This window comes from Macaca thibetana, chromosome 19 (genome assembly GCF_024542745.1).
Source record: "Macaca thibetana thibetana isolate TM-01 chromosome 19, ASM2454274v1, whole genome shotgun sequence".
Taxonomy (NCBI): domain Eukaryota; kingdom Metazoa; phylum Chordata; class Mammalia; order Primates; family Cercopithecidae; genus Macaca; species Macaca thibetana.
In genome coordinates this window covers 5,509,571-6,547,297 of record NC_065596.1, presented here as the reverse complement: position 1 = coordinate 6,547,297, position 1,037,727 = coordinate 5,509,571, and the positions used below count along the sequence as shown (strand labels likewise).

The window sequence follows — 1,037,727 nt, the reverse complement described above, 5'->3', positions numbered from 1 at the left end:
GAGGGCAGGTGCCTGAAAGTTGAGGCCACACAGTGAGGTCCGGTGGGTGAAAGGACCCAGGAACGAGGCGTTCAGGAAAGCAGGTTGTCGGAGCTATGTGGGGTCTGTGGGTGGCAGGGGCAGCCGCTCCAGCCTTTGAAGACTTTGAAAGCCAGAGATTCCTGGCGCAGGCTTGGACTTCCTGGGAGCTCCTCCAGGTACCCAGGAGCATCGGAGCTGCCTGGGTGTTCCATGGCCCAGGGAACCCAGGTTCAGGGTAGGACAGGCAAGACCAGATACCTAACGTGCAAAGTGAAAACACTGGGGTCCCCGTTAAATGATGAAGAATTCAAGACAGTGACAACATTACGTCATACCTGGGGACAGAGGTCAGCCTAAAGTGACAGCCGGGGACTACTGTGCTTCCCGGAGGCTCCTTGTGTCCTGGAGGAGAAGAGCACTCGAGGGGGCCACTGGACAAGCTCCCAACTGCAGGGTGCCAGCGCTGGCTGGGGCAGGGCCCCGGGCTGGAACTCAGCATTTCTGATATGCCTTAAGAAATCATTGTTTTGTACAATTATTTTTTAAAAGTAAATGTGTGGAGAAAGAAACCGGGCTTCTTGGTTTATTTTCCGCCCCCGTCTGGCTGCTGAGGGAACTGGGACTGCCATTCCTGGTCACTATCTTGGAGACTAAATTCCTGGCCAAGGAAAGCGGAGGGGCCCATGATTCAGAAGGGGAGACTGAGGCCCAGGACTGGGAGGGGGTTGGCCCAAGGACACATGAGGAGGCTGAGCTGGGGTGGGAGCTGAGCCCTGGGCCCCTTACTTGCACTCCCTGTGGGAGTCTCAGAGGCGAGTGGAGGCTAAACAGTGGAAGCCAAGCACAGAACTCCTCTATCCTCAGAGAGTGGCGGGCTGGGGCTGGGAGGAGCCGCTTGAGTACGGGAACATCCTGTTACCTGAGTCTAGGTTTGGTTTTTGTAGGTTTTTTTTTTTTTTTTTTTTTGGTGGTGGTTTTTTGTTTTTAGAGGCAGTCTTGCTGTGTCGCCCAGGCTGGAGTGCAGTGGTGTGATCTCAGCTCACTGCAACTCCTGCCTCCTGGGTTCAAGCGATTCTCCTGCCTCAGCCTCCCAAGTAGCTGGGATTACGGGTGCCTGCCACAATACTTGACTAATTTTTGAATTTTTAGTAGAGACGGGGTTTCTTTTTTTCTTTTCTTTTTTTTTTAAGACAGAGTTTCATTCTGTCACCAAGCTGGAGTGCAACGGCTTGGTCTCAGCTGACTGCAACCTCCGCCTCCCAGGTTCAAACTATTCTCCTGTTTCAGCCTCGAAAGTAGCTGGAATTACAGGCATGCGCCACCACACCCGGCTAATTTTTCTTTTTCTTTTTCTTTTTTTTTTTGAGATGGAGTCTCGCTCTGTCGCCCAGGCTGGAGTGCAGTGGCACAATCTCGGCTCACTGCAAGCTCCGCTCCGCCTCCCGGGTTCACGCCATTCTCCTGCCTCAGCTTCCCAAGTAGCTGGGACTACAGGCGCCCGCCACCACGCCCGGCTAATTTTTTGTAATTTTAGTAGAGACGGGGTTTCACCATGTTAGCCAGGATGGTCTCGAACTCCTGACCTCGTGATCCACCCGCCTCGGCCTCCCAAAGTGCTGGGATTACAGACGTGAGCCACCGCGCCCGGCCATTTTTCTATTTTTTTAATAAAAAATAGAAACCTGTTGGCCAGGCTGGTTTCAAACTCCTGACCTCAGGTGATCTGCCTGCCTCAGCCTCCCAAAGTGCTGGGATTACAGGCGTAAACCACCATGCCTAACCCTGGATTTGTTTTTATGGAGGTGAAATTAACATATTATAAAATTCACCATTTGAAAGTGTTCAATTTAGTATACTTTACAATGTAGCATTTAGTATATTCATAATGTTTCTTTTGTTTTGTTTTGAGATGGTCTCACTCTGTTGCCCAGGTTGGACTGCAATGGCCCCATCACCGCAGCCTCAAACTCCTGGGCTCAAGAGATCAACTTGCCTCAGCCCCCCCAAGTAGTTGGGACCACAAGTGTGTACCACCACACCCAGCTGATTATTTTTTTGTAAAGACATGATCTCCCTTTGTTTCCCAGGTGGGTCTCGAACTCCTGGGCTCAAGCAGTCCTCCTGCCTCAGCCTCCCAAAGTGCTGGGATTACAGGTATGAGCCACCACAACCGACCTGGCTATTTACAATGCTATGCAACCATCACCACCATCTATTTCCAGAACATTTCTATCCCTGCCAAAGGAAACCCCGTCCCCACTAGTGATTAATCCCCATTCCCCCTCCCCCACCTCTGGCAACCACTAATCCACTTTCTGTCTCTATGGATTTGCCTGTTTTGAACATTTCACATCGATGGAATCATGTAGCCTTTTGTGTCTGGCTTTTATCACTCAGCATGTTTTTGGGGTTCATCCACATTGTACCATGTATCATTCCTTTTTCTGGTTGAATAATATTCCATTGTCTGCACAGACCACATTGTGTTTAGCCATTCATCCGCGGATGGACACCCGGGTTGTTTCCATGGCTTCGCTATAGTGAATCTTGCTGCTAAGAACACGCGTGTTCAAGGATTTCTTTGAAAACCCACGGAGCTGTTAGGTGGCCCTAGTGGCATGGGGCTGTCATTCTTCTGGAGTTACTGGTGGGGATAGTGAGCTCAAGAGAGAGACTAGCCTGGCCGACATGGTGAAATCCTGTCTCTTCTAAAAAGAATACAAAAATTAGCCAGCTGTGGTGGCAGGCACTTGTAATCTCAGCTACTCAGGAGGCTGAGGCAGAAGAATCACTTGGACCTGGGAGGTAGAGGCTGCAGTGAGCCGAGATCGTGCCACTGCACTCCAGCCTGGGTGACAGAGTGAGACCCTTTCTCAAAAAAAAAAAAAAAGGAAAGGAAGGAAAGAAGAAGGAAAGGAAAGGGAAAGGAAGGGAAAAGAAAAGAAAGTGGGGGAGGGAGGCAGAGAGAAAGAGGGAGGAAAGAGGGAGGGAGGAAGGAAGGAAGGAAGGAGGGAGGGAAGGAAGGAAGGAGGGAGGGAGGGAGGGAGGGAAGGAAGGAAGGAAGGAAGGAAGGAAGGAAGGAAGGAAGGAAGGAAGGAAGGAAGGAAGGAAGGAAGGAAGGAAGGAAGGAAGGAAGGAAGGAAGGAAGGAAGAGAGATGCCCCACCCAGGGTCCCACAGTCAGGACTGAGACAGCCAGCAGTCAAAACTGCCCCTTGGGCCAGGCACAGTGGCTCACACATGTAAATCCCAGCACTTTGGGAGGCCAAAGCAGGAGGATCGCTTGAGCCCACGAGTTTGAGACCAGCCTGGGCAACATAGCAAGATCCTGACTCTACAAAAAATATAAAAAATTAACCAAGTGTGGCAGTGTGGACCTGTAATTCTAGCTACTTAGGAGGATGAGGTTGGGAGTATCACTCGAGCCTGGGAAGTCAAGGCTGCAGTGAGCTATGATCGCACCACTGCACTCTAGCCTGGGCGACAGAGCAAGATCCTGTCTCAAAAAATATATATAAACGCCGGGCGCGGTGGCTCAAGCCTGTAATCCCAGCACTTTGGGAGGCCGAGACGGGTGGATCACGAGGTCAGGAGATCGAGACCATCCTGGATAACACGGTGAAACCCCGTCTCTACTAAGAAATACAAAAAACTAGCCGGGCGAGGTGGCGGGCGCCTGTAGTCCCAGCTACTCGGGAGGCTGAGGCCGGAGAATGGCGTGAACCCGGGAGGCGGAGCTTGCAGTGAGCTGAGATCCGGCCACTGCACTCCAGCCTGGGCTACAGAGCGAGACTCCGTCTCAAAAAAAAAAAAAAAAAAAAAATATATATATATATATATATATATATAAACACTGCCCCTCAGACTCCAGTGTCCATGCCCCCCTCAGGCCACATGATACTGTGCCCCTCAAGCTCCCGCTGAAGCTCCACCTGTCCCACCTAAGCCCTCATGCCCCTCCAAGTTTGGGCAAGGCCCTATTGAAACCCTCATCTGGGCCAGGCATGGTGGCTCATGCCTGTAATCCCAGCACTTTGGGAGGCCGAGACGGGCGGATCACGAGGTCAGGAGATCGAGACATCCTGGCTAACACGATGAAACCCGTTTCTACTAAAAATACAAAAACTTAGCCGGGCATGGTGGTGGGCACCTGTAGCCCCAGCTACTCAGGAGGCTGAGGCAGGAGAATGGCGTGAACCCGGGAGGCAGAGCTTGCAGTGAGCTGAGATCGTGCCACTGCACTCCAGCCTGGGCAACAGAGCAAGACTCCGTCTCAAAAAAAAAAACCCTAGTCTGATACCCCAGGATGTCCCAGTCAGCCTGCCCAAGGCAGCAGAAATTAACTGGCAGGCTGGAGTGGCCATTGTCAGGGCCAGGAGCCAGGGATGAGGACTGGGGGGACCCAGGGACTGGACACGAGGAGATCTGCATTAGGACTTGGCTCTCTGTGTGATTCCAGGCAGGTCACCTTGTGTCTGAGCCTGTTTTGTCATCTGAGACTCTGGGAGACACCCACCCCTCACACCCTGCCACAGTCCTCAATCACTTCCTTCCTCTGGCCTGAGGGTGAGCCCTCCTTTCCTGCTACCCCTGGTCCTAAGGTCCACCGAGACCTCCTTTGACCTGGCATCGAGCTTGGAGCATGCCATATGTGGGAGGTCCCAGAGTCCAGGCGGAGGGGAAGCGTTCCTACAACATAGTCACTAGAAGCCAAACTGACAGTCTCAGTAGGAAACGAGTTCTTTGTCACGCGGGGTGTGCAAGACATAAGATATCAGTTTCCAGATCCATGTTCCCAAACAGAGGAGAGTCTACGGTATTTATTCCAGCAAGGGATGTGGGTACAGTGCGACCAAAAGATTCCGCCCAGCGGGGGTGGGAGGACAAGACGCCCGGTGTCCTCAGGACTCCTGAGTCTGCAGCTATGGGGAACTTGATCCCGACAGAAGGAGAACTTTCCGGTTCAGATGATCGACAACCAGGATAAAGCTGGCCCAGGTAGTCCCAATTCAGGAAACTTCCTGAACTTCCCGGGGAGGGGCCCAGGGAGCCCAAAGGCAGGTGGTCAATTTCTATCAAACATGAAATAAGGCCGGGCGCAGTGGCTCATGCCTGTAATCCCAGCACTTTGAAAGGCTGAGGTGGGAGGATCACGTGAGGCCAGGAGTTTGAGACCAACCTGGTCAACAGAGTGAGACCTCATCTCTCCAAAAAAAAAAAAAAAAAAAAGTAAACATCAGCCGGGCCTGATGGCATGTGGTCCCAGTTACTCAGGAGACTGAGGCAGGAAGATCACTTGGCCCAGGAGGTCTAGCCTGCAGTGAGCTGTGATCAAACCACTGTACTCCAGCCTGGGTGACGCAGCAAGAATTTTTCTTAAATAATAATAATAACAACAAACCTCGCACCTCTATAGGCCCGTAAGACCCCCTGCCCTCCTTTCCCTCCAGCTCCCCATCCCTCCCTGTCTGCTACTCAAACACTCCAAGCTGATTTTTATTTTTATTTTTATTTTTTAGACAGAGCCTCTCTCTGTTGCCCAGACTGGAGTGCAGTGGCTCAATCTCGGCTCACTGCAACCTCCACTTCCCAGGTTCAAGTGATTCTGCTGCCTCAGCCTCCCAAGTAGCTGCGACTACAGGTGCGCGCCACCATGCTCAGCTAATTTTTGTATTTTTAGTAGAGACTGGGTTTCACCTTACTGGCCAAGCTGGTCTTGAACACCTAACCTCAAATGATCCACCTGCCTCGGCCTCCCAAAGTGCTGGGATTACAGGTGTGAGCCACCACGCCTGGCCCTCCAAGATGATTTTTACCTTGGGGACTTCTCATGTACTATTTCCCCTGTGAAAAGGCTCTTCCCCCATTGGTGGTTTCTCTTTACCCTCTGGCCTCACGTTTTCAGAGCCACTCCAACCTCCTGGCCAAAGTTGCCACCCACTCCATCACTCCCTCTCCTGTCTCTCTGTTCTGTAGTCTTCCTAGCCCTCATCACGCTCTGAAATTACTACCTAGATGTTCCTTTATTTGTCTGACGCTTTGTGGGCAGGGCCAGGTCCAGGCTCTGACCCCAGCCCCAGCATCATATAGCAGGCATGAGGGTGGTTGACTAAGTGACTGGGGGACTGCTGCTCTGCCTACTCTGATGTGGATGAAGACGCCTCCTTTTTATTTATTTATTTATTTATTTATTTATTTATTTATTTATTTTTGTTTTGTTTTGTTTGAGATGGAGTCTCACTCCCTTGCCCAAGCTGGAGTGGAGAGCCTCAATCTTGGCTCACTGCAAACTCTGCCACCCGAGTTCAAGCAATTCTCATGCCTCGGCCTCCTGAGTAGCTGGGATTACAGGTATGCACCACCGCACCCAGCTAATTTTTGTATTTTTAGTAGAGTCAGGGTTTCACCATATTGCCCAGGCTGGTCTTGAACTCCCGACCTCGGGTGATCTGCCCACCTTGGCCTCCCAAAGTGCTGGGATTACAGGCGTGAGCCACCGTGCCCAGCTCGGGTGAAGATTCTGATGGGGGTGGAGGTGTCACCCCTTGCACTTGCTCCCAAGACCCCCTAGAGTCAGACGTGTCCCCCATGCAGAGAGTCGAATGCCAGGTCTCTATCTCTCAAGGTCTCTGTCTGTCTCATTCTGACTCTGACCATCTTTTCTTTCCCATCTCTGTCTCTCTCTCAATGTCTCTCTTGCTTACTATCTCTGTCTCTCAGTCTTGTTGCCTCTGTACTTCTGTCTCTGTCTCCCTCTGTCTCTGACTCACCATCTCTCTTGGCCACCATCTCTCTATCTCTCTGGGTCCCTGACTCTCTCACCATCTCTGCCGCCTGCCCTGGCCCGGCCAGTTGGGGGACAAGGGGTGACAAGCAGTCAGGGCGCCTGCCGCTTGTTTTCCCGCCCATGCTGGCAGGGAGCCCAGCCCTGCCGGGCCACTGTTCAGGAATCCTCCAGCCTCCCCGCTCCAGCCACCAGGCGCGGCCACCGCCAGCCTCTCCACCCAGCACATTCTGTCCCAAGCAAAGAGCGCCAGGGGTGGGGTGGGGGTAGGGGTGGGAGGGGGACGCATTCCTGCTGAGCTCTAGTTACAGGACAGCTTGTCCTGGTGGCCCCACCAGCACAGCCTCCTGATGGCTCCCCGTCCTGCTCTGGGGTTAGACCTTCCTGAATGAGGCCAAACCCCCTCTGCCAGTTCGTGCCCACCTCAGGGCCTTTGCACCAGCCGTGCCTTCCACCTGGCACTCCGTCTCCCTAGATCTCCCCAACACCTCCTCCGCCTGCACATCTGAGACCTCACATCACCTTCTCAGTAAGTCCCCTCTGTCCCTAGGCCAGGGCACCCCGAATTCCCCTCCTGCTGCCCCAGTGCATTTAACTTCCTGGTCCTCCCCACCTCCCCGGGGTTACATATTCACTCGTTTGTTGATGTGGTGTCTATTACACCAGGGCCCCACTGTGTCCCAGCATCCCGAACACACAGTAGGCGGCTCAGTGAAGCTTTTTACAATTGACATCTTTTCCTCCCAAAGCTCAGCCCACCCAGGTTCACCCATGTGGCTCCCCAGTTCCTGACCTACCCCACCCCTGCCTCGCCCTGCCTCCACCACCCCTGCACCCCAATGCACCAGGATTCTCCAAGCCCCCCTGCCTTGGCCCAGGGAGTTCTCTCCACCAGATGTACCTTTCTGAGAGAGGGGCTGGGTGCATTGAGGGGCAGGGGCGGCTGGAGTTCAGACGCACCTTTTGAGCGAGGGGCTGGGCCTCTCTGTCACTGGGCTCCAGGCACAGGGCAGTCATGATGTACACACACACGTGCAAACACACACGCACACTAAGCCTCTCTGCAACACAGAAAAACCAGCCAGTGAACTCGGGCACAAGCAGCCGGGCATGTGGTGTTCATGGGGTGCTCACATGTGAGGTCCCCCAACTCCTAGGGCGATGCGGTTATGTCCCGGATCCTACAGGTGGGGCCCAGATGTGGGCTTTGAACCCACGCCAGATATGCACAAACCTATCCAAACACACACGTCTCTGCCCTCGCTTCCCCCACCCGGGAGTCACCCCCCACACCTTGTTTTTGATGTTCAGGAAAGTCCCCAGAAAGCATCGGGCCCGGGCAAGGGGCCAGGAGGAAATGGTGACTCAGCCGGTGGCCATCAGTGCCTGCCACGCTGGGCTGGGTGGCCTGATCTGGACTGGGCGGCCCTATCTGGGAGGATCCACAGAAGACAACAATAAGAGATGAGGGCGTGGGTGCGGGGTAAAAAGGACTTGGCCCAAGAAGGATCAGAGAGGGGATGGACCACTCTGTGCTCCAACACTTCAACCCTGCTGGGCCTGATTGACAAGTGGGGAAACTGAGACACAGGGAACAAGTGACTTGGCCAAGGCCCCCCAGCCAAGATGGTACAGGCAAGGGGATCCCCTAAGTCCTTAGCACAGGGGTCTGGGGGAATGTCTATCTGCCCTACATTTTTTTTTTTTTTTTTTTTTTTTGAGACAGGGTCTCACTCTGTCCGTCAGGCTGGAATGCAGTGGCACGATCTCAGCTCACTGCAATCTCCGCCTCCTGGGTTCAAGTGATTCTCCTGCCTCAGCCTCCAAGTAGCTGTGATTACAGGCACCTGCCCCCACGCCCAGCTAATTTTTGTATTTTTAGTAGAGACGGGGTTTCACCATGTTGGCCAGGCTGGTCTCAAACTCCTGACCTCAGGTGATCTGCCCACCTCGGCCTGCCAAAGTGCTCGGATTACAGGCATGAGCCATGATGCCCGGCTCCCTGCCCTACTTTCTGAGGCTCAGAAAGACCCAGATCTACTTCCTGGTTTCCTGTGTGGTCATGTGACCAGGCCTGGCCAATTAGAGCCTTTTGTTATCACAGACACAGGGATTGGGTCAGGGGTAGGCACGTGATCCTGGCTGGGCCAATCATGTTACGAGTTTGGAGACTCCCTGGAAGAAGGCCCAGAAGTAAGGAAAATCATCTTGGACGCATAATGAGGACAGTGGATCAGAGAGTCCTAAGGACACTGGCGAAGAGCAGAGCAGGACTCACATAACCCCAGATCCCCGTGGAATCAGGGTGGAGCCAGAGGGAAGGCTGAAGGCTGGAGGGTCCTGAGAGGCCTTGCAGAAAGAGAGGGCATTGGAGTTGGGGCTTTGATGGATGAAGAGGAACTAGGGAAAGGCATTCCAGGCAGAAGGAACCGCCTGTACAACCACAGCAGGCAGGTGGGAGCTAGGCGTGTCCTCAGCCACCCCAGTGGCCCCATGGGGCTGGAGCATAGAGAAGCATCTGCAAATGTGTTTATTTATTTAATATTTGAGATGGAGTTTTGCTCTGTTACCCAGGCTGGAGTGCAGTGGCACGATCTTGGCCTACTGCAACCTCTGCCTCCTAGGTTCAAGCGATTCTCCTGTCTCAGCCTCCTGAGTAGCTGGGATTACAGGCGCACGCCACCATGCACAGCTAATTTTTTTGTATTTTTAGTAGAGACGGGGTTTCACCATGTTGGCCAAGCTGGTCTTGAACTCCTGACCTCAGGTGATCCACCCGCCTGGGCCTCCCAAAGTGCTGGGATTATAGGCGTGAGCCACTGCGCCCGGCTATTTATTTATTTTTTGAGATGGAGTCTTGCTCTATTGCCCAGGCTAGAGTGCAGTGGTACGATCTTGGCTCACTGCAAGCTCCGCCTCCCAGGTTCAAGCAATTTTCCTGCTTCAGCCTCCTGAGTAGCTGGGATTACAGGCGCCCGCCATCACGCCAAGCTAATTTTTGTATTTTAAAAGAGACGGGGTTTCACCATGTTGACCAGGCTGGTCTTGAACTTCTGACCTCAAGTGAGCTGCCCGCCTCAGCCTCCCAAAGTGATGGGATTACAGGCGTGAGCCACTTGCCCGGCTTAGATGTGTTTATTTGTCTTTGTGCTCAATTCTCCCACCTACAAGCCACCTAAGGGCAGGACCGGGTCTGCTTTGTTGGTGGCCAGCAGTTGTCCGTTAATATTTGTGATACAGGTGAACCAGGCCACGTGAATCCTTGAACCGGGGCTGAGAGCCAGCGCTTTCTTTTAGGGACACAAACAGGCAGGATGGGCAGGGGGTGGTGAATAGGGAGGATTGGGTACATGAGGCAGAAGAGCCTGGGGCTTTATGACCCCTGAAGCCTGTGACCCAGAAGGGACCAGGCCCAGGCCACAGTCCAGGCAGGAGAGGGCGTGTCCCCATCGGTGAACCACCGCACCACCCCCCACCCCACCCCTGGCCCCTGGCCATGGTGCTTAGGAGGGATGCAGGGTGGAGCTCCCGGTCTGGGCTCTGGGACCACCTCTTCCTCCTTGTGTGACCGTGACCGTGGGCAAAGGACCGCGCCCCTCTGAGCCTCAGTTTCGTCATCTGGAGCTTGACTTTGCTGTATGTCAGGGTAAGGACTGCACACAGAGTGGGTGCAGCGTCTGTGGGGTAGCATAGGGGTGCTGAGGCAGCGGGTGAGGGGTAGGCTTGTCTGGAACATGCCGTTAGCAGTTCCCAGCCTCTTTGAAAACAGGAAACTGGCTCTCGTGGGAGCCCCCTGCTGCGCTTCCTGAGTCTCTGCGCGTGCTGCGGCGGTGTGGGCAGGCACGTGTGTGTTTGCGTGTTTGCAGGCGGCCTGGAATACAGCTGGACCCGCCTGCGTGTGCCTGTGTGTGTGTGTGTTGGGCCACCTGTGGCGTTGCCCAGAGGCATGTGCGCAGACACCCGTTGCCTGTGCTAGAACATGGATCCGTGGATCTCAGCCAATGTGGGAAGCAGACAGTGGCTTGATTGGGGCACTTTTGAGTCTGAGTCTAAGTGTTAAGCCTGTGTGACGGTCAGCAGCGGCGGCTGGTGTGTGCTGGGACTGATTTGGGCCGGCAGAACCTGTATGGTGGCCCCAAGGCCTCTGAAACCCCGGATCAGCCCTGATTCAGCTGCTGATGTTGGCTTTATTTATTTATTTATTTATTTTGAGACAGGGTCTTGCTCTGTTGTCCAGGCTGGAGTGCAGTGGTGCCCTGATAGCTCACTGTGGTCTCAACCTCCTAGGCTCAAGCTATCCTTCCATCTCATCCTCCTGAGTAGCTGGGTCGACCACCACACACCCAGCTAATTTTTGTATTTTTTTAGACACGGAATCTTACTATGTTGCCCAGGCTGGTCTCAAACCCCTGAACTCAAGCAATCCTCCTGTCTCAGCTCCAAAAGCACTGAGATCACAGACATGAGCAGCGGCCCCGCCTTTTTTTTTTTTTTTTTTTTTTGAGACAGTCTCACTCTGTTGCCCAGACTGGAGTGCAGTGGTGCAATCATATCTCACTGCAGCCTCGACCTCCCGGGCTCAAGTGGTCCTCCTGCTTCAGCCTCCCAGCCATCGGGGACCACAGACACAAGCTACCATGCCCGGCTAACTATTTTTTTTTTTTTTTTAGATGGAGTCTCATTCTGTCACCCAGGCTGGAGTGCAGTGGCAAGATCTTGGCTCCCTGCAACCTCTGCCTCCCAGGTTCAAGTGATTCTCCTGCCTCAGCCTCCAGAGTAGCTGGGATTACAGGCATGCACCACCACATCTGGCCAATTTTTTATATTTTTGGTAGAGACAGGGTTTCACCATGTTGGCCAGGCTGGTCTCAAACTCTGGAACTCAAGTGATCATCCTGCCTCAGTTTCCCAAAGTGCTGGGATTACAGGCATAAGCCACCATGTCTGTAATTTTATTTTGTTATTATTTTTATTTTTGTAGAAACATAGGTTTCCCTGTGTTTCCAGGCTGATCTCAAAATGCGATCCTCCTGCCTCAGCTTCCCAAAGTGCTGGGATTACAGGAGTGAGCCACCACGACTGGTCTACAACAGGTTCATTGTCACCTCAGGGCCCTTTTTTTTTTTTTTTTGAGACAGAGTTTTGCTCTTGTTGCCCAGGCTGGAGTGCAATGGCGTGATCTCGGCTCACTGCAACCTCTGCCTCCAGGGTTCAAGCGATTCTCCTGCCTCAGCCTCCCAAGTAGTTGGGATTACAGGCATGTGCCACCACGTGCAGCTAATTTTGTGTTTTTAGTAGAGATGGTTGTTCTCCATGTTGGACAGGCTGGTCTCGAACTCCCGACCTCAGGTGATCTGCCCGCCTTGGCCTCCCAAAGCGCTGGGATTACAGGCGTGAGCCATCGCACCCAGCACCTCAGGGCCTTTCTACGTGTTGTTCTTTCTGCCCAGATAGCTCTTCCCCTCGCTCATTACAAAGCTTGCACTTTCTCTTCCTGAAGATGTCAGTTTAATAATTCCCTCCTTTGAGACCTTTCCACTTCTTCTTCTTTTTTTTTTTTTTTTTTAAATTTTTGTGGAGCGCAGTGGCATGATCTTGGCTCACTGCAGCGTCTGCCTCCCAGGTTCAAGCAATTCTTCTGCCTCAGTCCCCCAAGTAGCTGGGACTACAGGCATGTGCCACCACACCCAGCTAATTTTTGTGTTTTTAGTACAGACGGGGTTTCAACGGGTTGGCCAGGCTAGTCTCGAACTCCTGACCTCCAGTGATCCACCCACCCTGGCCTCCCAAAGTACTGGGATGACAGGTGTGAACCACCGTGCTCAGCCCCTTTCACCTCTTTCACAAAAGCAGCCCTATTCTGTCTCTCAGTTCCTTTTAATTCCTTGCCTTGCCCTTCTCACGGTTTGTAATTACAATGTATTGACAGGATCACAGCCTGTCTTCCACCTCCCCTCTGTACTGGGAGCTCCAAGTAGGCGGGTCATAGCATGCAGTAGGTGCTCAATAAATTTCCTGGCTGGGTGTGGTGGCTGACACCTGTATAAAGCGCTTTGGGAGGCTGAGATGGGAGGATCGCTTGAGGCCAGGATTTTGAGACCAGCCTGAGCAACGTGGTGAAGCCCCATCTCTACTAAAAAAAAAAAAAAAATTAGCCAGGCATGGTGGCACATACCTGTATCCTAGCTACTGGGGAGACTGAGGTGGAAGGAATGCTTGAGCCCAGAAAGTTGAGGCTGCAGTGAGCCGTGATTGCACCGCTGCACCCCAGCAGGATGGGACCCTATCTCTAAAATAAAGAAATAATATAAAAATAAATGCACTGTGATAAATGAGAGTGTGGAGCCTGCACAAGATGCAGAGAGCCGGGAATGGGGAGGTGGAAGACAAGGGCCCTCCCTCAGTAACTGCTCAGTTAGTATATGATGGATTAATGAAGCTCGAAGTGAGACCCTGAGCCACTGGTCCTGGGCTCCTAAAGAGGAGTCTTCTGGCCTCATCCGTAGCCTCCTGGCCCCAGGTCACACTGTGTGAGCAGCCCCTGGAGCCTGCTTGGCAGGGGAGGAACAGAAGTCCCTGCTCAGTTATTTGCACACTGGCTTCTCCCACGAAGTCCTAACATCACAACTCCAAGTGCCCTTTCCTTCCAGACCCCAGGCCTGGAAAGGTCTTTATTTTGGCCACCTCAGCCCATTGCAGAGAAGGGATGTCCAAGGCCAGAAGCAATCTCGTCCCTCTGTCTAGGTTAAGCATGTCCCTCCTCTGCTCACACACCCTCCATGGCTCCCTATTACCCTCAGGGGAAAGTCCGGCTCCTCAACTCAGCAGTCACAGTCCAGCCTGAGTGTGGCAAGATCTTTTTTCCTTTGTCTAATTCTCAGTCACTCTTTGGGTCTCATCTTGGTTATGTTTCCCAGTGTTGACCATTGACACAGTCCCAGGACACACTAACTGCTGTCAGAAACCAAATGTTTGTTGCATTAATTATGTGAGAACATCAGGTGGAATATGTCTTTTGTTGTTGTTGTTAAGAGACAGTGTCTGGCTTTTTCACCCAGGCCGGAGTACAGTGGTGCAATCATGGTTCACTGCAGCCTCAACCTCCGGGCTCAAGCGATCCTCCCACCTCAGCCCCCCGAGTAGCTGGGACTACGCACACTACCACACTCAGCTAATTTATTTATTTTTTGTAGAGATGGGGTCTCACTCTGTCGCCCAAGTTGGAGTGCAGTGGTACAATCATGGCTCACTGCAGCCTTGACCTCTGGGCTCATGCGATCCTCCCACCTCAGCCTCCCAAGTGGCTGAGACTACAGGCACACAGCACCACGCCTGGCTAAGTTTTTTTTTTTTTTAATTTTTTGTAGCGACAAGGCTCATCATGTTGACCAACCTGGTCTCGAACTCCTGGACTCAAACAATTCCTCCCACTCTGCCTCCCACTGTGCTGGATTATAGGCATGAGCCGCCACACCCATTAGGATATGACTTTGTTTGTTTGTTTGTTTTGTTTTTTGAGACAGAGTTTCACTCTTGTTGCCCAGGCTGGCGTGCAATGGCGCAATCTCAGCTCGCTGCAACCTCCACCTCCCGGGTTCAAGCGATTCTCCTGCTTCAGCCTCCCGAGTAGCTGGGATTACAGGCATGTGCCACCACGCCCGTCTAATTTTGTATTTTTAGTAGAGACAGGGTTTCTCCATGTTAGTCAGGCTGGTCTCGAGCTCCTGACCTCAGGTGATCCACCCACCTTGGCCTCCCAAAGGGCTGGGATTACAGGAGTGAGCCACCATGCCTGGCCTAGGATGTGACTTTTACAAAGTAAAAAGACTCACAGTTTGCATTGCATGTGAACACTGTGGACCATTGACTATTAACAGGGTATTAAATTCAATATAAAGAACAGTGACTGCCCAAGAGCTTAGATCAGGAATTGGCAAACATTTTCTATAAAGGGCCAGATAGGAAATATTTGAAGCTTTGCCAGCTACACAGTCTCTTTTGCAATTACTCTACTCTGCTGCTCTTTGAAAGCATTCATACACAGTACACAAATAAGTGAGCATGGCCGTATCCCAGGAAAACTTTGTTCATGGACACTGAAGTGTGAATTTCATGTAATTTTCACCTGTCATGAAATAGTCTTCCTCCAGTAGTTTTTCAGTCATTTTAAAACATAGGCCAGGCACGGTGGTTCTCGCATGTAATCCCAGTGCTTGGAGAAGCTGAAGTGAGAGGACCATTTGAGGTCAGGAGTTCAAGACCAGCCTGGGCAACAAAGGGAGACCCCCCCAATCCTTACAAAAAGTTTTAAAAATTAGCTGGGATGCCTGTAGTCTCAGCTATTCAGTAGACCGAGGTGGGAGGATCACTTAAGCCTGGGAGTTCGAAGCTGCAGTGAGCTATGATCCCACTACTGCACTCTAGCTTGGGTGACTGAGAGAGATCTTGTCTCTAAAAAAAGGAGGGAGCCAGGGCCAGCCATGGAGACCAGCCTGGCCAACATGGTGAAACCCTGTCTCCACTAAAAATACAAAAACAAAAACAAAAACAAATTAGCCAGGCGTGGTGGCAGGCACCTGTAATCCCAGCTCCTCCAGAAGCTGAGGCGGGAAAATGGCTTGAACCCAGGAAGTGGAGGTTGCAATGAGCTGAGATCGAGACACTGCACTCCAGTCTAGGAGACAAGAGTGAAACCCATCTCAAAAAAAAAAAAAAAAAAAAAAAGGAACTGGGAATGGTAGCTCACACCTGTAATCCCAGCAGCACTTTGGGAGGCTGGGGCAGGCAGATCACTTGAGGTCAGGAGTTCTAGACCAGCCTGGCCAACATGGTGAAACCCCGTCTCTACTGAAAATACAATAATTATCTGGGTGTGGTCCCAGCTACTCGGGAGGCTGAGGTGGGAGATTCGCTTGAACCTGGGAGGCAGAGGTTGCAGTGAGCCGAGATTACGCTGTTGCACTCCAGTCTGGGTGACAGAGTGAGACTCTGTCTTAAAAAAAAAAAAAAAGGAAAAAAAGTGAATACTGTTTTGGGTTCATGGTTAAAGCTGAAGTTTGCCAACCCCGATGGATCATAAGTGTCATGATTTGTGTTTACAGAGTCTCAGAACTTTGTTTAAAGTTACCAGCTGATAAAATATGAGGACAGGTTTATGGCTAATAGCATTTGATCATTGACAGGTAGCAAGTATCAGGATTAATCTTTTTTTACAAAGTATCAGAACACAGCAAGCGCTGATGGCTAATCAGGTGTCAGGACCTGGGTTTAAGTCCAACCCTGCCTGGGGGCCTCGGGACCGCACCGCTAACCACCAACTACTGTCCGCTCTCAGGACACTGTTTACTAAGTATCGAGTGACAGGCTGATGGCAAAGTATCGGGTCATGGAGAAGTCACACTGCGAGTTGGGCACTGTGACAGTGTCTCCAGATGCCAGCTGTTTACAGTGACAGAAGACTGGCTGTTTACAGGGGATGAGTCAGTCCCACTTCCAGATACCCAAATCCAGATGGCAGATGGGACTGGAACCTCTCCAGGTGTTTACAGGGTACTGAGGTCCTGGCAAACTGGACTTCTCTCCTGCAGCCACCTCTAGCCAGGGTGGGGAATGAGGCAACCCTGAAGGCTCTGGGACCCATCTCCTGCTCATCCCTGGCTGTGCTGCCTCAGGCACGTTACTTAACCTCTCTGGGCCTCTGCCACCTCATCTATAAAATGTGCATGATGAGGAAGCTAGGTTGCCAGATAAAATATAGGCTACTTGGCTAAATGTGATGTTCAGATCAATATTGAATTTGGTTTTAGTATAAGTATATCCCATGTAACATTCGGGATATACTTACACTAAAAAAAAAATATTATGGGTTGTTGCTGTGGTTTGTATGGTCCCCCAAAGTTCGTATGTTTGAAACTTAATCCTCAAAGCAATAGCGTTGAGAGGTGGGGCCTTTAAGAGGTGATTCGATCTCTGGAGTGGGTTCGTCATTGTGGGAATGGATTTGTTATAAAAGTGAGATTGGAGGCCGGGCGCAGTGGCTCACACCTATGATCGTAGCACTTTGAGAGGCTGAGGCAGGCGGATCACTTGAGGTCAGGAGTTTGAGACCAGCTTGGCCAACATGGTGAAACCCCGACTCTACTAAAAATACAAAAATTAGCTGGGTGCAGTGGCAGATTCCTGTAATCCCAGCTACTTGGGAAGCTGAGGCAGGAGAATTGCTTGAACCTAGGAGGCAGAGGTTGCAGTGAGCCAAGATCGCGCCATTACACTCCAGCCTGGGGGATAGAGTGAGACTCTGTCTCAAAAAAAAAGAAAGAAAAGAAAAAGTGAGATAGGAGGCGGGGCACGGTGGCTTATGCCTGTAATCCCAGCACTTTGGGAGGCCAAGGCAAGCAGATCACCTGAGGTCAGGAGTTCAAGACCAGCTTGGCCAACATGGTGAAACCCCACCTCTACTAAAAAACCAAAAATTGGCCAGGCGCGCTGGCTCACACCTGTAATCCCAGCACTTTGGGAGGGCGAGGCGGGCAGATCACAAGGTCAGGAGATTGAGACCATCCTGGCTAACACGGTAAAACCCCGTCTCTACTAAAAATGCAAAAACTTAGCCGGGCGTGGCGATGGGCGCCTGTAGTCCCAGCTATTTGGGAGGCTGAGGCAGGAGAATGGCGTGAACCCGGGAGGTGGAGCTTGCAGTGAGCTGAGATCGCGCCACTGCATTCCAGCCTGGGCGACTGAGCGAGACTCCGTCTCTAAAAAAAAAAAAAAAAAAAAAATTACCGTGGTATGGTGGCACATGCCTTTAATCTTAGTTACTCAGGAAACTGAGACAGGAAAATTGTCTGAGCCAGGGCGGCAGAGGTTGCAGTGAGCCGAGATCGTGCTACTGCACTCCAGCCTGGGTGACAGGACGAGACTCCGTTTCAAAAAAAAAAAAAAAGTGAGATTGAGATGAACACAGTGGCTCACACCAGTAACCTCAGTGCAAGGCAGGAGGCTCACTTGAGCCCAGGGGTTTGAGAATAGCCTGGGCAACATAGTGAGAGTCCGTCTCTACAAAAAATTTAAAAATTAGCTCAGTGTGGTGGTATGCACCTGTAGTCCCAGCTACTCAGGAGGCTGAGGCAGGAGGATCACTTGAGCCCAGGAGTTCAAGTCTGCAGTGAGCTATGATTGCACCACTGCACCTCAGCCTGAGAGACAGAGCAAGACCCTGGCTCTGTTTTAGAGACAAATACATGTCTCTAAAATATATGTATAATATATGAAAATATATATCATACATATAGATACATGTATATGTATTATATATATTATATATATATGTATAGTGAGACCCCATCTCTACAAAAAAGAACAAAATTAGCTGGGTGTGGTGGTATGGGCCTATGGTCCCAGCTACTCAAGAGGCTGAGGCAGGAGGATTGCTTGAGCCCGGGAGGAAATCAAAGCTGCAGTGAGCTGAGATTGCACCACTGCACTCCAGCCTGGGCAAGAGGGTAATAACTTGTCTTTAAAATATTTTAATGTAAAAATAAATAAAAATGTAAAAGAAAAGGCTGGCCAAGTGCTGTGGCTCATGCCTGTAATCCCAGCACTTTGGGAGACTGAGGCAGGCAGATCACAAGGTCAGGAAATCGAGACCATCCTGGTTAACACGGTGAAACCCTGTCTCTACTAAAAATACAAAAAATTAGCCAGGCATGGTGGCACACACCTGTAATCCCAGCTACTCAGGGGGCTGAGGCAGGAGACTAGCTTGAACCCAGGAGGCAGAGGTTGCAGTGAGCCAAGATCATACCACCGCACTCCAGCCTGGGCAACAGAGCAAGACTCCGTCTGACAAAAAAGAAAAGAAAAGAAAAGGCTGTTTGGGGCTTCCCTTGCTCTCTAACGTGTTTCTCTTACCACGTGATGCCTGTAACACGTCATAACACAGCAAGGAGGCCCTCGCCGGATATGGCCCAATCTTGGACTTCCCAGCCTCCAGAACCACAAGCCAAATAAACTTCAGTTGTTTATAGATTACCCAGCCTGTGGTATTCTGTTATTGCAAAGCAGAAAGCTGACTAAGACAGTTGTTTCTCTGAAATTCAAAGTTAACGGGGTGCCTGGATGTGTATTTGCTAAGCCTGGTCCCCCTGTGATGAAGCCTCCCTCATCACAAAAAAAAAAACTTAGAAATTTAAAATTTAGCCAGGCATGGTGGTGCATGCCTATAGCCCCAAACTCTGGAGGCTGAGGCAGGAGAATCCCTTGAGCACAGGAGGTCAAGGCTGCAGTGAGCCATGATCGCACCACTGCATTCCAGCCTGGATGACAGAACAAGACTTTGTCTCTGTCATTTTTTTTTTTTTTTTTTTTTTTTTTTTTTTTTTAGACAGAGTCTTGTTCTGTCGCCCAGGCTGGAGTGCAGTGGCGCCATCTTGGCTTATTGCCACCTCTGCTTCCTAGGTTCAAATGATTCTCCTGCCTCAGCCTCCCGAGTGGCTGAGATTATAGGCATGTGCCACCATACCTGGCTGATTTTTGTATTTTTAGTACAGATGGGGTTTCACCATATTGGGCAGGCTGGTCTTGAACTTCTGACCTCAAGTGATCCACCTGCCTCAGCCTCCCAAAGTGCTGGAATTGCAGTTTTTTGTAATTTTTAGTAGAGATGGGGTTTCACCGTGTTAGCAAGGATGGTCTCGATCTCCTGACCTCGTGATCTGCCCGTCTCGGCCTCCCCTCCTGCCCTAGCCTCTCAAGTAGCTGTGAGCCACCACAACCGGCCAAGACATTTTCTCTAAATATATATATAACCTAGACAAGACCTACCAAAGGGAGATGCTCATTACCAGGACCCTGTCCCCATTTATTCAAATGAATGAATTGTGGGGTCAATCCAAGAGGGCTTCCTGGTGGAGGTGATTCCTTATTGAGTCCTGAAGGCAGAGGTTTCGTAGCTACAAGCAGGAGACAGAGCATCCCAGGTAGAGGGCACAGCATGTGCTAAGGCCCTGGGTGGGAGGCATTGTGATGATTTCAGGGGCTGTCTTCATGCCACCTCCACTTGTCTTCACAATTTGCCAGCTCACAGTTGATGAGGCTGAAGGTAAGTTTGGGATGGCCTGGATCACCTGGCAAGTCAGGCGGATGTGGCATCGTCACTGCCCACTCTGGGGGAAAGGACGCAAGGTCCCACTGCATTCTCGGCCTAGGCAGAGGCAGGATGATCAGTGAGGCTGCAGAACCAGACACCACCTCTGCCCTGGAATTTCCTGAGCTGCTGGCCGGGTATATCCTCCTCTTCCACATTGCAGAGCAAGAGGAACGAGACTTGGTCTCGGGCTGCTGGGCGGGGCGGGGAAGCAGAAAACAGAGCTTCGGGTCACCTGGCTGAGCCCACTCAGGACCAAGAACCAGGACTGGGATGACAGTCATAGCAACAAAAGCCCCACCAGGCTGATTCTGTAAACATCCCCATTTTACAGACAGGAAAACAAAGGTCCAGAGGGACAAAACTGCTTGCTGAGGACTCCTGGTGACCCATGAACACCACCTTTTCCCTTTTATCCTTACTTATTATTATTATTATTGTTATTATTATTATTTGAGACAGAGTCTCTCTCTGTCGCCCAGGCTGGAGTGCAGTGGCGTGATCTTCGCTTGCTGCAACCTTCACCTCCTGGATTCAAATGATTCTCCTGCCTCAGCCTCCTAAGTAGCTTGGATTACAGGCACACACCACCATGCCTGGCTAATTTTTGTGTTTTTAGTAGAGACAGGGTTTCACCATGTTGGCCAGGCTGGTATTGAACTCCTGGCCTCAAGTGATCAGCCCGCCTCAGCCTCCCAAAATGCTGGGGTTACAGGCATGAGCCACTGCGTCTGGCCTTCACCTTTCTCTTTTACTCTTACTTTTTTTTTTTTTTTTTAAAGACCAGATCTTGTTCTGTCTCCCAGGCTGGAGTGCAGTGGTACGATCGTGGCTCACTGCAACCTGGACTTCCCAGGTGCAAGTGATCCTCCTGCCCTAGCCTCTCAAGTAGCTGGGACAAGGCTAAAACCTTTTTTTTTTTTTTTTTTTTTTGTTGTTGTTGTTGTTGTTGTTGTTGTTGAGACGGAGTCTCGCTCTGTCTCCCAGGCTGGAGTGCAGTAGCCGGATCTCAGCTCACTGCAAGCTCTGCCTCCCGGGTTTACGGCATTCTCCTGCCTCAGCCTCCCAAGTAGCTGGGACTACAGGCGCTCACCACCTCGCCCGGCTAGTTTTTTGTATTTTTTAGTAGAGATGGGGTTTCACCGTGTTAGCCAGGATGGTCTCGATCTCTTGACCTTGTGATCCGCCCGTCTCGGCCTCCCAAAGTGCTGGGATTACAGGCTTGAGCCACCGCGCCTGGCCGTTTTTTGTAATTTTTAGTAGAGATGGGGTTTCACCGTGTTAGCAAGGATGGTCTCGATCTCCTGACCTCGTGATCTGCCCGTCTCGGCCTCCCAAAGTGCTGGGATTATAGGCTTGAGCCACCGCGCCCAGCCACTTTTTTTTTTTTTTTTTTTTTTTTTACAGATGGGATCTTGCCATGTTGCCCAGGCTGGTCTTAAATTCCTGGGCTCAAGTGATCCTCCTGCCTCGCCTTCTCAAAGTGTTGAGATTATAAGCGTGAGCCACTGTGCCTGGCCTTATCCTTGCTTTTGAGGTGAGAAGATGGAGGTCTAGCATCCATGGCCAGATTTGAGCCCACCGGGTCATTTGTCTCTAGCCTCAGTAGCACTGGCCATGAAATGGGACTTTAGCCAACCTTGCATCTCAGGCTGCTGGGGCCCCTCTGAGCTCAGCCCTGGGGGCTTGTTGCAGGAAGGTCCCTCACTTTTATTTATTCCCACACCCCCATTGTGTATGTAACTGTCTGAAACTCACTGTTATCCCCATAAGGAAAAATGCGCTTGGCTGGGCACCATGGTTCATGCCTGTAATCACAGCACTTTGAGAGGCCGAGGTGGGAGGATCACTTGAGGTCAGGAGTTCGAGACCAGCCTGGGCAACATGGTGAAATCCCATCTCTACTGAAAATACCCAAATCAGCTGTACATGGTGGCATGTGCCTGTAATCCCAGCGTCTTGGGAGGCTGAGGCAGGAGAATTGCTTGAACCTGGGAGGCAGGGGTTGCAGTGAGCCGAGATCACATGACTGCACTCCAGCCTGGGTGACAGAGTGAGACTGTGTCTCAAAAAAACAAAACAAAACTCATTCACCTGTACTTTATTGGATATAAGTTATACCTTAATACACTTGACTCAAGATTTATGTATTTAATATTTTATTTTGAGAATGTGAGAAAAAAAAGTAACATAAGAATAAAATCCAGGCTGGGAGTAGTGGTTCACGCCTGTAAACCCAGCACTTTGGGAGGCCGAGGCAGGTGGATCACCTATGGTCAGGAGTTTGAGACCAGCCTGGGCAACATAGGGAGACCCCTCGTCTCTACAAAAAAAATTTTTTTAAATTAACCAGTCGTGGTGGTGGACACTGAAATGTTACAGAATGGTTCTTGTGACTAGGCCTTTAGTCACAGCTACTTGGGAGGCTGAGGTGGAAGCATCACTTGAGCCCGGAAAGCTGAGCCTGCAGTGAGCCGTGATGGTGCCACTGCACTCCAGCCTGGGCAACGGACTGAAACTGTCTCAAGAGAAAAAAAGAAGGCCGGGCGCAGTGGCTCACGCCTGTAATCCCAGCACTTTGGGAGGCCGAGGCACCTAAAGTCAGGAGTTTGAGACCAGCCTGGCCGTCATGGTGAAACTCCGTCTCTACTAAAAATACAAAAATTAGCCGGGCATGGTGGTGGGCACCTGTCCTACCAGCTACCTGGGAGGCTGAGGCAGGAGGATCGCTTGAACCCAGGAGGTGGAGGTTGCAGCGAGCCGAGATCGCTCTATTGCACTCCAGCCTGGGTGACAGAGCGAAACTCTGTCTAAAAAAAAAAAAAAAAAAAATTCAAATGGTTTATACAAAGTCTTCTGTTTTGGAAAACTCGTGTTATTAGTTCCAGCTCTGGAAGGATGAATAGTGGTCTCTTGCTACATACCCTAGCTATCCAGATGTGTCTGTTCATGTTCTTTTTCTTGCTTCAAAACAAAACACATCTGTGTTTTAAGTTATAAGTGTTAACTTGCTAGATTCAAAGCATTCATGAAACATATGTGACCACACCATTAAAGAAACACAGAAAAAAAAGGAGAAAACAGTCCATTTATTTATTTATTATCGAGACAGGGTCTCAGTCTGTCACCCAGACTGGAGGGCAGTGGCGCAATCATGGCTCACTGCAGCCTCCCAATTGTACAGATGAGGAAACTGAGGCACGCATCTGTATGTCTCAGACTGATGGGCAGCATGGCTCACACCTGTAATCCCAGCACTTTGGGAGGCTGAGGCAGGAGGATCGCTTGAGGATCCAGCCATAAAGCAGTCAGTTTAGAAGCGGAGATAGTATGGCGGTTACAGCCATACTGAATCAGGCACCATGGCTCCGGTTCCATGCGTAACAGCCCTAGAACTATCAATCTGGATAAAATGATTCTTTTCATTTATTTATTTTTTGGTAGAGATGGGATCTTGCTATGTTGCCCAGGCTGGTCTTGAACTCGTGGGCTCATGCAGTCCTCCTGCCTCAGCCTCCCAAAGTGCTGGGATTACAGGTGTGAGCCATGCCGCCCATCAGTCTGAAACACACACATGTGTGCCTCAGTTTCCTCATCTGTACAATTTTGTAGCGACGAGGTTTTGCCATGTTGCCCAGGCTGGTCTCGAACTCCTGGGCCCAAGTGATCCTCCCACTCGAATGCAAGGTTCATCACCCCCTTGCGCATGGGGTCATTGTGAGGACAGGGTGGGTTGGGCCTGGTGCAGTGGGCATTGTCAGAGCAGGAGAAATAAGTCTCAGGTTGGATTTAGTGTCTTCTGTCTTCTCAGCTGCCTTCACTTGTTTACGCTGGTGTGAGCCAACCTAAAGTCTCACTCTGACACATTGTCATCATCCAAATGGCCAACTGCTAATCATCAAGCACTTCCCGGCCACCGCAGCGAGGCAGTAGCAGCAATGTCCCAGGATCTGCCAGTTCCTGGTCACATCCCATTGCACGTCTGCCCCTAAGCAGTCCTGGGGCTGCTTAGATTCTAGAAAAATCTTGGGAGCGAGAAGCCCAGGGTGGCATCTTGTGGTCTTGATCCCAATACCATGCTCTCCCAGGGTCACTTGGAAGCTGGACTCAGGGTCCCAGTTGGGGAGCTGGTGGCTCAGGCAAAGAGACGCAGAGGAACCCCCCTGGGGACTCAGCAATGTGGCCCTAAGGGAGCTGGGTGCAGCGCAGTGGCCCACACCTATAATCTCAGCACTTTGGGAGGCCGAGTGGGAGGATCACTTGAGCCTAGGAGTTCGAGACCAGCCTGGGCAACATGGCAAAACCTCGTCGCTACAAAACTACAAAATAGAGCCGGGCGCCGTGGCTCACCCCTGTAATCCCAGCACTTTGGGAGGCTGAGGCGGGTGGATCGCCTGAGGTCAGGAGTTCGAGACCAGCCTGGCCAACATAGTGAAACCCTGTCTCTACTAAAAATACAAAAATTAGCTGGGCATGGTGGTGGGTGCCTGTACTTTCAGCTACTCCAGAGGCTGAGGCAGGAGAATCACTTGAACCTAGGAGGCAGAGATTGCAGTGAGCTGAGATAGCACCACTGCATTCCAGTCTGGGTGACAAAGCGAGACTCCGTCTCAAAAAAAAAAAATTAGCCAGGCGTGGTGGCATGCACTTGTAATCCCAACTACTCAGGAGGCTGAGGCAGGAGAATAGCCTGAACCTAGGGAGGTGGAGGCTGCAGTGAGCCATGATTGCGCCACTGCACTCCAGCCTGGGAGACAGAGTGAAAAAAAAAAGGAAGAAATACCAGGTGTGAGAAAATCGAGAAAATCTAGTAGAATCAGGAACATAGTGGAGAAGAAATCATCTGGTGCTGTGGAAGCTCAGGACAGAGCCCTGCATTAAGAAAGAAGAGATTGTGCCGCTGCACTCCAGGCTGGGTGACAGAGTGAGACTCCATCTAAGAAAAAATAAATAAATAAATAAAGGCCAGGCGCGGTGGCTCACGCCTGTAATCCCAGCACTCTGGGAGGCTGAGGCGGACGGATCACAAGGTCAGGAGATGAAGCCCAGCCTGGTTAACACGGTGAAACCCATCTCTACCAAAAATATAAAAAATTAGCTGGGCGTGATGGCGGGCGCCTATAGTCCCAGCTACTCAGGAGGCTGAGGCAGGAGAATGGCGTAAACCCGGGAGGCAGAGCTTGCAGTGAGCCGAGATCGTGCCACTGCACTCCAGCCTGGGCAACAGAGCGAGACTCCGTCTCAAAAGAAAAAAAAAAAGGAAAGAAAGAGGAATAAAGGAATCAAAAAGTGTTTTCAACCCTGTAGGGAAACAGACACAAACTGTATTAAGAGAGATTAATGATGCAAGATGGATGTCCAGGACCCACCTGCTGGGGGCCACAGTGGCTTAACTCCACTGGCTCTAGGAACTCGGAGGTCATGGCAAGCAGAGCAGTGAAATTCCTGCACCAGGAGGGGGCCCAGGCCATGCATGAGGAGTTGCTTCATGAGTACCAGCATGGCCCAACTTACAGAACTGGCTGGGCTCAGCTGTTCAACGTCATTGCCAAGGCATATCCTCCCATATCCATGTCCAGGGCCCCTGCTGCTGTCCCAATCATCCGTGGCCCAGGGAATAATGGAGAAGGGAGCCTGCTCTGTGCTTGACATCCCAAACATTTTGGTCACCAGCCAATCATCTTTGACCCCAAAAGACCCAACAAGCCACTCTACACTATACTGGTGACCCACCATCAGGAAAGGGTCATTCTTTTTCCTGGTGAAGTGCCCCCAGAGCCCACACTGATCAATGAGCTGTATGGGCTGGGGGTGGATGCCATCTTTGGCTTCAGCTTCAAGGGCAATGTTTGAAAGCCATTCTGTAACATTCTGAGTGTCCTGAATGGACTCACTGTGCCACTGCCAACGCTGACATTCCCTTGGGATGGGACATAGAGAAGGAAAACTCCGGAGGGGGACATGGAGAAGGAGAACTCCGGAGGGATCCAGCCAGATCTGCTTCTCTCCCTGATAGCACCCAAAAAATCTGAAACCTAGTTTACAGATTGCTACCACTACTTGAGGGGTTGTTGACTGCCACTTGCTTTGGAGAAGAAGTACCAGCTAAAACCTGCCATTGTACCCTAACACTGAGTATGTCTCATCATCTGCAGTGAGGGAAGGTGGATGGACATTCTTCCCAATAAAGACTTAGTGTCTCCTTCTCCCAGAAAACACACACACACAAAACGCAGAGAGAGACTACTAAGGCTAAAGAGACGGTGGGCATACCATGTTCATGGACAGGAAGGCTGAGGCTCATACAGATGCAGATTAACTCATTTAATAGTCCCAACCCACCAGAAGGAACTAATCTTGCAGATACCTTGATTTCAGACTTCTAGCTTCCAAAGCTGTGAGAGAATAAACACATTAAATTAATTTCCCCCTCTGTCGTTTCAACACAATCCCAATTAAAGTCATGTCACAGCTTTCCCTGGAACTCAATATGATAATCGAAACATTTAACTGGAGCAGCAGAGGGTTGCAAATACTTGGGGCATTACTGCAGAAGAACAGGGCGGTCCTACCTGACATACCAGATATTGGAACCCATGGCAAAGCCTGTAATTAAGTCAGCAAAATACTGGCACAGAAAGAAACACATTGACCAATGGATTAGAATTAAATGCCCACAGACAGCCCTATGCAGGTCAGGAATTTTGCTTCAAGAAGGAGAGAGTCTGTCCCAGCAGTGGGGAGGGGAGGCTATCCCATAAAAGGATCTGGGAAATGGGAGACCATGTTGAAAACAATATTGGTTCTCTACTTCACACCATATGCAAAACAAAAATCCACATGGGTTAAGGAGTTACACACAAAAATATAACAAAATTAACCTTTTTATTTTATTTTTTTAGACAGGGTCTTGCTTTGTCACCCAGATTGGAGTACAGTGGCATGATCATAGCTCACTGCAGCCTCAGACTTACAGGTGCACATTACCACGCCTGACTATTCTTTTTAAATTTTTTTGTAGAGACAGGATCTTGCTGTCTCTAGATCAAGATCTTGCTGTCTTGCTATGTTGCACAGGCTAGTCTTGAACTCCTGGTCTCAAGTGATTCTCCTGCCTCAGCCTCCCAAAGTGCTGAGATTACAGGCATGAGCCACTGTGCCTGGCCCAAAAGAAAGCTTTAATGTCTTGGTAGAAAATAGAGGTGAAGCCGGGCGCAGTGGCTCAAGCCTGTAATCCCAGCACTTTGGGAGGCCGAGACGGGCAGATCACGAGGTCAGGAGATCGAGACCATCCTGGCTAATACAGTGAAACCCCGTCTCTACTTAAAATACAAAAAAAAAACTAGCCGGGCGAGGTGGCGGGCGCCTGTGGTCCCAGCTACTCGGGAGGCTGAGGCAGGAGAATGGCGCAAACCCGGGAGGCGGAGCTTGCAGTGAGCTGAGGTCCGGCCACTGCACTCCAGCACGGGCGACAGAGCGAGACTCTGTCTCAAAAAAAAAAAAAAAAAAAAGAAAAAAAAAAGAAAATAGAGGTGAACTCGAGGGCAAGCCTTGGTGCCTCATGCCTGTAATCCCAACATTTTGAGAGGCCAAGAGGAGAGGATCATTTGAGCCTAGGAGTTTGAGACCAGACTGGGCAACATAGGGAGACCCCATCTCTACAAATTAAAAAATTAGCTAGGCATGGTAGTGTGTGCCTGTAATCTCAACTACTCAGGAGGCTGAGGCAGGAGAATTGCTTGAGCACAGGAGTTTGAGGCCACAGTGAGCTGTGATCATGCCACTGCACTCCAGCTTGGGCCATAGAGTGAGACCCTGTCTCAAAAAAGAAAAAGAAAAAGAAAAAAAAGGCCAGGTGCCAGGGGCAGTGGCTTATGCCTGTAATCCCAGCACTTTGGCTGAGGCAGGCAGATCTCTTGAGGTCAGCAGTTTGAGACCAGCATGGCCAACATGGTGAAACCCCATCTCTACTAAAAATACAAACATTAGCTGGGCGTGGTGGTGGACACCTGTAATCCCAGCTACTTGGGAGGCTGAAGCAGGAGAATCTCTTGAATCTGGGAGGTGGAGGTTGCAGTGAGCCGAGATCACACCACTGCACTCCAGCTGGGCCACAGAGGGAGTTTTCACCTCAAAACAAAACAAAAAGACTAGTTACAAATTAGGGGAAGATATTTGCAATATACTCAACAGATGGAGGAATACTATCAAACCTACATAAAGAATTCCTATAATGACAGCCAGGCACAGTGGCTCACGCCTGTAATCCCAGCACTTTGGGAGGCTAAGGTGGGTGAATCACCTGAGGTCAGCAGTTCAGGATCAGCCTGGCCAACATGGTGAAACCCCATCTCTACCAAAAATACAAAAATTAGCCAGGCAAGATGGCAGGCACCTGTAATCCCAGCTACTCAGGTGGCTGAGGCAGGAGAATCGCTTGAACCTGGGAGGCGGAGAGTGCAGTGAACTGAAATTATGCCACTGCACTCCAGCCTGGATGACAGAGCAAGATGCGGTCTCAAAACAAAACAAAAAGATAAGTGACAAATTAGGGGAAGATATTTGCAATATACTCAACAGATGGAGGAATACTATCAAACATATATAAAGAATTCCTGGCCGGGCGCGGTGGCTGAAGCCTGTAATCCCAGCACTTTGGGAGGCCAAGACGGGCGGATCACGAGGTCAGGAGATTGAGACCATCCTGGCTAACACGGTGAAACCCCGTCTCTACTAAAAAATACAAAAAACTAGCCGGGTGAGGTGGTGGGCGCCTGTAGTCCCAGCTACTCGGGAGGCTGAGGCAGGAGAATGGCGCAAACCCGGGAGGCGGAGCTTGCAGTGAGCTGAGATCGGGCCACTGCACTCCAGCCTGGGCGACAGAGCAAGACTCCGTCTCAAAAAAAAAAAAAAAAAAAAAAAAAAAAAAAAAGAATTCCTATAATGAACACCACAAAGAACACAGAGTAAGATTTCACGAAGGAGGAAATCTTCATGTGGCAAGTGGCACATGAGATGGCAAGGAGATGATCATCTATTGGGGATCAGGAAGATACAAATTAAAACACCAGGTAGACGCCATTTGATTGTCAAAAGCTACAAAATCCACCAATACCAAGTGTTTCCCAAGATACATTCATGAGAAACTCACAAATGGCTGGGGGAGGGTGAATAGTGCTGACACTTGGGAAAAACCTCTGGAGTTTCCAAGTGTCTCTGAGTCTACAACCCACATGCTCCAGAAATCCCCAAAGAGAAACACACACCTTCCTGCTCCTGGCCAGAGTGCAGGAGGTAGGCACTACCCTCTCAGACCTGGAGGACCTGCAGGAGGACAGGGGAGTTAATACTTGGGGTTGGAGAGGGGACTGTCTAAGTTTCCTGGGGCTAATGTAACAAATTTGCACAACCTGGGCGGCTCCAGACAACAGAAATTTATTCTCTCCCAATTTTGGAGAGAAGTCTGAAATCAAGATAATTGCCAAGGTTGATGCTTTCCAGTGGTTTGAGATGTTTAAATGAGCTAATATCTGGTACACACTAAACACTTAGTATATGCTTGCTGGGAGAATAATAAAATGCAGGAATACAGCAAAGCATAAAATACGCATCAGTTGTTGATTGGATGGGTGATTAAGACTAAGTGAAGGGCGGGGCACTGTGGCTGATGCCTATAATCCCAGCACTTTGGGAGGCCGAGGAGGGTGGTTTGGCTGAGGTCAGGGGTTCGAGACCAGCCTGGCCAACGTGGCAAAATCCTGTCACTACCAAAAATACAAAAATTAGCTGAGCATAGTGGTACATGCCTGTAATCCCAGCTACTCAGGAGGCTGAGGCAGGAGAGTCACTTGAACCTGGGAGGCGGAGGTTGCAGTGAGTCGAGATTGTGCCACTGCACTCCAGCCTGGGCGATGGAGTGAGACTCTGTCTCAAAAAAAAAAAAAAAGTGGTGGCCGGGCGCGGTGGCTGATGCCTGTAATCCTGGCACTTTGGGAGGCTGAGGCAGGCGGATCACTTGAGGCCAGGAGTTTGATACCAGCCTGGGCAACATGGTGAAACCCTGTCTCTGCTAAAAATGCAAAAAATAGCCAAGCATGGTGGTGTGTGCCTATAGTCCTAGCTACTTTGGAGGCTGAGGCTGCAGTGAGCTTGAACCTGGGAGGCAGAGGTTGCAGTGAGCTGAGATCATGCCACTGTTCTCCAGCCTGGGCGACAGAGTGAGATTCTCTCTCAAAAAAAAAAAAAAAAAAAAGACAAGACTAAGTGGAGATGAGGGTTCAGTGCACCCCCATCCCCTGGCCCTGCTGCCCACGAGCCAGACCCTGAGCTGACAGATTGATTGCCCATTTCCTCTTATGGATTGATACGGGTCTCTTACCTCTGGGTTTGCTCAGCCCAGCAGCAGGCAGTCAGAGCCAGAAGCTGTTTGCAAACCGAAACCGGTCTGTGGCTTGGGCCACCTACTTGTGAAACCAGCTGTCGCTGTTTCCTCCCTGTGAGAAAGTCCCCCAGTAAAGCTGCGCGGGGGAGGAGAGGGAGGGTGGAGGAGGGCAGAGTAGCTTCCCGGGAGACCTTGGGGCGTGGCGGCGCTGCTCTGGACTTTGGTTTGCTCATCAGCAACCGCGCACCATGCGGAAAGGGGATTGCAGGCTCCTGGCTGGGGAGTTTGGATTTGGGGATGCTGGACAAGTGACTTCACCTCTCTGAGCCTCAGTTTCCTTATCTGTGAACCAGTGAGAAACACATGGCCATCGGAGCTGCTGCAAAGGGGCATGTCCCTCTCTTCATTCAGGCCTGGGCCCCAAATGTCGTCTATTCCAGGACTGCCTGATCAGGCAACGCGCTCCCCCTGCTGCATCTGGTCACGTATTCTACTTTATTCATCGTACTTTTCAACACCTGATTCCACATTACAGATGCATCGCTTCAGGTGCATAATGTCCTCTGGGTCCCACCTTTGTCCCCAGACCATGAGTCCTACAAGGACGAGATTGCTCTCAATTTTCCCCAGCTGTGTCCCCAGACCACAGCCCAGGGCCTACAGCACAGCAGGCATCTGGTATTATCAGCGTATAATTATCTGTGAGCACACTCATTAAGCCCCAGCTGTGTAGAGGAGCCGGAGACACCACCATGAATGAGATACAAATTATTATTATTATTTTTTTAGATGGAATCTCATTCTGTTGCCCAGGTTGGAGTGCAGTGGCACAGTCTCGGCTCACTGCAACCTCCACCTCCCAGGCTGAAGTGATTCTCCTGCCTCAGCCTCCCAAGTAGCTGGGATTGGTAGCTGGGACTACAGGCTCCCACCACCACGCAGTTAACTTTTGTACTTTCAGTAGAGATGAGGTTTCACCATGTTGGCCAGGCTGGTCTTGAACTCCTGACCTCAAGTGATTCGCCCACCTCAGCCTCCCAAAGTGCTGGGATTACAGGCATAGCCACCACACCTGGCCAAGATACAAATTCTTTAAATTTTTTAATTTTTTTGAGATGGAGTCTGGCTCTGTCGCCCAGGCTGGAGTGCGGTGGCCGGATCTCAGCTCACTGCAAGCTCCGCCTCCCGGGTTTACGCCATTCTCCTGCCTCAGCCTCCCGAGTAGCTGGGACTACAGGCGCCGCCACCTCGCCCGGCTAGTTTTTTGTATTTTTTAGTAGAGACGGGGTTTCACCGTGTTAGCCAGGATGGCCTCGATCTCCTGACCTCGTGATCCGCCCGCCTCGGCCTCCCAAAGTGCTGGGATTACAGGCTTGAGCCACCGCGCCCGGCCAAGATACAAATTCTTGATGGCAGAGGAGGGAGAGAGAGTGTGATTGACGATGATATTTGAACCGAGACCCAAAGGAGGTGGGGGAGACATATGGGCGTCTATGGGAAGATGGTCCCCGGGAAAGCACAGCCTTTGGACAGGCCCCGAGGCAGGAGCCTGTCTGACTCACTGGAGGATCTTGGAGGAGGCTGAGGTGGCCTAAGTCGATTAAGCAGGGTTGTAGGGAAGAGGCAATGGTGCAGTGAGACCAAGCAGGGCTTTGAGGTCTGGGGGAGAGCTCTGGCTTTTGCTCTGAGGAAGGTAGGAGCCATGGAGGTTTCTAGACAGAAGAAGGACTAGTTGGACTCAGGATACCAGGGTGGGGTATCTCTGGGGGATAAAGGGAGAAGCGAGGAGACCACAGAGGGGTGCCTGTGCTGGTCCTAAGATGCAAGGATAGTCTGGACCAGGGAGAAGGACCTTCATTAGAAGGAATCGGATGTGGGAGCAATTTTGATGGTGGATGAGTGGAAGAAGAAGATTTAGGGGCGCCAGCGTGAGCCCATCTCTGAAGGGAGGAGACTGAGACTCTGGGGGCAGAGGGATCTCAGTAAAGGGAAAACTGGAAGAAACCGGTGGGATGCTCAGAGGTGGCCAGGGACCAGGAGGGAGCCCCCGCACCTCCCTGAGTCACAGGGGTTGCCAGCTTCTGCCTGATGCAACCTGACCTTCCATCTCTCTGTTTTTCCTTTTTTTTTTTGAGACAGAGTCTCACTCTGTCACCCAGGCTGAGGCGCAGTGGCACGATCCCGGCTCACTGCAACCTCCACCTCCCATGTTCAAGTAATTCTACTGCCTCAGCCTCCAGAGTAGCTGGAATTACAGATGCACACCAGCATGCCCAGTTAATTTTTGTATTTTTAGTAGAGACGGGGTTTCGCCATGTTGGCCAGGCTGATCTTGAACCCCTGACCTCAAGTGATCTGCCTGTCTTGGCCTCCCAAAGTGCTGGGATTACAGGTGTGAGCCACCGCCCCCGGCCTGTCTTTGATTTTATCTCTATAATTCCCCTCCCTGTCAGAGGGAAGAGGCTCTTCCACCTACGGACGCCGATAGGCCTGACTCAGCTTCCCACAGATTCATTTACTAACCCCCAAACCCCAAGACATGGATACCAACCCTGTTTTACAGATGGGGAAACTGAGGCTCATATAGGCGAAGTGGTTTTCCAGGTTGACTAGCAGCAGAGGCAGGATTAGAACCCCGAGCCTTGACACTAGACCCCTGCTCTTGAGATGGCACGCTGCTGGGGGTCATCAAACATTCCACCCCGAGATGCATTATTCAGTTCCCAGCTTCTGAGAACTTCAACTTGGGTGGGAGCCCCCTGCAACATGCTAAAAATCCAGGTTTAGGCATTTTTTTAATTAAAAAAAAATACTTATTTATCGTCCAGGCGCGGTGGCTCATGCCTGTAATCCTAGCACTTTGGGAGGCCGAGGTGGGCAGATCATTTGAGGTCAGGAGTTCAAGACCAGTCTAGACAACATGGCGAAACCTCGTCTCTACTAAAAATGCAAAAATTAGCCAGGTGTGTTGGCGCATGCCTGTGATCTCAGCTACTATAGAGGCTGAGGCAGGAGAAATCGGTTGAACCCAGGAGGTAGAAGTTACAGTGAGCTGAGATCTTGCCACTGCACTCCAGCCTGGACAACAGAGCAAGACTTCATCACAAACAAATGAACAAACAAAACTTATTTATTTATTTTCTAGAAACAGGGTCTCACTATATCACCCAGACTGGAGTGCATTGGCATGATCATAGCTCATGGCAGTCTCAAGCTCCTGGACTCAAGCGATCCTCCTACCTCAGCCTCCCTGAGTAGCTGGGACTACAGGCACCTGCCACCATGCCCAGCCACATTTTTTTCAATTTTTTGTAGAGAAAGGATCTCACTATGTTGCGCAGGCTAGTCTTGAACTCCTGGGCTCAAGCAATCCTACAGCCTCCGCCTCCGAAAGTTCTGGGATTACAGCCTTGAGCCACCAACCTTGGCCAGATTTCTATTTGTATGGCCTTACGTTTCTGAGTTTGTAAGATTATATATGATTCATTTGCTCATTCATGTTCATTCATTCCTGGCCACCTCCAGGTGCCTGCCTTATTTGGGGCGATGCTCGAGGCAACAGCTTGGGAAGGTCCAGGCTGGATAGAGATATTCTGGTTCCCACAGGGTCAAGGCTAGGCTGGAGGGAGGTACCCAGGGCTGGGGGTCCCCAGCGATCCAGGAGGTGGGGGGCTTCCTGAAGAAGGGAACCTCATGCCAAGGGCCTGGGTCCCTTCCTCTTCACACCCCCCCACCCCCATGACGAAAGCCAGAGAGGATGAGGGCAATGTGGGGCTTCCAGACCCCAAATCTGAGCCTGGTGCCTGGCATGGAGCCCCAGAGCGTGCCACCGTGTCTCTAGTGATTCCTGAAAAGTTCCAGCATATTTTGCAAGTACTCAACACCAACATCAATGGATGGCAGAAAATAGCCTTTGCTATCACTGCCATTAAGGGTGTGGATGGAAGATATGCTCATGTGGTGTTGACCAAAGCAGACATTGACCTCACCAAGAGGGCGGGAGACTCACGGAGGATGACGTGGAATGGGTGATCACCACTATGCAGAATCCACAGCAGTACAAGATCCCAGACTGGCTCTTGAACAGACAGAAGGATGTAAAGGATGGAAAACATAGCCAGGTCCTAGCCAATGGTCTGGACAACAAGCTCCGTGAAGATCTGGAGCGACTGAAGAAAATTCGGGCCCACAGAGGGCTGCACCACTTTTGGGGCCTTCGTGTCTGAAGCCAGCACGCCAAGACCACTGGCTGCCGTGGCCGTACCCGTACCGTGGGTGTGTCTAAGAAGAAATAAGTCTGTAGGCCTTGTCAGTTAGTAGTTTATGGCCGGGCGCGGTGGCTCACGCCTGTAATCCCAGCACTTTGGGAGGCCGAGGTGGGCGGATCATGAGGTCAGGAGATCGAGACCATCCTGCTAACACGGTGAAACCCTGTCTCTACTAAAAATACAAATAATTAGCCAGGTGTGGTGGCACACGCCTGTAGACCCAGCTACTCTGGAGGCTGAGGCAGGAGAATCTCTTGAACTCGGAAGGCAGACGTTGCTGAGATCTGGCCACTGCACTCCAGCCTGGGCGACAGAGCAAGACTCCGTCTCAAAAAAACGAGAAGTTTATATACCGAAAAAAGAAAAGAAAAAAAACCTGAGCCCAAAGCCTCGCCCTAAACGTCACCTCCGGTCCCCATTCCTGGCTTGCACCAGGCAGCAGCCAACACCACGGGGACGTGGCCTGGGCTTCGCGTCAGACTGCCTGCTGCAAAACCAGCTCTGGGAGGTGGGGTGTCACCGTCCAGTATGTCGGGGTGGAACTTTCTGGGCTGACCATTTATGGGACAGGCTCCTAGAACGGGAGGCCCAGGATAGCTGGAGAGCCACAGAGCCCAGCAGCTGGACCAGGGTGACCATGAAGCCACTGGGGCTGGGACACCTGCACGAGACTGTTCGGGAACAAGGCCCTATTTCCCCACCTAAAAATGGAAGTGGGGCCGGGCACAATGGCTCACGCCTGTAATCCCAGCACTTTGGGAGGCCGAGGCAGGTGGATCACTTGAGGTCAGGAGTTCGAGACCAGCCTGACCAACATGGTGAAACCCCGTGTCTACAAAAATACAAAAATTAGCCAGGCATGATGGTGGGGGGACCTGTAATCCCAGCTACTCGGGAAGCTGAGGGAGGAGAATCATTTGAACTGGGAAACAGAGGTCGCAGTGAGCAGAGATTGCACCACTGCCCTCCAGCCTGGACCACAGAGTGAGACTCTGTCTCCAAAAATAAAAAGAGACAAAGAAACAGAGAAACAAAGAGAGACGGAGGCAGTGAGAGAGAGAGACACAGAAAGATAGACAGGGAGAGACAGAGACAGGTGAAACAGAGACAGAGAGAGATGAGACAGAGACACAGAGACACAGAGAAACAGGGAAAGAGAGACAGGGAGACAGATGAGAAATGAGATAGACAAAGATAGAAAGATGACACAAATATTTTGGGAAGCTGAGGGGGAAGGATTGCTGGAGGCCAGGAATTAGAGATCAGCCTGGGCAACATAATGAGACCCTTATCTCTACAAAAAGAAAAAGAAAAAAGAAAAGATGGCATAGAAAGAGACAAGGAGAGAGACAGAGAGACAAGAGACAAAGAGAGAGAGAGAGAGAGGCACAGGGAGAGAGACAAAAAGAGGCAAAACAAGCCAGGCATGGTAGCTCATTCCTATAATCCCAGCACTTTGGGAGGCCGAGGAGGTTGGATCACCTGAGGCCAGGGGTTCAAGATTAGCCTGACCAACGTGGTAAAACACCATCTCTACTAAAAATACAAAAATTAGCATAGTGCAGTGGTGCACGCCTGTAATCTCGGCTACTTGGGAGGCTGATGCAGGAGAATCACTTTTTTTTTTATTTTTTTATTTTTTTTTTTGTTTTATTTTTTTGAGACGGAGTCTTGCTCTGTCGCCCAGGCTGGAGTGCAGTGGCGCGATCTCAGCTCACTGCAAGCTCCGCCTCCTGGGTTCACGCCATTCTCCTGCCTCAGCCTCCCGAGTAGCTAGGACTACAGGCGCCCGCCACCTCGCCCGGCTAGTTTTTTTTTTGTATTTTTTAGTAGAGACGGGGTTTCACCGTGTTAGCCAGGATGGTCTTGATCTCCTGACCTCGTGATCCGCCCGTCTCGGCCTCCCAAAGTGCTGGGATTACAGGCTTGAGCCACCGCGCCCCCGGCCGAGAATCACTTTAACCTGGGAGGCGGAGGTTGCAGTGAGCCGAGATCGCGCATGGCACTCCAGCCTGGGCAATAGAGACTCTGTCAAAAAAAAAAAAAAAGGCAAGACAGAGAAATAGAGACAGACAGAGAAAGACAGGAAGATGAGACATGAGAGATAAGGAGAGACAGGGAGGGAGGAAGGAAATAGGAAGCTGCGGGTGGGGCCGGGGCACAGTGTCTCATGTTTGTAATCCCAGCACTTTGGGAGGCAGAGATGGGAGGACTGCTTGAGGCCAGGAATTTGAGACCAGCCTGAGCAGCAGAGTGAGTGCTCTTTCTACAAAACATTCAAAAATTCGCTGGGCTTGGTGGCACACACCTGCAGTCTCAGCTACTTGGGAGGCTGAGGTGGGGGGATTGCTTGAGCCCAGGAGGCTGCAGTGAACTATGATCACACCGCTGCACTCCAGCCTGCGTGACAGACAGATACAGAATCTCAAAATAAAACAAAATGAAAATTAGCCAGGAATGGTGGTGGGCACCTGTAATCACAGCAACTTGGGAGGCTGAGGCAGGAGAATCGCTTGAACCCGGGAGGTAGAGGTTGCAGTGAGCCGAGATTGCACCATTGCACTTCAGCCCGGGAAAGGAGAGCAAAACTCCGTCTCAAAATAATAATAAAATAAAATAAAGATCACTGCTGTTCAGTTGGTTAAGGAAAAAAAAAAAAAAAAAAGAGGTTAGGGGTACAGGACCAGCCACTGGGAGAAGAGGGCCCTCCTCCCCAGCCAGAGGAGCCCCTGGCTGGAGCTCCTGATCCCAGCACATAAGGTTTAATATTATTAAAGGTGATGATATCTTGGAGGGTTGGGCACCTCCTTCACCTAGCTCCCTCTCACCTCTCATAGGCCCCCCGGGGGGTTAACTACCCCATTGCACCGATGGGGAAACTGAGGCTCAGAGAAGCCCTGGCTGCACAACTAGTTGGAGGCAGAGCCAGGACTCGGCTGGACCCTTGAGACGTTTGTCGACTGTGTGATCCCTGGCCCCTTCAGTCTCCAACCCGGAGGAGAAACCCGCCCCTCTCTCCCTCCCCCACCCCCGGCCCGCCTGGCGGGTGTTTTTTTCCCCCTCCTCCTGGGTATTTTGGTTTCGGCAGGAACCGCACGGGGGAGCAGACCGTTCCTGCTGGCAGGGTCAGGCCAGGGCGGGGACCAGAGCCAGGAGCAGCTCCAGGCCAGGAAAGGTGGGGAGGACTCGGGGAGGGAGCCCGGCCGTGGCCCCGACCACTGGGACCAGGCACGTCGCGTCCCCATCTCAATCTTCCGGTGCCTCAGTTTCCCCACCTGGAAAGCGGGGCCCTGCGTGATCGCGGCACGGCCCGTGGGGACGCGTAGCGCATGGTGCCGGGCGGGGTGTCTCCGTCTCCGCCAAGGTTCCGTCCGCTCAGTTATTAAACATTGATGGAGGCCTCCGATTCGGGGACGGAGCCACAGGCCACTGCCCCAAACTGGGGCGGGAGGTGGGGAGAGGAGGAGGGGAGGAGGGGGGAGGGACAGGCCAGAGGTGGGGGCTGGGGGCGGGGAGGATGGGAGAGGTGCCCGCAAGAGGGGTTTATCAAGATCAGGAGGATACTTAAGTAGCGCACCCAAAGCACAAGCCAGCAAAGGAAAATAGATCAACCCGACTCCATGCAATGTAAGACTTTTCTTCTGCGAAGGCCATTATTAAGAGAGGCCGGACACAGTGGCTCACACCTGTAATCCCAGCACTTTGGAAGGCTGAAGCAGGCAGATCACTCAAGGTCAGGAGTTCAAGACCAGCCTGGCCAACATGGTGAAACCTCGTTTCTACTAAAAATACAAAAATTCGCCAGGCATGGTGGCTAACACCTGTAATCCCAGCTACCCGGAGGCTGAGGCAGGAGAATCTCTTGAATCTGGGAGGCGGAGATTGTGGTGAGCCAAGATAGCGCCACTGCACTCCAGCCTTGGCAACAGAGCAAGACATCATCAAAAAAGAAGGAGGAGGAGGAGGAAAAGGAGAAGGAGGAGAAGGAGAACGATAAGAAAAAGGTGGCCAGGCTCAGTGGCTCACACCTGTAATCCCAACACTTTGGGAGGCTGAGGTGGGCGGGTTACTTGAGCTCAGGAGTTCCAGAACAGCCTGGCCAACATAGTGAAACTCCGTCTCTACTAAACATACAAAAATTAGCCAGGCTTGGTGGCAAGAGTTTGTAATCCCAGCTACTTGGGAAGCTGAGGCACGAGGATGATCACTTGAACCCGGGAGGCAGAGGTTGCAGTGATCCGAGATCACGCCACTGCACTGCAGCCTGAGTGACAGAGCGAGATACTGTCTCAAAAAGAAAAAATAAAAAGGAAAATAGCAAGTGTTGATGAGGATGTGGAGAAATTTGAACCCTCATGCCTTGCTGGAGGGAATGTGAAATGGTACAGCTGACGTGTGGAAAAGGTTGGCAGATCCTCCAGAAGTTAAACACAGAGTTACCATGTGACCCTGTGATTCTACTCCTAGATATATACGGAGAAAACTGAAAACAGGTGTTTATGCCAATTTGTACACAAAACGCTCAGAGCTCCACTATCCACAATAGCCAGAAAATGGAAACCACCCAAATGTCCATCGATGGCAGAGTGGATAAATGAATAGTGACACATCCACACAATGGAATGCTATTCAGCCAACAAAAAGAATGAAACCCTGACACACACTATAACGAGGATGGGTTTCAAAAACATCTGAGTTTCTTTCACAAAAGAACAGACAAAAAGGCCACATATTGTATGATTTCATTGATATGAAATGCCCAGAACAGGCAATCCATAGAGACAGGAAGCAGATTAGTGGCTGCCAGGGGCTAGGGGAGGGGAATGGGGAGTGGCTACTATGGAACCAGGTTTTCTTTTTGGGGAGATGAAAATGTTCTAGAACCTGTGATTGTACAAAAACCACTGAATTGTACTTTTTTTTTTTGAGACAGGGTCTCACTCTGTCACCCAGGCTGGAGTGCAGTGGTACAATTATGGTTCACCGCAGCCTCAACCTCTTGGGCTCAAGTGATCCTCCCGCCTTGGCTTCTCAAAATGCTGGGATTGCAAGCGTGTCAACTGTACACTTTAAGTTGGTGAATTGTATGGTGTGTGAATGTATCTTTAAAAAGGAGGAATGGCTGGGCGCGGTGACTCACGACTGCAATCCCAGCACTTTGGGAGGCCGAGGTGGGCAGATTGCCTGAGGTCAGGAGTTTGAGACCAGCCTGGCCAACATGGTGAAACTCTGTCCCTAGCAAAAATACAAAAATTAGCCATACATGCATGGTGGTGGGTGCCTGTAGTCCCAGCTACTCAGGAGGCTGAGGCAGAAGAATTGCTTGAACCCAGGAGGCGGGGTTGCAGTGAGCCGAGATGGCGCCACTGCACTCCAGCCTCCTGGGCGACAGCGTGAGATTCCATCTAAAAAAAAAAAAAAAAAGGGAGTAAGTCTGGGCTCAGTGGCTCGTGCCTGTAATCTCAGCACTTTGGGAGGCTGAGACAGGAGGATCGCTTGAGCCCAGGAGTTCAAGACCAGTCTGGACAACATAGCAAGACTGTCTCTACTTTAAATTTTTTTTTTTTAAAGAAAGAAATGAGTTAAAAAGAGAGAGAAATGGGCAGAGGGCAGATTTGGAAGAAGGGGCTTCTTGGCCGGGCGCGGTGGCTCAAGCCTGTAATCCCAGCACTTTGGGAGGCCGAGACGGGCGGATCACAAGGTCAGGAAATCGAGACTATCCTGGCTAACACGGTGAAACCCCGTCTCTACTAAAAACACACACACACACACAAAAAAAAAATTAGCCGGGCGCGGTGGCGGGCGCCTGTAGTCCCAGCTACTCGGGAGGCTGAGGCAGGAGAATGGCGTGAACCGGGGAGGCGGAGCTTGCAGTGAGCCGAGATCGCGCCACTGCACTCCAGCCCGGGCGACAGAGCGGGACTCCGTCTCAAAAAAAAAAAAAAAAAAAAAAAAAAAAAAAAAGAAGGGGCTTCCTGGGCAGAAGGCTTGGCATCTGGGCACAGATAATAAAGTATCAGGGGCCAGGCCAGGAGCTACCCTGAGTCCAGGGGTCATCTCCTGCAGCCCATGGTCCCCAGAAACCTCTTGACACCTCAGTCCCATCCTGGCTCAAGGGCAGAGGCAGAGACAACATCTGTTTCTGGCCACACCCAGAGGCTACTGGAGAGATGGAGAAGGAAGGCACCTGGGGAGGTAAACTGAGGCAGCCTAGCTCCCTGATGGAGACAGGCTTCCCACCTATAGGTGGGAGCCGTGGAGAAGGGAAAAGATGGATCAGGAAAGACAGACAGAGGAAGGGAGGTGGGAAGAGGGGCAGAGGCTCTGGAGAGGCTGCCTGACCACATCCATTTTATGGACCGGAAAACTGAGGCTCACAAGATGAATCACTTACTTCCAGCTGAACCGCAGCCAGAATAAACTCTGAACATCTCACCAGTCAGGCCCTGACTCTCCAGCTCCAGGACCCCACAACCCAAGAAGAAAACCCTAGCCCACGGGTGCAGTGGCTCATGCCTGTAATCCCAGCACGTTGAGAGGCCAAGACAGGAGGATCACTTGAGCCTAGGAGTAAGAGACCAGCCTGGGAAATATGGTGAAACTCTCTCTCTACAAATAATCAAATAAACTAAGCTGAGTGTGGTGGCACATGCCTGTGGTTCTAGCTACACAGGAGGCTAAGGAAGGAGAAACAGTTGATCCCGAGAGGTCGAGGCAGCAGTGCGCTGTGGTCACGCCACTGCACTCCAGCCTGGGTGAGAGAACGAGACCCCATCTCAAAAGAAAAAAAACAACTCTGGCCCATACGCTCCCAGCCTCACGTGGGCAACAACCTCTTCCCCCATCCCCCATCCATTCCCCACTAGCCACCTCAGGGCCTTTGCATTCCCTCTTCTGGCCCCTCTTTACCACCTTAGTCCAGCATTGCCTCCTCCAGGAAGCCTTCCCTCACTCCCTACTCCTCACATCCCCACTCGTCACTCTTACGGTTTCTCATAACTCTCTGTGTGATCATTAGATTAGTGTCCGCCTTCCCACCCAGGTAAGAGTCCCTCATGATCAAGAAGATCCTGACTTGTGCAAGATGGGGCCTGTTATACAGTAGGCACTCGATGCTGACTTTTTTTTTTTTTGAGACAGGGTCTCACTTTGTCACCCAGGCTGGAGTCCAGTGGCATCATCTCAGCTCACTGCAACCTTGACCTCCCCAGGCTCAGGTGATTCTCCCACCTCAGCCCTCAGCCTCCCAAGTAGCTGAGACTACAGGCGTGTGCCACCAAACCTGGCTAATTTTTGTATTTTCAGTAGAGACGGGGTTTCACCAGGTTGGCCAGGCTGGCCTCGAACTCCTGAGCTTAAGCGATCAGCCCGCCTTGGCCTCCCAAAGTGCTGGGATTACAGGGGTGAGCCACCGCGCCCGACCCTGATTTCTTAAATGAATGAATGAAACTGAGCTGTGAAATGGGGGCTAACATCGTCCTGACCCCCGGAACTGCTGGGAGAAGCTGAGGCATGGCTGCTCTGAGGAGCCCTGGAGTAATAGTTGTATAGCAGCCCTTGCTCAATATTTACCAGGCCAGGGCCCTGCTAAGCAAACTTGCTGAACCCATTGAGAAAAGGACTCCAAACCCCTTCGTATTTTTTTTTTTTTTTTTGTATTTTTTAGTAGAGACGGGGTTTCACCGTGTTAGTCAGGATGGTCTCGATCTCCTGACCTCGTGATCCGCCCGTCTCGGCCTCCCAAAGTGCTGGGATTACAGGCTTGAGCCACCGCGCCCGGCCACCCCTTCGTATTTTATAGATGGGCAAGCAGAGGCCCAGAAAGAACCTCCAGTTGGTCATTTTCTAGGGGCAGAAGAAGGACTCAAAGTGGCTTCATCAAAACAGGGAACTGAGGCCGGGTGCAGTGGCTCATGCCTGTAATCCCAGCACTTTGGGAGGCCAAGGCAGGTGGATCATTTGAGCTCAGCAGTTTGAGACCAGCCTGGGCAACATGGCAAAACCCCGTCTCCACAAAAAATACAAAAAAATTAGCTGGGCGGGGTGGCTCGAGCCTGAGGTTGAGGCTGGAGGATCACTCGATCCCAGGAGGTGGAGGTTGCAGTGAGCCAAGATGGCGCTACTGCATTCCAGCCTGGGCAACAGAGTGAGACCCTGTCTCAAAAAATAAATAATAAATAAAAAATAAAAATAAAATATCTATTTATTTATTTATTTATTTTTGAGACCGAGTCTCACTCTGTTGCCCAGGCTGGAGTGCTGTGGCACAATCTCGGCTCACTGCAACCACCACCTTCCAGATTCAAGCGATTCTCCTGCTTCAGCCTCCCAAGTAGCTGGGATTATAGGCGCTTGCCACCATACCCGGCTAATTTTTGTATTTTTAGTAGAGACAGGGTTTCGCCATGTTGGCCAGGCTGGTCTCAAACTCCTGACCTCAGGTGATCCACCTGCCTCGGCCTCCCAAAGTGCTGGGATTACAGGCATGAGCCGCTGCGCCCAGTCTAAAATATTTATTTATTTATTTATTTATTTATATTTATATATTTTTTTGATACAGAGTCTCGCTCTGTCACCTACGCTGGAGTGCAGTGGCACCATCTCGGCTCACTGCAAGCTCTGCCTCCCGGGTTCACACCATTCTCCTGCCTCAGCCTCCCGAGTAGCTGGTACTACAGGTGCCCACCACCACGCCTGGCTAATATTTGCATTTTTAGTAGAGACGGGGTTTCACCATGTTAGCCAGGATGGTCTCAATCTGCTGACCTCGTGATCTGCCTGCCTCGGCCTCCCAAAGTGCTGGGATTACAGGCATGAGCCACTGTGCCCGGTAAATATTTTTTAAAAAAGAGGAACCAGATGGAAAATACTGGGTTTCAGGTAAGGCTGGATCCAGGAACCAATGCTTCATCTCAATGCTGCTGTCTTCCCTGCAGACTCCTCTCTCAGGCAGGCGTCCCCACGGTGGGAAGGAAAGAGGCTCCAAGCTCCAGGCTTCCCTCTGTCCAGCTCAGCCTCCCACTAGCGGAAGCAGGGTGAGCATTTTCCCCATGCACTCTGGCAAAAGTCCCAGCTGCTACACAATAAACATTGCCTGTCTCCTACTTCTCGCATCCAAGAGACTGTGCATAGGGGTGGGTTTGCGGCCAACTCCAGGGGCCTCCAGGGCTCACACCTGCAATCCCAGAACTTTGGGAGGCCAAGGCGGGTGGATCTTGAGGTCTGCAGTTCGAGATGAGCCTGGCCAACATGGTGAAACTCCATTTCTACTAAAAACACAAAAAATTTTTAGCTGGTCATGGTGGCGGGCACCTGTAATCCCAGCTACTTGGGAGGCTGAGGCAGGAGAATCACTTGAACCCGGGAGGCGGAGGTTGCAGTGAACCAAGATTGTGCCATTGCACTCCAGCTTGGGCAACAAGAGCGAAACTCCGTCTCAAAAAGAAAAAAAAAGGAAGATAAACGCTCAAGGGAGAGCAAGCCTGGTGGAGGGAACGGCTTGAGCAGAAGCTGGGATGTGGCAGATCCGGAGCGGGGCGGGGGGCATCTGCAAAGCTCTGAGCAACCACTTTGTGGCTAGGGCACGGGAGCCCAGGCCTCTGTTTCCCCATCTGGATGCATCCATGGGGAAACGGAAGTCCCCCCACCAAAGGGTCGGGGCCTGGGACTCTTGCCTCCTGGCCCTACTGGCTGCAAGAGGTCTCTCCCCGAGAGGTCTCATCCTTTTTTTGCCACAAAATTCAGTAGTTCTGGGCTTTAATCCCCCTCCTCTGAAACCGGAAAAGTCTGTTTAACAAACACCGTAGGAGGAGGCAGGGCGGGTCCGGCCGGGGAAACGCGCGCCGCTGTTGCCACCTGGTGGCCATGGGGGGAATCTGAGACTACTTGCTAATCGCCGGGACTGGGGTGGGATTTCAGGAGCCCCCCAACACCTCGGCTCAGACCGCAGTGGAGATCAGGGGGAGGCGGCTGCAGAGCGTGGGCAGAAAGAGGGAGGATTCAGGGTGTGTAAGGGGGGCAAGGGTCCTGCTGTGAGTTGCTGGGCGTGAAGAGGAAGGAGCGTAGGGGCAAACCACGGTTCCTGTTACGGGAGCACCCGGCTGCTCCACTCCCCCTAGGCCGTCCCTTCAAGCCCTGCTCAGTCCCAGCTTAGCAGGGTTCCCAGCTCTCATCCGGCTCTGTCTCCCCCAGATTAGGTGCTCCTGGAGGAGACCCAGAGGAAGAGATTAATAAATATATGTGGAATGAATGAATGAATGAATGAATGAACTCAAAGGCTCGTGTTTTGAGATTCTGAGGACATTCAAGCTTCAAACGGGAAAAAATACCCAATAGGAGGCTCATTTACGATGATTTTGAACAGCTGTGTAAGGTCATTGTCATCACCCCCATTTTATAGGGGGGTGGGGATGGGATGGGAGGACCATCATTTTTTCCACAATGTTTACAGTCCCCTTCCCCCATATGCCTGGATCCTCCGAGCTACAAGACCCCACAATGCTGCAGGGAGCCCTTGAGTCCAGACTCCCCATCCAGTGCTCCTGGGGGTGGATGCCCAGCCCAGGGTCCGGGGATCCATCTGAGTCCCCTTTGCCCCCATTCCCAGTCTATTCTACTCCAGAACAGGTCAATGGCAGGGTCTGCTCCTGCTCCACGGATGCCAGGCCCAGCAGGGTGCAGCAGCTTCTATTTCATGGCAGCATCTAGGGTTCCCCCACAGGATTCGTGGCAACAGGTGCCGGGCAGACAGGAGGCAGGTGCACTAGAGCCTGGAGGAGCTCTGGGTTATCTGGGTCCAAATTTGACTCCTGTGTGTGCTGCGTAGCCTCAGGCGAGTCACTCACCCTCTCTGAGCCTCAGTGATCACATCTGTAAAATACAACAGTTATGGTTCCTTTCAGGGGGTGGTTGTGGGAATTTGGTAGGGAATCATGTGAGTGGATGGAATGGGCTGGGTATGCCATAAGTGCTTAATAACCAGCCGTTGTGATTGAGATAGTCGCTCTTCCTGTCTGTAAGACAAAGTGGATGTTCCCGTTTCTCCTTCAAGCCTCCAGGCCCTGATCTTCCAGGAGGGATGGACATCTAGCCCCTCACCCCCGGGCAGGGTTGCACCCCTGACCGTCTGGCCCACTGGGCCTCAGGACCTTGGCCTTGCACCTGTCTCCATCCTCCAAGGACAGCTGTGTATCCAGGGCCAGCTCAGGGGCACCCTCAGGTAGCTCTGCCTTCTCAAGAAGTTCAGTCCTCTCGCCTTTGTCCCAGGACATCTCCACCACCAGGGCCTCCTGCAGGGATGCCTCTTCCTGGAAGTCCACTGGGTTGATCCACTGCCAAGTCTGCAGAGGGAGGGTAGGGCAGAGTTCTACTTCCTATCCACAGCAGGATGGAACGGACCGGGTCTCTGCTGGCTAAATTCTCTAAAATCCTGAGACCTGGATGGGCGCACTGGCTCACACCTGTCATCCTCGCACTTTGGGAGGTTGAGGCAGGTGGATCACTTGAGGTCAGCAGTTTGAGACCAGCCTGGCAAACATGGCCAAACCCTATCGCTACTAAAAATACCAAAATTAGCTGAGCTTGGTTGTGCACGCCTGTAATTCCAGCTACTTGGGAGGCTGAGGCAGGAGAATCATTTGAACCCAGGAGGCAGAGGTTGCAGTGAGCCGAGATGGTGCCACTGCACTCCAGGCTGGGTGACATTGCAAGACTCCATAAAAAAAGAAATATATATATATATATATATATATATATCCTGAGACCAATTTGAGGATGAACTCTGCCTCACTGACCCCCATTCAGCCCCTCCTAGGAAGAGCACTTCCTTCTCTCTTTGGGAAATTTCCCTCCCCTCTTTTCACAGATGGTGTGGCTGACAGTGCAGTGGCCCCACCTCAGCTCTAGCACTGGTCATGTGACCCTGGCCAGCCCACCCATCAGACCCTTCCCTAACCCTCTGGTTCCAGCCATAGGCTCAGGGAAGAGCCTGTGAACCAAGCTGGACCAATCAGTGATGGCCCTGAGACTGTTGCCCTAGGTAATGGGGAGAATGGACACTCTGCTTCCAATCAGAGAAGGCTCAGCATGCCTGGGGGAGAACTCTGAATGGGCAGCTCTGAGATAGACCCCAGTCGCTGGATTCAGCCATATCTAGAAGCCCACTCCCTTAGGATTTTTCCATCAGGTGCCCTTTATAATAAAGCCACTTTGAGTTCTGTTTCTAGTGCCAGGAAATGTACCTCTGCTTGCCTGTCTTTAAAATGGGAAGGGGTTTGGAGCACTGGTTTTGGAGTCCTTACCTTGATGGATTGGGGGAGAATAAAATGAGCTAATGGGTGACCCTTGTCCAGCGTGTGCACCCAATAAAAAGACTTAGGATTAGAAAAGGAGTCCTTACCTCCTTCCCTGCAGGGAACTGAATGGCGGAGCTGGCACAGGGTGTGGGCAGCGGCGGGCACAGGTGCCGTGTGGCCCTGAAGAGGAAAGGGGGACGGTGAGAGGAGCTGAGCATTTTTTTTTTTTTTTTTTTTTTTTGGAGATGGAGTCTCACTCTGTTGCCCAGGCTGGAGTGCAGTGGCGCGATCTCGGCTCACTGCAACCTCTGCCTCCTGGGTTCAACTGATTCTCCTGCCTCAGCCTCCCGAGTAGCTGAGATTACAAATACGTGCCACCACACCCGGCTAATTTTTGTATCTTTAGTAAAGACAGGTTTCGCCATGTTGGCCAGACTGGTGTCCAATTTGTGGCCTAAATCGATCTGCCTGCCTCAGCCCCCCAAAGTGCTGGGATTACAGGCATGAGCCGCTGCGCCCGGCTTGAAAGCAGCTTTCAATCAGACATGCCCACCAGTGTCACCGCCCCTTTCCATGGGAATGACCCAAGGACCCAAAACTTACTACCCTTCCCTAGAAATTTCTGCATAGGATCACTTGAGGTCAGGAGTTCAAGACCAGCCTGGCCAACATGGTGAAACCCTGTATCTACTAAAAATACAAAAGAAATAGCTGGGTGTGACAGCATGCACCTGTAGTCCCAGCTACTTGGAAGGCTGAGGCATGAGAATGGCTTGAACCTGGGAAGAGGAGGTTGCAGTGAGCCAAGATCATGCCACTGCACTCTAGCCTGGGTGACAGAGTAAGACTCCACCTCAAAACAACAACAACAACAAAAGAAAATAAAAGAAAAAAGAAAAAGAAATTTTGCATAAACTGCGCTCTTAATCTGTATGCAATTAAAAGTAAGTATAAATCTGACTGCAAAACCTCTCTCAGTGGCTACTCTCCGCCTACAGGGAAGCCGTGCTCTGCAGAGGCAGTCACGGAGCTATAACTGCTTCTTCAGTAAAGCTGTTTTCTTCTACCTCTGGCTTGCCCTTGAATTCTTTCCTAGGCGGAGCCAAGAACCCAATCAGTGGGCTAAGCTCCACTTTGGGGCTCCCCTGCCTGGCATCATTACCATTGCTATGGTAACAGTAAGAGGTGTCAATTACCTGTTCAGGCCAAGGTAGCCAAGGACGCCCACGAGAAGGATGCTCAGGAAGCTCCCCAGGGAGGCGAAGAAGATGAACCAATCAGAAACCTGCACTTCTGGGGTGGGAGAGCGTGGGTTGGCAGAAGGCTACCTCCTGCCTCTTCCTCAGGGAAAGAGCTGGGAGGGCCCGGTTTCTCCATGAACTTGCTGCTGACCCTGGTGCACATGCCACAGGCTTCTCACTGGGAGACCACAGAACCCACCTGCCCAGTAGCTGTCAAGGAATAAAGGCCTGGAATGCAGGAAGTGTTCAAGACTCTGTAATTCCAGGCCGGGCACAGTGACTCATGCCTATTACCCCAGCACTTTGGGAGGCCAAGGCGGGCAGATCACCTGAGGTCAGGAGTTTGAGACCAGCCTGACCAATATGGTGAAACCCATCTCTACTAAAAATACAAAAATTAGCCGGGTGTGGTGGTGGGTGCCTGTAATCCCAGCTACTCGGGAGGCTGAGACAGAAGAATCTCTTGAACCCAGGAGGCAGAGGTTTCAGTGAGCCGAGATCGCATCATTGCACTCCAGCCTGGGCAACAAGAGTGAAAATCTGTCTCAAAACAAAAAAAAGACTCCGTAATTCCAAGAGCCTACACATAGGGCACATGTGGCTGCCCCTGGACCCAGGCCTGCCTGCCCCACACCAACCCTGACTCTTTTGTTCTCTGGGTTCCAGTTGGTTCTCTTGGAACTGAAAGGACACCGTGGCATGTACAGTGATCATTTGATCTCTGAATCTCTTATAACCATGCACCCCAGACAACAGAGCCTGTGTTGTTCTCTTCCTTCTCTTCCTTCTCTTCCTTCTCCTCCTCCCTCTTCTTCTCTTCCTCTTCCTCTTCTTCTTTCTCCTTCTTCTTCTTCTTTTTTTTTTTTTTTTTTTTTTGAGACAGGGTCTTGCTCCGTTGCCCAGGCCAGAGTGCAGTGGTGCGGTCACGGCTCACTGCAACCTTGAACTCCTGGGCTCAAGCCATCCTCCCACCTCAGCCTCCTGAGTAGCTGAGACTACAGGTGTGTACCACCACACCCCACTATTTTTAAAATATTTTTTTGTAGAGATGAGGTCTCACCATGTTGCCCAGGCTGGTCTTGAACTCCTGGGCTCAAGCAATCCTCCAGCCTCAGCCTCCCAAAGTGCTGGGATTACAGGCGTGAGCCACCGCACCAGGCTTCGCCTGCATCCTCCTTATTTTTGCATTGATTTATTTCTCGCTCAATGAACAGATTCCTGCACCTCCCTCCTCCCCAAGAGCCCCCAGATACTTTGACACATCTACCCCCAACCCACGGTGTCAGACCAGGGAGGAGGGACAGTTGTAGACAAGGGCATGGCCAGAAGGAGGCAGAGAAGGCTTGCTGGAGGAGGGAACTTTTGAGCTGAGTTTTGAAGGATGAATAGGAGTTGGACCGTGGGGAAAACAAACATTCCAGGCAGGAGGGAGGGAAGGGCCTGCATGGGCAAGGCTCCTGGAGTGTGAGAGGAAGCTGCAAGAGAAGGCAATGGGGGCAGGTTGAGCTGCTGCTTTCTCCTGAGGGCAGTAGGGAGCCATGGAGGGAATGAGGGTGAGGGCAGGGCTGCTAAGATCATTATGGGAAGCGCAGTGCAAATAACTGGGTCCCACCCCCTCCACTCACTGATGCTGAAGCGCTGGGGCTGGCTCCAGGCACCCCTCAGCCACGCCGTGTCTGCTCGCACCTGCACTGTGTAGGCTACACCAGCCCGCAGGTCACTGAGGGTTACTTGGGTCTCTGTGGGCTGCACAGGATGCTCTGCAGTGGGAGAGGCAACCCTGAGTCCTGGGACCCCTGGAGGCAGGGCTTGGACACAGGACCAAATTGGGGACTAGCTAAAACAGGTCCTGGGCTTTCCATAAGACACGCCCACAAGTGTGCCATGTCAGTTTACCATTACCATGGCAACACCCAGAAATTACCACCCCTGTCCATGGCAATGATCCCACAACGCGGAAGTTACCACCCTCATCCTAGATATTTCTGCATAAACTGACCTTTCATTTGCATATAATTAAAAGCGGGTATAAATATGAGAGGTAACTACCCTGCCTGTGGGGTGTTCCCGCTCTGCAAGGAGCGGGACTTCTGCTGCGGCCGTACATGGCCACTTCAGTAAAAGTTTCTAACACCACCGACGTGCGCTTGAACTCTTTCCTGGGGAAAGTCAAGAACCCTCCCAGCTAGACCCCATTTTGTGGGCTTTCCTGTCCCTCATCAGATCCCCCCTCCAGGCCTCGGTTTCCTCATCTGTGGCATGGAGACAGTCATCCCTGCCTGATGAGAGTCCAGCTGCTGCTACATGTGAGGGGCAGCCTCCCATGGATGAACCCAACACACCGTAAGCTCTTGGCTGGTGCCCACCCAGCCTTCTCCAGGGTCTGCAAGGGGTGATCAAGACCCTCAAGTTCAGCTGGGTGCAGTGGCTCATGACTAATCCCAGCACTTTGGGAGGCCAAGGTGGGAGGATAGTTTGAGGTCAGAAGTTTGCAACCAGCCTGGGCGAGGCCGGACATGGTGGCTCACACCTGTAATCCCAGCACTTTGGGAGGCCAAGGCGGGTGGTTCACCTGAGGTCAAGAGCTCAAGATCAGCCTGGTCAACACGGTGAAACCCCGTCTCTGCTAAAAATACAAAAATTAGCCAGGCATGGTGGCAGGTGCCTGTAATCCCAGCTACTTGGGAAGCTGAGGCGGGAGAATTGCCTGAACCCGGGAGGCGGAGGTTGTAGTGAGCTGAGATTGTGCCACTGCACTCCAGCCTGGGTGACAGAGCCAGACTCCCTCTCGAAAAGAAAAAAAAAGAAAAAAACCCCAGCCTGGGCAATATAGCAAGACCTTGTTTCTACAAAAAATAAAATATTAACTGTGCATGGTGGTGTGTACCTCTGTTTCCAGCTACTAGGGAGGCTGAGGTGGGAGGATCGCTTGAGCCCAGGAGGTTGAGGCTGCAGTGAGCTATGATGGCACCACTGCACTCCAGCCTGGGCACAGAGTGAGTCCCTGGCTATAAAATTTAAAAAAAAAAAAGGCCAGGCATGGTGGCTCACATCTGTAATCCTGGCACTTTGGGAGGCCAAGACGGGTGGATATAAAACAAAATTAAATTAAATTAAAAAAAAAAAAAAACCTGAAGTATAATTCTCTTGTTTTTGTTTTTTGTTTGTTTTTGTTTTTTTTTTTTGAGACAGAGTTCTCACTCTGTCGCCCAGGCCGGAGTGCAGCGGTGCAATCTCGGCTCACTGCAATCTCTGCCTCCCGGGTTCAAGTGATTCTCCTGCCTCAGCCTCCCAAGTAGCTGGGATTACAGGCATGAACCACCATACCCGGCTAATTTTATATGTGTGTATATATATATATATATACATATTTTTTTTTTTTTTTGAGGCGGAGTCTCGCTCTGTCGCCCAGACCGGAGTGCAGTGGCCGGATCTCAGCTCACTGCAAGCTCCGTCTCCCAGGTTTACGCCATTCTCCTGCCTCAGCCTCCTGAGTAGCTGGGACTACAGGCGCCCACCACCTCGCCCGGCTAGTTTTTTGTATTTTTTATTAGAGACGGGGTTTCACCGTGTTAGCCAGGATGGTCTCGATCTCCTGACCTCGTGATCCGCCCGTCTCGGCCTCCCAAAGTGCTGGGATTACAGGCTTGAGCCACCGCGCCTGGCCTAATTTTATATTTTTAGGAGAGACGGGGTTTCTCCAAGTTGGTCAGGCTGGTCTCCAACTCCTGACCTCAGCTGATTGACCCCCCTTGGCCTCTCAAAGTGCTGGGATTACAAGCACGAGCTACCGCGCCCGGCCAATTCTCTTGTTTTAAGGGTCTGATAACCAAGGCTCAGAGAGGGACAGCAAGGTGCCCAGGGTCACACAGCAAAGGAGATCTCAGGCTAGGATACTCCCTTCTTACCCGAGCCACATCTGCACTGCCTCACGTACCTGACACCTGGTTGCTGTCTTCATCTCGGCAGCGGACAACATACTCCTTTAGGACGCCGGGACAGGTGCTCAGCAGGGATGGTGCCCAGTCCACGGACACTGAGTCCAAGCTATGATTCTTCACCGAGACGTGGTGCGGTGTCCCAGCTGCTGAGGCTGCAACCAGTACCATTGTCATAGTAAACGCCAAGAGTGCTGGTCGAGGCCTGGCACAATGACTCGCGCCTGTAATCCCGGTACTTTGGGAGGCCGAGGTGGGTGAGTCATTTGAGGCCAGGAGTTCGAGACCAGCCTGGCCAATATGGCAAACCCCTTCTCTACTAAAAATACTAAAATTAGCCAGGCATGGTGGCGGGCACCTGTAATCCCAGCTACTCAGGAGACTGAGTCAGGAGAATCACTTGAGCCCAGGAGGCAGAGGTTGCAGTGAGCCTAGATGTCGCCCACTGCATTCCAGCCTGGGTGACAGAGCAAGACCCTGTCTTAAAAAACAAAACAAAACAAAACAAAAAAAAAGCCCGCCATGGCGACTTATGCCTGTAATCCCAGGACTTTGGGAGGCCAAGGAGGGCAGCTCACTTAAGGTTAGGAGTTTGAGACCAGCCTGAGCAACATGGTGAAACCCTGTTTCTACTAAAACTACAAAAATTAGCCGGGCATGGTGGTGGGCGCCTGTAATCCCAGCTACTTGGGAGGCTGATTCAGGAGAATCGCTTGAACCCAGGAGGCAGAGGTTTCAGTGAGCCAAGATTGTGCCACTGCACTCCAGCCTGGGTCAGAGAGTGAGACTCTGTCTCAAAAAAAAAAAAAAAAAAAAAAAAGGAGTGCTGGTTGAGCACTTCCTGAATGCCCAGCCTCCCACTGTCCAGAGACGGGGGTAGCATTGGCCACAGAGTCAGGTGGGCTGGGTTTTAATTCTGGTTCTGCCACTCAGTCACTGTCATTTTCCTTCCCTGGGCCTCAGTTTTCCTATCTATAAAATGGACAATGCTGGCCGGGTGCAGTGGCTCACACCTGTAATCCCAGCACTTTGGGAGGCCAAGGCAGGTGGATCACGAGATTAGGAGTTTGAGACCAGCCTGGCCAACAGGCTGAAACCCCGTCTCTACTAAAGATACAAAAAATTAGCCAGGCATGGTAGCGCACATCTATAATCCCAACTACTCGGGAGGCTGAGGCAGGAGAATCGCTTGAACCCGGGAGGCGGAGGTTGTAGTGAGCCAAGATTGTGCCACCATTGCACTCCAGCCTGGGCAACATGGCAAGACTCTGTCTCAAAAAAAAAAAAAAAAAAAAAGGACAATGCTGTTAAGCCAGACAGAATGGCTCACACCTGTGATCTCAGCACTTTGGGAGGCTGAGGTTGGTGGATCTCTTGAACCCAGGAGTTCAAGACCAGAAGACCAGCCTGGGCAACATAGTGAGAGCCTGTCTCTAGAGAAAGAAAAAAATTTGCCATCCATGGTGGCATATGCCTGTAGTCCCAGCTACTCAGGAGGCCGAGGTGGGAAGATCACTTGATCCCAGGAGTTCGAGGCTGCAGTGAGCTATGATTGTGCCACTGCATTCCAGCCTAGGAAATAGAGCAAGACTCTGTCTCCAAAAAAAGAAAAATATGAACAATGCCACTCAGAATGTCTTTGCTGTCCACTGAGCTGACCTCCATATGGCTGGCCTGATGTGCTGCAGGTGCCTCTAAATGTTCATTCTCTTCTCCTGACACTGAAAGTTCCTGCTGAATCCTCCATAGAGATAAACCTGCAGGTGGCTGAGTGCAGTGGCTCACACCTGTAATCCCAGCACTTCAGGAGACCAAGGTGGGAGGATCACTTTAGTCCAGGAGTTTGAGACCAACTTGGGCAACACAGCGAGACCCTGTCTCTATTTTACTTTATTTATTTATTTTGAGACAGATTCTTGCTCTGTCGCCCAGGCTGGAGTACAGTGGCACGATTTTGGCTCACTGCAACCTCTGCCTCATGGGTTCAAGCAATTCTCCTGCCTCAGCCTCCCGAGAAGCTGGGATTACAGGCACCCACCACCACACCTGGCTAATTTTTGTATTTTTATTTATTTATTTATTATTTATTTATTTTATTTTATTTTTATTTATTTATTTTTTTGAGACGGAGTCTCGCTCTGTCGCCCAGGCTGGAGTGCAGTGGCCGGATCTCAGCTCACTGCAAGCTCCGCCCCCCGACTTACACCATTCTCCTGCCTCAGCCTCCCGAGTAGCTGGGACTACAGGCGCCCGCCACCTCGCCCGGCTAGTTTTTTGCATTTTTTAGTAGAGACGGGGTTTCACCGTATTAGCCAGGATGGTCTCGATCTTCTGACCTCGTGATCCGCCCGTCTCGGCCTCCCAAAGTGCTGGGATTACAGGCTTGAGCCACCGCGCCCGGCCTAATTTTTGTATTTTTAGTAGAGACAGTGTTTCACCATGTTGGCCAGGCTGGTTTCAAACTCCTGACCTCAGGTGATCCACCCACCTTGGCCTCCCAAAGTGCTGGGATTACATGTGTGAGTCACCACGCCCAGCCTCTATTCTTTTTCTTAATTATTTAAAAAGAAAAAATAATGTAAACCTGCAGGTTTGGGTCACTTACCATTGCCCCCAAAGTGGTAGGTGGACAGGACCGTAGACCACAAGGTGAGCTTCTTTGGGTGCGCAGAGGCAAAGATAGTAATGTGGTAACACTTTTCCTGCCCCATTGCCCCAGACTCTCGACTCCAGCTGTAGGTTGCTGGAAGGATAAGCAAAGACCAGGCCATTCAGTAGATTGTGTTCCCACCTCTGCACCTTTGCATTGGCTGTGCCAGCTGCCAGGAACCCCCAGAAAACTCCTACTCATGCTTCAAAGCCCTTGCACCAATATCCCCTCCTCCAGGATCTCCTCTCTGTGCAATGCCCCCAACCCCATCCCCATCCTCCTCTAACCCAGCCCTTACTCCATGGAACCAGGGCTTCTTTTTTTTTTTTTTTTTTTTTTTGAGGCGGAGTTTTGCTCTGTTAACCAGGCTTGAGTGCAATAGCGCGATCTTGACTCACTGCAATCTCCACCTCCCGGGTTCAAGGTATTCTCCTGCCTCAGCCTCCTGAGCAGCTGGGATTACAGATGTGTACCACCATGCCTGCCTAATTTTTATATTTTTTGTAGAGACAGGGTTTCTCCATGTTGGCCAGGCTGGTCTCGAACTCCTGACCTCAGGTGATCCACCTGTCTCAGCCTCCCAAAGTGCTGGGATTACAGGCGTTAGCCACCTTGCCAGGCCAGTGGGGTCAGGGGTTCCGTGTCCAGTTCTGTCTCCTCAGGCTGTGAATTCCTCAAGGAATAGGCTGAGGTTGAGGCTTTCTGGGGCTCTGGCAAGGCCCAGAGCAGGAAGCAGGAGAGTGAGAGGCTACCTGAGCCTCACAGTCCCCTCTTTCCCTAAAGACTCATTAATTTGCCACCAGCATCTCACGAACTGCCACCTTCCCTGGCGCAGTTGAATATTTAACAAACACCTTAGGATGTGAGATTCATTACCTGCAGGTGTGCAATCTGCCTGGAACTGAGCTCAGGATGCCAGCAGGAGGTTCCAGACCCATATGGGTGAGAGGCTCCGAACCTCACCCTGTCCCTACCTCTGTGTGATCTTGAGTAAGCAGCAACACCTCTCTGGGCCTTAGACACCCGCTATGTGCCTTCCCTGCAGGTTTGAACCCACCAGGAGCTAAAAGGGAGGGCACAGAGGAGGAGCAGAGGCAGGCCATTCCAGGCCATTACCCATTCCAGCCGGATCCGGGTCTTGCGGCGCAGTCAGGTTGCAGGTGGCAAGGCTTCCTTCCTGGCCCACGGGCTGCCATTCAATGCAGTACGTCGTGCTCTGAGCCCGGGCTGGCCAATACATAGTGGTTCCGTTGGTTCCGACGCTGATATTCAGAGCCACTGGTTCTGGAAGGAGAAGGGAGAGACCCATCAGACAGTTGCCGTCCCTCTCCCCAGCCCCCTTCTCTGGCTCCTGCAGCCTCTCTCCCACCCTTTCGTCTATACCTCTGACCCTACAGGCCAGGGTGTCTGTGTTTGGCTGTTTCCCTGCACTGGAGGCTGCCTGGGGAGTCACGCACAAAGAGGGTAGCAGATGGCGTTTGTTTTTTTTTGTTTTTTTTCTTTGGAGACAGAGTCTTGCTCTGTCGCCCAGGCTGGAGTGCAGTGGCATGATCTCAGCTCCCTGCAACCTCCTCCTCCCGGGTTCAAACGACTCTCCTGCCTCAGCCTCGCGAGTAGCTGGGACTACAGGCACGTGCCACCATGCCCGGCTAATTTTTTTTTTTTTTTTTTTTTTTTGGTGGAGGCGGGGTTTCACCGTGTTGCCCAGGCTGGTCTCAAACTCCTGACCTCCAGTGATCCACCTGCCTTGGCCTCCCAAAGTGCTGGGATACAGGCGTGATCCGCCGCATCCAGTCAGCAGATGGTGTTTGAATGAGCTGAGTCCTCCTCCAGCCTAACTGCTGTCTCCTTGCCAGGATATTCACCATGAGGGCTTCCTGTACTGCCATTACACCCACCTCCAGCCTTGTAGGCGTCTCCGGCTGCGGCAGATACCTGGCCGCCTACCGCTTGCCTCGCCTGGGCGGAGAGTGAGATGCAAGACCAGGCTCCCCGGCCTGACTGGCCCCACTGGTGGTCTCATGCCAAACTCAGAAGCACGAGCACACACCCACTCAGTCCCTGGGCAAATCTCTCCCACTCCCTCCCGCCAGGGTGTCTGCACGAATGTCAGAGACGGATACTGCTTGCAATTCTGGGGATAGCAACAGCCGTTTATTGAGTACCGACTGCATGTGCCAAGCCAATGCTGAGAATTTTACAGGCACCATTTCACTATGATATGGGACCAGGCTGGGTGTGGCAGCTCACACCTGTAATCCTAGCACTTTGGGAGGTGGAGATGGGTGGATCGCTTGAGCCCAGGAGTTCGAGACCAGCCTGGGCAACATAGGGAGACCTGTCTCTACAAAAAATAAAAATTAAAAATTAACCAGGTGTGGTGGTGCACGGCTGTAGTCCCAGCTACTCTGGAGGCTGAGGCGGAAGGATCACTTGAGTCTGGGAGTTCATGGCTGCAGTGAGCCATGCATGATTGCACTCTAGTCTGCCAACAGACTGAGAACCTAGCTCAAAAATAATAATAATAGTAGGTCGGTCACGGTGGCTCACATCTGTAATCCCAGCACTTTGAGAGGCTGAGGCAGGTGGATCACTAGCCTGGGCAACATGGTGAAACTCCATCTCTACTTTTTAATACAAAAATTAGGCTGGCATGGTGGCTCACGCTAGTAGTCCCAGTGCTTTGGGAGGCCAAGGCAGGCAGATCACCTGAGGTCAGGAGTTCAAGACCAGCCTGGCCAACGTGGTGAAACCCCATCTCTACTAAAAATGATCCGCCTGCCTTGGCCTCCGAAAGCATGGGGATTACAGGCATGAGCCACTGCACTCGGCTGATTACTGAATTTTTGATATACCCCTAAATTAGGCACTGCTTTAAAATTTTCTGCTTCACTCCTCTCACCCTGGTCTAGCTGAGGCTCAGAGTAGGTGCTCAGCTCTGAGGGGCCCTCATACTGCCCTCCCCACCCAGAGGAGGCACCTGTGTGGGTGTCAGCAGGAATGTGCCATGTCTGGTTTGGGCCAGGACCAAATCGGTTCGAGGAGATGACAGCCACATTGTAGGCAGCACCCGAGAGATAGGGCATTTTCTCCAGGGGCAGGGTCCTGGTGGCCTTGGCCTTACACGGGCAGGACAGCATGTGGAGCTGCAGTTGGTAGGTGACCTCCACTCCAGGCGCTGGTCCTTGACAGCCTTCTGGAAGCTCCAGCTGGGTTGGCTGTCAGGAGTATGAAAGACAGCTCGTGGGGACCTGATCACATTCATCATCCCATAGGGAGACAGCAGGACACAGCCTATGAGGACAGACTTGGCCAAAGGCCACAGTCGATAACACACATCAAAAATTAAGAAAATAATAAACCTCAATGCTGGCAAAGCTGCTGTGAGACAGCCATTCACCGCCCGCACACATCTAGCTTGGGGGAAGTGAGAAATTGACAAAACCCACTGACATTCAGGAAAAAAAAATGTTTCCATCTTTTAACCCAGTTACCTCAAGCAGAACATTTTTCCTTAGGAAAGGAATTTGAGTTAGAGGAACATAGGAAGTAAAGGATTTTTGCTACAGCCTTATAGTAACAGCCCATTAGGGACCTGGCTAAGACGACTATGGTAAAGTCAATGAGTGGAATATTTGCCAGTTTTGTCTCAACAGAAATAGTCCCTCTGTGCCTCAGTTTCCCTCTCTGTAAAATGGGGCTAATCAGACTGCATTTAATGGGTTGTTTTGGGACTTTTTTTTTTTTTTTTTGAGACAGAGTCTCACTCTGTCGCCCAGGTTGGAGTGCAGTGGCGCAATCTCAGCTCACTGCAAGCTCTGCCGCCTCCGGGGTTCACGCCATTCTCATGCCTCAGCCTCCCGAGAAGCTGGGACTACAGGCGCCCCCCACCATGCTCGGCTAATTTTTTTTTTTTTTTTGTATTTTTAGTAGAGACGGGGTTTCACCGTGTTTGCCAGGATGGTCTCGATCTCCTGACCTCATGATCCGCCCGCCTCGGCCTCCCAAAGTGCTGGGATTACAGGCGTGAGCCACCGCCCCCAGCCTGTTTTGGGACTTAAAGCAATAACCTGCTACCCAGGCAAATGCAGTCATCATTGTCTCCTTCCTGGCCTTCTGGCTTCTGTGCAATTCCCACACACTCTGTTTCTCACACGGGAGCCAGGGAAAGCCTGTGAACATCTGAATCCAGTCATGTCCCTCCCCTGCTCACACACACTCCATGGCTCCCTATCACCTTCGGAGTTAAACCCACAATCTGCCCACTCACTGCCACCTCTACTTCTCTTCCCCCTCCATCTCCCACTTGCTCATCAGCCTCCAGCCTTTTGCCTCCTGCTCCCCATCCCAGGCCACCCCACAGCCCTGTGATAGCCCCGTTACCTGCTCTTTCAGGGTCAGCCGCCTCCTCCCATCCCGGCCCAGCTGCTCCACTGAGAATCTCACCTGAGGCTGTGGGGGATTTTCTGCAATCAGAACCAAACCAACCAGACGAATTGGAAGGAGAGAAAGACTGATGGATGTTTTCTTTGTAAATGATGGATTCTCCACATTCACAAAGTGAGAATCCCTTGCTGCCCCAAATTGCAGGAAAGAGAAAAAACTGGAGGAAGAAAAATTAACACCGTTCGCATCCCCAGGGATAACTGCCACCTGTAATTTCATGTTGTCTAAGGTTTTTTGTTTGTTTGTTTGTTTGTTCGTTTGTTTTCTACCACCCAGGCTGGAGTGCAGTGGTGCGATCTTGGCTCACTGCAACCTCTGCCTCCCGGTTTCAAGCGATTCTCCTGCCTCAGCATTCGGAGTAACTGGGACTACAGGTGTGCACCACCACGCCTGGCTAATTTTTTATTTTTAGTAGAGACGGGGTTTCACCATGTTGGTCAGGCTGTTCTCGAACTCCTGACCTTGTGATCTGCTTGCCTCGGCCTCCCAAGCTGCTGGAATTATAGGCATGAGCCACCTCGCCTGGCCTCTAAGTTTCCCTTTGAATGCAAATATATTTCTCCGCATGGTTTTGTTGTTGCTGTTATTTTATAGACTAGAGACAGGGTCTCGTTTTGATTCCCAGGCTTGTCTCAAACTCCTGGCCTCAAACAATCCTCAGGCCTCGACCTCCCACAGTGCTAGGATTACAGGCATAAACCACAGCACCAGGCCTTTCTGCATGATTTGAAACCCTCTCACTCATTTCCCTGTTGCCCAGGGTCAGGGCAGCAGCCATTTAGTACACCCTGCCACCTGCAGGTGACATTGTCCTTGAGACACTGTGAGGTTCAGCCCGATGATTCTCACTTGATAAAGCTCTGTAGTGGGTGGAGTGCAGTGGCTCATGCCTGGAATTCCAGCACTTTGTGAGACCAAGGCGGGACGATCACTTGAGGCCAGGAGTTCGAGACCAGCCGGGCCAGCATGGTTAAACCCCATCTCTACTAAAAATAAAAAAAATCAACTGGGTGAGGGTGCGGTCACCTGTAGTCCTACCTGGGAGGCTAAGGCAGGAGAATAACTTGAACTCGGGAGGCGGAGGTTGCAGTGAACCAAGATCGCACCACTGCACTCCAGCCTGGGTGACAGAGCAAGACACTGTCTTAAAACAAAACAGGCCGGGCGCGGTGGCTCAAGCCTGTAATCCCAGCACTTTGGGAGGCCGAGACGAGCGGATCACGAGGTCAGGAGATCGAGACCATCCTGGCTAACACGGTGAAACCCTGTCTCTACTAAAAAATACAAAAAAACTAGCCGGGCGAGGTGGCGGGCGCCTGTAGTCCCAGCTACTCGGGAGGCTGAGGCAGGAGAATGGTGTAAACCCGGGAGGCGGAGCTTGCAGTGAGCTGAGATCCGGCCACTGCACCCCAGCCTGGGCGACAGAGCAAGACTCTGTCTCAAAAAAAAAAAAAAAAAAAATACCAAAACAAAACAAAAAACCCTAAAGTGAGTGCAGCAAGACCAGATGCCACATTGTCAGGGTTTGAACACCCCTTTCTCCCTCTGCCTTATTTCTAACACTTACCACCTCGTTTCCAATACCTGCTGCCTTATTTCTTTTTCCATCTTATTTTATTATTATTATTATTATTATTATTTTACTTTTTGAGACAGAGTCTGGCCCTGTTGCCCAGGCTGGAGTGCAGTGGCGCGATCTCCGATCAATGCAACCTCCACCTCCCGGGTTCAAGCGATTCTCCTGCCTCAGCCTCCCAAGTAGCTGGGATTACAGGCATCAGCCACCACGCGCGGCCCCATTTTATTTTATTTTTTAGAGATGGGGTCTCACTGTGTTGCCCAGGCTGGTCTCAGATCACTGGCCTCAAGTGATCCTCCCGCCTCAGACTTCTGAGTAGCTCGAACTACAGGGTGCACCACCACCTCCAGCTGCTGCCTTATTTCTAACGCTTGCCCCTGTTCCTGTGCCCAGAGTGATCTTACCAGGGGGAACACACACAGGGCTGCTCCACTTGCTCCAGGAACTCCCCTGGCTCCCCAGCCGCCGTCGTCGGAGCTGGAATTCCTGGGCCACATTCATCTCCAGGGGACAGAGGCAGGACTCTGGGGAGAAGCAGGTCAAACATCAGGCTGTAAGAATTGTCCAGGACTTGGCACCAGTCACTTAGCCATCATGCACTTATCGAGCTCCAACTGTGTACAGAGCCATGTGCTGGGTCCTGGGGGCTCAGCAGAAGCAGGCCAGGCCCTGTCCTCTTAGGGCCTCCAGGATCACCCACATCCATCCCTGCCCTCAGTTCAAGTCCTGGCCATGGCCATCTCTTGGGTCATGACCTTGGCCAAAGGCTTCTCACCCCCTGCAAGTCTTGATTTGTTTCCCCACTTGGAATATGGAAATAATCCAATACTGAACTATGAGGCAGGGTAAGAGGCATACAAAAAATTCAGCATTGGACCTGGCATACAGTAGGCGCTCAATTAATGCCAACTTGTTGCAGCTGTTGTTGTCATTACTATTATTATTCTCACCAGTATCATCATCCTGAGGTCCGCAGTCGCCCTAGAATAAGAATGTATTCATATATTGTTTTGCATTTTAATGCTGAAAAATATTTGCTGTTTTACAATTATTTATTTATTTACTTATTTATCTGAGACAGGGTCTCACTCTGTCATCTAGACTGGAGTGCAGTGGTGTAATTATGGCTCACTGAAGCCTCAACCTCCCAGGGTTCCGTGATCCTCCTGCCTCAGCCTCCTGAGTAGTTGGGACTACAGGCACGCACCATCACACCTGGCTAATTTTTGCATTTTTGGTAGAGACAGGGTTTCGCCATGTTGCCCAGGCTGGTCTCAAACTCCTGGCCTCAAGCAATCCCACCCCAACTCGGCCTCCCAAAGTGCTGGGATTACAGGTGTGAGCCACCACACCTGGCTAAATTTTTTTAAATTAAAGACTATACCTTCAGGGATTATTTCTATAGTTAATTACTAGAGAACTTTCTCTAGGTTCAAACCTTCTTTAGAAACATATAAAGCAGTAAAAAATTATTATAACTAAATTTTAAAAATTAATAATTATTTTTACTAAACACAATGTGGGATCCTGGATTGAATCTGGGAACAGAAAAAAGACATTCCTGGAAAAATTGGTGACATTCAAATAATGCCTGGAGTTTATATAAGATATTAACATTTAGAGGAGTTTGGGTAAGGGGTATACGGGCGTTCTCTGCACTAGTTTATAAAGTAACATTTCTGAAAATTGAAGATTATTCCAAAAGAAAAAAATTATTTTAAAACATTTTAGTGGGAGCCAGGCGCAGTGGCTCTTGCCTGTAATCCCAGCACTTTGGAAGGCCAAGGTGGGCAGATGACCTGAGGTCAGGAGTTTGAAACCAGCCTGGCCCACATGGCGAAATCTCGTCTCTACTAAAAATACAAAAATTAGCTGCGCGTGGTGGCAGGTGCATGCCTGTAATCCCAGCTACTCGGGAGGCTGACGCAGGACAATTGCTTGAATCTGGGAGGTGGAGGTTGCAGTGAGCTGAGTGCCACTGCACTCCAGCCTTAGCGACAGAGCAAGGCTCCGTCTCAAAAAAAAAGAAAAAAGAAAAAGAAGAAACCACCTGAGGGGCTAGAGTGGGGGTTGGTTGGGAGCGGAGACAGACGCAGTGATGGTGAGACTGATTTGAGGGTGAAGGTGCCCTGGAGAGGCCCGTGTCCACCCTGGACTTGGGAAATAAACTCACCAACTTCCATGAGCTGCTGGGCGTCCGGTGCCGGAACTGCACCTCAGCACCAACCTGGTTATCCGGGGTCTCCCACTCCATACGCAGCTGCCCAGCCAACTTGGACACCTTGATGTCTCCCAGAGGAGGCTTATATTTAACTGGAAGCAGAGGCAAGGATTGGTGAGGGGCAGCCCACACGTATGTCAGTTAATGGGCCCTGAAAATCTACCCGGTCCAGGGTAAGCAACTGAATCCCTAAATATGAATTAGCGAACACCTTGCAGGTCCCAGCTAAGCCTGGTATACTATGATTCAAAGAGTCAAGATTTATACACAAGCCACATATGGTGGCTCACCCTGTAATTCCAGCATTTTGGGAGGCCAAGGCAGGAAGATCACTTGAGTCCAGGAGTTCGAGACCAACCTGGGCAACATAGGGAGACCCCCATCTCTACATAAAAATTAGCCGGGCATGGTAGTTCATGACTGTGGTTCCAGCTACTTAGGAGAGTGAGATGGGAGGATCACTCGAGCCTAGGAGGTTGAGACTGAAGTGAGCCCTGATCGCACCACTGCACTCCAGTCTAGGAGACAGAGGGAGACCTTGTCTCTAAAAAATCAACAAATAGGGCCGGGCGCGGTGGCTCAAGCCTGTAATCCCAGCACTTTGGGAGGCCGAGACGGGCGGATCACGAGGTCAGGAGATCAAGACCATCCTGGCGAACACGGTGAAACCCCGTCTCTACTAAAAAAAATACAAAAAACTAGCCGGGCGAGGTGGTGGGCGCCTGTAGTCCCAGCTACTCGGGAGGCTGAGGCAGGAGAGTCGCTTGAACCCGGGAGGCGGAGGTTGTAGTTAGACGAGATCGCACCACTGCCCTCCAGCCTGGGTGACAGAGCAAGACTCTGTCTCAAAAAAATAAATAAATAAAATTAAATTAAATTAAAATTTAAAAATAAATAAATAATTTTTCATAAAGATTGATACACAGGATCCTGCTAGTGAATATATCTTTAAAATATTAACACCCATTGCTGGCAAGGCTGTGAAGAGACAGGTACTTTTGTGAATTGCTTGGCAGAGGATAATTGATTCTGACAAGCAATTCACAAAAGTGCCTGCTTTTGAGGGTGATCTGCCCGCCTCGGCCTCCCAAAGTGCTGGGATTACAGGCATGAGCCACTGTGCCCAGCCAATTCTTTTTTTTTTTTTTTTTTTTTTTTTAAGAACTCTCAGGAAAATTGTACTTAGTTTTTAGATCCGTTTCAAGGAACCTGACCTAAGGAGAGACATAAATTAGCATAAATTAGTCTTGCTGCACTGTGGCCATACCCTGCCTGATTCTTTATTATATCATTGTATAAATTTAAGAGGTATGATGGTTTGATGTACCTATCCATAGTGAAATGATTACTACAGTAAGCAATGTAACATATCCATGGCCAGGCACAGGGGCCCACGCCTATACTCCAAACACTTCGGGAGGCCAAGGCAGGAGGATCATTTGAGCCCAGGAGTTTAAGACCACCCTGGCCAGCATAGCAAGACCCCATCTCTTAAATATATATATATACATATCCATCACCTTCCATAATTACTTTTTTGGTGTGTGATGAGAGCACCTAATTTTTTTTTTTTTTTTTTTTTTTTTTTTTGAGACAGAGTCTCACTCTGTCACCCAGGCTGGAGTACAGTGGCGTGATCTTGGTTCACTGTAACCTTCATCCCCCAGGTTCAAGCGATTCTCCTGCCTTAGCCTCCCAAGTAGCTGGAATTACAGGTGCCCACCACCACACCCGGCCAATTTTTGTATTTTTAGTAGAGACGGAGTTTCACCATGTTGGTCAGGCTGGTCTCGAACTCCTGACTTCAGGTGATCCTCCCACCTTGGCCTCCCGAAGTGCTAGGATTACAGGCGTGAACCACTGCACCTAGCCCTAAAATCTGTTATTGTAGCAAATTTTCAATATACAATATGCTATTTTTAATTATAGTTCTCTACTGTACATTGGAACTCTAGACTTATTTATGCTGCGTAACAGCCAATTTTATTCCTTTGACCTACATCTCCCCCATTTCCTCCTTCTCCCCATCCCCGGTAACCACGGTTCTACTTTTGGTGTCTAGATATTCGACCTTTTTTTTTTTAAAGATTATACATGTAAGTGAGATCATGCAATATTTTTGTTTCTGTGCCTGGCTAACTTCACGCAGCATAATGTCCTCCAGCTTTGTCCATGTTGTGGCAAATGACATGATTTCCTTCATTCTTTTCTTTTTTTTTTTTTTTTTTTTTTTTTTTTTTTTTTTTTAGACAGCGTCTTGCTCTGTCACCCAGGCTAGAGTACAGTGGTGTGATCTCGGCTCACTGCAACCTCTGCCTCCCAGATTCAAGCCGTTCTCCTGCCTCAGCCTCCTGGGTAGCTGGGATTGCAGGCACGTGCCACCACACCAGGCAAATGTTTTGCCTTTTTTGTGTGTGTTGCTATTGTTTTTTAGATGGAGTCCCGCTTTGTCGCCAGGCTGGCGTCCAGTGGCTCAATATCAGCTCACTGCAACCTCTGCCTCCTGGGTTCAAATGATTCTCCTGCCTCAGCCTCCCCAGTAGCTGGGACTACAGGCGTGCGTGGCCTGCACCTGGCTAATTTTTGTATTGTTAGTAGAGATGGAGTTTAACCATGTTGGCCAGGATGGTGTCTATCTCTCTACCTCGTGATCCGCCCACCTCAGCCTCCCAAAGTGCTGGGATTACAGGCGAGAGCCACCGCGCCCGGACAAATACATGGTGTTGAGTCATGAGAACAGATATTCAGAACCCAAGCAGCTCCTGGTAGCATTATGGACAGCAGAGAGAAACCAGAAGCAGCCTTAGTGCCCAGGAATAGGGGATTGGTAAGAGGACCATGAAAGACTGCTTTGTCACAATAGTGTTTGTGTGACACTACATGAAGTGACAATGGCTAGTAGTATCAAGTCCCTTGCCAGGGGCCAGGAATTCCCCTCCAGCTCCAGCCTTGCAGCCTGATGGCCTCTGGGTATAAAAGGGACAGCGGGGAGAACAAGGTGCTAACCTGACTTGTAGAGCTGCAGGGTCACCTCAGGAGATTTCTCTGTCCGGTTCCTGGCCCAGGATTCCACCCAGAGCGTGACGGTGTGCAGCACAGACACCCCGGCCTGGTCGGAGAACTGCAGCCTGGTGGCTGAGCCTGTGGCGAAGTAGCAACAGCGCCCAGAGCTGAGGCTGCAGCAGGAAGGAGCGTGTCAGTGCCGAGTCTGGGGTCCTGGTGGACCCCACAGCCGACTTTGTGCATCAAATCCCGGCATCATTTTATGGGTGTTTGTTTGTTTGTTTGTTTGGAGATGGAGTCTCGTTCTGTCGCCCAGGCTGGAGTGCAGGAGTTCAAGACCAGCCTGGCCAACATGGTGAGACCCTGTCTCTACTAAAAAATACAAAAATATAAAAATTAGCAGGCACGGTGGCGTGTGCCTACAGTCCCAGCTACTCAGGAGGCTGAGGCAGGAGAATCACTGTAACTCGGGAGGCAGAGGTTGCCATGAGCTGAGATCATGCCACTGCACTCCAGCCTGGGCAACAGAGCAAGACTCCGTCTCAAAAAAAGAAAAAAGAAACAAGTAAGTAGATGGATGGATGGATGGAAGGAGGGAGGGAGGGAGGGATGGATGGATGGATGGATGGATGGATGGATGGATGGATGGATGGATGGATGGATGGATGGAAGGATGGATGGATGGATGGAAGGATGGATGGATGGATGGATGGATGGATGGATGGATGGAAGGATGGATGGATGGATGGATGGATGGATGGATGGATAGATGGATAGATGGATGGATGGATAAGTGAAAGGGTGAAGAAAAAAGGACTAAAGAGACCCTCATGGCCACCCACCCTGGGATGCCTACCCTCACTGACCACCCCCCACCACAATCCTCCAACCCTCTCTTCTTAGATGAGAAACAGAAGCCCAGGAAGGAGTGTTGACCCAGCCAAGATCACGCATCCGAGAGTAGGGGCACCAGAGGGGGTTGGAGCAAGAGTGGGATGGTGGGTGAGGGTTTAGGAATGGTAGAGGGGTCCTCACCAGCACCGCAGGAAGTGGCTGACCCCAGCTGTGGGACCCTCATACTGCCAGGAGCACTCGTAACCAGCGCTGGATATCCGATAGCAGCTCAGGTCCCTAGGGCCCGAGGCTGAACCTGGAAGAGATCCTGTAGGCTTGGGAACAGACCAGAGTCTGGAGGGGTCTTTGTGCCCAGGACAAATCTTTGTGATGCTTACATCTTTCAGTGTCACCTCAGCCTAAACCCTCCCTGCGTCCTTCCTACCTCATCTCCCGCCATCTCTCGCCTCAACCTATTCGGAATCCTCAGCCTTCGAACTCGTCCTCAAAGAGGCCTCAAAGAGGTCCTGCCACCTCCCTCTCTATTCCTCACCCTCCTTCTGGTGTTGTTTTTTTTTTGGGGGGGTGCCCTGGGCCCCAGCTTCCCTCCTCTGGTTCTTCAAAACACATCATCACATGCAGTATAGACATGTGTTTGCCTGTTGTCTATCTCTTCCACTAGGCTGTGGTCTTGGGAAGTCAATTGAGCTCACAGCCCCCTATGTCTAGATCCATGTGCGCACATAGAAGGTGCTCAGTAAACCGTTATCAAACAAGAGAATGGACGGTGTGTCTGCTCAGTGTCAGACCCTTTGCAGGGTGCATTATGAGCATAAATGTTCCAACAGTATGTCTGGGCGTGATGGCTCATGTCTGGAATCCCAGCACTTTAGGAGACTGGGGCGGGTGGATCACCTGAGGTCAGGAGTTCGAGACCAGCCTGGGCAACATGGTGAAACCTCGTCTCTACTAAAAATACAAAAATTAGCTGGGTGTGGTGGCAGGCACCTGTATTCCCAGCTACTTGGGAGGCTGAGGCCGGAGAATGGCTTGAACCTGGGAGGTGGAGGTTGCAGTGAGCTGAAATCAGGCCACTGCACTCCAACCTGGGCAGCAAAACAAGACTCTGTCTCAAAAATAAATAAATAGGCCAGGCGAGGTGGCTCATGCCTGTGAGCACCCAGCACTTTGGGAGGCCGAGGCGGGTGGATCATGAGGTCAGGAGATCGAGACCATCCTGGCTAACATGGTGAAACCCCGTCTCTACTAAAAACAATACAAAAAAATTAGCCGGGTGTGGTGGTGGGCGTCTGTAGTCCCAGCTACTCAGGAGGCTGAGGCAGGAGAATGGCGTGAACCCCGGAGGCAGAGCTTGCAGTGGATCCAGATCATGCCATTGCACTCCAGCCTGGGCGACAGAGCGAGACTCCGTCTCAAAAAGAAAAAACAAACAAATAAAAAAATAAAATAATAAAATAAAATAAATGTTCCAATAATTTATTGGGGGGGGGCTTCAAAATGCTTAAAAGGTACTTTCTCCCATGTACCGACCAATCTGAACGGACATAGACACCAGCCCTGAGACCGTGCTAGGGAAGTGATGAGGTTCAGAGAGGCAGCTGGCTGCTCCAGGGCACCTTGAACCTGTTGAGAATGGGCCAGCAGGTAGTGGGGTGGGGGCTCCCAAGACCACAGGCGGGGCTGGGTCTTCGGCCGGGAGGCAGAGGCCATGGGAAGGGCTGCTGTGGATGGGGTCAGGTAGAGCCCTACATAATCCTCAGCCAACAATGAGGAACTGCTCCGAACCTGAGTCTGCATCCGAATATGGTGGGTCCTGAAAACAGCACTCACTGGTTCTGCAGGCAGCTGCAAAGGCAATGAAGACATAATGACATCCCTGGCCTTGCACTGTGTGGGGAGAAGGGCTCGGCCTTGGGGTCTACACCCAAGTGATCATCAGCTCTCCCTCCCACCCACCTTCCCATCTATGCACCCACCTACCACCACTCATCCATCCATCTGCCCATGTATTCATCCACCCATCTACCCATCCATCCATGTATTTATTCGTCTATCCACCATCTACCCATCCATCCACCCATGAATTCATGCATCCATCCATCCATCCATCCATCCATCCATCCACCCACCCACCCACCCACCTACCCATCCATACATCCATGTACTCATCCATCCATTCACCCATCTACCCATCCATCTATCCAATCATCCATGTATTCATTAATCCATCCACCCATCTACCCATCCATCCATCCACCCCACCATCCACCCATCCACCCATCTACCCATGTATTCATCCCTCCATGTATTCATCCATCCATCCACCCATCTACCCATCCATCTATCGGTCAATCCATGTATTCATTCATCCATCTACCTATCTACCCATTCATCTATCCATCCACCCCACCATCCATCCATCCATCCACGTATTAATCCATTCATTCATCCACCCCACCATCCATCCACCCATCCATCCATCCATCCATCCATCCATCCATCCATCCATCCATGTATTAATCCATCCATCCACCCCACCATCCACCCATTTATCCATCCATTCATCCATCCATCCATGTATTCATCCATCCATTCATCCATCCACCCCACCATCCATCCACCCCACCATCCACCCATTCACCCATCCATCCGTGTATTCACCCATGCATCCATGCATTCATTCGTCCAGTATCCATTCACCCAACCGTCCATCTATCCATCTACTCACCAATCTATCCATCCATACATCCATGTATTCATTCATCCATACACCCACCCATCCATCCATTTATCTACCTACTGATATATCCATCCAGCCACACATCCATCCATCCATCCATCCATCCATCCGTCCATCCATCCATTCATCCAACCATCCATGTATTTATTAATTCATCCATCCATCATTTACCCACCCATCCACCTGTCTATCCATTCATCCACCGTCCTTTAGTCCTCAGAGGTTGAGATGCATATTTGGGAGATACTCTCAGGAGGTCCCCCCAGCAGGAAAGAACAGTAAGACCAACAGTCTGGAGGGCAGAGAGAAGTGGGGGTGTGCCTGGGGTGGCACCAGCGTCTGAAGCCAGCATGGGGAGAGACAGTAGAGGGTGCATGGCAAGGAGAGGCCTGCCAGGGCTGGCCCAGGCAAGCACACTTGGCCCACTAGCAGTTGGGGCAATAATTTATAACATTTCTCCAGGAGGCAGCGACCTCCTTCGGCCACTGGGACCCTGTCTCTGTAAAAAGTACGCGCCAAAAAAATTAACCTGGCACGGTAGTGTGCGCCTGCAGTTCCAGCTGCTCAAGGAGCTAAGGCAGGAGGATCACTTGAGCCCAGGTGGTCAAGGATGCAGTGAGCTATGATCAGGTCACTGCACTCCAGCCTGGGCAACAGAGTGAGACCCTATCTCAATAAATAAATAAAAAGGGTATATGGAAGGATGTGCATAGGTTATATGCAAATACTTCACCATTTTATATCAGGAACTTAAGCATCCTTGGATTTTGGTATCTGCAGAGGGTCCTGGAACCATTGCCCCATAAATACGGAGACAACTGTATACATTATATTATGTATGTCTATCTATTGTAAACTACATACATAAGATACTATACCATGTATACCTATTAGATACATACTTGCTTTTCATTCATTCCTTCCTTAGTTTTTTTTCTCACTGAACTCAGGGAGGTGGTGGAAAAGATTTAGTGCATTTCACAGAAGAGAAAAATCAAGATCGGAGGAAAGATGTCTAAGTTCGATCCCAGAAGCCATGACTGCCCATCTCCCATTTGACAGCAGGAAAGACTGAGGCACAGAGAGATGAAACCAACCCACACAGCAGGCCCACAGCTCTCCACACATACACGTGTCTCCCCCCGGCAAGACGAGCTGCCATGCCAGGGTCGGGGGACTCACCACCCTGCCTGGATCGCAGGAAGAGGAGGAGGAGGGGGACCACCCAGGTCACCAGCGGCCCCATTGGATCCACGCAGAGCCCCACAGCCCCAGGGGAGCCTCTCTGCCACCTGCGAGGTTCAGCCACCCCGTCCCCACTCCGGAACACATTGAAGCTGAACAAGGGAAAAAGACCAAAAAAAAAAAAAAAAAAGTGAGTGTCACAGCCCATCCCTAGTGCAAGTCAAAGCGAAAGAGAAACCCAGGAAGTCAGCTCCGTGGTGGTGGTGATGGTGGTGGCCACAGACTCACCTTTGGAGCAAGTCAGGGTTCTAGGGGTTCTGCCCTGCTGGCCCCAGACCTGAACTGAACACCCAGATGCCAGCCCCATGGGCCACCTGTAGTTCCATGCACTTGACCAGGTCCCTGGCCCTCTCTAGCCGATTTTTTTTTTTTTTTTTGAGACTGAGTCTCGCTCTGTCACCCAGGCTGGAGTGCAGTGGCCGGATCTCAGCTCACTGCAAGCTCCGCCTCCCGGGTTTACGCCATTGTCCGGCCTCAGCCTCCCGAGTAGCTGGGACTACAGGCGCCCGCCACCTCGCCCGGCTAGTTTTTTGTATTTCTTAATAGAGACAGGGTTTCACCATGTTAGCCAGGATGGTCTCGATCTCCTGACCTTGTGATCCGCCCATCTCGGCCTCCCAAAGTGCTGGGATTACAGGCTTGAGCCACCGCGCCCGGCCTTTTTTTTTTTTTTTTTTTTTTTTTGAGATGCAGCCCTGCTCTGTCACCCAGGCTGGAGTGTGGTGGCATGATCTCCACTCACTGCAACTTCCACTTCCCGGGTTCAAGCGATTCTCCTGCCTCAGCCTCCCTAGTAGCTGGAATTACAGGCAACTGGCACAACACCCGGTTAATTTTTGTATTTTTGGTAGAGATGGGGTTTCACCATGCTGGCCAGGCTGGTCTCTAACTCCTGACCCCAAGTGATCCTCCTGCCTCAGCCTCCCAAAGTGCTGGGATGACAGGCGTGAGCTACCGTGCCCGGCTGCCAAATTCTTTTTTTCCTTCTTTTGAGATAGAGTCTTGATCTGTGACCCAGGCTGGAATGCAGTGGCCCAATCACGGCTCACTGCAACATCAACCTCCCCAGGCTCAGGCCATCCTCCTACCTCAGCCTCCCCAGGAACTGGGACTACAGGCATGCACCACCATGCCCAGCTAATTTTTGCTTTTTTTTTTTTTTTTTTTTTTTAAGAGAGGGGGTTTTGCCATGTTGCCCAGGCTGGTCTCAAACTCCTGGGTTCAAATGATCCATCCGTCTTGGCCTCCCAAAGCGCTGGGATCACAGGCGTGAGCCACTGCACCGAGTGGCTCGCCAACTTCTGAGTCTGAGACTCAAGAGCTGAAGGAGGGCAGTGTTCTTGGATGGCCTGAGTTCATCCTTCCAACAAATTGTTACAAAGAGCTTGCAGTGGCCGGGCACAGTGGCTCAAGCCTGTAATCCCAGCACTTTGGGAGGCCGAGGCGGGTGGATCACGAGGTCAGGAGATCGAGACTATCCTGGCTAACATGGTGAAACCCCGTCTCTACTAAAAATACAAAAAACTAGCCGGGCGTGGTGGCGGGCGCCTGTAGTCTCAGCTACTTGGGAGGCTGAGGCGGGAGAATGGTGTGAACCCGGGAGGCGGAGCTTGCAGTGAGCCGAGATCACGCCACTGCACTCCAGCCTGGGAGACACAGCGAGACTCCGTCTCAAAAAAAACAAAACAAAACAAAACAAAACAAACAAACAAACAAACAAAACAAAGAGCTTGCAGCATGCTGGCTACTGGCCCCCCAAAATGCCCACCTCCCCATATGCCAAGCTCCAGTTTTGTGCACCTGGACTCACCCCTCTAATCCCAGCACTTCAAGAGGCTGAGGTGGGAGTATCACTTGAACCCAGGAGTTTGGGACTAGCCAGAACAACATGGCAAGACCCCACCTCTATAAAAAATAAAAAGGCCAGACGCAGTGGCTCACGCCTGTAATTCCAGAAGGCAGAGGAGGCCGAGGTGGGTGGATCACGAGGTCAGGGGATCTAGAGCATCCTGACCAACATGGTGAAACCCTGTCTCTACTAAAAATACAATAATTAGCCAGGTGTGGTGGCGGGCACCTGTAATCCCAGCTACTCAGGAGGCTGAGGCAGGAGAATCGCTTGAACATAGGAGGTGGAGGTTGCAGTGAGCTGAGATCGCACCACTGCACTCCAGCCTGGGCAACGGAGTAAGACTATGTCTCAAAAAAAAAAAAAAAAAAAAAAGAAAAGAAAAAAAAATCTATATATGTATATAGATATAATAAAAACTTAGCCAGGCGTGGTGGCATGCATCTGTATTCTCAGCTGCTTGGGAGGCTGAGGTGGGAGAATGGCTTGAACCCAGGAGGTTGAGGCTTCAGTGAATCATGATCATGCCATTGCACTACAGCCTGGGTAACAGAGAAAGATCCTGCCTCTAAAAAAAAAAAGAAAAAGAAAAAAAAAAATTTAAGACATGCAACTTAGTTTTTCCCCCATGTTCCATTTCTTTTTTTGTTTTTTCTTTGAGACGGAGTCTGGCTCTGTCGCCCAGGCTGGAGTGCAGTGGCGTGATCTCGGCTCACTGCAAGCTGTGCCTCCGGGTTCATTCCATTCTCCTGCCTCAGCCTCCCAAGTAGCTGGGACTACAGGCGCCCGCCACCTCGCCCAGCTAGTTTTTTGTATTTTTTAGTAGAGACGGGGTTTCACCGTGTTAGCCAGGATAGTCTCGATCTTCTGACCTCGTGATCCGTCCACCTCGGCCTCCCAAAGTGCTGGGATTACAGGCATGAGCCACCGCCCATGTTCCATTTCTTAGCCTCTGAGTATTTCATTTCCTGCCCCTCCCTCCCCACTGTCAGCAAAGCCTCTAAATGTCAGTGGAGAAGCTCTGATCCAAGCTACCGCGTGGATGAACCCTCAAAAACATTATGCTGGGCTGGGCGAGGTGGTTCGCGTCTGTAATCCCAACACTTTGAGAGGCCGGGGTGGGCGGATCACCTGAGGTCAGGAGTTCGGGACCAGCCTGGCCAACAAGGTGAAATCCTGTCTCTACTAAAAATACAAAAATTAGCCGGGTGTGGTGGCATGTGCCTGTAATCCCAACTACTTGGGAGGTTGAGGCAGAGAGAAAAACTTGAACCTGGGAGGCAGAGGTTGCAGTGAGCCAAGATCACACCACTGCACTCCAGCCTGGGTGACAGAGTGAGACTCCGTATCAAAAAAAAAAAAAAAAAAAAAAAAAAAAAAGCCACACACAAAAAAACCCGATCATGCTGGGTGGATGAAGATGGACAGGAAAGGCACACATTGTATGATTCCACTTATATAAAACATCCAAAATAGGCAAATGTACAGAGGCAGACAGTAGCTGAGCGGTTGTCAGGGGCTGGGGGGAGGCGGGAGTGAGAAGTGACTGGTGATGTATGCGGGGTTTCCTTTTGGGGTGATGCAAATGTTCTGGAACCAGATAGAGGTGGTGGTTGCACAACACTGTGAATGTGCTAAATGTCACTGAATCGTTTGCTTTAAAGTGATGAATTTCCGGCCTGGGCACGGTGGCTCACTCCTGCAATCCCAGCACTTTGGGAGGCCAAGCCAGGTGGATCATTTGAGGTCAGGAGTTCGAGACCAGCCTGGACAACATAGTGAAACTCAGTCTCTACTAAAAACACAAAAATTAGCCGGGCGTGATGGCAGGCGCCTGTAATCCTAGCTACTCGGGAGGCTGAGGCAGGAGAATCGCTTGAACCCGGGGGACAGAGGTTGCAGTGAGCCAAGATCACGCCACTGCACTCCAGCCTGGGTGAGAGAGTGACACTCTTTCTCAAAAACAAATAAAAGATCAATTTTAGGTTATGCGAGACGCATCTGCAGAAAAAAGAAATATTATTAGAGTCCAGGGGCACTGAGGAGGGAGAGGGGGAGGGTCTCTTCTAGGGGGTGAGCATCTGTGGAAACTGAGGCCCAAGCGGCCAGGGTCGCACCACACAATTCAGCCTCCTGGGAGGAGGTCCCTCCTTCAAGAAGCCTGGCCCCTAGGGGCAGCTGAGCTGGCCAGGGTCAGGCGCCCAGCGGGCTATGAGGTCAGCGAGTTGGGGACAAAGACTCAGTGTCCTGGGCCTGGCACACTGGGGACGGGGACCCTGTGACCCCATACAGAACAGCCTTCTCTGGCCCCAGGGCCCAGGCCAGGGTCTGCTGGGGGATGGATATGTGAGGCCTGGGGGAGGGGCAGAGACAGAGAAAGGACAGAGATAGAGAGATACATAAAGATGGAGGAGCCCAGGCAGGGTGGATTATGCCTGTAATCCAGCACTTTGGGAGGCCAAGGCAGGAGGATCGCTGTAGGCTAGAAGTTCAAGAGCAGCCTGGGCAACATAGTGAGACCTTATCTCTACAAAAAATAATTTGCTGGGCCTGGTGGCAGGCACCTGGAGCCCCAGCTACTTGGAAGACTGAAGCTTAAGCCAGGGAGGTCGAGAGTACAGTGAGCTCTAATTGCGCCACTGCACTCCAGCCTGGGCCACAGAGCCCAGGCTGGGCTCAAAAAATAAAAATAATTTTTGTTATTTTTTGCGTCAAAAAATAACAAGAAAGGTGGAGGAAACAGGTAGAGATCAGAGGAAAGTCACGGCCCCCTCCTGACCATCCTGAGACCCTCCCGACTCCACCAATTCCCGAAGAGTCCCTCACTTGCCCCATTTCACAGATTGGGAAACTGAGTCCAGGGGCACTCAGACCACCTGAGGCCCCAGCTGGAGATGAAGAGATGGATTCAAACCACCCCTTGTGGAGTACACTTTTGCCCCTTCCACAGTGGAGACCGTGCCTCAGGGCTTCCCCAACCCCCACAGAGCTTGGCCCTCCCAGGCCTCATCTTTCCCACCTGCAAAATGGGCTGTTGTGAGTATGCAGGAGGGCTTGGCTCGCAGTGAGCGCTGTCCACCCGCTGGCCAGTGTGATTAGTCATTGTTGTTCCCCAGTGGCCTCTGCCTGGCAGCTGCTGGAAAAACATCGAGGGAGGGAGATACAGGGCTGGGGAGGTGAAAAGCTGGACACAGATGCCCCAGCCCCTTGGGATCAGGGACAGATGAAGGCCGGGTGCCCTAAAGTAGAGCAGGGAGGGCTGCCTGGAGGAAGGACACTTGAGCTAGTATTTATAGAATTACAGGGCATCTCTAGCAGGGGCCACAGCAGAGCCAAAAGTCCAGAGGAGGTGCTTTGGGGACCACCAAGATGGACACAGTAGATCTGGGGTTCTGTAGGGTGACAGGCTGGGGCCTCGAGTGCCAGGCTAAAGGGCCTGGCTTTCTCCGAGGGCAGTAGGGAGCCATGGCAGATGTGTGAGCTGGTGGGGTACCCCACACAAAGGTGAAGTGGTATTTCTCCCCTTATTGAAGTCACAACCTGACACTCCCTCTGAAGTTCGCCACATCCCACCTTCCCCTTGCCACATCTTGGCATGCCCACCTCCTTCCCTTCCTCTCTAGGCTTGCCAGGAGGCCCTGTGGGCCCCTTATGGCCCCACCCAGCTGCCCCAGAAGTTCATCTGAGATAAGCTCCCAGGGCTGCCCCACTTTCAGATGCCCCACAGACTCGGGGGAGGGTGAAACAGGAAAGATCGAGTCACGGGGGCCCCGGAAAACATGATGGGAGGAACCACAGCACTTCCCCACCTCCTCAGCTTCCGCCTTCTTCTCAGGGAGAGAGACCTTCAGCCGGAGGAGGAGGGCCAAGCGTCCCTCCATGTGGCCAAGATACCCTAATGCTGCTGAGGATCATCTAAAGAGGGTGTTGAAGGATACATAGGAGTTAGCCAGCAGAAAATACATTTGTTCATTTAACAAACTCGTAGGCATCACTCATCAACAAGAACAATTTTCATCATTCAATCAAACTTTCTAATGCCTCTGGGGGATCATTTGAGGATGTTTAATTATTATTTTTCTTTGAGACAGGGTCTCACTCTCTTACCCAGACTGGAGAGCAGTGACACAATCATAGCTCACTGCAGCCTCAACCTCCCAGGTTCAAGCTATCCTCCCACCTCAGCCTCCGATATAGTGGAGACACAGGCCTATGCCACCATGCCCTGCTTTTATATCTTTTTCTTTTTCTTTTTACTTTTGAGACAGAGTCTTGCTCTGTCACCCAGGCTGGAGTGCAGTGGTGCGATTTCAGCTCACTGTAACCTCTGCCTCCTGGGTTTAAGCAATTCTTTTGTCTCAGCCTCCTAGTAGCTGGGATTATAGACGTGTACCACCATGCCCAGCTAATTTTTGTATTTGTAGTAGAGACGGGGTTTCACCGTGTTGGCCAGGCTGGTCTCAAATTCCTGACCTTAAGTGATCTGCCAGCTTCAGCCTCCCAAAGGGCTGGGATTACGGGTATAAGCCACCACCCCCAACCATCCAGTTATTATTTTCAATTTTTTTTTTTTTTTTGAGACAGTCTCGCTCTGTTGCCCAGGCTGGAGTGCAGTGGCCGGATCTCGGCTCACTGCAAGCTCTGCCTCCCGGGTTTACGCCATTCTCCTGCCTCAACCTCCCGAGTAGCTGGGACTACAGGTGCCTGCCACCTTGCCCGGCTAGTTTTTTGTATTTTTTAATAGAGATGGGGTTTCACCGTGTTAGCCAGGATGGTCTCTATCTCCTGACCTGGTGATCCGCCCTTCTCGGCCTCCCAAAGTGCTGGGATTACAGACTTGAGCCACCGCGCCCAGCCAAATTTTTTTTATTATTATTTTTTAAGTTTTTGGTAGAAATGTGGTCTCACGGCCGGGAGCAGTGGCTCACGCCTGTAATCCCAGCACTTTGGGGACCGAGGTAGGCAGATCACCTGAGGTCAGGAGATCGAGACCATCCTGGCTAACACGGTGAAACCCCGTCTCTACTGAAAAATACAAAAAACTAGCCGGGCGAGGTGGCGGGCGCCTGTAGTCCCAGCTACTCGGGAGGCTGAGGCAGGAGAATGCCTTCAACCCGGGAGGCGGAGTTTGCAGTTAGCTGAGATCCGGCCACTGCACTCCAGCCTGGGTGACACAGCGAGACTCTGTCTCAAAAAAAGTACAAATAGGCCGGGCGCGGTGGCTCAAGCCTGTAATCCCAGCACTTTGGGAGGCCGAGACGGGCAGATCACGAGGTCAGGAGATTGAGACCATCCTGGCGAACACGGTGAAACCCCGTCTCTACTAAAAAATACAAAAAAACTAGCCCGGCGAGGTGGCGGGCGCCTGTAGTCCCAGCTACTCCGGAGGCTGAGGCAGGAGAATGGTGTAAACCCGGGAGGCGGAGCTTGCAGTGAGCTGAGATCCGGCCACTGCACTCCAGCCTGGGCGACAGAGCCAGACTCCATCTCAAAAAAAAAAAAAAAAAAAAAAAAAAGTACAAATTAAAATAATAATAATAATAAAATAAAAATACAAAATTAGCCAGGCATGGTGGCACGCACCTGTAATCTTAGCTACTCAGGAGGTGGAGGCAGGAGAATCGCTTGAACCCGGTAGGCAGAGGTTGCAGTGAGCTGAGATTGTGCCACTGAACTCCAGCCTGGGAGACAAGAGCAAAACTCCGTCTAAAAAAAAAAAAGAAAGAAAGAAAAAAGAAAAAAGGAAATGTGATCTCACTATGTCGCCTAGGCTGGTCTCAAACTCCTCGTCTCAAGTGATCCACCCACCTCAGCCTCCCAAAGTGCTGGGATTACAGGCATGAGCCACGGCTCCTGAACAGATAAGAGGATGTTTTAAGGAAGACACAGGAGGTTACCAAGAAAAAAATTCATTCAACCACCACACCTCCCGATATCCCTTACAGAGACATGTGAGGAGAGTTTTGATGGGTGCATAGAAACTCACAAGAATAAAATGTATTTGCTCATTCAATACAAGGTCTTCTGATGCTTCTCAAAGAGAATTTGAAGTGGGTTTTGAAGAATATATAGATGTTAGGCTGGGTGCGGTGACTCACGCCTGTAATCCCAGCATTTTGAGAGGCCGAGGCGGACGGATCGCCTGAGGTCAGGAGTTTGAGACCAGCCTGGCAAACATGGTGAAACTCTGTCTCTACTGAAAATACGAAAATTAGCCGGGTGTGGTGGTGGGTGCCTGTAATCCCAGCTACTTCGGAGGCTGAGGCAGGAGAATTGCTTGAATCCTGGAGGCGGAGGTTGCAGTGAGCCGAGATCGCGCCACTGCACCCCAGCCTGGGAAACGGAGCGAGACTCTGTCTCAAAATATGTGTGTGTGTGTGTGTATGTGTCTGTGTGTGTGTGTGTGTGTGTGTTGACCATAGAAAAACTGCATTCATTCATTCAGTCAGTCCAGTCAGTCAGTCACTAAGTAAGCAGTCCTTCTTGCCTATTAAGGGGTTGTTCGGGAGGCAGTTCTGTGTAGGAGTTCTCCAGAAGGAGCAGCGGATTTGAGACCTCTCTGGTGGCTCTCTCCAGCAGGTTCCCACATGCCCAGCCCAACCCAACCCTGGTTCAGGGAACCTCTCTTTCCCCAGGATTCCGTTCAAAGCCCCAGGGAGGGCTCTGATAGGCTGAGCTTGGGTCACATGTCCACCTTGAACCTATCACAGTGGCTGAGGTGGATAAACGACTCTGGGTTACGTGTCCACCCCAGGCTGGACTAAGGGAGAACTTTGAGGCAGAGCTGACCAGAGTCAGAACAATTGGCCATTGTAGGACATGAGCTTCCCATCACTTGGGGTGTGCAAGCTACAGCCTGAAGTTCACTTAGTGTAGGATTGTCAGATAAAACACAGGACTTCCCCACGCCCATTGGTTTCTGCCTTCTCAGGGACCTTCAGCCTGAGGAGTGGGGAGCTTCCCTCTATGTGGCCAAGAGACCCTGATGCCCCTGAGGGGTCATCTAAAGAGGGTGTTGAAGGATGTATAGGAGTTTTCCAGGAGAAAATCTATTCATTCATTTAACAAACTCGCTTATAGTCATTATTCATTAAATAACATTTAAGTTAAATTCCCAGTTAAATTGGAATTTCAGACAACCAACATATTGGTTTGTGTGTTGTTTTGTTTTGTTTGAGGCAGAGTCTCGCTCTGTCACCCAGGCTGGAGTACAGTGGCACTATCTCAGCTCACTGCAACCTCTGCCTCCTGGATTCAAGTGATTCTCCTGCCTCAGGCTCCCGAGTAGCTGGGATTACAGGTGTGCCCCATTACTCCCAGTTAATTTTTGTAGTTTTAGTAGAGACCTCTCTGGTGGCTCTCTCCAGCAGGTTCCCACACGGTTTCACCATGTTGCCCAGGCTGGTCTCAAACTCCTGACCTCAGATGATCCACCCACCTCAGCCTCCCAAAGTGCTGGGATTACAGACATGAGCCACCAAACCCGGCCAACACATTGTTTTTTAATATAACTATGTCCCAAGTACTGAAGGGGGCATACTTATACTGAAAAACATTCATTGTTTATGGAAATTTAAATTTAACTGGGTGTTTGCTTTGGAAAACAGCCTGGTTGTCTTTTACAAATTTAAAACATAGAGTTGCTGGGAGTGGTGGCTCATGCCTGTAATCCCAGCACTTCGGGAAGCCAAGGCAGGAGGATCGCTTGAGCCCAGGAGTTTGAGACATGGCGAAACCCTGTCTCTACAAAAATTTAGCTGGGCATGGTGGCGTGTGCCTGTAGTCTCAGCTACTCCACGCTCCAGCCTAGGCGAAAGAGCAAGACCCTGTAATCCTAGCACTTTGGGAGGCCAAGGTGGGTGGATCACTTGAAGGTCAGGAGTTCGAGACCAGCCTGACCAACATGGTGAAACCCCGTCTCTACTAAAAATGCAAAAATTAGCTGTGAGTGGTGGCGGGTGTCTGTAATCCCAGTTACTCAGGAGGCTGAGGCAGGAGAATCAATTGAACCTGGGAGGCAGAGGTTGCAGTGAGCCAAGATCGCGCCACTGCACTCCAGCCTGGGCATCAGAGCAACACTTCATATCAAAAAAAAAAAAATCTATGCAAAACATTGTATGCCAAAGTTCATAGCAGCTCTATTCAGAATAACTACCAAAAAGTGAAAAAATCCAAGTGACCACCAACAAATGAGTGGATCAGCAAAATGTACGTGTACATATACGCAATGGAATATTATTTGGCCATGAAACTGAATGAAGTACTGATATTTGCCACAACGTGGGCACATCTTGAAAGCATGATGCTGAGAGAAGCCAGACACATAAGGCCACATGTTATATGTTTTCTTTTTTTTTTTTTTTTTTTTTTGAGACGGAGTCTCGCGCTGTGTCACCCAGGCTGGAGTGCAGTGGCGCGATCTCGGCTCACTGCAAGCTCCGCCTCCCAGGTTCACGCCATTCTCCTGCCTCAAACTCCGAGTAGCTGGGACTACAGGCGCCCGCCACCACGCCCGGCTAGTTTTTTGTATTTTTAGTAGAGACGGGGTTTCACCATGTTAGCCAGGATGGTCTTGATCTCCTGACCTCGTGATCCACCCGCCTCGGCCTCCCAAAGTGCTGGGATTACAGGCTTGAGCCACCGCGCCCGGCCATATGTTTTCATTTTTATGAACTATCCAGAACAGGAAAATTCATAGAACGGGAAGCAGATTGGTGGTTGCCAGGGACTGAGGGAGGGGGAATGAGGACTGGCTGCTAATAGGTACAGGGTTTCTTTCGGGGATGATACAAATGTCCTGGAATTAGATCGTGGAGATGGTGAGTATGCTTAAAACACTGAATTGCACACTTTAAAAGCGTGGATTTTATGGTATGTGAATTTTATGTCAATTTTTAAAATTATATGAGAAAAACAAGTTTTCCCTGGGATCCTGTATTTTTATTTGCTCAATCTGGCCATCATAACTTGATGCAACTCTACAGTACCTCATGGACAATCGGGCCCAGTGATCCTTCCTAGGGTCTCTTCGAGCCTGAAAACATACTCCAGTGTCCAAACTGAACAGTGGGGCAGCTGAAGACAACTGCGGCTGCAGAGAAAGTGCGAGTCGCAGGGAAATAAAAAATGCAGGTGCTAAGCCAGGCACGGTGGCTGATGCCTGTAGTCCCAGCACTTTGGGAGGCTGACGCAGGAGCATCACTTGAGGCCAGGAGTTCGAGACCAGCATGGGAAATATGGCAGTACTCCGTCTCTACAAAAAAAAATGCAAAAATTAGCCGGGCATGGTGGCATGCGCCTGTGGTCCCACCTACTCTGGGAGCTGGGATATGGGGGCTGAGGCGGGAAGATCGCTTGAACCCGGGAGGTTGAGGCTGCAGTGAGACAAGATTGCACCACAGCACTCCAGCCTGGGGGACAGAGCAAGACCCTGTCTCAAAAAAAAAAATTTTTTTTTTTTTTTTTAATGTGGGCGCTATTTTGGGACTTTGGGCTTTTCTCAGCCTCAGTTTCCCCTTCTGTAAAATGGAGTAGAACAATTATCTTCAAATATCTGCGAGAGGTGGTGCTTATGAGACATTTAGGGCAGAAAGGCAATCATCCTCAAAAAAGAAACTGACAACTGCAGCAGCTACCTGTTTTTGTAAGTAAAGTTTTATTGGCACCAGGGCCAGGATTAAAGGGAGGCAAATGAGGCTGAGTGGTGCAAGAACAAGGGTCTGATCATGTCTTAAGAGTTTTAGTGTTTTGGCCAGGCAAAACACTAAAACTCTTTGGCCTGTAATCCCAGCACTTTGGGAGGCTAAGGTGGGTGGATCACCTGAAGTCAGGAGTTCGAGACCAGCTTGGCCAACATGGTGAGACCCCATCTCTACTAAAAATCCAAAAAAAAAAAAAAGCCAGTCTGGTGTGGTGGTGGGCACCTGTAGTCCCAGCTACTAGGGAGGCTGAGGCATGAGAATAGCTCAAACCAAGGAGGCAGGGGTTGCCGAGATCATGTCACTGCACTCTAGTCTGGGTGTCACGGCGAGACTCGTCTCATAAATTTAAAAAAAAAAGTTTTGGTGTTTTGGCCATACACCTATAATCTCACACCTATAATCTCAACACTTTGGGAGGCCTAGGCAGAAGGATCATTTGAGGCCAGGAGTTCAAGACTAGCCTGGGCAACATAGTGAGATCCCCGTCTCTAAAAATAAGATAAAAAATAAAAGTTTTGATGTTTTGTTCATCATAAATGTTTTCATTAATTTTATGTTTTTAAAATATTATTTCTCTTGATGGCTGAGTTTTTTGGGGCCCCCTTAAATTTTGCACAGGGGTGAGATCCTCACTTGCCTCACCCTAGAACCCGTTCTGTTGTGTGTACTGGGCACTTTTTTTGTTGTTGTCTTGTTTTTGTTTTTGAGATAGAGTCTCGCTCTGTCACCCAGGCTGGAGTGCAGCGGCGCTATCCCGGCTCACTGTAACCTCTGCCTCCTGGATTCAAAAGATTCTCCTGCCTCAGTCTTCTGAGTAGCTGGGACTACAGGCGCGCGCCACCACGCCCAAGCAATTTTTTTTTTTTTTTTTTTTTTTAAGTAGAGACAGGGTTTCACCATGTTGGCCAGATCACTCCTGACCTCAAGTGATCTGCCCACCTCGGCCTCTCAAAGTGCTGGAATACAGGCGTGAGCCACTGCGCCCGGCCAATGCGCTGGGCACGTTGATTAACCTCTCTTAGCCTCAGTTTCTTCATCTGCAAAATGGGGCTGAATGATGCTCCCTTACTTCTGAGAGGATTCATTGTAAAATATTTACTTCTGCGCTCTGCTGAAGGGGCGGGGCCAACTCGCCCAGTGGGGGCGGGGCCCTGTGGTCGGGCGCCCGGGAGGGGCGGGGCCAGGCCTCGTCAGCTGACCGGCCTGGCCAATGGCACCCGGCGGCGGGGCCTGGCAGGCCGAGGCGGGGCCGGGGGCGGGCCTGGCGGCGCGGACTCCCGGGCCATGGACGAGTCGAGCCTCCTGCGGCGCCGCGGGCTCCAGGTGAGGGCCCTGCGCGGGCGGGCGGGAGGCGGAGGGCGCGGCCAAGTGGACGCGGCCTGAAAGGTGCGGGAGGGGGGCGGGGGGCGGGGCCTTCGCGGGCTGTAGGGAAACTGAGGCAGAAGGCGGGGAACGCTCAGATCGCTTCTTTTTGACCACCCGCTTCTCAAAGTGCTTTTTCTCCTGGTGGGTAGGGGGAAGGTGTCCCCCTTGGACATCTAGGGAAACTGAGGCTCCAAGCGATGGCGTGGGAGGAAGAGGCTGAGGGCTCTGCCCCTCCCCACCAGCTGTTCTAATAATAATGCTAGCAACAGCAGCCAGAGAACTCACCATATGTTCATGGTTGTTTTAGTCCTATTACTAGCGATGTATTAATATTAGTTCATATGTATTAATACCTCCTTGGGTCGTCTCTGCACCGCAGTACCCCCCTCAGTTCAGCCCTACGACGACCTGGGCTGTCAGGCGCCCATTTGTCAGAATAAGGAAACTGAGGTTCTAGTCCCAAAAAGCCACTCTCCAGAGGTCGCCTAGCTGGGATTCGATCCTGCGCCCTCAACCAGCTGTCTTAGGGCACAAGGCGCTGCCAACCAGCAGTGTGACCTGGGGGGAGGGCACCCTTGCTTCTCCGGGCCTCAGTGTTCCAACGGGCCACAGGGTCCTCCTTTTACCGAGTTCATGTTTGGGAGGCTGTGTCATCAGGACGGCGTCGGGGACAGCAGAAGCCTAAGTTTGAAGCCACACACGGGCTACATGACCCCGGACAGCCACCCCTTGACTTCTCTGGGCCTCAGTTTCCCCGTCATAAGAAATGAAAAACGAGAATTAAGATTTGGCCATTTTCCTCTGGGACTTAGACCACACCCTTAAGAAGCCACCAAGTTTTCAGGTAGGGAACCTGGGATTCAGCACTTACCCAACGAACATTTATGGGGCGCCTGCTGTATGCCTGGCTCTGGACAGGCAGTAGAGTGTTCTGCAACTCTGGAGCTGCCCTCCTAGAAACCCCAACCTGTTCCGGAAAGTAGACGCCAGAGCAGCGGTGACCCCACGGAGTGGTCAGTTGTGATAAGGGACTCACCGCAAGTGAAGGAGGCGCCTGATCCAGACATTGCTGGGAGCCCTGGGTTAGAGGAGGCAGTCAAGGGTGGCGGGGCATTGCAGCGGGGGGGCGGTATTTAGGGAAATGAAAGAGGTTGACAGAAGCTGGTACCCAGGGAGGACTGAGCAGGTGTGGTGGGCGTCGTGGACTGAGGTTAGCTCCGGGCGGGTTGAGGGGGTGAGAGGAATGGGGCCGGCGGGTCTCCAACCTGGAGCCGCACCGGTAGCTGCGGGACTGCGAACTCTGCAGGTGATGGGAAGCCAGGTCGGGAGTGGTCAGGGAAGGCACGGGCTGAACTGCACATCAGAGACACCCGGTCTCTGGCCGCGCGGGGGTGGGGCAGAACTGGAAGCACTGAGGCCAGAGGCAAGAGTGGGGGACTTGGGCGGAAAGGAGGGGGCGGGGCGGGATTGGCGAGCAGCGTGGTGTTGGGGGGGGGCAGCCCCGCCTCCAGCCCCAGTTAGATGCCAACCCGCCCGCAGCCTCTTAAAATAGAGAAACCGCCTCCGGGTAGGCGAATGGGGGTGCTGCTGACGTCAGGAAGTGGGGCCTGTTCCATGGGGGGGTCAAACATTTCCTGATGATAAGTTCTATGTTACAAAAGGGGAAACTGATGTTCAGAGAAGCATAGACACTGTCCGGGTTTCACAAAGTGTAGGTGACAGAGTCAGACAGGATTTGAACCCAAGCAGTTCCGGCTTCCTCTCCAGACCAACCCAGCACAGGCATCCATCCGCGAAGGTGGAGGGATGAGCACGGATTCCGACGAAATGAGGGCATTTGGGCAGAGGCCACAGTACATGCAAAGGCCCAGAGTCATGTAGCCTTTCTTACCTGTTTATATGGGGAAACAAGAACTTGAACCTATATCTTAGCACTAGAGGCTGATGGCCAGGACTTAACGCTTCCAGGGCCTTCAGTGCTGATTTTGCAGCGGTTAGACTTTCCCCCTAGGGTGATGGGGAGCTATGTATGGAAGGTGCTGGAGCAGGAGAGGGCATACCCATATTGAGGGGCTGGAAACACTCCTCTGGAGGGCTAGGAACAGGAGCCGGGGAATCAAAAAGGTCAGGAAGCCAGGAAGGAGCATGGAATGAAACTCTAAGTGTACCAGGTGTGGTGGCTCATGACTGTAGTCCCAGCTGCTCAGGAGGCTGAGGCAGAAGGATCCAAGGATCTCTCTCTTTTTTTCTTTTTTCTTTTTCTTTTTCTTTTTTTTTGAAGGAATCTTGCTCTGTTACCCAGGCTGGAGTCCAGTGGAGCAATCTCAGCTCACTGCAACCTCAACCTCCTGGGTTCAAGTAATTCTCCCTTCCTCAGCCTCCCGAGTAGCTGGGATTACAGGCACATGTCACCACGCCCTGCTAATTTTTGTATTTTTAGTAGAGACAGGGTTTCAACATGTTGGCCAGGCTCGTCTCAAACTCCTGACCTCAGGTGATCCGCCCACCTTGGCCTCCCAAAGTGCTGGAATTACAGGCGTGAGCCACCGTGCCCAGCCAAGAAGGATCTCTTGAGCCCAGGAGTTTGAGGCTGTAGTGAGCCATGACCACGAGATCCTATCTCAAAAATAAAAATAAAGGTCCAAGTGGGAGAAGATTAAAATAATAATAAAATAATAGTAAAGTGATAATAACTGTTCATATTAACATGCTAAGTCCTCTCATGCATTCAATTCTCCTAACAGCCCGAGTGGTCAGTGCTTTTATTAGTTCCATTTTTCAGAGGAGGAAACTGAGGCCCAAAGAGGGAAGTACCCACCAGGAAGCCAGAGAAATTCTAAACAATCTGGCATCTGAAAAGTGCTGCAGTTTGGGGTCTTTTTTGACTGGAAACCTTGTTAATGGTCCAGGAGCATCCCAGCCAATCAGGGGGCAGATCGCTGATGAGAGCCAATCAGATTTCCTGGAGGCCAAAGGCCAAAGAGTCCATTCACAGAAGGGTGCTGACTGGCCAGTCCAGACGGATAGCCCAGGGCATCCTCTCCGGTGGTGACAATGTGGGGCGTGCTGTTGGCTGCGTGCGGGAGAGGTCTGAAAAAGGATCTGACCTGGCCCGCGGGCGGCCAGTTTGCGACAGCCCTGCGTCCAGGGAGGAGGTGGAGACCTTCCCAGTTTGGGTTAAACTCAGCCTCACGCATAACGTGTGCAGGCACCGGGTAACGTGAGCTGATATTACTACTACTACTATTAGCTTATTACATTTATCATCTCCCACTTGGACTTTTGCCTTACACATGACCGAATTTCAAAACACCAGGTCCCACAAACAGAGCATCCCCTGGCAGAGAAGGTGGTTAGAGCCTGTACCTGGACTTTGTCTCTGCCCCTACTGGGGTGGCTCCCTTAGGTTCAGCCCTCAAAGGTGATCCTGCTTTCTCATGGCCCGCTTCCATTTATTTTCCTCCTCCTCCTCCTCCTCCTCCTCCTCCTTCTCCTCCTCCTCCTCCTCCTCCTCCTCCAGGAAGCCCTGGGGCTTGTGCCATGTGGTCCATGCTGACTTCTCTCCCATTTCACTTCAGGGGCATTGAACTTTCAACGGGGCTTGGTACCCAGCAGGCCGAGTGCTCCGTTTGCACGTACTGTTTGCTGGGCATGGACTGGTGTTTTCCATGTGCCTACTGGCTTTGTCCAACGCCTTCTACTCCAGGAAGCCCCTTAGCTCTCCTCTCTGCGTGCCTCCAACCCCTCTTCTCCCTTCGAGTCTCTTTTTTTTCAGATAGTATCTTGCCCTGTCGCCCGGGCTGGAGTGCAGTGGCGCGATCTCGGCTCACTGCAGCCTCTGTCGCCTGGTACAAGTGATTCTCCCTGCCTCAGCCTCCTGAGTAGCTGGATTAGAGGCGAATGCCACCACACCTGACTAATTTAATTTTTGTATTTTTTAGTAGAGATGGTATTTCACCATGTTGGCCAGGATAGCCTCAAACTTTTTTCTTTTTTTTTTTTTTTTTTGAGACGGCGTCTCACTCTGTCACCCAGGTTGGAATGCAATGGTATGGTCTCGGCTTACTGCAACCTCCGCCTCCCGGGTTCAAGCAATTCTCCTGCCTCAGCCTCCCGAGTAGCTGGGACTACAGGTGCATGCCACCACGCCCAGCTAATTTTTGTATTTTTAGTAGAGACGGGGTTTCACTATGTTGGCTAGGCTGATCTTGAACTCCTGACCTTGTGATCCACCCACCTCGGCCTCCCAAAGTGCTAGGATTACAGGCGTGAGCCACTGCACCCGTCTCAAACTCTTGATCTTAAGTGATCCTCCTGCCTCAGCCTCTGGGATTACAGGCGTGAGCCACAGCACCCAGCCACTTTGGGTCTCTCTCTTAATCCCTCCAGTATGGAGGTGCTCCTGCTCTGCTATGTCTTCTCCAAACTGGAATTTCCTCAGGTGGGGCTAAAGCTTGTGGGGGAGGCAGCATCCCCCAGCCTGGGCAAGCACAGACGGGGATACCATAAATATTACCTTTAATGGGCAGTTTCAGGGGGTCGGGGCCTCCCCAACCTCCACTCCTCTGGGTAGGAGCCACTCCCAGGGGAACAGCAGGCACAGAGGGGGCTGTGGGCGGAAGCAGATGGTGTGGGGACTGAAGGGTCCGGGAATGGTGCCAGGAGAGTTCCGTGTAGTCCAGCTTCCCCGGGAGCCTTTGCAGGGAGCTGCCGATTTTGCCTCACCTCTCTCTGCCACTTTCAAAAAAACATCTTCAAGCCGGGCACAGTGGCTCATGCCTGTAATGCAGCATTTTGGGAGGCCAAGGTGGGAGGACCACGTGAGGTCAGGAGGTCAAGACCAGCCTGGCCAACATGGTGAAATCTCATCTCTACTAAAAATGTGAAATTCGCCAGGTGTAGTGGTGGGCACCTGTAATCCCAGCTACTTGGGAGGCTGAGGCAGGAGAATCGCTTGAACCCCTTGAGGCAGAGGTTGCAGTGAGCCAAGATCGTGCCATTGCACTCTACGCTGGACGACAGGGCAAGACTTCATCTCAAAAACAAAAACAAACAAACAAAAAAACAACCACAAGAAAAATCTTCACATCTTTTTGTCTTTTGGAAACAACTCTCAACGGGTGGTTATTATTCACCTCTTGATCACTGTCTTGACTCCCATCCATCAAAGTCTCCCCCAGCACCAGGCCCTGAGCTTGCTACTCATTGATTCCTCCAGGGACCCTATGTCACTGGGCCATTTTCCAAATGAGGAAACTGAGGCACAGAGGGGTTAAGTCACTCATCGGGTCACACAGTGCAGGAGTGGGGGAGGCAAACTGGGAATCTAGGACTGTGTGCTGGATGGGGTGCAAGTGGGACCCCCCACCAGGGTTCAAATCCCTCCCTGTTTCACGTGGGGTAGTGGAGGAAGTGGTATAAGATCCCACAACTGGCGGGTGCAGTGGCTCATGCCTATAATCCCAGCACTTTGGGAGGCCAAGGCAGGTGGATCACTTGAGACCAGGAGTTCAAGACCAGCCTGGGCAACATGGTGAAACCTCATCTCTACAAAAAATACAAAAATTAGCTGGGTGTGGTGGCACATGCCCATAATCCCAGCTACTTGGGAGGCGGAGGTTACAGTGAGCCAAGATTGCACCACTGCATTCCAGTCTGGGCGACACAGCGAGATACTGTCTCAAAAACAAACAAACAAACAAAAAGTCTCACAGCTATTAGAAGGGCCAGAACGAGACCCTAATGGCCACGATGATGGTGGTGATGGTTCCATCACTGTGACTGCTTGAACTCAACATAGTGAGTTATCCTCAGACGTATTCAAGCAGTCAGGGAGACCTCCGAGTGGTAGATTATTCTCCTCCCATCGTGACAGCTTGGTTTTCTGAGCGCAGAGCAGCTGAAGTCAGGCCTGGGGTGACACCACACCCCTGCAACCCTTCCCCACTTCTCCCGGGAGACCTTGCCCTCCCAGCTGGGTCATCCAGCAGCCCAGCAGCTTCCGGCCCCCTCCAATTGGCTGTGGGGGCCGATGGCGTCACTGGTTGCCATGGCGAACACCCAGATCAGGACGTGGGCAGCCTGGAGCCCACCAAAGTAAAAATAGTCGTGTGTCCCCAGCGTGGCCGCCCTGATGTGTGTGGAGGGAGGGTGTCCTGAGACCCAGTTTCCTGCCTCTCACTCCACTAAGAGATGTGGGCAGCCGGCTTTCCTCTGCACCTAAGTTTCTCTGCCAGTAAAACAGCCCCTGCCCGTGGTTCACAGTAGGTGGCTCAGTAAATGCAAGGACATTCATCAGGTATTATGATAGCTTCCATAGTCCCTTGCTGAACTCAGCGATAGTACAACAGCTCACAACAGCAGCAATAGTAATGGCTGATCGTGATTAACCCAGAACCCTCCTGATGTCATCTCCAGATTACAGATGGGGAAACCGAGGCACGGGGGCATACAAATAACTTGCATGGCCAGGAAGAAGCAGAGAATTGAACTGAACCCAGGTCTGGGTGTCCCCAGATTCTAAACTTGTGCCACATGGCATTTTGAGAATTTAAAAATCCTCTTGATTGGCCAGGTGCAATGACTCACGCTGTAATCCTAGCCCTTTGGGAGGCTAAGGCCGGTGGATCACTTGAGGTCAGGAGTTCGAGGCCAGCCTGGGCAAAATAGTGAAACCTCGTCTCTGCTAAATATACAAAAATTATCCGGGCATGCTGGCGCACACCTGTAACCCCAGCTACTCGGGAGGCTGAGTCAGGGGAATCACTTGAACCCAAGAGGCAGAGGTTTCAGTGAGCCAAGATTGTACCACTGCAGTCCAGCCTGGGTGACAGAGTGAGACACCATCTAAAAAAACAACCACAGAAAAAACTTTTTTTGGCTGGGCATGGTGGCTTATGCCTGTAATCCCAGCATTTTGTAATCCCAGCATTTTGGGAGGCCAAAGTGGGTGGATCACCTGAGGTCAGGAGTTCGAGACCAGCCTGAACAATGTGGTGAAACATTGTGTCTATTAAAAAAAAGGAAAAAAAAAAAAAAAAAAAGGCCTAGCTACTCGGGAGGCTGAGGCAGGAGAATCGCTTGAACCTGGGAGACAGAGGTTGTATCGAGCCGAGATTGCGTCATTGCACTCCAGCCTGAGCAACAAGAGAAAAACTCTGTCTCAAAAAACAAAACAAAACAAAACAAAACCCTCTTGGGCAGACCATGTCTGAGGATGGACTGTGAGGTCACAGTGGAACACAAGCTCAAGGCTTTCTATCCTGCATGTGGTGAGGGCACCGAGAGTGCAGATCGGCTTGCTGAGCTCTAAAACGGTCTTCAAAAGGGAGTCACCCGTCAGCCGTACTCTCCACGCCCCCACTGGTACCCAGGGCTCAAACCTGCATAGACTTTGCAGCAAGTGAGAAGAGAATGGTGTTCAGACCTAGACCCAGGAGGAGAGGGACATCTGAGATAGGACAGGGATAGGACAACTCAGGAATCTCTATTTTCTCAACAGATTATTAGTTTTTAGCCACTACTGACATACTTCTTCATAAATAAAACTAATTTGTAATTTTTAATAAAATTATTATTGTTATTTTTAGACATAGGGTCTTGCTCTGTCACCCAGACTAGAGTGCAATGGTGTTATTATAGTTCACTGCAACCTCCAACTCCTGGGGTCAAGCAATCCTCCCACCTCAGTCTCCTGAGCAGCTGGGATTACAGGCGTGGGACACCATACCTGGCTAATTTTTTTTTTCTTTTTTGAGATGGAATCTCGCATTGTTGCCAGGCTGGAGTGCAATGGCACAATCTCAGCTCACTGCAACCTCTGCCTCCCAGGTTCAGATCCTCCCGAGTAGCTGGGACTACAGGTGTGTGACACCACGCCCAGCTAATTTTTGTATTTTTAGTAGAGACAGGGTTTCACCATGTTGGCCAGGATGGTCTCGATCTCTTGACTTCGTGATCTGCCTGCCTTGGCCTCCGAAAGTACTGGGATTACAGGCGTGAGCCACCGCACTCAGCCCTTCGTATTTATTTATTTATTTATTTATTTATTTATTTATTTATTTTTGAGACAGAGTTTCGCTCTTATTGCCCAGGCTGGAGTGCAATGGTGCAATCTTGGCTCACTGCAACCTCCACCTCCCAGGTTCAAGTGATTCTCCTGCCTCAGCCTCCCAAGTAGCTGGGATTACAGGCGCCCACCACCATGCCTGGCTAATTTTGTATTTTTAGTAGAGATGGGGTTTCACCATGTTGGCCAGGCTGGTCTTGAACTCCCCACCTCAGGTGATCCACCCACCTCGGCCTCCCAAAGCTCTGGGATTACAGGTGTGAGCCGCTGCGCCTGGCCAGCCAGGCCTTTTTTTTTTTTTTTTGAGACAGGGCTCAAGCAATCCTCCCACCTCAGCCACCCAAGTAGCTGGGAGTACAAGCTCGAGCCACCATGACTAGCCAAATTTTCACTTTTTATTTTTTTATTTTTTTTTATTTTTTTTTATTTTATTTTTATTTTTCATTTATTTATTTATTTATTTTTTTGAGACGGAGTCTCGCTCTGTCGCCCAGGCTGGAGTGCAGTGGCCGGATCTCAGCTCACTGCAAGCTCCGCCTCCCGGGTTCCCGCCATTCTCCTGCCTCAGCCTCCCGAGTAGCTGGGACTACAGGCGCCCGCCATCGCGCCCGGCTAGTTTTTTGTGTTTTTAGTAGAGACAGGGTTTCGCCGTGTTAGCCAGGATGGTCTTGATCTCCTGACCTTGTGATCCGCCCGTCTCGGCCTCCCAAAGTGCTGGGATTACAGGCTTGAGCCACCGCGCCCGGCCTATTTTTTTATTTTTTGTAGAGACAGGGTTTCACTATGTTGCCCAGGCTAGTTTCAAACTCCTGAACTCAAGTGATCCATCTGCCTTGGCCTCCCAAAATACCAGAATTACAGGCACGAGCCACCACACCCAGCCCAGTCTGGCTAATTTTTAAAAAAATTTTTGTAGAGATGGAGTCTCGCTATGTTGCCCAGTCTAGCTTAAACTTCTGGGCTCAAACAACCCTCCTGCTTTCGCCTCCCAAAGTACTGAAATCACAGGTGTGAGCCACCGTACCCAGCCTAAAATAATTTTTAATGCAGGTATGGTAGGAGCCGGGTGGGGAATTAAATTGTGAATCTGGGGGGCCTCCAGGAAAAAGGGATGTTGAGTTCAGACCTGGAGTATGAGCTGTAGTTAATTAGGGCCGGAAGGGAGGGAAGGCCATTCTGAGAGAGCATACAGCTAGTGCAAAGGCCCTGAGGCAGGGCTGAGCCCAGTGTGTAGACACATTGGTTGGGGCAGGGGATTGGGGATTGTGGGGGTGCATCAAAGGCCAGCTGTTCTGAGGGCTAGTCTCTCTGAGAATGTTCTCCATTTCTGTCTCATTGCAGAAGGAGCTGAGCCTGCCACGCCGGGGACGTGGGTGAGTTCACCTGGGGCTGGTGGGCTGGGTGGGCCCTGATGGTCCTGGAAGTGGATATTTCAGCAACAGCCACTGAATTGTGAATGTATTTAATAATTACAGTAACACGTCTCATGTTCATTCTTGCCCTCGTGTTTGCAAAGTGCTTCACAAGCACCTGGCCTCTCGCCACACACATGGGAGGCCATGCCAGTTTGCAAATGAGGAAGCTGAGGTGCAAAGGGGTTTCATCACCAGCTTAAGGGCACTCAGCTGGGAACGGGAGAAACTTGTCTGGAATCCAGAGTCTGCATGTTGAATTTCAACTGAAGTGTATTAGAACTGGCTTGAATGCCTCCCATGATGGGGAACTCACTTCCTTTTGGGGAACACTAGCACAAAATCATCTCTCAGCTGGACATGGTGGCTCACGCCTGTAATCCCAGCACTTTGGAAGGCTGAGGCAGGCGGATCACTTGAAGCCAGAAGTTCGAGACCGGCCTGGCCAACATGGTGAAACCCCGTCTCTACTAAAAATACAAAAAAATGAGCCAGGCATGGTAGTGCACGCTTGTAATCCCAGCTACTTAGGAGGCTGAGGCGGGAGATTCGCTTGAACTCAGGAGGTGGAGGTTGCAGTGAAACGAGCAACCGCCGCTGCACTTCAACCTGGGTGACAGAGTGAGACTCCGTCTAAAAAAAAGAAAAGAAAAAAATCATCTCTCTTGGGGTCACATCAGTGTTCCTGTAGGCTTTTTTGTTTTGTTTTGTTTTTGAGATGGGGTCTCGCTCTGTCACCCAGGCTGGAGTACAGTAGTGTGATCTTGGCTCACTGCAACGACTGCCTCCTGGGTTTAAGAGAGTCTCCTGGCCGGGCGCGGTGGCTCAAGCCTGTAATCCCAGCACTTTGGGAGGCCGAGACGGGCGGATCACCTGAGGTCAGGAGATCGAGACCATCCTGGCTAACACGGTGAAACCCCGTCTCTACTAAAAAATACAAAAAATTAGCCGGGCGTGGTGGCGGGCACCTGTAGTTCCAGCTACTCGGGAGGCGGAGGCAGGAGAATGGCGTGAACCCGGGAGGCGGAGCTTGCAGTGAGCTGAGATCTGGCCACTGCACTCCAGCCTGGGTGACAGAGCGAGACTCCGTCTCAAAAAAAAAAAAAAAAAGAGAGTCTCCTGCCTCAGCCTTAAGAGTAGCTGGGACTACAGACGCAAGCCTCCACACCCGATCTGTATGTTTAGTAGAGACAGGGTCTCACTCTGTTGCCCAGGCTGGTCTCAAACTCCTGGGCTCAAGCGATCTGCCTACCTCAACCTTCCAAAGTGCTGGGATTATAGGCATGAGCCACCATGCCCAGTCTAGGTTACTGTTTTTTATCCCCAAAGCTTAGAGAACATTTTTGTTCAATGCCTTCATTCATTTACAGATGAAAGAAACCAAAGCCCGGGGGTGGGGAGGGGTTTACCTTAAGCTAGTGGTCTGGAAGTGTGTGATTGTGGACACCCTATCTTTGGGGGCTGCTTTTGCCTGAGTTGGGGGTGGGAATCACTCAACGAACATTTTTTTGAGCACCTACTGTACATTGGGCCCTACTGAAGGCAGAGGGTATACAGACAATTCAATCTCAGAGTAAGGGTTGAAGTTTTGTATGCAGGAGAGAGATTAATCAGAGAAAGAGACAGAGATGCTGGGGGTGGTTTTATCCTGAAGATCTGTGGCCTCTTGGAGAAAGTGACCCTTGAGCTTAGATCTGGAAGAAGAGGAGGAGCTGGCAGGGGGAAGTCTGGGGAGAATGGCATTCCAGGCAGCAGGAACAGCGTGGGCAAAGTTTCTGGGGTGCCAGCACACTTGGCATTAGAAGAACAGCATGAAGACAAGGGTAGCTGAGTGGGGTGAGTGGAGGTGAGGTGGAAGGACAGGAGAAGGAGGAGGTCCTGGGAATGGGGTCAGAGTGGCCCCCAAGCCCAGGCCATCTGCTCCTGTTCCAGTGGGGATGATGCAGTTGGTGGGGAGGTGCTTGAAGGCCCCAGTGGTTGGGGGTTGCCGGGGGACTCGGACATTGCCCTGAGAGCGGGCACTGTTTCCAACCTTGGCCCAAGCTGTGGGCAGTGTTGGCCCAAGCTGTGGACCGTCAATCAATGAGGACTGCAGAGGGTAAAGTCCTGGACTTTGGGGCAGGACAGAGCCAAAGACTCCACAAGGGATGTCCACTCCCTGCCACCTTCCCTGTGCCCCACTGGGTCCACTGGGGCCTCTAGAGGGCCAGAGTGAGACACAGACACCCCCAGACCGTGGGGTTTCCGCTGAGAGAGAGGGAGGACAGGGCTGCCGGCGCCTGGTGCTGGTGGCGGTGCAGGGACAGCTTGGCGGAGAAGGGGCTGGTGGGTCTGGACTCATATATGGGTGAGGGGGACGACCTTCCTGGCAGAGGGAACAGCTGGAAGCCAGGGACTGGAGGTGTGGTCAGAGCCTCTAGTGTGCGCGGGGATGCGGAGACCCGAGCAGGTTAGGACCTCAGTGCCGAGCGGCTGGCCGGGATGCGGGGTTGGGGAGCTGGAACGGACTGCGCTCAGATCCTGGCTCCCAGAGAGCCCCAGGGCTGGGGCAAGGGCTGAGGCCCGGCCAGGGCGGGGAGAGGCGGGGTCAGGCCATGGAGCAATCGCGCCGACCGCGGAGCCAGTGACCGCCCTTCCCTTCCGGGACGCAGCTCGGGGGCTCCCGACCCGGCGGCCTCGGCGTCCCTGCAGCAGACGGGGCGGCACCCGCGGCTCCGCCATCCGGCTGCGCGACCCTCGCTGCTGGGCCCGGCCTGCGCGCAGGTGCGGAGCTCCGAGCCCCGCCCCGAGGCGGAGCCAGCCCGGCCCCCAGCGGCCCAGCCCCCGCGTCTAGTCCGCCGCACCCGCCAGGCGTCTGTCCCTGCGTCCGTGTGTCCGTCCGTCGGTCCGATCGCGCCACGATTAGGGCTTCCGGGGGCCACCAAGGGGGCGTCGATACCCGGCCGCACAGACGCGGCTTCGGCCTCGGCATGAAGTCCCGTAGGGACAAGCTGCACATCCCGGCGCTGACCCTCGAGTGAGTGTAGGGCAGGGCGGGGGTGTGGGGTGGTGCAGGGAGGACAGGATGACAACCACCCTCCCCCCACGTATCTGTTCGTGTCGCCCAGAAACGCACCGCCGCCTCCGGGGAGTCCTCCCGGGCCATCGGTCTGGCCCCGCCCTCACGGCCTGAGCTGAACCCAGAATCCCCGGTCTTGGGCCCCTACTCCCTGAGGGAACCACAGCCGCCATCCGGAGATCCGGATTCGGCCACGCGAAGGGGCGGCCACCAGGTTCACCGTCCCCGGCCTCTTTCTTTGCAGTCTGTCTCCGAGCAGCCAGAGCCCGTCCCTGCTGGGTCCCAGCAGCCCCTGCAGCCCCTGTAGCCCCTCCTTGGGCCTGCACCCCTGGAGGTAAGTGACAGCGCCTGTGGGCGGGTCGCAGACATCGCCCTGGCACCCCAGAGCCTTGGAAACCCGCCAGAATCATCACTCTCCCTAAGGTACTGTAGGTTGGTGACCACCTCTCTGGACCTCAGTTTACCCCTCCGCATAATGGCACTGCGATCTGTTCTAGGGGGTTAATGGGAAAATTCCATTTTCAGCCAGGCCAGCATCTGACAGGTGGCCAAGCGAAGGGAAGAACTTAAGCTGTTGCCCAAGGACTTTCCCAAGACAGGTGCCGGATTCCCAAGCTGCTCAGGGCACTCCCTGCTGAATCGGCCTGGACTCCTGGGTGGTGACCTCAGGGAGAAAGCTCCTCCCTCTAAACACACACGCACACCCAAGGCTGAGAGGCCACCAACGAGAGTGCTGTGAATTGAGCTTAACCTAAGTGGCGCTGGGAGAAAAGAACCAGCATGACTGAGGGCTCCATAAGCCCTTCCTGATCCCCACTTCCCAATTAAGAAAACTGAGACTTAGAGAGGAGATGCCGGTTTTTCTGATTCAGTCCGTCCTCTGGGGGCCAAGCGTCAGGGACAGTTTTGCCACCAGGTCTGTTGAGGGTTTGACTGGCCAGTTGGTTGACTCTGTGACTGGCCAGGTTTCAGGACAGGAGGGAGTTTTGTGAGCTCCTCTGATGGTTTGGAGTGGGGACATTTAGGGAGGGACAGATGTGAGGTCAATGGTGTCTATTAGAATTATGTGGTCCATCAACCATTTACACTTCAGTATGAATGAGCTGCTTAAATCTTTTCACAGCCTTTTTTTTTTTTTTGAGGTAGAGTCTTGTTCTGTCCCCTAGGCTGGAGTGCAGTGGCGCAATCTCAGCTTACTGCAACCTCCACCTCCCGGGTTCAAGCAATTTTCCTGCTGTAGCCTCCCAAGTAACTGGGACTACAAGCACCTACCACCACATCCAGCTAACTTTTGTATTTTAGTAGAGATGGGGTTTCACCATGCTGGCCAGGCTGGTTACAAACCCCTGATCTCAAGTGATCCACCTGCCTCAGCCTCCCAAAGTGCTGGGATTACAGGTATAAGCCACACGGCAGGCCATCCACAGACCTTTAATGGGGAGAAGAGAGAACAATATGGAGCCCACATTTGCGTGCTGGGCAACAGGGAGGTAGCTTCATTCGGGCACCAAGCACTATGAGATACCTACTGAGATCCAGGCGCTAAAGGCATTGCTATAAAGAAAACATAGTCCCTCCATCAATGGCTTCTCAGTCCGCTTGGGGAATTCAGTGATAAAACGAATGGATAAACAAGATACATTCAGACAGGGACCTCTTGGGGAGGTGATGTTTGAGCCAAGGCCTGGGCACAGCTAAAGGAAGATTGGCACCAGGCAGTGGGTACTGCATATGCAAATGTCCTGTGGCAGGACTGAAGTGGTGGGGTTTTTGTTTTTTGAGACAGAGTCTCACTTTGTCGCCCAGGTTGGACTGCAGTGGCACGATCTCGGCTCACTGCAACCTCAGCCTCTTGGGTTCAAGTGATTCTCCTGCTTCAGCCTCCGAGTAGCTGAGACTACCGGTGTGCCTCTATGCCCAGCTAATTTTTTGTTTGTTTATTTATTTTTTTGAGAAGGGGTCTTGCTCTGTTGTCCAGGCTGGAGTCGAGTGGTGCCATCTCGGCTCACTGCAACCTCCGCCTCCTGGGTTCAAGTGATTCTCCTGCCTCAGCCTACCTAGTAGCTGGGGTTACAGGCACATGCCAACACTCCCAGCTGATTTTTGTATTTTCAGTAGAGATGGGGTTTCACCATGTTGGCTAGGCTGGTCTCAAACTCCTGACCGCAAGTGATTCTCCCGCCTTGGCCTCTCAAAGTGCTAGGATTATAAGCCTGAACCACCATGCCCGGCCTAATGTTTGTATTTTTAGTAGAGGTGGGGTTTCACTATATTGGCCAGGCTGGTCTTGAACTCTTGACCTCAGGTGATCCACCTGCCTTGGCTTCCAAAAGTGCTAGGATTACAGGCATAAGCCACTCTGCACCCCCCCGAAATATTTTTTAAGCCTCTGTGGCTGCCTTGAGGGGAGAAAGGTCTGCTGGGGCCAGGAATGGAGTGGCCAGAGAGAAGGAGGTGGCTAGGACAACATCCAGGACCAAGCTGAGGCATCCAATGGGAAGCAGAGACTGCCATCACCCCCATTTATGAAGAAAACGGGGGCACAGGACCTCAGAATGTGTTATTGGGAGCATCCTAGGAAGGTTTCAGGCCAGATCTGACTCTGTCTAAATCCTTGGCTTCCATCCCACGTGAGGATGTGATGAAGGGAGGGACCCTTGGATTGGAGGCCACTGAGCAGATTTGACCAGTTTTAACTGGGAGGGAAAGGAGGAAGTGTCTGGGGCTGAGAAAGCCCACCAGGCTACCTGACTCACCACCAGGGGGCAGCAGAGCCACATTGCCTTGGGCCTGCCAGGGGGAATGGGTCCCTGGCAGGGAAATGGGTCCCTGCCTGCCATGTGTTCCAAGCATCCTAGGAATAAGCTCATAATTGTCCCAACAGGATCCAGCCTCTGCAACTCCTCTGCCTCTTTTGTGTGTGTGTGTGTGTGTGTGTGTGTGTGTGTGTGTGTGTGTGTGTGTGTGTGAGACAGTCTCGCTTTGTTGCCCAGGCTGGGATGCAGTGGTGTGATCTCTGCTCACTGCAACCTCCGCCTCCTGGGTTCAAGCGAGTCTCCTGCCTCACCCTCTTGAGTAGCTGGGATTACAGGCATGCACCACCACACCCAGCTAACATTTGGATGTTTTATTGGTTTGTTTGAGACAGAGTTTTCTTCTTGTTGCAAAGGCTGCAGTGAAGTGGCACGATCTTGGCTCACTGCAACCTCCGCCTCCCAGATTCAAGTGATTCTCCTGCCTCAGGCTCGTGAGTAGCTGGGATTACAGACGTCTGCCACCACTCCCGGCTAATTTTTTGTATTTTTAGTAGAGATGGGGTTTCACCATGTTGGCCAGGCTGGTCTCGAACTCCTGACTTCAGGTGATCCACCCGCCTTGGCTTCTCGCAGTGCTGGGATTACAGGCGTGAGCCATCGTGCTTGGCCTTGCAACTTCCCTGCCTCCACTCTATCCATCTCCCCACTGCTCACTTGGCTCCAGCCACATGGCTTCCTGGGCTGATCCTCCAGAATGCAGGCTGGTCCAGCCTCAGGGCCTTTGCACCTGCTGTCCCCACTGCCCAGAACTCCATTCCCTCCTTTTTTATTCCGTCACATCCTCATCAAGGCCTCAGCCTCAGATGGGAAGCCTTCCCCAACCACCCCCTCCTTCCAGGCCCCACAAACATGGAGTATAACATGCATTATACCTGTCCATTTCCCTATCCAGACCTCAGGGATTTTCTTTGTTTCTTTGTTTCTTTTTTTTTTTTTTTTTTTTTTTTTTTTAAGACAGTCTTGCTCTGCCACCCAGGCTGGAGTGCAGTAGTGCGATATCTCAGCTCACTGCAACCTCCACCTCCTGGGTTCAAGCAGTTCTCCTGCCTCAGCCTCCCAAGTAGCTGGGATTATAGGCATGTGCCACCACACCTGGCTAATTTTGTGTTTTTTTTTTTTTTTGAGACAGAGTCTCGCTTAGTTGCCCAGGCTGGAGTGCAATGGCGCGATCTCGGCTCACTGCAAGCTCCGCCTCCCGGGTTCACGCCATTCTCCTGCCTCAGCCTCCCGAGTAGCTGGGACTACAGGCGCCCGCCGCCTCGCCCGGCTAATTTTTTGCATTTGTAGTAGAAGTGGGGTTTCACCGTGTTAGCCAGGATGGTCTCGATCTCCTGACCTCGTGATCCGCCCGCCTCGGCCTCCCAAAGTGCTGGGATTACAGGCGTGAGCCACCGCGCCCGGCCAATTTTGTATTTTTAGTAGAGACGGGGTTTCACCATGTTGGCCAGACTGGTCTCAAACTCCTGAGTTCGAGCGATCTGCCCATCTCAGCCTCCTAAAGTGTTGGAATTACAGGCATGGGCCACGGCACATAGCCAACCCCAGAGATTCAATTTCCATATTGTCTTGTGTGATTATCCAGTTATTTTTCTCGCCCAGAGGTTTGACAGCCTCTCTGGGACCATACCTTATCTGTCCTGGTCATGTTGTAGCCTCAGGGCAGGCCCAGGGTGTATACAGCAGGTGCTCAGTTAATGCATGTGGCTTAGATGAATGGGCAGTATCTGGGAGGGCTGTCCTTGTGGTGGTGATGGCATTGGGGGTTGGGGGTGGTGTTGAAGAAGGCGATGAGTTGGGCGCTCATAGACAAAGTGGCTGTTCCAGGCAGGAACAGCATCGTTAGAGACACATTCCTTCTGGAGCCTCAAATGCCAAGGGCAGGAAGAATGTGGATTTTCTACCTAGGGCACTAGGAGCCATAGAGTGTGGTGCTGGGAGGGGCACAGATGTATGGGCAGGTGGGAAGCGCTGGGGTAGTCCCATTAAAAAGGGGCCGGTGAAGAGGGGTGTCTGTATATCTACCTGAGACTTTGGCATTTACAGTCAGAGCACAGGCAGGGAGAGTCAAATGTCACTGTCACAGAGTTTGTCAGGGACAGGGCTAGGATATGACCCCTGGGAGAGGGATTCACCCGGGAATGCGGTTTTGCTGTAAGAGCAATAGGGAGCCATGGAGGGTTTGTGAGCAGGGCAAGGGCATGATCTGAGGAGCAGTGGACTGACACCAGAGATCAGTGGCTCAGCCAGCCTTTCATAGAAGGCCTTCACCGTGGCAGCAGGCTCTCTGGATTGTCAGCTGCAGCCCTGTTTTGCAGAGGGGGAAACTGAGGCCAAGTGAGCATGAGAGAAGGTTCTCTGCCTGCTACAGATGTCAGGGCAGTGGGTGTATGTAATAGGGGGTGTGTAAGTGTTACTGGGTGTAGCTGTGGCTGGGGACGAGGGGGCAGCGCCGTGTGTGTGTATGCAAAGGTGTGTCCCCGTGCATATGGGGTGGCTCAGCACGTAGTGACAGCAAGTGGAGACTGTGGTCCCATCCCCACTTGGGTCCCCAGCCAGACTCAGGAGAATCTGTAGCCCACAGGAGGCTTAGGCTGCATACCTGGGGGTCATAGGTGACCACTCCCATCCTCATTACCATCTCTGGTGGTCTCAAAACCACCATCTCCCCTGGTCTCAACACTCCCAAACCCACCCATTTTTCCCCATAGCTTCAATATTCCCCTCCCAGACATTGTCCCAGCCCCTTACTGGCCTCCTGCTACCTTCATTCCTGTCCCCCAACAGTCTGCTCCCCATAGCAGACACAAGGGGGTTTACAAACATAGTCCAGATCACACCCCTTCTCTGCTCAAGCACCCTCCATGGCTCCCCATTGCTCCTACAATAAAATTGCACTCTTCCCTGCAGCCCACAACGCTCATGTGGTCAGCCCCTCTGGCATTTTGCCCTCAGTGCTGCCTCAGAGAGCTGTGCCCTTTGCCTGGGATGCGCTTTCTGCATAGCCAGCTCCTTCCTCCTCCATTTCTGGCTGGCTGCAGTGTTACCACCTCTGAGAGGCCTTATGGCTAAAGTCGCCCCTTGCAGTGTTCTGTCCTTTCTTTTCCCTTCTCAGCCTTGGTGTTTGAAATTATCTTTTTCTTTTTTTTTTTTTTTTCTTTTTTTTGAGACGGAGTCTCGCTCTGTCACCCAGGCTGGAGTGCACTGGTGAGATCTCAGTCCACTGCAACCACCACCTCCTGGGTACAAGTGATTCTCCTGCCTCAGCCTCCTGAGCACCTGGGAATACAGGCACGTGCCACCATGCCCAGCTATTTCTTTCATATTTTTATTTATTTATTTTTTTGAGATAGAGTTTTGCTCGTGTTGCCCAGGCTGGAGTGCAATAGCGCTACCTCAGCTCACTGCAACCTTCACCTCCTGGGTTCAAGCAATTCTCCTGCTTCAGCCTCCCAAGTAGTTGGGATTATAGGCACGTGCCACCACACCCGGCTAATTTTGTATCTTTAGTAAGACTGGATTTCACCATGTTGGCCAGGCTGATCTCAAACTCCTGACCTCAGGTGATCCACCCGCTTTGGCCTCCCAAAGTGCTGGGATTACAGGCATGAGCCACCAGGCCCAGCCGAAATTATCTTGCTCATTGAATTGTTTCCTGTTGGCTGGGCACGGGGGCTCACACCTGTAATGCTGGCACTTTGGGAGGCCAAGGCGGGCAGATCACCTGAGGTCAGGAGTTTGAGTTGCCTGGCCAACATGGTGAAACTCCGTTTCTACTAAAAATACAAAAAATTAGCTGGGCGTGGTGGTGCACACCTGTAATGCCAGCTACTCGGAAGGCTGAGACAGGAGAATCGCTTGAACCCAGGAAGGCGGGGGTTGCAGTGAGCTGACATGGCGCCACTGCACTCCACCACACTTGGCCTCACCCAGGCTGGTTTTAAACCAAGGCTGGGAAAAGCAGGATGGAGGCTGGGTATGGTGGCTCACGCCTGTGATCCCAGCTAATTGGGAGGCTGATGCAGGAGAATCGCTTGAACCCGGGAGGCAGAGGCTGCAGTGAGCTAAGATTGCGCCATTGCATTCCAGCCTGGGCAAGTAGAGCGAAACTCTGTCTCAAAAGAAAGAAAAAAAATCATCTCTTTAGATATGAAGCCCGGGCTCCAGCATCGGGCCTGGACTGGGTCCCAAAGTGTCCTGGGGCCCAGGAAGGGGCACCCCTCATGATGACACTGCCCCTGACTTGCCTGGGCTGTCATGACAGGAGGAAGCATTAATTCAGTCCCTACAGTGGGAGACACTTCTGCTTCCATAGTGGCTTCCATAGTGAACACATACTGTACCCTCAGCCCTGTACCAGGCTCTGTGTCTCAGATTTTCAATACGGGGGATGTTATGCATGGGGAAACAGAGGCCTGGAAGTTAGCCTGATGCTATCGTTTATAAATTATATATAGATATGGAACATATACCAGGTGCCCTTGGAAGCGCCCCCTTACATCTGATTTGTGTAATCCTCACTGTCAGTCCAGTTTTCCTCCAATTTCACAGTTGAGGAGACTGAGGCTGGAGTTTAATCAGGTGGCTTATTCCTAATTGAGGCAGGGCTGATGGCCCTTCCCGCCACACAGAGGCAGAGCATGTCAGACGCCCCGACTCAATTTGCCAAACACACCCTCTGTGCCATTCCGGTGCTGGGAGCTGCTGGGACCCCAAGGAGTCCCCAACCTGGGGAAAACAGAGCCAGACAGACACGAAAGCGGGTTTTTCAGAGGAGAGGACGCTGTCTTGCCAAGCTAGATTCCAAGCAGTGGGGCCAGGGTGGGCGTGGTAGCATGAGCCAGGCCAGGACGCTGGGTGGGTCTTGGGTGCCGCACTGAGAAGGGGTCAGTGCCCCGGGAGAGAGGAAAAGGAGGGAGTAATTAGATTTACAGTTTAGCAGAAAGGAGCCAAAATGCCTATCCCTGGCTCGAGGTTAAGGTGCTGCCAACTCCCCGCCCCCGCCGCCCGCGGTCGTAGCAACGCCCGGCCTCAGCCGCCCGCGGCCCTAGCAACGCTCCGCCTCTCCGCCCGCGGCCATGGCAGCGCCCCGCCCACTCGCCCGCACGCGGGTCCCAGGGCCTCGCTTCCGCGTCGCTCGCTCCGCCTTCCGGCAGGCCCCGCCCCCAACGGCCCCGCCCCCGCACTCGCCTGGGCGGAGTTCCAGGCCGCGCTCGGGGGCGCGCGCTTCCTTCTCGCCGCCCCCCCAACCCCGCAGCCCTGTGCGCCCCCCTCCTTGTCCGGCTCCGCGGGGCTCCCGGGGCCGATCCCACCGCCGAGGTTCGCGCCCCGCCGCCGCCGGCTGCGCCCCCGCGCCTTCCCGGCCTCGGGCGGCGGCGGCGGCACAAAGGGAAGCAGCATGTCCGACCCCAGCTACTGGACGGCGGTGGCGGCTCCCGGCCATCGCAGCCGCCTGGCCAAAGGCGCGCTGCTGCAGCGCTCCAAGAGGTAGGGGGCACGGCGCCGGCGAAGGCTCGGCGGCCGGCCGAGCAAACAGGAGTTGCCAGAAGTGTGTCCTGGCCGCGTGGCGGGGACCACGGCGAGTGGCTGTCTGTGGCAGCAGTGGGAAGGGGGGAGGACGCCTGTGGATCGAGGTGTCCCCTGGGGTCCCTGGCACCCTCCTTTCGCCCCTCGTTCCCTGTACTGGGGTGTCTGTCCGCCAGCGTCGCAGCTGGGGTGGTGACAGACAGGAGTGAGTTGAGACTGAGCTAGGATTTGAACCCAGGTGTCCAGGGCTGTGCAGAACCAGGGAGAAACTTCTTGGAAAAACTGAGGCTGATCTGTCCCTGGGGGCCCATTCAGCAGAAATGTTGGCTCAGAAGCAAATATTTACTGCACGAGGCTGGCATTTGGGTGGGGTGTCAGGAGTCCAGATAATTGAGTTTAACCCCCTCCAAAGCCTTATCTCTCTTGGAGTCTCAGTTTCCTCTTTTGAAAAGCAGAGAGGATAAATGAGGGCTGTGGATTCTACCGGACCTGGGTTCAAATTTCGACTCAGCCACTACCAGGCTGTGTGACCTCAAGTAGCTCCTTAACCTCTCTGTGCTTGGGTTTTTCATTGGTGCTGGACTGGGGCAAAGTCTGGGTGGTGGGACTAGCTACCAAAAGACCTTGAATGCTGAGTCCAGGGCTTAAACTTCCCTCCAAGATCATGGGGAGCACTGGAGGGGGGATATGGGTACCAGAGGGATGAAGTGCAGGAGGCTGGCTTCAGGCCCCTGCTTTCTGCCACATTCTCTCTGTTGTGTCCTGGGTACCAAGAGGATCGTTCTCAAATGGCAACTTCTCGAGGTCCTGGATCTCCTCCAGGAAGAGTTGAACAAAGAGTCAGCCCTGCATAGATGCTTGGGAAGTGAACAGATGATGCTTGGTTGTCCTTTGAGGCCTCACCCTTGGCCGTGTTTTCAAGAAGACCTCGCCCAAGAACAGGAGGGAGGGCAACTCAGTGTTTTTCCCAAATGCTTTTGGAAGCAGCAAGTGATACAGCAGGATCGGGGAGGGAGGGTGCTGGCGGTGCAGTGTGGGGGCGAGGAACCAGGTGAGGGGCTGGGAGAGGATGCGGAGACAGCCAGGTGAGCATGCATTGAGGGGTTGGCAGGAAGTTTTGCAGAAACCTGCAGGTTTCACTTTTGCTTCTGCAGCTCAGGCTGGGAGACAATCGCTGTGACTCTTGACATCTGTGGCTTCAGTTTCCCAGTCTGGGAAATGGGCTCAGCTGGTCGCTCCCAACTCTGGGGCTTGTTGGGCTTGGCACATGTTGGGGATGTAATTCACTCAGGAAGCATTGCCTGCCCTCCCAGCGTGAGCCAGGCCCTGTGAGCCTTGTGTAGGCAAAGACAACAGCGTATGTACCCGAGTCTGGCCCAGAGCTGAGCACTGGATGTAGTAGGTTTCATCCTTCAAGGTAGAGATGGGGAAACTGAGGCTCAAGGGGCAGCCATATGTGGAGACGTAGACAGGCTGGGCCTCTTCTCCCTGTCCACCTTGTCACCTGTGTCCTTTGATGATCGTATGCTTGTTCTCCCATGCATTGACCTGCTCTGAGCATTCTGCCTGGGACCCCATTTCTGCACCTCAGAGGCCCCGAGACTTCATCTCTCCCTCCCCGCGAGGTTCTCCCACCGCTGAGCTGTGTTGGCGGCTTGGGGTGTGTGGGCTGATGCTCTGGTGGAGCAGAGCTGTTGCCGGGCGACTGCTCTGGTGGGGCGGGAGATGGTGTCACTCCCAACTTCCTTCTGTCAAGGTGTGGGCTGAGGCCAGGGCTCAGGTGGGAGAAGAGGCCAGGCAGGGTGTCAGAGACCTGGGCCAGGTATCTGGTGGCCAGAAGGGAACTGGGATGGAAAGAGGACAACATGTGGGCAAAAGTTCAGCAGAACAGGCAGGACTGTGAAAGAGACTGCATTTAGGGTTTCTAGTTGAGTCCCATTGGCATTTTAGGGGCATCTTGGGAAGAAGGAGGGTTGTCAAGAGATGGGAGCAGGGGCTTCAGGAGGGGTGTATAGAATGGGGTGTCTCAGCCCATATCTGGGCTCCGGGGTGTGGTTGGTCCACGTGATTTGCTGGTGCTGCTGGCAGTAGCCATGGTACAGGGAAAGGTGTGGGGGTGGGACTGTAACACAGAACCGTGAAAAGCTGGGCCGGGGGCTCCTGGCCATATGTAGTGTCCACCATCAGGCTAGAAGCACTTCATGCCATTGCTGTTAATAACAACACTGCCAATAGTTTGTGTTTGTTTTTGTTACTGTTTTTGAGACGAAGTTTCACTCATGTCACCCAGGCTGGAGTGCAATGGCACTATCTCAACTCACCGCAACCTCCACCTCCTGGGTTCAAGCGATTCTCTGCCCCAACCTCCTCAGTAGCTGGGATTACAAGTGTGCACTACCACGCCTGTCTAATTTTTGGGTGTTTTGTTTTGTTTTGTTTCGTTTTTTTGAGACGAAGTTTCACTCTTGTTGCCCAGGCTAGAGTGCGATGGTGCGATCTGGGCTCACCACAACCTCCACCTCTCGGGTTCAAGCGATTCTCCTGCCTCAGCCTCCCAAGTAGCTGGGATTACAGGCATGCATCACCATGCCCAGCTAATTTTGTATTTTTAGTAGAGACAGGGTTCCTCTGTGTTGGTCAGGCTGGTCTCAAACTCCTGATCTCAGGTGATCCACCCACCTTGGCCTCCCAAAGTACTGGGATTACAGGGATGAGCCACTGTGCCCAGCCTTGTTTTTGTTTTTTTAAGAGAGAGGGCCTTGTTCTGTCACCTAGGCTGGAGTGCCGTGGCACGATCATGGCTTACTGCAGCCTTGACCTCCTGAGGCTCAAGCAATCCTCTTGCCTCAGCCTCCTGAGTAGCTGGGACTACAGGCGTGCATCACCACAGCCAGCTAATTTTTAAATTTTGTATAGAGACGAGGTCTCGCTATATTGCCCAGGCTGGTCTTGAACTCCTAGCTTCAGAGGATCCTCCCACCTTGGCCTCCTGAAGCACTGGGGTTATAGGCATGAGCCACCATGCCTGGCCAGCAGTAGTTTCAATAATAAGGAATGTTAGTCAAGGGGTGACTCCCTCCTGGGCCTTAAAGACCTGGCTAAGGGCCATGGGGAACCCACCTGGGGGCAGAGTGGGAGTGGCCATGTCCAACATCCCATCCTTCTCCAGAACGGGCTGCCTGTGTGATTTAGGCTGGGCAGGTGGCTTAGTGCAGGGCCCTGGGCAGCCACCTACCCTGTCCCCTTTTCCCCCCACAGCTGCCGCAGCGGGAACCGCAAGAGCTTGGTGGTAGGAACGCCCTCCCCGACCCTCTCCCGCCCCCTGTCGCCACTGTCAGTCCCAACGGGTGAGTGTGGGAGCAGCCAGCGGGTGCTGTGTCCTGCCTCTGCCCCGCTGACTCAGTTTTCCCACCTCCTCCTCAGCAGGCAGCAGCCCCTTGGATAGTCCTCGGAATTTCTCGGCTGTCTCTGCCCTCAATTTCCCCTTTGCCCGGAGGTGAGTGATTGCCAGCTTTGGGAGACAGTGCGGGCACCACGGGCAGGGGTTGGGCAGGGGCACGTGCTCGGGGGCTAGACCTGGCCCCTCATTCATTTCATTTCACCTTTTCCCCTCCCCTGGCCCATCTGGTGGTGGTCTCCCCCTCTGGCTCCCATCCCTGACAAATGCATGCCATCTTGCAGCCACATCCCACGCACAGACAGGTAATTTCAACCAGCCCAGGGGGTGGGTGGTCATGGGGGGATATAGCCCTAAGAATCATTAACTCACTAAAGAAATCATTCATTCATTCACTTAACAAGAGCTGATTGAGTGCCTGTCATGTGCCAGACGCTTGCATTTCATTTATTTATTCATACAACAACGTTCATTAAGCACCTGCTGTGTGTATGCTCTGCGCTGCAGGCTGAGGGCATGGTTGCAAATGGGCGACTGGCCCTGAGCCCCTGGGGAGTCCTCCGTTTGGTAGGGGGTGGCCAATGTGTGCCCCAGAAGCTACAGCTCAGAGGTTGAAGCTTTGACAGGGGACACAGTGGCAGCTGGAGTCACGGGGGGCTTTCTGGAAGAGGTAGGTACCTGAAGAGAGAGAGAGCGTGCAGTGGATTTGGCCAGCCTGTGTCTCGGTTCTTGGTTATTTTCAGGAGATCCTTCCTACAACAGGGCCAGAATATGCTGGCCACTGGCCACAGTGTCTGCTCTTAGTCCCCACAAACCACAGGGGCCAGGCTTTCCTTCCATCTGTTCTTGTTCCCCTCTCCAGGGCAGACGGCAGAAGATGGTCCCTCGCGTCTCTCCCATCTTCCGGCTATGGAACCAACACACCCAGCTCCACCCTCTCGGTACCCATAGCCCCACCTTGGCAGACGGACAGGCAGATGCCGGGTTGTGGGGGGACACATCTTTGTGTGTTTTCTTCAAGGTGTTGGGTAGTTGTGCGGTCAGCAACCATACTAGCTACTTCCTCCATGCATGCCCCATTCTGGAAAATGCAGGGTCCCCTGAGAAGACCCTTGGCCCCAGCCTTGGCCCCAAAATAGACCCCAGTCGGGGAGATACAGATATCCCCAGCCTATGGGATCAGGGCCTGGCCAGAGGGGGACTTGGGGCTGCCCAGGGGTACAGACAGGGAGGACTTCCTGGAGGAGGGGGCATCAGAGCTAGGGTTTTGAGGGATGCATAGGAACTAGACAGGAGAAAGAATGTTACCATCTGATGGCCATCTGATGACCAGCAGACAGCCTGGCCCTTGAGGGGTGGTGCTGGGGTCCTGGCCACACCACTGACAGTGAACTCATGACTCTAATCCCCACCACTCTCTACCAGTCAAGCTCATCCTCCCGGGAACGTCTCCACCAGCTTCCCTTCCAGCCGACGCCAGACGAGCTGCACTTCCTGTCCAAGCACTTCCGCAGCTCAGAGAACGTGCTTGATGAGGAAGGCGGCCGGTCACCCCGCCTCCGCCCCCGCTCTCGCAGCCTCAGGTGGGCCTCGACCTCTGGCCCTAGCCCCGGCCCCTCCCTGGGCTGGTGTGGAGGCCCAAGTTGTGGCTCCTCCTCCACCCTAGCCTCTGATTCTTGTCCCTCAACCCTGGCTCAGAGCCCCGACATCCTCCCCTGGGGTTGGTCTGAGGTCCCATATCACAAGCCAGCTGTCTTCCTTTCAGCCCGGGCCGCGCAACGGGGACCTTCGACAATGAGATTGTCATGATGAACCATGTGTACCGGGAGAGGTTCCCCAAGGTGGGCAGCGCCTGGCGGCTGGACCAGCCCCTGCGCTTCTCTCCACATTGCTGTCCCTCCATGGAACTCTGTCTTCCTGGCTGTGTCCCCCTTGCCAGTCTGTTCATTTCTGTCTTTCCCTCCCCTTCCACTGAAACATGTTGTTCCTCCTGCCCCAGCCCTCCCACCCCATCGCCCCCATCGCCCCCATCGCTCCCATCGCCCCATCTCCTCTCTCCCCAACCATGCCTCTCCTGCCCCGTTCTGTGCGTGTCACTCCAGCCCCACCCTTGACCAGGTCGCCCCGTCTCACCCCACCCAGGCCACAGCACAGATGGAGGGCCGTCTGCAGGAGTTCCTGACGGCCTACGCGCCTGGCGCCCGGCTGGCGCTGGCTGATGGCGTCTTGGGCTTCATCCACCACCAGATCGTCGAGCTGGCCCGAGACTGCCTGGCCAAGTCTGGCGAGAACCTCGTCACCTCCCGCTACTTCCTAGAGATGCAGGAGAAGCTGGAGCGGCTTCTGCAGGATGTGCGTGGTTTCTCGCATGTTGAGGTTTTGCATGCAGTGGGACGTGGAGCGAAGGGGGTCCCCGGGCCAGATGGTGCTGAGGACCTCTGGGTGATGCCACGACCCACCTCCCCCAGGCCCATGAGCGCTCGGACAGTGAGGAGGTTAGCTTCATTGTCCAGCTTGTCCGGAAACTGCTAATCATCATCTCGCGGCCAGCTCGGCTGCTGGAGTGTCTGGTAAGTTTATTCTTGTACAGCCAACTTGGGATCCGGGCAGAACTGAGATTGGGACCACGACAGTCCTGCTGAGATACAAGTGACAGTTGCCATCGTGTAGGGCTTTGAGAGGAACGCAGGGTGCTGTCGGGCTAGCATGGGCTTCCCTGAGGAGGGATCGGGAGCGGAGACCCAGGGGGTGAGCTGGGAAGGGTGCTCTAGGCAGAGGGAACAGCATGTGCAGAGGCCTGCAGGTGGAACCAAGCCCCGGGTGACCAGCCCTCCTGTGCCCCTAGGAGTTTGACCCTGAGGAGTTTTACCACCTGCTGGAGGCGGCTGAGGGCCATGCGCGGGAGGGCCAAGGCATTAAGACTGACCTTCCACAGTACATCATTGGGCAGCTGGGCCTGGCCAAGGACCCCCTGGAGGGTAAGCTGGGATGGGAAGAGGAAACCAAGGCTGGGAAAGGCCGGATGGAGGCCAGGCACGGTGGCTCACACCTTTAATACCAGCACTTTGGGAGGCTGAGGCGGGCAGATCACTTGAGGCCAGGAGTTCGAGACCAGCCTGGTCAACATGGTGAAACCCCCTCTCTACTAAAAATACAAAAATTAGCTAAGTGTGGTGGCGCATGCCTGTAATCCCAGCTACTCGGGAGGCTGAGGCACAAGAATTGCTTGAACTTAGGAGATGGAGGTTGCAGTGAGCTGAGATCGCACCACTGCACTCCAACCTGGGCGACAGAGCGAGACCTGTCTCAAAAAAAAGAAAAGAGCAGATGAAGCCAGGATTCAAACCCAGGCCCATCCGACTCCAGAACCACCACACTGTTCTTTGTCTCTCTGTGACCTTGCTCTTTGGTCGCCTGTGGGAATTGCTGAGACCCACTGATCTTTTGGGGCCCAGGGGCCTCAGTGTCCTCAAATGCCACATTAAGATGGCCGGGAAGCCTGGGGACCAGTGTTAGTAGTGGCCTTCCCTTTGTCCTGCAAATTCACAAAAGGCTTTATTAATTTCTGTGGCCTTTACTATGGCCCAGAAAGTGGACTTGGAGTCAAACAGGACAACCCGTAGGTAAGAAGAAGACAGTTGGGGCCGGGCGCGGTGGCTCACGCCTGTAATCCCAGCACTTTGGGAGGCCGAGGCGGGTGGATCACCTGAGGTCAGGAGATCGAGACCATCCTGGCTAACACGGTGAAACCCCGTCTCTACTAAAAAAATACAAAAAAATTAGCCGGGCACGGTGGTGGGCACCTGTAGTCCCAGCTACTCGGGAGGCTGAGGCAGGAGAATGGCATGAACCCGGGAGGCAGAGCTTGCAGTGAGCCGAGATCGTGCTACTGCACTCCAGCCTGGGTGACAGAGCGAGACTCCGTCTCAAAAAAAAAAAAAAAAAAAAAATAGAAGAAGACGGTCAAAAACTCTCACAGCTGGCCGGGCGCGGTGGCTCATGCCTGTAATCCTAGCACTTTTGGGAGGCCAAGGTAGGTGGATCACAAGGTCAGGAGTTCAAGACCAGCCTGGACAACATGGTGAAACCCTGTCTCTACTAAAGATACAAAAATTAGCCAGGTGTGGTGGTGTGTGCCTGTAATCCCAGCTACTGGGGAGGCTGAGGCAGGAGAAACATTTGAACCCTGGAGGTGGAGGTTGCAGTGAGCCGAGATCACACCACTGCATTCCAGCCTAGGCGACAGGCGGGACTCTGTCTCAAAATAAAACAAAACAAAAAAAAACTCCCACAGCCAGCCAGGTGCAGTGGCTCACGCCTGTAATCCCATAATCGCAGCACTTCATGAGACTGAAGTGGGCGGATTACTTGAGCTCAGGAGTTCAAGACTAGCCTGGCCAACATGGGGAAACTCCATCTCTACTAAAAACAAGTATTAGCCGGGTGTGGTGGCAGGTGCCTGTAAATCCCAGCTACTTGGGAGGCTGAGGCAAGAGAATCGCTTGAATTCAGGAGACAGAGGTTGCAGTGAGCCAACATCGCACCACTACACTCCAGCCTGGGCGACAGAGTGAGCCTACATTTCCAAAAAAAAAAAAAAAAAAAAGATGTAGCTGGGTGTAGTAGTGCGTGCCTGTAGTCCCAGCTACTCAGGAGGCTAAGGTGGGACGATCGCTTGAGCTTGGCAGGTTGTGACTGCAGTGAGCTATGATCACAGCACTGTCCTCCAGCCTGGGTGACAAAGCCAGATCCTGTCTCAAAAAGGGAAACAAAACAAAACAACATTTCCACAAATAGCCAGGATAAGAGGAAGCAAAAGCTGTAGCATTAAACTTGGACCTAGCCCGGTCCAGCAGTAGCCAGGGGAGGCTCTGGGAGGAGGTAGTGTTCAAACTGAGGCCTGGAGGGCAGGACGTGATCAGGTTGCAGATCCAAGGGAAAGAGTGAAACAGGCAAGGGTAACAGCATAGGCAGAGACCCTGAGATTGGACCATACCTGGAGTGGGACTGAGCTGCCACTGTCCCCATTTAAAGCTGGGGAAGCCAGGCATGGTAGCTCACACTTGTAATCCCAGCACTTTGGGAGGCCAAGGCAGGAGGATCACTTGAAGCCAGGAGTTTGAGACCAGCTTGGGCAACATAGTGAGACTCTGTCTCTATTAAAAAAAACAAAACAATTAGCCAGGTGTGATGGCACATGCCTGTAGTCCTAGCTACTTGCGGGACTAAAGTGGGAAGATTGCTTTAGTCCAGGGATTTGAGGCTGCAGTGAGCTATGATTGCACCACTGCACTCCAGCCTGGGCAACATAGCAAGACCCCAACTCTACAAAAAGTATTTTTAAAAATTAGCCAGGTTTGGTGGTGAATGCCTGTAGTCCCACCTACTTGAGAGGCTGAGGTGGGAGGATCGCTTGAGTTTAGGAGGCTGAGGCTGCAGTAAGCCGTGATGGCACCACTGCATTCCAGCCTGGGTGACAGAGCAAAGCCTGTCTCTGAAATAATCATACTTGGCCTGGTGCGGTAGCTCACGCCTGTAATCCCAGCACTTTGGGAGGCCAAGGTGGGTGGATCACCTGAGGTCAGGAGTTTGAGACGAACCTGGCCAACGTGGTAAAACCCTGTCTGTACTAAAAATACAAAAATTAGGCCGGGCACAGTGGCTCATACCTGTAATCCCAGCATTTTGGGAGGCCGAGGCGGGCGGATCACCTGAGGTTGCGAGTTCGAGACCAGTCTGACCAACATGGAGAAACCCCGTCTCTACTAAAGATACAAAAATTAGCCAAGTGTGGTGGCGTGCGCCTGTAATTTCAGCTACTGGGGAGGCTGAGGCAGGAGAATCATTTGAACCCTGGAGGCAGAGGTTGCAGTGAGCCGAGATCGTGACATTGCATTCCAGCCAGGGCGACAGGGCGAGACTTTGTCTCAAAAAAATAAAAATATAAATATAAAAGTAGCTGGGCGTGGTGGCACACACCTGTAATCCCAGCAACTTGGGAGGCTGAGACAGGAGAATCATTTGAACCCAAGAGGCGGAGGTTGCAGTGAGCCGAGATCACACTACTGCACTCCAGCCTGGGTGACAGAGCGAGACTCCATCTCTAATAAATAAATAAATTAAATTAAATAATCATACTAATAAAAAATAAAACTGGGGAAACTGAAGCTCCAGGCAGATAAGGCTGAGCAGGGAATCAAACCCAGGTGTACCTAAGGCCAGATCACATGTGGTCTGTGACTGGACCATGTTTGCCAGGCATTCGCTAGGGGCTGCCCCTCTGCCAAGGCCTGGGGCAAGAACATACTGGACCCTCCACCTGGGCTGCATCCTGAGCTGAGGAAGATGTTACGAGCTGACACCCAGGGGGCCTGCGTCACATTCCGTGTTCACAGGCTCAAGGCTCAGAGCCTGAGTTTGATCATAACTGAGCACTTCAGAGCCAGGGCAGCCCACTGGCCCTTCTAGAAGGTTCCTCAGTCATTGCTTCATCCAGCCTCCCCGGTGTGGCTTCATGACAGTGTCATGGGAGCTGGAAAGAGGAGGCACCGCATCCCCAGCCGGGGGTGAGAAATCTAGAGGCCTCAGGAAATTGCTGGGTGATGCAGGGTGAGGCGGGGAGGCCCCAGCTGAGGCTCCTCCCTCATCTTGCAGAGATGGTGCCACTGAGTCACCTTGAAGAAGAACAGCCCCCAGCACCTGAGTCCCCGGAGGTGAGTAGCAGAGGCTGGGGGGCCCCCGCCCATCTTGTTCTTTCCAGAGTGGACCAGGCACCCGCAGAAAGGGCTGGGTTTGCCGAGGTCTTGCATGTAGCTTAATTAGCATCGGTGACTTTGGAGGCAAGGTGACAGCAGGTGGGACTGTCACGCCTTGGAAGTTGGGTGGGGGCAGTGCTGGAGGGGCACCGGAAAGGTGAGTTTTGCAGGATGTATAAGAGTTTTCCAGGAGGAGGGCACAGCTGTGAGCAAAAAAGGACAGAAAGTCAGAAGCTGAGTTGGAGAAGTTTGGACAGGGGAGGAGGTAGCATCAGGCACCAGGACCAGTGGTTTGGGATTGGGGGCGGGAGAAGCCTGGCCAGCTCTGCAGTGGGACGGGACCCTGAGCCCTTCCCGTCCCCCAGAGCCGCGCCCTGGTCGGCCAGTCACGGAGGAAGCCATGCGAAAGCGACTTTGAGACCATCAAACTCATTAGCAACGGAGCCTATGGGTGAGTCCCTGAGTCCTGCATAGACCCATTTCACAGATGCCTGAGGGGATGGTTGAGGCCCAGGCAGCTCCTGCGTCCCCCTCCCACCCTAGCAGGGCTCACACATTCACCCCTGAATTGGCAGAGAGGGCACCTGAGGCCTGGAGGGGGAAGTGGAGGCACGCCATAGTGAGGTTACGGCCTCACGTGTGCTCTGTCCACGAGCCAGGCCTTTACCTGCCCCAGGTGTAGGGCGTTCTAGGAGCTTGGGGGCTGATCAAGGAAATAGATGCCCACCCAGTGGGAGTAGCACGCAGTGGGTTTTATTTAGGTGCTACTTTGAATGGCAGGCTTGCATACAAGGGAAGTCCCGCACAGCATAAGCCCTTTGGAGGCTGAGGTTCCAGGAGTCACCATCGAGAGGGAGAGGCCGGCAAGGGAACTCCCCGGGGAGACGGGAATCAGAGAGAGGGCTTACGTGTCTAAGTGATGTTGTTCAACAGCACAGGCACGGAGTCTCTGGGTCAGAGTCCTGCGGGGCGGTAGCAGCTTAGGGTCTTGAAATCCACAAAGTTCATCTTATCCATGACTCAGAGATAGTGGGTGCAGTTTCATGAGTCTGCAAAGCAAACAGGCTCTCAGTGGCTAAAATTTTGCTTATTTGGGCTGTGTGTAAAACAAATGGATGGTTAAAAATTTGAGCTTGGTGCCAGCAGGCTTTTAAAAGAGCTGGACTGGGTGCGGAGGCACTTTGGGAGGCCGAGGTAGGAGGATCGCTTGAGGCTAGGAGTTCGAGACCAGCCTAGGCAACATGGCAAAACCCCATCTCTACTAAAAATAGAATAATTAGCTGGGCATAATGGCACATGCCTGTAATTCCAGCTACTTGGGAGGCTGAAGTTGGAGGATCACCTGAACCCAGGAGGCAGAGGTTGCAGTGAGCCGAGATCGCCCCACTGCACTCCAGCCTGGGTGACAGAGTGAGACCGTCTAAAAAGAAAGAGAGAGAGAGAGAGAGAGAGAGAGAAAGAAAGAAAGACACAAGCAGCCAGGTGCAGTGGCTCTCACCTATAATCCCAGCACTTTGGAAGGCCAAGGTGGGAAGGTCACTTGAGACCAGGAGTTTGAGACTAGCCTCTGCAACATAGCGAGACGCCATCTTTACAAAACATGTAAACATTAGCCAGGCTTCTGATGTGGGAGGATCATTTGAGCCTGCGCGGGGCGGGTGGTCAAGACTATGGTGAGCCATGATCTCATGACTGCGCTCCAGCCTGGGCAACAGAGTGAGGCGCTATCTCTAAAAACGTAAAATAAGATAAAATAAAAATAAAAGAAACATACAGCCTAGAGGCCAATATACAAGGGCCATGTGCAGCCCATTTATATGACCCCCAGCAATGGCAGCTTAAACCCAAGGGTGGCTGCTCTGGGAGGGAGACCAGGTAAGAAGAAAGGGTGGCCCAGGCAGAGGGCACAGCACAGGCAAAGGCCAGGCAGGTTGGGATCTGGGCTCAAGCTGAACTGCAGTGCCTGCTGGGGCCTCGATCTCTGGTCCCAGCAAGCCTGGCCCCCTGTCCCCAGGGCTGTCTACCTGGTGCGGCACCGTGACACGCGGCAGCGCTTTGCCATCAAGAAGATCAACAAACAGAACTTGATCCTGCGTAACCAGATCCAGCAGGTCTTTGTGGAACGTGACATTCTCACCTTTGCCGAGAACCCCTTTGTGGTCAGCATGTTCTGCTCCTTTGAGACCCGGCGCCACCTGTGTATGGTCATGGAATATGTGGAAGGTACGGTCACTGGGGCTTGCATGCCTCCAGCGATGGGGAGCTCACCCCTCCATGCCTGGGAGAAAATTTTTAGACCAAGTTGAGGTCTGTTCTGTTCTCTATATGAGATCTCACCCTGCTTTGGGGAACCCTCAGGAACCCCAGTCTGGGGTAGGGACCCCAGCGATGGGGGTTCACGGCTGGGGGAGCCCAGACAGGAGTGTGTGAGGATGGGACCCTGGAGGCAAGAGGAGGGTGGCCATCCTAGGTTGGGGGAACTGATGGGCAGAGGCCTGGAGGCCAGAAGTGAAGACAGGGAGATGTATGGTTCAGGCAGGTAAAGCACTATTACCAGAGTACTCCCAGGTTAGAGAGCAAACCTGCACTTAGGAAACACCAGCTGTGTACAGGGAAAGAGACCATGCAGTAGTTGTTGCCCTGCTGGGGAGAATCAGAAGGCAGGGTCTCAGCTTGGCACGCTGGCTCACGCCTGTAGTCCCAGCACTTTGGGAGGCCGAAGTGGGCTGATCCCTTGGGTCAGGACTTCGAGACCAGCCTGAGCAACATGGCGAAACCCCTCTTCACGCCTATAGTCCCAGCTACTCGGGAGGCTGAAGCAGGAGATTCGCTTGAACTCTGGAGGCGGAGGTTGCAGTGAGCCGACACTGTGCCACTGCACTCTAGCCTGGGCGACAGAGTGAGGCTCTGTCTCAATAAAATAAATAAAAACTTAAAAAATAGGCTGGGCGCGGTGGCTCACGCTTGTAATCTCAGCACTTTGGGAGGCCAAGGCAGGGCGCGGTGGCTCACGCTTGTAATCTCAGCACTTTGGGAGGCCAAAGCAGGTGGATCACGAGGTCAAGAGATCAAGACCATCCTGGCCAACATAGTGAAACCCCTTCTCTACTAAGAATACAAAAATTAGCTGGGTGTGGTGGTGTGCGCCTGTAATCCCAGCTACTCTGGAGGCTGAGGCAGGAGACTCGCTTGAACCCGGGAGGTGGAGGTTGCGGTGAGCCGAGATCGCGCCACTGCACTCCAGCCTGGGCAACAGAGCGAGACTCCGTCTCAAAAAAAATAAATGAATAAATAAATAAATAAATAATAAAAAATAAATGAAGGTAGGGTCCGCCCCTTTCCTCTGCCCTGACCCTCTCCGCTGAGACAGAACAAACTGGGGACGCTTTGCAGGCGGTAAAGTGAGGAAGATGCGTAGCCATTGGGCATAATCTGGGGGCGGGGGCGAGGCGCTGGCCTGGGCCTCATGACTACATCCGCCCCTCTCCCAGGCGGCGACTGCGCCACGCTCTTGAAGAACATGGGCCCGCTGCCCGTGGACATGGCCCGCCTGTACTTCGCCGAGACGGTGTTGGCGCTCGAGTACCTGCACAACTACGGCATCGTGCACCGTGACCTCAAACCAGACAAGTGAGCTGAGCTAGCATGTGCGGGGCCTGGGGGAGGGCGGGGCCAGAGAGGATCTGGGCGGGGCCAGAGCAGATCACGGCGGGGCCTGAGAGGATCAGGGGCGGAGCCTCTGAGGTGGATCCCAGGACCCTTTGGAAGCCTGAGCTCTGTTGGCACCTCCTGACAAGAAGGCAGGGAATGAGCGCATGATGAACATCTTGTGTGTACAGAGGAGAGGAGAGGAGACACTTAATAGGCGTCTGCTGTATGCAGGGGAAGGCCGGTGCACTTATGGAGGTGCTGCCAATCAAGGGGAGAGGATGTGCACTTAGGATGCACACACTGTATATAGGAGAAGGGGCTGCGCACCCAGAGCTGCTGCAGCACAAGGGGAGAGAACATGCACTTATAAGACACCAGCTACATACACAGAACAGGATTATGCAATTTGCAAGACCTTAGATGTAAACACAGTGACCATGCATGTCTTGAGCACCTGCTGTAAATTAGTGCAGGAAAGCAAGGAAGAGAACGTGTTTACTGAGAGCCTTAGGATGTTTATGTTATTCTAGTATGTAGTAAGCACCTACTGCATGGCAGACCCTCTATGGGCAAGTGGGAGACACAGGGCCACCTGCTTTGAAACCCCTGTATGATTTTCTCCTCTGCATTTATTGAGTGCCTCCTGTGTACAGGGAAAAGGAATACCCGTTTATCAAGTGTCCTCGAGATATGAGGCAAGAACTGACGTTTCTCACATACATGCGTGGCATGTAGCCCAGGCTTAGCGGCTCATACCTGTAATCCCAGCACTTTGGGAGGCCGAGGCGGGACGATCACCTGAGGTCAGAAGTTCAAGACCAGCCTGGCCAACATAGTTAAACTTTGTCTCTACTAAAAATATGAAAATTAGCTGGGAGTGGTAGTGCGCACCTGTAGTCCCAGCTACTCGGGAGGCTGAGACAGGAGAATTGCTTGAACCCAGGAGGCGGAGGTTGCGGTGAGCCAAGATTGTGCCACTGCACCCCAGCTTGGGCGACAGAGCGAGACTCCATCTAAAAAAAACAGCGCCTTGCATGTTTTCAGGGCATTTTGCAGTTGGCAAGTGGCTTAGAAAACAGACATGTATTTGGCACCTGCTGTGTACCTGAGCCTGTGCTCGATGCTCTAAGGAACTCAAGTATGAATAACTCCTTAGACACTAATGTTGGGTTTCTATATCACAATTTCTTGGTTGGCATGTACTTGTTAGGCACCAGGTGTGTACAAAATAGGCAGAAGAACAGTTATTAGGCAATGACTGTGTACCTGGCCCAGAACACTTTATTTTATTTATTTTTTTATTTATTTTTTTGAGACAGGGTCAGTCTCTGTCGCCCAGGCTGGAGTACAGTGGCACAATCTTGGCTCACCGCAACCTCTACCTTCTGGGTTCAAGCAGTATTCCTGCCTCAGCCTCCCGAGTAGCTGGGATTATAGGCATGTGCCACCATACCCCACTAATTTTTTTTTTTTTTTTTTTTTTTGACGGAGTCTTGCTCTGTCACTAGGTTGGAGTGCCGTGGTGCGATCTTGGCTCACTGCAACCTCAGACTCCCTAGTTCGAGCGATTCTCTTGCCTCAGCCTTCTAAGTAGCTGGGATTACAGGCATGCGCCACCAGGCCCAGCTAATTTTTGCATTTTTAGTAGCGACGGGGTTTCGCCATGTTGGCCAGGATGGTCTGGATCTCCTGACCTTGTGATCCGCCAGCCTTGGCTTCCCAAAGTGCTGGGATTACAGTCGTGAGCCACCGTGCCTGGCCTAATTTTGTATTTTTAGTAGAGACGGGGTTTTGCCATGTTGGTCAGACTGGTCTCGAACTCCTGATCTTAGCTAATTCACCTGCCTTGGCCTCCCAAAGTGCTGGGATTACAGGCATGAGCCAGCACCCCTGGCCCAGAATTGTTTCTTTACAGAGCTGGCGCAAACAGGAGGTACTGACTACATAGTTCATTAAATGATGGTTATACACAGTGAATTCTCTGGAATGTATTTTTTGTTTTGTTTTGTTTTTTTGTTTTTTGAGACGGAGTCTCGCTCTGTCGCCCAGGCTGGAGTGCAGTGGCGCGATCTCGGCTCACTGCAAGCTCCGCCTCCCGGGTTCCCGCCATTCTCCTGCCTCAGCCTCCCGAGTAGCTGGGACTACAGGCGCCCGCCACCACGCCCGGCTAGTTTTTTTTGTAGTTTTAGTAGAGACGGGGTTTCACTGTGTTCACCAGGATGGTCTCGATCTCCTGACCTCGTGATCCACCCGTCTCGGCCTCCCAAAGTGCTGGGATTACAGGCTTGAGCCACCGCGCCCGGCCTGGAATGTATTTTTAAGTGGCAGATGCACCCAGAAGGTGCACGGAAACGCGACTTCATACAGCTGGTGCGTAAGACTCTGTGATGTAGTGAAACATTTATATATTTAAGTCCACAGGAAAACCTAACTAGCAGTGTATACTGTACATGCGCGAGAGTTTTAAAAATGAGTTCCCGCCGGGCGCGGTGGCTCAAGCCTGTAATCCCAGCACTTTAGGAGGCCGAGACGGGTGGATCACGAGGTCAGGAGATCGAGACCATCCTGGTGAACACAGTGAAACCCCGTCTCTACTAAAACTACAAAAAAAACTAGCCGGGCGAGGTGGCGGGCGCCTGTAGTCCCAGCTACTCGGGAGGCTGAGGCAGGAGAATGGCGTGAACCCGGGAGGCGGAGCTTGCAGTGAGCCGAGATCAGGCCACTGCACTCCAGCCTGGGCGACAGAGCGAGACTCCGTCTCAAAAAAAAAAAAAAAAAATGAGTTCCCTCGCCAGGCACGGTGGCTCACGCCTGTAATCCCAGCACTTTGAGAGGCCGAGGCAGGCGGATCACCTGAGGTCAGGAGTTCAAAATCAGCCTGACCACCATGGAGAAACCCTGCCTCGACTAAAAATACAAAATTAGCCAGGCATGGTGGTGCATGGCTGTAATCCCAGCTACTCAGGAGGCTGAGGCAGGAGAATCGCTTGAACCCGGGAGGCAGAGGTTGCGGTGAACTGAGATTGCGCTATTGCGCTCCAGCCTGGGCAAAAAGAGCGAAACTCTGTCTCAAAAAAAAAAAGTTCATCCAGGCTGAGTGCTGTGTCTCATGCCTGTAATCCCAACCCTTTGGGAGGCTGAGGCAGCAGCACTGCTTGAGCCCAGGATTTTATTTATTTGTTATTTTTTTGAGATGGAGTCTCGCTGTGTCACCCAGGCTGGAATGCAGTGGAGCAATCTCGGCTCACTGCAAGCTCCACCTCCCGGGTTCACGCCATTCTCCCGCCTCAGCCTCCCAAGTAGCTGGGACTACAGGCGCCCACCACCACGCCCGGCTAATTTTTTGTATTTTTAGTAGAGATGGGATTTCACCGTGTTGGCCAGGATGGTCTCAATCTCATGACCTTGTGATCCACCCGCCTCGGCCTCCCAAAGTGCTGGGATTACAGGCATGAGCCACTGTGCCCGGCCAAGCCCAGGATTTTGAGACAAGTCTGGGCAACATAGTGAGACCCCATCTGTACAAGAAAATTGTAAAAACTAACCCGGCAGCCGGGCCCGGTGGCTCATGCCTGTAACATCAACACTTCAAGAGTCTGAGGCGGGCGCATCACCTGAGGTGAGGAGTTCAAGACCAACCTGGCCAATATGGTGAAACCCTGTCTCTACAAAAATACAAAAATTAGCCGGGCATGATGGTGGGTGCCTGTAATCCCAGCTACTCGGGAGGCTGAGACAGGAGAATCACTTGAACTTGGGAGGTGGAGGTTGCAGTGAGCTGAGGTCACGCCATTGCACTCCCATCTGTGTGACCAAGCAAGACTTGGAACAACTAGCCAGGCATGGTGGCATGTGCCTGTTGTCTCAGCTACTCAGGAGGCTGAGGCAGGAGAATTGATTGAGCTGGGAGGCTGAGGCTGCAGTGAGCTGCAATTGTGCCACTGCACTTCCAGCCTAGATGACAGACCCTGTATCCAAAAAAGAAAATGCATTCATTCACAAAGTGCATGGAAATGCTTTTGTATACATCAGGAGCTCGAGATATGTTCATTTTTCAATAGGGGATGTAAACAGTGGTTGCTTACAGAGTGTTTAGTTTGTTAAGATAATGGATGCATGAACAAAAATATGTAGTAGCTAGCCGGGTGTGGTGGCGTGTGTCTGTAACCTTAGCTACTCGAGAGGCTGAGGCAGAAGAATCACTTGTACCTGGGAGATGGAGGGTGCAGTGAGCCGAGATCGTGCCACTGCACTCCAGCCTGGGCGACAGAGCAAAGCTATGTCCAAAAATATATATATATACACATATATACACACATACACACACACACACACATATATACACATACACATATACACACACACAGTAGAGACCAGGCATGCTGGCTCACACCTGTCATGCCAGCACTTTCAAAGGTGAGAGGATTGCTTGGGGCCAGCAATTCAAGACCAGCCTGGGCAACATAGCAAGACCTCAGATCTACAAAAAAAAAAAACAAAAAAACACAGCTGGGTGTGGTGGTGTGCACCTGTAGTTCCAGCTACTTGGGAGGCTGAGCAGGAGGATCAGGAGGATGAGCAGGAGGATCAGGAGGATCCCTAGGGCCCAGGAATTGGAGGCAGAGCTCCGCCCATCTCAGGTGGAGCCAAGGTCTAGGGCAGAAGGAGTGGCCAGGCACCCCGGCTCCCCAGCCCTGAGCAGACTCCTTGCCTGCCCACAGCCTGCTCATCACCTCGCTTGGCCACATCAAGCTCACGGACTTTGGCCTGTCCAAGATCGGCCTCATGAGCATGGCCACCAACCTCTACGAGGGCCACATCGAGAAGGACGCCCGAGAGTTCATAGACAAGCAGGTGGGTGGGCAGGTGGGTGGGAAGCCCTGGGACGCTGCCTCCTCTCTCCTGGGGCCTCTCTCGGGCTGGGGGCTGGTCTCAGTTTCCCCATTCTGCCTGGCCTAGGTGTGTGGAACACCGGAGTACATAGCCCCCGAGGTGATCTTCCGCCAGGGCTATGGGAAGCCAGTGGACTGGTGGGCCATGGGCGTCGTCCTCTATGAGTTTCTGGTGGGCTGCGTGCCTTTCTTTGGAGACACCCCCGAGGAACTCTTCGGTCAGGTGGTCAGCGGTGCGTTTCCTCCACGGGCCCGGGTTTGAGCTGCAGCCCCACCAGAGCTCTGGGCAGCGGTCCTCCACCCGCATGTCAGGGAGAGAAGCAGGAAGATGGGAGGGAGTTGGATGCCAGGTGGGGAGGCGGCGGGGTGCTGAGTGAGACGGATGGCTGGATTAATTATGGGGTCATGGAGTCTTCACTGAAATGACATGTGAGGCTGGGCATGGTGGCTCACACCTGTAATTCCAGCACTTTGGGAGGCTGAGGCGGGAGGATCATATAAGGCCAGGAGTTCAAGACCTGGACAACATGAAACCCCATCTCTACTAAAAATACAAAAATTAGCCGAGCGTGGTGGCGGGCACCTGTAATCCCAGCTACTTGGGAGGCTGAGGCAAGAGAATCACGTGAACCCAGGAGGCGGAGGTTGCAGTGAGCTGAGATTGTGCCACTGCACTCCAGCCTGGGCGACAGAGCGAGACTCCATCTCAAAAAATAAAAAAAAAGAAGTGACATGTGAGCAGAGACCTGCAAGAACCTGAGAATGAGAGGAAGCCATAGAGACAGAAAAGGGAAAGTAGCTCTGAGCACAGGGCACAGCCATGGCAAAGGCTGTCAGTGGGTACTGAGCCTGGCACGTTGAAGGGGCAGAGGAGGCCAGTGGCTTGGAGTACAGTGAAGTGAGGGGAAATGGTGGATGGTACTAGAAAGTGGTACCCCTGCCTTCTCCCTCCCTCCCTCATTTTAGATGAGATCATGTGGCCAGAGGGAGACGAGGCCCTTCCAGCAGACGCCCAGGACCTCATCACCAGGTTGCTCCGGCAGAGCCCACTGGACCGTCTGGGCACTGGTATGTAGTGTGGGGGAGAACCCAGGTGGGTGGCTCCTTCAGGCCCTGGGACCCAGGAAACAGGGGGAGGGATAGTGCCTGGGGTAGACAAGAGTTCTACTTGGGAAGCTGCATGGAGGAGGGGGTTTGCAGCTGGGGTTTTGAAGGGTACATAGGAGGTCTCCAGGAACTATCAGAAGACCTTGGAAAGAATAGGAAGTAGCTGGGTCTGGTGCCCACAAGGAGCACTGAGCCTGAATAAGTATGTGAGGCTGTGAAGTCACCAGGACCTGTGTCAAAGGCCCAACCCGAAAGATCCCACTGTCATAGTTTTCCCAGCCACCTGGTTAATCATTAAGGGACCTTTTGAGACTCATGCAGCCACCCGTCACGTGGCCACTGTGGCTCCTGTTCATGAGTGAAGCTTCGCTATGGGAGATGGTTGAGTCCAAGGTTGGGGATCATCACCTGCTCCGTGGATCAGAAACAAGTGGGAGAAGCCCAGGAAGGAGGCCCTCGTAAGGCCCTGGGCTTTCTCTAGGTGGTGTGGTCCCAGATGGGAGCAGAGAGAAGTACAGAATCTTTGGAACCTGGGCAGCCTGGGTGCTTTTTTATTTTTTTATTTTTCTGAGATTAGATCTCACTCTGTCACCCAGGCTGGAGTGGAGTTGCACAATCTTGGCTCACTGCAACCTCCACCTCCCAGGCTCAAGTGATCCTCCTACCTCAGCCTCTGGAGTAGCTGGAACCATAGGCATGTGCCATCGTGCCCGGCTAATTTTTGTACTTTTCGTAGAGACGAGATTTCACCGTGTTGCCCGGGCTGGTCTCAAACTCCTGACCTCAAGTGATCTGCCCGCCTCAGCCTCCCAAAGTACTGGCATCACAGGCATGAGCCACCATGCTTGGCTGCTGGCCTGAGTCTGAATCCCGACTTGGTCCCTCTCCAGTCTCCTAAATGACAGCGGATTTTTGTTCCCATTTTTCTGATTCTTTTTTTTCTTTTCTTTTTTTTTTTTCTGTTGTTGTTGTTATTTTTTGAGATGGAGTCTCGCTTTGTTGCCCAGGTCGGAGTGCAGTGGTGCTATCTTGGCTCATTGCTGCAATCTCCACCTCCCAGGTTGAAGCGATTCTCTTGCCTCAGCCTCCCGAGTAGCTGGGAATACAGGCACCTGCCACCACACCCAGCTAATTTTTGTATTTTTAGTAGAGACGGGGTTTTGCCATGTTGGCCAGGCTGGTCTTGAACTCCTGACCTCAGGTGATCCTCCCTTCTTGGCCTCCCAAAGTGCTGGGATTATAGGCGTGAGCCACTGTGCCCAGCCCATTTTTCTGGTTCTGTGTTGTCCCCACCCTGTGTCCAGCATCGGCAGTGGGGGGTGGTGGGCATCCTGTGGCAGGTGAGGCGAGGACCCGCAGGGCTCAGCTGGGCATATCTGCAGGTGGCACCCATGAAGTGAAGCAGCACCCCTTTTTCCTGGCCCTGGACTGGGCAGGGCTTCTCCGACACAAAGCCGAGTTCGTGCCCCAGCTCGAAGCCGAGGATGATACCAGCTACTTTGACAGTAAGGAGGGGTCTCCCCGGCGGGGGTGGGGGGCTCTGCCATCCCTCAATCCCTGGGTGCAGAGGGCTGTGTGCCAGGCGTTCCACCCGAGCTTGGCACCTCACCCTAGGCCTGGAGCTTCCGACTTTCTGAGCCTTCCAAGAATCTAGGGCATGTGTCGGCTGCCCCCTGGCTGGATTTCTTGTGCGTCTGGGCTCAGGAGGCCACAGCATCCCTCAGGCTTCAGAAGAAACCAAGGCACCAAGTGTGGCAGACCCTTGTCTGAGGTTCCCCAGCAAATTGGGCCTCCTGGGTGTCCGTCCCTGACCAGGCATGGGGCCCCATCTGTCACCCAGGAGGGTAGGGCGCCTCGTGCAGCTTTAGTGGAGGCGTCCCTGCAGGGGCACTGTAGGTGAGCTCTGAGGAATGACTGTCTCTCCCCACTTGGTGGTCCTGCCCTTCAGTGTCCAGCCCCTCCTTCAGAACTTGCTTCGTGTCAGAGGTCTTCTCTGAGCTTCTGTTTCCTCTTCTGTAAAATGAGGAACATCCTTTATGTTTGAGATGCACAATTTTGGCCAGGTGCGGTGGCCCAAGCCTTTAATCCCAGCACTTTGGGAGGTCAAGGTGGGCAGATCACCTGAGGTCAGGAGTTCAAGACCAGCCTGACCAACATGGAGAAACTCCATCTCTACTAAAAATACAAAAAATTAGGCAGGCATGGTGGCGGGCGCCTGTAATCCCAGCTATTTGGGAGGCTAAGGCACGAGAATTGCTTGAACCTGGGCGGTGGAGGTTGCGGTGAGCTGAGATGGTGCTATTGTACTCCAGCCTGGGCAACAAGAGCAAAACTCTGCCTCAAAAAAGAAAAAAAAAAAAAAGAGATGCACAATTTTACTTAATTCTGTGTGACCCATCTCAAGGAATCACTGAAGCTCAGAAATAGGAATTCCCACCCCTGGTCCCACAGCTTTTTTTTTTTTGAGACAGAGTCTGGCTCTGTCGCCCAGGCTGGAGTGCAGTGGTGCGATCTCGGCTCACTGAAACCTCTGCCTCCTGGGTTCAAGCAATCTGCCTCAGCCTCCCGAGTAGCTGGGATTACAGGTGCCCGCCACCATGCTTGGCTAATTGGTCCCACAACTTTTTAATTATTTATTTTTTGAGACGGAGTCTCACTCTGTCACCCAGGCTGGAGTGCAGTGGTGCGATTTTGACTCACCACAACCTCCGCCTCCCAGGCTCAAGCGATTCTCCTGCCTCAGCCTCCCAAGTAGCTGGGATTACAGGCGCGTACCACTACTGCCCAGCTAATATTTGTATTTTTAGTAGAGATGGGGTTTCACCATGTTGGCCAGGCTGGTCTCGAACTCCTGACCTCAAGTGATCCACCTGCCCTGGCCTCCCAAAGTGCTGGGATTACAGGCGTGAGCCACTGCGCCCGGCCCCACAACTTTTTAGGGACACAGCTGGTGTTAATCCCCAGATATCTGCTCTGCCCCCCAAGCCTCCTGTGGTCCTTAAACACACCAGACACTGTCCTACCTCAGAGCCTTTGCCCTGGCAGTGACCCTATCCTGAGATGCCCTCCCTACATCGCCACACTGCCCTCGAGATCATCTCTGGGCATCAGGCGTGCTGCACGTGCCTCTTCCTCCCACAGCACGTTCGGAACGTTACCGCCACCTGGGCTCCGAGGACGACGAAACCAATGATGAAGAATCATCCACAGAGATCCCCCAGTTCTCCTCCTGCTCCCACCGGTTCAGCAAGGTGGGCCTGGGCCCCGGAGGGAGCCACTGCTCGGGAAACATTGCATGATGTCTATTTGCTTTCATATCTGTTTTTTTGGTTTTGTTTTGTTTTGTTCTGTAGAGATGGGGTCTCGCTATGCTGCCCAGGCTGGTCTCAAACTCCTGGGCTTAAGTGTTCCTCCCACCTCGGCCTCCCAAAGTGCTAGGAATTGTATTGCTTTTTTGTTTTGTTTTGTTTTGTTTGAGATTGAGTCTCGCTGTGTCGCCCAGGCTGGAGTGCAACGGCGCGGTCTCGGCTCACTGCAACCTCTGCCTCCTGGGTTCAAGCGATTCTCCTGCCTCAGCCTCCTGAGTAGCTGGGATTACAGGCACCTGCCACCACGCCCGGCTAATTTTTCGTATTTTTAGTACAGACAGGGTTTCACCATGTTGGCCAGGCTGGTCTCAAACTCTTAACCTCATGATCTGCCCACCTCGGCCTCCTAAAGCGCTGGGATTACAGGCATGAGCCATCACGCCCGACCTTGTTTTTTTTATTTTTTTTTAGTGTGGTAAAATACACATAACAAAATATACCATTTTAGCCATTTTGTTTCATTTTTTTCTTTCCTTTTTTTTTTTTTTTTTTTTTTTTTTTTCCTGAGACGGAGTCTCGCTCTGTCACCCAGGCTGGAGTACAGTGGCGCGATCTCGGCTCACTGCAAGCTCCGCCTCCCGGGTTCACCCCATTCTCCTGCCTCAGCCTCCTGAGTAGCTGGGACTACAGGCGCCTGCCACCAGGCCTGGCTAATTTATTTGTATTTTTAGTAGAGACAGGGTTTCACTGTGTTAGTCAGGATGGTCTCGATCTCCTGACCTTATGATCTGCCCACCTCAGCCTCCCAAAGTGCTGAGATTACAGGCGTGAGCCACCATGCCCTGCTTTTTTTTTTTTTTTTTTTTCTTTTTCTTTTTTATGCTTTTGTTTTAGCCATTTTAAAGCGTACAATTTCAGAGGTGGGTGGATCACTTGAGGTCAGGAGTTCGAGAGCAGCCTGACTAACATGGTGAAGCCCTGTCTCGGCTAAAAACACAAAAAGTAGCTGGGCGTGGTGGTGGGTGCCTATAACCCCAGCTACTCGGGAGGCTGAGGCAAGAGAATTGCCTGAACCCTGGAGGTGGAGGCTGCAGTAAGCTAAGATCACACTCCTGCACTCCAGCCTGGGCGACAGAGCGAGACTATGTCTCAAAAAAGAATAATAATAAAGTAAAATAAAGTGTACAATTTCGTGGCATTCAGCACGTTCACAATGTTGTGCAACCATCACCTCTATCTAGCTTTCAAACATTTGATTCCCCCCAAAAAATAATTTGTAGCCATTAGCAACCACTCCCCATTCATCCTCCTTCAGCTTCCATCTTTATGGATTTGCCTGTTCCAGGCATTTCATATCAATGGGATCTCATACTATGTGGCCTTTTGTGTCTGGCTTCTCTTACTCAGCATCGTGTACTCAAGGCTCATCCCTGCTGCCGTGTGGACCAGTGTTTGCCTCCTTTTTATGGCTGCGTAATATTCCATCGTATGGATGGAACACATTGTTTATCCACCCATCCTTTGATGCAAGTTTGGTTCTATTCCACTTTTTGAATACAGGTGCCATGCTGGGTTATTTTATTTTATTTACTTATTTATCTATTTATTGAGATGGAGTCTTTCTCTCTTGCCCAGGCTGGAGTGCAAGGGTGCAATCTCAGCTCACTGCAACCTCCACCTTCTGGGTTCAAGCCATTCTCCTGCCTCAGCCTCCCAAGTAGCTGGGATTACAGGTGCACGCCACCACACCCGGCTAATTTTTGTATTTTTAGTAGCAACAGGGTTTCACCATGTTGGCCAGGCTGGTCTCAAACTCCTGTCCTCAAGCAATCCGCCCACCTCAGCCTCCCGAAGCCCTGGGATTAAAGGCATGAACCACCGAGCCTGGCCCTGGGTGTTATTTTATAACCTCATGAGCTTAACTCACATTCCCTACTTTGTTTATGATTTGATCAAAAAACGCTCCACTCTGCTTTAGGCCTGGGCCCCAGGCAGGACTTTCTAGTCAGCAGCAAAAACCCAGCCTGGTAGCCTGGCCCCTGAGCCTCAGTTTTTCCATCTGTACAATGGGCTAAAGTCTATGCTCTTTTAGGGATGTGGGGAGTGAGGATTTAGGGAAGTGACTCATACTGAAGCACCTGGCACGTAGGAATCACTCAAGTAAGCCAGCTTTTTTTTTTTTTGAAACAGAGTCTCGTTCTGTCTCCCAAGCTAGAGTGCCGTGGCACGATCTCGGCTCACTGCAACCTCTGCCTTTCAGGTTCAAGCCATTCTCCTGCCTCACCCTCCCAAGAGGCTGGGACTACAGGCATGCGCCACCACACCCAGCTAATTTTTGTATTTTTAGAACAGACGGGTTTCACCATGTTGGCCAGGCTGGTCTTGAACGCCTGACCTCAAGTGATCCACCCACCTCAGCCTCCCAAAGTGCTAGGATTACAGGCATGAGCCACCACACCCAGTCTAAGCCAGCTTTCTTGCCACCTTTGTTTTTACTGGTTTTTTTGTTTGGGTTTCTTTCTTTTTTTCTTTTTTCTTTTTTTGGGACAGGGTTTTGCTATGTTGCCCAGGCTGGTCTCAAACTCCTGGGCTCAAGTGATCCTCCCGGCTGGGCCTCTGAAAGTGCTGGGATTATAGGCATGAGCCACCGCACCTGGCTTAACATTCTTTTGTCTTGCCTCCCAGGTCTACAGCAGCTCTGAGTTCCTGGCCGTCCAGCCCACTCCTACCTTCGCTGAAAGGAGCTTCAGTGAAGACCGGGAGGAGGGATGGGAGCGCAGCGAGGTGGACTATGGCCGCCGGCTGAGTGCTGACATCCGGTAGGTGGCCTGGGGAAGTGTAGGCAGATCCAGCTTCCAAGCCTGCTGGGAGTTAAAGACACAAAATCTGATGCAAAGGGAGCTTCCTAGTGGCCAAGTAGAAAAGGGTCAAACATCTTGACCAACCTATCAGGTCCCTGACAACCTTGCTCCCTTTGACTCTGTGTTCCTCACCATGCAAACATAAAACAGCTGTGCACCATCATGCTGATAGGCACACTTTTCCTTCTGTCCAGAATGCCCTTTGCTTAGTAACTCCTGTTCATCCTTCAAAGCTCAGACCCAACAGAAATAGTCAATGTCTGCCAGAGGATGGGTGTTGGAAGCTGGACTTGTTTTTTTTCTTTTTTTAAGAGACTGGTTCTCACTCTGTCTCCCACACTGGAGTGCAGTGCCATGATCATAGCTCACTGCAGCCTCAAACTCCTGGGCTCAAGAGATCCTCTCAAGTAACTGGGACTACAGGCGTGCACCACGGCACCCGGCTAATTTTTTAAACAATTTTTTGTAGGCCGGGTGCAGTGGCTCATGCCTGTAATCCCAACACTTTGGGAGGCCGAGGTGGGTGGATCACGAGGTCAGGAGTTCAAGACCAACCTGGTCAACATGGTGAAACCCCGTCTCTACTAAAAATACAAAGAAATTAGCTGGGCTTAGTGGTGCACGCCTGTAATCCCAGCTACTTGGGAGGCTGAGGCACGAGAATTGCTTGAACCTGGGAGACGGAGGTTACAGTGAGCCAAGATCATGCCAATGGACTCCAGCCTGGGCGACAGAGTGAGACTCTGTCTCAAAAAAAAAAAATTATAGAGATAAAATCTCCTTATGTTGCCCGGCCTGTCTGAAACTCCTGGCCTCAAACAATCCTCCTGTCTCAGCCTCCCAAAGTGCTGGAATTATAGGTGTCAGCCACTGCAGCCAGCCTGGAAGCTGGGTTTTAAAAGTTGAATACGAGGCCAGGTACAGTGGCTCATACCTGTAATCCCAGCACTTTTGGGAGCCCGAGGCAGGCGGGTCACTTGAGCTCAGGAATTCAAGACCAGTCTGGCCAATATGGTGTAACCCCATCTCTACTAAAAATACAAAAATTAGCCCAGTGTGGTGGCAGGCACCTGTAATCCCAGCTACTTGGGAGGCTGAGGCAGGAGAATCTCTTGAGCCCTGGAGGCAGTGGTTGTAGTGAGCTGACATTGCACCACTGCACTTCAGCCTGGGTGACAGAGCAAGACCCTGTCTTTAAAAAAAAAAAAGGAGGCCGGGCGCGGTGGCTCACGCCTGTAATCCCAGCACTTTGGGAGGCCGAGGCGGGCGGATCACAAGGTCAGGAGATCGAGACCACGGTGAAACCCCGTCTCTACTAAAAATACAAAAAATTAGCCGGGCGCGGTTGTGGGCGCCTGTAGTCCCAGCTACTCGGGAGGCTGAGGCAGGAGAATGGCGTGAACCCGGGAGGCGGAGCTTGCAGTGAGCCGAGATCGCGCCACTGCACTCCAGCCTGGGCGACAGAGCGAGACTCCGTCTCAAAAAAAAAAAAAAAAAAAAAAAAAAAAAAAGGTGACTGAGAAGTCTCCAGGTGGACAGAGAGGACAATGCAGACAGAGGGAACTTGTCTATGCAAACTGCCCCTGACTGCAGACTGAGAATTAAGATGTGGCCATGAAAGGTGGCTGAGTATACTGGGTGCAGGTGCCTGGCAGGGGTGACCCAGGCTCTTCCTCCCTGCAGGCTGAGGTCCTGGACATCCTCTGGATCCTCCTGTCAGTCATCTTCGTCCCAGCCCGAGCGAGGTCCCAGCCCATCTCTCCTGAATACCATCAGCCTGGACACAATGCCCAAGTTTGCCTTCTCATCAGAGGATGAGGCGGCAGGCCCGGCCCCTGCAGGCCCCAAGAGGCCTGTCTTCATTCTAGGGGAGCCTGACCCACCCCCAGCAGCCACCCCAGTGATGCCCAAGCCCTCGAGCCTTTCCGGTAAGTGGGACCCTGAGTAAGAGGGATGATGTCATGGAAGTTTCCCAGAGGAGGGGCTATTTGAGATGGGTTTTCAAGGATGAGTAGGAGTTCTCCAGAGCCAACAAAGGCTTTAAGAGAGGAGAAGCCAGGGTCCCAGAGAGACCTCCAGCCTCCAAGGAACCCCAGTCTAGGGTAATGCCCCCAGCTTCATAGAGTCGGGATGGGACCCCTAGCTCCCAAGATGGGGGAACTAAGGGTCTAAATGGGTGTGGAGGAAGGCTTCCTGGAAGAGGGGGCTTGAAGACTTTTGCATAGAGAATAATTTGGGAATGGTGTGCGGGACGAGGGAACTGCACGAGCAAAGGCCAGGAGTCTGGCCTGTGTAAATAGCAACCAGGGAGGAAGGGCCTTAAAGTCTCTTTAGGACCACGTGGTGAGTTTGAGGGGCTCCCGGCTGACCCTGCTGACCCTCTAGCCGACACAGCTGCCCTCAGCCACGCCCGCCTACGGAGCAACAGCATCGGCGCCCGACACTCCACACCGAGGCCTCTGGATGCCGGCCGGGGCCGCCGCCTTGGGGGCCCAAGAGACCCAGCCCCTGAGAAGTCCAGAGCCTCCTCCAGCGGTGGCAGTGGTGGCGGCGGTGGGGGCCGTGTGCCCAAGTCGGCCTCTGTCTCTGCCCTGTCCCTCATCATCACGGCAGGTAATGCCCAAGGCCCGCTCTCACCTTTGTCTGTCCGCACCCATTTTAACCTACAGAGTGGGAGCCTATCCTGAGTAGGGGAGGCTGGGGATGAGCCCCAGGAGAGGGGAGGAGGAACAGGACACAGGGAGAGCTGGGGGGACGGTGTTCCCAGTAGAGAGCACTGCACGTGCAAAGGCCTGCTGGGGCGACCATGCTTGGGACATTGAAGCAATAGCAAAGCGGCCAGGGTGGGAAAGAGGGGGCCCCAGGGGAGACCTGCGAGGGAATGGGTGACCCCCTCCCTAACCCCCTGCAGATGATGGCAGCGGCGGCCCCCTCATGAGCCCCCTGTCCCCGCGCTCTCTGTCCTCGAACCCGTCGTCCCGTGACTCCTCGCCGAGCCGAGACCCATCCCCTGTGTGTGGCAACCTGCGGCCCCCGATCGTCATTCACAGCTCCGGCAAGAAGTACGGCTTCAGCCTGCGGGCAATCCGCGTCTACATGGGTGATAGCGACGTCTACGCTGTGCACCACGTCGTCTGGGTGAGTGCCGAGTGGGAATGGCAGGGACCCGGGTTCTAGTCTGACTCTGCCCGGTCGCGCCCCTTCTCAGAGCTGCATTTTGGAGCCTGGCAGGATTAGGGAGACAGAGCTGGTGCCACCAAGTTCATCTTGGTCCCTGTCAGTTGGTAGGGAGGAGGTTGGATGAGAGAGACAGGGATGGATGGATGGAGGCTCACAGATCCCAAGTGACATTAACCTCCCAGCTCCATATGGGGACGCACTGGGCGTGTTATCCTCCCTCCCCCAGCCCAGGGGCGTCGGGGCATGCCCTCCTTATTGGTTGCTCCCTGAACAAACAGAGAGGGCTTTCTGGAGGAGGGGGCATAGGAGCTGGGGCTTTGATGGGTGAGTAGGAATTCCCCAGGATCAGGGAAACGGAGGCAACACAAGAGGCAGCAGCTTGCTGGGGTCTCACAGCAGACCCAGCCTGGGCTGGGGTCTCCAGATGTGGGGCCCAGGCCATTAACCCCACTGTTCCCCTGTCTGCCCCCAGAGTGTGGAGGATGGAAGCCCCGCCCAGGAGGCTGGCCTGCGGGCCGGGGACCTCATCACCCACATCAACGGGGAGTCGGTGCTGGGGCTGGTGCACATGGACGTCGTGGAGCTGCTGCTGAAGGTGCGGCGCCCCCACTGCCCACCCTCAGGGCTCCCCGGCACCCCTTGGCCACAGCTGCTGGTTCCCTGTGGTTCTCCCCACCCAGACACACAACCCTACATTCAATGTCAACTCCAGGCCTGGCACACCCACTTCCTTCTCCCCAGAACACGTGTCCTTCTTCAGCCCCCAACATCACCCCTCAGAACTCCTCCTCCAAGAAGCCCTCCTTTCTCCCTGGGTACCCTTACATCTGTTCCTCCCTCTGGCCTGAAGCCTGGAGGTAGGAGATGGGCTCAAGACAGGAGGAAGGGCCGGGCGTGGTGGCTCACGCCTGTAATCCCAGCACTTTGGGAGGCCAAGGTGGGAGGATCGCTTGAGCTCAGGACTTTGAGACCAGCCTGGGCAACAGAGCGAGACCCCATCTCTGCAAAATATTAAAAAATAAAATGAGCTGGGCATGGTGGCACACGCCTATAGTCCCAGGCACTTGGGAGCCTGAGGTGGGAGCATCGCTTGGGCCCAGGAAGTCGAGGCCATAGTGAGCCGTGATCGTGCCACACTGCACTCCAGTCTGGGAGACAGTGAGACCCTGGTTCTGAAAAAAAACGAGGGCTCTCATGTGGGCAGCTGCATGGGTGGTTCATTGGATAGACGGACAGTGGGCAGGTGTCTTTGGCCTAATAACTCATGGGCCCTTAGGTGAGTGATTGGGGGATGGAGAGATGTTGGGGTGGTTAATGGGTGGATACCAGCGAGGTGGGTGACAGACCCTGGGAGGGTGGAGAGTGAAGAGGGCAGGCTTTGATGGGCGTTGACTACAGAGGGAAGGATCTTGGCAGGGGGGGTGGTGCTCCCTGGGCCATTGTTTGACCAGATATAATGGGTAGGTCACTGGCTGGCTAGATGAATGGATGTTAGGGTGGTGGGTCCTAGCTGGTGCCCAGAGTGAAGGGGACATAGCAGCTGCCTGGCAAGTGCTGGGCCCTGGGAGAGGCACCGAGGTAACCCCTCACCATCCCTCCCACAGAGCGGCAACAAGATATCCCTGCGGACCACGGCCCTGGAGAACACCTCCATCAAGGTGGGCCCCGCACGGAAGAATGTGGCCAAGGGCCGCATGGCGCGCAGGAGCAAGCGGAGCCGTCGGCGGGAGACCCAGGACCGGTGCGCGGCAGTGGCCACCAGGGAGCGGTACACGGGGCACGCCCTGGGGACAGGGGTTCTTTTTTTCTTTTCTTTTTTTTTTTTTTTTTGAGATGGAGTCTTGCTCTGTCGCCCAGGCTGGAATACAGTGGTATGATCTTGGCTCACTGCAACCTCCACCTCTTGGGTTCAAGCGACTCTCCTGCCTCAGTCCCCTAAGTAGCTTACAGGTGTGAGCCACCGTGCCTGGTCAGGAGCAGGGGTTCTGAAGCCTCCAATTTTCTTACCCCAGGCGGAAGTCGCTCTTCAAGAAGATCTCCAAGCAGACCTCCGTGCTTCACACCAGCCGCAGCTTCTCCTCCGGACTCCACCACTCACTGTCATCCAGCGAGAGCCTCCCTGGCTCGCCCACCCACAGCCTCTCCCCCAGCCCCACCACTCCCTGCCGAAGCCCAGCCCCTGATGTCCCAGCAGGTGGGTACACCCCCCCACCCGCCCCCTGCCGCCCCGGCTACCCTGGGGGCAAGGGCTGGTGGGCCCCAGGAGGGAGGAAGGGGTTTGGAGGATGGAATGGGGGATGGAATGACGCGATGTAGGGAAAGATATGACCAGAAGGAACATCTTCCAGAATCCTGGTGTCTAGCAGGGAACCTGGAAGTACTCAGAGATGAGTGCAGGTGCCAGGGAAGGATGTGCCCAGCAGAGGAAACGTCATGGACAAATGGGACTAGACAGGAGGGCGGGAAAACTGAGAAGAGGCTGGGCACGGAGGCTTACGCCTGTAATCCCAACACTTTGGGAGCCCGAGGCAGGAGGATCACTGAGCTCAGGAGTTTGAGACCAGCCTGGGCAACACAGGGAGACCCCATCTGTACAAAACATTAACAAATTAGGTGGGTGTGAGGCCGGGCGCGGTAGCTCACACCTGTAATCCCAGCACTTTGGGAGGCTGAGGCAGGTGGATCACCTGAGGTCGGGAGTTCGAGACCAGCCTGGCCAACATGGAGAAACCCCTGTCTCTACTAAAAATACAAAATTAGCTGGGTGTGGTGGCACATGCCTGTAATCCCAGCAACTAGGGAGGCTGAGGCAGGAGAATCACTTAAACCCGGGAGGCAGAGGTTGCAGCAAGCTGAGATCGCGCCATTACACTCCAGCCTGGGCAACAAGAGTGAAACTCCATCTCAAAAAAAAAAAGGCCAGGCGCGGTGGCTCAAGCCTATAATCCCAGCACTTTGGGAGGCCGAGACAGGCAGATCACGAGGTCAGGAGATCGAGACCATCCTGGCTAACATGGTGAAACCCTGTCTCTACCAAAAAAATACAAAAAACTAGCCGGGCGAGGTGGCGGGCGCCTGTAGTCCCAGCTACTCAGGAGGCTGAGGCAGGAGAATGGCATAAACCCAGGAGGCGGAGCTTGCAGTGAGCTGAGATCCGGCCACTGCACTCCAGCCTGGGCGACAGAGCGAGACTCTGTCTCAAAAAAAAAAAAAATAGGTGGGTGTGGTGGTGCACACCTGTGGTCCCAGCTACTGTGGAGGCTGAGATGGGAGGATCACTTGAGCCCAGGAGGTCAAGGCTGCAGTGAGCCATGATTGCACCAGCCTGGGCAACAGACTGAGACCCCGTCTCAAACAAAAGGGAAAAAAAACCAGAAGGGATACAGAGAAGGCTTTCTGGAGGAGGGGGAGTAGGAGCTGGGGCTTTGATGGGTAAGTAGTTCACCAGGGCTAGGCCAAGGAAACAACCCTGAGCAGGAGGCAGAAAAGTCTCGTATGAACCAGCCATGATGGCTCACGCCTGTAATCCTAGCACTTTGGGAAGCCAAAGCAGGCGGATCACTTGAGGTCGGGAGTTCGAGACCAGCCTGGCCAACATGGAGAAACCCCAACTCTGCTAAAAATACAAAAATTAGCCAGGCATGGTGGCACATGCCTGTAGTCCCAGTTACTCAGGGGGCAGAGGTATGAGAATCACTTGAACCTGGGAGGTGAAGGTTGCAGTGAGCCAAGATCACGCCACTGCACGCTAGCCTGGGTGACAGAGCGAGACTCTATTAAAAAAAAAAAAAAATTAGCCAGCCATGGTGGTGTACACCTGTTGTCCCAGCTACTCAGGAGGCTGAGTTGTGAGGATCGCTTCAGCCCAGGAGGCTGAGGCTATGATTGAGCCAGTGCACTACAGCTGGGGCAACAGAGCAAGACCCTGTCTCAAAAACAAAAACAACCAGGCGTGATGGGTGGCCACATGGAAGGATGTGGGCTTTAGCAGTTTTCATCAGTCCCACAGCTCCACTTCCGGACTGGGGACATTGAGGCCAGCAGCCCTGACCTATACTTATCACCCACAGATACCACTGCATCCCCACCCAGCGCATCCCCGAGCTCCAGCAGCCCCGCCTCCCCAGCTGCTGCCGGCCACACCCGCCCCAGCTCCCTGCATGGCCTGGCTGCCAAGCTTGGGCCACCCCGCCCCAAGACGGGCCGTCGCAAGTCCACCAGCAGCATCCCACCCTCCCCGCTGGCCTGCCCGCCCATCTCTGCACCCCCACCCCGCTCGCCCTCACCCCTGCCCGGGCACCCACCCGCACCTGCCCGATCCCCGCGGCTGCGCCGAGGCCAGTCAGCTGACAAGCTGGGCACAGGGGAGCGGCTGGATGGGGAGGCAGGGCGGCGCAGTCGTGGGCCAGAAGCCGAGCTCGTGGTCATGCGACGGCTGCACCTGTCCGAGCGCCGAGACTCCTTCAAGAAGCAGGAGGCCGTGCAGGAGGTTAGCTTCGATGAGCCGCAGGAGGAGGCCACTGGGCTGCCCGCCTCAGTGCCACAGATTGCCGTGGAGGGCGAGGAAGCCGTGCCAGTAGCTCTCGGGCCCACCGGGAGAGACTGATCCCCCTGCCAGGTCTCTCCCTGGCCTCAAAGTCACACGTTTCCTTGTGCAATGTTTTTTCTGTAAAGTCACGCCTGGATGGGGACCGAGCCACCAGCCTGACACCCAGAAAGCAAGAAGCCATCTTGGTCCTTGCTGGGAGGTGGAGATATCACTTCCCTTGTGTTCTGGTGTCAATCAGGGGGCTGGATGGGGCAGGAATGGGGGATAAGGGTAGCTTTGTAAATAGCAGCAAATCCCTGCAACTAATTTATTACTTTTTTTTTCGTTTTTTTTTTTTTTTTTTTTTTTTTTTTTTGAGATGGAGTCTCACTCTGTTGCCTGGGCTGGAGTGCAGTGGCGTGATCTCGGCGCACTGCAACCTCCGCCTCCCAGGTTCAAGCGATTCTCCTGCCTCAGCCTCCCAAATAGCTGGGATTACAGGCGCCCGCCACTATGCCCAGCTAATTTTTTGTATTTGTAGTACAGACGGGGGTTTCACCATGTTGGTCAGGCTGGTCTTGAACTCCTGACCTCATGATTTGCCCACCTCGGCCTCCCAAAGTGCTGGGATTACAGGCGTGAACCACTGGGCCCAGCCTAATTTATTACTTTTTATAAGCGATAGCCAGACTGAGCCGCCCCCTGCAGGCGGCCGCCAGGTCTTGCCCCAGGCACCTGGGACCCTGTTTGCAGGCCCTGCCCTCTGGGCTGAGAAGGAAGCACTTTGGACAAGTCATCTGTGTGTGTGTTTTCTAGTTTTTCTGTACTTTTTAAGTGTTTTATGTTACCTGGTCTCATTCCCTTCCCCACACCCACCCATTTGAGGGGATTGAGTTGAAGTCACCTGTACTAGCCCAGTTTGGATACAACCTGGAGTGTCTGTAAACGATTCCCCTCACCCACAAAACAATGTAATCCCAACGATGGACTGGATTCTGAAGGCCACTTCCCACCGTCATAGCTGCCATCCCCAGGCAGTGCCTACTCTATATATATAGAGTCTGCCTCCAATCCCCCTGGCTTCAGCCTGGAGAAGGGATGTGGGAGCTGGGGCTTTGATGGATGAATAGGTGTTCACCGGATCTGGGCAGAGGGGTCATCTGCTCCAAAGGTGGGCACTGATAAAGGAAGGCATAGGCCTCACCTGGCACTGCCAAGGCAGCCTCCGGAAATGCTCAGCTGTCTCGGGGCACACTCCAGTATGCCAGTCCTGCGGGATTATGTTCAGCTACTTCCGGAAACAGTCGGTGTCCCCTCCCCTCAGGCTCTGCCTCGGCCTCACTTTGTCTAGTCTACCCTGGACAAGATGCCGTGTGTTTGAGGCCCAGCAGAGTGAGCCCTTGGCCGTGATGTATCTGAAACACCTGTTAGGGGTTCCCTCCATATGTCAGAGCCTCTCTGGGATGAAGTTCAAGCAAGAAAACCCAGTTGAGGCTCGAGTTTGAATTTCAGCTTCACTGTGTGGCTCTGGGAAAATGGCTTTCCCACTCTGTGCCTCAGTTTCCTTGTGTTTACAAGACTAATCCCATTGACTGTTTATTAAGCACCTACTGTGTGCCAAGCGCTTTTACGTGGCTTCTCCCTCAGCCAGCCTTGAGAAGGCTGGAGGTGGCATCATCACCTCCGTTTTACAGACAAAGCAGCTGAGACCCCAGCGAGGGGCGGAAACCTGTCCAATGATCACCCAGCAGGAGTCGTGGCAGAATGGAGCATCAGCCAGACCCTGTTGTGGGCGTTGTCATCAAGGGAGCTTGAATGGAGGGTCTGGTGTCAGATACAGCCGACTCCAGCCCCAGCTCATCCCCCATGATGCTGTGTGACCCACTGGGCACTCTGGTGAGGGAGCTTTCCAGACATCAACAGCCCACTCTGCGTCCCTTTCTGAGTCCCCTGCCCAGCACTGCCTAGTGTTGGAGGGTAGACCAAGGCTGTGCATGACTCACCCCCTCCTTCCATCCTGGAGCTGGCAGTGAATAAAAGCCCGTATTTACAAAGATGAGCTCCAACGTCTGGATTTGTGAGGCTGAGAAAGGAGGAAGGGAAGAGTGGGGAGGGGAGGGGAGTGAAATAGACCCATGGCTTAAAGTCATTGCAAGTGGGTTTTGAGGGCTGCCTGGGCGTTTGCTGTTGAGATTCTTCCTGATGCCATCGCTGGTAGTGGCCTCCTGCTACCTATGAGTACTCCATCATAGCTCTGCCCTTAAAAGCTTCCTCCAGACATCTGGGCCCTGAGCTATGTTTTTTTTGTTTTGTTTTGTTTTTTGAGACATAGTCTCGCTCTGCCGCCCAGGCTGGAGTGCAGTGGCACGATCTCTGCTCACTGCAAGCTCCGCCTCCCGGGTTCACGCCATTCTCCTGCCTCAGCCTCCCGAGTAGCTGGGACTACAGGCGCCCGCCACCACGCCCGACTAATTTTTTATATTTTCGGTAGAGACGGGGTTTCACCGTGTTAGCCAGGATGGTCTCGATCTCCTGACCTCGTGATCCGCCCGCCTCGGCCTCTCAAAGTGGTGGGATTACAGGCGTGAGCCACCACTCCCGGCCTATGTTTTTTATTTTTATGTTTTTGAGACAAGGTCTCGCTCTGTAACCCAGGTTGGAGTACAGTGGCGCCATCACGGCACACTGCAGCCTCGACCTCCTGGACGCCCTGAGCTATGTTAATAAAATAAATAAGCGGCGGTGCGCAGTGGCTCACGCCTGTAATCCCAGCACTTTGGAAGGCCGAGGCGGGCCGATCACCTGACGTCAGGAGTTCCAAACCAGCCTGACCAACATGGAGAAACCCCGTCTCTACTAAAAATACAAAATTAGCCGGGCGTGGTGGCGCATGCCTGTAATCCCAGCTACTCGGGAGGCTGAGGCAGGAGAATCGTTAGAACTGTGGAGGTGGAGGTTGCGGCGAGCCGAGAAAGCGCCACTACACTCCAGCCTGTGCAACGAGAGCGAAACTCCGTCTCAAAAAATAATAATAATAAAATAAGCAATCGTCGCGTCCTTTCTATCCTGGTCTTAGCTTGCGCTCTGCCATAAAACTTCCTGTAGCCGAACGCAGCCCAGCCCTAGAGCAATCCGTTACTTCCGGGGCGCTCAGCCGGTTTGCAAATCTTCTTGGCTACACCCCCATCTCCGAGAGCGTTCGGCTATTTCCGGAAACAGCTGGCATCTGGGCTCAAGTCCGCTAAGTTCTAGTGCCCGTAGGGGTCGAGATCGTTGGCTGTTTCCGGACGCTCTGGGTTGCCATGGAAACTCCTTCAACCCTGGCTGTCTCGGACCTCTGCTTTTTGCCGCAGGCCCTTTCCCCAGTCCAGTGCCCCCTGTTTGCTGAGCTTGAGAACGCCTCATTTGCCCTCGGAACCATCTATGCTTCAGCAATTTCCATAAGCTGGCGGTCCCTCTGAGTCTAAACTCCCAAGGCCTCCACTGGGCATTGAGCGCATTCGGTTATTTCCAGAAACGCTCGGCGGTCTCGGGGATCGGCCTCCGCTGTGCCAGTCCAGCGGGAGAGAATGTTCGGCCATTTCCGGAAGTGCTCGGGCGTCTCTAAGCCCTGCCGAGCTCAGCCGAGCCTAGCCTCGGAGCCTTCGCCGACCCGATTGCACTCGGCTACCTCCGGAAATGCTCGGCTGTCTCGGGGCTCCCTCTAGTCCACCAGTCCCGCGGGATTACGTTCGGTTACTTCCGGAAACACTCGGGTGCCCCCTCCCCTCAGACTCCGCCTCGGCCTCCGTTCACCAGCCCGGCCCGAATACGCTCGGGCATTTCCGCCGGGGGCGGGCCAGGCCGCTCGGAACCGTGGCGGCGGCAGAGGCGGGGATCCCGCGGCTGCGGCGACGGTGGCCGCGGTGGAGCCACGGGGCGGGCTCGGTTTGGTGTGACGGCGACTGCGGCGGCGGTGGCGGCCGCGACCAGGTGAGTCCTGACTGGCCCTCGTGGCGGGGGCGGCTGGGAGTGTGCTTAAACGCCGGGCGCCTGGGGACAGTGCGGGGCCCCGGTGGAAGCCAGAACGCAAGCGCCAGGCTGCGTCGGGCCCCGCGGGAACTGGGGGGGCCGCAGGCAAGGGGGGGGCCTCGGGCTCGGTTCCGCAGCGGTGCAGCCTCCCTGGGACGGTCGGGGCAGAATAGGGGTATTCCCCGCGTCCAAGATACCGGACTGGAGCTGCGGCCCCAAATGAAGGGAGGCCCTGCCTGGAATGGGGCTTCGAATAGTACCGAGGGGCGCCCAGGCATTGTGCGGGGCAGGATAGGGTGCAGGAGGGCCGGGGGTAAGGTCGATCCCACTTCCGGTCCCTAGCCGGGTAGTCGGGTCCATGCAGACCCAAGTGCGCGTCTGTGTGAGCGCGCAGGCCCTGCCTTCACCCGCGGAGCCCCCAGCCCTGCCTGCCCCGCCCCTCCCGCCTCCCGGATTCGGGGAGCGCTGCTCCCGGGGCGCGCACACCGGGGCGTGGGGGCGGGCTGGCAGGCAGATCCAGGCGGTTCCCTGGGCATCCCCTCTCGGGGCCTCAGTTTCCCCACCTGTAGAACGAGGGTAACAGAGACCTGGGAGTGGGTAAGTTGGGCACCCGAGAATGTGGCGCCCCTCCGCCCTGCGCGGACACCTCTTGGGGCTCCCCATGACTGAAGGATGCTCAGAGCTTTCACCTGACACTCGGGCCCCTTAGTGGATAGCACCTATCCTTATAGCCACCTTGAATCCTTGACAAGCAGCTTACCCGCTGCCAAGCCTTTGCATGTGCCGTTCCCTATGCCTAGCGCACCTTCCTATCCACTGTGATGATCCATTCTCCAGAACAGCACATCCATCCATCACCCTAGCCCTGTCCATCACAGGAGGTCTGAACCTGCAGGGCTAGGCTGGGAATTTGTGCCCATCTCTGCTTCCCCAGACTGGGACTCCTGGGGAAATGATCAATGCCCTGCGGCCGGCAGCCTCCCCTCCTCCTCAGCTGCAGTACCCCCACCTTCTCCTGGCTCCCTGTCCCTCCCTGGGGCTAAGGTTCCCTCTAAGCACCTCCCCATCTGCATTTTGCGCCTCCTCTGGGCCCCAGGCTGGAGCTACCTGCCAGCCCACTCACTCCTCCTCTGCAGAGACTGGAGGTCCAGCCCACTCACTCCTCCTCTGCAGAGACTGGAGGTCCATTTGCTTGGACTCACCTGTAGGCCTTTGCTTGTGCAGGGGCCTCTTCCTGGACTTCCTTCCCTACCTCTTAGTTCAGCTGGCCTGACCCCTCCATGGAGCTCCCAAAGCAACCGGAGTGGGCCCCATTGTGTCCTCCCTACCCTGGGTATCTGGCCACCTGGGTATCTGGCCACCTGGGTATCTGGCCACCTGGCTGCTGCCCCCTCATGTCCAACTGGGCCTTGAAGTCGGCAGATCTAGGTGTAAGTCCTGGCTTCCTCCTGTCCTACCGCACGGCCCTAGACACCTCCCTGCTCTGAGCCTCAGTTTCCCCTTCTGTAACAGGGGCGATGAAAAGCTTGTTTACTGGCCGGGTGCAGTGGCTCACGCCTGCAATCCCAACACTTTGGAAGGCAAAGGCGGGAGGACTACTTCAGCCCAGGAGTTTGGGACCAACCTGGGCAACATAGCAAGACCCCACCTCTGTTGAAAAAAAACAGGCTGGGCAAGGTGGCTCATGCCTGTAATCCCAGCACTTTGGGAGGCCAAGGCGAGCGGATCACTTGAGGTCAGGAGTTCAAGACCAGCCTGGCCAACATGGTGAAACCTCATCTCTACTAAAAATACAAAAATTAGCTGGGCGTGGTGGCATGCTACTTGGGAGGCTGAGGCAAGAGAATCACTTGAACCTGGGAGACACGTTGCAGTGAGCTGAGATCACGCCACTGCACTCCAGCCTGGGCGACAGGGCAAGACTTTGTCTCAAAAAAGAAAAAAAAGAAAAACTGATTTACTGAGCATGTAGTATACCTGGGGCAGTTTCTTGGGAGTTCTACTCCCAGCAGCTCCAAGGGAAGGCTGTCAGTAGACCCATTTTACACATGGAGAAGCTGAGGCCCTGAGAGGGACTGACCTCAGGGTCACTCAGTGATTCAGGGAATTCCAAATCAGGATTTGGGCCCGTTTCCGTGTTGGGGGTGAGAGGAGTTGGACTGGCTAACGCTGCCCTATCCCTGTCTCCCTAGGTCGGCGTCCTCGGCGGGCCGAGCATGGTGGCAGCCTGCACCCTTGGCTCCCTCGTCTGGTGCAGCCAGCAGAGCCGCCACCCTTGGGCGCCCATGGCCCTCCATGTGAGGGCGTGAGCGGCCTGCCCCAGCCTCACCTGCTGATGGAGGACTCAGTGGCCCAGTGACCTGACACCACGCCACCGACCCCCTCCCACCAGTTGACGAATGGTGGACCCAGCGACGAGTGGCCCTTGTAAGGGTCATGGAATAATTTGAAGCGAGGGATGAGCGGCCCCCGTGGTCGCCTGTGACTGCTGGAGATAGAGGTCCCAGTACCCCAAGCCAACCCAGCGGACCCTCCCAACCCTGCTCCAGCCAATGGGGCCAGTGGGACTCCAAGCAGCCACCTAACCATCCAGACCCCACCCCACCCACGCGGCCATGGCGGGCCCTGAGGGTTTCCAGTACCGCGCTCTGTACCCGTTCCGCCGGGAGCGGCCAGAGGACCTGGAGCTGCTGCCTGGCGATGTGCTGGTAGTGAGCCGGGCGGCCTTGCAGGCACTGGGTGTGGCCGAGGGTGGTGAGCGCTGCCCACAGAACGTGGGCTGGATGCCCGGCCTCAACGAGCGCACACGGCAGCGAGGTGACTTCCCTGGCACCTACGTCGAGTTCCTGGGGCCCGTGGCCCTGGCCCGGCCTGGCCCTCGCCCACGGGGCCCCCGCCCACTGCCCGCCAGGCCCCGTGATGGGGCCCCTGAGCCAGGTGAGCAGCAATCAGGGGCACTGGAGAAGGGGGGTGGTCCCCTTGGACCCTCGGTCTCCTCTTCTGTCCAGTGAGGCAATGGGATCTCCAAGGAAGGAGGAAAAGGGACATTTGGTCATTTGACAGATGTCTTCGCTACTGTCAAGTGCTAGGCTCAGCAGTGGACACAAGGCCTGGTCCTGCCCTCATGAGCTTCTGGTTCCAGAAGGGATGAGAGTGTGTTAGGAGGTGACACATACCATGAGGAAGGGGGCTTGCATGGAAAGATGCGAGAGTGGAGACTCCAGGCAGTGAGGGCAGCGAGGGCAGAGCCTGTAGAGTAGAACTCTAATGGCCGGAATGGCCAGCAGAAGGACCGAAGGGAGGAAGGGGAGGGCAATGTGCACCGGCCTCAAGGAGTTGGTGGGATTGATTTTGAGGACAATGGAGAGTGTTCAGTAGGATTCAGAGGCTCAGCCTAGCTTCATCCTGCATTTTGCAGACAGGGTCCCTTGAAGAACCCCTTTGGAGACCCTGATTTCCAAAATGAAGCCACAAGGAGAGTGGGATGTGGGCTGTTCAGCTGAGGCCACATAACACAGTGGAGTATGAGGACCCCACATCCCTCCCCAAAGACCCTTGGCCATTGCCACTTGCCAGGGATGTGCCAGATGTGGAGAATCGAGGGCACCAAGCCCACTCAGTGATTGCTGTTTGATGGGCAGGGAGTGTGGGCTCTGGCCGGGGAAACTGAGGCTCGGTTGCAAGAAGGAGGCGGAGGGGTACTGCATGCCCAGCAGGGTCTGCTCTGACCCTCCCAGCAGCCCAGCAAAAGGCCCTATGTGCAGACCGGGAGGCCTGAGCGCAAGGCTGGCCATCAAATGCTGCACTTGGAACCAGTTGGTCACCCAGGGAGGCCAAAGCCCCGGGAGGTGCCAGGCCTGCTTTGTCCCAGGGTGACATTGCCCAAAGACAAATCAGAGTCCCTCAGCGCAGGGCGGAATAGGGGGTGCCGAGGTGGTGTGACACTGGCCCCGGCCTCCGGCATCTGGTATCTCTAGGGTCCAGATCTGCGTCCTGCCTCGGCCTGAAGGAGCAGGAGGTGGCCCCGTCCGGGCTCCCAGCCAGAATCTGCCTCTCCCCCTGGTAACAGCCACCTCCCTCCTCTGCCTGGCCTCTGTCCAGCCACCATACACGGCCCCACGTGGGGCGGCTGCCCAGCCCCACCCTCTGAATCTTCCAGGGTTATGTGACCTCGGCCAGAACCCGCCCCCTCGAGGCCTCAGTTTCCTCAGCTGGAAACAGGAGGGCTGGTCCCTGGGGATGCTGGGACCCAACCCCTCGGAAATGTGAAGTCACCTGAGCCCCACCTGGCTGTGCACCCACGGGGGAGGTTGCAGCCCCTCTGAGCCACAATTCCTCACCTATGAAGTCGGGCTGATGCAGTTCTGATGGGAACCCCCTCCCCATTCTGCAAACTGATCCCAGGCCACTCTCAGGGTTGAGTTTCCCAACCCACCGGCCAGAATGTCACCCACCTCCTCTCCCCTTGTCCCTTTTCTTTTTTTTTTTTTTTGGCGTTTTCACTGCAGCTGGGCCTTTCTCCAGCTTGAGGCGCCACCTGGCCCATCACTCAGGGAGGCCTCACAGGCCCCAGCTTGCCCCTGCTGTGTGCCAGGGCGTCCCCGCCGAGGGCCAGAGCAGCGTCCAATGGTGGCAGACAGCGTGCTGCTGAGGCGGGGATGCTGCACACAAAAGGCCCTGTAGAGCTGGGAAGCCAGGGCTGGGAGGGGGCTGGGCCCAGGATGCCGCCGGCACCCGCTGGGAGGGGTTTCGGTTTTCCAAAAGGGGAGCAGTAATTTTCTTTCTTTTCTAAATTTTAACTTCTGGAGAAAATAATTTTTTAGAAGCAAAATGATTAAGAAAACGGGTCATGGTCCTTGGAAGGAAGCTGTTCTGACCCAGGCTGGTATATTTTCCTTTTCTTTCCTTTCATCCACTTTTTTGTTTGCATCAAGAAGGGAGAAGCAGGCTGGGCACAGTGGCTCACGCCCATAATCCCAACACTTTGGGAGGCCAAGGCGAGAGGATCACTTGAGGTCAGGAGTTCCAGACCAGCCTGGTCATGGTGAAACCCCGTCTCTACTAAAATAACACGAAAATTAGCCAGGCATGGTGGCACCCACCTATAATTCCAGCTACTTGGGAGGGTAAGGCACAAGAATCGCTTGAACCCGGGAGATGGAGCTTGCAGTGATCCAAGATCATGCCACTGCACACCAGCCTGGGCGACAGAGCAAGACTCCATCTCAAAACAAAACAAAACAAAATTAATTAATAAATACATTTCCCTTGTTTGAAGCCACCTACTTGGTAATTTTTTTGCGGCAGCCACTGAAAGTCATATAGCAGGTTTGGGCTCTGCCACAACCTGCTGTGCAATCTTGGCCACAGGACCTGCCCTCTCTGGGCCTCAGTTCCTTCAAATGAAACGTGGGGCCGGGCACGGTGGCTCAAGCCTGTAATCCCAGCACTTTGGGAGGCCGAGACGGGCGGATCACGAGGTCAGGAGATCGAGACCATCCTGGCTAACACAGTGAAACCCCGTCTCTACTAAAAAACACAAAAAACTAGCCGGGCGAGGTGGCGGGCGCCTGTAGTCCCAGCTACTCAGGAGGCTGAGGCAGGAGAATGGCGTAAACCCGGGAGGCGGAGCTTGCAGAGAGCTGAGATCCGGCCACTGCACTCCAGCCTGGGTGACAGAGCGAGACTCCATCTCAAAAAAAAAAAAAAGAAAAGTGGGCCAATGACATTGCCTCTCATTTTTTTTGAGACTGGTTCTTGCTCTGCCACCCAGGTTGGAGTGCAGTGGCGCAATCCTAGCTCACTGCAGCCTTGAACTCCTGGCCCCAAGCTATCCTCTTGCCTCAACCTCCTCGTTTTTTTGGTTGTTGTTGTTGTTTTTAAGATGGAGTTTCGCTCGTCGCCCAGGCTGGAGTGCAATGGCACAATCTCCGCTCACTGCAACCTCCGCCTCCCGGATGCTGATTATCCTGCCTCAATCTCCCAAGTAGCTGGGATTACAGGCACGCGCCACCACGCCTGGCTAATTTTTGTATTTCTAGTAGAGACAGGGTTTCACCATGTTGGTCAGACTGGTCTCAAACTCCTGACCACAAGTGATATGCTCACCTCGGCCTCCCAGAGTGCTGGGATTACAGGAGTGAGCCACCGCTCCTGGCCTCTTTTTTTTTATTTAAGAGATAGGGTCTCACTCTGTTGCCCAGGCTGCTCTTGAACTCCTGGACTCAAACGATCCTCCCACCTTGGCCTCCCAAAGTGTTGAGATTACAGACATGAGCCACTGCACCCCGCCACAACAGAAACTTATTCTGTCAGGTTTCTGGAGGCTGGAAGTCCAAAATCAGGGTCGTGCCCCCTCTGAAGTTTCCTTCCTTCCAGCTACTGGTGCCTCCAGGCATTCATTCGTCTCATGCATGGGTTGATTATTCCAATCTCTGCCTTGGCTTTCTCTTTTTCTTTTTCTTTTTTTTTTTTTTTTTTGAGACAGAATCTCACTCTGTCACCCAGACTGGAGTGCTGTGATGTGATCTTGGCTCACTGCAACCTCCGCCTCCTGGGTTCAAGCAATTCACCTGCTTCAGCCTCCTGAGTGGCTGGGATTACAGGCGTGCACCACCACACCTGGCTCTTTTTTTTTTTTTTTTTTGTATTTTTAGTAGAGATGGGGTTTCACCATGTTGGCCAGACTGGTCTTGAACTCTTAACCTCAAGCGAGTGACCTGCTGGTCTCAGCCTCCCAAAGTACCAGGATTACAGGCGTGAGCCACCGCGCCCAGCCTATTGATTGATTGATTGATTGATTTTTGAGACGGAGTCTCGCTCTGTAGCCCAGGCTGGAGTGCAGTGGCCGGATCTCAGCTCACTGCAAGCTCCGCCTGCCGGGTTCACACCATTCTCCTGCCTCAGCCTCCCGAGTAGCTGGGACTACAGGCGCCCGCCACCACGCCCGGCTAGTTTTTTGTATTTTTTTTAGTAGAGACGGGGTTTCACCATGTTAACCAGGCTGGTCTCAATCCACCCATCTCGGCCTCCCAAAGTGCTGGGATTACAGGCTTGAGCCACCACGCCCGGCCTTGATTTATTTTTGAAACAGAGTTTTGCTCTGTCGCCCAGGCTGGAGTGCAGTGGTGCAGTCTTGGCTCACTGTAACCTCCACCTCCCGGGTTCAAGCGATTCTCCTGCCTCAACCTCCTGAGTAGCTGGGATTACAGGCACCCACCACCACGCCCAGCTAATTTTTCTGATTTTAGTAGAGACAGGGGTTCGCCATGTTGGTCAGGCTGGTTCGAACTCCTGGCCTCAGGTGATCCACCCACCTCGGCCTCCCAAAGTGCTGGGATTGCAGGCATGAGCCCCATCCTGGCCGGCTTTCTGTTATTACAAGGACATCAGCCAGTGGGTTTAGTGCCCACCCTAATGCCAGGCTGGTCTCATGTACAGATCCTTGCTTTCCTTACACCTGCAAAGACCTATTTCCAAATAAGGTCACAGGTACCAGGGATGAGGACTTGGACATACCTTTTTGGGGACATTATTTAGCGCAGTCCACCTGTTCTGTGAAGTTGTGTGAACTCCTGGTATTTTAACCCAGAAAATTGTGTCCCATCAACTCTGCCCTCTCCTAGCCCCTCTACCCAAGGTCTTACAGCCTCCTGCAGATGGCAGTCAAGGTGCCAGGCACTTGCCTGAGCTGGGCCCTGCCTCAAACTGCCCTAGCTGAGGTCCAGCCGGCCAAGAGAGGGACAGGGCTCCTTCCAGGAACCCCACCAACAGGCCACCCTCCCTTCTTCCCCCACCAGGCCTCACACTCCCCGACTTGCCTGAGCAGTTCTCCCCACCCGATGTGGCACCCCCTCTTCTGGTGAAGCTTGTGGAGGCCATTGAAAGGACAGGTGAGTTCCAGTCTGGCTGCAGCCCCTGGATTCTGCTTGCTTACCTCTAGTGACAGGCGACTCATGCCCTCACAGGGCTTCCAAGCTCATGCTGCATGGAAACAGGCTGAGCATGGATGCCCTGGGCCTCTGTGTTGACTAGGGCACAGAGTGACTCCTAAGGGAAGATGGGAAGGTGAACACGACCAGGCCACTGCATGTGCTGTGCCCTCTCACAGCTCTCCCTCCCCACCCCTCCCATGCCCTTATCTCTGGGCGGCAAAGCGAGACTGCAGGGGATTTGAGCGGCCAGCCCAGGCTTCAAGGGGGTTGGGGCAGCATTTGAGAGCTGACTCGCCTGTTCCCCTCACCCCCAGGGCTGGACAGCGAATCTCACTACCGGCCGGAGCTGCCCACACCGCGTACAGGTGAAGGGGAGCCTCAATGGGGTGGGGGGGGAGCCTGGGGGCCGCAGTATACGTGAGTTGGACATGTCCCCCCCCCCCACTGCACCCGCAGACTGGACCCTGAGCGACGTGGACCAGTGGGACGTGACCGCCTTGGCTGACGGCATTAAGAGCTTCCTTCTGGCACTGCCCGCACCGCTCGTGACCCCCGAGGCCTCGGCTGAGGCGCGCAGGGCCCTGCGGGGTGAGCCTGGCGATGAGCCCAGGGGAAGGAGGGACCTGTAGCGGGCGGGAGGGCCCAGGCCCGGCTCACCCTGCCCTGGCCATCTGTCCGCAGAGGCCGCGGGGCCTGTGGGGCCGGCGCTGGAGCCACCGACGCTGCCGCTGCACCGCGCGCTCACGCTGCGCTTCCTGCTCCAGCACCTGGGCCGCGTGGCCCGCCGCGCCCCGGCCCTGGGTCCCGCGGTCCGGGCCCTGGGCGCCACCTTTGGGCCGCTGCTGCTGCGCGCGCCGCCGCCGTCCTCGCCGCCGCCAGGGGGCGCTCCCGACGGGTGAGGGGCGGGGCGCAGCCGGAGCGAGCAGGGGTGGAGTTTGGGATGGGGTGGGCGGGGCATGGCCAGAGTGAGCAGCGTCTGGACCCTAAGAAGGGAGGGGAGGGGGTCCAGAGTGAGTGAGAAGCTGCGTTCTTGTGATGACGGAGAGGGCACCTGGGCTCCTGAGTCATGAGACAGAAGGTGAAGGGGCCTAGTCCCGAAGCATGTGGGTGGAGCCTGCACCTTCCCTTCTGCTCATTGTAGCTCCAGTACTACTCTCTTGCTCGCCTTTGTGTGAGGATTTATGGAGCACTTACTGCATACAGCTATGAGGGAGCTGGCCTCGCACTTGTGCCTGTATCATCTCCTCCTCCCCCCTGCACATACCGTCTCGTATATATCCCCAGGCGTGCAAACGCCTGTGCACATGTGTGGGCAGACAGGCCCCACCCAGCCCTCACCGCACTCCCCTTCCCCCTAAGGAGTGAGCCCAGTCCTGACTTCCCGGCACTGCTGGTGGAGAAGCTGCTTCAGGAACACTTGGAAGAGCAGGAGGTTGCGCCCCCAGGTGAGTCCCCTATATTGCTGTCATTTCTTCCCGTTGAGGGCCGTGACTGCTGATTCCTGGATGCCGCCGGTGTCAGCAGGCCGGTCGCAGTGGGAGGCAGCCACAGTATCCAGTCAGTGCTCAGGATGCATTTGTTTTCCTGTCCCTCAGCGCTGCCGCCTAAACCCCCCAAGGCAAAGCTGGCCCCTGCAGGCCTGGCGAATGGAGGGAGTCCACCCTCCCTGCAGGATGCCGAGTGGTACTGGGGGGACATTTCAAGGTAGGTTGCTGGCAGGGGGTCAGGGACCAAGGAAGTGTCACAGGTCAATCAGGGTCTCCAGGTAGCTCAGCAATCCCAATGTTGGATGTCCCCACAGGGAGGAGGTGAACGAGAAACTCCGGGACACTCCCGATGGCACCTTCCTAGTCCGAGATGCTTCCAGCAAGATCCAGGGCGAGTACACGCTGACCCTCAGGTGGGGGCCTGTCCCTGCAAGGATAGCCGGGGGTCACAGGTCATGGAGACTGGGAGTTCAGAGGGATGATGGGACATGTGCGGTTTCAAGGATGGGGAGCTGGATGCGGTGGCTCACACCTGTAATCCCAGCACTTTGGGAGGCTGAGGCTGGCAGATCACCTGAGGTCAGGAGTTTAAGACCAGCCTGGCCAACATGGTGAAACCCTGTCTCTACTAAAAAATAAAAAAATTAGCCGGGCATGGTGGTGGACGCTTGTAATCCCAGCTACTTGGGAGGCTGAGGCAGGAGAATCGCTTGAACCCGGGAGGCGGAGGTTGCAGTGAGCCGAGATTGCACCACTGCACTGTGGCTTGGACAACAGAGCAAGACTCTGTCTCAAAAAAAAAAAAGGGGGGATGGGGATTGAGGGTCAGGTGCTGGGTCCCACTGGGTGCCAACACCCCCTCTCCTACACCAGGAAAGGCGGGAACAATAAACTGATCAAGGTCTTCCACCGAGATGGGCACTACGGCTTCTCAGAGCCACTCACCTTCTGCTCCGTCGTGGACCTCATCAATCACTACCGCCACGAGTCGCTGGCCCAGTACAATGCCAAGCTGGACACACGGCTCCTCTACCCTGTGTCCAAATACCAGCAGGTCCGTGCTGACCTGGGAGCCAGGGAGGGTAGCACTTGGCCGGCCCCTCAGTTTCCTAGAAAGACCCAACCAGGCCATGCATCTCCCCTGATTCCCCCATGTATCTCCAGGACCAGATCGTCAAGGAGGACAGCGTGGAGGCGGTGGGCGCCCAGCTCAAGGTCTATCACCAGCAGTACCAGGACAAGAGCCGCGAGTATGACCAGCTCTATGAAGAGTACACACGGACCTCCCAGGTACTCCAGGCCCCGCACATGAGGGAAACCAAGGCATAGAGGGGCAGTGGCAAGGCCGAGAGCAGGATGACCAACCCCAGAGGCCTTGAGGATGAACATCCGGTTGCAGGTCACAGAGCAGGCACTTAGCACCAAGGGCTGTTCTAAAAACATAGAAATAAGGCCAGGCACAGTGGCTCACATCTGTGCACTTGGGAGGCTGAGACAGGAGGATCACTTGAGCCCAGGAGTTCAAGATCATTCTAGGCAACATAGGGAGACCCCTCTACAAAAAAATTTAAAAATTAACTGGGTGTGGTGATGCACGCTTCTACTCCCAGCTACTCAGGAGGCTGAGGTGGTAGGATCCCTTGAGCCTGGGAGTTTGAGGCTGCAGTGAGCTGTGATCACACAACTGCAGTCCACCCTGGGTGACAGGGGAAGACCTTGTCTCTAAAAACAAATAAAAACAGAATTAAGTGTACAAGGCTGGGCAGGGTGGCTCACACCTGTAATCCCAGCACTCTGGGAGGCCAAGATGGATACCTGAGGTCAGGAGTTCAAGACCAACTTGGCCAACATGTTGAAACTCTGTTTCTACTAAAAATACAAAAATTAGCTGGGCGTAGTGGCGAACACCTGTAATCCCAGCTACTCAGGAGGCTGAGGCAGGAAAAATTGCTTGAGCCTGGGAGGCAGAGATTGCAGTGAGCCAAGATCATGCCACTATACTCCAGCCTGGGTGGCGAGCAAAACTCCGTCTAAAAAAAAATAATAGGCCGGGCGCGGTGGCTCACGCCTGTAATCCCAGCACTTTGGGAGGCTGAGGCGGGCGGATCACGAGGTCAGGAGATCGAGACCATCCTGGCTAACACGGTGAAACCCCGTCTCTACTAAAAATGCAAAAAATTAGCCGGGCGAGGCGGCGGGCGCCTGTAGTCCCAGCTACTCGGGAGGCTGAGGCAGGAGAATGGCGTGAACCCGGGAGGCGGAGCTTGCAGTGAGCCGAGATCGCGCCATTGCACTCCAGCCTGGGCGACTAAGTGAGACTCTGTCTCAAAAAAAATAAATAAATAAAAATAAAATAATAGACCGGGCGCGGTGGCTTACGCCTGTAATCCCAGCACTTTGGGAGGCCGAGACAGGCGGATCACAAGGTCAGGAGATCAAGACCATCCTGGCTAACACGGTGAAACCCCGTCTCTACTAAAAAATACAAAAAATTAGCCGGGTGCGGTGGCGGGCGCCTGTAGTCCCGGCTACTCAGGAGGCTAAGGCAGGAGAAGGCCGTGAACCCAGGAGGTGGAGTTTGCAGTGAGCCGAGATCGTGCCACTGCACTCCAGCCTGGGCCACAGAGCCGAACTCCATCTCAAAAAAAAAAAAAATAATAATAATAATAATAATTAAAATAAAAAATAAATAAGTGTACGAGCTTTTACAAAACCAAAAAAGGACAGATGAGAAGGGCCCAACCAGCCTCACAAGAGTTGCTGAGCCAGGACCTGGGGAGTGTCCAGGATGAGCCTCTCTCTGGCTGGGCCTCAGTTTTCCCATCTGCAGAATGGAACCATGGATCTTGATTACTTCCGTCCCCTTCAACCAAGATGTTATTCAAGATGAAATCATGCCAGGTGCAGGGCGTGCACCTCTAATCCCAGCTACTCGGGAGGCTGAGGCAGGAGGATCGCTTGAGCTTGAGCCTAGGAGTTCAAGACCAGCCTGGGTAACATAGCAAGACTTTGTCTCTTAAAAAAATTAAAATAAAATAAAAATTAAGCGAGAGGTTTTGTCACTCCAGGACTGTGCTAATAAGCTTCTTTTGCAAGTTAAGAGGGAATAGATTCAGATGGAACAGCTGGGAATTCCTCAGTCCTCCCTAGCACCCTAAGGGTTTTCTTTCTGTCCTCTTTTTTATTTATTTTTTTGAAACAGGGTCTTGCTCTATCATCCAGGCTAGAGTGCTGTGGCATGATCTTGGCTCACTGCAACCTCAGCCTCCCTGGTTCAAGCGATTCTCCTGCCTCAGCCTCCCGAGTATCTGGGACTACAGGCACATGCCACCATGCCTGGCTAATTTTTGTATTTTTAGTAGAGACGGGGTTTCACCGTGTTGGCCAGGCTGGTCTTGAACTGGTGGCCTCAAGTGATCTGGCTGCCTCCGCCTCCTAAAGTTTAAAAAAAAAAAAAAATTAATAAAATTAAAAGATGGGCCGGGCACAGTGGCTCATGCCTGTAATCCCAGCACTTTGGGAGGCTGAGGCAGGGAGATCATCTGAGGTCAGGCGTTTGAGACCAGCCTGGGCAACATGGTGAAACCCCATCTCTGCCAAAAATACAAAAAAATTAGCTGGGCCAGGTACAGTGGCTCACACCTGTAATCCCAGCACTTTGGGAGGCTGAGGCAGGTGGATCATGAGGTAAGGAGTTCAAGACCAGTCTGGCCAACATGGTGAATCCCCATCTCTACTAAAAATACAAAAAATTAGTCAGGCATCGTGGCATGCACCTGTAATCCCAGCTACTTGAGAGGCTGAGGCAGGAGAATAGCTTGAACCCAGGAGGTGAAGGTTGCAGTGAGCCGAGATCACACCATTGCACTCCAACCTGGGACAGAGCGAGACTCCATCTCAAAAAAAAAAAAAAAAAATTAGCCAGGCATGGTGGCGCACATCTGTAATACCAGCTACTTGGAAGGCTGAGGCAGGAGAATCACTTGAACCCAAGAGGCAGAGGTTGCAGTAAGCCAAGATCACACCACTGCTCCAGCCTGGGTGACAAGAACGAGACTCCATCTCAAACAAAAAAGAATTTTGAGGTGCGGTCTCACCATGTTGCCCAGGCTGGCCTCAGACTCCTCAGGGTTCAAGAGATCCTCCCACTTTAGCTTCCCAAGTAGCTAGGATTACAGGCAATCGCCACCAGCCCTGGCCTCTGTCCCCTTTTTACTGATGTGTTAGCTGAGGCTCTAAATGGACAAGACAGCTGTCCAGGATCAGTTAGGAGCACTGTAACTTCAGAATTGGCTTTGGCCCTGAGCCTCAGTTTCCCTGTTAATAGTTGTTACTTTGTTGGGAGTTGTTGGAAGGGTCCATGTGACAATGTAAGGAAAGTCCTAGTGCAGCGTCTCCCCCAAGAAGCACTGTGAGCTGTAGCAACTAGATCTCTCATTCATTCCCAGCAGTGTTAACAGGTCCAGGTGTTTGTGGATACCTATAGGAGGATGTAAAGAAGAAGAGGGTTTGGGGGGTGGGGTTTTGAAGGCTGAATAGGAGTTCATTTGGTACAGCAGGAGTTAGAAGAATGACACTACAATAGAGGGACCAACTTGAGCAGTCTCCATATCAGAGTTGAGATGTGCCTTTACCCCTCACGAGGGCCTTTTGGGGAGTCCCAGGAGGTGCTGAGCTGCGCCCCCTCCTCCAGGAGCTGCAGATGAAGCGTACCGCGATTGAGGCCTTCAATGAGACTATCAAGATCTTTGAAGAGCAGGGCCAGACTCAAGAGAAGTGCAGCAAGGAATACCTGGAGCGCTTCCGGCGTGAGGGCAACGAGAAAGAGATGCAGAGGTAAGTCTGGCGCCTCTGCCCTGCCCCACCCCACCCTGGATCTGGTGTGGTACAAGCGGGGAAGGGAAGGAAGTAGAAGGAGACCAGCCACCTGGAGGCGAAGAGTAGTCTGTTGAAATGGGCTTTGGGCCTGGTGCGATGGCTCAGGCCTGTAATCCCAGCACTTTAGGAGGCTGAGGTGGGTGGATCTCCTGAAGTCAGGAGTTTGAGACCAGCCTGGCCAACATGGTGAAATCCTATCTCTATTAAAAATACAAAAATTGGCCGGGCGCGGTGGCTCAAGCCTGTAATCCCAGCACTTTGGGAGGCCGAGACGGGCGGATCACTAGGTCAGGAGATCGAGACCATCCTGGCTAACACGGTGAAACCCCGTCTCTACTAAAAAATACAAAAAACTAGCCGGGCGAGGTGGCGGGCGCCTGTAGTCCCAGCTACTCAGGAGGCTGAGACAGGAGAATGGCCCGAACCCGGGAGGCGGAGCTTGCAGTGAGCGAGATCCGGCCACTGCACTCCAGCCTGGGTGACAGAGCGAGACTCTGTCTCTAAAAAAAAAAAAAAAGGAAATGGGTTTTGAAGGATGAATAGGACTTTGTAAGAAAGAGAATCAGAGGAAAGAGCATATGCTTAGGCTCAGAGACTGGAAGCACATAGTCTGGTGCAAAGTAGGTCCTTGAGAAAATCCTGGAGCAGGTGCAGTGGCTCATTCCTGCAACTCCAGGCACTTTGGGAGGCCAAGGTGGAAGGATTGCCTGAGCCCAGGAGTTTGAGACCAGCCTGGGCAACACGGCAAAACCTATCTCTACAAAAAATATTAAACTATTAGCTGAACATGGTGGTGCACACCTGTGGTCCCAGCTACTCGGGAGGCTGAGGTGGGAGGGTCACCTGAGCCCAGGAGTTTGAGGGTGCAGTGAGCTGAGATAAAACCCTGAGGCCTCTGCGCCACCCCACCCCTCCCACAGGATCCTGCTTAACTCTGAGCGGCTCAAGTCCCGCATTGCCGAGATCCACGAGAGCCGCACGAAGCTGGAGCAGCAGCTGCGGGCCCAGGCCTCGGACAACCGGGAGATCGACAAGCGCATGAACAGCCTCAAGCCAGACCTCATGCAGCTGCGTAAGATCCGAGACCAGTACCTCGTGTAAGTGGCGGCTCCCCCATGACTGCTGCGGCACCTGGAGATCTCTCCAGGCGTCTCAGTCTCTCCCTCTCCACCAAGTGGCCCTTCCTGGGCCCCAAGACACCTTATCTCTCCACAAGCCCTCTTCCTCTCCACCAGGTCCAAAACTCGGTTCCTCCTGGGCCTCTTGAAAGTTTTCCCATAGGTCAGCCTCAGCTTAGACGTGTGTGCAATGGGAGCGTCACTCCTATCCCATTCCATTTTGTGGAAAGCTGGGAGCTTTCTACAAAAATTCCTGCTGGGCTGGGCGCGATGGCTCACACCTATAATCGCAGCACTTTGGGTGGCCAAGGCGGGCGGATGGATCACTTGAGGCCAGGAGTTTGAGGCCAGCCTGGCTAACATGGTGGAACCCCATCTCTACTAAAATAAAAAATACAAAAACCAGCCAGGCATGGCGGGGTGCGCCTGTAATCCCAGTTACTCAAGAGGCTGAGGCAGGAGAATCGCTTGAACTGGGAGGCAGAGTTTGCAGTGAGCGGAGATTACGCCAATGCAGTTCAGCCTGGGCAACAAAGCAACACTCTGCCTCAAAAAAAAAAAAAAAAAAAAAAAAAAAATCGCCTGCTGTGTATCCTACCACGCTGGGTGGCTGCGGCAGCCCTGTCCTGGGTTCAAATCAGTTCAAATCCTGCCTCCACCCACCAACCTCCTGAAGACCTCAGCCAGAGTGTCCACCTCCCTCCTGAGCCTCAGGGGAGGCACTGTCACATGCCAGGTGCCATGCTAAGCACCGTGCTTGTTATGAGTTCATTTGGTCCTTTCCAAGCCCTTTGTAAAGTTTGCCTTTTACAGCTGGGGAGACTGAGATGCAGAACCTACAGCTGCCCTGTGCAAAGGCCAGCAGTGCTGGAGTGAGCCTCTGGTGACGATGAGGTGCCTGGGCTGGCATCTTCTTGGGGGGCTCCACAAGCATTAACAGAAACAGAAAAATGAGGGGTGTGGGTCAGGGTTCCCCAGCAGAGCTGGGGGAGCCACCCTGGGTTCAGGCTGCCCTGAGCCAGGTCAGCGCTGCCCTCTTGTGGCAACCGGAGATATTGTACCCAGAACCCTCTCTTCTCAGCCAGACCCTGCCTCCCACAGGACAGGCCCACTGTGGGCTCAGCACCCACACAACTGCACAAGCCCACCTTTCTCCTGTTGCTTCTCAGGTGGCTCACCCAGAAAGGCGCCCGGCAGAAGAAAATCAACGAGTGGCTGGGGATCAAAAATGAGACTGAGGAGTGAGTGACCACCTGGAAGGAGGCAGGGAGGGTTTCCCAGAGGAGGGGGCCATTGGGGTGGGTTTTGAAGAATGAGTAGGAGTTCACCAGGGAGGAAGAGTTGTCCAGGCAGCTGGGGAGCCTCGGAAGTTGGCAGATGAGTGACCAGGGCCCTCCCCACCATCCCCCGCCACACCCCGACCCCAGCCAGTACGCGCTGATGGAGGACGAGGACGATCTCCCGCACCACGAGGAACGCACTTGGTACGTGGGCAAGATCAACCGCACGCAGGCAGAGGAGATGCTGAGTGGCAAGCGGGATGGCACCTTCCTCATCCGCGAGAGCAGCCAGCGGGGCTGCTACGCCTGCTCCGTGGTGTGAGTGGACCGTAGCGCTGGGGATCCCCGCGTCCCTCCCAGAGCTCTCATTTAATGCCTGACGCGTGCCAGGCCTTGAGGAGTCCCTGGTGGGGTCATCGGGCACAGGGGAGCACGCGGCCCTGGGGCGGGGAAAGCTTGGCGGGGAGGCCAGCCTCCCGACCCGCCCTCTCCTTTGCCCCCACAGGGTGGACGGAGACACCAAGCACTGCGTCATCTACCGCACGGCCACCGGCTTCGGCTTTGCGGAGCCCTACAACCTGTACGGGTCGCTGAAGGAGCTGGTGCTGCACTACCAGCACGCCTCGCTCGTGCAGCACAACGACGCGCTCACCGTCACCCTGGCGCACCCAGTACGCGCCCCGGGCCCCGGCCCGCCGCCTGCCGCCCGCTGAGCGCCGAGGACCCCCCCCCAAGCGGAGCCGCCCCTGGGCCCGTCTGCACCGGACGCTGCGGCAGCAGGAGCCACGGACCAGACCAGCCACATCCAGGGGTCTTCATTTCTATGGCTCTGGCTTTTGTTTGGGGTTCTCTCACCCTCTTTCCTTCTCTCCTTCCCTCCCTCTCTCCTTCCCTCCCCCATTCTCCAGATCTCCTGTCTCCTTTACTCTCTCTCTCTCTCTCTCTCTCTCTCTCTCTCTCTCTCGGCCCTTGTCTTTCTCCATGTTGGGGGTCCTGCCTCCCCGACCCCATATCTCCCTGTTCCCCGGGCATTGCCCTCTCCATGGCTCTGGTCACCCTGACCCTCTGCCCTGCCCACCGCAGGTCCCCTGGGGCCCCGGAAGCCCCTTCTGGCTGCACCTGCCATGTTTACAGAGGGCCCCTGGGCTGCGCGGCCCCAGCCTGGGCACCCTGATTTTTAAGCCATAGACCTGGGGTCAGGGCAGGAAGGAACTTCACTCCGCTGCTTCCGAGAACCTCGGCCGTGACGTTCGGGGCCGGGCGGGACCCGCCCCACAGACTCCAACTTCCCCTCCAAACCCCGAAGTGAAACCCGCCACCGAGTTATCCCCACAAATGGGGCCACTGCGAGAAGTTCCCCCACCCCTAAAAAAATAATTAAACTCGCAGGCCGGGCGCTTTGGCTCACGCCTGTAATCCCAGCACTTTGGGAGGCCAAGGCGGGCGGATCTTTTGAAGTCAGGAGTTGGAGACCAGCCTGGCCAAAATGGCGAAACCCCGTCTCTACTAAAATAACGAAAATTAGCTGGGTTTGGTGGCGGGCGCCTGTAATCCCAGCTACTTGGAAGGCTGAGGCACAAGAATCTCTTGAACCCGGGAGATGGAGGTTGCAGTGAGCAGAGATCGTGCCACTGCACTCCAGCCTGGGCAACAGAGGGAGACTCCTCCGTCTCAAAAAAATAAATAAACTCGTGAGCTGGTCCCAACCCCCCCGCTAGGAATCACAGCTCCCCGTACTGGTGCCGCCGCAGTGGCCAAGTTGCGACACTGCCCACGGCCCTTCCGCCTGATGCAGATTCAGGGCTTCTCTTCGATCATGTTGGGTTTTGACTCTGTTTTTCCTTGACTGCAAAACCCTCTTTCCTCTCCTCTTTTGGGACAAGAGCCCTGGTTTTCTACGCTGCCCTTGGCCACCACACTGCCTGCCCGGCGAGCTGGGAGGCAGGTTTTGTACGGTACGTTGTTATTGATATGATATAAAACATCAAACGTCGTGGGTGATTCTGTTGTCAGTGACTGGGCTTCAGTACCATCTCTGCGTGTCGGGGACCGTGGTGTTTACGGGGTCACAGCAGGTCGGGCCCATGGGTTTAACTCCAAGCCACCTCTGAGACCCGACAACCCCTCCCTCCCCCAGTTTAGCTGCTCAAGCCCAGAGCAGTTGAGGCAGTGCCCAAGGTCATACAGGAGAGAGATTCAAATCCTGAGCTCCCGACTGCTCAGGGGACCCCAGAACCCATCCAGCCACTCAAGTGCTTCCAAGCTGCTCCCCTCCACCACCCCCAAACTTGAATCCTGTCGCAGCCATCAGCTGTGTCCTTGGAAAAGTCATATCCCCTCCCTGATCCACAGCTTCCTCATTCATTGCCAAGTGGTGTCAAAAGACACAACCCTCCCATGCCACAGGGAGGGGTCTCCCGTGTCTTTGATGTTCTCAAGGCGTCTGGAGGCTCTTCTCTGATCTCTCCTCACCCCCTCCCGTGCACAGACCGCCAGGTCCCAGGAGACGCTGAGCAGAAGCCCTGTGGGGTTTTTTGTGTTTCTTTTTAAAGAGTCAAGGTCTCGCTCTGTCACCCAGGCTGGAGCGCAGTTGTGTGAACACGGCTCGCTCATGGCTCACGGCCTCAAACTCCTGGTTTCCAGCCTCAAGCAGTCCTCCCATCTCAGCCTTCTGAGTCACTGGATTACGGGTGCATGTCACCATGTCCAGCTAATTGTGTTTAAATTTTTTAAAAAACAAGATCTTGCCGAGTACAGTAGCTCACACCTGTAATTCCAGCACTTGGGAAAGCCGAGGTAGGCAGATCACTTGAGGTCAGGAGTTTGAGACCAACCTGGCCAACATGGCAAAACCTGGTCTCTACTAAAAATTTAAAAAATTAAAAAAATTAGCCAGGCTTGGTGGCACGTGCCTGTAATCTCAGCTACTTGGGAGGCTGAGACAGGAGAATCGGTTGAACCTGGGAGGTCGACGCTGCACCAAGCCCTGCACCGAGGTTGTGCCACTGTACTCCAGCCTGGGTGACAGAGTGAGACTCTGTCTCAAAAAAAAAAAAAAGATCTTACCCTTTTCCAGGTGAGTTTCAAACTCCTGGCCTCCAGCAATCCTCCTGCCTCAGCCTCCCCAAGTCACATGGGCCACCACGTGTGGCCTCATGGCATCTTTGACCTGGACTCCTGTTTACCAGCCTCCCATCACACCCAGAATCCACACCACCACTGCCATGTCCTTGTCCCTTCAGCCCTCCCCAACCCTGGGGCCTTGCTGTTCTTGTCTGTTCTGTACAGCCACCTCTCAAGGCCCAACAAGGCTGAACCTGGGGCAAGTGCGTAAACAAACCTCCCCTCTGACCCAGTCTACTGCTGGGACCTTGGGACAGGAGCTGCCTCCCTTAGTCTCAGAGCCCCCCAACCTTGCCAGGTACTGTCCCTGCTATGTGTCCTAACTGGAGACACCCCGTAAATAACTCCAGCCCAGATAGTGCCTCTCACTACTTAGGTTCTCACAGGAGAAAGGTTGCCATCTTCATGGCGGGGTGGAAGAGAATTGCCTGTGTGGCTTCTAAAAACACTCAACCACTAGCTGTGTGGCCTTGGCAAGATAGCCTTCCCTCTCTGATCAGCCATTTATTTGTTACCCACTGGAGTCAGCAGCCCCTACCCGCAGCCCCAACTGGATGCTTCTGAGGGTTCAATGATAAAATGGGTTGCGGGCCCACTCTATGCCTGGCAGCAAGCCAGACAGCAATACATTGTGGGGTTACATTTACCATTTCTTCCAATAGGGCTGGGCTGGTAACTACTGGAAAAATTGTAGCGATTATATTTATGGTTATTTCTTCAATCCCACCCGGCATAGGGTAAGCACCAGACTGAGGCGGTGAGTCCTGGGGAGGCTTTGAGAAGGAAAAGGGCTTTGCCAACGGTTTGGTTGTCTGAGGGATGGGCTTGGGGACCATCCAGCCCCCGGGGACTTCAGGGAAACTCCGGCTCCCAAACCAGCTGCTGTGTGCGTGGTCGGGGTCTTCCACACAGCTAGAAGGGGGCACAGCTGGGGACTCAGCTATATCTTCCAGCCGTCTTTGGGACATTTTCTTCCTTAGGATCCGGTGTGTCTTGCCCTGAATGTGAGGCCCTGCAGGGTCTGAATGTCTCAATTATTCCCCCAACACTCCAACCTCCATCTGGGCCTTTTTTCCAGGCTATTCTCTCTGCCTTCACTGCTGGGGCCACTGTCCTGTGTAGGCACCAAGGCCTGACCATGCCACCCGGAAGCCCCAACCTGGGACAACTCTCCCCCACCTGCCTCTGAGCCCTCCATGGTGACTCTTGTTCCCCAAACCTTATCCTTCTCCCCATTACACAGAAGGGAAAGCTAAGGCTCCGTCACTCAAATCCAAAGCCAGACGGACTCCAAGCCGTCCCACCCCTATCCCAGACAGCACAGGCCCCCGCTTTCCCCCATGGGTGCCCCTTGAAGGCCAGGTTGCCCCCCACCCTCCACAAGCCTTAGATGGTGAAAAGAAGGAAGGCCAGTTCTCTTCACCCCAAGTCGGAAGTGGGACTGGAGGGGGGGTACCCTAGAGAAATGACATGCCGCTCCCCTGTGCCAGCTTCTGCTTTCTGGCATGGCTGTGGTCAAGCCTGAGTCAGTCCCACGGGACCATGGAGCCGGGTCTGGAGCATCGGGGTCAGGAGCTTGAGGGGGAAGGATCAAGGGGCAGGACGTGGGGGTTGGGCGTGAGGGAGGTCACGGGCCAGGCTGGAGGGAGGGAACCTGGCCACACAGGGCTTGCCCACTCTCAGGGGGCTGAACATTTGTTACTCCCCCAACACCCCAGCCTCCATCCCATCCCCAGCCTCCATCCGACGTCACCCCGTTAGATCACAGGCCCACTCTGAGAGTGGGTCCCAGGCCTCAAGTCCCCTAGCCGCCCCCAGAAAGTCTAGGAGTGCATGGACACACCACCATTCCTCTCAGCCTCTTTGTGTCTATCTCAAAGGCCCCACCTCACCTCCCCTAAAGGTACTCTTGCGCCAGGGCTCAAATGCCTAGGCAGGGCTGATTGCCAAGGGGCCCAGTGACCTCGTGACTGGGGACCCAGCACCTGGCAGGGGTGGGGGTGGGACACCCAGAGGGAGGAGTGGAGGAGGGAGGGACGCTGGCTCGGGGCCCAGGGGCGTGGGCACCGGGAGGCAGGCCCGGGTTAGGGGCGGGACCACCCCCTGGTTAAAGGCGCTCATTTCCCAGGCAGCCGCCCCAGCCGCCACACTTTTGCCCCGCAGCGATGTCCCTGTCGCCACTTCTGCTGTTCCTGCCACCGCTGCTGCTGCTGCTGGACGACCCCACGGCAGCGGTGCAGGCGTCCCCTCTGCAAGCGTTAGACATCTTTGGGAATGGACCGCCAGTTAACTACAAGGTAGGGACGGCGACAGGGCGGGCAGACTGGAGGGGACAGGCGCCCTGTCGGGCGGGGCAGGCGGCTCCTTCTTTCTCCCCAGACTTCACAGGGGAAGACCAGGGCCCCGACTGGAAAAACCCCGTTCATTTCCCGGCACTGCGGCCAGAGTCCCTCCGTGCCGTTTCGCTTTCGCATCCCGCATCTGAGACGCGCAGTTGCTTCCACCGCCTCGTCCCGCCCAAGGGTTCATTGAGCGCCTATTGTGTACTTTTGGGGCAGGAGCTGGGGTCTCCTTTTATGGTCCAGGGCACAAGTTCAGCAGCTGGCCGAGGGCCACCGGCATGCGTTCTTGCTGCTACCCCTGGTGCATTCATTCCAGCCAGGGCAGGGCTTGCGTGTCTCTGGGACCTATTAGGCAAATGCCCTAGAAGCTGAGCGACTTGCTCAGGGATCCAGCGACACGGGCCGCCCGCCACCCCTCAGCTGAAGCCGGAAGTCAGCACCTATTAGGTGCCGCCTCTGTTTGGTCGGACTTGGAAAGGGTTCACGTGGGTTCCTTGCTCAGCTCAGAGTCAAAGTCTCCTGGTGGAGTGGCAAGAAATGGGCATGGGCCAAGGCCAGAGGCGGTGGCTCACACCTGTAATCCCAGCACTTTGGGAGGCCGAGGCGGGCGGATCACGAGGTCAGGGGATCCAGACCATCCTGGCTAGGCTAATACGGTGAAACCCCGTCTCTACTAAAAATACAAAAAAATTAACCGGGTGTAGTGGCCGGCGCCTGTAGTCCCAGCTACTTGGGAGGCTGAGGCAGGACAATGGCGTGAACCCGGGAGGCGGAGCTTGCAGTGAGCCAAGATGGTGCCAGTGCACTCCAGCCTGGGCGACAGAGAGAGACGCTGTCTCAAAAAAAAAAAAAAAAAAAAAAAAAAAAAAAAAAGTCTCAAAGTCAAGATTCCACCTGGCAAGTTCTGGAAGGTGTGCAAGATGAATTGCCTATGACAGCCCCCTTTCTACAAGAATACCAAGTGGCGTTCAGAGAAGTGGGGAACTGCCCAGGGCTACACCTGCCTCACACCCCTTCCTAATCCACAGATGGGCAATCTATACCTGCGGGGGCCCGTCAAGAAGTCCAACGCACCGCTTGTCAACGTGACCCTCTACTATGAAGCACTGTGCGGTGGCTGCCGCGCCTTCCTGGTCCGAGAGCTTTTCCCAACGTGGCTGATGGTCATGGAGATCCTCAATGTCACGCTGGTGCCCTACGGAAATGCACAGGTGCATGGGCGCTGGGGAAACTGAGGCACGTGGGCAGGGGAGCAGGGGACCCAGCCTGCCAGCCAGGTCTCACCCTGTTGCCTTGTAGGAACAAAATGTCAGCGGCAGATGGGAGTTCAAGTGCCAGCATGGAGAAGAGGAGTGCAAACTCAACAAGGTGGAGGTGAGCGTCCCCAGGGCCCCACACCGGGTGGGGGAAAACCGTCCGATGTACAGGAGGTAAATATGAGGATGCCAGCTTTGTCTTCTGCCTCGTGTGCTCCCATTTAATCACATCTTTATTCCCTATCTCCTGGGTGGGTACTGGTGATTATTACGAGAGGGTGTCAGGGTACCCTGGGCCCTCTTCATGCCCTCTCCTGCCCCCTCTCCAAACCCCAGGCCTGCCTGTTGGATATGCTTGACATGGATCTAGCCTTCCTGACCATTGTCTGCATGGAAGAGTTTGACGACATGGAGAAAAGTCTGCCACTAGTGAGTGACGCCCCTCACTCCGCACGAGGAGGGGGACAAGGGTGGTAACCTTCCCTACACCCAGGCAGACTCAAATTCAAGTCTTAGCCTTGACCACTGCTGTCTGTGCAGCCCAAGAAAACAACTACCCTTCTTTATTTTATTTATTTATTTATTTTTTTCTTGAGACGGAGTCTCGCTCTGTCACCCAGGCTGCAGTGCAGTGGCACAATCCCGGTTCACTGCAACCTCCACCTCCCGGGTTCAAGTGATTCTCCTGCCTCAGCCTCCTAAGTAGCTGGGATTACAGTTCTGTGCCACCATACCAGGCTAATTTTTGTATTTTTAGTAGAGACAGGGTTTTACCATGTTGGTTAGGCTTGTCTTGAACTCTTGACCTCGTGATCCGCCCGCCTAGGCCTCCCAAAGTGCTGGGATTACAGGCATGAGCTACTGGCTCTGTGCCCGGCCGTGGTTTTTTTTTTTTTTTTTTGAAACAGGGTCTTGCTTTGTCACCCAGGCTGGAGTGCAGTGGTGCGATCTTGGCTGACTGCAACCACTGTCTCCTCGGTTTAAGTGATCCTCCCACCTCAGCTTCCCCAGTAGCTGGGACTACAGGCGCGCACCACCATGCCCGGCTGATTTTTGTATTTTTAGTAGAGACAGCGTTCACCATGTTGGCCAGGCTGGTCTCAAACTCCTGACCTCAAGTGATCCTCCTGTCCCAGCCTCCCAAAGGATTACAGGTGTGAGCCACCACGCCTGGCCCCAGCCTCCCCTCTTGAAACTTCCATCTCTGAATCAGGGGAATGAATGCAGGTCTCAGGAGCATAAGTGATCACGGAGGACTTACTGGAGGAGGCATTTCTGAGCTGGTCATGGAAGGATGAGCAGGAATGTGCAGAGACACAGATGATAGGATGTGGAGATGATAGGACAGACCCCACCTACTTCCTCAGGGGATTGTGAAGAATGACTTCCAGAGAAGTGACTCGTCGGCTCCAATCATTTATTCATTCATCAAACATCTGGGTCACCCGGCCAGACATGGTGGCTCACGTCTGTAACCCCAACACTTTGGGAGGCCGAGGCGGGCGGATCACAAGGTCAGGAGATCGAGACCATCCTGGCTAACACAGTGAAATCCCGTCTCTACCAAAAATACAAAAAATTAGCCGAGTGTGGTGGCGGACGCCTGTGGTCCCAGCTACTCGGGAGGCTGAGGCAGAAGAATGCCGTCAACCCGGGAGGCGGAGAGCTTGCAGTGAGCCGAGATCGCACCACTGCACTCCAGCCTGGGCGACAGAGCGAGACTCCGTCTCAAAAAAAAAAAAAAAAAAATCCGGGTCACCCAAGAGGCCTCACCTAGCGATACCCTAGTCCTGCAGGGTTAGATCAGGGCTGAGAGAGTGGCAAGGAGGAGAGGGCACTGAGGAGACAGTGGACGGAGGAGGAAGGGTGTTCCTGGCAGAGGGATCAGCCTGTGTGGAGGCCCTGAGTAAAGTGAGATACCATGGGGGTCAGAGACAGTGGGGTCTGGTCTTAGGGATGAAAACAAGGGAGCTAGGAGGCAGGAGCAGCCTCAGCCCTGACTCAGGGGCCTCCACTCAAGCATGTATTGAGCGTCTGCTGTTTGTGGGCATTGTCGCATCGCTGTGAAGCCAACCCTCTTCTCAGTGACGAAACAGGCTTGACTCAGGGCTGGTGGGGGGACCGTTGAGATAACGGGGAGGAAGCTGAGGCAACCCCCTGCTCCCCACCCACCCAGTGCCTGCAGCTCTACGCCCCAGGGCTGTCGCCAGACACTATCATGGAGTGTGCAACGGGGGACCGCGGCATGCAGCTCATGCACGCCAATGCCCAGCGGACAGATGCTCTTCAGCCACCGCACGAATATGTGCCCTGGGTCACCGTCAATGGGGTAAGAATCTTTTTAGCCCTCAGCTTGACACTCATAGTCCCATGGAGTCAGGGATGGACCAGACAGAGGGACCAGGGATAAAGGAGCCCAGACAGAGGTTGCAGTGAGCCGAGATCGCACCACTGCACTCCAGCCTGGGCGACAAGAGCAAAACTTGATGGCTTTGCATATGGAAAAGGGGCATTGGGGCTGGAGTTTTGAAAAGTGAGTAGGAGTCCATCAGGCAAAAAAATGTATGTATTAATTCGAAGTGGTAAACATTGATAGCCACCCCCGCTGGGACAGGTGTGCCACTGATTCGCGAGGCAGGAGGCGGGGGCCAGACTTGGGAACACGTGCAGCCCTTTCTGGGCTGGAACCAGGGTGCATGGGTTGGGGTAGCTGCTGGGAGTGTGTGACCTCTGTCTTGCTTTGTGCAGAAACCCTTGGAAGATCAGAGCCAGCTCCTGACCCTCGTCTGCCAGTTGTACCAGGTAAGCTGGGAGGGGAGCAGTGGGATTCAAGTGGTGGGGGTAGGGTCTGCTTCCGGGACTCCAACTTGTGGCCTTCCCCTCCAGGGCGAGAAGCCGGATATCTGCCCTCCCTCAACCCGCTCCCTCAGGGGTGTCTGCTTCAAGTGATGGCCGGTGCGCTGTGGAGAGCTGATGCAAGGCAAGCGGGAACCCGGCTTCCTGCCTTTTTTTCTGATCCGGACCCTCGCCACCTGCTTCTCACCAACTGGAAAATTTCTATGCATCCCATGAAGACCAGATACACAAAATTCCACCCCATAATCACGAATCTTGCTCCACTAAGAACGGTGCTAAAGTAAAACTAGTTTAATAAACCCTTCTGGATGGTGTAATTAATTTGATAAGTCAGCCATTCCCCCTTCCCCAGGCCTGGCGAAACCCCCTCTCTACTGAAAATAGAAAAACTAGCTGGGCATGGTGGCGGATGCCTGTAATTCCAGCTACTCGGGAGGCTGAGGCAGGAGAATTGCTTGAACCTAGCAGGCAGAGGTTGCAGTGAGCCGAGGTTGCACCACTGCACGCCAGCCTGGGCGACAAGAGCAAAACTCCGTCTCAAAAAAAAAAAAAGTGACTGGTTGTAGCCAGGCGAGGTGGCTCATGTCTATAATTGCAGTGCTTTGGGAGGTCGAGGTAGGAGGATTGCTTGAGGACAGGAGTTTGAGACCAGCTTTGGTTGGCATCAGAGCAAGACCCTGTCTTTACAAAACATGAAAATAGAAGGAATTAGCGGGGCATGGCAGTGAGCAACTGTGGTACTCGGGAGGCTGAGGCAGGAGGATCACTTGAGCACAGGAGGTCAAGGCTGCAGTGAGCCATAATTACGCCACTGAACTGCAGCCTGGGCCAGAGAGCAAGACTCTGCCTCTTTTTTTTTTTTTTTTTCTGAGATGGAGTTTCGCTCTTGTTGCCCAGGCTGAAGGGAAATGTGTGATTCAGCTCCCCACAACCTCTGCCTCTCCGGTTCAAGTGATTCTGCTGCCTCAACCTCCTGAGTAGCTGGGATTACAGACACATGCCACCACGCCCAGCTAATTTTGTCTTTTTAGTAAAGACGGGGTTTCTCCATGCTGGTCAGGTTAGTCTCGAACTCCTGACCTCATGATCCATCCGTCTCGGCCTCCCAAAGTGCTGGGATTACAGGCGTGAGCCACTGCACCGGGCCAAGACTATACCTCTTAAAAGAAAAAGAAAGGAAAGAGCATGTTCAGTGTTATATTATTTCCTGCTGATGGACTGGTCAAATAATAGATGTATATATTCTTCCTTCAAAGAGGTGAGGCTTAATTCCACTCCCTACAAATACCTTTGTTTCTCTTTAATTTGAGATGGGGTCTAGCTGTGTTGCCCAGGCTGGTCGCAAACTCCTCGGCTCAAGGATCCTTCTTGAGAATCCTGAAGTGCTGCGATTATAGACGTGAGCCAGTGCGCCCGGCCCTACAACCACCTTGATAGTGAACTGGATTTAGTAACTAGATTCCAAAGAGTAGAACAGGGAAAGTGAAAAAGAATATGGTGGCTCACACCTGTAATCCCAGCACTTTGGGAGGCTGAAGTGGGTAGATCACTTGAAGTCAGGAGTTCAAGACCAGCCTGGCCAACATGGTGAAACCCCGTCACTACTAAAAAATACAAAAATTAGCCACTAAAAATACAAAAATTAGGCTGGACGCGGTGGCTCACCTGTAATCCCAGCACTTTGGGAGGCCCAGGCAGGCAGATCACCTGAGGTCAGAAGTTCGAGACCAGCCTGGCGAATATGGCGAAACCCCATCTGTACTAAAAAATACAAAAGTTAGTCAGGCGTGGTGGTGCACACCTGTAATGCCAGCTACTCCAGAGGCTGAGATGGGAGAATGGCTTGAACCCAGGTGGCAGGGGTTGCAGTGAGCCGAGATCATGCCACTGCTCTCCAGCCTGGGCAACAGAGTGAGACCCCCATCTCAAAATAAATAAACAAATAAATAAAAATCATCAAGTAGCAAAGGTGGCATGTTTTGAGGTGGCATATCCTGAACTTCCTCATTCCCTGGCTGAATTGGTGGGTAGTGGACAGAAATTCAGGGTAGAAGTTCTGAAGTAAGATATCCATAGAAGGGGTAGAAAAAGACAGATTAGAACAAATAGAAAGGAATAAATGTAAGCACACTATGCCAAATATTGTCGAATCAGTATCTTTGTCCTGAGAATAGGTTAGCTTGGTTACACACTTGTGTCTTATTTTATTTTATTTTATTTATTTTTTTGAGACAGAATTTTGCTATTCTTGCCCAGGCTGGAGTGCAATGGTGCGACTGTGGTCTCGGCTCACCACAACCTCCACCTCCGGAGTTCAAGCAATTCTCTTGCCTCAGCCTCCTGAACTCCTCGAACTCCCAACCTCAAGTGATCTGTCTACCTTGGCCTCCCAAAGTGCTGGGATTACAAGCATGAGCCAGTGTGCCCGCCCTTGTGTCTCATTTTAGAAGGGGGTGGCTTAGGAGGGAGTTGGGAACCTATCTAAGTCAGATCTCTAAATGGTGCGAGCCATCAGGCATTTAATGAGCATTTCTTCTTTCTTTCTCTGTCTCCCCACTCTCACTTTCCTTCCTTCCTTTTTTTTTTTTTTTTTTTTTCTTTCTGGAGACAGAGTCTTGCTCTGTCACCCGTGCTGGAAAGCAGTGGTGCGATCTCAGCTCACTGAAGCGTCTCCCTTCTGGGCTCAACCAGAGTAGCTGGGACTACAGGCGGGTGCTACCACATCCGGCTAATTTTTTGTATTTTTAGTAGAGATGGAGTTTCACCGTGTTATCCAGGATGCTCTTGATCTCCTGACCTCATGATCCACCCGCCTCGGCCTCCTAAAGTGCTGGGATTACAGGCGTGAGCCACCGCACCCAGCCACACCTGACTAATTTTTGTATTGGTAGTGGAGACGGGGTTTCGCCATGTTGCTCAAACTGGACTCAAAGTCCTGGGGTCAAGCGATCTGCCCACCTTGGCCTCCAAAAGTGCTGGGATTACAGGCGTGAGCCACTGCGCCCAGCTCTTCCTTTCCTACTCGACGGGATCTGGCTCTGTTGCCCAGGCTGCAGTTCAGTGGCACAATCACAGCTTACCGCAGCCATGACCTCCTGGACTCAAGCAGTCCACCTGCCTCAGCCTCTTAAGTCACTGGGACTACAGGCTGGAGTGCAGTGGCACGATCTTGGCTCACTGCAACCTCTGCCTCCCAGGTTCAAGTATTACTCTTGCCTCAGCCTCCCGAGTATCTGGGATTATAGGCACACGCCACCACACCCAGGTGATTTTTATATTTTTAGTAGAGACAGGGTTTCACCATTTTGGCCAGGCTGGTCTTGAACTCCTGACCTCGTGATCCACCCACCTTGGCCTCTCAAAGTGCTGGGATTACAGGCGTGAGCCACTGCACCCCACCCCAAAGTACACATTTACAAAAAGATTTTGAAAACAATATTTAAGCAGGCATATTATAAAACATAATTATTGTTGAAAAGCTTATTTATAAGCTTTCATCTCACTTTCATTTAACTTGTGTTCAACAATTATGCTTAATTACTCATGAACATTTCAAGAAACATTGAAAAAATCACCATCATCTTAAGTTACTTTTCTTGTTGACAAATCAAGTATCAAAGATCAAAGAAACAAAGAACCAAAAAAATTAAACATAGGGGGCCCAGCACCATGGCTCACACCTGTAATCCCAGTACTTTGGGAGGCCATGGTGGGGGGGATCACTGGAGGCCAGGAGTTCAAGACCAGCCTGGCCAACATAATGAGATCCCATCTCTATAAAAAACACAAAAAGTGGCCGGGCATGGTGGCTCACACCTGTAATCCCAGGACTTTGGAGGCTGAGGCAGGTGGATCACCTGAGGTCGGGAGTTCAAGACCAGCCTGACCAACATGGAGAAACCCCATCTCCATTAAAAATACAACATTCGCCAGATGTGGTGGCGAGTGCCTCTAATCCCAGCTACTCGGGAGGCTGAGGCAGCAGAATCGCTTGAATTTGGGAGGCAGAGGTTGCAGTGAGCCGAGATCACGCCAGTGCACTTGAGCCTGGGCAACAAGAGCAAAACTCCATCTCCAAAAAAAAAAAAAAATTAGCCGAGCATGGTGGCTCACACCTGTAATCCTAGCTACTTGGGAGACTGAGGCGTGAGAACCACTTGAACCTGGGAGGCTGCAGTGAGCTGAGATCATGCCACTGCACTCCAGCCTGGGCAACAGAGTAAAACCTTGTCTCAAAAAATAACCATCCAAGCAACCAAAAAAGAAAAAAAACAAACCCACATACGGGTCTCTCCTTTACTTTTTAAAATTAATTTACTGTCAGGCTTGACATCCATTAAGCAAGTCACCTTTTTTTTTTTTTTTTTTTTTTTTTTCCAGACAGGGTCTCACTCTGTCACCCAGGTTGGAGTGCAGTGGGGTAACATCACAGCTCACTGCAACCTCTGCCTCCATGGCTCAAGTGATCCTCCCACCTCAGCCTCCCGAGTAGCTGGAACAACAGGTGCGAGCCACAACACTCAGCTAATTTTCTATATTTTTAGTAGAGACAGGTTTTCACTGTGTTACCCAGGCTGGTCTCAAACTCCTGGATGCAAGCAATCCGCCCGCCTTGGCCCCCCAGAGTGCTGGGATTACAGGCATGAGCCACCGTGCCCACCCTCAATTCACTTTGTAAAAATTTATGTATTTTTTGAGACAGGGTCTTGTTCTGTCACCCAGGCTGGAGTGCAGTAATGTGATCACGGCTCATTGCAACCTCCGCCTCCAAGGCTCAGGCGATCCTCCCGCCTCAGCCTCCCGAATAGCTGGGACTATAGGCGAGAGCCACGAGCCAGCACGCACAGTAAATTTTTGGGGTTTTTTTTGTTTTTTGTTTTTTTTTGCAGAGATGGAGTTTTGCCATGTTGCCCAGGCTGTTCCTGAACATCTGGCTTCAAATGACCCGCCTCCAGCAGCCTCCCAAAGTGCTGGGATGACATAGCTGAGCCACCACCTGGCCAAGCAATTCATTTTTATTGCATGTATTGTTCTCAGGTTTAATTTACAGTTTTACAGTTTACACTTCTATAATCTTCAACGTCTAAAAATAACATAAGCCTGTTTGACTAGTCTTAATTTACATAAGCGAATGTGGTTTTCTAAAGTCAATGAAATAGAGCTCCTTCACAAGTTAATCTTTAGGAATTCCATCAAGAGGGAGAAAGTGTTACACACCTATAACATACACATATAAACATAAATAGACAGGTGCAGTCAGAAATCTTAGAGCTTTCATTTTAAAATTATAGCTGTGAGACAGGTGTGATAATACAAAACTCACTAGTTTAAAAAAAATGGTGGAGCCGGGCACGGTGGCTCACGCCTGTAATCCTAGCACTTTGAGAGGCTGAGGCAGGCAGATCATTTGAGGCCAGGGAGTTCGAGAGCAGCCTTGGCAACAAGGAGAAGCCCCATCTCTACTAAAAATACAAAAATTAGCCAGGCACATTGGTTCACGCCCATAATCCCAGTACTTTGGGAGATCAAGGAGGGCTGATCACCTGAGGTTGGGAGTTCGAGACCAGCCTGACCAACATAGAGAAAATTTGTTGCTACCAAAAACACAAAACTAGCCAGGTGTTGTGGCACATGCCTGTAAACCCAGCTACTCGGGAGGCTGAGGCAGGAGAATCACTTGAATATGGGAGGCAGAGGTTGCAGGGAGCCGAGATCGTGCCACTGCACTCAGTCTGGGTAACTGAGTGAGACTCAATCTCAAAAAATATAAATAAATAAATAAATAAATAAGGCCAGGCACGGTGGCTCATGCCTGTAATCCCAGCACTTTGGGAGGACGAGGTGGGTGGATCACAGGGTCAGGAGATCGAGACTATCCTGGCTAACACGGTGAAACCCCGTCTCTACTAAAAATACAAAAAATTGGCCAGGTGTGGTGGTGGGCACCTGTAGTCCTAGCTACTCGGGAGGCTGAGGCAGGAGAATGGCGTGAACCTGGGAGGCGGAGCTTGCAGTGAGCCGAGATCACGCCACTGCACTCCAGCCTGGGGGACAGAGCGAGACTCAGTCTCAAAAAAAAAAAATAAAGGCCGGGCGCGGTGGCTCAAGCCTGTAATCCCAGCACTTTGGGAGGCCGAGACGGGCGGATCACGAGGTCAGGAGATCGAGACCATCCTGGCTAACACGGTGAAACCCCGTCTCTACTAAAAAATACAAAAAAAAAACTAGCCGGGCGAGGTGGCGGGCGCCTGTAGTCCCGGCTACTCGGGAGGCTGAGGCAGGAGAATGGTGGGAACCCGGGAGGCGGAGCTTGCAGTGAGCTGAGATCCGGCCACAGCACTCCAGCCTGGGTGACAGAGCGAGACTCCGTCTCAAAAAAAATAAATAAATAAATAAATAAATAAAAAATAAAAATAAAAATAAATAAATAAATAAGTGAGATCCAATTTGTCTCTCCAGATGAAACGAGTTACGATTATCTACTCAGATCATGAAAGCTTTGTTCTAACATTTATGAAGACTATTAAAATTTTTCACTTGCCAACTGGTTTCCTAATTGCCCTCTGAGAACACAGTTTCAGTCCATTGCAGGGGAGCCCCAAATTTTGGGCTTAGCCCAGGAGGGCTCTTGGCTTCTTCTAGGAAAGAATCCAAGGGTGAGCTGGTGGTGTTATACAGCACCTTTTTTTTTCTTTTTCCTGAAAGACAGAGTTGTGTTCTGTTGCCCAGCTTGGAGTGCAGTGATGTAATCATAGATCACTGCAGTCTCCAAATCCTGGGCTCAAGAATCCTCTTTGCCTCAAACTTCTGAATAGCTGGGACTACAGGCATGAACCACCAAGCTGAGCTAATTTTTTTAGTTTTTGTGGGGATGGGGTCTTGCTATGTTGCCCAGGCTGATCTCAAACTCCTGAGCTCAAGAGATTCTCCTGCTTCAGTCTCCCAAAGTGCTGGGATCACAGGCGTGAGCCATAATCCCAGCCTGGTAAAAATTCGTACTTTTTTTTTTGAGATGGAATCTCGCTCTGTTGCCCAGGCTGGAGTGCAGTGGCACTTTCTCGGCTCACTGCAGCTGTTTCCCAGGTTCAAGCGATTCTCATAGAGACAGGGCTTCACCATGTTGGCCAGGCTGGTCTCGAACTCCTGACTTCGTGATCCGCCTGCCTTAGCCTCCCAAAGTGCTGGGGATTACAGGTGTGAGCCACCACGTGGCCTTTTTTTTTTTTTTTTTTTTTTTTTTTTTAACAAAGTCTCACTCTGTTGCCCACGCTGGAGTGGAGTGGCGCTATCTCAGCTCACTGCAACCCCAGCCTCACAGGTTCAAGTGATTCTCGTGCCTCAGCCTCCTGAGTAACTGGGACTACAGGCACACACTACCACACCCAGCTAATTTTGCTATTTTTTGGTAGAGATGGGGTTTCACCATGTTGTCCAGACTGGTCTTGATCTCCTGACCTCAAGTAATCCACCGACCTCAGCCTCCCAAAAAGCTGGGATTACAGGCATGAGCCACCGGGTTGAGTTGAATTCTTACTTTGCATTGGCTTAGTCAGGTCCCAGGATTTCTCCCCTGCAGACCTCAGAGGGAGCAGATTTTCCCAGCCAATTGTAACCCATCCTTGTCACCAGAAACAGTAGCAGGACTAGAGTTTTCCTCCTCTCTCTGGTGTCTGGCTCAGACTGACAGATTAACAAAACAATAGCACACAAAGCTTATTCATTGTAGATGGGAGCCCTCATGAGAAAAATGGAGACCCAAAAAAGTAACTAGATCGAAGTGTTTGTTTTGAGACAGGGTCTTGCTGTGTCACCCAGGCTGGAGTGCAGTAACGTGATCACAGTTCACTGAAGCCTTGACTTCTTAGGCCCAAGCAATCCTCCTGTCTCAGCCTTCCAAGTAGTTGGGACTACAGTTGCACACCACCACGTCTGGCTAATTTTTTAAAAATTTTGGCCAGGCACAGTAGCTCATGCCTGTAATCCCAGTACTTTGTGAAGCGGAGGCTGGGGGATCACCTGAGGTCAGGAGTTCAAGACCAGCCTGGCCAACATGGTGAAACCCCGTCTCTAGTAAAAATACAAAAATTAGCCAGGCATGGTGGCGGGCACCCATAATCCTAGCTACTTGGGAGGCTGAGGCAGGAGAATCACTTCAACCCAGGAGGTGGAGGTTGCAGTGAGCCGAGATCATGCCACTGCACTCCAGCCTGGGCAACAGAGTGAGATTCCTTCTCAAAAATAAAGAGAAAATAAAAGGGAAGATCACAGAGTCCTTCTGGGCTGGCCACAGTGGTCCACGCCTGTAATCCTAGAATTTTGGGAGGCTAAGGTGGGCAGATAACTGAGGTCAGGGGATCAAGACCGGCCAGGCCAACATGGTGAAACTCCGTCTCTACTAGAAATACAAAATTTAGCCAGCCATGGTGGTGCAAGGCTGTAATCTCAGCTACTTGGAAGGCTGAGGCAAGAGAATCACTTGAACCCAGGAGGTGGAGGTTGCAGTGAGCCAAGATCATGCCACTGCACTCCAGCCTGGGCAACAGAGTGAGACTCCATCTCAAAAAAATAAATAAATAAATAAATAAGAGCCCTTCTTGCATCTACTGTTTGCAAATGTGTTTAACTCAAAATTCTCCATATCAATATGCCAAAGTTGTAGGTTGGCATGTTATGGGTGACATGTCCTGAACACCATCAACAGAAACATATAAAAATCACAGCCAGGTATCAAAAGGTGTTCTTCCTGGAAAGCAATAAAGTCTCTTTTGTTTTTTTGTTTTTGAGACAGAGCCCGGCTCTGTCACCCAGGCTGGAGTGTAACGGCAAGATCTTGGTGTAAAGGTAAACTGAGGCTGGAGCCGAACCAGGAACAAAGACACAAGGCAAATGGCAGTCCTTTATTAGGACTTGCGGGCGAGGTTCCTCGGTCCAAAGGTGTGGGCTGAGGAAGTCGCGCTGAGGGAGGAGGGTAGGGGCTTTTTATAGCCCGAGAGGTAGGGAAGCTGGTTGTACAAACAGAGCCTGGGGGGTCTTGAAACTACTAGGGCAGGAGTCAAGTAAGGGTCATGAGGAAGGGGTCTTTGGAAACTGTTAACCGAAACTGCTGTTTACGAACCTGTGAAATGCAGGTGAGATGCAGGTCATGGGGGAGTGTGGTTGCCCAGCTGAAACCTCTGATGTATGCAAGTCTGCGGGTGTGTTCAAAGAGGAAGGGAAGTCTCGAACAAAGGGCCTGCTACACCAGGTGGTGCTGCCATGTCGGGTCTAGATCCCTGCCTAACATTCCGACCTCTTTCTAATAAGAAAAAAGGGGCGACATGTTCATCTGGCTGCTTCCTGCTGGTATGGGTCGTCGTGGCGTTCTTCGGAGGTCGGAACTCGGGTATAGGGGTGGAGCAGCATCTGATTGAAAGTGACCTGGGAGACTTCTTTCATGAGGTCCTGGATGAAGCGGAGGATACAGGGAGCTATGAGTAGTAAGAAGCCAATGATGGCTGGGCGCAGTGGCTCACGCCTGTAATCCCAGCACTTTGGGAGGCCGAGGCAGGCAGATCACGAGGTCAGGAGATCGAGACCATCCTGGCCAACACGGTGAAACCCCGTCTCTACTAAAAATACAAAAAAAATTAGCTGGGCGTGGTGGCGGGCGCCCAGCTTCTCGGGAGGCTGAGGCAGGAGAATCATTTGAACCCGGGAGGCGGAGGTTGCAGTGAGCCAAGATTGTGCCACTGCACTCCAACCTTGCAACAGAGCGAGACTCTGTCTCAAAAAAAAATAAAAAAAAAGAAGCCAATGATTAGTAAGGGGCTTAGGAAGGGTATGACCCAGCCAGCCATGGACAACTGCCACCACCCGAATGGGGACTCTAATCCTAAGGGTTTTTGTGGAGTCCTTCTTGGACTTTTTCTAGAGTGAGGAGCTTGGTTTCTACTAGTCCTGACTCATTGATGTAGTAGCAGCATTCTTTATTAAGGAACATACAGGTCCCGCCTTTGTCAGCCATAAGGAGGTCGAGTGCCCTGCGATTCTGGGCTGCCACCTGGGCAACTGAGGTGATCTGTCATTGGAGGGAAGCCAGGGATTCTGCCAAAGCTTTGATTGCTACTTGTAATCGGGCCGTAAGGTCTTGAGAGGATCGGACAGAATGAGTTAAGGCTCCAGTTCCAAGGCCAGAGGCCATGAGGGATGCAGCTAAAGAGACTCCAATTATTAGCGGAAGGAATACTGCCCTTGCCTGGCGGGGGAGGGCAAGGGACAGAAGACAGGATAGCTAAGCTTCACTGTACGGGGTGAGGCTGGGGACTAGGGAGATGGGAACGTCTACCTTACCAGACGATTGCGGATGGTAGAGAATGTGGAGCTTCCAGGTAATCTGGAGTGCGGCTGCCACCTGCTGGGTGAGTTTGGAAATTAAAGCCGGACCATTGTCTGATTGGATGGGGAGACCGAACCTGGGGACGATGTGCTCTAGGAGAATAGTTGCCGCGACTTCTGCAGTCTCTCGAGTGGTGGGGAAAGCTTCAATCCATCCTGAGAAGGTGTCAGCTAAGGTTAGCAGGTAGCGAAATTTTTTATGTCGGGGCATGTGGGTAAAATCAAGTTGCCAATCTTCTCCTGGCTGGTGGCCTCTTAGCTGCTGAGTAGGCCCTGGGTGTCTGAGCCTACCTTGGGGGTTAGTGGCCGGACAGGTGGCACATTGCTGATGTACTTTCTTAATTTGGGCCTGCAGTGAGGGAAGGTGAAAGATGGGTTCTAGGAAGTTATACATAGCCTTGGGTCCTATGTGGCGAGAGCGGTGTATGTCGGTCAGTATATGTACTGCCTGAGTCTGAGGGAGCGCTATTCGGCTGTCAATGAACACCCACCCATCCTTGTTTTGGGTAACACTGGGGTGGGCCATCAGGGTTTGAAGTTCCTGGGAAGAGTAGTCGGGGGAATATGTGGGGGAAAGAAAGAGTAAAGGCGCTCGGGGAGCGGGGGAAGCGAGGGCAGTGGCCCGTGCGGTGGAGTCAGCTAGGCTGTTACCTTGCAACACAGGGTCCTTAGAATGCTGATGGCTTTTGCAGTGGATGATGGCTACCTCTTTGGGGGCCTGGAGAGCATCAAGCAACCTCTTTATATGTGGTCCATTGACTACTGGTGTCCCTTTGGTGGTAAGAAACCCGCGCTCTTGCCAGAGAATAGAGGGAGTATGTGCAATAAGGTAAGCATATTTAGAGTCTGTATAGATATTAACCCTCTATCCTTTGGAGAGAAGTAAGGCACGGGTAAGGGCAGTGAGTTCAGCCTTCTGGGAGGTGGTGCCTAGAGGCAAGGGCCTGGTTTCAACCGTTTGGGTTGCTGTTACAACAGTGTATGCTGTCTGTTGGCGTCCATTGGGGGTTAAGACAGAACTCCCATCTACGAACAGGGTACGGTCTGGGTGTTCTTTTTTTTCTTTTGAGACGGAGTCTTGCTCTGTAGCCCGGGCTGGAGTGCAGTGGCCGGATCTCAGCTCACTGCAAGCTCCGCCTCCCGGGTTTAGGCCATTCTCCTGCCTCAGCCTCCGGAGTAGCTGGGACTACAGGCGCCCACCACCTCGCCTGGCTAGTTTTTTGTATTTTTAGTAGAGACGGGGTTTCACGGTGTTAGCCAGGATGGTCTCGATCTCCTGACCTCGTGATCCGCCCGTCTCGGCCTCCCAAAGTGCTGGGATTACAGGCTTGAGCCACTGCGCCCGGCCCGGTCTGGGTGTTCTAATGGCTGTTCGGAAAGACCAAGGCAGGCGGGTGGCAGGGTGGTGAGAACTTCTGGGCAGGAATGTGCGGGGGCGGAATAATATCCTAGAGTGGGCAAGAGGGTAGCAGGATTTAGAGGGGGTGAGGTGGTGAGAGTGATGTGAGGGTTTTCAATGAATAGCAGGTGGAACTGTTGAAGCCGGGATGGGGTGAGATGGCTGAGACACTCGTGTGTGATGAGATCTGACAGTCGGTGAGAAGAGTAGACTGTGAGAGGATGCCCTAGGGTAAGCTTGAGGGCCTCTTGGGTAAGTTCTGTGGCAGCCGCCAGGACTCGCAGACAAGGTTGCCAGCCCTGGACTGTGGGATCTAACTGCTTGGAGAAATAGGCCACAGCCTGGTATGTGGATCCAACCGGCTGGGCTAGGAGGCCGGTAGCTATCTTCTGGCACTCCTCGGTGAATAGATGAAAGGCCCGAAGGGGGTTGGGGAGAGAGAGAGCAGGGGCAGAAAGGAGACAGTCCTGAAGCTTCTTGAAAGAGTTGGCAACTAAGGAGGGGTCGGACAGCGGTCCAATGGGTGTCTCCTTGGCAGCCTGGTAGAGGGGCTTGGCTAAGACCCCGAAGTTGGGAATCCAATGCCTGAAATACCCTACCGGTCCTAGGAAGGACAAGATCTCTTCCGCATCCTGAGGAGGCTGGAGAGTTTTGATGAGGCTCATTCTATCCGCCGTGAGGCTTTTCGTAGTGGGTGTGAGGAGTATAGCTAGGTAGGCGACAGTAGGGGTGCAAAGTTGAGCCTTAGCCAGGGTAACCCGATAACCTCGGTCACCTAGAAAATTTAAAAGTGTAGCAGTGTCTGCAAGGGAGCACTCCCAGGAAGGACTACATAGTAATAGATTATCTAGTATTGTAGAAGGGTGCTATGGGTTAGGGGGCAGAGGAGGATGTCCCGTGCCAGTGCTTGTCTGAAAAAATGAGGGCTATCTCGGAACCCTTGAGGCAAGACAGTCCAGGTCAGCTGGGAAGAAACATGAGTGTCTGGGTCCTCCCATGTGAAAGCAAACAGAAAGTGGCAGTCTGGGTGTAGAGGGATGGTAAAGAAGGCATCCTTCAGGTCAAGGACAGTGAAATGAGTGGTGTCAGGGGGAACGCACGAGAGGAGTATATATGGATTAGGAACAACTGGAAAGGTAGGGACTACTGCCTCATTGATGAGGCGTAGGTCCTGTACGAGGCAATAGGCCCCAGAGCTTTTCCGTACAGGCAGGATAGGAGTATTACATGGTGAGTTGGCGGGAACTAGAATGTGCTGCCGGACCAGGCGTGTAGTGATGGGTTTTAGTCCTTGTCGGTGTTCAAGGGAGATAGGGAACTGGGGTCTAGAGGGGAACTTGGAAGGGTCTTTTAGCCAGATGCGAACCAGAGTGTGGTGCTGGGCAATGATCAGGGTGGAGGTGTCCCACACCTTAGGGTTAATGGGGACTGGAAACAGGAGTGGGGGGTCAGCCTGGAGGGGTTTGTCAGGTGAGAGGAGGAAGAGGAATGCGAGGTGTGGGGAGGGGTTGGGTCAGAAGTGAACTGAGGCCCCTAGCTTGGAGAGGAGATCTCGTCCTAACAAGGGGACTGGGCACGAAGGAATGATAAGAAATGAGTGCGAGAAGAGGGAGCCATCCAGGCAGCAAGACAGAGGAGGAGTCTGGCGGTAGGTGGAGGGAGTGCCGTCAATTCCTATGACTGTGACAGTGGAGGGGTGGCTGGGGCCACTGAAGGAAGGCAAAACAGAGTAGGTAGCCCCCGTGTCCATAAGGAAGGAGATGGACTTACCTGCTACCTGGGGCATAACCCTGGGCTCGGCGAGAGTGAGAGGGGTCCCCGAGTCTAGGCCTCTTGAATCTTCATCGGTGTCAAGGAGCTGGAAGGCGCCTCCAATACCTGGAGGAGGGTCGTCACATGGAGGCGCAGCAACCATCCTTAGGTCAGGGCAGTCTGACTTCCAGTGGCCCATCTGCCGACAGTTTGGACAGGGGTGAGTTGGCTCCTTTGGTTAGGGCACTGCCTGGCCCAGTGGCCATCGTTGCCGCACTTGAAGCAGGCACCAGGTGGTGTGCGGGTAGTACCTCTTTTCTGGGAGTTCCTGGAGCTGGCTGACCTCAGGGCTGCTACCAAGGCCTGGGTTTGGAGTTGTACCTTCTGTTTTAGCCTGGCCTGTCGTTGGGCCTCAGCTGCTTCCTCCCTGGAGTTGTAGACCTTGAAGGCCAGTTTGACTAAATCCTGGATGGGAGTTTGAGGGCCTTCCTCCACCTTTTAAAATTTTGTTTGGATATCAGGGGCTGACTGAGAAATGAAATATGAGGCCAACACAGTTCCTCCTGCAGGGGAGGCAGGGTCAAGGCAGGTGTACCAAATAAGTGCCTCAGTCAGCCAGTTAAGAAAAACGGCCGGATTTTCATCTGCGCATTGGACTACCTCTTTTAGTTTGTTAAAGTTGACTGATTTGTTAGAGGCTGCCTGCATGCCGGCAAGAAGGCACTGAACCATCATGTCTCAGTGGCGGCGGCCTGCCTGCCCTACCTGGTAGTCCCAGTAGGGCTCAGCCGAGGGCACTGCCTCGGTGCCAACTGGCATCGTGGGGTCAGTTAAATGAACCTGGTTAGTGTGCCGCCTGGCTGCCGCTAGGATGCGCTCCTGCTCCTCAGGAGACAGGGTTGAGGTCATAACGACATGGAGGTCATGCCAGGTGAGATCATATGCCTGGCACAGATACCTGAACTCTTTGATATAATGAGTAGGATTGGCCGAAAAGGAGCCTGCACGCCTCTCAACCTTAGACAAATCTGCCAATGAAAACGGCACATGGACCTGGACTACTCCTTCGGCACCTGCCACCTCTCACAAGGGACACAGGAGGTCAGCCCTGGACCAAGTATGGGCTGAGACAGGCGAGGAAGGGGAGGAGGTGGAGGTAGGGGAGACAGAATCTGTCGGGTTTGGTAAGGCCACAGGAGGGGGGGAAGGGTAGGGAGGCGTTGACGAGGACAGGGATAATGGCGGGTCAGGGTAAGGAGGAGGTTGGGTGGGAGACCGGAGGGGTGGCCGGGATAGGGTGTCAGGAGGCTCAGAAAAAGAGGAGGAATCATCCCTCTCCTTGCTCAAGGGAAGAAACTTTGCGAGTAGAACCTGAGCTAACGAGCATTGGGCGCAGAGATCTGGGCGAGAACACAAGTCCTAAAAGGCTTGAACATAGGGTATCTCGTGCCATTTGCCTAGTCTCTTGCAGAAGTTGGTCAGATCCGTGAGGATGTTAAAGTCTAGAGTGCCTTCTGCAGGCCACTGAGACTGATCATCCAATTTACACTGCGGTCATGCTACTGTGCAGAAGAAAATGAGCCGCTTTTGTTTTACGTCTTGGCTGAGACTTAAAGTCTGGAGATTCGCCAAGAGGCACCCCAGAGGGGATTTTCAGTTTGGTTTGGACTGGGTAGTTCCCATGGTCCTAAGACAGGCAGTCCGGAGGCAATGGGAGCGTCCTCCTACTGCCACATGGAGTGCGGGGTACGGCGGCTTCCGGGGAGGTTGGACGTCTCCTTGTCCCCGGTGCCAAGGTCACAGTTGACCGGAGGGAGCCCCTGACGTGGCCACGCGTTTTGGACAGGGACTTCCCAGAGGGGGCCTACAGGACGGGGGAAATCTTACCCAGCAGTGATCGAATTGAGTCTTGGATTTGGTGAAACGGCTCCCGGCTCGGAAAGAAGGTCCTGGCTCAGGGAGAGGAGAGCCTGCCCGACCCGGCAGGGGCCTGGGGGAGGGGTCTCCTCCCGGGTTTCAGCACCAAATGTAAAGGTAAACTGAGGCTGGAGCCAAACCGGGAACGAAGACACAAGGCAAATGGCAGTGAGAATAGCCTTTATTAGGACTCGTGGGCGAGGTTCCTCGGTCCAAAGGTGCGGGCCGAGGAAGTCGCGCTGAGGGAGGAGGGTAGGGTCTTTTTTATAGCCCGAGAGGTAGGGAAGCTGGTTGTACAAACAGAGCCTGGGGGGTCTTGAAACTACTAGGGCAGGAGTCGAGTAAGGGTCATGAGGAAGGGGTCTTTGGAAACTGTTAACCGAAACTGCTGTTTACGAACTTGTGAAATGCAGGTGAGCTGCAGGTCATGGGGAAGTGTGGTTGCCCAGCTGGAACCTCTGACGTATGCAAGTCTGCGGGTGTGTTCAAAGAGGAAGGGAAGTCTCGAACAAAGGGTCTGCTATGCCAGGTGGCGCTGCCATGTCGGGTCTAGATCCCTGCCTAACACTTGGCTCACTGCAATCTTTGCCACCCGGGCTCAAGTGATTCTCCCGCCTCAGCCTCCCAAGTAGCTGGGATTACAGGCACCTGCCATCATGCCTGGCTGATTTTTGTATTTTTAGTAGAGACAGGGTTTCACTTTGTTGGCCAGGCTGGTCTCGAACTCCTGACATCAGGTGATCCACCTGCCTCGGCCTCCCAAAGTGGTGGAATTACAGCCATGACTCACTGCACCCAGTACCATAAATTCTCTTAATTTTATTTTTTATTTTACTTTTTGAGGCAGGGTCTCGCTCTGTCATCCAGGCCAGAGTGCAGTGTCACCATCTCAGCCAGCTGAAGCCTCAGCCTCTGGGACTCAAGCGATCCTTCCACATCAGCCTCCCAAGTAGCTGGGACTACAGGTGTGCGCCACCGTACCCAGATGATTTTGTTATCTGGTCTTACCATGTTACCTGGTCTTACCATGTTGCCCAGGCTGATCTCCAACTCCTAACCTCAAGTGATCCTCCCGCGTCCAGGTCCCAAATGGTAGGATTACAGGCATAAGGCACTGAGCCCAGCCAAGCAATAAAATTTTTTTTTTTTTTTTGAGATGAAATCTTGCTCTGTTGCCCAGGCTGGAGTGCAATGGCATGATCTCGGCTCAGTGCAACCTCTGCCTGCCAGGTTCAAGCGATTCTCCTGCCTCAGTCTCCAAGTAGCTCAGATTACAGACATGCACCACCACACCTAGCTAATTTTTGTATTTTTCGTAGAGATAGGTTTTTGCCATGTTGGCCAGACTGGCCTCAAATTCCTGACCTCAAGTGATCCACCTGCCTCAGCCTCCCAAAGTGCTGGGATTACAGGCATGAGCCACCGTGCCAAGGCAATAAATTCTTAATTTATCCCCCAGTGTCTCTCAGCAACCAGTAATCCATTTATAGATTACCAAATGCTCAGATCAATGTCAAACAAAACTATGGGAGACCACTGTTTTGGACTGAGCTCCTGCACTAGGCGCCAACAGACCAGATGAAATAAGAATGGAGTCACTTGTGCTAAGTGCCACATAATCAAACTGAAACTTTGAGGAAGCAGACATATCCCAAACAGATCAGTTTTTTATTTTTAAAAAAAATATTTGTTTTGTAGAGATGAGGTTCTGCCCAGTTGCCCAGGCTAGTCTTGAACTCCTGGCCTCAAGCAATCCTCCTGCCTTAGCCTCCCAAGGTGCTGGTATTATAGGCAGGGTCCACTGTGCCCGGCTGTCTTTCCTAAAAATTGATTTTAGTCTACCTGAGTTAGCCCAATAAGGAAGTCCCCTCTGCTTTAACACTTACCAAAAAAAGTAACCTGAAGTTAATCAGGTTTTTTCTTTTTCTTACTCTTTTTTTTTTGAGATGGAGTCTAGCTCTGTCACCAGGCTGGAGTGCAGTGGTGTGATCTCGACTCATTGCAACTTCCACCTCCTGAGGTTCAAGTGATTCTCCTGCCTCAGCCTCCCGAGTAGCTGGGATTACAGGCATCTGAAGCCATAGCCAGCTAATTTTTGTATTTATAGTAGAGACAAGGGTTTCACCATGTTGGCCAGGATGGTCTCAATCTCCTGACCTTGTGATCCGCCCACCTCGGCCTCCCAAAGTGCTGGGATTACAGGCATGAGCCACCGTGCCAGCCTTGTTTTGTTTTTTTTTTTTTTTTTGAGATGGAGTCTCACTCTGTTGCCCAGGCTGGAGTGCAGTGGCACAATCTCGGCTCACTGCAACCTCCGCCTCCTGGGTTCACGCCATTCTCCTGCCTCAGCCTCTTGAGTAGCTGGGACCACAGGTGTCCGCCACCACGCCCAGCTAATTTTTTTTTTTTTTTTTTTTTTTTGTATTTTCAGTAGAGACAGAGTTTCACCGTATTAGCCAGGATGGTCTAGATCTCCTGACCTTGTGATCCACCCGCCTCAGCCTCCCAAAGTGCTGGGATTATAGGCGTGAGCCACAGCGCCCGGCCAAACCCCAGAAAATTCCTAAACAGTTCTCGAGTCCCTATGTTCCACTGGCTCCCACCCTGTGGAGTGTACTTTCGTTTTCAATAAATCTCTGCTTTTGTTAAGCTTCATTCTTTCCTTGCTTTGTTTGTGCACTTTGTTCAATTCTTTGTTCAAGATGCCAAGAACCTGGACACCTTCAACAGGTAACAACCCACAGGCAGTAGTTTGCTACTCTAGTAGAGAATGCATAGGGGTTTCCATTGAAAATCATTTTTCAAGCCACTTGCGGTGGCTCACACCTGTCATCCCAGCACTTTGGGAGGCTAAGGCGGGTGGATCACTTGAGGTCAGGAGTTCGAGACCAGCCTGGCTAACATGGTAAAACCGCTGTCTAGACCAAAAATACAAAATTAGCTGGTCGTGGTGGCCCGTGCCTGTTGTCAGGCCTCTGAGCCCAAGCCAAGCCATTGCATCCCCTGTGTCTTGCACGTCTACACCCAGATGGCCTGAAGTACCTGAAGATCACAAAAGAAGTGCAAATGCCCTGCCTCAACTTAACTGATGACATTCCACCACAAAAGAAGTGAAAATGGCCGGTCCTTGCCTTAAGCAATGATATTATCTTTTTTTTTTTTTTTTTTTTTTTTGAGACGGAGTCTCGCTCTGCCACCCAGGCTGGAGTGCAGTGGCCGGATCTCAGCTCACTGCAAGCTCCGCCTCCCGGGTTCACGCCATTCTCCTGCCTCAGCCTCCCAAGTAGCTGGGACTACAGGCGCCCGCCACCTCGCCCGGCTAGTTTTTTGTATTTTTTAGTAGAGACGGGGTTTCACCGTGTCAGCCAGGATGGTCTCGATCTCCTGACCTCGTGATCCGCCCGTCTCGGCCTCCCAAAGTGCTGGGATTACAGGCTTGAGCCACCGCGCCCGGCCTAATGATATTATCTTATGAAATTCCTTTTCCTGGCTCATCCTGGTTCAAAAAGCTCCCCCACTGAGCACCTTGTGACCCCCACTCCTGCCCACCAGAGAACAAACCCCCTTTGACTGTAATTTTCCTTTACCTACCCAAATCCTATAAAACAGCCCCACCCTTATCTCCCTTCACTGACTCTCTTTTCGGACTCAGCCTGCCTGCACCCAGGTGAAATAAACAGGCAGGTTGCTCACACAAAGCCTGTTTGGTGGTCGCTTCACACGGACACGCACGACACCTGTAATCTCAGCTGCTTGGGAGGCTGAGACACGAGAATCGCTTGAACCCGGGAGGCGGAGGTTGCAGTGAGCGGAGATCGCGCCACTACACTCCAGCCTGGGTGACAGAGCAAGACTCCATTTCAAAAAAAGAAGAAAAGAAAAAAATGGGCCAGGCGCGGTGGCTCAAGCCTGTAATCCCAGCACTTTGGGAGGCCGAGACGGGCGAATCACGAGGTCAGGAGATCGAGACCATCCTGGCTAACATGGTGAAACCCCGTCTCTACTAAAAAATACAAAAACTAGCCAGGCGAGGTGGCGGGCGCCTGTAGTCCCAGCTACTCAGGAGGCTGAGGCAGGAGAATGGCGTAAACCCGGGAGGCGGAGCTTGCAGTGAGCTGAGATCTGGCCACTGACTGCACTCCAGCCTGGACGACAGAGCCAGACTCCGTCTCAAAAAAAAAAAAAAGGGGGGAGGGGGGAGGGATTGCATTGGGAGTTATACCTGATGTAAATGACGAGTTGATGGGTGCAGCACAGCAACATGGCACAAGTATACATATGTAACAAACCTGCACGTTACGCACATGTACCCTACAACTTAAAGTATAATAAGAATAAATAAATTTAAAAAAAAAAAAAAAAAAAAATGTTAGCTTTAAAATACAGCAATATGTCTTTTACCTGTATGAAGTGTAATAAAACATATTTATTTATTTGTTTTTTCAAAAAAAAAAAAAAAAAAAAAAAAAAAGAAAAGAAAAAAATCATTTTTCCCTACGGAACGGTATAATTAGGATACAATTGTTTCTGCAAGAGCACAAATTCGCTTGGAAGGAGTCAACGTGAATCGTATGCCCAGAACAGTGACTAACACTTCAATTACTATCATTATTCGGAACCTGAGATAAGAGAACCAGTCAAGGTCAGGCCCAAGGTCATTTTCTGGACCGGGCTCCAACTGGGCTGAGCCGCAGCAGAACTGTACCCCACCCCAAGTTCCATGAATGTGTTTTACAGGATTGGAGTCCACCTCGGTAGCTGTCCTGGTGACAGATCACATCCCTTTTGGTTAAGTCCAGGAGAATCCGGAAATACGGAAGGCAACCAGGCCAGAAGGCGTTGTAACTTCCTAAGATTGTCCAACCTCAAAGCGGGAGGCGGGACGACGGTCACTGATTTGCCCGCGTGACACCGGTCTACGATTGGCCAGTGCCGTACTGGGCTGTTCGGTAGCTGCGACGGTTTCCCATAGGCTGGCACAGAAAGGGGCGGGGCAACAGGAGTGCAGCGTTACCAATCGGCATGCGGGAAGTAACGCAATTCTTTTTTCCGATTGGTCCGTGAACCTCGGGCGGTCCCTGGGAGATCGACCTTGGGATAGAACGTCTGCCTTTTATTGGTCAATACGCTTCGGGGCGGGCAATGTGGCGCTCCGAGGCTGCCTGCGATTGGTGGACGCGGCGCGGCTCAGGGCGGACTTGCGGACTGAAGATCCCTATGCATTGGTCGGGATGCCGGAGGGGCGGGCAATTTGGGATCGACTGTGACTCGCGACTGGTCGGCGCGGCGAGAGCAGAGCGGCGCGCGGATTCCTTGGCTCCCGAGGGCTATGGCGCGGGGTGGCTGGCGCCGTCTGCGCCGCCTGTTATCAGCGGGGCAGCTTCTATTCCAGGGCCGCGCGCTGCTCGTCACCAACACGCTGGGCTGCGGCGCGCTCATGGCGGCCGGTGATGGCCTGCGCCAGTCATGGGAGATCCGTGCCCGGCCCGGCCAGGTTTTCGACCCGCGGCGCTCCGGTGAGGACGCCACGCTACTTAGCCCTTCACCCCGGGCGACCTTTGATCCCGATACCCGACTGCTGGCCGTGACCCCTGACCTGTGGCCTCAGTCCCCCGCAGGACCCTTGCCCTGACCGCGCCTCTTCCGGGTGTCTGTCTCCCGCAGCCCTGGGTCTTCATCACCTCCCAACCCCCGGGGGTCTCTACCCACTACCTAGGAGCCTCTGGAGCCACGCCTGCTGGTGGGGCTTGTAGTGGAAGAATGCACGGGTGGGCTCTTCCGGTTTTCTCGGTGAGGCTGAGGCTCCGGGATGGCATTGGGCTTACCCAGGCCTTAGGCAGGGAGGGAGGGAGTGGACTGGAGAATTTGCCGGCCTAACCCAGCCCCCTGACTTACACTCTTATAGCGAGCATGTTTGCGGTGGGCTGCAGCATGGGTCCCTTCCTGCACTACTGGTACTTGTCGCTGGACCGTCTATTCCCTGCGTCTGGCCTCCGAGGCTTCCCAAATGTCCTCAAGAAGGTCCTCGTGGATCAGCTGGTAGCCTCTCCCTTGCTGGGCGTCTGGTACTTCTTGGGTAAGGAGCCTCCTAAGCCTAGGCTTTGCCTCTCATAGGTGGCGAGGGGTGGAGCCAGCTTTGTGTTAAGAAGGATGCAGAGGTGCATTTCCAATGTGCCCCCTGTTTGGGTGGCCCCGAACTAGGAGCCAGGTCACAGCGGGGACGGGACAGATTCGGCCGATGTGAACACTGGCGAGTGTAAGAGGGACCTCGTCCCTCCTACAGTATCTGCTGGGGCCGTCCTGGGCGGGAGGTTGAGAGCATTTCCCAAAGAAGGGGACGACAAAAAGAAACAAAAAACAAAAACAACAACAACAACAAAAAAAGAAAGGCCGGGCGCGGTGGCTCACGCCTGTAATCCCAGCTCTCAGGGAGGCAGAGGCGGGAGGATAGCTTGAGCCCAGGAGTTCGAGACCTGCCTGGGTAATATAGCGAGACCCTGTTCTCCACAAAAAAAGGAAAAAAAAAAAAAAAAAAAAAGACAAAAAAAAAGAAGGGGACGACACTCAGTTGAGACGTGAAAACGGAACCAGCGGGCAGAGGGAACAGCTAATGCAAAGGCTCCGAGACCTGAACGAAGAGAAATTGAGGCTGGACTTCATGAGGTGCAACGGTGCCAGCCCTAGGCTCGGTAAAGACAGCAGTATTAATAGAGGAGTCTCTCATTCTCCACCTCCCAGGCCGGCTTCCTGGTCTGTGATGGAAAAGTAATACAACTGACTCAACTACAGGGTGTGTCTCCTTTGGGGCACGTGTTTATATGTTTATGACTTCTGTCTGTCACTGGGACTGACTTGCTCTGTTTTGTCCCTACACCAGCTACCCTAATTCTCTGTCCTTTCCATCTGAAAGTCCCTGTCCCTCTGCCCGGGGTGGGGGGCGCGGGCTCTCAGGGGCCCAACCCCGCGCCCTCCATCGTCAGCCCATCTTGTCATCTCAACAGTACTTCCTGGCCTCTAACACTCTGATTTCTTGGTTTCCTTCCCAGGCCTTGGCTGCATGGAGGGTCAGACAGTGGGTGAGAGCTGCCAGGAGCTGCGGGAGAAGTTCTGGGAATTCTACAAGGTGGGAGCACCCGCCCCTTGCCCCTGTCCGGCCTCGCCCCCTCATGGACGCTCCGCCCCCACCCAGCTCCGGCCCCGCCCCTCATTCCCCGCCTTTCCCCGCAGGCAGACTGGTGCGTGTGGCCTGCTGCACAGTTCGTGAACTTCCTCTTCGTGCCCCCCCAATTTCGAGTCACCTACATCAACGGCCTGACGCTGGGCTGGGACACGTACCTGTCGTACTTGAAGTACCGGGTGAGTGTGGAGGGCATACCAGGCACCCAGGGGACTCCCCAGGGGGCTACACGTGTGAGCTCCAAGTGGCAGTGTAGCCAGCCACCCTGGAGAGTGGGAGTCCCCTGTGCTCCAGGCAACCTTTACCCAACAGTGGGCTGGTGGAGAGCTCCTCACTAGCCGTTAAGACCCAGCCCCGGCTGGGCGCCATGGCTCATGCCTATAATCCCAGCACTTTGGGAGGCCCAAGCGGGTGGATTGCCTGAGATTGGGAGTTCAAGAGCAGCCTGGGCAATCTGGTGAAACCCCTTCTCTACTAAAAATACAAAAAATTAGTGGTACCCACCTGTAATCCCAGTTACTTGAGAGGCTGAGGCAGGAGAATCGCTTGAACCCAGGAGGCAGAGGCTGCAGTGAGCCGAGATCATGCCACTGCACTCCAGCCTAGGTGACAGAGCGAGACTCCGTTTCAAAAAAAAAAAAACCCAGCCCTTCTGTGCTGTCTGATGCGACCTCAGCCAGGTCCCTGCCATGTCTGTTGAGCAGGGCTGACGTCTGGCCCGAGGGCAGGTAGGATAGGGCTCAGTTAGGAGAGACCAGGAGGAATGAGCCATGCTTCTGACCAGATGCCTTGTCTTGTGTGGACAGAGCCCAGTTCCTCTGACATCCCCAGGCTGTGTGGCCCTGGACACCCGAGCAGACTGAACTGTCCACCTCCGGGACTAGATGCAAGACTGACTCCTGGCAGACCATCCCCTCTACCAGAAGGGGAATGGGCCCCTGCAGCGAGCTCGGGTCCTGGGCCACATCCCAGCGCCACTCCAGCTCCCGGGCATTGGGCTGAGCCGCCCTTCCCAAGCGCACTTCTGGGACTCAGTTTCCCCAACTGGAACACACCCGTGAAGATGGATGATCACCCCCTAGCCCTTCTCAGCAGGAACCTCATACGACCTGTGACCAAGATGTCCCACTTGGGACTCAGCACGGGGCTCACCCTGCCAACCAGTCCCAAGCCCCAACCCCTCAACACTGCCGTCCACCTGGCTCTGGGCCAAGCCACCGATCCAGAGCTCCCTCAGGTCCTGGGACTAAGGCGGGGATGTGGCCGATCCCCTCAGAGCAGGCTCAGGCCTGGAGTCGGCCCCCAAAAGTTTCAGGCAGGGCCGGGCAGCCTCTGTGTTTCCTTCCCTGGTCGTGAACTATGGAAATGCCATTAAATTATCTCTGTAATGTAATTGAAACTGCTGGCTGGGCGCAGTGGCTCACACCTGTAATCTCAGCCCTTCGAGAGGCTGAGGTGGAAGGATTGCTTGAGGCCAGGTGTTCGAGGCCAGCCTGGGCAACATAGCAAGACCCTGTCTCTATTTATATTGAAAAATAAAAATAACAAAAGAAAATGCTGTGGATGGTCAAAACCAGGGTGGGCAGGGCCCGGTGCTCACAGGAACACACGTGGTCCATTCGCTTTATTGGGTGTGTGTAGTGTTGTCTTGACATCTCCTAAGGAACTGGGGGGCACGTTTGACACTCATGAGGTCAGAACAGGTCTGGTGGGTAGGGGGAGGGGTCCCAGGGTGGTGAATACCCACAGCACAGCCCCCCCACCAAAAGAGAAAACTGGGGGAGAGGAGCCCGGCAGGCCAGACTCTGACCCCCATGGTCCGCACAGGGAAACCCCCAACAGCGGCCTCGGCCCACCGCGGCAGAGCCGAGGGACTGGCAGGCCTGGCCACCTCCCACTGCCCGATCAGCCTGCTCTAGGGTGTCATCTGGCCCCCTCTTCACAACTGACAACTGTGGTTGGGGGTGAATTTAAAAAAAAGGCGAGGGGGTTCAGGAGGGTGAGTGGTGAGTTCACAGGGCCACGAGACACCACGGCTGAGTGGGGAAAGGGCTATATGTACAGGATGGGCAGGGCTTGGGGTGGGCAGGGGAGCCCGGGCCCCTGGGGGACATCTTCGATAAATAAATAAATAGCTACAATAATAAATAAGGGTGACGGGCTAAGTCAGGAGTAGGGGTCTTGTGCCCATGGCTGGTAGGGGCCAGGTCAGGCCCAGGTAGTTGGGGGAACGTGGGGAAGACGGGAAAGAGGGGAAAGGGGGTGGGGTGGCTCTCAGCAGGCGCAGTCCTGGTGAGGTGGCACCTGCTGGTCACTGAGCTGTGGGCCCTGCTTGGCGCCTGTGACCGCAGGGTCTGCCGTGTCCAATGACTCGGACATCTTCTCGCAGATGACGTCCACCAGGCGCTCAAAGGTCTGCTTGACGTTGATGTTGTCCTTGGCGCTGGCCTCAAAGAACTCGAACCCTGTGGTCAGGGAAGGCAGAGATGAGGACCCTGGCCACGCCCTATGCCAACTCCCAGAGATGCTTCTCTGAGGAAAGGAAACACTGGAGATTCCCAGTGCCAAGTAGCTTATTGAAGGTACTGACAAATCCCACAGAGAAGCAACGTTGAACTGGGTCAGCTCTGCATTTCCTGCTTTTTTTTTTTTTTTTTTTTTTTTTTTGAGACAGGGCCTTGCTGTGTTGCCCAGGATGGAGTATGGTGGCGTGATCATAGCTCACTGCAGTTTCGACCTCCTGGGCTCAAGTAATCCTCCACCTCCACCTCTCAAAGTGCTGGGATTATAGGCGTGAGCCAGTGCACCTGGCCTCCTGCCCTTCCTTCCGAAAACTGTGTCTCGTTGTCCTTAGGACCTGGCAAGACATGCCCTGCAGCGTCCAGCCCAGCACCATAGACTGGCCCTGGAAGCCTCAGACACTCAAATCCAGCCGTGACCTCCCCCTGCTCACACACCCTCTGTGGCTCCCTATTGCCCTCCAAAGAGTCCCAGCCTCTCAGCATATGGTTGAGGCCCTCTCTGATCGGCTACATTTCCTCCAGCTGACCCTCATGTTTCAGTCTTGTGAAATTATCACCAAAACACACAGGATCTTTCTCACCACAAGCCTTTGCCCAAGCTACTTCCTCTGCCTGAAAGACCTTCTTCCAAGCTCTAGAGTCCACTGCCCACCACTCCAGGAAGCCTGGCTCCTCTCATCCAGGTCCCTCCCTCCACCTCAGGGGTCCCTTGAGGCCTCCCTAGATGCCTCTCGAGCCCAGCAACACCCAACAAAGCGTTGGACAATGAGTGTCAGAATCAATCCTTAAACTTTCTGCATGGTGAACTCCTACACATCCCTCAAGATCCGACACAAATGGCTCCTGGATGAAGGCTAGTTTGCAGAAAGTGTGAATTACCTGGCTTAGCTGTAAGACCTTGGGTGTGAGCCCTCCCCTCTCTTAGTGTCCTTTTTCTAGCCTTGTGGGTCTCTGGCCCAGCTGGGCACTCACCAAGGTGGTCAGCTAGCTGCCGGCCACGTTCTGATGACACCACCCGCTCATCCTCCATGTCACACTTGTTTCCTACCAGCAGCACCTGGGCATTGTCCCACGAGTAGGTCTTGATCTGGGTGGACCTATAGGATGCAGCCAGAGGGGGACAGGTTATTGCTTGGAGGATCCCAGCTCCACCCTGACGGGCTGGTGTGGAACCCGTGTCCTTGTCCGAGGGAGAAAGACCCTGAAGCTTGGCCCTCCATCCTCCCCACCATGCTTTTCCCCCATGTGCCCCTCGTTCACCCCACTCCAGCCCCCATTGACCCATTATTGCTTTTGTGTTTTGTGTTGTTTTTTTTTAGATAGAGTCTGGCTCTGTTGCCCAGGCTGGAGTATCTGTCTGCCTTGACTTCTCAAAGTGTTGGAATTATAGGCATGAGCCACCCAGCCCAGAAATTTTCTTTTTTTGAGATAGAGTCTTGCTCTGTTGCCCAGGCTGGAGTGCAGTGGTACGATCTAGGCTCACTGCAACCTCTGCCTCCCAGGTTCAAGTGATTCTTCTGCCTCACCCTCCCAAATAGCTGGGACTACAGGCATGAGCCACCACGTTTGGGTAATTTTTTGTGCTTTTAGTAGAGACAGGGTTTCACTATGTTGGCCAGGATGGTCTAGAACTCCTGAGCTCAAGATCTACCCACCTCGGCCTCCCAAGGTGCTGGGATTACAGGTGTGAGCCACTGTGCCCAGCCTAGAAATTTTTTTTTAAGTTATTATTTCTAGAAAAAAAAACAAAACAGTTATTACTTCTGAGCAGAAAATTGAAATGTTTGCAACCTCTAACCTATGCCAACTCTCCTTTTTTTTTTTTTTTTTTGGAGACAGAGTTTTGCTCTTGTTGCCCAGGCTGGAGTGCAATGGCGCAATCTTGGCTCACTGCAACCTCTGCCTCCTGGGTTTGAGCGATTCTCCTGCCTCAGGCTCCCAAGTAGCTGGGATTACAGGCATGCACTACCCCGCTAATGTTTGCATTTTTAGTAGAGATGGGGTTTCTCCATTTTGGTCAGGCTGGTCTCGAACTCCTGACCTCAGGTGATCCACCTGCCTTAGTCTCCCAAAGTGCTGGGATTACAGGTGTGAGCCACCGCGCCCGGCCATGCCAACTCTCCTTATAGTCTCTATATTCTCCACCCTACGCTTGCAGATATTTTTTTCTACATGGTTATAGTTTTACTTTTCCATTTGAAATCCTTCCCAGACTCCTACCTTTTATTTGTTATTTTTGTTGTTGTTGTTGTTGAGACGGAGTCTCACTCTGTCGCCCAGGCTGGAGTGCTGTGGCTGGATCTCAGCTCACTGCAAGCTCCGCCTCCTGGGTTTACGCCATTCTCCTGCCTCAGCCTCCCGAGTAGCTGGGACTACAGGCACCCGCCACCTCGCCCGGCTAGTTTTTTGTATTTTTTTTAGTAGAGACGGGGTTTCACTGTGTTCGCCAGGATGGTCTCAATCTCCTGACCTCGTGATCCGCCCGTCTCGGCCTCCCAAAGTGCTGGGATTACAGGCTTGAGCCACCGCGCCCAGCCTTATTTGTTATTTTTTGAAGAAAGTTTGGCTCAGAGACAATGGCCCCAGAATGAGTGTGCAAGGCCAGAAGCGATGGCTCATGCCCATCATCCCAGCACTTTGGGAGGCCAAGGTGGGCAGATCACTTGAGCCAAGGAGTTCAAGACCAGCCTGGGCAACATGACGAAATCCCATCTCAATTAAAAATACAAAAAATGAGCCAGGTGTGGTGGTATGCACCTGTAGTCCCAGCTACTTGGGAGGCTGAGACAGGAGGATCACTTGAGCCCAGGAGGTCGAGGCTGCAGTGAGCCCTGATAATGCCACTGCACTCCAGCCTGGGTGACAGAATAAAACCCTCTCTCAAAGAAAAGAAAAAAAAAAAAAAAAAAAAAAAAGAGCAAGTGGGATGCACTCACCAGTCCTGCACTGCATTGAAGGACTCCTCATTGGTGATGTCATACATGAGAATGAAGCCCATAGCGCCCCGGTAGTAGGCGGTGGTGATGGTCCGGTACCGCTCTTGCCCTGCTGTGTCCTAGGGAGGAAGAGATGAAGGTCAGAGAAGACCCACACATAAGGCCCTGGGAGAGGAAATGAGCTCTGATATCATCCAGTTCAGCCCCCTGGGAGGAGTAGGAGCTTGCCCAGAGGCACAAAGTGTCAGGAAGAGCAGGTTAGGTCACCAGTGCTCGGAATATATGATTGCTCCATTATTCTACAGAGTCATTCAACAAACATTTACCGTGCCAGGTGCTGTGGCTCACACCTGTAATCCCAGCACTATGGGAGGCTGAGTTGGGCAGATGGTTTGAACCCAGGAGTTCCAGACCAGCCTGGGCAACATAGCGAGACCCCAACTCTACAAAAAATACAAAAATGAACAGGGTGTGGTGGCTCACACCTGTAGTCCCAACTACTCAGGAGACTCAGGTGAGAGGGTTACTTGAGCCCAGGAGGCAGAGGTTGTAGTAAGGTGAGATTGCACCACTGCAGTTCAGCCTAGTGACAGAGTGAAACCCTGTCTCAAAAAAACAAACAGGGGGCCAGGTGCAGCGGTGGCTCACACCTGTAATCCTAGCACTTTGGGAGGCCAAGGTGGGTGGATCACCTGAGGTCAGGGATTGAGACCAGCCTGGCCAACATGGTGAAACCCTGTCTCTACTGAAAAAAAAAAAAAAAATTGGCTGGGCGTGGTGGTGAGCCCCTGTAATCCCAGCTACTCAGGAGGCTGAGGCAGGAGAATCGCTTGAACCCGGGAGGCGGAGGTTTCAGTGAGCCAAGATTGCGCTACTGCACTCCAGCCTGGGTGACAGAGCAAAAACTCTGTCTCAAAAAACAAACAAACAAACAAACATGGACTGGGCACTGATCTTTGCCATACCCTGAACTGGACACTGGGGACACAGTTGTTAACAAGATGGGCAGAAATTCCTGCCCTTGCTAAGTGACACCCAGTGTGGGAAATAGAAAATAACGGTGTAAACTGGGCGCAGTGGCTCACACCTGTAATCCCAGCACTCTGGGAGTCCGAGGCAGGTGGATCACAAGGTCAGGGGTTTGAGACCAGCCTGACCAACATGGTGAAACCCCATCTCTACTAAAAAAACAAAAATTAGTTGGGTATGGTAGCAGGTGCCTGTAATCCCAGCTACTCAGGAGGCTGAGGCAGGAGAATTGCTTGAACCCAGGAGGCGGAGGTTGCAGTGAGCAGAGATCATGCCATTGCACTCCAGCCTGGGCGACAGAGCGAGACTCCGTTTAAAAAAAAAGAGAGAGGGCCAGGCGCGGTGGCTCAAGCCTGTAATCCCAGCACTTTGGGAGGCCGAGACGGGCGGATCACGAGGTCAGGAGATCGAGACCATCCTGGCTAACACGGTGAAACCCCGTCTCTACTAAAAAATACAAAAAACTAGCCGGGCGAAGTGGCGGGCGCCTGTAGTCCCAGATACTCGGGAGGCTGAGGCAGGAGAATGGCGTGAACCCGGGAGGCGGAGCTTGCAGTGAGCTGAGATCCGGCCACTGCACTCCAGCCTGGGCGACAGAGCATGACTCCGTCTCAAAAAAAAAAAAAAAAAAAAAAAAAAGAGAGAGAGAAAAGAATAGTGTAAATGTATCCTATATTGGAAAGTGACAAGGACCAAGGAGAAAAATCAAGCCAAACGAAGATAGAGAGAATATAGCTGTAGGTTTAAAAACTAAAGGAAGCCAGACTCAGTGACACTTGCCTGTACTCCCAGCTACTAGGGAAGCTAAGGCAGGAGGATTGCTTGAGCCCAGGAGTTCAAAACCAGCCTGGGCAACAGAGTGAGGCTCTGTCTCTTAAAACTAACAAGGCCAGGTGGGGCGGCTCATGCCTGTAATCCTAGTACTTTGAGAGGCTGAGGTGGGAGGATCGCTTGAGCCTAGGAGTTCAAGACCAGCCTGGGCAGACATAGCCAAACCCTGCAAAAAAGAAAAAAATTAGCAGGCGTGGTGGTAGGCGCCTGTGGTCCTAGCTCCTCAAGAGGCTTAGGTGGAAGAATGGCTTGAGCCTGGAAAGTCAAGGCTGCAGAAAGCCATAATCACGCAACTGCATTCCAGCTTAGATGACAGAGTAAGACCACCCTGTCTCAAAAAACAAACAAAAAAAGAGAATGGGGACCAAGATCCAGCTGAAACCTCATACATGGAAGAACTTGAAGATGGGGAAACTGAGGGACAAGGATTAGGCGCTTATGGGAGAACACAGTTGCTGTCTGTTTCTGCCCCTGGTATATAGTGGGCACCTGATAAATGCCCAGTGTGTAAGTGAATGACTCCAGTCAGGAAAGAGACAGACAAGGCTGGGGCTGCTTTTCCAAGGACAGGAATCAGACGGAGCCGGGCGGGAGCCCTCCAGCTGGGACCCACCCAGATCTGCAGCTTGATCCTCTTGTCGTTGCGATAGATGGTCTTGACCTTGAAGTCGATGCCCACGGTGCTGACGAAGGCAGGCGTAAACGAGTCGTCAGCATAGCGGAAGAGGAAGGACGTCTTGCCCACGCTGCTGTTGCCGATGATGAGAATCTTGAACATGTAGTCGAAGTTCTGATCCGAGGACTCCTTCTGCCCATAGCGTGAATCTGTGGCAGATGCCATCTGGGGATACCGGGTGTAGGAGAGCCGTGAGGGGGGCTCTCTCCATCCTCATGTGCTCAAGCCCAGGCAGAGGATGGTGAGGGCTCCAGAAAACGGCCAGTATATGGAGAACACCCTTATCCCATCAGGAACCCAGTATTAATTGGTGGTGCCCCCAGCAGAGGGCAGCCTGTGACCTTGAAATCCTGGACGTTTCGGAGGAGGGGCTCAAAGAGTCGCCGATGGGGACACTCCAGCAGCCCCCTCCAAAAGGCCTGTGCCCCCGGTGGGGCTGTAACCCTAAACCCAGGGCTGAGCCCAGAGGGGATGACTGCAGCTGGCTCCGCCCCCCATCAATCTTTCATGGTCCTCAGAACCCGGCCGCAATGCCCCACGTGCACTGCGTGCATGGTCCCTCGAGGACGCGCATCTGCAGCCCCCGCTTCCCCCAAACCTCCAGGCCGGAGAGCTCCGGCCAAGGCCGCTGCATCACATGATACAGGCGGGGCAAGCACACGCTCACGTGCACACAGCCTCAAACACGCTCATCCGTACATACAGGAGTGTGTGAACGCACTGGAATGCACAGGACAAAGACATAGACACCTGTTTGCACACCGACTCGCCTATAGAAATGTGCAAACCACCCGTGAGCACAGGCCCCTCCACCCATGCAGGGTGTGCACATCACCCACACGGACACGGATCCCCGTGCTTGTATGCACGGGCCATGCATGCACAGGCGGTCCACACGTCTTTCTCCACGCGCATGCAACACGCACACACTTAGGCCCAGACCCCCACGGGGTCACACGAGCATATCCAGGTACACACGCAAGGGTACACACAGACCTGCTGACACAGGCAGGCGCGCACACGCGTGTGCACACCACGCGCACGCGCACGCAAAAGCCTCCCGCGCGCACAGCTTCCCGCAAGGAGCTCGCCTCCCCTCCCCCTCCGCCGCAGAGCAGGGGGGTTGGGGGGGTTAGTGGTGAGGATCAGACAGGAGTGGGGCGCCCAGGCCCTACCCATTCCTAGCCTCGCGACCGCCGCATCCTTCCCCTCATTCAACCCTAGTCAACCCATCAGTCAAATGAAGGTTATGCAGGTGCTTGGAATCTGAGCACACCCGGCCGCGCAGGAGCTCACCTTGCCCTGAACCGATGCAACGGCGACCCTAGCGGCAGTGACTTTTTTGGCGGTGGCGGTGACAGGGCCCCCTGTGCGTTGATGTGGGGCTGGCTGTGCGGTGGCGGTGGCGGCGGCGGCAGCGGCTCAGGCCCCTGCAGTCCTCGGTGACGTCCTGCAAAGGGAGGGGCGGGGCCTCACATGTAGATAAGCCCGTGACGCCATCCGGAGGCGGAGCCACGCGTAGAGATGTGGCCCATTGACGCACGCGGAGCCAGATGGGGCGGGGCTCCTGCGCAGATTGACGCGCAAATGGGGCGGGGCCTAGAGTTTGCATCCAGTAGGGGCGGGAGCGGCGCGGCGGCCGACTCCGCCTCTCGTCCGCCTCGGGGAGGCGGGGCCCCTCAGCGTTCTCTCACTGGCTTAAGCCCTCGAGCGACGGGCGGAGTAGCCAATCAACGATTGTCTACTCCCTCCTCCTGTCCAATAGTGGCATCTGGGCGATTGAAGGGTCGAGAGGCTGAGGCCTTGGCTGAGCCCCGGTCTTCGAGGGGCGGTTCCCTTACCCGCCCGCGCCCACCCCAGGTAGGGACTCTTGAGGCCACCGTCTTGTCCAAGGTGCTGTGACACCTGGTAAATGCCCCTGACTCCCAATTGCAGAAAAGAAAAACCGAGGCCCAAGAGATGTTTTATGCCCTCACACAAATGGGGTTCAAAATAATACAAAAGAATAAACAGGGGTCAAGAAGGACCGCTGTCCCATTCCCGAGGCGTAAGACCCCCACTGAGGGAGGGGCTAGCAAAGACTCCACCCCTCCCCCGTTTCTGAGGTTTGAAAAGAAAGAAGTAGACGTCAAGAGAGCCACCTCTCCCCACCATTCCCAGAAAAGGAGGAAGGGGCTGACGGACTCTCTGGGAACCCCTCCCCTCCCTGCGCCCCGTCATCAAGAGGAAAATTCGAAGAAAAGGTTTAGCAGGGACAGAGAAGCGACCTGTCCTGGAAACCCCTTAAAGCCTGCGGTAAATGCCCCGGGAAACAGGGAGGGCACCAGCCGAAGCCTCCAGCCCTTCAATGCTCGGGTTCAAAGACCCGGGGGCTGGGAGACGCCCCTCCCTCCATCCTGGGAAAGCAAATGGAGCCTTTTGGGAGCTAAGATGGTCCATCGTTTATTCCTCCAAATCTTCAGGGAAAGAAGTCAGAATTTGGGGAGGGGGCAGGAGCCCGAAACCCCAGCCCCTACTTTGGGTCTCCTGCGCCCTCTACTCCAGCTTTCAAACCCTCCAGGGGTGTGTGGCCCCCTAGAGAGTCCTGATCCCCTAGATTCTCTCCCCACACCTCCCAGTAGGCGGGGCTGGAGTGTGTGTGTGTTGGGGGTGACTCGTCCTGTTTATAAAAAGCTCGCCAGCTGCGGAGGCGCGGAGAGACCAGAATAACTTAGCGCCTCGAGGCCCAGCCGCCGCCAACCCCGTCCCCAGCCCGCCCCCAACGCCCTGGAAGTACTGGGACGCCCAACCCCATGTCCCCGCACCGTTTGCATTTGGGAAATTTATTTTTTTTCTTTTTAGGGTAACAAGTTGGCTCCCTCCTCCCCCACTCGGACTATAAAAGTATCACGAATCCACTGCGGAGAGATTGGGAAAATTCAGAAAAACAAAAAAGAAAATAAAAAGAAATCCACCTCCCATTCTCCCCGCCCTCCGCGCCCACGCGGTAGTCCGTGCTCTGTGGGGGGTTCCAGGGCAGCTCCTCCAAGCCCTTGCCTGCGGCCTCGTTGGAGGGGAGGAGGTTTTAGGCTACTCAGCTCCCTGATCGCCCAAAGGCACGCTTCCTACATGGGTGGTTCTCTCGGAAATACCTCCTTCCTTTTTTTCCCCAGGAAGAGAAAAGTGAGCCACGAGAATGTGCAAAAGCTTCTGTCACTGACGTAGTATTTTAAAGTAAAAATAGCCGGGTGAGGCGGCTCACGCCTGTAATCCCACCACTTTGGGAGACCAAGGCGGGAGGATCGCTTGAGCCCAGGAATTGGAAACCAGCCTGGGTAACATAGGGAGGCCCCGTCTCTACAAAAAATTTAAAAATCAGCTGGGTGTGGTGTCGCGTGCTTGTGGTCCCAGCTACTCCCGAGGCTGAAGTAGGAGGATCACTTGAGCCCAGGAAGTCGAGGCTGTAGGAAACCGTATCGCGCCACTGCACTCCAGCCTGGACGACAGAGTGAGACCCTGTCTCAAAAAATTAATTACGGCCGGGCGCGGTGGCTCAAGCCTGTAATCCCAGCACTTTGGGAGGCCGAGACGGGCGGATCACGAGGTCAGGAGATCGAGACCATCCTGGCTGACACGGTGAAACCCCGTCTCTACTAAAAAATACAAAAAACTAGCCGGGCGAGGTGGCGGGCGTCTGTAGTCCCAGCTACTCGGGAGGCTGAGGCAGGAGAATGGCGTGAACCCGGGAGGCGGAGCTTGCAGTGAGCTGAGATCCGGCCACTGCACTCCAGCCTGGGCGACAGAGCGAGACTCTGTCTCAAAAAAAAAAAAAAAGAGAGAGAAAAAAAATAATTACTTAATTTAAATTTAAAAAGAATGCAAGCCCTTGATTATCCAGAGCAGCACTGGGCTCTGGAATTAGAAATGGTTGAGCTGGAGGAGGGGCTGTGGGCTTGGGGCATTTTCTGTGTGGCAGGAGAGACACAGCTGTGGCAGGAGAGACACAGCTGGTGGGAGAAGGGGCTGGGCTTCCAGGCCGGCCCCACTCAGAGGAAAGTCCAGAGGCCTCCCCATGGCCCCACCCTATCGTCTACACTAGACAAATAAAAATAAAAATCTGGCCAGGCGCGGTGGCTTATACCTGTAATACCAGCACATTGGGAGGCCGAGGCAGGAGGATCACTTCTTGACCTTGAGGTCAGGAGTTCGAGACCAGCCTGGCCAACATGGTGAAACCCCATCTCTGCTAAAAATACAAAAATTAGCCTGGTGTGCTGGTGCCTGTCCCAGGAGGCTGCTTGGGAGGCTCAGGCATGAGAATCGCATGAACCAGGGAGGCGGAGGTTGCAGTGAGCTGAGATCACACCACCACTGCACACCAGCCTGGGTGATAACAGGGAGACTCTGTCTCAAGAAAAAAAAAAAAAAAAGTATCCCAGATACGGGTCCAGGGACGACTTCTTGGGGAAGAAGACACTAACTTAAAACCCAGTGGGGGGGCCAGGCATGGTGGCTCACGCCTGTAATCCCAGCACTTCGGGAGGCCGAGCGGGTGGATCACCTGAGGTCAGAAGTTCAAGACCAGCCTGGTCAACATGCTAAAACCCCGTTTCTACTAAATATACTCCACTTAAAAAAATAAAAAAGAATGGCCGGGCGCGGTGGCTCAAGCCTGTAATCCCAGCACTTTGGGAGGCCGAGGCGGGCGGATCACGAGGTCAGGAGATCGAGACCATCCTGGCTGACACGGTGAAACCCCGTCTCTACTAAAAAATACAAAAAACTAGCCGGGCGAGGTGGCGGGTGCCTGTAGTCCCAGCTACTGGGGAGGCTGAGGCAGGAGAATGGCGTGAACCCGGGAGGCGGAGCTTGCAGTGAGCTGAGATCCGGCCACTGCACTCCAGCCTGGGCGGCAGAGCGAGACTCCGTCTCAAAAAAAAAATAAATAAATAAAAATAAAAAAGAAAAAGAAAAGAGAGAGAAAGAAAGAAAAGAAAGAAAAGAAATATGAATATCTTATAACAGATGTAGAAAAAATGGAGGGAAATAAGGCAAAATACTGCAGATAATCTATGGGTGGAGATACAGCAGAATTTTATTTCCTTCTTTATACATTTCCATTATTCCCAAATTTTCTACAACGAACACGTATTACTTTGTAAGGGGACTGGGGGGAAAATCTTGGAAAAAAAAATTCCCTAAATCTCTGCCTTTTAAAAGTCTGGAAGGAAATGCACCAAGTTCGTGAACCCGGATGACTTTTAGTTCTGGCACTGTGGAATTTTATCATTAACTGTGATGATGATGAATTCTGAGTGGTTATAATATTTACGAACGAAGCCAGCTGCTCTGGAAGCCGAGGGAGGCTGTGATGACGCCTGCATCTTGTATAAATATTCAGGCACGCGAAGAGGGAGGCAGAGGGTAGGGATGGATACTAAGGCTTCCGGAGGCGGGGATCGAACCCTAGGCTTGGGTATGGTGTTTCCAGTACGCTCGGAGTCCCGACCAGCAGGACGAGCTCTTCCCGGCGAGGTGCCCTAAGTGGGACCATCAGGGCGGGAGGATGCCACCCCTCCAACCCACCCGCCAACCGCGGAGAAGCGCGCCCCGCCGTGTCTCCCACGCGCGCCACCAGGGGGCGCCGCTGGCTAATATTGGGCGCCCAGATGCTTGACTTTGTGCTGGCAAGAGGACCGCTCTGTGCCTCAGTTTCCCCATCAGTGAAATGGCCAGGACGCTCAATTTGGTCAATCGAATGTCTTAAGATGTAAAGTTTTTTTTTTTTTTTTTTTTTTTTTTTTTTTTTTTTTTTTTTTTTTTTTTTTTTTTGAGACCGGAGTCTCGCTCTGTCACCCAGGCTGCAGTGCAGTGGCCGGATCTCAGCTCACTGCAAGCTCCGCCTCCCGGGTTCACGCCATTCTCCTGCCTCAGCCTCCCGAAGATGTAAAGTTTTTATTTAACCCCAGATAAATGCTCAGTACCCCAAATGTCTAGGATATTTCAGGTAGGTAACAGACAACAACTCCCCACCCCCAACCGGAGTTTATCCAAGTACTAGGATCAGGTTACAGAGGGGAAACGGAGGCCCAGAAGGGGCTATGATGGCAAGAAAGCCTCAGGGGCCTCCCTCCCTCTAGGGGGAGTCTGAGGCAGTTTCAGGAATCAGGAGACTTGGAGACCCGCTAGGGAGGGGAAAATTGTGTGTTTTTGTTGCTGTCCTAGGGAAGGAGAAACATGTGGGGGACCCAGCATGGAGTTCTGAGGACAGAGAAAGCAGGGGGCTCCTACATCCAGAGACACCGAAGACAGAAAATACAGCAACTTAAAGCAACAACTGGTGCATAGGTTAAATCAATCTTCAGAGACATGTTGGCACAGAGCCCCCTCTTTTTGTTGTTGTCGCCCAGGCTGGAGTGCAATGACATGACCTCAGCTCACCACAACCTCCACCTCCCAGATTCAAGCGATTCTCCTGCCTCAGCCTCTCAAGTAGCTGGGATTACAGGCGCCCACCACCACGCCCAGCTAATTTTTGTATTTTTAGTAGAGATGGGGTTTCACCGTGTTGGCCAGGCTGGTCTTGAACTCCTGACCTCATGATCCACCCGCCTCAGCCTCCCAAAGTTCTGGGATTACAGGTGTGAGCCACCGTGCCTGGCCTCTAATTTTGTGTATTTTTAGTAGAGACAGAGTTTCACTATGTTGGCCAGGCTGATCTCAAACTCCTGACCTCAGGCGATCCACCCCCACTCAGCCTCCCAAAGTGCTAGGATTACAGGCAGGCGTGAGCCACCTGGCCTGGCAACTTTTTCTTTTTTTTTTTTTTGAGACAGAGTCTTGCTCTGTTGCCCAGGCTGGAGTGCAGTGGCACGCTCTCGGCTCACTTCAACCTCCACCATCTGAGTTCAAGCGATTCTCCTGCCTCAGCCTCCCAAGTAGCTGAGATTACGGGTGCCCATCACCACGCCCAGCTAATTTTTGTATTTTTAGTAGAGATGGGGTTTCACCATGTTGGCCAGACTGGTCTCGAACTCCTAACCTCAGGTGATCCACCCACCTCAGCCTCCCAAAGTGCTGGGATTACAGGCATGGGCCACCGTGCTCAGTCTCAGAGCCCCCCTGTCTTTCCTTTCCTTCTCTTTTCTTTTTTTAATTTTATTTTTATTTATATATTTATTTTTTGAGACAGAGTGTCACTCTGTCGCCCAGGCTGGAGTGCAGTGGCGCCATCTCAGCTCACTGCAAGCTCCGCCTCTGGGGTTCATGCCATTCTCCTGCCTCAGCCTCCCCAGTAGCTGGGACTACAGGCGCCCGCCACAATGCCCGGCTAATTTTTTATATTTTTAGTAGACACAGCGTTTCACCGTGTTAGCCAGGATGGTCTTGATCTCCCAACTGCGTGATCCACCCTCCTTGGCCTCCCAAAGTGCTGGGACTACAGGCGTGAACCACTGCGCCCAGTCTTTTTTTTTTCTTTTAGACAGGATCTTGCTGTGCTGCCCAGGCTGGAGTGCAGTGATACAATCATAGCTCTCTTCAGCCTCCAACTCCTGGGCTCAAGCGATCCTCTTTGTCTCAACCTTCTGAGTAGCTGGGACTACAGGTGCACACCGCCATGCCTGGCTAATTTTTTTTTCAGAGATGGGGGTCTTGCTATGTTGCCCAGGCTGGTCTCAAACTCCTGAGCTCAAGTGATCCTCCCACCTCAGCTTCCCAAAGTGCCGGGATTACAGGCATGAGCCACCATGCCTTGCCCAGCCCCTCTTTTCTGCTCCTCTTCCTGCGCCCTACCACAGTTTCAGAAACAAAATTGGGTATGAATGAAGCTTTGGTGCTGAAAATTTCCCCACTCACATTTCCATGCTCTTGCAGAGAGCTGCTTGGTAAGGGAAGATGGTGAGATGCCTTTGGGATGGTCTCCTGACTCCCCCACCCCTTGTGCAGGGCTACTACAGAGGCATAAAGCTGGTATGAAGTAGATGGGCAATACATATTTGACAAAGAAGGAAATAATTAAGTGACAGATGTGGCTCAAGAGTGACCACTGGAGAGGGTGGGCTAGAGGCTCTAGCAGACAGCACCTCTCCTCGCAGGGATAGAAGCCCAGGAGAAAGATCCCAAGGGCATTATAAGAGGCTGCCCCTTGGAGAGCTCTTTTAGGTAAGTCCGGGGTCAGAGTGGACCCCAGCCAGGTGCCTCCAATTAGACCCTGAGAGCCACCTATGACTAAGAACTTGATTGTCTCCCTCAATGGGTGGGAAAGTGAAGCAAAAGCCACATGGAGCCACGTCCTGGAAAGTCTGCCTGCCAAGAGCCAAAGGGATTCACCATCCATTGCCCCTGCAGTTCACGCAGGGCTGGCCCTAAGTCCTCTGGTTGTCGAGGGGTAAGTCCCCAGGGTCTGGGCCAGCTTCCGGGGACAGGAGTTCAGTGTCAGGCAACTTCAAGGCCTCTTTGTCCAAAGCTGTCTCTTTCCCATCCTCTTCCTCCTCCTCATCCTCTTCCTCTGCCTCCTCCAGAGTCAGCTCAAACTGGAATCTGTCAGGCCCGCCCCACTCAGGGTTGGTGAGGTCTGAGGGACTTCGGGGGATCTTGCTCTGGTACCACTCTCGATTGTCCTCCAGCGTGTCCAGCAGGTCCTGTGCGTCTGGGTGGACCAGGTCAGCCCAAGTTTCCCACAGTGGGTGGGCAATGTAGTCAATGAAACCCACCTGTGGCGGGGGGTTGGGCAGGTAGGCATTTGGTGAGTCACAGTGAACCCTAGACTCAATCCAACCTCCAGATCTTTAGCCAAGTTGTTCCCTCTGCCTGGAATGCCGCTTCCCAACTCCTACCCATCCTTCAAAACCCTTTTCAAATAACTCACTGTCTAGAATGCCTCCCTTAACCCTTCTGGTCTCCTCCAACCCCAACCCTGACCCCACAGGGCTGAATGTACATGTCCCCCAGACTGGAAGCCCCTCCAGGGTCCCGCATGTCACCCAGAATAGATGTTTCCAAATCCCAGAAGTGCATGTCCCTCTCCCTGAAGCCCAGAGAGAATGGATCCCAGGTCTAACTCGGCCCAGACAGCACCCTTAGGACACACTCTCTGGCTAGCCAGCCAGGGCCAAGCCAGGGCTCATGGGTTTGGCTCAGCCCCTCCCTTTTACTCTCTCCCAGTGTCTACCGGCTCAGCCCAGTCCCCTGCCAACCTGGGACTTCTCCACTGAGGCCGTGTGCTTGTCACACATGGGACTGATGTCCAGGCCCGACTCACGCTCGCGGTCTCCCTGATGGAAGAACTCGGCCATGATACGGTCTGTCCACTGGCGGTACAGGGGCAGCGGCTTGGTGGGGTTGCTCAGGTCAGCGCAGTGCACCAGATTCTGCAAAACCTACAGAGAGCAAGGCTCGGGAGGGCACTGGAGGGGCCCAGCCACATCTGGACCTGGCACCCCCACAGACAGGCTTGGTGCCATGGACACATTCATCTTACAGGTGGGGAAACTGAGGCTTGAGACCTGAAGAAGTGGTTTAGGCATAGGCATGCGACTCTTGATATTTCTTCAAGTTTGGCATACAGTCAGCACTTCATAAATGAAGCTAAATGAGAATTGCGAAAATGGAGGCCCCTCCAATTTTTTTTTTTTTTTTAAATGAGATGGGATCTCACTCTGTGACCCTGGCTGGAGTGCAGTGGCGAGATCTTGGCTCACTGCAACCTCTGCCTCCCAGGCTCAAATGATCCTCCCACCCCAGCCTCCCGAGTAACTGGAACTATAGGCATGCGCCACCATGCCCGGCTAATTTTTGTATTTTTGTAGAGACAGGGTGTTGCCCAGGCTGGTCTTGAACTCCTGAGCTCAAGCGATCCGCCCATCTCAGCCTCTCAAAGTGCCAGGATTACAGGTGTGAGCCTCTGAGCCAGGCTTCTTTTTTTAATTTCTTTTTTTTTTTTTTCTTTTAAGAGACAGGGTCTCACTCTGTTGCCCAGACCAGAGTACAATGGTGCAATCACACCTCACTGCAGCCTCTAACTCCTGACCTCAAGCAATCCTCACGCCTTAACCTCCCAAAGTGTTAGGATTACAGGTGTGAGCCACTGCCTTCAGCCTTCACTCAAACTAAATGTGTAAGAGGCCTAGCTAAAATTGTTTTTAAAGTAAAACCAAAATATAAAAAGGAGGCCCCCAGGGCCCGCCCAGCTACACACCTGGATTCGGTCGGAATAGTTGTCCAGGAGGAGGACGCCGAGGCTTGTCACCTTCTTGGTCTCCACCATGGTCTTGAGGTCGGCCAGGAGGTTCATGTGTTTGGACATGTCTGTGGCCAGCACCTGGGGGCAGGCAAGGGAAGGTGACAGGTGCAAGGACCCTGCCCACCCCGACCCTCACTCCCAACTCCCAGACGCCACTCCGGCTCAGCATCAGCCTTCTGGGCCTCAGCATACTCATCTGTGAAATGGGAGGATGGAACTGCATTCACTGCAAACCCTGCTGACAAGAGGGGCTCAGTCAGGGGCCCCTTCTGGGAGGTTGTTTGGGTTGGCCATGAATTCTACATGTGTGACAGGGTGTGGGGGGAGGTGACCAAACCTGTGCGTCTGGGACTTGTGAGCCCAGGTCTCCCACAGTGGGTGGGCAATGTAATCAATGAAATCCACCTGTGGGGTGGGTGGGTCAGGTAGGCATTCAGTGAGTCACAGCAAACCCTAGAACCAATACAGTCTCCAGATCTTTAGCCAGGTTTTTCCCTCTGCCTGGAATGCCACTTCCCAACTCCTACTCATCCCTCAAAACCCTTTTCAAATAATCCATCCTCTAGGATGCCTCTGTTGACCCTTCCAGCCTCCTCCAGCCCCAATTCTGATCCCACAGGGCTGCTTATGTGCTAAGGTGAGTTGTACCTGAGGACAGCGTGGAGGATGAGGTCTGTGCAAAGGGACTGGAAGAGTTGCGTACATAAGAGGAACCTAGAAGGGGTGGTTGTGGCTGGAAGAAGTGAGCTCAAGAGAGATGGAGGTGAGACCGAGGAGGTTGAGGGCCTCTGGCAGCTGGAGGACCTTGTCCAAAGCTGCAAGGGAGTTTGCAGCTCACTGTGGGGAGGGATGTGACTTCATACCCCTTAAACTTCCATGTGGCTGCCATGTGCCCTGGAGAGCTATTTCTTTCTTTTTTCTTTCCATTTTATTTTATTTTATTTTTTTATTTTATTTTATTTTATTTTTGTGAGATGGAGTCTTGCTCTGTCACCCAGGTTGAAGTGCAGTGTTGTGATCTCAGCTCACTGCAACCTCTGCCTCCTGGGTTCAAGTGATTCTCCTGCTTCAGCCTCCCGCGTAGCTGTGATTACAGGTGCGTGTCACTGTGCCCAGATAATTTTTTGTATTTTTAGTAGAGACGGGGTTTCACCATGTTAGCCAGGATGGTCTCGATCTCCTGACCTCGTGATCCACCTGCCGTGGCCTCCCAAAGTGCTGGGATTACAGGCTTGATCCACCATGCCCAGCCTTGGAGGGCTGTTTTTAACTCTGGGCACAGATGTTTAAAAACCAGAATGACCACCAGGCGCAGTGGCTCACGCCTGTAATCCCAGAACTTTGGGAGGCCGAGGCGGGTGGATCATGAGGTCAGGAGTTCGAGACCAGCCTGGCCAACATGGTGAAACCTCATCTCTACTAAAAATACAAAAATTAGCTGGGCATGGAGGTGCGCACCTGTAGTCCTCACATGTGGTTCCCACCCCTGGGAACACAGTTCCCCATCCCGTAGTCTTCCTCATTCTGCACATCCTGGCTTTAATGTTCCCTCTCCAGGAACCCCTCTCTGATCTCTTTGGCTGGTCTGGGCTCTGAAAGCACCTTGAACCTCCCTCCTCACCGCTCTGCCTGCAGGTCCCTAGTCACAGCTACCACCTCTGTGGCCATCTGCCCTACAGATCATGAATTTCATAAAGGCCGGAACTGTCTTTGCACAGATCAAGCACATAATAGGTGCTCAATAAATGCTTGTTAAGTGCATTAATGGGGCATGAGACCCCAAAACCTACTGATGTGCCCCTACTTAAAAAAAAAAAAATCAAATGGACAGATGTGCTTAATTTTTTTTTTTTTTTTTTTTTTTTTTTTTTTTTTTTTTTTTGAGACGGAGTCTTGCTTTGTCGCCAGGCTGGAGTGCAGTGGCGCTATCTCCACTCACTGCAACCTCCACCTCCCAAGTTCAGGTGATTCTCCTGACTCAGCCTCCTGAGTATCTGGGATTACAGGCGCGTGCCACCATGCCTGGCTAATTTTTGTATTTTTAGTAGAGACGGGGTTTCACCATGTTGGCCAGGATGGTCTTGATCTCTTGACCTCATGATCCACCTGCCTCAGCCTCCCAAAGTGCTGGGATTACAGGCCTGAGCCACCGTGCCTGGCTGCTTAATGATTTTTCCTTTTTTTCTGTTTTTTTTTTGTTGTTGTTGTTGTTGTTGTTTTTTGAGACGGAGTCTCGCTCTGTCGCCCAGGCTGGAGTGCAGTGGCGCGATCTCGGCTCACTGCAAGCTCCGCCTCCTGGGTTTACGCCATTCTCCTGCCTCAGCCTCCTGAGTAGCTGGGACTACAGGCGCCCGCCACCGCGCCCCGCTAATTTTTTTTTTTTTTTTTTTTTTTTTTTTTTTTTTTTTTTTTTTTTTTTTTTTTTTTTGAGACGGAGTCTTGCTCTGTCACCCAGGCTGGAGTGCAGTGGCCGGATCTCAGCTCACTGCAAGCTCCGCCTCCCGGATTTACGCCATTCTCCTGCCTCAGCCTCCCGAGTAGCTGGGACTACAGGCGCCCGCCACCTCGCCCGGCTATTTTTTTGTGTTTTTTTTAGTAGAGACGGGGTTTCACCGTGTTAGCCGGGATCGTCTCTCGATCTCCTGACCTCGTGATCCACCCATCTCGGCCTCCCAAAGTGCTGGGATTACAGGCTTGAGCCACCGCGCCCGGCCTAATTTTTTGTATTTTTAGTAGAGACGGGGTTTCACCGTGGTCTCGATCTCCTGACCTTGTGATCCGCCCGCCTCGGCCTCCCAAAGTGCTGGGATTACAGGCGTGAGCCACCGCGCCCGGCCATGATTTTTCCTTTTTTTGAGACAGAGTCTCACTCTGTTACTGAGGCTGGAGTGCCGTGGTGCAATCTCAGCTCACTGCGACCTCCACCTCCTGGGTTCAAGCGACTCTCCTGCCTTAGCCTCCCAAGTAACTGGGATCACAGGTGCCCACCACCACGCCTGGCTAATTTTGATATTTTTAGTAGAGATGGGGGTTTCACCATGTTTGTCAGGCTGGTCTCGAACTCTTGACCTCAAGTGATCTGCCCGCTTCAGCCTCCCAAAATGCTGAGATTACTGGCGTGAGCCGGTGCCCAACCCAGATAGGCCAAATTTAAGGCTCAGCAAAGTTGCACTTGAGACTCCAGAAACAGTTTCCATATCACCTGCGTACAGCCAGGATCTGCTGAGCCCAGCAGAGGGCCTGGGGTTTGGGCAGTTACTGTCCCTTTTTTTTTTTTGAGATGGAGTCTCACTCTGTTGCTGACGCTGAAGTGCAGTGGCACGATCTCAGCTCACTAGCTCACTGCAGCCTCTGCCTCCTGGGTTCTAGCAATTCTCCTGCCTCAGCCTCCCGAGTAGCTGGGATTACAGGTGCGTACCACCATGACCAGCTAATTTTTGTATTTTTAGTACAGACGAGGTTTCACCATGTTGGCCAGGCTGGTCTCGAACTCGTGACCTGCCTGCCTCTGCTTCCCAAAGTGCTAGGATTACAGGCATGAGCCACTGCTCCTGGCCCCACTGTTCCATTTCACAGATGAGGAAGCTCAGACTCAGAGTGAGGACATGCCTGGGTCTGGAAGAACCGCCGGCCATGCTAATATTACCCCACCCTGCTGTTGGCAGATGAGAAGGATGCCCCCCTCCCCTCTGCCCCTCCCTCCCCTATTACTGCCCTAGCCTCACCATGTCAATGACCATCCTGCGCAGACTCAGTCGCTGCTTGGTGCTGAGGTTCTGGAAGATATCGCAGTTCTTTGCCTGCAGCAGCTTGAAGCCCACAGCCAGGTGGTGGTTCTCCAGCACGGAGGCATCATTGTACATAAGCGCCAGCTCTGAGTCTGCGGGGATATGGGACTGAGAGCCCCAAGATCCACCCGCCCCACCCACTCTACCCAAAAGCAGCTTTCGGAAATCCTTAGCAAACTCCTACCCATGCATTGAAGGCCCAACTCTAGCATGCCCTCCTGTAAGAAACCATCCATGTCCCTGACCCTTCCCTGACTGCAGGGCCAGGGGTATCTGTGTTTGGCTCTGCCTACCCAAGACTGGGAAGGCTCCTCACGGACCCACTATGGCCAGAGACAGTGAGTACTCAGTAATGTTTTTGTTTGTTTGTTTGTTTTTTAGAGACAGGGTCTTGCTGTCACCCGGGCTGGAGCACAGTGGTGCAATCACGGCTCCCTGCAGCCTCAACCTCCCGGCCTCAAGTGATCCTCCCATCTCAGCCTCCTGAGTAATTGGGATTACAGGTGTGTGCCACCACACTTGGCAATTTTTTTTTATTTTTTGGAGAGACAGGGTCTCACTGTATTGCCCAGGCTGGTCTCGAACTCCTGAACTCAAGCAATCCTCCCGCCTCGGCCTCCCACAGTGTTGGGATTACAGGTGTGAGCCATGATGCCCAGTCTCTCAGTGCTGGTTAAATAAACAACTGAGTCTTTGTCTTATTGGACTCTAGGCCCTTTGAGTGAGGGGCCTCCACTCTCACCCCCAGCACTCCAGGGCTTATACACAGAAGGTGCCCAATTATTGCCTGTCAACCCAGTTTTTCAGATTCCTCATATGATCCTAAACTTTAAGATCTTGGTGGAAGTGGCCAGGCGTGGTGACTTATGACTGTAATCCCAGCACTTTGGGAGGCTGAGGCAGGCAGATCGCTTGAGGCCAGGAGTTTGAGACCAGCCTGGGCAACATAGCGAAACCCTGTATCTGTGAAAAATACAAAACTTAGCCCGGCATGGTAGCACGCACCTGTAATCCCAGCTACTCCGGGAGTCTGAGGCTAGAGAATCGCTTGAACCTGGGATGTAGAGGTTGCAGAGAGCCGAAATCGCACCACTGCACTCCAGCCTGGGTGACAGAGCAAGACCCTGTCTTAAAAAATAAATAAGGCCGGGCGCGGTGGCTCAAGCCTGTAATCCCAGCACTTTGGGAGGCCGAGACGGGCGGATCATGAGGTCAGGAGATCGAGACCATCCTGGCTAATACGGTGAAACCCCGTCTCTACTAAAAAATACAAAAAACTAGCCGGGCAAAGTGGCGGGTACCTGTAGTCCCAGCTACTCGGGAGGCTGAGGCAGGAGAATGGCGTGAACCCGGGAGGAGGAGCTTGCAGTGAGCTGAGATCCGGCCACTGCACTCCAGCCTGGGTGACAGAGCAAGACTCCGTCTCAAAAAATAAATAAATAAATAAATAAATAAATAGGCCGGGCGCGGTGGCCCACGCCTGTAATCCCAGCACTTTGGGAGGCCAAGGCGGGCAGATCACAAGGTCAGGAGATTGAGATCACGGTGAAACCCCGTCTCTACTAAAAATACAAAAAATTAGCCAGGCGCGGTGGCCGGCGCCTGTAGTCCCAGCTACTCAGGAGGCTGAGGCAGGAGAATGGCGTGAACCCGGGAAGCAGAGCTTGCAGTGAGCCGAGATCGCGCCACTGCACTCCAACCTGAGTGACAAAGCCAGACTCCGTCTCAAAAAACAAAAAATAGGCCGGGCGCGGTGGCTCACGCCTGTAATCCCAGCATTTTGGGAGGCCGAGGCGGGTGGATCACGAGGTCAGGATATCAAGACCATCCTGGCTAACACGGTGAAACCCCGTCTCTACTAAAAATACAAAAAAATTAGCCGGGCGAGGTGGCGGGCGCCTGTAGTCCCAGCTACTCGGGAGGCTGAGGCAGGAGAATGGCGTGAACCCGGGAGGCGGAGCTTGCAGTGAGCCGAGATCGCGCCGCCGCACTCCAGCCTGGGCGTCTGAGCAAGACTCCGTCTCAAATAAATAAATAAATAAATAAATAAATAAACAAACAAACAAATAAATAAAGACCTTATCATTATTCTGTCATTTATTGAGCACCTACTGTGCACCCAGACCTGCTCCAAGCCCCTGAAGGGAGGGAAGACTGTGATAGTCATTTCATAGACAGGGAGACTGGGCTCAGGATAGATGGGAACCCCCTGAGATCACCTGGTAGACAGGGTGGAGGCGGGGTCTGCCTCACCTCCTGCACCCACTTCCCACTCCTACTTACTGGTGTTAATCAGAAACTGGTTGGAGACGCCAGGATGGTCCACATCATGGATGGCGCTTGCGAAGAGGGCAGCCAGGATTTCCAAGTCTGTGAACACAGCCTGAGCAGGCAGAGAGCACAGGTGATGAGGGGCGGGTTCTCTGGGCCCTGCACCCGCCCGCCTGCCTGCAGTCCTAGCGCAGTACCTCGAGGGCAGGTGTAGCCAGCAGCACATGCGTGGACTGGGCCACATCGGCGGCATGTAGGCTGTTGTGATAGGCCACATCGGCATGGTAGTGACCCTCCAGCATCAGCAGGTAGGTGGCCAGTGTGTCTGCTGGGATCTGGAATGTCTTCAGCAGGTCCCGCTCCTGGTCCATCACAGATCCTGGCCTCAGGGCCTTGGTCTTGGGGCTGCAGCACACGCTGTTCCTACTCCTCTCTTCTGAACTCCTATCCATGCCTCAAGCACCCACTCCTCTGAGACACCCTCCCTGCTCTCCTGAACTCCTCCACTCTGTGTTCTTTGGTGGTCCATCCCTGACCCTACAGGACTGGGGATGTCTGTGTCCAGCTCTTCTCTCCAGATTTCTCTCCTCTTCAGGGCGAGGGGCCAGGGCTGAGGCTTCTGGACAATGAACTGTTCATCTGCGTGAACTCCTATTCATCCTTCAATACCCTGCTCAAATTATCCCCTTCAGAAATGTCAGAAAGGATTTCAAAAATGAGTGTCCCAGAGGTCTAGGGTAGGAAGTGGTGAAGGAAACCCCAGGAGTTTTTCCTTGGAAGCCAAGGGCAGGGTAGGTACCTGAAAAATGCTGAATACGATAGCTGTAAGGGGCCGGTTCCCACTTAGCTCCGCCACCTTGAACACGTCAAGTCCCCACCTGTTGGTGTCTTCTAGCTCCTAAGATGTGAAGGACTTAATTAACCCCAGCCCAACTTCCCCAGACTCTAGAGCCTCCATCCTCCCACCCCAGGTTCCACAGTGAGCCCCAACTGCCCAGTATATAGGTGGGCAAACAGGCAGACAGAGCCAAGGACCAAACCTTGATCTTGGCATTGTGGTTGAGGACCCACCTTGGCCAGCTGTTCCTCCTGGTCAGTCTGGACCCCAAAGCGTGGGACAGTGGCTGAGGAGAGGCTGGCACCATGGCAGAGCCCATGTAGGCCACTGATCCGGGACATGGGTTGCGGGGCCTCCTCAGCGGTCACTTTGGGCAGCTCCACCTCAGTCTGCTGATCTGCAGATGGGCCAGGGTGAGGCTTACAGAAGCCAATTTCACCTGTTGGGGCCTGGCCTCAGAACCTGAATAGGAAATCAACCTATTCCCCTTTATACAGGAACCAAAGTAAGTTCGGGGTAAAGACCCTGTCGGCCGGATGCGGTGGCTCACACCTGTAATCTCAGTGCTTTGGGAGGTCGAGGTGGGCGGATCACTTGAGGTCAGGAGTTCAAGACCAGTCTGAGCAATATGGTGAAACCCCATCACTACTAAAAATACAAAAATTAGCCAGGTATGGTGGCAGGCACCTGTAACCCCAGCTACTCGGGAGGCTGAGGCAGGAGAATTGCTTGAACCCAGGAGGCAGAGGTTGCAGTGGCTGAGATTGCACCACTGCACTCCTGCCTGAGCAACAAAGTGAAACTATATCAAAAAAAAAAGAAAAAAAAAATCCCGTCTTGCCTGTAGCTACCTACCCCTCTCCTCTGTTCACAGCTGATTTCAGTAAACTCTTCTGCTAGGCATGGCCCCGTGGTGCCTGGGGCTCAGCATTTCCCCCCTAACAGCCTAGTGTCCTTTCCATCTCCCAAGCTGGTGTCTGGTTCCCTCCATCTCCTCCTAGGCAAATTTCTACTCATGCTTCAAAACCCTAGCTTTAATGTCCCCTGCCCCTGGAAGTTCCCCTTGTTCCTCTCTCTGATCCAGCCCTGACTCATGGGGCTGAATGTGTCTGTGTCAGGCTGTATCTCCCCCGGACTGAGGTCTATAATAGAAATATTTCTTTGTCTTTCTTCTTAGTACTCCTATAATATCGTCCAGGCAGTGACTCAACAAAGCTCACCCAGGAAGGTCCGGGAGATGTACTCGGACACCTGGTTCCCCGAGCGGCTGGTTTCGGACAGGTGGGTCAACTCCCGGTTTAGGATCCGCTTGAACTGGGGCGGACGGAACGTGAAGACAGTGATGATGGGGTACCGTGGGCCGAGGCAGGTAAGCTCAGCGATCTGTCCCACCTCACCTTGTTGGAGGCCATCTCCCCCACCGAGTGCCGGGTCTGCAGCGTCTCCAACTGATCCAGGCACCAGTCCAGCTCGTCTAGCGTCTCCAATGCCAGCTTCTGCCCCGTGTCCTCTGGGAGCCGAGGCAGTCAGGGGCCTGCCCCACCCCCGCTCAGGGACCCCACGCCTCTCACGCTTTCGTCTCTGCATCTGGACCCTGAAACTGTTCCCATGGGGGCCACCCAGGACTCCTGGACCCAAGTTCCAGATCTGTCCCCCGAGTGGCTGTGTGACCATGAGCTCTCTGGGCCTCAGCCTCCTCATCTGTAATATGGGTGTGGTGGGGTCCATCCCCGAGGGCGTTATTGTTTGTTTTTGCAGGGGCGGGGCTACAATTAGCCCCAGTCTAAGGGCTCATGGACTGGGGAGGTCACTACGGAAAGGAAGCTCCCAGCTGTCCTCAGCAGGGGAGGGAAGGAACAGGTACTTTACCTGCAGGCGGAGGGGGCTGATTGCTGGATGAAGGGTTTCCGACGGGTCCCTGCCTGCGGTACAGCAGCCTCAGGCGTGGCTGCTCCGCCCATCTCGCACCGCCCCCAAGTCCTCCAGGCCCCGCCCCTCAAGCCCACCCTTAGGCGCCGGAGTCCCAGCCTCAATTTGCAGCCCGCTTTCCGCCAGGCCCCGCCTCCGTCGTCTGCTGGCCCCGCCCCTCCCCGCCCACCTTGTCTCTGCCGGCCCCGCCCCCGCCCCGCCCCGCCCTCTACCTACTTGGCTGCTCCTAGGCATTGCAGGCGGGCAAGGGCCGCCACGTTGCTCCGAACCGTCCGCAGACTGGCCAGGACCTGTTGGGAGGAGGTGGTAGGCGGTGGGAAGGAGAGACCAGATCCGGAGGGGGTCAGGACAGGGAGGGCGGGGGACACCCACCTGGGCAAAGGGCGTCACAATCATGTCCTCTCCATGTCTGCGAGGAGACGTGCCATGAGGAAGAGTCCTCTCCCATCTTCCAGCTTTTACCCACACCATATACTCTCAGCTGAGGGGTTCCTGTTCTCAGGACTTCTCCTCCGGGCGCCTTCTTAGTCCCTGGGCTCCCTTCATGCGACTCTCCCTGAGACCCACCACAGCCCCTCCAACCATTCACTCACTTTATCGGCATCTCATAAATGGGGAAACTGAGTCCCAGGGGCAAGGAGGTATTTCCCTTTTCATTATGCCCACTAGGAAGGTCAAAGTATTTCTTTATTTGCTGCTAATTAGCCTTAATGTGTTTGTTTTTTGAGGCATAGTCTTGCTCTTTCGCCCAGGCTGGAGTGCAGTGGTACCATCTCGGCTCACTACAACCTTCACCTCCTGGGTTCAAGCGATTCTTGTGCCTCAGCCTCCTGAGTAGCTGGGACTACAGGCACGCACCACCACACCTGGCTAATTTTTGTATTTTTTAATAGTGACGGGGTTTCACCATGTTAGCTAGGCTGGTCCTGAACTCCTGACCTCAAGTGATCCGCCGACCTCGGCCTCCCAAAGTGCTGGGATTACAGGCGTGAGCCACCGTGCCCGGCCGACCTTAATGTTTTTGGATTACCACCCCCACCCCAGCAAAAGGCCGAGTTCTCTACACACTTGATTGAATAAATGAGCTGCCTGGCAAACTCCTACCTGAACTTCAAAACCTTCCTTAAATGGCTACTTGAAGGAACTTGCTGAATAGAGGAACAAAGGAAGGAAGGATCGTAGAGGAGGTGTCATTCCACCAGCCCCAGACTCACAGGTCGCTGGCCACAGAGGAGTTCCGAGACACGGCCTTGGGTGAGAGTTCATAGTCACTATCTGAGCGGTACAGGAAGGACTCGCGCCGCTGGGTGTGCGGGACTGGAGCCTGCATGACCCGGCCCAGCCCAGGGCTGGACTGAGGGTCCAGGGCCCTCCTCCCGCATGAGAGCCCATTTTCCAGGTCAAAGCTGAAAGGAGAGAAGACATGGTCAGAGACGAGGGTCATGACAATTGGGTGCCGGGTCGTGGCCACCTTGTCTGGTGCATCCTCCCTGAGGCTACTTGGCAGTCAGGCAAGTGTGGTTTCCAGCTTGTTCACCTGACCCCAGCTGCACCCTCAGGAAACTGCACCCCTCACACTTTGGTCTTCGAGTCTACACTGGACTCCAGGACCTCAGTTCCAGATCTTCCTCAAAGTGGCTGTGTGGTCATAGACAGGTACTGACTTTCTCTGGACCTCAACCACCCTGTGTCTTTTATTTTTCTCTCTTTCTTTTTTCTCTTTCTCATTCTTTCTTTCTCTCTCTCTCTCTCTCTCTCGCTCTTTCTTTCTTTCTTTCTTTCTTTTCTTTTCTTTTTTTTTTTTTTGACAGGGCCCAACTCTGTCACCCAGGCTGCAGTGCAGTGGTATGATCCTAGCTCACTGCAGCCTCAATCTCCTAAGCTCAAGCCATCCTCCAGCCTCAACCTCCTGAGTAGCTGAGACTACAGGAGCACGCCCCAACACCCGGGTAATTTTTAAATTTTTTGTAGAGACCAGGTCTCACTATTTTGCCCAGGCTGGTCTTGAACTTCTGGCCTCAAATAATCCTGCCACCTCCGCCTCCCAAAGTGCTGGGATTACAGGAGTGAGCCACTGCACCAGGCTTCCCCTGTTTCTTTTCATTCTGTTTTTTGGGGGGTTTTTGAGATGAAGTATCACTCTGTTGCCAGAGCTGGAGTGCAGTTATCCACGCTGGAGTGCAGTGGGGGCACGATCGCAGCTCACTGTAACCTCCGCCTCTCGGGTTCACGCAATTCTCTTGCCTCAGCCTCCCAAGTAGCTGGGATTACAGGTGCGCACCACCACGCCTGGCTAATTTTTGTATTTTTACTAGACACGGGGTTTCATCATGTTGGCCAGGCTGCTCTTGAACTCCTGACCTCGTGATCTGCCTGCCTGGGCCTTCCAAAGTACTGAGATTACAGGCATGAGCCACTGCACCCGGCCTCCCCTGTTTCTAACATGTGCGTGATGTAGCCCATGCCCAAGAGCTCTTTTTTTTTTTTTTTTTTTTTTTTGAGGCGGAGTCTTCACTCAGTCGCACAGGCTGGAGTGCAGTGGCAGGATCTCGGCTCACTGCAAGCTCCGCCTCCTGGGTTCACGCCATTCTCCTGCCTCAGCCTCCCGAGTAGCTGGGACTACAGGCGCCCGCCACCGCACCCGGCTAATTTTTTTGTATTTTAGTAGAGACGGGGTTTCACCGTGTTAGCCAGGATGGTCTCGATCTCCTGACCTCATGATCCGCCCGCCTCGGCCTCCCAAAGTGCAGGGATTACAGGCGTGAGCCACCGCCCAAGAGCTCTTTGAGGGAGTTACAACCGAACATCCAACGACTGCGACAGGATGACCATATTGCAAAGGGACAAACTGAGATCTAGCTCACATGGTGAACACGTGGACTGGAAACAGCTTCTTGGACTCTTCTACCTGGAGAAGGCCGGGGTTCTGCCTAGCTCCTGCGTGCGCCTTAGTCTAGAGAGACCCTACTCCCAGCCAACTTGACCACACCCTTGGCCACCTGCCACGCCCCCAGCGTTCCAGGCTCCACCCTCAGCCCATAAGGCTCCGCCCCACGGCCGTCGACCACGCCCCCAGCTAACCAGGTCCTGCCCTAGGCTCCCCCACTCCTCCACTTCATCTTCAGCCTGAACCTTCCGCCTGTTCTCTTGCACCTCCGGGTCTTTGCACAGGCCGTGCCCTTTGCCCGGAGCACTCTCCTCCTTCTCCACACTACTTGTCCCGTTCTATCCTCAAACCCTGTCTTTCCCTCTGGCCACACCCTCTAGCCCCTCCTCTTTGGGGTCACAGGTCAGAGAAAGGGCGTAGGGAAAGTACTGAGGCCCAAGAGAAGGTGGTGATCTGGGGGTAGGGTTTTCAAGAAGGGCGGCCGGAAGCAGCACCGACAGGAAGACAACGGGGACCGCCCGAGACTCGCAGCTCCCGGCCGAGGGCCAGCGTCCAGCTGGTCCCGGCCATGACTTTTGGGTCAAAGGTCACCCTATCCCCGTCCACGGGCTGAGTCAGCACCCCCGCGTAGGCTCAGATCTGGGTAGAGGTGAGGGATTCGGCAGCATTTGGTCAAGTATGACCGGGTCTGAATTGGGTCTGATCACATCGAAGTGGACTTCGTCCCGAAAAGTTTGTTTAATGAGTTCGGGAGAATTCGGTTACGTCCGATTAAGCTCGGGAGAGTTCGGATAAATTCGATCTTGTTCGTCTAAGTCCGGTTACGCTCGGTCTGCTTCGAACAAGTCCGGGTGACGCTCGGGCCGGGTCGGGCATGTTCGGTCACGTCCGGCTACACGGGGGCTAGTTCGGGCATCTCCGACTAAGACCGGCCGCGCTCGGCCAGTTCCGTCCGACTCCAGCGGGTTTAGCGGGACTGGGATGATCCCCCGGCCAGCCGAAGGGGCGGGGCTTCTTAACCCTTCCCTGGCCGGTTTGGGGTGCGCCGTGGGCGCTGTGGCGCAATGGGAGACGCTCTTAGGGGAGGGCTGGAGGCGGCGGATACCCCAAATCTGCCCCTCGAGGGGCAGGCATGCGGGTTGCGGCCCCCTACCCCTCTCGCCTCTCCCCAAGGGTTCCAGAAAAGCGCGTCTATGGACAAATAGGGAAACTGAGGCCAGGAGCGGCCACAGGGTGTGCAAATCCGGATCCCGGGCGCAGAGGGTTAAGAGCTGGGCCCGAGTTTTCTTGGGGCGGGGGAGGCTGTTTTTCTTTCTGCTCTAAACTTAGCCAGGAGCGGCGGGGTCAGGCTGTGGTTCCATGACGCGGGCGGCGCGGGGGTAGGGCCCCCCGGCTGTGGGAACGGCGCGGCTGCCCATTGGCCAGGGGGGTAAACTGAGCCTGAGAGGCTCGGACTTGGGTTCGGGTCCGGCCTGCGCGGGGCCCGCCCTCGTTCATCCTCACTTCTGGGTACCCGTGACGCGTCCTCGACGTCCTTGCGCTCTCTCCAGCGCCTTCAGAAGTGACCGTGCTTCCCTCGTGTTCGGTGCCCCGAGGTCGCTCTCCAGGACACAGAACCCCCACTCCCCCACTCCCTGGCTGAAATGAAACCACCAGGAACCACGATCATGCCTTCTCCCTCCAACCCCAGCTATGACCTTGCAGAGGGACCTCCCTCCCCTCTCAGCCTTTGGATGCCAGACTTACCAAGTGGGTGCCAATTCGGCGCGGACCGAGCGCAGGATGCCAGTCACAGTCGGCGCCCACAAGCCCCACTCCGGACCCCAGCCTCGCCCCCACCCCTCCCCACGAGGTCACAGTCGTTTCTGGAAAGGCAGGGATTTGAACCCAGAGGAGGGGTGGACCGAGTGCTTCGAGGATGCAGCGCAAGCAGCTGCGGCGCACGGGCGCGCGCTCATCCTGGGACTCCCGAACGCCCTGCCTCGAAAACCCCCTCAATTCAGGTCTTCCTCCGTGGACACCCAGAGTTCATTGTGAGGCCCCCAGGGCATCTCTTTGCTGGCACTGGGACGGAATGGTGGTGGAAGGGGGCGCCAAGGGGAGAAGTGCCCCTTCCCCTTCCTCCCATTGCCAGGACGCACAGCCTGCCTGCCCTAGGCCGGCGAGGGTCAGGAGGAGACGTGAGCCTCAGCCCGTCCCACTCTGGGCCTCACAGCTGGAAGGAGACAGACGGCTGGTCCCCTGGGCCTATATCCAGGCGGCGGGTGGAGACAGACAGAGACAGAGAGAGACAGAGTCACCAACTGCGAGACAAAAGTAGAGTAGGGTAGGGGGAGAGAGATACAGAGAAAGCGAGGGAGAGGCAGAGCGTCCATGCCCTGACTCCGGCCCTGGCCCCAGCTGTCCCTGCCCTTGTCCCTGTCCCTGCCCTTCCCACCTCCACACCGGGCGTCCCGGTGACCCCGCCAGGCCCTCTGTCCCGCCTCACCACAGCGGATGGGCCACCGTGAAACGCCGCTGCAGGCGGATGCTCTGATTCACCAAAAGCTTCCTGAAGAGCCCGGGGGAGCCGCGCGGGGATCCCCGAGGGGAGCTGGGCCCCGGGGCCGGGGCGGGCGCGGGGGGGCCCTGCATCGCCAGGACCGCGTGGAGGCTGGACCGAGCGCCGGCTGCGCGGGACCTTTTCTGGACAGCTGCGGGGGCGGGGCCCAGCGGGGAGGGGGCAAAGGGCGCATCCGCCCCGCCTCGCGACGGGCGGCTCCCTGACGACCCCCGAGACAAACGGGGAAACCGAGGCACAGAGTCAGACGCAACTCTCCGCTCCTTTCTTTTTCTTTTCTTTTCTTTTCTTTTTTTTTTTTTTGAGACAGGATCTCCATGTGTTGCCTAAGTTGGAGTGCAGTGGCACAGTCCTAGCTCACTGCAGCCTCAACCTCCTGGGCTCAAGGGATCCTCCTACCTCAGCCTCCCGAGTAGCTGAGACTACAGATGCACACCACTACGCCCGGGCTAATGTATTTTCTGGAGAGATGGGGGGGGGGGGTCTCCTTATGTTGCCCAGGCTGGTCTCGAACTCCCAGACTCAAGTGATCCTTCTGCCTCAGCCTCGCAAAGTGCTGGGCTTACAGGTGTGAGCCATTGCGCCTGGCCCAACTGCACTTCTTTAGGGGGGCTGCCCCTAAGATCTCAGAGCCTGGATCTTACTCAGCCTTCCTCTGCATGCCCCTGGTTAGTGCAGCTTGCTGGGCCAATAACTGCTAAAAAGTGTAGAATGAGGGAGTCAGAAAGCAAGGTGCCCAGAGAAACAGCTGTCCTACCTTCCATTATGAGGTCGTCACCAAGGTATAGAGTTTGCCAATGTCCAATCCCACTCAATGTTTCTAATCCTCCTCTACCCATTTTCCAGATGGAGAAACTGAGGCCCAGTGCCACCCAACGGCCCACCAGAAACTACAAACCCTTAATCCTTTGCCAAGTGGGGAAACTGAGGCTTCCATGGAAGCGGTCACAGGCATGGGTCTTTGTTGCAGGGCAGCGAGACTCAAACTCAGGTCCCCTCTCCCAGCACCCCTCCACACGAGTCCCCACGTGATCCCCCACCTGCTCTGACATTCCCCAGGCCCTGTCTCTGGATGCCTTTGCCTCTCCTGCTGTCTCCTCCTAGACAAACATCCGCACACCACCTCTGCCAAGTCTTCCGTTCTGTGAAGCCTCAGCCGCACACCCCTGCCCTGGGAGGACCTCACTGTCCCAGGACTTGGGGGGGCCTCTGGTCAGTGTCTGGGAGGATTCCCAGAGTCTGTACCAGGTGCTCTACCATTGGAATGCTAGAGTCAGGCTGGCCCTGTTCCACTCTACAGAAAAGGAAACCAAGGCTTAGCATGTGTCACACAAGGAGGAGGGACCTAGAAACAACCATTCACGGGCAGAGGCCCAAGGGACCTCCCAGCAACTGAGGCCTGACCATGCCCCTTGCTGTGGAATGACCTCTGGCTCTCAGCCTGGGCCTTCCCCCTGGGGGGGCTGCCTCAGTCTTGGTGTCCCCAGACATGGTACCCACGTTTCTGGCAGTCCTAGAGAAGCCCATTGATCAGGGCTCCTATAGGAGATCCTGAGGCAACCATGCTAAGGCCAGATACATGAGATTCTCCCCATTCTACAGATGAGAAAACAGAGGCTCAGAGGAGGAGACACACAGCCCAGAAAGACAGAGAGCCTCAGGTATCTGGCCAGGAAGCCCCCCTAACCCCCACAGCCTTGCAACCAGACACCTGGTGGGAACCAGACCTCGTTGTCCCCAAGACAAAAATACCATCGTGGCTGCTGGGGCCAGACCTAATTATAGCCATCCCTAGGGGACAGAGGCTGCTAGGATTGTCCTAGTGGGGACACTGGAGCCAAGGTCTGAGCAGTCTTGACACCACCTCCCCGCCACTGTGAGAGACGTGACAATAGTTACATGTCCCCAAGGAGAAACCAAGGCACAGAGATTCAGCCCCTCCCCCAAAGTCACAGACATAAAATAGGAGGCTAAGACTAAACAAAATGATATAAACTGAGTGCCTCAAAAACGTGCAGCACTCAGCCAACAGCAGTGAAGGGAAAAATCATTGGATTTTCAGACGAAACCTGCAAAATGTGGACTACTGTTCCCATTTCGAGGATGGGGCTACTGAGGCATAGAGAGGCACAGTCATTTGCCCAAGGACACACAGCCATAAGGTGCAAGACTGGGGTCATTTGAACCCGGACAGGCGCTGTTCTTCCCAGCCTGGGTTCTCCCGCACTGGATGTCTTAACTCACTTCATCCCCTCTGTAGTCTCAGGGGCGACTCGTACATTAATATTTTATCAATAGTTTTACTATTAATGTTTCATTCATAGATTTAATTTTAAATATTTTATTAACAGTGCTAACAAGAAGGTGTTAATTAATAGCTGTTTGGATGGAGAAAGAGTCACAGCAAGGGGTGGCCACAGAGCCAGAACTCAGCATTCAGAGTCTGGCTCCTACCTGACCCTGGGAGGCTCTCCAAGCCCCGCTGGGTAAGGGACAAAAGCTGAAAGAGGTTTGGACAGAAGCACCCCCACCCTGACTCCATCCCTGCATGACTGCATGACCTGTAGAGGTGCCCAGTAGTCTCTGGTGCCTTTATTTTTATTTTTTTATTATTTTATTTGATTTTATTTTTTTTTTTTTGAGACGGAGTCTCGCTCTGTCGCCCAGGCTGGAGTGCAGTGGCCGGATCTCAGCTCACTGCAAGCTCCGCCTCCCGGGTTTACGACATTCTCCTGCCTCAGCCTCCCGAGTAGCTGGGACTACAGGCGCCTGCCACCTCGCCCGGCTAGTTTTTTGTATTTTTTTAGTAGAGACGGGGTTTCACCGTGTTAGCCAGGACGGTCTCGATCTCCTGACCTCGTGATCCGCCCTTCTCGGCCTCCCAAAGTGCTGGGATTACAGGCTTGAGCCACCGCACCCGGCCTATTTTTATTTTTAATTTAATTTTATTTATTATTATTATTATTTTTGAGACAGAGTTTTACTGCTGTTGCCCAGGCTGGAGTGCAATGGGGCAATCTCGGCTCACTGAAACCTCCACTTCCTGGGCTCAAGCAATTCTCTTGCCTTAGCCTCCCAAGTAGCTGGGATTACAGGCATGTGCCACCATGCCCAGCTAATTTTTTTTTTTTCTTTTTTTTTTGGTATTTAGTAGAAATGGGGTTTCACCATGTTGGTCATGCTGGTCTTGAACTCCTGACTTCAAGTGATCCACCTGCCTCGGACTCCCAAAGTGCTGGGATTACAGGTGTGAGCCACTGTCCCTGGCCTTACTTTTTTGAGACACAGTTTCACTCTGTCACCCAGGGTGGAGTTCAGTGGCGCGATCTTGGCTCACTGTAACCTCTGCCTCCCAGGTTCAAGCGGTTCTTCTGCCTCAACTTCCTGAGTAGCCGGGATTACAGGCATCTGCTGCCATGCGGAGCTAATTTTCGTATTTATAGTAGAGACAGGGTTTCACCATGTTGGCCAGGCTGGTCTTGAACTCCTGACCTCAGGTGATCCTCCCGCCTCAGTCTCCCAAAGTACTGGGATTACAGGTGTGAGCCACCACGCCCACTCTGATGCCTTTAGCACGCTACTGCCTCAATTTCCCCCATTTGAATGTCCCTTCTCTGGGCAGGCACTTTTCCCCAGGGCCACCAGGTGGCCCCAGAGAGTTTTTTTAATGGGTGTTTTTGCCCATTTTACAGATAAGTAAACTGAGACGTGGAGAGGGAAGATAACTTGCCCAAGTCCCCATGGAGAAGTCAAGCAGAACGAGGAGGGTGGGGGCCAAGTCGCATGTGTAGATGCTCACATGAGTCAAATCACACACTCCTTTGCTCCAGACCCTCCCATGATCCCCCATTGCCCTCAGATCTGAATTCACACCTCCCCAGAGGTCCCATGTGGCCCATCCCCGCCTCACTTCTCTAGGCTTACGCTGTTCCAGTCTCTCCCCACTCCTCACTGTTGCCTGAATCAGCCAGGCTTATTTCCACCCCATGGCGCTTACCTGAATGCTTGCCGCCTGCTGATGCTTTGTCTTTTGGGTTACAGTCAGAGAGTCACCTCCTCCGAGAAGTCCTCCCTGACTAGCCAGGTAAGTGCCTCAGAGCACCCTCCAGCCATGGGTACAACTTCACATTTATTGTCATGATTATTTGCCTGTGAGTCCCTGGAGAGCAAGGCCAGATCTGCTTTGTTCCCTGCTGTTCTCTCAGTACTTGGCACTTAGTAGATGCTCAATAAACGCTTGTAGCGGCCAGATGTGGTGGCTCTTGCCTGTAATCCCACACTCTGGGAGGCCAAGGTGTGTGGATCACTTGAGATCAAGAGTTTGAGAGCAGTCTGGCCAACATGGTGAAATGTTGTCTCTACTAAAAATACAAATATTAGCCAGGTGTGGTGGTGAACACCTGTAATCCCAGCTACTGGGGAGGCTGAGGTAGGAGACTCGCTTGAACCCAGGAGGCAGAGGTTGCAGTGAGGCAAGGTTGTGCCACTGCACCCAGCCTGGGCAACAGAGTGAGAGACGCCGTCTAAAAAATAATAAATAAATAAATAAATGCTTGTAGCATAAACAGAGAGCCTCTCCTTCCATCCTCCAGCCACAGTGATACATTTTCAGCTCCTCACACACCTGATCCTCTTGAGTCTGAGGCTTTGTACATTCTGTTCCTTCTACTTAGAATGCCCTTCTTGCACTCACCCTGGCTGACCTCTTTTCTCCTGCAGGCTAAGCTTAAATGTTACTTCTCCCAAGCAGTCCTCCCTGACTCCCACCCCACTGCTGAGTCTGGAGCCTCCTCTGTGCTTGTTCTCTGATCTTTCTCCATCACCCTGTGCCTTCTCCACTTGGTGTGAGTGTCTCCACCATAAGCCTTAGGGGACACAGCTTCTTGTCCATGGTTGTGTCTCCAACACAGGGCCTTCCACCCATTAAGTGCTTAAATGCCTTCTGAACGAAATGCTTGGACCCTCCCATACCCCTGTGATCCATCTGAGGCTCTGGGGAAGCACAGTCCTCCAACAGTTTCTAGGGTTGTGAAAAGAGCCACAAGCTGGGGACCCAATGTGTACCAGGCTCAGGCGCAGAATGTTCATCTCACTGATGAGGACGCTGAGGCTCTGGGAGGCACCACCGCTTGCTCAACACCACACAGCAGGTTGGCCTTGGGGCCTGGCCTTGAACTCAGTTTCTCTGGGCTTCCCCCTGGGGTGAACCCTTCGCATATCAGCACAGAGAAGCACAGTGGGCCACATGCATGCACACCCACATATGTGTGACTGCAGTGCACATGATGCGCAGAACATGTGTGTGCACACACACACGTGCACAGGGACACCCAATCCACCGCTCCTGCCTCCCAGAGCCAAGCGGGGGCTTCCCCCAGAAGAGCTCATACCAAGGCTCTGTTTGTTCTTTCTTGAAAATGGAAAATCATGAGTCACCAGAAGGGATGGGGCAGCAGGAGCTAGAAGCCGGGGCGGGAGAAGGGGCTCCTGGGTCACCTGAGAACAGCTCCAACCCCTCTGGGCTGTGGGAACCATCTACCTGAGATGCCTCCCAAGATGCTGGAGGGCCAGGCTGGGGGCGAGAGGCCAGGCTTGCTGATGGAGTCAGAAGCCAGTGGCCCCTAGGGGATCTATGCACCAGAACGCGAGAAAGCCAAGCTCCAGGGTGGGGAAGCAACACTTTCAAGGCCACCCAGCCTGGACTGAAACCTGGGACGCTGGTCCCGCTGACTTGGCTCTCCCTCCAACCTAAGGAGGGCTTGGAGTTCCTGGACCCTCCTCCCTGGCCCTGGAGCCTCCACCTGGTAGCTGGAGACCCTTATGTCAGGCCTCCTGAGGATTCTACATTATTTTTCCATGAGTCTCTTCTTCTGTCTCTGTCCTAACCCCACCCCACTCAGCTTACACAAAACAGGAGAAGCAGCCCCTCCTTAAACGAAAGAAACCTCCGGTGCACAAGCTTCCCAAGGGACTTCCCTTCCTCCTACAGGGGAGCCGGGTGGGGTGATGGAGCGGAGGCGGAGGAGGTAGCAAGAGGAGGCTCCTCCCCGCAACACTGGTGGCAGCCTGCCCTGGCCCTTATATATCTATAATATATGAAATAGGCTGAGTGCAGTGGCTTACACATGTAATCCTAGTACTTTGAGAGACTAAGGCAGGAGGATCACTTGAGGCCAAGAATTCAAGACCAGCCTGGGCAACATGGCAAAACCCCATCTCTAGCAAAAAGTACAAAAATTAGCCAGGCGTGGTAATATGCCCCTGTAGTCCCAGCTACTGGAGACTGAGGTGGGAGGATAGCTTGAGCCTGGGAGGCAGAGGTTGCAGTGAGCCGTGATCAAGACACTGCACTTCTACCTGGGCGACAGAATGAGACTCTGTCTCAAAAATCAAAACGTGTGTGTGTGTGTGTGTGTGTGTGTGTGTGTGTGTGTTTATATCCAAGCACCCTAGGGTTACCTCGGGTGCTTGAGGTGATCACAAACCTCCCCCACAGGCCTGTGGACATTCCACAATCCTGAAAACCTTCGGACCCCCAGCCGTGTTAGCGCAAGGACAGTCACAGTCAGTCACACACCAACAGGCACCACAAGGGGAGACACACCGGCACACCCACAACTACCTGGGACACATGGAATCATATCCAAGCATGTAGGCACAGGAGCACCCCAAACACATCTGGTCACCCCAGTCTCACGCGCGAGCGCGCGCACACACACACACGCACAGAGTCTTTCGGTCCCAACCGCACGTGGGCACACCCGGTCACACAGACCCACAAGCCATGATGACACCAGCACCCTCAGCTCCACCCCTACGTAGAAATAGCTTTTTCCTTCCAAGCGCCAGCCTCAACCAAGCAGCAGAGACCCCCGCCCCCTGGAGAAGCAAGGACCCTCCCCCACTCCCGCCAGGCCCCGCGCGCCCCTCCCCCGCGCTGCAGGAGGCCCGTGCCCCGGCCACCTACCGCCTGCAGGAGGAAATGGGCCAGGAAAGCCGCGACTTCCCCAGCCCCGGCCGCGGGCTCAGGTCCCGCTCGCGGCGGCCCGCGGACTTGTCCGGATCCGAATAGAAGCGCTGTTGGATGCGGATGGGGCGCCGGGGTTGCCGCCACAGGTGCTTTGGGGCTCTGGTCATGCTGTGGCGGCCGCGAGAGCGACTCAACCTGCTGCACACCTCTGCCCCTTCGCTGACCCCCAGGGTCTCCATGGCCAGAGAAAGGGGTTTGGGATAGCAGGGAGCAGGAGTCGTCCCCGTGAGCGGGCGCCGAGGAGCGTCTGCTCTCGGGTCCGGCCCAGGGCCGGGAGTGGAGGCGACAGCGAGGAGCTGTCCGCGCCGGAGGTGCTGAAGAGGGAGAAGGTGGAACGGGGGCTCAAGGTGGGGCCGAAGCCGAGGAGCTGTCGATGCCCAGATGGTGCTGAAGGGTAGAACAGGGAAAAATAACGTGGCGAGGGGTGTTGAAGCTAGGGGCTGAAGAGATCCCCCACCCCAGCCCTGAGAACCGTCTGCCGTTCCCTCTAGCGCTGCATGGGAAAGAACCAAGACAAGGACTTGGAGTGGAGAAGACAGAAATTGTCCACTGATCGCTGCTAAATGGAGAGCAGGGAGACAGGGTCTCAGGAGACCCCCAGGGCCGAGACGCTGTCCCTCGCACCGTGCTGAAAGAGAAAAAGGTAGCTTTAGGGGCTGTGGGTGGATGAGACGGCGAGGAGCTGTCCGCGACCTGATGGTGCTGAGGGAAGGGGAGGGAGATAGGGGTTCAGAAGCACCCCCCAGACCAGGGCGTCATCCGCCCAGGAGGTGCTGAAACCTGAGCAGTGACGGGCCCTCAACCTTCCCCAGCAACAATGGCAACAAGGAGTCTGGAAGCAGAGTCAAGGGTCTGGTCTTTGGAGGTACGTACAGATAGCGGTCTTTCTGCCAAGCCCATGAAGGTAGGCTCCGCGGTTCAGCCCCAGAAGGGGTCTCTTTGGAGCCCTAAAACCCCCACCCATGCCAGGCAGGGATCTGAGAAGGACAGGGAAATTGGCAAGGCTGTGACGGGGCCTCCCATGTCTGGGATGGGCACACAGAGGCTACCTCTGGCTGGAGCTCCAAACAGCTACCAGTAGGGATGGGCAAAGAGGGGAAGTCAGGTCTCTCTAAGAAATATTCTAGTTCTGCTTCTAAGACCCTCCCCACCCCAAAGCCATGGTGCAGCTCAGTTGGGGGAGGACTGGCAGAAAACCCACCTTTTGTGGAAGCTCAGGACAGGCAGGAGGAGTATCTCTGAGACTCTCATGCTTTTAAAGCCGCAGCAACACTCAGACCCTCAGCGGAAATGGCAGGATCTCATTCGCCCTGAGAAAGTCCCAGGCCCCACCTCACAGCCACGATTCCTGCCCTCAAACCCCAGGCCTGCCCCTCCCTCCCAGTTCTGGAAACTCAAGTCCCCACCCACCAGGCATCTTAGTCTCAGGGGTAATTTCCTGGGAAGTGCAAGGATGGGTAAGAACATTTTCCATCATAGTTAACTGAAGTAGGCACGAACAGCAGCAGGGCTGGGCCCGTGAGTGTGGTGCAGAAAGAGGTAAGATTTCATAGTCCCAGGGTCATGACTCGGTGGAGGCCTCCTGTGGGGTCTGGGCTTGGGCAAGGAGTAATTTGGGGCCATTAGGGTGCCACTTACTGCAGCAGATTTGGGAAGAGCCCCGATGTTTTTGGAAGTCTCAGAAGCACTCTACAGGGTCTTCCCCATGGAGACCATCTCCCAGTGACCCCAGCCATGTCCCCAGCCTGGAGAAAAGGAAAATGTTTAGACCAGGATGTCAGAAAGACTGAATTCAAGCCCAGTACCATCATGTCTTGCTGTGTGACGCATGACAAATGACTCCCTCTCTGTTTTATGCTTCTGTGGTTCAGTCCCTGTTCTCCACCCCTACACCACCCCCAAGAACTGACTGTGGGAGACAACTTGGCTCACTGGTGAGGTACATGGTCACTGGCTGGCTCTGTCATTTCCCCACCCAAAGCCTTTTTTTTTTTTTTAATATTCTGGAAAAGAGGGATAATAATGGTGTCTCCGACTCTCGGCATCATTGCGAGGACTAAAAGTGATGCCAGATATAAAGAGTCTGAGACCAGGAGCTGTGCATACCAGTGCCCCCTCTCCCCAGCTCCTGCTAGCATCCACCAACAACTGGTGTATCTAGTTGGTTTGTTTGTTTGACACAGAGTCTGTGTTGCCCAGGCTGGAGTGCAATGGTGCAATCTCGGCTCACTGCAACCTCTGCCTCCCAGGTTCAAGTGATTATCCTGCCTCAGTCTCCCAAGCAGCTGGGATTACAAGCACCCGTGGCCACACCCAGCTAATTTTTGTATTTTTAGTAGAGACACAGTTTCACCATGTTGTCCAGGCTGGTCTCGAGCTCCTGACCTCAGGAAATCCACCCGCCTCGGCCTCCAAAAGTGCTGGGATTACAGGCGTGAGCCACCGCACCCAGCCCTGGTGGTGTGTCTACTTTGTAAATGTCATCCAAATCTCCTCACTTCTCTCCAGCCCATGGCTCCCACCCTGGTCCAAGCACCAGTATCTCCTGCCCAAGGCTCCTTCCTAGTCTCCTTGGTCTCCTTCCGCTCCTATCCCTGACAGTCAATGTTCCCCAACAGCAACCACAGGGAATTTTTAAAATGCCAATATTGACCAACTGTCTCTCTGGAAAACACACCTCTTACTCTCCAGGGTACCCCATGAGGTCTTGTGTGTGGTTTCAGCTCCTGCCCACTTCCCGGGGCTCCCCTCCCACCCTCCAGCCACACTGATCTGTTTTCAGCTCCTCACACTCCTGATCCTCTTGAGTCTGAGGCTTTACTTCTGCTTGGAATGCCCTTCCCTGCACTCCCACTGGTTGACTTCTCTTCATCCCTCAGGCTAAGGATTTGTTTTACTGTTTTTTGTTTGTTTGTTTGTTTGTTTTGTTTTGTTTTGTTTGTTTTGAGACAGTCTTGCTCGGCTGCTCAGGCTGGAGTGCAGTGGTGCGATCTCAGCTCATTGCAAGCTCCGCCTCCCTGGTTCATGCCATTCTCCTGTCTCAGTATCCCGAGTAGCTGGGACTACAGGCACCCGCCATCATACCTGGCTAATTTTTTTGTATTTTTAGTAGAAACGGGGTTTCACCGTGTTAGCGAGGATGGTCTCGATCTCCTGACTTCATGATCCACTCGCCTCGGCCTCCCAAAGTGCTGGGATTACAGGTGTGAGTCACCACGCCCAGTCTGTTTTTATTTTTTTAAGATGGTGTCTTGCTCTGTCACCCAGGCTGGAGTGCAGTGGTGCAATCTTGGCTCACTGCAACCTCCACCTCCCGGGTTCAAACAATTCTGCTCCTGAGTAGCTGGGACTACAGGTGTGCACCACAACTAATTTTTGTATTTTTAGTAGAGACAGGGTTTCACCATGTTGGCCAGGCTGGTCTCGAACTCCTGATCTCAAGTGATGGACCGGCCTCGGCCTCCCAAAGTGCTGGGATTACAGGCATCAGCCACCACACCCAGGCCCTCAGGCTAAGTTTAAATGCCTCTTCCTCCAGGTAGTCCTCCCTGAGCCCCCTCCATGCGGGGTCAGGAGCCTCCTCTGGGCTCCTCTGGTCTTCTCCATCACGGCATGATGACTTTGTCCTGTCTCTGGTATGATCTGTCTCCACCATCAGCCTATGGGCACCTCCTTGTGCATGGCTGTGTGCCTACTGTGTGCCCAGTACAGGGCCTGGCACACAGTGGGTGCTAACTTAATAAATGCTTTCTGGATGAGGTCAAGAAGGGTTCAGATGGACGAACTGCTCTTCCTCTCCTGGGGCCGGCCCCTTTAATCCCCATCAGCCTTCTCACCTACCTGGGACCACTCTGTCTTTTCTCTGTCCCTTGAGCCTCGGTGGTGAACACCACATGGGTACCGGGCTCGACTTCTCCAGGTGGCACAAGGCGACTCGGCAGCGATGGCAGCAATGGGGTCCCCGAGAAGCCTCTCCGGATGATACCACCACCAACGGAGGCTCAAAGGGGCCAAGCCAGAATCCACCAACTCCCAGATCCACTGGAAGAAACCAGAAAGACGTGAGCAAGTTCTTGGTCACGGGACCTCTCTAGGACCCTGAAATGCCCTCACCCAGACACCTGAACTGGCCTAGAGAGCTGTGTCTCAATCCCACTCTCCTGAGGGAACTTACGTCTCTGAGTCTCAGTTTCCTCATCCGTGAAGTAGGGATCTCAAACGTGGGGGTATATAAATAGTGCCTAGTCCAGGCCAGGTGCTGTGGCTCATGCCTGTAATCCCAGCACTTTGGGAGACCAAGGCAGGTGGATCACCTGAGTTCGGGAGTTTGAGACCAGCTTGACCAACATGGAGAAACCCCACCTCTACGAAAAATACGTTAGCTGGGCGTGGTGGTGCATGCCTGTAATTCCAGCTACTCAAGAGGCTGAAGCAGAAGAATCGTTTGAACCTGGGAGGCGGAGCAGAGACTGTGCCATTGCACTCCAGCCTGGGCAACAAGAGCGAAATTCCATCTCAAATATAAAAAAATAGGCCAGGCGTGGTGGCTCACACATGTAATCCCAGCACTTTGGGAGGCCGAGGCGAGTGGATCACCTGAGGTCGGGAGTTCTAGACCAGCCTGACCAACATGGAGAAATACTGTCTTTACTAAAAATACAAAATTGGCTAGGCGTGGTGGCACATGCCTATAATCCCAGCTACTAGGGAGGCTGAGGCAGGAGAATAGCTTGAACCTCAGAGGCAGAGGTTGCGGTGAGTCGAGATCATGCCATTGCACTCCAGTCTGGGCAACAAGAGCGAAACTTCATCTCAAAACACTAAATAAATAAATAAAAATAAAAATAAAAGATATAAATAAATAGTGCCTGGTCCAGCTGGGCGCGGTGGCTCACGCCTGTAATCTCAGCACTTTGGGAGGCCGAGGCAGGTAGATCACGAGGTCAGGAGATTGAGACCATCCTGGTTAACACGGTGAAACGCCATCTCTACTAAAAATACAAAAACATTAGCCGGGCGTGGTGGCGGGCGCCTGTGGTCCCAGCAACTCGAGAGGCTGAGGCAGGAGAATGGCATGAATCCGGGAGGTGGAGATTGTAGTGAGCCAAGATCGGGCCCCTGCACTCCAGCCTGGGTGACAGAGTGAGACTCCGTCTCAAAAAAAAAAAAAAAAAAAAAAAAAAAAAAGGGCCTGGTCCACAGTGGACATTGCAGAAATATTTATTTATTAACTAATAATAGCATGCTCAGTAGGGCACGGTGGCTCACGCCAGTAATCCCAATACTTTGAAAGGGTCGTTTGACTCCAGGAGTCCTTGACAAGCTTGAGTAACATAGTGAGACCCTATCTCTACAAAAAATAAACAAGATTAGCCAGGCATTGTGGTGTATGCCTGTAACCTCAGCTACTCAGGAGGCTGAGGTGGGAGGACTGCTTCAGCCCAGAAGGTCAAGGCTGTAGTGAGACAAGATCATGCCACTGTACTTTAGTTTGGGTGGCAGAGTGAGACCCTGCATCTCTCTCTCTCTCTCTCTCTCTCTCTCTTTTTCTTTGAGATGGAGTCTCACTCTGTCAACCACACTGGAGTGCACTGAAACAATCTTGCCTTACTGCAACCTCCGCCTCCCGGGTTCAAGTGATTCTCCTGCCTCAGCCTCCTGAGTAGCTGGGATTACAGGTGCCTGCCACCAGGCCTGGCTAATTTTTTTGTATTTTTATTAGAGAGGGGTTTTCACCGTGTTGGCCAGGCTGGTCTCGAACTCCTGACCTCAAGTGATCTGCCCACCTTAGCCTCCCAAAGTGTGGGGATTACAGGCATGAGCCACTGTGCCCAGCTGAGACCCTGTCTCTAAAAATAAAAATAAATAAAAGAGTATGTTTATTTTTATAACATATGCTATATAATGCTATTTATTATAATGCTATGCACCATAATGATATTCTATCATACATTAATTTTTTTCTTACATTTGAGATCCCAATATCTTATTTATTAAAATATAAAAGTAAGGCTGGGCACGGTGGCTCATGCCTGTAATCCCAACGCTTTGGGAAGCCAAGCCAGGTGGATCACGAGGTCAGGAGTTCGAGACCAGCCTGGCCAACATAGTGAAACCCTGTCTCTACTAAAAATATGAAAGTTAGCTGGGTGTAGTGGCACGTACCTGTAGTCCCAGCTACTCAAGAGGCTGAGGCAGGAGAATCACTTGAACCCGGGAGGTGGAGGTTGCAGTGAGCGGAGACCACACCATTCACTCCAGCCTGGGTGACAGAGCAAGACTCTGTCTCAAAAAAAAAAAAAAAGTAAAACAGTAAAACATGCAGTAAATAAGCAAATGAATAATAACAATAGTACTAATGGCTAACATTTTCTGCACAATCACTCTATATAAATGCGGTTCCAATAGTAGGTGGATGGGCTCATGAAGGCATAATGAAGCCATTTAGCACCATTATTTCCATTTAACGAAAGAGGAAATGAAGGCTCAGAGGTTAAGAAACTAGAGCCCAGGGTTGCAGTTCATAACTAAATGCAATTCTGAGCTTCAGTGCCGAGTTCCTTGAAGGAAGGACTGAATGAGAAATTAAATGAGATGCTGTTTCCCAGCAGGCTCTGGATAAATGCTGGATACATTTTAAGAACAGGCAGAATCAGGCTGAACAGATGCTTTGGGAGTGAGCTCTTCAGCGCAACAGATCTGGGTTCAATCCAGGCCACGTGGTCTAGGGCAAGGGGGCCTCAGTTTGAGCATCTGGGAAATGGAGATGAAAGGGGTATGATACCTCAGAGGTGTTGATGATAGAACAATGGGACCCACGTGCGCCAGACACAGGCTGTGTGCTGTCCGCAGTGCTGACCCCAGAATGGGCCACGAAACTGGAACTCACAGCTTTGGGGTAAGGGAATCAGAGAAGACAAATGTGGAGATGGGGAGAGTTGGGGTTCAAAGAGATGGCCCAGCCTTCCCCTGCTGTACTCCTGAGCCTCACCAATGAGCCTATCTCCACCACCAGACTGAGCATTAAAACTGGGAAACTGGCCAGGTGCGGTGGCTCACGCCTGTAATCCCAGCACTTTGGGAGGCTGAGGCAGGCAGATCGCTTAAGGTCAGGAGTTCAAGACCAGCCTGACCAACATGGCAAAACCCTGTCTCTACTAAAAATACAAAAATTAGCCAAGCATGGTGCTTTGCACCTGTAATCCCAGCTACTTGGGAGGCTGAGGAAGAATTGTTTGAACCCAGGAGGTGGAGGTTGCAGTGGAACGATCTGGGCACCAGATCTGGGCAACAGCACTCAGGCTGGAGTGCAATGGTGTGGTCTCCACTCACTGCAACCTCTGCCTACTGGGTTCAAGTGATTCTCCTGCCTCAGCCTCCCGAGTAGCTGGGACCACAGGCACGTAGTCCCCATCTCAAAAAATAAAAAAGTAAAAATAAAAATCAAAAAGCTGGGAAACTGCCAGACGTGGTGGCTAATGCCTGTAGTCCCAGCACTTTGTGAGGCTGAGGCCAAAAGTGAGTTCAAAAACCAGCCTGGGCACCCTGTCCCTACAAAACATTTTTAAAATTAGCCAGGTGTAGCTGGTGCGGTGGCTCAAGCCTGTAATCCCAGCACTTTGGGAGGCCGAGGCGGGTGGATCACGAGGTCAGGAGATCGAGACCATCCTGCCTAACACGGTGAAACCCCGTCTCTACTAAAAAATACAAAAAACTAGCCGGGCGAGGTGGCGGGCGCCTGTAGTCCCAGCTACTCGGGAAGCTGAGGCAGGAGAATGGCTTGAACCCGGGAGGCAGAGCTTGCAGTGAGCTGAGATCCGGCCACTGCACTCCAGCCTGGGCGACAGAGCAAGACTCCGTCTCAAAAAAAAAAAAATTAGCCAGGTGTAGTGGTACATGTGCCTGTAGTTCCAGCTCTCAAGGAGGCTGAAGCAGGAGGATCGCTTGAGCCCAGGAGGTTGAGACTGCAGTGAGCTATGATTGCGCCACCGCTCTTCAGCCTGGGTTACAGAGGGAAACTCTGTCAAAAAAAAAAAAAAAAAAATGGGGCTGGGCATGGTGGTTCACGCCTATAATCCCAGAACTTCAGCACTTTGGGAGGCTGAAGTGGGTGGATCACGAGGTCAAGAGATCGAGACCAGCCAACATGCTGAAACCCCATCTCTACTGAAAATACAAAAATTAGCTGGGCTGGTGGTGCGCACCTGTAGTCCCAGCTATTCGGGAGGCTGAGACAGGAGAATTGCTTGAAACCGGGAGGTAGAGGTTGCAGTGAGCCCAGATCATGCCACTGCACTCCAGCCTGGTGACGGAGCAAGACTAGGTCTCAAAAAAAATGGGGAAACTGAGGTCCAAGACCATGCCACTAATCAGGACCAGAGCCAGGGCAAAGCGGGGTGGGAGGAAGAGGGTGAGGAGAATGGATGTGAGTTGAACTTGAACTTCTGTGTGTGTAGGGGATGCAGCATAACTCATTTCCTTGCCTATGAGTAGGGGATCCTCTGACTCTTGTGTTGCGGAGGAAGACATCAAAGCTTGGAGAGAAAATGACCTGCTTGCTGGGAGTCATACAGCTGGGGGCTTGAGTCCCGCTCAGACCTCATCCTTCTAGGACTGGTCCCCACATCTGAGCACAATTCGTCCCCACCCTCTCCCAGGGGCACCTGAATTTGAAGGCAGAAATGTAAGTGCTCTGGTAGCTGGGAGGGTGTGTCGGGAAGGAAGACGGTGGAGTGTGAGGGAACAGTGAGCACCTCCCAGATGGGAGGCCCCTGAGATGTCAGCTGCTCATTTTCCTTTCTCTCTCCTCCTTCCTTCCTTCCTTCCTTCCTTCCTTCCTTCCTTCCTTCCTTCCCGTTCCTTCCTTCCTCTCTCTCTTTCTTTCTTTCTTTCTTTCTTTCTTTCTTTCTTTCTTTCTTTCTTTCTTTCTTTCTTTCTTTCTTTCTTTCTTTCTTTCTTTCTTTCTTTCTTTCTTTCTTTCTTTCTTTCTTTCTTTCTTTCTTTCTTTCGATGGAGTCTCTGTGTCTCCCAGGCTGGAGGGCAGTGGCGCAATCTCAGCTCACTGTAAGCTCCGCCTCCCGGGTTCACACCATTCTCCTGCCTCAGCCTCCCGAGTAGCTGGGACTACAGGCACCCGCCACCACACCCAGCTAATTTTTTTGTATTTTTAGTAGAGACATGGTTTCACCGTGTTAGCCACGATGGTCTCGATCTCCTAACCTCATGATCCGCCTGCCTCGGCCTCCCAAAGTGCTGGGATTACAGGCATGAGCCACCGCGCCCAGCCAAGACAGGGTCTTTCTCTGTCACCCAGGCTGGAGTATGCAGTGGTGCAGTCTTAACTCACTGCAGCTTCGACCTCCCAAGCTCAAGGATCCTCCAACCTCAGCCTCCCAAGTAACTGAGACTACAGGCACACACCACAACTCCCAGGTAATTTTTTTTTTTTTTTTTTTTTTTTTTTTTTTTTTGAGACGGAGTCTCACGCTGTTGCCCAGGCTGGAGTGCAGTGGCGCGATCTCGGCTCACTGCAAGCTCCGCCTCCCGGGTTCCCGCCATTCTCCTGCCTCAGCCTCCTGAGTAGCTGGGACTACAGGCGCCCGCCACCGCGCCCGGCTAATTTTTTGTATTTTTAGTAGAGACGGGGTTTCACTGTGGTCTCGATCTCCTGACCTTGTGATCCGCCCGCCTCGTCCTCCCAAAGTGCTGGGATTACAGGCTTGAGCCACCGCGCCCGGCCTACTCCCAGGTAATTTTTGTATTATTTGTAGAGACAGGATCTCACTATGCTGCCCAGGCTGGTCTTGAAACCCTGGGCTCAAGTGATCCACAAGCCTCAGCCTCCCAACGTGCTGGGATTCCAGGCTTGAGCCATGGAAGCCGAGCTTGTCTGCCCATTTTCCTGCTGGGAAAACAAGGTTCCAGATGGGAGAACTCCCTGCACACATTTCTATTTGTTCATGTATTCATTGAACAAATGTAAAAAAATATTCACCTCGTGTTAGAAAGAAAAGAAAACTGGACAAGGGCCTGGGAATGAGGGAGTGGATAATGTTGCTGGCATGAGTTAGGGAATTTTCTGAGCAGGTGACTTTGAGGCAAGACCTGAAAGAGGAGAATGAGCCAGCCAGGAGAAAGTTAGGGGAAAAGAATAACAGGCAGAAGGAACAGCACTTGCGAAGGCCCGGAAGTGGCAAAAAGTTGGTAGGTTTAAGGAACAGGAGTTGGTAAGCCAGGTGCAGTGGCTCACGCCTGTAATCCCAGCACTTTGGGAGGCTGAGGCGGGCAGATTGCCTGAGGTCAGGAGTTCGAGACCAGCCTGGCCAACATGATGAAACCCCTGTCTCTATAAAAATACAAAAATTACCTGGGTATGGTGTTGCGTGCCTGTAAGCCCAGCTACTCGGGAGGCTGAGGCAAGATAATTGTTTAAGACTGGGAGGCGGAGGCTACAGTGAGCCGAGACTGCACCATTGCACTCCAGCCTGGGCGACAAAGGGAGACTCCATCTCAAAAAAAAAAAAAAAAAAAAAAAAGCCAGGCCCAGTGGCTCACATCTGTAATCCCAGCATTTTGGGAGGCTGAGGCGGGTGGATTGCCTCAGGTCAGGAGTTCGAGACCAACCTGGCTAGCATGGTGAAACCCTGTCTCTACTAAAAATACAAAGTAGCCAGGTGTGGTGGCATGGGGCTGTAATCCCAGCTACTCGGGAGGCTGATGCAGGGGAATTGCTTGAATCAGGGAAGTAGAGGTTACAGTGAGCCAAGATTGCACCGCTGCACTCCAGCCTGGGCCACAGAGCAAGACTTCATCTCCAAAAAAAAAAAAAAGAATGGCAGCTGCGAGCCAAGGGCCAGAGTGGAGGGAAGTTCGTTGCTTCAGGGGCTGGGTGAGGACTTGGGATTTGATTCTGGGAGAATGTTGAGGCTTTGAGGAATGTGATTTACTTGGGGATTATAGGAAACCTCCTGTGGCCGACTTGGGGAGCAGGGCCTGTCCCTGGGGCAGAGGCTAGAACAGTGTCCAGGTGAGATATGGACCAGAGCGGGGCCTGTGAGTGGATCTGAGATATGTTTTGGGGGCTGAAGGACAGGTCATAGTCACAGGGTGTGAGAAACAGAAGATTCAAGGGTGTCTGGTGATTTTTTTTTTTTCTTTTTTTTTGAGACAGAGTTTCGCTGTTGTCGTCCAGGCTGGAGAGTAATGGCGCAATCTCACTGCAACCTCTGCCTCTCATTTGCAAGCAATTCTCCTGCCTCAGTCTCCCAAGTAGCTGGGATTACAGGCGCCCACCACCATGCCCAATTAATTTTTGTATTTTTAGTAGAGATGGGATTTTGCCATGTTAGCCAGGCTGGTCTCAAACTCCTGACATCAGGTGATCCACCCACCTAGGCCTCCCAAAGTGCTAGGATTACAGGCGTGAGCCACCACACCCAGCCGTGACTGGTGATTATTAAGCATGATTATTTGTTTTTCAGAAAGCCAGGAGTCACACAGTTACCTGGGGAATGGGGCTGCCATTACTTGCATGGGGAAAATTGAGGGGAAAGCACCAGGCTGTGGGTGGGTTCCGATTTCGCTGGAGCATCACGAGTCCCAGAGGGAGCCAGTGGAGGCAGCTGAATGTTTGGATCTGGAATTATGGGGGACCTGGCTCATTTGAAGGTGAAACAGACCTAACAGGTCTGGGGGCAGTTGCCAGCATCTGGCTGTTGGTGAGATGTGGGGCTGCTCCCGAGAGCCCTGATTCCTGGGACCCAGCTGGCTATCCCTCCCCCATCTGGAGTGGGGTGGGGGTAAGGATGGGTCTCCCAGGAACCAGGGATGGGGAATAGGGGGTTGTCCTCTGGTCTCGGCTGCAGCACACATCAACCTGCCACTCCTGATTTTTCATTTTTTATTTTTTTATTTTTTATTTTTATTTTTATTATTTATTTATTTATTTATTTATTTTTTTTTTGAGACAGAGTCTCGCTCTGTCGCCCAGGCTGGAGTGCAGTGGCCGGATCTCAGCTCACTGCAAGCTCCGTCTCCCGGGTTTACGCCATTCTCCTGCCTCAGCCTCTCGAGTAGCCAGGACTACAGGCGCCCACCACCTCGCCCAGCTAGTTTTTTTGTATTTTTTAGTAGAGACGGGGTTTCACCGTGTTAGCCAGGATGGTCTCGATCTCCTTACCTCGTGATCCGCCTGTCTCGGCCTCCCAAAGTGCTGGGATTACAGGCTTGAGCCACTGCGCCAGGCCTCATTTTTTATTTTTGAGACAAAGTCTCACTCTGTCACCCAGGCTGGAGTGCAGTGGCGCAGTCACAGCTCACTGCAGCCTGGGCCCCCTGGGCTCAAGCAATCCTCCCACCTCAGCCTCCCAAAGTTCTGAGATTACAGGCAGGCGCCACCACCCCCAGCTGAGAGCTCCCTTTTGTTGTTTTTTGTCGTTGTTATTTTGGTTTTTTGTTTGTTTGTTTTGTTTTGTTTTTTGAGACAGAGTTTCGCTCTTGTCACCCAGCCTGGAGTACAATGATGCAATCTTGGCTCACCATAACCTCCACCTCCCGGATTCAAGCGATCCTCCTGCCTCAGCCTCCCGAATAGCTGGGATTACAGTCATGCACTACCACACCCAGGTAATTTTGTATTGTTAGTAGAGATGGGGTTTCTCCATGTTGGTCGGGCTGGTCTCAAACTCACGACCTCAGGTGATCCACCTGCCCAGCCTCCCACACTGCTGGGATTACAGGCATGAGCCAGAGTGACCAGCCTTTTTTTTTCTTTTTCTTTTTCTGTTGAGATGGAGTCTCGCTCTGTTGCCTAGGCTGGAGTGCAGTGGCGCGATATTGGTTCAATGCAACCTCTGCCTCCCAAGTTCAGGTGACCTTCCTGCCTCAGCCTCCCGAGGACCTCGGACTGCAGGCATGCGCCACCATGCACTGCTAATTTTTTGTATTTGTAGTAGAGACACGGTTTCACCATGTTGGCCAGGATGGTCTCGATCTCTTGACCTCATGATCCACCTGCCTCGGCCTCCCAAAGTGTTGGGATTACAGGCATAAGCCACCGCGCCCAGCTTGTTGTTGGTGTTTTGTTTGTTTGTTTGAGACAGAGTCTAGCTTTGTTGCCCAGGCTGGAGTGCAGGGGCACAATCTTGGCTCACTGCAACCTCCACCTCCTGGGTTCAACCAATTCTCCTGCTTCAGCCTCCCAAGTAGCTAGGATTACAGGTGCCTGTCACAACACCCAGCTTACTTTTTGTATTTTTGGTAGAGAGAGCGTTTCTCCATGTTGGCGAGGCTGGTCTCTAACTGCTGTCCTCAGGTGATCCACCCACCTCAGCCTCCCAAAGTGCTGGGATTCCATGTGTAAGCCACTGTGCCTGGCTTCTTTGCTGTTTCTTAAACCTGCCTCGGGGCCTTTGCACGTGCTGCGCCATCTGCCAGGAACACCCTTCCCCCCGCTGTTGAAATGGCTAACTGCTTGTTCTTATTCATACTTCAGCTAAAATGTCAACTCCCCAGAGAAGGCCCTCCTGCCCAGCTCCAGCAGTCTCATGAGCGCTCAGCCACCCCCGCATTTTCTTCTTTTCTTGCCTCATGAGCCCTGTCATTTCGGGACCTGTCACTTCAGTTCTGTGTCCTACACACTCAGCATGGGGCCTGGCACACAGCGGGTGCCATGTGCAGGCGAAATGACTGATGCTGTGAGCTGAGTGTGGGAGAGGCCATCGGAAGGTCCTTACTTTATTTATTTATTATTATCATTATTTTTTGAGACGGAGTCTCGCTGTGTCGCCCAGGCTGGAGTGCAGTGGCGCAATTTCAGCTCACTGCAAACTTCACCTACCAGGTTCAAACGATTCTACTGCCTCAGCCTCCCGAGTAGGTGGGATTACAGGCACCCGCCACCATGCCCAGCTAGTTTCTTTTCTTTTCTTTTCTTTTCTTTTCTTTGAGACAGAGTCTTATTCTGTCATCAGGCTGGAGTGCAGTGACGTGATCTTGGTTCACTGCAACCTCTGCCTCCTGGGTTCAAGTGATCCTCCTGCCTCAGCCTCCCAAGTAGCTGGGATTACAGGCACCCGCCACCACGCCAGGCTAATTTTTTTATTTTTAGTAGAGATGGGGTTTCACCACGTTGGCCAGGCTGGTCTTGAACTCTTTTTTTTTTTTTTTTTTTTTTTTTTTTTTTTTTTTTTTTGAGACGGAGTCTCACGCTGTTGCCCAGGCTGGAGTGCAGTGGCGCGATCTCGGCTCACTGCAAGCTCCGCCTCCCGGGTTCCCGCCATTCTCCTGCCTCAGCCTCCTGAGTAGCTGGGACTACAGGCGCCCGCCACCGCGCCCGGCTATTTTTTTGTATTTTTAGTAGAGACGGGGTTTCACTGTGGTCTCGATCTCCTGACCTTGTGATCCGCCCGCCTCGGCCTCCCAAAGTGCTGGGATTACAGGCTTGAGCCACCGCGCCCGGCCTGGTCTTGAACTCTTGATCTCAGATGATCCACCCGCCTCAGCCTTCCAAAGTGCTGGGATTACAAGCGTGAGCCACGGCGCGTGGCCTAGAGCTCCACCATCAGCGGGACTCCGCAGCATGCTGCCCCTGGCCTTGACCCCAAGTTCCTCCTCTAAGAAACACCCTAAATCTGTCCCTTGCCTGTTCCCAACCCTCCTGTAGCTCCTAGCACCCCTAGAACAAAATCCACACCCCCTTCGCTCAACCCCCAGGACCTAGTGTGTCCTGGCCCCTGCCTACCACCAACTCTCACCTCCCTCCATTTCCCTTGGCTCACCGTGCCTCACCCACCAGCCTCCTTCACAGTTCCTTAAACCTGCCTCAGGGCCTTTGCACATACTGTGCCCTCTGCCAGGAACATCCTTCCCCCAGTTCTTGAAATGGCTGGTTGCTTGCTTTTATCCATTCTTCAGCTAAAATGTCAACTCCCCAGAGAAGTCCTTCCTGCCCAGCCTGGGCAGTCTCATGAGCCCTCACCCACCCCCACATTTTCTCTTTTTTCTTGGCTTAACATCTGTCTCATGAGCCCTGTCATTTTGGGGCCTCTCACTTCCTCTGCCTCCCAGGTTCAAGTAATTCTCCTGCCTCAGCCTCCTGAGTAGCTGGGATTGCAGGCACCTGCTACCACACCTGGCTAAGTTTTGTACTTTTAGTAGAGATGGGGTTTTGCTATGTTGGCCAGGCTGGTCTCAAACTCCCGACCTCAAGCAATCTGGCAATCCGCCTGCCTTGGCCTCCCAAAGTGCCGAGATTACAGGCATGAGCCACTCCGTCTGGCCTTTTTTTTGTTTGTTTGTTTGTTTTTGAGACAGGATCTCATTTAGTCTCCCAGGCTGGAGTGCAGTGGCATGATCACAGTTCACTGCAGCCTCGACCTCCCATGCTCAAACAGTCCTCCTACCTCAGCCTCCCAAGTAACTGGGACCTCAGGCATACACCACCATGCCTGGCTAATTTTTTTCTTTTTTTTTTTTTTTTTTTTGTAGCGATACGGGCTTACTATGTTACCTAGGATGGTCTTGAACTCCTGGGCTCAAATGATCCGCCTGCCTCAGCCTCCCAAAGCACTGAGATTACAGGTGTGAGCCACCGCGCCCAAACTACCCTTTTCCTCTCCTCTTCTGCAGATGGCTGGAGTGTGGATAAATAAACATTAAGGCATATGCAGCCTTGCCTGCCCTACCTGAGGCTCACCCTGAGCACCCTCATTCCACACAATGTTCGCCCAGTTTTTTAACACAAAAAAGCGCTGAGTTCTGGCCAGGTGTGGTGGCTTATGCCTGTAATCCCAGCCCTTTGGGAGGCCGAAGTGAGTGGATCACTTAAGGTCAGGGGTTCAAGACCAGCCTGGCCAACATGGAGAAACCCGTCTCTACTAAAACTACAAAAATCAGCTGGGCGTGGAGACTTGTGCCTGTAACTCCAGCTACTCAGGAAGCTGAGGGAGGAGAAACACTTAAACCCGGGAAGCGGAGGTTGCAGAGAGCAGAGATCACATCACTGCACTCCAGCCTGGGCGACAGAGTGAGACCCTGTCTAAAAAACAAAACAAAACAACAACAGAAACCACTGAGTCCTAGACAGGTTACCAGCCACTCAGGTGACAGACCTGGAATTTGAATCCAGCCCCTGCAGGGTTTTTCTCTTGGCTCAGTTTCCCAGAATAGGGGCATTGGCCGTGATCCGAAGTTGTGGCCTCATAACCCACTGCCCTGGCCTGGGGGTAGCCAGGTCCCCTTTTCTTGGGTGAGTCAAAACCTTGTGTCTAGGCACAAGGGGTCTCCTGCTCCCAAAAGCAGTGGCCACAGCGCTGGGCTGGACACTTGGATCAGGTCCCCAATTCCCTGGTGGCCCTCTCTGGGCTTCAGTGGGCCCCTGTGAGTTGGTCCCCAAGCAGCTCTACATGTTTCCTTTTTTGGTGGGGTGGGGGCATGGGACGGAGTCTTGCTCTGTCTCCCAGGCTGGAGTGCAGTGGCACGATCTTGGCTCACCGCAACCTCCACCTCCCAGGTTCAAGCGATTCTCCTGCCTCAGCCTCCCAGTAGCTGGACTACAGGCATGAGCCACCATGCCCGGCTAATCTTTTTGTATGTCTAGTAGAGATGGGGTTCCTCCATGTTGGTCAGGTTGACCTCAAGTTATCTGCCTGCCTTGGTCTCCCAAAGTGCTAGGATTGCAGGCGTGAGCCACCGCGCCTGGCCAGCTCTGGGTGTTTCTGAGTAGTGGGTCTCTGGGATCTCCTCCCCCATGGCCTGGGCCACCCCTACCCACTACTCACCTTGCTCGGCAGAAAGGAGAGTGCTGTCCGGCTGTGCCTCATGCTGTCGGCATCTCTGGCCCTGCGGAGATGGTTGTGAGACCTCCAGACCCCTGGGAGCCCAGGTACGGCCCTGTGGGACATTCCCTAGTCTAGCTCCCCTAGACAGCAGCTCACTCCCACACTCTCTGCACCCTCCCTTGAATCCCAAGGACATTAAATCAAGGCGGCATGGACCACACCACAGGCACCAGCGTGAGGAACCCACCCGGACCTTGCTGTGATCCCTATCCAGGGACAGCAGCCAGGTACCCAAAGCCCCTCCCCACACCCGTCCAGGTTCAGCAGCCTGGGTGGGGGCATCAGGACCGGCGAAACAAGGTCTCCTGGCCCCAGACCCATGGGAGACACATTCAACTCCCAGAGCGGCTTTGATGGCTTCAGGGGGATTACGAGACCCCGGCCCCTCTCCTGAGAACCCCTCAAGCTCACATAAGCTTGCTACACAAGGCCCGGGTAGGTCTGGCACTCACCACCACTGCTGGGTCCCATGACCTCCCGGGGAGTGAGGGAAGGAGAGGAGAACCTGACCTGGCCAAGAGGGAGGTCCAAGGCTCCCCCAACACCCACTCAGCGGAGCCCCTTAACTGTCTGGGCACCAGGCCAGGACATAACCCACACACTTTCCTTGGGTGAGGCTCCCAGTGGGTGGAGGGCAGAGTGTCCAAGAGGGCCTGAGGGGGCAAGAGAGAGTGGCCAAGAGGGTCACCGGGTGTGGAGGGGGAGGGGTGGGGGAGGGCAGAGGAAGGAGGTGGGAAAGGAGGGAAGGGAGGCGTAGGAGTAAGGAGGCTGGGTAAGAGGTGTTAAGTTTATTTATTTATTTATTTTGAGACAGTCTCACTCTGTCACCCAGGCTGGAGTGCAGTGGCACCATCTTGGCTGACTGCAAGCTCTGCCCCCCAGGTTCATGTGATTCTCCTGCCTCAGCCTCCTGAGTAGCTGAGATTACAGGTGCCTGCCACCACGCCCAGCTAATTTTTGTATTTTCTTTTTTTTTTTAGTAGAGATGGAGTTTTACCATATTAGTCAGGCTGGTCTCGAACTCCTGACCTTGTGATCTACCCGCCTCAGCCTCCCAAAGTGCTGGAATTACAGGTGTGAGCCACCGCGCCCCGCCTGAGAGGTGTTAAGTTTAATTGTTCATGTGTTTGCATATGACGGCGGGGGGTGCGCAAAGGAAGACGGTGGTAGGGGACCAGCAGCTCTGGGAATGGGGGGATTTTATCAACTTAGGGTCTAGTATATGTGCTTCCAAGCAGAGCCCGTGGAGTGTAGCCTAGGGAGCTTGGGGGCTCCACGAAAGCTGCCCACTGCACTGTGCCGCCCAAGGCAGACCAAAGACCCTCTCTGGTTGACCCCCTATCCACAAACTGTTGGGGCTGCAGATGCAGCTAGAAATGGGGCCCCCAGGAGGGTGATGGGTGGGGTGGGAGGTGGGAGGGGGCTGTGGCCAGGGGAAAGGGGCTGATGTGTGGGACTGTTGGCCTCCAGAGCTGCTGTGAGTTAATGTTTCCCCAGCATCGCCAGCTGCCCAGGAGGCCCCGACAGCGTCTCCCCTCCAAAGATATCAAAGCATGACCCAGCCTCAAGCCAGCGTTTGCCCCTCTGTGCTGGGTGACCTGGACCCCGTGGCCTCTCTGAATGTCCATTTCGGGGGCAGCTCCAGGCTGGAGTCGGGGAGACGGCTTGGGGGCACCTCCCAGGACAAGGCACACAACTGACACCCAGCACTGAGCCTCCGTGTCCCCCTTCTGATAAAAAAGTCTGGACAGGGCGTGGGCACAGTGGCTCACGCCTGTAATCCCAACACTTTGGGAGGCTGAGATGGGTGAATCACTTGAGGCCAGGAGTTCAAGACCACGTTACCATATTAGCCTGGCTAATACGGTAAAAATACAAAAATTAACTGGGCATGGTGGCGCATACCTGTAGCTACTCAGGAGGCTGAGGCACAAGAATGACTTGGGGCCAGGCGCTGTGGCTCATGCCTGTAATCCCAGCACTTTGGGAGGCCAAGGTGGATGGGTCACCTGAGGTCTGGAGTTTGAGACCAGCCTGACCAACATGGTGAAACCCCGTTTCTACTAAAAATACAAAAAAATTAGCTGGGTGTGGTGGCAGGTGCCTGTAATCCCAGCTACTTGGGAGGCTGAGGCAGGAGAACCGTTTGAACCCGGGAGGCAGAGGTTGCAGTGAGCCGAGATCGCGCCACTGCACTCCAGTGTGGGCAACAAGAGTGAGACTCCGTCTCATTAAAAAAAGAAAAGAAAAAAAGGCCGGGCATGGTGGCCCACGCCTGTAATCCCAGCACTTTGGGAGGCCGAGATGGGCGGATCACGAGGTCAGGAGATCGAGACCATGGTGAAACCCCGTCTCTACTAAAAAAAATACAAAAAATTAGCCGGGAGTGGTGGCAGGCGCCTGTAGTCCCAGCTACTCGGGAGGCTGAGGCAGGAGAATGGCATGAACCTGGGAGGTGGAGCTTGCAGTGAGCCGAGATTGCGCCACTGTACTCCAGCCTGGGCAACAGAGCGAGACTCCGTCTCAAAAAAAAAAAAAAAAAAAAGAATGGCTTGAACCCAGGAGTCAGAGGCTACAGTGAGCCAAGATTGCACTACTGCACTCCAGCCTAGGTGACAGAGGGAAACTGTCTCAAAAAAGAAAAAAAGAGGCCGGGCGCGGTGGCTCACGCCTGTAATCATAGCACTTTGGGAGGCCGAGGCAGGCGGATCACGAGGTCAGGAGATCGAGACCATCCTGGCGAACATGGTGAAACCCCGTCTCTACTAAAAATACAAAAAAATTAGCTGAATGTGGTGACAGGCACCTGTAGTCCCAGCTTCTTGGGAGGCTGAGGCAGGAAAATGGCGTGAACCCAGGAGGCGGAGCTTGCAGTGAGCCGAGATTGCCCCATTGCACTCCAGCCTGGGTGCGACAGCGAGACTTCATCTCAAAAAAAAAAAGAAAGAAAGAAAGAAAAAAAGAGAAAGAGATGGAGTTCTGCCACATTGCCCCATCTGATCTCAAACTACCAAGGTCAAGCAATTTGCCCACCTCAGCTTCTCAAAGTACTGGGATTACAGTGGTAAGCCACCATGCCCAGCTTCCAAGTTTTGTTTGTTTGTTTTGAGACAGAGTCTTACTCTGTTGCCTCGACTGGAGTGCAGCAGTGCAATCTCGGCTCACCGCAACCTCTGCCTCCCAGGCTCAAGCAATTCTCCTGCCTCATCCTCCCTAGTAGCTGGGATTACAGGCGCCCACCACCACACCAGGCAATTTTTGTGTTTTTAGTAAAGATGGGGTTTCACCATGTTGGCCAGGCTGGTCTTGAACTCCTGACCTCAAATGATCCACCTACCTGGCCTTCCAAAGTACCAGGATTACAGGCATAAGCCACCACACCTGGCCCCAATTTTTTTTTTTTTTAATTAGCCAGGCATACTGTCCCCCTGTAGTCCCAGCTACTCAGGAGGCTGAGGCAGGAGGATCACTTGAGCCTGGGAGGTTGAGGCTGCAGTAAGCCGAGATTGCACCATTGCACTCCAGCCTGGGCAACAGAGCAAGATCCTATCTCGAAGAAAAAAAAAAGTTACCTCCTCAAAGAGGCCTCCCTACCTTCTCAGCAAACCTGGACACCACAACCCTTGTGGTTTGGCCACCGCAGCCCTTGTGGTTTGGCCACAGTCTCAGTCTGTGACTCCATGGCCTTCTGTGCCACCTGCAAAGATCTCATGTGATCTCCTGATTCTTCTTCTTTTTATTTTTTTAGATGGAGTCTTGCTCTGTTGCCCAGGCTGGAGTGCAGTGGGGTGATCTCAGCTCACTGCAACCTCTGCCTCCTGGGGTTGAAGCGATTCTCTGCCTCAGCCTCCTGAGTAGCTGGGATTACAGGCACCTGCCACCATACTCAGCTAATTTTTGTATTTTTAGTAGAGACAGAGTTTCACCATGTTAGCCAGGCTAGTCTCAAACTCCTGAGGTCAGGAGATCTGCCTGCCTCAGCCTCCCAAAGTGCTGGCATACAGGTGTGAACCACCACGCTCAGCCAAGTGATCTCCTGATTCTTATCTGTCCCTGCCTTGAGTCTGTGGCTCCCCTGAGAGTAAAGACATGGTCCCCACTGTGACTCCAGCCCAGAGCCCAGCACATAGTAGGTGCTCAGCTAATGTTTGTCACACGAATCCATAACTCAGGAGGCCTTGGATGAATGGTAGGGGGTTTATTTCCTCAGGTTCTGCTCCTCCCCAGGCACCCCAGCCCCATCCACGCCCACATCTCTGTTGGCTCCTCAGGGCTCACTCCTGGAGGTGGTGGGCAAAGGACAATCTGTCATTCATGGATCCCTGAGGAAGGAACACACAGGGAGGCATTCAGACACCAATGGGCTCTACAGCCCAGGCTGGTCCTGCTTGGGAGGGCAGCTCCCCCAACCCTACCTTGGCCCCAGGGCTGAGCCCCCAGCCCAGCCCCTACCTTACCATGGACACCTCGTCCAGCTTCTCGAATGTGGACTCATCCCGGTGACAGAACCTCACAGCCGTGACCACAGACCCGATGAGCAAAAGAGACACCAGCAAACACACGACCACCACCACACCCGGGTTCCTGTGTAACTCAGGGGGCCCAGTGTCACCTGGAGCTGCGGGAAGGAGCTCAGAGTCAGCCCTGGGCCCTATTGCCCCCAAGCCTAAGACACCCACCAGGGCCCAGAGCCTTTTAAATCTGTTCTCAGGAAGCTGAACTCTCTTCCCTTTCCAGTTGAGGCTGCCACTTTTTAATCATTTATTTTAGAGACAGGGTCTCACTCTGTCACCCAGGTTAGAGTGCAGTAGTGCGATCACAGCTCACTGTAGCCTCGATCTCCTGGGCTCAAGTGATACTCCCACCTCAGCCTCCTGAGTAGCAAGGATTACAGGCATGCACCACCATGCCTGACCCTTTTTTTTTTTTTAATTGAGACAGGGTCTTGCTCTGTCACACAGGCTAGAGTGCAGTGGCGTTATCTCAGTGTACTGCAACCTCCATCTCCCAGGATCTAGTGATCCTCCTACCTCAGCCTCCCAGGAGCTGAGACTACCATCCAGCTAATTTTTGTATATTTAGTAGAGATGAGGTTTTGCCATGTTGCCCAGGCTGGTCTTGAACTCATTGACTCAGGTGATTCATCCGCCTTGGCCTCCCAAAGTGCTGGGATTACACGTGTGAGCCACTGAGCCCAGCCTAATTTTTAAATTTTATTTTATTTATTTATTTATTTATTTTTGAGACGGAGTTTGTTTTTTGTTTTTGTTTTTTTCCCTCCAAGACGGAGTCTTGCTCTGTCTCCCAGGATGGAGTGCAGTGGTGCAATGTTGGCTCACTCCAACCTCCATCTCCTGGGTTCAAACAATTTTCCTGCCTCAGCCTCCTAAGTAGCCTGGATTACAGGCACCCGCCACCATGCCTGGCTAATTTTTGTATTTTTAGTAGAAATGGGGTTTCACCATGTTGGCCAGGCTGGTCTTGAAATCCTGACCTCAGGTGATCCGCCCGCCTTGGTCTCCCAAAGTGCTGGGATTACAGATGTGAGGCACCACGCCAAGCCATTTGTTTATTCGTTTGTTTTTATATTTATTTATGTATTTATTGAGACGGAGTCTCGCTCTGCAGCCCAGGCTAGAGTGCAGTGGCGCGATTTCAGCTCACTGCAACCTCTGCCGCCTGAATTCAAGCGATTCTCCTGCCTCAACCTCCCAAGTAGCTGAGATTACAGGCGTCTGCCACCGCGCCTGGCTAATTTTTGTAGTTTTAGTAGAGACGGGGTTTCACCAAGCCAGGCTGGTCTTGAACTCTTGATCTCGTGATATACCCTCCTTGGCCAAAGTGTTGGGATTACGGGGGTGAGCCACCGCGCCCAGCCATTTTTAGATTTTTTTGTAGAGACAAAGTCCTGCTATTTTGCCCAGGCCCAAATACATAATGTATAACCTGTCTCCCCACCACAGCAAGTATTAGTTTCTCTCTTTGCCCATCGCTGCGTGCCCAGCCCCGACATACACCAGGCACTTAATAAATGCGCAGAGCATGAAGGGCTTTAGACAATGGAGCAGAGATAGCAAGCCCTTCCTAGAGCATTCTCGGGGCTGTACCTCCCCCTAGTGGTCAGTTCCCAAACTGCAGTCTGTTACACCCGCCACCTCCCTACAAATGCCCCAAATCTCTTAATACTTACCTGGGCCAGGGGGCTCCAAGGTCTGGTCAGTGGAGGTCAAGGGCTCTGTTCCGGGGCTGTGGGAAGTGGGGCTCCAGTGCGGGGTCAGGGATTCGGAACTGGGGAGGGTGGAATGGGAAGAGGGGGTGAGCTCTGCATTGGGGAAACCAGAACTAGGGTGCGTGGTTGTCTCTGGTTGTGGGGAGGAGGGAATCATCCTTGACTCTGTGGAACCGGGGCTGGACTGGATGGGAGGGGTTGCCCCTGAACTTGAGGGGCTGAGGTGGGTCATGGAGCCTGTCTCCAAACTCAGGGGGCTGGAGTAGGTTTTGGGGGGTTCCCCCGAACTGAGGGTGTTGGGGGTGAAGGGAGAAGAAGTCAGAGAGCTGAGAGATGATGTCTCCATACTGTTCTCTGAGGTCGTACCTGAAAAAGAAAAACATCATTGGAAGCCAGGCGCAGTGGCTCACGCCTGTAATTCCAGCATGTTGAGATGTCAAGATGAGAGCATCACTTGAACCCAGGAATTAGAGACCAGCCTGGGCAACATAGCGAGTCTCTCTCTCTCTCTTTTTTTCTTTTTTCTCTTTTGAGATGGAGTCTCGCTCTGTCACCCAGACTGGAGAGCAGTGACGCGATCTCGGCTCACTGCAACTTCCACCTCCTGGGTACAAGCAATGCTCCTGCCTCAGCCTCCACGCCTGGCTAACTTTTGCATTTTTAGTTTCACTGTGTTGGCCAGATTGGTCTCGAACTCCTGAACTCAGGTGATTCACCTGCCTTGGCCTCCCAAAGTGCTGGGATTACAGGCATAAGCAATCGTGCCCAGTCTTTTTATTTTTATTTTTAATTCATTTATTTGCCCAGGTCATAGGGAGACCTGAAAGATTTAGGACACCATGTGAGCGCTCAGTGGGATACTGAGGCTCCCCCTCAAATTCATGCTCCTTGTCTGAAGTCCCACAGCCCGGGTTCAAGGGCAGATCAGCGTTCCTCTTGGCTCAGATCTCTAGAAGCCCTTTGGATATGGGCAGTGACTGCATCCCAGGCAGCGCTGGGCAGCTCCTTTACATTTTCTGGGACTCAGTTTTCTTTTCTGTAAAATGGAAATCATGTGGAGTTGGTGCCTCTGACAGTTCATCAGTCAGGTTCGTAGTGGGTGTACACAAGCCAGGTGCTCCCAGCTACTGGAGAGGCTGAGGCGGGAGGATCTCCTGACCCCAGGAATTCAAGGCTGTAGTGCACCATGATTGCACCACTGCACTCCCGCCTGGGAGACATAACGAGACCCTGTCTCTACAAAAAAATAAAACAAAAATTAGCCAGGCATGGTAGTACATGCCTAGTCCCAGCTACTCAGGAGGTTGAAGTAGGAGGATCGCTTGAGTCCAGGAGTTCAAGGTTGCAGTAAGCCATGATCATGCTACTGAACTCCAGTCTGGGCAACAGAGCAAGACCCCATCTCTTAAAAAAAAAAAAAAAAAGGCCGGGTGCAGTGGCTCACACCTGTAATCCCAGCGCTTTGGGAGGCCGAGGTGGGCAGATCACAAGGTCAGGAGATCAAGACCATCCCGGCTAACACGGTGAAACCCTGTCTCTACTAAAAATACAAAAAATTAGCCAGGCGTGGTGGCGGGCGCCTGTAGTCCCAGCTACTCGGGAGGCTGAGGCAGGAGAATGGAGTGAACTCAGGAGGCAGAGCTTTCAGTGAGCGGAGATGGCACCACTGCACTCCAGCCTGGGTGACAGAGAAAGACTCCGTCTCAAAAAAAAAAAAAAAAAAAAAAAACCACAATAGAATAGCAACCTAGTGGGCGTACTGTGACACTCAACTATAAAGATCTACCTATGAGCTCAGAGAGGATCAGCCCTAATTTCCCCCAGGTACCCCTAGGCTAACCTCAACTTTGATGGCAGACACAAAGACACAGGTACTGGGAACATGTCTCTGGAACCCACCCTCCCGCATGGTAGTCCAGCCACTTCCTGGCTCCCATCCCATCCCAGGCATGGAGTCCAGGGACCAGGCCGAGGGCGGGTAAATAGTTCATGAGCCACCTCCCACAATGACTTCGCACCCAGTTCCAGGTATCTAGGCCTCTTAGGTGTGTACAAGTTCATTCATCAACTCTCTGCCCCACCCATCCACTCTGCTCTGGGCCAAACTTGGTGCTTCCTCCTTGACTCACCCCAGGCAGCAAAAATGCGGAAGTAACACTCAACACTGGCCCTGAGAGGGTGCTGGGTCCACATGCTGCCCTCCCCGGATCTCTATGTAGCCCCCCAGGACCTGTGGGGATGACAGCTGAGTCTAGAAGAGGCATGGAACTCGGGCTGGACTTCATTCCCATTTGACAGATGAGAAACTGAGGCTCAGAATAGCAGAGGGTCTGGCCTGAGGTGACTGGGGAGGTGGGCAGAAGGCCCCTCAAGGAACTGCGTCCTCTGTTTCTGCTGAAATGAAGAAGATTCAGAGGCCATAGTGGACTCCAAGCCAAGTCAGAATTCTGGGGAGCTGAGTGCTTAGTGAACTGAGGAAAAGCTGTGGACTTAAAAAAGGAAGAGTTGGAGGACACAAGCCCTGCTGAGTGCCTGGCACTGAGTAGGCACTGGTGAGCTGCTGAAGAGTTGACCAGAAGGTAAAAATAAAGCTGTTTCTAGGCACTGTGCTGGGTGTTTGCTTTTCCCAGAGACTCCTAGACTGGGAGGCTCACAGGAGCCAAGTCAACCAGTTCTAACCTGAGTCTGGGAGAAGCTGGACTGAGCCTCAGTTTCCTGAGCTGTGAAATGGGAATACAAGTGGTGCCTTCTGAATGAAACCGTTCCCTACAATGAGCATTTCAGCCATGGTGGCCTCTGCTCTGCTATTACAGGTCTGGGGGGTAGGACACCAGTCAGAGAGAGTGACGACACAGTGGCAGGTAAAGGGCAGAAAAAGGGAATGCAAGAAGTTCAAGGCTCCTCCCCTCCATCCTAGGCACTGTCTTATAGCACAGCAAGAGGGAATTAAGTCAGACACCCAGAAGAACTTCTCATGGGAACCACAGATGTTTGACAACCAGGAAGTGAGTCCCTGTTCCCTGGAACACCCACGGCCCTGAGGTCTCCGCCATTCTCCCTTTGCGGATAGGCTAAAAGGAATAGATTTGAAAAGGAGCCTCAAAGTAGGTGTGAGGCCGTCTGTAGCCTCCAGCCGGTTCAGGGCTCACTGGAGTTGCAGAACCCACAGCCCCAGGGCTTGGGAGCAGCGGTGCCTCATCTGTCCTCACAGCTGCTCCGTTTGTTTCTGGGGGAAAGGCCAGCCTTCCCCGGAGCGCTGGCGGACCAGCGTGGCCTGAGGGAGGGGTCCAGAAGCCAGGTGTGTGACTGGGCTGTGCGTCCCCCACCCCCACCCTTCTTATTTCTGGAAGCTGAGCCTCCCTTTTACCAGCTCTTACCTGTGTAGGGAGTACTGCTACTGTTACTCGCATCGGCTTTTAGTGGCAGCACCAGCACCAAAAGCAGAAGTGGCGGCAGCTGAGGGCACGCCATTCCTGTGCCGGGAGGGCCTGCCACCGGCTCTGCACAGGTGTGTGGCCAGGCGTGTGCCCAGGTGCCAGCTCCTTGCACCTGGGCGTGCGCTCCCTGCTGGCGGAGTGCGGGACTGTGCAGGGGCGAGGCGTAGGTGGGGCTTCAGGGTGTGGGACCTCCCTGGGGAGCTCCTGTTCCCCTGGGGTGTGGTTCTTGCCCTCTTCACCTGGACTCCACCCCTTCTAAACATGACGACCCAGAAGCTCTCAAAGCCAGTCATCCACTAAAGACCTCTGCCCCTGATGTCCCCTTTCCCCCTGCTTCTGGCTCCACAGCAGCCCAAACCCCTGCTGTCACTCCCTCTGCCCCTCCTCCTGCCAGGTTGCCCCCTCTGGGAGCCCCTATTGCCCCCACCTCCCTCCTGTCCCTGAACCCGCAGGGCTGGGGATGTCCTTATCCTCCTCTGTCCTCTGTCTCACCCAGACTGGAGCCTTTTGGGGACATGACTGAAACCTTCTAACCTTCTAGCATTTCTATTACGGATTTCTTTTTCTTTCTTTTCTTCTCTTTTTTTTTTTTTTTTTTTTTTTTTTTGAGACAGAGTCTTGCTCTGTCACCCAGACTGGAGTGCAGGGATGCAATCTCGACTCACTGCAACCTCTGCCTCTTGGATTCAATTCTCCTGCCTCAGCCTCTTGAGTAGTTGGAATTACAGGCGTCCACCACCACACCCTGCTAGTTTTTGTATTTTTTAGTAGAGACGGGGTTTCATCACATTGGTTGGCCAGGCTGGTCTCGAACTCTTGACCTCAAGTGTGATCCACCCACCTCAGCCTCCCTCCCAAACTGCTGGGATTACAGGCATGAGCCACTGTGCCCTTTTTTTTTTTTTTTTTTTTTTTTAGAGACAGGGTCTCACTCCATCACCCAGGCTGGAGTGCAGTGGCACAAACAGCTCACTGCATCCTCAAACTCCCGGATTCAAGGGACCTCCCACCTCAGCCTCCCAAGTAGCTGCGATTACAGGCATGCACCCCCGTGCCTGGCTAATTGTTTTTTTTTTTGAGACTGAGTTTAGCTCTTGTTGTCCAGGCTGGAGTGCAATGGCACGATCTTGGCTTACTACAACCTCTGCCTCCTGGGTCCAAGTGATTCTCCTGCCTCAGTCTCCTGAGTAGCTGGGATTACAGGCATGTGCCATCACGACTGGCTAATTTTGTATTTTTAGTAGAGATGGGGTTTCTCCATGTTGGTCAGACTGGTCTCGAACTTCCGACCTCAGGTGATCCGCCCGCCTTGGCCTCCCAAAGTGATGGGATTACAGGCGTGAGCCACTGTGCCTGGCCTTTTTTTGTTGTTTTTTTTTTTTAGTAGAGATGGGGTTTTACCATGTTGGCCAGGCTGATCTCTAACTCCTGACCTCAGGTGACCCACCCGTCTTGGTTTCCCAAAGTGCTGGGATTACAAGCATGAGCCACGGCACCCAGCAATCCCGTAGAATTTTTTTAGGGGTGAGGGACTCGAAGAGGGTGCTCTGGTCCAGGTCCCAGACACATTGCTAGAGCGCACTGGGGACAGTTTCCATCTGGGACGGGCTGGACACCAACCCACTACCTGTAGGTGGATATGGCAGGGGCACAGCTGAGACCACATTGGTGGCCCCTGACCTCCAGGAAAGACTTGAGGTCCTCATCCTGGCCACACACCCCAGATGCATATTGCATGGTTGGAAACTTCAGAGTTCTCTTCCCTCTGGGATGCTCCAGATTCCCCCACTATCCCCAAGCCACTTCCATTAACCCAGAACACATCACACAAGATCTAGGCTGTGGAGGACTTTATTCATCAGACCCAGAGAGCCACGAGTGCCTCCCACAAAGTCCCCACTGCAGGGAGCCAGGGCCCTAGATGCCGGGCCAATGCGTGTGCTGTGAACTGGCCCAATGCATGTGCTGTGAGCTGGACCAGGGGTCCGCTGGTCCCAAGAGCGCCTCTGTGCTCTTCAGACAGCTCCGGGTATGGTGGCCTCGCCAGGTGGCTTGAACCATCTTCGCTGCCATTTGCTGTTGCCTCATCTGCTGGCGGATCTTAAAACCTCTCCAGGCCGACTGAATGGCTGTGGCCGCTTTGTCCCTGCGACGTGGCTGCCTGGGACTCGGGACAGCCCGCTGGTAGGCGGAGGCCCGAGACACTGCCCCGGGGCCTCCAGCACCCCGGCCCATGCCCTGCACCACGCGGGTGGGCTGGGTGCGTCCGCAGGTATGACAGGTGCGAGGGCTGGAGCCCACTAGCATCACCACGCTGGGCGGGCTCCCGATCCTGGAGCTCAGGGAGTGGCAGACGCTGCAAGGTTTTGCCTGGCAGGACTGGAAGCAGCGATGGTCGGATACTGTCCTGGCTCTGCCATCCTGGACCCAGCTTCGGTCAGACATGACCCTGGCCCCTCCGCCCAGCTCCACCCACGTGACGGGGTGGAGCATCTGCCGGTGCCGGGCTTGGTCCCGGCGGGTGCTGTAGCCGCGCCAGGCGGCCTGGATGATTGTGGTGGCTCTGCAGAGGTGTGCCAGGTTCCGCCGCATGCGGTAGCCGCGCCAAGTAGCTTGGATGACCGTGGCCCGCCGGTGCCACACTCGAATCCTGCGACGCACCAGGTAGCCACGGACGCCCGCCTGGATAGTGGTCACTGCGAGGATGCGGATCTCCTCTGCAGCCTGCATGGACACCATTGGCTCCCCCGACTGCCTGGGATGCACCACTGCCTTGTTGCGCCGGGTCTCCCAGGACGCAGCACCCCTGGCTGGCTCCCACACGCGTTTCCACGATTGGCCACTAGCCACACCAGCGTCCACGGGGCCCTGGAGTATAGTGGAGTTCAGGGATGCCTTGTGACTAATGGCAGGATTCTGGGGGCTATAGGAGTCCTGCGATCCCCACGGTGACTCCTGGTTAACAAGGGGCGGCAGGGAACCACTCGGGGAAGACTGGTAGCCTAGAGACACCCTCCGAACTCCCAGGGCCGAGGACTGCGCTATCTCCCCAGTGCAGATGATGGGCCTTACCTCTGCAGAGGGCGTACGAGTGAAGTTTGTACCACCTCGGGCTGAGGCCTGGGATGGTTGTCTTTGCACATACTGGAAGGGCCTAACCCTGGCCACAGAACTTTCTAGCAGTTCGGGAACAATACTACCGTGCACGGATCTGTAGGAATTTTTAGGGTCCATGGAGTCCCAGAGGCTGCTCTGAGCCAGGTTTCCAGACACTGCATTCTGGAGTGGAATGGGGACAGCTTCTGTCCGGAAGGGACTGGATGATGCCCTTCTAGCCGAGGACAGATACGGTGGCACATGTGAGACCATGCTGGAGGTCCCTGACCTCTGAGGAAGACTAAGATTCCCCATCCTGTCCACAGACCCTGAAAGCAATCTGAAAGCCTCAGTACTGCCACGGGCCAGCTGGGGTGATCCTGAGAATACATTAGAAGCCACTGTACCCCAAGAGTGATTTTGGGGTATGACATGAGCAACAGACCCCTGTTGATAAATGGAGGGGGTCTTAGTGGCTAAACCCAGGGCCTGGAAAGGGACAGGGACCATGCCACTAGCATGGCTGGGGGCCACTTCCCTGAACAATGGTGTATGGCCTTGGGGAAGAGTCCCTTTCTCAGACAGGGACCTATGATCGTGGCCCCCATCAGCTCCCGGAGGACTGGGGTACATCCACGGGGTTGCGCCAGTGACCCCAGCTTTACTGATCAGGTCATTGGATCTGCTTGATCCTGACACTTGGGACAGAGGCCCATCCAATTCTCCCAGCTTGGCTTGGTCCCCTGTGGCCCCAGATGGCATTATCCCAGCATCTTGGCTCCATTGTAAGGCTCTTGACAGAACCGTGGGCACTCGGTGTAGACTCCTGACTGTGTCACTAGCTGCCGGGGCTGAGGAGTGACCTGGAGCCAGGCTGGTGGTGTGGGGAATCTGCAAGGGGGCTATAGACCTCTCCCTAGTCAGGGCTTTGTGGTAAGGAGGGGCAGTGATGCCAATCACCACGGACCCCTCGGAGCAGCTCTGAGCCACACTAGAGGCCCCCATCATTGGCACAGATCCAGGAGAGACACCTGGGTTCACCCCACTCATTACTGAACCTAGGAGCAAGTTTGGAGCAGCTAAGCTAGCGGAGGGTCTTACAGATAGACTTGGCTTCTTGCTGTCTGCCATCAGGCTGGGAGCCACCCAACTAGACACAGAGCCTGCGGGAAGGCTCTGACCCATGCCTCGGATGGTGGACCCTGGGGGAAGGCTGGAGGTCATGCCACTGGGCAGAGTGCCTGGGACTGCGCCCGTGCTCATCCTACTGGCTACAAAACCCCCTGCCGCACCAACACCAGCCCGGCTCCTCAGGGAGTCCTGAAGAATCCCATCTCTCTGATGGTAACTGGGTGGGACCATGGGTGCCTCAGAAGGGTGCCAGCGATCTACGTTTTTTGGAATAACCACACTGATCTGGGAGCTGCTGGGGCCCACGCTTTTCGGGGAAAGATTAGACGGGGTCACAGCCACTCTGTTGGGCACTGAAGCCAGAGAGGGGCTAGTAGCCATCCCTGTGGTTCCAGAGGGATGTGATAAAGAGGCACCCACCTCTAAGACCTGGGATGCAAGGGGAGCCACCTGACATTCACTTTGGCCCATGCCAGTTGCTATGGTTCTCCAGGGGAGACTCCCAGCTAGGCCAAGAGATGTGGTCCCCTGAGACCCACTAAGGACCATAGCATCAACAAAAGGCCCCCGCGGATGTCTTGTAGCCACACCCCTGAACAGAGGCGTGATTTGCTGGCCTACACGACAGAACTCCTCATCAGCATGGGAGAGATTTGGTGTTGAAACACTAACCACAGAGGGTTGACACACATGCCTCCCACCAACCCTGGGCGGATGATGGAACCCAAGGCACAAGTCATTGAACTTGAAGTCCGGGGGGCTGGATACCATCTCACTAACCATCAGGGGCTCTTCACACAGGTTCACCCCAGTACCCAGGGATGGCTGGTTCAGACCCTGGTCCATACTTCCAGCCACAGAGGGATATGGTCCACCCGGGCTAACTGAAACAAACGCTGATGGGTGACACAGGCATGGGGCTACTGAGTTCACCCTTGAACGCTGCAGGTTTGAATCCAGGCTAGAGCCCCAGCATGGCTCATTGAGGCCATGACACATACCACTGACCATAGATGGCTGGGATCGGCTTGGGGCCAACCTAGAGTCTGGGGGTGACTGAGCCAGGCTTAGGGCTTCCCGGTGGGCCACAGATGGTGGGAATAGGCCAGGGGCTATGACTGGCTCGGCTAGGCTGGGGGCTAGGGTATAGGATGAATATGTCTTGCCTGGGCTGGAGACCACAGATGGTTGGGCTTGCCTTGGGGATACTGCAGTGGTCTGAGATGCGTGGACTAAGCGGGGGGCCACCCCACTGGCCACATATGGATGAGCTAGGCATGGAGACAACCCACGGGGTCCTGATGGGTGGGCTAGGCTTGGGGACACACCAATGGCTTGAGATGGCTGGGCTGGGCTTAAGGACCCCACACAGGTCATAGGTCGGTGGGCTAGACTTGAAGACATCCCTGTGGCTTGAGACAGCTGGGCTAGGCTTGGGGATACACCACAGGCCATAGTTTGATGGGTTAGTCTTAAGGGCATCGCAGTGGTTTGAGATAGCTGGGCAAAGCTTGGGGACACCTCACTGGGTGTAGATCGATGAACCTGGCTTGGGGACACCCTACAGGTCACAGATGCATAAGCTTGGCTTGGGGATATCCTGCTGGTTATAGATGCGTGAGTTTGGTTTGGGGATGCCCTGGAGGTCACTGATGGGTAATCTCGTCTAGGGGACATCCCACTGGCTTGAGATGGCTGGGCTAGGCTTGGGGAAACCCTACTGGCCACAGATTGGTGGGCTACACTTGGGGACACCCCAGTGACCTGAGATGGCCAGGTCAAGCTTGGTGATTCCCCAGTGGCCTGAGGAGTCTGGGCCAGGCTTGGAGACTCCTGAATGGCCATAGATGGGTGAGCTAGGCTTGGGGACACTCCAATGGTCTGAGATGGCATGGCTAGGCTTGGGGACACTCCAATGGTATAAGATGGAATGGCTAGGCTCGGGGACACTCCAGTGGTCTGAGATGGCATGGCTAGGCTTGGGGACACTCCAATGGTCTGAGATGGCATGGGTAGGCTTGGGGACACTCCAATGGTCTGAGATGGCATGGGTAGGCTTGGGGACACTCCAATGGTGTAAAATGGCATGGCTAGGCTTGGGGGCACTCCAATGGTCTGAGATGGCATGGGTAGGCTTGGGGACACTCCAATGGTGTAAAATGGCATGGCTAGGCTTGGGGGCACTCCAATGGTCTGAGATGGCATGGGTAGGCTTGGGGACACTCCAATGGTGTAAAATGGCATGGCTAGGCTTGGGGGCACTCCAACAGTCTGAGATGACATGGCTGGGCTTGGGGACACTCTGATGGTCAGAGATGGCTGGGCCAGGCTTGGAGACTCCCCAGTGGGCTGAGATGGGTAGGCTGGGCTTGGGGACATCGCAGTGGGCTGATATGGCTGGGCCAGGCTTAGGGACTCCCCAGTGACCATAGATGGGTAGGTTGAGCTTGGGGACACCTCAGTAGGCTGAAATGGCTGGGCCAGGCTAGGGGACTCCACAGTGGCCACACATGGGTAGCCTGGGCTTGGGGACACCTCAGTGGCCATAGATAGGAAGGCTGGGCTTGGGGATATCTCAGTGGGTTGATACAGGTAGCCTGGACTTGGGGACACCTCAGTGGCCATAGATAAATAGCATGGGCTTGAGGACATCTCAGTGGGTTGATATAGGTAGCCTGGGTTTGGGGACATCTCAGTGGGCTGATATGGGTAGCCTGGGCTCGGGGACATCTCAGTGGCCACAGATAAATAGCCTGGGCTTGGGGACATCTCAGTGGGTTGATATGGGTAGCCTGGGTTTGGGGACATCTCAGTGGGTTGATATGGGTAGCCTGGGCTTAGGGACATCTCAGTGGGCTGATGTGGGTAGCCTGGGCTTGGGGACATCTCAGTGACCATAGATAGGAAGGCTGGGCTTGGGGACATCTCAGTGGCCATAGATAGGTAGCCTGGGTTTGGGGACACCTCAGTGGGCTGATATGGGTAGTCTGGGCTTGGGGACACCTCAGTGGGCTGAGACCGCTGAGCCAGGGTTGGGCACTCCCCAGTGGCCTGAGATGGGTAGGCTGGACTTGGGGATACCCCAAAGGCTTGAAATGGCTGGGTTAGGTTTGAGGTTACCCCAAGGGCTTGAGATGGCTGAGCTAGGCTTGAGGACTCCCCACTGTCCATAGATGACCGGGCTAGGTTTTGGGACCCCCAGTTAGCCACTGATTGGTGACCTTGGTCTGAGGCCACTCCAAAGGTCCTTGATGGGTGTCCTCGGCTTAGGGACCACCTAGTCACCATAGATGGCTGTGCTGGTCTTGGTGTCACTCTATTAGGCATAGAGGAGTGTGGCAGCCTTGGTGTCACCCAATTACCCATAGATGGGCAGGTTAGCCTTGGGGACACCTTACTGGATGCTACATGCTGGGATAGGCTTGGGGCCAGCCTACTGAACCCTGATGGCTGGCCTAGGTTTGGGGCTACCCTACTGGCCAGTGTAGCCTGGGACACACTTGGGGCCAAGCTCTTGGCCACAAATGGTGGCTTATATGCAGTGGAGACCACAGTACCTAAAGACACAGTCCTCCTCAGCTCTGTCTTGATGGTTGCCTGGGACATCTCAATCAGATTCACAGAGCTCTTGTCTAAGGAGAACTTGTGGATCTCAGCCTCTGAGCCCCAGTGAACACACAAGGTCAAGCAGTTAGACACTGAGCTGTGTTGGAAAATGGGTACTTTCTCCGAGGCTGGAGTGGGCCGGTAGGGGAAGTGTAGGGTCATATATGTGTAACCAGTTTCAGTCTCTTGCGTATCCTTAAACCTCTGGAGTGTCCTCATGGACCCCGGAGGAAAAAGGGACTTCACCGCAAGGTCCCCTTCTAAATTGCCTTCCCATGACTCATCTGTCTTGTTGACAGCAGGCAGGCTGGCCACAGACATGGTGGAAAGGATGAGGGAGCTAGAGCTTTGCAGGGAGCTTTCGGAATTGCTCTCCTGACTGTAGGTCACAGAGCCCTGGGAGAAGCTCCTGGCCAAGTCACTGTCTCGATCCTGCGGCAAACCACCTACCAGCTCACCGAGGATGGACAGCTGGTGGTCGGTTGCCAGCTTCTGGGGGCAGAGCAGGGCACACACAGAATCCTGTGTTCGATTCCTCCCCTGTCCACAGACAGATGTCTTGGGACGAACTTGAGTCAATGCACTGCCGGGGGAAGCTTGAAACAGACCACGAGTCTTGGATGCCTGAGTTTTGGTCACCATGGTGACCTGCAAGGGACTTAGGGCCCCCTTGTCTATCACCTCCCTAGTACCCGGGGATGCCTGTTTGCGATTTGGGGGCTGAGACCTCCTCCCCCGGCTCTCCTTGGAAGCCCTGGATGCCTGCTGCTGGCCTCTGGCCACTGAGGGTTGGTAGAGACCAGGATGTGCCCTGCTAACCCCTGAGGACTGACACCAAGTCAGGCCCCCACAGGTGGGGTAAGGCTGGTGAACATGAGCAGCCCTCCCACCACCCACACTGCACGGAAGCCTACCCGAGGCCACCCTGCCCTCCCCAGTCGATGGGTGAGAGGCCACCCTGCTGACCACATGTGGCTTGTGGCAGCTTGGGGCCGTGCCACAGGTCATGGAGGGCTGGTCCATGCTTGGGCCCACACCACTGGCAATGAGAGGCTGCCACAGACTCGGGGTTGGCTGCACGTGGGACGGCTTGAGCAAACTGGGACCCTCCCCACTCCCCTCGGGATTAAAATCTGATGCCAACGTGCCAGGCTCTAGGGTCAGGCGTGCATTTTCCTTTTGGAACTTGGGGCTCAAATCCAGGTTTGAGGAGAAGTCCCTGCTGGGCTCCATCTCCCGGGACAGCATGGGATACAGGCCAGTGATCAGGGAGCCCTGGTAAATGCTGGTGATGACGCTACCCATCACAGAGGCTCCCACAGTGACCACAGATAAGCAGGGTGACCCCCACAAGACAGCACCGTCCCCCATCTCCTCCAAGGGCCTGGCAGGTTGGCCCATGGTGAAGCATCCCCCGATCCCAACCTGGGAATCCCTGACCTTGCTGGTCTGTGGTCTCACAGGGCCCAGGGAGGGCCCCCACGCGGCCGACGGACTCCTCCTGCAGGCCACCTCCGCCGGGGCCAGCGTCTTAGTCACCCCGCTTCCTGTTGATTTCGAGGTGGCCTTGGGGAGGGTGGTTCCAGTCCTCAGGGCCACCCGACACCAAGACTGGCTCAGGAGGGCGCCCAACTCGCCCTGACACAAGGCCTGGCTCAGAGCTGCCCGCTCCTCCTCCGTCAAAGCCTTGCTAAGCACCTCGGCCAATTTACCCTGCATGACCTTGGCGAGCTCTGCCCGCAGCTCGCCCTGGGACAGGGCTCGGGACAGGGTCAGGCGCAGCTCACTCCAGGACAGCGCTTTCACCAGCGCCATGCTCAGCATGCTCTGGGGCAGGGCTCTGGCGACAGTGGCACCCAGGAACTCCTTGGACAGGGCCTGGTTCAGAGCTGCCCGGACTTCTCCCTGGGAGAGGGCTTTGGCCAACAGAGTGCGGAGATCCTCCTGGGATGCCAGCACACCAGCTACTTCAGCACACAGGGAGGCCAGCAGGGAGCCTACCGTGTCCTCCTGGCAGGGCACCGCCTGGCTGGGCATTGATGGCTGGGCACGCGTGGCTCCGCTGTCTCCCCAGGACTCAACATGGCATGTGGAATGTCCGGTGGGTGCCATCAGTGGCACCAGCGTACCCTGGACCTCACAGGCTGCCGGGCATGGTCCCCCCTGAGTGGTCTTCCCCGGCACATGTCCATGGGGCTTTGGCTGAGTCCATCTGTCCTCTGGCTTGGCCCAGGGTGGGGCACTCAGGCCACTGAGGTGCTGGCAGGCCTGGTTGGACACCTTGGACCCTGTTAGGAGCACCTGGGAATGGGTGTTGCTGCTGAGATCAGCAGCCTGGTGAGCTGGGATGAGGCGCTTGGTTATGATCGGCTGCCCCCGGGACTGCGTCTTGGTCAGACAGGTGGCCAGAGGCACTTGGGATTGGACCTTCATGGCACCTGTGGCCAGATGTGCCTGGGAATGCATCTTGCTCAGACAGGTGACCAGATGGGCCAGGGATGGGGTCTTGGTCAGCTCGATGGGCAGATGTCCCTGAGATGAGGCCTTGGTCAGCGGGGTGGCCAGTGGTCTCTGGGACAGGCAAGGTGGATGTCTCTGGGATGAGGCGTTGGTCAGTGGGGCAGCCGGCTGTCCCCGGGGCAGGGTGACAGCCACGTCTACAGGCACATACAGGTGAGATGGTTTGTCCCCTTCCTCAGCAACTTTTGTCCAGGATGGAGCCCCAGCCACTTCCACTGCCACACTGGTCTTCAATGCCATGTCAGCTTTCACCGGTTTCTGGGGGCCAGTCTTGATTTTCTCAGCTTCCAAAGGAAGCTTAGCTGGAGCCCTGGGGACCCCGGTTCCCAGACGTGATTGGGCCAGGCACCTGATCTTCCCCTCAGCCAAATAGGAGGGGGATGAGGCTTTCACCGCCTCTGTAGCCTGCTTCATATTCATGGTGGCCTTGGCCTTGGGTGGGTTGTCATGGATGGAGCCTCGTACCGCCACTTGGGGTGGAGCCTTGACATTTGCCACTGTTGGAGAGGCCAGACACAGGGTCTTGAGGATGGTGGCCACTGAGCGTAACTGGGCTGGGGTCTTGGTTATCATGGCTGCCAGGCGAGTCTGGCGCGAGGGCTTGGTCAACCCAACCGGGCTCATCTGGGATGAAGTGTTGGACGTGGTGGCTGCCAGACACGTTTGCAGTGGGCTTTTGGCTGGGGTGGCGACCGGGTGCGTCTGGGGTGGGGTCTTTGCCATCGCAGGCCCTGGGCATACCTGGGGTGGGCTCTTCATGATGGAGGCCAGAAGGGAAACCTGAGGTTGGTGCTTTGCTGTGATGGTTGCGCGGCATGTCTGCCGTGGGGTGCCAGTTCTGGAAGCTGTGGAGTGCACCTGGATCTTGGTCATCGTGGGCATGGGGCATGTGTGAGGTGCAGTTTTGGTCATCACTGTGGGCCCCGGATACATCTGGGCTGGGGTCTTGGTTATTGTTATTTTGGGAACAGGGCTAGTCTTGTGTGGGGTGGTGGTCGTCGTGGACGCTGAATATGTCTGCGGCAGGGTCATGGAGACCACCGGATATGTCTGGAGTAAGGTCTTGGTGATCACAGGCCCTGGGCATATCTGGAAAGGGGCTTTGGGGGTCTCTGCTTCCACAGGGCCCTGGGTTTGGGCTCTGGATGGTCCCATAACTGCCTTGTCGTACCTTCTGGACAATGGCGTCTCCGGAACCCCAGCTTTGTTGGTCCGGGCAGTTACACGTTTGGTTTTCACTGAGTCACCCTCTATGTGGACGAGGCAGGTGCTTCTGATGGTTCTGGTCAGCAAGCATGACTGGCATTTTGCATCCAGACTCACTGGGCAGGGAAATCTGATGGTGACCGTCTGGTGTGGCAGGAAGGCCACCCCCCGGACTCCAGCAGCATGAGGAGGCTGCACACAGGGTTCTGGGGTACCCTGAGCTGCTGGAGGCTTCAGGAGGGGGGATGACTGGGGTCTGCAGAGGACCAGATTGTCATAGGAAGGGAACTGGGTCTCCTTGTTCACCATGACGGGCGGGGACAGAAGGCAGTTCTCTTCCGGATGCTGGAAGCGCACCTGCTGCGGGGCGTGATAAGGGATGTTCCCGTCCTCCGCCCTCACTTTCTTCACCAACAACTTGCTGGAGTGCAGGATGTGTCTCTTGTTGAAGCGCCGCCATGCCTCCTGGATGGCCTTGGCCGCCGTCATCTGGGAAATCAGCTTCTGCCGGAGCCGATAGCCCCTCCAGTTGGCTTGGATGAGTGTGGCTGCGCGGGCGTGCATCATGTCCATCTCATCTACCAGGATGTTCTTGAAGGCCTGGCTCTCGACCACAGCCCGGAGGCGTGGGATGTGGCGGGACACTGTCTTGGCTGCAGCAGGCTGTTGCGGAAGATGCTCCTCGGACTTGAGGCCCTCGTGCTGGGGCTGTGGAGGTGCTTTCTCCATTTTGTCCAGGAGACTAGGGGTGGGCGGGGGCTGGAGGATGCACTGCCCATTGGGTGACAAGTGGTTCGTGAACTGTAGCTGGGTGGCCGGCTGCATTGCCTTGATTACTGGACAGGTCAGCTCTGCCTGTGGGGGCGGCAGGGGGTGGTCAGGGTGTAGCAGGTCCTGCAGACAAGAGGTCATCCTACGGCCACTTCATCCTGGCACACAGTGCATGACACCTGAATGCCGGACCACTTAACTGCTTTTCTTTTTTCTTTCTTTTTGTTTTTTGTTTGTTTTTGAGACAAAGTTTCCCTCTTGTTGCCCAGGCTGGAGTGCAATGGTGTGATCTTGGCTCACCGCAACCTCCACCTCCTGGTTTCAAGTGATTCTCCTGCCTCAGCCTCCCGAGTAGCTGGAATTACAGGTGTGTGCCACCATGCCTGGCTACTTTTCTGTATTTTTAGTGGAGACGGGGTTTCACCATGTTGGCCAGGCTGGTCTCAAACTCCTGACCTCAGGTGATCCACCTGCCTCGGCCTCCCAAAGTGCTGGGATTACAGGTGTGAGCCACCGCGCCCGGCCCGCTTTTCAAACTTTATCTTAGATGTACCCTGGGTTTAGCACTGATCACAATGTTTTGGAAATTTCCTGTTGCCTGTGTGTGTGTATGTGTGTGCGTGTGAGAGTGTGTGTGTGTGTGCGTGCGTGCGTGTGCGCGTGTGTGTGCGTGTGTCTGTGTGTGTGTGCGCGCGTGTGTGTGTGTGTGAAAAGGATAGAGAAGTGTGGTGGGGGAGATTATTTGCCTCTCCCATTGACTGTGAATCCCAGAAGGCAGAGTCATTATTGTGTCCCATCTCAGTCATAGGGCTTGGTTCTAAGCTGTGAATGGGTAGGTATTGGGTGGGCGGGCATCTTGACCGATAAATGGTGAGGGGATTGGAAGTTGGATGGACAGATAGATACAGGACTAGATACTGAAAGGATGAATCAGTCGATGAGTGAATGGTAGATGGGTTGGAGAGACAGATGAAGGTTTGGATGAATAGGTAAATTAAGTTGATGAATAAAGTCTTAAAGGCAAATTGGCCGGGGGGGTGGCTCACGTCTGTCATTCCAGCACTTTGGGAGGCCAAGGTCGGCAGATTGCTTGGGGTCAGGAGTTTGAGGCCAGCCGGGCCAACATGGTGAAACCCTGTCTCTACTAAAAATACAGAAAAGTAGGCCGGGCACAGTGGCTCACGCCTGTAATCCCAACACTTTGGGAGGTCCAGGTGAGTGGATCACAAGCTCAGGAGCTCGAGACCAGCCTGGCCAACATGGTGAAACCCCATCTCTACTAAAAATACAAAAATCAGCTCAGCATGGTGGCACGTGCCTGTAATCCCAGCTACTCAGGAGGCTGAGGGAGGAGAATTGTTTGAACCTGGTAGGTGGAGGTTGCAGTGAGCTGAGATCATGACACCTCGCTCCAGCTTGGGTGACACAGCAAGACTCTGTCTCAAAAAAAAAAAAAGAAAACAAAAGGAGCCAGGTATGGTGGCGGGCACCTGTAGTCCCAGCTACTCAGAAGACTGAGGCAGGAGAATCGCTTGAAGCCGGGAGGAGGAGGCTGCAGTGAGCCAAGATTATGGCATTACACTCCAGCCTGGCAACAAGAGCAAGACACTCCGTCCCAAAAAAAAAAAAAGACTGGGTGCGCTGGCTTATGCCTGTAATCCTAGCACTTGGGGAGGCCGAGGTGGGTGGATCACGAGATCAGGAGATTGAGACAATCCTGGCTAACATGGTGAAATCCCATTTCTTCTTTTTTTTTTTTGAGACGGAGTATCTTGCTCTGTCGCCCGGGCTGGAGTACAGTGGTACCATCTTGGCTCACTGCAAGCTCTGCCTCCCGGGTTCATGCCATTCTCCTGCCTCAGCCTCCCAAGCAGCTGGGACTACAGGCGCCTGCCACCACACCTGGCTAATTTTTTGTATTTTTAGTAGAGACGGGGTTTCACCGTGTTAGCCAGGATGGTCTTGATCTCCTGACCTTGTGATCCGTCCGCCTCAGCCTCCCAAAGTGCTGGGATTACAGGCGTAAGCCACCACACCTAGCCCCATCTCTTCTAAAAATACAAAAAATTACCCAGGTGTGGTGGGAGGTGCCTGTAGTCCCAGCTACTTGGGAGGCTGAGGCCGAGATCGTGCCACTGCACTCTAGCCTGGATGACCAAGCGAGACTCTGTCTCAAAAAAAAAAAAAAGGCAGATTAACAGAAAAATGGACACATGCTGGGTGGATGGATGGATGGATGGATGAGCAGATGAGTGAATGAGCAGATGAATGGATGGAGGGATAGGCGAATCAATTGATGAATAGATGGGTGGATGGATAAACGGATAGAGGGAGGGAGGGAAGAATAGGTAAGTAGATGGATGGAGAGAGGGAGGAATAGGTGGCTGGATGGATAGATGGATGGTTAGATGGAATGATAGTTGGATGGAGGGATGGACAGACACATAGATGAATGGATGGATGCGGGGGTGCTGGATGGATGGATGGATGGGCAGATGGGGGGATAGATATGTAAATGGACTGGTGAATAGATAGGTGGATGGATGGGTAGATGGATGGATGGATAGATGGATGGATTGATTGATAAATGGATAGAAGGAGGGAGGACTATGTGGATGGATGAACAGATGAATGGGTGGATGGATGAGTGGATGGATGGATGCTTGCATGGATGGATGGGTAGATGGGTAGGTAGATGGGAAGATGGAAAGATGGAATGATGGGTAGGTGGGAGGATGAATGGATACATAGATGACTGGATGAATGATGGATGGTGGATGGGTAGCGGGAGGGACAAATGTAAGGAAGGATGAATGAATGAATGAGTGAGTGGGTGGGTAGATAGATGTAAGATGAGTAGATAAATGAATGTGAAATTAAAGAAGGCCAGGCACAGTGGCTCGCGCCTGTAATCCCAACACTTTGGAAGGCCGAGGCAGGTGGATAACCTGAGGTCAGGAGTTCAAGACCAGCCTGACCAACATGGCGAAACCCTATCTCTACAAAAAAATACAAAAAAGTAGCCAGGCATGGCAGCGCATGCCTGTAATCCCAGCTACTCAGGAGGCTGAGGCAGGAGGCTGTGGTGAGCCAAGATCGCGCCATCACACTCCAGCCTGGGCAATAAGAGTGAAACTCCGTCTCAAATAAAAGGAAGGAGGGAAGGAGGGAGGGAAGGGGAAGGAGGGAGGAAGGGAGGGAGGAAGGGAGGGATGGAGAGAGGGAGGGAGGGAGGGAGGGAGGGAGGGAGGAAGGAAGGAAGGAAGGAAGGAAGGAAGGAAGGAAGGAAGGGAGGGAGGGAGGGAGGGAAGGAAGGAAATGAAAGAGAGCTGGAGAGACTGGTGAAGAGAGAACCCAGTAGGAGGTAGACTGATGGGTGGATGGGTGGGTGGATGGATTAGGGGATGGCTAGGTAAATGGCATACAGAAGGATGGAAAGAGGAAGAAAAAGTGGTGACTGTGGCTTTCAGAAGTAACTAGGATGCAGAGAGAGCTGGGACACTGTCAAGTCACCCTGATGCATAGCCTGGAGCACAGCACACTTGTTTGGCAGAAGCCCCTCTCTTCAGGTTGGACTAGCCAGACCCCTTGCCCATGAACCATCTTCTTACCTTGAAGGGTCATAGATTTGGAGGAGTAGCAGGAGAAGAAGGTGCAATCTCAGAAGCCAGCCTGCAAGAGGAGGCAGCCTTCAGCCTTTCATCCATGCAATATGCAGCAACACTGCCCTGGGCTGGCTCTGTCCTCAAGACCAACACAAAAAGAAATGTTAAAAGCAAAAACACTAAATCTAAAAAAAAAAAAAAGAAAAAAGAAAAAAAAAACTGCAAGGATGGGAAATTTATTCCAGTGTTATTTTGTAGCTAGAAATCAAACAAAACAACTGGAAGTAACCAAAACAGTGATTAGCAGAGGTTCTGCTACAAACACATACAGAAGTATGCTCAAGCATGTTTAACATTGTATTGTTTAGCAGAGGAAAAACTGGAAGAAACCAAAATTATCAATGGAGAAAGGCTTAAATTAATCATACAAGGGCATGATATCCAGGCATCAGAAATGGTGTCCAGGCTGAGCACAGTGGTTGTTGCCTGCAATCCCAGCACTTTGGGAGGCCAAGATGGGAGGATCACTTGAGGACAGGAGTTTGAGACCAGCCTGGGAAACTAAGCAAGAACTGTCTCTTAAAACAAAACAAAACAAAAAACAAACAAAAAAACATTGGCCGGGTGCGGCTCATGCCTGTAATTCCAGCACTTTGGGAGGCCATGGAGGGTGGATCACCTGAGGTCAGGAGTTTGAGATCAGCCTGGCCAAGATGGTGAAACCCTGTCTCTACTAAAAATACAAGAAATTAGCCAGGCATAGTGGTTGACGCCTGCAATTCCAGCTACTCAGGAGGCTGAGGCAGGAGAATATCTTGAACCCCGGAGGCAGAGATTTCAGTGAGCCGAGATCGTGCCATTGAATTCCATCTGGGGCAACAAGAGCAAAACCCTGTCTCAAAAAAAAAAAAAAGGCCGGGCACAGTGGCTCACTTCTGTAACCCCAGCAATTTGGAAGGCTGAGGTGGGTGGATCACTTCAGGCCAGGAGTTCCAGACCAGCCTGGGCAACATGGTAAAACCCATCTCTACTAAAAATATAAAAATTAGCTAGGCATTGTGACATGCACCTGTAGTCCCAGCTGCTCGGGAGGCTGAGACAGGAGGATCATTTGAGGCCAGGAGATTGAGACTGCAGTAAGCTACGATGGCACCACTGCACTCGAGCCTGAGTGACAGGATGAGACTCTATCTCTTTTTTTTTTTTTGAAAAAGAGGCCCACTCTTTTGCCCAGGCTGGAGTGCGGTGTCACAGTCTTGGCTCACTGCAACCTCTGCTTCCTGGGTTCAAGCGATTCTTGTGCCTCAGCCTCCAAAGTAGCTGGGATGACAAGTGTGAGCCACAGTGCCTGGCTGAGACCCTGCCTCAAAAAAAAAAAAAAAATGATTGTGATTAAAGAGTAAGTATAAGATAAAAGGTAGCCAGGGAGGCCAGGCACAGTGGCTCACACCTGTAATCCCAGCACTTTGGGAGGCCGAGGAGGGCAGATCACAAGGTCAGGAGTTCGAGAACAGCCTGGCCAACATGGTGAAACCCTGTCTCTAGTAAAAATACAAAAATTAGCTGGGCACGGTGGCATGCACCTGTAATCCCAGCTACTTGGGAGGCTGAAGTAGGAGAATCACTTGAACCCGAGAGATGAAGATTGCAGTGAGCCAAGATGGTGCAACTGCACTCCAGCCTGGGCAACAGAGTGAGACTCCGTCTCAAAAGAAAAAAAAAACAGGCACGGTGATTGACACCTGTAATCCCAGCACTTTGGGAGGCCAAGGCCGGTGGATCACAGGAGGTCAGCAGTTCAAGACCAGCCTGGCCAACATGGTAAAACTCCATCTCTACTAAAAATACAAAAAAAATTAGCCGGGCGTGGTGGTGGGCGCCTGTAGTTCTAGCTGCTTGGGAGGCTGAGGCAGGAGAATGGCATGAACCCAGGAGGCGGAGCTTGCAGTGAGCCGAGATGGCGCCACTGCACTCCAGCCTGGGTGACAGAGCGAGACTCCATCTCAAAAAAAATAAATTAATTTTTTTTTTAATTAAAAAAAAAAATTAGGCCGGGCGCGGTGGCTCAAGCCTGTAATCCCAGCACTTTGGGAGGCCGAGACGGGCGGATCACGAGGCCAGGAGATCGAGACCATCCTGGCTAACACGGTGAAACCCCGTCTCTACTAAAAAATACAAAAAACTAGCCGGGCGCGGTGGCAGGCGCCTGTAGTCCCAACTACTCGGGAGGCTGAGGCAGGAGAATGGCGTGAACCCGGGAGGCGGAGCTTGCAGTGAGCTGAGATCCGGCCACTGCACTCCAGCCTGGGTGGCAGAGCGAGACTCCGTCTCAAAAAAAAAAAAAAAAAAAAAATTAGCTGAGGCCGGGCGCAGTGGCTCAAGCCTGTAATCCCAGCACTTTGGGAGGCCGAGACGGGCGGATCACGAGGTCAGGAGATCGAGACCATCCTGGCTAACACGGTGAAACCCCGTCTCTACTAAAAAAAATACAAAAAACTAGCCGGGCGAGGTGGCGAGCGCCTGTAGTCCCAGCTACTCGGGAGGCTGAGGCAGGAGAATGGCGTGAACCCGGGAGGCGGAGCTTGCAGTGAGCCGAGATCACACCACTGCACTCCAGCCTGGGCGACAGAGCGAGACTCCGTCTCAAAAAAAAAAAAAAAAAAATTAGCTGAGCATGACGTCAAGTGCCTGTAATCCCAGCTACTTAGCAAGCTGACGTGGGAGAATCTGTTGAACCTGGTAGGCGGAGGGTACAGTGAGCTGAGATCACACCATTGCACTCCAGCCTCGGCAACTGAGCAAAACTCAGTCTCAAAAAAAAAAAAGGAAACTCTATGTGGTACTTTAGGGCTGAGGGAGAATCCCCAAAAAAGGGGCAAATCTGGAGAGAATTCAGACTTCCTTGGAGAAAGTATGGTCCCGCCTGACATGTAACGGAGATAATTGCTTGATCAACCAAGCCAGAGCTGGTCTGGAGCTGCCGAGCAAGCAAGAGGCCCACCCTCCAGGGTGCAGATGTGAGAACAGGTTATCAACAGTTGGTGCCGTGGATGTGCACTGGAAACCTAGCTGTTGTGGGGGCGGGAAACCTTCAATGTGTACGGCCCACCGTGGGGGCTCTGTTCTTTTATTATTATTATTATTTACGATTTTTTAGACAGAGTCTCACTCTGTCACCCAGGCTGGAGTGCAGTGGCATGCACGATGTTGGCTCACTGCAACCTCTGCCTCCCAGGTTCAAGCGATTCTCCTGCCTCAGCCTCCCAAGTAGCTGGGATTACAGGCATGAACCACCACACCCATCTAATTTTTGTTTGTTTGTTTGGAGGGACAGGGTTTCACCATGTTGGCCAGGCAGGTTTCACCATGTTGGCCAGGCTGGTCTCCAACTCCTGATCTCAGGCGATTTGCCTGCTTCGGCCTCCCAAAGTGCTGGGATTACAGGCACTCATGAGCCACTGCACCCGGCCTTTTTTTTTTTTTTCCTTTTGAGTTTCATTCTTGTCGCCCAGGCTGGAGTGCTGTGGCGCAATCTCCCTTCACTGCAACCTCCTCCTCCCGGGTTCAAACGATTCTCCTGCCTCAACCTCCTGGATAGCTGGGATTACAGGCACCCACCACCACACCCAGCTAATTTTTGTATTTTTAGTGCAGATGGGGTTTCATCATATTGGTCAGGCTGGTCTCAAATTCCTGACCTCAGGTGATCCACCCACCTTGGCCTCCCAAAGTGCTGGGATTACAGGCATGAGCCACCGCGCCTGGCCTTGGGGCCTCTGTTTTTTGTGTGTAAGAGGGCTGCAGAAAGGCTTTCACCAGGTCAAGACGGCGAAGTTGCAGGACCACGTTCTGGACCCAGGGCTCTGGCAGGCTTCACCTGGTGTCTTCACACCTCTATCCCTAATGCCTCACCAGCGCCCTCTATTGATAATTCTTGGCATTGTGCTCACTTTTTTTTTTTTTTTTTTTTTTTTTTTTGAGACGAAGTCTCGCTCTGTCACCCAGGCTGGAGTGCACTGTCACCATCTCGGCTCACTGCAAGCTCCGCTTCCCGGGTTCATGCCATTCTCCTGCCTCAGCCTCCTGAGTAGCTGGGACTACAGGCACCCACCACCATGCCCGGCTAATTTTTTGTATTTTTAGTAGAGACAGGGTTTCACCATGTTAGCCAGGATGGTCTCGATCTCCTGACCTCGATATCCGCCCACCTCAGCCTCCCAAAGTGCTGGGATTACAGGCATGAGCCACTGCACACGGCCAAGCATTGTGATTGCTTTAAAGGAGACATAACGAAAGAAATTCCTTTATCACATATTGAAAGGGTCCATTCGGAGACAAGAGGCAACGCATGGATAATTGACACACATATATTTATTTATTATTATTTTTATTTTTTTGAGACAGAATCTTGCTCTGTTGCCCAGGCTGAGGTGGTGTCACCATCTTGGCTCACTGCAACCTCCACCTCCCCGGTTCAAGGTGATTCTCCTGTCTTAGCCTCCTGAGTAGCTGGGATTACAGGCACCCGCCACCACACTTGGCTAACTTTTGTATTTTTAGTAAAGAGACAGGGCTTCGCCATGTTGACCAGACTGGTCTCGAACCCCTGACCTCAAGTGATCCGCCTGCCTCGGCCTCCCAAAGTGCTAGGATTACAGGCACGAGCCACCACGCCTGTCCTAATTATTATTAATAATATTATTCTTTTTGAGACGGAATTTTGCTTTTGTTGCACAGGCTGGGGTGTAATGGCACCATCCTGGCTCTCTGCAACCTCTGCCTCTGGGTTCAAGTGATTCTTCTGCCTCAGCCTCCTGAGTAGCTGGGATTACAGGCATGCACCACCACACCTGGCTAATTTTGTATTTTTAGTGGAGACGGGGTTTCTCCATGTTGGTCAGGCTGGTCTCGAACTCCTGACTACAGGTGATCTGCCCGCCTCGGCCTCCCAAAGTGCTGGGATTACAGGCGTGAGCCACCACGCCCGGCCTAATTTTTGTATTTTTAGTAGAGATGGGGTTTTACCATATTGGTCAGGCTAGTCTCGAACTCCTGACTGAGGCAGGAGACTCACTTGAACCTGGGAGGGCGGAGGTTACAGTGAGCCGAGATCGTGCTACTGCACTCCAGCCTGGGTGACAGAGCAAGACTCCATCTCAAAAAAAAAAAAAAAAAAAAAAAGAACTTGGAGACAGCAGCTTTGGGAGCTGAATGGGCCCATTCCAGGGGTTGAGGTTACATCAACCAAACAGTACAGCTCTTCAGAGGAACTCAACCAGAAGGGGTGAGAAACGGGATTGTGGGGGATGAGAAGAAGGAATAGGGGCCCCCTGGACACAGAAGCCGAGCGACTGGCTCTGTAACTTTGAGTAAACCCCTCTGAGCCTCAATTTCCCTATCTGTCACAAGAAGTAAGATCACCATCCTCAGGTTCCCAAAGAGACACGACAGGCTTGCCTGGGCACAGTGGCTACTGCCTGTAATCCGAGCACTGTGGGGGGCCAAGGTGGGAGGATCGCTGGAGCCCAAGAGTTTGAAGACAGCCTGGGCAAAATATCTCTATTTTAAAAAATAATAAAGAGACATAACAGACTCTCCAGGATGTCCCCCATCACGGGTGAACAAATCCACCATCAAGGCTTTGGAGGTCCCTAGAGTCCCTGATCTGAGGGGCCCACGAGCTGATCCATCGTTTGGAGTCACCCAGAAGGGCTCCAAAGGCACTGGGGGCCAGAGGAGAATGACAGGGTCCCCCACGAACCCTCACACACAAGCCCTCCACCAGCCCCACTCACCCACCCCCAAAGCCACCAGCCCCACTCACCTGCCCCTGAAGCTGAACCAGCAGTCTGAAAGGCCAGTCTTGGAGCCCTGGTGCCGCAGCAGCTTTGTGACTCAAAGCCAAGTTCTGGCCAATCCCTGCCACCTCTTGGGGGGAGGGGATTCTAGAAGGCACAGCCAGAGCTTGGGGAACAGGATGCAGGACAGCGCCAAAGGTCATGGTAGTTGCTACCTACACCTGCTCATCCTGAGTAGAAAGGGTTCTCAGCACAGAGGAAATCCCAAATCTCCCCCTCCATGTACCTAGAGGCAGCTTTGGTCTTTCATCCCATGGGCATTTTCTGAGCACCTACTGTATGCTGGAATTTGCCCCAGGCCTGAGGATACAAACAACTCAAAGAATTTGGGGGTATAAAATACGTAGATGGGAAGGAACCAAAAAGGAGGTGCAACGGGCCTGTCAGGGTTCTGACCGATATCTGGGGTCTGGCTCTGAGACTGCGGGCTCCTTGGGGTGGGACTGGACTTGATGTCTCTTGGGATCACCACCGGGCCTGGCAAAAGTGGGCACTGACCCTGAGCCACAGCCCTGTAAGGGGAAGTCAGGCCGCTGTCCTGGGTCACCTCCTGGGGCTGGGCTGGGGCCCAGCATGAGTCACCGCTGGCTGGGCCGAGGCTGACATGCACCTTGGACTCAGTGCAGCTGGCTCCAGCCAAAGCCAGCCTGGCCCAGAAGCCTCCGCCTGACTTCCCTGGGGAGCTGCTGGGGGTTGCCAGGACAAGAACCAGCAGGAGTGTCTGCCCCCCCCCGCAAAGACCACCCTCTCCAAAATCTTCTCTATACTGTGGGTGTGACTTTGGACAAAATCAGGGACGTGTCAGATGGCAGTTGGATGGGGTTTAAATCCTTTGTCTGTTTTTTGAGATGGAGTCTCGCTCTGTTGCCCGGGCTGAAGTGCGGTGGTGCCATCTCGGCTCACTGCAACGCCCACCTCCCCAGGTTTAAGCGATTCTTGTGCCTCAGCCTCCTGAGTAGCTGGGACTACAGGTGCATGCTACCACGCCCAACTGATTTTTGTAGTTTTAGTAGAGACGGGATTTCACCATGTGGACCAGGCTGGTCTCAAACTCCTGACCCCAATGATCCGCGGGCTGCGGCCTCCCAAAGTGCTGGGATTACAGGCGTGAGCCACTGCGCCCGGCTCATCCTTTGAATGTTTCATCAGAACAGTTCCCTTCTGTGCTGTCAACCAGCTAAACATAAACTGGGAGTTCTCAGTGCAACTGGAGGCGGTGGGAGCCCAGAAAGGTGCTGGCCCAGCCTGAGGGCTACTGGGGACAGGTTTCCAAGGACTGTGCAGCTGAGGCTGGGAGGTGGCGCTCGGCTGGATGACTGGGGGAAGAGTAGCTGGCACAGAACTACAGCTGCAGCCATGCAAAGACCCTGAGGTCAGCAGGGCAAGATATTGGGAATTTGGGTGGAGAAGTTCCTGAAAGGAGACACTGGCCAGCCCAGGGACTGGTACAGTCAGGACTTTTCCCAGAAAGTTTTCAAGTAGGGAGTCAGATCTGTGATTTAGAAAAAGCCCTTCGCATCACAGCTCATGCCTGCCTGACTCCCCTATCAGACTGGAGTGCTGGCCTCCATCTACTAGGTGTCAATGAATGCTGGGGAGACTGGGCGCGGTGGCTCACGTCTATAATCCCAGCACTTTGGGAGGCCGAGACGGGCAGATCGCTTGAGCCCAGGAGTTTGAGACCAGCCTGACCAATATGGCAAAACCCTGTCTCTACTAATAATTCAAAAATTAGCCAGGCGTGATGGCAAATGCCTGCAATCCCAGCTACTTTGGTGGCTGAGGCAGGAGAGTCGCTTGAACCCAGGAGGCGGAGGTTACAGTGAGCCGAGACTGCACCACTGCACTCTAGCCTGAGTGACAGAGTGAGACCCTGTCTCAAAAAAAAAAAAAAAAAAAAAAAAAAAAAAGAGCAGTGGCTCACACCTATAGTCCCAGCATTTTGGGAGACCGAGGTTGGAGAATCACTTGAGCACAGGAGTTTAAAACCAGCCTGGGCAACATAGATCCCATCTCTACAAAAAAATTATTTAAAAATTAGCAGGGCATGGTGGCATGCACCTGTGGTCCCACCTACTTGGGAAGCTGAGGTGAGGCAGGAGGATCAGTTGAGCCTGGGAGGTCAAGGCGCAGTGAGCTGTTGTCTCGCCACTGCACTCTGGCCGGGGCAACAGAGCAAGACCTCATCTCGTAAAGAAAAAAAAAAAAACCTTGTAGGACACAGTGGCTCACGCCTGTAATCCCAGCACTTTGGGAAGCTGAGATGGGTGGATCACCTGAGGTCAGGAGTTCAAGACCAGCCTGGGCAACATGGTGAAACCCTGTCTCTACTAAAAATACAAAAAAAAAATTTAGCTGGGCATGGTGGCGGGCGCCTGTCATCCCAGCTAATCAAGAGGCTGAGGCAAAAGAATCGCTTGAACCTGGGAGGCAGAGGTTGCGGTAAGCTAAGATCAGACTATTTCCAGCCTGGGCGACTCAGAGGAAGACTCAGTCTCAAAAAAAAATAAATAAAAAGAAATAAAAGAGAAAGAAAACAAAAAGAAAGTACCTCTCTGCAGGGCTCCTCAGAGGCCTCTTGCCTTAGACCACTTGCGGGCAGGCGGGCAGGCAAGACGTCTGGGTTTGAATCTCTGCTCTGCCATTTAACAGGGGTGTTGGCCTGGCACAGTAGCTCACGCCTGAAATCCCAGCACTTCGGGAGGCCGAGGCAGTGGATAACGAGGTCAGGAGATCGAGACCATCCTGGCTAACACGGTGAAACCCCGTATCTACTAAAAATACAAAAAATTAGCCAGGCATGGTGGCAGGCACCTGTAGTCCCAGCTACTCGGGAGGCTGAGGCAGGAGAATGGCATGAACCCGGGAGGCGGAGCTTGCAGTGAGCCTAGATGGCGCCACTGTACTCCAGCCTGGGCGACAGCGAGACTCTGTCTCAAGCAAACCAACCCCAACATAACTTGGTGGCAAGTCCTTTCTCCATGACCAAGGGACAGTGGCCATTCTCTGTAAGTTTCTTCATTTGTAAAATGGGTACAATTCAGTGGCCCTCCCTAACAGGGCTGGCTAGGTACACATGGCCACCAGCCCTACTTGCTGTGTAACCTCGGCCACTAATATTCACATCCCTCAGGGCCCCCGATGAGTCGGAAGCCCAAGGGGCAGGGTCTTAACAGCAAAGGGCAGAGCAGGCAGGAGAAGCAGGAAGCCTGGATCAAGGCTCTGGAAGTGAGGAGTCCAAGGTTGGAGTGTCTCTGCACAGTCTCCTTAAAAGGCTGTGTGGTGTCAAGGCAGTTGCTCAACCTCTCTGAACCTTAGGTTTCCTCAAAGTGGGGAGTAGGATGTTGGGAGGAGGAGGAGGAGCGAACTTCAGGGAGCTATTTGGAAAATCCCAGTCCTGGAGGCAGACCTCTTGGGTCAGTCAGATCCCACCTGTGCCACCTTCCTCCTGGTACTGGGTCCATCCACCAAACGAGAATAAAAGCTTACACTGTAAGCCAAGCAATGCTCTGTAAATATAAACTTTCTTAATCATCACAACTTTATGGGGCAAGTTTTTTTTTACTGTTCTCCCCATTTTACAGACAGGCAAACCAAGGCCCAAAAGATTAAAAAGTTCAGTAAGTATCTGCCTCTTCCTTCCTGCCTTGGGCTGGGGCTGTGCCCTTTCCACCTCGAAATCTCTCCTTCCCGAAAGGCAAGGGGGCATTAGCTAGTTCCAAACGCAGGTCAAAGACCCCAAGACCCTTCCCCAACCTCGACATCAGCCGGCCCCGCGCCCAGGCGCGTCTAGAGGGCGCTCGCTGCGCGCCAGATGTGCGGGCCCATCTCGGACGTCCGCTCTCAGCTCGCTCCCAACAAGGGGAGGAGCTGGGGGCAGAGAGAGGAGAGGCGGGGGTGTTGGGGGGGGGAAGCGGGCCAGGCCCCGCCCAGCCCGCCAGGCCCCGGCGGGGGAAGAAGGAGGCGGAGAGCCGAGCTGGCGTAACGAGACTTTACTGAAAACAGAAAACCGGGCGAACCAAGGATTACAAACAGGAATGTGGACTCGTAGCAAAACAAAACAAAACAGAAAAGGGAGGGGGGACCGGTTGAAAGAACCGAAGGGGGAAGCGAGATCGAGGAAAGGGGCGGAGAATTTTTTTTTCTTCTTCCCATTTCTTTAAAAAACCAACACAAGAAAACACACACACACACAACCAACGTTTGTTCCCGAGTAGAAACATAAATAGGGCAGAATCGAACACTCTGTTCTTCTCTCTTCCAAAGGAAAAAAAAAAAAAAGTAAAAGGAAAGGAAAGGCAGGGTTTGAGGCTGCGCCCCCTCGGAGCCCCCTTGCGCTGCGCGGTGTACAAGGTGGCAGCCGAGACGCGCGGGTTTGTGCAACACAGGGCGGCCGCGCGGGGGACAGAGGCAGCGCGAGGGTGGGGGGTCATGCGCTCGCCCCCCCGGGAGCAGGGGGTCCAGCTTGTCGAGTCCGGGGCGCCCCTTCCGAGTCCTGGGCACCCTCGGGGGGGATCCCCAGGGGCCGCGCCCTCTCTGAGTTCCTCGGCACACTCGGGGGAAGGGGGGTCCCCAGGGCGGCACCCTCTCCAAGTCCGGGGCGCCCACGACACCCCCCCGCGAGCCCGCCCCTCGGGGAGGGTGGCCGCGCATGCGCCCCGCGCGCGGACTCAGTACGCGGGCACCTGGTGCTGGGGCAGCAGCTGGCAGCCGCTGTTGACGTGGCTGAGGACTTTCTGCTTGAGCTGCGCCACCTGCTCGCGCAGCAGGCTCGCTGTGGACGCCAGCTCCGTGTTCTGGCTCTTAAGGGTCTTCACTTTCTCCTCCAGGCGCGAGATGCGCTCCAGCTTGCGCTTGCGGCACTTGGAGGCGGCGATGCGGTTGCGCAGCCGCTTGCGCTCCGCCTTGATGCGCTCCTGCGTGTCCATGTCGATGGGCGACAGCGGCGGGCTCTCGCCGAAGCTCGGCACGTCGGGCACCGTCTGTGGCTCGTCCTTGAGTGCAGCCAGGCGCGGCGGCCCCAGCGCACCCGGGGGTGGCGGCGGCGGGAAGGGCACGGGTTCGGCAGCGAAGGCGACCGTCGCGGCGCCCCCCGCGCCCCCGGCGCCGCCCGCGTAGCTACTCAGGTTCGCGTAGACGGGCGCTTCGGGCGCGGCCGCCGCCGGGGCCAGCTCGCCGGGGGGCGCGGAGCCCGTGGCCGTGCCCGAGGGCCCCCCGGCGGCGGCGGCGGCGGCGGCGGCGGCAGCGGCGGCCGCGCCCGCACCAAGCTGGTTCTGCTTGTGTAAATCCTCCAGGGCCTTGACGAAGCCCTCGGCGAACTCCTGCTCCTCGCTGGCCGCCACCTTCGGGTAGATGAACTGTGTGCTCGTCGGCGTGGTGGTGACCAGCCCGTTGGACTGGATGATGAGGCGCTCGAGCTCAGGGGAGGCCAGCTTCAGCAGCCCCAGGTCGGGAGAGGCGAGCAGGCCGTCGGGGGGTGCCGCGCTGGGGGCGCCGTCGGCGCGCAGGGGGGTTGGAGGCGGTGCGGCCGCAGGCTTCAGCGCCGCCGCCACCTGCTCACTCAGGCTCAGCGTCAGCGCGTCCTTCTTCATCATGCTGCCGGCCGCGGCCGTCGGGGGCGCCCCGGAGAACAGGCGGCCCGGGGACGCGAAGCTGCCGCCGCTGCCACTGGCGCCGCCGCCCAGGCCGCTCAGCGCCTCATCGCCGTAGAAGGGTGTTTCCATCCTCCGCCTCCCCCGCCGCGCCGGCCCGGGGGGGAGTGGCCGCGGCCTCCCGGGGGGCCCGCGCCCCCCCCGTCCGCTCGGCCCTGCGCCCGCCCCGGCCGCGGCCGCTGCGCCCGGCCCTCCGCTGGCGGCGGCTCCTGCGCCGCGCCGCTCGTGCGCCCTCTTATAGCCTCGGCTCGGCGCGATGAGCTCACCGCCCCCGTTCGCCATTGGGTGCGGGTGACGTCGCTCATTTGCATGGAGGGGCGGGGCCAAGCCACCGACGCCCGCCCGGCAGTCGTTGCCGCGGCGACGCGCGGTAAACGGCACAACAGCGCGCTGCCTTGTGGGTTGACGTCATGGGGGCGGGTCGCGCGCCCGGGCCGGGTCACCCCGCCTCGGGACCGCTGTGTACGACCGATCTCCCCGGCGCCGCCTCCGCCAAGGCACGTCCCGGGTGGCGTGATGGGCCCGGGCCACCAGGCGCCTGCCCTCCCCGAAGCCCCGCCCCGTGTCCGCGCGTGGGGCCCCGGCCGGGCGGGGGCGGGGGCGGGGGCGGGGGCGGTGCCGGCCTCCGGGGACTGGAGGGGGATGGGGTCCCGCATGGATAAATAACTCCTTGGCGCCTCCTGCTCTGCTGTGCTGCCAGCGCCTCCCCTAGCGCGCCTTCTGGAGGGGCTTTGTGCGGACTTGGGGCTGGAGGCCTGGTGGGGCTGTGTCCGGGGGCTCGCCGGGGGTGTGGGGCAGGTCTGCGTTCCCCACCCTCCCTCCTTCCCTCCCTCCTTCCACTCCGCGTGTGATTGCTCAGGGAGAGACCGGGGAGGGGAGAGGAGGGTCGCCAGAAGTTGCTGGAAGCGCTTGGATCCCGATCGTTTTCACTGAGTGCGTTGTAGAATCAGGAGTCCGACTTCCTGCCTTTACAGATGGGAAACTGGGCTCAGAGAGGTGGAGTGACCATCCCCCGAGAGTTAGCTAGGAGTCACAGCAGGGCCAGGGCTGTGACTAGGCCTGAGCTCTCATCCACGCTTAGAACCCTAGAACCTGGGAGTCCAGGCCCCTGCGTAGCCCCTTCTTTCCGCCGCCTACGTTTTAACCCCAGGTCTGCCAGGGCTGTGATGTCCTGGGCGAGGGTGCCCAACTCCAGGGGCTGGGCTGATGAGGCAGGAATGCCGGCTATAATTATTACCTGCTTGTTACCACTATCATGGCTGTTAGGGCTTAATGGGCCACTATTAAGACTGGCTGGGAAGGGGGTGTGAGGGAGGAGAGATGGACCCACCCCACCAATACTCACAAGGGATCCTTAGGACTTCTGGATCTGACCTACAGCCTCTGCATGCACCCCTCCAGCTCCCCACCTCTGTCTGGATGGAGCTCACACCCTCCTTTCCCTGACCTTCCCCTCCCTCTCTCTGATCCTTGGCCTCCCAGTTGCAGGACTAATCCTACCTCTGGGCCTTTGCACGTGCTATGCCCTCTGCGTGGTACTCCCTTCCCCCAGGGCAAAGACTTCAGGAAGTGCCCCACCCCCAGACTTTATTCCTTTATTGTAGACTCTGAATCTACCAGAATGATGGAGTGGACCATAGACCCTTAAGGTCAGGGACATTGCCTATGCTGAGCCTGCTGACACAGCCTAATATAGAATGGATACTCGGTATTAAAGGTGAATGCCGGGCTGGGTGTGGTGGCTCATGCGTGTAATCCCAGCACCTTGGGAGGCCGAGGCAGGCAGCTCACTTGAGGTCAGGAGTTCAAGACCAGCCTGGCCGAAATGGTGAAACCCCATCTGTACCAAAAATACAAAAATTAACCGGGTGTGGTGGTGTGCACCTGTAATCCCAGCTACTCAGGAGGCTGAGACATGAGAATCGCTTGATCCCGGGAGGCAGAGGTTGCAGTGAGCTGAGATTGTGCCACTGCACTCCAGCCTGGGAGACAGAGTGAGACTCCAGTCTCAAAAAATAAAAATAAAAAAGGCGAATGCAACAAAAGGTTGCTTGTGTGGGTGGTCTCTAGCCTCAGTTTGTCTGCCTGGCCAGTGGGCATTCGTTACTCCTTTTCTACTGTCCTTACTCACCTGGCTCTGCCTCCAGCTGGGCCCTGGGGCATGAAGGCCATAGGGGAGGCTGTCCTCATCGCCAAGAGAGGTGGCCTGTTGGTCGCGCGGTGGCTCTTGCCTGTAATCCCAGCACTTTGGAAGGCTGAAGCAGGCATCTGAGGTCAGGAGTTTGAGACCAGCCTGACTAACATGGTGAAACCCTGTCTCTATTGAAAATGAATTAGGCTGGGCGCGGTGGCTCACGCCTGTAATCCCAGCACTTTGGGAGGCCGAGGCAGGCGGATCACGTGGTCAGGAGATCCAGACCATCCTGGTTAACACGGTGAAACCCCGTCTCTACTGAAAAATACAAAAAAAAAAAAATTAGCCGGGTGTGGTGGTGGGCACCTGTAGTCCCAGCTACTCGGGAGGCTGAGGCAGGAGAATGGCGTGAACCTGGGAGGCGGAGCTTGCAGTGATCCGAGATTGTGCCACTGCACTCCAGCCTGGGCAACACAGCAAGACTCTGTCTCAAATAAAAGAAAGAAAAAAAAAATTAGCCAGGCGTAGTGGTAGGTGCCTGTAATCCCAGCTACTCAGGAGGCTAAGGCAGGAGAATCACTTGAACCTGGGAGGCAGAGGTTGCAGTGAGCTGAGATTGCACCATTGCACTCCAGCCTGGGCAACAGAGTGAGACTGCATCTCAAAAAAAAAAAAAGAAAAGAAAAAAAATAATAGGCTGGGCGAGGTGGCTCACACCTGTAATCAGCACTTTGGGAGGCTGAGGCGGGCAAATCATCTGAGGTCAGGAGTTCAAGACTAGCCTGGCCAATATGGCAAAACCCTGTCTCTACTAAAAATACAAAAGTTAGCCAGGCGTGGGGAGCGCACCTGTAATCCCAGCTGCTCTGGAGAAAGTCAGGAGAATCACTTGAACCCAGGAGATGGAGGTTGCAGTGAGCTGAAATCATGCCACTGCACTCCAGCCTGGCCAACAGAGCAAGACTCTGTCTCAAAATAATAATAATAATAAAAAAGACCTGGCCGGGCATGGTGGCTCACTCCTGTAATCCCAGCACTTTGGGAGGCCAAGGCGGTGGATCACGAGGTCAGGAGATCAAGACCATCCTATCCAACATGGTGAAACCCCATCTCTACTAAAAATACAAAAATTAGCTGGGCATGGCGGCACACACCTTTAGTCCCTACTGCTGGGGAGGCTGAGGCAGGGGAGTTGCTTGAACCTGGGATATGGAGGCTGCAGTGAGCCAAGATTGTGCTACTGCACTCCAGCCTGGGCAACAGAGTGAGAATCCGTCTCAATAATAATAATAATAATAGGCTGGGCGCGGTGGCTCACGCCTGTAATCTCAGCACTTGGGGAGGCCAAGGCAGGCGGATCACCTGAGTTAGGGAGTTCAAGACCAGCCTGACCAACATGGAGAAACCCCATCTCTACTAAAAATACAAAATTAGCCAGGCATGGTGGCGCATGCCTGTAATCCCAGCTACTTGGGAGGCTGAGGCAGGAGAATCGCTTGAACCCAGGAGCTGGAGGTTTCGATGAGCCGAGACTGCGCCATTGCACTCCAGCCTGGGCAACAAGAGCGAAACTCTGCCTAAATAATAATAATAATAATAAAGACCTGGCCTGGCAGGCCTGGGATCCGAATTGCCAGGGCAGGGAACTGGGGCTGTGGGTTTGTTTTGTCTCTAGATGGGTTAGGAAGGTGTCTGTCTGCCTATTGGAGTGTATGTCTGTGTGTGCACCTCAGGGAACTGGGGCTGTGGGTTTGTTTTGTCTCTAGATAGGTTAGGAAGGTGTCTGTCTGCCTATTGGAGTGTATGTGTGTGCACCTGTGTGTGTCCATATTTGTGTTGTATGGACAGACACAGGTACACACACATAGATACATACTCAGATCCGTGGGTCTCTGTGCTCTCTGGCCCAGGTTCTACCCTGGACAAAGAGATTCCTAGTGGGACAAGATCCAGCCCCCAGACCTGTAGCCAGCCCTTCCCTGGGAACCCGTCTCTGGGCCCCGTGCAGTGGGGCCAGAGTGGAGGAGATGGGCTTATGCCTCTCCCTGAGGCAGGAGGGTGAGTGGGCAGCCTACAGAGGCCCTGCCCTGACCTTGGGCCTCAGCCTTGGCAGCTGGGGGGATGATCTGGTTAATTGTGGGCTGAGACAGCCTGAGCTGAGTGGAGCACTTTCCTGGAGGAAGGCAGGTGAGATGCAGAGGCCTGTTACCTCTTGGAGCCTGTTTTCCTTCATGAAAATTGAGCAAATAAGCCTACCTACTTTGTGGAGTATTGCGATTTTTATTGGATTTGAAGAAATAGTAAGGGGTCAGGCCAGGTGCAGTGGCTCACGCCTGTAATCTTAGCACTTTGGGAGGCTGAGGCGGACAGATCACGAGGTCAGGAGTTCGAGACCAGCCTGGCCAACATAGTGAAACCCTGTCTCTACTAAAAATACAAAAATTAGCTGAGCACGGTGGCGCGCGCCTGTAGTCCCAGCTACTCGGGAGGCTGAGGCAGGAGAATCACTTGAACCCAGTAGTAGGAGGTTGCGGTGAGTTGAGATCGCGCCACTGCACTCCAGCCTGGGCAACAGAGTGAGACTCCATCTCAAAAAAAAAAAAAAGAAAGAAAGAAAGAAAAAAATAGTAAGGGGTCAATAAATGCTCTCTATGCTTGTATTATTTGGCCAAACGTAACTTCAGTTCTTTGGTTTTGAGTTCTCTCATCTTGGAATACCCTTACACTCTTGGCGAACTCCTATTCATCCTTCAAAACCCACCACCAGTGCCCCCTTCTCCAAGAAACCCTTCCTGACCATGTCCCCTAGGACTGCCATCGATCCTCTCCATCTGGCTAAGACCTGTCTGTCCCCCATCTGTGTCTTGTTCTGTCTCCTCCATAGAAGGGGATGGAGAGGTCTTCAGGGCAGGATGGGGAAGGCCTCTTCTGGCCCCTAAGTGTGTGAAGCTGCCTTTGCCACCCCCAAGGGCTCCTTTTTTTTTTTTTTTTTTTTTTTTGAGATGGAGTCTCACTCTGTCGCCCAGGCTGGAGTGCAGTGGTTTGATCTTGGCTCACTGCAACCTCTCCCTCCCGGGTTCAAGCAATTTTCCTGCCTCAGCCTCCCTAAGTAGCTGGGATTACAGGCAGACGCCAACACATCCGGCTAATTTTTTTGTATTTTTTGGTAGAGACAGGGTTTCACGACGTTGGTCAGGCTGGTGTTGAATGCCTGACCTCATGATCCGCCTGCCTCAGCTTCCCGAAGTGCTGGGATTACAGGCTTGAGCCACTGCACCCAGCCTCCCTTTTTCTTTTTCTTTACGTTTTCTGTTGCTCCGCCTCAATTCCCTTTCCCACCCTCTCCTTCCTTCTCCCAGCCAGAGAGCTCTCCCGGACACCCCATTCCTGTCCTTCCATTGGTCCCAGCCCTGAACCTACAGCACCTGTTGGTCCAGCTCTGTCCTCCCAGAATGGGAGTTCCTCAGGGGCAGATCTGAAGCCACTTTGGACATATGGGCATGGAGTGTCTAACTCCATCAGCTAGTCCCACGCAATTAACTAGAGAGAACTTTCTTTCATTCACTCCACATACACTGATTGAGCACCTACAGTAAGCCAGGGGAAAGGGCACACATGAATGAGACCAACATCTGCACCTTTGTAGGCCCCCACACCAAGGGAGAGCCAGAGCAGCGCAGTTTTCAGGAGAATCAATGGTGTCCCCGCCATAGATGGTAATGGAGGGGGCTGATATTTTAGAGTCGGGTAATCTGGGAGGGGTGGCCCAGGATGTAACACCAAATGACAGACAAGCTGGACCTAATTGCCAAATACTGGGGGATCAGAGTGTTCCGGTAGTAGGAACAGCCAGTTCAAAGGCCCCAGGACAGGAGCCAGCTGGACACATTTCTAGAAGGTGGGGAGGCAGGTGGGACTGGATTGGGAAGCCAGTGAGTGCCAAAGGAAGAGAAGGGGAGTGCCGAGGCCTCCACCTCTGCTCTGGAGGGATTTGTCTCCAAGGCAGTGAAAGTTGCAGATGAGGTTGGGGCAACAATAGGGCTTGGTCCCGGACTCTGCATTTTCACCTTTATCCCAGCAGCAGCTCCACCAGTGGCGAGGAACGTTATCCCACTTCTCAGGACAGTGTCTGGAGGGGGCAGGCGACGTGCCCAGAGTCGTACAGGCCAGGCCAGAGAGAACCCTGCGCTCCAAACAGAAACGGAACTTGACGCTGCGCTGCCACCGGGGTTTGAATCGCTGCGGCTGTAGTCCTTCCACAGGGCAAAGAGATTTCTTGTTTATAGCAACCTGCAGGCCGGGCACAGTGGCTCACGCCAGTAATCCCAGCACATTGGGAGGCCGAGGCGGGAGGGTCGCTTGAGCCCAGGAGTTTGAGACCAGCCTGAGCAATCTAGCGAGACCTCTTCTCTACAAAAATAAAAAAGTTAGCTGGGCATGGTGGTACATGCCTGTGGTCCCAGCTACTTGGGAGGGTGAGGTGGGAGGATCACTTGGGCCCGGGTAAGTTGAGGCTGCAGTTTAATTTTTAGTCTTAGTTGAACACCCAGAAACCAAAAATCACCTTGATAAATCGGAAAGCCCCAAAGAAAAACGAGTTAAGCAGGCAACCGCAGGGATGAGGTGGAGCCAGGCACTCAAGACCCCACAGCGGGGAGGTGGGGCTTGTGAGGATTCTAAACCGGCGCTTAGGACCCTTAGGCTGGTAGGGGCGGGGCTTGCAGGGAAAGTGCCCCGACGGGGACCCCCGGAGGGCGGTCGGGGGCCGGGCGCCAGACTCGGGCTGGGGGCGCTGTCTGGCCCAAACATTCCTGAGGATCAAGTTACCCGAGAAGGCTGAGGCCTCTCTGTTCCCCTCCTGCCAGGCTTCCGCCCTCTCCAGGAGCAGGAAACACAGTCTGTCCCCAGTCCAGCGCAGGTGTCTGCCCAGCCTCTCGGAGGGGACCCAGGCCCTGCCCTCTGGACTGGCACCGGATCCATCCTGCCTCACAAAACCATTTTACAGATGAGGAAACTGAGGCACAGTCAGCCTCCCTTCAGCATTGATGGAACCAGATTGAACCTGGCTCTGCCAGCTTTATGACCATTTTTACTAACTGGGCAGGCCTAGAAGAATGGTTCAGTCAAGTGTTTGCTGATTGACCATCTAGAATCAGTCTCCAAAGCCTCTTATAGCACAAGGAGAAAAGAACTTCCCATACCACTTACCCTCCTACTCCACCCTAGGACAGGCAGGACCCCTGTACTTATCCAGCATGCACTTAATGTGCACTTCCTGTATGCCTAGGCCTGGGTTAGGCCATTTCACAGGTAGATATTGGAAAACCAGAGGGTTTGGGAATCAGAGGGTGGTGAATTTGCTTTCTTTAGCCCAACTTCAGAAATTGGTTTGGGCCAGGCAAAGTGGCTTATCCCTGTAATCTTAGCACTTTGGGAGGCTGAGGCAGGAGGATTGCTTGAAGCCAAGCATTCAAGACCAACCTGGTCAACGTAACAATACCCCTGTCTCTTAAAAAAAAAAAAAAAAAAAAAAAAGAGGCCGGACGCGGTAGCTCATGCCTGTAATCCCACCACTTTGGGAGGCCGGGGCAGGTGGATCACAAGGTCAGGAGATCGAGACCATCCTGGCTAACATGATGAAAACCCGTCTCTACTAAAAATACAAAAAAAAAAAAAAAAAAATTAGCCAGGCGTGGTGGCGGGCACCTGTAGTCCCAGCTACTCGGGAGGCTGAGGCAAGAGAATGGTGTGAACCCGGGAGGCAGAGCTTGCAGTGAGCCGAGATCGCGCCTCTGCACTCCAGCCTGGGCGACAGATCGAGATTCTGTCTCAAAAAAAAAAAAAAAAAAAAAAAAGATAAATTGGTTTGTAGTCTGAGCAGGGTGGCTCATGCTTGTAATCCCAGCCCTTTGGGTTTCAGATGGATCTCATGAGCCCAGAAGTTCAAGAGCAGCCTGGGCAACATAGCAAGAACCCATCTCTACAAACAGATATAAAAATTAGCTGGTTGGGAGGCCAAGGCGGGTGGATCACAAGGTGAGGAGATCAAGACCAGCCTGGCCAACATGGTGAAACCCCATCTCTACTAAAAATACAAAAATTAGCTGGGTGTGGTGGTGCGTGCCTGTAATCCTAGCTACTCGGGAGGCCAAGGCAGGAGAATCACTTGAACCTGGGAGGCAGAGGTTGCAGTAAGGTTAGATCGCGCCACTGCACTCCAGCCTGGGCAACAGAGTGAGACCCTGTCTCAAAAAAAAAAAAAAAAAAAAGTTGGTTTGGTTTTTTGTCTCTTTCTTGGTTGTTTTGGACCAAACTCACATACCATCATTCATCGATTCAACAATGCCTTTTTTTTTTTTTTTTTTTTTTGTGGAGACAGTGTTACTCTGTCTCCCAGGCTGGTGTGCAGTGGTGCGTTCTCAGCTCACTGCAACCTCTGCCTCCCGCGTTCAAGCGATTCTTGTGCCTCAGCCACCAGAGTAGCTGGGATTACAGGCACCTGCCACCACACCGACTAATTTTTGTAGTTTTAGTAGAGACGGGGTTTCTCCATGTTGGCCAGGCTGGTCTGGAACTCCTGACCTCAAGTGATCTGCCTGCCTCGACCTCCGAAAGTTCTGGGGCTATAGATGTGAGCCACTGTGCCCGGTGATCATGCTCTACTGGGTGCCCGCTGTGTGCTGGGCAGGTGGGGCCTCACCGCCTGGAGGTGATGTTCTGGGGGACTGGAAGCAAGGTCATTACAGAAGCATGCTGCGGGCCGGGCGCGGTGGCTCAAGCCTGTAATCCCAGCACTTTGGGAGGCCGAGACGGGTGGATCACGAGGTCAGGAGATCGAGACCATCCTGGCTAACACGGTGAAACCCTGTCTCTACTAAAAAATACAAAAAACTAGCCAGGTGAGTTGGCGGGCGCCTGTAGTCCCAGCTACTTGGGAGGCTGAGGCAGGAGAATGGCGTAAACCCGGGAGGCGGAGCTTGCAGTGAGCTGAGATCCGGCCACTGCACTCCAGCCTGGGCCACAGAGCCAGACTCCGTCTCAAAAAAAAAAAAAAAAAAAAAAAAAAAAAAGAAGCATGCTGCAGGTTGGTCTCACGATTTTCCTTTAAGTTGGCCCCCTTTTCTGTTTTTACTTCAGTAAATATATTTCAAAGGGGAACCTTCATGTCACCACCAAGAATGGAAAACCAGTTTCTCTTGCTATAAATAGAAGGAAACCAAAAAACTATGAAATGAGAGCAAAGTCAGGCATTCCCGCCTCAGGAACATTCAGGGCTGGGGCTGGACCTCGAATGTCTGAGTCTTATCAAAGGCAGGGAAGCCCCAAGCAGAAGGGCAGGAGGGGCCACAGGGACCCACTTGGCGGATGCTCCAGTCCCGTGGGTCCCAGCACACAGTAGGCGCTTGAGGAATGTGTGTTGATTTGTTAACATGGAACCCATTATTGTAGGTGCCCCCCGCCCCCCACCATGATGTGTGGGTTTCGCCTGCATCCGACCACATACTCGTGGCTTTTCTAGGTACTGAGCCATTTCCCCGCTGACAGACTGAGGGTAGGGTAGTGCCTGAATGGGGAGGGGTGGGGGAGGTGGCAGGCAGCTGCCTCTTGGGCAGGGGACCCCACGGGGGCCTCTCTGGGGAGGCTTCGGTTTGGTTTGGTGACATGCCAGGATGCAGCTCAGGAAAAACGTTTATTTGCAGCCTTGGGGCTGTCCCCACCCACGGTCCTGTGGGCCCCTGAGTCTGTCCACACTGAGATGTGGGCCCCTGTGGCTCGCCGCCCTCCCAGGCTGTCTGTGGTGTTTGAATCAATGAATGAGTGAATGAGTAAAGGAATGAATGCAGTAAGTAGCATAATGGATGAGTTTGTGAAATAATGAATGGATGAATTAACGAATGAGCATAAGTATTCATGCTGCCAAGATGAGAAACCCATTCTCCAGGCATGCTTTTTTTTTTTTTTTTTTTTTTTTTTTTTTTTTTAAGACGGAGTCTTGCTCTATCACCCAGGCTGGAGTGCAATGGCGCCATCTCGGCTCACTGCAGCCTCCACCTCCCGGATTCAAGTGATTCTCCTGCCTCAGCCTGCGGAGTAGCTGGGATTACAGGCATGGGCCACCATGCCCGGCTAATTTTTGTATTTTTGTACAGACGGGATTTCACCATGTTGGCCAGGCTGGTCTGGAACTCCTGACCTCAAGTAATCCGTCCGTCTCGGCCTCCCAAAGTGCTGGGATTACAGGCCTGAGCCATGTAGATATGCTTTGTCCCCTTTTATCGGATGGACAAACTGAGGCTGTCAACCAAGAAAGGCTTCAGTATGTGGAAGGCAGATTCGAAGCCAGTTGGCCCTGCACACCGTGGGCTGCATTTCTGCACCAGGACTGGGGGCTCCCGGAGCGAGTTTAGGGGTCCGGACTGGTGCAGAGGGGCGCTAGACCTGGCCCCCAGCCAGCGGAAGGGATCTGGGCCCCTAGCTGGGGAGTAGATGGAACTGGGGGCAAGGCAGGCGGCAGAGGGGGTGGAGAGAAGACGGCTGCCCCAGGCTGCGGGGATGGGAAGACACCGGCAGGGTCCGCGTTGATTCAGAAGGGACCCCAAGGAAGGAGCAACTTTGGGGGACCCCAAAGTTGTCAGAGTGGTACCAAAGGCCGTGCACATGGGGCCCTTAAGCGCTACACAATGATTATTAGTGGAGAGACGCCCCGCCCGCCTGCTGCACCCGAGGCCGATTCCCTCAACTCCCACGCCTTCCCGCCTCCCGCTGCCCCCGCATCCCCTTCCTCCCGCCACCCCCCTGCTCCTCGCCTCTAGCTCTCCCGGGGAGGAAGTGGCGAAAATGCGGGGGTGGGCGCCCTATTCTCACTTCCCCTGGGGCAGGGCGGGGCCTGCGGGGTCCTCTCCGCCGCCGGGAGACTGGGCACCCCCCTCCGTACAGGGGTGGGGGCGGGGAGCCCCAGGAGCTGGGCCGGCGCCGTTCAGTCCCTGGCCAGGTGACGTCCAAAAGTTCCCTGGTCTTCGATGGTTCTCAAATGAAAAATGGGGGGAAAGCCACTGAGTTGGAAACAGCCAGTTGCTGGGGAGAGAGGACCCCACCCCGGGTCGGGACTAGCAGCCAGACAGGGACACGCCCTGCCCCGAGGGGTCAGGGCCAGGCCGAAGGGAGGGAAGTCGCAGTAAACACGGGGTTGGGTAGGGGCGGGAGGCGCATTCCAGGCGGTGGGAATGGCGCGGGCAGAGGCCTGGAGGCTGGTCGAGGCCTCCGGCCTCGCCCAGCTGCTGGGTCCTAGGCGTGCGGCCCCTCCCCTAATGGAAGGGGGAGGAAGAATTAAGGGGGAGGGGCGCTGTCCTTAGCAGTGGAAGAGTTAATTTCCCGGGGCTGCCGGACCCCGCCGCGAGCTGGCGGGTGGCGTCAGCGCCGACGTCAGGGCTATTTGGTGCTGCGTAGACGCGGAGGCTTCGGCCGCCCGGCCCCCACCCCACGCGGCGCTGGAGGCCGCGGGGATGGGGGCGGGGGCGGGGGCGGGGGCGGGGGCGGGGGCGGCCGGCCCTGCAAGCAGTTTACTGGGAGCTGTGCAGAGAGGGAAATTGAGGCACGGGAACGGGCGTGGCCTGGCTGGTGCTAAGCCCGCCAGCGTGCGTCCCACACTGCCGCCCCCTCCCGGCTCCTCCTGGTCGCCCGACGACTTGGTGCTGGTTTGGGCTTGTTTTCCATTGCGCAAATACCTGCGAATAAACGTTTGCCCCGAGCTGCGACCTGGCACATCACCACCTCTGCATGGCCTCAGTTTCCTCAACCGGATAATGGGGAGAGTTGACATTTAGTGTGGGCGCTGGGCTCCGCCTTGAAAAGGGGGTGTGGGAGGGGACTCCACCCCAAGAAACAGGCTGGCGCGGGGGCACCTGCGAGGCGGGCTGTGATTCCCGGGCTGGTTCCCCCGCCCGCTCCTCTCCTCCCGTCCTTCAATCCCCTCCTCTCTCTTCCCCTCCTTCTTCAGCTTCCCCTCCCCTCTTCCATCTCCTTCTCCTCCCTCCCGTCTCCCCCGATCTCCTCTCCACCCCCTCCCTCCCTTTCCCCCACCCGTCCGGCGAGGCCGCCCCACCGGACTGCTAATTAAATGCAGAGCTGGGGGGAAGGGACGGCGCGTGCTTAACTCCTTCCCCGCCGGGGCCCTGAACCGGGGATGGGGAAGGGTGTCCGCCACCGGAATTCCCCTTACTCCCAGGGGCAGGCCTTAAGCTCTAGGACAAGCCCATTTGTTGAGTGGGTATATCGAGGCCAAGGGAACGGCCCCAACGTTCTGGGTGAGGCTGTACTAAATCGGGCCTCCTGATGGGAGGGCCAAAGATTGGAGATAGGGGAAGAGAAAAGCAATATCGTGGCTTGGAAATAAACCAAGAGAAAAAAAAAATGAGTTGGAGGGAGGGACTGCGGGAGAGGGAGGAAGGAAAAAAGTCTAGGAGGAAGACAGAGAGACAACCAGGTAAGAAAGGTGGAGCCCCGGGTGTGGCCTGGAGGCACCTAGGCAGGCTTCCGGGAGAAGGCGGCTTCGGGGAGGAGCCTGTGGTGGGATAACTCCTGGCCCTGATCTTAGCCTCCAGGCCGGGCTCACCCACTGACTGCTGACTTCTGACAAGGCCCTGTGGCCTGAAAGGAAGGTCATCCCTGCCTTTGGAGCCATCCGTCAACCCAAGTCCCCGCCCTGTCCCTGAAACTTCAGAGAAGGGCCCAGTGAAGTGAGGTGTGGGCCATGTGCTGTGAGGTGACTCAGTGGCCCCTTATTCTTGAGACGGGAACAACTGAAAGGAATGATATAAAGTCAGGTGGTGAGGGCCGGGCGCGGTGGCTCACTGTAATCCCAACACTTTGGGAGGCCGAGGCGGGCAGATCACAAGGTCAGGAGATCAAGACCACAGTGAAACCCCGTCTCTACTAAAAATACAAAAAAATTAGCCGGGCATGGTGGCGGGCACCTGTAGTCCCAGCTACTCGGGAGGCCGAGGCAGGAGAATGGCGTGAACCCAGAAGGCAGAGCTTGCAGTGAGCCAAGATCGCGCCACTGCACTCCATCCTGGGTGACAGAGCGAGACTCCATCTCAAAATAAATAAAAAATAAAGTCAGGTGGTGAGAAAGCAAATGACAGCAGGCGGGGGGAGTGTGGGGTCGGGGGGGCCAGAGGACCCATGATACTAGCAGCAGGGCCACCATGAGGATGCCCCAGGGAAGGGTGTTTCTGAAAACTGGAGTAGCACGTGCAAAGGCCTTGGGTAGGAATTTGAAGTATTTGTTTGTTTGTTTTTTGAGACGCAGTCTCTCTCTCTGTCACCCACCCAGGCTGGAGTATAGCCGTGCGATCTTGGCTCACTGCAACCTCCGCCTACCAGGTTCAAGCGATTCTTCTGTCTCAGACTCCCGAGTAGCTGGGATTACAGGCGCACGCCACGACGCCCAGCTAATTTTGTATTTTTAGTAGACAGGATTTCACCATATTGGCCAGGCTGGTCTCGACCTCTTGACCTCGTGATTGACTAGCCTCGGGCTCCTAAAGTGTTGGGATTACAGGCGTAAGCCACTGTGCCCGAGCTGAATTTGAGGTGTGTGAAGGGAACATCCAGGAGGAGGCGTAGCGTGGGGTGAGGAGAGATGGGGGATTACAGGGGCCTCCAGATCCTAAGCAGGGAGGGTGGGGGGTGGCTTGAGTCCTTGGCCAGCCCAGGTGGAGCCCGTGACTGCTCTCCCTGCCTCCGTTTTCCCACCATTATTCATGCTCCAGAAGCGGCAGGGGAGGCTTTGGGGATGTAGAGGTTGCCCGGGGTCACAGGGATCCCTGTTGTGCCCTCTGTGAGTGCCCATTTGGCCTCCGCACACCCTCTGTGGCTCCCTGCTATGCCCAGTCTTCCCCGTCATTGCCTCTGGCTCTGTTCTCTCCTGCAGTCCAGCCACTCAGCCCTTGTACATGTCCCTCATCTGTTCTCACAATGCCCACCCCAGGTGACAACGTCCCCCCAAACCCCCTTCAGGAGATGGTAGGGCTGACACGAACCGGGGAGGGGAGATAGGGAAGGTGAGCACCCTGGCCCCTGAGTGCTGCACACAAACTGGGTAAAAATAGCTGCTCCCCCTGCCCCTGCCCCCTGTGAGGAGGCGGCTGTGACGGTGGTGGCTGCAGTGACGGGGATGTGCCCAGAGAAGCATCCGGCAGGGCCAGTTGCCATGGTGATGCTGACTCAGCGGCAGAGGCAGGTAGCGGCATCTGGTACCCAGCCGGCCCGCCCCTGCTTGGCCTACACTCCTAGCACCCTGTCCAGCCCCCACTTTGCGGCCTCCACCCTGGGGGTGTCTTCTGAGGCTGCAGAGGGGTGGGTAAGACCTCAGGAAGGGCTGGACAAGTTCCTCCACCAGACACCACTCAGTCATCTGCTGGAAGGTGGGAGATGCTGCTTCCATGGAGCCAACCTGAGTGTCAGGTCTTTCTCCCTCTATCTACTCAGCCATCCACCCATCTACCCACTCACCCATCCATCCACCCATCCACCATCCACTCATCCCCCATCCATCCACCATCTACCCATCTACCATCCATCCATCCACCCACCTATCTATCCACCCATCCACCATCCACTCATCCCCCATCCATCCATCATCCATCCATCAGTCTATCATCCATCCATCCATGCACCATCTACCCATCCATCATCTGCCCATCCACCATCCATCCATCTACCCACCCACCCATGCATCCACCATTCACCCATTCACCATCCACCCATCCATCCACCATCCACCCATCCATCTACCACCTACCCATCCACCATCCATCCATCCATCTACCCACCGACCCATCCATCCACCATCCACTCATCCACTCATCCACCCATCCATCCAACATACCCCCATCCACCTATATACCCACCCACCCACCTATCTACCCACCCACCCATGCATCCACCATCCACCCATTCACCATCCACCCATCCACCATCCACCCATCCTCTATCTACCCACCCGCCATCCATCCATCCACCTATCTACCCACCGACCAATCCATCTACCATCCACTCATCCACCCATCCACCCATCCATCCACCATCCACCTATCTACCCACACACCCATCCATCCACCATCCACTTATCCACCCATCCATCCACCTATCCATCCACCACCCACCGTCCATCCATCTACCATCCACTCATCCACCCATCTGTCCACACCTGCCCACTCATCCATCCACCAATCCACCTATTCATCCACCCACCCATCCATCTACCACGCACCCACCCATCCATCCATTCCTGTGTTCATCCATTCACTCAACATTTTTGGAGCACTTACCGTGTACTGACATCCTTCTGGGCACGTGGTGGTTGCCACTGCCGATGCAGTCAAGGTATCAGAGAGCAGTCTGGGGTGCAGGGACTTGGTGAGGACCAGGACTCCTTGGCTACTTGGGGCCAGGCCTTGAGATGCTGAGGCCCTATCTCTTCCTTGTTCTCCCAGTCTCGCTCCCTCTCTCTTCCTGCATCTCTCAATCTCTCTCTGTTATCCCATCTGAGTTCATCTTAGATCCTTCCCCATACCCTCAGGCCCCCCAGCAGCTGCCATCTATCCCCCTCTTCCTCTCCCCGCTCACTTGTTCCATGCCAGCTTTCCCTTGAGTACATCTGTGTATTCCCACCTCGGGGCGTTTGCACATGCTGTTCCCACTGCCTGGGAGACTCACTCACCTGGAATTGATCATATTTAATTCTTGGCTCCCCTCCCCTCCCCTCCCCTCCCCTCGCCTTGCCTTTCTGATGGAGTCTCACTCTGTTGCCCAGGATGGAGTGCAGTGACACAGTCACAGCTCACTGCCACCTCCATCTCCCGGGTTCAAGCGATTCTCCTGCCTCAGCCTCCCGAGTAGCTGGGATTACAGGCACATGGCACCATACCCTGCTAACTTTTGTATTTTTAGTAGAAACAGGGTTTCACCACGTTGGCTAGGCTGGTCTTGAACTCCTGACCTCAGGTGATCTGCCCACCTTGGCCTCCCAAAGTGCTCTGCGATTACCGTATTTAATTCTTGCCTTTCTTAGTATCTGCCCTTATTTCCATCCCCAGAGTAAAAAGGCCAAAGAGCTGACCTGTGGTTCTTTCAGGGACGTGTTTGTGCCTTCATTTCTCCAACTACAAAATGGGTAAATGAGCAGAAACAGCGCAAATGTCCATCAGCTGATGAAGGATCAACAAAATGTGGTTTACCCACACAATGGAATATGATGCAGCCACAAAAAGGCATGAAGCAGGCCAGGTACAGTGGCTCACGCCTGTAATCCCAGCACTTTGGGAGGCTGAGGCGGGCAGATCATGAGGTCAGGAGTTCAAGACCAACCTGACCAACATAGTGAAACCCCGTCTCTACTAAAAATACAAAAATTAGCCGGGTGTGGTGGCGTACATCTGTAGTCCCAGCTACTCGAGAGGCTGAGGGAGGAGAATTGCTTGACCCGGGAGGCGGAGGTTGCAGTGAGCCGAGATCGCGCCATTGCACTCCAGTGTGGGCGACAGGGTAACACATAAGACAGGGTAACACATAAGACATAAGACTCTATCTCGGCCGGGCGCGGTGGCTCAAGCCTGTAATCCCAGCACTTTGGAAGGTGGAGGCGGGTGGATCACGAGGTCAGGAGATCAAGACCATCCTGGCTAACATGGTGAAACCCCGTCTCTACTAAAAATACAAAAAAATTAGACGGGTGTGGTGGCGGGCGCCTGTAGTCCCAGCTACTCGGAGGCTGAGGCAGGAGAATGGCGTGAAACTGGGAGGCGGAGCTTGCAGTGAGCCGAGATCGCGCCACTGCACTCCAGCCTGGGTGACACAGCGCGAGACTCCGTCTCAAAAAAAAAAAAAAAAAAGACTCTATCTCAAAAAAAAAAAAAAAAAGGCATGAAGCACTGATCTGTGCTACCACATGTGCACAAAACTCGAAAACATGACACTGAGTGAGAGAAGCCAGGCATGAAAGGTCACACAGTGTGAGATTCCATTGATATGAAATGTCCAGCACAGGCAGATCCACAGACAGGAAGCAGCCAGGGGTTGCCAGGGGCTGGGGAAGGGAATGGGGAGTGACTGCTGATGAGGACGAGGTCTCCTTTGGAAGGGATGAACATGTTCTAGAATTAGACAGAGGCAATGGTTGCACAACAGTGAGGGTGTATTAAATGCCCCTGAATTACCCACTTTAAAGTGGTTCATTTTATGTTATGTGACTTCTGCCTCCATTTATTTTAATGTTTTGAGACAGGGTCTCACTCTGTCACCCAGGCTGGAGTGCAGTGGTATGATCTTGGTTCACTGCAACCTCCGCCTCCTGGGATCAAGCAATTCTCCTGACTCAGCCTCCTGAGTAGCTGGGATTACAGGCGTGCGCCACCACATACAGCTAATTTTTGTATTTTTAGTAGAGACATGGTTTCACCATGCTGGCCAGGCTGGTCTTGAACTCCTGGCCTCAAGCGGTACGCCCACCTCAGCCTCCCAAAATGCTGGGATTACAGGCATGAGCCACCGCGTCTGGTCTTCCATTTACTTTTTAGAGACAAGGTCTTCCTCTGTTGTTCAGGCTGGGTGCAGTGATTTGATCTTTGTTCACTGCAGCCTGGATCTCTAGGGCTCAACCAATCCTCCCACCTCAGCCTCCTGAGCAACTGGGACTTACAGGGGCCATGCCACCATGCCAGGCCAATTTTGTTTATTTTTTGTAGAGATGAGGTTTCACTATGTTGCCCAGGCTGCTCTCGAACTCCCGGATTCAAGCGATTGTCCTGCCTCGGCCTCCCAAAGTGCTGGGATTACAGGCATGAGCCACCACCATGCCAGGCACCTCAATTTTTTTTTTTTTTTTTTTTTTTTTTTTGAGACAGAGTTTCACTCTTGTTGCCCAGGCTGGAGTGCAATGGTGCAATCTCAGCTCACTGCAACCTCTGCCTCCTGGGTTCAAGCAATTCTTCTTCCTCAGACTCCTGAGTAGCTGAGATTACAGGCGTGCGCCACCACGCCCAGCTAATTTTGTATTTTCAGTAGAGATGGGGTTTCTCCATGTTGGTCAGGCTGGTCTCAAACTCCTGACCTCAGGTGATCCGGCAGCCTAGGCCTCCCAAAATGCTGGGATTATAGGCTTGAGCCACCATACCCGACCACCTCAATTTTTTTTAAGTACATTAGATAAAAACCAAGGACATTTGAATAAAGTAGGGAATTTAGTTATTACAAACAAAACAAAACTGCTTCTTAAGTGGTTCAGGGAGGATGGCTCTCTGAAGGTGTCTCTAGGTTGACTCATCCTCTCTAAGGGAGAACAGAGGGCCAGGGAGGCCTTCACATCTACAGTGTGCCAGCCCTTGCCTGGTACCCTCGCCCTCACTTTTTGTTTTTTTTGAGATGGAGTTTCACCCTGTCACTCAGGCTGGTGTGCAGTGGCGTGATCTCAGCTGACTGCAATCTCTGCCTCCCGGGTTCAAGCAATTCTACTGCCTCAGCCTCCCAAGTAGCTTGGACTACAGGCATGCACGGCCACGCCCAGCTAATTTTTTGTATTTTCAGTAGAGACGGGGTTTCACCATGTTGTGGCCAGGCTGGACTCCAACTCCCGACCTCAGGTGATTTGCCTGCCTCGGCCTCTCACAGTGCTGGGATTACAGGCATGAGCCACTGCGCCCTGCACCCTCGCCCTCACTTTGCTCGCCAGCCAGCTGACTGCCTTTCCAATGCACCCAGCACGCACCTTCCCCAGGGCCTTGACACCTGCCATTCTCTAGTTGGAAGCCTCAGGTGATCGAGAACGCTAGATCCCACCCCAGCAGGAGGAACCGAGGTAGAGTTCTGTATGCTCTCGTTCCCCCACCTTCCTTAGGCCACCAGAAAGGTCAAGGTGCTTGGTGGTTAGGACAAAGTTGACCACACCTTGGGGCCACAGAGGGCATTGAGTATGACCAAGGAGGCTGAGAGCCTGAGATGACAGCAGGCTGTGAGGGTATCTTGGAGGGCACAGGGCACACCCCTTTCCCACCCTGGGAGGGAGAGGATCCTATAACCTAAGTGGCGTCTTGAAGCCAGTGGGAGGGTGAGGAGGTGGAATTCAGACCAGCTGGGGGCTCTGTCAAAAGGACCTGCTTCTGGCTGCCTCATCAATGCAAACAGCAAGAACTTTCTTTTTTTTTTTTTTTTTGGTGAGTGGGGTTCTTGCTCTGTCACCCAGGCTGGAGCACAGTGGCGCAATCATGGCTCCCTGTAACCTCGACCTCCCTACTCAAGTGATCCTCCCCCTTCAGCCTCCGCAGCAGCTGGGACTACAGGTGTGTACCACCAGGCCTGGCTAATTTCATTTATTTTGTAGAGGTAGGGTCTCACTATGTTGCCAGACTGGGATCCTGGGCTCAAGCCATCTGCCTGCCTTGATGTCCCAAAGTGCTGGGATTACAGGCCTGAGCTACTGTGCCCGGCCAAGAACCATTTTTTAATTTAATTAATTATTATTATTATTATTTTTTGAGACAGAGTTTTTCTCTTGTTGCCCAGGCTGGAGTGCAATGGCGAGATCTCAGCTCACTGCAACCTCTGCCTCACGGGTTAAAGCAATTCTTGTGCCTCAGCCTCCTGAGTAGCTGGGATTACAGGCGCCTGCCACCACACCCAGCTAATTTTTGGGTTTTTTTTTTGTTTTGTTTTGCTTCTTTGAGACAGAGTCTCACGCTGATGTCAGGCTGGAGTGCAGTGGTGTGATCTTGGCTCATTGCAACCTCTGCCTCCTAGATTCAAACAATTCTCCTGCCTCAGCCTCCCAAGTAGCTGGGACTGCAGGTACGTGCCACCACGCCCAGCCAATTTTTGTAGTTTTAGCAGAGACAGGGTTTCACCGTTAACTAGGATGGTCTCGATCTCTTGACTTCATGATCTGCCCACCTCGGCCTCTCAAAATGCTGGGATTACTGGTGTGAGCCACCACGCCTGGCCAATTTTTGCATTTTTTTACTAGAGACGGGATTTCACCATGTTGCCCAGCCTGGTCTCAAACTCCTGATTTCGGGTGATCCGCCCACCTCAGTCTCCCAAAGTGCTGTGATTACAGGCATGAGCCACTGTGCCTGGCCCATTTTTAAATTTTTTAAATTTTTTTCCAAGACATAGTCTTGCTCTGTCAACCAGGCTGGAGTGCAGTGGCATGATCTCAGCTCACTGCCATCCCCGCCTCTCAGGTTAAAGCAATTCTCCTGCTTCAGCCTCCCGAGTAGATGGGATTACTGGCGCTCACCACCATGCCCGGCTATTTCTGTATTTTTAGTAGAGACGGGGTTTCACCATGTTGACCAGGCTGGTCTTGAACTCCTGACCTCGTGATCCACCTGCCGCGGCCTCCCAAAGTGCTGGGATTACAGGCGTGAACCACCGCACCCAGCCATTTTTTTAATGTTTAAGGAAAACTACTGGGCAGTGAAGGTCTCCCCAAACAAAGTCACTGAGCCCCAGCCTCCCCAGCCTGGTAACTGAGATTTCAGGGGATTTCAGAAGAGGCTGACCTTCGAGAAGGCTCTGGGGCCAGGATGTCTGAGTTACTTGATGCTGGAGGGATGGGGCGTGGGGGGTCTGGCCCTGGTGGTGCATAGGAGGGGAGATGAGGGAGGGGAAGATGCTTGAGGACGTGAAGAGTATTTTTAGGTGCTGAATGCAGCTCTGAAATATTTCCACGGCCACTCCCGAGAGCGAGCTGGGTGACTATTTCGGTGCCTGGTTCCAGTGGAGGCGGGGCAGGGGTGAGTCACCGCCGGGTGGCCGCAGAGGCCAGGCCCAGGCTGGGAGGCAGATCGAAGGGCAGGATCGCAGGTCTGCGAGGTGAACGGTCACTGGCCTGGGGCCAGGCTTCCTGAGCCAGCCTCCAGGGCACAGAGGACAGCGGCCTTTCTATTCCCCATGGCACAGGCCAGTCCAGGGGGGCCACTGCCGGGGTCCCCCTGGGACAATGAGCCACTCACGCCAACCCCATAGCTGCAAAGATAGAGGGTACCCCATGAGGTTCTGGACAACCCACAGGTGCTAGACGAGATGCCACTCTTAGATTATTTCAAGCATTTATTGAGCACTTCCTGTATACCAGGCCGGTGCTAAAATGACTACTGGCATCCTCCCTTTATTCAGTCTGCCCAACAACCTCCATGAGGCAGAGCTGCTGTTATCCCCCGACCAGGGAGGAAACTGAGGCACGGTAGGGTTAAGCCCTCCAGACACCTAACTTACGTGCCTCAAATCCTGTCTCTCAGCTGATGTTACAATCAGGGCAGTGAGTTTTTTGGTTTTCTTTTTTTTTTGAGACGGAGTTTCACTCTGTCACCCCAGCTGGAGTGCAATGGTGTGGTCTCGGCTTACTGCAACCTCCGCCTCCCGGGTTCAAGTGATTATCCTGCCTCAGCCTCCCGAGTAGCTGGGTGCCATCATGCCCAGCTAATTTTGGTAGAGACGGGGTTTCACCATGTTGTCCAGGCTGATCTCAAACTCCTGACCATGTGATTTGCCCGCCTCGGCCTCCCAAAGTGCTGGAATTATAGGCGGGAGCCACCACGCCCGGCCAATCAGGGGAGTGAGTTTTAAAGCAGCAGCCGATCTTGCTTACCCCCCACACCCTATTCCCAACCAATTTTGGGGTCCTGACTGTGCCTGAGCTGAGAGAAGGTCAATGGATCCTTCAAATTTTTTTTTTTTTTTGAGACGGAGTCTCGCTCTGTCGTCCAGGCTGGAGTGCAGTGGCCAGATCTCAGCTCACTGCAAGCTCCGCCTCCCAGGTTCACGCCATTCTCCTGCCTCAGCCTCCCGAGTAGCTGGGACTACAGGCGCCTGCCACCTCGCTAGTTTTTTTGTATTTTTTAGTAGAGACGGGGTTTCACCGTGTTAGCCGGGATGGTCTTGATCTCCTGACCTCGTGATCCGCCCGTCTCGGCCTCCCAAAGTGCTGGGATTACAGGCTTGAGCCACCGCGCCCGGCCTGGATCCTTCAAGTTTAAGGAGGCAGTGGAAAGAGGAGGTCACCATTGCTGTGTGACCTGGGGCAGGTTCCTCACCCTCTCTGTGCCTGAGCAGTGAATGACTGTCGACACCACCCTATGGGTGAGTTCCGGAGCTGCCTGGCACACACTCATGATAGATAAACAATGGTTGGCTGAGCATAGTGGCTCAGGCTTGTAATCCCAGCATTTTGGGAGGCTAAGGTGGGAGGATCGTTTGAGCCTAGGAGTTCGAGACCAGCCTAGACAACATGGTGAGACCCCTATCTGTAAAAAAGATAAAAAATAAAAAACAATGATCGGCTGTTGCTTGGATCGTGTGCCTGTCCTGAGCCTTCATTTCTCCATCTGTGAGGACCCTGGGAGGTGCTGGGTGGAAGTGGCTTTGGAAACCCACGGGCTGAGTGGAAAGGCTGAGTAGAGCTCGGGGGATCCTCACCCTCACTCGCAGTCTCCTTGAGAAGTGGCTGATGCTTGGCCGGGCGAGGTGGCTCACACCTGTAATCCCAGCACTTCAGGAGGAGGCGGGAGGATCGCCTGAGGTCAAGAGTTCGAGACCAGCCTAGCCAACATGGTGAAATCCCGTCTCTACTAAAAAATGCAAAAATTAGCCGGGCATGGTGGCGGACGCCTGTAATCCCAGCTATTCAGGAGGCTGAGGCAGGAGAATCGCTTGAACATGATAGATGGAGGTTGCAGTAAGTGGAGATGGTGCTGCTGCACTCCAGCCTGGGCGACAGAGTGAGACTCTGTCTCAAAAAAAAAAAAAAAAAAAGGTGGCTGATGCCGAGCGTCAGAAACAGATCCCTGCAAGTGTTTACCCCAGCTCCTGTAGGGGCTTCTGACCTGAGCCCTGACCCCACCTCTGTCCCTTTCCCACAGAAGTTCAGAGGCTCTGCGCTTGCAGTTCCTCCACCTGTTCCGGGCTCTCTCTGTGTGGCCAGCAGCTTCTTGTCCACTTGAGACTATTTGACTGGACCTTCTCTTACTCTTAAATTAAAAAAAAAATTTTAAATTTATTATTATCAGTTTTTTTTGAGATGGAGTCTCGCTCTGTCGCCCAGGCTGGAGTGCAGTGGCGCGATCTTGGCTCACTGCAAACTTTGCCTGCTGGGTTTAAGCAATTCTCCTGCCTCAGCCTCCTGAGTAGCTGGGATTACAGGCACGCGCCACCACACCTGGCTAATTTTTGTATTCTTAGTAGAGATAAGGTTTCACCTTGTTGACCAGGCTGGTCTCACACTCCTGGCCTCAGGTGATCTGTCTGCCTCGGCCTCCCAAAATGTTGGAATTACAGGTGTGAGTCGCGGCGCCCAGCCGGCCTCCTCTTGCTCTGTGGAAAGGAGGTGCCACCTCGGGGTCCTGCACTTCCTGGGCAAGGCCAGCTGGTCAGCCTAGGCCCTGCAGCCTCCCCCTCCCTGCCCTGAGCCTTCAGCACTGCCCCCTCCTTCCCTCCCAGCTTCCACCCCTGCCTCTGACAGTTCTAGAACCCTCTGTGGCTTCTTTTCATGTCGCCCAGAGCCTGCGCCCTCCCCATTTCCTGCCCCTTTCTTTGCTCCTGTGTCCCCTGGGCAGAGGGCCTTTGCACGGGACTGTCCTCCTGACCCCTGCTGGTCCACAATGCTCCTTCCCAAGGTGGCTGGCTCCCTGGTCTCTCAAGCCCTTCCTGAATCTCCAATGTCCTTTTCTCAGTTTCCCTGACCACCTCTTCATTCACCTTCTCATGAGCCCGCCCTGTTTGTGGTTTCTTTTCTTTTTTTTCTTTTTTTTTTTTTTTTTTTTTGAGACAGAGTCTTGATCTGTCACCCAGGCTAGAGTGCAGTGGCGCGATCTCGGCTCACTGCAACCTCTGCCCCCCAGGTTCTAGCGATTCTCCTGCCTCAGCCTCCCGAGTAGCTGGGACTACAGGCTCGTGCCATCACACTCGGCTAATTTTTGTATTTTTAGTAGATGGGGTTCCACCATGATGGCCAGGCTGGTCTTGAACTCCTGATCTCAGTTTATCCTCCCACTTCGGCCTCCCAAAGTGCTCGGATTACAGGCATGAGCCACTGCGCCTGGCCTGGTTTCTTTTTACAGCATTTATGCATTTGACATGCATATGCTTGTGGCCGGCTCACTCCTGCGGAAGGGAAGGACTGCCGGGGCTGTGTCACCAGCACCTGGGACAAGGCAAGTGGCCCTAGTGCCAGGCTTGTGCCAGGCCCTGGGCTCCAACAGGAGAAGGTGGGGAGGGAGGTGACAGGGACACAGGCGATCTGTGGGTGGCCGTCAGAGTAGCTTTGGGAACAGCAGGTGAAGCCCAGAGAAGGAGGAGGGAGAGGATGAGGGGGGGGGAGGGAGAGGATGAGGAGGGGGAGAGGGAGGAGGGGGATGGGAGAGGATGGGGAGGAAGATGGGGAGCGAGAGGAGGGGGATGGGGGAGGAGGAGAGAGGGATGACTTCCCACAGCTGCCTCTCAGGGGCCACTGCCCAAGGCCAGCCTCTGCACTTTTGTCCCTGAAGCGGGTGCTTGGCTCCGGGATGAGGTGGCGTCAGCGGCCGACCTGGGCCTGTCACACTCCGGCGGGGGACTGTGGGCTGGCCCTGCAGAGCTCAGCCCCGGGCTGAGTCACAGCATAGTGCCAGGCATGGGCCTCCCTGACAGAAAGCAAACTCCAGGCGAGAAGGTCTGGGGGTGGGTGGGGACCATCTACGGTAAAGGCAGCCCCAGCTGGGTGAGGAGGGCATGGACCCTGGGCCCAACAGACCATCGGAGGGACAGAAAGACCTGGAAGCCTTGGATTTAGGAACTAGCCTGGTGCTTTTGGTTTCTGTTTCTTGAGGGGGTGAGGATGAGGCTTCATGAAACCAGCCAGGAAGAATGAAACGCAGAGCTCAAGCTCAAGGGAGGGGGGCCGGAAGCTTCTGGAAGTCTGCAGGGGCCTAAGCAGGGGCCACTCTAGCCCACGAGGGCCAAGTTGGCGGAGGCAGGCGAGGGGACTCTGCGGCTCGAGTCATAGGTCAGGAGAGACTGGGCCTAGAGCCCGCAGCTGCCGGGCTGGAAAGGTCAGAGCCGGCTCTGCGTCTGGTTGCACCGGCAAGAAGCCGCAATTACACAGGCAAAGGAGGCCGGGGATTAGCCCCGACACGTGGGAACCTGAACAGTGAGAAGGCACTAGGGGGTGTTGGAACACATTCTGAGTTCAGAGCCTGGTCAGGGAGGAAAAACCAGAGATCAGCAAGAAGGGGAAGGGGTCTCCGAGGGCTTTCCCAACCCAAATTCCCAAGACGCCTGACCCCAGAGCTCCCGGATTTCACCCACGTCTTGTGACACACACGACCCCTGGGAGGGAGGAGCTCAGGCCCCTCGGAGAGCCCCAGAAGCCTCTAAGGGCCACTGAGTCTACAATGAGGGGCAGGAGCTGCAAATGGGACCTCCCTGCTCCCCACCCTTCCCTCCTTCCCTGAAGATTGCCCCACCCACCTCACCCTGTGAGCCCAGCCCAGCCCCCTGCATGGCCCACCCTGTAGGGGCATGGGATGTGCCAAGAGATGCTCCTGTCAACCAGGCGCAGTGGCTCACGCCTGTAATCCTACCACTTTGGGAGGCCAAGGTGAGAGGATCACTTGAGGTCAGGAGTTCAAGACCTGCCTGGCCAACATGGTGGAACTGTGTCTGTACTAAAAATACATAAATTAGCCACGCGTGTTGGTGCACACCTGTAATCCCAGCTACTTGGGAGGCTAAGGCAAGAGAATCGCTTGAACCCAGGAAGTGGAGCTTGCAGTGAGCTGAGATCGCGCCACTGCATTCCAGCCTGGGCAACAGAGCGAGACTCTGTCTCAAAAAAAAAAAAAACCAAAAACAAAAAAAAAACCGATGCTCTTGTCCAGCAGGCAGGTGGGTGCTGTGGGTCAGTGCATCCCAAGGCTTCCAGGCCTGGGCCCACAACTGCCGCCCCTGCCTGTGTTGAGGGGGCGGGTTTGTGAGGTTCAGGGCAGGCTGCAGCCTGGAGCCCACATGCCCTATCTCTAACCATCAATCAAGTGCCGCTGTGGAGGAGAGGATTCAGGCGACAGCAGATATCCATCCCTGTCCCCCACCCCACACACAAGGAGAGCATCCCAGGTTAGGACACTGTAAATGCAAAATCTATACGATGGCAAGGAACTCTGAAGACTCAAAAACAGTTCCTCACGGACGGGGCCTTTTATTCCAATCACCTCTCAAAATAGGTCTCCAAACAGGGACCCTGAATGAAGAGAAGGCTATGCGGGGTGATGGGCTGTTGCCTGGCTCAGGGCTTCCCTGCAGTTACTTCCCGGTCCGCAGACGCTACCCCGAGCCTTTTCCGAAAGTGCTGACTCAGTGTCTCAGGCGCGCGCGCCCGAGGTTTGACAAGTCCAGCCTGGCTCAGAAAGGGGGCAGGAGCCTCGTGAGAATCTTCCAAGGGGATTCCTGTCCCCAGTCTTCTCTGTGTGAACGCCAGTGTGGCCAGATGGGGATAGATGATGGAGCCCAGGCCACCCGGGAGGGGGTGATGGGGACCATGCGTGGCCCCTGCCTGGTACTTCCTTCCCCACACACCCGTCAGCATTAACATCTCCACAGAGGGGAGAGGGTATAGGACAACCTGGTGTGGGGGCGCCAGGGACTCTCAAGAGCCCCACTGTCCAGATGCTGGTCTTGCCTTTTGTAAAAGGACATCAGGACCCCACTGTGACGCTGACGCCTGGTGAGATCTCTCAAAAGGAAGCTTCCCTTACCGGAACAGTGATTTCGCGAGAGCCCAGAGATGGACAGAGGGCAAGAGACCCGCTAGGTGCGCCCAGATGCTCAAAAGGAACAGTGGATGTACAGTGTGTAGTTTTATTTGTTTTTATTTTTGTAACACAAGAGAGGAAGCGATGGGCCAGGGCCCAAGGCATCCCGTGCACGGGTTCGAAGGCTTTCAACCGTCCCGGGTTTGTTTTGAAGGCAATGCTGGGGCCGCGCCCAAAGAAACTCTGCAGGCTGTCAGTCCCAGCGTGAACAGCTTAAAATAAAAATCTCCCGTCTGGTCACTGCTCGGAGAGGCTCTGAGAAATGCAAAACAAACCCGCCTGGAAAATGCCGCCCTGAGAACCAGAGTGAGGGCTTGAAAGATGCCTTCAACACAGGCTCTTCCAGGAATCCAGCCAGCTTTGGGACGGCCGCTTCACAAAACCAAACACACCAAATAACATTTCCAACCGGAGAACTGCCGGTTTTAGCAAGAAAAAGGGACTTCACCTAAAAGGGAGGGTCGCAAAACACGAAGGGGGTTCCCCCTGACGCCCGCCTCTTCCTTTCTGAGCAGATCCGTCCGGGACTGTGGAGTGGAATCGCTGCCCTGGCAGGAGGGGGCGCAGCGGCCGGTCTGGGTGGGCTCACTGTTTGCCCGCCTGTCTGCCCGGCTTCTTCTCTGGCTGGCCTCTGCCTGTGCCCGGGATCCCACCTCGGCCCCGGCCGCCAAACACACCTAGAGAACAGAGAGAGGGGGCTGCAGCAGAGCCAGGTGAGTGGGACCTTCTACAGGATCCCAGTGCCCTGAAACTCTAGTCCAGGTCACCTAAGTCCCCAGGCTCAGCTTCCTCATGTGTGAGGTGGGGACTGAGGGTGCTTTGGATCTCCTCCATGGGGCAGAGCATCTGAGGAAGGCAGGAACTCCAGGGCATCCTCATTATGGGACTAGACCCAGCCCCCAGGGATGCAGGGGGGGACTAGGCAACAGAGGGCACTAAGTCCCATGGCAGGTTGGGGCAGGCTTCCTAAACGACAAAGCCAGAAGGGCTTCCTGGAGGAGGGGGAGGTGAGAGAGGGGTGGAGCAGAGACTAGGGCAGTAGGCCAGGCTGGGGGCTGCCTGAGGGGGCCTCCCACGCTCCAGGACCACCCATGGGCCCTCATCCACCTGCCAGGAGGAAAACAGAAGAGGGGTTTCTGTGAATCCAGCCCCAGGGATGGAGAAGGGGAGGGGACTCCCCACCTGGCCCGAGGCCACAGAGATAGGAGACCATGAGGCCAAATGACATTTTCCATGAAGCCCCTGAGGTGGCAGCATGTGGCCACTGGGGAGGTGACAGGTGGGTCCCGGGAGATGAGGGCCCCAGGGACTCACTGAGTGGACACTGCAGCGGCGCCTACAGTAATCCTGAGCAGGCGGCATGCAGGGCACACCTGTCCCCACACCGTCTGTGTGCCCAGCACCCCTTCATGCCACCCCCACCACAGGCCAGGCCTGGACGCAGCAGGCTGGGTGGGCTGGGACCCAGCATTGATCCCTCCCTCTCTGTCTCCCTCGAGGACCCCAGCTCTGTGAGCCCCGTCTAGGGAGCCGTTTCAGAGAACTTTCTAGCTGGACGAATGCTTGAGGAAATCAAAGCTGGAGCTTCAAACAGCAGGAGAGCCAAGGCCAGCAAGAGGAGCTGGCCCTGCGGCCCACGTGCCGGGTGCCAGGGGCCAGAGGCCAGCGCTGCAGGCAGCATAGCTCCGGCCCTCCACAGAGCCCGCTCGGAATCTCAGCCTTGGGCCAGGGAGGTCTGGAGACAGGATGACTGACCTCAAAAGGAACTGGAATCACTGTCTCCTCTGCAGACCTCAACCCCGTGAAGGTGGGGTCAGGGGTCCAGATTTAGAGGATCCAAGAGGTCAGGGCTCTCACCAGCCAGGGGCCACCAGGCCCTGTGGGGACAGAGGCCAGAGGCCAACACTGGCCCAGGCCACCAACCTCCCCTCTCACCAGGGAGGGCCAGCTGTGCCAGGGTGCACGGCCTGGTGGGAGTTACTGCGAGGCTGCTATCTGCACCCCATGGCCCCGTGGCTTCCTGCAGAGCAGCCAGAGAAAACCCCCGCCTTCCCTAGGTAGGACCCGACCCACTCTCTCAACAACCTTGACCCCAAGTGCTGGGAAGGAGCCAGGCCTGGGACCCCAGAGGCCCCACCCACCCTGAGATCTGCAAAGTTCCCTGCCTGGAGTACTATCCCCATCCCTCCCTCAGGCTCACTCCTGACCACCTCGTGAGCCCGCACTCAGAATTGGCGCCTGGGGCCTTCCGGGGCCAGCCTGCCATGCCGCAAGCCCCCAGACTGGCACCTGAGCCCAGCACACCAGCAGTGCCCATGGATGGAAGAAGCAAAGCCCAGGTCCCCCTGAAAATACAAGAGCTGGGGACAGAGAGGTGAGGAGGGGCAGGGGCTACAGATGGCCCCTGGGCCTAACAAATGGAATTTTACGCCAATTCATCATCTCTGGTGGGGGCGGGTGACCTTGGCTCTGGATAGAGCCACGGCAGGGAGAGGGCCCCACACCAGGCCCCAAGTGGAGTCCTTGCCAGCAGCCTGGACAAGTGGGCACCGCCAGACCCTCTCAGAGGGGAAACTGAGGCTTGGGGAGGTGACTTGATGTGCCCTGAGGACTACCAGGAGGCGCAGTGAGAGGAGGACTGAGTCCCAGGTCTCTGGGCTCCTCTGGCTGGGCCTCGGCTCATGGCCAAAGACCAGGAGGGGGGCCTGGGAGGGTCGGCAGGCTCCGAGGCAGTGCTGCATGGGCACTAGCCAAGAAGGCCAACCCCGAGAAGGAGGGATGCCACGTGTGGCTGTCCTCCCGCCCCAGGTATGTCCACTGGGGATGGGAGACCCACCTCGGCCGGCGCCGCCCATGCCGCGGCCTTTCTGCTGCTTCTGCTGCTGCAGGCCTCCGCGGCCGCGGCCCTTGGCCACCACCTCCTCCTTGACCATGTCAATGATCTCGTCAGGAATGCGCAGGTACTTGATGGTGCTGCCACGGATGTAGCACTCGGGCATCCGCCAGAACTTGTCCCCGTCCTGCGGAGAAGGGGAGCGGGTTTTTTGTATTTTTGAGATGGAGTCTCGCTCTATCACCCAGGCTGGAGTGCAGTGGCACGATCTTGGCTCACTGCAACCTCCGCCTTCTGGGATCAAGCAATTCTCCTGCCTCAGCCTCTCGATTAGCTGGGATTACAGACGCCTGGCTAATTTTTTTGTATTTTAGTAGAGACGGGGTTTCACCATGTTAGCCAGGATGGTCTCGATCTCCTGACCTCGTGATCCGCCTACCTCAGCTTCCCAAAGTTCTGGGATTAGAGGCGTGAGCCACCGCGCCCGGCCCTATTTTTTAATTTTACTTTTTGTTTTTATGTTTTTGAAATGGACTCTCACTCTGTCACCCAGGCTGGAGTGCACTGGCACCATCTCGGCTCACTGCAACCTCCGCCTCCCGGGTTCACGCTATTCTCCTGCCTCAGCCTCCTGAGTAGCTGGGACTATAGGCACCAGTCACCATGCCCGGCTAATTTTTTTGCATTTTTAGTAGAGACAGGGTTTCACCGTGTTAGCCAGGATGGTCTCGATCTCCTGACCTCATGATCCACCCGCCTCGGCCTCCCAAAGTGCTGGGATTACAGGTGTGAGCCACCGCGCCTGGCTGGGGAGCAGGTTATTACCAGGCTGTCTGGCCCAGCGCTGGGAGCAGGGTCTCAGATCTGTGGGAGGCCCTGCAGATCCCGCCCAGCCTGCACCCCGCACCACCCCTGCAAGCTGCACAGTCTCAGTCCCAGGAGACACGTGGAAAAGTGTCCACCCTGCAGGCAGGATCGCTCCTGATCCCAGGCAATCCTTCACCCGGCAGCAAGGGTGGGTGTGGTAGGCGCAGCCCCCTTGTGCACCCACAAGGAAAACGGACTCCTATCCTCTGCCCGTGCGCCTGGCTCAGGAGTGGCTGACTGGGGCTCCCTCCAGCCTGGGATGGGGCTCTCTCTGGTTGGGGTTGGGATTCTTCACCTGCAGCCCAAAGCCCAGAGTGGGTGGGGGCCTCCCTGTGCACCAGACCCAGATGAAGCCCAGCTACTCTTCCTCCTGCCCCAGCCCCACCTCACTTCTGGAAGCCTCTCTATGTGCCCTGACTCATTCATTCATCGCAGTATCTCCCAACAGGGCCTGAGTTGGGTGCAGGGACATGCGAGCAAGCTACAGGCCTAGTGTGGTGGGTGAAGAGGGGTGGTGGATGGGGTAACTTGAGTCCTGCCAGGGTGGCTCAAGGGCAGCTTCCAGTGATGCCAGTGTTAGGAGAGCTAACTGAGACTGGAGAAATGCGGGCCTTGCAAAGTCACAGACTCACGCTGCAATGCCTCCCTGAGGCCCCCACTGGGACAGATCGAGGGATTAGCAGGGGCCAGGGCCATTCTTACCGTATCAGTTCCCCAGTCCCACCCCACCGCCCAGGTTCCTGGACAGATCCACGTGTGATGCCTGGAAGGCCTTTGCCCCAGATGCCCTTGGAAGTCAGATCACAGCATCTTCCTGCTTGGAACCCACCCATGGGCCCCTCTGTCTTGGGGGCAAGGTCTAGGAGCCTCAGGAGGGCTCTCTAGGGCCTGAGATCCTGCCCCGCCCTGCCGGTCCTCTTCCCAGCCCCTGATGACATTCCCTCCAGATGGAACTTTCTGTTTCTGGAACACATGCCATGGGCTTGCCCCCAGGACTTTGCACGCGGTTTTCCCACTTCTCATCTGGATAACTCTGGCCCCTAAAAGGCCTCACCTGCCTGAATCCCCAAGTCCTCCCATCAGACACTCTCCTCCATGCCTGGGTGGGTGTGGCCTGGCCCAGCGCTGGGAGGGGATGAACAGCCCCTTTGGGTGCTCACTGTCCTAGGAACCCCTCAAGGGCTCGTGGGGTGGACACACTATGGTTCTGTGGGGGCTCAGGGCCTGGGCAGACGGCTTGGCGCCCAGCTCTCCCAGGCAGGGCCTAGAGGCTTCCTCGTGCAGGAACCTGGGCAGGGCCTGAGCTCACTGCAGGGAGGCCCCTGCCTCCTGCCCACAGTGCTCCAGAGGTCCCTCAGCCCGGGCGGGTCTCTGCATCCTGCGGCCTGCCTCTGAGGGAGGGAGGGCCCCGCTCAGATGGGGACAATGTGAGTTCCCATCGCCTCTCCTCCCAGCCACCTGTGACGGCAGCATCACCGCCCAGCCACAGAGGCAGGCTGCCCAGGGAAAATTACGCGTCCACTCGAAGCTGGCGGCAGAGGCCAGAGCAACCCCTGGAGACCATACAGCCTCTGAATTCACAGGCTTCTCATGTCTAGGACCTGGAAGTGTCCAAAAGACCGCACATGCTCACGCGCGCAGCGCACCTGGTGATGCCGATGCCGGAAGCGGAGCGCGCCCCGCTGGCCGCAGGTGGGGGGCACGCGGTTCTGCAGCGAGGCACCGTCCGGCACAGCCGCACTGGACCCACCCAGACGCCCTCCGAGAGGCTACGGCACGAAACCCAGCAAGCAGCTTCTCGAGCTTCTAGCGCTGTGCACAGCAGCCCCACCACCTGTCCCCGCCCTGTGCTGACGAGAGGCCCAGTCCTGGGTCGGGCTGGGGGTCAGGGCAAGATACGGCCACTTCAGGAAGAAGCGCCTCCCTCCTCGAGCCCTGTTGTCCCGTCAAGGTGACCCCAGGCAGGCAGTCCAAGCTCCCCAGCAGTTTCCTCCCTACCATGGGGGGCTGTCACCCACAGGGAGACAAGACAGATGGGGTCAGGGAAGGTTGGTGGGAGGAGTCCAAGGGAGCCGCTGCCTTCAGCACCATGCCTGACCTCCTCCTCAGTGCTCCACGGGTCATCCCAGGGGCAGGGAAGGCCCGTGACGCCAGGGGAACCATCTTCCAGCCCTGGCCGACCCAGCAGCGCTCCTAGCCAGGCACTTCCCGGTCTTGGGCTCTGGCTGGTGGCTCCTGGCCCACCAGGCCCTGGCACTGCTCCTGCCCACCGTGACCTGGGCATCCCGGACATCCCATGGCCACACTACCAGGGCCCACAGAGTCCAGGCAACATCCAGGCTGGACTAAAGGCAACAGAGCCTGGGAGGCTTGGACCTCCCCTGGAGGGGGCTGCCCCGACCTGAGCCACAGGGAGTCCCCAGGCCCAGGTCCTTCCAGGTCAGGGGTGGCACCAACAGACACACAGCAGGAAAGGCCGGGTGGGGGGGCAGCCTCACACAGGGTCAAAGTCCAGGACGTGCTAGGGGACTTGGTGGCCTGGCCCACCCTGCCCTGTCCCTCCCCACTGACCCCTGTCAGGATGAGCAGTCCTAGGAGGCCTCCCCCACTAACTCCTCCCATGAGGCCCAGGGAGGGAGGATGCTGAGTGTCCACCCCCACATACCACCCCCATTGGTGGGCGCAGTACCCACCCTGGACGTGCAGATGACTTCTCGCAGGTTAATGTTCATCCAGTTGTCGCAGCTCACCAGGTGTCCGTTGTACGTCTCCCCATTTTTCAGCTCCACCAACTGGAAGAGAGACAGGCCAGAGGTCGGCTATGGCCCTGGAGCCCTGCGCCATGGGCCCCCCAGGAGGTGCAGCTCTGCCCCGCGAGACGGACCACCACCTCCAGGCCTCAGCCCACAGCTCCCAGACCCCTAAATGGCCTTCCTTACAGGCGACAGGCTCTGCCTCCACTATACACTTCACTGGCAGTTAGACAGTCTATCATAATGCCAACCTTTGTACAATTAAAAAATGATACTGGGCTGGGCGTGGCGGCTCAGGCCTGTAATCCCAGCACTTTGGGAGGCCGACGTGGGCGAATCACGAGGTCAAGAGATTGAGACCATCCTGACCAACATGGTGAAACCCCATCTCTACTAAAAATACAAAAATTAGCTGGGCATGGTGGTGCGCGCCTGTACTCCCAGCTACTTGGGAGCCTGAGGCAGAAGAATTGTTTGAACCCAGCAGGCGGAGGTTGCAGTGAGCTGAGACCGTACCACTGCACTCCAGCCTAAGCAACAGAGTGAGACTTGGTCTTAAAGAAGAAAAAACTAAGAAACACAGAAATGTTTAAAGGAATGAGTGAGACAATGGTGACGGTGGCCACTGATCCAGGGTGGCTGGGGGCCAGGTGGGCACAGCTGGGCTGGTCCGCAGGCACCACCACCACACCAGATATTTGGGTTTTGGTGTTCCGCAAATGCTGTTTTGCACTGTAATAATTATTCGTCTATTTTGATATGTTTTGAGAACAAAGATAAGTAGCACATCATTCTAAAGATATGCTGCTGTTCGGAAAAGGCTGAGATTTTTTGATGTCTTTTATGAGACAGGGTCTTGCTCTGTTGCCCAAGCTGGAGTACAGTGTCGTGAGCATGGCTCACTGCAGCCTCGACCTCCTGGGCTCAAGCCATCCTCCCACCTCGGTTTCCCTAGTAGCTGAAACTACAAGCTCACACTACCACATGCGGTTAATTTATTTTCCTTTTGTAGAAGTGGGGTCTCACTGTTGTCCAGACTGGTCCCAAACTCCTGGGCTCAAGTGATCCTCCTGTCTTGGCCTCCCAGAGTGCTGAGATTATAGGCATTAGCCACTGCGCTCAGTCCAAGGCTGAGTTTTTCTTTTGAGACGAAGTCTCACTCTTGTTGCCCAGGCTGGAGTGCAATGGCATGATCTCAGCTCACTGCAACTTCTGCCTTCCAGGTTCAAGCGATTCTCCTGCCTCAGCCTCCCAAGTAGCTGCGACTACAGGCACCTGCCACCATGCTCAGCTAATTTTTTAGTAGAGACGGGGGTTTCACCATGTTGGCTGGTCTCGAACTCCTGACTTCAGGTGATCCACCCGCCTTGGCCTCCCACCAACGCTGAGATTTTTAAATGATTCAACTTAGGCATCTGCCTGAGAGAAACGAACATAGGCAACTATACAAATATGTGTGCGTGAACGTTCACAGTGACACTATTCGCAATAGCCAAAAAGGGGAAAGAGCCCAGATGCCTGTCAGCAGACGAACAGATAAACAAAATGTGGTAAGTATCCGCTCCACGGAGTATCGTCTGGCTATAAGGAATGAGGCACTGACACAGGCCACAGGGTGGATGAACCTCAAAAAAAAGGTGCTGAGTGACAGCCACCAGACTCGAGAGGCCTCATGGTCTCCGCTCACATGCATGGGATATACCCAGAATAGGCAACCCCACAGAGACGGCAGCTGCCTCGTGCTCATCAGGGGCTGGGGCTGGGAAGTGACTGCTGATAGAGACGGGGTTTCCTTTTGGGGAGACGGAAATGTTCTGGCCTAGATAGAGGTGGTGGTTACACAATGCTGTGACTGCACCAAATGCCACTAAATTGTGCACTTTAACTGTAGTGTTAGTATGTAATATTATCATTTTTTGGAGACAAGGTCTCACTGTTGCCCAGGTTAGACCTGCAGCCTCAAACGCCCCTGGCTCAGGTGATCCTCCTGCCTTAGGCTCCCGAGTAACTGGAACTACAGGCACACGCCACTACACCCAGCTAATTTTTACATTTTATGGAGAGGCGTGGTTTCTCCTTGTTGCCCAGGCTGGTTTCCGAACTCCTGGGCTCAAGCCATCCTCTAGCCTCAGCCTCCCAAAGTGCTGGGATGATAGGCATGAGCCACCATGCCCAGCCTGAAGTTCTTTTTATTTTTTTAAGAGACAGGGTCTTGCTATATTGCCCAGGTTGGATTTGAACTTCTGGGCTCAAGTGATCCTTCCATCTCATTAATTTTCTCCCATCCAAGTACTAACCAGGCCTGACCCTGCTTAGCTTCCGAGATCAGATGAGATCAGGCGTGTTCAGGGTGGTATGGCCGCAGAACCCCCTCATTAATTTTTTTTCTTTTTTTAGAGACAAGGTCTCACTCTGTCGCTCAGACTGCAGCACAGTGGTGTGATCATAGCTCACTGCAGCCTCAAACTCCTGGGATCAGTCAATTCTCTCGCCTCAGTCTCCTGCGTAGCTGTGACTGTAGGCACATACCACCTCATCTGGCTAAATTTTAAATTCTTCTTCTTGCCCAGGCTGATCTTGAACTCCTGAGCTCAGGCGATCCTCCTGTCTCGGCCTCCCAAAGTGCTGGGATTACAGACGTGAGCCACTGCAACTGGCCCATTAAATTTTTAGTAAGTATGTATGTACTTCTCTTACAAGTAGCAGAAATGACAGGGGTGTGGACACGCCTGGGGAGGGAGAAGGGAGCGAGCTGCCGTGCTGGTGGACAGGCAGGAAGCCGTCTGCTCAGCCACCGCCCCTGTGCTGAGGCTGGCCCCCTCTCAAACAGGCTGTCCCAGACCACTGAGTACTCACCATGGGATGATTCTGAGCCGTCTTCAACAGTGACAAGGGAAGCTGAAAGGCAAATAAAGCTGCATGATTTGTCTGTCTGATCAGCGCCTGGGAGCTCTGGTCTCGAGTCCCACCCACGACTCAAAGATGGTGCAGTACGGTGCAGGGGGCGCACAGGAGTGTGTGTCAATCACTCTCCACCGGAAATGCCATTTCCTACTCTGCCCAGCCCCGGAACACACACCTGCCTCTTGGATTAGGAAGAAAAGCCTCACATACCCTCCCTCCTACCATAGGTGGCCACCACCTGCTCTTGGTGCTGAACGCTCTGGTCAATTTTTTTTTTTTTGAGACGGAGTCTTGCTCTGTCACCCAAGCTGGAGTGCAGTGGCACAATCACGGCTCACTGCAACCTCCACTTCCTGTGTTCAAGCCTCCCAAGCAGCTTGCCTCAGTCTCCCAAGCAGCTGGGGACAACAGGCGTGCATCACCACACCCAGCTAATTTTTATATTTTTAGTAGAGGCGGCGTTTCACCATGTTGGCCAGGCTAGTCTCAAACTCCAGACCTCAGGTGATCCACCTGCCTCAGCTTCCCAAAGTGCTGGGATTACAGGCATGAGCCACCGCGCTTGGCCTAATGCTTGTATTTTAAGCTCAAACTGGTATGCCTGAGATGCATCCATGTTGACGTTACTGTGAGTATGGAGTTGAGGACACTACAGCTTGGAAACCGGGGAACTTGCCCAGTACTGTGGAGCTAGGAGGGGACAGAGCTGGCCTGGCCCTGTCTGTCTGAAGCAAGCACAAGCCCATGCCTTGCAGGGCAGCCCCAACTGGCCGAGACTGACACTGCCAGGCCCCATTGCAGGGGTCAGTCCCATCAGAAAAGGCCACATCTGAGCTGGTTTTATTTTTTCAGATGAAGTCTTGCTCTAAAAATACAAAACTTTGCTGGGCATGGTGGCATGCGCCTGTAGTCCCAGCTACTCGGGTGCTGAGGCAGGAGGATCACTTGAGCCTGAGAAGCAAGCCTGTCACCCAGGCTGGAGTGCAGTGGTGTGATCCTGGCTCACTGCAACTTCCACCTCCCGGGTTCAAGTGATCCTCCCGCCTCAGCCTCCCAAGTAGCTGGGATTACAGGGGTGTGCCACTATGCCCGGCTAATTTTTGTATTTTTAGTAGAGACGGGGTTTCTACATGTTGGCCAGGTTGGTCTTGAACTGCTGACCTTAAGTGACCCACTCGCCTGGTCCTCCCAAAGTGCTGGGATAACAGCATGAGCCATCACCCCCAGCCTGAACTGGGTTTTCAAAGACAGGAAGTCACCAGTTAAGGTGAACTTTCAAGTTTTTTTTTTTTTTTTTTTTTTTTGGTGGCGACAGGGTTTTGCTATCTTGCCCAAGCTGGCTTTGAACTCTTGGTCTCAGGGAATCCTCCCATCTCAAGCTCCCAAGTAGCTAGAATTACAGGTATGCGCTACCACGTCTGGTTTCAAGATGTTTTTTTCCATCATTACTGAATTTATTATGTCAAATATGTAGTGTTTCTATTACTGGGGGGAAAATCAACACTTTCATTTTGGAAACATAAAACTCAGCCCGTACACTGGGAACTGCCTCGGGGTGACACAGGGCTGTGCCTGGCTACGGGGTCCTATAACGGGCCCGTTCTAGTACTGCCGTGAGGAAGGCCCCAGCATCAAGGGGCCCTGACGAGACAGTGCCTCACAGGACAGAGGCTTCACCTTGCTTTGTCCTGGTGACTGGAATTCCAGGTGGCCCTGACCCCAGAAGCCTTTGCTGGGAGTCCTGCCCTGGCTACCACCCTGATCCACAGGGTGGCCGCCTTTCCAGGGGGTGTGAACTTGAAGGCCTCTCGCTGTGGAGGCCGGAAATGGCCTTCAACCCTGGTGGGGTGGCTCCCCCATGAAAGGAAGGGGCTGGGGAGGGAATCCTACATCCCACAGCCCCTTCCTGAGAAAAGCTGCCCAGGGGAGGTCGGTGCCAGCAGGAAGCCAGGCCCAAGCCCGCTTCCTGCACCGGCTTCCTGGAAAAGCCAGATAAGGGGGAAGAAGGGGCCATGTGGCCCCGAGGCGGCTGCTCGGAGAGGCAGGGGAGGAGGGCTGCGGGCGGCTGGGCGTGTGTCTGACTGGGTGCCACCAGCCACAGAGAAAACACAAGAGCCACAGATTGGCACACGGGTCCCATGCCCAGGTCGCCCTTTACTGTGAAGAAGCCATGGGTTTTCCTCAGTAAGCCTGTTTTATTTCTCCAGTCCATAACAGGAACGGGACCCGGGACGTCCTCCTGGATCACTGGGGAAGGGGCAGAGGTCCAGCTAGCCCTTTAAGGCCCACCTCTCATTCTGCAGAGGAGGCGCCAGCGCCCACAGCAGAAGTGACCTGCCCAGGGAAATTCAGCAAGGCCCGGGCAGAGCTGCCCAGAGGCAGACGCCCTACTGTCAGCAGGTGGCCTGGAGACACACCTTCCATGCCAGTGACAGCCCCTCTCGGGTCACCACCTAATCCCAGTGACCAATAGCACAGCCTGGGAGGACCCATGGCCTCCTTGCCTGTCACCCGCAGTCCCATCCAAAAGCAGCAGAAAGAACATCTGAGAAACAAAGAGAGCTGGTGGGACAGCCACAGCGGCTCTCACCTGTAATCTCGGCACTTTGGGAGGCTGAGGCGGGCGATCACCTGAGGTCAGGAGTTCCAGACCAGCCTGGCCAACATGGCAAAACCCCGTCTCTACTAAAATACAAAAATTAGCTGGGCGTGGTGGCAGGCGCCTGTAATCCCTGCCACTCGGGAGGCTGAGGCAGGAGAATCGCTTGAAACCAGGAGGCAGAGGCTGCAGTGAGCAGGAGTTCAAGACCAGCCTGGCCAATATGGTAAAACTCCATCTCTACTAAAAATGCAAAAATTAGCCAAGCATGGTGGCGCACACCTGTAGTCCCAGCTACTCGGAAGGCTGAGGCAGAAGAATCGTTTGGACCCAGAAGGCAGAGGCTGCAGTGAGCTGAGATCGTGCCACTGCACTGCAGCCTGGGTGACATTGACGTTTCATCTCAAAAAAAAAACAAAAACCAAAAACCAAAAAACACCCAAATAGGGTTGGTGCAGACCTGCTCACAACACTCCCCAGGCCAGCTACAGAGCCAGGCCTGAGAGGCTCTGCCACACTGGCCGTCACACCCATTCCTGCCACCTGACCTTGACTTCTGCTATTGCCTCTGCCTGGGGTGACCTTCCCCAGACCTTCGCGTGGCTGCTGAAACGTCACCTCCTTTGGCCAGGCCCTCTTAATGGCCACTCTCTGCCTCATGGGTGTTTGTTTCCATCATAGGATGCAGCCAGTCTTTAATTACCTTGTTTATTACCTCTGTCCCTTGCTAGACTGGAACACTCAAAGTGGGTGTGGACTTTGTCCAGGGCCAAGCACAAGGCCAGGCACATAAGAGGTACTCGGTAAATATTTGTTGAATAAATACACAAAAGAAATGCACACACCACTCAGGGAGGCACGCAGGGAAGGCACAACACTCGCCCCACCCCACAGGTAAGGGAAGGAGTGGCCACCGGACAGGGAGTTGCCTGAGTCCCTGAGTCCTGGGTCCTCCAAGGCTGCAATGGCCTGGGGCTGTGACCATATATCTTGATTTCTCCTATATCCTCATCTCCAAACTCTGTTGGAGAAAGAGGTCAGAGGAAGGGGTGGATCCTCAAAATCTTAAAAGAAGATACATCAAAGTGCCAGGTGAGGCTTGGCACAGTGGCTTGCGCCTATAATCACAGCACTTTGGGAGGCTGAGGTGGGAGGATCACTTGAGCCCAGGAGTATGAGACCAGCTTGGGCAACACAGCAAGATTCTGTCTCTACAAAAAATGTAAGAATTAGACAGGTTTAGTGACGCATGTGGTCCCAGCTACTTGTGAGGCTGAGGTGGGAGGATCACTTGGGCCGGTGAGGTTGAGGCTGCAGTGATTGTGCCACTGCACTCCAGCCTGGACGACAGTGAGAGCTCAGTTCCAAAAAAGAAAAAAAAGTACAGAGTGCAGTGGCTCACACCTGTAATACCAGCACTTTGACACACCGAGTTGGGTGGATCACCTGAGGTCAGGGGTTCAAGACTAGCCTAGCCAACATGGTGAAACCCCATCTCTACTGAAAATACACAAATTATCCAGGCGTGGTGGCGCATGCCTGTGATCCCAAGCTACTTGGGAGGCTGAGGCAGGAAAATCACTCTCTCCGAGAGGTGGAGGTTTAGTGGGCTTTCTTGCAGCATCTGGAATCTGGTTCTCAGGTCTAGATCCACGAAGACCTAATCCAGTGCCTCCTAATTCAGGAAGCTGTCCAGGACTGCCCATCCCCGCTCCTAACCCAGGCCACTCCTTCTGGCCCTGCCCTGATCACAGGGAACTGGAAGTGTGTATCCCATGATGCCTTGTCCATTCTTGGCCACTCCTCCAGGAAATGGCTGGATAGCCAGGACTCTGGATGTTCAGAAGGTGGGAAGGGGCTGAATGAATGAGTTCACACTTTGCCCAGGCACCGTTCTACACACTGGGAATATAGTTGGAAGAAAAAAAAAGATTCTGCTTCCACAAAACTTAACACAGGGATGGATCCTTCCAGCTCTGCCCAGTCTTGCATGCCAACTCTGCCCTCTAAGTACATGGCAGAGGGACAGGCTCTCTGAATCCTTGCTCTTGAAACCGCCTTTGCAAAAATTGTAACTGAGGAAATTATGACAGCGAAAAGAGATCAGACCTAACCGACTCCATCGTGCTTCTAACCTTTAAGCTGTTCTTGTTTATTCCTGGGCATAGGCCGAACTAACCTTGGGAAGGGATTTAGTGTATAGTTTGAAACAAAATTGGTAATAGCCCTTTCCCGAAAAGACCCTTTTCTTGCCTGGGGACCAGTCTGCCTTTGTAGGACTAACAAATTAGCTGCACGATTAGAAATTATTGTTTACGGGTCATACAGCCTCTGGCTGCAAGAGTCTGAACCTCCCCAAATTGCTCCTAGGGATAACATCACTATTATAAAATCTAAGATCAGTGTTTGAGATATTTTGCAGACCCTGTACTTGGTGGATCAGCTGACACCACCCAGACCAGTAATTTGGCTCAACCAGTCCTGCAATCCCACCCAGGAACAGAAGACAGCAAGAAAATCTCACTTCAACCCCCGCCCCCGCCCCCCCCCCCCCCCCCCCCCCCCCCAATGACTCCATCTCCAACCTCAGGAAGCTCCAACCAATCAGCACTCCCCACTTCCTGAGCTCCTACCCGCCAAATTATCTTTAAAAACTCGGATCCCCTAATGCTCAGGGGAGACTGATTTCAGCAGTAATAAAACTCCAGTCTCCTGCATAGCTGGCTCTGTGTGAAATACTCTTTCTGTATTGCAATTGCCCTGTCTTGATAAATGGGCTGTGTCTAGGAAGCAGGCAAGGTGAACCCGTTGGGTGGCTACACACTGACCAGCTGGATTTAGGGAGAGCTCTCTCACTAATCCACAGTTCTGATGCAGCCACCCCTGGGGGGCCCTCCTGGTTACTGAATCTCCCACTGTCTCACAGTCTGGAAGTCACATCCCCAACAAGGGCCTTGGTTTCTCTCATTGAAAAAAGAAGGGCCAGATGCTGATGAGCCAGGAAACTCCCAGCTCTGGATTCCTTTTCTGATCTGCACACTGGGAGACACGGGCACTTTCTAGCCCAGATCCAGAACTTACAGAATCATAAACAATGTGGCCCTGCAGAGACCTGGGCTGCAATTTTTCCTTCTGTGTACGGGGAGGATGTACTTTGCCCACCCCTAGCTCAAAACGCTCCCTTCCTCTGGAATGACATGCTTTGTGAACCAAGGAGAAACACCACACCCCAGCACCAGGCCTACTTTTCAGCCAGAAAACAAGAGGCCTAGGAGGCTCTGCTGCCAGCATTTTAAGCATCTTACAAGCTCTGAAATTCCTAAAACTAAGTTTCACAACTCAGACTGGCCCCCTACTTCCCAGCACTCTAGGTTTCAATCTGGGAGGTCAGACTGGGTCCGAAGCGTAAGGGACCCCCTTCCCTGCCCAAAAACTCTCTGTTGCATTTGGCAGATCCCCACTTTTTTAACCTCAGTTTCCCAACCTGCAAAATGGGAAAACTAAGTAAGGCGAGGCCACTGTACTGTGGATACGAGTACGTGCAACCCTAAATCCCAGACACGAACGTGGTAGAACCACCTGCAGTCTCCAGCATCAGTTTCCCGGCCTTGTGCCGGGGGACGGGACTCAAGGCTCGGACCGTACGTTCGCCCCGCGCCAACCCAGCCCTCAGCGCCCGCCCGCAGGGCTCCTAACGACTGCGGTTCCCGCCTCCCGGTGAGACCCCGCCGTTGCTCTGCCCTCACCATGGTGCCGGCGGGGACCGGGCTCGCCGGCCACTTCCGCCGCCGCCGCTGCACACGCTCCCGGCGGTCTTCGCCACGCCGCGCCGCGCGCCACTGGGCTGAAAGAAAGTGGCAGAGACGCGAGCCAGTCAGCACCGGGCTAGAAGGGCGGTTAACCAATCCACGCGGAGTAGGGCGGGGCCCGCTAGGCGAAAGGGGCGGGCCGGGCCGTGTTCCCGCCAGAGGAACGAGGAAGAGAGCCGTAAAGTGCCGCGGCTTGTAATACAAAAGGGGGCGGAGCAACGCGCGCCGGGGCGGGGTGCATTGTGGGTAAACGCGTGCGCAGGTGAAACCTTCGTCGGTCTTCTGGGCTCCACGCTGTGGGCAAAGCCAGTAACTGCCTTTGCAGTTGAGGGAGAGAAATCCAGGCTTCGTGGTGATTGGGACGTCCCTGGTGTCGCCCTTCGGACTCCTAGTTTTCTGATTCTGTAATTATCCAGGGAACATCATTTAGTAGGTTGGAATCCTGACCACGACCCTCGGGGCCTCAGTTTTCTCCCTGTAAATAGTAGTGTCTGCTCCAAAACGTTACTTACTATGAGGATGAAATGAATGAAACCGTGTAAAAGCACTTAAAACAGCGTCTGGCATATATTAAGTACTTAATACCTATTCTGTGCCTGCTTCTGCTCATAGAAATGAACAGTACACAAAATTCGTGGCCCTTAGGGAGACAGACAGTAAACAAAGTAAATAGGCGAATGCTATTAGTTCCCTGGGGCCTGCTGTAACAAATGCCCACACACTGGGAGGCTTAAAACAACAGAACGTGATTTTCTCATAATTCAGGAGACCAGAATAATGAAATGAGGTTGTCAGTAGGGTTGGCTCCCTCTGGAGGCTCTGAGGACAATCTGCGTGTCCTATGCTTCTCTCCTGGGTTCTGGTGGCTGCTGGGAAACCTCGGAGTTCTTGGCTTGTAGATGCAGCCTTCCGCGTTCTGCCTCTGTCGTCACTTGGCTTTCTCTGTGTGTCTCTGAGTCTCAAACGACTCTCTCCTTTTTTTTTTCTTTTTTTGTAGAGACAGGGTCTCCCTATGTTGTCCAGGCTGGTCTCGAACTCTTGGGGTCAAGCAATCCTCCCTCCTCTGCCTCCCAAAGTGCTGGGATTACAGGTGTGAGCCACCGAGCCCAGCCTCTCCGTTTTCTTATAAGGACACGCCTTTCTCTTATTAAGCCCACCATAAATTCAGGATAATGTCATCGCAAGATCCTTAATTACATCTGCAAAGACCCTATTTTTTTTTTTTTTTTTTTTGAAATGGAGTCTCATTCTATCACCCAGACTACAGTGCAGTGGTGGGATCTCAGCTCACTGCAATCCCTCCGTCCTGGGTTTAAGGGATTCTCCTGCCTCAGCCACCAGAGTGGCTAGGATTACAGGCACACGCCACAATGCCCAGCTAATTTTTGTATTTTTAGTAGAGACGGGGTTTCACCATGTTGGCCAGGCTGGCCTCGAACTCCTGACCTCAGGTGATCTACCCACCTCAGCCTCTCAAAGAGCTGGGATTACAGGTGTGACTCACTGTGCCCAGCCTCATTTTTCAATGACCGATGCTATTTATTGACATTATACATAATATCAAAAGACTGAAAGAAACCCAATGCGACCACATGATGGAGTAATACAGCTATAAAAAGGAATGAAGTTCCTATAAAAAGGAATGAAGACAGTCTTCATATACTGACATTGAATGGTGTCTGGATATATTAAGTGGAAAAAAACCAAGGTAGAGAACAGTTTTTACAATATGTCATCTTTTGTGTGCACAAAGAGAAATACATGCATGTGTATGTGTTTATATATTTGCATATATTTTTTATATATATATATATATTTTTTTTTTTGAGACAGAGTCTCGCTCTGTTGCCCAGGCTGGAGTTCAGTGGCCAGATCCCAGCTCACTGCAAGCTCTGCCTCCTGGGTTTATGGCATTCTCCTGCCTCAGCCTCCCGAGTAGCTGGGACTACAGACGCCCGCCACCTCGCCCGGCTAGTTTTTTGTATTTTTTAGTAGAGACAGGGTTTCACCGTGTTAGCCGGATGGTCTCCATCTCCTGACCTCGTGATCCACCTGTCTTGGCCTCCCAAAGTGCTAGGATTACAGGCTTGAGCCATCGCGGCCGGCTTATATATATATATTTTTTACCACACCAAGCACATGAACAAAATTTGCATATATATATATATATATATATATATATATTTTTTTTTTTTTTTTTTTGAGACGGAGTTTTGCTCTTTTTGCCCAGGCTAGAGTGCAGTGGTGTGATCTTGGCTCACCGCAACTTCCACCTCCTGGGTTCAAGCGATTCTCCTGCGTCAGCCTCCCGAGTAGCTGGGATTACAGGCATGCACCACCACGCCCAGCTAATTTTGTATTTTTAGTAGAGACGGGGTTTCTCCATGTAGGTCAGGCTGGTCTTGAACTCCTGACCTCAGGTGATCCGCCCACTTTGGCCTCCCAAAGTGCTGTGATTACAGGCATGAGCCACTGCGCCCGGCCAATTTGCTTATATTTTTAAATAAGAAACGTAAAGGCCAGGCGCGGCAGCTCACGCCTGTAATTGCAGCACTTTAGGACGCCAAGGTGGGCGGATCACCTGAGGTCAGGAGTTTGAGACCAGCCTGGCCAACATGGTGAAACCCCATCTCTACCAAAAATACAAAAAAATTGGCTGGGCATGGTGGTGGGCACCTGTAATCCCAGGAGAATTGCTTGACTCCCCCCCTCCCCGGGAAATAGAGGTTGCAGTGAGCCGAGATCGTGCCACAGCACTCCAGCCTGGGCAACAGGGCGAGACTCTAAAAAAAAAGAAACATGAAAAGAACAAGCCAGGACAGGCGCGGTGGCCTATGCCTGTAATCCCAGCACTTTGAGAGGCTGAGGTTGCTGGACCTCTTGAGCCCAGGAGTTTGAGACCAACCTGGGAAATACAGCAGCAAAACTCTGAATCTACAAAAAATGCAAACAAGTTGCTGAGTGTGGTGACTGTGCGTGAAGTCTCAGCTACTCAGGAGGCTGAAGAGAGAGAACTGCTTGAGCCTAGGAGGCAGAGGTTGCAGTGAGCTGTGATCCTGTCACTACACTCCAGCCTGGGTGACAGGGCCAGACTCTGTCTCAAAAAAAAAAAAAAAACGAAAACAAAAAAAACAAAAGAAGTATGAACCAAAATCTAGGCCAGGGGGCGGTGGTTCATGCCTGTCATCCTAGCACTTTGGGAGGCCAAGGTGGGTGGATCACCTGAGGTCAGGAGTTGGAGACCAGCCTGGCCAACATGGTGAAACCCCATCTCTACCAAAATACAAAAATTAGTTAGGCATAGTGGTGTGTGCCTATAGTCCTGGCTACTCAGAAGGCTGAGGCAGGTGAACCACTTGAACCTGGGAGGAGGAGGTTGCAATGAGTTGAGATAGTGCCATTGCACTCCAGCCTGGGCAACAGAGTGAGACTCCATCTCAAAAAAAAAAAAAAAAAAAGTAACAAAACTGGGGGAATAAGGGAACAAGATGGAAACATAAGAATGAAAGCCAGATTTCTTTCAATGCACCTTGTTGTCTAGTTTCAACTTTGGAAGCATAATTAAAAATAAAAGTCAAAAGGAAAAATCAAGGCCGGGCGCGGTGGCTCACGCCTGTAATCCCAGCACTTTGGGAGGCCGAGGCGGGCGGATCACAAGGTCAGGAGATCGAGACCATCCTGGCTAACACTGTGAAACCCCGTCTCTACTAAAAATGCAAAAAATTAGCCGGGCGAGGCGGTGGGTGCCTGTAGTCCCAGCTACTCGGGAGGCTGAGGCAGGAGAATGGCGTGAACCCGGGAGGCGGAGCTTGCAGTGAGCCGAGATCACGCCACTGCACTCCAGCCTGGGCGACTAAGCGAGACTCTGTCTCAAAAAAAAAAAAAAAAAAAAAAAAAAAAAAATCAAAAGAAATCCCTAAAAATGGAAACAAACAAATGAACTTCACGGTATATCAAGTTGCAAAGACCCTGTTTCAATTACAGTCACATTCACAGCTACCAGCAGATTAGGATTTGGATATATGTGGGTGGGTGTGTGTAAATTTTTTTGCGACTCGGGCACTCTTGCCCAGGTTGGAGTATAGTGCTGCTATATGGCTTATTGCATCCTCAACTTCCTGGGGTCAAGTGATCCTCCCATCTCAGCCTCTGAGTAGCTGAGACTGCACACAGGTCACAGGTGCCACCGCCACGCCCAGCTTATTTATTTATTTATTTATTTATTTAATTTTGTAGAGATGGGGGTCTTGCTTGTTGCCCTGCCCTCACCGTGCTAGCCTCCAGCTCCTGGGCTCAAGAGATCCTCCCACCTTGGCCTCCCAAAGTGCCAGGATTATAGGCATGAACCACCATGCCCAGCTGGGATATATATTTTTAGGGGCTACTACTCAACCCATTACGTCAAGTATTAGCTATGGTAGCTTTAAACATAGGCATTTATTTGAATAGTTTACTTCTCCATGGTGACATGCCTATAGTTACACACACTTACAAGCAGGACTATAGCCTGAGTTCCTAGAAGAGGCTTAGTTAAGTGCGTATCAAAGGTTCCATCCCCTGGCCACATGCCTTGACTTTCAGGCCTACAAATGAGCAACAGGGGACCTCGGAAAGTGACTCCTCCTATCGCAGCCTCCTGAGTCTCAGCACTGCCCTGAGAGCCTTTTCTTACCAAGTCCAGGGTGAGGAACTTCTGGCTATAAGGACCCTATGCCTCTCAGAGCTGAACTGGGGAACCCTTGCTCAACTTCTCAAAGATTTTCCTGCTGGGCATGGTGGAGCATGCCTGTAGTCCCAGCTACTCAGGAGGCCGAGGTGGGAGGATCGTTTGAGCCCAGCAGTTTGAAATCCGAATTCCCTGATCCTTCTGACCGGCACTGCACCCAGGTAGAGTGGGCTCTGGAGATCTGAGAAAGCCCAGGGAGTCTTACAAGAGGAAGCCAGGCCAGGCCAGGCGCAGTGGCTCACACGTATAATCCCAGCACTTTGAGAGGCTGAGGTGGGAAGGGATCACTTGAGCCAGAAGTTTGAGACCAGACTGAGCAACACTAAGACCTACATCTCTACTAAAAATTTTAAAATAGGCCAGGCGCGGTGGCTTATGCCTGTAATCCCAGCACTTTGGGAGGCCGAGGAGGGCGGATCGCGAGGTCAGGAGATCGAGACCATCCTGGCTAACACAGTGAAACCCCGTCTCTACTAAAAAATATGAAACAAAATTAGCCAGGCGTGGTGGCAGGCGCCTGTAGTCCTAGCTACTGGGGAGGCTGAGGCAGGAGAATGGCGTGAACCCGGGAGGCGGAGCTTGCAGTGAGCTGAGATGGCACTACAGCACTCCAGCACTCCAGCCTGGGCAACACAGCCAGACTCCGTCTCAAAAAAAAAAAAAAAAAAAAAAAATTAGCCGGGTGCAGTGGCCTGCGGCTGTAGTCCCAGCTACTCGGGAGGCTGAGGCACCAGAATCACTTAAGGCCGGAATGCGGAGTTTGTAGTGAACCGAGACTGTGCTACTGCACTCCAGCCTGGGTGACAAAGTGAGACTCCATCTCAAAAAAAACAGAAAAAAAAAAAAAAGGAAAGAAACAGGGTCTATGAGGTGTCCCAGCATCAACATGGCGATGAAGGTAGCAGCAGACCGCATGCTGGGTCTTCCTCTCTGACTTTTCTAGACTTTTCTACATGCACAACTTTTGCACAACTTGCAAATGCCTACCCATCGTTGAAACCTCTGCTTGGGTGTCCCCTTGTGGCAGCCAGTGGTTACTGCAGTTTTTTGTTTGCCCTTTCAACAGTAAGGGTGGCCAATCAGAGTTCCCCATCCCCCTGGCTACAGGGATTGGTTAAAGGAACAGCACGGAATTTACCAAGGCCAGTGAGATTCTCCCATGAGAAGGATACCAAGGGCTGGGAGGGAGAAGAATTATTTCCTGGGGAGTTAAAGGGAAAGTCCAGTGCCCCTTAGGTTCTGTCTTCTGGAAGAAGCTTTCCGCAGAAAGAATCCAGCAGGCACAAGACAACAGAGGTACTTGGTGGACAGGGAAGTATGGTTTTAGCCCCTGGATCCAGCTATACCTGAAGCCCCAACTATGATGTTCCACTTACGTGAGCCCAACAAGTTTTGTTTTTAATTGCTTCGTCCACTTGGAATTTGCAGTCTGTCCCTGGCAAAAGAGCCAGTACTAATGCATATCTGCTCTGTGAACTCTTCCCTAGCTGCCCTGCTGAAAAGCTAATCATTCCTTCTCTTATACTTTGACCTTTAGTACCCTCCACTGATTTCTGTCATTGCCTGGTTTATGCCATGTTGTAATTGCTTGTTTCAGCCCCCCTTAACTTTGACTTGTAGGAGCAAGGACCTAAGAGGTTTCCTGGGGCTCTGTTTGGGGCTGTTCAGGACAGTTTACTCTCCCCTATCATCATGAATGCATGACTCAGGCCGGGGCAATCAGAAGGCTTCCCTGGCTGGCTGAGCATGGTGGCTCATGCCTGTAATCCCAGGACTTTGGGAGGCCAGCAGGTGGATCACCTGTGCCCAGGAGTTCAAGACCAGCCTGGAGAATATAGCGAGACCTCATCTCTATTAAAAAACAAAACAAAACTAAGAATTAGCTGGGCGTGGTGGCACATGCCTGTAATTCCAACTACTTGGGAGGCTGAGATAGGAAGATGGCTTGAGCCTGGGATTTCGAGGCTGCAGTGAGCCATGATCGTGCTACTGCACTCTACCCTGGGTGACAGAGCGAGATCCTATCTAAAAAAAAAAAAAAAAAAAAAAAAAAAGGCTTCCTTGGGATAGTTTTGGGATTGCAGAGCTGGAGTGATCAGCGATCAAAGTCAGGTATACCCGTGGCCATTTCTTCACTGCAGAGTCATGGCCATATCTAAGCCTGAGCCCAGCTGTATCTGATGGTTCATAAATCTTCATCCTTCCCTATTCCACTAACCAAAATCCTATTCTGGATCTAGCTTAAATTATATTTCTGACCGGGCACGGTGGCTCACGCCTATAATCCCAGCACTTTGGGAGGCTGAAGCAGGTGGATCGCCTGAGGTCAGGAGTTTGAGACCAGCCTGGCCAACATGACAAAACCCCGTCTCTACTAAAAATACAAAAATTAGCCAGGCGTGGTGGTGGGTGCCCATAATCCCAGCTACTTGGGAGGTTGAGTCAGGAGAATCACTTGAACCCAGGAGGCGGAGGTTGCAGTGAGCCGAGATCACACCATTGCACCTAGCCTGGGCAACAAGAGCAAAACTCTGTCTCAAAAAAAAAAAAAAATTATTTCTTCCCGCTGAAACCTAAGAAGTCTGGACCAATGTACCTCTCCAACTAACAAAAATGCCCTACCCACTACTAAAAAACAAAAAGAAAAGTATAAAAGCCAGTACTGGCAAGGTTGTAATGAAACTGGCAAACATATATTTCCTTTTAAATGGGAAAAAGTTGGTATTATATCTCAAAAGCTGTAAAAGTATTGCACCCTTCAGCTCAGCAATCCATTTCTGAAAATTTCTCCTAAGGAAGTCTTTCGAGTGAAGGGACAAGGCCTCACAGCAATATCGCCAATTCTAAAAGAGCAATATTTGGCTGGGCGCGGTGGCTCACGCCTGTAATCCCAGCACTTTGGGAGGCCAAGGCAGGTGGATCACGAGGAGTTCGAAACCAGCCTAGCCCAACATGGCAAGACCCCGTCTCTACTAAAGGTACAAAAATTAGCCAGCCATGGTGGTGTGTGCCTGTAATCCCAGCTACTTGGGGGGCTGAGGCATGAAAATTTCTTGAACCTGGGAAGTAGAGGTTGCAGTGAGCTGAGATCATGCCACTGCACTCCAGCCTGGGCAACAGAGTGAGACTCCATCTTAAAAGTAAATAAATAAATAGCAGTATTTAAAACAAACAAACAAAAAATTAGCTGGGCCAGGCGAGGTGGCTCATGCCTGTAATCCCAGCACTCTGGTAGGCCGAGGTGGGCAGATCATGAGATCAAGAGATCAAGACCATACTGGTCCACATGGTGAAACTAAAATACAGCCTCCCTAGTAGTTGAGATTACAGTTGTCTGCCACCACGCCAAGTTACTCTTCTGTATTTTCAGTAGAGACAGGGTTTTGCCATGTTGGCCAGGCTAGTCTTGAACTCCTGACCTCAGGTGATCTACCCAGAGGCTAAGGCAGGAGAATCACTTGAACCTTGGAGGTGGAGGTTGAAGAGAGCTGAGATCACGCCACTGCACTCCAGCCTGGGCAACAATAGTGAAACGCCGTCTCAAAAAAAAAAAAAAAAAAAAAAAAAAGAAATGCAGACACCCTCATGGGTTGTGCTTCGCTGGTCAAGGCAGTGACCCTCTCCCATCCAGGGAACCAGGAGCCTCACAGGGATCAGGACCTTCCTGATCCATGGCCACCTGAGCTGAAACAAAATATCATTTATGCCTTGCCCATTGCATTCCTGGGATGCAGGCAACCAAAGAACAGAGGTTAATTTGCCCCCGTCCTTGGCTGCCTTCATATCCCAGAGTCAGAAGAAGCAGAGATTCCTCAAATGGTTTTTTGTTTTGTTTTGTTTTGTTTTTTAGATGGAGTTTCGCTCTTGTTGCCCAGGATGGAGTGTAGTGCTGTGATCTCAGCTCACTGCAACTTCTGCCTCCCGGGTTCAAGCGATTCTTCTGCCTCAGCCTCCTGAGTAGCTGGGATTACAGGCATGTGTCACCACACCTGGGTAATTTTATATTTTTAGTAGAGACGGGGTTTCTCCATGTTGGTCAGGCTGGTCTTGAACTCCTGACCTCAGGTGATCCACCTGCCTCAGCCTCCCAAAGTGCTGGGATTACAGGTGTGAGCCACTGCGCCCGGCCATGGGGTCTTTCTTTTCTTTCCTTCTTTCCTTCTTTCCTTTCCTTCCTTGCCTTCCTTTTCTTTCTCTTTTCTTTTCTTTTCTTTTGTTTCAAGATGGAGTCTCGCTCTGTCACCCAGGCTGGAGTGCAGTGGTACAATCTCGGCTCACTGCAACCTCCAGCTCCTGGGTTCAAGCAATTCTCCTGCCTCAGTCTCCCAAGTAGCTGGGATTGCAGGCAACCACCACCATGCTCAGCCAATTTTTGTATTTTTAATGGAGATGGGGTTTTACCATTGTTGGCCAGGCTGGTCTTGAATTCCTGACCCCAAGTGATCTTCCCACCTTGGCCTCCCAAAGTGCTGGGATTACAGGTGTGAGCCACTGTGCCCGTCCTCAAGTGGGATCTTGAAACTTCCTCCACTGCCCACCTGCGCCCAGCTGCCTGGTAGAAGTTCCTTAGATGGGCACAGAGACTGCTGGATCCAGCCACCCTTCATCCTGCACACATCTCTGCCCCTGCGCATTAATTGTGCACCTACTGCGTGCTGGCACAGACTAAAGGGAAAGAAGACCCAGCCTCAACATTCAAACTACTCCGGGTGAAAAGAGGGAGAGGCGGGGGTGGGGAGTGGAGCAGTAAATATACTCTCCAAGGGGCGGGCCAGGGCTGGACATGGGAGCAGGGGCCATGGGCAGTGGCTGACCACCAAAAGCACATCTGTGGCCTAGTATTTTTGTTGTTGTTGTTTGAGACAGGATCTCAGTCTGTTGCTCAGGCTGGAGTGCAGTGGCAAGATGGTAGCTCAGGCCGGGTGCAGTGGCTCACGCCTGTAATCCCAACACTTTGGGAGGCTGAGGTGGGTGGATCACTTGAGACCAAGAGTTTGAGACTAGCCTGGCCAACATGGTAAAACCTTGTCTTTGCTAAAAATATAAAAATTAGCTAGGTGTGGTGGCGCATGCACATAATCCCTGCTACTCAGGAGGCTGAGGCAGGAGAATTGCTTGAACCCAGGAGGTGGAGGTTGTAGAGAGCCAAGATCACACCACTGCACTCCAGCCTGGGCAACAGAGAGAGACTCCATCTCAAAAAAACAAACAAAAAAAAAGGATCGTAGTTCACTGCAGCATTGAACTCCTGGACTCAAAAGATCCTCCTGGGCCGGGCGCGGTGGCTCAAGCCTGTAATCCCAGCACTTTGGGAGGCCGAGACGGGCGGATCACGAGGTCAGGAGATCGAGACCATCCTGGCTAACACGGTGAAACCCCGTCTCTACTAAAAATACAAGAAAATTAGCCGGGCGAGGTGGCGGGCACCTGTAGTCCCAGCTACTCGGGAGGCTGAGGCAGGAGAAAGGCGTGAACCCGGGAGGCGGAGCTTGCAGTGAACCGAGATCGCGCTACTGCACTCCAGCCTGGGGCACAGAGCAAGACTCCGTCTCAAAAAAAAAAAAAAAAAAAAAGATCCTTCTGTTTCAGCCTCCTGAGAAGCTGGGACCTGATGTGCTCACTATCACCTTCTGGTGATTTTAAAATTTTTTGTAGCGATAGGGTTGCCCAGTCTGGTCTGGAACTCCTGGACTCAACTGATCCTCCTGCCTCCACCTCCCAAATATGAGCCTTGTCTTCTCGCCTGAGCTCCCCAAAGGCCTCACTATCTCCAGACACCGCCTGGAGAAAAAGGACACATTCATCCTTTAAGAATGCATGTCTGGGCTGCGTGCGGTGGCTCACACCTGTAATCCCAGCACTTTGGGAGGCCGAGACGGGCGGATCACGAGGTCAGGAGATCGAGACCATCCTGGCTAACACGGTGAAACCCTGTCTCTACTAAAAAAAAAAAAAAAAAAAAAAAACTAGCCGGGCGAGATGGTGGCCGCCTGTAGTCCCAGCTACTCAGGAGGCTGAGGCAGGAGAATGGCGTAAACCCGGGAGGTGGAGCTTGCAGTGAGCTGAGATCCGGCCACTGCACTCCAGCCTGGGCGACAGAGCGAGACTCTGTCTCAAAAAAAAAAAAAAAAAAAAGGAATGCATGTCTGGGCCGGCCACGGTGGCTCACACCTGTAATCCCAGCACTTTGGAAGGCCAAGGCAGGTGGATCACCTGAGGTCAGGAGTTCGAGACCAGCCCGGCCAACATGGCAAAACCCTGTCTCTACTGAAAATACAAAAAATTAACCGGGCATGGTGGCAGACAACTGTAATTTCAACTACTCGGGAGGCTGAGGCAGGACAATTGCTTTAACCCGGGAGGCAGAGATTGCAATGAGCCAAGATTGCGCCATTGCACTCCAGCCTGGCTGACAAGAGTGAGACTGTGTTTAAAAAACAACCACCACCACCAAGAATGCGTGTCTGCCCAGACATCTCTCTCCCTACCATGGCCATGAGGCCCCTTGCAGTCCCCAAACTGGGCTTGATTTACTCTGACTGAGCCAAAAGGACAGAGCCCTAATGCAGAGCTGTGTGGTCCCCATGAGCTCCAAATCTCCCTCCCTTCCAAGGCCACTCCTATTAGCAGCTAGCAAAGTCCAGAGAGGCTTGGAGCCCCCAGGGGCAGGATCTGAGCCCAGGGGCAGGATCTGAGCCCAGGGGCAGGATCTGGACGCCTGTGCAGAGTCCATGAGTCCTGCCTTCCCCCACCTGGCTCCCTAGTGCTTGGGTTCAGGGTGGCCTTAGTCCTCAGAAGCGCCCAAACTTCCCTGGGTTGTGGGGATGGGAGGCTAGAGACAAATGTAGCTTCTGCCCAGCGCAGCGATACACATCCGTGGTCCCAGCTACTCGGGAGGCTAGGGCAGGAGGATCACTTGAGCCCAGGAGTTCTGGGCTGTAGCGCACCGTGCTGATTGGGTGTCCACATTAAGTCTGGCATCAATATGGTGACCTCCTGGGAGCAGGGAACCACCAGGTTGCCCAAGGAGGGTTGAACCAGCCTAGGTTGGAAACGGAGATGGTCAAAACTCCAGTGCTGATCCGTAGCGGGATCATGCCTGTGACTAGCCACTGCACTCCAGCCTGGGCAACAGAGTGAGACCCTGTCTCTAAAAAAGATAAATTTTAGGCTGGGCACAGTGGCTTATGCCTGTAATCCCAGCACTTTGGGAGGCTGAGGCAGGCAGATCACTTGAGGTTAGGAATTCCAGGCCAGTATGGTGAAACTCTGTCTCTACAAAAATACAAAAAAAAAAAAAGAAGAAAAAAAAAAATTAGCCGGGCGTGGTGACCTGCGCCTGTGGCCCCAGCTGCTCTGGAGGCTGAGGCACGAGAATTGCTTGAACCTGGGAGGCGGGGGTGAGCCAAGATTGCGCCACTGCACTCCAGCCTGGGTGACTGAGCAAGATTCTGTCTAGAAAAAAAAAAAGAGATACCTTTTAAAAATGCAGGTTTTTTTTGCAAATCAACATCCAGCTTGGCAGGTTTTGCTCTATTTAGCATTTTTTTTGTTTGGTGGTGGTGGTTGTTTTTTTTTTTAGATGGGTATTGCTCTGTTACTCTTGCTGGTCTCAAACTCCTGGCCTCAAGCAATCCACCTCACCTTCCCAAAGGGCTGGGATTACAGCAGGGGTTCCCAATCCCTGGGCTGAGGACTGGTACCAGTCTGTGGTTTGTTAGGAACCAGGCCACACAGCAGTGGCTGAGCAGCAGGCAAACAAGTGAAGCTTCATCAGTGTTTACAGCCAGTCCCCATCACTCCCCAATACCTCCTGAGCTCTGCTTTCTGTCAGACCAGCAGCGGCAGCATTAGATTCTCATAGGAGTGTGAACCCTATTGTGAACTGCACATGCGAGGGATCTAGGTTGTGCACTCCTTATGATAATCTAATGCCCTAATGATCTGAGATGGAACAGTTTCATCCTGAAAACATCTTCATCCCCCCAACCCCCCAGTGCATGGAAAAATTGTCTTCCACAAACCCAGTCCCTGGTGCCAAAAAGGTTGGGGACTGCTGGATTACAGGCATGAGCCTCTGCGTCAGGCTTCACAGCATCGTTTTCTGTTGGTTTGTTTTTTTGAGACAGAGACTCACTCCGTTGCCCACACTGGAGTTCAGTGGTGTGATCTCGGCTCACTGCAACCTCCGCCTCCCAGATTTAAGCGATTCTCCTGCCTCAGCCTCCTGAGTAGCTGGGATTACAGGCATGCACCACCACGTCTGGTTGATTTTTGTATTTTTAGTAGAGAGAGGGTTTCACCATGTTTGCCAGGCTGGTCTCGAGCTCCTGACCTTAAATGATCCACCCGCCTTGGCCTCCCAAAGTGGTAAGTTTACAGGTGTGAGCCACTGTGCCCAGCCATTTATTTTATTATTTATTTATTTATTTATTTATTTATATTATTTTACTTTATTTTATTGAGATGGAGTCTCGCTCTGTTGCCCAGGCTGGAGTGCAGTGGCGCGATCTCGGCTCACTGCAAGCTCCGCCTCCTGGGTTCACGCCGGTCTCTTGCCTCAGCCTCTCTAGTAGCTGGGACTACAGGTGCCCGCCACCACGTCCTGCTATTTTAAAAATATTTTTAGTAGAGACAGGGTTTCACCGTGTTAGCCAGGATGGTCTGGATCTCTTGAACTCATGATCCGCCCGCCTCGCCTCTCAAAGTGCTGGGATTACAGGCGTGAGCCACCGCGCCTAGCCTATTTATTTATTTATTGAGACAGAATCTCCCTCTGTCGCCCAGGCTGGAGCGGAGTGGTGTAATCTTGGCTCACTGCAAACTTTGCTGCCTGAATTCAAGCGATTCTCCTGCCTCAGCCTCCAGAGTAGCTGGGATCACAGGCATGTGCCACTGATACGGGAGTGCTGGGAAGGGAAGAGCGTGGTCCCTTTAAACCAGAGGGAAGGGAAGTGCGGGGGGAGGGGGTAAAGGAGGGCGTGGTCCCTGGCTAGGGCTCCACCCCCAGGGACCTAGGTGAGGACAGGCACTTTTGCTTTTGTGCCCAAATATTGCATTTTCCAGAACCACCCTGGCCCACCACGCCCCCATCCTGTGCCTATAAAAACCCGAGACCCTAGCGGGCAGACACACAAGCTGCTGGACGTCTTGAAGAACACATCTGTGGAAGACGATACAAGTGGCTGGACAGCGAGAGGATGGACTGCGAGAGGACGTCGAGGGAGCACGCTGGCGGAAGAGCACACTGGCATGCGTGCGGGTCGTCGACCAGTGGAACCAGGCAGTTTGGCCTGGGCAGTCAGGGGAGAGCTGGGGCCTCCTAGCGGCCCACCTCCAGAGAAAGACCATCTCCCTTCTGGCTCCCCCATCTACCGAGGGTTACTTCCACTCAATAGTAGTGTCGAGATTGCGCCATTGCACTCCAGCCTGGGCAACAAGAGCAGAAAAAAACTTTATTTATTTTTTTTTAATTTATTATTATTTTTTTTTTGAGACGGAGTCTTGCTCTGTCGCCCGGGCTGGAGTGCAGTGGCCAGATCTCAGCTCACTGCAAGCTCCGCCTCCCAGGTTTTCGCCATTCTCCTGCCTCAGCCTCCTGTATAGCTGGGACTACAGGCGCCCGCCACCTCGCCCAGCTAGTTTTTTTGTATTTTTTAGTACAGGCGGGGTTTCACCGCGTTAGCCAGGATGGTCTTGATCTCCTGACCTCGTGATCCGCCCGTCTCGGCCTCCCAAAGTGCTGGGATTACAGGCTTGAGCCACCGCGCCCGGCCTTGAAAAAAACTTTATACTCGTTCTCCAAGCCCAGGTATGATCTAATTCTTCTGGTACACCAAGGCAAGAAACCCCGGGATACTGAAATCCCTCTGTCTGGGGCAGGCACAGTGGCTCATGCCTGTAATTCCAGGACTTTGGGAGGCCAAGGTGGGTGGATCACTAGAGGTCAAGAGTCTGAGACCAGCCTGGCCACCATGGTGAAACCCCATCTCTACTAAAAATTTAAAAAATTAGCTGGGTGAGGGTGCGGTCACCTGTAGTCCTGCGGAGAATCACTTGAACCCAGGAGGCGGAGGTTGCAGTGAACCAAGATCGCACCACTGCACTCCAGCCTGGGGGACAGAGCAAGACTCTTGTCTCAAAAAAAAAAAAAGAAAAAGAAAAAGAAAAAAGAAAAAAAAAGAAAAGAAAAAAAAGAAAAGAAATCCCTCTGTCTTTGTGACAAGGTAGAGGGTCTAATTGAGTTGGTAAGCTGCCTATAGACGGTAAACTAAAAGAGCACCCTGTAACACATGCCCCCTGGGGCTTCAGGAGCTGTAAACATGCACCCTGGACACTACTGTGGGGTCCGAATCCCACAGCCTGCCTATCTGTATGCTCCCCTAGAGGTTAAGAAGAAAGCCACACCCCCATCGCCCATCCTGCAAGGGGAACAAGGGAACTTTCCCCTTACACTACCATGCCTGACTAATATTTTTTGTATTTTTTTTTTTTTTTTTTTTTTAAGAGACAGGGTTTTACTATGTTGGCCAGGCTGGTCTTGAACTCCTGGCCTCAAGCAATCCACTTGCCTCAGCCTCCCAAAGTTCTGAGATTACAGGCGTGAGCCACGGCACACAGCCAAAGCCATCCAATTCATAGAAACAGAAAGTAGAATGGGCTGGGCGCGGTGGCTCAAGCCTGTAATCCCAGTACTTTGGGAGGCTGAGACGGGTGGATCACTAGGTCAGGAGATCGAGACCATCCTGGCTAACACGGTGAAACCCCGTCTCTACTAAAAAATACAAAAATCTAGCCGGGCGAGGTGGCGGGCGCCTGTAGTCCCAGCTGCTCGGGAGGCTGAGGCAGGAGAATGGCGTAAACCCGGGAGGCGGAGCTTGCAGTGAGCTGAGATCCAGCCACTGCAGTCCAGCCTGGGCGGCAGAGCAAGACTCCGTCTCAAAAAAAAAAAAAAGAAAAAAGAAAGTAGAATGTTGGGTGCCAGGGGCTGAGAGAGGGGAAGAAGGAGGGAGCGTTTAATAGGTATAGAGTTTGTTTAGGAAGAACAAGTTCTGAAGATGGATGGTGGTAATGGTTCCACAACAATGTGAACGTACTTAATGCTACCCAAGTGTATGCTTACAAATGGTTAAGATGGTAAATTTTATGTCACACACATTTTACTACAAACAACAACAACAAACAAACAAAAAAACAGGCAAGGTGGCTTGTACCTGTAGTCCTAACTACTCGGGAGGCTGAGGAGAGAGGATCGCTTGAACCCAGGAGATTGAGGCTGCAGTGAGCTATGATTGTGTCTCTGCACTCCAGCCTGGGTGAAAGAGTGAGAACTTGTCCCAAAAAATAAAGTAAGGCCAAGCGGCGTGGTGGCTCACGCCTGTAATCCCAGCACTTTGGGAGGCCGAGGTTGGGGATTGGGGAATCACCTGAGTTCGGGAGTTCGAGACCAGCATGACCAATGTGGAGAAACCCCATCTCTACTACAAATACAAAATTAGCTGGGCGTGGTGGCATGTGGGGAAAAGAAAGAGATCAGCCTGTTACTGTGTCTATATAGAAAGAAGTAGACATAAGAGACTCCATTTTGTTCTGTATTTGAGATGCTGTTAATCTGTGACCCTACCCCCAACCTTGTCCTTGCAAGAGACATGTGCTGTGGTAACTCTAGGTTTAATGGATTTTGGGCGTGCAGGGTGTGACTTTGTTCCTAGAAAAGCTAGGTATTGTCCAAGGTTTATCCCCATGTGATAGGATGAAACAATGTTGCTAAAAGGTTTATCTCAAGGCACAGGATTTTCCTTTAAACTTATTCGTGTCACAGATCCTTGTTCTTATGTCTTACTGCTAATTTCCTCCCTAAAAATGATCCTATTGTCCTGCCACTCCCTTATCTTTAAGATGGTAAAGATAATTATCTATAAATACTAAGGGAACTCAGAGGCCGGTGCCGGCGTGGGTCCTCTGTAAGCTGAGCGCCGGTCCCCTGGGCCCCCGCTTTTCTTTCTCTATACTTTTGTCTCTGTGTCTTATTTCTTTTCTCAAGTCTCTCGTTCCACCTTACGAGAAACACCCACAGGTGTGGAGGGGCAGGCCACCCCTTCATCTGGTGCCCAACGTGGAAGCTTTTCTCTAAGGTGAAGGTACGCTGGAGCGTGGTCATTGAGGACAAGTCGACGAGAGACTCCCGAGTACGTCTACAGTCAGCCTTGCGGTAAGCTTGTGCGCTCGGAAGAACCTAGGGTAACAATGGGGCAAACTAAGAGTAAATATGCCTCTTATCGCAGCTTTATTAAAATTCTCTTAAAAAGAGGGGGAGTTAAAGTCTCTACCAAAAATCTAATTACGCTATTTCAAACAATAGAGCAGTTTTGTCCATGGTTTCCGGAACAGGGAACTTTAGATCTAAAAGATTGGGAAAAAATTGGCAAAGAATTAAAACAAGCAAGTAGGGAAGGTAAAAACATTCCGCTCACAGTATGGAATGATTGGGTCATTATTAAAGTAGCTTTAGAACCGTTGCAAACAGAAGAAGATAGCGTTCCAATTTCTGATGTCCCTAAAAGCTGTGCAGTAGATTGTGAAAAAGAGGCAGGGATAGAATCCCGGAAAGGAAAGGAAAGTTCACACTGTGAATGTGTATCAGAGCCGGCTATGGCTCGGTCAACGCAAAATGTTGACAATAATCAATTACAGGAGGTAGTATATCCTGAAACGTTAAAATTAGAAGAAAAAAATCCAGAATTAGCAGAGCCATCAGAGTCTAAACCACGATGGCCAACTGCTCTTCCAGCAGCTCAAATGCCTGTAACTTTACAACCTCAAATGCAGGTTAAACAAGTACAAACTCCAAAAGAAGATCAAATAGAAAAAGATAGAGTTTCTGTCATGGCAATGCCATTCCAAATGCAGTGTCCACAATATCAGCCGGTAGAAGATAAGACCCAGCCGCCAGTAGCCTATCAATACTGGCTGCCAGCCGAACTGCGGTATCGGTTGCCCCCAGAAAATCTGTGTGGACAGCCAGGAACATTTCCAGCGCCACAGGGCAGGGTACAATATCCTCAACCGCCCACCATGAGACTTAATCCTACAGCACCGCCTAGTACACAGGGTAGTGCGTTACATAAAATTATTGATGAGGCAAGAAAACAAGGAGATATTGAGGCGTGGCAATTCCCAGTAATATTAGAAGCAAGACCACCTGGAGAAGGGGCCCAAGAGGGAGAGCTTCCCGTAGCTGAAGCCAGATATAAGTCTTTTTCTATAAAAATGCTAAAAGAAATGAAAGAGGGAGTAAAACAGTATGGACCCAACTCTCCTTACATGAGAACATTATTAGATTCCATTGCTCATGGACATAGACTCATTCCTTATGATTGGGAGATTCTGGCAAAATCCTCACTCTCACCCTCTCAGTTTTTACAATTTAAGACTTGGTGGATTGATGGGGCACAAGTACAGGTCCGAAAAAATAGAACTGCCAATCCTCCAATTGACATAGATGCAGATCAACTATTAGGAATAGGTCAAAATTGGAGCACTGTTGACCAACAAGTAATAATGCCAAATGAGGCCATTGAGCAAATCAGGGCTATCTGCCTTAGGGCCTGGGAGAAAATCCAAGACCCAGGAACCGCCTGCCCCTCCTTTAATACAATAAGACAAGGCTCTAAAGAGCCCTACCCTGATTTTGTAGCAAGACTTCAAGATGCTGCTCAAAAGTCAATTACCGATGAGAATGCCCGTAAGGTCATAGTGGAGTTGATGGCATATGAAAACGCCAATCCTGATTGTCAATCAGCCATTAAGCCATTAAAAGGAAGAGTTCCCGCAGGATCAGATGTAATCTCAGAGTACGTTAAAGCCTGCGATGGAATTGGAGGAGCTATGCATAAAGCTATGCTTATGGCTCAAGCAATCACAGGAGTTGCTTTAGGAGGACAGGTTAGAACATTTGGGGGAAGATGTTATAATTGTGGTCAAATTGGTCATCTAAAAAAGAATTGCCTAGTCTCAAATAAACAAAATGTAACTACTCAAGCTACTACAAGAACAGATAAAGAGCCACCTGGCCTATGTCCAAGATGTAAAAAGGGAAAACATTGGGGTAATCAATGTCGTTCTAAATTTGATAAAAATGGGCAACCACTGTCGGGAAACGAGAGGAGGGGCCAGCCTCAGGCCCCGCAACAAACTGGGGCATTCCAAATTCAGCCCTTTGTTCCTCAGGGTTTTCAGGAACAACAACCCCCATTGCCACAAGTGTCTCAGGGAATAAGCCAGTTATCACAATACAGCAATTATCCCCCGCCACAAACGGCAGTGCAGCAGTAGATTTATGCACCATACAAGCAGTCTCTCTGCTTCCAGGGGAGCCTCCTCGAAAAATCCCCACAGGGGTATATGGCCCATTGCCTGAGGGGACTGTAGGACTAATCTTAGGAAGATCAAGTTTAAATCTAAAAGGAGTTCAAATTCATACTGGTGTGGTTGATTCAGACTTTAAAGGCGAAATTCAATTGGTTATTAGTTCCTCAATTCCTTGGAGTGCCAGTCCAGGAGACAGGATTGCTCAATTATTACTCCTACCTTATATTAAACTTGGAAACAGTGAGATAAAAAGAACAGGAGGGTTCGGAAGCACTGATCCGGCAGGAAAGGCTGCATATTGGGCAAATCTGGTCTCTGAGAGCAGACCTGTGTGTAAGGCCATTATTCAAGGAAAACAGTTTGAAGGGTTGGTAGACACTGAAGCAGACATCTCTGTCATTGCTTTAAATCAATGGCCAAAAAATTGGCCTAAACAAAAGGCTGTTACAAGACTTGTCGGCGTAGGCACAGCTTCAGAAGTGTACGAAAGTACAATGATTTTACATTGTTTAGGACCAGATAATCAAGAAAGTACTTCCCATGTTAAAAAACATTTATTATCTTGTTTTGCTGTAATGGGAGTTCCAGAAAAAATTAAAACTGACAATGGACCAGGTTATTGTAGTAAAGCTTTCCAAAAATTCTTAAATCAGTGGAATATTACACATACAACAGGAATTCCTTATAATTCCCAAGGACAGGCCATAGTTGAAAGAACTAATAGAACACTCGAAACTCAGTTAAACAAAAAAAAGGGGGAGACAGTAAGGAGTGTACCACTCCTCAGATGCAGCTTAATCTAGCACTCTATACTTTAAATTTTTTAAACATTTATAGAAATCAGACTACTACTTCTGCAGAACAACATCTTACTGGTAAAAAGAACAGTCCACATGAAGGAAAACTGATTTGGTGGAAAGACAACAAAAATAAGACATGGGAAATAGGGAAGGTGATAACCTGGGGAAGAGGTTTTGCTTGTGTTTCACCAGGAGCAAATCAGCTTCCTGTTTGGATACCCACTAAACATTTGAAGTTCTACAATGAACCCATCGGAGATGCAAAGAAAAGCGCCTCCACGGAGACGGAAACACCGCAATCGAGCACCATTGACTAACGAACAAGCCTTCATCGCCATGGCACATTTATATAGAGGAAAAGGGAGGGAGAACATTGCGGGAAGTCAGGGACCTTGAATGCAGGGACTGGCTGAAGCCACGGCAGAAAAACATAAAATGTGAAGATTTCATGGACATTTATTAGTTCTCCAAAATTAATACTTTTGTAATTTCTTATGTCTGTCTTTACTTTAATCTCTTAATTCTATCATCTTCTTTGTAAACTGAGGAGGATATATGTCACCTCAGGACCCTGTGATGGTTGCCTTAAACTGCACAAATTGTTTGTGGAGCATGTGTGTTTGAACAATATGAAATCTGGGCATCTTGGAGAAAGAACAGGATAACAGCAATGTTCAGGGAACAAGGGAGGCAACCTTGAACTGGCCGCCGGTGAGCCGGACGGAACAGAGCCATATTTCTTCTCTTTTCATTATGCAAATAGGAGAAATATCGCTGAATTCTTTTTCTCAGCAAGGAACACCCCTGAGAAAGAGAATGCGCTCTGAGGGTAGGCCTATAAACGACCCCCTTGGAGGCGTGCCGCCTTTTATGGTTGAAGCCGAAGGGATGAAATAAGCCCCGGCCTCCTGTAGCGCTCCCAGGCTTATTAGGACGAGGAAATTCCCACCTAATAAATTTTGGTCAGACAGGTTGTCTGCTCTCAAACCCTGTTTTCTGATAAGATGTTATCCATGACTATGCATGCCCAAAAATTTTAATTTTAACACCATCCTGTGATCTCATCCTGCCTCCACTTGCTTTGTGATATTCTATTACTTTGTGAAATATGTAATCTCGGTGTCATGATGATAATGGTGGTTTTGTTGAAAAGAAAAGGGGGAAATGTGGGGAAAAGAAAGAGATCAGCCTGTTACTGTGTCTATATAGAAAGAAGTAGACATAAGAGACTCCATTTTGTTCTGTATTTGAGATGCTGTTAATCTGTGACCCTACCCCCAACCTTGTCCTTGCAAGAGACATGTGCTGTGGTAACTCTAGGTTTAATGGATTTTGGGCGTGCAGGGTGTGACTTTGTTCCTAGAAAAGCTAGGTATTGTCCAAGGTTTATCCCCATGTGATAGGATGAAACAATGTTGCTAAAAGGTTTATCTCAAGGCACAGGATTTTCCTTTAAACTTATTCGTGTCACAGATCCTTGTTCTTATGTCTTACTGCTAATTTCCTCCCTAAAAATGATCCTATTGTCCTGCCACTCCCTTATCTTTAAGATGGTAAAGATAATTATCTATAAATACTAAGGGAACTCAGAGGCCGGTGCCGGCGTGGGTCCTCTGTAAGCTGAGCGCCGGTCCCCTGGGCCCCCGCTTTTCTTTCTCTATACTTTGTCTCTGTGTCTTATTTCTTTTCTCAAGTCTCTCGTTCCACCTTACGAGAAACACCCACAGGTGTGGAGGGGCAGGCCACCCCTTCAGTGGCACATGCCTGTAATCCCAGCTACTCCGGAGGCTGAGGTGGAGAATTGCTTAAACCCGGGAGGTGGAGGTTGCAGTGAGTCGAGATTGCACCATTGCACTCCAGCCTGGGCAGCAAGAGCAAAACTACGTCTCAAAAAAAATAAATAAAAATTTAAAATAAAATAAAATAAATGGTTTAAAGGGTAAGTTTTATGCTATGTGTATTTTATTGCCAAAGAAAAACATCAAGTATGGAAGAGCATTTATGAAATGAAAACGAAATGTAAGAGAAAGAAAGACACGTGCAGGCCAGGTGCGGTGGCTCACTTGCCTGTAATCCTAGCACTTTGGGAGGCCAATGTGAGTGGATCACGAGGTCAGGAGATAGAGACCATCCTGGCTAACACGGTGAAACCTCGTCTCTACTAAAAATACAAAAAATTAGCCAGGCGTGATGGTGGGTGCCTGTAGTCCCAGCTACTCGGGAGGCTGAGGCAGGAGAATGGCGTGAACCCGGGAGGCGGAGCTTGCAGTGAGCGGAGATCGAGCCACTGCACTCCAGCCTGGGCAACAGAGTGAGGCTCCCCCTCAGGAAAAAAAAAAAAAAAAAAAAAGACACATGCAAACATGTTTGCAAATGCATAAATATCTCTGGAAGGAAAAGTGAGCTCTGACTCCCAGACTCAAGTGATACTCCCACCTCAGCCTCTGGAATAGCTGGGACTATAGGTGCGCACCACTATGCTCAGCTAATTTTTGTTTTTTGTGTTTTTTTTTTTTTTTTTGAGACAGAGTCTCACTCCATCACCCAGGCTGGAGTGCAGTGGCGTGATCTTGGCTCACTGCAAGCTCTGCCTCCCAGGTTCACGCCATTCTCCTGCCTGAGCCTCCCGAGTAGCGGGACTACAGGCACCCGCCACCATGCCCAGCTAATTTTTTGTGTTTTTAGTAGAGACGGGGTTTCACCACTTTAGCCAGGATGGTCTTGATCTCCTGACCTTGTGATCCGCCCACCTTGGCCTCCCAAAGTGCTGGGATTACAGGTGTGAGCCACTGTGCCCGGCCTAATTTTTGTATTTTTAGTAGAGCAAGATTTCACCATGTTGCCCAGGCTGGTCTCAAGTGATCTGCCTGCCTCGGCCTCCCAAAGTGCTGGGATTACAGGCGTGAGCCACTGCACCTGGCCCACACCCGATTTTTTTTTTTTTTTTTTTTTTTTTTTTTTTTTTTTGAGACAGTTTCGCTCTATTGCCCAAGTTGGAGTGCAGTGGCACAATCTCAGCTCACTGCAACCTCTACCTCCTGAGTTCAAGCGATTCTCCTGCCTCAGCCTCTGAAGTAGCTGAGACCACAGGCACATGTCACCACACCTGGCTAATTTTTTTGTATTTTCAGTGGAGAAGGGGTTTCCCCATGTTGCCCAGGCTGATCTCGAACTCCTGGCCTCAAGTGATCCTCCTGCCTCGGCTTCCCAAAGTGCTAGGATTACAGGTGTGAGTTACCGCGCCTGGCCCACACCCAATCTTTAAATATTGTTTTAGAGGACTCCACTCTGACCTCTCTTTCCCCCCACTGCAGTTCATCTGACCCCTTCCCCTGTGCTGCTGGGTATATACTGTTGCAAACTATCCTAGTGCAAGAAACCTCACCTTGGCAGGTCCAGTGAGGATTTACTTTGGCTGGGATTGTCCTCCCCTAAGGAGGTGCCCATTTACTTCCAAACCAAAACCGAGCCCCTCCTGTGTGTGACCTGGGGCAGGTGGCTTAGCCACTCTGGGCCTCAGTTTCCTCACTTTGCTAACTGGGTTAAAAAAAAAAATAGTTCTTTAGCTAGGTGTGGTGGCAGGCACCTGCAATCCAAGTCACTTGGGAGACTGAGGCAGGAGAATCGCTTGAACCTAGGAGGCAGCAGTGACAGCGAGCCGAGACCAGGCCTCTATACTCCAGCCTGGGCAACAAGAGTGAAACTCCGTCTCAAAAACAAACAAACACACACAAATAGTTCCTCAGCCAGGTGCAGTGGTTCATACCTGTAATCCCAACACTTTGGGAGGCCGAGGCGGGCAGATCACTTGAGGTCAGGAGTTTGAGACAAGCCTAGCCAACATGGCGAAACCCCATCTCTACTAAAAATACAAAAATTAGCTGAGCATAGTGGTGTGCACCTGTAGTCCCAGCTACTTGGGAGGCTGAGGCAGGAGAATCACTTGAACCTGGGAGACAGAGGCTGCAGTGAGCCAAGATCGTGCCACTGCACTCCAGCCTGGGTGAGAGAGCAAGACTCTGTCTTAAAAAAAAAAAGTTCCCCCAAGCTGGGCATGGTGGCACATGCCTGTAGTCCCAGTTACTTGGGAGGCTGGGGCGGGAGGATGGCTTGAGCCCAGGGGGTGGAGGCTGCAGTGAGCTGTGACTGTGCCACTGCGCTCCAGCCTGTGAGACAAAGCAAGATCATATCTCAAAACAAAAAACAAAAACATGGCCCGAACATGATTAGGGCTACCAGTGAACATTAGCCTTTACGCCAGTCACTGGGGCAGCAGGACATGACTCAGTTTCTCCCCATCACTGCTGACTCTGCATGTTTTCGTTCCTCCCACTGCAATTGAGGAAACGAAAATCCACTGTCACTTCTCTCTCACCATATCCCTGACTTCTAGCAATGCATGTACTCCACACCAGGCATGTATCACATATTCAGGTTATAAAACCTGACTCTGGGTGAGTGGTTTTTTTGTTTTGTTTTGTTTTGTTTTGAGACGGAGTCTTGCTCTGTCCCTTAGGCTGGAATGCAGTGGCACGATCTCAGCTCACTGCAGCCTCCGTCTTCTGGGTTCAAGTGATTCTCCTGGCTCAGCCTCCCGAGTAGCTGGGACTATAGGCACGTGCCACTACTCCCGGCTAGTTTTTTGCATTTTTAGTAGAGACGGAGTCTCACCATGTTGGCCAGGCTGGTCTCAAACTCCTGGCCTCAGGTGATCCGCCTGCCTCGGCCTCCCAAAGTGCTGGGATTACAGGCATGAGCCACTGCGCCCGGCCAGGTTAGTGTTTTGATCTGCCCTCTTCTCCCACTTGGCTTGGACCTCATTCCCTGGCCAGCTCAGACAGCTCTCTGATGTTCTGCATTCTACCTGAAGCTGCTGAAGACCAAAATAGCCACTGAGCGTGTGACCTGGGGCGTGGGCTTCCAAACAGGGCTCAGGGGCAGCCTGGAGAGCTCTGCCCTTGGTGTTGGAGGAATTCGGGGGTGGAGCCAGTAAACACCATAGTACCAGCCAGGCACAGTGGCTCACGCCTGTAATCCCAGCACTTTGGGAGGCTGAGGCAGGCGGATCACCTGAGGTCAGGAGTTCAAGACCAGCCTGGCCAACATGGTGAAACCCCGTCTCTACTAAAAATGCAAAAATTAGCCAGGCACGGTGGTAGGCGCCAGTAATCCCAGCTATTCAGGAGGCTGAGGCAGGAGAATCGCTTGAACCCGGGGGCAGGAGGTTGTAGTGAGCCGAGATCACGCCATTGCATTCCAGCCTGGGTGACAGAATGAGACTCTGTCTCAAACAAACAAACAAAAAATCATAGTGTCCTGGTGAATGGTGGTGAAGTCTAAGTGGAACGGGCTCTCAGTGACCCACACAGCCGGGAGTTCTGACTCACACCTGTAATCCCAGCACTTTGGGAGGCTGAGGCAGGAGGATTGCTTGAGCCCAGGATTTCGAGACCAATCCAAACAGGCAACATAGCAAGACCTCGTCCTTACAAAAAATATAAAAATTGGCTGGGTGCAGCCCAGCGCAGTGGCTGAAGTCTGTAATCCCAGCACTTTGGGAGTCCTAGGCGGGCAGATCATGAGGTCAGGAGATCGAGACCATCCTGGCAAACACGGTGAAATCCTGTCTCTACTTAAAAAAAAATACAAAAAATTAGCTGGACATGGTGGCAGGCGCTTGTAGTCCCCAGCTACTTGGGAGGCTGAGGCAGGAGAATGGCGTGAACCTGGGAGGCGGAGCTTGCAGTGAGCCGAGATCATGCCACTGCACTCCAACCTGGGCAACAGAGGGAGACTCCAACTCAAAAAATAAAAATAAAAACAAAAAAAAAATAAATAATAAGATTTTTAAAAATTGGCTGGACGCAGTGGCTCACGCCTGTAATCCCAGCACTTTGGGAGGCTGAGGCGGGCGGATCACCTGAGGTCAGGAGATCGAGACCAGCCTCAACATGGAGAAACCCCCGACTCTTACTACAAATACAAAATTAGCCAGGTGTAGTGGCACGTGCCTGTAATCCCAGCTACTCAGGAGGCTGAGGCAGGAGAATTGCTTGAACCTGGGAGGCGGAGGGAGGTTGCAGTGAGCCGAGATTGCACCATTGCACTCCAGCCTGGGCAGCAAGAGCGAAACTCTGCCTCAAAAAAAAAAAAAAAAAAAAAAAAAAAAATTAAATTAAATTAAAAAAGAAAATTAGCCAGGCATGGTTTTATGTGTCTGTAGTCCCAGCTACTCGGGAGGCTGAGGTGGGAGAATCGCTTCAGCCATGGAGGTTGAGGCTGCAGTGAGCTGTGATCGCTCCATTGCTCTCCAGCCTGGGCAAAAAGAACAAGATCCTGTCTCAAAAAAAAAAAAAAAACAGTGACCCAAGTCCGGGGTCCAGCCCTGTTTCTGAAGATGTGTCCAGAAACTCAGCTTTCATTTTCTGCCTGTTTTTAGAGGAATTCTGGTCTCTGATGAAAGTTGGCAGAATGTGTCTGGGGACGTGCTGGGTGTTGGGATGCAGCTCTAACAGAACAACATGTCCTTCTCGGGAAGTTCTCATCTCTATGTCAGAGGAAATGGGAAGCCAACCAGAGAGGCTGTGACTATACTAAATGATTTCTGGTTAGTAATACCTGGGGGGGGGCCAGAGGCAGTGTTTCATGCCTGTAATCCCAGTACTTTGGGAAGTTGAGAAGGGTGGATCACCTGAGGTCAGGAGTTCGAGACCAGCCTGGCCAACATGGTGAAACTTCCTCTCTACTAAAAATCCAAAATTAGCTGGGTAAGGTGGCACTCACCTGTAATCCCAAGCTACTCGGGAGGCTGAGGTGGGAGAATCGCTTGAACCCGGGAGGCAGAGGTCGCAGTGAGCCAAGATCACACCACTGCACTCCAGCCTGGGCGACAAGAGTGAAACTACGTCTCAAATAAATAAATACATAAATAATTTCTGCTTAATAATACCTGGGGGACTAAATAATCTGTACAACAAACCCCCATGACACGAGTTTATCTATATAACCTGCACATGTGCCCCATAACTTAAAAGTTAAAAAAAATTAAAAATGATTTCTGGCCAGGCGTGCTGGTCCACACCTGTAATCCCAGCACTTTTGGGAGGCCAACGGGGCAGATTGCTTGAGCTCAGGAGTTCGAGACCAGGCTGTGCAACATAGTGAAACTCCCGACTCTACAAAAATTAGCTGGGTGTGGTGCCACACACCTGTAGTCCCAGCTACTCAGGAGGCTGAGGTGTGAGGATCAGTTGAACCCTGGAGGTCAAGGTTGTAGTGAGCTATGATTGTGCCACTGCACTCCAGCCTGGGTAACAGAGACCCTGTCTCCAAAAAAATAAAATAAAATAAAATAAAATAAATAAAATAAAATAGAGAGAGAGAAAGGAAATAATTTCTGAGCTTTATTGCTCTAAAGAGGATGGAACCAGGGAATAAGATGGAAATACTAGGGGGTAGCAGTGGGGTCATTTCAGCCAGGGAGGGCCAGAAGGAACCCTCAGAGGAGATAATAGGATAGCAGGGAGGTGACAGCCAGAGAAGGCCCCAAGGAGAAAGTGACAGTTCACCCCTCAGAGGAGGTGACAGCCAGGGAGAAGAGGGCCCCTGGGAGAAGGCGACATTGGAACACTGGAGCTGAGGGCTGAAGGCGGCCAGCTTCGCAGGTACCTGCGGGGTGTGCTCCGGCAGAGGGAACAGGAGGTGCAATCGCCCTCCCCCATTAGCCTCCTAGGACCATGGGGTCCTGCAGAGAACCTTCTGGCACCACACAAATGTGGTTGCCATGTTTTTCCTTTTTTACTCCGTCCTCCCCTACCCCCGCCAACTCCCTGGCCTGAATGCCGCTCCTGTGACCCCTCGAGGTGAGTGGCCTCGGGGAAGTGGCAATCTGTGCCTCAGTTTCCTTATCTGGAAAACAGGCCTTGCTCGCGGGGACTCCCCTCCCTAATTCTGGGCAGTATGCATGCATAGGGCAGGCCCTCAATGAACTCTTATAGAATAAAGGACCGGCTCGTCCCCAGCACCTGACTCAGTGCGTACACCCTACGGCATAAGATGTTCCCATTTTGCAGACGGGGAAACGGAGGTTGGGGAGGATGGTGATAGCCGTCGGGGGCTGGGTTCAGTGTCCGAGGCAGAGCGCAGGGCGCGCACGCTGCGTCTCGGGCCCGCGGGCGCGCACGCCTAGCGCCTGACCGGGGGCGTGGAAGGGGGCGTGGAAGGGGCGTGGCCTTGCGGGGCTGTGAGGCTACCGCGGCTGCGAGGCTACCGCGGCTGCAGCTGTCGCGCCAGTCGGAACAGAAGCGGGTCCGAGGCGCAGCCCAGTCCCGCCATGGAGCAGCCGAGGAAGGCGGTGGTAGTGACGGGTACGCTGGCTGATGGGGGCTGTAGCGGCAGCGGCCGGGGCGGCTCCGGGACTGCGGGGCCGGGTGGGGCAGGTGCTGGAAGTCCTCCCAGATTTGGAAGGTGTCATCGCCCGCGGGAGCCCTGCGCAGCCCAGGCTTCCTGGAAAGTGGAAGAGGAGGAGCCTCGGGGGTCCCAGGGTCGGGAGTCAGGGCAGTCAGGCGCGGGGATTGGGGGGCCGGGCAAATGCCCGGCGCCGCGCAGGTCCCCCTGGCGTCCTTTCCTCCCAAGGTAGGGATGGTGACCCTCCTGGCACCTGCCTGCTCTGTCTGGCCTGCGGGCTGGACCGGACCCTTCCTCCCTGCCCCTTCCGAGGTCCGGCCTGTCCCCACACCGCCCCCCCAACCCCTGGCCCCAGGGGACAAAGGCCGATTTGCGGGCAGGAAGTGTCCCAGTGACAAATGAACCTCCCAGTCACTGCTCGCCGCGCCCTGCGCTCGTGGGGGGCTGCTCCCCCAAGGCAGGGACAGGTGGGAGTCCGAGGACCTCGGGCGCTGGGGCTCTCCCAGCTGTCCCAGGGACTGTCTTCAGCGGAAACCTTTTGTGTTTTGTGCCGGGGCTGTTTGTTGGTGAGTCAGGGCCCCCGCTGTCACCGACTCCCCCCAACCCCCAAACCAACTGTTCCTCCTCTCTGAGACTCCGCCTCGGGGCCACGTGGGGCGCAAACTTCCGCTGGGGCCTCAGAGTCAGGGAATAGGGGGTGTCATTTTGACCTGCTGTCTGGAGGGGTCAGAGTGAGAAATCCCGCAAAGGTGCACACAGGTGTTTTGTGGCTGTTGAAGGGAGGTTGAGGCTGATCCTGGAGATTCAGGGAAGAGGGAAGAAACCAGACACCTGCTTAACAGGTGTGTGTAATTAGGAGGAGGGTCACTGCCCCCACCCCCTCCAGCCTTCCTTGATCTGGTTATTTATTCCAGCACTTTTTGAATGAGCTGATTACATCTTGACTGTCTCCATTTTGCAGAAAGGGAAACTGAGGCTCACAGAGGTCATCCAGTTTGTAAGGGGCTGAGCTGGGACTCAAACTTCGGCTGTACAGAAGGATAGAGTTAGGAGGTCCCCTTCTGAGCCACAGCCCCTACCTGCTATCCCAGGCTACAGCATCTCTGCATAGCATTTATATCCTGTGGGATCACTGGCCCAGATGGACCATATATTTTTTTGTTTTGTTTTGTTTTGAGATGGAGTTTTGCTCTTGTTGCCCAAGCTGGAGTGCAATGGCGCGATCTCGGCTCACTGCAACCTCCACCTCCTGGGTTCAAGCAATTCTCCTGCCTCAGCCTCCTGAGTAGCTGGAATTACGGGCATGTATCACCACAGCTGGCTAATTTTTTGTATTTTTAGTAGAAACAGGATTTCACCATGTTAGCCAGGCTGGTCTCGAACTCCTGACCTCAGGTGATCTGCCCGCCTCGGCCTCCCAAAGTGCTGGGATTACAGGTGTGAGTCACCACACCCGGCCCCAGGACTGGATTTGAATCCCAGCTCTTTCACCTTCTTGCTGTGTGACCTTGGGCAGCTAGCTTCACCTCTCTGTGCCTCAGTCCCTGCTCCTGGAAACTGGGCCCAGGAAAAACCCTTGCCCGAAAGGGGATGTGGCCAGGTGGAATGCCAGGAAGATCACTTAGCACAGCCTTGGGCGACTGTCGTGTTTTGGAAAGGGGGGCCTGGAGTTTGAGCTAGCAGTGAGGAGGGTGACAAGGTGAAATCTAGACAGCCCATAGGGCTCATTCCTCATTTGGTGCCGATTCAGGGCATTTCGGGACAGTGACACAATAATTTTAGGTTGGGTCAAGGGGAACAGAGGAAGTGGAGACAGGATCAGGACAACCTTTTCGGAGGCAGAAGAGACCTCTGGATCCTGGCTGAGCAGGAGGGGCCGGCGGAGGTGAAGACAGGAAGGGACCCGTTGACTTCAGAGTGGACAGGTGCAGGACGGCGGCTCTGACGGGTCTCCAGGTGCTCCTAGAACTCAGGACCAGGCCCGCAATGTCCCTGGCAGCTGCGCCCTGAAGCTCCTTGTTTGCTTCTCCAGGTGGGAGTAGCGGCCAGGGGAAGACTGGGAAGGGCCACTCTTGGGTAATATATTGCTTTTCCTGTTTTTTCAGGATTTGGCCCTTTTGGGGAACACACTGTGAACGCCAGTTGGATTGCAGTTCAGGTAACTTAGATCCGGAGGGTGGGAGTCAGGCTTGGAACTGGGCACTCCCCCGCCGCAGAAAGTTATGGCATCCCAGAAAGTCTCCTTTCAACAAAACTTTTTTTTTTTTTTTTTTGAGACAAAGTCTCACTCTATCACCCCCCATGCTGGAATGCAATGGCACAATCTCAGCTCACTGCCACCTCTGCCTCCTGAGTTTAAGCGATTCTCTTACCTCAGCCTCCAGAGTGCCTGAGATTATAGGTGGCTGCCACCACGCCCGGCTAATTTTTGTATTTTTAGTAGAGATGGGGTTTCACCATGTTGGCCAGGCTGGTCTCGAACTCCTGACCTCAAGTGATCCTCCTGTCTCAGCCTGCTAAAATGCTGGAATTACAGGCATGAGCCACTATGCCCAGCCAGCTCTTACAAAACGATGTCGGATCCACATATCTTCCTGGATAGTAACCACTGGAGCACACATCTGTTGAGTATTTGTTTGCAGCCCAGAACTCTGAATCCTCCCAACAACCCCTGCATAGTAGGTGCAGTTATTCTTGCGCCCACTTAACAGAAGAGAAAACTGAGGCCCAGGGGAGAGACAAAGAGAGTTCTCTGACATCACACAGCCAAGAAATGGGAGTGGCATTGCTTCAGAAGTGCCCCAGGCCCCAGCCATCGGCTAGATCTGGGTCTGGAGGGCCAGGTGTGGATATAAACATAGCTGGTTTCCAGGACACAGCTGTTTATGTGGTGCTGGCGTCTACTTTACCTAGGAATTATCCAACTCTAGGATCTCCGTCTTTTTTTTTTTTTTTTTTGGCTCACTGCAACCTCCGCTTCCCGGGTTCAAGCGATTCTCCTGCCTCAGCCTCCAGAGTAGCTAGGATTACAGGCGCCCTCTACCGTGCTAATACCTGCTAATTTTTGTATTTTTAGTAGAGACAGGGTTTCACCATGGTGGCCAGGGTGGTCTCAAACTCCTGACCTCAGGTGATCCACCCTCCTCAGCCTCCCAAAGTACTCGGATTACAGGTGTGAGCCACCACACCTGGCCAGGATCTCCCTCCTTTTTAACAAAAATGTTTTCCGTTGACTCAGACAAATCGTGACTCAGGTTGGTTTCTGAACAGCCAAAGTGAGAATTCTCTGGTATGTTTTGGGCAGGTAATTCGTGGTTTTGGAAGGACCAGGCAGGAATATGTGGGGTGGGGTGGCAGGGGGACATGTCTTGACTTTGTAGGAGGGGGTACGGTGAGCCTCGCTGTCACCTCCCGGCAGCTGGGGGAGGAAAAGATGGCATATTAGGGCCGGGCGCGGTGGCTCAAGCCTGTAATCCCAGCACTTTGGGAGGCCGAGGCGGGTGGATCACGAGGTCAGGAGATCGAGACTATCCTGGCTAACATGGTGAAACCCCGTCTCTACTAAAAATACAAAAAACTAGCCGGGCGTGGTGGCGGGCGCCTGTAGTCTCAGCTACTTGGGAGGCTGAGGCGGGAGAATGGCGTGAACCCGGGAGGTGGAGCTTGCAGTGAGCCGAGATCACGCCACTGCACTCCAGCCTGGGAGACACAGCGAGACTCCGTCTCAAAAAAAAAAAAAAAAAAAAAAAAAAAAAAAAGATGGCATATTAGGGGCCGAGGGGGGCTGTCATTCCGGGTGCCCTGAACAAGATGCCAGCCTGCAAAACCTTTCTAGTTTCTTTCCCAGATGGAGTATTTTGTAGGGACAGGCTGGGGAGCAATGCACAGAGAGAAACAAGGAAGTGTTTTTTGCTTATATAAATCAGACCGGCAGAGACCAGAGCCAAACTCCTGTTTATCCTAGCCTGCTTGCTGCCTGATTGAAAGTAACCTCTGTTCCCACTCCAGAATCCTAGATTTGGAGAAAAATCTAAGTTGAAACCTCAGCGTGGCAGTTCCCAGCTGTACCCCCCATTTTTTAATCACCCCCTTCCCTCCCCAACTTAAGACCTTAAAGTTTTGGCTGTTTCTCTTTTTTTTTTTTTTTTTCTTTCCTGCCCACTTTGTGAACGGGACGGAGGGACAGGGTCCCGGGACCCTGCAGATGGGAGCGTGCCCGAGGCCCTGCCTGCTCACCCGTTCCCCGGAGAGCCAGACAAAAAGAAACAGCGTGTTTCTGAAGACTTGTGTGTCAGGCTTTGTGCAGATTTCAGACAGGAGCCTTCACGGGGCTGAGTGGACACAAAGCCGGGTGTCTGAATTCCTGGGCCCCAGACACTGTGATCTGCATCTAAATAGAAGAAAAATCAATTAAACAATCTTTGGAAATCCCTCTGAGCTTCGGGGCTTCTCGGATGGTGAAGGATGGCAGGTTTTTATCCTGTGGCCGGAGAGGAAATAGCCCTTCTCCTTGGTTATCCTCTCTCCAGACCTGCAGTTGCCACTTTTTGCTTTCTTTTTTTTTTTTTTTTTAATCTGGAGACACCGTTTCGTTCTTGTTGCCCAGGCTGGAGTGCAATGGCATGGTGTCGGCTCACTTCAACCTCCACCTCCTGGTTCAAGCGATTCTCCTGCCTCAGCCTCCCTAGTAGCTGGGATTACAGCTGCACACCACCACGCCCAGCTAATTTTTTAATTTTTAGTTCAGACGGGATTTTGCCACATTGACCAGGCTGGTCTTGAACTCCTGACCTCAGGTGATACGTCCACCTCGGCCTCCCAAAGTGCTGGGATTACAGGCATGAGCCACTGTACCCAGGCCCACTTTTCGCTTTCTTCCTGAAGTTTAGGACACAAGATTCCCCACCATTCCCCTGCTAAAAAGATGCCAGCCTTCTCAGATCTGATTGTTTCACTTAAACAAAACAAAACAAAGTTTAACATATATACACCCAGGACACTCATTAGTGAAATTTTAGGCCTGGCATGATGGCTCACGCCTGTAATCCCAGCACTTTGGGAGGCTGAGGTGGGAGAATCACCTGAGGCATGGAGTTCGAGACCAGCCTGGCCAACCTAGCAAGACCCCATCTCTATAAAAAAAATACAAAAATTAGCTAGGTGTGGTGGCACATGCCTGTAGTCCCAGCTACTCGGGAGGCTGATATGGGAGGATGACCTAAGCCTGGGGAGGTAGAGGCTGCAGTGAACCCTCGGTGTCACTGCACTCCAGCCCAGGTGACAGAGCTAGACCCTGTCCCAAAAAAAAAAAAAAAAAAAAAAAAAAAAAAAAAATTTGACCAGGCACAGTGGCTCACGCATGTAATCCTAGCGCTTTAGAAGGCTGAGGCTGGTGGATTGCCTGAGGTCAGAAGTTCAAGACCAGCCTGACCAATATGGTGAAACTCCGTCTCTACTAAAAATACAAAAATTAGCCGGAAATCGCTTGAACCCAGGAGGCGGAGGTTGCAGTGAGCCGAGATTGTGCCACTGCACTGCAGCCTGGGTGACAAAGCGAGACTCCGTCTCAAAAAAAAAAAAAAAAAAAAAAAAAATTTTTACATATGTGTACTCCCAAAGCCAGGTCAAGATCTCAAACATTCTCTGGTTCTTCCTCGCATTCTTCACAGAAGCCTCACATAGCCTCTTCCCAAGTATTCCCAAGCCCTCCAGTTGTAAACGCCTGCAGATTTTTTTGTGCCACTAGGTGAATTTTGCCTGTTCTAGAAGTTGGTGGGAACAAGTGGCTTCCAGGTCCCACACCTCTGTGAGAACCACCCCTGGAGTTGCTGTCTGGTTCCTTCTTGTCCTGGACTTGCCTGTTAGAAAGGTGTCCCTGCTGGATGGGTTGAATCCATTCCTCCAAAAAATGTGCCCTGGGGTGGTGTTGGTGTAACGTAGGCAACTGTTGCTAGGTGTCATCTCCACCCGAAGATGGGTGATCTGTTCTGCGCTGTGGGTGGCCATTGCTTCCTGCCCTGACGGATTTTTCAGAAGCTCCTCCTCCTTCAGGGACCTCCTAAGTACTTCTCTGTGTCTCTCCCCTCTTGCTCCTTCTGGGTCTCTCTCTGTCCCTTTCCCCTCTTCTCTCTATCTGTGTTCATCTCTGTGTCTCTCTTCATCTCTCTGTCTCTGTCGCTTTCACCTCTCTCTGTGTGTGTGTCTGTTTCTCTCTCTTGTCTCCTTGTATCTTTCTGCCTCTCTGGGGTTTCTCTGTTTCTTCCCACCTCATCCCCTCTTTCTCTCTCCGTTTCTCTCTTTCTCTCTCTCTGTTTTTTTTTTTTTTTGTTTTGTTTTGTTTTGTTTTGTTTTTTTGAGACAGGTTCTCACTCTGCCGTCCAGGCTGGAGTGGAGTTCAATGGTCGATTGAATGAGCGAGGTGAGCGATCTCAGCTCACCTCATCGTTGACCTCCCGGCCTCAGGTGATCCTCCCACCTTACCCTCCCAATTAGCTGGGACTACAGGCATGCACCACCACACCCAGCTATTTTTTTTTTTTTTTTTTTGAGATGGTATTTGGCCATTTTGCCCAGGCTGGTCTCAAACTTCTGGGCTCAAGCCATCCTCCCGTCTCGGCCTCCCAAAGTGTTGGAATTACAGGCGTGAGCCTCCATGCCGAGCCTTCTCTGTTTCTCTCTGTCTCCCTGTCTCTCTGTCTCTCTCTGGGTCTTACTATCTCTTCCCCTTTCTCTCTTTTTCTATCTTTGTTTCTCTCTGTGTGTCTCAGTTTCTCGCCCTGTGTGTGTCTCTGTCTCCTTGTCTCTTTCTCTCTCTTTCCCCTTCTCTCTCTCTCCATTTCTGTTTCTCTCTGACTCCATCTCTCTGTCTCTCTTTTTTTTTTTTTTTTGAGACAGGGTCTCACTCAGTCACCCAGGCTGGAGTGCAATGGTGCCATCTTGGCTCACTGCCACCTCTGCCTCCCGAGTTCAAGCGATTCTCCCATCTCAGCCTACCAAGTAGCTGGGACTACAGGTGCATGCCACCATGCCCAGCTAATTTTTGTATTTTTAGTGGAGACAAGGTTTCACCATATTCGTCAGGCTGGTCTCGAACTCCTGACCTTGTGATCCGCCCACCTCGGCCTCCCAAAGTGCTGGGATTACACTGTGCCTGGCCTGTCTCCGTCTCTTCTGATCCTCTCTCTTCGTCCCCTGGGTGAAGTCATACCCACAGCATAGGTGGAACTGTTTCCCACCCACAGTATTCAGGAGGTGGGAGTTGGGGGGGTACAGAGGGGATCCCCCCTTGTCTTTCCTGGGATGGTGGCTACCCCCAGCACCCCAAACAGGAGGCACCATGTGTCTTGTGTGTCCCATCTCCCCTCTCTCTCAGGGTGGACTGGGGCACTGGCCGTGTTTCTCTTCTGAGGAGGCGCAGGTGCGTGTTAAGGGCCTGGGAGCTCTGGGGCTCAGGGCCGTCTGGGGCGTCTCTTGCCCAAGCTGGGTGAGGAGGACCCGGGTCACAGAACTTGGTAACATCACAGGACAATTGCTGCCACAGTGAGTCTAGACAGACCTGCTAAGGATATTACCAGGGAACAAAGAGGGTCTTTGTCGTGAGGTCAGGGGAATCGGTCAGACGAGGCTGCGCGGCGGGGTCCTGTCAGGTAGATGGGGTGTAGACAATGGGGCATCTGCCCGAGCCCCATCCTTTCACGGTGTATGCTCTGGTGGTGCATGAGGCCGGGTGTGCTCCCAGCAAAGTGATGTGGGACTTGGGGTGCCCTGCGCCCCTTCTCCCGGAGGAGAACCATCCAGCCCTGTTGGAACAGAGCGCGTTCAGAGGCTAAGACTTCAGCCAGATTACCAGCCATGCACTTCCTTCTAGTGCCAGATACACTGTATGGCAAGCGGCTCCCCACTGTTACCCTATTTAAAATTGAGGGATAATTTACATCAGGCAATGTGAACAGACCTTAAGTTTCCCCATCACTTTGGTGAAAAACTTTCTTTTTGTTTTGAGATGGGGTCTTGCTCTGTTGCCCAGGCTGGAGTGCAGTGGCACAATCATAGCTCACTGCAGCCTCAACCTCCTGGACTCCAGCGATCCTCTTGCCTCAGCCTCCCAAGTAGCTGGGACTTAGGCAGGCACCACCATGCCTGGCTAATTTTTTCAATTTTATTTTTTGTAGAGATGGGATCTCACTATATTGCCCAGGCTGGTCTTGAACTCCCGGGCTTAAATGATCCTTCCACCTCGGCCTCCCAACGAAGCTGGGATTACAGGTGTGAGCCACCAAGCCCTGCCATCAAGTGGGTCTTGCCAAATGCACACGTGAACACCTCTCTTGTGATTGCATGCCTTGGGGTATGTGTATGTATGTTGACAGTGGTTTTCTTTCTCTCTTTCTTTCTTTTTCTTTTCTTTTCTTTTCTTTCTTTTCTTTTCTTTCTTCAGAATCTCACTCTGTCATCCAGGCTGGAGTGCAGTGGCGCAATCTCAGCTCACTGCAACCTCCGCCTCCCGGGTTCAGGTGGTTATCATGCCTCAACCTCCCAGGTAGCTGAGACTCGGCTAGTTTTTGTATTTTTAGTAGAGACATGGTTTCGCCATGTTGGCCAGGCTGGTCTTGAACTCCTGGCCTCAAGCAATCCTCCTGCCTCGGCCTCCCAAATCGCTGGGATTACAGGTGTGAGCCACCCACCCCTGACCCTGTTTTTCTGAATACAGCTTTCCCTGTTGACTTTTAAAGTAACACATCCCATGAGACTCAAGGCATCACCTTGTGCCCATTAGGGAGAAGACAGAAAAGAGGCAGATCTGTTGATATGGGACTATGGGTTGTTTTATTTTATTTTTTGATTTTGTAAAACATTGACATGGTTCAAAAGTCAAAATCGGCCGGGCGCGGTGGCTCAAGCCTGTAATCCCAGCACTTTGGGAGGCCGAGACGGGCGGATCACGAGGTCAGGAGATCGAGACCATCCTGGCTAACACGGTGAAACCCCGTCTCTACTAAAAAATACAAAAAACTAGCCGGGCGAGGTGGCGGGCGCCTGTAGTCCCAGCTACTTGGGAGGCTGAGGCAGGAGAATGGCGTGAACCCGGGAGGCGGAGCTTGCAGTGAGCTGAGATCCGGCCACTGCACTCCAGCCTGGGTGGCAGAGCGAGACTCTGTCTAAAAAAAAAAAAAAAAAAAAAAAAAAAAAATTCAAAATCGTGATGAGTTTTTTGCAGAGAAGTCTCCCTCCCGTCCCCATCCCCCGCTTCCATTCCTTCCTTGTCCAGAAGGTGGTGCAGTCTCACCATAGGTCTTGCCTGGAAATCCCTCCAGGTTGGTCCAGACAGAGATTACTCACTCTTTTAGATAGTTTAATTTTTTTTTAAATTTTGATGAAATCCAGTTTATCAATTTTTTTCTTTTATTGTCTGTGCTTTTTTTTTTTTTTTTTTTTTTTTTTTTTTTTTTTTTTTTTTTTTTTTTTTTGAGACGGAGTCTCGCTCTGTCACCCAGGCTGGAGTGCAGTGGCCAGATCTCAGCTCACTGCAAGCTCCGCCTCCCGGGTTCACGCCATTCTCCTGCCTCAGCCTCCCTAGTAGCTGGGACTTCGCCCGGCTAAGTTTTTGTATTTTTAGTAGAGACGGGGTTTCACTGTGTTAGCCAGGATGGTCTCGATCTCCTGACCTCGTGATCCGCCCGTCTCGGCCTCCCAAAGTGCTGGGATTACAGGCTTGAGCCACCGCGCCCAGCCTGTCTGTGCTTTTTGTGTCATTTGGGGTGTGGGGGTTTTGTTTTTGTTTTTTTTTTTGACATGGGGGTCTCACAATGTTGCCCAGGCTGACCTCGAACTCCTGGCCTCAAGTGATCCGCCCCAGTAGCTGGGATTACAGGCATGAGCCACTGTGCCTGGCTGCTGATTTGTGTTTTGTTTGTTGGTTTGTTTTGAGACAGAGCGAGACTCTGGCTGGAGTGCAGTGTTGTGATCTTGGCTCACTGCAACCTCCACCTCCCAAGTTCAAGCGATTCTCCTGCCTCGGCCTCCCGAGTAGCTGAGGCTACAGTCATGCACCACCACGCCTGGCTAATTTTTTGTGTTTTTAGTAGAGACGGGGTTTCACCATGTTGGCCAGGCTGGTCTCAAACTCCTGACCTCAAATGATCTATCTGCCTCGACGTTCCAAAGTGCTGGGACTACAGGCATGAGCCACTGCACCTGGCCTGCTGATTTGTTTTTAAGAGAGAAAAGAGCTCTGTGGGTTCTCCTCTTGAAGATTAGGGGAAGACGCATTTACAAACTGAAAAGTTGTCTCCTCTGAGACGTATTGAATATGAGGTGGGAAAACCAGGCTTCAGTGTGATGATCTCTCTCAATAGCAATTGTGTATTGACTGATCTGCAGTGCAGCAATGCCCTGTTTGGCATTTATTCCCCACCCATCAGCATGAGAAGTTTGCATGAGCATGTTCACTGCAGCATGGCTTTACAATAAGGAAATCAGAAGCCACTTAGATGTTCCAATGTAGGGGAATGTTTAAATCCATGGTGACCTGTTTCTGAGACAGAGTATTACGCAGCAGAGAAAAGGGTACGCTGAGATCTCCGTAGAGTAATGTAGATAGATCTCCTAGATAGACTGCTGAGTGGAGCAAACACAGTTGCAGGATAAAATCAATGGCTGGGCACAGTGGCTCATGCCTGTCATCCCAGCACTTTGGAAGGCTGAGGTAGGAAGATCACTTGAACCCTGGAGGTCAAGGCTGCAGCGAGCGCTGATGGTGCCACTGCACTCCAGCCTCAGTGACCGGAGCTGGACCCTGTCTCAGAATTTTTTTTTTTTTTAGCCGGGCGCGGTGGCTCACGCCTGTAATCCCAGCACTTTGGGAGGCCGAGGCGGGCGGATCACAAGGTCAGGAGATCGAGACCACGGTGAAACCCCGTCTCTACTAAAAATACAAAAAATGAGCCGGGCGCAGTGGCGGGCGCCTGTAGTCCCAGCTACTCGGGAGGCTGGGGCAGGAGAATGGCGTGAACCCAGGAGGCGGAGCTTGCAGTGAGCCAGGATCGCGCCACTGCACTCCAGCTTGGGCGACAGAGCAAGACTCCGTCTCAAAAAAAAAAAAAAAAAAAAAAAAAAAAAGAATTTTTTTTTTTTTTTTTACTGACTATGAATGGAAAAGCAGCAGTAAATCTTTTTAAAAACTTTACTTTGGCCGGGCGCGGTGGCTCAAGCCTGTAATCCCAGCACTTTGGGAGGCTGAGATGGGCAGATCACGAGGACAGGAGATCGAGACCATCCTGGCTAACATGGTGAAACCCCGTGTCTACTAAAAAATACAAAAAACTAACTGGGTGAGGTGGCGGGAGCCTGTAGTCCCAGCTACAGGGGAGGCTGAGGCAGGAGAATGGCGTAAACCTGGGAGGCGGAGCTTGCAGTGAGCTGAGATCCAGCCACGGCACTCCAGCCCGAGCGGCAGAGCAAGACTCCGTCTCAAAAAAAAAAAAAAAAAAACTTTACTTTCGGCCGGGCGTGGTGGCTCACGCCTGTAATCACAGCACTTTGGGAGGCCAAGGCGGGTGGATTATGAGGTCAGGAGATGGAGACCATCCTGGCCAACATCGTGAAACGCCGTCTCTACTAAAAATACAAAAATTAGCCAGGCATGGTGGTATGTGCCTGTAATCCCAGCTACTCGGGAGACTGGGACAGGGGAATCGCTTGAACCCAAGAGGCGGAGGTTGCAGTGAGCTTAGATCGTGCCACTGCACTCTAGCCTGGGCGACAGAACGAGACTCCGTCTAAAAAAAAAAACTTTTATGTGCTGTTAGACTTTGTCTCAATACAATTTTTTTAAAAAGATAAAATCGAGCCAGGCACAGTGGCTCACGCCTATAATCCCAGTGCTTTGAGAGGCAGAGGTGGGCAGATCACCTGAGGTTAGAAGTTTGAGACCAGCCTGACCAACATGGAGAAACCCTGTCTCTACTAAAAATACAAAATTAGCCAGGTGTGGTGGCGCATGCCTGTAATCCCAGCTACTCAGGAGGCTGAGGCAGGAGAATCGCTTGAACCCAGGAGGTGGAGATTGCGGTGAGCCGATATCATGCCATTGCACTCCAGCCTGGGCAACAAGAGCGAAACTCCATCTCAAAAAAAAAAAAGAAGATAAAATTGATGTAAAAACAAGCCAGGTGTGGTGGTACATGCCTGTAGTCTCAACTAAGGCTAAGATGGGAGGATCACCTGAGTCTAGGAGTTCAAGACCAGCCTGGGCAATGTAGTAAGACCCCATCCCTAAAAGCAAAAATACTATGGGATTTCTCAGGTGTGTGAATAAGAAATTAGAAACAGGTCTCCATGGGGCTGAGTGCAGTGGCTCCTGCCTGTAATCCCAGCACTGTGGGAGGCCAAGAAGGGGGCGGATCACTTGATCTTAGGAATTGGAAACCATCCTGGCCAACATGATGAAACCCCATCTCTCCTAAAAATACAAAAATTAGTTGGGTGTGGTGGCGGGCACCTTGTAATCCCAGTACTCCGGAGGCTGAGGCGGAAGAATCTCTTGAGCCTGGGAAGCAGAGGTTGTAGTAAGACAAGATTGTACCACTAAATGACTTTTGATAATCCATCTCAAAAAGAAAGAAAGAAAGAGAGGGACTCACGCCTGTAATCCCAGCACTTTGGGAGGCCGAGGTGGGCGGATCATGAGGTCAGGAGATCGAGACCATCCTGGCTAACACGGTGAAACCCCGTATCTACTAAAAATACAAAAAATTAGCCAGGTGTGGTGGCGGGCACCTGTAGTCCCAGCTACTGGGGAGGCTGAGGCAGGAGAATGGCATGAACCCGGGAGGCTGAGTTTGCAGTGAGCCGAGATAGCACCACTGCAGTCCAGCCTGGGCGAAACAGCAAGACTCTGTCTCAAAAAAAAAAAAAAAAAAAAAAAAGAAAGGAGGAAGAAACAGATCTGCATGATGTATGCCATGCCCTGTCACCTCTGTGGTGTGAAGATGGGAATCAGTGCAGGTTTGTTAAGGGAATGGATGGTGGGACCTTTGAAAAATATAATTTTTTTGTTTTTGTTTTTTTGATTTTTTTTTTTTTTTTTTTTTTTTTTTTTTTTTTTTTTTTTGAGACAGAGTCTTGCTCTGTCGCCCAGGCTGGAGTGCAGTGGCATGATCTGGGCTCACACTGCAACCTCCACCTCCCAGATTCAAGCCATTCTCGTGCCTCAGCCTCCCGGGTAACTGGGAGTGCAGGCGCGCACCATCATGCCCAGATAATTTTTGTATTTTTTTTTTTTTTTTTTTTTGAGACGGAGTCTCGCTCTGCCGCCCAGGCTGGAGTGCAGTGGCCGAATCTCAGCTCACTGCAAGCTCCGCCTCCCGGGTTCCCACCATTCTCCTGCCTCAGCCTCCCGAGTAGCTGGGACTACAGGCGCCGCCACCACGTCTGGCTAGTTTTTTGTATTTTTAAAGTACAGACGGGGTTTCACCGTGTTAGCCAGGATGGTCTCAATCTCCTGACCTCGTGATCCGCCCGTCTCGGCCTCCCAAAGTGCTGGGATTACAGGCTTGAGCCACCGCGCCCGGCTAATTTTTGTATTTTTAATGAAGACAGGGTTTTTCCATGTTGACCAGGGTGGTCTCGAACTCCTGACCTCAGGTGTTCCACCTGCCTCAGCCTCCCAAAGTGCTGAGATTACAGGCGTGAGCCACCGTACTCAGCCACTTCTCAGTGTTCTTGAGCTTTCTTCTGGGATACTGCTGAGTTACTTGGAAACAGGTTGAATTTTTTTTTTTTTTTTCCTTGAGACAGAGTTTTACTCTCGTTACCCAGGTTGGAGTGCCGTGGTGCAATCTCGGCTCACTGCAATCTCTGCCTCCCCGGTTAACGCCATACTCCTGCCTCAGCCTCCTGAGTAGCTGGGATTACAGGCACCTGCCACCACGCCCAGCTAATTTTTGTATTTTTTAGTACAGATGGGGTTTCACGATGTTGGCCAGGTTGATCTCAAACTACTGACCTCAGGTGATCTGCCCAAAGTGCTGGCATTAAAGGCGTGAGCCACCACGCCTGGCTTTTTTTTTTTTTTTTTTTTTTTTTTTTGAGATGGAGTTTTGCTCTTGTTGCCCAGGCTGGAGTGCAGTTATGTGATCTCGGCTCGCTACAACCTCTGCCTCCCAGGTTCAAGCAGTTCTGCCTCAGCCTCCCAAGTAGCTGGGATTACAGGTGTATGCTACCACACCGGCTAATTCTTATATTTTTAGTAGAGATGGGATTACACCATGTTGGCCAGACTGGGCTCGAACTCCTGACCTCAAGGTGATCTGCCTACCTTGGCCTCCCAAAGTGCTGGGATTACAGGCCTGAGCCACCGCGCCCGGCCTGATACTCTGTTATTCCCATTTTACAGATGAGGAAACTGAGACTCTGAGAGTTAAGTGGATTGCCTAAGGTCACACAGGCAGGATTGATTCCAAGGAGCCTGGGATTTAACCCCAGGGGCCATAGAATCATGTCACCTTCCATAGAGATGCAGAGAGACTTCGAGGCAAGTGGGTGGGGAAGGAAATGAGGGGCTTTGAACTCAATCAACACTCACCACTTCCCATCCTGCAGAATAAGTCAGAAGAGCGGGCCTGTTTGTTTTTCCCCCAGGGAGCGCATTATCCCCATAGCTGCCGTCAGGGGCCATGGGGCCACGACACTCCCACTCTCTTCTCTTCCAGGAGCTGGAAAAGCTAGGCCTTGGCGACAGTGTGGACCTGCACGTGTACGAGATTCCAGTTGAGTACAAAACGGTCCAGAGACTCATCCCTGCCCTGTGGGAGAAGCACAGTCCACAGGTGAGTGGTGCCGAGGGGCGGTGCTTCCTCATCAGGACTTACAGGTTGGCACCCTTCATGTGGAGGACTTAGGTGGCTTTGTTCCTGATCGGATCACGTGACCAATGCCACACGGTCTTGTCTTCAAAAGGGCTTTTCAGGCCCGGCACGGTGGCTCACGCCTGGAATCCCAGCACGTTGGGAGGCCGAGGCAGATGGATCACCTGAGCTCAGGAGTTCGCGACCAGCCTGGGCAACATGGCGAAACCCTATCTCTACTAAAAATACAAAAAATTAGCCAGGTATGGTGGCGGGCACTTGTAGTCCCAGCTACTCGGGAGGCTGAGGCAGGAGAATCGCTTGCAACCAGGAGGCGGAGGTTGCAGTGAGCCGAGATTGTGCCACGGCACTCCAGCCTGGGCAGCAGAGCGAGACTTAGTCTCAAAAAACCCAAAGGGCTATCCAGGCCAAGGGTAGTGGCTCATGTCTGCAATCCCAGCACTTTGGAAGACTGCGGCAGGAGGATTGCTTGAGCCAGGAGTTTGAGACCAGCCTGGGCAGCGTAGTGAGACCCCATCTCTACAAAAAAATTTAAAAATTAGGCATGATGGTGCACGCTTATACTTCCAGCTATTCAGAAGGCTGAGGCAGGAGGATTGCTCGAGCCCAGGAGTTTAAGACTATAGTGAGCCAAGATTTTTGTGCCACTGCACTCCTGCCTGGGCAACAGAGCAAGATCCTGTCTCTTACAAAAACAAACAAACAAGACTGGGCATGGTAGCTCACGCCTGTAATCCCAGCACTTTGGGATGCCAAAGTGGGCGGATCACCGGAGGTCAGGAGTTCGAGACCAGCCTGGCCAACATGGTGAAACCCTGTCTCTACTAAAAATACAAAATTAGCCGGGTGTGGTGGCACACATCTGTAATCCCAGCTACTTGGGAGGCTGAGACCGGAGAATCACTTAAACCCAGGAGGGGGAGGTTGCAGTGAGCTGAGATCGCACCATTGCACTCCAACCTGGGCGACAGAGCAAGACTCCATTTCAACAAACAAAGAAACAAATAAAAACACTGTGCTGGCATTTTAACAGCTGCATAGTAGCTCATTATTTATTGAACTAACTCCCTCTGGATGGCTAGTTAGCTTGTTTCCAGTATTTGATTTCGAAAACAGGAAGAGCTGCAATGAACAGCCTTGCATGTTTCAAATTCTTGCCTGTCTTACGTGGCATACCTTTTTGCAAGAGTGACTGCAGGGTCTATTCCAGCAGCAGGAGGTCAGAAATAACACAACCCCAGGCAGAGCCCAGTAAGGATGCTGCCTTTTCCTTGGCCTCAGGGGGACCTCCTCCGAGTCCCATGGGCAGGCCATGTTAAGTCCTGCCCCTGTCTATATGCAGCTGGTGGTGCATGTGGGGGTGTCAGGCATGGCGACCACAGTCACACTGGAGAAATGTGGACACAACAAGGGCTACAAGGGGCTGGACAACTGCCGCTTCTGCCCCGGCTCCCAGTGCTGCGTGGAGGATGGGCCTGAAAGCATTGACTCCATCATCGACATGGACGCTGTGTGCAAGCGAGTCACCACGTTGGGCCTGGATGTGTCGGTGACCATCTCACAGGATGCTGGCAGGTAGGGCCCTGTGGGGTGGGGGTGAGTGGGGATTTCCCTCCTCCACTCGCTGAGTCTGATGTGGAACAAGTCAAGCGTGTTGACCTTGGCCTCTTTGGACCAAGCACTCAGTGTATACGAGGCACAGAGCCAAGTATTTGTATGTAGCAGGTGCTGTCGATTCTGCTCCTGGGACTCATGGATCTGCCCACTTCTCCCCACCATCACGGTCCCCACCGCGGCCCCCAGCATCTTCCACCTGGACAGTGCCCCAGGCTCCACCTCAGTCTTCCTTCCTGCTGCCTCTACCGCAACCCAATCAGTCAGTTTCTATGTTAATTTCCTGGAGCTGCTGTAACAAATACCCACAAACCGGGTGGTTTCACATAACAGAAGCGTGTTGTGTAACAGCCTTGGAAGTCAGAAGTCCAAGGTCAAAGTGGTAGCAGGACTGGTTCCTTCTGGAAGTGCTGAGGGTGAATCTGTCCCAGGCATCTCTCCTGCAGCTGGTGGCTGCCAACCATCCTTGGATTGTAGACACATCACTCCAGTCCCCGCCCCCATCCTCACATCACCTTCTTCACTTTGTGTATGGCCATATGGTCTTCTTATTAGGACACCAGTCATATTTAGGACTCATCCTAATCCAGTATAACCTCACCTTTTTTTTTTTTTTTTTTTTAATTTTTTTGAGATGGAGTTTTGCTCTTGTTGCCCAGGCTGGAGTGCAATAGCGTGATCTCAGCTCACTGCAACCTCCACCTCTTGGGTTCAAGCAGTTCTCCTGCGCCAGGCTCCCAAGTAGTTTGCACCACTACGCGTGACTAATTTTGTATTTGTAATTATAGGCATGCACCACTACGCATGACTAATTCTGTATTTTTATTAGGGACAGAATTTCTCCATGTTGGTCAGGCTGGTCTCGAACTCCCGACCTCCAGTGATCCGCCCACCTCCACCTCCCAAAGTGTTGGGATTACAGGCGTGAGCCACTGTGCCCAGCTGACCTCATCTTAATGTAACTAATTACGTCTGCAAAGATCCTCTTTCCAAATAAGATGACATTCTTTTTTTTTTTTTGAGACGGAGTTTTACTCTTGTTGTCCAGGTTGGAATGCAGTGGCGCAATCTCGGCTCACTGCAACCTCCGCCTTCTGGATTCAAACAACTCTCCTGCTCCAGGCTACCAAGTAGCTAGGATTACAGGCATGCGTCATCACGCCCAGCTAATTTTTTGTATTTTTAGTAGAGATGGGGTTTCACCATGTTGGTCAGGCTGGTCTCGAGCTCCCGACTTCAGGTGATCCATCCTCCTCAGCCTCCTAAAGTGCTGGGATTACAGGCATGAGCCACCAAACCTAGCCCAAATAACGTCACATTCTGAGGTCCCAGGTGAATATGAATGTTGAGGAGATGATCCAACCTATTGCAAAAGTTCTTTTATAAATTTAAATCAGGGCCAGGTGCAGTGGTTCACACCTATAATCCTAGCACTTTGGGAGGCCAAGGCAGGAGGATCACTTGAGCCCAAGAGTTCAAGATCAACCTGGGCAACATAAGAAGACCCCATCTTAACAAATAAAAAAATGGCAGACTGAGGCGGGAGGATTGCTGGAGCCTGGAGTTCGAGGCTGCAGTGAGCTGTGATAGCGCCACTGCACTCCAGCCTGGGTGACAGAACAAGACACTGTTGGCTCTAAATAAATAAATGCATGTGTCCCTTTCCTAGACCTTCCCTATGGCTCCCATTGCACATAGAATAAAATCTAACCCTGGTGCTTGGCCCGCCTCTCCACCCTGCTCTGCCTCTAATCACCCCATGTCCATTGCAGTCCAGACACATAAACCGGCTTCCTCCTGCTCCTCAAACACACCAAGCTCACTCCAGCCTCAGGGCCTTTGCATGCCCTATGGCCTCTGCCCAAAACACCTTCCTCTGGGAACTCCTCTTTCCAGTCTTTTTTTTGTTTTTGTTTTTCGAGATGGAGTCTCGCTCTGTTGCACAGGCTGGAGTGCAATGGCGCGATCTTGGCTCACTGCAACCTCCGCCTCTGATGTTCAAGTGATTCTCCTGCCCCAGCCTCCCAAGTAGCTGGGATTACAGGCATGCGCCATCATATCCGGCTAACTTTTGTATTTTTAGTAGAGGCGGGGTTTCGCCATTTTGGCCACACTAGGGTGGTCTCCAACTCCCGACCTCAAGTGATCCACCTGCCTCAGCCTCCCAAAGTGCTGGGATTACAGGCCTGAGCCACTGCGCCTGGCCCTCTTTCCAGTCTTAACTCCAACACGAGTCACCTCCTTGTGACTTGTAGGCCTCTCCAACTCCCCAGACCAAGTTATACCCTCCCAGCACTGGCTTCCTCACTTCTCCCTAATCTGTGTGCTTGTCCAACTCGAAGGCGGCTGTTGGTCAGTGCAGTTGATTGGCTGAAGGAAGGAGTGCCTGGATTTACCGTCAGGATTTTTGTTTTTGGAGACAGGGTCTCACTCTGTTGCCTAGGCTGCAGTCCAGTGGTATAATCAGGGCTCACTGCAGCCTCGACCTCCTGAGATTAAGTGATCCCCCCTGCCTCAGCCTCCCAAGTGGCGGGGACTACAGATGCACAGCACCACATCCAGCTAATTTTTCTATTTTTTGTAGAGACAGAATCTTGCCACATTGCCCAGACAGCTCTTGAATAACTGGGCTCAAGTAATCCTCCTGCCTCGGCCTCCCAAAGTGCTGGGATTATAGGCAAAAGCCACCACACACCACTGAGTTCTTTTTAAAGCTAACTTTTTTTTCTCTTTTTTAATTGAAAACTAATTGTTATTTGTTTGTTTGTTTGTTTTGACAGGATCTTGTTCTGTAGCCCAGGCTAGAGTGCAGTGGCAAAATCACAGATCACTGCAGCCTTGACTTTTTGGGCTTAGGTGATCCTCCCACCTCAGCCTCCCAGGTAGCACAACCAAACCAAACCCAGCTAATTGTTTTTTTTTTTTTCTTTTTTGAGACAGAGTCTTGCTTTTTCACCCAGGCTGGAGCCAGGCTGCAGTATCGTGGCACAATCTTGGCTTGCTGCAACCTCCGCCTCCTGGGTTCAAGCGATTCTCCTGCCTCAGCCTCCTGAGTGGCTGGGATTATAGGCGCCTGCCACCACACCCAGCTAATTTTTGTATTTTTAGTAGAGATAGGATTTTATCATGTTGGCCAGGCTGGTCTCAAACTCCTGACCTCAGGTGATTCGCCTGCCTCGGCCTCCCAAAGTGCTAGGATTACAGGCATGAGCCATCGCGCCTGGCCTAATTTTATTTTATTTTATTTTATTTATTTATTGGTTTTTTTTGAGACTGCATCTAGCTTTGTCGCCCAGGTTGGAGTGCAGTGGCTCGATCTTGTTTCACTGCAGTCTCCACCTCCTGGGTTCAAGTGATTCTCCTGCCTCAGCCTCCCGGGTAGCTGGGATTACAGGCACCCACCACAACACCAAACTAATTTTTGTATTTTTAGTAGTGATGGTGTTTCACCATGTTGCCCAGGCTGGTGTTGAACTCCTGAGCTCAAGCAATACGCCCACATTGACCTCCCAAGGTGCTAGAATTACAGGTTGAGCCTCCGTGCCCAGCCCAATTTTTTTTTTTTTTTAAGATAGAGTTTTGCTCTTATTGCCCAGGCTGGAGTGCAATGGCACAATCTTAGCTCACTGCAACCTCTGCCTCCCAGGTTCAAGTGATTCTCCTGCTTCAGCCTCCCAAGTAGCTGGGACTGCAGGTGCCTGCCACCATGCCCAGAAAATTTTTGTATTTTTAGTTGAGACGTTTCACCATGTTGGCCAGGCTGGTCTTGAACTCCTGACCTCAGGTGATCCACCTGCCTTAGTCTCCCAAAGTGCTGGGATTATAGGCGTAAGCCACCGCGCCTGGCTGCCCAGCCCAATTTTTTTGTATTTTTGATAGAGACAGGGTGTTGCAATGTTGCCCAGGCTGGTCTCGAACTCCTGGACTCAAGGGATCCTCCCACCTCAGCCTCCCAAAGTGCTGGGACGACAGGTGTGAGCCACCATACCCAGCTTCCATCAGTCTCTTTATAAAATTAATTTTTAATTACAGGTAACTCTAGAATGTATCCTCATATGTCTAATTGGGAAAAATTCTCATTCCCTCTCTTTTTCCATAGTGGTCCCTCTGATAAGTCAGACACTGAAACCATGAAGCTCCTACCGACTGACATGTTTCTGTACATATATACATCACTTGGCCTGCTGCTTTACGATTTTGTCTTGTTTTGCTTTGCTTTTATGTGGATGGAGTCACACGGCGAAAGTCACACTTTACTGACAATTATCTTCCTCAGCTTTCATTTGTGAACATTCAACATGCATCTGGTTGGCGGTCGCTCAGGCCTGTAATCCCAGCACTTTGGGAGGCCGAGGTGGGCAGATCACAAGGTCAGGAGATGCAGACCATCCTGGCTAACACGGTGAAACCCCGTCTCTACTAAAAAAAAAAAAATACAAAAAATTAGCTGGGCATGGTGGCGGGCACCTGTAGTCCCAGCTACTGGGGAGGCTGAGGCAGGAAAATGGCGTGAACCCGGGAGGCGGAGCTTGCAGTGAGCCGAGATTGCACCACTGCACTCCAGCCTGGGTGACAGAGCAAAACTCCGTATCAAAAAAAAAAAAAAAAAAAACATGCATCTGGCGAGTTCTCCATTTTTTTCTGGCTGTACCGCATTCCTTGTAAATGGTTTCATAGGATTCCATGGTGTGGATAAACAAGAGTTTACTAAGCCACTCCCTGTGGTGGTGACCCATGCCTGTAATCCCAGCACTTTGGGAGGCCAAGGCAGGTGAATCACTCAAGGTCAGGAGTTCCAGACCAGCCTGGCCAACATGGTGAAACCCCGACTCTACTATAAATATAAAAATTAGCCGGACGTGCTGGCAGGCGCTAATCCTAGCTACTTGGGAGGCTGAGGCAGGAGAATTGCTTGAACCTGGGAGGCGGATGTTGAAGTGAGCCAAGATCGCAACACTCCACTCCAACCTGGGTGACAGAATATGACTCCGTCTCAAAAAAATAAATAAAAATAAAAACTGGAAATAGGGCCAGCCATAGTGGCTCACACCTGTAATCCTAGCACTTTGGGAGGCTGAGGCAGGCGGATCACTGGAGGTCAGGAGTTTCAGCCCAGCCTGGCCAGCATGGTGAAACCCTGTCTCTACTAAAAATACAAAAATTAGCCAGATGTGATGTGGTCCACGCCTGTAATCCCAGCTACTCGGGAGGCTGAAGCAGGAGAATCGCTTGAGCTGAGGAGGCAGAAGTTGTATTGAGCTGAGATTGTGCCACTGCACTGCAGCCTGGGCAGCAGAGCCTGACTCTGTCTCAAAAAAACAAAACAGAAAATATAGCCGGTGCTGATGGTGCACACCTGTACTGGCAGCTACTCAGGAGGCTGAGGTAGGAGGATCGCTGGAGGCCAGGAGTTTGAGGCTACAGGGAGCTGTGATTGCACCACTGCACTCCAGACTGGGTGACAGAGTGAGACCCTGTCTCAATAAACAAACAAAAAATGGAAATACCAGGTTGTAAAGCCTGGGTGACTATAATTTTACTAGCCTGCCAAATTGCCTTCCACACGGGGATAACCAGTGTTCATTCCCACCAGCAACAGCTCACTCTGCCCATTTCCCCACATGTGCCACAGCACTGGGAGTTATCAAGTTTTTTGTTTTTGTTTTTTGATTTTTTAAAAGAGACAGGATCTCACTCTCTTGCCCAGGTTGAGTGCAGTGGTGCAATCAGGGCTCGCTGCAGCCTCGACCTCCTGGGCTCAACCAGTCCTCCCGCCTCCACCTCCTGAGTAGCTGGGACTACAGGCACGCACCACCAACCCTGGTGATTTTTTTCATCTTTGCCAACCTGGGGAGGGAGGAGAGTGTTATTCCATCTTGTGGGTGGCTGGTGAGGCTGGGGTCTTCCCTCGAGTTTGGATGAGTGCTGTCACCTTGGTCTGCGGATTGCCCCTCTGACCCCGTTTTGGTCTCTCTCTTACCCGCCACGCCCTGCGGCTTAGATATCTCTGCGACTTTACGTACTACACCTCTCTGTACCAGAGTCACGGTCGATCAGCCTTCGTCCACGTGCCCCCTCTGGGGAAGCCATACAACGCAGACCAGCTGGGCAGGGCACTGAGAGCCATCATTGAGGAGATGCTGGACCTCCTGGAGCAGTCAGAGGGCAAAATCAACTATTGCCACAAACACTGAGGAACGCTCAGGTCTCCTAAGACCTCATCCTGCTGGGGACCCCACGAGGGGACATCCACCCTCTGGGGTGTGGCCAGGAAAAGACAAGCTCTTCAACTTGGGGATCCGATCTGGAAGAGAGATTCTGATCTGCCCATCTCCTCTTCCTCCTTCTCTACAAAAGCTCCGGTTGATTTGAGGGAAGTGGCTGAAAATTTTCTTTGCTCCCGTTTTCCTCCCTGCATCTGGGGACACAGCTGCCGTGACCAGGGAGGCCAGCCTGAGGGGTCCAGATGCCCAGGGAGAATCTTGGTCTGGTGGGTCCATGAGCTGCGATACCACAGCTGGAGCCACGTGTTCACCTGCTTTCCTGTCTGTTGGTGAAGGAATTTCAGAATTCACTTTATATCCAAGACTGGCTTTTACCAAATTTAAAAGCCTCTCACTGAGTCCTCGACCTTGACCTGTGCTCAACAGCCTGGCCCTTTCTGGGGCTACCCTGGGATATGGCATATTTTTTTCTTTCTTTCTTCTCTCTCTCTCTCTCTTTTTTTTTTTTTTAAACCAATAGTGCTAGTTTGTGCACAGAGTAATTTATATTCCCTTTGGTTAAAATGCAGGCTTTTTAGCCAACAACAAAAGTGTCTTTTTTCCCCCCATGCCGGGGTGAGGCCACTTTTGCCTCCTGCCCTGAAAATTGGACTTAAGATGCCATGTCTTGGCTGGGCGCAGTGGCTCTTGGCTGTAATCCCAGCACTTTGGGAGGCCAGGGTGGGTGGATCACTTGAGATCAGGAGTTTGAGACCAGCCTGGCCAACATGGTGAAACCCTGCCTCTACTAAAAATATAAACATTAGCTGGGTGTGGTGGTGCATGCCTGTAGTCCTAGCTACTTGGGAGGCTGAGGCTGGAGAATCGCTTGAACCCGGGAGGCAGAGGTTGCAGTGAGCTGCGATTGCACGGCTGCACTCCAGCCTGGGCGACAGAGCGAGATTCTGTCTCAAAAAAACAACTGGACTTAAGATGGCATGTCTTGGTTTTAGGGCCAAAAATGAGGCCCCCTTGCTTAAGGCATGGGGTCGGTGGCCAGGCGACGGGGTGGGACTGCTGCCCCAGATGTGGCCATGGGGGTCGTGGTCCTTTCAACACCGAGCTATGAGCTGTCGCCATGGAGACCAGGGCCATCTGTGGGAAGGCGGATTTTGTCTGCTTTTGACTTTTCTTTTTTAATATGTAAACTCCACAGCAGCGGAAACCCGCCCCCCCCTACTTCTGGCCTGGAGCTTCAAGGTTTTGGTGCCGGAACGAGTTTGTTGTTCCCTTAGCAGGGTGGTGGGGGGGTCTCAAAACGGAGGCCTGGGGGCTGGAGTTGGCAGCTTTGCATGTCCCGGCATGTCTGAGCAGGAGGAATTCCGGGCGGCCAAGGGGTTTTATGTAGATTGGTTTTGGATACTCGCCCAGGAGTCAGGAGTCAAATTTTATCTCACTTCCTGGTAACCTTGAACTCTAGACAGGGATGAAATGATGTAACGTTCCTCAGATGATGTAAGTTCAGCCAGATCTTGATACCCATCAGGGAGAGAGGACGACCCCTACAGTGAAACCAATTGAGTGAAATGCACGTTCTGGAAATCAGTTTCTATTTTGGCCTGGGGGAATGTGGCTATACTGTTTCCCTGCGTGTGACACAGTTGGAATCTGATCTTGTTGGTTTCCCAACATCTAGGGTTGTGTGTGTGTGTGTGTGTGTGTGTGTGTGTGTGTGTGAGACAGGGACTTGTTCTGTTGACCAGGCTAGAGTACAGTAGTGTGATCATGGATCACTGCAGCCTCCACCTCCTGGGCTCAAGTGATCCTCCCATCTCAGCCTCCTGAGTAGCTGGAACTACAGGCATGTACCACCACACCTGGCTAATTTTTAAATTTTTTATACAGACAGGGTTTCACCATGTTGCCCAGGCTGGTCTCGAACTCCTGGACTCCAAGCGATCCTCCCTTCTCGGTCTCCCAAAGTGCTGGGATAACAGGCACTTATTATCCACTTATGAGCCACTGATCCCAGCCCAGTTCTTTTTTAAAACAACTGAGAGTTTTGTTTTCTTCAGCGTTCACCTTCCTTGTCTCCAGTTCCAATGCTGGCAGTGGTTCCTACCTCTGTTGGGTTTCTAGATCATTTGGGAACTGGGATGATGGGTTTCTGTGAAACACGTTTTCCAAGCCTTGGGCTTTCTCTGGAGGGGAAGGTGGATGCTGGTAGGTAACTTGCAGTAGGTGCCTGGCAGTGGGTGTAGACTGTGACTGGCAGGTGGAAATGAGTAGGGACACTATTGTTCCCTCCACTCCAGCCTTCTTTTTGCTCGAAATGCCCCCTCCACACCCCTGGTAGCTCTCTGTGTCCTGAGAAATCTGGAGTGTGGGAGGCAGCACTGCATCTGTCCCCCCAGCTTCTGTGAAGGGAAACTGTGGCCTCTTTTGAATGTGGGGAACAACTGAAGACTCAGGGATTACCCAGAGGTCTTGTGGAAAACAACTTCAGACTTCATCTTGCTCTGTTCCTTGAAGGTCTCATCTGTGGGCCTCTGAGGAGAAAACAGATCTAACTAAGACGGGCAAAATGGGGAAGAGGGTGTGCCAGGCCTGAACTGAGCTAAGCACCTGCCCCAGGCTCCATCTTTCTTTTGTCTTCATTTCACCTCTGTGTTTAAAGCACCGTGTGACATAGCTCCTTAGAGATATAACCTATTGTCTGCTCATTGTCAAGTGTGTGTGTGTCATCTTTGTGTTCTTTTTTTTTTTTTTTTTTTGAGACAGAGTCTTGCTCTGTCACCCAGGCTGGAGTGCAGTGGCCAGATCTCGGCTCACTGCAAGCTCCGCCTCCTGGGTTCACGCCATTCTCCTGCCTCAGCCTCCCGAGTAGCTGGGACTACAGGCGCCCGCCACCTCGCCCGGCTAGTTTTTTGTATTTTTTTTTTTAGTAGAGACGGGGTTTCACCGTGTTAGCCAGGATGGTCTCGATCTCCTGACCTCGTGATCCACCCGTCTCGGCCTCCCAAAGTGCTGGGATTACAGGCTTGAGCCACCGTGCCCGGCCCAATCTTTGTGTTCTTGCAGGAACATTTGTGTTCACATTTCCTCACCGAGTCAAGCCAGTATCCCATCCTTCCTCATAATGCACAACATTTGGCTCATTAAAATTTTCTCATTGTTATTTTTCGTTCTTATTTTTTGAGACAGACTCTCACACTGTCCCCCGGGCTAGAGTGCAATGGTGTGATCTCAGCTCACTGCAACCTCCGCCTCCTGGGTTTACAAAAGTCTCCTGCCTCAGCCTCCCAAGTAGCTGGGATTACAGGTACACACCACCATGCCTGGCTAATTTTTGTATTTTTAGTTTTTTAGTAGAGATGCAGCCTCGCCATGTTGGCCAGGCTGGTCTTGAAATCCTGACCTCAGGTGATCCGCCTGCCTTCGCCTCCCAAAGTGCTGGGATTACAGGTGTGAGCTATCGCGCCTGGCCGAGTTTTTTACAAATATTTTTCTTTTGGTGGAACTCATCTATGCATTGTATGGTGTGTTTTTCCACCTTTGTTGGGTCTCAGCTTAGAATAGCCTCACGTGGGCTAGGTTTGGTGACTCACACCTGTAATCCTAGCACTTTGGGAGGTTGAGGCAGGAGAATCTCTTGAGCCCAGGAGTTCAAGACCAGCCTGGGCAACATAGCAAGAGCCCCCACATCTACCAAAACATACAAAAATTAGCCAGATGTGGTGGTGCATGCCTGTGGTCCCAGATACTCAGGAGGCTGAGGCAGGAGGATCACCTGTGCCTGGGAGGTTGAAGCCCCAGTGAGCCATGATCACACCACTATAGTCCAGCCTGGGCAACAGAGCAAGACCCTGTCTCAAAAAAAAAAAAAAAAAAAAATCCTCATGCAAGAAGGTAAGGACCAAGTCCCATTCCCTCTCGCCTCATTTTCAGAACCTGGAGTAGGGGCTACATGTGGCATAGGAAGGGTCTGCAAAGTGGGTGGGACTTGGCAGGTGTTGGGAAGAGGAATAGGAGTGGCAAGTGTCAATGGTGGAAAGACAGGCTGAGGGGTGTGGTGGGAAGGCTGGGGGAGAAAGGTGAGAAGTGATTGGGGGGCTTCCCTGATGAGTCCTCATGGAGGGTGCTGAGGCAGGGAACAGGGGTACAGGGACAGCGATCGGGGCACCTGGTGCCCTGACCAGCTTGATGATGGCATCTCTTTTAAGATGCCCCAAGTCTGTGCACTTTATTCCTTTATTCGGCCCCTAGCACCCCCTCCCCACCACAAAGGTCAGTGGTATGTGTGTGGGGATGTAGCTCAAAAAAGAAATAAGATGGAGTGGAAAGGAAAGAAAGGAAGAAGCAGGAATTCAAAGTGAGTGGGCTGAGCTTGGGGCCACCTAGCCCACCTGCTGCAATCAAGGGCTGGAACAAGCCTGAGGCTACTTGGAGAGGCAGGGCTGGGCAGGGACAGGGGGTGGGGGCCGAGTTCACAGCTTCTCCATCAGAGCCAGATGTGTGGAGGAAATGTCCCAGATGGCAGTAGTTTCTGGGCAAGGAGGGGAATCCTGTAGATGGTTCATGTCTATGATCCCAGTGCTTTGGGAGGCTGAGGTGGGAGGATTGCTTGAGCCCAGGAGTTCAAGACCAGTCCTGGGCAGCATGGCAAGACCCCATCTCTACATAAATTAAAAAAAAAAAAAAAAATTAGCCAGGTGTGGTAACAAGCACCTGTAGTCCCAGCTACTTGGGAGGCTGAGTTGGGAGGCTTATCTGAGCCCGGGAGGTGGAGGCTGCAGTAAGCCGTGATTACACCACTGTACCCCAGCCTGGGCAACAGAGAAAGACCCTGTCTCAAAATTGAGGGAAAAAAGGGGGCCAGGCACGGTGGCTTACGCCTGTTATCCCAGTACGTTGGGAGGCCAAGGCAGGCTGATTGCTTGAGGCCAGGAGTTTGGGACCAGCCTGGCCAACATAGCAAAACCCCGTCTGTACTGAAAATACAAAAATTAGTCAGGTGCGCACCTGTAATCCCAGCTACTCGGGAGGCTGAGGCAGGAGAATTGCTTGAACCCGGGAGGTGGAGGTTGCAGTGGGCCGAGATCGCGCCACTGCATTCCAGACTGGGCAACATAGCAAGACTCCGTCTCCAAAACAAAACAAAACAAAAAACAAAATGGAATTTCCTGCTCCGCTCTTCTGCTCATTGCTGGCATAGAAACATCTAGAACAGAAAGTATCCACTCTGGGGCAGATGGAAGAGCTGGAGAAGTAGATTCAAGATGCCTTTTAGTCTTGGAAGTTTCTTCCAGGGAGCGAGACCCGCTGGTATGTTTACATCTGCACTCCCGTGCCCTGGGGAAGTGACTGGGTGGAGGGGATGGCTCGTGGAAATCTGCCCCGCACAGCCGGCCCCCTTTGGGCTGCCACTGTCTAGACTGTTGGCCTTTGACCTCTCCGCCTCTTGTGGCGTCTGAACCCTTTTGGAGAGAGCCGGACAAAGCCCCATTCTCCATGGCCTCGGCCTCTATCCTGCGGCCTCTGGGAGCCGTGTGATCCTGCGGCCAGTGTGGGATGCTGATGATGGTTGAGGAAGCAGGTCTCTGCCAGGTTGCCCCATGCGGCCACCCATCCTCAGCATCCTAACTTAAGGGGGCGGGAGAGGCCTTTGTTTCTATAATCCAAATTAAATTTCCCTTCCCTGGGCAGAAGTGCCTCATAAGGGCCCAGGGCTGCTGGCTGGGAGGGAAAGTGTCCCCAGTTTTGCAGTGAGGAGGCAGGCTGAGGGCTGGGGTTCTACTTAGACCCTTGGCAGAATGGCTGGAGGGGCAGGTGCTGCCCAGCTGGAAAGCTAATTCCTGGGTGGATGCTGAATATACCTGCTGAGAATCTGTCCCCTGATTTCCAGGACAGTTGTCACAAGCTGAGTGGTGGGGAACTCCCAGGCCTTGAGGGACCCAGTCCCACCCCAAACTGCTCCGCCTCCCCCAAATTCCCTTTCTCCTCCTCCTCTTTCTCCCCGCCATGGCTCCCCGAAGTTACCCACAGAAGTGCCTGCCTCTCCAGCGCTCACAGAACACACAAAAAAGGGACAGGAATTGGTCACTGGGTAGTGGCCGTGGCTCCTGACGATCCAGACCAGCGTCTGGCCCAAGCCATTCACAGAGGTGGAGTCTGGGGCCTGAGGGCTTTTGTGTCCTGACACTTTGTCTCAAGGAGATCCCACATAGGGATTTGAGTTAGGCTTTCTGCTTGCCAAGGCCTGTGGCATCTGAGCCTGGCTGAGGGCCAGGCAAGCTTCCCCTGAGCCTTTGGAAGCCGAGTTCACACTCTGCCTGCCCAGAGGAGCGCCAGCTTGTTTCTGGGGGCTCCTCTAACATCTCAGGTTTTTATCTTGTCTTAAATTTCTCTCTAGGAGAAAACCCTTCCCTTCCAAAGGTGACTGTGTTTTCTGTCCCCAAAGGAGGGCCCGGTCCCTCCAGGCTCAGCGTGGCTTCTCCCTGATCCCCCTAGAACTTTTGCCAGTGCCTTTTCTGAAACTCCTGTGTCCCGGACCTCCCAGGCGGAGAAGGATATGCCGGACTCTGCCTGGGGCTGAGCTCTAGGAGACCCCAAATTTGACACCAGAGAAAGCAAATAAAACAGTTGAAATACAGTTACATTTCCTGTGTGTCCTTGTGTGAGGCCGGAGTTCACCTGGGTGCCCGGAAGTAGAGGGACCCTGTGTCACTGGGTTTCCATTCTCAGTGGTGCTGGGCCCAGGGCAGCTGGTGACCATGTGCTGAGTGAGTGATGGGGGGGGGGATTCTGCCCTGAGTGGTCTCTTTCCTCAAAATCAGGGGTCTGGCTGGGTGCGGTGGCTCACACCTGGAATCCCAGCACTTTGGGAGGCCAAGGTGGGTGGATCACCTGAGGTCAGGAGTTCCAGACCAGCCTGGTCAACATGGCAAAACCCTGTCTCTAGTAAAAATACAAAAATTAACCAGGTGTGGTGGCACGTGCCTGTAATCCCAGCTACTCAGGAAGCTGAAGCAGGAGAATTACTTGAACCCGGGAGGTGGAGGTCACAGTGAGCCGAGATCACACCACTGTACTCCAGCCTGGGCAACAGAGTGAGACTCAGTCTCAAACAACAACAACAACAACAAACCAGGGACTTGTTGCAACACACAGGAAGGTTGAGGAATTTGCCTGTGGTAACACAGGCACTGGGATTTGAGCGATGATCTGCGTCAACCTCCAGAACATACAAAATCCACATCACGGCTAGGCGCCGTGGCTCACGCCTGTAATCCCAGCACTTTAGGAAGCTGAGGTGGGTGGATCACCTGAGGTCAGGAGTTCAAGACCAGCCTGACCAACATGGTGAAACCCCATCTCTACTAAAAATACAAAAATTAGCTGGGCGTGGTGGCAGGTGCCTGTAATCCCAGCTACTCGGGAGGCTGAGGCAGGAGAATCACTTAAACCCAGGAGGGGGAGGTTTCTGTGAGCCGAGATCGCGCCACTGCACTCCAGCCTGGGTGACAGAGCGAGACTTCTCAGAAGAAAAAAACAAAAAATCCCCATCACTCTGACAGGGGATGCCATGCCATTGCCACCCTTACAGACAGGGAAACTGAGGCTCCACCAGTTGAAGCCCCTTGTCCCCTGTGTCATGGCCAGGGAGAGTAGGGGTGGGAAGGTGAAGCCAGGCCGGCTTCTCTGGAGTGGAGGGCCTTTTTTTTTTTTTTTTTTTTTTTTGAGACGGAGTCTCGCTCTGTCGCCCAGGCTGGAGTGCAGTGGCCTGATCTCAGCTCACTGCAAGCTCCGCCTCCCGGGTTCACGCCATTCTCCTGCCTCAGCCTCCCGAGTAGCTGGGGCTACAGGCGCCCGCCACCTCGCCCGGCTAGTGTTTTTTTGTATTTTTTTTAGTAGAGACGGGGTTTCACCGTGTTAGCCAGGATGGTCTCGATCTCCTGACCTCGTGATCCACTCGTCTCGGCCTCCCAAAGTGCTGGGATTACAGGCTTGAGCCACCGCGCCCGGCCGGAGCGGAGGGCCTTGAAGAACACAAACGGACGTGTTCATTCCCTAGGCCTGTCCTCAGCAGGGATGAAGATACCCGGTCTCTGGCTCTCTGAGAATAAACTTTTGACAGCAAAGGGACTTGCACAGGAAGGAAGATGTCCTGGGGCAAGTGGACCCCGTGGGTTGGGGGAACTTCCTTGGAGTCACTGAGGACTGAGGGTTCTTGCACCCCCAGTGGGGGTGTTCATAGCTGGGTGGTCTTTCCCATAGGGTTGACTCATTATTATTATTTAATGTAGAGACAGGGTCTTGCCACATTGCCCAGGCTGGTCTCGAACTCCCGGGCTTAAGCTCTCTACCTACCTCAGCCTCCCAAAGCTCTGGGATTCCAGGCATGAGCCACCACGCCCGGCTCTTTGCTGTCTTGAGCCTTGGTTTACCCATTCCTCATGGGGCTTTTGTGGGAATTCAATGAGATTCTGCTTTTACAGCCCTTACCCTGGAGCTTGATGCTCAGTAAATACAATGATCAGGGTGTGGGCTCTCGCTTATAATCCCAGCGCTTTGGGAGGCTGAGGCGGGTGTATCACTTGAGGTCAGGAGTTCGAGACCAGCCTGGGCAACATGGTGAGACTCCCATCTCTACAAAAAATACAAAAATTAGACAGGTGTGGTGGCACACACCTGTAGTCCCAGCTACTCAGGAGGTTGAGGTGGGAGGATCATCTCAGCCTGGGGGGGAGGTCAAGGCTGCAGTGAGCAGTGATCATGCCACTGCACTCCATCCTGAGTGACAGAGTGAGTCTCCATCTCAAAAACAAAAACCTGGCCAGGTGCGGTGGCTCACGCCTGTAATCCCAGCACTTTGGGAGGCCAAGGCAGGTGGATCATTTGAGGTCAGGAGTTCCAGACCAGCCTGGCCAACATGGAGAAACCCCATCTCTACTAAAAATCCAAAAATTAGCCGGCCATGGTGGTAAACGCCTGTAATCCCTGCTACTCGGGAGGCTGAGGCAGGAGAATTGAGTGAACCAGGGAGGCTGAGGTTGCAGTAAGCTGAGATTGCACCACTACACTCCAGTCTGGGTGATGGAATGAGACTCCATCTCAAAAAAATAAACCCACAAAATAAATTCCTCTTCCAGGAAGCCCTCCTGGCTACCTAGGCATCTCCTCTGACTCCTACAGCTTCCTGGGTGTCCCCATTGTAGCACTCTGGGTGGTAATTGACAGCCTCTGTGACAGGGTGGATGGGTATGCATGGGGCCCCCCTGTGTCTCCTGTGCCCAGCACAGTGCCAGAGGCACAGTAGGTGTGCAGTAAACTGCTGGGAGGAGAGGTGAGTGCTGTGGGTCCACTCCTGAGGCCAGCCAGGGACTTGGCGAGACACCAGTGCCTCCTCTCAGGAGTGAAAGACGCTGGAAACACCAGGCTCCTCCTGCAATCTGGGGCCCCCACCTAAGGAGGCCCCTCACCCTGTATGAATGGCTGTCCCAGTCATTCAGAAAGTTCCCACTGTGGGCTGGGCCCTGGACTGGGGACACAGCAAGGATCAGGCAGCTGGGAGTACAGCATGGAGGTCCCTGCTGGGATGGGGGCTGCACAGGCAGCTAAAGAGTCCGAGGCTCATCCCAGGATGTGGCTGAGAGAGACTGCACAAGGGTCCATCCCCTAGAGGCCCCATCCGCCCTTGCCTGGGTGCTCCCAGCCTTACTCAAAGGAGTGGGTCTGCCTGGTGCTTTGTCTCACACCTGCAATCCCAGTGCTTTGGGAGGCCGAGGCAGGGGGATCGCTTGAGCACAGGAGTTCCAGACCAGCCTGGACAACGTAGCGAGATTGTATCTCTACAAAAGTAAAAATACATTTTATAAAGTAGCTGTGGACTGGGCACAGTGGCTCACGCCTGTAATCCCAGCACTTTGGGAGGCCAAGGTGGGCAGATCACCTGAGGTCAGGAGTTCGAGACCAGGCTGGCCAACATGGTGAAACCCTGTCTCTACTAAAAATGCAAAAGTTAGCCAGGTGTGGTGGTGCACACTGTAATCCCAGCTACTCAGGAGGCTGAGGCAGGAGAATCGCTTGAACCCAGGAAGCAGAGGTGTCAGTGAGCTAAGATCACTCCACTGCACTCCAGCCTGGTGACACAGTGAGGCCCTGTCTCTAAAAAAAATGAAATAAAAATGAAAAGATGAAGATCTTGGCCTCCATTCTTCTCCCTTCCACTCCATTCCAACTGCTGGGCCTCTCACACCCTCTGTGGCTCCCTTTCGCCTACAGGAAAAAGGATTTCTGTACTGGGGATTTGAACCCCATTCCCTTGTTTCTACTGACCCCCGACTGCCTCAATATCCCGCACTTCCTCTCCCCAGAACCACCCTCCCCAAAGCCCTTATTGATGCTTGGAGGATTCCTATGCATCCCTCAAAGCCCACGGTTTGGGAAAGATGCTGCAGTGGTCTCAAGACATCCTGAGTGTGATGAAAGCCTGGGGTAGGGGTAAAGGGGCAAAATCCAGCACCAGAAATCCCAACTGAGTCCTTCCCCCACACGTCTTCCACCTTCCCACCCTCTCTTGCAGGTTCTGGCTCCCTGCCTCGAAGCAATCACCAGTTTTTACAAGGAGTGCCTCAGACCTGCCCGGACATGTCCCGGTCCCCCAGAAGCAGGGAGGGGTGGGTCAGGCTGTCACCTCTCCCTTCCCTGTACCGTGCTGATAAGGGCATGGGGGAGGCAGAGATAAACAGAGATAGACACGATGGGAGATAGGCAGAAATGGAGGGAGAGCCAGGGAGAGTTAGACACAAAGAGAGAAAGTGGAAATTCTCCAGATATTTTGCTTAGGGTGAAGACACGGAGACACAGAGAGGGCCTTAGCCAGCCGAGGATGATGATTTGGGATACTGGGTCACCCAGGCACTGTGCTGTGTAACTCAGGCACGGAGCTGCCCTGTTCCGAGCCTCAGTTTACCCCTGTGACACAGAGGAGATCTCCATACCCCTAGCACAGGGCCGCGTATCCGAGCTCAGCCAGAGCCTGGCATGCAGTAAGTGCTTCATAAATGCACACTGTGGACAGCAGAATTATCACGGGAGCGCGCATGCGAACTGGGTTGCTAATGTGGAACGTGAAGCGGGAGGCCCAGGGTCACCCAGCCAATGGGTTCCGGGCAGCAAGCACGTGGGGGAAGCCTCAGCTGACCCACTTCCTGGCCAGTTTATGCAGGAACTCGCACAGCTGGTCCCCGAGGCTGAGCCCACCACTTCCGCCCCCCACGGTACCAGCCCTGCTGACTCATACTCAGCTGCCACAGTCCGCTTTCCCTGCTGACCACGGGGTGGGGGACGGAGGGGAAGAGGGGGAGGGAACGGCACCTGACCAAGGCCAGAGGCCCAGAAAGGACAGAAGGTCATGGTTGGGGAGAAGCAGGCAGGAGAACAGAGTCTGTCTTGGCCTTAACTGGCCGGCAACATGAAACCTGCCCTCCATAAGGAAGGACAAGATGAAAAACTTGGGGATTTGGAGGGGACAGCAAATTAGACTCAATCACAATTTCAAACTTTTGGATGTCAACATATCCATCAAGAAATTGAAAAGAGGCCTGGCATGGTGGCCAATGCCTGTCATCCCAGTCCTTTGGGAGACCAAGGTAGGAGGATCACTTGAGGCCAGGAGTTCAAGACCAGCCTGGGCAACATGGTGAGACCCCGTCTCTACAAAAAATTTAAAAATTAGCTGGACATGATGATGTATGCCTGTTGTTTCACGTGTCCGTGTGATGAGACCACCAAAGAGCCTTTGTGTGAGCACCATGGCTGTTTATTTCACCTGGGTGCAGGCGGGCTGAGTCCGAAAAGAGAGTCAGCAAAGGGTGGGGGATTCTCATGAGTTCTTATAGGTTTGGGGATAGGTGGTGGAGGTAGGAGCAATGTTTTGCGGGCAGCAGATGGATCTCACAAAGTACATTCTCAAGGGTGGGGAGAATTACAAAGAACCTTCTGAAAGGTGAGGGAGATTCCAAAGTACCTTGATCAGTTAGGGTGGGGCAGAAACAAATCACAATGGTGGAATGTCATCAGTTAAAGCTATTTTCACTTCTTTTGTGGATCTTCAGTTGCTTCAGGCCATCTGGTCACAAGGGATATGATGGCTTAGCTTGGGCTCAGAGGCCTGACATTCCTGTCTTCTTATATTAATAAGAAAAATAAAATGAAATAGTGGTAAAGTGTTGGGGTGGCGAAAATTTCTGGGGATGGAGAGATAATGGGTGATGTTTCTCAGGGCTGCTTCGAGCGGGATTAGGGGCAGCATGGGAACCTAGAGTGGGAGAGATTCAACTGAAGAAAGATTTTGGGGTAAGGGGTGATATTGGGGGTTGTTAGAAGGAGCATTTGTTGTATAGAGTGATTGGTGATGGCCTGGATGCGGTTTTGTGTGAATTGAGAAAGTAAACGAAAGACACAAGAGGAGAAAAACAGGTATTAAAGGACTAAGAATTGGGAGTACCCAGGGCATCCAATTACAGTGTCAAAGGGGGTTCAGTGTAATTATTTGCTTGGTTGTCGAGTTTTTGGGCTCTATCCTTGAGTTTTTTTATGTTGTCATGTACCAGACCAGACTGATTTAGGTAAAAACAACACTCTTCATTTAAAAATATACAGAGTCCCCCCTCTTTTTTTTTTTTTTTTTTTTTTTTTTTTAGCAGTGAGTAGTCAGGGCCTTGTGGAATTTGGAGGAAAGAGAAATGCAAAGCCAGCAATTGTTTATTAAAGAAGGATTAGAAATGGCTAGGAGAGAGTGAGACTGACAGTGTGGTGGAGATAGCTGGGCAGAGGTAGAGGGTGGCGTAAGAACGGGAACGAGAATAAGTATAAAAGCAAAGAATAGGACTTCAGGTCGGGGGCGGTGGCTCACGCCTGTAATCCCAGCACTTTGGGAAGCTGAGGCGGGCGGATCACGAGGTCAGGAGATCAAGACCATCCTGGCTAACATGGTGAAACCCCGTCTCTACTAAAAAATTAGCAGGGCGTGGTGGCGGGCGCCTGTAGTCCCAGCTACTCGGGAGGCTGAGGCGGGAGAATGGCGTGAACCCGGGAGGTGGAGCTTGCAGTGAGCCGAGATCGTGCCACTGCATTCCAGCCTGGGCGACAGCGCAAGACTCCGTCTCAAAAAAAAAAAACAAAACAAAACAGGACTTCATCAATGTTTCACGTGTCCATATGAAGAGATCACCAAACAGGCTTTGTGTGAGCAACATGGCTATTTCACCTGGGTGCAGGCGGGCTGAGTCTGAAAAAGGAGTCAGCAAAGGGTGGTGGGATTGTCATTGGTTCTTATAGGTTTTGGGATAGGCGGTGAAGTTAAGAGCAATGTTTTGGGGGCAGGGGGTGAAGCTCACCAAGTCCATTCTCAAGGGTGGGGAGAATTACAAAGACCTTTCTTAAGGGTGGGGGAGATTATAAAGAACCTTCTTGAGCGTGGGGGAAATTACAAAGTACATGGATCTGTTAGGGTGGGACGGAAACGAATCACAATGGTGGAATGTCATCAAACTATTTTCACTTCTGTGGAGCTTCAGTTGCTTCCGGCCATCTGGATGTACCTGTGCAGGTCGCTGGGGATGTGATGGCTTAGCTTGGGCTCACAGGCCTGACAATCAGGGTGAAAGTATCGGAGGGTGCTTTGTCACTGAAGATCTTCTATCCACTTTTTTTTTTTTTTTTTTTTTTTTGAGACGGAGTCTCGCTCTGTCGCCCAGGCTGGAGTGCAGTGGCGCGATCTCGGCTCACTGCAAGCTCCGCCTCCTGGGTTTACGCCATTCTCCTGCCTCAGCCTCCTGAGTAGCTGGGACTACAGGCGCCCGCCACCGTGCCCGGCTAATTTTTTGTATTTTTAGTAGAGACGGGGTTTCACCATGGTCTCGATCTCCTGACCTTGTGATCTGCCCGCCTCGGCCTCCCAAAGTGCTGGGATTACAGGCGTGAGCCACCGCGCCCGGCCTCTATCCACTTAAAGAGAGACTTAACGGTGGCAGTTTGAGGTAAAACCAGGCGCCACTGAATACCAAGAGCCTGAGAAACGGCTTGGGTGATTTGACTGGTAAAGGCCGGTCTGTTATCGGACTGTATAGAGGCAGGAAAGCCAAACCGAGGAATTATGTCTGACAGAAGGGAAGAAATGACCGTGGTGGCCTTCTCAGAGCCTGTGGGAAAGGCCTTTACCCATCCAGTGAAAATGTCTACCCAGACCAAAAGGTATTTTAGTTTCCTGACTCGGGGCATGTGAGTAAAGTCAATTTGCCAGTCCTGGGCAGGGGCAAATCCCCGAGCTTGGTGTGTAGGGAAGGGAGGGGGCCTGAACAATCCCTGAGGAGGAGTAGATAGAATAGCAGACGGAACACTGAGAAGTGATTTCCTTGAGGGTAGATTTCCACAATGGAAAGGAAATGAGAGGTTCTAAGAGGCGGGCTAGCGGCTCGTAACCTACATGGAAGAGGTTATGAAATGACGACATAATAGAATGGGCCTGTGAGGCTGGAAGGAGATATTTTCCTTGGTACAAGAACCATTTGCCTTGTGTGGGAAGAGAGTGACAGGTGGAAGTTTCAGTGGGGGAGTAGGTGGGAGTGACCAGATGAGAAGGAGAAAAACTGGCCGTGAGTGATAGAAGTTGGAACGTTAGCTGCTTTTTTAGCTACCTTATCAGCATAAGCACTGTCCTGAGCGATGGGATCTGATGCCTTTCGATGGCCCTTGCAGTGAATGACTCCAGCTTCCTTTGGAAGTAAAGCGGCCTTGAGAAGAGTTTTTATTAAAGAGGCATTAATGATGGAGGACCCCTGTGTAGTGAGGAAACCTTTCAGCTCATAAAACAGCATGGTGGTGCAGGATATGGGGTCAGTATAAATATTGACGCATAGTCCCTTTACAAGAGCGAGGGCCCGAATTAAGGCAATGAGTTCGGCTTGCTGAGAGGTAGTGGAGAGGGGCAGAGCAGTAGCCTCAGTAGATGTAGAAGATACTATAGCATAGCCTGCCTTTGCTGGTGTGTGGCGATTAGGCCTGGTGGAACTGCCATCGATAAACCAAGTGTGATCAGGGTGAGGAACAGGAAAGAAGGAACTATGGGGAAATGGAGTGAAGGTCGGGTGGATCAGAGAGATACAGTCATGGGGGTCAGGTGTGGTATCAGGAATAATGTGGGAGGCTGGGCTGAAGTCCAGGCCAGGAACAGTGGTAACTGTGGGAGACTCAACAAAAAGTACAGCTGAAGGAGACGGGGAGCAGAAAGTATGTGTATCGGGTATGAGGAAGAAAATAGATTTTGAGAATTATGAGAGCTGTAGAGAGTGAGTTGAGCATAGTTTGTGATTTTTGAGGGCTTCTACAACTATTAGGGCGGTGGCAGCCGCTGCACGGAGACACGATGGCCAGCCTAAAACAGTAAGGTCAAGTTGTTTGGACAAAAAGGCTACAGCGCGTGGTCCCGGTCCTTGTGTAAGAATTCAGACTGCACAGCCCTGCATTTCAGCTGTGTGTAATGAAAAGGGTTGGGATGAGTCAGGGAGAGCTGGTGGAGGGGCAGTCTCTAAAGCTGTCTTCAAGGAACGGAAAGACGAGTGAGGAAAGGATTTAAGATCTATGGGGTCAGCTAGGTTTCCTTTTGTGAGTTTACATAATGGTTTAGTCAGGATGCCAAAACCAGGTATCCAAAGGCGGAAGTACCTAACCATGCCTAGCAAGGAAAGGAGCCGTTGTTTTGTAGAAGGGATTCGGGTTTGGGAGATTAGCCGGACACGATCAGCAGGGAGAGCACATGTGTTTCCATGAAGAGTTATGCTGAGATAGGTAACAGATGAGGAAGAAATTTGGGCTTGACTGAAGTAATGGGGGCTGTCTGTGAAGCCTTGCGGCAGTACAGCCCAGGAAATTCGCTGAGCCTGATGGGTGTCAGGGTCAGTCCAAGTGAAAGCAAAGAGAGGCTGGGGTGAAGGGTGCAAGGAATAGTAACGAAAGCATGTTTGAGATCCAGAACAGAATACTGGGTTGTGGAGGGAGGTATTGAGGATAGGAGAGGATATGGCTTTGGCACCACGGGGTGGATAGGCAAGGCAGTTTGGTTGATAAGGTGCATGGCTTGTCCGGTTTTTGGACAGGTAAAATGGGGGAATCGTAGAGAGTTTATAGGCTTTTAAAGGCCATGCTGTATGTAACAGGCGAGTGATAACAAACTTTAATCCTTTTAAAGCGTGCTGCGGGATGGGATACTGGCGTTGAGGGGGTAAGGGTGATTAGGTTTTAATGGGATGGTAAGGGGCTTGTGATTGGTGATTGGTGCCAGGGAAGGAGTAGAGATGTCCCATACTTTTGGGTTAAGGTGGGGGGATATGAGAGGAAGACGCAAAGGAGGCTTTGAACTGGGAAAAGGCGGCAATGAGGTGTGGCTATAGCCCAGGAACAGTCAGGGAAGCAGATAATTTAGTTAAAATGTCTCAACCTAATAAGGGAACTGGGCAGGTGGGGATAACTAAAAAGGAGTGGATAAAGGAATGTTGTCCAAGTTGGCACCAGAGTTGGGGAGTTTTAAGAGGTGTAGAAGCCTGGCCGTCAATACCCACAACAGTTATGGAGGCAAGGGAAACAGGCCCTTGGAAAGAAGGTAATGTGGGGTTGGTAGCCTCCGCATTGATTAAGAAGGGGACGGACTTACCCTGCACTGTAAGAGTTACCCAAAGCGTCTGTGATGGCCCTGTAGGCTTCTGAGGCGATCGGGCAGTGTCAGTCTTCAGCCACTAAGCCGAGATCTGGGAAGGAGTCAGTCAGAGCCTTGGGCCAGTTGGACAGTCCAATTTCCAGTGGGGTCCCGCACAGATGGGACGCGGCTTAGGAGGAATCCCGGGCTGCCGGCATTCCTTGGCCCAGTGGCCAGATTTCCAGCACTTGAAGCAAGATCCTGGGGGAGGAGGTCCTGAAGGAACGCCTGACCGCTGTGGCTTAGGCGTTTTGAAGTTTTTGTGTGCTGGAGATATGGCTGGGGTTTCTCTCACAGCAGAGGCAGGTAATTGCAACTCTTCTCTATTATTGTACATCTTGAAGGCGAGGTTAATGAAGTCCTGTTGTGGGATTTGGGTCCGGAATCTAAGTTTTGGAGCTTTTTCTAATGTCAGGAGCTGACTGGGTGATAAAATGCACATTAAGAATAAGGCAGGCCGGGCGCGGTGGCTCAAGCCTGTAATCCCAGCACTTTGGGAGGCCAAGACCATCCTGGCTAACACGGTGAAACCCCGTCTCTACTAAAAAAAATACAAAAAAACTAGCCGGGCGAGGTGGCGGGCGCCTGTAGTCCCAGCTTACTCAGGAGGCTGAGGCAGGAGAATGGCGTGAACCCGGGAGGCGGAGCTTGCAGTGAGCTGAGATCCGGCCATTGCACGCCAGCCTGGGCAAGAGAGCGAGACTCCGTCTCAAACAAACAAACAAACAAACAAAAAAGAACAAAGCGGCCTTCTGGCCCCTCTGGGTCTAGGGCGGTAAAGCCTAAGGGTTGCTGCTAAGCGGGCCATGAACTGGGCTGGGTTCTTTACCTTGGGTAGTTTCTTTAAGTTTGTCATAATTAACAGCTTTGTAAGCTGCCTTTTTAAGCCCTTCAACTAGGCAGGAAAGCATGTAATCTCGCCTAGCTATACCTGGGGAATCTGCCTGATGGTTCCATTGGGGATCTCCTCGGGGAACTGCTCTAATGCCTTCCTGGAGGTCTGGTTCATGAAGCTGGCGGTTGTCAGCATGAGACTGGGCTAGAGAAAAAGCTCTTTCCCGTTCATCTGGGGAGAGGGTAGAAGTTAGGATGACATTTGAATCACTCCAGGTTAAACTGTAGGACAGAGTTAGAGATTGGAATTCCTGTATATATTTAGTGGGGTCTGATGAGAAAGAGCCTGAACGCTGGCTGATTTGGGAAAGGTCTGATAGAGAAAAAGGCCACGTACCCTGACTATGCTTTCAGCTCTAGCCACCTCTCTAAGAGGAAATTGTTGGACATGTCGGGGAGGGCTAGTCGTGGAACAAAACTGTAAACCAGACCAGGTGTGAGGAGGGGAAGTGATAGAAAGATTATAGGGTGGGGGAGCAGAGGCTGAGGAAGAATTGGGACCTGGCTCAGCCTGGCAAGGAGCAGCCTGGGGAGAAGGGGAGAGGTCAGATGAGTCTGTAGAAAAGAAGGATTCAGGCCGGGTGCAGTGGCTCATGCCTGTAATCCCAGCACTTTGGGAGGCCGAGGCGGGCGGATCACAAGGTCAGGAGATCGAGACCACAGTGAAACCCCGTCTCTACTAAAAATACAAAAAGTTAGCTGGGCGCGGTGGCAGGCGCCTGTAGTCCCAGCTACTCAGGAGGCTGAGGCAGGAGAATGGCGTGAACCAGGGAGGCGGAGCTTGCAGTGAGCCGAGATCGCGCCACTGCACTCCAGCCTGGGCGACAGCGCGAGACACCGTCTCAAAAAAAAAAGAAAAGGATTCAGAGGACTCAGAGCTTGAGGTGGAGACTGAAGGAACAGACAGGAGAGAAGGAAGAAAGAAGAAAGATTTGGGACGAGTCCCACTGGGAGCAGAGACTAGGGAGGAACCAATATGTAAGAGAATGCCTGGACGTCAGGCACCTCAGACCATTTGCCCATTTTATGACAAAAATTATCTAGATCTCGTAGGATGGAGAAATCAAAAGTGCCATTTTCTGGCCATTTAGAACCATTGTCGAGTTTGTACTGGGGCCAAGCGGTATCGCAGAAGAAAATAAGATGCTTAGATTTTAGGTCAGGTGAGAGTTGAAGAGGTTTTAAGTTCTTGAGAACACAGGCTAAGGGAGAAGAAGGGGGAATGGAGGGTGGAAATTTGCCCATAGTGAAGGAGGCAAGTTTAAAGAGAAGGGTAGAGACACGGAGAAGGGGGTGGGGAGCAGCCCTGGGCTGCAACGTGGGTGAGCAGCCAAAGCAGGCGTCCCCGCAATTGACCTGCCACCAAGGGAACGTGGGTGAATGATCAAGGCAGGCGTCCCCGCGGAGATCAGACACCAATGGAACATGGGTGAATAGTCAGAGAGGCGTCCCCGCAATGATTAGACACCAAGGGAAGGCTGCCTTCCCGAGTTGTGACCAGCGCCGGAGTTTTGGGTCCACGGATAAAATGTGTCTCCTTTGTCTCTACCAGAAAATGAAAGGAATTGAAATTAAGAGAAGGGAGAGATTGAAGGGTGGCGCCAAGATTGAAAGGAGAAAGAGGTTGAGGGATAGTGAGGGTTGGAGAAGAGAGTAAAAAGAGGCCGCTTATCCGATTTAAAATCGGTGAGATGTTCCTTGGGCTGGTTGGTCTGAGGACCCGAGGTCGCAGGTGGATCTCTTTACGGGGTGAGAGTGAGGACAGGGGATTGGTCTCCCGAATTGAGTCCCACTGACCCGGGTCTTCAGCACCAAATGTTTCACGTGTCCGTGTGAAGAGACCACCAAAGAGGCTTTGTGTGAGCAACATGGCTGTTTATTTCACCTGGGTGCAGGCGGGTTGAGTCCAGAAAAGGAGTCAGCAAAGGATGGGGGATTATCATTAGTTCTTATAGGTTTGGGGATCGGCAGTGGAGTTAGGAGCAATGTTTTCCGGGCAGGGGGTGGATCTCACAAAGTACATCCTCAAGGGTGGGGAGAATTACAAAGAACCTTCTTAAGGGTGGGGGAGATTACAAAGTACCTTGATCAGTTAGGGCGGGGCAGAAACAAATCACAATGGTGGAATGTCATCAGTTAAGGCTATTTTCACTTCTTTTGTGGATCTTCAGTTGCTTCAGGCCATCTGGTCACCAGGAATATGATGGCTTAGCTTGGGTTCAGAGGCCTGACACCTGTAGTCCCAGCTACTCTGGAGTCTAAGGCAAGAGGATCATTTGAACCCAAGAGGGTGAGGCTGTAGTGAGCTATGATGGCGCCACTGCACTCCAGTCTGGGTGACAGAGCCAGAGCCTGTCTCTAGATAAAAAGGAAAACAAAGAAATTTAAAAGACAAGCCATGGACTTAGAGATGTTTTCTGCTATGCCTTTAACGGACCAAGGAGAAGCATCTGGAACATCTGACAGCCACACAGAAACCACTGGACCAAAGGAAAACAACACCAGAGAGGGCCAGGCACTGTGGCTCACACCTGTAATCCCCGCACTTTGGGAGGCCGAGGCGGGTGGATCACTTCAGGTCAGGAGTTCGAGAACAGCCTGGCCAGGCCGGGCGCGGTGGCTCAAGCCTGTAATCCCAGCACTTTGGGAGGCCGAGACGGGCGGATCACGAGGTCAGGAGATCGAGACCATCCTGGCTAACATGGTGAAACCCCGTCTCTACTAAAAAATACAAAAAACTAGCCGGGCGAGGTGGCGGGTGCCTGTAGTCCCAGCTACTCGGGAGGCTGAGGCAGGAGAATGGCGTAAACCCAGGAGGCGGAGCTTGCAGTGAGCTGAGATCTGGCCACTGCACCCCAGCCTGGGCGACAAAGCGAGACTGTCTCAACAAAAAAAAAAAAAAAAAAAGAGAACAGCCTGGCCAACATGGGGAAACCCTGTCTCTACTAAAGATACAAAATTAGCCAGGTGTGGTGGTCCACGCCTGTAATCCCAGCTACTCAGGAGGCTGAGGCAGGAGAATCACTTGAACCCGGGAGGTGGAGGTTGCAGCGAGCCGAGATCACGCCATTGCACTCCAGCCTGGATGACAGAGAGAGACTCTGTCTCAGATAAAAGGCCGGGCGCAGTGGCTCATACCTGTAATCCCAACACTTTGGGAGGCCAAGGCGGATGGATCACCTGAGGTCAGGAGTTCGAAACCAGCCTGGCCAACATGATAAAACCCCGTCTCTACTAAAAATACAAAAATCAACCGGGTGTAGTGGCGCGTGCTATAGTCCCAGCTCCTTGGGAGGCTGAGGCAGGGGAATCGCTTGAACCCAGGAGGCAGAGGTTGCAGTGAGCTGAGATCGCGCCACTGCACTCCAGCCTGGGTGACAGAAGGACACTGTCTCAAAAAACAAACCAAAAACAAAACCATCAGAGATAAAAATGGGGAGCAGATGGCATTGTTTACATAATACTGACCACAAACTTGGTGTCCTAAAAGAACAGGACTTCTCTCAGGGTTCTGGAAGCCGGAAGTCCAAAATCAAGGTGTCACAGCAGGACTGGTTCCTTCTGGAGGCTGTCGAGACTCAGAAAGTGATACTCCAAAGTATGGCTCCTTAGCAAAAACTTTGTGGTTTTTGTTTTTAGAGACAGGGTCTTGCTCTGTCACCCAGGCTGGGGTGCAGTGGTACAATGATAGCTCACCGCAGCCTCCACCTCGTGGGCTCAAGCAGTCCTCCCACCTCAGCCTCCCAAGTAGCTGGGATTACAGGCATGCACCACCACACCTGGCTAATTACTTTTATTCGTGTAGAGATGAGACCTCGCTGTGTTGCCCAGACTGGTATCAAACTTCTCCTTCTCCTTCTCCTTCTTTTTCATGGAGTCTCGCTCTGTTACCCAGGCTGGACTGCAATGGCATGATTTGGGCTCATGGCAGCCTCCTCTTGGGTTCAAGTGATTCTCCTGACTTAGCCTCCCGAGTAGCTGGGACTACAGGCGCGTGCCACCACATCCAGCTAATTTTTGCATTTTTAGTAGAGACAGGGTTTCACCATGTTGTCCAGGATAGTTTTGATCTCTTGACCTTGTGATCTGCCCACCTCGACCTCCCAAAGTGCTGGGATTACAGGCGTGAGCCACCGCATTCGGCCAGGTGCACAGATTTCTAAATACCCCCAATGTACATGGATGCCCCTGAATGTCCTCATTTCCCAAGGAACCCTCCCCAGCTTTTCCTCCCAGGCTTTAGGTGGTTTATGGCTTTTTTTTTTTTTTTTTTTTTTTTTTTTGAGACAGTCTTGTTTTGTCACCCAGGCTGGAGTGCAGTGGCACAATCTTGGCTCACTGCAACCTCCACCGCCCAGTTTCAAGCCATCCTCCCACATCAGCCTTCTGAGTAGCTGGGGCTACAGGCATGCACCACCACACTCGGCTGATTTTTGTTTTTTTTTTTTTTTTTTTTTTTTTGTAGAGAGAAGGTCTCACCACGTTTCCCAGGCTGAAAAAAATAGAATAAGGTCTTGCTATGTTGTTGCCCAGGCTGATCTCAAGCTTCTGGGCTCCAGCGATCTTCCCACCTCAGTCTCCCAAGGTGCTTGGATTACAAACATGAGCCACCGTGCCTGGCCTATGGGATGTGTTGACAGTAATATTTTGCCTCAACCATCTAGAAGTTAATAGTTCAGACAGGCATGGTGGCTCATGCCTGTAATCCCAGTACGTTGGGAGGCCGAGGCGGGTGGATCACGAGAACAGGGGTTCAAGACCAGCCTGGCCAAGATGGTGAAACCATGTCTCTACTAAAAATACAAACAAACAAACAAAAAATTAGCCAGGCACGGTGGCAGGTGCCTGTAATCCCAGCTACTGGGGAGGCTGAGGCAGGAGAATCGCTTGAACTCGGAGGTCAGAGGTTTCGGTGAGCTGAAATCCATTTTCAGTGTTTTCAAGCAATGCCTGCCACTTTTCCACTCTGATTTTTTTTTTTTTTTTTTTTTAAATAGGGTCTCACTCTGTCACCCAGGCTGGAGTGCAGTGGCATGATCATAGCTCACTGTAGCCTTGACCTCTTGGGCTCAAGTGATCCTCCCACCTCAGCTTCCCAAAGCGCTGGGACTGTAAGTGTGTGCCACCATGCCTGATCTGATAATGTTTTAAATATACCTGTTCCCCAAATATATAGATGAAATTAAAACATGCGTGGTCATGATCAAATCCTAATTACAGACAGAGGCTTCCCTAAGATTGGGGAGAACCTGACTTGGGCTGGGGGGCCACTTCAACTCTCTCTGGAATGATTTTTCTTTAGGTGGGTGCTGGATAGGGGTGTTTGTGATTTTATTATTAATACTTTCGTGTGTGCCTGAAAGATTTCACAATGACAAATAAAACTGAGAGGAAAAGGTTTGGCAGTTCCCCCAACAAGTTCAATACAGGGTTACTCTGTGACCCAGTAATTCCATTGCTCAGTATAGAGCCAAGTGAAATGAAAACAGGTGTTCAAACAAAAACGTGTACACCCACTTTTACAGCAGTATTCTTCATCAAGGCGAAACTACAGTACAGATATTGTAAGATTCCATTTCTGTGAAATGTTTAGAATAGGTACATCTATAAAGGCAGAAATTAGGCCAGGTGCAGAGGCTCATACCTGTAATCCCAGCACTTTGGGAAGCTGAGGTGACAGGATCGCCGGAGGTTAGGAGTTGAAGGCCAGCCTGAGCAACATAGTAAGATCCCATTTTACAAAATGTTTTAAAAATTAGCAAGGCACTGGCCAGGCGCAGTGGCTCACGCCTGTAATCCCAGCACTTTGGGAGGCTGAGGCGGGAGGATCACCTGAGGTCAGGAGTTCGAGATCAGCCTGGGCAACACGGTGAAAACCCGTCTCTACTAAAAATTCAAAAATTAGCCGGGCATGGTGGTGCATGCCTGTAATCCCAGCTACTTGGGAGGCTAAGGCAGGAGAATCGCTTGAACCCGGGAGGTGGAGATTGCAGTGAGTCGAGATCGCGCCATTGCACTCTAGCCTGGGCAACAAAAGTAAATCTCCGTTTCACCAAAAAAAAAAAAAAAAAAAAAAAAATTAGCAAGGCACGGTGGCATCACTCTGGGATGGGAAGATCACTTGAGCCCAACCATTCGGGACCAACTTGTGCAAAACAGTGAGACCCCATTCTACAAAATAGTAAAAAATTAGCAGGCCATGGTGGCACATGCCTATAGTCCCAGCTACTCGGGAGGGTGAGGTGGCGGGAGGATCGCTTGAGCCCACGAGGTCGAGGCTGCAGTGACCTATGATTGTGCCACTGTATTCCAGCCTGGGCTACACCGCAAGACCCTGTCTAAAAAGAAACAAAACAGGCGGCACGCAGTGGCTCACGCCCGAAATCCCAGCACTTTGGGAGGCTGAGGTGGGCGGATCACCTGAGGTCAGGAGCTCAGACCCAGTCTGGCCAACATGGTGAAATCCCTTCTCTAACAAAAATACAAAAATTAGTCAGGCGTGGTGGCACATGCCTGTAATCCCAGCTACTCGGGAAGCTGAGGCAGGAGAATCGCTTGAACCCGGGAGGTGGAAGTTGCAGTGAGCCAAGACTGCACCAGTGCACTCCAGCCTGGGCAACACAGAGAGACTCTGTCTCAAAAGAAAAAAAAAAAAAAAGAGATGGGGTCTTGGGGTCTCACTATGTTGCCCAGGCTGGTCTCCAGCTCCTGGCCACAAGCGATGCTCCTGCTTTGGCCTCCTAAAGTGCTGGGATTACATGCCTGAGCCACTGCGTTCAGCCAGGGAGTCCCTTTTCTGAGGCACATTCTTCCCACCTTGGGGGTACTGCAGGAGAACCGTAGGTCCCACGCTGTGCTGGTGAAACTCTCATGTCATGCTGGCCTGTTAGGGTGGCCATATCCTCTCATTTCAGAAGCTCTGAGGGAGATGGAACAGGCTCAGGGGCTGGCTGCTTGGGTGTCTAACCCCAGCCTTGCTGTCTTCTGGCTGTGTGGCCATGACAAACCCACCTCTCTGGCCTCAGTTTGTCATCTGTGAAATGGACATCATCTATCCACCACATCAGGCTGTATAAAGATTAGGCCAGGCACGGTGCCTCACGCCTGTAATCCCTGCGCTTTGGGAGGCTGAGGCAGGCAGATCACCTGAGGTCAGGAGTTCGAGACCAACCTGGCCAACATGGTGAAACCCTGCCTCTAATAAAAATACAAAAATTAGCTGGGCATGGTGGTATGTGCCTGTAACCCCAGCTACCCAGGAGGCTGAGGCAGGAGAATCGCTGGAACCTGGAGGCAGAGGCTGCAGTGAGCCGAGATTGCACCACTGCACTCCAGCCTGGGTGACAGAGCGAGATTCCATCTCAGAAAAAAAAAAAAAAAGATATGTCCAAGTCCTAACTTCTCAGTATCTGCAACCTTATTTGGAGAAAAGGTCTTTGCAAATGTAATTAAACTAAGGATCTTTTACTGAGATCATGCTGAATTAAGAATGGACCCATGACTGGGCACAGTGGCTTATGCCTGTAATCCCAGCACTTGGGGAGGCTGAGGTGGGCGGATCACCTGAGGTCAGGAGTTCCAGACCAGCCTGGCCAACACAGCGAAACCCTGTCTCTACTAAAAATACAAAAACAATTAGCCGGGCATTGTGGTACACACCTGTAATTTCAGCTACTTGGGAGGCTGAGGCAGGAGAATCACTTGAACCTGGGAGGCTGCAGTGAGCCGAGATTACACCACTGCATTCCAGCCTGGGCAACAAGAGTAAAACTCTGTCTCGAAAATAAAAAAATAAAAAGAGTGAACCCATGGCTGGGCACAGTGGCTCATGCCTATAATCCCAACACTTTGGGAGGCCAAGACGGAAGGATCGTTTGAACTCAGTCGTTTTGAGACCAGCCTGGGCAACATAGTGAGACCCCCGTCTCTAAATACTAACAAAAACAGAAAACAAAAAGAACCCGGGCTGGCTGCGGAACCCCCTAGATGGCACAGGCACATCCTGTCCTTCGAGGACAATCACCAGCATGAGACAGCATTTCTCCCTGTCCTCGGGGCCTCCAGGAAGTTTTTAAATAATCCGCTTTTGTGCCTCTTCCAAATCTCCTGCTATGACTGTGTTTACCTTACATTACAAGAAACCATCAATAAAAGTGGGTTCGTGCTCTTGCGTGCCGTTGTGTTTGACAAAGGTGTCGATAGCTGAGAGCAGGTCGCAGCGGTCGGCTAGGGGAGGTTTTGGGAGATTGCAGCCCTGCCAGGTGGACGGATTGGCCTGACCTCCAGCCCCTGCGCTCTGTTTACTTCCATCCCGGCTCCACCTCTGGGGACCCATGGAAGCTGTCCGAGAGGAACAAAGGATCCGACCTGCTGAGCTCATCTCTGGCCACCTGCCTACGTCTACCCCATCTCTCTTCTTAGCTTGGCCACGAGGCTGCCTATGAGGTCATTGGTTAAAAATTTGGGGAAGTAGAGCCAGGCAAGTGGCCGGATGCTGTGACTCACGCCATCACAGGATCCCAGCACTTTGAGAGGCCAAGGAAGGAGGATGCTTGAGCTCAGGAGTTCGAGACCAGCTTGTACAACATAGCAAGACCCCTGTCTCTACAAAAAATAAAATTAGCCAGTTGTGGTGGCACGTGCCTCTAGTCCCAGCTACTCGGGAGGCTAAGGTGAGAGGACCCCTTGAGCCCAGGAGGTCGAGGCTGCAGTGACAGGGCAACAGAGCCAAACCCAGTCTCTAAAACAAACAAAAACAGAAACAAAAAGTACACTACTTACTGTCCTACTTCTCAACATTCCAGCCTGGTAGTCCTTTTTTTTTGAGACAGGTTCTCACTCAGTTGCTCAGGCTGGAATGCGGAGGCATACTCACAGCTCACTGCAGCCTTGATCTCCAAAAAGACTACCAGCTTGGCTGAGTGTGGGGGCTCATGCCTATAATCCCAGCTCTTTGGGAGGCAGAGGCAACGGGTTTCCTTGAGCCAAGGCATTCCAGACCAGCCTGGGCAACACAGTGCGACCCTATCTCTAAAAAAACTTTTTTTTTTTGAGATGGAGTTTAGCTCTTGTTGCCCAGGCTGGAGTGCAATGGTGCAATCTTGGCTCACTGCAACCTCCGCCTCCCGGGTTCAAACAATTCTCCTGCCTCAGCCTCCTGAGTAGCTGGGATTACAGGCATGTGCCACCACGCCTGGCTAATTTTGCGTTTTTAGAAGCGACGGGGTTTCTCCATGTTGGTCAGGCTGGTCTCGATCTCCCGACCTCAGGTGATCTGCTCACCTTGGCCTCCCAAAGTGCGGGAATTATAGGCGTGAACCACCGCACCCGGCCTACAAATTTTTTTGTAAAAATAGCCAAGTGTGGTGGCACATGTCTATAGTCCCAGCTACTTGGGAGGCTGAGGTGGGAGGATTGCTTGAGCCCGGGAGATCAAGGCTGCAGTGAGCCGAGATTGTACCACTGCACTCCAGCCTGGACAACTGAGCGAGATCCTGTCTCAAAAAAAAAAAAAGGCTGGGTGCCATGGCTCAAGCCTGTAATCCCGGCACTTTGGGAGGCTGAGACGGGCGGATCACGAGGTCAGGAGATCGAGACCATCCTGGCTAACACGGTGAAACCTCGTCTCTACTAAAAAATACAAAAAACTAGCCGGGCGAGGTGGCGGGCGCCTGTAGTCCCAGCTACTCGGGAGGCTGAGGCAGGAGAATGGCATAAACCCGGGAGGTGGAGCTTGCAGTGAGCTGAGATCCGGCCACTGCACTCCAGCCTGGGCGACAGAGCGAGACTGTGTCTCAAAAAAAAAAAAAAAAAAAAGTACTACCAGGCTGCAATGGTGTCCTTATTCCTTATTTCTTTTTTTTTTTTTTTTTTGAGACAGAGTCTCACTCTGTCACCCAGGCTGGAGTGCAGTGGCGCGATCTCGGCTCACTACAAGCTCCGCCTCTCAGGTTCATACCATTCTCCTGCCTCAGTTTCCCAAGTAGCTGGGACTACAGGTGCCCATCACCATGCCAGGCTAATTTTTTTTGTATTTTTAGTAGAGACGGGGTTTCACCGTGTTAGCCAGCTGGTCTCGATCTCCTGACCTCGTGATCCGTCCACCTCGGCCTCCCAAAGTGCTGAGATTACAGGCGTGAGCCACCGCACCCGGCCTGGTGTCCATATTTCTTGGGAAAGGATACAGAGGGTCAGAGAGGCACCCCTCTTGCGTTCTTCTGCAAGAACGCATTCCTGAGAGCTGGCCTGGCCGTGGTCACTGGAGTGTTTACCCTGCTTGCAGGGTCTGGGTCGTGGGGGACGGCTGGGTGGGAACGTGCAGGCTATAAAGCCAGACCCAAAGTGTCAGTGCGGTTCAGACAGCAACTAGCACAGCCATACCCAGGCCAGGACCCGTGACCCACCGTTGCTTTCAGATGCTGCTGATGTTACAGATGTTGTTGGGGGCACCCTGGGGGGGCGCCCTGACTCTGCCCAGTGAGAACCTTCTGGGGTTCCTAGGACCCTTGGACAAGCACTCTGATCTGGATGACTCCACGTTCCAGGAGTTGCAGAAATGCCACCAGGACCTTCAGAGCACAAGTTAGACAAGGAGAGCCAGGAGGACCCAGACCCCAGCCTTGTCCAAAAGCACAGGTGAGCTCTCAGAGACCTCCACCCCCAGGACAGCCCCTACGTCTCTTTTCTTTCTCTTTGAAGATGTTCTTAGTTTGGGACCGGGCATGGTGGCTCATGCCTGTAATCCTAGCACTTTGGGAGGCCGAGGCAGGTGGATCACGAGGTCAGGAGTTCGAGACCAGACTGGTCAACATGACAGGGTGAAACCCCATCTCTACATCAAATACAAAAATTACCCGGGCATGGTGGCACGCACCTGTAATCCCGGCACTTTGGGACGCTGAGGCGGGTGGATCATCTGAGGTCAGCAGTTCAAGATCAGCCTGGCCAACAAGGTGAAACCCCATCTCTACTAAAAATGCAAAAATCAGCCAGGCGTGATGGTGCGCACCTGTAATCCCAGCTACTCGAGAGGCTGAGGCAGGAGAATCCATTGAACCCGGGAGATGGAGGTTGCAGTGAGCCAAGATCATGCCACTGCACTCCAGCCTGAGAGAGAGAGCTAGAGAATGTCTCGGAAAAAAAAAAAAAAAAAAGGCTGGGTGCAGTGGCTCATGCCTATAATCCCCACACTTTGGGAGGCAGAGGCCGACAGATGACTTGAGGTCAAGAGTTCGAGACCAGCCTGGCCAACATGATGAATCCCTGTCTCTACTAAAAATACAAAAATTAGCCAGGTGTGGTGGTGCACAACTGTAATCCCAACTACTTGGGAGGCCTATATATTTTTTAAGATGGAGTCAGCCGGGCGTGGTGGCTCAAGCCTGTAATCCCAGCACTTTGGGAGGCTGAGGCGGATGGATCACGAGGTCAGGAGATTGAGACCATCCTGGCTAACACGGTGAAACCCCATCTCTACTAAAAAAAAAAAAAAAAAAAAAAAAAGCTGGCATGGTGGCAGGCACCTGTAGTCCCAGCTACTTAGGAGGCTGAGGCAGGAGAATGCCATGAACCCGGGAGGCGGAGCTTGCAGTGAGCCGAGATCGTGCCACTGCACTCCAGCTTGGGCTACAGAGTGAGACTCCGTCTTGGAAAAAAAAAAAAAAAAAAAAGATGGAGTCTTGCTCTATCTCCCAGGCTGGAGTGCAATGGCGAGATGGCAGCTCACTGCAACCTCCACCTCCTAAGTTCAAACAATTCTCCTGCCTCAGCCTCCCAAACAGCTGGGATTACAAGCATGTGCCACCACGACCGGTTAATTTCTGAAATTTTTTTAGTAGAGACAGGGTTTCATCGTGTTGGTCAGGCTGGTCTCGAACTCCTGACCCCAGGTGATCCATCTGCTTTGGCCTCCCAAAGTGCTGGGATTACAGGCGTGAGCCACTGCACCGGCCTGGGGCTAGAGTTTTAGTTTTTAAGGGTTTTGGAGTGGGCTGAAGTGTGAAGGTCATTGCTTGGTGAAGGTGCAGGAGGTGAAGTCATAGACAGTAAGAAACTATTCTCATGCGAATTCCATTCCTCTGTGGGGTATTCACACTGGTGGGTGTCAGCAGTTAAGCTGGTATTCAGGATTTCAAAAACATCTTAAGTAATTATTTTAAAAAGTCTTATGATTCTAAGGTCGGAAATCCCATCTATAGCAAACGGTCAGTATCAGGTGTTGCAAGCAACTTAGTCACAAGGAAGTGGGTCAAAGTGCAGCCTGATTAATGCTTAATTATAACTAAATTTCTGTCCAGATTTTTTTTTTTTTTTTTTTTGAGACAGAGTTTTGCTCTTGTTGCCCAGGCTGAAGTGCAATGGTGAGAACTCGGCTCACCGCAACCTCTGCCTCCCGGGTTCAAGCGATTCTCTTGCCTCAGCCTCCCGACTAACTGGGATTACAGGCATGTGCCACCAAGCCCGGCTAATTTTGTATATTTAGTGGAGACGGGGTTTCTCCATGTTGGTCAGGCTAGTCTAGAACTCCTGACCTCAGGTGGTCCGTGTGCCTCGGCCACCCAAAGTGCTGGGATTACAGGTGTGAGCCACGGTGCCCGGTGCAGAATTCTTTTTTTTAGAGACGAGATATTGCCGTCTTGCCCAGACTTGTCTCGAACTCCTGGGTTCAAGCAATCCACCCACCTCGGCCTCCCAAAGTGCTGAGATTATTGACATAAGCCACCATGCCTGGCCTCCAGAATTATGAATCCTGTGAAGATGGCTTCAAGGTGAGCGCTGAGCCAGACAAAAGGATGGGGTTCGGGAGCACCCTGCTTAGCCCTGGAAAGATAATGTTGGAGAAGACTTTCTGGAAGAGGGGCTTTTTGCACAGAGTTTTGAAGAATGAGTAGGAGTTCTCCAGATGAGAATGAATAACTGCAATAACCAGTTTATCAAGCGCTTCCTATGTGTCTGGCCCTGTGCTTTACTCCTCATTTGACCACCTCTCCAATGAGAGTCTCAGTCCCTTTTTTCCTGGTGAGGAAACAAGCATGACAGAGAGGAATGACACATCAAGTTTGCCCTTCCTGGCTCCATCTATCCCGTTTTCTTCTGCTTCCTTTGTTTTTCACCATCTTTAGCCTTTGACCCCAACCAAAAAGAGAAGAGAGGAAATCCCATGGGCACAGCCAGCCACTTCTTAAATTCCTGTCTGGAATTTTTCACACAGTAACAATGTCTTTTTTCCTCCAAACAGACTCCCAGGCTGGAATGGTGTCCTCATACTGAGGCCCAGAAACGTGCCCTAGCTTTACTAGGAGCGCCCCCACCTAAAGATCCTCCCCCTAAATACACCCCTAGACCCCGCCCAGCTGTGGCCACTAGAGTGTTTACTCTGCAGGCAGGGGGAGGAGGGCGGGACTGAGCAGGCGGAGACCGACACAGTCCGGGGACTATAAAGGCCGGTCCGGCAGCATCTGGTCAGTCCCAGCTCAGAGCCGCAACCAGCACAGCCATGCCGGGGCAAGAACTCAAGACACTGAATGGCTCTCAGATGCTCTTGGTGTTGCTTGTGCTCTTATGGCCGCCGCATGGGGGCGCCGTGTCTCTGGCCGAGGCGAGCCGCGCAAGTTTCCCGGGACCCTCAGACTTGCACTCCGAAGACTCCAGATTCCGAGAGTTGCGGAAACGCTACGAGGACCTGCTGACCAGGCTGCGGGCCAACCAGAGCTGGGAAGATTCAAACACCGACCTCATCCAGGCCCCTGAGGTCCGGATACTCACACCAGAAGGTAAGTGAAATCTTGGAGATCCCCTTCCACCCCAAGCAGCCCCCATATCTAACCAGGGATTCCTCTTGTCTTGAAAAGCCCACACCTACCTTTGAGCCTCAGTTGCCCCGTCTGTGCCCTGGGTAGGAACGTCCTGGACCCCCTTGGGTCTGATGGGGTAGCTGATGCCTGATTTGCACCCACAACGTGGGAGGTTATAACCCGTTCCCAAATTGTAAATGGGGAAACTGAGGCACAGGGATGCCAGGGACCCTCCTGAATGTACACAGCACCTGGGAAACCTGGGGACGGGGTCGGGTGTGGGGTGTGGGCATGGTCCCTGACCTGGGCTGGGGCCAGGATCCAAGAGAAAGGATGGGGGTGTGGTGCATGGATAGAGGTTTGTGATGGGCAGAACCAGTTGGAGCTGGTCTGAATCTGATGCAATCGCTTGTCAAGGCACTGCTAAAGTCACATGCAACAAGTGACTTGTTAGGGGAGGAGAGTTATTTTCCCCATCTCTATGCCCTCCATGGGTAAATGCACTGAGGCACCAGGGGTGCAGGGCACCAGATGAGGTCTGGGCTGCAGTGGGACCCAGGAGGGGGCAGGCAGAGGGACACACTCTTAGCCTGCCCTGACCCATCTGTGCTGTGTGACTCCAGGAAAACCTCTCACCCTTGCTGAGCCTGGCAACTAGGCCAAGACACCCTCAAACCCCAGTCTCTCTAACACTTGTACCAGCCTGAGGGGCTGTGATTCCTAGAGGCTCAGTAGTCTGGAATGTGATGGGTTTGGTACTCTTCATTTCTCGGGATTACACCTGTAATCCCAGTACTTTGGGAGGCCGAAGTGGGAGCATCGCTTGAGGCCAGAACATTGCTGCCTGGGCAATATAGCGAGACCCTATCTCTACCAAAAAAGGTGTGTTTTTTTGTTTTTTGTTTTTTGAGATGGCGGCTCGCTCTGTCACCCAGGCTGGAGTGCAGTGGCCGGATCTCAGCTCACTGCAAGCTCCGCCTCCCGGGTTTTACGCTATTCTCCTGCCTCAACCTCCGAAGTAGTTGGGACTATAGGCGTCTGCCACCACGCCCGGCTAATTTTTTGTATTTTTTAGTAGAGACGGGGTTTCACCGGTTAGCCAGGATGGTCTCAATCTCCTGACCTCGTGACCCGCCCGTCTCGGCCTCCCAAAGTGCTGGGATTACAGGCTTGAGCCACCGTGCCCAGCACCAAAAAAGTTGTTTAAAAAAATTAGCCAGACATGATAGTGTGTGCTGTAGTCTCAGTTATTCAGGAGGCTGAGGCGGGAGGATCACTTGAACCCAGGAGACTGAGGCTGCACTGAGCCATGCACTCCAGCCTGGGTAACAGCAAGACCATAATAAATAAATAAGTGAAGCAAGTAAGTTTTTGACTGCCAGAAGAAAAGCAGAGCCATGATTGGAATCTTTGTCTGAATATCAGATATACATTAATTCCTTCAGGTATTTACTAAGCACCTATTGTGTGCCAGGCACAGTGTCAACCAAGCTGAGATTCTAAGCAGGGAATATGAATGACATACAAGGAAATAAAATAGGGTGCTTCTTGGCCGGGCGCGGTGGCTCAAGCCTGTAATCCCAGCACTTTGGGAGGCCGAGACGGGTGGATCACTAGGTCAGGAGATCGAGACCATCCTGGCTAACACGGTGAAACCCCGTCTCTACTAAAAAATACAAAAAACTAGCCGGGCGAGGTGGCGGGCGCCTGTAGTCCCAGCTACTCAGGAGGCTGAGACAGGAGAATGGCCCGAACCCGGGAGGCGGAGCTTGCAGTGAGCTGAGATCGCGCCACTGCACTCCAGCCTGGGCGACAGAGCGAGACTCCGTCTCAAAAAAAAAAAAAAAAAAAAAAAAAATAGGGTGCTTCCTATTTTAGGCAGGCTGGAAGGAGGAGGAGGAGCCAGCCATGCTGAGATTCAGGGGAGAAGTGCTCCTTTTTTTTTTTTTTTTTTTTTTTTTTTTGAGAGGGAGTCTTCCTCTGTTGCCCAGGCTGGAGTGCAGTAGCGCGATCCTGGCTCACTGCAACCTCCACCACCCCGATTCAAGCGATTCTCCTGCCTCAGCCTCCCGAGTAGCTGGGATCACAGGCGCCAGCCACCACTCCCGGCTAATTTTTTGGTATTTTTAGTAGAGTGGGCGTTTCACCATATTGGCCAGGCTGGTCCTGAACTCCTGACCTCAAGTGATCCGCCCGCATCGGCCTCCCAAAGTGTTGAGATTACAGGCGTGAGCCACAGCGCCCGGCCGGAGAAATGCTCTTGGTAGGGGAATAAACTTGTGCAAAGGCGCCAGCGCCGTGGTGAGATCCAGCTTGGCGTGTTAGGGGAAATGGGCACCCCCGTTCCTGGAAAACGGCAGGTCTGTGGGTGACCAGCTTCCCTATCTGTCTTCCCACAGTGCGGCTGGGATCTGGCGGCCACCTGCACCTGCGTATCTCCCGGGCCGTCCTGCCCGAGGGGCTCCCCGAGGCCTCCCGCATTCACCGGGCTCTGTTCCGGCTGTCCCCGACGGCGTCAAGGTCGTGGGACGTGACACGACCGCTGCGGCGTCAGCTCAGGCTTGCAAGACCCCAGGCGCCCGCGCTGCACCTGCGACTGTCGCCGCCGCCGTCGCAGTCGGACCAACTGCTGGTAAAGTCTTCGTCCGCACGGCCCCAGCTGGAGTTGCACTTGCGGCCGCGAGCCGCCAGGGGGCGCCGCAGAGCGCGTGCGCGCAACGGGGACCACTGTCCGCTCGGGCCCGGGCGCTGCTGCCGTCTGCACACTGTCCACGCGTCGCTGGAAGACCTGGGCTGGGCCGATTGGGTGCTGTCGCCACGGGAGGTGCAAGTGACCATGTGCATCGGCGCGTGCCCGAGCCAGTTCCGGGAGGCCAACATGCACGCGCAGATCAAGAGGAACCTGCACCGCCTGAAGCCCGACACGGTGCCAGCTCCCTGCTGCGTGCCCGCCAGCTACAATCCCATGGTGCTCATTCAAAAGACCGACACCGGGGTGTCACTCCAGACCTATGACGACTTGTTAGCCAAAGACTGCCACTGCGTATGAGCAGCCCTGGTCCTTAGACTGTGCACCTGCCCTGGGGACACGACCTCAGTTGTCCTGGCCTGTGGAATGGGCTCAAGGGTCCTGAGACACCCGATTCCTGCCCAAACGGCTGTATTTATATATCTGCTATTTATTATTAATTTATTGGGGTGACCTTCCTGGGAACTGGGGGGCTGGTCTGATGGAACTGTGTATTTATTTAAAACTCTGGTGATAAAAATAAAGCTGTCTGAACCGCTCCCTGTGGTGTCCAGGATAAGGGAAGGTGACCTTGAGAAGATCCTCCTCTCCTTGGCTTCAGTTTCTCCAGGAGACCTTGGAGGGGGTGAGTGGGAAGGCTCAAGGAATGAGTGGCAAGGTGTACTTGGAGATGCCAGGCCATTGGAAGGTGCTTACGACACCTGTGGGCTCCAAGGGCAGCCTTGGCCATTCCTGACTCTGTCTCCATTTCTCTATCTCCCTGTTTCTGTTTCTTTTTTATTTTTACCTTTTTGAGATGGGGTCTCATTCTGTTGCCCAGGCCAGAGTGCAGTGGCACAATCACAGCTCACTGCAGCCTCAACCACCCAGGCTCAATCGATCCTCCCACCTCAGCCACCTGAGTAGCTAGGACTACAGGTGCATGCCACCACGCCCAGCTAATTTTTGTATTTTTTGTAGAGACTGAGTTTCGCCAGGTTGCCCAGGCTGGTGTTTCTGTTTTGGAAACAGCTGAGACCTCATACCCTTTTAAGTCTCAGCTTCCCTCTATCTTGCCTCATTCCTCAGAATTTCCCTTTGGGGGCTGAGGCAGAGGTATCTGTCTCTCTCTCTGTCTCTATCACCATCCTGTTTTCTCTCCCAAGTTGGGAGTCACCTTTCCAAACACAGGCAGCTCAGAGGCAAGTCTATCTGCCACCAAGTGCTTTGTTTTGTGGCACTGTCCTCAAACTGAGCAGTGAATCCCATCACCCCTCCTGTTTGTGGCACTTCCATGTTAGTGACACCTCATTCTTTCATATATAAAGAGCAGGGAGGAACAAATAAGTTGTGAAGAATATTTTCTTTTTTTTTTTTTTTTTTTTTTTTTTTTGAGGCGGAGTCTGGCACTCTTGCCCATACTGGAGTGCAGTGGCCCGATCTCGGCTCACTGCAAGCTCCGCCTCCTGGGTTCACGCCATTCTCCTGCCTCAGCCTCCCGAGTAGCTGGGACTACAGGCGCCCGCCACCTCGCCCGGCTAGTTTTTTTTTGTATTTTTTTAGTAGAGACGGGGTTTCACCGTGTTAGCCAGGATGGTCTCGATCTCCTGACCTCGTGATCCGCCCGTCTCGGCCTGCCAAAGTGCTGGGATTACAGGCTTGAGCCACCGCGCCCGGCCAGTGAAGAATATTTTCATGCTCACTACATCTCCCAGGTTATATATACTTCCTGTTTAGGATCTTGGAATCCCGAGGTGTGCTGAGTCCAGCCCCCTCCCCACACCAAACTGCCTGCCCACCCTGAATCTCTGAGAGGAATGGCAATGGGTGTCTTCCGGGACAGAGTACCCACTTCCAGCAGTGAAGTGTATCTGCTAGGAATGCCACCACCCAGAGGCCGACCTGAATGACTGCAGGTTCCCCTTAACGTATTCAGTGAGTGCCCACTTTATGCCAGGCCCGGGACACAGCAGTAAGAAGACACACAAGAACCACCCCACTTTGTGGAGCTCGGTTGAGTGAAGGGGACAAATGAGTAAATCCTAAGAAAGTAGTTGATTGCAGTAAGATTTGTGCTGGGGATTCGATCCATCAGCTCATTAGTGAATGGAGGCAGAGGTGATCTAGATAGTTGGATGGGGAGGCCTCCCTGGGGAGGTCCCATTTGAGCTGAGACCTGGAGGAAGAAAAGCAGTCAGGGAGCGAGTAGTTGAGGGTGGACATTGCAAGTAAATGCAAACAGCAAGTGTAAAGACCCTGCGACGGGAGCAGGCTCACTTCAGTCACAGCAAAGCTGGTGAAAATGGGCACCTAGGAGGCTTCAAAATTAAACTCAACACCAAAAGAGAGCAGATGGCATCACTGAGTCCCCAAACAACAGCTGTTGTCTTTGCAAGGTACAGTGCTGGGCCTGTGCCTTCTCTGTGCCTCTCCAGGCTCTTGCAGAAGTTGGTCCACCCACCCAGCATGCCCTTTCCTCTCCAATTCTCAAACTCCTATGCATCCTTCAAAACCCACTGCAGATTCCCCTCTTATTTGCAGCCTTATTCAAACTCATTCAATTGTCTCCATGTGGGGACTGTGCCCCCATTCTTCCCTTTGACCCAGGCTTGATCTCCCAGGACTGAGGGTACTTGTCTCTAGTTCTATCTCCTCCAGATGGGAGGATCGGGTAGGGACCAGCTGATAGGAAACCCAGCTGAGTCATGAGCCTGAAAAAACTCTTGAAATACAGACGTCTGTGAGTCATTAACTCTGCCTGAGAAGAAACCAGGGACAGCTTCTCAGAGGAGGCGGCATTGCACAGGGTCTTGAAGGATTTTCTCAGAATATTAGAGCTAAAGCAATATATATACATTTTTATTTTGGGGGTGGTGTGGGCTGCACTGGGGGCCGAACCTGGAGATCAGGAACCTGGGAAGGGGCCCTGAGAGGGGCAGAAGGGAGGAATGTGGTCGGGCACGGTGGCCACGCCTATAATCCCAGCACTTCGGGAGGCCGAGGTGGGCAGATCACTTGAGGTCAGGAGTTCGAGACCAGCCTAGCCAACATGGCGAAACCCCGTCTCTATTAAAAATACAAAAATTAGCTGGGCATTGTGGCAGGTGCCTGTAATCCCAGTTACTTGGGAGGCTGAGGCAGGAGAATCACTTGAACCCGGGAGGCGGAGGTTGCAGTGAGCCGAGATCGCACTACTGCACTCCAGCCTGGGTGACAGAGTGAGACTCGGACTCAAAAACAAACAAACAAACAAAACAACAACAACAACAAAAACCAAAACAAAACAGGGATGGGAGGTGGGGAGCAATTTGGGAGTCTCAGATGGAGACTTGGTCTTAGAACTCAGAAATCCTCACCTTGAGGAACCCACTCACCCTGAGCCAGCAGCCTCATCAGCCTCAAAGCATTTATTGAGCACTGCCTGAACATCCACAGGAGGATGACGACAGGATTCACACAGTGACCCTCCTGTCCCCTTGTTGGGGGTCTCTCCTCTTCCCCCTCTAGGAGCCGAGCGGGCTGAGGAGCGGCATAGGGGACAGGGAGGGGGCGGCAGAGCTTCCTGGGGCCTCAAGGATCCTTTTCTGTCCCCATTCTTCAGATGGGGAAACTGAGGCCCGGGAGGAGTTAGGATGCCCTGAGTCACCCAGCAGGGACCGAAGGGGGTCTGGGTGGAGGTTGGGACGTCTTAGGCTCAGCGCCCAGGGATCACGTACTCCTCTTCATCCATCGGGGCCTGGCCCAGTGCCTGCAGGTTACAGTAGACAGGCTGGGAGGCCAGGTCGATGTCCTTGTAGTTCATGTAAAAGTCATTGTCCTCTGAAGGGTGAGCCCTGGGGGTACACACAGACCAGGGGTAAGTGAGGGAGGGGGAGGACTCAGGGGACAGGCACATGAGCTTTGAGGAAGTTCCAAGTGGGCCAGGTACTCTGGCTCACGCCTGTAATCCAGCACTTTGGGAGGCTGAGGTGGGTAGATCACCAGAGGTCAGGAGTTCAAGACCAGCCTGGGCAACATGATGAAACCCCTGTGTCTACTAAAAATACAAAAATCAGCCAGGCATGGTGGCACATGCCTGTAGTCCTAGCTACTTGGGAGGCTGAGGCAGGAGAATCGCCTGAACCCAGGAGGTAGAGGTTGCAGTGAGCTGAGATCATGCCATTGCACTCCAGCCTGGGAGACACAGCGAGACTCTGTCTCAGAAGATTAAAAAAAAAAAAAAAAAGAAAGCTTCAGAGTGGCTCAGTCCACCCCGAATATTTACATATGGGGAAACTGTGGCACGGGGTAGTTCTGATTCCCAGCCAGCCCCACCTCTCTCTGAGGAGTGGGAGGGGAGTGATTTAGGGAAGGTTCTGTGGGTGGAACGCTGTGGTCGGAGGACCCTTAACCCTTTTTCCTTCCTTAAAAATGAGATAGCAGCCAGGCACGGTGACTCACGCCTGTAATCCCAGCACTTTGGGAGGCCAAGGCAGAAGATCTGCCTGAGGTCAGGAGTTTGATCTGCTTGAGGCCAGAGCCACTGGGCCATCCTGGGCAGCATGGTGAGACCCCATCTCTACAAAAAATAAAAAAAATTATTCGGGCGTGGTGCCATGCGCTTGGAGTCCCAGCGACTCGGGAGGCTGAGATGGGAGGATCGCTTGAGCCTGGGAGGTCGAGACTGCAGTGAGCCGTGACCATGCCACTGTACCGCAGCCTGGGTGACAGAGGGAGACCCTGTCTCAAAAAAACAAAAATTGAGGTAGCTGTTCATTATTACATTAAAATCTAAATTTTTGTTTCCTCTTGAAAAATCGGAAGCTCTGGCCACATCAGTCACATGCACACAAGTGGCTGCACCACACTGTCTGCTCCTTCTGATGGGAAATATTTTCCACACCGAAGCAACTGACTTTGTGGCCCTCATATATAAAAGCAAGTCTCTGAGCCTCAGTTTCTGCATCTATAGAATTGGCCAGGGAGCAGGGAGCTACTTAGGAATATTTGTTAAGGCCAGCAAGATCCCCAGAGAACTTTCCTGCCTCCTGAACATTCTAATTCCAACCCAGCTCCTCTTGTAAAAAGGGCCACCGGTCCAGGTGCGGTGGCTCACACCTATAATCCAAGCACTTTGGGAGGCCAAGATGGGCAGATCACCTGAGGTCAGGAGTTCCAGATCAGCCTGGCCAACATGGCAAAACCCCGTCTCTACTAAAATTAGCCGGGCACGGTGGCGGGCGCCTGCAATCCCAGCTACTCAGGAGGCTGAGATAGGAGGATATGCAGGATGCAGGAGAATCGCTTGAACCCGGGAGGTGAAGGTTGCAGTGAGCCAAGATCGTGCCATTGCACTCCAGTCTGGGCAACAGAGTGGAAAAAAAAAAAAAAAAGGCAAAATGGCCACTTTGGGTATATAGCATCTATCAGTCAATTATACTCTAGTATGAATTGCCCACCAACACCTAAGGGGTTGTGGGGGGACGAACAGGACTGGGACGCAGGGTTCCTGTCCTGCCTTTTTTGACTGGCTATGTGATCTTGGACAAGTCATTTCCCTGCCTCCCAGAGCCTCCATGTCTGTAAGTGTCAGATGCAGGGTGGAAATGACACAGTCAATTCTAAACACAGTGTTTCTGGAGGCCAGGTACATAAAAGAGGCTAATCCGGAAGCCTTGGGGATAGGGAGGCCACGGTGAACATCAGAGCACAAGCTGCTTTTGTGAGTCCAGTGTCTTCAACACCCTGCCTCAGATCATTTCTGCTTTTGAGTCATGTTTACATCTGCTTTGCATATTTTCTTCTTTCTCACCGACAGTCTTCCAATGGCCTCCCCACCTCCTGGCACAGACTCTGCTGCCCAAACAGCCGTGGCTGTGGCCCCTTCCTGCTTGGCCTTCCCTGTTCCCCTCAGGCCTCAGCTTTCAAGTCATCCCTTCTCAAAAACCATTCACAGCAAATTCTCTGTTCTTTCCCGCCTCTGGGTCTCTGCCCCTGAGGGTCCCGCCCCTTGAAATTCCCTCCACTCCCTTTTCCAACCTAGAAAAGTTTTTCTTTTCTTCTTCCTCTTTTTTTTTTTTTTTTTTGAGGCGGAGTCTCGCTCTGTCACCCAGGCTGGAGTGCAGTGGCCGGATCTCGGCTCACTGCAAGCTCCGCCTCCCGAATTTACGCCATTCTCCTGCCTCAGCCTCCTGAGTAGCTGGGACTACGGGCGCCCGCCACCTCGCCCGGCTAGTTTTTTGTATTTTTTAGTAGAGACGGGGTTTCACTGTGTTAGCCAGGATGGTCTCGATCTCCTGACCTCGTGATCCGCCCGTCTCAGCCTCCCAAAGTGCTGGGATTACAGGCTTGAGCCACCGCGCCCGGCCTTTTTTTTTTTTTTTTTTTTGAGACGGAGTCTCACTCTGTCACCCAGGCTGGAGTATAGTAGCACCATCTGGGCTCACTGCAACCTCCAGCTCCTGGGTTCAAGTGATTCTTCCTGCCTCAGCCTCCCAAGTAGCTGGGATTACAGGTAGCCACCACCATGCCCGGCTGATTTTTGTATTTTTAGTAGAGACAGGGTTTCACCATATTGGCCAGGCTGGTCTCGAACTCCTGACCTCGTGATCCTCCCGCCTCGGCCTCCCAAAATGCTGGGGTTACAGGCATGAGCCACCGCGCCCAGCCTAATTTTTGTTTTTTTTTTTTTTTTTTTTTTTTTTTTGAGACAGAGTCTCACTCTGTCCCCCCTTGCTGGAGTGCAGTGGCCGGATCTCAGCTCACTGCAAGCTCCGCCTCCCAGGTTCAGGCCATTCTCCTGCCTCAGCCTCCCGAGTAGCTGGGACTACAGGCGCCCACCACCTCGCCCGGCTAGTTTTTTTGTATTTTTTAGTAGAGACGGGGTTTCACTGTGTTAGCCAGGATGGTCTCGATCTCCTGACCTCGTGATCCACCCGTCTCGGCCTCCCAAAGTGCTGGGATTACAGGCTTGAGCCACCGCGCCCGGCCAATTTTTGTATTTTTTAGTAGAGACAGGGTTTCACCATGTTGGTCAGGCTGGTCTTGAGGTCCTGACCACTGACCACCTGGGCCTCAAAAAGTGCTGGGATTACAGGTATGAGCCACCGCACCCTACCCCAACCTATAAAAGTTCAATTCATTTGTCTAAGCCCAGCAAAATCATCTAGAAACTGGCAGCGGTGGCTCACACCCATAATCCCAGCACTTTGGGAGGCTGAGACATGAGGATCACTTGAGGCCAAGAGTTTGAGACCAGCCTGAGAAACATAGCAAGACCCCCATCTCTACGAAAAATACAAAAATTATTTGGATGTGGTGGCAGGTGCCTGTGGTCCCAGCTACTCTGGAGACTGAGGCAGGAGGATCACTTGAGGCCAGGAGTTTGAGGCTGCACTGATCTGTGATCGCGCCACTGCATTCCAGCCTGGGCAACAGAATGAGACTGTCTCAAAAAAAAAAAAAAAGTCATCTAGTGGTGATGGGACTTTGTAAGGCACCTCCTTAGCATCTCATGTGTGTCATGGGGAAAGGGAGGGCTGTCCCCATTCTACAGAGACAGAAATGGAGGTTCAGAGACAGCCTTGGGTCACACGGGACCTGGGCCTATGCTGCTGACCGCCACCGCAGAGCCCCAACTCCATTGAAGCAGTTGCCTCCTGTCTCCCCATCCTTGGCCGCCAGAAACTGGGTTTACAGGTCATGAGGGGGAAGCTTGTCCCATATATGGGAACTCATTTTTTTTTTTTTTTTTTGAGACGGAGTCTCGCTCTGTCGCCCAGGTTGGAGTGCAGTGGCGCGATCTCGGCTCACTGCAAGCTCCGCCTCCCGGGTTCACGCCATTCTCCTGCCTCAGCCTCCTGAGTAGCTGGGACTACAGGCGCCCGCCACCGCGCCCGGCTAATTTTTTGTATTTTTAGTAGAGACGGGGTTTCACCGTGGTCTCGATCTCCTGACCTTGTGATCCGCCCGCCTCGGCCTCCCAAAGTGCTGGGATTACAGGCGTGAGCCACCGCGCCCGGCGGGAACTCATTTAATTTTTACCCCCAACACACTATGATGGGGACGATAGTTCTCCCTCGTTTTACTTTATTTTACTGATTTTATTTTTGAGATTGAGTCTCACTCTGTCACCCAGGCTGGAGTGCAGTGGCACGAACTCGGCTCACTGCAACCTCTGACTCCCAGGTTCAAGCAATTCTCTTGCCTCAGCCTCCTGAGCAGCTGGGACCACAGGCGCTTGACACCATACCCGGCTAATTTTTGTATTTTTAGTACAGACGGGGTTTCACCGTGTTGGCCGGGCTGGTCTCGAACTCCTGACTTCAAGTGATCCGCCTGCCTTGGCCTCCCAAAGAGATAGGGTTACAGGTGTGAGCCACCACATCCAGTCCTCTACCCATTTTATAGGTGAGGAGACTGAGGCTCAGAGAAGTAAAGCTACTCACCTAAGATCCCACAGCCTGCAAGCAGCAGAGCTGGGATTTGAACCCCGGCCATCTGGGTGTGGAGCCTTACTATTCACCACTTTGACAGGTGTCTCTATGGGTTACTTACCCTTGTTCAGCCCACTGGTGCTCGGCTGCTGGCTGGCCCACAAACATGTTCTCATAGTCAGGAGTGGAGGGGCGGGGTGGCGTGACCACTTGGGGCTTGGGGGTGCTCCGGCTGCCATACCGTGGTTGCAAGCCTAAACTGGGCTTGGGCCTATCCTGAGCAGGCCAGGGCTTGTCCAGGTCCCGGCTCCTGGCCACTCGGCATCGCCAGAGTCTCCAGGCCAGCACAGGGCCAGCGATGGCAAGCCCGAGAAGCAGGCACCCACTGACTGCCACTGCCCCAATGGTTGCAGGGGCCAGGCCGGGGGCGCAGCTGACCTCCAGGAAGGCAGAGAGGTTGTGCTGGAAGCTGGTTGTGTCCCAGCAGAGCAGAGGCTTCTGGCCAGAGCAGTTGTCTCGCCGGACCTCGTGCCAGGACTCCAGGGCACAGCTGCAGTCAGCCCTCAGGTCAAGGTCACAGCGGGCAGCCAGCGCCCCATCCACACGGGACAGAGGGTTGTGTAGCACGTTCAGGACCTCAAGCTTCTGCAGGTGGGCAAAGAAGGTCACTGGAAGCTCTCGCAGGCCGTTCCCAGACAGGTCAAGGAGAAGCACGTTGCTGGCCCGCAGAGACTGGTTGAGGGGCAGGCTCAGGCCACGGCCACTGAAATTCAGGCACGTGGCACTGAACTCCGTGTTCCAGTCCACATCCGTGGAGGGCATGGTGCATGACGGTTCCTGGCTGTCTGACTCCTGCAGCAGCAGCGGCAACAGCAGCGTCCATGCCAGGGTGCCCCCCATTCAAGCAACCTACATAGAGACACCGGAATCCTAGCCCTGACCTCAGCCCTGTGGTCGCCCTTGCCTCCACCGCTAGTGTTTATGATTATACCTTAGACCAGTTCAAGCCGCTTCTGAAATGGTACAACGCAGCCCCAGTCTGGTTGCCTCCTTTGGCTGCTGGGCTGCCTCAGTCTCCCCTTCTGGGAAATGGGTAGGTAACCCCGGTGCCTAGCGGGCTTGGAAGGCGAGGAAGAGACCCGGCCCAGTTAACCCTTTCTTCTACGTCCTGAACATTTGGGGCGCCCTCGTTGGCCAGGATGGGACCCTATGCAAATAAGCGGTTGTCTCGGAAACGGCCCCGCCCCTTGATCCCGCTCCTAGTGTCTCCCAGAACCGCGGGTCCTGGGAAGTGCTGGGATAGGGGGGAGTGGGGGCTGCTGAGAGGGTCCTCCCAGGTCTGATTTGCAGTCCCTGCACAGGTGCAAGTTCTAGAGCCTCAGTCCTACCTTTTGGGTCCTACTGCCACGCTTTTGCCTTGGTAGTGCTGGAAAAGCGACGGCCCCCAGAGGCTGCGTCCTGGCCCACCTGGACACGGGGGCCGCAATGGCCAGCACCCTCCGCAGCGCTGCTGGGGTCGCCGGCGTTCCTCTGGCTCTGCACCCAGCGACTCAGGGGGAAGAGGAACTAGTATCTGGGTGGAGTGCAGAGGGGAAGAATGAAGACAGAGATCCGCCCCCTTGCAGGGCCTCAAGGTTCTCATGAGAGGTGGATGGAGGGCAAGGGGGAGGGGTGGCCCAGGGTCCCGCTTCCCTCTTGCTAGAACCCAGTGACTTCATGTCCTCTATTAGCACCCCAACCGACAGCCACCTCATCAATTCGCTTCTCGATCTCAGCTCAGTTGGCTCCCAGCTCATGCAGTCATTTATTCATTCAACAAACATTACCCACGCTGGGCCCCCAAGAGGCCTCAGCCCTGACCAGGTCCTCAAGGAGCTATCTTAAGGGAGGACAGAGTTGGACATAGACACTCATAGTCCCATGCAGTCAAGGAAGGTCCAGAGGGAAAGACAGGGTCCTGGAAGGCTTCCTGGAGGAGGAGGCATTACAGATGGGGCTTCAACACATGAGTAGCAGTTCACCAAGATTCCTCAAACCTATAATTGGCTCTCCAAGCTCCTCCAAGCCCCTCCCACTGAGTTCTTGCACAATGGCACCTCTGTGCTGGAGAGGACAGTGAGGAGGGCTCCCAGCAGCTTGAGAAAATGTAGCTGGCTGGATTAGCATGGTTAGGAGTGGAGAGGATAGAAGGAATTGGTGGCAGGGGAAGAGGTCCATGTGGAGCCAAGGCAGGTGTGTGGGCAGAGGGGCACTGGCTCAAGAATTCCCTCTGGAGTGAGCCTGGTGTCTGGGGTGGGCAACATGGGGAGGAGGCTGAGGTTCCAGAAGCAGACGGGGGCCTGAGGCAGACTGGAGGGTTAGTAGTGACAAAAGTGATACTGGGGAGGGGTGGCCTGGGAGAAGTTCTCACCTGAACCTGGTGTCAGGCGGACCAGGTTCCAACCTATGCCAGCCCCTGACTCACTGTGCCACCTTAACTGTGTGTGCCACCATGTCCACAGCTGTCAAATGCACAGAGGCTTCTCCGGGATCTGGGAGGGTGGGAGTCCACTCCCCCACGTTTTCCCCTCTCCTCAGCCTCTGTCCTTCCCATCGCCAAACTCCGAGAAATGGTCAAAGGCTTTGAACCAAGACATTGAAGAAAACACTGGAAACTGCTCTTCAGCATGTCCAGAGATGCTCATTCTTGCCAGGTGCAGTGGCTCACGCCTGTAATCCCAACACTTTGGGAGGCTGAAGTGAACAGATCGCTTGAGCCCAGGAGTTCGAGACCAGCCTGGCCATCATGGTGAAACAACATCTCTACTTTAAAAAATACAAAAATTAGCCAGGTGTGGTGGTATGTGCCTGTAGACCCACCTACTCAGGAGGCTGAGGCGGGAGAATCATTTGAACCCAGGAGGCGGAGGCTGCGGTGAGCCGAGATCAGTCCACTGTATTCCAGCCTGGGCAACAGAGTGAGATCTGTCTCAAAAAAAAAAAAAAAAAAAAAGTTCACACTTAATAAGAAAACCGCAAATTACAAACTGTTTGTCTTCACCAATCAAATTGGCAAAAATCCAACGGTGCAATGACATGCTGTGCCATCCAGGCTGTGGGGTACGTCCATGGTGTAGCATTGGTGGAGGGCACCCTGGCACAGGCCACCGGAATGATAAACTCATGTGTCTGCTGACACAGCAAGTTCACTTCTGGGAATCCCTGCCTGAATATTTGCATGTTTGCAGTGTGAACTGACTAACGAATAAAAAAAAACGTGGCTCAGCCCAGGCGTGGTGGCTCACGCCTGTAATCCCAGCACTTTGGGAGGCCAAGGTGGGCAGATCACGAGGTCAGGAGTTCGAGACCAGCCTGGTTGACATGGTGAAACCCCATCTCCACTAAAAATACAAAAATTAGCTGGGCAAGGTTGGTGGCACGTGCTTGTAATCCCAGCTACTCGGGAGGCTAAGGCAGGAGAATCGCTTGAACCCAGGAGGCAGAGGTTGCAATGAGCCGAGATCATGCCATAGCACTCCAGCTTGGGCATTAGAGCGAGACTCCATCTCAATAATAATGATAATATTAATAATTAAAAATTAGCTGGGCATGGTGGCTTCAGCCTGTAGTTCCAGCTACTTCAGAGGCTAAGGTGGGAGGATCCCTTGAACCCAGAAAGTTGTGACTGCAGTGAGCCGTGATTGTGCCACTCCACTCCAGTCTATGCAGCAGAGCAAGACCCCATCTCTAAAAAATAATTTAAAATAAATGGCTGGGCCGGGTGCGGTGGCTCATGCCTGTAATCCCAGCACTTTGGGAAGCTGAGGCGGGCAGATCACAAGGTCAGGAGATTGAGACCATCCTGGCCAACATTGTGAAACCCCGTCTCTACCAAAAATACAAAAAATGAGCTGGGCGTGGTGGCGTGTACCTTAATCTCAGCTCCTCGGGAGGCTGAGGCAGGAGAATCACTTGAACCAGGGAGCTGGAGGTTGCAGTGAGCCGAGATCGTGCCACAGCACTCCAGCCTGGTGACAGAGCGAGACTTCGTCAAAAAAAAAAAAAAGAGAGAGAGAAGGCAAAAAGATGCTCCAAGCTCAAAGTGATTCATTGCAGCATTGTTTGTTACATGAAAAAAAAAAAAAAAATGGGCCAGGCACAGTGAGTCATGCCTGTAATCCCAGCACTTTGGGAGGCCAGGGTAGGAGGATCGTTTGAGTCCAAGAGTTCAAGGCTAGCCTGGGCAACATGGTGAAACCCCATCTCTACAAAAAAAAAAAAAAAAAAAATATATATATATATATATATATATATACACACATATATATATATACACACACACATATATACACACACAAAAAAAAGATTAGCTGGGAGTGGTGGCATGTCCTTGTAGTTCCAGCTACTCAGGAAGCTAAAACAGGAGGATCACTTGAGTCTGGGAGGCAGAGGTTGCAGTGAGCCGAAATCGTGTCACTGCACTCCAGCCTGGGGTGACAGAGTGCAGAGTGATACTCCGCCTCAAAAAAAAGGAAAAAAAAAAGAGAATAACTTTTTTTTTTTTTTTTTGAGACGGAATCTCGCTCTGTCTCCTGAGCTGGAGTGCAGTGGCCGTATCTCAGCTCACTGCAAGCTCTACCTCCCGGGTTTACGCCATTCTCCTGCCTCAGCCTCCCGAGTAGCTGGGACTACAGGCACCCGCCACCTCGCCTGGCTAGTTTTTTGTATTTTTTAGTAGAGACGGGGTTTCTCCATGTTTGCCAGGATGGTCTCGATCTCCTGACCTCGTGATCCGCCCGTCTTGGCCTCCCAAAGTGCTGGGATTACAGGCTTGAGCCACCGCGCCCGGCCGGAAATAACTCTTAAAGGATTGGGTACATCAATAACAGTTCATCCATCCTGGTGTGCCACAGAGTTTGAAAATGAAATTATAGATCTCTATGAACCTATAAGGAAAGACTCATTCATTTCCTCTGCAAGCCTTTATGAAGTTCCTGTTGTATACCTGGTACTATGAGCTACAGACACAGCAGTGAATAAAACAGACAAAAATCCTGCCCCCCCACCATCCCAGGACTCTCTCTGTAGTTGGGGAAACAGACGACAGGCAGAATCCATCAAGAAAATATATCAACTACAGGTGGTGGGAATGCTGCAAAGAAAAATAAGGGCCGGAAATTAGATGGGGAAACTTTTTTTTTTTTTTTTTTTTGAGACGGAGTCTCACTCTGTCGCCCAGGCTGGAGTGCAGTGGCCGGATCTCAGCTCACTGCAAGCTCCGCTTCCCGGGTTCACGCCATTCTCCTGCCTCAGCCTCCCGAGTAGCTGGGACTACAGGCGCCCGCCGCCTCGCCCGGCTAGTTTTTTGTATTTTTTAGTAGAGACGGGGTTTCACCGGGTTAGCCAGGATGGTCTCGATCTCCTGACCTCGTGATCCACCCGTCTCGGCCTCCCAAAGTGCTGGGATTACAGGCTTGAGCCACCGCGCCCGGCCAACTTTTTTTTTTTTAATTTGAGACGGAGTTTTGCTCTTGTTGCCCAGGCTGGAGTGCAGTGGCGCAATCTCGGCTCTCTGCAACCTCCACCTCCCGGGTTCAAGTGATTCTCCTGCCTCAGCCTCCCGAGTAGCTGGGATTACGGGTGCATGGCACCATGCCCAGCTAACTTTTTGTATTTTTAGTAGAGATAGCGTTTCACCATGTTGGCCAAGCTGGTCACAAACTCCTGACCTCAGGTGATCCACCCGCCTTGGCCTTCCAAAGTGCTGGGATTACAGGTGTGAGCCACTGGGCCTGGCTGCAGAAGCAACTTTTTAATGGGATGATCAAGGAATCCCTTAGGGAGTGAGAAGGAGGGGATGTGGGGAACAGCATCCAGGAGTGGGAATAGCATGTGCAAAGGCCCTGTGGTGGGAGCAGCCCTGGGTAGAGAGCAGATGTCTCCAAGTGTTTCTTCAGGCTGCTATAACAAATACGCCATAAACTGGGGTAGCTTATGAACAACAGAAATTTATTCCTCACAGTTCCGGAAGCTGGGAAGTCCAAGATCAAGGCACCAGCAGATTCACTTCCTAGTTTGCAGATGACCATCTTCTCACTGTGTCCTCAGTAGGCAGCAGAGGGAGCAGGGGAGCTCTTGGGGCCTCTTTTATGAGGAGCAGAGGGATGGAGGAGCCCAGCCAGCAGTGAGCCTCATGCAGCTGCACATCCTCCACGCCCAGGGAAGCCACAGGGGGAGTCCAGTTGGGAGGCGTCTTAGAAAAGAAGGAAATGAAGAAATGAGGAAGTGCTAGACCCGAGGCTGCAGGTGGTGGGGGACAGGCAGGTCTGGGGTCTGGGATAGTGAGTTTTGGAGGTGGGTCTAGGGAAGCTGGGGTCCTTGAAGTCTGACAGTTTGAGGATGAGGGGGTCCTGAGATTTGGGGGCTCTGAGGTCTAGGGATCCAGGGATCTGAGAGTCCTGGAATCTAAGGGTCCTGGAGTCTGGGGGACCTGAAGTCTGGGAATCCAGAGGTTTGGGAGTCCTAGGATCTAGGGGTCTTGGGATATGGGGGTTTGTTGGGGGGGGGTTCTGGGGTCCAAGGGTCTGGGGATCCAGAGGTCTGAGAGGCTTGGGGTCTGGGGGTCCGGCGTCTGGTGGTTCTGAAGTCTGGTGATCCAGAGGTCTGGGAGTCTTGGGGTCTGGGGGTCCTGCAGTCTGGGGGCACTGGAGTTTGGTTGTCTCGGGGCCTGGGGGTCTTAGGATGTGAGGGTTCTGGGGTCTGTGGGTGCTGGGGCCTGGGGATCCAGAGGTCTGGGAATCTTGGGGTTTGGAGGTCCTGGGGCCTGAGGGTCCTGGGGTCTAGGGATCCAGAGGTCTGGGGGTCCTGGGATCTGGGGGTCCTGGGGATCTGGGGATCCTGGGGCCTGGGGATTCAGAGGTCTGGGAGTCTTAGGGTCTGGGGCCCCTGGGGTCTGGGCTTTCCTGACATAGCCCCAGCTGGCTACACCCAGGTTTCTGGGAAAGGGGACAGCTCAAGACTCCACTGGCCCCCTCCCTGGCTGAAGGGAGCCTGGAACTTTCAGAGGCCACCTCCCTGTGGTCCCTCTGCTGCCCCCCAATGTACCTGAAGCCGTCCCAGGCTTAGTCCCAGGCAGGGCCAGCCAGTCTGCACAAACACCTGCAGGCAGCCGCCAGAGACGGCCCCAGGCAGACAGACACCAGTCTGTCCCCCAGGGATACTCAGAGATGCCAAGAGACCCTCAGACACACTTGGGGACCACCATCGGCATGCAGAGACACCTAGGGACACTCAGAAAGGCCCAGGGATGCCCAGAAACCTCAGAGACCCCCAAGACCCTCATAGACATTTAGAGACCTTCAGAGACTCCCAAAGACCCTCAGAGATCCCCAGAGATTTTCAGAGACATTCAGAGACATCTGGGCTGGGCTCGGTGGCTCATGCCTGTAATCCTAGCACTTTAGGAGGCTGAGGCGGGTGGATCACCTAAAGTCAGGAGTTTGCAACCAGCCTGGCCAACATGGGGAAATGCTGTCTCTACTAAAAATACAAAAATTAGCCAGGCGTGGTGGCGCACACCTGTAATTCCAGCTACTCGGGAGGCTGAAGCAGTAGAATCACTTGAACTCAGGAGGCAGAGGTTGCAGTGAGCTGAGATTGTGCCACTGCACGCCAGCCTGGGTGATAGAGCAAGACTCCATCTCAAAAAAAAAAAAAAAAGATAAATATTCAGAGACATCGAGACCATACAGAGATCCTCACAGACCCTAGAGATGCCCTGGAAAGCCCAGAGGCCCCGCTCCAAGAAACAAACATGGAGAGCCAGGCAAGAAGCTCCCTGGAGCGGCCCCGCCTCAATTCAACTCCATCACCACATTTCACCCGACACCCTCAGGTCCTCAGAGTCCACCCTGAGCTGCGTGATGCCAGAGCCCCTCCAGGCCTCAGCCTGGGTGCTGCCCCAAGATCCCCCTGTCTAGGGAGTGGGGCAGCCATGGATGCTTGGCCCTGTGGGGTCAGATCAGGCTGGAGTAGGGTCAAGGGCTGCCCTCCCATTTCCCCAATCACCTGCACAGACCCCAAACCTCCCACCCCAGCCTCCTCCTTCCCGGTTTTCTGCCACCTCCATCCTCTCTGTGACAGCCATGGGGGCAGAGCAGGAGGGTTTAAAAACCCTCCCCCAGGCCAGGCACGGTGGCTCATGCCTGTAATCGCAGCACTTTGGGAGGCCAAGTTGGGAGGATCGCTTGAGCCCGGGAGTTTGAAACCAGCCTGGGCGACACAGTGAGATCCTGTCTCTACAAAACAAAACAAAACACAATTCTTTTTGAGACAAGGTCGCTGTCCCACACCCAGGCTGGAGTGCGATGCCAAACTCACTGCTCACTGCATCCTCGGCCTCCAGGACTCGGGTGATCCTCCCACCTCAGCCTCCGGAGTAGCTGGGTCTGCAGGCACGCGTCACCATGCCCGGCTAATTATTTGTATTATTTTAAGAGATGGGGTAGGCCAGGCGTGGTGGCTTATGCCTATAATCCCAGCATTTTAGGAGGCCGAGGTGGGCGGATCACGAGGTCAGGAGATGGAGACCATCCTGGCTAACAAACACGGTGAAACCCCATCTCTACTAAAAATACAAAAAATTAGCCAGACGTGGTGGCGGGCACCTGTAGTCCCAGCTACTCCAGAGGCTGAGGCAGAAGAATGGCATGAACGCGGGAGGCTGAGCTTGCAGTGAGCCAAGATTGCGCCACTGCACTCTAGCCTGGGCAACAGAGCGAGACTCAGTCTTAAAAAGAAGAAAAAGAGAGATGGGGTTTTGCCATGTTGCCCAGGCAGGTTTCAAACTCCTGGGCTCAAATGATCCTCCTTGCCTTGGCCTACCAAAGTGTTGGGATTACAGGCATGAGCGACTGTACCAGGCCAAAAACTTTATTTATTTGTTGATTTATTTATTTAGAGACAGGGTCTGGCTCTGTCGCCCAGGCTGGAGTACAGTGGTGCAATCTTGGCTCACTGCAACATTCCCTTCTCGGGTTCGAGTGACTCTCGTGCCTCAGCCTCCCGAGAAGCTGAGATTATAGGTGTGCGCCACCATGCCCAGCTATTATTATTATTATCATTATTATTATTTGTAGAGATGGGGTTTTGCAATGTTAGCCAGGCTGGTCTCAAACTCCTGGCCTCAAATGATCTGCCCACCTTGGCCTCCCAAAGTGTTGGGATTACGGGCATGAGCCACCGTGCACTGCCTTAAAATTTTTTTTTTAATTAGCCAGGCATGGTGGTGTGTGCCTGTAGTCCCAGCTACTCCGGAGTGAAGGGGGCCAGCCCCTCCACGCCTGTGGGTATTTCTCGTCAGGTGGATCGAGAGACTGAGAAAAGAAATAAGACACAGAGACAAAGGACAGGGAAAGAACAGTGGGCCCAGGGACCAGCGCTCAGCATGGAGGACCTGCGCCGGCACTGGTCTCTGAGTTCCCTCAGTATTTATGAATTACTCTTTTCACTACCTCAGCAAGAGGAATGCGGCAGGAGAGTAGGGTGATAGTGGGGACAAGGTCAGCAAGAAAACATGTGAGCAAAGGAATCTGTGTCACAAATAAGTTCAAGGGAAGCTACTATGCCTGGATGTACACATAGGCCAGATTTATGCTTCTCTCCACCCAAACATCTCAGTGGAGTAAAGAGTAACAGAGCAGCATTGCTGCCAACATGTCTCACCTCCGGCCACAGGGCGCTTTTTCTCCTATCTCAGAATTGAACAAATGTACAATTGGGTTTTATACTGAGACATTCAGTTCCCAGGGGCAGGCAGGAGACAGTGGCCTTCCTCTTATCTCAACTGCAAGAGGCCTTCCTCTTTTACTAATCCTCTTCAGTACAGCCCCTTCACAGGTGTTGGGCTGGGGGACGGTCAGGTCTTTCCCATCCCAGAAGGCCATATTTCTTTCTTTTTTTTTTTTTTTAAAAGACGGAGTCTTGCTCAGTCGCCCAGGCTGGAGTGCAGTGGCCGGATCTCAGCTCACTGCAAGCTCCGCCTCCCGGGTTCATGCCATTCTCCTGCCTCAGCCTCCCGAGTAGCTGGGACTACAGGCGCCCGCCACCTCACCCGGCTAGTTTTTTGTATTTTTTTAGTAGAGACAGGGTTTCATCGTGTTAGCCAGGATGGTCTCGATCTCCCGACCTCGTGATCCGCCCGTCTCGGCCTCCCAAAGTGCTGGGATTACAGGCTTGAGCCACCGCGCCCGGCCAGCTGAGGCCATATCTCAGACCATCATATGGGGAGAAACCTTGGACGATACCCGGCTTGCCAGGGCAGAGGTCCCTGCGGCCCTCCGCAGTGCATTGTGGCCCTGGTTTATCGAGACTGAGAATGGCGATGACTTTTCCCAAGCATACTGCCTGTAAACATTTTGTTAACAAGGCACATCCTGCATAGCCCTAGATCCCTTAAACCTTGATTCCATACAACACATGTTTTTGTGAGCTCAAGGTTGGGGCAAAGTTACAGATGAACAGCATCTCAAGGCAAAACACTTGTTCAGGGTACAGGTCAAAATGGAGTTTCTTATGTCTTCCCTTTCTACATAGACACAGTAACAGTCTGATCTCTCTTTCTTTTCCCTATAGGGAGGCTGAGGTGGGAGGATCCATTGGGCCCAGGAAGCAAGGCTGTAGTGAGCCATGATCATGCCATTGCACTCCAGCCTGGGCCACAGAGACAGACCCTGTGTCTAAACATATATATATATATACACACACACACACACACACACTCCACCTGCAGGTCCCCTGCTGGTGGAATCCAATCTCCCCCAGAAGAATGGGGAGGGCTGAGCCAAGCACCAGAGGCCCTCAACAAGGCTTGAGAGTCTGGAGGGATCTGAGGGTCTCTAGAGCCAGCGGTCAGGACCAGAAGTAGGTGTAATGACCACAAGATTGGGTCAGGGAGGACTTAAGGGCACAGCTGGAATGTGGACTGACACGGACATCATGGACCTGTATGCATTCATTCATCAAATGATGATTGAGGCCGGTTCAGATGCTTCAAAGCTGTGTGACCCAGGACTTGCGCCTCAACCTCTCTGTGCCTTAGCTGCCTCCTCTGTATTTTTATTTTTATTTTATTTTATTTTTTTGAGACGGAGTCTTGCTCTGTCACCTAGGCTGGAGTGTAGTGGCATGAACTTGACTCACTGCAACCTCTGTCTCCCGGGTTCAAGCGATTCTCGTGACTCAACTTCTCAAGTAGCTGGGATTGCAGACGCACGCCACCACGCCCGGCTGATTTTTGTATTTTTAGTAGATACGGGGTTTCACCATGTTGGCCAGGCTGGTCTCGAACTCCTGACCTCAGGTGATCCTCCCACCTTGGCCTCCCAAAGTACTGGGATTACAGGCGTAAGACACAGCTCCCAGCCCAAAGCATGCCTTTTTAATAACATGAGAAGACCTTATTTAAGGTCACATGGCCTTATTGGTTATAGTAATTTTTGTTTTGTTTGGTTTGGTTTTTAGACAGAGTCTGGCTCAGTCACCCAGCATAGGGTGCAGTGGCACAATCACGGCTCACTGCAGCCTGCACCTCCTTGGCTCAAGTGATCCTCCTACCTCAGCCTTCCAAGTAGCTGGGATTACAGGTGCACGCCACCACACCTGGCTAATTTTTCTCTTTTTGTGGTAGAGACAGAGTTTCACCACGTTGCCCAGACTGGTCTCAAACTCCTGGGCTCAAGCAACCCTCCAGCCTTGGCCTGCCAGAGTACTAGGACTACTGGCATGAGCCACCGTGCCCGCCCTGCTGGTTCTAGTAAAATTTTAAAAGCCACTGAATACCTTTGGGAGAGTTGTGGGGAAATAAAACGTGGCATGAAGGCAGCCATGATTGGCCAAGCATGTCCCACCTGCAAGGCTTGCATTTCTTGGCTGACAGTTGCTCTGACCACGAAGGCCACGTCACTGGGCCACATGGCTCTCTTGAGAGCAGTCCTCAACCACAGACGGAAGGAGAGTTGGCTGTAAATACCTCCGCTCCCTCCACCCTCAGGTAGGACAACAGAAGCACCTCTTCTGTGCTGTCTCGCTGAGAAAGGACCCATTCCTGGTTGCTTACGTTGAAGCTGCTCGCTGGCGCCCCCTGCAGGGCTCGCCTTCCCTTCCTGCCTCTTTACCCCCGGAGGGCTTCTGGGATCACCTCTCAGATAACTATGCCCCTGAATTGAGTCTTAGAGTCTCCTTCACCAAGCCACCAATTTTTTTTTTTTTTTGTAAGACGGCGTCCCGCTCTATCTCCCAGGCTGGTGTGCAGTGGCACCATCACGGCTCACTGCAACCCCCAGGTTCAAGCAATTCTCCTGCCTCAGTCTCCTGAGTAGCTGGGATTACAGGCATGTGCCACCACGCCCAGATAATTTATGCATTTTTAATAGAGACGGGGTTTCACCATGTTGGCCAGGCTGGTCTCCAACCTGATCTCAGGTGATCTGCCCGCCTTGGCCTCCCAAAGTGCTGGGATTAGAGTCGTGAGCCACCGTGCCTGGCCCAAGCCACCAAATTAAGACAGTTATTTTTGTTTTGTTTTTTCTTTCTTTCACTGCACTCAGTCACTCAGGCTGGAGTGCAGTGGCGCGATCTCAGCTCACTGCAACCTCCACCTCCTGGGCTCAAGTGATCCTCCTGGCGCAGCCTCCAATGTAGCAGGGACCACAGGTGTGGGCCACCACACTTGGCTAATTGTTTGATTTTTTTTGTAGAGATGAGGGTCTTGCTATGTTGCACAGGCTGGTCTCAAACTCCTGGCCTCAAACGATCCTCCTGTTTTGCCCTCCCAAAGTGCTGGAATTACAGGTGTGAGCCAACATGCCTGGCCTAAGTCAGCACATTAAAAAGGAGATTAGGCAGTAATAGTGCTGCGATGCTGCTCTGCCTATGGAGTGGTCCTTCTTTTTTTTTTTTTTTTTTCTGAGACGGAGTCTCGCTGTGTCACCCAGGCTGGAATGCAGTGCAATGGTGCCATCTCGGCTCACTGCAACATCCGCCTCCCGGGTTCAAGCGATTCTCTCATCTCAGCCTTCTGAGTAGCTGGGATTACATGTGTGCCACCTCGACTGGCTAATTTTTTGTAATTTTAGTACAGATAGGGTTTCACCATGTTGCCCGTCTGGTCTCGAACTTCTCAGCTCAGGCAATCTGCCTGCCTCGGCCTCCCCAAGCGCTGGGATTACAGGCGTGAGCCATGGCAACCAGCTATAGCCATTATTATTTTACTTTCTTAATAAACTTGATTTCATTTAAAAAAAGTGCCATGGCCAAAAATTAGAGTCAAGGGGACTGGGAGACTAGGGTGGGGTGATTTCAAAGTTTTTTCTTATTTTGAGATGGAGTCTTGCTCTGTCGCCTGGGCTGGGGTGAGTGGCACAATCATGGCTCCACCACACCCAGCTAATTTTTTATTTTTTTGTAGAGACAAGAGGTCTCACTATGTTGCTCAGGCTGGCCTCAAATTGCTGCCCTCACGTGATCCTCCCTCTTTGGCCTCCCAATTGCTGAGATTACAGGCATGAGCCACCGTGCCTGGCCTGGTTCAGTTTTTTTTGTTTTTGTTTTTTGTTTGAGTCTGAGTCTCGCTCTGTCATCCAGGCTGGAGTGCAGTGGCTCAATCTCTGCTCACTGAAATCTCTGTCTCTCAGGTTCAACCGATTCTCCTGCCTCAGCCGCCTGAGTAGCTGGAAATACAGGTGCATGACACCACACCTGGCTAATTTTTGTATTTTTAGTAGAGACGGGGTTTCACCATGTTGGCCAGGCTGGTGTTGAATTCCTGACCTCAAGTGATCCGCCCACCTCGGCCTCCCAAAGTGCTGGGATTACAGGCGTGAGTCAGCGCGCCCAGCCTGGTTCAGTTTTAAACAGGCTAGTGAAAGAAGGCCTCTCTAGAAAAAAACATGGACAAACAAGAAGAAAAAATGTGCCGGGGGGAGTTCAAAATGGGGACAGGACTTTTGGGGGTGTGATGTGACTGGGTGATGTTCTCTGCATTTGTCTCCTCCTTGCCATGAAATAATTCAGTACAGAAATATGTAGATATACATCTGTAAGCCGACCTGGGAGCAAGGGCAAGGTCAAGAGAGGCAGACTAGATTCCACCGCGGACACTTGGGGTCCTTAGCTCAGGGAGGCTTCAAGGGGGTGCTGGGGCAGGACCTGCTGGGACTCTCAGGAGTTGCTATATTGAGTCTCTGCTGCCCTCAAGTGGTTATACTCGGAACCGCAGGCGCTGGCTCCCTTGGCAAAGGCAGGCAACTCCCTAGGCCACACAGAAGGGACATTGATAATCTTTAGTCCATTTGCTCAGCAACAAATATTTGCTGAGCACCTACTGTATGCCAGAAAGTGTTATAAGCACTAGGGGCACAGCCCTGAACAAAACATACAAATTTCGGCTGGGCTCAGTGGCTCACACCTGTAATCACAGCACTTTGGGATGCCAAGGCAGGTGGATCACCTGAGGTCAGGAGTTTGAGACCAGCCTGGCCAACATGGTGAAACCTTGTCTCTACTAAAACAAAATACAAAAATTAGCCGGGCGTGGTGGCACACACATGTAATCCCAGCTACTCGAAGGCTGAGGCAGGAGAATCGCTTGAACCCGGGAGGGGGAGGTTGCAGTGAGTTGAGATTGCGCCACTGCACTCCAGCCGGGGCAACAGAGTGAGACTTCATCTCAAAGAAAAAAAAAAGTGGCCGGGCGCGGTGGCTCACGCCTGTAATCCCAGCACTTTAGGAGGCCGAGGCGGGTGGATCACAAGGTCAGGAGATCGAGACCACAGTGAAACCCCGTCTCTACTAAAAATACAAAAAATTAGCCGGGTGCGGTGGTGGGCGCCTGTAGTCCCAGCTACTCGGGAGGCTGAGGCAGGAGAATGGCGTGAACCCGGGAGGCGGAGCTTGCAGTGAGCCGAGATCGCGCCACTGCACTCCAGCCTGGGCGACAGAGCGAGACTCCGTCTCAAAAAAAAAAAAAAAAAAAAAAAAAAAAAAAAAAAAAAAAAAAAAAAAAAAAAAAGTATCCAGGAAGATCCAACAAGGTAATATAATCCAAACGGAGGTTTGAGGGCCTCTCTGAGGGTGTGTCACTGGAGCTGAAGCCTGAAGGATGAAGAGAAGCTGGCCATGGTGTACAGTTGTAGAAAGGGTATCCCGGCCAGGAGAAAACTCCGTGCAAAGGCCCTGTGGTGGGATGACCTGGATGCCTTTAACATAATCATGTCAAAACATGCTCAATGTCAGGTACTTAGCAAGTGTGGACTCTGTGGTGTTGTTAAGCCAAAGGGAAGAAAAGACCCGAGAGGGATGGACCTTAGGGTATCACAGGAAATCTTTCTTCCACCAATAAGAAGAGAGACTGAATCTGGGCACAGTGGCATGCATCTGCAGTCCCAGCTACTTGAGAGGCAGAGGCGAGAGGAACGCTTGAAGCCAGGAGTTCAAGACCAGCCTGGGAAACAAAGTCAGACTGTCAGACCCCCCCACACACACAAAAAATAAAATTAGCTGGGCTTGGTGGTGCGTGTCTGTTGTCCCAGCTACTCGGGAGGATGAGCTGCGAAGATCGCTTGAGCTCAGGAGTTTGAGGCTGCAGTGAGCTGTGATTGTACCACTGCACTCCAGCCTGGGTGACAGAGTGAGACCCCGTCTCTAAAAAACGAGGAGGAGGCCGGGCGCGGTGGCTCAAGCCTGTAATCCCAGCACTTTGGGAGGCCGAGACGGGCGGATCACGAGTTCAGGAGATCGAGACCATCCTGGCTAACACGGTGAAACCCCGTCTCTACTAAAATACAAAAAAAATTAGCCGGGCGAGGTGGCGGGCGCCTGTACTCCCAGCTACTCGGAAGGCTGAGGCAGGAGAATGGCGTGAACCTGGGAGGCGGGGCTTGCAGTGAGCTGAGATCCGGCCATTGCACTCCAGCCTGGGCAACAGAGCTAGACTCCGTCTCAAAAAAAAAAAAAAAAAAAAAAAAAAAAACGAGGAGGAGGGCTGGGCGAGGTGGCTCAGGCCTGTAATCCCAGCACTTTGGGAGGCCGAGGTGGGTGGATCATTAGATCAGGAGGTCAAGACAAGCCTGGCCAAGATGGTGAAACCCTGTCTCTACTAAAAATACAAAAATTAGCCAGGCATGGTGGCAGGCGCCTGTAAGCCCAGCTACTCGGGAGGCTGAGTCAGAGAACTGCTTGAATCCGGAAAGCGGAGGTTTGCAGTGAGTCGAGATCACACCACTGCATTCCAGCCTGGGCAAGAGAATGAGATTCTGCCTCAAAAAAAAAAAAAAAAAGGAGGAGGAGGCAGAGGCTGGCGCTCTAGAGAGATAAGGTGAGGGATGGGCATTGCCAGGGTACCTCGAAGTCAGACCTGGTGCCTCCACTCCCTGCTGTGTGTCCCCAGGCAAGTTGCTTTGCTGCTCTGAACCTTTCTCAGACATAGGTGAGGTGCCACCTATGGGTCTCTCACAGGACACCCTTGATGCCGTGATGAGCCTCAGTTTCCCCATCTGTAACATGGAGAGAAGAAATGACAGCCAGGAGTGGTGGCGCATGCCTGTGGTCCTAGCTACTTGGGAGGCCAAGGTGGGAGGATTGCTTAAGCCCGGGAGGTGGAGGCTGCGAAGGCAACTGGTTGAGGTTCAGCGAAAGCACTGAAGCAGAGCGCTGGGTGCATAGTGGGGCTTTCAGTAACTGGCTCTGAGTTGAGGATTCAAGGCCAGGTGGGATCAGGCCGGATGAGGGGGTACCTGGGAGGTGACCCCAGGAAGCTCCTGGTAGGGAATGGGACGTGAGACAGGAAGGGAAGGAGCTCTACAGGGGACACCAACTGCCAACAGACATGACACATGTGGATGAGTGGCGCTCAGACCCACCTGAGACAGCTGGGGGACAGTGTAGATGCTCATCTCAGAGGGGTCCCACTCAGGGGTGAGGAGCGTGGGGTGTTTTGGGTTTGGTTTTTTTTTTTTTTTTTTCTGACAGAGTTTTGGTCTTTTTGATCTTGTTGTGGAAGTGGGGGAGGGAGGACAGACCTGAGGGTGGGAGGTTGTAGGGTCAGCAGAGGCTCCTCGGCCAGGAGTGCAGTGGCACAATCTCAGCTCACTGCAACCTCCGCCTCCCGAGTTCAAGTGATTCTCCTGTCTCAGCCTCCTGAGTAGCTGGGATTACAGGCATGCACCACCACACCTGGCTAATTTTTTGTGATTTTAGTAGAGATGGGGTTTCACCATGTTGGCCAGGACGGTCTCAAACTCCTGACCTCAGGTGATCCACCCGCCTTGGCCTCCCAAAGTGCTGGGATTACAGGCGTGACCCACCACACCCGGCCTTGTGGGTTGTTTATCCACCCCCAACCTCAGTTTGATTTCCCAGAAAACAGACCCAGGATGGCACACTGAGAATGTGGGGTACATGGGTATCTGGCCATGGGAGCTGGGGAAGGGCCCTGCAGGGGGCGCCCAGGAGCAGGGGAGGTCATGGGAAACGAAGCTCAGTCCTGTTGGAGACCTTAGGGAGACTGGCATGCACTTAGAAAGGGCATTCCCAGGGCAGGTGCGGTGGCTCACACCTGTAATCCCAGAACTTTAGGAGGCCAAGGTGGGCGGATCACCTTAAGTCAGGAGTTCAAGACCAGCCTGGCCAGCATGGTGAAACCTTATCTCTACCAAAAAGACAAAAATTAGCCGGGCGTGGTGGCAGGGGCCTGTAATCCCAGCTATTCAGGAAGCTGAGGCAGGAGAATCGCTTGAACCTGGGAGGCGGAACTTGCAGTGAGCAGAGATTGTGCCACTGCATTTCAGCCTGAGGGACAGTGTGAGACTCCGTCTCAAAAAAAAAAAAAAAGCCGGGCGCGGTGGCTCAAGCCTGTAATCCCAGCACTTTGGGAGGCCGAGGCGGGCGGATCACGAGGTCAGGAGATCGAGACCATCCTGGCTGACACGGTGAAACCCCGTCTCTACTAAAAAATACAAAAAACTAGCCGGGCGAGGTGGCGGGCGCCTGTAGTCCCAGCTACTGGGGAGGCTGAGGCAGGAGAATTACGTGAACCCGGGAGGCGGAGCCTGCAGTGAGCTGAGATCCGGCCACTGCACTCCAGCCTGGGCGGCAGAGCGAGACTCCGTCTCAAAAAAAAAAAAAAAAAAAAAAAAGAAGAAAGAAAGGGCATTCCCTTGGCCAGAGAAAGCTGCAGGTGAGGAGAAGCAGAAGCTGGCGGTGGGGAGTGCAGCCATGTGGTTAGGCCCAGGGTGGCCTGCAGCCAGCGTGCACCTGGAGCTACCAGCAGCTGCTACAGACCCTCCTCCCAGACCTGGGATTTCCAAGAGACACCCTGAGTCTCCCAGACCAGACAGGGTACTGGAGGCACTCCGATGGGTGGGGTATCACCTATAGGTCGCTCACGTGACATCCTTGTTTCCTTTACAAGCCTCAGTTTCCCCATCTGTAACACGGGGAGAAGAAATGATGGCTGGGCGTGGTGGCACATGCGTTTGGTCCCAGCTACTCGGAAGGCTGAGGTGGGAGGATCACTTAAGCCCGGAGGCTGAGGCTGCAGTGAGCTGTGATTGTGCCAGTGCACTCCAGCCTGGGTGACAGAATGAGACCCCCATTTCTAAAAAGAAAACTTAGAGATGCTGCCTCCTTCTTTGGTCTGGCAGGAGGACGTTACCAGATGATTGAAGCTGGACGCACCAGTTCCCAAGAGTTAGTTTGACTCTGGAGTTCAAGTGCAGGGCAGATGGGTGGGGCTTTGATATGTGGCCAGTGGGAGCCACAGAAGGTGCTAGAAGCACAGCAGTGTACCGGTTTTGGTTAAGTTTTGTGGAGGACGGACATGGGAGTGGGAAGTTGTAGGTTTGGCAAAGGCTCCTCGGTCAGGCCCTCCTGTATCCCTTCTGTCACCCGGAGTCCGTTGCAGCCCTGTGGGATTGGTGGCATGACCTAATGGCTTGGAGGGGTCACTGAAGTTCAGCTGTCTCCCAGTCAAGGCCACACAGTGAGCCACGGCACAGCTGGGTTCAAACCCAGGCCCACAGTCTCTATCTGTGAATTTCTGCCTCCGGGCAACTAGTCTTGGGGTGTAATCCCCATTTCAGAAACCCTAGCTGGCTGTCCAAAGAGGGAGGCTGGCTGAATACCCCGCTGCCCGTGCTGGCCACCCCCTAGCCTTCCTGGATTGAAAGCCCAGCTCCTGGCCGGCGCGGTGGCTCACGACTGTAATCCCAGCTCTTTGGGAGGCCGAGGCGGGTGGATCACGAGATCAGGAGATTGGGACGATCCTAGCTAATACGGTGAAACCCCGTCTGTACTAAAAATACAAAAAATTAGTCGGGCGAGGTGGCGGGCGCCTGTGGTCCCAGCTACTTGGGAGGCTGAGGCAGGAAAATGGCGTGAACCCGGGAGGCGGAGCTTGCAGTGAGCGGAGATCGCGCCACAGCACTCCAGCCTGGGCGACAGGGCGAGACTCCGTCTCAGAAAAAAAAAAAAAAAAGAAGGCCCAGCTCCTCCCACCCCCCACCACCCCCGGCCTACCCTCGTGTTCACCAGCTGCTGTGGCTGCTCCCACCCTGGTGTTGTTTGGGTTTTAATTTTTGTGTTGCATTTAGAAAATTACCCATAATTACAGCTTCTGAGAGGAAACGGTCTCCTAGCACAGACCCGGCTCCCAGCTGTGGCCGCCTCCCACGCACGGCTGGGGAGGGGTTGCAGGGGCCGCCAGCCCCGGTCCTGGCCCCTCCCAGGGCCCCCCACTTTAATGAGGAGGAGGGAGGGAGGCCGCTTCCGCCACCTATGGAGAGGAAAAACCACCAGCAGGAAAACCCAACCCGGCCTCCTCTGCGGGAATCGGGAGTGCTCGTGGGCCCCCCACTGCTGTGTCCTCAAGGAGACAGGACCCAGAGGAAGGCGGAGGCGGCCAACTGAGGACGGGATGCGTTATTTCATCTGAATACTGCCAAGTCCAACTAGGGACTGTGCGGAAACAGTCTTGTGGGGGCAGTGCCCAGGGAAGGCTTGGAGGAGGAGGAGGCAGAGGAAGAGGAGGAGGAAGAGGAGGAGTTGGCCTTCTCCACCAGGAGGACCAAGGAGGAACCCTTGGCCAAAGGAGGAGCCTCAGTAGGCCAGGCCAGAAGCCAGAGAAACAGCGTTCCAGGCGGCAGGAACCGCTAGCGCAAAGGCTTGTGGGTGGGACTGTGCAGGGTGGATCCAGGGTGAGGGCAAAGTCGGCCCCTTCTTCCGGCAACCCCCCTGTCCTAAAAGCAGATTCTACTTAGGGGCTCCTCCAGGCACAGGCCCTGATCCGTATTTAGGGGACATCTGTGGTGGCTGACTCACCACTGTCCACCCCAAGAAGCACAGACCCAGCCAAGGACCTGCCCTGGCCCCCTGTCTACCTGAGCCCCTTACTGGGGCAACCTCCCTGCCCACCCTGTGCCACCCTGATCTCACTGGCAACCCCACGGAGCTTCTTAGATGTTTTTAATTTTTAGTAAGGGTCTTCCTCTGTCGCCCAGGCTTAAGTGCAGTGACACGATCACAGCTCACTGCAGCCTTCACCTGCTGGGTTCAAGCCATCCTCCCGTCTCGGCCTCCGAAGTGCTGGGACTACAGGCACACGCTGCCACCATGTGCGACCTCCCATGGAGCTTCTTAAAATCCCATCCTCTTCTCGCCGTTCCACACCCTTCCATGGCTCCCTATTGCTCTTAGAAAAAAATCTCACCCCCTCCCCGCTGGGCGTGGTCTAGCTCTCTGCGTTCCCTGCTATCATCCCCCTCTTCTTCCCACTGCTCCCGCCACGGCTGCCTCCTGGCCCTGCCTCCTGCCTCCAGCGCCTTCGCCATGTGCCCACCTCAGGGCCTAAGCACTTGCTGTGACTACAGTCTGAATATTCCACTTCCAGGTCTTTCAAATCCACCCCCCCTCCCCGTTATTAATTTTTCCTCCCCGCCCTGCCCGGCCTTTGCGTGGGTGAGGGGGCCCTTTCTGCCGGTTCTGCCCCCGCAAGGCGTGCGCCCTGGTTGGGAGTGAGCGCGGCTCAGCCTCCCCGACGCCGCGTGGGACCCAGGGCCCGCTACCCTCGCACTTTCCCGCCGGCGCCCAGGCTGTGTTTGGAGATCCTTCCCAGTTGCCATGAGAACCGCGCTCCTCGCTCCCGCCCTCCGCGCCTCCCCCATCGCAACTCTCTGGGCCGCCGGCGCCTCCGCCTCCCTCCCTCCTTCCCTCCCTCCCTCCGCCTCCGCCCTCCCCCGGGAGCCCGGCCGACCCTGCCGTCGCCCGTCCTGTCACCAGGGGTCCCCTCCCTCTTACGCACGTGGCACTCCCTGAAATTGCCCCAACTGACTCGCCAGCTTTTGACTGTCCACCTCCCCCATCAGATTCTGGGCTCTAAAAGGCAGCAACGTGTACCGGCTGGGTCTCCGGAGCCCAGCACACAGAAGGCGCTCAATGCATGTTTAATGGGGTGAAGACTCACATTGGCCCAAGGAACCGTGGCTCACGGGGCGAGGGACCCCACCGGGGCACACGGGGCCCTGGTGAGCCACGGAGCTTTGGGAGGTTAAACACGGGGTGCCAGGAGGGGCATCTGCCGGGCCTGGGAGCCCCGATTGTCACCAAGGCTCTGTGTGACTTTGGGTGAGCCACACCCTCTCTGTGCTTCATTAGGGGTAGGCGCTGGGTGGGCAGTGGTGGGGGCGGTCTTTAGGATGAGAGTGACCTGGACGCCGAAGCCCATGCTTCCCGTGGCCCCCCAGGCTCCGGGCCGTCGCCAGCCCGAGGCCCTGCGGAATTGTGCGAGCCCCTCCTTACCGCAGCCGGGGCCCGGAGGCCCGCTGGAGAGGAAGCTGGGGGAGGGGGCGGCCGGCTGGACAGGAAGTGAGAAGGGCTGGCGTCCCCCCTCCCGCGCCGAGGCCCCTCGGGGAGGAGGCGGGGCTGGGGCCGGCCCTGCCCTTCCCTTCCTCTCCGCGGGTCTGGAGCCCCAGCGGCTCCCGACTTCCCGCCGGCCAGAAGGCTTGGGGTGGGGGCGGAAGGGTTCTCACGTACTGGGGGGCCGGCCTCTATCGGGGAGGCATCTGGGGGTCAGCTGGCAGCGAGAGACGTCCACACATTCACACACAAACACACACACGAAACATGAGCGCACAGCCACACACAGGTCCCAGGGAGCTGGCGGCCTACCCACGCGCGGAGGCACACACGTGCACATTCGGCACACATTTGTGCACACAACCTCACTGGGCAGCTTGGCCCGACTCGGACCCATAACTGCCACCGCGCAGCCAGGGACAGTCGCCGAGACAGCGATCACTTACTGGGTGTTTGCCAGCTCCCCACGCACAAGGATGCACACGTGCACTCACACAGGAGCCGCGTGTTAGCACACACATAGAAAAAAAAAGGAATAGCCGTGGCAAACACAGAAACATCTAGACCTAGAGTCAACTGCACCGCCTTCCCGTACCCTGCCTGTCCACACACGACCCATTGGTACGCGGACACCCGTGCCCTGCGGGGGTCCCTGCCTCAGTATCCGCCCCCACTCTCTCTGAACACCCTTGGTGGGGGGATGAAGGGTCCTAGAAGGGGAAAAGGGCACCCACTGCCTGCACCCTGACTCCCGCAGACAAAGGTGGGATGCGTCCCATTTACAGCTCACAGCACCGAGGCAGAGAAGCCCAAACCCAGCACCTAGTATTGTAACCGGGTGTTATTTGAGGGTGGTGCCGGGTGGCTCCCACAACCTGGGTATTATAAGAACTTTGTTTCTGTGTGTCTGGATTGTGTCTGTGTTGTGTGACTTCGGGCGGGAGGCTGAGTGCCCGCAGGCCCTGTGACTCTGGAGCTAGGTAGGGTGTGGTTCTCAGGAGGCCGCAATAGTGCGCCCCAAGGTGACTGTGAGTTAACGGCGTGGGCTCTGTCCACGGCTGTTGGAAGCTGTGGCATGGCCTTGCATAAGCGTGCTTCTGCGTGAGGCTGGGTGCCTGCGTGCGGTGGCCTGTGTTTAGTTGTTCCAGGACGGCCACTGTGAGCTGGGTGTGTGGCAGTGTATGTGTGTCGCTGGGCGGGCTGTGTGTGCGGTGGTTCCCACCCGTGCTGAGTGTGGGTAGCTCTGCAGGGTGAGACACCCAGTGTCACTGCCTGAGGCTTTATGGGGCTATCCGCAGTCGTTCCTGCAGCGGGGTATACTTTTGTTGTGTAAAGCGCTATGTTAAGTGTCGCTGCAAATGTGTGTGGCTGGGTGTACAATTTGGGTGGCTGGCTCCATGAGGTGAGTGAACGTGTGCTCGCGCGCGTGTGCAGCCGCGATCAGCTGTGCGTCCCTGGGTGGCCGTCCCCGATCCTGACCCGCGAGTGTGTAGCCGCGCCCCCACCCCCTGCAATGGGCACTGCGCGTGCGCGCTTGGCCCGCGGTCCCGGCGGCGGGACCCACCCGCGCGCCCGCCATCGCCCCTTTAAGAGCGGCGCCCGCGGGCGGCGGGGAGGCAGCGGGCGGGGGCGCGCGCGGCGGGAGGAGGGGAGCGCGCGTTTCCCGGAACAGCCCGCGCGGAGGAAAGGGAGGAAAAAAAAGCCACCCTGCGGCCGGGGCCGGAGCTGGAGCCGCCGCTGCCGCCGCCGCTGCAGCCGTCTGGAGCTCCCCCGCGCGGACGATGCCCGCGGTGCCCGCCCGGGGCTCGGGGCGGTGAGGCCCGGGGCGCGGGGTAGCTATGGCGACGGCGAGCGCGGCCCGCGGCGCCGCCTGACAGGTGTGGGCCCCGGCGGCGGCGGCGCGGAGCAGCATGTACGCCAAGGGGGGCAAGGGTTCGGCCGTGCCCTCCGACAGCCAGGCCCGCGAGAAGTGAGTGCGGGGCCGGGGCCGGGGGCGGGGCTCGGCGTCCGCGCTCTTCCGTGGGCTCCGGCGCGGGCGGGCACCGCGCGGGGCACGTGGGCGCGGGCGGCGGGGAGCGCGGAACCTGAGCGCGCTCGAGGGGTCGCGAGATTGGCGGGGCCGCGCGACCCCCGAGGGGCAAGAGATTGGCGGGGGGCGCGCAAGACCCCGAGGGGTCACCGGAGTTGAGGGGTGACGGGCGACCCGAGGGGCGCTAGACGGGAGTGAACGGGTGAGACCCTAGCGGCTCCAGGGGTCGCGAGATTGGCGGGGGTGCGCGAAACCCGAGGGCGCGAGATTTGAGGGGGCGCGCGAGATCCCCGAGCGGGACTCGGGGGTCGCGAGGCCTCCCCGAGACGTGGGTGCCCGAGGCTGCGGACGCACGGGGATCGAGGTCGGCGAAGTTTTCCGGAAAGAGCGAGAGTGTCGGCTCGGGGACCCCGGGCGCCTGGGGAAGACCTGGAGGGGCGCGCGGCCACCTGTCTGCCCTGGCCCCAGCAGCTGTGTGGGGCCCCTGGGGAAGCCGCACGGTTCACAGTCCGGGGGCGGGTGGGGACGACGGAGCCCTTCTCTTGATACCACCGAAGAGTGCATACTGAGGGCCCCTCTTTTCTGGGCGTGGCTCCAGGCGGTGGGTACCAGGCGCTCTCAGGCTGGTAGGGGCAGGTTCCACTGTGCGGATGGAGGAAGGGTGGTGGTGGGGCTGAGGTCTCTCGGGGTGGGGAGGCAGCCGAGTGTGCTCTCCGGGTGGAGAGCATTTGAAAGGTGCTTGGAGCTGTGACCGTCCCGCAGGAAGGGCACGGGGCAGTTTGCAGTGTTGGTGAAATTGCCCAGAGGCCGGGCGTGGTGGCCCACACCTGCAATCCCAGCACTTTGGGAGGCTGAGGTGGTCGAAAGATCGAGACCATCCTGGCCAACATGGTGAAACCCTGTCTCTACTAAAAATACAAAAATTAGCTGGGCGTGGGCGCCTGTAGTCCCAGCTACTGGGGAGGCTGAGGCAGAAGAATCGCTTGAACCCGGGACTCAGAGGTTACAGTGAGCCGAGATCACACCACTGCACTCCAGCCTGGCAACAGAGTCTGACTCTGTCTCAAAAAAAATAAAAAAAAAAGTGCCCAGGAGGAGGGGAGTCTTGTCATAGCTGATGGTGGACTTGCAGGATCCTTGAAGTTGAGCCACCTGGAGTGACCCGGGGTGTGGAACTGGCCACCCAAGCAGAGAGGAGGCTGGGTCAGCAGGGAGGGGTCCCATGAGGATCCGCCTTGAGGGCCAGGCCAGGAGGGAGGACTTGAATGTCTGGGTGCTGGAGAGGAGCCCCGGACGTTGGCTGAGTGTCCCCGTCCTACCTCTTCTGCCTAGGCTGACTTGGGATACCCCACCCCTCCACAAAGATGCCTGTCCGCTCTGCTCAGCCTCTGGGTCATTTTGGAGAAGAGGCTGTTCTGGCCAGAAGGTGGTAGGCAAATGGCTGCACCATCAGGGCTCCCTTGTGTGTGTGCAGTTAGGAAGATGAGCTCCGTTTCCAAGCACCCTCAAACCCAAAGACTTTTCGAAACTGGCCTCTGGCTCCTGCTCAGGTTGGAAGTAGGAGGTGTCTGCCATGGTCACCCCGGACCCCTGGTCTGTCTCCTGTGTGTCTCCAGCCAGCTGCTGGCTCTGGAGGCGACCACCCACCCAGTGGGAATCAGGATCGTTCACTGGTTCAGCATATCTGCCCTGGGTGTCCCAGGGTGTGGCAGTCAGTCGGGAAGGCAGGGTCTGGTCGGGATGGCAGGGTCAGTGGCCCTGAAGAAGCCCCCACCCCAGCAGGGAGGCAGGTATCCAGTTACCAGGAGAAAGCAAAGTGGGTGATGTATAGTGAAGGGTGAGGGGATGTCAGGTGGAGGGCACGGCAAGTGCAAAGGCCCTGAGGTGGGACCAGGAAAAGGAGCTGAGGTTGGGCCCAGGTGTAGGAAGAGGCAGCCTGCAAGAGTGCCAGATGAGCCACAGTTGGTTGTGTGTGCAGAAGTGTGCTCTGGCTCCCAGGTGGAGTGGGGCTTGCAGGGGTCAGGAACAGAGGCTGGGAGTCCCTGGGGATGTGGACACAGTTGTCTCAAAGACAGCTGGGGAGGCCGGGCATGGTGGCTCACGCCTATAATCATTCCAGCACTTTGGGAGGCTAAGGTGGGTGGATCACTTGACGTCAGGAGTTCGAGACCAACCTGGCCAACATGATGAAACCCAGTCTCTACTAAAAATACAAAAATTAGCCGGGCGTGGTGGCGGGTGCCTGTAATCTCAGCTACTCTGGAGGCTGAGGTGAAAGGATCACTTGAACCTGGGATGCAGAGGTTGCAGTGAGTTGAGATCATGCCACTGCCCTCCAGCCTGGGTGACAGGGCGAGACTCCATCTCAAAAAGAAAAACAAAACAAAACAAAAAAAACAGTGAAAGAGAGCTGATGGCAGCCTGGACCCAAGCAAGAAGGAAGAGATTTCACAGGTTTGAGCTGGGAGTGGTAGGGTGAGGGGTTTAGCTGCATTCCTGGCCCCCTTCCCTTACTGTCCTCCCACCCCCCAACCTGCCCAGCAGAGGTGCTCTGGGGACACTGGTCTGGGGACTCAAGGCTCTCCGAAGTCCCTCAGCTGCCAGTGGGGAGGCTGCGGGGCCCTTCTTTGGCCAGAGCCAGCCCTTGTGCTTCCATTTCACGGAGAGGGTCTCGTGTAAGTGTTGGTTTGGAGGTGAGGTTCCGCTATCAGAGAAAGCCTGGAGAACACCAGATGGCTGCATCCCCCCATTTCACCGAAAGGGACACCAGGGCCCTGGAGAGGAAGCCACCTGATGAGGACTCAGCTTCTCTGGCACAGATGAGCTCTAAGAGGCAGCCCCAGGCCTCAGTTTCCTCATCTGAAATGTGGGCGACCCATCTTTCAGGATCTTTGCAAGGACTGGGTAGGAGCCCGTAGGTGGAGCACCCACTGGTGCAGCCACTCGGTTCTCAGGAAGTATCCACCACAGGCGAGCCACTTCCTGCTTCTGGGCCTCGGTTTCCTCCTCTGTGAAATGGGGTGAAGGGGTCACACTGCTCCAAACCTTGACTCTGCAGCACTGCACTTTTCTTCCTGCACTGAGCCTCATGCCTCCTTCCTTCTCTCTCTGGCCCCAATCCTGAGCCCCTTCTGGCTGCCCTTGGAGCCTACAGGCCTTCCCGGCTCACGCGAGGTCTCGGCCAGCTGGCTCCAGGAAGGGACCGAGCACCTGGTGGGTGCCTGCCCTTGGGGGCTTGCAGCAGATGGTGGTGACTGCGGAGTGCGGGGGCAGCAGAGTGGGCCAAGGGAGGCTGGGGTCTGAATAGGCCACCCGCAACAAGAGTGGGGTGTGTATATCCTTCAACACTCAAGCGCTGCCAGGCAGGTTGAGAAGAGGTCCATGAATCACAGCCATGGTTGGTGTCGCCTGGCAGCCCATGGGCTTCTCCCAGGCTTGATTTTGACCCAGCACATGGATGCCGGTGGCTTGTTCATCAGCCTGGCAGGAAAGCCAGGGATGGGATTCACAATTGGACATGGTCATTTTGGCCGCTGGCTGGAAATGGCTATGAGGGGCAGGTGTGGAGGGTAGTAAGGAGAGGCTGCCACTTTGCCAAGAAGCTGCCAAAGGCCCGGCCTTTAGGGTTGGCACAGGGGAGGGAGAATGGCAAGGGTTGGAGGGTCCCTTTGGGGACAGCAGTGAGACCTGGTGACAGATGGCACGGTGACAGAAAGCCGTAAGTGGCAGGTGTCTCCTGTCCCAGCAGCGTCTGTGTTCAGGAGGGCGCTGAGCAGGGAGCACCCATTGTGGCCATTCTCGGTAATTATGGTAACTCGCGTCATTATGGAGGTAGCTGTGGTATATTTCAGGCCACCAGGCGCTAGCTAGCACCCCATCCTGGCTCTGCTTCCCTGTGTAGCCTCATGCTCGCGCCAGGTCCAGGCACCCCATGTCCTCCGGGTCTTGTGTTCTTTCTGCAGGGAGGGCTGCCTGCTGCTCTTCCGGGTGCCTCCCCGTGTTCGTTTCTGGCCACCTGCCCGTGTGGCACAGGGAGCCCTCGTAGGCGGCAGGCCCTGAGAGGTTGTGCCGACCCAGGGCAAGTGGCCCGTAGGGGGCACAGGTGATTTGCATCCAGAGCCCTTCCCTATAACTGAGCTCAGGGCCCCAACCGGTGGCGCCCCCAGACCTGGCCCCCAAAGCCGTCCTCTGGGAGGGGAGGGCTTTGTAGGTCCCAAAACTCCCTGGCCGAACAGCCAGGCTTCAAAACTTTTCACACAAAACAATAACAACCCACAGTTCTTCCCTGGAGACTGAATCCTGTTTCAAATAAAAGGACTAATGTGGAAGGGAAATCAGTGAAGTCAGAAACTTCCTCTGGCCTCCCATCGCTCCCAGGAGAAATTCCCAAATCCTCAGTGTGGACAGAATAGCTGCTGGCCTTCATCAGTGCTTACCCCATGGCTCGCCTGATCCTCCCGGCATCCCAGGAGGGGGTCCCCGGGCCGGTTTGTTCATTCACTGGGGTGACTCGGGGCCCAGGATGCCCAGCTCCATTGTAAGGGCGTCACAGTGAGCGGACTCCGAGTCCCCACCCCGCCTGAAGCCACATTCCATCGGGGGCGAAGACAGAGACTCTCAGAGGGGGAGACGGAGCAGGGTGTGGGCTTCCATGTGACAGGGAAGCCCCTGATAGGTGACACTGGAGTCTCTGGGCGGAAGTGCCCTAGGCAGGGAAACAGTGCGCAGAGGCCCTGGGGTGGCAGAGCAGCCAGGGTGTGGGTTGGGGGGAGGCAGCGCACAGGAGGGTTTGCACAAGGAACGTGGGGGTTGGGGGAGCAGTGCCTGGAGGGGACTCTGTCATAATCCAGGTGGGAGACGGTGGGTGGCCTGCCTCAGGTGTGCAGTGGAGGTGGGGAGAGGGGCCTGAATCAGATTTCCTTCAGTGTTTTTTTAAATGCAGTGATGTTTGGGGACAGCTGGGTGGATCTCATGCAGGTGCACGCCTGTGCACACACCACCAGAGGCTCCTTGGATGGGATGTGTGTGTAAAGGCCAAGCTGAAGGGATGGGGGCTCAGGGTGTCGAGGCTGGGTCAGTGGATCAGTGGATCAAGTGGACAGTGGATCAGTGGATCCCAAGTGTGGGGAAGGTCAGGCCATAGCATCCTCTGGACAGCCCCTACTTGAAGGCATCATGAAAACAGGACGGGCGGCCGCACAGGGAGAGCAGAGGAGAGGACAGAGCTGGTAGCCAACGGGGCTGGAGGCAGGAGGACAGCAGAAGAGGGCGGGGTGGGCTCTGGGGGGGGCACCTCCTGGGTTAGGTGCTCATGGGGACAGTCAGGGAATGGGAGACAAGGCAGGTAGAACCCTTGGCAGCCCCCTCTTCAGGACTCCCCCTGGGCCTCTTGGACAGCCGTGCCCTGGGTGTGGGGTACTCAGAATGCAGCCTGTGCAGGATCTCCCGCTGCCCCCGCCCTCCTGGGGCAGCTCACCAGCGTTCCCACAACTCTGTCTTACCCCACTCTGGCGTTTCATGCCCCCTGCTCTGACCCCCAAGTGGCTGGGGTGGGAACTCTCTTCCGCACCTGGTGGGTGAGTTGGCATTGGGCTCCCCAGGCTGGTCGGTCTGCCCCTTGAACCTGCCCAGTCTGGCCTTGTGTGCTCCCCTTCCACTGATGGACGCAGGCCTCTCAGCCACTAGCCACAGGGAAAGGCTCAGAAGCCTCTAGATGGGCCAAGGTGCCACAGAAGTGAGCTAGATAGGCGGGCGTGCAGGCCATGGGGCCAGGAAAGTGGAGGAAGAGCTGGTGTGGGAGACTGGAGGGGTGTGAGGTCAGGATCTAGCAGGATCTGGGCTGGGGGCACTCTCAAAGAGTGGTGTGATGATGCAGGGCTGACCACTGGGCGCTGTGTGTCCCGCCTCATCCCTGCTCCTGGGGTGGCCTTCACAGCTCACATGGTACAGTGTGAGCCTGGTGCACCCCGCCCTGGGCCGCCTCCCCTCCCTGATGCCGTGCCACTTGCCTTTCCGTAGCCTCAGCGCCTTCCAGCCTGCCACAGAGCTCACCTCTCTTGACAGGTATTGCCTGTCTTTGTCTCTCCCCTCAAGAACGTGGCCTCCAGGACGGGCTGGGGGTGTGCATTGCTCAAAAGGCACTTCATGGATGCTGGAGGAACTAATGAAGAAGTGAATGAATGAAGGAGGGGAGGCAGGATAAGATCTGGGGCAAGGGCAGTGCCCTTGAAGACCAGGTGGGGGCAGGAAGTCCTCACGTTCTCTAGGGGCCGGGGCAGGAACCAGAGGGTTGGAAGTCTGAAAGGGACCTGGGGGACATGATAGGTGGTGGGTGCTGGGATTGGAGCAGCCTGACTGAGAGGGAGCAGAGTGTGAGTCAAAGGAAGGTTATTTTAGGATGGGGCCGGCAGCCAGAGAGGGCGGCGCAGCTGAGCCGGAGGCGGCTGGAAGGGCCCCCAGGCCTGCCTGCTTCTCGCCTCTAGGGCTCAGCCTCAGGCTGGCCCTCTGGTACCCTGTCTTGAATCCAAGAGTCCCCCAACCCCCAGCAGACCCTCGTGGGTCCCTAGCTGGGCAGTACAAGAACTCTGAGAGGGGGCGGCTCATTCCAGGGAGGTCCAGAAGGGCTGGTGCCACAGAACTGGGCGCCCCTTTGGATGAGGGCTTTGTCCTCTGCTGTCTGGTGTGGCAGCTGGACTGGAGTGGGGTGGACAGTCCGGCCTCTCCCTGACCTGCAGAGGGCCGTGCTGGAGCCACCTGGCTGGGCGAGGGTGGCCCAGGTCCAAGCTCTTGGGGTATGCAGTGGTTGAGAGGGTGAGTCCAGGGGTCCCTGGCAGGCTGGGGACTTGTGCAGAGCCCTGTGGGCGTTTGGGTAGGGTGGCACCACTGCAGACGTGGCACTGCGGGCCCTACCTCCCCTGGCCCCCCACCTCCATTCCCCACACACTGCCCCAGGGTCAGCACTGACTGGGGACAGTCTGCAGGAAGGGTTGAGGCCACCACAGTGGATGGGCAGCGACCCTAAGGAAGAGATGGGGTCCAGGGAATGGGGGGGATGTCAGGGGGAGGGCCCCTTCCCTCCTTCCGTCCTGGGCCGGGAAGGTTGGGGATGAGTTTGGGTGTGGGCCCTGAGCACACTACATGGCCCAGGGTGCCCACTGGTCGTACCCACCCCGCACATACTCAGGAATGACACTCCTCTGTGGAGAAGTCCTCCCCAGCACGGAGTCCTCTCTGAAGTCACAGTGTTGGCAGGACAGGGCAAGGACTTGGTCCGCGAGGGAGTGCGGAACACAGCCGAATTCGGCCTGGAATTGGGGGTCAGGGATGCCTGGGAGGGGCCTGTAGGACGTGGATGGATAACTATGAGCTGTCCCTGCTGAGCAGCTGGTGGGGAGGCCATCTTTCCACCCGCCCTCCTGAGAGGTGGAAGGGCTTTGGGGCGGGCCTTTGCCTTGGGAGAGCCTGAGCCCCCTGGACCACCTTGCCCCCACAGGTTGGCGCTATACGTCTATGAGTACCTGCTGCACATCGGTGCCCAGAAGTCAGCCCAGACCTTCCTGTCTGAGGTAAGCCGCTGCCTCCAGCCTGGCCCTCCCTCCCCACCCACACCCCAGGGGCCTCCTCCATTTCCACTGGGGACCCAGGGGGTGGGCCCGCGTTGCCACTCTGATGGCCCTGGGAACTGAGGATTCGGCAGGGTCCGGGCCGGGCTGGCATCCAGGCATCTGGTCCACATGCCCAGTTGGGACCTGCCACACATCCTGGGGCCCTCTGCCCACCCAGTTACCCTTCCCTCCCCACTCCATCCCTGCCCAGATGTTCTCTGGGCACCCTGCTGCGTGGTGGCGCAAGGTCAGGTAGGGCCACCCCCTCACCACCTTCCTTTCCCTGCAGATCCGATGGGAGAAGAACATCACGCTGGGGGAGCCCCCCGGGTTCCTGCACTCCTGGTGGTGGTGCGTGCTGGGCTGCTGTGGGTGGACTGTGGAAGGGGGTTGAGGGGGTCACGTGGAGCAACCGTCTACCCCTGCCGCCCACAGTGTGTTCTGGGATCTGTACTGTGCAGCGCCTGACCGGAGAGAGGCCTGCGAGCACTCCGGCGAGGCCAAGGCCTTCCAGGACTATGTGAGTCCCAGCCCCAGAGACTCGGGGACTCCAGGGTGGGAGGTCTGCTGGGCCTGTGGCTGGGTGGCTGGGGAGGTGGGGTGGGGGCTGCACAGCTAGAGGAGGGCTGGGAATGGTGGTAGTTGGGGTTGACAGGAAGAGCTGCCGCTGCCACTCAGGCTCTTGGCCACTTCTGGGGGTCCCTCCACCCTCCCCTTGGTCCAGGGTCATTCACAGAGTAAGGGAAAGCTCTTTTCACTGCACCACGCTTCTGAGGGTCCCCACAGCCCTCCCACCCTCCTCGGGGTACTGGGTGGGTGCCATTTCCCCGCCCCTCCTGTGAGCCTGCCTAGAGATGGGGGAAGCTCACTGCCTTCCTCCTCCTTTGCCGTGTGTGCGTTGGGGGTCACTGCTGCTCCTCTGAGCGGGGAGCCCCGGTGGGGGTGCCCGATGGGCCAGGCACTAGGACAGTTTCTGACCTTGCCGGGTACTTGGAGCTGCCCACTCCCTCTCTGCTGTCATTTTCCTTCTGGGTTAGAAAAGGTCAGAGGCCTGCCTGGAGTGGAGGCTCTGCCTGGCTAACACCAGGGGATGGCAGCCTCCTGTTGTCATGGGGCAGCAGATGGCAGCCCTTCCCTTCATCCTGTGCGCTGGGCCACCTGGCCCCCTCTGTTGGGTCTGAGGGGGAGGTGCCGGCTCTGCCGGTGGGCGGCTGGGGGACGCCAGTCCCGCCCACTCCCTGCCCCCTGCGCGCCAGAGGGCAGGTCTCAGCAAGGCAGAGGCGGCCTGAGGGGTGGGGCGCCCATGTCTCTGAAGATGCCTCCAGCACGCTGCATGGGAGCTGGGCACGCGGAAGCCCTCCTGGCGTCACTGCTGTTCACCCCCACGGTGTCCCACTGCTCGTGTGTGGTCCCCTTGTCCTAGTCCCGCTAGGTCTGGGGCCCCGGGGGTGTCTGGAGCTGTGGACTTGGGCGACTCTGTCCCCATCCCTGCCGTCTGGGTCTAGCTTCCTCTCTGGGCGCCCCCGCCGGGCCAGGAGGGCGGAGCTGGCGAGTCGGCGAGAACGCGCTTTCCAGGCGCGCAGCGGTTACCATGGCAGCACCGGCGCGGAGTGTAGACCGCAGGGCCCAGGGCGGAGGCCGCCCAAGCCCTGGGGTGACCGAATCCCCGTGGGGACTCGTCATGCCGTGCCGTCGCCTCCGTTGCTCTCACTCTCACTGGGGGCACCCTGCCTGCCGAACCCGCACAGAGGTGGCCCCTTCCTCTCGTGCCTTTCTCCCGCCCTCTGAGCGGGGTGCTCTGTCCGCCCCTCCCCGGCTCCAGGCCGACCTTGGCGTCTCCAGGAAACGCCGGAGCGCCCAGCCCATCGCCATGGCAACGCGTGCCGGCCGGCTGCTCTTCAGGGATGATTGACGTAGGGGGTCCGGCCCGGGCCAACCGCCAGGGAGGGCGCGCCGCCCGGGATTAACTCCTCGGAGCCTAGAGTTGGGAAGCTGCGGGGCGCAGGGGGCCGGGGGGAGGCTGCGGTGGAGCCTCTGCGACCAGGAAACGCTCAGGCACCCGCTGTGGCCCGAGAGAACCCCCTCCCTGTGGGGTGGACAGACACAGGGCTCAGAGGTGCCCCCTGCCCACCCTCCGGGAGTGAACCGGAGGGGCCGCCTGGGAGCGCAGCTGCTCCAGGCCATTGTGTTTGCGGGAGGGGGTGGGGTGGGGGCCCAGAGGGGACCTGGCAGTTTGTAACTGAGAAAGTGGCACAGGAGTGGGGCCCTAGGGCACGAGGGCTTTCGAAGGATTTGTTCTGGGCCTTGGGAGTGCTCTCCGTCATGGTGAGCTTAGGGGGCTCCTTCCTCCACCCCCTCCCCCAGCTTAGGACCCTGGCGGGAGGCTTGAGGCTAACCTCAGAGAAGAGGCCAGCCCGCAGCCCTACACGGGGAGGGAGGATTTCTCCTGGGGCTCTGCTCTAGGCAGGGGACCCCTCTCAGCAGTCCCTGAGGACAGGAAACGCAGTGTGACTGCAGGCAGAGTGCTCAACTTCTCTGAGCCCAAGTGGCATCAGTTAATGCCACAAACACCTGAGCGTCCCGATGTGCTGGCTTGGGCCAACCCCAGAGAGAGCCCCTCCCCTTGTTTTTGGGGGTTGGGGTTTGGCCTGGACCATACAGACAGAGGCTGGGAGAGAAGTTCTCCCCTCCCTGTCCCCAGAGGTGTCCCTTTGCCCTCATAGACCGGGCCGCCCTCCCCACCTCACATCCCCCTTCCCACCTTCCCCCTGCCAGACCCTATAGGCCCCATAGCAGACAGGTCTACAACTTGGTCCCCAACCAGGCCTGGGCTGCCACCAGAATTTCTGGCAGATACAGGAAGCCCCCTCTAGCACCGTGTCTTCTCCCCTTCTCCATCTGAGAGAGGCTGGGGGAAGGGAACCCCACCCCAGAATCCTGCTTTTCCCCCTCCCTCCTGGACGATGGGCAGGGTGGGGTGGGGCAGGGGTCCACAGCTGCTCTAAGGTAGAGCCTTCAGGGAGGCTCTTGAAACTGCCGGTATATTTGTGTGTATGTTTATTTGGGGTGTCCTGGGTAGAGCTGGGGACCTAGCTGAGCTGTCCTGCCAGCCAGGACGATGCAGGGCCCGTTGGGATGGGTCTGGAGTCGGGGGCAGGTCTGTGTGAGATGGGGGCAGCACTGGATCCTGGGTCCTACAGGGTCTTCAGACCCACAGATCCTCAGGCAACAACCCCAGTGTGCTCACTGACCAATGCCAGCTGGCTGTCCCATGGGGCCAGCCACCTGTAGAGAGGAGGGGGCACACCCCAGGTAGGAAGTGTCCAAGTGCCCTGACCTGGCCCTCTTGGTTTCCCGCACCCCTACAGAGCGCTGCAGCTGCCCCGAGCCCTGTGATGGGGAGTATGGCCCCAGGTGACGCAATGGCCGCAGGCCCCATGGCAGCTGGCTTCTTCCAGGTATGGCCCAGGCTGGAGTCCCCTGGCCCGCAACTCTGGGTGAACATGCGTCTGAGGATGAGGGTCCCACATGGGCAGAGGTCATGAGGCCGGCAGGCTGGAGATGGGTGGGAGGGTCCTCTGTGTCGCAGGTGTGCCCAGGTGGGCCTTTCAGGGGCCAGCGAGGGAGGGCCCGAGTGCAGTGGAGGGTGGGTGTCTGCACGCTTGGCCTGTACATGCGTGTGCACAGGGTGCTTGGGGATGCAGTGGCCACAGTGGTCCTGGTGACCACTGGTGCCTGAGTCCTGCCCTCAAGCCTTCCCACAGGGTCCCTGTCCCATAGGCTGGCCCACCCCTCTGCCTCCATGGAGCCTCTCCCCTCCTCAGCCAAACCCAGTAGGACCTCATTCCCCCCAACCCACCTGGTTCTGTCCTCCTAGGGCCCCTCGGGCTCCCAGCCATCCCCCCACAACCCCAACGCCCCCATGATGGGGCCTCCCGGTCAGGTAAGCAGCTGTGGTGCCTGCCCCTAACACACACACATCCCCTCCCCCAGTGCCACCCCCTCCTGCCCCCAAGCCATGATGTCCTGGCCGGCTGGCACCGCCAGGCTTTGCTGACTGGTTCTGGAGGAGGGGGCTCCCCAGGTCGGGGGTCCCCCAGCATAGCAGGAATGGGGTAGCTTTGGGAGCCAGAGGGTGGGGGGAGGTGCTGATCCCCACCCACCTCTTCCAGCCCTTCATGTCACCGCGCTTCCCAGGGGGCCCCCGGCCCGCCCTGCGGATGCCAAGTCAGGTGAGAAAGGGATGATGGGAGGGGGGCAGGAGCTGGGCCGGGGAGAGAGCACCCCACACTCAGTGCCACCGCACCCCCTCTGCAGCCCCCCGCAGGCCTCCCCGGCTCCCAGCCCCTCCTCCCTGGTGCCATGGAGCCCTCCGCAAGAGCCCAGGGTGAGTAGGGAAGCTCCAGCCCCTATCCCCCCATCAATCAGAATTCCAGCTCTCAGAGCCCTGACCTTGCTGCCTCCCTGCTGTCCACACTGGGTAATGGTCCAGGTCCGAGTCCCCTTCCTTCTGCCCCACCCCAGGGCATCCAAGCATGGGCGGCCCAATGCAGAGGGTGACGCCTCCTCGGGGCATGGCCAGCGTGGGGCCCCAGGTAAGAGTGGAGCCCTGGTGGGTGGGGCTTTCGGGCTGTCCCCGCTCTGCCCCTCACAGCCCCTTTGCCTCCGCAGAGCTATGGAGGTGGCATGCGGCCCCCACCCAACTCCCTTACTGGCCCAGGCCTGCCTGCCATGAACATGTAAGACCCTCGGGGACCCCCGGAGTGTGCAGTTCACAGGCCACCACTAGCTTCATGGCTGGGTCAGCTGGGGCAGGCCCTGAATCCTCAGGACAGTCTTGGATATTGTTTATTTCATGGCCACTGAGGGGAGACAGGCCTGAAGTAGCAGTTAGTCCCCCGGGGCCAGTGATGGGTTGAGATTGGAACCTGGCCGCTCGCGGTGGCCACTTTTCCAGCAACATCTGCTCTGTGGCCTGTCTGGGGACACAGTGGAGCAGGGTGTGGGGGGTGCGTGGTGGGGGCTGTGATCCACATGGACTAGCCCCGGAGTCTGTCACCCACCGTCTCTTACAGGGGCCCAGGAGTTCGTGGCCCATGGGCCAGCCCCAGTGGAAACTCGGTGAGCCTAAGGCTGGGTGGGCAGGCCTGGGGTGGGGTGGGAGGGGCACTGGGCGAGCCGCCTGGCTGACTGCTCACAGCTGCCCCTGTCCCCAGATCCCCTACTCCTCCTCATCCCCCGGCAGCTACACGGTACGTCTGAGCAAGGCTGGGCCACCCCTGGGCAAGGGCTGTGGGATGGCAGATGAGGGACCATTTCTCACGGTTCCTGTCTCCTGTGTGCAGGGACCCCCAGGAGGAGGTGGGCCCCCTGGAACACCCATCATGCCTAGCCCTGGAGGTATGGCCTAGGCAGAGGCGGGGTGTGCTAGGGTGGGTGTGGTTGGGGGAAACCCCGTCACACCTGGCACCCTTCCTGTCCCCTGATCTCCCCCAGATTCCACTAACTCCAGCGAAAACATGTACACTATCATGAACCCCATCGGGCCGGGCGCTGGCAGGGCTAATGTGAGTGGGGGCTTGCGGGGGTGCTTCTCGAGGCGGTGACCCCACTGAGGGAATGGGTGGCCCGAGACCCACGCTGTCCTCATGCCTGCAGTTCCCGCTCGGCCCTGGCCCGGAGGGCCCCATGGCCGCCATGAGCGCGATGGAGCCTCACCATGTGAACGGATCCCTGGGTGAGTGGGCGTCCCTGCTCCTGCCCACGCTGCCTTCCTGCCTTCCGGGCCCGTGCGCTCCCTGGCTGCCTCCCCTCGCCAGTCAGCCCGCCTGTCAGGTGGAGGTGTCTAGTGGCGCCCTGAGTCCCCCGGGGACCACTCAGTGACAGGGTCTGCCCCCACCTGGAGCGAGATCCAGCGACCAAACCAGGGGATGCACTGACCGCCCCTCCCCCCAGGCCCAACCCTCCACCTGGCCTCAGTCCCGGGGTTCCTGGCGGGCTGTGCGGGGTGGGGGCGCGGCGGCGGAGGAAGCTCGTGAGGGTCTTCGGCCCCTGGAGGCCGGGGGACCTGGCGTCCTGGCGTCAGCACGTCTGAGCCGGTACCCGTGTCTGTCGGTCCGCAGGCTCGGGCGACATGGACGGGTTGCCGAAGGTAAGGGGGCTGCGCTCCTGCGGAGGCGGGGGACCCGGGAAGGGGTGGGAGCGGGGGGCGGGGCAGGGAGTTCCGCGCTGACCGCGGCCACCCCCAGAGCTCTCCCGGCGCCGTGGCCGGCCTGAGCAACGCCCCGGGCACCCCGCGGGACGACGGCGAGATGGCGGCCGCCGGGACCTTCCTGCACCCGTTCCCGAGCGAAAGCGTAAGCGACTGCGTCGACTCCCCCCCCGCGGCGGCGTCGGGCCGGAGGGGCCTGGCGGGCAGGCCCCGGCGGGGCGGCCGGGGGGCCAGAGCAAGACCGTGACCGCGGCGGGCCAGGTGGGGGGGCGGCCGCGGCATACTTCCCCTCTCCCTAACCTCTCCTCACACCCCACCACCTCCCACTCCTGTTTCACCGTCCCGATGCCATCCGCCCCCACCCCGGGACCCGCGCCCCAGGGCGGCCTCCCCACGCATCGCCCCTCCCCCGTTCCCTCCTATCCCCAACCCGTCTGCCCAGGACCCAGCCCTGCCCTGTCCCCCATTGTCCCTGGGGGCGGGTCTCAGCCTCTTCCGAAGCTAAACTCGGCCCCTGCGCGCTGCCCCCTCCTCTCTCCGCAGTACTCGCCAGGGATGACCATGAGCGTGTGATGGGGCGGCAGCCCCGGGCCTCTGCGGGCCTAGGCTTCTGCCCAGCACCCCTGCTCAGGGCGAGGGGCTGAGGTCACACCTCGGGCACCTGGACTCCTGGCCAATCAAGGCTTGCCCAGCTGGGAGGCCCCACACGAAAGACTTACCATTTTATTAAAAACGCAAGGACCTCAGAGACGTTCTTTTCTGTATGGACCCTTCCTGCCATTTGTATTTTGTCCCAGAGGGCTCTTTGGGGGGCCCCTCTCCCCAGGACGTCAGGGGGTAGGGCCCATCAATAAATGGAAGCTGGTTTTGGTTTTTGGTAGCTTGTCTCAGATTCCCTTTTTGGCCTTCGGCCACCACACCCTCCACCCTGTGGTCTGATGTTCCCCCACGCCCCCATCTAGCCCCACCTTTGAGAACTGGGGGCAGAGCGAGGCTCCAGGTTCTGGGCTCTCCCTGGGAGTTGGGGTGATGACCATGGGCAGAGGGAGTGGGACTGAAGCTGGGTGCTCAGAGTCAAAGTAGAGGGAGGCAGAGTCAGGTCACAGGCCCCAAGAACCCCGGGTGGAAGGAGGGCTAAGAGTGGCAGTGCCTTTATTGTCTTTGTGGGGGCCTAGCAAGGTGGGGTCTTGGGGGCCAGCGGGGAGGAACAGCTGGGAAGCTGTGTGACCAGGGCCTCAGGTGGTGGGCATCTGGGGTTCCTCCACTTGCGGATGCCCGTTGGCATCACCAGGGCAGCCGTTGGTGGCAGCGGGTACCGGTCCTTTCTTGTTCAACACAGGGCAGGCAGCAGCCACAGGTCCGACTCGCTTGAGGACGGGCCCTGGGCGCTCCATCTTATGCTCCAGTAGCATGTGGTTCTGTGGCGGGAGCCCCACGCAGGCCCTGGAGAGGCCGTACAGCTTAGCAGAGCCAGACACCGCCTATAGTCCCCCAAGCCCTGTGCATAGTTTAGCCAGGGGGTATCTGGGCCCTGAATGGGGAACCTGGAGGCTGGGGCGCACCTGAGGATGTTCTCGATGCAGCTGCGCTGGCGGAAAAGCGCATTGACCACCGGGCTGCCCGGTGGCACCAGTGGCGCCTTGAAGAGGAAGCTGAGCAGGGACAGCACGGGGTGGAAGGTCTGTGGCTCGGGGTCAGCGTCAGTGCAGAAACTCACACGCTGGCACAGTTCGGTCAGTAGCGCGAGGTCCAGCATGATGGGTGCGGCCAGCAGCGAGTCCTGCGGGACGGGTGGGTCAGGAGGTGGGGGTGGTGGCCAAGCCCCGCCTCCCACAGCAGCCCCTGAAGCCGCACTGCACCTCGCATGTGTTGTGCAGCACCAGTGTGTTGGTTCCGCCCAGCATCAGCTCCGAGGTATACTCATCCAGCGCGCGCTTGCTGTCGCCCACGTACGGCACATACTTGATGACCACCTGGAGTGCAGCATGAGTTTGCCCGGGTTCCCACCACCCCTCGCCGGGCAACCCAGCGCCCGCGCCCGCGCCCCACGCACGCAGTGGTCAGGCTCCTCGCCGGGCGCATAGAGCACTGGGTTGCTCTGCACCATGTCGTCCACCACGTTGCTTTTGGACACCTCCTTAGAGCGGAACTGCAATGGCGCCGACAGGTTCTCCCCATCGTTGTTGCCCAGGTGGTTGTAACTCACGATGGACATGGTCTGTGGGTACAAGGGACGCCCCAGCAGCTGCAGGCCCTGTGGCCCCACAAGCCAGGTGCTCGTGGCCCAGGCCCCCTTCCTGCACTCAGCAGCCCCCTAGGCCCACGCACCTTGAGGCCGGAGCCAATGAGGAAGTCCACGAGCACGGACTTGACTTTGGTCTGGCCTGACTTGAAGTCATCTCCACCCACAAAAACCCGGCGCTGCCACGCGAGCTCAAGGGCTCCGGGCACCAGGGTGTTCTGCGGGGACCCATTGAGGAAGGCACAGCCCTCTAGGATGCTGGCCACGGCGAAGAGCGTGGAGGGCGACACCTCCAGACCAAGCTGTGGGCAAGGTGGGCAGTCAGCACAGAGCTGTGTTTGGGACTGGCCCTGCCTGACCCACTCCACCCGGGCGTGCGCCCACCTCAATGGTGCGTAGTAGGTTCTCGGCTGTGTCGTTGAGGCCTGGAATCACCTCACAGAAGCGCTCCGTGTTCGCCGTCCACAGCACGATGATTTTGTCCAGCCCCGCGCTAGACCGGAAGTCTCGGATGTCCCTGCGGATCTGCTCCAACTGTGGGGAGGATGAAGAGGGTGTGGGGAGGATGGAGCGGGTGTATATGCTCTCGGACTCAAGAGGCCTGGGTCACTCAGTTCCCCGAGTGTCAAATGGGGCCTGGACTCGCGGGGTGGGGCAAAAAGGGGGAACCAAGTGGACAGGTGGCAGGGAGCAAGGGATGCAGGATGGGACAGCACCTGCTGCGCGCGCGAGCCCGGGATGAGGTTGTCCGCGCGCGCGCTCTGGTTGGCCGCGATGAACTCGGGGATGTAAACAGAAGGCCGGGGCCGCAGGGCCTCCATGTGCGGCCACAGTTGCTCCTGCAGCCCCCAATCCAGCACCTTCGCGCGCCGCATCGCCTCAGCCAGGTTCAGCGACGAGATGTCCCAGCCTGGGGGGATCCTCACACTCGGCCCTGCCCGGATCCTGGGCCCCTCCAGACCCAATCTCCCATCCCGCCCCACCCCGGCCCAGGGCTCCGCCCACCATCGAACACGAGGTCGTTGGGCGCCACCATGGGCAGCAGCGCGCTGAAGGGCACGAACACCTCCTGGCCCTCGGCGTCCAGGCCCAGGCTCACGGTACCTGCCTGAGTCAGCGAGCCGTAGTAGTTGGCCTCCTGGGGGGGCAGCAGACACGAGAGGTGACGGGGGGGCGTGGCGAAGGGGCCGCGACCCGGCCTGGGCCCCGCCTAGACTCTCAAGCCCCGCCCCACTTTCGGGCGTTTTTCAGTTCCGGGCTCCCAGCCAGGACGGAAGCCGCTGCCCCCAGGCCCCTCCCCGAGACCTCCGGCACCTTAAGCTCCGCCCCTGTAAGAGTCCCGAGGAGCCCCAGCTACCTCGCGAAACCCCTCCCCGGGGTCCGCCTGCAGCCAGGCCCCGCCCCCTGCAAGCCCTCCCGCCCCTCAGAGCCTCGCCCCCTGCAGGTCTCTAGCCCACTGCAGGCCTCCAGCCCCGGGAAGGTCTCTCGACCCTGCAGTCCCCCGCCCCGCAGAACCCCGCCCCCTAGGGCCCCCCGGTCCCGCAGAGCCCCGCCCCCTGCAGACTCCCGCCCCCGCCCTCAAGGACTCCCACCAAGCCTCCCGGCCCACCACGCCCCTCCCGCCCCCACCTTGCGGCCGCTGCGCGTGGGCCAGGACAGACGCAGCCGGTTGGCCAGCACCGCGGCAGTGAGTGTGGAGCCGTTGTTCCCGCCCCAGCCGACAAGCATGACCCCAAGCCGGGGCACCTGCCGGGCGGTCCGGAAGGTGAAGCGCGTGGACGTGGGGTGCACCTGAAGACAGGCCGCGCAGTGAACCCCGGGTCCCATGCCCTTCTCCCCGCGCCGCCCCGCTCTCCCTAGCATGCCCCCTTCCCCAACCCCCGGGCCACCTTGAGGACGCCGCCCTCGCGGCTGACGCGCGTCGTCCGGTACTCGTATTGCGCCTCGATGGCCTCGGGGCCGTAGACCACGTCCGGGCTCTCGACGAAGAACTGGGCGGCGGCCTCCATCGTGGCGGGCTGGAGTCCAAGGGTGAGCAGGGGGGTCAGCGGGGACTCTAAGTGGCCGGGCCAAGCCAGCCTGGGTGCCCAGGGAGGCCATCCCCGCCCCGAACCGCACTCACCGGCGCAGAGTCGACTCAGGCAGCGGTGGCTAACAGCGCGGGCTCTCGGGCGCGCGACCTCCGGAGAAAAGCGCTGCGGCCCCGCCCCCGCCCCGCCCCCTTCCCCGCCTCTCCCGCGTTGCGGGGGAGGGGCCCAATGTCTGGAGACCCGGTTCGAGGCCCGACAACGCAGAGCCATCGTGGCCATCGGGTCCTCGTCTGGCGGCAGTGGCCGGGCGTCCCCGAGCGCGGCGCGTATAGGTTCACCTCGCTCGCTCCGCAGCCCCCAGGGGCGCATGGCTGCCTATTCCCCCTTTACAAGAGGACAATGAGGCACGAGCCCAGCCATAAGCCATGGAGTGGAGCTGGGCAGGGAATCTGGACTTCTGGTGGGGGGGGGGTAGGAGTTCTGGGTCAGAGACACTGCAGGGGAAACAGGCAGAGGACCAGAACTTCAAAGCCAGAATCTCCTGGGAGCCACGCTGCCACCTACTCCCCCTTCGTGGGCAGCAGCACCTACCAGGCAGTCCCATCCCCTGGCTCCCCATGTCCGCTCCCATCCATCTCAGAGGGGACAAAGTTACTCTGTCCCCACGGGGCTCACAAGGATGGGGCCTGTTTGGCCTGTTTCCCCACCTGCAGCAGGGCTTGGCAGGGGTGGACCGGAGGGGGAGGTTGTTCGCTGGGAAGGGGAGGGGACGCACAGGCGGGCAGGGCCCAGGCAGGGGAGGAATGAGGCCTGCACAGCAGGGCGCCCCCCTCATGCTTGCTGATAAGAGAGCGTGGGAACCCAGCGGGCAGGCCGGGGCAGCTCCCCCAGGAACTTTCCAAAACAAGCGCCTGGAGGCCGGAAAGTTTCCACCACTGGAACTGGCCCAAAAGGTGGATAGTTGGGAACATTTGCAAGAGACAGGGCCTGACCTTGGAGGATGACGGCTTAAGACTCTGGGTCCAGGCCTCACCCTGAAGGGGCCCCAGTCTGAGGGAGTTGGAAGTGGACTGGGACACCCCTGTCCCCAGTGGGTGAGAACTCACAGGCAGGGCCCCTGAAAGACAGGCTCCCCAGATGAGGGGGCTGCTGGCAAGGGTTTTGAGACGTGAAGAGGAGTTCACTGAAAGAAGACTACAGGCTAAGCCACCTGAGCCACCCAGGCAGGGCAGATGAAAAATTGGCTACGTGGGAGGCAGTTTGGGGTCTTGGGCAGACGCTGAGGGCTGGGATAGGGAGTGTGAAAGAGTATTTGGTTGTTCCTGGTTCTTGGTTAGACATTGAGCTCAATCACCAGTGGCCAATGATTTAATCAATCACATATATGCAAATGAGATGGGGCTCAGAAAACAGAACCTCCCCCCGCCGCCCCCGCCACCCTCAAGGCCTTGGCCCTGAGCAGGGCATCGGAAAGCTCAGAATCGAGTCTTTCCGACCTTCTCCTGCCCTCCTACCTCTAGCCCCTTTCTCCTCTGGAAACCATAGAAACCAGAATTCCTCTTCCCCAAGGCAGGTCAGAGAAACTGTTGCCTTTCTCCCCTAAAAAAAAGAAAAAAAAAGCCACAAAGCTGGCAAAGGTCACTCTGCCTGCTCCCTTGAAGACCGTCATTCCAGGAGGGTCCTGCCCATACCCTGGAGGAAGGAATGCTACCCAGAACCCAGGAAGTCTGGGCAGGCTGGCCCCTCTCCCCCACCCAGTCTGCTCCCTTTAAGATCTACAAAGTGTTTCCTCACACTGATACACATTCTTCATAGAACCTAAGCCAAAACATAGGCAGTCGGCCAGGCACGGTGGCTCATGCCTGTAATCCTAGCACTTTGGGAGGCCAAAGAGGACGGATCACTTGAGCCCAGGAGTTTGAGACCAGCCTGGGCAACACGGGGAAACACCATCTCAATACAAACAACAAAGAAAAGTAGCCTGGCTTGGCGCATGCCTGTAGTCCCAGCTGTGTGGGAGGCTGAGGTGGGAGGATCACCTGAGCTCAGGGGGTGTGGGTTGCAGTGAGCCGTGATTGTACCACTGCACTCCAGCCTGGTCAACAGAGTAAGACCCTGTCTCAAAAAAAAAAAAAATAATAATAATAATAATGGGGTTTAGGGGACAATATGGAGGCGCTGGGAGGGTGGCACGCCTGGAAAAGGCATGGAAGCCTCATGGCCCGCCCCATACCTTGCCCTGTGCGCCTCCTCCATTTAACTGTGAGCATTTTCTGGAGTTCTGTGAGCTGTTCTAGCAAATTATCAAACCTGAAGTGGGGGTGGTGGGAACTCCCAATTTATTAGCCTGCTTGCCAGAAGTATGGGTGGCATCTGACATGGGTGCAGCCCTGTGGGACTGACCCCCATAACTTGTGGAGTCCGATACCATTTCTGGGAATGGAACTGTTGGACATCCTGTAGGTATTGGAGGATCAGAGAATCGGGGAATCTTGTGCCTCGAGGAAACAGGCAATTCAGGAACCTGTGTAGTTGAGAGACATGAGGAAGGAAGGTCCCAAGAGCCAGCCCCGGGGAGCCCCTGTGTTCACAGGGCCACCTGTCGGGGGTGCCGGAGGATGGGAGCTGGCATGGGGCAGCTGGAGGGATTCGGCATAGAGGCTGGGCTGCTTCCACTCCCAGCAGTTGACAAGGCTGAGGGAGGGGATTTGGCCCCTCCAGTCAGGCCTGGCTGTGCTGAAGTGGGTGGTGAGATGCACTGCCATCCCCCAGCAAACTGGGCTCCCTGAAGGCAGGGATGAGGCTCTCTCAGTCACTGCTGTGTTGCAGAGCCCAGGTGGAGCTTGGTACAGGAGGGGGCTGCAGGAACAGGGGTGCCAGTGGAAAGAGGACAATTGGGGCCCCTGGCAGGTGGCAGGAGAGGGGTTAGCAGGCCTGAGCCCCTCTCCACCATGATGCCCAGGTCATGAGGGTGGGAAGGCTCTCCTGGATACCCGGGGCACTGGACTGATGGCATCCATGGCTGAGGAAGATCAAGAGACTGACTGTGGCCTCTGTGGGCTGTGGGGGTGATGGCCAGAGTATTGCTGGGCTGTTGGCTCAGGGCTGGTGCTGAAGGGCCAGGGGAGGCAGGACCGTGGGCTGGAGGTTGATGTTGGCCCTGGGATGTGGGGACAGAGATGTTATCCTGGGAGAACAGCATGGCCAGGCTATGCTGGGAGCAGGGTACATGCTGCCCCGCTGGGTTGCATGACTTCCCCTCCTGCGCCCCTCAGACTCCTGGGTGGCCTTAGAACATAGGCCAAGGCCGCGGACCGGCAGGGAGACCAGGCCCCACAGCTGCAGGCCCAGGACCTTTGCCCATGGTCCTATTCTTCCGTGTTCTCTCTTATTAAATGCACCCCCTCTTGCCCTTGGCCGGCAGGATGAGCATTATGTTCTCCATGGCCCCTGGCTCCAGTTCCGCATGCACCGCCGCCGCTCCCACCAGGTCTTTTTTTTTTTTTTTTTTTTTGAGACGGAGTCTCGCTCTGTAGCCCAGGCTGGAGTGCAGTGGCCGGATCTCAGCTCACTGCAAGCTCCGCCTCCCGGGTTCACGCCATTCTCCGGCCTCAGCCTCCCGAGTAGCTGGGACTACAGGCGCTGCCACCTCGCCCGGCTATTTTTTTTTGTATTTCTTAGTAGAGACGGGGTTTCACCGTGTTAGCCAGGATGGTCTCGATCTCCTGACCTCGTGATCCGCCCATCTCGGCCTCCCAAAGTGCTGGGATTACAGGCTTGAGCCACCGCACCCGGCCCCCACCAGGTCTTATACCCATCCCCACTAGTGGCACAGGGGATGCCCCTGCCCCAGTGTGGAAAGAACAGGTAATAAAATATTACCGTTACCTGCTGCTGTTTTCATCAAAGGAAGACAGTCACATCTGGTTTCCCCCATCCCCAGCCCCTCTCCTGTAGCCTTTGATGCCACAGGGGGCCCAAGGAATCCCAATGCTGGGTTAAGCCCACCCTACCAGAGGGTACTGCTCTGCTCATACACCCGCTATGGCTGCTCCCCCCCATCACCTACAGGGCCCTCTGATTTGGTCCTTTCTCGGGCAACGGCTCAGGTAGGCTGCAAACTTTGCCTTCTCATCTGGTCCCAGCCAGAGCCCCTGAACAACCCCTCCTCACTATGGCGGCTCCAGGCCACATCACCTCCCAATGCCAGCCCACCCCCAACCACTGGACAGGGACAGCCACCACAGAAACCAGGCTGTGATACAACCGCACACCACACACACACCCCAACACACACCACACCCCAACACACACCCCCAACACACACCACACCCTCACACCACACACACACCTACACACCCCAACACACACCACACCCTCACACCACACCCTCACACCACACACCCACACACACCCAACACACACCACATACCCAACACACACCACACACCCACACACACCACACCCTCACACCACACACCCACACACATCCAACACACACCACATACCCAACACATACCACACCCCGACACCACACCCCACCACACCCCCAACACATACCACACCCCCACACACTGCCAACACACACCACACCCACACCACACCCCCAACACACACCACACACCCACACACACCCAACACACCAACACCACACACCCAAAACACATGCCTTCACACCACGCACACACCTACACACCCCAACACACCCAACACCAACACACCCAACACCAACACACACCACACACCCACCACACCAACACACACCACACACCCACCACACCAACACATACCACACCCACCAAACCCACACCAACACACACCACACACCCACACACACCACCACACACACCACCCCACACTGCACACCCCAACATCACACCCACTCTCACACCACACACCCTCAACACACCACACCCACTCACAGCACACACCCACACCACACATCCCCAACACACACCACACATCCCCAACACACCCCACACCCACATCCCAACACACACCCACCACACCCACACCGCACACCCACACCCAACACACACCCACCACACCCACACCGCACACCCACACCCAACACACCCCACCTTCCACACACATCACACCCACACACACCACACATCCCAACACACACAACACTCTCACACCACACCCACACATCCCAATACACACCATACACCACCCCAACACACACCCCAACACACCACACACACATACCCCCACACCCAGATACACACCTATATCAACACGCCACACACCCCAACACACACATCCCCACACCATACACATCCCTAGCACACACCACACACCCACACGCACATACCAACATGCACACACCAACACGCACACCACACACCTACACTCACCACACCCACAGCCCAACACACCACACACCGCCCCAACACACACCACACACCTACACACCTCACACACCTACACACCCCAACACACACCACATACCCAACACACACCACACACTGCACACCCCAACACACACCACACATCCACACCCTCATACCACACACCGATACATCACACCCATACACCAACACACCACACCCCCACCACACACCACATACACCACACACTCACACCCCAGCACACACCACACACTGCCCCAACACACACCACATACACCACACACTCACACCCCAGCACACACCACACACCGCCCCAACACACACATCCCCAACACACCAAACACACCACCCACACCACACCCCCACACCACAGCCTCATACCACACCCTACCACACACACAGATACACCACACACCATACCCCAACACACCCACACCCCAACACACCACACCCTCACACACCACACACACATCCCCAACACACCACACCCACACCCAACACCACACCCACACCACATACACACCACATACCTCCACCACATACCACACTCCACACCACATCCAACACACACCACACACACCAACACCCTAGCACACACCACATACATCACACACCCACACCCTTACACCACACACCCACACCACACCCCAACACCCCCACACTCCCACACCCCACATACACGACACCCACACACCCACACCCTAACACACGCGTCCAGATACACCACACACCCAGATACACTACACCCACACCAACACACCCACACAACACCCACAAACACCCACACCCTAACATCCCCAGATAAACCACACACACCAACACAGAACCCACACCCTAACACACCCACATACCCTCACAGATACCCCACAACCCAACACACCCACACAACACACACATCCAACACACACCCTAACCACACACTACACACCCACACATCACACCCAACACACACCGACACAGATATACTACACATCCACACACACCACACACACACACCATACACCACAAACACAGATACACCAGCACCCACACACCACACACACCACACACACCACACACCACACACACACCAGCCAGGCAGAATGGGCTGCCGGGTTCAGTTCAGTGAAATTTATTGGAGAATGAAAAAAGTCAGCATTCACCTGTTTAGTGTACAAAAAGGACACTAGATCTTTTAAGAAAATATTAGGAAACTGAAGACGCAGATGCCTTTCAATTGTAACATTTTGGCAAAAGTGGAAAGTTCTTGTAAACACCAACCCCATGGCTCAAAATAGTTTTTCTCCACAGTACAACATTAAAAGAAAAAAAATAGTATCAATAAGTTAGACCATATTTAATCAGCTAGAACTTTGTCCACCAACCCCCAAAACACAAAACTTTTCTTAGCTTCATAATTCCTTAAAAGGAGAACAAATAAACAAAAACAACAACAACAACAAAAAGGCAAATTCAACTGACAGCCCCTTGGACTGGTTCCCAGGGCAGAGGGGCGGGCAGTCCCAGGCTGGGACCTCCTGAAATTATCCCACCTCACTCATGTCTGCATGGCTGGCTGCGGGCAACACAGCGGGGTCCAGCTGACCCTGGAGGCCCCCTGGAGCCTGCTCGGCCCTTCCCTGGCCGGCGCAGAAGAGAAAAACAACAACAGCTATTGAAACATGAAGGATCAGTTTCCTCGGAGCTCTGGGAACCCGGGGATCCCAAAGGAGAGAGACTCTTGGGCAGGGGTGGGATGCACTGTGGGCCCTCCATGGTCAGCTTTTTGGAAGCTATCAGGAGGCACCCCTCCACCCCCCAGTTTAGAAAAATAGACACATCTGTATTTTTGCATTTCTGCTCTCCCTGCCTGACTGCTGATGGCAGCAGTGACCCCCATGTGATCCCTGGGCCCTGAGTCACAGCCACCCCCACCACCACCTTCCCAAGTCATGGCTTCATTCAGCCCTAAATGGGAACACACGCCTCAGACCCCACCATGCCCTGGGGGGTCCCCACACACGCACACACACGCACACTTGCGTGGCCCCCCGATGCTTTGGGGGACGCTAGAGTAGGCACAGCAACAAAGCAGCAATTGGGGTGTCTGCACAGCCTGCACCCCCAGAGCAGGCGGACCCATCCTCCTGGCTTCCCAGCTCTGCCCACGGGTCCCTGGGGCCTCCCTGACCCCAAGGCACCCAGCCCTCCATCAGCCCCTCCCTGAGTGCAAACCTTGGCGGTGGCTCTGCTAAAACGACCCCAGGACCCACAAGTGGACAGAGGGACGGAGGGAGGCCAGCAGCATCGAGACTACAAGGTCTCAACAGTGTGGAATGAGCAGCAGCAGCAAATGGGAAACCGAGGACATCGCAAAGTAAAATCTGACGCCGCTGCAGCCGAGTCTCAACTTGGAGCACAGAAACACAGTGGCCCCCGACAGCTGAGGGCCTCAAATAACAGGGCAGGCCTGGGGGCGCCAAAAGCCCTCTGCCCCCTTGGCTCTGAGCAGCTGCCTGGGGACACCAGCTGGAGTTCTCAAAATAGCCACCCAGGCCACCCCATTTGCTTGCTGGAGCAGAGACCCTGCCCGAGGAGGAGAGGCTGGGGACGGGGGTGCCTAAACATAGAGCCAGAGGCTAGCAGAGGCCACGTGCCCAGTCCCCGCGCCCTCAGAACGCGGCTGCACCTTTCGACGGCCTCTGTAATACTGCAGGCAGGACCCAGGGCAGCGGCTAGACCCTGGGTGTCCGAGGAGAGGGAGGCACAGGTTTAGAAAAAAGATTTTGCTTCTCTTTTGTACAAAAATAGACTCAAGTCTCATTAGCAGTAGCTAAAAGTGGCTGTCTTTGTATAAAACTAGAAAAGGCAGGCGCGCCGCCCTGAGGGCCTAGGAGTCTTCTGGCGAGAGAGGAGGCTGAACCCGGGGGCTGCAGCCAGGGAGGAGGCAGTGGGCTTCTGGGGAGCCCGTCATAGGCAGGGACTGCTCAGGAGGCGCAGGGAGGGCCGAGGTGGGCTTGCAGCCACCTGCCAGGGCGAGATGTCTGCAGGGGCTGCCCTGAAAGCCGGCGGTGCTGGCTCAGATGAGCATCTTCCTTGGGTTTATTTTTTTAAATAAATCCTCTCTCCCGGCTTTTTGCTCCCCCCACCCTCCCAGATCCCCGCCATCGGGGCGGGCAGCTAGGGCCAAGCCTGCAGCTGCCGCTGGTCGTACTCGGCGATGAGTCTCTTGATGTGGGCCAGCTTGCTGTGCAGGTACTCGCAGCGGTGCTTCTCCTGGCTGTAGTTGGTATTGGTCTGCGGGACAGCACAGTCATGCTCAGGACAGAGTCTCCCTGGGTGCTGCTCCCCGCTGTGAGCAGGCCAGTGCCCACCCCCCCCACCAAAAACCTGGGCTTGGTGCCCAGCAAGGAGGGTTGTGGTCCAAGGGCAGAGTGGGAGTTGGTTCCCCGCACCTCCTCAGCTTGTGTGGCTGGGCCGGGATGCCACGGCTGAAGACTTGGCTGGGGGAGGCGGGGCAACTTTGGCCTCAGACCCAAAGGCTCTTCCCCCACACCTTAGAAGTAGCAGGCAGGGAGGTTGCCCCGGGCCCACCCTCCTCCCTCCGGCTCCCACGGCTCACTTGGAGCCCATCCCAACACAAGAGACACTCACCTTTTTGATTTTTCTATATTCCTGCAAAATCTGCCCTCGAGTAGTCTAGAAGAAAAACAAAATTTTGAGATGACAGAATGCATCCCCGCTTGCAGGAAACTCAAATTGAGTGGTCCCAGGTGCTCTGAGAAGGGTGAGGGGTGGGAAGGTGGGGCAGCCTCAAGTATAGGGGCAAGTCACACCCCATGGGTCTGCAGCGGCTATAGCTCCAGAGTGGATGGGGCATGAGGGAAAGGCTGCCGGGTCCCTTGGAGGCAAGAGCAGGTGGCGCACCGCTGTCATGGGGGTGTGATACAAGGAAGTATGTCGTGGCGGGGCTGGAATGGGGGCTGGGCAGGGCATGCAGCAAAGAGGGAGGGGAGGGAGAGATGCCCCAAGAAGCCGTGGCTTGCAGCCCCTAGAACCCTATCATGAGTCGTCTTCTTCGGAAGCCAAAGGGGCTTTGGCCGGGAGATACCCCGGCATCTGCTTAATCGGGGCCCAGCCCTGCAGTCAGGTCACCAGTTTCAAAAGGTGGCAGGTGGAGAGGCTGTGTCCAAGGCTGTGGCTGAGGGTGGAGACTCTGTCTACACAGGGCAGCTGAAGGAGCTGTGAGCTCAAGCCAGGGGACCACAAACACAGGGACCTGTCACCTCCCCCTGCTACAGTTATGGCAGCATGGATGGGCTCCAGGGTGCTGGACAGGGCTCAGTTGCGGAGTCTCCCGAAGGTGTGGCACAGGTACCAAGAGCCCTGCGTCCTGGGCTGTGAGAGGACCCCCGGTGCTCAAACGTGTGGGGATCCATGTACCCTGGATTGCCCCCACCCAAGGAGGTGGGTCACAGCTGTCCCCACTGCAAAGGAGGCTGACAAGCTGGGCTGCCTTCAAGGACTCCCACAACAGGGCCCCAGGGCCAGGCCAGAACCATGGAATTGCCGCATGGAGTGCACCAGGGGGAGAAGTGCTGCCTGGGGAAGGGCCAGACTCTGGGGCCACCAAGCAGGCCAGTAGGCTCGTGGTGGCGATGGTACGCGCCCAAATGGGCCCTGGCTCCTGCCAGAGCCGGGGCACAGCAGACAGCAGGGAGGCTCTACCTCATACTCCTCGGAGCCCTGGGAGAGCTGCCGGAGCTGGGCGTCGAGCTGCGTGAACCGCCGCGTGATGCGCTCAATGCGGGCGTGCAGGTCGCGGTACTCGCTGTACTCGGCGTTGAAGTCATTCTTGTAGCTCTGGCGCTGCTCCGAAGAGGAGATGGCTGCGTACTTCCTGAGATAGGAGAGAGGGGCCACTAAGTGGAGGCTGGAAGGACCCAGCTCCACCCAGGCAGCGGCTATCCTGGCTCTGCCGGCGGCCTGGCCTCTCGGGTGATCCCCTGGCTTATGAGGGGGCCTGGCCCAGAAAAGGCTGCTATGTTTGGAATTCAAATACTCAGACTTGCAGTGGCTTTCTGCCTCTGATAACCTGCAGTGCTGGGGGAAGGGGTCTGAACCCAGAAAAGGGAGGACTGGCCTGCAGGGCCCGGACAAACACTCACAGCAAGTAGTCGGGCGTCTCCGACGTGGATGTGGGAACACTGGAAACGCTGCAGCTTCCGTTTACACCTACGAGAACAAACACATACCTCCTGAGTCTGCACCCATGGCACCGGTCTGCAGGAAGCACGCCAGGATGGGGACATGCGTCAAAAGTGCACGCTTTGCTGCTGGAGGGACATGGAGGGACGGCAGAGGGGATGACTGTGTGGCAGGTGCAAGGGCTGAGCACCTGGCACCTGGCAACTGTGGGCTGCTGGACCTGGACATGCCCTCCAGGTGTCGAGCAGAGTTCAACGTGCACCTGCGTGTCCAGGGCAAAGCCCTGCAGGACACAGAGCGCCCAGGCATCACCACAGTCACATTCTTGGCAAACAGCAGACAGGTCAGGGAACTGCAGGGCCAAAGCCTGCACAACCGGTCAGAGCTTCCCCCAGGCCAGGTCTTTGCTGCCTCTACTGACTGCATGTCAAAGGTCACTAAGCTGAAAACAAATGACCCCTGGCCTGACCTGAGTCTCTGGGGCATCCCAGTCTCTGGCCAGGCAGGACAAAGACAAGATGGCCAGCAGGGCCTGCATCTCTTGCTGCTGACAAAGTTCCAGGCCCTTGGTCTGCACCCCACCCAGATCGTCCCGTCCTTTCCACTAGACACTGAATTGCAGGCTCCACAAGGCAGCTCCAGGACAGGGCCAGCCAGAGGAGCCCATGGGCCACCCCAATCGGCCATCCGTGAGCAAAGCGTCCATGATGATGCTCAGCCCTTCAGCCCTTCAGGGGCCTGCCCAAAGCTGCACAGCTGATGGCTAGATGGGACCCCAGGCAGCTGTCCTGCTCCTCAGCCATGTGGTGGGGTGCCCTGGCCACATATGACAACACCCCTGAGGGTTTGGCAATCAGGGAGGAAGGGCAGGAGGACTGAAGTGCCCGTCACCTAGGACCACAGTCGCCTCATCCCCTCAGATCACAACTACAATTTAGTGCGTTTCCTAGGCCTTCTTGCAGTGACTTTCTTTCCAATACAGAAATGATTTTACCAATTTCAGATGTATCCTCAGTACACTTTTTTTTTTTTTTTTTTTTTTTTTTTAAGAGACAGGGTCTTGCTCTGCCACCCAGGTTGGAGTTGCAATGGTGCGATCATGGCTTACTACAACCTTGAACTCCTGGGCTCAAGTGATCCTCTTGCCTCAGCCTCCCAAATAGGTGGGACTATAGGCATATGCCACCATGCCCAGCTAATTAAAAACATTTTTTGTAGAGATGGGGTCCAACTGTGTTGCCCAGGCTGGTCTCAAACTCCTGACCTCAAGCAGTCCTCCTGAATTGGCCTTCCAAAGCACTGGGATTATAGGTGTGAACCACCACAGCTGGTGAATTTTTTTTTTTTACTTTTTAGTAGAGATGAAGAGGCTCTCCTATATTGCCCAGGCTGGTCTTGAACTCCTGGACTTAAGTGATCCTCTTGACTTGGCCTCTCAACATGCTGGGATTACAGGCAGAGCCACTGTGCCTGGCCCTCGTGCACATTTTCAGGGGCCCTCTGCACTATCCCCTGAGAGAGCAGGAGTCTGCGATCTCCAGTTTGCTGAGCCCTCTCTCTCAGTGTAACACCTGGGCTGACCACAGCAGCTTCTCTGCTGCCAAATTCCCAGAAGTGGACAAAGCTCACTCCCCACAAAGTTTTTAACAGTCCCAACTCTGGGTCAGGCACTGCCTTCAATATCGCCACCACCCCCACCTGGGTTGTCTTTAAAAGGCTGTGGCCTTCCCAGGGCTGCAACCCACTGGGCATGTATTGAATGAATCTGACCCTGGTCCAGGCCAGAAGGAAGTGACAGGCAAGGCACAGCTGGGAAAGCCAAGCCCATGCTCCCGCCAGAGTGGCCTCTGTGGGTATTCTAGGACAGGTAACTGCCATGTGTCAGGCTGGTCAACATCACCGCATTTGACAGGCCCCAAGATCTTCACCAGCTAGGATGACAAATGGGGAAATCAAGGCTCAGGGTCAGCTCAACCTGGTACCAGTGGGCCCTTCAAAGTCCAGCCCTTGGCAAACCTCAGCGGCCCCCACTCCCGCTCAGCTCTGGCTGTGTGGGGCCAGCCAAGCTGGTCCCTGCTTTGGGGCCCCAGGGAACACCCCCACGGCAGCTCCTCTCCCTATCTGTCCCTTCACAGCCCACATCTCTCTACTTGCTTGTCCCGGGCAGGGGCACAGGCACATGTACCACCTTTGGGACCCTGGGTAACATGGACCACCAGCACCAGGCTCAGCTTCTGGTGACTCTACTGTCCTTTTCTTGGTGCTTGGGACATCTACCCCTGGTTTGCCCTTTCTCACCTGTGGTAGAGATGACAGCACCTAGGCCAGGGATGAGCTGCCTAGGGGCCGACATGCACCAGGCCAGACAGGAAACCACCTTGAGTCCCCAGGCCTGTCTTGGCACCTAGGCACTGGGTATCCAAGGAAGGGACACAGCCCAAAGTGGTCTGTGGACCCTGGACCTGGGCCATTTGAGACAGATCCTGGCCCAGGTCTGGCTGTGGGGTGTGGGTGTGTCCTGGGAATCAGGAGTCCTGCCCTAAGCATGGCCCTGGTCAGAGAGCCTGCCCAGGGAGTGAGGCCACCTTCTCCCCTTCGGCCTCCACATGCAGTCCCATGGGAGGTGGGAAGCCCAGCACGAGGCAGGGCTGACCCAACCCCAAAAGTCGTCCTTCCTATCCAGTAAGACCCAGCCACAGTTGTGAGGACCTGCTCTCCAGCCACAGCGGGGGACGGGGCATGGCCCTCTGAGCAATGCAAAACTATAATGGAAGAAGGGCTCCCATCCTCATCCCAGGAATGCCCCTGACTCAGCCTCCTCCCCAGAGACACAACCCAAAAACACAACAGGTGACACCACCTGGGCTGCCCTGGGCCAGCCGGCGCTGAGAGTGAGGTGGCTATCTGCAACTGGCCGCCATCACCACATGGGACCACTGCAGCCCCCGCCACACATGGCGGTAGAACAGCCACTGCACGCTGGCCGCTGCTTCTGCTGGTTCCTGTAAACAAACAGCTGCACAGGCTCATGGCCATGGTGCTGGGCGGGTGCTACTGCTGCTCGGTTCAGGTGCCTGGGCTGTGGGCTCGCAGCTGCCTAGGTCTCCTGGCTCCCCAACTCCAGCCTGCCAGGCCCTGTCCCCACAGCAGAAACCTACACTCTACAACAGTCGTACGGGGCCTACGGAGGTCCAGGTGCTATCCCTCTCCCACCAGGATCTGCCTATCCGCACCTGCACTGCTTCTCCCTGAATAGGGCTGGCTTGCCTGGGCCCCTACTGCCTTCCCTGAACCCCAGCAGACCTCAGCATGTCCCTGGTTCCTGGGGCTTCCCTGCAGTCAGAGCTGGGGCCTGGGCCCCATTCCTCTCCGCATGTTAGCCCCTTCCGTGGCCTCAGTTCCCCACAAGGCTCTGGGCCTCCGGCCCCCAGTGTTGGCCTGGCACAGTGACTGCAAGTGACACCAGGCACTCCAGATGGGCAGGGAGAGGACCAGATGCAGGAACATAGGGTGCCAGGTGCCGGGCACACAGGGCGAATCTGACAGGGCCTGGGGCAACAGGGCTCCCTCTCCCAGCTTCTACAGCGTGAGCCCCCTTGACACCCCATGAAGGTGAGGCGGCAGGTGTGGGGCCAGTACTTGCAGTCCCAGCAGCGCCCTCCTGCCTGGGCACCTACCTGGGGCGTCTGCTGGGGCTCCGAGGGTGGCATGGGTGGCAGGTGCACAGTCTGGAGGCTGGGCCCGGGGCCTGTCCTCAGACGCCCTCTCCTTGTCTTTGTGCTTCTTGGACTTCTTCTTGGGCTTGCTGCGCGAGGGGCTGCTGTGGGGCCTGCTGGGCTGGGCACAGTCCATCAGCAGGGGCAGGCCGAGGCGCGCAGTAGGGGCTGAGGCAGCCACCTCTCCGTGCTCACAGTCCCGGCCGCTGTGGCCCAGGTCATTGCTGACATCGGCCAGGGGGTCATGGACCCTTGGGGGCTCCAGCCGCGGGGGCAGGTGAGTGCTGGAGCTGAGGGTGTCCGTGCTGGCTGGTGGGCCCGGGGTGGGCAGCAGGGCCTCACGGCCATCGGGCATGCCCAGCTTCCCATTGATGGCAGGTTGAGCTCTCTGAGTGAAGTGCGATATCCGGGGTTTCTTGTTGGCTAGGGGGTCGATGAAATCAGGAGGCTGTGGCCGTTTCTGGAGAGGAACAGAGACCATTTTAGAGGGGAGCACAGAGCGGCTGGGCAGCAACAGGCAATCCCCTGGCCCAGCCAGAAAACCCAGTGCTGCCTGCAAGGCCCACACTGGCCACACGGGGGCGCCCGGGCACCAAGTCAGGTCCCAGGTACTGCTCAGGGTGGCCTCAGCTGGGGCCCACCAGCCTGCTGGGATAGATGCAGGGGGAGGGCAGGGCCCAGCGTGTGAGTGGGCCACCCCTGGGGACTGGTCTAAAGCGTTGCTGTGCTCAGCATGCTTCCCCAGCGATAGCTGTGACACAGGAGCAGGAGGTCCAGGGGCAACCCCACATCAGGGAGCTGCCCCGTCCCAGGTTCTGCACTGTGACACTGGGGTGCTGCAGCCACAATGGCAGGAATCTGCCCCCAACCCCAACCCGACAGCTTCCCCCTTGGTCCCTGGGTGGAGGGAGACGGCTCAACTCGGAGCAGCTCATGCTCCAAGGAGCTGGTGAGGAAGGTGACAAAGGTTACTGGCACAACACAGGGTGCCCTGCAGGTGCTCGGGACAGCCACCCCAGGCCTGCCCCATTTACCTGTGGGGGTGAAGCCGAGCGCCCACGCTCGCCTGGGGGGCTGGAGGCAGCAGGGTCTCCAAGGAGGCTGCCGGTGCTCTGTGGCTGGCACAGCTTCCTGCGAAGGAGAGGCAGGACTCCAGGCCTGTATCTACATAGGGGCCCGGTGGAGATGCCTCAAGGAAGGGACCCCCCTGCTCCCAAATCCAGAGCAGGGCCAAGGGGTCACAGGAGCCTGGGCCTGAGCCCATCCTGCCCCCAGCTTCACCCAAAGGAGGACTTCCCCACTCTCCCCCTGAGCCCAGAGGAGGGTCACTTTGTGCAGGTGCCTGCTACCAGAGAGACCAGGGACACACACTAGGGTGCTGGACCCTGCTTTTAAAGATAGCTGTTCATCCTGTTCAGAATGCTCACTGCAGAAACTGTCCAAAATGCAGAAGAGAATGGAGGGCCCTGGCCTAGGATGAGACAGCCTTCCTGGAAGCCAGGTCACAGCAGGATCTGGAGGGCGGCAGAGCAGCCACCAGCATGACCAGGTGATGCAGCTGGGGAAGAAGGGAAGAAACACCCCGGTGCATGCTCCTTCTCCCACTCCATGTGATCTGGGCAAGTGGAACCCCCCACCCCCGCCAGCCACCCTGCAGCTTACGGGTATCCTCTCTGACCCAACTGTTCAACTCCCAGGGGTTGTGCATCTCAGGGGAGCCTAGTGCCGCTCCAGGCCCTGCAGGGAGACTGAAGTCCAGGGCCATGGCCATTCTGTCAGCCAGTGACACCTAGAGCCCATCTCCCTAACCAATGGGCTCAGCTGCAGACCACTGCAGGTGTCACTTCCCTGGTGGCCTGAGAGGAGAACCATGTGGATATAAACAGAACTGCCAGTTAAAGACAGAAAACTGAGGACAGGCATTTGCGTCCACTGAACAGGCAAGGCAGAGACAAAAGGAGGAGTGAAGACACCGGAAAGCATAGCAGAAGCATGAGTGGTGACTGTTGCAGGATCCAGAGAATCCAGGGCCCAGAGCAAGAGGCACCACGACCTCAGGGGACAACAGGTTGCTGCGGGGCCATCCCCCACAGCTCTACTCCAGGTCCTCATTATTGCTGGTGGGGCTGCAGGGCAGTGAGCACAGGGCTGTCAGGCAGCAGAGGCTCGGGCCACTCCTCCAGGCAGTTGGGAAGCTACCTGGGCCACAGCTAGATAACAGGATGATGGCCAGATGTGTGGCCTCAGGAGAAGAAGAAACAGGGCCCAGGACTAGGGCACAACGGGATTCAGAGGCCCCAAGCTGTGCAGAGTGTCCCCAAGGGCTGTACTGCAGCTTCCAGGCAACAAATGTCAGACTTCAAAACAGAGGAACAGGAAAATACATTTGAAAAGAGACTCCTGGCCGGGCGCGGTGGCTCAAGCCTGTAATCCCAGCACTTTGGGAGGCCGAGACGGGTGGATCACGAGGTCAGGAGATCGAGACCATCCTGGCTAACACGGTGAAACCCCATCTCTACTAAAAAAATACAAAAAAAACGGCCGGGCGCGGTGGCTCAAGCCTGTAATCCCAGGGGAGGCCGAGATGGCGGATCACGAGGTCGAGGTGGCCGGCGCTACTAAAAAATACAAAAAACTAGTAGTCCCAGCTACTCGGGAGGCTGAGGCAGGAGAATGGCGTGAACCCGGGAGGCGGAGCTTGCAGTGAGCCGAGACTCACACCACTAGCCGGGCGAGGTGGCCGGCGCCTGTAGCCTGGGCTACAGAGAATGGCAACCCGGGAGGCGACTCCGAGATTTCAAAAAAACTCCAGGAACAAAAGAAAAAAAAGGAAAAAAAAAAAGGAGAATAAAAAAGAGCAAGAGATGAAAACCAGGAAGAGGAGGGCAGACTCTAGCAGCCTGCCAAAGGCAGTTTGAGGTGGTGTGCAGTAGGATAGGCCTTTCCACTACCACACACAGGATAGAAGGACGGATGGACGGATAAGGCAAGTTTTCAGCCTGCAGGGGCAGTGGTGCCCACCATCCCAGAGTAGGTGCCTGGCCAGCCCCTGGCTGTGTGGACCAGCACAGGTTTGGGGTGGGAAGCCTCTGACCTTCAACATGGAGGGAAAGCACTTTGGACTCTACAAGTCTAGACGTGATCAACCGCCGGCTCAGCAGGACCATCGTCTGGGCATGAAGATGTGGTCAGCAGTCCTCCCAGAGCCCTGTCCTCAGAGAGGTGCTCCAGGAACTGTGCCCCCTTGGCACGAGGGAGGAGCACAAGCAGGAGTGTAGACTCTGGCATGGGGCTCACATAAGAGGGGAGTGGCTCAGGTTGGAGGTGAGGGCACCAGGCAGTGTGTGGCTTAGGCAGAGGAACCAGGAACTCTTGGGGGGACCTGTAGGACCCCTGACCCACGGACAGTGATGAGAGGAGATCTGGATGCCAGGGACAGCTCAGGGTTGGACGTGATGAACAAAGAGAACATGACTGAAGAAACCACCCCCAGAGCCACATGTGGTGCCGGCTCAGCTGAGGATGCTCCTGCAGTGACTTGGACCCCCACATCCCATCTGTCTCATGGCCTGCACTGGGCTAACGGCCTGCCCTGGGCTAGGCCGGCTGGTAACAAATACCCCAAGGCCCTGCTTTGATATACATGAGGCTATGGTGTCAAAAACTGCTATAAATGGGGCTTTCTTGGGGGGGGGTGCTAAATAGGAAAAAAAAAAAAGAAAGAAAGAAACAGTTGTGCAGGGGGCACTGCAGGTCACCTTCTATGTGGTTATGGCCCAGGGACATTAACCCTACCCCCTGCACGCTAGTGGAAGCTTGTGAAGGCAGTGCTGATCCCCATGCCGGCCCAGAGTAAAAGCGGAGTGCCAAGGGGCTGGCACGAGCCCAGCAGCTCACTCAGCACATGGAACATGAGCCTCGAATCACGGGAGCTGGAGGCAGCTCTGGAGCCTGCACCCTGGGGAAGCTCCCCAACGCCCTGGAGATGCAGCCCAGGCTCTCCACCTCACTCCACTAGCTCTGGGCAGTTCTCCTTCCAGTGCCCTAAGGGTCTGAGGAACCCAGGGAGCCAAGGGAGAGGACACAGGGTGTGAGGATGGGGGGGGTCTTCTGCCAAGACTGTGCCCTCTGCCAGCCTGCCGCCAGCCAGGGCAGTGCCCCACAGGCCCCTGACCTGCACACCCAGGGTGGACAGGCAGGCACTACCCTCTCAGGGGAGCAGAGTGGACCCCCAACTTCACTCTGCTTTCCAGAGGCAATTACTGCTTTAAACAGCTGAACTTCCAAAAAACAACTACAAACTCATAAATACCTCCGAGTCCCTGAGAAATCACTTACGGACTAATTAGTAGATTGGCCTGCTTCACAGCCCAAGCTCCACAGAGGTCCCTAACTGGCAGCCGTGGAGAAGGAAATCATTAGCCGCCTGCCTCCGTAACCACTGTTCCCCTGCGCTGTTGCCACTCCTGACCCTGGGTCCCAATTAGCCTGAGGGGATGCATTTAATTAACTCTGCTTAATGACACCTGCCGGGAGTGTTGTTTGGCCTTATTTCTCTCTACTTCAGGTTCTTGAGAGGCTCTTTTCAAAAAGCCAGTGAACTTCTGAGGCCCTGTGGGGATGCCCAGGTTGTGGACGGAAGCATGAGGGGAAGTTGGGGACAGCTGAGGAGGGTCCCGGCAGACTGAAGCCTTTTGTCTGAAGATTCCGAGGTTGGGGCCAGTGACTCACACCTCCATCCCACTCTGTGGGCGTGGCCTTCCCTCACCATGGGAGGCCCTGGAGCACCACGTGGGCAGTAGGGAGGATGGCCAGAGAGGCCTGTTTGGACCCTTCCATCCTGCTCCCAAGCCCTGCAGCCTTCAGGACCACACAAGACCACCCCAACATCCTCTGGGTAAGCTCTGGCTGCCTTCATGGGGGTAGGGACATGCTGGGGCATGGAAGGCGGCATTACCGGACGAGCACCCGCTTCAGCAGCTGCTGGTCTCCCTCCGAGTAGCCGGGCCAGTCCTTCTGCACGTCCTTGTACATGCAGTCCTGCAGTGTACACGTGCCATCCTTAGCACTCATGTTGGCCACCTGCAAGACAGAGCCAGCCATCACTTTGTGGGAAGCCTGAGAGAGTCGGGGGACTAGAGAAAAAAGATCTTATGGCGAGGTTGGGAGGGTGTGCAGAGACAGTAGGAGACAGACAGACGGAGACAGAGGAGAGGAAAGAGGATGGCCCACTACCGATCCGTGCTGGCTCCCACCCCTAGTTCCCCTGCACACAATCCTCAGGGTGCAGAAGGGACAATGAGGTTCATGAAGCCAGGTCCAGACTCAACTGTCTTACAGGTGCTGGGCCAGGCTAGCTCCAAAACGGGGAGGGCTACCACCTGCAGTCCGGAGACCCTATCACCTGTCCCCTGGCCCCCCTAGCCTATTTCTCTTTTTCTTTTCTTTTTTTTTTGAGACGGAGTCTCGCTCTGTCGCCCAGGCTGGAGTGCAGTGGCCGGATCTCAGCTCACTGCAAGCTCCGCCTCCCGGGTTTACGCCATTCTCCTGCCCCAGCCTCCCGAGTAGCTGGGACTACAGACGCCCGCCACCTCGCCCGGCTAGTTTTTTTTGTATTTTTTAGTAGAGACGGGGTTTCACCGTGTTAGCCAGCATGGTCTCGATCTCCTGACCTCGTGATCCGCCCGTCTCGGCCTCCCAAAGTGCTGGGATTACAGGCTTGAGCCACCGCGCCCGGCTTTTGCTTTTTTTGATACAAGATCTTGGCTCACTACAGCCTAGACCTCCTGTGCTCAAGCGATCCTCCCACCTCAGCCTCCCAGGTAGGTGGGGCCACAGGTGTGCACCACTATACTCCAGCTAATTTTGTTGTTGTTGTTAGAGATGGGATCTCGCTATGTTGTCCAGGCTTGTTTTGAACCCCTGGGCTCAAGCGATCCTCTGACCTCAGCCTCCCAATGTGCTGGGATTCCAGCCACCACACCCAGCTCCTATTTCTTCCAGGCTGGAGTGCAGTGGTGTGATCAAGGCTCACTGTAGCTGCAACCTCCTGGGCTCAAGCAATCCTCTTGCCTCAGTCTCCCAAGCAGGTGGGCTACAAGCATGCACTATCATACCCAGCAAATTTTTTTTGTAGAGATAGGGTCTCAGTATTTTGCCTAGGCTAGTCTTGAGCTCCTGGCCTCAAGGATCCTCCCACCTCAGCCTCCCAAAGTGCTGGAAACAGGCGTAAGCCACCATACTAGGCTCCACCCTGTTTTTGATCACAACTCCCAGAGCAGAGTCAGCCACAGCTGGGGATGCTGGGTGAGGGGTACCTCCGGGGCCAGGTGTGAGCCCACCTTCCCTACAACCAGCATGCCTTGCTGTTGCTGGCTGACAAAAGCTGAGTTCGTCTCCCAGACTGCTAACAAAGATGGATTCAGAACATCTGCCTTAGAGGGACGTGAGGAAGCTCCAGGTCACTGCCCTGAGTGGGCACTGTGTGCTGGCCTGCAGGGCGCTCTGGTCTCCATCTTGCTGCAGGCACAGTAGCCACTGTTTTCGGCCGCATCTGACATGGCTCTGCGTCACAGTGTATTCCATGGGGAGCATTTTTGTTTTTGTTTTTTGTTTTATTAGGAGGGGGGACGGAGTCTCGCTCTGTTACCCAGACTGGAGTGCAGAGGCGCAATCTCGGCTCACTGCAAGCTCCGCCTCCTGGGTTCACGCCATTCTCCTGCCACAGCCTCCCGAGTAGCTGGGACTACTGGCGCCTGCCAGCACACTTGGCTAATTTTTTGTATTTTTAGTAGAGACGGGGTTTCACCGTGTTAGCCAGGGTGGTCTCGATCTTCTGACCTCGTGATCCTCCCACCTCGGCCTCCCAAAGTGCTGGGATTACAGGCGTGAGCCACCGCGCCCGGCCCATGGGGAGCATTTTTAACAGCTGAGTAATATTCCACCCTCAAACTGCTGCCAGTTTCTCTGTAGCATAAACAGACATTACTGTGTGCAGTTTTTTTCAGGTTGGCAACAGTTTCCTTCAACGGGATTCCCAGAAGCCAGATTAATAGGTCAAAGGCTGAATATTTTTATGGCTATCAACGGGCTTTGCTAAACATTACTCAGCCGTCAACACCCCTCCCCTTGAAGGATAGGCCTGCGGGTTTCCCTGGGGCCTAGCCAGTCCTAGAGGTGGTCACCTTCCATCTCTACTCTAGATTTTTCCACAGGGAGGGCCAAGCACCTTTGAGGGGTGCAATTTTGTTGCTGCTGTTCCTCAGCGTGTCCGCGGGCCTGTGAGGGGCTGGAAATGACCAGTGTGGGTGAGGCACATCCCCCTCCTCTTCTGCAAGCCAACAGTGTTCTGCTGACCCCCATAGCTGCTTGGGGGGAAGCAGCTGCATAATGAATATAGAAGCAAGAAGAAGACAAGCTGTCCAGGGGAAGTCACAGTGGCACGGGAAGGGACACTCTGGCTGCAGACGCTGGCCAGGCCTGCTCCCAGGAGGTGCTGAACCAAAGTTACCTGGAGAAGCCAGGCCCCAGCACAGGCACCTCCTGGCCAGGTCAATGAAGGTTCCACACCTGGTAACTCCATCAAGCTCCCTTCAGCAACTCCTGCTGGCACCATGCCAGCCCTGCCTCAGGAGCAGGATGTGGGTGGACGAGGGCTGGGTTGACATCCTCCCAAGGAATGTGCAGCACAGTCCCACCAGGCGCGCACCCGAGCGGGACGCCTACGAGGAGCTCCATAAACATGGAAGAACGTCCTTTACACAGCTGCTATCCCAGCATGCCACAGTGTATGCTTTCTGCTGCAGGCATCACCTGTGTTCCTGAGGTGCTGGATGTGACCCCAAACATCCCACTTCCATCATCCTAAGAGGTGCAAGAGGCTCAGCGGTGCCTCCCCCTCAACCACAGCCGCGATCCGAGGAGACCCATCCTCAGCTCACCTCAGGGCTGTGTCTGCACAGCCTGGCTGATGTTCTGAAGCCAGTGTGAGTCACTCCCCTTCCCAGGGACCCCAGGAAGCCAGGGTGGAGCCTCAGGAACCTCCATGGGTGACGGGGCGGAAGGCACACCTGCTCCAATGCCCGGGGTGTTTCTCAACAGCAGGCTCCACTCGCCAGCACCATGTTCCAGATGGCCTAGCCTCCAACCCCAGGGAGGGGCACTGCAGGTCACAGACGGAAGCCTTATGGTCCGAGATGTGAAGCCCTCGCCTGGAGGTGCAGGTGGAGGGCAGCGGGCAGCTGATTCACACTGAGGCCTGCCAGGCTGTGCCAGGCACATGTAGGTTCCTTCCCCAGGCCTTGAGTCCACAAATCGTCTGCAGCCGAAGCCTGGATCCACTGTGCCAGGCCCCAGGGCCCGCGTGTCAGCAGACAGTGAAGGAGGGCCTGGGCTCCATGCTGAGCCCACCTCTCAACCCTGGACAGTCAGGGCCATGCCCAGAGATGCACCCATGGCCCCCTAAGCTTATTCTAATCCAGGAGGTCCCAGCTCTCAGGCAGGTTCTGAACCCAGAAAGGGCTCTTCCCTGCCAGCCCCAATCCCAGTCTCCATGCTCTGGCCCATTCCACCCGCATAAGACCATCTGCGGAGACCACTGGTAAAGACATGACATCAGGGCGGCACGCACCTGCTGGAGGAGGCCATCTAGCGCGTCCTTATCCGCCTGTGTCAGGCCGTCCTTCTGCAGCCGCAACAGCAGCTCGGCCTTGCGGTAGGGCCTTAGCGCAAGGAGGTGTAGCACTCGGTCACGGAAGGGCCTCTGGGATACCCCGCTGCCCCCGCTCATGCCACTGGCACCGCTCTTCCTGATGGCACTCGCCAAGTTGATGGGGGTTGCCCGCTTGCGGGAGGGCACTGCGTCTGTCGCACCTGGGGCTGGTTTCCGAAACTGAACCTTCTTGCCTGCAACAAGAATCCAAGTGTTAGGGAACAGAGAGGGCACTGCCGTGTCCTAAGCCAGTGCTGCTGAGCGGGTGCCCAAAGGTTTGAGACTATAGAGAGTGCTGGAGGCAGGCACCACACCAACCACAGCAAAGGCCAGCTTGCTCCTTGGGGACCCTGGGTGGCCAAGAGCGCCACCTGCTGCCCACGGCTGGCACGTGCAGGGCACACAGCCTTAGAAGTGGGAGGTGCAGGGAGCAGAACTGTTAGAGCCTTAACTGACTTTATCACAGGCGACCTAAATCCTGGACAGCAAAATCACCTGATAACTCTGGTAGGCAGTGTGTTTGTGCGGGAAGATCAGGGAGAGGTGGGGAGGATTGTTTCTTGAGACAGGATCGCGCTCTGTCACTCAGGCTGGAGTGTAGTAGCACAATCATGGCTCACTGTAGCTCCAAACTCCTGGGCTCAAGCAATCCTCCCACCTCAGCCTCTGGAGTAGCTGGGACCACAGCTACTGGGACCTCCGCACCACCATGCCTGGCTAATTTTTTTTTATTATTTGTAGACGTGGGGTCTCACTATGCTGCCCAGGCTGGTCTCAAACTCATGGGCCCAAAGGACCCTCCCACCTCAGCTTCCCAAAGTGCTGGGATTATAGGCCAGAGCCACCCTGCCCAGCCTGAGGTGGGGACTGTTTATAAACCCTTCTGATGTTAAACTGGGGGTCCCTGAACTGCAAGAGGCAGTCACTCCCAAGTCTGCTCTTCAGAGTCCTATGCTGGCCCCACGCGGGCTGCCATTTTTGTTTTTCTAAAGTCAATAAAGATGTCAGAGCCACTTTCAGCAGCTGCTGTGAAGACCCTGGTGCAAGTGGCACCCCAGCCTTAGGCCTGGTCAAGCTCTCCTCTGGCAGGCGTGGCTGTGCCCACAGCCCTGGGGAGAGCAGGCTCCCCTCTATTCCCGATGCAGAGATGTGGGCAGGGTCTAGCATGCTGCTCCCTGCATTGTCCTGAACAATGATGCTCTGGCATCCTTGGGAACACGGTCAGCCGAGCAAGCTCAACAGTGCCTCAAATCCTTCCCCCAAAAGTGCTTCATAACAACATCACTCTCATCTTCTCTCTCAAAATCTGATCTGTCAAATTAACCCAGAAAGCCGTGCTTTCAGAATACCCAGGGCCAGCACTCACACCTCTGGGGTCTGTTCAGTGGAGTCCTGACAGCAGGGCTGCACTCACCCGTATAGGGCCAGGCTGGTCAACAGGGAGGAGGAGCAGCCTATGGGGGGCACTGTGAGACAGAGGGACACGCACATTCACAACATTTTTTTTTTGAGACAGTCTCGCTCTGTTGCCCAGGCTGGAGTGCAGTGGTGCAATCTCAACTCACTGCAACCTCCGCCTTCCAGGTTCAGGAGATTCTCCTGCCTCAGCCTCCCAAGTAGCTGGGACTACAGGCGCATGCCACCATACCCAGCTAATTTTTGTATTTTTAGTAGAGACAGGGGTTCACCATATTGGCCAGGCTGGTCTCGAACTACTGACCTCGTGATCTCTCCGCCTCGGCCTCTCAAAGTGCTGGGATTACAGGTGTGAGCCACCGCGTCCGGCCACAGTCACATCTTAACAGACAGTGTCCCCTACCAGAACATAAACTGTTTCAAAAACCCTCACTGGGCCGGGCACGGTGGCTCACGCCTGTAATCCCAGCACTTTGGGAGGCCAAGGCGGTGGATCACGAGGTCAGGAGATCGAGACCATCCTGGATAACACAGTAAAACCCCGTCTCTACTAAAAATACAAAAAAAAAAAAAAGTCAGGCGTGGTGGTGGGCACCTGTACTCCCAGCTACTCTGGAGGCTGAGGCAGGAGTATGGCATGAACCCGGGAGGCGGAGGTTGCAGTGAGCCGAGATTGCGCCACTACACTCCAGCCTGGGCAACAGAGTGAGACTCTGTCTCAAAAAAAAAAAAAAAAAGGAGGGGGGAGGGGCCGGGCGCAGTGGCTCACGCATGTAATCCCAGCACTTTGGGAGGCCGAGGTGGGTGGATCACGAGGTCAGGAGATCCAGACCATCCTGGCCAACATGGTGAAACCCCGTCTCTACTAAAACTACAAAAAATTAGCCTGGCGTGGTGGCGGGTGCCTGTAGTCCCAGCTACTCGGGAGGCTGAGGCAGGAGAATGGTGTGAACCTGGGAGGCAGAGCTTGCAGTGAGCCGAGATAGTGCCACTGTACTCCAGCCTGGGCGACAGAGGGAGACTCCGTCTCAAAAAAAAAAAAAAAAAAGGCTGGGCGCGGGTGGTTCAGGCCTGTAATCCCAGCGCTCTGGGAGGCCGAGGTGGGCGGATCATGAGGTCAGGAGATCGAGACCATCCTGGCTAACACGGTGAAACCCTGTCTCTACTAAAAAATAATAAAAAATTAGCCGGGCATAGTGGCGGGCGCCTATAGTCCCAGTTTCTCAGGAGGCTGAGGCAGGAGAATGGCATGAACCTGGGAGGCGGAGCTTGCAGTGAGCCAAGATCACGCCACTGTACTCCAGCCTGGGTGACAAAGCGAGACTCCGTCTCAAAAAAAAAAAAAAGGCCGGGCGCGGTGGCTCAAGCCTGTAATCCCAGCACTTTGGGAGGCCGAGACGGGCGGATCACGAGGTCAGGAGATCGAGACCATCCTGGCTAATATGGTGAAACCCTGTCTCTACTAAAAAATACAAAAAACTAGCCGGGCGAGGTGGCGGGCGCCTGTAGTCCCAGCTACTCGGGAGGCTGAGGCAGGAGAATGGCGTAAACCCAGGAGGCGGAGCTTGCAGTGAGCTGAGATCCGGCCACTGCACTCCAGCCTGGGCGACAAAGCGAGACTCCGTCTCAAAAAAAAAAAAAAAAAAGCCCTCACTGTACCCAAAGTGGTGTGCTAAGACACATTTCTGATCAAGTGTTTGGCTGAAGGACCCACAGATTTATTAATATGTGTATGAGGCCATGTGCACTGACTCATGCCTGTAATCCCAGCACCGTGGGAGGCCCAGGCGAAAGGATCATTTGAGCCCAAGAGTCAGAGACCAACCTGAGCAACATAGCGAGGCTCTGTCTCTACAAAAAAATCTAAAAGTTAGCCATGTGTGGTGGCACACACCTGTGGTCCCAGCTACTCTGGAGGCTGAGGTAGGATCACTTGAGCCCAGGAGTTTGAGGCTGCAGTGAGCTATGATTGTGCCACAGCACTCCAGCCTGAGTGACAGAGAAAGGTCCCGTCTTTAAAAAAACAAAAAACAAAAAACAAAACACGTGTACAGCTGTCTCTTCAACTGTTCTGCCCACAGCAGCCCTGTGCTTGGGGCTTACAGCCCAGGGCCTCAACATCATGGACAGCCCAGGCTCCCTAGCCATACAACACATCCACCTGGGCTGTGCTGACCAGGAGGAGCAACCCCTGTACCCACATCTGGGGTTTCATTCAGAGGGAACCCCTCTGCTCAGCAAAGGGAAATCACGTACTTTCTTCAGAAGGAGGAGAGAGAGGAATTGAAATGCCCCCCACTTTTTTTAAAGAGAAAACTCAAAAAGCCATCAAGGCTGTCGTCTGCTCTGAGCCCTCTTGAAGCCCGGCACCCTACTCCCGCCATAATGAGTTCCCATGACTCCTGGCGCTCTGCCTGGACTAAGAGGCGGGGTGCTGCAGCTCTGTAAACAAACAGCACTTTCCTTCCCACTGTCAAGGCCTGTTGGCTTCTCAACTGCTGAAACCGTTTCCAAGTCGATGCTGAGTGGCTACAGTTTTCCCGCAGTGCTGGGTCGCTGGCAACAGGGCCTGTGAGGCTCATTTCCTGCCTGTTGCCAACTGTGGTGGCCTTGGGGAGGAGCTGGCTGGTCAGGTGAGGGTGGGGGCAGCCTCCAGAGACAGACATGGGCCTTGCCCTAGGCTGCATGCCCATCTTCGGGGGGCCTGTTGGCCTCCCTGACAGGTGAAGGTCCCCAAGGCTGCAGCCTGAAAGCAGGGACCACCAACTCACAGCTCCTGGAGTTCTCAGGCCGCTTTGTCCACCTTGGGCTTCACAAGGCAGCAGCTGCTGCAGCCCAACCCCCCACCCCTCATGTGGCCCCCAGGCCCATGTGGCCAGACTTCTCTTCCCAACCCAGACTCTGGTCCAGGCACATCCTGCTCAGGGACTCCTCAGTTGGCTCATCATTTCTGTGCAGGGCACAGCCAGTGCCCAGCCTGGACGGGCCCCAAATGCCTCCTGACACTGGCAGTTGCCTGGCCACCCTGCAGCCCTGCCAAACTCGCTGCTCACCCAGGTAGCGGCCTCCAGCCTTGATGACAATGGCACTGCGGCTCCGCGTCTCCTCCTCTGCCTGGGCCATGCTCTGCCGTGCCTTCTGGTAGGAGTCGTCGGTGGCGCACACCGTGATCTTGTCCTGTATGCTACCCAGGCAGTCCAGGTGGATGTCCCCATGACTGCAAGACAAGGCCAGGAGCTGGGGTCAGCAGCTGGGACAATGCAGGGAGTATCTGTTCAGGACCCAAGCCCCCAGTCCACCACCTGGTCTGGAAAACAGGCTCTGTCAGCACCGTCTCAGGCAACACGGTTTCAATGGGGCACATCTTAACCCTGGTCCAGAGGTGGCAGGGTGACCTTGAGAGTCAGTGGGGTGCTCTGGGTTGGGGCGGTGCCTCACCTGGAGACATACTGCTGGATGCAGTCAAAGCTGCCCTGGGGGTTGTCACGGCCGATGTTGGAGAGGTAGAAGGAGAACGTCCGCGCCTCCGCGGGGCAGTCGGGCTGGGGGATGGAGATGTGCTGCATGGAGGGGGAGGGGGTGTCACTGGGAGGTCCTCAGCAGGACGGGCCCCCAGCCTGCATCTCCTGCACGAGTCCCCACAATGCAACCCTCACAACAGGAATGTGCTGGCCCCTTTCCCTAAAACACACCCCTGCTCTTCTGCCAGTGACGGGACGGGTGGCCCATCCTCAGCAACACACACTGCATAGAGAGGGGACTCAGGCACCTACGCGGGTGGGTATGGGGCCAAGGGCCGTTTTCAGCAGCAACAGCACTGCTGTCTGAGGACAGTGCTCAGCACCTGCCCAGACGCAGGGCCCCCACCCCAATCGTGTGACCCCTGGAAAGTGGCTTGTCTGGACCACGACTCACTTTCCCCACCACCAAACGGACAGACCTTGGCCTGGGACATCCTATGAGGTAAAATGCGACAAGAGGGGCTTGGGCAGTCACCTGCAACTCTGGCGCCCCTCCTTGGCAATCCCCTGTCAGCATCCCCCCACAAAGGACATTGACTCCATGTGAGTCTCCATTTGCTGCAGCTGTGAATGAGGTAGGCTTGTGTCCTGTGGGCTCACAGATCAGAATTACTGGCCCCCGACAAGCCTGTCACGGGTCACAGCAGCCTGACTTTGGCTGTGCCCCTGCAGCCCTGCCTGGAAGGACGGACAGTCAGGGACAGGCAGGCAGATGGATGGACTGTGCTGGTCCCGGCCAGGGTCAGTGCAGGGCAGCATCATATCTGAGGCCACTGCATTCCAGGCTGACCCCAGACCCTCTGTCAACAGAGGTGGCCCTTCCTAAATTAATGCCTGGGCTTTGGCACGAGCTCCTCACAGTTAGACTGACACATGAGGGGCGTTCAAACAGTCAACAAGGAGGGACAACATGGAGGGAGCCCTCGGGTCTTGTCCCCTGGCTGCAGCACCCCCTTGGCACCCAAGCCCCATCTCCTCCTCTGTGACACCATGAGCGCAGGAGAGACTGCAGCTGAATCTCCTGCCCCCTCGCCCCTGCCGAGCTGCCTCATACGCCCATGGGAGGCTTTACCTGCCTGTGCCTCACCTGTGAGACAGAGGACGGGGCTTCTGCCACCAGGAACGTGGAAGAGCACCACTCCCCCGCCCTGCTGTGTGGCCTTGGCCGGGACTTGTCCCCTGGGGCAGTGTTTGGACACACAAGGGAAGCCATGGCTGCACCCAGCCCAGTGCCAGGCCCTGCTCCCAAGGTAAGAACAGTTCCTGGGTTCGGCCACTCTGGGCAGGAAGTCTGGTCTGGGCTTGCAGGCAGTCCCTGCACCAGCCACTCCCTGTGCCCAGCCTGCAGACCCTTCTCCAGAGGCCCATCCTGCCCCTCCCCGAGGCTGAACACTGCCCCAGGAGAAAAGCTGTCCCATCTGCTGGGGTCTGCCCAGCATCCCCTCTCAGCCTCAAACGTGTCCCCCTAGGGCAGGCGCCCTTGTCCCTGTCATGCTGATACAGAAATGCAAGCTGAGGGGTCAGGGCCCAACCAGTGTACTGGTGGAGAGTGAGGCCAAAGCCCATCGTGGGCCCACCATGCCAGGCCACACCTGAACACAAACACCCATCTCTATCAGGGTCAGAGAAGGCAGAAACAGCCTGCACCCAGCATCAGAGAAATCACACACACACAGCCTCTGATGATCCACCCTATGGCAGGGAAACCTTCCCCCACCACACACACACACACACACACACACACACACAAACACAACCCCTCCACACACAATCTCCCTAAACACAACCCCCACAACCACACAATCCCCCACACACAACCACACACACAAACACAACCCCTCCACACACAATCTCCCTAAACACAACCCCCACAACCACACAATCCCCCCCACACCACACACACAAACACAACCCCTCCACACACAATCTCCCTACATACAACCCCCACAACCACACAATCCCCCACACACAACCACACACACAAACACACAACCCCTCCACACACAATCTCCCTAAACACAACCCCCACAACCACACAATCCCCCCCACACCACACACACAAAAACAACCCCTCCACACACACACAATCTCCCTACATACAACCCCCACAACCACACAATCCCCCACACACAACCACACACATACACAAACACAATCCCTCCACACACAATCTCCCTAAACACAACCCCCACAACCACACAATCCCCCACACACAACCACACACACAAACACAACCCCTCCACACACAATCTCCCTACATACAACCCCCACAACCACACAATCACCCACACACAAACACAACCCCTCCACACACAATCTCCCTAAACACAACTCCCACAACCACACAATCCCCCACACACAACCACACACACAAACACAATCCCTCCACACACAACCACACACACAAACAACCCCTCCACACACAATCTCCCTACATACAACCCCCACAACCACACAATCCCCCACACACAACCACACACATACACAAACACAATCCCTCCACAATCTCCCTAAACACAACCCCCACAACCACACAATCCCCCACACACAACCACACACACACAAACACAATCCCTCCACACACAATCTCCCTACATACAACCCCCACAACCACACAATCCCCCACACACAACCACACACATACACAAACACAATCCCTCCACACACAATCTCCCTAAACACAAACCCCACAACCAATCCCCCACACACAACCACACACACAAACACAACCCCTCCACAATCTCCCTACATACAACCCCAACAACACAATCCCCCCCACACAACCACACACAAACACAACCCCTCCACAATCTCTTTACACACAACCCCAACCACACAATTCCCCCACACACCACACACACAAACACAACCCCTCCACACACAATCTCCCTACACACAACCCGCACAACCACACAATCCCCCCATACACACACACACACCCCCTCCACAAGCTCCTTACACACAATCCCAACCACACAATTCCCCCACACACCGCACACACACAAACACAACCCCTCCACATACAATCTCCCTACATACAACCCCAACACAATCCCCCCACACACACAAACAACCCCTCCACAAGCTCCCTACACACAACCCCAACCACACAATTCCCCCACACACACCACACACACAAACACAACTCCTCCACACACAATCTCCCTACATACAACCCCCACAACCACATAATCCCCCACACACACAAACACAACCCCTCCACATACAATCTCCCTACATACAACCCCAACACAATCCCCACACACACACAAACAACCCCTCCACAAGCTCCCTACACACAACCCCAACCACACAATTCCCCCACACACCACACACACACACAAACACAACTCCTCCACACACAATCTCCCTACATACAACCCCCACAACCACATAATCCCCCCCACACACAACCCCTCCACAATCTCTCTACACACAACCACAACCACACAACTCCCCCACACACCACACACACACACAATCCCTCCACACACAATCTCCTTATATACAACCCCCACAACCACACAATCCCCCCCCACACAACCACACACAAACACAAACACAACCCCTCCACAATCTCCCTACACACAACCCCCACAACCACACAATCCCCCCACACACAACCACACACACACAAACACAACCCCTCCACAATCTCCCTACACACAAGCCGCACAACCACACAATCCCCCACACACAACCACACACACACACCCCTCCACAAGCTCCCTACACACAACCCCAACCACACAATTCCCCCACACACCACACACACACAAACACAACCCCTCCACACACAATCTCCCTATATACAACCCCCACAACCACATAATCCCCCCCACACACAACCACACACAAACACAACCCCTCCACACACAATCTCCCTAAACACAACCCCACAACCACACAATCACCCACACACAACCACACACACACAAACACAACCCCTCCACAATCTCCCTACACACAAGCCGCACAACCACACAATCCCCCACACACAACCACACACACAACCCCTCCACAAGCTCCCTACACACAACCCCAACCACACAATTCCCCCACACACCACACACACACAAACACAACCCCTCCACACACAATCTCCCTATATACAACCCCCACAATCACATAATCCCCCCCACACACAACCACACACAAACACAACCCCTCCACACACAATCTCCCTAAACACAACCCCTACAACCACACAATCACCCACACACAACCACACACACACAAACACAACCCCTCCACACACAATCTCCCTAAACACAACCCCTACAACCACACAATCACCCACACACAACCACACACACACAAACACAACCCCTCCACACACAATCTCCCTAAACACAACCCCTACAACCACACAATCACCCACACACAACCACACACACACAAACACAACCCCTCCACACACAATCTCCCTAAACACAACCCCTACAACCACACAATCACCCACACACAACCACACACAACCCCTCCACAAGCTCCCTACACACAACCCCAACCACATAATTCCCCCACACACCACACACACACAAACACAATCCCTCCACACACAATCTCCCTACATACAACCCCCACAACCACATAATCCCCCACACACAACCACACACATACAAACACAACCCCTCCACACACAATCTCTCTAAACACAACCCCCACAACCACACAATCACCCACACACAACCACACACACACACAAACACAACCCCTCCACATACAATCTCCCTACATACAACCCCAACACCACAATCCCCCACACACACAACCACACACAAACACAACCCCTTCACAATCTCTCTACACACAACTCCAACACCACAATCCCCCCCACACAACCACACACAACCACAACGCCTCCACAATCTCTCTACACACAACCCCAACCACACAATTCCCCCACACAACACACACACACACAACCCCTCCACACACAATCTCCCTACATACAACCCCCACAACCACATAATCCCCCACACACACAACCACACACACACAACCCCTCCACACAACCCCAACCACACAATTCCCACACACCACACAACCACAAACACAATCCCTCCACACACAATCTCCCTACATACAACCCCCACAACCACACAATCCCCCACACACAAATACAACCAACCCCTCCACACACAATCTCCCTACACACAATCCCAACCACACAATTCCCCCACACACCACACAAACACAACCCCTCCAGTCTCCCTACACACCCCCACAACTACACAATTCCCCCACACACAACCACACACACAATCCCCCCAACCACACAATCATACATACAATACCCCCCACACAGCGCCACACACACAACCTCCCCCACACACAACCCCTCTGCACACAAACACAATCCCCCAAGCACAACCCCCCCACATACACCCCTCTACACACAAACCCCTCACACAACCACACAAACACAACGCACACACAACCACACACAACCCCCAGCCACATAAACACAACCTGCACACAACCACAACCCACACAACCACGAACCCCCTACACTAAACACAACCCCCCCGCCACACACACAAACACAACCACACACACCCTGAAGCCTCTGCCAGAGCCATGTGGGTGACCCTGGCCATCTAGACCTGTCCTGCTCTGATGCCACTGAGGGGTTTTTTCACCCAACACACACAGGTGCCACCCTGCCCTGCCTGCACCTCCCTTCCCAGATATGACTTTTATTCTCATTCATACAAGTAACTGGAAACACGCTGCTGGGATGAGGGAAGCTCAGGTTTCCGAGAGGCTCTGTGGTGGCCAGGTGCACAGGTGACGCGGTGACCCAGAATGAGCCAGCCAGGGAAGTCGGGGACTACACGTCCAGGAAAACCAAAAGGAGTGGCTGTGGGAACCTAAGCCCGGCCTGGGTGGCTCTCCCGCCCTCCTCTGTCGTCTCTTTAACCCCCACTGCCCCTGTGGTCCTGGCCTGAGGCCCAAGTCGCCAGTGGCTCCTGCCCGACAGTGACTGAGGGCTGGGCACCCTCACGTGCAGTCCTTTCCCAAGAAAACCCCAGCTCCACCCAGGCGGGCAGGATTCATCCTGTCACCCTGGCTTCAGGGGAGATGCCATTCAGCAGAGCTGGCAATGAGACCAGGCCACAGCCAACTGGAGAGGTGAGGAGTCTGACACAGCAAAGCCCACCCCCTTTGCCACCACAGGAGGGTCTGGGCACCGACTGTGGCCGGGGGCAGCTGCACACCCAGTCAGCACTGACAGTGCCCCTCCTGGGCCTGCCCAGAGACCTTGCTTCTCCGTGGGCAGGGGCTTCACAGTGGCCCTTCACCCTGCTTGGCTCTTTTCCACACAGGCGTAGACGTCTGCCGCCCAAACTCCATCCTAGAAGCCGGGGTCAGGTGCAGAACCCAGGGCCAGGTGTGCAGCTGTGGCAGGGTGTAGGGGATGCATGAAGGGGGGTGACACAGGCCTCAAAGCTGATGCTTGGGAGAGTGTTGTGCCGCTGGTGACAAGGGGAAGACATACAGAGGGCACGGTGGTTGACGTCCTTCAGGATGTGGGGGTGAGGAGATGGGGAGAGTGTTCTCACAGCCCTGCCTCCCCTAGCACACGCAGCACCATGGAGCCCTCCAATTAACGGGCTGTTTTGCTGCGGGTTAATGGTCACCAGCCCGGAACAGTGGGGAAGCCAGCGGGATGGGAGCAGCCCAGGAATGCGGGCACTTTCTCTGCACTAGCCAAGAGCTTGCCCGGGTTCTGGGACAAGGTTTGAAACGCAGCCCCTGCTTGGCCTTCTGAACGGGGTCTTGGTTGCTCCTTGGGGGCTGCTCATGGGCCCAGTGACCCGTGTACCAGTGGGCTGCCACGGGGCCCTCAGATGGCCCACGCACAGCAGGTCTGGGTACGTATGAAATCAGCCCTGGTTCCAGGTTATGGGGGTTGGGGAGGAGTTGCCATAAACCTAAGCATTTGTCCATGCTCACAGACACAGAGCCCAGGCCACACACAGGCTCACCCCGGGTGCTTCCGTAGGTCCCTAAGGCCTGCTGCCTTTCCCGCTGACCTGACCATGGCCACCAGAGGGCGCTGCTTCCACCACCGCTCAAGTCCCTGCTAGAGTCCATTCATCTCTTCCCTTTGAAATCCATCCCAAACTGGGGCCTACTGCACCCCGCTACCCGACCCCCTAAAATCTGCACAGCCTCTTTTACAGTACAGGTGGGGAGGTGGAGGGTTCTGAAGAAATATATTAAGTTGGGATAGGGGGTGCAGAGCAAAAATGGTTGAAAAAAACGAGGAAAAATGCTCGCTATTCTGGGCAGTTAAAAATAAAAAGATAAGGATGGGGGGGCGCAGGGGTTCATGCCCGGAATCCCAACATTTTGGAAGGCCAAGGTAGGCAGACCACTTGGGCCCAGAAGTTCAAGACCAGCCTGGGCAACACAGTGAGACCCTGTCTCTACAAAAAATAAAAAAATTTAACCAGGCGTGGTGGCTCACGCCTGTAAACCCAGCTACTCAGGAGGCTTGAGCCCGGGAGGTCATGGCTGCAGTAAGCCGTGATTGTACCACAGCACTCCAGCCTGAGTGACAGAGGATCTCTAAAACAAAAACAGAAATAAGAACATGAGGTAGGTGGCCCCACGTGCTATCCATACAACACACACAGGAGCCCAAATAACGGACTGACCAGGTTCTCTCTGGCCTGGGAGGTTTTCAGGCCAGAAATGTTTTCTACATTTTTTTTTTTATTTCCCACAGAACTCTCAGAATAAAATATGTTGTTATTTGTAAAGAGAGTCATGACCCAGTGGCTGAATACAACCTCTAGGAGGGAGGCAGCCCCTTTGGCCTAGTGGGAGCCTCACCTCCTCAGACCCAAGCCAAGGGCACTTTCTAAGTACCTGCTTCCACTCCAGGAGTCAGGCACACCATGGCCAGCCGGAGAAGAGCCATGTGCTGTGCCCAACTAGGATCCCTGACTGCTCAGCCTCAGCACATGGATGGCTCCCAATTTAGGTATTTTTAGATTGTTTCTAAATTGTCTGTGTCACAAACAACACAGCAACATGCACTCCGTGTGGCTAAATCTTTGCACGCATTACACTGATTACTCCTAAGGAATCGATTCCTAGCTGCCAAGACACTGCTGGTCTCTGCTTGGCAGAGACAAACCCTGCCAAACCTCCTTCTAGAAACTGCCATACAGGTCCTGCCTCAGCGCACAGAAGTCTTGACACCTGGAACATCCCTGGACACCAATTGCTCCTTTCCTTTTTCTTTTTTTTTTTAGATGGAGTCTCACTCTGTTGCCCAGGCTGGTGTGCAGTGGCACGATCTAAGCTCACGGCAACCTCTGCCTCCTCCCGGGTTCAAGCGATTCTCTTGCCTCAGGCTCCCAAGTAGCTGGGATTACAGGTGCGCGCCACCACGCCTGGCTAAATTTTTTGTATTTTTAGTAGAGATGGGAGTTCACCATGTTGGCCAGGTTGGTCTTGAACTCCTAACCTCAGGTGATTCACCCGCCTCGGCCTCCCAAAGTGCTAGGATTACAGGCTAGAGCCACCGTGCCCGGCCCTAATTTTTGTATTTTTAGTGGAGACAGGGTTTCACCATGTTATCCAGGCCGGTCTTGAACTCCTGTGACCTCAGATGATCTGCCCACCTCGGCCTCCCAAAGTACTGGGATCACAGTTGTGAGCCACCATGCCCAGCTCCCCTAGCCTTTTTGTTTTTTGTTTTTTAATCACCTGGGACTTTGCTGGAGTTCACGGCTGGGGTCAACAAAGTGCAGGTTTCTTTTCCCCTCTGGAGTCTACTGGCCTGTCTAGGGTTAAATCCTAGGAGGAATCCCCAGACAGCTGAGATCCATGTCAGCCCCACTCGGGGTCTGGGAAAGGGCAGAGGCTCTAGATACAAGTGTGGACAAAGGAAATGCCATCGAGCCAAGCACGCTACCCGGGGGCAGGACACACCACAGCAGGCTCGGCTTTCCCGGTGAATCAGCAAATGCCATAAAGCGACTCTGACGAATCTCCCTGCGCAGGGGAAGGGAGAGGTGCACCTGGCCATCATGAGGGCACCTGTTGCACAGGCCGGGAGGTGGCTGGGCGAGATCAGACCTCCACCCAAGAAGCACGTAGGCCGAGCCCCTATGCTGGCCATGGTGCACCCACGTAAGAGGAGAGGCACATGAAAGGCTGAGCTTGTTCTGTGCTGCAGGAAGGACACTGGTTCTCCTGACCTCAAGTTCAACCTGCAGATGCCCTCGAGGTGGACAAGGAAGGTGATGAACAGAGGGAGAAGCATGGCCAAGGTCCCTAAGTCACAAAGTCTCCAGCTCGAGTCCAGTGGGCCCGTGGGGAATGGGTCCCTGAATCCTACACAGGACCCTGAACATCAAATCAGCACGTATACCTGATGACAACCTAAGAGTAGTCCCTCCAGCCCCAAGACCCAGAGAGTGAACCGCAGGAGCTTGGGTGATGCTGGCTGACTGGATCCACGAAGGAACACACCTCCAGGGGGTGCTCCGACAACAATGAGCCCAGTGCAGGCTCTGGTGGCAGGCTGCTGGCAGCATGGCCCAGGACCAAGAGACCCGAAGCTAACAGCCCACTAAAGTGAAGCTGCTGGCCACACGCGGTGGCTTCCACCTATAATCCCAGCACTTTGGGAGGCCAAGGTGGATGGGTCACCTGAGGTCAGGAGTTCGAGACCAACCTGACCAACGTGGCAAAACCCTGTCTCTAGAAGGAGGTTATCCCTGTAGCCACCCCAGGTCTCTCTCAGTGACATGAGCCCCCACTACACATGTGCTTAGGCTCCAGGTCAAGACACATGGCACGCTGCATGCAAGGACACCACTGTGTGCTTCGGCCATGGCCAGGCTGCAGTGTATCATCTGACAGGCTCGCTGAGATGGGGGTTGGGGATGAGGGGTCCCTCACTGCCCAGGTTGGGGTGGAGGGGCATGGGTGCTCAGTGGCAGCAGAAGGCACAGAGTGACTGCTGTAAGACACCAGAGGGCACTGTGGGGCTGCTCTGGCAGCAAGCCCCGGCCAGCCTGCCCCTGCCCCCAACGTCTGACCCCTGAGAGAATGTCCTGGGGAAGGTAAAAAGGAGGTGGCCAAAGGGTGACCACAGACCCAACTGGGGCTGATGGAGGTGTGGGGTTGTGTCAACTGGCTAGGCTGCAGCCCCTGGGGATTCATTATTCCACGACATCCCACCTAGGGGTGCCCTGGAGGTACTCTGTGGACATAGTTACCATCCACAACCCAGATACTGTAAGCAAGTAAAGGAGATGATCCTCGATGGTCTGGGTGGCCCCACTGAATCAGCTCAAGGCCTTAAGAGGTAAATCGGGGTTTGGCAGGAGGAGGAAGAAACTGCCTGAGGACTGCTCCATCAGCTCCTACTGGGGTTGCCTGAGGACTGCTCCATCAGCTCCTACTGGGTGTCTGCAGTCAGCCCTGAGGGTTACAGACTCCCCAGCCCACAGTCGTCTGAGCCCACTGCTTGCAATGCATCTTTTTATTTTTTTTTTGAGACGGAGTCTCGCTCTGTAGCCCGGGCTGGAGTGCAATGCCCGGATCTCAGCTCACTGCAAGCTCCGCCTCCCGGGTTTACGCCATTCTCCTGCCTCAGCCTCCCGAGCAGCTGGGACTACAGGCGCCCGCCACCTCGCCCGGCTAGTTTTTTGTGTTTTTAGTAGAGACGGGATTTCACTGTGTTAGCCAGGATGGTCTCGATCTCCTGACCTCATGATCCGCCCGTCTCGGCCTCCCAAAGTGCTGGGATTACAGGCTTGAGCCACCGCGCCCGGCCGCAATGCATCTTTTTATCAGCACACACAGACACGCGTCTCCTGGAGGCTCCATGTCTCTGCGGAACCCTGGGCTGCACCTGGAAGCCCACGGATCATCATGTCCACATCCCCACACCCAGCTGTGCAGAGCTCTCGGGCTGTAGATAGAAACTGATTTAGGTACAACATGGTAACTCTAAAAGAAAAAAAAAAAGTTGGGTGCAGTGGCTCACACCTGTAATTCTAGCACTTTGGGAAGCCAAGGTGGGAGGATCATTTGAGCCCAGAAGTTCAAGGCCAGCCTGGGCAACATGAGACTCCGTCTACAGAAAAATAAAAATAAAATTTGTCTAGCATGATGGTGTACACCAGTAGTCCCAACTACTTGGGAGGTTGAGGTGGGAGGATCCCTTGAGCCCAAGAGCTCAAAGCTAAAGTAAGCTATGATCGTGCCACTACACTCCAGCCTCAGCAACAGAGACTTATCTCTTAAAAAACAAAACAAGGCCGGACATGGTGGCTCACCTATAATCCCAGCACTTTGGGAGGCTGCAGCAGGTGGATCACCTGAGGTCAGGAGTTTGAGACCAGCCTGGCCAACATGGTGAAACCCTGTTTCTACTAAAAGTACAAAAATTAGCTAGGCACGGTGGCAGGCGCCTATAATCTCAGCTACTTGGGAGGCTGAGGCACGAGAATTGCTTGAACTCGGGAGGCCGAGGTTGCAGTGAGCCGAGATTACGCCACTGCACTCCAGCCTGGATGACAGAGCGAGACTGTCTCGGGGGTGGGTAGTGGTGGAACCAGCAATAAAGGCTAGAAGAAAAATCAAACCATTCTAAGGCATATTGGGTGGGCTGGGGGAGATGCAGAGTCCTAAGACGGGGGGTCAAGGAAGGTAGACAACTCACCCTTTCTCTCATTCCCTGATTTTTCCATAAGACAGTCATTTAGAAGGAAACATATTTCAATAAAAATGAGGGTGCTAAGTTTCTATGAACCTCTCTCCCAACCAAAATCCAGACAAATGTCCGTGGTCCTTGTGTCCCCTAACGCAGCAGTCCCCTACCTTGTTGGCACCAGGGACTAGTTTCGTGGAAGACAATTTTTCTTTTTTCTTTTTTTTTTGAGACGGAGTTTCGCTCTTGTTTCCCAGGCTGTAGGGCAATGGCGCGATCTTGGCTCACTGCAACCTCCGCCTCCCAGGTTCAAGCAATTCTCCTGCCTCAGTCTCTTGAGTAACTAAGATTATAGGCATGAGCCACAACGCCCGGCTAATTTTGTATTTTTAGTAGAGACAGGGTTTCTCTATGTTGGTCAGGCTGGTCTCAAACTCCAGACCTCTCAAGTGATCCGCCCGCCTCGGCCTCCCAAAGTCCTGGAATTACAGGCGTGAGCCACCATACCCGGCCACAAGACAATTTTTCTATAGATGGTGGAAGGGGGACGGGGAGCCATAGGGGAGGATGGTTTCGGGCTGAAACTGATCCACCTCAGATCAGGCATTAGATTCTCATAAGGAGCACACAACCTAGATCCCTGGCATGCACAGTTCACAATAGGGTTCGCACTCCTGTAAGAATCTAATAACACGCTCAGATGACAGGAGGCAGAGCTCAGGTGGTCATGTTCGCTCACCCACAGCTCACCTCCTGCTGTGTGAGCAGTTCCTAACTGGTCCAGGGCTGGGGGCTGGGGCCCCTACCCTATCAGACTGGAAGCCAGGTGCACATCGCTGCACAAAGGGGGCCACTGGGAGAGGAGAGTTGCCCATCACCCAGGCAGCCTGTGACAGGCACCAGACACGTCCTGGTGTGGCCCCAGCCAAGCGGCTATCCTGGGGGTCTAGAACCCAGCCTTGCGTGGAGGCAGACAGGGCCCAAACACTGCCATGAGCTGCTGCTGTACCCAGTGAGCAAGGACAGAACTGAGACTGTACCAGTCCCAAGATTCCAAATATGAATGATTAAAACAGAAACTCACCCCTTGGCTTCCTTGAAATCGGATAGACGGCCTCAGTGAAACGGAATCCTACAAAAAAAAAGCGTGAGGGGAACGTCAGTAAAGACACTGGGAAACCCAAAGACTCCCTCCCCAGGTACAGAAGGAGCAGGGTGAAGATGGTGTTCTCAAGAGAGGGGAAAGGAAATGCACACACTCTGAAAATTACAGGCAAAGTCACCGGAGCAGGGTTTTGGAAGGATCAGTAGGAGTTCCTCAGATGGACAGAGGGCTGGGGCCACATGACAGGTAAGAATGGGGCCTCCAGACACAGGCAACAGGCTGGCGGCAGGCCCAGGATGCAGGGGTGGGGAGTATGCCATCCTTGGAATCCACCACCAGCCTGTGAATTCACCGGGAAAGAAGGGCAAGGCTCAAGGTGCTCACAGCCCTGCCAGGAAAAAGCAAGGTCAGGTCAAGGTTGACCCTGGATCGTGACTCTCCCAAGGTCCCATATAGGCAAAAGCAGCCCCCTCCACTCTCAGCCCCAGCTGATCCCCTGAAACCACCAACCAGGCTAGGTCCTGTCTCACAAACACTGGCTTTTAACAACCAGGTGGGTGAGCACTGTCTGTCAGAGCAGGTGCAGTGGGGCCACCTTGGAGCCTGGGGTGGGAGCCCAAGGCCTGCAGAGCTCCGCTGCATGGCCTTGGGGCAGCCACATGGCTTTAGGGCAGCAGGTCACTGAGCTTGGAGCAGTGGAATTTCCAAGGAAAAAATATACAAAAGAGCTCAAAATAAATACTGACGCTTCAGCTATTCAGAGACCAGCCTTCTGGCAGTGTCTGAGAAAGAACTGGGATCCAGAGGAGAACTGCACCTCTGTATCTTCTTCCCTCTTCCCAACCTGGGGCCCTAAGCATGGATCTCAGTGTCCCAGATGCTACCCCACAGCGTAGCCCTGGCTGGTCACCATGATCCTCGGTCTCCAAATCCACCCACCCCTGCACCACCTGGCCCCACTGTCCCACTCAGGTCCAGCTCACTGAGATGCCCTCCCACCCAGGCCTTGCTCCTGTCCTCATAGTACCCTGTTCTGGGCTCCGTCTCCACTGCTCAGGTCTCACTCCTTCCCACTCTGGTCTGCCCATAGCTCTCCCCAGAGGACAAAGCACTACTTGAGTCTGGAGAGACCTGTTGGAAGACCCGGGGTAAGCCGAGCAGTTCTACACCTGGGACAGTATCAGAGACAACACCTACCCCATGGGTCTGCCCAGGGTCCGCCCCCTGGAGCCACTCAGCGCCATTTCAGGACTCCAGCTTGAGGTGGCACAGGGCCCTGACCTTTGGAAGGGGTGGGCTCTCCAACTGCCCGCATCCAGTGCCCATCAGCTGGGCATGACAGGAGCTGCTAGGAGCAGGGCAAGCCGCCTGGGACGTGAGAGATGGTTGGCCTCTCAGCACCTGCTCCACGGTGACTCTGAGTCATGGGTCTGCTTGGCCAGTTTAGACCATGCAACTGTATACATATGACATGCATAGGGCCCAGAGTGGGAGGCACCGAGCGCCTCACTTTGGTCTACGAGGAGCCCCCTTCTTTGCCAAGGCTCTCCAAGGATTTTGCCAAGACTCCCCAAGGATTCTGCTGTTCAGGGGAGAACAGAGGGATGGTGTCCCTGCACGCTACCACCACCCAGGCTGTGATGCCCCAGAAACTGCCCCATGCTTCTCAAGCACGCAACCCCTCAACAGGCACACAGGCCCACTCCACAGTGAGCACGATTCACGGGGCAAGCAAGCCACCACTGTCCACGGTGCAACACATCCACGGCCCACTCCCTTGTCCTGCTCCAGGACCAGGAAACACCTGCTACAGTCACAAAGGCCACTGTGCTGCTGCGACAAGGGGGTCTCGTCTAGCGCAGCTCAGGAAGGGCTGGCCCTGTACCCTAAAACACGACCCAACCACCAGCCTGTGCTGCTACTGCAGAGAACAGGGGACCTCGGCCTGGCTGGGACCTTGGGGAAGCAGCTCCTGAGTGACCTTTGCTTAGAATTTGGTTAAACAGGCCAGGCACGGTGGCTCAAGCCTGTAATCCCAGCATTTTGGGAGGCTGAGGTGGGCGGGTAACTTGACATCAGGAGTTCGAGACCAGCCTGGCCAACATGGTGAAACCCCGTCTCTACTAAAAATACAAAAATTAGCTGGGCGTGGCAGCGGGTGCCTGTAACCCCAACTACTTGGGAGGCTGAGGCAGGAGAATGACTTCAACCCAGGAAGTGGAGCTTGCAGTGAGCTGAGATTGCACCACTGCACTCCAGCCTGGGCAACAGAGTGAGATCCTGTCTCAACAACAACGAAAAAGAATTTGGTTAAACACAGACATGAAAAAGAGACCTACAGGGACCAATGAAGGTGTGAAAGACACCGGATGCCATTACTCATCAAGGAAAGGCAAACTGTAACCACAGTGACCTAGATTGACAGCCATAAAAATAAAAAATAAAAAATAAAAAAACATAAAAAAAATAACCACAGAGATAGCACTGTACCCATCAGAGCAGCTAATCTAAAAGAGGCTGACAAGAACAAGTGTTGGCGAGGACCCAGAACCTCTGCCATCGTGGGCAGGAATGGACAAGGCTCAGCCACTGTGGAAGCCGCCTGGCAGTTTTCTAAAAGGTTAAACAAAGGGTTAAACACACCCAGCAATTCCACTCCCGGGTATACACCCAGAAAAACACACTTCCATACAAAAACTTACACCTGAACATTTATAGCAGAATTATTTAGAGTATCCAAAAAGCGGCAGTAACCCAAATGTCCGTCAACTGGCGGAGAGAGAATCAAACGACAGAATATGGAGAACCATGCCAAGTGAAAGAAGGCTGCACATCATGCCACAGGCTGTATGACTCCATTTCTATAAATCCCCAGGAAAGGCAAAACCAAAGACACAGAAAGCCAACTAGTGGGTATCCAGGGCTGGAGGTGGGAGTGGGGAGTGGCCACAGCCGGGTAAGGGTAGAGGGTCAAAACTCACTGACTATGCACAAGATGGGGACGTTTTACAGGATGTTCGCTACACCTTCCCAACTGCCCTCGAGCTCACAGGGGTCATCTTTGTTGACTCGGGGCACAGGAGCAACATTCTCTGACACACACACGGAGAGTTCTGGAACAGGCAGAGGAGAGTCCTGTCCGTTAACCATTTTCAATGCATGAGTGAAAGGGAACTGGCATAAGACACAAGAACCACACAGAGCAAAGGAAGCACCAAGGCAGAATGGCCTGGCCCACTCCACTCAGGGAGCCCCCAAACTCACAGCATCAGTCCTCACAGGCCCAGGGAGCACACAACCAAGGCCAGGTGGGAAGGGTGTTCTGGAGCAGGGAGCAGCAGGGGACTGGAGCAGGGACTCAGTGCAGCGGCTGCAGAGAGCAGGTGGGGCCCGTCTCTCACAGTGCAAACCTCTGCAGAGGGGTCAGCCCGGGGCTAACACGAACACCCTGTCTACTATCCATGCAAGGCCTCTGCATGTGCAGCCGTGAGCCAGGGATGAGGGCTGAGAAAACAGTGATGATGTCGAAGCCCATTAGGGTGACAAGGGACGGGAACCAGTTAGGGTGCACAATCCCCCAAGAACTGTGCCAGGGCAGCCCCAGCTGTGCAAGGCTGAGGGTGACAGGCCTTGAACACACTGGCCCTCCCACCCACCCCGTGGCTCCACACTCCCTGTGGGCCACGCCATCCAGTGAGGCATTTAAACATGTTCTGGTAGCTGACTGTCAAGCGGGTCACCTGCAAGACTCCTTTCTTGCCAAGTTGCTTATCCCCCAAAGGTATGGAGAACAAGACTTCAAGCCTCAGAGGAGAAGGGTTGAGGGGCCACAGAGCCAGCCTTTCTCCATGATGCCAGGAGGGCTGACCTCAAGTGCCTGTCCCCACGAAAGTTGGCCGTCATGATGGCCAGGCTCCTAGCCACTCGGGCTCACACTGTATCCCCACCCTCCAGCAGGAGACCAGGCCCTTGTTAACAATAGAGCAATTCACTCCTAACATCACACACGCATGAGGATGACAGTCCACATAGGACGCATCAAGCCATTAACAGACATGGGCACCAAGGCTAACTCTCGTCTAAATCATGGCCAGCCCTGTGTGGAGCACCGGGCAGGGACCCACCTCATAAGAATGCCAGGCGGCATCTACAAGCAGAACCCTACAGAACATGTGAAGCAGCGGGAAAACGAGACCCCTAAGCCAGGGGGAAAATGAGTCAGCACAAAGAAGTGGGAAGCACAGAGATACCCACTGAACAGACAGGGGCTTCGGGACGGCTACTGTGAACTCGGAATGCTCCACACCTAAAGGAAAACAGCTGAAGAGGAAGACGTAAGGGTATCGTGAGAGAGCCACGAGGGGCTTCTGGAGCTGAAACATGGAGCATCAGAATGAAACGGCCACTAGGTGGAAGTCACAGCAGGCACCACAGAAGAAAAGGGCAGCGAACTTGAAGACAAAGCCACAGGAGCCACCTAGACGAATCCCAGAGAAAGAAGCCTACAGGAAACGAACACCACTTCAGTGACCTGCGGACGACAGCAGGGGATCCCACACACAAGTAACTGGAGTCCTGAGAGTGGGCAGGGGATCTGAGAAAAGAGTGGCCAGAGATCCCCAAATGTAACAAATGCTATAAATCCACAGACCCAAGAAGCCTTGTCAGCCCCCAGCGGGAAAACTACCAGGTTGTGGCGCCTCACGAGCAAATCAGCACAGTCACAACAGTCGCCCCAAGTGCCGAGGTGCCAACACTGCATGCCAGGAGCCATCCCCAAGACTGGAAGGGCATCTTCAAAGTGCTGAGGGAGAAACACCGCCAGACCACAATTCCATGCCCAGTGAAAAGAGAAAGGGAAATAAAGATTCGCTCAAACGCTGAGAGAATCTTCTGTCCGCAGCTGGTCTGCACTGTGAGGAAGGTTCTAGAAGTTCTTCAGAAGGAGGGAGAGTGACCCTAGATGGATTTGCAGAGGATGACGCGGGCACAGTGAATGTGCATGAATGGAAAAGGCTTTTTTTCTCATGATGTTTCTGCAAAAGATCACTCAAGGCATAAATAACGGCCAGGCGTGGTGGCTCACGCCTGTAATTCCAGCACTTTGGGAGGCCAAGGCGGGCAGATCATGAGGTCAGGAGATCAAGACCATCCTTGCTAACATGGTGAAACCCCATCTCTACAGAAAATACAAAAAATTAGCCGGGCGTGGTGGTGGGTGCCTGTAGTCCCAGCTACTCGGGATGCTGAGGCAGGAGAATGGCGTGAACCTGGGAGGCGGAGCTTGCAGAGCGAGACTCCGTCTCAAAAAGAAAAAAAAAAGGCATAAATAACAGTAGCGAGGCTGGGGTTTTGAAAGTGGGGTGCTAAACAGATGGTGATGCGAACACAAGGACAGGGAGTGGGGGGATGAGAAAAAACACAGAAAGCAGCTGGGCTGCAGTGCCCTGACAAGCCAATCGAGGGCCCCAGGGAGGTGAGTGCCAGCTGCAGACAGGCAGAGCCAGCTAGGTCCCTTCATGGTGGGACCAGCTGTCGCCCTCTGTGCTCACCAGCCTGGCCCAGTGGGGACTCCTGACAGCGTGTGGCCCACCACACCCTCTTCTGGATGCTCCCTCCAGAGCCGACATACATGGTGTCATGGCCGAACCCTTGTCAGGGGGCCCAGCACCCTGTTACCTCATCTGTGCAGCAGGACAGAGGGGCAGGAACAGCCTGTGGCACAGGTGATTTCCCTGTTGCCTTAGAAGCTTTGGGGTTGGCCTCAGGCCACACTAATTAACAGGGTAACTCAGTAGCACATGACATCTGCAGGGTGTTGCCCATCTCACACCCAAGAACACCTGGCAGGGGAGAGCCATGCCTCAGGCCACCGCTTGCCCAGTCTCTGCAGAGTCTCTGTAGACCCTCTGAGGGGTCCTATCATCCCCACTGCAGGGTCAGAGGTGACAACCTTGCTTGGGCCCCACACTGGTAGACAAGTCCTCTCAGGCCCTTGAGTGGCAGAAATCCATCTTTCTTTTTTTCTTTTTTTTTTTTTTTTTTTTTTTTGAGACGGAGTCTCGCTCTGTCGCCCAGGCTGGAGTGCAGTGGCCGGATCTCAGCTCACTGCAAGCTCCGCCTCCCGGGTTTACACCATTCTCCTGCCTCAGCCTCCTGAGTAGCTGGGACTACAGGCGCCCGCCTCCTCGCCCGGCTAGTTTTTCGTATTTTTTAGTAGAGACGGGGTTTCACCGTGTTAGCCAGGATGGTCTCGATCTCCTGACCTCGTGATCCACCCGTCTCAGCCAGAAATCCATCTTTCATTACCCAGCATGAGGTATGGAACTGGAAAGTCACCCCCTCTGCTGTACTTCGGGCCAGGGCCCCAGGTGGGAGTTGGGGAGCCTGGTAGGGTTGCCACAGCTGGCCTGATAAAGTCAGCAGGTCAGCTGGGTCTTCAAGGCTGGGCAGGCAGGCACTGAGCTGTGCTGAGGCTGGCATTCCCCAGACCCAACTGGACTTCATACCCTGACTCGGAGAACAGACCTCAACACAGCAGGGCAGTGATGCCCGCGCCCTGCAGTCGCTTGGCCTGGCTGCTCACTGGGGCTGCTGAACACAGACTGGGAGACTCCTGCAGGCAGCTCTCCCTCAATGAGGACACTCCCGTAAAGACAGCGATGCCTTCGGGAGAAAGGTTGAGGATGCAGGGCGTGGGAGGCAGCGAGAGCCCTCAATGCTGAGACAGGGGAAAGGGTGAGGAGGAACGTCTCCAGGGCCAGAATCCCCTGATCCTCTCCTCTCCAGCAAAGAACACTTCAAGGGATGAAGCAACAGGAAGTGGCTTACGAAATCCACCTCCAGGTCAAGTGACCAGTTTACAGGAAGTGTGGTGAGTGAATCTTCCCCAGGGCACGAGGCAACTTCTGGAGCCTTCTGGTCCTCACCACTGGGGGCTGAGACAGTCCCCAGCATCTGGCTCGGGGGAGGCCAGGGATGATGCTCAGCGAACACTGTAGGCAACACAGAACCTCCTGCCCCAAATGTCAAGCAGTGCAGGGGCCGAGAAGCCTTGGGCTGACCCTGCCACGGGAAGCGACCATCAGAGCAGAAAGCAGAAAAATCTATGGGAAAAAAGGCCTGCTCCCTTCAACAAATACAAATGGCATGACGGGGAAAGGACGGAGGGTATAAATTGCTAATGGCTGGAAAAGTTATGGGAATAAGAAGATCTCTAGGATTGCTGGCCGGGCACGGTGGCTCACGCCTGTAAACCCAGCATTTTGGGAGGCTGAGGCAGGTGGACTGCTTGAGGTCAGGAGTTCAAGACCAGCCTGGTCAACATGGTGAAACCTTGTCTCTACTAAAAATACAAAAATTAGCCGGGCATGGTGGCATATGCCTATAATCCCAGCTACTCAGGAGCCTGAAGCAGGAGAATTGCTTGAACCCGGGAGGCGGAGGTTGCAGTGAGCCGAGATCACACCACTGCACTCCAGCCTGGGCAACAGAGTGAGACTCTATTTCAAAAAAAAAAATCTAGGATTGTTTTAAAAACACTCTAGCAGTTGGCCGAGCACAGTGGCTCATGCCTGTAATCCCAGCATTTTGGGAGGCCGAGGCGGGCAAATCACGAGGTCAGGAGATCGAGACCATCCTGGCTAACATGGTGAAAACCCGTCTCTACCAAAAAAACAAAAAATTAGCCAGGCGTGGAGGCAGGTGCCTGTAGTGCCAGCTACTAGGGAGGCTGAGGCAGGAGAACGGCGTGAACCTGGGAGGCAGAACTTGCAGTGAGCCCAGACGGCACCACTGCACTCCAGCCTGGGCAACAGAGTGAGACTAGGTGGTAAAAATCAAACAACAAACAAACAAAAAAACAAAAAACGCTCCACAAAGACAAAAACTAGAGAGAAGGCACAGCGAAGAGAAGAGACACACAGATGGATGGACGGGGCCCAATCTGGCCAAGTCCCAGGATACCTGCTACCGGCCTGCGGGACAATGAGGCCCAAGGCAGCGGGTGCCAAGGCTGCCCCAAGGACACACAATCCTTCCCACCACCCTCCAGAAGCACCCACTCAGAAGTGCCCACTCTCCCCAGGCAGCACGTTCTCCCTACTGTCTACTGGGCAAGGCCTGCTACCCCACCCCCGACGCAGGAAATGACAGAAAGGAAGGCATCTGTTTCTTCTTCAGAAGTCCATCTTGCTGACTCTCCCAAGCACCAGCGTCAGCACACATGTCCTGATCTTACAGGCTGGGTCACCCTGCCAAGCCACGGCGTGTGGTCCAGCAAAGGGAAGGTGAAGTCCTGGGAGGAGCCCTGGCCGATGACCTCCCCACAACAGGCCCCCCCTTTCCAGTAAAGCACACATGATTGGGAAACACTATTCAGGAATCCTCCCTGAGACTTCCTGGCAGAACTGGAGCAGGACACTGAGGCCACAGAGAGTTTAGACAGTGACTGAGTGGGGCTGTCTCCATGAACTACAAAACAAAGGAAGACCTGCCCAATGGGCTTGGCTGGCTCAGGGACAGGCTTGGCTGGCTCACGAACAAGCTAGGGAACTTGGACAGACACACTGCGGACCTCACTGGTTCCAGCCGAAGCAGCCAGGCGGCCACGGTCAGGGCAGAGCAGCGGGCAGGACCCATGGCAGCTCCTCTGCCAGCCTGGGAGGACAGTGGTGTGTTCAGCAGGCTGGGTGGGACTGCAAGAGCAAGAAAGGGACTCCAACTGGCTACAAGCCAAGTGTAATTCAGTGGCTGGCATAGCAAGTATTTTTTTCTTTCTTTCTTTCTTTTTGGAGACAGGCTCTCACTCTGTCACCCAGGCTGGAGAGCAGTGGTGTGAATACAGCTTACTGAGGCCTCGACCTTCTAGGCTTAGGTGATTCTCCCGCCTCAGCTCCTGAGTAGCTGGGACCACAGGTGCACACCACCACACCTGGCTAATTTTTCTATTTTCTGTAGAGACAGGGTTTTGCCATGTTGCCCAGGCTGGACTTGAATGCCTAGGTTCAAGCAACTCAACAGACTCAGCCTCCCAAAGTGCCAGGATTACAGGTGCGAGCCACTGCACTCAGCCCACAGCAGATATTTCTATCTACATTCACAAAGGTGCACAGAAAGCTTATGGGAAACGTTTTTTCAGAAACCTTGTAGACAAAAATATGCAGATTGCCCAAAACTGTGGCCTCCACACACTCCACGCATCTTGCTTGCTTTTCCCAGGTGAGCGTGTTGAGCAGGCCACCTTCCTTTCTGCCCAGTTTCCCCACGTCCCCACTCGGAGCCTGACCCTTCCCGCCACACCCTCAGCAATCCTGGATCTGTTTTCTGTCCCTATGGTTTTGCCTTTCCAGAAAGTCTTATCGATGGAATCACACAAGATGAGTTTCCTGTGGTCCTTGCAACAATGAGCACAAACTTGCGGCTTAAAACAACCGAAATTGGTTTCTCTCATGGATTGCGGGTCAGAAGTCTGAAATCCAAGTGTCAGCAGGCTCCCTCCTTTTGAGGGCTCTAGGGGAGGACCTTTCCTGGCCTCTTCACCTGCTGCAGGCTCAGGCACTCCCTGGCTTGTGGCTGCATCACCCTAATCTCTGCCCCTGCAGTCATGCGGCCTTCAAGTCCTCTTCTGTGGGCATCAAATCTGTCCCTCTCTTACCAGGACACTTGTGATGACAAACAGTGCCCACCCAGATAATGCAGGGTAACCTCCCCATCTCAAGAGCCTTAACTTAATCTCATCTGCAAAGTCTCTTTTTCCACAGAGGGTTATACTCACAGGTTCCTGGAATCTGCTATGGCCATGATTCAGTCAACCACCTACTCAGCATGACGCTTTTGAGATCTATCTTGTGCACTGCCCCGCTGTATAAATATGCCACCTTCCCATGCATCCATTTGCTGGATGAAGGGCACAGGTTGTTTCCAGTCTGGAGAATTAATGAATCAAGCAGCTATAAATACTCACGGACAGGTTTTTCTGTGGACATGTTTTCATTTCACTTGGTGAACACCCAGGAGCCTGACTGCTGGGTTAGAGAGGTATATATTTAATTTAATATGAAACTGCCAGGCTGGCTCCCAAAGTGGCTGTTCCATTTTGTACTGCCGCTGGCAATGAATGAAGAGTTCCTGTTGCTCCCGTCCACATTAACATTTAGTGTTGTCGGCTTCTTTAAAATGTCAGTCATTCTGATAGGTGTGTGGTGCAGTGACAGCTCATGGAGGTTCATGTTTGGGTTTCCCTGTTGATTAAGCATGTTGCGCACCTTTTTACAGGCTAATGTACCATTCTTCTAGCTTCAGTGGTGAAGCTGTCCAAATCTTTATACCATTTTTAAAAACTGGGTCATTTTCTTACTGAGTTTTCAGGGATTTTTATATATGAGAGCTTTATCAGATAAATTTTACATTTTTCTCCTAGTCCATGGCTTGTCTTTCCTTTTGTTTTTTTGAGACGAAGTCTCGCTCTGTCACCTAGGCTGAAGTGCAGTGGTGTGATCTCAGCTCACTGCAACCTCTGCCTCCTGGCTAGAAGCGATTCTCCTGCCTCAGCCTTCCAAGTAGCTGGGACTACAGGTGCCTGCCACCATACTCAGCTAAATTTTTTGTATTTTTAGTAGAGACAGGTTTTTACCATGTTGGCCAGGCTGATCTCAAACTCCTGACCTCAAGTGATTTCAGCCTCCCAAAGTGCTGGGATTACAGGCGTGAGCCACTGCACCTTGCCTGTCTTTCCATTCTCTTAACAGTATCTCTCAAAATACAGAAGTTCTTAATTTTGATGAAGTAGAATTTTTCAATTTTTTTCTTTTATGGGTCGGTCTTGATTTTGTGTCTTAGTTCCTCCCATCTTTTTTGTTGCTGTTGTTTTGAGACAGGGCCTCACTCTGTTGCCCAGGCAGTGGGCAGTGGTACTATCACAGCTCACTGCAGTCACAGTCTCCTGGGCTCAAGCAATCCTCCAGCTTATCCCCAAGTAGCTGGGACTACAGGCATGTGCCACCATGCCCAGCTATATATATTTTTTAACTCTTTTGTAGAGATGGGGGTCTCCCTATGTTGCCCAGGGTGGTCTCAAAACTCCTGGGCTCAACCGATCCTCTCACCTCAACTTCTCATAGTGCTGGGATTACAAGTGTGAGCTTATAATCCACACTCCCATCTTTTTATAAATAGCTCTATTTTAGGAAAATCCTCCAAACTGCCATTCTTTACCAACTCCCCTCTCCCCTTCCAAACTAGCAGCTCTGGGTAACTCCTGCACACACCCGCAGCAGCCACAGCCCCCCGTGAAGGGTCTCCCAGATTCCTTCATCTGCATGCGCTCTGGGTCACGACCACAGATGCTCCCTGGATATTCCCTGGATGCCACCGCCCACCTGGCAGTTGCAGTGCAGGGTTTTCTTCCAGAAGGCACTCAGCAGGTGAGCAGAAAGTGGCCTCTGTAGTCATGGGAAGGCCCTCAGATCCATTCCTGCATCATGGCTGGGGGTGGGGGAGCTGCTTGAACTCCCTGTCCATAGAAATCACAGCCAAATCACATGCGAGGACTCGTGGTACCACAGATGGCCAGCCTCCATCACTAACCCACTCCCATCCTAAACTGCATGGGATCGGGTTCTGGTTGTTACAACTGAGGAAAATAAGGTACTAAGAGAGGACAAGGCTGCCCGAGGTCAAAGCAGACTTCATCCCAACCTCAAAACCGAGCCCTGGGGTCCCCATGAGGATTTCACAATTTATCCAAACTCACATGATCCCAGGGTAGCAGGATATGACAAACGTTTACTACACATTTCTTCAAGTTATAGTGCTTCTATGTCCCTGAGCCCCGCTTCATCAGAGAGACAGAAGTCTCCCTCCAAGGGAGGGACAAGCACCCTGCCTACCCTGCCCACCCTGCCTGCACCTGCATGGGTCATGCTCCAGGCACAGCCCAGGCCTGCTGCCAAGAGAGTGCATCTCAGAGCCATGCAACCCACGCCTGGCACAAGCCCTCTTGCCAACACCTTAACTTTGCCTTTCCCCCTTATTATTCCACCTTTTGCATCTGCCTTTCTTCAAACAGGAAAAGAGGCTGTCGCATGTGGGCATGTGGGCACCTGCTGCACACCCCTGGGGCACCTGGACCACAGGGTCAGGCCCCTCGTCCCCTCTAGTGCGCTCCATAGAGTCTGAAACAGAGCGAACCTGCAAGTGCCAGTGTGACAGGCACAGAATCCCCTTTGGCAGCCAGACGCTGTGGTGGCTCACACCTGTAATCCCAGCATTTTGGGAGGCCGAGGTGGGTGGATCACTTGAAGTCAGGAGTTCGGGACCAGCCTGGCCAACATGGTGAAACCCCTGTCTCTACTAAAAATACAAAGTTTGGCTGGGCGTGGTGGCAGGTGCCTGAAATTCTGGCTACCCGGGAGGATGAGGCGAGAAAATCGCTTGAACATGGGAGGGGGCGGTTGCAGTGAGCCAAGATCACACCAGTGCACTCCAGCCTGGGCAAGAGTGAGACTCAGTCTCAAGAAAAAAAAAAATGTATTAAAAATTAGTGCGGTAATGTGCACCTGCAGTCCCAGCTACTCAGGTGCTGAGACAGAAGGATCACCTAAGCCCAGGCGATCGAGGCTGCAGTGAGCCACAGTTCCACCAATGCACTCTGGCAGGGGTGACAGAGAGAGATACTGTCCTAAAAACAAAACAAAACAAAACGGGCAAGGAAGCACAAGAGGCTTCACAACCAATGCTCTTTTGCCTCCACCTGTGCTCCTCAAGAGAAGTGCGAGCATTTGGAGGGGTTTTGTTTTTCTTTTTAATCATTCACTAAAACTCACCAACAACAGGTACTGGACCTAAGAATTTCTTTTTTTTTTTTTTTTTTTTTTTGAGACAGAGTCTTGCTCTGTCGCCCAGGCTGGGGTGCAGTGGCCGGATCTCAGCTCACTGCAAGCTCCGCCTCCCGGGTTTAGGCCATTCTCCTGCCTCAGCCTCCCGAGTAGCTGGGACTACAGGCGCCCGCCACCTCGCCCGGCTAGTTTTTTGTATTTTTTAGTAGAGACAGGGTTTCACCGTGTTAGCCAGGATGGTCTCGATCTCCCGACCTCGTGATCCGCCCGTCTCGGCCTCCCAAAGTGCTGGGATTACAGGCTTGAGCCACCGCGCCCGGCCTGGACCTAGGAATTTCAAACGGAAGGCCCCCAAGAAGCAGCCCTCTCACCAAACCTGCCCTCTGCCCATGGTCTGCAGTGCCAGACAATAACTGCTTTCCCCCAGACAACAGTGACCATGATCTGATCACATCTGACAATGGAAGAAGCTAAGGGACTGACCTAGGTCACTGGGGTCCTCCAGGGCACAGCATGGGCCTCTCCTAGCCCTGGGTTCCTGACACTTCTGAGGTGAATGAGAACGATCTAGGGCCTGATATGGGCCATCCTCTCATCAGAGACCGGGCCAGGCCTCTGTGGGGGTTGGGTCCCTGAGAATGCAGCTCTGTCCTGCCACTGTGCTTCCTGCTCAGGCGGCTAGGAGGTCCCACACCCCATTCACCTCCATGGGACTATTTGGAGCCCAGCAGACGCGGCCCATGGGCTCTCCTGTCCCCAGGAGGCCCCTCCAGGCCTCCATCTCAACTCCCCTGCAGACAAGGCCATGTGTGTGCCCTCGACCTGTCAGACTCTAGGGCCACCTCACTTTTGCACCTTCCAAGCTCAACTGCTGTTAGAGCGCCTCCTTTCTGCCACGCTCCCAAGGCTGCCCGTCCTCAGCCTCACCACAGAGCAGACCCGCCCCTTCTGATGAGCCTCAGCGTACCCAAGCGTTCCAGCTGCCTCCACCGCTCCCCTGAAAACAGCTAACACTCCACTATGGGAGCCCATCTCCTCCCAGGGCCAGGGAGAACAGGGAGACCAGTACTGGCCCCCAACCCAGGGAAGGCTCATCTTAGAGGCGAGATTCAGGCCTAGCCCAGGGTGCCCCATGAGGCCTGGTAGTTGAAGGAGGCAGAGGGTATCCCTTGCCCAAATTCATGCCACATTCACAGTCATTGGGAAAGCTACAGGGATGGGCCGGGCACGGTGGCTCATGCCTGTAATCCCAGCACTTTGAGAGCCGAGGCGGGTGGATCACGAGGTCAGGAGATTGAGACAATCCTGGTTAACATGGTAAAACCCCATCTCTACTAAAAATACAAAAAATTAGCCAGGCGTGGTAGCACACGCCTGTAGTCCCAGCTACTTGGGAGGCTGAGGCAGGAGAATCGCTTGAACCCAGGAGGCAGAGGTTGCAGTGAGCGAAGATCGCGCCACTGCACCCCAGCCTGGGCCACAAAGCGAGACTCCATCTCAAAAAAAAAAAAAAAAAAAGGAAGAAAGCTACGGGGATGAAAACAGTAAGGCGCTCTCCTGGATGCACCACGAAGCCCCTCAGCCACTGTTTCTCCCTGAGAGACCGTGGCAGGAAGCGACAAGCCCCACAGCACAAACACGCCAAGGCTACCTCCTCTGCAGAGGGGGCTACCCCTCGGGTGGGAGCCCTGCAACCTGGGAAGGAATCTGGGGAGGGGCTTCTGTGTGAAGCTTAGCTAAGGGCCCCGAGGGCGGTCAGTGTCAGGCATTGGCTCAACAGGTGCAGGAAGAGAGGCTGCTGAGCCCCATTTCTAACAGTCTATGTACAACAGACCCACCCAAGATGTACGCTGTGACCCAGAGTGGGGGTGCGGTCCTGGGAGTGTCCACCGTGGATGAGACCCAGGTCAGAAGGAAATGGTAGCTTGCCAAGCTCCCGAGGCACACACTCAGGACCCAGGAGGATCGTCCTTCCTCCTCCGGTGGTCGGCCACACTCACCAAGGCTACCCCTGAGGCCCTTAGAGACCCAGGCGGTTCTGAGAAGGGACCGTCTCTGTAGCAGAAACCACGCCCTTCCACAGGGCCCCTGTGTCACGTCAGCCGCCTGGGTGATTCACAGCTCAGCACCAGACTCGGCTCTTAGTGCCTTGTCTCACTGTCTGCCCACCATGCCCTCTGCAAAGCACCCTCTGCAAAGCACCCAAACCCCTGTCCCAGAAGACAGGCACAGATCACAGAAAAATAAAAGAGGCTGCCGAGAGAATCTGGCACCCTTCAAGGCATGACCCGTGGCCCCCAGCCAGGACCCACTGCAAGGGTGCTCTTAGGTCCCCTTCCCAGTTTGAACCTGCAACCTGGGAGCTGCTACATCAGGACCCCAGGGATGTGACCTTGCTAGCCACAAAGGTGGGCATCGGGTCCCGCCTGCCACCTCACCCACATGCGCCTCTGCAGTCCACCAAAGCCTCCCAAGATGCTGGCCTCCACCATCAGCTACAGGCCATGCTGACACCTCTGATGCTTCCACCACTGCACAGTGGGTAAATCCTAATCACTCAGGAACACGAAGAAGGCCCGGTGCGTATAGACCCTGCTGCTCAGACCCCGCTACCCACCGGAAGACCCCCTGAGAAAGGAGTAACTGCTTCTGAGCCAATGCCCATATGGGCTGGCATTCCCCATAAAAACCCATCGAGGGCTCCAGAGGCTTCTCGGAACATCTGGACAAGCCAACCACCCCAGAGAGCAAGGTCACCCCTCAAACGGGCAGGCCCAGTGAGGACAGAGCAAGCATAATAAACGTGTCCTGAGGTGGGCATCAAGGAGGTGCCATGACAGCCAGGCCTCAGTCTTCCTTTGCACTTGAGGAGCAGCCGGGCTTGGGGTACAGCTGCCCTCAGCATGACCATGAGCTACCCTGAGCACTTAGGATGCGCTCAGATCCCAGAATGTGCTGTCTAAGGAAAATCCTCCACCTTGCTGGGTCTGACAGAGAGGCAGCTGCATGAAACCAGCGCACTTTTAACTTTTGAGACAGAACCTGATGTGGCCACCGCCAGGCTGCACTGGCCCCTCAGGGAGGCCCTAGGCCAGATAAGCACTGCCTGCGTTTTCCACTAAGGAACATCTCTGGGACGAGGACCGCTGCAGCTGCCTGATGTTCAGGTTCATCAACAACATCGCCAAGTTGTTCCTCTGAAGAGAATGAATCAGTCCCTTCAGATCCTCATCCTCCTGAAAGTTGAACACGTGGCTTCTAACAAACCCAGGTGCTTACCTTCGGAACAACAGGATCTTCTATTACCCAGAAAAACAAAGTAGAGCCTTCCCAGTACAATCTGTACTTTCAGACTCTGAACACTCAGGAGCTGTGCTCAGAACCCAGCTGGCAGGGCCTGCTCTGCCCATCCAGCCGTGGTCCCAGCCACTAGACTCTAACCTACCCTGACAGGAGCCCTGTGCCTGCCGGCTCTGCCTCACTCTGGCCACAACCAGGCTGGCAAGTGTCCACTGTGGTCCCTGCCCAGTAATAACCTCAGCAGTGTGGTGTGGTGTGGGCATCCTCACCTGGTGGGCCCATCCTGACAAACATGCCTAAAGGCACCTGGCAGGTGGGTCCCAGCCCGCCTCTCCACCTAGGTCTTATCTCACAAAAGGATCGGCTCTGTTATTGGGTTAGGTTGTGGGTAAGCATACACCAAGATCCGCCAACTGACTTCTTCCCAGAAAGATGCCTGTACTTCAGAGCAAAGAGCCTGACAAGAAATGTCACCAAACTGGACTCCTCCCCACCAGCAGCACAGAACCCAGGGCACAGCTCCCACAGAGCCTGAAGGAGACCACACAGCAGGAAGTGTGTGGCACTGCCAAGCTGGATAGGAGCTGCAGAGGCAGCCTGTGACCAGCGGGGCACCTGCTGGCCAGGGCTGGCACAGGGCAAGTCCCCAAACCTCAGCGTATCCAGGAGGCGCTGGGGCTCAGGATCCAGGGCTCTAGGGAGGGGGTGCATGCTCCCAGCATCCACAGGGCGGGGGCTTGAACAGAACATGCTCTGCCAGGTGCTCAGCACCCACACACCCTCAAAAGCCGGATCACAGGGACCTTCTATGGACCAGGCTGTGCATCTTGAGGGCCAACTTTAAGCAAAGGAAAGTCTGATCACAGGGACCTTCTATGGACAGGGCAGTGCATCTTGGGGGCCAACTTTAAGCAAAGGAGGAGACCGAGGCTCAGGGAAGCCAGGTGCCTTGCTTAAGGCCCCCAGCTCAGTAAGTGACAGAACTTGAGCTGAAACACAGGACTCTCCCAGAATGACGAGGCAGTGGCACCCTGCTATGTCAGGATGTGTCTTTTCTCCTTCCACACTGACAGATCAACTCTTCACAGGCACAGGTCATGCGTCCTGGACCGGCTGACCAGCGTCCTGAACTGAAGCGGTGCAGGCGCAGGTCCCTGCATGTGCAGACCCACTTTCGTCATCCCGCCTGCAGGGGGTGTGGAGGAGCCCTGCCTGACAGCCCAAAGGAGCCGGAGTCTGAAATCTCAGCTGCTCTTTTTACAGAACGTTTTGTCACCTGCCTTCAAATAAAAGCACCCGATTTTGGCTCAAGGTGACATGGACTGGGTATTTGCCTAGAAGCTGACACACACCAGAAAGCAGGAAGCAGCAGGAGCTCTGCCAAGCGTGCTGTGGATCTAGGTCAGAACACAGTGCAGGTGTGAGCGAGGGGGCGTCCTCCCAAGCACTCTAGCACAATTCCAGAAGTTTCAAGAGAATGCTGAAGTTCAGCCAGGTCAGATAACCACCCCACTGCGGACAGGTTTAGAGAAAGTCATGCAGGCCTAGGCAGACCTCGGGCTGGCCACCCCCGGCTGCTCCCATCCCCCTCATGTTAGCCCCTGGTTCCCCCAACCACCACTCACTCCCGCTGGGACCTCACGAGCCCCAGGTTCTTGGTTGCTGCTCCATTCAAGCCCTGAGCCTCTCAGGGCCAGCTCTGGCACCTTCTCTAGCTTCCTCACAGGGGAATCTTACCCAAGTATCCATTGGATCACGCCCTGCACCGCCCAGCTGCCTGATAAGGCCAGCAGGCTTAGCTCTGCAGCCCCCATGGTACTCACACTCAGTGCTGTGTGACCCCTTTGCCTACTGCGGTCTAGATCCTCCTGGGATCCAGCCAGCTGACACCTCCCCCAAGGCCTCATCAGAGAAGCCTTCCGACTGTGAGGGCTCACTGGGGCCCCAGCCCCTGGCTGTGAGCATCTCACCGATTGGGATGCTGGGATGCGAGGTTGGTCTCTTCCATCTAAAAGGGAGTTCCAGGAGGAGACAGTCCCTCCTGTTTCTGCTAACCCCTGGGGCTGATGGCCTAGCACTAGGACAACAGAACAAGGGCTTAGATACGCACTTAGCAGAGATTCAGGGCCGGCCCTGACCACGCTGTGGGGCCCCTGCTGGTTCCTCGCGCCTCCAGCCACCAGCATGTGGGGCCAGCCGGGCCAGGTGAGACAGAGCCATGCTTACACGCTGGCTGCGTCTGAGAGCAGAGAGCCCTGCTGTGGCCTTCTCTCCTGGACGCAATCTAAAACAATCTCAACTTACAGAAAACCTGGAAGAACAATACAAAGAACAGCCATATTCTGTGACATTTCTCCCATCTGCTCCCCCCCACCCCTATTATCCACAAACTTAGGTGCAGCAATACACTTGCTTCCTGAACCATTTCAGGGCTGGCTGGAGTCATTGCCACACTGTGCCCCTAAACGCAGTGTGTTTCCTAAGAGTAAAAATACTCTTCTGGGCCGACATGGCAGGCACCAGCTTCACATTTATTATCAATATGACACTTCAAGCCACCGTCCGTCTCCCAGGTCATTGCCTGACTTGGTGGTGACCTCACATTATCTTCCCTACAGCGGGAGCCTGTGGGCAGTGGTGCACGGCATTCAGCTGCCCTCATTGGCTGCCTCTAACCTGCAAGTTTCTTGGCCATTCTTCAACATTCAACGTTTTTGGGTAACACCGATCCCTCCTCACTTTCTTCATCAGAGTGTGCTGGATTTTGGGTCTGCCTGGTATCTCCTGAGATCAAATGCGTGTTATGTGCCCAGCCGAGGGCCACACAGTGACCACGGCCCTCGGAAGGCATCCCACCCTCATCAGCCATGAGCTCTGACTGCCCAGGCAGTGCTGCCCTGTGCTGCCACCCTCCTCCCCTCGCATCTCCCAGCAGGTACCCACTGCACACCCGCAGCCCCAGGTGCAGCGCCTGCCGTCTGCAGCTTGGCTACGGTGGCCATAAAACCCTGCTTCTGTCTCCGCTGGCCTGGGGAGGAGTCCTCTCTCTCCCTGGTCATTCTCACACATGCTCACCACCAGCAACAGGATGGCTAGCATCACGTGTCAATGTGGCTAGGCTACACTGCCCAGCTGTTTGGCCAAACAACAGTCTAGATGTTGCCATGAAGCTATTCTTCAGATCAGATTAACATTTAAATCAGTAGACTGTTTTGTTTTTTCCTTTGAGACAGGGTCTTGCTCTATTGCCCAGGCTGGAGTGCAGTGGTGTGATCACAATTTGCTGCAGCCTCAACCTCCTTGGCTCAAGCGATCCTCCCACCTCAGCCTCCCAAGTAGCTGGGACTACAGGTACTCACCACCACACCTGGCTAATTTTTTTAAAAAATTTTTAGTGGAGATGGAGTCTCACTATGTTGCCCAGGCTGGTCTTGAACTCCAGTGGGCTCTAGCAATCCTTTTGCCTCAGCCCCACAAAGCGCTGGGATTACAGGTGTGAGCCACTGTGCCCGGCCTAAATCAGCAGACTATGAGTAAAGCAGATCACCCTCCAAAGTGTGGGTGGGCCTCGTCCAATCAGTTAAAGGCCCAGAGAGAAGATGACTGAGGCCTCTGGCGGAAGGACTCTAGGCTTGAGCTGCAACATCCACTGCAACCTGGGTGTCCAGCCTGCTGTCCTGCCCTGCAGATTTTGGCCTTGTCCCCCCAACCCCATAAATGCTTAAGCCGATTCATTAAAATAAAGATGGGCCAGGCACAGGGGCTCACGTCTATAATCCCAGCACTTTGGGAAGCCAAAGCAGGAGGATCATTTGAGCCCAGGAGTTGGAGACCAGCCTGGGCAACATAGTGAGACTCTGTCTCTACAAAAAAAAAAAACCAAAAGATTAGCTGGGTATGATGGCACACACCTGTGGTCTCAGCTACGCAGGAGACTGAGGCAGGAGGATTGCTTGAGCCTGGGAGGTCGAGACTGCAGTGCAGCCTGGGTGAAACTGTGAGACCCAGTCTAAAAAAAAATAAAATAAATATGACTTTATATTTACCTACCTAGCTCTCTTCTCTCTAAATATACATACACATACACTCCCTTTAGATTCTGCTCTGAGAGCCCTGACCAACACAGACTCACAGACTGCCTTTTGCAAATGGCCTGGAGCACGACACTGCCCTTAAAATCTTCATGTTCAGATTGTCCCAGGCTGGCTCTTGGTACTGGCTCCTGGCTCTTCCCAAACCTCCTCTAAGCCCCCACTGAGACTGTGACACTGGGAGAAGATCCAGGCTCCACCTGGTCTGTTCTGACCACACCATGGGGTTACCCACCTCTGTGAGGAGGCCCGGTTCGGAGACCTGGAAGCTTCCTCATCCATCATGGTGACGCTGCTTACAGAGGTCTCCTGCACGGGACAGCTCCCCACGGCCCTATGTGCAAGGACAGCCATTTCTGCACGGCTCACCCTAGGGATGTCCTTGAATTTGAGTGGGATGAAGGAACACATCTGTTTTCCATAAACTAAAATGTAGCAATTCCTTCCGTTTGAAACATAAGCAATAAGCTACAGTGGTATCAGCACTATCTGTGCCTCTGACGTGCTGTTAGTGCATACAGTGATGGCTGTCTGGAAATGCCACTTCAGCTCACCACTAATTATGGCAGTGAGACTTGCCACTCAATCTCATTATTAACATGTTAAAAGAGTCAATCTGTTACTGTGTCACATATTTCTTTTGAACAACTGATAACTCTCCTGACACACAAGCGTGCCCTCTCCTCCTCTCTGCCAAAGGCATCCCCAGACCCCTCAACTACCAAGGAGGGGAGGTGACAGAAGCTGAAGCTGGCAGAGTGCAGCTCAAGTCAGAGAGCAGGGCTGGAGTCCAGCAGCCAGGCGCAGGCCCAGCTCCATTGCCCTCTAAGCTGCATGGCCTTAGGTGGATGAGTGAGCCTCTTTGAGCCTCAGTTTTCTCTTCTGGAAAATGGGGCCGTGAAGTCCCATTGGCCAGGCTGTGATGACACAAGGAAAGGCTAGGACAAGATCATTCCCCCACTCCTCTCATGATTCCTCCCCAAGACCTGTTTCCCATCCTCCAAATAAAAACCATGACCTTGTCACCTGCTGCTCCTAATCCCAGGTGGCTTCTAAAGCCAACAGTGACAAGCGGAGGGAAGAGCATGCTGCCTGAATCATCCCCTCTGAGACCAGACCACAAGGGCAACCAAGAAGGAAAGATGGGGTTTATCCCACGGAGACAAGCCACTTCTACAAGTCCAGGGATTTGTCTGAGAGAATACAGGAACAGGGCTGGGGATCCCATGGGGCAATTCAGAAACCCTGGTGAAAAGAAGGGCTGCTGCCACCAGGGTGGCCCACCAGGCCAGTGGGGAAGCTCTGCCCACATCTTCCAGAAAAGACGAGCTCTGTGCTGTGGCCCTGAGGGGCTTGCCTTGGGCCCTGGGCAGCATAACAATGCCTCTGGCCCCTCTGAGGCCAGGGCTGCGCTGCCACTGCTGGCCAGGGCAGGGAGGGCTGGCTCCCCAAATGCAGGGCCTGGTGCTCCAACTTGGGTGGAAAACAGAGACTCTGAACTGGGAGTGAGCTGCCATACTTGGGAGGAGAGAATGACACGACCACAGTGTACTCTCAACCTCTGACCCACACTGGCAACCCGACAGGCAGGGCACGCAGAGCGACGGCAGCCAGATGGCCCCACACTCCACAGACACCTGGAGGGGAGGTGTTGGTCTAGCTGCCTCCACCTGGACTCCCAAGGCTCAGTCAGCCCCACCTCAGGCCATGCCCCAGAAGTGCCCAGCTCCCTAACGGGGCCTAGGGAAGAAAGTGGCCTGCAGGCCCATCAGCCACCCCATCCCTTTCTCATGGCCTGGGAAAGGCCTGCTAGGTGAGTCACTGACCACTCCTCATAGCTCTTTGCTCTCTTGTCCCCATACACAGATGCTCCCCAGCGGGGACAATCCTGAAGACACTTGAAAGGTGATCTAACCTACGAGGGCACAGTAAAGTGAGTTCACGGCCTCTTGTCCCGAGCAGGTAGACAGAAACAATAATCAGTACCAGAAATCCATCCAAGGACAGGTAGGTTCACACAGACCAAAGAACCCCAAGATATCTCCAGGTCTTTCTCCCTTACTCCAACCTCACCCCTCCTCTCCACTGCCCAAAGTGAACGGCCACAAAAAAAAAGTTTCTATTTGGAGACTGAGGCAGGAGGATCGCTTGAGCCCAGGAGTTCAAGGTTATAGCGAGCTGTGATCAAGTCACTCACTGCACTCCAGCCTGGGCAACAGAGCAAGACTCTGCCTTGAAAAAAATTTTTTTTTTTTTTTTTTTTTTTTTTTTTTTTTTTTGAGACGGAGTCTCGCTTTGTCGCCCAGGCTGGAGTACAGTGGCCGGATCTCAGCTCACTGCAAGCTCTGCCTCCCGGGTTTACGCCATTCTCCTGCCTCAGCCTCCCGAGTAGCTGGGACTACAGGCGCCCGCCACCTCGCCCGGCTAGTTTTTTGTATTTTTAGTAGAGACGGGGTTTCACCGTGTTAGCCAGGATGGTCTCGATCTCCTGACCTCGTGATCCGCCCGTCTCGGCCTCCCAAAGTGCTGGGATTACAGGCTTGAGCCACCGCGCCCGGCGAAAAAAATTTTAAAAAGAGGGGAGGGGAGGGGAGGGGAGGGGAGGGGAGGGAGGGGAGGGGAAGGTCACACAGAGAAAAAGGAGAGATTTGGATATAGACGGTGTCAGCCAGGACAGCATCAGCTCCCAGCCTATGTAGGAAGGAAGGGAAGGAAGTTAGTTTCTTTTGGTTTTTTTTTTTTTGAGAGGGAGTCTTGCTCTGTCACCCAGATGAGAGTGCAGTGGCATGATCTCAACTCACTGCAGGCTCCGCCTCCCGGGTTCAAGCAATTCTCCTGCCTCAGCCTCCCAAGTAGCTGGGATTACAGGTGTCCGCCACCACACCTGACTAATTTTTGTACTTTTAGTAGAGACAGGGTTTCACCATGTTGGTCAGGCTGGTCTCGATCTCCTGACCTCAAGTGATCCACCCACCTTGGCGTCCCAAAGTGCTGGGACTGCAGGCATATGAGCCACTGCACCAGGCCAGAAGTTAATTTCTGATTTCCACTCTCTGCCCCCACTCCCCCTCCCACCTGTGCTGATGACAGCCCCCACTCTCCAGCCTTCTGGGCTCTGACCAGGTGAGGCATCTTCCTGTCTTTCCCTTCAGAGCTTGGGAGGCCCCACCCATACCTGAGCTGGAGCCTCACCTTCCTCCACTTCCCTATCCAGGTGGCATCTGGACAGCTCTACCCTGTACCTCTAGGCAAGTGTGATCTCAGAAGCACCATGTGCCCAGGATTTGAGAGTTGAAAAAGATAGCAAGGCAGAGGTCCGGAGCAGAAGGCTGGCACTAACTCAATCAAGGTGTGGGCTATAACGTGTTAGGCCCTGGGAACTCACCGGCTAATGAGACAGATGTGGCCCTGCCCATTCATAGCCCCTGGGCACAAATTTTGGAGTAGACAAAAACTAGAGTGACACAGGGGACCCCTTGCAGGGCTGTTCTAACTGCCAAGGGTTGGGGACCACTGAGCCGAGAGCAGAAGTGCAGCGGGTGAGCTGACCCCAGGAGACTGCAGGCCTTGTGGGGTGGTCTGTGGAGGAGAGGGGAGCGTCAGTGTCTGGCATGACAAGGCTCGGGAGCATGTGGGGGAGGGCCTGGCCCCACCCATGTGCACATCACCAGCACCATGGGCTGCTGGGATGTAGAGGGGAACTGGCAACAGCAGCAAAAAGCCCCAGCGGGAGTTGGTGGGCCCCACCATTCCCTCACTCACTCACATCCCCATCAGAGAGGGCGCAGCACCCGCCTGGCTGCCCTGGGTAGTACAGCTTGCAACTTCCTTGCTTCAGATGTCAGGAGAACACTAGAGGCTTCTTGGAAGCAGCGCCCTGCATAAGGGTACCCAGCTCCCACTGTAGCTGAAGGAGGGCCGGGAGGCTGCGGAGATAGGGCTGGTGGGCAGAGTGACAGGCAGCAGTGGCTGCCCCACTAAGGAGAAAAGGAGGAGCCACAAGCCCCGGCTGAGTGAGCAGAAGTCAGTCCTCCCGCCTCCCCATAAGTGGCCACTCAGGGCAGTATGCACTGCAGTGGGGGGATGGGGAGGCGGGCACGTCCCACGCGCCTCAGCTTCCCAATACTGACCAAGACCTGGGCTGTGGGGGACATCTGGATGTGGACAGCACCAGCCAGGGTAGGCCCACTGAAGCCTCTTCTCATCTTACCTTGGACTATGAGGCTTAGGGTAGAGGACTGAGGAGCAGGCTCCTGCCACACGGGCCTGAAAGGGCCTGTCCTCCGTGAGCCCCTACCCTACCTGCTCCACACAGTGGGCATTTGGAGGTGATGTGGGAGGTTTATATGGGGACTGCAGAGGGCGTACAGATGCAGGCACAGTGCTACCGACACTCCACTTGGTCCCCACAACCTTCAGGACAGATGGGGTTACTCCCTCCTTATGGATGGGGAAACTGAGACTCAGGAGGGGCCATGGCTGCGCCCCACACAAGCACCTTTTAGTACTACTGGGCCAAACATCAGAACTTGATACCGGAGCTGTGATGGTCATGCCTGAGTGTATGGGTGTGGGTGTGAAGAGAACCACCTGTGAGCCCCGCAAGGTGGCCAGGCCACTGCCTCATCCAGAAAACTCCCCTACATGCAGGAAGAGCTTGAGGGCTGCTGTGCAGCAACACTGGGTGAGGAAAGAGCTCAAAGTCTCCCCGAGGGATGACTCAGGAGACAGAGACTTGACCAGACTCAGCCTCACACTGCACCCAGAGCGCTTCCTCTACTTCCTGTGGTAACAGAGCCTGTCTTCCTGGGCTCGAGAATAAATAAAACCAGGTCAAGTGCAGGTAACAACTTTTTTTTTTGACATTATTAGAAACATAGTTTGGCAGGAGCTACAGAGATCATGAGTCGGAGGTGTGGAGTAGGGTTGGGGTTTGGCACAAGCCCAGGAACAGGCCCTTCTCCAGTGTCCCCTGCCAGCAGGTGAGGCCAGATCCAGGCTGCTGCTGTCCACTCAGGTGGTGGGGACTTGGGGAGGGAGGTCCTTGCCAAGGCCAGGCGGGCAGCACAGGAACCTGTGGTTGTGGCCTACGATACTAAGTTTTCCACTGCGGGCAGACATCACTTCAATAATATAAAAAATCCAGAAGGAAAAGTCTAGTCTGAAATGACAATGAGATACCACCACATGCCTGTTAGAATGCCCAAAACCCAGAACAGACAGCACCAAGTGCTGGCGAGGACACAGGACAACAGGAACCTCATTCATTGCCGGTGGGCATGCAAAATGGTGCAGCCTCAACAGACTCCTGAAAAACTAAACTAACATACTCTTACCATCCAATGCAACAATTGCACATCTTAGTATTTGCCCAGAAGCACTGGAAACGTGCATCCACACAAAAACCTGCACATGAAAAATACGAATTACAGCAGCTTTATTTGTCATTGCCTAAACTCAGAAGCAAACAAGATGTCCTTCATTAGATGAATGGATAAATAAACCATGTCACATCCAGACAACAGGATATAAAAAGAAATGAGCTAGGAAACCATGCAAAGACATAAAGGGGCCTTAAAAGCCTATGACTACAGCAGCCAGTCTAGAAAGGCTGCATACTGCATAGTTCCAACTACAGAACACGCTGGAAAAAAATAAAATTATGGAGACAGTGAGAGCATCAGTGAATGTCAGCAGGCAGAGGGGAAGAAGGGATGAGTAGGTAGAGTTGGGAGGATTTTTGGGGCAGTGACATGACTGTGTGGCACTACCATGGTGGACATGTCATTATGTATTTGTCTAAACCCATAGACTGTACAGCACAAAGAGTGTGTCCTGATGGAAACTCAGGGCTCCAGATGATAAAGATGTCAGGCTGGGCACAGTGGCTCACACCTGTAGTCCCAGCACTCTAGGAGGCCTGGGCGGGAGGATCACTTGAGCCCAGAGTTTCAGATCAGCGTGAGCAACACAGCAAGACTGTCTGAAAAAAAAAAAAAAAAAAAAAAAATTAAAAATTAGCTGGGCATGGTAGCACACACCTGTGGTCCCAGCTACATGGGAAGCTGGGATGGGAGGATCACCTAAGCCTAGGAGGTCAAGGCTACAGTGAGCTATGATTATAATACTGCACTCCGGCCTAGGCAACAGAGTGAGCTCTTGTCTCAAAAAAAAATATATATATATATATATGTCAGCCAGGCGCGGTGGCTCATGCCTATAATCCCAGCCCTTTGGGAGGCCGAGACAGGCCGATCACCTGAGGTCGGGAATTCAAGACCAGCCTGACCAACATGGAGAAACCCTGTCTCTACTAAAAATACAAAATTAGCCGGATATGGTGGCTCATGCCTGTAATCCCAGCCACTTGGGAGGCTGAGGCAGGAGAATCGCTTGAACCCAGGAGGCGGAGGTTGGGTGAGACGAGAGGGCACCATTGCACTCCAGCCTGGGCAACAATAGCACAACTTGGTCTCAAAAAAAAAAAAAATTTCATCCATTGGAAACAAATGTGCCACTCTGTGGGGTGGATGGGGAACTGAGAATGGGGGAGGCTGCGGGTGCGGGGAGGCGGGGAGAATTATATAGGAACTCTACCTTCCACTCAACTTTGCTCAGTATTGGCCAGAGCCAACCTGGATCACTAAAACTATTTCTTTCTGGCCTGAAATTAGATTTTGAGAAGGGCTTCATAGTAGCAGGACATGACGGGACCCTAGGGCAGCCGCCTCCCCTAGAAGACAATCCAGAGGTCTATTGAGTTAGGAAGGGAAAACAAAACTGTCTTTCTGATGCCAGGCAGCTGAACTCAACGGTGTGAGACTGCACAGTACCATCCAAACTCCTGGATTTCTACAATTCTGGGAAAATAGAATTGGCAGTGTCACGACCAGGACAGAAGGTCTAGTTTAGCTTCAGGGACCCTGTGAGACCCTCCCCAATGACCAGCAGCTGGGCCGGCCTCTCAGGATATTGCTGCCCCCGGATGGGTAGACAGGCTGGGTTAAGAAGAACACAGACAGCTGGGTGTGGTGGCTCACGCCTGTAATCCCAGCACTTGGGAGGCCGAGGCGCGCGGATCGCTTGACCTCAGCAGTTCGAGACCAGCCTGGACAACATGGTGAAACCCTGTCTCTATTAAAAATACAAAAATTAGCCAGGCGTGGTGGCACACGCCTGTAGTCCCAGTTACTCAGGAGGCTGAGGCAGGAGAATCGTTTGAACCTGGGAGGCAGAGGTTGCAGTGAGTTGAGATCATGCCACTGCACTCCAGCCTGGGCAACAGAGCGAGACTCCTCCAAACAACAACAACAAAACCCGCACAAACATATGCACTAGGGACAAAATTAAAGGCTGGCTCCCTCCTGCATGCCACCCTAGGCCACTCATACTCAAGCCCAGGATGCCAGGAAGGAAGGCTGGCCTTAAAGCTGAGGCAGCTCTTGAGCCAGTGTCATGGCCTCTCCTACCTGCAGAACCCAGCAGCACACTTCACCCATCCCAGCACGGATGGGAGGGCTCAACAGGAATGACACAAGGGCCACCAGCGGCTGCTGGGAATTGAAAGCAAAACTTCTGTCTTGGGGCCCAAGAACTGAGATCAGAAGATTCACTTCCAACTCATGACCTGCCATTTAAAAGCTGTGTGACCTCAGGAAGACACTTAACCTCTCCAGGCTTTGTCACACAGGGCTGATTTTCTAACTTGCAAGGCTGCTGAAACAATGTATTAACAGCACAAACTGGACTCTACCATACCTGTGACCTCCAGTACCTGCCTGTAAGCTTCTAAATGCTGGAAATAAAGCAGCGTTCTTTAAAACAAAACAACACAACACAAATACAAGTCCTGCCATGAGCAAGGGGGCAAGGCCTCGGGGCCCCTGCAGACTTCCCAGGGTTGGGGAAATGGTCCCTCAGCCCACCGTGTGGCTGTGAGTGATGGACCTGACACCTGACCTCATCAGTTTTCTCATCTGTAAAATAGGAATAACCCCATCCTCCCTTTCAGGAGCCATAGTCAGGGTATGAGTAGCCACAGTCACACCACCTCACGGCATCTGCTCCCGAGCCAGAGGAACAGACGGGGCACAGGAGACAAGGGCTGAGAGAAAGGACACTGGGGGGCTCTGGGCCCTCTAGGAGAACCCACCAGGGATGGCTGATGGGACAGGCCCCACAGTGGAGGAAGAGCAGGGCCGAGGGAGCCATCTGACCACAGAACATGCTCAGTGACCTTTCTCAAAACTGCATCAATAGCCGGGCGCGGTGGCTCAAGCCTGTAATCCCAGCACTTTGGGAGGCCGAGACGGGCGGATCACGAGGTCAGAAGATCGAGACCATCCTGGCTAACCCAGTGAAACCCCGTCTCTACTAAAAAATACAAAAAAACTAGCCGGGCGAGGTGGCGGGCGCCTGTAGTCCCAGCTGCTCGGGAGGCTGAGGCAGGAGAATGGCGTGAACCCGGGAGGCGGAGCTTGCAGTGAGCTGAGATCCAGCCACTGCACTACTCCAGCCTGGGCGACAGAGCAAGACTCCATCTCAAAAAAAAAAAAAAACAAAAAACTGCATCAATGACCCCAAATAATATTCAGCAAAGTGAGAGCAAACCCATTAAGTGCTTAAGCAAAGCATGAGGCCAGGCATGGTGGCTCACACCTATAATCCCAACACCTTGGGAAGCCAAGGCAGGCAGATCACTTGAGGCCAGGAGTTAGAGACCAGCCTGGCAAAATCCCATCTCTACTAAAAATATAAAAATTACCTGGGCATGGTGGCGGGTGCCTGTAACCCCAGCTACTCGGGAGGCTGAGGCAAGAGAATTGCTTGAACCCGGGAGGGTTGCAGTGAACTGAGATCGTGCCATTGCACTCCAGCCTGGGCGACAGAGCAAGACTCCGTCTCAAAAAAAAAAAAAAAAAAAAAAAAAAAAAAAAAAAGAGACCACCAGCCACGTTCCTGTTCCCGCCTTCCTCACTCCTGAGACAGGTGTGACCATGAGGCTTCCTGAGCATATCGTGGGTTTGTAAATGAACCCCACTAGGCTGCACCAAGCGCTCTTCAAGAGGTCCACTTCTCCCGCCACTTTCACAGCTGCTCCATCAACAGGCTGCTTGCGACATTTGAAATCTTGCACACAGAATCCAGTTTTCTCCAGGCAGGACCTGGCGCAGCTTCGTTCCCAGAGAGTCCATTCTCACAAAAGGAGAGACGGGAACTGAGAACTTCCTTCAAGGAAGCAGCTGTGTGTTGGCGCCGATGGAGGGGTCAACTGGTCCCCTGGGGAGGTCGGCACAACTCTGGTGCCCTGCGACCTCTTAGGGAGCCCTCCCTGTGCCATGCCTGGGGCAGCATGGCAGATGGTGGTCTCGGGCTGAAACACACCATGTGTGTAAAACAGCTTTGGGAACTGTCAGGGGCCTTACAAAGCTTACTATTTTTCAACTGAAAAACACTGCTTTAACTTTTTTTTTTTTTTTTTTTTTTTTTTTTTGAGACGGAGTCTCGCTGTGTCTCCCAGGCTGGAGTGCAGTGGCGTGATCTCGGCTCACTGCAAGCTCCGCCTCCCGGGTTCACGCCATTCTCCCGCCTCAGCCTCCCAAGTAGCTGGGACTACAGGCGCCCACCACCGTGCCCGGCTAATTTTTTGTATTTTTAGTAGAGACGGGGTTTCACCATGTTAGCCAGGATAGTCTCGATCTTCTCACCTCGTGATCCACCCGCCTCGGCCTCCCAAAGTGCTGGGATTACAGGCTTGAGCCACCGCGCCCGGCCTGCTTTAACTTTTTAATACATCACTGAGGTACACTGAAGCATACCCAAGACTCTCAAAAACAGCCTAAGATGGTTTGGGTGCTTCAAAACATACCAGCCAATGTGCACACAGATCACACTCAGGAAAGTGAACACATGGCAACTGCTCGCCAAATTCAACTCCACAGAGTTGACTCTGACTCCACAGAGCAGAACCTGCAAGGAAGGCAGGCCAACCTCCAACCACTGAACTTGGGCCAAAACTCACAGCGGGAGAGGCAATGCTGTCCCATCCCAAGCATGTGGGCGCACACCTGGGAGAAGAACGAGCAGGCCATGACACTGTTCTCGCCATCTGCATCAGCGGGCAGCAAGCGGCACACCTCCAGGGGCCATGCAGACAACCTGTGCCACAGCAAACCCCACTCCGCGCCAAACCACTCAATGGGAAACAGTGGTGAGCACAGCATGGACCACAGAGAGTAACACAAGTGGGCAAAACACACGAGAAGCCACCAGGCAGACCCAGATGACAGCGAGATACCATGTGTGCCCAGCACCAAATTAAGAGGAATCAAAAATTAAGAGGAATCAAATTAAGAGGAATCAAAAATCCTGCTGAGCAAGAGGATGTGGGAAAGGGCCTGGGATGGGCCCATTGTCCGCGAAGAGGGGCCCACGCCTCTGACAATGAGGCGGACCCTCCAACCTGCCACACACCCTCCCAGGCCAGCCGGGGCCTTGGAGTGAGGGGCCACTGGGAGGAGGGAGCAAGACACTCGTTCATGGCACAGCCAGCTCAGAGCCGGGCAGATGAGACGGAGGCCAAGCCAGGGGCCGGCTACTCAGGGGAGCACACGAGGACAGCCAGAATTCACTGGGACAGGATCTGCCCAACCCCAGGCACTTCCTACTGGTCCATCGGACACACCTGGCTGGGGCCCAAGAGGTGGTAGCATAACATAAAAGCAAAAGAAAGTTGAAACCACCGATCCAGGCAAATTCGGACTCTCCCACAGATGGTCCATCCTTGGGGAGCATCTCCCCCACATCCTCGGCCTCCAGCTACATGTCTGAGGGTGGACAGGAAGGAGGGGAGGCAGCATGGGCACCAGTGATCAGGGCAGCCCTTTCCAAAGAAAGGCCCTGAGCAGAGTCAAGAGGAAGGGGAGGAAACACTGGAGCCTGGCGGGCAGGTCCTGGAGCCTCATGAGGGTGGTTTGGGCTCAGGAGACACACGATCAGGAACCAGGAGTCACCCCCACAGAGTCCCCAGAGGTTGCTAGAGTGCATCCCACAGAGGCATGAGCAGCACCTGGCATGGGGACAAGGAGCTTACAGCAAGTGGGAGATGCTCTAATGCTCCACACTCAGCTGCCCGGTGCCCCACAGCTCCACGGGGCCGGAACACCCAGGAGGCTCCCAACACCACAGCCGGATAGCCCATCGAGGATGCACACCCCCAGTCCAGCACCCAGAGGTGAATGAAGGATTCCAGGACAGCAAGAGAGAGACATGACCACCCTAGGGTGGGCTGTGGGAACAGCTGTGGATACAGAAAGGCCCCCTGGAGCCATCCTCCGCGGAGAGCACCACCTACATCTTCTGAGTTGTGGGCAGGCCAGGAGTAGACCAGGAAGGGAGGGAGGTGTCCCAGGTGAGGGCCAGGCCTGTGCTGATTGTGCCAGAACCCAGCAGTGAGCTCACCTTAGTCAATTCTGCCAACAGGCACCCCCACCGCCAGGGAAATCCTGCAACCAGCTGCATTAGGAGCAGACATTTACAACTAAAAGGTCAAATGTCCCCAACCACAAAAGTCCCAGTAATCCGCACACAGGGCTTCCCAAAATCCCATCTCTGAGGGAAGACAACTGAAGAAACCAAGGAAGAAGAGACAGTGTTTAAACAAGAGAGAGGGCCCAACGACAACGGACACCAGACACCTGCCACTTGTCATGCTGCAGATGCCAGGAGGAGGAGTGGGAACACGGGGTGGCAGCATGGGTTAGTGTTCTGCAAAGAAACCCAATGACCTTCCTGTTTTTGCTTCTGAGACAACTTAGGGAAGAAGTTTTGGGCCATCAATGCAGAATCCAAAAGCCCCTGTCTGGGGAAACCATGGGGCCACCTGGCTGGGTGTGCCAATGCCCAGCAGAGCTTCGGTTACTAACAGGGCAGGCCAACGCTCCAGGCAGGCAGCTTGGCACTTCCAGTGGCTGCACACCCACCACACACAGGCACAGGGCTGGGCGGCACTGCCCTGTAGAGCTCCCTGGTCACTGCCAGAGTGGCTCCCTATTACCCGCTTATTTTATAAAGAGGCACTTTACAGCTGGTTTAATGTGGTGAAACAGGAACCTGACTTAAAAAGGGAACCCACACTGTGCCAGGCTGGCACCTAGTGCAGGGACATCCCTGTGAGAATATATGGTCTGGAGAGTATCCCGTGGTGCCGCCCACCCAGCAGTCAGGGCCATGGGTGTCTTTATGGCATCTGGGAGGGAGCACCCCCACCCTGGGGTGATAAGTGGGATAAAAAGGAGGTGACAGAGTTTTTCTGTCTTATTTTTGGAAAAAGCATCTGGCAAAGCTGGAGAACAGCAAGGGAGTGAAGCAGACCCATGCGAGTGAGGGAGCCCCAGCAAGGCAGGGGCACGTCTGGCTAGGCTCTGAGGAGCTGAGCTGCCCATACCGGGAATCTCAGGCAGGACGTGGGCTCTTAGAGGTGACAGAACAGACAGAACAGGCTGTTGCAGGACACACGTCCCTCCTCACCCGGCCCCACCACATGTTCATCTAGTAACAGTTCACCAAGTGAGCTGATGTGGCCCCAGACACCCAGAGCTCAGGGGACACGCAGAGTCACGGCTGCTGAGAACTCAGGGGCTGTGAGGAGATGTCTGAGCAGTGGTGGGAAGGGACGGGAACCTGTCACTCTGGCTGCCTGGCACCAGCAGGAACGGAGAGTGGGCTTTTCCAAAGCACCCACCCAGGGCTCAATAACACCACCCTTCCTTGGGTCCTGCCGAGTTTCTCTTCTCAGGGAGCCTTCCCAGCTGCAGGCTGGATGAGGGTCCACAGGAATGTCACTCTTCACTCCTGTTCAGAATGCACCTGACTAACTGGAGTCACACCTGGGGGCCTGGCTGCTGCCCCGCCAAGGTTAAGGACACACACTCTGGCCAGACGCTAGGTCTGACCCCACCCGTATCCATGTGGACACCCTGCTCACCCACATCCCCCCGCCTGATCCGAGGGGCTCACTGAAGCACCGACTCTTCGGCATCCAGGGAGGCCTCACCTGGTGGCTACAGCATGCAGAGGATCTGCTGGCCGTCACGGTGGGTGCAGGGGTCACCTGTGCTGGCACCCCTGCCAAGCATGCATCACTTCATTTTGGCCTCCTCGGCCACTTGTGCCAACAGGCCAGGGACAGCACAGAAAGGCTGGAGGGGTGAGGCTGAGGAGGTGGTGAGGTGGGCAAAGGGCATCTGTCAGCCATCTACCCAAGGGTGTGCTCACACACAGAGGCCACTCCTGCTCTGTTTTTTCAACGTAATCTGTGACTTTCAGGATTACCCACATCTCAAGGCACATCCTGATTGAAATCCATGACGCGTGACTTGCTTTGCTAAATTTCCCCTATATTTTCTACAGAGCTCAGCATTCTTCAACTCCCATCTGAAATTGCCATGTACGTCTGATCCCTGTCACGTTCATCTCTGCCTGGGAGGAAGGGGAAGTAGCTACGGGCTCCAGAACCTGCAGTCTGGGTCCGGTCATCAGAGCAGTGATGCTCTCTGTCATTGGTCAGCAGAGGTCAGGCCCACCTGTAAGGCCTCAGGAGAGCCTGGCACCGCCCACAAGGTGGATCAATGGATTAATAAGTCACAGCAGAAAAGTTGAGGCTCAACTTTAAATAAACAGAACTCTCCCAGCTGCATCCCTGCCAAGACTCGAGAGTGACACTGGCACATGAGCTGTGTCTCCCCCCACCAACACACCCCATGGGCTATCATGAGAAACACTGCGTATACTAGAACCTGTTTACTCTGGGACACTCTCCATGGAGCCCTGCCACCACCTGTCCAGTGGACAGTGCCTGAGGGACACACAGCCCTCGCAGCCCTGAGCACCCAAGGAGGCAGCTGGCCTGGGGATGTGTGATGCCTGCATACAGGAGCTCTCAGTCCACAGCTCCAGCAGAGGCAAAAACTCTTGCCTTGTGGAGACAACCCAGGCTTTAACTATTCTGGGCTGCCAGGGCTGTGGGAGCAGCAGGTCAAGGCTCAGGATATCTCACCCTCCTGCCATCATGGCCAAACCCCAGGGGACTGAGAACAATGGGCAACTTCTGTGTGCCAGAGGGCTGTGACATACCAGGACATCGGGGTAACACAAGCCACTGTCCTGCAGCCCCCACTCCTCTCCCATCCTCTCCTACCCTCCCTTCTCCTCCATGGTGTGCTTTCTTCCGCATCTGCCATACCTCGCCCAACGGCAAATGTAATCCCAACTAGTTAGGCTCTTGTTAGGACTGAAGATAGCTTTTGCTATTCTTCCCTACTCAATTCTTCATCCTAAGGATGCTGTGGCCAGTCACACCCTCCCACGGGTGAGGGCACCCGGCGGTAAGCCCCAGTTACTGCCATTACTCATCCCACTTCCCAGGTAGGCAGGAAGGCACGTGTGCAGAGCACTGGGCAGGGCCATAGCACCTGTGCCATGCACACACACATGCTCTTCACCTCATCCAGAGCTTCCTATGTTTTGGTGCTTCAACAGCCCTCAGGAACACGGGCTCCTCACTATCAACTAGCCTGGGAGAGAGCTGGGGTTTCTGTAATGGGAAAGGGCTGAGCTGGGAAAGGAAACAGTGTGTGCCTGGCACCCTGCAAGCCACCCAGGGCACCAGGCACACACAGGGGAGGGGAGAAGAGGATGGGAGAGGAAAGGGGGCCAAGGACAGTGGCTTGTGCTCCTCTGATGTGCCAGGACACAGCTCCCTGAACCCCGAAACACCCCACGGACAGGAAAGCAAACTAAGGAGAGGTGAATGTGTATGGCAGGAGGGGCTGCAGGCACTGACCTGACCTCCCACCCACAGGATGACCCCGCACTGCAGAGGGAGAAACTGAGGCCCAGAGGGTGGCACCACTGTACAGTCAGGTACTCCCGCCCTGTGTCCTGCTCTGTACTTCACATACCACCCAGCACACGTGGTCAACACCAGTGAGGCAAAAGTGGCAGCCTGGGCCCCCCATGCTGGCCCTCAGCCATCCCTGGGACAACAGTTTAGACACCAGGAGCTCTGCCCCTAGGCCCACTGACCCAGCCTCCCTCCAAGAGCTGGGTGCCCATGTGTGCCCAGGATGCTGCCCCTGGGACTCAGGCCACACCGCACGCAGCAGCTGGGTCTGCAGCCTGGCTTGGAACCAGCCCCCCACAGTCAACGTGGAGACAGCCCTGCTGGCACCACCTCAGGCCTGGACCCTGGACCCTGTCTCCCACACCCTCCAGCGACCTGCCTGGGCCACCCTCCAGGAGCGCCTGCTCCTAAGTCGCCACCCACAGTGGAGGGACACCTGTGCTGCTTCAGAGCAGACCGTGGCAAGTTACCCTCTCCCCCAGGGAGAAAGGGATCCAAAGCCCCTGTGCCTCTGGGGTGCAGCATCAGCCCAGACTTCTGCTCGGCTGGGTGCCGTGGCTCACACCTGTAAGCCCAGCACATTGGGAGGCCAAGACAGGAAGATCATTTGAGGCCAGGGGTTTGAGACCAGCCTGAGCAACACAGAGAGACTCTGTCTCCATATAAATAAAAAATTAGCCAGGTGTGGTGCCACGCACCTGTAGTCCCAGCTATTTGGGAGGCTAAGGTAGAAGGATCACTTGAGCCCAGGGGCCAAGGCTGCAGTAAGCTATGGTCACACCACTGCACCCCAGCCTGGGTGACAGAGCAAGACTCCATCTGAAAAAACAAAAGCGGGCTGGGCGCGGTGGCTCACGCCTGTAATCCCAGCACTTTGGGAGGCCGAGGCGGGCGGATCACAAGGTCAGGAGATCGAGACCACAATGAAACCCCGTCTCTACTAAAAATACAAAAAATTAGCCGGGCACGGTGGCAGGCGCCTGTAGTCCCAGCTACTCAGGAGGCTGAGGCAGGAGAATGGCGTGAACCCGGGAGGCGGAGCGTGCAGTGAGCCGAGATCGCGCCACTGCACTCCAACCTGGGGGACAGAGCGAGACTCCGTCTCAAAAGAAAAAAAAAAAAAGAGGCTGGGCGCGGTGGCTCACGCCTGTAATCCCAGCACTTTGGGAGGCCGAGGCGGGCGGATCACAAGGTCAGGAGATCGAGACCATGGTGAAACCCCGTCTCTACTAAAAATACAAAAAATTAGCTGGGCGCGGTTGTGGGCGCCTGTAGTCCCAGCTACTCGGGAGGCTGAGGCAGGAGAATGGCGTGAACCCGGGAGGCGGAGCTTGCAGTGAGCCGAGATCGCGCCACTGCACTCCAGCCTGGGCGACAGAGCGAGACTCCGTCTCAAAAAAAAAAAAAAAAAAAAAAAAAAACAAAAGCGGACTTCTATTCAACAGCATGTAAACCTCACCTTGCACACCTAGGAGTTTGTTACCCTCCTCAGCTCAGAGATTAGAGGGAACCCTCCCCACAGAGATGGTATGATCAGAGCACCAGGGACCCTGTATCATTGATCCTCCGCTCTAGGCCAGTCATCACCTCAGAATCCTTCTCAACGCGGCTCCACTTCCTATCTACAAGGAGCTGGCCTACAAGATGGAAGCGATTCCTACATCATGGGGTCATGTGGCTCCAGGCACATTGCCCTTGACCAGCAGGACCCTGTGCACAGGTAAGAGAGCCAGGGCAGCCTGGAGATGAGCTGGACACAGGCTGCCAGCACTGGCTGTCCCCTCCCACTTGCCAGATCCAGTGTGAGCTGAGCACATTTCACTGGAACAAGCAGGCGTCTGTGAGCATCCAACTCCAAAAATAGTGCCACCAGGAGAGGAAGGAACATGCTCTTCTAGCTGCACCCGGTCCCTGCCCTCAGACACCTCCCTGCACGGTCTGTGCCTGGCCTGTGGCAGTTCAAGGGTCACACCCAACTCTGAAAAGGGAGAGATAACATCCCCAGATAAGAAGAGTGAAAACAGGCCAAGTCCGCTGCCAGAGCCTGGCCACAGACCCACAGCCCCTTGGCAGAGAACTGCCCAAGAAGTCCTCCTCTGAGTCTTTCAGGCCACTGATATCTAACAAAGAATCTAATCTGCACACGGCACTTGCCCCAAGCTAAGAAAGTTCTGCAAGGGTCTCCTACGTCTCCCCAGCCCAGGGTAAGCTTGCTTCTGTGGAGGGAGATGCTTGCCTGCCCAAGTCCAACACCACTGCACACCGAGCCAGTCTGAAGCCACCATGATCTGGCTGTTCCTGGTTTATGGTGTACCTCCCTGCTGCGAAGCAGTGGGCCATGTGAGGGCAGGGGCTTCATCCCTCCAGCTTCCTACACGAGAAACACTCCCGGAGGCAGCTGAACCCCCACTGGGTACAATCCCTCTGTGTAGGAGATTGCACTGTGTAGGTTGTGCCCCACTGCACAGCCACGCAGCTGAAGCTCAGGGACTGCATTCAGAGCTCAACTAGAATCAGACACAGGTTCTGCAGGCCCCACTACCCATCTGGAGGCAGACGCCTGACCCCCAGCTCCATCCCCAGAGATGAGGATGCAACAGGCTGGTGCTGCCTCCATGCGGCAGCTGCTTCCAACTTCACGAGGGACACACAGCCAGCCCTTCCCATCCAGGCTGCGCATGACTGTGTTTTGTTTTCAATTCCAAAGGTCACATACAGGTCACAAATAAAGAGACCAGTTCCCACTGGAAGCTATGTCAGGATTGACGCAGTTGCTGAGAAAAACTCCTGGAAAACCCAGGGACTCCCATGCAGGCTGAGAAACATTTTGAGTTTGCATGAGATCAAAATAGGAGTCACAGCTGAGTGTGGTGGCTCACACCTATAGCACTTAGGGAGGCCAAGGCGTGAGGATCACTTGAGGCCAGGAGTTAGAGACTGCAGTGAGCTATGATCACACCACTACACTCCAGCCTGGGCAGCACAGCAAGACCCTCTCTCTAAAAAATTAAAATTAAAATAAAGTAAAATAAAATAAAAATAATAAAATACAATACAGGAGTCAGCAGCCAGGACGGTAGCCTGTCCCAGAGTGGATGCCCTCAAGTTCAAGGTTTGACATCATATGCACTAACTGTGTGACCTCAAGTTAGCCATTATCTTCTAGATGTCCTATTAGTGAAATAAAGGGGCCAGAACAAAAGGATCCTCCAAAGTCTCAATGGGCTCTGGCCAACAGCAAGGCTTCACAGGGCTGCTTGGCACTGCACAGGGGCCTGGGAGCCCAAGGCCTGAGCCTGGCCCCAGGACAGTGGTTCCAGTACACATCAAGTCTTCCTACCACACACCCAGCTGGACAGCCTACACACCCAGCTGGACAGCCTAGACAAGCGGCCAGCAAGCTTCTTTTGTGAAGGGCCAAAGAGTCGGTATTTCAGGCTTTGTGAGCTAGACAGTTGCAGCCTTGGCTGCCGTCACAGGGCAAGAGCAGCTATAAATTACAGGTAAGCAAGTGGGCAGCTGTGTCCCAATTAACACTTTCTTTACAAAAACAAGTGGCAGGCCAGAGCTGGCCCTTTGGCCACAGTTTACCAACATGCTATAGTCTCCAGGGTTGCTGCTGAAAAAGATCACACCACAGCCCACTTTGTCCGTGTCCTAACAAGGCAGCAAACCTTGTTGTGGGGATAGGCAACTATGGCAGTGACCCTAGGCAGACCTTATAGGCTTCAGTTTCCTTGAGGACACAAAAAGAGACCCTGTGAGACACCTCTACCACTAATTCCATGGGGAAATGGAGCAAACATGAGGTGGACACAGCCCAAATTCCCCTCAAGATCTCGGGAATAATATTTCAGAGAAGCTGTGAGCAGGAGCATCCACCAGGGCCCTTCCCCACAGCAGCCAGGTTGGAGGTCCTGTGAACCAGGCACCCTGATGCAATTAAGCAGGCATCCTCATCATCACAGTGCCTCACTGAGACCCTAAGGTCACTCCTTCCAGGTGGTGGGCTACAAGATCCATAGCAGGAAGCTGAATGTCCCCCAAAAAATCACTGTTTTACGAAAGGAAAAGGGAACTTACCAATCCAGCTTATCCTCCTCAGGCCTGTGGGAGGAGAAGAGGCCACCCCAAGCCCTTTGGGTTCCTGGTGGGGAGTCACCCTTCTGAAGGAAGGACAATGTGATGGGGTGGCTACCCCAACTCGTCCCCTTGGCCCACAGGCGCCCTCCAATCAGCCTACTCTGGATAGAGGGGCCCGATCTCAGGTCTCCAGGGTAAGCACAGATGGAGACACAGGTCAATGCTTTCCCCTCTCCCCTCTCCTCGTCTCTGATGGCTCACACCTGTAATCTCAGCACTTTGGGAGGCCAAGGCGGATGGATCACTTGAGGCCAGGAGTTTGAGGTCAGCCTGGCCAGCATGGTGAAACTCTGTCTCTACTAAAAATACAAAAAACTGGCCGGGCGCGGTGGCTCAAGCCTGTAATCCCAGCACTTTGGGAGGCCGAGACGGGCGGATCACAAGGTCAGGAGATCGAGACCATCCTGGCTAACACGGTGAAACCCCGTCTCTACTAAAAAATACAAAAACTAGCTGGGCGAGGTGGCGGACGCCTGTAGTCCCAGCTACTCGGGAGGCTGAGGCAGGAGAATGGCGTGAACCCGGGAGGCGGAGCTTGCAGTGAGCTGAGATCCGGCCACTGCACTCCAGTCTGGGCGACACAGGGAGACTCTGTCTCAACAAAAAAAAAAAAAAAAAAAAAAAACCTTCACAGGCCGGGCGCGGTGGCTCAAGCCTGTAATCCCAGCACTTTGGGAGGCCGAGATGGGCGGATCACGAGGTCAGGAGATCGAGACTATCCTGGCTAACATGGTGAAACCCCGTCTCTACTAAAAAATACAAAAAACTAGCCGGGCGAGGTGGCGGGCGCCTGTAGTCCCAGCTACTCGGGAGGCTGAGGCAGGAGAATGGCGTGAACCCGGGAGGCGGAGCTTGCAGTGAGCTGAGATCCGGCCACTGCACTCCAGCCTGGGCGACAGAGCGAGACTCCATCTCAAAAAAAAAAAAAAAAAAAAAAACTTCACAGGTTGCTTTTAAAATAGGAGTTCAGGCCAGGCCCGGTGGTTCACGCCTGTAATCCCAGCACTTTGGGAGGCCAAGGTAGGCGGATCACAAGGTCAGGAAATCGAGACCATCCTGGCTAACACGGTGAAACCCCGTTTCTACTAAAAACACAAAAATTTAGCCGGGCATGGTGGTGTGTGCCTGTAGTCCCAGCTACGCAAGAGGCTGAGGCAGGAGAATGGCGTGAACCCGGGAGGCGAAGGTTGCAGTGAGCCGAGATCGCACCACTGCACTCCAGCCTGGGTGACAGAGCAAGACTCCGTCTCAAAAACAAAACAAAACAAAACAAAACAAAAAAACAGTTCAGTGATTCCACAAACTTGACCAGAACTCGAAGCCCCATCCCTTCAGAGGGTTGCAGGAGTCACAAACACATCTGCTGGCCTGGCTGCCTCAGCCAGGAGCTGTGTCTCCACTTGGCCAGGAGGGTCCAGCCCTGGAAGATATAATTAGCATCAGACTCCGGGGCCCACTGCCAGGTCAGAAGGAGGCGGGAGGTCTCCAGGACGCTTTTATCTGGGGGAATAGTCTCCCTGCGGATGGTTTTTTTGGATACCAGCTTTTTTCATTAAAAAGCAAAGTGACGGCCAGGCACGGTGGCTCGCGCTTGTAATCCCAGCACTTTGGGAGGCCAAGATCAGCAGATCGCCTGAGGCCAGATCGCCTGAGGCCTGAGACCAGCCTGACCACATGGAGAAACACTGTCTCTATTAAAAATACAAAACGATTAGCCAGGCGTGTTGGTGCATGGCATGCCTGTAATCCCAGCTACTCGGGAGGCTGAGGCGGGAGAATCGCTTAAACCTGGGAGGCGGAGTTTGCAGTGAGCCGAGATCGCGCCATTGCACTCCAGCCTGGGCAACAAGAGTGAAACTCTGTCTCAAAAAATAAAATAAAATAAAATAAAATTTTAAAAAGAAATAAAAAGCGAAGAGACAAAATAACCACGTCTTGGCCATCTCTGTCATTCACTGCATCTGCAGGTCACAGGCCATTTGGATGCATTGTTCTGCGTGTCCCTTTGGACTCCGTGGCTGACTACATAGGTGAGACTGAAGACAACCCTGTTCATGAGATTCAGAGACCAAGGAGAAAGTGTGACAACTTAATTCATCAAGGCAGAAAGCACAACGGGAAGCAAGGCCCTAAAACAAAGGACACAGAAGAGGCCAACCCCAAAAGGTTCAATATCAATCACAAGTCTGTGCCCTGCCAGGTGCCTTAAACAAGGCTGATGCCCCCTAAGAAGCAGACCTCTGAAAACTAGGGTCTCTTCCCTGGGCAGCTGCTTCGAGCCCAGGGCTACGTGGAACACAGAAGCAATCTTGTCAGGCTGGCGGGTTCCTCCCTCAAGGTCTCCCGGGCGGGATGTCACAATCCGGGTGTGATGTCAAAACTGCTTCAAAGGTGACGAACTCTGGCCTTGGCCGTGAGTCAACAGAGGGGTGGGTTTCCGAGTGAGCGCTGCCTGCTGTTTACACACAATCACAGCCACGGCAACCAGCTGGAAGCACAGTCAAGGGTCACAGTGCCGAGGGCAGAGCTCGGTCCCTCACACACACTCTTGCCTGCCTCCTGCAGAAACCACCAGCTTGGGCCCACAGACTCAAGCTGGCTTGTCCTCTTCTAGCACCTTCTGGAAGAACCCACCTAGAACCACCAAATGCTCACCTTGAAATACAGCGGCAAACCATACCCCGGTGCACCAGTGGGCCACTCCTGATGCCCCCTGGCAGCCCACCTGCTCCACCCCAGTCCATCCAGCGGCCATAGCCCTTAGAGGTGGAAGAGCCCAGGCCATGACACCCGGATTCTGGGTTCTCAGCTACTTCTCAGCAGGGAGATCCCGCCTGGTGATTCGGCCTCTTCCCAAATCTCCACCCATATCCTCACCTGAGAAACAGGAATTGCTCCCACCACAGGGAAGACGGGTGATGAAATACAGTACCGTGGGTGGCACAGCCAGCACTGGTGGGGTGGGGCACCCTCCACAGGTGTAGGTGTCCATCACCTTTCCACTTTCTTGGGGGAAGGGGTACAGCACAGCCAGCAACTGGAGGAATCTCCTCAGTCACTCATGTCACCAAGCTTCGAGCCTCTTGGGGACGCGGAATGTTGTATTTAAGCGGGGCTCAGGACCCCAGCGTGACTCCCCTTCAGAGCTGTGTCCCCTTCAGCTCAAGCCCCCTGCAACCTCACATGAGAGCTTGGCGTGGGCACTCAAGAGACGGTATGGGCCAGTGAGGACAGCCGAGTGCCCTCAGACAGGTGATGCCACCCCTCAGAGCCACATCTGTCCCTGTCATGAAAGGGGACCATAAAACTTGCTCTCCCGGCAAGTAGTCAAGATGATATGCACCCATGGGAAGGGATGGGGGTCTAGCCCAGGGCCAAGAGGGGCAGCACTAGCACTAGGTCTCTAAAAAAGGCCTTCTCTGAAAAGCAGGCAGGGCTGGCAAGAAACTGCCCTGCTCAGAACCAAGGGGGGTGCCCACCGGGAAGGGAAGACAAGTTGGGCCTCTGGGGCCCTGCTGTGGGAATGGATCACAGGCTAAAGTAAGGCTCCTCCTGCCACCAGTGCCGAGGATGACATCCATGCAGCCCACCCACTTAGCAGCAGACAGTAGCCCCCAGCACAGCTCCAGGGCCACCCAGAAGCGCCCAGTACTGGTGACAGGCCTGAGGCCCAGCACCTCTCTACCTCCACTCCCTTCATACCCTTCCCTGGGAGAGCATGCCAGCCATGCCTGGGACCCTTCCCCCAGCAGACTGCAGCTCCGTGTCACCTGCTGGAAGCACCCACTGACTGCCCCACCTGTACCCCTCACCATCACTAACGTTGACCAACAGCGAGTTCCTCTTGCTAATTTCTGTGCCATCCTTCCTGTTCATGAATTCTCTGTCTCCTGCCACTAGAATGTCAGCTCATGACATGAAGGGCCCATCTCAATCACTAGTGGGTATCCGGACCCCGAGCCATGTGCACTGACCAGAGGCTCAATCATATTGGGTTAGATTAGTGATCCAGAGTCTCCCACCGGCGCTGTATGAACCTCCAGGCAGGGACCAGCCCCCCAGGAGCCAGCTCTGGGTATGTTCACTAAGGGCTCAGAGGACAAGAGGGGTCAGGTTATTCTCCTCCCAAAAGGAAGAGAATCTGGAACTCAGAAAGGGTCAGGCACCAGGATCCTCACAGCCCTGAGAGAAGGATCTGGAACTTGAGGGAGCAGGTCAAATACTGCTGACCCCAGTTCTGAAAAGGATTCGGAGATGGGAGGGTCAGGCACTCACCCATGGCCTCAGGAAGCAGGTAGAGCTGAGATTCAAATAGAGAGAGGCTCTAATCCCTAGGCCTTATGAAGCCCTTCCTGGGCCCTCAATTTTTTTTGAACAGGGTACTCCTCTCCACCAAGGAGCTTGTGATCCAGAAGAGGTCATTCAGCAACAGAGCCCATGCAAACCCCTAATGATGAACTACAACCCAAGTGCCCCTGGGAGGGTTACTTCCTCAGAGTGACCAGAGGTTACTTCCCCACGCAGGTGAGTGACACTGTATTGGAAGGAAGGGGTGTGTCCATGCTTCCACTCTCCCCTCTCCCGGAAATCACTCATCAGAGCAAACCGGGAGATCCACAAGAACAGCCACCTCACAACCATGAACGTTTCGTTTTGTTTTCTTTTTTCTTTTTTTTTTTTTGAGACAGAGTCTCGCTCTGTCGCCCAGGCTGGAGTGCAGTGGTGCGATCTCGGCTCACTGCAAGCTCCGCCTCCCAGGTTCCTGTCATTCTGCCTTAGCCTCCCCAGTAGCTGGGACTACAGGCACCCACCACCACACCTGGCTAATTTTTTATATTTTTTTAGTACAGACAGGGCTTCACTGTGTTAGCCAGGATGGTCTCAATCTCCTGACCTCGTGATCCGCCTGCCTCGGCCTCCCAAAGTGCTGGGATTACAGGCGTGAGCCACCGTGCCTGGCCGTCATTTTGTTTTCTGACACAGAGTCTCCCTCTGTCACCCAGGCTGGAGTGCAGTGGTGCGATCTCGGTTCACTGCAACCTCCATCTCCCAGATTCTCCTGCCTCAGCCTCCCAAGTAGTTGGGATTACAGGCACGCATCACCATGCCTGGCTAATTTTTTTGTATTTTTAGTAGAGACAGGTTTTCACCACATTGGCCAGGCTGGTCTCAAACTCCTGACCTCAAGGGATCCTCCCGCCTCAGCCTCCCAAAGTGCTGGGATTAAAAGAGAAAGAAAAAAACTGGGCCAGGCACAATGGTTCATGCCTGTAGTCCCAGCACTCTGGGCAGCTGAGGTGGGAAGATCACTTAAGCCTGGGAGTTGGAGGCTGCAGTGAGCTATGATCACACCACTGTATTCCAGCCTAGGTGACAGAGTAAGACCCTGTCTCAAAAAAAAAAAAGAAGAAGAAAAGAAAAGAAAGAGAAAAACTAGACCAGAAACGATGGCTCACTCCTGTAATGCCAGCACTTTGGGAGGCCAAGGCAGGAGGATCACCTGAGGTGAGGAGTTTAAGACCAGACTGACCAACAAGATAAAACCCTGTCTCGACTAAAAATACAAAATTTGCAGACCACGGTGGCGCATGCCTGTGAGCTCAGCTACTTGGGAGGCTGAGGTTGCAGTGAGCCGAGATAACGCCATTACACTCCAGCCTGGCAACAAGAGTGAAACTCTGTCTCAAAAAACAACAACAACAACAAAACTAGGCCAGGCACGATGGCTCACTCTTGTAATTCCAGCACTTTGGGAGGCTGAGGCAGGCAGGGAAATCACTTAAGCCCCGGAGTTTCAAACAAGCCTTGGCAACATAGTGAGACCCTGTCTCTACAAAAAACTTTAAAACTTAGCCGGGGCAGTGGTACACACCTGTGGCCCCCAGCTACTCAGAAGACTGAGGCTGGCTTGAGCCTGGAAGTTCGAGGCTGCAGTGAGCTATGATCACGTCACTGCACTCCAGCCTGGGCAACAGGGCAAAACCCCGCCTCTAAAAAAAAAAAAAGGGCCGGGCGCGGTGGCTCAAGCCTGTAATCCCAGCACTTTGGGAGGCCGAGACGGGCGGATCACGAGGTCAGGAGATCGAGACCATCCTGGCGAACACGGTGAAACCCCGTCTCTACTAAAAAAATACAAAAAACTAGCCGGGTGAGGTGGCGGGCGCCTGTAGTCCCAGCTACTCGGGAGGCTGAGGCAGGAGAATGGCGTGAACCCGGGAGGCCGAGCTTGCAGTGAGCTGAGATCCGGCCACTGCACTCCAGCCTGGGCAACAGAGCGAGACTCCGTCTCAAAAAAAAAAAAAAAAAAAGGGCCCAGCGTAGCGACTCGGGCCTATAATCCCAGCACTTTGGGAGGCTGAGGCAGGTGGATCACTTGAGGGGTCAGGAGTTTGAGACCATCCAGACCAACATGGTAAAACCCCACCTCTACTAAAAATACAAAAATTAGCCAGGCATGGTGGTGTGTGCCTGTAGTCCCAGCTACTTGGGAGGCTGAGGCAGGAGAATCACTTGAACCCGGGAGGTGGAGGTTGCAGTGAGCTGAGATTACACCACTGCAATCCAGCTTGGGCAACAGGGCAAGATCCTGTCTCAAAAAAAAAAAAAAGGAAAGAAAAACTGCACGAAGTCCAAGGTAGAATGAGAAGGCCAGCAGCTACGGGTATTGCTGCGCCTTTACCTTCCACCATGCTGCTCCAGCTGGCTACCAAGTCAACACCAAAGCCCTCTGGGGAGAGAAAACAGGAGGGCTTCTACCTGGGCTGTTCCCAGAGCTAGGATTACCTGCTCCTAGGAGCCAAAGAGAAAGTTCCACAACAAGTTCCCTTCTAGCCCCTGCCACACCTGAATTTGTAAAAGCCTCTTCGTAATTAAAAACAAAAATTGGCCGGGCATAGTGACTCACGCCTGTAATCCCAGCACTTTGGGAGGCCGAGGAGGGCATATTACAAGGTCAGGAGATCAAGACCATCCTGGCTAACACGGTGAAACCCGCCTCTATGAAAAATACAAAAAATTAGTCGGGGCTGGTGGTATGTGCCTGTAGTCCCAGCTGCTGGGGAGGCTGAGGCAGGAGAATGGTGTGAACCCGGGAGGCGGAGCTTGCAGTGAGCTGAGATCTTGCCACTACACTCCAGCCTGGGCAACAGAGCAAGACTCCGTCTCAAAAAAAAAAAAAAAAAAAAAAAACAACTAAAAATAAAAGCCCTCTCCAGAAGTTGCAATTGGCAAACTATGTAACCACAGCATGGGGAATAGAAAACTCTTGGCCGGGCGCGGTGGCTCACGCCTGTAATCCCAGCACTTTGGGAGGCCGAGGCGGGCGGATCACGAGGTCAGGAGATCGAGACCATCCTGGCTAACACACTGAAACCCCGTCTCTACTAAAAAATTGGGCCGGGCGAGGCCGGTGGCGGGCGCCTGTAGTCCCAGCTACTTAGGAGGCTGAGGCAGGAGAATGGCGTAAACCCGGGAGGCGGAGCTTGCAGTGAGCCGAGATCCGGCCACCACTCCAGCCTGGGCGACAGAGCGAGACTCCGTCTCAAAAAAAAAAAAAAAAAAAAAAAAAAAAAAAAGAAAACCTTGGCCGGGCGCGGTCTCTGTAATCCCAAAAGGCGGGCGGATCACAAAGGAAGACCACGGTGAAACCCCGCCGCCGGGCGAGGTTGTGGGCGCCTGTAGTCCCAGCTACTCGGGAGGCTGAGCCAGGAGAATGGCGGGAACCCGGGAGGCAGAGCTTGCAGTGAGCTGAGATCGCGCCATTGCACTCCAGCCTGGGCGACAGAGCGAGACTCCATCTCAAAAAAAAAAAAAAAAAAAAAAAAGAGAAAACTCTGGCTGCTGGTTGATAGAGCTGTCCATATGAGAGTTTGTCCATAACCAATACACTTCTCTGGTTACACAATCAAGTTCTTCAAGCTGCCTTCCTCAAGCTCACTACCCAAAACCACAGAGAGCATGGAGGTGCCCTGTCCTTAGAGAAGTCCATCCACCGTACTGCCCCATGGGCAAGATTAAATTTGAAAGTAGCCGAGCTGGCTGGGAGCAGTGGCTCACACCTGCAGTTCCAGCACTTTTAGAGGCCGAGAAGGGCGGATCACTGGAGGTCAGGAGTTCAAGACCAGCCCGGCCAACCTGGCAAAATCCTGTCTCTACTACAAATACAAAAATTAGCCAGGCGTGGTGGCATGTGCCTGTAGTCCCAGCTACTCAGGAGGCTGAGGGAGGAGAATCGCTTGAACCCAGGAGGCAGAGGCTGCAGTGAGCCGAGATCGCGCCACTGCATTCCAGCCTGGGCAGCAGAATGAAACTCCATCTCAAAAAAAAAAAAAAAAAAAAAGGCCGGGCGCGGTGGCTCACGCCTATAATCCCAGCACTTTGGGAGGCCGAGGCGGGCGGATCACAAGGTCAGGAGATCGAGACCACGGTGAAACCCCGTCTCTACTAAAAATACAAAAAATTAGCCGGGCGCGGTGGCGGGCGCCTGTAGTCCCAGCTACTCAGGAGGCTGAGGCAGGAGAATGGCGTAAACCCAGGAGGCGGAGCTTGCAGTGAGCCGAGATCGGGCCACTGCACTCCAGCCTGGGCGACAGAGCGAGACTCCGTCTCAAAAAAAAAAACAAAAAAAAAAAAAAAAAAAAAAAAAAAAGGCCGGGCGCGGTGGCTCAACCCTGTAATCCCAGCACTTTGGGAGGCCGAGACGGGCGGATCACGAGGTCAGAAGATCGAGACCATCCTGGCTAACACGGTGAAACCCGTCTCTACTAAAAAATACAAAAAAAAAAACTAGCCGGGCGAGGTGGCGGGCGCCTGTAGTCCCAGCTACTCGGGAGGCTGAGGCAGGTGAATGGCGTAAACCCAGGAGGCGGAGCTTGCAGTGAGCTGAGATCTGGCCACTGCACTCCAGCCTGGGCGACAGAGCAAGACTCCATCTCAAAAAAAAAAAAAAGACAGAAAGTGGCCAAGCCACTTAAATTACCAGACAGCTTTTTGAGAAACACCCGAGTTTGAATCACCCCAAAATATAATCCAGCCAGCCAAGTTGCTCTGGATGGCTTGGAGAAGTTCTTCTAGGGAGCCCCTCCTGGCTGGTCAACACACTGCCCTACACAGCTGGGCTCCGAGAGTAACAGTCCACAGTAACCTTCACCCTAACATGAGGAAGATCCAGCTTAGAGAGGGGATGTAACCAATACCCTAAAGTAAAAATAGCTGTGTGACAGCATGAGGTGGACACACAGGCAGACCTTCTGTACTGAAGCAACCAAGAGCAGCATCAGAGAGAAGGCGGAGCTCCTGGTTCCCAAAGCGCAGAAGACAGTGGTGACCAGGTACCAAGTCCATCGTAGTTACATGACTCATGATCTCTCCCCCAGCTGTTTCTAGGAAAGCCTGCCTTCCTGCAGGACAAGTCAGAATCGCTCAGGGAAAAAGACCCAGGGCCAGAATTCTACCAGGAAGAGAGGCTCTGGCTGGTCACGGGCCAGCAGCTGCTGTCGCTGCCACCATCTCCTCCTCACCTGCAGGGGCGCCTTAGCCTCATCTTGGGGAGTCTTTTTGACAAGGTGCAAACTTGCTCTTCCGAAAAAAATGAAATCTTCATTCTATGAAGGGGAAAACTGAGACACCAGGACAGGGAGGAAATTACCCAAAGACATGGGAAAGAAGCACGGAAGGGGTGGGCACCGGGAGAGCAGTGGAAACCAAACAGGGGAAGAAATTCTCGGCTTAGCTAATGGAGCTGAACAAGTTCGGGGCAGGAAGAAAGCCACATTCCTTCCTAGTTAGTCTCCCTCCTCACCCGCCCGCGGCACCCCCCCACCACCACCATCACCAGTATACACAAACACACACATGCAGGGAGCAGGGCTCTCTGAGTCTCAGACTAGACCCACCCCCACTCCCTTTAGGGCTATGAAGCCCCCAATTTCCAGAAAAGGAGTTACAAGGTTCCTAAACCACTTCCCCTCGGGACGTGACCACTGGTCATCTGCAACTTCTGACCCAGCACAGACGCGGGGGGGGGGGGGGGGGGCCCATGACACAAACAGAAATGAAAAAGGCAGGTTTCTGACCACGGCCCCAGATGCGCCCCAAAGTCAGGCCCAAGAGAACATACACGGCAGCCTCCCCTCCCCACCACCAGCCAGGTGGCAGAACCGAAACGCCTCAAACTTCCCCCAGATGGGCCCAAATCTGCCTCTGAGAAGTTCCAGAGTCAGCGGCCAGATGTGGTAGCCAGAGTTTCCTCCCGGGTGGCAGGGATACCCCTACATGTGCCCTGAGGAAAACATCACAGCCGCCCCCAACACTTCCACTCTCCAAGGGTGTACGGAGAGACAGGGTGTAAGGGGCGTAAGGGGAGCAGAAAGCTGGGACAAGCTGTCAGTTTCTGCGCAAACTCCCTGTCCCAAGAACCAAAGTGGCCCAACCTGAGGGGCTTCATCGGAACGCGTCAAAGCCGGCCCCCAGCTGCAAACAGCCTCCCACCCAGACAGAACAGGCCCCCACAAGTGCCCCGCTGACCACCCCCTGCCAGGCACACAAACGATCGTTGCTTCCCATGAGGACAGACACAGTCACCCCCACCAACGGCCCTACCCGGGCCCCAGATGGAAAAGCCCCCACCTTCCCCCTATCACGGTGCCAAGACCGTGCGGCCCACCGCCTCCTCGCCCCGCCGCCAGGTGCGCAAACTGGATCCTGCTCAGGTGCGGGGCAGGCCAGAAAGGCCCCGTACGCCGCCAGGTGCCTACACCGACGCCCTCCCGGCCCGGCGCGCGAGTCTGGGCTCCTCAGCAGCCCCGGGCCGCCCGCCTGTATTGCCTCCTAGTGCTGAGAAGGAACGCGGTTCTCAGCGCTCCAGGCCGGACGGGCGCCCACTCCGCGCCCTGCCGGCCCAGGGACCCGCGAGCAGCACCACAGACCCAGCGTCTCCGAGCCCGGACTCCTCAGTGAGGGGCGCGCGAGGCCGGCCCGCGCCCCGACGTTCCCCACTGGCGCGCCGGGCGCCATGCCACTCACCTGTCTGGCGCGGTAGCTCTCGAAGGCCCTCAGGGCACTGTCGGTGAGCTTCACGTGGAACACCGACACCTTGCTGCCGTCGCTAACCCGCCCGCACGACAGCCCGTAGCTCCTAGCCTCCTTCAGCGCCGCCATCTTGCGACCATCTCTCCCCCGCGCCCCCTTCCCGGCTCCAGCGCCGCCGCGCCGGCCACGCCCCGCCCCGCCGCCCGCTGACGTGCTGCATTATTCATGAGACGCGGCTGGCCACGCCCCCCAGAGTCCCACGAAGCCAACAGTCGCCGGCGTACCGCCAGGCAGCGTACTGCATTATTCAGGAGACGCGCCTGGCCACGCCCCCTGCGGGCCCCACAAGGCCCACAGTCAACGCCCCAAGTTGTTGCAAATTCATAAGGCACTGATAGCCCCGCCTCTTCAGGCCCTAGAGGCGGCCACTTCCGTGAACGAACTCCGCCTCAACACGCGCACCCCTCCAGGCCCCACCTCCATAGTATTATACATAACCCTGACTCAGCCAGGCGCGTCAAAGCCCCGCCCCGACAGCCGCTGACGTGATGCATTATTTATGAGATCTCTACAGTCTTCCGTCTTTGGCTTCTGTGGAAAGCCGCAGAGAGGGCGTGGAGGGGCGGAGCCGGCGCGAAACACGGGGGTGGGTAGGCCCGGCCGCGGGCTGGGGAGGGTGGGCGTGGCTATGTAAACGAGGCGCGCGCGTTGGAAGCTGAGTTGGACCTATAGGGCATCCCTTAGGGTGGGATGATGGGACTTCCACCCAGGGAAGGTGCTGGACCGGTAGGTGGAGGAGGAGCTGGTAAACTTTTTCTTATGAGATGAATACTTTTAATAGGATAAAATCCTACATCCCCACAGGCCTTGAGCGATGGTGCAGTCCAGCTTCATTTTCCTATTTTTTTTTTTTTGAGGGGTCTTGCTGTGTTGTCCAGGCTGGAGTGCAATGGCGCCATCATGGCTCACTGCACCCTCGACCTCCTGAATTCAAACTGATCCTCCTTGTCTGGGCCTCCTGAAGTGCTAGGATTACAAGCGTGAGCTACCAAGCCCAGCCTTCCATTTTCTTTTCTTTTCTTTTTTTTTTTTTGAGATGGAGTCCCACTCTGTCGCCCAGGCTGGGTGGCACAATCTCAGGCTCACTGCAGCCTCCGCCTCCTGGGTCCAAGAGATTCTCCTGCCTCAGCCTCCCAAGTAGCTGGGGTTACAGGCGCGTGCCACCACACCCGGCTAATTTTTTGTATTTTTAATAGAGACGGGGTTTCACCGTGTTAGCCAGGATGGTCTCAATCTCCTGACCTCATGATCCGTCTGCCTCGGCCTCCCAAAGTGCTGGTTTTACAGGCGTAAGCCACTGCGCTTGGCCTTTTTTTCTTTTTTTTTTTTTGAGGCAAGGTCTCACTCTGTCACTTAGGCGGGAGTGCAGTGGCATGATCTTGGCTCACTGCAGCCTCGAACTCCTGGGCTCAACCCATCCTCCCATCTCAGCCTCCCAGGTAGCTGAAATTACAGGCCTGCTCCACCATACTAGGCCAATTTTTTGTATTTTTTGAAGAGATGGGATTTTTCCATGTTGCCCAGGCTGGTCTCAAACTCCTGGGTTCAAAAGAACCTCCTGCCTCAGCCTCTCAAAGTGCTAGGAAGTGCTAGGATTGTAGGCCATGAGCCACTGCGCCTGGCCATCTGCAGACATTTTTGTTTGTTTGTTTAGAGACAGAGTTTTACTCTTGTTGCCCAGGCTGGAGTGCAGTGGCATGATCTTGGCTCACTGCAACCTCTGCCTCCCAGTCAAGCAATTCTCCTGCCTCAGCCTCCTGAGTAGCTGGGATTACAGGCATGCACCACCACGCCCAGCTAATTTTGTATTTTTAGTAGAGACAGGTTTTCACCATGTTGGTCAGGCTGGTCTCGAACCCCCGACCTCAAGTGATCCACCTGCCTCGGCCTCCCAAAGTACTGGGATTACAGGCATGCACCACCACGCCCAGCTAATTTTGTATTTTTAGTAGAGACAGGTTTTCACCATGTTGGTCAGGCTGGTCTCGAACCCCCGACCTCAAGTGATCCACCTGCCTCGGCCTCCCAAAGTACTGGGATTACAGGCGTGAGCCACCGCTCCCGGCCATGGATGACCTAGTTCTTAAAAATTTCTGCGGACAAGGCCGGATGTGGTGGCTCACACATGTAATCCCAGCACTTTGGGAGGCCGTGGCGGGTGGATCACAAGGTCAGGAGATCGAGACCATCCTGGCTACCACAGTGAAACCCCATGTCTACTAAAAATACAAAAAAATTAGCCAGGCATTGTGACAGGTGCCTGTAGTCCCAGTTACTCTCGGGAGGCTGAGGCAGGAGAATGACATGAACCTGGGAGGCGGAGTTTGCAGTGAGCTGAGATCGCGCCACTGCACTCCAGCCTGGGCGACACAGCGAGACTCTGTCTCAAGAAAAAAGAACAAGAACTAGGTCACCCACAATATTGCAAGTGAGTTGATTACCCTAGAGTGCCCCCTGGACACGTAGTCCACCTGGTGAGCTCTCTGATGGAAGCAGTGACCCCACCCTGCCCCTTGCCCCATGTGTGGTCTTGGACATGTCTTGCCCTCTCTGTTCCTCAGTTTGCTCATCCAGGAAACAGGGAGTGTAACAGCATCTACCTGATTGTCCTCTGACGATGACATGAGACAAGGACACATGTAGCTCGCCCTGTTCAAATGCTCCAGAAATGTGAGGTCGTGTACACATGCAAAATTCCTTCTGCAATGCTCACTTCCAATTCACAGCCCATAGCAGGTCGGGTAAGGCCCGCCTGAGTCACTGCTCAAGGCCAGGTACATGGGAGGTGTTAGTAAATGTGTTGGTATGAAAGAAAAAGCCATCCCCGTCGTTCTCCAAAGGTATCACATGTGGTCCAGCTGGCATACCTTGCACAGCTATGCCATCCACGAGGGATACCCTTCGCCACCCATGAAAAAGCATTCCATGCCTTCAACACAACTGCAATATCACACCTACTGGATGCTCCAGTTCACCACCCACATCCAGCTCAAACCTTTGAGGATGAAGTGGCCAAGTGAATGACCACATTCAATTTCACAATCCTAGTCCAGCCATTCGGGGCCTCTCTCCTCCCCATCCCCGGACCATGTCATAATTTGCATGTTCTGGGAAGCTCTGGGGCTATTTCTGTTTTCTTCTTTTTTTTTTTTTTGAGACTGAGTCTTGCTCTGTCGCCCAGGCTGGAGTGCGGTGGCCGGATCTCGGCTCACTGCAAGCTCCGCCTCCCGGATTTACGCCATTCTCCTGCCTCAGCCTCCCGAGTAGCTGGGACTACAGGTGCCTGCCACCTCGCACGGCTAGTTTTTTTGTATTTTTTCTTTTTCTTTTTTTTTTTTTTTTTTTTTTTTTTTTTTTTTTTTGAGATGGAGTCTCGCTCTGTCGCCCAGGCTGGAGTGCAGTGGTGCAATCTCGGCTCACTGCAAGCTCTGCCTCCCGGGTTCACGCCATTCTCCTGCCTCAGCCTCCCGTGTAGCTGGGACTACAGGCGCCCGCCACCTCGCCCGGCTAGTTTTTTTGTATTTTTTAGTAGAGACGGGGTTTCACCGTGTTAGCCAGGATGGTCTCAATCTGACCTCATGATCCGCCCGTCTCGGCCTCCCAAAGTGCTGGGATTACAGGCTTGAGCCACGCGCCCGTCCTGCAGGGCTATTTCAACTCCAGACATTGGTTGGCACTGGCAGTTTGCTTGGCCAGGAAGGACATTTCCTTCCTTTAATAAAGCTTTTTAAAAAGTTTATCAAACAAGCGACCAGGCGTAGTGGCTCACACCTATAATCCCAGCACTAAGGGAGGCCGAGGTGGGCGGATCACTTGAAGTTGGGAGTTCAAGACCAGCCTGGTCAGCATGGTGAAACCCCGTCTCTAATAAAAACATAGAAATTAGCCGGGCGTGGTGGCACGCACCTACAGTCCCAGCTACTCGGGAGGCTGAGGCAGGAGAATTACTTGAACCCATGAGACAGAGGTCTCAGTGAGCCAAGATCACCCCACTGCACTCCAACCTAGGTGACAGAGTGAGGCTCCATCTCAAAAAAAAAAAGTGGGCCGGGCGCGGTGGCTCAAGCCTGTAATCCCAGCACTTTGGGAGGCCGAGACGGGCGGATCACGAGGTCAGGAGATCGAGACCATCCTGGCGAACACGGTGAAACCCCGTCTCTACTAAAAAATACAAAAAAACTAGCTGGGCGAGGTGGCGGGCGCCTGTAGTCCCAGCTACTCGGGAGGCTGAGGCAGGAGAATGGCGTAAACCTGGGAGGCGGAGCTTGCAGTGAGCTGAGATCCGGCCACTGCACTCCAGCCTGGGCGACAGAGCCAGACTCCATCTCAAAAAAAAAAAAAAAAAGTGCATCAAGCAAGTGAGTGAAATATTAACTATCAGTCTCACATTTAGCCAGGTCTAGGCTGCAATTCAACACTAAAATATTGGCTGAGAACAGTGGCAAATGCCTGTAGCCCCTGCTACTTGGGAGGCTGAGGTGGGAAGATCACCTGAGTGCAGGGGGGCGGGTCAGTGCTGCAGAGAGCTGCACCACTGCACTCCAGCCTGGGTGACACAGCGAGACCGTGTCTCTAAGAAAAAAACAAGACTTAGGAGCTCCTGGATTGAAGAAATTCTGTATCTTAAGATTTGTGTGCTGGGCCGGGCACAGTGGCTCATGCCTGTAATCCCAGCACTTTGGGAGGCCGAAGCGGGTGGATCATGAGGTCAGGAGATCGAGACCATCCTGGCTAACACGGTGAAACCCTGTCTCTACTAAAAAATACAAAAAATTAGCCAGGCATGGTGGCAGGCGCCTGTAGTCCCAGCTACTTGGGAGGCTGAGGCAGAAGAATGGCGTGAACCCGGGAGGCAGAGGTTGCAGTGAGCTGAGATCGCATCACTGCACTCCAGCCTGGGTGACAGAGCGAGACTCTGTCTCAAAAAAAAAAAAAAAGATTTGTGTGCTGGCTAGGCGTGGTGGCTCACGCCTGTAATCACAGCACTTCGGAATGCCGAGGCAGGTGGATTACGAGGCCAGGAGTTCGAGAGCAGCCTGTCCAACAAGATGAAACCTCACCTCTACCAAAAATACCAAAAAAATTGGCTGGACATAGTGGCACTCGCCTGTAATCCCAGCTCCTTTGGAAGCTGAGGCAGGAGAATCACTGAACCCGGAAGGCAGAGGTTGCAATAAGCCGAGATCAGGCCACTGCACTCCAGCCTGGGCAACAGAGTAATACTCTGTTTCGGGGTAAAAAAAAAAAAAAAAAAAAAAAAAAACGGATTTGTGCTCTACATGAACAGGAAACAAGTTGACTTTGCATTATGAAAAGTCAAGAGGTTGTATGTATACACACACACACACACACATATTGGTGATGAGTTTCACTCTTGTTGCCTAGGCTGGAGTGCAATGGTGCAATTTTAGGTCACTGCAACCTCTGTCTCCTGGGTTCTTCTGCTTCAGCCTCCTGAGCAGCTGGGATTACAGGCGCATGCCACCACACCTGGCTGATTTTTGCACTTTTAGTAGAGACCGGGTCTCACCATGTTGGCCAGGCTGGTCTTGAACTCCTGACCTCAGGTGATCCACTCTCCTTGGCCTCCCAAAGTGCTGGGATTACATGCTTGTTATAGGGATTCTGAGGCACAAGAATCCCTTGCACCCGGGAGGTGGAGGTTGCAGTGAGCTGAGATGGTGCCACTGCATTCCAGCCTGGGTAACAGAGAGAGAGAAAAAAAAAAAAGAAAGTTAATCACCGATGTGGTGAAACCCTGTCTCTACTAAAAATACAAAATTATCTGGGCATGGTGGCACGCGCCTGTAATCCCAGCTACTCAGGAGGATAAGGCAGGCGAATCCCTTAAATCCTGGAGGCGGAGCTTGCAGTGAGCCGAGATGCACCACGGCACTCCTGCCTGGATGACAGAGCAAGACTCCATCTCAAAAAAAAAAAAAAGGCCAGGAGCGGTCCTGTAATCCCAACACTTTGGGAGGCCGAGGCGGTGATCATGAGGTCAGGAGTTCAAGATCAGCCTGGCCAACATGGTGAAACCCCGTCTCTACTAAAAATACAAAACTTAGCTCGGCATGTTGGCGAGTGCCTGTAATCACAGCTACTCAGGAGGCTGAGGCAGGAGAATCACTTGAATCAGGATCCAGGAGGCAGAGGTAGCAGTGAACAAGATCGTGCCACTGCACTCCAGCCTGGGCTACAGAGCGAGACTCTGTCTCAAAAAAAAAAAAAAAAAAAAAAAAAAAAAAACCAAGCTTCGTGGCATGCCCCTGTAATCCCAACTACTTGAGAGACTGAGGTGGGAGAATTGCTTGAACCCAAGAGGCGGAGGCTGCAGTGAGCCAAGATTGGGCCACTGCACTTCCAGCCTGGGTGACAGAGCAAGACCCCGTCTCAAAAATAAATAAATAGGCTGGTCGCGGTGGCTCACACCTGTAATCCCAGCACTTTGGGAGGCCGAGGCGGGCGGATCACGAGGTCAGGAGATCAAGACCATCCTGGCTAACACGGTGAAACCCCGTCTCTACTAAAAATACAAAAAATTAGCCGGGCGTGGTAGCAGGCACCTGTAGTCCCAGCTACTCAGGAGGCTGAGGCAGGAGAATGGTGTGAACCTGGGAGGCAGAGTTTGCAGTGAGCCGAGATCCCACCACTGCACTCCAGCCTGGGCGACAGAGTAAGACTCCGTCTCAAAATAAATAAATAAATAAATAATAAAAAATTAGCCAGGTGTGGTGGTGTGCACCTGTAATCCCACCTGCTTGGGAAGCTGAGACAGGAGAATCACTTGAACCTGGGAGTCAGAGGTCAGAGATTGCAGTGAGCCAAGATCATGCCACTGCACTCCAGTCTGGGTGACAGAGCTGGTGTGCAAAAAAAAAAAAAAAAAAAAAATTAGCTGGGTGTGGTGGCACATGCCTATAATCCCAGCTAATTGGGAGGCTGAGGCAGGAGAATTGCCTGAACCTAGGGCTAGCCACTGGAAAGAGGGCACAGACTCAAGCCACACCCAGCCTCAAGTTATCCAGGTGACCCAGAGAACAAGGGCCTGGAAGTGGCGGGTGAGTGAGTGAGGTGGGGGTGTAGATTGGAGTCCCAGGCCTTTGGGAGGGCCTCCAACCTCCCTTCTGCACCAGTTTCTGCCGGGTGGCTGTGGCAGGGAGCTTCCCCTCCTGGGCTATAAGGTGATAGATGCAGGTGAGATGAATGTAGTGGTCTATTTTCAGGGATGTCCTCATTCTTGGGGGCAAGATGGAACAATAAGAAGAAGGTGCAGGTGCTGGGGTGATAGAGGCCCCAGTGCTGGCTCCGCCCATCCTAGCTGTACTGGTGAGCGGCATCATGGGAGAAGCTCCCAGAGTCCGGAGTTGGGAGAGCCAGATGGGATCAGGGAACCTGCCAGCATCAACCCTGGCCCTTTCTCATGGCCCCTGAAGCCCTTCAGGGTGGGGCTCTGCGGGCTACCTGGCCTCATCCATCTGGAATGCACCAGGCTAGATCTGGCCCCAGGGCCTTTGCACAGGGCGTGCTGTTGCCCAGACCTGGGGCTGTCAGTTCCCTGCATGGGCAGACCCTTGCCATCACTGAAATATCGGTGCACACATCCTCTGGGAGAGGTCTTCCTGGGCCTCCAGCTGTGCTTCCTCACAGGCCGCATCCAGACATTCACATCCTCTCCCCTGGACCCCATCTGTCTCTTGTTTTGAGATGGAGTCTCGCTGTGTTGCCCAGGCTGCAGTGCAGTCCCATGATCTTGGTTCACTGCAACCTCTGCCTCCCGAGTAGCTGGGATTACAGACATGCGCCACTACACTCAGCTAATTTTTGTATTTTAAGTAGAGATGGGGTTTCACTATGTTGGGCAGGTTGGTCCGGAACTCCCGAGCTCAAGTGATCCACCCACCTGGGTCTCCCAAAGTGCTGGGATTACAGGTGGGAACCACAGTGCCTGGCGCACTCTTTTTAAAAAAAAAAAAAAAAAAAATCAGGCCGGGCGCGGGGGCTCAAGCCTGTAATCCCAGCACTTTGGGAGGCCGAGACGGGTGGATCACGAGGTCAGGAGATCGAGACCATCCTAGCTAACACGGTGAAACCCCGTCTCTACTAAAAACAATACAAAAAACTAGCCAGGCGAGGTGGCGGGTGCCTGTAGTCCCAGCTACGTGGGAGGCTGAGGCAGGAGAATGGCGTAAACCTGGGAGGCGGAGCTTGCAGTGAGCTGAGATCTGGCCACTGCACTCCAGCCTGGGCGACAGAGCGAGACTCCATCTCAAAAAAAAAAAAAAAAAAAAAAATCATAGATGGATTCTCACTATGTTGACCAAGCTGGGCTCCAGTGACCCTCCCACCTTGGCTTCCAAAGAGCTGAAATTACAGGCCATGACACTACACCGGCCTCTTTAAAAAAAAACAAACAAAAAAAGAGCTGGGTGCGGTGACTCACACCTGTAATCCCAGCACTTTGGGAGGCCTAGGCGGGCGGATCACAAGGTCAAGAGATCAAGACCATCCTGACCAACATGGTGAAACCCTGTCTCTACTAAAAATACAAAAATTAGCTGCGCATAGCGGCACACGCCTGTAGTCCCAGCTACTCGGGAAGCTGAGACAGGAGAATTGCTTGAACCCAAGAGGTGGAGGTTGCAGTAAGCAGAGATCGTGCCACTGTACTTCAGCCTGGTGACAGAGTAAGACTCTGTCTTAAAAATAAATAAATAGGCCGGGCGCGGTGGCTCAATCCTGTAATCCCAGCACTTTGGGAGGCCGAGACGGGCGGATCACGAGGTCAGGAGATCGAGACCATCGTGGCTAACACGGTGAAACCCCATCTCTACTAAAAAATACAAAAAAACTAGCCGGGCGAGGTGGCGGGCGCCTGTAGTCCCAGCTACTCGGGAGGCTGAGGCAGGAGAATGGCGTGAACCCAGGAGGCGGAGCTTGCAGTGAGCCGAGATCGGGCCACTGCACTCCAGTATGGGCAAGAGTGCCAGACTCCGCCTCAAAAAATAAATAAATAAATAAATAAATAAATAAATAAAAAATAAAAAGAGAGACCTCACTCTTGTGAAGTCTTCCAGCCTAGGCTGGAGTGCAGTGGCGCAATGATAGTTCACTAAAGCCTCAAATTCCTGTGCTCGTCATCCTCCTACCATCTGTCTATTGAATTCCGCACATCCACTAGGTAAAGCAATGATGCCACAGAATCCATGCAGCAGCCTCAAGTTAGGACCCATTGGGGTCCTGGATTTCAGGTAAAGACAGTGAATCCTGGGGTAATGGGTGGAGCTGGGCAGGAACACCCCCAGAGTCCACCTGAGTCAGACCTCTCAACCCACTTGTTCCCTGCTACATCACCCCACTTCTCTATGCCTCAGTTTCTCCTCTGTAGAGCTAGTGTGTTGTGCCCAGAGAGGAGACCCCCAGCTCCAGCTGGCTCAACCACATCCACCATGCTGTGTGACTCCAGATGCATCAAAGGCTTTCTCTGGCCCAGCCCCAGGTGGTGGTAGAAGAAAGCTCAGGAGTCTGTGGAAACTGCAGGATGGGAGGCTTTATTTCACTGTGGCGGGGAGGGAGCCTGGACAGGGGGCGGCAGGCGGGGCAGGGGGGCTGGCACTCAGGCGGGGACTAGGCAGGGGAAGGGCTGCCCCCAGGCCTGTTGAGGAGAAACTGAGGCCGGCCCTGGCGGAGACCTAGCCCAGCAGACTAAGGAGGGTGGGGGAAAACTGGGTCTGAAGGAATGAGGGCCCCCTCCCTCTGGGCTTTCCTCCTAGAGGGCCTTAGTCCCTCCTGCTGGCTGGGCTGCACGACCCCCAATCCCTGCTCCCCTAACCCGGAGGAGGGGGCTAGACCAGGGAGGGCAGTGGACAGGGAGCCTGGGGGAGTTGGGAAGCGCAGGGCAGGGTCCATCGTGTGCAGAGGGAGTGGCGGCCACCTGGGCGGTCAGTTCCTGGCAGCGATGACCACAGAGAGTGCCACACCCCCCAAGGCAACAGCAGTTGCCCCAAACAGCCACTTCCATGGGATGGACTGTAGATAAAAAGGAGGGGAGAGAAGGGTGGAGCGAGGTCAAGACTGGCCTCTGGGGCCTCAGCTGCCAGCATAGCCCAAACAGACCTCCCAACAAATCATTGCCTGACCATGTATTTCCCACTTTCTGGCAAACTCCTACTCACATAGCAAAACCCAAATCAAATGGTCCCTCCTCCAGGACACTGCCCCTCATGCCCTGGAAGAGGCTCCATTCCCCACCTGCAGCCCTCCAGCTTGAATTCCACCTTCAACTCCACTCATGATCACACAGGGCTGGGCCTTCTCCATGTCTCCTGCATCACCCAGGATGGCCCAGTCTCCAAGAACATTCATGTATGCAAAATAAAATCCCTCTGGTAGGCATGCCCTGCATGCAGCCCCTGCCCATTCTGTGCCCCAGCTTACCCAGGCACCCTTGCCAGGGCACTTGGCAGGCAGCCGGCTGGGGTTGCCCAGCATTTTCCGGTACAAGGCGGTCTCTGTGCTCCGCTGTGCTGCATGCTTCTTCACCAGCTTCGAGAGTTCTGCGTGGATCGTCTGTGAAAGGCAGGGAAGCTGAGAACACGCGGCGGCCAACCTGGCTTCACTGGCATCTGCCCTTCTGGGACCCTAGGCTGTTTGGGTGCTGGGACCATTGGGACATGGGGGTCCCATTTGCCCCTTTCTGGGCTTAGCAAAGTCAGGGCTGCTGACCCCATCCCTCCTAGGGAGCCAGTCGATGGAGCAGAGCACAAAGTAGCCAGGAGACAGAAGGTTCTGGAAAGAAGGCCAAGGACGTTGGCATGGAGCAGGCTGGCAGTGCCCTCAGCCGCTGGAGGGGTGAGAGCCCAGACTGCCTATGTGGCCGTCATGAGGGTCTTCACAAGCTGACCAGGATCCTTCAGATACCTACCCCGTGCCACTGCCCAGGTGGGAGCACAACAGAGAACCACAGCAAGAAAGACCTGAGGCAGACCACAGGAGGGACTTCCCAGCCGAGCAAGTCCCAGGGTGCCCCTGTCCTGCTCACCTTGTTGGAAGGTTCCAGCTTCAGGGCCGCCCTCAGGATGGGGATGGCCTCACTGTACTCCCCCTGCTGGGCCAGCACCTGTAAGGGGAAGGGGGTGGCGTCACTCTGGACCCATACCTCGGCCTCACTATCCTTCAAGAAACCCAGCCCAGGAGGTTGCAGTGAGCCAAGATGGTGTCATGCACTCCAGCCTGAGCAACAGAGTAAAACTCCATCTCAAAAAAATAAATAAATAAATAAAAACAGCCCGGCCAACATGGTGAAACCCCGTCTCTACTAAAAAAATACAAAAATTAGCCAGGCACGGTGGCATGCACCTGTAGTCCCAGCTACTCAGGAGGATGAGGTGGGAGGATTGCTTGAACTTGGAGGCAGAAGTTGCAGTGAGCCGAGATCATGCCACTGCACCCCAGTCTGGGTGACAGAGTGTGACTCTGTCTAAAAATAAAAAAAAAATAAAAAAATAAAAAATAAATTAAAAAAAAAACAGGCCAGGCGCGGTGGCTCACGCCCGTAATCCCAGTACTTTGGGAGGCTGAAGTGGGCAGATCACGAGGTCAGGAGATCGAGACCATCCTGGCTAACATGGTGAAATCCCGTCTCTACTAAAAAATACAAAAAAATTAGCCAGGCATGGTGGCAGGCGCCTGTAGTCCCAGCTACTCAGGAGGCTGAGGCAGGAGAATGGTGTGAACCCAGGAGGCAGAGGTTGCAGTGAGCTGAGATCACACCACTGCACTCCAGCCTGGGTGACAGAGCGAGACTCCGTCTCAAAAACAAACAAAACAAAAAAAACGGCCAGGTTCCTGGCTACTCATACAAGTCCCAAATGGAGCTCTGGTAATATCCTTGGGTTCCAGCCACCCCCAAACTGCTCCCCTAGCCCTCAAACTCCATCAGCGCACACTAAGCTTGGCATTGGCCCCCGCAACATGCTCCTTCTTCCCCCGTGGATCTGTCTCAGCTGGAGATCTAGGCACCCACCTCACCACCTCCTCCCTCACCACCTCCACTGGCAAGAGGCTGAATGGATGTTTCCATAGGTTGTTTTTTTTTTAATTTCTTTTAGAGACAGGTTCTTGATCAATCGCCCAGGCTGGAGTGCAATGGCATGATCATAGCTCACTGCAGCCTCAAACTCCTAGACTCAAACAATCCTCCAGTCTCAGCCTCCCGAGGAGCTGGGACTACAGGTGTGTACTACCATGTCCAACTAATTATTTATTTATGTATTTATTTATTAAATTATTATTATTTTTTGATATGGAGTCTTGCTCTGTCTCCCAAGCCGGAATGGAGTAGCGCGATCTCGGCTCACTGCAACCTCCGCCTCCTGGGCTCAAGTAATTCTCCTGCCTCCGCTTCCCAAGTAACTGCAATTACAGGCGCCTGCCACACCCAGCTAATTTTTGTATTTTTAGTAGAGACAGGGTTTTACCATGTTGGCCAGGCTGGTCTCGAACTCCTGACCTCAGGTGATCTACCTGCCTCAGCCTCCCAAAGTGCTGGTATTACAGGCGTGAGCCACCACGCCCAGCCTACTTATTTATTTTTTCTATTTTAGAGACAGGGTCTCACCATGTTCCCCAGGATGGTTTCGAACTCCTGGGCTCAACCAATCCACCTGCCTCCGTCTCCCAAGGTACCGGGATTATAGACGTGACTCACCACGCCCAGGGCTGTGACTAGGATTCCACCTTTACTCCGAGAAAAAACGGGATCCATGGAGGGTTCTATGTGAGGAGCTCTCAACACTGGGCCAAACCAGGCGCAGTGGCTTATGCCTGTAATCTCAGCACATGGGGAGGCTGAGGCGGGCAGATCACTTGAGGTCAGGAGTTCGAGACCAGCCTGGCCAATATGGCAAAACCATGTCTCTACTAAAAATACAAAAAAATAAGCTGGATGTGCTCGCTTGAACCTGGGAGGCAGAGGTTGCAGTGAGCTGAGATCGTGCCACTGCACTCCAGCCTGGGTGACAAAGCGAGACATGCGCATGGTCATGTCCACCCTTATTTTTTTTGGAGACAGTCTTGCTTGCAAAACCACGTCTCTACTAAAAATACAAAAATTAACTGGGCACAGTGGCTCCCGCCTGTAGTTCCAGCTACTTGGGAGGCTGAGGCAGGAGAATCACTTGAACCCAGGAGGAGGAGGCTGCAGTGGTGAGCTGAGATCACGCCACTGCACTCCAGCCTGGGTGACAGAGTGAGACACTGTCTCAAAAAAACAAACAAACAAAAAACACTGGGCCAAAGGTTGGGGACCCAAGACTTGAGGATCGAATCTGGCCTCAGCCAATAAATTGCTGTCACCAGGCCACACTCCTGCACCCGTCTGGGTCTCAGTTTCTCCACTTGCACCCCACAGAGCTCAGCTGGCTGATACCTATGCCTTTCTCAAATGCAGGGTTGGGGACCACCCCCTATACCCTGGGCTGAGTGACCTGGCCTGGCACGCGGGTGTGGCCCACCTTGCCCTTGCGGAAGAGAGCCTTGATGTTATCTGGCTGGTGCTCCAGCACAAGGCTGCAGGAGCGCAGGGCCGCGCGGTAGTGGTCGAGCTTCAGCTGCGAGGCCGCCAGGTTGTTCAGACACTTCACCTTCAACTGCAGGAGCTGTGCCTCCTCCTCGAACGTCATGTCCACTATTGGGAGACAATGCCCCCCACAGCGGCCGTCACCACACCAACAGACACCCCGACACCCACCCCTCTGCGGAGGCTGCCTCGCTGGCATCAGTTTCCCCAATTTTAACCCAGGACCAAGGGCTGCGCTTTCCTGGGGCTCTCCTGAGGAAGCTACAACATGGAGCCTTAAGCAAGCAAGGGCCTAGCCCATGGTGTATGTGAACTGGCCCTGTCTACTGTCACCCCGTCCCCATATCCACTTGCATTCTACAACACTCTACTGGTCTGGGATATACCACGAGTCTGCAACAGGCCCTAGGTTAGGGGCAGTTGGGGATCTACTCATATTCTGGGCTATTCTAGAATGTTCTGAGTCTGAGGCTCTCTGGGGCTGGAAGTTTCTGGCATGGAGTGGACACCTTTGCAGGGGAGGTGGTGGGGATCTGATCCAAGCGGTCACCTTTGGCGCTGGAGGTGATGGCCTTGATGGCGAGGTCGTAGGAGTTGGCGGCCAGGACGAAGTCCGCCCGCTGGTAGTGGGCGTTGCCGCACTCCCGCTTTCGGTTGGCCAGGGCCACGCGCTCCTGCCCCGTGAGCATCTCCAGGTCAGGCCCGTCCACGGCCGTCTTCAGGGTCACCTCCAGGCACAGGGCCGCATGCGGGGGGATGTATGGGCTCCTGCTAGTGGGGTGGGGGCAGGCAGGGGCAACACTCAGACCTGGTGACCCCTAAACCCGCTGGGCTGGCATAGAAGGAGCGAGCTTGGCTCAAGCCCCGGATCTGTCTACCCTCCGCCCTCTGTCATTCCCTCCTCAGTAAAGTGCAGGGGAAGTGACTTGCCGCCTTGGAGCTGTGGGACTTGACGAACAAGTTCCTCTCCCTAAGCCTCGGTTTTCCTCTTTTTTTTAGAGACATGTTCTCACTCTGTTGCCCAGGCTGGAGTGCCATGGTGCAATCTTGGTTCACTGCAGCCTCGAAAACCTGGGCTCGTGATCCTCCTGCCTGAGCCTCCTCAGCAGCTGGGACTACAGATGTGCACCACACCCAGCTATATATATTTTTGTATAAAGATAGGGTCTATATTACTTAGATTGGTCTGGAACTCCAGGCCTCAAGCAATCCTCCTACCTCAACCTCCCAAAGTGCTGGGATTTCAGGTGTGAGCCACCTCACCCAGCCTCAGTTTCGTCGTCTATAAAACAGGCAGGTAGATATGATGAGCCAAGGGGTACACCCACTCCACCCATCCCCCTCCTGAGATCTGCAGAGACCCTAAGGATGGCCGATTCTCACCTGCCTTGGGGGCCGTAGCAGTACTTGGAGTCAGCAGTGACCATGGCCGTCTCCCCAACGTCCATGAGTGGGACACTGAGATCCAAGGCCTGGGGTGCGTGGGGATAGCCGGCAGTCAGGCAGACTCAGACCCAGTGAGGCGCGCCCCTCACCCCTGCCCTGTCCCACCCCGGTCCGCACCTGGATGACGTCACAGTCACCCAGAGTGAACACCAGCTCCGGCTCCTCCTGCACCCGTGTGCCGTTCTCCAGCGACGTCTGTAGATGTACGGTGACCACCTGGCCCTTGACTGGGCGGCTCGAACCTGGTGGCCCTGGGACCAGCGTCTTCTTCCTCAACAGCCCGTTCCCTGCCAGGGTCCAGGGACACGCAGCCTGTCACCTGGCGGCTTAAACAGGCAGCCGCTCCCCTGAGCCCCCACTCCTACCCTCAGCTATGCCCACTAGCTGTCCAGAGGGCGCTGGCCCAACACTGGGGCACAAGCCAAATTTCCAGTGGCCACGTGGCCACCACAGTGGGGGATCCCACATGCAGGACACTGGGCAGGACAGGACAGACTTCAGGGTGACTGTACTGGTGCTAGGGACCAGCTCAGTGAATAATGGTTGGTCTAGTTTTTTTTTTTTTTTTTTTTTTTTTGGAGACAGAGTCTAGCTCTGTCGCCCAGGCTGGAGTGCAGTGGCCGGATCTCAGCTCACTGCAAGCTCCGCCTCCCGGGTTCACGCCATTCTCCTGCCTCAGCCTCCCGAGTAGCTGGGACTACAGGCACCCGCCACCACGCCCGGCTAATTTTTTGTATTTTTAGTAGAGACGGGGTTTCATCGTGTTAGCCAGGATGGTCTCGATCTCCTGACCTCGTGATCCACCCGCCTCGGCCTCCCAAAGTGCTGGGATTACAGGCGTGAGCCACTGCGCCCGGCTGGTTTTGTTTTTTTTTTTAAGAAAACTAAGGCTGGCCGGGTTGCCAGCTATTTGAGAGGCCAGTGTGGGAGAATCACAAGCTTAGGCCAGCATCTGCTCAAAATGGCAAGAACCCAGTCTCGGCCGGGCTGGTGGCTCACGCCTGTAATTACAGCACTTTGGGAGGCCGAGGCGGGCGGATCACGAGGTCATGAGATCGAGACCATCCTGACTAACACAGTGAAACCCCACCTCTACTAAAAATACAAAAAATTTGCCGGGTGTAGTGGCAGGTGCCTGTAGTCCCAGCTACTCATTCGGGAGGCTGAGGCAGGAGAATGGCGTGAACCCAGGAGGCGGAGCTTGCAGTGAGCCCAGATCGCGCCACTGCACTCCAGCCTAGGCAACAGGGCGAGACTCCGTCTCAAAAAAAAAAAAAGAACCCAGTCTCCCCACCCTCAGGCTGAAATCCTAGCCCTGAGATGTTTGGGCCTCAGTTTACCCAGCCATGAAATGAGGTACTCATGGGGCTCTTGGTTAGGAGAGCCCTTATGATACTGTGTCTCCACCACAGCACCAAGTGGGATGAATTTAGAAGTTAAGCAAAGGCCAGGCATGGTGGCTCATGCCTGTAATCCCAGCACTTTGGGAGGCCAAAGCGGGTAGATCACCTGAGGTCAGGAGTTCGAGATCAACCTGACCAACATGGCGAAACCCTGTCTCTAATAAAAATACAAAAATTAGCTGGGTGTGGTAGTGGCTGCCTGTAATCCCAGCTACTGGGGAGGCTGAGACATGAGAATAGCTTGAACCCAGGAGGTGGAGGTAGCAGTGAGCTGAGATCACACCATCACACCACTGCACTCCAGCCTGGGCGACAGAGCGAGACTGTGTCTCAAAAAAAAAAAAAAAAGAAAAAAAGAAGTTAAGCAAAGGCCAGGTGCAATGACTCACATGTACCCAGCCATGAAATGAGGTGCTCATGGGGCTCTCGGTTAGCAGAGGCCCTGTGACACCGTGTCTCCACCATAGCACCAAGTGGGATGAATTTAGAACTTAAGCAAAGGCCAGGCATGGTGGCTCATACCTGTAATCCCAGAACTTTGGGAGGCTGAGGTGAGAGGACTGTTTCAACCCAGGAGTTTGAGACCAGCCTGGGCAACATGGTGAGACCCCGTCTCTACAAAAAGTAAAAAATGACCAGGCATGGTGGCTCACATTTGTAATCCCAGCACTTTGGAAGGCTGAGGCAGGAGGATCACATGAGGTCAGGAGTTTGAGACTAGCCTGGCCAACATGGTGAGACCCTGTCTCCACTAAAAATACAAAAATGAGAGGCCGGGCGTGGTGGCTCACACCTGTAATCCCAGTACTTTGGGAGGCCGAGGCAGGTGGATCACCTGAGGTCAGGAATTCGAGCCCAGCCTGGCCAATGTGGTGAAACCCTGTCTCTCCTAAAAATACAAAAATCAGCCGGGCATGGTGGCGGACACTTGTAATCCCAGCTACTCAGGAGGCTGAGGCAGGAGAATTGCTTGAATCTGGGAGGTGGAGGTTGCAGTGAACTGAGATCGCACCACTGCATTCCAGCCTAGGCGACAGAGTGAGACACTGTCTCAAAAAAAAAAAAAAGTGGTAAGATTTTTATCAGTACTGGTGGTGACATTTAGTAATATTTCTGTTCCATCAGTATCAATATGATTACACACTATTACTATAGTATTGTTAGTACAATTGATAGTGGTAATGATATCTTATTATTTGCATGGGACCAGCATTATTTGGTATATTAGGTATCAGTACTATACTAGCAGCAAAACGTCTTCCACAGAATACTAACATTTCTCTTGTTTTCAGTTGCTGTGATAGAGTACATTGGGGGGAACATGTGTGGGCTCACCTAGTTTTCTTCTTTAGGATTTCTCTGAGCATTTACAATACTATGACTACTGTGAACCAACCAGAAGGTTGAACAAAATAACATTCCTCCGATCTACTTGACCCCAGGACACACTTTTGGTTCTGGAAGTGGGGTATCGCTGTGTTGCCCAGGCTGGCGTGCACTCAGGACACATTTTTCAGAGCCCAAGCATGTGTCAGACAAACGCCAAAAAAAGATGCAGTGATGAGGTTAGGAGCTGCCAGTGCCCGGCAGCTGTGTGACTCTGGGCAGGGGACTCAGCCTCTCTGAGCCACTGTCACCAGATCTGGGAAACAGGGACACAGCACATTGTACGTGTGTGAGTCAATGAATGGGGTACATCAACGTGAAGCATCTCCAGTAGTTGCCTCTGGCTGGTGATCATGGTGGTGACCATGTGACTTCCAACCCTCACAGCACAGATGGGGAAATGAGGCTCAGGGGACAAGAGGGCCAGGGCCAAGGTCACCCCGATCCACCCTTGCTCCTTACCCAGAATGTCCAGCCACTCTTCCGGGGCCGGGGCTGGGGCGGGCTCGGGTTCCATGGCAGCGAGGAACTCTCGGGCCAGGGCCCCAGGCTCCTCAGCCTCCTCCACAGGGGGTTGTCCCATGTCCTCCAGTGGTGGCAGCTCACTCAGGTCATCCTCCTCCTCCTCTTCCTCCTCCTCTTCCTCCTCACCCTCTGCATCCTCAACCCCATCCAGTACCTCGAAGTCCTCGAGCGGTGGGACCCCGGCGGGCAGCGGGGCAGAGGGCTCAGAGGGTTCAGCACACGATGCCATGCTGCTGGGGGGACGGGAATTGGCCCTGGAAGTGGGGGGCAGAGATGTGGGTCAGAATCCTACACAGCCCCTCAAAGACTCCACTGTACCTATCCCCCATACTGCTGATCACTTTCTGTGTAACTCAAGGGCTCCAGGCCTCAGGTTCCTCATCTATACAGTGGGTATAATAACAACCCCACCTTGTTGGGAGAAATTAACCCACGCATCAAGCCCTTGGCATCAGGCTCAAATAGTGTTAGCCATTCTTAGAGCTAATTATTATTTAATGTTTACAAACACTCAAGGAAGTAGGGAAGATTCCCCCCAACATTTTACAGAACAGGAAACAGGCCAGAGGGACAAAGCCATTTGCCCAAGGTCACAAAGAAAGCCAAAGGCCAAAGAAGGATTTGAACCTGGGGCTTCAGGCCCTGTGGCTTTGCCTGATTCTATGCTAAGCGAGGGGTGCTGGGATTTTTGTGGAGAGGACAGCCTCTGAGGCCTTAGGGAAGCCATTTTTAGAGCCTCTAGGGCCACTGGGGGAATTGAATCTTTTACCAGGGCCTCCCACCTCCAGCCTCTTCTCCAAAGGGGAGACCCTTCCCAAAAGCACCAACCGTAATCACCCAGAAACCCCAAGCGTTTTTTCCTTTCACACCCTGAATCTAACACTATCCCCCACAACCCCAACATCAGGGACCCTGGCCCAAACCCTTCTCTAGGAGACCATCCTCCTCTCATCAGGCCTCGGTCCCACCCCCTCAAAGAAGCCTCCTTTTCAGGAGTGGCCGAGGTCCCAACACAGTCCACAGCCTCTTCCTTGCCCCAGGCCTCCTGAACCAACAACCAATCCCTCCGTCCCCCAGGCCCCAAGCTCAGAAGAGTGTGGCACAGCCATCAAACCGGCCGGCCGCATCCCCTCCCCAGCCCTCACCTGCCTGCTACTCCCGGGCTCGGGGCCCCACTTTCTGAGACCCTCCCAGCCCCCACCCCCATAATTCCCCGCGCCCGCACAATTCGGCCTCCCCTCCCACCCCCCGCCCCAACCACCACCGCCCCCAGCACGGGCCGGCTCCCCCCACAGCGGCTCCGTCTCGCCGTAAACACTCCAGTGTCCCCAGACGCCCCCCCTTTCCGATCCCATAACACCCCACGCCCTTCTGACGCCCCACAGCCCCGGCCGGGCCCTCAGTCAAGCCGCGACCCAGGCCCCCAACGCCCCACGCCTGTCTGACGCCACCAGTCTGGGGCACCCGACCCCCGCACGCCTCGGGCGCCCCTGGCCCTGCACGCCTCCATCGGGACCCCCCCACTGGATCCCCTTCGCCCCCAGTGACCCCCATCCCCGACCACCCCCGCCCGGCCGCGCCCCCTCGGGCACCCCCGACCCCCGTGCCCCCCGGCTCGCCGCCCCCGCGGCCCCTCGCCCCGCCCATCGGCCGCAGCCCCCGGCGCGCTAGCACTCGGACCAGTCTAGGCCAGGGCAGCGGCCTGGCCAGCACGGCGCCCCCAGCACCCCAGGATACTTGCCTCTGGCTCCGGGACCCCCGCTTGGGGTCCTGCGCCCCCCTCCCCGCCCCCAGCCGCGGCCGCCGCGCCTCGGGAACCAGGTTCGGCCGCTTGGCCCCGCCCCTGACGTGCCCATTGGCCGCCGCTGCCGCGACTGCCGCATCCATTGGCTGCTGCAGACGTCCGTCCCGGGCGTTGGCACCTCCCCCTTCCTGCTTGGCTCCGCGGGGCTTTCTTAAAGGGACCGAAGCCTCCCGGCTACTGGGGCGGAGGCGGGGGACCTTGGCCTGGACCCCGACGCGGGTCAGTATCGCGCAGCCTGTGCGACTCCTGCCTCTCCTCTGAGCTTCATCCTGATCATCTGCGAAATGGGGATAAACACCCCCATCTATGCACTCTTACCTTGGGGGCTTTTTGGGGGGACAGTCCGCTCTAAATGCTATTTCCTTAAAGACTTCAGGCTTGACGGGCAGGGCAGCTCTGGGGTTGCTGAATGACCCATCCTGAAGCCCTAGTTACAGAAGTGAACCTGAGGGCCTGAGGGGGAGTGACGTGCCCAAAGGCATACAGAAACCTGCCTCCCATCCCCCACCCAGTTTAATGTCCAGAAGGTTGCCTGGTGCATACCGGAGGCGCTCAATTACTGCTGGGCAGGCGACTGAGCCAGCAGGGCCACTGGGAGGAGTTCCTCCTCCATGCACTGTCTGCTGGAGGCTGATAAGGTCCCCATGACCCGGGGAGAAGGTGGCATCCTTGATTAGCTAAGCTTTTATGGATCTTGTTTTGAAACCGGGACACTTCTCCCTCCTTCACTCAGTTTTATTTCCTTCCTAGCAGTTACTCCCTTCCAGAATTATCTTGTCATTTAATTTGCTTGTGGTTGGAGGGACCATCCCCCACTCTGCTCCATCCTGGCAGGGATTTTTGCCTGATTTGTACCCAGCACCTCCTTGAACCATGACTGGCATCTACAGAAGCTCAATAAATGGGTGGGTGGGTGGATGGATGGATGGATGGATTAGTCAGACATCAGCTTTCGGAGGTAGCTATGATGGAGGTGGTAACTGGCTTTTTGGAGATAACTAACTTCTAAGGTTGGAGTTCCCTGGTTGCCTCCTACAGGAAGCCCTCCCAGACCTCCCCAAGGCAAGACCAGGTGCCCCATTTGGCTGTCTTGGCACAATGAAGTTGATGAACATCCACTTCATAACTAGTTCACTTGTTTTTTTTTTGACTGTTTGTTTTTGTTTTTTGAGAAGAAGTTTCACTCTTGTTGCCCAGGCTGGAGTGCAATGGCGCGATCTCAGCTCACCGCAACCTCCGCCTCCCAGGTTCAAGCGATTCTCCTGCCTCAGCCTCCCGAGTAGCTCGGAGTAGAGGCATGCGCCACCACGTCTGGCTAAGTTTGTATTTTTAGTGGACACGGGGTTTCTTCATGTTGGTCAGGCAGGTCTCAAACTCCCAACCTCACGTGATCCTCCCACCTCGACATACCAAAGTGCTGGGATTACAGACGTGAGCCACTATGCCTGTCCTTTTTTTTTTCTTTTTTTCTTTTTTTTTTTTTGAGACAGGGTCTTGCTCTGTCACCAGGCTGGAGGGCAGTGGTGTGATCTCAGCTCACTGCAACATCCACCTCCTGGGTTCAAACGATTCTCCTGCCCAACTAATTTTTATATTTTTAGTAGACACAGGGTTTCACCACGTTGGCCAGGATGGTCTGGAACTCCTGACCTCATGATCTGCCTGCCTCGGCTTCCCAAACTAGTTTACTTATATCTCTGCCTTTTTTTTTTTTTTTTTTTTTTTTTAGATAGGGTCTTACTTTGAAACCCAGGCTGGAGTGCAGTGGCACAATCTCAGATTCTCAGATCACTGCAACCACCTCTACCTCCTGGGCTCAAGCAGTCCTCCCACCTCAGCCTCCTGAGTAGCTGGGACCACAGGTGCAGCATTATGTCCAGCTATTTTTTTTTTTTTTTTTCTGAGACAGAGTCTCGCTCTGTTGCCCAGGCTGGAGTGCAGTGGTGCAATCTCGGCTTACTGCAAGCTCCGCCTCCCAGGTTCACGGCATTCTCCTGCCTCAGCCTCACGAGTAGCTGGGACTACAGGCGCCCGCCACCACACCTGGCTAATTTTTTATATTTTTAGTGAAGATGGGGCTTCACCGTGTTAGCCAGGATGGTCTTGATCTCCTGACCTCGTGATCTACCCGCCTCGGCCTCCCAAAGTGCTGGGATTACAGGCATGAGCCACACGCCCAGCCCAATATTTATATTTTTTGTAGAGATGAGGTTTCCCCCATGTTGCCCAGGCTGGTCTTGAACTCCTGGACTCAAACAATACTTCCACTTTGGCCTCCCAAACTGTTGGGATTATAGGAGTGAGCCACTGCCTTGATTTACCTCTGCCTTGCCCTCTACACTGGAAGAGCCCCAAAGTCTGGGAAGCCTTTGTTGTTTCTCATTGTTATAGCTCAGAGACTTGCACAGTGCCTGTGGCACAAAAGGTAGTGGTGGGGTCTCATGAAAACCACTGAGGAAGGAAGGGAGGTTGGACAGCCAGAAAAGGTGGTAGCACAGCAGAGCTATGTAAGAAATCACCTTGGGGGGGTGTGGTGGCTTATGCCAGTAATCCCAGCACTTTGGCAGGCCAAGGTAGGTGGATCACTTGAAGTCAGGAAATCTAGACCAGCCTGGCCAACATGGTGAAACCCCGACTCTACTAAAAATACAAAAATTAGCCAAGTATGGTGGTGCACGCCTATAATCTCAGATACTGGGGTGGCTGAGGCATGAGGATTGCTTGAACCCCAGCAGTGGAAGTTGCAGTGAGCAAGACCCTGTCTAAAGAAGAGGAGAAAGGCCAGGTGCGGTGGCTCACACCTGTAATCCCAGCACTTTGGGAGGCTGAGGCGGGCGGATCAGGAGGTCAGGAGATCGAGACCATCCTGGCTAACACGGTGAAACCCCGTCTCCACTAAAAATACAAAAAATTATCCGGGCATGGTGGCGGGCGCCTGTAGTGCCAGCTACTTGGGAGGTTGAGGCAGGAGAATGGCGGGAACCCAGGAGGCGGAAGTTGCTGTGAGCCAAGATTGTGCCACTGCACTCTAGCCTGGGGGATAGAGCGTGAGACTCCATCTGAAAAAAAAAAGAAAACGAGAAAAAATCACCTGGGAAGGGGCATGAAATAATCCCTGGGCGACTCCAGGGTCTGAGGGACTTAAACTATTCCCCATCCATCACTGAACCCCAGTTTTTAATTGTTTTCATTTTTTTAACTTTTTTGTTTTTATAACCTACCTGAACCCCTATGTTTATATCTGCACAGTGGAGTTCATTGCCCATCCATCTGCATCTCTGTTACAGGGGCAGGAGGAATTCCACTAAACAACAATACTAATAAAAGAAACAAGTCTCAGCTGGGCACAGTGACTCACGCCTGTAATCCCAGCACTTTGAGAGGCTGAGGCAGGTGGATCACCTGAGGTCAAGAGTTCGAGACGAGCCTGGCCAATGTGGTGAAAATTGTCTCTACAAAAATTACAGAAATTGGCCGGGTGTAATCCCAGCTACTTGGGAAGCTGAGGCAGGAGAATCGCTTGAACCCGGGAGGCAGACGTTGCAGCGAGCCAAGATCACGCCACTGTATTCCAGCCTGGGCAACCTAAGCCTGGGTAACATAGTGAGAGCCTGCCTCTACAGAATATTTATTTATTTATTTATTTATTTATTTTATTTTATTTTATTTTTTATTTTTGAGACGGAGTCGTGCTCTGTCGCCCTGGCTGGAGTGCAGTGGCCAGATCTCAGCTCACTGCAAGCTCCGCCTCCCGGGTTCACGCCATTCTCCTGCCTCAGCCTCCCAAGTAGCTGGGACTACAGGCGCCCGCCACTTCGCCTGGCTAGTTTTTTGTATTTTTTAGTAGAGACGGGGTTTCACCGTGTTAGCCAGGATGGTCTCGATCTCCTGACCTCGTGATCCGCCTGTCTCGGCCTCCCAAAGTGCTGGGATTACAGGCTTGAGCCACCGCGCCCGGCCCAGAATATTTATTAATTTATTTATTTGGAGACACAGTCTCCCTCTGTCTCCCATGTAGAGTGCAGTGGAGCAATCTGGGCTCACTGCAATCTCTGAGTCCCAGGTTCAAGCGATTCTCCTGCCTCAGCCTTCCTAGTAGCTGGGATTACAGGCACCTGCCACCATACCTGGCTAATTTTTTGTATTTTTAGTAGAGATGGGGGTTCCACTATGTTGGCCAGGCTGGTCTCGAACTCCTGACCTCATGATCTGCCTGCCTCGGCCTCCCGAAGTGCTGGGATTACAGGAATGAGCCATCACGCCTGGCTTCTACAGAAAATTTAAAAATGTAGTCCCAGATAAATAGGAGGCTGAGGTGGGAGGGATCCCTTGAACCCAGGAGGTCAAGACTGCAGTGAGTTATAATCAAAGCTCTGTACTGCAGCCTGAGCAACAAGGCAAGACGCTGTTTCTAAAATAATAATAATTATTATTATAAATAAACAATAAGCTACTAAAATAAACTACAAAATAACACCACCACCAACAATAATAATGGCTGGCACTCATTGAACAGGTATTTGCAGGCAAACATTTTACTTATATTTACTTTTCCCTTTTTTTTTTTTTTTTTTTGAGACGGAATCTCGCTCTGTCACCCAGGCCGGGGTGCAGTGGCACGATCTCGGCTCACTGCCACCTCTGCCTCCCAGGTTCAAGTAATTCTCCTGTTTCAGCCTCCGGAGTAGCTGGGACTACAGGCGCTAGCCACCAAGCCTGGCTGATTTTTGTATTTTTAGTGGAGACGGGGTTTCACCATATTGATCAGGCTGGTCTCGAACTCCTGACCTCAGGTGATCCACCCGCCTCAGCCTCCTAAAGTTCTGGGATTACAGGCGTGAGCCACCGTGCCCGGCCTCCATCTTTGTTTTTTAACTGGGGCATTTGGTCTATGGGTATTTAATGTAATTATGGACATATCTAGACATAAATCTGTCTCCTTTAGGTGGTTTTTTTTTTTTTTTTTTTTTTTTTTTTTTGAGACGGAGTCTTGCTGTGTCACCCAGGCTGGAGTGCAATGGCCAGATCTCGGCTCACTGCAAGCTCCGCCTCCCGGGTTCACGCCATTCTCCTGCCTCAGCCTCCCGAGTAGCTGGGACTACAGGCACCCGCCACCTCGCCCGGCTAGTTTTTTTTTTGTATTTTTTATTAGAGACGGGGTTTCACCGTGTTAGCCAGGATGGTCTCGATCTCCTGACCTCGTGATCCGCCCGTCTCGGCCTCCCAAAGTGCTGGGATTACAGGCTTGAGCCACCGCGCCCGGCCTAGGTGGTTTTTCTATCTGTCTCACTCTTTTTTTTTTTTTTTTTTTTTTTTTTTTGAGACGGAGTCTCACGCTGTTGCCCAGGCTGGAGTGCAGTGGCACCATCTCGGCTCACTGCAAGCTCCGCCTCCTGGGTTCACGCCATTCTCCTGCCTCAGCCTCCTGAGTAGCTAGGACTACAGGCGCCCGCCACCGCGCCCGGCTAATTTTTTGTATTTTTAGTAGAGACGGGGTTTCACTGTGGTCTCGATCTCCTGACCTTGTGATCCGCCCGCCTCGGCCTCCCAAAGTGCTGGGATTACAGGCTTGAGCCACCGCACCCGGCCTCTTTTTTTTTTTTTTTTTTGAGATGGAGTCACTCTGTTGCTAGGCTGGAGCACTGATCACGCCATTGCACTTCAGTGCAGGCAACAGAGTAAGACCCTATCACACACACACAAAAAGAAATGAAATGGAAAAAAGTAGGAGAGAAACCCTTCCAGTCCCCAAACCTGACCCCCCAATGTCCCCATCTCTGAGCAGACTGAATGTTCCCATAACTTTCTATCCTCTCCCCTGATCACACAAAAAAACATGTTTTTGTCTCAGGTCCAGTGTGTAGAAAACATCAGGGGAGCTGGGCGCAGTGGCTCAAGCCTGTAATCCCAGCACTTTGGGAGGCCGAGACGGGCGGATCACGAGGTCAGGAGATTGAGACCATCCTGGCTAACACCGTGAAACCCCATCTCTACTAAAAAATACAAAAAAACTGGCCGGGCAAGGTGGCAGGCGCCTGTAGTCCCAGCTACTCGGGAGGCTGAGGCAGGAGAATGGTGTAAACCTGGGACGCGGAGCTTGCAGTGAGCCGAGATCCCGCCACTGCACTCCAGCCTGGGCGACAGAGCGAGACTCGGTCTCAAAAAAAAAAAAAAAAGAAAACATCAGGGGCCAGCCAAGTCCCTTCTGGCATCAATCTATAGTCCCTACCCCTTCTAAGACCTTCGTAAATTATCCTTGGCTTCCAAAAGAGCCGTAGGGATCCACTGAAAAATTTGGTTCTGGCCTGGCATAGTGGCTCACGTCTGTAATCCCAGCATTTTGGGAGGCCAAGGCGGGTGGATCACTTGAGGTCAGGAGTTCAAGACCAGCCTGGACAACATGGCAAAACCCTGTCTTTGCCAATACAAAAATTATCCAGGCACTAGGAGCAGTGGCTCACGCCTGTAATCCCAGTACTTTGGGAGGCTGAGGTGGGCGGATCACAGGGTCAGGAGATCGAGACCATCCTGGCTAATACGGTGAAACTCTGTCTCTACTAAAAATACAAAAAATTAGCCAGGCGCGGTGGCAGGCACCTGTAGTCCCAGCTACTTGGGAGGCTGAGCCAGGAGAATGGTGTGAACTCGGGAGGCGGAGCGTGCAGTGAGCTGAGATCGCGCCACTGCACTCCAGCCTGGGCAACAAAGTGAGACTCCATCTCAAAAAAAAAAAAAAATTATCCGGGCATGGTGGTGCATGCCTGTAATCCCAGCTACTCAAGAGGGTGAGGCAGGAGAATTGCCTGAATCTGGGAGGGAGAAGTTGCAGTGAGCCAAGATTGCAATACTATACTCCAGCCTAAGTGACAAAAAAAAAAAAAAGGCTGGGCGCGGTGGCTCAGGCCTGTAATCCCAGCACTTTGGGAGGCCGAGACGGGTGGATCACTAGGTCAGGAGATCGAGACCATCCTGGCTAACACAGTGAAACCCCGTCTCTACTAAAAAATACAAAAAAACTTGGCTCAAGCCTGTAATCCCAGGGCGAGGAGACGGGCGGATGGCAGGAGCGAGACCTCCTGTAACACAGTCCCCGTCTCTACTAAAAATACTTAGCCGGGCGAGGTGGCAGGCGCGCTGTAGTCCCAGCTACTCCGGAGGCTGAGGCAGGAGAATGGCGTGAACCCGGGAGGCGGAGCTTGCAGTGAGCTGAGATCCGGCCACTGCACTCCAGCCTGGGTGACAGAGCGAGACTCCGTCTCAAAAAAAAAAAAAAAAAAAAAACAAAAAACTAGCCGGGTGAGGTGGCGGGCGCCTGTAGTCCCAGCTACTCAGGAGGCTGAGACAGGAGAATGGCCCGAACCCGGGAGGCGGAGCTTGCAGTGAGCTGAGATCCGGCCACTACACTCCAGCCTGGGCGACAGAGCGAGACTCCGTCTCAAAAAAAAAAAAAAAAAAAAAAAAAAAAAAAAAAAAAAAAAAAAAAAGGCCAGGCACAGTGGCTCATGCCTGTAATCCCAGCACTTTGGGAGGCCAAGGCGGCTGGATCACAAGGTCAGGAGATTGAGACCGTGCTGGTTTCACCAACATGGTGAAACCCCGTCTCTACTAAAAATACGAAAATTAGCTGGGTGTGGTGGCGGGCGCCTGTAATCCCAGCTACTTGGGAGCCTGAGGCAGGAGAATCGCTTGAACCAGGGAGGCAGAGGTTGCAATGAATGGGGATCCTGCCACTGCACTCTAGCCTGGCGACAAAGTGAGACTCTGTCTCAAAAGCTTGGTTTCTCCAGCCTGGGCATCTTCTGGTGCAGAGTGCAAACAGAGTCATGGTTCTTCTTTTCCCAGCAGCCTCCGTCCCAGCTGCCCTCTCAGAAGTGTCTCCTGCCTGGTGCACTGAGCTCCCTGCCAATTCCTACAAAGATCAAGTCTGCCCTAGGTGCTTTCCCATCATCCTTCCTTGGCTCCTGTAATTCCCTCAGCTCTGAATGATTGTCTGTTTCTAGAAAAATCCCATTTCTACCTCAAAACCCCATCCAGAGGTACCTGCCTCCTTGCAACCTTCCTTGCTTCTAATATTAGCCCTCACATCCTACTCTAGTTTTCTCCAGCTTTAAGTCCCTCCCCTTTCTTTACAACCACTGACCCTAGTAGGGTAGAGGGGTCTATTTTTGACTCTGTTTCTCCTCCTCCTCCAGGGCTAGGTAAGAATGGAGAACTTCCTGGGTTCCCAGAATATGGGCCATATCCAGAGGGTAGTGAACAATTTATTATTATTACTATTTTTGGAGTGGAGTCTTGCTCTGTCGAGCAGGCTAGTAGGCAGTGGTACAAACTCAGCTCATTGTAACCTCTGCCTCCCAGGTTCAGGCAATTCTCTACCTCAGCCTCCCAAAGTGCTGGGATTATAGGTGTGCACCACCACACCCAGCTAATTTTTGTGTTTTTAGTAGAGACGAGGTTTCACCATGTTGGCCAGGCTGGTCTCGAACTCCTGACCTTGTGATCTGCCCACCTCGGCCTCCCAAAGTACTGGGATTACAGGTGTGCACCACCGCACCCAGTTGAAAAAAATTTTTTTTTTTTGAGACAGAGTCTCGCTCTGTCGCTCACACTGGAGTGCAGTGGCGCAATCTTGGCTCACTGCAACCTCCGCCTCCCAGATTCAAGCAATTCTCCTGCCTCAGCCTCCTGAGTAGCTGGGATTAAAGATGTGTGCCACCATGCCCAGCTAATTTTTGTATTTTTACTAGAGATGGGGTTTCACCATGTTGGTCAGGCTGGTCTCAAACTCCTGACCTCGTGATCCACCCGCTTTGGCCTCCCAAAGTGCTAGGATTACAGGTGTGTGCCACTACGACTGGTCTGAAAAATTTTTTAAATTGTTGGACTGGCCAGCACAGTGGCTCACTCCTGTAATCCCAGCACTTTGGGAGGCCGAAGCGGGCAGATCACTTGAGGCCAGGAGTTCGAGACCAGCCTGGCCAACATAGTGAAACCCTGTCTCTACTAAAAATATAAAAATTAAACGGGTATGGTGGGGTATAGTGGTGTGTGCCTGTAATCTCAGCTCTTCAGGAGGCTGAGGCAGGAGAATTGCCTGAACCCGGGAGGCAGAGGTTGCAGTGAGCTGAGATCGTGCCATTGCACTCCAGCCTGGTGACAGAGTAAGACTCTGTTTCAAGAAACAAACAAACAAACTGTTGAACTAAACATACAAGAATTATAGCCAGGCGCAGTGGCTCATGCCTGTAATCCCAGCACTTTGGGAGGCCGAGGCAGGCGGATCACAAGATCAGGAGTTCAAGACCAGCCTGACCAACATGGTGAAACCTGATCTCTACTAAAAATACAAAAATTAGATGAGCGTGGTGACGGGCACCTGTAGTCCCAGCTACTCATGAGGCTGAGGCAGGAGAATCGCTTAAACCCGGGAGGCGGAGGTTGCAGTGAGCCTAGATCGCACCACTGCACTCAAGCCTGGGTGACAGAGTGAGACTGTGTCTCAAAAAGAAAAAAAAAAAAGAATTCTAGCCAGGTACAGTAGCTCACACCTGTAATCCCAGCACTTTGGGAGGCCAAGGCGAGTGGATCACCTGAGGTCAGGAGTTTGAGACCAGCCTGGCCAACATGGTGAAATCCTACGTCTAGTAAAAATACAAAAATGAGCCAGGTGTGGTGGTGGGCACCTATAATCACAGCTTCTGGGGAGGCTGAGGCAGGAGAATCGCTTGAACCCAGAAGGAGGAGGTTGCAGTGTGCTGAGATCGCACCACTGCACTCCAGCATGGGTGACAAAGTGAGACTCTGTCTCAAATTAAAAAGCAACAGGCTGGGTGTGGTTACCTCATGCCTGTAATCCCAGCACTTTGGGAGGCCAAGGCGGGTGGATCACAAGGTCAGGAATTCAAGACCAAGCTGGCTAACATGGTGACACCCTGTCTCTACTAAAAATACAAAAATTAGCTGGGCGTGGTGGTGTGCACCTGTAATCCTAGCTACTTGGGAGGCTGAGGCAGGAGAATGGCTTGAATCCGGGAGGCAGAGGGTGCAGTGAGCCGAGATCATGCCACTGCACTCCAGCCTGGGCAACAAATCGAGACTCAGTCATCTCAAAAACAACAACAACAACAACAAAAAAAACCAATTGTTGAATTAAATATATAAGAATTCCAGGCCGGGTGCAGTGGCTCACGCCTGTAATCCCAGCACTTTGGGAGGCCGAGGCGGGTGGCATCACGAGGTTAGGAAATCAAGACCATCCTGGGTAACGTGGTGAAACCCCGTCTCTACTAAAAAAAATACAAAAAAATTAGCCGGGGGTGGTGGCGGGCACCTGTAGTCCCAGCTACTCGGGAGGCTGAGGCAGGAGAATGGTGTGAATCCGGGAGGCAGAGCTTGCAGTGAGCCGAGATCATGCCACTGCACTCCAGCCTGGGCGACAGGGCGAGACTCCGTCTCAAAAAAAAAAAAAGAATTCCAGTTCTCATTGACTTCTTTTTCTTCTTTCTTTCTTTTTTTTTTTTTTTTTTTTGAGACTGGGTCTCCCTCTGTTACCCAGCCTGGAGTACAGTGGTGCAATCCTAGCTTACTGCAGCCTGGAACTCCTGGGATCAGGTAATTCTTCCGCTTCAGCCTCCCAAGCATATGGGACTACAGATGTGCACCACCATGCCCAGTTAATTTTTTTTAGAAACAAGTTCTCAATGTTTCCCAGGCTGGCCTTGAACTCTTGGGCTGAATGGATCTTCCAGCCTCTGCCTCCCAGTCATTGACTTTCCCATGAATGATGGCAGCAGAACCTGGGAGCGATATTATCAACAGTGTACTGTGGGCTTACTGTGTTCTAACTCTTGTAAGGATTTTGCCTACGTGATTTCATAAAGTTAAGCCTCTTGCCCAAGGCCATTCAGTTAGGATGTGACAGAGCTGGATTTAAAACTCAGGTATGTGTAATTCCAGGGCTCTGAAACAGTCTTCATGTGCCCAAGAACTTGTGTGTTTATCTTCCAAGCTCTCAACAACCGTCAGAGATAGATGTTGTGATTACACAGACTTGCAATGAACAGAGACTCAGAGAAGTTACAAATATAATTCATAACATACACACCGTATGGAATCTCAATAACAATAATTACTTGTAAATATTAATTTTATTTATTTATTTATTTATTTATATTTTTAGACAGAGTCTCACTCTGTTCCCAGGCTGGAGTACAGTGGCACGATCTCAGCTCACTGCAACCTCTGACTCTCTAGTTCAAGCGATTCTCCTGCCTCAGCCTCCCAAATAGCTAGGATTATGGCCATGCGCCACCACACCCAGCTAATTTTTGTAGTTTTTTTTTAGTAGGGACAGGGTTTCACCATGTTGGCCAGGATGGTCTTGATCTCCTGACCTCGTGATCCGTCCGCCTCGGCCTCCCAAAGTGCTGAGATTATAGGCGTGAGCCACCGCACCCAGCCTAATTTTATTTATTAAACCTAATGACACACTTCTCAAAAGCAAACATTTATGTAGCGATTACTATTCACCTTGTTTTGTTCAAACATTTAACTTGGATTATCTCACTTTAAAAAAGGCATCCTAGCGGCCAGGAGTGGTGGCTCACACCTGTAATCTCAGCACTTTGGGAGGCCGAGGCCGGTGGATCACCTGAGGTTGGGAGTTCGAGACCAGCCTGGCCAACATGGAGAAACCTCGTCTCTACTAAAAATACAAAATTAGCAGGGTGGGGTGGCGCATGCCTGTAATCCCAGCTACTTGTGAGGCTGAGGCAAGAGAATCCCTTGAACTGGGGGGGCGGAGGTTGTAGTAAGCCTAGAGTGCACCATTGCACTCCAGCCTGGGCAACAAGAGCGAAACGCCATCTCAAAAAAAAAGGCATCCTAGGTAGGGTGCAGTGGCTCATGCCTGTAATCCCAGCACTTTGGGAGGTCGAGGTGGCCAGATCACCTGAGGTCGGGAGTTTGAGACCAGCCTGACCAAATGGAGAAACCCCATCTCTACTAAAAATACAAAATTAGCTGGATGTGGTGGCACACGCCTGCAATCCCAGCTACTCCAGAGGCTGAGGGAGGAGAATCACTTGAACTGGGGGGGCAGAGGTTCCGATGAGCCAAGATCCTGCCATTGCACTCCAGCCAGGGCAACAAGAGCAAAACTCCATCTCAAAAAAAAAAGGCATCCTTGTCTGGGCGCGGTGGCTCACTCCTGTAATCCTAGCACTTTGGGAGCCCGAGGCAGGTGGATCACGATATCAGGAGTTCAAGGCCAGCCTGGCCAACAGTATAACCCCGTCTCTACTAAAAACACAAAAAATTAGCTGCCCATGGTGGCACTAATGTCTCACTTTGTCACCCAGGCTGGAGTGCAATGGCACGATCTCGGCTCACTGCAACCTCCGCCCTCCGGGTTCAAGTGATTCTCCTGCCTCAGCCTCCTGAGTAGCTATGATTACAGGCACCTGCCACCACGCCAGGCTAAATTTTTTTTCTATTTTTAGTAGAGACGGGGTTTCACCATGTTGGCCTGTCTGGTCTCAAACGCCTGACCTCAGGTGATCTACCCGCCTCGGCCTCCCAAAGTGCTGGGGTTACAGGTGTGAGCCACTGCGCCCGGCCTGTTTGTTTTTTGAGACTGGGTCTCACTCTGTTGCCCAGGCTGGAGTGGGATCTTGGCTCACTGCAACTGCTGCCTCCTGGCCTCAAAAGATCCTCCCACCTCAGCCTCTTGAGTAGCTGGGACCACAGGCTCGGGCCACCGGCCCAATTTTTTTTTTTTTCCCCAGTTGTAGCTGTGAGGCATTTTATTACAGAAATCTGGTACTCGTATACACAAATCAGTATGAACTTAAAATTCATCATACATTTTCTTCCTTTTTTTTTTTTTTTTTTTTTGAGACAAAGTCTCACTGTTGCCCAGGCTGGAGTGCAGTGGCACCATCTCGGCTCACTGCAACCTCCGCCTCCTGGGTTCACGCCATTCTCCTGCCTCAGCCTCCAGAGTAGCTGGGACTACAGGCGCCGGCCACCACGCCCGCCTAATTTTTTTGTATTTTTAGTGGAGACGGGGTTTCACCGTGTTAGCCAGGATGGTCTCCATCTCCTGACCTCGTGATCTGCCCACCTCGGCCTCCCAAAGTGTTGGCATTACAGGCGTGAGCCACCGCGCCCGGCCCATTTTCTTCATTTTTTAGTTTGTCCTTCTTTTTTTTGAGACATGGTCTTGCTCTATCGCCCAAGCTGGAGTGCAGTGGTGCGATCTTGGCTCACTGCAACCTCTGCCTCCCGGGTTCAAGCGATTCTCCTGTCTCAGCCTCCTGAGTAGCTGGGATTACAGGCTCTCGCCACCACGCCCGACTTTTTTTTTTTTTTATTTTTAGTACAGACGAGGTTTCACCATATTGGTCAGGTTGGTCTCGAACTCCTGATCTCGTGATCCGCCCGCCTCGGCCTCCCAAACTGCTCGGGTTACAATTACGGGATGTGAGCCACTGCGCCCAGCCTGTAAACCCTTTTTAAAAAATTCCCCAGCGCATTCCTCCAAAACAACGTGGAAGTGTAAATGGAAACCAGGATTGGGCGCGGTGGCTCACGCCTGTAATTCCAGCACTTTGGGAGGCCGAGGCGGGCGGATCACCTGAGGTCGGGAGTTCAGGACTAGCCTGACCAACATGGAGAAACCCTCTCTACTAAAAACACAAAATTAGCCGGGCATGGTAGCGCATGCCTGTAATTCCAGCTGCTCGGGAAGGCTGAGGTAGGCGAATCGCTTGAACCTGGGAAGCGGAGGTTGCGGTGGGCCAAGATCGCGCCATTGTACTCCAGCCTCGGCAACAAGAGCTTAACTCTGCCTGGGGAAAAAAAGGAAATTTAAGACTAAAATCAGCAAAAGTGGAGCAGGTTTGTCTGAACACAGATGAGTATGATTCCCTGCCTGGAAAGCAGGACACCTGAGTGTGGTTTGGTCGCTGACCATTGTAGCATTTACGACCTTGGGGAGGGTTACCGCTCTGGGACGCCAGTCAGTCACACCATCTATAAAAATGGGACACTTCTCAGCCTTCCTTCTTTCGGGCTGCTTTGAAGTCTGGGCTTCTGGAAATACGCAGGCGCGAGACGAACTGTTTGATTGGCTATTCATTGTGACGCGCCCGCGAGCTGCAGCTCCGTCTAAGCCCCGCCTTTTCCTGTCGTGACTCCACGCACGCAAGCGGCTCCAGGGTACGCCGCCGCCACGCGCGCTCGCACGATCGGTGCGTGGTGACGTTGCGCCGGCGCGGGCGCCATCCCGGAAGCGCGAGCAAGGCCGCCAGATGTGCAGGTGCCGCCGCTACCGACGCCGGGGCCGAGTTTGGGGTGGGGCTGGGGACTCCAGGGCCTCGGGGAACCGGTCCGGGTCGGGCGCGGCCCCCGGGCTGCGGTGGGATGGGGTGCGCCGCTGGCCACATCTGGTCATTCCTGCTGCGCACAGGCATCAGTTTCCCCGTCTGCTCAATGGATACGCAGGCGGCGCCGCGGGCTGGATCTGGATCCGGATCAGGGGCATAGAAATTGGGCCCGCCTGTGTTCTGGGTGTGTCGTGTAACCTGGAGCTGGGCGTTGCCCGGTCTGTGCCTCAGTTTCCCCGTATTGTAGGGGACGGGGCGTGAGGGGGGTATTTGAGCCCCTCCCCACTTGGGGTTTTTCAGAGCTTGGATGGCTGAGTTAAATTCTGTTAAATAACCTGGATATAGAACCGTGGTGCTTCTCTGTCTCTCCATGTGAGTTTTGGCAACTGAGCCCGCCCCTGTGAGCCTCAGTTTCACTCGGAGATGATTGTGTTTGCCTCGTAACAGTGATTGAGGATTAACTGAAGTGCTCTACAAGTGTTTGCCCGTAATATGTTCTTAGAGACCCCTGGGATGCTGTCAAAATGCTGATTCCCGGACCCTGTCCCGGGACTTCTTCACACTCCTCTTGGAGAAACAGCCTGTCCTGAACTCCCCTCATTATCACCTTTGGTTTCAGTTGCCACAGACAGCACTGTGAGATCGTCATTCTACCTTATTCCCGTTTTATGGTTGAAAAAAACTGATTCAGAAGGGTGAAGTGGCTCTCCCATGGTCAAACAGCCTACCTCTCTGCGTTTCTTCAATAAATCTACATTTGGAGTTGGGATCAGAGCTTTTGCTGGGTCAATTTCACTGTGTATGTGGAGCAGACTAGCAGTAATCAGAGAAGGCTTCTTGTGAGAGGAAGTTGCTGGGGGACGGGAGGGAAGTGCCAGGAACCCCCCAGCCCTCACATCTGGGAGCCAGAGACAGAAAAGAGTCCTGTTTTGAAGCAGGAGTGTATCCTAGAAGGTCCCAATACTGTGCCTCTCTGGCACTAGCTATGGACCTCCCTCTCCAGGTGTCTTTCTTTTTTTTTTTTATTTATTTTATTTTATTTATTTATTTATTTATTTATTTATTTATTTATTTTGAGACGGAGCCTCGCTCTGTCGCCCAGGCTGGAGTGCAGTGGCCGGATCTCGGCTCACTGCAAGCTCCGCCTTTCGGGTTCGCGCCATTCTCCTGCCTCAGCCTCCCGAGTAGCTGGGACTACAGGCGCCCGCCACCTCGCCCGGCTAGTTTTTTGTATTTTTTAATAGAGACGGGGTTTCACCATGTTAGCAAGGATGGTCTCGATCTCCTGACCTTGTGATCCGCCCGTCTCGGCCTCCCAAAGTGCTGGGATTACAGGCTTGAGCCACCGCGCCCGGCTTCTTTTTTTTTAAGTTGAGATGGAGTCTCCCTCTGTCGCCCACACTAGAATGCAGTGGCTTGATCTTGGCTCATTGCAACCTCTGCCACCTGGGTTCAAGCAATTCTCCTGCCTCAGCCTCCTGAGTAGCTGGGACTACAGGTGCCCGCCATCATGCCTGGATAATTTTTGTATTTTTAGTAGAGATGGAGGTTTCACCATGTTGTCCAGGCTGGTCTTGAACTCCTGACCTCAAGTAGTCTGCCCACCTCGGCCTCCGAAAGTGCTGGGATTACAGACGTGAGCCACCACGCCCGGCCTCTGAAACCTTTTCTGATCCAGTAGAAGTAGGTTTCTCTGTTTCTTGGCTATTAAATGTGTGGGCCTCAGAGGCAAACTATATCAAGATCCTAGATTTTTCCTGAACTCCCTAGGAGGGTTAGTGCAGTAGCCCCTCTTCCCCTGGTTGCTTCTGGAAGTCCCTGCCTGCCATTACAGTCATCCGTGTGCCAGTAAAACTGGGAACCTCAGAACCATCTGGGTTACTGGGGCCCACGGATTGGCTTTGAGTGCCTGCAATTCTTGGCTTTAGTTTGCTAATAAAAGTGTCATGTCATGTAATCTCAGCACTTTGGGAGGCCGAGGCAGGCGGATCACGAGGTCAGCAGATCCAGACCATCCTGGCTAACATGGTGAAACCCTGTCTCTACTAAAAATACAAAAAATTAGCCAAGCGTGGTGGCGGGCACCTGTAGTCCCAGCTACTCGGGAGGCTGAGGCAGGAGAATGGCGTGAACCCGGGAGGCAGAGCTTGCAGTGAGCCGAGATCGCACCACTGCACTCCAGCCTGGGCAACAGAGCGAGACTCCGTCTCCAAAAAAAATAAAATTAAATTTAAAAAAGCATCATGTCAGAGCTGAGTTTGAAAGGTTCTGTTGCCCTTCCCCACAACAACATTCTGACATTCTGGCAGTCCCTTGCTATGAACCAGGTTCCGGGTCAGGCTCTGGTGACAGACACGCCTCTTCCTTTTTTTTTTTGAGACAGAATCTGTTGCCCAGGCTGGAGTGAAGTGGCGCAATTTTGGCTCACCACAACCTCTGCATTCCGGGTTCAAGCGATTCCCCTGCCTCAGGCTCCCGAGTAGCTGGGAGTACAGGTGCCTGCCACCATGCCTGGCTAATTTTTATATTTTCAGTAGAGACGGGGTTTCACTATGTTGGCCAGGCTGGTCTTGAACTCCTGACCTCAGGTTATCCACCTGCCTCGGCCTCCCAGAGTGCTAGGATTACAGGCGAGAGCCACCGTACCCGGCCACCTCTGCTTTTTTGGAGCTGACATTGTTGTGGGGGTGACAGGCAAATGGGTTAGCTGATGACTAGGATAATTTCATGAAGATGTGAACCAGTGAAGCAATTAAATCAAGGTAAAGTGTGGCTGGATGCGGTGGCTCATGCCTGTAATCCTAGCACTTTGGGAGACCAAGGCAAGAGGGTTGTGTCAGCCTAGGAATTTAAGAGCTGCCTAGGCAGCATAGCGAGATCCTGTCTCTTAACGAACAAACAAAAACAAGGTAAAGTAGGCTGGGTGCGGTGGCTCATGCCTGTAATCCCAGCAGTCAGGGAGGCTGAGGCGGGTGGATCGCCTGAAGTCAGGAGTTCAAGACCAGCCTGGCCAACATGGTGAAATCTCGTCCCTACTAAAAACTACAAAAATTAGCCAGGTGTCATGGCAGGCACCTGTAATCCCAGCTACTCGGGAGGGTGAGGCAGGCGAATCGCTTGAACCCAGGAGGCGGAGGTTGCGGTGAGCTGAGATCGCGCCATTGCGCTCCAGCCTGGGCAACAGGAGTGGAACTCCGTATCAAAAAGAAAGAAAAAGCAAGGTCAAGTAGTAAGAGAAGCAGTAAGAGTGACCGGAATAGGGGTCCCTGACCTCTTGGGAGAGGAGACATTGGAGGTGGTGATGATTTGCTGAGGCAGCCACACACGTTCAGCTTGTGAGGACAGCAGGTGTGTGACGGGGGATGAGGGAGGAAGCTGGCAGATCTGTGCAGATGAGAGGTGCCTGTGGCCTTGGGCTCATGGAAGTGGGAGGTGATGGGATTCTAATGTGCTTGGGTACAGTTTACAAATACAACCTCTCTTAGTTTGCCCAATACCTCCAAATTCCTGGGCTGGCACACCTGAGGTTCAGGTGGCATGACTGAGCCACAGTCACACATCCCCACTGTAGGATACCACCACGGTTGGGTTAGATTCCAGCACATGGGGGTCCCAGCCTGGCCTCTTGGTCCCACCTCACCTGGTGAGTGGTGCAGACCACTCTGTTCTTGCCTGTTTCAGGCAGCGGAGGAGGAGGACGAGATGGACCTCCCGGACTCGGCCTCGAGGGTCTTCTGCGGCCGCATCCTGAGCATGGTGAACACAGATGATGTCAACGCCATCATCCTGGCCCAGAAGAACATGTGAGTGGCGGCTGGGGGATGTGAGTGTGGGAAGGAATCCACGGGCTGGCCAACATTCTTGTCTTGCCCGCCCCTACCCGGGGCCCACACTGGTGATAAAATGAAGGAAATGAGCAAATCTGTTGCTGGCTCCAAAGTAAATTCCTTCCCAGCCTGGAGGCGAGGCCTTGGCACGGGAAGCAGGGCTTTGGGGAGGTTTTGCAGCTGTGGACGGCTTGGCGGGGGGCCGCAGGGGCTCCTGTCCCGAGGCCTGGGGTGGGGAGAGTTGAAGGACCAGAGGGGGCCATATGCAGGGTTTTTTGTTTATTTGTTTCTTGTTTTTGAGACAGAGTTTCGCTCTTGTTGCCCAGGCTGGAGTGCAATGGCGTGATCTCGGCTCACTGCAACCTCTGCCTCCTGGGTTCAAGTGATTTCTCCTGCCTCAGCCTTCCAAGTAGCTGGTATTACAGACATGTGCCACCATGCCCAGCTAATTTTTGTATTTTCAGTAGAGGTGGGTTTCAAGTCAGATTCAGATGTGACTCTGGGGAACTTCCAGACTGAGGGGAGACAAAGCCAGACACAGACCCTCCTGGCCCTATGGTGTCAGGGCTGGGCCAGAGGAACAACCTGGGGCTAGTGAAGTTAAAAGAGTCTGATTGGGCCGGGCACAGTGGCTCACGCCTGTAATCCCAACACTTTGGGGGCCCGAGGTGGGCAGATCATGAGGTCAGGAGATTGAGACCATCCTGGCTAACATGGTGAAACCCCGTCTCTACTAAAAATAAAAAAAAAATATTAGCCAGGCGTGGTGGCGGGCACCTGTAGTCCCAGCTACTCGGGAGGCTGAGACAGGAGAATGGCCTGAACCCAGGAGGCGGAGCTTCCAGTGGGCTGAGATCGCACCACTGTACTCCAGCCTGGGCAACAGAGCAAGACTCCATCTCAAAACAAAACAAAAAAAGAGTCTGATTGAATGAAGACGTAGACAAGGCTACATGAGAAGGACACCCTTGAGTAGGGTTTTGAAGGTTGAATAGGAGTTTGCTAGGTGGCTCAAAGAGTAGGTAGAACTCTGCAGGACAAGGGAACAGCCCATGCAGAGGTTGTGAAGCAGGCAAGGGCTTGGCATGAACAGTCAGCTGTGCCAGGTTGGGCAGGGCCCCGAAGCTGGGCAGGTCATGCCCTCTCTCCACCATCAGGCTGGACCGCTTTGAGAAGACCAATGAGATGCTGCTCAACTTCAACAACCTGTCCAGCGCCCGCCTGCAGCAGATGAGCGAGCGCTTCCTGCACCACACAAGGACCCTGGTAGAGATGAAACGGGACCTGGACAGCATCTTCCGCCGGATCAGGTGGGTGCTTAGCCCCACCCCAGGGCCCCAGCTGACCTCTGCCTCCACCTCCCCATGTAAGCCTCAGTTTCCTTCACATACCAGTATAAAGGGGAGATTTCTGTTTGTTTTACAAGGCTTTGCTGTGCACTTAAGTGTCTGGGACAATTCCAACCTTGGGATAAAATCTTGACGTAAGTTTATTTACTGATTGATTAATTGATCAAGACAGAGTCTTGATCTGTGGCCCCGGCTGGAGTGCAGTGGCGTCATCTTGGCTTACTGCAACCTCTGCCTCCCGGATTCAAGCGATTCTTGTGCTTCAGCCTGCTGAGTAGCTGGGATTACGGGCATACTCTACCATGCTCAGCTAATTTTTGTTGTTGTTTTATTTTTGAGATAGAGTCTTGCTCTGCTGCCCAGGCTGGAGTGCAGTGGTGCACTGTCGGCTCACTGCAACCTCTGCCTCCCGGGTTCAAGCGATTATCCTGCTTCAGCCTCCTGAGTAGCTGGGACTACAGGCGCATGCTGCCACGCCCAGCTGATTTTTTGTGTTTTAGTAAAGACGAGGTTTCACCATGTTGCCAAGGCTGGTCTCGATCTGAGCTCCGGCAATCCACCTGCCCTGGCCTCCTAAAGTGGTGGGATTACAGGTGTGAGCCTAATTTTTGTATTTTGTGTACTTTTTGTATTTTTTTTAGTAGAGACAGGGTTTCCCCATGTTGGCCAGCCTCATCTCAAACTCCTGGCCTCAGGTGATCCATCCACGTCGACCTCCCAAATGCAGGGATTATAGGCATGAGCCATCACGCTCAGCCTTGCAGTTTATTTATTCTTAAAAAACGTAACATAGTGCAGCTGAGCGTGGTGGCTCACACCTGTAATCCCAGCACTTTGGGAGGCTGAGGCGGGCAGATCACAAGGTCAGGAGATCGAGACCATCCTGGCTAACATGGTGAAACCCCATCTCTACCAAAAATACAAAAAATTAACTGGGCGTGGTGGCGGGCGCCTGTAGTACCATCTACTTGGGAGGCTGAGGCAGGAGAATGGCGTGAACCCGGGAGGTGGAGGTTTCAGTGAGCCGAGATCACGCCACTGCACTCCAGCCTGGGTGACACAGCGAGACTCTGTCTCAAATTAAAAAAAAAAAAAAGGCCGGGCGCGGTGGCTCAAGCCTGTAATCCCAGCACTTTGGGAGGCCGAGACGGGCGGATCACGAGTTCAGGAGATCGAGACCATCCTGGCTAACACGGTGAAACCCCGTCTCTACTAAAATACAAAAAAAATTAGCCGGGCGAGGTGGCGGGCGCCTGTACTCCCAGCTACTCGGGAGGCTGAGGCAGGAGAGTGGCGTGAACCCGGGAGGCAGGGCTTGCAGTGAGCTGAGATCCGGCCACTGCACTCCAGCCTGGGCAACAGAGCTAGACTCCGTCTCAAAAAAAAAAAAAAAAAAAAAAAAAAAAAAAGGTAACATAGTGCTAGACACATAATGAAAAGGCAGGAATGGCCAGGCACAGTGGCGCATGCCTGTAATCCCAGCAGTTTGGGAGGCTGACGCAGGCGGATCACCTGAGGTCAGGAGTTCGAGACCAGCCTGGCCAACGTGATGAAACCCCGTCTCTATTAAAAATACAAAAAACCGCCAGGCGCGGTGGCTTACGCCTGTAATCCCAGCACTTTGGGAGGCCGAGGCAGGCGGATCACGAGGTCAGGAGATCGAGATCATACTGGCAAACACGGTGAAACCCTGTCTCTACTAAAAATACAAAAAAATTAGCCGGGGCCGGGCGCGGTGGCTCAAGCCTGTAATTCCAGCACTTTGGGAGGCCGAGACGGGCGGATCACGAGGTCAGGAGATCGAGACCATCCTGGCTAACACGGTGAAACCCTGTCTCTACTAAAAAAAATACAAAAAACTAGCCGGGCGAGATGGTGGGCGCCTGTAGTCCCAGCTACTCGGGAGGCTGAGGCAGGAGAATGGCGTAAACCCGGAAGGCAGAGCTTGCAGTGAGCTGAGATCCGGCCACGGCACTCCAGCCTGGGCCACAGAGCGAGACTCCGTCTCAAAAAAAAAAAAAAAAAAAAAAAAAAAAAAAAAAATTAGCCGGGCACAATGGCAGGCGCCTATAGTCCCAGCTTCTCGGGAGGCTGAGGCAGGAGAATGGCGTGAACCCGGGAGGCGGCAGAGCTTGCAGTGAGCCGAGATCGTGCCACTGCCCTCCAGCCTGGGCGACAGAACGAGACTCCGTCTCAAAAAAAAAAAAAAAATACAAAAAATCAGCTGAGCACGGTGGCACGTGCCTGTAATCCCAGGTACTCGGGAGGCTGAGGGAGGAGAATCATGTGAATCCAGAAGGTGGAGGTTGCAGTGAGCCAAGATGGCACCACTGCATTCCACCCTGGGTGACAGAGCGAGATTCTGTCTCAAAAAATAAAAAAAAGAGTTTATCAGAGTAGAGGAGGCCACATGTAAGAAGGGGCCTTGTAGGGGGAGCCCCCAGCCAGTGCCTAGGCTCAGAGCACCCAGAGTCTTAACTAGTTGGGGGTTGTTGCCTACCCTGGGGCTGGAGGCCGGCTGGTGAGTGACTGTCAGGGCCGTGGCTGTGGGGCCGAGCACCTGGAGAGAGTGAAGATGTGATGTGATGAACAGTGTGGGGTTCTCACTCCCGTCTCCCCTTGCCCTCAGCCGGCAGCAGGGGCCTGTGACTGGCACAAGGCCTGGCCTGCCTGCTCAGCAGGTTAAGCCCTGTGTGCCTTCTTTCCCCTGCAGGACGCTGAAAGGGAAACTGGCCAGGCAGCACCCAGAGGCCTTCAGCCGTAAGTGTCACACAGGGCTCCGGCTCCCGAGCATGTCAGCACTCTCCGCCCAGGGCAGGCTTCTGGAAGGCCACCTTGGGGCCTGATCCTGAGACCAGGCTGTAATGGGCAGTGGGTCTGGAGAAACCTGGGGCGGGGGCGGGGGCGGGGTGCTGGCCTGGTCTTCTCGGCAGCCTACAAGGCTGGCGCTAGGACGGGAGTCTGTGCCCTGTGGGGAGGCCGCACAGGGAATGTGGATAAGTGGCATGATGATCCTTATCCCCGTGTGCATCATGAGCCCCTGTGAACCAGGCTGTTACCCACAGTCACCCATGAGGTGGGGACTGTGAGTATCCCCGTTTCATGGAGAGGGAAACAGAGGCCCAGAGGGGCAGGACTTGAGTGCACATCCGTCTGGCTAAAGAGCCCGTCTGTTCTCTGGGGTACCACTCCATGTTGCCACCACCTTAAAGGGCTCTGCAGGCTGAGCCTGGGTTCATCCCATCTGTTGAAAAGGCCGACGGCTCTCCATCTTAGGGCCTCCAACAGCAGTTTACAGAGCAGAGAGCCGGGCTGAGGGGAGGTCATGTACCTAGGCCAGGTAGTACAGTGAGCCAGGCTTGCCCTCACGGCTCCTGTAGGCCCAACCCCAGAGCTTGTGTCCCTTCCTCACCTCACCTTGAAGGGAGAGCTCTTCCCTGCCTGGACCTCAGTTTCCTCCTCTACAAAATAAAAATGGGCCAAGTCTGCCGGGCGCGGTGGCTCATGCCTATAATCCCAACACTGGGAGGCCGAGGCGGGTGGATCACCTGAGGTCGGGAGTTCAATACCAGCCCTACCAACATAGAGAAACCCCGTTTGTAGTAAAAATACAAAATTAGATGGGCGTGGTGATGGGCACCTGTAGTCCCAGCTACTCGGGAGGCTGAGGCAGGAGAATTGCTTGAACCCGGGAGGCGGAGGTTGCAGTGAGCTGAGATCACACCATTGCACTCTAGCTTGGGCAACAAGAGCGAAACTCCGTCTCAAAAAAAAAAAAAAAAAAAAGGGCCAAGTCATGCCCCCATGGGGTGAGGGCAGCCATTATGGGTCACATGGACAATAAATCCTACATCCCAGTGCTTCGCAAGGTGACAACACCAACTCTTGGGCCTCCTTCCTCCAGATATCCCGGAGGCGTCCTTCCTGGAGGAAGAGGATGAAGACCCCATCCCACCCAGCACCACGACCACCATCGCCACCTCAGAACAGAGCACGGGCTCATGTGACACCAGCCCCGACACCGTCTCGCCCTCCCTGAGCCCTGGCTTCGAGGACCTGTCCCATGTCCAGCCTGGCTCCCCAGCCATCAACGGCCGCAGCCAGACAGATGATGAGGAGACGACGGGCGAATAGACCTACTGCCCGGTGCCTTGAGGGGTCTCAGGGCAGCAGCATACAAGGTGGCAGCGGGTAACCCTGCCTTGTTCTGTCACCCAGGGCTCCTTTGCTGCCCCGTTCTGTCACTCAGGGCTCCTAGGGGAACAGGGCTGTCTCCCGAGGGGTGTGAAATTCCTGGGGGGTCTTTAATTCTGGCTCCTTCCTTCCTCAGAACGCCTCTCTTCTGCAAGACCCCTCTGCCATGCCAGGGCACGCCCATTCCGGCTGGAGTCGCAGGGCTGGGCACGGGAATTTTTCCAGAGCTGAGCCTGACGTCTGCTCTGAAGAATGCTTGAAAGGTTCCCAGAGACCAGAGCCAGATGTCCCCCACCCCCGGTCAGGACCTCCTTGAGGTGCACAAGCACGGTCTCCTCTGAGTTCACCCCAGCCCACCCCTGCACCCACTAATTCTGCTTTTCCTGCCCCTTGCTCCGTAAAAGTATCAAATACTGTCTCCTTGGTATCTCAAAGAGGTTTCTGAGACAGGTAGAAGTCTTGAGATGGAGGCTGGCCATCCATTCAGCCCTGAGCATGCTGAGGCCTGTGTTTCTCTGAATAGAGGTGTGGAACCTGAGGGGCCAGCAGGCCTCTCTGAGGGCCTCCATGGAGCAAACGGAGCCACCTTGGGAAAGAGTTTAATGGAATATTTTTGTACCCAATGTTTACAGATGGCTGTTGGGAAGTTATCAATAAAAAGACACCATTACTAAAAAGGGAAAAGTACACCTAGCCATGGCTTCTTCCATCCTTAGGCCAAGCAACCCAAAAGATGGGCAAGTGCTGGATGTGGGGCTGGGGGCCCTGCTGGAGGGAGGTGCAGACAGTCAGCCACCACAGAGCTAGAAAGAGACGTGGCCCTTTTTTGGAATCCCCCTGGTGGGAGCTAGAACTACCCAAGTTCTCATCACCTGCTAGGTCTTCCCTCACGCTGCTCTCACTGCTCACAATACTACCGTTCCCATCCTCCTTTCATAATTCCTCCTCCAGATCTCAGTCTTCCTCCAGATCTGGGAGCCACACTAAATCCACTTCCCATTGGGAAGCTGAGGTGGGTGGATCACCTGAGGTCAGGAGTTTGAGACCAGCCTGGCTAACATGGTGAAACCCCGTCCCTACTAAAAATACAAAAATTAGCTGGGCATGGTGGCGCATACCTGTAAACCCAGCTATTTGGGAGGCTGAGGCAGAATTGCTTGAATCTAGGAGGCAGAGGTCGCAGTGAGCCAAGTTCGCATCACTGCACTCTAGACTGGGCAACAAGAGCGAAACTCTTGTCTCAAAAAAGAAAAAGAAATTATGTTCCTAAAGACATCTTCCCAGACATTAGAGTGTCTGCTTTTGCCTGGTATAGTAACGCCTGCAAATGTTCAAGGAAATAAACAGGTACCCCTGTTAAGCCTATAGGTGACTTCTCATTGCTCCCCATCTTCTCTGTACTCAGCACTTTTGTATTTTTTATTTATTTATTTTTTTGGAGACAGCATCTCTCTTTGTTGCCCAAGCTGGAGTGTAGTGGTCCAATCATGGGTCACTGCAACCTCAAAACCCTGGGCTCAAGCAATCCTCCAACCTCTTAAGTAGCTGGGACTACAGGTGCGCACCACCACACCTGGATAATTAAAAAAATTTTTTTGTTTTTTTGTAGATTCAGGGTCTTGCTATGTTTTCCAGGCTGGTCTTGAATTCCTGGTCTCAAGTAATCCTCCCTCTTTGACCTCCCAAAGTGCTGGGATTACAAGTGTGAACCACTGCACTCGCCCTGGCCCTTTTTTTGTTTGTTTGTTTGAGATAGACTCTCACTCTGTCGCCCAGGCTGCAGTGCTGTGGCATGAACTCAGCTCACTGCAACCTCCACCTCCCAGGTTCAAGTGATTCTCCTGCCTCAGCCTCCTGAGTAGCTGGGATTACAGGCATGCACCACCATGCCCAGCTAATTTTGTGTTTTTAGTAAAGATGGGGTTTCTCCATGTTGGTCAGGCTGGTCTCCAACTCCCCACCTAAGGTGATCCACCTGCCTCTGCCTCCCAAAATGCAGGCGTGAACTACCGGGCCCAGCCTGCCCTGGCACTTTTTAGCCACCCACAAATCTGGATCCTACATTGAAAAGAGACCCTGCCGGGTGCAGTGGCTCACGCCTGTAATCCCAGCACTTTGGGAGGCCGAGGCGGGCGGATCACCTGAGATCGCGAGTTCGAGACCCCCCCCCCCCCCCCGGTCCCTACTAAAAATACAAAATTAGCTGGGCATGGTGGCGCACACCTGTAATCCCAGCTACTAGGAAGGCTGAGGCAGGAGAATTGCTTGAACTCGGGTAGCGGAGGTTGCGGTGAGTCAAGATCCCGCCACTGCACTCCAGCCTGGGCAACAAGAGCGAAACTCCGTCACAAAAACAAAAGACCTTGAGTCCCGCTTGGAACCTTTTGTCAGGCACCACCACCTTTCTGGTCGAATGCGGTAGTCCCGTCAGCTCTCCCTGCTGCTGTCCTGAAATCCATTCAGGCACAGCGGCCGAAAGCTTTATAACAACCGATTCCAGGTGTTAGGTGCTTTCCCAGCCCCGATTCGTGCGTCCTGGACCCGCAGTCCTCTGCTTAATACCTTTGCTTTATTAGAAAACGTTCTCCTCTACTCCGTTCAAGTATTCGCTGAGGACCCGCCAAGCGTCAGCGGTTGTCAGTGGCCCAGAGGCAGCGGGCGCAAACACCAGGAGAGGTGCAATCATCTCCTCTAGTGAGTCGGCGGGCGGGGCCCATACCCGGAAGCGGGTGGGCGACGCTCACCCACGTGCACTGCGGCTTCGTTTGCCAGCATCCAAGATGGCGGCAGGACGGGGCCCAAGGCGCGGCGCGAATTGTGACGCAGGCGTCCGGCGTGCTCCGTGCGCAAGCGCCTTCGGCGGAGATTAGGTGGTTTCCGGTTCCGCCGTCCTCTTTTTCTTCAGCGAGGCGGCTGAGCTGGTTGGTGGCGGCGGTCGAGCGGGTGCGCGCCGGTCCGGGGGCGGGTGGGGGCCTGCGGGAGGCCGCAGGGGCCTGGGCGGCAGAAGAGGTGGCCCTGAACCGGCTCATGCGGGCCAGTCTCGGCGGGGTGGCTGGGCAGGGCTCTCGAGATCGCGGTTCCGAGCCCAGACCTGGGCCCAGGAGGCGAGCGCCGTTTTGGAGAGGAGCCTGCGTGCTCTGCCTGCCAGCGTGACCCCACGAGGCCTCGGGCGGGAAGGCGTCCTCTGGGCAGATCCGAGTTAATGAGAGAGGGGTATTGAGCATGTAGCGTTAACTCTGCCAGTCACTGCGTGTAAATACTTTGGAAATACTAAATTCCTCGAGCTGAGTGTTCATACCTGGCTCCATTACTGTGTCTGTAAGGAGGGGCTGGTGGTAGCGTCTGCCTTTTAGACTCTTCTTTAGACTATTTGTATTTTTTTCAGAAGGAGTCTCGCTCTGTCGCCTAAGCTGGAGTTCTCGGCTCACTGCAACCTCCACCTCCCGGGCTCGAGCGATTTTCCTGCCTCAGCCTCCCGAGTAGCTGGGATTAACAGGCGCCCGCCACCACGCCCAGCTGATTTTTTGTGTTTTTAGTAGAGACGGGGTTTCACCGTGTTGGCCAGGTTCATCTTGAACTCCTGACCTCAAATGATCCGTCTGCCTCGGCCTCCCAAAGTGCTGGGATTACAGGCTTGAGCCCCTGCACCCGGTCGATTCTTTTGCCTTTTTAAGTCAACTTTTATATGTAAACAATGCTTGGCAAGTGGTTGGTAGATACTAAGTGATGTTTGTGGTTTGGGGTCAAGGCAAGAAGTGGGGTCTGGAGAGTTTTGGCGTAATTGAGAAGGAAGCTAAGAGTGTTGGGTGCCCCAGCTTGGAGTTAGAGAGAGGAGAGAGGCTGCGACAGGAAGGCATGTGTGTTGTAGGGGATGGCTTCCCATCCAGGCTGGCAGCGGGAGCAACCTGTGGAGGAGATCAGGACGTGGCTGTGGTGGGAGAGGGTGGGACGGTTCTCAGGGAAGATGAATCTGACAAGATGATGCCAAAGGGTATTTATTCCATCAGGAGATACTGACGGGTCCTTCTGCTGCTAAGCCTAAGGAGAATAACCACAGTCTGTGTTCCTGAAGAGCGCCCATGCAGTCAGGAGGGTGGAGGACATGTGGTCCTTAGTTCCAGGACATGTGTAGACTCCAGGCCAGGGTGTGTGAGAAGCTTAGTAGGGCCAGGCTTGGAGGAGTGGAAGGAAGACAGGTACTGGGGCAGGACCAGTTGGGCTCGGTGCAGGCAAAGGGATAGCATCTGGGGTGTAGGCACCTGAGCTTGCGCCACTCAGGCATGCATTGCTCACCAGTCTCTCCTGCCTCTCCTCCTCCAGCAGACGCAAACATGCAGATCTTTGTGAAGACCCTCACGGGCAAAACCATCACCCTCGAGGTCGAGCCCAGTGACACCATTGAGAATGTCAAAGCCAAAATTCAAGACAAGGAGGGTGAGTCGGGACTGGGTGTGGGGGCTCTGGCTATGGACTGGGAATCCCTCTCTGCCCAGGGGAGTTTCAGTCCTGTGTGGGTTGGTGCTGGCTTTAGACAGACCTGTTTTGCCCTTGTTTCTCCATGTGATCTGAAGAACGTCTGTTATCTCTACCTCAGTTCGCCATTTTGAGAGACTAGGGGTAGTGCTGGAACTCCTCTGCCGGGGACACTGCCAGTAGTATGCTCCACAGAGCCTCTAACTGAGCTTTCCTCCCCCTAAGGTATCCCACCTGACCAGCAGCGTCTGATATTTGCTGGCAAACAGCTGGAAGATGGCCGCACTCTCTCAGACTACAACATCCAGAAAGGTACTAGGGTTGGGGTTGCTGGGCAGGGACCCAAGATCCCCAGGTAGGAAAAGAGCATTGATGGCTTCAGTCAGGGGTTGGGGAGCAGTTCAAATGACTTGTGTTTTGTTTAAAATAATGGGACTGGGCACAGTGGCTCACGCCTGTAATCTCGGCACTTTGGGAGGGTGAGGCGGGTGGATCACCTGAGGTCAGGAGTTCCAGACCAGCCTGGCCAATGTGGTGAAATCCCGTTTCTATTAGAAACACAAAAATTAGCTGGGTGCAGTGGCTCAGGCCTGTAATCCCAGCACTTTGGGAGGCCAAGGCAGGCAGATCACAAGGTCAAGAGAGATAGATCATTCTGGCCAACATGGTGAAATTCCATCTCTACTAAAAATACGAAAATGAGCTAGGCATGGTGGTGCATGCCTGTAGTCCCAGCTACTCAGGAGGCTGAGGCAGGAGAATTGCTTGAACTTAGGAGGCAAAAAAAAAAAAAAAAAAAGAGTCATAATGTGAATTTTTTTATCATTGCAATAAGGAAATTAGTGTCACTTGTTGGAGTGACAAGAATTCAGTGTCCTTTTTTTGTGAGACAGTCTCACTCTGTCACCCAGGCTGGAGTGCAGTGGCGTGATCTCTGCTCACTGCAACCTTCGCCTGCCGGGTTCAAGCAATTCCTCTGCCTCAGCCTCCCAAGCAGCTGGGATTGCAGGTGCCCCCCACCACGCCCGGCTAATTTTTTTTGTATTTTTAGTAGAGACAGGGTTTCACTATGTTGGCCAGGCTGGTCTCTTAAAGTGCTGGGATTACACGCGTGAGCCACTGCGCCCAGCCTAGACTTCGTGTCTGACCTTGCCTGAACCACTTAGAAGTCGGCTTCCGGCCGGGCGCGGTGGCTCAAGCCTGTAATCCCAGCACTTTGGGAGGCCGAGGCAGGTGGATCACGAGGTCAGGAGATCGAGACTATCCTGGCTAACATGGTGAAACCCCGTCTCTACTAAAAATACAAAAAAAAAAAAAAAACTAGCCGGGCGTGGTGGCGGGCGCCTGTAGTCTCAGCTACTTGGGAGGCTGAGGCCGGAGAATGGCGTGAACCCGGGAGGCGGAGCTTGCAGTGAGCCGAGATCATGCCACTGTACTCCAGCCTGGGAGACACAGCGAGACTCCGTCTCAAAAAAAAAAAAAAAAAAAAAAAAAAAAAAAAAAAAAAAAAAGAAGTCGGCTTCCATATTAGAAACCCAGATGGATACCTCAGTTGGCATGTGTGTCTCATCAGACTCCCCCAGGGCTCGTGGTCAGTGCTGAGATGGAGATTTCCTGGGGCAGGCCTGGCTGGGACAGTGTATCTTCCACACATAGAACACTCGGGGGATCCCGACTTGGTGTCCCCATCACACTTGAGAAAGCACCAGACTATAGGCCCTGGAGGGCCCTGCCCCTCTGACTGAGGAGCTAGGGCTGGGCTCAGTCGCTGTCCTTCTGGCTGTCTCCTGCAGAGTCCACCCTGCACCTGGTGTTGCGCCTGCGAGGTGGCATTATTGAGCCTTCCCTCCGCCAGCTTGCCCAGAAATACAACTGCGACAAGATGATCTGCCGCAAGTATGTGTGCTCCGATGCTTGGGAGGCTGTGGGGGCTGCCAGAGTCGGGGTATGCCCTCATCCGTCCCTCCTGTCTCTCTGCAGGTGCTATGCTCGCCTTCACCCTCGTGCTGTCAACTGCCGCAAGAAGAAGTGTGGCCACACCAACAACCTGCGCCCCAAGAAGAAGGTCAAATAAGGCTCTTCTTTCCTTGAAGGGCAACCTCCTGCCCAGGCCCCGTGGCCCTGGAGCCTCAATAAAGTGTCCCTTTCATTGACTGGAGCAGCAACTGGTGTCCTCATGGCTGGTCTGTCCAGGGAGGTAGCTAAAGAGTGGGCATCTCCCTTAGGGACTCTACTCAGCACTCCATTCTGTGCCACCTGTGGGGTCCTCTGTCCTAGATTCTGTCCCACCTGCATTGGTCCCTGTCCTATGCCCCTGACTCTGGATTTGTCATCTGTAAAATTAGAGTAAAAACCTCAGTCCTCCATCCTGGCGAACACGGTGAAACCCCGTCTCTACTAAAAACACAAAAAAATTAGCCAGGTGTGGTGGTGGACGCCTGTAGTACCAGCTTCTCGGGAGGCTGAGGCAGGAGAATGGCGTGAACCCGGGAGGCGGCAGAGATTGCAGTGAGCCCAGATCATGCCACTTTACTCCAGCCTGGGCGACAGAACGAGACTCCGTCTCAAAAAAACCTCAGTCCTGTAATTGGTGGGACTGAGGATTACTGTTGTCATTGCTGGGATCCGTCAGGCACTTTGAGGTGTCCCTCAGGCCTTGGCCCTGAAGTGCCTAGGTGTGTGGAGATGGGTAGAAAATTAGGTACACCCAATGGTGTAGAACATTGGTTCTCAAATTTTTTTATTTTATAGAAATGGGGCCAGGCGCGGTGGCTCAAGCCTGTAATCCCAGCACTTTGGGAGGCCGAGATGGGTGGATCACAAGGTCAGGAGATCGAGACCATCCTGGCTAACATGGTGAAACCCCATCTCTACTAAAAAATACAAAAAACTAGCCGGGCGAGGTGGCGGACGCATGTAGTCCCAGCTACTCGGGAGGCTGAGGCAGGAGAATGGCGTAAACCCGGGAGGCGGAGCTTGCAGTGAGCTGAGATCCGGCCACTGCACTCCAGCCTGGGAGACACAGCAAGACTCAGTCTCAAAAAAAAAAAAAAAAAAAAAAAAAAAAGAAATGGGGTCTCACTGTGTTGTCCAGGCTGGTCTTGAACCTGGGCTCAAGCTATCCTCCCTCCTCAGCCCCTCAGTGTTGGGATTACAGGCAAGAACTGCCATTCCTGACCCAGTTCTCAGTTTTTTGGGGTTTTTTTTTTTTTTTTTTGAGACGTAGTCTTGTTCTGTCGCCCAGGCTGGAGTGCAGTGGCGCTATCTCGGCTCACTGCAAGCTCCGCCTCCTGGGTTCACACCATTCTCCTGCCTCAGCTTCCCGACTAGCTGGGACTACAGGTGCCCGCACCACGCCTGGCTAGTTTTTTGTATTTTAGTAGAGACGGTGTTTCACCATGTTAGCCAGGATAGTCTCGATCTCCTGACCTTGTGACCCGCCCGCCTCGGCTTCCCAAAATGCTGGGATTACCGGCGTGAGCTAGCATGCCTGGCCCAGTTCTCAGTTTTGAACCTGAGGCCGTGACATCACTCTCGGTCTGCAGTCAGTGCTGTGCCTCTTAAGAAGGGCAAGCCTTGGTGTTTTCCCCTTAAGGTCACCCAGGCTGGAGTGCAGTGGTGTGGTCATGGCTCCCTGTACCCCGGAACTCAGGCTCGGGTGATCCCCTCTCTTTTGCCTCCCAAGTAGCCAGGACTACAGGTGTGCACACCACCACATTCAGATAATTTGGTGTTTTTAAACTTTGTAATGATTAGTAGGCTGAAGCGGGCAAATCATAAGGTCAGGAGTTTCTTAGATGTGTTGGGGTGAGCAAAGACTTAATTCCTGTTGTATTATTTACTGATGTAAAATTTTGAGACAGTCTCACTGTCACCCAGGTTGGGGTGCAGTGGTACGATCATAGCTTGCTGCAGCCTTGATCTTCCAGGATCTTGCCTCAGCCTCCTGAGTAGCTGGGACTACATGCTTGTGCCACCACACTCGGTTAATATTTTGTAGAGATGGGGTCTTGCTATGTTGCCCAGGCTGGCTTCAAACTCCTCAACTTAAAAGCCTCTTATTTAGTTTTGTTTTTTTATCACTTTTTTTTTTTTTTTTTTTTTAAGATGCAGCCTTGCGCCCATTGTGCAGGCTGGAATGCGGTGGCACAATCTTGGCTCACTGCAGCTTCCACCTCGGATTCAAGCGATTCTCCTTTCTCAGCCTCTTGAGTAGCTGGAATTTATCGTGTACGCCACCATGCCTGGCTAATTTGTTTTTGTTTTTTTTTGAGATGGAGTCTCACTCTGTCGCCCAGGCTGGAGTGCAGTGACCAGATCTCAGCTCACTGCAAGCTCCGCCTCCCGGGTTCACGCCATTCTCCTGCCTCAGCCTCCCGAGTAGCTGGGATTACAGGCGCCCGCCACCTCGCCCGGCTAATTTTTTTTTTTGTATTTTTAGCAGAGACGGGGTTTCACCACATTAGCCAGGATGGTCTTGATCTCCTGGCCTCGTGATCTGCCCGTCTCGGCCTCCCAAAGTGCTGGGATTACAGGCTTGAGCCACCGCGCCCGGCCTAATTTTTGTAGTTTTAGTAGAGATGGGGTTTTGCCATGTTGGCCAGACTGGTCTTGAACTCCTGACCTCTTGTGATTCACCTGCCTCGGCCTCCCAAAATGCTAGGATTACAAGCGTGAGCCACGGCACCTGGCCTTACTACGTTTTTGTTTTTTTTTTTTTTTTTTTTTTACAGACATGGTCTTGCTATGTTGCCCAGGATGGTTTTGCACTGATTCAAGCAGTTCTGCCTCAGCCTTCCAAAGTGCTGGGAATACAGGGGTGAGGCACCTTGCTGGCCCCTGTTTTTAGTGTCAGTGAAGCCAGTGCATGGGCAATGATGCATGCTAGTGAGGGGTGGAGTTGGTGGGACTTCCTGGGCCACTTTGGGGACTTTCACAAAAGACCCCCGTGACTCAGGGTTTTGAGGTTTTTTTTTTTTTTTTTTTTTGAGACGGAGTCTCGCTCTGTCGCCCAGGCTGGAGTGCAGTGGCGCAATCTCAGCTCACTGCAAGCTCCGCCTCTTGGGTTCACGCCATTCTCCTACCTTAGCCTCCTGAGTAGCTGGGACTACAGGCGCCCGCCACTACGCCTGGCTAATTTCTCGATCTCCAGACCTTGTGATCCGCCCACCTCAGCCTCCCAGAGTGCTGGGATTACAGGCGTGAGCCCCCCGGCCGTCCCTGAGGGTTTTTTTTTTTTTTTTTTTTTGAGACGGAGTCTTGCTCTGTCGCCCAGGCTGGGGTGCAGTGGCCGGATCTCAGCTCACTGCAAGCTCCGCCTCCCAGGTTTACGCCATTCTCCTACCTCAGCCTCCCGAGTAGCTGGGACTACAGGCGCCCGCCAACCCGCCCGGCTAGTTTTTTGCATTTTTTAGTAGAGACGGGGTTTCACCGTGTTAGCGAGGATGGTCTCGATCTCCTGACCTTGTGATCCGCCCGTCTCGGCCTCCCAAAGTGCTGGGATTACAGGCTTGAGCCACCGCGCCCGGCCGGCCCTGAGTTCTTAACCAATGGGGTGAAGGATTCAAAATTAACCACTCCAAGGGGGCACTGAAAGAAGAACCACTCTTGATGGACAGAAAGGGGAGGGAGTAACAGTGCCAATGAGCCCTAGCCACCCAAGCCAGCAATGGCAACCCTTCTGGGTCCCCTTCCAGCACGTGGAAGCTTTCGTTTTGTTCAATAAACTGAGCTGCTGCTCACTCTCCTGGTCCGTGGACTCTTTTTGAACTGTTAACACTCACTACGAAGGTCCTCTGCTTCATTCTTCGAAGTTAGCGAGACCAGGAATCCATTGGCAGGAAAAACTGACTCATCGTGGGGGCTCACCTGGGATTTCCAAAGCAGTAACATTGGAACTCTTCCGCTTGCTACTCTGCTCTATTTTACTTTAGAATTGAGAACAAACGGCCGGGCGCGGTGGCTCAAGCCTGTAATCCCAGCACTTTGGGAGGCCGAGACGGGCGGATCACGAGGTCAGGAGATCGAGACCATCCTGGCTAATATGGTGAAACCCCGTCTCTACTAAAAATACAAAAAACTAGCCGGGCGAGGTGGCGGGCGCCTGTAGTCCCAGCTACTCGGGAGGCTGAGGCAGGAGAATGGCGTAAACCCGGGAGGCGGAGCTTGCAGTGAGCTGAGATCCGGCCACTGCACTCCAGCCTGGGCGACAAAGCGAGACTCCGTCTCAAAAAAAAAAAAAAAAAAAAAAAAAAGAATTGAGAACAAACACCAGGCACCTGTCGGCCATTTAAAAACAAGCAGCACGGCCGCCGGACTAACGACACAGGTGTAGGGGTTTCTGAGAAAGGGCTAACAACTCCCGTTTTGCCTAGAAACCAGTTTCCACTTTCTCTGCATTTCCTGGGTTGAACCAAGGGCTGGCCAAGGGTGGAAAACCGTATCCCTGAAGCTCCCAGTACCGCCCGGTCAAGATGATGGTGCTGTGTGAAACCTTTGTTAAACAGCCGCCCACACGTGCTTCACCCACCCTTCTAGAGGCATGCCTCCTGGATCCAAACGTCTGTAGGGAAGACTCTTGAGACCCTGTCTCCAGGATTCTCTCTAGCCCCGGGATGAAAACCCTCTAGATTAGGAATCTAAAACAATTAGGATGGCAACCCTCAGATCCATGTTCCTGATGTCCCATGGCTTATTGATTTATTTGGAGATGGAGTCTCGTTCTGACGCCCAGGCTGGAGTGCAGTGGTGCAATCTCGGCTCACTGCAACCTCCACCTCCAGGATTCAAGCAATTCTCCTGCCTCAGCCTCCTAAGTAGCTGGGATTACAGGCACGTGCCACCACGCCCGGCTAATTTTTGTATTTTTTGTAGAGACGGGGTTTCACATGTTGGTCAGACTGGTCTCTGTCTCCTGACCTCATGATCCACCCACCTCGATCTCTCAAAGTGCTGGGATTACAAGCATGAGCCACCGCGCCCGGCCCCCATGGCTTATTCTAATGTAGATGGGCAACAATACAAATATACAGGACCTGTTCCCCATATTGGATACCCAAGGCAACACCCAGGACAATATAGTGTGTGCCAATGGCTACTGGAAGGCTTAGGCCATTTTCTGTCGTCCCCACCTCACTGGGAACCATATCACCTATCATCTCTCTTGTTTGGGATCAGCAATTCGAACTGTGGAGCTCTTCCATTTGGGGTACCACTCGCATTTGTGGGAGTTAAGTAATATAATAGACCATCGACAGGGAGATCAAAAGTCGTATTCTTATGATGGAAGGTTGGGACAAAAGGCCTTAGTACATGAGATGCCATTTCAGCCTTGGCCCAATGCCCCATTGCCCTCCCCACCTTAAAATTGCTATGTCTATGTACAATCTTTAAGGAGTTCATCTTACTGGGAAGATGAGGGAAGTATAAACTATAATACCATCCTGCAACTACATCTGTTTTGTAAACGAGAAGGCAAGTGGAGCGAGGTACCGTATGTTCAGACCTTCTTCTCATTAAGGGATGATAACCCACGATTGTGTAAGACATGTAACCTGCACCCCACAGGGAGTCCTGGGGCAGTTTCAAGCTCAGAAATATGCTAATTGGAGCCTTGTTAACCACCTAAGAATACACCCTGAACTTAGAACCCACAAACTGGAACAAAAACTGTTTTCCGTTGTACTGGTAAGAGGCCACTAAACCCAGCAGCCTGGCCTCATTTGTGGCTAAGAAGGGAGGGAAAAGAGTGGGTCACGCGCTGTAATCCCAGCACTTTGGGAGGCCGAGGCAGGCGGATCACAAGGTCAGGAGATCGAGACCACGGTGGTGAAACCCCATCTCTGCTAAAAAATACAAAAAATTAGCGGGCGCGGTGGCGGGCGCCTGTAGTCCCAGCTACTCGGGAGGCTGAGGCAGGAGAATGGCGTGAACCCGGGAGGTGGAGCTTGCAGTGAGCCGAGATCCGGCCACTGCACTCCAGCCTGGGCGACAGAGCGAGACTCCGTCTCAAAAAAAAAAAAAAAAAGAAACTGCTATGTCGGTAGGCACAATTAAATCCGATAAGCAGGGTTCCATGGGTGGTTGTGCACCCTGGAAAAAGGACACTAAAACAATAGGGGACGCCCTAGAACCAGTGTCCACTGGGAATGACTAGGGGTGCGGGCATCCCTATGCTTTCCTTTCAGATGGGAGAGGTTCCCTCCAAAGCGAAGTCGCCCCTGAGGTGTATTCTGAATAACTGGGACCAATTTGATTCCCAGACATTGAAGAAGAAGCAGCTTATATTTTTCTGCAGCACTGCCTGGCCACAATATCCTCTTCCAGGAGGAGAAGAGTGGCCACCTGAGGGAAGCATAAACTATAATACCATCCTGCAACTAGATCTGCTTTGTAAACGAGAAGGCAAATGGAGTGAGGTACCATGTGTTCAGACCTTCTTCTCATTAAAGGATAACCCACGATTGTGTAAGACATGTAACCTGCACCCCACAGGGAGTCCTCAAAGTCTACCCCATACCCAGGCCTCCCCACAGCTCCTCCTACTAGTGCTGAACCTCTCTGGCTTCTACAGCCCAAAAGGGAACAAAGAGCCTTCAAAGAGCCAAGAGACCCCATTGGCCCCTGGCTATGTCCTCTTCAGGCTATAAGAGGGGAATTTGGCCCAACCCGAGTACATGTTCCCTTTTCCCTCTCTGATCTAAAGCAAATTAAGACAGACTTAAGAAAGTTCACAGATGACCCCGACAGATACATAGATGTCCTACAGGGTCTGGGACAATCTTTTGACCTTTCCTGGAGAGAGGTCATGTTACTGCTTGATCAGACCCTAACCTCTGATGAGAAGAATGCTGCTTTAACAGCAGCCTGAGAGTTTGGGGATACCTCGTACCTCAGTCAAATAAGTGATAGAATGACATCAGAAGAGAGCGGTTTCCTACTGGCCAGCAAGCAGTTTCCAGTATGGATCCCCACTGAGACCCTGACTCAGATCATGGGGACTGGAATCGCAAACATTTACTGACCTGTTCCCTAGAAGGGTTAAGGAGAACTAGGAAAAAGCCCATGAACTATTCAATAATGTCTACCGTAACCCAAGGGAAGGAAGAAAACCCTATTGCCTTCCTTGAAAGGCTGAGGGAGGCCTTGAGAAAGTATACTCCCCTGTCACCAGATTCCCTCAAAGGCCAGTTAATTTTAAAGGACAAATTTATTACTCAGTCAGCTGCAGACATTAGGAAAAAGCTCCAAAAGTTAGCCTTGGGCCCCGAGCAAAATTTGGAGGCATCATTAAACCTGGCAACCTCGGTGTTCTATAACAGGGACCAAGAGGAACAGGCCAAAAAGGAAAAGCGGGATAAAAGAAAGGCTGCAGCTTTAGTCGTGGCCCTCAGACAGACAAACCTTGGCAGTTCAGAGAGGAGAAAAAAATGGAGCAGGCCGATCGCCCAGCAGGGCTTGTTATCAGTGCAGTTTACAAGGACACTTTAAAAAAGATTGTCCAGGCCGGGCGCGGTGGCTCAAGCCTGTAATCCCAGCACTTTGGGAAGCCGAGACGGGTGGATCACAAGGTCAGGAGATCGAGACCATCCTGGCTAACCGGTGAAACCCCGTCTCTACTAAAAAATACAAAAAACTAGCGGGTGAGGTGGTGGGTGCCTGTAATCCCAGCTACTTGGAGGCTGAGGCAGGAGAATGGCGTAAACCCGGGAGGCGGAGCTTGCAGTGAGCTGAGATCCGGCCACTGCACTCCAGCCTGGGCAACAGAGCGAGACTCCCTCTCAAAAAAAAAAAAAAAAAAAAAAAAAGATTGTCCAGTGAGAAATAAGCTGCCACCTCACCCATGTCCACTATGCCAAGGTGATCACTGGAAGGCACACTGTCTCAGAGGACGAAGGTTCTCTGGGCCAGAAGTCCCCAACCAGATGATCCAGCAACAGGACAGAGGGTGACCGCGGCAAGCACCAGCTTGTGTCATCACACTCACAGAGCCCTGGGTAAGTTTAACCATTAAGGGCCAGGAAATCGACTTTCTCCTGGACACTGGTGCGGCCTTCTCAGTTCTACTGTCCTGCCCTGGATGGCTGTCCTCAAGGTCTGTTACCATCCGAGGGATCCTGGAACAACCTGTAACCAGGTGTTTCTCCCACCCCCTTAGCTGTAACTGGGAAGACGGAGTCATGCTTAAGGCTTTGGCCTTCAGTCACTGCAAGCTCCGCCTCCCGGGTTCCTCCTGCCTCAGCCTCCCAAGTAGCTGGGACTACAGGCGCCCGCCACTTCGCCCGCTAGTTTTTTGTATTTTTTAGTAAGACTTTCACTGTGTTAGCCTTTACTGTGAGTGATCCGCCCGTCTCGGCCTCCCAAAGTGCATACAGGCTTGAGCCAAAGCAGGAACTATCATCTGTACTGTGAGGAACATACTAGCCAAAGCAGGAACTATCATCTGTATGAATACAGGGAACAAAACATCTATCTGTTGTCCCCTACTTGAGGAAGGAATCAACCCTGAGGTTTGGGCATTAGAAGGACAATTTGGAAGGGCAAAGAACGCCTGTCCAGTCCAAATCAAACTAAAAGACCCCACCTCTTTCCCTTACCAAAGACAATACCCCCTAAGACCTGAAGCTCAAAAGGGATTACAAGGTATTGTTAAAAATTTAAAAGCCCAAGGCCCAGTAAGATGTTGTAACAGCCCCTGTAACAACCCCAATTCTAGGGTTACAAAAACCAAACAGTCAATGGAGGTTGGTGCAGGACCTCAGGCTCATGAATGAGGCCGTAATTCCTTTATACCCAGCTGTACTCAACCCTTAGACATAACTCTCTCAAATACCAGAAGCAGCAGAGTGGTTTACAGTCCTGAATCTTAAAGATGCCTTTTTCTGTATCCCTCTACACCCTGACTCTCAATTCCTATTTGCCTTTGAGGATCCCTCAGATCAAACATCTCAGCTCATCTGGACCGTCTTGCACCAGAGATTTAGAGACAGCCCTCACCTCTTTGGCCAAGCAGTCGCCCAAGATTTAAGTCACTTCTTGCACCCAGGGACCCTAATTCTTCAATATATGGATGACTTATGTCTAGCTACCTGTTCGGAGACCCTGTGCCATCAGGCTACCCAAGATCTTTTAAACCTTCTAGCTGATCGAGGTTACAAAGTATCTAAATCAAAGGCCCAGCTTTGTTTACAGCAGGTCAAATACCTAGGGCTGGTTTGGGCTAAAAGAACCAGGGCTCTCAGCAAAGAACGTATCCAGTCTATACTGGCTTATCCTCACGCTAAGACATTAAAACAGTCGTGAGAGTTTCTTGGAATAACAGGCTCTTGCTGACTGTGGATCCCCAGATGTGGCGAAATGGCCAGGCCACTTTACGCTCTAATTAAGGAGACCCAAAAAGCTAACACTCATTTGATAGAATGGGGACCAGAGGCAGAGGCAGCCTTCAGAACCCTAAGACAGGCCTTAACACAAGCCCCAGGTTTTTTTTTTTGTTTTTTTTGTTTTTTTTTTGAGACGGAGTCTGGCTCTGTCGCCCAGGCTGGAGTGCAGTGGCCGGATCTCAGCTCACTGCAAGCTCCACCTCCCGGGTTTACACCATTCTCCTGCCTCAGCCTCCCAAGTAGCTGGGATTACAGGCGCCCGCCATGTCGCCCGGCTAGTTTTTTGTATTTTTTTTTAGTAGAGATGGGGTTTCACTGTGTTAGCCAGGATGGTCTCGATCTCCTGACCTTGTGATCCGCCCATCTCGGCCTCCCAAAGTGCTGGGATTACAGGCTTGAGCCACCGCGCCCGGCCAAGCCCCAGTTTTGAGTCCAGCTATTTCTCTTTATATGTCACAGAAAGAATCGGAATAACTCTTGGAGTCCTTACCTAGACTCGAGGGACTACCATACAGCCAGCAGCATATTTGAGAAAAGAAATTGATGTGGTAGCAAAGGGTTGGTCTCATTGTCTACGGGTGGTAGCTGCAGTGGCCATTTTAGTATCAGAGGCCGTCAAAATAATACAAGGGAGAGACCTCACTGTATGGACTACTCACGATGTAAACGGCACGCTAACTGCTAAGGAGATTTGTGGCTGTCAGACAATCACCTACTTAGGTACCAGGCCTTATTACTTGAGGGACCAGTGCTTCAGATGCGCACTTGTGCAGCTCTTAACCTGGCTTTCTCCCAGAAAAAGAAGGACCAATAGAACATGACTGTCAACAGGTCATAGCCCAAACTTAGGCTGCCCGGGAGGATCTTTTAGAGGTCCCCTTAACCAACCCTGACCTCAACCTATATACTGATGGAAGTTCATTTGTAGAAAAGGGATTACGAAGGGCAGGATATGCCATAGTTAGTGATAAAGCAGTAGTTGAAAGTGGGCCCCTTCCCCCAGGGACCAGCGCCCAGTTAGCAGAACTGGTGGCGCTTACCCAAGCTTTAGAGCTGGGAAAGGGAAAAAGAATAAATGTGTATATGGACGGCAAATGTGCTTATCTAGTTCTACATGCCCATGCTGCCATATGGAAAGAAAGGGAGTTCCTAACCTCCGGAGGAACACCCATTAAATACCATGAAGAAATTATGAAATTATTACAAAAACCCGGCTGGGCGCAGTGGCTCATGCCTGTAATCCCAGCACTTTGGGAGGCTGAGATGGACAGATCACAAGGTCAGGAGATCGAGACCATACTGGCTCACATGGTGAAACCCCGTCTCTACTAAAAATATAAAAAATTAGCCAGGTGTGGTGGCGGGCGCCTATAGTCCCAGCTAGTTGGGAGGCTGAGGCAGGAGAATGGCGTGAACCCAGGAGGTGGAGCTTGCAGTGAGCTGAGATCGCGCCACTGCATTCCAGCCTGGACGACAGAGCGAGACTCCGTATCAAAAAAAAAAAAAAAGAAAAAGAAATTATTACAAAAACCCAAGGAAGTGGCAGTCTTGCACTGCCGAGGCCATCGGAAAGGCGAAGGAATGGAGGCAGAAGGAAATTGCTGGGCAGACGCCAAGGCCAAAGTTGCCACAAGACGGGACCGCCCATTAGAAACACCTATGGAGGGACCCTTGGTATGGGATAACCCCCTTCAGGAGACCAGGCCCCAGTATTCCCCTGCAGAAACAGAATGAGGACTTTCACGGGGACATAGTTTTCTCCCCTAAGGATGGCTAGCTACTGAGGAGGAAAAGGTGCTCACACCCGCAGCTATTCAATGGAAAATACTTAAAACCCTTCACCAAACATTCCATATGGGTATTGAGTATGCCCATCAAATGGCCAAATCTCTGTTCACTGGATGAGACCTCCTTAAAACTATCCGGCAGATAGTCAAGGCCTGCGAAGTGTGCCAAAGGAATGACCCCCTTGGTCCATCACCAACCCCCTCAGGGAGAACAAAGGACAGGCCGCTACCCTGGAGAGGAATGGCGGTTAGATTTCACTCATATGCCTAAGTCACGAGGACTTCAATACTTACTAGTTTGTGTTGATACCTTCACGAATTGGGTTGAAGCCTTCCCCTGTAAGACAGAAAAGGCCCAGGAGGTAATCAAAGCCTGGTCCGTGAAATAATTCCTAGGTTTAGACTTCCCTGTAGTTTACAAAATGATAATGGCCTGGCTTTCAGAACTACGGTGACTCAGGGAATTTCCAAGGCGCTAGGAATACAATATCACCTTCATTGTGCCTGGGGACAACAATCCTCAGGGAAAGTCAAGAAGATGAATGAAATACTCAAAAGGCACTTAAGGAAATTAACACATGAGGGGGCAGGGGGGAGGGACTGCATTGGGAGTTATACCTGATGTAAATGACGAGTTGATGGATGCTGACTAGTTGATGAGTTGATGGGTGCAGCACATCAACATGGCACAAGTATACATATGTAACAAACCTGCACGTTATGCACATGTACCCTAGAACTTAAAGTATAATAATAATAAAAAATAAAAAGAAAAAGAAAAAAGAAATTAACACATGAAACTCACCTCCCATGGCCTGCCTACCTTCTTGCCCATAGCATTATTAAGGATCCGAAATTCTCCCTACAAGATAGGACTCAGTCCTTATGAAATGCTATATGGACGGCCTTTTCTCACAAACGACCTCTTACTTGATTGAGAAACTGCCAACTTAGTCAAGGACATAACTTCTTTGGCTAGGTACCAACAAATCCTTAAGACATTACCCGAGGGATGCCACTGAGAAAAGGGAAAAGCATTGTTCCATCCCGGGCATCTAGTATTAGTCAAGTCCCTCTCCTCTACCTCCCCATCCCTAAATCTATCCTGGGAAGGAAGATATTCAGTTACCCTCTCCACTCCAACTGCAGTCAAGTCAAGTGGAGTCTTGGATCCATCACACCCAAATCAAACCTTGGACTCAGCCTGAAAAACCCACAGAATCATTAGTTTGAGAATCTAAGAGTCAGCCAGACAAACCTTCTTATACCTGTGAGTCATTGGAAGACCTACGTATCCTCTTTCAGAAGGAAAAACCACAGGAAATTAATCAGTGCTCATAAGTTCTACCTCAGTTCTTGTTTTAAAATCAGAATGTACTCTAACATTCTATCTTTCCTTGCCTTTGCCCAAGTCTTAACCTTTTCCCATTCAACCTCTTCCCCTGATCTTGAGGGAATTATAAACATGTCCTCCAGGTTTTTTTGTTTTTGTTTCTGTTTTTTTTTTGAGAGGGAGTCTCGCTCTGTCGCCCAGGCTGGAGTGCAATGGCCGGATCTCAGCTCACTGCAAGCTCCGCTTCCTGGGTTTACGCCATTCTCCTGCCTCAGCCTCCGAAGTAGCTGGGACTACAGGCGCCCGCCACCTCGCCCGGCTAGTGTTTTGTATTTTTTAGTAGAGACGGGGTTTCACCGGGTTAGGCAGGATGGTCTCAATCTCCTGACCGCGTGATCCGCCCGTCTCGGCCTCCCAAAGTGTTGGGATTACAGGCTTGAGCCACCGTGCCCAGCCGTCCTCCAGGTTTTTATTTGAAGCACATCCCAGCCAGAGTAACTCATCCTGTTGGGTTTTCATGAACGCTCATTCCCCCTTATATATAGCAGTTCCGGCCCCCCTCAACATATGGGTGGAAAGCTCTACAGCCTTATACATAGCTAACACTTCTAAGGGCCCAGGATTTTTTCATCCTAGTGATAGGTCCAATTTCCCTGACAGGGCTCAAGCAGCCTTAAAAGCAGCCGCTGCCATTCTCCGACAATTCACTATATCAGTCATCCCAATCATAGGTTCTGTGGGCACAATAACCTCCTTCTCTTCGCCTCCACTCCTTTGTATCTCCCATCAAGTGTTCCCAGGATCACAAGATGTGGGACACATGGCTGGCTGCAACTATACGCTTCCCTTGGATCTAGAGTTCAAATATTCTAATTCCTACAGTATCACTACTGGCACCCCTACGTTTTGTGGAAATAAACATGAGCTCCTTGGAAACCCTATTTCAGTCACCTGTCCCTTAAGATTTACCAACCCAAGCCAAATAATTTCCCCACCAGAGACCAAAACAAGCAATTACTGCTGGGGCAGACTTCCCTTTGCCCAGGATATTCCCCTCCTGGGACTTTGTTCCTCTCTCACAGGCGAAGGGTTAAAAAAACCCATTGCCCCCTGCTTCCTGTCTGTGGAGCATGAGTTTTTCTTATTGCTGCTAGCCACCGGTTTGCCTTAGAGGAACCCCGTAATACGTCCTCGGCAAATTATATTCACCTCCAACCGCTAGGAGTCGTCCATTTGTCCCAAACTCTCAAATCATGGGAACGAGAAATGAATTTAGACCAACCCCAGCCCTTATGAGATTTTCAGCTACAGGGGTGTATAGAACCCCGACAAGGAGTTTTCTTTGTGTGTGGAAGATCCTTCTATATTTGCCTCCCACCAACTGGACAGGAACTTGTACTTTAGCCTACATAGTACCTCCTGTGACTTATTCCTTTTCAGAAGAGGCAGTAGCTGTGCCCATTCATGGTAAGCTTCAGCGGAGAGCAATCTCACTACTTCCTCTATTGGCTGGTTTAGGATTTACTACCACCCTAGAAACTGGAACCGCTGGGCTCACAGTATCCTTAACTCTCTCTAAAGAACTAAGAGAAAGCCTAGATGAAATCTCTCTCCAACTTACTCAAATCCAGGACCAAACAGACTCATTAGCAGCCGTGGTTCTCCAGAACGGGCGAAGCACTAGATGTCCTCACTGCTGAAAGGGGAGGAACGTGCCTTTTTCTGAGCCAGGAATGTTGTTTTTTTGTCAGTAAATCAGGCATAGTCAGAGATGGAATTAAATGACTTCAGAATGGCCAGGCGCGGTGGCTCAAGCCTGTAATCCCAGCACTTTGGGAGGCCGAGACGGGCGGATCACGAGGTCGGGAGATCAAGACCATCCTGGCTAACACGGTGAAACCCCGTCTCTACTAAAAAAATACAAAAAACTAGCCGGGCGAGGTGGTGGGCGCCTGTAGTCCCAGCTACTCAGGAGGCTGAGGCAGGAGAATGGCGTGAACCCGGGAGGCGGAGCTTGCAGTGAGCTGAGATCCAGCCACTGCACTCCAGCCTGGGCGACAGAGCGAGACTCCATCTCCAAAAAAAAAAAAAAAAAAGACTTCAGAATAGAGCCAGCAGACTACACAGTGGGACAACCGAAGCTACCTCAGGGTTCTCACAGCGTGTTCTCTCCTGGCTTCTTCCATTTTTAGGTCCCCTCCTTATTCTGGGAGTAACCTTTGGCCCATGTCTTTTCAATTCCCTCATCTGCTTCGTTTCTTCCCGAATAGAATCAATGAAACTAGAAATGGTACTGTAGATGGAACCTTGGATAACTTCAACCAGCACCTATTATCAGCACCCTAGACGGCCAGCCCATACCTGGACGTTGACACCCAAACCACCGCTCACGAGGAAACCTCAGCTACAGGACCCGTTCTATGGCCCTATTTAGCAGGAAGCAATTAGAGCCGTCATTGTCCCACACCCCAACAGCAGTTGGGGTCTTCTGTTGAGAGAGGGGACTGAGGGGTGGAGTTGGTGGGACTTTCTGGGCCAGTTCAGGGATTTTCACAGAAGACCCCTGTGACTCAGGGTTTTGAGTTCTTAACCAATGGAGTGAAGGATTCAAAATTAACGGCTCCAGGCCGGGTGCGGTGGCTCACGCCTGTAATCCCAGCACTTGGGAGCCCAAGGCGGGTGGATCACGAGGTCAGGAGATTGAGACGATCCTGGTCAACACAGTGAAACCCCGTCTCTACTAAAAATACAAAAAATTAGCTGGGCGTGGTGGCGCCCTGTAGTCCCAGCTACTCGGGAGGCTGAGGCAGGAGAATGGCGTGAACCCGGGAGGCAGAGCTTGCAGTGAGCCGAGATGGCGCCACTGCACTCCAGCCTGGGTGACAGAGCGAGATTCTGTCTCAAAAAAAAAAAAAAATAATAATAATAATAAAAACCACTCCAAGGGAGGATTGAAAAAAGAACCACTCTCAATGGATAAAAAGGGAAGGGGGTAACACCGGGATATAAGCCCTAGCGAGCCAGTAACTGCAACCCTTCTGGGTCCCCTTCCAGCTTGTGGAAGCTTTCCTTTCGCTTTGTTCAATAAACTGCGCTGCTGCTCACTCTCCCGGTCTGTGGACTCTTTTTGAGCTGTAACACACACCGCGAAGGTCCACAGCTTCATTCTTCAAAGTTAGTGAGACCACGAACCCATCGGCAGGAAAAACTCCCGACTCACTAACAGCCTAGTCCGTTCCCCCTTGAAGGCTGGTGTCTGTCACCCCATACCTGAGCTGGTCCCTCTTCACTAGGTTAGGCTACCAGCATCTTCCTACTCCTCCGGCTGGGTCCCTGGAGGAGGAAGCTTTCCAAAGCTCAATCTAGCCCGTGGATCCCTCCAGCAGGAAGCTCCAAGGCCTCCTCTGTACTTTGAGGTCGTACTGGCCCCTGCTATGCCCCAGGCTCAGGGCTATTACATAAGACACCCAATTCAATTCGGAGGGCCGTTGACACCGTCCCTGTCACTGAATCTTGTCTTCACCCCTGTGATTCTCTGGACAGCCAGCGAATCTCTGTTAATGTCGGTGGAGTTCCAGCCACTGCACTTTTATTGAGGCAGTCTCACTGTGGCTCCGGCTGGAGTGCAGTGGCACGGTCATAGCTCATGGCAGCCCCCAACTCCCAGGCTCAAGCAATCCTCCCACCTCAGCCTCCCGAGTAACTGGGACTATAGGCGGGAGCCACCATGTCGGGCTGTTTTTTCTGTAGAGAGCGGGCCTCCCTAGGTTGCCCAGGCTTACTTAACGCTCTTGAATGTCAAAATCCACGCTCAATACCCGCTTCACGTGGAAGTCGGTGTTGAGATACAAGCATAGAAACGAACTCAAGGCTAACAGCTGTTCTGTATTCAGAGCAGCACATTCAAGGAAAAACGCGATCGCTGGACCGGAACAAGAAGAGTGGGTGGATGGCCGGGCGCGGTGGCTCAAGCCTGTAATCCCAGCACTTTGGGAGGCCGAGACGGGCGGATCACGAGGTCAGGAGATCGAGACCATCCTGGCTAACACGGTGAAACCCCGTCTCTACTAAAAAATACAAAAAAACTAGCCGGGCGCGGTGGCAGGCGCCTGTAGTCCCAACTGCTCGGGAGGCTGAGGCAGGAGAATGGCGTAAACCCGGGAGGCGGAGCTTGCAGTGAGCTGAGATCCGGCCACTGCACTCCAGTCTGGGCGGTAGAGCGAGACTCCGTCTCGAAAAAAAAAAAAAAAAAAAAAAAAAAAAAAAAAAAGAAAGAGTGGGTGGAGGATGGAGGGCTTGCTTGGGCGGCCCGCGGTCTTGGCTCGCCTTTCTTCCCCGAGGTCTCGTGGCTGGCCAGCCGCAGGGTGGGGGTCCGTGGACCTCCCGGCCTGTAGGGGGCGTCGGACGCAGTGGAAGGACCTGCTCCGGAGCCTGGCCAGGCTGCGCAGTCATGATCACCCAGACCGCGGCGGAGCCCACGGTCCCCGCAGTGCCCGCTCCTGAGGAGACCACCGAAGCTCCGGGACGCAAGGAGCTGGCGTGGCCCTGGGTGAGTCCAGGCCCGAGCGGGAACGGGCGCGGGGCGGGCGGCGCAGACCCAGGGGCGCCGGTTACATACCCCAGCCGTGCCCCCCGCCCCACAGAAAGACGCCCCGATCCGGACGCTGGTGCAGCGCATCCACCAGCTGCAGGCTGAGCGCGCGCAGGGCTTCCGCCGACTGGAGGAGTGAGTGGGGGTGCGCAGGGGTTCAGGGTTCAGTTCCCCGCCCGCTCTGGGCGTGGGCGTGCTTTCGGCCGGCGTGCCTGGAGGAGGAGCTGGGTCCTCGCGCGGCTGCAGAGTCAGATGCGGCGGGGATTTCGGGGCACCGAGTCCTCACCTTCACGAGAAAGGCCCCACAGCACGTCCTCACTACCCGACGACCCACTCCTCGTGGCTTCTCTCTCCTCCCCAAGAGCAGGGGTGGGCCTGTCTCGGGTTCCCCTGCGGGAGTCAGGAAGCGTCCTTCCTACCTACCAGTCCTCCCCTCTGGGGGCCGGGGACACTTCCTGGGGGCCTTTTAGGTGGTTGGCGCGGGTGCAGAGCCTGAGAACCTAGGGGCGCGGCCTCAGGGTCCCCACCTGCCGCAGAGGCCACCGCCAGTACCTGCGCAGCGGCCCGGACTACGACTTCGCGCGCTACCGGAGCACAGTGCACGAGGTGACTCAGGCCTTCGCCGCCGCCTCGCGGGAGGTGCTGGCGGTGGAAGCAGAGCTGGCCGGGCCTCGCAGGCAGCCGCTGCTCGCCAGCCACGTGCGCAGCCTGCAGGAGCTGGAGCAGACGCGGCTGGGCACGGTGAGGCCACCACCCATTCCCCGCCGCGTCCCTAGGACCCTGGCCGGTTCCTCTCGTGGCGCACCCCTGGTTGATGGACTGGGGGGTGGTCCCAGTATCCCATACACAGACCTCAGCCCTTACAGTCCCACATCAATCCTCTATTAAGTCTTCACTTGAGGATTCTTGGACCTTGCCCTTGCTGTTTATACCCAATTTTTTTTCCAAGTTTTGTCCTTATTCCTAGAGCATTCCCACTTTCTCCCAGCCCCGCCTAAATGCTATTCCAGCACGCCCAGGTCCCGCCCCAACAATGCTCCACCCACACTCTTCCGCTTCTCCTGTCCCACCCCCAACCTTCCATAGATACAGGCGAGGGGGTTCCCAGGCTACGCCTCCTCCGTATTCCTCCATCACAGCTTTAGTTTTTTTTGCCTATTTCTCTCCTGGGATCCGCCTACTAGGCCCTGCAACCATGCGTGTGTGTGTGTGTGTGTGTGTGTGGCCGGTCACATCTACGTGAGGCCACGCCCACACCGAGATCTGCTCTGGAATTCCTAGGACACGCCCCCCATGAGCTACCCGTCTCAGCCTCTTTTTGGCCTTTTTTCTTTTCCTTTTTTAAAGACAGGGTCTCGCTCTTGTCACCCAGGCTAGAGTGCAATGGCGCGATCTCCGCTAACTGCAACCTCTGCCTCCCGGGTTCAAGCAATTCTCCTGCCTCAGCCCCCTGCGTAGCTGGGATTAGAGGCGTGCCCCGCCACGCCCGGCTAATTTTTGTATTTTTTTTTTTTTAGTAGAGACGGGGTTTTGCCATATGGGCAAGGCTGGTCTCGAACTCTTGGTTTCAAGCGATCCGCCCTCCTCGGCTTTCCAGAGTGCTGGGATTTCAGGCGTGAGCCACCGCGTCCAGCCTTTTTAGCCTACTTTTATCCTGGGACCATGAGGCGCAGTCTAACCCACCGCTAGGGCCACTGCCTGGCTAAGACAAGACGTCACTTTTCTTCCCAGGCCACGCCCACATCGCGCTCAGCACTGCCTCTGGCATGCTCGCTGTCTGCCTTCTGAGAGCCCCTCTAAACTGAATTTCGGACTCTTCCTACACAAAGCACTGCCCCTTGTGGTTCTACCCGGGCACTGCCTTTCTGGGTGCCTCTGTCTTTTCCTGAACATCCTGGGAGGGCAGGGGGTGGCTTCTGCCGGTGGAGACATCCTTCGCGTTGCTCATTCCCCCACCAGGTGGCCCTGCTGCAGCTGATGGAGACGCCAGAGTTGGCGGGGCAGGAGGACGCTGTACAGATGCACCAGCTGAAAATGAAGTGAGCGCTGCTGCCCAAGCCGCCTGGCTATGCTTAATTTGCACCAGGGTTGGCACGGTCAGACCCAGCAGAGGAACCCTCTGCCTCTGTACAATGGTGTTCTCATCTGGTGGCCCTCAGATATACACTTCCCCAGAGGACATAGTTGTGAAACTTCACATCAATTTCGCTGTGCATTGCTGGGACACTGCTGTGTACCTCGACTCATGCCAATCCTGCACACGTGGCTGTCCGTGGAGCTTGGATATTGTCACCCATGCCCCACTGAGCACAAACCTTCAGATGCCTGTTCTCAGCCCCCAAGCACACACACTCATGTACATACACATTTGACAGTCATGCTTCATAACCTCCTGATGCTACACATCCCACCAAGATGGCCTTTTTTTTTTTTTTTTTTTTTTTTGCTGAGATGGAGTCACTCGGTCGCTAGGCTGAAGTGCAGTGGCGCGATCTCAGCTCCCTGCAACCTCCGCCTCCTGGGTTCAAATGAATCCCCTGCTTCAGCCTTCCAAGTAGCTGGGACTACAGGCATGTGCCCCACGCCCAGCTAATGTTTTGTATTTTAGTAGAGACGGGGTTTCTCCATGTTGGCCAGGATGGTCTCCATCTCCTGACCTCGTAATCTGCCCGCCTCAGCCTCCCAAAGTGCTGGGATTACAGGCATAAGCCAGCACTCCCGGTCCTTTTTTTTTTTTTTTTTTTTTTTTCCGTTTTTTTCTATTTTTTGAGACAGAGTCTTGCTCTGTCACCCAGGCTGGAGTGCAGTGGCGCGATCTTGGCTCACCTCAACCTCTGCCTCCCAGGTTCAAGCGATTCTTCTGCCTCAGCCTCCCAAGTAGCTTGAATTACAGATGCCTGCCCCCACGCTTGGCTAGTTCTTGTATTTTTAGTAGAGACGGGGTTTCGCCATGTTGGCCAGACTGGTTTTGAACTCCTGACCTCAGGTGATCCGCCTGCCTCTTCCCAAAATGCTGGATTACACGCGTAAGCCACTGTGCCCAGAGCCCAGATGGCCTTTTCTCTCAGCCCACTGTGACCTATGGGGCCACCCCTTCTCCCAGGCACCTAAGCGGTCCCTCCTGCTGCTAGTGCTGCCTGGAGGTTTGGCGGCGGGCAGGAGGGCCCGGGGCTCACCACAGCCACAGCCCTCTTGCAGCTTCGCGGCAGCAGCTAATTCACCCCATCTGGGTTTTATTTATAGTTCCCATCCGCTCTTGTAGGGTAATTAAAACCATGGAGGCGATCAGCGAGGTTCTCCAGGACCTCAGGTTTGATGCGGAATCTGCCGAGTGATGGCGGCTCCCCAGGGATGCGCCGAGGGAGATGGGAAAAGGGGCGGATGGCGTCCAGCCCAGCCCTAACCGCCAGCTGGCTGGGGTCTCGCCCCACTGCGCTGCTGACCTTCGTGCAGTTCGAGACACCTCCCACAATAAAAAGCCCTTCCTCTGTAGCCGCTCTGCCATCTCTGTGTCCTAGGGTACTGCAGCCAGTGTGCCTGGGGAGGGGGGGACCCCCACAGGGCCAGGGATTATGGGTAGAAGACTCCCACCCTCCCTAGAAACTCTGAGGTTTTTTTGCTTGAGACAGGGCTTTGCTCTGTCACCAAGACTGGAGTGCAGTGGTGAGATCACCGCTCACTGCAGCCTCGGCTTCACCCCGCTCAAACGATCCTCCTGCCTCAGCCTCCCAAGTAGCTGGGACTATAGGCACATGCCACCATGAGCCCAATTTTTTTTTTTTTTTTTTTGAGATAGAGTTTTGCTCTTGTTGCCCAGGCTGGAGTACAGTGGTACCATCTCGGCTCACTGCAACCTGCACCTCCTGGGTTCAAGTGATTCTCCTGCCTCAGCCTCCTGAGTAGTTGGAATTACAGGCATGCGCCACCATGCCCAGTTATATTGTATTTTTAGTAGAGATGGGGTTTCTCCATGTTGGTCAGGGTGGTCTCCAACTCCTGACCTCATTTGGTCCACCTGCCTTAGCCTCCCAAAGTGCTGGGATTAGAGGTGTGAGCCACCGCGCCCAGCCGATTTTTTACTTTTAGTAAAGATGAGGTCCCCCTTTGTTGCCCAGGCTGGTCTCCAACTCCTGGCCTTGAGCAATGCTCCCAGCTTGGCCTCCCAAAGTTCTGGGATTATAGGAATGAGCCTTAGGGACCAGCGGACTCAGGTATTTTGAATCACATTCTCCAAGGAGTTCAGAATCAGACCTTGCAAATACTGGAGAAACAGTCTGAAGTCCTGGGAGGTGAAAATTCTCATCTCAAAGGGTCATTAAGATGCCTCACATTCCCCTAAAATCTTACAGCCCCCACCCCAGGCCAGGTAGGCCCCAAACTCACCTTCACAATCACAGCACCTAAATAGCTCATTTATTTAAAAGGACTCTTGGAGAGGCCCTAGGTAGCGGGGAGTAATGACTCCCCTTCTCACCCCCAGCCCTGGCAGGGGTTCTAGGCAACTCAACCAACCCTCACACACACACACACACCCCCACTGGGGTGCACCCAAAGGTGGCCTCACGTGGGAGTCAGAGCTGTTATGGCCGTTGGAGCTCAGTGGCCACCCCAGCTCCTGCTGAGGGTGGCTCAGGTGCCCTGAAGTGAGGGTACAGAGGTGGCCCCAGTTTGGGTTCGGCCTCTGCGTCTCCATGTGGCAGGGAGGGTGGCCTGCGCCCCTAGAGCTTATCTGGCAGGACCTGCAGGCAGAGGGGAAGCCGAGCTAAGCAGGGAGCCCGGGAGAGGGCTGCACCACAGAGCCACTGAAGGAGCCCTCATTCGGGTCCTGTTCCCACCGCTTCTGGCTGTGTGACTTTGGGCAGGATCCTGCCCCTCTCTGGGCCTTGGCGAGGCTATCTGAGCTGCAGGTAAAGCACTTGGTGCGGGGCCATTATGCAGTAGGTGCCCATACATGCTAACTAGGGTGAGTATGTTCATTCATTTCGGAGGAGATTCCACTTCGGACATTTTCAGGGCATTGAATGTTCTTAGGCTAAAGCAGACAATACCAGTTATACAGTAAGTGCTAAATAAATGCTGATAAATAACAAAGGAAGAGGACGGATTCCATCTCGGCGACTCTAAGGCTGGGGTTGGGAGGCGTGGGGGTGTGAACAAGACCTGCAGCCACCGGAAGGGGCCCTCCCCTTGCTCCCTCCCGCGCACCCATTCAGGCCCACCTTACCTCTCGCCGTGCCCCGTCTGCCCGAGGGCAGGATCCCCTCGTCCTGTGCTTGGAAGGAAGGCAGAGGTGTCGTGGGGGCTGCAGACCTGCGTCCACAGCCTGCTTTCTTCCCCCTCCCCTGTTTCCTGGGCCCCCCAGCTCCCTGTCCCCACCCACGCCCGCGGGTCTCTCCTTCCTACCTGGTTGCGGGTTTTGTGCGACTTCTGCATCCAGGCACGCCACTGGTCGTAGAGGCGGAAGCTGAGGTTGGAGCAGTACGCGTGCTTCTTGAGCCAGCCCAGGAACTGCTTGAGCTCGCGCCGCACCGGCCCCGAGCTCGGCTCTCCGCCCCGCGGCTCGCACGCCCCGCCGCCCGGGCCCGAGCGCTCTGGTGGTGGGCGGAGCGGCAGTGTCAGGGCGCGCCCGGCAGGGGGTGCGCGCGAGCAGGAGAGGGAAGACCCCGGCGCGGCAGGACGATGTTCCCCTCGGGGAACCTCCCTCCCGGTTTCTCAGGGACCGAGTCCTCCCCGAGGCCCTGCACAGCAGCCCAGCTGCGCCCCTGGCCCGGTTGCGCCCCTGGGGAGGTGGGGTGGGGGGCGGGGGAAGGAAGGGGCTCCTCCTCCACATCTCCTCCAGGAACCCGATTCCTGTGGCCTGAGCCAGGTGCGAGTGGAGTGGGGGGAGGGGAGAATGAGAGAGGCCAGAGCTGGGGGGGATGAGACACAGAGACAGACAGAGCAGGGGGCTGAAAAAGAGAAAGGAAGAAAGACGCACGGATGAGAGAGCCGAGGCCAGGGATGGAGAGATGGAGACGCAGGGTAGGTGAAAGCGAAGGGGGTCAGCCCAGGAGGAAAGGGCCTGATCAGGGTAGGACAGAAACCCTGGGGACATAGGGACAAAGAGATCGAGACAGAGACACAGAGGAAGAGTGACAGATGAAGGAAGACCGAGTGCAAGATGACCCCATGGGACAGTCCCCAGCATGGGCCCATGGGACAGGGAGTGGGCCGGGAGGACCAGGTGGGAGGCCTGCCTGTCGGTCCAGCTGCCGGCTGCAGCCAGCCCCCCAGCAGGCCGGCGGATAAGGACATCGGCCTCACGTCATAAATAAAGCCGGGGACCCGCTGACAGCCCCTGGCACGGCCCCGGCCCCCGCCGCCCCTGCTGGCCTTCCCCGGCCTCCCCAGCCTCCCCTGCGGACACAGCGGCCTGCTGGCTCCTGTGCAAGAATCGCAGGTGCCGGGCACGAGCAGGGGCCAAGGCTCAGGCCCCTCCCGGCTGCGCTTGCTCCCGCCCACCCCCGAACCTGGAGGGGCCCGGGATAGGGGCTGGGGAGCTGACTGGAGCCTGACTCTACCCCTCCTTAGCTCTGGGACCCTCTCAGGGCCTCAGTTTCCCTATCATCTCTCATGCCAGAGTGAGCTTGGACTTCCTTGTGAACTAAGTTCAGACCCATGTGACCTTCTAGAGCCTCAGTGTCCTCACCTGAGAAAAAGCAGTGAAACCCTGGAGGGACGGGACAATAAGTACCTCCATGCCAACTGCCTGCAAGCACTTAGGTGGCACCCACCATGTGGGCATTTGCCACAAATTATGTCATCCAACCCTCACGACAGCCCAAGGCAAGTGGGATTCTTGACCCTACCTTCCAGATGGGGAAACGGAGGCCAGACATTCCAAGTAACAGCTTTTGTTTCATTTCACAAAAGAGAGAGTAGAGGCCTGTGGACCCGGAGAAACCCCAGACAGCAAGAGGAGGCAGATCTAGGCACCTAATCATTCCCATCCCCCTGCCTTGATCAGAAGGGGAAACTGAGGCCCATCAAAGTGGGAGTTGGCAGCCCATTGGCCTTAGAAGCAAGGGTCTCAAACTCGCTGGCCCTCTTTTTTTTTTTTTTTTTTTTTTTTTGAGACGGAGTCTCTCGCTCTGTTGGCCAGGTTGGAGTGTAGAGGCGCGATCTCGGCTTACTGCAAGCTCTGCCTCCCAGCTTCCTGCCGTTCTCCTGCCTCAGCCTCCCAAGTAGCTGGGACTACAGGCGCCCGCCACCATACCCGGCTAATTTTTTGTATTTTTAATAGAGACGGGGTTTCACTGTGTTAGCCAGGATGGTCTCTATCTCCTGACCTCATGATCCGCTAGCCTCAGTCTCCCAAAGTGCTGGGATTACAGGCATGAGCCACCGTGCCTGGCCTCGCTGGCCCTCTTAGGAGGGAGTCTGAGTGTCCAAAACAGGCCAGGTGGGGATGGGCAAATGGAGAGTGAGGGTCCTGGGAAGGGGTGACCACTGCTGATGGGGGCTGTGGGCCATGCTGTTACATTTTCTGGAGAATTTATTTTTCTAAGGAATCTAGGATATTTGTGTAAAAACTTCCTGGTTTTAAATTTCTACTAGTTGGTCAAACTTTTTTTTTTTTTCCCCAAACAACAGGCCAAAGAAAATAGATCCAAGGGCCACATTCAGCTCTGGGGGGGCCACCAGTTTGAGACCTCTACTCTCTTGGAGACAACCAGGAAACAGGCTGGGCACGGTGGCTCACACATGTCATCCCAGCACTTTGGGAGGCCGAAATGGGCAGATCACCCGAGGTCTGGAGTTCAAGGCCAGCCTGCACAACATGGTGAAACCCCGTCTTTACTAAAAAATACAGAAATTAGCTGTGTATGTTGGTGCGTGCCTGTAGTCCCAGCTACTCGGGAGGCTGAGGTAGGAGAATCCCTTGAAACCGGGAGGCAGAGGTTGCAGTGAGTGCAGATTACGCCACTGCGCGACAGAATGAGACTGCAGCTCAAAAGAACAAAAAAAGAAAAGAAAAGAAAAGAAAACAAGGAAACAGAGGCTCTAGCTGGTTTTGGACTGGCCGCTGGATCACCCGGCCCTAGGGGGGTGCTCACCACTGCGGGGGGTGGAGGCGGCTGTGGGGTGGCTCCACTCACTCCAGATCCCGGCTTTCTTGGAGCCGTAGATGCCAAAGGGGTTGCAGCGCACTTGCACGAAGTACACGGTGCCGGGTTTCAGGCCGGCCAGGCGGCAGGAGGTCTGGTTGCTCACATCGTCCACCACCTGGACAGCCAGGACAGGGTCAGAGTAGAGGGCGGGGCCTAGCAGGAGCGGGGGCGGGGCCTGGCAGGAACCGGGGCGGAGTCAGGGAATGGGCGGGTCACCTTCCAGTCCACACTGTCCTCCACTCGGTAGCGGATCTGGTATTTGGCTTGAAAGAGGAAATCCTTGAGGGCGGGTGGCGACACCCAGCGCACGCTCAGCTGGTCCTCCAGGCCCCCAACGCGGCTCACGTGCACATCGGGCGGGGGGTCCGTGGTCACTGCGGGGCGGAGGAGGGCCCCTTTCATCCTGGAACTGTTTGCGTTTAACTCCCCCCAGCAGTGTGGCCCAGGGCACTTGGCCCAGATGGCACCTGCCTCTGTTTTCCTCCTCCTCCCTCTGCCCCCACCCCCAGGATTGATGGATTACACCATATATAATATTGGAGAAACACTCAGCACCTAATTAATGTTAGCTGTTATCACCATTATTATCTGTGACGGGCGAAACATAATCCTATCTTCAACTGACTATGGGAAAGCAGACATTGCCGGGTTGATGATATTATTATCATGCTTAGGAGGTCAGGGGGCTGTCAGGCCGTCAGCCTTCTGGGAACCCCCCTGCCACCCCCTCCCCACTCTCACCTCCCTTCCACTCTTACTGAAATCTTTGATGTGACATTTTGCTGGGTGCAGAGAAGCAACTGAGGCTTAGAACTTTCCCACTGTAGCTTTAGGATGTGGGGAAGAGTGAGGCTGCGGGGGTAGGGATGGGGGCTACAACCCCGGAGTATGTGTGTGTTGGGGGGGCTGAGGATCCTTCTGGGGGCCCCTGAGGGCAGCAGGGTGAGCTGGCCTCTCCCCCTGAGGCCTTGGTGAGGGGCCTAAAGGGTTAAGGCACAGGCCTGCTTGGGGCTGAGAAACACCCTAATTAGATTAGGCTCAATTCTGCTCACAGATCATCCATTTCCTGCCTCCCGCCCTGCGCCCCCCAGCTCCAGGCCTCGGCTTCCTGGGGCGCCTCCCGACCTGGGCGTCCCCTCCCCTCTCCCCAGGGCCCCCTCCTGCACACCTGGGCTGCCGAGGGGGAGGTGGCCAGGCCAGGTGTTCTCCGTGGAGTGGGGGTATCCTGGCTGTTTCTGGGGGCTGCGGACTGATGAGCGGATGCTCAGCTACTTACCTACCTTCCCTCTAACCAGCAGGGACAGTCCAGGAGTTGCCGGGCTGGGGAGGGGCAGGCGGGATCCCAGGAAAAATGAGAAGGCGCAGGGACCTCTCGGGATGCCCGGTGGGCTGGGCTGGTGCCAAGGGAGGGGCCTAGCGGACACTGGGGGCTCACCCACATCCAGGATATCCAGCGTGAGCACATCGGAACGGGCAGAGCCCAGGCGGTTGGTGGCCTCCACCCAGATCTCATAGGGCGTAAAGAGAGCCAGGTCCTTGGGGATGTGGCAGGAGTGGGGCCCCACTGTGTGGTACTCCTCACACGTGTTGTCCTGCCCATACCACCTGCAGGGATGGGAGGGGGACAGGACGTATGAGGGTTCCTTCTGGCCCCCAGACCTCACCATGGCAGTCTCAGGGTGCAGACAGCGCATGGGGGCTCAGAGAGGGTCCACATTGGTCAAGGTCACACAGCCAGTATGGGACACACACATCGCCCTTGGGCCACCACTAACCTAAGCTTGTACTTGAGGGAGTAGTTGGTGTGGAGGAACGTCTCCCCGTGGGCCCCTGGTGTCCAGCGGCAGGTCAAGTCCTTCATGTTCTTGGACCAGCAGCTGATGTTGACGGGTTTCTCTGGGGGCACTGGGAGAGGGGGAGGGTGCAGGAAGCAGGCTGAGGGTCTGGACCAGCTGAGCCTGGGCCAAGGGGTTGCTGCCCACCCGCCAGGCCCCCACCTTGGAGTGGAAGGAGGGCAGATAGGACAGTCTCAGCCCTGTGCTGAGAAGTGCCAGCACGGTTGGTGTGACACCTGCACGGGCTCTTAACAGGCTGGTGACCCGATCTCCAGGTTCTTTTCTTTTTTCAAGGCAAAGTTTCGCTCTGTCCCCCAGGCTGGAGTGCAATGGTGCCATCTCAGCTCACTGCAACCTCCGCCCCCCGGGTTAAAGCGATTCTCCTGTCTCAGCCTCCCAAGTAGCTGGGATTACAGGTGCCTGTCAGCACGCCCGGCTAACTTTTGTATTTTCAGTAGAGACGGGGTTTCGCCATGTTGGCCAGGCTGGCCTTGAACTCCTGGCTTCAAGTGATCTGCCCACCTCAGCCTCCCAAAGTGCTGGGCTTACAGGCATGAGCCACCTCGCCTGACTGGGTCTCCAGGTTCTCATTCCCACCTCAAAGACCTGCATAGCCGTGCCAGTGTGCCCACCACTCATCCCCTGGCCAGAAGGCCCACGATTGATGCCTCTCTCCAGAGGGAGATGCTGCTCCCAAGGGCTACCCCTGGGGTATTCTGGGTGCCAACTTACGGCCAACATAGAGGCAGGAGCCAGCCAGGATGCTGCCGTCGCGGGCGTGGCACACAAGGTTGTCCCCCGACTGCTGCCTGGACCCGTTGAGGTTGGCCAGGGCCAGAGCCAAGGTGGAGGCGTTGAGCACACGGGAGAGCTCGGGGGGCAGGCGGCGTCCGTTGAGGGTCCAGTAGAGGCCCTCGGCAGTGGCTCCTGGCGGGTCTCCGTGCACTGAGCAGGTGGCCAGCAGGGAGGAGCCGATGAGAAGCGTGGGATCCTGGGGGCTGATTACAGCTGTGTCTGGGGTCAAAGAGGAGCACGTGTCAGGCCAGGGCGGGGACCCTCTGAGCCCTCGACCATGCCAGGACCTCCAGGGTTCATGGCGGTCCTGAGAAGGCACTGTTAATGATTGTCCCCCATTTTACAGATAGGGGAGGTAAAGATCAGTTGGGTTAAATGCCCAGGGCAACAATGGTGGACAAACTGACAGACCTAGAGTTGTCCAAGTCTGTCTGACTCCAACACTGGAGCCTTCCAAAACTCTTCATCACTGATGTGCTTAAGGTTCTCTGAGGGGTCACACAACTCGGGCATACAGGCTCATTCGGGTCCAAGTGACTCTTGCTTAGCACATCGTTATGATAAACACCATGCTTTGCTTTTTTTTTTTTTGAGATGGAGTCTCACTCTGTCACCCAGGCTGGAGTGCAGTGGCGCGATCTCGGCTCACTGCAACCTCTGCCTCCCGGGTTCAAGCAATTCTTCTGCCTCAGCCTCCAGAGTAGCTGGGACTACAGGTGTGCACCATCACGCCTGACTAACTTTTGTATTTTTAGTAGAGATGGGGTTTTACCATACTGGCCAGGCTGATCTCAAACTCCTGACCTCATGATCCACCTCCCTCGGCCTCTCAAAGTGCTGGGATTAGAGAAGTGAGCCAACACACCCAGGCATGCTTTGCTTTTTATTTTTTTAGTGACAGGGTCTCACTCTGTCGGCCAGGCTGGAGTGCAGTGGCATGATCACAGCTCACTGCAGCCTCGATCTCCTGGGTTCAAGCGATTCTCCGTCATCTCAGCTCCCGAGTAGCTAGGACTACAGGTGTGCACCACCACACCTGGCTGATTTTTTTTTTTTTTTTTTTTTTTTTTTTTTTGAGACGGAGTCTCGCTCTGTCACCCAGGCTGGAGTGCGGTGGCCGGATCTCAGCTCACTGCAAGCTCCGTCTCCCGGGTTCACGCCATTCTCCTGCCTCAGCCTCCCGAGTAGCTGGGACTACAGGCGCCCGCCACCTCGCCCGGCTAGTTTTTTGTATTTTTTAGTAGAGACGGGGTTTCACCGTGTTAGCCAGGATGGTCTCGATCTCCTGACCTCGTGATCCGCCCGTCTCGGCCTCCCAAAGTGCTGGGATTACAGGCGTGAGCCACCGTGCCCGGCCGTCACCTGGCTGATTTTTAAATATTTTTTTAGACATGAGGTCTTGCTAGTTTGCTCAGGCTGGTCTTGAACTCCAGGCCTCAAGCGATCCTCCCACCTTGGCCTCCCAAAGTCCTGGGATCACAGGCATGAGCTACTGTGCCTAACCTTCTTTATTTTTCGTTCTCATTTCATTTTTCTTTTTTGGCAACTAGAAACAAAAGATTGTGCGTTCTTCCTGTGATACTCCCAGCGCCTCACACACAGTAGGTGTTTCTGTGGGGGAAGGGCACTGCTTAAAATGAAAGCCCTGACCCTTACTTGAATCATTAAGAGCACCATTTATTATTATTATTACTTTTTTTTTTTTTTTTTGAGACAGAGTCTCCCTCTGTCATCCAGGCTGGAGTGCAATGGTACTATCTTGGCTCACTGCAACCTCCACCTCCCAGTTTCAAGTGATTCTCCTGCCTCAGCCTCCCAAGTAGCTGGGATTACAGGCGCATGCCACCATGACCGGTTAATTTTTGTATTTTTAGTAGAGATGTGGTTTCACCGTGCTGGTCAGGCTGGTCTCGAACTCCTGACCTCGTGATCTGCCTGCCTCAGCCTCCCAAAGTGCTGGGATTACAGGGGTGAACCACCGCACCCAGCCTGTATTTTTAGTAGAGTCGGGGTTTCGCCATGTTGGCCAGGCTGGTCTCGAACGCCTGACCTCAAGTGATCTACCCGCCTCAGCCTCCCAAAGTGCTGAGATGACAGGCGTGAGTCATCGCACCCGGCCTAAGAGCACCATTTATTGGGCACTTGTTGTGTTCTGAATACAGGGCTAAGACTTTACCTACATTTTCTCGGCCAATCCTGCTCATGTTAAGGATGAAAAAACTCTGGCTCTGAAAGATTGAATTTCCTCCCTGGAATGAGGGAAGGCCATACTAGTTAGGCCCAGATTTTCTGGTCTCCAAAGTTCTGCTCCACACTGCCTACCTCTGGGACTAAAGGCAGCCCTGGCAAACTGCACGTCCCCAACTTCCATCCAAAGGGACTTGACATCATTGCTCTTTCCCTCCACTCAGTTTTCCTCATCTGCAAAGTGGGAACGAGAAAGCTCTTTGTCTCCTGGGCTACTGTGAAAGTCAGAGGGGAAAGGACTTCCTGAACCAGATTGTGTGTGAGTTGGGTGCTAGGCACAGGAGCCTTGGGGATGCCCATGGGTGGTTGATGCCTCCTTTCCTGCTGGCCATCAGGGCAGCCCAGGAGTTCCCCCTCTGGAGACCAGAACCTAAGAAGAACCTATTTTGTCCATAGGGAAACCAAGGCTCAGAGAAGGAGGAGGGGGTGCACAGGCCAACCTCCCGATGCCTCTGAGTCTCAGTTTCCCCATCTGGGAAGTGGGCATCAATGTCATGGGGTTGGCTGGATGTGGTGGCTCACACCTGTAATCCCAGCACTTTGGGAGGCTGAGGTGGGAGTAATATGTGAGGTCAGGAGTTTGAGACCAGCCTGGGCAACATGGTAAAACCCTGTCGCTACCAAAAATACAAAAATTAGCCAGGTGGGGAGGGGGTGGTGGCCCATGCCTGTGGTCTTAGCTACTTGGGAGGTTGACGCAGGAGCCTGGGAAGTTGAGGCTGCAGTGAGCCATGACTGCACCACTGCACTCCAGCCTAGGTGACAGTGAGGCCGTGTCTCAAAAAAGAAAAAAAATTTAAATTTAAATTTATAAAAACCAACAAAACAAACCTCATGGGGTTGTTTGAGTGGAGTGAAAATACTGTTGGAGACAACATTTTCCCATGAGATCTTTAAACCAAGTTGACCGGGACTCGAATGCCCACAGCCTGACTCAGTGTTTTACTTTTTTTTTTTTTTTTTTTTTTTTTTTGAGACAGAGTCTAACTCTGTCACCCAGGCTGGAGTGCAGTGGCACAATCTCGGCTCACCGTAACCTTCATGCCCAGCTAGCTAATTTTTGTATTTTTAGGAGAGACAGAGTTTCGCCATTTTGGCCAGGCTGGTCTCGAACTCTTGACCTCCAGTGATCCACCCGCCTTGGCTTCCCAAAGTGCTGGGATGACAGGCATGAGCCAGGGCATCCGGCCTCAGTGTTTACTTCTCTGAGCCTCTGGAAAGGGGCTTCTCCTTCCACCCAGAGTGGTTGTAAAGACTCATCCACTCCTTTGTTCGCTCATGCGTTCATCTGTTCTTTCACAGGGTACCTACAGTGTGTCAGGATCTGTGGGCACTGGGATGATGACCAAGACACACAAAAGTCCTGCCCTTGTGGGCATCAAATCCAAGGAAGCAGCAGGAAAAATAAATAAATAAATAAATATCTAAGACAATAAATAGGGGAGAAAGTAAAGCAGGAGCTGGAGGAAGACAGAGCAGCGGCAGGAGCTCCGGAGGCCTGTCTGGGGAGGTGACCTTTGAGTAGACACCTGAATAAAGTAAGAGAAGTAGCTGTGACATTATCTAACAGAGCATGTCCAGGCAGTGGGAGCTGCAAGTGCCAAGGTCCTGGGGCAGAAGCGGTGGGAAATGAAGTTTGAGAGGTCCAAGATCCTGACCTGCAGGGAGGAGGGATTCCAGGGTTCTCAGCCGGGGAGGGAGGGATGCGGTGAGATTTTCATTAAAAGGACTCCCCAGGCGGCTGGAAGAAGGGACTGCAGGAGGCAAGGGCAGCCCAGCTTCGCAGAGATGGCAGCCAAGGACAGGGTGATCTCGGCCCCCCAGGGGGCCCCCTGAATGCCAGCGCTGCCCGGCACTTGCCCTCACTGCCCCAGATGGGCGAGGTGGGGTGGACACGGTTCTTGGGACGGCCCTGATGATTTTCCGGGGCAAACTTGGCTCGAGGGCTCTGTCTTGCTGGAGCCTGGAATCGCAGTTGCGCTTGGGGCTTGGCCCAGGGCTCGCCGGAGGTCTCCGCGTCCGTGCGAAGGAGCCGGCTGAGCGGGCCAGAGTCGAGGAGGCGGGGGCGGCCGAGGGGGGCGGGGGGCTGGGGGCCAGGGGGCCGCCCTGGAGGTCCCAGGCAGCCAGCCGCCCGCTAATTCGGAATTCCTTCTGCATGAACTCGGGCGTGCCAGCGTCTCTGCCCTGGCCCACCCACCGCTTCCTGCCTGGGCCCCCCCAACAAAGTGGGAGGCACGGCCAGGCCTGCCCAGACCCCAGGCCCCTCTCAGCCCTCGTAGAGTGGGACTCGCCCCTCCGGCCTCCACACCCGCCACCATGGCCTGGCCAGGAAGGGGCTCTCTGGGGGGTCCTGGCTGGGGGGCACTGCCCCTCTGCCACACCCGCCTGGCCTGGGCTGGCGTGGCTCACTTGCCAGCAGCTGCAGCTGCCCTCCCGGGGCTGGGCGGGGGACACGGAGCGGTGACGGGTTGTGGGGGGGAAGGCAAGGCCAGGCGGGCCTGGACAGGCCAGTCTCCCACCCTCTTAGCCCCAGCCGGTAAGGTCAGAAGGACACTTTCTCCTCCCAGGATATGGGTGCAACCCCAGTGGGAGAACCTGGGCAATTGACTTCCCCTCTCCAGTTCTCAATTTTCTCCTCCATGAAATGGGAGGAGAAATACATTCTACTTGCTGGGGAGATCAATGAGATGTGATTGCAATCGAATGTCCAGAGGGCTTAGAAGCCTGCAGCCCCCAGGAACCACAAAGATGACAGCCCCTCCCAGCTCTGGGGTCCCGGCAGACTAGGCACTCCCTCCAGGCCTCCACAAACAATGGGCTAAGGCACTGGGGACAGGGACGCACGCATTCCAGGCCAGGCGGGGGAGCAGCTGGGAACAGCCCACTGAGCTGGAGTTGGTGGGGGCTTGGCTTGGTTTGGAGGGCCTCCTAGAGGGCTCCCCAAAGCAGATCCCTAGGTTGGCTTTTCAACAGCCCCCTTTTCACTCCCTGCCTCCCCTCCTTTCCCGCAGAGCTGGGGCCTTTAAAAGTTTTTTCTCTCCTCTTTTCCCAATCTGGAGCCACTGCCGTTATTAAAAAGGAACACCATGTGTTTTAAAAGGGAAAAGTGTGAGATTCTCTGCAACCAGGGAGGAAGGGTGGCCTCCATCCCAGGGTCCCCACGGGGGTCCCCATCTCCCGTCCTGCTGGTACCTGCAGACACTTTACGACCCACCCGCCTGCTGGTCAGGTGCTAAGACACACCGTAAGTAGAAACATATTGCCGAGGTGTGAGAATCTTTTATTTAATTTCTTCCCCCCTTAAAGGAAAAAACACACTTACAACACCCCCCCCACCCCCACACACCTTTGCCTGCTGCTCTACTGGCTGAAAACAAAGCTTGGCGCTCACAGTGGCACTCACAGGCGCTGCCCACCGCCTGGCAGAGCCGTCAGGGGCCCTGGGAGGGCCCGAGGTAGCCCCTCACCTGCTCAGATGCCAGGGGAGAGCTAGGCTTTCAGCAAGTGCTCCTAGAGGATGCCCTCACTCTGCCCCTTCCTGGAGGAGCCCTACAGGCAGCCCGCAAACAGCCCAGCACAGGGTGGGTGAGCCTGGGAGCCGTGTGTGCCCGGCGACCCCCGGGGTGGCCCGTGCGCCTGGATGGGGTGCGTGGAGTGACTGAACGTCTGGGGCGAGTGGTGCCTGCCTCTGTGCCCCTGGGTCGCCTCCCCTGTGGGATGTGTGTGACCATGAAAGTGTGTGTCGGGGATGGAATGTGTGCGTCCGCGATGGTGTGCGAATGTGCATCTGGGATGCAGTGTGCGCGAGTTTGAGGGCGAGGGTGACGGGCCACAAGCCAGTGTGATTCTTTGTGTGTCTCTGGGTGTGTCCCAGAGCGGGTCTGGATATGGAGACGTATCCTTGCGGGGGTGTTCCTTGGATGGGGGGCCCCAGAGTGCCTGAGGCCAGAAGTCCCTCCAAGGCGGGGGTCTTGGCCCGTAGGGCAGCGGATTCCCAGTGGGCCCCCTCAAAGTTTGGGCCCGCCGGTGCCCGGACTCACTGGCTCCCGCTCCCTCTCCCTCTCACCCACTCTCTCACAAAGATTCCTCTCGCTGGAGGTTCTCTGCCCGACACAGCCTGGCCGAAAACAGTTCTAAGCGCCGCCTGTGGCGGGGACTCCGCGGACCCCCGTGCACCGGGTCCCGCAGGGGGAGGGCGGTGGCGCCGGCCCGTGGAGAGGCAACTCCCCGGGGACCCCGGGCTGCGCGCCAGGCGGCCAGAGCGGCCCCCCTGCAGCCCCGCCCTCCCCGTGGGGCTCATCCCTCCGCCTGGGGGGGCCCGCTGGGGGCCCGCACCCAGCGCGCCAACCGCGTGCGCCCCCGCCTGGGAGCGGTGCCCTGCAGTCCCAGCGGCTCAGAGTCTACCGAAGCAGACGCGTGCGCCCGCCACGTCCTGGCGTGCAGAGGGTCTCAGGCCGCGATCTTCCCAGCCCCCGGGGGCCTGGCCTGGAGCCCTCGGCCCAGTTGCTCAGGTAACAGGGCCTCGGGCGCGGAAGCAGGACTCTCTGGGCAGTGGGCTGAGGCGCCGTGTGCCCCGCAGGTGAGGGCGCCCCGAGGGCTGCGCCGGGGGCGCCTTCCTTTGTTCCCCGGCCGTCCAGGTGGCGCCCGCGCCCCCTCCCCCCGCGGCTGCCCCCGGGGCGCCCGCCCTCTGCTCTGGCAGGGGGGAAGGAGCGGGGCGCAGGGTACTCACGGGCTCCTGATCCGGCTTGCGGCGCCCCGAGGACGCAGAGCAGCAGCAGGGGCAGCAACGGCGGCGGCCGCCGCGCGGATTGGGCGGCGGGGCCCCGGCGGCCGGCGGGCATGGGGCCGGCGCTGCCGGGGGCGCGCGGTGGGCGGCGGCTCGGCGGCGGCGGCTCAGGGCGCGGGACGCAGGCCGGGCGCGGGAGGGCGCGGGCCAGGCCGCCCGCACGTCGCTGGGCGCGGACGCGGAGGCCGGAGCAAGTCTGAGCAGCCGAATTGACAAGGCGCTAATGCGCCGCTGGCCCCGCCCGGCCCCGCCCCCGGCCCGGCCCGGCCCCGGGGGGGCGGCGGGCCCCGCACCGGCCTCCCCGCCGCCCGCCAGCCCGCGGGCACCGCGCGCCCCGCCCGTCCGGCCTCCGCCCCTCTGCGAACCGCGCGCGCCCTATCCCGCGGCCCAGAGCCCACTTACTCAACCCCTACCGGCCCAGGACCTCCCTCTCCAACCCTGCCAGCTCCAGGCTTCCCACCCCCAGTCTGGGACCCGGCACCCGCAATCCCGTTTCCATAACCCTGCCCACTTCCCTGCACCCTCCTCTCAGCCCAGTGCCTCTTTAGTGGCCCCTTTGGTCCCCAGCTCCTCCATTCCCCCCTCCACCGCCCAATCTTCTGTCTCGGCCCCCACCCCAGCTCTGGCCCCGCCCCCCCACCGAGCGGTCCCTGAGTCCCGCCTACCCCCATCTCCAGCCCCTCTGCCTTCCCAGGGGCCTAAAAGTCACCCCCAGCCCCACGCCCTCGGCGCGCGGGTCCCAGCCCTCCCACCTCATCCTTCCTCTTTTCGATTCTCCGCGAGTAGCCTCGGCCCCAGGCTTTGCTGGAAGAAAGGAGAAAAAGCAGGAAGGCACGGAGTCCTTCGCCTTCTCCCTGGCTGCGCTGTCCCCCTCACGCGCGGGATGGGTTTGAGGTTGCTCTGGGCGCCCCGGGGGCCTCGGGAGGGAGCTCCTGCGTGGGCAGACGGGGAGATGTAGTCCCCTGTGGGTGCGGGGACCCAGGCCTGCGCGGGAACTGGGTCCCGCACCGCAGTAGTAGGGATTCCCAGGAGGAGAGCGGTAAGAAGCTCTCCCCCCGGAACCTATTCACACCCCGCCACGGAAAAATCCACTCAGCGGCCCGCGGGTGGGGTGCGCCACGCGGTGAGTAATCGCTCCGGCGGCCGCCGCCCGCCGACTCCAGGTAACGCCGGCTGCCCGGAGCGACGCAGTTTGTCTTCCTTCTTTTGCGCAAAGAGCCTTCTCCGTGTTATTATTTTTGGCCATTGCTCGAGTTTCGGGACCCCTCCCGGCCCGGGCGTCTCATCTCCCTCCTCCCGGTCCCCACCCCATGCGGGCGCCCAGGAATAAAGGGTTCCTGGCCTCCAAGGCTGCTGCGGATGGGGGTGCCTGAAATGAGAGTTGGAGGGTGCAATTACCCACTTTGGGTCGCAGCCCCGCCCCCAGCTGCAGCGCCCAGGGAACGGAACGGCTCCAAGTCCCCTTTCCCAGGAGTCCCTTAGAGGCCTGGATTCTTTCCCCAGGTCCCCAACCAGTCAAGGGGGCAAAAGTGTCTCGGGGAGCTCAGGAGCCCCCATTGTTCTGCCCAATACTGAAGCCCCACCCTCTTCTACTTAAATCTCCAGTTCAGACTCCAGACTATCAAAAAACAAGATTGGGGGAGGGGAGCCCATACGGGCCCAGGGCGCCCCTGCCCCATCTGAACTCTGGATGGAGAAGAGAGACAAGGTGAGGCGCTGCCATTTACTTTGGAAAACCAGGCCTTTTGTGCCTCAGTTTCTTCCTCTGCACAATGGGCACCACCCAGCCTAAGAGCTTCCGTGGGAAGACGCAAGGCAGCAGAAGTCTGTACAATCCAAGCCCTTAGCACAGCACTGGAGGATCTCCTGGAGCAGAGGTGACCCCCAGGCCTGCTTGTCCCCTCTGAAACATGGAGCCATAGTCCTACCTGCCAGGGGACCTAGAGGGTTAAGTGGAGGTGGCAGTTGTTGGCTGGAATTGAGTTTTTAGGATACTCACCACTACTCCCCCATGGCTCGTGTTTGCAGATGCTCTCACCCCCTTCCCGGAAGAGACGCCTCACCCCCTTCTGGGAGGATTTCAGGCTTCTGGAGCAAAACCTTGATTTTATTCCCCCCTCCATTTCTACTTCTCTTCCAGTCATTTTGGTTTTGGGAAAGGGCTCCCCCATCCATCCAGGTGCTCAGGCCAGAGACCTGGAAGTGCACGTGACAACTCTCTCCTTCGCTCATCCCTCACGTCCAATTCATCAGCAAATCCTGTTGGCTCTGATTCCAAAACACATCTCCATTCTGAGACTCCGACCCCTTCTCCCCACCCCATTCAGATCCAGGCCCCACGGTCTCCCTCAGGGATGCTTCCCGGCCTCCTCCGGGGCTTCTCTCATAACCCTTCTGCCTTTCTCTGCACACCAGGCAAAGGGAGCTTTGAAAAGCAGAAAAAGCAGATCTTTGCCCTGCCACCCTCTCGCCATCCTCTCCCCTCCTCTTCTTTCCTCTCCTCTTCCCCCTCCTCTCCCTCATTCCGCCCCAGCCATTGGAGCCCTGTTTCCCCAAACATACCAGGCTTGTTACTATCGAACAGCTTCTGCGTATTGGCTGTTCCCTCTGCTGGAATGCTGTTCCCCACAGGTTCCCCAGTTAGCTCCTTCTCCTCCATCAGGTCACAGGTCCAGTACCACCTCCTCAGAGAGGCCCTCCACCCTTCCCCCAGCACTCTCCCTCTCCTTCACTTTGTTTTATTGTTTTTGAAGCACAACTCTTCCAACCATTTCATTTCTTGTGCAACTGATTTTCTTTAGACTGTGGGCAGCCTCAGCCCCTTTGGACCCCATGGTGGACCCAGTGGGGGCTGAAAGCAAAGCACTCACTAAATATTTGCAAAAGCAGAGGATGGAGAACTTAGTCCCTCCAAGTAGCAAGAAAACTCAGTCCCAGCAAGTCATGCTGCCTGGGGTCCAAGCCTGGAACACACTCTCTGTCTTGCTGTGTGACCCTAGCCAGTAGACATCCCTCTCTTGTTCTTACCCATAGAAAGGGAGGGACCATTTTCCAATCCTGCCCAGCCCCACCCTGGAGTGTGACCTTTGTCCTTGGGTGACCTTTACCCCACACCTTTGACTTCAGGGAAAGGGAGTTGACCCCAGAGTGCCCTTAGGGCCCCCAGAAGTTTAACCCATTCCTCCCCAGTTCCATCATCTCCTTGACGACAAAAGGGAGCTAGCGTCAACGGAACTTCTGACAAATATTGACCCAAGTCCTTGAAGTTGGCTGGGAACGTATAAGGGGCAGATGGAGGGAGGGCCTCCCCTCGGGCAGAGGGAGGGCCTCCCCTTGGGGTGGGGGAGGGACCTCTCCTTAGTCCTGCACCCTCCACTCAAAAACATCACTTCTGGATTAGAGGTATCAGGTTGGGGGGGCCTCCATCCCCAGCTCCCTCGTGATTCCAGGGCACTGAGGGTGCACCAGGGAGGGGGCAGTGGAAGCGGCACCTTCAGGGTCCTGTGGGGACCCACAAGCACTGGGAGGGAGCAAGGCTGAGAGCTGCCTCTCCCGTTCTGAGAGCCCCGTGCTCAGGACCCCCCCGCCCCCCCAGTATGGGACTAGCTGCCTGGTGTTCCAGGCAGGTGCTTTCAGGAATTAAGGGCAGTGAGGGTCTGAACACCTGGTTCAGGGTCTGTGGCATAGGAAAGTAGGGCCTGTGTGTACCCTAGGCTTTATAATTTCTGCCCTGGAGGCTGAGCCTGGAGAGAAGGGATGCCTGGGTCCTCAGTTTAATGCACTCTGGACTTCAGGAACTGGAGGCGGGGCCTGGGGAGTTGCAGACCTGCCTAGGGGATCTGCCTGGAAAGTTGCAGACCTGCCCCAGGGAGGCCAGGTTCCCTGCCCATCTGTACCCTGAGAAGCCTCTGAAGTCTGGATCCCAGGAGGCACCAGCTGCTTTAGGGGGGCAGCCACATCCCTCCTTCCTCCCCCAACTACCCTCAGCAACAACCACCGGCGCCATGGTACCCTGCCTCCTCCCCAGCCTGTACCCTGCTTGGAGGTGGGGGTTAGCAGGGTCGTGGTGAGGGCGGCAAGGGACAAAGGGCGCTTGTCCGCTGCCTGCCTTGACCTCGGCTGCTGTGGCTTCCCGGACGCCTGGCCTGCCGCTGATTCACGCCCAGGCCGGCCTCAGCGCCCCCCGCCTGCCGCCCCCGGCCAGGCCGCCCCGGGGGGTAGGAAGTAGGGGGGGGGGCGAGGGCGGCGCCGAGTCAACTTTCCCTCTTAAGCCCCGAAGGAATGTCGGCGGATTTCCTGAAACCCGACCCTGGCCGCCCGCCGGCCCGCCCGCCCCTCACCTGGACCGGCTCCCCCGGGAACAGCAGGAGGGGCGCGGGGGCTCACCTTGGGGGCCGGGGTCAAGTCCTCTTTCCGCTCAACCCCCCCAGCGGCCTAGTGCAGCGGAAAGGGGGCTGGGTGGGCGGCAATCAGCCTCTTTCCCTTCTCCCCTCGGGCGACCTGGGTGATCGACCCACTCCTCCAGCCTCAGTTTCTCCTTCTGCAAAAGGGCGCGGGGGTGTCCCTCCTCCCTGATGCGCTTTAAGCAATGCCTCTTATGCCCAAAGGTCCCCTCCCATCATTGGCAGGGCTCTGCTGGCTTTTCTTTGCTTCTCTCCCTGTCACCTGGACAGAACCACTTTGCAGTCTGAGCGTGTTTCCTCACCCGTATAAAAGGGCAACGCTGCTGGTACCTATCTTATAAGGTTGTTGCAGGAAAAAGTGTTTTGTTGGAATGAATGAAGGACAGTAATTGTGGAGGGGTTAGGCGCACGCGGGCCTCTGGAATTAACATGTGTGGGCTTGAATGCTGTCTTTGCCAACGCGTCCCGGAGCCTAAGTTTCCCACCTGTGAAATGGGGGACAGTATTGGTCACAACACACAGGGCTGTTTCCCAAGGTGCGGACCTGGCGCGCGGGTGGGTTAGAAGCGGAATTCTGCTGGATTCTGGCGCAAACTGCGGGCTGGAGGCCCTAGCCGCCTGGTCGCAGCGGCCTAGCATCGGAGGGGAGGGGCGGGGAGGGGCGGGGAGGGGCGGGGAGGGGCGGGGGAGGGGCCGCACCGGGATCCAGATGTTCGGGGTCCGCCAGGCACAGCCGCGCCTGATTAAGCCACGTGGGGGCCGGCCCGGGGCAGCTGAGATGAAAGCTCGGCCGCAGGCCGGGGGAGGGGGTGCGCCAGGCCCCCACCAGGGACACCCTCCTCCGGGGCCGGAACCTGAGCCGCCCTCTGACCCGCCGACCCTACGAGGCTGTCGCCCGGTCTGCAGGGGCGGAGCGTAGGTGGGGGACCCGCGGGCGGCTGCGCGGCTCTACAGGCACCTGCGCCAGGCATGCCAGCGAAAGCGGCGGCATCTTTGCAGAGGATCCGGGTTTAGAGGGGCGTCCCCACTCCCATGCCTGGCGGAAAGGAAGCTGGGGGTACCCCCTAACCCGAGATTCGGCTCCTGGGGCTACAGTCCATCGCCCTGGGGTGTGGTGGTTATGGAAGTCAGAAGTGTCGCTATTTGCCCCGTTTTCCCACAAGAATTAGAAATGTTAGCATCTCCCCCTCCCCTTGCTCCTGAGCGTACCTCTGTGTCCCCTCCCACTAAGCCCCAGCCCAGGGGTCTCCAGCCTTGGGGAGATAGGGACAGATCCCCTTGGTCAGTGGATCAGGGCTGGGCCAGAGGCAGGCGAGGCTGAAGGAGCAAGGGAGGGGCTCAGAGGGCTTCCCAGAGGAGTCAAACTGCGCACAAGTTGTCTCCTTTCTAACCTGGGTGTCAAAGGAGAAGATGCCAGGCCTCAGCTGCCGGGTCCTGCGACCCTCACCTTTCTCCCTCTCCGTTCCCTGGTTGGACTCCAGCCCCATCGCCCTCCCTCCTCCTGCAACAAGCTCTTCGCCTCAGGACCCTCGCTGACCCTTGTAGCCCGGACACCCCTTTCTCCTCTTTCCCGCGTGGTAGGCGCACACATCTCCTTCTCCTCCGGGCTTTCCGCTCTCCTCGACATCCCTGGCGAATAGCCCCCTCAATCCCATCCCCCTATATATTTCCTTTTGGCACCAAGCGCCAGCAGAGATCCCCCGCCCGTGGGCACCAGGGAGGTGTCCTGGGATCCCCGCGATCGGATAGACGGTGGGGGCCGTGATGCACCTGTCCTGCCCGACCCGCACGCCGCGGGTGCCGCAGCTCAGCTCCCCCGCCCGCTCTCCGCATCTCCCACCCCCCCGTTCCCAGGCTGCCTCGCTCGGGTGACGTCAGCGCCCCGGTCCCCGCCGCAGCCGCTGCATCCTCCGTGCCCGGCCTGAGCCGGAGTCCCCCGCACCCCCCGCGTTCCGCCCGGCCATGGCTGCGGTGGCACTGATGCCACTGCCGCTGCTGCTGCTGCTGCTGTTAGCATCGCCTCCCGCCGCCTCCGCGCCGTCCGCCCGCGATCCCTTCGCCCCCCAGCTCGGGGACACGCAGAACTGCCAGCTGCGGTGCCGCGACCGCGACCTCGGCCCGCGGCCCTCGCAGGTGAGGCGCGTGCGGTGCCAGGTGCCAGCGGGGGACGCGTGATCTCTCCGAAGGGGGAGGCGTTGGGATGGGCTTATCTTGGATGACAGCAGGAGACTTTGGTGGTGGTGGGGTATCCCTGGGGAGGTAGGGGTCGGGAATGCGGAGATTCCTCCAGTGGAGGACGGGATGGGGTGCCCTCTGATGGGGAAGGGCTTGGGGATGCAGGTCCTTGCGATAAGGGGCTGATACCACCTCCTGGGCTCCCTCCGCACTCTGCTGCGTAAGGACCCTCCAGCACCCAACCCCCAGCTCCCTCAGGCCTGACGGTCCCCCCACCTCACTCCTCCCCCACATCGTCTTCCCTCCCCACTCAGAGCTACAGCCCCTGCTCATACCACCACTCCCCAGGATTCAAGCCTGATCTGAGTGTGACCAAAACCCCCTCCTCTGAGCCTCCCCCTCCTCCTCCAGGTCTGAGAATCCTTCTCCATCTCTCCCCTCCTCCCTGGAGCCTAGCTGGGGGAAGGCTCATTTCTATCCACCTTCACTGTCCAGTTCTCTTCTCAAGCTCCCTCCCCATCTCCCTCCTCAGAGCTAAGAGCCCCCACTAATATTTGTAGCCTCTCCCAACTTCATCTCCATCTGGCTAGATTTGGTGGGGAGCGGGAAAGCCTTCGCCTGCCTCCCCTGAATGCTCCGGTCCCCCCACCCTCCTCCCGCCCCTCCCCATGACTTGAGCTCCGTGTCCCACCCTCCCCCAGGCGGGGCTGGAGGGCGCCTCCGAGTCTCCCTATGACAGAGCTGTTCTGATCAGCGCTTGCGAGCGTGGCTGCCGCCTCTTCTCCATCTGCCGATTCGTGGCCAGGAGCTCCAAGCCTAATGCCACCCAAACTGAGTGTGAAGCAGGTGAGGGCCCGCCGGCAGGGTGTACCAGGGTGGGAAGAGGTGACCTGGGAAGGGCCGTCCCCAGTCACCCCCTCCCACTTCCCACAGCCTGCGTGGAAGCCTATGTGAAGGAGGCAGAGCAGCAGGCCTGTAGCCATGGCTGCTGGAGCCAGCCTGCGGAGCCTGAGCCGGAGCAGAAGGTGGGCCTCCGACTGCGCCTGGGTCCCCTTTCCCAATACTCCCCCCGCTTGACCCCATGGGAAATCTTCATTCGAATGCAGAGACTCTGCCAGACTCTGCCAGACTCTGCCATACTCTGCGTTCTTTGCCAGGCCTGCCGGGCAACCCCCATCCAGCCCTGTCATGTCTCCAGCCTTAGTTGTCATCTCTGTGACATGCAACAGTGCCCCCCATGCCCCACCACCTTTTGAGGAATAAGTGGCAGAAAACAGCCACCGTTTATCAAATATCTGTCCTGGTTTGAGCCTGACTTCAACCTGTCCCAAATGTCTTTGTGTCACTCGGAGGCACCAGGGACAATGTCACCCCCATTTAGTGTCCAGGGGGCAACCTCCCAGGTCATACACAGGGCTGTGCAAGGGGCAAGATTTGAAGCCACCAGGGCTGTGGCCACTCCTCACCTCACTCATCTTAGGCACCCCCTTCCCCTGTGATTAGCTGGTGGTCACTGTCACCTGGAGGGGCTCAGAACTGCGATTCAGAGTGGAGCAGCCTTGCCTTGCGAGCACGCACACACTGCCTTGTGGGAGAAGTAAAAACAGCTCGTCTATGTAGTCCAAGCAATGCTGCATCAGGGGAAACTGAGGCACAGAACGTCATGTAGCATAGCCAGAGACCTGGGGGCTGGGACTCTGCAGAAAGCCCTCTCACCACTTCTCCCATTTTTCCTCCACCCCTTCCCAGCTTTCACTACTGTTCAGAAAAGCTCACTGCACTGTCAGCCCTTCCGATTCAGAGCTCCCTCTTTTTCATTTTGTTTTGTTTTGTTTTGTGTTTCGTTTCGAGATGAAGTCTTGCTCTGTTGCCCAGCCTGGAGTGCAGTGGCACAATCTCGGCTCACTGCAGCCTCCGCCTCCCTGGTTCATGTGGTTCTCCTGACTCAGCCTCCTTTGCAGCTGAGATTACAGGCACCCACCACTACAATCGGCTAATTTTTGTATTTTTAGTAGAGACAGGGTTTCATCATGTTGGCCAGGCTGATCTTGAACTCCTGACCTCAAGTGATCTTCCCACGTTGGCCTCCCAAAGTGCTGGGATTACAGGCGTGAGCCACCATGCCTGGCCATTAGAGCTCTGTCTTGACTCTGTCAAAATAAGAATAATGAGGATGATGATATTTTTAGTAATAGGGACTACTACGCATTAAGTGCCTGTGCTGTGCCAGGCACTTGGCAGGCATCCTCTAGTTGAAATTTCATGGCTACTCCATGAGGGAAGAGAATGGTACACATTTTAGGGCTCAGAGAGCACAATCCACTTCCCTAAGGGTACACAGGAAGCCAACTGCCACGCTGAGATCTGTGTTCACTGTAAGAAGTCCAATTGGCTCAAATCACTTAGCCACATCCAAAACAAGTGAATTCTCCCAGCTCCCCTCCTATTAGTTTACTTATTCATTTATTTATTTGAGATGGAGTCTCACTGTTTCACCCAGGCTAGGGTTCAGTGGTATGATCTTGGCTTACTGCAACCTCTGCCTCCCGGATTCAAGTAAATCTCATGCCTCAGCCTCCCGGGTAGCTGAGATTTCAGGTGTGCACCATCATGCCTGGCTAATTTTTGTACTTTTAGTAGAGACAGGGTTTCGCCATGTTGTCCAGGCTGGTCTCGAACTTCTGGCCTCAGGTGATCTGCCTGCCTTGGCCTTCCAAAGTGCTGGGAATTATAGGCGTGAGCCACCACACCCTGCCCCCTCCCATTCATTATTTAATACCCTATTTTGGTGCCATCTTTGTGTCTTGGACCTTTTTTCATCAGAGAACGGTCCTGGAGGCTCCAAGTGGGGCCCTCTCCCTCTTGGACTTGTTTTCCACCCTCTGCAATGACCTCGTCAACTCAGCCCAGGGATTTGTCTCCTCCACCTGGACATACTACTTGCAGACTGACAATGGGAAGGTGGTGGTGTTTCAGGTGAGACCCCTGACAGGGGCCATGCCACAGTGGCAGATGGGTGGGCAGGATAAGAAGCTGGGATGCATTTACTCTTGGCTCATGAGATGCAAAGTCCACAGTGGGCAAGCTTCAGGCACAGCTGGATCCAGGGGCTCAGTGTCTCACTCCATGCCTTGACTCTGCTTTCTTCTGTGGTGGCTTCATTCCCAGGCATTTACTTCCTCTTGGCAGTAAGGTGGATGCCAGAGGCTCTAGGTCATAAACACTTTGGGTTTTTTTTTTTTTTTTTGAAATGGAGTCTCATTCTTGTTGCCCAGGCTGGAGTGCAATGGCATGATTTCAGCTCACTGCAACCTCTGCCTCCCAAGTTCAAGTGATTCTCCTGCCTCAGCCTCCTGCCTCAGCCTCCCGAGTAGCTGGGATTACCGGTGGCCACCACTACACCTGCCTAATTTTTGTATTTTTAATAGAGATGGGTTTCTGCCGTGTTGGTCAGGCTGGTCTCGAACTCCTGACCTCAGGTGATTCATCCGCCTCAGCCTCCCAAAGCACTGGGATTACAGGCGTGAGCCACTGTGCCCAGCCCCATCTGGGGTTTTAACTGAGCTGGGATTTACTCTGATTGGCCCTGGATGGATCATATGACCATCTCTCAGGCAATCCACTGGCTTGGTCTGGATCATGTTCCTACTTCCAGAGCTAAAGGATGGGGTTAAGGCAAATGGAGGAGTCCATGAAAGCAGAAAACAACATTCCTGACATCAAGCCCACAGCGCATGGGATGGTGTCCTCCCTACTGTCTCCCCAGGAGAACTGGGTATCAGCTGGGCGTGGGACATGGCAGTCACAGAGGGCCTGCCTGGGCCCAGGAATGCTGTTCTCACAGGCCTCTCTGTGCTGTCTTGTTCCTGGCCCAGACCCAGCCCGTAGTGGAGAGCCTCGGCTTCCAGGGGGGCCGTCTGCAGCGCGTGGAGGTGACCTGGCGAGGCTCCCACCCTGAAGCCCTGGAGGTGCACGTGGGTAAGGTGCAACCCAGACCAGTGTTCCTTCCATGGGTGACCCCACTGCCACAAGGAGTCTGCCTGGCAAACAGACCCTCTAGGATTGGGATCTCCATCTCTCAAGTCCTGGGTTCTATGGCTCATCCCCCAGGGCTCCACGGCCCATCTCCCAGGGTTCCATGGTCCATCTCCCAGGGTTCCGTGGTCCACCTCCCAGGATTCCATGGTCCACCTCCCAAAGTTCCGTGGCCCATCTCCCCAGGTTCCATGGCCCATTTCCCTGGGTTCCGTGGTCCATCTACCAGGGATCCATGGTCCACCTCCCAGGGTTCCATGGTCCACCTCCCAGGGTTCCATGGTCCATCTCCCAGGGATCCATGGTCCACCTCCCAGGGTTCCATGGATTCATCTCCTAGGGTCATCTCTTAGGGTCCATATCCCAGGGTTTCATGGGTTCATCTCTCAGGGTTCCATGGTTCATCCCCTAGGATTCTGCAGTTCATCTCCCAGGGTTCTGCAGTCCATCTCCCAGGGTTCCATGGTCCCTCTCTCAGCATTCTGTGGTCCATCTCCCAGGGCTCTGATCTCTATTCCAGGACTCCATGACCCAGGTCCTGACCTCCTCCCTCCTGGTCATGGTTATTGTGGCTGCTTGGCAAAGACCTGGTGGTCGCTGAGTGGTAGCTGATCTCTCAGACCCTGTAGGCCCCCTGGACAAGGTGAGGAAGGCCAAGATCCGAGTCAAGACCAGCAGCAAGGCCAAGGTGGAGTCTGAAGAGCCGCAGGACAATGACTTCCTCAGTTGCATGTCCCGGTGGGTGGCAGGACCCTGGGGGTGGGAGGGGGGTGGGACTGGAGGTGCGGGTCTCCCTGGCCCCAGCCCGGGCAGCTGAGTGGTGCCTGCCGGGCGGGGCAGGCGCTCGGGTCTGCCTCGCTGGATCCTGGCCTGCTGCCTCTTCCTCTCCGTGCTGGTTATGCTGTGGCTGAGCTGCTCCACCCTGGTGACCGCGCCTGGCCAGCACCTCAAGTTCCAGGTGGGTGGGATCTGTGAATGGCACTGGGCTGAGGGAGGGGATGGAGGCAGAGAGAGCTGCTTGCTGGCCCTGGCTTTAGCCACCTGCTCCCACAGACACCAGGACCTCAGACTGTTTTTTTCTTTTTTTCATATATATATGTACATTTTGAGACAGAGTCTAGCTCTGTCGCCCAGACTGGAGTGCAATGGCACCATCTCGGCTCACTGCAACCCCCACCTCCCGGGTTCAAGCAATTCTGCTGCCTCAGCCTCCCCAGTAGCTGGGATTACAGGTGTGGGCCACCATGCCCAGCTAATTTTTGTATTTTTAGTAGAGATGGGGTTTCGCCATGTTGGCCAGGCTGGTCTTAGGCTCCTGACCTCAGGTGATCCATCCGCCTCAGCCTCCCAAAGTGCTGGGATTACAGATGTGAGCCACCATGCCCAGCCTACATATATATATATACATATACATATATATACACACACACATACACATATACATATATATACACACACACACACATATATATATATTTAAGACAGGATCTCACTCTTTCACCCAGGATAGAGTGCAGTGGTGCAATCACAGCTCACTGCAGCCTCGGCCTCCCTGGCTCAAGAGATTCTCCTGCCTCAGCCTCCTGAGTAGCTGGGACCATAGGCACTTGCCACCATATCCCACTAATTTTTGTATTTTTTGTAGAGATCGGGACTGTGTTGCCCAGGCTGGTCTCGAACTCCTGGGCTCAAGCGATCCACTCGCCTTGCCCTTCCAAAGTGCCAGGATGACAGGCATGAGCCAACTCACCCAGCCAGGACCTCAGACTTGCTGCATGACCTGGAGCCAGTTTCTTCACTGCCCTTTGAATTGGCGGAAGAACATCCACTCTTCTTCTCTTTTTTTTTTTTTTTTTTTTTGAGATGGAGTCTCTCTCTGTCACCAGGCTAGAGTGCGGTGGCACAATCTCGGCTTACTGCAACCTCTGCCTCCTGGGTTCAAGCAATTCTCCTGTCTCAGCCTCCCGAGGACTAGAGGCGCAAGCCACCATGCCTGGCTAATTTTTGTATTTTTAGTAGAGATGGGGTTTCACCATGTTGGCCAGGATGGTCTCGATCTCTTGACCTTGTGATCCTCCCACCTCGGCCTCCCAAAGTGCTGGGATTACAGGCATGAGCCACTGCACCCAGCAGAACATCCACTCTTAGTTGGGGAGACAGGAAGTCAGAGGTGGCCACACTTCTGTGGTGTGGGCCTCACCTCTGTGGTGCCCAGGTATGTTGGTGACACCTCTGTGGTGCCCAGAGCCTGGGCAACATAGTGAAACCTAGTCACTACAAATAATTTAAAAATTAGCTAGACGTGGCCAGGCACAGTGGCTCAAGCCTGTAATCCCAGCACTTTGGGAGGCTGAGGCAGGCGAATCACCTGAGGTCAGGAGATTGAGACCATCCTGGCTAACACGGTGAAACCCCGTCTCTACTAAAAGTACAAAAAAATTAGCCGGGCGTGGTCACGGGCGCCTGTAGTCCCAGTTACTTGGGAGGCTGAGGCAGGAGAATGGTGTGAACCTGGGAGGCGGAGCTTGCAGTGAGCCGAGATCGCGCCACTGCACTCCACCCTGGGCGACAGAGCGAGACTCCGTCTCAAAAAAAAAAAAAAAAAGAAAGAAAGAAAGAAAGAAAAGAAAAGAAAAAATTAGCTAGACGTGAAGGTGCATGTTTGTGATCCCAGCTACTTGGGAAGCTGAGATGGGAGGATCACTTGAGCCTGAGAGTTTGAAGCTGCAGTAAGTTGTGATGGCACCACTGCACTCCAGCCTGGACAACAGAGCAAGACCCCTCGCACACACACATACACACACACACACACACACACACACAGTCCAGGTGGCTCACACCTGTAATCTCGGCACTTTGGGAGGCTGAGGTGGGCAGATCACTTCAGGTCAGGAGTTCGAGACCAGCCTGGCCAACATGGTGAAACCCTGTCTCTACTAATAATACAAAAATTAGCTGGGCGTGGTGACGTGCACCTGTAGTCCCAGTTACTCAGGAGGCTGAGAAAGGAGAATCCCTTGAACCCGGGAGACGGAGGTTGCAGTGAGCCGAGATGACGCCACTGCACTCCAGCCTGGGCGACAGAGAGAGGCTCTCAAAAAATAAAAATAAAAAAAATCAGAGGTGGGAAGGAGACTCGTCAGGGTCGGGGGCTTGGCTGCTCTGCTTCTCTCCACTTCCCTCCTCCCCTCTCTTCCTGCAGCCTCTGACCCTGGAGCAGCACAAGGGCTTCATGATTGAGCCTGATTGGCCCCTGTACCCTCCGCCGTCGCACGCTTATGAGGACAGCCCGCCACCCTACAAGCTGAAGCTGGACCTGACCAAGCTGTAGGCCTCCGCTGGCCCCATCATTGCCAACTGCAGGGGCCCCTTGGGCCTCACTTGCCCTGAGCCCAGGAGTCCAAGGCTAGGGTGGGTCCAGCCTTGAGCCCCTCCACCCCCAAATCTTTCCTCTCTTCCCAGTCCCACCCCTTGCCCCACAGAGTCCTGGGGACGCAGTGTCCCAGCTGGGAGGAGGGCGGGATTGGGCGCTGGTTCTTCCTTGTCCCCGCTTTCTCCGGGGCTTGCTACTTTTTGTCTTCTATTGTGTGGCTTTCTCAGTATTTGAACCCCAGTCCTGTGTCGCCATCCTTTTTCCTTCTCTGTCCCCTCTCTGGGGGGGCTGAGGCCAAGGGGGAGCTGCATCTTGCTAAGGTTTCTCCCTTCTCCCCATCCCGATCTCCAGAGACCCAGCTTCCGAGAGATGGGGTGTGGGCATCTCCATACCCTGACAGTGTGTGTCTGGGGCTTGTCTGGGGCTGGGGAGGAATAAACCATGTATATAAAAGAGTCTCAGGCTGAGCCTGCTTCTGTTCAGTTGTCTGTCTGCCCTTGGGGTGTGGCCCATGCATAGCTGTGACCACTGCCGAGCAGGACCTTTCTGACATGGGAAAGTCCTGGAAACCCAGGTAGCACCAGGGACTGAAAATAGCTGTCTCGGCCGGGCGCGGTGGCTCAAGCCTGTAATCCCAGCACTTTGGGAGGCCGAGACGGGCGGATCACGAGGTCAGGAGATCGAGACCATCCTGGCGAACACGGTGAAACCCCGTCTCTACTAAAAAATACAAAAAAAACTAGCCGGGCGAGGTGGCGGGCGCCTGTAGTCCCAGCTACTCCAGAGGCTGAGGCAGGAGAATGGTGTAAACCCGGAAGGCGGAGCTTGCAGTGAGCTGAGATCCGGCCACTGCACTCCAGCCTGGGCGACAGAGCCAGACTCCATCTCAAAAAAAAAAAAAAAAAAAAGAAAGTAGCTGTCTCTCGGAAGGGCACTCCCTCTGCTCTAACTTCCCTGTGCTGAGAGTCACCCTCTCAGCTACAGATGTACCTGGAAAATTGGCTTGTGGCCAGGCGCAGCGGCTCATGCCTGTAATCCCAGCACTTTAGGAGACCGAGGCAGGAGAATCATTGGAGCCCAGAAGTTCCAGACTGTCCTGGGCAACATAGCAAGTCCCCATCTCTACCAAAAAAAAAAAAAAAAAAAAAAAAAAAGCATATATGTATATAATTAACTGGGTGTGGTGACTTGAGCCTGTGGTCCCAGCAACTCGGGAGGCTGAGGCGGGAGGATTGCTTGAGGCGGGGAGGTGGAGGCTGCAGTGAACTATGATTGCGCCACTGAACTCCAGCTTGGGTGACAGAGCATGACTCTGTCTCAAAAAAAAAAAAAAAAGTGGCTTGTGCCACCCATCTGACAGGGGCAGTTCAGCGTCCCTTCCTGTGCCTGATGTCCCTCCCATGAAGGGACAAGTTGCATGTTGAAGAGGACTTGATTTTGTAGCCACCTGGCTTCCAGTCTACTTTTTTTGGAGACAGAATCTAGCTCTGTCGCCCAGGTTGGAGTGTGGTGGCACGATCTCAGCTCATTGCAACCTCCGCCTCCTGGTGGCATGATCTCAGCTCACTGCAACCTCCGCCTCCCGGGTTCCAGTGATTCTCCTGCCTCAGTCTCCAAGTAGGTGGGATGACAGGCGCACGCCACCACGCCCAGCTAATTTTGGTATTTTCAGTAGAGACGCAGTTTCACCATGTTGGCCAGGCTGGTCTTGAGCTCCTGACCTTAGATGATCTGCCCGCCTCAGCCTCCCAAAGTGCTGGGATTACAGGCATGAGCCTCTGCACCCAGCCAGCTTGATTTATTTATTTTTCAAAAAATGAGACAGGGTCGGCCGGGTGCAGTGACTCACACCTATGATCCCAGCACTTTGGGAGGCCAAGGCAGGCGGATCATGAGGTCAGGAGATCCAGACCATCTTGGCTAACACGGTGAAACCCCGTCTCTACTAAAAATACAAAAAAATTAGCTGGGCACAGTGGCGGGCGCCTGTAGTCCCAGGTACTCCGGAGGCTGAGGCAGGAGAATGGCGTGAACCCAGGAGGCGGAGCTTGCAGTGAGCCAAGATGGCACCACTGCACTCCAGCCTGGGTGACAGAGCGAGACTCCGTCTCAAAAACAAAACAAAACAAAACAAAACAAAAAATAAGACAGGGTCTCACTCTGTCCCTCATTCCTGTCTGTTCTGCAGACTCCTCCAGATTCTTCTCGTAATTCCGCTTTGAGATTCAGTTAACTTGAGTTGGTTCCTGTTGCTCGAAACCAGAGATTCCTGACTGATATAGGGCCTCATCCCCTGGGCAGAGCTGGGGATGAGGAGCATGACGGCCCCAGCCCACAGGCAATGGGGTGGAGATTCCCAGCGATTCCAGGCTGTTGGAGTGACAGTGGGTTGGCAGGTTGGAGCAGCAAATTAGATGATGCCTACTGGGGCTGCGTGTAAGACTCTCCACCCTTCACCCTACCCTGATCCTGGAAGGTTGATCCACTTGGGCCCTCTTCTTTCCACTGGAGTCAGTCAGAGGGACCACTGGCAGGAGATGAGAGGAGGGCGGAGTCAAGGTCTTTCCTGGTGTCCTTCCCAGCATCCCCTGACCCAAGACCACAGCTTGACCAAATGGCCTCCCCTGGAGATATTCAAGATCTCTGGAGGGGATGGGCGTGGTGACTCACGCCTGTAATTCCAGTACTTTAGGAGGCAGAGGAGGGTGGATCAACTGAAGTCAGGGGTTCAAGACCAGCCTGGCCAACGTGGTGAAACCCCCATCTCTACAAAAATACAAAAATTAGCTGGGCGAGGTGGCGCAAGCCTGTGTAATCCCAGCTACTTGGGAGGCTGAGGCAGGAGAATCGCTTGAACCCTGGAGGGAGAGGTTGCAGTGAGCCGAGACTGGACCATTGTACTCCAGGTTGGGCAACAAGGGTGAAACCCTGTCTCAAAAAAAAAAAAAAAAAAAAAAAAAAAAAAAGCCCCTTGGCCTGGCACGGTGGCTCATGCCTGTAATCCCAGGATTTCGGAAGTCTGAGGCGGGAGGATCACTTGAGTGTAGGAGTTTGAGACCAGCCTGGGAAATATAGCAAGACTCATCTCGACAAGAAGTTTAAAAATTTAGCCAGGCCTAGAGGTGGGCACCAGTAATCTCAGCTGCTGAGCTCAAGCGGAGGCGGAGGTGTCACTTGAGCCCAGGAGGACAAGGCTGCAGTGACTCATGATTGCACCAATGCACTCCAGCCTGGGTGAGAAGAGTGACCAAAAAAAAAAAAAAAAAGATAAATAAAAAATAAAAGGCTGGGTGCGGTGGCTCATGCTTGTAATCTCAGCACTTTGGGAGGGTGCGGCAGAAGGATTAGTTGATGCCAGGAGCTCAAGACCAGCCTGGCCAACATGGTGAAACCCCATTTCTACTAAAAATACAAAAAATTAGCCGGGCGAGGTGGCCCATGTCTATAATCCCGGTTACTTGGGAGGCTAAGGTATGAGAATTGCTTCGACCTGGGAGGCGGAGGTTGGAGTGAGCCGAGATCATGCTACTTTACTCTAGCCTGGGCGAAAGTGAGACGCTTTCTCAAATAATAACAATAATAGGCTGGGCGTGGCGGCTCCCGCCTGTAATCCCAGCACTTTGGGAGGCTGAGGCGGGCAAATTGCCTGAGCTCAGGAGTTCAAGACCAGCCTGGGCAACACGGTGAGGGACCTGTCTTTTTTTTTTTTTGAGACCGAGTTTCACTCTGTCTCCCAGGTTGGAGGGCAGTGGCGTGATCTCAGCTCACATCAACCTTCACTTCCCAGGTTCAAGCGATTCTCCTGCCTCAGCCTCCCGAGTAGCTGGAATTATAGGCACATGCCACCATGCCCAGCTAATTTTTGCATTTTTAACATTTTTTATTTATTTATTTATTTTGAGACAGAGTCTCGCTCTGTTGTCCAGGCTGGAGTGCAGTGGCGCAATCTCGTCTCAGTGCAAGCTCCGCCTCCCAGGTTCACACCATTCTCCTGCCTCAGCCTCCCGAGTAGCTGGGACTACAGGCACTCACCATCATACCCGGCTAATTTTTTGTATTTTTAGTAGAGACGGAGTTTCACCTGTTAGCCAGGATGGTCTCAATCTCCTGACCTCGTGATCTGCCCTCCTCGGCCTCCCAAAGTGCTGGGATTACAGGCGTGAGCCACTGCGCCCGGTCAGCATTTTTTTATTAGAGATGGGGTTCCGCCATGTTGGCCAGGCTGGTCTTGAACTCCTGACCTCAGGTGATACGCCTGCCTCAGCCTCCCAAAGTGCTGCGATTACAGCGTGAGCCACTGCACCCAGCTGAGGTACCCGTCTTCATTTAAAAAAAAAAAAAATTGACCAGTTGTGGGGGCATGTGCCTGTAGTCCCAGCTACTAATGTGGCTGAGGTGAGAGGATTGCTTGAGACTAAGAGTTTCACATTAGCTCGGGCAACATAGCAAGACCCTTTCTCTAAAACAATTTTTTAGGCCAGATGCAGGCAACAAAGCGAAGCCCTGTCTCTACAAAAAATATACATATATACAAAATTAGCCAGGTATTATGGCAGCTGCCTGTAGTCCCAGCTACTCCCAGATACTTGGAAGGTTAAGGCAGAAGGATTGCTTGAGCCTGGGGAGGTTGAGGCTGCAGTGAGCTGTGTTTGCATCACTGCACGCCAGCCTGGGTGATAGAGTGAGATCCTGTCTCTGACATGACATCATGCCAGGCTAATTTTTTAATTTTTTTTTTTTTTTTGAGACACAGTCTTTCTTTTTTTTTTTTTGAGACGGAGTCTGGCTCTGTTGCCCAGGCTGGAGTGCAGTGGCGCGATCTCGGCTCACTGCAAGCTCCGCCTCCCGGGTTCACGCCATTCTCCTGCCTCAGCCTCCCGAGTAGCTGGGACTACAGGCGCCCACAACCGCGCCCGGCTAATTTTTTGTATTTTTAGTAGAGACGGGGTTTCACCGTGGTCTCGATCTCCTGACCTTGTGATCCGCCCGCCTTGGCCTCCCAAAGTGCTGGGATTACAGGCGTGAGCCACCGCGCCCGGCAGAGACACAGTCTTTCTGTTGCCCAGGCTGGAGTGCAGTGGCACGATCTCGGCTCACTGCAGTCTCTGCCTCTTGGTTTCAAGCGATTCTCGTGCCTCAGTCTCCCAAGTAGCTGGTATTACAGACACCCACTATCATGCCTGGCTAATTTTTTGTGTTTCTAGTAGAGACGGGTTTTCACCATGTTTTCCAGTCTGGTCTTGAACTCCTGACCTCAAGTGATCCACCTGTCTCAGTCTTCCAAAGTGCTGGGATTACAGGCATGAGCCACTGCGGCTAGCCCCACTGTGGATTTAAATGGCTACTGTCACTGGTCAGCCCAGTTTGAAAGGGACTTCATTTGGACTCACTCTGTCTCCTTGCCTGGCCCCGTTTCTCATCTCAGTGGCTCTAGACATCTGGGCTGCATCTTGATTCTTAACTGTCCTCACCTCACTTCATTCCATCAGCACGGCTTGTCCCCTAGGCCTGCAAAGCATACCTCTAGCCCACAAGCATCTCTTTGTCTCCATGGCAACCACCAAGGTCCAAGCTGCCCCAGCTTCTCACTCAGCAATGGTGCCCACCTCCTTCTCTTGGGGCTTCCGGCCTCTCCAGCCACCCTCTGGTTCCATCTTGGATAAAGCAAAAATCTGATCCCAGAGTTCACACCTTTCTGGGGTTTACCTTTGTCTTGAGGAGCCCAAATATCACCAGACAGCAAAGATTCCCACAATTGGGTCTCACTAACACCTCCAAGCGCTTCTGTGAGACTCTGCCCCTCACTCCTTCTGCTCCAGCGGCTGCGTGAGGTTCTATCTGGATTTCTTGAGCCTATCTTTTTCCTTCCAGCCCCAGGGCCTTTGCACATGCAGTCCCCTCTGCCAGGAGCACACTCCTGGTCCTGCTTCACCAAGTTCTCAGCCACGTCAGCATCCCCTAGGATCCCCATGTTTCACTTCCTGTCCATCTTCCTTGCTCTGATGACATTCATCGTTGATTAAGAATTAATTGTTGGCTGGGCGCAGTGGCACATGCCTGTAATTCCAGCACTTTAGGAGGCCGAGGTGGGCAGATCACCTGAGGTCAGGAGTTAGAGACTAGCCTGGCCAACATGGTGAAACCCCGTCTCTACTAAAAATACAAAAATTAGCCGGGCGTGGTGGTGCGTGCCTGTCGTCTCAGCTACTCAGGAGGCTGAGGCAGGAGAATTGCTTGAACTGGGGAGGCAGAGCTTGCAGTGAGCCGAGATCATGCCACTGCACTCCAGCCTGGGCAACAGAGCAAGACTCCATCTTAAAATAAATACAGGCCGGGCGCGGTGGCTCAAACCTGTAATCCCAGCACTTTGGGAGGCCGAGGCGGGTGGATCACGAGGTCAGGAGATCGAGACTATCCCTGGCTAACATGGTGAAACCCCGTCTCTACTAAAAATACAAAAAACTAGCCGGGCGTGGTGTCAGGCGCCTGTAGTCCCAGCTACTCGGAGGCTGAGGCAGGAGAATGGTGTGAACCCAGGAGGCGGAGCTTGCAGTGAGCCGAGATCGCGCCACTGCACCCCAGCCTGGGTGACACAGCGAGACTCCGTCTCAAAAAAAAAAAAAAAAAAAAAACCCATAAATAAAAATAAAAATAATAGAGGCCAGGCAAGGTGGCTTACACCTATAGTCCCAGCACTTTGGGAGGCTGAGGCAGGTGGATGGCTTGAGGTCAGGAGTTCGAGACCAGCCTGGCCAACATGACAAAATCCTGTCTCTACTAAAAATACAAAAATTAGCTGGGCGTGGTGGCTTAGGCCTATAATCCCAGCTACTCAGGAGGTTGAGGGGGGAGAACCTAATTATCCTGCTCACCTATGAAGAGCTTTTGATCTTTGCCAGCCTGGCAGCCACCTCTTCTGTGCCATCCCTCCTGCCTTTTGGTCTTGGAGACCAAAATGCGCTTGTCCTCATTTTGAATCAATGGTCCGGCCTCGGAGTCTTTTCCATAGCTCCCTTTTGCTTTGCAATGCTGTTACGGACTTGGTAGGCATCTGCCCGGCACCTGCAGTCTTCCTCCTTCTTTTGTTTTGTTTGTTTGATTTTTGTTCTTTCACCTGTTGTCCAGGCTGGAGTGCCGTGGTGCAATCATGGCTCACTGCAGCCTCGACCTCTCAGGCTCAAGTGATCCTCCCACCTCAGCCTCCCAAGCAGCTAGGATGACATGTGAGTGCCACCACAAGGGCTAATTTTTTAAGTATTTTGTATAGACAGGATCTCCCTATGTTGCTCAGGTTGGCCTTGGTCTTGAACTCCTGGGTTCAAGCGATCTACCCGCTGTGGCCTCACAAAGTACTGGAATTCCAGGTATGAGCCACCGAGTTGGGCTGGCAGTGTTTTTGTTGGCTCTTTTCACAGCCTTGTGTAGTTGATCACTTTTTTTTTTTTTTTTTTTTTTGAGACGGAGTCTCGCTCTGTCGCCCAGGCTGGAGTGCAGTGGCCGGATCTCAGCTCACTGCAAGCTCCGCCGCCGGAGTTTACGCCATTCTCCTTCCTCAGCCTCCTGAGTAGCTGGGACTACAGGCGCCCACCACCTCGCCCGGCTAGTTTTTTGTATTTTTTTAGTAGAAACGGGGTTTCACCGTGTTAGCCAGGATGGTCTCGATCTCCCGACCTCGTGATCCGCCCGTCTCGGCCTCCCAAAGTGCTGGGATTACAGGCTTGAGCCACCGCGCCCGGCACTTTTTTTTTTTTTTGAGACAGAGTCTTGCTCTGTCGCTCAGGCTGGAGTGCAGTGACGTGATCTTAGCTCACTGCAAGCCCCGTCTCCTGGGTTCAAGTGATTCTCCTGCCTGCCTCAGCCTCCCGAGTAGCTGAGGCTACAGGAGTGTGCCACCATGCCTGGCTAATTTTTGTATTTTTAGTAGAGATGGGGTTTTGCCATGTTGGCCAGGCTGGTCTCAAACTCCCGACCTCAGGCGATCTGCCCTCCTTGGCCTCTCAAAGTGCTGGGATTATAGGTGTGAGCCACTGGGCCTGGCCTTGATCACTTCTTGAATCCCGTGACCAGCCTAGGATTAGGTCCAGAGTGGATGCCTCACAAATGTAGAATGAGTCATGCCAGGTGGTATGGGCACAAACAGTGAGCTCCATAGGTGTGTGGAAGTGGGAGGGCAGTCCCTTCCAACCAGGTGGTGAGTGATGGCTGCCTGGAGGAGATGGCAGTCAAGTTGGGTTTTGAGGGGTGAATATGATCTGGGGAGAAGGGAGGGTGTCCCAGGTGGAAGGAAAAGCATTGTGTGGGTGTGTGCGTGTGTGTGTGTTAGATCTGTCTGTGCATGTAGGTGTGTCAGAGGCGTCCTGGGGTGTGTGTGTTTGCCTACAATGTCTTCAACCCTTTCTCTCTCTCTTTTTTTTTTTGAGACCAAGTTTTGCTCTTGTTGCCCAGGTTGGAGTGCAGTGGCGCAATCTTGGCTCACCGCAACCTCCGCCTGTCAGATTCAAGTGATTCTTCTGCCTCAGCCTCCCAAGTAGCTGGAATTACAGGCGTCTGCCAGCACATCAGGCTAATTTTTTGTATTTTTAGTAGAGACAAGGTTTCACCATGTTGGCCAGACTGGTCTTGAACTCCTGACTTTGTGATCTACCTACCTCAGCCTCCCAAAGTGTCGGGATTACAGGCATGAGCCACTGTGCTCAGCCTATTTACTTCTTTACAGGTTCATTTTCTGCCTCCTACATCACTCAAGACTGGGCTCACTGGGAGGGCAGGGCTGGGTCAGCTGTGATCCCAGCACACATAAACGCAGATCGCAGAGGAATGACCCAACAAAGGTGTCTGGGAGAGAACCCTGCGTGCCATGCAGAGGCCTTGGGGCTGCTCTGCCCAGTAACCAACCCCTGACCCTATCCTGACTCCCAGGAGAGAAAGGCCCTTTTGACCATGTGGCTGAAGACCAGACTCACCGCAGCTCTGTCTCCGAGCTTCAATTTCCTCTTCTGTTCTAGAGCCCTGCCCCTCCCTCCATTTTCATCCTGAGCTGCACACAGACCTGGTGGTGGGTGGGTGGGTGGCTGGTGTCATGGCAACGGTAGCACAGGGTTGCCATGGCAACTTGGTTCCCTAGTGACAGCCCTGAGTTTCTTAGCCCAGGGGTGGCAATCCACCGGGAAGAGATGGGGAGAGGGTGTCCCCAGCATCCAGCTGGCACACAGGGGACATTCTGTAAACACTTGGAGGGTAGGATGGGGATGCATGGTGGCTGTCTTTTCCTGGGGCACGAAGAGGAGACTTCAGGTCCCTGCTGGGCTCCACACAACTCCTGGCACACTCTCCTTCCTCAGGGCCCCCATCCAGGCTGTTCCCTCTGCCTGGAGGCTGTGCCCTCTTTGCTCCTTCTGGCCAACTCTTCAGCCTGACCTCCTGGCTCAGCCCCAGCTTTTATCATGGTGACAATTAAGTGATGGCTTGTTTGCTTGTGTGATGATTGGTTTAATAAATGTTCCCTCTGCCAGATGCGACGCGCTAGGCGTCTCGGTCACAGCTGTGTCCCACACACCAAGGAGGCTGCTCTCAATACATCTTTGTCGACACTCTGCATCCTTGCTCTGCCTTGCCCACTTCTTCCGAGCCAATGCGGCCTCATCTCTATCCCTTGAGCTTTTTCTGGCACTGGGCTTAGGTCCTTCACATTATGTCCTCTCAGAATATTATGGAACTTTGCACAATGTTCTGGAATGTCCTGGAATATTCTAGAACATTCTGTCCTCTGCTTTTACTGAAGCTGGGACATCATCACCTCTTCAGGGAGGCTCTCCCTGATCTCCTGGCTGAAGCAGTGCTCCCCCACCCAACACACGCTTGATCACTCTCGGCTCATTGCCTTCAAGGCAGTTATTGCCATCTGAAATGGCCTTGGTCATTTATCAATTATATATCTCAGATTTGTCTTTCCCATCAGAATGTACCTTTCAGAATATCTTGGAACATGAGGTCAAGGTTTTTTTTTTTTTTTTTTTAGATGGAGTATCTATTGCCCATGCTGGAGTGAAGTGGCGAGATCTTGGCTCACTGCAACCTCCACCGCCTGGGTTTAAGTGATTCTCCTGCCTCAGCCTCCTGAATAGCTGGGATTACAGGCATGCGTCACCACGCCTAGTTGATTTTTGTATTTTTAGTAGAGATGGGGTTTCACCATGTTGGCCAGGCTGATGTCGAACTCCTTACCTTAAGTGATCCGCCTGCCTCGGCCTCCCAAAGTGCTAGGATTATAGGCGCCCGGCTAAGGTCAAGATCTTGTCGGATGGGCTGACAGTTGAATCCCCAGCAGCCTCTCAGCACCCTAGTCCCCAGAGTTGGGGGATCCCAGTTGGTCACCCCCCAAGAGGTAGTCCTAGTTCTGTCACATTGGGTGGATTTCACCTTTTTTTGTTTTTCTATTGGGATGGGATCTCTCTATGTTGCCACGGCAGGTCTCAAACTCCTAGACTCAAGTGATCTTCCTGCCTCGGCCTCCCAAAGTGCTGGGATTACAGTCTTGAGCCACTGCAACTGCCCTGAGTTTTTTTTTTTTAGTAAATCAGCTTTAATAAGACATAATTTACATCCAATGGCACACCCATTTTAAATGCCCAGTTCAATGAGTTTTGGCAAATGTAATCCTCTTAAGATACCCCTATAATCAAGATATACACTAGGTGTGGTGGCTCACACCTGTGATCACAGTACTTTGGGAGGTTGAGGTGGGAGAATCACTTGAGGCCTGGAGTTCGAGACCAGCCTGAACAATATAGTGAGACCGCCTCTACCAAAATTTTTTTTTTTTTTTTTTTTTTTTTTTTTTTTTAGACGGAGTCTCGCTCTATCCCCCAGGCTGGAGTGCAGTGGCCGGATCTCAGCTCACTGCAAGCTCCGCCTCCTGGGTTTACGCCATTCTCCTGCCTCAGTCTCCCGAGTAGCTGGGACTACAGGCGCCCACCCCCTCGCCCGGCTAGTTTTTTTTGTATTTTTTAGTAGAGACAGGGTTTCACCAGGTTAGCCAGGATGGTCTCCATCTCCTGACCTCGTGATCCGCCTGACTCGGCCTCCCAAAGTGCTGGGATTACAGGCTTGAACCACTGAGCCCGGCCCAAAATTTTTTTTTACAAAATTAGCCAGGTGTACTGGCACACACCTGTGGTCCCAGCTACTCCGGAGGCTGAGGTACGAGGCTCATTTGACCCAGGAGGTCGAGGCTGCAGTGAGTTATGATTGTGCCACTGACCTCCAGCCTGGGCGACAGAGCGAGACCTTATCTCTAAAATAAATAAATAAATAAATAAATAAAAAGGCCCAGCGTGGTGGCTCATGCTTGTAATTCCACCACTTTAGGAGGCTGAGGTGGACAGATTGCTTGAGCTCAGAAGCTCAAGAACAGCCTGGGCAACATGGTGAAACCCCAACTCTACAAAAAAAAAAAAAAAAAAAAAAAGCAAAAATTAGCTGGGCGTGGTGGCCCCTGCCTGTGGTCTCAGCTACTTGGGAGAGTGAGGTGGGAGGATCACTTGAGCCCAGGAAGTCAAGGCTGTAGTGAACTGAGATTGCACCACTGCACTCCAGCCTGGGTGACAGAGTGAGACCCTGTCTCAAAATAAATAAATAAATAAATAAAAATAATAAAATTAGAAAGGCATGGTGGCATGTGCCTTATAGTTTCAGCTACTCAGGAATCTGAAGAGGGAGCATGACTTGAGCCCAGGAAGTGGAGGTTACAGTCAGCTATGATCGTGCCACTGCACTCAGCCTAGGTGACAGAGCAAGACGAAGACCCTGTCTTTTTTTTTTTTTGCGACAGTTTTGCTCTTGTTGCCCAAGCTGGAGTGCAATGGCGTGATCTTGGTTCACTGAAACCTGAAACCTCCGCCTCCTGGGTTCGAGAGATTCTCCTGCCTCAGCCTCCCGAATAGCTGGGATTACAGGCATGCGCCACCACCCCCGGCTAATTTTGTATTTTTATTTATTTTATTTTATTTTTACTTTTTTGAGATGGAGTCTTGCTCTGTCACCCAGGCTGGAGTGAAGTGGTGTGATCTCGGCTCACTGCAAGCTCCGCCTCCCGGGTTCACGCCATTCTCCTGCCTCAGCCTCCCAAGTATCTGGGACACCACCACACTCGGCTAATTTTTTGTATTTTTTAGTAGAGACGGGGTTTCACCATGTTAGCCAGGATGGTCTCCATCTCTCGACCTCGTGATCCGCCTGCCTCGGCCTCCCAAAGTGCTGGGATTACAGGCATGAGCCACCACGCCTGGCCAATTTTGTATTTTTATTAGAGACAGGGTTTCTCCATGTTGGTCAGGCTGGTCTCAAACTCCCGACCTCAGGTGATCCGCCCGCCTCGGCCTCCCAAAGTGCTGGGATCACAGGCGTAAGCCACCGCACCCTGCCAAGACCCTGTCTTTTAAGAAAACAGATAAATAAAACATAAAAAAGAAGGTAGCCAGGCAAGGTGGCTCATACCTCTAATCCCAGCACTTTGGGAGGCCGAGGTGGGCAGATCACCTGAGGTTGGGAGTTTGAGACAAGCCTGGCCAACATAATGAAACTCTGTCTCTACTAAAAACACAAAAATCAGCCAGGCCTGGTGGTGGGCAACTGTAATTCCAGCAACTTGGGAGGGCGAGGCAGGAGAATCACTTGAACCCAGGAGGTCAAGGTTGCAGTGATATGAGATTGCACCACAGAACTCCAGCCTGGGTGACAGAGTGAGACTCTGTCTCAAAAAAACAAAACAAAACAAAACCAATAAAAAATTTAAATAAATCAATCAAACATAAAAAAAGAAGTTGGGGCCAGTGCAGACATGACTTCAAGGAGGTGCAGGAGGCTGCTGGCTGGGGTAACAGAAAGAGATCATAGTGTTTTCAGCAAGCCCCACTCATGATCCTGAAAGGAGGTGCTGCCTCCATTAAAAATAATTTAGGGCCAGGCGCGGTGGCTCCCACCTGTAATCCCAACACCTTGGGAAGCTGAGGTGGGCGTATCACTTGAGGTCAGGAATCCAAGACCAGCCTGGCCAACATAGTGAAACCCCGTCTCTACTAAAAATACAAAAATTAGCCAGGCGTGGTAGTGCATGCCTGTAATCCCAGCTACTTGGGAGGCTGAGGCAGGAGAATTGCTTGAACCTGGGAGGCGGAGGTTGTGGTGAGCCAAGATTGTGCCACTGCACTCCAGCCTGGTGCCAGAGCAAGACTCCGTCTCAAAAAAACAGAGTTTGTTAGGAGAAAAATCAAACAGGCCTGAGGACAGGGAGTTGGTGCCGGGGGACCTTGAGCTTGCCCCAGGACCACTCTGTGGTGATCGCCCGACAGGGTAGACACTGTCCCCAGCCTAAAACCACAGGAACTCGAAGCCTTCCCCCAAGACTTCACTTTCCTTCTCCATAACACCTGGGGATTATAAGGGAGGCCTCCAAGCTCTGACCTGGGAATGTGAGCCTTGCAGCTGGTCTGGAGTGGGAGAGCAGGTGGCGTGGCCCCTGCCTCCAGGAGAGCCATGTCAGCTGTGGGCCAGATGGTGGCCAGGCCTGTGGACGCTGCCTGCTGTGTTCCTGCCTGCCAGCTCTACCAGACCACAGGTCAGCATTATTGGATGAGGCGTGTGCAGTCACCGGCGTAGGCCCTTCAGGTCCCCCACTTGTCTCTGTTGCATCCCAGTGATAGTGGCCACTAGGGCTCAGGCCAACAGCTGTGGCAGAGGTCACTGGCCTCACTCTGCCTCGCTCGACATCCCATCTGTTCCATCTCTTTTTGGTCCCACCTGCAAAGTGCATCTCAGCTAGGACTACCTCCCACCCCTCCATGTCCACCACCCTGAGATGAGCCCTACCATTTTTCCCTGGATTATATGCCTCCTAACTCATGTCCCAAATTCAAGATATTGTCCCCCAATTGTCAGACACTGTTAAACAGTCAGACACTGTAACACTGTTAAATTGACACCATTAAAACCAGTGTCAGCTGGGTGCAGTGGTTCACTCTATAATCCTGGCACTTTGGGAGGCCGAGGTGGGCAGATCACTTGAGGTCAGGAGCTCAAGATCAGCCTGGCCAACATGGTGAAACCCTGTCTCTATTAAAAATACAAAAATTAGCTGGGCATAGTGGCACATGCCTGTAGTCCCAGCTACTTGGGAGGCTGAGGCAGGAGAATCACTTGAACCTAGGAGGCAGAGGTTGCAGTGAGCCGAGATTGTGCCACAGCACTCCAGCCTGGGCGACAAAGTGAGACTCTGACTCAAAAAAAAAAAAAAAAAAAAAAATTAGCCAGGCGTGGTGGCGCATGCCTGTAGTCCCAGCTACTTGGGAGGATGAGGCAGGAGAATGGCTTGAACCTGGGAGGTGGAGGTTGCAGTGAGCCGAGATCACACCACTGCACTCCAGGGTGGGCCACAGAGCGAGACTCCCTCTCAAAAACAAAACAAAAACCCACTGTCAATTACATTGCCACTGCTTACAAGCCCCCTCTCCCTTCTCATTTCATGCAGAGGACCCCAAAAATGATCCCCAAAGCCCTCTGTGACCTGAAGCACCTCGTGTTGCCTCCCACCCATTCTCCTCCCCACTCCTCTCCCTCTTCGTAATTTTTCTTTGTCAGGCCACCCTCTAGGCACGCTCCTGGCTCAGGGACATTGCACTGGCTGCCCTGTGCTACGTGATCTTGGAGGACAGATCACACAGTGTGTCTATTTTATTTTTTATTTTTATTTTTATTTTTTTATTTTTTATTTTTTATTTTTTGAGACGGAGTCTCGCTCTGTCGCCCAGGCTGGAGTGCAGTGGCCGGATCTCAGCTCACTGCAAGCTCCGCCTCCCAGGTACACAGTGTGTCTAAAGTGCAGTGAGTCTACAGCACACTATGTGTGTGCACACAGCCAGAAGCCCAGAGAACCTCTTTTTTCTTATCTTCAGCTGTGTGTCTGTGTGTCTGACATATGGGTCAAATCTGGATGTTTATGAAGTGTGTATGCATATGGACACCATTGACTTCAGATGTTATTTGTGGCGGGAGTGTCAGCTGTAGGTCGCTGCTGAGTGAGGTTTGATGCCTGCATGTGGTTCGTCTGGAACAAAGACTTCCGCGGTGGTGCCGACTTGGGGCAGGCGAGGGTGTGTGTGTGTGTGCAGAGCTTGCCGGAACGTGAGCTGCTCATGCACGCGTGCATTCAACATTTGCGGAGTGCTTACTGTGTATTGGAGATGCCAGCAGTTCCCTTCAGCACTTGGTATCTGTCAACTTGCACAGGGTCATCTGAGAGCATTTTGTGTAACAATTGGGCACCTACTATTGTATCACGCCCTCTGTTGGAGATGCTGGTTGAGTGTGGTCCAACTGCAAGAGTCCACCCAAGCAGGCCCCTTCCTTCTTTCTATGGAGTCTCCAGCCCCATAGCCACCACCTTCCAGCACTGACTGGAGAGAGGGCTTTGAGCTCCTTCTGGATCCCGGCTCTCTGCCTGAGACTGCACAAGTCAGAGCTTTCTAGCTACAGAGGGGATCCTGGGAGCTTGGACCCTACCAGAGTTGAGGGGCTGAGGGGTGCCCCCAAGAGCTCTAGATGCTTTAGACACCTATAGATGCAGGGCTTTGAGCCCTGGCTGAGGGTCAGTGTGTTGGGAGGGCTGGTGCTTGGGGATCTGAGGGTGTAAGGGTCCGGTGGAATGGACTTTAGGGGTGTAAGGTTTGAAGGATCTGTGGGCAGGAATTTTGGGGAGTGAGAGTTGAGATTTGAGTAGAGGATGGGAGATAATTGGATGTGGAGGGTTTTAGAGTATGAGAAGCCAGAAAGTATGAAGCATGAGGAGGCTTGGGAACCTAAGGGCAGATGATTGGGGTCTGAGGGTGGAGGCTCTGAAGATAGTATGTCAGGGGAGGGTGGGGCCCATGAGGGGCTGGAAGTCTGAGGCCTGGGCATGGGTGAGTTTCGCCCCTCAAAGAGGCCTGGGAAGGAGGTAAGACTGGAGTCGGGTGTGCAGGGTGGGGAGAGGGAGGGTGTGGTTCTCAGAGCTCAGAGACCCATTTCTCCATGCTCCATCTCACGCTCCCGCCCACCCTACCCATAGCTCTCTTCCCTGTGGCTCTCGCGCCTCAAAGTATAACCACGCCCAGCCAACGCCCCGGGCACGCCTGACAGCGCCCCAGGTCACTCACAGACACTCCTTAACACCTGCATGTGCCCCGCCCCTCCTCAGATCCGCCGCTCACTTAGCCCGGCCCCACCACCATCAGATTAGGCTCCGCCCCCAGGCCCCGCCCTTCCGCAGACCAGGCCCTCTCTTCGCTTGACCACACCTATCCTCACATTCCTCCGCTCTCCTGCCCAGACCCGTCCCATCCTCAGACCCATCTTCTCCTATCTACCTCCCCGACCACGCCCCCACTGCATTCCTAACCTCCACCTTGTCCCTTCTCAGACCTGGCCCCGCCCTTCATCCTGCGCCCCGCCTCCTCCGCAAGCCGGACCCTTGTCCCTCCTCCTCTTGCCCTGGGCCTGCCCCTTCTTCAGACCCCGCCCCGCTCCTCAGCCCAGGGACCAACCCCATCCCGCACCTACTTGTCCTGGCTCCGCCCCGGCCCCACCTATCCACAGACAACACGCCCTCTCAGCTCAGAACGGCCTCCATTTCAGACTTGGTTCCGCCCCTCACGCCAGGGCCCCGCCCCAATCCCGCACCCCTAGCCTAGGCCCCGCCCTTGACCCGCCCCCTGCATAGCAGGCCCCTCCCTTTATCCCAGGCCCGCCCCGGCTCTCCGTAGACCACGCCCCTCTGGTTCCGGGCCCGCCCCAATCCTTGGTTTCTGGTCCCGGCCCCGCCCCTCCACAGACCTGGCCCCGCCCCGCCCCCCGCGTCTCGGTTTCCCGGGCCTGCGCGCGCGGCTCCCGTCACTCGAACGCGCGACGGCGGGGGAAAGATGGCGGAGTCCGGCGGTAGCGGCGGCGGTGCTGGTGGCGGAGGCGCTTTCGGCGCGGGCCCCGGCCCCGAGCGCCCGAACAGGTGAGACCCGGCCCGCAGGATAGACCTGCACCTGTCTTGGAGCCCAGGGCACCTGTGGGCAGTCTTGGGCGTCCTTAGGGGTTGAGGGGAGGCCTGGCACGGCTCGAGGGTCTTTCGCTGAGAATTTGGACTTCACGGGGCCGTGGGGTACTGGAGGAGCCGAGGGCTACTGAGGAGGTAGCTGGAGCGGGGCTGGCTCGAGGCGTCTGCAGGCGACCCTAGGTACCTGAGAATCCTGGGGGTCTGAAGGGAAACCGAGGGGCTCCTGACTGTGATGGGCCGTGGGGCAACTGGGGATGTCAAAGAGCCTGGGCAGCAGAGAGGGCCTGAGCCGGGGCCATGGCCAGTCTGAGGGTGGTGAGGTGTCTTGGGGGCTCTGAGGAAGGGGCTAAGGCCCAAGGCTTCCTGGGAGGTGCCGAAGGGCCCCGAGGTGGCTAAAGGTGGTCCTGAGAGCGTGCTGAGGGGCCCTGGGAGGAGTGGAGACTGTGGGAGGCTCTCGGTGGGGGGACTCAGGTGAATGTGGGAGCCTGAGATGGGGAAGCTGAAAGGGCCTGGGGGTGCCAAGGCCCCTGAGGGGCTGGGGTGGGTCTAGGGAACCTGAGGTGGATGAGAGAACTCCAGGGGTTTATAAAGAACGTAAAGAGGGTTCTTCTTTGGTTCTCATCCCTTCCATCCCCATGGGGGTCCAAATCCACATCCCCAACAGGCTAAAGGACTTATAGAAAGGTCTTGCCCTCAAACAAGGGGACAGAATTCACCCCTTTTGTCAGAGGGAGGCCCTCTTTCCCCATGGCCCAGTCCTAACATGGATTGCTTGAACCTCAAGGTTTGCATGACAATTAGTTATCATCAGTAACTAATGATATGTGCGTGCATGCATTGTATTGGATTGTCTAAGGGAAAGAACACCTGCCTTAGGGAGTGTGATCTCCTGCTCTTTTCCTATTTGGCAAAGCCAGACCCTCCCACCCCAGCTCCTCCTCTAGCCTGCCACCCGGGTCAGGCCAAGGAGGAAATTCAGGCTTTTTCTTGTTGGTGAGCTTCCAGGAGCCAATAATTTCAGTCAACATGATAAATGATGAAGTTATTGATACTTATGTGCTGTGGAGTTTTGGACCTCTGGGCTGGTGCTGGAGGGAATGGCCTGATGACCTGGCTGTGTGATTTGGTACTGAATGGAACATGCATGGGATGGGTGAGGAAGGGAGGAGGGATGGCTGGGCCAGGGCACAGAGGAGGCAAAGGCCCTGCCTGTTCCTGAGGATGCTGAGTGGCACGTTGAAACTTAGGTCTGTGGGCATTGAGTCTGGTCTGCCAGAGGGGCCGTGGGGAACCCAGGAGGTTTGTGTCCAGAGGGGTGACCAGCCTTCTGGGGTATGTGTCGGGCAAGATTGTCCTGCAGTAGGGAGTCAGGAGATATCAGAGGATTTTCAGAGATATTCAGGGAGTGGCCAGGGCTTGAAAATTGGGTATGAGTTGGCAAGTAAGGGACAGGGAAGAGGGACAGTGAACCCCAGGTCCCTGCCTTGGGCACTGGAGTGGGATAACCTGGGGCTAGGGCTTTTTTTTTCTTTTTTTTTGAAACCTGGTCTCGCTCTGTCACCCAGGCATATAGGCTGGAGTGCAGTGACACCATCAAGACTCACTGCAGCCTGAAACTCCTGGACTCAGGTGATCCTCCCACCTCAGCCTCCGGAGTAGCTGGGACTACAGGTGTGCACCACCACACTTGGCTAATTGTTACATTTTTTGTAAAGACCAGGTCTTGCTCTGTTGCCCAGGCTGGTCTCAAACTCCTGGGCTCAAGCAATCTTCTTGCCTTACCCCTCACTAAGTGTTGAGGTTACAGATGTGAGCCACCATGCTGGGCATGGCTCTTTTTTATAAACAGCTTTATCGAGATATAATTAATTGCATGAAATACAATTCATTCATTTTGTTTTTATTTATTTATTGAGACAGAATCTTGCTCTATCGCCCAGGCTGGAGTGCAGTGACACGATCTCACTGCAACCTCTGCCTTCCAGGTTCAAGGGATTCTCCTGCCTCAGCCTCCTGAGTAGCTGGGACTACAGGTGCGTGCCACCACACCCAGCTAATTTTTTGTTTGTTTGTTTGTTTTTTGAGTCAGAGTCTCGCTCTGTCGCCCAGGCTGGAGTGCAGTTGCATGGTCTTGGCTCACTGTAAGCTCTGCCTCCCGGGTTCACGCCATTCTCCTGCCCCAGCCTCCCTAGTAGCTGGGACTAGAGGCGCCCACCACCAAGCCCAGCTAACTTAAAAAAAAAAAAAATATATATATATATATATATATATATATATATATATATATATATTTCTTTTTGAGACGGAGTCTCGCTCTGTCGCCCAGGCTGGAGTGCAGTGGCCGGATCTCAGCTCACTGCAAGCTCCGCCTCCCGGGTTTACACCATTCTCCTGCCTCAGCCTCCCGAGTAGCTGGGACTATAGGCGCCCACCACCTCGCCCAGCTAATTTTTTGTATTTTTAGTAGAGACGGGGTTTCACCATGTTAGCCAGGATGGTCTCGATCTCTTGACCTTGTGATCCGCCCGCCTCGGCCTCCCAAAGTGCTGGGATTATAGGTGTGAGCCACTGCGCCTGACCATTTTTTTTTTTTTTTTTTTTTTTTTTTTTTTTTTTTTTTGAGACGGAGTCTCGCTCTGTCGCCCAGGCTGGAGTGCAGTGGCCGGATCTTAGCTCACTGCAAGCTCCGCCTCCCGGGTTCGGGCCATTCTCCTGTCTCAGCCTCCTGAGTAGCTGGGACTACAGGCGCCAGCCACCTCGCCCGGCTAGTTTTTTGTATTTTTTAGTAGAGACGGGGTTTCACCGTGTTAGCCAGGATGGTCTCGATCTCCTGACCTAGTGATCCGCCCGTCTCGGCCTCCCAAAGTGCTGGGATTACAGGCTTGAGCCACCGTGCCCGGCCGACCATTTTTGTATTTTTTAAGTAGAGACAGGGTTTCAGTGTTGGCCAGGCTGGTCTGAACTCCTGACCTCAGTGATCCACCCGCCTCAGCCTCCCAAAGTGCTGGCGTGAACTACTGTGCCCAGCTAATTCATTCATTTTAATTTGTCAGTTCATTAAGTTTTTTTTTTTTTTTTTTTTTTTTTTTTTTTTTGAGACAGAGTGTTATTCTGTTGCCCAGGCTGGAGTGCAGTGGTGTGATCTTGGCTCATTGCAACCTCTGCTTCCTGGGTTCAAGCAATTCTCCTGCCTCAGCCTCCTGAGTAGCTGAGACCACAGGTGCACGCTACCATGCCCAGCTAATTTTTGTATTTTTAGTAGAAATGGGGTTTTGCCATGTTGGCCAGGCTGATCTTGAACTCCTGACCTCAAGTGATCTGCCTGCTTCAGCCTCCCACTGTGCTCAACCCAGATCATTAAGTTTCAGTACATTTACTGAGTTGTGCATCCTTCACTACAATCCAGTTTTTTGGAATGCTTCCATCAACCTAAAGAGTTCCCCCAACCTCGTTTGCAATTAACCCTGCTCCCCCAACATCTAGCCCCGGGGACATCCTGATCTGCTTTCACTCTCTGTAGCTTTGTCTTTTCTAGAAATTTCCTAAGAATGGAATCGGACATGTGGCCTTTGCGTCTGGTTTCTTTCCTTAACATAATGTTTTTGAAGTTCATCTGTGTTGTTGTATCAGAAGTTTGTTCTTTTTCACTGTGGAGTGAAAATAAACAAACTGTGTCCATCCAGACGAGATTGTATGGATGGACACAGTTTGTTTATCCATTAACTGGTTGATGGACTGTTGGGTTATTTCCATTTTGACAACTGCAAATAAAGTTGCTATGAACATCTGGGTATGTGTCTCTGTGTGGACATATACTTTCATCCTCTTGGGTAAATACTTAAGAGTGGAATGACTAGCTCATATGGTAGATGTGTTTAAATTTTTTTTTTTTTTTTTGAGACAGAGTCTCATTCTGTTGCCCAGGCTGGAGTGAAGTGGTGCAATCACAGCTCACTGCAGCCTCGACCTCCTTGGGCTCAGGTGATCCTCCCACCTCAGCCTTCTAAGTAGCTGGTAGGTACCACAGGTGTATGCCACCACACCCAGCTATTTTTTCTGTGCTTTTGTTGAGATAAAGTCTTGCCATGTTGCCCAGGCTGGTCTTGAATTCCTGGGCTCAAGCAATCTTCCCACCTTGGCCTCCCAAAGTGCTGGGATTACAGGTGTGAGCCACCACACCTGGCTATGTTTCTATATATATATATATATATATATATTTGTTTGTTTGTTTGTTTGTTTTGAGATGGAGTCTCTCTCTTTGGCCAGGCTGGAGCGCAGTGGCGTGATCTTGGATCACTGCAACCTCTGCCTTCTGGGTTCAAGCTATTCTCCTGCTTCAGCCTCCTGAGTAGCTGGGATTGTAGGTATGTGCCACCACACCCAGCTAATTTTTGTATTTTTAGTAGAGACGGGCTTTCGCCATGTTGGCCAGACTAGTCTTGAACTCTCCTGACCTCAGGTTATCCACCCGCTTTGGCCTCCCAAAGTGCTGGGATTACAGGTGTGAGCCACCGAGCCCGGCCATGTTTTAATTTTTAAGAAACAGCCAAACTCGTTCCCAAAGTGGCTATACCATTTTGCATCCCCACCAGCAATGTTCAAGAGTTCCAGCTCCTCCTCATCCTCACTAACAGCTGGTATGGCCCGTCCTTAGTTTTAGCCATTCTTAAGGTGTATGCTGGTGTCTTCATTTGGTTTTATTTATTTATTTATTTATTTATTTATTTATTTGTGAGATGAGGTCTCACTCTGTCGCCCAGGCTGGAGTGTGATGGTGCGGTCCCAGCTCACTGCACCCTGGAACTCCTGGGTTCACGCAGTCTTCTGGCCTCAGCCTCTGGAATAAGTGGGATTACAAGCATGCACACCACTGTTCCCTGTCTTATTTTGGTTTTAAGTTGCATTTCTCTAATAACTAATGATGTTGGACAGTTTTTCATGAGCTTCTTAGCTATTCGTATCTTTGGTAAAGTGTCTTTTCAAATCTTTGGCTTATTTTTAAGTTGTGTTGCCTTTTTTTTTTTTTTTTTTTTTTTTTTTTTTGACCGAGTCTCACTTTGTCACCCAGGCTGGAGTGCAGTGATGTGATCCCGGCTGATTGTAACCTCCACCTCTCGGGTTCAAGTGATTCTCATGTCTCAGCCTCCCGAGTAGCTGGGATTACAGGTGCATGCCACCACACCTGGCTAATTTTTGTGTTTTTAGTAGAGATAGGGTTTCTCCATGTTGGTCAGGCTGGTCTCGATCTCTTGACCTCGTGATCTGCCCGCCTCGGGCTCCCAAAGTGCTGGGATTATGGCGTGAGCCACTGCATCCGGCCCTCTTTCTTAAAAGACATCTTTGTCATTGTCCCCTTTCCTCCATCCTAGTGAAAAATCACTGTTTGGAGCAACTGATAGGAGTGTCTCATGCCTCAGGTGCCAGTGTGGGGAGAACCCCTAATGTGGCAAGATGGAGCATGCAGAAAATGGATCATATTTTGAGGGAGATTGGTACAAGACATTCTCCCAAAAGTCATTTTGAGACATTGAGTCTTTGTAGCGTTGTTCGTCTGTTCCTTCATTTATTGCAAATAGGACAGCCAGGCCTGGTGCATGACCCACCTCCTTTTCTCAACTTGCCCACGCCTCCTTCCTTTTCATCCTTCCACTCTCCAAGGTTCTGGCTCCTCAGAGCCACCTGTCTGACCGTGCAAGCTCAAGTAGTCCCCAGGACACTTTTTCTAGTCACCTAGTTGTGTGTGTGTGTGTGTGTGTGTGTGTGTGTGTGTGTGTGTGTTTGAGATAGAATTTCACTTTTGTTGCCCAGGCTGGAGTGCAGTGGCATGATCACTGCAATCTCCACCTCCCGGGCTCAAGCAACTGATTATCCTACCTCAGCCTCCCAAGTGACTGGGATGCTAGGCACCTGCCACCAAGCCCGGCTAATTTTGTATTTTTAGTAGAGATGGGGTTTCTCCATGTTGGCCAGGCTGGTCTGGAACTCTTGACCTCAGGTAATCCGCCTGCCTGGGCCTCCGAAAGTGCTGGGATTACAGGTGTGAGCCACTGCGCCCAGCTTGTTGTGGTTTTTTGTTTGGTTGGTTGGTTTGGTTTGAAGCAGAGTCTCACTCTGTCGCCCATGCTGGCATGTAGTGTCATAGCTCTCTGCAGCCTTCTGACCTCCTGGGCTTAAGCAATCCGCCTGCTTCAGCCTCCCGAGTAACTGGGACTACAGGCATCTACTGTCACACCTGACTAATTTTTTTTTTTTTTTTTTTTTTTTGAGACGGAGTCTCACTCTGTCGCCCAGGCTGGAGTGCAGTGGCTGGATCTCAGCTCACTGCAAGCTCCGCCTCCCGGGTTCACGCCATTCTCCTGCCTCAGCCTCCAGAGTAGCTGGGACTACAGGCGCCCACCACCTCGCCCGGCTAGTTTTTTGTATTTTTTTTAGTAGAGACGGGGTTTCACCAGATTAGCCAGGATGGTCTTGATCTCCTGACCTTGTGATCCGCCCGTCTCGGCCTCCCAAAGTGCTGGGATTACAGGCTTGAGCCACCGCGCCCGGCCACCTGACTAATTTTTTTTTTTTTTTTTGAGACGGAGTCTTACTCTGTCGCCCAGGCTGGAGTGCAGTGGCCGGATCTCAGCTCACTGTAAGCTCCGCCTCCCGGGTTTACGCCATTCTCCTGCCTCAGCCTCCCGAGTAGCTGGGACTACAGACGCCCACCACCTCGCCCGGCTAATTTTTTGTATTTTTAGTAGAGACGGGGTTTCACCGTGTTAGCCAGGATGGTCTCGATCTCCTGACCTCGTGATCCGCCCGTCTCGGCCTCCCAAAGTGCTGGGATTACAGGCTTGAGCCACCGCGCCCGGCCCACCTGACTAATTTTTAAAAATTGTTTTGGGCTGTGCGCGGTGGCTCACACCTGTAATCCCCGGACTTCGGGAGGCCGAGGTGGGTGGATCACTTGAAGTCAGGAGTTTGAGGCCAGCCTGGCCAACTTGGTGAAACCCCTTGTCTACTAAAAATACAAAAAGTAGCCAGGATTGGTGGCACGTGCCTGTAATCCCAGCTACTCGGGAGGCTGAGGCAAGATAATCGCTTGAACCTGGGAGGCAGAGGTTGCAGTGAACTGAGATTGCTCTACTGCACTCCTACCTGGGCGAGAGAACCAGACTCTGTCTGAAAAAAATATATATATTATTTTATAGACACAGGATCTCATTTTTTTTGTTGCTGTTTGAGACGGAGTTTTGCTCTTGTGGTCCAGGCTATAGTGCGACGGCACGATCTCGGCTCACCGAAACCTCCACCTCCCAGGTTCAAGCAATTCTCCTGCCTCAGCCTCCCGAGTAGCTGGGATTACAGGCATGTGCCACCATGCCTGGCTAATTTTGTGTTTTTAGTAGAGACGTGGTTTCTCCATGTTGGTCAGGCTGGTCTCAACTCCCAACCTCAGGTTATCCGCCCACCTTGGCCTCCCAACGTGCTGGGATTACAGGCGTGAGCCACTGTGCCCAGCCGAGACGGGGTCTCATTATGTTGCCCAGGCTGGTCTTGAACTCCTGGGCTCAAGTGATCTTCCTGCCATAGCCTCCCAAAGTGCTGGGATTACAGGCATGAACCACTATGCCCAACCTGTATTTTTGTTTTTTGTTTTTGAGGTAAAATATATATAACAAAATTCACCCACTTTAAGTGAACAATTCAGTGGCATTTAGTATATTCACAGAATTGTGCAACCATCACTGCTGTCCAGTTCCAAAACATCTTCGTCCCCCGCAAAAGGTGACCCCATCTTCATTAGTGCTGACCCCCTATTCTCCATTGCCCAGCCCCTGGCAATCACCAATCTGCAGTCTGTCTCTATCTGTTTTCAAGTTTTATAAATAGAATCATACACTATGTGGCCTTTTGAATCTGGCTTCTTTCACTCAGCATGATGCTTTGGGGGTCATGCATGTTATAGCCTAAATCAGCACTTCATTCCTTTTTATGGCTGAGTAATATTCCACTGTGTGGATGCACCACATATTTATCCATTCATCTGTTGATGGACACTTAGATTGGTTCCACCTCTTGGCTATTATGAATCATGCTGCCATGAACGTGAGTGTACACATTTTTGTCTAAACACTCATGTTCAGTCCTTTGGGGTACACATCTAGGAGCGGAATTGCTGGGGTGCATGCTTGTTGTATATTCTTGATCATGCTGGTCACCACCTAACGTTATTTGTTGTGTTCCTCTGCAAGTGCCTTGAGGTTGGAGCGCCTGTCTCTCTTGTGTCCTCTTGTGTGCCTGGAACATGAATGACACAGGAGGAAGTGTCCCAGAGATGTGGCCGAGAGAGAGGGAGGAAGGGAGTGATGGGGGTGTGCAAAAACTTCTTGCTCTCTGAGGCTTGCAGTCTGGCAGGTGGGAATTCCCTTCTATGGGATCAGGTCGATCTTTGGCCTTTCCAGGGAGGCTTGTGGGGCTGCTGGGGGGCACTGGGGGCTGGTCTTAGTCTCTGTGACTGCCTTTCTAGCCTGCCAGGCAACGCCCGCATCTGCCTTTTTGTCCCACGAAGGTTTTGTCTTTTGGCCAGGGGCGGGGGCAGTTCCTGTCTTCCCCTTGGCCCTTCCAGCGGTACCACAACTCAAGAAACTGTCCCCAGGAGGGACTGCGCTCCCCCACCCCCCACCGCCCCCAACGTTATATAACTTGTTTGTTCCAACTTCTGTCTTCTGCAACCAAGGGGGAAAAAAGAAAGAGAAAAGCTTATTCTCCTTCCTTCCTATCTCGAGGGATCAACAAAAAACCCGTTGCCTAGTAGAGATGGTCGTTAACGACTGAGCCGAACCTCAGGGATGGACAGAGTGGGGCTGCCCTGGCTGAGGTGCACGGAGAGGAGGTGGGGTCCTTGGTGCAGGCACAAAGGACACTTGTTCACCAGCTGGCCTCCTCCCAGCTTGGGCCGTGGGGTCTAGACTCCTTGGAGGGAAAGGAGGCCTGGGCCACTTGGGGTGTTGCAAGGGGAGGCAAACCCTCTGGGGAGTTGCACCTCCCCAGCTAAAATTCCATCACTGTGAGGTACCTGGCTACCAGAGTTTTGGAGGAACCTTCTGGCCTCGCAGCCTCTCCGACATGGACCTTTGGCATCCATGCTTTTTGGCCTATGCTTCCTGGAGATGTCTGGGTAGGGCCCGGGCTCGCTGAGTCATGCTGTTCCTGGGGGTGAGATGGGGGGATCTGGGTGAGGGATGTGCAGGCTTCAGGCGTTTGCATAAGAAGTGGTGGCTAGGCTGGGCGTGGTGGCTCACGCCTGTAATCCCAGCACTTTGGGAGCCTGAGGCAGGTGGATTACAAGGTCAGGAGTTTGAGACCAGCCTGGCCAACATGGTGAAACCCCGTCTCTACTAAAAATACAAAAATTAGTCAGGTGTGGTGGTGGGCATCTTTAATCCCAGCTACTCGGGAGGCTGAGGCAGGAGAATCGCTTGAACCCGGGAGAAGGAGGTTGCAACGAGCCGAGATCGTGCCACTGCACTCCAGCCTGGGCAACAGAGTGAGAGTCCATCTCAAAAAAAAGAAGTGATGGCTGGCTGGGACGTTGTGCCCAGGGGCTTTGCTGCCTGCTGAAAGTGTTTGCATGGAAAGTTGTGGCCGAGACGCTGTGCCCGGTGGGTTCGTCACAGTCAGTCTGGCTCAGTGGCCTTTGCCTGTCGAAGATTTCTCCACAATCTAGATAATCTCTACCAAGCCCAGAGGCCTTGGAAGGGTCCAGCCCCCAGCTCCTGCTAGGAATACCTGGGGGAAGAGGTGGCTTTCCAAGGAGGTCCTTGCTACTTTGGGGAAGTTCTCTTTCCTTTGGCCTCTTGCCCTTTTCTTTTTTATTTTATTTTTTGTGATGTCACTCTATTGCTCAGGCTGGAGTGCAGTGGCATATTCTTGGCTCACTGCAATCTCCGCCTCCTGGGTTCAAGTGATTCTCCTGCCTCAGCCTCCCAAGTAGCTGGTACTACAGGCGCCCGCCACCACGCCTGGCTAGTTTGTATTTTTAGGAGAGATGGAGTTTCGTCATGTTGGCCAGGCTGGTCTCTAACTCCTGACCTCAGGTGATCCATCTGCCTCGGCCTCCCAAAGTGCTGGGATTACAGGCATGAGCCAGCGTGCCTGACCTCGTGCCCCTTTTAGAAGGAGGATTTTGACCCTTCCAAGACGTGGACTCAAGTCCTTCTCCTGGAAAATGTGGTCAGATATCGTGGCATGAGGTGTCTCATCACACCCATGGGTGACTGTGGGTCCCTCTTTGTGGGGTGTGGCTGTGACAGATTCCTCATCTGGGAAATGGGGCTCTAGGCCCACCAGGTGGGGGGTGTCTGGGAGGAAATGAGTGGGGAGAGGCCGCATGTGCCTCATCAGTGTTACTGTGGCGGTGCTGACATCGCCCATGATGGGGACATTGCCATCCTGCCTGCCACGCCCGCATGGGCCTTGAGGGGATCATCGGTGCCAGCAAGGCTTGATGTGGCGTGCGTGTGTCAGGCAAGGAAAGGAGAGGGTCAGCTTGAGCTTTTGGGAAGACAGTAGTGCCATGATTTGGTGGCCGTGAGAGGGACAGCAGCAGGGGCAGCAGGAGAGTAAAGCACATCCAGCGTGAGCTGGAGAGGGCAGGTCCGGCCAGGGGCAGGCCTGGGAGCAGGAGCTCAGCGGGGGAGGGGGCGGGAGCATCTCAGCAGGGATAGGGGCAGGTGGAACTGGGCCAGCTCAAGAGGGGCACTGACCTGCAGGCCAGGCCACATCCAGGCCACTCGATCTGCCCCTCACAGCTGAGCCCCTTCTCTGGGACGGAGGCCACCGTCTCCTCCCCTCCTTGTTGGCAGGTCCTGAGAGCTCTGGGAGTGGAATTGCTTTGAGAGCGCTCACTTCACCCTGAATCGCACAGTGCGATCGCCACAGCTGGACTGTTTCCACCTGGTAGCTGTGCCCTCCAGGACGGCCTCCTTGTCGTGGTCCATAGTTACTGGGGAAGAAAGGTTTTATTACCCTCCCCCACAATCGCACCATCTCCAGGGAGCCCATGCGAATGTCATCCCACCTCCCCCACAGCGATTACTTTTTATCTCACCCATCTCTCCTCAGACACTGTAAAAGTGAGGCTTTCTCCTCACTCCAGCTCTTTCGTTTTTTCCTTTTTCTGATATTTGCGTGTGTGCGTGTGTGTGTGTGTGTGTGTGTGTGTGTGAGAGAGAGAGACCTACCCTTTGGTTTTAGGGGATGTTTTAGATTTGGTGTTGAGAGGCCTTGGAGGAGGAAGAGAGCAGGAGGAGGAAGAGTGGAGGAAGAGAAGGAAGAGATGAGAGGGAGGAGGAGGAAGAGGAGGAGGAGAAAAAGGAGGAGGAGGAAGAGGGAGGAGGAAAAGAGGAGGAAGAGGAAGAGAGGAGGAGAGAGGAGGAGAAAGATGGAGAACAGGAGACTGAGGAGAGAGAGAGGAGGATGAGGGGGAAGGACAAAGACAGAAATAATTCAGTGACTTGGGGCCTTGGATCCTGGAAGAAGCGGGTGGGATCTACTGAAGGCATGGGGTGACTGGGCAGCATGTGTCCCGGCATCCCCAGCTCTTTGCTCTGTGGACAGGATTTGTTACACACCTTTCTCTGCCTTTGTGTGGGTGCCACAGTCTCCTGTGTCCTCCTGTGCCAGGTGCTGGACATGCAGGGTCCATGGGACAGATGGGTCGTGCCCGTGGGGCGCATACATGCCAGCAAGAGTTAGAGAACATCGTGCAGTCATTTCTGGGCTGGCTGGGCCAGGGGGCCAGGGCAGGGTTTGGGTGAGGGGCTTATCGGTCAGCCTTCTGTTTTGAAAGGATCCCTCTGTAGGCCGAGTGTGGTGGCTCACGCCTGTATTCCCAGCACATTGGGAGGCCGAGGCGTGTAGATCACTTGAGGTCAGGAGTTAGAGACCAGCCTGGGCAACATAGTGAGACCCAGTCTCCACTAAAAATAGACAAAACTAGCTGAGCGCGGTGGCGGGTGCTTGTAGTCCCAGCTGCTCTGGAGGCTGAGGCACGAGAGCTGATTGAACCCAGGAGCCAAGATTCCACCACTGCACTCCAGCCTGGGCGACAGAGCAAGACTCTGTCTTAGAAAAGAAAGGATCCTTCTGGCAAGAGACAAGGGAGCCTCAGCCAAGGTGGGCCCTGGAGGGATGGAGAGGCGCGCGCAGGCTTGGGGATGCTTGGAGGTTGAGCTTGTGCTGACCGATAGTGGTGGCTGGTTCCTCCTCACTGGGCAGGCTGAAGGTCCAGGTTGTCCTTGGTCCCGCGAGGCTGTATTGCCTGCAACAAGCAAGGGACTTGGAGATGCCACCTGGCCTGGGGGATTCGCAGCCCTGCCTGTGTTCCAGAAAAGCCCTTCATGCCTCTCCTTGATCAGGGTTCGTGCCACGTGGAGCTCCCACAGTCCTTGAGGGCTTCAGGTCTTCCCACCAGCGGGTCCCAGTCCTGGGAATGTCCCTCCTCCTGAGAGAAGGCCTCAGTCTGGCTGCAGCTGCCCGGGAGGTCCCCAGGTAGCATCTCTCGTGGGTTCCACCTTCGAGCCTCAGCCTGGAGCCAGCCCCTCCTGCTGTCTCCTCCCCATCCCAGCTCAGAGCCACTCCTGGCTCTTCCCCTCCTGGGCGTCATCCCCAACTCCAGCCAGCGGGACCCTCCTCAGGCAGGCATCAGACCACCTCACTGCACCGCCGGACACCTGCCAGTGGCTCCCTCACTCTCAGAACAAAATCTGCTGCTTGATGTGACCTGCCAGGCCCCTGAGCTTCCGCAGCCCTGATGGCTCTGCTGGGCTCTGAAGCACGCTCACTGGAATGTCCTGTCCCAGCGATTTGCACGGCTCAAGTATTGTCTCCTCAGGGCCTGGCCACTGTGTCCGCCGTGGCGCCACTGCTCGCCCTGCCGTCACGGTACATTCTCTGTGCTTGAGGACCCATGTCCCTGTAGAATGTGCGTTCCCCAAGGGCAGGGCTTTATCGGTTCTCTTTATAGTGGTGGTCCTGGTGCTGGCACAGCTGCTGGCACAGGGTGGACGCTCTTGAGTACAGCTCCAGTGAGTACCCCACCCCGCACAGTCTTCGACGCATACCGGAGGGGAAGCCTCCTGGCATAGCTCTGCATGCCCAGGCTGGCCGAGGGTCATCCGCCTCTTCCTCTTCGCTTCATTGAACCAGCAGGGTGTGGGCAGAGCAGCAGAAATTCACAGGCGTGTTGTCAGTAAACCGGCCCTGTTACAGAGCCCAGGGCACCGTACCATTTTCCATGTGCTGTCTTTAGTGAGTGAGCAAAACCTCAGCCCTGCATGTTAAAGCAAAGGCGGCAAAAGACAGCCGCTCTCTCCCTGTCCAGCTGTCTGAAGTGGAAGTGGGGGCCAAGCCCACTGGGTTCCTGCTGCCGGCAGCCCCGCCCTCCTCCTCTGGTAGCCGCTCTGCAGCTGTGCGGACCTGCTCTCTTAACACTTGTTAACCCCAGCCTCCAGTCCCTTCCTGCCCCCCACCCCGCCCCTTCCACATGTCTCTCCGGAGAGGGCCGCGCAGAATTCACAGGACTCGTCTCCAACGGCAGCGCCAGCAATTCCCTAGCATTCCTCCTCTGCAGAGCGGATTTTGGTGCATGTCCAGCGTGATTTCAGACCCCTCACCGCGCAGCAGAGCGCCTAATCGCTCTGTATGCACCACCACGGTGCACACTGAAAATATTGTGATCCGGGAGGAAGTAACCGGCACCTTGGGGGAATCACAGACCTTTCCTGCGAGGGCAAGGGCTTCCGGAATTGAACAGGCTGGGCCTGGAGGAGACCTTGAGGGGTGGACCTTCAGGCTTGTAAAGGCCTGGAGGGGGGTCACCCGAGGATCGAGGCCGAAGATGTTTACTGACGCCACAACTGTGAAATTCCACAGGGGTCAAAGACGGACTCGGGCGGGCGGGAGCGGTCTGGGCTGGATATCCGGAGAGTTCTGCTCTCCACGGGATGTTAGAATTTGAGGCAGTCTGCCGAAGGAGGCAGAGCAGAGAGGCATGTGATCACCCAGATCGTCTGTTACTGGAGCTGAGAGCGGGACATTTTCCCGGAGCGGGGTGGAAGGAGTGTCAAGGTGACTGTGAGGTGACAGACACGTAGGGGAGCCCCACAGAGGACCCCCAAGGCACCCTCTCTGTTGCCATCAACCTGAGTCATCCTCTCTGAAAAACTTCCAGGACTGAGGTTCGAGTCGGAAGCGTGCGTTCTTCTTGGTGAAGTCCGTCCTGTCCCAGGAGGGCTTCTCTAGGTCTCTCCTCTGGCTCCCCCTCCTCGGGTCCTCGTGGCTCTGTCGTGTGAAGCGGGGGGTCAGGAGCACACAAATGTTTACACTCCACGTGAGTCACTTGCACAGATGACGGGTGATGTTTTCCTCGCCAAGGCTGATGGCACCGGGCCCCTCTGCCGTTCCAGCCTCAGTCACGCCTCCAGTCTGTTAGCATTTAGAGCTGCTGAACTTTCGCATTGGTCAGGGGCGCGGGCAGTTTGCTGACCTTTTCTGGGAGTCGTGGCGGACGGAGTGGAGCCGTCTGTCTTGTCACAGACAGGCGGGGCTGCGGCTGGGGATGGCCACCGCCCACTCGCCCTCAGAATGGCCCTCAGCGGGGCTTCCTCGCCCCCCAGCCCGGGTAGGAAGCTCGTGTGCACTGTAGGGAGAGGCGGCAGCTGGAAAAGTGTTAAGGCCACAGCGGTTTTTCCAGAGGCTCGTCTGGAATGCTGTGGACGGATCTGAGGCTCCTGACATCCGAGGCCCCTCTTGGTGGGGAGAGCCAGAAACCCAAGACACTGCTGTCAGTTAAAGACTCGAAGTTCACATTTTAAAAAGTGCAAGGAGACACCCGGTTTTAGGTACGTTGGGGTGCGAGGTCTGAAGGCTGGAATCTGTGGTTCCCTTCTTTCAGCCCTGTCATTCCTCTTGTCTGGGTGCTGCCCACCTGGTAGAAAGGGGACCTCACCTTGCCACTCCTCTAGCCCGCCAACACCACTGGGAAGGTGACCCTTCATCCTGGTGGCTCCAGTAAAAATCCCAGGGAAGGCTCTGATTGGATCAGAAAGGCCAAGTCCCAAGTCCCCATCCCAGGATGAATCCCTACGACCAGGGGCCCCAGAGCCTCTGTCCAGTCTGCGTCACATCCATATTTTCAGCCCAGCAATGGGGTCTGCCTGATCTCCAACACTGGGGCTAAGAATAGAGAACAGGAGGTTCCTGAGGAAAACAGGGGGGCCTTATGAGAAGAGGCGAGGGATGGTAAACACCCCAAAAATGAAGATATTCATGACAGACCTCCTCTGACACTGAAATTTGTGTTGTCTTTGGAAGGCTCTGGGCTAAGCTGTGGAGTGCCTGCATCTGGCCCGGCTCTGCTAGGGATGAGCAGTGCCGTGTGGCAGCCCTGTCCCTTCTGGGGCTTCAACACCTGTCCTGCCAGTGGAGGCAGTGGAGTGGGCTGCCTTGCAGCACGTTGCCACCCCGAGATGCTAGATTTCAGCAGTGCTGGAATTTCGCTGGGTTTCCAAGCAGTGCTCTGGGGCTGTGCAGTCATGTACCTACTTGCCTGAACTGTAGAGTGAAGGGATTTGCTCATTCAAGGGGTCCCTGCTCCTGGCCCAACGCAGTGGGACCAAGTTGGGGGATGGGCTGTCACAGAAGCAGTCTCCCCTCAGTGGGAAGGAATGGGAAAGGGAAGCCTCAGGCTGAAACCTGCCCACTCATCAGCCCTGGATGGGCACCCAACTGGGCCATGAGGGTGAGGAAGGCCATGGCAGAGAAGGCTCTAGGGTGGAGGCAGCAGAGGGGCTGAGCGCAGAAATGCAGTGGAGAGAGGAGGGTCTGAAGGCAAGAGGGTCGGCCACTGAGCACAGAGCACAGCATGAGCAAAGGCCCAGAAACTGGATGTGCAAGAGAGTCCCGCTGCAGGCTTCATGTGGATCCCAAAGGATCACATGCACTAGGACTCGGGCCAGGAGGTCACATGGAGAGGAACGAGCAGTGAGCTAAGATAAGAGTTGGGCTCCAGCAGGCCGGGTGTGGTGGCTCACACCTGTAATCCCAGCACATTGCGAGGCCAAGGCGGGCAGATCACCTGAGGCCGAGAGTTTGAGACCAGCCTGGTCAATGTGGTGAAACCTCGTCTCTATTAAAAATACAAAAATTGGCTGGGTGCGGTGGCTCATGCCTGTAATCCCAGCACTTTGGGAGGATGAGGCGGACGGATCACGAGGTCAGGAGATCAAGACCATCCTGGCTAACACGGTGAAACCCCGTCTCTACTAAAAATACAAAAAAAAAAAAAAATTAGCCAGGCGTGGTGGCGGGCGCCTGTACTCCCAGCTACTCGGGAGGCTGAGGCAGGAGAATGAACCCAGAGGCGGAGCTTGCAGTGAGCAGAGATGGCGCCACTGCACTCCAGCCTGGGCGACAGAGGGAGGCTCCATCTCAAAAAAAAAAAAAAAAAAAAAAACCAAAAATTAGCTGGCGTGGTGGCAGGTGCCTATAGTCCCAGCTATTCGGGAGGCTGAGGCAGGAGAATCACTTGAACCTGGGAGACGGAGGTTGCAGAGAGCTGAGATTGCACCACTGCACTCCAGCTTGGGTGACAGAGCCAGACTCCGTCTCAGAAAAAAAAAAAAGAAAAAAAAAAAAAAGAGCTGGGCTCCAGCCCAGTGCTGCCACCTGGGAGCCATCCACCTGCCACCTCACCCATCCACTCACCTTCAAACCCCACCTCCCTTGCCAGCAGCAAGCTCTCTGCCTCCACGGCACCCCTCCCATCCTGGCTTGTACCTGGACCACAGTGTTGGGGTGTCCCCATCAGAACAGCCCCCACGAACTGAGGGAGCGCCCACTTTGTGCAAGACCATCAGCTGGGGTGGTGCAGTTCTGGTTCCTGGCTCTGTTGTTGGCAGGCAGCCTAGAAAAGGGGCACGGCTATCATCCCATTTTACAGATGGGGAAGTTGAGGCACAGAGAGGTTCAGGGGCTCATCCAAGGCCACACAGTAAACAAGAGGCAGAGGGACACTAGGTGTGGCCAGCAGAGACCTTCCTTGGCCAGCACACAGGTGCTTTTTGGCCTTTTCATGGTCCCAAGTGGGTGGGCCCTATGATCATGACTATGATGCAGATGGGGAGACTGAGGCTTAGAGGGCTGAGACTGCTCACCAAGGCTCTGCCTGATCCTGGAGGATGGATGTGGAGCAGGAAGAACAAGACAGGGGCTCTTCAGTGAAGGCCCAGCGCAAAGACGCGGATTTATCTGTCCATCCATCCACTCACCCTTCATCCACCATTCATCTGTCTGCCACCCACTCACTCCTTACCCACCTGTTCACTCCTGTGTCCACCAGTTCACCCACCCACCTGACCGTCCATACCTCCACCTGTCCATCCACCCAACCACCCATCCACCCCCCTGCCCCCATCCACCCATCTTTTCATCAGTCCACCCTTCCATCCACCCACCCACCCACCCTTCCATCTACCCACCTACCCATCCAACCATCCATCCATCCATCCATCCATCCACCCATCCACCCACCCGCCCTTCCATCAGTCCACCCTTCCACCCACCCATCCACCCACCCTTCCATCTACCCACCCACCCACCCTTCCATCTACCCACCCACCCACCCTTCCATCTACCCACCCACCCACCCTTCCATCTATCCACCCACCCTTCCATCTACCCACCCACCCTTCCATCTACCCACCCACCCATCCATCAATCCACCCTTCCATCCATCTACCCACCCACCCTTCCATCTACCCACCTACCCACCCACCCACCCTTCCATCTACCCACTCACCCATCCTTCCATCTACCCACCCACCCATCCATCCACCCATCCACCCGCCCTTCTGTCAGTCCACCCTTCCATCCACTCACCCATCCATCTGCCCTTCCATCCACCCACCTGTCCACCCACCCACCCATCCATCCACCCATCCACCTGCGCTTCCATCAGTCCACTCTTCCATCCATCCATCCACCCACCCATCCACCCACCTACCCATCCATCCACCTACCCATCCATCCACCCATCCTCTTGCCCTTTCATCAGGCCACTCTTCCATCCATCTGCCCTTCCACCCACCCATCCACCCACCCACCCACCTACCCACTCTTCCATCTATCCACCCACCCATTCATCCACCCACCCACCCACCCATCCATCTGCCTGTCTGTCTGTCACCCACCCACCAACCTACCCACTCTTCCATCTATCCACCCACCCATTCATCCACCCACCCACCCACCTACCCCCCGACCCATCCATCTGCCTGTCTGTCTGTCACCCACCCACCTGCCCTTCCATCCACTCATCCATTAACTCATCTACCTGCCCATCCAGCCACCCTTCCATCTACGCATCCACCCACCTACCACTATCCATCTACCAACCCACCCACCCATCCACCAATCCACTCATCCACCATCTGCCCACCCATCCATCCACCCACCCACCTGCCCATCCAGACACCCTTCCATCTACCCACCTATCACTATCCACCCACCAACCCACCATCCACCAATCCACTCATCTACCATCCACCGACCCATCCATCCACCCATCCACCAACCTATGCACCTGTCTATCCACCCATCCACCCATTCTTTCATCCATTTATTCACCCATCCATCCATCTACCCACCCAGCTATCCACCCATCCATTCATCTGTCCATCCAGCCATCCATTAACTCACCTATCAATCCACACGCCCTTTCATCCACCCATCCATCCACCCACCCATCTCTCCACCCATCCATCTAGCCACCCATCCATCCACTCATCCATTCACCCCTCCATCCACCTACTCACCCATCCATTCACCCACCCATTTACCCATCCACCCACCGATTCACCCATCTACCCACCCATTCATCTGTCCATCCACCATTCGCCCATCCACCCACTCATTTACCCATCCATCTACCTGTCCATTCACTTGACTGCTTGTCCACCTACCCAGCTGACAAGCATGACTGAGCTCCAGCCATATGCTAGGCATGGCGGTGAGCACCAGGACATTGCAGGAGACAGAACCCTGCCTGCCCAGCTTCCATGGGGTTCCCCTTTCAGTTGTGGGGAGACAGGCTGGAAACAGATGATGTGGCAGATGGAGTGAGGAGCAGGGAAGACAAAAACTGCCCAATTGGGGATCAGGGAGGTGGGGTGGCTGATGAGCTGTAGACCGAGGCTCTCCCAGCGGGACCTGGCAGGCACTGCCCCCTCATCTACAGAGTGGGGTTCCCTCTCTTGCAGGGTAGCTGAAGGACTAGTGGGGTAAATCCACATTCTTGCCTGGGGCCGGCCTTGAGAAGCCCGTCTTGCTCTTCCTGCTGTTCAGCTCCATGTCCATCCTCCCAGCTCAGGCAGAGCCTTGGCGAGGTGTCTCAGCCCTCTGAGCCTCAGTCTCCCCATCTGTGATGGTCACGATCAGAGGCCCACCCACCTGGGGCTGGGGAGAGACCAACCAGCACCCATGTGTTGGCTGAGGAAGGCCTCCTTTGGCCAAGCCTGGTGTCCCCCCTCTCTGTTTACTGTATAACTTTGGGTCAGTGGCTGAACTTGTCTGTGCCTCGATTTCCCCATCTGTAAGATGGGATGGTAGCAGTGCCCCTTCAGAGACTGCCTGCCAGAAGGTGGGCCAGGAGCCAAGATTGCACAGACTGGGTGTTCCCTTGGTCAGTGAAGGCTGTTCTGATGGGGACACCCCAGCATTGTCATCTGGACATGAGCCAGGATGGGAGGGGTGCCGTGGGGGCAGAGAGCTTGCCACTGGTCAGGGAGGTGGGGTCTGAACACCCTCTTGTCTTCGTGCTGTGGAGGCAGAGAGCTTGCAGCTGGTCAGGGAGGTGGGGTCTGAACACCCCCTTGTCTTCTGGGCCTTTGTCTGGATGGTGGGACTTCTTGTTGGCCTTGAGAAGTGGCTGGAGTTGGGCAAGGCCTGGATGAGGGGCGCTATGCATAGCATCTTCCTGTCCATCAGCCGCAGTCAGGGCCCCACACATCCTGGACTCCCGGTGGCATTGGTCAGAGGCTGGGATTAGGGCAGGAGATCACAGCCTGGCCTTGAGGGCACTGGGCTTATGGTGACCCCTGAGGAGCGGGTGAGAGGTGGCCACATCCATCCATCATCCACCCACCCATTCCTCCAGCCCACTTCCTCATCTAGAATGCCCCCATGCTCCTGAGATGACAGCTTGCAAAGCACTGCACCTCTGACCCCCTGTCTTCGGGAAGGTTTAAGCAAGGCTCAGGGAACGGGAGGCCACGCAGCTTGCCCTGGCTTCATAGTGGGGTTTGCGGGGGAACTGTAGGATGGGGGTGGGCGGGCCTTAGCCTTCTGCTCCCAGCTCTGTGGGCTTCACCTGTCAACCTGCAGAGCCTGAGAGGAGGGAGTGTCTCCTGCCACCTCACTGGGTCCTTGGGGTCATTGGTGGTGGTCCTTTCCAGTTGATCCTGGATTCTGAAACCTGCCTGCCTGCCCTCTCTGAGCCTTGGCGTCCCTAGCTGTCACTTGGGGGCTGTCTGGGGGTGCCAGGTGGTACAGTGGCCTCCTGCTAGGCACTCCCAGATGCCCTGTCTCCTGTCATTCTGTCCCCACCCAGCAGGCACAGACAGGCTGAAGCCAAGGACAGACAGGCAGGGAATGGCTCCGGATCAGGAGGCTGGGAGGAAGGGGAAGGCCAGGGCTCCTTCGCAGGAGTCAGAGGGCATCCATGCAGGACGCTGTGAGTTGGGCCAACAGGCGCAGCTCACGGCAAGCCCTGTCTGCCTCAGTGGCGCGGGGCTTTTGGAGGAGGCTTGAGGGTGGGTGGGTGGGGAGGCTGCGAGGTTAGGGTGGCTCTGACCCTGCCTGGCCTGCCCAGCACGCCTGCCCTCCCAGCACAGAGGGGGAGTGCGGGGTTCCTGTTCGAAATGATTCGTGAGGATATCGGAGAAAACTAGCATGTCAAGCAGGAGGGAGACACAGACAGCTGCACCCTGGCGGCTCCTGAGCTGCAGTCTCTGTCTCCCTGTCTCTGAGTCTCTGTCCCTCTCTCCCTGGGTCTCTGTCTCCCTGTCTCTGGGTCTCTGTCTCTCCCTGTCCCTGGGTCTCTGTCCCTCTGTCTCTGTGTCTCTGTCTCTGGGTCTCTGTCCCTCTGTTTCTGCATCCCTGTCCCTCTGTCTCTGGGTCTCTGTCCCTCTGTCTCTGGGTCTCTGTCTCCCTGTCTCTGGGTCTCTGTCTCCCTGTCCCTGGGTCTCTGTCTCGCTGTCTCTGGGTCTCTGTCTCCCTGTCCCTGGGTCTCTGTCTCGCTGTCTCTGGGTCTGTGTCTCCCTGTCTCTGTCATGAGAGAAGGTATCAGTGTGGTTGGAGTCTTTGTCTCCCTGTCTCTGGGTCTGTGTCTCCCTGTCTCTGAGTCTCTGTGTCTCCGTCTCTGGGTCTCTGTCTCCCTGTCCCTGCGTCTGTGTCTCCGTCTGTGAGTCTCTGGATCTCTGTCTCCCTGTCTCAGAGTCTCTGTGTTTCTGAGTCTCTGTGTCTCCATATCTGGGTCTCTGTCTCCCTGTCTCTGTCTCTGGGTCTCTCTTTGTCTCTGTCACTGTGTCTCTGTCTCCATCTCTGTGTCTCTGTCCCTCTGTTTCTGAGTCTCTGTCTCCCCATCTCTGTTCCTCTGTTCCAGTCTCCGGGTCTGTCAGTGGCTGAGTGTCCTGGCCTGCTGGGACACTGCGGTGGGGCCCTGCACCCGCTCCTGGGCTCTCCCACTTGTCCATGCAGAAGCCATTATCGTTCCTCCACTCCCACAGGAACCCAGGGAGGCAGAGAACAGCAGGTGCCTTGGAAGGGACGGCCCCTTATCAGGAGGGATAACCCCAGGAAGTAGCCTTGGGCAGTCTGGGGGAGAAGCAGGGCGGGCCCAGCCTCAGGGGCCTCTGAACTGTCCCATGGGAAAGCTTGCTGACGTGAGTGTGGGGGCCGGAGTGTTTGAGGGCCAGCATGAGGTGCCGGAACCCAGCGACTCCATCCTGTGGGCTGGGAGCAGTCCCCAGTGCGGTGAAACATTGTGGTCACCATGGCAACAGTGCTGGGGGAGCTGCCTTTGTGGAACGGGTGGGACCCTGCCTCTCTGTACCTTTTACCCTCGAGGCACGTGCCCAAGAGCCAGCGAGGACTGTAGCTGCTGGTGGCCAGGGGTGGGGGGAGGGCGGGGGCACGCTGGGCCGAGGTGTTCTCATCTTGGAGAAGGATACTGAGCCTGTGACCTCCCCGGCTGCTGGGGATTTGCGAGGCTGCGTGTGAAGACCTGTGCCTGCTTGGTGAGGTCAGAGTGGGTGGGAAGGGTCATGAGAGAAGGCGTCAGTGTGGTTGGAGAGCAGGGTGGTGGCTGTGAGGCTGAGAGGGTGGTGGTGGGACTCCAGGCCCCCCACAGCTCTGGCACCCAAGCCCCATACCACCTCCCACACTGCCAGGATGCTGTCACCCCCACCCCTGCCACCATCTCTGCTTCCCCTCCTTTCACTGGCTCTCTGTTCCTCTCTCCCTATCTCTCTCTCTCTCTCTCTCTCTCTGGGTCTCTGTCTCCTTCTCTCTGGGTCTCTCTCTCCCTCTCTCTGGGTCTCTATCTCCCTGTCTCTGGGTCTCTGTCTCCCTCTCTCTAGGTCTCTGTCTTCCTCTCTCTCTGGGTCTGTCTCTCCCCCTCTTGCTGGGTCTCTGTCTCCCTGTCTCTGGGTCTCTGTCTTCCTCTCTCTCTGGGTCTGTCTCTCCCCCTCTTGCTGGGTCTCTGTCTCCCTGTCTCTGGGTCTCTGTCTTCCTCTCTCCTCTGGGTCTGTCTCTCCCCCTCTTGCTGGGTCTCTGTCTCCCTGTCTCTGGGTCTCTGTCTTCCTCTCTCTGGGTCTTTTTCTCCCCCTCTTGCTGGGTCTCTGTTTCTCCCTCTCCCTCTGGGTCTCTGTCTCTCTCTCCCTGTCTCTGTCTCCCTCTCTCTGGGTCTCTCTCTCCCTCCCCCTCTCTCTGGGTCTCTCTCTCTCCCTCTCCCTCTCTCTCCCCTCCCCCTTTCTCTGGGTCTCTCTCTCCCTCTCCCTCTCTCTCCCTCCCCCTTTCTCTGGGTCTGTCTCTCCCTCTCCCTCTCTGTGGGTCTCTGTCTCCCTGTCTCTAGGTCTCTGTCTTCCTCTCTCTCTGGGTCTCTTTCTCCTCTTGTTGGGCCTCTGTCTCTCCCTCTCCCTCTCTCTGGGTCTCTGTCCCCCTCTCTGTGGGTCTCTGTCTCCCTGTCTCTGGGTCTCTGTCCCCCTCTCTCTGGGTCTCTGTCTGTCTCCCTGTCTCTGGGTCCCTGTCCCCCTCTCTCTGGGTCTCTGTCTACCTTTCTCTGGGTCCCTGTTCCCCTCTGGGTCTCCGTACCCTCTAAGTCTCTGTCCCTTTATCTCTGAATCTATTTCTCTCTCTGGGTCTCTGTCCCCTTCTCTCCGGGTTCTGGTTTTCTTTCTCTGGGTCCCAGTTCCCCTCTGGATCTCTGTCCCCTCTCTCTAAGTCTCTGCCACTCTCTCTCCGAGCCTCTGTTTCCCTCTCTTGCTGGATCTCAGACAAAGCTCTCAGGATGGTCTTGATCCAGTTGCCGACCTGGGACTGGCTGGGAGAAAGGCTAGAGAGTGGGCAGTGGCTTCTCAGCTGGCCCTGATGTCCCCTGCTGTCCCCTGAAGTACAGACTCTTCCCCACCCATGCACCGGGACCCTGGGGCGGCATCGCATCGGCCGGGGTGGGAGCCAACCAGCTGTGCTGCGCTGCTGCGCTCCTTCGAGCCACATGGACAATAAAACCAAAATTGGCTTTGAAAGTGGAAGTGCTCTCCTCATTGAGGGGAAGTGAGGGACTATGCGCGTCAGAACCGCCTGTCAGGGGCAATGCCGGCAGGCTCCGTTCTGGCCCAAGCACTGGGCTCCGCGTGGGGGTGGGAAAGGATTTTACAAAACCCCAAAGAAATGTTTCCATGAAATTCTTTCTTGTTCTTGCCTTTTTTTTTCTTTTCTGAACATTCCAATGAAAAGAACCGTTCTGGGGCTTTGGATCGCTCCTCGTGTATTGGGAAGCCGACCATGGAGATGAGGCCAGCCCGGGGCCAGAGGAGGGGCGCCTGCTCTGACAGGTGCGTGCCCCTCACTGTTGGCTCCGGAGGCAGCCCCCACCTCCCCCTGCTCCTAATCCTCCCACGAGGCTTCATCACTAGGGCGCCTGGCCGCAGCCCCTGCAACTCTGAGCTTCCTGTGACCTCCCCCGCGTGGCCATCCTGCCTCGGGCTGGGTTCCCCCAGGGCAGACTCTCAGGCAAGGGTTCGAGGGCCCCACGGAGGACCAGTGTGGGGAGGGAAGGAGCCTCCACAGAGTGTGTCAGTAGCAAGCACGTGGTCCCCGGGCAACCCTTGGAGATCTCGGGAATCCCATAACAGGCGGTCCACCTGGGGGAGTTTACCCTACCCGGGCTCCATGGACGTCAGCCCCAGCACACCCCTGCACCGGGACATCTGAGAGAAGCAGGGGTGGTGTCGCCAGGGCAGACCTGGGCGTGTCCTCGGGTCCAGCACAGGCCTGGGCCTGGCTAGGGTGCCCGATGACATTGCTCAGGGGATACAGCGGCAAGCGGGTGTCAGAATGGCCCCCAGCCTGGGCCAGGCCTGTAGCGGGGGCGTGTGGCCACTCAGAGGCCAGATTCGGGCAGAGGGTGCAGCCAGGGCGGGCAGCAATGGCCTCTTGAGACGGCCCTGGCCGGGGCTGCTGACGCATTGGCTCCGATGACTCACGTGCGGGTGACCGTGACTTGAGTGGCCGTCTGGAGACTCGGACCAGCTCAGGGCCACCGCCTTCCTGGGGGCCTGTGGCCCCGTCGTGCCGGCCGCCCCCTGTCTGGACCGGCCTGAGTAATGGGTCCTTCCCCTCCTCCCAGTGGCCGGCTGGAGAGGACCTTAGTCATCAGCCCTGGCCCCAGCCCTCCCTCCTCCTCTGCCTGCCCACCTCCGCCCAGGCTGCATCTCGCTTCTCTGTCCAGGCTGGGGGACTCCTGCCCCTACTGGCCTCCTCCCTCCCTGAGTTCCCCAGGAGGGCCTGCAGCGGGGTGGGTTTGGCTTCATAGGGGCGGCAGTGAGGATGACGTCAGGGGCCTCAGGGACAGTTGTCCCATCCCTAAGATGAGAGGAAGGAAACAGCCATGTGGAACGCGTCAGGCATCACCAGGGCACGAGGAGGAGGCCTGGGGAGGACAAGCTGCTTCCTCCCCTCTTTGGTCCAGTGTGGGCCCTGCGCCCTGTAACCAGCAGTGAATGGGCCTCACCCTGCTTTCTGGGCCTGGGGTGTCCTAACTTCCAGATGGGAGCAACCAAATTCTCCGAGTGTGTAGTCGTCACGTGCTGGTGGCAGCCTGGGTCCCAGGGCTCTGCGTTTGCTCATCTCATCCTCCAGTGGCCCCGGGGCTAGGGAGCTGGATGGTCATTTGCCCCTGCTTTGTAGCTGAGGCCTGGGTGGTTGAGTGACTGCTGAGTTCCCACTACCCAGAGCTGGCTTGGCCCAGGCTGCTGGCCCCTGATGTCTGCTCTGAGATGCCCTGCCAGCCAGCTGAACTGATCTTGCCTTCTGGGTTCTGGGCACCCTCTCCGCTTGCTGGGGAACCCAGAGATCCCATGCTTGGAACACCGGCCCACCTCCCTGGTTTCCTGTTCCTCAGTCATCAGAACAGCAGGGGGCAGGGCAGCGGCCCCTCTCCTCCCCAGAGGGAGGTTCTCTCTGTCCAGCTTCTCAGTTCTCCAGGTATGTTCTGTGCACTCATGGGCAGATGCATATGTGTGGCACTTTGAGCCCAAATAGCATCCCACTGTGTGCACTCTGCCTCTTCCTTCCTCCTGCAGCCTTGACGTCATCCCCGGGATGCGACATCTTCCCAGGATGCGTCGGCCTCCTCACCCAGCTATAGGGCAGCCCTCTCTTGGAAGGTGCTGTGATTCTGCATATCTCCTCTAAGGGTGGTTAGCTTATTTCTCGTCCGTGGCCCCTAGAGACTGTATTTGGGTAAGTTTCAGAAATGGAGTTGTTGGGTAAAGGACATGAACCTTTAGAGTATTGCTGGGTCTACCCAGCTGCCTTCCCGGGGGTCACCTTGCTTCATAAACCTCCCACGAGTGTGCTTCCCTGACTGCAAGCGAGGCTGACTCTTACATCCTTCCAGCCAGCTCTGCTTGCTTTCCTGGGAACCATCAGCCCACATTCTTTGTGCATCTTTCGATCTCACTCTGTCGCCCAGGCTGGAGTGCAGTGGCACAAACATGGCTCACTGCAGCCTCCACCTCCTGAGCTCAAGTGATCCTCCCACCTCAGCCTCCCAAGTAGCTGGGACCACAGGCTCACGCCAGCATGCCTGGCTCATTTGTATTGATTTCTTGATGCTCTTTATATATGGAGGAGCATGGTAAATATGCTCCTAAGGACTGAGTGGCCCCATGATGAACTTGCCCCAGTGCGATGCGTTTCCTCTGATGAAAATGTGCACATGGGCTTTAGAGGAGGCACAAGAAGTCCTCCCATCCCTCCCCCCAAATCTTGAACGTTTAAGAAAAATCCAGAACAAAAGCAAAATGGCAAAGGCTGGCAAGGCCCATGCATACTTCTGGGAGACAAAAGTATCCACAGAAAGACCGCAGGAGTCACCTGGAGCCCAATGGCACAACCCTTGCCACAGCTGCAACATGAAGCTGATTCTGGGTGATCTGACCTCTTTTGGTTCCCGTTGCCTGGACCACATGCCCATGAGGACGGGGCCTACTTTGTCTCATTCACGCTGCATCCCTGCACGCATGGGCAGGGAAGAGGAGTTGGCAAAGCCAGTGAGGCAAGCTGGGGACAAGGAGAGACGTGGTCACCTTGAGGGTACTCAGAGGCACATGCAGGATGCGGCTTTGGCCCCAGGCAGCCTGGACACCTCTCGCGGGGTGTCGGTGAGAGGGCGTGGCATTCATGGGAAGCAACAAGACCCTGCCCCTGGAGATGTCCAGGCAGGTGCTGGACCCCTGTTGGGGGGGCTGGACAGGGGAGGGCAGCCCATGAGCCTGCGACATGTTCCTCACAAGCCTCGGAACTGTGGATCTGTCATGGGTCTAGGGAAAAAAGAGCCGAGGCTTGGCTCACCGCAGCAGCCTGGTCAAGTGCGATTGGGGCGGATGTGTGGGGAGGGGAGGAAGGGAGGAGTAAAGGTGAGTGTCCCCTCCACTTGGCAGGGGAAAAGCCACGGGGACAAGCCAGAGTCTCAGGATGCATTTGGACCCCTTTCCTTCCCTGCCCTCGTCAGCTTTCAGAAGGCTGCACCCCCACCCTCCGTGGCAAACACCGCACCCCTGGCACCACAGCATTCCTGGCCAGCCCAGATGACCGTGGCATTGGGCTCTGAGTAGCATATGTCCTGCCTCCCCAGGGACTCAAAGGCTTTCCACTGAGCACAGGCCCCACACTGGGTCCTCCGTGCTGTGTCCCCACCTTCTAGGACATGGAGCGCCTTGCAGGCAGGGATAGGGCTTGGGCAACTTCTCTGCCTGCAGTGCCTTGCAGGCCTGTGGTCAGCGCCTGGCCCTTCAGCCCCTCTCCCCAGCAATTTGTCTTGGTCACCCACCCTTTCCCAAGGGTCTCTGGAAGGGTGGCCTGAGGGGGAGGTCAGAGCCCTCTGGTGGCAGCTGCTATGTTGACTGACTGCCCACTGCGCACCCTGTGTTTGACCTTGGCTCTTTAATGCCCACTGTGGTTTTGGGGCTGGCTGGCAGTGGGGCCAAGGAGCCTTCCGTCTCCTCCCGCTTTCTTGGAAAGATCAGTGCCCGCATTCCTGGCCCTCGCTTACGGGCAGGCGTGGGTCCCAGGAATGGGAGAGCAAATTCCAGAGGGCAGAGGCCACGAGGACACAGCAGGGTGCCTCAGCCCGGTGGGGGTGAGGGTCTTGGAGGGAACTGAACCTGGAGGTGGCACCAGGGTCCACCCCCTGTTGTGTTCTGAGGAAGAAGTGGTGCGTTAATGGTTCCTAAGCTATTCATTCATTGATCCGTTCAACAGTTTTCCCAAATGAAATTGCAAAGGGTTGGTGGGGCTGGAGAAGAGGGGACAAGGGGGCAGCAGGGGCAGTAGGGGCTGGACCACAGAGGGCTCGTATACTCTGGATTGCGAGGGGCTGTGGCGGGGCTTGCAGGGGACTCAAGAAGGCTCCCATGTGTCCTTTGGTTTTTTTATTGGAGTGAAATTCACATGGCATGAAACTGTCTTAAAGTGGACAATTCAGTGGCATTTAGTAGATTCACAGTGGTGTGCAAACACCGCCTCTATCTAGTTCCAGAACATTCTCATCCCTCCAAAAGGAGACCCCACCCCATCAGTAGTCACTCGCCCCTCCCCTCCCCCAGCCCTTGGTGGCACCATCTGCTTCCTGTCTCTGCCGATTTGCCTGTTCTGGGCATTTTGCGTCGGTGGAGTCATACGCAGTGCGGCCTTTTGTGTCTGGCTTCTTGCACTGAGTGCTGTGTTCAAGGTCGTAGTGTGTGTGTGAACCTTTGGGCTGTGTCCCCACCTCTGCTCTCCCCACAGCACGGCGGACAAGAACGGGGCCCTCAAATGCACCTTCTCGGCGCCCAGCCACAGCACCAGCCTCCTGCAGGGCCTGGCCACCCTCCGCGCCCAGGGCCAGCTCCTCGATGTTGTGCTGACCATCAACAGAGAGGCCTTTCCTGCACACAAGGTTGTCCTGGCCGCCTGCAGCGACTACTTCAGGTAAGCGCTGGCCCTGGACAGCTGGAAGGGGTAGCTGCCTGTGGGGACAGGGACAGGGCAGATGGCACCCACTTTCTTTTTTTTTTTTTCGAGACATAGTCTCGCTCTGTTGCCCAGGGTGGAGTGCAGTGATGCAATCTCGGCTCACTGCAAGCTCCACCTCCTGGGTTCACGCCATTCTCTTGCCTCAGCCTCCCGAGTAGCTGGGACTACAGGCGCCCGCCACCTCGCCTGGCTAATTTTTTTGTATTTTTAGTAAAGACGGGGTTTCACCATGTTCGCCAGGATGGTCTCGATCTCCTGACCTCATGATCCGCCCGCCTCGGCCTCCCAAAGTGCTGGAATTATAGGCGTGAGTCACCGCGCCTGGCCCGATCTGTCTGTACTTGATGCCTGCTGTATGCCAGGCACTATTCTAGGCCTTGGGATCCAGCAGGGATGAGAGAGTGAAACGGGCACAAGCCTCTACCCTCAGGGCATCCCCTCAGGACACCTGGAGCAGGACAGCTGAGGGACTGGAGGGGCATCAAGGGCCGCAGGGACCCTGTGTCTGCCAACGCTGTGTCCCAGGCTGTGTCTGAGGCCCGAATGAGTTCTCCTGCCTGTCACCCTGAGCTGTGGACACTTCCCCCATGTGACAGAAGAGGCCATGGCAGGCACGAGGGTCTGTCTGTCCCTGTGCCATGGCCGGGCCAGAAGTGAGAGCACCACAGAACGGGGCTGTGGGGCGGGGGGTGCATCTTCCTCACCAGCTGGGGGCTGTTGCAGGGCTGGGTGATCTCCCTCCCTGGGTGACCAGCAGGTGAGCCTCCTTCCTGCCAGGCAGTGACCCTGCCAGAGAGAGCTGGGCCGCCCTGGGGCGGTTCCCAGGCCCCAGCCCAGGTGTGCCACTCAGCCGCACGTTCCCCGAGGCCTGGGCCGCTCAATGAGGCTGTTGTGGGGGCCGCAGCAGCCGAGCCAACTGGGGCGCCGCTTCTATTTTTATTCTGGATTTGGGGACGGGTGGGCCAGCCCAGCCAGCCATGCCCTTTAAAGGCTCCCCTGTGCTGGCACTACAGCCAGCGAGACCTTAAAAGGCAAAGCTCCCTCCTGTCGCCCGCGACCGCCTCTGCCTTCATCATATCATGCCCAAGGGCCAGCGGGGACCCGTGGGGACAAGTGGGGCAGGGTCTGGATTGCTGGCAGTGTAGTTCCTGCTCCTGGCCCGCTCAGAGATGCTGAAGAGCGGCTCGTTGGGCAGATGTCAGTGGGCAGCCCAGAGACAGCGCCCTGGTAGCTGTCTTTGCCCCTGTAGCCCTGAACCTGGCTCACATGAGGCACAAGACTAGGGGACAGTCCTCTGTGGGTCAAAATGCACAAGGGATGTTCCGTCCTCCTCAGACAGCCATCAGGGGAGGTGCACCGACTGGAGTGAGAGTTGCTATGCCATGCCAGTGCACCTCCTGGAAGGAACCACCCGTTCCCCTGGAGCTGGGATGCTCTCCCCTCTTCTGCTGGGGAACACCCTAAACGCTGTAGGGGAACTGTGACCTCGAGCCCTGTGCCTCCCCACTGCCCTCCCTCACGGGGGCCTGTGTCACCTCCCCCTCTCATGTTCTGCCTCCCAGAGCAGTACAAAGGCGGAGCTGGGTCTCAGTGGAGGCTGGGGACATAGCTGTTGGGTGGGAGGCACTTCCCCGACCACCTGAGCCTGTCTCTGGAGACAGCAGTCACCCCAGCACAGCCTCCTGGTGGGGGATCCATTCCTGGGGACCCTCATTACCTTCCCCTCTTCACATGATGGTTGTTGAGACTCGGGCTGGGCATGTCAGAGCTGCCTGCTTAGGTCAGTGAGCAGGTGAGGGCTGAACTGTGGTGCACGGCACCTCCAGAGCACTGGCCTTGCAGCTCCTGAGCTCAGGTGTCAGGTGGGGCTGCACATCTGTCCCCAGAGCCACAGGGTGTGTTCTCATCCTGCACTGCCATACCTGGCCCTTCCAACTAACTGCCTCCCTGCTAGGCACATTGTGGGTGAGGCTGACCTGGGCCACCGCTCCTGCAGCTCCAACACGAGAGTCACGAACTAGTCATGAAGGGGCAGGGGCAGGGCTCCCTGCAGAGGGGCCAAGCAGGGAGTTGCTGTTTATAGGAAGATGCATGGCTTGGGTGGGGTTCAAAACCTTTTTTTTTTTTTTTTCATGTTTTGTTTGTTTGAGACAGAGTTTTGCTCTTGTCGCCCAGGCTGGAGTGCAGAGGCATGATCTCAGCTCACTGCAACCTCCGCCTTCTGGGTTCACACAATTCTCCTGCCTCAGCCTCCCAAGTAGCTGGGTTTATAGGTGCCCACCACCATGCCTGGCTAATTTTTTGTATTTTTAGTAGAAACAAGGTTTCACCCTGTTGGCCAAGCTGGTCTTGAACTCCTGACATCAGATGATCCACCCACCTCGGCCTCCCAAAGTGCTAGGATTACAGGCATGAGCCACTGCGCCCGGCCTTTGCATGTTTTTTTGTTTTTGTTTTTGTTTTTGTTTTTTTTGAGACTGACTCTTGCTCTGTCTCCCAGGCTGGAGTACAGTGCCCTGATCTCGGCTCACTGCAAGCTCCGCCTCCTGGGTTCACACCATTCTCCTGTCTCAGCCTCGGGAGTAGCTGGGGCTACAGGTGCCTGCCACCACGCCTGGCTAATTTTTTGTATTTTTGGTAGAGATGGGGTTTCACCTTGATAGCCAGGATGATCTCGATCTCCTCACCTCATGATTCACCCGCCTCGGCTTCCCAAAGTGCTGGGATTACAGGCTTGAGTCACGGCGCCTGGCCCCTTTGCATGTTTTTAATGAGCAGTCCGCCTACTTTCCTCTTGCTGGCTGTGCCCTGCATTCTGTGTCCTGGGGCCACTGTTCCCCAGGCCAGATCATTCCTGGCTGGCCATAACACCCCTCAGCCACTGTGAGCCACACACTGTGTTTCTGCCCTCCAGGGCCATGTTCACCGGCGGCATGCGGGAGGCAAGCCAGGATGTCATCGAGCTGAAGGGCGTGTCAGCCCGTGGCCTGCGGCACATCATCGACTTCGCCTACAGCGCCGAGGTGACCCTGGACCTGGACTGTGTGCAGGACGTGCTGGGCGCGGCTGTGTTCTTACAGATGCTGCCCGTGGTGGAGCTGTGCGAGGAGTTCCTGAAGGCGGCCATGAGCGTGGAGACCTGCCTCAACATTGGCCAGATGGCCACCACCTTCAGTCTGGCCTCGCTGCGGGAGTCAGTGGATGCCTTCACCTTCCGGCACTTCCTGCAGATCGCCGAGGAGGAGGACTTCCTGCGCCTGCCACTGGAGCGCCTGGTCTTCTTCCTGCAGAGCAACCGGCTGCAAAGCTGCGCCGAGATCGACCTGTTTCGCGCGGCCGTCCGCTGGCTGCAGCATGACCCGGCCCGTCGGCCGCGCGCTAGCCATGTGCTCTGCCACATCCGCTTCCCGCTCATGCAGTCGTCTGAGCTGGTGGACAGCGTGCAGACGCTGGACATCATGGTGGAGGACGTGCTGTGCCGCCAGTACCTGCTGGAGGCCTTCAACTACCAGGTGCTGCCCTTCCGGCAGCACGAGATGCAGTCTCCACGCACCGCCGTGCGCTCGGATGTGCCCTCGCTGGTCACCTTCGGTGGCACACCCTACACCGACAGCGACCGCTCGGTCAGCAGCAAGGTCTACCAGCTGCCTGAGCCAGGCGCACGCCACTTCCGCGAGCTCACGGAGATGGAGGTAGGCTGCAGCCACACGTGCGTGGCTGTGCTGGACAATTTCGTGTACGTGGCCGGGGGCCAGCACCTGCAGTACCGCAGCGGCGAGGGCGCAGTGGACGCCTGCTACCGCTATGACCCCCACCTGAACCGCTGGCTGCGCCTGCAGGCCATGCAGGAGAGCCGCATCCAGTTCCAGCTGAACGTGCTGTGCGGCATGGTGTACGCCACGGGCGGCCGCAACCGCGCCGGCAGCCTGGCCTCCGTGGAGCGGTACTGCCCCCGGCGCAACGAGTGGGGCTACGCCTGCTCGCTGAAGCGCCGTACCTGGGGCCACGCTGGGGCCGCCTCAGGGGGCCGCCTCTACATCTCGGGTGGCTACGGGATCTCGGTGGAGGACAAGAAGGCCCTGCACTGCTACGACCCCGTGGCTGACCAGTGGGAGTTCAAGGCGCCCATGAGCGAGCCCCGTGTGCTGCACGCCATGGTGGGCGCCGGCGGCCGCATCTATGCCCTTGGGGGCCGCATGGACCACGTGGACCGCTGCTTCGACGTGCTGGCTGTGGAGTACTACGTGCCGGAGACGGACCAGTGGACCAGCGTCAGCCCCATGCGGGCTGGCCAGTCAGAGGCCGGTTGCTGCCTGCTGGAGAGGAAGATCTACATCGTAGGGGGCTACAACTGGCGGCTCAACAACGTCACGGGCATCGTACAGGTGTACAACACGGACACCGACGAGTGGGAGCGGGACCTGCACTTCCCGGAGTCCTTCGCGGGCATAGCCTGTGCCCCTGTCCTGCTGCCCCGGGCCGGGACCAGGAGGTAGCCCCCAAGACCCCTGGGACCCTGGCCTGACCGCATGTTGTCTCCAAGTGGGGCTTGGCGAGTGCACGTCTGCCTGAGAACCCCAGTGCCCCCCCTTCGCCCGGGCTGCCCTTGAGGGGCCTGCTGCGTTGTTAGGCCCCCCTCCCAGGGGTCCCTCCCTCCTTCCCAAAGCAGATCCTGGCTCTAAGTCCACCCGAGGGAGCCTGCCCGCAAAGCGTCAGACGTGGTGGTAGCAAATTTGTCCCCGGGGTGGTTTCCTCGCCTGCCCCCCACCCCTGAGTCCCCGCGGGCTGGCGGGTGGAATCTCAGGTCTCCAGGGGGTCCCTGGGCAGCTCCATCTCACTTCTCTGCCGCCTCCCAGCCCCACAGTTTCAGGCATTCAGATGTGAGCTCATCAACATTGAACCCAAAGTCAGTGGTATGTGACTCATCCTCCTTCCAAGTCTCCTGCGCGCGTGTTTTTAAAATAAACTCACCAGAAACCTCCATAACACACGGACCTCCAGGAGCAGTGAGAGGCAGCTTGGAAGCCCCTGGTTTGGAGAGGGTGGAGGATGAGGGCACGTGTCTGCCTCCCCTGGGGTACCCTCCTTCCCCCATTCCAAGCTGCTGAGGGGAGGCCCTGGTCATGCCTCAGTTTCTGTCTTCATCTGCTTTCCGGAGGAAAAACCATATCAACTCCTAGAAACGATCTTTACGGGCCTTGGACCTTCCATTTGGCACTAGGCATCTTGTGGGGCCTTAACTGGTTGAGACATCCTGGCCCTCTACATTTGCCCTGTTGGCTGGGCGGTCTCCTTCCCACAACTGGAGGGGGACGCTAACTTCAGAATCCCACAGTGTTGCTTCCCGCAGGTCTGGTGGGGTGTCTTTATTCTCCTCCCTCCTTTCCACCCCTCCACGCCCCACCACTCCCCAACCTGCCCTGTTTTTGGGTCAACATTGCTACCGAGCCGGCAGTGAGGCCTTTCCCTTCAAGGGCTCTGTGGCATCTCTGGCCACATTTGTTTCAATGTGTGAACCTCTAAACCTTTTCTTTTTTATTGGTTTTACTTTTTTTTTTTTTTTTTTTTTTTTTAAGAAGCCAGCACTGCTGTCTCATAGATGGGATTTGTACTCTCGGGGCAACTTGAAGTGTCTCTCTCGCTGCTAACAGACGATTGATGTCTTGTCTCTGTGACCCACTCACCATGTAGAGAATTAACCTCCTATCTTAGCAGACGTCGTCTCCTAATATTTGCCTTTATTTAATAAAAATGTTATGGTGAAGAGATGGAGCCGGCCCAGCACTGAGCTTGTGCGGCTTGGGTTTGATTGGTCACAGATTCCTCGTGTGTCCTCCGCGTGTCTGGGGGCTCCTCTCCCCCGCCTCAGCCTTTTCCAGCCTTGCAGAGGAGTTGGCAGGGGGCTGGGCTTTGGCTCAGGGGTGCAGAGGCAGCAGGAAGTGTGACCAGGACTTTCACCCTGGCGTTTTTTGTTGTGTTTTTTTTGTTTTTGTTTTTCTTTTTGAGATGGAGCCTCGCTCTGTCACCCAGGCTGGAGTGCGGTGGTACAATCTCGGCTCACTGCAACCTCCACCTCCTGGGTTCAAGCGATTCACCTGCCTCAGCCTCCCAAGTAGCCAGGATTACAGACGCACACCACCACACCCGGCTAATTTTTGTATTTTTAGTGGAGACGGGGTTTCACCATGTTGGCCTGGCTGGCCTTGAACTCCTGACCTCAGGTGATCCGCCTGCCTCTGCCTCCTAAAGTGCTGGGATTACAGGCGTGAGCCACCATACCCAGCCCACCTTGGCACTTTGGAAGAGCCTTCAGCCCCCTATTCTCATCGTGGCCGGCCAAACTATGAACCGGGCTGCCCAGAGCAGGCCACTTACCAGTTGCAGGTTAGCAGAGAAAGCCTGATGTTCCCAGACGGCCTTCCTAGAGGGGAGGCCCTGGGATATCCCACACGCTTGGATGTGCATAAGTCGCTGCGCCCGCGTGCCTGGTGCTCCTGTGTGGCAGCCATCGGGGCTGGGGTAACGCTAGAGGCTGAGGGGGTGGGCAGTGCTAAAATAAGAACATGGTTGGGAACCTAAAAGAAGCCCACACTGTCAGGGGCATCAAAATGAAAGCCGAGTTCCTCGGGACTTACCAGAACATTCCAGCCCCACCCCCGACCTGAGCTCCCTCAAAGAGAACCCTTCCCCACTGGAGGCATGGCCCCTTCAGGGGGCAGTGAGAAGCTTTGCCAGCTGCAAGTCCCCCAGATCAGCTCACACCTCAGAACATCTTGTCCCCAACGAGCTGGCAGGGGCGCCGGCCCAGGGCGGGGGTGCTGCTGTATCTAACCGGATCGATTGTGCATAACCATCTAGGCCGGTTCGTGGAATGTTCTTGGGGCCCCCTGCCCCTCCCTCAGCCTCCCCCCGCATCCCCCCAAGAAAGGAAAATTATTTTTCGTATTGTAAACTTTAAACACGAAAAAGCTGTTTTTAATTTAGCAGAAACTGGCTTGGATCTTCACTTTGTGAACGTTTATGTCCTTCAGAGAAAGGCAGAATACGCCTGCGCACACTCACACATACGCACACACCTGCACACGCATGCCGCAGCGCACACATTCACATGGCCGTGCTCGTGCACGCCTGCACATGCATGCTCGCCCATACTCACACACTGCAGCGTGTTCACATGCTCACCCGCACACGGTGAAACGCACACACATGTGCGCACACACACACATATCTGTGCATGCACCCCCGGAGCAGCGTAGCCCACTCTGCCTGGCGGCCCAGAGGGGTCTGGAACCCGGCACCGCCCCGAGCCTGGGGAAAGCCTGTCTACTTCCAGATGCCCTGCCTCCTCGCTGAGGCCTGGACGCCGGCCGCAGGAGCCTCCCTCGCACCTGGGCTCGGGCTGTGGGAAAACGCTGTCTCTCGGGACGGTCAGATGCAGGCCCGCAAGAGGGAGGCCAAGTGTGACTTCTGGGGCCTCTCAACAAGTGAGGGCCAAGAGGGCCTCTGGGGAGCCATGTGAGGTGGGAATCCGCCCCGGACCTGGCCAGCTTGGAAACCCGCCCCTGGCTCCCTCTCCGAGGAAGCAGCTCCAGCTCGTCCGTTCTCACGGGCCCTGGAGATTCACTTTGCACGGTGCAGCCTCAGGCTCTGCTCTTCCTCGGGGCGCCCAGGCGTGGATCTCAGCAGCCCAGCGCCTAACACAGAGCCTGGCACAGACAGGGCACAGCTCGAATGTTTGCTGCACAAAGGAGAGGTGCTGGGGCGGGAAAGTGAGGGCGGCCTTCTTCACACCAGCGGCCATGGGCACCTTCTGTGTGCACACCCTGGGGGAAGGAGGACACCAAGCGGTGCTCCACCCCCAGCAAGGCCCCTGCTTCGTTCTCGTCTTCCTGTCGCTCTCATTCTGATGGCCAGCCGGGCAGCCATTCCTCCCTCCTCACCATCAGAACCCAGCAGCAATGTGCCCAGCCTCCGGAGTTAAGATTCAGCTGAGCCGTTCTTGGCAATGCCTTTTGCTGGGGTTGTTTGCAATCTGGGCATGTTTCCCAGCTCTGGCCAGCAAGCTTGAAGGGGTCGGGTGTTTCTGGACAAGGGAGAGAGAGGCCTTGTTGCCCCCTTCCCTCCCTTACTGCTTCTTATGAGGACACAATGCCAGGGGCTTCTGCAGCCATCTTGTGGCCAGGAGGAGCAAGTTAAGAGAGCACACTCAGGTTGGGCGCGGTGGCTCATGCCTGTAATCCCAGAGCTTCAGGAAGCCGAGGCAGGAGGATCGCTTGAGTCCAAGAGTTCAAGACCAGCCCTGAGTGACATAGTGAGAACTTATCGCTACAAAAAAAAAAAGAAAAAAAGAAAAGAAAAAGCTGGTCAGGGTGGCACACACCTGTAGTCTCAGCTACTGGGGGAGGCCAAGGTGGGAAGATCACCTGAGCCCAGGAGTTCTAGGCTGCAAGGAGCTGTGATTGCAACACTGCACTCCAGCCTGTTTTTCTGAGCCTAGTTTTCCAGCCTTCTCATCACTTCTGTGAGCTACCAAACAATTTTTTGTGTTTCGTTTTTGAGATGGAGTCTCACTCTGTCGCCCAGCCTGGAGTGCGATGGCGCCATCTCAGTTCACTGCAACCTGTGCCTCCCGGGTTCAAGCGATTCTCCTGCCTCAGCCTCCTCCTGAGTAGCTGGGATTACAGGTGCACTCCACCACTCCCGGCTAATTTTTGTATTTTTGGTACAGATGAGGTTTCGCCATGTTGGCTAGGCTGGTCTTGAACTCCTGACCTCAAGTGATCTGCCTGCCTTGGTCTCTCAAAGTGCTGGGATTACAGGAGTGAGCCACCACGCCTGGCCTTTTTTTTTTTTTTTTTTTTTTTAAATAGAGACAGTCTCACTATGTTGTCCAGGCTGGTTTTGAACTCTTGGGCTCAAGCAGCACTCCTGCCTTGGCCTCCCAAAGTGCTGGGATTATAGACATGAGCCACCGTGCCTAGCCAACCAACCAGTTTTGCAATACACACGTTGGCTATTTAAATTGTCCAGGCTGAATGCAGTGGCTCACACCTATAATCTCAGCGCTTTGGGAGGCTGAGGCGGGCAGATCACTTGAGGTCAGGAGTTCGAGACCAGCCTGGTCAACATGGTGAAACCCTGTCTCTACTAAAAATACAAAAATTAGCCAGGTGTGGTGATTCACGCCTGTAATCCTAGCTACTCGGGAGGCTGAGGCAGGAGAATTGCTTGAACCTGTGAGGTGGAGGTTGCAGTGAGCCAAGATTGAACCACTACACTCTAGCCCAGGCAACAGAGCAAGACTCCAAAATAAATAAATAAATAATATAAAATAAATAAATACTCTAGAGTCAGTTTCTGTTGCTTACAAGTAAAAACCCTGACATGAGATGGGAAAACTCCAGCATCTGCCACATTTACGTTATAATTTTGGAACTGTTTGGTGACAAGCATATCTGGCCATTAGTGTTTTCTGCAGTGCAGACATTATTTCTCATAACGAGGAGACTGGAGGTCAGAGGTGCTGGGATGTTATGACTGGTGGCCCATGATTTCTGGGAGGGGGCACGACTATGCCTCTCTCTTTTTTTCTTTCTTTCTTTTTTCTTTTTTTGGTTTAGAGACTGTATTCCCAGCACTTTGGGAGGCTGAGGCAGGCAGATCTCTTGAGCCCAGGAGTTGGAGACCAGCAACACAACAAAACCCCGTCTCTACAAAAAAATAGAGAAATTAGCCTGGCATAGTGGCGTACACCTGTAGTCCCAGCTACACAGGATGGTGAGGTGAGGATCGCTTGAGCCCCAGAGATCAAGCCTGCAATGAGCTGTGATTGTGCCACTGCACTCCAGCCTGGGTAACACAGTGAGACCCTGTCTCAAAACAAGAAAAAGAAAAAGAAAAAGAAAACAATGGTATCTAAGGGGTGAGGCAGCTAGGCCTTCAGCTGAAATTGTGCCAGAGGACAATCCTGCCACCACTGCAGAATCCAGACGCCTCCGTTGGCACTGCCATCTGCCCTGGGCACTCAGCCACAGCTGCCCCTGGAAAACAGATGGCCCTGCCCTGATGCTGTTTCTCTGTAGCACTTGTGCCTGCATGGAAACATCCCGGTGGCCCAGCCAGTATCCCACGCCATTCCCCAGCTGTCCCAGGAACGGTGAAAGTGAGTACATTCATGTGTATTAGTCAGCCACTGCTGTGCAACAAACACCCCCAAGTCTCAATGGCATGCAACAATAAACGTTTGTTTTTCACATGTCTGTGAGTCAGCGGAGGTGGTGTCTGCTTTAGGCTGGCCTTGGCCGGGCAGCTCTGCTTCCAGGTGCAAGGATGCAGAGTGGTCCAGAGGCCCTGCTCCACAGGTTCTTGCCTCCTGCTGGAACAGCAGCTAGCCAGGGCACGTTTTCCTTCTGCAGGTGTCTGAGGACAAGTGGAATCACGTGAGGCCTCGTAGGGTCTCGATTTGGGACTCACACACTATCATATCTGCCCATAAGTCTTTTTTTTTTTTTTTTTTTTTTGAGATGGAGTCTTGCTCTGTCACCCAGGCTGGAGTGCAGCGGTGCAATCATGTTTCACTGCAGCCTCAACCCCCTGGGCTCAAGTGATACTCCCACCTTAGCCTCCCGACTACCTAGAACTATAGGCGCATGCCACCAAGAGCAGCTTATTCATTTATTTATTTATTTGAGACTGAGTCTCCCTCTGTCACCCAGGCTGGAGTGCAGTGGCGCAATCTCAGCTCACTGCAACCTCCACCTCCCGGGATCAAGCGATTCTCTTGCCTCAGCCTCCCGAGTAGCTGGGATTACAGGTGTGTGCCACCACGCCTGGCTAATTTTTGTATTTTTAGTAGAGATGGGGTTTTGCTTTGCTGGCCAGGCTGGTCTTGAACTCCTGGCCTCAAGTGATCCACCTGCCTCGGCCTCCCAAAGTGCTGGGATTACAGGTGTGAGCCACCGTGCCTGACCTGCCCATAAGTCTTTGGCCAAGCAAATGACACGGCTGAGCCCCACATCAGGAATGGGGAAGTGCCTTCAACCTGGAAGGAAGAACTGTAGAGGGCAGGGACGCAGGAACAGGTGGGAACCGGGGCCAATAGTTCGATGGGTCACCCTTGGCTTGGGGGCCTCTCGTTAGCAGGGCGACCAACTTCCTTCTGCGGGGGGACTCCCCAAACTTGGATGGGGACCCAGATGCTGGCAACCAAAACGAAAAGCCCATTCTGCATCTCCTTAGCAGCCACTGCCCCCTGGAGGTCGAGGGATCCCTCTCTCTCTCTTTTTTTTTTTTTTTTCAGGTGAGTAGGGGCTGTGAGTGCCCCAGGCTCTTGGACAGTAGGATGGGGGTCTGGATGTTGGGAGGTCAGTGGGGCCTTGGCCAAGTTTGAGGGCATGGACACTGTAGGTGTCCCTGGGAGCCTGTCCCAGTCTCCCTATGTTGCCCAGGCTGGTTTCGAACTCCTGAGCTCAAGCAGTCCTCCTGCCTCTGCCTCCCAAAGTGCTGAGAATATAGGCACAAGCCACTGCACTCAGCCAACCAACCAGTTTTCCAACACACACTTCAGCTATCTACCCCTCAGTGCAAGTGGCTGGGTCCCTAGACTTGAGCCCTGGGTTCCCCGCCTGCCCAGTTCCAGCCTCTCACTACCCTCCTTGGCAGTCCACCCTGTCCCACCCGCCACCCACCACTCAAGCCTGGGTGGGAGGATGAGGGGCCTGGGTCCTCCTGTAACCTTATCGTAAGGAGGGGCGTTGCTGGCTTCTCTTGGGTCCTTTCCCTCTCCATGATCAGACCTGGCTTTTGCTTTGCCCTTTAAAAACTCTGTACGATGAGAGCCTCTTTTGGAAGTCAAAGACAGACCAGGGATTGTTTTCCTCTTTGCCTCTCAGCTCCAATGGCCCTAATTCACCTCCACACAATGTGGGTACCCCAAATCGACTAAGATCCCATATAAGGAAGAGCTGAGAAGCAAAGCATGAAAACTAACATTGCGAAGTAGCGTTTTGCTTTCCTAACAGTTGCTAAGTGCTTGGATGAAGCAGGCACTGAGCTAAGTGCTTTCCATGTGTTATCTGTTTGATCTTTCCAAGAGCCTGCTATGAGGAGCACCACATCCACATTTAGCAGAGGAGGGCAGTGAGGCTCAGAGAGGTGAAGACAGTTTTCCATTGTCACACAGCTTGAGCACTGATAAGTGGTGGACCCCACAGAAATGCTCAAGAGTTTCTTGACCTCCCTAGGTCAAGCGATTCTCCTTCCTCAGCCTCCCGAGTAGCTGGGTTTACAGGCCTGTGCCACCACGCCCAGTTAATGTTATTTTGTATTTTTAGTAGAGACAGGGTTTCACCATGTTGGCCAGGCTGGTCTCAAACTCCTGACCTCAGGTGATCCACCCCCCACCTCAGTCCCCCAAAGTGCTGACATTACAGGTGTGGAGGTGGAGGTTTCAGTGAGCTGAGTTCGCACCACTGCACTCCAGTCTGGGTGACAGAGCAAGACTCTGTCTTAAAAACAAACATGCAACGGAGGCGGGCAGATCACGAGGTCGGGAGATCGAGACCGTCCTGGCTAACACAGTGAAACCCCATGTCTACTAAAAATACAAAAAATTAGCCGGGCATGGTGGCGGGTGCCTGTGGTCCCAGCTACTCGGGAGGCTGAGGCAGGAGAATGGTGTGAACCCGGGAGGCGGAGCTTGCAGTGAGCCGAGATTGCGCCACTGCACTGCAGCCTGGGTGACAGAGCGAGACTCCATCTCAAAACAAAACAAAACAAAAAACAAAACCACACAAACGAACGAACAAAAACACATATGAAATCATGTATGTCTGTGCCCTTTCCACATTCCACAGGCACACAGGGAACTCTGGCCTGGCCCTGGCCTCTTTGAGAAAGGTGAATATAATCTCAGCTCAATCTACAAGGGATGAGACCCTAGAAACAGCTGCCTTCAGCGAGTGGGATGTTTCTGGGTCATGGAAAGAGACACTGGAGGGCTACTTCAGCTAGACCCTTCAGGAGGGTCTCTCAGAGCAGAGGCCTGCAAGTCGAGAAGGAGCCAGCCACGAAAGCATCTTGGAGGAGCGCAATCCAGGCAGAGGGAACAGCGAAGAGGCCCATGTGGCTGGAGTGAGAACAGAGCCGGGCATAAGCTTGGGGGGCTGCCAGGAGGAGGGTTTTTTTTTTTTTTTTTTTGAGATGGAGTCTCACTCTGTCGCCCAGGCTGGAGTGCAATGGTGCGATCTCGGCTCACTGCAACCTCCACCTCACAGGTTCAAGCGATTCTCCTGCCTCAGCCTCCCGAGTAGCTGGGATTACAGGCACCCGCCATCATGCCCAGCTAATTTTTGTATTTTTTTTTTTTTTTAGAGACGGGGTTTCACCATGTTGGTCAGATTGGTCTTGAACTCCTGACCTCAGGTGATCTACCACCTCTGCCTCCCAATGTGCTGGGATTACAGGCATGAGCCACTGTGCCAAGCCATGGGAGTGTGGTATCTGCCTTGCTTTGCAAAGCCCGCAGGGCTGCTGTGAGGAGCAGTGTTGGACCACACTGGGTGGCAGCAAGTTCCTTTGATGAAGGAAGAAAGTGAAAACCTCAGGGTTGGATTCTGCCCGGGTCACTGGACACTGATGCCTCGCCCTTCTCAGGGCTGGGGGGTCAATGGAGCAAGAAGGGGGGCTTGGGCTGCTGTCTGGCCATTGCACAATGAGCGGGCTGGCTGCTTCCTCTGACTCATCACCAGGGTTTAGGATGGATCAAGTTTCACGCCAGGCAGGCGCGGGGTGAATGGGGGTGAGTAGGAAGAGCAGCAGACTTACTTCTGCACATGCCCAGGATGGCTCCTTGCTGTAACCCCTGCTAGCCCCCGAATTCTTTTCTCTTCCATCTTCCTGTGTCTGGAAACTGGCTTAGTGCAGATATATGTAAGTGATCAGGGTAAGTGGCATTTATGGAGCACCTCTTGGGAGCGAGACACATATTAACATGTTAACATACTAACATATTAACATATTAACATATTAACATATGTTGACACATATTAATTTCATTTAAAGTCTACAGGGCCAGGAGCGGTGGCTCATGCCTGTAATCCCAGCACTTCGCGAAGCTGAGCCAGGAGGATCACTTGAGGTCAGGAGTTCGAAATCAACCTGGCCAGCATGGCGAAATCCCGTCTCTACTAAAAAAATAAAAATTAGCCAGGTGTGGTGGCCTACACCTGTAGTCACAGCTACTTAGGAGGCTGAGGCAGGAAAATCACTTGAGCCTAGAAGGTGGAGGCTGCAGTAAGCCGAGATCTCGCCACTGCACTCCAGCCTGAGCAACAGAGTGAAACTCCATCTCAAAAAAAAAAAAAAAAAAAAAAAAAAAAAAAAATTAGCTAGGCGTCGTGGTAACACCTGTAATCTCAGCTACTGGGGAGGCTGAAGTAGGAGGAGAATTGCTTGAACCTGGGAGGCGGAGGTTGCAGTGAGCCGAGATTGCAACACTGCACTCCAGCTTGGGTAACAGAGCGAAACTGTGTCTCAAAAAGAAAAAAAAAAAAAGATATATATAATTGATCAGGGTAAGTGGCATCAATTACGGAGCACTTCTTAGGAGTAAGGCAGTTGATGCTTATTAACTTCATTTTTTTTTTTTTTTTTTTTTTTTTTTTTTTTGAGACGGAGTCTCATGCTGTTGCCCAGGCTGGAGTGCAGTGGCGCGATCTCGGCTCACTGCAAGCTCCGCCTCCCGGGTTCCCGCCATTCTCCTGCCTCAGCCTCCTGAGTAGCTGGGACTACAGGCGCCCGCCACCGCGCCCGGCTAATTTTTTGTATTTTTAGTAGAGACGGGGTTTCACTGTGGTCTCGATCTCCTGACCTTGTGATCCGCCCGCCTCGGCCTCCCAAAGTGCTGGGATTACAGGCTTGAGCCACCGCGCCCGGCCTAACTTCATTTAAAGCCTACAAAACTCAGTTTGTGGAAGCAGCTGAGGTCGGCTGTGAGGCATGAATTTTGGTGCATAAGTTGCTAGGGCAGCTGCTGTCCCTGCTCTTTGTCTTTGTTTCTTCTCTGACCTCACAGGATGCTGTCAAGAACTAGAAGCCAGTCAGGCGCAGTGGCTCACGCCTATAATCCCAGCACTTTGGGATGCCAAGGCAGGAGGATCATCTGAGGTCAGGAGTTCGAGACCAGCCTGGCTAACAAGGTGAAACCCCATCTCTACTAAAAATACAAAAATTAGCTGGGTTTGGTGACGCATGCTTGTAGTCCCAGCTATTCTGGAGGCTGACGCAGAAGAATTGCTTCAACCTGGGAGGCAGAGGTTGCAGTGAGCCGAGATCGTACCACTGCACTCCAGCCTGGGAGACCTAGTAAGACTGTTTCAAAAAAAAAAAAAAAACCTTGAAGCCACATATGTAGCAGGCCCAGTCTTGCATCGGACTCACAGAAGCTGCAGTCTCAGTCAGAACCAGGAACAGAAAAAGGACTTGAAATAGATTTCGGCAGGCCAGGCGTGGTGGTGCACACCTGTAATCTCAGCACTTTGGGAGGCTGAGGGGAGTGGATCACTTGAGCCCAGGAGTTTGAGACCAGCCTGGGCAATAGGGTGAATCCCTGTCTCTACAAAAACCACAAGACATTAGCCACGCATGATGGTGCACACCTGTCACAGCTACCTGGAAGGCTGAGGTGGGGGGATCACCTAAGCCTAAGGGTTGGGGCTTCAGTGAGCATGATCATGCCACTGCACTTCAGCCTGGGCGACAAAGTGAGACCCTGTCTGAAGAAACAAGCAAACAAACAAACAAGAAAACAAATAGACAAGCACAAAAGGGAATAAATTTTTGGCTCACATAACTGAAAAGGCAGGTGAGTCTAGCTTCAGGAATGGCTGGATCCAGAAGCTCAGGCTGCAGTACAGTAGTGCGATCTCGGCTCACTGCGACCTCTGCCTCCTGTGTTCCAGCCGTTCTCCTGCCTCAGCCTCCCAAGTAGCTTGGATTACAGGCATGTGCCACCATGCCTGGCTAATTTTGTATTAGAGATGGGGTTTCACTATGTTGGTCAGGCTGGTCTCAAGCTCCTGAGCTCAAGTGATCCACCCACCTTGGCCTCCCAAAGTGCTGGGATTATAGTTGTGAGCCACCATGTCTGGCCTGGCTCTGTTTTTCTTTGTGTGGGTCCACTCTTTTGGCCCAGCTGAACTAATCTTTTGTGTTTATTTTGAGACAGTCTCCCTCTGTTGCCCAGGCTAGAGTGAAATGGCGCTATCTTGGCTCACTGCAACCTCCATTTCCCGGGTTCAAGTGATTTTCCTCCCTCAGCCTCCCCAGTAGCTGGGATTACAGATGTGTGCCACCATACCTGGCTAACTTTTTTTGTATTTTTAGTCGAGACGGGGTTTCACCATGTTGGCCAGGCTGGTCTCAAACTCCTGACCTCAGGTGATCTGCCCGCCTCTGCTTCTGAAACTGTAGGGATTACAGTCATGAGCCAGCACCCAGCATTTTTTTTTTTTTTTTTTTGAGACAGGGTCTTGCTCTGTCACCCAGGCTGGAGTGCAGTGGCATTATCATAGCTCACTGAAGCCTCCATCTATCAGGCTCAAGCAATCCTCCTGCCTCAGTCTCCTGAGTAGGTAGGATTATAAGCAGGCACCACCACGCCCAGGTAATTTTTAAATTTTTGGTAGAGATTAAATCTCACTATGTTGCCCAGGCTGGTCTCAAGCTCCTAGACTCAAATGATCCTCCTGCCTTGGCCTCCCAAGTGCTGGAATTACAGGCATGAGCCACAACACCCAGCCTGGTCTGAACCAATCTTGATGGCCAGCGCAATGGGCTATGCTGATTGACCAAGACTTCCACCTTAGGGAGGGGTGTTTGTGTAGTGGGAGAGTGGTGAGACCAGGCCATTCACATCTCACAGACTGAAAGTCAGAACCAGTGTTCCCCAAATGCAGGTTGTTGACACTAAAAAGTTGAGGGAGTGGGGTGGTGGAAGGAATATGCTTGTTAGGCAAAAAGTATAGGAGGTTACCAAAGTGCGCAAAATCATATCAAGAAGCAAGATGGCTGGGCACGGTGGCTCACGTCTGTAATCCCAGCACTTTGGGAGTCCAAGGCAGGCAGATCACCTGAGGTCAGAAGTTCAAGACCAGCCTGGCCAACATGGTGAAACCCTGTCTCTACTAAAAATACAAAAATTAGCCGGCTGTGGTGGCAGGTGCCTGTAATTCCAGCTACTTGGGAGGCTGAGGCAGGAGAATCACTTGAACCTCGGAGTCAGAGGTTGCAGTGAGCTGAATCCGTGCCACTGTACTCCAGCCTGGGCCACAGAGACTCCGTCTCAAAAAAAAAAAAAAACAACAAAAAAACAAAAAAACCCTAAAAATTAGCTGGGCATCGTGGTGCATGCCTGTAATCCCAGCTACTCAGGAGGCTGAGGTAGGAGAATCGCTTGAACCTGAGAGGCGGAGATTGCAGTGAGCCAAGGTCGCGCCACTGCACTCCAGCCTGGGCGACAGAGTGAGACTCTGTCTCAAAACAAAGATAAAGTAGGGCAGTGGCAATGTCCAAGGCATTCCAAATGAAAATCGATGTATATATCTATATATCTATATCTATATATTTAACATGGGCATTTTATTACCTGTTGTAAAGCGTGAATCAAATAATGTTTGGAAAATGTCAGCATCCCCTCCAGCCATCCTCAGTCCAATAAAATGTGTGCTTGTTGTGCAGTTAGAGCTACCGTGAATTCCCCCAGCTGACCTTCCTAGCTTCCACCCAGCCCGGAGTTCTGAAATCCCTGCAGCCTCCTGAATATAAACTTTCAATATTGGTGGCTGGGGGTCCCTCTCTTGAGGGAGGGAGGGTCAGAGTCCCTCCTGCTCCCCTGGCTCACCACTCTGCCATCAGGGAGTCTCTGCTCATTCTTTCACTGCTGAGTCTTGACGGGATTTATGGACCCTTCTGTTAGCACCTTTTTGCAAAATAGAGATCCTTGAATAAGACTGGACTGGAGAAGTACGCAGAGGGAAGGCTGAAGCTCTGTAACTCCCGTTCTTTGGGCTCAGGTATCCAGAGAACAGCAACATGCCCATTGCAAGGGAATGGGAAAAGACCGTCGTTGGCTGGGCGTGGTGGCTCACTCCTGTAATCCCAGCACTTAGGGAGGGCGAGGCGGGTGGATCACCTAAGATCAGGAGTTAAAGACTAGCCTGGCCAACATGGTCGTTAGTCTCTACTAAAAATACAAAAATTCGCTGGGCGTGGTGGCGCATGCCCGTAATCCTAGCTACTAGAGAGGCTGAGGCAGGAGAATGGCTTGAACCTGGGAGGAGGAGGTTGCAGTGAGCCGAGATCGAGCCCCTGCACTCCAGTCTGGGCGACAAGGGCAAAACTCGGTCTCGAGAAAAAAAAAAAAAAGAAAGTCGTTAAGGACAACCGCTAGGTTTATGGACTGAGGGGGCCGATTGCAGGGTTCAGGTCTTAGCTAAGATAACTTCCTGCCTCCCTGTCTGTGGTGGCTGCAGGAGCCCCCCTCCCGAATGTTCTGTGGCTGGCCACTGGTGTTATTTACCGCATCACATTTATCTCCATCTGAAAAGTTCTTGGTTATTTGTGTGCTATGTCTGCCCCCTCTCTGACTGTACACTCCATAAGGGCAGGATCACCTCTGCTTGTTCACGCCTGTACCCCAGTTTGCCTGGCACATAGTAGGTGCTCAGTAAATATTCCTTGAATGAATGAATGCATGAGTGACCAACGCCCTAGTCTGTTTTCAGAGCTCTTAGTCCAAACCCAGGTTCAACCTTGGGGTGCTACCAATCCTTGGGGGGGTGCCTGGCCCCACCCTTGTGAATTGGGAGGATCTGGGTCAGGCCGTCTCCCTTTTGGGGGCTCCAGTGCCCCAGCCGGTTCGCCGTCCTTGTCCAACAGCCAGGCGGCCGCTGTCCAGCGGGCCAGGCGGCGGATCACTGCGCCGGCGCTGAAATTTCCACTCGCGCCCCACTGTACTTCCCGCGGGCCCCGAGCGCGCCGCCGGGGCGCGCGCATGCGCCTTCGCCCCCGCGCCGCGCGCCGCTCCCGTGCGCCTGCGCCGCGCTCACGACCGCCGGCGCGCCTGCGCACAGCTCGCCGCCCGTGGGCCCAGCCGGCGCTTGCGCGGTGGCACGGGCGAGTGGGGGGGCGAGGAGGTGGAGGAGGAGGAGGAGGAGGAGGAGGCGGCGGCGAGAAGATGGCGACTTCGAACAATCCGCGGAAATTCAGCGAGAAGATCGCGCTGCACAATCAGAAGCAGGCGGAGGAGACGGCGGCCTTCGAGGAGGTCATGAAGGACCTGAGCCTGACGCGGGCCGCGCGGGTAAGGGGGCTGCCCGCGCCGACCCTTCAGGGCCGGCGGAGGGAGGGAGGGGGCGCGTGTCCGGCGCGTGCACGGGGCGGGGGGGGGGGGCGCGGCGGGGGCGGGGCGCGCGACGGGGGCGGGGCTTGGCACGGCCCGAGGGGGACAGGTGTCCCCACGCCCCGGGCGTCGTGGGCGGGACAGGTGACCCCACATCATCCATACCTGATGGGGTACAGGTGCCCCCACATCACTGCTCCCCGGAGGAGATAGGGGCCTCTACATCATTACTACTAGGAGGGAACAGGTGCCAGTACCTTGTCGTTACCTGACAGGGGACAGGTGTCCCTACATCATTGTTACCCGAGGGGGACAGGTGCCCCACATTATTACTACCTGGAAGGGACAGGTGCCCCCGCATCATTGCTACCTGGGGGGCAAGATGACACAGGTGTATGAGCTGGGTGCTGCTTGCAAGCACCATTGGTAGCTGGGGGTGAGGGTGCAAGTGCCCCCGCATCCTTGCTACCTGGGAGGGACAGATGCCCTTCCATCCTTGCTACCTGAGGGGGACCGGTGTCTCTACGTCATTGTTACCTGTGCCTTTACTCCCTGGGTGTTGGAGGAGGAACAAATGTCCCCACTTGCAGAGCTGAGGTGGGACAGGGATCTCTCCCTCTTGGACAGCTGAGGGAATGGTCAGATCCTGTCCCCCAGGGGATGCAGAGGGGGGCCAAGAAAGCAGATTGTGCTCGGTCCTGGAACTTGGAGTAGAGACAGCTGCCCCTTCTCCATGTAGCCCATATGGTGGGGACCAGGTGATGTTCCTCCTAGTGGAACAGGGGACGCCGACCACGGATGGCCCCTGCCCTCTCAGGACCAGGGCAGAGGGCCAGGTCTGCCTCAGGTGGCTGGGTGCATTTGGTGTGCAGGAAAAGGCCAGGTTCTGCCAGGCTGGCAGAGCAGATACCCTGCAAATCTCACCTGGGAAGTTGTTGTGGGCCGGGAGTAGGGGCTTGATTGGGGCTGGTGTCTGAGCACGGCAAGGCACCTGAGTTCCTCAGGCCTCAGTTTCTTCCCTTGTCAGGCATTCTAGCAAGACCTTCCTCCTGGGCCAGGGCGGTGAGCACACTTTGCAAAGGTGATGCTGAATCTCCACTTGGTTCTTGCAGTGTGGTGAGACCTCTCTCCTGCATCCTGGGGCCTTGGGGAGGGTTTGGGTGGGGGCTTTGCAGATGCTCATATCCCTGGTTTCTGGATTCGGCCACTGATGTGACTGGCTCAGGTGGACTTAACCTCAGTCTCCCATTCCTTAGGTAGCACTTTCAGGTTGTGTTACTTTGTAACTAGTTGTTTGTTTCTCTGAGAGATTGTGACCTTATAGACCTTATAGGATTTGTGTCTTCATTTCCGTGTTAGTAATGATTGGGAGCTTGCTGTCAGCCAGGTACTGCTTTAGGCATGCTAGGTGAGCGTGCCACATCTGTCCCTCCAGCTCCAAGCAGCTACCTTCTTGCTCAGGATGTAGAGAAAGAGATGGCTGGTGAATGAATGAATGAATGAAAAAAAAAAAGATGGCCAGGCGCAGTGGTTCACGCCTGGAATCCCAGCACTTTGGAAGGCTGAGGCGGCAGATCACCTGAGGTCAGGAGTTCGAGACCAGCCTGGCCAACGTGGTGAAACCCCATGTCTGCTAAAAATATAAAAATTAGCCGGGCGTGGTGGTAGGCACCTGTAATCCCAGCTACTCAGGAGGTTGAGGCAGGAGAATCACTTGAACTTGGGAGGTGGAGGTTTCTGTGAGCTGAGATCACGCCACTGCACTCCAGCTTGGGTGACAAGAGTGAAACTCCATGTCAAAATAAATAAATAAATAAATAAGAAGAAAGTGTGCGACTTGAGCATCCTTCCACATGAGTGTTCCCCACATATCAGGGCTTCTGAGGTAGGAGTGGCCACTTCTTATCTCTAGCACATGGTGTGTGCTGGTATTCAGTTGGTGTCAAATGTTTGCAGTGTGACCAGAAGAAAGGGGTCACAGTAGGTTCATGGGTGTCATTCTGATTAGAAGTCCAGTTTCTGCGTGGGATTGGAAATAGATCATTGTTGTTGAAAACATCTCTTTAAAATAATAGCTTTATTGAGATAGGATTCACGCATCATACAATTTACTTGTTTAAAGTGTACAGTTTGGTGGTTTTTAGTATATTCACAGAGTTGTGCAACCACCGCTATTTTGTAATTCCAGAACATTTTTTTATCCACCCAGAAAGAAACCCCATCCCCATTAACAGTCACTCCCCATTCCCCCTCCCCCAGCACCTGGCAAGCACTAAGCTGTCTTCTGTCTCTGTGGGTTTGCCTATTCTGGGCATTTTATATAAACGGAATCACACAACACGTGGCCTTTTGTGACTGGCATCTTTCACTCAGCATCATGTTTTCAAGGTTCATCTCTGTAGTATCATGGATCAGTGCTTTGTTCCTTTTTACGGTCAAGTAATATTCCATTGTATGGATATGTTGTATTTGTTTATCCATTCATTGATCAATGAATTTGGAAAAATTCTGAGGCCGGGTGCAGTGGCTCACACCTGTAATCGCAGCACTTTGAGAGGCTGAGGTGAGTGGATGACCTGAGGTCAGGAGTTTGAGACCAGCCTGACCAACATGGTGAAACCCATCTCTACTAAAAATACAAAAATTAGTTGGACATGGTGGCACGTGCCTGTAATCACAGCTACTCAGGAGGCTGAGGCAGAAGAATCCCTTGAACCTGGGAGGTGGAGGTTGCCGTGAGCTGAGATTGTGCCACTGTACTCCAGCCTGGGCAACAGAGTGAGACTCTGTCTCAAAAAAAAAAAAAAGAAAGAAAAGATTCTGAACATATGCAAGTAGCAGTTCTTTCAGCTCTGGAAATCATTTCCCATCTTCTTCACCACGTGGGGTCAGAGGAGTGTGGGGTCTGGGCAGAGGTGAGCTTGTACCAGGTTTTTAAACACAAAGCATTGTTCTCTTTCTGGGGCAGGGGATGATTCTGCCCTCCAGGGGACACTTGGTGATGTCTGGAGACATTTTGGGTCATCATGATTAGGGGGTGCTCCTAGCATCTGGTGGGTGGAGGCTGGGGATGCTGCCCAACCCCGTATAGTACACAGGATGGCACCATCGTGTGGTATAATCAGGCCCCAGATGTTAGCAGTGCCAAGGCTGAGAAACTTTTTTTTTTTTTGAGACAGACTCTTGCTCTGTTGCCCAGGCTGGAGTGCGGTGGTGCAATCTTGGCTCACTGCAACCTCCGCCTCCCGGGTTCAAGTGATTCTCCTGCCTCAGCCTCCTGAGTAGCTGGGATTACAGGCACCTGCCACTATGCCCGGCTAATTTTTGTATTTGTAGTAGAGACCATGTTGGCCAGGCTGGTCTTGAACTCCTGATCTTAGGTGATTCGGCCACCTCGGCCTCCCAAATTGCTGGGATTACAGGTGTGATCCACTGCGCCCAGCCAAGACTGAGAAACTTTTGATTAGAGGTGTAACAGTGAGGTGGGCCTGGGTGTGAACTTTGCACCTGGTCAGGTAGAGTTCCATCCTTTGCACCCACCTGTATGGCTGTGCCATCTCTGGCAGGCTGCAACCAGGGTGGGCAAGCTTATTCCCAGATTGACTGGCCACTGCACAGTCCAAGTGGCATGTCCACAGTGCCCGGAGCAGGTGACTGAACCTATATGATGCGGGCTTCCCTCCTGCAGCCGTGGCGTGCTGCCTCCCATACTGTAGACAGCAGGGGTTTGGCCATACCTGCAGCCAGGTGAGGCATGGTCCAGTCATCACCTGCTTCTCTCCTGTGAATTCCAAAGGACAGCAGTCACTCATGCGTGTCTGTTCACAGTTGCCGGTGGTGATGGCACCTGAGGTGTCTTGCTGCCGTGGAAGGCCAGTCAGCAGATGTTTGGCTGGAAGAAGACAGGGACCTCACCAGGGCACAAGCACCGAAGGGCTGCGCCCTTCGGTGGGGGGACAGGGCGTAAAGTTGGGAGACTGTTTGCAGGTCTTAGGGCGAAGGGGTGGGTGTGCGGGCGTTCCCTCCCATTCTTAGGCTTGGGTCAGCGTGACAGGCAGGGAAAACTATGGCACTCTGCTGTGTGACATTAGGCGGGTTTCTCAACCCCTCTAGGCCGTAGAATCCTAACTTGTAAAGTTGGGGCAGCGCGTTCATTCCATCAAGCGACAATTTTCATTGTCTGGCAGGTCTCAGGAGACCGTGGGGTGCGGGGGATCCTGCAATGTACAGGACATACTGGGGCTGTGTTCTTGGGGAGCCAGCATGGTTTTAGGGGGGACAGGAGAGCATCGCTGCACCCAAATGAAGCAGACGCCCTCAGAAGGTGGCACATGCTGGGAGAGAAGTGGCACAGCCATGTGCTAGGAGTGGCTAGGACAGGGGTGACATGGCGTCCCCAGAGAGCAGGGAAGAGCATTTCAGATCAGGGACAGGCACAGTCAGAGCGCTTTGGTGGGAAGGACTTGGCGAGTTTGAGAATGGGCGCAAAGCAGGGAGGAGGGCAGGTGAGGCTGCAGGAGCTTGCATCTCCCTTGAGGCAGGGGCCTGGGAAGCTTCCCTGCTTATTTGTTTGTTTGTTTTTTGAGAAGGAGTCTCGCCCTGTCGCCCAGGCTGGAGTGCAGTGGCGTGATCTTGGCTCGCTGCAACCTCCACCTCCTGGGTTCAAGTGATTCTCCTGCCTCAGCCTCCCAAGTAGCTAGGATTACAGACATGCACCACCACACCTGAGTAAATTTGTATTTTTAGTAGAGACGGGGTTTATCCATGTTGGTCAGGCTGGTCTCGAACTCCCGACCTCAGGTGATCCTCCAGCCTCGGCTTACCGGAATGCTGGGATTATAGGCATGAGCCACCACGCCTAGCCCTGCTTGTTTTTGTAACAGCTTTATTGAGATGTCATTTCCATGGCATTCCACCACTCAGTGGCTTTTAGTATATTCACATTTGCACAGCCAACACCAGTCAACTTGAGAACATTTCATACCCCCAGAAGGAGACCCTGCCCTCGTCAGCAGTTACTTCCGACTCCCCCTTGCCCAGGCCCTGGCAGCCACGAATCTGCTTTGCTTTCTTTGTTTCTTTTTCTTTTTTTTTGGAGACAGAGTCTCAACTCTGTCACCCAGTCTGGAGTGCAGTGGCACGAACTCAGCTCACTGCAACCTCTGCCTCCCGGGTTCAAGAGATTCTCCTGCCTCAGCCTCCTGAGTAGCTGGGATTATAGACAGGTGCCACCACACCCAACTAATTTTTATATTTTTTAGTAGAGACAGGGTTTTGCCATGTTGGGCATGCTGGTCTCGAACTCCTGACCTCAAGTGATTCACCTGCCTCGGCCTCCCAAAGTGCTGCGATTGCAGGCACGAGCCACCGCACCTGGTCTACTAATCTGCTGTCTGTCTCTATGGATTTGCTTGTTCTGGACATTTCATATCAATAGAATCCTACACTGTGAGGTGAATTCTACACCACGAAGCCTTTTGTGTCTGTCTTCTTTTACTTAGCATAATATCTTCAAGCCTCCAACTTGGATCAGTGCTTCATTTCTTTCTTTCTTTCTTTCTTTTCTTTTTTTTTTTTTTTGAGACAGAGTCTTGCTGTGTCTCCCAGGCTGGAGCGTAGTAGCACAATGATGGCTCACTGCAACCTCTGCCTCCCGAATTCAAGAGATCTTCTGCCTCGGGCTCCTGAGTAGCTGGGATCAAAGGCAACCACCACCACACCCTGCTAATTTTTGTATTTTTAGTAGAGACGGGGTTTCTCCATGTTGGCCAGGCTGATCTTGAACTCCTGACCTCAGGTGATCTGCCTGCCTCGGCCTGCCAAAATGCTGAGATTACAGGCGTGAACCACTGAACCTGGCCTTCATTTATTTCTTAAAATTGGTGGCATGGACAGACACAGTGGCTCATGCCTATAACCCCAGCACTTTGGAGGCCAAGGAGGTGGGCAAATCACCTGAGGATGGGAGTTCGAGACCATCCTGGCCAACATGGTGAAACCCCGTCTCTACCAAAAATACAAAAATTAGCTGGGCACGGTGGCGCACACCTGTAATCCCAGCTACTTAGGAGGCTGAGACAGGAGAAATGCTTGATCCCAGGAGGCAGAGGTTGCAGTGAGCCAAGATTATGCCACTGCACTCCAGCCTGGGCGACAGAGTGAGACTCTGTCTCAAAAAAAAAAAAAAACTGATGGCAATATATGTATGTAACATAACATTTACTATTCCGACTTTTTTTTTTTTTTTTTTTTTTTTTTTTTTTTGAGACGGAGTCTCGCTCTGTCGCCCAGGCTGGAGTGCAGTGGCCGGATCTCAGCTCACTGCAAGCTCCGCCTCCTGGGTTCACGCCATTCTCCGGCCTCAGCCTCCCGAGTAGCTGGGACTACAGGCGCCCGCCACCTCGCCCGGCTAGTTTTTTGTATTTCTTAATAGAGACGGGGTTTCACCGTGTTAGCCAGGATGGTTTCGATCTCCTGACCTCGTGATCCGCCCGTCTCGGCCTCCCAAAGTGCTGGGATTACAGGCTTGAGCCACCGCGCCCGGCCTATTGCGACCTTTTTTAAGCATAAAATTCAGTGTCGTTGAGTTTATTCCTAGTGTTGTGCACCATCACCGGCATGGCTAAGTAATAGTTCATGTCATACACCATGGTGCGGATCTACCCCATTTTGTCCATTCATCCGGCCATGAACACGGGTTTCCACCTTTGGCTGTCGTGAATCATGCTGCTGTGGGCATCTGTGTCCATGTTTTTGGGTGGATGTATGTCTTCATTTCTTTTTCTTTTTTTTTTTTTTTTTGAGACGGAGTCTCGCTCTGTCGCCCAGGCTGGAGTGCAGTGGCCGGATCTCAGCTCACTGCAAGCTCTGCCTCCCGGCTTCCCACCATTCTCCTGCCTCAGCCTCCCGAGTAGCTGGGACTACAGGCGCCCGCCACCACGCCCGGCTAATTTTTTGTATTTTTAGTAGAGACGGGGTTTCACCGTGTTAGCCAGGATGGTCTCGATCTCCTGACCTCGTGATCCACCCGCCTCGGCCTCCCAAAGTGCTGGGATTACAGGCTTGAGCCACCGCGCCCGGCCGTATGTCTTCATTTCTCAGAGCATGTGCTGGGGTGGAGTTGCCAGGTCTTCTGGTAACTCTCCATTTATCCATTTGAGAACACCGTGTGGTTTAGGAGGATGGCTGTGGCTGTGAGTGGGCTGGGTGTGGTGTGAGCAGCTGCTGCAGATGTCCAGATCAGGGGGAGTGATGGCTGGAGCAAGGGGGTCACCGGGAGCGGTGGATTTGGTGGCATTTCTGCGGCAGAGCCACCCAGATGTGCTGGAGTATTGGTTGTTGGGGATGAGGGGAAGGGAGGAGGGGCGTGTCGTCTGCTTGTCAGGGGCTCAGGACATTGGGGATTCCTCCTATGACTGATCACTGAGGACCTCAGGCAGAAGCACCTGGGCCAGAAAAAGTAACCAGGCAAAACAGTCATGGTGGCACGGACGGGGCTGAAGGAGGGCACTCTCCTGCTCTTACCTACCCTGTGAAGCTGGTGGCTTTGCAGAGGCTGGAGTAAAACGGGCCCCTGGGCTGCAGGCACAGCGCAGCGGTGGCTCAGTTAGCTGAGTGTGGAGCCCGCCCTCCAGTCCTGGCTTTGGCGCCGTTTGTTTCTGTGCCGGCTGCTTCAGCTGTCTGCTGCCATCCACAGCCTCCGTATACAGGCAGGACTCCCTGAGCTGCTCCCCGAGCAGCAGGTGGGGCGAGCTGCCCTCATCTTCATCACTCCCCTGGCCCCTCCAAAAAGCCCAGCTGTCTCAGTACTCCCCAGGTTGTGAGCTGCATGCCCTGCAGCAGGCTGAATGGTGGCCCCTAAAAAACATCTGCTCACCTCCTAGCCCTGTAACCTGTGAATTGGGCCTTAATTGGAAAAAAACGTCTCTGTAGATATCATTAAGGTAAGGATCTAGAGACGAGATCATCCTGGGGGGTGGCCCTGAATCCAGTGACTCGTGTCCTTATGAAGAGTGGGCCATGGCCGGGCGCAGTGGCTCACGCCTATAATCCCAGCACTTTGGGAGGCTGAGGCGGGCGGATCACGAGGTCAGGAGATCGAGACCATCCTGGCTAACACGGTGAAACCCCGTCTCTACTAAAAATACGAAAAAATTAGCCGGGCATGGTGGCAAGCACCTGTAGTCCCAGCTACTCCGGAGGCTGAGGCAGGAGAATGGCGTGAACCCGGGAGGCAGAGCTTGCAGTGAGCCGAGATCACGCCACTGCACTCGAGCCTGGGTGACAGAGTGAGACTCCGTCTCAAAAAAAAAAAAAAAAAAAAAACAAACTGAAGAGTGGACTGGGAGTGGTGGTGCATGCCTCTAATCCTAGAGTTTTCGGAGGCCGAGGCAGGAGGATTGTTTGATCCCAGGAATTTGAGGTTACAGTAAATTATGATCACATCACTGCACTCCAGCCTGGGTGACAAAGTGAGATCCTGTCTCAAAAAAAAAGAAAAGAAAAAGTTGGGCCGGGCGCGGTGGCTCAAGCCTGTAATCCCAGCACTTTGGGAGGCCGAGACGGGCGGATCACGAGGTCAGGAGATCGAGACCATCCTGGCTAACACGGTGAAACCCCGTCTCTACTAAAAAATACAAAAAACTAGCCGGGCGAGGTGGCGGGTGCCTGTAGTCCCAGCTACTCGGGAGGCTGAGGCAGGAGAATGGCGGGAACCCGGGAGGCGGAGCTTGCAGTGAGCTGAGATCCGGCCACTGCACTCCAGCCTGGGCCACAGAGCGAGACTCCGTCTCAAAAAAAAAAAAAAAAAAAAAAAAAAAAAAAAAGAAAAGAAAAAGTTGGAGGGGGACCGGGCACAGCGGCTCACGCCTGTAATCTCAACATTTTGAGAGGCTGAGATGGGATGATAACTTGAAGCCAGGAGTTTGAGACCAGCCTGGGCCACAAAGTGAGAACTCATCTCTATGAAAAAAAATTTTTTTAATTAACGAGGTGTGGTGGCGTGCACCTGTAGTCCCAGCCACTTGGGAGGGTGAAGCGGGAGTATCACTTGAGCCCAAGAGTTAAGGCTGTGGTGAGCCATGATTGTACCACTGCACTCCAGCTGGGGCGAAAGAGTGAGACCCTTTTCTCCAAAAAAAAAAAAAAAAAAAAAAGACAAGAAAGGACACAGAGACACAGGGGAGAGGACCATGTGACAACGGAGGCAAAGATTGGAGCGATGTGGTCACAAGCCAAGAAACGCCCGGAGCCCCCAGAAGCTGGAAAGGATAGGAAGGGTCTTCCCCTAGAGTCTCTGGAGGAAGCATAGCCCTGCCAGTGCCTTTTTTTGTTTGTTTGTTTTTGAGATAGAGTCTTACTCTGTTGCCCAGGTTGGAGTGCAGTGGCGTGATCTCGGCTCACTGCAACCTCCTCCTCCCGTGTTCAGGCGATCCTGCCTCAGCCTCCCAAGTAACTGGGATTATAGGCTCCTGCCACCACACCTGGGTAATTTTTCTTTTTTTTTTTTTTTTTTTTGAGACGGAGTCTCGCTGTGTCTCCCAGGCTGGAGTGCAGTGGCGTGATCTCGGCTCACTGCAAGCTCCGCCTCCCGGGTTCACGCCATTCTCCCGCCTCAGCCTTCCGAGTAGCTGAGACTACAGGCGCCCGCCACCACGCCCGGCTAGTTTTTTGTATTTTTAGTAGAGACGGGGTTTCACCATGTTAGCCAGGATAGTCTCCATCTCCTGACCTCGTGATCCACCCGCCTCGGCCTCCCAAAGTGCTGGGATTACAGGCTTGAGCCACCGCGCCCGGCCAATTTTTCTATTTTCAGTTGAGATGGGTTTCACCCTGTTGGCCAGGCTGGCCTCAAATGATCCACCTGCCTCGGCCTCCCAATGTGCTGGGATTACAGGTGTGAGCCACCGTGCCCGGCCCATTCCCTTGACTTCTGGCCTGCTGAATGGTGAGGGAATTAATTTCTGTTTTTCATGCCCCCCACTTTGTGGTCATTTGTGACTTCAGCCAGTGGCAAGGACCCCCAGGCCTGACAGAGCCTGCAGCACCAGGTAACCTTGTGGACTTCGCATCAGGACAGGGCTGCGGCCGATTGCAGATGCGTAAGTCCAGCCGGCTCCAGCAGGCTCCACAGGTTCTGTGTGGGGTTTCCACCGAGGCCCAGGGTGACCCCTACATTCAGCCCTTTTTAGGAGCAGGGGCCCTTGCTCTACACTGGATGAGACAGAGGGAGACAGCAGGAGCAGGGCCTGGGGTGAAGGATCAGGACCACAGGGTCGGGGTTGGAGCTCAGGAGCTCAGTGTTTGGGTTTGGATTGTGTCCTAAGAGTGGGGGCGGGGAAGGCTGGGCGTGGTGGCTGCCACCTGTAATCCCAGCACTTTGGGAGGCCGAGGCAGGTGGATCACCTGAGGTCAGGAGTTCGAGACCAGCCTGACCAATATGATGAAACCCCATCTCTACTAAAAATACAAAAATTAGCTGGGCGTGGTGGCATGTGCCTGTAATCCCAGCTACTCGAGAGGCTGAGACAGGAGAATCGCTTGAACTCGGGAGGTGGAGGTTGCCGTGAACCAAGATCGTGCCATTGCATTCCAGCCTGGGCAACAAGAGTGAAACTCTGTCTAAAACAAAAAAAGAAGTGGTTAGGGTGTGCAGCAACCAGGCCCATCTGCTCTGGGGAATCTGGGAAGGCTTCCTCGACCCTCAGGGTGTGTGAAGCCAGGGGCTGCAGGGCTGGGTGAGGAGCAGGTGTCCCTGGCTCAGGGACAGGCATGGCACTTGTGGCTCTGCAGTTAGAAATTCATTTTTCTGGTCTGGGCACAGTGGCTCACGCCTGTAATCCCAGCACTTTGGGAGGCTGACTCTGGCGGATTGCAAAGTCAGGAGATCAAGACCATCCTGGCTGACATGGTGAAATCCTGTCTCTACTAAAAATACAAAAAATTAGCCGGGCATGGTGGCACATGCCTGTAGTCCCAGCTACTCGGGAGGCTGAGAAAAGAGAATCCCTTGAACCTGGGAGGTGGAGGTTTCAGTGAGCCAAGATCGTACTGCTGCACTCCAGCCTGGGCGACTGAGCGAGACTCTGTCTCAAAAAAAAAAAAAAAAGAACTTCACTTTTTGGCCGGGCACTGTGGCTCATGCCTGAAATCCTACTACTTTGGGAGGCCGAGGTGGGCGGATCATGAGGTCAAGAGATCGAGACCACCCTGGGCAACATAGTGAAACCCCGTCTTTATTAAAAATACAAAAATTAGCCAGGTGTAGTGGTATGCGCCTGTAGTCCCAGCTACTCGGGAGGCTGAGGCAGGAGAATCGCTTGAACCGGGGTGGCGGAGGTTGTAGTGAGCCGAGATCGCGCCACTGCACTCCAGCCTGGGTGACAGAGTGAGACTCTGTCTTGGAAAAAAAATAAAAAAAAGAAATTCATTTTCATGGCTTGCCAGCACCTACCACCAAATGTGCAATCAAGACAGGTTTTACCAAGGAGGTTAACTCTTACTGTTTGCAGGCACACCGATGTACTCTGTTTTGTTCTTTTTTTTTTTTTTTTTTTTTTTTGAGACAGAGTCTTGCTCTGTCGCCCAGGCTGGAGCGCAGTGGCCGGATCTCGGCTCACTGCAAGCTCCGCCTCCCAGGTTTACGCCATTCTCCTGCCTCAGCCTCCCGAGTAGCTGGGACTACAGGCGCCCGCCACCTCGACCGGCTAGTTTTTTTTTTTGTATTTTTTAGTAGAGACGGGGTTTCACTGTGTTAGCCAGGATGGTCTCGATCTCCTGACCTCGTGATCCGCCCGTCTCGGCCTCCCAAAGTGCTGGGATTACAGGCTTGAGCCACCGCGCCCGGCCTGTTTTGTTCTAATAAGAGAATTAGCCTGGGCCGGGTGGGCATAGTGGCTCACACCTGTCATCCCAGCGCTTCAGGAGGCCAAGGCAGGCAGACCACCTGAGGTCAGGAGTTCAAGACCAGCCTGGCCAACATGGTAAAACCCCATCTCTACTAAAATACAAAAATTAGCTGGGCATGGTGGTGGGCACCTGTAACCCCAGCTGTTCTGGAGGCTGAGGCAGGAAAATCGCGTGAACCTGAAAAGCGGAGTTTGCAGTGAGGTGAGATTGCGCCACTGCACTTCCCAGCCTGGGCTCCGTCTCAGAAAAAAAAAAAAATTAGCCTGGCATGGTGGCTTATGTCTGTGGTCCCAGCTGCTTGGGAGGCTGAGGCGAGAGGTTCTCTTGAGCCTAGGAGCTTGCGGCTGCAGTGAACTATGATCGCACCACTGCACTCCAGCCTGGCCGACGGAGAGACTCCATCTCAAAAAAAAAAAAAAAAAGTAGAAGAAACAAAGAAGAAAAAAATAAAAAGTGCCAGTTGGGACCCACTGAACTGATAATTTACTAATCCAGAGCTCTGTAAACTACGTCTCTTTATTTTATTAGAGCAGGGGCACAACCATTTATTCGTTTTCTGTGGCTGCTTTTGTGGGACAACAGCATAGTCCCACACAACAGAGATCATGCGGTCCACTGTGGCTTTGACTTCCTGGGTTCTAGTGATCCTCCCACCTCAGCCCCCTGAGTAGCTGGTACCACAGGTGTGAGCCCCCATGTCCGGCTAATTTTTTTATTTTTGGTAGAGAGATGGTCTTCTCGCTGTGTTGTCCAGGCTGGTCTCAAACTCCTGTGCTCAAGCAGTTCTCCCATCTTGGCCTCCCAGAGTGCCGGGATTACAGGTGTGAGTCGCTGCGCCGGGCGCATCTGGCCCTTCACAGAAGGGATTGGCCGACCTCTGGGACTCCCACACAGTTTAAGGCCCGCTGACCTCAAGTGTTAAGGAACATCAGCTGCAGGGGCTGGGGGTGGTCAGCAAGGAGAGTGAGGTTGGCGGCAGTTCTCCCACTTTCAGGGACTTCTTTTCTTTCTTTTTTTTTTTTTTTTTTTTTTTTTTTTTGAGAGAGGGAGTATAGCTCTGTCGCCCAGGCTGGAGTGCAGTGGCAAGATCTTGGCTCACTACAACCTCTGCCTCCTGGGTTCAAGCGATTCTCCTGCCTCAGCCTCCCAAGTAGCTGGGATTATAGGCACCCGCCACCACACCCTGCTAATTTTTGTATTTTTAGTAGAGACGGGGTTTCTCCATGTTGGCCAGGCTGCTCTTCAACTCCTGACATCAAGTGATCCGCCTGCCTCGGCCTCCTAAAGTGCTGGGATCACAGGTATGAGCCATCGCGCCCAGCTAATGTTTGTATTTTTGGTGGAGACGGGGGTTTCACCATGTTTGGCAGACTGGTCTCGAACTCCTGGTCTCGAGATCCGCCCGCCTCGTCCTCCCAAAGTGCTGGGATTACAGATGTGAGCCACTGTGCCCAGCCTGGGGATTTCTTTTTTTAAATGGGACTCTGTAAAATGCCATATGGACAGCACGAGTGGGGTCTTCCCTGGGGAGAGTAGAGACACTGGCCTGAACCCAGGGTCAGAGAAACATCAAAATCCACAGGTTATTCCGTGCAGAGTGGAGGGCTCACCTGGGTCCGATTCTGCCCCTGGGGGCATTTGGCAACTTTTGGGGACATTTGTGGTTGTCACGACGGGGGATGGGGGTGCTACTGGCATCCAGTGGGCAGAGACTGAGGATACTGCTCAACACTACAGTACGTAGGACAGCCCCACCGTGGGGAATTATCCAACCCTAAGTGTCAGCAGTGTCACAATCCAGAAGCCCTGGTGTCAGGCCCTGTGTGTGCCGGGAGCATGCAGGTGCAGAGGGATGGGCAGAGGCTGCTGGCTACATGAGATGCAAACCTGGATCCTGCAGTACGTGACTGTCCCAGGCAGCCAGTGGCATCCTCCTGAGTTTACAGAGGGAGAGGCAGGCCTGGAGAGGGAATGTCACAGAGCGCTGGAGTGGAGAGGCTGCCATCTGACCCAGGTCAGACTAACCCCGCAGCCTGTGTGTTTCTGCCGGGTCACGGAGTTCTGGGTGTTAGCCGGCTGGTCAGGGTGGGGCAGGGCGGTTCAGGCTGCTGGAAGTCTGTGTGCCGAGGAAGTGGCCCTCAGAGGAGGTATGACAGTGGCTGGAGGGCCCGGAGCCAGGGCCTGCCACGTGGAGCCATGGAAGGTTCTAGTGGGATAGCAATGTGAGGGACAGTGGCAGGAACTGGTCTTGCTAGAATCCATATATTTGTGCACAGTGGATTGTTGCAGTAACTCATGAGAAAGGGCCTGTTGCCTGCCCCCATGGCACAGATGAGAAATTGAGGCACAGGAGATCACATGGCTGACGGTGGGAGAAGGAGCTGGGATTGAACCCGTGTCTGACTCCAAGGCCCTTGTGGAGGACCTTGTTGTACGCTGAGCCTCAGTTCATATTCATCTGTTGAGAAGTATAGAGGTCGTCCCTGGTTTTTTTCAACCTAAACATTCCTTGTGTTTGTCCCAGTGCGTGTACTGGGGAAGTGGGGGCCTCTCCAAGGTGCCTGCCTGGGAATGGCCCCACCTGTGTGTCCCTGAGCCCCCTGCAGTAGGGAGGAGGGCGAGCAGCTGAAAGTGTGCCACTCACGGAGAAAGACTTGGCATTTGGGAGGTGATGGTGACAGGGATTATTGGGAGAGTGGGTGGGGGACTCCCAGGCTGCAGTGTGGGAACCAGAATCACAGGGGAGGGGTGGGGGGTAAGAGAGTCCTGCTTCGCCTTTGAGCTCATGGAATGGAACAAACCCCCACTTTATTTCTGGTTGGGGTATGTCTCTGACCTTCAACAGGTCCTGCGTGGCCCCTGGGTGGAGGTGGGTGCCCTGTTCTTCTGAGTGTGGCTGTGGTGCCAGCAACTGGATGGGGGTCCAGGTGTGTAAATAAGGAAGTGCCATATGCGTTGAGGGCCAGGGATGCCTGAGAGCCAATGTTTATTATTTGCCAACTAGAAACGAAGCGTGGCCAGGGCCTCCTCCTTGGGGTTCTTGCACGGAGGGATTCAGAAGCACTTGGCACTGGGGGAAGCAGCCCCATCGGTGCCCAGCCAGGGCCACACAGTCAGCCTCAGCCCCCACCTCACTTCCTTCTGGGCGAGTTTAGACCTGGGAAGCTTTTTTTTTTTTTTTTTTTTTTTTGGAGTGCTGTGGTGCTCACTGCACCCTCTGCCTCTCGTGTTCAAGCAATTCTCCTGCCTCAGCCCCCTGAATAGCTGGGATTGCAAGCGTGCACCACCACACCTGGCTAATTTTTGCATTTTTGATAGAGATGGCGTTTCACCATGTTGGTCAGGCTGGTCTCCAGCTCCAGACCTCAAGTAATTTTCCCTCCTTGGCCTCCCAAAATGCTGGGATTATAGGCATGAGCCAATGCACTTAGCCCAACCCGGGAGGCCCTGCTGTCTTTGGTGAAGTAGGGGTCACAGTGGTCTCTGCCTCATTGGATCATGGTGAGACGTGAATGCCTATGTGGTGTATCTGGAATGGGGCCTGGCATAGATACTCACTAGGTGCTCACTACTGCTGAGATGCTGGAGGTGTGGCCACTGTGGACACATGGTGTACCCAGTTGGCACTAGGCAGGCATTTGGCAGGCATCCAGCAGGTGCTTGACGGGGACACAGCAGGCCTGCAAGAGGCACTTGGTGCCCACACAAGGAAATGTTTAGCAGATGTTCAGTAGGTGCTCACTAGATGCTCAGCAGGCACACGGTGTGTACTCAGCTGGTGTTCAACAGGCTAATGGTATGTATTCAGCTGGTACTCAGCAGGCGCACAATGTGTGTTCTGCAGGCGCTCAGCTGGCCCATGGTGTGTTCTGCAGTGTGTACTCAGCAGGTGCTCAGCAGGTGCACAGTTTGTGTTCTGCAGGAGCTCAGCAGGCGCAGTGTGTACTCAGCAGGCACTCAGCAGGCACACAATGTATACTCAGCAAGTGCTTAGCAGGTGTAGTGTGTACTCATCAGGTGCACAGTGTGTATTCCGCAGGTGCTCATCAGGCACATTGTGTACTCAGCAGGCGCTCAGCAGGCAGTGTGTACTCAGCAGGCGCTCAGCAGGTGCAGTGTGTACTCAGGTGCTCAGCAGATGCGCAGTGTGTACTCATCAGGTGCTCAGCACATGCACAGTGTGTGCTAAGCAGGTGCTCAGCAGGTGCAGTGTGTACTTAGCAGGCACTTGGCAGGCACACAGTGTGTATTCTGCAGGTGCACAATGTGTATACGGGTGCTCAGCAGGCACACAGTGTTCAGCAGGTGTGCACAGCGTATATTCAGCAGGTGCACAGTGTGTATTCAGGTGCTCAGCAGGTGCACACTGTGTACTCAGCAGGCGCAGTGTGTGCTCTCTTGGCACTCCGTGGGTACACAGTGTGTATTTAGCAGGCACTCAGCAGGTGCATAGTGTGTATTTAGCAGGTACTCAGCAGGCATACCATGTGTGCTCTGCAGGCGCTCAGCAGGTGCACAGTGTGTGTTCTGCAGGTGCTCAGCAGGCCCATGGTGTGTTCTGCAGTGTGTACTCAGCAGGTCCTCAGCAGGTGCACGGTTTGTGTTCTGCAGGAGCTCAGCAGGCGCAGTGTGTACTCAGCAGGAACACAGTGTATACTCAGCAAGTGCTTAGCAGGTGCACAGTGTGTACTCATCAGGTGCACAATGTGTACTCAGCAGGTGCTCAGCAGGCACAGTGTGTACTCAGCAGGCGCTCAGCAGGCACAGTGTGTACTCAGCAAGCGCTCAGCAGGTGCAGTGTGTACTCATCAGGTGCTCAGCAGATGCGCAGTGTGTACTCAGGTGCTCAGCAGATGCGCAGTGTGTACTCATCAGGTGCTCAGCAGATGCGCAGTGTGCACTCATCAGGTGCTCAGCACATGCACAGTGTGTGCTAAGCAGGTGCTCAGCAGGTGCAGTGTGTACTTAGCAGGCACTTGGCAGGCACACAGTGTGTATTCTGCAGGTGCACAATGTGTATACGGGTGCTCAGCAGGCACACAGTGTTCAGCAGGTGTGCACAGCGTATATTCAGCAGGTGCACAGTATGTATTCAGGTGCTCAGCAGGTGCACACTGTGTACTCAGCAGGCACAGTGTGTGCTCTCTTGGCAGTCCGTGGGTGCACAGTGTGTATTTAGCAGGCGCTCAGCAGGTGCACAGTGTGTATTTAGCAGGCGCTCAGCAGGCGTACCATGTGTGCTCTGCAGGCGCTCAGCAGGTGCACAGTGTGTATTTAGCAGGCACTCAGCCGGCACACAGTGTGTGTTTAGCAGGTGCTCAGCAGGTGCAGTGTGAACTCAGCAGGTGCTCAGCAGGTATCAGCAGGCTCTGGAATCTGACCTCCCTGTGGGCAGGCCTGTCTCCAGTTCATTCTGGAATCTCCTAGAAGCAGGTGCTCTCTAAGAGGGCCAGTACCTCACCACATGGTCCAACGTCCCCCCTTCAGTCCTGGGAGGGCTGTGTGGGGTCTTCTTCTCAATCCCTCCATCCAGGAACACGTACCAGCTGTTGAGGGGCCCTGAAGTGGGAGAGTAGTTTGTGGTCTTCCTGGAGCTCAGATTTTTCTAAGCAAATCCCAAGCCTGTATACCTGTACGGAACACAGTGTGTTCCAGGGTCAAATCCTTGGGGTGCGATGGCCCTGGGGCTGCATGGTGATGCCCACCCAGCCCTCTGAGTGCCTGAATAAGAAGCACCAGGGTGGCCCGGCGAATTCTCCCCACAGCAGTGCGGGTTTGGACAGGAAAGTCCATTCCTCGAGTCAGTTTGTATTTCCTGAGCATCTCCTGTGAGCTGGCCCTGGGGACGCCTTGGAGAGCAGGTCAGCTGGAGACCCTGCCCTAGGGAGTGACAGGAAGCCACACCTGTGCCAGCTGGCCCTGGCCCTGAGGTTGTGGCTCTGAGCCAAGGCGAAGAGCCTGGCCTGGCCTGGCTCTAGGGGTGATGCCTCGTGGGCCGGGCTGAGGGGTTGAGATCTGGTCCTCGGGTCGGGAGGGTTTTGAGCAAGGATCCCATTGGCTGCCACGTGGGGACAGGCCTGGGAGGAACGAGGAGGGAGCAGCAGGAGGCTTAGGAGGGGCCAGGGCAGGTGTCCCTGGAGATAGTGGGTGCTGGGGCTCCATGATGACCTGGGGCTTGGCAAAGGCGGGCTTGTGGCAGACTTGAACCTCACCTCTGCAGCTCTCACACCTACGGACCCTGAGCCTGATTCCCCAGGAGGGTTGGCGACAGAAGGGTTATGTTAAGTGGCTGTGTCTTCCATCTCAGGGAGCCCCATACCAGAGAAAGTCACCACTATAGCAGCTGAGAGGCTTCAGGTCCTCATTTACTACATAAAATTTTCCCTTCTCTGTACTTGGGTCCTGACACCTCTGCTGGTCCCAGGAGTTTCACCCCGTGGGGTGGGGTTGAAGGTTGGGGTGAGGCCCAGAGGGGCTGAGTCTACTTGGAAGGGTGGGCCTTCTCCCACTGAGTGTGCTAATACCCTGTGCCCATATCCTGGCCACCCCGTCCATTATCCGTACACCCCACTCTGGTATTTGAACAGCCCAGAGACCACCACAATGCTCGGGGGGGTCCCGGCAACGGGGCGAAGCCTCCCTGAGAACTTCTGCAGGCTTCCCTTCTCTTCCCTTTCCTGCCAGGGTTCTTGCTGCCAGAAGCTGTCTGCCACACTTTTTTTTTTTGGTAATAAAAAAAATGAAAATAAAGAAATCATTTATGTTTCAAAACTTCGATTAAAATTGAAAACAGAAACACCACAGCACTTCCCGTTTCCTCTGCATCTGGCACCACTCACCTGGGTGCAGAGGGTGGGTGGGTGCATGCCAGCTGGTCATTCGCCCGGAAATCTCTGGGAGGAAGTATCAGCACAGCCAGGCAGGGCGCCCGGGACTGGCTCTGTGGGGCTGGCCGTCCCTCTGGCTGGGGACTCGGGGAGGCCGAGCGTGTCCTCAAAGACACGCGAGCTGTCCGCCTCCCTGGGCTGCAGGGACCTGCGGAATCTCGGAACCTCGGAGGGGCTCTGTGTCTGCTTCAGCGTCTTTCTCAAGTGACTGAAGGCAGAGGCTCCCTGCTGCGTTACACCATTGAGTCCTTTCGCATCTGTGCGCATCCCGCTTCCGTCGCTGCGGGGATCCCCTCTGTCCTTCCAGGCAGGTGGGATTGGTGGCTGTAGTTAGGACAGGAGTGGCTCATTAAATCATCACGGAATAAATGCACAGACCCCGGGGATGATTTATGGTCCCAACAGCCTATCTTTGCGCCCAGGCGGCCTTGGCCTCTGTTCGGCAAGGAGCCTGCTAATCTCTTCACTGCCGGCTCAGCCAGGGCAGAGGGAGGAGCCTGAAGGTCCACCGTGGGGTGGAGGCTGCCTGCTGGGGGGCTCCCCGGCACTGAGTCCCAGAGCTCATCACGCTGCTCTGTGCACCTCTGTTGGCTCCTGCCAAACAGTCCGTCCCTTCTGTGCCTGAGTTTCCTGGCTATAAAAAGGGGGTGCTCACAGAGCCCCCTTGAGGAGTCATCACATGGATTTTAGATGATGCATCCACGCAAAGTGCCTGGCCCCGTGCCCGGCAGTGGTGGGTGCACACCTTGAAAGATGCCTGCTTGGCCGAGACCAGCTGTTGAGCTGCTACTCGGGGCAACAGTGAGAGCAGGATTGCACCTTGTTCACCTCCGTGCCTTGGCCCAGAGTGTGACAGCTGCCACTCTGTGGCTTACGGGTCATCTGTTTAGTTTCACCTGGGGGAGTATTCATTGCTGTTAACTGTTTCTTATGAGATAGGATTTTTTGGTTTTTGTTTTTGAGACAGAGTCTCACTCTGTCACCCAGGCTGGAGTGCAATGGCGCCATCTTGGCTCACTGCAACCTCTACCTCCTGGGTTCAATCGATTCTCCTGCCTCAGCCTCCTGAGTAGCTGAGATTACAGGTGTGCACCACCACGCCCGGCTAATTTTTTTTTGTTTGTTTTGTATTTTTAGTAGAGATGGGGTTTCACCATTTTGGTCAGGCAGGTCTCCAACTCCTGATCTCAAATGATCCACCCGCCTTGGCCTCCCAAAATGCTGGGATTATAGGCGTAAGCCACCGCGCCCGGCGGTTTTTTTTTTTTTTTTTTTTTTTTTTTTTTTTTTGAGACAGAGTTTCACTCTTGTTACCCAGGCTGGAGTACAGTGGCGTGATCTTGCCTCACCACAACCTCCTCCTCCAGGATTCAAGGAATTCTCCTGCCTCAGCCTCCCGAGTAGCTGGGATTACAGGCATGCGCCACCACGCCCAGTTAATTTTGTATTGTTAGTAGAGATGGAGTTTCTGCATGTTGGTCAGGCTGGTCTTGAACTCCCGACCTCAGGTGATCTGCCCGCCTCAGCCTCCCAAGGTGCTGGGATTACAGGCATGAGCCACCCTGCCCGGCCTTTTTTTTTTGAGACAAGATCTGGCTCTGTCGCCCAGGCTGGACTACAGTGGTGCGATCTCGGCTCACTATAGCCTCAACTTCCTGGGCTCAGGCAGTCCTCTTGCCTCAGCCTCCTGAGTAGCTGAGACCACAGGCATGTACCACCACATCTGGCTAATTTTTAATATTTTTCTTTTGTAGACACAGGAGTCTCCTTGTGTTGGCCACGCTGGTCTCAAACTCCTGGGCTCAGGTGATCCTCCTCCTGCCTGGGCCTTCCAAAGTGCTGGCTTGAGCCACCATACCCGGCCTCTTAGGAGATAGTCTTTTTTTTTTTTTTAGATGGATTTTCGCTGTTGCTGCTCAGGCTGGAGTGCAATGGTGCAATCTCGCCTCACCACAACCTCCGCCTCCTGGGTTCAAGCGATTCTCCTGCCTCAGCCTCCCGAGTAGCTGGGATTACAGGCATGCACCACCACACTCAGCTAATTTTGTATTTTTAGTAGAGATGGGGTTTCGCCATGTTGACCAGGCTGGTCTTGAACTCCTGACCTCAGGTGATTCGCTTGCCTTGGCCTCCCAAAGTGTTGGGATTACAGGCTTGAGCTACAGTGCCTGGCTAATTTTTGCATTTTTAGTAGAGATGGGGTTTTCCTATGTTGGCCAGGGTGGTCTCGAACTCCTGACCCCAGGTAATCTGCCTACCTCAGCCTCCTGAAATGCTGGGATTGCAGGCGTGAGCCACTGCGCCTGGTGATGTGTTGCGTTTAGTCAAAGCATCTCCTTTGACCCCTCCAATCTGTGACGGTTCCTCAGTGTCTCCTCATCATCCATGACCTTCACCCTCTTGAGGAGAGCTGGTCAGGTGTTTTGTGGAATGTCCTTATTGTGGTCTTGTGGAGATTTTCTGGCAATTGGACTGAGGTTGTGGGATTTTGGTGGGGATCCCACAGAAGTGAAGTGCTCGTTTTCTTTTTGTATTTTTTCTTTTTTTATATTTAAGATAGGGTTCTCCCTCTGTTGCGCAGGTTGGAGTGCAGTGCTCACTGCAGCCAGGAATTCCTGGGCTCAAGCAATCCTTCCACCTCAATCTCCCAAGTAGCTGGGACTACAGGCACACACCATCACGCCTGGCTAAATTTTAAAATTTTTTTATAGAGACGGGGGTCTTGCGATGTTGCCCAGGCTCCAGTGATCCACCCTCCTCGGTCTCCCAAAGTACTAGGATTATAGGCGTGAGTCACCACGCCCAGCCGTTTTCTTTTTTTGAAATTTAGTAAAATACACATAACACGTGGCCCGATGTGGTAGCTCATGCCTGTAAGCCCAGCACTTTGGGAGGCCGAGGCGGGTGGATCACGAGGTCAGGAGATCGAGACCATCCTGGCTAACATGTTGAAACCCCGTCTCTACTAAAAATACAAAAATAGCCGGGTGTGGTGGTGGGTGCCTGTAATCCCAGCTACTCAGGATGCTGAGGCAGGAGAATTGCTTGAACCCTGGAGGCAGAGGTTGTAGTGAGCCGAGATCGCGCCACTGCACTGCAGCCTGGGCAGCAGAACAAGACGCTGTCTCAAAAACAAACCAAAAACAAAACAAATACATATAACGTGTAAGTTACTATCTTAACCTTGTTAAGTGTGCAGTTTAGTGGCGTTTAGTAAGTACCCTTACATTGTTTTGCAGTCATCACCACCATTTGTGTTCAGAGCTTTTGCATCTTCCCACACTGAAACTCTGTCCCCATTAAACACCCACTCATCCCCCACCCACCACCCACCCTCCATCCCCTCCCAGCTCCTGGCAACCACCATCCTACTTTCCACCTCTATGAGTTTGACAACTCTAGGGACCTCATGTAAGTGGAATCATCCAGGATCTGTCCTTTTGTGTCTGGCTTATTTCACTGAGCATAATATCCTCAAGGTTCATCCACATTGTAACATGTGTCAGAACGTCCTTCTCCTCTAAGGCTTTTATTCCACTGTATGGATGGGACACATTTTGTTTATCCATTTATCTGTTGACGGACACTTGGCTGGTTTCCACCATTTGGCTGTTGTGCATAGTGCTGCTGTGAACATTGGTGTACATCTCTTTGAGTCCCTACTCAGAATTTGTTTGGGTATATTCCCAGACGTGGCATTGCTGGATCATGTGTAATTGTATGTGTAATTTTTTTTTGAGACGGAGTTTTGCTCTACCGCCCATGCTGGAGTGCAGTGGTGCGATCTCGGCTCACTGCATCCTCCGCCTCCCGGGTTCAATCAATTCTGCCTCAGCCTCCTGAGTGGCTGGGATTACAGGCGCGCGCCACCACACTTGGCTAACCTTTGTGTTTTTAATGAAGATGGGGTTTCACCATGTTCAGCAGGATGGTCTCGAACTCCTGACCTCAGGTGATCTGCCTGCCTTGGCCTCCCAAAGTGCTGAGATTACAGGCGTGAGCCACCACGCCCAGCCAGCATGTTTAATTTTTTGTGGAACTGCCACACTGTTCTCTGTAGTAGCTATTCCATTTTAGGTTCCTACCAATGGTGCATAAGGATTTTAATTTCTCCGTATCCTCAACAGCACTTGTTATTTTCTGACTTTTTGATAGTAGCCCATCCTAATGTCTACTAATATCTACTAATCCTAATATCATTTTTTTTCCTGCAAAAAATGATATTTTGATAGGGATTGTGGTTTTGGTTTGCATTTCCCTAATGATTAGTGATGCTGAGCATCTTTTCATGTGCTTCTTGGCCATTTGTCTGTCTTTGGAGAAATGTGTATTCAAATCCTGTGCCCTTTTCCTGCTCCTCTCTCTCTCTCTTTTTTTTTTTTTTTGGTGCTTTTTAGTATTTTTTTTTTTTTTTTTTTTTGAGACGGAGTCTCGCTCTGTCGCCCAAGCTGGAGTGCAGTGGCCGGATCTCAGCTCACTGCAGCTCCACCTTCCGGGTTCCCGCCATTCTCCTGCCTCAGCCTCCCGAGTAGCTGGGACTACAGGCACCCGCCACCTCGCCCGGCTAGTTTTTTTTTTTGTATTTTTTAGTAGAGACGGGGTTTCACCGTGTTAGCCAGGATGGTCTCGATCTCCTGACCTCGTGATCCACCCATCTCGGCCTCCCAAAGTGCTGGGATTACAGGCTTGAGCCACCGCGCCCGGCTGCTTTTTAGTATATTCATACTTTATCTATTTTTAAATTAGGTTGTTTTTCTTTTTGCACGTGGAGATCTTGTTTTCCCAGAGCTATTTGTTGAAAAGACCATCCTTTCCCCATTGAATAGTTTAACACTCTTCTTGAAAATCACTTGACCATATATGTGACAGTTTATTTCTGGGCTTTCTATTCTATTCCATTGGTGTTTTTTTTTTTTTTTTTTTTTTTGAGACAGAGTCTTGTTCTGTCTCCCAGGCTGGGGTACAGTAGTGCTGGGATTACAGGTGCCTATCACCACACCCAGCTGATTTTTGTATTTTTAGTAGAGACGGGGTTTCACCATGTTGACCAGGCTGGTCTCGAACTCCTGACCTCAGAGGATCCCCACGCCTTGGCCTCCCAAAGTGCTGGGATTATAGGCATGAGCCACTGTGTCTGGCCCCATTGGTCTTTATGTTTCTCTTTATGCCGGGATCACACTCTTTTGATTACTGTAACTTTGTAGTTAAGTTTTTTTTTTTTTTTTTTTTTTTTTTTTTTTTTTTGTTTTTTTTTTTTTTTTGAGACGGAGTCTCGCTGTGTCGCCCAGGCTGGAGTGCAGTGGCGCGATCTCTGCTCACTTGCAAGCTCCGCCTCCCGGGTTTATGCCATTCTCCTGCCTCAGCCTCCCGAGGAGCTGGGACTACAGGCGCCCGCCACCTCGCCCGGCTAGTTTTTTGTATTTTTTTAGTAGAGACGGGGTTTCACCGTGTTCGCCAGGATGGTCTCGATCTCCTGACCTCGCGATCCGCCCGTCTCGGCCTCCCAAAGTGCTGGGATTACAGGCTTGAGCCACCGCACCCGGCCTGTAGTTAAGTTTTGAAATCAAGAAGTGTGAGTCTTCCAATTTCATTATTCTTTTTCAATATTGTCTTGGCTATTTGAGGTTTTTTGAGATTCCGTATCGATTTTAGGGTGGATTTTTTTCTATTTCTGCAAAAAAGGATATTTTGATAGGGATTGTGGTTTTGGTTTGCATTTCCCTAATGATTAGTGCTGTTGAGCATCTTTTCATGTGCTTATTGGCCATTTGTGTGTCTTTGGAGAAATGTTTATTCAAGTCCTTTGCCCTTGTTTTTTAGGGCTTTTTAGTATATTCACATTTTGACTATTTTTAAATTGGGTCGTTTTTCTTTTTGTTGGTGGGTTGTAAGAGTTCTTTTTATAGTTTAGATATTAATCTCTTATCAACTATATGATTCGCAAATATTTTCTCTCGTTCCGTGGGAATGGGGCCTTTCATTCTGTTGATTACGTCCTTTGATGCACAAGTGTTTTTAATTTTGGCAGCATCCAGTTTATGTATTTTTTCTTTTGTTGCTTGTGCTTTTGGTGTCAGATCCAAGAAATTATTGCCAAATCCAGTGTTATGAAGCTTTTCCTCTGTTTTCTTCCAAGAGTTTTATAGTTTTAGCATATATAGTTTTAGCTTTTATGGTTTTAGTTATAGAGTTACAGTTTTAGTTTTTTACTTTTATAGTTTTAGCTTTAGATCTTTGATCCGTCTTAAGTTAATTTTTGTATATGGTGTTAGGTCAGGGCACAGCTTCATTCTTTCGCATGTGGAGATCTTGTTTTCCCAGAGCCGTTTTGTTGAAAAGACCGTCCCTTGCCCGTTGAATGGTTTGGCACCCTTGTTGAAAATCACTTGACCATATATGTAAGGGTTTATTTCTGGGCTTTCTATTCTATTCCATTGGTCTTGATGTCTGTCTTTATGTCAGTACCACACTGTTTTGAATACTGTAGCTTTGTAGTTAAGTTTTGAAGTCATGAAGTATGAGTCCTCCAATTTGGTTCTTTTTCAAGATTGTCTTGTCTTTTTCACATTCCTTGAGATTCCATGTGGATTTTAGGGTGGATTTTTTTCGATTTCTTCAAAAAATGGTATTTTGGTAGGGATTCCATTGAATCTAGACTGCTTTGGGTAGTATTACCACCTCTAAAATATTAAGTTGTGGCCAGGCGCAGTGGTTCATGCCTGTAATCCCACCACTCCTGGGACGCCAAGGCAGGAGGATCACTTGAGCCCAGGAGTTCAAGACCAGCCCGGGCAACGTAGTCAGATCTGTCTCTATTTAAAACAACAGCAACAAAAAGAAGTCACGCTCTCCTCCTCCCAGCGATGTGACCCCGGGCAAGCCCATAATTGGCCCATGCCTCAGTTTCCCTGTCTGTAAGATGTGCCGTGAAGGGGGTTAACTCTGTCAATGCATGAACAGTCCTCAGGACTGTAGCTCACACAGATAGTGCTCCGTGAAGGGAGCCATGTTTGCTGAGAGGGCTGCCTGGAGGAGGAGAGCTCTGTAGTGGGACATTAGGGGTTTCTGGCTTCTACATCAGCATCAGGAAGATCGTAGCTCTGTCTGCCAGGGCCAGGTGCATTGGGCACATGGGATGGGGGAATTGGGGCCACGACGAGCCTGGCAAGGGGCTGCTGGGCTGGAGGAGTCTCCTGGGGCATCTCAGGGAATATTCTGGAAGCAGGGCTGGGGTGGCACTTGGGAGTTAGTTGACAATAAGGAGTGACGTGAGAAGCACAGAGGCCGAATCCTCTGGGAGCCAAGTTTGAGGGGCAGACAGAGCGTGGGGACTGAAGTCAGGGCTCCTGCGGCGCCGGCCCTTCCTGTCCCACCGCTGTTCGGGACCCTGTGGTATCTTCCATGGATGCTGGCCCTGCCCCCAGCTGGGCGGTGCCCAGAAGCAGGAGAACCCTGGTTTCCCGCCCCTACTTGGCCACCCTGCCCTCATACCAGAGTCCCACACCGTGGCAAGCCCAGAGCTGTGCTCAGTTCAGGCAGCCATGTGGCCACCCTGGCAACTCCTCCCTTCTGCTCCCTGCTGCCCTGTCCTCCATGGGGTGCTGTCTCTAGGCCCGGGAGGAAGGCTGAGGGGAAGGCGTCATGGGTGCAGTGGGTAAATGTCCGCCCAGTACCTCCTTTGAGCCCGCATGGCGCCCGGAGGTGCAGGGTCCCGGGGCTGTTCCTGGAGCAGCAGGTGCCAGGCATGGCATGGGAGGAGCCCCGTGGAGCCCAGAGACACAGGTGCACCTGGCAGTGGGCACAGCAACTGCAGAGGCTTGGTGTTGGCAGGGTGCACATGAGGAGGTGGTAGCCGAGGGGACAGGGCCTCCCAGTCTGGTGCTCACAGCCTCCCTCACACAGGGACCACCTTTCCCCTCACCTGGCCCCTAATCCTCTGTCCTGATGTCCCCTCATGTGCCTTTTTATGCACACCTTGCCCCCACACCTAACCCTCAGGCAGTGGGAGAAGGGCTGCAGCAGTGGGGTGTGGCTCCTGGCGCAAGGAACAGGCCAGGTGGCAGGAGCCAGGACAGCTTCAGTGGGAGAAGCCTCCAGGCCCAAGTTGGGGCCTGAACAGAAAGGAGGGAGACAGCAGGGTAAGAAGGGCAGTATCTGCCTGGGGCTGAGAGGGAGCAGAGAGGGCGTCTGAGGGTGGCTGGGGGCTGTGTCTGAGCAAGGCCTTGGGTGGGAGTTGGGATGAGCCTCTGTACCTGCGGACACCGCTCCTGAGGTCCTCTGGGAAGCTGGCAGTGCACCTAGGACTCCACCTGGGGGAGATGGGTCCCATCTGCCCTGGGCGGGCTTCCTCATGCTGGGACCCCCAGCCTGGAATGCAGCCAGGATCAGGAGCCCTGAAGTTAGGACCTGAGGGCTCCCAGGGCCGAGGCCTGGGACAGGCCTGGGACGTCCCCCGCCATGGATGGGCTGCTGCTCCTATGTTGCCTGCCCTGCCCTGGCCCCTTGGTCCTGCCTCCTCCAGCAGCAGTGACTCTGCCGCAGGGAGGGCAGCTCAGGTCACTCCTGGTTAAATCCTTCCGGTGGCTTCTTGTCCCACCCAGGGTGGGGTCCCACAAGGCTCAGCTCTCTTGAGGCTCTGAGCCCGCCAGGCCCCACCCCCAACTTCTTTGCCCACCCTGGCTTCCTTGGCAGGCCCCTGTCATGGTCACTGTGTGACACCAGGGCCTTTGTGCTCACGGGGCCTCCTGCCTGGAGTGCTCTTCCCAGGTCCAGCGTCACCTCCTTGGCCACCTTCCCGCCACTCCATTTCTGGCTTGTTTCTGCATAGCCCCACTCACTCGGAAATCCCCCACTTCCTTCCTCCATCTACCCACCCAGCTGCCCGGCCCATGCCTATCTGAGCCAGCACAGCTTGTCCTGGGCCATCAAGGACTTGTGGCTTCCCCTGCTATGGACTCCCTGTGCCTCGACATCCCTCCCTGGCCTCTCGTCCTGCTGCCTGGGGGCACTGCCTGGCCAGCAGATCCTTCTTGAAAGGGACCATCCCTCCGGGTGAGCTGGACTTGCAGGGTTTTCTGGGGCTGCTGGAGGGGGTGGGAGCCAGGAGCCAGTGTGAGTGGGCGGCTGGCTGGGCTCCTGGCCATGTTTAGCTGTTCGCTCCCATGGGGGCTTTGGGTCAGAGGGTAGCGAGGGTCACACCCTCAAGCACCCTGGACTGTTTATTTTTTACATTTATTTTTATTTTTTATTTTTATTTTTTTGAGACAGTCTCACTCTGTCGCCCAAGCTGGAGTGTAGTGGCTCGATCTTGGCTCACTGCAACCTCCGCCTTCAGGGTTCAAGTGATTCTCCTACCTCAGCCACCCCAGTAGCTGGGATTACAGGCACCCACCACTGTGCCCAGCTAATTTTTGTATTTTACTAGAGACGGGATTTGAGTTTCGCCGTGTTGCCCAGGCTGGTCTCGAACTCCTGACCTCAGGCAATCCACTGCCTTGGCCTCCCAGAGTGCTGGGATTGCAGGTGTGAGCCACCGTACCTGGCCTCATCCTTGACTGTTTAGAAAGCCCATGCCCAGGCTTGGCCAGTCACCCCTCTTTCTTCTCCCTGTCCCACGCCATAGTGCCCCCTCCCCAGGGCTTTGTATGCCTCCAGCTGATGGGGAGTCCACTGTGGCCAGGGCTGCTAACAGTTAACTGCTGGATGAGCTGCAGTGAATTTCCTTGGGGTTTTGGCTCAGGGTGAGACCCGCATTCCCAGCTTTGCTTGGCCACATGCGGCATCCTAGCGCTGAACCTTCCCGTCCCAGGTGGCCCACTTCTCAGGGAGGGGCTTGGGAGGACTTCTTGTTCGGGGGCTGGTGGGGGTGTCCTTCCCTCCAGGCCTTGGGTCAGCCCACGCAGCTGCCGACCCGAGTGAGGGGCAGTGGGACGTGTTGGCCTTGGCGGCCCCAGGGCCGCCTTGGAGGGGAGCATGAGGGCACCGATCCTGCGCCTCCATGCCTGGGCTGGGCGGGAGCTGGGGATGCATCCATCGCCTGCCAGGAATCCGGGCCCTGAGTTGTCGGCACTTCCAGCGTTTCAGGAGAAGCCAAGCAATTCTGATGTTTAAGTTAACTTAAAAAAAAAAGTAACAGCTGGCCACCAGTTTGCATTTTTATAAAAATGCTTCTCAGACCTCAGGAAGGCCACAGCTGCGGCCGGCCACGCTCCTGCTCCTGCCTGCCAGGTTACAGGCTCTGACGTGGGCCCAAGAGCCTCTGGGCTGTAGTGGGTGGGGCAGCCGCGCTGGTCCTGGGGTGGGTGCCGGGCAGTTCCGCCCATTCCCGGCTGCCTTGGGAGGGGGTGAATGATGGCTGAGAAGCTTATGGCCAAGGGTCTTGGATCAGCAGCTGACGTCCTCGGGGCCGGGGTGGCTTCCTGGTTAGAAGGCACTAGGGTGGTCTACTTTGGGCCCCTCCACCCACCCCCACACTGCCAGAACCTTGGGTATACTTTTTATTTCTCCTTTATACTTTTTTCACTGATATAAAATACATATAACATAAAAATTAGCCTTTATTTAATTTTTCGAGACAGGGTTTTGCTCTGTTGCCCAGGCTGGAGTACAGTAGTTCTATCCCAGCACCCTCGATATCCAGACTGAAGTGATCCTGTCACCTCAGCCTCCCAAGTAGCTGGGATTACAGGTGTGTACCACCATGGCCAGCGAATTTTTAAAAGTTTTTGTGGAGATGGGTCTCACTATATTGCCCAGGCTGGTCTGAAACTCCTTCCTGGGCTCAAGCCATCCTCCTGCCTCAGCCTCCCAAAGTGCTGGAATTACAAGCATGAGCCACTGTGCCTGGCCCCGTTAGACATCTGTTTGGTTGTTTGTTTTTGAGACAGGAGCTCACTCTGTCGCCCAGGCTGGAGTTCAGTGGCGTGACATTGGTTCACTGCAGCCTTTGCCTCCCAGGTTTAAGTGATTCTCCCACCTTAGCCTTCCTGGTAGGGAGATTACAGGCACCCACCACCACACCCAGCTAATTTGTTTTGTATTTTTAGTAGAGATAGGGTTTCACCATGTTGCGCAGGCTGATCTAGAACTCCTGACCTCAGGTGATCTGCCTGCCTTGGCCTCCCAAAGTGCTGGGATTGTAGGCATAAGCCACCATGCCCAGCCCTAATTAGCCATGTTAAAGTATGCAATTTAGTGGCATTTAGTACCTTCTCAATATTGTGCAGTGATCACCTCTACCCAGCTCCAGAACATTTCATCCCCCCAAAAAGAGACCCCTCTTAGCTGGGCGCAGTTACTCATTCCTGTAATCCCAGCACTTTGGGAGGCCAAGGCGAGCAGATCGCTTGAGGTCAGGAGTTTGAGACCAGCCTGGCCAACATGGCAAAACTCTGTCTCTACTAAAAATACAAAAATTAGCCTGGCGTGGTGGCATACGCCTGTAATCCCAGCTACCTGGGAGGCTGAGGCAGGAGAATGGCTTGTACCTGGGAGGTGGAGGCTGCAGTGAGCCGAGATCGTGCCACTGCATTCCAGGCTGCGTGATGGAGCAAGACTCTGTCTCAAAAAAAAAAAAAAGACAAAAAAAAAAAAACACTATCTATCAGCAGTTACTCCCCGTTCCCCTCCCCCGCCCCGGCAGTCAGCAGTCTGCTTCCTGTCTCTATGGATTTGCCTGTTCTGGACATTTCAGATCAATGGACTCTGACACTGTGTGGAGTTTTGTGTCTGGCCTGTCTCAGTCAGCATCGTATCTTCAGGCTTCTTCCACGTCGTAGCGTGCATGAGATGAGTGCTTCATTCCTCTCCATGGCGGAATAGCATTCTGCTGTATGGATGGAGCACATCTGGCTGAAGCGCATTCTGCTGTATGGATGGAACGCGTTCTGTTCATCCACTTGTCTGTTGATGGGCATTTGGCCTGTTTCCACATTTTGGCTGTTACGAACAGAGCTGTGTGGACATGTGTGTTGCAGGGTTTGTGTGGACGCTATCTTCAATTCTCTTGGGTCTATACTGAGGACTGGAATTGCGGGATCATGCAGAGACTCTGGGTTTAACTGTTTGAGTAGTGGCCGGGCTGTCTTCCCGGAGTAGACCGGTTTTGTAGGCTCCTCTTCCATGTTCTCTGCTGTGACCCTTCTGTGGGAGCTGAGGCCCTGCACTCTTAGGCATCCTCCTCATGCCCCTCCTCCCTCCAATGTTACTGGGCCTGTTGTTGGGGTTTGTGGTGTTTCTGTACAGCTCTGCAGAGGCCAGGCTCACCGCCGGTTGGCCTTAGCTCAGGGTACGGGTTCGTGTTGGCTGGGATTCCTGCCCAGGTCCATTTGGAATATTCCACTTGTGCGTGAAGCAAAGGCCCAAGGATATTAAGTGGCGTGTCCAGGCACAGAGCCCCTTTCTGCACACCCAGCTGCACATGAGGGGAGGAGCTGACATCCCGAAAGGCCGCGCAGAGGTGGGAGCTTGAGGACACAGCCCTGCAGTGTCTGCTGGGGTGAGCCCTGCACCACCAGCAGCCCTCTCCCCAGCCTGGTGGGTAGAGCTGTGTTGGGAGGGCCTGCAAGTGTGGAAACCTACGCTAAAAATAGCAGCCACATGCCTCCTGTGGGCGGCCCACGCTCACCTCTCCTGGCACCCTAGTTTGCCCGGAAGCAGCAGGGTGGGAGGGCACGCTGGGCCCCACGCAAGCCCATACTGTCCTTTCACGTATGCATGAGGCTGGGTGAGCCACGCACACCCAAGGCCACCCTCCACAGCACTGTATCCCAAGCTAGGGTTTGGGGTGCCCCAGAAATCAGCAGGAATCAGAATAGCTCCGTTTGCAGGAAGACATGATAGTGCACATTGCAGCCGTGACACGGTATCCCCAGTGGGTCCTGGGAGGTGCACTCCATCCTCCTGCTATTCGCTTTGCAACAAAACTAACACTCTTTTTTTTTTTTTTTAAGACGGAGTCCTGCTCTGTCACCTAGGCTGAAGTACAGTGGCATGATCTTCGCTCACTGCAACCTCTGCCTTCTGGGTTCAAGCAATTCTCCTGCCTCAGCCTCCTGAGTAGCTGGGATTATAGGCATGTGCCACAACGCCCAGCTAGTTTTTGTATTTTTAGTAGAGAGGGGCTTTCACCATGTTGGCCAGACTGGTCTCCAACTCCTGACCTCGTGATCCGCCCGCCTTGGCCTCCCAAAGTGCTGGGATTACAGGTGTGAGCCACCGCACTCGGCCTAAAACTAATGCTCATTAAACAGACAAGAGCAGCTTCCCGTCCACCGGTCAGATGTGGCTGCTGGCCAGCTTGTGCTCTGATCGCCAGAACGGTCTCTCCAGAGCGTTCTCATTTCAGCATGGCAGGTTAGGGATTGAGGTGTCATTCTCACCCCCAAATGTTGATGACCCCCAGGGAACCTCCAACCTCCTGGCCACATCCTGCTGTCTGCACCCTGAGTATTGGGGCCTGTATACTCCCTTGCCCTCCCTCAGCCCTTTGAGGGGCCTCTCCTGCCCGCACTGGGCTCTGGGGCCTGCAGCTCCCAGCCTGGGCTTCGGGAAGGGTTTCTGTGCCTGTTCAGGGGCCTTTCAAGCACAGTTTTTGTTGGTGTCCTGGGGCTGCCGCGACAAATGACCACAAAATCTGGTGGCTTAAGAAACAGAAATGTAGGCCGGGCGCGGTGGCTCAAGCCTGTAATCCCAGCACTTTGGGAGGCCGAGACGGGCGGATCACGAGGTCAGGAGATCGAGACCATCCTGGCTAACCCCGTGAAACCCCGTCTCTACTAAAAAATACAAAAAACTAGCCGGGCGAGGTGGCAGGCGCCTGCAGTCCCAGCTACTCGGGAGGCTGAGGCAGGAGAATGGCATAAACCCGGGAGGCGGAGCTTTCAGTGAGCTGAGATCCGGCCACTGCACTCCAGCCTGGGTGACAGAGCAAGACTCTGTCTCAAAAAAAAAAAAAAAAAAAAAAAAAAAGAAACAGAAATGTACACTCCCCTAGTTCTGGAGGCCAGAAGTCCAAGATCAAGGTGTGGGCAAGGTTGACTCTATCTGTAGAAGGCTCTAGGGGTGGATCCCTCCTGCCTCTGGGGGCTCCAGGCGCTCCTTGGCTTGTGGCCGCATCACTCCAGTCTCTGACTCTGTCTTCACCTGGCCTGTGTGTCTGTGTCTCTTTCCCCTTCTCCTCTCTCTCTCTCTCTCTTTTTTTTTTTTTTTTTTTTTTGAGGCAGAGACTCGCTCTGCCACCCAGGCTGGGGTGCAATGGTGCGATCTTGTCTGACTGCAACCTCCAACTTCCAGGTTCAGGCAGTTCTGCTGCCTTAGTCTCCCGAGTAGCTGGGATTACAGGTGCACGCCACCACGCCCGGCTAATACCCCTTCTCCTTTCTTGTAAAGACCCTTGCCATTGGATTAGGGCCCACCCTACTCCAACATGACCTTAACTCAAGTATAGCTGCGAACACCTTATTTCCAAGTAAGTTCCCATTCCAGGTGCCGGGAGTCAGGACTTGGACATACCTTTCTAGGAGTACGTCCCACAACAGAAAGTAAGTACTGTGGTGCAGGCCCCATGCCCAGCAGGGAGCTGCAGCCTCCCCTCAGCCGCCTGTGGCCCCAGGGACCGGCCTGTCCTCCCCTCTTCCTCTGCTTCTCAGTGTGTGGACATCATGATGCTTTTGCTTTCATCATTTGTGTGATCACGTCTTGGAACCAAGTGCTATTTGCATGTGCAGGTGGGCTCCCAGGCCCGGGGTCTCTCTGAGTTGGCCTGTTTGGAGGTTTGTCCCAGCCAAGGGGCCCGTCTGGCTGAACCTACCCTTCTCAGGGCCGCATCCCATTTCCCTGTTGACTTTGCTGCAGTCCATGCTCCTTCCTGCCGCTGCTTGCGGTTGGCTGCTGTTTGGAGCTGCCTCCAGCATTCCTGCACCCAAAGCCTGGGACAGGTGTACGTTTATGTGCTGGCAACTGGGGGGTGGAGGGTGTCGCCAAAGAACGGGGGTGCTGAGAATGGGCCCCATGCTGGGCTGCAGGTGGGGAGGGATGCCTCCAGGACTCCCAGAGTCACTGGTGGCATGTACTCCCTGCTGCCCAGTGCCCCGCTGTGGGGACCCCGTAGTGAGTGCAGCAGCCACAGCCCATCCGTGGTGGGGGGTGTGGTCTTAGGATGGGGACATGAGCCTGAGGTTCACTGTTGGAGGTGGGGCAAGAATGTGGCTCCCGCATGACTTCTTTTTTTTGAGATGGAGTCTTGCTCTGTCGCCCAGGCTGGAGTGCAGTGGCACGATCTCAGCTCACTGCAATCTCTGCCTCCCAGGTTCAAGCAGTTCTCTGCCTCAGCCTCCCGAGTAGCTGGGATTACAGGCATCTGCCACCACGCCTGGCTAATTTTTGGAATTTTAGTAGATACGGGGTTTCACCATGTTGGCCAGGCTGGTCTCAAACTCCTGACCTCATGATCCACCCACCTTGGCCTCCCAAAGTGCTGGGATTACAGGTGTGAGCAACTGCGCCTGGCCGGCTCCCACATGACTCTTAGCCCAGGCGTAGCCCAGCAGGCATTAGTGTGTGGAGAGGGCGCGGCCAGGATAGGGGCCGGCGAGTAGAGTGTGCTGTGGGGTCTTTCCTTTAGAGCTGGAGTGACCTGCTCAGGTGGGAAGTTTGGAGAGACTCCAGCTGAGTGGTTTGGGGGCCACAGGGTTAACTTGAGACCCCAGTAGGAGGCTTCTGTATTTGTCCAGGCAAGAGACGATGTGGCTTGGGCCAGAGTGAGGACAGAAGAGGTGAGAGGGCAGAAGAGGCGCTGGGGCACGGGGGAGCCAGGTGGGGCATGGGGGGTTCCTAAGAAAGGGCCAGGTTTGGGCAGGTGTGAATGTGCTCGTGTGCACGCAAGTGAGTGGGAGGTGGCGCACACATTATGTGTGAGCATGCATGGACGTGTGTATGGTGTGGTGTGCATGCACACATATAAACAGGCATGCAGGCGGGACAGGATCGTGAGCCTGTGTGTGTGCATGTGAGCATGTGTGCATGCACATGCATGAATGTGTTGATAGATACAATGTGACTGTGTGTATGGCTGTGAATGTGCACACGTGTGACTGGGTGCATGTGTGTGAACACCTGTGATGTCTGTATAGCCTCCCTCGGAGGGTGACTGGCGCTGGGCTGGAGACATGAGTTTGGGGAGCCTTGAGTGAGGGGTGATGGTGGCACTCCCAGGGTGGGGCTGAGAGGGGGTTGCTGGGCTTGGGAGTGGAGGGCCCAGGAGAAGGCTTTCCCCCAGCCCCCTCTCCCAGGGTCTTCAGGCTGTGTGAGAGCCAGGACTGGGTCTGTCTCCTTGTGGCCTCTGTCCCTGGTGCAGTAATGACCACTGGGTGATGGCCCTTGGGGTCCAGGGCAGCCCTGGAGCCCTTGCCATAGATGCTGAGCTGGAGCGGGGCTGCCACGTCATACTGTTCAGGGGCCAGTCCCTCCCCGCCGGAGCCGATTGCCTCAAACACTGTGCCCGCAGAAGGGTCGTAGTGCTCACAGGAGCCTGTGTTTCTGCCTGTGTGTGGGGCACTGAGGCCCAGAGAGGTGGCCACCAGCTTGGATGCAGGACCCCTGGGCTCAAACACTGCCCTCCAGCCTCAGCCTACAGTAAGTGGGGGCAGGACTGGAGGATGCAGCTCAGAGAGGAGGGTGCAGGGTTCCGGGGTGGGCTGAATGCCGGGCGGGAGCAGAGCAGGGCCTCTCGCAGGACGGTTTCGCTTGCCAGCCCTGGTCAAGGCAGCAGTGGTTTCCAGACACGGGGCTGTGTGTGTGAGGCAGGAACAGCATAGGCAGGGGACCCCTGGGGAGAGGGCCTTGGACAGCAGGAAGAAGATCTGGCAGTGGGGACAGGAGTGAGGGAGAAGAAAAAGACAGCAGGGCCTGGGCAGCCCTGTCATGGGGCCGGCTTTGAATCTTACTTATCTATTGTTGAGGTGAACGCCACGTAAGATCCACCATCTGAAAGTGAACAGTTCCGTGGCGTTCAGCGCATTCACAGTATTGTGCAGGCATCACAGCTATCTAGTTCCAGAACATTCTCACCATCAAAAGGAGACCTTGTCCCCATTAGCAGTCCCTCCCCTCCTCTCCTCCCCAGTCCCTGGCAGTTACTAATCTGCTTCCTGTCTCTGTGGATTTGCCTGTTCTGAGCATTTCAGATCAATGGAATCTCATACTCTGTGGCCGTCTGTACTTGGCTTCTCTCACTCAGCGTTGCGTGTTCAGGTTTATCCACGTTGTAGCATGGGTCAGTGCTTCTTTCCTTTTTTGTTGTTCATCTTGAGACAGGGTCTCACTCTGTCACCCAGGCTGGAGTGCAGTGGTGCGATCACAGCTCATTGCAGCCTCCACCTCCTGGGCTCTATCCAACCTCACACCTCAGCCTCCCGAATAGCTGAGATTATAGGTGTGCACCACCATGTATGCCTGGCTAATTTTTTTTCTTTTTTTTTTTTAGAAATGGGGTTTTGCCATGTTGGCCAGGCCGCTCTCAAACTCCTGGCCTCAAGTGATCTTCCCGCCTCCACCTCCCAAAGCGCTGGGATTACAAGCATGAGCCACTGTGCCCAGCCTTCATTCCTTTTCATGGCTGAATCCTATTGCATTGTATGGACAGACCACAGTCTTATTCATTCATCCCTTGGCACACACTTGGATTTTCCCACCTTTTGGCTATTGTCCATTGTGCTGGTACACACACTCACATATGATTGTCTTCATTTCGTGGGGGCGTCCGCCCAGGAGCGGGATTGCTTGGTCAGACAGCAGCTCAGCATGTCACTTGTTGAGGAACTGCTACACGGATTGGGGGTTTATTTTAAATAGGATGAAAGCCTACTGGTGTATTTAAAACAGGAGCATGACACGATTTGAACTGAATTAATAAAGAGAAGAAAATGAAGGAGTCTCGGCGGCCACTTGCAGAGGGAGCAGGGAGGCCGGGGAGGAAGTCACACAGGTGTCTGGGTGCGAGATGACACGGGCTATTTCTAGGGAGGGGACTGACGACAGGCCCTGGACGTCTAGCTGCTGGGAAGTGATCGTGGGAGTGACGAGGCAGGCAGAGGAAAGGGACACCTCCATCGTCTGTCCCTGCTTCCTCTACCCTGGTGGGTGCAGCCCCCAACTAGTAACCCCTCCTCTGGGCCTGGTCCTTCCCTGCATCATTGCACCCTCGGGGCAGTCCGAGTTGGTACCTGGCCCCGCTGGCCCAGAATGTGGCCTGAAGATGGTGAGACAGGCAAGGGCCGACCCCATCGGGTCCCTAGGGCCTACAGCAGGTGCCACTTGGGACCCGACTAGGAGTTCGGGGGCCTGGGTGAAGCCTTTGGGACAGGGCAGTGAGGGCACTCGAGGGGTACCAGGTGGGCGCTGGCAGGCCCAGGATCTGGCCTCCCAAATCACAAAATGACTTTTGGTGTTATGTAACTCCGTAGTCAAGCTATGTCTAAAAAATGGAGCATAAAAACTATTTTGGGCCCATGGTAATGAGGGCATGTCGCCTTTGTCTTAGCCGTCCTGGGGGGAGGCAGCGTCGAAAGAGCTGCTCGGAGAGGCGGGTTCAGCCCAGACCCCAAGCAAGCCCTGTGTCAGCAGGCAGACGCCGTTTTCAAAAATCATTTGTTCCGCCTCGACCGGAGGTGGCTCCTGGCAGATCGCCCTGCAGTGCTCAGAATCCCAGAGGCCTGCGGGCGGCTGACCCTGGGCGAGCAGGGCCGGGCCTCCTCCGCCGCATCTGGGATCTGACTTCCCTGAGGTTAGGTCCGGCACCTGTCAGAAACCAGGCCTGACATTTTCAAGACGGGCACAGGCCGGCTCCGGGGAGGCCCTAGGCACGTCCATGTGGGCGGCGTCGGCGTCGGGCTTCTTGCCCGGGACTGAGGGGCCGCTCTCGGGGAGGGAGACCCTGTTTCAAGCGGCCAGAATCCCCCGCCAGTGGTTTGTGTTATTCAGTTGGTGATAAGGTTTTAAATTAAACTGCAAAGGATCTGTTCCCCCAGCTACAAATAGAGATGTGTGCTCGCACATTCCAGAAGCCAAGTGTGCACCGAGACGTGTGTTTTGAGTCAAGGTGGAGAAAAAGTGAGTTGGTTTTTTTTGGTTTTGTTTTGTTTTTGAGATGGAGTCTCATTCTGTCTCCCAGGCTAATGTGTAGTGCCGCGATCTCGGCTCACTGCAGCCTCTGCCTCCCGGGTTCAAGCAATTATCCTGCCTCAGCCTCCCGAGTAGCTGGGATTACAGATGTGTGCCACCACCCCCGGCTAACTTTTGTATTTTCAGTAGAGACAGGGTTTCACCATGTTGGCCAGGCTGGTCTCGAACTCCTGACCTCAAGAGATCCACCTACCTTGGCCTCCCAAAGTGCTGGGATTGCAGTTGTGAGCCACCGCGCCCGGCCAAGTTTTGGAATTCCATTTCTCTCTCTGCTCATGTACACTATGTGCACGCATGCATGGGGCGGTCTCTCTCTAATTATATATGCTACATGCACGCATGCATGGGGCCCTTTCTCTCTGCCCATGTACACTGCGTACACACATGCATGGGGCCTCAGTCCTTCCTTTCTTGTTGGCTGCTGTGACAAATGACCACAAACTGGGTGTCTTAAAACAATAGAAATGTATTCAGTGCAGGTGTCAGCAGGGTTGGTGCCTGCAGGAGGCTCTAGAGGAGGATCCTTCCTGCCTCCTCCAGCTTCGGTGGCTCCAGGCCCTCTTTACATCACTCCAGTCTCTGCCTTCATTGTCGTGTGGACACCTTCTTCCTCTCCCTGTGCCTGTCTTTGTGGCTTTTCTGAGGATACTAATCGTTGGATTTAGGGCGTATCCTACTTCAGTTCAACCTCATTTTTTTTTTTTTTTTCTTGAGATGGAGTCTTGCACTGTTGCCCAGGCTGGAGTGCAGTGGCGTGATCTCGACTCACTGCAAGCTCTGCCTCCTGGGTTCACGCCATTCTCCTGCCTCAACCTCCTGAGTAGCTGGGACTACAGGTACCCGCCACCATGCCCGGCTAATTTTTTGTGCTTTTAGTAGAGATGGGGTTTCACTGTGTTAGCCAGGATGGTCTCGATCTCCTGACCTTGTGATCTGCCCACCTTGGCCTCCCAAAGTGCTGGGATTACAGGTGTGAGCCACTGCACCCGGCCTTTTTTTTTTCTTTTTAAGACAAGGTCTCACTCTGTTGCCCAGGCTGGAGTGCAGTGGCACAATCAGCTCATTGCAACCTCTGCCTCCTGCAGTCCACCTGCCTTGGACTCCCAAAGTGCTGGGATTACAGGTGTGAGCCACTGCACCTGGCCTCGACCTCATCTTAACTGATGACATCTGCAAAGACCCTCTCTCCAAATATGGTCACATTCACAGATCGGGGGGTTAGGACATGGCTATGTGTTTCCAGGGTACCCAGCAACCACAGCAGACATTCTGCCATGTCCATAGTCACTGGCCCTTACTGAGGTCCCCCAGCCTCTTCTGGTCTGCCCAGGAGGTGCCGTGACGTACTCCACCCCATGATCCAGCACATGGGAGTACCCGGGTCACCGTGCAGCTGGGGTCTCAGCAGTGGCCAGAGTCTGCCGTGATTCACCAGGGGCTGTGGGTTTTGGGGACATGCACCGGAGACCCCCACACCTATGCATCCGCTGACTAAGTCCCAGACGAGATTCATCCCAGCCCTGCTGCCATCCTACCAGGGAGAGCTTGCAACCCTGAGTGTGAGACGAGAAAACGCGCCAAGCAGTTACCAAGGTGTCCGGGGCCCCTTGGCCGGGGAGAGGACACCTGGGGTGTGGACACAAGCCACAGGCATGCCAGGTGCCTCCCAGCCAGCTTCAGAGATGCTGGTGGAGTGGATTGGAGAGTGTCCCCCAGACATACGCGCCCATGTCCTAAGTCCTGGAACTTGTGACTGTGGCCTTCTGTGGAAAAAATATCTTTGGGGGTGTGATGAAGTGAAAGACCTTGAGATGAGATCATCTTGGATTTAGGATCGGCCCCGAATCCCATGACCGGTGTCCTTATTTAAAGAGAAGAAGACACAGGCATACAGCCAGAAGGCCACGTAATGAAGGAGGCAGAGGCCAGAGTGATGCAGCCACAAGCCAAGGAGGCCAAGGACAGCCACCAGTGTTTGAATGGACGTGACGTTCACGTAACATAAAATTAATCATTTTAGAGTATGCTGTGGTGGCATGTAGCACAGTCCCAGTGCTGTGCAGCTTTCACTTCTGTCTGCGCCCAGAACATTTCCATCGCCCTGCAGGCAGTCACTCCCCATTTCCACCCCCAGCCCCTGGCAACCACTAATCTGTCTCTGTGACTTTGCATGTTCTCGACATTTCGTATCAATGGAAATCTCACACTATGTGGACTTTTGTGTCTGGCCTCTGTCACTCAGCATCATGTCTTCGAGGTTTGTCCACGCTGTAGGATGAATCAATACTACAATCTTTTTTTTTGGAGACAGGGTTTTGCTCTGTTGCCCAGGCTGGAATGCAGAGGCGCGATCTCAGCTCACTGCATCCTCTGCCTCCCAGGTTCAAGCAATTCTCCTGCCTCAACCTCCCAAGTAGCTGGGATTACAGGCATGGGGTACCACTCCTGGCTAATTTTTGTATTTTTGGTAGAGATGGGGTTTCACCATGTTGGCCAGGCTGGTCTCGAACTCCTGACCTCAGGTGATCCACCTGCCACAGCCTCCCAAAGTGCTGGGATGACAGGCCTGAGCCACTGTAATTACCCGGCCTACACTCATATTTTGTTGTATGGATGGGCCACATTTTGTTTATCCATTTATTTGGTGGGTTTTGTCTTTTGGGTGTTGTTAACCGTCTACCTGCAGTGTGTAAGTCTGTTGACATCTCATCTCCAATCTCCCCATGGGGAGAGACAGAGACCTGTCTTCCCGTCTGCCTTAGCATCCTTGCTTCTGAAGACAGCTCTCAGGAAGTAGCAGGGCGTGAGGAAGGGATGAAGGGTGGGTGTCTGTGTCGCCACGGCCCAGAGGTGCGGAGCCACGTGGCATCTCCATGCCGTGGCTTAAAGCATTGGAAGTTTGTGGCCAAGGCTGGTTCACGGGGGACCCCAGGTCCATGACGGGTTTCCTCATGGTGGGCTTGCGTCACATTAGATAAAGGACCTCAGAGAGAACTCTGGAGGGTGAGAGGGCATCTGGTTGGTATTTCTGCCTAGTTGCCATTTGTTTGGGGGCTGGAGAGGGAGGCTTAGCTGTGTGTTTCGATGTGGTCACACGGCCTGTGGACAACAGGGCAGTGGCCCTGCAGGGATACTGGTCCTAGATGGAGTGAGACAGCTCCTGCGTCGACCCACCTTGCCCGTGCCAGGCCCATAGCAGCCTCATCAGTGTAGGGCACATTGCACACATCACCGTCCTCTCAGTTGTCCCCGTGCTCCAGGAGCCCCCAGGAGGGAGGATGCATGTTGGTGTGTTAATGGCGATGGCATTCCACCATCACCCCAGGCAGAAGCAGACACCGTGTGCTGCACTTATGAGACGTGTGAAACCTCCCCGCACAAAACAGAGCATCCCACGTATGTGGTCATGGGAGTCGAGAGAGCGACACCGTGTCCCGAGGGCATCCCCTGGGCTCCAGGTGGGAACCGGTGGGGCGGATGGGCTCCTTGGCAGCATCGACATGGCTCCCTCGTCCCCTCTGTAGATGGCGAGGTCCCAGGAGGGAGCAGTGACAGCTGATCAGTCTGTGGGGTGGGATGTGTGGGTGCGTGGGGTGTTGTTCTCTGCACTCACTAGGAGTCAATTTCATTTTCATTTTAAAAGAAAGAGAGGTAACGGGTTGTTGCTGTGCGTGGGGGGATTCCGTGATGAGCCGGCTCTAGGATCGAGGGACCTGGGGTTTTCGGGTTCTCAGCCCTGGCCTAGAAGGGGAGACAGCAGCACCTATTGGGACTGGGGGGCCATGTGTGTTTCTGGTGGCTGCTGTAACATATTAAAGTACTACACCTGGGCTGCTTAGAACGAGAATGTCTTCTCTTGTGGTTCTAGAGCCCGGAAGTCTAAAATCCAGGTGTCGGCAGGGCTGAGCTTCCTCTGGAGACTCTGGGGAGGAATCTTTCCTGCCTCTTCCAGCTTTCAGTGGCTCCAGCCGTTCCTTGGCTTGTGGCCGCATCGCCCCAATCCCGGCTGTCCCGCTCTGCATCTGTGTCTCATCTTTTGTCTCTTAAAAGGACAGAGCAGCCACCCGATGTAGGGTCATCCCGGCTAATCCAGGATGATTTCTTCATCCCACGATCCTTCCCTTCATTATGTCTGAAAAGACTCTTTTTTCAAATAAGGTGATACTCTCAGGTTCCAGGGATGAGGAGGTGGATATGACCTTTTGGGGACACCAGGAACTCACTCCCCAGTACCTGAACTGACCCGCATCAAGCGCTTGGGATCTGTCTCTCACCCTCTTGCTTGCCTTGGCGGTTCCCTAAGGCCTCTGACCCTGTCACCCCCTTCCCACCTTCCCTCAGCACACTGGCCCCACCTGGGAGCACTCCTGCTGGTCCGTCCTTTGGACCCGCCTGGAGCTGGGGAGTGTCCCCTTTGTCCTGAGTACGCCCAGGAGAACCCTGTATGCTTCACCCTGGGGAGCTCAGTGTCTTTTCTTCCTAGTGCTCTAGGCCAGTGTCCCTGTGTGAGACCCCCCTTGCTACCTAGTGCCCCCGCCTGTCCCCTTGTGGCAATGCTGAGGGGGAGGCCTCCTGTGACCTCTGACCTCTGCAGGCCTCTGCACCTCTCGCCGCTTCTCTCCCCCAGCTCGGGCCTGAGGCTTAGGCGGCTTGATCCATCTTGGTTGACCCTCCCTGTGGCCTCCAGGGGGCCCCTGTCCAGCTCCCAGAATCCTTGCTCTCCATCACTGCTGGGTTTCTGGGTTCCTGCCTGTCTCTATCCTGGAGAGGAGGAGCGGGAGTCTTTAGTCCCCACCCAGAGCCTAGGAGGCCTCGGGCACCCTTCTGGAGCAGAGGTCAGGGCAGCCTGGCCAGCCGTCCGCACACACGGGCCCCTGGGTCAGCGTTGGAGAAGACATCAGTGCCAGACCTGTGGCTATGCGTGCTCACAGGGGCACCAGGCTGCCGGCTGGACCCATCTTGGCCACTTGCATCCCTGGGGAGGCCTGGCCATCCTTGGCACCAGCCCCTCCTCCCTCTTCCTGAGCCTTCCACCTCTCTGGCCTGGGTCAGGGGCTTCTCCTTGCTCTCCTGGGTCTAATTCTCTCTCTCTCTCACGTGGCTCAGGTGTTCCGCCACCTTCCCCCAACACAGCCTGGCTTACGGGATCTGCCTCTGCCCTCCCGTGTTCTGGAGAATTCCTCTCTCCCCGTGTGTGGAGCTTCCAGGGCTGCTGGTCACCCTGGCCGCTCCTGCTGCCCAGACCCCCTTGGGGACATCCCAGGGACGGGGGCCACCCGGCCTCAGCCCAGGTCTGCCTGTGCCCGTGCAGATCTGCAGTAAAGATGTTCTAGAAAGTACTTCCTCCCGACTCATGTACCACGCCCTCTATCTTCTCTGGAGTTGAGGCTGGGCCCTGGAACAGGCTCCAGCTCCTTGCTCTCCCAGCTGGTGACGCAGGAACATCTTCGCGCATAAATCTGCGTTCTGGACGATTTCCCTCAGGAGAGCTTCCCAGAAGTGGGATTACCGGGTCAGAGGGCAGGAACGTTTCTCAGGCACTTGGTGGACGCTGCCAAATGACTCGGCCGGCACTCCCAGCCACCTGCCTCTCAGAGCCCCAAGCATTTCCAGCACCGCTGACGTGTGCCGGCCTCGCTTCACCCCTCGGTCCCCGGGGGACAGCAGAGGAGGCCCAGGCCCAGGAGGGGAGCTGGCTGCCCCAGAGGAGCCCTCAGGTGGCCGGCTACAGGGATGAGGTGAGAGCCATGTCATCTGCTTCCCTGGGATGGTTCTTAGTGTGGGCTGGAGGTGACATGGGGTTTAGTGAGTGTAGAGGGTTGAACAGTGTCCCCTCAAAAGTTCACGTTCATCCAGAACCTGTGAGTGAGCTCATTTGGAAATAGGGATTTTACAGATGGAATTAAGTCATGATGAGGTCATTATGGAATAGGGTGGGCCCTAAATCCAGTGACTGGTGTCCTTATAAAGAAGGCAGAGGCCGGGCGCGGTGTCTCACTCCTGTAATCCCTGTACTTTGGGAGATCGAGGCGGGCGGATCGTGAGGTCAGGAGTTTGAGACCAGCCTGGCCAACATGGTAAAACCCCGTCTTTACTAAAAATACAAAAATCAACCGGGTGTGGTGGTGGGTGCCTGTAATCCCAGCTTCTTGGGAGGCTAAGGCAGGAGAATTGCTTGAATCCAGGAGGCAGCGTTTGTAGCGAGCCGAGATTGTGCCACTGCATTCCAGCCTAGGTGACAGAGCGAGATTCCGTCTTGGAAAAAGGAAAAAGAGAAAAGAAGGCAAAACAGGCCAGGCACAGTGGCTGAGGCCTGTAATCCCAGCACTTTAGGAGGCCAAGGTGGGAGGAGTCCAGGTGTAGCCTGGACAACATAGCCAGACCCCATCTCTGCAAAAAATTAAAAAATAATTGGCCAGGCATGGTGGTGTGTGCCTGTAGTCCCAACTACTCAGGAGGCTGAGGCAAGAGAATCGCTTGAGCCCAGGAGTTCGAGGCTATGAGCTATGATTCTGAGCTATGATTCTGCCACTGCACTCCGGTCTGGGTGACAGATTGGGACCCTGTCTCAAACAAACAAACAAGGCAAAACAGGGGCACAGGGACAGAAAGGGAGAAGGACAAGGCCAGGCGCAGTGGCTCACGCCTGTAATCCCCAGCACTCTGGTAGGCTGAGGCAGGCGGGTCATGAGGTCAGGATATCGAGACCATCCTGGCTAACACGGTGAAATTCTGTCTGTACTAAAAATAAAAAAACTTAGTCGAGTGTGGTGGCACGCATCCGTAGTCCCAGCTATGTGGGAGGCTGAGGCAGGAGAATCGCTTGAACCTGGAGGCAGAGGTTGCAGTGAGCTGAGATCACGCAACTGCACTCCAGCCTAAAAAAGAAGACAGGGAAAGGACACAAGCAGACAGAAGCAAAGAGTGAGGCGATCCATCTACAAGCCAAGAGGCGCTGAGGACAGCCAGCAGCCACCACAGCTGGGAGAGAGGCCACCTTGCTTTTATTTTATTTTTTTTTTTTTGAGATGGAGTCTCACTCTGTTGCCCAGGCTGAAGTGCTGTGGCGCGATCTCGGCTCGCTGCAACCGCTGCCTCCTGGATTCAAGCAATTCTCCTGTCTCAGCCTCCCAAGTAGCTGGGATTACAGGCGCCTGTCACCATGCCTGGATAATTTTCTTTTGTAATTTTAGTAGAGATGGGGTTTCACCATGTTGGCGAGGCTGAACTCAAACTCATGACTTCAGGTGATCCACCCACCTCAGCCTTCCAAAGTGTTGGGATTACAGGCATGAGCCACCGTGCCTGGCCTCTACCTTACTTTGAGAGCCTGCAGAGCTGTGTGGGAACACGTCTGTGTTGTGTCAGCCACTTGGTTTGTGCTCATTTCTTACTGCAGCCCCAGGAGACGATCATGCCCAAGAGTTGGGGATGGACCAAGGGGGACTCTGGGGTCAGGACAAGTGCCCCCTCCCCTGGTGTCCTGGCCCTCCCCGTGAGGTTGCCCAGAGGTTGGGGGAGTGTCCCATCCTGGCCCATCTCTGCCTCTCCACCCCCCTTTGTTACTAGGTGAAGAACTGTACATTAGCCTCATTTGAAACTTTATTCCCAGGCCTCTTCGGCTTCAATCGCTGCCCGGGATGCATTGCGGGTAAGCAAAACCAGGACAATGGGCTTGGGCTTAAAAGTATCAGAGATCCCGATTTCATTCATTCCTGACACCAAGTCACTTGAAAAAGCAGTCGTAACATCACAGAGCAGCTCCGGGGAACTTCTCCGTGCCTTATCTTCTTCTTCCTTTTTTTTTTTTTTTTTTTTTTTTTTTTCCCGAGACGGAGTTTCTCTCTTATGGCCCAGGCTGGAGTGCAATAGTGTGATCTTGGCTCACTGCAACCTCCGCCTCCTGGTTTCAAGTGATTCTCCCACTTCCGCCTCCTGAGTAGCTGGGATTACAGGCATGTGCCACCACACCTGACTAATTTTGTATTTTTAGTGGAGATGGAGTTTCACTATGTTGGCCAGGCTGGTCTCAAACTCCTGACCTCAAGTGATCTGCCCACCTTGACCTCCCAAAGACCTCCCAAAGTTCTGGGATTACAGGTGTGAGCCACCTCGCCTGGCCTTTTTTTTTTTTTTTTTTTTTGAGACAGAGTCTTGCTCTGTCACCCAGGCTGGAGTGCAGTAGCACGATCTCAGCTTACTGCAACCTCCGCCTCCTGAGTTCAAGCGATTCTCCTGCCTCAGCCTCCCAAGTACCTGCATTACAGGTGCCTGCCATCATGCCTGGCTAATTTTTGTATTTTTAGTAGAGATGGGGTTCCACCATGTTGGCCAGCTGGTCTCGAACTCCTGATGTCAGATGATCCACCTCCCTTGGCCTCCCAAAGTGCTGGGATTACAGGCGTGAGCCACCGCACCTGCCTGCCTTATTTTCTTTCTTTTTTTTTTTTTTTTTTTGAGACGGAGTCTCACTCTGTCGCCCGGGCTGGAGTACAGTGGCCGGATCTCAGCTCACTGCAAGCTCCGCCTCCCGGGTTCACGCCATTCTCCTGCCTCAGCCTCCCAAGTAGCTGGGACTACAGGCGCCCGCCACCTCGCCCGGCTAGTTTTTTGTATTTTTTTAGTAGAGACGGGGTTTCACCGCGTTAGCCAGGATGGTCTCGATCTCCTGGCCTCGTGATCCGCCCGTCTCGGCCTCCCAAAGTGCTGGGATTACAGGCTTGAGCCACCGCGCCCGGCCTATTTTCTTTAGAAGTTGGTTCAGGCTGGGTGTGGTAGCTCACACCTGTAATCCTAGCACTGTGGGAGGCCGAGGCAGGAGGATTGTTGGAGCTCAGGAGTTTGAGACCAGCCTGAGGAGACCACATTTCTACTAAAAATAAACTAGCTAAGCGTGTTGGCCTGCAGCTGTAGTCCCAGCTACTGGGGAGGTTGAGGTGGGAAGATTGCTTGAGCCTGGAAGGTTGAGGCTGCAGTGAGCCATGATTGCACCACTGCACTCCAGCCTGGGTGACAGAGCAAGACCCCATCTTTAAAAGAATAATAATAAGAAGAAGAATATGTTGGTTCTGCCGGGCGCGGTGGCTCACGCCTGTAATCCTAGCACTTTGGGAGGCCGAGGCGGGCGGATCACAAGGTCAGGAGATCGAGACCACGGTGAAACCCCATCTCTACTAAAAATACAAAAAATTAGCCGGGCGCGGTTGTGGGCGCCTGTAGTCCCAGCTACTCGGGAGGCTGAGGCAGGAGAATGGCGTGAACCCGGGAGGCGGAGCTTGCAGTGAGCCGAGATCGCGCCACTGCACTCCAGCCTGGGCTGGGCGACAGAGCGAGACTCCGTCTCAAAAAAAAAAAAAAAAAGAATATGTTGGTTCTGTTTCATTTGCTTGGAAGCCTCTTCAGTTCCCAGCCCTGCAGCCCTGTGGCCTTCCCCAGAGGTGGTATCCACACTCCTTATCCTTCTGCTTGGCCCCGCTGGAGCCTGTGGCAGATTCCTGTGGCTGCAGGTGAAACCAGGTGCTGTGACTCCTACCTGGCCCTCAGTGATTATGATGGGGTCACGTACTGGGTGCCAGGGTCTGCCACACTCCGCCCAGGGGCCACTGCCCAGCAGCAAGTGTGCTTAACCATGCAGCTCCCCACACAGATTGAGGTGGGACGGTGCTCCATCCTGTGCCTATATCCTGTCCGGGGCTGGCCACGGCCTTTGCTGGCTCACTCTGGGAAGGTGGCCTGCATCTCCAGCTGGTCCTGCTGGTGGCGTTGGTGGGGATGGGCTCTCCCGGGGGCCTCAGCAGCCCTTAAACAATGTAAGGGCTTTTTGCCGTGTGTGGACCCAACGAAGCACATTGCCAGCTCCTCACTCGGGGTCCCTCTTGCCTCCCCTGGATCTGCTGGGGCATGTCCCAGTCAGGGGGTGCCTAGTGAACACTGAGCCCGCCTGCTTCACGCGCTACCTGGTACAGCCCCTGGACTTTGGGGTGGAGTCGGGGTCACACCCACAGGGCCTTCCGGGGAGTCGTGTATTTGGGAGGGGCGCTTCTCCCAGTGTACTGGGGCCCCCCTACTCCCCACAGGCCTGCCATAGAGTCACTGGCTGGGCATTCGCCACCCCTTGTGCTATCCTGGTTTGAACTTCATCTACACCCTCCCCGTCCCTCTGCAGTGACCACCATGAGTGCTGGCCTGGCCTGATCTCTGCTTCCTGTGTCCAGCCTCCACTCCTACCCCGGCAGTTCCTGCCGCCCGACCCGCTGCCTACCTCATCCTTCACCCTGGATGGTTCCTGTAACCACCCCTCCCTACTCCCTAGTCTCAGGATTCCTGCCCCCTCTGGGCCCTTATTGACCCTACTCTGCAGCCAGTGGTGCCCCCCTTGGTCCCCCTACTCTTGGGGACCAGCCCAGAGGCCGCCAGTGGTCCCCGTGGCCGTCTCCTCCTAATGTGCCCCCAGTTGTGGCCTTAGTTGAGTACCGTGTCCAGAGGGAGCTTGGAGAGGAAAGGGTTTGTCCCAGGCCCTCCACAGTTCAGGGGCTGGGTTTGCTTCCTTCTTTCCTCCTTCCTTTCCTCTCTCTCTCCTTCTTTCTTCCTTCCTTTTATTTTGAAGAGACAGTGTCTCGCTCTGTTGCCCAGGTTGGAGTGCAGTGGTACAATCTTGGCTTACGGTAGCCTCCACCTCCTGGACTCAAGCAGTCCTGCCTCTGCCTCCCGTGTTGCTGGGACTGCAGGTGTGTGCCAGTGTGCTCAGCCTGGGCTAATTTTCTTAGGCTGCCGTAGCGAGGCACCATGAATCAGGTGGCTTAAGACAATAGAAATGTATTGTCGCTCATCTCCGGAGGCCAGAAGTCTAAGATCAAGGAGTCAGCACGGTTGGTTCCTCCTGAGGCCATGAGGGAGAGCCAGTCTCAGGCCTCTTTCCAGCTCCTGGTGGCCCCAGCAATCCTCGGCAGGTCCTTGGCTTGTAGACGCAGCACCCCGATCTCTGCCTCTGTTGGTGCTTGGCCCACTTTCCTCAGTGTCTCTGTCCTCCCCTCTCATGGGGGCACCAGTCATTGGATGCAGGGACCTCCTTAATTCCAGGATGATCTCATTTCAAGATCCCACACTAATTACATCTGCAGAAACTCTCTATTTTCAAATAAGGTCACATTCCGAGGTTCTGGTGGACGTGAGTTTCCGGGGGGCCGTGAGTCCATCTAGCACAGGACCCTATTCATCCCGGGCTGCCTGGCCTTGAACTCTGGGCCGCTCCTGCTACCTTGTGCTGCCTCCAAGTGGTCGGCAGGCCCCCTGCCAGCCCCCATGCGTCCCCAGCCCGTGAACCCCACCGAGTAGGCACATTGCTTATCTTTGGGAGACTCGTTCCCGAAACACTGCCCACAGCTTCCTGCTTGTCACATCTCAGCTGCCTGGCTGCCCTGGGGGGTGGGGGGCAGGCACTGCTGGTCACCCTTGTATCACAGACACTTGGCCCTTCAGGGCTAGGGCACACTGGAGCCCGGCCCAGAAACCCCCTCTCCTCACCCACCCTGCGCCCCATGGGCTCCTGCAGAGAGAATCCGGGGCTCCCTGGGCTTCGCCTGGGTTTGGCTGCCTGTGGTTGCCCCCTGATGACTTGGGATGTGGGGCGGTTCTGAGCTGCCCAGTTGCAGATACACCTGTTTATGGACAGTGCCTGGAGGTGGTGCCGGGCCCCCGGGGCAGGGCATGTTGGCCTGCGGAAAGACACGGGAGGCTTATTTGTGAGCAGGTGCCGCAGACTGAGTTCTGTCTCCCCCAAACTCACATGTTGACGCCTTCACCCCCAGCGGGGCTGTCTTTGGAGGTGGGCTGTTAGGAGGTAGTTAAAGTTAAATCAGGCCATAAGGGGGTTCCTGATCTCTAGGATTGGAGGCCTCGTAAGAAGAGGAAGGGAGATCTCTAAGCACACACAGCTGGGAGAGGCCATGCGAGGACTCAGAAGGCGGCCCCCTCCTGGGCCAGGAAAGGCGCTATACCTGGAACCTGGTCTGGGTACTGCTGGGCCCTGATCTTGTACTTCCAGCCTCCAGAAGGAAGGCATTCTGTCCAGAGGAAGACATTTCTGTCATTTAAGCTGCTTGGTCTTTGGTATTTTCTTGTGGCAGCCTGGGCTGCTAAGACAGAGGGTTATTTTGGATGCAGGGGCTAGGGGTCCAGCAGGGCTTGCTGGGGAGGTAGTGCTTGAACTGAGTCCCAGATGATGAATGGGAACCGTTGTGGAAGGTTCCAGACAAGGGCTTGGTGGGTACAGGGCCCAGAGGCAAAAGGCGGGGTGGGGGGAAGGCCCTGAGTGCCGCCAGTGGGGAGTTGGGGTTTGCCTCTGGGGGAAGGAAAAGAGAGCTTTAAGCCTGGGGATACTCCAGAGGCCCTTCAGAATAACAACAGGAGGCCGGGTGTGGTGGCTCACGCCTGTAATTCCAGCACTTTGGGAAACCAGGCGGGAGGATCACTTGAGGCCAGGAGTTCAAGACCAGCCTGGGCAACACAGGAAAACCCCATCTCTGAAAATAAAAAACTTAGCTGAGTGTGGTGGCGTGCACCTATAGTCCCAACTACTTGGGAGGCTGAGGCAGTAGGATCATTTGAACCCAGAAGGTCAAGGCTACAGTGAGTCGTGTTCACTCCACTGCACTCCAGCCTGGGCAATAGGGCAAGACTCTTAAAAAAAACAAACAACAAAAAAATGATGACAAGAGACAGCCCTCCCAGCTGGGGAAAGAGCCTGGATTGTAACTGAGGCCCCTCCTGTAGTCCCTTAGTGCCTCAGTTTACCAGCTTGCAAAATAAGGGTACAGCTGTGTCTCCCCCCTCTTAGGACTGCTGCAAGGCCCACCCAGGGTGGGCGCTTGGCCAGCTGGCGGGGCTGGAGTCTCCTTTGTGGGGAGGGAGGCCCCTGTGAGCCAGCTGTGTGTACTCAGCCCCCAAGGGAACCTTCACACATCCCAGCCACCACCTACAAGAGAAACAAAACGTGCTCACGGCGGACCCTCTGTTCAGCTGGGTCTGGAAATTTGGCAGCAGCAACCATGCCTGATAAAAGGCATTCCGAGGCAGCCCTGGTGTTTGTGTATGTGGTTCTGTATTTACACGATTGGAGGGAGGGAGGAGGCAGCAGGGAAGTGTCTCCAGGGCCCAGGAGACTCAGCCTGGAATCCACGTGCCCGTGATGCTCTCATCATCATTCCTTATCGCTTCCCAAGCTCAGCAGATGTTTACTGAGGAACTCTGGTGGACCAGGCATGCAGCGAGGGGTCAGCTCGGCTCTTCTCACTGGGCCCTCAGTGAACGTGGGTGGGGATCCACAGCGTGGAGGGACTGAGGCAAAAACAAAGTTGACAGCCAGAATGAACTCAGAATGGACCAAAGACCTAAATGCAAGAACTAGAAGTGTAAAACTCCTGTAAGAAAACAGAGGGGCTGGCCAAGCATGGTGGCTCCTGCCTATAATCCCAGCACTTTGGGAGGCCTAGGTGAGCAGATCACTTGAGGTCAGGAGTTCAAGACCAACCTGGCCAACATGGTGAAACCCATCTCTACTAAAAATACAAAAATCCACCAGGCTTGGTGGCGCGCGCCTGTAATCCCAGCTACTCAGGTGGCTGAGGCAGGAGAATCTCTTGACCCCAGGAGGTGGAGGTTACAGTGAGTCAAGATTGCGCCACTGCACTCCAGCCTGGGCAACAAGAGCGAGACTCCATCTCAAAAAAAAAGTCAGGAACAGATAAATCCACAGAGACAGGAAGCGGATTAGTGGCTGCTAGGGGCTGGGGGATGGGGAATGGGGAGTGACTGCTGATGCGTACGGGGTTTCTTTAGGGAGTGATTGAAATATTCTAGAACCAGACAGAGGTGATGGTTGACAGTGTACTAAACGCCTCTGAATCATTCACTTTCAAACAAGATCATGGTAAATTTTTTGTGTGGATTTTATTGCAGCTTTTTTGAAAGCATATTTTTCACGTAAAAGATTTTTAAAAAATAAAAAGGAACAGGCCACAAAGAGAAACCAATGGTGGGCCGGGCGCAGTGACTTACACTTGTCATCATCCCAGCACTTTGGGGGCCAACGTGGGAGGATTGCTTGAGGCCAGCCTGGACAACCTAGGGTTTTGTCTCAACAGACAAAAAAAAAAAAAAAAAAAAAAAAAAGCCATGGTGGTGTACACCACTACTCCCAGCTACTTAGGAGGCTGAGGTGGGAGGATTGTTTGAGCCTGGGAGGTTGAGGCTTCAGTGAGCCCTGATCGTGCTGCTGCACTCCGGCCTGGGCCATAGACCAAGACCCTGTCACAAATAAAAAGAGAGAGAAAGAAAACAGACGCGGGACATCACAGGCTGTGGCCTTGCCGCTGCGAGCTGTGTTCCCACATGCACAGTCTCCAGAGGTGGGCAGTGGCAGCTCCCTGGGGAGCATCTGTCAGGGCTGGCAGCTCCTGCTACACAGCTGGGGGTCCCCTCAGTCACCAGCCTGTTCGCCTGGGACCCAGCGCCTGGAGGTGGGCAGCAGCTTCCACATTACCTGTGTACCCGGCAGCCATTACCCAGCCCTGGCCTCTGGGAGAATGAATCGATCAGGGGATGCCGGGCATGCATCCCTTACCCCTACAGCGAGGTGTCCGGGCAGAAGATCCTCCCCCACGACACGCACAGGCGATTGGCGACGGGCATCCGAGCAAAATGCGTGAGATCTGGGGCTCTTTGCTGGGCCCTTGGAGGAGCGCAGGAGGAGGCTTGAGGGTCAGACATGGGAAGTTCTGTGTCCACAAGTCAGAGACAGAAGGCTTTGCTGCAGCCTCCGACATCACTCGGAGCTTTGGGGGTGCCTGTCAGAGACTTGGACGCCCCAGGGCAGGGCAGAGGCCCGAGGGCTTTCGTCCTTGTCTCCCTTCTCACACTGGCATTGGCCCCTCCTGGCATTGGGGATGCCGTCCCTGCTAGTGCGTCTGGTTAAAAGCCGGCCCGGAGGGTGTTCACCTCCTTGGTTTTGCTTGATTCAGGGCAGTGACAAGGGGAACCCCTGGGGAGCAGGGGCTCCTGAGCGTGGCGCTGGATCAAGGCGCATGCCAGCTCCTGCAGGCCTCATTTTGAAGCCGAGGTCTCAACTGCAGGGAGCAGATGGCATGTCCCCCGGGAGTGCTGGGGCGGGGGCGGTGACAGGGCTGTGGGGCTGGCTCCTTCACCATGAGCCTGGGCAGCAGGCAGGTGAGGCCTCACGGTGGAGGCCTGGAGCCTTTAAGAGAAGAGTCCTGCTCTGTCTGTTGATGCTGAATGGCTTCAGAAGCTTCTGTTCCGTCGGTGACCGTATTTCACCCCTGGTGGCCCATCTCAGACCCTATGAGCTCCCAGTCCTGGGCCTCTGCATCTGCTGTTCCTCCTCCCCTTCAAGACTCCCCCATGCTGTGTCTCTGCCAGGCCACCACCGCACAGTGGCTCAGGCTGAAGCTCCAGCATTCACCACTTGCCTGGAGATCTAATGCTTGCTGCCTGCTCTGGGCTACGGGCTTGTGTGAGCAGTGCCCGTCTGGCTGGCTGGCAGCCACGTCCACTGAACCTAGAACCATGCCCAGTGCTGGGCAGACTCTCGCCTTGAGTCTGGGAGGGGAGGTGGGGATGCTGCTGTGGTGGGGCGGGAGCCGGACTGGCTGAGCGGGTGGGTGCCTGAGCCTCAGTTGGTTCTCAGCTATTGGCCCAGCTGGGCTTCGTGCCAGCAGCAGAGGTACCAGCCAGCGTGGACATGGGAGGATGAAGGCTCCTGCCCTGTGGGGGTGTCCTTCAAGTCACCACACATCCCTGCCTGTGGCTGCTGGGACGCTTGGAGAGCCCTCCAAGGCCCAGGCCTCCTTCCCCATTCCAGGGTCCCTCTGCCCTCATCAGCCTTCCCAGAACTCTGTTTTGGAAAGCCCTGAGTTATGGGGCTGCAGGGTCAAGGGGTGCGAATCCCCGGGGTCCTGGTCAGCTCCCAGGATCCAGGATCCAGGTGCGTCCTGTGCATTCACTGGGCTGAAGAAAGTGTTTGCTCCCCCCCTTCCTCTTGTAGGGCCACGCCCTAGGCTGAGGTGCATGCTGCCTCTGCACTCAGGCAGTCCCTGTGCTTTCTTGAGCCTCAGTTTCCCCATCTGGACTGTCAGGGGAGGGGCCTGAGCTGGAGCTTAGTGGTCAGGGAGAGTGGAGACTAGACCTTGAAGCCTAGAGGTGGGGAGGGGGGGAAACTGAGGACTGCTTGGCACAGACAGCGCCTCCCTCTCTGGCCCCCCACAGGGAGGCCCTGGCCTGCCACGGCTTTGCAGGGCCAAGCTCAGCCATCAGCCCGTCTGCTTCCCTCAATCTCATTAGAAGGTTGGCCAGTTGCCATGGCAATTGCTTCTGGGCCTGACCAAGGCTGGCCCCGTCTGCAGAGCGAGCCCCAGGGAGGGCCAGCAGGTTGGGGTGTCTCTGTGTCCCGTGCAGGGTTCCCGGGAGACTGGGTGCTGCCCGAACATCTCTCCACGTCCTGGAGAAGTAGCCACAGCCGTATTACACCGGGGCCACCCCAGGGCCACCCGGCCCCCATTCCCCCACCTCACAGCCCCTGCTCCATCCAGCCCTGTGGATGCCGCCTGGACAGGGCAGGGGATGTAGACTCAGCAGGATCGTGGACGTGGGCACAGACAGAGGCAGAGGTGGGCGTTCTCCAGGGCGAGGGTCCTGTCAGCAAGGGGCGAGGGTCAGCGGAGGCCTGAGAAGCCACCTTTACACAGGGCTCTGTAGAGGGGTCAGGTGCGGAGGTAGGACTTTGTGTGAGGGAGTCCCGGTGCAGGCTGTATCAGGAGCAGGGGTCCCTGCGGTCAGCTTGTAGCATCAGAGCTGGGCCCACATCTGCCTCCCACGTGCCTCCATTGATGCTGGCGAGTTCTCATCTGAGATCAGGTGGCTTCAGTAACACTTGTCCCAGGAGGGGCCATGTGACTTCAGTCATGCTGGTCATGCAGGGGTTAAGTTCCAGGTGTGTGGGGGCCTCAGTTTTCCCATCTGGAGAGTGTCCTGCCTCATGCGTGAGACAGCAAGACCAAGCTGCCGCCCTCCTCCTGCTGCTGCTGTTCCTCCTCCTCCTTTTCCTCCTCTTCCTCCTCAACCAGCTCTGCATGAAGGACAGTGAGGAGTGAGGACAAAGACCTTTGGGATAATCCCCTTCCACTTGACAAATAGCAAACATTTTCTCTTCCTTAATGATTTTCTTTAGCTTTATTGTAATACAGTAAGTAATACACAGAACATACCAAATCTGTGTTAATTGACCATATTATCAGTGAGGCTTCTAGTCAACAGTAAGCTATTAGTTAAGTGTTGGAGGAGTCAGAAGTTATACTGGCGTGGGGCACGGTGGCTCATGCCTCTAATCTCAGCACTTTGGGAAGCTGAGGTGGGAGGACTGCTTGAAGCCAGGAGTTGGAGACCAGCTGGTCAACATAGTGAGACTCCATCTCTACAAAAAATTAAAAATTAGCCAGGCACGGTGGTTCGTGCCTGTGGCTCCAGATACTCAGGAGGCCAAAGCGGGAGGATCACCTGATCCTGGGAGGCCAAGGCCGCAGTGAGGTGTGACTGTGCCACTGCCCTCCAGCCTGGGCGACAGAGTGAGAGCCTGTCTCAAAAGAAAGAAATGAAGAAATAAATAGAAGTAAAAAGTATAAAAAGAAAAAAAATTATACTTGGATTTTTGACTGCATGAGGGTGGGCTCCCCAATCCCCGTGTTGTCTCAGGGTCAACTGTAGTTGGAAATAGGGGTTCCAGATGAGACCGTCCTGGATTAGGGTGGGCCTTTCTCTTTAATTGTAAGAGAAAGGAGAGCTGAGCCAGGCCCAGTGGCTCACTCCTGTAATCCCAGCGCTTTGGGAGGCTAAGGCAGGCGGATCACCTGAGGTCAGGGGTTTGAGACTAGCCTGGCCAACATGGCAAAACCCCATCTCTACTAAAACTACAAAAATTGGCCGAGTGTGGTGGTGTGCCTGCAATTCCAGCTACTCAGGAGCCTGAGGCAGGAGAATCGCTTGAACCCAGGAGGCGGAGGTTGCAGTGAGCCGAGATCACTCCATTGCACTCCAGCCTGGGCACCAAGAGCGAGACTCCATCTCAAAACAACAACAACAAAGCCAGAGTCTGGTGCGATTGTGACTTGGGGGGCTGCTTCTTGGGCAGGGGTGTTGGAGATGCCCCTCTAAGTTAAAGCAGGGGCTGTCAGGCCCTGCATGGGGGTCAGCGGGGAAAGGACAAGCTGGGGGCACTTTGAGGCTTGGGCGGCTGGAGGGAGTGAGGCTGGGGAGGCTGGAGGCAAAGTGTGGTTAGCGGGGCACCCACCCGTCCTCAGCAGGGCCCTCCAAATCGCCAGTGGGGTCTACTATCACAGCTGGGGAGCTGGGACCAGATACCCATCTATCTGGCCCACAGGCCATGAATGAGGGGTGCCCTGGGAGCTGCAGCTTTCCCGACTCCTATGAGATGCCTTCTCCAGGCCTCAGCTGTTTCACCTGTGGCCCCGCTTGTTGACAGCCATGGGGATGGTGTGGAGACAGGACACCTGAGTCCCAGGTCAGCCCTGAGCCTCTGTGTAGGGCAGGCTGGAGCTGCTGTGGCATCCTAGCCGCTGGCTCCAAGTGAGGGTTACACCTTGAGCTGGCTTGTGTTGCCTGGGCCAGCTGTGGAAGGGCGTGGCCAAGCTGCCGCCTGAGGCCTCCTGGGTTCTAATCTTAAGTGCTTGTACAGTCTCCAGACGGGCCTGTCACCTGGCTTGTGAAGTCAGCTGTGGAGGGGGCGCAGCAGCGTTTGTTCATTCATTCACCCCCTCACATCTTTGTTTACTTGTGGATTCCGCCGGCAGGCGCTGCTGAGCAGCGGGCCCTGGGCTGGCTGCTGGGTTCATGGAGCTCATCCTCAGGGTCTCAGTGGTTTGGGGAGCACAACGGGAGGGGGAGGGCAGGGGACTGTGATGTGGCAGTGAGAAAAGCTGTGATGTTGCCTGCAGTGCCGTGACATCTGGCAGTTCTTCCATCTGAGGCCAGAGGTCCGTGGGGGCAGAGCCCAGGCTGGCGTCCCACCACCCTGGGACCCCAGAGAAAGGAGGACCCTGCTCCCAGGGGTTCCAGCTAGGCCGGGGAGGACAGTCAGCTCCTGCAGACTCAGGAGTCCCTGTGCCCACCCTCTGGCTAGAAAATTCACTGGAGGGACTCCCCAGAAGCCGTTTTGTTCATGCTTACGGTTTATTGCAGCGAAAGGACACATTAAAATTACCCAAGGGAGGCTGGGTGTGGTGGCTAACACCTGTAATCCCAGCATTTTGGGAGGCTGAGGTGGGCGAATTTCTTGGGGTCAGGGGTTCAAGACCAGCCTGGCCAACGTGGTGAAACTCCGTCTCTACTAAAAATACAAAAATTAGCTGGGTGTGGTGTTGCACATCTGTAATCCCAGCTACTCAGGAAGCTGAGGTGAGAGAATTGCTTGAACCCTGGAAGCAGAGGTTGCAGTGAGCCGAGATGGCACCACTGCACTCCAGCCTGGATGACAGAGCTAGACTCCATCTAAAAAAAAAAAAAAAAAAAATTCATCCAAGGGAAGAGGCAGATGTGAACACTGCACAATTCTCCCAGCATGGAGCACTGCCAGCTGCAGAAGCTCCCCTGGCCTGCATGTCCAGGGTCTGTACTGGGGGCTGGTCCTATAGATGTGGCTGAGCCCCCTCATGGCCAACCTGTCTCTAGTCCCTCCAGATGTCAAGCTGATGTGCCCAAACCCCCACCCTAAAACCACAGTGTGAACAGACTCTGCCATAGCCCAAGGCGTCAGGCACACAATGACACTCTTATCAGGCAAGATATTCTCCTGCAGGTCACCTACCAGGAGCTGGGGACAAATGCCAGACCTCTCTTTGGGCCAGGTTAACCCTTTACTCTACAACTCATGCAAAACCAAGAATGAGCATGGGCTTCCCCAAAAGAAGAGCAGAGGCCAGGCATGATGGCTCACTCCTGTAATCCCAATACTTTGGGAGGCCGAGGCGAGTGGATCACTTGAAGTCAGGAGTTCAAGACCAGCCTGAGCAACATGGTGAAAAACCCCGTCTCTATTAGAAAAAAAAAAAAAAATTAGCCAGGCATGGTAACTTGTGCCTGTAATCCCAGCTACTTGGGAGGCTGAGGCAGGAGAATCATTTGAGCCTGGGAGGTGGAGATTGTAGTGAGCCAAGATGGCACCACTGCACTCCAGCCTGGGCAACAGAGTGAAAACTACATCTCAAAACACAAAAACAAACAGCGTCAACAAAAAAAGAAGAGCAGAGTCCCTGCTCAGTGTCCACTCCTGGCCCGGGGGCTATGCTCCGAAGTCTGAGTGCCTACAGCAAAGTGGGCAGGAGCTGGATATTGTGGGCAAGGTTTGGACAGAGATAGGGCTTGGGAACCATGAGAGTTCTGTGCGTCCCCAGTCCTGTAGATTGTCCCTGCATCGCAGGTTTCCTGTGGCCCGGGGACATAGTGCAAATAAAGCTGCTTCAGGGAGTTCTTGCCCCTGATGTCTGGCCTCCTGGGAGCTGGCGGCTCAGCCCGTGTAGAAAACGCATGTGGCATGAGTACCTGCTGTGTCACACATCGTGTGTCCCTCTCACACCCGCCTGTAGCACTCACTCTAGGTGGGGAACACAGGTACAGGAGGGGTCACGCCTCTGGGGCCATGCAGTCAGTGAGAGGTGAACGTAGCACAGGTTTCTGTCATGCTACTTGGACACAGAAGAGGGTGGAGAAGGTCACGGGAGGCCACAGGCGACCTATGCCCAGGTAGGCGTGGGGTGGGAGCTGAGGGACCCCTACCCTGCACCCCATCCCCTTGCTGCAGCCTGGAGCTGGCCTGTTTCATCTGGTGTGACTGCTGGGAAGGACACTTTGGGTGTTCGTCGTGTATGTGTCCGGCCACCGGCCACCAAGGGTTCCCAGCACAGACCTTGGGCCGGACCCCCAGACCCTCGAGAGCCACCCAATAACACACAAGGTTAATCTTACCATCGGCTCCACTGCAGCTCACAGGAAACAGCTGTTTACCTGGGCGAGGTGCTCAGCCGGGCAGGTGGCCAGTTCCCGGGCTTTACTTCCGCCTCCGGTGTCCAGGGCCCCCCAGGAAGTTGGGGCGGTGGGGCGGCCAGCTCTCCACACACTGCCAGGAGCTGTTTGTAAGGAACGAGTCGGCCTTGTTGTGTACACAGTATCCACCCTAGCAACCGCCCCTGCTGGGCCAGAGTGGACAACCACCCCTCCCTCCTGCCTACCCAGCCCCCGCCTCTCCTCACGGTGGCTGCCTTCCCTGGTTGCATGGCAGGCATCATGGACCAGCATCCCCAAGGGCCTCGGGTCGTGCCACCTGGGTCAGGGGCCTCTGTTACTGGCAAATCAGCGTCAGCCACATGAGGGGGAGGAGGCCAGATTCCAGCCCTGCTCAGAGTCAGCGTGACCAGTCAGGGAGCTCCTGGCCCCTGGTTCTGTGCCCCGATGCAATCAGGGAGTGGGAAGCAGGGATGCAGCCGAGATGAAGGCACTCAGCAGGGCCCAGTCCCCAAGAGGCTGGGAGGTACCATGAGGAAGGAACATGGAGCTCAGGACCCCCTAGAACTCAAGCTGGGTCTGGGGGACTGACTTGGCTGCCCTGGCCCTGTGCAGGCTGCCATCAGGATCACAAGTCCCACCCTTTGAAGGCCATCACCACACTTCTGAGACAGCTCCCTCTGATTGAGGCCAGTGGAAAGCCGCCTGGCCTGCCAAGTCACAGCCTCTGGCCGTGATAAGAAATGGCTCCCCTGGGCTGGTGAGGGGCCTTCTTGGCAAGCTGCAGGCCCGCCAGTGCCTCTCTTGCTCATTCATTGATTGGCCGAGTCAGCAGCAAGGCAGCCAGCTCCCTAGGTTCGCAGCCATGGGTTTCCGCACGGTGCATTGCCCTGCCTGGGGAGCCGTTCCGGCACCTCGGGTTTCCGATTCTGCCATTTTTGGTGGAGGGACACCTGGTTTCCTTAAGCATTTGGGTCATGAGGTCCTGCAAACTTCTGCACTTATGCTGTCAATCCTACCACTTCGGTCTTTTTGTGCCTTTGGGGCTGGCACTCCGGGGTGAGCCTGGGAGGTGACGCCTCCTGCAGCTGCTGGCTTCTGTCTCGCAGCTCCAGCTCCAGAAATCCCAGTACCTGCAACTGGGCCCCAGCCGCGGCCAGTACTACGGCGGGTCCCTGCCCAACGTGAACCAGATTGGGAGTGGTACCATGGACCTGCCCTTCCAGGTGAGTGCCCCACCCCCTGGCCCTGCCCCCATGGTGGGGAGCTTCCCCCAGCTTCCCACCAGGGGCCAGACATTGAGGACAGCTGGGGTCACCAGACAGTTGCTGGAGCCCACCCAACCCCTGCCTTCTCCTTGTCTGCCCTGGGAACTGGAGGAAGCAGAGTGGCCCCGCAAGGGTGCACCAGGATCCCCCCCAACCCATTCCCCATCAGCAGACCCCGAGGCGAGCCCTCCATCTGGCTTCCAGCATTTCGGCAGCCGCTACACCTGTTGGCCGGCTGTGCGGCAGCGGGAACCGCTCGGGGCCGCTGGGGCTTGGCTCTGTCCTGCCTCACTAATCCACAAGCCCAGCAATTCTCAGAAGGAGGCCCGGCGGCCTGACCCCACTTGTCTGCAAACGTTTCTTGGCAGAGGCCCACACAGCGCGGCTCCCGCAGGCCGCACAGCCGCCGTGCACAGCCTTATCGTAAACAGGAGATAAGGCCCACAGCGGCCCTCTTCCCTGTCCCTGGTCTGCAGGTGGAAATGGGGATGGGGTGGGGCTGAGGGAGCTGGCCTGTGAATCAGGGCCACCCCTAGGATGGTGTATGGGCTCTGCATGGACAGGTCCCCCTGGGGGTCACACCTACTCTGTGGCTGAGAAAACCACCTCGGACACAGCCATGGCCACTGACAGGCCAGATGGAGCCGGGGCCCCTCCCGAGTCACCCACCAGCTCCACCCCCACCTGCACCGCTGCTGGACAGGGCAGGGATCCTTGGGCTGGCCCCACGGTGCACTTCCCCTGGCACACTGAGTGCGGGCCGTCACTGATGCTGGGCCTGTTCGTTGTCACAGCCCTTCCTGGCTGGGTTTTCTCCCCTCTTGCCCGTCTCTCCCCTTCCTGTTTCTCCTGTCCCCTCTTCCCTGGAAGACAGTCTCTCTCTGGGCACCTCCCAAGCTCAGCCTGAGTGGGGCCGAGGGGCACAGGACCCTGTTGGGTGTTTGTTGCCCGAGGCCCACAGCCTAGGGGGGTCCCACGCATCCCGCCTTCTGGGCCAGGCAAGGCAGCAGCGTCTCAAAGTCTCGGTTCTTTGCATTTTCAGCCCAGCGGATTTCTGGGGGAGGCCCTGGCAGCGGCTCCTGTCTCTCTGGTAAATGAGCCCCCAGGCTGAGGCCGCGGCGTCCCCGGCGCCAGCCTGCAAGACCCCGACCCGTGTGCGGGCGCTGGGGATCCCTGAGCTCCCCAAGCGGCCGCCCCCGCGGCTCCCAGGGAGGTGGAGGTGTCCCGTCCGCCAAATGGAAACGGATCCACTCCGCACCCCCATCTCGGGAAGTGCGTATGGTCGCGTCGAGAGGCCCTGGGGACTCTTGGGGTCCATCTGGGGCAGATGCCACAGCCGCGTATCCCCATCTGGGGTCCAGCAGAGCAGAATCCAAGCATGTGCCCCAAAGCTGCATGGTCTGTCCGTGTATACATACACAAATACAAACACAAACACACACACAGACGTGTGCACGCATTTCCCAAACCAGGCCAGCAGGCGGGACGTGGCGAGCCAGGGCGTGGCCAGCCCCCGCTTCATTATGCCTCTGACTCTGCTTCGGCTGCCTCAGTTTCCCCTCTGGGTTTCAAGGCATCTCTGGAAGGAGATGAATGGCCCCTGTCCTCGGGAGCCTGTGCGCTGGACGGCATAGTTCCCACCCTCATCGTCACAGGCCCACGTCTCCCATGCCCATAGCCTTTTGGGGGCAAGAGCCACAGAAAGACCCAAACCAGCAAAGTTCATGCTGGATCAAAGACAAACTTGGGGGTCCCCAGGGCTAGGGACAGCAGTCAGCCCTGAACTCTGGCCGAGACTGGGACAAAGCAGCGATCCCAGCCATGGACAGGCTTCTGGAGGGGAGACTCACTTTAGTATCAGAGTCTCATTTTGCCTGGCTGCCCAGAGAAGGCATAAGGGCTCAGGGGCCAGATGGCCGGACCGGGGGATTGGCTGCATCCAGAGCTGGCAGGGCCTGCTGATCTCACCCCGGTCAGATGGCAAGTGGGGAACACAGGGTCAGGGCGGGCTCCTGGCAGCCCCGGGGGCATGAGGCCGGGCATGTAGCAGGGCCTGGGGAGGGCCGGCCTGGTGCCAGCCCCAGGTGCTGGGAGAAAGCCCCGTCCAGTCAAGCAGTGGGCCATGGCTCCGGAAAGTGCCTGTACTTGGCTCCGGTGGTGCCTGGAGTGCCTGGAGAAGGCTGCAGGGGAGGGCGTGTGGGGGCCGTGTCTCAATCAAGAGCAGCCCTAGGCTCCACAAGGAAGCCTCCCGGGAACTCGCGCTTGGCCAGGTGGGCCCCGAAACAGTGCTGGGCTGGAAGCCCCTGGGCCGTCTCTTGGCAGGCCCCTCCAGGGATGACGTAGGTGGGGGTAGGAGGCCGGCCAGGCCCGGAGAGAGAGGGTGGAGGCCTGTCTGCACCTGGTGAGGCTGGGGAGGAGGGCTGCCCAGGCCGGCTACACCCCTGGCACCCGGCGGGCGCTGGCCCCGAGCTTGTGCCGCTCTGCCTGGCCTGTGCATGCCAGCTGCACTGCACGCCCCTGCCACCCTGGCTCCCGGGACCCCGGCTCACACCCCCTCCCTGCCCCCCAGTGCTTGGAGAGCCGGGGAGCTGGGGCTGAAGGAAGAAGGCCATCCCAGGCTGTGGAGCGCTGGCCGAGGGTGCTCCGGAGTGGGGGGCCCTGCGATCAGACTCTGGGGCCAGCGCTGGGGCCACAGCTGGTAACCATTGTTTGGGTTTCTCTCTCTCTGTTTCCATCTCCTCCCCCAGACCCCCTTCCAATCCTCGGGCCTGGACACCAGCCGGACCACCCGGCACCATGGGCTGGTGGACAGGGTGTACCGGGAGCGCGGCCGGCTCGGCTCCCCGCACCGCCGGCCCCTGTCAGTGGACAAACACGGACGGCAGATATCCTTTTCCCCAGAGGATGAGGGTGGGGGGCCAGGCCCTGTCGGTGCTGGCAGGACCCCAAGTTTACCCAGCAGGTTCTGACAGGGCTGCCTGCTTCCAGCTCTGGCGACAGAATCAGGGCAGCACCAACTGGGAGGCTTGATCTCAGGGCAGCCTGGGGGACTTCCTGGAGGAGGCTGTGCCACAAGCCCTAGAGCCTTTGGCCAGACTTGGGGGCTCAGGGGGCACAGAGAACAGCTCCCAAGGCAGGAGTTGAGGAAGGTGATACCTGACCACAGAGGGCTTAGACACCTGGTGGCGCAGTGGGGCCAGGAAGGCCGTGAGCAGGGAGCCCACAGTCAGAGCTGTGAGCTGATGAGGCCTCTCCCGCGCTGCACGGAGGGCAGCCCAGCCAAGGCAGTGGGGCTGAGGGGGTTTGTGTGAGATCTGGACGCATCCAAGGGAGGCTCCATCTCTATAAGACAGGAGTAAAATTTGCCTCTGCAACTCGGTCAAGCAGAGATCAGCCAGAGTCCCCCTCCCCCCACAACTCAGCCGCCCCTTGGTGCTCAGCCAGCCGGGCCCCGCAACACCAGAGTCTGAGCGGCCTCGGGTTGCTCCCGGGATCCCCCGGCTCTCCAGAACAGAGAAGCTTGTTCTCCGGTTCTCATTTCCGTGGGCTGGGGGAGCTCGACCAGCTGGGCCCCAGACCGAGCCCTTGGGCCTCGGGAGCCACCCCGTCAGCCCAGGATGGAGAGTCCAGACCGGGGTCAGCTGAACTCAGACTCCCCAGCGCCCCCACGGGCCCCACTTTCATGGCCCAGAATCCCCTCCCTTGGAAGGGGTGCAGCCCGCACGTGTGCTCACGGAGCAGAGTGCTGAGTGCTAGGTGGACAGGGCCATACCCCTGGGGAGCCCCTGGAACGGGGGCTGCTTGTAGCCAGGCAGGAAAGGCCGCAGGAAACGCCCCCCGCCCCCCTCCCCGCCCTACTGGTCCCAGCTGTTTGCAGGCTCCAGGCTGAGCCCAACCAGCCAGCCCAGGGCAGGAAGCCCTGGCTGAGAGTGTGTTGATGGAGGCGGGGTCTCAGCCAGCGGCACTGCCCCCTTAACTCACGCTCACGCCGACAGCTGCCCCTACGGCACTGTGTACCTCTCGCCACCCGCGGACACCAGCTGGAGAAGGTCAGTGGCTGGAGCCCCCCCGCCCCCTTCTCATTGGAAACAAAACCAAACTGTCATCATGGTTACACGTGGAAAAGCAGGACAGTCACTTATAAAAATGACCAAACTAAGATGCATCCGGAAGTTCTAGAAATTAGCCCTCACCCTGAAAGACAGGAGTTCCAGCTTTGGGAGGGTCTTCTAACATTTCCCTTCCCCCCATTTAGACTTTAAAAAATAACAAAAGTAGGACCGGGCGTGGTGGCTCAGGCCTGTAATCCTAGCACTTTGGGAGGCCGAGGCAGGCGGATCACTTGAGGTCAGGAGTTCAAGCCCAGCCTGGCCAACATGGTGAAACCCCATGTCTAATAAAAATACAAAAATTCGCCAGCGTGGTGGCGTGTGCCTATAATCTCAGCCACTCAGGAGGCTGAGGCAGGATAATCGCTTAAACCCGGGAGGTGGAGGTTGTACTGAGCCGAGATCCAGCCACTGCACTCCAGCCTGGGTGACAGAGTGAGACTCCATCGCAAGAAAAAAAGTGGGACGATACCACATATTCAGCACTGTAGCTTGCTCTTTCCTACTTAATGCTGTATTCAGAGAAGGTACCCATGTTACTCAACAGCCGCTGAAAATGTGATGTAAATTTTTTTTTTTTTTTTTTTTTGAGATAGAGTCTCACTCTGTCCCCCAGGCTGGAGTGCAGTGGCGGGATCTCGGCTCATTGCAAGCTCCACCTCCCGGGTTCATGCCATTCTCCCACCTCAGCCTCCTGAGTAGCTGGGACTACAAGCGCCCACCACCACGCCTGGCTAATTTTGTTTTTGTATTTTTAGTAGAGATGAGGTTTTACCGTGTTAGCCAGGATGGTCTCGATCTCCTGACCTCGTGATCCGCCCACCTCGGCCTCCCAAAATGCTGGGATTATAGGCGTGAGCCACCGCGCCAGGCCGATAAAATTATATTAATACATTTAGGATGGAAGATTAGGAAAATACAGGCCAGGCACAGTGGCTGACATGTGCCTGTAATCCCAGCACTTTTGGAGACCAACGCAGGAGTCACTTGAGCCCACAAGTTCAAGACCAGCCTGATTCCATCTCTACGAAAAATGAGAGAATTAGCCAGATGTATGTGTGCCTGTATTCCCAGCTACTTGGGAGGCTGAGGTGGGAGAATCGCTTGAGCTCAGGAGGTCAAGGCTGCAGTGAGCTGTGATCATGCCACTGCAGTCCAGCCTGGGCCACAGAGCGAGACCCTGTCTCAAAGGCCTAAAATAACAATAATATAGTTAATATAAAAACATACAATAATATAGATTATGGTTGCACATGAATTTACTTAATGTCACAGAACTGTACACTCAAAAACAGTTAAAACTATACATATATACACACATATACATACGTACACAAACGTGTGTGTGTGTGTATGTATATATAATTTTTTTTTGAGACATAGTCACACTCTATTACTGAGGCTGGAGTGCAATGACGTGATCACAGCTGAGCGCATCCTTGACTTCCCAGACTCAATCATCCCACTGCTGCTTCTAGCTAATTTTTTTTTTTTTTTTTTTTGCAGAGACAAGGTCACACCACATTACCCAGGCTGGTCTCAAACTCGTGGGCCCAAGTGATCCACCCACCTCGGCCTCCCAAAGTGCTGGGATTACAGGACATGAGCCACTGTGCCTGGCTGTTATATATATTTTACTACAATAGAAAAAATATAGAGCCAGGCACAGTGGCTCATGCCTGTAATGCCAGCACTTTGGGAGGCCAAGGTGGGTGGATCACTAGAGCTCGGGAGGTTGAGGCTGCAGTGAGCCATGATGGTGCCACTGTCCTCCAGCCTGGGGGGCAGAGTGAGACCCTGTCTCAAAAAAAAAAACCATATACATACATACACACGCGTGCACACCACACATACACACACATACATACGCAGGTTAAGTAACAGAAGAAAAGTAAGCAAGCTGTTCAAAATATATATGTGTATATATACAATATATAATATACAATATTAAATTCTCACCAAGCCCGTATCGTAAGTCAGGCCCTGTTCCCACCATCACATTCATTAACTTCTATAAAACGAATGGAGCTTTATGGAATAGGCACTGTGTTCATCTCCATCTTAGACATGAGGAACTTCAGCACAGAGAGGTCAGAACACTTGCTCAGAGACACACAGCTGCTGGTGGCTGTACCCACATTTTGCTGGGCAGCCAAAGAGGCTTTCTGGGGACCCACTGTTGAGGCACCTGCAGCCAGGAGCAGATTGGGTTGCCTTGTGCCTTCTCCCCATCAGTTCCCAGAGGGAAATGGGGTCCCTGGAGGCAGAGGGAAAAGCATCTCCTGGGCTGGTTGAAGGAAGACCTCCTTCCTGCCTCAGGTTGGCTTCCCAATCACGGGGGCCTCTAAGTGGCTTCATTCCTTCTGGGGCCTTCTCCAAGCCTCTTACACCTGTCACACTGTGTGTGTGTGACACTGAGCATCCCAGAGGGCAGTCACCCGATTGTGTTTGTCACCAAGAGGGGACCTGGTAACAGGTCTCCAGCCCAGCCTCATACCCCAAGGCTGGGCACCTGTGGGGCTCCTTCTTTGGGAGGTTTCAGCAGGAGGGCACCATTCTTTCCCCAAAGCCAAGAAGCCTCGCTTTATTGTCCAGGCTGGTCTTGAACTCCTGGGCTCAAGTGATCCTCTCACCTCCGCCTCCTGAGTCGCTGGGACCACAGGCGTGCGCCACCTCGTCCGACTCCTTTTTGTTTTTCATGGGCTTTGCAGATGAACACCACAGTCACTCTGGTGCCTCTTTTTAGAATGAGGTCCTGAGAGCTTTGCTCAGGTGCAGCAGCTCACAAAAATGACCCACAGCTGCCGCCCTGTTCATCCAACATGTCCCGGCTGGGATCAGGACTGTCGCATTGTCTGCCTTGGGCTCAGGCTCATTGTCTCTTCCTCCCTCCCTGCCAGGACCAATTCTGACTCCGCCCTGCACCAGAGCACAATGACGCCCACGCAGCCAGAATCCTTTACCAGTGGGTCCCAGGATGTGCACCAGAAAAGAGGTATGGACAGGGGACTCGGGTGTCTCTGCTGGGGTGAAGCAAGTCCAGCAGGTAACCCCTGTTCTCCAGGAGGTCACAAGCTTGTGGGCAGATGGCCCTTCAAAGGAAGACTTGGACCGTGCTGAGGGATCGGGGGAGGGGATCGGAAACTTTCAGAGGTGGTGCTACCTAAGTTGGGTTTTGAAGAGTGCATAGGAGTTTTCTAGGCACAGAAAACAACCCTGCAGGCGAACGTTGGGTCCCATTCCTGGATTGAGGATGTGGCCATGACGTCTGGGTGCTGCACAGCTGCTTCTTTCACATGTAGCGGCAGCAAGCCCATGCAAAAGGAGCATTTGTCTGCTCACGGTAGAGCAGGCCAGGGGTCGACCTTCAGCCGCAGGTTCAGCTCCTTCCATGGCTTCCAGCTGGACTGTTTCCTGGCTCTGCTGCTGAGAACTCTCCTCACCTGCAGCCCCTGGGCCCGTCCTAGCTATAGCGTGTGAGAAAGAGGCCGTCTCTTCCCATCTCTTGGCCAGAGTGTCGCCTCCAGCCGAGCCATGCACACCCCTGTGGCGGGGGCAGATCTGTACCCAGGTCCTTGGCTCCGATTTGAAGCCGGGCGTGGAGGCGGCACCCTGGGAACGTTCAAGGAGGGCATATGCTGTCTTCAAAACTGGGGCGGTGCCATCAGGGGAGGGAGCGTGGAGGCTGTGAGGCCAGCCCCAGGGAACCTGCTGCGGCCCAAGGCGCTGAAGCCAGGGAGTTGCACATGCTTAGGGCTCACATACCTATGCTTGTATCGCTGTGATTCACTGAGTGGGTGGTTAACACGCAAGGGAGATTCTGCTGATAGGAGGAGGAGGAGGAGGAGGACTGTTGGCCAGAACCTCACTCTGGGGTTCCGGCTCAGCGTGCAGCAGAGACGGGAGGGAGAAGAGAATGTCTCCATAATGAAAACGAGGCTTCTGGAATACCCCGGGTACTGAGGACGGAATAGTGCCTGGGGCTTCCCTGCTGTTCCTAATAAGCGGGCTGTTCTGAGGCTGCTGCCTGTCCTACTAGGTCCCCGCAAACACAGGACATCCGAGGGGTGGGCACTAGGATGTCACCATCCCCTGGGACACTGTAACCCGGGAAAGGAGCTGTGACGTGGGACCCCTGGTGGCCTTGGAGCGGGGGCTTGGCGGGGACACATTGTCTATCCCCACTCTCCCAGGAGGGCCTGAGGTGGTGACAGGGCTGGGGTTGGCCTGGCTGCCTCCTCGCAGCCTGGCTTTCAACAAGGAAGGGTTGGTCTATCTGGCTGTGCTCATCATTGGTCTCCCAGTTACAAGTAAAAAAAATGAAATGTGCAACAGGCATAAAGAAAATGGGGAAATGGGCTGGGTGTGGTGGCTCACGCCTGTAATCCCAGCACTTTGGGAGGCCGAGGCGGGTGGATCACGAGGTCAGGAGATCGAGACCATCCTGGCTAACACGGTGAAACCCCGTCTCTACTAAAAATACAAAAAATTAACCAGGCGTGGTGGCGGGTACCTGTAGTCCCAGCTACTCTGGAGGTTGAGGCAGAAGAATGGTGTGAACCCGGAAGGTGAAGCTTGCAGTGAGCTGAGATCGCGCCACCACACTCCAACCTGGGCAACAGAGCGGGACTCCATCTCAAAACAAAACAAACAAAATTAGCTAGGCGTGGTGGCACACGCCTTTAATCTGAGGCTGGGGCAGGAGAATCTCTTGAACCCAGTAGGGGCAGGTTGCAGTGAGCCAAGGTACCACTGCACTCCAGCCTGGGTGGGAGAGCAAGACTGTCTCAAAAAAACAAAAAAAAAAAAGAAAGAAAAATATACACACAAGCTAGGCAGCTGCTCTTGGGAGAGAGTCTTGGCTGTTCTCTGCAGCCTGAGGCCTCTGAGGCCCATGTTGGTTCAGCGTCCTCTGTGGGAAGCAGAATCCACACATCCTCAGGCTCCAGAGCTGTTGTTTTATATTATTTTATTTTAGAGACAAGGTCTCGCTCTGTCACACAGGCTGGAGCGCCATGGCACGATCACAGCTCACTGCAGCCTCCACCTCTCAGGCTCAAGCAATCTCTCCACCTCAGCCTCTCTCGTAGCTGGGACTACAGGCGCGCACCACCACAGCCGGCCAACTTTCTTATTTTTTGTTGAGATGAGGTCTCACCATGTTGCCCAGGGCAGCCTCAAACTCCTGAGTTCAAGTAATCTGCCTGCCTCGGCCTCCCAAAGTACTGTAATTACAGGTGTGAGCCACTGTGTGCCCAGCCTTGTTTCTCTTTTTCTTTCTTTCTTTTTTTTTTTTTATTTTGAAATAGAGTTTCACTCTGTCACCCAGGCTGGAGTACAATGGCATGATCTCAGCTCACTGCAACCTCTGTCTCCCTGGTTCGAGCGATTCTCCTGCCTCAGCTTCCCGAGTAGCTGGGATTACGAGTCACCACCACCACGCTCAGCTAATTTTTGTATTTTTAGTAGAGAGGGATTTCGCCAAGTTGGCCAGGCTGGTCTTGAACTCCTGATGCCGGGCGATCTGCCCACCTCAGCCTCCCAAAGTGCTGGGATTACAGGTGTGAGCCACCTCGCCCGATCTATTTTTTCTTAAGTCACAGATTCTCTGACTTATTTAAAGTTGATTGGCCGGGCGCGGTGGCTCACGCCTATAATTGCAGCACTTTGGGAGGCCAAGGCGGGCACATCACGAGGTCAGGAGATCGAGACCATCCTGGCTAATGGATGAAACCCTGGTGAAACCCCATCTCTACAAAAAATACAAAAAAAAATAGCCCGGCGTGGGAGTGGGCGCCTGTAGTCCCAGCTAGTCGGGAGGCTGAGGCAGGAGAATGGAGTGAACCCAGGAGATGGAGCGTCCAGTGAGCTGAGATTGCGCCACTGCACTCCAGCCTGGGCGACAAAGCGAGACTTTGTCTCAAAAAATAAATTAAATAAATAAATAAATAAATAAAGTTGTTGATGTTTGTCCTGAAGCCCTTTTTTGTGATTTTAGTACAGTCCACAGAAGTTCCTGTTAGGACAGTTGCAGTCTTACCGTGGCCGTGACTCTGTGTGTCAGGGACGTGTCCTCCTGGTGCCACCATGCGGCTGCAAAGAAATTTCTTCTCTGATTCTCCTTCTCCCCCTCCTACCTCCCCAGTCTTACTGTTAACAGTCCCAGGAATGGAAGAGACCACATCAGAGGCAGACAAAAACCTTTCCAAGCAAGCATGGGACACCAAGAAGGTAAGAGCCTGTGAGCTTTCAAAAACTTTTTTTCTTCTTTCTCTTCTCAAGCATCACCCGGGCAAAGGTGACAAAATGGCAGGTTTGGGTGGCTTCACCTTCCCGAGATAGGGAACCTCACTCCGATTTTTCCATCTTCAAATTCAGAGAATCTGTTAGATCTGTTGATCACTAACAGCAGGCCTTATCCAACAGGCCAGAACTGCACGAAGAATTACAGCCCAGGCCGGGCGTGGTGGCTCACACCTGTAATCCCAGTACTTTGGGAGGCCGAGGCAGGAGGATTGCCTGAGGTCAGGAGTTCGAGACCAGCCTGGCCAACGTGGTGAAACCCTGTCTCTACTAAAAATACAAAAAATTATGGCCAGACGTGGTGGCTCATGCCTGTAATCCCAGCACTTTGGGAGGCTGAGGCAGGCGGATCATGAGGTCAGGAGATCGAGACCATCCTAGCAAACATGGTGAAACCCCATCTCTACTAAAAATACAAAAACATTAGCCAAGCGTGGTGGCGGGCGCCTGTAGTCCCAGCTACTCGGGAGGCTGAGGCAGGAGAATGGCTTGAACCCGGGAGGCGGAGCTTGCAGTGAGCTGAGATGGCGCCACTGGACTCCAGCCTGGGCAACAGAGCGAGATTCCGTCTCAAAAAAAAAAAAAGAAAAACTTAGCTGGGTGTGGTAGTGCACGCCTGTAATCCCAGCTACTTGGAAGACTGAGGTGGGAGAATCGCTTGAACCCAGGAGGCAGAGGTTGCACTGAGCCGAGATCGTGCCATTGCACTCCAGCCTGGGCAACAGAGTGAGACTCCGTCTCAAAAAAAAAAAAAAAAAAAAAAAAACCCGTTGCTGGTCAAGTTGCAGCGAAAGGGACAGCAATGCAAATTACTCCTCCCCTGTGGGAAAGTGATGGACCAACCTGTGCCAAAATCCTTTCAAAAGGGTTTGCTCTAGGCTGGGCATGGCTCACACCTGTCATCCCAGCACTTTGGGCGGCCGAGGTGGGAGGATTACTTGAGCTCAGGAGTTCGGGAGCAACCTGGTCAACAAAGTGAGACCTTGCCTCTACAAAAAATGAGCCAGGCGTGGTGATGTGCACCTGTACTCTGAGCTACTTGGGAGGCTGAGGTGGGAGTATCGATTGAGCTCAGGAGATGAAGGCTACAGTAAGCTATGACTGTACCATTGCACTCCACCATGGACAATAGAGCAAGACCCCTTCTGTCCGGGAGAAAAAAAGAAGTATTTGCTCCAACAATTTCTACTTCAGGAATTCAGTAATTGAGAGCTGAGGAACAAGTAAGGAGCGACGTGTTTAAAGGTATTTTCCAGAGCTTTTGCAATAAACTAGAAACAGCCTGCACATTTCAGGAATGAGGGATTTATTGAGGAAATTGTCTTCAGTCCCTCGAGGAGATGGGATTTTGAAGAAATTTTAAAATCATGAGAGACACTCCTGATACTATTGTCATGTGGACAGAATAGGATAAGAATATTGGAAAAGGCATAAAACACGCAGAGATGCAGCTGCACAGATACCGGCAGGCAGACCTGACTGAGGGGCGTCTCACAAGGGTTGTGCGTCCTCTGTCCTGGTGAGTGTGGGTGGTGCTGTCAGCCCTTTATATCCATCTGTGTATTTCTTTTTCTTTTCTTTTTCTTTTTAAATTTTGTTATATTTATTTTAATTAATTATTTTTATTTATTTATTTTTTGAGAAAGAGTCTTGCTCTGTCACCCAGGCTGGAGTGCAATGGTGTGATCTCGGCTCACTGCAACCTCCGCCTCCCGGGTTCAAGCGGTTCTCCTGCCTCACCCTCCCAAATAGCTGGGCTCACAGTCGTGCATCACCATGCCTGGCTAATTTTTGTATTTTTGGTAGAGACAGGGTTTCACCATGTTGGCCAGACTGGTCTCAAACTCCTGACCTCAAGTGATCTGCCTGCCTCAGCCTCCCAAAGTGCTGGGATGACAGGCTCTTTTTCTTTTTTTAGAAATAGGGTCTCTCTTATACCTAGGCAAGAGTGCAGTGGTGCCAGCCTAGCTCACTGCAGCCTTGGAGTCCTGGGTTCAAACAGTCCTCTGCCTCAGCTTCCAGAGTAGCTGGGACTGCAGGCGCATGCTACCATGCCTGACAAATTTTTGTATTCTTTGTTTTTTTGAGGCAGGATCTTGCTCTGTTGCCCAGGCTGGAGTGCAGTGGTGGGAACATGGCTCACTGCAACCTCAACCTCCTGGGCTCCAACGGTCCTCCTGCCTCAGCCTCCTGTGATGCTGGGACTACCGGAGTGTGCCACCAAACCTAGCTTTTTTTTTTTTTTTTAAGATGGAGTTTCACTCTTTCGCCCAGTCTGGAATGCCATGGCACAATCTGGGCTCACTGCAGCCTCCGCCCCCCAGGTTCAAGTGATTCTTCTGCCTCAGCCTTCCGAGTAGGTGGGGTTACAGGTGTGAGCTACCATGCCTGGCCAATTTTTAAATCATTTATAGAGACGGGCTCACTTCATTGTGTAGGCTGGTCTCGAACTCCTGGGCTCAAGCAGTCGTCCGCCTCAGCCTCTCAAAGTGCTGGAATTACAGGCATGAGCCACCTCGCCTGGCCTATTTTTAAATTTTTGTTAAAGACTGGGGTCTCACTGTGTTGCCCAGGCTAGTCTCAAACTCCTGGGCTCTGTCTCTGTGTTTCAGTTTGGCACAAAGAGTCACTCACTGGGATTTCCACACTTGTGGGAAAAAAACTTTAAAAAAGAACTCTTGGCCGGGTGTGGTGGTCACGCCTGTAATCCCAGCACTTTGGGAGGCCGAGACGGGTGGATCACAAGGTCAGGAGATCGAGACCATCCTGGCTAACATGGTGAAACCCCGTCTCTACTAAAAATACGAAAAAAAATTAGCTGGGTGTGGTGGCGGGCGCCTGTAGACCCAGCTACTTGGGAGGCTGAGGCAGGAGAATGGCATGAACCCGGGAGACAGAGCTTGCATTGAGCTGGGATCTCACCACTGCACTCCAGTCTAGGCGACAGAACGAGACTCGGTCTCAAAAAAAAAAAAAAAAAAAAAAAAAAAAAGAATTCTAGGCCAGGCGCAGTGGCTTACACCTGTAATCCCAGCACTTTGGGAGGCCGAGGCGGGTAGATCACCTGAGGTCAGGAGTTTGACACCAGCCTGGACAATGTGGTGAAGTCCCGTCTCTATTAAATACAAAAAATTACCTGGGCGTAGTGGCTACATGCCTGTAATCCCAGCTACTTGGGAGGTTAGGGCAGGAGAATCGCTTGCACCCGGGAGGTGGAGGTTGCAGTGAGCCAAGACTGCGCCACTGCACTCCAGCCTGGGTACCAAGAGCAAAAACTCCATCTCAAAAAAAAAAAAAAAAAAAAAAAAGAACTCTAGGCTAGACACCGTGGCTCAATCCTGTAATCCCAGCACTTCGGGAGGCTGAGGTGGGAGGATTGCTTGAGCCCAAGAGTTTGAGACCAGCCAGGGCAATATACTGAGACCTGGTCTCTACAAAACATTTTAAAGCAGTTAGCTAGTGTGATGTGTGTGTGTGCCTGCTACTTAGAAGGCAGGAGGATCACTTGAGCCCAGGAACCCAGGAGTTCGAGTCCAGGCTGGGCAACAGAGCAAGACCCTGTTTCTAAAAAAAAAAAAAAAATTCTAACAGCAAACAAAACTAGAAAACAAATGTCCAGCAGCAGAGAGGTGGGTAAGTAGGCCATGGTCCATCCACACAGCTGGATGTTCTGCCGTTACTCAGGAGAAGGAAGATGGCGACAGTCACCTTGCAGAGGGGAGACACACCCCTGATGGTGGAGTGGGGTGGTGGGTGAATTTTTGATACTGCTCGGAAACCCATTCATGTCTCCATAATGTTGGTGGAATGCTTTTCAAAGTATTCTTGAGAACGTGATCGCCAGTGTGCTTTGCAGAAATCCGGTAATGAAGCGAATGTTTACTCTCAGAATGAAGGAGGCTCTGGCCAAGTAGAAACCCGTTCAGCCGGCGTTCCCCGCAGAGGCTTAAGGCCCGCCGGTGGCACGCCACCCCTCGGGCGCCCCAGTGGCTGCGGGTTGGGCATTGCCCCCTCATGGTGTGTGCACTTTGAGGCCAGCTCCACCCTCTGCCAGCGCGTTCGCCTTTTTCATCTGATAATCCTGAAAGAACTCAGCCAGAAGTGTTTGCCCCAGGGCCCCAGGGGCGGAAACGTGTCACACTGGGAGGCCTCATCCATGGCCAGGGTTCTGTCTGGTCATGCCTGCTGAGAGCAGAAGACGGTCCTGCCTTTGTCCTTGAACAGGAGTCTCGGGGGCCCCTACCTGGAGCCTGTAGTTCCCCAGGGGCTGCAGTGATCCCATTGTCTTGGCTGGTGTTAGCACCCCCAACTCACACGGGAGGAAACACTGGTTCCCAGAAGGGTTTTCCTGGGCACCCCGTCCACAGGACCCACTCACCGGTTTCTGTCCGTGAGCGGTGGGGGTTCGGAGGCTGCCCTGCTACCCTACTGTGTCCTCACAGCCAGAGCCGGACCCCACCCTGCCTCAGAAGCCCTCGGAGGTACCTGGCAGATCTTTCTGCTGGGATTATGATTTTCTTTCCCGTTGCTGTGGAAGTCCACACCTCAGGCCGGGTGCCGTGGCTCATGCCTGTAATCCCAGCACTTTGGGAGGCCAAGGCAGGAGGATCGCTGGAGCCCAGGAGTTTGAGGCCAGCCTGGGCAACAGTGAGACCTCATCTCTAAAAAAAAATTAAAAAATAAAGATTAGTCTGGGCACGGTGGCTCACACCTGTAATTCCAGCACTTTGGGAGACCAAGGCAGGCAGATCATGAGGTCAGGAAACCGAGACCATCCTGGCTAACAGTGAAACCCGTCTCTACTAAAAATGCAAAAAAATTAGCCAGGCGTGGTGGTGCGCATCTGTAGTCCCAGCTACTCGGCAGGCTGAAGCAGGAGAATGGTGTGAACCTGGGAGGTGGAGCTTGCAGTGAGCTGAGATTGTGCCACTGCACTGCAGCCTGGATGACAGAGCATGACCCCGTCTCAAAAAAAAAAATTAAAAATTAAAATTAAAATTAAACATTTTTTAAAAAGGCAGAGGAGGCTGGGCACGGTGGCTTATGCCTGTAATCCCAGCATTCCGGGAGGCTGAGGCGGGCAGATCACGAGGTCAGGAGATCAAGACCATCCTGGCTAACACGGTGAAACCCCATCTCTACTAAAAATACAAAAATTAGCCGGGCGTGGTAGCAGGCGCCTGTAGTCCCAGCTACGCGGGAGGCTGAGGCAGGAGAATGGCGTGAACCCGGGAGGCGGAGCTTGCAATGAGCCGAGATCCCGCCACTGCACTCCAGCCTGGGCGACAGAGTCAGATTCCATCTCTGAAAAAAAAAAAATGGGGAGGAGCCCTTCCCAAGACTCTGAACTTCAAAGGCTCTGTGGGCCACAGTCCAAGAAGAGCCCATTGTGGGCCCTTTCCATATACCACGTCCCAAAAGTGTCCTGACAGTGCTCCACAGCCAAGCAGAAAAACCAGTGTCGTGCTGAGGACTACCCAAGCCCTAGTCACTGGGGATGAGTGTGACTGCCCGCAGAGCAGAGGGACGTCTCGGGACTCTCAGGAAGTAGCAGACCCTGAGGGTCCCCGGGGAAGTCATGTGTCTAGGTCTCGCTGCAAAGCTGGTCAGCCCCAACACAGGGGCAGTGACCTCTGAACTGAGTTTAGGGCATCAGGTCTAAGCCTCCTGGGGCTCCCCTGACTCAGTTCTTCCCTCCTTTGGGCCTTGGGCTTGATTCACTCCCTGGAGACTAGTGGCTGATCATAAACTCGCCCGGTGGGCACTGGACAGAGGGAATTCCTGCCCCTGGCACCCCTGCCACCATGATCTGGGAACGGCATGGATGATTCGGGATGGCTCTAGGGACACTTAGCCTCGGGTACCAGGGCTTATGGCGGCCAGCTCAGCAGAGGCCCCTCTGCTGAGCTGGCCACTGACTGCTGTGGTACAGCCTTGGGAGTGTCAAGAGGCGCTTTACACAAAATTTAAAAAGCAGCCGGGCGCAGTGCAGTGATGTGTGCCTATGGTCCCAGCCACTCGGGAGGCTGAGGCAGGAAGATCACTTGAGCTCGGGAGGTTGAGGCTGCGGTGAGCTGTGATCACACCACTGCACTCTAGCCTGGGTGACAAAGTGAGATCCTGTCTCTATGAAATAAAATAAAGATTAAAAAAGATCCACATACCATGTTCTCCCCTGGCTCCTTCTCTGAAGAGAGACTGCCCACTGAGGGCAGGAGCAGGGGGAGGGAGCCCATAGGGAAACACTGTCTGTGCAACTCTTGGCTTCACCCCGGTCATGTCTGGGGCCCGCCCCTCCACCCTGGGGAGTGCCCCTGTCCTCCATCTGCAGGTCTCTGTGGCCCCAACAAGCCTGGTTCCCATGGTGCATCTCTGGGGTTTGTGGGAATATCAGCCGTTTCAAGGAGGCCCAGTGCCCAAGAGGAGGGCCCCACAGGGCGTGCCCCAGGGCTCAGGCTCTGCTGTCTTCTCTTTCAGACGGGGTCCAGGCCCAAGTCCTGTGAGGTCCCCGGAATCAAGTAAGTCTCCACAGGGCCCCCCACCGCACACCGCAGCTGCTGTGCTGCTCCATCCACCCTGGGGCATTCCGTCCACTCTCTTGAGGTTGCAAGTCCCTGCAAGAGGGACACCATGTGACCGGAGGCCAGTGACAGAGCCCCCACATGCCCACCCCTCAGGCACATCATTTCCAGGGATGATACCCTCTCCTGGGTTCAGGGAAGTTGTTGCCCCCGGGCCCCCACTGTCCCCACCGGGTGATAGGCTGCTTTCCAAGGTCCCAGCCAGGTGCTAGCCGACAGTGGTTTCCCAAGCACACAGCACCTGATGGGGAGTGCCCTTTTGCACTGCTGATTTTCTCCCGCCAGCCCCCTGCCCCCCGACCAGCCCTGCCGCACGAGCTCATTCCTGCCTCCCTCTGGCCTTTCCCCAGCATCTTCCCATCCGCCGACCAGGAAAACACTACAGCCCTGATCCCCGCCACCCACAACACAGGGGGCTCCCTGCCCGACCTGACCAACATCCACTTCCCTTCCCCGCTCCCGACCCCGCTGGACCCCGAGGAGCCCACCTTCCCCGCACTGAGCAGCTCCAGCAGCACCGGCAACCTCGCAGCCAACCTGACGCACCTGGGCATCGGCGGCACCGGCCAGGGTAAGGCAGGAACACTCTGCCCTCAGACAGAGCACCAGCTCGTGCAGACAACACGGGCATCTGCAGGATGACTTGGCAGGGTCCTGTCCCAAACACCAGGGCATGGGGGAGAGGGCTGGGGGGTGGCCAACAGGCTGACCCAGCGGGCACAGGCATCCCAGGTAGGGGTGGGGCCTGAGTGCAGGCCTGGTAGAAAGGAGCGTGTGGTGCCCCCAGACACCAGACAGTGGGTTTGAGGGTGTGTGATGGTGCTTTGGGGAGTCCAGGAGGGGAGCCCTGGGGGTTTTAACCCAGCTGGGGTGGGCTACGCCTTCCCTCCGCCCCTCCTTGCCCCCAGCCCCTCATTGGGGGGCGGGATCAGGCCTGACCTGCTTCCTCCACCCGACATCTGACAGCGACCACCTGCTTGTCACACCCCAGTCTCCCCACTCCCACCCCTGTCTCCAGCTCCACACTCCTTTCTTCCTCAGCCACATCCACAGGGACGTCGCACAGGCCCCTCGCCCGTCCCAGTAGCTCATGGCACTGCTGCTGCCCTGCTTCCCCCGGGACCCCCCTTCTGTGGCTACACTGATTGCAGAGGTGTCCCCCCAACTCCTCTGTCCTTTTCCAGACCTGGACCTGGCCCATTGTCAGCGTATCCTGTCGGTTCCGCCCTCAGGACCTGGCCTAACCTGGCCCCTCTCCCCAGGCCCCCAACCCCCTGTCCACCCAGAACAGCCACCAGCCATGGCTTCCTCTGCTTGGGACATTGCACAGCCCCTAGCTCCCTTTCAGTGAAAGCCTGAGGCCTCCAGGGCCTGGGATGTCCACCCTGGCCCACCCTCCACCCTCTGACCTTAGCCCCAGCCCCACCTCAGGGCCTCTCTGCACGTGTAGTTCTTCCCCTCCAGGCGGCCGCAGGCCTCCCTCCCTCCCCTGCCCTGCCCCGTTCAGAGCTAGTCCGTTTGGCAAGGCCATTCCAGCCCTGGCCTCTCCTGCCACATTGCTTTCCTGTACCCCTGCCCTGGCCCACGTTGCTGTTCCATCCTTAGCTGTTGCCTGTGTCCCCCGTTGGCTGTGCAGTGTGTGACCTGCATCCCGGGGGTGGCAGGCACCTGGCTTCCAAGGAGGAGAAATGGCGTGGCTCCAACTAGCCCCAGGGGGTGGGACAGGCAGGGGGATGCACTAGGGGTGAGGGTAACACACGCCACCTCGCTGTGCTCTGTCCTGCCCCAGAGCTGCAGAATGAACCGGCCCCGGCCCAGTCCACAGCCCATCCTGCCTCTGCTGCAGGCTGGGAAGGCAGCACCAGGCAGGACTTTCCATGAGACAGTCACATGCTTACATTTGTAACTGGCAGAGTCCCCCTGGCTGCCCTGGAAGAAGGAGCTGTTGGGAGGGGTGGCCGCTGGAGCAGGACAGCACCCCAATCGGGGGCTCTGCTGGGAGACTCCAGGGTGAAATTGGCCAGCCTGCGAGCCGGGTTGGTGCAGGGAGTGAAGGAGAGGGAGGAGCCTGGAGGCACTCTTGGCTTTGGTGCCAGCAGGGCCAGGGGCAGGCAAGGGGTGTGGAGGGTGCCGTGAATGTTCCTGGGTATTTTGGAGGAGGGCATGGGGACCAGAACAGTGAAGAGGGGACAGGGCCCCAGCCCGAGCGCATCAAGGCTGTGTTCTGACTCCCACACCTGGGCCCTGGGCCCGAGGGGCTCTGCCACTGGACAGAGGGCACCAGGGAAGGCCCAGAAAACACAGCCGATTCGGAGGAGCCCTGTTCATTGTCTCCAGATAGACAGGGCCAGGCAGGCAGCATCCAAACACACTTGCGCGGAACCAGAAAGCCAAAGGCCAGCGCTGGGGCTGCAGGTACTTCTGCCCTCCGTAGAAGCCGCCATCTCCCAACCCCTGCTTTTCTCGTCACATCTCCTCACGGCCACCAGAGCACATAGCCCCCTTCCCGCTGGAGGGTCCTTGGCAAGTCCCCAGCGCCCGCCCAGGAGCCGCGCATCTCCAGCCGGCGCCCAGTCTAAACAAGTGCAAGGAAACACACAACACATGTGGAAGGCGGAGCCGGTGCTGGCCGGAGCGGCCCGGTAATGCCTGACATGTGTTGGGTTGTTTGTGAACCTGCCGCCCAAGCAGCTCGCCTGGCAGGGGCTTTGCTTTCTGGGCGCCTTTTAAATCAAGCCGAGCTGCCGGCCCCTGGCACACACGAAGGTGGCCCCCTCCCTTCCCCGAAGCCCACCCGCCAGTCGGAACGTGAGCTCCTCGGAAAGGAAGAGGCCTTCGTGGCTGGGGAGACAGTACCCCCCTTGGCTCCATCTACATTTCCCGTATCCCTGGCTGCTTCCCAGAGTGCAGGAGGAGGGCAGGCCCTGGCTTCTCCTTCCTGGCCCAGCTTTGAGTCCAGGCGGGCCCTGCCACCTGGCCCGCCCTCCCCTGGCAGCTCTCCCTGCCCGCCCCAGACTTCCCCTCCAGCTGGCTCTGCGCCTGTTCCCAAAGGTGAGCCAGGTTGCCAACAGGAATTCAACAGCAAGGCGCCCGTCCGCCATCCTGGGCCAACTGGCCTCTCTAGGGGTGGCCGAGAGCTCACTTTGTAGCCAGTGGAAGATTAAAAACCCCCTTGTATTCAGGGCAGACGTTAGAGACTGGCAGCCCAACGGCCCAATCCACCCCATAATATGTTTCTTGTAGGCCCGCAGTTGTGCATCTGTGATATGGCCACAGGCCACATCTCGACGTTTCAGACAACAGCAAACCACATATTCAGCAGTGGCCCCATCAGAGTATAATGCCATGTCTTACTCCTCCTTTTCTAGGCTTAGACACACAAGACACACAAGTCCTTACCATTGTGCTACAGTCGCCTACGGTTTTTTTTTTTTTTTTTTTTTTTTTTTTTGGAGACAAAATCTCACTCTGTCACCCAGGCTGGATTGCAGTGACGTGATCTCGGCTCACTGCAGCCTTCGCTTCCCGGGTCCAAGCAGTTCTCCTGCCTCAGCCTCCCGAGTAGCTGGGAGTACAGGTGCCCGCCACCGTGCCTGGCTAATTTTTGTATCTTTAATAGAGATGGGGTTTCACCACATTGGCCAGGCCGATCTCAAACTCCTGCCCTCAGCCTGCCCCGGCCTCCCAAAGTGTTGGGATTACAGGCGTGAGCCACTGCGCCTGGCCAACGGTATTCAGGACACTCACCCTGTACAGGTTTGTAGCCTGGGAACAAGGGCCCTACCATCTGGCTGAGGTGTGCAGAGGCTCTGCCATCCAGGTTTGTGTAAGTTGCTCTGTGATCCTCATGCACAGCCATGAAATCGCCGGACAACGCATTTCTCAGAAGTCACCCCCATTGTTAAGTGATGTGTGACTGTACTTAGAATCAACATTAAAAAACCAGGGGAGTGCCAGTAGAACACCAAATTTCTGGCTGCTCTTGAAGAATCAGAGAGCCCAGTGACCATGGACAATGTCCTGCACCTCAAGATGGGCCACAGTGCTCCAGTTTGCCTCAGGCCCCACCCGCCCCTGTCGTCGCACATCCATACCCTCACACACTCCTGACATCTGCCCCTACTTTTGTACCGACCCCGACCTCTGCTTCTGACCTGGGCACTGAGCATCTCTTGGCCTGCTGGATGCACGAAGTGGTGGATACTCAGGAGAAGATGAGGGAGTGGCCCAGGGTCATGACTCTGAGTGTGCTCTGAGCAGGCTTCCCCCAGATCCTCTCGCCCAGGCATCTGTTGATGCCTCCCTGGACGCCAGGGTCTGCAAAGGGCGCTTGCTGCCTGGGGAGCAGTCGACAGCACCAGGCTTCCTCCCACACGCGCAGCCAAGCAGAGCTGCCAGGGCGTCCGAGGGGAAGTGCAGGCGTGACCAAGCTCGCCCCGGTGAGCAGCTGCCCTAGGCACGGACAAGGCTGTCTGTCATCTCCCCTCGGCGCTTGTCGGGTGTGTTCCATGGGCCCACTCACCCGCCGTCTCATCTGCCGGAACAAGGTTAATCTGGTGCCCGGATCTACCGGGGTGAGTCAGGCGGCTTCACCCCCGCCTTGACTGCAGGCCAGACGCTCTTCAGAGCCTGCTCCTGACCTCACCAGGGCCTCACTTTGAACCAGAGAGGGCGGCGGTTATCGTCGCCATCTCACCAGCCAGGAAACCGAGTCTCCAGGATGGATGGGGGTCAGGCCAGGCCCCCAGGGCTCCTCCTGTCATTGAGGGACCTGTTGCCTGTCTGGCATGGTGCCCACGATAACCCAACCAGCCCCAGCTACTGCCACGTTGAACTTGTCCTCACCCAGCTCCATCACTGCAGCAGAATCCAAGGATTGGGTTGCTCAGGGCAAGGGCCTCTGGGGCCGGGGTGAGGGAAGGGGTGATGAGGCAGCCCCTGGCAGGACTTCCAGCAGGAATGAATGTGTCAGACCCTAGGGCAGAGAGGGGGAAGGATGTTGAGGAGTGACGTTCTTTAGTTCAGGCAGCCTGACGGGTGGCACTGCAGCTCGGGGAATGCGCCAGGTCGGGGGAGGAGAAAGGGGATGTGGGACATGGGGGACAGCAGGTGCTCAGGTCTGGGGGCCAAGAGAAGCAGCTACAGGAGTGGACACATTCACCAAAGGAGGGCAAGATCCATGAGGCAGTGGACAAAACCACAGCATTGGGCAGGACTTGCTGGCTTGAAGCTAACCACAACCCAAGCCATTTTCAACCAAAAGAAAAAAAAGACATTTATTGTCTCCTAAAAGTGGGAAGCAAGCTCAGATGCTGCCTCTCCCCCATAGCCCTTCAGCTAGCTCCTCCCCTCGCCACAGGATGCCCCACGCACGGCTGCAGACAGCCCTTCCTGGAATTCCATCCAAAGTCCCTGGGAAGACTCTCATTGGGCCAGCCTGGTCACATGTCCATCTGGGGGCCAATTGTATGCTCCAGAGATGGGGACGTGCTGGTTGGCTGGCTGTGAGACACCTGCTTCGTGGAAGGAAGAACAGACTATGCAGGACTGTGGGACCCCTGGGTTAGGGATCAGGGCCTTCAGGGGGTGCCCAGGTTTGGCAGTTGGGACATGCCCACGGGCTTCTGTCTGAGCAGTTAAGCTATTCCCATGCAGTGTGACTGTGGGTGTGTAAGCAGCCCTTTCTCAGTCATCAGTCTCACACCCACTCTCCCTCCCTCCCACTTCCTTTCCAGGGATGAGCACACCTGGCTCCTCTCCACAGCACCGCCCAGCTGGTGTCAGCCCCCTTTCCCTGAGCACAGAGGCGAGGCGTCAGCAGGCATCGCCCACCCTGTCCCCGTTGTCACCCATCACTCAGGTGCGAGGGCAAGGTGGGGGGCAAGTGGGAGGGGGAAAGGGAAAGGTGGACCCCTGGGTCTACCTCTCGGCAGGCCTCCTGCTCCTTCCAGGAGGCCCTGAAACCTTGAGAATGCTCCCAACACTTCTAATTGTTGTTATCATATTTTCAGGCCGGGCGCCATGGCTCACGCCTGTAATCCCAGCACTTTGGGAGGCTGAGGTGGGTGGATCACTTGAGGTCAGGAGTTCAAGCCCAGCCTGGCCAACATGGTGAAACCCTATCTCTACAAAAATACAAAAAATTAGCCGGGCATGGTGGTGTGTGCCGGTGTTCCCAGCTACTAGGGAGGCTAAGATGAGAGGATCACTTGAACCCAGGAGGTGGAGGCTGCAGTGAGCCATGATCACACCACTGCATTCTACCCTGGGAGACAGAGTGAGACCCTATTTAAAAAAAAAAAAGAAAGACTCAAGAGCTTAGCTTTTGATTTTTCAATTTGCTGTATTTGCTTATCTACTTTTCTGGGTAGTTTGTATATGTCTCGGAATTTGTCCATTTCGTCTTTGCTATCCAACTTGATGGCAGAAAATTGTTCATAATACTCTTTTGCAATCCCTTTTTTTTTTTTTTTTTTGAGACAAAGTCTTGCTCTGTAGCCCAGGCTGGAGTTCTGTGGCACGATCTCAGCTCACTGCAGCCTTGCCTCCTGGGCTCAAACCATTCACCTGCTTCACCCTCCCAGGTAGCTGGGACTACAGGCACCACGCCCGGCTAATTTTTTTTTTTTTTTAATTTTTAGTAGAGATGGGGTTTCACCATGCCAGCCAGGCTGGTCTCGAACTCCTGACCCCAAGTGATCCGCCTGCCTTGGCCTCCAAAAGTGCTGGGATTGCAGATGTAAGCCACTGCACCTGGCTGTAATCCCTTTTTTAAAAAAGTTTTGAGACAGAGTCTTGCTCTGTCACCCAGGGTGGAGTGCAGTGGCGTGATCTTGGTTCATTGCAACCTCCGCCTCCCAAGTTCAAGCAATTCTTGTGCCTCAGCCACCTGTGTAGCTGGGATTACGGGCGCCCATCACCACGCCCAGCTAATTTAAAAAAATAAATAGGCCGGGCGCAGTGGCTCAAGCCTGTAATCCCAGCACTTTGGGAGGCCGAGACGGGCGGATCACGAGGTTGGGAGATCGAGACCATCCTGTCTAACACGGTGAAACCCCATCTCTACTAAAAATACAAAAAACTAGCCGGGTGTAGTGGCGGGCGCCTGTAGTCCCAGCTACTTGGGAGGCTGAGGCAGGAGAATGGCGAGAACCCGGGAGGCGGAGCTTGCAGTGAGCCGAGATCGCGCCACCACACTCCAGCCTGGGTGACTGAGCAAGACTCCGTCTCAAAAATAAATAAATAAATAAATAAATAATAGAGATGGGGTTTGCCATGTTGGCCAGGCTGGTCTCGAACTCTTGGCCTCATGCAATCTGCCCACCTCGGCCTCCCAAAGTGCTGGGACTATAGGCGTGAGCCACCACACCTGGCCTTGTAATCCTTTTTATTCACATAAAATTGGTAGCAAAGTTCCCATTTTCATTTTCTGATTTTAGTAATTTGAGTCTTCCCTCTTTTTTACCTAATCAGTGCAGCTTCATAGAATGAGTTAGGAATGTTCACTTCTCTTCTATTTTTTGGAAGCATTTTTAATTCCTCTTTAAATGTTTGGTAAAATTGGGCTTGTGTAATGGTAAATTCCTGTAGTCCCAGGTACTTGGGAGGCTGAAGTAGGGATTGCTTGAGCCCAGGAGTTTGAGTCCAGCCTGGGGAACATAGTGAGATCTCATGTCTTAAAAAAGAAAAAAAAAAAAAAGAGTTCAGTAAAATTCAGCAGTGCAGCCCCCTGTGTCTTAGCTCAAATCTGTTGGGAAGTTTCCAATCTCATCTCCTTGTTATAAGGCTATTCAGGTTTTCTGTTTTTTCTTGAGTAAGTTTTGGTCATTTGTGCATTTCTAGAAATTTATCCATTTTGTCTTTTTAAAAACAAAACAAAAAAACCCTAACAGAACTTTGACATTTAAAAATTTTTTTTAATTTTTTTATTTTAATTTAATTTTATTTTTTTGAGACAGAGTCTCACTCTGTCGCCCAAATTGGAGTGCAGTAGCGTGCTCTTGGCTCTCCTATAGCCTCTGCCTCCCAGGTTCAAGCAATTTTTGTGCCAGCCTCCCAAGTAGCTGGGATTACAGGCATGTGCCTACCACGCCCAGCTAATTTTTGTATTTTCAGTAGAGACAGAGTTTCACCATGTTGACCAGGCTGGTCTCAAACCCCCAACTTCAAGTGATCACCCCACCTCAGCTTCCCGAAGTGCTGGGATTGCAGGTGTGAGCCACCGCACCTGCTGCTTGTTTGTTTTTAACGTAACCACAGTGGCATTGTTCACCTACAACCAAGTTAATGGTAGTTCCTTGGTACCTGGCAATGCCCGGCCCGAACTCCATTTCTCCCCGCCCCTCGGCCCTCATGTCTCCTGTCTGCTTACAAAGTTGTCTTATTCAGATCGAGATCCAGACAGAGCTGTGGGCGCTGGCTCCTGGCAGCTATGTCTTCAGCCACTTTATGAGCTAGGCTGTCTTAATCTGACACCTGCCCCTTCCCTCTATCTGGAAACTCTTTTCCCTTCACAAATGACCCACTGGTCCTCAGAGGCCGGGCATCCTGCTAAGCGGTTTTTGTCCCATAGCTCCTGAGCACGCTCAGCCTTTCTTAGAGGGCAGGGACCCTACCTTCCCCAAGGACTGTCAGCTTGGTAGCACCTGGCTGTGAGTTTCCACCCAGACAGCCAGCGTCACACACTTCCCTCTCATTGATTTTCCTCTTTCCAGCTCTGTGAAGGCCTGAGCCAGCCCTTGGTGAGGGGCCATGCTGGTATCTCCAGCAACCCCATCCTCTCCAGCATCCCCAGGGTGGGCAAGGCTTTGGGAGGCCGAGGCAGGTAGATCACTTGAGGTTCCCCCACGGCACCCACAGGGGCTGGGAGCTGGCTGCTCACTGAGCCACCAGGGATGGCCATCCTGGGCTTGCCCTGCAGCTGGTGGAGCGGCCTGAGCTGCACGGCATGTAGTATGGGTGCAGGCGCAACAAGCTGGAGGAGGTCAGGTCCTGCACAACTCCAGCTGACCCCTGGGGCCCTGGGTGAGGCCCACCCTCTCTAGCCTGGGCTTCCTCATCGTGAGGAGCACTGAGCCCAGGGGCTGTCCGTGATCACAGGCACTTCCAACCCACCTGCTGAGCATGCCAGGCTGTGGGGGCCTGAGGGGACCAGGCACTGACAACCAGGACCCGCCCTGCTTGACGCTCTCCTCTCCTGCAGGCCGTAGCCATGGACGCCCTGTCTCTGGAGCAGCAGCTGCCCTACGCCTTCTTCACCCAGGCGGGCTCCCAGCAGCCACCGCCACAGCCCCAGCCCCCGCCGCCTCCTCCGCCCGCGTCCCAGCAGCCACCACCCCCGCCACCCCCACAGGCGCCCGTCCGCCTGCCCCCCGGTGGCCCCCTGTTGCCCAGCGCCAGCCTGACTCGTGGGCCACAGCCGCCCCCACTTGCGGTCACGGTACCGTCCTCTCTCCCCCAGTCCCCCCCAGAGAACCCTGGCCAGCCGTCGATGGGGATCGACATCGCCTCGGTAAGCCCAGGGTGGGGGCCCTCGGGGCCTGGCTGGGGGTCTTGTGAGGACAGCCCGGGGGCTGCAGAACAGTCAGGTTACCTGCTGCATGGGCCAGGGGTCAGGACCCCAGTGAACGCTGCCCGGGCCCAGCCCTCCACGGGGCTACCCTTGGAATCAAACTGAGACTGTCACCCCCTGTAGAGATGGAGAAACTGAGTCATGAGCAGGTGGCTGGCCCCAGACTCCACCCAAGGTGGGCCACCCCATGTTTAACTGCCGAGCACCCCCTCTTGGCCTGTCTGACCTCTCCCATCCAAAGCCAGGCTTCCTTGGAGGCAAGAAGAGTACAGCATTCTCAGGGCCGGGGCGCAGGCCGGGGGCCAGGGGTGACGTAAGCTCATCAGGGAAGGAAAGGCGAGGCCAGTCTGAGAGGCGGCAGCCCACTGGGCACAGAGCCTGGGGCCCAGGGCTGGGGGCTACAGCTCAGACCATTGGACTTTCTGCTCAGGGCCAGCTCAGGCAGACAGGGCTGGGCTTTGACCCTGTACCCACAAATCTTCCTGACTCTGCAGACCACCTGCTTGCTCCAGTGGTGCGGGCTGGGTGGGAAACAGCTGCATGGGGCCACATCCAGAGAAACAGGGACCTGTGTTTGGGGCACGAGTCCTCCCACTTGACCCGGCTGCCAGCCGCAGGCTAAATGTCCTCCAAAAATTTGTGTGCTCTGCAAAGAACAGCCCCCTGAGCGGGGTGGGGCAGCTGGGTGAGCCTACAGGTAGAGACCCACATTCCCAAGCTGCTCTGACCTCTCGGAGGGTACCACCCAGGGCCCCCGGATGGGAAAGTGCCCAAGTCTTTCCTTTGGTGGAAACACAGCAGGTCCTGGGGGAGGCTCCCAAGGTGGGGCCTCACCTTGGAGCTGGGTGGTGTTGGAGGCACAGGGTGTCTGGGCCAGGTGCAGGGACGACCCTCTAGGGCTCTTAGGTCAGGTTGTCTATGCCCAGCACCCCCCACAAGAAAGACGGCTTCCTGCCCCCACTTCAAGTCAGTCATCCCTAAGTAACAGTGCTGGCACTTGTCACCCACACAGGAGAGCTCACTGCCACCCCCCGCCCTGCCCCGCCCCACCCCACCTGGACTCAAGCCCTACCCCACACTGCCCAGAAAGTGCCACCAAGGACATGGGGGAGACAGCAGTTATAGGCCCTGGACTGGTCAGGCTGGGCCTCATTCAGTGACCAGCTCAGACAGGTCAGGCAAATTGTCTGCAGGCACACAGCATGGCTGGGCCGTGCCAGGACCAGAGCATGGTCTGAATCCAGGGCCTGGCCTGGCCCAGCCTGCCTCTCTGAAAGGTCTGGGTCATAGCAGTGAGATGCCCGGGCCTTTGGTCCCTCGAGCAGGTGGAGGAAGTGGCTGCCCCTTGCAGGTCTCAGACGGCATAACCCAGGTTATGCAGTAGGGCAGGGATAGTGACTTGGCTGCCCCGTGCTGGGAGCCTGGGCTGCTAGCAAGATGGCCTTCACTCAGTCCCCACCCTTAGAGACGGGCCAGACTGATGGGCTGCAGACTTGGGGGCTTAGAGAGGCAGAGGACCTGCCCAGGGCACACAGTGAGGGAGAGCCGGGAATAGGAGGCAGCACCCGCCTGCCCAGCCTTGGATTTTCCCTGCCCGTGAGGCTGTGTGTGTGTGGGTTGTGGGTGTGCACAAGTGGGTGGGTGCAAGTGTATGTGGTGTGCACCTGCATGGGTGTGCATGCATGTGGATGTGTGTGCACGTGTGCATGCGTGGGTATGTACATTTGTGGGTGTGTGGACATTTGTGGATGTATGGACATTTGTGTGTGGGTATGTGTGCATGTGTGGGTGTGTACATTTGTGCGGATGTGTGCATGTGTGCATTTGTGGGTATGTACATTTGTGTGTGGATGTATGCACGTGTGTGCATTTGTAGGTGTGGGTAGACGTGTGTGCATGTGTGGGTGTGCATGAGTGGGTATGTACATTCATGTGTGGATATGTGTACGTATGTGGGGGTGTCCATATGTGCGTGGATGTGTGTGCATGTGTCTGTGTGGGTGTGCATGCGTGGGTATATATATTCTAGTGCGGATATGTGTGCACGTGGGTGTGTCTCTGTCGGTGTGCATGCATGAGAGTGCACGCGTTGCTATCTGGGTCCGAGCCTGCTGAGTCAGGGCCAACCCTCTGATCACCCTCTTGTAGCTCTAGGAAGGAGGGCAGTTCTCCACCCTCCACACCGTTCCTTCCTCGGAAGCTGGGTTTGGGGGCGGCTCCCCCTAGGTCTCAGGGACCCACCTTTCCTGCAGGTGCCCAGGCTCCTCTGCCTACCAGTGGGGTGGCGACATCACCAAGGTGTGAGGGGTGGGGGGACCTGCCTGGGGGCTGATCAGGCTGCTCCCAGGAAGTAGGGACTGGAGCCCGGGCTTGGGGCAGCTGGGCTGCGGCGTGCTGACCTGTCTGTCATCGCAGGCGCCGGCTCTACAGCAGTACCGCACTAGCGCCGGCTCCCCGGCCAACCAGTCTCCCACCTCGCCAGTCTCCAATCAAGGCTTCTCCCCGGGGAGCTCCCCGCAAGTAAGGGGCGTCGCCTCCCCCTTGGCCTGCGGGCACCAACGCTCGTCTTGTTCATGCCCCGTGTGTTCCCTGCCCGCTGTCTGTCCTCATGCATGTCCTCATGCATCTCATCCCGTCCACGCCATCAGACCTGAGCTGTGCACCCACCAGGCTGCACCAGGGCAGGAACCCCACAGGCCCCTTCCCAGGAGCCACCAGGGCCTGCCTCTGCTGAATACTACTAGGTGGGGGTGACAAGGGTGCCTCATGTACATTAGTGACATTAGCGATGGCTGTGGCCCTGCCTGGATGTCCGCATTGAGTGGCCCAGGGGCGATGCCCTCCACACCCAGTGTGCCACCCGGAGAGTGAGCTGGAGCTTTGGGGGCTCCCTCGATTTGGGGGCGCAACTGAGATGGCTGGCCGGCCCGCAGGGAAGGCGCTGACTCTTCGGCCCTGCTTTCCCCTTCACCCCATAGGCAGCTGTGTTTCTCCAGAACCACTGGCCCAGGAGGTTTCTCTGAGCCACTCTGCAGTGTCTCAGGGCCCTTGTCCCCATTCCACAGACGGGAGACTGAGGCCGGCCTCAGACCTCACCCATCAGCCCTGGGTTTTCCTGCTGCGCCCAGCAGCATAGGACCGTGGCTCGCGGATGCCCCAGCCCCTCCCAGGTTCAGGTTCCTCGGAATGCCCCTCCGTTCTGCCTGGCCGGTGGGAGCGGCCAGCCTGGTTCCCCACTCAGCCTGCTCGTGTTGTGCTTGGACATCAGGTGTGGCCAGTAGACCCCACATTCCATCTAGAACATGTGTCCAGGAAAAGGGGTACCCACAAGGCCAACATCCAGCCCCCAGCTTTTTTTACCCTGGCAGCAGAGCCTCCCCAGAACTCCACTATCTTGGGACCATCTCATCCCCACAATTTCACCGAGCTGAGAAGCCCCTAGCAGCCACTGCTGTGCCCCGGGTGCTGAAGCCATCCCTGTCCCTGGTAGAGGGGATGCTCTCGTCCTACTTCCCAGCTAGATAGAAGAGTCGCCCCTCCAGGGCTGAGGTTGGGCTCCCTTGTCCCAGGGCAAACTGTGAGTGCCACAGACAAGGACAGCGAAGCCCCTCTGCCCCCATCTCCAGCTCTCACACGTGTGTAGGGACATCTGCCCCATCAGGCAAGGGCTGTCTGGGATCACTGCCTGTAGCCCTGTGTTCTGGAGGCGAAGTGGGGGGCAGCAGTGGTCTCGGGGAGGCATGGGGGTCAGCCTGGTGTCTGCGCACGCTCAGTCTGTCCACACTGGCTCTCTGAGCTCTCGGGCTCTGGCAGCGTGTCTGGTCTCGTCGTGTGGTGCTGTTGGGGATGGCGCTGGGAGCGCTGGAGAAGCGGCAGGTGGGGCCTGTCGCAGGTGGGCAGCCCAACGGGGGCTGGTTCCTGAGTGAGGTCCCTCTTGCGTGTGAGACAGGACAGGAATTAGGGGTGAAGCCAGTTTCTCTCAGGAGAGAGTCACCAGTACGTCTGGTGAATTTTTGGGCCCCAAGCCAAAGCGGGTTAGTTTGCCAGGCAGCGAGCAGGTGGCGGTGTTGTCGAGCCCACGTCTGTGTGTCTGGTGTCCGTCGTGCGCTGGTGCGGGTGGCAGGCGGCTCTTGGAGGTGTGGGGACATCAGGATGGGGCTCTCAGGGGCAGATCGTTCTAGGTGGAGGCCAGACCTGCCTTCCCTCTGCACTGTGTCTCCAAGGACTCACCCATCGGTCCCACAGGCCCAGACCACCCCACACCTGCTGTGCCCTGCCTCGAGTAGGCACTGTGTGCACCCCAGCAAGGCCCTGGGCCGCAGGCAGCTACCATTTGGTCCGGTTTGTGGCTTTCTCCCAACTTCAAGCTCACCTTTCTGGCAAGCCCTCATGGCAGCCTCACAGGGAAGCCTCAGCCTGTGTTCCCCCGCATATGCCAGGTCTTTTTGAGCCCAAGCCCACAGGGACAGGATCAGGTGCTGTCCTGGAAACCTGGGCCCACCCTACACCCTGAGCCCCAGGACAGACCCAGCTTTGGACCAGCTCTACAGCAGCCAGGACATTACCTATTGCCTGCCTCCCTCGCCTTGGGCAAACCAAGCCACAAGCTTGCAGTCCTTGTTTCCAAAACCCGAAACCGTTGATTTTTAGGGCCAAGATAGCATTTTTGCCACGTGGGTTGGCCTTCCCTTCCTTGGCTTACCTTTTTACCTCTTCCCTGGCGTTTGAGTGGGATGTCCAACCTCACAAGCCCTCTTGCCCCAGGATGAGCATGTTTGTCTCTGCTGTCTGCCCACTGACCACCAGGAGCAGCCGGTGGGTTTATGGCCGGCCCCTCTCTGGGATTGAGGCCAGAAGCTAAGGCGTTGGGATCTTCCTGGAACAAAGGAGATCGCTCTAGAGCAAAGCTCAGATGGGGAGCTCCAGGGGCGAGGGCCAGGGCCTTGGGTCTATAGAGACATTCACCTGGATGCCTTGAAGGGCACATGCCTTATGCTGTAGCTCTGAGAATGGCTGGGGGACAGTGGCTTCCTGGGGATACCAGCCAGAGCTCCCAGCCCCTGGGATGCTGCCAGGCCTCCTGCAGCCGCAAGGTCACACTGCAGCTGCGGCTCCCGAGGCCTCGTCCACAGCCACCGTCTCCTCGCCTCCACACCCCACCCAGGCCTCATCCCACCATCTCTTGGGCAGGGGCTCCGGGTGCCTCCTTTCTAGCGTCTCCACCACCTGTAAGTTCCGCTAGCCCCCTGCTCCTGTCACAGGGACAGCCCCTGTCCCCCTGCCTCTGAGAGCCCTGCTGGCCTTGGATAGCAGGAGTAGGGCTCCAGGTCCTGCAGGCCGGCAGCCCTGGGCAGGGGCTCTCCCTGTGCCTGTCTTGTGCTCTCTCAGCTGGTGGCTGGCTCTGCACGCCCATCCTGTCCATGTACGTGGCCTGCATCCTGTCCTTTGTCTCCTGTCAGGAGTCACCAAGTGCACTTTCAGTCCTGAATGTAACGTCTGGGCACTTCCTGCCTTGGCCCTGGTGACAGGTTCTCCTCTGGGGCCTGTTGGGTGGGAGTTCCTCATCCCTGTGGCCCCCAGCTTCCCTATGATGGAAATGGAGGCTTCCTTAGCCCGGCTTGAGGAGAGGAGATGGGGATGGGGCCTTGGGAAGGGGGTTTCGGGGTGCAGAGGCCTCCCAGGATCAGGTGGTGGAAAAAAGTCATCCAGGATTGGGGGGTACTTCTGGAACCCTAAAATAAGCATCATAGCCTTCTGCCATCCCAGGCACCATCTGGGAGGTTCCAGAGGCCTCTTGTCTTCCAGCTGGGCTTGGGAGGTGCCGACTTCCTGCCTGGCCTTGGGCCGTGACCACAGCAGGCCTCTCTTCTGTCTGCAGCACACTTCCACACTGGGCAGCGTGTTTGGGGACGCGTACTATGAGCAGCAGATGGCAGCCAGGCAGGCCAATGCTCTGTCCCACCAGGTGAGCGGGCGCCCAGGCCGCCAGTCGGCTGGTGCCCAGGACAGATGCTCGCTGGGACCCTTGCTGGGACCTGGGCCTTGCGAGTCAGAGCTGCGCATGCTCGGGGGGCCCCTGCCTGCCCCACAGCTTTGCCCCTTGGTCCCCACCCTGTCCCATCTGCAGGCTACAGAGGCTGAGTCCCCAGCAGGGGTGGCCTAGCGCTGCCTCCCCTGGCATCTGTGCCTGCCCACAGAGTGGAGGCCAAGGGCAGAGGGTGAGGAGGGGCAGGCAGCGAACGCCGGGCCAGACAGGGATGGGACGGTGGCTATGGACGCGGCGCCTAGGCATGGACTGTGCACGCGGGTTTGCCGGGAGGTTTTGCTGGCTTTTCGTGGAGGCCAGGATCGGGGACATCCAGGGGGCTTGGTGGCAGCCTGGAGCTGCTCACTCACTTGCTCATCCATTCATCCATTCATCCAGCCAGCCTCCAGGGTGGCGGGGAGGCCCCAGGTGGCGGGCGGAGCGGGGCTCGTGCTTGGCAGCCTGGGTGCCGGGCATCCTGCAGGGACATCGTCCCCAGCTGTGGGCAGGCCAGCCACAGCAGCCAGGGGCCTGGGGTGGCCAACCGGGCAGGCCCGTGGTGGCCCTCACAGCCTGGTGTGCCTCCCTTCCCAGCTGGAGCAGTTCAACATGATGGAGAACGCCATCAGCTCCAGCAGCCTGTACAGCCCCGGCTCCACACTCAACTACTCGCAGGCGGCCATGATGGGCCTCACGGGCAGCCACGGGAGCCTGCCGGACTCGCAGCAGCTGGGATACGCCAGCCACAGTGGCATCCCCAACATCATCCTCACAGGTGAGGCCAGGCCGGGGGCAGGTGTGCGGCGCCCCGAGGGGCCTCAGCCCATGTGGAGACAGCCAGAGACTGCTGCCCCGCAGCATGAGGGTTGATAGGACCAGGGCTATGACCCAAGCTTGGTGGGGGCCCGAGGAGGCCACACTCCCTCTCCCCCAAATTTGACTCATTCCTGGGCTTCGGGCCAGGCCAGGGAGACACCCCTGGACCAGATGTCCCGTGCATAGGACAGAGATGGTCACTCTCGCCTCTCGGCAGCCTCCTGTGTGGCCGCGCAGCCCGGGTAAAGGTCAAGCAGTCGGGTACACAATGTCCACTGCCCAGGCCCCGGACCTGAATGTGCACCAGGGTCAGGGACGGCCGTGGGGTGGGCCCTGCCTGGTGAGCCCAGCCCAGGCAGCCAGCTAACAGGTCAGGGCCGTGATGCACCGTGACAACCGCACCCAAGCAGTCTGAGCCGGCGCCTGGGCTCCTGGGGACGAGCCAGCCCCATCCTGCATGGCACATGTCAGGAAGACCCGACTCCATCTAGCACAGAACCCAGACCTTCCTATGGCCACCCAGAGCTGGTCTCCCTGCTAAAGAAGGTGATTCCCTTATGAGCCAGGGCTGCTGGATTGAGGGTGATGCCTCCCAACCCCCCGAGCAGTCCTCACTGGCCTCTTCCAAACCGGAAGTGTCCGTATTTAGTGCCACCCACTGTGGCCTGGGCTCTGAGTGCAGAATCCAGCACCTCGTTCCCACCCCGCGGGTGTAGGAAGCCGTTGGCAAGAAATTCAAGGGTGGACGTGCCAGCCTCGGACTCAGGAGAAGAATCTGAGAATCTCACCCCCGCAATGGCCTCAACAGCCCAGAAAGACAGGGCCTTTCAGACCCATTTCTCAGACCTGGAAACTGAGTACAGGTGGAAGCCTAGGTTTGAACCCGGGTCTTTGTGGGGAACCGAGAATTCCCTCCAGCCCTAGCAGCAGCTGGGTCCACTCAGTCACCCCAGCCTACTTCTCAGTGACTCATGCCGAGGAGACCTCATGGCAGAGCCAGGGAGGTCCCTGTCCCCACCAGGTCACACTGATGTGTGTCAGTGACACAGCCCTGGCCCGAGGCTTCTCCTTGGTGCTCCTGACATCTGGGGCCAGACTGGTGTCTGGGGTCCAGGCACTGTAGGGTGCTGAGCAGCATCTCGTGTGCCAGTAGCGTCCCCTTCCCCAGTCATGACAGCCAGAATGTCTCCAGACATTGCCAGCATACCCAGGGGACAGAGTTGCCCAGCAGGCATGCCTGGTCCAACCCATGGATGCGAGCGATGGAGCCAAGGCTAAGCAGTGCCTTTTGTCCCCACCCCACCCCCCAGTGACAGGAGAGTCCCCCCCCAGCCTCTCTAAAGAACTGACCAGCTCTCTGGCCGGGGTCGGCGACGTCAGCTTTGACTCCGACAGCCAGTTTCCCCTGGACGAACTCAAGATCGACCCCCTGACCCTCGACGGACTGCACATGCTCAACGACCCCGACATGGTTCTGGCCGACCCAGCCACCGAGGACACCTTCCGGATGGACCGCCTGTGAGCGGGCACGCCGGCACCCTGCCGCTCAGCCGTCCCGACGGCGCCTCCCCAGCCCGGGGACGGCCACGCTCCGTCCCTCGCCAACGGCCGAGCTTGTGATTCTGAGCTTGCAATGCCGCCAAGCGCCCCCGCCAGCCCGCCCCCGGTTGTCCACCTCCCGCGAAGCCCAATCGCGAGGCCGCGAGCTGGGCCATCCACCCACCTGCCTGCCCGGGGCTGGGCTGGGATCGGAGGCCGTGAGCCCCCCACCCCTGCAGACCCTCCCTGCACTGGCTCCCTCGCCCCCAGCCCTGGGGCCTGAGCCGTCCCCTGTAAGATGCGGGAAGTGTCAGCTCCCGGCGTGGCAGGCAGGCTCAGGGGAGGGGCACGCATGGTCCACCAGGGCTGTGGGCCGTGGCGCATTTTCCGACTGTTTGTCCAGCTCTCACTGCCTTCCTCAGTTCCTGGTCCCCCGACCCATCCGCCATCCCCAGCCCGTGGTCAGGTAGAGAGTGAGCCCCACGCCGCCCCAGGGAGGAGGCGCCAGAGCGCGGGGCAGACGCAAAGTGAAATAAACACTATTTTGACGGCTGTCTTTTATATTTCTGAGCACACACAGAGCCCTGGTGTCCACCAGGGCAGGCGCAAAGTGGACAGAGCATGCAGGGCGGCGGACCCCGCACGACCCTCCTCGCCCTGTCTCCATCCCCTCCAAGCCCTGCCTCACCCCAGGCAGGCCCACTGGTGGCCACCTTTGCCGGGAAGTGACCGGAAGGCCCCGTGAGGGGTTGCACGCCGAGACAGGGGTTACCTCTTGGGGCTTTACAACCCGTGGCCCCTCCTGTCCCGCACTGTGGTCACCGGTCCTGTCATAGATGCTGTTAATTTAAGGTACAGGGAGAGGTGGCCAGGGGAGTTTCATTGTGTGTTTTGTTTTCCTTTTAGTTTCTATTTACATTTTGGTTGTAGATGAGTGGCTTAACTTTTTAAGCCAACACTTGCCTGAGAGCATGTTTTTATTTCAGAAATCCAACTTTACCTATTTTTTAAGCTAACTGGAAATGGAGGCCACGCGCCCCAAAGCAGCCCGTCACCCGCCTGAGTCTAAGCAGTGTGTCCAGCTTTTGGGTTTCACCCCAAGTTATCTCAAAACGAAAGGGCTGGTTGGCGGGCAGGGACTTGTCAGGAGCTCATGGTAGGCAGAGGTGCCTCTGCCAGGGCCACATAACAGACTTCCGGGAAGGGGCCTCGCCTTTTATTGATGGTCTCTCGAAGACCCAGCCCTGCTGGCCTCTCCCAGAGGTGCCTGCTAGTCCTTAGAGTGTGTGTGTGAAGACGCCACGACCAGTGGCAGCTGAGACCTCTCTGCTCCAAGAGTGTGGGGGACTGGCAGGGAGCGAGGGTCCCCGAGATGAGGAGCACGGTCCTCCCTGAGAACCTGGGTGGAGCTGGCATTTCATCCCCTCCCCGCCCGACCCTCTGGCTCCCAGCCCATGCCCCCTCTTTTGGGCAGTGTGGTCTGCCGGCCACCCCTTCTTGGCAGCTCAGGGTCATGTCAGGTGGACTTGGAGACACACAGCAGTGTGCGTTTTAGTTTCAGGAGCACCTCCAAGACCAGGGTGACAGGGTCCTTGGGAGCCGTCCTGAACTCTCCATACCACGGGCCCTGTGAAGGAGGCATCGGGGTTAGCTTTGTTTTCTGCTGTTCTCCTTGGAATAGGAACCGCTGTTCTGATCCCCCCAAAACTGCATTGCAGCTCTCGCTCGCTCCTGCCTGCCAGGCCAGCGCCTTCTGCTGAGTCCGTTTATTTGTGGTGTTATGGCCGCCGCTTTCACTGGGGTCCTGGGCACCCTGGCTTCTGTCCTCGAGAGCTGGGTTTGATCCTAGCAACTATCCCTCCCTCTCTTTCCCCGGCAACGCCTTTGGCATGTGTCTGAGCAGCCAAGTGGCCACTCATAGGAGAAGGCTCCCTGGTCATGTTGCTCCTGCTGCCGTCTTGTTCCAAGGTATGGCGGGGGCAGAGTGTCGGTCTGTCCAGGTCAAGGTCACTTTCTCTTACCATGACGGAGGCTGGGGGCAGACAGCGGGGACTTTTTTTTTTTTTTTTTTAAGAAAAACTACATGTACATAGGGGAGTTTGATTACCATTAAACTTGTATGTGGGACTTTTTAAAAAATGGCCTTAATAAAATTACAAGCAACCCGCCTGGATGCGGTTTTCAAAACAAGGCCTTGAGGACCACGCTAGGAAACCTCATCAACCCTCATTCCCCGTCTGTCCAGCCTCCGGTGGGCACCACTACTTGTCCCCTGGTCTTTGGTGTAGACAGATAGGAGAGGAGGGATGCCCACCTCGGAGCATCCCAGGCCCGTGGCCCATTTCCAGCATCCTGAAGCCAGATTCACAGTGACATTGTGTTAACGTGACAACCTTGGTCCGTTATGGAGTTCTTTTTCCAATGAGAACCTGGTGGACCAAGGTCCAAGCTTGCCAGGGAAAGTGGGGCCCATTCAGGTCCCCAGGGCCCAGCCAGGAGCCAGCAGCCAGGCATCCCCGCGTTCCAGAAGGGTTCATGCCCCTCCTGGACCTGGGCGGGCCTCCCATGGCCTTTTGTGTGTGTGTACGTGTGTTTTTTTTTTTTTAAATATCACTACTACATATTCTTGAATTGCCAAGACTTTCTGAAAAAAGACAGCTTAAGGAAATCAACCTTTTGCTTTGTGATGTGAAAATACTGTGATTTGATGAGCCACTTCCTGAGGGGCAGGCCCATGTGGGGGGCTGCGGCATGTACATTGACCTGCCGCCTGTGTGCTTGGTCTACGCTGAGTCAGAGGCTGCTCTCCCCACCCACCCGTGTGCTCATGGCTTCCGCAGACCCTCCACTGGGCACACCAGTCCCCTACGGTGAAGTTTGGCCAGGGCTCTCCCTCCTGAGAGCATGGCATCCCCACCTGCCTGTTTCGCTGACGTCACTCCCCAGGGTGGCGAGTCTGGCAGGCAGAGGGTGTAGCCCGAGCTCAGCCTCTCTCTGTGTCCTCCAGAGAAGAGGGTTCTTTGCCCCCATCAGGGCCCTGCTTGTGCGTTTTCGGCTCTGGGTAGGAGAGTGTTGGCATTGGTGTATTTGGCCTGATTTCTTCAGGGGGCCGAGCTCACAGGAGGACCCTTAGCCAGGAGGGCCTCCCATGTCCATCCATCCCTCCTGCTGGGGCTTGGATGTCAAGCTTGGGGGCTGTGAGCTGGGACCTTGCCTGAGCCCAGTCAGGTGGGACAGGCCCATGGGGGGCAAGGCAGGGTGGCTTCTATTTTATTTTTTTAGAGATGGGGTCTTGCTGTGTTGCCCAGGCTGGTCTTGGACTCCTGGGCTCAAGCAATCCTCCCTCCTCAGCCTCCCAAAGTTCTGGGGCTACAGGTGTGAACCTCTTCTGCCCAGCATCCCAGGCCTGATCAGGCTCAGCGGGACCTGTCCCTAGAGGGGGCTCTGGTGCCCCTGTTAGGTGAGCCTTGAGCTGTTTTTTAACCAAACATCCTTCCAAACTCAGGCTGCGATCTGCTTCCTGAGTTTTCTGTATTTCCAAGGAGCCCTCCAACCAGGGATAGACTGGCAGAGTGAGGTCCAGCAGTATTCAGGGGTCCTCTGTCGCCTCGCCCTGAAAACAGCAGCTCCCGTCACCTTCACTGGGTCCTGATGGAGCCGTCTCAGAGGCCGAGGGGCCCTCCCTGTGGGGGTGGGACGCAAGGGCTCTCAGAACAAGGGCCACAAAGCCAATGGCACAGATGTGCCCCTGGGCCTGGCCCGTCACCTGCGTGTGGTGCTCTGGGTCAGGGTGTGCGGGCGCCAGAGCCTTCCCTACACAGCCTAAGAGCAGGGGCAAGACTCGGCCCCTCACCCTGGGAGGCCTGCCTGGGCTACATGGACACCTGGGTCTCTCTCTATCCCCATTCGCCATGGACCAGGGGCCTCCATTTCCTGGGGGGTCTTGCGGCGTGTGATTTGGGGGTCCCTGGGATGTTCCGCAGCCAGCTCCACCTGAGTGTCCTGTTGCCTGTGGCCCTTGGCCTTCCAGGGTCCTGACCAGGCAGGGGTCAGGCACCCCATACCCTTCCGTGTGGCACAGGTGTCCACCCACCCCCACTGGCCACAGACACTGTTCTCCCCTGGGAGCAGGAGGTGGAGTAAGTTGTACCCCCAGGCCTGGGTGCTGGGGAGCTCCAAAGGGCATGGGTGGGGCAGGAACGAGTGCCTCGTGACCCGAGCCTCAGTTTCTCTCCTGTCACTTTCTCAGACCTGCAGGTCTCAGGGCCCTGGCTCCTCCTGGGCAGGATGGGGGGCAGGGGCTGGGCCTTGGGGTGCTGGCTTTGATGATTCCAGAGGCTCTGTCCACCTTCTGGGCTCCTGGCCAGCACCCCATCCCCAGAAGCCAGGGACAGGTGGCATGTGTTGGGGTCCAGGGGTGGCCCCCATCTTGAAGTGTTCTGGAATTTGGGGGCAACCCTTGCCCAGCCCAGCCATCAAGCACTTCTGACCTCCTGCCCATCAGGGACAAGGGGACTTAGCCATGGCCTTGGCCAGCAGGCCTGGGGAAGGAGGGCTTTGGCAGCCAAAGTCCACTGGCCCTGCCATGCCCCTGAGTAGGAAACTGCCCCCGAGGGGCTGGGCGGCCCCACTGATATATGCAAACCCGCCAGTCCGAGCCCTGTTCCCGCCTGTGCCCCTCTGTGCCCAGGCTGGCTCTCCCCCAACCCCAGCATGTATACTCTGCCACGGACATCCCGTGGGCCATGATTGTGGGCGGCCACAGCGGGCGGGGGCAGGCGGCTCAGGGCACACTCGGCCGTCCCTGCCCCATCCTCTGGCGTGGCCGCTTTTGTCTTTGTACCTTTGCATCCTTTGTAATGAAACGTAATAAAAATCCAACGTTTTCGTCACTGGCTCTTCCTCTTTTATCTGAGCCCCTCCCTCCTCCCTCAGGGATGACACATGGGCGTGGCAGGTGCACCTGGCAGGTGCCTCGGCCCTTCCGAACACACACACACCCCAGACCAAGCAAGGGAAGGGGTCCCCAAAGCTGGGGTGACTGCAAACCTGCCCCCTAGAATCCTGGGGCGGACACCGTATCAGAGGTCTCAGCTCTTCCATGGCTGGCATCCAGGCCTGTGACCATGAGGTGGTGGGTCGTCCCCAAACCCCAAATCACAGTTGGACAGTCCCTGGCAGGCCACTGGCACTCAGCAGCAGCTGCAGCACTGAGGCCTGGGTTTGGGGTCCCCTGGCCTGACCCTCCCTCAGAGGCCCATCCCTACTGTCTCGCCGCAGCAAAAACCACAGCCGCCACTCCCCACACGCACACTTTATTTTGTCCTCTCTGAGCCCTTCTCGCTTCCCCCTCAGGACGGCCACCCCTTGGGGATGGGTGCAGAGCCCCCATCCAGCCACAGTGAGGGTTGCTGTCATCCGGCGGTGGGTCCCCACCCTGGTCCCTAGGCTCGCCGCAGCTGATGGGTCTCATAGTCCTCTGGAATGGTGTCTGCAGGGAAAGAGCAAGCGGATGAGGGCTGAGAAGGCCAGCAGGGCCTGTGTGCAGACTCCCCGCCTGCGCCCCACCGGCCCTCGGCTCACCATTGCAGCGGTAACGCAGGTTGGCCCAGATGATGTTCTCCTGGGAGAAACAGAAGACCCCCAGGCGGCCACCCCGCATGGTTGTGTCCAAGACCACGTTGCTGTCGGCCACCAGCTCAGGACCCTCATAGAATCGCACCCTGAGGGTCAGACATGGTGAGGGGTGGGGGACCTGGGCTAGGCCCTTCCCTCTCAGAGCTTCAGTGGCCAGCCCTGGAAGATGGGTACCCCTGACTGGGCTGCACTGGGAGCAGGTGAGGCCTCTGCCCTGGGCCTCAGTTTCCTGGACATAGTTGGTGCTAAACAGAGCCCTGGACATAGTGGTGCTAAACACCATCAAGGGCCCTGGACATAGTTGGTGCTAAACAGAGCACCTGGGCTTGCTAGCAGCATGGAATAGAGACTGAGAAACGGACTGGGTGAGGCCCCATTTCTAGCTGGATACACACCGTGTGCTGTGTCCTTGCCAGGATTTTGCTCTGTCACTCAGGCTGGAGTGCAGTGGTGCAATTACTGCCACCTTAACTCCTAGACTCAAGTGACCTCAGCCTCCCTAGTAGCTGGGGCCATGGGCACGTGCAAGCATACCTGGCTGCTTTTTTTTTTTTTTTTTTTTTTTTTTGAGGAGACAGAGTCTCACGCTGTTGCCCAGGCTGGAGTGCAGTGGCGCGATCTCGGCTCACTGCAAACTCCGCCTCCCGGGTTCCCGCCATTCTCTTGCCTCAGCCTCCTGAGTAGCTGGGACTACAGGCGCCCGCCACCGCGCCCGGCTAATTTTTTGTATTTTTAGTAGAGACGGGGTTTCACTGTGGTCTCGATCTCCTGACCTTGTGATCCGCCTGCCTCGGCCTCCCAAAGTGCTGGGATTACAGGCTTGAGCCACCGCGCCCGGCCATTTTTTTTTTTTTTTGAGACAGAGTCTCACTCTTGTCACCCATGCTGGAGTGCAATGGCACGATCTTGGCCCACTGCAACTTCCGCCTCCCAGGTTCAAGCAATTCTCCTGCCTCAGCCTCCTGAGTAGCTGGGATGACAGGCCCCCACCACCACGCCTAGCTAATTTTTGTATTTTTAGTAGAGACGGGGTTTCAACATGTTGGCCAGGCTGGTCTCAAACTCCTGACCTCAGGTGATCCACCCGCCTCGGCCTCCCAAAGTGCTGAGATTACAGGCATGAGCCACTGCACCTGCCCTAAATTTTTTCTTTTTTGTAGGGACAGGTTACCCAGGCTGGCCTCGAACTCCTGGGCTCAAGCAATCCTCCCACCTTGGCTTTCCAAAGTGATGGGGTTACAGGTGTGAGCCACCACGCCTGGACCAGCATAGGTTCATTCTTTTTTTTTTTTTTTTTTTGAGACGGAGTTTCTCTCTGTCACCCAGGCTGGAGTGCAGTGGCCGGATCTCAGCTCACTGCAAGCTCCGCTTCCCGGGTTTACGCCATTCTCCTGCCTCAGCCTCCCGAGTAGCTGGGACTACAGGCGCCCGCCACCGCGCCCGGCTGGTTTTTTGTATTTTTTAGTAGAGACGGGGTTTCACCGTTTTAGCCAGGATGGTCTCGATCTCCTGACCTCATGATCCGCCCGTCTCGGCCTCCCAAAGTGCTGGGATTACAGGCTTGAGCCACCGCGCCTGGCCTATAGGTTCATTCTAACTGCACTGTATCTTTCCTATTGTACAGATAAGGGGACCAGGGTTGCACAGGTCCTGCCTGGCCAGGGGACTCCCACCTGGGCCTACGTGTCCCCGGCCCAGCCCACCGCAGGGGGTGGAGTCCCCACCTGATGTAGCCCACTTGGGGCCGGTGCTGCAGGAACCAACGATAGGACTTCTTGTCCTTCCAACCCACGTTTCGCGGGTCCTTCCACAGCAGCCGCACCTGGGAGTCTGTGTCTCCTGTATGCCACAGTGCGTTCCGCAGCTGTTCCCCAGGGCCCGTGGAAGATTTCACAGCCTGCCAGTACCCAGGAAAGGTGGTTAGAGACCTCACGGGCCACCGGAGCCCCCCTAGACACCTTCCTGGAGAGACAGTGGGGAGCAGCAGGTGGTGGGCGGCCAGGAGGGTTCCGGATAAGAGACCCACAAGGAAGCCTTCTTGAGGGGCCAAATGGCAGCTTATGGATAGGTCACAGGGGGCAGCAGTGGCCTGCAGGTTCGTGAGAGGATTTGGGAGTCTGTAGACAGGTTCAGGGTCTGGGAGGACTGGGGGGCTCTGCAGAAGGACTTGGAAACTAAGGAAAAGTTTAGGGCTCTGCGAGAGGGTTTAGGGTCCATAGGAAGACTGGGGGACCTTGAGAATGTTGGAGGGCTTGTGCAAGGAACTGGGAGGATTTGGGGACTGCGGGAGCCCAGAGGAGGACTGGGACAGCTCTGAGGTCCATAGTATGAGGCTGGGAGGCTGGAGGGCTCTAAGGGCTGTAAAGGGTTGTAGAGAGGGGCATGGGAGGGCATGAGAACCACAGAGGTCAGGCACGGACGGCCCTGGCACCTTGAGTTGGATGCCGGGTTCGGCCACAGCACGGAAGGGGTTCGCCTGCCAGTACGTTTGCTCCATCTGCTTCCACATGACCACGTAGAAGCTGGAGCTGTCTTGGTAGCCAAAGATGAAACCCGCATAGTCGTCATCCGTGACCGTGTTCACATGGAACGTGCCCTCGAAGTCTACGCCATTGAAGGCAGTGTAACCTAGGGATGGGGAGAGAGCAGTGGCCTTTCCGAAAGCCAGCCCCAGCCCCCGGAACCTGGCACCCAGAGTTCAAACCTGCCCCCTGGGTCCCTATCTCCCTGCAGACCCGCCCCATCCCCGCTCGCGGAGCCCAGACTCAGCCACGCCCTCATCTACCATTGGCCACGCCCACCAGAGTCCAGCTCCACTCGGCCCCGCCCTTCCCGAGCCCGCCCCTCCTCTGGCCCCGCCCCTCCTTTGCCCGGATCCGCCCCCATAACCCCGCCCCACCTGGCCCCGCCCTTCCTCAGTCCGGGCCCGCCCCCCTCTGACCCCGCCCATCCTCAGCCCCAGCCCCCCCTTCTCTGGCCCCTCTCCCTGAGCCCGCTCGTGCAGGGTTGCGCTGCTCGCCGCTTCTCACCCACAGCCAGGCCTGGGTCGCTGTTCATTGTCTGCACGATCTCCCTTCCCTGATGGGGTCAAAGAAAGGAGGGCCTCAGGCTGGCCGTGACAGCCCTAGGCACCCCGTCCTCAGCATAGGCCTCACTATGGGGGTTCTAGGGTCCCATCACCTCCCACTTGGATCCCGCTCCCACCTGGTTGAGCACCACCCAGTTGGGGTCAATCTGCGCGTCACCCTCCGGGTCCAGCACGACTGTCTGGAAGGCCCGGAAGTCGGTGAGGGTGACTTCAGCGTTCTCCGGACACACGTCGATCTTGTCTACCACCTTGTCTGCATCAAAGTCGCCCTGGCACACGTCGCCCACGCCGTCCCCTGAGAGGTGGGAGACTCCCTCGGTGGGCTCAGGTCAGGCCCCTCCCACCCTAGATCCCGCCCCAGGAGCCCCACTGGCCCCGCCCCTACCGCAGGCCCCGCCCCCGCCGTACTGTCTGCGTCCTCCTGGCCAGGGTTGGGCACCAGCCGGCAGTTGTCCCGACTGTCAGGGACTCCGTCATTGTCGTCGTCGTTGTCGCAGGCATCACCCTGGCCGTCGTGGTCTGAGTCCTGCTGGGCACTGTTAGGCACCGTGGGACAGTTGTCCCGAGAGTCCTGATGTCCATCTCCGTCCCTAGAGTGGATAGGTGGGATCCAGAGACAATGAGCTCTCCAGAGCGTTTTGTCAAGGGCTACCCGGACACCCACCCCAGGTGGTGGCCTCCTTACTGGTCTTGATCGCTGTCACAAGCATCTCCCACAAAGTCGTGGTCCACATCCCCCTGCGGGGACAGCATACGGGGGTCCACAATCAGACAGAGGAAATCAGAAAGCCTCCCACCCAACCCAGCCGCATAGCCAAAGTCCTCCTGACCCCAAGGAAACCCCCGCCCCAAACTGCTCGGACCGGGAGGTCATTTCTCTGGCAGTGTGAAATGCTCTAAGCTGGGCTGTGGGCTGGGTAATCCAACTTGCAGCTCACCCAGAGGGCTTACCCAGCTGGAGTCTGGCCTGCCCTCACCTGATCCGGGTTGCTCTTCTGGGGACAGTTGTCACAGGCATCCCCTATACCATCGCCATCACTGTCCTTCTGGTCTGAGTTGGGTATCCTGGGGCAGTTGTCGGCCTGGTTGCGGATCCCTGCGGGAATCCACGGGACCAGAGTCCCAAGATTGGGACCAGGCCAGGATGACTTCATTAGGATGAGGCCAGGCCTGAGGCTGGCCTGGAACAGAGCCCCAGCTTCATGGGATCTTTTTTTTTTTTTTTTTTTTTTTTTTTTTTTGAGACAGTCTCACTGTGTCACTCAGGTTGGAGTGTGCAGTGGCGCGATCTCAGATCAGCGCAACCTCCACCTCGCGGGTTCAAGTGATTCTCCTGCCTCAGCCTCCCTAGTAGCTGGGATTACAGTTGTGCACCACCACGCCCAGCTACTTTTTGTATTTTTAGTAGAGACGGTGTTTCACCATGTTGGTCAGGCTGGTCTCGAACTCCTGACCTCGTGATCCACCCGCCTCAGCCTCCCAAAGTGCTGGTATTACAGGCTTGAGCCACCGCATCCGCCCACGGGAACTTTAAGAATGGATGGTCCCATCCAAGGAAAGGCCAGAGAGGGGGACTGGCTCTCACTGCCGGGGTGACTCAGCTGGGTGCCTGTGTATGCCACCCTGAGCCCCTATGTCCCCATCTGTAAAGTTGTCACCTCCCAGGTCCTAAACCCCAGGCTCGAATCTCTGTACTCTTAATTCCTGCCTGCGGCATTTGATGCAGGGACCACCTTCCCTTCCAAATACTCCTGCCTTTTTTCCAGCCTCCCAGCCCAGCTTGCATTTTTCTGTCGCGCCACCATGGTCTTTGGTCCAGGGCGCCCTAGTCCAGCTCACCCCATCCGGCTTCCAAAACCGACCAAGTCCCGTCCCGAAGCCGAATCCCGCCCTTCGGGGCCCGCCGCCTCTCCTCGTCCCCCAGCCCCCATCGAGCTCACGGTCGCCGTCGATGTCGTCGTCGCACGCATCGCCCCGGCCGTCCTGGTCTGTGTCCTTTTGGTCGTCGTTCTTCTGGGTCCGGCAGTTGTCGCACGCATCGCCCCACTTGTCCTCGTCCGTGTTGCGCTGGTCTGGGTTCCGCACCAGCGGGCAGTTGTCCTGTGTGACAGGGTGGGATCAGGTCGGGAAGGGCAAAGGTCACACTCCTCAGATTCCCAAATCTCCGAGGTCGGGTCTCCTCTGCAGGGAACCTTTCGCCCCTCCTAGACCACGGAGACCACGCCCCTCATCCAAGCCACACCCCATTCCACTTCCCTAGGCCCCGCTCACAGCTCTGCCTTTTCTTTTTTTCTTTTCTTTCCTTTTTTTAAAGACAGAGTCTCGCTCCGTCACTAGGCTGGAGTGCAGTAGTGCGATCTCGGCTCAGTGTAACCTCTGCCTCCCGGGTTCAAGCGATTCTCCTGCCTCAGCCTCCCGAGTAGCTGGGATTATAGGCGTGCGCCACCACGCCCAGCTAATTTTTGTATTTTTAGTAGAGACGGGGTTTCACCATGTTGGCCAGGCTGGTCTCGATCTCTTGACCTCGTGATCCGCCCGTCTCGGCCTCCCAAAGTGCTGGGATTACAGGCGTGAGCCACCCACCGCGCCAAGCCGTAGATCTACCTTTTCATTGGGGACCCCATCCCCGTCGGCATCCGGGTCGCAGGCGTCTCCGATGCCATCGCGGTCCACATCCTCCTGCCCTGAGTTGGGCACAGTTACGCAGTTGTCCTGGGGGCGGGCACAGCAGGTGTGAGGGGCGTGGTCATGAAGTCCCGCCCTCCCTCCTGCCCGGCCCAGTCCCGCTCCGCCCCTACCCACCTTACGGCACTGGCGCTCTGGGCAACGCAACTTCTCGTCCGGGAAGCCGTCTAGGTCAGTGTCGCGGCCACAGAGGATCCCGTTGCCGGCCCAGCCGACGGCACACTGCGGGAGAGAGTAAGTGGGAGTCCCGGCGTGGCCGCCTCCCAACCCCGCCTCACGCCCAGCCCGCCCGCACTCACCACGCACGACCGCGAGCCATCGCGCTCCAGAACGCAGTCCGCATGCTCGTGGCACTCGCTGGGCGAGCCGTCGGGGCAGAAGCGCTGTGCGCGCCGCTGGCAGCCGGACTCCTGGTCGCCCACGAAGCCGGGCTGACACGGGCCGCACTGGAAGGAACCCTGCGCCCGAGCGGCCGGAGGTCAGCGCAGGCCGCTGGCCGCTCGCCCCACCTCTCGCTATCCTTTCTTCCCAGTGGGCCTTACCCGGGTGTTGATGCACACGGAGTTGGGGACGCAGTTATGTTGCCCGGTCTCACACTCGTTGATGTCCGTGCAAACCTAGGGGAGGGGAACTCAGAGGTCACCACCCCACGCAGACACCCCCGGACCTCCCGCCTCGTCCACGCTTCCTCCGCATCCTGCCTCTCGCCTCCATCCTGCCCCAAACCGATCAGCCCTGGCGCAGAGGACCCCTCCTCTCCCCACCCCTCCCGCTGGAAGGAGGCTGGAAAAAGAGCAAGAGGCTGGAAGAGGAGTTTACTGGTAAACAAAATGGACGCCCCCTTCCCTTCGCTGCAAGAATGGGACCCCCACACCCCTCACCTGCTTGTTGGCCTTGGCGAAAGCCAGCCCCACGCCCTCGTGGGTGGGGCCGCTGTACCCCGGCGGGCAAGCCTCGCAGCGGAACCCCGGGCTGGTGTTGATACAGCGGACTCGCGGGAAGCAGGGGTGGGCGTTGCACTGGGGAAGGAGGGGCCACAGAGGGTCAGAGGGCTTCGAGCTGGGCCCTGGGAGCCGCACCTCGGAGTGTCTCGGATGATGGAAAGTTCAAGGGCCATAAGCCAGTGCTTGGAGCTGTTCGCCACGTGAGATGGAAGCAATTGTCGCAGGGGTCAGACACGACTTTGCCTTGATGACGGCAAGGGCGCAACCGGGAGAGGAGAGGAGAGCGCCTCCAGGGGGCTGTTCCCTCATGGGCGAGGGGAGGAAGGATGAGGGCGGGCATCCCCAGCAGAGGGGGGCAGGGGTCGTCGGGGCGTGCGTGCCCGGCGGTGGCGGGGTCGTCCGGACGTGCGTTCCCTGGCTGTGGAAGGGTCGTTGGGACTGGCGATCCCCTGCGGCGAGGAGGGTAGCTGGGGCGGACCACCCCCGGCGGTGAGGGAGTCGTCGGGGCGGGCGTCACTAGCTATGGAGGGGGTTGTGGGAGCGGGCGTCCGGGGTGGTGACGGGGATGGTCCTAGGGGTGGGCGTCCCCCTGCGGTAGGGAGGTGGTCTGGCCGTGCGCCCCCGGAGGTGAGAGGCTCGTCGGGGCGAGCACCCCCAGTGGAGGAAGGGGTCTCCGGGGCGGCGAGAGATTGGGGGTCGGTAGAGGGGGTCGTCAGGGCGGTGGAGTGGCGGGGCCGGCGCACCTCGTTGACGTCGGTGCAGTGCGAGCCGTTGCCCGTGAAGCCCGCGGGGCAGGGGCCGCAGCGCGCGCCGCTCTCCGTCTGGATGCAGGCCACGCCAGGGAAGCAGAAGCCGGGCGCGCAGTGGAGCAGGGGCCGCACGCTGGGTAGGCCGGTGCGCACTGACTGCTGCATCCCTGCAGGGGGAGAGGGGACGGGGGCGGGGCTGACCGGGGGCTCGCCTGGGGGCGGAGCCTATCATGGCCACGCCCCGGGTCCGGAGGCTTCCCCTCCCCCCCGACCCTCCGCCCCAGGCGGCCCGAAGTCCTGCGCTCTCCGCGATCCCGCCCCAGAGGCTGCGCGCTCTGCCCGCAGCGTCTCCCTGGTCTCTCCCTGAGTCTCTGTCCCGCTTTTCTGCCCCGTGGCGTCTCTCACTTCCCCAAAACTCTCGCACCGCCTCTGTCTCTTTTTGTCTCTGTTTCTACCCCCTCATTCCCGTTAGTCTCTCCACCTCTCCGACAGCCTCCATCTCCTTCCATCTCTTTTCCTCCCCAGCTTTCCTTCGCTCTCTGTCTTTGTCTCTGCGTCTCTGTCTCCCGTCTCTTCTCTCTCCCGCCCGCCCCGGCCGCGCTCACCGCACGCGTCACACTCCATCACCGTGTTTTTCAGGAACGTGATCTCCCTGACCTGCAGGGGTGGGGTGGAATCAGCGGGGTCCCAACCTCTCCTCGTCCCTCGAGTCTCCCCTCTCTGTACCCCGGCCTCCCTTTCCACAGCCTCTTTTCGCCGGAGACTCCCTACCTGCCGATCCCCTTCCCTTCCCAGCTCCTCTCCACCTTCTCGGGCACCTCCTCTCTCCTTGCTGGGAACGGAGACCCCCTTCCGCTCCCTGGTACTCCCTGCCCCGCACCCGGGCCCCGCACCTGCTGCCGCAGCAGCTCCCGCACATCCTGCAGCGCCGCATTGGTTTCCTGCAGTTCCCGAAGCATCTGCGGGCCCAAGTCTGAGCCTGCGGTGAAGGGGACCTGGTGAGGGTCATGGGGCGGGGAACCCCACCACCAACTCCCACCGTCGCAGCGAACCCGGACCTCCGAAGCCCCACTGCGCTCCTCTAGTCTCGGTCCCGCCACCTGCTTTCTGCGCCCGGCACGTCCCCTACTAACAGTCCGTGAGCCCCAAACAGCCTGGACCCCGGGCCTCTCACGGGTCCCACAGTCCGTTTTGGCGCCGTGGGCACGGCGCGGGTGGTAATGCGGCTTACCCGACGGGATCTGGCTCTGTCCGGACGCGCCGAGGGCAGCCAGGGTGAGCAAAAGAACGCAGGCGGTGTCGGGGGCCATGGCGGTGGCGGGGAGCTGGGTGTCTGCTCGCTTTCTACCGCCCACGAGACCCGCGGGGCCTATTTATCCCCAAGGCACGGCCGGCCCCAGGGACGGCCCACCACAGCCCTGCCCAGCGTCCAGCCTCAAGGTAAACAGATGGCGCTGGCCCCTGCTTTCAAGTCCCCGCCCGGAATGCCCCACTAAGTCTCCTGCAGCTGAATCCAACATGGAGGGGAAACTGAGTCCCAGGGTCTGTGGAGAGAGCTGGTGAGGCAGGGAGTCAGGGGGTACTGCCTCCACTTTCATTCACTCTGTGTGTGTGTGTGTATGTGTATGTGTATGTGTATGTATGTGTGTATGCATGTGTGTGATGGTGTGTGGCTATATCGCATCCTCTTGCTTCCGTCTCCCAAGTAGCTGGGACTACAGGCCTGCACCACCAAGCCCAGCTAATTTATTTTTATTATTTTTTTAATTTTTAGAGACCAGGTCTGGCTATGTAGAGCGGGCTAGTAGTCTCAAACTCCCCGCCTCAAGCGATACTCCCCATATAACTGGGATTACAGGCTCTAGCCATAGCATTCAGCTCATTCATTTATTGATTGATTGAGTGCTTGCTGTATGCCAAACCCAGGTTCCAGTGCCAAACAAGGCAGGCTCCATGCCCTCAGCTCACACTTGGGGAAACAGAGTCACCAGTGTCTGAAAAAATAGGCCCACCCACTATGGATCAGACTGGCCCTCCATTCCTTCTGATGTGCTTCAAAACTGGGTAAATTGCCGGGGGGAGTGGCTCACGCCTGTAATCCCAGCACTTTGGGAGGCCAAGGCAGGCAGATCACCTGAGGTCAGGAGTTTGAGACCAGCCTGGCTAACATGGTGAAACCCCGTCTCTACTAAAAATACAAAAATTACCCGGGCATGGTGGCGAGTGCCTATAATCCCAGCTACTCGGGAGGCTAAGACGCTTAGAATCTGGGAGGTGGAGGTTGCAGTGAACAGAGATTGTGCCACTGCACTCCAGCCTGCGTGACGAAGCCAGACTCTGTCTCAAAAAAAAAAAAAAAAAAAAAACCTCAGTAAATTATGCCTGTGCCTCAGTTTCCTCCTTGCACAATAGAGGTAATAAGTTAACAATTATTAATTAATGATTAATAACAATGATGATCATGATGATGAATGGAAAACAGGGGAGGGGCAGGTGAGACCGGGGACTCTCAATTTTCCTGCCTCTGTCCAAGGAGGCCGGCTTCTGGCCCCAACACTGGAGGGCTGCAAATGGCTCCCCCCAACCCAACTCATTGCCGGTGTTCCCTCCCCTCCTCGTGGTCCCTCAGCTGGTGGAGGAGGGGACAGCGTTCAAGATCTTGCCCCGCCTCCTGTCCAAGGGGACAGGCCCACTTGGTTTTCCAATTTGTGCAATGGGGTGTGAGGCTCCTATCTGGAGGGGAGTAAGTTAAAGGGCTCTAGCAAGGGGAGGTCCGAGGGTGGCGGCCGGGGCTTGTGTTTGTCCAGGCTGTGCCATACCTTCCAAACTGTACTCCAGCTGCTGTGGGAACAGCCTGTAATAAAAATAAAAGTGAGGCCCGGCGCGGTGGCTCAAGCCTGTAATCCCAGCACTTTGGGAGGCCGAGGCGGGCGGATCACAAGGTCAGGAGATCGAGACCACAGTGAAACCCCGTCTCTACTAAAAATACAAAAAATTAGCTGGGCGCGGTGGCGAGCGCCTGTAGTCCTAGCTACTCAGGAGGCTGAGGCAGGAGAATGGCGTGAACCCAGGAGGCGGAGCTTGCAGTGAGCCGAGATCGCGCCACTGCACTCCAGCCTGGGCAACAGCGTGAGACTCCGTCTCAAAAAAATAAATAAATAAATAAAAAATAAAAGTGACCGCTAACTGGCCAGCTACAAAACCCCTTGGCCTCCTGGTGTCAGTTAACCCTCTCCACTCCCACCTTCCAGTACTCACAGCCTCTATTCTATAGACAGGGAAATGGAAGCCCAGAGAGGAGAAGCGACTGGCCTAAGGCCACTGCCCGAGGGCAGGGGTGAAGCTAGACTCAGAGCCAGATCTGTTCTCTGGGGAGCCTCCAGAGAAGTCACTGAGGGCTTCCTGGAGGTGGTGGCAAGGAAACAGACATAAAAGAAAAGGAGGACTTGGATCAGCAGAGGGAAAAGATGAGGGCAGTTTTGGTGGAGAGAAGCATGTGAAGCTTGGAGGCGGGGAAATTTCCAGACATATTAATTATTCCACAAACATCAAGCACTATTGTGTGGCATGTCCTGTGCTGGGCAATGGGCACACAGGGTAAAGAAGCCAGACCCAGTCTCTCCTTCAAATGGGGAACCCACGGGGCCCATGGCTGTGACGGGGACACACAGACAATGGTAGAAGCTCCCAGGAGATTGATCTATTTGAAAGGGGATGGGTTAGGGAGGGCTTCTGGAGGAGAAGGGACCACCAAGCTGAGGACTGCAAGATGAGGAGGACACAGCCAGGCAGAGGGAGCAGAAAGGCATTCCGGGTAGAGGAAACAGCATAGGCAAAGGCCCTGAGGCAGGAACAAACCTGGCCCGTTGGACGGACTGACCTCAAGGTGACAAGCTCTTGGGGCTCAGTGAGAAGCAGGAAATGAGGCTGTGAAAGGGCAGTGCTGGTGGTGTGGGGCTCCAGCAGTCTCCTGAGGGTAATGGGGAGCCACAGAGGGTGAGTGAGGAGAGACAGGCCTAGAAGTGGAGGGTGGGTGGGAGCAGCCGGTCGCAGCCAGAACATTTCCAGTGAAACCTGTCCCTCAATAGCGCCTGCCCTGCCTGCTGCCTGCGTTGGGGCCATGAGCTCACCTCCTGTTTTCCTTGGCCCTCAGCACACCTGGGGGCCGCTCCCGGCAGTGCTAGAATTCTCAGGAAAACCGCGGCTCCAGCGGGGCCTGTGGGCTGGCATATGCTGCACGCAGCTAGGACAGGAGCACATGGAAGCCAGGCCCCTGCCACAGGCCGGTCTCAGTGCTGGGGCTTGGACGCACGTGGCCTTATCCATGCCTGGGCCATGGGGAGTTGCAGGGAAGGGCATTCCAGGCGGAGGGAATTATAAAGGCGGAGCTCCTGAGGGTGTCCCCAGATCGGACAACAGAGGCCTGGAGAGGGGCTGTCTAGGGTCACACTCCGGCCTCCTGGATCTCGCCAGCCCTGAAATCCCCCTTCTAGGCGGCAGTCCCCTCCTCCTGTGCACACCACACTTGTCTCACATTACAGAATAACTCACTCTAGGTGTTCTTCTGGGCCTTTGTACCTGCTGTTCCCACCACCTCGTACAACCTCCTCCATCCTTCAAGGTCCAGCTATAATGCCCCCTCCTCCAGGAAGCCTTCCCTGCTGATATTCTCTGGATAACCCTCCAGCCTAGCCCTGATCCTGGGGACTGTGAGTGTCTGCGGTTTGCTCTGTCCCTCCGAGCCTGAGGGGCTCCCACCCAGGGGCCTGGACTGGTGTAGAAAGGTTAGGTTGGAGGGTTTGGTGAGCTGGGACAGCATCCCTATGATTGGTGTTCGTTACTATTCTTTTTTTTTTTTTTTGAGACAGAGTCTCACTTTTGTTGCCCAGCTGGAGTGTGATGGTGCAATCTCGGCTCACTGCGACCTCCACCTCCTGAGTTCAAGTGATTCCTCTGCTTCAGCCTCCCGAGTAGCTGGGATTACAGGGGCCTGCCACCACGCCCAGCTAATTTTTTTTGTATTTTTAGTAGAGACAGGTTTCACCATGTTGGCCAGCTGGTCTCGAACTCCTGACCTCAGGTGATCCACCTGCCTTGGCCTCCCAAAGTGCTGGTATTACAGGGGTGAGCCACCGTGCCCGGCCATTACTATTCTTCATAATTAATGTAATGTCATTAATTTTTTTTTCTTTTTTAAAATAGAGATGGGGGTCTTACTATGTTGCCCAGGCTGGTCTCGAACTCCTGGGCTCAACGGATCCTCCTTCCTCGGCCTCTCAAAGCCCTGGGATTACAGCCACTGCACCCAGCCAACATTATTATATTAATCCTAGTAACCCCTGCCACCTCTGTACTTGATACGGCAGGGAAGGGGGCCACACAGCCTGGGTTCAAATATTGGTGAGCATGGCCTTACTGTGTGACCTAGGACAAGTCACTTAACCTCTCTGTGCTTCAGTTTTCTCACCCATAAAATGGGGATGATCACCATTGAGAGGATTGAATGGGCTGACCCATGGGAAATCCTTCAGCCCAGCAGCCGGCTCCAGCACTACTAGCGTGCTTATTCCATATGAAATTTACACACCGTGGGCCAGGCTGGTGGATCACACCTATAATCCCAGTACTTTGGGAGGCCAAGGCGGGCAGATCAACTGAGGCAAGCAGTTTGGGAAACCAGCCCGGCCAACGTGGTGAAACCCCATCTCTGCTAAAAATACAAAAATTAGCTGGACGTGGTGGCGCGTGCCTGTAATCCCAGCTAATCGGGAGGCTGAGGCAGGAGAATCGCCTGAACCTGGGAGGCAGAGGTTGCAGTGAGCCGAGATCACGTCACTGCACTCCAGCCTGGGTGACAGAGCAAGACCTTGTCTCAAAAACAAAAAAACTTACACCCTATGCCTGTCGCTTACACCTCGGATCATTCTTATTTCTAGGTTACTCAGAGAGGAGAGGAGACAGTCTGAGGTCACACAGCCAGAATTAGAACTGAGGCATGCAAGACCCTCAAGTCATTCACACCCGCCCTCTCTGTCCTTGCCACAGAAACAGAATCCAGCATTCGCTGGCCTGAGCCCCTCATTAGCTGAGATGCCTTCTCAGCCCAGGACCTCCTGGCCGGAGCCTCTGGCCGGCGCCCCAGCCAGCCCCACACCAGGCCCCGTGGTTCCAGGAGCCTGGCCAGGCTGGGGAAGAGGGACGGGTGCCTGCATGATGGGGCCCCGGGGCCCTTCCTGGCAGACGCCTGCTCAGCCAGGAGACGTGTGGGCGCCCCGGCTCCCTGCCTCCCGCCCCCGTTGCCTGCCTTTGTGAATGCAGAAGGAAAGTATGTTGTGAAGGCAGCCGCCCTGCCTTGGGCGTGCCCGGCTGTAGGCCCCCAGTCTGCGGAATTCATCAGGGCAGCAGGGGAGGGCAGCTTGGCCACCTCTGCATCCTCAGCCTGCCTTGAACTGGGAGAGACGTACTGGAGGCATCTCTCTAGAAGGAACAAAAGGCAGGGGTGGGATGGGGGGCTCTGAGCATTGAAGTCCAGGAGACGCCCCCCGACTGGCCGTGTGATCTTTGGCAGGTGCCACCTCCTCTCCCATTCTCCTTTTTTTTTTTTTTTTTTGAAACAGGGTCTTGCTCTGTTGCCCAACCTGGAGTACAGTGACAGTTATAGCTCACTCATTGCAGCCTCCAACTTCTGGGCTCAAGTGATCCTCCCACCTCGGCCTCCCAAAGTGCTGGGATCACGGATGTGCACCACTGCACCCAGCCCCATTTTCCTTTTACTGTCCATAACCCCATTACATCCCAGGTTCTACTGGATGGCGATAAAGGAAGAAGACAACAATAAATATAGTGGCTACAATTTTCTTGAGCAAGTGCCAAATGCTTGAAACCTTGCCACTCAGCCTTTGTGGGTTTTCTCTTTCTGTCATCCCTGAAGTCCCAGAAGGCAGGAACTTGTCATCATGGGAGACAGTGGGGCACAGTGATGAAGGTCTCAGTCTCTGGCATCAGAGCCTGAGTTTCATATCCCAGCTCTGCTGTGGGACCTGAGGCAAGTTGCTTAACTTCTCTGTGCCTCAGTTTCTTCTTTTTTTCCTTTATTTCTTCTTTTTTTCTGCCACCTTCAAAAGTTTCTTATAATGTAAAATTTTCCTTCTCAGGTTACTATACTGAAGAGTTGCTTCAGGAGAGAAAGAATTTCACTAGAGGCCGGGCGTGATGGGTCACGCCTGTAATCTCAGCACTTTGGGAGGCCGAGGCAGGCAGATCACCTGAGGTCAGGAGTTCAAGACCAACCTGGCCAACATGGTGAAACCCTGTCTCTACAAAAATACAAAAATTAGCCGGGCGCGGTGGCTCACGCCTGTAATCCCAGCACTTTGGGAGGCCGAGGCGGGCGGATCACAAGGTCAGGAGATCGAGACCACGGTGAAACCCCGTCTCTACTAAAAATACAAAAAATTAGCCGGGCGCGGTTGTGGGCGCCTGTAGTCCCAGCTACTCGGGAGGCTGAGGCAGGAGAATGGCGTGAACCCGGGAGGCGGAGCTTGCAGTGAGCCGAGATCGCGCCACCGCACTCCAGCCTGGGCGACAGAGCGAGACTCCGTCTCAAAAAAAAAAAAAAAAAAAAAAAAAAAAATTAGCCAGGCATGATGGTGGGTGTCTGTAATCCCAGCTACTTACTCAGGAGGTGGAGGTGGGAGAATTGCTTGAACTCAAGAGGCGGAGGTTGCAGTGACCAGAGATCATGCCATTGCACTCCAGCCTGGGTGACAGAGTACAACTCTGTCTAAAAAAAAAAAGAATTTCCTAGGAACAGATAGGAATTTCACAATATTTAATAGATACTGGTTTCTTTCTTTTTTTTCTCCTTCCTTCCTTCCTGCCTCCCTCCCTCCCACCCTCTCTCCCTCCCTCTCATCTTTCCTCCCTTCCTTCTTTCCGCCCTTCCTTCTTTCCTCCCTTCCTTCCTTCCTCCCTTCCTTCCTTCCTCCCTTCCTTCTTCCCTCCTCCCTGTCTCTCTCTCTCCCTCTCTCTCTATTTCTTTCTTGTTTTTGAGATAGGTTCCTACTCTGTCACTCCAGCTGGAGTGCAGTGGCACAAACACAGCTCATTGCAGCTCAAACTCTTGGACTCAAGCTGTCCTCACACCTCAGCCTCCTGATTAGCTGGGGCCAAAGTCATGTGCCACCACACCTGGCTAATTTTTTTTATTTTGTAGAGACAGGGTCTTGCTATGTTGCCCAGGCTGGTCTCTAACTCCTGGGCTCATGCGACCCTTCCATCTTAGCCTCCAGGGTAGCTGGAATTACAGGCATAACACCCACATTTAATGAGGGTTTTGTGCAATCAAATGAACTAGTATCTGTATTCTGAGGGGAGGAGAGTGCCTTCAGGGCTAACTGTAGAAGCTTTGTTCTCTCCTTCAGTCTCTCTGTCTAATGAAGTAAAAAATGGAAATGTGTAAAGTTTTATGCAAGGTAACTCTAGCAGTAAAAACCAAGGTGAAAGTATGAGAAGAATCCTTACCTCTTAGGGTCAGTGTAAGAACTGAATGAATTAGTGACCAGAAAGTGCACAGCCCTTACTCGGGAGGCAGAAGTGGGAGGATCACTTGAACCTAGGAGTTCAAAACCAGCCTGGGCAATATAGCAAGACCCTGCCTCTAAAAAAAAAAAAAAAAAAAAAAAAATTTAAAAATTAGCCAGGCATGGTGGTATGTGCCTATAGTCCAGCTACTCAGGAGGCTAAGGTGGGAGGATGGCTTGAACCCAGGAGTTTGAAGCTATAAAGAGCTATGATTCTACCACTGTACGCCAGCCTGGGTAACAGAGTGAGACCCTGTCTCAAAAAAAAAGAAAGGCCCGGGTGTGGTGGCTCACGTCTGTCATCCCAGCACTTTGGGAGGCCGAGGTGGGTGGATCACTTGAGGTCAGGAGTTAGAGACCAGCCTAAGCCACATGGTGAAACCCCATCTCTACTGAAAATACAAAAATTAGCCAGGCATGGTGTTGCATGCCTATAATCCCAGCTACTTAGGAGGCTGAGGCACGAGAGTTGCCTGAGCCCAGGAGGCAGAGGCTGCACTGAGCTGACGTTGTGCCACTGCACTCCAGCCTGGGGTGACGGAGTGAGACCGTCTCAAAAAAAAAAAAAAAAAAAAAAAAAAAAAAAAAAAAAGAAAGCACTGAGCCCTCAATCAATGTCAGCTATTAACATCCCCATTTTACAGGTTGGCAAACTGAGGCTCAGCAAGTCTGTCCTGTCTCCTCAATTTGGTCACTGGATGCTCAGAAAGAGGAGTCACCTCCTACACCTGCCTAAGGCTCCTGGAGAGGGTCTCCCAACCAGGCTTCTGCAGTTCCCGCTGGAGAAGGTGGGGTGGGCTGTCAGCGGAGAAAGCGGAGAGTGCAGGGACCAGAGCGCTGCGTAGTTCCTCAGTACCCCTCGTGCCCCTCCCAGCCCCTACCTGGGCTCATTAACAGGAGGCCCTTGTTCGGGGAGTGATGGATGGCGTGGGAGGCAGAGGGCGGGGTGTGTTTACCCACCGGCGGCTGCAGACAGGAGCCCAGGCCAGGGCCAGGCCAGTGGGGGAGGGAGGCTCCTAGGTAGGGAGGAGCCCAGCCCCAATACTGCTGCACGGAAAGGGGCCAGCTGGGCCCCTTCTGGAAACAGAGGCCAAGGGTCAGGGAGGCCACTCTGCTGGGGGCAAACAGGTGCTGGCAGAGCAAAGCCCCAGGCGGAGGGCACAGCAGGGGCAAAGGCCCAGAGGTGGGTACGGCTTGATGTGTTGGAGGTTCCGCGAGGTGATAGTAGTGGCTGCTGCAGGCGGGGAGGGGAAATGGAGGAAATCTGCCAGCTGTGAGCCATGTTTAGGCTCCATGGGCATGTCCATTCCCACATTTTACTGCACGCCAGGCCCTTACCTGGGCTGTGACTGCTCCCTGGTGCCCTGTCTCCTTTTCACATGGCTCACTCCTCGCCCCAGCTGGGTTAGAGGCTCCTACTGGCCTTCACAGGCCCTTGGTGTGCCCCATCAGAGCTGTGACCATGCTGTATGGGCACTGCCAGGTTACACGGGTTATGGGGCTGCCTCCTCCATCAGACTGAGCTCCACCATCTTGTTCCCCACTGTGTTCCCTGCGTATACACATGATGGAATACTGCAATGATGGATGGATGGATGGATGGATGGATGATGGATGGATGGATGAGTGGATGGATAAATGAATGGATGGATCGAAAGTGGTTTGATGGATGGATGGCTGAGTGGATGGATAGATGGATGGATGGGTAAGTGGATGGATGGATGGATGGATTGGCAAATGGATAAATAACTGAATGGATTGATTAATGAATGGATGATGTATAAGTGGATGGATAGATGGATGGATAAGTGGATAGATGGGTAGAAGGATGGATAGGTGGATGGGTGGATAGATAAGTGAATGAATTGATGAATAGATGGATGAATGGATGGATAAGTGGATGGATGGAAAAATGAATGGATAACGAGATATATTGTATGGATGAATGAATAAGTGGATGAAAATGAATAAATGTATAAATGGATAAACAGGTGAATGGATGCATAAGTGGATGGATGGACAAATGAATGAATGAATGGGTGGATGGATAGATAAGTGGGGAGATAGATGAATAAGTGGATGGATGGACGAATAGGTGGATGAATGGATGGATGGATAGGTGGATAGACAGCTGAATGGATAGATGATGTAGAAGTGGGTGGAGGGATGGAGAGATGATGGATTAAAGAAAAGCCACAAGACCACAAAACAAGGATCCACAGGACTAAGGAATGACAGAATCATGACATCACTGGTTAATGGAGCCACTGAACTGTCCTCTATGACCACAGAGTTAGAGATCCACACAGCCCAGTCAACAGAAGCACAGAACCAAAGGGTAGCTGGAAGCTACAGGACCCCAGTGGGGGCAGAGACAAGCCATTGGGGCATCCCACATCCACGGTGCTACCAGGATAGAGTCTCAGAGTTAACCCCAACAGAACCATCCTCTGGCCACACCCTCACCTCTCAGCTCTCCAAGGAGCCTCCCAGGGGCCACGGAAGCCACAGGGTGCTTTTCCCCCCAATCTGTGGAGCAGCCTTGTAGGACAGGACCATGCCATCACCAATGCCTGCAGCCAGGCAGCCTCCAAACACTCAGTGAGTCCTGGCACCAGGGCCAAGTGAGGCTGTCCAAGTACCAGGAAACACTGCCAGCCTCCGGCCAGGCTCCCCCGGACGCCGAGTGCTCTGCAGCCAGGGGCAAAGGAATCAATGGGTAATGTTTACATCCGTGTCCTTTCCAAAGCCAGCAGCAACATAGCATGGAAGAGAGGCCTTGCCCCAGCTGCGGCCCCTCTGGGCCACGGTGCGCTGACAAGCTGCCCGCTCCATCGCCAGGAGTCACAGCTCGGCTCGAATTTCTTGACACATCCATGTATGAATGAGCTCTCCAGAGACAGCACCCGTTTGCCCAGCAGAACTTGTACCCAATGCCCAGAACGACCAGTCCATTTGAGATGGGGGAAACTGAGCCCCCATCTCAGAGGTGAGCCCAGGAACACAGCGGGCTGGAGCTGAGTCTCAACCCCAAGCCTGCAGGATGCTAAACCTGAACTTACCATCACCCAGCTGGGTTGCCTCTCAGGCCCCAGCCCCTTGTCCTGGGACCCCCCAGATATTTGCTTCCAAATGTGGTGCATTGCAGAATGCCAAAAGCATGGGCTGCAACAGTTTCTTGCCTTCCATGGGTTCAGAATGCCTAGCTCACAGGACTGTGGTGGGGAAAAACTGCGGTCATAGCACAGAAAGGGGACCTGATTGCTGGCCTGATAGGAGCCTTGCCCACACCGTTTCCCCCTTCCTTCTTCTTCTTTTTTTTTTTTTTCGAGATGGAGTCTCTCTCTGTCACTTAGGCTCCAGTGCAGTGGCATGATCTCTGCTCACTGCAACCTCTGCCTCCTAGGTTCAAGAGATTCTCCTGCAGGCCGGGCGCGGTGGCTCACCCCTGTAATCCCAGCACTTTGGGAGGCCAAGGCGGGCAGATCACGAGGTCAGGAGATCGAGACCATTCTGGCTAACATGGTGAAACTCTATCTCTACTAAAAATACAAAAAAAAATATTAGCCGGGCATGGTGGTGGATGCCTGTAGTCCCAGCTACTCAGGAGGCTGAGGCAGGAGAATGGCGTGAACCCAGGAGGCAGAGGTTGCAGTGAGCCAAGATCGCACCACTGCACTCCAGCCTGGGTGACAGAGCGAGACTTTGTCTAAAAAAAAAAAAAAAAAAGAGAGATTCTCTTGCCTCAGACTCCCAAGTAGCTGGGACTACTGGCATACACCACCACAGCCAACTAATTTGTGTATTTTTAGTAGAGACACGGTTTTGCCATGTTGGCCAGGCTGGTCTCGAACTCCTGGTCTCAGAGAATCCGCCCACCTCAACCTCCCAAAGTGGTGGGATTATAGGCCTGAGCCACCGCCCCAGCACTTTTTTTTTTTGGCTAGGTTCCGTTTGTTTGATTACCTCATTCCATCTTACATATGAGAAAGCAGAAGGCAAGAGAATGAGGTTCTAATCCTCCCAATACCCACCCTGGCAGCTTCAGGGAGGGCGTCTCTCATCTGCAGTGTAGTAAAAACATGGGCATTGCTGGGCACCGTGGCTCACGCCTGCAATCCCAGCACTTTGGGAGGCTGAGGCGGGAGGATCGCTTGAGCCCAGCAGTTCCAGACTGGCCTGGGCAACATATTGAGACCTCATCTCTACAAAAAAAAAAAGAGGCTGGAGTGCAGTGGTACAATCTCAGCTCACTGCAACCTCCACCTCCCGGTTCAAGTGATTCACTTGCCTCAGCCTCCCTTGTAGCTGGGATTACAGGTTCTTGCCACCACAACAGGCTAATTTCTGTATTTTTAGTAGAGATGGGGTTTTACCATGTTGCCCAGGCTGGTCTTGATCTTCCGACCTCAGGTGATCCTCCCGCCTCGGCCTCCCAAAGTGCTCAGATTCCAGGCATGAGCTACCGCGCCCAGTCTGCCTGCCTTTTCTGAATAGCAAGGAGGGACCCCTGAAATGCCAGGCTGAAATTCCTCCAGCTCACTGAGTCGGGAAACACCCTCTCCCTGACTAACTCAGCAAAGATCTCAGGGCTGACTCTCACAGGCTCAGCCCTGAACCAATCACTGTAGTCGGTGGGTGGAGGGCTTTGATTGGCCGGGCCAGGAGCCTGAGTCCCCTCTGGGGGTTGCAGGGGCAGGGGCCAAAGGAGGATGGTGTCAGTAACTCGTGGTGCAGGCGAACTTGATGGAAACTGAATCCCCATCTAGACTCTTGCCTTAGTGGGTCTCTGACACCACAGGCTACTCTGAGTGACTTTTTTTGGGGTTGCGGGGGGCAGGGGGACAGAATCTCACTCTGTCGCCCAGGCTGGAGTGCAGTGGCGCAATCTCAGCTTACTGCAACCTTGACCTCATGGGTTCAGGCATTCTCCTGCCTCAGCCTCCCAAGTAGTTGGGATTACAAGCACCCGCTACCGCACCCTAATTTTTGTATTTTTAGTAGAGACGGGGTTTCAATATGTTGGCCAGACTGGTCTTGTACTCCTGACTTCAGGTGATCCGCCCTCCTTGGCCTCCCAAAGTGCTGGGATTACCGGCATGAGCCACCATGCCTACCCTGGGGAGTCGGAGGTTGCAGTGAGCTATGATCGTGCCACTGTACTCCAGCCTGGGTAGCACAGCGAGATCCTGTCTCCAAAGAAAGAAAAAAAAAAAATTAAGGAAGGGCACTTCAGGCAGAGAGGTGGGTTTGTGCAAAGGCCCTGGAAGTAATTTTCTTTTTTTTTTTTTTTTGAGACGGAGTCTCGCTCTGTCGCCCAGGCTGAAGTGCAGTGGCCGGATCTCAGCTCACTGCAAGCTCCGCCTCCCGGGTTCACGCCACTCTCCTGCCTCAGCCTCCCGAGTAGCTGGGACTACAGGCGCCCACCACCTCGCCCGGCTAGTTTTTTGTATTTTTTTTAGTAGAGACGGGGTTTCACTGTGTTAGCCAGGATGGTCTCGATCTCCCGACCTCGTGATCCGCCCGTCTCGGCCTCCCAAAGTGCTGGGATTACAGGCTTGAGCCACCGCGCCCGGCCGGAAGTAATTTTCTTGTTGGAGGAGGTGAGGAGGCCGATGTAACTGGAGCAGAGTGAGGGAGGAGCGGGGAGATGGGTTAGAGAGATGGGCCAAGCTGAGATCACATGGGGGACTTGCAAGCTGCTGCAAGGAGGTGGCTTTTATTCTGAGAGCAATAGGGAGCCACGGAGAGTGTGTGAGCAGGGGAGGAACATGATTTAGGATTTTGAGACATCTCCTGTGGCTGCAATGGGGAAGAGGCCAGGCAATATCAAGGCAAGAGCTGGTCGGGTCAGGGCCAGGGCAGGGCCACAGGGTGGGGAGGAGAGGTTGGATTTGTTTGTTTTGAAGCCTGAGAGGACTAGAGCTGCCGATGAGCTTGTGGAGGAAGGGAGGGAGGAGTCTCAGACGCTGCCCGGATCTTGAACGCATCACAGGGTGGTTGGTAGAGCTGTTGCCCAACACAGGAAGACTTGAAGAGATGTTGGCGGAAAACCATGAATCCCACCTTGGCCATGTTGTTGCTGAGGTGTCTGGTCTGGGCTGGCCGGGCTCCAGATGGAACCGTGGACCTTGTGGGCAAAGAGTGGCCTGTGACTTCCAGGCCTGGGCTGTGTCCATTGCAAGGAGGTGGGCAGGGGGCTCTGGCTGAGCTCTTGACCCCCATCCTTTGTGCAAACAAGCGGGGTGGGGTGGGGGGACCCCATGTTTTCCCCATCCCGGGTCCTTTTGTTCCAGTTGGAAACCACGACCAATTTGAAAAGTCCAGATGTGGAGTTGGACCCAGCGCTGGGACCGTGCGGTCTGGGGAGGCCAGTGGCTCAGCATCCAACAGGTCAGGCCTCCATGTGGCCTCGCTGGCTGTGGCCCGGCTGGGGCTGGGGGGCAGAACGGCTTTGGTTTCGAGTGTCTGGCTGAAACTGCAAAGGTTAAAAAAATAATCACCAGCACCAAGGCGTTGTCCCTTCAAGACGTCAATCCCAGCACCAGGCGGAAAAAACAGGCCCTGGGGCCCCTGCCAGCCCACAGGCCTGAGACCTGCGGAGTGGCCGGATCAGAAGTCCACAGAGCAGGGTCCCCGCATCTCTCCGGGCACAAGGGGAGACTCAGTTTCCCGTCTGGAACACAGGACATTGCTGTACAATCGCATCCACATTCAAGGTCAAGTGCAGCATCTACCTGCATGACAAGCCCTGGCCCAAGCGGTGGGGTCCCATGAGGCGAGTCAAGGTTGGCCCCACTCTGTAGGGCTCCCAGGCCAGAGACGGGGTTTCCCCATGCTGGTTAGGCTGGTCTTGAACTCCTGACCTCAAGCAATCCGCCCACCTCAGCCTCCCAAAGTGCTGGGATTATGGGTGTAAGCCATCGCGCCCAGCCCCTTCCTTCATATTTACATAATACCCTTCTGTGACCCAGGACTTGGCTTAAATGTCAACATCTCAGAAGATCTTTCCCAACCCATGGGCAAAAATACCTACATCCAGGTATTTCTTTCAAAAACTCACTCTCGGAAATTATCTTCTCGGCTACATTTTCAAGAGGTTGGGAACGTAGTTTATCCCCAGTTCATGACATTGTGCCTGGCATATACTAGGTGAGATTGTCTCCTTGGGGACAAAGGAGGATGCTGGCCATCACAACAAAGTTTCACAAACATATACCCTCTGAGAGCCCCAGACCTCCCCCAGCAATGCCCCAGGATTTACAACCAGAACTTTATGTATGTATGTATGTATGTATGTATGTATTTTTGAGACGGAGTCTCGTTCTGTCGCGCAGGCTGAAGTGCAGTGGTGCAATCCCGGCTCACTGCAGCCTCAACACCCTGGGCTTGGGTGTTCCTCAGCCTCTCGAGTAGCTGGGACCACATTACCCTGGTAGACATTACCCTGTCCAGCTAATTTTTATATTTTTGTAGAGACAAGGTCTTGCTATGTTGCCCAGGCTGGTCTCAAACTCCTGGGCTCAAGTGATCCAACCACCTTGGCCTCTCTGTAAGTGCTAGGATTACAGGTGTGAGGCACCACACCCGGCCTACAACCCAGAACTTCGCCCTCAATAAATGGCAGGGTACTGAGCCAGGGTACCGAGAGCCTCCCTCCCAGACCTGGGAACTCCATGGACTCAACATGCGTGGTAGACACATCTCAAAGCAGTTTTATGTGAATTCCTGAGGAGAGCTGTCTCCAGCAGGCCAGGCCACCCGCTGTCCTCACCACCACGGGGCTGGGGAGGTCCATCTGTCCACAGGAGCCTCCCAGACCCAGATAATGTGCTGACAGCTGTCTGACCCTTCCTGGGCCTCGAGGCCTCCCCACAGCATAGCCTGGTCACAGTGGCACACTGGTCACAGTGGCACACATCTGTAGTCCCAGCACTTTGGGAGGCCATGGTGGGAGGATCTCTTAAGACTAGAAGTTCAAGACCAGCCTGGGCAACATGGTGAAACCCCGTCTCTACTAAAATACAAAAGAAATTAGCCAGGTGTGGCAGCGTGTGCCTGTAGTCCCAGCTACTTGGGAGGCTGAGGCAGGAGAATTGCTTGAACCCGGGAGGCAAAAATTACAGTGAGCTGAGATTGTGCCACTGCATGCCAGCCTAGGTGACAGAGCGAGACTCCTCTAAAAAAAAAAAAAAAAAAAAAAAAAAATTAGTCAGGTTGGTCTCGAATTCCTGACCTCGTGATCTGCCTGCCTCGACCTCCCAAAGTGCTGGGATTACAGGTGTGAGCCATGGCACCTCATCTCTTAAAAAAAATTAGGCCAGGTGTGGTAGCTTATGCTTGTAATCCCAGCACTTTGGAAGGCTGAGGTGGGGCTGAGGTCAGGAGTTCGAGACCAGCCTGGCCAATATGGCAAAACCCTTTTTTGGCTGGGCGCGGTGACTCATGCCTGTAATCCCAGCACTTTGGGAGACCAAGGTGGGTGGATCACAAGTTCAGGAGATTGAGACCATCCTGCCCAACATGGTGAAACCCAGTCTCTACTAAAAATGCAAAAATTAGCTGGGTGTGGTGGTGCGTGCCTGTAATCCCAGACACTTGGGAGGTTGAGGCACGAGAATTGCTTGAACCCAGCAGGCGGAGGTTGCAGTGAGCCGAGGTCACACCACTGCACTCCAGCCTTGTGACAGAGCGAGAGTCCGTCTGAAAAAAAAAAGAAACACCATTTCTACTAAGACTACAAAAAAGTAGCTGGATATAGTGGCAGGTGCCTGTAATCCCAGCTACTTGGAAGGCTGAGGTAGGAGAATTACTTGAACTCAGGAGGCAGAGGTTGCAGTGAGCTGAGATCACACCATTGCACTACAGCCTGGGTGACAGAGCCAGCCTCCGTCTCAAAAATAAATAAACACAATAAAAAACAATAATAAATAAAATAAACAAATGTTAGAATGGTTTGAGTCATGATGGAGGCGCACAGGCAGCTATGGAGGGTCAGCAGGAGGGACTGCTATGCTGCGACTGAAGGAGAGATGAGAATTGGCCTGGTAAGAGGCCTCAGAGGGTGCTCGGGTGGGGGACCAGCGTGTGTAAAAGCTTGGAGGTGACAGAGAACAATGGAGCGTTTCTGGAACTGTGTGTAGAGGGGCCCAACTCACACAGGGTGAGGGGAGAAAGGGCCATACTGCTGGAAAGGCCCACAAGCCCTGGGACAACGGGACTTGGACTCCATCCCCGGGCAATGGGGAGCCATGGGAGGTGTGTGAGCAGAAGGCACATCAGACCTGCACCCCGTCGTCCCGCGCCAGGTACCGAGAGCCTCCCTCCCAGACCTGGGAACTCCATGGACTCAACATGCGTGGTAGACACATCTCAAAGCAGTTTTATGTGAATTCCTGAGGAGAGCTGTCTCCAGCAGGCCAGGCCACCCGCTGTCCTCACCACCACGGGGCTGGGGAGGTCCATCCGTCCACAGGAGCCTCCCAGACCCAGATAATGCGCTGACAGCTGCCTGGCCCTGCCTGGGCCTCCAGGCCTCCCCGCAGCACAGCCGGGTTCCCCCGAGGCCTGGGTCTGACCACCCCTTCCCGGCCTGACCACCCCCTTCCTGGCCCTCGGTGGATGCTGAAGGCATTTCTTCTTATTCCGCTGGAATTTTCCTCGTGGGCCCTGCCAGCGCCTCCAGAAACACATGAAAGGAAAATGTTTCCAGTCCGAGCAGGGCTGTTTTATGGCTCTCCGGGCCGGGAGTCTGACCACAGAGGGGAAAGGGTTTGTCATACCCCTGTTCCTCTTGCTGAATGGCTTGGACCCGGCCCGCCCGCCCATGCCCTCCTTGGAGGTCCAGGTTCTGCAGGGTTTTTCTTTTTTCTTTTTTCTTTTTTTTTTTGAGAGAGGGTCTTGCTCTGTCACCCAGGCTGGACAGGCTGGAGTGCGGTGGTGCGATCTCAGCTCACTGCAGTCTCCACCTCCTGGGCTCAAGTGACCCTCCTGCCTCAGCCTCCTAAGTAGCAGGGACTACAGTCTCTTGCCACCGTGCCCGGCTAACTTTTCAAAACTTGTTATAGAGATGGGATCTCCCTATGTTGCCCGGTTTGGTCTTGGACTCCTGGGCTCATGTGATCCTCCTGCCTCAGCCTCCCAAAGTGCTAGGATGACAGGCATGAGACATTGCTCCCGGCCTCTGCAGGGTTTTTCCAGCTAAGGAAAGTTTCCGCTTCCCTCGTCCCCCTGACCAGAGAGCAACTCCCTCAAAAAGTAGAAGTTGGGGGCCGGGCACATTGGCTCATGCCTGTAATCCCAGCACTTTGGGAGGCTGAGGCGAATGGATCACCTAAGGTCAGGAGTTCAAGACCAGGCTGGCCAACATGATGAAACCCCATCTCTACTAAAAACACAAAAATTAGCCTGATGTGCTGGCACCTGCCTATAATCCCAGCTACTCAGGAGGCTGAGGCACAAGAATCTCTTGAACCTGGGAGGCAGAGGTTACAGTGAGCCGAGATCGCACCACAGCACTCTAGCCTGGGTGACACAGTAAGACTCTGCCTCAGAAAAGGAGAGGAGAGGAGAGGGGAGGGGAGAAGAGGGGAGGGGAGGGAAGGGGAGGGAAAAATAGAGGTTGGCAGCTCAACCTTGGAAGTGATGCATTTTTCCATTGTTTATTCATTCAACAATCTACTCTTTTCCCACAATGTGCCCATTTCTGCCTCGGGTGCTGGGGCACAAATGGGAACAAGGAGGATCTGTCACTGTTCTTTGGGAGCTCGTGGAAAGGTGGAAGGGGGGCTTCATGTGACCCCACATCCCAGAGCTGAACATGGAGGCTTGGGGGGCAGCGGTTTGCCTGAGATTGTGCAAAGGAATAAGTGATAGGGTCAGAACCCAACACACAGAGGGGCTCCAAAACCGGTTTTCTGGTGTGGTGGCCCGTGCCTGTAATCCCAGCCACTCAGGAGGTGGAGGCAGGAGAAGTGCTTGAACCCAGGAGCTTGAACCCAGGAGGCTGTACTCTAGCCTGGGCAACAGAGTGAGACTCAGTCTCAAAAAAATAAAATAAAATAAAGTGCAAAATTCCATGGTATTCAGTACACACACCATGTTGTGCAATCACTACCTCGATCTACTTCCAGACTATTTCGTCACCCCGTACAGACGCTCCGTTCCCATCAGCGGTCACTCCCCCTTCCCCTCCCCAGGCCCTGGCAACCACAAATCTGCTTTCCGTCTCTATGGATTTGCCTGTTCTGGCCGTTTCCTACAAATGGAATCACACGCTATGTGACATTTCGTGTCTGGCATCTTTCACTTGGCACATGTTTTTGGGGTTCGTCCACGCTGTAGCAGGGAGCAGTGCATTCTTCCTCTTTTGTTTTGTTTTGTTTTTGTTTTTGTTTTGTGCTTCATTCCTTTTTGTGGCTGAATCACATTCCATTGCATAGATGGACCACATTTTGTTTATCCATTCATCTGTTGAGGACATTTGGATCATTTCTACTTTTTGGTTATTTAATTTCCTTTTATTTATTTTATTTTATTTTTGAGACGGTGTCTCACTCTGTCGCCCAGGCTGGAGTGCAGTGGCGCGATCTCGGCTCACTGCAACCTCCCCCTCCCGGGTTTAAGAGATTCTCCTGCCTCAGCCTCCCAAGTAGCTGGGACTACAGGTGCATGCCAGCACACCCCAGTAATTTTTGTATTGTTTTGTTTTGTTTTGTTTTTCCTTTTTGAGACAGAGTCTCTCTCTGTCGCCCAGGCTGGAGTACAGTGGCACGATCTCGGCTCACTGCAACCTCCACCTCCCAGGTTCCAGTGATTCTCCTGCCTCAGCCTCCCGAGTAGCTGGGACTACAGGTGCATGCCACCACGCCCGGTTAATTTTTGTATTTTTTAATAGAGATGGGGTTTCACCCTATTGGCCAGGCTGGTCTCGAACTCCTGACCTCAAGTGATCTGCCAACCTTGGTCTTCCAAAGTGCTGGGATTACAGGCGTGAGCCACCGAGCCCAGCCTTTTTAGGGGGGCAGCTGGGTAACTCTCTGGCACCCAGACTAGAGTGCAGTGGCGCGATCATGCCACTGCATGGCAGCTTCGACATCCCGAGCTCAAATGATCCTCCTGCCTCGGCCCCCTGAGTATTTGGGACTACAGGTGCACGCCACTATGCCTGGCTTATTTTTTATTTTTATTTTTATTATTTTTCTATTTTTTTGAGATGGGAGTTTTGCTCTGTCACCCAGGCTGCAACGCAATGGCGCGATCTTGGCTCACCGCAACCTCCGCCTCCCAGGTTCAAGTGATTCTCCTGCCTCAGTCTCCCAAGTAGCTGGGATTGCAGGCGTGTGCCACCATGCCCAGCTAATTTTGTATTTTTAGTAGAGACAGGGTTTCTCCATGTTGGTCAGGCTGGTCTCAAACTCCCAACCTCAGGTGATCTGCCTGCCTCAGCCTCCCAAAATGCTGGGATTACAGGCATGAGCCACCGCGCCTGCTTCCATTTTCAGTATTTTAAACAGTGCCGTTATTGGCCTGGCACTGTGGCTCACGCCTGTAATCTCAGCACTTTGGGAGGCTGAGGTGGGTGGATCTCTTTGAGCTCAGGAGTTTAAGAGCAGCCTGGGCAATATGGTGAAACCCTGTTTCTACAAAACATAACAAACAACAAACAAAATTAGCCCAGCTTGGTGGCTCATGCCTGTAGTACCAGCTACTCAGGAGGCTGAGGCTGGAGAATTGCTTGAGTCCGGGAAGCAGAGATTGCCATGAGCCACGATCGTGCCACTGCACTCCAGCCTGGGTGACAGAGTCCTTGTCTCAAAACAAACAAACAAACAAACAGTCCTGCTATGTTTTGTTTTTGTTTTTATTTTTGAGATGGAGTCTTGGTCTGTTGCCAAGGTTGGAGTGCAGTGGCACAACCTCGGCTCAGTGTAACTTCAACCTCCCGGGTTCAAGCGATTCTCCTGCCTCAGCCTCCTGAATAGCTGGGACTATAGGCACCCACCATCCCGCTGGGCTAATTTTTGTGTTTTTAGTAGAGGAGGGGTTTCACCATGTTGGCCAGGCCGGTCTCGAATTCCTGACCTCAAGTGATCCACCTGCTTTGGCCTCCCAAAGTGCTGGGATTACAGGTGGGAGGCACCGTGCCCAGCCTGGAACAAAGCTGGGTTCATTGCAATGAGTTTGGCCAATGGGATACACGGCCCCTCTTTGGACAGCTTGGACAGTAGAAGCTGCGTGGTACCAAGCCCAGGAAATCAGCTGATGTGCTCAGGTGTGTCTGAGGAAATTGCCTTCACCCTGAGCAGAGATTCCTGCCGAAACCGTGGTGGCACAGGCAGGTTTCAGGCTTTGGTGGTCACCAACCTCTCTCACTGACGGGTCTGGGTCCCCCGGGGTCAGTTCAATGTGAGGCCTAGAACAAGACCCCAGCTTGTCTCCCATCTAGACACCTCCAGGGACACCATGGGGGTGCCTTCTACATGTGGTTGCTCCTGCAGAGGGCGCTTGGACCTGTGGTTTGCTCATTCGCATCCCCTCCCATGAAGGATTCACTCTTATTTATTTATTTATATTTTTTGAGACAGAGTCTCACTCTGTTGCCCAGGCTGGAGTGTAATGGCACGATCTCGGCTCACTGCAACCTCTGCCTCCCAGATTTAAGCAAATCTCCTGTCCAAGTAGCTGGGACTACAGGCGCCCACCACCACGCACGGCTAATTTTGGTATTTTTAGTAGAGACGGGGTTTCACCATGTTGGGCAGGGTGGTCTGGAACTCCTGACCTCAGATGATCCACCTGCCTCGGCCTCCCAAAGTGCTAGGATTACAGGCATGAGCCACCGCACCAGGCCTCATTGTTGTTCTTCTTGAGACAGAGTCTCACTCTGTCACCCCAGCTGGAGTGTAGTGGCACAATCTCGGCTCACTGCAACTTTCACCTCTCGAATTCAAGCGATTCTCCCGCCTCAGCCACCTGAGTAGCTGAGATTACAGGTACGCACCACCACATCCCACTAACTTTTGCTTTTTTTGTAGAGATGGGTTTTTGCCATGTTGCCTAGGCAGGTCTTGACCTCCTGGGCTCAAGTGATCCTCCTGCTTCAACTTTGCGAAGAGTTGGGATTACAGGTGAGAGCCCGAACATCTCTCGTTTGATCTTATCGCTTTGTAACACGTGACACCAGTTTCTTATGCCTGATGGCTTTGCCTATTGTCCTTCTCTCTACTAGAATGTCGGCTACATGAGGCCACATGGTCGTCTGTGAATTGGGGACAGTGACACCCACCTCGATGTGTATAGAGGGTGGGGGTCCACAGTGCCCACAGGAAAGTGCATTTGGTTTCCCGCCATCACACCTTCCAAAACAGCCTCAGTAGCCAGATGTGGTGGCTCATGCCTGTAATCCCAGCACTTTGGGAGACTGAGGCAGGAGGATTATTTGAGGCCAGAAGTTTGAGACCAGCCTGAACAACATAACAAGACCCCTGTCTCTACAAAAAATTTAAAACATTATCTCGGTGTGGTGACCCATGCCTGTAGTCCCATCTACTCAGGAGGCTGAGGTGGGACTTCCTTTAGCCTAGGAAGTCGAGGCTGCAGTGAGCTATGATCACGTAACTGCACTCCAGCCTGAGTGACAGAGCGAGACCCTGTCTCAAACAAGAAAACCAACAATAAAAAAACAGCCACAGTGAACTTCCATCCAAAATATATCCCAGGCTGGGCACGGTGGCTCATGCCTGTAATCCCAGCACTTTGGGAGGCCAAGGTGGGCGGATCACTTGAGGCCAGGAGTTTGAGGCCAGCCTGGCCAACATGGTAAAACCCCATCTCTACTAAAAATACAAAAAATTAGCTGGGCGTAGTGGTGCACGCCTATAATCCCTGCTACTAGGGAGGCTGGGGCAGAAGAATCGCTTGAACCCTGGATGTGGAGGTTGCCGTGAGCTGAGACCGCGCCACTACACTCCAGACTGGAAGATAAAGCAAAACTCTGTCTCAAAACAAAAACAAAAACAAAAACATAAAACAAAATACATCCCAGCCTGAAGCCTGGCTCAGGAATTTCAAGGGGTCCCCAGGGGCTACCTTCCTCCCTAGACACTGTCAGCATCCTTTACCACCCTCAGTAGCAGCCTTGAGTCTCTGCGGAAACCGAAGCATTGAGGCCAAGCCAAAACCCACCTCCCCAACACGCTAGCACATCCTCAAAAAAGCAACCTGTGATCGTAGAATCGAGGTGGCTGCCGGCTTGCCCTCCGCCACCTGAGGTTTACACACACCCACCATCCCCTTCAAAGACACTGTTCAAAGCAAGGAGAGCTCTAACACAGACACACACACACCTATTTTTCTGTTCACTACCAGCATGGCTGGGTGTGCCTGAGGCTTGGCTATGTATCCAGATCCCACAAGGGGCTCCTTTGAAACAGGAATGGGGCCACAGAGGAGGGGCCCACAGGAACTCACAAACGCCCACTGTTCCTGGGAAGGAGTGCCCCACACAGAGGGCCCTGGGTCCACCCGAACTGGCCACACCTCTGCAAGGGCAGTCACCGCAAGGGCCACATCTGTGGAAGCTGGGAGCTCAACAAAAAGGGTTCCCTTTTTTTTTTTTTTTTTTTTTTTTCTTTTTTTGAGATGGAGTCTCGCTCTGTCACCCAGCCTGGAGTGCCGTGGCATGATCTCGGCTCACAGCAACCTCCATCTCCCTGGTTCAAGTGATTCTCCTGCCTCAGCCTCCCAAGTAGCTGGGATTACAGGTGCCCACCACCATGCCTGGCTAATTTTTGTATTTTTTAGTAGAGACGGGATTTCACCATGTTGCCCAGACTGGTCTCGAACCCCTGACCTTCAAGTGATCTGCCCACCTCAGCCTCCCAAAGTGCTGGGATTATAGGCATGAACCACTGTGCCCTGCCAACAAAGTGGATTTCAAAGAGACCCGAGCCTGGGCTGGGAGAAGCAGCCGCAAGATCCTAAATATCCTTTTCCCAAAGCTATGGAATTTCTCTGCAGCGGCCAGGGCCAACGCTTACCCTCGAGGGACCTCTCTTGGTACAAAGGAAAAATTCCATTTTCCTGGACCTGGGGAAGCTGATGTGGAACTCAAGGAGGGGCCAGGCTACGTTGAGAGCAGACACAGCGTAGGTTATAAATTTAGGACTCCAGGCTCAGGGGCGTGACCAGGCTGATTTAGGTCTCCAAGCAGACAGTGCTAGGGCTGGCCTCATTCAATTTTTTTTTTCTTTTCTTTTTTTTTCTGAGTGGAGTCTTGCTCTGTTGCCCAGGCTGGAGTGCAGTGGCGTGATCTTGGCTCCCTGCAACCTCTACCTCCCGGGTTCAAGCGATTATCCTGCCTCAGCCTTCCAAGTAGCTGGGACTACAGGAGAGCACCACCAGGTCTGGCTAATTTTTTGTATTTTTAGTAGAGACAGGGTTTCGCCAGGTTGGCCAGGCTGGTCTTGAACTCCTGACCTCAAGTGATCCACCCACCTGGGCCTCCCAAAATGCTAGGATTACAGGCATGAGCCACAGTGCCCAGACTCTTTTAATTTTTTTTTTTTTTTGAGATAGGATCTTGCTATGTTGCCCAGGCTGATCTAGAATTCCTGGGCTCAAGGGATCCTTTTGCCTCAGCCTCCTGAGTAGCTGGGACTATAATTGCGTGCCACCATGCCTGGCAAGGTTGGCCTCACTCTATCTGGAACCCGGCCTAGACTGGGAGAGAGAGACGGAGACTTCAGTGTTGTCTGAAACTTTAAAAAAGTTTCAATAATGAGCCAGGTGCAGTGGCTTATGCCTGTAATCCCAGCACTTTGGGAGGCCAAGGCAGGAGGATCACTTGAGCCCAGGAGTTTGAGACCAGCCTGGACAACATGATGAGGCTCTGTCTCTACAAAAAAGTAAAAAATTGGCCAGTCATGGTGGCTCATACCTATAATCCCAGCACTTTGGGAGGCTGAGATGGGTGGATTACCTGAGGTTGGGAGTTCGAGACCAGGCTGACCAACATGGAGAAACCCCATCTCTACTAAAAATACAAAATTAGGCTGGATGCGGTGGCTCACGCCTGTAATCCCAGCACTTTGGGAGGCCGAGGTGGGTGGATCACGAGGTCAGGAGATCGAGACCATCCTGGCTAACATGGTGAAACCCCGTCTCTACAAAAATATAAAAAATAGCCGGGCATGGTGGCTGGCGCCTGTAGTCCCAGCTGCCGAGGCAGGAGAATTGCTTGAACCTGGGAGGCGGAGCTTGCAGTGAGCCGAGATCCCGCCACTGCACTCCAGCCTGGGTGACAGAGCGAGACTCCATCTCAAAAAAAAAAAAAAAAAAAACAACAAAAAACAAAAGTAGCCGGTGTGGTGGCGCATGCCTGTAACCCCAGCTACTCGGGAGGCTGAGGCAGGAGAATCGCTTGAACCCGGGAGGTGGAGGTTGCAGTGAACTGAGATCACACCATTGCACTCCAGCCTGTACAAGAGCGAAACTCTGTCTCAAAAAAAAAAGAAAGTAAAAAATTTAACCAGGCATGGTGGCCCATGTCTGTAGTCCCACCTGCTTGAAAGGCTGAGACAGGAAGATTGCTTGAACCCAAGAGGTCAAGGCTGCAGTGAGCCATCATGGTGCCACTGCACTCCAGCCTGGGCGACAGAGCAAGACCCTGTCTCAAAAAATATATATTCAATAATAAATTGTCACAATTTAGACAAAGAAAAGAACCCAAACATTCATAAACAACTGCTGCTCAGTGGCAGCTGGTCAGTTGCCAGGTGCCACCATATGCCCCTCATGTATCACTCTCTGGGGTTTTGGGGGTGTCACTAGATTCCATTTCTCAGGTGAGGCACAGAAAGGCCAAGACATTGGAAAGAGGTCACACAGCAAGCATATGGCTGGGCAGATATGTGAGTTCAGACGTGATGTAGTTGACCCAGACTCACTAGCTCCATCCTCTGTGGTTTGAACACAGTCATGTGTCATACGTCTGCCAGCACTTTCATCTTGAACTTCCCAGGCTCAAGAACTAACAGCGACACATCTCGGTTTTTCTTTTTTTTTTTTCCTTTTTATCTTTTGAGATGGAGTCCTGCTCTGTCACCCAGACTGGAGTGCAATGGTGTGATCTTGGCTCACTGCAACCTCGGCCTCCTGAGTTCAAGTGATTTGCCTGCCTCAGCCTCTTGTGTAGCTGGGATCACATGCACTCGCCACCACACCTGGCTAATTTATATATGTGTGTGTATTATATATTTTTTTGTTTGTTTGTTTGGTTGGTTGGTTTTGAGACGGAGTCTTGCTCTGTCACCCAGGCTGGAGTGCAGTGGCGCAATCTCCGCTTACTGCTAGCTCCGCCTCCCAGGTTCACGCCATTCTCCTGCCTCAGCCTCCCAAGTAGCTGGGACTACAGGCGCCCGCCACCACGTCTGGCTAATGTTTTGTATTTTTAGTAGAGACAGGGATTTTCCATGTTGGCCAGACTGGTCTCAAACTCCTGAACTCAGATGATCTGTCTGCCTTGGCTTCCCAAAGTCCTGGGATTACAAGCGTGAGCCACCATGCCCAGCCCAGCTTTTTATTTTTATTTTTGAGACAGGGTCTTGCTCTGTCACCCAGGCTGCAGTTCTGATTCTCCCACTTCAGTCTCCTGAGTAGCTGGGACTACAGGACCACATCACCACGCCCAGCTAATATGTCAAATTTTTTTGTAGAGACAGGGTCTCACTATATTGCCCAGGCTGTTTTCAAACTCCTGGACTCAAGCGATCCTCCAGCCTTGGCCTCCCAAAGTGCTGAGATTACAGGCGTGAGCCACTGCACCTGGCCCCTGTCAAATATTTTTAATCCCCACTTGGTTGCATCTGAAGGTGCAGGGCCCGTTGATACAGAAGACCACTGTATTGTTTGTTAGGTTTTTTTTTTTTTTTTTTTTTTTTTTTTGAGACGGAGTCTCACGCTGTTGCCCAGGCTGGAGTGCAGTGGCGCGATCTCGGCTCACTGCAAGCTCCGCCTCCTGGGTTCACGCCATTCTCCTGCCTCAGCCTCCTGAGTAGCTAGGACTACAGGCGCCCGCCACCACGCCCGGCTAATTTTTTGTATTTTTAGTAGAGACGGGGTTTCACTGTGGTCTCGATCTCCTGACCTTGTGATCCGCCCGCCTCGGCCTCCCAAAGTGCTGGGATTACAGGCTTGAGCCACCGCGCCCGGCCTGTTTGTTAGGTTTTTAAAAATAGCTAGAAAAAGAATCAGCACCATAAGACAGGTTGAGAAAAAATAACTAGTAGCCAAGAAAACAAAAGTGGTCACGGATCCTCCAGTGACGACTAGATGAAGCATTATTTTTATTCTCAGCCTCTCCATACGACATACTAGAAAATCCCTCTGGAGGGGGGATTAAATGCAGATGCCAGCCGCATGCGGTGGCTCATGCCTGTAATCCCAGTACTTTGGGAGGCCGAGGTGGGCAGAGTAATCTGCCTCAGGTAACTGAGGTCAGGAGTTCGAGACCAGCCTGGCCAACATGGTGAAACCCCTTCTCTATTGAAAATACAAAAAATTAGCCAGGCGTGGTGGTGGGCACCTGTAATCCCAGTTACTTGGGCTGAGGCCCAAGAATTGCTTGATCCTGGGAGGCGGAGGTTGTAGTGAGCCGAGATTATGCCACTGCACTCCAGCCTGGGTGACAGAGCGAGACTCTGTCTTAAAAAAAAAAAAAAAAAGCCGGGCGCGGTGGCTCAAGCCTGTAATCCCAGCACTTTGGGAGGCCGAGACGGGCGGATCACGAGGTCAGGAGATCGAGACCATCCTGGCGAACACGGTGAAACCCCGTCTCTACTAAAAAAATACAAAAAACTAGCCGGGCGAGGTGGCGGGCGCCTGTAGTCCCAGCTACACAGGAGGCTGAGGCAGGAGAATGGCGTAAACCCGGGAGGCGGAGCTTGCAGTGAGCTGAGATCCGGCCACTGCGCTCCAGCCCCGGCGACAGAGCGAGACTCCGTCTCAAAAAAAAAAAAAAAAAAAAAAAAAAAAAAAGGCCGGGCGCGGTGGCTCAAGCCTGTAATCCCAGCACTTTGGGAGGCCAAGGCGGGTGGATCACGAGGTCAGGAGATCGAGACCATCCTGGCTAACACGGTGAAACCCCGTCTCTACTAAAAAATACAAAAAAACTAGCCGGGCGAGGTGGCGGGCACCTGTAGTCCCAGCTACTTGGGAGGCTGAGGCAGGAGAATAGCGTAAACCTGGGAGGTGGACTTGCAGTGGGCCGAGATCTGGCCACTGCACTCCAGCCTGGGCGACTCCGTCTCAAAATAAATAAATAAATAAATAATTAATTAATAAATAAATAAAATAAAAATAAATAAATGCAAATGACTGAGCCCACCTAGGATTCTCTTAAACTGAGTGCCTGAGTGGAGGTGGAGGGTGATCCTCAGAGACTGTGCCCCTTGAATCTGAGACATCTGCATCCAGTGGATGTCTCGGTGCCTTTGAAAGTCCTTTTGTTCCTGCTGGGACAAATTCTCTCTTTTTTTGTTTTTTGAGACACAGTCTTGCTCTGTCACCCAGGCTGGAGTGCAGTGGCTAGATCCCGGCTTGCAGCAACCTCCGCCTCCCAGGTTCAAGTGATTCCCCTGCCTCAGCCTCCCGAGTACCTGGGACTACAGGCGCCTGCCACCACGCCTGGCTAATTTTTTGTATTTTTTAGTGGAGATGGGGTTTCACCATGTTAACCAGGATGGTCTCAATCTCCCTGACCTTGTGATCCGCCCGCCTTGGCCTCCCAAAGTGCTGGGATTACAGGCATAAGCCACCATGCCCGGCCTATATATATATATATATATATATATATATATATATATATATTTTTTTTTTTTTTTTTGAGACAGAATCTCGTTCTATCATCACCTAGGCTGAGGTGCAGTGGCGCGATTTCATGCCACTTGTGGCATGCGCCACAACACCTGGCTGATTTTTGTAGTTTTAGTAGAGACGGGGTTTCATCACGTTGGCCAGGCTGGTCTCGAGCTCCTGTGGTCAAGCGGTCCTCTCTTCTAGGCCTCCCAAAGTGCTGGGATTATAGGTGTGAGCCACTGTGCCCAGCTGACAATTTCTTTTGGGTGATTTTTTTAGTCTCCAGGTGAATCCCACTTCCCAAGTCACATGCCAGATTTAAAGACAGCCCACGTCTCTGTACAAGTCTCAGTCTCCCCCTCTGGAAAATAGGTTGATACCACCTGCTCTCAGAATTGCTGCGCACTGTTTGTTCACTGATGGTATCCTGTGTTTATTTCACACCAAGGTTTTGCAACCTCAGCATGTTGACGTTTGGGGCAAGATAGTTCATTTTTTGTGGGGGACTGTCCCATGTATCATAGGATGTTTAGCAGCATCCCTGGCCTCTACCCACTAGATGCCAGTAAAGAGTTGCTGGATTCAGGCCGGGCGCGGTGGCTCACGCCTGTAATCCCAGCACTTTGGGAGGCCGAGACGGGCGGATCACAAGGTCAGGAGATCGAGACCATCCTGGCTAACCCGGTGAAACCCCGTCTCTACTAAAAAATACAAAAAACTAGCTGGGCGAGGTGGCGGGCGCCTGTAGTCCCAGCTACACAGGAGGCTGAGGCAGGAGAATGGCGTGAACCCGGGAGGCGGAGCTTGCAGTGAGCTGAGATCCGGCCACTGCACTCCAGCCTGGGCGACAGAGCGAGACTCCGTCTCAAAAAAAAAAAAAAAAAAAACATAAACTGCAGATAAAAAAATACTGCTTCTGCCTAAGTATGTCTCAAATTTTGCATGGCACATACTTATACTTAAAAGACATTTGAGCCAGGTGCGGTGGCTCACGCCTATAATCCCACGACTTTGGGAGGCCAAGGCAGGCGGATCATGAGGTCAGGAGTTCAAGATCAGCCTAATTAACATGGTGAAACCCCTCTCTACTAAAAATATAAAAAATAGCCAGGCGTGGTGGCAGGTGCCTATAATCCCAGCTACTCAGGAGCCTGAGGCAGGAGAATCACTTGAACCCAGGAGGCGGAGGTTACAGTGAGTTGAGATCATGCCACTGCACTCCAGCCTGGGTGACAGAGCAAGACTCCACCTCAAAATAACAAACAAACAAACACAACTCACAGAATGGGAGGAAACAATTTGCAAATCATGTATCTGATAAGAGATTTGTATCCAGAATAGAAAAAGAACTCTTATAAATTAACAATAAAAAGATAAATAACAGAATGTATTTGTTTAGTTATTTACTTTTCAGAGACAAGGTCTCACTGTGTGGCCCAGGCTTGAGTGCAATGGCCCCATTCTAGCTCCTAACTCATTGCAGCCTTGAATTCCTGGGTTCAAGCGATCCTCACACCTCAGCCTTCCAAGCATCTAGGACTACAGGTGTGTGCCACCATGCCTGGCTACATTTTTGTTTTTATTTTTGGTAGGGAGGCATCTTGCTATGTTGCCCAGGCTGATGTCAATCTCTTGGCCTCAAGTAATCCTCCCACCTTGGCCTCTCAAAGCACTGGATGGTGTACTTATAAGGGCAGTGATCCCATCTTGGGGTCCTCCCCTCATGACCTCATCCAACTGCGATCACCTCCTAGAGTCCCTATCCTTTTTTTTTTTTTTTTTTGAGACAGAGTCTCGCTCTGTTGCCCAGGCTGGAGTGTAGTGGCGCGATCTCGGCTCAGTGCAAGCTCTGCCTCCCAGGTTCACGCCATTCTCCTGTCTCAGCCTCCCGAGTAGCTGGGACTACAGGCGTCTGCCACCATGCCCGGTTAATTTTTTGTGTTTTTAGTAGAGACGGGGTTTCACCGTGTCAGCCAGGATGGTCTCAATCTCCTGACCTTGTGATCTGCCCACCTTGGCCTCCCAAAGTGCTGGAATTACAGGCATGAGCCACCATGCCCAGCTGAGGCCCTATCTTCTAATACCATCACACTGGGAGTTTAAAACTTCACAAGATTTTTTTTTTTTTTGAGACAACACTCTGTTGCCCAGGCTGGAGTGTGATCTTGGCTCACTGTAGCCTCTGCCTCCCAGGTTCAAGCAATTCTTCTGCCTCAGCCTTCCAAGTAGCTGGGATTATAGGCATGTACCACCATACCTGGCTAATTTTTGTATTTGTAGTAGCAATGCGGTTTCACCATGTTGGCCAGGGTGGTCTCGAACTCCCAACCTCAGGTGATCTGCCCACCTCCTAAGCCTCCTAAAGTGCTGGGATTACAGGTGTGAACCACCGTGCCCAGCCACCATATGTATTTTATGGAGACACGAACATTCTGTCCTTGACAGGCACCAAGATCATTCAACGGGGGATAGAAGGACACCTTCAGCCAATGGTGCTAGAATGACTTTGCATCCACAGGCAAAGGAATGAAGTTGGATCCCTACCTCCCACCATGCTCAAAAATGAGCTCAAAATGGATCAAAGCCCTAAAGGCAATAGTTAAAACCATAGAACTTTTTTTCTGTTGCCCAGGCTAGAGTGCAGTGCCGCAATCTTGGCTCACTGCAACCTCTGCCTCTGGGGTTCAAGTAATCCTCCTGCCTCAGCCTCCTGAGTAGCTGGGATTACAGGCATGCACCACCACACCTGGCTACTTTATGGGTGTTTTTTTTTTTTTTTTTTTTTTGAGACGGAGTCTCGCTGTCACCCAGGCTGGAGTGCAGTGGCGCAATCTCCGCTCACTGCAAGCTCTGCCCCCTGGTTTCATGCCATTCTTCCGCCTCAGCCTCCTGAGTAGCTGGGACTACAGGCGCCCGCCACCACGCCCGGCTAATTTTTTGTATTTTTAGTAGAGACGGGGTTTCACCGTGTTAGCCAGGATAGTCTCGATCTCCTGACCTAGTGATCCACCCGCCTCGGACTCCCAAAGTGCTGGGATTACAGGCGTGAGCCACCGCACCCGGCCTAATTTATGTATTTTTAGTAGAGATGGGGTTTTGCCATATTGACCAGGCTGATCTCAAACTCCTGACCTCAGGTGATTCGCCCACCTTGGTCTCCCAAAGTGATGGGATTACAGGCATGAAACACAGTGCCTGGTCTTTTTTAACAAAAGGTTTTGAGGCAGGGTCTGGCTCTGTTGCCCAGGCTGGAGTGCAGCGGCATGATCTCAGCTGCCTGCAACCTCCCCCTCCCGGACTCAAGTGATCATCCCCCCTCAGCCTCCCACATAGCTGAGACTACAGGTGCATGCCATTATGCCCGGCTAATTTTCATATTTTTAGTAGAGACAGGATTTCCCCACGTTGGCCAGGCGGGTCTCAAACTCCTGGGCTCAAGCGATCCTTCCAAGTTGGCCTCCCAAAGTGTTGGGATTGAAGGCATGAGCCACCGTGCCTGGCCCTTGTGATGGCCAATTTTCTGTATCAACTTGACCAAGCTAAGGGATACCCAGATACCTGGTTAAACATGATTTCTGGGTGTGTTTGTGAGGTTGTTTGAGGAAGGGGTTAGCATTTGCATTGATGGGCTGAGCAGGTCCCATGAGGGCCTGAATTGAACAGAAAGGCCCAGGAAAGTTAGATTGACTCACCTTCTGCCCACCCCCCTAAGCTGGGGCTTTGATCTCTTCCTGCCCATGGTGCTCCTGGTTCTCAGGGCTACACACACACTGGAATCAGCCCTGTCTCTCAGGGCTTCCAACGACACCGCAGGACTTTCCTGGGTCTCCAGCTTGCCAGTGGCAGGCAGATCACGGGACTTCTCCATGACTGGGAAAGTCAGAGTCAGTTCCTTATAGGAAATCTCTTTGTGGCCGGGCGTGGTGTCTCACGCCTGTAATCCCAGCATTTTGGGAGGCTGAGACGGGTGGATCACGAGGTCAGGAGATTGAGACCATCCTGGCTAACACGGTGAACCCCTGTCTCTACTAAAAAATACAAAAAAAAAAAAAAAAAAACTAGCCGGGCGAGGTGGCAGGCGCCTGTAGTCCCAGCTACTTGGGAGGCTGAGGCAGGAGAATGGCGTGAACCCAGGAGGCGGAGCTTGCAGTGAGCCGAGATCCAGCCACTGCACTCCAGACTGGGCGACAGAGCGAGACTCCGTCTCAAAAAAAAAAAAAAAAAAAAAAAAAAAAAAGAAATCTCTTTGTGGCCGGGCGTGGTGTCTCACACCTGTAATCCCAGCACTTTGGGAGGCCCAGGCGGGCAGATCACCTGAGATAGGGAGTTCGAGACCAGCCTGGCCAACATGGCGAAACTACTAAAACTACACAAATTTGCTGGGTGTGGTTGTGCACACCTGTAATCCCAGCTGCTCAGGAGGCTGAGGCGGGAGAATCGCTTGAACCTGGGAGGCAGAGGTTGCAGTGAACTGAGATCGTACCACTGCACTCCAGGCTGGGCGACAGAGCAAGATGCTGTCTCAAAAAGAAAAGAAAAGAACTCTTTTTCTAGGCTGGGTAGGTGGTTCACACCTGTAATCCCGGCACTTTGAGAGGCTGAGACAGGAGGATCGTTTGAGCCCAGGAGTTCACGAGCAGCCTGGGCAACATAGTGAAACCCCCGTCTCTATATAAAAAAAAATTTTTTTAAAGAAAAAAAGTTTAAAAACAAGAAACCTCTTTCTAATCTTTCTATATATGCTATTGTTTCTGTTTCTCTGCAGAATCCTAATGTAGTCTCTATATGCTCAAAGAGTACAAAGATGTTGATGGATCTTTAAAAATTTTTATTTATTTATTTTTTCTTTTTTGAGACAGTGTCTCAGTCTGTCACCCAGGGTGCAGTGCAGTGGCACGATCAAGGCTCACTGCAGCCTCAACCTCCTGGGCTCAAGCAATCCTCCCACCTGAGCCTCCTGAGTAGCTGGGACTACAGGCACGTGCCACCATGCCTGGCTAATTTTTTCATTTTCTGCAGCAACAGGCCTTAATATGTTGCCCAGGTTGGTATTGAACTCCTAGGCTCAAGTGATCTTCCTGCCTTGGCCTCCCAAAGTGTTGGGATTGCGGGCATGAGCCAACAAGCCCGGCCTCTCTTGATAGGTCTTGAGTTTGCTTAAAATCTGTGCCAGAAAAGCCTGGGAACAGAAGATTTTGACAACATGTGGCACTTTGTAGCCACTCCTTCAGCCTACAAAGTTAGGGAGTGTGGGGAATAGGACTCCTCCTTTGTTCTCCCCAGGCCATAACATGGAGTCATGAGTTGTCCATTGGAACATTTATTGAGCATCTGCTGTGTGCCCAGCATTGTGGCTGGCTTTGGGCATGCAACAGCAAATGAGATCGACAGGTCCCTCACTCATAGGGCCGACTTCTACCCTGGCATGTGTTGGACTCCCCAGTAGCACAGCCTGAGATGAGGATTCAGGGTCATGCGAGTTTGGGAGGGGACGCTCTTGGGGGAAGCTTCTGAAGAAATGAGGGGAAGCAGGATAAGACAGGGAAAGAGCTATGTAAGGAGGTGGGCTCAGCTGGCCTGGAGCCTCAGCCCATCTCCGGGGCAGCCCTGGAATGTGAATAGCACCAGATATGCTCCCCACTTTTTTATTCATTTGAAACGGACCTCGCTTTGTTCTCCAGGCTCGAGAGCAGTGGTGTGGTCATAGCTCACTGCAGCCCTGAACTCCTGGGCTCCTGGGCTCAAGAGATTCTCCTGTCTCAGCCTCCCAAAGTGCTAGGGTTACAGATGTGAGCCATTGCGCCCAGCCCAAGGGTCAACTTTAATTACGTGTCTGGCTATTTCTTCATAAACAAAATGAACAACCATGTGTACTGCTTAAGTTTCTGCTGGCTGGGGGGGATTTCTTTTCACCACTGCCCTTCAAGGATGTCCCACAAAGGGGCTGCAGTGCTGTGGCTGTCCATTTCCAGGTGAAGTGAGAGTGTCACCTGGAATCATCTGTAAACCAGGCCAAGCAATTATTTTTTTTTTTTTTGAGATGGAGTCTCGCTCTGTTGCCCAGGCTGGAATGCAGTGGCCCGATCTTGGCTCACTGCAAGCTCCACCTCACAGGTTTACACCATTCTCCTGCCTCAGCCTCCCCAGTAGCTGGGACTACAGGTGCCCGCCACCACGCCTGGCTAATTTTTTGTATTTTTAGTAAAGACAGGGTTTCACCATGTTAGCCAGGATGGTCTCGATCTCCAGGATGGTCTGGATCTCCTGACCTCGTGATCCGCCCACCTCGGCCTCCCAAAGTGCTGGGATTACAGGCGTGAGCCACCATGCCCAGCTTTTTTTTTTTTTTTTTTTTTTTTTGAGGTGAGGTCTTGCTCTGTTGCCCAGGCTGGCATGCAGTGGTGCGATCTTGGGTCACTGCAACCTCTGCCTCCCAAGTTCAAGCGATTCTCCTGCCTCACCCTCCTGAGTAGCTGGGATTACAGGCATGCACCACCATTCTCAGCTAATTTTTGTACTTTCAGTAGAGATGGAGCTTCACCATGTTGGCCAGGCTGGTCTCAAACTCTTGACCTCAAATGATCTGCCCACCTTGGCCTCCCAAAGTGCTGAGATTACAGGCATGAACCACCACACCCAGGCAATACTTTTTATTTTTAAAATTTGTGGCTGGGAATAGTGGCTCACACCAAGGTGTGAGGATTGCTTGAGGCCAGGAGTTCTAGACCAGCCTAGGCAACATAATGAGACACCAACTCTACCAAAAAAAAAAAAAAAAAAAAAAAAAAAAAATATATATATATATATATATATATATATATATATATTAGCCAGGTATGGTAACAAGCATCTGTAGTCGTAGCTACTCAGGAGGCTGAGGTGGGAGGATGGCTTGAACCCAGGAGTTGGAGGCTGCAGTGAGCTATGATCACACCACTGCACTCTAGCCTGGGCAACACAGCAAGACCCTGTCTCAAAAAAACAAAAATTTGGTAGAATAAATCAGCAAAACCATCTATTCCTGGGATTCTCTTTGCTGGATTTTTAAATTACTAACTTTACTTGTTGTAGGTCTATGTAGCTTTTGTATTTGTTTTTTTCTGAGATAGGGTCTTGCTCTGTGGCCCAGGCTGGAGTGCAGTGGTGTGATCTCAGCTCACTGCAACCTCCACTTCCCAGGCACCTTCAAGCGATCCTCCTGCCTCAGCCTACTGTGAAGCTGAGACTACAGGTGTGCACCACCACACCCAGCTATTTTGTGTATTTTTTTGTAGAGATGGGGATTCACTATGTTGCCCAGGCTGGTCTCTAACTCCCGAGCTACAGTAATCTGCCCACTTCGGCCTCCCAAAGTGTTGGGATTACAGGCGTGAGCCACCACGCCCAGCAGTTTTGTATGTATTCTTGAGTCAGTTTTAGTAGATTTTGTGTTCTAGAAAATTTTCCATTTCATTTGGCTTATTCAGTATGTGGTCACCCAATTGCTCATACTTTTTATTTTATTTTTATTTTTTTTGAGATGGAGTCTTGCTCTGTCACCAGGCTGGAGTGCAGAGGCATGATCTCGGCTCCCTGCAACCTCCGCCTCCCGGGTTCAAGAGATTCTCCTGGCTTGGCCTCCGGAGTAGCTGGGAGTACAGGCGGGCGCCACCAGGCCCAGCTATTTTTTTTTTTTTTTTTGTATTTTTAGTAGAGACAGGGTTTCACCATGTTGGCCAGGAGAGTCTGGATCACTTGACCTCGTGATCCACCTGCCTTGGCCTCCCAAAGTGCTGGGATTACAGGTGTGAGCTACTGCGCCCGGCCCCAATTGCTCATACTTACACTCTTTTGTGTTTCTGTAAAGCCAGTAGTATTGTCTTCCCTTTCATTCCTGATTTTAGTAATTTGAGTCTCTTTCCTCTTTTCCTTGGTCAATCTAGCTAAAGTTTCATCAATTTTCTTTTCTTTTTTTTTTTTTGAGATGGAGTTACGCTCTTGTTGCCCAGGCTAGAGTGCAGTGGTGCAATCTCCACTCACTGCAATCTCCACCTCCTGGGTTCAAGCAATTCTCCTGCCTCAGTCTCCCAAGTAACTGGGATTACAGGCATGCAGCACCACGCCCAGTAGAGATGGGGTTTCTCCATGTTGGTGAGGCTGGTCTTGAAATCCCGACCTCAGGTGATTTGCCCTCCTCGGCCTTCCAGAGTGCTAGGATTACACTCGTGAGCCACCACGCCTGGCCGTCAATTTTCTTAATCTTTTCAGATAACCAACTTTTAGTTTTGTTCATTTTTTCTGTTACTTTTTTTTTTTTTCTGTTTTTCTGTTTTTTCGAGAGAAGGTCTTACTTTGTTGCACAGGCTGAAGTACAGTGGCACAGTCATAGCTCACTGCAGCCTCGACCTCCCAGGCTCAAGGAATCCTCCTATCTGAGCCTCCTGAGTGTCTGGAACCACAGGTGCCCACCACCATGCCTGAACGATTTATTTTTAGTAGAGATGAGATCTTGCTATGTTACCCAGGTTGGTCTTGAACTCCTGAAGTCAAGTGATTCTCCCACTTCAGCCTCCCAAAGTGCCAATGTCAGGCATCAGTCACTGTGCCCAGCCATGCATTTTATTCCCTCTCTTATTTTTCTCTGTTCTAATCTTTAGTATTTCCTTCCCTCTTTGGGTTTATTTGCTCATCTTCTTCTAGTTTCTTAATGTAGGAAGCTTAAGTTATTGATTTGAGATCCTCTGTGTTTTGTTTGTTTGTTTTTTTTTTAGACAGAGTCCCATTCTATTGCCCAGGCTGGAGTGCAGTGGCGAGATCTCAGCTCACTGCAACCTCTGCCTCCTGGGTTCAAGTGATTCTCCTGCCTTAGCCTCCCTAATAGGTGGGATTACAGGTGTGTGCCACTACACCCAGCTAATTTTTGTATTTTCAATAGAGATGGGGTTTCACCATGTTGGCCATGCTGGTCTTGAACTCCTGACCTCAAGTGATCCGCCCGCCTCAGCCTTTCAAATTGCTGGGATTATAGGTATTAGCCACTGTGCCCAGCCAAGAGCCTCTGTTTTGATGAAGACATTTATAGCTATGAATTTCCCTCTGAGCACTGCTTTTGCTCCATCCCATAATTTTGGTATTTTATATTTGAATTTTTATTCATTTTAAAGTACTTTCTAATTTCCTTTTAATTTTTTCTTTAACTCCATAATTTAGAAACATATTTTTAATCAATATGAATCACAAATTCATATTTGTTAATTTTCTTTCTTTTTTTTTTTTTTTGAGACAGAGTCTCACTCTGTTGCCCAGGCTGGAGTGCAGTGGCGCAATCTCAGCTCACTGCAAGCTCCGTCTCCTGGGTTCATGCCATTCTCCTGCCTCAGCCTCCTGAGTAGCTGAACTACAGGCGCCTGCCACCATGCCCAGCTAATTTTTTTGTATTTTTAGTAGAGATGGGGTTTCACTGTGTTAGCCAGGATGGCCTCAATCTCCTGACTTCATGATCCGCCAGCCTCGGCCTCCCAAAGTGCTGGGATTACAGGCGTGAGACACTGTGCCCGGACAGTCTTTAAATAGATGTATTCCAATGTACCATCCCAATGTCGCTTTGCGATTGTGAGTGCATATGGGAAATAAGAGGAGATTCTTAGAAATGGAGTAGGTGGGTCAAAGTGGGAGAGGGGCAATTAAAACTCTGAAAGGTGGGCTGGGTGTGGTGGCTGAGGCCTGTAATCCCAGGACTTTGGGAGGCTGAGGAGGGAGGATCGCTTGAGCCCAGAAGATTGAGACCAGCCTGAGCAACATAGTGAGGCCCTGTCTCTACAAACAAACAATTTAAAAGACAGCTGTGTGTGGTGGTGCATGCCTGTAGTCCCTGCTACTCATGAGGCTGAGGTGGGAGGATCCCTTGAGCCCAGAAGGTTGAGACTGCAGTGAGCCAGGTGACACCACTGCACCCCAGTCTGGGTGACAGAGCATGACCTTGTCTAAAAATAAATAAATAAATAAAAACTCTGATAGGTGTTACTAAATTGATCTGAAATTTGTCTACAAATTCATCAGGATGTGTTCCAAAGAGAGCTTTGTATGATATGAAAATTATCTGTTGGTCTGTCAGTATTACCCCTTAAACTGTGCCTTCCTAGACAGGCAGACTACTTTTATTCATTGTCTATATTCCTACAGTTTAGTGCATGCTAGGAGCCCCCCTCCAAATGTTATCTTTATTTTTTATTTTTTGTAGAGATGGGGTTTTACTGTTTCCTAGGCTGGTCTTGCACTCCTAACCTCAAGTAATCGTCCCACCTCAATCTTCCAAAGAGCTGTGATTATGGATATGAGCCACTATGCCTTGCCCCTGAAAAAGAGTGAAGAAGGCTCACACCTGTAATCCCAGCACTTTGGGAGGCAGAGGCAGGTGGATCACCTGAGGTCAGGAGTTTGAGACCAGCCTGGCCAACATGGCAAAACCCCATCTCTACTAAAAATACAAAAAAAATTAGCCGGGCGTGCTGGCAGGCACCTGTAATCCCAGCTACTTGGGAGGCTGAGGCAGGAGAATTGAACCCTCCTGCTTGAACCCAGGAGGCGGACGTTGCAGTGAGCCAAGATTGTGCCACTGTATTCCAGCCTGGGTGACTGAGTGAAACTCCATCTCAGGAAAAAAAAAAAAAAAAATGTGAAGAAGGAAAACAGAACCTCTGTTCCTGTCATGATAAACAGGCAAATTGGAAAATAAGGAACCATGGCAAATCAGGAACTTTTAGCTCAGCTGTGCAAGCTAGGCGCTCTTTCAGCTGACTTATTTAAAGAGCAGCAGAATCTTGGGACAGAAAGGGAAATGGGGGATGTTTTCCAAGATACTTTACCAGAGAGGAAGCGGATGCCTGGGGTTAGGAAATTAAGGCCCATAAACCAGTAGCTTACCTGGGATTTAAAGTGTCAGAAGACTTTTCATTGAGTACCTACTATATGAGGCATCATTCTCTCCGTGCGGAAGATCATAATGAAACAGGCCAACCCCCTGTCCTTATGGAACTACATGTTAAGAGAGTGACTGGTAGTTCATTTATTCCTCTCATATATATACATATATATATAGAGAGAGTGTATATATATACACACACACACACACTCCCTATCTATATATAATAGAGTGACTAGTAGCTCATTTATTCTTATATATATAGTGTGTATATGTATGTATATATACATACTGTCTATCTCTATATATAATAAAGTGACTAGTAGCTCATTTATTCCTCTCATATATACAGTGAGATATATAATATACACCATATATATATATCTTTTTTTTTTTTTGAGACGGAGTCTCGCTCTGTCGCCCAGGCTAGAGTACAGTGGTGCAACATTGGCTCACTGCGGCCTCTGCTTCCTGGGTTCAAGCAATCATCCTGCCTCAGCCTCCCGAGTAGCTGGATTACAGGCACGCACCATGCCCGGCTAATTGTTGTATTTTTAGTAGAGACTGATTTCACCATGTTGGTCAGGCTGGTCTCGAACTCCTGATCTCAAGTGATCCGCCCGCCTCGGCCTCTGAAAGTGCTGAGATTACAGTCGTGAGACACCACGCCGGGCTCCATTATATACATACATATATATATGTGTGTGTGTATATATATATATATATATCAGCAGCAACCATATATCATATGAGAGGAATAACCGAGCTACTAGTCACTTTATTAACATATATTAACATATATAAATATATATTAACATACACACACACATACGATCTCTGTCACCCAGGCTGGAGTGCAGTGGTACAATCATAGCTCACTGCAGCCTCAAACTCCTGGGCTCAAGTGATCCTCTTGCCTCTACCTCCTAAAGTGCTGGGATTTCAGGAAAGAGCCACCTTGCCCAGGCTTCCTATCCTACCTTAATGGCAACAGAAACCCTAGGCTCAGAGAGTTTAAGTCACCTGTATAATTTATTTTTTATTTATTTATTTATTTTTTTGAGATGTGGTCTCGCTCTGTTGCCCAGTCTGGAGTGTAGTGGTGCGATCTCGGCTCACTGAAAGCTCCATCTCCCGAGTTCATGCCATTCTCCTGCCTCAGCCTCCCCAGTAGCTGGGAATACAGGCATCCGCCACCAGCCCAGCTAATTTTTTGTATTTTTAGTAGAGACCGGGTTTCACCGTGTTAGCCAGGATGCTCTCAGTCTCCTGACTTGGTGATCCGCCCGCCTCGGCCTCCCAAAGTGCTGGGATTACAGGCTTGAGAAACCGCGCCTGGCCTACCTCACTTGTATAATTTCACACAGCTGATAAGTGGTTAGCTCTAGATTCCACCACACACCATGTGCTTCCTGTTGTTTTGCTGTATATGTCCACTAAATAATAATCATAGCAAAAATAGTAATTGTATAATGACAGCCGCAGAGGCATCAGGAACAGCAGCAACCATCATTTCCAAGTGTCAGGCCCAGTACCTAAGACTATCCCCATTCATTTATTTTTACTTATTTTTGAGACAGGGTCTCGCTCTGTCACCCAGCCTGGAGTGCAGTGGTGAGAACCACCACACTTAGCTAATTTTTTTTAGCTAATTTTTTTTTTTATTTTTTGAGACGGAGTCTCACTCTGTCGCCCAGGCTGGAGTGCAGTGGCACAATCTTGGCTCACTGCAAGCTCCGCCTCCTAGGTTCAAGCGATTCTCCTGCCTCAACCTCCCAAGTAGCTGGGACTACAGGCTCGTGCCACCACGCCTGGCTAATTTTTTGTATTTTTAGTCGAGACGGGGATTCACCGTGTTAGCCAGGATGGTCTCGAGTTCCTGACCTCGCGATCCGCCCGCCTCGGCCTCCCAAAGTGCTGGGATTACAGGCGTGAGCCACCGCGCCCGGCCTAAGTTTTGTATTTTTTGTAGAGATGGAGTCTCACTCTGTTTCCCAGGCTGGTCTCGAACTCCTGAGTTCAAGCCGTTCTCCCGCCTCAGCCTCCGAGTGTTTGGGATTACAGGTGTGACCACCGCGCCGAGCCCCACCCCCTTATTAAACCAATGCACAGGGAGCATCTACTATGTGCGAGGCACCCCCCATTTTACAGATGGGGAAACTGAGTTCCAAGCAGCTTTTGCCAGGAGTGGGAGCGCGTCGTCCCTGCACAGCCTCTCCAGTTGGGCATTTCGAGATCACCTACGTAGGCTATTCGGCTAGCGCTTAATTAAACCGAAACACTGTCGCAGCGACCACAGGTGCAGACCACCAGGTCCACACCACCCGCCGCCCGGGAGTCCCCGATTAGCAGTTGGGGCGGGACCAAGTCCTCGAGGGGCCGCCGCGACGGCGGTTGAAAGCCTCACCCCCTGCGCGTGCGCGTTGAGCATCCCGTCGTCCCGCTGGGCACCCGGCGTCCGCGAAGAGCGCGCGCGCTTCCGCCGGCGTCGGGCTCGCGCACGCGCACGGCGACGGCGGCGGTGGCGGCAGTTCCTGCCCGGGGCTGCGAGCGGCGGGCGGCTTCGAGGGGAACTGAGGCGCGGAGGGGCTCGGCGGCAGCGGCGGCGGCTCGGCGCTCTTACATCTCGGTTCGGCTGGCGCCGGGGAGGGCGGTTCGGTCCTTTCCAGGCGTACGGGGACGACAGCGGCAGCGAGCCGAGGCCTGCGGCCTAGGCCTCAGCGCGGCGGCGGGCTCGAGTGCGGCGCGGAGCCGGCCCGAGGGCCCTACCCGGCAGCACCATGAGCGTGGAGGCGTACGGGCCCAGCTCTCAGACTCTCACTTTCCTGGACACGGAGGAGGCCGAGCTGCTCGGCGCCGATACACAGGGCTCCGAGTTCGAGTTCACCGACTTTACTCTTCCTAGCCAGACGCAGACGCCCCCCGGCGGCCCCGGCGGCCCGGGCGGTGGCGGCGCGGGAGGCCCAGGCGGCGCGGGCGCGGGCGCCGCGGCGGGACAGCTCGACGCGCAGGTGAGCGGCACATGGCGGCGCCGGAAGCCCGGGCCTTGTCTCGGCGCCTGAGACCTGTCCCTAGCCCGTCTCGGGCCGGGCCTGGGTTTGCCCGGAGTCCCCCGTCGCGGCCGGGCCTGGGGCGACCTGCCCCGGGTCCCCTACTCCGACTGGGCCTGAGCTTACCTGCCCCAGGTCCTGCACTCTGCCCGGGCCTGGCCTGATCTGCCCCGGGTCTCCCGCTCCGGCCTGGACCTGGCTGAGTTCCTTCGGCCCCCAACTCCTGGGCTGGGCCGACTTGCCTCGAGTCCTCCACTCCGTTCGGGTCCGAGCTAACCTGACCCTCTTCCTTTACTCCGGCTGGGTTTGCTCCTCCGCCTGGGCCCGGGCTGACCTGCCTTGTGTCCCACAACCAGCCTGGCCTGGAGTAACCTGCCCTGGTCTGAGTTCTTCCACTCCATCCGGGCTAGGGTGACCTGCCCTGGTCCCTCTTTCTCAGGTCTCGGTTTTCTGCCCCGAGTTCCCCTACGGCCTGGGCCGGGTCTTGCTCAGGCCGGAACTTGAGTGACTTCCCTCAGTCCCCTTCCGGGAGTATCCAGGGTGACCTGCCCTAATCCTGTCTCTGGCCTGGTCCGGGGATTCTGCCCCGTCTCCCCAATGGGGGGTCCGGCCGCACTGTCCCACCTCCCATCTGTGGTCACAGCCATCTGGGCATCCCCCCTTCCACAGTCACGGAGCCGTAGGTTCGAATTTTCCCAAGCATAAGGGCGCTGGTCAGCGGAAGATTGAGGCAGGGAAGAATTTTTGCCTCCCATAGAGGAGCACACATTGGCTGGCTATTAAGATCATTCAGGAAGCAGTTTGTATTTTATTTTTTCTTGCATCGCCTGTTGCTGAAACCGACCTGTTACATAACTCCACAACTCTTGCCTTGGAAAAGTTGGGTTTGAGTTTTGTTCCTCCAATAAGACAGCAGTAATGGGTTTACATAAATGGGTCTGCCACGTTGGAAACTCATTTTTAATGATGTGGATGTTTAGAGAAGGTTACTTAGGTATTTAAATGGGGGCTTGGGTTGGGAGAAGTATCAGGCATGCATTTCCTGGTCCTGGGTGCTGCCTGCCTGGGGTGGGAGAGGGGCTGGGGGGGCGCGGGTTGCACCGGGCTCCAGGGGCATGTCCTCATCATCCTCTGGATCTCAGGTTGCTTTCACTTTAGGCTTGCTTTGTGCCTGACCCCTCGCTCAGGTTTATTTTCCTGACAGGGAGTAACTCCGAGGCTCACCTTGGCACAGGTGTCCCTTGGCATGTGCTGGTGTTTCAAAGCTGGGAGAACCACTCCTTGCTCATCCTGAGTGAGCTCAGACCCTGTCCTTGCATGAGGGGGGCTTACGTGGTAGTCGGCTGAGTCATTCCCGTGGGTAGACCACCCACTTGGGCTTCCTTTTAGCCCCTAATGGAAGCAAGAAACATTTGACTCATTCTAACCCCATATGCCTTAAAATAGAAAGTTGGGTGTGAGGAGAACAGGTGTGCACGTATGGGTGGTTTTTTCAGTTTTGTTTACATTTTGTGAAGGTGGGGAGGGAGAGAGGAGAGGTCCCTTGAAGAAGGGAGCAGGACCTGCGGAGGCCCCGCCTCCTAGTAGTTTTTATGCCCTGTAGACCTTTCTGCTTCCGCAGCTGTGAAATGGGGGTGGCAGTTGGATTTTTGTTCCTTTTAAACATAAAGGAAACCTAGATCCATGTGTGAGTCGACTGTATAGGCTGTCTGTAATCTGACGTCCAGCCTGTCGGGGAGACTCAGGGTAAAGATCTCTGTGGAGCAGTGAGCCATGAGCGTGACAGCGCGGATAGAGGGGTTGGCTGGTGTCAAAGGTAATCATTTTCTTGTGAATCCTTTTAACTGTGGCCAGCATAAAACAGCAAACCTGGGGCAGCCTTTAGTTCTACTTTTGTTTCTGGCATTCCGTTTGGGATTAAGTGTGGCGCATGTCCTTCTCTTTCAGTTGAAACAATTGATTTTTTTCCGTGCACCTGAACACACTGGGCTGTACAAAAGGAGAGCATTAAAACGCTCTCCTGGAGGTAAACATTGCAGTTGAGCTCACTAGAGTTCTGATGACATCAGATGGTTTGTCCTGTGCTACTTTTAATTGACCCAGATGCCCCACCCACCTGTTACCTGTAATTTGAATTTGTTAGTGGGGAATGGGAGTGGCATCCCTTTGCATCACAAGGGGAAGACCGGAGTTTGGGGGCAAGGAAGTCTATGTATATAATTCAAGGGAAAGCGGAAGAAAGTTATCACTTGTGTGGATTGATTTGGGAAGACTTTCCCTGTTTGTCCTCAGGAGTTGGCTGTGTAACCAGCTGTTAAGTTGGGGGCTCCTGGAAGGACTCAGAAAGCTTCTCATTCTGTTTTTTAATTTTTATTTTACTGGGCAAGTGGCAATCAGCTGTCAAGTGCCCTGCAGTCACTTTTGCTTAACAGCTTTATTGAAATAGAATTCACTTGCCGCACCATACAGTTTACCCATTTAAAGTGTACAGTTTGGCCGCTTTTATTTAGTATATTCAGAGTTGTGCAGCCATTACCACAGTAAATTTCAGAACATTTATGTCACCCCAGAAATAAACCCTGCACCCCTTAGCCCATCTGTCCTCCCTTCCCCAGCCCCTGGCAACCACTCACCTGCTTTCTGTCTTAAGATGTGCCTGTTCTGGGCATTTCACATGAACGGAATCATATCATATGTGGTGTTTTGTGTCTGGTTCCTTTCACTTTGCATGATGTGTGAGAAGTAGCTACAAAGCTCACCTTGTAGCTACTCCCTGGCCGAGCATTCAGGAAAATGAACCTGATCGAGGTTCATCCACGCTGTGGCATGTGTCAGCATTTCATTCCTTTTTTTTTTTTTTTTTGAGGCGGAATCTCGCTCTGTTGCCCAGGCTGGAGTGCAGTGGCGCTATCTTGGCTCACTGCAACCTCTGCCTCCCGGGTTCAAGCGATTCTCCTGCTTCAGCCTCCCTAGTAGCTGGGATTACAGGTGTGTGCCACCACGCCTGGCTAATTTTTGTATTTTTAGTAGAGACGGGGTTTCACCATGTTGGCCAGATGGTCTCGATCTCTTGACCTTGTGATCCGCCTGCCTTGGCCTCCCAAAGTGCTGAGATTACAAGCGTAAGCCACCACACCCGGCCAGCATTTCATTCCTTTTTAAGGCTTAGTGATATTCCATTGGTGGAATGGTCCAGATGGATGAACCATGTTTTGTTTATCTTGTCTTCTGTTGATGGACATTTGGGTTGTTTCTGCCTCTTGGCTCTTGTGAATAGCATTGCTGTGGCCATGCATGTACAGGTTTCTGCGTGGATGTGTTTATAGACGTGCTGGGCCGCATAGTAACTCTGGGTTTAATGGTTTCAGCAACTGCGAGACTGTTTTCCAGTGTGTAGCCGCTTTCCATACCAACCGCACCTGAACTGATTTTGCACAGTTGGTTTTTCCTTAATGTCTGTTGAAAGACAAGAGTGTGTGTCCCCACCGGGGTGGGAAAGTGGCAGCAGGGGTGACTCCCTATACTCAGGGCTGGCTCAGGTAACACTCCTTTACTTGTTTATGAAATGAAACTGGTATTTATCAAAGCCCTTGAGATCCTGGGATGAAAAGCACTGACACAGTATTGCCAAGTGTCCTTAAGATAAAGGGACAGTTTTCGAGCATCCGACCCTTTCCTGGGCCCATCTCTGCTGCCACCTCTCCTGCTCCCAGGACAGTGAAGGTAATTTCGGAAGTCCTTTGCGTAATAGCTGGTGTTACAAGTCTTTTGGTCTGCCTGGTTGGAATATTTCCTCTTGACTGTAGCTTCTGCCCTGTATCCTCCAAACGGGAATTAAAGTGAAACTCTTAAGAGTTGGAAATATTGCTCAGTATTAAGAAGGAACAAACTATTGATACCTGCAACAACATGGATGTGTCTCATAATAATTACTTTTTTGAATGTGTGATTCATTGTATAATTTAATTCATACAAAATTCTAGAAAGTGCCAGCTAGCCTGCAGCAATAGAAAACAGACCAGTGGTGGCTGGACAGAAAGGGGAAAGGGGAGGGAAAGGGCTGGCAGGTGACAAAGGGCACAGGAAACTTGGGGGTGATGTATGTTTTTATTATCATGATGTGACAGTTTTATGGGTGTTTAAGTACATTGACATATGTCAGTTTCTAAAATGGCACACTAAACATTTGCAGCTTATGGTATGTCAATTATACCTCAATGAAACTGGAAAGAAAAGTCAGGGAGATATCACTACCCATCCATTCCCATGGCACCCTTTTTTTTTTTTTTTTGAGACGGAGTCTCGCTCTGTCGCCCAGGCTGGAGTGCAGTGGCCGGATCTCAGCTCACTGCAAGCTCCGCCTCCCGGGTTCGGGCCATTCTCCTGTCTCAGCCTCCTGAGTAGCTGGGACTACAGGCGCCCGCCACCTCGCCCGGCTAGTTTTTTTTGTATTTTTTAGTAGAGACAGGGTTTCACCGTGTTAGCCAGGATGGTCTCGATCTCCTGACCTAGTGATCCGCCCGTCTCGGCCTCCCAAAGTGCTGGGATTACAGGCTTGAGCCACCGCGCCCGGCCTTTTTTTTTTTTTTTTTTTTGAGATAGTCTTGCTCTGTGGCCTAGGCTGGAGTGCAGTAGTGCAATCTCGCTCACAGCAACCTCCACCTCCCGGGTTGAAGTGATTCTCCTGCCTTATTCTCCCTAGTAACTGGGACTACAGGTGCGTGCTACCACACCCGGCTAATTTTTTGTATTTTTTATAGAGGCAGGGTTTCACAATGTTAGTCAGGATGATCTTGATCTCCTGAGCTCATGATCTGCCCTCCTCTACCTCCTAAAGTGCTGAGATTACAGGCGTGAGCCACTGCACCTGGCCTGGCACACTTTTTTTTAAAAGGCTGAAAGTGCTACTTGGGTTTTATGTTTTTGTTTTAAGGCAAAGTCTCACTCTGTCACCAGGTAGTGGCATGATCATGGCTCACTGCAGCCTCGACCTCCTGGGCTCAAGTGATTCTCCCACCTCAGCCTCCCAGGTAGCTGGGACTACAGGTGTGTGCCACCATGTCTGGCTGATTTTTCTGTTTTTTGTAGAGGTGGGGTTTTGCCATGTTACCCAATCTGGTCTTGAACTCCTGGGCTCAAGAGATCCTCTCACTCCAGGCCTCCCAAGTGTTGGGATTACAGCGTGAGCCATTGTGCCAACTCTCATGCCATACACCTACCTGTGACCTAGCAGAGTTGAAGGTGCGCGTACGTAGGGCTGCGCCAAATGCTGACAGCAGCTCTGTTCATGAGAGGCCCAAACCGGAAGCAGCCCCAGTGGCCATCAGCAGGTGAATGGCTAAACAAAGCAGCGTGTACATTCAGTGGGAAAAATGCATGCCTATTGGTTTGACTTGCTTTTCTTAGCTCACCTGAAAGTATGAGGTCTGTGGATAGGTGCAGACCTTTTAGGCGGCAACACGCATGTTTTTGTGCAGGTGTTCTGGGTGACCTTGTAGTTGCTGCTTGGTACTGGTCCCACTTTGTTCCTTCATCCTCAGGTCAGGTCTGCACTGCCTGTTCCCTCTCCACTTGTGGTAGCCTGTGGGACAGCTGAACAGTCATCTCGTACTGGGATTTTACTTTGAGTGCATGAGTTGTTTCCCCAGGAAAAACATGCTGTCTTTCTGGATCATAAGGGACAACTAGCCAAAGCTCCTGGCCGACCTGTCATCCAGCCCTCACTCTCCTCCTGCCAGACTTCTCCTGTGCATTGCCTCCACTTCTCGTGAGTGTGTAAACCTGGGCTCACTTCTTTTTCAAGTGGTAAAATACTTAGGATAGAAAGTTGCTACTGGCCGGGCGCTGTGGCTCACGCCTGTAATCCCAGCACTTTGGGAGGCCGAGACGGGCGGATCACGAGGTCAGGAGATCGAGACCATCCTGGCTAACATGGTGAAACCCCGTCTCTACTAAAAAATACAAAAAATTAGCTGGGCGTGGTGGCGGGCACCTGTAGTCCCAGCTACTCGGGAGGCTGAGGCAGAAGAATGGCGTGAACCCAGGAGGCAGAGCTTGCGGTGAGCAGAGATCGCACCACTGCGCTCCAGCCTGGGCGACAGAGTGAGACTCTGTCTCAACAAGAAAAAAAGAAAAAAAAAGTTGCTACTTTGTTTTCAAAGCCATTGTCCTGATGCTGTCAGAGTTCCTGGAAGGATGGCTGTCCTGACTCATCCTTGTCGAGTTGAACATGCCATCTTCTGCTGAGCCCTGAGATTATGACCAAGGCAGGGTGAGTTCCATACAGTCTTGGGTTCCTAAAAGTGGTAAGTTTAAAATTTGCGCGTGTGGCTGGGCACGATGGCCCATGCCTGTAATCCCAGTACTTTGAGAGGCTGAGGAAGGCAGATCATTTGAGCTCAGGAGTTTGAGACAAGCCTGAGCAAAATGGTGAAACCCTATCTGTACAAAAAAAATACAAAAATCAGCTGGGCCTGGTGGCACGTGCCTGTGGCCTCAGCTACTCAGGAGGCTAAGGTGGGAGGATTGCTTGAGCCTGGGAGGCAGAGGTTGCAGTGATCCATGATTGCACCACTACACTCCAGCCTGGGCGACAGAGTGAGATCTTGTCTTAATAAAAAGAAGAAAATACAGGCCGGGCTTGGTGGCTCATGCCTGTAATCTCAACACTTTGAGAGGCCAAGGCAGGCAAATCATCTGAGGTCGGGAGTCGGAGGCCAGCCTGACCAACGTGGAGAATTCTGTCTCTACTAAAAATACAAAATTAGCTGGGTGTGGTGGCACATGCCTATAATCCCAGCTACTCAGGAGGCTGAATCAGGAGAATCGCTTGAACCCTGGAGGCAGAGGTTGCAGTGAGCCGAGATTGTGCCACTGCACTCCAGCCTGGGTAACAAGAGCAAAACTCCATCTTTAAAAAAAAAAAAAAAAAAAAAAAAAAGCTCATTTTGTTTTTTTGAATCCTCGAGTAGCCCAGGTGTGGTTTTAGGGTGCCAGAACATTGAAGATAAGATGCCATTACCTGGAGGAGTGCTGGCAAGTGTTTGGTCAGTACTTACCCCTTAGTAGACTTACCGGGTGTGTTTTCAAATTGTTAGGAGAGTCCCAGTGATCATGTGAAAGTGACCTGAGCTGACACTTTACTGTTAGTGGTGAATACACGAAACAACTTCTATTTTTATCCCAATTAATTACCCAGATTCAGGATGACGGGGTGGGGGGTTATAACTAATACTATACCAGGACTAACTAAAAAGAGTTCCCTCTCAGCCCGGCTACCACCACCACAAGAGCTCACCACCATCAGCTGCCACCACATTTCTCTCTTGGTTTGATTGAGGTCTGATGACCTATCGGGAAACCCCCTTCTTTTCTATTTAGACGGAGTCTTGCACTGTTGCACTGTTGCCCAGGAGTGCAGTGGCGCGATCTTGGTTCACTACAACCTCCGCCTCCCGGATTTAAGTGATTTTCCTGCCTCAGCCTGAGTAGCTGGGATTACAGGTGCACACCACCACGCCCAGCTAATTTTTGTATTTTTAGTAGAGATTGGGTTTGACCTTGTTGGCCAGGCTGGTCTGGAGCTCCTGACCTCAGGTGATCTCCCACCTTGGCCTTCCAAGCTGCTGAGATTACAGGCATGAGCCACCACACCTGGCCCCTTTGTTTTTAAGTGTAGAACTTAGTGCTGTTTTAGTAAACTTACAGAATTGGGCAGCCACCACCGCAGTGCCTTGCTGTCTCTGATTTCTTTGATTTCTCTTTCGCTCCTTTCTGCTCCCTCCTCACCACCGCTTGTCAGACCCTGTGCTCACACCCAAGGTCACCTGTTAGGGAGGTGTGTCCACCCCCTTGGGCTGAGCCCTGCCCTGGGGAGGTCAGATACGTGGCCAAGCCCTGGCCCCGTGCTCCCGCCTTTGAGCCCATGTCTGTTATGTTCTTTTGCACCCTCTGTGAGCTGCCGGGGCAACCTCTTCAGCCTGGCCCTGGACTCCAGCCATCCCTGCTGTTTTCTTACTTCCTGGCCTTGCTGTGCTTGTGGGACTGAGGGCAGTGAGGCCAGCAGAGGGAGAGTGAAGCCTTTGACCCCCGCGGTTGCAGTATTAGAAGACAGCACATGCCGCCTGGCCAGGGTGCCGTGGGGGCCCCAGGCGGAGGGGTGGGCTCCCATGCTAAGGGAGAGCCTGCAGGAATGGCGCCTCTGGAGCTGTTCAGAAGCTGTACCTGTCAGGCAGAGGGGTGGGCACAGCACTTTGCCTAGAAGGAGGGAGGGTGGGTGTGGGGCCAGGGCAGGGGCTGGGCTGTGTCCTGGAGCCTTTAGGAGCTGCTGGGGTGCCTTGACCAAGGCTCAGAGGAGGGCTCTGAGATGGCAGTGGTGGGGGTTAGGGGAGGGACCGTGGTGTTGGAGGTTGGGCGGTGTGGCCCAGGTTGGACCCCAAACGGATGGAGGGGCCACAGGGCAGCAGAGATGGAGGACACCGGGGTCAGGGCTGCGTGTGCACTTGTGTGTATGCATGAGTAAGTGTGTTAGTGTGTGTGCCTGTGGGAACTGCCAGGGTACCGGGTGCCCCCTCCCAGTCCTCACAAGGAGCCACAGACTAAACAGCAGCACCAGCTCCTGACTGTGGTCTCATCAGGGTCCGTAATTCCCCAGGCTGAGCCAGGGCTCTCTCGCTGGGGAGGCACTGCCCTGAGGGCCTTGCGAGAGGGAGAGGCCTCCCCAGAGCGGCTGCAGGGAAGCTAAAGGGCACATGCTGGGCAGCAGCTCACAACTGAGAGGCAGTTTGTGCTTGTCATGGTGGTGGGAGTGCTTTCATGGTGGTCGGAATAGTCTAGCTTGGCAGAGAAGGGCCGTGACACCCAGCTATGCTCTGTGGCATTCAGAACCGAGGGGCATGGTGGGAAGGTTGGGTCCAGGCCCTGGCACCAGTGCTGTTCAGGTCTCCGCTGTCACGGAGGGTTCATGGCCTTGAACTCTCCTTGCTGGAGCACGTTCCTTTGAGAGCAAAGTTCTGCTTTCTCTGATACATGGGGGGCTGCTGGGTCCTGGGGTACCACGGCTGGCAGCAGGTCCTCGTGCCTTTTTCTGTGTTGATCAAATAGCAGCTTAAGAGCCGGGTAACCGGCCGGGCGCGGTGGCTCATGCCTGTAATTCCAGCACTTTGGGAGGCTGAGGTGGGTGGATCACGAGGTCAGGAGATCGAGACCATCCTGGCTAACACGGTGAAACCCCGTCTCTACTAAAAATACAAAAAATTAGCCAGGCATGGTGGCGGGTGCCTGTAGTCCCAGCTACTCGGGAGGCTGAGGCAGGAGAATGACATGAACCCGGGAGGCGGACTTGCAGTGAGCTGAGATCTGGCCACTGCACTCCAGCCTGGGCGACAGAGCAAGACTCCGCCTCAAAAAACAAACAAAGAGCCCGGTAACCCACCCGGACTTCTCAGGTCCCATGGGCCTTTGCCAAGGTGGTGTCTAGATGTGCAAGGGTGGCTCATTAGACTCTGGAGAGCCCTTGCGACAGTGAGCATGGCACCTTCCTGAAGCATCAGCTCCTTGCAGAGTGAGTGCAGGCTCCTGGCGGCCCTGAGAGAGGGGGCTGCAGATCCCAGTCAGAGGTGATTGGTCAGAGCCGCGCTGCCTGCACCATCCTCACCTTTTTCAGCACGGGGATCCATAGCGCATAGTTTGCAGCCCCACTGCATCCTCCGTGTAGAAACATCTAGGATGAATTCTCTAACATACAAGAGGTAGTGAGCCCTGTGCCTCTGTCTCCCTGATGTGACAGTTGTGAAGGTTTTCTCTCCGTTTTCTTTGTTTTTTCACTGGTGTGTGTTTTTAAAGCAAGTCTCTTGTGTCATTTCACCTTTGCGTCTGAGGTGGAGCCCTGTGAATTGGTGATACTCAGCCATTTTGACCTGCAGTATGTAGTATGCATTTCTAGAAGCAAAAAAGGGTACCTATTTTGCATAGCTGCAGCGCCATTATCAGACAAGCAGCGTCAACAATGGTTTTTCACGATTGTCTGATATGTAGGGACAGTCGGCCTCTCTCCACAGTCAGATTCTTTCCTGGGATCCTGGAGGTCTGCTCTTGAGATGATGGCTGTCTCTGGGCCCTTCTTTCCGAGCAGCCTCTCCTGCTGCTTTTCATCCGCGAAGCCGCAGTCTGGTCTAGGTTGTTGTCCTGTGAGGTGTGCACCTTCTGGACTGAGCCCCTTATCGTCACACTTTGGCTTCTTGCTGCAGGTGTGGAGTGGATTTCATCTCAGGCTGTGGGCTCCTGGGAGAGTGGCTGATCCCTGGGCTGGGAAGGCAGGGGCGGCCTGAGGTGAGCTGGGGATGCCTCGCATTCTAGGCCTGCTGAAATGAACCTCATGCGGACTTTAGCACACCTGGCTGGAACAAGGGTCTGCCGGTCCACACAGGTGCCATTGGTGAGAGGGGAGGCGAGAGGCACTTCCTCTTTGGGAAGAACAAATGTGAACCTAGGCAGCGTATTGAAAAATTAAAAAACTTGGCCGGGCGCGGTGGCTCAAGCCTGTAATCCCAGAACTTTGGGAGGCCGAGACGGGCGGATCACGAGGTCAGGAGATCGAGACCATCCTGGCTAACACGGTGAAACCCCGTCTCTACTAAAAAATACAAAAAACTAGCCGGGCGAAGTGGCGGGCGCCTGTAGTCCCAGCTACTCAGGAGGCTGAGACAGGAGAATGGCCCGAACCCGGGAGGCGGAGCTTGCAGTGAGCTGAGATCCGGCCACTGCACTCCAGCCTGGGCGACAGAGCGAGACTCCGTCTCAAAAAAAAAAAAAAAAAAAAAAAAGAAAAGAAAAACTAAAAAACTTTCCAGGCATCATGCACACCTGTAGTCCCAGCTGCTCGGGACGCTGAGGCAAGAGGATCTCTTAAGTTCAGGAGTTTGAGGCTGCAATGAGCTATGATTCTACCACCACACTCCAGCCTGGGTGGCAGAGCAAGACCCTGTCTCAAAAAAATAAAGGAATGGAGAGCCTGGGGACCGCTGTGTTGGGTGGTGGGACTATGTGAAAGATGGTCATCTCCTAGCAGTTTTACGTGGTTCACACTAATAGATTAAAAGGAGGCTAATGAGACATCACAAATCACATGCAGTCATTAACTGGAACTTGGATTTTAAAAAACCTATAAAAGACGTTATAAGCATTGGGGTGATGTGTGAATGTGTATTAGCCAACAGTGTGGCAGGCTGGGTGTGCTCATGAGCCAGCTGTTTTGTGGGGATGTGGAGAAAGCTCTCCCCCTGGGGCCTGCCACTCTGAAATAGGTCAGGGAAAGATAAGTGTGTGAGAGCAAGAGGGGGAGCCGAAGTGCGGGGGGATGTGATGGAGGGTGACCAGCAGGAGGGGTGTGGGGGTCTGATTTCTGTAGCTTTGGAATTTTTCAAAATAAGTTAGAGGAAATATCAGGGCAGAATCCTTCCAGTTTGGGGGCCAGACCTCCTGGCAACCGTCTGCCTTGAGAGGGCTCAGAGACCCTGCACCTTGGCAGTCATCACTCTGAGGGTGTGGTGACTTCCTATTCCCTCCCCTTTTTTTCTTTTACAATTTTTAAAATTAAATTTGGCAGGGGGCTGGGCACGGTGAACCTGTAATCCCAGCTCACATGAACCTGTAATCCCAGCACTTTGGGAGGCCGAGGCGGGAGGATTACCTGAGGTTGGGAGTTCGAGACCAGCCAGACCAACATGGAGGAACCCTGTTTCTACTAAAAATAGGCGTGGTGGTGCATACCTGTAATCACAGCTACTTGGGAGGCTGAGGCAGGAGAATTGCTTGAACCCGGGAGATGGAGGTTGTGGTGAGCCAACATCACACCGTTGCACTCCAGCCTGGGCAACAAGAGCAAAACTATCTTTTTTTAAAAATAGAGATGAGGCCTCACTGTGTTGCCCATGCTGTTCTCAAACCCTGGGCTCAAGATCCTCCTGCTTTGGCTTCCCAGAGTGCTGGGATTACAGGTATGAGCCACCGCGCCTGGCCTCCTGCCCTCTCTTTTATTTAAGCCTTGGAATTAGAGAATCAGGGATGAGCCGCTTTGCCTTTTGAGCTTGGCCTTTAGCCAACAATGTTGAGGGCCTCCTGGAGTGCAGGCTCCACCCAGGTGGTGGGCTCACGGCAGGGAGCAGGACAGACAGTGCCCCACGGAACCCCGAGGTGGGGTCAAAGGATGCCTGCCTGAGAGGTACCCTGTGGACCTCACCCTGAGGCTGAGGGAACAGCAGGTGCAAGGCCTGGGCGCTGGCAAATGCAGGCAGTGGTGCAAGGGTTGGAGTAGATGTCTGTGGCCTGAGAGTTTATGATGGCACATTTGGTGGGGGGGATTTTTGAGTTTTTGAATTTCTGTGGTTTTTGTCTGCAGGAATGAAGTGACTTTTTCTTTTTTTTCAGACAAAGTCTTGCTCTGTCACTTAGGCTGGAGTGCAGTGGTGTGATCTCGGCTCACTGCAACCTCCGCCTCCTGGGTTTAAGCGATTCTCCTGCGCTAGGGTTACAGGTGCGCATCACCATGCCCGGCTAATTTTTTGTATTTTTAGTAGAGACGGGGTTTTGCCATGTTGGCCAGGCTTTTTGTTGGTGGTGTTAAGAGAGACAGGGTCTTGGTCTGTTGCTCAGGCTGAAGTGCAGTGGTACCATCATAGCTCACAGCAGCCTTGACCTCCTGGGGTCAAGCACTCCTCCGGCCTAAACCTCCTGAGCAGCTGGGACTGCAAGTGCACACCACTACACCTGACTCATTTGCGTATTTTTTTGTGGAGACAGGATCTTGGCTGTGTTGCCCAGGCTGGTCTCAAGAACTGCTGGGCTCAAGCGATCCTCCCAAAGTGTTGGGATAACAGGTGTGAGCCACCATTCCTAGCCTTGAAGTGACCTACTGTTGTGCTGCCCTGATACATGGTCTGAGTTCTGGAGTGTGGCGGGAGCAACTGTCTCTGGGCAGAAAGTCCCTGTACAGCTCTTAGATGGACCTCCAGGGTGTGGTTTTAGTTGTAGCTAGGTTCACATCCAGAACTAAAAGAGTTAGGGACCAGCTCTGGGGCCTCATGTATGGCTAGGAACTGGGAATTCTAGGATATGTCTTTTAAATACTGTTTCCAGAGCAGAGGTGATGGGAGGAGCTGCCTTTTTTTTTTTTTTTTTTTTTTTTTGAGATGGAATTTAGCTCTTGTTGCCCAAGGTGGAGTGCAATGGCACAATCTCAGCTCACTGCAACCTCCGCCTCCCGGGTTCAAGAGATTCTCCTGTCCCAGCTCCCCGAGTAGCTGGGATTACAGGGAAGTGCCACCATGTGCAGCTAATTTTTTGTAGTTTTAGTAGAAACGGGATTTCACCGTATTGGCCAGGCTGGTCTCGAACTCCTGACCTCAGGTGATCCGCCCTGCTGAGGAGCTGTTTCTTGGGCTTCCCAGCCTAGTGGTGAATGCCTGGGGTGAGTACAGGGAGGCCCTGCCCCTCCAGAGCCTCCCTGGTGAGTGGATAGGTTGACAGCCTCAAAGGACTTTTTTTTTTTTTTTTTTTTTTTTTTTTTTTTTTTTTGAGACGGAGTCTGGCTGTGTCGCCCAGGCTGGAGTGCAGTGGCCAGATCTCAGCTCACTGCAAGCTCTGCCTCCCGGGTTTACGCCATTCTCCTGCCTCAGCCTCCCGAGTAGCTGGGACTACATTAGCTGGGACTACAGGCGCCCGCCACCTCGCCCGGCTAGTTTATATTTTTTAGTAGAGACGGGGTTTCACCGTGTGAGCCAGGATTATCTTGATCTCCTGACCTCGTGATCCGCCCGTCTCGGCCTTCCAAAGTGCTGGGACTACAGGCTTGAGCCACCGCGCCCGGCCGCCTCAAAGGACTCTACTTAGTGGAGTGGCAGCTCTCTGCCAGCTGAAGATGATGACCCTTTTCTCCACCCATCGTGTCGCCTGGCGTGGGCCGTGGGACTTCTCTTTGCCAGGCGGCACTGTCCCCTACTCCTGTTCTAGCTCATTTCATGATAGTTTCTAGGGTCAAATGTATTTTTGAAATTAATGTTTAATCTTGAAACTTTTCAGAGACTGGAGGGAGAAATTAACCCAGAAGTCAGCTTGTGTTGTGACCAGATCACTGCAGGGCAGCAGTGGGCCCAGTGTGCATCTGCACGCGTGCAGGTAGAACGTGCCCACGTGCCCCAGCCAGGCGGGCCGGAGGGGTCTCTGTGGGGTGCTGCTCCCCATGAGCACCTGTCCCTAGGCTCGCACAGGTGCTGCGTCACACAGCAAGGGCATTAGGCTGAGGGGCTGCCTGGGGTGCTGGGACTGGCAGTGGGGAGATTTGGTGCCGTCCCTCGGGGAGCTCCTGTCACTCCTCCCTGGCCCTTAATTTTGTGCCACCCTGTGTCCCGCCGCGACACAGTGCTCCTGCTGCCTGACCCGATGGTGGGGTTAGGTGGCCTATAGGGGCCATGCCAGGGACTGTTGACCATGTCATTTGAGGTGCTGGTTCTTGAGGAGCCCCAGTGGCTATGTGGTCTCCTTGCAGGTGTCCTGTGCAGTTTGTGGCCTGATGACTTAGAGCCATGTGCTGTCTGCCTTTGCTGAACATGGAAGAGGTGCCTTTAGTGAGGGTGTGGCCTGGGTTGCCAAGGGTATCTCAGTGTTCAGTTGCTACTTCATCCTCAGGGCTGCCTGAAGCGATGGGGAGGGCGAGGTGGTGGTGGATGTGGCCGGTGACGTTTCCACATCCGCATGGGTGGCAGCCTTGTAGTATTTGATGAGCCTTACACTGTGGTGGGTCTGGCATCATGGAGCTGTCCTCAGGGCACACTGCTGTCAGTCTGTAAAAGTCACCCTGCTCCTTGTGGTCCTCAGTCACAGGGAAGAAGCATCTTCCTAGGCATCCTGGTTGTGGACATGGATGTGGCTCTGTGGCTAGGTGGGGGTTAGACCAGTTGTGTGGGGGACCGGGGGTACAGGAGGCCACCAGTGGCCCTTTTCTGACCAGGTAGGTTTGCTACAGAAGAGTGAAATTCAGTCAGAACAAGGGAAACTGTCTCAAAGCGGAGATGAGGCCAGGGTGTCACACCAGAGCCATCGAGGCTGGTCCTTCTGCACTGAGTCCCAGAAGCTGCAGCCTCGCTCGGGTGACACTGCGTTCTGCTGCAGGTTGGGCCCGAAGGCATCCTGCAGAATGGGGCTGTGGACGACAGTGTAGCCAAGACCAGCCAGTTGTTGGCCGAGTTGAACTTCGAGGAAGATGAAGAAGACACCTATTACACGAAGGATCTCCCCATACACGCCTGCAGGTGAGCTGGGCTCAGCCGGGCCTGGGCATGTGCTGACAGGTGGGTGCCTCTGGCATGGGCCTGGGACACTCACTTCCCAGGTACAGGGTGGTGCCTTTGTGCTGTGACTCTGGGTGGTGGTGTCCTCGGGAGTAAGGAAGTTGCTTAGGCCATGTTCACAGCCGAGGCCTGTTATCAGTCAGGAGGTGGGCTCAGCAACCTCCGACACCCTGAATTCACCAGGAGGTGGGAAAAGTTTTCCTTCCTTTGGCCTCCTCAGGCCCTGGGGGCATTGCCTGGTACCTGTGCACTCACTCACTAGAAAGAATTTGTCATGGCATTGGGTGAGCATCTGGGGTGGGAGGGTGAGTGGAGCAGCTGAGATGCCCCGCAGAGCGGTTGCTTCAGGGTTCTGGGGCATCCCTGCCTCCCCGTGCCTTGGCTGTGCCTGGAGAACTGGACGTGAAGACAGTAGTTAGTGGACAGACCTGCATGTTGACGAATTTGGAATTCTCATCTCGAGCGGATCGTCCCTTGATGAGGCTTATTTCTGTATTTTTGTGACACACAAGTGAGGAAATGTAGATTAGAAGAGGAGAGAAGGTTTTGGCCGGGCGCGGTGGCTCACACCTGTAATCCCAGCACTTTGGGAGGCCGAGGCTGGTGGATCACGAGGTCAGGAGATGGAGACCATCCTGGCTAACATGGTGAAACCCCGTCTGTGCTAAAAATACAAAAAATTAGCTGGGCGTGGTGGCGGGTACCTGTAATCCCAGCTGCTTGGGAGGCTGAGGCAGGAGAATGGGGTAAACCCGGGAGGCAGAGGTTGCAATGAGCCAAAATCACACTACTGCACTCCAGCCTGGGCGACAGTCAGGGCAGGTTTGGGTCTGGGCCCTGCCTCTCTCTCTGGGCGCCCGCCTGGGGCCCTCCCTGCTGCTCCTGGCCCACGTGCTGCCCAGCGCTCCAGGACTGAGGCTGCTCTTCCCTAGGCTTGGTGGGCAGGCGCTCTTTCCTGCATCTCAGCTCTTCGCTCATTCTCATTTACAGATGTTTTCATGTATGTAATCGTGTTCTCTTAACACACAGAGATGCCCATAAGTCCTGATGTGGCTCTGGGGAGCTAACAGTTTGGGGTTAGGTATGTGGATTTTCAGAAGACCACAGCCAGCGGTCGGGTGAGGCTCTCCTGAGGCTCCTCGCTTGGGCTTTGGGGCCTGAGCTTCAGGGCGCTGCCGCTACAGGGTCTGTGCCCAGCTTCCCGGGAGCACAGTGCCCTCTGCTGGAGCCCGCAGCTCACCATGACCACTGTGACTGAGGCTGGGTTCCTGAATTTCAGGCCAGAGAGCGGGGACTAGAATGTCCCTGGAGGAGTGAGGCCTCCCTCCAGCAGGACTCTCCTTGGAGGTGGCTTTGTTCCTCATCCCCTCGGAGCTTCTGCCACATACTCAACCCCTTCCCTGCATTCTTGGGTTTGGGAAGCCCTGGTTAACTGGTTTGATTTGGTTACTGGGATTGTTGGGGTTGAGTATGTGTTTAATGAAGAACTTAAAAGTGTTGTCAGAGGAAAGAATTTTACATCTTGCCAAATGAAAACCAGAGAGCAAGCTTCCAGCTGTAACTGTCGCTGTTTTGATTTTTTAGTTACTGTGGAATACACGATCCTGCCTGCGTGGTTTACTGTAATACCAGCAAGAAGTGGTTCTGCAACGGACGTGGAAATACTTCTGGCAGGTAGATAATCAAACCATGCATGTGTCTTTAATCAGTGCTGTGCTCAGATTTGTGTGTAAATTATGGAAATGTTGAAGCGAAGTGCAATATAAAATCACGCTAACAAACCTGGTTTTTTTCCTCCTCTGTGACTGGTTTAACTTGAAACAGATGGTGGTGTGTGAATGCCTTAATGTATTTACCCTTGATTTATTCTCTGTGGCTCTTTTTATTATGCAAGTAGGGTTGGCTTAATTCTCCTTCCCAGTTTTTATTTCGATTTTTCTGCAAGATGAGCTCTTGGCACACCCGCTGATCTTCATTAACGGAAGGATGTTCCCAAGGCAGTAACGGGCATCCAGGGGCGCTGGTTCCTGAGCAGGCTCGCTCTGGCCTGAGCTCATCGGAGCTGTCCGGAGGCTAATTCAGGCCAGATCCTGAATCATCGGCTTCAATTAAGTTCACTTGACCGTCGGCGCTGGGCTTGCCTTCCTGATGTTGATCAGCTGCAGCTGGACTGGGTCGCTTGTTTTGTGTTTGGGACGGGACCAGTGTTCTCTCGGTGCCCAGATTCCAGGGGGGAGTTCGGTGGTCTTGCCTCGGTGGTGGGACTCTCGTCCTGGTGGGTCCCATGCCAGCGGCTCCCCTTCCCTCCGCGCTGCTGTGTGCAGGTCACTCCACTGCCGGAGAGGATGGAGCAGAGCCTGGGAGGCGGAGCTCTGAGGTGCCAGCAAGGAAATGGGGTCTTTTTCTGAGGTTCACATTCTGGAGAAAGAAAATGACCAAAGCCCAGAGGCAGGCTTACTTGCGCTGACACCAACCCCCTCCTGTGCCTTTGGCAGCTGTGGGTCTCGGAGGGTTACAGATGGAGCAGTCAGATCTCGTGGCATCTCTGAGTTAGTAACTTGAAATATGGTGTTATGAGCAAGGTGAGAAAGGGGCTGCTGTTTTTAAAAGATTTTTAAAGAAAAGTATCTTCTGGATAACCAGAAGACATTCTTGTCCCATTTTCAGAATCTTCTGGGTAATTTAAGTGTTGCTATGTTTGCATTTAGTTCCTCTTGTGCAGGAAAAGCAACTAAATAAAACTTCTCTTAGCTGGCAACCCCAGCTTCCGGTCAGCATAGCCAAGAACAGGGAAGTGAGCAAAAGGGCCTCTGAGAAACAGCAGGCTCGAGCCAAGCACCACTGAGCATTCTGTGCGAGGCCCAGGGGAAGGTGAGGAAGCAGCCACCGGCCCTCAGGGAGCTTGGCTGTGACAGGGTGAGGATGCGTGGGAAGACACGGAGACGGCTGATTCTGCCCACGTGGCCGGCAGGGCTCCAGAGTGGAGTCGGCCTTTGGGGATGCCCAGAGCGGCCATGGCCGGTTAGAGAATCCTGGGCCTCGTGGCAGGGAGAAAGGTTAGCTGAGCTGAAGCTTTTGGCAGGAATGGTTTTCCAGAGGGGAAGAGAGAGGGCGCAGTGAGGGAGGCTGGGAGGCCCTGCAGGTGTGTTCAGAGCTGCTGGAGACACTGGAAGAGCCCAAAGGCAGAGCAGCTGGGCATCCTTGTTAGATACGGCAGATAGGCGCTGGAAGGTGACTGGCTTGGCGCAGGGCAGGGTTCAGCCCAGATCACGGTTTAGGCGAACAGCGTCCTGGCCATATCGCAGCAAGGAAGGAGCCGAGCCAGCCAGGGCTTCAGACACAGCCCTGGGCTTTTGCAGAACAGCCCCCGTCTCTGCTCAGCTCTTTTACTGCTTTTTACAGGGTTTCCAGTCGCCTGCTTACCAGATTTCCCGGCCTGCAGCAAAGCAGGAGGGACTGTTGCTCCTAGAAGTAGGCACAGGGCCTCTGAGGAGTGATTTCAGAAGAAGCCACAAAAAGTGGCGGCAGCGGGGGGTGACCTTGGAGAGAAGGGGCCGAGGCCTTGTGGGAAATGTCTCGGACCCCACAGCAGCCCTGGGCCAACAATGGGTTAAATTAGGCCTGATAAGTTGGATTTAAGAAAGCAGGATCTTTAAAAAAGGCAGGAACTATGTGAACCATGTTAAGGAAGTTTTCCTTAAAAGTGGTTCAAGTTGGGATTGATTTTTGTGCTCAGTGGGGAGCTAGTTTGGGGGAGGGCTGGTCCCCGGAGATGCCAGATGGATGAGGTGTGACTGCCTCTGCTAATGGACCGTGAACGGTACCGGAACTTTTAACAGGGGCCCGAAAATTGGAAGTGGTGAAAAGCCAAACTCTGGGTGTTAACCGTTTATCATTTCCTGGTTTCAGCCATATTGTAAATCACCTTGTGAGGGCAAAATGCAAAGAGGTGACCCTGCACAAGGACGGGCCCCTGGGGGAGACAGTCCTGGAGTGCTACAACTGCGGCTGTCGCAATGTCTTCCTCCTCGGCTTCATCCCAGCCAAAGCTGACTCGGTGGTGGTGCTGCTGTGCAGGTGAGCGGTCCTCAGATGTCTCCCGGGGGTGACCTTTAAGCTCCAGCCGTCTCCTCACAAGCCTTGGCCCATCCCAGCCCAGCCCAGCCGTGGCTCTGATTCCAGGGAATTGTGCTCCAAAGATGATTTTTGCTGAAGGGTGAGGCATGAGAGCGTTTAGGGGCTGAGGCTTGTTAAGGAGTTGGCAGTGCCGTGTAACTCTTTTGGGGCGTTCTGGCTAAATCATGAAAACAATTCTGTAAAAACAAAGTCTGTTCTGAGTTTTAAGAGTTCAGAGCTCAAGTGCACGAGGAGATGCGATTTATTACTAACAGTTTAAAGGTAATGTGATCACATAATAAAACTCAGGGCACGCCCCTTTGGGTGAAAGGTCAGCATGGGAGGGGGCCCTCCCTGCTCCAGGACTTCAGAGAGGGGAGCTGGTCCTCACGGTCCCCTCCCGCTCCGCAGGCAGCCCTGTGCCAGCCAGAGCAGCCTCAAGGACATCAACTGGGACAGCTCGCAGTGGCAGCCACTGATCCAGGACCGCTGCTTCCTGTCCTGGCTGGTCAAGATCCCCTCCGAGCAGGAGCAGCTGCGGGCGCGCCAGATCACGGCACAGCAGATCAACAAGCTGGAGGAGCTATGGAAGGTGGGGCTGCCCAGCAGGCTGACCCGTGCCTTCGTGTGGTTTCTGGTTGCGGGGAGGGGAGTATCTTCAGAGACGGCTTGACCCAGTGAGACCGCTGGAGATTTTCTGGAAGGAACTCAGGCCTCTGCCACCTCTATGTGGAGTGACCCCAGGGCAGGGCACCTTGGTCACCTTCCATCCAGGCAGCCTTACCTGACCAAGAAGAGCCTGACCTTGGGGAAAGGAAAGCTCTGGCTGCTGGAATTTTTCTTGTCTGATGGGGGGTGGTAGGGGAAGGATGGGGCTGGTTGTAGGTAGACTTGTCTGGCAGAGCCTGGACCTGCACAGACAGGTGCACTGCGAGAGTGTCCTGGGGAAAGAGGTTGGGGTCGAGGTTGGCACAGTCAGCTGAGCAGAGGGGAGAGGAGAGGGTGCTGGGTCAAGTAGTGGGTGCCTGGCCTCCCTCAACAGACAGCCCTCACTTTTCCCCACGGAAGCCTTTCTCTGGTTCCGGCTGTTTAGGATTTTGTGATAAAGTCATTCTAGTAACTAGACTAGAAGCTTCCATTTGCCTCCCATTCAATCAGAAATCTCACATAGGAACTGAAGTACAAGTTAAAATGTTTTTTAAGCCGGGCGCGGTGGCTCACGCCTGTAATCCCAGCACTTTGGGAGGCTGAGGTGGGCGGATCACGAGGTCAGGAGATCGAGACCATCCTGGCTAACACGGTGAAACCCCGTCTCTACTAAAAATACAAAAAATTAGCCGGGCGTGGTGGTGTGCGCCTGTAGTCCCAGCTACTCGGAGGCTGAGGCAGGAGAATGGCGTGAACCCGGGAGGCGGAGCTTGCAGTGAGCCAAGATCGCGCCATTGCACTCCAGCCTGGGCGACGAAGCAAGACTCCGTCTCAAAAAAAAAAAAGTATTTTTTAAGCATTGTTCAGCCGAGTACCTTTCCACTTGGATTTTCAGTTTGCCAGATGATTTTCATGATTCCCGTTTATATCTGAACAGCCCAGATAATGTCCTGTCCCCACCAGCATGGCACTCACTGAGGGAGCTGGCCCCCAGGGGAAGAGCTGCGGGCCCATGTTGGTTCTGGCTTAGGGTTAGCAGACGTGGGAGACGGGCTTCCCGGGCTGTGGACACAGTGAGAGAAACCGGTGGTCTTTGTGGCAGCCTGCGAGGAGGGTTAGCTGCTCTCGTTCACAAGCCGGGCGTGCTCGGAGGAAGCAGGCAGCTTTGAAGGTGCCCTCTGCTGTGGACAGTGTGTCAGGCTGGTGCCTGGGGCTCTGTAGGCAGGTTCACCCAAGTACCGGAACCCTGCTGGGGTGAGGAGCAGCAGCTGAGGCCCAAGCACGGGCTAGGCCGGTGTGCAGCATCCAGTGTGGCATGGAGTTCCTGTTCCCAGGGTTTTCCTTGCAGATGCACCAGAACCCCTCCATGCCACCCACTGTGGCCCATTCTCAGAAGCGGCATGTGTGCTCCATCCCTCTGGTGCCTCTGCACCCTCGTTCGTTTGCATGTGGGGAAAAACAGGACGAGTGTTGTTGTCTTCTAGGAAAACCCTTCTGCCACGCTGGAGGACCTGGAGAAGCCGGGGGTGGACGAGGAACCGCAGCACGTCCTCCTGCGGTATGAGGACGCCTACCAGTACCAGAACATATTCGGGCCCCTGGTCAAGCTGGAGGCCGACTACGACAAGAAGCTGAAGGAGTCCCAGGTGATGTGTGCAGGAGGGCTTGGCCTGGGCTGGGCTCTGACTCTCACAGCTCTCTTCCTCAGGCTTCCAAAGGGAGGTTTTCTCTCTAGGCTGTGGGAGCTGACGTGGGCTGCAGCTGCAACGCCTGAGAGTTGGAGCTTGCGGATCCAGGCCTGGCAGCCTGGTGGTCTGGGCCCCCGCCCTCAGAGCTGACATCAGCCTCAGTGTTTTCTATTTAAATCCAACACATCTTTCCCAGTGGGGTCCACAGCTTTGCCCACAGCTGCAGGAGTTAGACTCGGGTGTGATCCCTGTGAAGACCACATTTAGGCAACGGGAGCCCCGGAGTTCTGACCTCCCCTCCCTCCCTCCCCTCCTCTCTCTCTCCCTCCTTCCCGCAGCAGCTGCTCCCTGGCCACGGAGGCCTCTGGTGTGTGGTGAAGCCTCCAGACGGGATCGGCCTGTGTGTGTTCTGGGGACTCCTAATGGCTTCTCTTTCAGATATGCCCTTGGTGGCATTTGGGGCTGTCAGGTGCCGCTCACGGCGCCCGCTGTCACGGCAGAGGCTTGCTGTAGGGCCCGCCTCATGGGGCCTGGGGCATGTGGAGGCCAGGCCCGGGCATGTGCTGGAGGCTAACCGGGGCTCTTGTTTTTCATGTGCTCAGACTCAAGATAACATCACGGTCAGGTGGGACCTGGGCCTTAACAAGAAGAGAATCGCCTACTTCACTTTGCCCAAGACTGACTCTGGTAATGAGGATTTAGTCATAATTTGGTTAAGAGGTGATTTTAAGTTTTAAAATATTTGTGACCATAAGTAGCATAAAATTCCTAGTTTCACCCTTGTAAAGTGCCCCTTAATTTGAACTCTTCCTGGTGGAAGTGACAGCGCAGGTTAAAATGGCCACCTCTCTCACTTTCTTACCGCAAGACATGCGGCTCATGCAGGGGGATGAGATATGCCTGCGGTACAAAGGGGACCTTGCGCCCCTGTGGAAAGGGATCGGCCACGTCATCAAGGTCCCTGATAGTATCCTTCATGTGAAGAGGGTGGGTTTGGCTGGTGGGAGAGGAAAGTGGGGGGGCATCAGATGGAGGCCACCGTGGATTTGATGCTCGTCGCTGGGCCAGCATCTCGTGCTCTGTGGTAGTTGCTGGCTGGCACTGGCCTCCACTGCTCTTAGGAGAATTGCAGGGCCTTCACCTTCTGGGACAGCTGGTTGTATGGTTGCTTCCCCTCTGCCCGAATGGTGGTGATATTGGTGATGCTGCTTGTGTGACGCGTCCCTGGGCTGACTCTGGAGGTTAATGTGGCTGCAGGAGCGCCTTACCTGGATGCTGACTCTGCACACGGAGGTTCCAGAAGCCAGTGGTCACATGCAGACCCTGTGAGCACTCACTTGCTCCCAGGCCACGTTTGGGAATGTGCAGTAACCTCATGGTGACGCAGCCTGCTGGCCACGGTGGAGCAGCTGTAAGGCACAGGTGCAGTCAGAGGCCTGGGGCGGGGAGGGGTCCTCAGAGAAGACACCACGGGTCCGACTCGGGCCTCTTGGTGACTGGCCAGTGCTCCTGGGGCCTGACCGTTCAGTGGTGGCCTCCACAGGGGTAGAGAGAGTCATGTCCCACACCCACCCTGTGCCTGACAAGCTCATCCTAAACACGTGAGACTGGTTTTGGGGCTCGGGGTTGAGGGAAGGGTGTTGCCTACCGGCCACAGCCTCCTGGAGGGCAGGTTGCTTGTGTATGTGGAGCCCGGTGCTTGGCTGTACTGGGAGGAGTGTTGTTTCCGTGGAACTGTGAGAAGAGCTGCTATGGCCAAAGCTGGGTTCCATGAACTCTGCCTGCCCCTGCTGGCCACATGTGCAGGAGCTCCTGGTGAGGTTCTGGGGCCCGGGATGTGGCTGCTCCCTGCTGGTGAGCGCTGGTGGCTTCGCTGCCGCCCTCTGCATCTCTGAAAGGGGCCTAGATGGGTGGCCGGGAGATGGCCCCGGGGGTGGCAAGGAGGAACTTCAGGCTGGCTGGGGGTGGGACACCGGCTCATGGTGAGGTAGATTCTGTCCTCAAGGACGCTGTCCTTCTGGTTTCTGGTCTGGTGTTGGCTGCATGTTTTTAGCGTTTGGTGCAAAACCAGTGGTGTCTTAAGTAACTAAATTTTAAAACGCCATTTAAAGAGTATGTACCAAGGGCGACCCAGAAAGGTCAGCCTGGCTTTTGACAAGGATGCAAACTTAACTCAGCACACAGATTATGGCGATGAGATTGCCATTGAGCTGCGGAGCAGCGTGGGTGCACCCGTGGAGGTGACTCACAACTTCCAGGTGGATTTTGTGTGGAAGTCGACCTCCTTTGACAGGTACGTCCCCTCCCGTCGCGGCCCCCCGATCCCTGGTTGCCACCCGTGGCATCTTTATGAGCCCTCCCCATCACTGTGGAGTGGGGCTCCCCACCCAGGTCTGCAGACTCAGGACGCTGGTGAGGCGGCCATGACTCTGCGTGTAGCCAACCCCACACCTTCCTCACAGGATGCAGAGTGCATTGAAAACATTTGCTGTGGACGAGACCTCAGTGTCCGGCTACATCTACCACAAGCTGCTGGGCCACGAGGTGGAGGACGTAATCATCAAGTGCCAGCTGCCCAAGCGCTTCACGGCGCAGGGCCTCCCCGACCTCAACCACTCCCAGGTGTGCGCCGTCCTCAGCGCGCGGGGCCTCGCCCATGGGCCGGGACACAAGCGGCGGCTGCCCCTAACGGCCGCTTGTATTGAAGGTTTATGCCGTGAAGACTGTGCTGCAAAGACCGCTGAGCCTGATCCAGGGCCCGCCAGGCACGGGGAAGACAGTGACGTCGGCCACCATCGTCTACCACCTGGCCCGACAAGGCAACGGGTAGGACTGACACGGCCCCTGTGGGCGAGACCTGGGAGGTCTTTAGGGTGGCCAGATGGAAGGCCTGCTGCCAGGAGCCTCGGGCTCTGTCATACTGGGGAGAGCACTTGGCAGACAGTGTCGCTGTAGCACCTACTGCTCTCCATGTGACGTTATTCGTGTCAGCTGCAGCCTTGGGATTGCATTTTATTTTATTTTATTTTATTTTATTTTTTTTTGAGACGGAGTCTCGGTCTGTCGCCCAGGCTGGAGTGCAGTGGCCGGATCTCAGCTCACTGCAAGCTCCGCCTCCCGGGTTCACGCCATTCTCCTGCCTCAGCCTCCTGAGTAGCTGGGACTACAGGCGCCCGCCACCTCGCCCGGCTAGTTTTTTGTATTTTTTAGTAGAGACGGGGTTTCACCGGGTTAGCCAGGATGGTCTCGATCTCCTGACCTCGTGATCCGCCGGTCTCGGCCTCCCAAAGTGCTGGGATTACAGGCTTGAGCCACCGCGCCCGGCCAGGATTGCATTTTAGTAACCAGGTCTGCTACTGGTGTAGAAGACTGGGGGCAGGGGGCCGTGGCTGCAGCAGCGTGAGTTCTGTGTGCGTCTCAGAACTGTGAAGGCACTTTATAGCATGGCGGGAGGGTGCAGGTTCCAGCCTTGGCATTGCTTGTGGTTGGTAGAGCTGTGAAGGCTGGGCTGTCTGGATCTGAGCTCCTTCAACATTGTGTCATTACTGCCTGTTAAAAATGATAGGAGTTTAAGGCCAGCCTGAGCAGGGTGAGACGTCTCTACAAAAAAACATTCAGAAATTAATTGGGGGTAGTGGTGTGCACCTGTTGTCCCAGCTACTCAGGAGGCTAAGGTGGGAGGATCGCTTGAGCCCAGGATATTGAGGCTGCAATTAGCTGAAATCACTGCACTCCAGCCTGGGCAACAGAGCAAGACCCTGTCTCAAAAAACAAGAGTCTTGGCTTATTACATTCACCGAGCTTCCTCTGGGTAAGCATTGAGCTGCCTGAATGGTGTTGCAGGCCGGTGCTGGTGTGTGCTCCGAGCAACATCGCCGTGGACCAGCTAACAGAGAAGATCCACCAGACGGGGCTGAAGGTCGTGCGCCTCTGTGCCAAGAGCCGCGAGGCCATCGACTCCCCAGTGTCTTTCCTGGCCCTGCACAACCAGATCAGAAACATGGACAGGTGTGTATCAAGTCCATCCCTCCCAGTTGGTCCCTGAGCTGCTGCAGGTGACATGTACAGAGCTCAGGTGCCCCGCTGACCTGCATGTGCTTCCAGCATGCCTGAGCTGCAGAAGCTGCAGCAGCTGAAAGATGAGACTGGGGAGCTGTCGTCTGCCGACGAGAAGCGGTACCGGGCCTTGAAGCGTACCGCGGAGAGAGAGCTGCTGATGGTGAGTGCCCCTCCTGCCTGTAAAAGGGCCTGTGGGCTGGCGGCCTGATGGTTTTTGTTTGGGCCAAGGCACCTGTTTGAATTGTTGCTTTGCTTCTGGAAAGAGAAATTAGATGCTCTCTACCTGGCCTCTCTGCGCTCAGTTGTACAGTAAATTAGGGACATCTTGCTGCCTGGAACACGGTCTTCTAGGGAGTCTCCACTCCCAGCCTCCACTGGGATCTGGCAGTGGATCTAGAACACTCCTGCTCTTTCATAACCCACCAGCCTGAACTGGAATCAGCCTGAGTGCAGCTTTCAGCAGCTCAGCACTGCCCCTTGAAGGCTGTCGTGAGACATAGAGCCTTTGGTGTGGAGAGGTTGCCTTCTGTGAAACGTGACCGTTTAAGGACCTTTAAAGTTGGTAATCACCACAGCCTGGACTGTGTATCTTGTCCGGGAGGGACAGCTTGTTTTTTTATAGTGTCAGGGAGGGTGAGAAACAGGAGAGCTTCTGTGTCCTGTCCCACCTGCCCTCCAGGGTCTGGTGGCGTTTACAGTGCAGGTGCCCTGATGCCTCTGTACCCTTCCCCAGAATGCAGATGTCATCTGCTGCACATGTGTGGGCGCCGGCGACCCAAGACTGGCCAAGATGCAGTTCCGCTCCATTTTAATCGACGAAAGCACCCAGGCCACTGAGCCAGAGTGCATGGTTCCCGTGGTCCTTGGGGCCAAGCAGGTGGGCTCTCTTCCCTACCGTCTCCTGTGTGAAAACTCGTGTGTGTGATTCTTGGTGTTTGTCTTTTAAAACACCCTGTATTGATGTAGGATGCTCAGCAGAATGTGTGCACATGCAGGGCTCCCTGAGGGGTTTATAGAGGGTGGGGTCTGCCAGCTGCACGTCCAGCGTGTGTGGTGAGCAATGCCCCTGTGGCCAGGTGGTGCCCTGTGCACCCCGGGGCCCCTACTTCCTCACTAGTGTGTGTTGAGGCTGATTCACACCTGAACTTCTTGACTTGTGGGGGCCCCTCTCCTACAGCTGATCCTTGTAGGTGACCACTGCCAACTGGGCCCGGTGGTGATGTGCAAGAAGGCGGCCAAAGCCGGGCTGTCGCAGTCGCTCTTCGAGCGCCTGGTGGTGCTGGGCATCCGGCCCATCCGCCTGCAGGTCCAGTACCGGATGCACCCTGCACTCAGCGCCTTCCCATCCAACATCTTCTACGAGGGCTCCCTCCAGAATGGTGTCACTGCAGGTAACGGGTTCTGCTTGGGGCAGGGGCTTCTGCGGAGAAGTGGCATCAAGGGAATGTGGCCTGGGGAGAAGGAACTGGCCCATCAGTTTCCCCTGAGTGGCTTCACATAGCCACTGCTTGAGTTCAGGGCACTTTGTGCCCAAGGTCTTGGTGGTATGGTCTTAGATCAAGTGGTGTCTCTGGGGCATGTGGGGAGCCTGTGTCCTCTGTAAAACTCAGTCATTGCCTGAGAATTCATCCAAGGCTCATGTGGCAGCATGCACAACAGCAAGGACAGGCGTTAGGGATGCTGAGCCCAGGCCTTAACGTGGGCCGTGTGTTCAGTGCTTCCTGAAGTATAGTCATTCTCGGGGCCTGGGCCCCTGGGGTCTGCAAGACCGTGTCTGGCTTCCCTGTATAACACAGAGGCCTCAGCTGCCCTTTTTCACTCTGCCGATGCTTGCTGGTGACTCACTGTTACTTCTGCAAGAGTTGGCTCGGAGCAGCCGGACTGTGCTGGGATCACAGTAAGAAACACCCCGGATGAGGAAGTGAACAGTACATCTTGCCTTGAGTGTTTTGCTGCGACCAGATAGAATTTCTCATGACACCTTCGGGTGTGCCGGTGCTTGAAGGCAGGCCTTGTGGACACACCCTGGGTATTCACCCCGTGGTGTTGGGCAGACTTTTTCCAAAAATGATCGATCTCATCGCTTCATAGAGAACAAGTGGCAACATCTGTTACAGTAGTAAAATTCAAGTGAAAACCAGAATTTTGGAAAACGTTAACGTCGCTTGCCATGACCTTGGTGTCTTCCCAACACCTAGAGACTTTTCTAATGAGGTCTGTGGGGGTAACAGATGAACTGTTTCCACCATTGCCGGTGAAATGTGTCAGCCTTTGGAAGACCTACTTGATGGGAGATCCTTCTTGAATGACCAATGCAGAGTGTCACGAAGTCACATGGGGATGGAGTGGCAAAGAGTTGTCACAGGCCTGCGGAAACCCACCTCTGCCCAGCTTGATGTGGCCTCAGGGCTGGAAACTCCCAGCCATGCAGAAAGGCTGTAAAAACAAACCCATCTCCGTTTCCAGTCACAGGCATCCATGAGGCCCAGCTTTCCCGGAGCCCGGGAGGGTGGACTGAGCAGAGGCAGATCCCAGGGCCCAGCTGCCTCCGATTCATCCAGATAGTAAGGAGATTCGCAGAAACGGGAGACAGGACCACTATTCTCACTTATTTTTGGATAAATAACTAATGTGTAATGGGTTATTTTTAAACGAATTAATACATTTTAAAAAAATTTCCAAGTTTAGGGAATACAGTTATCCAATAAACAAAAGCTGTTTGGACTCCCTAACTTTTGAGAGTGTAAAGGGTCCTGAAAGCTGCCAATACAGCATCTCGTGAACTCCAAACCTGTGAGATTGGTATTGTCAGGCCTACTTACAGGAGAAAGTGAGGCTCAGAGCCCACCCCCCGGGTTGGGCTGCACCACTCTTTGCCGAGTGGTAGGTCGTGGGAGTTGATGCCACTGTTGACATCGCTGGGACACCGCTGTTCCCAGTGCATGGCAAGGCTGAAAACAGAAGGCTGCAGAGACCTCGCTTGTGCTGGTATGTCTGAGCACTGGCTGGGAAAGGCGTGGCTCAGTGCAGGCTCAGACCCCTCATGGTCCCCAGGGCATCGGCCCAGAGGGCAGACGCTGGTGCACACTGCTCTCTAATTGATGCCCAGCACGTAGTTCACACCCAGTAAGTATATTTTAGGAAATTCTCTATTGAAGTGTAAACATGTGGCCACATTACGAGTGTCTGGCTCAGTGAGTGGTCACTAAGTGAGCATATTTGAATAGCCAGCATCTGAACCCAGAACCACCTGAGCAGCTGCAAGAAGCCGCCTCATCCCTGCAGGTGGCCACCGTCCAGGGGTGCGCATCCACAGCAGCCCCTGGGCTGAGGGACTTCTGAGCTCATCCGGCGGCCCCTGTGCTCGCTGCAACAACAGTGATGCACTTGGCCTCATTTTCAGCTCGACGTGGGATCATACGGTGTGTGCTGGCGTGTCTGGCTTCCTCTGTCCATGTCAGGCTGGTGCTGTGCAAAAACACCAGTTTCCTCACACTGATCGAAGCTCCCAGTAGAGTGAGGGGGGCACGTGTGAATTGAGAAGCTGGTTTTACAGTTTTAAGGAAACGCACAGAGCCCAGAAAAGCCAAGATGAGTGCGAAGAGCCCGAAGAAAGTTGCTGCTCACACAGCAGGACGCTGCGGCCCCCCAGCTACAGTGTTGGGCCCCGGCCCAGGAGGGAGCCCAGAGGCAGAGCCAGCAGTCCACAGGCCCTCAGCAGGAATGGGCAAGGCTGCAGGGCAGGGGGACACAGTTGACTTAGCAGTGTCACATACAAGTGAGTTGTAGGGGCTGTGGAGCCTTTAAGGCAAGCTTCTGGAAGGAAGCAGGAGAATAGCCTGTATCCTGGGGTTGCCAGAGATCCAGGCTGCAGGAAAGCTCTGGCTGAGACCCTGTTTTCTGTTCAGGGGCTGAGCCAACTCTGTGTTGGCCATGGTGCTCTCAGTGGCCTCTGCTCAACCTTGCTCAATCCTGGCCATCTCCAGCCAGGGGACCGGCTCAGGTGACCTCACCAGGGCCTCACAGATCGAGGTCTCTTGCCCCAGGGCCTGCAGCGCTGGTGTGGCATCTACATTGCGCTGTGTCTGAACTCAGTTGAGGCGGGCTAGGGCTTTTGAAGTGTTACCTCTTTCCCTCCCCTCACAGCGGATCGTGTGAAGAAGGGATTTGACTTCCAGTGGCCCCAGCCCGATAAACCGATGTTCTTCTACGTGACCCAGGGCCAAGAGGAGATAGCCAGCTCGGGCACCTCCTACCTGAACAGGTGAGCAGGGACAGGCCCACCGGCGTCTGCAGGCCTTGGGGACAGCTTGAGAGGTTGCTGACCCATTGTACTTATTTTTAACATGGGACTGAAACTTTTTTTACTTTCATCTGCTGTTTAGACTCTAAACCGTATTGTTTCTGCCTCCTTTTCCATTGTACTTGTTTTTTATTGGGCAGATACTTGCTAATCCCACATGGCAGCCTTTTCTGCCCCTCAAGACTTCCTTGGTGAAGGCTGGGGAAGCTCAGCCATGCAAACACCAGTGATGGCAGCTGCCTTCCCGCAGGGTGTCGTGTGTCTGCACCCCTCACAGCCTCCAGCCTCAGGGCTCGGGATCCCACAGGTGGAGCCCAGCACTGAGAGCCTGGGTTTCTTAGGACCGAGGCTGCGAACGTGGAGAAGATCACCACGAAGTTGCTGAAGGCGGGCGCCAAGCCGGACCAGATTGGCATCATCACGCCCTACGAGGGCCAGCGCTCCTACCTGGTGCAGTACATGCAGTTCAGCGGCTCCCTGCACACCAAGCTCTACCAGGTGCTCCGAGCCCATGGGCACACTCGGTCTCCGGGGCCATTCAGGGGTATTGACCCTTGACTTTTAAGTTACCCCCCCCAAGAGGTGCCCGTCCTGGCTGGAGCTCAGAGTGGCCCAGGAAGCACCAGCTGGTCCACCCTCTGGGGAGGGCACAGACAGCACATCCCCACAGTCCTTGTGAAATTCCACATGGTCAGGACAGGGACTTTGAGAAGTACGTCACAAGGATCAGAAACATGGGTTGAGATTGGCACATCAAGGTGTTTTCTTGGGACGGTTGAAACAAGTCCAAGGTGGAACGGGAGTGGTCTGTGCCTGCCACGCAGTAGATGTTGTGCTGTGGAGACTGGTGTTCACACCTTTTTTGACACCTGGATGAAACGCCTACTGCGGGTGTGTGGGGAGGAGGCACAGCTCTGCCTCCACGGGGAAATGAGCCCAAGTGCCGAGTCTGAGTGGCTACATGGCAGTGGTTTCTGTTCTGTTTTTGAGCCCGGCTCAGGTTCTCTGGGATGAGCACTTGTGCTCTTAGTGCTGAGAAACAAATCCCCATGGCTAAAAGAGAACAGGCTGGGTGTCATGGCTCACACCTGGAGTCCCAGCACTTTGGGAGACTGAGGCAGGGGAGTCGCTTGAGCCTGGGAGTTCCAGACCAACCTGTGCAATGTAGGGAGACCCCATCTCCACCAAAAAAAAGTAACTGGGTGTGGTGGCATGTGCCTATGGTCCCAGCTACTCAGGAGACTGAGGTAGGATCAGCTGAGCCTGGGAGGTCAAGGCTGCAGTGAGCTGAGATCGCACCACTGCACTCTAGCCTGTGACAGAGCAAGATCCTGTCTCTAAAAAAAGAAAACAAAGCAAAATGACAGCAGAGCCAGGACATCCCCTAGGTGCGATGGAGCAGGTGCCAGGCCCCAAGCTCCCGGGTGGGATTTGAGGGTGGGTCTTGGTGTATTTCCTGCATTTTGCGGGGACTGGGAAGGCAGCCTGTTGGCCGATAATGACCATAAAGCTCCCTTTCAGGAGGTGGAGATCGCCAGTGTGGACGCCTTTCAGGGACGCGAGAAGGACTTCATCATCCTGTCCTGTGTGCGGGCCAACGAGCACCAAGGCATTGGGTTTTTAAATGACCCCAGGCGTCTGAACGTGGCCCTGACCAGAGCAAGGTAGGGAGGCTGCCTGCTGTGTGCTGCCCAGCCGCTCTCATCAGTTCTCACTTTCCAGGGAATTTGGGGCTAGGGTTGGGGGTTGCCAGGGCCAGAGGTCAGAGGGCTCTAAGCAGCAGTTGAGAAACAATGTCTCACTGGAGAGATCTTTGTTTCCGTGTCCTGGGGGTTTGTTGTGGCCCCTGTGCCTCAGCCCAGCAGGACGTATCTTTCCAGGCCCTTCTGGTCTGATTCAGATAAATCTGGTGTGTGTCTGTCAAGTTGTTTAATCTGAGAGCCTGTAAATTTTGGTCCTGTCCACTACTTTTGGTTCTAAAATACAACTTTTGTGAATTGGTGATAGCAGAAGGGATCCATTCTGTCATCCCACATACAACTAGACATCAGGCCGGGTGCAGTGTCTCATGCCTGCAATCCCAGCATTTTGGGAGGCCGAGTCGGGTGGATCACCTGAGGTCAGGAGTTCTCAACCAGCCTAACCATGGTGAAACCTGTCTGTACTAAATACAAAAAAATTAGCCAGGCGTGGTGGTGCATGCCTGTAATCTGAGCTACTTGGGAGGCTGAAACAGGAGAATCGCTTATACCTGGGAGGCGGAGATTGTGGTGAGCCGAGATCGTGCCATTGCACGCCAGCCTGGGCAACAAGAGCAAAACTCAGACTCCAAAGAAAGTAAGAAAGAAAAAAAAAAAACTAGACAGCAAGGACTCATTCACCAGCTGGAAGTCCGGGGGGCCTGGCCCGTGGCTCCACCCAGCATAGGGAGAGAACCTGGCGCTCCTTCCAGCTCACATACGCAGTAGTCCTCCTGTAGGTCACCATGGCTTTGTCATTGGTTACTTCCTCTTTCTAAGGCGCGCTCTTGTTTGGTGGGTGGTATTGGGTGGGTCCCCCCACAGCTGCGTGAGGTGGGCTAGAGGAGCTGGGCATCGGGTCAGTGCCCCAGCCTGCCAGGGACCCTGTGGGGCCACCTGTGCCCTGGTGCCTGGAAGGCTGACTCTCTTGACAGCAGGTCTTGTCTTCAAACGTATCCACCTAGCCAGGTGTCTGCCATGGGGCTGCTTAGAGTCGGCCACAAAATCAACCCGTGTGCAGGGTCAGTAGCTTGGCATTGGGCTCTGGGGCCTGTTCCTGTGGCTGGCAGCCTGCCTGCTGCCTTGGCTCGCCTGGTCCACGCCTCTCTTGCCTTGGATTTGGGTTGTGAGTGAATGCAGCCTTGCCTCTTGGACCATCCTGTGAGACGGGCCGCTCTCCACCTGTGTCCTCAGCACTGTGCCCTTGTTGCAGGTACGGCGTCATCATCGTGGGCAACCCGAAGGCGCTGTCGAAGCAGCCACTCTGGAACCACCTGCTGAACTACTACAAGGAGCAGAAGGTGCTGGTGGAAGGGCCGCTCAACAACCTGCGCGAGAGCCTCATGCAGTTCAGCAAGCCGCGCAAGCTGGTCAACACCATCAACCCGGTGAGCGTCTGCGCAGGACAGCAGGGCAGCAAGGAGAAACCCGGGCCTGAAACACTGCTGGGAATGTGCCAGCTTGGCCCATGTGCCTGTGAGCTGAGGGAGGGCTCTCCTAGGGGAGGATGGGCCAGCCCACTTCCTGTCTCCCAAGCCGTGTGTGGCATTTTTTGGCTCAGGGCCCCTGAGTCCTGGGTGGCCTCTGGGAATTGGGCTCAGGGCTGCTGTGCCGCATGCAGCAGCCTGGGGCCTGGGACCTGGGACGCCGGGAGTTGGAAGCTTTTCAAGCCCGGGGTTCCCTGGTGGTGAGGGAATATGAAGCTTCCTGAGCTGAGGCCCAAGGGTCAGCATCAGCCCAGGTCTGCCGAGGAGGGCAGGCGAGACCCAGAGGCCGTGAGACACAGCTCTCTCCTGTCTCCAGGGAGAGCCCCTGGCACTGTCAACACCCCACAGCTGCATACCTGCTGCCTCCCAGGCCACCGGCCCATGGGAAGTTGTTCCTTCTGTTGAGATGACAAATTCCTCACCTATCTAAACCTTCGCAGGGAGCCCGCTTCATGACCACAGCCATGTATGATGCCAGGGAGGCCATCATCCCAGGCTCCGTCTATGATCGGAGCAGCCAGGGTGAGTTGCTCGGCAGGAGACTGGCCGGCCCCTTGTCCTTACACCAGGATGTTGGCTGTTCCCATGGCTGAAGCTTTAGGTGCCCCACCTTTCCTTCCCCTCAAGGGCGGGGCCTGGCTCCCTTGTCCTCCCCGCCCCCAGGGCATCTCTAGCCCCACAGCACCCCTGGGGCGTTTGTCTTTAGCCAGAGTTTATTTGTGTTTCCTGGTGATCAATCTAGTTAGCTTTTTCTTGCCTTTTGGTAGGGCAGGGACTGCATGTAGTACAAATAGAACATTTTCATAAAAAGGATTTTTTTTTCCTTTGGTAAATTCAGGGTGATTTTCATTTATTTTTTATGTTTAGAGACAGGGTCTCGCTATGTTGTCCAGGCTGGTCTCAAACTCCTGCCTCAAGCATTCCTCCCGCTCAGCCTCCCAAAGTGCTGGGATTACAGGCGAGAGTCACTGCATGTGGCCAATTTGCATGGGGGGTTTTTTTTGTTTGTTTTGGTTTTTTTTTGAGACAGTCTTGCTCTGTCACCCAAGCTGGAGTACAGTGGTGCGATCTTGGCTCACTGCAACCTCTGCCTCCCGGATTCAAGCGATTCTCCTGCCTTGGCCTCCCAAGTAGCTGGGATTACAAGCACCCACCACCACGCCCAGCTAATTTTTGTGTTTTTAGCCATGTTGGCCTGGCTGGTCTCAAACTCCTGATCTCAGGTGGTCCACCCACCTCGGCTTCCCAAAGTGCTGGGATTACAGGCTTGAGCCAACATGCCCGGCCCTGATTTTCAGATCTGTGTAGGCCAGTGATTCCCAGCAGGCTCTTCTGGGGGAAGGTGCCTGCCCTAGCACCCAGCCCCAGGCTGGCTGCTGTAGTCAACATGGAGTCCGGCAAATCTGCATCTTCAGCCTGGGCAGAGCCAGGACAGATGTGCAGCTCCGACTGACTGGCTGGTGGGGTGGGTGGGGCATCACCGGGGTTTGACCGAGGCAGATGACACCTGCTGTGTTCCACTGTGATTTACAGGCCGGCCCTCCAGCATGTACTTCCAGACCCATGACCAGATTGGCATGATCAGTGCCGGCCCCAGCCACGTGGCTGCCATGAACATTCCCATCCCCTTCAACCTGGTCATGCCGCCCATGCCACCGCCTGGCTATTTTGGACAAGCCAACGGGCCTGCTGCAGGTAAGCATCCATGGCTGTGGCCGGGTGTGGCCCTCCTGAGAGCTCTCGAGGGTGTGCTTGTTTGCGAGGCCCTGGCCTCCTTGGGATCACCCTGGACTGCTGTCTTTCAGGCCGAGGCACCCCGAAAGGCAAGACTGGCCGTGGGGGACGCCAGAAGAACCGCTTTGGGCTTCCTGGGCCCAGCCAGACCAACCTCCCCAACAGCCAAGCCAGCCAGGATGTGGCGTCACAGCCCTTCTCTCAGGGCGCCCTGACGCAGGGCTACATCTCCATGAGCCAGCCCTCTCAGATGAGCCAGCCCGGCCTCTCCCAGCCGGAGCTGTCCCAGGTGAGCCCGCCCCACGCACAGAGCCCTCTTGCAGCCCTGGGACAGGACTTGCTTGAGTGAGAGTGGGGCTGTGCACCTGGAACATGCCCTCTGAAGAGCCCGAGAGCTGGCCTGGCCTATGTCCACTGTCCAAATTACCTGTCCCTGGGCTAGGGTCATCAGAGTGGATCTCCTGGGTCTTAATTTGGGGACGGATTTTCCATCCTCCTCTCTGGGCTGCTGAGGGCTGGGTGGATGTGAGCACCCTTGGCCTGTGGCTTGCTTACCTCCTGACATTGTCTTTCAGGACAGTTACCTTGGTGATGAGTTTAAATCACAAATCGACGTGGCGCTCTCACAGGACTCCACGTACCAGGGAGAGAGGGCATACCAGCATGGCGGGGTGACGGGGCTGTCCCAGTACTAAAAGGCAAGCCCCCCCGGAGCAGGCCTGGCCCCATCCCAGCCTCCAGTGAGCTGCTGGGGAGGGGTGGTATCTGGAAATGCATGCTGTCACCAGTGGGGTCACAGGCCCGCGGGGCCAGCTTGGCCTGTGCCCTTCACCACCAGTCAGGGTGGCTCCATGTGTTGCCCAGTCACAGCCCCACTTTCCCCTTGAAAGAATTCTAGGGCTCCCCACGGAAAGGGATGTGGAGGCACCCCACCCTACCCCATCCTGGCGGGTAGCCCTCTGCTCGCGGGACCTGTTTCCTCATCAGAGTGGGGGAGAGCAGCTCGAGCTCTCCCTCGCTGTCCCCTGCGCTGGGTACCTGTGGGGCTCTGTGCACGGCCTCTCACCGCCTCCTGCCCTTCTCCCTCCTGACAGGTGGCGGCGGAAGAGCTAAGCAACGTGGCTTAGTCCATCAGCATCTTATTCTGGGTAATAAAAAATAAAAATAAACGGATACCTGTTTTCCACTGCTAAAACTGAAGCACCACTGTGTGAGCGACAGGAAGGGAGAGCGCACGAGGGAGAGGAGCCGAGGCCGAGCGCCCCCTGCTGGCCCGCGGCGGCGAGGAGCAGAGGGAGCGGAGGAGGGGCCGGCCCGCGGGAGCCGCCGCCACCAGGAGGCCCCGCTCCGTCCCACCGGGGCTGCGGCCAGGGCGGAGGGAGGAAGACCCTCATCTCAGAGTAGCCCTTTCCTCTGTTCTTTTATTTCTTTTTCTCTTTGATTGAAAGGGGACTACGTCTTAGCAGGAAAAAACTTCGCATTTCTGTGCCCGAGCAGGCTCCTTGCAAAGACGGCGGCGCGCGGGGCAGAGCCCCGGGAGGGCGCATCTGTCCACGCCTACCAGACGCGCCGAGGTCGCGCTGCCTGTGTTCTCCGAGGGCCTTCATTTAAAGAAAATAAGGGTGTTTGGGGTTTTTCTGTTTGTTTTTTCAAGATTCTTTTAAAGGAGTACTGAAGAATACTTTCCTAAGTTTGTCTCTAAAATCTTAGCGGTGGACCTGGGAGATGTGAGAAGCTTCCAGAAACAGTTTGAACAAGCCAGCGCCACTGGAGAAGAGGAGCAACACCTGTGCCGCGGCCTGGAGGAGGATTTTTGTTGCTGGTTTTAGCTTCCGGTGGCTTCTTGCTGCGGGGCATCGGGCCTCTGGGGTAGCCGCCCACCGAGCCTGGAAGCTGCTCGTTCTCCACTGGACTCAGAAGCCAAGCCGCTTCCCGCCCGGACTCGGCGCAGGGCCCTGCACCTGTGAGGAAGGTGCTTTTGGCCCCATTGCGAGGGGCCTTGGCTAGGACTGGCCCTGTGGCCAGGGGGCGAGAAGGTAGCTGTTCCCGGATCAACGGCTTTTTCCCGGGGGCCTTTGGAAGATTTGGTGGAAGGACAAGAGGGCCTGTCCCTGTCCCCAGGAGGCACCGACAGTCCCTGTACTGGTTAGACACACGGAGCGCTGCACACCGAAAGTCCAAATTGGGAGCTCTGCCTGCCAGCAGTTTTGCTGAGGGGGTGATCGCTGCTTCTGGGGGGTAAGGAAACAAGTTACAGGAATTACTGCGTTCTGTGTGAAGGGGCTGGGGGGTGTGGTGTCGTTGGCAGAGGGTCATTTTAGTTAGGAGAGCTGCCTCAGCCCCTTGAACCCCTGGCTTGGGGTGTCATTCCGCCTGGCGGCCAGGCCTCCAGCCTGCCCTGGCCCGGGCCTGGGGCTGTCACTTGCCCTGAGCTGAACACTTCCAGATTCCAGCTTCTACATGGGACAGACGGGGACGCACAGGCTACCTTCCTTCTGGCAGGGACTCTTATTTATTCCCATTGCTCTAGGGCTTTCGGTTTCCCCTTCTTCCGGTAGGCCGCGTAGAGGCATGCACCACGCACCGGGTAGGCTTCTGCGGTGACCCCGCGGCGGCCTAAGGGACGCTGCCTGCCCCATCCCGGCTGTTGGGTTGGGCCGCTTTGCCTCTGCTTCGCCCTGTGCTGTGTTCTCCAGCTTTGTAGCAGCGGCCTTGACAAACCCAGGCGCACCGTACCAAGGCAATGTAACTTTTGATTTTCGGTCAATTTAAGTTCTTTTGTCACCAATAAAATATTAAACAGTTTTGCCTTCACACCAAGGATTGGATAAACTGCAGGGGGCGGAGGGTGTTGGGGGCGGGGGTTCCCTGGCCGAGTGAGGGGTTGGGGTGTAAAGGACGCCAGAGGGAGACAGGCAAAGCCCAGAAAGGGCAGGTCTGCCTTGCAGGACTGAGGAAGGGCGACCCCTGCCCCTGGGCCCCTCCCGTGGGCAGCACCTGGGCCTGTCGGGACGGCTCCCGGGAGTGGCGGGTTAGGCCTCGGGTAAGTGACCTGGAAGTGGAAAGGCCTTTCCGATCGCCAAGGCCGAGGGGCGCTCTCCCCAACCCCAGGCAAAGGAGTCCAAGGAGACCAGCAGAGCAGACCACGCGACGTTTATTGTTGGGCCCGCGTCCTCGCCCGCCCCTCGTTAGCGGCAGCCGCACTCGTCCACCACCATGTCCTCATACTGCCGCAGCACCACGTTGTCACTGTTGTCAAAGAAGAGCACGGAGATGGGCGACAGGCGCGCGGGCACGCAGCAAGGCAAGTCGGCGGCTCCCGGGGTGGTTGCGTGCATGAGCGCGCGCAGCACAGCGTGGTTGAGCGCCGGCGGCCCCCCAGACCCCGACAGCGTGACGGGGAGCGCGCACTGACCCTGGCAGTAGTTGGCCAGGAAGCCACGCGGCGCGATGACCCAGCGGTGCCAGCCCACCTCGCGGAAGCTCACGTACAGCCGCCGCGCGCGACAAGCGCCCCCGGGGCCGCCGCCCAACACGGGTTCGGCGTCGCGCCGCGGCCGGGCCAGGGGGTGGCACAGGCGCGGGTCGAGGGTCACCAGTAGCAGCGAGGCCTCGGCCAGGCGCGCACAGGCGGCAGGGGTCCGGGGGCGCAGCGCCAGCGCCAGGCGGAGGCTGCGCGGCCATGAGGCGTTGCGAGCCCAAGCGGTGCCCAGCAGCTCCGCGCGCACTGGCGGCCCCAGGGCGGGCACCAACTGGCGGAGCAGTACCGGCCCGGGGCCTGCGCCCATCCCCTGGCCCGCCTGCGACACGCTCAGCTCCCAGCCGCCCTCCGGGGCCGCCGCCGCCGCGAAACGCAGCTCCAGGCGGGCCCGGCTCGGGCGCTCAGCAGATTCCACAGCCGACAGGTCGAAGACGACTGTCCACTCAGGGCAATGCCCCACAGCTGAGGCAGGATCCGAGGCCCGGGTGGGCGCACCTGGGGAGGTAGGGACAGGACTTGGCTCGCACTGCGTCCCCGGCCTGCCCATGGGGTCTCGGTTAGGGACAGGGAGGAAGGTGAACGCTGGGGCTCGGGAGGCACTGTCTGTAGGAAGGGTGTGAAGCGGTGGGGTGGGCTGATGGAGTGGGGGCAGGGCATGAGTCCCAAGGAAGGCGCCCTGCGGCGAGTGGTGGGCTGCCCTCGGTGGGGGACATAGGAGGGAGGGGTGACCGAAGTGGGAGACATGAGCCAGAGCCTGGGCCCCTGGGGAAGCTATGCTAGCGTGTGGGGGTGGTATTTGCAGGAAGGCATTAAATAGTGTCAAGTGGCGGGGGTGGGGGTGGGCTGGGGGCAGGGCTTCAGCATCAAGCAGGGGAACTGGTCTTGGGAACCCCCTGACGTGTCCCCGGCGTGCAGAGGATGAGGAAAGGGTGGGGTGCGGTGGCCGAAGTTGCTAGCAGCCTGGACAGGGCGGCTGGGGACCTTCGGAGTCGCTCGGGCATCCCCGGGCCACTCTGGAGGCTCGCCCCGCGAGGTCTGACCTCCAGGACCAGTGCCCCCAGCGAAAGCCCCACTCACCGCGGTCCGGGATGTGGCGCACGATGTTTCCGGCGACCCCCAGCTCCTCCACGTGGCACGGTTGCAGGGTGACCCCTGGGGACATCCGCCGCGAGCCAGACCTGGTCTCCTGGGGGTCCCGGCGTCGAAACAGGCGCCACATGACCGGGGGAACCGGCCGGAGCCTGGGGGCGCCCTGGGGCGCATCGCGCAGCCCGAGAGCCTGGAGCAGGGCGGCGGCTGGGCCTGGGGGGACTGGGGCGCGGGTCGGGGGTAGCGAGGGCAGCAGGAGGACCAGGAGGAGGAGGAGGTGTTGGCCGCCGGGACCTTGCCGCGGCGGTAGCATCTTCCTCCCAGGTGTTGGCCAGAGAGTGCACAGGGTCCGCCGCGGCCCGGGACCAGTGGGCTGAGGGCGGGGTCGGTGTCCCGGGAGGGGCAGGGGTCCTGGGGGGGCGTGGCCAGGGAATGAAGGCAGGATGAGGAGGCGGGGGCCCAGGGGAGGTGGCCACGGCCCTAGAGGCGTGGAGTTGGAGGGGGTGGAGGGGCGCCAAGGACGGGGGCGTGGCCGGGGTATTCGGGGTGGGGCCGGGTCCACGGGGGCGGGGCCGAGGGATTCAGAAGCGCTTGTCCTTCACCAGGCCGTTCCTCAGTGGCTTCCTGGGGGCCAGAACCAGCGTAGGTTAGCCTGGGAGCCCCACGCGGCCGCCTGGCCCTCTTTCCTGCTTTTTCCCTGGCCGTTTCACACCCCCCAGCTCCTCTTACCCGGCCAGGCCCAGGCCTCGCCTTCACCCTGCCTCTCCTTCACCCTGCCCCGTAGGCATGTATGTCCCTCCTGTCACCCTGGCACTTCCTCCTTGCTTCCCTCTCCCCAGTTAAACCTTCCTCTTCCCCTCCTCCCTGCCTCTCCAGGCCGCTGCAGGGCAAAAGCCACGCACCAGCCTGGGCCTGACCACTCCACCGCCTCCACAGTGGGACCCTGCACAATCCTCCTCTCCTCTGCCACCCACCCCACGAAGGCTCGTCTTTGGCTCCAGTGGCCCTGGCTGGCATCTGCTGTCCCCCTACTTCCCTTTTTTTTTTTTTTTTTTTTTTTTGAGACAGGGTCTTACTCTGTGGTCCAGCTAGAGCTGTAGCACTATCATAGTTGGCTGTAGTTTCAACCTCCAAGGCTCAATGGATCCTCCCACCTCAGCCTCCAGAGTAGCTGGGATTACAGGGGCACGCCACCACTCCCACTTTTTTTTTTTTTTTTTTTGAGACAGAATCTTGCTCTGTTGCCCAGGCTGGAGTGTGGTGGCACAATCTCAGCTCACTGGAACCTCTGCTTACTGGGTTGAAGCGAGTCTCCTGCCTCAGCCTCCCGAGTAGTGTGGTGGCGCCTGCTAATTTTTTATTTTTAGTAGAGAGGATTTCACTGTATCACCCAGGCTGGTCTTGAACTCCTGACCTCAGGTGATCTGCCCACCTTGGCCTCCCAAAGTGCTGGGATTACAGGCGTGAGCCACAGTGCCTGGCCCCAGGTAACATTTTTATTGTTTGTTGAGATGAGGTCGCTGTGTTGTAGAGGTGAGGTTGTTATGTTGCCCGGGCTGGTCTCAAACTCCTGGGCTCAAGCAGTCAGCCCGCCTCCACCTCCCAAAGGGCTTTTGTCACTTTCATTTGCTCTTCTCTTAGGCTGAAGCTCAGCTTCTCTGCATGCATTTCACAGCCAACTGGCTGTCCCCATCGATGGCTGTTGGTCTTTATCTGAGAGGAGATAAGCCCTGCTTGGACCTCCCATCTGTCACTTGTCTTCTGACTTTGCCTGCAATGCTTGAGACCGTGAGTGGTGTTTCTTCATCCACCCTTGTGGCTTCTCGATTCTTCCCATAAACAAACCTCCATGACACACTCTCTCCTTTTGGCTCTGGGATGACTCCAGGGATTCCATTTCTGCATCGACACCTTAGGTACAAGGTGGGGGTTTGCTCTGAGGCTTACGAGAAACAAAGACACGCCCTCACTGTTTTCCAGAGGGTCCCCACGCTTTCCGTTCCTGCTCTCCAGGATGGTCTTTAGTATTTGCCAAAGGTTTTAAGATCTTAGGTCAGTTTCTCCACTCAGCTCCCAGAGTATAGATTCCTCTAATGGTAAAGTTTAGCATCCTTGGTGATGGGTGCCCCCGCCCTGGGCCTTTTTATCAGAGCTTTCCTGCTGTTTCTTGTTTGTTTTTTCTGCACAAGCTTCAAAGTGTTCTTTACCCACTCAGAAACAGCTGTCAGTATTTGCCTTTTGGGGTGTGGGTGGGGGTGTACCCACCTTGGGGGAGATAGCTTTTCTGGTTTTTTTCTTGGTTTTTTTTTTTTTTTTTTTTGAGATGCAGTCTTGCTCTGTCGCCCAGGCTGGAGTGTAGTGGTGCAATCTCGGCTCACTGCAACCTCCGCCTCCCAGGTTCACACCATTCTCCTGCCTCAGCCTTCCAAGTAGCTGGACTACAGGCATTCACCACCATGCCTGGGGTAATTTTTTTTGTTTTTGAGACGAAGTCTCGCTCTTGTCCCCCAGGCTGGAGTGCGATGGCGCAATCTCGGCTCACTGCAACCTTTGACTCCTGGGTTCAAGCGATTCTCCTCCCTCAGCCCCCCGAGTAGCTGGGATTACAGGCGCCTGCCACCACGCCTGGCTAATTTTTGTATTTTTAGTAGAGATGGGGTTTTACCATGTTGGCCAGGCTGCTCTAGAACTCCTGACCTCAGGTGATCCACCCACCTCGGCCTCCCAAAGTGCCTGGGATTGCAGGCATGAGCACCGCACCTGGCCAATTTTTGAATTTTTTTTTTTTTTTTTTTTTGAGACGGAGTCTTGCTCTGTCGCCCGGGCTGGAGTGCAGTGGCCGGATCTCTCAGCTCACTGCAAGCTCCGCCTCCTAGGTTTAGGCCATTCTCCTGCCTCAGCCTCCCGAGTAGCTGGGACTACAGGCGCCCGCCACCTTGCCCAGCTAGTTTTTTGTATTTTTTAGTAGAGACGGGGTTTCACCGTGTTAGCCAGGATGGTCTCGATCTCCTGACCTCGTGATCCGCCCGTCTCGGCCTCCCAAAGTGCTGGGATTACAGGCTTGAGCCACCGCGCGCGGCCAATTTTTGAATTTTTAGTAGAGACGGGATTCCACCTTGTTGGCCAGGCTGGTCTCAAACTCCTGACCTCAGGTGACTCGTCTGCCTCAGTCTCTCAAAGTGCTGAGACTTACGGGCGTGAGCCACCATGCCCGGCCGAGATGGCCTTACTTTGATTGACACCTTTCAGCTTCTATCCACCACTGTGGGGAAAAGAGAGTCAGAGGGAGGTTAGAGAGAGAGAAGGATGATGCAGGCACTTTCTAGATGTTTCTTCGTAGATGAGGAGAGGGAGACAGAGGAGACGGGGCCCCCTGAGGTCTTGCAAGTGTTTTGCCCCAAACTGCTGTCAACACTGATATGCTGGTGTTCCAGAGAGGGAGTCTGGGGTGAAACTGGGGGCCGATTTGGGATATTTTAGAAGATGCTGGAAATGTCAAACACGGGAGATGGAGAATGGCACTCGGGAGCTCTGTGGGTAGGAGAGAAATGTGGGAGTCGGTGTGGATGAAGTGTGGGCAGAGAAACGGCCCCAGAAGAGGAGGCCAGCCAGGAGGCCAGAGAGGCAGAGCAGGAGTGTAGGGCAAAGAAAGGGTTTCAAGGGCCAGGCACAGTGGCTCACACCTGTAATCCCAGCACTCTGGGAGGCCAAGCCAGGCGGATCACCTGACCCTAGGAGTTCGAGATCAGCCTGGGCAACACAGTGAGACCCCATTTCTACAAAAATAGTGCAGTGAGTCAAGATCTCACCACTGTACTCCAGCCTGGGTGACAGAGCAAGACTCCGTCTCAAAAAAAAAAAAAAAAAGAAGAAGGGGAGGGGACTCTTTGGGGTTAGCACCAAGAGAGCCACAGGGGAGCTGGATAGGAGTGGCCTTGGGATGGGGGGAGGAAGACTGGGTACAGCTGGGTTTGAGGAGCACCCAGGAGGATCTAGGAATTCTGTTACAAGGGAGGGGAACAGGCTGATGAGGCCAGTGGTGGAGAAGAGCAGAGAGAGAGCGCATTCTCTCCTGGGTTGAAATGTCCTTGAATAGGCAAGCTGGGTGGACATCCCTAGCCTCAGAGAGGGGGGGACTGTCGCTCACTGTAGCAGCATGTGGACGCCCTCACCCGGCCACTCCTGCTTTCTTGGGGACATGTTGGCCAGATTAGCAGTGCAGGAGATGATGATGATGGGGACAGCTGGTGTCCAGGAACCCTCAGGAGGGAAGATTCTCCTACATGGGCCAGACATTGGGGCTGAAGTTCAGTTTTCTATTTTTATTTTTTGAGACAGGGTCTTGCTCTGTTACCGCAGCTGGGGTGCAGTGGTGCAGTTGTGGCTCACTGCAGCCTCAACCTCCTGGGTTCAAGCCATCCTCCAGCCTCAGCCTCCCAAAGTGCTGGGATTACAGGTGTGAGCTGCCATGCCCAGCCCAGTTTTTTAGACACTGCAGGGGGGTGGCAGGTGCAGCAGAGGTGAAAATGGGATTTACAGAGCTTTGGTGCAAGTCACCAGAGTCAGAGAGAGGTGAGAGTCTCTCAATGGATGGCTGGTCCTGGCAGCCCCTGAGAGGGCAGTGGGGGCTTTGGACAGAGGGGCTGAGTCGTGACAAGGACGTGGGAGTGACCACAGGAAGGTACGGGTGTCAGTGTAGGAGAGAAGGGTACTGGCTACTCACATCACCAGGGATCCCATGAGGGCCATGAGGAGGACAGGGAATTCAGAGGAGGGAGTACAGATGAGGGGATCCTGGCGGTGAGGCTGCTCAAGAAGCAGTAATGGGGTGAGATGGGGTGAGGAAGAGATCAAGCCAATTAATTGCTCTCTGATTTGCTTCATGCCTCCCGAGTTATCTAAAAGTGGTTCTCAGTCTTGGTTTTCTGGAGTTCCGATCCCAGTTGAATTTTCGGAACCAGGCAAAGTGGCTCATGCCTGTACTGCCAGCACTTCGGGAGGCTGAGGCGGGCGGATTGCTTGAGGCCAGGAGTTTGAGATCAGACTGGGTAACATAGTGAGATCCCATCTCTACAAAAAAATTTAAAAATTAGCTGGATGTGATGTGGGTGCCTGTGGTTCCAGCTACTTGGGAGGCTGAGGCGGGAGGATCACTTGAGCCCAGGAGGTTGAGGCTGCAGTGAACTATGAGCCAGTGCACTCCAGCCTGGGAGCCTGGGCGACAGAGTGGAACCCTGTCTCTAAACAAACAAACAACAACAAAAAAAAAAACAAAAGAAAAAGAAAGAAACAGGCTGGGTGCAGTGGCTCACGCTTGTAATCCAAACACTTTGGAAGGCTGAGGCAGGTGGATCACTTGAGGTCAGCCATCACCACCTTTGGAAGACACCTTGGGGAGACCTTGCTGATCTCTGGAAAATTCCCGACTCAGGCCGGCTGCAGTGGCTCATGCCTGTCATCACAGCAGCTTTGGGAAGCTAAGGCATGTGGATCGCTTGAGCCCAGGTGTTTGAGACCAGCCTGAGCCACATGGCGAAACCCTGTAAAAAATACGAAACTTAGCACAGCATGGTGGTGCGTGCCTGTGGTCCCAGCTACTTGGGAGGCTGAGGCAGGAGGATCACTTCTTGGGTCGGGGAGGCAGTGGTTGCAGCGAGACGAGATCGTGCCACTGCACACTCCAGCCTGGACGACAGAGTGAGACTTTATCTCAAAAAAAAAAAAAAAAAAAATTCTCGACTCATGCTCAAAGGACAGTAAATCTAACACCCTCCAAAGGAGGCTCCTAATGCCGCATCTGCCAGATCCCATGTGACCCTGCCCCAGTCCCACTCAGTCAACACCAGCTTGAGCCAAAAGTCTTGAAGTCTTGAGTCATCTTTGATTCTTTTATTTCTGTTTCATCTATACCCAAGGCGAATCTGGTGGGTTCTCCCTTCCAAACAGGGTGGGGGGTCTGAGGCTCCTCTGCCTGGCTACAGCCCCGGATGTGTTAAATGTCTGCATCTCGCACCTCCCATTGCAAAAAACGTCACGGAGCTCTGAGCCACTGCTTCCCTGAAACCATCGTTCCCAGGTCACTGATGGCCCCCACTGGCCAAATCAGAGGGCCTGGCTGGTCGGCACCTTCCAGAGCCTTCCACAACCTCCTGTCCTGGCCCCTGCTCAAACACTCCTCACATTGCCTATGAGACACTGCACACCCCGACCCTGCTTGTCACCCAATTTGGCCTCCGTTCATCCCTGGCCCAGGCGCCCGCCTGCCCGCCCCAGGCCTGGGGCTGTCTCCTTCCCCAGGACTCCCTCCTGGGTTGGGCTGAGTCCGAGCTCCCAGCCCCAGCTCCTGTTTGGCTGGGCAGTGGGCTCCCCTGCCAGACTCGGAGGCCAGGACGTCTCAGCCCAGATGGAGCCTGGGCTCCCCCTGCGGTCCTGGGCATTCCTTCCTCCCCAGCCCCACTGCCACCGGCTCCAGTGGGGACATGGGTGGGAGGATGTCGTCCAGCCTGGCCAACAGCTACTCCTCACCACCCACAGGGCCCCAGCTCGTCCACTGCAGCCACACCAGCCACTAGGCCTGGCCCTCAAGTGTCCCCACTGCTGAGACCCTGCCTGCCCCTCCCCAGCCTCTCCCTCCCCTTCCTCACTGTCCTATCCTTCAGGGTAGTGGCCACATTGTCCACGTCTTTATTGCAGTCTCTGTTTTGGAGTAGGCTTGGGGGGCAGCATCCGCGTCGGCCTCATCTGCTGCTGGGTCTTGGGGGCCTGCCCATGAGCATGCTCGGACAGGCGACACTAAAGGAGGGAACGCGGGGTGCGGGCCCCTCCACACTCACTCGGCTTTGCTGGGCTTCAGGCTTTGGGCCTCGGCCACATCGTACTCCCGCAGGTCCTTCAGCTCGCGCACCTGGCCTGTCAACACCTTGGCTGCAAACGCCACGATGTACTGCGAGAGGGGAGGGGAGGTGCTGGTGAGAAGGAAGCCTCCCTCGCCACCGCCCTGCTGACAGCCGTGTGCTCCTGTCCCAGGCCCTCCACACAGGTTGTCTGCCACCTAACGTGCCCCTCTCCGAACCTGCCTGAGGAGGGGACAGGGATGGGGACAAGGACGGGACCGCCACTGTGGAGGAGGGCTGGGGACGACTCACCAGGAACCAGTAGAGGTTCATGAGGGTGAGCAGCAGCAGGAGCGCATTGAAGAAGAAGTAGAAGGGGATGTCAGGCACCGCGCGCAGACTGCAGTGACAAGTGGCGTACAGGACCTTGAGCGGGAACCAGTAGAGGCGGAACCAGAACCTGCGGTGGGAGGAATCGGGAGGCCGTGGGTGGAGGGAGACCACCCAATGCCTGTCCTGTCCCGTCCTGGACCCATCCTTGTCCCCTTTCCCCATCCTTGCCCACCTCTGCCCACCTGTCTCTACTCCTGCTCTGTCCTTCTCCTACCCTGCCATGCCCTGCCCACCTCGCCAAGGCCCCACCTCCTTCCCTGCCCCATCCCTCCCCTTACCTGCCAGGCCCCACCCACCTCACCAAGGCCCCACCTCCTTTCCTGCCCAGTCCCTCCCCTTCTTTGCCAGGCCCAGCCCACTGCACCAAGCCCCTACCTCCTTCCCTGCACAGTGCCCCCATTTCTCTGCCACATCTTGCCCACCACACCAAAGCGCTACCTCTTTCTCTGCCTAGCCCTACCCCAACCCTGCTTGGCCCCACCCCTGGCTTGCTCTGTATTAGTCTAGCTCCTCCCCTTCCATGCCTGGCCCAACCCACCTCACCAGGCCCCTCCCGTTCCTGGATCCACCCATCTCACCTGGCTTCATCCCTTTTTCTGCCCAGCCCCACTCCTAGCCCAATTGGCCTCACCCTTGTCCACTCCTTTCCTGTATAGCCCCGCCCCTTCACAGCCCCACCCAAATCACAAGGCCCCTCCCTTGCCATGCCACACCCACCTCACTGGGCCCTGTCTCCTTCCCTGCCTGGTCCCGCCCCCTTTCTGACCACACCCACCTCACCAGGCCACACCTCCCTCCCTTCCCAGGGCTCCCTGCCACTCACCAGCTGAAGCCGAAGCTGAGGCAGCCCAGGTCTGCTGCCAGGGCATGCAGCCGGTGGTAGGAGCCACCGCGGGACTTGAAGTAAATGTTGAGCTTGGTGAACTCAAGCTGCACGTCACTGATATCGTGCAGGAAGAGCACAAGGATGCCCACATTGTGGTACCTGGGGGAGCAGCAGGTAGAGAGGAGAGGGCGGCTCACATTAGGGGACCTCCACTCTGCACTAAGGCCCCCAGCACAGAGTCCCTGGGCTATACCTCAGGCTCCCCATGGGCCTCTCCAAAGCCACCTTTCCTGGCTCGCCTGCCCTGCCCATCTCCCCTTCCCAGGATGCCCTTTCCTCACTGCACCCCACTTAGCTGTGCACCCCCCAACCGGACCCTCATCTTCCCTGCCTCAGTGTCCCCATGTGGCCCAGGGGGCTCCGTGTAAGTTTTTCTTTTGAGACAGGGTCTTGCTCTGTGGCACAGGCTGGGGTGCAGTGGTGTGATCTGGCTCACTGCAGCCTCAAACTCCTAGGCTCAAGTGATCCTCCCACCTCAGCCCCCGGAGGAGCTGGGACTACAGGAGACCAACACCACACCCGGCTAATTTTTTTAATTTTTAGTAGAGACTGGGTCTGGCTATGTTGCCCAGAATGGCCTAAAACTCCTGGGCTCAAGAGATCCTCCCACCTTGGCCTCCCAAAGTGCTGGGATTACAGGCGTGAGCCACTGTGCCTGGCCTTGGAAGTTCCTTGCTGGCCCCTCCTCATCTTGGTGACCTTTGACCCTCTGTGACCCCCAACTCTCACAGGCCTGGGCCACTCTGTGTCCAGATCCTCTATGAGCTTGTCCCTCACTTTGGACATCACCACCACAGTGAGACTTCCAGGTCTGGATGTCGATGCAGGAAAGGCCTCTGCCCCAGCCCATTAGGATCCTTTTTTTTTTTTTTTTTAACTTTTTTTTTTTTTTTGAGACAGAGTCTCGCTCTTGTTACCCAGGCTGGAGTGCAATGGCGCAATCCCAGCTCACTGCAACCTCTGCCTCTCGGGTTCAAGCCATTCTCCTGCCTCAGCCTCCCGCGTAGCTGGAATTATAGGTATGCACCAGCACACCTAGTTAATTTTGTATTTTCAGTAGAGACGAGGTTTCCCCATGTTGGTCAGGCTGGTCTTGAAGTCTTGACCTCATGTGATCTACCCGCCTCGGCCTCCCAAAGTGTGGGATTACAGGCTCGAGCCTAACCGCGCCCAGCCCCATTAGGATCTTAATAAGCCCGAAGGCCATCCCCTGTCCTTCTGCAGAGTCTCCACCTGACGGATGCGCTGCCCGAGGGGACTGGATTCACCCTGGACACGGGGAAGTGTCTCTCACCAAGTCCCTGTTCCTTGCTCTGTCACCTGACAGCTCCGGGATTCCTGCCACAGGTCCTTTGCACGTGCTGTCCCCAGGACCCAGCATGGCAGTGCCTGACGTTCAGCACCTCCCTTCACTCCTTTCAGTCTCTGCTCATCTGTCACCCCCAGACCAACGCACCTACACCTAACACATCTGCAGCCACAATTTTTTTTTGGAGACACAGCCTCGCTCTGTCACCCAGGCTGGAATGCAGTGGTGAGATCTCGGCTCACTGCCACCTCCGCCTCCCGGGTTGAAGCGATTCTCCCGCCTCAGCCTCTTGAGTAGCTTGGACTACAGGCACCCATCACCATGCCCAGCTAATTTTTTTATTTTTAGCAGAGACAGGGTTTCACCATGTTGGCCAGGTTGGTCTCGAACTCCTGACCTCAGGTGATCTGCCCACCTCAGCCTCCCAAAGTGCTGGGATTACAGGCATGAGCCACTGTACCTGGCCTTTTCTCCATAATTCTTATCACCTTCAAATGAACTGTTCCTTCCTTCCTTTTTTGGTTCTATCATCTGACTCTGCCCTCTAGAGAGCCTTGTCTGATAGAAGTTTCTAGAACTATGGGAATGTTCTAAACCTGTATTGTCCAACATGGGAACCACCAGCCACTTGTAGCCAATGAGCCCTTGAACTGTGGCTTGTATAGCTGAGGAATGGAATGGGGGCTTTTTTTTTTTTTTTTTTTTTTTTTTGAGACGGAGTCTCACGCTGTTGCCCAGGCTGGAGTGCAGTGGCGCGATCTCGGCTCACTGCAAGCTCCGCCTCCCGGGTTCCCGCCATTCTCCTGCCTCAGCCTCCTGAGTAGCTGGGACTACAGGCGCCCGCCACCGCGCCCGGCTAATTTTTTTTTTTTGTATTTTTAGTAGAGACGGGGTTTCACTGTGGTCTCGATCTCCTGACCTTGTGATCCGCCCGCCTCGGCCTCCCAAAGTGCTGGGATTACAGGCTTGAGCCACCGCGCCCGGCCAAGGAATGGGGGCTTTTAAAAATTATTTTTTAAACTAACCAGACGTGGTGGCTCACACCTGTAATCCCAGCACTTTGGGAGGCCTAGGCAGGTGGATCACTTGAGGTCAGGAGTTCGAGTCCAGCCTGGCCAACGTGGTGAAACCCCGTCTTTGGCTGGGCGCGGTGGCTCAAGCCTATAATCCCAGCACTTTGGGAGGCCGAGACGGGCGGATCACGAGGTCAGGAGATCGAGACCATCTGGCTAACACGGTGAAACCCCGTCTCTACTAAAAAAATACAAAAAACTAGCCGGGCGCGGTGGCGGGCGCCTGTAGTCCCAACTACTCGGCAGGCTGAGGCAGGAGAATGGCGTGGACCCGGGAGGCAGAGCTTGCAGTGAGCTGAGATCCGGCCACTGCACTCCAGCCTGGGCGGCAGAGCGAGACTCCATCTCAAAAAAAAAAAAAAAAAAAAAAAAAAAAAAAACCCCGTCTCTACTAAAAATACAATAATTAGCTGGGTGTGATGTCTTACACCTGTAATCCCAGCTGCTTGGGAGGCTGAGGCAGGAAGATTGCTTGAACCTGGGAGCCGGAGGTTGCAGTGAACTAATATCATGCCACTGCACTCCAGCCTGGGTGACAGAGCAAGACCCTATCTCAAAAAAATAGGTAAATAAATAAATAAAATAAAGTAGTTTTAAAAATTTATTTCTTTTTGAGATGGAGTCTTGCTCTGTCACCCAGGCTGGAGTGCAGTGGCACGATCTCGGCTCACTGTAAGCTCTGCCTCCCGGGTTCATGCCATTCTCCTGCCTCAGCCTCCCGAGTAGCTGGGACCACAGGCGCCCGCCACCACACCCGGCTAATTTTTTGTATTTTTAGTAGAGACGGGGTTTCACCGTGTTAGCCAGGATGGTCTCAATCTCCTGACCTCGTGATCCGCTCGCCTCGGCCTCCCAAAATGCTGAGATTACAGGCATGAGCCACCGCACCCGGCCTAAAAATTGATTTATTAGAGACAGGGTCTCCCTATGTTGCCCAGGTTGAACTCAAACTCCTGGGTTCAAGCGATCCTCCTGCCTCAGCCTCCTAAGTAGCTGGGGGACTGCAAGCATGAGTCCCTGCTCCTGGAGTTTTACTTAAGTTTAATTAAAGTTGAAAGGGCTGCCTCTTTGTTGCTCTATATCTGTGGGCCGTGGCTACTCCATTATCGCAGTTAGGGCGGCTAGTCCCATAGAAATAGTAGATGAGCAGTGTATTTCATTTTAAAGTTTCTATCAGCCACACTTAACAAGAGAGGGAAAAGAACAGGTAATATTAATTTTAATAAAGGATTCCAATTAATTCAACATATCCAAATTATTGTCATTTCAATATGGAGTCAAGATAACAAGGCCAGGCGTGGTGGCGCACGCCTGTAATCCCTGCACTTCAGGAGGCTGAGGTGGGAGGATCACTTGAGCCCAGGAGGTCCAGGCTAAAGTGAGCTATGGTCACGCCACTGCACTCCAGCCCGGGTGACAGAGTGAGACCTTGTCTCAAAAAAAAAAAAAAAAAAAAAGAGAAATAAAAGGGTGGATAAGATACTTTCACTCTTGTTTGTGTATGAAGGCTTTGAAGCCGGGGTGGATTTTATGCACACAGCACGGTGAGGTTTGCACAGACTCCATCTGAAAGGCTCAGGGATGGCCGTGGTTGGCTCTGGAACATCAGGGTGCGTCAGTTGCGTTCACAGCCGTGCCCCCATTGCTTGGGCATGGTAGGTGCTCAGAAACTCCTGCGTGTGTGACCTGGTTGGTCAAGGGCAGCGTCGGAGGAGCTGGGTGGGTGAGTGGGGTGGAGTGGCTGTGGCTCTCAGGGCCTGTTTCTGTTTTTTTTTTTTTTTTTTTTTGAGACGGAGTCTCGCTCTGTTGCCCAGGCTGGAGTGCAGTGGCCGGATCTCAGCTCACTGCAAGCTCCGCCTCCTGGGTTCACGCCATTCTCCCGCCTCAGCCTCCCGAGTAGCTGGGACCACAGGCGCCCGCCACCTCGCCCGGCTAATTTTTTGTATTTTTTAGTAGAGACGGGGTTTCACCGTGTTAGCCAGCATGGTCTCGATCTCCTGACCTCGTGATCCGCCCATCTCGGCCTCCCAAAGTGCTGGGATTACAGGCTTGAGCCACCGCGCCCGGCCTAAGGGCCTGTTTCACTCCATCCCTGCGGAATCTCCCTCAGGAATCTCCAGGCCCACATTCCCTCCTCGGCCTTCCTCCCTCTGGCCTGTGCCCTCGTCGGACCCCTGAGCACTCCGACCTGATGTGATCCCCTCCATGGTCGCCTCTGTGCCCTGCGGCAACATCATCAGCCTCCGCACTGTGTGGGCTGTGCCTCGGCCCCCTGCCACCCAATCCTGTCCTTACCGGAAGGCGTAGGAGGAGACGATGAGGATGAGAGTGACCACGTGATGGAGCAGCATGACCACCGAGTCCTTGCGCCAGGTGTCCATGTACAGCGTGGCGTAGATGGAGTGGCCATAGAAGCTTCCCTGGAGCAGGTAGGCGGCTGCGATGTCCCGTGGCACCGCCATGCCCGGCGTCCAGTCTGGGGAGAGCCAATCTCGCAGTCAGGGCCTGAGAAGCCTCTAGACAACCCCACCATGACCCAGTGACACCCTCCAAGCCACACGTGTCCTCCCAGTACCTGGGTAACCATGCGTGTCTGACTGCTGGCTTTCCATTCCCAATTATTGTTATTATTATTTTTTGAGAAGGAGTCTCCCTCTGTCATCCAGGCTGGAGTGCAGTGGAGTGCAGTTGCGCGATCTCAACTCAGCTCCCTGCAACCTCCACGTCCTGGATTCAAATGATTCTCCTGCCTCAGCCTCCTGAGTAGCTGGGACTACAGGCGCATGCCACCAAGCCTGGCTAATTTTTTGTATTTTTACTAGAGGTGGGGTTTCACCGTGTTAGCTAGGATGGTCTCGATCTCCTGACCTCATGATTCACCTGCCTCGGCCTCCCAAAGTGCTGGGATTACAGGTGTGAGCCACCGTGCACGGCCATTTTTTTGTTGTTGTTTTTGTTGTTGTTTTTTGAGACAGAGTCTCGTTCTGTCACTAGGCTGGAGTGCAGTGGCACTATCTCAGCTCACTGCAACTTCCACCTCCCAGGTTCAAGTGATTCTCCTGCCTCAGCCTCCAGAGTAGCTGGGATTACAAGCACCGGACACCACGCCCAGCTAATTTTTTTGTATTTTTAGTAGAGACGGGCTTTCGCCATGTTGGACAGACTGAACCCGAACTGCTGACCTCAGGTGATCCACCCGCCTCGGCCTCCCAAAGTGCTGGGATTACAGGCGTGAGCCACTGCGCCCAGCCTGGAGGGATTTTTATTTTAGGAAGAGTTTTGTGTTTCTAGAAAAATTGTACAGATAGGACAGAAAGTTCCTTTCTCTCTTCTGCCCCAGCATACCCACAGATTTCCATTTCTCTGGCTTTAAGTAGCATATTTGCTACAAATGCTGAACTATTATAGACACATTATTATCATTATATACATTTTAAATTTTATATATATATATATATATATATATATTTTTTTTTTTTTTTGAGACAGAGTCTGGCTCTGTTGCCCCGGCTGGAGTGCAGTGGCCGGATCTCAGCTCACTGCAAGCCCCGCCTCTCAGGTTCACGCCATTCTCCTGCCTCAGCCTCCCGAGTAGCTGGGAGTACAGGCGCCCGCCACCTCGCCTGGCTAATTTTTTTTTGTATTTTAGTAGAGACGGGGTTTCACCGTGTTTGCCAGGATGGTCTCGATCTCCTGACCTCGTGATCCGCCCGTCTCGGCCTCCCAAAGTGCTGGGATTACAGGCTTGAGCCACCGCGCCCGGCCAAATTTTATATATATTTTTAAATAGATGGTCTTGCTCTGTCACCCAGGCTGGAGTACAGTGGTGTGATCATAGCTCACTGCAGCCTCGACCGCCTGGACTCAAATGATCCTCCCACCTCAGCCTCCTGAGTAGTAGCTCGGACCATAGGCACCCATCACCATGCCTGGATAATTTATTTCTTTTGTAATTTTTGTACAGACAGAATCTTGCCATGTTTCCCAGGCTGGTCTTGAACTTCTGGGCTTAAGCAATCCTCCAGCCTTGGCCTCCCAAAGTGATGGGATTATAGGCACCCACCACCTCGCCCAGCCCAGCACCCCTTCCTGTTTTCCTCTTTTTTTTTTTTTTTTTTTTTTTTTTTGAGGTGGAGTCTTGCTCTGTAGCCCAGGCTGGAGTGCAGTGGTGGGGTCTCGGCTCACTCCAACCTCCATATCCCCGGTTCAAGTGATTCTCCTGCCTCCAGAGTATCTGGGATGATAGGCACCCACTACCATGCCTGGCTAATTTTTTTTTTTTTTTTTTGTAGAGATAGGGTTTCACCATGTTGGCCAAGCTGGTCTTGAACTCCTGACCTCAGGTGATCTGCCCGCCTCGGCCTCCCAAAGTGCTGGGATTACAGGCATGAGCCACCGCGCCCGGCCCCCTTCCCATCTTTACCTTAACAGGCCCCTGCCTTGTGGGTGATCTGGGCCCACTCCCTGCAAATGCCCGGCCCTGACAGAGGCGGCTGCCCACGGAGTCTTGCCGTGCCCGGGCGCACCATGCCGCCAAGCGCGGGGTCTCCCACCAAGCAGGTCCTGCCTCACCTTCCCCTCCTCCTGCTTCCTGGTGCACCTGACCCCCACACTCAGGTGATGGGGGACATCCCAGCCCACCCCACCATGTCCCCCTCCTCCTCTCCTCAGCCACATCCCCAGGACTGCCAGACACTAAAGTCAAGGGCTATGCTCTGGACAGGCACGGTGGCTCATGCCTGTAATCCCAGCACTTTGAGAGGCCAAGGCAGGAGAGTTGCTTGAGTCCAGGAGTTCGAGACCAGCCTGGACAACATGGCGAGACGCTGTCTCTGCAAAAAAATATATAAAAATGAGCCGGGTGAGGCGTTGTGCGCCTGTAGTCCCAGCTACTCGGGAGGCTGAGGTGGTAGGATCACTTGAGGCCTGGAGGGAGGCAGAGATGGTGGCGAGAGCTGAGATGTTGCCACTGCACTCCAGCCTGGGAGACATAGCCAGACTCTGTCTCAAAAAACAAAAAAACAAACAAACAACAACAACAAAAAAACAGTGGGAAGCCATGCTGTGCTCTGCCCACACCAACCTGGAACTCTCTGGGTTGCTCCCTGTTCTCTGGCCACTCCCTTTCTGCAGACCCCCAAGACGGACCCTCCAGCCTCCATCTGCGGCTTCCTGGCCCCTGCCTTGGTGACCTGCCCTGCAGCCCAGCTGCCTCCAGATGCCCCCATGAACCGCCTCTGCGACAACTTTCATCTCAGCCTCACCCCTTCTGCAGCCGAGTTATGCTAGGACCCCCATCCAGGGTCCCCTCTTTGGTCAGTGCCACCCCCACCCCGGTCCAGGCACTGCTGTCTCCTGCCCACATCTCCCCAGCGATCCCTGGCCCCCGTGACTGTTTGTCCACTATCCTCACTCAGCCCTGATGGCCATGTACACACAAACGGTCACTAGGACCCAGCAAGTCCACTAGGGTTGAGAATGGAAAACAAGGACTCAAAGAGATACCCTGTCCACAGCAGCACACAACCAAAAGGCAGACACAACCCGAATGTGCATCAATGGATGAATGAAGAATAGATAGGTTACCTCCACACAGTGGAATACTATGCAGCCATGAAAAAGAACGAAGCACTGATCCATGCTACAATGTGGGTGAATCCCAAAAACATGATGCCGAGTAAGAGAAATCAAACACAAAAGGTCACACAGTGTGAGACTCCAGTGATCTGAAATGCCCAGAACAGGCAAAGCTACAGAGACAGGAAGCAGATTGGTGGCTGCCAGGGGCTGGGGTAGAGGACTGGTGAGTGACTGCTAATGGGGATGGGGTTTCCTTTTGTGGGGGATGATAATGTTCCAGAACTAGACAGAGGAGGTGGTTGAACAACACTGTGAATGGACTAAAATCTGATGAACTCTTTGCTTTGAAATCGTTAATTTTTGGCCGGGAGGCGGAGGCAGGTGGATCACCTGAGGTCAGGAGTTGGAGACCAGCCTGGCCAACATGGCAAAACCCAGTCTGTACTAAAAATACAAAAATTAGCTGGGCGTGGTGGCGCATGCCTGTAATCCCAGCTACTCGGGAAGCTGAAGCAGGAGAATCACTTGAACCCAGGAGGTGAAGGTTGCAGTGAGCTGAGATTGTGCCATTGTACTCCAGCTTGGGCAACAGAGCGAGACTCTGTTTCAAAGAAAAATAAACAAATACTTAAAATAAAATAGTTATTTTTTTTTTAAATTGTGGGCCGGGCACAGTGGCTCATGCCTGTAATTCCAGTACTTTGGGAGGACGAGGTGGGCAGATCACCTGAGGTCGTGAGTTCAAGACCAGCCAACGTGGAGAAACCCCATCTCTACTAAAAATACAAAATTAGCTGGGCATGGTGGCGCTTGCCTGTAATCCCAGCTACTCGGGAGGCTGAGGCAGGAGAATCGCTTAAACCCGGAAGGCGGAGGTTGCAGTGAGCCGAGATCGTGCCATTGCACTCCAGCCTGGGCAACAAGAGAGAAACTCCGTCTCAAAAAAAAAAAAAAATGTGGCAGATTTATATGGCAAAAATTCATCATCTAAGCCATTTGTTAAGTACACATTGTTGTGCAACCATCACCAGCAGTCATCTCCATAACAATCTCCTCTTCCCCAACAGAAACTCTGTCCCCATTAAACAGTCTCTCCCCATCCCCCTCCCCCAGCCCCTGGCAGGCCCCCAGCCCACTTTCTGTCTCTATGAGTGGGATGACTCTAGGAACCTCATATAAGTGGAATTACATAGTATTTGTCTTTTTGTGATAGGCTAAAATGCCTAATTTCAAGTTATGTAAATTTTACCTCAATAAAAAATGCAGGCCAACTGAGGTGGCTCACGCCTGTAATCCCAGCACTTTGGGAGGCCAAGGTGGGTGGATCACTTGAGGTCAGAAGTTCAAGACCAGCCTGGCCGACATGGTGAAACCCCGTCTCTACTAAAAATACAAAAATTAGCCAGACATGGTGATGCACACCTGTAGTCCCAGCTACTCGGGAGGCTGAGGCAGGAGAATCGCTTGAACCCAGGAGGTGGAGGTTGCAGTGAGCTGAGATGGTGCCACTGCACTCCAGCCTGGGCAACAGAGCGAGACTCCATCTCAAAAAAAAAAAACAAAAAACAAAAAAACAAAAAACTAGCCGGGCGAGGTGGCAGGTGCCTGTAGTCCCAGCTACTCAGGAGGCTGAGGCAGGAGAATGGCGTGAACCCGGGACGCGGAGCATGCAGTGAGCCGAGATGGCGCCGCTGTACTCCAGCCTGGGCGACAGAGCCAGACTCCATCACAAAAAAAAAAGAAAGAAAAAGTAAAAGAAAAATTGGGTGAAACTCTGAAATGCCCTGATCCTCTGCATCCTGACTCTCCAGAAACATCCGAGCCTGAGCTTTCGCCCCTGGCCACCTCGCTGGATCTGTTGCCCACCTTTCCAACAGAGGCCCCCCACCCCTCCTGTAGACTTACCTCCCCACAGGATAGGGGGGATGTCCTGGCTTAGTTCAGGGGTCTCAAATCTCCTCTCCCTCCTTTTGTTTTTTGAGAAAGGGCCTCACTCTGTCACCCTGGCTGGAATGTAGTAGTGCAATCTTGGCTCACTGCAGCCTCGACCTCCCAGCTTCAAGGAATCCTCCCGCCTCAGCATCCCCAGGAGCTGGGACCACAGGCACGCGCCACCATAACCAGCTAATTTTATTTTTTTATTTTTTGTAGAGATGGCGTCTCACTATATTCCCAAGGCTGGTCTCGAACTCCTGGGCTCAAGTGATCCTCCCACCTTGGCCTCTCAAAGTGCTGGGATTCCAGGAGTGACCACCGCGCCTGGCCTGTCCCACCTCTTCATACTCGTGTCCCACCTACTGTTGGGTCACTCAATGCAATCCCTGCCTTGTCTCCATCCCCGAATCCAGAATCTTGGTCTCCCCAGTCAGCCCCCATCTCACAAGACCCTAGCATCATCCTCACCCTCTTCCCTTCACACCACCTCTAGGGTGGCAGCAAATACTATTAGCTCTGCCTTCTAAACGTTTCTAAAATTGGCCACTTTGCTCCCATCCCCTCCCCTCAGCTCAATCCTGGTGGGAGTCCCTTCGGGCTCCAGCTCCTGCTGTCAGCCCCCTCCTGGACCCCTGGGGTAGATGCCCAACCCGGGGTGACATCCCTCCTCTGCTCCCAGCCCACAGGTAAGTAACAAAACCTGGCGGTGGCCTCCGAGGCCCGGAAGGCATGGCCTCCATTCACCGGAACACAAGTCCCTGCCGCTCCTGCCTGCCCCAGGCACCTCCAGGCCCTCACTCAGTCCCCTTCAGTGGGACCACCTCATCCCTGCTAAAAACTGCCCCTCCCCACCTCCCCAACACAGCACACTGCCTCTTCTCTCCGCGCAAGTTTTCTCATCCACACTTACTGATGTTGACAGACTGTGTACTTCACTGTCTGTCGCCCCTGCCACACGGCCAGCTTCATGAGGGCACAGGGCTTTCTCTGACCATTCCTAGCTGTGTCTCAGCTCTGGCATACAGTAGGCGCTCAATAAATGAACATGGAAATAATCAGCTAACTTGTGGGTATCACTTCCAAAAAGCAACTAAGGCGGCCGGGCGCGGTGGCTCAAGCCTGTAATCCCAGCACTTTGGGAGGCCGAGACGGGCGGATCACGAGGTCAGGAGATCGAGACCATCCTGGCGAACACGGTGAAACCCCGTCTCTACTAAAAATACAAAAAAACTAGCCGGGCGAGGTGGCGGGCGCCTGTAGTCCCAGCTACTCGGGAGGCTGAGGCAGGAGAATGGCATGAACCCAGGAGGCGGGGCTTGCAGTGAGCCGAGATCCAGTCACTGCACTCCAGCCTGGGCGACAGAGCAAGACTCCGTCTCAAAAAAAAAAAAAAAAAAAAAAAAGCAACTAAGGCTGGGCGAGGTGGCTCATGCCTGTAATCCCAGCACTTTGGGAAGCTGAGGTGGGTGGACCGCTTGAGGCCAGGAGTTCCAGACCAGCCTGGCCAACTTAGTGAGACCCCATCTCTACCAAAAAATACAAAAAAAATTCACTGGGGGTAGTGGTGCACACCTGTGGTCCCAGCTACTCAGAAGGCTGAGGTGGGAGGATTGCTTGAGCCCAGGAACTCAAGGCTGCAGTGAGCCGTGATCGCGCCACTGTACTCCAGCCTGAGCAAAAGAATAAGACCGTTTGAATAAAATAAAAAAAAAAGCAGCAGCAGCAGCTAGAGGCAACTCCATGCGCGAAATGTTAAGAGAGGCCGGGCATGGTGGCTCATGCCTATAATCCCGACACTTTTAGAGGCCGAGGTGGGCAGATCACCTGAGGTCAGGAGTTTGAGACCAGCCTGGCCAACGTGGTGAAACCTCGTCTCTACTAAAAATGCAAAAATTAGCCAAGTGTGGTGGTGCACACCTGTAATCCCAGCTATTCAGGAGGCTGAGGTAGGAGAATCCCTTGAACCTGGGAGGTGGAGGATGCAGTGAGACGACACCGTGCCATTGCACTCCAGCCTGGGTGACAGAGTGAGACTGTCTCAGAAAAAAAAGAAGTTAGGAGAGTTCAATCATGGGTCACTCGTCTAAAAGGAAAACTGAGCAACAGCTAACACCTCCCCTCTAGGCGATCAAGGTGTTGCATGGGAAAAGTGGCCCCATAGGTGGCACATCCACTGTACACTCTGGGCTCTGTGCCACCAGGAGCCCTCTAGGCTGTTGCCATCGCATGGCAGGAAACAGCTATCCCGTATGTCCCTGGCCCACAGCCCTGGTGGTCCTCACAGGGCAGAGAAGCTGCAGCCCCCTCTGCCCCCATTACAGATGGGGTTTCCTCCATCAGCCTGCCCAGTGGCGATGCCGACCCTGCCCTGCATTCTCTGCCAGGACAGGTCACAGAAAGCATGCCGCAGTCACCTCCCTGCCCAGCCCACCCAGAACTCAGGCCACATCCATTCCAATCAATTGGACACAGCCACTTCTTGTCATCTTTTTTTTTTCCCCCAGAAAGGGTCTCGCTCTGTTGCCCAGGCTGGAGTGCAGTGGCATGATCTCAGCTCACTGCAACCTCCACCTACTGGGTTCAAGCAATTCTCCCACCTCAGCCTCCCAAGTAGCTGGTACTACAGACGTGTCCCACCACGCCAGGCTAATTTTTTGTAGAGATGGAGGTCTCACCATGTTGCCCCAGCTGCTCTTGAACTCCTGTGCTCAAGTAATCCTCCTACCTCTGCCTCCCAAAGTGTTGGGATTACAGGTGTGAGCCAGTGAGCCCAGCCCACTTCTCATTCTCATCATCTTTTTTTGTTTTTTGGAAATGTCACCCAGGCTGGAGTGCAGTGGCAAGATCTCAGCTCATTGCAACCTCCGCCTCCCGGGTTCAAGCGATTCTCCTGCCTCAGTCTCCCAAGTAGCTGGGATTATAGTCGCCCACCACCACACCCGGATAATTTTTTTTGTATTTTTAGTAGAGATGGAATTTCACTGTGTCAGTCAGGATGGTCTCGATCTCCTGACCTCGTAATCCACCCACTTTGGCCTCCCAAAGTGCTAGGATTACAGGCGTGAGCCACTACGCCCGGCCCTCTTTTTCTCTTTTGATAAGAGACAGGTCCTCACTCTGTCTCCCATGCTGGAGTGCAGTGGCGTGCTCATAGCTTCCCTTGGCCTCCAACTCCTGGGCTCCAGCGATCCTCCTGCTTCTGCCTCATGAGTAGCTGGAACCACATGCACCTGTCACTGCCTCGTGACTTTGTGTTTTAAGCAGAGCTCTCCCGGCCATCCCCTCAGGGCCCCTACCGTAGAAGACAGATGGTGGGTCGTGGAAGAAGGGGTAGTCGGTGCCAAACAGCAGGTAGGCACTGTAGCTCCAGCTGCCCAGGTAGAAGAGAAACTTCCAAGCACTCTCGGGCATCTTGGCGGCATCTCTGGGCTGGAGGCGGCACCGCTTCGCCAGGGGCTATGGGGGAGAAGACGGGCGGGCAGCCATTGGTGCTGGGGGCCAGAGACGACTCCTCCAGGGTGGGGAAACTGAGGCCCAGGGACTCCCCAGGCCGGGCAGCACTGGGAAGGCCCGTCCCCCATGCCCACAGCCACCTGGAGCATAAACAGAGCCCACAGGCACCTGCCAAGGCTAAACTTAGTGCCCAGCTGTCCGGCTGGGGCGGTGCTGGGAGGGGAGTGAGGGAGGAGGCTCCGAGGGGAGAGGAGGGGAGCAGGAGGGCTCTGAGGGCCGGGAGGGGGACACTTGGGCTTACGGTGAGGGAGACAGATGGATGCGTCAGCCCAAGGGAGTCGGGCTGGTGGGGGTGACCCATGAAGGGAACATGGAAGGGTTATATGGGGGCATCTTGGGAAACACAGGGAGCCCCATGGGACCGACACAGAGGGGAGAGGAAGAACTTGTGAGGAAGTCGCCCCCTCAGTGGGGGAATTTGGAGAGACCAGAGTCTAGAGGGATGGGAGAGACTTGGGGGAAGGTGTGGTGGGGACATGGGAACTTGGGGACGATGAAAGGGGAGGAGGGGCTGGAGGAAGAAAGAGGGGACAGGACGCGGAAAAGGTGTCACAGGCGAGCTATGACCCTGAGGGGGCAAAGGGAGTGCAGAGGAAGCTGCTGGCTCCAAGGCAGGGGTTAGGGAGTCCGGTGGGTAAGGGGGGGGTCAAGCTCCCTGCGGGCGGGGCTCCAGAGCTGCCCGGCCAAGCCCCGCCCCTGGACAAGTCCCGCCCCCTTCCCAGAGGCTGAGGGGGCCGGAGCCCAGAGCACCCAGCAGTTGTCATGGAGACAGCTGGAGCCCGCTCCGGTAACCCCTGGCAACCAGGCTGCTGCCAAGAAGATGAGCTTTGGAGCACCCGGCAGCCCCCTCCACCCATTCTTGAGGAAGGGCGAACCTCGAAATGGGGCGAGCACCCCACCCAAGCTGGGGAGGGCCCCCGGGCTCCGCCCTGGTAGTCTACCAGCGGCCACATCCTCCTGTCCCATGGGGGTGGGGGGCCGCATGCCCTCTTGGGCCTCGGGTTTCCCAGCTGGAAATGGGGAAGAAGGCAGGGGCAACAAGCAGGATAAAGACCACTGCGGACCCAGGAAGGGGCCCTGGACAGCCCTGTCTCCCCCTTCCACAGCAAGGGGGTGGCTGGGGTCTCTCCCCCATGTGGGTGATATGGGGAAGGGAGTGGGGAGAGTGGCAGTCAGACAACAGCCCATCCTCGACCTCACAAGGGCCAGCCTCTTCCCGGCCAGCAGAGAAAGGCCCCTTTGTTGGCGCTGGGCACACTGTCCCTGAACCCTCCAGCCAGACGGGCGGGGTGACACCAGCTGGTCCACGGGGGTGTCCAGGCCAAGCTAAAGGCCCAGACACCTTCCAACCAGCTCCTGCCACAGCGACCCCTCCCCAGGGAAGGGAGAGGGATCAGGCGCCAATGTCACCACCATGGTCACTCCCCAGGAGGGGTGATGGTCTCAGGAGAAACTGGGGAATTCTGCTGTCGCCTCTTGGAGGCAGCATAGTCCAACCCTGAAGCCCTGGGCTCCAAGGGAGCGACCACTGGAGTGGCCAGATCGCCCAGGCCTTTGCCATCCCTGGTCGGAGGGTGGCGCTGACCTCAGACAGGCACAAGGCAGCGACCGGGCAGCTCCTGCCTCTTCCCGATTGCAGCGGCCAAGCCGGCCCCGCCGCCGCACGGACCCCGCAGAAAACGGGCAGCGGACGTCGCTCAGGGCCAGGGCGCAGCCCGCATGGCAGGGACGCGCATGGCGCAGGCCGCGGTGCGCCGAGCCCTCCCTTTCCCGGTCCTGGTCTTCTCAGTGTCTGGCTCGGCCCTGCCGGAAAGAGCGCTTGGTGGCCGGAGCCATCCACTGCGCGGGGCCCCCTGGTCCCAAACTGACCGGAAAGGGCCGTGCCTCGGTCCCTCACGTCTCAAACATCCCACCTGTCTCGGGCCCCCCATGTCCCAGACTCACCCCAGCCCGGCCACACCCCCGCATCCACCCGGTTCCCCCACGCCGCACTGACTGAAGGGGGCGCGAGGCGGCCCGAGAGACCCTGTCCTGGAGCTTCAACGTCCTGGGCCTCTCCAGCCCGAGGCCCCCACCCACGTTTCGGCGACCCCTTCATCCGCAGCAGCCAGCAATGGAAGAAAGGAACGCGCCGGCGGCCCGAGGTCCCCGGTCCCGGCTTCCCCCAGTACGGGGTCCCCTCGTCCCGGACCCCCGCCACACTGACCCGAAAGAGGCGCGCGGTGGCCGCGGAGCGCAGCGCGGTCCAGCCCAGAGCGCCGAGCGCCAGCAGCAGCAGCTCGGGCGGCGCCAGGTGCGCGTGCTCAGCCAGGCCGCGACGCGCCAGCCCCCAGCCGCAGTCCGTGCAGCCCCGCGCCGCCGCCAGCGCGCTGCCCCAGCCGCGCCGCACTAGCTGCGCGTAGCTTGGCATGGGCTCGGGCCCCGTCGGCCCCGCCACGGGCTCCGCCGCCGCCATGCCGCCCGCTCGCCCGCCGTCCCCCTCGCCTGCGCCAGCCCGCGGTAGCCGCCGGAGCCGCGCGCCCCGCGTCACGCGCCGTAGCTGGGCCGGGGGCGCGCGGGCGGGAGGGCGGAGGGCGGAGGGGCGGGACCGGCGCAAGCTCCGCCCCGCTGGGGGCGCGGCTGGGGGGCGGCCAGCCGGGACGTGGGGCGCCCTGAAGGCGGGCCCGCGCCCCTGCCCGTTTCCCAGCAGAAAAACCGAGGCACGGGGAGGCGGGGGCCGGAGCTGGCTGGGGGCCCGTTTGACCTGGACCCCGAGAGACTCCGCACACCGCCGTGTCGCGCCCCCATGCCTGCCCCACGCGACCCCGGCTCCCCCACCCCACCACGCCGTGCCCGTGACGGAGGGCACGGGGGACACTAGCAGGCAGTCCCCTCGGCCGGCGACTCCTGCTCCTCCCGGCCCTCCAGCACGCCACGCCGCTCCCGCTCCATCGCCGCGGCCCGCTCGGACCTCACCGTTCTCAGAGCCCTCGCTGCTCCTCAAGGACCCGAGGCCTGGCACGCCTTGGCACAGTCTTGGGACCATCCCGTGGCCTTCCTGCATTCAGGAGGCGTAGCCTCAATGAAACATTCTCATTCTTCAAAAGAAAACGGCCCACGCCAGGGCGCTGGGAAGCGCACCTAGTGGAGACGCAGCCCTCTGCCCTACACCAGGAGCTTGACAATGGGGTTCCAGCCTGGACGCGGGGACCCTGGGCACTTCCCAGGCATCTTCTTCTGGAGGTCTGCAGAGCCGGCTACTGAGACAAAGGTGTAATGGGGGTTGCTGAGATTAGGGGGTTCTCTGAGGGTCACTTGCTGCTCTGTGACCCTGGGGAACCCCAGGGGCCTCCCCAACATCAGGTTAATACAGGAGTTGCAGAGAGGCTGCAGGAGTGGGTGCCAATGCCGGAGAGACTCCCAATCTGGATTGACTATGACATCATTGGGACCACCATAAGTGACTTTCCAATGCACCGTTCATTGACAAGGCCCTGTGCCCAAAGCCCCTGAAGGCCATCAAGGAAGATATGGGTCACCTCTGTTAGGACCGCCACCTCCCCAGGCACTGCTGCACTCACCCCGCAATCCTAGCCCCCAGGATGTCCCCACACCTGGCCTTCAAGGTGCAGGATGCAGGGATGAGTCCTGCAGCAGCCGCGCTGTCTCCCACACACCTGTACCTGACCTTCAGGGGCACAGGTGAACACACCTTCCCTTTGCCCCACACCCAGTCCTCTACAACACATCCAGGTGGCCCTGCATCTGGCTACTTCTCTGCATCTGCACAGCCTTGCCCCCAACCCCAACCACCACTACCCTCCGGGGTTCTGTCAGGTATCCTGGCTTCCTCCTCTCCCCATGGAGGCAAGAAGGAGGCTGTGACAACGTTGGGCCTGTTCCTCCTCTGTTTGCAGCCCTCCGTGACTCCCATCCTGCTCAGGGAAAGCCCAAGTCCTCACTGGCCGCCCTCACAGCGTCCTGTTTCCCTCCATCTGTGGGCTTTCTTGCTGTTCTTCCAACATGCCAAGCTCTGTCCTGCCTCAGGGCCTTTGCACTAGCTGTTCCCCCCCCACCCCCGGAAATGCTGTTCCCCTAGGTACCAGCATGGCTCTTCTGTCGCCTGCTTAGGCTGCCACCCAATCTGAAGTCCCACACACCCCTCATGTCTGCTTGACACTTGTCACCATCTGCCCCTACATACATAGAGCTCCTCCTTATTCTTTTTTTTCTGAGTTGGAGTCTCGCTCCGTTGTCTGTACTGGAATGCAGTGGTGCAATCTCAGCTCACTGCAACCTTCACCTCCCGGGTTCAAGCGATTCTCCTGCCTCAGTCTCCCGAGTAGCTGGGATTACAGGCGCCTGCTACCACACCCAGCTAATTTTTGTATTTTCAGTAGAGACAGGGTTTCGCCATGTTGGCCAGGCTGGACTCGAACTCCTGACCTCAAGTGATTTGCCCATCTTGGCCTCCCAGTGCTGGGATTACAGGCATGAGCCACTGCACATGGCCCCACTCCTTATTCTTGAATGTGGACTCCATATGGACTGGGGGCCTACCGTGTGGGGGGCATGAGGCCTGGCCTGGCCGATAGTTCAGGTCCAGCTGGAGGCCAGAGATGTGACTAACGCCACAACCTGCCTGGCAGGCAGAGGGGGACAAGGGGGATGTGCTCTCATAGGTCCAGCCAGGCCTGTGGGGCAGCCGTGGACAGTCCCAGTCACCTCCCTCCACCCTCTCAGCCAGCATTATCTGGTCACCATGGCGCCCATCGGTCATGGGAGAGGCGCCACCCACCCACCCACTGGCCCCAGCTCAGCCTCAAATTTCTTTTTGGCGGGTCCAGCCAGGAGGCTGCCAATGGGTGGGTGCAGGGCAGGAATGGAAGGCGGCTCTGCTGGCAGCTGGGGACCAGGCACCCAAGGCTGGGCGGAGGTCAATCTTGAGGCCAGTGTCCCCGCACCCACCCCAAGGTCTCCTCCCTCCAGGAAGCTCGGCCTGGACCCCTCCTAATGTCCCTGCCCAGGGAGTCCTCTTTTGCCACTTCCCTCCCCTACCAGGCTGGGGGTGGGGTCGCTTGCTGTCCTGCCCTGGCAACGGGAGACAGGGTCCGGTTTCAAATGAATAGGCCTGGGTGGGGCTTGGGGAAACCCTGGGAGATAAGCCCAGGCCAGGTTCAGAGGTCAAAGGGCATGCATCCCCATTCAGCGCCCCTTGACCTCACAGCCCTGTGCCACCAAGGAACCTCTGCGCCAGTCATGCCCACTGCTGGGGTGCCTGTCCCCCCAGAACTTAGCCTGGCAGCTCCTTTTTGTTGTTCGGGTAGACACAGCTCAATGGTGACTTCATCTGGGAGGCTCCAGTCAGCCGCGCTGCCACCCACCCACCTCCCTCCCTATGGTGCAGCCGCCTCTCATCGCAGCTGGTTGCTTGGCCCCGGGGCCCCGGCCACAGCAGGGCTCTGCCTTGGAGGAGGGTTTCCTGGGGTTAATGCTGACCCCGCAGGGCCCCTCCGGCTTTGCTGAGCTGAGGCCTGAGTGCTTCCTGCCCTGGCTCCCGCTACCTCCAGAACACTCAGGGGTTCTCATTTTGAATCTTGGTGCCCCTCATGATAGTGGCATGACCGCTCTGTGCCTCAGTTTCCCCTGATGCCAACCTGGGCTGCTCAGTGGCCTCTCGGGGCCAGGGTGAAGTGTGGGGACAGGGCTGTGCTGCCTCTGGCTTGGCAGGAGCAGGTTGTGGCTGTGTGAGGGGCGGGGTGGGGGTCTGCACAGCTGCTGCTCGTCACAGACCCTGGTCTCCGGGAACAGCCCTGGGGGCCAGTGCCCCGGGACTCTCCCTGAGCGTCAGCCCCCACACCCCCCAGCAAAGTGGCCAGAGCACATCCTCAGGTGGGAACACGCTGGCGTTGAGATATTTATTCACAGATGGGAGTGCTGGGGGCGGGCTCCTGCCCCCAGAGGGGATGTGGGGTGTGTGCCAGGCGGGGAGGGCTGCAGGGCTCCCGGCCTCTGTCCTGGCTTCGTGGTCCTGACAGCTCTGGGCCAGCCTCAGGCGCTGGGAGCGTACTGTAGCACCAGCCTGTCAAAGTCGTTCTCCTTCAGCAAGACACATGGCGACACGGGGTGGGGGCGCGGTGTGGGGAGACGGGTGGAGGGAGAGAGAGAGGGCACATGTGAGCCCAGGCTGAGCTCCAGGCGCCCTCTGGCCTGGCTCTCAGGGACAGGCCACCCCTGCCACTCACCTTGGCCTGGTACTCCTTGATGAAGGGATGGGACCTGTGGGCGTCCTTCAGCTGGGACAGGTATCGGTTTGTCACCTGCAGGGGAGGCAGGAAGGCAGGTGAGTCGAACGTGGGGACCCCACGGTGGCTCTGACCTGCAGCACGGGGTGGATGGGGGTGAGAGCCACAATACCCCAGGGGGCTCCTCATCCTGCCTTGGGACTGGGCTGATCTCAGAGAACCTTCAGGGTGGGGGTGGAGGGATGGGTCGGCCCCTGACAAGGCGCTGGCACGGAGCTGGCCTCTGTACGTGGTAGGGAATGTACCGTGGGTTCAGGGGAGCAGGTTGGGCAGGGCCCCAGGTGAGGATGGGTTGAGGGGGCGCAGGGTTTGTGAGGGAGGCAGGCTGCGGTGGGCACACTGTGTGCAGAGCTTTCCCAGAAGCCTAGGGATTAGGGCCTGGATCCCAGGATGGGGTCCCAGGGTCGGGATATTAGGGTTGGCCTGGAGCCCTGGGGGCCACTTACCTCAGGGGGTTTGCCCAGGTGCTGGGACAGGACAATGAGGTTGACCAGTGTCTCCGGGTAGCCACTGTCCTGGAGACACAGGCAGACACAGGCAGGCAGGGTCAGCCACTCCAGCCCCCATGCCTGCCCGTCACCCCCACCTTGGGCAGGACCACACAAGGTCACCTCCTCAGAAGTGGGGTGGGATCGACACTGCCAGAGTCCCCCTGCCCACTGCTCTGCAAGGTGATCTCAGATGATACGGTGCCAAGGGGCCAGCCACCTCACTGAGCCTCAGTTTCCCCATCTGTGGTCCAGCCTGGGGCGTGACCCCTCGTTTGTAGAGGGAAGGGTATATTTGTCTCATACATCTCAAAGCAATGGGGCCCAGGCCCAGATGGCCTCAACTCCTCCTGCACAATGAACCCTGAGGCCATGGGCGGACCTGCCACGCCTCTGGCTCCCAAGGAGCCTTGAAGGAAACCTCGGCAGGGGACATTGCCTGACCCACTCACTCTAGGCTCCCGGCACACAGGAGCCTACGAAACACCTAGGCCAGGAGACCCAGCCAGAGCCCCGGTGTCTGCTTAGAGCACAGATGCACCAGCCAGGATGGGCCCAGAGCCCAGCCTGCCCACAGCGGCCGATGGCAGGGCACCTTTTTGGAGAGCGAACTTTTCTGAGCCTCAGTCTCCACCACGAAGGGGGACACCAGCTTGTGCTCACAGGAGCAGCCATGAGTTGGCTCCAAAGGTAAGTGGGGGGACCTGAGTGCCTCCCAAAACTCAGCAAGAATGCAGGGTAACCACAGCCACAGGGAGGCCACCAGGGCCAACGGGCACGGACAGCCAGTCCCAGGTGGTGTTTCAGCAGACAAGGACAGAAGGGAGTCATCTAACTGGTGAGTCACGGAATGCGTCACCTGAGAGGTGTAACAAAAGCCCCCAGAGGATGTGGCCATGAACACAGAACACGCATCCAAGTGTTCTCAGGTGGCAGTGAGGGGCAGGGTGGTGGAGGAAGGCGCCAGTCTCGCCCCTGGGGCAGCGAGGGCCACACAGCCTGTCTGAGATGCTGAGTTCCTGACCAGCCCTGACTGCTCAGAGCTAAAGATGGACGCTGCCCAGGAGGAGCAGCACCCAGCCTGGGATGGGGCCAGCCTGACACCCCTTGGCCTGCCCTGCTCTGCAAACAACTTTCTGATAACTCAGCCCCTGGAAAGTCAGACAGGGAGGAGGGCTTCACCAGTGTTTGTCAGTAGATTAAAACTGTTTCTCAGCCAGGCACAGTGGCACACGTCTATCATCCCAGCACTTTAGGAGGCCAAGGAGGGTAAGAATTGCTTGAGCCCAGGAGTTCAAGACTAACCTGCACAACACAGTGAGACCCCATTTCTAACCAAAAATACAACAATTAGCCATGTGTGGTGGCATACCCTGTTTCAAAAAACAAACAAATAGGCCGGGCGCGGTGGCTCAAGCCTGTAATCCCAGCACTTTGGGAGGCCGAGACGGGCGGATCACAAGGCCAGGAGATCGAGAGACGATCCCGGCTAACACGGTGAAACCCCGTCTCTACTAAAAAATACAAAAAAACTAGCCGGGCGAGGTGGCGGGCGCCTGTAGTCCCAGCTACTCGGGAGGCTGAGGCAGGAGAACGGCGTAAACCCGGGAGGCGGAGCTTGCAGTGAGCTGAGATCCGGCTACTGCACTCCAGCCTGCGTGACAGAGCAAGACTCCGTCTCAAAAAAAAAAAAAAAAAAAAAAAAAAAACAAACAAACAAACAAATAAAACCCAAAATCCGTTTCACCAAAATGGAAAAAGCTTTGATGTCCTTTTTGATTATAAAAATAATAACCCAGGCCGGGCGCGGTGGCTCACGCCTGTAATCCCAGCACTTTGGGAGGCCGAGGTGGGCGGATCATGAGGTCAGGAGATTGAGACCATCCTGGTTAACACAGTGAAACCCCGTCTCTACTAAAAACACAAAAAATTAGCTGGGTGTGGTGGCGAGTGCCTGTAGTCCCAGCTACTCAGGAGGCTGAGGCAGGAGAATGGTATCAACCCAGGAGGCAGAGCTTGCAGTGAGCTGAGATTGCGCCACTGCACTCCAGCCGGGGGACAGAGCAAGACTCCATCTCAAAAAAAAAAAAAAAAGAAATTAAAAAAAAGAAAAAAATCCGCTGGGCATGGTGGCTCACACCTGTAATTCTAGTGCTTTGGGAGGCCAGGAGTTCAAGAACAACCTGGGCAACACAGCAAGAACAACCCCGTCTTTACAAAAAATAGTATTTTTTTTTAAATTTAAAATAACATAAACTCTTCATAAAGACTGCAGATGGTCAGGCATGGTGGCTCACGCCTATAATTCCAGCACTTTGGGAGGTTGAGGCAGGTGAATCACCTGAGGTCAGGAGTTTGAAACGAGCCTGACCAACATGGCAAAACCCCATCTCTACTAAAAATACAAAAATGAGCTGGGCATGGTGGCAAGCGCCTATAATTCCAGCTACTCAGGAGGCTGAGACAAAAGAATCGCTTGAACCCAGGAGGCAGAGGTTGCAGTGAGCTGAGATCACACGACTGCACTCCAGCCTGGGTGACAAAGCGAGACGCCATCTCAAAAAAAGACAAGAAAAGACTGCAGACATCAGACAGGAGACGACTGCAGCCAGCCTGGGCTCCTGGCCACAGCACGCTGTCCCCTAAATAAGGACTGGGAGTGTCTCTCCAATACTGAATATGTACTCAGGTGAGGGGTCCCACATGCAGGGCCAGGCAGCTGAGGTGACAGACCACTGAGGCCCAGGCTGCCCAGATGCCCCATTTCTGTGAGGCCGGAATCTGGATTTCTTTGCAGGTGCGATCCCTGCTTTGTGGATCTCGCTGCTGACTGGGCCTCAGAAGCCCTGTGGGGCCACACGCACAAGCAGGGCATCTCTGCTACACTTGTTTCTGTTTGCCCTGACCCCGCCCTCCGGCCGCCTGGCCTTCCCTCCGTTCCCACTTTGGGACAGCCTTGTGCCTACCTTGTCTAGCGCCTCCTGTAGCAGGCCCTCAGCGGCCTCCCAGCGGCCCTGGGCCATATGGCAGGCCGCCTGCCCATTGAGCAGCAGCAGGGTGGGCGAGCACTTGTCAGCCATCTCCTGGAAGATGTAGTAGGCATCCTGCAGCTTCTCACCGCCCTGCAGGGAGGGTCCCACATCATCATTTGTGCTGCGGCCGCCAGGCCCTTCCACCGTCAGCCCCCTCCCCCAGAGGGGGCTCTGCACTGCACAGACACAAATCTGGTATGCCCGGTTCAAGGCACAGCCACTCCACCATGGGGACCACTCATAACCTGTACTCTGCTGACGGGGCCTAAAGACTCGCGGCCGCCTCCTGCCTCACCTCCTACCCGGCTCCCAGTGCGCTGGGTACACAGAGGTGGAATTTAGGGCTTCCAGGGCACAGGGGCACAGGTGGCTGGGCCAGGGTCTGAGTGGGGACCACTGGGTCACCGGGCACATCGGAGGAGGATGAGTCAGCTCTGTGACCAGCAACTCTGACCTGCCCGCTTGCTCAGGACTGTGGGATACTTGCAGGGGGAGCCTGAGGTCAAGGCAGGCTGTGAAAACAGTTCAAACTACCCGAGAGGGCTGCCGAGGCCTGTCCCACCACACTGGACGGCCACTGGAAGTCCATCTGGGTGAGGCTCCAGCCCCGTGGTGGGCAGGGACGGGGAGCACATTTCTTCCCCCCAGAGTTTTGCTCTTGTCACCCAGGCCAGAGTGCAATGGCACAATCTCGGCTCACCGCAACCTCCACCTCCCAGGTTCAAGCGATTCTCCTGCCTCAGCCTCCCAAGTAGCTGGGTTTACAGGTGGGTGCCACCATGCCCGGCTAATTTTGTATTTTTAGTAGAGATGGGGTTTCTCCATGTTGGTCAGGCTGGTCTCGAACCCCTGACCTCACATGATCCACCCACCTCAGCCTCCCAAAGTGCTGGTATTACAGGCGTGAGCCACTGTGCCCAGCCAGGAAGTGTATTTTAACAGGCCTGCACAAAAGAATGGCTCAGAAGGGGGCCAAGTCCCAGAAACCAGGAGGGGGGTGTTGCCAGGCAGAGGTGCCCAGGCCTGGGAGCTGAGGACATCTCCACCGCTGCTATGGGAACACTGAACCCTGTCCCTGGCTGGGGACCAGGACCCTGGAGAGCAAAGCTGAGTCGCAGAAAACCCCAGGAAGCCCTGGGGGGAGGAGGGGCTGCCAGGCCAACCCAGACCCTCGAGTCCCCCTGCGCCTCAGGCTCAGGAACCCCTGTCCCCGTCCCCACCATCGCTCTGCCTCTGGCCAAGCCGCTTGGCTGTGAGAAGCCCGGAATGGAGTGAAGGCTGAGAGTTGTGCCAGGCTGGCAGGGGGCCATGGCCTGATCCTGGAGCCCCACTGGAGTGGCCGGCAGCCTGGGCACAGGTGGGGGTGCCCACAGACCCTACTCAGCCAGGTGCCCGCAATGCCCGCCTGCCTCGTGGCCCAGGACTCACCGTGGCCAGGCTGACCCAGGCGGTGGCGAGCTGGGTGAGGGTGGCATCCTCGTCCAGGTCCTGCATTCTCTTCAGTTCCTTCCTGGGGTGGGGACAGAGGACGGAGGGGCTGAGCGGCTGAGAGCCCTGGCCTGGCTATCCCTGCCTTGTTCCCACTTGGGGCCCGCCAGAGCCCGGGGATGGCCCCCACTACGTGCTCCCCTGCGTGCTCATACCCCACGACGAAGTGCCCGAGCTGCCCTGCCCGCCCCACCATGTGAAGGCCCCGGGAAGGCGGGACTGGAGCCAGCTACGGACCCCCGAGGTGGCTGGCACAAGGTAGGGCTCGGGAGAGACTCGCTCCACGGAAGATGGAACGCAGGGAAGGGCGACGGAGCTACAGCATGAACAACTCTGAGGCAAGGGCTTTGGAAACGGCAGCAGGGGAGTCCTGGACCACCAGCCATGGCCTCCGACCTGGTGACGCCACGTGCAGGCCCCGCCAGCCCCATGGCACAGTTACAAGCTGGCCCAGCGACATGTTCCTCCGGGCACGACCTCCACTCCCTCCATGAAGCCCACTCTCACCCTGTGGGACAGGCCCACCACTACTGCAGAGAGAGAAACTGAGGCACAGACAGCCATGGCCCTCCTCCCTGGCAACATACTGCAAGGAAGGGCTGAGTGACAGCAAGTCACCCCCACGGAAAGGAATAACGAGTAATGACAGCACCACAGACGCTCTGGGCCATGGCTCAGTATGGGTACAGAGGAGTGGGAGGGCTCACCGGGCGAGATCCAGGCGGTCCAGCTTCAGCAGGATCTGCACTGTCATGGCCATGCTGCAGGACAAGGCGGGGGACGGTCAGCGGATGGCCACAGACACGCTGCATGGCCACTGCACACCCAGGGCTCACTCTGTGTGTCTGGGATGTTCTTAAGTCCTGTACTTAGGACCACCAGCCCCACCCAGCAGAGGGGGACACCCTCACTCCCACATTTCACCGCTCAGCTCAATCGGGCCTGGAAAGCTTGGGGGGGGGGTCCCCACATTGGGGTTCCAGGCCCCAGCCCACTCACTGCCCATCTGAAGAAGCAGCCTCCATGGGCTGTGCTTGCAAACAAGGGCCCTGCCCGGACTCATCAACACCCTGGAGACGGTCAGTGCTCAGGAACAAGGCTCTAGAGGAGGGCCACACCTGCCCCTGCACCTGTACCTGCAGCAGAGCCCTGGGGCCACCCACTCTCTGCAGGTCCCCTCATCCCTCTGGGCCCCAGGCGGCTGTGACCACCAATGACTTATGAGACCTCTTGTTCTCGGTTTCCCTTGTTCTCGGTGCCAACGGGAGCCAGCACCTGGACCAGCACTGAGTCAGCCGGCTTGCTGGCAGCGTGACATCCCTGTTTCTTTTCTTTTTGTGTGTGTGAGACAGGGTCTGGCTCTGCTGCCCAGGCTGGAGTGCAGTGGCGCCATCACGGCTCACTGCAGCCTCCACCTCCCGGGCTCAAAGGATATTCCCGCTTCCGCCTCCCGAGTAGCTGGAACCACAGGTGCATGTCACCATGCCTGGCTGCCACCCGCAATTCTAAGCCCTCCGTGGACGGAGGTGGGATGGGAGCAGATCCACAGCGACCATGAAATGCCCAGCTTGCAACTCATAGTGGACAGCAGGCACTCCAGCGACAGCTCACGGGGAAGAACTGACACACTTTCTGTGACCAGTACCCTGGACGTGGCCTGGAGTCACATCTTGGGGTGGAGGGGAGCACCGACCTTGCTGTGCAGGGCTCCAGCACCCCAGCCCCAGAGGGCCCTGGAGGAGGGCCGGTGTGGGGGGCCCAGGGAGGCCTGCGAGACTGGGCCCAGGGCCGAGACACAGAAGGCTTCGTGGGGGGTGGGGACGCAGAAACCAAGCACAGACAAAGCCGCTTTCTGCTCTGCCCTTGGGAACAGAGGGTTTGCAGCCTGGGCACCGTGTCCTTGGAGCCGCAGCCTGGCGCACAGATGGGAGTGCCTCCCACACTGGGCAGGGGAGCTGGAGCCTGGACAGCAGGCCAGGACCTCATTTCAGCACCACCGCATTCTCTCCTCCCATGACGGCGGCCAGCGAGGCCGTGCACAGCCTGGAGATGTGGCAGGGGGCACCTGCCTCCCTGGGCCGGCCCCAGAGCAGGGTGGCCACTCACCACTCCAGGCTGTCCCCCTGGTGCAGCGCACGCAGGGCGGCGTCCGGGTTCTGGTCGTGGAGATAGACAGAGGCAGCCATGAGCAGGAAGGTAGTGTTGGTCACGTCCACGCTCCTGCTCATCTCTCGGTCCAGCTCGGCCACGATGCTGTCCCTGGAAGACACAGATGCTCAGGACCCACAGCTGGGGCGGCCCCTGTGGGACCTCAGAGGGTCCCCTTCCTTGGGAGCAGACAGGCTCAGAGAGGGTGAGCCAGGCACTGGGGGTGCAGAGCAGCAGCAGGCCCCGAGCATCGAGCTGTCCCAACATGTCCTTCCTCCGTTCCTATGAAGCAGCTCTCATGTTGGGCCAGGCAAGGACCCCGAGGCTGGGAGATGTGGGGTGGGGCACCCCAAGAGGACATGAGGAGGCACTACCAGTCTCACCCACCTTCCTGAGGAGGCTGGTGGGCCCAGCTGGGACTCCTGACCCTAACCCATCAGCCCTGTGGGCTTCAAGGCCACATCTTCTAGCAGGAGGTTGGCCTGGGTGCCGAGGGGCCGTGCAGAAGGATGGGAGCCCTGGGTCACCCCCACTGCCAGGGCGGCTGCCCTCAGTCCCTGAGAGCCCAGGGTGCTGGCTACGCCCTGAAGATGGCTAGCGTGCTGCGGGCCAGGGCCAGGCTTGAGCCCAGGAGAGGCTGAGGACCAGCTCAGCTATAAGGCCACAGGTCACCCATGCCTCCATGTCCCTAACAGGACCCAGACCCTCCATTCCCCATGGCTACTGAGCAGCTAACAAGAGACGGCAGGGGAGGGAGCCCCCCTAGACCAAAGCTGGTGTTCTTCTGGGTCTACACGCGGCTCTGTGACCCCATAAGCATCCACGCACGTCTGGGGGCTGTCTGCCCAGGGCCTGTGTCTGAGGTGTCACTGAGGGCATGGCATGTCTCATACCAACCAGGCTCCACCGAGGGCTCGCCACGGTGCCATGCCCGATGGACAAGTGACTTCAGGTCTGAGTCTGTTTCCCCGTGCTGAGGGACCATGTTACAGGGATCACGCAGGGGACGAGCAAGGAGCTCCCAAGACCACCTTACAAAGCTTCCTGAAGCTCCAGCACACAAGGGTGCGTAAACGCTGCCAGCTGTTGTGGCGCTGGTACTGTAATGTTGTCATCCTAAGGTGTTACAGTTACCAATGGGGCCAGGCACTGTGGCTCACACCTGTAACCCCAGTGCTTTGGGAGGCCGAGGCAGGAGGATCGCGTAAGCCCAGCAGTTCAAGACCACCCTGGGCAACCTAGTAGGACCCCTTTTTCTACAAAAAAGTAAAAAAGTCAGCTGGGCCTGGTGGCGCCTGTAGTCCCAACTACTTGGGAGGCTGAGGCAGGAGGATGGCTCCAGCCCGGGAGGTTGAAGCTGCAGTGAGCTGTGGTCGCACCTCTGCACTCCAGCCTGGGTGACAGAGGGAGACCATCTCAAAAACAAACAACAGCCACAAAACCAATTACTAGGGGGATCGCTTGAGCCCAGGAGTTTGAGACCAGCCTGGGCAACATGGCAAAACCCCGTCTCTAAATAAAATACATATTAGCCAGGCATGGTGATGTGTGCCTGCAGTGCCAGGTACTCGGGAGGCTGAGGTGGGAGGATCATGTGAGCCTGGGAGATCACGGCTGCAGTGAGCCAAGATTGTGCCACTGTATGCCAGGCTGAGCGACAGAGCAAGACCCTATCTCGAGAAAAGAAAACAAAATCAAAACCAAAACCAATTACTGATGGATGCTCCTCGTCCCGGGGGAGTCCTGCCGGTGAGGTAGCGGCTGTGCAGCCAGATGGACGCACCACAAGCCCCTGCCTGGACCGCCTGCTCTCCGGGGCAGCTTTTCTGTGATGCTCACAGCGGCTGCTGCTCCTCGGGGACCCAGGGTTCCCCGCCTTCACTCCAGCTGGTGAAGTGTAGGGTGGGAGAAACAGTGGCCCCGGGAGGTCGCCCATCCGAATGTCCTAGAGCTGCTGTGGCAAAGCACCACAACCCGGGTGGTTAAGGACAACAGGGCTTCGTTCCTCACAGCTCTGGAGGCCACAAGTCTGAAGTCAAGGTGGCGGCAGGGCTGGCTCCAACTGGAGGCTGGAGGGCAAGGCTGTCCGGGCCTCTCTCCCAGCTCTGGTGGCTGCCGGCCATTTGTGGCACTCCTTGGCTTAACATGTCACCCTAGTCTGTCTCTGTTGTCACATGGGCTTAACTCAGTGGGGCCTCTGTCTTCTCCTTTTATTTTTTTTTTCAGACAGTCTCCCTCTGTCACCCAGGCTGGAGTGCACTGGTGCGATCTTGGCACCACTGCAACCTCCGCCTCCCGGGTTCAAGCGATTCTTCTGCCTCAGCCTCCCAAGTGGCTGGAATCACAGACACCACATCCTGTTAATTCTGTATTTTTAGTAGAAATGGGGTTTCACCACGTTGGCCAGGCTGGTCTCGAAAACTCCTGACCTCAGGTGATCTGCCCACCTCAGCCTCCCAAAGTGCTGGGATTACAAGTGCGAGCCACTGCACCCGGCCCTCCTTTTATCTCTTAAAAGGACACAAGTCCTTGGCTTTGGGGCCCACCCTAAATCCAGCATGTCTTCATCTCCTTATCTCTTAATTTGATCGGGAAAGACCCTTTTCCCAAATATCACATTCACAAGCATGTGGGATAGGATATGGACATACCTTTTGGGGGACACCATTCACCCCACTATGCTGCCTCTGCACTGGAGTCAGCTCCCAGGAACCCCAGGTTTCCTTGGGTGAAGGGAGGTGGTAGTTGGGGCACTGCCTCCGTGGGCCAAGGAAGAGCAGGATCACAGCAGAGTCTCCCCATGCCAGACCCTCACTCCGACCCCACAGCAGGAGGGGGCAAGGTTCCTGGGTCCCCACAGCCCAGCCTCCTCTCCCCTTGGCTGCCGCCCATGGGTGTTTCACAGATGCTGGCCTGTGGCTCAGGGGCAGGACAGGCGTGGCCTCACCCGCCCTCCACTTGAGCTCCAGGGGAGACACTGGCAGGTTGTAGTCCCCGACTAGCTGGGACTAGAAAACTGACTGGATTTGGGAGGCTGACACAGGAGTTCGAGACCACCCTGGGCAACATGGTGAAACCCAGTCTCTGCTAAAATACAAAAAGTAGTCAGGCATGGTGGCGCGTTCCCGTAGTCCCAGCTACTCAGGAGACTGAGGCACAAGAATCACTTGAACCCGGGAGGTGGAGCTTGCAGTGAGCCGAGATCACGCCACTGCACTCCAGCCTGACAGAGCGAGACTCCGTCTCAATAGATAGATACATAAATAAATAAGAAAACTGACGGCAGGGCCCTGCCCCCGCCGCACCCTGGGCCATCTTGGGGCTCTGGGTGGTGCAGAGGGCTGTTCGGTAATTGATGTTTTTAGTTCTAGGTTGAGAGAGTGCCTTGTGGTCCATGAGGGCATGTGTACACACAGCACTGTCTCTGACCCTCCCCTTTGAAGCAGGATCCATCATCAGCCCCCACTGCTGTGCAGGTGAGGGAAACTGAGGCACAAAGCAGCAGGGTAGCAGAGGGGAGAGGTGCCTGATCTGAGGGATGCTGTGCGCTGCACGCCACGCCCCCGCCCACCCAGGTTCATAACCGACAGGCCCTGCGCCCCAGGCCGACCCATCCTCCGGGGCCTCACCTCCGGCTCTCGTGGGCGAGGTAGTCAGCGAACACGCGCACGGCCTGGAGCTCGGGGGCCGAGGAGGGCTTGATCTCGTCCAGGACCACGCCGAACTTCCTCTGCAATAGGGACGAGGCGTCAGCTGCACCCGTCCGTCCCAGAGGATTTCCACGTCCTCAGCTTGGCAGGCAGAGCCCCAGACAGGAAGCCCCTGCCCCACCAGGGACCCCTCAGCCCAGCAAGGGCCACCCTCACTGCAGTACACTGTGGAGGTGGGCATGGCGTCACCTGTCATGAGCAGCCAGGTGTGCCCTCATCTGCAGGGCCACACTGCCCATGCCTTGAGCTGGGGACCCTGGCAGGTTACTGTCTGTCTCCCAGCAGCTGTCCATCTCTGGTGATGAGGGGAAGGAGGGGACAGGCATGTCACCCAGGAACAGGGCAGCAGCAGTTATGGGGGTTGTGGCATGCGCTTCTATAGAGTAGGACATGCCCCCAGCCAGCCCTGCCCCACCTACTGGCCCTCCCGAGGACGCCCAGACTGATACCACTGTCACATCTGCAGCCGGGGACCCATCCTTCACTGTGTTCCCTCCTAGATGGTTCCCCATTCTTATTGTTTTAGAGACAAGATCTTGCTCTGTTGTCCAGGCTGGAGTGCAATGGCGTGATCACGGCTCACTGTAGTCTTGACCTCCTGAGCTCAAGCGATCCTCCTGCCACAGCCTCCTGAGTAGCTGGGACTCCAGGCACATGCCACCATGCCTGGCTTATTTTTAAATTTTTTCTGTAGAGATGGAGGTCTCACCATGTTGCCCAGGCTGGTCTTGAACTCCTGGCTTCAAGCAATCCTCCCACCTCAGCCTCCCAAAGTTCTGGGATTACAGTTGTAAGCCACTGTGCCTGGCTCCTACCAATTATTTTAGGAAAAAAAATTGGTGAGGTGCAGTGGCTCATGCCTGTAATCCCAACACTTTGGGAGGCTGAGGCAGGCGGATCACGAGGTCAGGAGTTCGAGACCACCCTAGCTAATATGGTGAAATTGCGTGTCTATTAAAAATATAAAAATTAGCTGGGCGTGGTGGCTCAAGCCTGTAATCCCAGCACTTTGGGAGGCCGAGACGGGCAGATCACGAGGTCAGGAGATTGAGACCATCCTGGCTAACACGTGAAACCCCATCTCTACTAAAAGATACAAAAAACTAGCCGGGCGAGGTGGCGGGCGCCTGTAGTCCCAGCTACACAGGAGGCTGAGGCAGGAGAATGGCGTAAACCATGGAGGCAGAGCTTGCAGTGAGCTGAGATCTGGCCACTGCATTCCAGCCTGGGCAACAGAGTGAGACTCCATCTCAAAAAAAAAAAAACTAGCCTGGCAAGGTGGCGGGCACCTGTAGTCCCAGCTACTCGGGAGGCTGAGGCAGGAGAATGGCATAAACCCGGGAGGCAGAGCTTGCAGTGAGCTGAGATCTCGCCACTGCACTCCAGCCTGGGCGACAGAGCTAGACTCTGTCTCAAAAAAAAAAAAAAAAAAAAGGCCGGGCGCAGTGGCTCAAGCCTGTAATCCCAGCACTTTGGGAGGCCGAGACGGGCGGATCACGAGGTCAGGAGATCGAGATCATCCTGGCTAACCCCGTGAAACCCCGTCTCTACTAAAAAAAATACAAAAAACTAGCCGGTCGAGGTGGCGGGCGCCTGCAGTCCCAGCTACTCGGGAGGCTGAGGCAGGAGAATGGCTTAAACCCAGGAGGCGGAGCTTGCAGTGAGCTGAGATCTGGCCACTGCACTCCAGCCTGGGTGACAGAGCGAGACTCCGTCTCAAAAAAAAAAAACAACAACAAACAAACAAACAAAAATATACATACATATATATATAAAAAATTGGCCACGCACGGTGGCTCACGCCTGTAATCCCAGCACTTTGGGAGGCCGAAGCATGTGTATCACAAGGTCAGGAGATCGAGACCATCCTGGCTAACATGGTGAGACACTGTCTCTACTAAAAATACAAAAAATTAGCCAGGCATGGTGGCAGGCGCCTGTGGTCCCAGCTACTCGGGAGGCTGAGGCAGGAGAATGGCGTGAACCCGGGAGGCGGAGCTTGCAGTGAGCTGAGATTGAGCCACTGCACTCCAGCCTGGGCGACAGAGCAAGACTCCATCTCAAAAAAACAAAACAAAACAAAAATACAAAAACATTAGCCAGGTGTGGTGGCAGGCACCTGTGGTCCCAGCTACTCTGGAGGCTGAGGCAGGAGAATGGTGTGAACCCGGGAGGTGGAGCTTGCAGTGAGCCGAGATCTTGCTGCTGCACTCCAGCCTGGGCAACAGAGCGAGACTCCATCTCAAAAAAAAAAATATATATATATATATACACACACACACACACACACACACACACCCATACACCCCTCCACACACACACATAAATATAAATTAGCCAGGTGTGGTGGCACGCGCCTATAGTCCCAGCTACTCCGGAAGCTGAGGCAGGAGAATCAGTTGAACCCAGGAGGCGGTTGCAGTGAGCTGAGATCGAGTACGACGGAGCAAGACTCCGTCTCAAAAAACATAAAAATCAAGAAACTGTGACCCAGGCCCCCCGGCCTGGCAGTCTCGGGCCTCCGTGACACAGCCGCCTTCACATGCTGGCTGCGCTGGCTGTTCAGTCACTGGACACTGCAGGCCCGGGTCCCTGCTTTGTTTACTGTCCCCGGCACCCACACTGTGGTGCCTTCCCGTTCCCAGGTCTACCCTCTACTCTGTTCATCGCTCTCGCCCCCCGCCAGGGCCCGCACTCACCTGCGCGAGGTACGCTCTATACAGAAAGACGTCGCTCTCCACGTCTCTCTCCGGGCTTGACGGCTGTGGGAACCAACGCGGGTCAGGACGCACAGGGGGAGGCCCAGCGCAGCCCACACAGGGTGAGCATGACAGACAGGCCCCTGTACGCTGGGCACAGGTGGCTTCTCTGGCAGGGTCGGAGGTCTAAGTCCTAGCCCTGATCCTCCGCAGCCCGAGAGTGGCCTCTGCTGGGGGTACCCTACACGGGCGATGCCTGATCTCATCCCGCGCTGACACCACCCCAGGAAGGAGGCTTGCTCCAAGTTCAGCGCCTGCTCCAGCCACACTTAAGAAGCCAGGGTGGTGCCCGCACCTCTAACTTCTGGACATGGGGCCACTGTGGATTGATTCCTGCTTTTGTCTCAAGACATTTTGATCTCAGTGTGGCTACCCCAGTGTGGTGACATCTGTGTCCAGCCCTGGCCAGGGGAGACCCTGGGGATGGCTCTGTACTTGGGCCACACGCCCACAGTCCAGCCACTGCACAGAACTGAGGGGACAAGAGGGAGGTGACCTGTGGCAACATCCATTTAGGGACGATAAGGAAGCTGCCCTTGAGCCCAGGCCAGGCAGGGAGGCTGGGGCCCCTCCTCCAGAACCCAGCTGTGCAAGCTGCCCCCGGGCACTGGCTGACTTCCCGGGGTGCCCATGGCAGGCGGTCACAGTGCAGCTCAGCCCGTGGCCTGAGGGTGCTGGCCCAGGCCCCTGGGGACTTCAAGAGGAAAGTACAGATGGGAAGGGGCCCAGCCACCTCAGCATCACCACTCCAACCACCTCTCCACAGAGGGGACTGAGAAGGCTCTCAGCAAGAGGGCCTGCCAGCTGTCAAGGCACAGGGTCAAAGGACCCAGTACCCAAACCAGGGGAGTCACTCTGCCCTGTCCTCTGAGGCCGAGAACCACAGATTCCAAGCCACATCTCTTCCTTCTCCCCAGCCTGAGGGAAGAGCGTGAATGTCAAACGTGTCCTCATCCCAGGCCCCTGCAGAACTGGCCCCAGCCTGACTCAGGCTGCCATTGCCAAGAGGCCCCAGCAGCTTCTGCTCAGGCCCTGCTGGCCAGAGTGGGTATCTGGCTGTGATTTGGAACAAGATGCCATCTAAATAAATAACTCCTAGAAGAACGTCAAAGGCATGGAGGGTGGAGGCTGCAGAAATCAAGCCCCACCTGCAAATGGGATGGACAGGTGAAAGACGTACCTTCTCGAGCATGTAAAGAAACATATTATAGGCCAGGCACGGTGGCTCATGCCTGTAATCCCAGCACTTTGGGAGGCCGAGGTGGGTGGATCATTTGAGGTCAGGAGTTCCAGACCAGCCTGGCCAACATGGTGAAACCCCGTCTCTACTAAAAATACAAAAATTAGTCGGGTGTGGTGGCGGGCACCTGTAATCCCAGCTACTCAGGAGGCTGAGGTAGGATAATCATTTGAACCCGGGAGGTGGAGGCTGTAGTGAGCCGAGATCACACCATTGCACTCTAGCCTGGGCGACAGAGCAATACTCTGTCTCAATAAAAAATAAGTAACTCTCAGTCAACCTTCTGAGGTGGACATCAGTTAGGTGACCAGCTGAGGGTTGCATGCCATGCTCAGTTAAAAAAGAGACAGGCCAGAAGCAGTGGCTCACATCTGTAATCCCAGTGCTTTGGGAGGCCAAAGCAGGAGGACTGCTTGAGCCCAGGAGTTAGAGACCAGCATAGGCAACATAGCGAGACCCTGTGTCTTTTTTTTTTGAGATGGAGCCTTGCTCTGTCGCCCAGGCTGGAGTACAGTGGTGCGGTCTCAGCTCACTGCAACCTCTGCCTCCCGGGTTCAAGATATTCTTCTGCCTCAGCCTCCTGAGTAGCCGGGACTATAGGCACGCACCACCACGCTGGACTAATTTTTGTATTTTTAGTAGAGATGGGGTTTTACCATATTGGCCAGGCCGGTCTTGAACTCCTGACCTTGTGAACCAGCCACCTCGGCCTCCCAAAGTGCTGGGATTACAGGCGTGAGCCACCGCGCCCGGTCTGAGACCCTGTGTGTATAAAAAAATGTTAAATATTAGCCAGGTGTGGTAGCGTGCACCTGTAGTCCCAGTGACTTGGGAGGCTCATGAAGGAGCATCGCTTGAGCCTAGGAGGTTGAGGCTACAATGGACTATGATCATGCCATTGCACTGCACTCTGGCCTGGTGACAGAGTGAGACCTTGTCTATCTTTAGGGGAAAAAAAAGAGACAGAAGCTGGCTGTTGGGCTTTTCTTTTTTTTTGAGACAGAGTCTCGCTCTGTCGCCCAGGCTGGAGCACAGTGGCGCAATCTCAGCTCACTGCAACCTGCACCTCCCGGGTTCACACCATTCTTCTGCCTCAGCCTCCTGAGTAGCTGGGATTACAGGCACCTGCCACCACGCCCGGCTAATTTTTTTAGTATTTTTAGTAGAGACGGAATTTCACTGTGTTAGCCAGGATGGTCTCAATCTCCTGACCTCGTGATCTGCCCGCCTCGGCCTCCCAAAGTGCTGGGATTACAGGCGTGAGCCACCACGCTCGGCCAGCTGTTGGGCTTTCAAAGGGAGGACACAGTGGGGCACCATGGGGGGCACCAGGGTGGCCTCAGCCGCCCCTGTGTGAAATGCAATTGCCCAGGAGGCTGTGCGTGCAGAAGTGCTCAGAGGCTGCAGAGTGCACGGGAGAGAGAAGAGTGCCAGGAAGCATAACAACAACAAACGTGCAGACCGTGACCCTCACGTGAGGCTCTGGAACCGTTGTGGTTTTCCTTGACTCCCAGGGATGATGCTACCATCAGGTAGCATCGTGTGTCCCCGGGGTGGGAGAGCACTGCTCTTCAACCCCAAGGGCTCACTAGGATCACCTGGGAGCCCAGAAATCAGCAAAGCCAGTAGGCCACCTCCACCAAGGTCACCTGGCTCTAGGATGGTCCCAGCACTGGCCCCAGGTGGCTTAAGATGTGGCCATCGTTGAGGAATCAGAGTACTGTTTGGGAAGGCGGGTGATAGGATGGGGGCCCTGTAGCCAGAAACCCTGTGGGTAGTAACTCCTCCCTTCTGTCCCTGTAGCCAGCGACCTAACCGCACTGGGCCGCCAGCAACTCAAGGCCTATGAGCTGCTTCAATCCCAGCAGCTGGGCAGTGCCTGCCATCTTGTGGGCAACTGGCAAATGTCTGAGAAAGCCAGAAATGTCATGATGGTAGCCTTGTGCTGGGGTCAGTAAAGGGCAAAGACATGCCAGGTGCTCTCCCTGGGGCCACCTCAGGTGGGGCTGAGGTTGCTCGGGCCACTGTCATGAACTACCACAGACCAGATGGCTTAAAAAATGTATTCCTCAAAAATTAGCCAGGTGTAGTGGTGCAAGCCTGTAATCCCACCTACTCGGGAGGCTGAGGCAGGAGAATTGCTTGAACCTGGGAGGCGGAGGTTGTGGTGAGCTGAGATCATGCCACTACACTCCAGCCTGGGCAACAGAGCAAGACTCCATCTCAAAAACAAAAACCAAAAAAGCAAAAAACGAAAATTAGCTGGGCGTGGTAGTGGGCACCTGTAATTCCAGCTACTCAGGAGGCTGAGGCAGGAGAATCGCTTGAACCCGGGAGGCAGAGGATGCAGTGCGCTGAGATTGTGCCACTGCACTCCAGCCTAGGTGACAGAGGGAGTCTCTGTCTCCAAAAAAAAAAAAAAAAAAAAGTATTCCTGGCCAGGCACGGTGGCTCACGCCTGTAATCACAGCACTTTGGGAGGCTGAGGCAGGCGGATCTCAAGGTCAGGAGTTAGAGACCAGCCTGGCCAACACAGTGAAACCCCATCACTAGTAAAAATACAAAAATTAGCCGGGCGTGGTGGCGGGCGCCTGTAGTCCCAGCTACTCTGGAGGCTGAGGAAGGAGAACCGCTTGAACCTGGGAGGCAGAGGTTGTGGTGAGCCAGGATCGTGCCACTGCACTTCAGCCTGGGCAACAGAGCAAGACTCCATGTCAAAAACAAAAAACAAAAATTAAACGGGTGTGGTGGTGGGCACCTGTAATCCCAGCTACTTGGGAGAAGAATTGCTTGAACCCAGGAGGAGGAGGATGCAGTGAGCTGTGATTGTGCCACTGCACTCCAGCCTGGGTGACACACAGTGAGATTATGTCGCTTGACCCTGGGAGGCGGAGGTTGCAGTGAGCCGAGATCACGCCACTGCACTCCAGCCTGGCGACACGGCTAGACTCCATCTCAAAAAAAATAAAAAAAGAAAGAAGGAAAAAGAACCAAGAAAGACGTATGGGAACAGACACATAACTCTCCCTCCCGGATAAGCACAACAAAGAGACACAGAAGCAATTCAAGCCTCTGATAAACTCTCTCACCCTGAATCCTTAAAAACTCAGTCTGTAAAAGAGTGTGCCTCTGACCCAACTCGGCCAGAAGGCGCCTCTCAGGTTTGTTTTCTCTAAAATAAACCTGTCTTGACTGGCAAGTCACCTTTCGTGTTTCTTTCCTCTTTCTTTAATTCTTACAACTTTGTCACCCAGGCTGGGGTGCCAGTGGCGCGATCTCGGTTCACTGCAACCTCCGCCTCCGGGTTCAAGCAATTCTCCTGTCTCAGCCTCCCGGTAGCTGGGATTACAGGTGCCCGCCACCACGCCCGGCTAATTTTTGTATTTTTGGTACACCCAGGGTTTCTCCATGTTGCCCAAGCTGGTCTCAAACTCCTGGGCGCATGCGATACGGCCGCCTCGGCCTCGCAAAGCGCTGGAATTAAAGGTGTTTGAGCCACTAAGCTGGGAAACTGTGTTATCATTCTGAGTCCAGCGGAATACAGTGCCCGTCCATAAAAGTGCTCAATGAAGGATGAATGAATGAATGGTTAAGCTCTGAGAGAAATAACCAGGATCGGTGGGCAGGGAAACGTCCCTCTCTGAACTCTAGGGTTCTCATCCGTAAAATGAGGATAAACAACAGTCTCCACCTCACGGGAACTGAACGTATGGCTGGACAAAAAACACTTACTGTAACTACAGTGGCATAAACACCTCCCTTACTCAAAACGCCTTCAACGGCGCAGAGCGAGCGCTGTACGAGTGAGCAGTACCGTAAACTGTTACTGCTCGGGGTTCTGTCATGGGACAGTGATTACTCCTCACTGAACTGTGAAGAAGTGCCCAAAAAACGCGAGAAGAAAAGGGAAAGTTTTTAGATGCAGAACACGGCTCGCAGCCACCAGGAAGCGTCCTCCACCTCCGCCCCCAGCGTCCCCGCGCCCCTGCGCGGCCGCACCTTCACCCGCTGCGCCTCGTTTATGCACTGCTGGTAGCTGCCGATGTAGAAGGCGTTCTTTACGTCGAACAGCTCATCCACCTCCCCGGAGCCGCCGGACGCCGGGCCGGGGGCCGGAGGCGCCATGTCGCTGTCTTCTCACCGGCTCCTCTTCCTGAAAGACACGTCGGCCGGAAGCAAGACGCCTTCACGGGCACGCTGGGAAATGTAGTTTACTTTTTCCGAGTGGCGGCGAAGTAAGCCAATGGGAAGCTCCACAATGATAAGCAAGAGGGCGGGAGACGTAAGTGCGTCACGCAGGGCATCTCGGGAATTGTAGTGTGTTTCTGCAAGCCAATGGGATCCGGGGAAACATGATAAAGATGCGGTCGAGGCTGGGAATGGGCTGAGGGAGCTGGAGAAGGTGGGACCACGCAGGAGGCAGATCCAATAAACAGGAAGAGTTTTCTCGTGACGTCGTCGGCGCGCGCCGGAAGCGCAGATCACACGGGCCCCCACACGGCTGGTCACAAGGATGTCAGGTTTCGCGGAGCTCGGGCTGTCGTCGTGGCTAGTGGCACAATGTCGGCAGCTGGGTTTGAAGCAGCCCACGCCCGTGCAGCTCGGCTGCATTCCCGCCATCCTGGAGGGTAAGTATGGCTCGGTGCCTTCCCCAAGAGGCGTCTCCGCTCCTCTCGACCCCTTTCCCTTCTCGCAGCCTTTGCTCATTCCGGTTCCACGAGGCGAGGGGTAACCTCCGGCGTTACAGGAGATCCGGGGTTCCGGAGGCCGACTGGACAGTGTTGGCATTTAGCTTGCATGACCGACTCGCTTTATGTCCGTACACAACTGATGTAATCTCTGAAATTTTCATAGTCTCAGCACAGGGAGGGTTTGATGAATGACTAATCGATAGTATCGCAAAATCCTGCAGACTTGGTACTGCTATTTTTATTTTACAAATAGAAGTTGAGGCTGTCAAAATTGCTGGTAGATCCAGGACTCCTTGGTCCTGTGATTGCTCCTCTAGGAGCAGGTCTTCTCTCTGCTTCTCTAGCCCAACCCAGTTTGGCCATTAAAGAGAGGCCCACAGGAAGCCTAAGATGTGACAAGTCAGGGATTAAATAAACAAATGAAGGGGTCAACAGGGAGCACAAGATGCCTATGAGGGAAGGGAATTCTGGGTTCCCCAAGTTCATGTGCTCCTGGAGGGAGTTAGAATGAGGTGGTGGGAAGCTGTGGGCATCTCAGGTCAAATAGATATGGGTTCCAGTCCAGCCTGCTCCTCACTGGCTGTGTGTCCTGGGCAGGTCTCTGAAACCCAGTTTTCCTTTCTGTTAAATGGAGACGATAATCCCTTCCTAGGATTTGTCCGTTGCCAGTGGAAAGTGGTCAGTATGCCCAGAATGGAAAAGGCTTACTGGCACACAGGACTTGACGCACAGTGATTGCTCACTAAACGCTTTGTAAGCTGTTGTACACTGTGCCCAGTGGAATGGCTGTCCACACATGGAGGGTACTGATGCTGCTTTGTCCTCAACCCAGGTCGAGACTGCTTGGGCTGTGCCAAGACAGGCAGTGGGAAGACAGCAGCGTTTGTCCTTCCCATCTTGCAGAAGCTTTCTGAGGATCCCTATGGCATCTTCTGCCTCGTCCTGACACCCACCAGGTGAGTCCCCAGCAGGCCTCCTGGGTATGGGTTAACCAGCTGTGTTCTCTTGGGCAAGCACCTTTCCCTCTCTGAGCGCCCTTTTCCCACGTGTGAGATGAGGATGAAAATCTTGCTACCCGCTTCTTAGGGGTCCTGCAGAATTAAACCAGATGGCCCGGGTGCAGTGGCTCACACCTGTAATCCCAGCACTTTGGGAGCTCCAGGTGAGCGGATCACTTGAGGCCAGGAGTTCGAGACCAGCCTGACCAACATGGAGAAACCCCATCCTTACTAAAAATACAAAAAAATTAGCTGGGCATGGTAGCGCATGCTTGTAATTCCTGCTACTCGGGAGGCCAAGACAGGAGAATTGCTTGAACCCAGGAGGCGGAGGTTGCGGTGAGCCGAGATCACACCATTGCACTGTAGCCTGGGCAACAAGAGCAAAACTCCGTCAGAAAGAGAGAAAGAGAGAAAGGGAGGAAGGGAGGAAGGGGCAGGCAGCAGAAAGGGTATTGGGGCCTGGGCATATTGGAGCCAGTTTGAGAAAGGCCTTGAATGCCAGGCGGAGGGTTAGAATTGATTCTGGGGGTATGTGAGCAGCAAAGGTCATGGGCCAGGGAGAGGCTAGGACAGAGTTGGTTGGGGACAGAGAGGAGGAGAGGAGGCTGATGCTTGAGACCCTCTGGCTGGGGCAACTGGCTGGTGGTGAGGCCACTGCTGAGAGGCAAACTAGGGGAAGGCGCGGGTTTGGGGTAGGAAGAGATGCTGAGGCCAGTTTGGGTTGGGCTGGTGAGGAGGGATGTTCCAGGCTGAGCCTGGCGAGGGGGCAGGGGCCACAACAGCCTCCAAGGCTCAGCATCAGAGCCTTTGTGAACAGGACGGGGCAAGTCAGGAGCCTGGGGGCTCAGGGAGGAACGCTGGGGATGGAGAGGGGAATGGGGGGCAGGCCCAGAACCACTACCTGACCCAGCCTGGCCCCTCCACACCCACAGGGAGCTGGCCTACCAGATCGCAGAGCAGTTCCGGGTCCTGGGGAAGCCTCTAGGGCTGAAAGACTGCATCATCGTCGGTGGCATGGGTACGGGGGCTGGGAGGCGGGGGAAGCCCCAGCATGGGACCTCAGCAGCTTTGGACCACCCGCCCAGCCCTGCCTCTCATACTCTGTCTCCCAGACATGGTGGCCCAGGCACTGGAGCTCTCCCGGAAACCACATGTGGTCATCGCCACACCAGGGCGCCTGGCAGATCACCTGCGCAGCTCCAACACTTTTAGTATAAAGAAGATCCGCTTCCTGGTGAGTTCGCCCCGCCCCTGCAGACTTCAGGAGCTGGGCTCGGAGCCTCCAGTCCCAGCGTCAGAGTCTGAGGCACCATGTCATCCATTTAGGAAACGTATGTTTCTTAGACTTTCCAGTAAAATGCTAGGAACAGTGACAAGGACCATTCAAGGACCAAAAAGAGGGGACCCATTCCTAGCAGTGTTATTTGGGGGTAGGGCCTTGCTGAGACTTGGGTGAGGGGCAGGCCTCCCTTGGAAGGAGGGTACTCCAGGGCCTAGGGTCCATGTCCACGCCTCTCAAAGAGGCCTGTTTCAGGGATGGCCAAGACCCGGGGTCATGGACGACACCCTCACCCCTGCCCCCACTGGCACGGCAGGTGATGGACGAGGCAGACCGGCTGCTGGAACAGGGCTGCACTGACTTCACCGTCGACCTGGAGGCCATCCTGGCGGCTGTGCCGGCCCGCAGGCAGACACTGCTGTTCAGCGCCACGCTGACCGACACACTCCGGGAGCTACAGGGCCTGGCCACCAACCAGCCCTTCTTCTGGGAGGCACAGGCCCCGTGAGTCTGCAGCCCAGACAGTGTGGGGAGGGCAGCTCCATCCTACAGGCAGGGACACTGAGGCGTGCAGTCTACCTGTCCATCCCCAGGGTGAGCACCGTGGAGCAGCTGGACCAGCGCTACCTGCTGGTGCCCGAGAAGGTCAAGGACGCCTACCTGGTCCACCTGATCCAGCGCTTCCAGGATGAGCATGAGGACTGGTCCATTATCATCTTCACCAACACGTGCAAGTGAGCGGGGCTCGCCTCTCCCCTCCCATCGCCCTTCAAAGGAGGAGGTGGCCCAGTGTCTTGGGTCTGGGACACAGTCTCAGCTCTGCTCAGCCTGTAGGTCATGGGGGCTTTCCTCAAGGAGCCAAGGTCACCCCATCTGAAGGTGCAGCCGGGCTTTGGGGTTCCTCAGACCAGCCCTTGATGGAAGGTCCAGGAAACCCCTGCAAGTGTCTGTTTGAGTAGCTCATTTGCTGTGTTCTGGGGGTGTCACTAAACTTTTCTGGGCCTCTAGTCCCGTCTCAGAGGAAGCTGTGACAACTAACAGGCCTGGTGTGCATCTGCGCAGACACCCCGGGGGAGGGCAGTTCACATCTTCTCCATTGAGCTGTTTGGGAAGATCCTGAGAAGCTGGAGACTCTTCCAGCATGAGCCAGGATAGAAGGGCAGAAGTCAAGGCGCTTTAAATGTGTTACCTCCCAGAAGAGGAAAGTTGGGACTGGGCGCAGTGGCTCCTGCCTGTAATCCCGGCACTCTGGGAGGCTGAGGTAGGCGGATCACCTGAGGTCAGGAGTTCGAGACCAGCCTGCCCAATGTGGTGAAACTTTACCTCAACTGAAAATATAAAAATTAGCCAGGCATGGTGGTGAGCACCTGTAGTCCCAACTACCGTGGAGGGTGAGGTGGGTGAATCACTTGAACCTGGTAGGTAGAGGTTACAGTGAGCCGAGTTGGTGCCACTGCACTCCATCCTGGGGGACAGAGCGAGACTGTCTCAGGAAAAAAAAAAGAGAAAAGTTTGGCTATAGGGTGGCTGTCAGGCACGGCAGGATCCAGCAGCTTATGTGATGGTCCCCATCCTTTCTCCCTGTACCCTTGTTTCTACTCTGTCTTCTTCTGCTGGCTCCTTCTCGGCCTTCTTGGTAACAGTGACCACCCCTAGCAAGTCAGTTTCCAGCCCTGCAGTCCCAGGGCCAACTCCTGTCAGTTCCAGCTCCAGGGAGGGATCAGCAGAGAGTATATCAGGCAGGCAAGGCCTGTGCCAACCCTCATCCTGCCTCTTTTTTTTTTTTTTTTGAGAGTTTCATGCTGTCCCCCAGGCTGGAGTGCAATGGCGCACTCTCACCTCACTGCAGCCTTGCCTCCTGGGTTAAATTCTCCTGCCTCAGCCTCCTGAGTAGCTGGGGCTACAGTCATGCACCACCATGCCCGGCTAATTTTTGTATTTTTAGTAGAGACGGGGTTTTGCCATGTTGGGACAGGCTGGTCTTGAACTCCCGGCCTCAAGCAATCCACCCGCCTCAGCCTCCCAAAGTGCTGGGATTACAGGCGTGAGCCACCGTGCTTGGCCTGCTGCCTCTCCTTTGTAAGCTTCATGGGGCCACTGTGCTAGGTGTCTCAGGGGCGGGTGGGGGCAGGAACACCTTCCCAGAACCCGAGAGCTGGAGGGATTGACAGGCCCATCCTTCCCGCCAGGACCTGCCAGATCCTGTGCATGATGCTGCGCAAATTCAGCTTCCCCACCGTGGCTCTGCACTCCATGATGAAGCAGGTGAGGCCACCCCGGGACACCTCCCGGCCTCAGACATCGGCCCCGATCCTTCCTTCTGCCGGGCGCCTTCTTCCTGCCGCCTGGTCTCTTCTGGTCCCAAAATATCGCAGCTCACGAGGCCCTCCCCGACCACATCTCTTTTAGCCGTCACTCATTTGTCCCGGTCTGACTTCTCATGGCCACCTTCCTCAATGGACAGCTGGGGGACTGTCCCGGCCTCTACCCTGTCCCCAGGCCTCACACAGAAAACCCTGCCTTCACTCATTCCCAAGTTTCTTCCCAACCCCGTGCAGAAAGAACGCTTTGCCGCCCTAGCCAAGTTCAAGTCCAGCATCTACCGGATCCTGATCGCAACAGACGTGGCCTCCCGGTGAGCAGCCCCCAGTCCCCTGCCAAGGGCACTCCCTCGTTTACTACAAGGCCCCACGGATGAGAAGGCTGGCCTCAGGCATGTCAGGCAGCCCCAGCCTCCCTGCTGAGTGACCCTGGGTGAGTCCTAGCCTCGGTTTCCCCACATGGACAGTGGAGCTGACAAGCCACATCTCCCTCCAGAGGCCTGGATATCCCTACGGTACAGGTGGTCATCAACCACAACACTCCCGGGCTCCCCAAGATCTACATCCACCGAGTTGGCCGGACGGCCCGTGCAGGTGAGTGGTGGAGGGGGAGGCCGGGCCTTGGGCCCCTGTCCCTCCAGCCTGCCCAGCAAATTCAGGTGGTAGGACGTGGGTAGGGTGCAGCCCACAGATGAGAGCTACTCAGGGCCATGTTTGCAAGTTGGGGAGTTGTCCTTTCTGAAGCAACGGTGAATCCCAGCTACTCGGGAGGCTGAGGCAGGAGAATCACTTGAACCCAGGAGGTTGCAGTGAGCCGAGATCGCACCATTGCACTCCAGCCTGGGCAAAAAGAGCAAAACTCTGTCTCAAAAAAAAGAAAGCATAGGGTAGGGTAGGGTAGAATGCCAGGCGCGGTGGCTCACGCCTGTAATCTCTGCACTTTTGGAGTCCAAGGCAGGCAGATCACAAGGTCAGGAGTTCGAGCCCAGCCTGGCCAACGTGGTGAAACCCTGTCTCTACTAAAAATACAAAAAAATTAGCCAGGTGTGGTAGAGGGCGCCTGTAATCCCAGCTACTCAGGAGGCTGAGGCAGGAGAATTGCTTGAACCTGGGAAGCGGAGGTTGCAGTGAACAGAGATTGCACGATTGCATTCCAGCCTGGGTGACAGTGCAAAACTCTGTCTGAAAAAATAACTAACTAAATAAATAAGTAAATAAAGGCCGGGCGTGGTGGCTCATGCCTGTAATCCCAGCACTTTGGGAGGCAGATCACGAGGTCAGGAGATCGAAACCATCCTGGCTAACACGGTGAAACCCCATCTCTACTAAAAATACAAAAAATTAGCCAGGCATGGTGGCGGGTGCCTGTAGTCCCAGCTACTCGGGAGGCTGAGGCAGTAGAATGGCATGAACCTGGGAGGCAGGGCTTGCAGTGAGCCGAGATTGTGCCACTACACTCCAGCCTGGGCAATGGAATGAGACTCTGCCTCAAAAAAAAAAAAAAAAAAAAAGTAAATAAAATAAAAATATAAGATAAAGCAAACGCCAGTGAGGTGCTGCCTTCACCCAAGCCAGGTGATGAACTGAGCAGCGTGGGGCTGCCTCCTGGGAGGGTGCAATACAGCCCCAGCCCCTACTACTTGCTGCTGCCCGTCAGGGAGGGCCATGGTGTCCATGAGATGCTCTCACTTCTCGAGACAGGAAAGATGTGGTTGCTGGGGTCAAACTGGGCCTGGACCTTCTATCCTGACCCTGTAGTGCTGGGCAGGTCACTTCTGCTCCCCAGACCTCACATGGCGGATAATGAGAACAGTGACGTCCACGTGGGTCTGCCATGAGGGTCCCGGACCTTGTCCGCCATCAGTGCAGTTTCGGCCCTAGTCACCGTCACAGAAACAGCAAGCAGAGATCTTGGTCTGAGGCCTGTCGGGGCTAATGGCTGGCATTACTTAGACTGGGTTCCCTGGCAGCCAAGCCAAAAAGGGAAATCAGACAGTAACTGACTGCTGTTTAAGGCCAGACCGGCAGAACTGCGTCTCGCCAGCGACCTGTCCTCCACACAGAGGTCTTGCTTGGGGTCAAGCCCAGATACTCTGGGCTGATCCCTCCCAAGCCCAAGCCCTTGTTCAGCATCTCCAGGAGGACCCCTGAGCTGTGTAGCCATCAGGATCTGCCCTTATTCGCCCCATGTCCTGACCCCCAGCACATAGCAGATAACTGGCACATCCCCACAGGGCGGCAGGGTCAGGCCATCACGCTGGTGACACAGTACGACATCCACCTGGTGCACGCCATTGAGGAGCAGATCAGTGAGTGGGGTGGAGGGGTGGGTGGAGGAGGGGGGGCGGGGTGGGCAGAGGTGGGTGCCTCAGGGAGAGACCCATTTGCCCCTGTCAGACACCAGCCGGCCTGCTCCCATGAGCAGATTTAGGCTGGGCTTCCTTCCCTAGGCACCCCCTAAAGAAGTTCTTTTGTCCATTTATTGAAACAGACTTCCCATAGTTGCTGCCAGCAGCTGAAAGCCACATGAGTCAGGAGGGGACTTGGGTTTCTCAGACTGTGGTGTGTGGAAGGCCCCTGAGATGTCAGAGGCCCCACTGACAGGGCCTGGGCCTGCTAAAAACCTCTAGGAGTAGTTTCATACGCAGCCAAGACAGAGACACTTCCTAAGGTATCTCTGATCACTGCATAGACTGTCCTAAAATTTAGAAACAATTGGACTTGGCCGGGCACAGTGGCTCACGCCTGTAATCCTAGCACTTTTGAGAGGCCGAGGTGGGCGGATCACTTGAGCCCAGGAGTTGGAGACCAATCTGGGCAACATGGCGAAACCCTGTCTCTACTAAAAATACAAAAATTAGCCAGGTGTGGTAGCGCACACGTGTAATCGCAGCTACTTGGGAGGGTGAGGCATGAGAATTGCTTGAACCCGGGAGGCAGAGGTTGCAGTGAGCCGAGATCGCGCCATTGCACTCCAGCCTGGGGGACACTGAGACTCTGTCTCAAAGAAAAAAAAAAAAAAAACATCTGGACTTGAAGGCCAGGCGCGGTGGCTCACACCTGTAATCCCAGCACTTTGGGAGGCCGAGGTGGGTGAATCACTTGAGCCCAGGAGTTTGAGATCAGCCTGGGCAACATGGAGAAACCCTGCCTCTCCAAAAAAATACAGAAACTGGCCGGGCATGGTGGCGCACGCCCGTAGTTCCAGCTACTCAAGAGGCTGAGGTTGGAAAATTGCTTGAGCAGAGGCTATAGTGAACTGTGATTGAGCCATCGCACTCCAGCGTGGATGACAGAGTAAGACCCTGTCTTCAAAAAAAGAGAAAGCAAGAAATATCTGGACTTTAAAGGACACTGTTTCCAAGACATCAATATTCATGGTTAAACTCATAATGCTGCTAACACCAAAAAATAAAAAAAGGGAGGCTGAGGCACGAGAATTGCTTGAACCCGGGAGGTGGAGGTTGCAGTGAGCCGAGATAGTGCCACTGCACTCCAGCTTGGGCGACGGTGAGACTGAAAGACAGCGGTCCATACCTTCCTTAGCTCAGAAATCCCTGATCTTGCCCACCTGGCCCTTACCTGATATGACCCCAGATGGCCTTGCATACCCCACAGCATGGGGAACTCACTACTTGGCTGAACTCCCACTCCATGGCACGTCTCCTCCCCACCCCCAACCCCCGGCTTTACTGTCCCCATAGAGAAGAAGCTAGAGGAATTCTCCGTGGAAGAGGCCGAGGTGCTGCAGATCCTCACGCAGGTCAACGTGGTGCGAAGAGAGTGTGAAATCGTGAGTGTCAGAGGCGGGCGGGGACCAAAGTGCTCTCCGGAGCCGGTGGTGCTCCCTTCCAGGTGGGGCCTCCACGACCGGCATCTCCTTACCCCGCTTCCCTCCACCAGAAACTGGAGGCGGCCCACTTTGATGAAAAAAAGGAGATCAACAAACGGAAGCAGCTGATCCTGGAGGGGAAGGTGAGGGCCGAGCCCACAGGTAGGGGTGGGTGGCTAGGTTCCCTGGGTGGGGTCACCAGCTCAGCCGTCCCCTGGTCCTCTCTGTACCAGGATCCTGACCTGGAGGCCAAGCGCAAGGCCGAGCTGGCCAAGATCAAGCAGAAGAACCGGCGCTTCAAGGAGAAGGTGGAGGAGACGCTGAAGCGACAGAAGGCCGGCAGGGTTGGCCACAAGGGGCATCCACCCAGGGCCCCACCTGGGTCCCACTCAGGCCCAGTCCCCTCCCAGGGCCCTGCCTGAGCCCCACACAGCCATCTGCCCGGTCCTGGACTCTTCTATGGAGCTGAGGGTTGGAGGAAACTTCCTTGGGGCCTACCCAGTGCCCCGCAGTGGAACCCGTGGGCGCTCGTGTTGTGCGGGCCCTGCTCCTCTGCCCCAAAACCACTGGCTGGCCCCCTCCCTGAGCCTTGGCCAAGATTCAGGCTGCAGAGGAAGAAAGAACATGGCGGAGGTTGTGACCCCGACCCAAGGTCACCCCTTAGGGGTGCCGCATACAGGAGGTGCTCAATAAACGGGTCTTTTGACTTAGCCTCACTTTGGAAGAGCAGGGGGACAGGAGAGGTGGGGTGCGGCTGCCGGTGCTTCACGTCCGTTTCCACCAGGCAGGCCCTAAGTTTTGCAGACAAACCACCTGCTCGAATGACCATGGGATTTCGGGTCCTGAAGCCCCTCTCTGGGCTTCCAGTTTCCTCCTCCGGAGAATGGGCATAGCAACTGTCCTGCTCTCCAGAGGCGGCTGTGAGGTTTCAGTGAGGTCAGTCCTGTGCCGAATGGGCGCGGCTATGTGCCTCCCTGACCACCCACCTGGCCACCTCTGGGGGTTGTAGCCAGAGTGAAGGGGCCATGAAAGTCCAAACTTGGCCAGACAACATGGGCTAAGCCCAAGGGGACAGGCAGAGACACACCAGAGCCACGTTCCTGGTTGTGTGACCTGGGCACCCCCCTCGGACTCCAAGTCTCACCCTTCATCTGCAAGTGGCTTACAACTGCCACATGGATGCAGGGGCACCCAAAAAGGCAGGGAAAGGGGCCGGCGATACGTTAGGTGCCCAAATACCCACATACAACACACACACACAGCCGCGCTTAGAAATGTAATCTGGGGATCTAGAAATTCTACACAATGAGAAGCTCAAAAACAGCCCCCAAGCTGCCAACAGCCAGAGCCAGCTGGGGCCCACCCCAGCCCGGCCCGGCCCACCCAGGGCTAAGTTGGGACCCCCAGTCCCTTTCCAGGACAAATGGGTCCAACTATGCCGCCTGCAGCCTGGCCCACACCCAGGCCGGAATCGTTCATGGAAAACCAGCCCCGGCTCAGGGTGCAGCCTCAGCCAGGCGGGCCAGGCCCTCACGCAGCTCACTCAGCTCAAACAGCCTGACGTCCAGCAGCTGTGCCGCCCGGCCCACCTCGGCCCGCGCCCGCTCCCGCTCCGCCCGTGCCTCCTCCAGGCTGCGCTCCGTCGCCCGCAGCTGGTGTTCCAGTTCCGCATTGCGGGTCTCCAGGTCCTGCCAGGAAAGGGTGGGCAGGGTTGGAGGCCCCAACAAATCACCAGTCCTGCCCGAGGCGTCCAGAGTCTGACCACCTTCATGTCCCTCTTCTGCCCAAAGCCATCCTAGGGCACCCATCACACCAGGAATCAAATGCACACACCCCCACCCCACCCCCAGGGGCCCAGTTTCTGCCTCATTTCTAAGAAACAGGGTTTTGCTCTGTTGCCCAAGCTGGAGTGCAGTGGCACCATCCTAGCTCACTGCAGCCTTCAACTCCTGGGCTCAAGCAACTCTCCCACCCCAGCCTCCCAAGTAGCTAGGAATACAGGCGTAAGGGAAGTAGGTCCTTTAACATCTGAACTTAATTGGACTCACAAGAAGTGCCCCTGAGCTAGGTGGTTCACACCTGTAATCCTAGAACTTTGGGAGGCGGAGGCAGGTGGATACCCAGAGGTCAGGAGTTCAAGACCAGCCTGGCCAACACGGTAAAGCCCCATCTCTACTAAAAATACAAAAATCAGCTGGGCATGGTGGTGCGCACCTGTAGTCCCAGCTACTCTGGAGGCTGAGTCAGGAGAATCACTTGAGCCCAGGAGGCGGAGGTTGCAGTGAGCTGAGATCATGCCACTGCACTCCAGCCTGGGTGACATAGTGAGACTCTCTGTCTCAAAATTAAAAAAAAAAAAGTGCCTCATGAACATTTCTCACATAAAGTCTTTGGCAAAAGCCAAGCCAAGGCCAGGCGCAGTGGCTCACGCCTGTAATCACAGCACTCTGGGAGGCCGAGGCGAGCAAATCATGAGATCAGGAGTTCAAGACCAGCCTGGTCAACATGGCGAAACCCTGTCTCTACTGAAAATACAAAAAATTAGCTGGGTGTAGTGGCAGGTGCCTGTAATCCCAGCTACTCAGGAGGCTGAGGCAGGAGAATCTCTTGAACCCGGGAGGTGGAGGTTGCAGTGAGCTGAGATCGTGCCATTGCACTCCAGCCTGGGCGACAGAGCGAGACTCCATCTAGAAGAATTAAAAAAAAAAAAAGCCAAGCCCCAGGCCGGGCGCGGTGGCTCACGCCTGTAATCCCAGCACTTTGGGAGGCCGAGGCGGGCGGATCACAAGGTCAGGAGATCGAGACCACGGTGAAACCCCGTCTCTACTAAAAATACAAAAAATGAGCCGGGCGCAGTGGCGGGCGCCTGTAGTCCCAGCTACTCGGGAAGCTGGGGCAGGAGAATGGCGTGAACCCAGGAGGCGGAGCTTGCAGTGAGCCAGGATCGCGCCACTGCACTCTAGCTTGGGCGACAGAGCAAGACTCCGTCTCAAAAAAAAAAAAAAGCCAAGCCAAGCCAGACCTGGTTCCAGTGCAGGCTCTGTGACCTCAGGCTGAGAAGAGGAATTGACGGGGTCTGGCATGGCAATGCAGCAGGGACTCAAACATTGCTTGTTGAACCCATAGATGGATATGAAACTGTACCAATAGCCACTGTTCACACGGCACCTGCTGGGCATCAGGCCTTCCACGGGCCTGGGCCTCCCAATACTCTATCGTCTTAGGTAGATATCGTCCTGACTGTTGAGGTGACTGTCACCCACCGTCACCCCACCTCCTGCTGCCCACACACACCTGCACCTTCTGCTGAGTCTCCTCACGCTCGGCAGCCTCCGGGGCCTCACGGGGCCCCCCAGTCTGACTCTTCAGGGTCTGAATCTCCTAGAGGAAAACAGTTCCCAGGGTCTGTTGCGGGGGTCCTGGCTTTCCCGCAGGAGGTGAGGGAAAGTGAGGCCCGGGAAGCATATTTGGCACTCACCTGGTCCTTGGTTTGCACCAGAGCTTCCAGCTGCTCCAGTGACTGGCCCTGGCCCGGCCCCTCCTTCTCGCTGGCCGGGGTCACCTCTGAAGCTGCCTGGGCCTCCAGCTCAGCCACCTGTGGGACAGGAATAGCAGCCCCTGACACCCCCGTCTGCACTCTCCCTTGCTCCCCCAACCTCTAGGAAATCTGCCTCCTGTCTGGCCACTCCCAGGACCAAGCACCCAACTCCCTTGGTTGGTGCCACCACCCCCTCTGCACAGCTTGGACTTCAGGGTCTGAGCACCCTCTGAGGTTGGCATTGTCTCAGATCCATTTTACAGAACAAGAAACTGAGGCTGGGTCAGTGACCTGCTGAGGTCACACAGCCAGTCCATGAACCCAGGGCAGATGGGAACTGCGGAGGCGCGGCCTTTACAGTTGCCCGGGCCAGGTGGGTGTCTCTCAGACGGAGGGGTACCCTCACCCGCTGCCGTAGCCGCTCGGCCTCTGCACGCTGAGCCTCCAGCTGCTGCCTCCACTGGGCTGCGGCGGCGTTGGCCTCTCGCAGGGCGCCTGCCAACTTGTTGTTGCTGTCCTGCAGCGCGAAAAACTCGGCCTCCCACTGTACCTCGCCTACGGAGCTGCGGGGACACGAGGGTCGGCAGGGGGTGACATCGGGCTTGAGGGTGAAATCAGGGCAATGCTAGGCTGGGACGGGGACAGGGGTGGGATAGCTCTGAGCTTAGGTCAGGGCCAAGGCTGGCGAGGATGCAGAGTTGGGCGGGAGGTTGGACCAGGGGGCGGGGCCAGGGTGGGGTGGCACTGGGTTGGGGGCGGAGTCAGCAGCAATGCTGGGCTGGGGGGGTGGCCATGGGTGGGTAGTGCTAGGCTGGGGCGGAGTCACGGGCAATGCTGGGCTAGGAGGCGGGGCCAGAGGTGGGGTAGCTCTGGGGTGGGGGACTGAGTCAGGGCCACGCAAGGCTGGGGACGTGGCGACACTGAGCGCTGAGCCTGGGGATGGCACAGTCCCGCAGAAGTGGGGTCTTGTAGAGGACCGAGTCAAAGAAGGGGGCACATGGAATCTACCCAGTGACACTGTCGGAATGGCGGGGGAGGGATGGGAGTTTGGGGAGAGTCAGCCGATGGGGGCGTGGTCGGGGTGGGGAGGCGCCCCAGGATTATCCTAAACCCAGAGAGACATAGACTGGGCGAGGTTAGCAGCGAGACAGGGGTGGGGTCAATACGGAGGGGCGTGGCCAACGCAGGGTAGGGGCGGGGTCGGCTCTGGATGGGGCAGCATCCATATCCTCATCCCCTTCCCCAGATCTTGGGTCCACAGTTAGATCCTTGGCACTCCCTTGGCTTCCGAGAACCGCCTCCTCATCCCCCACCCCGACCCCCGCCCATGCCACGCCCCCAAGTCCCGCCCCTCACCCCTCAGACAGCATCTTCTTTAGCCGCTCCCGCTCTGTGGGGCCGGGGGCATCAGCGCTCTGGCTGCGGAACAGTTTTTCCTCGCCGGGGCCGTTGGCACTGACGAGGGGGGTCGGGGGCACCTGTGCATGGGGAAGAGTACGTCACGACCCCACATCAGCTGGGATCAAGGCTGATGTGACTGGGGTCGTCACATCGGGGGTCCAACTGACCTACGCACCCTAAGCAGGTCCTTCACAGCACAGGATCCAAGTGTGTCCCTCCCCCACCTCATGCACCCTCCATGGCTCCCTATGGCCCCTAGGCTGGGAGTTCCATGCCCACGCCCTCAACCTTGCCTTCCTGGGCTTTCACCATCCCCAGGAGCAAGTCTGATGCAGGTTAGTCTAAACCAAGATACTTGGAACCTGTAAAGTAGGGGAGGGGGACAATCGAACAGCTCCCTGCTTTCCCTTCCCTGCGGCCGAACTTTAACATCCCATTTAGGATGTCAGCAGGAAGTCCAGCCCAGGCTGAATCCATATTTCAGGAGCAACCCCACTGCCTGGACCACTGGCTTTGAGGGTAGACAGAGTCCAGCCTGATTTTTTTCATCTCAGCAACCCCTCTGCACAGCCCTGGACCTGGTACCCAGCAGGTGCTCAATAAATAAAGCTGACTAAATTAATATGGGAAAACACGCAGGGACAGTTAGTTGTTCTGCCTCACACTTAGCCATTTCTTTCTTTCCTTTTTTTCTTTGAGACAGAGTCACACTCTGTCACCCAGGCTGGAGTGCAGTGGCACGATCTCGGCTCACTGCAACCTCCACCTCCTGGGTTCAAGCGATTCTCCGGCCTCAGCCTCAGCCTCCTGGGACTACAGGTGCATGCTACCACGCCTGGCTAATTTTTGTATTTTTTAGTAGAGACAGGGTATCACCATGTTGGCCAGGCTGGTCTTGAACTCCTGGCCTCAAGTGCTCCTCCTGCCTCAGCCTTCCAAATTGCTGGGATTATAGGCGTGAGTCACTGCGCCCGGCCACACTTAGCATTTCAATTTCTAGTCTTCCATCCTGCCATCTGAGCTGATTTTTTTTTTCCCAAGACAGAGTCTCACTCTGTCACCCAGGCTGGAGTGCAGTGGTGCAATCTCAGCGCACTGCAACCTCCACCTCCTGGGTTTACGCCATTCTCCTGCCTCAGCCTCCTGAGCAGCTGGGACCACAGGCGCCCGCCACCATCCCCGGCTAATTTTTTTTTTTAGTAGAGACGGGGTTTCACAATGTTAGCCAGGATGGTCTCGATCTCCTGACCTCGTGATCCGCCCACCTCGGCCTCCCAAAGTGCTAGGATTACAGGCGTGAGCCGCCGCGCCCGGCCTGAGCTGGTCTTGCTACTGGGACCTACTGGGTGCACCCCGCCCGCCCCAGGCAAGGTCCAGACCCTCTATGACACACTCCACACCCCTCCTCCATGGTCCCTGCCATGGGTCTAACTTTAAGTCATCTGGAAGCATTGGGTCTTGAGGACCAGCACAGTGCCCCAGTCTCCCAATATCAAGGTCCCCTAATATCCGTTGAGCACCTGGCTGACTCACAGGTGCCCAGGCAGGCATAGGAGAGTAGGGAGTGCTGACCTGGTGGGAGGCGAGCCCCAGGGCTGGACTGGTGAGCTCCCCGCCATCCTGAGATTTCTCCCTGGCCAGCCTGGCTGCTTCCTTCACCTCCTGGAACTTCTCAGCAAACTAAGGGAGTGGGGAGGAAAAGACAGTAAAACCCCAGTCCATCCTCCCAAACACGTCACCATCACCCAGTGACAGCCCCGTAACTTTTGAACTGTACCCATCCCCTTATCACACACCTTGGAAGAAGGAAAGTTTGAAGAATGATAAACCACGGTGGGTGGGCAGGTGGCATGAGATCACAGAGGTGGCATTTAAATACATTGGGCCACACTGAGAAAGGGAAAGGAATTCCCGTTTCCTCTTTTTCTTTTTAGGAAAGGGTCTCACTTTGTCACCCAGGCTGGAGTGCAGTGGCATGATCTGGGCTCACTGCAGACTTGACCTCCCTGGCTCAAGTGACCCTTCTACCTTATCCCTCCACTAAGGAGCTGGGACTACAGGTGTGTGCCCTCATGCCTGGCTAATTTTTTCTAGAGACGGGGTCTAGCCATGTTCCCCAGAATGGCCCTTTTCCTCTTCTTTTTTTTTTTTTTTTTTTTGAGATGGAGTCTCCCTCTGTTGTCCAAGCTGGAGTGCAGTGACATGATCTTGGCTCACTGCAGCCTCTGCCTCAGCCTCCTGAGTAGCTGGGATTACAGGCATGCACCACCATGCCTGGCTAATTTTCATATTTTTAGTAGAGATGGGGTTTCACCATGTTGGCCAGGCTGGTCTTAAATTCCCGACTTGAAGTGATCCTCCTGCCTCAGCCTCCCAAAGTGCTGGGATTACAGGCACAGCACCCAGCATTTTTTTGTTTTGTTTTGTTTTGTTTTGAGATGGAATCTCGCTTTGTCACCCAGGATGGAGTGCAGTGGTACCACCTCGGCTCACTGCAACCTCTGCCTCCCAGGTTCAAGTGATTCTTCTGCCTCAACCTCCTGAGTAGCTGGGATTACAGGCCCGCACCACCACGCCTAGCTAATTTTTGTATTTTTAGTAGAGACGGGGTTTCACCATATTGGCCATGCTGGTCTCGAACTCCTGACCCCGTGATCCACCTACCTCGGCCTCCCAAAGTGTGAGAACGACAGGTATGAGCCAACACATTGGGCCCCTTTTCATCTTTATCAGGGCTATTTCAACAAAGACAGCCTGAGGTGGGTGCTAATCTGTCTTTAACACCTGTTATTATTCCTTTTTTTAAATTTTATTTTTTTAGACATCGGAAGTCAATGAGAAAGTAGTCATCCCATTCTTGTTTTTGTTGTATTAAATGCTTACATGTTTACATTTACCACCTATTTATGACAAGCAATACCAGTTTTCCAGTTAGAATAGGATATGTTTCCCCCCATACCCTGGTTTTAAAATAAATTTCCTTCGTTTAAAAATAATTTTTGGCCGGGCGCGGTGGCTCACACCTGTAATCCCAGCACTTTGGGAGGCCAAGGCGGGCGGATCACGAGGTCAGGAGATCGAGATCATCCTGGCTAACACCATCCTGGCTAACATGGTGAAACCCCGTCTCTACTAAAAGTACAAAAAATTAGCCGGGTGTGGTGGCAGACGCCTGTAGTCCCAGCTACTTGGGAGGCTGAGGCAGGAGAATGAAGTGAACCCAAGAGGCAGAGCTTGCAGTGAGCTGAGATTGGGCCACTGCACTCCAGCCTGGGCAACAGAGCAAGACTCCAACTCAAATAAAATAAAATAAAATAAATAAATAAATAATTTTTTTTTCAGGCTGGGTGCAGTGGCTCAGGTCTGCAATTCCAACACTTTGGGAGGCCGAGGTGGGTGGATCATTTGAAGTCAGGAGTTCGAAACCAGCATGGCCAACATGGTGAAACCCCATCTCTACTAAAAACACAAAAATTAACCGGGCATGGTGGCGGGCACCTGTAATCCTAGTACTTGGGAGGCTGGGGCAGGAGAATTGCTTGAGCCCAGGAGGTGGAGATTGCGGCGAGCCGAGATTGTGCCATTGCACTCCAGCCTGGGGGACAAGAGCAAAACTCCGTCTCAAAAAATAAATAAATAAATATATAAATAATTTTTTAGGCCGGGCACAGTGGCTCACACCTGTATTCCCAGCACTTTGGGAGCCTGAGGCAGGCAGATCACCTGAAGTCATGAGTTTGAGACCAGCCTGGCCAACATAGTAAAACCCTGTCTCTACTAAGAATACAAAAATTAAAAAAACAAAAATTTTGTAAAAATACAAAAATTAGCCAGGTATGGTATGTCTGTAATCCCAGCTACTTGGGAAGCTGAGGCAGGAGAATTGCTTGAACCTGAGGGGAAGAGGTTGCAGTGAGCCGAGATCAAGCCACTGCACTCCAGCCTGGCAACAGAGTTAGACTCTGTCTCCAAAAAAAAAAAAAAAAACCTAAATTAGAAAGGTAAATTGTTCAGGTGCAGTGGCTCAAGCCTGTAATTCCAGCACTTTGGGAGGCCAGAGTGAGAGGCTCGCTTGAGGCCAGGAGTCAAGAACAGCCTGGACAGCATAGTGAGATCCTGTCTCTACAAAAAATAAAAATAAGAATAAAGATATTAGCTAGGGCCGGGCGCGGTGGCTCACGCCTGTAATCCCAGCACTTTGGGAGGCCGAGGCAGGCGGATCACAAGGTCAGGACATCGAGACCATCCTGGCTAACACAGTGAAACCCCGTCTCTACTAAGGAATACAAAAAAATGGCCGGGCGCGGTGGCTCAAGCCTGTAATCCCAGCACTTTGGGAGGCCGAGACGGGCGGATCACGAGGTCAGGAGATCGAGACCATCCTGGCTAACACGGTGAAACCCCGTCTCTACTAAAAAATACAAAAAACTAGCCGGGCGAGGTGGCGGGCGCCTGTAGTCCCAGCTACTCGGGAGGCTGAGGCAGGAGAATGGCTTGAACCCGGGAGGCAGAGGTTGCAGTGAGCCGAGATCGCTCCAGCCCGTCTCAAAAAACAAACAAACAGAAAAACGAACTAGGAATCAAACCAGTGAACCTTAAAGGGGCTTCAGTCTCATCTCATCCTACAATCCCATCCTGTAGATCGGAAGATAGAGAACCTGCCCAAGATCCCAAATTGAGCCCAGAAGACTTGGGCCCAGCCTCATCCATTCCCTCCACTTTCCCCCTCACCGGGCCCACCTGTGTCAGATGCTGTTCAGAGGCAAAGCCAAGGCCGTAGACAGTGTTGGCGCGACTGTCCGCCCACTGCCCGAACTTCTGGGAGGTTTTGGTGAAGGTCATGTTGGGAGTGACAGTGCTGTTGATGATGGCCTGGGGTCGGGAAACAAAGTTCAAGGTTGATGGGACAGATAATAACAAACATGAAACCCCCCAGGTATCACCTTGTATTAGGGTCTTGAAGGTCTTTACTCTGAACCATTTCAGGAGACAGAAGGCCCAGGGTTTCCCATCCCTTGGGCACACAGCAAGCCAGCCACTAGACCCAGGTTTGTCACCAGGACTCCTGGTGCCTCTTCCCCACCCAGACCCCACCCGGACCTTGGCGCCCCCGATGCTGATGATGCGGTAGACATTGCGGGTGGCATCGTAGAAATAGGAGACAGTGAGTGCATGCTTGCCCGCCGGGATCCAGTTTCGCTTGGTGGCCGGGTCGATCTGGAACACGTGCGCCCGTGTGCTGAAGATTGGCTGCTCCCTGAATGGGGACCGGGTGTTTGGTGGGGGCCAGGCAACCCCCTTAGACAGCTCAGGGCCTGGGCTGGGGGAGGTGGGAGCTTACCTGGCTGTGGACATTGGTCAGGTCGGGATGGGCAGGCTCTAGGGGGCAGCCAGAGAGGTGGCAGGAGCGCTGCTTTGGCCCCTAGGGAGAGAGCAGGGACTATGAGTGTCCCTCAGGCCAGGCTGAGGCCAAGCAGGTTCTACCTCAGAACCCATCACCAGGTGTGCCGTCATGGAACTTTCAATCAAAAAGGCAGGAAAGGCCCAAAGTACACCCTGTGCTTTGGGAGGCTGAGTCAAGAGAATTCTTTGAGCCCAGAAGTTCGAGACCAGCCTGAGCAACATGGCGAGACCCCATGTCTACCAAAAATTTAAACAATTAGCTGGGTGTGGTGGCATGTGCCTGTGGTCCCAGCTACTCGGGAGGCTGAGGTGGGAGGATTGCTTGAGTCCAGAAGGTCAAGGCTGCAGTGCAGTGAGCTATGGTCACGCCACTGTACTCCAGCCTGGACAAGAGAGCAAGACCCTGTCTCAAAAAAAGAAAGAAATTATAAAAAGAAACAAAAAGGCAAGATAATTGCTATAGATCACTTAGAGCAAGCGGACCCCATCTTTCTTTGTCTGGGGGAAGCCCCCACAACACCCTGTACAGGAGATGGCCCTCTGAGAGGAGCCCGGTGGCCGCTGACATCCAGATGTAAATTTCTCATTGTCCGGGTTATTGCACCCCTGTGGGGTCCCCTCCATCCTGGGCTGAACTGTGGAAGCCAAATCTCTGCTGAATTCTTTCCACCACATTCACCCATGACTGGCCAGAGTGGGGCTCTCCATCAAAAAGTGGGGCATTGAGAGGTGTGTAGTACCAGGAGACCAGTTCCCCACTACATCCTGCAGAGGGACCCCACCCCCCACAGCTCCCACCCTAGGGCAGAGGTACACCTTGAAGTTCAGGGTCCAAATCCCCAGGGAGTCCCCAGCCAAGTTAAAAAGACAAGATGTAGACAAACAGCCAATCCCAGTGCCCACCATGGGGGGCAGAGCAGAATCCACATTGGGAGACCAGGGCTCCCCAACCTCCCCATTGGGCCATTCAGCAACCCCGAATGTGCAGGGGGCCAAGGAGGGGTTTGGAGGAGGGGAAGACAGGTGGGTGAGGGGAGGCCCCGGCCCAGCAGCCTCTGTGGTCAAAGGGGGGATGCCCCCCCATCCTGTCCTGGGCAGCTGCTGTCCTGGTCACAGGGTCTGAAACCGGAGCCCCTGAGTGGGGGTGGGGCGGCAGCTCTGGCCTGGAAAGGGGGCGGGTCCTGTGCTGGGTGGGAGTTAGGGAACACAGGGGTCCCCGGAACCCAGGCCCTTCCGGTCCAGCAGCTCCTGCTGCGACTTGCAGCGTTTGGGGAAAGTTACTCACCAACTAGTCATGCGCCTCGGATGCCGCCGGCCACGGGGCTCCCGGAGGGGGGTCCGACACCGCCCGGTGCCCGGGATCCCCAATCTGGCCGGTGGATGAGGCCCCATCCCATGTACCCCAGTCCGGAGAACGGGGGGTTACTATTAATTCAGGATTCCATCCCCACACCCAGTGCGCGCCCCAACTCCGGGACATGTGCCCTGCCCCTGGAACTTCCGAGATTCCCGCGACGCCCCCTGTCTCTGGGTCAAGAACTTCGGGGGACACCTCTTCTGCCTCCTCCAACCCCAGGTCGGTAACTCCGGGGACTCTCTCCCTGCCTCCTCTCTAACCAGGTCCGGGACCCGGGTCCCCCGCGTTGTCCCAGACTGCTAAACTTCGAAGACCCCCTGCCATCCCTCCAGTCCCTGGGTCCGGGACGTCCGGACCCCTCCCACGCCAGTACCCCACCCCAGGTCCGCAACTTTGGGGACCCCTTCGCAGCCTCCTCCAACGCCGGGTCCAGAACTTTGGGAACCTCCCGCGCAGTCCCCTCTCCGACCCTGAATCCAGAAGTTCGGGACCCCCGCGCTCCCTCCAGCCCTGGAACTTGGGGACCCCCTGAGCCGCTCCCAGTCCCCGGGTCCGGAACTTCTGGGGACCCCCCGCGACCTCCCCTTGGCCCTGGGACTTCGAGGCCCCCGCGCTCCCGGCGCAGGCTCGGCCGGCCGGGCTCACCCTGCCGGGTCGGCGCCCCGCGAGTGTCCAGGCGCGGGTCGGGTGCGGCCCCCGCGGCGCTGACTCCGCGCTGCCGGGCGCCCCGCTCGCTCCCTGGCTCCCGGGCCCGCGCCCTCCGCGCCGCCCTCCGCGCCGCCCGCGCCTTTGTCTGCGCCGCCGCCGCCGCCGCCGCCGCCCGCGCCGCCTCCGGTCCCATCGCGGCCGGTCCCGACGCGGCCGCCGCCCGCCCCGCCTCCCCGGGCCGCCAAGGCCGCCCCGCTGCGCCCCCTGCTGGCTTTTTGCAGCGGGAGGGGTAGGGGGGAGGGGACACGGGGGAGGAGCGGGGGCCGGGACTGGGGAAGAGAGGGAGGATTGGGGGAGGGGGCTAGGGCAGTGGAGGGGGACTGGGGGGGGTTGCGGGGGGTCGGAGTTGGGAGCAGAGGGTGAGGACAGAGAGACAGACGGAGAGGGACATCTGGGATGATAAAGAGACCCAGAAACAGAGACACGGGGGAGACAGGCGGAGAGATAGGAAGTAGATGGAGTTGTACGGACTGCGATGTGACCTCTCACCCTCCTGTCACCTTCTCAGGGGACAGCTGCCTCTCTCCCCACTACCTGAAGTCATAACTTTGGGCCTGTGAGGGAGGTCAGGTCCCTCCCGGGCTGACATGGGTGGCCCAGTGAAGTTGGGGAGGGGGCAGTGGGTCCCAGGGTCTGCATACAGTAAGTGCTCAATGGGTGTTGCCAGGAAACGGAAGAGATCAACTTTGGGAGGGAACGGGAAGCAAGACAAAGACAGAAACCTTCCTGTCTGTCCTCCTGACCGCCCCATCCCTGAGCAGGGACGTCTGTCCACCTCTGTCCCTCCCAAGACGATGGTAAAAAAGCCCACAATGGTGGGATTACGGTGATCATTGCTGTTGTTTGAGGTTTCCAGGATCCAAAGGTTGAGGGAATGTCTCCAACGCATGGTTGTATCCCCTCAGCCTCCACTGGCCTGGCTTTGTCACCTCTGGTCACAGGTAGCACCCCCTTCCCACACTCACCAGGAGAGCGTCCTTCCGGAGTTGAGCTGAGATCCACCTCCCCAGCCCCAAGCCCATGGGTCCCACTTGTCAATCCCGGTGCCAGCCCCTCTCTGGCACCTTCTCCAAAATCACACAGTGCTGTTGGTTCATTCATGGGCAGAGGCCCGGAGCTCCCTGGAATCAAGGCCTGTGGCGCCCTAAAGCTCTGACCTTACATTTGAGTTTTTCTTTTTTTTCCCTTTCTTTTTTTTTGAGACAAAGTCTCACTCTGTTGCCCAGGCTGGAGTACAGTGGCACAATCTCAGCTTACTGCAGCCTCTGCCTCCCAGATTCAAGTGATTCTCCTGCCTCAGCCTCCCGAGTAGCTGGGACTACAGGTTCATGCCACCACACCTGGCTGATTTTTGTATTTTTAATAAAGATGGGGTTTCGCCATGTTGCCCAGTCTGGTCTCGAACTCCTCACCTCAAGTGATCCGGCCCCCTTCGGCCTCCTAAAGTGCTGGGATTACAGACATGAGCCACTGCACCTGGCTGTTTTTTGACAACTTCAGAGAGGCTTTTGCTTTTCATCTCCAAGACCTCTGCTCCTGTCTCCTTTCCCTGTTCCTTTATTTCTGTTTCCTTCTAAGAAGAATAGTATATCTGAGCTGGTAGTTACATTTGAATTACCTTTAGGTGAATTCCAGGTCAGATTGTCTTTGGAGATTGACTCCTGGACCAAGATCTGAGTCTTTTCCCCCGTCCAGGCCTTTGCCCAAACTGTTCCATCCACCTGGAATGCCCTCTCTGCAGGCATGTCTTCCACCTTGTCCTTCCAGGCTCAGCGCCACCACCCTGTCTCCTCCTCCAGGAAGCCTCTCTGACTACCCTGGGCTTGGACGGGATCTTTCCCTCCCCTGTCCCAATCCCTGTGACTCTTTCTTTCTTTTCTTTTTTAAAGTTTATTTTTATTTTTATTTATTTATTTTTTTTTTGAGACGGAGTCTCGCTTTGTGGTCCAGGCTGGAGTGCAGTGGCCGGATCTCAGCTCACTGCAAGCTCCGCCTCCCGGGTTTACGCCATTCTCCTGCCTCAGCCTCCCCAGTAGCTGGGACTACAGGCACCCGCCACCTCGCCCGGCTAGTTTTTTGTATTTTTTAGTAGAGACGGGGTTTCACCGTGTTAGCCAGGATGGTCTCGATCTCCTGACCTCGTGATCCGCCCGTCTCGGCCTCCCAAAGTGCTGGGATTACAGGCTTGAGCCACCGCGCCCGGCTTTAAAGTTTATTTTTAGAGACAAGGTCTCACTATGTTGCCCAGGCTGGTCTCAAACTCCTGAGCTCAAGTGATCCTCCCACCTCAGCCTCCCAAAGTGCTGGGATGACAGGAGTGAACCCAAACCCTTTCTGTGACTCTTATGTTACCTGTTTATTACATGACCAGGTCTGGGTGCTCCTCTAGGGCTGGCCCATCCATCCTGAAGCCCCAGTCTGACCCAGCACAAGAGCGACTATTCATCTCACAGGGGAAACTGAGGCACAGACTCGGTTTCCCGGGCTGCTTCTAACTTCATGAGGCATCTGCACAAGGGAAGGATTTGGCTCTGTTCTCAGGCTGGAAGCCACGAAATGCTTGAACATTGTGGGGAGCAAAGAAAATACCGTCTGTTCTGCACAAAAAATGACTTCTCCTTATTACCAACAAAATAATGGAAAAAATAAAAAAGTATCTGGGAAAGGTGCTGGCATGGCCGAGGCTTCTGGAAGCTGTTTAGAGCTTGCCGAGTGCAGAACTGGGGCCATGTGGCTCTTCTACAGGGGCAGCTGGGCGGGGGACCCAGGCAGGCTTTGCCCTTTGTGTGGGCAGAAAGCAACAGTGAAAGAGACAGCGAAGGGTTGTTTCCCTGAACGCCCTTTCCGGTCTCTGGGAGGGGCTGGGACAGAGCTGGCCTTGAGCAGCCCCAACCTGAATTTGGATTAGCCAAGTCTACCCTGAGGCAGTGGCTTCCTCAGTGTGGGCCTCAGTTTTCTCACCTGGAAAATGGGCTGATGCTTGCAGGGCTTCTAGTAGAGGGAGGAACATGAAGGATTCAGTCAATATCAGCAGCTGTCCTCTGGGGTGCCTTCCATTAGGTTCGTAGACAGAGGCCCTGCCACTCTTTGCTGCAGCTGGGGAAACTGAGTCAGTGCCTCAGTTTCCCTGCTGGCATGAACAGTCACTCTTGTACTGGGTCAGACTGAGGCTTCAGGATGGATGGGCCAGCCCTAGAAGAGCACCCAGACCTGGTCATATAATAAATAGGTAACATAAGAGTCACAGAAAGGCACTGGGCTCATGAGTGTCATCCCAGCACTTTGGGAGGCTGAGGCAGGCAGATCACCTGAGGTCAGGAGTTTCGGACCAGCCTGGCCAAAACATGGTGAAACCCCGTCTCTATTAAAAATACAAAAATTAGCCGGGCATGGTGGTGCACACCTGTAATCCCAGCTACTCGGGAGGCTGAGGCAGGAGAATTACTTGAACCCAGGAGGCAGAGGTACAATTGAGCTGAGATCAGGTCACTGTACTCCAGCCTGGGTGACAGAGGGAGACTCTGTCTCAAAAAAGAAAAAAAATAAAGGGAAGGAAGGAAGAAAGGGACTTGGGATGTCCTTGCAGGGCAGGCAGAGGCCACTACCCCAAGGTGGCTGACTAGGAAAGTAACTTTCCTTTGGGGCTGAGAAATGGTGTGGAAGAATGAACTTCCTGTCTTAAAGGGGAAACCAAGCGGGAGCCCGAACAGCTCATTCAGCACTAAGAAAACTGCATTTGCAGAATGGCTTTTATGACTCAGGCTCTGGTCTCTGCCCAGTTAGATCTGACCCAGCATTTGGAGTGAGGCTAAACTGTCTCTCCTCTCCAGAGGTTTTCTGTGCCACCAGAGCAGGGACAGTCCAGCCTCTCTTCCCCAAAGCTGGGTGCCCACCTCCCAGTGAAGGTCTTGGTGACTACTTCAGGTCTGTTTATGGCATGATTTGGTTACTATTCACCTCTTACATGGATTTGTCCGGCACCTAGAACAAGCCTGACCTGTGACAGCTTTCCTTTTTTTTTTTTTGAGACGGAGTCTCACTCTGTCGCCAGGCTGGAGTGCAGTGGCGCGATCTCGGCTTACTGCAACCTCCAATTCCTGGATTCAAGCTATTCTCCTTCCTCAGCCTCCTGAGTAGCTGGGATTACAGGCACTTGCCACCACGCCCAGCTAATTTTTGTTTTTGTTTTTTTTTTTTTTTTTTGAGACGGAGTCTTGCTCTGCCGCCCAGGCTGGGGTGCAGTGGCCGGATCTCAGCTCACTGCAAGCTCCGCCTCCCAGGTTTACGCCATTCTCCTGCCTCAGCCTCCCGAGTAGCTGGGACTACAGGCGCCCGCCACCTCACCCGGCTACTTTTTTGTATTTTTTAGTAGAGACGGGGTTTCACCGTGTTAGCCAGGATGGTCTCGATCTCCTGACCTCGTGATCCGCCCGTCTCGGCCTCCCAAAGTGCTGGGATTACAGGCTTGAGCCACCGCGCCCGGCCGTTGTATTTTTTTTTTAGTAGAGACGGGATTTCACCATGTTGGCCAGGATGGTCTCAATCTCCTGACTTCATGATCCGCCAGCCTCAGCCTCCCAAAGTGCTGGGATTACAGGCGTGAGCCACCGCGCTTGGCCCCTGTGACAGCTTTCTATGAGCACTTTCAGAAGTAGGAGATCCCCAGGTTCCAGCTTTCGACTTGGTGGCTTTCAGAATCACGTGAGCCAGGGAGTGAATCCCAGAATCCCAGCCCTGCTGCTTGCCAGCAGTGCCACCCTGAAGAAGTCACTTTTTCTTCTTTGTGCCTCAGGTTCCCCATCCATCAAATGGGCATATGAATTGTGTTCACTTCTGAGGTTTACTGTAGGGATCGAATGAATTCTTTCTTTTTCTTTTCTTTTTCTTTTTCTTTTTTCTTTTTTTTTTTTTTTTTTTTTGAGACAGAATCTTGCTCTGTCACCCAGGCTGGAGTGCAGTGCTGCGATCTCAGTTTGCTGCAATCTCTGCCTTCCGGGTTCAAGCGATTCTCCTGCCTCGGCCTCCCTAGTAGCTGGGATTACAGGTGCACGCCACCATACCCAGCTAATTTTTGTATTTTTAGTAGGAACAAGGGTTTCACCATGTTGGCCAGGCTGGTCTTCAACTCCTGAACTCAAGCAATCCACCCGCCTTGGCCTCCCAAACTGTTGGGATTACAGGTGTGATCCACCACGCCCAGCCCCTTTTTTTGAGACAGGGCCTCACTCTGTTCTAGGCTGTAGTACAGTGGCTCAATCATGGCTCACTGCAGCCTCAACTTTCTGGGTTCAAGCAATCCTCCCACCTCAGACTCCTGAGTGGCTGGGACTACAGGTGCACACCACTACACCTGACTAATTTTTGTATTTTTTGTAGAGACGGGGTGTCACTATGCTGCCCAGGCTGGTCTCCAACTCCTGGATTCAAGTGATCTGCCTGCCTCAGCCTCTCAAAGGGCTGGGATAACAGATGTAAGCTACTGCACCTGGCCTCCAATGAGTTGTTATGTGAAAAGAACGTGACTATAGGTGCTTAATAAATGCTTGCTATTATAAACATCCTATTTATTTTTCGTATGTGGTTTTGATCCTGAACCAACTTCTTACTCTTTTCTTTTTCAGAAGTTAGAAGACTCCAACCAGGCCTGAACTCTCAAGGACAGAAATGGGTCCAACCTGGCATGACATCCTCTAAATCTTTAGCTCCCGGCCCCTCAGGTGCCCCCTCCAGCTACCTCCCTCTTCCTTCTCCTCATTCCCCAAGCCATAGCTGGTTGGGCCAACCTCCAGACATTAGCCTGTTTGCAAACTCCTATTCATCCCTCAAAGCCTCACCTTCAATGCTCTCCTCCCCAAGAAGCTCTCTCTCCTCTACCTCTAGACCTTCTCCAGCCCTCTTCCCTCTTTCTGGCCCAGCCCTGACCCCTGCAAGTGCCTGTGTGCAGCTTTGACTCCTCCAGCCTGAGTGTTCCTCAAGGGTTGAGACCAGGGCTGATGTTTCGCTAGAGTTTGTCACCTTCCAGCACAGAGTGGACCCATGGGGGTCAGGCAAAGGAGAGTTCAATACTATTGGTGATTTTGCATCACTTGAAGGAGACCCTGCCTTAAATTCAGAACTTGACTTCCGCCCACGGCCAAAGTTAATTCATTCAACAAACAACCCCCCATGAAGTTACGGAGCCAGGCTCCCTCAGGCCCAGGCAAGAAAGGGTCAGGGAGTTGGGGTCGCCAGCACTGGGTTACAGATTTGAGGACCTAGGACCAGAGTGAGTTGGGGATGGGAGGAGGCAGTGCTTGAGGCCCCTCTGAGCACCAAACCTGGACCCGAGGTTCAGTTCCCGCAGACCTAATTACCCTAATTTGCCACATGCACTAATTACCTCCTGGGTGCCAGGTGGCTGGGCGGGGCTGCCCCAATTTCCGGAGGTAGGTCGGGGCCCGATTATTTTTGGCTGTGGCGTCCTTGAAGGCTCCGCCACCAGCAGCGCTTGAAGGGCAGAAAGTGGGGCGGAGAAATTGAGGCCACATCAGGGGACGCACTGCAGGAATTGGGGGTCGGCTTAGCCTTGGAGCTCCCTGACCAGGGGGCCTTGGGCCCAAGGCCTGAGAGTCTTTGGCACCTAGCCAGAGGTGGCAAGATCTGGAGGGGCATGGCCAGGCACGATAGCTCATGCTTGTAGTCCCAGCACTTTGGAAGGCTGAGGCGTGTGGATCACAAGGTCAGGAGTTCAACACCAGCCTGGCCAATATGGTGAAACCCTGTCTCCACTAAAAATATAAAAAAATTAGCCGGACGTGGTGGCGCACACCTATAGTCCCAGCTACGCAGGAGGTTGAGGCAAGAGAATCGCTTGAACTTGGGAGGCAGAGGTTGCAGTGAGTCGAGATCGTGCCACTGCACTCTAGCCTGGGTGGCAGAGCGAGACTCCGTCTCAAAAAAAAAAAAAAAAAAAAAAGATCCGGAGGGGCTGAGAATCAGCCAGCTCCATGGTGGATTGCTCTGAAATATTTTTGTTTTGTTTTGTTTTGTTTTGAGACAGAGTCTCACTCAGTCATCCAGGCTGGAGTGCAGTGGCACAATCTCGGCTTACTGCAATCTCCCCCTCCTGGGTTCAAGCAATTCTCCTGCCTCAGCCTCTCGAGTAGCTGGGACTACAGGTGCGTGCCACCACGCCCAGCTAATTTTTTCATTTTTAGTAGAGATGTGGTTTCGCCAGGCTGGTCTGTTGGCCAGTCTGGTCTCAAACTCCTAACTTAAGGTAGGATTACAGGCGTGAGCCACCGCGCCTGGCCCAGGTCTGTTTTGATATGACACCACAGCCACGAAACGGGCTGCCAGGGGGTGAGGGTGGGGGTAGTCAGATGGGCCTGGGTTCATATCCCAAGTCCCACCAGCTTGCTGTGTGTTCCTGGGCATATAACCTTTCATGAACTCTTTGCACCTTTCCTGAGGGATGAAACAGGCATAATTTAAAAAGAGTGCTTTAGGCATTGGGGGTCGGAGCATGTGCAAAGGTCCTGAGGTGGGGCCAGGCGGGCCATATTGGAGGAACACTATAGAGGTGTCTAGAGTGGAGTAAGTGGGAGAAAAGCTTATGGGATTGCTGAGACCTAGGGGGTCACAGGAACTGAACAGAGCCTCGTGGGTCTTGGCGAGTTGTGTGGGTTTCATTCTGAAGGCACTGGGGAGCCATGGGAGAGTTTGGAGCCAAAGAGAGAGGGAGTGGTCACATTGACACTGCAGGCCCTGGGCAGGGTTTCAGCTCTGGTGTCTGTCCACGTGCAGAATAGTTGCAGACCCTACCATTCTCTGAGCCTCAGTTTCCCCACCCTGAGCAGAGTCCTGAGACTATGGCAGCCCCAGAACACAGTGGGCCCTCTGCCAGAGAAGCCCCACCCTACCCCGGAGCTCCCAAATGCTGGCTGTGCAGCCTACACGGCCTCCTCTCCGCCTGTCCCCCCATCCCACGCTCCTTCTGTGGCCTTGAGGGAGCAGCTGTGGGAACAGAGAGCAGGAGCCCGTGGGGAAGGCAGCTCAGAGGGGCTCTGGGGGCCGTGTTCCTGCTTGGTGACAGCCCACATGGGGCTGCCGCGCGCCGATTGTTCTCACAGCAGCCGGGTGACTCACATGCTACAGCCTCTTCCTTGGGTCTGCCAGAGGGAGAGTATTCCTGGTAACCAGGCACAGGCCGGGGTCTCTGGTTTGGCCACCTGTGCCGTGGCTATGCCCTCTAGGATCCCCCCTACCAACACACACCAAGGGACCCCTCTAACCAGCGGTGCTGCCCACCTCCTTGCTCCAGCATCTTCCGTGGCTCTCCTGGACACCTCAGAGAGAGAGGCTCAAGCTCCTCATTGCCCATTGGTCAAGCTGCTCAGCCCCACTTCAGAGCACTTGTACTGGATTCCACGTATAGCCTGAAATGCCAGCTCTGAGGTTGTTTCCTCCAGGAAGCCCTCCAGCCCTCCCCACAACTCTGACAATCCTGACCCCCAGGACAGGGATGCATCTGTGTCTGGCCCTGCCTCCCTCTCAGACTGGGGGCTACCTGGAGTCCAGGCCCAGGGCCCAGGCCTCTCAGGGGTCCCACTGTTATCCACTATAGGAGTGCTCAGCAGGGAATCTGGGGGAGGAAGGCAAGGTCCAAGACTGGACCCCAGGGGCCTGATATGTAACCAAATTATTTATGTATTTATTTATTTTTTATTTTATTTATTTATTTATTTATTTTTTATTTTTTTTTTTTGAGACGGAGTCTCGCTCTGTCGCCCAGCCCAGGCTGGAGTGCAGTGGCGTGATCTCGACTCACTGCAAGCTCCGCCTCCCGGGTTCACGCCATTCTCCTGCCTCAGCCTCCCGAGTAGCTGGGACTACAGGTGCCCACAACCGCGCCCGGCTAATTTTTTGTAATTTTTAGTAGAGACGGGGTTTCACCGTGGTCTCGATCTCCTGACCTTGTGATCCGCCCGCCTTGGCCTCCCAAAGTGCTGGGATTACAGGCGTGAGCCACCGCGCCCGGCCTATTTATTTTTTTTTAGACGTAGTCTCGCTCTGTCACCCGGGCTGGAGTGCAGTGGCACGATCTCGGCTCACTGCAACCTCCGTCTCACAGGTTCAAGCGATTCTCCTGCCTCAGCCTCCTGAGTAGCTGGGACTATAGGCACGTGCCACCACGCCCGGCTAATTTTTTTTTTTTTGTATTTTTGTAGAGACGGGGTTTCACTGTGTTAGCCACAATGGTCTCAATCTCCTGACCTTGTGATCCACCCGCCTCAGCCTCCCAAAGTGCTGGGATTCCAGGCGTGAGCCACCACGCCCGGCATTAATTATTATTTTTTTAGAGACAAGGTCTAACTCTGCTGCCCAGGCTGGAGTGCAGTGGTGCGAGCTCAGCTCACTGCAGGCTCAACCTCCGGGGCTCTAGCGATTCTCCTGCCTCACCCTCCCGAGTCACTGGGATTAGAGGCCTGAGCCACCAAGCCTGGCTAATTTTTTAACATTTTGTAGAGATGGGGTCTTCCTATGTTGTCCAAGCTGGTCCCTAATTCCTGGGCTCAAGCAATCCTCCTGCCTTAGCCTCCCACAGTGTGGAGATTATAGGCATGAGCCACTGCACCTAGCTAACCCCAGTTTCATAGAAAACTGAGGCTCAGCGAGCTTGTCAGTTCCCCAAAGTAAAAGTCAGCAGAAGGCTGGAGGTGGTGGCTCATGCCTGTAATCCCAGCTCTTTGGGAGGCGGAGGCAGGCGGATCACCTGAGGTCAGGAGTTCAAGACCAGCCTCACCAACATGGTGAAACCCCGTCTCTACAAAAATACAAAAAAAATGGGCCGAGCGTGGTGGCCCCAGCACTTTGGGAGGCTGAGGCAGGCAGATCACGAGGTCAGGAGATCGAGACTATCCTGGCTAACACGGTGAAACTCCCTCTCTACCAAAAATACAAAAAATTAGCCAGGCGTGGTGGCGGGCTCCTGTAGTCCCAGCTACTTGGGAGGCTGAGGCAGGAGAATGGTGTGAACCCGGGAGGCGGAGCTTGCAGTGAGCTGAGATCACGCCACTGCACTCCAGCCTGGGTGACAGGGCAAGACTCTGTCTCAAAAAATAAAAAAAATTAAAAAAATAATAGCCAGGCACAGTAGGTCATGCCTGTAATCCCAGCACTTTGGGAGGCCAAGGTGGGTGAATCACCTGAGATCACCTGACTAACAAGGTGAAACTCTGTCTCTACTAAAAATACAAAAATTAGCTGAGTGTGGTGGCACACACCCGTAGTCCCAGCTACTCAGGAGGCTGAGGCAGGATGATCACCTGAACCCGGGAGGCAGAGGTTGCAGTGAGCCAAGATCATGCCATTGCACTCCAGCCTGGGTGACCAAGTGAGACTTTATCTCAAAAAAAAAAAAAAAAAAAAGAAAGAAAAAAAAAAGTCACCAGGGAGGCTGAAGGTGGTGGCTCACGCCTGTAATCCCAGCACTTTGGGAGGCCAAATTGGGCAGATCACTTGAGGTCAGGAATTCGAGACTGGCCTGGCCAACATGGCAAAAATCTGCCTCTACTAAAAACACAAAAAATTATCCGGCGTGGTGGTGTGCACCTGTAACCCCAGCTACTCAGGAGGCTGAGGTGGGAGGATCGCTTGAACCTGGGAGTCAGAGACTGCAGTGAGCCCAGATCGCACCACTTCACTCCATCCTGGGCGACAGAGTGAGAATTTGTCTCAAAACAACAAACAGTAGAGAGTAAAGGCTGGTCCTGGAACCCCAGTCTGAGAGGCCAAATCCACTCCTTGCAACCTTTGGAGCTTTGCTTACCCAGGGAGCAGGTTGCGGGGTTCGCTCGTCCACCTGCAGGTAGATGTGGTGCAGCCTGGGCTCAAACTCAAGGGGTACAACAGCCCTTCCTCCCTGGACCTCTGTTTCCTCCTCTGTAAAGCAAGGATTATTCATCATTAACTCATGTTTATTAAGCATTTAAGGCATCCAGGTCTGTTAGGACATCCTGCCCTCAGGGACCTCATGTCTGGTAGACATGGGAACGAAGAAATGACTTCTGACAGGATTTTGCAAAAGAAAGAAAAGCAGTCAAAGCACCAGGCCAAGACTGCAGTGGCTGCTGAAGGCTGCTTTGTGGAGGTGGTGATTCAGGGCAACACCACGCCCAAAGGCCCTGAGGCGGGGACGTGTTCAGCCCCTTGGGACAACATTGAGGAGGCGACTGTGACTGAAGCTAAGTGAGTTGGGGAGAGTGGGGAGGCACCATGTAGGCAGGGAGGGCTACAGGCTGAGCATCAGGGACCTGTGGGCCCCCAGCAAGGAATGTAGACTTTATACTTAGAGCACTGGGGAGCCACTGAAGGCTTTTGAGCAGGAGAGGCCATGATCTTGTTTTTTTTTTTTTTTTTTTTTTTTTGAGACGGAGTCTCGCTCTGTTGCCCGGGCTGAAGTGCAGTGGCGCCATCTCGGCTCACTGCAAGCTCCGCCTCCCAGGTTCCCGCCATTCTCCTGCCTCAGCCTCCCGAGTAGCTGGGACTACAGGCGCCCGCCACCTCGCCTGGCTAGTTTTTGTATTTTTTAGTAGAGATGGGGTTTCACCGTGTTAGCCAGGATGGTCTCGATCTCCTGACCTAGTGATCCACCTGTCTCGGCCTCTCAAAGTGCTGGGATTACAGGCTTGAGCCACCGCGCCCGGCCTTTTTTTTCTTTTAGACAAGGTCTCATGCTTTCACCCAGGCTCAAGTGCAGTGGCATGATCATGGCTCACTGCAGCTTCAACCTCCTGGTCTCAGGTGATCCTCCCACCTCAGCCTCCCAGGTAGCTGGGACTACAGGTGTGCGCCACTATGCCCAGTTGCGAACTGCTTTTGTGTTTAAATATTTGCAGCCAGGTGCAGTGGCTCATGTCTGTAATCCCAGCACTTTGGGAGGCCGAGGCGGGAGGATCCTTGAGTCCAGGAGTTTGAGTCCTCTCTGTCCAACGTGGTGAAACCCTATCTCTACTAAAAATACAAAAATTAGCCAGGTGTGATGGTACATGCCTGTGGTCCCAGCTATTCGGGAGGCTCAGGCAGGAAAGTTGCTTGAACCTGGGAGGTGGAGGTTGCAGTGAGCCGAGATCGCACCATTGCACAACAGCCTGGGCCACAGCAAGACTCTGTCTCAAAAAAAAAAAAAAAAGGATTTGCAGCCAGGCACAGTGGCTCACGCCTGTAATCCCAGGGCCTGAGGGAGGAAACTTGTCTTCGTAAGCCCTTTCATGCTCTTTCCCATCTTCCTCTGTCTCTCACGAGGTCCTGGATGCCAGCCTCTGCGTCTTATCGCTGAAATCTCAGGCCTCCAACAGCAGGGAAACATCTGCTTTCCGGAGTGCAAGGATCTTCCAGCCAGGAGGGAGGTCACAGGGAAGGATGATCGCTGAAACAAAGAGAAAGGGTCACACGTTGGGCGCTGACTACATCAACAGGGGAGACACTGGCCGGGTGCGGTGGCTCACTCCTCTAATCCCAGCACTTTGAGAGGCCGAGGCAGGTGGATCATTTGAGGTCAGGAGTTTGAGACCAGCCTGGGCAACACGGTGAAACCCCATCTCTACTAAAAATACAAAAAAAAATTAGCCAGGCATTGTGGCGTACACCTGTAATCCTAGCTACTCAGGAGGCTGAGTCAGGAGAATCACTTGAACCTGGGAGGCAGAGGTTTCAGTGAGCCAAGATTGTGCCATTGCACTTCCGCCTGGGTGACAGAGTGAGACTGCACCTCGGAAAAAATAAAAACGCACGGCCGGGCACGGTGGCTCACGCCTGTAATCCCAGCACTTTGGGAGGCCGAGGTGGGCGAATCATGAGGTCAGGAGATCGAGACCATCCTGGCTAACATAGTGAAACCCCGTCTCTACTAAAAATACAAAAAGAAACTAGCCAGGCGCGGTGGTGGGCGCCTGTAGTCCCAGCTACTCGGGAGGCTGAGGCAGGAGAATGACGTGAACCCAGGAGGCGGAGCTTGCAGTGAGCGGAGATGGCGCCACAGCACTCCAGCATGGGTGACAGAGCGAGACTCCCGTGGCAAATAAATAAATAAATAGAAAATAAAAACACACAAAAATTAGCCAGGCGTGGTGACACACATCTGTAGTCCCAACTACTGGGGAGGCTGAAACAGGACAATTGCTTGAGCCCAGGAGGTCGAGGCTGCAGTGAGCTCAGATTGCACCGCTGCACTCTAGCCTGGGGACAGAGCGAGACCTGTCTTGAAAAACAACAAAGACACATATCCCAAAGTCAATGGGGACCAGAGGGCCAAAGTCTGGGGAAGGGCGTCAGTGCCCCCATATCTTGGGGTCCCCCCTCACACCTTGGGGTCCCTCAGGCTTTGGCATCCCCCCTGGGATCCAGGAGGAGTGTAACTGCTGGTGGCTGGGCCAAGCCCTTGGTGGGTAACCCCACTGTTCTGGGGGGTACCAACCAGGGAGGTCATGACCAGGAGCTGAGGGGTTCCCGCAGGACCCATCCAGGTAGCAGGTGCTCAGGAGTTGGCTATTAACATCGTTGGGGATGTAGGGAGGTGGGGTCTCTCTCAAGGACTTCGGTGTCCAGATACACCGGCGCTTGGCTCAGGCTGCAGGTCAGGAGAGTAAGAAGCAGAAAGAAACACAGACGTACAGACCTTGGAGAGCAGCCGCTTGGGGGCTGGCCTCTCGATTCTAGATGAGACCCTCTCCTGGGGGGCCACTCAGAGTCCGTCTGGGACACCACAGCCATGCCCACATGCAAGACAGACATTGTGTAACTGGCCAGTGACCTCCAAGTCACATCTGCCAGAGCCCTCCACCAACCAGCAGTCACAGTGCCCAGGGTGGGTGTTGAGCAGCATCTGGACCTGGCTGGAGGGCAGGTGTCTGGAGTCATGTGGAAGGAGTGGCGGACCCCTGAAAAGGCACCTGGGGAGACCAGGTTGGAGACAGGGATGCAATGTACAGGGACACTAGAGCCACTCCCAGTGTGACAGTCTACACTGGGCTCTTCGAAGGGTAGGTGGGGTGCTTAATGCTGAGGCTCAAGCTCCACCTTTCCACTTCCTCACATATTCGTGCACCCACTCAGTGCCTATCCATCCATCCACCCACCCATCCACCTATCCACTCATTTGCCCATCCATCCATCCATCCATCCATTCATTCATCCATCCATCCACCCACCCACCCATCTGCCCATCCATCCATCCACTCATCCATCCACCCACCCATCCATCCATCCATACACCCATCCATCTTCCCATCCATCCAACCTTCCATCCATCCATCCATCCATCCATCCATCCATCCATCCATCCATCCATCCAGCTATTCATCTGCCCATCCAACCACCCATCCACTCACCCATCCACCCATCCATCCATACATACACCTATCCATCTGCCCATCCATCCACTCATCCACCCACCCATCCATCCATCCATACACCCATCCGTCTTCCCATCTATCCAACCATCCATCCATCCATCCACCCATCCACTCACCCATCCATCCATACATACACCTATCCATCTTCCCATCCATCCAACCATCCATCCATCTACCCATCCATTCATACATACATCAACCCACACATTCATCCATTCATACACCCACCCACCCACCCATCCATCCATCCATACACCCACCCCCCCACCCGTCCATCCATCCATACACCCACCCCCCAACCCGTCCATCCATCCATACACCCATCTGCCTTCCCATTCATCCATCCACCCATTCACCCACCCATCCACCCACCCACCCATTCTCTATCCGTACACCCATCCATGTTCCCATCCATCCACCCATCTACCCACTCACCCATCCTCTATCCATACACCCATCCATGTTCCCATCCATCCACCCATCCACCCATCCATCCATCTATCTATCCATCCATCTATTCACCCAGCCATCTTCCCATCCATCCAATTATCCATTCATCCGTTTACTATCCATTCATCCATCTATACACCCATCCATCCAATCATCCAACCATGTGTACATTCATCTTTCCATATATTCATCCATTCATCAATCTATTATTTATCCATACATCCACCCAGTCACCCATCCAGTCATTTATCTTCCATCCCCCATCCATCCCCATCCATCCCCATCCATCCCACCATTCACCAATCCCCCATTCCTATCCTATCCACCCATCCATCCTTCCATTCATCCACCTTCATATGCAGGCATCATCCACGATCCACCCAACTCTACTTCCACTTCTCATACTTCTACTCATTCTTTAAGCACCAACTCCATGTGCCTTCCTCTTTGTAGCCCTCGGTGTGGCCCAGACCCTCCCTGTCCCTTCCTCTGGCCCAGGTCCGACCCCGTAGAGCTAAGAGTGAATGCACCTGACTCAGCTTTCAGACTGGAGGCTGCTTGAGAGCCAGGCCTGGGGCTGAGGCTTCTTGGGAGTCCAGCAGCACCAGTGTGAGGGGGCGCTGAGAAGACCAGCAATTTCTGTCTGTGGCCCATTGAGGCATCAGGCCTCCAAGTTGGGGGGATACCTCCCCACCCACCAGTAATAAAGCCCCTGTGATTTAAGCCCAATAAGAAGGCCCAGGGAAGGAAATCAGGTTTGGCCTGAGACCACTCCAGGGGGCAGCAAGAGCTCCGGGGACAGAGATATCTGGGTTTGTGCTCCACTTTGTCACATATGCACTGTGTGACACTGAACAGGTCACTTTACCTCTCTGAGCCTCAGTTTCCCCATTTGGAAATCAATCTATCTCATGTTAATTGCACATTTACAAGGAGTTGAGGCCCACAGCAGGCCCTGCCAGCTGGGATGTATCAGTTCCACTCCAGGGGAGAGGCTAGGAGGAGCTGGGGCGAGGAGAATGGGCAGGGAGGTTGAGAAGGTGGATGGGGCCAGGCGAGGTGGCTTATACCTGTAATCCCAACACTTTTGGAAGCTGAGGCAGAAGGATCACTTGAGGCCAGGAGCTTGAGACCAGCCTGGGCAACATAGCGAGACCCCATATCTACAAAATCTAAAAAGATTAGCTGGGCATGACAGTGTACACCAGTGGTCCCAGCTACTTGGGAGGTTGAGGTGGGAGGTTGGCTTGAGCCTGGGAGGTCAAGGCTGCAGTGAGCCATGATGGCACCACTGTATTCCAGTCTGGATGACAGAGTGAGATCCTATCTCAAAAAAAAAAAAAAGGTGAATGGCACTGGTGGGGGGCTGGGAGGGGTGTGGGACATAGGTGTATGTTTCCTAATGGATTCAGAGTTCCATGTTTTCTTTTCTTTTCTTTCTTTTTTTTTGGAGATGGAGTGTCACTGTGTTGCCCAGGCTGGAGTGCAATGGAATGACCTCGGCTCACTGCAACCTCCGCCTCGCAAGTTCAAGCAATTCTCCTGCCTCAGTCTCCCGAGTAGCTGGGATTGCAGGCATGTGCCATCACGCCCACCTAATTTTTTTTTTTTTGAGACAGAGTCTTGCTCTGTCCCCCAGGCTGGAGTGCAGTGGTGCAATCTCAGCTCACTGCAACCTCTGCTTCCTGGGTTCAAGCGTTTCTCCTGACTCAGCCTCACTAGTAGATGGGATAACAGGCACCTGCCACCATGCCCAGCTATTTTATTTTATTTATTTTTGTAATTTTAGTAGAGATGGATTTTTACCATGTTGCTCAGGCTGGTCTTGAACTCCTGACCTCGTGATCTGCCCGCCTCAGCCTTCCAAAGTGCTGGGATTACAGGCGTGAGCCACCACGCCCCTCCAATTTTTGTACTTTTTAGTAGAGACAGGGTTTCACTATGTTGGCCAGGCTGGTCTCGAACTCCTGACCTCAAGTAATCTGTCCGCCTCAGTCTTCGAAAGTGCTGGGATTACAGGCATGAGCCACCATGCCGGCCTCTTTTCTGATTCTCCAAATAATGTGTGCTCATTGTAAAAACAGTTTTAGAAAGCACAGACATGTGTAACGTAAATAATCTAAATCGGTCCCTTGTCATAGCGTTTAATTTCCTTTATGAATTTTTAATACCTATTTACTTTATGCCTGGTGCTTATTGGTAAATTTTAGAATGCTGGCACAGAAAACAAACTAAGTAAACAAATTCAGATGCCATCCCTGCCCTTGGCCCTAGCTGACACGGACCAGGTGCTCTGTAAATATCTGTTGAGTGAACGAAATTTTAAAAATAAAATCAATGCCCAGAAATAACTGTTACTAACACGATGGTCTATTTCCATCTAGATTTTTTTCTTTCTTTCTTTCTTTTCTTAGCCCAAATGGAATTATACTATACACATGATTTGTCAGTCAAGGCCAAATTCCAGTGTACATTCTTGAGTTTAGAGACTTCGGCATCACTCACCTTGAAGTTTTTCTATGGTTTGTTAAACAGATCTCCTATGGTTGGACATCTAGGTCACTCTCTGGGGACAGCCTAACAAATAGAATAACATATTTTCTTTTTTTTTTCTGAGACAGAGTCTCACTCTGTCGCCCAGGCTGGAGTGCAGGGGCACAATCTCGGCTCACTGCAACCTCCACCTCCCGGGTTCAAGTGATTCTCCTGCCTCAGCCGTAGCTGGGATTACAGGCGCCCACCACCACGGTCGGCTAAGTATTTTTTTTTTTTTTTTTTTTTTTTTTTTTTTTTGAGACGGAGTCTCGCTCTGTCGCCCAGGCTGGAGTGCAGTGGCCGGATCTCGGCTCACTGCAAGCTCCGCCTCCCGGGTTCCCGCCATTCTCCTGCCTCAGCCTCCCGAGTAGCTGGGACTACAGGCGCCGCCACCTCGCCCGGCTAGTTTTTTTTTGTATTTTTTAGTAGAGACGGGGAAGTTTTTTTGTTTTTTTTTTTTTTTTTTTTTTGAGAGGGAGTCTCGCTCTGTCGCCCAGGCTGGAGTGAAGTGGCGTGATGTCCACTCACTGCAAGCTCTGTCCCCGGTTCACGCCATTCTCCTGCCTCAGCCTCCCAAGTAGCTGCAACTATAGGCACCTGCCACCATACAGGGTAATTTTTTTTTTTTTGTATTTTTAGTAGAGACCGGGTTTCACCGTGTTAGCCAGGATGGTCTCGATCTCCTGGCCTCGTGATCTGCCCGCCTTAGCCTCCCAAAGCGCTGGGATTACAGGCATGAGCCACCGCGCCCGGCCTAAATTTTGTATTTTTAGTAGAGACAGGGTTTTGCCATGTTGGCCAGGCTGGTCTCAAATTCCTGACCTCAAGTAATCACCGGTCTCGGCCTTCCAAAGTGTTGAGATTACAGGCGTGAGCCACTGAGCCCGGCCAAACACACATTTTCAATTCTTCTCCTTCTTCTTTTCTTTTCCTTTTTTTTTTCTGAGACAGGGGTCTCAGTATGTTGCCCGTCTGGAGTGCAGTGGCTATCACAGGTGTGCTCCCACTACTGATCCGCACAAGAGTTTTACCTGCTCAGTTTCCAGCCTGGGCCGGTTCACCTCTCCTTAGGCAACCTGGTGGTGGTATCCCGCTCCCCGGGAGGTCACCATATTGACACCAAACTTACTGTAGTCACCCAATTGGCATAGTGCACTACAGCCCAGAACTCCTGGATTCAAGTGATCCTTCCACCTAGGTCTCCTGAGTAACTGGGACTATAGGCATTCGTCACTGAGCCCAGCTTCTCAGCATTTTTGATGAATACTTAAGACCACACCACCTTCCATACAGGGGACCTTACTTGACTCCCAGCAGTGATGGGTATGTCCATTTCTCTGAATGTTTGACATTTGCAAATAAATGTTAGAGACATTTGCTTGGCAAGATGTAGATTAAAATCAGAAGCCATAAGCCAGGCATGGCACCTCGTGCTTATAATCCCAGCACTTTGGGAGGCCCAGGACAGAGGATCACTTGAGTCCAGGAGTTCAAGACTAGCCTGGGCAACACGACAAGATCCTATCTCTACCCAAAAAAAAAATTTTGTTTTTGTTTTTGTATTCTCTCACCTCTGCCTTATGAGTAGCTGGGACTACAGGCACGTGCCATCACGCCTAGGTAATTTTTGTATTTTTAGTAGAGACGGGATTTCACCGTGTTGGCCAGGCTGGTATCGAACTCCTGACCTCAGGTTATCTGCCTGCCTTGGCCTCCCAAAGTGCTGGGATTACAGGCGTGAGCCACCGTGCCCGACCCGCAAAAAAGGTTTAAATTAGCCAGATGTGGTAGTCAGTGCCTGTGGGCCCAGCTACTGGGGAGGCTGAGTAGGGAGGATCACTTGAGCCCAGGAGGTCGAGGCTGCAGTGGAGCTGCGAGTATGTCATTGCACTCCAGGGCAACAGAATGAGAACCTGTCTCAAAAAAAAAAAATAAATAAGAAGAGAAAATGGAAAATGCCAGAAGGTGCATGAGGGATTGAGTGTTGTCATGAAAGGCTTCCTGGAGGAGGTGTCATTTGAGGTGGAAGCCAGAGACCGCAGAATGGAGCTTCTGATTTTTTAAAATTTAGGTAATATTTACATAATAAAAGTTATAATTTTTTTAACTTTTTTTTTCTTTTTGAGACAAAGTCTTGCTCTGTCACCCAGGCTGGAGTATGGTGGCTTGATCTTGGCTCACTGAAACTTCCGCCTCCCAGCTTCAAGCCATTCTCCTGCCTCAGCCTCCCAAGTAGCTGGGATTACAGGCATGCGTGACCACGTCTAACTAATTTTTGTATTTTTAGCAGAGATGGGGTTTCACCATGTTGGCCAGGCTGGTCTTGAACTCCCGACCTCATGTGATTCGCCCACTTCCTTGGCCTCCCAAAGTGCTGGGATTGATTACACACGTTTCCAAACAGTGGATCCCACAAGAAATGAAGGTGTCATCAAAGGTGACAGAATGGAGGTCCCCAGTGAGTGGGCTACAAGGCTGGCAGGGAGGTCACCCAGTCCTAAGGCCTAAGATTGTCCCCAAACATAAAGCTTGAACCCTGAGGCCCCTTTGGTTGGTTTACTTGGTCCTTGGCCAGCATTTAAACTCTCTCTTTTTTTTCTTCTTTTTTTTTTTTTTTTTTTTTTTTTTTTTGAGACGGAGTCTCTCTCTGCCGCCCGTGCTGGAGTGCAGTGGCCGGATCTCAGCTCACTGCAAGCTCCGCCTCCCGGGTTCCCGCCATTCTCCTGCCTCAGCCTCCCGAGTAGCTGGGACTACAGGCGCCGCCACCTCGCCCGGCTAGTTTTTTTGTATTTTTTTAATAGAGACAGGGTTTCACCGTGTTAGCCAGGATGGTCTCGATCTCCTGACCTTGTGATCCGCCCGTCTCGGCCTCCCAAAGTGCTGGGATTACAGGCTTGAGCCACCGCGCCCGGCCTCTTTTTTTTCTTCTTTTTTTTTTTTTTTTTTTTTTTGAGACGGAGTCTAGCTCTGTTGCCCAGGCTGGAGTGCAGTGGCCGGATCTCAGCTCACTGCAAGCCCCGCCTCCCGGGTTCACGCCATTCTCCTGCCTCAGCCTCCCTAGTAGCTGGGAGTACAGGCGCCCGCCACCTCGCCTGGCTAATTTTTTTTGTATTTTAGTAGAGACGGGGTTTCACCGTGTTAGCCAGGATGGTCTCGATCTCCTGAACTCGTGATCCGCCCGTCTTGGCCTCCCAAAGTGCTGGGATTACAGGCTTGAGCCACCGCGCCCAGCCTCTTTTTTTTCTTCTTGAGACAGGTTCTTACTCTGTCGCCCAGGCTAGAGTGCAGAGCACAATCTCGGCTCCCTGCAACCTCTGCCTGTTGGGTTCAAGTGATTCTCCTGTCTCAGCCCCCGGGAGTAGCTGGAGCTACAGACCTGTGCCACCATGCCCAGCTAATTTTTGTATTTTTAGTAGTAACAGAGTTTCACGATGTTGATCAGGCTGGTCTTGAACTCCTGACCTCAAGTAATGCTCCTGCCTTGACCTCCCAAAGTGCTGGGATTAAAAGGGTGAGCCACCACTCCTGGCCTACACTCTCTTGACAAAGGTTTTTATAAATCCCAGTTTGGCTGGGTGCCATGGCTCATGCTTGTAATCCCAGTATTTTGGGAGGCTGGGGCCAGGGGATCACTTGAGCCCTGGAGATTGAGACCAGTCTGGGGCAACATGGCAAAACCCATCTCTACAAAAAATAAAATAAAATTAGCCAGGAATGGTGGTGTGTGCCTGTGGTCCCAGCTTCTTGGGAGGCTGATGTGGGAGGATCACTTGAGCCCAGGAATTAGAGGCTGCAGTGAGCCATGATTGTGCCACTGCACTCCAGCCTGGGTGATACAGTGAGACCCTGTCTCGGAAATAAATAAATAAATAAATAAATAAATAAATAAATAAATAAGACAGTCTGGGCCAGGTGCCAAGGCTCACGCCTGTAATCCCAGCACTTTGGGAGGCTGAGGCGGGCAGATTGCTTGAGCCTGGCAGTTTGAGATCAGCTTGGCTATTATAGTGAAATCCCATCTCTACTAAAAAGAAAAAAATTAGTTGGGTGTGGTGGCGCACACCTATAGTCCCAGCTACTTGGGAGACTAAGGTGGGAAAATCACTTGAGCCTGGGATCGAGGCTGCAGTGAGCCGTGATCGCACCACTGCCCTCCAGCCTGTGTGACAGAGTGAGGCTCTGTCTCAAAACACCACCAGCAACAAGAAAACCCATGACCAGCTGGGCACAGTGGCTCATGCCTGTAATCCCAGCACTTTGTGAGGCCGAGGTGGACAGATCGCGAGGTCAGGGGTTGGAGACCAGCCTGGCCAACATAGTGAAACCCCATCACTACTAAAGATACAAAATATTAGCCAGGTGCGGTGGCACTCCCCTGTAATCCCAGCTATGCAGGAGGCTGAGGTAGGAGAATCGCTTGAACCTGGGAGGCGAAGGTTGCAGTGAGCTGAGATCGCGTCACTGCACTCCAGTCTGGGCGACAGAGGAAGACTCCATCACAAAAAAAAAAAAGAAAAAAGAAGATTAAAAAAAAGAAAATCCATGAACACTCAGACCTGCAGCCAGTGAAGGCAAGGTAGAGATGGACCCCACCCTTCAGCCTGTGTCTTACATTTTTAGGGGTCTAATTTAATTTAGAAGGTCCAGCAGGGAAGTGTGTCTACTTGTCCAGTGAGGGCAGCCTCAAGATATCTTCCCACCTCGGCCTCCCAAATCACTGGGATTACAGGCGTGAGTCACTGTACCTGGCCTGAAGGTCCCTTTTACAGATGAGAAAACTGAGGTTCAGGGCCGGCTTCTGCCCCTGTCCAACCTGCTGGCTTCTTCCTCAGCCAGCCCTCTCCAACTACTGCCTCTTTCTCTCTTTCTCTCTCTCGCTTTCCTTTTTTTTTTTTTTTATTTGACGGAGTCTTACTCTGTCGCCCAGGCTGGAGTGCAGTGGCGCCATCTCGGCTCACTGCAAGTTCCACCTCCCAGGTTCACGCCATTCTCCCGTCTCAGCCTCCCGAGTAGCTGCGACTACAGGCACCGGCCACCACACCCGGAAATTTTGTTTTTGTATTTTTAGTAGAGCCAGCTAGGCTATTCCTGTTTAGCCAGAATGGCCTCGATCTCCTGACCTCGTGATCCACCCGTCTTGGCCTCCCAAAGTGCTGGGATTACAGGCGTGAGCCACCGCGCCCGGCCTAATTTTTTTGTATTTTTAATAGAGGCAGGGTTTCACCATATTGGTCAGATTGATCTCGAACTCCTGACCTCGTGATCCACCTGCCTTGGCCTCCCAAAGGGCTGGGATTACAGGCGTGAGCCACAGGGCTCGGCTTTTTTTTTTTTTTTTTTTTTTTTTTTTTGAGACAGAGTCTCACTCTGTTGCCCAGGTTGGAGTGCAGTGGCACCATCTTGGCTCACTGCAATCTCCACTTCCTGAGTTCAAGCGATTCTCCTGCCTTGGTCTCCCTAGTAGCTGGGATTACAGGCGTGCACAACCACGCCCTGCTAATTTTTATATTTTTAGTAGAGACGGGGGTCACCATGTTGGCCAGGCTGGTCTCGAACTCCTGATCTCAGGTGATCCACCCGCCTCGGCCTCCCAAAGTATTGGTATTACAGACGTGAGCCATCATGGCCAGCCACTACTGCCTATTTCTGCATCTCCTGTTCCAGACAAACAGAAGAAACAAGGCCATTTATTGAGCGCCGGTGGGATGCTGAGGGCTCAACCTGCATCCTCAAAGATGGTCCATCCAGCGTCCTGCTAGGAGTGGATCAACCGAGTCACAGAAAGGGCTCGACCCCCACTCACTGTAGGGAGGGGAAAGCTGAGGTTCAGAGAGGTGAAACGACACTCCCGGGGTCACACAGCAAGGACATGCAGGGGCAGGTTTGCGGGTGAGGCTATTCCTGCATCCACCGTATAGAAAGGGAAGGCGATGCGCAAAGGTCAGCCAGTGCTGGAGACCAGACGGCGGCCCATAGGGAGGCGTGGACTCGGGTCCGGGATACACCTGATGGGGCGGGGCTATCCTCATTGGGTGGGCGGTGCTGGACCGGGCTGCCCCTGTCAGGTGGAATGGGGGGGGGGGGCACCTGTGCAGAGGGCTTGGGGGCGTGGCTAGAGGCTGAGATGCGTCGGGTGGGCTGGGGCTGGGCGGAGCGGGCGGTGCAGCACTGCAGCGGAAGAGTTTTCTTGCTACCAGCAGGATGAAAGGGTCCTACTGTGGGTGATCGTGCACAAATAAGGCTGCGAGGTCACGTTGTCCATGCGCTGAGGGAAAGGAGAGGAACCCCGGCCTCAGTTCCTAGGCCAGCAAATGGAGTCGCCATCCTTGACTCCTGTCTGTGCCTGTCTGCGCCTCAGCAAGCCTTAGTCTCCATATCTGTCGAATGGGCGTGCCATCCCCGAGATAGAAGGGACCTTTTGTGCCCCAGAGCTGGTCCCTTTCCTGTGCCCCCACAGCCTCAGAATAAAGCCAAACACCTCACCTGTCAACCCTCAACTCCCTCCGCCATCCCCCTTATTCACAGTACTCCAGCCACAGGCTTCCTAGTTGGTCTTTGCACAGGGCAACAACATTACCACCCCAGGGCTATCCGAGCCGCCTACTCTCAATTCTTCCCTATGACTACTCCTTTAGGTATCGACTAAATACTAACATCCTGGCCAAAATAGCCTCCCCTCTCTGAGGTTTCAAATCCATGGAGGGAGTGGATTTTGGGCTAACTGGATAGTGCCACAAAAAATGTACATATATATGCCGGGTGCAGTGACTCACGCCTGTAATACCAACACTTTGGGAGGCCAAGGCAGGCAAATCACCTGAAGTCAGCAGTTCCAGACCTGCCTGGCCAACATGGTAAAACCCCATCTCTACTAAAAATACAAATAAATTAGCCGGATATGGTGGCTCACGCCTGTAATCCCAGCTACTTGGGAGGCTGAGGCAGGGGAATCGCTTGAACTGGGGAGGCGAAGGTTGCAATGAGCCAAGATTGTGCCACTGCACTCCCTGGGGGATAGAGCGAGACTCTGTCTCCAAAAAAATTAAATAATAATAATTCCAAATGGATCTGAGATGTGAATATGCACCCTGCAAACACTAGAAGAGGCTATGTGCAGCCAGGGCAGTGCCGCACACTCGTCATCCTAGCACTTTGGGAGACTGAGGCAGGTGGATCACCTGAGGTCAGGAGTTCGAGACCAGCCTGGTCAACATGGTGAAACAGTCTCTACTAAAAATACAAAAACTTAGCCAGGCACGGTGGCAGGTGCCTGTAATCCCAGCTACTCCAGAGGCTGACCCAGAAGAATTGCTTGAACCCAGGAGGCAGAGGTTGCAGTGAGCCGAGGTCGTGCCACTGTACCCCAATCCGGGCAACAAGAGCGAAACTCTGTCTCAAAAAATAATAATAATAATAATACGAGGGTATGTGTATGTTTCTCTAAGGTCTGGGAAGGGAAAGAGCTTTCATAATGATCAGTCAGAGCCCAGGAGCAACAATGGGAAGGATGTGTGCATTCATACATGTATGTGTGTGTGTAAGAGTAAAATAGGCCGGCCGGGCGCGGTGGCTCAAGCCTGTAATCCCAGCACTTTGGGAGGCCGAGGCGGGCGGATCACAAGGTCAGGAGATCGAGACCACAGTGAAACCCCGTCTCTACTAAAAATACAAAAAATTAGCCGGGCGCGGTGGCGGGCGCCTGTAGTCCCAGCTACTCAGGAGGCTGAGGCAGGAGAATGGCGGGAACCCGGGAGGCGGAGCTTGCAGTGAGCTGAGATCGCGCCACTGCACTCCAGCCTGGGCAACAGTGTGAGACTCCGTCTCAAAAAAAAAAAAAAAAAAAAAAAAAAAGTAAAATAGGCCAGGCGCGGTGGCTCACTCCTGTAATCCCAGCACTTTGGGAGGCCAACGCAGGCAGATCACTTGAGGTCAGGAGCTCGAGACCAGCCTGGCCAACATGGTAAACCCTGTCTGTACTAAAAATACAAAAATTTAGCCAGGCATGATGGCACATGCCTGTAATCCCAGCACTCAGGAGGCTGAGGCAGGAGAATCGCTTGAACCCGGAGGTGGAGTTTGCAGTGAGCCAAAATCACGCGTTGCACTCCAGCCTGGGGGTCACGGCAAGACCGTGTCTAAAAAAAAAAAAAAAAAGGCCGGGCGCGGTGGCTCAAGCCTGTAATCCCAGCACTTTGGGAGGCCGAGACGGGCGGATCACAAGGTCAGGAGATCGAGACCATCCTGGCTAACACGGCGAAACCCCGTCTCTACTAAAAAAAAAACACAAAAAATTAGCCGGGCGAGGTGGCAGCGCCTGTGGTCCCAGCTACTCGGGAGGCTGAGGCAGGAGAATGGCGGGAACCCGGGAGGCGGAGCTTGCAGTGAGCTGAGATCTGGCCACTGCACTCCAGCCTGGGCGACAGAGCGAGACTCCGTCTCAAAAAAAAAAAAAAAAAAAAAGTAAAATAAAACCTTTGGCCAGTCACAGTGGCTCGTGCCTGAAATCCCAAATCCTCCTGAGGCAGGAGGATCACTTGAGGCTAGGAGTTTGAGATGAACCTGGGCAATATAGCAAGACTCTGTCTCTACAAAAAATAAAAAATTAACTGGGCATAGTGGCATGTGCCTGTAGTCTCAGCTATGTGTGAAGCTGAGGTGGGAGGATCACTTGAGCCCAGGAGTTTGAGGTTACAGTGAGCTATGATTGTGCCACTGCAACTGCACTCCAGCCTGGGAGACAGAGTGAGAACCTGTCTCAAAATAGTAATAATAGGCCGGGCCTGGTGGCTCACAACTGTAATCCCAGCACTTTGGGAGGCTGAGTGGGTGGATCATGAGGTCAGGAGTTTCAAGACCAGCCTGGCCAACATGGTGAAACCCAGTCTCTACTAAAAATAGAAAAATTAGCCGAGTGTGGTGGCGGTTGCCTGTAATCCCAGCTACTGGGGAGGCTGAGGCAGGAGAATCATTTGAACCTGGGAGGTGGAGATTGCAGTGAGATGAGATCACGCCATTGCACTCTAGCCTGGGCGACAAGAGCAAGACTCCGTCTCAAAAAACAAAAATCAAAACAAAAACAAAAAATAATAATAATAATAATAACAACAACAATGCATTGAACAATGATCATGAGCTTTAAAAAATGAAAAAAAAACACAAAACAATGAGCTGGGGGCCAGGTGTCGTGACTTGTACCTATAATCACAGCAATTTGGGAGGTTGTGGTCGTGATACAGGAGATAGAAATTATTTAGGCAGGTAGTGACGGTAAAAGAGTCCTGGGAATTTCCCTTTTAACAAAAAGCAGCCACCAAATCATTTCTTTCTTTTTTTAATTTTTATTTTTTGAGACAGAGTTTTGTTCTTGTCACCCAGGCTACAGTGCAGTGGCGCCATCTTGGCTTACCGCAACCTCTGCCTCCCGGCTTCAAGCAATTCTGTCTCAGCCTCCTGAGTAGCTGGGATTACAGGCGTGTGCCACCAGGCCCAGCTAATTTTTGTATTTTTAGTAGAGATGGGGTTTCACAATGTTGGCCAGGCTGGTCTCAAACTCCTGACTTCAGGCGATCCACCAGCCTTGGCCACCATGCCCAGCCTTCTTTTTTGAGATGGAGTCTCACTCTGCAGGCTGGAGTGGAGTGGTGCAATCTCAGCTCACTGAAACCTCTGCCTTCCGGGTTCACGCTACTCTCCTGCCTCACCCTCCCAAGTAGCTGGGATTACAGGCATGTGCCGCCATGCCCAGCTAATTTTGGTATTTTTAGTAGAGATGTGGTTTCACTATGTTAGCCAGGCTGGTCTTGAATTCCTGACCTTGTGATTCATCCACCTCGGCCTCCCAAAGTGTTGAGATTACAGGCGTGAGCCACCGTGCCCAGCCCCAACTCACTTTTTTTTCTTTCTTTTCTTCTTTTCCTTTTCCTTTTTTTTTTTTTTTTTTTGAGATGGAGTCTTGCTCTGTGCCCCAGGCTGGACTGCAGTGGCGCGATCTCGGCTCACTGCAAGCTCCGCCCCACCGGGTTCACGCCATTCTCCTGCCTCAGCCTCCCAAGTAGCTGGGACTACAGGCGCCCGCCACCTCGCCCGGCTAATTTTTTGTATTTTTTTTAGTAGAGACGGGGTTTCACCCTGTTAGCCAGGATGGTCTCGATCTCCTGACCTCGTGATCCGCCCGTCTCGGCCTCCCAAAGTGCTGGGATTACAGGCTTGAGCCACCGTGCCCGGCCCAGAGTTTCACTCTTTTTGCCCAGGCTGGATTGCAATGACGCAACCTCGGCTCACTGCAACCTCCGCCTCCTGAGTTCAAGAGATTCTCCTGCCTCAGCCTCCCGAGTAGCTGGGATGACAGGCGCCTGCCACCATGCCCAGCTAATTTTTTGTATTTTTAGTAGAGACAGGGTTTCACCATGTTGGCCAGAATTGTCTCGATCTCTTGACCTCGTGATCTGCCCACCTTGGCCTCCCAAAGTGCTGGGATTACAGGCGTGAGCCACAGTGCCCGGCCAACTCATTTCTTTTCTAACAAAGAGCAGCCTGAAACATCGAGCAGCAGACATGGATAAGCAAGCTGGAAGCTTCCAGGGATGAATGCCAGCAGCTGTGTCAATGGAAAAGGGCTATCTGAGGGCCAGGCATGTTCAACATGGGGGCTCCAGCTTCCCTTTTTTTTGGTCACTACGTGTACAGTAAAGAAACAGGCTTTAGTTTGGCTGGGTAGGGTGGCTCATGCCTGAAATCCCAGCACTTTGGGAGGCCAAGGCAGGTGGATCACCTGAGGTCAGGAGTTCGAGACCAGCCTGGCCAACATAGCGAAACCCCGTCTCTACTAATAATACAAAAATTAGCCGGGCATGGTGGCGGGCGCCTGTAACCTCAGCTACTCAGGAAGCTGAGGCAGGAGAATTGCTGGAACCCAGGAGGTAGAGATTGTAGTAAGCCGAGATTGAGCCACTGTACTCCAAACTGGGCGACAAAGCAAGACTCCGTCTCAAAAAAAATAAAAAATAAAATGAACAGGCAACATGGTGCCAGCCAGCTAGATAACTCATCTGCATAATAAAAGATTAAGAAGCCAGGCACAGTGGCTCACGCTTATAATCACAGCACTTTGGGAGGCCAAGGCAGCAGATCATGAGGTCAGAGTTCGAGACCAGCCTGGCCAACATAGTGAAACCCCATCTCTACTAAAAAAATTAGCCGGGCGTGGTGGCAGGCACCTATAATCCAAGCTACTCAGGAGGTTGAGGCAGGAGAATTGCTTGAACCCGGGAGGCAGAGGTTGTAGTGACCTGAGATCGCACCATTGCACTCCACCTGGGAGACAGCGCAAGACTCTAACTCAAAAAAAAGAAAAGAAAAAAAAGAAAAAAAAGATTAGGGTGGGAAGCCCAGCTTTTCACACCCTATGCAAATTACACACCTAGCTGTAACCAGTTTTTTGCACCCTATGCAAATGAAACACCTGGTCCAACCAATCTTTTGTACCCTATGGAAATCAGACACCACCTCCTTAAGCTCATCCATAAAACTCACTGCTTTTTACTGAGGAAGAGGAAACCCATTCAAGATCCCTCCTTCTGCTGCAGAGAGAGTGCTTCTTTCTTTTGCTGATTAAACTTACACTCTGAATCTCACTCTGTATGTCTGAGTCCTAGTTTTCCATGCCTGTGAGACAACAAATATTGGGTATTTACCCCAGACAACAACACTACTCCAGTGGGAGGAACACTTGAAGCCAGGAGTTTGAGGCTGGCCTGGACAACTTAGTGAGACCCCCATCTCTATAAAACAAAAATAAGCAGGGGACGGGCACTGTGGTTCCGCCTGTAATCCCAGAACTTTGGGAGGCTGTGGCGGGCAGATCACCTGAGGTCAGGAGTTCGAGATCAGCCTGACCAATATAGTGAAATTCCGTCTCCACTAAAAATACAAAAATTAGCCAGGCATTGTGGCAGGTGCCTGTAGTCCCAGCTACTCGGGAGGCTGAGGCAGGAGAATCGCTTGAACTCGGGAGGCGGAGGTTTCAGTGAACTGAGATTGCACCACTGCACTCCAGCCTGGGTGAAGGGTGAGACTCCATCTCAAAAAAAAAAAAAAAAAAGAAAAAGAAAAAGATGCTGGGCGCGGTGGCTCATACCTGTAATCCCAGCACTTTGCGAGGCTGAGGCAGGTGGATCACCTGAGGTCAGGAGTTTGAGACCAGCCTGGCCAACATGGTGAAACTCTGTTTCTACTAAAAATACAAAAATTAACTGGGAGTGGTGGCACATGCCTGTAATCCCAGCTACTCGGGAGAGTGAGACAGGAGAATCACTTGAACCCGGGAGGCAGAAGTTGCAGTGAGCCAAGATTGTTCCACTGCACTCCAGTCAGCCTGGGTGACAGAGAGAGACTCTGTCTCAAAAAACAAACAAGCAAACAAACAAACAACAACAACAACAAAAAACGGTTAGCAGGGACAGGCTCCAGGGAGAGATGTTTTGCTGCCTGGGTTGGGAGGGCCATGGGAAGTTGGCTGAAGGAGGAGCCTAGGGAGACTCCTAGATTTTCTGGGTGCTTAATGGACTCTCTCTCTGATTTGGGGAGGTTTAGGGAGCACTGTGCAACTCTAAGAGTGGCCTGGGAGCCTGGCTGTGCCCCCTGCAAACCTGGTGCTTTGGGGTAGGCAGGGGTTTACCCCACCAGGCCGGAGGGCAGAGCAGTTCCTCTGGAACATCTCCCAATGCACAAAGCCTCTGGATGTGAGTATGACTGTGAACTTCCCCTTGGCAAATACCTCCCCCGCGGAAATGCACATGCAGCCTTCTCCCTTGGAATAAGGCAGGAAAATAAAAAAAATAAAAAAATAAATGTATAAGAAGGTGAAGTCACAATGGGCAGTAGACAGCTGGGGACATTGCACCATCCCTGCAGGAAGGAAGCACCTTGGAGCTAACCCAGGCCGCCTCACTCTGCTTCCTTTGGAAACGCTCGTGACTTTTCAAATACTGCATTTTGCTGACAGGGCAAAGCATGTTCAGATGGCCATGACGATAGGCCCTCTGGAGACTTGGAGAATGTTCCAAGTTGACTCAGAGGAATGCGAGTTGGAATCCCTGTTTTGTCTCTCGTTACCTCTGTGAGTTGGGCAAGGATGGGATTTTTATTTTTATTTTATTTATTTTATTATTATTATTATTTTTAAGATGGAGTATTGCTCTGTCACCAGGCAGGAGTGCGGTGGCCCAATCTCGGGTCATTGCACCCTCCACCTCCCGGGTTCAAGTGATTCTCCTGCCTCAGCCTCCTGGGTAGCTGGGATTAAAGGCGCCTGCCACTATGCCTGGCTAACTTTTGTATTTTTAGTAGAAACGGGGTTTTACCATGTTGGTCAGGCTGGTCTTGGACTCCTGACCTCATGATCCGCCTACCTTGGCCTCCCAAAGTGTGAGCCACTGTGCCCAGCCCCGGGCTTTTTAATAAACTCTTCTGGAGTAACTGGGTATCAGTGTGGCATAAAATAAATCTTGATCCCTACCTCACACCCTACACACAAAAATTCAACTTTGGGGAAAGCCCTTTCTCACTCTGAGCCTCCTCTGGGCCATGGTTTTCAACTCACAGAGCTGCTGTGGTACTGGGTCCCAGCAGGCCTGACTGAACACTTGACAAAAAGTAACTATCATTGGAGGTGTGGAGGTGCATTCCTGGAATTCCAGTGCTATGTGAGGCTGAGGCAGGAGGATCGCTTGAGGCCAAGAGTTCTAGACCAGCCTGGGCAACATAGGCAAACCTGATCTTTCATATATATATACACACATATATATTTTTTTTGAGACAGAGTTTTGTTCGGTCCCCCAGGCTGGAGTGCAGTGGTGCAATCTCAGATCACTGCAACCTCTGCCTCCCAGGTTCAAGCAGTTCTCCTGCCTCAGCCTCCTGAGTAGCTGGTGTGTACCACCATGCCCTACTATTTTTTTGTATTTTTAGTAGAGACGGGGTTTTACCATGTTGGCCAGGCTGGTCTCTAACTCTTGACCTCAAGTGAACCACCCACCTTGGCCCCCCAAAGTGCTGGGATTACAGGTGTGAATCACAGCGCCCGGCCCCCACCTCTTCATATTGTCACATGGGTCTTAGGTTTCCAGGAGGACACATACATTCGGGCAATAGGAGAGACATATCAGACTCTCAGGAAGGACTGAAGGGGTGGGAGTGGGATTCTCTATTCGATGGGACTCTGCAAATTTGAATTGTTCACACAGTATACAGTGATTTCCTTTTATGTGAGGTTTCATTTTTCTTTCTTTTCTTTTCTTTTTTTCTTTTATTTTCTTTCTCGAGCCTTGCTCTGTCTCCCAGGCTGGCGTGCAGTGCTGCAATCTCAGCTCACTGCAACTTCCACCTCCCAGGTTCAAGTGATTCTCCTGCCTCAGCCTCCGGAGTAGCTGGGATTACAGGCACCTGCCACCTCACCCAGCTAATTTTTGTATTTTTAGTAGAGATGGGGTTTCACCATACTGGTCAGGCTGGTCTCAAACTCCTGACCTCAAGTGATCCACCTACCTCGGCCTCCCAAAATGCTGGGATTACAGGTGTGAGCCACCGTACCTGGCCTGAGGTTTCATTTTCTGTGGTGTTGGCTACCTTCGATCAACCTCAATCCAAACATATCAAGTGGAAAATTCCAGAAATAATTCATAAGTTTTCAATTGCCTGCCGTTCTGAGTAGTGTGATGAAATCATCCCTCACCCCGCCCCCTCCCGCCCCGGATGTGAATCATCCCTTTGTTAAGTGTGCCCACGCCATAGACACTACCAGCCCCCTAGTCACTTAGTAATCTTCTCCGTAGACACTACCAGCCCCCTAGTCACTTAGTAATCTTCTGGGTGATCAGATCAATTGTCTCAGTATTACAGTGCTTATGTTTGAGAAATCCTAATTTTATTAATTTTCTATTTTATTATGTTATTGTTGTTAATCTTTTACTGTGTCTCATTGATAAATTAAACTTTATCATAGGTATGTATGTATGCATAGGAAAAAAACAGTGTATACATGTTGGGTATTTTCTGAAGTTTCAGGAATTTACTGGGAATCTTGGAACATACTCCACACAGGTAAGGGGAAGCTACTGTATTATTTTGGTATTCAAAATAAAAGAGGCTGGGCATGGTGGCTCACGTCTATAATCCCAGCACTTTGGGAAGCCAAGGCAGGAGCGATCCCTTGAGCCCAGGAGTTCGAGACCAGCCTAGGTAACATAGCAAGATCCTGCCCTTACAAAAACTTTAAAAGTTAGCCGGGTGTGGTAGCTCGCGCCTGTAGTATCAGCTACTCCAGAAGCTGAGGTAGAGTTGCTTGGGCCCAGGAGGCTACAGTGAATTATGATCATGCCACTGCACTCCAGCCTGGGGGCAGCGTGAAAGCCTGTCTCAAAAAAATAAAACAAAATAGCACACAGAAAAAGTTTTTGAAATTAGCCTAAATAACTTGACAGTTTCATCCATGTCAGGGATCAAGCCTGAACTCTGGATGAATCACGTATCTCTCTCTTTTTTTTTGATGAGAGAGTCTCACTCTGTCGCCCAGGCTGGAGTGCAGTGGCACGATCTTGGCTTGCTGCAACCTGTCTCTTGGCTTCAAGTAATTCTCATGCCTCAGCCTCCCAAGTAGCTGGGATTACAGGCATACGCCACCACGCCTGGCTGATTTTTGTGTTTTTAGTAGAGACGGGGTTTCACCATGTTGGCCAGGCTGTCTTGAGCTCCTGACCTCAGATGATCTGCCCGCCTTGGACTCCCAAAGTGCTGGGATTACAGGTGTGAGCCACCGCCCAGGCCTTGAACTTTAATTTGTCTCCTGTTCTGACCTGCCTCAGGTGGAGCTCTGCTGGGTGGGTGGGGCTAATAGCCTTTCCCATCCTACATGAGCTGTAGCTATGTGTGCATGTGTGCGTGTATATATATATGTGTGTGTGTTTATGTGAGTGTGTATGTGTGTGAGAGAGATGAATGGTTTTTTTTTTTTTTTTTTTTTTTTTTGAGATGGAGTATTGCTCTGTCGCCCAGGCTGGAATGCAGTGGCGCAATCTCAGCTCACTGCAAGCTCCGCCTCCCAGGTTCACGCCATTCTCCTGCCTCAGCCTCCCGAGTAGCTGGGACTGCAGGCGCCCACCACCACACCCGGCTAATTTTTTTGTATTTTTAGTAGAGACGGGGTTTCACCATGTTAGCCAGGATGGTCTCAATCTCCTGACCTCATGATCTGCCCGCCTCGGCCTCCCAAAGTGCTGGGATTACAGGCGTGAGCCACCGCACCCGGCCTCTTTTTTTTTTTTTAGGCGGAGTTTCGCGCTGTCTCCCAGGCTCAAGCGCAATGGAGCAATCTTGCATCACTGAAACCTCTGCCTCCCGGGTTCAAGTGATTCTCTCTCCTCAGCCTCCTGAGTAGCTGGGATTACAGGCACCCGCCACCACGCCCGGTTAATTTTGTATTTTTAGCAGAGACGGGGTTTCACCATGTTGGCCAGGTTGGTCTCGAACTCCTGACCTCAGGTGACCCACCCTCCTCAGCTTCCCAAAGTGCTGGGATTACAGGCGTGAGCCACTGCGCCTGGCCAAGAGATGTATGTTGTATTTTTCTTAAGCAGAGGAAAGAAGTATAAACATTAAATTTAAAAACAAAACTTTTGGCCAAGCGTGTGGTGGCTCAGCCCCGTAATCCCAGCACTTTGGGAGGCTGACGCAGGTGGATTACCCGAGGTGAGGATTCAAGACCAGCCTGCCAACATGGAGAAACCCTGTCTTTACTAAAAATGCAAAAATTAGCTGAGCATGGTGACACATGCCTGTAATTCTAGGTACCCAGGAGGCTGAGGCAGGAGAATCACTTGAACCTGGAAGGTGGAGGTTGCAGTGAGCCAAGGTTGCACCACTGCACTCCAGCCTGGGTGACAAAGGGAGACTCTTATCTCAAAAAAAAATTTTTTTTTTAAAATTATAGGGGTCTCACTGTGTTGTCCAGGCTGTTCTCAAACTCTTGGGTTCAAGCGATACTCTTGCCTTAGCCTCCCAAGTAGCTGGGATTACAGGCATTTGCCACCACAGCCAGCTAATTTTTTATACTTTTAGTAGAGACAGGGTTTCACCATGTTGGCCAGAGTGGTCTTGAACTCCTGACCTCAAGTGATCCACTTGCCTTGGCCTCCCAAAGTGCTGGGATTACAGGCATGAGCCACCATGCCCGGCTGTTTATTATTATTTATTATTATGTTTTTGAAACATGGTTTCACTCTTGTCACCCAGGCTGGAGTGCAATGGCATGATCTTGGCTCACTGCAACCTTTGCCTCCCAAGTTCAAGCAATTCTCCTTCCTCAGCCTCCCTTGTACCCAGGATTACAGGCACACACCACCACGCCTGGCTAATTTTTTTTCACGCCCGGCTAATTTTTGTATTTTTAGTAGAGACGGGGTTTCACCATGTTGCCCAGGCTGGTTTCAAACTCCTGACCTCAAGTGATCCGCCTGTATCAGCCTCCCAAAGTGTTGGGATTACAGGCGTGAGCCATGGCGCCCGGCCGAGAGGTATACTTTCTGTTTATTTTTTCTCTCTGCTTATCTTGTTGGCTGTTTCTTCTCCAATACAGTCACATTTCTTGGATAAGAACAAAAATATAATAAGACCGTTTTGAAAATGCAGGCAAAGAAACGCCGGAAGGCGGTCAGGAACATGCCAACGGAGATTATCTCTGCGAGCTGAGCGATTAAGGGAGGGGTTGCAGGGTTTTTATTTGTTTTCTTTTCTGCTTCTTTGTTTCTCCATCAGGAAATTGGCCAACATGTTTTTAATTAGGGGAAATGACAATTACCCCCGGGTGCACTTTTTGGCAGGACCTGGCGTTGATCATGGGTCTTGGGGCCCCCTGGGCAGTCTGAGCTCCTGAGGGGCAGTTCCTCTGGTCATCTGCAGAGGCCCCGGGTGCAGGCAGGGGAGCCCCAGCTCTTATACTGCATTACCTCAGAGACTCCAGCACCACAATTTTTTTTTTTTTTTTTTGAGACAGGAAATTGCTCTGTCGCCCAGGCTGGAGTGCAATGGCACAAGCATAGCTCACTGCAACCTCGACCCCCAGGGCTCAAGTGATCCCCAGCTACCTCAGCCTCCTGAGTGGCTGGGGCCACAGGATGCACCAACACCCACGGCTAAATTTTGCATTTTTTTTGTAGAGACGGAGATCTCGCCATGTTGCCCCGGCTGGTCTTGGACTCCTGGGCTAAAGCGACTGGCCCACCTTGGCCTCCCAAAGTACTGGGGTTACAGGTGTTAGCCACCACACCCAGCCGTGGGCTTCATTCTCTCTGAGGCTCTGTGAATAGAGTTTAGACTGTCCTCCCCGCAGCACTGGGGTAAGATAATGCAGGAAAGGGCTGGTCCCACTGGCCTAGAAGCAGATAAGAGCACACTCCACCTACAGCCAAAAGTTAAAATCCAAAATCCGGAACCTTCCTGAGCCACCGTTTCTGTCTTTGGTGCTGGCATGGCACTGGCATGCAGTGGGTACCATATTATTGCTCTCCAGAGGCATGGCAGGTCTTACCACTGTGGCATCAGGACCCCAGGTTTCTCTAGCCCGGGTACTGTGGCTCTTGAGTAAGGCATCTTGCAGGATTTTTTTTTTTTTTTTTTTTTTGAGATGGAGTTTCACTCTTGTTACCCAGGCTGGAGTGCAATGGCACGATCTTGGCTCATTGCAACCTCTGCCTCCCAGGTTCAAGCAATTCTCCTGCCTCAGCCTCCCTAGTAGCTGGGATTACAGGCATGTGCCACCATGCCTGGCTAATTTTGTATTTTTAGTAGGGACGGAGTTTCTCCATGTTGGTCAGGCTGGTCTCAAACTCCCAACCTCAGGTGATCCGCCCGCTTTGGCCTCCCAAAGTGCTGGGATTACAGGCATGAGCCACCGTGCCTGGCCTTTTTTTTTTTTTTTTTTTTTAAAACAGAGTCTCTCTGTCACCCAGGCTGGAGTGTAGTGCCACGATCTTGGCTCACTGCAACCTCCACCTCCCAGGTTGAAGAGATTCTTGTGCCTCAGTCTCAAGAGTAGCTGGGTCTATAGGCATGTGCCACCATGCCCGGCTAATTTTTTTTTTTTTTTTGAGACAGTCTTGCTCCGTCACCAGGCTGGGGTGCAGTGGCACAATCTCGGCTCACTGCAAGCTGCGCCTCCCGGGTTCATGCCATTCTCCTGCCTTAGCCTCCCGAGTAGCTGGGACTACAGGCACCCACCACCACGCCTGTCTAATTTTCTTGTATTTTTAGTAGAGATAGGGTTTCACGATGTTGGCCAGGATGGTCTCAATCTCCTGACCTCGTGATCTGCCTGCCTCAGCATCCCAAAGTGCTGGGATTACAGGCGTGAGCCACCGCGCCCAGCCGTTTTTTTGTTTTGTTTTGTTTTTTTGAGATGGAGTTTCACTCCTGTTGCCCAGGCTGGAGTACAATGGCATGATCTCGGTTCACTACAACCTCTGCTTCCTGGGTTCAAGCGATTCTCCTGCCTCAGCCTCCTGACTAGCTGGGATTACAGGCGCCTGCCCCCATGCCAGGCTAATTTTCGTATTTTTAGTAGAGACGGGGTTTTACTATGTTGGCCAGGCTAGTTTCTAACTCCTGACCTCAGGTGATCCACCTGCCTCAGCCTCCCAACGTACTGGGATTACAAGCATGAGCCACTGCACCCAGCCAATTTTTGCATTTTTAGCAGAGACAGGAGTTTCACCATGTTGGCCAGGCTGGTCTCAAACTCCTGACCACAAGTGATCCGTCCACTTCGGCCTTCTAAAGTGCTTGGATTATAGGTGTGAGCCACCACACCTGACCTGGAGAATGTATCTTTTATTTTTCTTTTTTTTAGATGGAGTCTCGCTCTGTCGCCCAGGCTGGAGTGCTATGGCATGATCTTGGCTCACTGCAACCTCTGACTCCCTGGTTCAAGTGATTCTCCTGCCTCAGCCTCCCGTGTAGCTGGGATTACAGGCGTGTGCCACCACGGCCCAGCTAATTTTTGCATTTTTAGTAGAGATGGGGTTTCACCATGTTGGCCAGGATGGTCTCAATCTCTTGACCTTGTGATCCGCCTGCCTCCTGAAGGGCTGGGATTACAGGCGTGAGCCACCGCGCCCGGCCGAATATTTCTTATACCAGGAAAAGTTGGAAGCAGCAGCCCTCAAATCCAACCTGAGAGGCCTGGTTAAATTAGTGTCTGGGCCGGGTGTGGTAGCTCATGCCTATAATCCCAGCACTTTGGGAGGCCAAGGCGGGAGGATTGCTTGAGCCTAGGAGTTTGAGACCAGCCTGGGTGACATAGGGAGCCCCTATGTCTACAAACAATAAAAATTTAAAAATTAGCCAGGCATGTGGCATGAACCCACATTCATGCTTATGGTCACAGCTACTTGGGAGGCTGAGGTAGGAGGATTGGTTGAACCCTGGAGGTTGAGGTTGCAATGAGCCATGGTTGCACCACTGCACTCCAGCCTGGGTGACAGAGCAAGGCCCTATCTGAAAAAAAAAAAAAAAAAAAAAAAAAAAAAAAAGGCCGGGCGCGGTGGCTCAAGCCTGTAATCCCAGCACTTTGGGAGGCCGAGACGGGCGGATCACGAGGTCAGGAGATCGAGACCATCCTGGCTAACACAGTGAAACCCCGTCTCTACTAAAAAATACAAAAAAATAGCCGGGCGAGGTGGCGGGCGTCTGTAGTCCCAGCTACTCGGGAGGCTGAGGCAGGAGAATGGCGTAAACCAGGGAGGCGGAGCTTGCAGTGAGCTGAGATCCGGCCATTGCACTCCAGCCCAGGTGACAGCGTGAGACTCCATCTCAAAAAAAAAAAAAAAAGATTAGTGTCTTCATGACACACCATGATGTGGCCAGGGAAGGGATGTGAAGGAAACTGCATGCAGGTAGGAGACCACATACACGGCAGCAACTCCACTTCTGTGAATGTATCCAACAGAAATGGGACCTTCATTCAGCCAGGCGCAGTGGCTCACACCTGTAATCCCAGCACTGTGGAAGGCCGAGGCGGGCAGATCACTTGAGGTCAGGAGTTCGAGAACAGCCTGGCCAACATGGCCAGACCCTGTCTCTACCAAAAATACAAAAAATTATCCGGGCGTGGTGGCACATGCCTGTAATCCCAGATACTCAGGAGGCTGAGGCAGGAGAACTGCTTGAACTTCGGAGGTGGAGGTTGCAATGAGCCAAGATTGTGCTACTGCACTCCAGCCTGGGCAACAGAGCAAGACTCCGTCTCAAAAAAAAAAAAAAAAAAAAAAAAAGCTTGTCGCAGTGGCTCACACCTGTAATTCCAGCACTTTGGGAGGTCGAGGCAGGCAGATCACCTGAGGTTGGGAGTTTGAGACCAGCCTGACCAACATGGAGAAACCCCATCTCTACTAAAAATACAAAATTAGCCATGGTGGCGCATGCCTGTAATCCCAGCTACTTGGGAGGCTGAGGCAGGAGAGTCGCTTGAACCCAGGAGGTGGAGGTTGCAGTGAGCCGAGATCGTGCTACTGCACTCCAGCCTGGTGACAGAGCAAGACTCCATCTCAAAAAAAAAAAAAAAAAAAAAAAAAAAAAACGTTCTCAAGAGGAAATAAATTCTCCATGACAGGGCTCAACGGTTCTCCTTCACTGATGTGAGGTTTTAATGCTTTTCCACATGCCTTGGGGAGAGTTGTCAAATCTTAACAAATCAGAGAAGAATTATAACTCCTAGAACAATGTCAAAGGCATTTGGAGGGTGGAAGCTGCAAAAATTGAGCCCCATTTGCAAATGGGACGGACGGATGAAAGATGTACATTCTCAAGTCTGTGTAGAAACGTATTATAAGCCAGACACGGTGGCTCATGCCTATAATCCCAGCACTTTGGGAGGCCAAGGTGGGTGAATCACCTGAGGTGAGGAGTTTAAGACCAATCTGGTAGGCCGGGCGTGGTGGCTCAAGCCTGTAATCCCAGCACTTTGGGAGGCCGAGACGGGTGGATCACGAGGTCAGGAGATCGAGACCATCCTGGCTAACACAGTGAAACCCCGTCTCTACTAAAAATACAAAAAACTAGCCGCACGAGGTGGCGGGCGCCTGTAGTCCCAGCTACTCGGGAGGCTGAGGCAGGAGAATGGCGTAAACCCGGGAGGCAGAGCTTGCAGTGAGCTGAGATCCGGCCACTGTACTCCAGCCTGGGTGACAGAGCGAGACTCTGTCTCAAAAAAAAAAAAAAAAAAAAAAAAAAAAGACCAATCTGGCCAACATGGTGAAACCCCAACTCTACTGAAAATACAAAAATTAGTGGGTGTGGTGGCTGGTGCCTATAATCTCAGTTACTTGGGAAGGTAAGGCAGGAGAATTGCTTGAACCCAGGAGGCAGAGGTTGCGGTGAGCCAAGATCGCGCCACTGCACTCGAGCCTGGGTGACAGCAGAGCGAGACTACATCTCAAAAGAAATAATGCTGAGGTGTGTACCAATATTAAAATAAATTATGACCGTTATGGTCAGCCCTTCATAGGTGATGCCAGGGCCTCCCAAGAGCCCCCAGCCTTGGGGAGACAGAGCTAGACACGGACACCCCCAGAGGGGACTGAGGACTCTGTCTTAGTCTGGGGTGTCCAATTTTTGACTTCCCTGGGCCACATTGGGAGAAGAAGAATTGACTTGGGCCACACATAAAATTCACTAACACTAATGATAGCTGATGAGCTAAAACAGAAAATATTGCAAAAAAAAAAAACATAATTTTTTTGTTTTTTGTTTTGAGACGGAGTGTCACTCTGTCGCCCAGGCTGGAGTGCAGTGGCATGATCTCGGCTCACTGAAACCTCTGCCTCCCAGGTTCAAGCAATTCTCCCATCTCAGCCTCCCGAGTAGCTGGGACTACAGGCACCTGCCACCACGCCTGGCTAATTTTTGTATTTTTTAGTAGAGATGGGGTTTTACTTTGTTGATTAGGCTGGTCTCAAACTCCTGACCTCAGGTGATCCACCTGCCTTGGCCTCACAAAGTGCTGGGATTACAGGCGTGAGCCACTGCGCCCAGCCCGTTTTGTTTTGTTGTATTCCTATTTTATTTCTTCATCATTCAGCTTGAAAAAATATCTCATAATATTTTAATAAAGTTTACAAATTTGTGTTGGACTGCATTTAAAGCTGTCCTGGGCTGCATGTGGCCCATGGACCATGGGTTGGACAAGCTTGGTCTAAGCGATAGGGAGGGGTTTCTGGAGGAGGGGCCATTTGAAGGGGTTTTGAAGGATGAATAGAAGTTCACCAAACACAAAGGTGGGAGAAGAGCAATTCAGGCAAGAGAACAACTTACATTTGGAAAAGAATCAGCAATGAGACATGAGATAAGGCCTGCTCTGAAGGGCTCTGGACAATGGGCAGAGGGGCTGGAATATTCTTGGAGCCATGGAGAGTGTGAGAGCAGGGAAGGCTCATAGCTACAGTTGTGTGTAAAAGGATTCCTGACCAGACCGGGCGTGGTGGCTCACATCTGTAATCCCAGCACTTTGGGAGGCTGAGGCAGGTGGATCATGAGGTCAGGAGTTCAAGACCAGCCTGGCCAAGATGGCGAAACCCTGTATCTACTAAAAAGACAAAAATTAGCTGGGTAAATTAGCTGGGTGTGGTGGTGGGCGCTTGTAATCCCAGCTACTCAGGAGGCTGAGGCAGATAATTGCTTGAACCTGGGAGGCAGAGGTTACAGTGAACCGAGATCCTGCCACTGCACTCCAGCCTGGGCGACAGAGCGTGACTCCAACTCAAAAAAAAAAAAAAAAAAAAAAAAAAAAAAAAAAAGGGCCAGGCGTGGTGGCTTCAGCCTGTAATCCCAGCACTTTGGGAGGCTGAGACGGGCGGATCACAAGGTCAGGAGATCGAGACCATCCTGGCTAACATGGTGAAACCCCGTCTCTACTAAAAAATACAAAAAACTAGCTGGGCAAGGTGGCGGGTGCCTGTAGTCCCAGCTACTCAGGAGGCTGAGTTGGGAGAATGACATAGACCCGGGAGGCGGAGCTTGCAGTGAGCTGAGATTCGGCCACTGCACTCCAGCCTGGGAGACAGAGCGAGACTCTGTCTCAAAAAATAAATAAATAAATAAATAAATAAATAAATAAATAAAAATAAATACAACAATTAGCCAGGTGTGGTGGCGGGTGCCTGTAGTCCCAGTTACTTGGGAGGCTGAGGCAGGGGAATTGCTTGAACCCGGGAGTCGGAGGTTGCAGTGAGCCGAGATCACGCCACTGCACTCCAGCCTGGTGACAGATCAAGACTCTATCTCAAAAAAAAAAAAAAAAAAAAAAAAAAAAAAAAAAGATTCCTCTGAGCTTTGGGAGGACAAGGTGGAGGATTGCTTGAGTCCAGGAATTTAAGGATACAGTGAGCTGTGATGGGGTCAATGCATTTTCAGCCTGGTTGACAGAGTGAGACCCTGTCTCAAAAAAAAAAAAAGTTTCAAATCCTGGTTGTCAAAACAGGTGATGTCATATAGACTCAGGAAGGTGGAGAGAACTTCCTGGAGGAAATCGCAGTTAAGCCGAGTCCTGGGGAACAAGGAAGACTGGGTAATGGGGAAAATGGCAGGAAAAGCATTCTAGGGAGAGAGAACCATCAGTGCAAAGGCCCTGGGGTAGGAAGGAACTTGGTGTGTTTGGGGAACAGGAATATGGAGCCCCTGTTCCTTGCCACGTTGTCTGCCAGAGAAAGGGGATGGGGTTTCCACTGGGAGCAGGGAGAGGAGGCAACTGTTGCCACTTAGCATCCTTCAGATGGTTGCACAGGTGGCGAGAGACATCGATGCCGAAGACCTACAGGGTCAGCTCATTTGATTTTCGGCAACCTAAGGAGGCTGTTCTGGATTGCGGTTGGGAGAGAACAGAGGTGTGCACATGGCGCTTGTCTCCCTTGGCTCACTGCTTGGTGTTATGGTTTAGGAATTCACACTGCAGGCCGGGCGTGGTGGCTCAAGCCTGTAATCCCAGCACTTTGGGAGGCCGAGACGGGCGGATCACTGGGTCAGGAGATCGAGACTATCCTGGCTAACACGGTGAAACCCCGTCTCTACTAAAAAATACAAAAAACTAGCCGGGCAAGGTGGCGGGTGCCTATAGCCCCAGCTACTCGGGAGGCTGAGGCAGGAGAATGGCGTGAACCTGGGAGGCGGAACTTGCAGTGAGCTGAGATCCGGCCACTGCACTCCAGCCTGGGGGACAGAGCGAGACTCCGTCTCAAAAAAAAAAAAAAAAAAAAAAAAAAAAAGGAATTCACACTGCTACCTCCCAGGCTGACCCACTCTGCCCCAGGAAGCTTTTGAATCCACCCCACCCCCTTCCCTATGCCCTTGGCCCAGGCCTTGCCATTTCTTGCCTGGACAGGTGTCCTGACCCCCACCACCTGCCACCTGATGGACCCACAACAGCCAATGGCAACTCTTGCAAAGGTTCGTGAATGTAACTATACTCCTCTCTTGCTCTAACGCCTACTTTGGCTCCCTATTGCCCCGGAACAAAATGAAGCTCCATCTCTGGCCTTGGAGCTCTTGCCCCTGCTGGCGTCTCTACTGTTCTGCCACAAGTACCCGCCGTGTCTGCCCTATTCACCCGCCTTCTGGCTCCCAGACCTTTGTACCTGTTGTTCCCTCTGCTCCAGTGAAACTGATCAACACTTCTCTGTGTTTTCTCACTTGGGGTAGGACACATCACAGGAGGCTTCTCAGAAGAGGCAGCGTTTTAGCAGGTGCGATGGTAGGTGGACAGGGAAGCATACAGTGATGGCTAAAATTTATGCATCAATTTGACCAGCCTATGGGGCCCAGTTGTTTGGTCAAATACTAGTCTAGATGTTGCTGCAAAGGTGTTTTTAAATTTTTTTAGAGATGGCATCTCACTCAAGATGGAGTGCAGTAGTACAATCATAGCTCACTGTAACCTTGACCTCCTGGGCTCAAGTGATCCTCTTGCCTCAGTCTCCCAAGTAGCTGGGACTACAGGAACACACTGCCACACCTGGCTAACTTTATTTATTTATTTATTTATTTAGAAACAGAGCCTCGTTCTGTTGCCCAGGGACATGATCTCCGCTCACTACAACCTCTGCCTCCTAGGTTCAAGCGATTCTCTTGCCTCAGCCCCCTGAATAGCTGGGACTATAGGCATGCACCATCGCACCCGGCTAATTTTTGTATTTTGAATAGAAATGGGTTTTCGCCATGTTGGCCAGGCTGGTCTCGAACTCCTGACTTCAAGTGATCTGCCCACCTCAACCTCCCAAAGTGCTGGTATTATAGGCATGAGCCACCATGCTGAGCCTATGTTTTGTAGAGATGGGGTCTCACTATGTACTCCAGGCTGGTCTCGAATTCCTGGGTTCATATGATCCTTCCATCTCCCAAAGTGTTGGAACTACAGGCGTGAACCACCATACTCAGTTAATTTTTTTTTTTTTTTTTAAATTTTGAGACTGAGTCTCACTCTGTTGCCCAGGCTAGAGGGCAGTGGCGTGATCTCAACTCACTGCAACGCACCCTGGGTTGAAGCCATTCTAGTGCCTCAGCCTCCCAAGTAGCTGGGACTACAGGCACGTGCCACCACACCCGGCTAATTTCTTTTTCTTTTTTTTTTTTCCTTTTTTTTTTTAAGACAGAGTCTCGCTCTGTAGTCCGGGCTGGAGTGCAGTGGCACAATCTCGGCTCACTGCAAGCTCCGCCTCCCAGGTTCACACCATTCTCCTGCCTCAGCCTCTTGAGCAGCTGGGTCCACAGGCGCCACGCCCAGCTAATTTTTTGTATTTTTAGTAGAGACAGGGTTTCACTGTGTTAGCTAGGATGGTCTTGATCTCCTGACCTTGTGATCTGTCTCAGCCTCCCAAAGTGCTGGGACTAGCCACCACGCCTGACCTCTTTTTTTTTTTTTTTTGAGATGAACTCTTACTCTTGTTTCCCAGGCTGGAGTGCGGTGGCATGATCTTGGCTCACTGCAACCTCCGCCTCGTGGGTTCAAGCGATTCTCCTGCCTCAGCCTCCTAAGTAGCTGGGACTACAGGTGCGTGCCACTGTGCCTGGCTAATTTTTTGTATTTTCAGTAGAGATGGGGTTTCACTGTGTTAACCAGGATGGTCTTGATCTCCTGAGCTCCTGATCCTCCCGCCTTGGCCTCCCAAATGTTGGGGTTACAGGCATAAGCCACTGCACCCAGCCGATGCTTCTTTTTTTTTTTTTTTTTTTTTTTTTTTTTTTTTTTGAGACGGAGTCTCGCTCTGTCACCCAGGCTGGAGTGCAGTGGCCGGATCTCAGCTCACTGCAAGCTCCGCCTCCCGGGTTTACGCCATTCTCCGGCCTCAGCCTCCCGAGTAGCTGGGACTACAGGCGCCCGCCACCTCGCCCGGCTAGTTTTTTGTATTTCTTAATAGAGACGGGGTTTCACCGTGTTAGCCAGGATGGTCTCGATCTCCTGACCTCGTGATCCGCCCGTCTCGGCCTCCCAAAGTGCTGGGATTACAGGCTTGAGCCACTGTGCCCGGCCCAGCCGATGCTTCTTATCTAATCAGTTGAAGTCCTTCAGAGAGCAAAAACAGCTTCTAGAGGGAAAAAGGAATTCATAAGCTTGCAACAAAGAAACCCTCCCTATTACCAACCTGCTAGAGTGCCCTATGAATTTTGGGTTTAAAATCCCCCACGATTGCATGAGCCAATTCCTTAAAATACATCTTTTTTTTTTTTTTTTTTTTTTTTTTTTTTTTTAGAGAAAGACAAGATCTCTGCCACCCAGGCTGAAGTGCAGTGGTGGGATCATGGCTCACTGCAGCCTGGACCTCCTGGGCTCAAACAATCCACCCACCTCAGCCCCTGGAGTGGCTGGAGTCACAGGCACACACCACCACGCCCAAGCTTTTTCTAAACTTTTTCATAAACATGGGATCTTAAACTATCCGGCTCAAGGGATCTTTCCATGTCAGCCTCCCAAAGTGCTAGGATTCCAGCCATAAACCACCATGCCCAGACTTAAAATGAATCTTTTTTTTTTTTTTTTTTTTTGAGACCGAGTCTCGCTCTGTCGCCCAGGCTGGAGTGCAGTGGCGCGATCTCAGCTCACTGCAAGCTCCGGCTCCCGGGTTTACACCATTCTCCTGCCTCAGCCTCTCGAGTAGCTGGGACTACAGGCGCCCGCCACCTCGCCCGGCTAGTTTTTTGTATTTTTTAGTAGAGACGGGGCTTCACCGTGTTAGCCAGGATGGTCTCGATCTCCTGACCTCGTGATCCGCCCATCTCGGCCTCCCAAAGTGCTGGGATTACAGGCTTGAGCCACCGCGCCCAGCCAAAAATGAATCTTAAATTTTTTTTTTTTTTTTTAGAGAAAATCTCTATATATGTAATATGTATATTTCCTGTTGGTTCTGTTTCTCTTGTAAGCCCTTACTGATGCAGGCACCCGGAGACCCGGTGATGGGAAGGAGGCAGGGCTCGCTTTCCAGTATATACTCAGGGAGTTTCTTTTTTTTCTTTTTTTGAGACAGAGTTTTGCTCTGTCGCCCAAGCTGGAGCGCAGTGTATGATCTCGGCTCACTGCAAGCTCCGTCTCCCGGGCTCAAGCGATTCTCCTGCCTCAGCCTCCTGAGTAGCTGGGATTACAGGCGCCTGACACCATGGCTGGCTCATTTTTGTATTTTTAGTAGAGACAGGGTTTTACCATATTGGCCAAGCTGGTCTTGAACTCCCAGTCTCAAGTGATCTGCCCGCCTCGGCCTCCCAGAGTGCTGGGATTACAGGCGTGAGTTGCTGTGCCCAGCCACTCAGGGAATTTCTGAGATAGGGACAGCTTCCGGTGGCAGGACCTCAGCTGATTGCCTTGGCCTTTGTCCGCTGAACCCAGGCCAGCTTCCTAGCCTCGGACGCCGCCCAAGACACCTGCAGACCTAGGACACACATTAGAGGCCTTGGGTTTCATGGTCCTGGGCAGGGCCAGGTCTGAGGTACTGACCAAGCCTGCTACCCTCGACCAAAATAAACTGAGGGCAGGACGCTGCTTGATCAGCCATCCATAGAACCCCACAGCCTGGGCCGGGTCACAGATCTGCTTTGGCTGGCCTGTGGACAGGGACATCCTCAGTCACAAAAAGCCTGAGAGGCAGACACATTGGATTTGAAGACCAAAAATGGCCCCTTCTGGCTGGACGCAGTGGCTCACGCCTGTAATCCCAGCACTTTGGGAGGCTGAGGCAGGCAGATCACTTGAGGTTGGGAGTTTGAGACCAGCCTGGCCAACATGGTGAAACCTCATCTCTACTAAAAATACAAAAATTAGCTGGGCTTGGTGGCATGTGCCTGTAGTCCCAGTTACTCGGGAGGCTGAGGCCGAAGAGTCACTTGAGGCTGCGGTTGCAGTGAGTCGAGATCGCACCACTGCACTTCAGCTTGGGTGACAGAGCAAGACTATGTCTCAAAAAAAAAAAAAGGCCCCCTTCGGAGATGTGGGAGTTGGGGGTGGGGGCAGATTTCAAAGCCTGGGGGATTCGATTTGTGGTCTGTGCAACCCAGCTGACTATGTGGCTGAAGTTTAACAAGTTTCTTTCTTTCTTTCTTTCTTTCTTTTTTTCTTTGAGACGGAGTCTCGCTCTGTCGCCCAGGCTGGAGTGCAATGGCCGGATCTCAGCTCACTGCAAGCTCCACCTCCCGGGTTCACGCCATTCTCCTGCCTCAGCCTCCCGAGTAGCTGGGACTACAGGCGCCCGCCATCTCGCCCGGCTAGTTTTTTGTATTTTTTTTAGTAGAGACGGGGTTTCACCGTGTTAGCCAGGATGGTCTCAATCTCCTGACCTCGTGATCTGCCCGTCTCGGCCTCCCAAAGTGCTAGGATTACAGGCTTGAGCCACCGCGCCCGGCCAGTTTAACAAGTTTCACAATAACCATTAGACATTGACTGACACTGCCAGGGAAGTGCTTCAGAGATGGGGAGAACCACGTCCACACAAACACCTGTCCAAGCGTGTCCACAGCAGCTCTAGTCGCGGTTGGCAGAAAGTGGAAACCTCCCCATGCCCATCAGCTGGTGCATGGATAACAGAGTGTGTTCCAGCTGGTGCATGGATCCACACAGTGGGATATGATTCAACCATGGAAAAGAAGGAAGCAGGCTGGGCACGGTGGCTCAAGTCTGTAATCCCAGCACTTTGGGAGGCCGAGGTGGGCGGATCACGAGGTCAGGAGATCGAGACCAGTCTGACTAACACGGTGAAACCCCATCTCTACTAAAAATACAAAAAAAAAAAAAAAAAAAATTGCTGGGCATGGTGGCGGGCGCCTGTAGTCCCAGCTACTCAGGAGGCTGAGGCAGGAGAATAGCATGAACCCAGGAGGTGGAGCTTGCAGTGAGCTGAGATCGTGCCACTGCACTCCAGCCTGGGTGACAGAGCAAGACTCTGTCTCAAAAAAAAAAAAAAAAAAAAAAAAAAAAGAAGGAAGCACTGATCCATGCTATGGCGTGAATGAACCCCCAAAGCACGATGCTGAGTGAGAGAAGCCAGACACACAAGGCCACACAGTGTGAGATTCCATTGATCTGAAATGCCTAGAACAGGCAAATCCACAGACAGGAAGCAAACTGGTGGTTGCCAGGGGCTGGGGGATGGGAATGGGGAGTGACTGCTGATGGAGACAAGGTTTCTTTTTGTAGTGATACCAATGACCCTGGGTGGCTGGGTGTGGTGGCTCACACCTGTAATCCCAGCACTTTGGGAGGCCGAGGGGGACTGATCACTTGAAGTCGGGAGTTCAAGACCAGCCTAGGCAACATGGCAAAACCCCATCTATGCTAAAAATGCAAAAATTGTCTTGGCATGGTGGCACGCGCACATAGTCCCAGCTACTTGGGAGGCTGAGGCAGGAGGATCACTTGAACCCGGGAGGTGGAGGTTGCAGTGAGCCAAGATGGTGCCACTGCACTCCAGCCTGGGCAACAGAGTAAGACCCTGTCTCAAAAACAAACAAAAAAAAACAAACAATTTATCATCATTATTATAATTTAAATGGCATCTCAAGCGACAGAATGAGACTTTATCTCAAAAAAAAAAGGCCTGGGCAACATAGCAAGACCCTGTCTCTGCAAAAATATAAATAAAATTAGCCAGGTGTGCTGGATACACCTGTAGTTCTAGCTATTCAGGAGGCTGAGGTGGGATCGTTTGAGCCCAGGAGGTGGAGGCTGCCGTGAGCTATCGTTGCACCACTGCATTCCAGCCTGGGTGATAGAGTGAGATCCCACCTAGACCACATTTATTGAGTATCCACTGTGTGCCAGGCACTGAGCTGGGTGCTAGAACAGAGCCCAGAGTGGGAGAAACAGCTATAAACAGATGATCATAGTGCCAGGGGAATGCTTCTTTTTTTTTTGAGATGGAGTCTCACTCTGTCGCCCAGGCTGGAGTACAGTGACTCGATCTCAGCTCACTGCAAGCTCCGCCTCCCAGGTTCATGCCATTCTCCTGCCTCAGCCTCCATTTTTCCTGGGTTTTTTGTTTTTTTTGTTTTTTGTTTTTTTTTTTTTTTTTGAGATAGAGTCTTGCTCTGTCACCCAGGCTGGAGTGCAGTGGCATGATCTCGGCTTACTGCAACCTCCGCCTCTCGGGTTCAAGTGATTCTCCTGCCTCAGCATCCCGAGTAGCTGGGATGACAGGCGCGTGCCACCATGCCTGGCTAATTTTTATGTTTTTAGTACAGATAGGGTTTCACCATGTTGGTCAGGCTAGTCTCAAACTCCTGACCTCGTGATCTGCCCACTTTGGCCTCCCAAAGTGCTGGGATTACAGGCGTGAGCCACCGCGCCCAGCCTGGATGCTTCTCTTATAGCACAGAGAGGGGAGAGAGATGTAGCATTTTATGAACCTTTGAAGAATGGAGGAGGGTGTGTGTGTGTTGGGTTTTGAGGGATGCATATGAGTTTGCCAAGTTGAAGGTGGGGGCTGACCATGAACTGGACTTTACGGAATTTAATCAACATAATAAAATAACTCTAATTTTCTTTTTTTTTTTTTTTTTTTTTTTTTTTTTTTTGAGACGGAGTCTCGCTCTGTCGCCCAGCCCAGGCTGGAGTGCAGTGGCGCGATCTCGGCTCACTGCAAGCTCCGCCTCCCGGGTTCACGCCATTCTCCTGCCTCAGCCTCCTGAGTAGCTGGGACTACAGGCGCCCACAACCGCGCCCGGCTAATTTTTTGTATTTTTAGTAGAGACGGGGTTTCACCGTGGTCTCGATCTCCTGACCTTGTGATCCGCCCGCCTCGGCCTCCCAAAGTGCTGGGATTACAGGCGTGAGCCACTGCGCCCGGCCCTTTTTTTTTTTTTGAGACGGAGTCTCGCTTTGTCGCCCAGGCTGGAGTGCAGTGGTCGGATCTCAGCTCACTGCAAGCTCCGCCTCCCGGGTTTACGCCATTCTCCTGCCTCAGCCTCCCGAGTAGCTGGGACTACAGGTGCCCACCACCTCGCCCGGCTAGTTTTTTGTATTTTTAGTAGAGACGGGGTTTCACCATATTAGCCAGGATGGTCTCGATCTCCTGACCTCGTGATCCGCCCGTCTCGGCCTCCCAAAGTGCTGGGATTACAGGCTTGAGCCACCGCGCCCGGCCTAATAACTCTAATTTTCTTTTTTTTTTTTTTTTTTTTTTTTTTTTTTTTTTTTTTTTTTTTTTTTTTTTTTTTTTTTTTTGAGACGGAGTCTCGCTCTGTCACCCAGGCTGGAGTGCGGTGGCCGGATCTCAGCTCACTGCAAGCTCCGCCTCCCGGGTTCACGCCATTCTCCTGCCTCAGCCTCCCAAGTAGCTGGGACTATAGGCGCCCGCCACCTCGCCCGGCTAGTTTTTTTTTTTTTGTATTTTTTAGTAGAGACGGGGTTTCACCGTGTTAGCCAGGATGGTCTCGATCTCCTGACCTCGTGATCCGCCCGTCTCGGCCTCCCAAAGTGCTGGGATTACAGGCGTGAGCCACCGCGCCCGGCCATAACTCTAATTTTCAAAATGAAAATGAAAATGAGCGTATCCTCCTTTGTCAGCATGAACTGCAGGAATGTTTATATATGGACACTTCACAGGCCAGCCTGCACCAGGCCTAGCTCATGCGGGCCAATTCCTTCCTGAAGCTGTTCATGTCTGTTGCAAAGACAGGACTGAAAACAGCATGTCAGCCTCTTCATTCATTAGGAGAGTGGAGAAATGGGAACATTTGAGCTGCTCATACTCCTCATCATCTACGAGGATAAACAGAAAGTTGAAAGCCAGCCCTGACTGAGGACCTCCCACAAAGACTTGCCATCTATGTTTTCCTTTTTTCTTTCTTTTTTTTTTGTTTTTGAGATGGATTCTGGGTCTGTCGCCCGGACTGGAGTACAGCAGCATGATCTTGGCTCACTGCAACCTCCGCCTCCCGGGTTCAAGTGATTCTCCTGCCTCAGCCTCCCAAGTAGCTAGGATTACAAGCTCGTGTCACCATTCCTGGCGAATTTTTGTACTTTTAGTAGAGATAGCCTTTAGCCATGTTGGCCAGGCTGGTCTCAAACTCCTGACCTAAAGGGATCCACCCACCTCGGCCTCCCAAAATGCTGGGATTACAGGTGTGACCCACCAAGCCCAGCCTCTTTGTTCTCTGAATCTAGATCTCAATTTCTGTAAATCCAGTGTGACCTTTGGCTGTTTACTGAGTGCAAGATGCTCCTGACGACCCATTTTACAGATGAGGAAATCGAGGCCTAGAGAAGGGGAGAGAGCAGAGACTGGGATTAAGGGATGGAGGGTCCCAGGGGGCCTGATTATTATTATTGAGACGGAGTCTTGCCCTTTTGCTCAGGCTAGAGTGCAGGGGTGCAATGTTGGCTCACTGCAATCTCTGCCTCCCGGGTTCAAGTGATTCTCCTGCTTCAGCCTCCCAAGTAGCTGGGATTACAGGCGTGCACTAGCACGCCCAGTTAATTTTTGGGTAGAGACAGGGTTTCACCATGTTGGCCAGGCTGGTCTTGAACTCCGTACCTCAAATGATCTGCCTACCTTGGCCTCCCAAAGTGCTGGGATTACAGGCATGAGCCACTGCACCCGGCCAGGCCTGAATTTTTTAAAAGACAGGGTCTTGCTATGTTGTGCAGGCTGAAGTGCGGTGGCACAATCACGGCCCACTGCAGCTTTGAGCTCCTGGGCGTAAGTGATCCTCTCACCTCAGCTTCTCGAGTAGTTGGAACTACAAGGCATGGGCCACCACACCTGGCTAGATTTTTAAATTTTTTATGGAGACCAGATCTCCCTATGTTGCCTAGGCTGTTCTCCAACTCCTGGGCTGAAGTGATCCTCCTGCCTTAGCCTCCCAAAATGCTGGGATTACAGGCATGAGCCACTGAGCCTGCTTGATGGTGAGTTTGAAGTGGAAGGTGTTTGAAGGGGTGAAAGTGTCCATCTGAAAGCAGCTGGCCAGGTGTGGTGGCTCATGCCTGTAATGCCAATCCCAGCAATTTGAGAGGCTGAGGCGGGCGGATCACCTGAGGTCAGGAGTTGGAGACGAGACTGACCAACATGGAGAAACCCCATCTCTACTAAAAACACAAAATTAGCCGGGCATGGTGGCGCATGCCTGTAATCCCAGCTACTCAGGAGGCTGAGGCAGGAGAATCGCTTGAACCCGCGATGTGGAGGTTGCGGTGAGCCGAGATCATGCCATTGCACTCCAGCCTGTGCGACAAGAACAAAACTCTGTCTCAAAAGAAGAAGAAAAAAAAAAAAAGACGAAGAAAGCAGCTGAGACCAATATAGCTAAGGAGTGAAGATCTGGGTTCCCATCCTGGTTCTGCCCACTGGTAGGGGCTCTTCCTGGTCCTTCTGTGAACAGCATCTTGTCGTGCTTAGGGTCTTCCCCCCTTCTTAGTGAAGGCCAACGAAACCCTGCCTATCGGTGCATTATGGCCCTTTGGCCACTGTGATTGGTTCAGAGACAGGCATATGCCCCAGGCTGGGGTGATAATACACAATCTTGGTGTCTGTGCCACCCCTATCAGACAACAGAGCTCTTGTAATATTGTTTAAATCAGTAAGGGTAGGCTCGGAGTTGCTGACCACCATCTTGCCTGCCTAGAAACAAAGGACAGCAAAGCCAAGAAATAGAGAGAGAAGCTACCCTGGTGGTTTTGGTTGAGTGCCTTGATCCAGCTGATCCTGAAGGTGCCCTTTCCAATTCCATCCACCAATTAATTCCCTTTTTGGCTGTATGCAGCCCAAAAGGTTCCCATGTATTCAGCCCTTAGTGCTGCAGAGACAGCACCATAAACATGTCAGTTGCTTCATTCATTAGAAGAGCAGAGAAACTGGAAAACTGAGGCTGCCCTCCTTGCTGTCTATGAAGATAAACAGAAAGTCAAAGACCAGGCTGGCTGCCGTGGCTCCTGTCTATAATCTTAGCACTTTGGGAGGCTGAAATAAGCGGATCACTTGAGTCCAAGAGTTTGTGACCAGCCTGGGCAACACAGCGAGACTCCGTCTTTACAAAAAAAAAAAAAAAATATATATATATATATATATATGAAAGCCAGGCATGGTGGTGCACGCCTGCAGTCCCAGCTACTTGGGAGGCTGAAATGAGAGGATCACCTGAGCTCAGGGAGGTTGAAGCTGCAGTGCCACCGCACTCCAGCCTGGGTGACAGAGAGAGACTCTGTCTCCAAAAAAAAAAAAAAAAAAAAAAAAAAAAAGCTAAAGGCCAGCCCTGGTTAAGAACTGCCCTTTCTGGAAATGGCTTGGATGCCCCTCCTGCCTGCCCCAGAGAGTTGTTAACCAACGCCTCTGGGCCTCAGTTTTCTCATCTGTAAAGGGAGTTGTGGTTGCCAAAGGTGAAAGGAGCACAGGTGCCAAGTGTCCTTTGCCTGGTGCTATAAAATATCCATTGGTATCTAGGGATGCCCCCCAAGCGCCCACCCTGGACTCCTACTTACTTGGACTTGGATAAAAGGTTTTATGGCCAGGCGCAGTGGCTCCTGCCTGTAATCCCAACACTTTGGGAGGCAGAGGAGGATGGATCATCTGAGGTCAGGAGTTCAAGACCAGCCTGACCAACATGGTGAAACCCCATCTCTACTAAAAATACACAAATTAGCCAGGTGTGATGGTGCATGCCTGTAGTCCTAGCTACTTGGGAGGCTGAGGCAAAATAATTGCTTGAAACTAGGAGGTAGGGGTTTCAGGGGGTTGCAGTGAGCCTAGATCGAGCCACTGTACTCCACCAGCCTGGGCAACAGAGTGAGACTCCGTCTCAAAAAAAAAAAAAAAAGAAGGAGGAGGAGGAGGAGGAGGAGAAGGAGGAAGAGAAGGAGGAGGAAGAAGGAGGAGGAAGAAGAAGAAGGAAGAAGAAGGAAGAAGAAGAAGGAAGAAGGAAGGAGAAGGAGAAGGAGAAGGAGAAGAAGAAGAAGAAGGAGAATAAGAAGAAGAAAGGTTTTCTGAGGGACACAGTTGTGCCCAGACATCTCTGCCTCTTGCAACAACCTGCCAAGAATGTGGAAAGCTGGAAAGGAAAAGGTGAACATCTCTGGACTGAAACAGGAAAACTGTTTCTAGGGTAGGCAGGGGGGATGTCCAGGCCATGTCCAGAAAGGGCAGGTTTGCTCTGGGTTCCTTGTAAGTGACCTCCCTGGGGCTCGGGGCTGAGATGGAGCCTATAACATTGTCTAAGGCCACATTTCAGACAACTACCTGAGAATGGTTGTTTTACCAAATAGCTGGCCAGCACACGGGGTCTATGTCTCTGTGTCTTTTGGCTAAGTTATTCATAACAACCCTCTTCAGCTGTCAGGGTTACCCTGGGGAATGTCAGTTCCAGGCACTCCTGGTTCCAGTGGGCATTCAGGCAAAGGGTGCTCCAGCAGCCCAGGGTAGCCCTGATACCTTGCACAGGTGCCTGCCATTAAATGGGGCTGGAACCGAGGGGTATAGATGGAACAGTTCAGAACCTGCTTTCATTCCTGCCCTTCCAGACTGCTCTTTTAAAAGGTGTAAATCAGGCCAGGCATGGTGATACATGCCTGTAGTCCCAGCTACTCAGAAGGCTAAGGCTGGATGATCATTTGAGCCCAGGAGGTCAAGGCCGCAGAGAGCTATGATCATTCCACTGTACTCCAGCCTGGGCTACAGAGTGAGATGCTGTCTCAAATAATAATGATAATGATGATAAATTTTTTGTTTGTTTTTAAGACAGAGCCTTACTCTCTCACTCAGGCTGGAGTGCAGTGGTGCCATCTCAACTCACTGCAACCTCCACTTCCCGGGTTCAAGTGATCCTCCCACTTCAGCCTCCTGAGTAGCTGGAACTATGTGTGTGCACCACCATGCCTGGCTAATTTTTGTATTTTTAGTAGAAATGGAGTTTTGCCACGTTGCCCAGGCTGGTCTCAAACTCCTGACCTCAAGTGCTCCATCCGCCTCGGCCTCCCAAAGTGTGGGATTATAAGCATGAGCCACCACACAATGGCGAAAGCCCCGTCTCTACCAAAAAATACAAAAATTAGCTGGGTGTGGTGGCGCATGCCCATAGTCCCAGCTACTCAGGAGGCTGAGGTGGGAGGATCACGTGAATCCTGGAGGCGGAGGTTGCAGTAAGCCAAGGTGGCACCACTACACTCCAGCCTGGGCGACAGAGTAAGACCCTGTCTCAAAACAAAAACCAACAAATAAAAATGTGTGGTGAATGAATGAATGAATGAACGAGTGAACAGACAGATGTAAGAAGCCGATCAGAGCCTCTGCCAGGGAGATGTCAGAAGGTTTCACAGCAGCCTTTGAACAATGGCCATGGGAGGAAGCCAGGCTTATTTCCCCATTTGACACAGGAAGAAACTGTCTTGGTTCGAATCTGATCCTTTTTTCTCCTAAGACCACAGCTGCCTCTGAAACAAAGGCCGACAGTTGCTGCCAGCACGTTCTTTGCTGTTTTTACTTCCTCTAAACATTCTTCAGTGGATTTTCCTTTCAAACTGGTTGCATTGCAAGGAGGCGCATGGCTGGGTGTTGGTGGGGGGTGGCACCCCCGCCCGGACCCCACGTGGCCTACCACGTGGCCAGTTTGGAGTAGACCCATCTTTGTGCTGAAACACAGCCCAGCATTGCCATATATGGGGGACTTGTCTACATTTTACAAGATTTTTACAAAAATGATGTTACACTTTGCAACTGGATTTTTTTTTTTTTTTTTTTTTTGAGACAAGGTCTGTGTCACCCAGGCTGGAGTGCAGTAGTGCGATCACAGCTCACTGCAGCCTTGACCTCCCGGGCTCAAGTGATCCTTCCTCCTCAGCCTCCCAAGTAGCTGGGACTATAGGCGTGTGCCATCATGCCGGGCTAGTTTGTTTTTTTTTTTTTTTTTTTTTTTTTTTTTGAGACGGAGTCTCGCTCTGTCGCCCAGGCTGGAGTGCAGTGGCCAGATCTCAGCTCACTGCAAGCTCCGCCTTCCGGGTTCACGCCATTCTCCTGCCTCAGCCTCCCGAGTAGCTGGGACCACAGGCGCCGCCACCTCGCCCGGCTAATTTTTTGTGTTTTTAGTAGAGACGGGGTTTCGCCGTGTTAGCCAGGATGGTTTCGATCTCCTGACCTTGTGATCCGCCCGTCTCGGCCTCCCAAAGTGTTTTTTTTTGTTTTTTAATAGAGATTAGGTCTTGTTATGTTGCCCAGGCTGGTCTTGAATTCCTGGCCTCAAGCAGTCCTCTTTCCTCTCCCTCCTCAAGTGCTGGGATTACAGGTGTGAGCCACCACACCCAGCCTGGAGCATCTTTATTCTAACATGAGCATGCTAGGGTCCCTAAGGAGCGAAGTGAATTTTCCAGAGTCACTCGTTGTGACCAGGACCTTGGAGTCAAGGCCCTGCCATCATGTCACGGGGTCTAGGTAAGGACTCAGGAAACTTCATTTCATTTCATTTATTTATTTATTTAGAGACAGAGTTTTGCTCTTGTTGCCCAGGCTGGAGTACAGTGATGCGATCTCGGCTCACTGCAATGTCTGCCTCCTGGGTTCACGCGATTCTCCTGCTTCAGCCTACCGAGTAGCTGGGATTACACATGTGCACCACTGCACCCGGCTAATTTTTGTATTTTTCGTAGAGACAGGGTTTCACCATGTTGGCCAGGCTAGTCTCGAACTCCTGACCTCAGGTGATCTGCCCGCCTTGGCCTTCCAAAGTGCTGTGATTACAGGAATGAGCCACCGCGCCTGGCCTTTGTTTTTTTTTTTTTTTTTTTTTTTTTTTTTTTTTGAGACGGAGTCTGGCTCTGTCGCCCAGGCTGGAGTGCAGTGGCCGGATCTCAGCTCACTGCAAGCTCCGCCTCCCGGGTTCACGCCATTCTCCTGCCTCAGCCTCCCGAGTAGCTGGGACTACAGGCGCCCGCCACCTCGCCCGGCTAGTTTTTTTTTTGTATTTTTTAGTAGAGACGGGGTTTCACAGTGTCAGCCAGGATGGTCTCGATCTCCTGACCTCGTGATCCGCCCGTCTCGGCCTCCCAAAGTGCTGGGATTACAGGCTTGAGCCACCGCGCCCGGCATCTGGCCTTTGTTTTAAGGAGGAGGAGTGAGTCAACGGGATGCCTCAAGGACTGGGTCCAGTGATGCAGAACAATGGAAACAGATCAGCCGACGTCTGAGCTCACAGTGCGCTGGTGCTGCTCTTAAGCATCCTTCTGTAGAAGCTACTCTTCTCCCCATTTGCAAATGAGGAAGCTGACGCTCCGAGAGGTGGATCACCCGCCCCAAGTCACACAGCACAGAGGGGACATGTTAGGACTGAGGATTCAAATTCTTAAGGTTTGCTTTGCTCCTGGAAAAAGCAAGTCATGAAGATGTGGAAGCTGAAATCTCAAGGCTAAGGCTCCTCTTTTCACACCTGGCCACGAGATGCAGGAACTGGGAGATGGTGCTCCCGTGAGTCCAACCTGAGGAATTGCTGGAGAAAAATCCAGCCAAGAAAAGCTCAGCTCGTGAGGTCCCCCTCCTGGGGTGTGAAGGAAGTGGATAGTGCCAGTCATTACAGAGCTGCAATTTTTGAGTGTTAAAGTTCTCAGGGCCATGAGTATGAACTTCGTGGGAAATAGAAGCAGTGTGTAGACCTATGCATGTGTATGTCTGTGTGTGCACACGTGTACATGTGTCTCTGTATCTATGTGCATGTGTGCACACATGCACACATGGAGTTGCACAGGGTGTGTCCATGTGTACGCAAGTGTGTGTATATAGGGAGCTTCTATATCAGATGAAACCAGCTGGAAATCCAGATACTGATGTTTAGAATTCAAGCTCTGGAGTCAGACTGCACCAGGCCTCAGTTTTTCCATTGGGAAATGGGCTGACCCTCCGTGGATGAGAGCACTGGAGTCCAGAGAGGCCAATGACGATCAGATTTATCTCAGTATATGGTCTGTGCTGTGGGCCTTGAGGTTGAAATTTTGTGAGCTCCTTTAATTCTCTTTTTTGTGTGTGTTGGGGGTTGGCAACAGGGTCTTGCTGTGTTGTCCAGGCTGGGGTGCAGTGGTGCATTCATAGCTCATTGCAGCCTCCAACTCCTTGACTCAAGCAATCCTCCAACCTCAGCCTCCCGAGTAGCTGGGACTACAGGTGGGACTATCATGCCCTGCTAATAAAAAAATTTCTTTTTGTAGAGGTGGGGTCTCGCTATGTTGCCTAAGCTGCAGCCCCAGCATTCATTAATCATCCCCAGCTCCTACCTCTGCCCAGCCCTTAATCTCCCAAACATTTGATGGGGATTAATCCCCCCCAAACCCTTGGGGGGATTAATTCCCCAAACATATGGGGGTGGGGGGACTTCATGACAACTTATCCCTCTTTCCCTAGTTAGCTCCTTTGTGGAATGTGGTCGAGTTTGGGGACCCACCCCACCCTCAGACTGGCCAGGGAGGGGTGGGCAGGGGGAGCTGAGAAGGGCTTGGGGATCCTCACGAGGGAAAACTGAGGCCCAAGTGGGTGGGATGTGAAAAGATCAGTCGATGAGAAGACCAGTCCCTCTGAACCCTCTAAGAGAGGTCCTGGGTAACCGTATGTATTTAACCCTGCAAGCTGGTGGCTGCATTTCACTGGAGAAAATGGAGGCGTGGAGGGTCCCACCGCTTGACCACCTAGGGGAGGACTGACTGTGAGCAGAGGGTCAGTGACAGCATCCCTGTTGCTGGCACATCTCTGGCCCTCAAGACACCACCCTCCACTGTGGGTGGGCACTGGGGTAGTATGTGGACATGGGTGTATCTGGCCGGGCCCCTCAGGGAACATGGTGACCCCAAACCACCACCGGTTCCTGGACTGTTAAGGTGGGGACAGTGACAGGGTGTGGGTGACAGGGACAGAGTTGAGGGACCTAGAGGAGGCAGAGAGAGTCAGCAGTCAGGTCCATATCCCAAGGGGTCAGGGGTTGGGGGTAAGGGTGGCAGTGGAGCCCAGCCTAAGGGCCAGTGCCTGCTGGAGACACCTGAAGGAACCGCAGCCCCCACTGTCCCCAAGAGGCAGGGAAACCAGGGAATTGGGGCATCAGCAGGGCCACCCGAGTTAGATGGCATATGAACTGTGTGGAGGCAGCAAGGTGAGGAGACCCCCAGGAGGACCCTTTGTTCTCATATGCTATTTCCTGGACTTTATCCACAAAGAAGCCTATTCTAGGATGTAGGGCCCAAAACCCAAATGGCTAGGGGTGGAGACCCTGTTAGCTAAATGACAAACCATCATATATACACATGTATATGTAAGTTTATTTCAGGTTTGTATTCTTAGATACAGGGTTGCCCAGGCTGGAGTACTGTGATGCAATCTCAACTCACTACAGCCTCCAATCCTGGACTCAATTTATCCTCCCACCTCAGCCTCTCCAGTAGCTGGGATTACAAGCAATGGACTACCACACGCAGCTTCAGATTTTTTTTTTCTTTTTTTTTTTGAGACTGGGTGTCACTCTTGTTGCCCAGGCTGGAGTGCAGTGGCGTGATCTCTGCTGAACAAAACCTCCGCCTCTGGGGTTCAAGCGATTCTCCTGCCTCACCCTCCCGAGTAGCTGGGATTACAG

General features: G+C 54.3%; 33 protein-coding genes, 3 long non-coding RNA genes and 2 pseudogenes across 127 annotated transcripts in view; 19 read left to right on the top strand and 19 right to left on the bottom strand.

Annotated features, from left to right (window-relative positions):
* Window positions 1-590, top strand: part of ARRDC2 (arrestin domain containing 2) — a 12,646-nt gene extending 12,056 nt beyond the window's left edge. For all 3 annotated transcript variants that reach the window (XM_050769695.1, XM_050769696.1, XM_050769694.1), the window contains exon 8: window positions 1-590. This exon is cut by the window's left edge and continues 602 nt beyond it. The gene's annotated coding sequence lies outside the window, so the exon portion shown is untranslated.
* Window positions 591-19,157: 18,567 nt separating this feature from the next.
* LOC126942417 (uncharacterized) lies at window positions 19,158-21,340 on the top strand. The gene is made up of 2 exons (XR_007721562.1): window positions 19,158-19,442; window positions 19,558-21,340. It is a non-coding gene; the product is annotated as an uncharacterized LOC126942417 (long non-coding RNA).
* Window positions 21,341-31,479: 10,139 nt separating this feature from the next.
* On the top strand, window positions 31,480-35,624 carry LOC126942343 (40S ribosomal protein S18-like; annotated as a pseudogene).
* Window positions 35,625-44,862: 9,238 nt separating this feature from the next.
* Window positions 44,863-70,982, bottom strand: IL12RB1 (interleukin 12 receptor subunit beta 1). Of its 3 annotated transcripts, none has more exons than XM_050769530.1 (17): window positions 70,746-70,964; window positions 68,609-68,668; window positions 67,004-67,118; window positions 65,972-66,141; window positions 62,918-63,057; window positions 61,695-61,725; window positions 61,149-61,268; window positions 59,103-59,185; window positions 57,700-57,937; window positions 55,836-56,003; window positions 54,675-54,812; window positions 52,069-52,224; window positions 49,757-49,891; window positions 48,087-48,183; window positions 46,995-47,070; window positions 45,745-45,936; window positions 44,863-45,466 (listed from the first exon to the last, which is right to left on the bottom strand). In XM_050769530.1, exons 1-17 carry the CDS (start codon window positions 70,954-70,956, stop codon window positions 45,461-45,463), a joined length of 2,136 nt encoding a protein of 711 aa, XP_050625487.1. In that variant the 5' UTR covers window positions 70,957-70,964; the 3' UTR covers window positions 44,863-45,460. The 3 variants fall into 3 exon arrangements, with proteins under 3 accessions (XP_050625487.1, XP_050625488.1, XP_050625486.1); XM_050769531.1 differs by having other exon boundaries at window positions 45,758-45,936; XM_050769529.1 differs by having other exon boundaries at window positions 44,863-45,936; window positions 70,746-70,982.
* Window positions 70,983-83,586: 12,604 nt separating this feature from the next.
* On the top strand, window positions 83,587-140,333 carry MAST3 (microtubule associated serine/threonine kinase 3). 28 transcript variants are annotated; one of them, XM_050769420.1, is made up of 29 exons: window positions 96,042-96,219; window positions 96,506-96,595; window positions 107,859-107,947; window positions 108,024-108,096; window positions 108,282-108,302; window positions 108,860-108,938; window positions 109,423-109,580; window positions 109,763-109,838; window positions 110,140-110,349; window positions 110,466-110,567; window positions 110,843-110,975; window positions 114,652-114,710; window positions 115,118-115,203; window positions 116,767-116,975; window positions 118,244-118,382; window positions 123,125-123,257; window positions 123,363-123,528; window positions 124,262-124,363; window positions 125,785-125,907; window positions 127,544-127,653; window positions 130,396-130,529; window positions 132,255-132,499; window positions 132,957-133,184; window positions 133,483-133,709; window positions 134,224-134,346; window positions 135,356-135,492; window positions 135,764-135,945; window positions 137,822-138,240; window positions 139,974-140,333. In XM_050769420.1, exons 1-29 carry the CDS (start codon window positions 96,173-96,175, stop codon window positions 140,157-140,159), a joined length of 4,086 nt encoding a protein of 1,361 aa, XP_050625377.1. In that variant the 5' UTR covers window positions 96,042-96,172; the 3' UTR covers window positions 140,160-140,333. The 28 variants fall into 28 exon arrangements, with proteins under 28 accessions (XP_050625394.1, XP_050625389.1, XP_050625393.1 ...); XM_050769417.1 differs by having other exon boundaries at window positions 96,043-96,219; window positions 108,027-108,096; window positions 135,356-135,519; XM_050769416.1 differs by having other exon boundaries at window positions 96,043-96,219; window positions 135,356-135,519.
* Window positions 140,334-142,076: 1,743 nt separating this feature from the next.
* Window positions 142,077-160,980, top strand: PIK3R2 (phosphoinositide-3-kinase regulatory subunit 2). Of its 2 annotated transcripts, none has more exons than XM_050769528.1 (16): window positions 142,077-142,251; window positions 144,483-145,227; window positions 150,090-150,182; window positions 150,539-150,589; window positions 150,681-150,812; window positions 150,906-151,119; window positions 151,584-151,669; window positions 151,820-151,928; window positions 152,026-152,124; window positions 152,585-152,765; window positions 152,876-153,001; window positions 156,405-156,547; window positions 157,510-157,686; window positions 158,877-158,948; window positions 159,135-159,191; window positions 159,493-160,980. In XM_050769528.1, the coding sequence occupies exons 2-16, from the start codon at window positions 144,906-144,908 to the stop codon at window positions 159,698-159,700; spliced, it is 2,070 nt and encodes a 689-aa protein (XP_050625485.1). In that variant the 5' UTR covers window positions 142,077-142,251; window positions 144,483-144,905; the 3' UTR covers window positions 159,701-160,980. The 2 variants fall into 2 exon arrangements, with proteins under 2 accessions (XP_050625485.1, XP_050625484.1); XM_050769527.1 differs by having other exon boundaries at window positions 159,135-159,305.
* Window positions 160,981-164,132: 3,152 nt separating this feature from the next.
* On the top strand, window positions 164,133-168,863 carry IFI30 (IFI30 lysosomal thiol reductase). The gene is made up of 7 exons (XM_050769772.1): window positions 164,133-164,407; window positions 165,481-165,663; window positions 165,752-165,826; window positions 166,045-166,137; window positions 167,885-168,037; window positions 168,457-168,510; window positions 168,595-168,863. The coding sequence occupies exons 1-7, from the start codon at window positions 164,276-164,278 to the stop codon at window positions 168,655-168,657; spliced, it is 753 nt and encodes a 250-aa protein (XP_050625729.1). The 5' UTR covers window positions 164,133-164,275; the 3' UTR covers window positions 168,658-168,863.
* A 20,369-nt stretch (window positions 168,864-189,232) lies between these two features.
* MPV17L2 (MPV17 mitochondrial inner membrane protein like 2) lies at window positions 189,233-192,738 on the top strand. Its single transcript, XM_050769824.1, has 5 exons — window positions 189,233-189,522; window positions 189,912-190,082; window positions 191,053-191,129; window positions 191,234-191,362; window positions 191,990-192,738. The coding sequence occupies exons 1-5, from the start codon at window positions 189,336-189,338 to the stop codon at window positions 192,044-192,046; spliced, it is 621 nt and encodes a 206-aa protein (XP_050625781.1). The 5' UTR covers window positions 189,233-189,335; the 3' UTR covers window positions 192,047-192,738.
* Window positions 192,739-193,249: 511 nt separating this feature from the next.
* RAB3A (RAB3A, member RAS oncogene family) lies at window positions 193,250-356,036 on the bottom strand. Of its 3 annotated transcripts, none has more exons than XM_050769813.1 (6): window positions 356,025-356,036; window positions 200,474-200,627; window positions 199,115-199,342; window positions 196,642-196,760; window positions 194,678-194,802; window positions 193,250-193,648 (listed from the first exon to the last, which is right to left on the bottom strand). In XM_050769813.1, the coding sequence occupies exons 3-6, from the start codon at window positions 199,340-199,342 to the stop codon at window positions 193,458-193,460; spliced, it is 663 nt and encodes a 220-aa protein (XP_050625770.1). In that variant the 5' UTR covers window positions 200,474-200,627; window positions 356,025-356,036; the 3' UTR covers window positions 193,250-193,457. The 3 variants fall into 3 exon arrangements, with proteins under 3 accessions (XP_050625770.1, XP_050625771.1, XP_050625772.1); XM_050769814.1 differs by lacking the exon at window positions 356,025-356,036 and adding an exon at window positions 298,785-298,797; XM_050769815.1 differs by lacking the exon at window positions 356,025-356,036 and adding an exon at window positions 221,295-221,298 and having other exon boundaries at window positions 200,474-200,527.
* PDE4C (phosphodiesterase 4C) lies at window positions 207,153-232,029 on the bottom strand. 3 transcript variants are annotated; one of them, XM_050769517.1, is made up of 16 exons: window positions 231,904-232,029; window positions 230,640-231,330; window positions 219,440-219,631; window positions 218,598-218,634; window positions 218,442-218,515; window positions 218,166-218,218; window positions 217,694-217,806; window positions 217,517-217,610; window positions 216,530-216,693; window positions 216,258-216,356; window positions 215,656-215,820; window positions 215,471-215,570; window positions 213,125-213,279; window positions 209,355-209,477; window positions 208,354-208,536; window positions 207,153-207,870 (listed from the first exon to the last, which is right to left on the bottom strand). In XM_050769517.1, exons 2-16 carry the CDS (start codon window positions 230,879-230,881, stop codon window positions 207,523-207,525), a joined length of 2,142 nt encoding a protein of 713 aa, XP_050625474.1. In that variant the 5' UTR covers window positions 230,882-231,330; window positions 231,904-232,029; the 3' UTR covers window positions 207,153-207,522. The 3 variants fall into 3 exon arrangements, with proteins under 3 accessions (XP_050625474.1, XP_050625473.1, XP_050625475.1); XM_050769516.1 differs by having other exon boundaries at window positions 230,640-231,089; XM_050769518.1 differs by lacking the exons at window positions 230,640-231,330; window positions 231,904-232,029 and adding an exon at window positions 223,601-223,800.
* LOC126942325 (uncharacterized) lies at window positions 251,724-257,367 on the bottom strand. The gene is made up of 4 exons (XM_050769779.1): window positions 257,147-257,367; window positions 253,731-254,135; window positions 251,998-252,158; window positions 251,724-251,862 (listed from the first exon to the last, which is right to left on the bottom strand). The coding sequence occupies exons 1-4, from the start codon at window positions 257,238-257,240 to the stop codon at window positions 251,815-251,817; spliced, it is 708 nt and encodes a 235-aa protein (XP_050625736.1). The 5' UTR covers window positions 257,241-257,367; the 3' UTR covers window positions 251,724-251,814.
* IQCN (IQ motif containing N) lies at window positions 259,042-279,202 on the bottom strand. The gene is given in 5 exon segments (XM_050769898.1): window positions 259,042-260,074; window positions 266,480-269,512; window positions 269,514-269,620; window positions 273,148-273,280; window positions 278,966-279,202. Coding segments are annotated over 4 exon segments (4,104 nt in total). The 5' UTR covers window positions 273,161-273,280; window positions 278,966-279,202; the 3' UTR covers window positions 259,042-259,123.
* JUND (JunD proto-oncogene, AP-1 transcription factor subunit) lies at window positions 282,977-284,889 on the bottom strand. The gene has a single exon (XM_050769732.1). It carries the CDS (start codon window positions 284,720-284,722, stop codon window positions 283,670-283,672), a length of 1,053 nt encoding a protein of 350 aa, XP_050625689.1. The 5' UTR covers window positions 284,723-284,889; the 3' UTR covers window positions 282,977-283,669.
* LSM4 (LSM4 homolog, U6 small nuclear RNA and mRNA degradation associated) lies at window positions 311,661-534,688 on the bottom strand. 8 transcript variants are annotated; one of them, XM_050769836.1, is made up of 6 exons: window positions 534,685-534,688; window positions 327,329-327,423; window positions 320,936-320,977; window positions 318,020-318,118; window positions 314,463-314,646; window positions 311,661-312,303 (listed from the first exon to the last, which is right to left on the bottom strand). In XM_050769836.1, the coding sequence occupies exons 2-6, from the start codon at window positions 327,329-327,331 to the stop codon at window positions 312,212-312,214; spliced, it is 420 nt and encodes a 139-aa protein (XP_050625793.1). In that variant the 5' UTR covers window positions 327,332-327,423; window positions 534,685-534,688; the 3' UTR covers window positions 311,661-312,211. The 8 variants fall into 8 exon arrangements, with proteins under 8 accessions (XP_050625793.1, XP_050625795.1, XP_050625794.1 ...); XM_050769838.1 differs by lacking the exon at window positions 534,685-534,688 and adding an exon at window positions 496,231-496,234 and having other exon boundaries at window positions 327,329-327,400; XM_050769837.1 differs by lacking the exon at window positions 534,685-534,688 and adding an exon at window positions 480,764-480,767.
* Window positions 355,511-385,028, top strand: PGPEP1 (pyroglutamyl-peptidase I). Of its 5 annotated transcripts, none has more exons than XM_050769820.1 (5): window positions 355,511-355,653; window positions 357,799-357,851; window positions 370,405-370,521; window positions 371,903-372,135; window positions 384,790-385,028. In XM_050769820.1, the coding sequence occupies exons 1-5, from the start codon at window positions 355,620-355,622 to the stop codon at window positions 384,977-384,979; spliced, it is 627 nt and encodes a 208-aa protein (XP_050625777.1). In that variant the 5' UTR covers window positions 355,511-355,619; the 3' UTR covers window positions 384,980-385,028. The 5 variants fall into 5 exon arrangements, with proteins under 5 accessions (XP_050625777.1, XP_050625774.1, XP_050625778.1 ...); XM_050769817.1 differs by having other exon boundaries at window positions 378,176-385,028; XM_050769821.1 differs by lacking the exon at window positions 384,790-385,028 and adding an exon at window positions 378,216-378,294.
* Window positions 365,489-598,605, top strand: KXD1 (KxDL motif containing 1). Of its 4 annotated transcripts, none has more exons than XM_050769831.1 (7): window positions 365,489-365,492; window positions 588,432-588,484; window positions 592,233-592,354; window positions 593,536-593,688; window positions 596,441-596,487; window positions 597,632-597,908; window positions 598,058-598,605. In XM_050769831.1, the coding sequence occupies exons 3-6, from the start codon at window positions 592,254-592,256 to the stop codon at window positions 597,859-597,861; spliced, it is 531 nt and encodes a 176-aa protein (XP_050625788.1). In that variant the 5' UTR covers window positions 365,489-365,492; window positions 588,432-588,484; window positions 592,233-592,253; the 3' UTR covers window positions 597,862-597,908; window positions 598,058-598,605. The 4 variants fall into 4 exon arrangements, with proteins under 4 accessions (XP_050625788.1, XP_050625789.1, XP_050625787.1 ...); XM_050769832.1 differs by lacking the exon at window positions 365,489-365,492 and adding an exon at window positions 498,194-498,198 and having other exon boundaries at window positions 588,440-588,484; XM_050769830.1 differs by lacking the exon at window positions 365,489-365,492 and adding an exon at window positions 564,698-564,701.
* GDF15 (growth differentiation factor 15) lies at window positions 405,925-413,104 on the top strand. 2 transcript variants are annotated; one of them, XM_050769748.1, is made up of 3 exons: window positions 405,925-406,662; window positions 409,265-409,799; window positions 412,220-413,104. In XM_050769748.1, exons 2-3 carry the CDS (start codon window positions 409,523-409,525, stop codon window positions 412,867-412,869), a joined length of 927 nt encoding a protein of 308 aa, XP_050625705.1. In that variant the 5' UTR covers window positions 405,925-406,662; window positions 409,265-409,522; the 3' UTR covers window positions 412,870-413,104. The 2 variants fall into 2 exon arrangements, with proteins under 2 accessions (XP_050625705.1, XP_050625704.1); XM_050769747.1 differs by lacking the exon at window positions 405,925-406,662 and having other exon boundaries at window positions 407,520-409,799.
* On the bottom strand, window positions 415,387-422,605 carry LRRC25 (leucine rich repeat containing 25). 2 transcript variants are annotated; one of them, XM_050769751.1, is made up of 3 exons: window positions 422,351-422,605; window positions 421,084-421,871; window positions 415,387-416,381 (listed from the first exon to the last, which is right to left on the bottom strand). In XM_050769751.1, the coding sequence occupies exons 2-3, from the start codon at window positions 421,860-421,862 to the stop codon at window positions 416,243-416,245; spliced, it is 918 nt and encodes a 305-aa protein (XP_050625708.1). In that variant the 5' UTR covers window positions 421,863-421,871; window positions 422,351-422,605; the 3' UTR covers window positions 415,387-416,242. The 2 variants fall into 2 exon arrangements, with proteins under 2 accessions (XP_050625708.1, XP_050625706.1); XM_050769749.1 differs by having other exon boundaries at window positions 421,084-422,605.
* Window positions 442,386-459,571, top strand: SSBP4 (single stranded DNA binding protein 4). 6 transcript variants are annotated; one of them, XM_050769678.1, is made up of 18 exons: window positions 442,386-442,616; window positions 452,369-452,441; window positions 452,770-452,831; window positions 452,916-453,000; window positions 455,849-455,938; window positions 456,358-456,423; window positions 456,653-456,712; window positions 456,798-456,867; window positions 457,005-457,075; window positions 457,152-457,219; window positions 457,556-457,601; window positions 457,697-457,732; window positions 457,826-457,880; window positions 457,977-458,047; window positions 458,139-458,217; window positions 458,603-458,631; window positions 458,729-458,836; window positions 459,235-459,571. In XM_050769678.1, exons 1-18 carry the CDS (start codon window positions 442,432-442,434, stop codon window positions 459,262-459,264), a joined length of 1,284 nt encoding a protein of 427 aa, XP_050625635.1. In that variant the 5' UTR covers window positions 442,386-442,431; the 3' UTR covers window positions 459,265-459,571. The 6 variants fall into 6 exon arrangements, with proteins under 6 accessions (XP_050625635.1, XP_050625636.1, XP_050625640.1 ...); XM_050769681.1 differs by lacking the exon at window positions 442,386-442,616 and adding an exon at window positions 444,415-444,816; XM_050769684.1 differs by lacking the exon at window positions 442,386-442,616 and adding an exon at window positions 444,911-445,078.
* Window positions 459,830-463,142, bottom strand: ISYNA1 (inositol-3-phosphate synthase 1). Of its 2 annotated transcripts, XM_050769611.1 has the most exons (11): window positions 463,056-463,142; window positions 462,823-462,951; window positions 462,563-462,724; window positions 461,939-462,071; window positions 461,650-461,843; window positions 461,318-461,467; window positions 461,020-461,235; window positions 460,745-460,909; window positions 460,551-460,664; window positions 460,254-460,471; window positions 459,830-460,134 (listed from the first exon to the last, which is right to left on the bottom strand). In XM_050769611.1, the coding sequence occupies exons 2-11, from the start codon at window positions 462,940-462,942 to the stop codon at window positions 459,927-459,929; spliced, it is 1,680 nt and encodes a 559-aa protein (XP_050625568.1). In that variant the 5' UTR covers window positions 462,943-462,951; window positions 463,056-463,142; the 3' UTR covers window positions 459,830-459,926. The 2 variants fall into 2 exon arrangements, with proteins under 2 accessions (XP_050625568.1, XP_050625569.1); XM_050769612.1 differs by lacking the exon at window positions 461,020-461,235.
* Window positions 460,209-740,374, top strand: REX1BD (required for excision 1-B domain containing). 4 transcript variants are annotated; one of them, XM_050769778.1, is made up of 6 exons: window positions 460,209-460,212; window positions 621,322-621,444; window positions 621,539-621,621; window positions 622,023-622,227; window positions 623,446-623,525; window positions 624,749-624,978. In XM_050769778.1, the coding sequence occupies exons 2-6, from the start codon at window positions 621,346-621,348 to the stop codon at window positions 624,819-624,821; spliced, it is 540 nt and encodes a 179-aa protein (XP_050625735.1). In that variant the 5' UTR covers window positions 460,209-460,212; window positions 621,322-621,345; the 3' UTR covers window positions 624,822-624,978. The 4 variants fall into 4 exon arrangements, 3 of the variants coding, with proteins under 3 accessions (XP_050625735.1, XP_050625732.1, XP_050625734.1); XM_050769777.1 differs by lacking the exon at window positions 460,209-460,212 and adding an exon at window positions 507,868-507,871; XM_050769775.1 differs by lacking the exons at window positions 460,209-460,212; window positions 621,539-621,621; window positions 624,749-624,978 and adding an exon at window positions 498,104-498,114 and having other exon boundaries at window positions 621,323-621,444; window positions 623,446-623,900.
* LOC126942356 (uncharacterized) lies at window positions 469,413-470,250 on the bottom strand (annotated as a pseudogene). Its single transcript, XR_007721539.1, has one exon. The product of XR_007721539.1 is annotated as an uncharacterized LOC126942356 (transcript).
* ELL (elongation factor for RNA polymerase II) lies at window positions 469,413-554,164 on the bottom strand. Its single transcript, XM_050769581.1, has 12 exons — window positions 553,956-554,164; window positions 503,641-503,688; window positions 490,785-490,906; window positions 490,400-490,563; window positions 485,850-486,124; window positions 482,178-482,302; window positions 478,255-478,351; window positions 477,182-477,680; window positions 473,465-473,531; window positions 473,025-473,196; window positions 471,951-471,995; window positions 469,413-471,593 (listed from the first exon to the last, which is right to left on the bottom strand). Exons 1-12 carry the CDS (start codon window positions 554,088-554,090, stop codon window positions 471,477-471,479), a joined length of 1,866 nt encoding a protein of 621 aa, XP_050625538.1. The 5' UTR covers window positions 554,091-554,164; the 3' UTR covers window positions 469,413-471,476.
* Window positions 563,557-776,361, bottom strand: FKBP8 (FKBP prolyl isomerase 8). 11 transcript variants are annotated; one of them, XM_050769665.1, is made up of 10 exons: window positions 776,358-776,361; window positions 574,102-574,190; window positions 572,298-572,614; window positions 569,164-569,333; window positions 568,984-569,072; window positions 568,151-568,371; window positions 567,536-567,708; window positions 565,063-565,140; window positions 564,459-564,590; window positions 563,557-564,050 (listed from the first exon to the last, which is right to left on the bottom strand). In XM_050769665.1, exons 3-10 carry the CDS (start codon window positions 572,587-572,589, stop codon window positions 563,964-563,966), a joined length of 1,242 nt encoding a protein of 413 aa, XP_050625622.1. In that variant the 5' UTR covers window positions 572,590-572,614; window positions 574,102-574,190; window positions 776,358-776,361; the 3' UTR covers window positions 563,557-563,963. The 11 variants fall into 11 exon arrangements, with proteins under 11 accessions (XP_050625622.1, XP_050625623.1, XP_050625627.1 ...); XM_050769666.1 differs by lacking the exon at window positions 776,358-776,361 and adding an exon at window positions 735,984-735,987 and having other exon boundaries at window positions 574,102-574,189; XM_050769670.1 differs by lacking the exon at window positions 776,358-776,361 and adding an exon at window positions 639,550-639,553 and having other exon boundaries at window positions 574,102-574,152.
* UBA52 (ubiquitin A-52 residue ribosomal protein fusion product 1) lies at window positions 600,684-604,559 on the top strand. Of its 7 annotated transcripts, none has more exons than XM_050769857.1 (5): window positions 600,700-600,842; window positions 602,245-602,355; window positions 602,620-602,706; window positions 604,188-604,290; window positions 604,375-604,559. In XM_050769857.1, exons 2-5 carry the CDS (start codon window positions 602,253-602,255, stop codon window positions 604,466-604,468), a joined length of 387 nt encoding a protein of 128 aa, XP_050625814.1. In that variant the 5' UTR covers window positions 600,700-600,842; window positions 602,245-602,252; the 3' UTR covers window positions 604,469-604,559. The 7 variants fall into 7 exon arrangements, with proteins under 7 accessions (XP_050625810.1, XP_050625809.1, XP_050625808.1 ...); XM_050769856.1 differs by having other exon boundaries at window positions 600,701-600,864; XM_050769855.1 differs by having other exon boundaries at window positions 600,704-600,864; window positions 602,242-602,355.
* CRLF1 (cytokine receptor like factor 1) lies at window positions 625,883-639,354 on the bottom strand. The gene is made up of 9 exons (XM_050769903.1): window positions 639,243-639,354; window positions 632,204-632,485; window positions 631,412-631,541; window positions 631,072-631,241; window positions 629,853-630,010; window positions 629,583-629,751; window positions 626,890-627,077; window positions 626,711-626,758; window positions 625,883-626,225 (listed from the first exon to the last, which is right to left on the bottom strand). Exons 1-9 carry the CDS (start codon window positions 639,352-639,354, stop codon window positions 626,205-626,207), a joined length of 1,278 nt encoding a protein of 425 aa, XP_050625860.1. The 3' UTR covers window positions 625,883-626,204.
* On the top strand, window positions 640,272-814,418 carry CRTC1 (CREB regulated transcription coactivator 1). Of its 6 annotated transcripts, XM_050769549.1 has the most exons (16): window positions 640,272-640,275; window positions 718,377-718,561; window positions 778,764-778,880; window positions 779,965-780,012; window positions 781,670-781,807; window positions 782,910-782,971; window positions 785,932-786,026; window positions 789,177-789,262; window positions 795,812-795,852; window positions 796,266-796,486; window positions 801,651-801,775; window positions 805,118-805,426; window positions 807,902-808,006; window positions 811,365-811,451; window positions 812,106-812,286; window positions 813,638-814,418. In XM_050769549.1, exons 2-16 carry the CDS (start codon window positions 718,436-718,438, stop codon window positions 813,847-813,849), a joined length of 1,953 nt encoding a protein of 650 aa, XP_050625506.1. In that variant the 5' UTR covers window positions 640,272-640,275; window positions 718,377-718,435; the 3' UTR covers window positions 813,850-814,418. The 6 variants fall into 6 exon arrangements, with proteins under 6 accessions (XP_050625506.1, XP_050625505.1, XP_050625507.1 ...); XM_050769548.1 differs by lacking the exon at window positions 640,272-640,275 and having other exon boundaries at window positions 718,354-718,561; XM_050769553.1 differs by lacking the exons at window positions 640,272-640,275; window positions 718,377-718,561 and adding an exon at window positions 746,309-746,445.
* On the top strand, window positions 645,569-653,740 carry TMEM59L (transmembrane protein 59 like). Its single transcript, XM_050769736.1, has 8 exons — window positions 645,569-645,835; window positions 646,579-646,723; window positions 646,811-646,902; window positions 648,701-648,853; window positions 649,753-649,855; window positions 650,533-650,650; window positions 650,753-650,870; window positions 653,115-653,740. The coding sequence occupies exons 1-8, from the start codon at window positions 645,665-645,667 to the stop codon at window positions 653,241-653,243; spliced, it is 1,029 nt and encodes a 342-aa protein (XP_050625693.1). The 5' UTR covers window positions 645,569-645,664; the 3' UTR covers window positions 653,244-653,740.
* On the top strand, window positions 670,151-704,973 carry KLHL26 (kelch like family member 26). 4 transcript variants are annotated; one of them, XM_050769587.1, is made up of 4 exons: window positions 670,223-670,317; window positions 694,420-694,517; window positions 698,974-699,156; window positions 702,116-704,973. In XM_050769587.1, exons 2-4 carry the CDS (start codon window positions 694,468-694,470, stop codon window positions 703,695-703,697), a joined length of 1,815 nt encoding a protein of 604 aa, XP_050625544.1. In that variant the 5' UTR covers window positions 670,223-670,317; window positions 694,420-694,467; the 3' UTR covers window positions 703,698-704,973. The 4 variants fall into 4 exon arrangements, with proteins under 4 accessions (XP_050625542.1, XP_050625544.1, XP_050625545.1 ...); XM_050769588.1 differs by lacking the exon at window positions 670,223-670,317 and adding an exon at window positions 692,603-692,699; XM_050769586.1 differs by lacking the exon at window positions 670,223-670,317 and adding an exon at window positions 692,603-692,704.
* Window positions 814,419-819,165: 4,747 nt separating the features above from the next.
* Window positions 819,166-827,136, bottom strand: COMP (cartilage oligomeric matrix protein). The gene is made up of 16 exons (XM_050769539.1): window positions 826,964-827,136; window positions 826,158-826,295; window positions 825,819-825,893; window positions 825,576-825,734; window positions 825,394-825,498; window positions 825,196-825,303; window positions 824,532-824,691; window positions 823,569-823,687; window positions 823,277-823,329; window positions 823,000-823,181; window positions 822,708-822,886; window positions 822,533-822,581; window positions 821,935-822,131; window positions 821,228-821,400; window positions 819,450-819,589; window positions 819,166-819,357 (listed from the first exon to the last, which is right to left on the bottom strand). The coding sequence occupies exons 1-16, from the start codon at window positions 827,132-827,134 to the stop codon at window positions 819,311-819,313; spliced, it is 2,055 nt and encodes a 684-aa protein (XP_050625496.1). The 5' UTR covers window positions 827,135-827,136; the 3' UTR covers window positions 819,166-819,310.
* A 13,688-nt stretch (window positions 827,137-840,824) lies between these two features.
* Window positions 840,825-1,023,982, bottom strand: LOC126942416 (uncharacterized). Its single transcript, XR_007721561.1, has 2 exons — window positions 1,023,839-1,023,982; window positions 840,825-840,981 (listed from the first exon to the last, which is right to left on the bottom strand). It is a non-coding gene; the product is annotated as an uncharacterized LOC126942416 (long non-coding RNA).
* UPF1 (UPF1 RNA helicase and ATPase) lies at window positions 869,804-908,289 on the top strand. 2 transcript variants are annotated; one of them, XM_050769467.1, is made up of 24 exons: window positions 869,804-870,318; window positions 885,523-885,662; window positions 887,286-887,375; window positions 889,611-889,778; window positions 890,229-890,409; window positions 891,950-892,111; window positions 892,756-892,840; window positions 893,022-893,120; window positions 894,338-894,446; window positions 894,616-894,775; window positions 894,861-894,979; window positions 895,997-896,161; window positions 896,258-896,372; window positions 896,946-897,089; window positions 897,390-897,603; window positions 900,359-900,476; window positions 900,857-901,013; window positions 902,037-902,179; window positions 903,468-903,642; window positions 904,182-904,263; window positions 905,275-905,436; window positions 905,547-905,764; window positions 906,051-906,173; window positions 906,570-908,289. In XM_050769467.1, the coding sequence occupies exons 1-23, from the start codon at window positions 870,088-870,090 to the stop codon at window positions 906,168-906,170; spliced, it is 3,357 nt and encodes a 1,118-aa protein (XP_050625424.1). In that variant the 5' UTR covers window positions 869,804-870,087; the 3' UTR covers window positions 906,171-906,173; window positions 906,570-908,289. The 2 variants fall into 2 exon arrangements, with proteins under 2 accessions (XP_050625424.1, XP_050625423.1); XM_050769466.1 differs by having other exon boundaries at window positions 892,756-892,873.
* On the bottom strand, window positions 908,618-910,358 carry GDF1 (growth differentiation factor 1). Its single transcript, XM_050769771.1, has 2 exons — window positions 910,034-910,358; window positions 908,618-909,451 (listed from the first exon to the last, which is right to left on the bottom strand). Exons 1-2 carry the CDS (start codon window positions 910,356-910,358, stop codon window positions 908,664-908,666), a joined length of 1,113 nt encoding a protein of 370 aa, XP_050625728.1. The 3' UTR covers window positions 908,618-908,663.
* CERS1 (ceramide synthase 1) lies at window positions 910,531-934,108 on the bottom strand. Of its 2 annotated transcripts, none has more exons than XM_050769730.1 (7): window positions 933,774-934,108; window positions 931,351-931,510; window positions 922,835-923,015; window positions 918,095-918,256; window positions 917,191-917,338; window positions 916,879-916,988; window positions 910,531-910,669 (listed from the first exon to the last, which is right to left on the bottom strand). In XM_050769730.1, exons 1-7 carry the CDS (start codon window positions 934,020-934,022, stop codon window positions 910,627-910,629), a joined length of 1,053 nt encoding a protein of 350 aa, XP_050625687.1. In that variant the 5' UTR covers window positions 934,023-934,108; the 3' UTR covers window positions 910,531-910,626. The 2 variants fall into 2 exon arrangements, with proteins under 2 accessions (XP_050625687.1, XP_050625688.1); XM_050769731.1 differs by lacking the exon at window positions 910,531-910,669 and adding an exon at window positions 915,913-916,102 and having other exon boundaries at window positions 933,774-934,107.
* COPE (COPI coat complex subunit epsilon) lies at window positions 937,435-993,404 on the bottom strand. 2 transcript variants are annotated; one of them, XM_050769745.1, is made up of 11 exons: window positions 993,395-993,404; window positions 956,716-956,871; window positions 951,417-951,479; window positions 948,637-948,737; window positions 944,966-945,118; window positions 943,567-943,620; window positions 942,800-942,881; window positions 941,306-941,461; window positions 938,298-938,366; window positions 937,792-937,866; window positions 937,435-937,645 (listed from the first exon to the last, which is right to left on the bottom strand). In XM_050769745.1, the coding sequence occupies exons 2-11, from the start codon at window positions 956,839-956,841 to the stop codon at window positions 937,598-937,600; spliced, it is 927 nt and encodes a 308-aa protein (XP_050625702.1). In that variant the 5' UTR covers window positions 956,842-956,871; window positions 993,395-993,404; the 3' UTR covers window positions 937,435-937,597. The 2 variants fall into 2 exon arrangements, with proteins under 2 accessions (XP_050625702.1, XP_050625703.1); XM_050769746.1 differs by lacking the exons at window positions 944,966-945,118; window positions 993,395-993,404 and having other exon boundaries at window positions 956,716-956,891.
* Window positions 957,230-966,546, top strand: DDX49 (DEAD-box helicase 49). The gene is made up of 13 exons (XM_050769647.1): window positions 957,230-957,344; window positions 958,240-958,363; window positions 959,341-959,426; window positions 959,521-959,642; window positions 960,004-960,191; window positions 960,281-960,421; window positions 961,877-961,952; window positions 962,246-962,322; window positions 962,505-962,602; window positions 964,243-964,317; window positions 965,713-965,801; window positions 965,912-965,983; window positions 966,074-966,546. Exons 1-13 carry the CDS (start codon window positions 957,230-957,232, stop codon window positions 966,260-966,262), a joined length of 1,452 nt encoding a protein of 483 aa, XP_050625604.1. The 3' UTR covers window positions 966,263-966,546.
* On the bottom strand, window positions 967,106-978,390 carry HOMER3 (homer scaffold protein 3). Of its 3 annotated transcripts, none has more exons than XM_050769718.1 (10): window positions 978,185-978,390; window positions 976,121-976,201; window positions 975,880-976,036; window positions 975,520-975,651; window positions 972,352-972,459; window positions 970,735-970,856; window positions 969,785-969,941; window positions 969,319-969,435; window positions 969,135-969,221; window positions 967,106-967,528 (listed from the first exon to the last, which is right to left on the bottom strand). In XM_050769718.1, exons 2-10 carry the CDS (start codon window positions 976,132-976,134, stop codon window positions 967,337-967,339), a joined length of 1,086 nt encoding a protein of 361 aa, XP_050625675.1. In that variant the 5' UTR covers window positions 976,135-976,201; window positions 978,185-978,390; the 3' UTR covers window positions 967,106-967,336. The 3 variants fall into 3 exon arrangements, with proteins under 3 accessions (XP_050625675.1, XP_050625676.1, XP_050625677.1); XM_050769719.1 differs by lacking the exon at window positions 978,185-978,390 and adding an exon at window positions 977,468-977,592; XM_050769720.1 differs by lacking the exon at window positions 972,352-972,459.
* On the top strand, window positions 977,631-984,367 carry LOC126942400 (uncharacterized). Its single transcript, XR_007721541.1, has 3 exons — window positions 977,631-977,758; window positions 983,624-983,775; window positions 983,869-984,367. It is a non-coding gene; the product is annotated as an uncharacterized LOC126942400 (long non-coding RNA).
* Window positions 1,023,983-1,037,727: the final 13,745 nt, after the last annotated feature.

What these genes read in the sequence shown, in the direction of transcription:
- IL12RB1 (XM_050769529.1), bottom strand. Translation starts at nt 70,956, where the DNA reads ATGGGCTGTGACACTCACTTTTTTTTTTTTTTTTTTGGTCTTTTTCCC. An exon ending in CCTGCGATCCAGGCAGGGTG is followed by an intron (nt 68,669 to 70,745) that starts GTGAGTCCCCCG and finishes TTGCCTTTGCAG; the next exon opens with CTGCCTGCAGAACCAGTGAG. An exon ending in AGACAGCAACCAGGTGTCAG is followed by an intron (nt 49,892 to 52,068) that starts GTACGTGAGGCA and finishes CTCCCACTGCAG; the next exon opens with AGCATCCTGTGCAGCCCACA.
- MAST3 (XM_050769416.1), top strand. Translation starts at nt 96,173, where the DNA reads ATGAAGTCCCGTAGGGACAAGCTGCACATCCCGGCGCTGACCCTCGA. An exon ending in TGGAGCGGCTTCTGCAGGAT is followed by an intron (nt 110,350 to 110,465) that starts GTGCGTGGTTTC and finishes CACCTCCCCCAG; the next exon opens with GCCCATGAGCGCTCGGACAG. An exon ending in GAGAGTTCATAGACAAGCAG is followed by an intron (nt 123,258 to 123,362) that starts GTGGGTGGGCAG and finishes TGCCTGGCCTAG; the next exon opens with GTGTGTGGAACACCGGAGTA.
- PIK3R2 (XM_050769527.1), top strand. Translation starts at nt 144,906, where the DNA reads ATGGCGGGCCCTGAGGGTTTCCAGTACCGCGCTCTGTACCCGTTCCGC. An exon ending in GAGTACACGCTGACCCTCAG is followed by an intron (nt 152,125 to 152,584) that starts GTGGGGGCCTGT and finishes CTCCTACACCAG; the next exon opens with GAAAGGCGGGAACAATAAAC. An exon ending in ATCAAAAATGAGACTGAGGA is followed by an intron (nt 158,949 to 159,134) that starts GTGAGTGACCAC and finishes CCCCGACCCCAG; the next exon opens with CCAGTACGCGCTGATGGAGG.
- IFI30 (XM_050769772.1), top strand. Translation starts at nt 164,276, where the DNA reads ATGTCCCTGTCGCCACTTCTGCTGTTCCTGCCACCGCTGCTGCTGCTG. An exon ending in GCAAACTCAACAAGGTGGAG is followed by an intron (nt 165,827 to 166,044) that starts GTGAGCGTCCCC and finishes TCCAAACCCCAG; the next exon opens with GCCTGCCTGTTGGATATGCT. An exon ending in TGGAGAAAAGTCTGCCACTA is followed by an intron (nt 166,138 to 167,884) that starts GTGAGTGACGCC and finishes CCACCCACCCAG; the next exon opens with TGCCTGCAGCTCTACGCCCC.
- MPV17L2 (XM_050769824.1), top strand. Translation starts at nt 189,336, where the DNA reads ATGGCGCGGGGTGGCTGGCGCCGTCTGCGCCGCCTGTTATCAGCGGGG. An exon ending in TTTCGACCCGCGGCGCTCCG is followed by an intron (nt 189,523 to 189,911) that starts GTGAGGACGCCA and finishes ACACTCTTATAG; the next exon opens with CGAGCATGTTTGCGGTGGGC. An exon ending in GGGCGTCTGGTACTTCTTGG is followed by an intron (nt 190,083 to 191,052) that starts GTAAGGAGCCTC and finishes TTTCCTTCCCAG; the next exon opens with GCCTTGGCTGCATGGAGGGT.
- RAB3A (XM_050769813.1), bottom strand. Translation starts at nt 199,342, where the DNA reads ATGGCATCTGCCACAGATTCACGCTATGGGCAGAAGGAGTCCTCGGAT. An exon ending in TTCAATGCAGTGCAGGACTG is followed by an intron (nt 194,803 to 196,641) that starts GTGAGTGCATCC and finishes TGCATCCTATAG; the next exon opens with GTCCACCCAGATCAAGACCT. An exon ending in GCAGCTAGCTGACCACCTTG is followed by an intron (nt 193,649 to 194,677) that starts GTGAGTGCCCAG and finishes CCCTGACCACAG; the next exon opens with GGTTCGAGTTCTTTGAGGCC.
- PDE4C (XM_050769516.1), bottom strand. Translation starts at nt 231,953, where the DNA reads ATGAGAGTCTCAGAGATACTCCTCCTGCCTGTCCTGAGCTTCCACAAA. An exon ending in CCCATTTCCTCCTGCAGGCG is followed by an intron (nt 219,632 to 230,639) that starts GTAGGTGGCCGG and finishes CTCTCCTTTCAG; the next exon opens with CTTTGACCTGGAAAATGGGC. An exon ending in TCGTATTCAGCATTTTTCAG is followed by an intron (nt 215,821 to 216,257) that starts GTACCTACCCTG and finishes GTGATGGACCAG; the next exon opens with GAGCGGGACCTGCTGAAGAC.
- LOC126942325 (XM_050769779.1), bottom strand. Translation starts at nt 257,240, where the DNA reads ATGGCGTGCCCTCAGCTGCCGCCACTTCTGCTTTTGGTGCTGGTGCTG. An exon ending in TAGCAGTACTCCCTACACAG is followed by an intron (nt 254,136 to 257,146) that starts GTAAGAGCTGGT and finishes TTTCTTTTTCAG; the next exon opens with GTACGACCTCAGAGAACAGT. An exon ending in AGCTGGACGAGGTGTCCATG is followed by an intron (nt 251,863 to 251,997) that starts GTAAGGTAGGGG and finishes TTCCTTCCTCAG; the next exon opens with GGATCCATGAATGACAGATT.
- JUND (XM_050769732.1), bottom strand. Translation starts at nt 284,722, where the DNA reads ATGGAAACACCCTTCTACGGCGATGAGGCGCTGAGCGGCCTGGGCGGC.
- LSM4 (XM_050769836.1), bottom strand. An exon ending in AAGTCATCTGCACGTCCAGG is followed by an intron (nt 314,647 to 318,019) that starts GTGGGTACTGCG and finishes CCTTCTCCGCAG; the next exon opens with GACGGGGACAAGTTCTGGCG. An exon ending in CATGGGCGGCGCCGGCCGAG is followed by an intron (nt 312,304 to 314,462) that starts GTGGGTCTCCCA and finishes TCTGTTCTCTAG; the next exon opens with GTGTGTTTGGCGGCCGGGGC.
- PGPEP1 (XM_050769817.1), top strand. Translation starts at nt 355,620, where the DNA reads ATGGAGCAGCCGAGGAAGGCGGTGGTAGTGACGG. An exon ending in GAAGGCGGTGGTAGTGACGG is followed by an intron (nt 355,654 to 357,798) that starts GTACGCTGGCTG and finishes CTGTTTTTTCAG; the next exon opens with GATTTGGCCCTTTTGGGGAA. An exon ending in CCAGTTGGATTGCAGTTCAG is followed by an intron (nt 357,852 to 370,404) that starts GTAACTTAGATC and finishes CTTCTCTTCCAG; the next exon opens with GAGCTGGAAAAGCTAGGCCT.
- GDF15 (XM_050769748.1), top strand. Translation starts at nt 409,523, where the DNA reads ATGCCGGGGCAAGAACTCAAGACACTGAATGGCTCTCAGATGCTCTTG. An exon ending in CCGGATACTCACACCAGAAG is followed by an intron (nt 409,800 to 412,219) that starts GTAAGTGAAATC and finishes GTCTTCCCACAG; the next exon opens with TGCGGCTGGGATCTGGCGGC.
- LRRC25 (XM_050769749.1), bottom strand. Translation starts at nt 421,862, where the DNA reads ATGGGGGGCACCCTGGCATGGACGCTGCTGTTGCCGCTGCTGCTGCAG. An exon ending in CACCAGTGGGCTGAACAAGG is followed by an intron (nt 416,382 to 421,083) that starts GTAAGTAACCCA and finishes GTGTACCCCCAG; the next exon opens with GGCTCACCCTTCAGAGGACA.
- SSBP4 (XM_050769678.1), top strand. Translation starts at nt 442,432, where the DNA reads ATGTTTAATGGGGTGAAGACTCACATTGGCCCAAGGAACCGTGGCTCA. An exon ending in CCAGCCCCAGTGGAAACTCG is followed by an intron (nt 457,602 to 457,696) that starts GTGAGCCTAAGG and finishes CCCTGTCCCCAG; the next exon opens with ATCCCCTACTCCTCCTCATC. An exon ending in CCATGTGAACGGATCCCTGG is followed by an intron (nt 458,218 to 458,602) that starts GTGAGTGGGCGT and finishes GTCGGTCCGCAG; the next exon opens with GCTCGGGCGACATGGACGGG.
- ISYNA1 (XM_050769611.1), bottom strand. Translation starts at nt 462,942, where the DNA reads ATGGAGGCCGCCGCCCAGTTCTTCGTCGAGAGCCCGGACGTGGTCTAC. An exon ending in CCACGCGCAGCGGCCGCAAG is followed by an intron (nt 462,072 to 462,562) that starts GTGGGGGCGGGA and finishes CTGCCCCCCCAG; the next exon opens with GAGGCCAACTACTACGGCTC. An exon ending in TGCTGCACAACACATGCGAG is followed by an intron (nt 460,472 to 460,550) that starts GTGCAGTGCGGC and finishes CCCGTCCCGCAG; the next exon opens with GACTCGCTGCTGGCCGCACC.
- ELL (XM_050769581.1), bottom strand. Translation starts at nt 554,090, where the DNA reads ATGGCGGCGCTGAAGGAGGCTAGGAGCTACGGGCTGTCGTGCGGGCGG. An exon ending in GGCTGGAGGCCGCTACCTGG is followed by an intron (nt 486,125 to 490,399) that starts GTGAGCAGCGAG and finishes TTCTTGTTGCAG; the next exon opens with GCAAGAAGGTTCAGTTTCGG. An exon ending in GCTCGGCTTCACCCCCACAG is followed by an intron (nt 477,681 to 478,254) that starts GTAAATGGGGCA and finishes GTTCCTCTCCAG; the next exon opens with AAACGGCCACAGCCTCCTGA.
- FKBP8 (XM_050769663.1), bottom strand. Translation starts at nt 573,567, where the DNA reads ATGGGGGTGGGGGCTGGGAGGGTCTCAGAAAGTGGGGCCCCGAGCCCG. An exon ending in AGCCCGGGAGTAGCAGGCAG is followed by an intron (nt 572,615 to 573,505) that starts GTGAGGGCTGGG and finishes CCCCACTTCCAG; the next exon opens with GGCCAATTCCCGTCCCCCCA. An exon ending in TGCTACGGCCCCCAAGGCAG is followed by an intron (nt 568,372 to 568,983) that starts GTGAGAATCGGC and finishes CCACCCCACTAG; the next exon opens with CAGGAGCCCATACATCCCCC.
- KXD1 (XM_050769831.1), top strand. Translation starts at nt 592,254, where the DNA reads ATGGACCTCCCGGACTCGGCCTCGAGGGTCTTCTGCGGCCGCATCCTG. An exon ending in ATCCTGGCCCAGAAGAACAT is followed by an intron (nt 592,355 to 593,535) that starts GTGAGTGGCGGC and finishes CTCCACCATCAG; the next exon opens with GCTGGACCGCTTTGAGAAGA. An exon ending in AGCATCTTCCGCCGGATCAG is followed by an intron (nt 593,689 to 596,440) that starts GTGGGTGCTTAG and finishes TTTCCCCTGCAG; the next exon opens with GACGCTGAAAGGGAAACTGG.
- UBA52 (XM_050769853.1), top strand. Translation starts at nt 602,253, where the DNA reads ATGCAGATCTTTGTGAAGACCCTCACGGGCAAAACCATCACCCTCGAG. An exon ending in CAAAATTCAAGACAAGGAGG is followed by an intron (nt 602,356 to 602,619) that starts GTGAGTCGGGAC and finishes CCTCCCCCTAAG; the next exon opens with GTATCCCACCTGACCAGCAG. An exon ending in AGACTACAACATCCAGAAAG is followed by an intron (nt 602,707 to 604,187) that starts GTACTAGGGTTG and finishes TGTCTCCTGCAG; the next exon opens with AGTCCACCCTGCACCTGGTG.
- REX1BD (XM_050769775.1), top strand. Translation starts at nt 621,346, where the DNA reads ATGATCACCCAGACCGCGGCGGAGCCCACGGTCCCCGCAGTGCCCGCT. An exon ending in AGGAGCTGGCGTGGCCCTGG is followed by an intron (nt 621,445 to 622,022) that starts GTGAGTCCAGGC and finishes CACCTGCCGCAG; the next exon opens with AGGCCACCGCCAGTACCTGC. An exon ending in AGCAGACGCGGCTGGGCACG is followed by an intron (nt 622,228 to 623,445) that starts GTGAGGCCACCA and finishes TTCCCCCACCAG; the next exon opens with GTGGCCCTGCTGCAGCTGAT.
- CRLF1 (XM_050769903.1), bottom strand. Translation starts at nt 639,354, where the DNA reads ATGCCCGCCGGCCGCCGGGGCCCCGCCGCCCAATCCGCGCGGCGGCCG. An exon ending in CGCACAAAACCCGCAACCAG is followed by an intron (nt 626,759 to 626,889) that starts GTAGGAAGGAGA and finishes CTTCCTTCCAAG; the next exon opens with CACAGGACGAGGGGATCCTG. An exon ending in CAGACGGGGCACGGCGAGAG is followed by an intron (nt 626,226 to 626,710) that starts GTAAGGTGGGCC and finishes CTCTGCCTGCAG; the next exon opens with GTCCTGCCAGATAAGCTCTA.
- TMEM59L (XM_050769736.1), top strand. Translation starts at nt 645,665, where the DNA reads ATGGCTGCGGTGGCACTGATGCCACTGCCGCTGCTGCTGCTGCTGCTG. An exon ending in TCGGCCCGCGGCCCTCGCAG is followed by an intron (nt 645,836 to 646,578) that starts GTGAGGCGCGTG and finishes ACCCTCCCCCAG; the next exon opens with GCGGGGCTGGAGGGCGCCTC. An exon ending in CCAAACTGAGTGTGAAGCAG is followed by an intron (nt 646,724 to 646,810) that starts GTGAGGGCCCGC and finishes CACTTCCCACAG; the next exon opens with CCTGCGTGGAAGCCTATGTG.
- KLHL26 (XM_050769585.1), top strand. Translation starts at nt 670,235, where the DNA reads ATGGCGGAGTCCGGCGGTAGCGGCGGCGGTGCTGGTGGCGGAGGCGCT. An exon ending in GGCCCCGAGCGCCCGAACAG is followed by an intron (nt 670,318 to 698,973) that starts GTGAGACCCGGC and finishes CTCTCCCCACAG; the next exon opens with CACGGCGGACAAGAACGGGG. An exon ending in GCCTGCAGCGACTACTTCAG is followed by an intron (nt 699,157 to 702,115) that starts GTAAGCGCTGGC and finishes TCTGCCCTCCAG; the next exon opens with GGCCATGTTCACCGGCGGCA.
- CRTC1 (XM_050769549.1), top strand. Translation starts at nt 718,436, where the DNA reads ATGGCGACTTCGAACAATCCGCGGAAATTCAGCGAGAAGATCGCGCTG. An exon ending in GGATGTGCACCAGAAAAGAG is followed by an intron (nt 786,027 to 789,176) that starts GTATGGACAGGG and finishes CTACCTCCCCAG; the next exon opens with TCTTACTGTTAACAGTCCCA. An exon ending in CGTTGTCACCCATCACTCAG is followed by an intron (nt 801,776 to 805,117) that starts GTGCGAGGGCAA and finishes CCTCTCCTGCAG; the next exon opens with GCCGTAGCCATGGACGCCCT.
- COMP (XM_050769539.1), bottom strand. Translation starts at nt 827,134, where the DNA reads ATGCAGCAGTCAGTGCGCACCGGCCTACCCAGCGTGCGGCCCCTGCTC. An exon ending in TCGCCAAGGCCAACAAGCAG is followed by an intron (nt 825,894 to 826,157) that starts GTGAGGGGTGTG and finishes CCCCTCCCCTAG; the next exon opens with GTTTGCACGGACATCAACGA. An exon ending in ATGGGGTCCCCAATGAAAAG is followed by an intron (nt 824,692 to 825,195) that starts GTAGATCTACGG and finishes CCTGTCACACAG; the next exon opens with GACAACTGCCCGCTGGTGCG.
- UPF1 (XM_050769466.1), top strand. Translation starts at nt 870,088, where the DNA reads ATGAGCGTGGAGGCGTACGGGCCCAGCTCTCAGACTCTCACTTTCCTG. An exon ending in AGCTGGAGGAGCTATGGAAG is followed by an intron (nt 890,410 to 891,949) that starts GTGGGGCTGCCC and finishes GTTGTCTTCTAG; the next exon opens with GAAAACCCTTCTGCCACGCT. An exon ending in CCAGAATGGTGTCACTGCAG is followed by an intron (nt 897,604 to 900,358) that starts GTAACGGGTTCT and finishes CTCCCCTCACAG; the next exon opens with CGGATCGTGTGAAGAAGGGA.
- GDF1 (XM_050769771.1), bottom strand. Translation starts at nt 910,358, where the DNA reads ATGCTACCGCCGCGGCAAGGTCCCGGCGGCCAACACCTCCTCCTCCTC. An exon ending in GCGCCACATCCCGGACCGCG is followed by an intron (nt 909,452 to 910,033) that starts GTGAGTGGGGCT and finishes CTACCTCCCCAG; the next exon opens with GTGCGCCCACCCGGGCCTCG.
- CERS1 (XM_050769731.1), bottom strand. Translation starts at nt 934,022, where the DNA reads ATGGCGGCGGCGGAGCCCGTGGCGGGGCCGACGGGGCCCGAGCCCATG. An exon ending in CCACCGCGCGCCTCTTTCGG is followed by an intron (nt 931,511 to 933,773) that starts GTCAGTGTGGCG and finishes TCTCCCCCATAG; the next exon opens with CCCCTGGCGAAGCGGTGCCG. An exon ending in GTCTCCTCCTACGCCTTCCG is followed by an intron (nt 918,257 to 922,834) that starts GTAAGGACAGGA and finishes CTGCTCCCCCAG; the next exon opens with GTACCACAATGTGGGCATCC.
- COPE (XM_050769745.1), bottom strand. Translation starts at nt 956,841, where the DNA reads ATGGCGCCTCCGGCCCCCGGCCCGGCGTCCGGCGGCTCCGGGGAGGTG. An exon ending in ATAGAGCGTACCTCGCGCAG is followed by an intron (nt 948,738 to 951,416) that starts GTGAGTGCGGGC and finishes TCCCTATTGCAG; the next exon opens with AGGAAGTTCGGCGTGGTCCT. An exon ending in CTCGCCCACGAGAGCCGGAG is followed by an intron (nt 945,119 to 948,636) that starts GTGAGGCCCCGG and finishes TGTGTCTTCCAG; the next exon opens with GGACAGCATCGTGGCCGAGC.
- DDX49 (XM_050769647.1), top strand. Translation starts at nt 957,230, where the DNA reads ATGTCAGGTTTCGCGGAGCTCGGGCTGTCGTCGTGGCTAGTGGCACAA. An exon ending in CTCGTCCTGACACCCACCAG is followed by an intron (nt 958,364 to 959,340) that starts GTGAGTCCCCAG and finishes CCACACCCACAG; the next exon opens with GGAGCTGGCCTACCAGATCG. An exon ending in TTCTGGGAGGCACAGGCCCC is followed by an intron (nt 960,192 to 960,280) that starts GTGAGTCTGCAG and finishes GTCCATCCCCAG; the next exon opens with GGTGAGCACCGTGGAGCAGC.
- HOMER3 (XM_050769718.1), bottom strand. An exon ending in TCAGCATCGGGGGCGCCAAG is followed by an intron (nt 975,652 to 975,879) that starts GTCCGGGTGGGG and finishes TCCCGACCCCAG; the next exon opens with GCCATCATCAACAGCACTGT. An exon ending in CCGAGCGGCTACGGCAGCGG is followed by an intron (nt 969,436 to 969,784) that starts GTGAGGGTACCC and finishes CCTGTCCCACAG; the next exon opens with GTGGCTGAGCTGGAGGCCCA.